At 45.4% G+C, this 1,153,433-nt stretch overlaps 5 protein-coding genes, 1 long non-coding RNA gene, 2 other non-coding genes and 2 pseudogenes across 13 annotated transcripts; 5 read left to right on the forward strand and 5 right to left on the reverse strand.

Annotated features, from left to right (window-relative positions):
* Positions 1–18,448: 18,448 nt before the first annotated feature.
* Positions 18,449–35,957, reverse strand: LOC116155747 (annexin A8). Its single transcript, XM_064487977.1, has 12 exons — positions 35,832–35,957; positions 30,730–30,820; positions 29,492–29,586; positions 28,007–28,120; positions 27,169–27,259; positions 26,330–26,409; positions 25,822–25,881; positions 25,227–25,320; positions 24,842–24,937; positions 23,049–23,107; positions 21,586–21,708; positions 18,449–19,557 (listed from the first exon to the last, which is right to left on the reverse strand). The coding sequence occupies exons 1-12, from the start codon at positions 35,850–35,852 to the stop codon at positions 19,498–19,500; spliced, it is 984 nt and encodes a 327-aa protein (XP_064344047.1). The 5' UTR covers positions 35,853–35,957; the 3' UTR covers positions 18,449–19,497.
* A 7,395-nt stretch (positions 35,958–43,352) lies between these two features.
* LOC135321814 (anthrax toxin receptor-like) lies at positions 43,353–81,645 on the reverse strand. Its single transcript, XM_064487979.1, has 11 exons — positions 81,523–81,645; positions 74,481–74,726; positions 63,870–64,491; positions 63,711–63,771; positions 59,268–59,366; positions 52,050–55,014; positions 51,708–51,929; positions 50,223–50,261; positions 49,006–49,092; positions 48,521–48,598; positions 43,353–43,698 (listed from the first exon to the last, which is right to left on the reverse strand). The coding sequence occupies exons 7-11, from the start codon at positions 51,876–51,878 to the stop codon at positions 43,483–43,485; spliced, it is 591 nt and encodes a 196-aa protein (XP_064344049.1). The 5' UTR covers positions 51,879–51,929; positions 52,050–55,014; positions 59,268–59,366; positions 63,711–63,771; positions 63,870–64,491; positions 74,481–74,726; positions 81,523–81,645; the 3' UTR covers positions 43,353–43,482.
* Positions 81,646–82,269: 624 nt separating this feature from the next.
* Positions 82,270–92,699, reverse strand: LOC105104006 (melanopsin). 2 transcript variants are annotated; one of them, XM_064487978.1, is made up of 11 exons: positions 92,556–92,699; positions 91,193–91,338; positions 90,584–90,619; positions 89,983–90,116; positions 89,431–89,634; positions 88,625–88,796; positions 88,019–88,183; positions 86,990–87,097; positions 85,924–86,104; positions 84,573–84,716; positions 82,270–82,641 (listed from the first exon to the last, which is right to left on the reverse strand). In XM_064487978.1, the coding sequence occupies exons 1-11, from the start codon at positions 92,697–92,699 to the stop codon at positions 82,603–82,605; spliced, it is 1,473 nt and encodes a 490-aa protein (XP_064344048.1). In that variant the 3' UTR covers positions 82,270–82,602. The 2 variants fall into 2 exon arrangements, with proteins under 2 accessions (XP_064344048.1, XP_010995993.1); XM_010997691.3 differs by lacking the exon at positions 90,584–90,619.
* A 60,681-nt stretch (positions 92,700–153,380) lies between these two features.
* TRNAG-GCC (transfer RNA glycine (anticodon GCC)) lies at positions 153,381–153,453 on the forward strand. Its single transcript has one exon. It is a non-coding gene; the product is annotated as a tRNA-Gly (tRNA).
* Positions 153,454–167,630: 14,177 nt separating this feature from the next.
* On the forward strand, positions 167,631–169,133 carry LOC135321864 (uncharacterized). The gene is made up of 2 exons (XR_010382042.1): positions 167,631–167,683; positions 168,110–169,133. It is a non-coding gene; the product is annotated as an uncharacterized LOC135321864 (long non-coding RNA).
* Positions 169,134–172,768: 3,635 nt separating this feature from the next.
* Positions 172,769–173,118, forward strand: LOC105096589 (U6 snRNA-associated Sm-like protein LSm3; annotated as a pseudogene).
* A 9,756-nt stretch (positions 173,119–182,874) lies between these two features.
* Positions 182,875–247,563, forward strand: WAPL (WAPL cohesin release factor). Of its 3 annotated transcripts, none has more exons than XM_031461021.2 (19): positions 182,875–183,128; positions 185,929–186,449; positions 203,788–204,831; positions 206,919–207,037; positions 227,479–227,574; positions 228,656–228,808; positions 229,065–229,201; positions 229,940–230,051; positions 231,511–231,738; positions 234,867–234,978; positions 235,337–235,434; positions 236,457–236,533; positions 238,780–238,955; positions 239,284–239,399; positions 239,784–239,948; positions 241,885–242,092; positions 242,940–243,028; positions 246,543–246,638; positions 246,970–247,563. In XM_031461021.2, exons 2-19 carry the CDS (start codon positions 185,951–185,953, stop codon positions 247,033–247,035), a joined length of 3,591 nt encoding a protein of 1,196 aa, XP_031316881.2. In that variant the 5' UTR covers positions 182,875–183,128; positions 185,929–185,950; the 3' UTR covers positions 247,036–247,563. The 3 variants fall into 3 exon arrangements, with proteins under 3 accessions (XP_031316881.2, XP_064344051.1, XP_064344052.1); XM_064487981.1 differs by having other exon boundaries at positions 206,937–207,037; XM_064487982.1 differs by lacking the exon at positions 228,656–228,808.
* A 5,020-nt stretch (positions 247,564–252,583) lies between these two features.
* Positions 252,584–252,656, reverse strand: TRNAG-ACC (transfer RNA glycine (anticodon ACC)). The gene has a single exon. It is a non-coding gene; the product is annotated as a tRNA-Gly (tRNA).
* A 55,907-nt stretch (positions 252,657–308,563) lies between these two features.
* On the forward strand, positions 308,564–937,763 carry GRID1 (glutamate ionotropic receptor delta type subunit 1). 3 transcript variants are annotated; one of them, XM_031461024.2, is made up of 17 exons: positions 308,565–308,763; positions 310,965–311,120; positions 440,862–441,146; positions 506,798–507,003; positions 698,064–698,117; positions 729,348–729,518; positions 742,033–742,194; positions 743,677–743,796; positions 826,510–826,611; positions 828,036–828,233; positions 832,013–832,337; positions 833,559–833,697; positions 890,872–891,067; positions 917,893–918,059; positions 923,801–924,041; positions 924,299–924,389; positions 934,852–934,902. In XM_031461024.2, the coding sequence occupies exons 1-16, from the start codon at positions 308,685–308,687 to the stop codon at positions 924,386–924,388; spliced, it is 2,691 nt and encodes an 896-aa protein (XP_031316884.2). In that variant the 5' UTR covers positions 308,565–308,684; the 3' UTR covers position 924,389; positions 934,852–934,902. The 3 variants fall into 3 exon arrangements, with proteins under 3 accessions (XP_031316883.2, XP_031316884.2, XP_031316882.2); XM_031461023.2 differs by lacking the exon at positions 924,299–924,389 and having other exon boundaries at positions 308,564–308,763; positions 826,510–826,599; positions 934,852–937,763; XM_031461022.2 differs by lacking the exon at positions 924,299–924,389 and having other exon boundaries at positions 934,852–937,763.
* A 174,692-nt stretch (positions 937,764–1,112,455) lies between these two features.
* On the reverse strand, positions 1,112,456–1,113,336 carry LOC105092492 (small ribosomal subunit protein uS2-like; annotated as a pseudogene).
* Between the last annotated feature and the right edge of the window lie 40,097 nt (positions 1,113,337–1,153,433).

Below are 1,153,433 nucleotides of genomic sequence, written 5' to 3' on the forward strand. Positions count from 1 at the left end.
CTCCCTCCCTCTCACTGCGCCCTGCCATGCTTCCTGGTGCTAGGCCAGGGTCTGGTCCAGGTGGCCTTCCGAACCTGAGGACTTCTCTTACAGAGGTGGCATCTCAGTCGTTGCCTCTCCATACCCCTGCTAGGCAGGGAAGAAAAGAGCTCTGGTCCCTTTTGTGCCTCTCACCCGAAGCTTCCCATGCCCCTATAATAGGCCCACGGGGTGTCAGAGAATCCGTGCGGCTCCTGACCTGACCCAGCTGTGTCCCCTTGTCTTTCCCTAGAAGTCGGGGGAGGATCCAGCCCTCCGGATGTTTGCTCGTCCTCTCAGAACTCAAGGGAGGGGTGAGAGTTGGGGGAGGGCTGGGCGATGAGTCCATTTGCAGGCAGAGCAGGGCACACAGGCTTCAGAGGGCGCACAGAAACAGGTTCCAGGTGCCAGAGGAAATGTCTGGTCTTCTGGAGAAGGAAGCAAGAGAGGCCTGGGAAGGCAGATGGCCTGGGAGGTCTGGGAGGACGGAGAGCCAACAGAGGGGTGGAGTGAAATCTGGGCACCTGTGGGCAGGGGCTGAAAGTGGGGTGCTAGGAGTTCCAGAGACACGTTTCTCTTTGTCACCTCAATGCTGGCTGCGTTGCCCCTCACATGGCATTGCAGGGACCTCTGGTACAGTTTTAACTTCATGGTGCCCTGCTTCAGGAAAAAGGCTCCTTCTCACAATGTTCTGTGATTCTGTGGGGGTCATATTAGAAGGACCCCCTCCACCACAGGGGTCAGATGACACACGATGGCCAATAAGAACGTCTCATGGCATTAGACGTGCTCATTAGCTCAGGCGCCGGCACATGATGCACATGGCCAGCCAGCGTCCGCGTGCCAGGACCTGAGGATGGTTGCTGGGGAAGGAGTGCTCCCTCTGTCTGTGTGTACGGTGAGGGCTGTGTGGGTGGGGGCTTCTGCACACACTTCTTCTTGCTGTCTCATGGAGAGAAGGTGTCTGAAGCTGAAGCCAAGCTGAGGCCTGCAAAGTCTAGAGGTGGAGAGGGACAGTCGAGGACCCTGTTTGAACTCCTGAGCCCAGCCAGACACCCCGAAGTCCTGGTTTTAGGCTTTCCAGGGAAGCAAGCACATTAGTTTGCTTTGGGCAGCATGTCTTCATGGGAGATTACAGATGGCCACAGAATATTTGACAGAGCTCCCCTGGACAGGTCGAGTGTATCCTTGATGGTCCTCTAAGCCAGAGGCCAGTGGGGAAGAACTGGGTACCAAGGAGCACCGTCACTGGAGTCGAAGGGCCTGGCAGGGGCAGAAAGCAGAGATGGACTCTGAGGAACCAGAGCAGGAGATGCTCATCACATCATGTTTCCATTTCATACTCAGCCTTGGAAGTGAGCGCTGCTCCCCTTCCAATGAGAAGATCGAGGCTGTGGGAGGGGAAGGCTAAGTTTACCCGGTAAGCCAGTAGCGGGTCTGGAGTCTACACTCGCCCTCCCCAAGTCAATTTTCCTGATAACGAGGCAGTGATCTCTGTGCCCTCACTGCCTCCTGAATTATCCTCCTGCACAGACCTCGTTACCACCCGGAGCAGGGAGCGTGGCTCCAGCCTCGCCCACCTTGGCTGCTAATGAGCGCCCTAATTTGATTGGCTCCAAATGAATGTGACGCAAAATTAAAAGATGCCAGAAGACACTGCCATAAATCGAATGAGTTGGCTTCAATTTATTATGTTTTGAATTTAATTAGATTTCTCCTCTATTCCTCTCCTAATATGAATCCAGCTGCTGGCTACAGAGCAATACCTGGAAGGGGCTATTACTGTTAAGTTCCAGCCTCTGCCGTTTGGCTTGAGCTTGGGGGACAGCGCTGGATGGAAGAGCTCAGCCTGGGCAGGGGAAGGTCAAGGGAGTTCAAGGCCAGCTGCCAAGACTCCCGCCAGCAAGCCAGCATATCTCCTGTCCGGGAAGGGATTCAAAGCAATGTACCTGCTTAAAGTGGTTTAAAATTATTTTGCCACTTCGAGAGGCAATATAGAAGGGGGAGCATGGAGTCATGGACTTTGTTGTGTGACTGGCAGCAAGAGACATGGTGACCCGAGGTCTGAGCTCAGCCTGGCCACAAACTATGTGACTAGGGTAAATCACCAACCTCTCCCAGCCTTGGTTTCCCCATTTGCAAAATGAAGGAGTTGAGCTCCAAGAAGTTTCGATAGCCCTGGATTCTGTGCTGCCCATCTGCCCACCCATCCCCCATGTCCCCCTCCTGCTGTCCTTCTCTGGCCCATTTGGCCTGGGAATCTGGCCCCTTCAGGCTGCCCCTCCAGGGCTTTCTTGCTGTCATAGGTCAGATTCAGCCAATGGGAGGCTCTGGCCGGAGGGCCAAAGGACAGGAAGAGATGGGTCAGGGTACCCCCTACCTCCGTCCCTTCAAGACCCCGCTCCTGTCGGCAGCCCTTTCCCCACATCTCCAGCTCTTCCTGGCAATGGCGACACCATTGCCTCTTGGTCTTTTTAGCCTCGTGGCTAGTACAACATCTAGAGTACTGTCTCCCTGTTCCTCAATCTCCCTTGTTTGTTTTCTGCACCCTGTCCGCACTTCTGCATGGAGTATTGTCATTAAAGTCTCATTAATTGAACCATCTGAGTTGAATTCCATTTCCTGCCATGACCCCAAATAATGCAGATGCTCAATCCGCTTTTTGATTGAGGGTCTCCAGGGAGGGTCCCCCAAGGAGAGAGGCTGTAGCTGAGATATAAAAGAGGCTTCTGGTTTGGGAGACTGGCATGAAGCCAGGGAGGTCTGGGAGCTTGCAGGAGGAGCACGGGAGAAGTTGTCCCCATGCGGACTGCCGATCCTCGGGTGCAGAGCACCGAGTGGAGAGGGAGGCAGTGACTGCAGGGGACTTGGAAATGGAAGCTGGGGAGTAGCTGTGTCTCCTGGCCCTCAGAGAGCAGATGATGCCACATGCAGTTGAACAAAAGAAAGAGGGAATGCCTCCCCAGCCCTGCTCCATCCTTGAACCAATTGGATGTGGGAGAGTGAGAAGCCCCTGACTGAAGGCAAAGGGCATGTATCTTCAGAGAGCATCAGGGCTGATGATGGAGGGGTTTGTGTGCTATGGAATAGAGCTCCCAAGGGTATGGTAAAAGGACGTGGAGTCAGCCGTGGAGGAAGAGCCGGAAGGAGAGGGGTCCCAGAGCAGGACAGAGGGAGAGGGAGCTGGTGGGTAGCTATGGGCTTGCTCTGGGATGGTGCCCAAAGATTACAAGGGAGGGGTCAACTAGGGTTATTTATGGCTCCTAATTTACACCTTCTAGCTTTGGTGTAAGTAAATGACCAGGACCCTGGAGGAGGGTGGGGAATTCCTCTCTGTATGCCTGGTCTGGGATCCTATGCGGGTGAGCTTGGACCTGGAGAAGAACCGGAGGTCAGTGTCACCAGGACTGGAGGCCTGGGTCGCCATGTATCAGCATCCTTAGGGCAGCAGCCTGGCCACCTCGGGGCCAGCTGGCAGAGCAGGCTGAGTTCTGCCTCAGTGGCTCCCACATTTTGGTCCTCGTGCTGCCCCTTGGCTCATAAGGAGACTGAGCAGTGATTATTGACTTACCTGGAGAAGTAGAAGTCAGGGGAGGGATGTGGTCCCTGTCCCTGCAGGTGGGTCTCGAAAGCCCAGGACTGATAAGAAGGGATACAGTTGACCTCAGGGACCTTTCCAAACTGGGGGCTCCAGGGGGCTGTGACCTGTGAGTCACAGGAAATGTAGGTATGAAGAAGCCAGACCCGGATTCTGGGCGACAGGAGATGGGGGTCTAAGCCAAGAGTCTGAGCACCAAGTCAGGGCCTGGGAAAGCAAAGGCGAATAGGACCCTGGCCAGCTGCTCTCAGGGGGCTTCCATTCATTCCCCAGGGCCAGAGCTGGCAAGAGCAGAGGAGTGAGCACAGTGTAGCCAGTGCCCTGCAGACACCAGAGACGGGAGAGCCACATGCCTGCCAAACAGGTAAATGTGGGAGCAGCAGGTCTTCTTGTGGAAACTAAGACAACTCGCCGTCTCTTGGAGAAAGAGGGTTGACAAGTGGTCCATCCATTCACTCCTTTGTCTGTTTGTAATGGCTTTTGTTTCCTGTTGTTGGAGCAGGTGAGTTTTTTTTTTTTTTAAGCCTTGGAACATCTATCTTCTACTGAAAACGACATAGCACTTCAAACTCCCTAGAGGATCAACCTAGCAGATAAGAAACAAGGTAGTTTTCTTCTTAAAAAGCATAACTTAAATGCTAATAATTATCTGATTGTCTCACAAACAGAAAACAAACATGGTTATGGGCGGGGTTGGGGAAGCGGGGAGGAAGGGATAAAGAGAGGGTTTGGGATTTGCAGATACTAACGACCACATATAAAATAGATTAAACACCAAGGTCCTACTGTAGAGCACAGGGAACTATATTCAATACCTTATAATAACCTACAATGAAAAAGAATATGTATATATATACATATGTATAACTGAATCACTATGCTGTACTCCAGAAACTAATACAACATTGTAAATCAACGATACTTCAATTTAAAAAAAGGAAAAAAAAATCATCTATATCTGTATGTGACCCTAAAATTTCACAGTACTAGATATTGATCAGATCCTTTTCAAAGCTTAGGTCATTCATCCAAATATTTAAAGATCTTTTACTATCACAGTATGTCTTGTTACTGATGTAATGCGTACACATAGAAACAAATCAAATAGGAGAGAAGTTTATGATGAAACAAAACAGTTGTTAACCTCACTTCTCCCCAGTCCTGGTCTCACTCTCCAGAAGCACACTTCTTTTAAACATTTCCATTTTTAGTACTTCTGGTGGATACCTCCACAATTCTAAGTAGCATGTAGACATATGCTTATTTCTTGATCCATCATCTGCAGAAAGTTTATGGACCCCCTACATTGGAAAATAAGAAATTGCTTCTTGGATATGCCTCTCCTTCCTCCCTTCATTTTCTCAAGTTTTATAGTTTTCCCATGATTATTTTTAGTTCTTCCATTATTTACTTTTTTTCACTATTCATTAAATTAGTGTTTAATCTGCATTTAATTTTCATACATTCAGAGTAGATATTACTATAAACAATTGAAAAGAAGGTACACAGTAACATAAATTTAAAAATATATTTTTAAATGTTTCTATATAAATAGCTAGTCTGGATAAGACAGGACTAACAGCCAAACTTGCTATGCATCAAAACTAACTGGGAAAGAGAGAGCGATATAGCTCATTGTATTAAACACGTAGTCTTAAAAATAATCCGAAAACTATCATCTTAGAAACTACATATTACTGACAGTGAAAATACAACTTACATGGCAAATTTTTATTTCAAAGTTGTATCTTAAGTCTATTCCCTTGAAGGTACTACGCCTATCCTTTCTACAATGATTTAGATTACGAGTGAGAAACACTTCCTTCCTACATGAAAATATTTTAAATCCAATAAATTTCTGAATGAAACTTGAAACATTAAGAAATACAAGATCGATAACTTTCTGTAGCTTGCAGTACAATATTTATGGACACAGAGCAATACTATAGAGTTCTGTGATGAGGTCTTCGATAAAAAAATTTACATGTTACATACACAGATCGTCCTCAGTTTATGATGGGGCTGTTATTTACTTTTATAACTACACTGTGTAATTATACCTTGATGCTGCACTGCATCAGCCTCAGTGAAGGTAATGGGCTGTGGCAGCCAGTTTTGGTCTCTTCCTGAACTTCCCATTCTTTCCTTTTGGGAGGAATCTTTCCTTGTCTCCCTGGGCTGGGCTGGAGCCTGCTCCTGGCCGGCCAATCCGTGCACCCCATCTCCTTAGCCATGGCAACTGTCTCAACACCGGGCATGTTCCCCAGTCCAGGCCATTAAGCATCCTCCCCAAGCCTTTACCACTAAGACTGCTCTCTTTTTCTCTGGGATTACCTCTAGCAGCGAAATGGAACACCCACTCTTGTCGGGTCCCTCTGGGCCACCATATGGAGCAATCCTGCCTGGGAAAACCAACCCAGAGGCCAACAGTGGTGAGAGAGAGACTGAGCTCTGATGATGGGAAAGACTGCTGGATCCGTCTCACCTGGAGCCCAGTTCACCTCTTGAGCTTCACAGCTACGTGAGCCTGAACATTTCATCATTAGCTTCAACCAACTGTATCAGCTCCCTGACTAACACAGGGCTAAGGCGGCGTGCTGAACACCCCACTGGATGGACAATGAGAATTAGCAACTTGTTTCCTGTATTATTTTCCTATGGCTGCTGTAACAAATTACCACAAGTTTAGTGGCTTAAAGCATCACAGATTTTACAGTCCTGGAGGTCAGAGGTCTGAAGGGGTCTCACTGGCCTCAAGTGTCCACAGGGCTGTTTTCCTTCTGGAAGCTCTAGAGGAGAATCTGTTTTCTTGCCCTTTCCAGCTTCTAGAGGCTGCCTGCCTTCCTTGGCTTGTGACCTTCTCCATCCATCTCCATCCCAGCAACGGTGGGCTGAGTCCTTCTCACCTGACATCACTCTGACCTCCTCTACTGCCTCCATCTTCCCTGTTTAAGGACTGTTGGGGTTACACTGGATAATCTGGGAGACTCTTTTTCTACCTCAATTTCCCTTTGCCACTCTGATGTTCTTTCTGACACCCTGTGTGTGGAATCTTTTCCAACACCAGTCAGTTCTCCAGTTCTCCAAGATTAACACCAGATCTCTGATTCTCTGACACAATTCGATGTCCAACAGTTCAGTTCTGACACTAACTACCCAGATTTAGCACAGACCACACAGTTTTAAGGGTTCAGTCCCTCAGAGCTGACCTCACTTCACTTGTCAGTCACAAATACCACGGCTCCAGGTAATCCACCCTTCTGTCCAACAGCTACAGATTTGAGGCTCTGCCCCCACCAGGTTTGATAATTTGCCAGAACAACTCACAGAACTCAGGAAAGTGCTCTACTCACTATTCAAGTTTATTATAATGGATACAAGTGAGCATTTAGACGAAGAGGTACATAGGTGGGGTCTGAAAGGGTCCTGAGCCTCTGTCCCCACGGAGTTGAGATGCATCACCCTCTTAGCACATTGATGTGGGCACCAACTTGGAAGCCCTCCAAACACTTCTGTTCAGGGATTATTTTTTTGAATTTTTATTGGAGTGTAATTGACTTACAGTGTTAGTTTCAGGTGTACAGAGAAGTGATTCAGTTATACATTTATATACATATATATTCTTTTCAGATTCTTTTCCATTATATGTTATGACAAGTAATTGAATATAGTTCCCTGTGCTATACAGTGAGTCCTTATCGTATGTCTATTTTGTATATAGTAATGTGTGTCTTTTAACCCCCAGCCCCTAATTTGTCTCTCCCTGCCCTTTCCGCTTTAGTAGTCACAGTCTGTTTTCTATGTCCGTGAGCCTGTTTTTGGTTTGTAAATAGATTTTGTATCTTTTTTTTTAAAGATTCCACATATAAGTGATATCATATGAGCAGTTAGATGAAGAGGTACATAGGTGGGGTCTGAACATGAAGTGAGATTTTTGTAACCAGCATATAATTGGGTCTTTCTTTTTTTCATTTTTAAATCCACTTTGCTAAGTTCTGTCATGCTTGGTGTATTTAGACCATTGACTTTAAGGCAATTATTGAGATGTTAGGGATTAAATCTGCCATTTTTTTTATTTGTTTTATGTTTGTTTTCTGTGGTTCTTGTTCCTGTTTCTCTTTTCTTACCTTTTTGCGGGTTACTTGAGCACTTTTTAGCATTGCATACCGATTTATTTAATATGCTGAAGAGTGAATCTCTTCGTTTTGCTTTTTTGGTGGGGGGAGGGGAGGAGATAATTAGGTTTATTTATTTCAGTGAAGGTACTGGAGATTTAACCCAGGACCTCATGCACGCTAAGCACACACTCTGCTGCTGAGCCACGCACTCCCCCTAAGAGTGTGTCTCTTTGTGTCGTGGTTACTCCGGGCATTACGATACACGTGTATGTCTTATCGTCTGTTAGTATCAACATTTTACCATCTTGAATGAAATGTTGAAACCTTGCCTGGTTGCAGCCTCTGTTCCTGCCTGTTAAATGTGTGAAGAGAGCCTCCCCCGCCCCCTCTGGAGTCCTCGCACACACTCAGAATGCAGATCTTCCCAGTCTATTTCTCCTCTCCACACTCTCCCATGAACTTGTCTTCCCAAAACATTTTGTTCTCTTTCATTCACAAATGGCCCTCCCTTCTTTTTTCTGCTGCCTTCTGGGCTTTATTCATTTAAAACTTACAGGATTAAATTTCAGGATATCTTCAGAAGAAGAGGAGGTGAAGGAACAAAGGTAAGGAACAGAAAACTCTGAGGTCCCTTTAAAAGGCGTGCGATGGGAAGAGCCTGGACTCTGGCTCTGGGCGGCGCTGGTGCGATGGTCGTGGGTCGGCACTGCTCCTCATCACTCACCACGCGGCCAGGGTGGGCGTGTGCTCACACCAAGCCCCAGAGTCCTCCTGGCAGCTCACAGTGTGGCCGAGAGGATGAGTGAGAAGGTGTGAGCGAGGGGTCTGGCTCGGGGCCGGGCACAGAGAGGTGCCCGGTTAATGGCTCTTGTTGCTTTCATGCCTGCACTTAGGTCAAACGTGAGCGCTGGGAGGTGCCGCACATCCCTGAGGAGCGACCGCAGACCTCTTTCACTGTGACTCCTGAAGCAGTCTGACTAAGCCACCTTTGGTGCTGAGGAATGTCCCAGGGAAGGAGGTGTGTCCCCCCGAAGGGGACAGCTTCCTGGTGACTGAGCTGAAAGGTCAGGGCCATTTTAAGAAAGTCACTGCCCGCTACCCTCTATTCCTTGGAGGCTCCACCCACCCCATTTCAAACAATAAAATCACCCCATCCACCGCCATTAAACGCAGTTTATATATAACTGTAGGAGTTACACGTAACGACGACAGACAAGCTCACTAGTTGACAAGTTACATGTTGTAGGCATTTAGCCAACTGTAGGCCCATTATTAAAAATCTCTACATATTGTAAGGGATCTTTCATCAAAAGATGTCTTTCTAGTTTTGAGAATTTCAGAGCACCACACCCCCATGGTTTCTCATGTCTCAAATGTTTTTACAGGCCCTGGAAAAACTCAAAGGACCTGCATTCTGGGCTCATAAACAAAACAGCCCTGGGCAGTATTCTCAGGAGGGTGGTGGGGACCAGGCTCCCTGAGGGAGGGCCAGCCGGTTGCCCACCACACCAGAGGCAGGGCATCATGCCGCAATGATCGGTTTGCTGAATACACCAGCAGCAGGACTAACCCACAAAGCCCACAGTGAGTGGCCAGTGAGCGCTAATAAACAGACAACGGGTACAAAACGAAGTAACTTCCCCACAGAGAAAAACAAAGGGATGGAAGGAAAATGATGGCGTAAGGGGTGGGTTAGACTTAAGGGAGGGAAATGGAGAGTGGTCTCTGCGAAGGAGCAAGGGGGAGGAAGCTGAGGCTCAGAGAAGTGAGGTGACTCACCCCCAGGCCACCTCCTGGCATTGGCCAGACTAGGTAGTGGGTTGTCCTTTTCTACTTTGTCCTCATTATGTCAACCTATTGAGATGAGGGTCTGAGCCAGGGCAGAAACTACAGTGCTGCCGGCATGTGGAGCCCCAGTGGAGAAGGTTAAAGCCCCAGGCAGGCCAGTGCCTGAGCCTCTAGGCTCTGCTTTTAAAGTCAGAGTCTAGCCTCCTGTCCCCTCCCAACACCCAGCCTTTTCCTGGCTCTACGCTGGTGCGTGGGCTCAGGAGTGAGACATGCCCTTTGCAAAACAATGAAAAACAAGGAGCCAGATTTTAAAGGTGAACTTGGAGAACACCACCGCTTATTTTATGAAGGAGAAAAATAGGTCCAGAGAGGGTGAGTGATTTGCCTGAGGTCACACAGCTGACCTGGAGTAGTCTCCCAAGGGATCCCTCAGTGCTCTGCCCACTGCTGTGGTTATATTCCCTCCTAGGAAACTTGCAAGGACCCAAAGGAATGCATCACTAATGGTGGAATTTCATGGAAGGTGGAAGTGAGGGATATGTGTGGCGTGGACACAGCCTGCCAATGGCATGATGTGGAACTAGCACACGCTTGGTATGTGGGAAGCCGTCCACGAGTGGCCACTCCTTTCCCCTTCCATCACCTGGTCTGGGACATGATGTCTGAGTTCAGGGCCTTAGGTGCTGTTGGCACGCTACCAAAGTGTGCTGAGTGACCGCAGGAGTGCTGAGGTGTGGGGATGTGTCTCCCAAAAAACACTCCTTAGACGCTTAGAGTGGGGGCGGTGTAGGGGGCGTCCACTGTCACCCTTTGTCCTGATCATGTGACCCTGCCTGCACACGTGCACACGTGTGGGTGTGCACACACACGCCTACATACACACACATGCCCCCCCCCCATATACCTCCCCCTCAACATCTCAACTTTTGGAGCCAGCAAGGAGCATAGCCAGGCCTAAGATAATATTTGCTGGCCTCTTTTTTCTTGTGCTTTAGCAGAAAAAAAAAAAAAAAAAAAAAGCAACCCTCCTAGCCCACAGCTGCAGAGATCTTCTGGGCAGCAGAGTCTTTAATCACGTTGTGGAGGACAGGATGATCTGTGACTCAGGAATCAGCTGGGTTGATAACTCAATTCTGCCGCTGGGCCACATTTGTAAGCAGCGATAGCATGCCCCACGGAAACCCAGAATCCAATTAGGGCGGAGGGCTGCATCATTTCTCCTCCCTCACCTGACCTTCCACAGCCCCTGACCGTCCATCTACCTTGGCTGAGGCTCCCTGAGGTCTGCAGGGCAAACTTCTGACCCTCCCACTGGGTCCCCGGGCTGCTCCCCTGAGCCTCACAGTGGCCATGGGTATTGGAGTCAAAGCTCGAGGGGACAGGCTTTTCTTGGTCCCTGGGACTAGGGCACTTAGGATAATTCCAGACCTCCAGTGACTGGTGGCACTTCATCAGCTCAGTCCCACCTAGTCCTGGGGGTCCCGGGGGTTTTCAAAGCTCCCCCGGCCAGAGAGCCACTCGTGTGAGGCTGCATGGATTGCTTACTGGCGACAAATGTTGAAGCGGAGAGTGTTAGAAAATCAGACAGGGTTTTCACAGCACAGAAAGCAGACCCCCAAGGGTTTAATCAGCTTCATTCACACAAAAATGCTGGTGCGCTATTAGATAAGGCCCACATGGCTTTGCATCAGGCCGCCAAGATCAAGAGTTTCCGAGTTTTTTCTGAAATTCATCCTCACCTCCCCATTTCTAGGACTACTGAGGTTCCCCCAACACCCCCCACCCCGGGAAATATCTGACAGATACACTTGTTCCGTGGGCCGCCTCATTTTATGAGGACATCATTTGTTCTACTACATTTTCCCCCCACGGCTCAGCCTCCTCATTTCATTAACTATTTAGATAAGAAACAGCAAATGTCTTTCAACTTGCCTGTCGGCTCCAGGTGATCCGTGGTGGCTGCTCTTAAAACTGGGTCTAGGAGGAGTCTGAGTCCTCACTGGGCGCAGAGGGGAAGAAGGCCAAGTTCAGTCAGCAAAGCCCTTCACGCCTGCTGGAGGGTGAGAGGTGGCCCCTGTGCGATGTGATTTGCTGTCTTTGCACTGAGCCATTCTGAACACTGAGAAGGGCCCTGAGCATAAATGAATAGAGCTGACTCCCCAGTTGCTCCCAGTATCGCAGGGACGGTGCGCCAGCAAGTGCTCTCCGGTCAGTGGACAACGCCCTGGCTGAGGCAGACGTCAGCACTGGTGTCCAAGCACATGGGCTCTGGAGCCGGACGTTCCTCGGTACGAAGCCTGCTTCTGACACTTAAGCGCTGGGTGGCCGTGCTCAGAGTCACACACCTTCATCTGTGAAAAGAGGAGAACACCTGTCTCACAAGGTAGCTGTGGTCATCAAATGATGTCAGGTGTTTGAAGTATCGGAAGCCTACCTGACAGCAGGAATTACTACTATAATCATCATTGGTGTGGAAGCACAGACAGGCCTCTCAGCTTCACCTTGGCCTACAGAAGCCTCCACAGAGAAGCCCTGTTTCGCACTGTAAGAGGTACACAGACGGTCTTCAGTAGAAGACACAGGCCATTCAGCACGGAAGAGGACATTCTGTCCCTTTGGTTAGGGAAATCTGAACGATGGGTCAGAAAAAAAATATTAGGCTCAACATTCAAAACAACTTTCCTGAAATAAAGGAAGACTTGAATTTACTGACTGAAAGGGAAATTGATACGGAGTGGTCAACACTGAGGCAGATCCTAATAAATGAATGTTTGACTTTAGAGAAAAAAATTTTAAGGGTGTGCAGTGAAAAACTACCCCTTTAAAAGCCAAGTTAAGAAAGAACTCCCAGAACAAACAAATGAAAAATCACGTAAAGACTCAAACCAAGAGAAGCACTTTAAGAATGGCCAGATAAAGGCCTCAGAAATCATTTCCTCCGTTAAAACAATGAGAATGCTGGCAAAAAAATCATTGAAATCAACTTTTTCAGAGCTCTGGAAATAACCAAAGGTTTTCAACAATCTGAGTATCATTTATTGAAGGGAAATGGCTAAATCATGGCAAGAATAGCACGTTTTATGTTGTTTTAATTTGCCTTATTTCCAGCCTCCTCTCAAGCTCCATGGTAGACTTGAAAACCAAAGGCCTTACAACCACAGTAGCTATGAAACCCGCAGCCTGACTGCCACTGGACAGGACGGAATGGTTTGGAGCTTTCCAAAAGAAGCCGTCCCCAGAGAACTGTCACTATTTGATCTGACAGCGCCCTGGAAAATCTCCCTTCTTAGGGATTATTTTATTTGACATGGCTCAGAGCTTGTTCTGTTCAAACAACTGTAATTGGTCTTTTGTCAAAAACAATCAGCAGCCTGGGGTGGTAACACCAGTTGGGGCTAATAGGAGACTGATCAAAACACTCAAAAGGAAAAACTGGGGAATAAGATACTCACAAGGGCTTGGAAAAGCGTATTCCTAGAATTCTAGAAGGCCTCGTGCCTGTGCGGAGTTGTACACGTGCCCAGGAAAGACCTGCATTGGCCTTAACCCCTGCCTGACCCTGAGGCTCTGAGAGAGCAGGAAGTAAAGCCTGAGGCAGAGGTGAAAGTTGCTTGCTGGGGTATCGAGGGCAGACCCCCAACACACACACTAAATTTCATAGAAGAGGTTGGGAGACTTAGTGGTTCCAGCATTAAAGGAAATCTCTGTCCAGTCATTAGCTGACCACCAAACCAACCAAGGGGTTTTTATATTCTTTTTCATTAAAGGTTAACAAGATATTGAATATAGTTCCCTGTGCTATACAGAAAAAAATACATTTTTAATCTATTTTTATATATAGTGGTTAACATTTGCAAATTTTGAACTCCCAAATTTATCCCTTCTCACCCCCTTCCCCCTGGTAACCATAAGACTGTTTACTATGTCTGCGAGTCTCAGAACGTACTCACCTTATAGCTGGAAGTTTGTACTCTTTGACTATGAGTTGTAGGAATTCTTAAGCGTTCTTCCATCAGGTTCCTTCCTTGGTATGTTTTGTGGGTACTTTCTCCCAGTCCTAAACTTGTCTACTAATTCTCTTACTGGTGATGTTTAAAATTTTGGTAAGATCTAATTTATCAATGCTTTCCCACTGTAGTTTCTGCTCTCTGTGTCTTGCCTAAGAAAAATTTTCTTATCCTAAGTTGGTGAAGATATTCGGTTTTATTCTAGATGTTTTGAAGTTTTTATCTATAATTTATCTCTATTTTTTTTTTACCAGATGCATACGTTGCATTTAATATTAAAAAAATAACTAATTAAAGAAAAACATGTAGGAGTCAGTGGGAACATTACTGGCCTTGAAATCCAAGGTGTATGTTGGTTGTGTCCAGCCAGGTGGCCTTGGGCAGGTCCCTCCCTAGGAAACAAAGTGGTCCTAGGGGTGAGTGCAGCAGTGACCCACTGAAGTTCAGTGCACGTGTGTTTTTGTTTTTTATTTAAATGGAGGTACTGGAGATTGAACCCAGGACCTCGTGCATGCTAAGCATGTGCTCTGCCACTGATCTATACCCACCCCCTCTAAAGTTGTCTTTTTTGTGTATTTTTTTTTTCAATTAAGTGTCTTCGAAATCTAATTGGAGAAACTGCTCAGCAGTGAGGACACATGACACTCCAGAAGGCTGATGTACAAGAAAATGTGGAACTCCCAGTGCCCAGTGCTGACGAGGGCTGGGGGTCCCCCTCCAGGGCCCTCAGCTCTCTTGGCCCGGGCAGTGGGTGGCCACCCCCAGGCAGACATTTAGCCTTCCCGCTAGCTGGAGTCAGCCACAAGAGGGCACTGTGACAGCAGGTTTCTAGGCCAGCTTGGTGCTGCCTGCTGCGACCATGCAGGGCTGGGCCCTGCCTGCTTGTGCAAGGGTGGTGTTGGCTCTCTGGGGGCAGAGGGGGCTTTACATGTCATGTACGGTCACACGGGGAGGTGGGGAGGGGAGCAGAGCAGTGACTTCCCCTAAGGTGTAGAAGGGTCTGCCCCAGCTGGTGTGTTCCCTCAGAACACAGACCTGGGAATGGATCTGCCAGGGGGACAGAGGCAGCCCGGGAAGGGAGGAGGGGCTGAAATGAGGGGCAACGTGGGACAATGGGGCCCAGTCAGACTGGCACAGGGAGACATGGGGACCAGGACACAGTCTGATGTCTGCAGTGGGTCAGTCCACCCTAGGTTACAGGGGCTGAGCATAGATGACTGACTGCTGTTTCAATTAGGATCAATTCATGACAGGGTGGGATGGAGGTGGGGAGTAGGGAACTTATCTGTGGGGAGCTACAGACAGCAGGCACAGGGGTAATGGGGTAGGGGGGCCACGGTTCACCCATGGCAGCCTGGTCACGCCAGCAGCGAGGCATTCTGGCAGTAAGAGGACTACTGAGTGTCAGAGAGGAAGGCTTGGCTGTAAAGCTGTGGCCCTGGGTGGGAGCTGACTGGCCCAGACAGAGTGAGGCGGGCATGTCCAGGCAAGCTGAGAGTCAGGCACTCTTGGGGTGTGGGTCTGAGAGATGCTGATTGGAGTTTGGCTCTAGAGCACATCACAGAAACATATAAGCCCTAATCTCCAGGCCGGTGGCCCCGGAATTCCAGCAGTGCCCAGCCCGAGGGCTCGGCCCACAGCCAAGAGTGGGCTGGCAGGGAAGGAAGGTAGTCACAGGTCACTGGGGCATCAGATAGGGTCCACTTTGGCCCAGTGCCATGAGGGAACTCGGACACTTACACAGGGTCATGTAAGCCCCCAGAAACTCACACCCAGGCCCAGGGCTCACAGAGCTATTTCAGAATTTATGGGCTGAGGGTGAGAGCTGTGGGAACCAGCATCTGCTCCTCATCACAGCGACAGAGATGCAGCGGCCTGGTGCCACATCACACCTACAGAGAAAGACCCCCCAGGGCAGGACAGGAAGTGGCCAAGGCCACCTTCCTCCTCAGGAGTCATCCCCTGGACAACAAAGTACTAGGCTGGGAGGTTGGAGGAACAGCTGGCTGTAGTTGCAGCAGCTTCAGCGCTGGGCTCCCTGCTTCCGGACTCACGCAGGCGCGCTCACCTTCGGCAGTGCTGCGGGAACTCTCACTGAGATCTGTCCCGGATGCCCCCTGCCTGACCCCTTAAAGGCTCCCATTGTCCCTGCAAACAGTTTGAGCTTCTCAGCCTGATAGCTCAAGGCCTCTGACTTGCCCCCCACAACTTTTTTATCTTCCAATGCTCCCACCTCCTGTGGCATGAACTTAAGATTCTTGGTGTGTTTGCATTCCTCCCTCTGCCTGGAATGTTCTTCCCTGCCCTATCTAACTGATAAGCACTGAGTCATCCTTTGAGACTATCGCCTTCCTTGTGAAGACTTACCTGACCAGCTCCAAGCTGGTTGCAAGTAGAAGGCTTGACTGTGGTAACAGACAATGTACGGTTCTGACCACAAATCTGTTCTGCCTTTTGTTTCTTACCAAGAGAATCCTGATTTTTTTCCCAAGTAGTCAACCCTCAGCAAAGTTACCCTCTCTGAGCTCAGGGATAAACTGGAAAGAGGCCACGCCCAGCATGCTAGCCCATCCCCCCGGCAGGCAGTGAGAAATTGACACTGGTGGGTGTGTCCTGGTTCTGGCCATTGCCCACGTGCCCCACGGGACTGGTGGGCAGGGTGGCGAGCTCTCACCAAAGGGCTCAGTCAAGGGCTGGTTCTGCTGGGCTTGTCTGTCATCACAGTGACAGAACCTGAAACAGGGCTTCCCTCCTCGGGGGAGCCCAAAGGTCCAGTGCACCTTCTGAGAATCAGAGACGATGGAGGACTGGCTGGGGCTCACTGGCTGTCAGGTTTTCTGTCCCCCCAAAGTCTGTGCTCTTCTTTGTTGTCTTTCATCCTAAAACCTTCACTGAATGCCTGCTACATGCCAGCTGCTGGCTGTTCACAAATGAACAAAACCCAGTTCCTGCCTCAAGAGGTTCACAGCTTTTCGGAAGGAGGCACACAAACAGGTAACTATCCTCTGATGCCATCAGGGCAGTGATTCTATGTAACAGAGAGACTTCTTCGTCGCTCGCAAGAGCATCCACTCTGGATTGTATAAGCCAAAAAGGAATTTGTGAAAGCTCTTTGGATAACTCACAGAGTCCTTTGCCGAACAAAAATAGCATCTCAAATCAGACTTGTGGACGGGGGAGGGTATAGCTCAGTGGTAGAGCATATGCCCAGCATGCCTGAGGTCCTGGGTTCAATCCCCAGTGCCTCCATTTAAAAAATCAAACAAATGAACAAACTTAATTACCTCCCCCCCTGCGGGGGCGGGCGGGGGGAAGGAATCAAATCAGACTGTAGGACAAACTGTGAACTCAGTTTACTAGATCAGTTTCTGTCCTTCTCCACCAGGCACTGCAATGGAAGAAAACGAATCCAGCTTCAGAGAATGAGAAACCGTGGGTCTGAGGCTACTGGGGGAGTGCATGAACACATAATGTGTTCTAGAGTTAGAGAACAAAACAAAACAGCATTTTTCATTACAGAGCTACAAGCAGGGCGTAGATACCCTCTTATTTTCCCTCTTCGCTGAAATCAGAATGACTAGACCCGCAATTACCTTCAAGAACACAGATGTGTTAAAAAAAAAACAAGAACAAGAGCCCTAAGGAGCAACTGCAGAAGTACCATAGGAACGTGTCTGTCAGAAGTTCCCCAAAGCTTATTCCAGCAAAAATGAGTTGGAGGTCCAGAGGACGCTACCAGTGTCCCGGCCAAGTCCCTTTGCCAGCTGGTGCCGCCTTCCCCAGCTGCCAGGAGAGCCAGCTAATGACACCTAGCCAGTCCCTTCTCAGGAGAAGGCTCTCCACTAGAGCGGAGCCACCTCAGAAGGGGGCCAGGTGACGCCCCTCGGTGCTCCAGCTGTGACCCCAGGAGGAGAGAGCGTCTCTCTAATCTGAGGGGGACCTCCTGCTTCCTCCCTGGGGGGATGGGGAGCGCTCCCTTCTGCTCCATCGGGAGTGATGGGTGAACTGCATGGTTCTGGGATTCCCTTGCTGGGCACGTAGTTGGACACAACCAGGTTTCCTGGGCCGTATCCTTGGCTGCCGCTTTTCTCCAGGCTCCTGTCTGGACGTGTGAGGCCAGTTTGGGGGCAGGTTGCAAGGGAGCTCTCTGCCCAGAGGACCAGCTTCCCAGAGGATCACAGGGTGGAGGGAACCTCTAAGTCCTTTCTAAAGGGCTTTGGCAGGACGTGACGCAGTGACTCAGCACTGGAGGAAAGTCCGGGGTGGGACTTGAACAAAGCCAAACAAAAAAGGAATCATCACACCTGGCAGCCTTCCCTGGGGTGCCACAGACAGCCCTGAAATCCAGCTTTAAGGATTTCAGCCTGGCCTCACAGCCCTTTAAAAAAAAAAAAAAAGAGAGAGATGAAACCACCCCCGACCCAGCTCCTCGAGGCTGCGCTCTGAAAGGGGTTTGTAAATGAGGGTGTGTTCAGAGGGCTTGGCCCCAGATGGGACTTCGGGAGGGGCAGTTGAAGGGACTGGGGACATTCAGCTTTGACAGAAGAAGTCTTGGCAGAATATGTGGGCTGTCTTCAGAGATCAGAAAGTTGTTGGTGAGAAAGGCTAAGCATTAGGGCCCTAGACGGCGCCCTCAGGGGCAGGAGGCTCCGTGGGGCAGAATGCGGCTAAGTTAAAGGAAGAACTCCGCTGATCGCACCTGCCGGGAAGAGGCCGGGCCATCCAAAGAGGCCAGGGGTTTAGAAGAGCCATCCCTCGGGTGACAGCAGGCCCACTCAGAGTGTCCCCACAAGGAGACACAGCCCACCTGTGTGCTCAGGTCTGATCAGCAGGATTTTTTAATCACATTTCTTTGATGTCCACTGACAAACTGAATTGGTACTACTTTGGTCACCACTAAAAATCCAAAGACACTTAGATTCCAATGTATAAATCTTTATTATTCTGGAAAGCACAACACAGGCACCTCAGCTTCTCCTCTAACCAGTTGCTGTTGCCGTTTGGTCAGGATTAGATCAGGATTAGAGATGTTCCAGGCTTGTGTCATGGAAGGAAAAATGGCTAATGTGATCGAGGACCAGAGAAGCCCGGGCCTCTTAGGACGCAGTATCCTTGGGTCAGGACACTGAGCTGCAGCTTTCTCTGTTGGCAGGATGGCGAGAGCATTTTTCTCCCACCTCTAGCCTGGCATCTTAGATGATGCTGGTGAACAAATGTTAGTGATAGCCCAGCTGGCCTGGATATACGTGTTCCTTTCTCAGCTGCCCACAAGTACGTGCTGTGAGACAAACGGGCTCTCACAACCTTCTCTGGTTGCCTGAAAGAGAAATGTCTCAGCCGAGAAACTTACTAAAACAATTTTTTTTTAGCTTTTTTCTTGGGAGGGGGGAGAGGGTAGATAATTAGGTTTGTTTATTTATTAATTTTTAATTTTTTAAAAATGGAGGTACTAGGGATTGAACTCAGGACCTCATACATGCTAAGCGTGCGCTCTACCACTGAGCTATACCCTCCCTCTGAGAGACTTGTCAAAATTCCATCTTCCCTGGTCCCTTCTCTGCAGATCCAGATCAGTAGATGAGGGTGGGGCTGAGTTTCTCTGTAGCTGGCGCCGAGGGGACTCTGAGACCCAGGCTGAGGAAGCTTCTGTGCAGGAAGGAAGAAGTGAGGCCCAGCACCGGCAGACCCTCAGGCGGAGGCACTTGTCCGGCCAGATCTGTGCTGAGATGCTGGCCGTGTGCTCACACCTGAGATTGACTTGGGAGTTCGGTGGAGGTAGGAGCCCTAGGCTGACCCTTCCCCCGGGTCAGAGGAACTGGCTGCAAAACACTGGAAGCTGGGAGATAGAAGACTGAAGGGCGTGCTCTGGCTCCCCCCACCCCAACCCCCACCCAGCCACGGCCAAGGTTCAGCAAGCAGGATCCAGTGCCTCCGCCTTCTTGGCCTTTGTGCTTGTCCTTCTGAGCCTTCAGAGGTCGTTGCCCACCAGGTTCAGCAGGGCGTTCTTGTAGTCGCCACTGGTGTCTTCCTGGGGACAGGAGGGACACAAGAGTTAGAAGGCGGTGGTTGTGGCACTGGCCTGGCTTGGAGTCCTCTCCATCACCCTGGAGGTGGAGGGTGCAGTAGAGAGAGCTTGGGCTTTGAGCCCACGCAGAACCTGGACCACAGCTCCATCACTCACTGACCCCGTGGCTGAGTCAAGTCTCACTGTCACTCTGAGACTCAGACTCATTTATGAAATGACATTGATGATGATATGAACCTTGCTGAGATGTGGCGAGAATTAAATAGCAGGAAAAACATGAGCTTGGCTGCATAGCAGCCGGCTCACGTAGGGGTCAAGTGACGTTGGTCACCAGTAGGGTAGACCCCAGAGGTCGAGTGGCTGAACCCCCTTTCTGTGGTCTCCCAGGCCCCCCAGCTATTAGGCAGGTCCTGATAGGACTGGCCAGCCAAGGATCTACACACAGAGCCGGGGGAATAGGAAAGCTCCCTTTCTATGTGGTTGAGGAAAATGGGACCATGAGAGGGTATGGGATTTCTTCAAGGCCACTCGGTGAGTAAGTGTGAGGGCTGGGGACTAGTTCCACCTTTTTATTCTCTACAGCAGTTTACGTCTCATGGAAATTATCTAATTCCTTAACCGTTTTGTCAAATTTGCTTATAAAATCATTGGTGCCTGAAATTTTCTTGGAGATTTTAAATATCTTTTTTCTTTTTTTCACTACTTCCCAAAAGATTTTTGTAATATGGTTTTTTTTAAAAAGCCATTCATTTTGTCTACCCTCTCAAATATATGAGTATAAAGTTATCATGGGATTTTTATACATTTTTCTATTAATTTCTATGCCAGAGTTTTTAATGCTGGTATTGCTGTTGGAAATCATTTTTGCTTTGATGACGTCTACAGGGGGTGGTCTATGCTAAAAAGAAAATATTTGGTCAACTTACTCACGGTTCCTAGAAATTTTCTCTTTAGGTAAACTTCAGGTAAAACCTAAGAAGGTGGGCTTCATGTAGGTTTAAATAAGGCGCTGTATTAGTGATTATGCACTAATTAGCCTAATACATCTCTCTCCATAATGAGGTCTACAGGTTAGTTGGGTCAAAAGTAATCATTTTCACGCAGTGCTTTTGTTCTTCTGGAGTCTGACTGTGGCTCTAACTGGACTGGCGAGAAGGAATAGAAATCTTTCTGATGCCTCAGAAACCACGTGTGGTTGTAGGAATTTGTGACACTGGCTGGGACTAAGTGTTCGGAAAGCTAGCCCTTTGAGTGACACAGCTGTAGCCTCTGCTGATTTTCACCCAGCCCTCCTAAAACAAAACCAAGAATAATTTCCACCCCTCCCACCTCCACCTACCTACTGGGCCATTCGGAAACGTCTTAAAGCAGAAATGTCTTTTTAACATACGGTAAGCTATGTGTTTCTCGGAAAGTGTAGTGAACAGTAGATGTTTGCAGAATGACTAGAGACCTGACTTAATAGCCAGTGAAGACTTAGGGATGTGTTTCTCGTGACTTGACGTCTGGTAATGAAGCTGTCAAGGTCTCAATTGGCATCAGGAGATGGCCAGGAGAGCTATGTCTCGTGAAGTGATAATCACCCTGCATTTTCTCGGCTCCAGAACTTTCACTAATTGGAATCAAGTTAGGCAACCCACTGGAGCCCATCTGATTTATCTCTGTAAAACTTTGCTGCCTGAACTACTTAAATCTGGATGGGACTGCCACGCCTCGATTCCTACTAAACTATCTGCTCTCACTGACTCTTGATGATTCAGTGTGTCATTTTCAGAGGGGCAACCGTAAGTCAAAGGCACAGCTAACTTTGTGTGAAATGTACAGGGGCCTCCACTCCCCGCCAGGCTCTAACCGCACCCACCTCCTTGCTGACCCCTGCACACACCACGTAGCAATGCAAGGTCCTGATGCCCACTGGGAAGGGATGGGCACCTGTGACTTTGGACATTAGTTGCAGGATTCAGGTTTCCCAGTAAGGTCTCTGTTTCAAACTGGTGTTAGAATTGGGAGAACTGGGAACTCGTGGCTTACCATGATCATGCTGCTGAGGGTCTTGCCGTACATCTTGTTGAACTGATGCTTGATGAGATTTAAGTCAATCTCACTCCTTGAAACGATGTTTCTTATCAGGGTCCCATCCCGAGTCCCTGCTCCCTGGATAAGACACAGCAATCAACCATCACTTCTTCTTTGTTTTTTCCTTTTTTTTGGTGGAGGGGGTGGTAATGAGGTTTATTTATTTATTTAAATAAAAAAAAAAGTCCTTGTTTTTGAAACCAGGACTTCGTGCATGCTAAGCATGAACTTTACCACTGAGCTATACCCTCCCCCCAACCATCACCATGTGCCTTTGTCCATCTCTGTGATGACAGACAGATCTATGTTGGGTCCCGGGGGCTTTCACAGGGGGTGGAGATACAGGAATGAGCCCCTGCTTTAGCAGTGAAGCACTGAGAGGGATGTGCTAAGGGATCCCTTGATCTCCTCTCACTCACTGCCCATGTGTCTCCCTTATTAGAAGCCAAATGCCCCCAAATTGCAGCGTGTGATTGGCCACATCAGATTCTAGACACAAAATGCACACGGCTTCAGGAGTAAGACCTCTTCCTAGGGCAGCAACACCATGAACTCAGCTTAACTGGCCGACCCACATGCAGGACCTTCCTGCTCACTTTTATCCTTGAACGCTCTCATGTCAGAGGGAGCCACGTGGCCAAGGGGATCCCACGCCCTCTGTCATTTCCTGGCCAGATGTAGCCAGAGACCTTGGGGCTCCGACTTTAGGTGATGTTCGCAACCATCAATCACGGAAGGTGGGCACCAACTTTAGTCCCGGGGAATTCATCTGACTGTCTGTTTTCCACTGTGGTTCTAGTGGAACCAGAACCTCAACTCGATACGAGTGTTTTGAACATCTGTCTGAGCAGCTAGTGCAGCTTTCAGACAGCAGGCGACCCTAGACCGGCAGCTGGACACACACAGGGAAGTTGAGTTGTCATGTGTGGCCATCCCCCTCTGCATGTGTCCGTTCAAAGGGTGCCTTAACCTCCTGGCAGTCCTGACCTGGGCTTTCTCAAGGAGGCCACGTGGACAATTAGACATAAATAAAATTATACATGAAAAGGACAATTGCACTGGTTTGGGCTCAAATCAAGGCTCTATTACTTCCCAGCTGCGTGACCTTGGACTGCAAGCCTTGGTTTCACCATCTCTAGGAGGGCAGTTACAACATGGGTCTCACAGGGTTGTTGTAAAAGTTCAGCGCGGTGAACACCTGTGAATACACCTGCTCACAGCCAGCCTTCAGGAGATGCGGCTTCCCCTCTCCAGCCTCGATGTGCCCTCTGAGAACTAAAACTATTCTGACCCACAACAGGCTGGGATAAGAGGAGACCCAAGTGTCGAAGACTTGGGTGGTGGCTCTGAGCATCCTGGTTTTGCCGTGGGTGCCGTGTAGGGTCGGGGGCAAGGCGCACAGCAGACAGACCAGTCACCTTCATGGCGTAGTAAAGTCGCTCCGCAAAGTAACTGTGGAGGTTCCGGGTGCATTTAACTGGCAAACAGGAAAGTTGTGTTAGCAACCAGAGGTTGTAGGCGGCACTGTGTATGTGTTTATTTATTCAACTCTTGCCTCGAATCTTAAAGGTTAGCATTATGCAAGTCTTAGCCTACTTATCTGTGCCCTGCCTCATCTTAAAATGAGAGGCTTTGTGTCAGGAGAGGTGGAGCAGGGAAGGAGGCCTTGGGCACTGGATACGGGTGCAAAGCCCAGAGCAGGCAGACAGAAGGCGAGGCGTGGGAAACACTGGGGAGCTCAGGGCTGGGCTGGCCCATCAGAGCACCGCTCCGCCCAGGGGAGCTCCTGGGCTTTAACTTTCCAGAGCCATCTTCCCCAGGAGTCCAGCCACTCAGCTCCGTGGAGGAGCCACTGTTATGATGACCACTGGCCTCTAAGTGCCCGCTTTATATGTCACTTAGCAGAGGGCCCCTGCAGCTTGAGTCCCCCTGTGACGGGTGGGGCTGGGCCCCAGAACACGCAGGTGCCCGGGCGTCTGGTCTCAGGCTCACTTCATGCACGGTGTTTCAGAGACTTGGTGTCCGGGTGGGGAGGTTGTTGTTTTAACCCAGGCAGCAGAAAGAGTGAGGGCTTGGAGGGAGGTAGGCATGAGTTCAGACCCCACCTGATGGCACCGTGTGCCCTCGTTACTTGACTTCCCTGCCCTGCTCTGTCCTCGCCTGTGGAATGAGTGACGGGAGTCTTCGAGGAGAAAAACAGAAAGCTCCCAGCACCCGAGGGCACCACACGGCTTCATTTTTCCCTGCCTGAAGATGTTATTCAGGAGTTTAAATTGGATCCAGGGGCTGCCTTTGGAAGCTGGGACTGGAGTGGGGGGCACGCTTAGATGCTCACACAGACTGGATTTATCACGGCAGTCAAAGGCGGCTGGGGAATGCAGATGTCCCAGTTCACCCTGGAGACTGGGACACACGGTGCAGCTCTCCTGGCTTCCTGGCTGCTTGGCACCAAATGGGGGACCTCCTGGTGTGGAGGTGATTTTGGCTCCATCTTGGGATAGAGGAGGGAAGTCCCCCTGCCCTGGGGCTCAGTTCTTCATTCTGCACTGACTCGTCTCCCTGTCACCTCAGCTCTGGACCCCAGGTTGTGCTCTGGAACGGGTCCTCCTACATGAACCTGACCTCATGCTTTGGGGAAGATTCTCAGCGTTCCCCAGCATCAGACCACCAATCCCTCACTTTGGACCAATTACACATCGTCATTTCTTCAATCAGCAGCTGAGGCGGGGACCGGAACCCTAGCTAAAGACCCAGATAGGTGAGTTCTTCAGGGCTTCACAGTCAGAACCAGAACGTTCTCTGTGTGGCTGCTGTGAGTGAGCATAGGTCCTGGGCCTGGCACAATCCTGCAAACGTGTGCATACGTACACACATTCACACACTACACGGTCTCACGTACCTTCATGCACACACGTACACACACGACTACACACAGCACTGGGCACTGTGTGAGCAGCCCAGAGAACAATCTGGCCGGACACAGCTCACTGAGGACACTAGTGCCCCCCCACCCCCACTAGAGTTCCAGTGTCCTGGGTGAAGGGTCCATGCTGAGAGTAGGGGCTGGAGCAGAGGTTCACCTTGAAGGTGAACATGGGGACCCCGTCTCTTGCTGCTGCACCCTCGGCCCTTTGCCTTTGGCGCTGTCCCATCACAGAACCCCGGGGCCGGCGGACACACGTGAGTCTGAGCACGGGGCTCCGTCTCTCACCCACTGTGAGCATGGCCTCCTCCAGCGAGCCGTGGGTCTCACTCTTGATGCTGTCCTCAATGCTCTTGTTGGCGATTTTCTCATACTCCTCAAACACTGTGGAGAGAGGCCTTCTCTTAGGGGACATGCGCATCTCAGTGTGACCCGCCCTCCCCAGCATCTCAGATCAGAGACTGCACATCAGTGCACCACCCTGACCTCCAGTTGGTTGTCGGGGAAAGGATGCAGGGCTCCCTGGCTCTCTCTACAACTCCGTGACTTGACAAGGCCACACACTGGCTATTCAGTGTGAAGGGAGAGGCCCTGTGGCCAGAGCGCCTCCACCCGCCCCCTTCCCCTACTAGGTCCCACCTGACAGTGCCTCCCTGCCTCCCTTCCCCGGTACCTCTCATCAGGTGTGTGGCACTGCGTGTGCACAGGATGGTGATGAATTTCATCTCATCAGTCCCGCAAATCTTCTCCCCGGCTGCGTACAGATCCTGGCATTGGGACACCCCCAACAAGCCAGTGAAGGTGAGCAAGCGGGTGAAGGATGGTCCCTCATCCGCCTTCCCAGGTCGGCATGCTCCTCTGATTTTTGACAGGAGCCCGCTATCCCTGGTTAAGTTCTCTTCTTGATACTAGGCTCTGCCTCTGGGCACCTCTAAGCTCTCTGCCAGCAGGCAGACCTACGGAAGGCTGACTACATGCATCTGGGGCTCAGAGACCCAGGATCCCTGGGTTCGTAGGTTGCTCCTGCTGGGGCAGAGCTTCAGCGGATCCCACCCAAATCAGTCTCCTTCCTCCCCTACACCCTCACTTTCCTCTATAGACACCAGACGGTCAAAGTCTGCAGAGAGTTGAGCTGGGTTCCAGCCTAGCATCAGAGAAGCCCCCCACGGGCAGAGGGGCAGGGTGAGGCACCAGCCCCCGGGTCTAGATGGCAGAGAGTGGGGACAGGTGGCCAGCAGGGTGAAAGCTGCTGAGGGAGACCCCCCCACCTGTGCATCTTGGAGGGCCAGTCCTGGGTCCACGAAGCCGCTCAAGTCATCCCTGCTGCCCTGGGAACAGAAGAGGTGGCTTTGTAAGGGAGGAGCCTGAGTGGAACCACTGGGGCAGAGGGCAGAGTCGGGCAAGAGGGCAGACAGTTATCCTCTCCAGGTCTCAACTCTCTAACCAGAAAAATGAGAGCAGTTAGGGATGCCTCGTAGAGAGCTAGGGGGTTCAGTGAACTAAGGTGAGTGAAGTGTCTGGCCTGGGGCCTGGCGAGAAGGACCTGCTCAGTGATGGGCCTCCTCCCACTTCCCGGGTGCCCTCGTGTGGCTGAGTCAGGAGAGGTGCAGGGGCCCTGCACTGAGGACCCTCCAGCCACACCGGGAGGTACCCAGTGAGCCCGGGCCACAGTGGCTGTGCAACCGCCTTGCCCCCACCCCACCGCACCCCAGCAGCTCTGCCCTGGGGGGAGCTGCTGGGATTCCCCAGACAAGGGGCTCCAGGAGCCTGGGATACCTGCAGGAGGCACACCAGGATCCTCTCCAGGTAGCCACTGGTGTCTGCTTGGATGTCTTCCTCCAGGCTGGACCCATAGTCTGCAGGGCAAACAGAACCATGAGGCTCAGACCAGCTCTCCTCCTCCCCGCCCTCTTTTCCACACGTCTCCCCACGAAAGCCTCCAGGAAGGACAAGTCCTTGCCGTGGGGAGGGTTTGCCTGCCCAGGCGTCTGAGAGGCTGAGGTTCCATCCCCTGGTGGTTGTTCAGAGCTAGGAGGCAACGTGGGTTGGCAGCCAAGCCCAAAGCACAAAGATGGGCCAGGCCAGAGAGCCAGGGGCTGCCACTTGAGCTCCATTGCATTACGAAGCCAGACCCTTCGGGCAGGCTCCCCACCAGGCAGGCCTCCTGGAGGATGGAGGAGGAAGCCTCCACGGAAGCTGGTCTGTGCTCTGTGCTCCCCACCGCAGCGGGCCCCTGCACTGCCCCCTCGGCTGCCTGTGCCCGGCCGGGAGGGAGCCAGCCCCATCCACTGCTGACACAGCTTGTGCCCCACAGCACTGCCACATTGTCAAGGGGCAGAGAGTTAGGGGGTGCCTGCCTTTCCCCCCAGCAGCCCGTGGGCTTAGGGAGCTCAGAGACAGAGCCTGAATCATATCCAATCTCATTGTCAGGCATGGGACTTGACACACAGTAGGCACTCAACATCCATGGTTGGAAAAGCCCAGAAAGGGTCCTTTCCAATGGGGCCAGTCCACTGCTTGTCCCTGTTCCCTGCTAGGCTGCCAAAGCTCGTGGCCATTCCCAAGCTAGCCTTTAACTCGGGGTCCTGCGCCCTCCCTCTCGGCAGGCCCCTTACCTTCCTCATACGCCTTCATTATCTCACGCAGCTGGTTCTTGGTCCGAGAGGCCAGGATTTCGATGATGACGCCCTCTTTGGTTCCTAAGCCCTGTGGATAAAAACCTCTGTCTGCTGCAGAGTACCGCCTGTGCCCTCCTGCTCTGCCCACGGCAAGAGGCAAAGGGAAGGACCAGTCACTGCTCTGCCCGACTCGGATGGGGGCTTCTGCTGGAGGATGCTACCAGGGAAGTCACGTGCATCTGTCTCCAGTGGTAGACACCGTGGCCAAGGGGTGTGATGGGAAAGCTAGGTCTCAGCTTGAGCCTCCATAGCTGGGTGATCTCGAACAGGTCCCTCCACCACCGTGAGCCTAAGGGTCCTCATCAGGACACGGGGGTAACAAGCCCCCACCCCCCCTGCAGGTGGAGCAGGGATAATAGATGTAAAATGCCCGGCGGCCCACACAGTGAGTGTCCTTTCAATGGAGATGATTATTGTTACTCGGTCCTGACTCCCTCTTAACCATCTGCGAATGTGAAAGGAACCGAGGGAAGTAACTGGAAGCCAGGTGACCAGGCCCAAGACTGCAGAGGCTGGCTCCTAGTTCCTGTACACCTTGGTCTTGCAGTGACCTGGGAAGGACTGATTTTGGCCTCACCATGGCCGCACGACAGTGGAGGCCAGTCTGTTTGGCAGCAGTCTGAGCTGCAGGCTGCAAGCTCGCTGGACTCATTCCAAACAGGCCGCTCGGAGCTCCCAGCGCCAGGCTTTCTTGGAAAAGGGGTCCCAGCGTCGCTCCCTCAGCGAGTCCTTGTGAGTGTCTCCCGCCCCTCCTCCCCTCCACGTGCTTGGTTACCTTCATGGCGTCGTACAGCTCCTTGGCTTCGTAGCTGTATGGAGGGTACATGAGGGCTATGATGAGCCTCTCGAACTTGCCGCTGAGCTCCGACTTCAGGGTCTCGGTGAGGTCCTAGGGCAGGAGCAAGGAGGGGTGATGCTCTGACACTGTGCCCGCAGAAGTGCAGGCAGCAGGTGGCAACGGGGGCCCGGGGGCTCTGGCTGGATCCCCACGTGCGCTGTGCCGTGCGGGGGCGGCTGGGGTTTCTGGGACCAGCAACTCAGCCTCTCTAAGCATCGTTACTCTGTCCCATGAAGTGGAGACCGCGGTCCTCCCGCTGTACACCATCGCTTAGGGGATTGGCAGAGAGATGTGTGTGGCTCAGCTCTGCTTCCAGGGCGGTGCTGGGCAAATCGTAAGCCCAAAATACAAGCTTGTCATTGCCCGCCATCAAATCCCTGTCACTGAGCCCATGCGCACTCAATGAATGCGAGGAATGAATTAAGGAACCTATCTCACGTGTGTCTCATTCCAAGAGGAGAAGCCACAAGACCACACCCAGCTGATCCCCCTGCACAGCACAGTGAAGGACCAGGGGACCTGTCAGACCTGGATTTAAATCCCAGCCTTGTTGCTGACAGGCCTTGGGATCTTAGGCAACATCCTCCACCTCTCAGAACATCAGTTTCCTCCAGTATCGAATGCAGAGAATAATGCATAGTTGTGAAGATTAAGAGAGAGAAATTTTTTTTTTTTAGAAAAGCACATTGATTTCCTCCATGGAGGGTTTGGGCTTCATCACTTATCTTCCTGGATTAAATCTCCACATAATCAATGTGCACCAGTGGAGGCTTCTGGCCACCACACTCTGCGCACATTTATTCCCGTGTTTACGCAGCACGCCGATGCCTGGCTCTGTCCTGTGGGCAGTGGGAGGTGGGAAGTGGGAAGTGGGAGGAGGGACAAAGGGTCCAGGCTGTGTGCTCCCGGCCCTTGGAGTTCCCGCAGGGCAGGAAGGAGGAGGCGCCGTTGTGGCAGCTCCAACGCAGGGAGACAGCCCCGTGGCACAGCACAGAGTGGAGCCCAGCCTGCGTCTCCGGCATGTGGGAGAGAGGAGGGCATTCCAGGCTCAGGGAACAGGACCAGCAAAGTACAGAAGCAGGGAGACAGCTCAGGGATGGGGCCATGGAGCAAATACAAAACAGAGCAAGCGAAAGAGAAGGTGGGAAAGGAAGGCTGGGCCAGATGACAGAAGGCGGGACCAAGCTGGGGCCGTGGAGGGCCATCAGAAAGTCTTCCGGATAAAACACAGGATGGTGAGTGAAATACAATTTTCAGAGAAAAAGTACACCATTTTTTTTAGTGTGACTGTGTCCCATTTACCCTATGTTGCCAGCAGGTCAGGCTCTGGACAAGGGCCTGGTCCACAGTGGGGCTGCGTCCCCGGCTGTTTCTGGCAGTGTTGGTCCCCATGGCCCCCCCAGCACACAGGCCCCCCTTTACCTTGCCAAACTGAGCCTTGAAGGACTTGGCGATCTCCTGCCGCTGCGCGTTGCTTCTCTTCGTCAGCACGTCGATGATGGCCTGCTCGTTGGTGCCTGCAGGGTGCACAGTGTGAGCATCCCCACTGCCCCCCGGGAAGGGGCAGATGAGGGCTGGGGAGGAGGGAGGGCAGCTGCTTGATGGCCAAGCAGTGGGGACACACCATCTGAAGATCTCAAAACCTGATGATTTTCACGGTGCAGACAAGACAGTCAGGAAATCCTTCTGTCCACCCTGCCACCCGCACAATGTTGGGGCACGGCCCAGACCCAGCCTCACAGCGATCAACTCTGAGGACCCTCTGGTCATCTGATAGCCCCTGAACATCACCCAGGGCCTTTGGAGCTCAGGTGGGACCTCCTGCCCTGACCTGCCTTGTGCTGGTGGCCATGGGGGAAGATCAGGTCGGAGGGGCCAGAAAACTGGCTCTGAGCCCTGGCCCAGCAGCTGGGTGGGCTAGAAGCCTCATCTCCCCCAGCTTCCGTTTTTTCCTTTTGAAAATGGAGATGATAGTAAAGATTTCACAGGATATCGAGGGCTGAACATGCTTTCTAAGCTCATCTGGGAATGGCAGTTTTTGTTAATGCCCCAATTCACCAGTCGGAGCCGGTTAGAGGGTAAATCCTGCCTGGGGTTGTAAATCTGACAGGAGGGCTGTCTGGGCTGGGCTACCCAAATCCCCTAATCCCAAAGGTTCCTGGCCAGCCCTTTCAGGCTCACAGGAATGCAGATGCTGGAGACAGGATGGAGCCGGCCCTGTGGCCCGCCTAAATGGGGCGCGGAGGGGGGGGATGTGGAGGGAAGCTGCAGCCCCTGTGTGGCTGGAGCCCCCTGGGCCCAGGTCAGCCCCACAAAACTCCCAACATCATCCCATCCAAAATTCACCATGACACGCAGGGTTCAGAGTTTTTGGGGCCATTTTACAAGGTAGAAAGCTGTGACTGAGTGTGGTGAAGTCCTTTGCACAAGGACACCCAGGAACACACAGCAAATGTCCCCCTTCCCCCACCCCTGTTACTCACAACCACCTTCCCCCCTTCCTTGGTCTTGGGGGTGTATATAGACCTGTGCTGGGGAAGGTGGGGCCTGTGTGATTCTCTGGGTGGCAGGAGTCAGTCACAGAGGGTTATGGGGAGGCCCCCCCGACCATGCTGCACCTGGTATCCCCTCTCCAGGGCCCCGGTGGAAAGGCAACTCACCGATCCCCTTCATAGCTTTGTAGAGGGTCTCTGCGTCGGGGTTTGGGTTGAAGTGGGGGCTGCCCTTCACCGAGACACCCTCCTGTTCAATCTGCAAGAGAACCCAGCCCGCTCAAAGCCGGAAGGCAGGGCAGTTTGCAGCCTATCCCAGCAGGGTGAGCACCAGTTTGGCGCCTGCTGACCAGAGGCTGGGAACCTGCATCCATCCAGGCCCTGCCCATTCTCCCTGGGGGAGGGGCACCTGGGAGGCCACAGCTTCTGGATATGCTAGTTTCCAGCAGCTGTGTCTTGAGGAAGGGGCATCTTTGTCCACGTCGCACCAAGCGGCCACGTGGCCCTTCCACGTCGGGCCTGCAGAGGCCCCCAGTGCCTATTAGCCCCTCGGCCAAGGGGAGGCCTGTCCTACCAGCCCGGCCCTCAGGCTGGAAGGAGGTGTCTCCTGAGGAGCTGGTCAGCACCACCTGGCCACGCCAAGCGGTGGAACCCCAGCTCTCAGCGCCAGCGCCAGCCCCGGAGAGCTGGGGCTTGCAGGCTCAGACAGCACGAGGGAAGACCTCAACGGTGGCTGGTACCGGGGCCGCTTACAGAGCCGCCACGCTGACTGTGGGGCGTCAGGAAGAGGATGTAAGACTGGACTCCAGCCTTCAGTGTCGGGAGCCTCGTCTCCCTCCTGTGTCTCCCACGGCCAGCTGCCCCGTGGGGACCGCACACCCGGCAGTCCTGTGCCACGTCTCCTCTGTGGCGCTGGCTCCTTAGCTCCTCAGCTGGACATTTGTTTTCTCCTTACTTGCATTTCCTGGATTTTTGTGATGAACATTGTCTTGAAAGAAAAAATTAAAAACAACCCAAATGTGGGGGGCTGGGCCTGAGAGAGGACCAGCTGGGGCTTGCTGGGACACCAGAGAGGGAGTGTCCTTCAGAGCCCAGCAGTGGTTTTACTGGGGCGACGGGCGGTCTATGAGGCTAGATGACCCAGAGACAGTCGCTCAGAGGCATTAGCTGTGTAGGGAACCTATTCCATACATGAGGGGACCCCCCACCACCACCCAGAGACCGTGCCTGCTCAGCCTGGCTGGGAGGGATCGCTGGTTCCCCTCACGGCTCTGTGGGACTGCCTTGTCTCCTCTGCAGAATGGCTCCTTGGTTAACAGGCTGGCGTCAGCCAGAGCCACAAAACCTTTCCCATCCCTGCCCCTGCCCTGGGCGTGGACTCTGAATCAGGCTGGGTTTCCCAGCCAGTGCCATCTGAGCAGGCCCGGCCACCCCCAGCTCCCTCCAGCACCACTGGCTGGCAGCAGGAAGGGACAACCCTTTCCAAAGCTATAAGGACAGTGATCAAGAAAGGAAAGGCTTCAAGGAGCTGAACACGCTGCCTGGGGAGTGTGCAGATGAGGTTGGGAAGCCAGGCATGGTCTGAGCTCAATCTGCCCTCTTCCTGAGAAGTGGGTATTTACCAGAGCCAGGGCACCCAGCTGAACATCCTGCTAGCTCAGGGCTTTTGCAAGTCTACAGGCTCTTGGAGGCAGAGGATTAGGGAAAAAATAAAAAAGTTTGGTGCTTTAAAAATTGTGAATTAACTGGATAACCAAAGTATCTTGGCCCTTGACTTCAAATCTCTAATCCAGATCTTGTCTGAGGGCTCTCGAGACGTGTGCCCTGCAGAGTTTCTCAGGTGCAAATGAATGATCCATCTTAAGTATGCGATTTGGGAGAGGGATGGTAGAGGAGGAAGATTGGAGATGGGAATTGAGTTTCAGGGAGACTCAGAGATCCTTCAAATGGAAGAGAGTTTAGTCCCATTGCATTTGGTCTCCCACTCACCTGTTCATTTGCTCCTATCTGCCCCACATCCACTCATTTTCTCTACCATCTATCCTCCCACCAAGTCATTCATTCATCTATTCATCCCTTCTCCACCCAGACATCCCACTACCACATCCCTCCATCCCTCCATCCAACCACCCAACTACCCCTCCAGTCACCACATCCTTCCTTCCTTCCTTCCTCCCTCCCTCATTCCCCCCCTCCCTCCCTCCCTTCCTTCCTTCCTTCCTTCCTCCTCCCTTCCCACCCATGGTATATCTGTACAGATATTTCTTTTGAGTAAAAGGTAAGGAGTCTTTCCATAGCTTTTGATCGAATTTCAAATATCTAGTGACAGACTTTCCTAGTTTACTTCTTAGCACCGTGTTTCACAGAAGAAAATTTTAGAAGTAATTCCTTATGGAAATTTCATCCAGAGAGCCTGTGTGGCCCCAGATGTTGCCCAGCTGCGGGCTTGCATACATTGCCTCCCTTGTGTGTGGTGTCATGAGCGGCTGTTACTCCTGCAGTGATCTGAACACCTCCCGTGTGCCAGGCCCTGCGGGTCAGCTGCTTTAGGTGTTTTGGATGCAGTGCTCTTCCTCAATGGCCCTGCCTGTTGCTCTAGACAGGTGCGAATGCCCCATTTACAGGCTGGGCTCGGAGCATAGATGGCGGTGCTGCGACTGAACCCACAGCCTGACTCAGAAGCGAAGCTCCATCTACCAATGACTCAACCTTTTCCAGACTTTGAGTTTTCCTGGAACTCTTCACTGAAAGAAACCTCGCCCCAGGAAATGCAGGTCATCTGGGAGCGTGGGGTCATCTCAGACCTCAGTGCTGAGCTCTGGGGGCCCCCTAGGAGGGGCTCCCCCTCTGCTCTTTTCCCCAGGCTGGCACTCTGGGGGCCGTGCAGCAGTGACTGACCAGGCTGTGTGTCCCTGTCACCATGGAGCGGGCCACTCAGCGGGTCTGAGGCTGGGCTCCGGTGGCCGTGTCTGTAAATAGCTCCCCGGGGGCTGTGATCTCTCCGCATGGAGAAGCCTCCGTCTCCCTTCCTGTGATGTGGTTTTAGGGAAAAACAAGATAGTTTCCTGGCCGTCAGACCCCCAGATGTCAGCATGGTGTGGTGGGGCTCCGGATTTTTGATCTAAGGCCCCCATGTTGGAAGAAGGACCTGCCTAGGCCTCTGCTGGGCCGGGTGGAGTGGGCTAGTCCAGACAGGAACGTCTTCTCTGGAAAGGTGACTCAGCCAGTCAGTGACTACATCTATATCGTGTCTGTGAAGCTATCAGGGGAGCTGCCACGCCTCGGCCTGCCCTCGTCTCGGGGCTGACCCGGGGCACCCGGGAGACAGAGCTTCGTCTCCACAAGAGAGGCGCAGACAGGGCCCCGTCCCGCAGGCAGGCCTCCCTGAGCAGACCTTTCAGCCCGCTCTGGTCCCAGTCCTGGGCTGGTCAGGGCCTCAGAGGTCATCTGTTCTTCCCTGGTGGTCAGTCCCAGGTGGGGTCTACCTGGAATCTTGCTCTCATGGGTGTGGGTGGTGAGGCCCACAGGGTTTGGGCTCTGGCACCAGGCTGCTCAGATTCTAACCCAGGCTCTGCTGCTTACTAGTGTGACAGCCTCGGGCGCCGTCTCAGCCTCCTTGTACCTCCATTTCCTCGTCTGTGGGTAAGGATATTAGTATCTATAATGCATCGTGTCCCGAGGCTCAGGTGAGATATTGAATGTGAGGGGCGTAGAGGAATGTGCAGCACACAGTGGTTGCTCAGTGAGTGTCATCCTTGTCCGGCCACATTGGCCAGGTCCCTACAAGGAGGCCTCTGTCTGCCTGGCTGGGTGGGGCCCCGAGGATGGGTTTCCGCCCCCGCCCCACTGGGAGCAAGGCCCAGAATCAGGCCACCTGGGGCAGCAGCTGACTTTGGAAAGTGCCCAGCACTGGGCTCTCCCTGCCACGTCTGCCTCCTCAAGACAGATTCCCATCAGCCAGGACGAAACTGGAGGCCGCCCCGGCTCCTCAACCTGTCCTGGCTGCTTTGCTGGGGCCACACTTGGGGCTGCCCCACGTTGCCCCTGGCTTCCTCTTGGTCCCACCTGTCCAGGCCCGGTATGTCTGAATCTGAGAGCCCCTGGGTTGTGACTTTTGTAACAAAGAGACTTCCTGCATTAGGATAAGTCTGGGTCACCCAGTAAGGCTCACAAAGAGCCTGGGGACAGGGGCAGAGAGAGATTTCATGCTAGACCCCTGCCTGCTCCCTGTGGGACAGAGCAAGTCACTAGATATCAATGAGCCTCAGTTTCCTCATCTGTAAAAATGGAAAGAGCAGCCCTGATGTCCCAGGGCTCCCTGGGGATGAAGGGAAGGAAGGAGTGCAGAGCGTGTGACATCATGCCTGCCCAGGGGACATCACCTGCTCATCGTCTTCATCCCCCTTTTGTGTTTTCAACTCCTTACTTAGCATGAGACCGCCTCAGACTCAACCCCATACGAAACACCTCTGAGAATCTGTTCATTTAGCTGGGACACAGAGACTTGGGGACAAGGTGTGCTGTCCTCCCTAACTCAGCCCATAGGTTTCACTCCTGGATTTCAACTGTGCAAGGTCCCTGCGGGCCAGGTCCCCCTCCCATCCCCTGAGGTGTGGGCATGGATGCGTCCTCCAACCTCAGCCTCTCAAATCAGGTTGCTCTCCAGCTCAAGCTCCTTCAGTGGCTCCCCATTGCTCTTAAGGTAGAGCCTGAGCTTCTTAGCCTGCCATGCATGCCTCCATAGGACCCAGCCTTGCCTACTCCTCTAGCTCTGCCTACATCTCCCCCTACCCTCTACCTTTCCCCCCAGGACCCTCAAGCCAATGGGATCTACTTCTCTTTACAGCCAAGCTTCCCACTCTTTTGAGCCTTTGTACGTACTGTTCGCTCTTTAAGGGAACATCTGCCTGATTCTTCCTGGAACACATACTCATGGGCACACACCACGCACGCGCATATGGCTCAACCGTGACTCCCCCTGTCTTCTAGCAGCCTGACCCCTCCCCTCAGGCACCCTTCCTCAGGGCTCCCCCAGCCCCTCAGCTTTCCTGGGAGCATTTCAAGTCTCCTTTATCTGCCCGTCTCCTCTGTTCCCATCCCGGATGGACATGAACGCCTCTAGGGCCAGAGCCATTTCTCCTCGTCTTCCTCCCCAGTCTGGCGGGCCGTGTGGTGCCCGGCTGGGCAGGCAGCAGAGTGCTGCCGGAGCTGACCTCCCTCCAGACCATCACCGCACGGGTACCCTCCGCCTCTGCTCACTCTACACTCACCCAGGCTTTCCACCAGGCCATCTCGTTCACTTTGCCGGCGCCTTTCCCCGGGGCGATGAAGATACACCGGTCAGCCCTCCTTCCACCCAGAGACTCTGCAAATGAACTCGGCCCCTACTGCTCTCCGAAGAGATGGTTCTCAGGGTTGGGCGTGGTTGCAGCGGCAAGCAGGCCTCAGGCCCCGCCCAGCACCACCCCCGGCCCTGCCCCGCCCCCTGGGCTCTGCCTGAAGCTGGGTCCCTCCCCCACCCAGACACCAGCCTGGGCCTGCCCTGTGGAATTACACCACTCGCTGCCAAATGTTTGGGCTGGGGCTGCTACGCAGACTGGAAATTCTGAGTTACAATCTTTGAAAGCCCCACTTAGTAAACATGGCTATTCACTCGGTCTTTGCTCAACCTGATTTCTGTAAAAAAGGAATTCATTAACTGCTATGGCTTCTCCACAATGAACCACACAATGAGGGGGCCTGGCAAAGGCATACAATAATGGCAGGCTTCGCTTATTGGGGGGGTCTCTATGCCTAGATCCCTCTTCAGTCACTCGGTGTACGCTGTCCCCTGCAATCTCTGCCACAACTCTAAGAAGCAGGTGGAAAATCCATGTAATACACTAAGAAACAGAAACTCCAACGTTAGATAATTTGCATAAGTCATACTTTTTGTGGGAAGAGGCCACACGATCCCCCAGGCCTCTCTGACTTGCCTGCTCTGCCCTGGGCCCTGCAGGATGAGCTGGCTGCCAAGGGAGGGAGGAATCTGCCTGGAAGAAGTTTATTTTTTCCTTTCTGGAGTTTGCCCTCCCTGGGGTCCCTGCCTGGAACTTTCCTCGGCACCACTTTCCCCTTGCCCTTCAGGGTGAACCTGTGCCTCAGAGATGCCCTGGCAGCCCCTCCATCCTGGGGAGACCCCTCAGGGCCTCCAGCACCCCTGCTGCTCCTGGAGCCCCAGAGAAAAACAGCCCCACAGAGGTGTGACTGTTTCACATTCAGTGAAGCCTTTCAGGGTGTCAACGAAAAACCATCAGTTGATCTAAGAAAGAAATAGAAAATTTTATTCGAGGAAAATTTGAGGATTATAACCTAAGAAGAGCATCTCGGAAAGCTCTGAGAACTGTTCCGCCTGTTAGAAGTCAATTTATGTAAGTTTTTTGAGACAGAAGGCTGTACATTAAATGAAGTATTATTAACTGTTTACACAATCCAGAGCTGAGCATCATCGTGGCCCCTTACAAGGTCGAGCAGGAATGTTATCTTTTAAGGAGTTGTAGCATCGTCGCTAGGAGAATGTTGCTTTTGCTTGTTGAGAACGTATTTCTGCCGACGGGGAAGATTGGTCGATGTGTGATGCAGATACACTACGCACAGCAGCTGGGGAGAGAAGGTCGAAATGTTACGGAAACAAAAGGCCAGCCAAGAAACAAGCACCACTCGGAGGGTTGGAGTACTCAGATGTATTACGCCGGCGGGCTCAGAGGGGCTTCTGCTCCGAAGCTCTGAGCACCTCCAAGACGTGCGCATGAGGTTTTATAGGGTAAATTACAAGCTTGGGGTATTCGGCCAATAGGCATGGAACAGCTTTAGCAGCATCATTATCACAAAAGTGGAGGCAGGGAGGCAGCAAACCAACATTCCAAAGCCAGATAGATCTCTTTGAAAATCCAGCTGGCTAGCAAAAAACATGAACAGCAAACCAACACTAATTAACTTAGATTTACAAGTTAGTCCAGCAGAACTCAGATCAGTATTCCAATACTTAGATTTGTGAGTTATCTTGTTAGCCTAGCCTAGCCTCTCCTTTACATTCCTAGGCTTGTCAGTTATCTTCTTAGACCAGCCCGGCTTTTCCTTCACAAAAAGAGATGGAAAACTTTTTATGTTGACATTTTTCTCATCTTACAGTAAAATGTGAATTTTATTTCACACGGGTTACAGGTGAGAACTGTCCCCTCTGGTTTCCTGACCCTGGCTCCAGTGCTCTCTTCTCTACACGCAGAGTGTCCCCAGGCTGTTCCTTTTGGACCTGTGAGCTGGAGTGGGTGGGGCTGGAGCCGGGCCAGCATGCAGGGGGTGGGGAGACAGTTGTGCCGGGGGCAGCGGCCACTGCCCAGAGCTGCCGTGAGAACTGGGGATCGGTCACCACACAACACTGTGAGATGCCACCAAAAGAGGAAGACTGTGGCCGTCTTGGGTGGCAGGGACTGACAAATCCCCTGCTCGTGGCCACAGACTCCCCACTGTCCTTGGGGGCCTTGCAGGCCAGCACTAAGGCATCCTCACTGGTGAGCTTTCTGAGGAACCCAGCTGCTCATGGAGGGGCGCCCACATCATGACACGAGGGTCAGTGTCTGGGGAGCGGGTACCTTCTAGGAGGGTCTGGCCAAAGCCTAGTCGGGAGGATGACCCTAGCTAGGTCACCGCAGTGTGGTGGCCCTGGGCAGAGCCCAGAGAGAGACACTGGACTCTGAGGCCAAGACAGGACACAGAGCCTGGTGCAGGGAGATGTCAGGCACGGCCCGCCCTCTGAGAGCCCGCAGGCACACTGCCCCTGGGTGGCCGCAGGAGAACCCAGCCTGCTCCCGCCAGCGCTCACGCCCTCTGCTCAGGCCCCGCCCTGACCAGCTCCTGCCGCCAGGACCTCACCTTCTTGTCGAAGCTCATTCCTTGCTTGGCTTCTGGGATGCCCAGCACTGCTTGCCACTCTTATCCATCACTTTTCTGCCACCTAACTGTCCCCCGCATCTCCTGCCTGTGCCCTCTGCTCTTCCCCCTTGGTTGGTGATTCTGAGGCTTGGCTACCCTTTGGGATCACCTGGGTACCTTCCCATCCCAGAGACAAGAGCCTGGAGGTCCCCACCTGCTCTTTCATGGTCCCCTCGGCTCAACAACCCCACCCCAGAATCGTCCATCGGGTCTCACGTCACTCTGGGCCTCCGCCGTCCTGCGTCACCCCACGTCCACTCGGGAACTTCTCACCCGCCTGCCTGTGCCCACAGCCTGCCCCTGTGGCTCCTTCCTCCTCGTGAAGGGCTTTCCCTCACTCCTGAGTGGGTGTGAGTGGCTCTCCGCCCTGTCCGTGGGCTTCAGCCCCGTACAGTGATCCTCTTTCCCCGGATCACCTGGCTGGGGAAGGCCAGGTGATGTCACGGAGTCAAGCAGGAAGATGGTGTCCGAGGCCACGGTGCTCCCTGGGCCCTGCTGAGTGAGCCCTGGCCGGGGTGTCAGACAGAGCTGGGTCCAGCGTGCCGCACACTGGGGTGACTGTCTGAGTCCTCTGTGCCGGGTCCTCACGGGTGAAATCATTGTGACCCCCCTTCCCACCACTCAGGCAGGCTCTGTGTGACCCACACAAGACAGCCAGGCTGGCAGAAGCTGGCATGGTGCCTGGGAGGCACTCAGGACCCAACCAGGCCAAGCCGGATTTCTTGTGAGATGTTAACTCTTCCCAGGTGGGTGGGTGGGGCGCGGCGTGGTGGGTGGGGTGGGTGGGGAGGAAGTTCACAAGATCTCCAACCTCACATTTCCCTCGTCGTTGCTACGAGTGATGGGTGCTGCTGTTTCCAATACTCAGCTGACAGCAGGCCATGCAGAACCTGCAGCCCTGGTCCAGGGCGAGCACAGATGGTCCACGAAGCAGGTGAGCAGCAGAGAGGAAGGCAGATGCTGTGGGAACATACGGCAGGGGATCCAGCCTTGTCTGGGCCCCGGTGTTGGGCGGCTCCTCTGAGGAAATGTCGTCTCACAGGCCCTGATGACTCATCACAGTCAGCTCAGGAGTGGGGCTAGGGGTGGAGGGAGCAGAAAGGCAAAACAGAGCTAAGTGATGCCCTTGGTGTGGGGTCCCTGTCCAGATGGGGTGTGTGGGCACATGGACACAGCTGGCACCCATTAGAACATGGGAAGGCCACGTAGGAAGGTGTGGCCTGTTCAGGGTGAGAAGGGCTGCAGAGTCACCAGGGAAAGGAGCAGGGGAGGCTGCGAATACCGAGGAGCCTTGCGGGTCATCAAAAAGGGTTTCCAAGTTTAGCCCGAGCACGCTGAGGCCGTATGAACAGGGCACGGAGGGGAATGGCGTGATGGGGCCCAGATTTCTGGAGGCCTGCAGCTGGGCAGAGCCTGTCAGGACAAGGCAAGTGAGTAGGAGGGGAGACGGGGGTTTGCTGACAGGGAGAGATGGAAACTATGATGGGATGTGGGTGTGGGGATGGAGGTGGCTAGCAGGGCGGGGCCTTGGAGGCCAAGATGTCATGGCATTGGCTGGGTCATCCCGTGGATGTGGAGTTCCCTGGGTTAATAGTGGGCTCTGGGCTTTGGGCAGCATCAATGTGGTACTGATGTCTGCAGTGAATGAGGGACAGATGATGATCGTGGGGAAAAGGGCAGATGATGGCAGAGAAGAATGACAGGACACGGGGCCCTGACATTGGGCAGGCTGGGCTCTGGCAGAGGGGCTGGGGCCGGCCCTCTGGCATCGACCTGGCCGCCCCAACCAGGAGTCTGCTGTTCATAACAGGGAGCTGCACATTTGGTGGGAGGCCTGTGGGTCAGACAAGTGGGCGCTGAAGGCTTTGGGCAGTGCAGGTCCCCCCACCACGCCAAGTATTCTCCCATCTCTCCAGGTTTTAAAGAAATATCTCCAGTCTCCAGAAAGCAAGATAAAAGCTCTCATCATTGACAACCTGATAAAAGGGGACACAGGGCGGGCCTGAAATCAACTAAGTGGTGAGACAAGTCCCCATCGTGTTCATTCCATGAATTTACTAACCCTGATGTTTTAAAACTGATTTTTAAACTGGATTAGTAAAGAAATGCAAGCTATGAGCGCCATCTCCTGGAATAATTTACTGTATCACGCCAACCTCTGGTCATCCTGTCCTCAACAAGCCCTTGGACACCTAACACCTGAGGCTATACCACAGGAAGGCCCCTAGGGGGCACTGTCGAAGATACCCATTTAGCCCACTGAGCCTTCTGTCCCCTGGGCTCCCTGGGTTAGGCTGCTGCTACTTGAGGCTCAGCCCATCTCTGAGACAGCCCCAAACCCTGCCCCATCCAGGGTGGGACTCCTGCCCCTGGCCTCCTTCCCCATTATGGCCTCCTGACGGCATGATGAGAATCTCCCAGAGCTGGCCATCTGCTCCTTGAGCTAGAGTTTGCTTCCCTGGAATGCTTACCACCCATGGGTAGCAGGGAAATAAAGAATGAAAGTCCAGGATTTCCAGTTACAAGGAATTGCACCTTTGGGTTGAGAACCCCAGGTCATCTTGGGGCTCATGGGCTACAATGCTGGGCATCTCGATGCCACTGGAGCCCCCAGAATCTCAAGGATCATGAGCGGGGCTGCCACCCACACTTCCTTAGCTCTTCATCTGTCAAGGGAGATGATGAGTCTCCAAGGTCCTTCCTGATCTTGTAGCAAAAGTGGGTCCTGACCCAGCATTGCCTCAGACTTCCAGGAACTCATCCTGCAGGAGATGCCTCCAAGGAGCCCCCACTGTGTGTGTGAGGGCAGGCAGGTGTGTGAGCATTCACATAGCTGCGGGCTCCACTGAGGGAGGGTGACCTGCCTGGGGTCGTCAACTCTCTGTAACAATCAGTTGAGCACGACCTGTGGCCTCTTTATCTACAAAGCCTGTAGGAGTCTTTTCCCAGGACCCCACTGACCCCCAGAGCCCACCACTTGAAGAGGGGCTCCTGAGGGTGTCAGCTGATAAACGGCTGTTGTGGGCCGAGCTGTGTCCTCCCCAGATTCACCTGGTGAAGCCCTAACCCCCAGGACCTCAGAGTGTGACTGGAGATGTGGTCTTCACAGAGGCAACTAACTTCAGGGAGGTCATACGGGTTGGCCCCCATCCAGTATAACTGGTATCTTTTTTTTTAACTGAAGTATAGTCAGTTACAATGTGTCAATTTCTGGTGTACAGCATACTATTTCAGTCATGCATATACATACATATTACTCATTATCATATTCTTTTTCATTAAAGGTTATTACAGCATATTGATTATAATTCCCTGTGCTATACAGACGAAATTTGTTTTTTTAATCTATTCTTTTGGGTGTCCTTTTAAGAAGAGAAGATTAGGACACAGATGGATAGAGAGGGGGCACTGTGCAAAGACATAAGGAGAGTATGACCATCTACAAGCCAAAGAGAGAGGGCTCAGAAGGAACCCAGCAGACCCATTGATCTTGGACTTCTAGCCTCTAGAATTGTAAGAAAACAGATATCTGTTGTTTAAACCACTCAGTCTGTGGTTTAGCAGCCCAAGCAAATGGATACAATGGCTTCCCAGCCAAGTGTCAGGCATCCCTCGTTAACATTCTCTGCATTTACACAACCACCGCCTCTTACTCTTGTGACACAAAATCAAACAAAACCAACACGTTGACAAGGCCTCCCGTTCCTGAGGGATGTCAGGGAGCGAGGTATGGAGTGGGTGTGTGTTCTCTTTAAGCACCTGCAGTTGCTCTGGTCTCTGAATGGGGCCCAGATCAAACCACTGGGTCCCAGCCCACAGGGGTTTAGCACTCTCCTTAGTTCTTCCTTTTCTCATTGGCTCATTTCTCTGAAATGCCTGTGCCTGGCATTTTGTGCCAGGGAAAGCCTTCTAATAAACAGCTTGGGAGACCGATGTGCTGGCGGAGACAGAAAAGGCCCACGAGGGGGTGGGAGAGGCTGTCACCCCCTCTGTCCCTGCTGTTGGCAGGACGCAGATCCGAGGCCCAAGCAGTGACAGGAGTGGAGGCTCAGCCCATCTCTGAGACAGCCCCAAGCGTCCCAAGAAAGAGCAACTCCAGGTACAAATGCTTTGAAGGTTAAGAGTTGTGTGACCTCGGGGAGCCCTGCAGACAATCCCTGCATACATATACAGGGGCCATTCCAGCAAAACCTTGTTTTCCTTTATTTTCTTTTATTTTGAACATAAGGAAAGTTATGGTCTTCACTGTCCGTCTACTTCAATCCATACATATTCACAACCCAACCCTGACATACCTTTACCTATAGGGGTCTTACAGAAATCCAACTGAAAGGCACAAATGTAACAGTCAAGGAGCTGGAGGGGAGGGTGGAGAGTGTTTTAACTGACTATCAACATGGATTAGGGACAACTAGTTCTGGTCCCCCTGGGGGCCCCTCCGGAAATGCTCCCGGGGGCTGTGTGCGCGGTGCTTGGAGTAGTCAGAGACACCGTGTGCGCACGCTGGGTGGTGGGGAGGACACTGAAGGCTAAAACATCTCTGTCGGGAGCACGGTTTCTTCTACGGTGGCAGATGGCAAGTAACAGAGGTTGAACTTCTCCAGGGAAATGGAGAGTCTCCTCTAAAACTCCCCTAGGCTTGGAGACGGTTTGGGGGAATCTGGAAAGAGAAGGCGCACTTCCAGCTGGTGAACAGTAGAGGGCGTCATTTCTTTCTGGGACACATTTGGAGTGCAGGTAGCCAAAAAATGGAAACCAGGAAAATTGAGTGAAGGAGGTGAGAAATTCAAGTACTCCTCTCTGCATAAGATTAGGGAAGGAGACACAGGATTTTATTAATATTTCAAGGATGTTTGGGGCTTTGTTCAAAGGGCAGAATTTGGCTATAACTGCATGCATCACAGCCCTTGGTGACGAACAGGCAGCCGTTGGGAGTGGGACACATCATGTCTACTTCCTCAGGACAATAGGGTACGAGGGGGCGGGGGGGTGGATCAGCGGCAGCATCCTGGAGGGAAGCCTGGGGCACATGGACAGGGGGTGTTGGCACCGTGAGCAGAAGTTCTTGATGGGGAAGCACTCCCGGCTGGGCTGAACGCAGATCTTGGGGCCACAGGGCACCTGCCCACAGTGGGGCTTCATTAGGGCAACATTGATGCATCTCCCCTGCAGGGGGGAGAGAGAGAGAGAGAAGGTCACGAGAACCCGCTGGAATTGGGAGCAGAAGGCTGTGGTTTCCCTGGTCTCTGGGGCCTGCTGAGCACCTTCTCTGCTCAAGCCCACCGTTTTCCTGCTGCCCAGAGTCTCACTGATCCCCCTGCTGGGTCTGTCTGGGCCTGTTGGTCCCCAGAAAGCCCCACCAGTCCCCACAGGGGCTCCATGTGGTGTGCAGGCTTCCCGCTTCCGTGAACCTGTCACTTAGGCATGAAGTGTCACCTTGAGTGCCCGTGGGTGACAAAGGCCACTGAACGCTGCCTTCTCCTCCTGGGGCTGTCATTTTCATCACCCTAGGTTTTAAAATCCTCATCAACCCTTTAGAATAATGGTGGTTTTCCCCAGTAATGTAGCCACACTGGGAAAACAGAACACCTAAACCCTCTTGAATTTTTCACAAGCTCTTTTTTTTTTTAATGGAAGCACTGGGGGTTGAACTCAGGACCTCGTTCAGACAGCAGTGGAGACCCCGGGAGATGGCAGAGCCCATGAGTCTGCTGTGTGGACATAAGGGGGTACGGGAGGTAGCAGGGGCTTGGGAAGTGACGGTGTCCTTCCCCTCTGGTTTTCTATTAATGAAGAGATCTAAGCCAGTGACCAATCGCTTCTTATACCAGCTCAGCCTCAGCGAAGGGATGTTTCTTGACACAATTGGCAAGTGGTTGATTGAACCTTAACTTCCAGTGCTTTGGAGCTTTGGCTCCAATTCTGGATTTCCTGCTTGCTACATAAGGATGTGTGTGTGTGTGTGTGTGTGTGTGTGTGTGTGTGTGTGTGTGTGTGCGCCTGCATGTGTGTGAGGAGTGGGGGTGCAGGGGTCATCAAGACTGCTTCCTTCACTATCCCAAAGTCATGATCTGAGAGTTTCCTGAAGCACAGCTGTCAAGCTAGGACTTCCTGGAGGGCTGAAGCCCTGTCCCAGCTTTTATCACACACGCCTGTGGGCGGGGTCAAAGGACAAAGACTCAGGACCTCCTTGGCCATGAACACATCATACGGCCTGTCTGCAGCTCTAATCGTTACCCTGGACAACTGTTTCCAGCAAATACATGTGAGCTCAAATTTAGACGTAGTCTGCAAACAACACAGTGTGAAAATAAGACATTAATATTCACAATTGCTTGCATGAGGAAGGAAGCACTTTCCAGACATTTCTCTATCTCCCTGACAGCAGGGCTCAGGAGACATAGACTGGGCTGGGAAGTGAGCCTCTCCTGGGGTCATTTGCAGCCCTGCTAGCCTCTCCATAGCCCTGTCACGTTGAGCTCATCACGTAATGTCAGAGCCTCAGTTTCCTGAGCTTCAAAATGCGGAGCAGTGCCCACTTGGCAGGACAGAGAGGCGGCCACGCTCGCAGGGAGCAGCTGGGCACCGGGCTGTTGGCGCTGGTCTTCCTGCTTCACGGCTGTGTGACTGGGCAGGTGACTCCACTGAGTAGGGGTCAGCTTCCTCCTCCATCCAGTTGTTGGAAGGATGAAAAGCACGAGCTTGTGTAAAGTACTCAGTGTCTGGCCATCCCTGCTCTGTATAAACCACTGCTATTAATTGTGACAAAGAAGTGAGATCCTCAGGTTAAGGGTCTTGTGTGGTGGCGACATCACCCAGGCTGTACTCTCTGGGGACACTTATATCACTGTCAGCATCACATGCAGTGAGACAGGGGAGGGCTTCCCACTTTTATGTGATTTTCCTGATGGATTTAGGAGAACTGATTTCCATGAGCTGAGTGGGCTGCCCTGGGAAAGGCAGTGAAGGAAGAGGATCAGGACCTCGGGTGGGAGTCTCGGATTGGCTCAAGACTAAGAAACTAGACTGTCTTATTGCATCATCATCATCATCATCATCACCATCATCGTCTGCATCATTGCATATCTGTGTGCAGGGAGAGGTGGTCTGGAAGGGACCGTTATTAGAAAACTTCCTCTGGGGGTTAGAAGGCGGGGCGGGGTGGGGCAGAGACATACAGTCACTTTGCAGAAAGTTACAGCAAACAAGACCAACTACTTCTGCTGCAAAACTGCTGAGGTTTTTGGTAAACTGAGCCTCTGGGAATGTCCTGCATTGTACTGTGCTGAAGTACAAAACATCTGCATTCACTGAAACAAGCAGCGGACTGGGCTTTTACAAGGCAGTGGCTCCTACAAGTTCACCACCAGACTCCACTGCTAACTCCCAAGCACTTGCACATCGGCAGGCCTGACTGCAGTTCCCACCCAGAATGAGCACTTTGGAATCCGCCTCCCCTGTAGATCGGGGCCCGGATGGAGGAGAGAGAGGCTGAGCACCGCGCTGCCAGGAACCGCCTGCCCTGTGGCTTCTGTTCTCCAGCCCAGCCTGGTGAAAAGGGCCTGGGGGAGGTTCTGTCTGAGGAGAGCTCCTCGAGGGGGCTGCAGGGCACATGAGGTGGCCTGCAGTGAGAGGACAAATGGCTTACGTCTGTCCTGGCAGGACACCTGACCAACACCTCCAATCCCCCTGCCTGGGCCAGGCTGGGCCAGGCCGAGTGTCCCAAGCTCAGTCTTACAGAGTTTCCCACTGAGTGTGCTCTCTCCTCTGACTCCAGACCATCTCTCACTCAGAGAGCCTGTGGCTCAGGTAAGAAGAACATGAGGCCATTTCCGAGTAATGTGTCCCCAAGCAGCCTGGCAGATCGAGTTCTCAGTCCCAGCCTTCCTTTTGTGGAAGTAGCGTTCTCCACCTGCTTGTCCTGGAGCCTCTCCCCAGAACCACACTCTGCACACTCAGGGCTGGGGCTGGGGCTGATTGGTTTGCAGAGATTCAGGTTCCAGCTGACACCCCATCTCTTAGTCCATGACTCACTTTAAGGCCTGGGACCAATGCACTGAAGGCTTCATGAGAAGGAGCCAGGACTCCCACACCTGCTGGAATTCAGGGTACCCACAGAAATCTTACAACACTCGGGTCTCCAGGACGACAGTTGGGAGGGATGAGGTTGGGGGGATGGGGCAGAGAAGTGGGGTGGGGGGGCACGTCCACAAGGAAGAGTTACAGGCTCCCAGCCCCTCTCAGGAGGAGCAGGTTGATCTCAGGCAGCTCTGGCTGCTGCCACTTTCTCTCCCAGTGGCCTTGGCAACTTCCCTGACCTCTCAGGCGTTAGTTTTGCCTTCAGCAAGCACACAGGTCACTGCGAGCTCACACTGCTGGGGGGACTGGAGAGCTGGCATTCAGGGTCCCGGCAGAGCCCTGGGCAGCTGTAAGGGCCCCTAACCCATCACTCTGCCACCCTCACAACCTGAGCTTCCAAGAGCAGCCCTTGGAATGTGCCTGTTTCAGAGAGGGGCTCAGCGCCCCTGCCCTCACCTCGCAGGGCAGGAGGCCATTTCTGGAATCCTCCCCTTGTCCACCCAGGGTCTCTTGCCTCCCTCTGCTTCAACCCTCTGTCTGGCTCTGTCCCTCCTGCTCCTGAGTGGGCATCTCTGGGTGGGTGTCTCCACTGTTCAGGGCATAAGGCTGGCGCGAGGACTCTGCTGACCACAATGGGGCTGTGGTTCTGGACAGAGGCTCCAGGAGAATGCAGCTTCCGTGCAAGTAAGGCTGGGACTGAGAGCTCGATTCAGACCCAGGGTTGGGTCCCAGCTGCCCTGACATCTCTGTCACCAGATTATGTCTTGCTGGGTGTGTGCACGTCTCTAGTGTGTCATCAGCAGTGTCCAGGGGCTTTCAGCCCTGTCCAGAGCTTCTAAATACCCCCTGCCCAGTCACCAAGCCAGTGTTTGCGTGATTCAGAGAATGCAGTTAATTCAGCCCTCATTACAGACCCTGGGACCACAGTGTCCTCTGAGCCCCTGGCCCCATCTGTGCAGAGGGGCTGAGCATGGGGACACCCCCATGGAATATGATGTCCAGGCAGATGACTCCCAGGTGAAGCAGGAGCACTGCCCTCCTGGGATATGGAGGCCTGAGTAGGACAGCCGTCTCGAGGTCTGGAAATAACCATCATGAGACCATGTGCTGATCCAAAAGGGGGCAAAGTAGTAAAAAGGGTGGGGCCAGGTTCGGGGCTTAAATCCAGTTCTGCCTCTCCCATCCTAAGTGACCTGGGAAAAGCCACTCAGCCTCTCTGTGGTTCAGTCCCCCTTCGGTAAAGCTGGGATAAATAGGACCTACACTCACAGTTACTGGGAGAATCAGAGCAGTGAAAATATGTGAAGCTCTTAGCCGAGCACCCGGCCCACAGAAAGGACTCAGTAAAGTTATCTGCCATTGTATTAAATTCCAAGGCTGACAACTGGAACGATCTGGCTCCTCCCCGTTGTCACAGGCACTGACCCAGGAGGGCATGTTTACTACCTGGTAAAAGCAGCCAGTGTTTCCAGACAACACTGGGGACGGGGTATCACCATGTCCCCCACCATGTCTCACCATGTCACTCCTGGCACCTGAGTGACCAGCCCAGGAGGGCCTCATGGATGGGGCGCAGCCAGCAGTCCCACAGGGCCGGGTGGGCAGTGGGGAGGGACTAGGAGGCCAGCAGGACTCTCTGCCTGCCCTCCTCTCCAGCCCTGTTTACTGAAGATCAGAAGTGCTGGGTGTTGCTCTGGGTAAGAAAGTTCCTGACACACCTGGGACGAGGATGCAGGGGAAATGTGTTGAGAATCACCCGGGGGGGCTCGTGAGCATCAGGTCTCCGCGTCTTGGGCGTCCCCCTTGGCAGATGTCCAGACAGGGCTCTCTGACCCAGAGCCCCAGGGGCAACAGTCAAGGGCAAAGACAAGACCCCAGCCCACGGGGAGCGTCCCTGTGCCCTGCTTACCACGGCCCTGGGCGGGCGCCACATCACTGGTGCCTGGCTGCAACGCTGAACAAAGTCACACAAATGATCCAGTTTTCCCTGAAAAGAGGTGTGGCTGTGAGGAATCTACAGGCATAGACGCTGCCACTAGAGGGGTCGTGTCCCCTCAGACTCGAGATGGCCTCCCAGGGCTCTGTCCCCACCACCACCACCAAGACAGCACCGTAGCCTCCACCTGGAGCCACCCCCCTGAACATCCAGAGCCCTGGCCCCAGCCTGAGGGGGAATTCCTTTTGCTAGGAACCCTGGTGGTGGTGCGAGCATGAGCCCGCATACATTTTGGCGTCTCTTGGGCCACTAGGTCAGGAGGCCTTTGGCTCTTCTCCGGTACTCAGTGACTGCAGTCCACAGCCGGTAGCTCATTTCTACTCGGGCCGTGCCTTACGGGCCCAGGCCTGTGCACGAAGCGGCTCCCCTCCCCTCCTGCTCCCCAGGGCCCTTCTCACCTCCATCCGTTCCATCCGGCCTCCTTGGCACCCACAGGGGACAATCACCGTGGGGCATGTCTGCATGGGACATGTCTCCTCAGGCTCCTAGGAAGAGAAAACCCTGTCTGCTTCCTCGTCTGGCAGCTCCTGGCTGCAGACACATGACATCTGTTGCCCCAACACCTGTCAAGTTCTGGTCACTCAGGGAATGTTTGCTGGAGAATCAAGGACACATGAGCAGTGGCGGGCACAGTAAGAGAGAGTCCTCCGTGTGAGAAACACGCTTCTGCTTCACAGAGATGGGCCTTCTACAAAGGCCAACAAACTCTGTCCTGTCCCCTTGGTGCCCAGAGCCGCCCTTGTTGGAGAAGCTGGGCCTGGGGCTGTGTCACATGATGGAGGCTGTGGGACGCGGGCCATGAGCAGGGACAGGGGGGTACTCACCCGACTCTGGCAGATCCAGCGTCCCCAGGCCACATTGCAGCCAGCACAGATGCCAGCCTGGGCAGTGACCCTGTTTCCTACCAGATCGCAGGCCCAGGTCCCCTTTCTTGGGACACCGTGCCCCTGCTCCAACTGCCTCTTATGGGCCCTGGTTTGGGCACCCGCCCTGGTCAGCCACAGCCTACTCCCTGCCCCTTGGTCTCTGGGCTCGCCTGGGCTGCACCCCCTTCACAGCTCAATGCCCTCCTCCCTCCCCTCTCTTCAGCCCCATGTCCTTAAAGGTCACCCCCAGCCAAGACCCTCATGCTGACAACAGATGGAGATGGAGACCAAGGGAATGGAGCCCAACGGACTCAGAGCCTGGAGAAAGGGGACCAGGTCCCTGAAACCTGAGGGTCCTTTTTCAAAAGCTCACCTGAGTCCTGGGGAGGGACCATCCTACACACACCCCTTGGGAATTGACAAAAAGCCCATTTATTTCAGGAGGGATCATAGCTGTTCCTGAAACAGGCCACACCACGTTGCTGATTCAGTGACAAAGGCTGAATGAGGCCGTGCTGGGAACATGAGGAGTGTGTTGTCTGGGTGATATTGGTGAGTCCCATGTCCTCCCTGGGGTCCCTCTGTGCCTCTCTGTCACCATCCTCTTGCTGCCAGCTCTCCCTGCCCAGGCAGGTGGGAGCTGGGGAGGTGGGGGGGACATATCCCCATCGGCGGCCGGAGGCCTCCCTGTGCGGGTCAGCGTGTGCATCAGACAGGCTGACAACATCAGGACCAAACACAGCGCTTACCTTTGCTCTTTCCTGGGTTGGTGGTGGCTCCTTGACAGTCTAGAATGGAAGTGATCAAAATTCAAGCAGTCAAAGTCCAGTGCCCATAAAGTTTATCTCCAACGAAGTGACACCTTTGGGGACAGGCCTCTGGCATGAACTGGCTCCTTCTCCTCCCACCCCAGCCTGGGGGTCACAGCTCCCTCCATGATGGCTCTTGTTACCTCCATCCACCTTTTCCCTGCCTACTTGGTATCAGAGAGGGACAATCACTGTGGGGCACAGTGACATAATCATAGGTTGGAAGGGGCCTGTGGGGCTCTGGCTCGGCTTTGCAGACAGGAGGGGACCCTGCTCAGCGGCAGCAGGGGGACAGAACATGGGCTTTGGGGTGTGAGTCTGGGTGTCCCTTGCCTGAGGGTTTGTAACCATCAGGGTCCACCTCCCTGAGCCTCAGGCTCCTCAGTTATCGCAGGCGAGTCGGCCCCTCCCTGCAGGGCCGAGGGGGAGGCAGGCAGACTAAGGTTGCTGGTCCCTGGTAGAGGCCCCCCTGGGAGTCTCAGCAGCAGCCCTGACGTCATACGAAGACAAGAGAGCACCCCCACCCCTTCCTCCTCCTCCCTCCCCTCCCGTCGTCCCCGCAGCCCCGGCCTCCCAGCCCTCAGGGGTGCCAGTCCGCCCCCCTCCCCCGGCCCCTCTCTCCCCACGTCCCCTCTTTGCAGAAACCGGACCTGCTGCTTCTCTGCTGGTTGGCGTGTCCTTTCTCAGCTCTGCTTTGTCCTCTTCCTCACCCAGTTCTCTGGCCCCCTCCCTGGGCCAGTCTCTGTCCTTGGCTACTGTCCTGCTCTATCAGGACACCTGCCACACCCCCTGAAGGGGACATTTACCCTCAATGCCCCCCAGGATTCCACACCAGACCAGCCACCAGGGCATGAGCTCCTGTGGGCAGGAGTGGGGCTGCTTCATTTCTGTCCCTCTGGGCCCAGGACGGAGCCCTGCACATCCTGGTGACACAGTCATGACTGAGGAAGGAGTGATGGAAGGCACTAGAGATGTGGAGGGACTGTGCTGTCTTCAAAGGCACAGCTGTCCCCAAGGTTAGCATCCACCCGGCCAGGGTCCTCCTCCCTTTGGGCCATCGGTGCCCCTGCAGACCCCTCTTCTTCCCCCAAGAGCAGAGGCCCCTCCAGCTTTGGTCCACCTGAGTCCCCCAGAAGCCTGACTTCTGTGAAGCAGCCCTGGTCTCAGGGACCTGGGGTCCCTTCTCCTCAGGCCTGGGACAGCCCATAGGCCACCTCCCTGTGAAAGCAGGAGGCAGGTGGCCCCCTGGAAGCCCAGGCTGTGTCTGTCCTGGATGAAGGGCAGAGTCTGTGCCTTGTTTGCTGGTTGAGGACCTGGAGCTGATGGGAACCTGCCAACAGGCAGTGTCCTGGGGCAGACACGTGTCTGGTCCCTTGGGGGGTTGATGAGGGCTGGACACAGGCTGTGCGGGCAGGGGTCACTCACCTTCTTGCAGCACAGGTGACAGATGAACCAGAGCAGCAGCATGAGCAGGAGCAGGGCCGGGATGAGCCAAGACAAGAAGAGAGGGTTGGTATAGAGGACGAACTGGGTGGGTGGGGTAGACGCTGATGGGGTAAGAGCTGTATGGGGAGAGGTCACCGGGAGAGGTGGCATCGGGGGAGGCTGCTGGGGGACTGTTGGGAGGCTTGCTCCTGACCCTTATGCCTAAAAAAAGAGCACACAGCAGAGTCTCAGCTTGGACCTGGGTGACAGCTTCCCCTGCCACTCAGATCCCATCCCAGTTCTCCCCGTCTGCCCAGTTTCCCTTCGACTTGGTTGCCCTACCTGAGGAGAAAGATCCTAAGAGGTTAGGGCTGGTACCCAGAGAGCCCCTCTGGGATGAGCTCAGGCACTGTGGCCTCTCCCTCTGTGACAGCCATAGTCACTGCAGTCGTGGTTGTGACAACATTGATCACTGTGGTCACCACGGTGACAGCCCTCAGCACTGTGGTCCTCACTGTGACAACTGTAGGCACTGTGACCATCATCATGACACCTGTGGGCACTGTGGGCATCGCTGGTCCAGGGCTGGTCTCGGGGGCCCACTCTGCAGGAGGTAGGGGGTCGGAGTCCGGGGGCTGCTCTTGGTGATTCCTCCCAGGTGCCCACCTACTGCTTCCCACGGCTGATTCCCCCATCAGCTCACTCTCCCTTCCCCTCATGTTACCTCATGTAGAGGGACCACAGTGGGGCTGGGAGGTCAGGGCTGGGACCCAGAGAGCCCCTCTGGAGCCCTGGGCCACGGACCCCATGGCTGCCCCTGCTCAGCGGCTCCCCCATGGCCCTGTCAAGGAGGTCCAGGCCTCCAGTGACAACCCAGCCCTCAATGCCTGCCTAGTATGACACACAGGGGTTCTGTGAGGGCCACAAAGAGCTAAGATACACGGATGGGTGAGGGAGGGGCAGCTGGGGCCCCCTGAGAGGTGGGGGTGCAAGAACACAGCCAGTAGACCCTGATCACATCCCCGGAGCCTCTCTCCCCTACTTCTCTGCAGTCTTGGGCAAAATGACTGCATGTCTCTGAGCCTCTGTCCCCACCCCTGCAGTGAGGAAATGGCGAGCACCTGAGAGCTGCAGAGAGAGATCACACGCAGTCCCAGCACAGGCCAGGGCCACGTGGGGGCTTAAGGACAGGATCTGTTCTCGTGCTGTTGTTCATAACCATGGCACGTGTGCTGCATCTGAGGACTTGCGCACTACCCAGCCCTTCCCTAAGTCACGTGCTCTGCTTGAGAGAAGCAGGGCAGGGAAGAGGGCAGAGAGAGCCTGTGCCCAGGAAGCAGGGCAGCCGAAAGGAGAGTCCCAGTCAGGCTGAGGGGACCTGTGCTGGGCCCGGAGCCCCAGGCTGCTCCTGAGGTCTCTCCTAAATGTGCCTGCGGACAGGCAGCTGCAGGGGGTGGGACCCTGGTGGGAAATGTGTAGATTCAGTCTCTGATCTGCGGGGGGATGTGCAGGGACAAGGGAGACAGACACAGACACAGGGAGACCGTCACATGGTTGGCACCCTCACCAGCTGGTACTGGACACCAGGGCAGTGGCCACTCGGCACAGGTGTCCCTCCTCCAGGGGAAACCTCACTCCCGCCTAGCGCTCTCTGTGGTCCATGTCGGGCAGCTCCAGGCTAAGGTGCCCGGATGATGCGGAGCTTGGAAAAGTGGGTCCCAGGGCAGCAGCCCTGTGTTCCCAACTCCCTTTCCCTAGGCTGAGCCTCCGCCCTCCCCACGGCCCTGACAGCTTCCCCATCAACAGAGGAGTATCCCTGCAGAGACCAGAGCGAGTCAGGGGAGAGGAACAGCTGAGGAGCATGAGAAAGGAGGAGAGGCACTCAGAAGCTGATGACGTCTGCAACGTGACAGCTTGTGTCACCAGACAAGCTCAGGAGGCAGGAGCTGTGATGGTCAGGAGTGGGTTCAGAGCCCTGCCAGCTGCTTCAGCCACACGGTGGGAACAGTCCCTGACTGTACTCGGCCACAGCTGGTCCAGTCCTCCCGACCCCTGTGCCCTGGACCCCGATTTGGAGGACCCGAGTGTCCCAGAGGTCCTGGACTCTGTCTCCTAGGACACAGTGTCCCAGCCTCTCCCACTCACCCCACTGGAATCCGAGTTGGAGCCCGGAGCTCCCTGGCACAAGGCTCAGGCCAGTGGGGGTGGCCAGGTGGGTCCGGGGCGGGCAGAGCCTCAGCACCATTTCTGGAGTCTGTTTAGAGCTCTAATTTGTCCCTTCCAAGTGCCTTCAATGACCCTGGCTTCACAGAGACAGCAGAGGTTTTCAAGGTCTGGACAGTAAGTTGTACCCCAGGTGCTCTTTCTAGTAACAGTCCCAGGGCACTGCCCAAGCCTGATGCGGGTTCAGCTCCTGGATGTGGGGCTCAGGGCCCTGAGCTGCTCTAGGGGCCTGTCTGCACAGGCTGCTTGCCAGGCCTGCCCAGGGCCCGCTGCTCCCCGCACTGGCCTCCCGGGGCGTCTCGCCCTCCCGCGCAGGGAGCAGGGCGGCCCTGGGTCCGGGAGCCACACCCCGGCGGCCGCACGTGTCCTGCTGCTGATGCGCACGTCGGTGTTGATGACGGCGGTCCCGTGGTTCAGGCCGAAGTCAACACGCAGCTCCCTGCAGCAGAAGAAGGGCAGGCAGCGACCCCGAGGCCGGACACACACACTTCCTCCACTTGGCTCACACTGTAGCTCGTGGTCTCCTCACTGTAATGACTTTGAACATCAGGCATTCGGGGCTACCGCAGAGCAGACAGCGAGGGTAAGGAGAGCTCATCCCAAAGCACTATGAGGTCGACCTCTGCAATGAAGGCTGCCCAGGCAGTGAGGAGCCCCACATGGGATCAGATGTCCTCCTGGCCATGAGCCAATTGACCATGGATGGCAGTACGGTGTCACCATCCCAACTCCTTTGTATTTACAGAGTAAGTGAGTTTAGCTCCAAAAGGCTGCCTGGAGCAAAGGTACCATCCCCAGGGCACATCATCTCCTGCATCCTGCCCTCCTCTGCAGAGCCTGGGCCACAGTGCATCCCCGAGCAGCTCAGAGGACCACTAGCCAGAGCAGGTGCGGAGGGTGCCCTGAGCGCTCCTGGAGACAGACACGTGCTGCCTCAGGAGAGGTGGCATCCCACATTCTTTACACTTCATGGCGGCAAAACCTGCCCACGTGGCCTCCGGGCTGGGCACTTACTCATCTGGCTTCTCTGTCTTTACTCCTGGGCATATTATGGTGGCATCTTCCACAGAGATAGGTTTTTTATCTAAAAGACAACCACATAAGAAGAACGTCAATGGACTTGTCCGTCGATCCGTCCCTCCCCTTCTGCCTGCTCTTGGTGAGCAGAGCTCACGCTTTGGCAGAAGCACCTTCCCTTCTCTGCCCTGTTCTGACACCTCCCGTGCACCAGGCACTGTGCAGGGCTCCGGGCTTTAGTGGGGACAAGACAGGCAGACACCCTGCTCTCCAGGGCCTGACACTGGAGGGACTGGGGAGGGAGACAGACAATGAAGTAACAAACAACGGACAAACAAATGCTGAAGTGGAAAGTGCTGTGACATCAACACACAAGGGAAGGGACAGCTGTTTAAGAACAGGTGACCTGTCCTGTATTTTAGAGACAATTTTTCTTTAAAAGTAAGTGAAATGTTTATACAGGAAATGGTGTGATGTCTGGGATTTGCTTCAAAATAATCAACGGTGAGGGATCAGTAAAGCCAGGCTGGCCGGGCTTGACCGTCACTGAGGGAGGTGGAGGCAGCTCCCAGTGCACTGCACAACTTTGGCTACTTTTGTATATTATTTAAAATTCCCAGCAAGATGAGGTCTCTCTGAGGCGGTGGTCCTGGAGCTGAGGCCAGCTGAGGGGACAGCCAGGGAAAGTCCCCGAGGAGAGGGCTCCTGGCTGTGTGACCGAGACCTGAGGTGTACCCAGCTGAGCTGGTTGAGGGGAAAGAGGTGAGCAGGGTGGGGGGGGCCAGCACCTCGGGGTCCCCGGGAAGGGGTTGGGGCTTGGCTTTAAGTGCAGTGAGTCTGTGGAGGGGCTGCAGGTCCGGGTGCGTTTGGACACAGAGGCAGCAGGACCTGTAGGGGGACTGGATGTGGGGGTGGGGGCCAAGGGGGATCCAGGACCACGTGCAGGTGAGTGACCTGAGCGCCTGTGGGTGAGGGTGCCATTTACTGTCACAGGGGAGCCTGAGGAGGGGGTGGGGCCTCTGTGTGTGTGTTCTGTTATTTGGGGGAGCTGGGAGGCGCACTCACAGGGCTCAGACAATGCACAGCTGGCAGCTTTGGAGCCTTCTCTGTCCTGAGCCCTAACTCGCTGCGTCCCTGCTGTAAGGAGAGAAGGGAGGCCCGGCTGCTCTGCCTGGTTGCGTTCCTGTCAGTGCCCTCCCCACCCTGCTCCAGCTTCCCCGGGTCCCAGACTCCTCTGAAAGTTAGGACCAGTGGTCCCCCAGGGTCACACCACTTCCAACATCGGTGATTCGGGAGGACAATTCTTTCCTTGGCCTTCTTCATGACCCGGGCGTCCCTGGGTCCTAGGAGCTAGGCCACCGCTTCCCAGAGGCCAGAACCTCGGCTGGGCGCCTGGCGCCCCCGGTGGACAGATGAGGGTCTGCACGTGTTCCCGGGTAGGAGCAAAGGCCAGGTCTCTCCTGCAGCTGCACCCACTGGGCTGTGATCAGAGGGGGAGGAAGCTCTGCAGGAGGGACCATACTCAGGGCCAAACCCCGGGAGAATCTCCCTAAGAGTGAAGGTAGTTTTAAATGTCGTTCTTTAAAATTATTTCAAAAATACACCTGGACACAAATTTTAAAAACACACAGATTATAATCAAACTAAAGATTCTCCACTTAGAGCCCTAATCTTTTAGTGGTTTTGTAGACTCATTGTAACTTTAGGGTTTTTTGTGGCGTCGGTGGGGGGACTAGTTTGTCTCATGAAGAAACGTCTGTGTGATGCTCAATAGTGTCTTTAACTCCACTGCAATTTTTGGTCTGTCTTTTAAGGAAAATGAGGTTTACTAAACTGTATTTGACATATTACAGGCACTTATGGGTTTGAGACTTGGGGTGATGTTTTATTCTTTACTCTTTTGTATTTTCCTGCTTTCCTGCTTTTCATATCTTTCTTTAATTTTCATTTTTTATTGAAGTGTAATTGGTTTACAATGTTAGTTTCAGGTGCACAGCAAAGCCATTCAGTTATACATATACGTACGTATATATATAGAGAGAGATTCTTTTCCATTAAAAATAAATCTCTAGCTTTTGGGGGGGGGTAATTAGGTTTCTTTCTTTCTTTCTCTATCTATCTATCTATCTATCTATCTGAGGTACTAAAGATTGAACCCAGGACCCTGTGCATGCTAAGCACACACTCTACCACTAAGCTATACCTGCTCCCTGGGTATCATTTTTATAATGAACAATCTCTAATAATTTTAAAAAATCGTTTTTCTCTTTCTTGCCACAGGTCAGGGCTATTCTCTACAAATGGTTCATTTCCATGTGGAAAGCTTTTGGGACCTATTTCAATTGTCAGATGAGCTATGAAATTTTGAACAGTGTTAGTCTTTCATTGGGAATGATAATGAAAACTAGTCACCAAGTATGGTTAAGGGAAAGGCTTTGCATCTGAGAAGAGGATGGTAGGAATTAAGTGAAATAAAACCTCATGATTTGTATAAATTAACTTTTTAGTGGGGTGTTCACAGTCCAGAGTACAGAAAGTGAGGTGATGGCAGGTACCCCCCATACCATGGCCCAGAAGAGCATGGTTGACTGAAAAGGAGTTTTCAAACCAATATTAACTGATTAACTGAATACTTCACTCAAATGCCACATCAAAAAACCTTCTTAAATTAGAAAAAGCTTCGCACACTAAAGACAGACAACATAAAACATAGAAACTCTGATTTAAATTTTTTTCTTTTTTGTGCTTCTCTATATTTTCTAAAATGTTTTACCATACATTTTAATCAGCGGAAAGTGTAATTAAAAGGAGCCAAATCAGTCCTCAGTGGGGCATCAGAGCTCCCGGCAATAAACAGCCCCACTTGGCCACTTCCGGCCAGCCTCCAGCCAGGTGCAGCGGGGTGGCCAGCAGAGGACCTCAGGACTGTGGGATGGGCTCTCCCACGTGAGCCCCGGCCCTGGTCCAGCTCAGAGAGAAACACTGGAGATGTCCGGGGTGGGAGAGCAGTATAGCTGCCAAGCACAGAGGCAGCACATTTCCTGAAGGAGAGGTTGCATCCCACCTTCAAGAACTGCCATCTCAGTGAGGTCGAAGGCCCAGACGGGCAATCACATCACCTCTGCCCACTTTCCAGCTCTTCCTGAACCAGCCTGTAACCTTGGACAAGCTCTTCAACTGCCCCGACTCTGCTTCCAGTTCCATGCAAAAGAACAGCAGTAAGTCTCTTTTGAGAATTAATTGGGACAGTAAAGTAACACAGCACATGGCCTGATGTAGTAGGTGCTCAATTAACATTAGCTCTCCATGCGAATGAGCTACCCAGTCCCTAACCACTCCTGAGAAAGTATAAACCAAGGGGCATCTAACTCCCTGAGGCCGTCTACACACTGTGTGGTGTGGCAGTGGCAGAGTCCTGCCCATTCTATGTGCCCATGGCAGAAAGAGAGATGACCCAGAAGTGTGCTGGAGGAGAGGAGTCTGTCTGGGTTGACCAGATGGCCTTGGAATGGGAATTCACTGAATATGATCTAATCGTATTAAATGACTGTATCAGAGGGCTCACTGGGAGAGCTGAGGGGGAAGCAGAAAGTCCCACTGTCCCCAGGCACCCTGTTGGGGGGAGATCAGCCCCACCTCAGCGCCGAGGGCACATCTGCTGCCCTAGCCATGTGCTTCCGCAGGCCACTCACCCATCGTGGAGGGACACCTGATGCCTGAGTATTTCCAAACAGTAGCTTCACATTCATGAAAGTGCTTAGTGCACATACCATATTGGCCCCATTTTATAGTACAGATAGTAGAGGCTGACCCAGAACACTCACTAGGTCAAGGTCACACATGTAACGTGGGCCTGAGCCAGGATTCCAGGGCCCAGGCCTGGCAGTTGGCATCCTCTCTCAATCCAAGGTGACCACACCCTCCTGGGAGAGCTACCAGCGCACCTGACATGGACTCAGGGCCCTGGAGCTGCCTCCACACCCCACCAGCAGACTCGTGCGATTCACGTCCTTGTCTCTCAAGGGAAGTGAGAGCTGAGAAAGGTTTAGGGGAGTACAGCAATGAGGGAGGCCCAGGACCCCAAACCCAGCCTCTGCAGAGGTAAGTGCTGGTCGAAGATGCTCTAGATTTACTGAGGGATTGAGATGAAGGGAGAGGTGGCCAGGCTTCCTAGCCAGGTCCCTCCTTCCACTCATCCACGCTGCCTCTGTCCTCACAGTGTCCACAGTGAATGGTCAGCAAGGGCTTTGAAGGCTGAGCTGGCTGAGGGGACGCAGCACGGTGTGGGAAGCGTGGGAAGTAACCAAGTGGGCTACTTACCGAAGAATTGCTTGTCTTTGAACTTGAACCTACAAATAACTCCCTCCTTGTTCTTTGCGTTATTAAAGCCTTTTCTGGAAATCATCAATTCATATTCATCTGCAAGGACAACATCCAAAGGTCAGACCTGGACGCTGGACCTCAGGGGGACGCCCTGCTCTGCGCTGTGTCCTACTATGGCCACCACCGCTGTGCCCCACCTGCTGGGCTTCTTTGCAGACACTCGCTGGGTCTGGTCACACACAGGAACTAGAGTGACCAGGGTTGCCTCCAACCTGCTTCCTGGGGTGAAAGCCCCAAGCAAACCCAAACCCCAAAACGCACATGAAGGATGAATCCCCAAACCACGGAGCCGAGTGCCACAGGCCAGACACCGCGTTCATCCCACATGAGTCACTGAGCAGATGCTCTAAAGCAGCAAACTAACCTGTGGAGGAAGAAATCAGAGAGTAGCTGCCTCCAGGGGGAGGGGTGGGGATTGCCTGGGAAGGGATCTGAGGGGACTTTCTGGGGACAACTGTAGTGTTCTCAGTCTTCATGGGTTTTGGGGTTACACAGGAGTCATGTCAGAGCTCATCAAATGATACACTTAAGTTTGCTGGATTTGAAAAGAGAACTCAGCAAAAATTATTCCTCATGTAAAGATTTGCAGAACTAAGGGTTTGGGAGTGAGGTAACCGATGACTGTAATTTACTCTGAAATGCATCAAAAAAATAAGGTGGATTGATGGAGAGAGAGAGAGGAAATAAAACATGGTCAGAGATTAATTGTAGAATCCAGGTAGTGGATATAAGTGTTTTCACTGTGAATTGTTTTAATTTAGCTGTAGACTTAAAACATTTCCATAACAAGTGGTTGGAAGATAAACAGAACTAAATGATAAAATAAAGCCACAGACACAACCCAGCAGAAGTCATAGTTCACAGCGGGTGACACATGACTTATGAGAGCGCAGACAGGGCTGTGGGAAGCCAGAGGGGCCAGGTGACCAAGAAAGGGTAAGTTCTCAAAGGCTGGGTGGGCTGGATCCCGTAGCGCTGAGGAAGGTTTTGCAGCAGGTGGGCTTAGAGCAGAGGCTGGACCTTGGGGGGCCCAGCTGTCCGGCTAGGGGGCCTCAGGCTCCCTGGTCAGGCTGGGTTAGGGAAGCGGCTCTCTCAGTCCCTTGGGCCCTGGGCACAGGATGGGCTGGAGCACAGGCCTGGAGGCAGGGAGGCCAGCAGAGGCCTCTGCCCAGCCCAGGAGGGAGCCCGAGAGGCCGAGGAAGCCGAGTGTCTCCTGCTCACCCCCTCCCGGCCTCATCACACCCGGACCACTGACTTATTCAGAGCAACACCCTGATGAACAGCTCTGACTTTACTGGGGTCCAGGTTCCTGCCCTGAGCTTTCCCTCCAAGGGACTGTCATGCTGTGTGGCAGCTTTTGACAAGATGACAGCAATTTTAAAGGTCAGAGCAGTGCTGCTGGGCCACGCAGGCAGAGGGGGTGCAGCGGGCACCTGTCATCTCAGCTGGGCCACCCCAGGGCATAGGTGACAACTGGCATCCTCTCCTGGGGTTTGACAGGCCTGTGTGTGTCCCAGGGACACAAGCAGAGACCTGCAGCTGCACGTGGCACCAGAGAGGCAGGGAAGGACCCTCCGTGTGTGGGGTCTCGGGCCCACGTCCACACCCCGCCCTGCAGGTCCCAGGGTCAGAAGACAGGAGGAGTCTGACAGCTGCCAGCAACCGCGGGCTCAGCTGGAGCCCCTTCCCCCTGGATGTTCTTAAATGGCTTCCCCCCTAAGCTGGGCTGACATGGGGGTGGGGGCAGAGCCGTGGTCAGTGATGGAATCTGAGCACCAGCTCCCGTGGGTGAGGGTCCCAGCTTCTAGATCATGCACGGGTCTCTGTGGGATCCACTGGACTATGTCTCACTGCACATCTGACAGTGGGTCCTGCTGTTTCTACCACTAGGGGGTGGAAGTGGAGCTCACAGATAGTCAGCAGTTTGCCCTGGTTTGTGCCCGTGGGCAGCAGATCTCAGGAATGGACACTGCTCGGTCCGACACCCGGCCTTGTGCACTGCAGCCCTGCAGTTCGGAGCACGGGGCCAGGCCCAGCTCCCGGGTCCGCGTCCAGCTGCATCTGGCTGAGTGCTGGTCCCTGTGGAAGCGTGTGCTCGCCCCTTCACCTCAGCTGCACAAACCCCAGTGATGTGGATGCACGAGCCGGCACACACTGCTCACTCCAGAGACAGGGCTCCTGTCAGAAAAGAACCTGCACAGGGTCCTCACTGCACTGATGCGGGGACCCTCCCAGGGGAGAGAGGGCAGCCTTGTCCAGTTCCAGACCTCAGGGAGAGGCCTTCCCCATCTAGCCGCTGGGTGTAACGCTGGCTGTGAATATTCGAATGATGCCTTTGTCAGGCCGTGTTCCTGGTATGAAGCTGGGATCAAACTTTGTCCAGTTCTTTTCTTCATCTGTTGAGACCATCATGTTTCCCTTCTCCATTTGCTGCTGTGGTAATTTACACTGATAAATTAAACATAGAATCAGACTCGCATTTCTGGAGTGATCCATAATTAGTCTTAATGTTTTGTCTTTCTTATATATTGTTGGTTTCATTTGCTAGTGTTATGTTCAGGGTTTAAAAACTATCTTTTATTTTCTTTTTTTCTTTAAAATTTTTTATTGAGTTATAGTCATTTTACAATGCTGTGTCAAATTCCAGTGTAGAGCACAGTTTTCCAGTTATACATGAACATACGTATATTCATCACATTCTTTTTTGCTGTGAGCTACCACAAGATCTTGTATATGTTCCCCTGTGCTATACAGTATAATCTTGTTTATCTATTCTGCATATGCCTGTAAGTATCTACAAATTTTGAACTCCCAGTCTGTCCCTTCCCGCCCCTCCCCCTTGGCAACCACAAGTTTGTATTCTATGTCTATGAGTCTGTTTCTCTTTTGCATTTATGTTTTTTTTTTTAGATTCCACATATGAGCAATCTCATATGGTATTTTTCTTTCTCTTTCTGGCTTACTTCACTTAGAATGACGTTCTCCAGGGATATCCATGTTGTTGCAAATGGTGTTATGTTGTCATTTTTATGGCTGAATAGTATTCCATTGTATAAATATACCACATCTTCTTTATCCAGTCATCTGTTGATGGACATTTAGGCTGTTTCCATGTCTTGGCTATTGTAAATAGTGCTGCTATGAACATTGGGGTGCAGGTGTCTTTTTGAAGTAGGGTTCCTTCTGGATATATGCCCAGGAGTGGGATTCCTGGGTCATACAGTAAGTCTATTCCTAGTCTTTTGAGGAATCTCCATACTGTTTTCCACAGTGGCTGCACCAAACTGCATTCCCACCAGCAGTGTAGGAGGGTTCCCTTTTCTCCACAGCCTCTCCAGCATTTGTCATTTGTGGACTTCTGAATGATGGCCATTCTGACTGGTGTGAGGTGATACCTCATTGTAGTTTTGATTTGCATTTCTCTGGTAATTAGTGATATTGAGCATTTTTTCATGTGCCTATTGATCATTTGTATTTATTCCTTGGAGAATTGGTTGCTTAGGTCTTCTGCCCATTTTTACAAAAATAAACTCAAAAATGAATCAAAGACTTAAACATAAGACAAGATACAATAAACTTCATAGAAGAAAATATAGGCAAAACATCATCTGACATACATCTCAAAAATGTTCTCCTAGGGCAGTCTACCCAAGCAATAGAAATAAAAGCAAGAATAAACAAATGGGACTTAATTAAACTTACAAGCTTCTGCACAGCAAAGAAAACCATAAGTAAAACAAAATGACCAGCTATGGAATGGGAGAAAATTTTTGCAAATGATGAAACGACAAAGGCTTCATCTTCAGAATATGTAAGCAGCTCATGCGGCTTAATAAGAAAAAAATAAACAACCCAATAAAAAAAAACCTATCTTTTCTTATTTCTTAATTAAACTTTTGGTTTTGAGTTTTTAAAAAGTAATTACTAAACTTACAGGGGTAATTATTTCCCAGTAAATGTATGTCAAGTCATTGCGTGGCTTACCTTAAATTTATACAGAGCTGTATGTCAAGTGTATCTTAATAAAAATGGAAGAAATGGTAGTTACACACATATTCACTCCACAACCCCCAGCAGACACCCCCCACATAAACATACCTTTAATTTCATACTCAGGGCACGATCACATACCTGACACATTTCTGTAAAAACTCCTCAGGCACACACACACACACACACACACACACACTCTCAGACACCATGTTCATGGGCGCGTGTGCACACACACACAAATACACAAACACTCGTACGCACTATTCACAACACAGTACCAACACCACACACACTCACACACACTCACACAAGCAGGCACACTCAGGCGCATTCACAGCACACATACCCAAGCACCATGCCGCCTAGGACAGTGACCCCAGCACGTACCTCCCACACAGGCATGGAATGTGTCTCCACCGATACCTCCCTTACAGGAATTTCCCACCAGCTGGAACACAGGGATGGTGGCAGGGTCAGGGAGAGCGACAGGCGTGGCCACGGTGAGAAACCACCCCCTCCCTCCTCTCACATTTAGCCCACACTCACCGATGTAAGAAAGCCTTCATCGTCAGCGGTTCTGGGTGTCTCATCCATTTGGGCCTTTCCTGTAACAATCTGACCCAGCTACAAGGGAGAGGAGCTGGCTTGGCCCACAGCCAGGGGTTGAGGACCTGGCAGGTCCCATCCCAGGAGACAGGCTCCTGCCTCCTGCCATGTTAGACTCCAAGGGCCACCGCCTGGCATCTGCCAGCTGCCCATCGTTAGGGACCGGGAAGCCCCCCGCCCGCACCTCTGTGTGTAGGTCTGCACAACACTCGTTGCTCATCTGCAGTGGCTGTCTGCTGTCTGAACACTGGGGTGGGCAGAGGGCCATCCTTGGGGTGACCCTGGGACAGCTGCCTTTGAAAGCTTTCCCCAACTGGTTTACCTGTTCTGAATTACCTGGTCTCTCTGATAGTCTTTTACACCCAGACAGTAAACCTGGACCTTCATATTCCAAGCCCTGTTAGCCTAAGAGAAAGAAAGGCTTGAGTATAAAACACACAAGCACATGGAGCACAAAGCTGGTGATGATGGACTGGATTCATCTGGCTCTTAGGTTCCCGTATAGGTGTTGGCAGGAGTGGTCCAGTGGCCACAGTGAACATCAGGCTGGCAGCCTTCCTGTCTGCAGAAGCAGGGAGCGGTCTGGTCAGCAAGGAGCTGGAGGGCCCTGCCTCAGGCTGCCAGGCCCACAGCGCTGCTCCCCACACCTGTCCCTGGGGAGAGGCCACCCCAACCCCCGCGTCCGCAATCCAGAGTTCCTGGAGGGAGAAGGGGCCGAGGCCCAGGACCCACTTGACAGATTAGGAGCCTGAGAGCGGCTCAGAGCTCTTCCTGGTGAACCCTCACTACGACCAGATGGCACAGCCTTGGCCCTGAAAGGCCGCTCCAGCGACCTCCCTGGACGAGGACCAGCCTTTCAGGTGAGCAAAGGCAGGAGCTGGGCTCTGGCCCGGGCGGCACCTGTGGCCTTTCCTGTGGGCTCTGTGGGGCCTGCTGTTCAGGACTTGAGGTCAAGGTGCTTGGACAGCAGCTCCCACCCAGCTCCCTGCCTTTCCCTGCAGGCCACGCATCTCTCCTGACAAAAGCCACAACCCTGCAATCCAGGTACTGAGGGTTCAGGGCCGAGCACAGCCTTTCCCACTGTCAGAGACTCAGTCACAGGATGAGAGTCAACCCGAGGGCAGAAGCTGAAGGGAAAGGAGACGGAGCTGGAACTGGGTGGACACAGGTGTGGGCAGCCAGGGGGACATCAAGGCCTTTGTTCCCTCAGCTGATCCCTGTCTGCTCGTGGCCCCTGTATTTTCCCTTTTCTGTCTCATGCAGCCCAACCGTAGGTCAAGCACCTCATATTTAATAAGAATCGTCTGGTTCTCAGAAACCTCCTTGGGGGTGGTTTCATCCTCACTGCACAGAGGAGGAAGCTGCAGCACAGAGAGGGAAAGGACCTCGCTCCAAGAGGCAGCGCTAGGAACTGGCCACTCAGGACTTCTCTGCCCCCTGTCTGGTGGGCGTGGGGGATGCTGCTTTGCTGGTCCCATGGGAAGGGTCTGGCTTCCAATGTGCTCATCCCTGTCTCAGGAAGGGAGACCTCAGGGACTCAGCAAGGGCCCTGCCTTGACTGTCCGTGGTGAGAGGGCGTCACCCAGGGCCGTGCACCTGGGAATCCAGTGCTCACACGTCTCTGGTGAGGGCACATGGTCCTCCAACAGACAAGGCTGAGTTTGGAAAAAGTCATCCTGCTGACACCCCCGCCCTTTCCCATCAGCCCCTGCCACAGACCCCTGAGGTCCACTTGGTCCCTCCAAGCCACTTCCCCTTGGGATCCGTGTTAAGGAAGTGGCCAGGCCGCTTCATTAGAGTGCTGGGGCTCCTGGACTTCATGTGCCCCTGGAGAAATAGATCATAAGCTGGAAAAGAAGCCTGAGGGCGGTCCACGCAGGAGGAGAGCAGCGACCCCAGGCTCACCAGGATGGGCTGTCGGCCTCTATTAAAGCAGACGGCGAGGGGTGGGCTGGGACACATGAGGCGGGGTGGGGTTAGGTCAGGCTGATCCAGTGTGCGGACTGAGCTATCACAGCAAGACTAAGGGGCTCTCACTCTGGGCCGAAGAGATGCCAACTTGTGGTGAGATCCGAGGGCCCCAGGTCCTGCCAGGCCTGACCCAACCCAGGAGCGCAGGAGGCCTGAGACCCAGGACCAGTGGAGGCCAAACCCAGCTTTGCCCACCTCAGCACAAACACCGGCCCCTCTTCTTGGCACCTGTGGGAAGATGTCTGCTTTGTCGACCGCACTCCGAATGTGCTGGAACTCCCAGCCCTTCACAGTCTCTGGCCCGGGACTGAGCTCGGCCAGTCTTCACTCTTGCCTGAGCGGGCCTTTTTCTTGTGCTTCCCCCTGCATCCCAATCCCCACTCCCAGCTCTGCAGGTGGAGAGGACACCAGGCTGCTTATGCCCTCATCAAGCCGTTCGCTTTGTAATGTACCACCCATCACAGACAGCTTCACGTCTTTTCCATTCCCCTGAGCCCCACCTTCACTTCTGACACCTTCCCTTGAGGAATAGGTCCCCACCTTCACTCTCCAGAGAGGACCCGGGAGACTCTCAAGGGCCTCCCCACAGCTCCCTTGGTTCCGGTTCTGAACCCCTACCTTGGAGGAGGCCGTGGTCCCCCTCTTCCCCATGGGCAGCTCCTCCATCAGAGGCCCACGTCCACCCCCCGCTGCCTCTGCCTCCTGCCTGACAGCTCCTCACTGACTTGTTTTCTTCCACCTCAGACTCACTCAGGTTCCCCCTCCGAAATGCAGGCCACAGGGACACACGGAACCGCACCGTCCCCCAGCTTACTGAGGAGCCAGCCCCGCTCCTGCTTCTCCTGGGAGCCAGGCCTGAGGAGCGCTGTCTCCGTGCACTGGCACCGCCACGTCCCCTCCCCTGCAGCCTTGCTGTTGGGCTCCTCTTCTGGTCTGAGCTTCTCTCCAAGGTGCTGAACGTGGCTCTGCACCACAAATCCTGGAGCATTCAGTCCGTGATGTCCTCAAACTCACTTTGGTATTTCACCCACTGAACTGGGATCCAGTCTCTTGCATCGTGAGACTCTCAACCTCACAGCTACTCAGGAGCTCCATATCTTCCCATCTCCAGGCCTTTGAGCCCACTGCTGTGTCCACCTATGTCTCACCTAGGATGCTTGCCTCCCTCCTGCACCACATGCCTCCTTCCTGCACCCCAGCCCAGCCTGGTGTTCAGAACCACACTCATGAGCTACCTTGTCTCAGACCCACCAAGGGACCCAGCTTCCATCCACCGAAGCCCCCAGCACTTTGACAACCCTTAACCCTGCCTCCTGGTTCTGAATCTGCCTCCCCACTTCCCCCACTAGCCCAGAGCAGAGAGGGACACAAACAGCAGGTGCCCAGTACAGGCCAGTGTTCATAAAGGGCTCACATATCTGCTCCAGCAGATCCCAGGAGTCCTCAGAGCCAGCCTGTTCTAAGAAAAGGGAATAGCACTCAGGGGACACAGTTCAAAATTCCACATCCCTTAAAAAGCCATCCCTGATTTTTTTTTAAAGAATTCTTGCTTTTTCCTTTAATTTACTTTATTTATAAATAACTTTGTCCTTTTCTTTTGGCCCTTGGCACCATTTAACCTGGTGCTTAGTTATTGTGTAACTGGTTTGCCTGTTTTCTAATCTGTGAGGTCCTCCAGGGCTGACTGTGTCCCCTACAATATGGCCTGACTCCCAGGCAGGATCCAAGAAGGCTGCTGAGACCTGATTGAACCAGTGTGCTCTGTGCTTTTTTTCTGCTTCAGAATACCTCCCTGACACGGGGGAGTCCTATAACCACCGAGTCTAAACAACTGTGTACTCTGCCTGGCAGGGGAAACACCCTGCAACTTGGAGAAACCATAATTTTTGAACTTTCCGACCAAATCCTCCACAAGGTTGTAAATAGTTATCCATAGCTGTCCACACTTCCTGACCTGAAAATGAATACCTGAGTCAGAGGGATGAGGTGCATCCATTGTGTGGGCAGAATTTCTGCCTCCCCAGCTTTCAGCGGACATTTTAGCAACTCCTCCCCACCCTACATAGCTGCAAGCTGCCACACTCCCTCAGCAACTGCAGTGGGTCACCCTGGTGTTGACTTTGTCATTATGAATGTGGGAAGGGTGACCAACCAGATGTGTGTGCTTGGGACTCAGGAACATTGAAGGATGAGGGACTTCTGGTGGCAAACCAGGATGGTTGATCAGACTCAGTGGAGCTGTCACACAGGAAATGATGTAGGATGCACTGGTTGGAAAAGCCTCCAGTGATTCTGATATGACTCCTCTGGTCCCTCAGTTCCCCTTGGGAACAAGCCATTTCCAGCTGTCTGCTCCTCTCCTGCCCTTTTAAAGTATGTGGGGGGGGGGGGTGTCAGGCCTCTTTGGCACTATGTCCCAACAAAAGTCTCTTAGTTGGTCCTGCCTACCATTCCTTCTGCCTCCTCTAGGCTGCATCTAAATTTGTCAACAGACAGTGATGAAACTAAGGGTAGATTCTTCTAACATTATCAAGATTATCATTCACTGAGGCATATGTACCAGGCATTTTACAAACATGATTTCCAATTCCAGAATAACCCCAGGATGTCAGCATTGTTCCCATTTTACAGATAAGAAAGCTGAGGCTTTTACAAGTCATTGAATTTATCATACTTCCATAGCTGGCATGAATTTGAACCCAGATCTAACCTCAAAACCCATACTCTACACATTGCACTAGGCAGACGTGTGTGACATGGCTGTCTGTGTTCAACAATTGCTGGGTAGCAAACACTAGACTCTGACAATGGACCTACAATATAAACTTTCTATCAGAAGCTTCCATGCTAAAGTGCAAGACATTTCCTTTCTTTACTAATGGTAACACTTTAAACTTTCCTTCTCATTACTACTCTCCTCTGCTTTCCCTCTAAGTGAAAGGATCTTCCAAAGAAGATTTACAGGAAACAAGAGTCTTCAACCAACTCACTTACTCTGGGTAAGTTTCCAGTTTGTGATTATTTTGAAGGAAGGTCAAGATTCTGGAACATGGAAGAACATGAGTGCTCATGGGTCATGGGAAAACCACTACAGGTCCCTAGGAAGGAAGCAGTATGGAACAAGGGCGACCATGTGGGCTTCTGGTACACAGAGCTCCAATCATGATTTAGTGCCCCACTGTTAAGTGAGAATGGAGAGTTAAGGATCACCAGGCATTTCAGGACATCTCTACCATTAAAACTTAAAGCCAAAACATCCAAGTGATATAACTCTGCTGGAAGAATGGAAATGGGTGAGGCAGAATCATGTAGGGGAGCTGAGCTACAAGAAAACTAAATTATCTTCCCCTATAGTAAGGAGTGAATAGAGAAAGTGCAACCTCAAATAGCAAGAAATAGCAGTCAGTGTAAGCATGGTATTAAAAGCATGGTCATCATACCAGAAGATAATCTGGAGGATTTGAAAGTGGGTGTATCCGGAGAGAAGAATCAGATGGGGCAGGGATGGGGCAGGAGTTTTCAGTTTTTTGTTGTCAACTTTGTAAAATTGTTTTATTTTAAATGTATGTTCAAGTGTTTTCTTGATAAATGTAAAAATGAAATTATAAACAAAAACTAGTAGCAGATTGAAGACCACAAAATGGCAGACTTGGAAGTTCTAAGCCCTGATTTTCCCATGGAAATACTGAACAAACAAACAAGGCTGAAAGAAGAAACAAAATATATTACTATGGAACACCAATCTACAAAGATAAGCAGAAACAGAGGGGAAAAGATATAATAGAAATATTAAAATAACTCAGAAAGCGATCAGTAAGATGACATTAGTTAAGTCCTTACGTATCACTAATCACTTTAAATATAAATGGGTTGAATTCACCAAACAAAAGACACAGAGTGACTGGATGGATAAAAAAATAAGACCAAATTATATGTGCCTACAAGGGACTCACTCAGCCTTAAAGACATATGTAGGTTCAAAGTGAAAGGATGGAAGAAGATATTCCATACAAAGGAAACCAAGAGAAATTGGGTAGCCATACTCAGACAAAATAGACCTCAATCCAAAAACAGTAACAAGAATGAAAGAGGTCAATGCAACAAGGAGATACAGTAATCATATATAAATAGGTACCCAACATCTGAGCACCTAAATATATTGAGCAAATACTAACAGATCTGAAGTGGGGAAAGATCACAATACCATAACAGTAGGTGACTTCAATAACTATTGGATAATGGATAGATCATCCAGACAGAAAATCAACAAGGAAATGTTGGAATTGCACCATCCTATGATCAAATGAACTCAATAAACATGTACGGAGTATTCCATCCAATTGCAGCAGAATGCATATGCTTCTTAAGTCTATACAGATTACTTTCCAGAAGAGATCATATGATAGGAAACAAAATAAGTCTTTGCAAATTTAAGAAGACTAAAATCATACCAAGTGTCTTTTCAACTACAATGGCATGAAACAAGAAATTAGCAAGAGGGAAAACTGAAAAATCTACATATGTGGAAATGAAACAACACACTTTTGGACAATGAATGGATCAAAGAAGAAATCAAATGGTAAATTAAAAATATCTTGAAACTACTCAAAATAGAAATACAATGTATTAAAACTTACAGGATGCCACTAAAGCAATTCTGAGACAAAAGTTTACAATGATAAAAGAGATTTCAAATAAATAACCTAATTCTAAGCCTCAAGGAACTAGAGAAAGAAGAACAATCTGAGCCCAAAGTTAGCAGAAGAAAGGAAATAATAAAGATTAGAGCAGAAATAAATGGAATTGAGAACAGGAGAACAATGGAAAAGATTAATCAAACTAAGAGTTGGTTCTATGAAAAGATAAACAAACTGACAAACTTACAGCTACACTAAAAAAGAGAAAAAGGGAAAGGACCCAAGTCAATAAAATTATAAATGAAATAGGAGACATTACCACTCAGACCACAGAAATCGTAAGAGTATATATGAACAGCAAAATGCCAACAACTGGACAACCTAGAAGAAATGGAAAAAATTGTAGAAACATACAACTTAACAAGACTTAATCAGGAAAAAATAGAAAACCTGGACAAACCAATAATGAGTAAATAGATTGAATCAGTAGTCGAAAACCTTCCAGTGCAGAAAATTCTAGGATCGGACAGATTCACTGGTGAATTCACCAATATTTAAAGAAGAATTAATGCCAATCCTTCTGAAACTTTTCCAAATAATTGAAGAGGGAACACTTGCAAACTCATTCTAGGAGGCCAGCATCACCATGATACAAAAAGCAGGTCAGGACACTGCAAGAAAAGGAGACTATAGACCAATATCCCTGATGAATAGACACAATTCTCCACAAAATATTAGCAAACTGAATTTAAGAGCACATTAGGATCCTTATAAAAAATGGAAGAGCACATTAAGAGACCACACTCCTATGGTCACTTAATCTATGACAAAAGAGTCAAGAATATACAATGGAGAAAAGACAGTCTATTCAATAAGTGGTGCTGGGAAAACTGGACAGCTACCTATTAAAGAATGAAATGAGAACATTTTCTCACACCACATACAAAAACAAACTCAAAATGGATTAAAGACCTAAATGTAAGACTGGAAACCATAGAACTCATAGAGGAGAACATAGGCAGAACACGCTTTGACATAAATTGTAGCAATATTTTTTGGATCTGTCTCCTAGGGCAAAGGGGGAAAAAAAGCAAAAAAATAAACAAATGGGACCTAATTAAACTTAAAAGTTTATGCACAGCAAAGGAAACCATCTACAAAATGAAAACACAACCTACTGAATGGGACAAAATATTTGCAAATGATGTGACTGATAAGCGGTTAATATCCAAAATATATAAACAGCTCAAACAACTTAATATAAAAAAAACCACCAAACACTCCAATTAAACAATGGGCAGAAGATCTGAATAGACTTTCTCCAAAGAAGAGATACAGATGGCCAATAGGGACATAAAAAGATATTCAACATCATCAATCATCAAAGAAATGCAAATCAAAACCACAGTGAGACATCACCTCGCACCTATCACCAAAAAGACTACAAGTAACAAATGTTGGCCAGGATGTGGAGAAGTCTGTCTCTGGGTATATAATCCTCAGCGTCGCTAGAATAAAATTCTCTAATTTTTCTACTTTGCTTGATTGTTAATTGAATTTTCATCAGCGAGCATTATATATTCATGGATTAGCAGACTTAATATCGTTACATGGGCAATACTAGGTGGGGGCAGGGTATGTGGAGCAGTCAGTCCTGGAGCCTGAATGGGGGTAGCGGGGACTCCCTTCCCTGCTGCCCTCTCAGCCTTCGTGGCAAGACTCACACCCTGCACACTGAGCTACAGCCGCACCAGCTGTGATCAGAGGGATCAGTGATGCCTCCTGGCATTTCAGAAACCAAAAGAGGTAAGGGGTGGTCAGTGGGGATAACCCAGCTCAAAAAGCCATTTCTCCGGTGCCTTTCTAGTCCCCCTACCTCACACCGTCCTTGGAGGAGAGGAAAGGGGAGCATCCTCCCAGTATTTAGTATTTTACAGCAAACTAACTTTGATTGACATTGAGCAAATCATTTAATACTCCCAGCCGCAGTCTCATCACCCTAAAATAGGGAAGTGGAACCTATTCCCTTCAGCTGTCGGGTGCTCTTAGTGTTCAGCATACACCTGGAACATAATAAGTGCTCAGTTATTACTTCACGTGACCCACCTGTGCCTCCCCCATCCGTCCTGGGGCTGTGCTGTGCCCACCCTGGGCCTGACTGCAGAGACCAAGGGCAGGGGCACTGTAACAAGATGGCAGCCTAGAGGACCCTTTGAATTCACTATGACTCTCGGGAAAGACTGACCTAAAGAGGGTGTCCCCTGCCCCTGCCCATTCATCCGCAAACCCAGTGCCCATGGGGGGGCTCACTCCCACCCTGGGCTGTGCTAAGGACCCAGACAAGATGTGCTCAGAGTCGCTCCCGTGGACCACGAGGAGGGGATTTCTCTTCTAGTAGGCTGGGTGCTCCCATGTTTGCTGCCTTTGCTTAGAAGCTGGTGGGCTGGGGCACGCATCCCCTCAATCGTCAGTCTCCATGGAGAATCCGAGGAACCAGAGGAAGCACAATGTGAGATGCCGGAATGAGGGCAACACAGGAGGCCTGAGTCCTGTCACCCCCACCAGCCTCTGGGATACTTCACCCAACCTCTGGGAGCCCAGCCCTCTTTCCAGGAGATTGCATATGCAAATACTTTCCCTGCCTTATACCCCAGGACTGTTTTGAGAATGACACATGTGCAGTAAAGGGCTTTGGGGACTGTGAAGTGCCTGAGTGATACTGGGAGTCATACCACTGCTACTACTGAATAAGTAAAATTTATCCTCAGCCCCACAGAGGAGTGGAAAGTGGAACCAAGCTCTCCAGCCTGAGGACCCACTCCCCTCCCTTTCCTTCTCTGAGCGCCAGAAGGAGCCTCACGCACAGCCCAGCTGTCCCAGGGCCACACGCAGACAGACCAAACTGCACTGAAAGTGCACACAAATTGTACCGTGGGTCTCCAAGTTATCCAACAAAGAAGCAAAACTCAGAACCAGCCAAGCAAAGGACATTTTAAGCAGTGACATTAAGAGAACGCCCAAGAAAACACAGTAATCTCTCTGGGGCCCAGTGAGAATCAGGGTCATTTGGTTCAAAACAAAACAAAACAAAAAAAACCACAACCCAAAATCCAAAGTGAGCTTCTCACAAGTGCTAAGAAGGCAGCTCCTAGCAATCGCCTGCCTCTCCAGCTGTTTAAGGGGTATGCGGTTCATAGCTCCAAGCCAAGTTAAGAGCCGTCCGGGAACCGGTGGCTCTTTTCCCTTGCCAAAAGAAAAAGTCCCAGGCAATAAATGGCTGGGGCATTCCTTCTGCCTCAGGACCAGGAGGCCACAGAGGTCTATTCCTTGGATCTGACTGAGGCCACTCCTCCCTCTCCCCTCACAGAAGCTATGTCCCTTTAAGCCAAGTCCTTTTAAACCAAGATGAAGTAGAGGTCATATGAGCTCTGGCAGGAATCTTGTGCCCGGCTCTTCCAGGCCCTGGCACTTGGGTCGCCGAGGTGTTGGAAGTTTCCTGCGTCCTGGCTGAGGTGGCGGTAGAGGTTCCCCCAGTCCAGACTGAGGTGGGGCAGGTCTTTCCAGCTTGGACCACTCTGCCGGAGGCTCCCCGCACTCAGCATTGGAGGCAGCAGCAGGAAAAGCGTGGGTCCCAGCATCCCGGGCCTACCGCTCCCCATTTTTTTGGCCGCTCCTGAGGCCCCACTGAACGCTGGCCACTCAGGCCACCTCAGGAGGTGGCCTCTGCTGCCTCTGCCCGGTCCCAGGGCCCCCAGTCCCTCCAGCCCTTTGACCAAGGTGTCCCTGCCCGGGGGGTGGAAGAAGCAAGCTTGGCGATGGCCTCACTTTCAGTGTGGCCCTTCCCTCTGCCCCAAGGAGGCAGAATTCCCTGTGATGTCCTTTTTGATGGACAGGAAGGTTGTCATGGTGACCTTGTGACCTGCAGCTCTGCTCAGCATCTTACCTGTTGACAATCCTGTGGAGTGTCAAAGGATCGTTGGAGGGGTGGGAGGACGAGGCCTCCATCTATTCTTCATCCCAAACCCTCTCAGGTGGCCCTCAAATCCTGGAGGGACCCTGCCTTTTTGCCAACTGAAAGAGGGCAGCTGAGGTGTCTTAGATGAGGACATCACTGTCGGGGAGGATGTCAAGGAACTGGGAGTCTAGAGTGTTGCAGTGGTCATTGGCGTGACCCAGTGGATGGAAGGCTCTGGAAAAGAAAGCAGGTCCAGTAAGGATGTCAAAGTCCTTTGTGAATGAGGGACACGCCAGTTACCCTCTGCTGTGTAACAGACCACTCCAAGCTGAACAGCAACAAAAAAACTGTTTTATTATGCTCCCCTGAGTCAAAGTGATTCAAAACCTTAGACTGTGGGTGTAAGAAGTTTTTAGGAATACCTTAACCCACTTATTTTGTTTAATTTTCTTCATTTTTGTATGCACAAGAGTGATACTTGCTAAAAATTCTGTCTAGTAAGTCCAAAATAGACCTTTTAAATATATTCCAAAATTACAAGTGATAAAAAATACTGCGTTAGCAGTTTTTGGGGGGAGTGATATTTAAAATAATGGAATATCTTCAATAAAGGATATTTTGGAATTGAGAAATATGGTGCATTTCTCCCAACAGCCTATTAGGTTTTCCCGACTTCACATCCTTCATGATACTTGGTATTGTCATATTTTTATATATTTTCCTGTGATTTGATGTCTCATTTTTAAAATGAAGTTTCTAAACTGTTTATTGGCAATGTGAAAAATGTATTTATTTATTGATATATTCACTCAACTGGCTAAGCTCTCTTATTCTAAAAATTGATCAGTAGAATCCTTTAGGTTTCCATAAAAATAAAAAACAGAAGCCCAAAGCATTGTGCTGACTAGCTCTCCAATGAAATGTTGACTGGGATGTTTGATGCAGGCATTCATGATTTTAAAGCAAACGCTCCCTACATGTAACCATTAAGAATAATATTTATCAAAGGCTTTGGTATAAATCCTTTATCTAGATTAGAGCATTTCCCTACTATTTGTGGTTTTCTACAAATTATGAATGAATGTTGAATTTATCTAAATTCTTTTTCTGAATATATTGTGAGGATATATATTTTTCTCCATGAATCTGTTTTTTAATGTGGTTAATTGAAGGCATGCATGTAAAATCAATTACATATTTTTATAAATAAATACAATTGACCACAATGATTTTTTTTGAACACTGCTGGATTGAGCTTACTATTAGTTCAGAATTGTTTTACCAGTGATTATGACAGAAGATCTCCTGTAATTTTTAATTTTTGTGCTGTCCTTCTCTGATTTTGATATTAGATAAGACCAGCCTTGTAAGATGAACTCTGGAGTGTTTTACTTTCGTTTGGAAGGACTTTGGACATAGTCACATTAATCTGCTCCTTGAGTATTTGGTATGGTAACATCTGTGCCTGGTGTTTTCTTTGTGGGAAGTCTTGAACTACTGACATAATTTATTTAATATTTACTGAATATTATGCCCTTAATTATGCACCCCCATTCATAATTTGAAACCTCAGCCGGTAATGTAACTCTATTGGAAATAGGGTGTTGAGGCGAGTGGAGGACAGCGAAGGTCCTTGAACCCTGGATTGGAACAAAAGAACAAGGACTGCACAGATCCACTTGCTCCTAGAACTGCTGGTGTCTGTGGAAGGAGAAAGACGAGGGAGAAGCTCTGCTTTGCCCAGCGATCGTCTGGACAAAGAACTGTCCTCCAGTTGCAAAGAGCATTGGTAGAGCCTCATAGGACAGGGGGGCAGAGGCAGCACTGAGCGGCTGTGCACGCGGTCTCCTGACCCAGAGCTCACTCTCCAGAGATGACCTCACACTTCTGCAGTGGTCCAGTGAGAGGAGTGGGGGTCACGACACAGGTGCATGTAGCCTGGAGCTGGGTGAGACTCCAAGTCTGATTTTTGACCCTGGGAAAGAGCCTGCCAGCCTTCAACAAGAGCGTTAGGAGCTGGCAGGGACTCCCCAGGAACAAGCCACGTCAGACTCACATCATTTTCCACTTGAGAGGCTTTGCTGTGATGATTGTCGCAGACTGAGAGGACCAAGGTTAGATGCGGCCCCAGCTGGAGTTTGGGAGGACATACTTTGCACTTGCTTCAGTGACCTGACCCAGCAGTGCTGGTGCCTGTGAGAGTGGTGACCCTCAGGGAGGCCATATGTATCTTCCATTAGGTCAACCGAATCTAGAATGCAGAGTCTGTGGTTTACAAATGTCAAAGACCAAAAAAACTGAGGCTGGACAAGTGAACTGACTTTTCTAAGGTGACACAGCTGAGAGCAGCAGAGCCAAACAAAAGCGTATGCCTTGGTCATACTGCCAGGGGCCACAACATGCACTAAGGGACAAGGTCCCAGACCACAGCCCCAGCCTTTGGCCTAGCTGCTCCCGCAGGGGTGGGGGCTGGGCATTTGGAGCTGCTGCCACCCCTCCCCCACTTCCTGGAGAACCGGCTGGGGTTGGAGAGGGTTGGGGTGAGAGGGCAGCTCACGTTGCAGGCCCAGCCGCACCTGTCCAGGATGAATAAAGGCATTTCCCCTCCATCCTCTGAGTCTCTCTCCTGAACCCACTTCTCTGTGGGTCCTTAGGCTGAGACCCGCCAAAGGGAGGACCTGCTACTGCTTCAGGGTTGTTGCTGTGGGGCTGGTGGGCAGGGTAGGGTGGGTCCGGGAGTCACTACCCAGACTGCAGGTGGCCGGCCTCCTCACAGGGGGAGCTGCAGCCCAGTGCCTGCAGCGGACAGGGGACGGGCCCCACTCCGTGCTTTTCTACTAGTCCCTCACCAGAGGCATGGGAGTTAGGGGTTACTGAGGACTCAGGAGTTCATGAGCAAGTTTGAATCTCAGTTTGCTGGGCTCTGAAGTGAGAAGCCAGCCCCAGCCCTGCCTGCCTGACCTCCACGCTCAGGCTCGCAGTGCATATGCCCGGGGATGCCAGCCCCTGCTGAGAATGAGCAGGCCCTGCCTTTGCCAGTCCCCCCACCGCAATACGCCACTTCCCTGTTGCAAAGGCTCAGGCCAGGACGCCTGAGAATCTATCGGCCCACTGTGAAAAGCGGGTCATAGCTGCGGTGGAAATAGGCTTCCTCCAGAGGGCTCTGCATCCTCTTAGGGAAGAAGTTCCTGATGCAGAAGGACTTGATCACCCCAGCAGGAAACACCACAGCCCAGCTGGGAGGGCAGGGCTGAGTGTCCGGAGGGCTGCCTGGCCAGCATCCCTGAGCCTGGGTTGCCCGATCCCAGGGTATCAGTGGCCCACCAGAGGACTTATCGAGGCTCCAAGCCCTGGGAAGGGCCCAGCACCCAGTCCAGCTTGTTCCACGGCCTTGGTGATTTGGGGTGTGCCCCTGAAGGGAGCTGAGAGGCCATTATGCCCACCCCCTGATGCCCGGCCTGAGCTTTGGGTTCTATTTTTAAAAGTCCCCCCTAGTCATTGGCTCTAGTACAACCCAATATACCCCCTGCCCGCAGTGAGGACATTCTTCCTGCTGTCTAGCTTAAGGCCTCTGTGCTGCAATTTAAGCCCTGGGCTGGCTGGGGACAGGTGGCGCATAGACCCTGGATGAGGTAATTGGCTATCCTGGGTGCCACTGAGCCAGGGGGCTAATTTCCACCCATAGGGATGGGGCAGGGAGCAGCAGAAGGAGGTCCTGAGGGTGGTGGGGCTGGGGGAGATCTGGGCTCCGTCCCGGGTGTAGGAGGCTGGTGGACCCAGGAGAGTGAGGGTGGATGGTCCTGCCTGATGCAGGGAGAAGACCTGCAACCGTGGGCTGGGGAGCTATGGAGGGTCTTGGGGCTGGGGTGGGGGTGTGTCCACTGGGGCTCACTGCCCATGTGTCACTGTGTCATCAGATGGAGTATGCGAGGCTCTGGGTGTCTTTTTAGTATCTGGGACCCTGTGTCCAGGGTGGTGGGTCTGGTTCTCAGGGTAGAATGAGGCGGACTTGCAGCAGGAGGATGGAGGACGAGGCGTTTCCCTGCACTGGAGCTAGGCCAGCGCCTGTCTCAGAGGAGTGTGGCCCCTGTGGCTGTTTTGGGGCTCCCACAGCTCCTCTGAGAGGGGCGTTCCTTCTTAAGTTCCCCCCAGTGTCCACATCAGGTTCCCCAGCCAGGACTGTGCCTCGGGGGGGGGGGGGTCACTGTCTCCCTGCCCCCTCTGCCAAGCACCCTTCAGGCCTTGCCTGGCTTGCCCACCTCAGTGCCTCCCCACTGCCCTCGCCGCCCCACCCCCAGGCCCAAGGCAAGTCTCCGCTGTCTCCCTGCCTCCAGGTGGGCAGAGGCCCAGATACCCCCGCCTATCCATCACCCTCCAGTGACAGCCCCGGGCCTCAGCCTGCCCCCTCGTGCCCGCACCAGCCCTGCCGGAGCTCAGCCTCAGCCTCACCCCACCAGGCAGGGGTTGTCTTTGCCCTGGAACATTTCACAGTCCACCCTGAGCCTTGGGGCCTTCAGCCCCGCCTCTGCTGGACTTATGGGGAAGTCCTTTTACTTAACAAGTGTTGCCTGAGCACCTACTTTGTCTTAGGTACTGATCTGGGTGCCAGGGACACAGCAGTGGTTAAAACAAAGTCTCTTCTCACAGACAGCTTCCTCTCAAGCAGCTAGCTTCTCTGGACTTCAGTGTCACCAGTTGGACGAGGGAGTTACTCAGACAGTCACCAAAGATCTGTGACATCCCCATCAGACAGTGCTACTCCCTGATCACAGACACTGCAGGACTCATGGCCCTTTCAGGTGAGCATGGGGAACAAGACGTGAGACAGGCAGGAGGGCAGCTGCAGGTGAGTGGCCAGGGCTCAGGCAGGTGAGGAAGGCCCAGCCCCATGAAGCCAGCCAGTGTGAGGCCCAGGGAGGGGGAGGGAGACGGAGGCTGTTAGCTGAGGTCTGGGAAGGAGTGGGTGTTGGAGACCAGTTACCAGTGCAGCCCAGCTCCCAGCCCCGACAGCAGGGCAGCCAAGGTCAGTGGTCTGTCCAGCTAACTATCCACCCGCCTGCCACCTGCTCTCTAGGAGTGCTGTCTCCCAAAAGCAGCTGTCGACTCCCAGGGAGATACTCCAGGCTTGGGGACACCCTGAGCCCACCCTCCCAGGGTAGGGCTTAGAAAGGAAGGCACTGTACTTTCTGCCCACCTGCCTGCCTGGCCTTTCCTCCTCTGCTCAAAACACCAGCCGTTTCTCCCTGTTTCACATTCTAATAGGCCAGCCAGCTCAGGTGGGCAACAGCTTTGGCCCAAACCAAGGGCCTGTGGCTGGCAGTATCTAGGTGGGTCTAGTCCCAGCCGCTAGACCAGGAAAGCGTGCTCATCTTTCCAAGAACCTCAGGGAGGATGGATGGACAGACGCACACGCCCTTCTCCCAGCATGCCCCGCCCCGGTGGGTACCAGGCTGTGGGCAATGTACAGGTTAGTGATAATGCTCTCGCCTCCCTGCTTTCCTCTCCTTGCTCCCTCCACTCTCTGAAGAGCCTAGACTCTGCCCAGCCCCACTCTCCACCTGGCTGTACCCACTTCCTTGCCTGGAAGACCGTGGCTGAGCTCCCTCGGCCAGGGGGCTTTGTGACTTGGGTCTTTGCTGCCCTGTGTTCCCTGGCGAGGACCTTGAAGTTGTGCCTTATCTAGTGCGGAGCCCTGGTGGTGGCTAGGACCCAGCTGAACCTCCCTCTTGTCTGGACAGAGTGTCAGCTCAGGAGCTGGGTAACTGGCCCAGGGTTGTCCAGCCACGAAAACAATCACAATTAGAGAAGCAGCTCTGGACCTGGCCCAGCTCAGCTCCAGGCCCCTCACACCATAATCCCCTCAGATCCTCAGAGGCTGCTACTTGTCCCACAGGAACCAAGGCTCAGAGAGGTTGAGTGACTTCCCTAAGGTCACACAGGTAGTAAACCCAGGCCACGCTGGAGCCTGAGCTTATTCCTGTGGGAACTCATGCCAGATAATGGGCTCCCAGCGGCTGCAGGCGCCTCCGGATGCCCAAACCCGACTGTGGTGGGGGGCCCTGCCTGCACCCTCAGCACAGGGTCTGAAAACAGGTCTGAGGCTGGCCCACACCCTCCAGACCCTCTGGGGGCCCAGCAGTTATTCCTGGCTCTCCTGTCTCATTTGTGCTCTGGAAAACTTGACAGCAGCATGGAAAGCTCCAGCTGCCAGTGTCGCACGCCAGGCCCCCGTGCCCTTTGCGCCGGAATGGCAGGGGGCAGGAAGGAGGGGAGGAGAGGCCATTTGCTCAGCTGCTGGGACAAGGGGCCAGAAGGGACAAGGAAGGGAAAATGTGTGTGGTGTGGTCAGCCCATAACCCAGAGACATTGTGTTCCGAGTGCCCCTGGGGATTCCTGCCAGTGTGGTCTTTGGGCCAAGATACCTTTCCTCAGAAGAGATCTCAGGCCCTGTGTGGTCTGGAGGTAGCTCAAGGCCCACTCTGGTTCCCTGTTGGGGAAACTGAGGCTCAGGGAAGGCAACCGGGCTGGCTGTTCTCGGCCCTCCTGGAAGACTCTGGCCTGAGCTGGGCCCTGAAGACTCATGCGGGCCTGGGTGTGAGTAATTTCGCAGCTGCCAGCACCCCGCCTCACGCCCTGGGCCTAGCGCATACAACCAGCATGGCAAGGAGTCCCCACTTCACAGGGGCATTCGGTAACCTGCCCAAGGCCACAGAACTATCAGGTGGAAGAGGCCAGGGAGGGACCTGTGTTCTTTCCCTCACTTCACCACCTCCTCTGCCCTGTGTCAGGAGCCCAGCTGTCCTCGCTGCCTGGCCCTGGCCCAGGAGGCCAGCAGCTCATGGCCAGCACCCCGACCTCCCCCATCCGGTCCCCTGCCCCTTCCTCAGGCCCCATCCAATCCATCCTTGGCTTTATCCCTTTTCCTGGGGGTAGGGGGCATCTGTCCTGCCAGGCTGAAGAGGACCCAGCAGCAGGGCATGACAGGTGTGGGGAAAGGCACACGGTCGGGGAGCCCCGGGCTAGGCTGTACCTGGAGCTGCAGGCTCTTTCTCTGGACACACGCAACCATCTGATGCCTGAGGCTGCCTCTGGGGAAAGGGAGGGGTAGCCGGAAGAATGCTCTTAAAGAGAAAGGCCAGCCTCCCTCATCTGCCTCCCCTGGGAGAACTGAAGCCAGCCAGAGAGCAGCTGGTGCTCACAGGCTGGGCGTGAGCTGCTTCCCAAGAAGAGCAGCTCCTTGGGGAGCAGGGATGGGGCAAGCCTGGCCTTTGCCCCTCCTCCAGTCTGCTCCCTGCAGTATGAGGTGGGGGTTTGGGGAGTGAAATTCACGAGGTGGAAGACAGAGGGAGAGGAGGAAGAGAGGCTGCTGCGGGTGTCAGAGGCCAAGCCTGGGGTCTCTCTCCCATCGCAGCACCAACAAGAAGAGATCGTGGCTGTCCAAGGAGACCTTCTCTGCTTTTATTTCTCCACACCCTGCCAGAGCCACACAGCCCTGGGATGAACTCAGACCACTGATTTGAAACAAGCCACAGGCGCCGTGTGTGCACGCCTGTGCTTAGTGTGCAAGCAAATACATACACACAGGAGCGTGTGCCCCAAACGCACATGGCACGAGAGGGCAGGCGGTGGTGGGAACCGTGCACTGAGTGGAAAGCCAGGGCTGAGTAGCAGTTTCCAGCGTGTAAAGGTCTGCGCTGGGCTTTGGCTGCAGGAGAAGCAGTGCTGCCCTTCCCGTGCCAGGGAAATGCCCAGCCCGGGCACAGGGGCAGCTCATAAGCAGCTGGCTGTGTCCCCCGGAGCCATCGCCATTGTCATCACTTGGACAATGGCAGCACACAGCATTTGAGGAGAGGCGGATGACTGCAGGCAACGGGAGGGTGTCCACTCTTCAGACTGAGCCTGGGGTGCAGCTTGTTGAGCTGAGAAGTGGGGTGCAGACCGCTTTGCAGAGCAGGGACGTGTGGGATGTGGCCATGAATCCAGCACAGCATGGGTGACAAGTCCACTTCCAAAGCCCCCAGGCCCACAGGGTAATCCTGGGTCTGTGTGTGTGAGGGGGACCTGAGGGGGCTGGACGTGTCCCAGGAGGAAGGCAGAGCTGATGGGCACGCTACATCCTGGGGTCCAGGCTGGGGAGCAGCCCCTTGGTCTGAAAGCAAACAGCATACATCTGTTTAGCCAAGGAATGTCCCCTGGGAATAGTCTCCCAGTGACCCTGTGTGTCTGGGGTACCGCGTGCTGAAGGGAGGTTGCGTGGAGGGACCAGGTTTTGTCCTGGCCGGGTGATGGGCCTTCTCCAGCAGTGCGGCCTGTGGGATAGCCCCCTGGGATGTCCCCAGGCTCTCAGACTCCTGGGGTCCAGACTGAGCTCTCCTCACCCCCACCATCCAATTCTCCACTTCCCTCCACTCCTTGTCCGCACGCGCAGGCGTCTCCTCTCTCCCTGCTGCCTTAAATGCCTCACTCCTTGCCTGTCCTACTGGCTTCTCCCGTCTTCTCTGCCGGCTCCTTCCACTCAACCTGTCCTTTCCCAGCCACTGCTGAGAGGCCCGGCTACTCTGCCAAGCTGACCAAGCCCACCTCAGTGCCCCGCTAAGCCCTCCATGGGCTCCCTGTCCTCCAGGGTCCTGACAGGAGACCCTCAGGCCAGCACCTGGTTGGGCCTCCCCATGGATCCTACCACCTCCGGCCCCTCTTTCCATCTACGTCCCTACCGCCAGCTCCCAGGGTCCCTTGACTGCTCCCAGGGTCCCTTGACTGCTCCCGGGGTCACAGAGAGACATTCTGTTCCAGAACATGCCGAGCTCCCCTGTGCCCCGCTGTGTTTGGACAGGCTGTTTCCCAGCCTGGACAAGCCAAACCTCACCCCCACCGGCCCCATCCTGCCTGGCAATCCCTGATTTACTTCCATCTTTCCCGGGAGCCCTTGGGGACTTGCCCCTGCTTTCAGCACCCCGTGTGCTGATACCTCGATGGTGGCGCTTATCACACGTGTTAGGTGACAGCCGATGTGCTGTCCCTCTCTGCCTGGTGCCCCACCCCAGCCCACAGTGCCTCTCATCACTACCTCGCCCGCCAGCCTGGGGGATGCTGCCGGCCTCTGCCCTGGCCTCTGTGGTCACGCACAGTGCCCGGGCCCAGGGCTGGGGAGGGAGTCCTTTCCGGGCAGTGGTGCTCCCTGGGATGGGAACGCTGATAGAGGCAGGGGCCCCCCCGCAACGGTAGGGAGCAGCCCCCCCAGGGCTCCCCCTCTGGGGGACAGGCAGGGGAGCGGCCTTGGGGAAGGAAGGCAGGAAAGTGCCTCTGGTCTTGGTCTTGCTGGGGAAGCCCGAGAGAGTCCGGGAGCTGGGGGCGCTGTGTGGGTGTGAGTGGAAGGACAGGGTGGGGAGCTGTCAGCTGAGGGGGAAGGGCAGCCTCTGGGCCTGTGCACACGGCATTTCCAGCGTTCCAGAACCTGGCCTTCTCTAATCACCATCGACATTCCGTTCCATAGGCACTTGGGCTGACAGCTGGCTTTCTTTTAATAGCTGCAAGTATTCTGGGCAACATCCTAATCTCAGGGCATTCATAGTGAGCACATACACGGTTTGCAGCTCCGCCCCCTCCAGGTATGTCCTACTTCCAATGACACAGAGAGGTAGCTGCCACTCACACTCAGTCACATGCTCAGCTCAGAGCAGACAATCCCATGCCCTGGGGTGTCACAGTGACAGAGAGCATGTGCCAGGCACATGGTCACTCACACACACTTGCACCCATGCTGGACATTCATCACAGCACAGTAGAGTCACCACCTGCGATGTACCTGCACAGTCAAGGTCACACAATCACACACAGATGCTCTCAGACACAGTCACACTCGGGTGCATTCAGACTCAGGCCTGCTCAGAACACCTTGGTGTCCCAGAGACCCCCAGGACCCGCAGGTGGGCAAGGGAAAGCTGGGAGGTCCAGGGAGGGGGCAATTCCCAGAGGGTGTTGGCCTTGACACTGAGAACAAGCCCCCCGCCTTTCCTGACCTGGGCTACTTGCTCCTTGTTCCCACCCCTTTACAGATTGGCAGGTGCTGGGTCCAGTTACCTTCCCGAGAGCCTCTGCTTCCTGTCCCTGGGGCCTGGGAGGGCTCTTGGCTTCCACATCCTTCAGGCCCTGACCGCAGGGGGACCATCCACTCACTTGATGGGCAGGCCCCCAAGCAGCAGTGGCCTCCGTGTCTGTCCAGCCCTGGGGGGAGTGGGAGAGTCCCTGTGAGTTGAGGGGGACATTCCACAGTCCTGCTTCTGCCCTTTCCTGGATCAGGCCTTTCTCCATCCTTCCTATGGATATTCATGGGGGTGAGGCCCATGACACTGTTTGCAGGGTTGCTGGTCACCAAACCCTTGCAAACTGTGAGTGCATGTGCTAGGGGGTGTGTGTGTGCACGCACGTGCATGTGTGTGCACAGGCACTTGGGGGCTTGTGTGCTTGCTTAAGTGTACAGGATAGGTATGGTTCACGAGGGTCTAGGCCTCTCTTAATGGCTAAGATTCATGCCTTGATGTCATTCACTACAGTGGTTCAGGGATAGGTCGTCTGACCACTCCTCTCTCAGCCCCTCAACCGAGACCCCCAGGGACGCAGGCAGTGGGAAGGGGTCAGCGGAAGCTCTTGGTGAGGCCCACAGTGGACTCTGGAGGCACAATGATGGAGGAGCTGGGTCAGAAGCCCAAGGCACAGGGAACTCTCCTGGGGACATCAGGGGACATCACAGCTCCAGGCCCCAAGGAGGGGCTGGCGGACTGGTAGCTCCCATGGCTGACCACAACTGTGGGGTCAGCGCCCATCCGTGGACACTCTATCTAGTCTTGGATGTAGAGATGGCAGTTTTTACTTTACAGAGGCTCAGAGAGGGTGACTGACCTGTCCAAGCTCACACGGTAAGGACTTGAACTCAGATTTGAACACAAGTCCCCAGCTCCAGGGCCAACGCTCCTTCCACTCTACCCCATGAGAGCCTCAAGGCTCCCAGGAGGAGGGGGCTTAATGCTACGGACAGAGGGCCCTGAGCTGGCTCTTGCCTGTTTCTCTAGAGGCCCATCTAGGGCCAGAGATGCTAGTCTTTTCGATCTGAGGCTCTAAGGCCCTGGGATAGTGCCAGTATGGAAGAAAAGTGACCTGGAGTTGGAAAAGCCATGTTCAATCCTGGCTCTGCTGCTGGATGACCTTGGGCCGAACTGTTGCCTCTGTTGGCTGAACAGGGCCCCAGTTCCCCTGCCTGTCAGGGAGCATGATGTGCGGGAAGGACATGGGGCAGTGGTGAGGGCTTTTCCTGCCAACGTCCCAGGTTTCTGAGGGTCCAAGTCTCAGAAGCAACCCCACCCAGAGGCCTAAGGCTGGTCTGGTTGAGGAAAGAATGGCGAGGTGCCAGCCAGTGAGGGCCCAGCCTCCTTACCACCTCGCTCTCGGAACCCAGGGATGCCTGACGCCTCCGTCCGGAGATCCAGCTGAAGTCCGAGGCCTGGCTGCTCAGTGTGGAGCGGTGGGTGGTGCGGTAGCTGGTGTATGGGCCAGTGCGCTGACCCGACACGCCCAGCAGCACCCCCAGGCAGGGCAGGTGCTGGGCGATGGCCATTCTGCAAGGACAGCACCTCGGGTTAGAAGGATGGACAGACAGACTGCATAGATAGGGGTGGAGGGACAGACTGACACTGGGCTAATGGGAGTGAACAAAGAGCCAGTGGGGAATTGAGGACATTCAGACACTGGGATTAGGAGGACAGACAGACAAGTGCTGGGGTGAAGGAGACTGACAGGCTCACAGGGTGGGGGATGGACAGACAGACGCTGGGTCCCGGGCATGGAGGGAGAGCTGTAGGGTGGCAGGTTCAGCCTGATGCTCAGTTTCAGCCCTCAAGTGGCTGGCCCAAGCCACATCTCTGTAAATGAGGACCAGGAACGCTCCTGAGCTGGATGGGCCAAGCCTGCAGCTGGCCTCAGGGAGTCACCGACACCACCAGGCGAATGCAAGCCCTGCAGGCCCCCTGGTGGAAGAGGCCAGCCGCGCTGGGATTCTATCAGCAGAGAGCGCTCTGGGCCAGAGCCACCCCCGAGCCTCTTTCAGGGCCCCTGAGGCAGAGCGGGGCTCGCCCTGCTGTGCTCTCTCTGGCCTGTCACTGTCTGGTGGCCTCTTTTTGTAGCGGGCAGCACTGGTGACTAGCCAATCGTAGCTACCTTTTGGTCTCAGCTCTGAAAATCCCAGTTAGAATTGGATGCTGCCCAGGGAGCTCTGATGTCTCTCGAAGCTGAGCCTCTGGGAAGCTGGGGCAGCAGAGGGTCACACCAGCTCCACACCCCACCCAGTGTCGCTGGCTGCTCTCAGTGGCTGGAGTTCCCCACCCAATGCATATACAAGAGACAGGAAAGATGGCTGGCCTCTGCCCCCATTTATAGGCCCAGGCTCTCCATGCCGTGAGGGTGGGCCCGGGGAGCTGGGGCAGGGTCCTGGAGGAGGGCCACACCTGTACTTGGGGTGCGTGATGGCGTAGATGATGGGGTTGTAGATGGCAGAGGCCTTGGCGATGACAGCTGGCACCGAGTTCATGTAGGGCGTCAGGACATGTGCGTACCTAGGACAGAGCAGCCGTGGGCCCCCTGCCAGCTGGCCCTCCCTGGAGACTCCACAGCCCACCCACTGTCTCAGGAACCTTCTTCCTCTAGGCCAACCAAGCCCTCTCAGGGCATAGCCCAGCCTGGCCCAAACCAGCACGACCAAGTCACCCCCGGGGCGGGGGTCTGCAAGGCCAGGGAGAATTCCGATCTGAGGTCAGCAGGATCCCAGGGAGCAACTGATGGAGAGGCGCTGAGAAGACGTGCCAGGCTAGGGGGTTTCACCAGGTCCCACTGTCCCTCGGAGCCTGTGCTCCTGGCAAGAAGCCCTCCCCATCCCCAATGACTCTGGCCCTCTGTGCAGCTCTTCCCAAGCCCCACCCCAACCCTGAGGCCCACCTCTCCCCTGGCTCTCTGAGAGTAACTTCACAGGAGAGCCCAAGAAGGGAACAGGCCATCCTTGCACAAGGAGGAGTACGCCCATCACACCCAAACACTGGCAAGGATTCATAGGTCTCACTGTGTCAAAGTGCTTCTGAAGTCTGGTCTACGTCCGTGCTGCTGCAGACTCTAGCCCCACAGGACTAAGGTAGGAGGTGAGTAGCACCCCTGGCTATGTGCCCACAGGCCAGGTGAAGAAGGAACCAGAACCTCAGGGAGAGCTGCATATTCCCAAGGGGTCTGGAGGACCTGGCAGCCCCGCAGGCAGTCCCTCAGGCCAAATCCAGCAGGGCCCAGAGCTCCCCCAGCACGTCTCCTAGTGCCTCTGGGAGCTCAGGAGGGGCATCTCACAGCAGGTGGAGAACAGGCTGAGGGGCTGGACCTAGTGTGTGAGAATGGCTGGCTTGGGCTTGGGCTGGGTGGGGGGAGACTGTCCCAGGGTCTCCTCACCCTTCTTCCACCCCTTCAACCTCTGCCCCAGCCCCTTTGTCACTACTCACCCAGCAAAGCCCAGCAGGGCCACAGTGGAGTAGGGGGCCCAGGAGAGCACAAAGAGAAGGATGACCAGCAGCTCGATCTTGGCCATTTTCCATTCATTTTGCAGCCGCTGCCGTTGCCGGGGGCACTCACCACTGCCCTCGCAGGCCCTGAATGTCTGGAGAGATCTAGGAAGCGTGCAGAGTCTGGGTCTGACCGCATTCGGGTTGCAGTGACTGCCAGGGTCATGGCTACGGTCAGGGAGCCTTCTTGGACCTAGCCATCCCTTTCAGTGCAGGCAGCCCTGACTCCCAGAAAGTTCTCTATTACATCCAGCCTAAGCTGCCTCCCAGTGATTCTGCCTGTGGTGTCTTCTCTGCCCTCCAGATCCCTTGACCAAGCCTAACGGCCCCCGCTTCAGAAGACCCTGTCTCCTGAGACTTCTCTAAGCTGCAGGGCTGTCCTGGTCTGTAGGCACCTCCCCGCCAAGCGCATGTGCTCAGCTGGTCTTTGCCCACCTGGGGCCGGGAGCGCCCTGGGGGCGGGCACAGATGTGAGCCGCGGGCAGCCCGGAGGAAGGGGCATGGCCCCCCCCTGCACCGAGCCCCTCCTTCATGCCCGGCGCTTACCGGCCTGTCTCCCGGATGGCCTTGAAGATGAAGATGTAGCAGTAGACGATGACGAGCAGGGGCAGGAAGAACACGAAGCAGAAGAGCAGCATGGTGTAGGCGCGCACTGACGGCGTGAAGCTCATGTAGTCCCAGGAGCAAGAGGTCAGCAGCCCCTCGGGCACGTAGGCACCTGGGAACCAGGGGCGGGTGCTCGGCCTTCAGGGCAGCGCTGGCTTGGGCTCCTCATCCAGCAGAGGCTTTGGATGTGGGGTCTGAGTCTCAAACACTGGCCCCGGCCCCAGCCCTGCTCAGTGGAGTGAGGAAGCCAAGGCACGTGGAGCAGAGTTTTCCAGGCTGGTTCTAGCAGGAGACAGCTGGCAAAGTCCACTGCTGCCCAGTCTTGCCAGTTAGGGAGAAAGACCTCACTGCAGCCCCAGGCTCTTACTCCCGCAGAATTCAGCGAGCCTCCCGGTCCTGCCCCAGACAGGTAGATGCCTTGTGGCTAACCCTCCTACCTGCTGAGGCCCCACACCCCAACCCCTGCCTGTCTGACTCAATGCAAACTCCCCATCAGACGCACGTGTCCCCACCGGCCAGGAACCACATGGTCTTCCCCTCGGTATTGGGGGATGGGACTGACCGCTGATAATACAGCCACGCTTCCCCCTGCTGACAGTTGTGCCCCCTGAATATCCATTTGCTTGGAGGCTTGGACAGTCCCTTGGCCCCCCTGCCAGTTGGTTGACCCAAGTCCACCTACTTGCCCCTTGAACGCGCCCCTCCCAGCCTACCTTCCTTCCCCCTGATTCCCTGAGCCCACTTACTCCAGCCAAAGAAGGGTGGCAGACTCCAAGCCAGGGCATAGAGCCAGACGCCCAGCAGGACAAGCGCCGCCCGCCTCTTGGACACCATCCCGACGGTGGCCAGTGGGCGCGTGATCACCAGGTAGCGGTCCAGGGCGATGGCCGTCAGGGTAATCATGGAGGTGATGCCAAAGAGAGCCCCACAGAAGGCATAGAATTCACAGCCTGTGGGCACAGCTCCCTGACCTCAGTCCTTGGCAGGGAGACCATCAGATACCCCAGGGGAGGGAGGGTCTGGGGATGGCTTCGCTCAGCTCCTGCCCTCACCTCTCAGGGAAAGTAAGCCTGAGCTCCTGTCTGCCCTGCCCGCTCGCCACGTCGGCCAGAGGCTGGCGGAAGCCTCAGGAGTGGAAGTGGAGTCTTCCCTCTGCTGACTCATGAGATTGGGCGTGGCTGCCCACTCTTTGCCCAGGTAGAGCAAATCACCTTCTCACCTGGGCTCCCCGCCACTGTGGACATCCCCTGCCCCAACCCTCCTCCTCCCTCCAGCCAAAGGGCGCCCTGAGTGTCTACCTGCTTCCCCAAAGAGCCACTGCTTATAGAGGCTGCTGGCGAAGAAGACGGGGGCCTGGGTGAAGGACATGAGGAAGTCGCTGACTGCGAGGTTGATAATGAAGATGTTGGCAGGTGTCCTGAGGCCTCTGCTCCTGTGAGGGGTCAGAAGTTGTCAGGAGGCTCTTCTGCCTCAAATACAAGTGCACACGCACGCGTGCGCACACAAGCAAGAGCTGCTGGACCACAGACCCAACCCACTGCTCAGCAAGTACCAGCCAAACAGCGCTGGAGCCTGGTAGTGTGGGCTGAGAGGGGAGACCCCTCAAGACAGCAACTCTTGCCTCCCTTGTCCCCCTCCTCTCAGTGTCTCTGCAGTCCTCACCCTCGGGGCTGGCAAAGGGGAGAGGAGCTGACAATTGTGCCCTATGGGCCAGGTACTTCCACAAACCTCATCTCCTGTAATCATCCGTCTTCACATCTACCCTGCCCCTCCTCCATTTTCCAGATAAGAACACTGAGGCTCCCACCCGTGAAGTGTCTTGTCCCAGATCACAAGACTCAGTAAGTGGCACAGCCATGATTCACTCATTTGCTGGGCACTGCACTCACAAAAACTTACTTAATCATCACATTGACTCCAGGAAGTAAATCACATCTCCATTTTGCAGACAAGAAAAGTGGGCTCATAGAGGATCAGTAACTTGCCCAAAGGCATTTCAGCTAATAGGTGGTGGACCCAGGGGCTCACTTCTCCACCTGCCTGTCTCAGCCATTCAGCATGCGGATGGGGCAGGTAAGGAAGGAAGCCGGGGTTGGTGACCAGGGCTGGTTGCTGAAGGGCTTGAGGACTCAGGACCCTGGCACCAGGGCTGCTCTTTGAGGCAGAGGGAGGTTGCCCACTGGGGCAGGTGATGGTGGAGGGGAGCTGAGAGCAGGGCAGAATATGCAGAGACGTGTGTCGTTGGGACACTCGCCCTACACAGAGGGCGTGCCTGGGGCCCAGATGGCATGTGCCACTCAAGCTTCCCTGGACTACTTTTTGGCCCCTTCCCTGGGTTTGCAGATAGAGGCCTGAGTCCTGAGCCTGAGGCCACTGGCCCTGGCCTCCCCGCCCAGGCTCAACTGTGCCCTGGCAGAACTGGCACTAGCATTCCTGCCCTGCATTCTGCCCTGTCTCTGCATGGCTGGCTGCCCTCAGTGCCCAGGCCCCACCCTGCCGACCAGACACCTGCAGAAGGTATAGATGACCGTCAGATTGCCCAGCATCCCCGTGAGCCCCACCAGCAGGATCACAGTGCCCAGGGTGTAGTGGGCGTGGTCTGGAACATCGACCGTGGGGAAGGGGACCCAGGCAGCAGCCTGAGCCCTGGCGGCCTGTGGAGAGACAGAGAAACAAGGACGTCACGTGACCCTGTCACCTTCAGATAGTCCTAAGAAGGGAGGGTTAGGGTTCCCAGGAGAGCAGGTAAGAAACCGCCCCAGTGGGTGGGCTCAGAGTGGCAAAGACACTTGCCCACACAGTGGCTGAGCTGCAGGGTAAACACAGATCTCCCTAAAGCCAAGCCAAGCCAAGCTCCTATACTATGGCCCAGAGGCTTCCAGGAATGTGCTCAGATCACCTGCTGGAGGTTGGTGGGATGGACAGACACATGTTTGGCTAGCAGGGACGTGGCTGGAGTGACTCTATTTCTCCTTAGGGAGAAGGCAGAGCCATTTCATGGGTGGGCTCCTCTCTTCTCTATGTGCCCCTTCCCAAGTGCCCGAGACAGTCAGCAGTGGTCTTCCAGTCCCCTTGAACCCAGGGAGGTGGGGTGGGGTGGAGCCCCTCCCCTCAGGAGTCCCACACCCCACCAGACTTCAAAGAAGGAGGTTGTCTTCCCCCGGCTACATAACTGCAGGGCTGACCTCGATGCCTGGCGTGAGACTGAGGGAAAGAATGATCCTCTAAAAAGGAAACTCAGGACTCCCGGGTCACTGCAGGGAGGTCACAACCCTATGAGGCCAGTACAGAGGGCTTTAAAGACCTCTCCCCTCCCAGCTCCTTTCCAGGGAAGCGAGTGGTTTAATTTCTGTCCTGCCCTGGCTCCTACAGCTCCTGGAGCTTCCCATCCTGTCCAGAACCTAGGCCAGCATCCCATAGTCCTGAGGGTACCATCATCCCTCTCCAGTTAACGGTGGGCCCTGGCTAGAATGCTGGAGGCAGCAGAAGGCATGCAACACCTCACTCTGGGCTGGGACAAATCCAGAGGCCCCGGGTATGCCTTCCTCTCTGGAAGGCTTCGGGGGGCATCCTACCGCCCTTAGAAGTGGATGCAGCCAAGGGCAGGCCTGGCCCACTCTAGCCCCTTGTCCCACAAGTTTGGCCCTTCTGTTCCTTGAATGCTCTCCGCAGGGAAGGAAAACTTGCCACAATCTCCTCTACTGGCCTCTCTGTGTAGGACAGGCTCAGCGAGGTCCAGCAACATGCCCAGGGTCCCACAGCACAGCTTGGGTCTTTTCTATTTCCCTGTCAAAGCCCCTGTGTGTCCCCAGGAAGGGCACCAGGGCTGGGGAGGGAAGGCTCTGCACACACACGCTGGCCCCAGGCTTACCGTGGGGCTGATGGGCGGAGGGTGGTCCAGGCTGGAGGCGCTGCTCCGGGAGCTCTCCCACCTGCTGGGGGAGGCTGGGGTGGCCATGCAGCTGGGCTCCTGGGCTGGGCCCGGCGGGACTCTCGGCCCCGAAGGAGGGTTCATCCTGAGGTGGGGGGGTCCTTTCTCAAGCCCACAGAGAAATCAAGGGCACGGAGGGCTCAGGACGTTAGCTGTGTCCAGTCTCCCAACTTGCCTCCATCCTCAGCACCCCTGCCTGGTCTGCCGGTTGCCTGCTCCTGTGTCCCGCGTGGACCCAGTCCAAAGCTGTTCTTGCGGTTGGTGCTGCTCTGTGTCCAGTGACGCACACAGGAGAGAGTGTCACAGTTATGGCGACTCACAGTCACAGGGTCCGTCCCCACCTTTAAGTAGCAGAGCTGGGAGTGCACATGCCCCGTCACTCGGTGCCCCCAGCTCCCTCAGACACAGGTCCCTGACGATGGCGGCACGCATGTGTGAATGTGTGTGTGTGTGTGTCCGTGCGAGTCAGTATGAGAGTGTGTGTCCGTGTGTATTTCAGGGGAGAATGCCGGGCTCTGGCTCCTCGCCTTTGTCCTCCCCTCTGGCCAGGCTCTCCTTCCATGAGCTCCTCAGGAAGACTCTCCTGCCCCCAGGACCCCCAGGGCTGTCTGCGGAGCCCAGCCTCAGCCTTTTCACAGGGCGCCTTCCCCTCATGTCTGCTCACGTGACCCGTCACATCTTCACAACCATCCCACCACCAGGATGGGTTACCCGTGTCAGAAATGGAGCTCAGTGGATGCCCCAGGACAGAGAACAATCAGGGGGAGATCAGATCACGAGGCATTTCTTTGTTGTTTGATAATAAACTTTTTCATTGAAGTATAAAGATAAAAAAAAAAATCAAAAAAACCTCCGCAAAGCTGGTAGAAACCTGGGAGCTCACCCAGGGCTGCAGGCCTCGACTGAGGGAAGTGTCAGAGGCGGAGGGGACCCCAGTCCACACCTGCCTCTTGGAGGAGGCAGTGGGAGCAGAAGGCAGAGCCTTGGAGCTGGCGAGGATGGAGGCTGTGCACGCCGCCCTTTCCAGGGGGTCTGCTCAGCTTCCAGGAACGTCCCATGTGGGTGCCGTGTCCTGAGGCACTGTGCTGAGATTTGAGGAGCCCTGGAGTGGAGACAGATGCCATCTCCTCCTCCACAGTCCCTGAGTCTTCAACAGCTCCGCGAGAGCCCCAGGTTTGGGCTGGGGTGGGAGCACCCGCACTCAGAGCGGGGAGCGCGCTTCCCAACAGGCACCAAAGCAGCTCTCGGCTCAGCCCCGCGTCCTCCCGAGGCCCTTCCGTGGTGGGTCTCTGGCTTAGAGGCTCACTGTGGGTGGGTGGTGTGGGGCTGGGGAAGAGGCTTGGCGCAGGGACAAATGGATCTGGGGGGTCCTCCAAGAGCTCCCAGTGCCCATGCCCTCAGAGGCCGGCCTGGCAGACTTCCTCTCCCAGTGCTGAGAGCAGGCTGGTCTCAGCGCTCAGTGACAGCCGCTGGCCCCTGGTGCTTCTGTGGCCCAAGGGACCCCTGAGCTGATAGCCGCGCTGCCGTGCCCGCACGCGACTCCTCCCTCCATGGTTTCCCCCTTTCTGCTGCCCGACTCCGTCAGCCATTCTTCAAGACGCACCTGAAAGGCAAAGCTTTTGGAAACCCAGACTCTGTCATGGTTAACCCTTCGATGGCTTCCGTTTATCGACAAGGCCCAAATGTGGCAAGAGGGTGAAGGCAAACACTACAATATCACCCAGAGATACGAAGTGGGTTTTGTAGCGGAAACTAAACCACCGAAGGTGAACAGGAAGAGGCACGTGTCCCCCGCTGTGTGTCTGTGTGCACGGGCCAGGCGGCCCCTGCAGCGGACTGTGTGCCTGGGCATGGACCTGCACCCCCTGCTGCTGCCCCTGTGTTAATGCAGCCACGACGACCTTGTATCAGGGAAGAGCAGCCAGGCTCGGCGCCAGGCAGTCTGGGTGTGGCTGCCAGCAGAGCAGGGAGGTGTCTGAGAGTGCCAGCTGCCAGCACCTGGAGACCTTTCTGGAAGCTGGAGTCAGGCTGTGGGGGAAGGGGAGGTCTGATCGCGGCAGGGAGAGTCAAGCCCAGGTGCAGACCCTCCTGGTGGGGGAGGAGGGGCCAGCTCAGTGTCTGGTGACCTGAGCTTCTGGCCCACTCACGGGGGAGTCCTCACTGCGCTCTGGCCAGGCTGGCCTCCTCTCAGGCCACAGATGACACACCGTTCTGTGGTCACCCAGCCCCTGCTCAGGTACTGCCCTGAAACCTTCCCCTGCCCCTTCTCTGGGTTTCAGCTCAAACTGCCTCATCACGGTGTCGAGGAAGCCATCCTGAGGACCCAATGTTCACAGCCTCCTGTCCATCCCTTGGAGCACTTACCAACCAATGGTATCAATTACAGTGATGATCATCTGATTGGGTCTGTCACCCTCTCTGGACTGCAAGCAGGTCTGTTTGTTTCACTGTGGTGACCTACTGCCCAGCAGAGTGCCTGGCATATTGTTTCAGGAAAGTAAAGATCTCCCTGGTCCTCGATTCTCAAAGTGTGGTCCAAGGGCTGACCGCATCACTCTCACCTGGAGCTTGTTAGAAACACTCAAGACCTATCGAATCAGGTGATCCGTCACACATTCAGAGGGAAAGATGCTGATCTAGACCTTCTAGAGGGCTTAGGGACTGGTCACAAGTGGTGGAAGGCGATCTGAGGGGACACTGAGGCATCCAGAAATCAGCCACAGTAGGACGCACTGCCATACCCGAGGCTGGGAGGACAAGAGGTGGAAGGTGGGATTCCAGGGGCTGGGGCTGTCCAACAGGGAGAGGCAGAGAGAGCTGGAGCCTTGGGGGGGACGTGGTCACCAGCAGAGGCACCGCGATGAGCAGAATTTGAGGTGAGACTGCCCACCACTCTCCCCTCTGGTCTCCTGTCCTTCTCAGGAGCCTCGCAATGGCCAGACCTGCCTGGAAGCCAGAGGGAGTGGGGCTTGAGAGAGCAGAGCAGGGAGGGGTCCTGGAGCCCATGTGCATTATGCCTCCATGCCGCCCCCACCGGCCCCCGTAGCCAGCAGAGTGTGGGTCCCCTCCTCTCCCACTGTCAGCTGGGAGGTCAGCCCTCCCAGTTCACCTGTGGATGTTCTTGCTTTTTTATTTTCTCACCCCACCCCAGGGGCTGCTCGTGTGTGGGCAGTGGTGCCAGCTCTCTGCCTGGCCCGTCTCCAGGGTCCCCCTGGACCAGCCTGAGCCACCCTCTGCTCAGCCTGACCTGGGACTTTATGAGCAATCACACTCACCCCCCACCATCCCACTTGCCGCACCAGGGAGCTCTGAAGCAGCTAAGTATGCGCTGCGGTACCTGGAGCCCTCACCCACAGCTCCGCACTGACTCACGGCCAGCTCTTCACGCTTTGCTGGTGTGGCTGGAGGTGGGAAAAGCTTTTGAGGCCCCTCCCACGGGGGAGCACCAGGGGCATGGAAAGGGGAAGGGCTGAGAGCTGCCCTGGGCCGGCATAGAAAGCCTGAGTATCTCAAATGACAAATCCTGGAGAGGGTATGGAGAAAAGGGAACCCTCCTGCACTGTTAGTGGGAATGTAGTTTGGTGCAGCCACTGTGGAAAACAGTATGGAGATTCCTCAAAAGACTAGGAATAGACTTACCATATGACCCAGAAATCCCACTCCTGGGCATATATCCAGAAGGAACCCTACTTCAAAATGACACCTGCACCCCAATGTTCATAGCAGCACTATTTACAATAGCCAAGACATGGAAACAGCCTAAATGTCCATCAACAGGTGACTGGAAAAGAAGATGTGGTATACTTATACAATGTAATACTATTCAGCCATAAAAACCAACAACATAACACCATTTGCAGCAACATGGATGTTCCTGGAGAATGTCACTTTAAGTGAAGTAAGCCAGGAAGAGAAAGGAAAATACCATATGAGATTGCTCATATGTGGAATCTAAAAAAAAAAAAAAGAACATAAACACAAAACAGAAATAGACTAATAGACATAGAATACAGACTTGTGGTTTCCAAGTGGGTGGGGTGGGAAGGGATAGACTGGGAGTTCAAAATTTGTAGATACTGACAGGCATATGTAGAATAGATAAACAAGATTATACTGTATAGCACAAGGAAATATATACAAGATCTTGGTAGCTCACAGTGAAAAAAAATGTAACAATGAATATATGTATGTTCATGTATAACTGAAAAATTGTGCTCTATACTGGAATTTGACACAATATTGTAAAATGACCATAACTCAATAAAAAAAATTAAAAAATAAATAAATGAAAAATAAAAATAGACTTACCATATGATCCAGCAATACCTCTCCTGGGCATATATCTAGAGGGAACCTTAATTCCAAAAGATACACGCACCCCAATGTTCATAGCAGCACTATTTACAGTAGCCATGACATGGAAACAACCTAAATGTCCATCGACAAATGACTGGATAAAGAAATTGTGGTATATTTATACAGTGGAATACTACTCAGCCATAAAAAGGAATAAAATAATGTCATTTGCAGCAACATAGATGGACCTGAAGATTGTCATTCTAAGTGAAGGAAGCCAGATAAGAGAAAGAAAAATACCATATTTTATCACTTATATGTGGATCTAAAAGAAAGACAAATGAATTTATTTACAAAAGAGAAACAGACTCACAGAAATAGAAAACAAACTTATGGTTACCGGGGGGGAAAGAGTGGGAAGGGATAAATAGGGAGTTCCAGATTTGCAGATACTAACTACTATATATAAAATAGATAAGCAAGTTCATACTGTAGAGCACAGGGAACTATATTCAATACCTTGTAGTAACTTGTGGTGAAAAAGAATATGAAAACGAATCTATGTATGTTCACGTATGACTGAAGCATTGCGCTGTACACCAGACATTGACAAAACGTTGTAAACTGACTATACGTCAATAAAATATATATATACAGAAAAAGAAGAAAGGAAGCCTGGGTGTCTGCACAGCTGGGGGGCCAGGGCGGCAGGGTGGATGTTTGATGTTAGATCAGGCAGGAGTTAGAAGCATCTCAGCAGGGGGCCCTCAGCAGGCACAAAACCACACTTGTTGGGGGACTGGCCTCAACCAGCATCATGGACACTGTCCACAGGCCCCTGTTGGCGACTTTGCTTACAGGTGTTCTGAGCCCCAGAATTCCTGTCCTTTGTAGAGAAGTCCTGAAAGCCATTGGAAGGAAAGCCCGTGGTCCCTGCATTTCTGTAGTTCTGGCAGCAGCACCCAGGGTCTGGGGAGGCAGGTCTTCCTGCCCTCCAGCCTGGCCTGGCCTAGCAAGCTGCACTGTAATGGCATTCCCATGCCACTCCCATCCTGTCTGCTCCTGGGGATCAGTTTCCTCATCCCGGGGCTGGCAAGGGCTATCTGGTTACCCAGAGACTCCTGGGAAACTCCCTGGTGATTTGCCAGGAGAATATTAAATGTCTCAATGAACATGTTCCTATAGGCACCTGGCCAGCAGCTCACCTGGGCCCTCCCTCACCTGGAACCTGCTGGGTTGCAGGCAAACCCTGTCAGGACAGAGCCCTCCCTCCTTCCCATGGCTGAAGGAGGGGCCATAAACGCAGAAACTCAGAAAACCCTTGCTTTCCTGCTGTCTGTGCCATACAGCAGCAGGCATACCTCTGCCCTCTTACCTGCTCTGGGCTTAGAAGTTCCATCCATGCACCCCTTCCTCCCCCGACCAGTGTGCATCTGCCCTCCCAGAGCCAGCGGGGTGGCCCAGTGGCCCTGTTAATGTCTCTGTGGCCAACCTCTCTTTCTGTTGCTCTTTCCTCCCTTACTCCCCTTCTGGGGTGTCCCCCCCTCCCCGGTTTCCCTCCTGCGCAGCGTGTGCTACCAAAGTGCGGGAGGTGGGGTGGGGAGAGCTGGGGGCAGAGTCTGCGCAGCACGGGGGACAGTTTCCTGTTCCCACAGGAGCACCGTGGTGGCTCCTGGGCTTGACACCTCTTGGTGTCCACATTCCTGGCCTGGGGTCCTGACCCGGGGCACTCAGAGTTGTCCCCCATGCCTGGTCCATGTGTGTTGTCTCAGTGAGTCCAGTCCGTGGGTTTCCAAATTCATACCCATCCGAACGCCACCATGCGTTCAGCAAACTACAGCGGTGTGCCACGCCCCTGGCTGGCCTCAGTCATGAGGCTGCCCCAGGCAAGCTTGCTGTGTAATTAGGAGGGAGACAATACAGTCACCCCTCAGAAAGCCCCCCAGCCCCCATTAGCTGGAGGCTTCTGTTGGGGGAGTCAGGACCGGTTAACAGGTGCAAGGGAGGACTTGGAAACAGAAAGTCAAGGAAAACATGAGTAAGGCCGAAAGAACGAACTTTTATTCCCCCTATTTTTCAGTTATATTAGGTAGCATTGTTACAATTTGACGGCACATATACAGTATATTGCATGCAAACACATACATACAGCATACTGCACATTTTTTTCAGTTTACATATATGTACTGATCACTGCTTCTAAGAACAGTTTAGAGCTTTAGCCAAAAGAACGAACTTTTAACTAGAGAACTAATTACGTATCCAGAGGGGCATGTGGGTGTAAAAACACCCATCAAGTGGGTGGTCCAGATTTCACATCCCTTGGGCATATCCAGCAGCCCAGCAAAAGCAAGAACTTGCTACTGGATTTTAAAAAATGAAATTTAGGGTGGAAGAAGATACCCACTTTGATTTATGACAACCCAGAGCGATTTCTGGCTGCCCAGAGAACACAGGTATGAAGATACACGGGGCAGGATGGAAATCTACACGAAACACAGAGGTGTTCTCAGTGAAGAACAATTCTGGCGTATGATGTATGTGTGGGTCTCTTCCCAGGGACCACCCCACAAGCCCTCGTTTATCTGAGCGTTGCACGAGTGGCATTGGGAGATTTCTGAATCTTGCATTTGATTTGTCTTTGTCTTTTTTTAAAATTGAAGTACAGTTGATTTACAGTGTTTTGTTTCTGGAGCACAGCACTGTGATTCAGTTATACATACATATGTTCTTGTTCATGTTCTTTTTCATTATAGGTTATTACAAGCTATTCTATATAGTAGGACCTTGCTGTTTATCTATTTTATACATAGTGCTTTGTATCTGCTAATCCCAAACTCCTAATTTAACCCTCCCCTCCTTTTCCCATTGGTAACCATAAATTTCTTTTCTATGTCTGTGAGTCTGTTTCTGTTTTGAAAGTCCAAGTCCTTTTGTGCCATTTTTTAAGACTCCATATGTAAGTGATATCATATGATATTTGTCTTTCTCTAGTTCACTGACTTCATGCATTTGATAATCTCTAGGTCATCCATGTGGCTGCAAATGATGTTATTTTATTCTTTTTTGTGGCTGAGTAGTATTCCAGTGTGTGTGTGTGTGTGTGTGTGTGTCTGTCTGTCTGTCTGTCTGTCTGTCTGTGTGTCTGTATCTCACATCTTCTTTATCCATGAATTGGCCTCTCTTTTGATGTGACATGTCAGCTTTGCCAGCAGAATCCCAAAGCTGTGAACACTGTGAATTCCCTCTCCCATCAGCCCAGCTTTGCCCATCTCTGCAATAAGAATCTAGGAAGTGACAAGGAGCATCTTTGAGACTCAGGTTCCTCACCCACAGAGTCAGGTATTAAAACCTGCTTCATTCAGAAGAAAGTACGCAGAGCATGCTAACCTGCCCCCCCCCCCAGGGTCGGGGCCCCAGGCTCGCAGGGGCTGCCTTGCCTGGGGCTGCCAATTCTGCACAGCACAAATGTCTGCGCCATGCCCAGAGGACACTGGGGCCAGCCAAGCCTGCCCCATGAACTCGGGCGACTCTTGCCCTCTGGGCCTCCTTTCTTATCAATCAAATGGAGAGAGCAACGCCAGCCCGGTTGGATGCAATGCTTAAATCTGACAAGAGACTTGGAGCACCTGGCATGGTGTGTGGAACACAGCAGGTTTCAGCAGTGTTGGCCCCTTCTCAGTCACCTGGTTGCTGAGGCTTAGGCGGGTTAGCGAGCCTTCCCTTTTCCCTCTGGGGTCTAGGCGGTTCTTGTCATGGGCCATTTGGTGGCAGAGTGATCCCTACCCAGACCCTCTGGGAGGGCGCCGAGGGGCAGCAGGAGGTAAGGCAGGTCTGCGGGCCTCAGCCTTTTTCCCAGAGAGGGGAAGTGAGCTGGCGTGAATGGCTGCTTCCAGCCCAGCATGGCTGGCCCCACAGCGTCCAGAGACCCCAGCGTCCCCACCTTCGGGGGCTGCAGAGCTGAGTTATTTGCAGGGCCGTGGGCTGGTAGGGAGAGTGCTCGTCCTCTCCTCTTGGAAGACCAGCTCATTCTAGAAGCTGCTAGCAGTTTCTGGCAGCCAAAGTTAGGGGCTGGTGATGGCTGACACCCTCTGCATTAGGGTTCTCAAACTCGGCAGAAAACTTCAGGGAACCCCAGTCCCCTCTCCTGTCCCGTCTTCCCTGTTTGGGGGCCAGTTCAGGCTCTGGGCCAAGCTCCCTGTCGGCACACAGGTGTCCCTATGCCCGCCCTCTGGAGCCTCTCTCCTCTCTCTTCCCGCCCACTGCTCTGTCCTCTGCCTTCACGCCAAGGCCCCAAGGTTCTCTGGAGTCCCTGGGGAGTTTAACAAACTATGACACCGGCAGGCCACCCCCAGAGACTCTGGTTCAGTTAGCCTGGGGTGTGGCCTAGGCACCAGGACTTCTAAAAAACGCTGCTGAACACAAAGTAATGGGCACTGACCCACACCTTTACTCCAGTGCCACCCACGCATACACCTGGACACGCGGTGAGTCCCACCCCTCCCACCCACTGCAGGTCCCCGTGGCTCCCTGCTCCGTCTGCTCTCCCTGCTGCCACTGCTTTGCAAACTCTCCAGCCTGCAACCGCTCAGGGCAAGGTCTGGATTCAGACCCCCGCCAGCCTGTCAGAGCCCCTGAAAAGTGAGGAAAGGGGTGGCGGAGGGGGTCCAGTACCTGATGCTGAGGGGCTGAGGGGCAGAGGGGCACAGGAGAGGAGCCCGTGACAAGCAGAAGCTTTGAGGTGTGGGGGCCAGGGGGAGAGGCAGGGTTCTCAGCCTGGGTCCACAGGTGGACTTCAGGGCATCCATGAGCTTGGGTGAGGAAAAAAAGATACTGATGTTCGCCCTAACCTCTAGCTGAAGTTTAGCATTTCCCGTTATTATGAACGTGGACAAAACCCCACATTAGTATTACCCGTGACTTTGTCACCAGTGGAGATCGCGGCTCCCTTTCTATGGCGGTAGAGTCGCTGCAGGCGAGGCGCAGCACTGGTCTTGCTCATCACTGCTTCAAAACTACGGCCCCGCTTGAAGCCCCAACCCGGTCTTGTTCCTGACTTGTTAGAAAACACACATATTCTCCATCGCAGATTTATTATTTAACATTTTGGTAACAATATTTCACTGATTGGTTTCCTTTGTAACTGTGTTTTTTTGTTGTTGTTTATTTATTTGTTAATTGACATATAGCTGATTTACAACATTGTGTTAGTTTCTGGTGGGGTGTCTATTTTATTCTGTGCATTGAAAACACTCTGGAAAAGGGCTCTCTCCACAGGCAGCACAGAACTCCAAAGGGGTCCCCGGCGCCATAAAGTTGAAGGCTGTGGAGTAGAAGACGAGGCGAGGGGTGTTCAGAGGCCAGGAGGTGGGGGCCGTGATTCCAGGGGCTGGAGGCCGTCTCTCTTGGGTCCCCTCAAGGGCTGCCTGGGAGTCTTCAGAACCACCCATTCCCACTCCGTCTGCGCCAGGCCCGGTTGTTCAGCTTTGCCTGGTCCCCTGAGCTGGCCAAGCCAGCCGGAGTCTGACCAGAACTTCCAGGCCTCGAGGCCCCACTATCCATCCCATCCCCCAGCCCTGGTGCGCGGCTGCAGGTCCTGCCTCTCCCTCTCCTCAGATAAACTGCAGTCCTTGTAGCCGGCAGAGCTGACCAACACTGTGCGGGCGGAGTCTGCAGGGGGCCTGGGCCGCCCAGAGACAAGGGGACCCCAGTGTGTGGCAGCCCCGCCACCCGGAGAGGGAGTCTGAGCAGGTGAGCTGCGCTTGGCACAGCGCCTCACTGGAGAGACAGGAGGTGCTGGGTATTTTGGGGAGGGCTGGACAGAGTATGGCAGTGGAGACAGAGGCCAAGGTAGGAACTGGCTTCCACTGCCTGGGTCACCCCCACCAAAGGGGATGGAGGCCCGGACTCCGACCCCATAGCTCGGACCCTCCAGCCAGCCCTGCCTCCCTGCTCTTTTCACTCCGAGAGGCTGTGGTCTCCACCAGGAGCCTCGCCTTTCGCTGATCATCTAAAAGCTTCTCGGAATCCTTGTTCTGAGAACAAAAACTTCACAGCTTCTCCCCAAGGACCAGGAAGCCTACGATTTCACACCAGCTGAAAAGCAGCTCCTCCCACCACCCTGCCCCTGAGTCGCTGCTCAGACTGTGCACCTGCAAATAGTGGGCAGGGGTGAGTAACCAGGATTTGTTTGGATTGAAGAGTGCCGTCTCCCCTCCGTCACCCCCGCCCCATAAATCCTCGAGGACCTGCCAGGGAAGGGAATTCCTAGACTTGTTTTGTAGCTTTTATTTGTGTGATCTAACTGATACCAGCACCTCCTTTAAAAATGAAGTCGTACTGAAAGGCTGATGCAAAAAATAGTGCCCAGTCCAATCCCCGCTGCTCCCCCAGTTCCACTTCCTGGATGCAACCATTTTCAACCCTTTAGCATTTTTTTCCTGCTATTTACCTCCATATTTATAAATAAAAGGCTTACACTGCTGACTCTTACTCAGAAGGATGTGGAAAGAGACTTCTCCTGTTGTTAAAGCCTCAAAGCCGATCAAGAGGCTTAAGGGACCCCATATTCTAGAAAGGGTGTCACAGAGCTGCTCCACTGTCCTCTAAAGCCACCTCAGAGGGATCCACACTGACGCTCCGGCCCCCTGGTCCCCAGCCGGCCTCAGTGTTTGCAGGGGGTGTGCTGGTGTTCCTCCTCTGTGGGGCCAGAGGCTGGGTGAGTCCCCCCACCCCGCCTCTTCACGGGGATGTCTGGCTGGGCTGTTTGTCAGGGGACCCTGATACCAGTTTGCCAGAGAGCAGCCAGGCGGAGAAGAGGGCTGGCGGGGGAGGGGGCAGTCTCAGCGTTCACCCGCCTCCTGGTTTGGGTCAGTAACCCCACGCTCACTTTTGCCGGCCGTCCCCCAACACAGACCCTCTCAGCCGTTTCAGAGACGACCCTCCAGTCTGCTGGGATGTGGAGGCAGCTGTGCAGAGTGGGGAGGATGTTGAAGATCTGAAGAGCGTGCTGCAGTCCTCCCTCCTCCCCGTCACCTCTCCTGAGGCACCTGGTGCCGCTCACAGCAAAGCCTTCGGCGGATCATGCATAATTATGGATGGTTCCAGGTTGCTCCCATTGCTAAGTTAGGACTTGGCTTTCTTGAGGCTACTGAGTTGGTTTCCACTCATCCACCTGCTTCGAGGTTCCAGATTTTTATTGTGGTTTCCTCTACATCTTTGGGGGTATATGCCTTTAAAAATGTCCACTTACTAAGAACAAAAAGTCCGCTTACTGTGATTTTAATGGAAGTTTTGGAGCGAGAGCAAAATTAGATACATGTGTCGCACTTGCCACCTTTAGGCGTGCCCAGTTTGACTTCTGCTCTGAGATACAATGAGACTGTGCATTTTACGTCCTGTAGGCTGAGAGGCAGGGGCAAGAGTGGACGAGGAGGCACACAGGGCTGGGCTGAGGCACTTCTGGTCTTTTTTAGGCTACCTGTATTCTACTCTTTCTTCTCAAAATGGTTAATTAATCAGTAAGCTGGTTTTTTTTTTTAACTGAAGTATAGTTGATTTACAATGATGTGTTAATTTCTGGTGTATTGCATAGTGATTCATTTACACATATATATATTGTATAAATCTTTTTCATTATAGGCCTTACAAGGTATTGAATGTAGCTCCCTGTGCTATACAGTAGGACCTTGTTGTTTATCTATTTTATATAGAGTAGTTATTATCTGCAAATCCTGGACTTGAATTTATCCCTTCCCACCCCCTTACCCCTCTGGTAACTATAAGTTTATTTTCTATGTCTGTGAGTCTGTTTCTGTTTTGTAAATAAGTTGTGCATCTGTGTCCTTTTTTTTTTTAGATTCCACATATAAGTGATAAATGGTATTTATCTTTCTCTGTTTGACTTACTTCCCTTAGTATGATGATCTCCAGGTCCGTCCATGAAGCTGCAAATGGCATTATTTTATTCTTTTTTATGGCTGAGTAGTAGGCTGGGGTTTTGTTGTTGGTTTGCTAGCTCACTCTGTTAGTTCTAGAGGGAGAGACTCTCCGTGAGGAAGTTTTGACTATTGGGATCCATGTCAGGAAGTCTCTCCGTAAACACTGACTTGGTCCCTCTTGAGGCTTGCTTTCCCACAGTGGTGGAAGTGGGATTCCGGGGTGTGGGCCTGCTCAGGGATCTGGCCCCCTGCTCTGAGGGTTGGCCTCTCCCACCCTCTCCAGCTCCCCTCCGCAGCCGGGACCCTCCACACAGCACAGCAGCAGCACCCAAGGCTGGGCTGGATGGAAAAGCCCAAATTAGAACAACTTAATTTGGGGACTGGAAATAAGGATGTTATTTGATTTTACAGAACCCTGAGCCTAAAAACCTAAACATTTTTTTAAGCACAATGGCCGCCATTCCCCCACCCCATCCTCAAATCCTGGGTCTGATTAAAAAGCACAATCAGACCTTCAGACCCCTCTCCCCAGCAGCCCAGCCCTGAACTGGAGTTTCCTTGGGTTCAGGTTTCTGATCTTTAGACTTTTGCACAGAAGTGATGTTTCCCTATGAGAAAGAACCCAGGTTTGGGGATTCCTGAGTATTTTGTTTTCAAACTCATGGAAGGAATCTAAGCTGCATTTCTCTCCATCATGGGTTTTGCTGCCCCTACCTCCGGTCAGTGCTCCTGGAGATGCTGGAAGCAAGGGGGCCTGGGCGTAAGGCCTTGGATACCTCTGAGCTCCATGACACCGGCAAAGCTCCCTGCTGGGTCCAGCACCTGCAAAGGACGCAGAGACAGAAGTCTGCAGGAGGTGGGGGCAAAGCTAGGCTTTGAGGAGGAAACTGGCATCAGAAGTGATGAAGCCTCCCCTTAGAACCGGGCCTCATACACCCCTGAGAAGAGTGGAGGTACCCATCTGAGCATGTATGTGCCTCACTGAGGGCCACATCAGCCAGAGCACATCCTGTTGAGAGACAGCTCCCCTCCCCACCTTTTTGCCTCCCCCTCTGTCCTGGTCTTGGGCCTCAACTGTCCTTTGTTCAGAACTGGCTCCCGATCAGACCATGCACCAGTGCTGTGTTTGAGTGGGGTTGACCCAGGAGAGGCCCAGGGAACTCTTCCTGAGCCTTCCTGCCTGTGCCCCTGAAGCTTTACAAGGGGGAGGGACTGTAGCCGGCACTCTGCAGGCCATGACCCCACCCTGCCGGCCACTAGCCCCTGCCCCTGCCCATCTGCATAGAGCCCCAGGAGCGGGGGCACTCTTCTTGGCACTCTTGATGGCCATCTAGATGGCCCTATTGCTGCTTTTGATTCAGAAATTCGGGGACTTCAAATTCAAGAACACATTTGAAATATCAGGATGGGATGGGCTCGGCTAGACCTGGGAGTGGGGTGAGCAGAGTAGGGACGGGGAAAGGCAGTCAAAGGTACCATTTCAGGTGAAGTCCTAGCCTCTGCCTGATTCTGCTGGGAATGCTGGAGTATAAATTACCTTTGGGAGTCGACCCAACCTCAAGGCAAGGAAGTTGTGTTTCCTTCACTGGCAGTGCTTGGCTACAGGTTACCCTGGAGGGACATACACACTCAAGCACTTCCAGCTCAGCCCAGAACCCAAGGGGTGAGGAAACCCAGATGCCAGCACTTAGAAGGGGGTGGGCATACAGGACCAGTGGATGGGGGCCACAGGACCTGGGCAGAGCACCAAAAATTTCTGCTCCATTGAATAAGTAATTGGAATGAAATTCTCCAAAATCAACTGATGTTCATGAGGCACAGAGTCCCAGGATGAGAAGGAGGGGGTCAGAGGTTGTGACATGTGGACTCCCAGCTTCTACTCCACCCTCTCTAGGGGAGAGTCCCTTCCTTCCAAAGGTTTAACACTCCAAATTTGTCATCTTCTCTCGAGTCACCAGAGTGTCCTGTCCTCCAGCCTGTGTCATTGAACTGACCCATAAGCTGCTAGAAGAGCCTTTGGCCAAGTCTTCGCAGATGACTTCCATGACCCGAGTACTCACCTCACCAGCCCCTGCCCATCCACTGTAGCTGGCTTTCAGGAAAGTGATGAGCTGGCTTGCAGAATGTCTCTAAATCTAGCCACTACGCCCTTTCTCCAGGATTTTAGAGTTGACCAGCAATGGATATAAAGACCTAAGCTTCTACAGTATCACTAATTATCTGAGAAATTAAAATTAAAACTACAATGAGGTATCACCTCACATCTGTCAGAATGGCCATCATTCAAAAGTCCACAAACAATAAATGCTGGAGAGAATGTGGAGAAAAGGGAACCTTCCTACACTGTTGGTGAGAATGTAATTTGGTGCAGCAACTATGGAAAACAGTATGGAGATTCCTTAAAAAATAAAAACAGATTTACCAGCAACCCCATTTCTGGGCATATATCCAGAGAAAACTAATTCAAAAAGACACATGCACTCCAACGTTCATAGCAGCACTATTTACAACAACCAAGACACGAGAGCAAACTAAATGTCCACTGACAGATGATTAAATAAAGAAGATGTGATGGAATACTGCTCAGCCATTAAAAAAAAGAAATAATGCCATTTGCAGCAACATGGATGAACCTAGAGATTATCACACTATGTGAAGTAAGTCAGACAGACAAATGTCATGTGATATCACCTATATGTGAAATCTAAAAAAAAAAAAAAAAAGATACAAATAACTTACTTACAAGACAAAGAGACTCATAGAAAACAAATTTATGGTTACGGTTACCAGCAGGGAAAGGCGTGGTGAGGGATAAATGAGGAATTTGGGATTAGCAGACACAAACTACTTTATATAAAATAGGTAAACAAGGTCCTACTGTATAACACAGGGAACTACATTCAATATCTTGTAATAACATAATGGAGAAGAATATGAAAAAGAATATATGTGTATATATACACGTGTAACTGAATCACTATGCTGTACACCAGAATCTGCAATAAAGGAGAACCAATCTGACTCTATGTTGGATCTGTTCCTTTCGTTGTAACTACCGTGCCCTGCTTTCTAGGCTCAGTCTTGCTGGCTCTGCACCTTCTGTGAAACAGTGTTGCCTTTAGCCTGAAACACACAGTAGAGTCTAATCTCGGGGCTCTGACCCTTAAGGATGTTAGCACTTCTGCACTTATGTGGAGATGGCCAGTTGCAAAATAGAGAATAACCTTTGTTTTGTTGGAAGTTTATAGGGACACCATGACCTGGCCCACGTGGACGGCTGCAAGAACAAAGAATTCCTGCAGCAAGAAGATTGCACCAACCAACCACACCCCCTCCCCTTTTTTTTGTATTAAAGGAGCCTGTATTCTGACTGAAGCAGGATGGTTCTTCAAGACATTAATTATTCTGCCATCCTCTCCATCTGCCAGCTTTCTGAATAAAGTCACTATTCCTTGCCCCAACACCTTGTCTCCTGATTTATTGGAATGTTGTGTGGCGAGCAGAACGAATTTGGACTCAGTAACAAAACTAACACAATGTTGTAAATCAACTATCCTTCAATTAAAAAAAAAAAAAAGTAGAAGATCTGAGCCTCTAGAATTGACCTCTCCTGTTTTCTATATAATGAGATAATTGTTCCCTTCATCTCCCTTGACTCTTCCCACCCCAAGGGCTCTGGGGGCAAGGACCACACCTTCTGTGGTCACCACTGCCTCCCCGAGATCCGTCCTGGTGCCCAGAAAACAAGAGGAGGTGCTAAGTGACTGGGCGTGGAGCAGAACTGATGTCAAAGGGCAATTTTTGTAAAAGAAAGTGTGAAGAATGAGCTGTGTCTTGGCCTCCATTCCTCTGAAAAAGAGCCTGAGACGAAAGCTGAGATGTTAACACTTTTAGAGGGAGTGAATCCCAAGGAAGTGGGAGTGAGACACCGGCAAAGAGGGAGGGGAGGCATCGGGAAGGTGTGACTGAGCTGGCCACAGCAAAAGGGTACGCTCGGCTTCAGAAGACGTCTTCTGAGAGGCCATGAACCATCATGACGCCAAGGGGTCTGCCTCAGAGGAGGGAGGGAGAAGTGGCCCACAAACTCCCACGTCCCAGTCACTGTGTTTATTGGGTAGCCTTGCCAGGAGCTCTCTGCCCCTGCACTTGTGGGAGGCGCCCCGTGGCCCCAGCAGGCATCAGAAGAGAGGAACCCCAAGGCCATGCTGCAGCACCTTTAGCGCCGGCTGCTGCTCGTGGGGTGAGCCAGGCAGGAGCAGAAGTCAGTGGCACAGCCCGCATCTCCGCGGGCTGTCCCGGCAGGCCAGTAAGCATGCAGAGGTGCCAAGTGGGTCTGCAGCTGCTTGTGTTTCCATGGGGACAAGCTTCAGGACAGGAAGGAGAGATGTGCAGCATGATGGGGGTGGGGGTGTGTGTGCTGCAGAGTCAGGTGGCTGAGCGGGGGGCACTAGGCAGACTTGGCCCAAACCTCAAGGCTGTGCCCAGCTCAGCAAACTCCCTCCAGTGAAGAGCCAAGCGTTCATTTCCTGTGCCTCAAGGATGTGGTGGGGCCAGGCTGCAGCCAACACCAACCAGCACATGCTATTAACATTTTGCTTTCTAGCCTCCCTCTCCTGGAGCACCAAGCTTACTATCTTCATTATCTGCCTTCCAAGTTATTGTAGGTGACAGTTTTGTCAAAGGTATCCACGTGAAACAGCTTCCAAAATCATCTTTCTCGTCTACCAGTCACTCCATCTCTCAGCATCAATTCTTGGATCAATCAAAGTATGCTAGATTATGTCAGAATCCGAATGACATAAAATACCAAAGGTTTATATGTTGCTCATGCTGTTTGATTGCCAGTTGCTGGGTCCTCTTCACTTCACACCTTCTCACTCTAGGATCTAGGCTGATGGAGCAGTCATGATCTTGAGCATTGCCAGACTCAAAAGCAGAGGGTTTGTTCTAGAAGGGGACACATCGGCTCATAGCAGATTGGCCAGAACTCGTCATGTAGTTCCCCACGTAACCACAAGGGGGCTGGGAAGTGCAAACAGCCAGGTGCCCCGAAGGCAGAGAGCAGGAGACAACTTGGGCACCAGCATATGAACTATTCAACTGCATATAAACTATATAACTGAATGTGCTCTGGGTCTGAGGAATAGAGGCTGAACATTACAGAGCTGCAGCCCCTCATAAGCCCATTTCCAGACTTCAGAGGCCCCTGACCAGCTTAAACAGCACAAGTACACACTGTGCACATTTTTCCTAGTCTTCTGCTGAGGAACCTGTGGGGATTTTGCCAGGTCACTGTGCCAAGTAAAGAGGAAACCCCCAGTGGGGAGGGTATAGCTCAGTGGTAGAGCGCGTGCTTAGCATGCACGAGGTCCTGGGTTCAATCCCCAGTAGTGCCATTAAAAATCAATCAATCTACCTAATTACCTCCCCCCTCCAAAAAAGAGGAAAACCCCAAACTTTCCAGTTACAATTGACACTGGCTCTGAGATAAAAGTAATTCCTTGATACTGTGAACAAAAAATACTGCAAAACATATCAGTAAACAAAGAACGCTGAAGCCATCAAGTCATCAGTAAAGACAAGCCTGCAGCCCAGCCTCTGCAGCCACTCACAATGGTGCGCTCTGAGGGGACTCAGAATAACAAAGGACAGGATACTGGCCCTAGGTAGCTAGGTGCTTGTCAAAGGAATGAATTCAACGAGCCCAAATGTTTGCTTCCTCCCATACATAGAAAAGCACTAAATTCTTAAACTTGAGATGCCTGGTTTTCTTCAGTTAACAAGTAATCTTTTAATGTTCCAACTACTTGATCTTTGTTGTAAAGCTCCTATTTATCCTAGCTCCTTGCCTACCTCTTTGGAGCAGCCCCTCAGAGCGATCTGAGAGGCTGTCATGTCGGCTCGAGCCCTCCCTCCAAATAAAACATAACCCTCAACTTTTAGGCTGCACATTTATGTCAGTCGATAATACTTAGACCACCAAGTTGGTCCACCAATCAGGGCTTAGGAGCATCAGATGATAACTGAAACGTTGGCCAGAGTCAACAACAGAGCCCACAAAGCAGCGATCATCAGGGACACTTCCCCAGTTTCTGAATGTGTAGATGGAGCAGATGGCCTGACTGCCGTGGAACTGCACCTTGACTTAAAGAGTAAGCCCCCAAAACTGTGTTCACAAGTGTGGAGCATGGGAACTTCTGAGTCACAGAGATGTAGGTCAGAACTGGCACCATGGCAACCCTGGACCACTTGCAGGATGAAATCACAGGGAACAGAAAACTGGAACCCACAGAGCACAGGGTGGAGTCTCAGAAACAGGAGACGTGGACCATACACATGAAACAAAGAGCCTCCTCTGATCGTAATGCTTCCCAGATCCCAGCCTTGTTCCCATAAGAGCTGGCTCTTCACCATTTCTGTCCTTACAGAAAACACCCCTGGCCCCACTACCAACAGCCTGAATGGGCTTGATCACATGATTAAATAAGCCTGACCTACATCTCTTCCATATCAGCCCCTGTGATGCAGCCTCCACAGCATGTCACGTTCTCTCCTGCTTTTCCATCTCCACCAGCTCCTTCAGGTCCTTCTCATGTCCCACTAGGGCCCTTGTGCTGGTGCCAAGCCAGTCTCTAGGCTCGCCCTTAGGCGAACCACCTTTCCTCACAACCAGCTCCACCCAAGTCCTGAAACTACCCCTGCCCAACTGGCCATGGCTGCCCATCCCCTCTGGAGTCTAAGCGTCTCCCCTTGACCTTCAAGGACCCACACTGTTTGTTTTCATTGCCTCTCAAACTTATGCCTCCTCTCAGCGACAAGTGACCCAAGCTGATCAGAACTGTACTTGCTTTGGGTCTTGGTGTGCTCACACTCTGGTCCCCGCCAGCCCTCGTTCCTGTGCTTCACTCCATCCGCCCCGCCGTGCTCCTTAGGTCTTGTCAGGCTGCACAGAATAAGGACCCTCTCAGGTCCCTGAGGGATGGACACAAGAGAACTCAGGACACATCTCAGCAGTGGTGACCAGCCCTCAGGAGCATGTGTGCACCAGTCCCCTGCCAGCTGTCCTGTCATCCCCATGCCTCATGCACCCTCTGTGATGTCCCCTTTTATGGCTCCCCTGTGCCATCTCCTGCCCTCTCTGTTCCCACTTTAGGAGGCTCAGGTGGGCACCCGGGCTCCTGGCCAGCCAGCGAAGCTGCCACTCACCAGGGAGTGTCTGTCTACACCCCTTTCCTTAGAAGGACCAGTGGGCGTGACAGATGCCCGCTGCTTTTAAACATAAATTACATCATATTTTATGTATCGACAAATCTCACTTTTGTTTACTATTGTTTATTTTGCTTTCTCTCCAAAATAGTATTTTGAATAGAGAGAGATGTACATGGTCCAACATGTACAAGGAGGCAACAGATAAACAATGAAAAACCTCCGTCACTACTGTCATTTGACCAGGGCTTCTCCATCTAACACCCCTCCCTCACCATCCCTTACCCTGGGTAACTTTTTTCCAACACACTCGTCACCAGCTGATATAAGTAGACGTGTCAGTTTCTGCTTCCTCCTCATTGATTGGAGGCTGTAAGAGAAAAGGGACCAGTCTCTTGCCAGGTGTTCCCAGCTCTTAGGACACGATGCCCAATCGGAGGCAGATCTAAGAGTTTGGGGCTGGTGTGGTGCAGGGAGAGCTGTGGGAGGCCGCCAGAGGGACCAGCAGCGGCAGTCCACGGAGTGGAGCGATGTCCTTTGAGGAAGGGCGCAGAAGTGAGTTGACAACAGAGGTCCAAGTGGAAGAAAGAGGGAAAAGAATGGGGTGCTGAAGGACATCCAGTGTGGGTTGGGGAGAGACTGGAGCCCAGGGTCAGACCTCATTTTTTAGGGGCACTTCAGTGCTCAGGGCCACTAGTGTGTCCTGCCCTCCCTTTGGTGTGCCTGTTCTGGAACCTCTTCTGAGGGCAGCTGAGCAGGGCTGACTCGCCCATCTGCCCTCATGACCATCTCAAAGCTGTCAAGAAGCAGTGAAGAGGGCGGGAGATTGCCCTTGGTGGACCTCAGGTCCAGGCTCCAGTCCCTGTGTGCATCTCTACACCGGCTAAATCACGGTGGAAACCACATAGCTGACCCCAGGCAGCTGGCTGTCCCCTCCGAGTTAACTTTTATGACCCAGCGGTGGAATCGGAGACCCCGGGAGGCACACCACCCAAGGACTACCTGGAGAGGAGGCTGGTGCTGGCAGGTGCTGAGGACAGCCTTAGGCCCAGCGCCTGTCCTATCCTTGTCTGACCCCGTCTGGGGTCTCACCAGCACCCCGGCACGGGCAGCGCAGGGCCAGGATTCGCGAATGTCACTGCTTGGGTAAATAAGTGAGTGGAGTGAGGCGTCCTGGCATGGGCAATGCCGCCTTGGACTTCTTGCTGCCCTGCTCCTTCCCTTGGGGACCCTGGGCACCCAATCAAGCTCACAGCCTCATGCTCCCAGTGTCCAGAGAAGGGAAGGATGGCTGATCCACTTCTCTTGCTCCCTGCGATCCCAAGTGGAGCCCATCAGCCCCAGTTCTGACCTCCTCTGTCCCCAAGCCGCCAGCTCGGGCCTCCTCCATGGAGGGTGATGCCTGGGGATGGCGGCACGGGCGCCGTAGCCTCCATCCTTCCCGGGCCTGGAAGGAGAGTGGACGTGGGGGATCCTGGGGGGAGGCAAAGCTGACTCCAAACCAGCGCAAACAGATCTGGAGCCCAAGCCAGGGGAAGTTCGTGAGGTTGGCGACTGCATGCGGAGGCCTGGAGAGAAACGGAGTCGGCCCAACGGAAGGAGCCACCAGGACAAGCAGAGCCTGGCGGCAACCAGCCTCACGGGGTGGGCCACCTCCTCCCGGCCCGGGATTGCAGGCCTCCGCCCTCCCACACTGGGCTGCAGGCCCGGCCGGTTCTCCGGGTGCTCGGGGCCCCACGCACAAGCCTGATTCTCCGAGCGCCGGGCTTGTGCCAACCACCCGTGGGGCCAGAACCCCCGGAAGCCCTCATTGCCATCTGCTTTCCGGTTCTGAGTTGGACGGGACACCCCTCTGGGCTTCCCAGGGGTCAGATACAGGAACTGCAGCCCTTTCCTTGGTCCCAGTGTGCCTGCAGCGCCCCCTGCAGTGAGTCTGCAACAGGGCTGCCCGGCTCCGTTCCTACCTGAGCCTCAGCCAGAGCTCCCTGGGGCCTCCTTTCTTCTCCTTGATGGACTCTGCCCCCGCAGGCTGTAGCCTTTGGAGTTGGAGTTGGAATTCCTAGTTTGTATCAAATCCCCAATATATAGCAAATGACACAAAACAAATGTGAAGCTTAGTGAATTCTTACATAAAGAATAACCTTGTATGGTTCAATATCAATGTAATACACGACAGTAACAAATTGAAGAATTTAAATCGTGTTCATCTCAATAGACGCAGAAAAAGCTCTTGACAAATTTCAACATCCGCTTATGATAAAAACTCTCCACGAAGTGTGTATAGAGGGAACACACCTCAACATAGTATAGGCCACATAGGATAAGACCACTGCCGACATCATACTCAACAGTGAAAAGCTGAAAGCATTTCCTCTAAGATCAGGAACAAGACAAGTTTGCTTATTCTTGACATTTCTATTCAACATTGTTTTGGAAGTCCTAGCCACAGCAACCAGATAAGAAAAAGAAATCAAAGGAATCCAAAACAGAAAGGAAGAAGCCAATCTGTCACTGTTCACAGATGACATGATACTATACACAGAAAATCCTGGAGATGCCGCCAAAAAACGACTAGAGCTCATCAATGAATTCAGTCAAATTGCAAAATACAAAATCAATATACAGAAATCTGTTGCATTTCTATATGCTAAGCACAAACTATCAGAAACACAAATTAAAAAAGTAATCCCATTTACCATCCCATCAAAAAGAATAAAATACCTATGAATAAATCTAAGGAGGTAAAAGATCTCTACACAGGAAAACAAATCTCTACACAGGAAAGTATAAGACATTGATGAAAGAAATGGAAGATCACACAAACACATGGAAAGATGTACTTCAAGGATCAGAAGAATGAATGCTGTTAAAATGGCCATACTACCAAAGGCAATCTACAGATTTAATCCAATCCCTATTAAAATACCAATGGCATTTTTCACAGAAGTAGAACAAATGATTCTAAAATTTGTATGGAAACAGACCTGAAAAGCCAAAGCAATCTTCAGAAAGAAGAACAGAGATGGACGTATTGTGTGTCCTAACTTCAAACTATCCAACAAAACTACAGAAAGAAGAACAGCATGGCACTGGCACAGAAACAGACCCACAGGTCAATGGAACAGAACAGAGCCTAGAAATACACAGATGCAGTTACAGTCAATTAATCTAGGACAAAAGAGGCAAGGATATTCAATGGGGAAAAGCCAGTCTCTTCAATAAGTGATGCTGGGAAAACTGGACAACTACATGGAGAAGAATGAACATTTTCTTACATCATATCCAAAAATAAACTCAAAATAGAGATCTAAGTGTAAGACCAGAAACCATAAAACTTTAAGAAGAAAACATAGGGAGAACACTCTTCGACATAAATTGTAGCCATAATTATGTTTGGACCTGTCTCCTAATGCAAAGGAAGCAAAAGTGAACAAATGGGACTCAATAAACTTAAAAAGTTTTTCCACAGCAAAGGAAACCACCTACACAATGAAAAGGCAAAATACTGAACTGGAGAAAACATTTGCAAATGACATGACTGATAAGGGGTTAATATCCAGAACAGACAAACAGCTCATAGAACTCAATCTCAAGAAACCAAACAATCTGATTTAAAAATGGCAGAAGAACTGAATAGGCATTTTTTCCCCAAAGAATACATACAGGTGACCAACAGACACATGAAAAGATGCTCAACATCATTCATCATCAGTGAATGCAAATCAAAACCGCACTGAGACATCACCTGACCTGTCAGAATGGCTATCATTGAAAAGTCTACAAATAACAAATGGTGGAGAGGATGTGGAGAGAAAGGAACTTTTGTACACAGTTGGTGAGAATGCAAATTGGTGCGGCCAGTATGGAGGAAAGTATGGAGATTCCTTAAAAAACTAAAAGTAAATCTACCATAGGATTCAGCAATTCCACTTCTGAATAGATATCCAAAGAAAGCAAAAACACCAGTTTGAAAAGATACATGCACCTCGATGTTCAAAGCAGCACTACAAAAGCCGAGATATGGAAGCACCCTAAGTGTCAGCCAACAGATGAAAGGATAAAAAATATGTACACTATATAATATATATATGTGTGTGTGTGTGTGTGTATATATATATATATATATATATATAATGGAACACTACTCAGGCATAAAAATAGAATGAAATCTTGCCATTTGAAACAACGTGGACGAACCTGGAGGATATTATGCTTAGTGAAACAAGTCAGAGAGAGACAAATACTGTATGTTACCAGTTATATGTGGAGTCTAAAAAATATAACAAAACAGAAACAAACTCACAGAGATAGAGAAGAAACTAGTTGTTACTGGGGAGGAGAGGAGGGTGGGGAGGGGCAAGACATGGGTAAAGGATTAAGAGACACAAAATACTATGAACAAAATAATCAGGCTGTGTGTGGTTAGGGATTTTCACATGTATGTTTTAAACTTAAACAAGCCCCAGTTCTGTCCTGAAGATGCTGATGGACGCTGGGGGCGGGGGGGGGGGGGGATACAGCTGTCTTTGTAAAACAGTTGCCAAGCTTTCCAACAGCTCGAAGGAAACAGTTCCTCAGGCCACCCCGAGGTGGATGTGTGACCAACTTTTATAATTGCTTTAAGAAAGTGGGCTGTTTGGGGTTTTTGTATTTTCTAGATTTAATTTTGGTAACTTTTGTTTTCCAGAAAATTATTCATGTAGCCTAATATGGCCAGTATATGGGTATGAAGTTGTTCATTACCTTTTTTATAAGACTTTTTTTCCTACAGTATTTCTTGTCTTATTCATAATAAACATTTCTTTTTTAATTTGCTTGACAGGGTTCATCTATTTTCAATTAGAAAACAACACTTTTCCTTTTCCAAAACCATCAAGCACAGTGTTTGCTTTCCGTTTATTTTAGGTTTTCTATATTAAATTCCTCCCCCATTTCCAATGTTTAAAATTCTGTTTTCAATTCCTAGGTTGCATGTATGCTTCGTATAATTTCAAACTTTCTAACTAAAGAAAAAAGTTCAAGTTTCTACTGAAAAAATGGAAGCACAGCTGCCATAAAGGGAAACAGACACCAGAAGCGAAGTTACAGTGAGTGACAGAAGGAAGAAAGCATTTTCTGCATCGCTAAGACAAAGACAATCAAAAACAAACCAAAGACAAAATCAACTAAACTAAAAGGGACGAAAAGTAACTGCACGCATGCGCAGTTGGGGCAATCATGATCAGTAAGATACACAAAGGCCACAAAACAGCTGCCACTCTCAGGCACCAGAAGTAAACGCAGAGCACTGAACGTGGCCCTGCACACAGCGCCAGCAAGGGGGTGGGCCCACCACCTAAGCCAGCCCTCTGGCCCCTCCCACCAGTCAGCCCCCACCCTCCCCCCATTTAAGGAACCAACCCGCCTCATCTGAGAGCAAAGGGCACCTGTTCCTTGTTCTCACTCCCTTGTGCTGGAGCACGAGTCCCAGCAAAGCCTCGCTTGAAGGCCTCGCCCACCTGTTCTCAATTTCTATTGATTCAAGGATCTAAGACCCAAAACTGCATCAAATACATAAGGCAATCTCTTCTTTTAACCCTCACATCATCCTGCTTCTACAAATAACCATATATTTACTGCTCACACTAATCCTTCTTGCAATGTCTCTTTAGTTACTTTGGGAAACTGAGCAGACTCCTCTCCGAGGGCTCCTGGAACACTCTCCTGACATGCGATGATGAAGGCAGGGGCAGTATTTCTAAGTTTTACTTTTGCCTCCGTCTCCAATATGGCTCATTACAAGTCTTTTCATGATTGCATCTTCATTTCAAAGTTTGATATTTTCCTCATGAAGGACTTTTTGGCACTGATTCTGCTTTTTGAATAATTATTACATTAAAACCTTATTTATCTTGATTTCTGAGTTGTTTGTCATCCCCTGAAATTTTGTGCCTGTGCCCAGTGACTTCTTGCCTCCCCTGGTTCTAGCCCTGAGTTGAAGCGCCTCTATTCTTGGTCTTACGGGTTCCCATCCTGCCTAATTTTTTTCCCGCACTCCTTATAGTTGACATCCACTGTGGGGTTCAGTCCTAACATAGCCCAGGCACCGCAGTTTGAGAATTCAAGGACTTTCATACCTTATTGGCACTCTGCCTCGATCACTGGTGGTGTGAACTAAGTTCCTCCTCGAATCAGCGGCAAGTCCTTGCCTGATTCTGCATCGCACGACCTCAAGGCCCTGCTGTGGGTCTTCACTGGACCTCAGCACCGCGCATGCGTGGGGCTTTCCTGGGAAGTAAGGTGGATGCTGGCTCCCTCTACTACTGTACTGAGCATGCACAGGGCCCTCAGGCATTTACTTGCACTGTTACTAAGTCTACTTTGCCCAGACTTTTGAGATACTGGGCGGCTCTCAGGGCTGTTATTCACCCACTTGGGTTTTGCAGTAACGGGGAACACCTTGTAACCTAGACTTGTTGTAAATGGGTTTTGGTTTTCATATAATATGCTCTGTGTTTATGTGGAGATTCTAGAAGACAAAAATTATGCTTCCATGAACATAGCCATCTCCCCAGAATTCTTAAATTTATTTTATTTTTAAAAGGATACTTCAAAAAAAATGATGGAGGAGCAGAATTAGTTTTCAAGTACAGAAAGCATTAAAAAAAATACTACACTGAAAAAACCCACAAAAGAATAATATTTGTTCAATGCCTATGCATTTTCTCATTGTTAACAAAGCAGATTTCAACTGCTAAAGATGTGACAGCTCCTGGTCCAGGCAAGACGTAGATTAGACAGTCCAAACGCCATTGTGCTACAAACACCCAGATGTGGGCCAAGCTCAGGAGAGAGAAAGGAAGAGGCCTCAGAGTGAAGAGGAAGGGAGAACAGGGTTCCAGTTTGTGATCCAGTGTGTCAGCTGCAGGTGGTGGGGCAAGGGGGTTTCTATTATTGGTCTACAGAGCCAGGTGAGCATCTTTCTGATTTTTGCCCCTTTTGATGGGAGAGAAGGCAGGATCAGGGATGCAGACACAAAGGCACATAAAGCTGGGTCTGTGGGGGGATTCTGCCTCGAATAGACATTGACTAGAAAACATTTTACAGACTGAGGAAGCTTTGATGTCTGAGCTCTGTGTGAGAAGAGAGAGACTTCTCCGAGGGAAACACTTGCTAGGTCTGTGCTGAGGACTGAATATTTATTTCACCCCAAAATTAATATGCTGTCATCTGAACCTCTGAGCTGAAGGCATTTGGAGGTGGGGCCTTTGGGGGCTCATTATGTCAGAAGGCAGAGGCCCTCATGAATGGGATACTGCCTCTGTGACAGAGAACTGAGAGAGCCCCCTTGCCCCTTCTGCTGGGTGAGAACAGAGCGAAAGATGGCCTCCTGGGAACCAGAATGTGCACCCTCACCTGACAGGGAATCTGCACACAGATCCTGGATGTCTCAGGATCTAAAACTGGCAGAATTAAATTTTTGTTGTTCATATGCCACCCAGTTGGCATATAACAAGTGTAAGGTACTTGTTATAGCAGCTCAAATGGAGGAAGACAGCCTGTGACTGAGGCAGCCAGTGCTGGATTATAAGTGCCATGGGTATAAGTACACAGAGGAAGGGGTGGAGGTGCGGAGTAGGGACATTCTGTTTTAACTGAAGAGGTAACTGAAGCCTTTGTGTTGGGAGGAACATGAAGGAAATGATATTTAAGGAGAATACTGTATTTTCATCACCATAGGGTCTGAAAATGCACTTGAGAAAATTCCACATCGTTCTCTGATTAAAAACCAAGATAACACTTAACAAAATGACAATAGATCAAAATGTCTTTAACATGCCCCACCCAAAATATATATACATCAAAACCCCCAAACCAGCAAGGATCCACTGTCACCCAAACATGCCCTGATCTACCATGAACAAGGGTCGGCAGATACTATGAATGGGGAGATTGGAACACCAAGACCGTCATGATATAGAATAACTTGATAAATTGTAAAAGAAATTCCTTTAAATTGCTTAAAGACCTAAAAGTTCCTATTGGAACCATAAATGAATAAAGATAATATGAAATTGCATCCCCCAAATTAAAATACTTAGGAATAAATCTAACCATGGAAATGAAAGACTTAGAGAATTACAAAACATTGACTAAGGAAATTAAAGATGCCTTAAAGAAATGGAAGGATACCCCCGAGCTCTTGGAGTGGAAGAATTAATACTGTGAACACAGCCATACTGCCCAAAGCGATCTACAGATTTAATGTGATCCCCGTCACACAACCCAGGACATGTTTCACAGAAGTAGAACAAATAATCCTAAAATTTATATGGAATCACAAAAGACCTAGAACTGCCAAAGCAATACTGAAGAAAAAGAATGAAGCTGGATGAATAACCCTCCCAGACTTCAGACAATACTACAGAGCTACAGTAATCAAAACAGCATGGTATTGGCACAAAAACAGACATATGGACCAATGGAACAGAATGGAGAGCCCAGAAATAAACCCACAGACTTTTGGTCAATTAATCTTTGACAAAGGAGGCAAGAACATACAAGGGAGTAAAGACAGTCTCTTCAGCAAACGGTGTTGGGATAACTGGACAGCTGTGTGTAAATCAATGAAGTTAGAACACTCCCTCAAGCCATACATAAAAATAAACTCAAAATGCCTAAAGGGTTAAACATAAGACAAGACACTATAAAACTCTTAGAAGAAAACAGAGGCAAAACTTTATCTGACATAAATCTTAGGAAGGTTCTCCTAGAGCAGTCTGCCAGGCAATAGAAATAAAGGCAAAAGTTAACAAATGGGACCTTTTAAACTTAGAAGCTTTTGTGCAGCAAAGGGAACCATAAGTCAAACAAAACAACTTACAGAATGGGAGAAAATATTTGCAAATGATGCGAATGTCAATGGTATAATTTCCAGAATATACAAATAGTGCATACAACTTAATAACAACAAAAAAAACAACCCACTCCAAAAATGGGCAGAACACCTAAACAAGCAATTCTCCAATGAAGACATACAAATGGCCAATACCCACATGAACAATGCTCAAAATTGCTAATTATCAGACAATGCACATAAAAAACTGCCATGAGGTATCACCTTACACCGGTCAGAATGGCCATCTCAAAAGTCCATAAACAATAAATGCTGGAGAGGCTGTGGAGAAAAGGGAACCCTCCTACACTGTTGGTGGGAATGTAGTTTGGTGCAGCCATTGTGGAAAACAGTATGGAGATTCCTCAAAATATTAAAAGTAGACTTACCGTATGATCCAGCAATTCCACTCATGGGCATATACCTAGAGGGAAACTTAATTCCAAAAGATACATGCACCCCAATTTTCATAGCAGCACTATTTACAATAGTCAAGACATGGAAACAACCTAAATGTCCATCGACAGCTGACTGGATAAAGAAGTTGTGGTATATTTATACAATGGAATACTACTCAGCCATAAAGAGAATAAAATAATACCATTTGAAGTGATATGGATGAACCCAGAGATTGTCATTCTAAGTGAAGTAAACCAAAAAGAGAGGGAAAAATACCATATAATGTATGTCGAATCTAAAAAAAAAAAAAAAGACAAACAAACTTATCTACAAAACAGAAACAGACATAGAAAAGAAACTATGGTTACCAGGGGAAAAGAGGGTGGGACTTGATAAATGGGAGTTTGAGATTAGCAGATACGAACTACTATACATAAAATAAACAACAAGTTCACACTGTAGAGCACAGGGAACTTGTATTCAATATTGTGTAGGGACTTGTGGTGAAAAAGAATATGAAAACGAATATACGTATGTCATGTATGACTGAAGCACTGTGCTGTACTGTGAAGGACAATTGAAGACTTTGTCACAGAGGAGGGAAGGCTGAGGACAGGGAGCGCAAAGAGGAGTCGAGGCAGCAGGACCAAGCCAGGGCAGAACACATGACAGAACGACATCTTCAGATGCCAAGAGACACATCACAAGAACTTCCAATATTTTTCCGTCTAAGCCATCACTCAGCAGTAAAAGCAAAATAACATCATTTTCAGATCAAAGTAAATAAGAGAGTTTGCCACTGTCAGGCTGTCACTGAGAGTGAGGAAGGATGGATTTAAGGAAGAAGTGAATGAATCCCAGAAGGAACGAGTGGAGAGTGAGACACGGAGGTGGGAAATGGGTGAGTGCAGGTCTGCCTGACAGTCACAACTGTGTAAATCAACAATCAGGGGTTAGTAAGAACACTTACCACGAATCATGAGAAGGCAGAAACCTCTGTGGTTCAGTGTTGTGTCCTGGCCATCACTGGCCCCTCTAACAGGGCTCAGGAAGCCTGAGCTGAGATAGCAAGGGCAGAAAAATACTTATATTCTAGTCATTTATATCCATCTATGTAATTGCACACCATGAACAAGTGTGAGTGATTCCTGGAGTGCAGGAAGGCTTCAGCCTAGGAAAATGCATGAGTGTAATACACTACACTAACAGTGTGAGGAGAAAAAACAGGAGCATCTCAATTAATGCCGAGAAAGCAATTGAAGAAATTCACCATCATCTTCTCAATTTCATGTAAACATGAGAAATTTAAAGGGTATTAGTCACACAGTGTTTCTCTTTTTAACATAACTCTAGCACAACTGGCTAATAGCAATTTTTAGAAGTATCACACCATTATATATTGCACTATAGCACAACATGACTCCGTTCTGTTCCTCTTGCTGTGTGTCAGGTCTTTTAGAGCCTCATCAAAGAAAGGACAAAATTTGGTAGGGATGCTCATTGCAAAGAAAAATATATTTGTTTTATGATGTCGAGTTAAACATTCATTGCTCAAGGAATACGAACCATTGTGACAGTCATGCAGAGCATGTTTCTCCATGTGGTGATTGATTCATAAACTCAGTCCCATCATGAAACTTTAGGCCCATAGGATCTATTGTTCTGACATTGGATCCCTGAGGGAATCAGAGGTGTCCCCTGAGACCTAGAGTGGAGAGCCACACAGAAGGACAATCAAGGGGGGCCGAAGTGAGAAGCGAAGTGAGAGCAGATGGTGAGATGTGACGTGGGAGAGCCCTGGGATCATGTGGGTCCTGGCTGAGGGGCTCTGTGGGAAGGTCTTCAGGAGTAAAGGGCCTGGCAGGTGAGGAAGGTGCCTATGTATGATGACCTCCTGTCAGGACAGCTCCAGGAGAATCCTCATTACAAATACATTCCCTAACCTGTCACATCTTGCCTCCCAAATGTATTCAGTCAGCAATACATGCACGTCTTCTTGGCCAAGTGCTGGGCTAGAGACCTGAAATATATTCAAAATCAAGACGTAGACTCTGCTCCCAGGTGGCTGAGTGTTCGTTATAATACAATCCAGGGAAAGCCATTGTAGGTAGAGGACCAGGGCATTAAAATTATAACCTGTCCCTCTCCCACAGTTCCTATAAACACTGTTCTTTATTCTGACACTTTAGGATACACAGGATTTTAGCAAAGCTCCCAGGGGAAAGCAGACTCAGTGCTCTGGGGATAGAAGTCAATGTGGACCCACCCTGGCTGTGCTGAGCAGGAGATCTTCCCTGGTGAGACCTACTGCCCAGCTTCAATTGTCTCCTACGGATTCAGGGACAACCCCACTGTCCTGTGAGCAGACCACTTGCTACCCAAATCTACATCACACACACAAAAGGCAACATGAATTAAAATATCTCTACTACATTACACTGATTGTCAAACTGTTGTATTTAAATAGGTATTTACAGACGGTTGGAGGGAGAGAGGAAGGGACAGAGGTGGACACAGATGGGGCTGGACACAGAATTATATGCATATCTATGTTTCAGAAGGTATAACGTCCACTCAGTGCCTCACCTTGTATCTGTGACTTATAGTGTATTTATATTAGCTTCAAATGAGATTGAAGAAGAAAAGCAAATCACTATAGCTTAAAGAAATCCTCAGTTTATAAAATGTTCTGAAGAAGGCTAAATTGAAAAGGACCATATTTGAATGGAGCAGAGTGTTTGTCATAAGCAGTTACACACCTCCCTCTGGTGGCCGTGTGAGGAATGGCATGCGTGCGGCTAGCTCCATGGATGTCAGACAAACAGGCAACATTCGCACACACACACATCAGTCTCACTGCTAGAAGAAAACAAATTCTATGAGATTAAAAGTTCGGGGTCTTCTATTCGAAGTCCTTCCCTTCATCTTGAGGTGACTGGGCACTTCCCAAGGGCAGGGTCTCAGGGAGTGTTGATGGAGCCCCTGAGACAGGCCCTGGGTCCACAGCAGACAAGAGAGAGGAGGTCGCTGCCTCACGGGACCTGCAGGGAGAGAGTGGAACGTGCTGGGGTCACTTGTCCACGTCCCCGCCCTGTGTGTCTGGTGCAGAGAAGTGAGTCTATCCAAACAGAGACATGTAGGGCACTTTGATGTTTATATTAACAATGAAACACAGACAGAACTGGTCACAAGTGATATGTTACACCTCTAAGAATAATCAGGAACTGTAAATTCACAGACACATCAGGAACAGCGGGCGTCCCGGCCCTGAAGGGGAGGGGAGGCAGCAGAGCCTCACTGATACTTACAGCGCGTCCCTCTGCTCTGGCTCTGGCGCTGTCGCAGGCAGGAGAGCTGGAGCTGGCGCTCCATCCAGAGGGGTTTCCCCAGCGGGTTCTGGAGCTGGTGATGTAGCTCCAGGAAGGGAAACTCTCATCAATAGGACTGCTTTCCCACGTGTCTCCCAAAGCCAGGGGAGCCCTCACTGCCAATCAATAAACTCTCCGTCCATGATTCCACCCCCAGGAAGCCTTCCCAGACTGCAGTCCAGGGGATGAGTGTTCTGAGCCTCCTCATTGCTCCTGAGCCAGTTCCAGCCTCGGGAGGCTCTAATCTGTATGGTTCATTGCCCTCCCCGCTCCCCTCACCCCATCACCCACCCAGCATCTTCCTCACCATCACCCTCTGCGTCCGGAAGCTCCAGGTGCTCCAGCTCTGCCAGGAGAAAGTGGACTCAGTGCTCCAGGCCAGAGCCAGGCATGCTCAGCTCTATGTAGGCGAGCACGGGCTTCAGGCAGGGAAATCCTGGAGGCTGGAGGAAATCCTCTGGGTACTGGTGCAACCAGGTGCCCAGGATGGAGGTCATGGCCCTGGGGGTAGTGAGGGGGACAGCAGAGTCAGTGACCGGGCCTTGCCCAACACACTGGGCTCCCAGAGCAGCCCTGCAGGGACCTGGGCCCCTTTGCCTTCGGCTCCTCCCCATCCAGAGGCCGGCTCTGCTCCACATCCCATCTCACCTGGCAGTCTGGGCAGAGGCGGGCCTGGACACACAGGAGGGGCTGCTACAAGCCTTCTGAAGGGACAGCCCTTGGTCAGCGGTGTGGGCACCTCTCTACCTCTTCAGGGACACATGTCACTCTGCTCTGTCCCTCTCCCTGCCCCTCCCCACTGGGTGGCACCTCTGTGAGGACAGGCAGGCCGTCTGCTCTGGGCGCTGCCCTCTGGGAACATGGGAGCTGCTCTATGAGTGTCTGACCCAGGAGGGAACAGACAGGCTGTGTCTGCCGCCCAGGCTGCCCCCGGGCCTCCTCACACCTCAGACATTAGCTCCGCACCTGCCTGCTGCCTAACCCTCCAGGGACCCTACTTGGGGCTCCTCCTGCCCCTGCCACTCGCCTCCTACAGGGTGGGCTCTGCTGTCCCCTGAGGCTCGCTGGGTCCCCTGAGCACCAGCTGAGTCCCCACCATTGAGACCCCACCAGATGGTGAGCAGGATGCTGTCCACCCCTTGTGTTCTGGGTCCCAGGAAGGGGTGGGGGCAGGGCTGGGATGGAGAGGGGATGGCTGTGGGTTCTCTTAGGGGCTGACTCTGTCCTCTGACCTCCCAGATGCCCCTCACAGCACCACAGCCCCATCCACAGCTCTCTGGGTCTCCTTTCCTCTTTGCCAGGAGAAGCCCTAAGACTTCTGCTTTCAAGCCAGAATCAAGAGGATGTGTGGGTTGCAGGGTTCTGCCCATCCCTGTCCATTCACACAGCCCACAGCTTCCCACAGTATTTGGGGAAGGAGTCCCTCCCGCTTCAATCAAAGAAACTCACTGTTTCAGCTGGTGCAGGGGTCCACCATCCTCATCGCTAGAAGGGAGGGCGCATCCGTATCTAGAGGAGAGCAGGAAGGCGTCACATGGACTGTCCCAAGCACACTAGCTGGATGTGATGTCTAGTGTGACAGTGTGACTCCCGGGAGAATGGAAGCCCTGGAGGGCAGGGCTGTTGTCTGCTTGTTGCATTAAATGATGGTTATTCCTAGAAAAGCCCCTGTCCCTGGGGTCCCTTCCTATATATTTGAGGAATGAGTGAGTGAGACCACCCAGCCCCACAGCGCACATCTGAGTGGGCCTGGGACACCCCCTTCTCCCTCCCAGGGATCCCTGCTCTCACTCTCCTAGGACAGGGACAGCTAAAGGAATCACTGATCCCCTTTGAAATGGGAAAACACTTCCACCCAAGGCCAAAGTCACAGTGACACAGGAGGCAGGGGCTTCCTCATGGGCAGGAGGACAGTGACCACTTAGCACACCCACAGCCCCTCCAGCTGGCCTTTCCAGGGGCCAGGTCCCCAGAAAGCACTTTCCATGAAGGACCCCCTTTGGTCCTCCCCTCCCAGGGCCCGATCCTCTCTTGACCCCAGTGAGCAGAGGGGCAAACTGAGGCTCAGAGAGTTCAAGGTCCAACCCCACATGTCACTGCTAGTAGGTGGCTGAGTCCCCAATGTCCCATGAGGACAGAGTGCTCACCTTTGGAACAGAAGGTCCAGCACCTGCTGGGCGGTGGCGAAAGATCTACAGCTGCCCAGGAATGTGCGCAAGTAGGAGGGGTTGCCGCCCAGCATGGCGGGCACCAGGTTTGCCACCAGCTTCTCCAGCCTTTGTTGCTGGAGGCTCCACACCCTGTGGGTCTCATCCCTGCTCCCTGATGGTCCAGCTCCCCCCTGGGGTGGAAAGAGGAGAGACATGAGTCAGAGGCAGCACCGGGGACCACTAGGGGAATGAGTTGAATCCTCAAGCCTTAAAGTCTTTTGCCTGAGGTGGATTAGGGGAGCCCTGTGCAGATTCAAGGTTCTTGGCATCATCAGAGCAAAGGGCAGAGGGTGATGATTAAATGCGTTAGTGTCTCAGATCCCTGTGTCAGCACCTCAGTGCCAGCCCCTCCCTGCATGACTACCTCATCCCTGTGACTGCTGTCACAACATCCCATTGCAGAGATGAGAACACAGAGGCTGGTCCCGGGGTGGGAGGGATCAGGACTGTCAGGCCAATGTGGACACGTGGGGATGGAGGAGAAACAGGACAATCTGTCAAAAATGCAGAAACACGCTTCACTTAACATGAATTGAAATTCTGTCAAACTCTCTTCCTGAGATTTGGACTCATATGTGGGCACTGACTTTGCATCTGGCCAAGGCAGGGCCTGGGCTATGAGGGCAGGTGTGGGAGACGGGGCATCAGATCCCTTTGCCAGCAGGTGTCTAAGAGGGAGCCCAGGGGAGGATTGGGGTAGCAGTGGGGCCCGGGGCTTCCTGGGTGTGGAGTCTCCTCGCTCGCACTCACCGTGAGCCCGTCCTGGACTCTGCTGCTGTCGTGGGGCACCTGCCCCTCCTGCAGGGAGGTGGCACGGGGGACTCCATGGACCAGGTCCTGTCCCATCTCCTGTGTGGAGTCCTGCAAACACAGTGCCCAGGAGCCAGGCAGAAACCTCAGAGCCCTGTCTGGTTGTCTTGACTGGTTCTCAGACCCATAAGACATCTCCAGTCCCAACACACACAGAACACTTTCTGCACAGACCTCCATCAGGGACAAGAAAGATGACAATCTGAGGGCCTTGGATTCCCACTGGCACAGAGCAGAGGCCCTCAGGAGTCCTCTTTCCCCCCTGCCAGCCCTGTCCTCGGGTGTGGCCATGACAGGACCACCAGTTTACCGAGTGTTCAACAACCTGTTCCCACCCAGAGGGGACACCTCCCCTCAGGTCCCCCTTCCCCGACATGGAGATGAGGGGAAGTGGGCCTGCCCAGGGAGGGCCCCCAGAGGAGGCTGGGCCAGGACTGGCCTGCTCCAGGCCACCCCGTGTTACCTTAGGTGCCCTCCTCCTAAAAGACCACAGGTGTCGCAGTTGAGGGTTCAACCACCGCCTAAAGGCACTGAACAACCTCTCAGTCCAGGGTTTCCTGGTAGAGAAGCCCCCGGAGACCGGGAAACAAGAGGAGAACATCCTGTGTCTTCAACTGTCTCCAGCCAAGTGAGCTGGCTCTGGGGCTGTCACTAGAATGTGGGTGCCTGGTAACCAGGTTCCGTTTCTGTTGGGGTCTGTGGTCAAGGAAGTGACCTCACTTCTGGTGTCCACTTCCTTGCACCCCCTCCTTAGACAGCACCTCCACACACAGCCCTCTGGGTTGCTGCCTGTGCACCGCCTTCCTCGCGCAGCCCCACCGCTCCCGCAGTTACAGCGCCCCGCCCGCTCCGCGGCTCCCGGGCGTGTCTGCGAGCCGCTGTGAGGAGCCGCCCCGGCTTCCAGACTCCCCTCCTCATTCTTACCTGCTCTCCATCCTGGATTTACCCTGGTGTTTCTCCAGGACGGGCTCCCCATCTGCACAGCGGGGCTGGTTCTAGCTCGTGCTTCTAGGGACGTCCTCAGGCGCGTGTGGGATAAGACCTGACAAGTGTGGGGGTGATGTCACTGGTAGGGGATGCCTCCAACCCCCCTGTTTTTGGTCTTATTACCACCCTAACATCAATTTCTCTCCTGATCCTGGCCCATAGCCCTTACCTAATGTCACCGTGCCCGTGTGTCTATGTGTGTGTGTGTGTGTGTGTGTGTGTGTGTGCGTGTGCGCGCGCTTGTGCACACGTGTAAGCCAGTGCTCACACTGTGTGTGGCCTGCAGAAAACTGGCCGCACATGGGATGGTTGTGCAAGAGCTTCCTGAGGTCTGAGGGTTTCTGATTTCCAAAGCAAACCTGATGTGAGAGGTTCAAGCCTTGGCCAGCAGGTCAGAGCACCGTGACTCCAGGCCATGCAGGTAGCAGCGGCTGGAGCTGGGATCACAGACCCACTTAGTCTGGTTCCACTGTCCACACTCAGAACCACAGTGCTGGGGGCAGGGAGGCTGTCCCCTTCCCGGGCACACAGCCTGGCAGGGTCATCTTCTCTGGCTGGACACACAGTGGTCCAGGGACAGATGGGCAGTTGCAGGGTTGCTGTCACCAGAGAGATCTGACAATCTCACCTGGGTGCTGCCTCTATGTTCCTGTCCTCACATCCCTCTCCCCGAGTTCCAGCCCCAGTATAACAGTCACCTTCCTCAGGAACAACAGGATTTGTATGCGCTGGAAGAAGAGGATCCTCAGCCTCGGTGGAAATTCCCCAGTAATCAGTTCCTCCCAGTGATTTCACGAGGAATGTGTATCAGATTTGATCTAATCTCATAAGTGCTTAAGGTTCAGTTGGCCCCAAGCTGCCTTCTGGAACTCTCCTCCCACCCCTCTGCCATCCTTGCAGCATCTCCATCTCCCCACCTGCTCAAACTGGAACCTGGGGCTTTGTCTGCTCCCTCTTTCCTCCTCACCTCACATGCAGTCAGCTCCTCCCCGTCCCTGGGTCACAACTCCAAATGCATTTGTCACCTCTCTGTATCCCCCTCCCCTTCCCTGTCCAGGCCACCACTGACACTGTCCTGGATGCATGCTCTTTGCTTCCCTTTCTCACTCCCTCTGACCCAAGGGAGGGATGTTTAAAAGACAAATCTGTTCTTGTCACTCTGCGAACACACAGGAAATCTCTCAGAAGCACTTTGGGGGAAATCCCCAATCTTTAGTCAGATGTGAAGCCCCTCCTCCTGCCAGCAGCCCACCTGGCCTTGCTCCCCTCAGTCCAGCCACTCCGGCCTCTGTCTGTTCTTCCAAGGACCACCCCCTGTCTCGCATTCAAAAGCCCCAGGCTGAGAGCCCACTGAGCTCTTTACCTGGATGACTCCTCCTTCAGGTTTATCTCAAATGCTGGAGGGTGCTCTGCCCTGGCCCTCAGTTTCTCCCCCATAGCTCTTTCCATCATCCAGGGAGTCAGCACTGCAGTGTCCTGGGCCCCAGAGTTTGCCTGGGGAAGTTGAAGGAGCCTGGGATCCTGGGAAACCTCCCAGTGCCTAGCCCTGTGACTCCTCCTGCCACTAGCTTGCAGGTGACCCCAGAGGGCTCTGTCACCCCTTGTCAACCTGGGCAAAGAGGCCTTGTAGACCTTCAGAGCCCCTCCTCCCTGCTGGTTTTCCAAGGGGAATTCAAGAGGGAAAGCCAGAGCGGTGGGCGGGGCTTTCAGATGTTGACCTGCCCATCACAAGCCCCTCTCCTTTTTCAGTTTCCTTGGTTGGTCTTTCAGGGCTCAGTGCTCAGAGTCACCTGAGGGCAAATCCTCACTTCTTTTGTTTTACTATGTGGCTGCTACAAGTCACCTTATTTTTTTTCTTCAACATGCCTGGGACTATCCTGGGAATACTGCGGGGAATGAAACCTACCAAGAGCCTGCCAGCTCGGAGCTCACAGCTCAGCGTGGGGAGAGTGACCATCAGTATGTTCACATCTCTGTTGGAGCTGGACCCCTGCCCCCTCCCTCCAGCTGCTACCCCATCTCTCCTTCCCTTTAAAGCAAACACTGTCAGAGGCTTATCTAGACTGCTCCAACGGCTCTGATGGATTTATCTGTCTGTGAGAAGCGCATTCTGGGTGGAGCAAATAGCAAGTGCACAGGGATGTTCAGGGGATTAAATAGTCCAGCTGCTGGGGTGGGTGGGAGGGCAGCAGGGGTTGTTGCCTAGTCCAGACTCGTGCTGCTCACTGCTTGACAGGCTTATAAATTGGGAGGTGAGTTGTTGAGGCAAGGAATAGTGACTTTATTCAGAAAGCCAGCCGACCAAGTGGATGGCAGACTAATGTCTTGGAGAACCATCCTGCTCCAGTCAGAATATAGGCTCCTTTAATACAAAGAAGTTAGGGGAGGGGGTGTGGTTGGTTGTTGCAAACTTCTTGCTGCAGGAATTCTTTGTTCTTGCAGCCGTCCACGTGGGCCAGGTCATGGTGTCCCTATAAACTTCCAACAAAACAAAGGTTATTCTCTATTTTGCAACTGGCCATCTCCACATAAGTGCAGAAGTGCTAACATCCTTAAGGGTCAGAGCCCCGAGATTAGACTCTACTGTGTGTTTCAGGCTAAAGGCAACACTGTTTCACAGAAGGTGCAGAGCCAGCAAGACTGAGTCTAGAAAGCAGGGCACGGTAGTTACAACGAAAGGAACAGATCCAACATAGAGTCAGATTGGTTCTCCTCTATTACAGCTTTTTGGGAGATGATTACACTATTCTCTCAACTTTTTTTTTTTATCATACTTTTTTAAAAAAAAGAATTTTTCAATCATTTTTTAGAAGGGAGAGGTAATTAGGTTTATTTATTTACTTATTTTTAATGTAGGTATTGGGGATTGGACCCAAGATCTCGTGTTAGCTAGGCACCCACTCTACCCCTGAGCTATACCCTCCCCCCATTCTATTTTTAAGTATAACGTATTCCAAGGACTCCAACAGATGTCTGTGCACCAATGTGCATAGCAGCACTATTCACAAGAGACAAAAAGTAGAACCCACCCAAGTGTCCATCAACAGCAGAACTGATAAATAAAATGTGGTATTTAAACATGATGGAATATTATTCAGCCATAAAAAGGAATGAAATGTTGATACATGCTACAACATGGTAGACTGTGAAAACATGCTTAGTGAAATAAGTCACACACAAAGTCAAATATTGTGTGATTTCATTTATATGAGGTGTGTACGTAGAGGCCAGAGCTGACAGCAAAGATGAGGAGGCCAGACCCACCGCACCCCACACCTCCAGCCTCAGCCATCTCTGATCCCATCCATCCTTCTATGAACTGGTCCACCAGTGACTTTCCCCCCATCAGCATTTCCACTCAACTGCTGCCCTCAGAAGTGGCTGCATTTGGTGAATTTGGTTGACTTTTTTCCTTTCAACAAACCACTGAAAAGGGAAGTGGGGTCCTCTAGGATCCATGGTCCCTCCTCATCTCCTTTCCTCTCTACCTGCTCATCTTTCATTCTCTGCTGTGGGGCTTCTGTGACTTCGCTGCATCAGTACCATCCTTCCAATTTGTGTGGTGTCACCTTGAGCTTGCGAGAGATGTAAAGGGGGCTGTGTCATGGAAAACCTGCCTGAGAAGGGTTAAGAGCTGAAAAATCAGTGGGGATGGAGTGGGTGCTTGCTAGGGGCAGTTAAAAAACAGGGAGAAGATCTGAAGAAGTTTCAGGTCACAGGCAGAAGGGGAAATCCAGGGCAGAGAGAGAGGTCACCTGTCCAAGGGGAAGATTGGTCCACGGTCAGGGTCGCACGAACTGCAGTGCCTCCCTGCACCTCCTCCACAGCCTGGGGTCTTCAGAAGCAAACCGTGGCCCTGCCAGGCCCAGTCTGGAGCCCTATCGCAGCCCCCTTTCCCCATCACCTGGGCAGGCCAATGGCCACACCCATGGGGCTCCTCCCTGGGCAGGTTACAGAACCCAAAGGACAAAGCCAAGTCCCAGTGAATAGCCAGTCTGGCTGAAGCACCACCAGTGCCCTCTCTCCTGGACCTCCAGGCTCCTAGCAAGGAGGGGGCTGCAGGTGACAAAGGCAGAGCGTGAGCAGACGTTAGCTCAGTCTCTCTGCCCTTCCCGCTTCAGGTATTTCCAGCATCCTAGCTGGAGGTAGAGTCCAGGTCTCAGTGCTGGTCAGATGGTTACAGGGAGCTTCTGAGAAGGAGTTGCCCTCACCCACCACAGGAGTGAAGACTTCTGCTCATCCTTCAAAACTAGGTCTTATGCCTCCTCCTCAGGGAGGCCTTCCTGACCTGCCACCCATTCCACTCCCAGGGGGCTCTGCAGCTCCGTCCCTTATTTGTATCAAGTACACCCAGTAACTGCCTTACTCATAATTTTATATTTGTGTGTTTATGCCTGTCTCCCCCAGCACGCATGCAGGCCCCAAGGTAAGGTCAGCCCCTCTGCCAGCACAAGGCTTGGCAGAGAGCAGGCTGTTCGGCAAGACCACCCGGACGGCAGCACCGTCCCAGCTCACTATGGTCCCTGGAACAGGGGGGAGGAGTTATTTCCAGGAAGAAGAGTTCTTTGGCTAAACAGACCTCAGGAGAGCTCTCTGCAAACAAAAGCTAAATAGATCTTTGCTGTGGGACTTCACAGGGCCGTTAGTCCACGAATGTGCACGGCGGTTCTCTGTCGGAGACGAGGTAGGCGGGGAGCCCAGGGTGACTCCTGGAAGAGTAATCACAGAAAGGATTTAGCCAACACTGCTCTCCAGCTGCTCAGAGGCTGACAGACCTGCTGTGCCCACTCCCCCGCCCCCCCGCCCCACCACACACACGGCTCCGAGGGATGTTCCTATTGGGAAGAGGCACTTGTGCTGAACTGTCAGCACGTTCAGAAGACAGGCCCTGGGCTTAGGAGGGTTCCCAGGGGGTGGCCACTCAGGTTTTTCAGTTGTAGTGTCATCTGCCTTTCCTTTTACCATGTCCAAGTCAAGCTCCTCCATCTTCAACTTCCCAGGACATGAACAGAAATTTCCAACATTTACATTTCTTGGTATCAAGCTGACCCTCCCCTCCTTTGGATTTATAAGTGTAGCCTATGATGGGGAAAGGGCAAGGAGAAAAGAGGACAGGTGGTGACAGTTCTGTTGCTTTTGAGCTAGGCAAATCATTTCAGGATGTTCAAATATGCAAGAATTACATACCCTGATGGGCAACAATCAGTGCCTCACCTGGTGCCACAGCAAAGCTGCCTGGGACACTCAGCTGCATAACTGTCCCACATGGAGCGAGTTCTTTTTTCCTCCTGGAGCCAAAACATGAATTTTAAGCTCTTCAGACAAACATGTCTGCTGCTCCAGATCTCAGGTCAAAATCATCAGCACTCTGAGAGTTTGTACCTCTCTGCCTTAAATTTGTCACGGCACCTTGGTCCAATCACTCACTCACTGTGTCTGAGTCCCCATGGGGAAAGTGGGCTGATGATACCAACCTCCTAGGATTATTGTGAGGATGAAAGGAGCAGGTAGGTGGAAAACAAGCTGGCACTGATGATGTTCAGCAGACATTAATTATATCTGGATTGCGGATGACTTACTGATGAGCTTTTCAGTTCAGCTTCACTAGATTCCAGTTGTGGTTGTAGCTGTGGTTGACCTCAGCCACAGGTAAACTTCTTTTAATAATTTACTTGATCAAAAAAATACATCTTAAGAGAAAGAAAAATACTGTATGATATCACTCATATGTGGAATCTGGAAAAAAAACCACAAATGAACTTATCTTCAAAACATATACAGACTCACAGGAATAGTAAACAAACTTATCGTTACCAGGTTGGGGGTGGGGGAGAGAAATGGGAAGGGATAAATTGGGAGTTTGAGATTTGCAAATACTATTATATATAAAATAGATAAACAACTAGGGGAGGGTATAACTGAAGTGGTAGAGCGCGTGCTTAGCATTCACGAGGTCCTGGGTTCAATCCCCAGCACCTCCTCCAAAAAATAAATAAGTAAACCTAATTACTTCCCCCCATTAAAAAAAAGAATTAAAAAAAAAACAAGTTTATACTGTATAGCACAGGGAACTATATTCAATATCCTGTAGTAACCTATAATGAAAAAAATATGAAAACGAATATATGTATGTATGTGTATGACTGAAACATGCTGTACACCAGAATTATAACTGACTATACTTCAATAACAAAGATACACATCTTTATATATAAAATGTGGGAAGGCAGTAAAGCCAAAATAAGCCAAAAAAATCACCAGTCACTGTATCTGACCATATTGCAAACTCCCATGCCTTTCTCCCGCATCTCCATTGTAAAGGCTGCCCGAGGTACCATTTCATGGATCCATTTCTATCCCCTATTGTTGACTTCTTTGATTACTTCCGGTTGTTGACTGTTGCTAAGAATGTTGTAATAAATCTCCTTAAAAAGAAATCTTGAGGCGAGGAGGTATAGCTCAGTGGCAGAGTGTGTGCTTAGCATGCCTGATGTCCGGGGTTCAATCCCCAGTACTGCCATTAAAAAAACAAAGAAACCTAATTGCCTTCTTCTCCAAAATCAAACAAAACAAAACAAAAAAACCAAAGCAAAAAAAGAAATCTTGGTGCACATCTACTGCTAATTCTTTAGGAGAGATTCTTAGAAGTGAAAATTTTAAGACAAAGCATGAGAATAATTGTAAAGGGCCATTTGTATCAGGGGTTAATCAATTCCTCAAAGAGTGGTGGGAGTTTGGACCCAGTGTGTGACCTGCTGACCTGCATGCATGGCCTGCCTGCTGTCAACAGTCTCCAGTAACATGGCCAAAACTCTTTAGAGCAACCCTTCTCAGGATATGAACCATACCCTTTCTCCCTCCAGCTTTTCTGCATCTCCAAGAGAACTGGTTGAGCTTTGCCTTTGGTTGTTTATTTGATTCAAATCCTAGGTTTATTAAATACGTTTTTAACCTTTGAAGTCTCCTCCACATGTCATATTCTGGCATTCGTCCCAGAAAGCAGGACCTCGCACTCCCCACGTGAAGAATCACTCCGTCTACTTGACTTTGTAGCCAGTCCCCTAGCTGTCAGGAGCAGTGCTGCAGTGTTGCTGGCTGGACACCGGATGCAAAAGCCTAAAGCTGATTCTGCGTTCCTGTGCGTGTCACCCCCCCCCCACCTCCACTCTCCTCTAGTGCACAAGGGTAACCCCATCCCCTTTTTGCACAGCCAGGGTTTCCTTTTCAGTCTCCACCTGGACCCAGGCAGGAGGTGTCTCTGCTCCCTGGCTTCACCCTAAAAAGATACATCCTTCCTGGGGAAGCAGAAGGTCTTCCATCTCTCCCCCTCATCCCAGAGCTGCTCCCTGCTCTCTCAAGGCCAACTTCACTCCTTCTTCTCTGGAATACACCTCTTATCTATTTCCCTGAGCAGGGGAGCCTTATGCTGTAGCTAAAAGTCTAGCCAATCCAAGGAAAAGGCTTGAGGGTAAATTGTATCCTCTTATTCTTCTTTTTGTTTGTAGTAAGGAGAGATTTTATTTGAAAGGATTATTGCAAGGGGGAAAGGGACTATTGCCATAGGGAGCATGCATGTGTGTAGAGTTAGGCAAAAAGTGGTTTTCTGTTATAGAGAGGAGTAAAAAGGCTAGGGAATTTTTCACCCTGAGCCCAGTCAATTGTCAGGAGAGGCTGTATGCTGCCCCAGGCAGAGAATGGGCCACAGTTCAGAGGCCTGGAGTAAGGAGAGAAGCTTAACCAAAGTGTGGTTAACAGGCATTTTGTCCAGTTGATCAGTGGGGATGAAACAGTTCAGCTAATCATTTGTTAGACAAAGAATGGGAATTTGTAGGGTTAGTGTCTAGCCTTGTCTTTGGTCAGCAATGGGGCATCCTTGAGTGTTACCTTCATCATTTGGGTAAGAGTGATTTTTTTGTTGTAAGCTGTTTTCCTAAATTGTCTCCTCTTCTGAGATCAGGAGTCCTGGGGCCCCTAGTCTGAATGGCGTGTAACAATACAGCCTAAACCCCTCCTCCACTTACTCATGAGGGAATGGAGGCCCAGGGAGGGGTGGGGCGTGTCCAAGGCCACCCAATGAGAAAGTGTCATAGCCCAGACTAGGACGAGGGTCTTCTCCTGTCCCCTCTTTTCACTGCAACTCAAGTCAGAGTCTGACTGTCTCCCTGCATTTGGCAGGTGCGGGACCTTTTGATTTCCTACCATATGAGGACACAATGGATCAGTCCTGGTCTTTGCCCCCAGGCGGTGAAACTGACCAAGGAACAGTACAGTTGCACACACTTTACTTGTATGGACGCATTTGTTCCTTATAACCCTGCAGGGCAGGTATTATTATTATGCCCCATTTTATAGATAAACAAACTGAGGCCAGTGAAGTTGAGTAACTTGCTTATAGTCTCACAACAGATAACGAGCAGAGCTGGGATGTGAATCTAGGCTGATTAAGCTAGATATCTGCAGTTGCAAGCATAGGAGGGTGGTGCCTGAGCTGAGCCTGGAAGAGCATTTTGGTAGCACGGGAAGGGAAAAAGGACAGCAGGAAAGGAAGAACAGGAGCCTCATGCAGATACAGCAACACAGAGCCCAGTCTCTATGCCCAAGGATCCCAAAGGCACTGAGCCTGCTTCTCTGACACTCCACCCCCGTTTTAACCTTGGCTGTGGAGTGCTGGAGGGCCCTGCCCGGAAGGTGACCCGTTGATCACTTTCAACTCCTGCAGTAACCGGTCTCCACCAGCAGGGGGTGAGGCGGAAGCGCCCTCGGCGAGCAGCCTTAGTACAGCCAGCCCGCCACCGGGGGGCGCTGCGGCTCCTCAAGGAAGGAAAGGGCGCCCACAGCGATACTGGCCGCAAGAAGGAGTGGGAGCACAGCTGGGCCCTTGTGTGCTGGGCACTGGGGTTACAAGAGGTACAAGAAATAGTTCCTGCCTTCCAGGAGCCCACGGTGGGACCCATAGACACATGCTTAACTAATTAACTGCTCCGAAAACTGGTTCCCACTGAAGGGCCCAAGGCGGGAGGCGGCGTTTGAGCGCCGATGTAGGATTCGTTCATAGGCCGTTCTCGGACCGGATGGCTGTGAGGGTGCTGGCTCCCACGTGGGGTGGCGGGGTGTGGTGTGGAGAGGGGTGTGCAGGGTCCCCAGGGGATCAGCGGGTAGGCGGCTGGGGCTGCAGGCCTGGGCCTCTGTGCCCGGGACTTCAGGGCCGTCCCCGCCCGCCACCCCCACCCCCACCCCCACCCCCCATGCCTTGCCTCCCTGGTGCCCTGCATCTCGGTAAGCACGTAGCTCAGGGGACACAGAAGAGGGGCCCCTGGTGTTAGAACCACTGGCAAATGCTGGAAGCCCCAGGAAGGGATGAAATACTACGGACCTCCTGTCCTCTTAGTTCCTGGCCCTCCTGGTGGTCGGTCTCCGGTCCCAGCTGTGGGGCCACCTTGCTGCGGGACCTGGGACCAGACGCCATAGCTCTTGGGGCTCAGTGATTGCATCTGTAAAGGGGTCTTTCGTGTGCATAACTATGTTGAAAATGAAAAACGTTAGTCAGAAGCCACAGGGTGGGGATAGATAAGTCAAATAGCACCAGAACAGCCCCTGTTGTTTCCTGTTGACCTGAGGGCGCACCCTGGTCTCCTTTTGGGAGATGAGGCAGCTGGGGTCAGCCGTCTCCCTCCCTCGGCTGCTTTAGTTCTGGGCAGGGGCCCTTGGAAAACCAGGATCTGTCTTTGTCCTTGGAGAACAATTCATCTCCACAGAGTCTGTAAAATTTGATAGGCCGAATTTTGCAGCAAGGAAACAGTATATCTGGTAGATATATTTTCATTCTATTTTTAAGGATGAAACAAAGTCTCTGTTTTCAAATTTTCTATTCAGAAATTAACCCATCATGTTGTTGAAACCCACATTCAAACGGCTGAAAAATCGACTTAAGCAAAATACATGCGAAGATGGACAGACTGAGATTAGTAACTGGAGACTTCAAGCCAGTGCAATCCAGGTGGTCCGGCTGGAGGTGGGCTGGCACTTACTGCCAGCACCCATCGCTGGAAAGGGACCCCTGTTTTTGCTCGCAATCCTCCCTCCCACAGGCACTGGCGGGATGTGGATGCCCGGGCAGCAGGCCAGGACTCGGTGTATCATTTCAAGCAGATCCTTTTGTCATTTACAAATAATTCTGGTGAGAGGTGATACGGGCACTTGGAGGTGCCCAGCGTTTGCCAGGGAGGGGGCTCCTCCTCCTACTCCTCTCTGCCAGTTTCCAGCCCCAGAGCAGACTTGTCCACCCCAGATGGGAAGCCCATGTCTGTTTTAGAGACTCCAGAAGAGGCACAAGGGACTTTGTTGCAAGCTACATGTGCATAGCACTGCACAACCTTTTCCTTTAAATATTATATTACAGATCAATGCAAATCACAATTTTCCAAAGTTGCTTTTATTTGCACGTTTCATTGCAACACAACAGAAAATGTAATTATCTATTATTTATAATGATGAAGGAGGAGGAGGAGGAAGGCCTGAGGGGAGCTGATGGGGAATAAGGGAGATAAAGCCCTCTGGTCCTGCCCTCTCCTCTGCCCCTGACCCTGTTTGCTCCTAAATAATTCCTTTTTAATGTTAGAGATAAAAGGGTCATGCAGCAATAAGGTCAAGAAGTGCACTTGGCCAGGCTTGGGGGTACCACAGTCAGACTGTATGTAATTTCGTCCCCCAATTGTTAAGGAGCTTTCAGCTCAGACCAGACTAGGTGCAGAAGTGCTTCAGCTTTTTGCACAGAAGCTGGCCTTGGAGCGGGGGTAATTGAGTTTCGAGAAGACATTATGCAGCCCCAGGCACAGATTTGTTTTCTGCAACTGTGTGTTCCAGGAGAGGATTTTGAGGAACCTGGGAATCTTATCTATCCCTCATCTGTCCTGCAGAATGCTTCTAGTCTCTTTATGGGTATCTAATCTCTTTATGCAGTATCCTGGTACCACTGAGTTCCTTTTGTAAATTTGAGATATGTAAATTTAAGCAAGTGATGTGCCTGGTCATGCCATCAGTCAGAGCTTACTGTTGATATCATCATTGGTGGTGTGTTATCCTTAATACATAAAGAGCTCATATAAATCAAATAAGAAATGAGTATCCCAGTTGAAAAATGGGCAAAAGACATGAAAAATATAATTCACAAAAGGTTAAAGATGCCCTGTATTAGATGAAAGTGGCCTCCACCGTATATGACTGGGCATGTAATTTTATACAATCTTTTAATTGAGAATAGTTTCAAAATTGTTGAATGTGTCTACTCTTAGATCAAGCAATTCCACTTCTAGAAAATTATCCTCTGGAAACATCTGTCCAACTAAGCAGAGACAGATGTGCAAGGATTTCCCTTGCAGCACTATTTATTATATAGGCATATTGGAGAAAGCATGAAAGTCCATGAAGACTGGATTGGTTACACGCTGGTATAACCACACAGTGGAACACCGTGTAGCTGTTAAGAAGCATACGGTAGATTCATGCCTCTTAATGTCTGCCAGTCTACCCGCAACGTATTGTCAAGTAAAGAAAGCAGATTAAAAACCAGTATGTTCCCTATGAGTTCACCTACATAAAAATATAAATCTATATGTGCATAGAAAGTCTGGAAATTTATATAGCACATTAAACTTTTGCATGTGGCTAGCTTTGGGAAGGATTTTAAATTTCCTATTTTCTACTCTTCTGGATTAAAAAAAAAAACTTTGGTAATATTTCTTAATGTTATAATCAGTAAAAATAATAGAATTTCCATTTGGGGAGAAAATAAATATTCCAACACTTTAATTCCAACATGGTTTTTAGGAGTTAGCTGTGTATTGGTTTGATGTGATTTTAAATCCACTTGTTTATGACTTAAGTGAAGTCGTTTTAATCCACTTGTTTGTGGCAGAGACCAAAAAAGTGGTTTTTAGAGGTAAAATGGTTTTGATATAAGAGTGAAGTCAGTTGTGTCAGGATGTCGTCACCCGGACTGTTGTCACCAATGAGCACCCAGTAGCCCAGCTGCTGACGGCCCTGCTGGGGATTCAGTGATGAGAGCACGTGAGGAAGCAATGCGGGCGTGCCTCGGAGATCTTACAGGCTGAGCTCTAGGCCACCACAATAAAGCAAGGCACACACACTTTTCGGTTTCCCAGTGCAAGTGAAAGTTATCTTTACACTGTACTGCAGTCTATTAAGTGTGCAATAGCATTAGATCTAAAAAATGTCCATACCTTAATTTAGAAATACATTATTGCTTAAAAAAAAAAGTGCTACTCATCACCTGACAAAGAAAGATTGCCTCAAACCTTCAATTGGTAAAAATCACAATATTTGCCAAGTGCAATGAAGGGAAGCACAATGAAACGAGGCGTGCCTGTCAATGCTCAGCATTTGTGGGGCTATCCGAGAGTGTTCGTCTGGGCAGGTGACCCTTTGCTGATCTAAACAGCTCTCCGAAGTCTGGGGCATTAGCTCTTGTGTGGAAGGGATGACTGTTTTACTGGCAGTGGGGAAAGCCACTCAGCAGTTTCCGCAAAGAGATCATCTTGCCCATTAACAGCAGCGCCCTCGTTCCCTAGCAATGAGCTCTAGCAACTGGAGATTTCTCCTTTTGTGCTGGCAGCTGGGCGTCAGCTAGCATTTGGCTCAGGCATCTGTGCTCTCCCAGCTTGTACACAGGGACACCTCAGACTAAATTTGGACTTTATTCCTTTCACCTCCCCTTGCCTGGAACAATGGTGTGATTAATCACTCATTGGTTTGAGGTATGTTATTTCTTTATCGGCTTTTTAAGAGATATTATCCCGTGTGCTTTTGGCTTGTGAAATTCGCGCAGTGAACGTGTGTTAAGTACTTTGCTGGCAAAGACAGACTCAGTCCCTGAGCATTAATTTTGCCAAAATAAAACGAAACAGAACACTACCCCTCTCCAGGTCAGGGACGATGCCAGTCATTTCACCTCAGTCTTATGCCCCGATGGGCACCTTGAACCCCAGGAGTGTAGGGAGGTTGGCCAGGATCACACAGACAGAGGTGAGTGATCACCTCTCTTCAACTACCTATTTCACAAGAAACTTTCTGTTTTTCTTTTTCTGGGAGCCAGACCCTCCGTCCTGAGGACCTCCAGGTAGTTATCTTGGTATCTTGTATTTTTCCATAGCAGATTCTCAGTACCCTACCTGTACCCTCTTAGCTTTATCATTCCTGTGTATGTTGGCCTGACTTCTGAAGGCCAGCACCTGCATCCAGTTGCCTGAGAACATTCTCTGGAGCCCATCCTACCTTCAAAAAAAACCCAGAAGTGACAGAGCTCATCCCTCCTCATAGCAACCCTCTACTTAATCATAGGCCAGAGCTGGTGTATAAATACCCCAGCTCACTCACTCCTCAGCGGGCATAACAGAGCCCGGTGTTCTACATTGGCTTCCAGAGTTCCATGGCAGACTGACCTCCAGTTGCTTGGAATGGTAACTTGCTTGATAACATAAAATGTTGACTTCCTTTCCTATCTTACTTTCCCACACCCTTAATGAGGTTTCTAGGAAGCCCTTCCCAAATAAATTACTTTCATTTATATCCTTATGTCAGAATCTGCTTCTGGGGTTACTCAAATTAAGACGATATGCTTTGGTAGCAAGTAGGAAATGAGAATCCGCCAGGATGGAGGAGCCAAGAGTTCTGAGGGCAATAATCACACTTTGATGTCAGGTTAGGTCTATGGAATAACCTAGAAAGAGGAAAACACCAAAATTCCTTGACAGTCCCAGTGCTCTAGGAGAGGGCTTGGCAAACTTTTCTGTAAAGGGCCGGGTAGGAAATCTTTTCAGCTTTGTGGTTCATATGGTCTTGGCTGTAATTATGTAGCTTTGCCACTGTGGCATGAAAGCACATATAGGCAATATGGCAAATATTAGGTGTGGCTATGGTACAATAACACTTTATTTGCAAGAGGGCAGCAGGCCAGGTTTGGCTCACAGACTGAGTTTACTAACCTTTCCTCCAGGACAACAGAGAGAGGCCTGGCAATCAGCTGGCCAGAATGGAGTGCTGGGTGGGAGGGGAGGCCAGTTGCTGCCTTAGACTCTGTGAGTCCAGCAGCAGGGTTCTCTGCCTGAGAGGCCGATGGCTGTGCTGCCAAGCCAGGAGATACGCCTTCATCTCTACTGACAGTGGGGCACTCAGTGTCTTAATTTCCAAGCTCAAGATAAGCTTGCTTTCTTGTTCTTTTTTTAATTGAAGTACAGTCAGTTTACAGCATTGTGTTAATTTCTGGTGTGCAGCATAGTGATTCATATATACATTACATGTATATATTCCTTTCATATTCTATTTCATTATAGGCCATTATAAGGTACTGAATATAGTTCCCTGTGCTGTACAGTAGGACTTTGTTGTTTATCTGTTTTATGTAAAGTAGTTAGTATCTACAAATCCCAAGTTCCCAGTTTATCCTTCCCCACCCCCTTTCCCCCTGGTAACCACTAGTTTGTTTCCTATGTCTGTGAGTCTGTCTTTGTTTTGTAAATAAGTTTGTTTATTTATTTATTTATTTATTTATTTATTTATTTATTTATTTATTTTAGATTCCACAAATAAGTGATACCATATGGTATTTATCTTTCTCTTTCTGGCTTACTTCACTTAATATGAAGATCTCCAGATCCATCTATGATACTGCAAATGGCATTATTTTATTCTTTTTTATGACTAAGTAGCATTCCTGTGTGTGTGTGTGTGTGTGTGTGTGTGTATGTGTATCACAACTTCTTTATTCAGTCATCTGTCGATGGACATTTAGGTTGTTTCCATGTCTTGGCTATTGTAAATAGTGCTGCTATGAACATTGGGGTGCATGTATCTCTTTGAATTCTGGTTCCCTCTGAATATATGCCCAGGAGTGGGATTGCTGGATCATATAGTAAATCTTCTTTCAGTTTTTTAAGGAATCTCCATAATGTTTTCCATAATGACTGCACCAAATTACATTCCCACCAACAGTGTAGGAGGGTTCCCTTTTCTCCACACCCTCTCCAGCATTTCAAGATAAGCTTTCTACTTCATTTTTATGTGATCACTTTTCCTAATGGGGAGAGTACTGCCCACTAGAAAAAAAAAAATCCAGCCCCCTAGAAGTAAAAGCAGCTTGATATTTTAAAAGACATATAAAATGGTGAATTCAACTGATATTTCAAATAAGACAGGGAATGCAAAACTTGATTACAAATAATTTATGAAGCAAGAAATGGAGTCATTTTGCTGGAAACTGAAGACACAGTATTGATAGATGACTGTGAGAAACGTTTGGTTATGGTGCTGAAGAGTACTGAACCAAGTTCACCAGAAGAGAGTCGATTCAAAGACGGGTGACGGTATTAGTAAGAAAACTATTCTAAATAATACAGGTTTCCTAATCTGGTGAATTACATTCTGGAAAACTTGCAAATAAACTAACAAAACTACATGTGGTTAGCTTTCCAATTTCTAAAAAGAATTGTCCATAGTGAGCTTCCTGCAGATTCGAGGTTGTGTTGTAGACGGAGTCTTTGGAGAGGCTGGTTTCTGAGCTGACCTAAAAAGGCAGTGAGCCCCAGAATGAGGAATAGAGACGATCAGGCTAATTTTAGTTTCTTCTTTGATGGTGTTACTGGGCTGGTGCGTCAGAAAGTGCAGAAGACAGAGGGCATGGTGGAAGCATGCTTTGAAATATTAATCTTTGTGCTTTTCCCTTTTTACTTCCGAGTACCTTGTGGCCCTCCCCAGACCAATCATCCAAGCCCTTCTCCCAGTCCTGTCTCAAGAGAGGTCAGTTACTTCAAATGGGCACAGATATCAAAGAACTCTTTGAGTTTTAAAATAGGCTTTTGGAATATGTGACAAAGACAACACTTTGATAGAAAGGGTTTTAGAATTCCCAAAGCTTTCCATTGCCTTGGATGTCAAAAATGAAACCCAAAAGAACTCAGGCCATCTAACTTATGCCATAAATTGCTGTTTTGGGGAAGTATAGGTAAAATGCCAGATTAACCCCACTTCATTTGAGATAAAAGTTCCACTCCCAGGGGAAGGGCAGGACAAATATGACCTAGCAAAGAGATTTGAAGGGTTCAAGGCAAGGTCACATGGACATGAACTGCGTGGAAAACAAGATTAGAATCAGCATGAAAAAATGGCATAAAATGCCTTGGAGAGGGGAAGTCCCTTTTAACTTCAAAGTTCTTCAAAATCCAGAAGTCATAGACTACAAATCAATCAATTTGATTACATACTATCTAGCCGTTTCTGGATGGAAAAAAAAATTTTAAACAAAACAAATACTCCAGAAACAAATCATCAAAACAAATGACAGACTTTCACCTCAGGCTGTAATGGAATAAAAAGGACCACATTTAGCATTGCACCAAAAGAGAAATAAAATAAAATAAAATAAAATAAAATAAAAAAACTGGGCAAAGTGTGTGGAACCATTGGTTTCAGGCATCAAATAACTGGCAAGACACAACTGTGATACTTGAGAGAAAGGAAACAAATGAATTGAGCCCTACGATCACCACAGCTTTCTTCCTGGAGGCATGTTTCAAACTACGGAGTAAGGAAGGGGAATCCAAGCAGAGCCCAGCAATCTTGCTTAGATGAGGAGCCAGAGACAAGAGTTCAGGATATCTGAAGTGGCTGGAAATTGCAGGGCAGAGTTCAGAGAGGAGTGGATTATACAAAGAAAAAAAATAATAATTCCAGAAATCTCCATAGATACTTCTATGAATCTTTGTTGGATAGTAATATGTGAATGTATGGGATGAAACTCCACGAGGCTGGATAGAAACCAACCAGGAAGCTATGAGCTGAATGCTTCCCCAGCTCACAAAGGACTGGAAGACATTTGAGTTCTGACCAGCCAGAAGAGAGAGCTCTAATTGATCACAGGGGATATTCAGCAGAGGCCCTAAGTGGGCCATGCCTTCATGAGAAAGCTGAACTCTCCCTAGAATATAGCCTCTCTAAACCCACTTTAATAACACTTTAAAAGAGCTTCAAAGGGATCAAGCTGAACTGAAGTTAACTTCATTTACTATGAGAACAAAGCTGCAAAGGAAGAAAACAAAAATGAGACACACAACAGTTAAAACAATTTCTAGCAACCAATTAAATTTACTGGACAGAGAAGAAGCCAGAAAACATGACTAGGAGAAAAATCAGTCAATACAAAGAGACTCGATAATAGATCTGATAGACTGACAAATAAGAATATTAAAACAGCTATTATAACTATGTTCAAGTATTTAAAAGAAAACATGAGCATAACAAGGAGAGAAAGCATGAACATAATAAGGAAGCAAATGAAAGGTAGAAAAAGACATAACAAAATGAAACTCCTAGAGATGAAAAATACCACACCTATGTTGAAAAAAAAATCACTGGATGGGATAAAAATCAGATTAAATAATGAAGAAAACAATCAGTAAACTTGAAGATAGAGGAATAGATTGTATTCAAAATTAAACAAAGAGAGGAAAAGAAAGACTGAAAAAAGTGAACAGAGTCTAGTGACCTGTGGGACAATAGCCAATGGTCTAACATAATTGGAAACCCAGGAAGAAAGAAGAGATACAGCACAGAACAAATATTTGAAGAAATAATGGCCAATTTTTTCTCCCATAGGTGATAAAAACTATAAGGCTACAGATCTAAAACATCAACAAACACAAAACAGGATGACTGTGCACACTGCTGCCACCACCACCAGCACCAGAAGGGAAACACATTATAATCAAATAGCTGAAAACCAAAATATTATTAACAGAAAACCTTACAATTATCCAGAGGGAAAAAGAAACAAAGGAATAAAGATAAGAATTACTGAAGAATTTCAGAAACTATGTAAATCATAAGGCCATGGTACATCGTAAAAGTGCTGGGAAAAAAAAAAAAGATCAACCTGGACTGCCATGTCTATCAAATATTGTTCACAAAAGAAGATAAAATAAAAACCTTTTCAGACAACAACAATAAAAGCTGAGTATATTTGTTACCGGTTGATCTGTAGCACAAGAAATATTAAAGGAAGTTCTTTGGAGGTAAGGAAAACAAAAATGGAAGTATGCTATTGTAAGATTCTTACAATCTACATTAGCTGATACAGTATTGTTGGAAGGTAGACTGTGAAAAGTTAAATGTGTATATTGTATATGCTACAGCAACTCCTAAAACTAATAAAACAAAAAGAGGCAGAGCTGTTAAGCCAATAGAAGAGGTAAAATCGAAGCATAAAAAAATTAATCCAAAATAAGCAATTAAAAAAATAAAAAAAAGAAAGAACAGACGGCACAAATAGAAAACAGATAGTAGACTTAAACCAAGTCAGAACAATAAGTACAATAAATTCACGTGGTCTAAACATGCCAATTAAAGGGCAGAAGTATCAGATTGGTTAGAAAAGCAATACCTTACAATATGCTGTATGTACAAGAAACTCAATTTAAACATAAAGACATGGAAGGTGGGTATAGCTCAGTGGTAGAGCACATGACTAGCATGCATGAGGTCCTGGGTTCAATCCCTAGTACCTCCATTAAAAAAAAAAAAGTAAAGACATGGACAGAATAAAGTAGAAGAATATAAAAAGAAATGCTATGGAAACACCAACAACAAGAGACATTACAAAGACATAAAAATACTAAATAAGTACATACCCAATGGCAAAGCTTCAAAATACATGAAAAAATAAAACAAAAAGCTAAAATAAAGAAATCCACAATTATAGTTCAAAATACAGACATGTTTCTCGCAGTAATTGATTCAATAAGTAGGAAGAAAATTGGTAAGAATGTAGAAAACTTGAAAACCTATCAACAATTTAATTGAAATTCATGGAACACTCTAGTCAACATATACGTTTCAAGTACACTTGGAACATTTATTAAAATGTGCCATATGCCATAAAACAAGCCTCAACAGTATTAAAGAATTGAAATTACACAAATACAAAATGAAGCAAAATAAGCAAAAGAAAGATTTTAAAAAGTGAACAGCACTCAGTGAGCTATGGGATAATATCAAGTAGTCTATGTATGTGTGAATGAAATTAAATTAATAACTAATAGTTGAATTAAAAAAGAAATCAATATAAGAAATGAATCTAGAAAATCCCCAAATATTTGAAAGTTAAACAACTCTTCTAAATAACCCATTAATCAAGGAGAAAATCACAAGGAAAATCAGGAAACACATTGAAGTGATTGAAAATGAAGACACAACATTTCAGAATTTGTGGGACGAAGCTAAAGCAGTGAAAACAGGGAACATTATAACTTCAAATGTTTATGTTTAAAAAGAAGAAAAGTCTAACATCAATAATCCAATTTAGTACATTAAGAAGCTAGAAAAACATTAAATCTAAAATAAGTAGATGAAAGAAAAAATAAAGATAAGAATGGAAACCAATGAAATAGAAAAAGAACAAATCGAGAAAAATAAATAAATCAAAAGCTGATTCTTTGAAAAAGTCATTGAAATTGATAATAGTTTTAAGTAGACAAATCAAGATAAAAGTAGAGAAAATACAAACTACCAACATTAGGAAAGAAAGAGGATAATACTGTAGATCCTGCAGATCTTAAAAGTAAGTAAAAATTATGAAAATCTTTGTTATAAATTCTGCAACTTTGGTGCAATGGAAAATTTTCTTGAAAGACAAAATTCACCAAGAAAGAAAGTTAAGGCTCTAAGTGTCCCATTTTCTGCCAAAATAATAAAATTTATATTTATAAACCATCCTATTAAAAACTATCCAGAGCCAAAGCCTTCAGCAGTGTATTCTCTCAAACAATTAAGGAAGAAATAGTATCAATCCTACTCAAGTTTAAAGAAGGAATACTCCTCAACTCATTTTACGAAGCCAACATAATGTTGTTTTTCTCAGTATGTATTTTGTTGAAGTATAGTCTGTTTACAATGTTGTATCAGTTTCTGGAGTACAGCACAATACTTCAGTCATATAAGAACATACATGTATTCATTTTCATGTTCTTTTTCACCATAGGTTACTTCAAGATATTGAATATGGTTCCCTTTGCTATACCATATAGACTTGTTGTTTATCTATTTTATGTATATTAGTTAGTATCTGCAAATCTTGAACTCCCAGTTTATCCCTTCCCACCCTCTTTCCCTGCTGGTAACCATAAGTTTGTTTTCTATGTCTGTGAGTCTGTTTCTATTTTGTAAACAAGTTCATTTGTCTTATTTTTTTAGATTCCACATGTGAGTGATATCATATGGCATTTTTCTTTCTCTTTCTGGCTTACTTCACGGCAAATGACATTCTCCAGGTCCATCCATGTTGCTGCAAATGGCATTATTTTATTCCTTTTTATTGCTGAGTAGTATTCCATTGTATAAATATACCACAGCTTCTTTATCCAGTCAGCTGTTGATGGACATTTGAAGCCAACATAATGTTGATACCAAAACAAGTGGAGTTTATTACAGGAATGAAAGCTTAGTAACATTGTGACTTCAATGAATGTTTATTGAGACAGGAAAAAGTGGGAAATACGATACATTTTAAATCATGAGATGCAATAAAATAATTTGACAAAATTGAACACACATTCATGGCCTTGACAATGATTTCTTGGTTACGTCAACAGCAAAAGCAACAAAAGCAAAAATTAGTTAAGTGGGACTACATCAAACTAAGAAGTTTCTGCATAGCAAAAGAACAAAATGAACAAACAACCTACAGAATAGGAGAAAATATATAAAGAACTCATACAATTCAATAGCAAAAGTAAATGAATAAATAAACAATCCAATTACAAAATAGACAGAGAAACAGAATAGATATTTTCCCAAAGAAGATATAGACATGTCCAGCAGGTACCTGAAAAGTGCTTGACATCACCAATCTTTGGGGGAATGCAAATTAAAACCACAATGAGATATTACCTCACACTTGTTAGAATTGGCTATCATCAAAAACACCAGAAATGACAAGTGTTGGTGAGGATGTGGAATAAATGAAACTCTTCTGCACTGTTGGTGGGAATATAAATTAGTACAGCCAAACAATATGCTGGTTTCTCAAAAAATTACAACTAGAGCTACCATATGATTTAGCAGTCCTACTTCTGGGTATATAGCTAAAGGAAAAGAAAACAAAATCTTGAAGAGTTATCTGCACTCCCATGTTTGTTGCAGCATTATTCACAATAGCCAAGATACGGAGACAACCTAAGCATCTGTCAATGGATGAATGGATAAAGAGATAAAAAAGATGTGGTATAAATATACGATGGAATATTATTTACCCATGAGAAAGAAGAAAATCCTGCCATCTGCAGCAACATGGGTAGAGCTTGAGGGCATTGTGCTAAATGAAATAAATCAGACAGAGAAAGACAAATACTGTGCAATGTCATTTTTATGTAGGATCTTAAAATGCTGAGCTCATAGAGTAGACTGGTCCTTACCAGGGGCTTAGAGGTAGAAGAAATGGGGAGATGTTGTCAGAGGGTACAAACTTCCAGTTATAAAATAAGTAAGTTCTGGGGTCCTAATGTACACCATCATAGTTAATACCACTCTGTTACACACTTGAAAGTTGCTAAGAAAGTAAATCTTAAGTGTTCTTACGACACGCAAAAAATACTGAAATTATGTGATGTGATGGAGGTGTTAACCAAAGCATAGTGGTAATCATTTTGCAATATATAAGTGTATAAAATCAACACATTATTCACCTTAAACCTAAACAATGCTATATTTTATCATAATATAGCTAGGGAAAAAAAGACAATAGAAAAAGAAGAGCGAACTAACCCCATGGCAAGCAGAAAAAAGGAGATAATACAGAACAGAGCAGAAATTAATGAGATAGAGAATTACAACAAATAGAGATTCAACAAAATCAAAGGTTGGTTCTTTGAAAATATTATCAAAACTGACAAATCCTTAGGTCAAATGATGAAGAAACAGAGAAGACTAAAATTACAAAGATCAGGAATGAAGGAAGGGACGTCACTACTAACCTTACAAAAATAAAAAGTATTTTAAGGGAATACTATAAACACTAATACACCATATTTAATAGAATAAAGGACAAAGACCACATGTTCACCTGGAAAGAGAAAATCAGTGGACAAAATTCAATACCGTTTTATGACAAAACCCCTCAGAAATTAGGAATAGAAGGAAATTTCCTCAAGCTAATACAGGGCATTTATGAAGACCCCACAGGTTACAAACATACTTAATAGTGAAAGACTGAATGCTTTCCCCCTAAAATCAGATCCAAGAATGTCCTCTCTCCCCACTTATATTCAGTATTGTATTGGAGATTCTCGCTAGGGTAATTAGGTAACAGAAAGAGATGAGTCATTCAAATTGGAAAGAAAGAAGCAAAACTATCTTTATATGTAGATTGATCTTTTATGTAGAGAATCCAAAAAATATCTCTAAGAAACTGGTAAATAATAAATTCAGCAAAGTTGCAGGGTATAAGGTCCATATGCAAAAATCAATTGTATTTCTATGTACTATTAATGAATAATCCAAAAGTGGAATTAAGAAAATTACCCCACTTATAACACTAGCAATAAGAATAAAATATTTGGAATAAATTTCACAGTATCAGTGCATGCTTTGTACATGGAGAACTACAAAACAGTGTTTAAGTAAGTTAATAAAGATAAATAAATGGAAAGACATTCCACTCTCATAGATTGGAAGACTTAATATTAAGATGGCTTACTAAAGGGGATTGGGTTGGGAGGAATAAATTAGGAGTTTGGGATTTTCAGGTACAAAACACTCTGTATAAAATAAACAGCAAGGTCCTACTGCATAGCACCATGTTCAATAGCTTGTACTAACTTATAATGAAAAAGAATATATATGTGTTTATAACTGAATCACTATGCTGTACACCATAAACTAGCACAAATACTACAAATCAACTATACTTCACAAACAAACAAACAAACAAACAGATGGCAATACTTTCCAAATTGTTCTAAAGATTAAACACAGCCCCTATCAAAGTCCCAGATTCCCCTCCCAACCTTTTTCTGGCAGTATTTTAGAAGTTGATCCTAAAATTCACATGGAAATGAATGTGACTCAGAATAGCCAAAACAATCTTGAAAAAGGTGAACAAAGTTGGAGAATGTAGACTTCTCAATTTTAAAACTTACTGTGAAGCTACAGGAATCAAGACAGTGTAGTGCTGGCGTAAGTACAGCTGGATAGATCAATAAGGTAGAATCAAGAGTCCAAGAATAAATCGTTACATTTATGGTCAATTGATTGAAATAAGATACCAAGATAATTCAATGGGAAAGAATAGTGTTTTCAACAAATGGTGCTGGGACAATTGGATATCCGCACGCAGAAGTGAGCTAGCTCACATCATATGGGGAAAAAAAAAAAACTCAAAATGGATTATGTACCTAACTGTAGCAGCTAAAACTACAAACATTTAGAAGAAAAACATAGAATGAAAGCTTCATCACCTTAAGCTATGTAGGACCTCAAAAGCACAAGAAAACAAACTGGGCTGGGGGGAGGGCAGAATAGATAAATTGGAAATCGTCAAAATTAAAAACTTTGGGGATCAAAGGACACCATCAAGAATATGAAAAGACAACCATAGAATGGGAGAAGATAAATTGCAAATTATATGTCTGATAAAGTACTGATTATATCCAGAATATATAAAGAACTCTTCCAACTTAATAGTTTTTAAAAATCCAGTTTAAAATTGGGCAAAATACTTGAATATACATTTCTCCAAAAAAGATGGATAATAGGTACATGAAAAGATGCTCAACATCATTGGCCAGTAGGGAAATACAAGTCAAAGCTGCAATGAGATACCATTTCTTACCCAATGTGACAGCTGTAATTTTTTAAAATGGAAAATGACAAGTGTTGACAAGGATGTAGAGAAATTATAACCTCATATATGACTGATGGGAATGTAAATGGTGCAGCCACTGTAGAAAACATTTTGGCAATTCCTCAAAAAGTTAATCACAGAGTTAATCATTTGACCTGGCAATCCATTCCCAAGTAGATACCCAAGAGAATTGAATACATATGTTCACACAAAAACTTGTATATAACTGTTCATAGCATTATTCATAGAATAATGGTAGAAACAACTCAAATGTCCATTAGCTGATGAATGGATACACAAGATATGGTACATACCTACACATATTGTATTTCATATCATTTATATGATTTTCCTGGAATAGGCAAATCCAAAATAGAGAAAGTAGGTTAGTGATGGCAGGAACTGGGGAGGGGGCAATTGCATATGGCATTTATTTTGGGGATGAAAAAATGTTCAAAAATTATATAGTATACTCTTTGAATATACCAAAACCACTGAGTTGTACACTTTACAAGGGTGACATTTATGGTACGTGAATTATATCTCAATAAAGCTATAATTAAAACACGGATCATAGACTAAATGTAAAAGCTAAAATTATAAAACATTTGGAGGAAAACATAAGAGAAAACTTTTGCAACCTTGGGGTAGACAAATACATTTTAAGACACAAAAAGCACAAATCATAAGAGAAAAAATGATAAGATAAATTTCAAAAAAAATTTAAAACTGCTATTTGAAAGGCAGCATTAAGAAAATTAAAAAATAGTGGGGAGGGTGTAGCTGAGTGGTAGAGCACATGCTTGCCATGCATGAGGTACTGGGTTCAATCCCCAGTACCTCCATTAAAAAAAAATTAAAATAAATAAACCTAATTACGTCCTTCCCCTAAAAAAAAAAAAGAAAGAAAGAAAAGAAAAGAAAAAGAAAGAAAATGAAAAAGCAAGCCACAGACTGAGGCAGTATCTGCAATACGGAAACCTGACAAAGGACTTGTTTCCAGCATACATAAAGAACTCTTCCAATTAAGGAGTAAGAGAAAAGCTCGAAGAAGACATAGTTAAAAAAAAAAAACAACAAACCTCACCAAAGAAGATATATGAATGGTCAGAAAACATAGGAAAAGATGCTCACAATCTGTAATCATCAGAGAAATGCAAAGTAAAACCATGTTCCGATACCACTACACACCCATTAGATCAACTAAAACTAGAAAGACTGGCAAGTATTTATGATTATAAAGATAAACCAGAATTTTCATATATTTCTGGTAGGAGTGTGAAATGCTAAAAACCAATTAGGAAAACAGTTTGGCAGTTTAACAAAAGTAAAATTAAACATATTCTTCCCATAAGATAGAGCAATTGTACTACCAAGAGAAAGAAAATGCATATTTATGCCAAGGCTTGTACATGAATATTCGTAATAGCTTTATTCATAGTGGCCAGAATCTGGAAATAATATAAATGTCCATCAACAGGTAACTGGATAAATAAATGATTGTATATCCACACGGTGGTGTACTGTGCAGGAAAAGGGAGAAAAGAATAAAGAATGAATTATCGATACACACAACGTGGTTGAATCTCAGAAACAATCTGCTGAGCAAAAGCAGCCAGACAGAAAAGAGTACATACTGTACGTTCCATTTATACAAAATTTAGGAAAAACAAATCTATATTTAGAGAAAGAAGATATATGATTTCTTGGATCTGAGAGTGGTGGATGGAGATCACTTGGGAATGGGCACAAGGGAACCTTTAGGGATGATAAAAATGTTCTGTATCTCGATTGTGGTACTGGTTACATGTGGGTATGTATTTTTCTAATCTCATAAAATTATACTCCTAAAATGGGAACATTTTATTATACATAAATTATGCTTTAATTGAGCTGATTTTTAAAATTTCAAATTGGTTTTCAAAATATATGCAATTCAGATCACAAAGGCCTATCTCTCTAATAATAAAGAACTCCTAAAAATGAAGAAGTCAAAGAGCAACAATTGATGCAGAAAATTTCTGGGAAAAAAGGCAAACATACAGTTTTTAGAAAAAGCAATACAAACTGCCCTTAAACATATGAAAAAAAGTGTTCACTTATAAAAAGAGAATGCAAATCTAACCCACACTGAGGCTGCATTTCTCACCTATCAGATTGGCAAAAATTCAAGACTGATGGCACATTCTCTGAGCCTGTGGGAAAACACTCATGCATGAGAGTCACGTATGCATGCAGCTGGTCCACGAGCAAACTGCTACCTTCCCCAAAGAAGGAAATTTGAAAATTTTTAGTGGAGCCTATCCACGAAAATTACAAATGCACATACATTTTGACCCAGCAATTCCACTTTTGAGAATGTATCTGACAGATATTCCTACATAGGGGCAAAATGATGTGTGTACAAGTTTATTTACTATAAGACTGTTTTTAATAGTAAAATATTGGAAACTCCTTAAGTATCCATCTAAGGGTGTTGGATTAAATAAACCATGGTTCATTTCTATAGGGGTGCAAGTATTAGAAAAAAAAAGAATAAGAAAGCTTTTTATATACTGATATGGAAATTTTTCTAGAAAATATTGTTAAATAAAAAGATGGCACAAAATACAATAAATAACATGCTACCTGTTTTTGTAAGAAAGAGGAAAACTACATAATATAAACCACTTTATGAGGTGTGATTGACATACAAAGAGCTGTACATATGTAATGATACAACTTGATGAGTAATATATACATATCTGTATTTTCTCTTATTTGCATAAATACACACTGGAAGGATTCACAATAAATGAATAAAAATACAGAGAGCAGATGAGGTAATGGGCTGATGGGGACAAATGTGAGCAAGACTTCAAAGCATGGACATTTTTATACTGTTTTTGTATTTGAACCAGGTAAATGTATTACTTATATTTTAAAAATTTAAGAAAAACCCAGCGAGAATGCTATCATCAAATCTAATAAAGATGTAATGAAATTATTTTACACACACACACACACACACACACACACACATATGTCCCATCTGCATCCAAGCAATTATTCATTGCCAGCATCAGAGATCATTTTTCAGTTCATTTTTCTTTAAATCTTCAGTAATTCTGCTATGCATTGCAGAGTAATGTGATGTCTGGGCAGTGACTAGCACAGTGACACAGAAGACTGGGAAAAATCTAGCTGAAGTTGGGTAGAATGGAGCTTTGACTTTCTTTTGAAGCTACCAGCATATGAACCTATCTGTGTCTCTTGGTGGGAGGCAGAGAACATCATTTTCCACTACGGAAGCCATAAAGGCCAGATCCCTGCTTTTCCACCTTCCTTTGCAAATAGGGCATGGACACATATGACCTAGGCTCAGCCATTCAGCTGCATCCTCCCTAGAACCTAAAGTGAGAGCCAGTGGTGTGAAGAATCCTTTCTAGGGTCATCAGCTGCAGCCAGGGTACCACCCAGGTCCTGGGACAGTGTAGGTATCTCAGAAACAGTGGTGGTAGAGAATCCAGGGCTAACAATGGGTCCAATGGTGATGTCCCAGATTCCATGTTGATAGACCAAGTAGATGGAACAGGGACCTCATTTTATGTCACTGGTTTCATTTTACAGCATAATATTTGCTGTGGCTCTGGCTGCATAGCTTCCCTCGGACCTACTTATTTTCTAGGCCAGAGTCTCCAAGTCTCCCCGTATGCATTCTGTGCATTCCATGTACCTTCAATCTCTTAGAGTTGGTATCTGTTGCTTGCAACTAATAAGCCTGATTCAGGCATCTGGATTTTGTCAGAGTTTCTCTGGATAGAAATCAGAGCAAGTAAGGAAACCCCAACCTAGAAGGGATCTCCAGGCCTGCACTGCTGGTGGAAAAGAAAGAGATATGAGGCTACAGAAATCCTATCAATCGTAGAGAGAGGGAGGGGGAGGGGGGAGAGAGAGAGAGAGAGAGAGTGTGTGTGTGTGTGTGTGTGTGTGTGTGTGTCTCATAGGACAGAGTTGGGGTAGGGGTCAGACATGAGAACACAGGAGGCTTTCTTGAGAAGAGGCTGCTGGACCTGGGTCCTGGCCTCGGCTGGGAGGGAAGCTTTGATGGGTACATGCAGGTCATAGTTTCAGCCAATGAACAACTGGAAGTAAAAACTTGAGAGTGGGTGTAGGATAGAGAATCCATGAAAGTAAACATTCACATAGTTACAGTGTGTGCACGTATAATTTTTTTTTATAACAACCATGAATTCATATATTGCTTTTGAAAATTTTTTAAAAGACAGATGGGAAAAGGATTCAGCCATGAAGGTTTGTGTGACTGCTCCTCTGTATATATCCAACGATACTTCCACTATATCTGACTCATTTCTTCATTTAATACATATTCACTGAGCAGATCAAAAAAGTGAGCTAAACATGTGCATCTAATCATGCCTCTGGAAACCTCAATAAAACTACAGGAAGAGTATTTATAATTATTTTTTATTTGGGTCTATATTTTTTATTGTGGTAAAATATACATAATACAAATTTCATTTAACCATTTTTAAGCATACAGTTCAGTGGCATCAAGTATACTCATAATATTGTTCAACCATCATCACCATCCATTTCCAGAACTTTTTCATCTTTCCAAATGGAAACCCCAGACCCATTACACACTAACTCCAAGTTCTTTCCTCCCTCCAACCCTGGTATCTCTAGTCTATTTTCCATCTCTACAAATTTGCCTGTTCTATGTACCTCATATAAATGGGATCATACAATATTTGTCTTTTTGTGTCTGGCTCATTTCACTTAGCATCGTGTTTTCAAGGTTCATCCATGTTGCAGCATGTGTCAGAATCTCCTTCCATTTTGAGGGGCAAATAACATTCCATTGTAGAGATATACTGATTTTTGTTTACCCAGTTCATCTGTTGTTGGACACTTGGGTGTTTCCACCTTTTGGCTGTTGTGAATAATTCTGCTGTGAACATTGGTGTTCGGATATGTGCTCAAATTCCTGCTCTTAGTTCTTCTGGGTACAGGCCCTGAAGTGGCCTGTTTGGATCATATGGTAATTCCAGATTTGACTTTGTGAGGAACAGCCATACTATTTTCTACAGCAACTGCATTGTTTTATGTTCCTACCAGCTGTGTATGAGGGTTCCAAGTTCTTCACATCCTCACCAACACTTATTTTTTATTTCTTAAAAAAAATAATATCCATCTTCACGTGGTAGCTCAGTGCAATGTAATTACTTCTGAGTGCATAACCTCGCAAAGCCAGGGACGTACACCCAAGCCTGTCTGACTGACCTTTCCACGCCACATCCTGGCCCTTCTGAGGCCCAAGCACGTTTGTTTTAACCAAGCAGAAGGCTTCCCAACATGGCAGGACTTAGCTTAGACGTGCAGTGTTTGGTATTGATGGCATGTATCTCATTTTTAGGCCCACACCCTGGAATCTTGCTTCAGGAACAATGGGAAAATAAGACTCAAGAAAGACTAACTTTAATATATGAAGATGTCCATCGCAGCATTTGCTTATAAAAGTAAAAGAAAATCTAAAATAACATAAATGTACAACAACAGGTATATGCCAGATAAATCCCAGTGTATCTTTTCAGTGGCTCTTATGCCATGATTAAAGAATGATAATTATGAAGGCTTTGTTGAATCATCGCACCACTGAAAAACACTTAAGTGGAGAAAATGGCCTATAGCTGTAGTAAAATAATATGAAGTTACATGAACAAGGCCAGAAAACACACTCCAAAAAAAAAGTTGCTATGTTAGGATGTGGGATTATAGGTTATTTTCTTTGTTAAAAACATCACTCATGTCCTTTTATTGTATTTCCAGTAAGAAAAAGGAAAGGACAAAGTGAAGCAGACACTTCCCTGAGCTGCCTGATGAGTGACAACCAAATATATAACTGACACAAAACATTGTGTAAGTTTAAGGTGTACAGTGTGTTGATTTGCTGCATTTATATTGATATACAATTGCTACTGTGACGTAAGCATCATTATTACCGAAGTATCATTTCTTCTAGTGGTGGGAACAGTTAAAGATTCAGTTTCAGCAGATGTGATGTTCATAATATGGTACTGTTGTCTATAATCACTGCACTGTGCACTTGTCTATAATATGATATCATTGCCTATAATCACTGTACAAGTAAACTGTAGGGCTTACTTATCTACCATTTGCAAGTCTGTACCTTTATGTAGGATCTCTCCTAATTTCCCCCACCCCCAGCTCCTGGTAACCATCATTCCACTCTATTTCTTCAAATTTGGTTTTTCAGATTCCACATATGAGAGATATCAGACAGTATTTGTCTTTCTCTGTCTGACTTAACATAATATCCCCAAGGTCCATCCATGCTGTAGCAAATGGCAGGGTTTTCTTTTTTCTTATGGCTGAAGAGTATTCTATTTTATATATGCATATATAAATATTATAGGAGAAAACATTATAGAGTAGAATAGTATTCTATTTATAATAGAATCATATACATATATATATATATATGTTATCTTTTTTATCTATTCATTTTTTGACAGACACAGGTTGTTTCTGTACTTTGGCTGTTGTGAATAATGTTGCTTTGAACAAGGGAGTGCAAATATCTCTTCAATATCAGTTTTCACTCTTGTCAGGCAGCACATCTCACTGTGATTCTGACATTTATTCTGAACCCTCTGCTGGCACTTTTTGCCTAGTTACATCCTGCGATGGGTTCCAAGAAAGGTGTGATTAAAACATGGTGTCCAAATAGGAGGCCTCGACAAATGTGTCACTTTTGGATGGAAACCCGTGAGGAAGGTTTTGACAGCTGGTTGATGGGAGTATCCTAATCCTCACACTTCTCCATGTATTAAACAACCACTAGATGCTACCGTAGGCTGTGATCCTCTTCCCAGACAGGCAATGTTTGCCTTTCCTCCTTCCTGTGGGAAAATGACAAGCACATTTAAATGTTAAGTGTTAGGACACACTCTATGTGTTTTTAATGCCAGGTAAAGCCCAGCAAATTGGAAGCATCACCTTTGCTACGTCTTTTGAGCAGTGAGTTGAAACTAAGGTCTACCGAGTGTCCTCTCTAGGCCAGGCACTCTTTATTCACTTTCCATTTAATCTCTGCTCTCCACCCATCTCCACCCACTGGCTGCCCCCTAGAGGCTGACCTGTTAAGACAGCATCAGCCAGCTCCTTCCTCCTCTGGCTTCTGCTAGGGTTTGGCCAATAGGGAGCATCAGCAGGAGGTGGCACACGGAAGAGAGAGCATCTGAGGTGTTTGTTCCCCAGTTCCCACTGAAGAACCCCTACTGACTGGCTGCATCCAGCCACCGAGGGTCTCACCTTCCACTCAGCCTCTCTGTCTCCAGGTTTTGTCCTTCAGGCCCAGGGGAGATGACAGCCCTATTGTTCCTAGTTCCTAGTCTCTACTCCCAGAGGACCACACTGTCCCTGATGGTTATTCTACACCCTACTCACACCTTTGTAAATTGTCCCTTTATGAAACCCTCCTCAAATTACCCAACCGAGTGTGTCATCTGTTTTCTGCCAGGATCCTGACCAATATCATCCCTGAAGAGATAGGGAGTAACCTACCTAAGTTTAAGAGTCCGTGGGTGGCATAAGCAGGCTGGGGAACAGGTCTGTCTGCATACTTTGCCAGGTCAGACTGCGCTGCCCATGAAGGAGGCTCCTTGAGTAGTGGGCCAGTTGGGCACCCGGCACGAGGTCTAGCCCTGGGCATGGGGAACGGACTCTTCTCCTGCTCCATGCCCTAGGCTGCTGCACATCCAGAGCTCATTCTTCCTTTGTATTTCCTGAAGTTGGTGTATGTCCTCTTCATTATTCAAACACTAAATATTTGCCCAGGAAGTCTTTTTCGCAGAGCCCAGAGCAACCTCCCTAATGGCTCTTGTGGTGGTTTGCAAAACATGGCCACAAATTCTCGAGATTCTCTCCATCAGGAGTGGAGTCTAATTCCCCTTCCTTTGAATATGGTTTGCCCCTAGTAATTTGCTTCTAACAAATAGAATACAAAGGAAGTGATGCAGCATGACTTCCGAGGCGAGTTCATAAAAGCAGATCGGCTTCTGCCTGCCTCTCTCCTCTTGGGACGCTCATTTATGAGATCCAACTGCCAGGCTGTGAGGAGTCCACATGGAGAGACCGCATTCAGGTGTTGGCAGCTGAAACCCCAGCTGAGGTTCTAGCCATGGGAAAGCCTTCAGGTCCCAGCCGTGATTTGACTACAATTACATGAGAGATGCCATCAAGAACTCCTGAGCTGAGGTAGGCAGGAACTGAGAAAAAAAATAAAATAAAATGGTTGCCATTGTTTTAAGTCACTAAGTTTTGGGTTGGTGTGTGACAAAGCAATAGAAAATTTGTTAACTCCTTTCTGTGTAGGAGTGGTGGATTTACCAATATTGATTCTTTCTGGGGGATCCAGTGTATTCCGGGAGACCACTCTTCTCTAATTCTCTTTAAAAACTCTCCAGATCTCCAATTATTAGTTCCACAATGATTGTCCTGGATTTTGCTCCTGGATACTTGAAAAGTTGGTAAGTTCTTGGGATCGAATGTGCCTGAATTTTTGTTCAGAACAAGTTCATGTTCTAGGACTTGCTTTTTTCACCAAGTGATGTATTGTTGACAACTTTCCAAGTAAGTAATTATAGATACCCTGCTTTTTAAAAAAAAATCTTCATCAAGGGGGAGGGTATAACTCAAATGGTAGAGTGCATGCTTAGCATATATGAGGTCCTGGGTTCAATCCCCAGTACCTCATCTAAGAATAAATAAATAAATAAACCTAATTACCTCCCTACACACACACACACACACACACACACACACACACACACACACACACACACACACACACACACAAGTCACAGTAATAAACTCAGTTTTTAAAAGTTTTCCCAAGCTGAATATGCCACCAGATAACACCCACATACTACTGGATAATTTATTAATTCATTCATTTATACATTCATTCTCTCACTTGTTTATTTAAAAAACCACAAAATATTCACTACATGCCTAGGGGTAGTTTTGAGAATATCAAGAACGTTTTTGAATGCTAAGTCTGATTTTTATAGAGATCATTTTTGCTTAAGTTAATCAGAGCTGGGTTTTTGTTTTGCAACAAAGAGCCCTGAATAGAACCGCAATTCCTATGAGGTGTGAGGTGTAAGCAAGAGACTCTCAGGGAAATGGAGAGAATCGAAAACTGGTCATCTTCCCTTAATTGGGGTTAAGATAATTGTGGTAGGCAGCCTTTAAGATGGCTCCCAAAGATCCCTGCCTCCTGCTATTCATGCTATTTTATAAACTGGACCTAGTGACATTCTTCTAACGAATATTCTAATATGGCAAAAGTGATGGGATATCACTTCCACGATGAGATTACAAGAGACTGTGACTTCGTTTTGCCCCATTGTCTTCTATATTTGCACTTCTTAATGAAGCAAACTGACATGTTGGAGAGGTCCAAATGACAAGGAACTGAGGGGGACTGAATCATGTCAACAACCATGTGAGCTTGAATATGGATCCTTTTCCATCAAGCCTTCAGATGAGATCACAGCCTCAACTGACACCTTGATTGCCACCTTGTGAGAGACCCTGACATACAGGATGCATATAGATTGTGCCCAAATTCCTGACTCACAGATACCACAAGATAATTGCTTGTTGTTTTAAGCCCCTAAGTTGCAGGGTAATTTGTTATTCACCAATAGATAACTAACTCAGTAATTATTTAGGGATGGGAACTTGCAAGTTATGGCATGTGATGATGAAATAAGTAATTTAACTGTTGCTTAGGGTTGCCTGTAATAAAGTATCCATTGAGGCAAGGCTCTGGGGAACCCAGTAGCTGACACCAAAAACCAGTATATAGAAAATAAGGAATTCAAGGACTATGGCTGATGCCATTGCTTTGAATTCTGCTGGACAATTTAAGGTAAGAGATTGATAAGCACAAGTTCATGAATTCTTCCCCTTCCACTTCTTTTTACTTTTACTTTTCCATTCTCTTCTCTTCCCTTACCGTCTTGAAAAATTCAATCCTATTGGCATTAGCAGAACAGAGCAAGGAAGGCATTTGTGCCTGGAGTGGAAGGAACTCTGGAGGCACAGAGTGACTGGTGACTGAATTGGGTAAGGAGGGCATGTGTATAGGAGGGCTACCTGGCATGGAGAGTCTGAACTTGAGCTGACTGAGGAGGGTGTTACCCTAAGAAGGTGACCTAACATAGGTGTTAGAGCCCAAGAAGGGTGAGAAGGACAGCACTGCCAAGGAGTAGTTCAGTGAGGGCATCATAGCCTGAGCATGATACTGAATGTGTATTAGTTATCTCTTGCTACATAAGAAATGACCCCTAAATTTGATCCCTACGTTAGAACAATGATCTTTTACTGTCTTAGTTTCTGTGGGTCAGGAATTGAGACAGGGCACAGCAGGAATGGCTTGTCTCTGTTCTGTGATGTGTGGAGCCCTGGCTGGCAGACTCGATGGACAGAGGGCTGAAATCATCTGAGGGCTTGGCTGAGGCTGGGAGATCTGCTTCTAAAGTGGTTCACTTCATGCTTGTGAAGTCAGTGTTAACAAGTTGGTTTCTTTCCATGTGGGCCTATCCAGATGTGGCTCCCTCCAAAAGACTATTGAGTGTCCTCACAACATGGCAGCTAGCTTCCCTGAGAGCCAGGGATCCCAGAGAGTAAGCCAGGAAGAAGTGATCCTTTTTATGACCTAGTCTAGAAAGTCATATGATATTGTTTCTAGCACATTTTATTCATTAGAAGTGAGATGCTAAATCCAGCCCACAGTCAAGGAGAGGGAAATTAGGTCACCTTATTTTTTTTTTTTTTTTTAGTGGAGGTATTGGGGATCGAACCCAGGACCTCATGCTTGCTAAGCGTACACTCTACCACTGAGCTATACCCACCTTCCTTGGTCCACCTTTCAATAGGAGGATTATCAAAGAATTTGAAGACATATTTAAAGACCACCATAGAAGACATGGAGGGGCAGCCTGGTGTACGGTCTCACAGTCTGAGCAGAGTGAGGGGGGTATACACACAGAGGGGAAGCTAGTGTGGGTTTCCAGAGCCTGAGCAGGATGAAGAAGACATCCATGTAGAAGAGAGAGACTGGTGTGGGGAGTTGGGGCCCAAGTGTGTTTGATGAAGACATCTGTGCTTCTGTGGGGAGGAAGCAGTGGTGAAGATAGTTTGCATATAGAGGATTGATCACATGAGTGAGCTTTTACGGATAATTGGAGTTTCTCACTGTCAGAAGAGTGAGTTACAAATATGAAAAGAGAGAAAAATAACATAAATCGTGTGATATTGGAGGTATGAGTGTGAACTCACAGTTTTCAGAATAGATAGATAGATGTGTGTGTGTGTCCGTTTCGTATTGCTGTCTAGGGGACCTGGAAGAGCAGAGTCCTAATAGCCATGAGCATACCTAGCACCCAGAAATACTATTCCTGTAAAAAAGAACCAGTGTTCCTTAGAGAAATGGCAGATTCCAGGCTTAGAGCAGGGAATATACAAGATAAGTTCAAAACATCTTTTTGCCCCAGAAAGCAAGGGTTTGCTCAAAGAATGTTGGGAACATATCTAAAAGACCTATGAACCAGAATCCTGCTGACCAAATCTGGGACAATTTGAGCCAGTCAAAGGAAATAATGACATTAGGAAAGTAAAACCCATTAAAATAAAATAGGGAAGCATGAGTCTATACTATATATATTAATGAACAAGTAAACTAATGAGGAATGGACCATTTACAGAGGTTCAAAGTATCCACAAAATACTTGTTAATTTCAAAGGGGAAAATGCGACTTTACAGTGGAGATTCCTGGCAGACACTATCTTACTTAAGTGGTCAAAGCAAATATCGCCAGTGATAATGACAAATCAGAATCATGCACCATCTGATTGGTGCAGATAGAAGCACACAGTAGCACTTTGGTGATAACCCCGATCTAATCACGAGGAAACAGCAGACAAAACCAAAATTGGGAGCTACAACAAAATAACTGAACTCTAACCTCCCCAAAATGTCAAGGATACAAAAAGCTAGAGAAAGACAGAATTGTTCCAGAGTAAAGATTAAAAGGACATGACACTAAAAGCCGTGTGCCAGGGAGGAGGGCATAGCTCAAATGGTAGACATATGCTTGGCATGCACGTGGTCCTGGATTCAACCCCAGTACTTCCATTAAAAAAAATTATAAAAAAGAATAGAAGCAAGGTGCCCAGTCTGCACTGGATCCTATTATTCTCAAGGACATTACTAAGACATTTGGCAAAACTTGAATGGAGTCTGAGGATTAGATGGTGGTAATGTTGATTTCCTGACTTTAATGTAAGTGGCTTTTTTTGTAGGAAATACACCCTAACTTAGTGTTACATGAAAGAAGTAGGCTCTAGTATCTTAAGCATCCATAATATAATATGAATTAACTCTCCCTGAGCATAATGATACTAATTACATGCCATTCTTGGGGGGAACTGGAATAAATTGTCACTCAAATCATATTCTCCTCTTCTGTCATTAAGGTGAGGACCCTGGTTGAGAAAGGCTACACTTTAGTATTATAAGATGATCATGTTAGCAACTTCCTCTCAAATAGTTCCGGGAAGAAAATAAAAGTAAGTCTGAGATCGTTTTGAGGTTAAAGGAGAGAAAGAAATAAAATGTTATAAAAATCTTTTTGGCTTTAGGCACGATAAAAACCTCTATTTGCAAGTATTCCATTCCTTTAAAAATACAGAGGAAAATATTTGGATAAAGTATAAAATCACAGGAAACGATGCCAAAGTCTGATAAAATGGAGGAGAAATTGGTGACACACAGTTACAAAGTTAGAGACTCACCACATCAAATTTCCCTTGAACCCTCTGCCCACTGTTTTTGCTCCATAAGTTAATAGCTAGCTCAGAAATTTCATGTTATATACAGTCTTACCTCTGCTCACTTCATATAACGGTGAAATCATTTATTTAATAAAAACAATATCAGAGAAAGGGATTGCCTCCAGAGAACACAGTAGGAAAACCATTTGCTCAAAGTGACTGAGAATTCTTTGAGAAATGAAATCACATAACCTGGGATTGTGCTAAAAGAATCTCTCACCTCTTGTAGCCACATGGCTGAGGTAGCCAAAAATCAGACCCAAAATCTGAGCAGTAATTTGATAAATTACACTCTTAGTTGAATTCATAGCCTTGCTGTTTCTTACAAGGCAGTGATAAGGATTCTCAAAAGTGCAGTGAGGTTCTCACTACTCCTAACCACACTCAGCCTCATTTGTCTGAGGAGTCACCTGCTTGAAGACCGTTTAGAGACTCCGGAGCGAGTTACTTGCAAGAGGCCAATCCCACCTGGTGCTGGATCTACACCTACTACAAGAACAATGGTTCTCAGCCTTGGCTACATACTGAATCACCGAGAGAGGCTTAAAAAATACTGTTATCTCTGGCTTGCATGGCTAGGAATTTTGATTTAATTTTTCTGGGGTCCAGTTTAATTTGGGTCTTAGCAGCTCCCAAAGAGATTCTAACTTGCAGCCAAGATTGAGAACTACTGAACCATAGAGATCAGACCCAGCATGTCCAGAAGTCAGGTTGCAACATAAAACCCAGGAGCAGCCTTCTATGCAAAAAGATTTCAAGATTAGCTAATTCACATCAGCAGCTTACATTATTTGGAATTCTTCTGCATGGGAGATTTGCTGCTTCTTTCCCATTTGTTTATTTCTTCAATCATTTGTATCAGCATGGACTCATGGATATTTATTTTATATTTTGGGTCACCATCCAACACTACCTTTATTGTTCAAATTGCTCCAGCTTTAGCCATTGGAAACTCTTTCAATTGGCTTCTGGGTCCCTTTGCCACCCCCAGAATTGTGGAGTTTTGTTTTTCTATGCTTCCTTACTTTCTGGCACTACAAGATGCTCCAGGCTTATCTTGTACATTTGTTTCCCCAGTCCTAGAATCAGCATTTCTCCAAGGGGCCCTGGCTCCTTTTATTGGACAATGGAATGAAACCAAGATCTGAGAGCTAGGTGTAATTTTTATATCCCGCTACCCTAAAACAAATAAAGCCCCCAAATTAAATTTTAAAAAACCTGAGTTCCCAGGGCCAACAACCCCAGACTGGCACATGCCCAACCTTAGAATCGCTTTCCTGGATGTCCTTTGAGAGTTTGAGTTGGAGGCTGTCCTGACCATCATCTGATTGGTAACCTTCCTTCAGGTGGGCAATGGCCTGGTTCTGGTGGGCACTGATAAAACTAACAAATGATGGTGTAGTAAGTACTCGAAGAGAGGAAAGTAAAGATGCACAGAAGGAGAAATTAATGCGGTGGGGAGGAGCTGAAAGAAATTTCAAGCCTTGAGAGCTGCTCAGAAAGTACTGCTTGAGCCCAGACACTGAGCCTGTCATCTCTTAGACCCCACGCTCCCGGTACCCCTAACCCGACCTGCCACCTGGCCCACAGCAATCCTCCATCAGCATCCTGCTGATGGTCCCACTCCACTGAGCTCAGAGCAGCCCACAGAGTATTAGCAGAGCCCTCAGTTTGGGAAGCCCGGAAGCAGTTCTCCAGCCCTGCTGCTTGTCCTAGGCAGAAGAATACTGCCAAGTTTCTGACACCTAAGAATCTACTCTGTGGGCCTTCTGGGGATTTCTGAATTATCCTTGGTGACATCCCCACTGAAAGCAGCATTTGGGAGATGACCTCCAAGGTGAAGTTATTAAAGGGGTCCTCCAGTCAGCGCTGGACTAATGGAGGTGAAGAGGGCACAGAGAAGAGCAAAGTCAAGGCCCTGTCCCAGGATCGTGCCAGTCATGGGGACTGAGACAAACTCAACGAAGGCAAAGGCTAGGAGGCAGCTGGCTCCAGGTCAGAAGGTTCAACCAGTTGCTGTAGCAGTTGTGAGGTGATGACCCCTGGCTGGGTGGAGGGTGGTGGGGGAGAGCTGCAAGGGAAGGGGGGTGGGCATTCCTGTAGGCAGCTCACTGCTAACAAAGACACCGAAGCTGGACTGCCCAGGTACAAGTAGGCCAGCTTGGCAGGAGAAAGGGAATAAGCAGGGAAGTGGAGTCTGGGGAGCTTTTGAAATGGGATTCTTAAATCTGGGCCTGGATAGATTTCCTGGCCTGGAGCCTGAAACCGGGTGCAAAGTTGGGGGATCGCATTTTTCAGGGCACAGAATTAACAGAGCATATCCTTTTTTCAAAGGTTGAAACCAGTGAGTCTCTGCACCTGTCAGGAGATCCACTGCGGCTTCTGATCAGAGACATAAAACTCAGAAGCTGCCTGGGATCGGACCTTACAGTTTATCCAAGAGGCTTTAAGTCTCCTGGCCCTTAACTCACTGGGGCCTCCTAAAGCTCTTTCGGGAGGGGGAAAGGGGGCCTGGTATTATTGTCCTCATTTTACTAAAACTGACAATTCATTCCCTTTCTACAATCCCAGGGATCCTCTTGGAGGTGTCTCCGTGATTCCAGAGAAAATGGTGCACAGACTGAGGTGAGTTCGGGAGAAGACCCGGCATGCAAACATTCTCCTGGGGAGACCTGGTCTCGAGGGAAGCCACGGCCTGGGGAAGCCTAGGACGCACGCGGCTAATTACAACTGAGACTACAACTTTGTAGAATGCCGTCGGGGGTCACTGAGAGGCCACGGACCCGGAGTCCTCCGATTTGCCATGTCGATCAGCTTCAGCGGGACCAAGATAGCAATGCATAAGTCAGGGAGGAGGAAAGGGGAGCGTAGCAAACCGCGCAGGAACCGTCCAGCTGGCGTCAGAGCCAGGGGCAGCGCGGTGCAAGGCTGGGTGGGCTCTGCGCCTGGCCTGGGGCGCCCAGGGCCGGCTGCAGACTGCGGGTCCGCTCCTACACTTCCTTCTTGAGCTGCACATGCCGCACCTCGATGGGACGCAGCGGGAGGGAAGCACGGAGGTGCGGGGTGTCCATTTGGACTTAAAGCCCTCAGATACGGAGATTAAAGCCCAGGTGGCGGTGGACTGGCCAATCCTGCTATCGCTAGCCGCCTCCCAGCGGCTCCCGAGCATTGCGAGGGACAGCAGAGCCAGTGCGCTTGGGCAAAGGCGGCTGCCCGGCTTTCTTCCGCCAGCAGGAGTCCAAGGACCCGCCTTCGTTCATAGAAACCCATCCGTTCCCCCGGCCGCGGCCGGATAGCACCGCGTAGCCGCCCGGCTGTTGATTAGTCCAGGAAATGTCCGCGAGGTCATCCGCACAACAAAGGCGGCCCCAAGCGGCGCCTTCAGTCTTGTAAATACCCGGCCGGGTCCCCGGGCGAAGCGGAGCCCCGGGAGAGGAGCAGCCCAAGGATCCCGCCGCTACTCCGCTCCCCTCCCCCACGACTTTGGCGAGCATTCATTTGAAATGTTAATGTTTTGAAGCTTCCCTCTGTGCCCGGATCTGTCTCCTTGAAAGCGGGCTGAAGCCTCTGGGGTTAATAAACAAACCGGCATTTGGCTTGGGTGAGAGCCGGGTAAATAGTTGTTGGTCTAAAAGAGAAAAACAGGTGTACCAGGACAAATGTGGGTAAATTATTACACAGCCCCGGCCACTCGCTTTAAAAAGATTGCTTTGTGCACCGATTCCAGGAGTTGGAGAAGTGTCCTCAATTCACAGACCCTTATTTGCACCCTCCAGGCTGAGGGCCCCAGCCGTGCGTCTTTCCGCCGGCGCCTGGCTAGGAGGAATCCGGGTCACAGGTAGAGGGCGGGGCGGGCCCGCGCTCGGGCGGAGCCAAGCCCGGCCCCGCCCAGGAGCTGTCAGGCTGGAACCCCGCCCGCCGCTCTACCGACAACTGGTCGCTAGAATTCCGGATGTCGGCGGGGAAGCCCTGACCCCCGCTATGTTATGTGTCTCTGGCCCGTAGGCCTGTGTCTGCAGCGGGAGGACACATAAGGGGTGTCACAGCCGATTCTTTTTAAATGTCTTGGCCTACGGTTCCCTGTTCACATCCGTAGTTGTCGGGTTATTGCCAAAACAGCACCATGTTGGATTCTTTGCCACTAGCAATGGTAATAGTATCCGCGAACGCTTTGGCAGCGCTGACACCGCCAGGCACTCTTCAAAGCCCTTCACAAGGATTAATTTGTGAGGAGACGACTCAAGTCATCGACGCGCTTCTTTCTAGAACGGGTACATCACCTATTCTCCACACGTCCTCTCCAAGTGAGAGCAAATTGGGGCACGCGCACAGGATATGGGGTTCCAATTGTGCAAGTTAGACTGCAAGGGCTCAGGGCTTGTGTGTGCTGTAAAGGGGATGTGGCGGTCACCAGGACGCCATTGTGGTCCTGGAACGATGCCAGGCCCCAACAATTCCCCAGCTTCAACGTTCTTTAATCCATTAAATCCTCCAAGCAGGCGCTGCCCGGTCTTCCAAAAGCATTTCCCTCAAGCTGGGAAAACCCAACAGAGAAATGATCATTTTTCAACCCTGGGAGCCAACAACACTTATACATAATGAAGCAAGCCACACAAAGAAAAGAATTCTTTCCCACCCTCCAGGGAGAGGCCCCTCAGCCCAGGAAATCGTCATGGCTGCCCAAACTACGGGCCAGGCTAGGGTATATTGGGGGTGGGGGTGGGGATTCACTGAGGAGCCCTCCTACCCACCCAAGAGCTGGAGTTTGTTGCTGTAAGAAATCCCAGCCCAGGTTATTCATTAGCATTTCTTAGGAATCCCAATTCCTGTGTTTTCTCTGCCCCAAGTGCCAGTTGTGGGTCCCCTGGGCCAGCTGAGGGACACAGGGAAGGGAGGAAGAACAGCTTATACTAGAGGAGTCCTTTCTCCATCCCAGTAAAAGCATCTGGGTGCAGTCAGAGGACCAAGTGGACAGAGTGTGAAGAGAATGTATATCACTGGTTAAGACAAGGCGTTGCAGCCCCAAACTGGTGAATAAGATTGAATAAGAATAAAATGGTCTTGTAGACACCTGTCTGCCCCTCTACCCTCAGTGTTCATAGATGCATATCTCCTAGGGGCTCCTAGATCTGTTATATCTTCCTGCAAGTACTAGTCCATTCCTGACTCCAACCTGGCTGCTTCCTCTAAACACCCCTGAAGTATCAACCAGATCCTTACTCCTCCAGGCAGGCCTGGACCTCTGGCTTAAAGAACAGCAAAAGGATGGGGTTCCTCTACCTGACCTGATATCAAAGGCCCAGAATAGTGCACGCTTCATACCTGTGACCTTTGGAGAAAGACAGACACCTAAATAATTGGGATGGGGGTATAGCTCAAGTGGTAGAGTGCAATGCTTAGCATGCATGAGGTCCTGGGTCTAATCCTGAGTACCTCCTCTAAAAATAAAGAAATAAACCTAATTGCCTTCCCTCCCCAAAACAAACAAACAAAAACAACAAAAGATAAATAAATAGTTGGGTGACCTTGGGCAAATCATTTATCTTTGACAGTGTTCCTTAAGTTTCCCATCAGCAGAGTAGTCAGGTAATAGAGCATCCCTGAAAAGGAGATACAGGGAAATCTGCATTGTAAACTCAGCATCTGCTCACATGTTCTCCTGAGGCTCTACTATATGGTAGCAGAGATGGTAATGTCATTATCACACTGTCATCTGCCCTGGAAGTAAAATACTTGAAACTGAATCACACTGGCATCCTGGCTAGGGTGAGCAGCAGTCAAAGGCATATTGGCTTTCAGAGCAGGTGACAACCCAGAGGCCTGTCTCAAGTCATTGTAGCCAAGCAGTCAGCTAACACCACCTTACTTTAGGATGGATCTTGCTCCCAGCAGGGTATCCCAGTGCCCCCTGCCCAGGAGATGAGCCCAAGCAGATCTTCACTGACATTCAATAGCCTTATTCTGCTTCCACTGTTTTCATCTCAAAGATATTAATCCCTAGCCTGCCTGTGGCTATCAGAATTCTATTTCAACACTTCCAAGACTAATATATACACTCATATCCATTTTCCAAACTTATTAGAAAAAGGCACAAAACTCCAATTTGACCAAAACTCAATAGGCCTATTTTCTGTATCCACTTTTAAATTAGAACCTATGGAAATACAGAATAGAGGATGACTGACTTATATGGACAGGTGTATGATTCATGATAAGGTTCCACAAGTGGAGAGAGAGAAGGACCTTCCAGGCAGAGGGGACTGCATGAGTCTGTCATCGAAGGCTTGAGGCCCTTGAGTAGTCTGATACAGCTAGAGAGGAGAGGACACAGAACTGGAGGTGTGGTCAACGCCACTGCCAGTGCCGATGTATGTGAACTCATTTCTGGTAGACAGTGGGGAACTACCAAAGTTTTTTTTAAAAAGATTTAAGTGGTTTATTACATTTATGTTTTAGAATGATCATTCTGGGGCTGTGCAAGCATGGATGCATTTTTTAAAATAGACTTTTTTTAAGAACAGTTTTAGGTTCACAGAAAAATTGAGCATGTAATACGGAGAATTCCCATATCTTTCCCCCTCCACCCTGCCACAGCTTATTATTAATGTCTTGCATTAGGGTGGTATGTTTGTTATAATTAATGAAGCAATACTGATACACTGTTATCTAAAGTCCCTAGTTTACATTAGGGTTCACTCTCGGTGTTTTACAGTTCAGTAGCTTTGACAAATATGTAATACCACGTACCCACCATTACAGTAAAATATAGAATCATTTCACCACCCTAAGAAAATCCCCTGTGCTTCACCTAGTCATTACTCCTCCTCCCTCCCCGTAAATCTCTTGGTGATTACTTTATCTTAACTCATCTTGCTTTTGCAGAACATCATATAGTTGAAATTGTATGTTATGTGGACTTTTCAGACTGGCTTCTTTATCTTAGTAATATGCATTTAAGGTTCTTCCATGTCTTTTTGTGGCTTAATGGCTCATTTCTTTTGGCAAGTCTGCTTTTCTATGTTTCATTTCAATAAATATTTACTGAACTTCTATAGCAACTTCTATATATTCTGTCTGTTCAATAGAAATATAATGCAAGCCACAAATTTACTTTTTCTAGTAGCCACATTAAAAAAGGTAAAAGGGAAATGAATTTAACTTTAATAACATTCTTCTTAACACAGTATATTGAAAATATTATCATTTCAACATTTAATCAGGGTTTGAAACATGGCAGAAGACATGGACTAGCAACAAACTACCAGCACTATCGAAGGGCCCCTGTAACTCATCAGTTTCAGCCCAGATGAGCGAATCTATGTGAAAATGAGAAATGACAGAGAGCTTAGAGGCAGTATACATGCTTATGATCACATCTAAACATGATAGTGGGAGATGTAGAAGAAACTGACAATATAGAAATTGATGAAGAAACATACAAAGGGATATATAAATCAACAAAACAGAATACCCTGATGCTCTTTGTCTGAGGAGATAGTGTTGTGCTAGTTGTCCTGCCATTGAGAGTTGGCCGAAACAAAGAATTTATCCTGTGTGGAAAAATAGGACACTTTGCATGATTGCCTCTTTAAATGGAAAAGATAACCTAGAAGAAATGGACAACTTTCTGGAAACATACACTCCACCAAGACTGAATCAAGACTATTGAAGACCACTTGAACAGACCAATCACTAGAAATGAAATAGAATCAGCAATAAAAAACCTCGCTACAAACAAAAGTCCAGGACCAGATGGCTTGACTGGGGAATTCTACCAAACATACAAAGAAAAACTCATACTGATCCTTCTCAAACTCTTCCAAAAGATTGAAAAGGAGGGAGTACTACCAAACTCACTCTATGAAGCCACCATCACCCTCATACCAAAACCAAAGACACTACCAAAAAAGAAATTTACAGGCCAGTATCACTGATGAACATAGATGCAAAAATCCTCAACAAAATATTAGCAAACAAAATCCAACAGCACATAAAAAAGATCATACATCATGATCAAGTTGGATTCATCCCAGGGACACAAGGATGGTTCAACATATGCAAGTCAATCAATGTGATACACTGCATCAACAAAAGAAAGGACAAAAATCACACGATCATCTCAATAGATGTAGAAAAAAGCATTTGATAAAATTCAACACTCATTTATGATAAGAATTCTTACCAAAGTGGATATAGAGGGAACATATCTCAACATAATAAAAGCTATTTATGACAAACTTACAGCCAACATAATACTCAATGGTGAAAAACTGAAAGCCTTCCCACTAAAATCTGGAACAAGACAAGGATGCACAGTCTCATCACTTTTATTCAGCATAGTCTTAGAAGTCCTAGCCACAGCAATCAGGCAAGAAAAAGAAATAAAAGGGATCCAAATTGGAAGAGAAGAGGACAAACTGTCACTATATGCGGAAACATGATACTATATATAGAAAACCCTAAAGGCTCCACACAAAAACTACTAGAGCTGATAAAAGAATTTGGCAAGGTAGCAGGATACAAGATTAACATATAGAAGTCAATTGCATTTCTTTACACTAACAATGAAATAGCAGGAAAAGAAAATAAAGAAACAATGCCTTTTAAAATTGCATCCAAAAAAATAAAATACTTAGGAATAAATCTGACCAAGGAGGTGAAAGATTTATACGTGGAGAACTACAAAACACTGATTAAAGAAATTAAAGATAACTTAAAGAAATGGAAAGATATCCCATGCTTTTGGGCTGGAAGAATCAATATTGTTAAAATGGCCATACTGCCCAAGGCAATCTACAGATTTAATGCGATCCCTAATAAATTACCCATGACATTTTTCACAGAATTAGAACAAATAATCCTAAAATTTATATGGAATCACAAAAGACCCAGAAGTGCCAAAGCAATACTGAAGAATAAGAACAAAGCTGGATGAATAACCATCCCAGACTTGAGACAATACTACAGAGCTACAGTAATCAAAATAGCATGGTATTGGCACAAAAACAGACATATGGATCAATGGAACAGAATAGAGAGCCCAGAAATAAACCCACAGACCTATGGTCAATTAATCTTTGACAAAGTAGGCAAGAATATACAGTGGAGAAAAGTCAGTCTCTTCAGTAAGTGGTGCTGGGAAAACTGGATAGCAGCATGTAAATCAATTAAGTTAGAACACTCCCTCACATCAAACACAAAAATAAACTCAAAATGGCTTAAAGGCTTCAATATAAGACAAGACACAATAAACCTAGAAGAAAACATAGGCAAAACTTTATCTGACATAAATCTTAGTAATGTTCTCCCAGAGCAGTCTACCCAGGCAATAGAAATAAAAGCAAAAGTTATCAAATGGGACCTAATTAAACTCATAAGCTTTTGTACAGCAAAGGAAACCATAAGAAAAACAAAATGACAACCTATGGAACTGGAAAAAAAATTTCTAAATGATGTGACTGGCAAAGATTTAATTTCCATTATATATAAACAGCTCATACAACTTAATAACAAAACAAACAAACAAACAAACAACTCACTCCAAAAATGGGCAGAAGACCTAAACAAGCAATTCTCCAATGAAAACATACAAATGGCCAAAAGGCACATGAAAAAATACTAAATATCACTAATTATCAGAGAAATGCATATCAAAACTACGATGAGGTATCACCTTGCACCAGTCAGAATGGCCATCATTCAAAAGTCCACAAACAATAAATGGACTGGAGAGGGTGTGGAGAAAAGGGAACCCTCCTACACTGCTGGTGAGGATGTAATTTGGTGCAGCCATTATGGAAAACAGTATGGAGATTCCTCAAAAAACTAAAAGTAGACTTATCATATGAACCAGCAATCCCACTCCTGGGCATTTTTTCGGAGAAAACTCTAATTGAAAAAGATACATGCACCCTAGTGTTCATAGCAGCACTGTATACAATAGCCAAGACATGGAAGCAACCTAAATGTCCATCGACAGATGACTGGATAAAGAAGGTGTGGTATATTTATACAATGGAATACTACTCAGCCATAAAAGAATAAAATAATGCCATTTGCAGCAACATAGGTGGACCTTGAGATTGTCATTCTAAGTGAAGTCAGAGAAAGAAAAATACCATATGATATCACTCATATGTGGAATCTAAAAAAAGAAATAAAGAGGACACTAATGAACTCATCTACAAAACAGAAACAGACTCACAGATGTAGTAAACAATCTTATGGTTACTGGGGGAAAGAGGGTGGGAAGGGATAAATTTTGGAGTTTGAGATTTGCACACGATAGTCAGACACTATATATAAAAATAGATTTAAAAACCCTCAAATTTCTTCTATACAGCCTAGGGAACTATATTCAATATCTTGTAATAACCTTTAATAAAAAAGAATATGAAAACGAATATATGTATTTATATGCATGACTGGGACTTGGTGCTGTACACCAGAAATTGACACATTATAACTGACTATATTTCAATTAAAAAAAAAGTATAAAATATTCAAAAGAGAAACCTGCATACATTCTGATTATTAAGAAATGACCAGGAATTCTTCCACTCCTGAAATAAATTGATTTGCAGATAACTTTTAAATTAAGCTAAATGGCATTTTAATTTTTCTCCAACCCTTCCAATAAATGTGATAAAAAAGATGCAAAAAAAACCCCACCCCAAATAATTTAATCAGTATAAAAACTGGATATACATTTTTTTGTACTAAGCCTTGGAAACCCAGTATTTTGTATTTTCAGCACATCTCAGGTTGTTTTTTTTTTTTTTAATGTTTAAAATTTCTTTTTTTATGAGGAGATAATTAGGTTTATTTGTTTAACAGTACCGGGAATTGAACCCAGGACCTCATGTATGTTAGGCATGCCTTCTACCACTGAGCTACACCCTCCCCACTTCATCCCAAGTTGGACAAGCCACATCTCCAGTGCTCAGTGGACACACTGTAGGACAGTGCAGGGTGGAGGATCCTGAGGATAGAGCAGGGAGCAGAGCAGATAAGGTCTCTGGCATGGCACTGTTGACAGTCTAGCATGGAAGACATGGATAGACATGGATGGTAAAGAAGTAAACAAATCAGTTTGGAGAGTGATAAGTGTCATTGAGAAAATAATACACATGTATTATATAGAGACTGGGTGGCTGATTTAGATTGCCTGGGTAGTCGGGAAAGCTTTTCAGAGGCTGAGACCCAAATGAGGAGGCATTAACCATCAGTTACCTATTGCCGCAATAATACTTTGTAAAAAACCACATCAAAATTGAGAGGCTTAACTAATAGCTAGTTATTATTGCTTATGAGTCTGCAAGTAGCTGGTCAGTTCTTCTGGTCCCAGGTGGGCTCACACGTACATCTGTGAGCAGTTGCAGGTCAGGTCAGCAGAGCCAGGTGGCTCTGCTACTGGCTGGACTTGCCTGTTTGGGGTCTGCTGGCCGTAGACTGGTGTAGGATGAACTCAGCTCTTTTCCCTGTGGCTTCTCATCCTCCAGCAGGCTAGCCCAGGCCTGTACTCACGGTGGAGGCAGGGATCCAAGAGAAAATGTGGAAGGCTCAGGCTCAGAACTATGTATCACTTTTGCCACATTATTTTGACAGATGCCAAGTTACAAGGCTGGCCCAGATTCTGGGAGGAGCTGCAAAGTCACACTGAAGGAGGTGTGTGCACAGGGAGAGATGGAAAATTCAGGCACTTTTTGCAATTAATCTCCCATAGTACTTAAAAGCTTTCAACACCATCAGAAAGTTCTCACAATGCTAAACTTGTATGTGCCCAATAAAATATCCTCAAAATATAAAAATAAAAATGGAATTGTAGGGAGAAATTGACAAAATTACTCTTCCAGGGGAAGTTTCAATGTACCTTTTAGTATTGATAGGTCAAACACACATAAAAATTAGTAAAGATACAAAAGAGTTACGCATAATTTATGAGGTATTCAGTCCACAAATATCTTTGTTACACTTTCTGTGTGTGAGGCACGACTCTAGGTGTGTTAGCAAACCAAACTTGGGTCCCCTCATCCATTCGCAGTAAAGCCACTCTACTGATGATACAGGGTTGTGGTGAAGGCAAGTGTAGCGTTCATTGCAGGGAACGAAGCAATAAGTCCAGGGCAGCTACTGCTCCGAACACAAGGTTTCTGCAAAGCATTTTTAAAGGCAAGGTGTGGGAGAGGCGTCCCAGGGTATGTGATCAGCTTGTACACGATTCTCTGGCTGATGGTGAGGTAACAGGGCAGTGTCACAGGGGTTAACATTATCCATCCTCAGGCACCAATAGGTCTGGGGGCTATGCGCTCATGATCATCAAGAAGTTAATTTCTTCCATTTGGTGGGGGTTTTAGCATCTGGAAAACAACTCAGGAAATGTGCATCAGGTACTATTATCTAGGTACTTCAGAAAGGAGCTAAAGCAGAGGGTATGGGGGAAGGGTCTGTCCTGGGAAGGTCCCACAGGGTCCTGCTTAGTTACAGGTGTGCTGGACATACAGCAGTGATCAAAAGCCAACAGTCCCTGTCCTCATAGAGTTTCTATTCTAGTGGCAGGAAACAAATAAATAAATGTGTAAAACACACATGATGACTACTATGGAGAAAGATGAAAGGGAAAGGAGATATGGAGTGCTGGGATGGTGAGGTGAAGGGTTTAACCTAACTAGCGTGGTCAGGGTAGGCACCACTGAGGAGACACTGGAGCTAACCTGGAAAAGGTGAGGGAGTGAGTCCTGGCCTTATCTCCAGGAAGAGTGGAGGGAACAGCAGTACAAAGGCTCTGAGGCAGGAGCTGGTTTGGCAGGTTCTCGTAGTAGGCAGAGGCAGGCTTGGCAAAGTGGGAAGGGATAGGAGTAGTCAGGGGCCAGATTGTGCAAGGCCTTATAGGATTTTGGATTTTTGTCTTGGTGATGGGAAACCCCAGGAAAGTTGTATTGTTTTGTTTTGTTTTTTGAGGGGGATGGGGTATCACAGAGCATTAGGGGTGAGGGCCGTGGGGTTCAGAAGAGGGCTGTTTTCAGACGAGGGTCAGATAGCCAGACCTTTAGAGGTAACTAGATACCAATCCTTGTCAGGCAACCCGTCCCTAGGGTACTTCCCTTGCTTTGTCTTTCAAATACCTAGATAGCAGTTTATTCCCCAAAGGATGTCACCATCTCCAGAGAACATATTCCAATTATCCCAGAAAACAAGGTAATTGGAATTATCATAGTATTCATCGTCTCAATTCTCAGAATGAAAATCTATCCAAAGGAAGAACGAAAGGTAGCTCCAGAAAGCACTCCCCTCCCCCTTGGGAAAACCCAGTCAACAAGTTATGGAGCCGCAGATTACGTGAAACTGTGTTAGTTTCAAGTCACTTTCCTTTCAGAATATAATTTTACCCAGGAGAAAGAAAGAAATGGGGACATTAATTCAACAAGTATTTACTGAGCACCTACTGTGTGCCACATATTCTTCTAGGTGCCAGGGATATAGCAGAAAACAAGACAGGAAAAGATCCCTGCCTTCACAGGGAAGAGAATCATGCAAAGTATGCAATATGTTAGATGAGGCAATAAATGTCCTGAAGAAAAACAAAGAGGGAACAGTGAACATTTAAGAGTGGGCGTGTTACAATTTAAAATAGGCTGGTTGGGGGAGATTATTTCAAAAGTCCTATCTGCCCAGCATGGGCAGAACAGAGAGAAGGGTTGGGGAGTGTCGCAGAGATAAAGGCAGGGCCTGGCTAACATCTTGTAAGCATTGTAACAGAACTACGATGAAATTAAGTGTACAGTTTATAATTTTATTCCACATTCTGTGAAAAGGAAAAACTTCCTGGAGCCAATGTGGTCTACTCTTTTGACTTCTAGCTCTCTGAACTGAATTCTATACATTGTAATACATTTTACTACATGGTATCAGAGAAGGACTGCACAGCTCTATTTAGCAACTCCAGTTCTGACCCGTTCCCATGCCAGGGCTAAAACAAAGGCACAACAATGGCAGAATAGATTCTTCTCTTAGTTTTCTTTGTGGGATCTTCTTTTTTCAGCTAGAGGCCACCTGAGTGGAACTCAAGGTAGTGAGGATTCTGTCCTCCTCTAGGCAGCATGCAGGAGGGCAGCCTGCAGCATCAGAGGGTACACACTTGCCTCAGATCCATAATTTCAGTTTCTGGCATAAATATGAGATTTAATGGGGGAAAAAAAAAACCCCAGACATCTGAGAGCTGGCATAGAGGCATTCTAGCAAAAAAAAAAAAAAAAAAAAAAAAGCACCTGCTGGCTACTTGGGGGTGTGTGTGTGTGTGTGTAGATTCAAATGAAGAGAAGAGAACCAATCTATGGGGTGGGGATGGGGAATGGGCAGGTGGTGGAGTATAAGCTGAGGAAACTAAGAAAACAAAAGCCGTAAAATAAAAATAAAACTAAAAGCTGTTTGTGCATGTGTTATCCACAATAGAATCCAGATCACTTATTATGCTGTGGAAGTCAGGGCCATGGCAAGGAAATAGGGTGGGGCCTTCAGAGCACTTGCTTACTTCAGTGGAACCAGGGAGGTGAAGGGTGAAGATAGTGGTACAGCTTGGGGGCCCAGAGTCTGAACTTTCTCCAGGAGGGGTTCTCAACAGGGCCTTTAGTGTGGGACCCATGAGGGTGCAGAGCCCTTAGCACAGCTCTTTCCAGTATTCATAGATTTAAGCTTACACAGACTAAACACACACACACACGCAACTTTAATTTTTCAAATCATGTACCAGATTCAAGAATGTCTATAAGTAATAATAGGTACCGAATGCTTAAGAAAAAAATTTGATTCCCTCAATAGTTATGATACTTTGAACAAATACCAATGTCCCCATTACCTCACCAGTAAAATACAGAAAACAGGTAGAGATGCAAAGGAAGACTTCCTCAAGTGACTGGTATCATACCTGATGCATAGCAGGTTCTTAATCTTGTCCCCTATCCTAACAAAAAGAATTAGATTGCTGTCAAACCTGTACCCTTTAAAACAGAACTTGTTAACCTTTAATATGTGGATCAATCCACCTGGGGGGATCCTGCTAAAGCGCAGATTCTGATTCAGGGGAGTTGGGTTGGAGGCAGGGATTCTTGCATTTCCCAACAAACTCCCAGGTTCTGCCTATGCTGGTGACTTGGGCTGGGAGGAGGGGGTCACTCTTTCAGGAGCAAGAATTTAATATTATGTTTCATTACTTAGCACAACGACCGCACAAAAAGCCCTCAAAAAAAGCTCCTTGGACTAGTTTGTTTCTTTAAAAATTTAACTTTTCCACTTTAGCTTCTGCAGAGTCACTGACCCAGCTAAGTGCCCAGCACCAGCCAGGCCAGGGCATAATGAGCTGTGTGAGGGCATCATTTGGTCCCAGAGGGTTCACAGCTCTCTTTTACAGAAAGATCCTGCAGTCTTCTCCCCACAACTTTCGGCTTTTTGATCTTCGCCTTTGCCTCTGATGATAATTACCCCTTAATTAGCACCCTCCACCATGTCATTGAAATAATTATAGTAAGTGCAGCTTGCACCTCTGCTAGCAGTCTTCAAACAAACTGATAAAACAAGATCCTATGCCAATTTTTAAAAAAGACAAAACTGACCCAAAGAAAAGTCATATGCTGTGAAATACACAGACCTGTTATAAACTACTGAAGGGTTGATTTTGAAACAATCAAGGACTGATTTATCTTGGAAATGGTAAATGTCAGAATATAAATTTTGCAAGCAGTTGTGCAAAAGTAAAACAGTTCAACCATGCTAAAGTCCACCTTAAATTTTTGTTGGGAAGGGCTACAGAATGTCTGAACTATTTTTTCTCTATTTGGAGTTTCACCGAATATATTGGAGGAGCTTGGTAACTTCTGAGTGCATTCAAGGCAAATTATTCTTTTGTGGAAGGGGCGGGGTTTACACTGAAAGCAATTAGTAGTTTTCTAATTTCCCAAGTGGATCTCTATTCACTGCCCACTAAACAGCAGGGCCGTCCGGGCCCAAAGAATCATGCACCTCTCTTAGGAGGAACAAATTGTGCTACCCTTTAGAACGCTGTTTTCCCACCGCAGTCTTTACAAAAAAAAACCAAAAACAAAAAACCGCAAAACTTTCCAATTTTCTGAATACGTAATACATTGACATGGAAAAAAGTTCGAACAGCACAAAATGGTGTATAGTGAAAAATAAATACACTTTGATGCCATCATCTCCCACCTCCTTGCCCTCCCCAGAGGCAATCAGTGGTTCATTAATTTTTTTATCATGGAAAATTTCGGATATACAGGTAGAGAGTCTGGAACAAGCCCGGGTATAACACTGCATCAACAATGGAAAACACCCCTTGACTAGTTTTATTCTCTCTCCTCAGTTTTTGTAGGCGTTATTTTAAAATAAATCCCAGACACCAGATCATTTTACCCGTCAAAATTTTAGTATTTCGTCCTTTTTTCCCCACCCTCCTTAATCTAACCACATTACCAGCATCACACCCACCAAGGTTAATGATAATTTAATACCATTCAGTTTTCTCGGGGGTCACTTTTAATGAGTTCGTGACACACAGACGGAGAAAGAACTAAGAAGGTAAGGCCGAGGGAATGCAGGGGGTGCATTAAAGAGCCGGGCGGACATCGCTCCCGGCCGCGGCCATTGGATGCCCAGCGCCCCAGGCCTTTCGAGTCGAGGGCCGCTCGGAGTAGGAGCCGCGAGCTCCCCGCCTCCCGGCTCCCAGGCAGCGGCCCCAGCAGGCCCGGCGCAGCTGCACAACCCACCGTCCCCAGGCACCGACGAGTCCCTGGAGGGGAAACGATTGACACAGCTGCCTGCACGGCGCTCCCCGGTCCTCCCCCGCAGCACCTGCGTCTCCCGGCGGGGCTGGGAGCTGGAACTGGCTCCCGAACCCGGGTTGGTCAGGCCCGCCGCAACCACTCCGCCCGCTCCCCGCTCCCGCGCCCGACTCTCAGCACCGCGACCTCGCCGTCTGAGACTACAACTCCCGTCGAACCCCGCGGCCGGGCCAATGGCGGGCGCCGGAGCATGCGGGGCGCGGCGCCTGCGCGGCGGTTTGAGTAAGCGGCCGCGCGATTGGCTGCGGGGTCGGGCGGCCGCGCGGGGCCTGTGGGAAGCGGAGTGACGGAGCGAGCGGCTGTTGGAGGAAGGAGGTGGGGGCCGGGAGCGCAAATGGCGTTGAGATGGTTCAGGGCCCTGTTCAAACTCCAGCGCTGACCATTCACCGACGGAAGCGGCGGCGCAGGAGGCGGCGGCGGTCCATCGGGGGCACGTAGCGGGCTCCGGCACCAGCTCCGGCGGCGGCGGCGGCGGCGATCAGGGAGGCCTAGGCCCGGGCCCGGCCAGCGGCGCTCGAGGCGGGGAGGGAAGTTGCGGTGCCGCCGCTCCTCCCCCCCTCCACCAGGTTTCCTATTTACCGAGAGCGGAGTCGCGGGTTCTGACGGTGGCGGAGCCCCTTGCCTCTCTTCGCGCACCAGCCGGCCCTGTTCTCCCGCGCGGGGCTCCGGCGCCCGCCCGTGGGCGGCTGGGAGCGGGAGAGGCGGAGGCGGCCCGAGGCCAAAGCACCCGCCAGGCGCCGAGGGTAAGTGAGGTCTGGGGCGGCTGCCTAGGCCCGGAGCTTGCCGAGGGTGGGGGAGGCAGGGGTCTGGGAGGGTGTGATGTAAGTCTTTCTATCTCACCCACCCGGCCTCTGAGGAAGTTGGGCAGGGGAACGATCTGAAGAACTCTTTTTCCTCTTTTCCCCTTTATTGTGAGTTCTTTCTGGGCGACGGCGGATTTACTTCCCTCCCCAGGCGCGGTCAAGTGTGTTGATTTCAGGACTGAGTCTTCTGCCGTCTTTCCCTCCGCCCCTGCCCGCCGCTGAGGCCCTCCACTGCCCTGGGGATTCGGTGGCAGAGGCTTCCGGGGCGTCGGAAGCAACATCCCTTTCCTGGGCGGTGGGGGTGGGGAGGAGAAAAGTTGCGTGAGCGTCCAGCGGGAGCGGGGCCGCCTCTCCCCGCCACCTCCTAGTGCACCGCCGCCCCCCAGGTGAGGCTTTCTGGGCGGTCAGGTTTGGCCTTTTGAGCTTTCATTCCTTCATGGAAGCCCCCAAGCCCTTGGAGATCTGAAAGACGCTGGATTTAGTTGGAGGTTAAGTGTGAGGACTTTTTATCCCAGCGCACTTCCCTTAAAATTCGACCTGGCTTTGGTCTGAGGCAAAGGCCCAACGATCGAAAAGACTTAGTTGTGAATCATTCTTTCTTTCTTTCTTTTTTTTTTTCGGTTAGGGTAGTCTTTGGAGTTTGAAGCCTGAGCAAGATAGCCTGTGTTCTTGAAATACAATGTCGAATGTGTCTATACACATATTTTTGAATTTGTACGTACTTTACGCTGTAGGCTTAGATAATGCCATCACGGTAGTGTATAGTGACTTTTAAAAAAAGATAGGGAAAACTGTAAAGGCAGTCAGAGATAGGGAGTATTATATAATGAACTCCCATGTACTTCAGGGATTTCAGATTCAACAGTTATTAACATGTAACCAGATTTTTCTCATCTAGGCACCTTCCATTTCTCACCCCTTAAAAGTTGGAGAATGACGTTTCATCAGTATTTCAGTGTTTATTTGTCAAAGATACGGGTTCTTTTAAAAGGCAAAGATGATTTTTCTTACCACTTAAAGTAATTAACTCCTTAATATCAAATATTCATCTGCAGGCTTTCAACTTGAAACAGTTAATGCTTTATGGTTCTAAGGCCCATTTTTACCAAGCGCTGTTCTGTTATGGGCCTAAAATAGACCAAGTCTAGATTTTTGGTTTGGCCTTTAGTCAGCATTTTTAGGTGATTGCCATGTAAGTGTATCCAAAACATTCCAGTTTTGTTGGGTGTATATGTAAATGTAGGTCTGTAGATCAGGGCTTTCCATTCATGGAGGAATGAAAAGAAGTGACTTATTTTGTGTTTCTTGTAGCTGCCAAACGTACTTAGTTTTTTTAGGTTATACTTAACAGGACAATAAGATTCTTGAATGTAAATCGATAGTAGAAGGGGAAATAATCTCCCCAGGAAAAAGTTTTTGTGACATGTTAAAAGGTCTTCAGACAAATTACAGACTATTTTCTCTTAGAACAGATGTGCATGATGACTAAATTAAGTATTGTCCAACTAGAGTTGGATTCTAACCAAAATATGAGAAGAAAATTCCTCTACCAAATATATTATATATATATTTCAAACTAAGTTTATTATAGTAATTCACTCTAAGCTGTAAGAATTTAGGTTAATAAAGGGAAACATGTAAAATATAGATGAAAACATCTAGAAGTGTAGGTCAAAAATATTCCAATTGTTGTATTGTAAATTTGAAAGTATGAAGTTTTTTTCCAAACCCCTAGGCAATTGTTCATTTTTTTCTGGTTGTATTTAACTTACTGATATTTAAACTTTAGAAGGTCAAAGTATGGGAGGTGGATAAGGAGTGATAGTGTTTTGAAAGTACTTTTAACTGGTTTTAAAAATGTTTGACTCTTGATTTACTGTCCTGAAATTTTTTTGCCCTAGTACTTTTTAATGTAGATAAATCAGATGAATCATTTTATCTTTTACTAAAGCAAAGAGGAAAATAAATTTACATGTTTCTGTTGCTTCGTTTAATAATCCATGGACTAGTCAGTGTAATATGCTGGAGTTCAGGAGCTCCAGAAAATGTAACCCAGCAAATGAGCACAGCACTATAGGGACAAGGCAGAATAAGTGTTAGTTTCTTGCGCTTAGGGAGATGACCAAGTGAAGAATATTTTTCAGGTCACAGTTCAGATGACATTAGACCAAGAGTCAGAATCTTTGAGATGGGGTTAAAAGCTGCAGATTCTGATGTGTGAGAAAACAGCACCATTTTTCTGACTTTTCCCCCCTCACATGAGTAAGTGCTCTGAAATTTCAAAGAACTATATTTAGTCAATTATTTGACACTTCTGAGATTCATAAAATAACATTTTGTGCTTAAGGTTTTATGTTTTAAGGTAATTAGCCTATTCAGATAATTTTTTAAGGTAAAAGTGATGAGAATGTTAAGTAGATTCATTTGAAACTTTAAAGAAAAATCGATGTTCCACAATAAGTTGGTTTTGTGTGTACTGCATTATAAGTTGTTATGCTTTCTTATTCTAAAAGTAGCATATGAATATGTGCTCACTGAAAAAAAGTTGATGTAGAAGCATATAGAGTAAAAAATGAGCCTCCCTCTTTACACTCCCTCCCCATATTTATTTAACTATTTTTAAAAATTTGTATCTTGAATGTTGAAAAGCCACATGCAGAGAATCCCTATGTTATTTTTATATTCAGTATTCACATTTGCTAAGTATTTGGCGATTATATATTTTCTTTTTTTTCCACAGAGAATATGAAACAGGTGTCAAAATGACATCCAGATTTGGGAAAACATACAGTAGGAAAGGAGGAAATGGCAGTTCAAAATTTGATGAAGTCTTTTCCAACAAACGGACCACCCTTAGCACAAAGTGGGGAGAGACCACATTTATGGCTAAATTAGGTCAGAAGAGGCCCAATTTCAAACCAGATATCCAAGAAATTCCGAAGAAACCTAAGATGGAAGAAGAAAATACTGGCGATCCTTTTGGATTTGATAGCGATGATGAGTCTCTACCAGTTTCTTCGAAGAATTTAGCCCAGGGTAAGGGTTCCTCTTATTCAGAATCTAATGAAGCTGCTCAGCTGGAAGATGTCACTTCTGTACTTGAAGCTAATAGCAAAATTAGTCATGTGATGGGTGAAGACAGCGTTGTATCTGATAAATGCTTGCGTTTGGAGGATACTTTGCTTGGGAAAGAAAAGAGCACAAACCGTGTCTTGGAAGACAATGCAAGCAGAAGTAGCTGTGCTAAATTAATGACTTCAGGTAAGTTTTGATTTTCTTTGTTCTGAACCAGGAGAGCATTGTGTAAGCCATTTAGTTAAATGAGTTTTGATTTAAATTCTGAAATATTGTACCTCTTGGGTTTTCTTTCTGCATTTATAATTAATTGGGATCAAAGATAATTTTGTAGGAGAGATTTAAGAAATTAAAGAAACCAGTGGGGGTTGAAATTTTACTTAAACATCTTGGAGATTAATGTTTCCACACTATACTTACAGTAATTTTGGAAATGGTTTTTCAGTAGTCCCTAACTCCAGTTCCAATAGGAAGCATCTCTTTTTGTTGTGTTAGGATTGTACAGTATCTCATTTCTGGAGATACTGTGGAGAATTTGGATGGTGACTGATAATGAAAATGAGATGAGCATTTACAATGAGGATTAGGTTTACGAGTGTTAGACTTTCTTCCAAAACTGGAGAGATTAAGGAGGTATTGAGTGGGAATGTTGAAGAATTGAACTTCATTGCAGATTGAGATTAGTTTGGAGATGGTTTGGTGCCAGTAGCAACTTGTATTAATAGATTTTCCTCCACAAAACCAGTTGTATTTTTGAAATGTTAAATTTGTAAATCTGGCATCTAGTGTTTGTTCCTAAGACAATGTATTTTGTCAGTTGTATCCCTAACTCCCTTTTGTAAAGAATTTGAGACTGAAAATAAATGGTAAGAAGTGCAATTAACTAAATGACTGAAGAGCTAAGGTTGGAGATGGCAAGGAAGACAGCGTGCATGCCTTATCAGCAATAGGACAAGGATGGCACTGTGGTCGAAAACAAACCTTAGTTTTTAATCTTTTGGCAAAATTTAGCGATAATGAAAGGTTATATAGAGCTTATATTTTGAAAGGAGGTCAAGACAAACCTTTCCTGGTTCTGGATTATTGAGAGGAATTTATCCTTTGGGAGCCTTAAAAGGCCCTCAAACCGTATAATGCAAGACTATGCCTTGCATAGTTTAACTAAAAATGCTGAACATTTTTCGCTCTTTTTCTCACCCTTGGATGAGAGGATGAGCCAGCTGTTACTGTCATTCCGTTGACCCTCCTGGTTAATTCTGATTTGGCTCTTATCCTTTGCCCACATTTCTCCTGAGGCATTGTTCGTAACTTAGGTTAGGTTAAATTTCATTAAAAAACAACATAAAAGCTGTTTCCCAAATCAGCTACTAAAACTGTATTCTAATCATAGAACCATTGAACCAAAACGAACTTTAACTCATCTCTCCTCGTTTGATATATGAGACTCAAAGATGTTAAGTAACTGTTGAAGGTTGGGTCGTGGCAGAATTGGAATGAGATTCAATTTTTGATTTTTTAAAAAATGTTGAGCACCTACTCTGTGTCCTGTACTGTGCTAGGCTCTGGGAATGCTGTTCCATGGCAGTTACCTAGTGGTCTGGTCCTCAGTGTGGGACAGATAGGCTGGAGGAAAGAAGTTGAGGCTGGGCAAGTGGTGAATCATGAAGGCAGACAAAAGCTTCCCCAAGTGCTGTCTTTGGAGATAGGGCGGCGTCATTGGCAGGCAGAGGGTATTGATAGGATGAATGTTTAGGTAGAGGGGGAGCAGGAACTTGGAAGTGAAATATTCATAGGCAGCAGTTACTTAGAGAGCTTTGCTGATGTTACATCTGTGTGTGTCCAAACTACCATTGAAGTTGTTTGGGGGGAACTGGAAACATAATTTTCTGTAGAAATGAGGTACTAGCTTCCCAGTCTTAATGTAGCTACATTGTAGTTCTGGTACTGATACAGCGGACTGACTGGGACTCCAGACTCCATTATAATGGGTTTGTGAGGAGAAAGTGTATACTAAAATACAGATAAATAGATCTTAAAGAACATCTAGCTCCTCTTCCTTCTTTCTTCACAAGGCACCATTAGTTGGGAATGGTGTAGCACTATGAATATTTCTTATTTTATCCTTTTTGGCCATCCAGAGCTGCAGCAACCCTGGCAGCCTGCTGTAGGATAAGAAGGAACTTTGAGTGAGTTCTTCTAATTCTGATGGTAGTCTTATCTTACCTCTAATACGTGTAAGTTAGTTGTTCTTATAAACCCTTTAAAAGTTCATATGTTTATACGTTGATTATAGTTCTGGGAATACTTCTATACATTGTGCCCTTCTTTTTCATTGCTTCTCTCCTTTGAAATTTGGGCATTTCCCTGGGTGTTGACTTTTTTCTTGCATTTTGTTGGTCAGATTGTCTTGCCTCTACTATTGTTCCAAAAGCCTTCTGATTTTAAAGTTTAGAAATTCAAACCTAAAGTTTTGATAAAAGGGGTTTCTGTAAATCAAAAGTAGTTCCTAAACCTTTTTTGAATCGGAGATCTTTTGAGAATGATACATTTTGGACTTCAGATAGAAGTGTTTGCATACCTATGTAGGTCTCAGAAATCCTTTGCGGGTCTTTTTCAGGTATTTTATTTAAGAACCTGTGAAAAATTTTATGATCATGCTTGTTCAGAGTGTACAAGTTGGGTTCTTCAGAATCCTTCCAGTGCAATGTTCCTGCTTATTCAGACCTTTTTTTGCTGTAGAATTATATATCACGTTAGTGAAAAGGGCTTATCCAAGCTCAAACTTACTATATATCATTCCTCCTGACATTAAGTTTTAAAGCAGATCTCTTTATAGGGGAGTATGTGGTTAATTTTTAGGTGCTATTAAAATTCCTTGTTTTTAATGTTTTATACCCGATAGTGCTTTTTAAAATTGTGGCTTATTTGAAGAGGAAACCCAGAATGAGGTCATGATAAAATATATAATGGTTGCCATGTTCCAAATAGATGCTTGATGGGTAAGGGAACCAGAAGCAAGATTACAAACTGAATGAGAACTGCAGGGAAGGATTGGGTTGCTAAAACATTCTAGCCTTGATTTTTTTTTTTTTAATATGGAACTTTCAGGCACATAAAAATAGCATGTTAAAAGAACTTCATGTGCCTGTTTTCTCACTTCAGCAGTTGTCAGTGTATGGCAAGTCTTGTTCCATCTATTGTATATACTACTCTCTCTACCTCCTGTCCTCTACCTCCTGGATTGTTTTAAAGCAGATTCTGGATTTCTTATTTTATCTGCATATACTTTAGTTGCAGTTGCCATTAAAGCCAGTGAGTTCTCAAACAAGTGTGACACTTAAAAATGACTTTTAGCAGGACCTAAAAGTTTGGCCTTTTGAGAGATCTTAGAATATTCTTAGGAAGTTTAGAATCCAGGGCTGTGTGCATTAGGAGTAAAAGAAGGCTTCTCTTGGCTTTTATATGTAGCTACTTCTATTTTTCATCTTTCTGCTACAGGTTTTTAATCTGGACTCTAGAATAAAGTGTGCAAAGACTTGCATTTCTACTTGGCACATTTTCCTTGCTAGCCAGCTGGGATTCGGTCTGCATATCCTGCCAAATATTGAGATAACTACGGCATAGGCTCTTAATTTGCATGACTTTTTGTAGCCAATAATTTTTTTTTCTATTTGCTTAAAGCTGTACTGGGTATTTGTATAAGTTAGAGGGATGTTGTCAAAAAATCGGGAACTTTGATTTAGAACTGAAGATGGTTTTTAGAAAGAGATGGATTGTTTTATGCCTGAAAGCTTAAAGTAGGCCAGGAACTTGTGACCTGAGGAGATTGTCATCTACTCACTGGATAAAGTACAGGTGATTAATGAGGATTATTAAAGAATTCCCAAAGTATAATATAGGCAAGAGATGTTTGCCTTCATTTAGACATTGAATGTATTTGTCATGTAGAATATACTTAAATCAAACCTAACATCTACTTTTAAGGGAAGACAATAAAATGCCTATTATTACTCTTTGCTGAGCCCTTTATTTATCAGTTGATACTTAATCACAACTATTTAAGGCAGGCTTTATTCTCATTTTATAGGGTATAAAGCATAGTTCAGAAAGGTTGAATAACTTGAACTATTAAGTGGAAGATCTGAGAAACATCCTAAGTGTTCTTTTCATGTAGTGCTGCTGTATTCTGATGTGAGTGAACTTGATTTTATCATACTTAAAGCCTTATATTTAAAATAACAAGACTACTGCTATATGATCAGTTTAATCTTGATATTGGGAATCCCTTGGACAAATAGCAAGTTATGGGTTACCTTGCCTCTGTTTAAATAATTTTCTTTTTAATAAGAATGATGGCCAAACTACTTATCATACTTACTGAAGAAAGCTGGCCATATTTTTATAGATAATAAGTATCTTTTATTTGCTAATTTTTTGTGCTGTATACAGATGGAAATTCAACAGTATGCAAATTCTGAGACACTGTAATTTCAAGTAAATTCATTGTGTTTTAAAGTAAAACTTTTATTTCTTGTAAAAGTTTTTTTTTTAATAAAAGGAGGTTAATTCTCAAGGTTTGAGCAATAGCACAAGCGTGGGTAACCACTAACAAGTTTCTCCTTGGATACCGGTTGAATACCAACCATGGGCTAGTACAAGAAAACTGTAAGCATAATATCTGCCCTCTAGGGATGGAGCTACTGACTTCTGCTGGTCATGATAAATAACTACTTCTAAAACAATGGCAACATACTTGTTTAATGCTTGTTGTTTTTCAGAGCATTTCCCACATGTATTCCATATTCTTAGACTTTAGACCCAGATGATACATCATATATTTTGATGATCCAGCCCTGTCCTCAACTTTTCTAGACCCCTGGTTGTAGAGGAGGATGAATTTTTCATAGGTTGTTCTGGAGATAACCTTCCTTCCAACCGTCCAGCTATAATTTTAGTATCTTCTGTATGCCAAGCGCTGGGTGTATATCCATGAACAAGATCTTGCCTTTTTCACTTTCTAGTGGGCAAGATGGATTGAATAAAGAATAGGACAGAGATTGAATAAAGACAAACAAGTGTGCAGAAAATGACAGGAAAATATAGGGTGCTGTGAGAGCATATAATAGGCTAATTTACTTGATCTGAGTGAGGCATTTGGGCAAGGCTGACATTTAACTTGAGACGTGTTGGTGCACTGAGAAAGGATAAAAGTGGCAGAGTATGTTGACATGGTCTGTAAGGAAGAAGGAGACATCAAGAATGGATCCCAGGTATCTACTGTGAGCAACTGAGTGGATTGTAGTAATATTCATTGAAATAAGGGGACGGGTTGAGGGAAAGTTTATATGAGTTCAGTTTTGGCCACATTGAGATATTTGTGAGACATGTTCAAAGGCAAGTAGAATCTGCTGGTATGGAACTTAGATAAAAAGTCTTGGTTGGAGATGATACATTTGTGATTCAACATATAAATGTTACTTGAAAGTACAGGATTAGAAGAAGTCATTACGAAGAATGTGAAGAAAAAGTACTGAACTTGAAGAACTTGCAATGGATGGGGAGAAGAAAAAGAAAAACTAGATAAGGAAATTGAGTAGGAGCAGCTAGAGCACCTGAAGGAAAATCAAGCAAGTAACATTTTATAGAATCTAACTGAAGAGTGTTTCATGAAGGTTCAACTGAATTGGAAGGCCTGTGCAAGGTCAATGAAAATGAGGACTGCAAAGCCGGCATTGGATTTCACAGCTTGGACAGGAGTGGTCTGAGCAGTGAGTACACAGTGAGGAAATGGAATTCTACACAAATTGTTAAAAATGTTTGAAGGAAAGAAAAGAGGCAGCGAGAGATACATGAGGGGTTCTGGAAAGTTCGATTGCACAAGAGAGCCTCAAAGCGTAGGATCAAAAGGGGAGAGTAGTCTTGGGAGAAAGGATGCTGCATTTCCTGGACAGGAGGAAAGGTGGGTGAAAATGGGAGCTTAACGGGAGGATGGAAACTAAGACGATGTATGAAAGCTTCATTTTCCTGCCCCCCCCCCCATAAAGTGACAAAAGAGGTCATTTCTGAAAGGAAGAAAGAAAGAAGGTTGATATGTGGTGGCTGGAGGGAACGGGCAAAGGATTCAAACAGATAATTGCAGAAAGTGGAAGAGGAGGAAGTTGTCTAGAGAGAAAGTAGAATTTCTGGATGTTATTGATGCTTTAGTTGAAGTTTGTATCCCTGAAAACCCCTGGTCGCTGATCTGCCTATTGAGTGTGTGTTTTCCCCTCTCCTTTAGTCGGCCTTATTAGCCAGAACCTGCCCAGAATATAGAATATTGGATAGGATAATGAGAATTATTTTGGACTGGCATTTTGTCTGACAGGACATAGAATGAATAGAGAAGAGAGTTAGGATATCAGCTGGAGAGTGATGGAAATGGACTGTCCTAAGTTTAAAGTTTATTAACTGGACAGGGTGGGTGGCTAGGAGAAAGATTAGAAGAGAGGTCAGTATACTGAAAGTCTTATTGAATAAAAGTCAAGAATGGGTTACTGGAACAAGCAAGTTGGATAGCTGGTAGTGATTAAAATGTGGATTGTCTGATTTTAATATTTAAGATTTGGCGCATTTTAGAACATGACAAGTTCTTGATGAAACTGAACTGGTGGCTGAAGTGAAACGTAGAAGACTTGTCAGAAGAAGGTTAAGGAACTGGGAGACCAGGGGGTTGGAATTTGGTGGAATTCAAGGTGTTGGCAAAACTGGCATGGGTGGGGTACATTATAAATCTGGTGTGAAATCCTTAAATAAATGAAGAATAAGAGTTGGTTGGACAACAGATAGGAGAGATTTAGAGGGTAACTAGCTAAGGTGGCACAAACCTCAAAAGAATGGGCTTGTATAAGAGAGGGGTGTAGTAATGGTTTTATATAGGGCTCTGGAGAGCCATCATGTGAGTAACCACAAACCATCCTCTGAGATACTTGAGGGCGCCACAGGAGGAGGGCATACTCAGTCAGGTTTCAGCTAGGGCCAGGAGGTGGTGGAGGGCCTGACGCCCAGGTGTATGTGAGTATGCTGATCACTGAGGCCTGGATACTCTGGATTTAGAAGGTGTGGGGTGGTGGGGTGGGTTGTTGGATTAAGAGATGGGAAAAAGGTACAGGTAGATTTTGAGGAGATAGATAAGATGCCCCCCCCCATGAATTTTTCAAGTTTGCATCATGATTTATCAGTCAAGGTCCCAACTGAAAACAGGTGACAAGGACAGGTAAGCTAATACCAGGAGGGTTTATTTGTAGAGGGTCTGTTTATGAAGGTGTGGGAGGACTGTTAGGGAAAGCACCGAGGATGGTGCCCTAGCCTCAGTTAGCTGCAGTGAAGCTCTTCTCACCGAGTTTCATAGGGGCAGGGGATTATTTGAGCTGTATAGAGAAGGCCACCTTAAAAGCAGCATCCTTCTTTTGAGGGACCTTGTAAGGAAGGTACTGGAGGATAAAAATACCTGAACCTAACTCTGCTCCCTCCTTCCTTTGTCCTGGGGCTCCTCATAGTTGGAACCCAGTGGAAGCCTGAGGGTAAGGAAACTGACACAACACAGGTCAGCCTCCTGGAGCTGAGATCTGGGTGGAGAGTGGATCTGGAAGGGCAAGTAGAAGATAACTGGTACAATATCTTAAAAAAAACTATGAAGGTTTATGGAAATGTACACAATTATATAATCATTATTCAGATAGAGAATATTTCCTTCATGTCAAAAGTTCCTTCATGCTCCTTTGTGGTCAGCCCCTCCTCCCACCTACAAGCCTGGCATCCACTGATCTGTTTTCTGTCCCTGTAGCTTTGTTTTTTTCCAAAATGTCATATACATGAGATCATACAATATGTAGCAATTTCAACCTGGCCTTTTTCATTTAGCAAAATACTTTTAAAGCATATTCCATGTCGTTGCATGTATGAGTATGTTTATTGTTGAGTAGTATTCCATTGTATATATGTACCACAGTCCATTCACTAGTTGAAGGACATTTGGGTTTTCAGTTTTTGGTGATAATGAATGAAGCTGCTTACATTTGCATTTAGGTTTTTGTGTAGCTGTATGTCCACATTCCTCTTGGGGCCAGTACCTAGGTCTTAAAAGTATGGATCCTAAACTTAAATGTTTGCAAGGAATATAATTTCCTGCAAAGTAATTAATATAATTTGCTATAAATATTGGTGTTTTGAACTGAAACTGGCATGCAATTTAGGTATCAGTGATTTCTTTAAACCTTTTTATTGTAAAATAAAACACAGATATAAAAAATCACAATATAATATATAGGAATATCTATTTTGCTTAATGAATTATAGGGCAACAAACACTGTTACAACCACCACCCACATCAAGAAGGAAAATAGTGCCAGCTACTCCAGAAGCTCTTCCTTGTGTCCTCTCCTTCACCCTCAAAGTAATTGCTATCCTGTGCTTTATCATAATCATCTGCTTGCTTACAAATACCGTAATTATTTGCTGTTCACTTTCACACATTAAAAAAAAATAAAAACAGGTTTTTCTTTAACAGCCAGATTTACAGCCCCCTCTTTGCCTTTTTGTAATTGTATTTCTGTCCCACTTCCCCTTTAGGATTTTATCCTAATGTTTAAAATGACTAGTATGTTTAGTGTTTTAATGGTCATCTTTTTCTTAATTCTTTGTACAAAAATATGTATATAAATTTAAACATAAACTTTTAAGAATTTTCTGTGACTCTAATGCTTATTTAAAAATTCTTCTAGACTAAATTATGATTGTAATTATTAGTGCATAATTGATCCAGTGTGAATGCTGTACATTTTAAAGGCAAAATTTATTGAAAATGACACATGTGGAGCCTTTTTCAATTAGTTTGAGTATATGTGGATGAATATTATTGCTAGAATTAAGAAAAAGCTCTGGCATCAATCTCTTCTTATTTCTTAATACATCTAAATATTGAGATACCCTATTGACAAAAATGAGAATGGAAAGAGTTTTGTTATGGCAGGTTTTATTTGTTAAAGTAATAATCGGAACCACCTGACATGCAGAGGATTTGTTACCGAGACATTAGACATAGTTATTAAGCACAGAAGACAATAATATGTCACATTATTTATTTTTAGGTCATGCCAGAGTAGGAGCGGTATACCATAGTAGGTTTAGAGATAGGTGAGTGATAGATACGCCATTATTTGTAATGTGGGAGAGGAATGATTAATCCCAGGTGTGTTGATAGATGACTTTTGGACCAGAGTACATGAAGTTGAGGATTTAGAAATGAATGTCCCTAAAACTTAATTGTGCTATATATGTTTTGGAAGGTCTTTGTTTAATTCCAGGGGTCTGTGTATTTAGTTTGAAAACTTAATTGTCAGGGTGGCCTACTAGTTGAAGAGTGGCTGGGGTATGTGGATGTGTTTCCTAATCTACTGCAAGGGTGGGCAGAGATGGGCAGTTTGAGCAGGAGACCCCAGGAGCAAACAGGCTCTTTGATGTGTGGCTGGGACAGTAAGGCCCTTTTTGGGCTATTGATGGGGGGAGTAAGGGAAGTTGAGTTGTCTTGGACTGCTTTGTGTAGTGGGCCCAGTTGAATAGTTCTTTTGAAGTTTTTTTCTGTTCACTCTTCTTCCTTTAAACTTACATGTAAATTTTGTGTTTGATAGCTATGCTTTATAAAATACAAAAATGTTTTAAATTACCAGTTGAAATGCTGTGGTTTTTTTTTTTTTTTTAAGTACTTTCTACCTTCCAAATATTTGAGTAAAATTGATTCACTGAGGAAGATGTGCCATGTTTTTCCTCTGGCTTTCTAGGTGCGTCTGATAAATAACCACATACCCTTGTTGACAGTGAAAAATGAGTTCCCTTCCACAGAAGCAAATGCTGTTAACAATTTTTTATATATCTTTCATAATCTTTAATATACACAGCATGCAAATCTATGTATCCTTAAAAACAAACATATAAGTGGGAGCATGATATATATATGTGTATACTGTGTGCATATTGTATAGTGTGTACACACTAGTGTATTGTGCCTTAAAAAACACTTAAAGAAACCTCTTTAAGATGTACACTTACCAGTATTTATAAATCTACCTTGTTCTTTGTTAGCCGCTTCATGGTTTCCCATTGTATGGATATTCCATACATCAAACTAGTGTCTTTGGGATAATTTGGCTGTTTCTAGTCATTTGCTGTTACAAATAAATGCTGCATTGAACATTTTTCTACTTAAGTTTTTGAGCATAATATACATCAGTATAGTGTGGTAGATGTTTGTAAAAATGGAATTGAAAGGTCATACACATTTAAATATTTAATTGATATTCCAACTTTCCCACTAACAGTGTGGCTTTTTTTTTTTTTTTTTTTGCTTGCATCCTGTCAAACTTTGGACTTTGCCTAGCTGAAATGTAGAAACAAATGTCTTGTTTATTTTTAGGGTTTAATTTTTCCACTTCAGAATATGCACATCTTTATTTTTAAAATTTTAAATTAAAAATTTCTACTTGCACATGGTACAAAATGATAGTTGGCTAAAAGCTTCCCAGCCTTTTTTCCCAGTCACCTTAGTTCTTGGAGTGATTGACCACTCAAAGTTATTTGTGTTAGTCTTTCTTACATACGCCTTGTACGTACGTACAAGCAATATAAGCAGTTATACGTGTGTGTGTATTTAAATCTACAAAATGATAGCCTTCTGTTTTATACCTTGCTTTCATTTAATATATTTTGGGAATAATTCTGTGTCAGTATATTAAAAGTTCTCTTTCTGGCCTCTCTTTTATTTGAAAATACTGCTGCATGGTGTGTCAGTTTCTCCGTGTGTTGTGATTTCTTAACCAGTTCCATGTTGATGTCAGACTTCAGGGTTGCTTCCAGTGTTTTTGTTTTCTTTTTAAGTTGCTTTATTTTTCAGACAATAAATACCACTTAATAACTGTGTGGCTGTCAACTATCTACTAACTAAAATCAACTGTCCCTCATCTGCAGAATGGGTTACAGGTTCACATTTCCTTATCTGAAAACTTTGGGGCCAGATTTCTCTTGGAATTGGGATTATTTTGGAATTTAGAAAGTATATATATTTTACATTAACACCCATCAGGGTCTGAGGCAGCACTCTAATCAAAGACAAGTGTGTTTTCAGAAAAAGGAAATAGTATAAATAGCCTCACTTAGGTGAGGTCAGGTTTTGCTTCAAGATGCGTTATGAGAAAATTTTGTTTTCAGAGCTTTCTGGATTTTGGAATTGTGAATAAAGGCTTGTGAACTTGTAATAGTTACTACCTCAGATAGTTGCTATGAGATCAAATGAATTAATAGATGGAAAATATTTAGAATAGTGTGAGGCACATACTGAGGGCTTAGTAAGTATAAATATAGTTCACCTTTATTTTACTTTGATTTTTTTCCAGCTTTATTGAGATATAATTAATACATAACATTGTGTAGTCTGATTCTTAATTGTAAATGAAAATTGAGTGTCTTTTCATAAGTTATTAATTCATTCTGTTTCTTTTTCCATTAGTTGCCTCTTTGTGTCCCTAGCTGCTTTTTCTGCTGGAACATTGATTGGATATGTTGATGTGTAAGAATCCTTAATATATTAAGGAAATCAACCTTTTGCTTTTCCCTAATGACTAATGATGAGCATTTTTCACATGTTTATTTGATATCAGTATAGTTTCTTTGGTGATGTCTACTCAGATTTTTTTGCTTATTTTTAATTGGGTTAATTTTCTCATCAAACTTTCAGAGTTCTTTATTCTGGGTACAAGTATTTTATCAGACATTTACTGCAGACATTTTCTCTGAGTCTCTGGCTTGTCTTTGCATTCTCTTAACAGTGTCATTGCAGAGCAGAAGTTACTGGTTTTGATCAGGTCCCATTTTATCATGTTTCTCTTACGACAAGGGAGTACACTTTCCCTGGGCATCACCTTGGTTGGACAGCTGTAATTGATCTTTAAAGCTCTTGCTCATCAGTCCTTATGATTTCTGTGAATTGAGTGATTTATACACGTTGGAACTTATTCCCTCTTTGTATGATAGCCACTCAGATATTTAGAGGTGGCATGCTATGTAATAGTGGCACCCCATTTGCCCCCCAAGTTAAACTTTTTTAGTTACCTCAACTATATTTCGTAAGTCATGGTCTCCAAAGCCACTTCTCTATCATCTGTACAGTCCCCTGAGTCAGAAGTCAAAGGTTTTATTTCAGTTTAAGTCTTCAGCACATCATGTGGTACTCATTTGCAATTTGCCCCCCACATTAGATTTTTAACCTCTTCATCTGGACCTCTCCTATTAATGTGGGTTAAGGTGGTTTATCTGCTTTAGTATTTCAGTTTTCAGCAGCCAACCACTAGAGGTAGTGTAACATACTAGAACTTGGTATGGTTCTTTTTATGAAGTCTCTTGGTCATTGTTTTAGTTGGCAACCTTTGTCGTCATTGGCCTCTCTGGGCCGCTTTTTCCTCATCTATATAATGATGAGTTTGGTGAAAAGTGAACGGATATATCTTCACTGTCTTATAAGAAGAGTGAAGGAAGTATATATGCTGTTTGTATATACAGATCAGCATACAGTTAAACGGGTGTGTGTGTGTTTGTGTGTGTGTATCCAGCTTCAGTAAATGTCAATTAATGGCCAGTTTATCATTACCTACTCTTTCAACAGTGGATTATTTTGAAGCAAATTCCAAGCATTGTATTTCATACATAAATATAATTCTTTAACAGCTAAGGACTCCAAAAAAGATAACTACAATATCATGGTTACAGTTTAAGTTACTTAATATGTACTTAGTATGTACCTTTGTCAGTTTTTACTTTTTAAGCTTTTAAATAGACAATAGACAGTATAAAATTCAAGAGATACAGAAGACTTTTCCCTTATCCTTCAGACATCCTTTTCCCTAATGGCATAACATAATGTAGACCTACCTTACACTTTTTAACAGCTACATAGTATTCAGATATGTGGTTGTATGTTAATTTAATTAGTTCTTTACTGCTAGGTGTTTGTATTGTTCATGAAAGCAAAAATGAGGAAACAATGTTATAGTGAATTTCCTTGTTCTTTACGTTATTCATAGTTATGGGAAGTTATTTGTAGAGTGAATAAAACTGCTTGCTTCAGGGTAAGTCTATTTCTTTGACATGTAATTTTTAATTTTTAAAGATAATTACTAAATTGCTCTCTATAGTGATTGTACTGAAATATGCCCCTACAGAAATGTAGTTTATTTTTATTGCTCTGAAGTATTTCTTTATATGAACAGACCACTTGATTGTACTGTTAATGAATATTTATATTTCATTGTTTTGGAATGATGTGAGCATACTTAAATTGAACCATGTGGAATTGCTAACACTTGATTATTTTGAAAGTGGAAGTTTCATAAGGTTCACATTGATAACTCTTTTAGTACATATGTGCATACATTTCTGTTAGGTAAGTACTTTCAAGTAGAATTCCTGGGTCTTAGGATAACTGTTACATTTAGCTTTTGTAGGTATCCCAGAGTGATTGTTCCCACTTCCGCTCTGACAAACTGAAGTTGCTTTGCCTTCTCCACAATACTCGGCATTGTGAATTTGAGCTCTTTTGGCAGTTGTGTAGTGGCATCTCATTATGTTTTTAATTTGCATCTTCCTAATAAGTAGTGCATGTAAATGCCTTTTAATGTATTTACGATTTATATATTTATTTAATGTCCTTTTTTAAATCAAGTCTCTTGATCATTTTTCTATTTTTTATTTCCGTTGGGTATCTTAAGTTGTAGGCATTCTTTTTTGTGTGACATTACTTGATTGATTGATTGATGGATGGAAGTATAGTTTTTTGTAGGCATTCTTAACATGGTAGTAATATCCCCCACCCCATTCTGGTCTGGTAGTTCTCTTCAGGATTGGTTTTTTTTTTTAATGGACATTTAATTTTGATGAAATTTCTTTTATTTTATGGTTAGAGATAAAAGATGTTCCAGTACTCATTATTGAATAATCCCTGTTACAGAGATTTGAAATTCTATAATCAACATACACTGATTTCCCACAGATATTTTGCTCCTTCTCTTGCCCTTTCCCAATTACAAAATATATTTTGGAGTATTTGAAAACTTAGTAAAATTATAGATACTCTCCTTGAAAAATATGTGCGCATTTTTTTCATAGTTTGACAAGATTTGCAGAGCTCATGAAACCCATTCATAGATCTGTGATTAAATCTTCCTTCCCACTTTTTAAATAGTTCAGAGTTTACTGATAAAAGCCTTAAATCGTCCCACCTGTTTATTTTCTTTATACTCACATGTGTGTACATACCCACAAGTATAATGTATACTGAGGTATACTCACATTATTTTAAGTACTGATGTGTGTGTTTTTTTTTAAGGAATCATCTATTTCCTTTCAAAATTAAGATTCTTGGCTCAGTAGTATAGCACATGCTTAGCATGCACGAGATCCTGGGTTCTGTCCCCGTTACTTCTATTAAAAAAATCAAAATTAAGAATCTTAAGGGAATAATGGGCATTTAATTAATCTTTTGTCAGGTTGTTAACTGTTTTTTCGATAAGCAGAATGAGAAAAAATATGACTTGCCAAATTTTTGCACATCTAGTTATTGTCTTAGCCATGTGGTTCAACAACGTGGTCCTCAAGTTCCAAATTCCATGTCCTATTCATTATGCTAAATTTCCTCCCTTATATGCTACCTAATGTACAAAAGATTGAGTACCTACCTAGTGATGCTAAAATCCAGTGATGTTAAAAGGCATTTATTAAGTATCTGTTTGCAGATGGTACTGGGATAAGTCTTCTACTGAAAACTTTCTACATATCCAGTCTGCCTTCTAGCTTGAGGAAGAATAGTAGGCCTTAGAATATAGTTTTGAAATCCTTGCATGAAGCCGAAAGACACAGGACCTAAGGGAATACTGATGAATATACAGGTTAGATTCCACTAAGAAATGTCTCACTAAAAGATTATTAAAAATTTACCCTATATTGTGGCTGAGTTGTAAAAGCTATGATAATTTGCATTTGTGTGATGCTCTATAACCTGCAAAACATCCTTAGGTATATTATCTTCTTTTATCTGTTCAACCAGCCCTTGAGACAGATTTTATTAGCTCATTTTTTCAGATGAAGAAACTCCCCGCTTCTTAAGGTGACTTGCCCAAGGTCATTTTAGCTAGTGAGTGACAGAGCTGGTACTCATCCATTTAACTCCTAAACTGTATTTTGCTAGAAATACAGTTTTGTTTCTATAGCCGGTTTGGACTAAAACAGAATAAATGCTTATCTTCTCTGTAAAAAGAGAACTTTCTCCCTTTCCCCCCCCCTTGATATTTTGAGATGTAAAGTCAGTTTACCTGATAGGGAACTGGGATGTTTGAGGAAGGAGGGCAGTTGAAAGTAATCGCTGTTGTGCATTTTAGGACAAGATAGCCTTACTCTCTCTTCTGAAGGTATAGTTAAGAATATGTGTTGGAGAGCTAAATGACTAAGAACCATAGAAATCATTTATTTTATACATTAGAATACTTTTATGGAGAACTTGGATAGCTTTTCTTTGCAGAACTCTTGATTAGATTAACTTTTATCTATGCAATGTGTTTCAGAAGTTTAAAAATATGTACTTTAATAATTCATCTGTAGGATTGTTTATGCTATATAATTGAATACATGAATAAATTATATGTGCCAGTGACATAATTTTTAGTGAGAATACTTCTTTCTATAGGGCCCTTTATTACTCTTGGCACTTAAAACAATTTATAAGATGTGCTCACAATACAGTTAGACTTATATGAAAGGCAGCCCATGAGAATAGCTAACTGTTAAAACATTTCTCTGACTTAGGGGAAGTGGGAGTAGTAAGTAAAACTTGCAGTAGTAATTTTTAAAAACATGAGTAATAAAGTTTATTGTTAATAAGCTTTTTTTAAGTCAGAAAGTTATTACATAAAATAATAAGAAACAGCCTGAATAAATTTTAATGACATTAAGATAGTAGAATGCTATACAGTTGTAAGTGGTGTGATATAACATTAATGACATCTCATAGACTTTTGTGTAGCTAAGCATACAAAGCATTCCCCTAGGCATTTATTAGGAAATAATTCCTTCAATAATGCTGTAAAGTAGTCTGGGTCAGTGGCTTCCCTTTTGAATACAGGAAGAAATTGAAGCCCTCAGGATAACTCCCAAAGTTAGGGGTCTTGCCTGAGCTCTACTGGGCTAGTTTGACCAGGGCAGCAGAAGTCTCCAGATTCAGGTACTAGTGCTGCTTCCACATGTTATAAAAGTAGTGGTATAATTTCCCCAGGTTTAGTTTTAGACTTGGCTTTTCTTCTGTTCCTTTTAAGATAGTATCAGATGTCAGCTTTTAATTCTTAGCTTTTCAGTATCTTATGCTTAGTGATGGGTACTTCTGAGATTATAAAAACTTAGTTCTTTGCCTTCGGCTGGGAAATATCTAAGAATACAATATATATCTATGAATTAGATGCCTTCTAAAGGTAAGTAAGTATAGGTTGTATTTTTTTATACCCATTGGGTAGCATTAAAATTGTACAGGAATTTCATGTAAAGCATCCTCCTTTTGCTTGTATGTGATGGCTTGTTAATTGGAATTTGTAAATGGTTTTTCTTAAATGTAGGTGCTTTTTTTGGGTAATTTTATTATTAGGCATAAACATTTTGCCTGGGCTTTTCTACTTACAAGTGCTTAGAGAATTCACTGTAGTTCCAGTTTGAATCACATTTTCATCTCTTATTTAGAAAGATTTTTAAAAAATGTTTCTGATGATAAAAATTAAAGACAACAAAAATGAATTTCCCAGGTACAAAATTAATATGCAATTTAAGATTTACTACTGGCTGATATGGATAAGTAGTCACTGTAACCATGTAATTTAGGCATCAGAGCCACTGTTTAAAAAAAAAATTCTTAAACTTATATGGCTTTTAGGATTAGGAGAAAGAATGGAAAACAAATAGCTAAAGAAACCTGACCCCAGAACAGGTTTCTAGACAGAGCTGGCATGCCATATGGGCAGCCCGACCCCAGAGAAACATAGACACTGCCAGAATGTTTTCATTTATTGTGTTACATCGTTTAGGTTCTACTAAATAACTTATAATAAAAGTATTCTTGAAGTATTTGAACAATCCATAATACCTCTAGAAGATTTGGCTGAGTTATTCGTATGTCATTCTCCTGTTGCTTAACCCTGCTGAAATCTCTTGAGTTTAGGGTAGCAATTTTAAGAGACTTGAATGTCTAGGGAGAAATCACTAGAAGATATGAGAGCTGTGTATTGAAAAGGTAGAAGAGGAAATGTCAGTTATGTGAACATATATTTCTTCACAATTTAAAATTATTGCAGCTGTTTTAAGATTAGTTGACTGTACTGTTGTTAGTTGACCAAATGTCCCTTTTGTTAACTTTTACAGTGATGTCACTCATGTTTTTATCCTTTGACCTATTTTTCATTTTTGTAGATAAAGTGGAGAACTTTAGTGAAGAACATGATAAGAATAGTCTCCATATTTATAAAAATGCTGAAGACAGTGCTAAGAAATCCAATGTAGAAACCACAGCGGCTTCTGGACACAAAGCTGATGAAATCAAGGAAACAAATGATGCTTGGAACTCCCAGCTTGGAAAAAGGTCAGAATCTCCATCAGAAACATCTCCAATTAAGGGATCTGTAAGAACTGGTTTGTATGAATGGGATAATGATTTTGAAGATATCAGATCAGAAGATTGCATTTTAAGTTTGAATAGTGATCCTCTTTTGGAGATGAAGGATGAGGATTTTAAAAATCGGTTGGAAAATCTAAATGAAGCCATTGAGGAAGACGTCATGCAAAGTGTTCTTAGGCCAAGCAACTGCAGGACGTACTGTAGGGCCAATAAAGCAAAATCCTCACAAGGAGCATCAAATTTTGATAAGCTAATGGACGGCACCAGTCAGGCCTTAGCCAAAGCAAACAGTGAATCGACTAAAGATGGCCTGAATCAGGCGAAGAAAGGCAGTGTGAGTTGTGGGACCAGCTTTAGAGGGACGGTTGGACGGACTAGAGATTATACTGTTTTGCATCCGTCTTGCTTGTCAGTTTGTAATGTGACCATACAGGATACTATGGAACGCAGCATGGATGAGTTCACTGCTTCGACTCCTGCAGATCTGGGAGAAGCTGGCAGGCTAAGAAAAAAGGCAGATATTGCAACTTCTAAGACCACTACTAGATTTCGACCTAGTAATACTAAATCTAAAAAGGATGTTAAACTTGAATTTTTTGGTTTTGAAGATCACGATGAGACAGGAGGCGATGAAGGAGGTTCTGGGAGTTCTAATTACAAAATTAAGTACTTTGGCTTTGATGATCTCAGTGAAAGTGAAGATGATGAAGATGATGACTGTCAAGTGGAAAGAAAGACAAGCAAAAAAAGAACTAAAACAGCTCCATCACCCTCCTTGCAGCCTCCTCCAGAAAGCAATGATAATTCCCAGGACAGTCAGTCTAGTACTAATAATGCAGGTAAGATTTAAAAAATAAAAAATTATTCCTAGTAAATGTGTTTTTCAGACTTAAATAACGGCTCCTTAATATCCTCCTAGATAATCAATTTTAGCTTATTAGGTTTAATTTTAAAAGTAGTGCCTATTTAGAGCCAATGTTACCTTATCTAAAGATACAGCATTTTAAATGTTAATAAAGTCCCACATTGTAAGGCACCAACCAATTTGTAAATTGAGGAGTCTTTTCATATTTGTATTTTACTTCTACCATTAGCACTTGAGAATTTTAAAGTGTGTATGTGTACAGGGATACTAAACATCTTGATGTTTCAGATTTGAAAAACCAAATGCAATGGAAACATGAGGATAGATTTTGGACATTTAGAACTATATTGATATTAGATGGTTGTAATGAGGATAATGTTAGAAAAGTAAAATAAGAAAGCTTTTGTAGTCTCAAAACTAATCAACTAATAAATGTTAAAAAATATTTTTAAGAAATCTTAACTTTATTAAGTTAAGATTAAATCTTAATCTTAAGAATCATCCTCGTTGACTTAATAAATTTGAAAAGTGCCAGTTAAGTATTTATATACTCTGAACAGTGAAAAATTAACTTGTCCTTTAAGATAGTAGGACCAGTAATGACTTAGGTCCTTGAGGAGTCGATAGTCTCCACTGTGAGAGACAAATAAAAGAAATAGGTTAGCTTTGCTATAAATAAGTCACTTTGACAAGGGCTTTGTGAAATGAATTGGCTGTTGAGTGAGGAAGAGGATGCGAAAGCCTCTGGGGCTGTACTTACTTATATTTAACAAATACAGTTTTCCTATATTGGTTTACTTGTTAAATAAAGTTTTTGTCCTGTTAGGGTCAAAGATCAAGAGTTATGGTGAATTAGAATTACCACAATATTCTTACATATTGATTCTCTTGTAGAGTATGCCATTCTTGAGACTACCTATCATTTTGCTTTATTTGGCCTAAAATAGTTTTGCTAGATTAGAATCACTCTTATCTTCAAAACTAGAGTTATACAGAAGTAGCCCTTAGGAGCCCCCCTCCTCTTACTCACCACTGCAAAAAAATAAAGAAGAGTATTTTTAGAATTCATCCAATGTTGTCCTGAGTCCCTTCTGGAGAACCGAAATTGCTACAGCCTTGCTAGTCAGTTGAGATCTAACTGGGCAGACAGCTTTACAGTTGCTTTCTCAGGAGGATGAAAAGTAACTTAAGTACTATGAAACCTGAGCTCTTGTCCTGCTACAGCCTACTTAGCTCTTATGCTAACCTTGATAGCAAGCTTTCCTGATCTGCAGTGGAAAATGCGTGTCTGAAATGTACATGTAAGGTAATTAACCCTTTGAGCTTTAAAATGTGCAGTCATTAGAGCCCCTGTCAAAAATGTCAAATTGATATATCAAATAACATTTAAAAATTAGAGACCATTTGATTGATGTATATCCGAAGTTGGAATCTTGTGTCTTCATACAATGTATGAAACAGCAAGCATTTTTAAGAGTTATGATAAAGTCCTATTTTTCTTTTGTTTGTTTATTTCTTTTTTTAAAATTAATCTAATCCTTTTGTTAGTTTTGTGGGAATATCCACAAACCATTGAACTGCATTGTATTAGGTCATTCCATATCTTTTTCCAAGGATAGCTATCTTTTTTTGGTTTTGTAAAATGTGGCCTTTGTAGACGTAAGCAGGTATTCTTTGAAGGCCAGCCTGATTCAGTGTACTTAAATTCTAGAAAAATGTTATAGGTAGATACCACCTGATGTGTATGTGTGTTTTAAATTAGGCCATGCCGGTATCAGTGTCCAAACATATTCTGGAAAATATCTTATTTTGCCGATGAAAGTGGAGCACATACATAGCAACTCGATTTCTGATTTTCTTTTTAGAGCAGGAGACAAGCGGGTTGAGCATGGGAGGATGAGACTTACTATCATTGGGAATATTTTGTCAACTATGTGGCGCTTCTATTCCTTTATTCTTTTCTCCCCATCATATGCCTCTTTCCTCCCCAAATATTCATAGATTGTCTGGTAGATAATTTGAAATTAATAGAGAGCTAGCTAGTTTTGGTTACCATTTCAGAAAACTTGGATTTTACAGAGGACTTGCCTGGTGTGCCTGAAAGTGTGAAGAAGCCCCCAAATAAACAAGGAGATAAATCGAAGGAAAATACCAGAAAGATTTTTAGTGGCCCCAAACGGGTAAGTAAAGCACTATCATTGATTTGTATTATTTATCATTGGAGGGCTCAACTCTTAATTTTTTAATTTAAAAATTACTAACAAACATGGTAATTAACTTTTGTCTTTCAAAATATATTATGTAAGTCATTTTTTAAAACATTGTAACCATATTTTGAAGTGTGGTAAAGTGTACATAACATAGTATTTATTATATGCATGTGTACAATTCAGTGACATGAAGTATATTCACAGTGTTGTGTAACCATCACCATTATCTACACCCCAGACTTTTTCATTATCTCTAACAAAAACACTGTACCCATTAAACAGTAAATTAACTTTGACCTGCCCAGCCCCTAGTAAACACTGTTTTACTATCTGTCTCTATAAAATTCTTTTCTAGATACCTCATGTAAGTGGTATCACTTAATATTTGTCTCTGTCTGACTTATTTCACTAAGCATTGTGTTGTCAAGATCCATTCCTGTTGTAATGTGTCAAAATGGCCTGCCTTTTTTATGCCTAAATAATGTTCCAGTGTTTGTATATACCACCTTTTTATCCATTCATCTGTAAATGGACACTTTGTGGGAGAAATGGGTTGTTTTCACCTTTTGGCTATTTGAGTTCCTGCTTTCAATTGTTTTGGATACCTAGGAGTTGAATTTTTGGGACACATGGTAGGTCTATGTTTTAACAGCCAAACTGTTTTCCCCTTTGCACCATTTTTACATTCCCATCAGCAGTGGACAAGGGTTCTAATTTTTCCACATCTTCAACAACACTTGCTACTTTCTGAGGGTTTTGTTTTTTGGTAGTAGCTATCCTAATGGGTGTGGAATGGTATCTCATTGTAGTTTGATTTGCATTTCCCTAACTAGTGATGTTGAGGATCTTTTCATGTACTGGGCATTTGAATATCTTTTTTGAAGAAATGTCTATTCAGTACCCACTTTTGAGTCGAGTTGTTTGGTTTTTGTATTGTTGAGTTATAGGAGTTGTTTATATATTCTAGATATTAATGCCTTAGTAGGTATGTAATTTGCACATAGATCCCCCTATTCTGTGGATTGTCTCTTTACTTTCTTGATAGTGTGCTTTAATTTCAGTGAAGTCCAATTTATCTATTTTTTCTCTTGTTACCTTGTGCTTTTGGCATCATATCCAATAAATCATTGTCAAATCGGATTTCATGGAGCTTCCCCTTATGTTTTCTTCTAAGTTTTATAGTTTTAAGTTTTATCTTTAGGTCATTGATCTATTTTGAGTTAATTTTTGTATATAGTGTAAGTTAAGGTCCCAATCATTCTTATGCATTATGTAAGTCATTTTAATATAGTCCAGCATAAGTATTGAGAATAATATGCTTGATTTTTACCTTTTTATTAAAAAGTTACTTAAATAGCTTGTTATAGTGTTAAAAAGTTTGGTTATTGAAAATTGCTGTTGAAAGTTACTGACATTTTTTGTAGATTGAACTGCTTTTAAGCAGTTAAAGGAAGTGTGTCTTTTTTATGATCCAGCTTTATTACCTCTGTAAAGAGCCAGTTGGGAATATTTTCAAGGTAATTGTGTTATACTTTTGTACTCCCAGGTGCCCACCCATGCCCCCCCACCCCCACCCCCAATGGAAAAAAATGCTTAATGCTAATTTCAGCTGAATTTGCTCTGGAGACAGGGGCTAGGGTAGTATGATATAATGATTATATAATGTCACCTTAATGCTTCGGTGGGGCTTAGATACTTATTAATAATTCACTTAAAAGAACAATAACCTATTACATGTTAATATAACATTTTAATGGGAATTATTTTCTCTAAAATAGTACGAAGAGTAGCATTGTTTTAAATCTTTTGCAAATCTTTATAAAGTTTGGCTTAATAAAGACAATTTGTCATATCCTCTACATTCAGTGTATTTCATTATGTTGTTTTTAGTTGAAATATATGAAGAAAATTCAGCCTCACATATTAGTTGTATTTTAAATAGTCTTTTCAAGTAATCGTGGACATTCTTCTTTGATACTATCAAAACTCAACAAATGAGAGTTTCTTAAAGGTGGGTTGTAACTTGGATCTAAAACCATGCCAATGTACCTTTTATAATTTATTGATCTGTCTTGCACTTTGAAATACATGCATGCTTTGTAATAACATAAATTGGTCATTTGGAAAAAGTTATATTGGTTTATGCAGATTTTTCAAATAGTGACACATTTCATTATACAGTATCAAAAAATCACATTAATACCACTGCCAGACTCCTCAGATGAGTCACTAAGTATTGGGACGCTATCTAAAGTTAACAGTAGTAGGTAAAAGTTCTTCAGAATTTCAGTTTTTGCTTCTAAGTTCCACATTTAATAACTAGAATTTTGTAAAGAGGAGTTTTCTTTTTTCCCCACCCACTCCCCTGTCACTATAGACTCAGTAATTTTTACTTATAATGGATTTGGCCAGAGTGAACCATCTTAAGCTATTTCTTGAGTCCTTTTCATATAACCCCATTATCTTTGACCATTCTTTTGCTTTTAATAAACTGAGTTCATATTGATAGTTTAATTTCAAATTTAACTTTTCAGAATTTTATATTTAGCTTACTTGCTTTATTCTCCTTTTTAAATTGTAATACCAGTATTATTATGGACAGTAAATATACTTTTAAGTTATAATACCAGTATTATTATGGACAAAATACACTGAGTGAAGTTTCAGATTTCTTTCCAGTTCTTTTTGTCTTGAGATTATTTTACTAAAATGAAGCCATAGTGAAGTGTTCAAAAGTTTTGAAATAATTTTTATCTTGTGAATGTTAATTGATTATTCATTTGAATTCATTTGTACTTACTTGTGCTTTTTTTTTTTAACTTAGTTTTAAACTTAATATTACAGTCATTTCTTTGCTACTGACATGGCTTAGAAGACAGCAGTGTGCATGTACTTGACCCGATTATAAAAGAATCTCTCTAGTTAAAGTAAATCAGGTCATGCAACCAAGTAGGCAGAAGACCTATTTAATGTTGATGGGTAGTGTCAGAGGAAAATTATTATTTGAAACCAAAAGAGCTATGAGATTGAACTCATTTGAAAGATGTAATGTGAGTAAAGTCCTGCCTTAAAACAACAGTCCTGATTGAATCCCTGATGAGGCTTCAGTAAATGTTTTAATTTCCTTTTTAACCTCGTATTGAAATGTTTGCCAAAACCCTTTTTATTTTAAGTGGAATTATGTCAGAATTTTTTCCAGTTAGATATTACTGCTACTTAGGTGGATCAGAAAGCTTCAAAAATAAGACTTTGAATCCTGAGTGTTTTAGTACTTTAATAAAAAGTGACAAAAAATGCTTTAAACCCCACGAAGTTTATGTATCCTTAAGACAATATCAGGTAAAGAGTTTAGAAGCCTGCTTCAGGAAGAGAGCAACAGGAAATCAAGCACTATAAAATCCCTAGCTCTTTTAAGAACTAGGTCCTCCATTTGTCTTCAAGACAACTAAAAGGCTACTTAAGAGTTGTTAAAAAGGAGAGAGCTATTGAGAAACAGAAATAGGAGAAATTTTACATATTGAGTTTTGGCGAGTATAAAGAAATAGGAGAAATACATAAATAGGATCAAAGTTTTAAGTATTTATAAAGTAAGAGTGGAATAAATAGATTTCTTTTATATATAAGGAATCAGGGGGGAGGTATTGCTCAGTGGTAGAGTGCCTACTTAGCATGCACAGGGTCCTGGGTTCAATCCTAGCACCTCCATTAAGAAATAAATAAACCTAATCCCCCCACAATTTAAGAAAATTAAAAAAACAAACAAACCAGGATTCACGTTTTCCAACAAAAATAAGACAAGCTCAGTTCTCCAAGGAGTTTTTATGTAGGTTATCCTACATATCCCAGATCTCCAGAGAAAAAGGAAAGGGAGAGTTGCTGGGTAGGTGGGTGTAGGACATGTTTTCAGCAGTTGTTCCATTTCTCCATTTTAATAGAAATATCCTCCTGTAGCTGATAGGTTAGTGGGAATATCTGGGTCTTCTCTAATATGATTAAAGACACTAATGACCTCATTTCAGAGTGGTGGAGAAGTGGTTCACGTCTTGTATGATAAGCATTCCTCCTTACCTACCAGGCTTTCTTAGCCTCAACACCGATGTTTGGGTTGAATGAGTCTTTGCTGTGGAAGGTGGCCCTGTATATGGAGGATATATAGCAGCATCCCTGGCCTCTATCCGCCAGATGCTAGTACCATCCCCTGACCCCCATTTCCACTAGGAATGTCTCAGACATAGCTAAGTGTCCCGTGGGTGGTCAGAATGGGCCCCCTTCTCATTGGGGGTACTATGTGTGTATGTATGACCTGAGAGTGAGTTGCAGACTTCACGCGGATTAATCCTGGATACCATAGTTTGTACTTTCTAGAAACAGGAGTGCTCTCCTGCATAGCAACAGTCTGCACATCAACCCCAGGAAGCCAGTGACATTAAACACAATAATTCAGTCTAATCCACAGATCCCATTCAGTTTTACCGATTGTGTCACCATCTTCCAAACAACGAGCCCATGAATCCAGAATCACATGTTGTATTTAGTTGTCACAAATCTCCACCTCCTTTAGTCTGGAACGTCTGTTTCTTTCCATGGCTTTGGAAAGAGTTAAGATTGGTTATTGGTTGAATGGCTCTCCATTTGTGCTTGTCTCATGTTTCCTCACGATTGGATTTAGGTTATGTGTATTTAGTGGAAATACCAGGAGAGATGCTGTGTTCTCATAGTATCATCAGGTGGCATACAGTGGCAGTCTGTACCATTACTGTTGATGTTAACTGATGTTGACTGTCTTTTGCAGTCTGTCCAGTTCCTAAGCTTTCTGCATCAGACTTTTACCCACTAGTTTTAGCATTTTTGCCTGAATCCATCTTTACTGTGATAGTTGTTGAGTAATTTTTCCTAATTACATCATTCCTTCTATAGTTAGTAGTAGTTGGCCTTCTAACATAAGATAGATCTTTTCCTCCCTTTCATTTATATAAGAATGTATGTGTTTATACATTACATTATATATTATTATCTACCCATTTATATACTTACATATTCATTTCTTTATGTCAATATGAACTTGTTTTATTCAGTTGCTACTGTTATTTATTTAAATGATAGTACTATCATTATTTTGATACTCAGATTTTCTTAGATTTGGCCTGTGGATGTTTTTTCAAACTGACTTTTAAGGTGGCCGACCATTTTGCATTTCCTTAGTAAATGACACACTAAAGATGTTCAAAACTCATCATATACATTCCCAGACCTGAAATCAGCCATTTCTCCAAGGACTCCTGTTTTGTTTTAGTGGAGTATGATCTTTAGAAATATCTGATTACTAAGTATGGCCATTTCTTCTTGGAGTAAACAGTATGGAAACGTGAATATATGAGTCTGTCTCTGTCCCCCCCCCCCCCCCAAAGGACACACCCAGGCATATACTTATTTCATATCTGCATATTTTTACCTCTGTATATTTAGAACCATAAGTTCATACTGATAATCTCCAATTCCAGTTAAACACCACATATTTTATTCTAGCCCTCCTGCTTTTCACATTTTACTTTTTGCCAACAGTGAGGACTCTGGTTTCCATTATCCTCAATATATTTACTTATTTGTTCAGTCTTCTTGTATATAGCCAAATTCCTGGCCACACAGGCCATCTCCTTAGTTTTAGTGTCACTCGCCAAGAGGTCCCTCTTCCCTTTTTTAACCTTCCCATGTTAGAAAACATTAACTTTTTAAGTTTGCTGGCAGTGAGAATTTCCCCCAGCACCTCACCAGGGGTATAGACAAGAGTTCATAATGGGGCTGAGGGCTTGCTGGGTGAACACATGTGGCAGGAAGAAGATGAGGAGGGTAAAGAAGACTTCTAGTAAGAACATGTTTGACATGATTACGCAGAAAAGGTTCGCTTGCAAGGGAGAAAAGTAAAGATAGGGTTTGTGGGATTAGGTTGAAACATACCTGCTTTTAAGTACCTGTTGTTTCTACGTAGTTTTATTGATCATTTGGCAATTTTAATGCTTTTTTTTTCAAGGCTATCCTTTTTCTGATCACTGGCTCCAGTTTCTCTGAATGCCATTATTTGTAGTTGTCAAATATGTGCTGATACTTAGATCATTTCTTCTGCCTGCCCTACCTTTTGTTTGATTTCAGCTGCTGCCTGTTTGCTCTCTTTCTAAAGGATTATCCGTATAATCATCCTTACTAACCTTTAGTGCTTAGAGGGTTATAGTTTACCTTGGGCTTTGGCTGTCTTATTTTGCCAGTTAAGACTGTTGCTGGGTCATTGATGAAACTAACCATAATGTCAATCTCAGTTTCAATTCTCAAGTATTTATACCTTCACTTGTATCATTTCCCAGTGGTTTAATGCTGGGCCCATCTGGAACTATCTTTTGTTTGACTCTCAAAGAACATTCTGGCCTTTTTTTTTTTTTTTCTTTTCCCTTCCCTTCTGTCATTCAATATGACACAGAATAGTGGGCTTGGGCAACTGAATTAAAGTTTGGCTATCAGTATAAATCATGGTTGTATATTTAGCTGTATTAGAAACTTAAAATTACATAAAGCTGTGGTTTTAAGTGTAGTTTTTATAGTTTTAGAAATTTATTTTTTGTTTCATAAAATAAGCTTATATAGGTTGTCAACTTAAAAGCAGATCTTAAAAATTGAAGAGATTTTACAGGACAGGTAGTTCTCCCTCTCACCAGTGTTCCTTCACAGCATCGTTATCTGGCAGTTGGAACTCACTCTGATGAAGCTGCTTATTTTTCTGTCAAATTGTTTTACATTTTGACATGGTTACCTTTGATCTGTGTCTGGGGATTCATTTACCATCCTGGGATCCAGTCATCAAGATAGCAGTATGAGAGTCACTATATTTTCATAGACTAAAACCTGAATGTGAAGCCTGAAAAAAAGGGAGACTCCAGTCACTGGTCTGCCGATGAGGGAAACTGGCCAAAATGTAAAAGTAAAAAGCTACTGCTAGCCAGAGCTCCCAGGTTGGTGATCCAAAGAGTGGTTGAAGCTGAGCACGTTCTGGCTCAGCCTGGGTATGGAGAGGGTCAGTTTTAGTGGGCTTTTCTTTGTCATTGTTTTCATTCAACATATACTACATGCGTTTCACTGTGCTAGGTGCTGGGTATACAAAAAGGAACGTGTCTTCCAAAGTGTGTTATAGAATGTTCTTCCCCCATGGAAACTTGTGAGTAGTCTTAGTATTTCCTCAGTGTGTTAGTTCAGAAGCAGGAGTATCTACTTTTTATGTATTTAACTTAAACATTAAACTTGGTACTTGTCATTGATCTGTATTCTATAAAGACATAGGAAAGTGTAAGTTGTTTTCTCTGTGTGATCTAATTCTTGTGTTTTTTTTCCTATAATATATTTTTTTCTGGAAGAATTTTAATATGGAATAAGGTACCATTAATCTTTTTATTTTCTTTAGTTCAAGATCTTTTAAAATTTGGAAGTTCAAAATATTGCACTATAACTTACTTCTCAGAAAATAAAGTTCAAAATGAGAAAATTTAGCTGTGGTTTAATCAAGAAGAGCATGAGAACTTTGACACGTATTTGACACTGAGCCAAAGTGTCTGTGTGTGTATTAGGGTGTTTATAGTTTGGAATTTATTTTTCCAGTTTGTAATAACATTTTATTTAGAATTCATTGGGATTCTGACATCCAGAAAACTCTTTGCTGATACTGATACTCTTATGTCTTCATGCTAATAATGCTAATAATGACCCCAATTTAACATCAGATGCGTAATACTAGGAGTTTTTTGAGAATGGTGACCATATTTTTTTTTCACCTTTAAATTCTTAGTGCCCAAAGTACAGAAGGAGTTCATAAATGTGTATTTCTGGGATTCTTGGAAGTATCTTTCAGCAAAGAATCTCATGTAGTACTAAATACTTGGCTTTTTTATATTTGAAAATTGGTAAACATCAAATTTGGGAAATTTTCAGCCAGTATTATTCAAATATTGTTGGGCTCTCTGTCCCCCTCTGGGGACTCTAATTACACCTGATTACATTTGTTTTACTTCAGTCAGCCTTAAATCAGCAGGTAAAACCTGTGGTCTGACAGAATCAAGCTTGTTGACTTATTGCAATAAAGGATACTGCACACCAGAGGAACCATGGGGCATTTTACCAAAGGAAAGTTTTTATAGGATTTTGGAGGAACTGGAGAATTGAGGTGAAATTTAAATGAAACAGTGTTTGAGAGGCTCAGAGCAAAGCAGTGCTCTCTGTGAGGGAGTTCATCTTTACCTTCTCACACAGTTATTGAGCTAGGTGAGTTTGTCCCAGTGTGCGCTGACAATTTTTTTATCTTAAATTTTTTTCAGTCTTTTCTCTTTTTGTTTCATTTAATTAAATAGTTCAGTTTCTGTTGCCCATTTTCAAGTTCTTCTACAGAGTCTAATCAGCTATTAATCCCAATCATTATAATTTTCATTTCTGAAAGTTTAGTTTGGGTCTATTTTATTTTTTTCTTGTGTACTTAGCATATTCATTGTTCCCCCTACCTTCTTACATATGTGGAGTGAGTAACAGTTATTTTCAAGTCTTTGTCTTCTGATTCTGACATCTGTATTATTCCTGGGTATGTTTTTATAGACTGATTTTTCTCATTATGGGTTGTATTTTCCTCCTTCTTTGCATGGCTAATAACTTTTAATTGGATGCTAGTCATTTAAACTTTTACCTTGCTGGGTGCTGGATATTTCTCTGTAAGTTTCAGCTTGCTCTGAGATGCATCAAAGTTATATTCGATCCTTATGTGTCTTTTAAATTTTAGGTGGGAGGGCAGCCTTTAGAGTTTACTTCCCTCTTCCACTCCCCATCCCCCCAAATATATCACCTGATTCCTCTGGATTACAAGGTTTTCAACGTTGGCTAGTGGGGACACAAACTTCTCCAGTCTCGAGGAGAAGCAGTTTAGGAATTGTTTGCTCTTTTGAGGGAAGAACTTTTTCCTGCCTCACATTTGCTCGTCAGTACTCAGCCACATATTTGAGAGGGAGCCTCTGTAGATCTTTATTAAGTTCTTTGTGCAGCTCTTTCCTGTGATACTGTGCTCTGTGAACTTTCAGTCACCTTTATCCCTGGACTCCTAGTTCCATCTCCTCAACTAAGAGAGGCTGCTACTGGCTGGGCTCTGAATTCTCCCTCCTTGTGCCGTTGTCTGGAAACTCAGGCAGTTGTAGGGCTTATCTCATCTCACCCCTGCTTAGGGATTATTGTGCTATGCTACCCAATGCCCAGTGACTGAAAATTATTTCATAGATTCTGTCTGGTTTGTTATTTTCTAGTAGAAAGATAAATTTGGTTCCTGTTAATCCATCTTGTCCAGAAATGGACACCCTAGATTTATATAATCGCTATATTCTATATCCTTATAGTCTAGAAAATAAGTCTTTTTTTTTTTTTTTCTAGAGGACCTAAGATGTAATGAATACCTTCAGAACTATTGATTCATTCTTGTTTCCTTCTCTTTTGGTTTGTTTTTTTATCTTCTACCCATACTTTTGATTTGACTTGACCTGGAATTCCATATTAAATTGAAATATAATTATATCTCTTTATTTTTAGTTATGATTTATATGATGTCCATATAAAAAACTTTTTAAAAAAATGTATAGAGATAAGGTTGGTAGAACCAGGTTGAAAATAAAGGAGGAAATTGTGTGAAGAAAAAGTAATGAATAGATGGAGTTGAAGCCAAAATTCAAGTGTTTTTGTCTTGATGGATTTCTTAGGGACCTACCACAAATATAATTTTGTGTTTCTTAGCATCCAGGGCAGAGGAGGTTGTCAAGTGGCCCCTTTGCTTTTTGCCATTAAAAAAGATCACTCTTACTATCTTGGGCCAAATGTGAGTTATGTTGTAATCTTTTTCCATGCCTCAACTAAGGAAGTATTGCTGTTAAACTTCCGTTTGTTATTGATGGGCTATTTAATTAACAGTATTTGATTTAAGAACATAAATGAAAGATCTTTATCCCTTCCCACTTGGTAGGATTGCCTGTGTTAAGGTTATATTAATCTTTTATTACTCTTTGATTTCTTACTTTCTTTTACTCTGGTCTGCATTTGATTTAGTTTCATGAAAATTAAAACATTAACTGATGGAATGATGATTTATACTTTTTCTATTTTACAGGTTTTCTGAGAGAATTTTAAAAGATTTTTAATATTTTTTACTTGAAAATAATTAAAATAGTTTGTATTTGGAAATAATTTCAAAATTAATAGAAGAGTTGCAAAAACAAAATAGTACAAAGAACATTCCTTACCCTGATTATCTTAATATTTGCTTTTTCATTTGTTCTTTCTCTGTATTTGTGTGTGTGTGTGTGTGTGTGTGTGTGTGTGTGTGTATACACTCATACGTACACATTTTTTTCCTGACTATTTAAGGGTAAGAGATATATGTATATTTTATATATATATGTATTATATATGTGTGTATATTTTATATATATATATATATAATTTCCTAGTCAGTTACATGTCCACATCACAGTAATCACCTTCAGTATACATGACATTGTTCCAGTATTTTTACCTAATCTGTTGTTGTGTCAGTTTTGTTAGTTGACACAGTAGTGTCCTTTGTAGTGTTTTCTCCTCCCTGGTACAGGATCCAGTCTAGGGTGAGGTATTTCATTTAGCTATCATTCATTTAGTTGTTCAGCTGTCTCTTCAGTCTCCTTTTTTTGGGGGTGGGGGAAGGTTAGGTTTATTTATTTCTTTATTTTAACGGAGGTACTAGGGACTGTACCCAGGACCTCGTGGCATGCTAAGCACACACTCTACCACTGAGCTCTCCACCTCTTTAGTCTCCTTTAAACAGGAACATTTCCATAGACTTTCTTTGTCTTTTGTAACACTGACATCCTGTACTTAAAAAAAAAGTTCCTTATTTTGGTTTAGTCTGATGTTTCCTCAGGATTGAATTCAGGTTATTCATTCTGGGCCAGGATACTGTGTAAGTGATGATGAATTCTTTTCAGTGTCACCTCTGGAGGATGCTAATTATGATCACCCAGTTAAAGGTTGTCCATTATTCCACTGTATACTATTTTTTTTCTCCCTTGCAACTGAAAAGCAGTCTTTGAAGAAACCATTCAAGTGCCCTTGTTCTTCACTAGGATATACTCTTAAATCTGCTGCCTGCAAAAAACCATTTTCTGTCTCTCACATCCCTTCACCTTCATCAGTCAGTCCTCACCGCCGTTATGAGCATCAGCCCATCCTCCTCCTCCCGTTTATTTATTCGTTTGTTTATTTTATTTGGTTTTATTTTTCTTTTATCAGTATGGACTTATGAATCCCTCCCCCCACTTTTAAAATGGTTTGAATTTGTCCTGACTTGGCTAATCTAGCTCTTCTTTCACTGTGACATGCCCACATCATTTTATGAGCACTTTCTTACTTTCTGGCATAACAGTATTGCAGATTCATCTTGTACCTGGTCTGTTCCAGCCCTGGAATCAGGCCCATTCTCTGAGGAGTCCCCATGCCCTGTAGTGGGGAATGGCACTAGAGACCAAGATCTGGGCAGTAGATGTAGTCAGCACTTCTTGGCCCCTTAGGTGGGAAATATGCACGTACATGCATGTAGATTTTAGCATGTGCACATATCTGTTGTAGAAATCATGAGCTCACACTATGTTCAGTATTAGTCCATCCCTGCAGGGTTCTTTTCTTGCCTTCTGTTTTAACCCTGACTCGCAGCAGTATCAACACTTTTACTCAAACCTATGAGATACATCTAAAATAGAATTGTGCTGTCTGTTCCACTGTAGTGAATAACTCTACTAATGTGTTTAGGATTTGCTTGTGATCCTGCACTTGCCCCAGGCTACACTGCCCATGACTCAGGGAGTAAAGTCAAATAATTGTGTTATAAGTTATTTAGATTAGTTGTCTGCCTGTCTTTTGTTCTCTCTGTTTTCCTTTCAGTGTGTTTGCTGTTTGTTTGAATTATAAGTAGGTTTATCTGTTCTGATTTGCTTTTATTTTAGGCTTTTTTCCCTTTTATTCTCATTTATTTAGTTTTTTTGATTGAATATGTATGTTAACATGTTATGCATGCTTCCAAAAGTCAACACTATGCAGAAAGGTAAGTTCAGTGAAGGGTCACTTCATTGAGAGATGTTCCAGCCCATCACCCACCTCTGGTAGGGAAGTGACTTAATTGTTCTCTCCTCTATCCTTTCTGTGTTTCTTTTTATAAAAAATAAGTACAAATTATCTTATTTTCCCTCTTTCTTACGTAAAAGGAAGTATCTATATGTGCACTTTTGCACTTTGCCTTTTTTTATTTAGTAATAACTCTTGGAAATCATAGTCTGTAAGTTCATAGAGATCTTCCTTAGAGTATATGTATTTATAATTTTTTTAAGTTATATTTTTCCTTAGTTTTTTTCCCTTCCTCTATTCTCTTAAATGTTGTTTATATCCTTCAAAGTTACTTCTTTTTAAGGTTATATGTGTGTTGGTTATGCATATACAAATCCAGTATTGGCAAAATTTTGTATGTTCAGCACATCCCTATCATTATTTGGTCCTAATTTCAGTTAAAGATAATTCAGAGATTGTTGTCCTAGCATTTGGTTTAGTTACTGGAGAAGAAATGCTAGATTAGTTTTTATTTATTTATTATTTTAATGGAGGTACTGGGGATTGAGCCAGGACCTTGTGCACGCTAGGCATACATTCTACCACTGAGCTGTATCTCCCCCTGCCCCCCCCCCCCATTAGTTTGTAATGCGTAGCTTATTTTTCTTTGGTTTAGCAGTCCTTGGCTGTTTGTCTCTGGACTATTTTCAAGTTGCTGTATTACCAGGGACCCAGCTTTCTCTGTGGTGGTGTTCTGCCATTTCTATAGTATTGAAGAGTACAAATAGAAGGAATGGGAAGGAGAGGCACTGGACCATCCCTAGAAGGCCAGGACCCAGAAGATGTACTACACTTCCATTCATACATCATTGACTAGAACTTGGTCACATGCCCACTCGAGCAGCAAGAGAGGCTGGAAAATCAGAACAAGCACGTATCCAGCTAAGAGAGTTTATGCTCAGATTATACTATTTCAAGGTGATGTTCTGAGGTGGCAATGCCTGCTTTTGTAAAATTTTATAAAATTGTCACTACCAATTATACTGTTGAAGTTACACTTAAAACAGCTGAGTAGTGGTATGCATTGTTTTTCTTATGATAGGAATTGACAATTTCTTCATAAAAATAGCAAATGTATCTTTAAAAGGTTTATCTGCTATCTCTTACCTGAGTCAGGCAGAAAAGATTTTCATCTCTACTTCTCCTGTTACTTTTAGATTATATTCTCTGCATAGTTCTCTGTCTTTAACATACTCTAAATGTCTGGTTCTCAGCAGTACAGACATTCTTGGCTTTAGTATAGGGATAGCTGCAGTTTTCCCTCAAATAATCTAATACCCTGAATATTTAACAAATTATGAAAATTTAAGGATTTTTGTTTTATCATAGTTTAGAACACTTTGAGATTATATGATTCTGCTTAAAAGTAAGTTCTAAAGAGCTGAAACATATTCTCATCTTTGCAAAATTTTCTCCTTCAGATTTCCAATGCTTCTACCACCCATCTCAAAAAAAATCCTTAGCAATTAAAAAAAAAGCCAAATTGAGATTAATTTTCCCCCTTTTGAATTTCCACTAAAGTACCACACACACACATACGCAGTTGTGCATTGCAGCGCTTTGCTTTTTCAGAACTCACATAGTTGTAGAGTGTGCTGATGGAATTACTGGTGAGTGCGTGCTTCTGTTCTTGTGCTATCCTGGTGTGGGTAAGGCTGGATGAATTCTAATCAGCTTACTGTATTTGTCCTCAGGTAGTACATAGTGCTCTTTAAAACTGAGAAATAAGTTTGGTACTGCTAAAGAATTGATAAGACTTAAAAAAGAATTGATAAGGCTTAAAAGCAGTTATTCCAGTATTTTTCCTTTTTGAGAGCCAGCTCAGTAAAGGATAGCATAATATTGTCATTTCTTTGTAGCTTTTAATGAGGGAACTCTTCTTACCTCTGCTTTATAATTGTGATTCAGTGAGCCAATCTGTTAACCACCGCCTTGGCATTATAATTATAAAAACCAATTTTTACCCATTGCTTTTATAGAAACTGATTATCTCTCATGGATAAATTTTATGCTCCATAGTTCTGCCACTGGCATATTTTTTCATTAGCTGTAGTAGAGTGTTAACATTTGAGGTCTCCTTATGTGTCCTGCCCCTGGAGAATTGAATAGAAATGAGTAATATGTTTAAGATTACTAGGACTGAAGTATGCTAAAATGATTCCAAATATTTAGAATATTAGAGTAGTCTTAAGAGCTTTCTGCTCATTTTGTTTTAAGTATTCTTCCCATTAGATTGCAGAGCAAACAGAATCCACAAATACTATAACATGGAGAAAAGTTATGGTTAATATGATGCATCTGCTTTTTAAGCCACAATAAAATTAACAAAATTAAAGATAAACCTGGTGGTATAATCAGAATGATTCAGTTAAAACTTAGCTAAGTTACTCAATGGCAAGAGTGATTTTCATTTTCCATGAAAAGTTGATTGCTGTCTGGTATTCCTGCAGATACTGTACACACTCACTCACTGAGTAGTGACATTAGAATGTGACATAGTAGTGTTGTGTGGTTTCTTTCCATATACAGTTCACTTAGGTGCATGTGAAATTGTTACACCTTTTGGAATGATGTAAAGAGCTCAAGAGTCATGGAGTGTTGTCGTATCCTCCCATCCCCCCAGCATGTGTGTGTGTATTAACCACTCTAGATGTTACCTTTTATTTTAATTTTTAGATAGTAGGATGTATCTTCATCTCCTCCACCTGCCTGTAATAAACCCTATCTTAATCTTGTAAGACTTTGAAATAATAGCCAAGGAACAGTTTTCATTGGTTTACTTTCCTTTCAATTACTCATTAGCATTAAAGTGGCAAAACACCAGCAAAAACCTTTAAGATAATAGTATTTACTAAGTTGTCTTGTTCATCAGATTAAACAAAAATTTCATTGAATGTCTTTTGACTATAACTTACGCAGTTATTCTGAATATGTTAGGCTTCAAAGGCATTTCAAAAATTTTACTTATTGTAGTAAAAAACAGCATGAAATCTACCCTCAGGAAATTTTAAAGTGTACCATATTGGTAACTACTATTAGCACAATATTGTCCCATGGATCTGTAGAATTTTTTCATCTTGCATGACAGAAACTACTCATTGAACAGCAGCTCCCCATTTTGCCCCCCTCCAGCCCCTGGTAACCACCATTTCTGTTTTTATGAGTATGACTAGATATCTCATAAATCGAATTATGCAGTATTAACTCCTTCTGTGACTGGCTTATTTCACTTAGTATAACAGCCTAAAGATTCTTTCATGTTGTAGCGTATGATAGGATTTCCTTCTATTTTATCGATGAATAATAGTCTGTTGTATGGATATGTAACATTTTCTTTATCCATTTATCATTTGATGGACAGGTTTTTTCTGCCTCTTGGCTATTGTGAATAATACTGCATTTGACATGGGAGTGGATGTATTTCTTCAAGATCTCGCTCTCAATTCTTTTGGATATTGTAGGATTATATGATAGTTCTACTTTTTATTCTTTGAGGAACCTTCATACTGTTTTCATAATGGCTGCACCGTTTAAATTCACATCAACACTGCATGAGGGTTACAGTTTCTCTGCATCCTTTCCCTACACTTGTTTTTTGCTCTTTTCATGGTGGCCATCCTGATGGGAACGAAGTGATAATTCATTGTGATTTTGATGTTGCATTCCTCTTAATGTTTAGTGATGTTGAGCATCTTTCATGTACTTCTTAGCCATTTGTATGTCTTCTTTGGAGAAATTTCTATTCAGATCTTTTGCTTCCTCTTTTTTTTTTTTTTTTTTTTGGCCCCCCCCCCAACTGTGAAAACAGCTCTTTAATAAAATGACTAATTTTGGCAACTGGCCCTGATAGGAGATGGGAAACCTACTTAGTTTTACTGCCATGAGTGACACATATCTTCAAGCTGAGTTTCTTGCTAGAAGACTTAAAATTTTAATTGTAAATGCTGAGGACTTTTTTTAAAAACATCAACTAGCTGAAAATTCTGGGCATTGTTCATCATCAGGCATATTATATTTTAAGGAAAGGAATTTTTAGCAAGTTTAGCACCCGAATTACATTAATAGATCCTCAATCCAGTCAAGTGTGGCTTTTAAAAGACATTGCTCTTGGTCTATTTTATAAGTGACCAAAACAAAGAGAGAAAGAATTTTTGTTTTTGTTTTTGTTTTTTTCAGTTTTAATAGGATTGTTAGTTTGACTGCACATATGCAATATATTGCATGTAAATACATAATATACTGCACTTTTTCTTAGTTAACATATATGTACTGATTATTGTTTCTAAGAACAGTTTAGAGATTTAGCTTTTTAAAGTTACATAGTTGTCAAAGGAATAAAGCCAACCACAAAATAAGAATCAATGGAATGCAGTGATCCAGTCATCATTTTGCCTGTCTTTTAATCAGGTGGTTGCTATTGTCTGTTATTTTTCTATTGACTTACAGGAGTTCCTTGTGTATTTTGGATAGTAACTCCTTATGAGATACATGGTTTGTAAATATTTCCTCCCATTCTGTAGGTCACCTTTTCACACTTAATTGTTCCCTTTGCTGTGCAGAAGCGTTTATGATGTAGTCCTACTTGTCTGTGCTCACTTCTGTTGCTCATGCTTTTGTGCTTGTGCTTCTTGGCAAGAAGTCATTGCCAGGACCAGTGTTACGTATCTTTTCTCCCATGTTTTCTTCTAGGAGTTTTAGTTCTAGGTCTTATGTTTAAGTCTTTAATATATTTTGAGGTGATTTTTGTGTATGATGTAAGATGAGGCTTCAGTTTCATTCTTTTGAATGTGGATATCCAGTTTGCCCAGAACCATTTGTTGTAGAGACACTGTCCCCGTTGTGTAGTCTTGGCATCCTTGGTGAAGATCATTTGACCATAGATATGTGGATTTATTCCTGTGCTCTCTATTCTGTACTGTAGGTCTATATATTTATCTTTATGCCAGTAGCATACTGTTGTTGTTTGTTGTTGTTGTTTTTAATGGAAGTACTGGGGATTGAACCCAGGACCTCACTCATGCTAAGCATGCACTGTACCACTGAGCTATATACCCATTTCCCTACCCTACTGTTTTGATTACTATAGCTTTGTAATACGTTTTGAAATCAGGAAATGTGGGGCCTCTGGGTTTTTTGTTCTTTCTCAAGACTATTTTTTTATTCAGGGTCTTTTGGGGCTCTGTATGAATTTTGGGTTTGTTTTATCTACTTCTGTAAAAAATACCACTGGAATTTTGACAGGAATTGGATTGAATCTGTAGATCGTTTTGGGTAATATGGTCATTTTAACAATATTAAGTTATCTAATCCATGACCACAAGATGTCATTCTATTTCTTTGTGTCTTTAATTTCTTTCAGTGATGTTTTGTAGTTGTTGGGGTACAAATCTATTGCCTCCTTGGTTAAGTTTATTCCTAAGTTTATTCTTAAATAATTTATTATTTTTGATGTTATTGTGAATGGAATTTTCTTCATTTCCATTGGATTCTTCTTTGTTGGTGTATAGAAATGCAAATGATTTGTATGTCATACAGCTTTATTGGTTACATTTATTTGTTCTAACAAAGTTTTTTTTTTTTAATGTGTGTGTGTGTAATCTCTAGGGTTTACTTTATGTAAAATTGTCATCAGTGAATAGAGAAAATTTCCTTCCTTTCTTCCTTCCTTCCTTCCTTCGTTCCTTCCTTCCTTCCTTCCTTCCTTCCTTCCTTCCTTCCTTCCTTCCTTCCTGATTTGGAGGCCTTTTATTTTTTTTTTTCTTTCCTAATTGCTTTTGCTGGTATGTTCAGTACTATCAGTGAGAATCAGTGAGAGTGGGCACTCTTGCCTTGTGCCTGACCTCAGAGAAAAAGCTTTCAGTTTTTCACTGTTGAGCATGATGTTAACTGTGGGCTTTGTATTTATGATCTCTATGTTGGGGTAATTTCCTTTTGTTCTTAGTGTGTTGAATGTTTTTTCGTGAAAGGGTGTTGAATTTTGTTAAATGCTTTTTCTGCACCAATTGAGACGATCATGTGATTTTTGACCTTCATTCTGTTAGTGTTGTCTATATCACATTGGTTTATTTTCGTATGTTGAACCATCCTTGCATCCCAAGGATAAATCCTAAATGATCATGGTGTGTGATCCTTTTAATTTGCTGTTGAATTTAGTTTTCTAGTATCTTGTTGAAGATTTTTGCCTCTGTATTTATCTCGGATACTGTTGAATTACTTTTGATATGAATTAAGACAGAATATCCAAGTCTGCTTTTTATAATGTTAATATTTGTTATCAGAATGTGTTCATGTCAGTTGTAGTCCCTCTGTTACTTGGCTACACCATATATTCCAATTTCCTTATGAAGATGCTGGTCTCAGACAGAACTGCACATCATCACATAATTATAACTGTTATTATTAATAATACTTGTAAAGCACATATTGTTTCAGGCACTCCAGTATATGTTTTACACATACTCATTTAATCCTCACAATAAACTTTTGCAACAGGTACTGTTATTAACTCTATTTTACAGATGAGAAAAATTTTTAGTAACAAGCAATAGTAGAGTTTACTATTTATCTGGATTTTAATCCAGACCATCTGGTTCCTGAGTCCACTTTATAACTGTTAGGTGTATTGCCACTCAGAATTAACTAGAAGACAGTCTATTTACTTTAGAATGTTGACCCACTCCACCATTTTGTTACCTGTGAAACCAGGTTACCTTTTTATTATCCAAAAGATTGTTAATAGGAGCTTTGAGGCACCTATTCTTCTCAAGTCTTGTTATCTTCCTGGGCTTATGACTGTGCTTTGGTATTAGTAGTTGCTTAAATGCAAGATCTGACGACTAGCAGGCATGTAGATTATGTAGATGTTTGAGAGAAAAACATTTAAGAGAGAGCTAGATTTTATAATTTATGTTGAGTCTGCTCTATGTGGTTGTGCCTCAAGGGGCCTGATCAAGTCATTGCATGAGTGCATAAATTGCTTTAGATTACTAATGCTGTGTCACTTTATGCTAACCTGATAAATAAAAATAATGCATTCGTATACACAGTACGAATGAAACTTTCTGCTTTATGTAAGTTTCATAATAGATTCGTTTTAGCATTAAGGTTTTCTAACAAATATGTGAATCAGTTTAAACTTTACTTTTAAAAAGCCAGTTCTTGGGACACTGTTGTCTTAGTCACAGCATGGTTACTTCGAAGATAATATTTGTATAAAAAGATAACTTTATTGTATGATTCCAATTATGTTACTTCACTGCAGCGAATAAGGGAAGATGGTTAATTTTTTGATACAGATTTTTGGCTAGTCTTGAAGTATGTTTCTCCTCTTTTTGTATGTAGTACTAGAAATATGAAGATTATTAATTATTACCCTCTTACAAACAGAATCTCTAATAAGATCAAACCATTTATTTGAAGTTTAAAAGACATAATTTAACATCACTTTTGTGATGGAGAAAATGTTGTCAGTCTGTTTAATCAGTCTTCTTTTGAAAGTGAGGATTTGTTCCTTTTATACCGGTTAATCCTATGGATTTGATTATGCAGGCTTATGGTTATTTATTCTCAATTCTGAAATTCAAAGTATTAAAACCGGAAGTTTTTTTCATTAAGTTTGTAGTATATTGATTTGGCAGCAAACTAACCTGAACTAGGGTGGGGCAATTTACATCTTTATCCCACCCAGTGTGAATATTTATAATTTTACTGCAGAAATCATGTATCTTATTACATAGTACTGCTGTAGATTCCATTATGTAATTATGTGGTATACATACCATATTTACCTTTATAACTTTTGAATAATGGCACTCGTCTGGTCCTACCAAGTTCACTTAAATGAAAGAACCATTATCACTTGTCATAAGCTGCCTATTTCCATTGTTGGAAGAATGTGGGGCATGAATCAGTAGTATGAGGAATAAAGAACAGGTTGAATTAACTGTATTGATTAGTAAGTTAATATAAGCTTGGCAAGAGGTTTAATTTCTTTTCTTGGTTGAAAATAGTTACCTAGAACACTGATTGTTGATTTTGTGGTGGAAAAACACAGTGACCCCCCTTGTCTGCTACAGGGCCAGATACTGTCTGTCCTCTGTCTAGGATCTGTATTTCTGTATTTAAATTATTCTTTATGATTTTTAGTTTTTAAAATGAGGTAATTTTATAAGGATGCAAACTAAGGTGGAAACAGTTGATCTTTTCCCAATTTCTCCTAGTCTCCTACAAAAGCTGTATATAATGCCAGACATTGGAACCATCCAGACTCAGAAGAAATACCTGGGCCACCAGTAGTAAAACCTCAGAGTGTCACAGTAAGTGAACTGTGCTGTTTAATTTCATGTTTGTGTAATGAACTGTAAATTAATTAATCAGTTGCTATCTTCATTCATAATTTGAAAGTCTCTGGCTTTTCTAACAGTTTATTTTCAACTTCCTCACTAAAACTTAGTAGCTTTAGTTTAATTCATTGGAACAGTAAAGATTGTGGACAAGATAACAGAAATTCTGGTATTACTAGGTTATAAATGAAAGCTTAAAAAATATTAGACTACTTTATTTACTCCTGACCCATATTTTATAGAAATACAGTATTGTGTATTTCATAATAGTTTGTAATAGTTTGTATTAACTATTAAGAGCTATATTATAATTTGCATTGATCTTAAAGTGGCTTTGAGTGATTAATTTGCTTTTCAGAGCAGAACTTTTTCCTGCATTCCAATAATACCTTTCAATTCAAAACACATTTGAAAAAAGTTCTTACCAGATTATTTTCTTTAGAATAACTGATAGGGCCATACATTAATACTTCTGATTAATGGTGACACCTCAGCCATCTGGAGCTGTCAAAGAATGAGTATGTTATAACAACAAAAATAGGGATAGAAATCATTCTAAAATATAATGTACTGTTCCTTGTCTTCTTAAGTTGATAAATTAAACTCCTTTTACTAGTATAGAACCTTCACTGTGCATATTATGGCTTTTTTTTTTCCTACCCTAAACTATAGTTGCTTCTACTTTAAAAATTCTTTTGTCCGTTATAGTTTCTTGGCCATCCTGAGCTGCTTGAAAGTGCTATTTATGTATGTAATTGTGGTTCTTTATTTCTTCTAATGGTCCTGGAGACAAAAAACAAAATTTATGAAATGTAAGTTTAAAAAGACCAGAAGGAATTCCTGAGTGGTTCTTTTGTAGATAAAACGTACATGAGTCTTACCTTGTAGTGCATGGAATTTTTAAAGTATCCCTTATGACCTTTCAGAGGCCTCCTCCTACCTTTGGCAGGGGGAGAGGGGATTATTCTTCTTAAGCTTAATTTGCCAAGTAGATGAGATGTTACTATTTTTATATATTTATTTAGAACAACTAATTTAATACCTTTATTAATAGGTGAGGCTGTCTTCAAAGGAACCAAATCAAAAAGATGATGGAGTTTTTAAGGCTCCTGCACCACCACCCAAAGTGATAAAAACTGTGACAATACCTACTCAGCCCTACCAAGATATAGTTACTGCACTGAAATGCAGAAAAGAAGACAAAGAAGTAAGCAGCCATATACAGTTTTACTGCACGTGGATAGAGTTTTGTGTTATCTAGCCTTTTCATGTCTTGAACACATATTAGCACCCTGATACTCAATTTTGAACCACGAACTTACCCTACTACTACCCATGTTTTTACTTTTCTTTTGGTTGTCATCTGATAAACTATACATTTTTAAATAGAGCACAGCAAACCCATAGATTTAAATATGCTACTTCATAGTTAAAAAGGAAGTGGACTTATGTTTTCTTGGCAGTTATATACTGTTGTTCAGCATGTGAAGCACTTCAATGATGTGGTGGAATTTGGTGAAAATCAGGAGTTCACTGATGACATTGAGTACTTGTTAAGTGGCTTAAAGAGCACTCAGCCTCTAAACACACGTTGCCTTAGGTAAGACTTTTTTTTTATATTTGGTAATTGTATGCATGCTCTTTCTCATTAAAAATTTCTAACTGGGTAGAGCACAACATTTGTGATTTTGTTATTATAGTTGTAGGTTATAGCCAGTGATAAGTTAAAACGTGATTGATTTCTTTGAAGGGACTTGATTCTACACGGACGAAGTAAAGTTGGATGATACAGCCTTTTAAAAGTATAGAATAGGATTCACTTCCCAGATGCTTAAAAGGAGTGTTATGCTAAAAAATCTTTTCAGTTCCTTCTTAGCCCCAAATTTTACACATGCAGATGATAAATTTGATTGACATATGTTTTGAATCATCTTTTACATACTGTAATGGATTGAATATCTTGATTTGACTGAATTATCCAGACATTTGGAATATGTCCAATTAGCTATTATTTATACTCTTTATGAATTAGAAGCATTATGAAAGGTAGCTGAGATTTTTTTGCTTTTAATTTAATGGTAGTGATAATGTAAGAAATAACACTGAAGATGATCCTGTGTTATATTTTTTAATGTAGTGTGCATAATCACATACTATGCATCAGTAAGTTTTTAATAATTTGGTTTGCCCATGTTTTTTATATTGTCATCTGTATGGGCTTTGACCCCCCCCCCCCCGACCTACTGCATGTCCTTTTGCTTGTTTTGGTACTGTGCAAACAAAAAATTAATGCACTAGGTATTTTCAGTTCCCCTAACCTAGTCTCTTTTTCTTCTAGTGTTATTAGCTTGGCTACTAAATGTGCCATGCCCAGTTTTCGAATGCACCTGAGAGCACACGGCATGGTAGCAATGGTCTTTAAAACCTTGGATGATTCCCAGCATCATCAGGTATTTTAAGTTTCTGGGATTGAGAAGCATTATTTTAAAATTCTAGTTTTACTTAGCTATTGAAAAAATACCTTCACTGAATATTCATCTATAAATATTTCGTATTTATGAGTTAAGTTTTATTTGCTTAATGCCAGAAGTTTTTGCTTAATAAATCATTTAAAGTTATTTGCTCATGACATTTTTCCCTTAACCTGTCAATTTATACTGTTAAAACATTAATTCAGTTATTATAGCTAGCATACTACTGGAGATTTAGTTCTGTAAGCATTGATTTTCTCTAATCAAAAAGTACTGGAAAAAAATCTTTTACTAGTTTTTGATATTAATAGCACAGAAAAAAGTTTTGATAAAAATTTTTTTTAACATTTTATCTGGATGTTGAATATAGGACATAGCCCATTATGAAAAGGGATCAATTTCTCATTTTCATTATGACTTTGACACTTTCTCTTAAAAATAAAGCATATTTACATTAAAAAGTTGGGTTTAACATTTTCGAAATTAGAAAAAAAAATCACTACTAATCATGATCAGTAGTGGTATTTTGAGGTGGCTTTATTAATTTTTGTTCAAGGAAATCTCCCAAGGCCTATGCCATTTTAATTTCCAAAACTACTTTGCTCTGTAAGCATTTAGGTAGAATTTTGAACCTAGTCAGAATTTGGGAGATTCAAAGCTTAAATCTTTAGATAGTTAATTGTGTTTCTGTGCATTGAAACAAGTGTTAAGTACAGAATATCCTAAATGTTGGAATATCCCAACATAGACTTTTTTGTCATATTAACGCTTACCTATAATATATCACCTTTAGTACTTGTAGATTTTATTGTAAGCAGAGTGTGCTAACTACTTGATCTGAATGATTTTGAGAGCACATTATATTAATGGTTTTCTAAAAATTACTTGCTTCAGCCAGACCTGATAGGTTTATTTTAAGAAATGAGTCTAAATATGCTTATTTGAGCATCCTAGCTTTATATATTGACACAAACTCAGTTGTGTTCCTTTTACATAAAAAAAATAGCTGATTCTGATACAGATTTTACATTTATACTATTGCATTTAGTTACTGGTTTTAAACTGAAATTCGACTTTATCTACTGTATCATAAAGAAAGAGTGAAGAGTATTTTAACATAGGATTATTTATAGCTGGAAAGGTATTTTGTAAACTCTTCATTTAGTACAGAATGGCCTCCAAAATATGTAATTCCACTTGAATGCCCTAGAGCTAGAAGCATTTAGGTAGGGAAATTCTGTAGGAAGGAAAATTTTAACCAACAGTACTTTATGTATTTATCTAATTGGTATTTCCGTAACATATTTTAAGAGGGGAGTTTTCACTGAATAAAACATTTTCAAGGTTTCCAGAATATGAACAAACATCAAAATGATCTTATCTCCTGAAATTATCACTAATTGCTTACTTTTTTTTTTTTTTTTTTTGTCTGTTGAAGAATCTGTCCCTTTGTACAGCTGCCCTCATGTACATACTGAGTAGAGATCGTTTGAACATGGATCTTGATAGAGCTAGCCTAGATCTAATGATTCGACTTTTAGAACTGGAACAAGATGCTTCTTCAGCTAAGCTGCTGAATGAAAAAGACATGAATAAAATTAAAGAAAAAATTCGAAGGCTCTGCGAAACTGTACACAATAAGCACCTTGATCTAGAAAATATAACGGTGGGTTCCTTCCTTCCATTATAAAATGAAAATTACTTTCAGAAAGTTTTTAGTCATAGTAGCTGTGTGACTTTGGACAAATCATTTCACCTCTTGGTTTATAATTTGGCAAATTCTTCTGATGTTTTTTGCTCAGCATAATTCTGTTCCCTGCCTGAAGTTCCTAAAATGGCCTATGGGTATTTAGAATTTTTTTTTCCTGGTAACTTGTTTTCATTGCATTTTGCTTAATCCTTTTCCTTTTTGTTTGTTTGCTTGTTTTTAATGTAACTACATTGAGGCTAGTAGGAATTTGAATTCTTACTTTGTAGATTTCAGTAGTAAAGACTCAAAAGATTTTCAAAAGCATTTTCAATGAGCATAAATTTATTTCAGAGTTATTGCATGATGTCTGATTAACTGCTGCAAGAGATCAAGACTCAGAAGGAAGATTCCTAGGCATCAGCCCTTTTCTGGAGTAATGTGTCTTATACTGGGGGTCATGGCTGTAGCTACCATTAGGCTCAGTGCAACTCCCCAAGTTCAAGATGATTGTGTTGCTTTTGGTTGATTTTAGTTCTACTTTCTTCTGGCTTTTTAAAAACTTGTCCTGAAGATTAGTAGGCCAGTAGTAGGTCATTAAAAATATATATATATACCCAACTTTCAGGTATTTCCAACATTTGAATTATATATAAGCATTCATTTTTCTACTACCCACAAAACTGAGGACTGCAGCGTTTGCCTCAGAAATTGCAGAATGCTTCGTGTTAGCCACATATGACTTAGGGATATTGCTGTGTTTAGTTAAGCTAGGGTAGGGAATAGATTCAGGTAGAGTGGGGTTTGAGAGGGAAAATGAGTTACCATTAAAAGGCAGGATACAAATTTGACATGTACTCAGTACTTTAAATTACTAAAATTAGAAAAGAGATAAGATTGTAGATAAGCAATCCTTCTACCTCACCAAACTCTCTGTATGCTATTTTAAAAACATACTTTACTTTTAAAAGTAAAAGTTATTTACTTTTAACATTTTACATACACTAATTTTTAATGGTAGAAATTTGAGCCTATAATTTTTATTTGCTGCATGATTGAATAAACATACCTTTGTTACTATTTTGTCTCCCATACTGTTGTACATTTCAATTCTTTCCAGGCATTTTCTCTTAAATAACATGTTGATAAACATACTCCTTGAATTTTCTCCATCATTTGTTGAATTTATTAGGATGGTAAATATCATTGTAACTTTCTTATATTGTGTTAAAGAGTTAACCACATGATTAAAACCAAACACAGTTGCTAATATTAGGATGCCTCTTTTTACATCCCTCTTCCCACTTCAACTGTTCTTGAATTTTATGTGTGTTTTAAATCTTACAATAGACATTGCTTTATATAGTGACTATCTCCTACACATAAGTTTGGTTTGTTTCATTAACTGTTCGACCTCTTCTTTGAAATACGTTGCTACTCCCAATGTGCCGTGGAAAGATAATTCAAAATATTAATATAATGTTAAAACAATAAGTATAATTCAGATAACAGAGCTCACCATTGCTGAGCAGTATTCTTATTAATGATTGGGTTGTGCTTTAACTTTTTGAAGACTATTCCATTTTCAAATAAAGTGTTTGAATTGTATGCTGCTTTTAAATACTAGCTTGTATAGTGTACTGAATATAACAAACAGTCCTTTTTATGCCTATAGAAACAAAAAATAAAGTCCCCTTTTTGCATAAAACCTTGTGAATCTTTGCTATATTAACCCCAAATTACTATTACTCTCTTTTCTAAATGAAGAAAGCCTTATTAGTCTTCAGCTTCACTACTGTGACTCATGAGCTGACTTACCTGAACTGATCCCATTACATTACTCTTTCAGGGCCCTAGAATGAGAACTGGGCAAAATTTAATGTTTTTGGAGTATTGAATTCTAGTTTTATATTTATCACCTTGGACATCAGCCTTGCTTTTTTTTTTATAAAGAATAAAATAAAGTCTTTAGATCTCTTCTAAATCTAATAATACTAAGATTTTTGCTGATAAGATCTTTTTTTTTTTGCATTTCTAAATATCTAATGTATATTCAGTTTCAAATAGGTCAGGAAGACTTAATGTAAACTTGCATCTTTCAAAGGAAAGATGCTTTGGGAAGAAAATCACGTGTTTTCAGCTTTGCTAATTAAAGCATTTCTTTTGTTAGACTAAAGTTTATTGCAGCAGGAACTAGGTTGCCCTTTATTCAGAGGATGGCTATGAGTTTTTTTTAAAAAGAAATACAAAAAAGAAAAAGAAAAATTAAAGGAAAAGAAAAATAAAAAGCTGACTGGTTTATAAATATGGCTCTGACTGTTCTGTGCTCCCTCTAGTGGTGGTCCTAAATCATTATTTGTGTGTAACACTGTCATGTTGGCCACATGATGTGTATCCAAGCTGCTAACGCTGCAGTGTAAAGTGTAAAACTGGTGAATTTGAAACCCTAAATGTAACAAAGGACTTTTATTCAGAATAGGTAAGAAAATATATAGAACAATATGAAAAAGACAAGAAACTTTGCGGGAAAATAAGGAAAGAATATTTGACAGGGGACTCCCAGTGGAAGAAATAGTTAACTGATAAATACATAAGGACAGGCTCATTTTCAAAATAGTTAGAAAGTACAAAGCAAAGCAATAATATACCAGTTTTTTACCATCAGGCAAAAGTTTAGACACACCCATACCCAGTTTGTGCAGTGTTACTTGTTACAACCTTTGTGGTAAGTTAATTCAATACATTGATCTATAGTTGTAATACATGTACCCTTTGGTTTAGCAGTCTCACCCCCGAGCCTCTATATGGTAGAAGTAACAGTACTAGTGTATGCTTTATTGAACTGGCAAATGATAGACTACTTTAAATAATGGATTTTCGCTGAAATAAGCCAATGGTAAAAAAAACATTTCTTCAGTTTAAGACGTTTCTGATACCAATTCAAATTAGTTTAGCTTTACATGAAAAGGCATTTGTTATAAAAATACTATGGGCTGGTAGCATGAAGTAAACTTTTTTTTTTTTTTTTTTTTAATAAAAGTCTCTAGAAGTGTTGCTTCAGAATTATTGTTGAGTCAGGATTCATTAACGGTGCTTCTGGTTTTCAGACTGGACATTTAGCTATGGAGACGTTACTGTCCCTTACTTCCAAACGAGCAGGAGACTGGTTTAAAGAAGAACTCCGGCTTTTGGGTGGTCTGGATCATATTGTAGATAAAGGTATGATATACATGCAATAAAACATTTTAATATATTATTTAAAGCCTGAAGAAAATTCACATACTTCAAAGAATAATTACATCAGTTTGAAAAGATCTGTTTTTAGTAGCATCTTGAAAATCTTTTAAAAGGAAAGGCCATTAATGCTGATATGGGGGAGTTGTGGAAATTTAAAAAAACAATAAATTACAGTCTCATACATTTTCACGTCCCACAGAATAAAACTTAGAATAAACAGTATTCAGAGAAGCTCTAGCATATTCATAGCATGTGTACAGATGGCTTTTAAATACTAGTTAAGGGGATAAGTATTGAAGTGATGAGACATGCTAATGTATATCTATTTCTTTCCTCCCAGTGAAAGAATGTGTGGATCATTTAAGTAGAGATGAAGATGAAGAAAAGCTAGTGGCCTCGTTATGGGGAGCAGAGAGATGTTTACGAGTTTTAGAAAGTGTAAGTATGAACAAATATTTGGAGAAAGTATTTAATCTTAAACATGACTGTGTGTGAGACTGTCATAGTTTTATGTTAAATATCCCTAGAGTTTTACTTCTGTGAATCCAAATTGAAATTGTAATGTGTTCTTTGAGCACCAATGTTAAAGAACAAGTGAAGTGAGCAGTGTAAGTTTTTTGTTCGTTGCTCCATATGAAACCATGCACGTCAAGTTTGTTTCTGTTGCCAAATGTTATTGTTCTTTCCTTAATGTGGAATTCTGCTTAAACATATTGTTTGTGGAAAATAATAGTTAAATGCAATCGTATTTTTTCTTTTATTTTTTAATAAAAATTTTCTTGATTTTTGCTATTGTTTGAGTCATGTTTATAATCACAACTTATAATATTTGGCTCTGAAGAGTACTTCTGAACCATGTGCCATAAGTATATTTATTCTTTGACTTTTCTGAATGACAACCCAGTTCAGAGTAGATTAGAATTTATGCTGCCAGTGAATTTCAAGGTGCACAGACTGTGTGTTGGCCAGATTGGATTAGTGGGTACTATCTTTTGAAACATCTATGGGAAAATGATCTAGTGTGAATGAAAAGTTCCTGGCATAGATGAAATGGAAATTGTTCCTTGGCTCTTCTAGAGTGCTTCAGGTACATTTGATAAACAGACAATTTTTAAAAATTCTAGATGAATCTACTTTAAGACCTTTAAAATATTAGTTTATTTATTTATTAGTGATTTTTCTTTTCTGACCTTTAAAGTGCTTGGTAATTCATTACCATGAATGTATAGTACAGAATATATTAATTATGAACAAGCAGTTATAACAGTGATGTTTTAATTTTGTAGTAAAGCAATAGCTGTATTATTTTCAATTTAGAACACGTGGATTGTTTTTCCCTTAGATGACAAGGGCTGATCATCCATCCTCATCTTTATGTCCTTCAGAGCACTGTGTGTTGTGTTTGAATGAATGAATGAATGTTATGGATTGCCACAAAATTTCAAAATTTCTCCTTTTAGGTAACAGTGCATAATCCAGAGAATCAGAGCTACTTGATAGCATATAAAGATTCACAACTCATTGTTTCATCAGCTAAGTAAGTTTTTCTGAAATGTCATACTTTTTTTTCCTTTCAAATTGATGTGCGGTGTTGTGTTTTTAGTATACAGTGTTGTAATTCAGTTATAGACAGGTTCTTTTTTATTATAGGTTATTACAAGCTATGGAATATAGTTCCCTGTGCTATATAATTGTGTATCGATTTTGTATATAGTAGTTTGTATCTGATAATCCCAAACTCCTAATTATGACTCCCACTTCCCCTTCCCCCTTTGGTAACCATAAGTTTGTTTTTTGTGTCTGTTAGTTTCTGTAAGTAATTTTTGTTTTGTAAATAAGTTAGTGTCATCTTTTTAGATTCCACATACAAGTGGTATCATGGTATTTGTCTTTCTCTTTCTGGCTTCCTTCACTTTATATGATAATCTCTAGGTCCATCCATGTTGCTGTGAATGGCATTATTTCATCCTCCTCAGAGCATGTAAAGTTGCCAAGTATGTCTCCAGCCCTGGTTCTAGCTCATTATAGCAGCTTCTTCCTAATATCTCTATCCCAGTTCTTGATATGGCTGCCCTGGTTCTCTGGTTTCTAATCAGTCCAGTATAATACCAGTACCGCAGGGGGTTAACCTTCCACAGATCTCTGTTTATAAAAATAATCCTAAACTCCAAATGTGTGTGATGCCTTATTGTCTTTGGATGTACATCCAGCATCCTTAGTGTAGTATCAAAGGCCCACTACAACCTGACTCAAGTTTAAAGAATTTCAGAGATAAAAGTAGACAGTAGCATCATAACCCCTGTTGTACACCTCATTTAGCTTGAATAGTCAGCTGTCATGGCCAGTCCTGTTTCCATGTATTACCCTATCCATTCCCTTTTCTATATTATTTTGAAGCAAATTATGTATTTCAAATCATTTCATCCATAGATACCTGAGTATATAATCTCTAAAAGAGGACTCTTAAAAAAATATAACCATAGTACCATTTTCATACCTTATAAATTATTACTTGCTTAATACTGTCATAAGTCCAGTCAGTATTCAAATTTCCAATAGTCTCAAATTTCTAATAGTCTCTAGTTACTAATAGATTTGTTTTTAATCTGTAGGATCCCCTGTCATCTCTCTTTTGTCTTATATTTGTAAATTTTGTATCACGGTTAGTACCTTTAAGGCATGTTCTGGTTGTTTTGTTACCATGTTTACCCTCCTTTACCAAAGAGTACTATTGCAAGTTAAAGTATGTTTCTTATTTTGAAAATGTCTCTTGTTTACTTCATGACCCCTGACACATGACTTCTAAAAGGAGGCGGTTAGGAACCTTTGTGATTAGGAACTTTGCATCAGATGTCTTAGAAGTGGCAGTAGAGGTCAGAATTGGCTGTTTGTGAAAGACCACTCATCTGGCTTTTTGAAATTTTCAGCAGAACCCTGATAAGTGCAGGGATAGCATGTTGAACAGTTACATACACTCCTGCTGTTCCCAGCTCACCTCCCAGCAGATTTATTAGCTCAGTACTACTTCAGGCAGTTAACAGTAACAGCATGGTAATTCTGGTGAACATCCCCAGTCATCTAAAGAACAAATTATTTTATGTTAGACACAAGGAACCCCTTCCTAACCACAGAGTATGTTTTAAGGAGCAGCTGGAGAGCGGTTTTCTTTATAGGACAGTTTTCTATAAGGGTTTTGTGTGGTATATGATACATGAAAACAGCCAACAGAGTTAGCTTACTTCATCTATCATAGACTTTTTTAAATTAATGGACTTGGCGATTTAAAGAGAGTCTTCAGAAATACTAGGCCCACTTAAAGATCACATTTCCTTGTTATTTTGGGTAGCATCTTGAGAATCCTTGGATATAGTTGATACCCTTGTATGACTGCCTGGAGACATTTCAGTTAAATGACCTCATGTTAAAGAATATGATTGGGGGGGTTGTTTATAGCTCAATGTAGAGCACATGCTTAGCATGAACAAGGTCCTGGGTTCAATCCCAAGTACCTCCATTAAAAACTATGATTTGTTCTAAGGTTTATGAAGTATTTAATATTTATCTATACAAGGTTATTATGCAATATTGTTATAAATAATATTCTCTACCTAAGCTAAGAGCTTACATTTGAAATACAAAAAACATCTAAATAAGTTCTGAAATAGAAGAAAATTAATTTGGTAGCATTTATGACAAAATTAAAACAGTCAGGTCCAGGTAAGTAGACATTCTTAGTGTAACTGTTTACTGAACATAATAGTCTATGTTTTGTTTTCTCTTAAGAGCATTACAACATTGTGAAGAATTAATTAAGCAGTATAACCGTGCTGAGAACAGTATATGCTTACCTGACAGTAAGCCTCTGCCTCACCAGAATATCACTAACCACGTGGGCAAAGCGGTGGAAGACTGCATGAGGGCCATCATTGGGGTGCTGCTCAATTTAACTAATGATAATGGTAAGTCATATTTTCCACATATATTCTCACTGAAAGATTGTATTACATGTAAAAATAAGTTACTCCCCTTGTTTCTTCTTTTCTTAACGTAGTCATTTTTAAATTGCCATTGTGTCATTCACTTGCTCATGTATAGATTTAACTGCTTTTAGGAGTAGATGTTTTTAGAACCAGCCTGGTAGCTTGGCTCAGAAACATTGTAGTCAGCAGTGTATCTGAATAAAGGAATAGCTATGCATTTTTAATTTCTAATATTAGTATTAATAAGTATTGTTAGTGTCATAAAAGAAAATAGCAACCTTTATCCTCTTCCCATTCCCTGTTTCAGAATGGGGCAGCACCAAAACAGGAGAGCAGGATGGCTTGATTGGCACAGCGATGAACTGTGTGCTTCAGGTTCCAAAGTACCTACCTCAGGAGCAGAGATTTGATATTCGAGTGCTGGTGAGTCAAAATGACTATTTCAGAAATGTATGCTTGATCTATTAAGATGAAAAAAACTTCATCTTAGTTTTGGATTTAAGAACCAGTTGTTCAATATATTGTGGGTTTCAGTTGATTCCCTATGAACATACCTCTTACAGTACAGAAGGGAGCCATGAAGGGCCACGTGTAAAAATAAGGAGTATAAGGACTGAAAGTGGTGATTTTTAAAAGTGGTGAAATCATTCTTTGGAAGAGCATTACTTATAATTTTATATTGGTTTTTAACCATTTTGTAGATGATAGAACACTGATTAGTTTTCTAGCTGTCAATAAAAGTTGTATATTGTGTTCATTTGCTTTTAATTCTCGCCTGTGATAACATGCATATTTTACCTTTTGTAGGGTTTAGGTCTACTGATAAATCTAGTCGAGTACAGTGCTCGGAATCGGCACTGTCTTGTCAACATGGAAACATCGTGTTCTTTTGATTCTTCCTTCTGTAGTGGAGAGGGAGAAGACACTTTAAGGATGGCTGGACAAGTCCATGCAGTTCAGGCTTTAGTGCAGGTAAGCAGCAACTTAAAAACACACTGACACCTTCAGTTTTTACATCTGTCCAATTCCTTTATCAGGTGTTACCTTCTCTCCCTCCTACCTTCCCTCCCCTCCTCTTCCTCTTCCTCTGACTCTCTCCCTGGGTCATGAGAGGTACACTGGGTTAGAATGTGTACCATTACTTACTCTGCTTACTGTTTTCAACCACTGTAATCACTCCTTAGGCATTGTTAGCGAAAAGCAGAAATAAGGCATATTTGTTTATGAATCAAAAGTAGATTATTAACAAATTAGGGATCAAGTTTTAGCTTTATCGCATCTGATTCAAGTCCTCCAGCATTACTTACTGGTCTGATCTGTACCCAGGACTGTGTGCACCTAAATATTGGGGCATACTTTGCAAAGTGTATGTGTCTGGAGTAATTTCCTGGCTGAGGAATTGTGTCAGAGTATGTATATTTAAAGTCGATGTCCCCGGCTTGCCCCACCCCAATCACATACTCCCTTTCCTGTCGATTTATACTCCCCCCTGAAACTGTATGTGGGTTTTTGTTTCATGACTGTTGTTACTTTTTCCAGTATCATACTTTTCTGCCAGTTCCTAGCTACCTTTGTTATTTCCTTAAGTGACAGTTTGCACATGTTCAGAAGTGATGATGAACCTTTTCTTTTCTTTTCTCTTTTCTTTTCTTTTCTTTTCATTTTTTTCCAAAGCCTTTGCTAACCTGTTAATTCTTTTGGCCTTTTTGAAACTAGAGTCATAACTAGGAGCCTATCATTGAGTCATAACTAGGAGCCTATCATTCTCTTTTCAAACATTTGGATCTCAGGACTTTTCTTTTATTCTATATACTTTATACCTTCTATAAAGTACATATACTTTATAATAATTACTGGGGATACCAAATAACTTTTGTTTACGTGTGCTTTATCTATTGATAAATTAGAAATCAAAACTGGGAAAATTGTAAAATTGAGGCACTCATTTTATTAGCCATTGGAGCAGAAACATAATCACATAGCATGTAGATTCTGGAAAACTCCACCATACAGTTGTGAGAGAATGAAAGAAGTCAGTTGACCTTTTAGTATTCTTATGAATGCAGTTTTGAGCTCACAGACTCCCTGAAAGGATTTGGGAGGACCCCTAGGGAACCTGGAACCAATTTTAAGAAATACTGCTTCATATAAAGCTTAAATTTTATTTTCCTTAAGGGTATTAAAGTTTGTATACCACTCTTGTATATATCTGAGATCTCCTTGTCATGTGATTTTCAGGTAGTTGTTATTAGTAACTGGGTCTTCCCCAGGTGTATCAGTGAGTACATGAAATGCTTTCTGTTCATTCAGCACTGCACCAGCACAGGGAACTAGAGTGAGTGAAGGCAGGAGGTTTAGTGGGTTCCCTTTTTGGTATGTACTTCCATTATTAGTTATTCTAGTGGAGATTCATTTCTGGGTCTTTCTCTGAGAACTAGCTTTTTACTTTTACTAGTTCTTGTCTGTCTCTTTAAATTCCTTTTAAAGAAACCATGTTGCTTTCTCCCCATATTACGTAGTTTTTTATTCAGTGTCCTTTCTTCCTTCCAGTTAATTTATCCAGGCTGCTTGGGTTTAATTTTTTTTTTAACTCTTTTAACTTTTAATTTGTATTTTTTGCTTGAATTTTCCATCAGTATTACCCAAATTAGAAGCGTTGAGATTTTTCAGTCTTAGAATCAGAATGCCTGCATCATTAGTAGATACACTTAATTTACTTGATTGAATCTCAACAACATTGATACTTTTGGTTTGGCCTTCAGTTGGATGAAGAGCAAGGGCTTTTATTGATACTTTTTACCAGACAACATGTTTCTTAGGGTTAGTGATATTTAAAAGCAAATTGAGCCTTAAATTTGTTGCTGGTTGGTGATCTCTCTTAATGATCTTCAAAAATCATCTTTATCAGCTCTTCCTTGAGCGAGAGAGAGCAGCCCAGTTGGCAGAAAGTAAAACAGATGAGTTGATCAAAGATGCTCCCACCACTCAGCATGATAAGAGTGGAGAGTGGCAAGAAACAAGTGGAGAAATACAGTGGGTGTCAACTGAGAAGACGGATGGTACGGAAGAGAAACAGAAGAAGGAGGAAGACGATGAAGAACTTGACCTCAATAAAGGTGTGTTTATTTTGATGTATTCAAACTAAATATGTGTTCTTTTTCCTCCAAAACATTTTTTAATTCATATATTGTTACAATCTTGCTATGTTTATGGCTTGTCTAGTCCAGTGCGGACAAGCTTTGTTATTTCAGTGCTTGTAGGAGTTCTTCACAAGCTTCCTAGCAGGGAGGAAGGTATGTGTCCAGTGCAGGCACAGTCTGCTTTGCTTTCCTGGTTCTTTCTTTACTTATCTGTAAAGAGAAGCAGCTGAATAATATGACCTCTAAGGGTTTTTATACTTCTGAAACTTGGGGATTCTTTTATTAGCCTCACTTTGTAAACTGAGAGCTATTGTCATAAATTACAGTAATAGTTCTCCAAATCTTTTCCCCGTATTTTTAATTGGGTTGTCTCTTTTTGGTTGAGTTGTAGGAATTCTGTATATTCTAGAGACTTGACTCTTATTGAATACCTGATTTGCAGATAAATTCTGTGAGTTACCTTCACTTTTTTGATGATGTCATTTGAAACACAAAAGCTTTAAGTTTGATGAAGTCCAACTTACCTGTTTTTTATTTCATCATTTGCAGTTTTGGTGTCATGTCTAAGAAACCATTTCCTAACCCAACATCACAAAAATTTGGTCCTGCGTTTTCTTCTAAGGGTTTTATGGTTTGGGTCCCTCTTCCATTTGTGTTATTTTTGTTGACTTGTGTGGATATCCCATTTTCCTAGCACCGTTTATTGATGTTTAGCAGTTTTGAAGGAAAGGTGACTGACAGAGATGTTGGTTTCTTGGATGCTTTTGTGTATGTGTGTGTGTTTTTAATGTACTGTTACAGTTTTTGGCTTAAATATTTTCAGCTCTTCAGCATGCTGGCAAACACATGGAGGATTGCATCGTGGCCTCATACACAGCGCTACTTCTTGGGTGTCTCTGCCAAGAGAGTCCAGTAAGTAAGAGTTCAGAGCTGTTTATGTGTCTTAAAAGGATTCCATTGTGACCGCTTCATATCAGTACCTAACTAACTTAGGACTTTTTTTACCCCCTCATATTTGGTGAACTTTAGAAGGTACATTTCAAAGTAAGAATAAATTGGGTTTAATGAGAAAACTCCCAGGTTAATGGAGGAATGGATTCACTGTGTCTTTGGTTGAAGTCAGAGAGCATCGTCTAAAACCTGTGCTCAACTGGCTTGAGGTGGAAAAGTCCAGTCTCAGTGAGAGCATCAAAGACTCAGAATTTCTGTCTTTAAACTCTGCTGTCCTCTGCATGTCGTCTTTTTGCCAGCTCTCTTCATGGCCCTGTGCTGACTCTAGCTACATGTCTTGTCTACTTAACTAATGTCCAGTGGAAGAAGGTTGCCTCTTCCCGTATGTTTATTTGTAACAGCAATGGTTTCTTATCCCTGGGACCCCTGCACACCCACTGCAAAAAGTAGCCCTCCCCTCACCTTGGCCAACATCGGCTCACTTGCTTTTGTTTGATCTACCCACTGGCCAGGAGAAAGGGATTACTACGTGAGATGTAGATCATCGTGATTTAACTATGAGAAGTATGTGAGTGTCTAGACATTTGGGCTGACTCAGCACAGAAGGGGACAGGTTCTGGCTATTGGGATGGTCTCTGTTAAAAAGGGGAACATGTGGATATTTTTTAACAGAAATGCCCAGAAGAAGAGCCAGATTTTAAAATAAAAGGGAGGGTTTTTCCCCCTTAGGAGCCAGGGGCATTTAGGATGCAAGAAAGAGTGGAGGGAGGTCTATGGTATAGTAGGATGGTTAGTTTTTCTTTTCTGAGGCTGGAGGATTAGAAGTAAAGACCATGATCTGAAGGGCGTCTATCAGTCCACTCACATTTCTTCATTTTTCTCATTGACTTTTCTGCATTGCCTTGCTTTCCCCCTGTATCCATTTGTCTAGAGTCCTGTGTATTTTTCTGATGGACAAGAGTCCATCTCTTCCATATTTATATTGTAGTCAAGCTCTGATCTAAATGCACACTCGCCCACTTTGTTGTGGCCCTTGGTGGCACCAGCGCTTTCAGGATCAAGACCAGAGTTCTTATCATGGCTTTGGAGGCCCTGCAAGATCTTTATTCCCCTTCCTGTATGTAATCTCTTCAGCTCAGCCCTTTTCCTTATTTCCTTAAAATCCAGAGATTTTAAGGGCAAATGAGAAACACATGCCAAGCAAAGGGAAGGTACAAGAGGCTCCTTCAGTAGCTCCCTCCCAAACCTGATGGGCATGCTATTTAAATTTAAAGATTTTTGGGTATTGTATTTTGCACACACCCTAATTTCAGTCATGCTCTTTCTTAAATAATGGTTCTTGAAATTAACTTGGTTATTATCAGATGTGATTTATTTTGGGCCATCTTTCCTATGTTAATGAATTCCTATCCATCCATGTCTCTCTTGTCCCTAAAGAGATCATAAGGTCCTTAGGTTGTGGGAAGTGTTGTGAATTCATAGAACCTAAGATGTCTTTGTTGCTTAGGGAATTACTATGATTAATCCCAAAAAGCTAGCTGATACCACAAAATGTAAAGGAAACTGGTTTGCCCAGTGCTTAAGTGGGAAAGAAACAGAGAAGCAGGTGATTATGTGCAGTAAGCGCTGCTCTGTGGTGAGGGCAGCCTGCCTGGGAGCCCGGGAGACTCTGCTGTCATTTCCCATCGCCCCCCGCACACCTGACGTCCTGCAGGGCTCAGTCTCCTCTGGTCTCCCTGTTCTTGCCGTTCTCGTGACTCCCCGTTCCTGAAGTCCTGCATGCCGCCGCCACGGCTGACTTCCTTAAGAGCACATCTGATCCCATAGCTTCTCTCTCACCAGTCTTTCTTGACTTAACATCATTTAGGGAATGGTGACTTGTTTACTGCTGCAAGACCCCAAACTTAAAACTACGTTCTCCAAATTTTAAATGTCAGGCCCCTTGGGTACTTTTTAAATTTCCCAAATAGGCCATGCCGTTTCCTACCTTTTCTTTTTGTACCTGCTGCACGCTGCTTAAAAATAAATGCTATGACTCTCTCCCACGCCTCAGCCACTCATTGTGTTGTATTCTGCAGTGTGTTGACAGAAAAGGATTAATTTGGCTTATTGAGAGGCTTTCACTCAGAACCCAGGATCTAATCATTTATTCTGTGTGATGGGAGTGCGCTCTTCTGTTGAGCTGTCTTCATAGACACCTTAGCCATCTCTCTTCCCACCACTGTGGTCTCAGGCCCCTTTCCTAGAAACTGGTTAAAGATGTTCTTAAATCCGGCTTTCCTTTCCCTCTGCAGTGACCATAGCTATTGTTCTTAACAAAATATTCTCCACTTTCCAGTATATTTTAGAAATACAGAGAGTTAAAGATTGTAAAAATCTCTCAGTATTTTAGCTGCAAAACTTGTTAACTCAGTAGGAGTAAGCTTGTGCTCCACCTCCCAGCCAGGGACCTGTGGTGGCTTTTGGTAGGAAGGTTCACTTAGAATACGGGTGATTGCTACCGTGTACCTTAGCACATGGTTATGTTAGCATTGTTTTTATTAGATCTTTTCTGAAGTTCTGTTCATACCATATTCGCTTATTTATAATTTCAAAAGGACCTTGACAGGAATAAAAAAGAGGGAGAGAGGGGACTGGTTGCATATTTCCCAAGAGGGGTGACATATACTCTTTCCTCTCCTGCCCCATCAACAAAAATCAAATCAGAAACTTCCCTGTTCCTCCTCTTATTGTGGCAGCTTATTTTCTTTTGTGCTTTTTATTACAGGTGAGTCTCCTTAGAAGAGCTTTTCCTTCTATTCTTTATGAACCTTTAAATAATTTTAAAAATATGTTGAAATAGACCAGTCTTTTAGAGGCAGGCCGTATTTCCCTTGTAACAGAGAGGTTTATGTATAGTTTGGCTGCTTCTTGCTGTTAATGAAGGGGAACATCTGAATCTCATCTCCTGGCACTGCCTGCGTTCCCCTTCTCGTAGATGGTCCTAGGGTACCTTTGGAAAGATGGAGTTAATTCCTAGCCTACATAGGAACCTGAAGAATCCTCTTTTATCTGTTTCATTCTATTCCTGAGCAGCTCTTTGGGTGCATCTAAGTCAGCACTCCTCCCTCCTCCTTTCCCAGTACTCCCCGCCCCCCGGCCCACCCCTGCACACACATTCAACAGTGCATTTTGTTATTTCAGGCATTTTTCTGTGCATTTATGAAAGTGTATATGCACACAAGTGTTTCTTTGTAGGCTTTGCTGGCTTTATCTTTTTCCTTTCTTTCTAAGAATGGGATGGGGTAGGGAATGGAATGACACACGCGCTCACAGAGTTGAGGCCTGTGGAAAAGGAAACTGCATATTAACCAAGGAGTTCAAGGGCCTTGTAGAAGTTTGATACAGGATGTCTGCCAGAACTGACAACACAGTGCGAGGTTCAAGCTTATGTTTTCTGCCACCTGACCTGTGTTTCTGTGATCTGTTTCCTCAGATCAATGTGACCACTGTGCGGGAGTATCTTCCAGAAGGGGACTTTTCAATAATGACAGAGATGCTCAAAAAATTCCTGAGCTTCATGAATCTTACCGTAAGCAGCTTCTGTGGTTTTAAATATAAGCATGATACATTAATGACAGTAGAAATACAAGTACTAGGGCCATAGTGAGTAGAAGCAAAAAAGATTCCCTTTTAATAATTGTGTTCTGTTTCTTTAAGACAATTATGAATTATGGCCAAATATTCTGATAGTGTATTATCAGAGCCACAGTTTAATCTCTGTGTTCTGATTCGTAGTGTTCAGTTTAGTAAAGCTAAAGAATTTAAGCTTTGGTTCAATACTTTTGAAAATTTGTTAAATATTAACTGTTACTTCCTCTCCACCCCACCCCCACCCCCGTCTCTGACCCTCCCTGTTTCAGTGTGCTGTTGGAACCACAGGCCAGAAGTCTATCTCTAGAGTGATTGAATACTTGGAACATTGCTAGCTGCTTTACCTTTGCTTCAGGTGCTCGGTAATGCTGGAGCTATTCTTAGACAAAGAAAAGTCACGAAAGAAGTCCTTGAAGATATATCAAGAACATTCATCAGTATCACTCATATTTGGATTTTTAAGGCCACCTGATTTCTTCATCATGCATTCTGCATTTGCTAAATGGCAGTTACTACATCAATCTGCAACTATCAAAAATGAGGGAAAAGGTTCAGGCTGTTAACAATTCCATGCAGTATTTAAATACACTTACTTCGGCAGAATTTCTACTCTCCCCTTGTTCTCTTGCTTTGTTCCGGGCAAGTGTAAGGGGAACATTTGTGCTGCTGTTCGTGCAACTGCTGTGTATGCTGAGCCCCTGTTGTCATGCCAGCCAGGTGCCAAGGCAGCTTAGCTACTGAGGTGTTGAATGTTTTGAGGACATTCTAGACAACAGCTTAGTTCCTTTTTCAGGCTCATTTGCTTTTGCTTTTTTTTGTTGAATGATTCCAATCGTAAATAAAGCTTTTAATAATTTTGTGAATTTTTTTGTTGTTGTTCCCTGAACTACTGTCTATATTTAAAATTAGATGGAATCCAAAGACACAAGGGATTAATAGTATATTTTTTTATTCTTGATTTGGTTTGGGTTGTCGAACTGTTTTTCACCTTGGAGACCATGACCATGTTACCATACCATGAAGAGTCGTAGCTATAGATGCAAGGAAACAGGCAACACTCTGAAGGAACGTTGTGTAAGGCGATGTGCCCTGTTAAAGGATGAAGCAAAACAGACAGAGTGAGAGCAGGTGACCTGAATGCTAGGGGTGGCTCTTGAAACATGATGAAGTTTTAAGGGAGGACTCTCTAGCTATATTTTCTAATATTCAGTACAATAAATATAAGGAAGCTAAACACCAATGTGGAATTCATGTTTCCAGATAACGTGTATATTCTTCTATAGAGTGACAGGATCAAATGCATATATGCAAAGCCTTAAATTGCTGGTTTAGAGAAGATCCTTTTTTTCTTAGTTCATAGAACAGTGTTTTGTTTGGAAAACAGTCATGGAACACAGAAAACACATTTTATATATTTAATTTCACAACATGGCAAATTTTTCTTGTATTAATTCTTGCTCAGACCACTGGTTATACATTTTTTTTTTAATTGATTGAGCCTGAATACGGGCGTTTCAGATATTTCAGTTAATACTTTCAAATACCTTTAAGGTAGTTTTATCATGTTTCTTCATTGGATTTGTAAAACTTGAAGCCATAAAAATATTAGTTTGGTGTGTATTGGGGAAAATAACTAAAAGTCTAATTTTTACCCACTTAGACTTTGTTATTTCCTTGTATAAAGTGACAAATCGGGGCTCTTGGATCAGTGCCAGCTGTAATGTTTTTAATGCAGTGGCTGCCTTCTATTGTCTTCCTATTTTTGATAATGCAGATTGTTGGGAAATCTATAAGGAAGTAACTGATTCCAGTCAAGTTGTTTTCTTCTTCCTCCTACCCACCCCAATCCCCAGCCATCACCTTTTAAGAGCATAGTATGCCAGTGTAACTTGGGAAAGACTGAGGTGGTATTTGCCCTGAGTATAAAACCTAGTTTAGACTACTCTAAAAGCATTTTGGTAAATGATATCCATGAAATTGAATTAGTTAAATTATTTTAAAATATATTGATATTTATTAATCATTGGATTTAGGAAAAGGAGGAGATTTTGGGTAAAACTGACTTGTGGCAGATGGTAAAGGGATATTATAAAACATTTGGATGAGAACAATCAGGGCGAACTACATTTTTCTGTTACACTGGTAATCATTTGAGAATTGATTTACCTCAGTGTTTAACAGTTTTTTTGTTTTGTTTTGTTTTTTAAATAATAACTAATTGTCAAGCACTGATAGAGATGCAGATTTTGGTGGGGGGGCTGGGGTGGGGAAGAAATCACCTCACCAACTGCAGTGCATTTGTGTGTTTTTAACCCTCAGAGAACTCTGCATTTTAGGGTACTTGAGGCTGACTTGCAAATTAACTAAAGTTTTAAAGTAACCTTTTTTTCCATTGTAAATATTTCTGTAAATACTACCATTGGAAATTAGAAGGTAGAGTACTTTTCTGAATCCAATCCTATTTTTATTTTATACAGTATTTCTCAGCTGTGATCTTTGGAGCAAAAGCCAACGGCAGGAAAAAAAATAGTTTGTACCAGTTTCATGAAGTATGTCTTTGGGTTTTTGTAAATAATTTTAACTGAAATAAAATTGCTACTTTCAATACACACGTTGTCTTTAACATAAATCTATTGAACTGTTCTGGAGAAAGAAGTCTCATGAACTTGTTAAAGCTGATTAATGGGAAGCCCAGTGTATCACTTAAGTGAATTTCACACTTTCAGTGCACACATAAAAATTAAACCAATTTTTGTTGGTTTTCTTCTTGTCAGCCTTTAAGTTGCCTGCATTTACTCAAGTGTCTTCCTCAGCCTCTCCTCAGTGCTTTTAACTACAAACCTAGATTAAAAGACCCTGTCGAGAGAATGCCCATCTTCTTTCCCCTCTTACACACACACGTATGTGCATAACCACATTTAGGAGTGCAGGCTGCATCCGTAGGAAGATCTTAAGTCACATGCACACATTTGGAGTATTTGTTCAAATATGTTTGGTTTATTGACTTTGAGCAAATTCCTGAACTTTTACTGAAGCAGAAATAAATAGCGGATAGTGCTTAACCTCAGGGTTGTGAAGGTGCAGGTAGGGCCTGTGAAGCAGTAGCAGTGTTCCAAACTTAGGTCCTGGTAAATGGTAGCTTTTATCAAGCAGTTTTGTTTTCACTCCATCAGGAAATCCAAATACAAAGAGCAGAGTAGAACACTGTGACTTTTTAAACACATGGGATACTACCTTTTAATATCACCGAGGACTTGGGGTTTGGGTTACTTCAACAGCAAATCTCTATAAAGTTTCTAAAACTAGTATTGTTAATATCTTGGTAGTGACTAATAAAGGAGGGGGACGTGGGATACACTTAAGTGATCATTAAAATACTTCAAACAAGTGTTTTCCTTACATTAGAAGGCAGAACCAGAAGAGGTTTGCACAATTCACTGTCAGTTAACGATCTGATACTGGATGCACAAATAATTTCATATAGAAAGTCTTTATAGAAAGAAATGAATAAATACTGTTGAGTGTTTTGGTCAAACCTCTGTTTCCTTAGCTTCTGTGTTTGCAGTTTGAATGCTCCGAAGACCATGGACTGGCTTAAGGAGCAAGAATAGAAAGCCATCTGTATACCACCTAGTTTAGAAGGACCTGCCTGCTTCACAGAGTTGTGTAACAGAGAGGGTAGGTAAATAGAACTGTACTGTTCCAAGGTTCAGAAATCTTAATATAAACTAGTGTAAGACTTAGTAGATTGTAATCAGTTAAAGACGCAGGTTATAATGCCTAGAGCATCCAGTAAAAAACAATGCAGAGATACAGCCCAAGCTGCTTACAGGAATCAAAACGGAATACCGAAAAATATTTGATTAACCAAAAGTAGGGAAAGAGTAGCAGTCACAGAAAGCTGATGAGAAAGAAAACAAACAGATGTGAGTAAAAGGCAAAAAATGCTTTCCTCCTAAGACAGGAAAAAGCCAAGTTTGTTCACTAAATCTAGTGATACTTACATAACAGTAAGTAAGCCAGACACTCCAATGAAACGGCAGAGATGGTCGAACTGAAAAATGAAGACACAGTAAATACAAGTAATTTCAAAGAAAATGGATTGGAAAAGATGTTAAGAATCATAAGAAAATTGGAGTGATTAATATCAGATGAAGTAGACTTTTAAGACAAAAAGCAAGTAACAGGTCTAAAAGAAGCATTTCATAATGATCAGAGGAAGGAGAAAAATCTTTATCCGTAAGAAATAACAATTGCCTTTGCACCCAGCAGTAGAACCTTTCAAATACACAGCAAAAACTGAAATTAAAGGGAGTGTTCACTGAAGAAAAATACAACCTAAAAGGTGTGAGTTAAGTTTTATTTGGGGACCTTACTGAGGACTATATCCTGAGAGACAGCTTCTCATGGAGCTCTGAGGAACTCTTAAGAAGTAAGGGAGGATCCAGAATATACGTTTGTTGAAAAAAAACATGTAGTCAAACATTGAAAGATTACCACTAATCACAGAAAACAACATTTCAAATTAATGATTTTATGCTTTTCTATGTATGAGAAGATGCAAGGGTCTGTGCTCACTGAAATTAGTCCATAGATAACGCATCTTAACTATCTAGGACCAGTATCCAGAGCACAGAATGGTAACTTTTTATCCATCCTGGACTCCCCTTCCTAGTGTGTGCAGGGGAGTGCAGGGGCTGATGGCTTGATGGTGGGCAACATTTGTTGTTCACTGGAATGGCAGGCAACATTCATTTTCCACAAAGTTACAGTAATAGTCTGATGTTTTCACACCTCTCAGGAATTGGTATGTTTTACAAATCAGCAAGAAAATAAGACCTGAATGACAATATTAACTACCTTGACCATCATTTATGACATTTATGGGATACTACACTCAACAATTTTTCAATTGCACATGAAACTTTCACTGAGATAGACCACATGATGGGTCATAAAACAAGTCTCAGTGAATTTCATATGGTTGAAGCCTTGACTGCAAGGAATTATATCAGAAGATAATATAGTAGAATATCTAGAAAATAATATTTAAAAATTACAGTTCTAAATAACATAAAGGAAATTAGAAAAAAATTTTTGAATTAAATGTCAATGAAAATACAAATGAAAAATTTGAGAGATGCAAATAAAGCAGTGCTTAGAGGAAATTCAGCTTGAAATGTTTAGAAAGAAGGCTTAAAATTAACTATCTTAATTTCTACCTGAAGTAGCTAGAAAAAGATGAGCAATAAAACTTAAATAAGTTGTGGAAGGAGAGAAAATAAGAGCAGAAGTCAAAATAATTAAAAAGACAAGCAATTGAGGAATTTTACCAAAACTAAAATTTGGTTCTTTGGAAAGTTAAAAGAATTGATAAACATTTAGCAAGACTCATCAAGAAAAAAGTCACAAATTACCAGTGCCAGGAATGAAAGATGGAATATCACTAGAGATACTGCAGACCTTTAAAAGGATGATACAGACTATTACGAATAACTTAAGCCAGTAAGTTTTACAACTTAAGTGAAATGAGCAAATTCCTTGAAAAACAAAACTTACCAAGACTGACTCAAGAAATGGGAAACGCAGGTTGGGGGTAGGGGAGGGTATAGCTCAGTGGTAGAAGTGGATGCCTAGCATGCACAAGGTCCTGGGATCAATCCCCAGTAAACCTAATTACCTACCTCCCCCCCAACAAATAAGCGTTTGTAGGAATATTTTAAAATCTTCCTACAGATAAAAGTCCCGTCCCAGAAGAACACTGATGCATCATAATATGTTTAAGGAAGAATATCAATCGTTTTTTCCCCCCAACATTTTACTTATTGTTTGTTTTTGTTTGGGGGAGGTAATCAGATTTATTTATTTACTCATTTATTATAATGGAGGTAGTGGGGATTGAACCTAGGACCTTGTGCATGGTAAGCACATGCTCTACCACTGAGCTATACCTTCCTCCACTTAAATAGACTTATTGAGAAAGCAGAGAAGGGAAATACTTCTCAAATCATTGTATGAGTCTTACTCATTAATCCCTAATACTAAAGACAATGGAAAAAATAAACAGCAAAAAAAAAAAAAACAACTACAGACCAAAATTATGAAGATGGATGCAAAAGCTTTAACAAAATATTAGAAAATAAAATCCATTATTATATAGAAAGCATAGTACATCACAACCAAGTGGGGTTTATCAAAGGAGAACACAACTGGTTCAACATTTGAAAATCAAGATAATACACCATGTTAACAAAACAAAGGCCTAAAATACTATGATCATCTCTTTAGATACAGAAAAAGTATTTGACAAAATGCAACCCCTGTTCGTGATTTAAAAGGCCCCCAGCTCTCAGCAAACTAGAAATAGATGGGAGCCACCTTAATAAGATAAAGAGCATATATGACAAGTGCAATAATATAATGTGTGCTGCTTTACTCCTAATATCCAGAAAAAGGCAGACATGTCCAATGTCAATGCTTTTTTTTTTTAAAGTAGACTTGGCATACTGACCTAAAATTCACACGGAAATGCAGAGGATTTAATGTAGTCAAAATAATCTTGAAGAATAACAAAGGTGGAGGATGTGCACTACTGAACTTCAAGTTTCACTGCAAAACTACAGTCGTCCAAACCATGTGATATTAGCCTAAGAGAAAACAGATCAATACAGCAAAGACAGAGCCCAGAAACAGGTGTACACATTTATCACCAACTGAATTTTGGAAGAGGCACCAAAACCATTTAATGTAGAAAGAAAGTATTTTAAACAAATAGTTCTGAAACTAGATGTCCATTTAAAAACAAACGACCTCATACCAAACACAAAAATTAATTCTAGATGACCATATCTAATTGTAAAAGCTAAAACTATAAAGCTTTTAGAAGAAAGCATGAAAGAATATCTTCATGATTTGGGGACCGGCAAGAATTTTTTTTGACAGGATACAGAAATCAACAACCTTGAAAAATAGATTTTATCAAAATTAAAAATGTCTTCATAAAGAGACACCATTAAGAAAATGAAAATGCAAGCTTCTGACGGGGAGAAAATATTCACAAATCATGTGCTTGGCAAAAGGCTTTGAATCCAGAATAAAGAACTACAACTCAGTAAAAAGCAAACGGCCCCGTTTTTAAATGGGAAAAATCTTGAATAGTTTCTTTACAAAAGATGATACACAAATAGGTAATAAACGCATCTTAAAGGTGTTCAACATCATTAGTAGTCATGGAAATGCACATTTAAATTACGAGATACTACTACTGTCTCTTCAGCAGAACAGCCAAAATTCAACAGATGACAACACTAATGTTGGCACAAATGAGCAACTGGAACTTTGGTAATGTTGCTGGTGGGAATGTAAAATCAGCCCCACTTTGGAAAAATTTTGGGAGTTGCTTGTAAAATTAAAGATACACCTTCATCAACCCAGCATTTCCATTTTGTCCAGGAGAAATGAAAACATTCAACAGAAAGATTTGTGACAAAATGTTCGAATCTATTTTATTAATGATAGTCGAAGACTGGAAACAAGACAAATGTCCATCAAAAGGCAATGGGTAAACAAGCTGTGACACATTTATGCAACAGAATAGCACTTAGCAATAAAGAGGCAAGAACTGCTCTTTCAGTCAACGATGTGGACAAAGTGCATGTTTACAATGCTTGGTGGAAGAAGCCAAATAAAACAACATACATATAACACGAATCGGTGGATACAAATTTGTAGAAGAGGCAAAACAAGTCTAAGGGGAAAATATTCAAAACTCATTTAGAAGCAAATAACGAAAAGTTAAGTTGTTTAGAAAATTTAAAACACATTTCTTGATAACTCATGGGTTAAAGAAATTGTGATGGAAATTTTTCAAAAATTAGAACTAAATGATTACAAAAATAAAATATCCAAAGTCCTAAGATGTAGTGAAACAATACTAAGGATAAATGTTTAACCTGAAGTGTTTATATATATATATATATAAAAAAAAAAGAATGGCTGAAAATTCTAAAAGACAAACTCTCCATTTTTAAGATAGAACAAAAGCAATAGAATAAACTTTTGATGAGTAGAAAGAAGGTAAGAGGCAAAAAATTTTTTAATTGGTCAAAAATAGGTTCTTTGAAAAGAATAACCTAACTGGGGGCACAGAGATTTAAAAGACATTAACTGAATACTTTGAATAAGTATGTGCCAATGAAAGTGATAACTTACATGAAGTTATCAAAATACTAGAAAAATTAAGTGAAACTGACACAAAAAGAAATGGAATGAATATATGTGGAATCGAAAAAAAAAGATACAAACTTTATTTACAAACAGAAATAGACTCATGGACATAGAAAAAGAAAAACTGGTTATGGGGGGAGAAGAGGGGAAGGGATAGATTAGAAGTATGGGATTAGCAGACTCACATTACTATATATAAAATAGATAAACAACAAGGACCTACTGTATAACACAAGGAACTTAATTCAATTTCTTGTAATGAGCCATAATGGAAAAGAACAAAAAAAGATATGTATGTATATGTAAATGTATAACTAAATTGCTTTGCTATACACCTGAAATTAACATTGTAAATCGACTATACTTTAATAAAAAAAAAAAAGAAATGTAAAACAGAAGAATTTTATAACTTCTAAAAAATCAAATCAACATTAAGAAAAAAATTCCATAACATAACATAAAGTTCATGTTTTTGAAAGTTATTTCTACTCAGTTTTCAAGAAATAAACAATTCTAGTCTTACACAAATTCTTCTGGAGCTTTGAAAAAGAGGGAACTCCCTTAAATACTCGATGAAGTCTATAGAACATTGATAACAAAATAGGAAAACTAGGAAAAGGAAAATTGGAGGTTATCCCACTCATAACTACCAAATTCCTTTAAAACACATTAGCAAATTGTGTCCAGTAATATATAAAAAAATAACAGAACATGTCCAATTTGGATTTATCACAGGAAAGCAATGGTAAATTAACATTAGAAAAATCAATATCTGATGAATGGCCAATAGGCACATGAAAAAATGCTCAGTATCGCTAACTATCACAGACATGCAAATCAAAACTATAGTGAGGTATCACCTCACACCAGTCAGAATGGCCATCATTCAAAAGTCCACAAAAAATAAATATTGGAGAAGGTGTGGAGAAAAGGGAACCCTCCTACACTGCTGGCAGGAATGTAGTTTGGTATAGCCATTATGGAAAACAGTATGGAGATTCCTCAAAAAACTAAAAATAGACTTATCATATGATCCAGCAATCTCACTCCTGGGCCTATATCCAGAGGGAACTTTAATTCAAAAAGACAAATGCACCTTAGTGTTCATAGAAGCATTATTTATAAGAGCCAAGATATGGAAACAACCTAAATGTCCATCAACAGATGACTGGATAAAGAAGGTGTGGTATATTTATACAATGGAATACTACTCAGCCATAAAAAATAACAAAATAATGCCATTTGTAGCAACATGGATGAAACTGGAGATTGTCATTCTAAGTGAAGTAAGCCAGAAAGAGAAAGAAAAATACCATATGCTACCACTTATATGTGGAATCTAAAAAAAAAAAAAAAAAAAAAAAGACAAACTTATTTACAAAAGAGAAACAGACTCACAGACATAGAAAACAAACTTATGTTTGCCAGGTGGGAAAGGGGTGGGAAGGGATAAATTGGGAATTCAAGATTTGCAGATACTAACTTATACATATAAAATAGATAAACAACAAGTTTCTTCTGTATAGCACAGGGAACCATATTCAGTATCTTGTAATAACCTATGGTGAAGAATATGAGAACGAATGTATGTAAGTTCCTATATGACTGAAGCATTGTGCTGTACACCAGAAATTGGCACACATTGTAAACTGACTATACTTTATCTATAAAAATATATTAAAGCAAAAAGAAAGAATGGAAAGAAAGAAAGAAAACTGGAGGCTACACACACTGCTAAAACTCAATAAAAGAAAAGAAAAGAAAAATCAGTATTGGTAACATCACATTAATAAAGAGGAAAAATGCATGGAATTTTCTCAGTGGATGCACAAAAAGAATTCAATTCAAATAATATTCAAAGATAAATATTCAAAATAAATGGAAAGACTAGCTGAAAGAAATGCCTTATTTGAAGATTCAATGTTAACAATTCAAAAATATTCAAAGAAAAAAGATCTTTTAACAAAGTAGAAATAGAAGGGAACTTCCTTGAAACAATTAATTGAAGGTATTTAGTAAAAACTTACAGAAATTTACCTTAACAGTAAAATCCTAGAATCATTTTCTTGAAATTCAGGATCAATTGAATTGCCAATGTCAGTATTTCTGTTTAATATTATTTAGAGGTCCCAGTGTGATAAGACAAAGAATGACAGGCAAAAGTTTGAAAATAAAGCCTGAAACCACTTGCAGATAAGGTTGTCTAATACAAAATCCAAATGAATCCATAGAGAATTTGTTAGAAACAAAAAGAAAATAGTTTAGCAATATAGTAGATAAAAAAACAAAAAACAAAACAAAAACCCAAACAGCCAACAGAAGAGTTCAAACTAACCATCTTGCTGAAAACAATTAAAATGTTGGCAAGAAAAATTTTTTTTTCTTAAACCTTTTAAGAAAGCATTGAAGAATTAACAGGCTAATGGAACATCACTTGACCTAATGGAGAGAGAATATGGAAGAACACAGCACTCACAATCACTTTTGCCCTGAAGGATTTGCTCATCCACAAGTAATAACAGTGAAATTAAGGCAAAAAGTATTATGCGTCATAAGCATTACATTTAGGGCAAATCTCTGAAATACCATACATCTGTGGAGAGAAAGAGATCATTCTTGTACTGACAAGATCTCAAAGTCATACTGTTTGGGGAAAATTCAAATTGCACAGTCATACAAACAGTGCATCATAATCTATTAAAGTATATAGTCACATAATATCTGCATATGCTTCTGAGTGCACAGACAGAACAATCCTGGAAGGCTATTTATCAGACTGATAACGATGATTATTTCTGCAGGAAGATGAGATGAGGAGAGGTGTTTAACTGGTTTTGTTTAATTGGTATTGATTTGAGTTTCTTTTAAATAAGAATATATTTATTCATTTCATATGTATTCAGAAGAAATGTGAAAGGCCAGAAAATCAAATGAACAGACATAAAGCTGCCATTGCTACTTAACAGCTGTCTGCAGAGGGTGGTAAATATTGAGCCTACATGATCTGGTTACGTTCAAGAGCATCCCAGCAAACCACCCTCAACTTAGTTAAAATAGTCCTAATAGCTCAGTGGCAACTTGACATTTCTGGGGGCAGATTATCATTATTTACTGCCAGAGGCAGGCAGTAAATATAATAAATGTGTTATATGCAACTAAGAGTTCTTAAGAGGTTAACAGGTATTGTGCATTTCAACCAGCATCATATGAATAGATTAATGCAAAAATTGGGAATGATTCTTAGACTTTTTCCTGAATCTCCTGATCCTCTAAAATCTAAAATGTCTCGATCCCTGAAAGAAAACAAATAGAGTCAAAGCAAAAAGAGAACAGAGTCAGTTTACAAAGAGTTTAAGGTATTTAAAGCGTTTTAAAACATCAAGAGCCGGGGTTGTAACTCAAAACAACTCTGTGCGATGATGTGAAGAGAACATGACCACTGTTTGCTGACAAGACCAAGACTCTGGGAGGAAAAGCAGGCGTGTGAGCAGCAGGAACCTGACCCTTCGATGAAGAGCCAAGCTGAGGAAGATGCCAGGAAATGGTCGTACTTTTCAAACTGTCCCTTTAGCTTCCAAGTAATACCACCTGATGGCTGGCTGAAATCTTACAATCCTCTTAGAATATACAACAGCAGAATTTTCACTGGGGCGGCTTTTCTCACAACCACCACAAGGAGTTTCTGGCAGACAAGACTTGAGTCAGGCTCTGAAATGGTGATGAACTGAAACAAAGTTTGTACCTGCCGGTAAAACTGAGCTTTTTACTCCCCTAGTTACAAAGCCGTAGAAGTCCAAACGTTGCATGGTGATCTGGGGGAGGATGAGTGCAACATGAAATTAACATGGGCATGAATCGTAAGGTTTGCGAAACTTGGATTTCATTTGGAGTTTTTCTGTGACTTAGCACATGGGTCCAACATGCTGCTAGCTGATTTTACGTCTCTTCTCTGATATAATCTCTCCAACCTCCTGGAAGGGTGAGTGTTATCTGTATTTCATTGAGAAATACATTGAGACTTTAGGTCAGATTGGTTACCTGAGGCCCCATAAGGGGCAGAATCAGGATTTAAACCCAAATCTGCCTGATTCCAAACGTAATCAGGGGTCCCAGCACTCACGCTGTCCTCCCTGGGGTGACCTCTCATTGTATCCCTGCATCTGTTAAAGGTCTTTACCTCTTTCTGTTTCATGAGTTTCCCCATCCAGACTGAGTTTGTTGAGGGCAGGAAGCAGGACTTATTCGTGTTTGAATGTTCAGTGTCCTAATGAAACTGGCTTAAATTAACTTTATTTTTATCTCAATGAATTTCTAAAATAAATTCTAATTTCTTACAGCTAAGAAGAAACCATTTAAATTTCTCTCTTCTAAGCATTAGGACTCCAGGAGGGACATAGGTAAGAAAATATTAGACTGAACATCAAAACTACAATGAGGTATCACCTCATACCAGTCAGAATGGCCATCATTCAGAAGTCCACAAATGGTAAACGCTGGAGAGAGTATGGAAATAAAAGAACCCTCCTACACTGTTGGTGAGGATGTAATTTGGTGCAGCCACTGTGGAAAACAGTATGGAGATTCCTCAAACAGTTGAAAATAGACTTACCATATAATCCAACAATCCTGCTCCTGGGCATATATCTGGAGGAGACTCTAATTTGAAAAGATATGTGCACCCCAATGTTCATAACGGAAATATTTACAACAGCCAAAACATGGAAACAACCTAAATGTCCATCAACAGATGACTGGATAAAGAAGTTGTGATATACATATACAATGGAACACTACTCAGCCATAAAAAAGAATGAAATAATGCCACTGCAGCAACATGGATGGACTTGGAGATCGTCTTACTAAATGAAATAAGCCAGAAAGAGAAAGAAAAATACCATATGATACTTACATGTGGAATCTAAAAAAATGACACAAATGAACTTATTTACAAAACAGAGACAGACTCACAGACATAGAAAACAAACTTATGCTTACAGTGGTGGGGAAAGGGGTGGGAAGGGATAAATTAGGAGTTCGGGATTGGTAGATACAAACTACTATATATAAAATAGATAAATAACAAGGTCCTACTGTATAGCACAGGAAACTATACTCAATACCTTGTAATGGCCTATAAGGAAAAAGAATATGACAAGGTGTATATATATATATACATATATATATATACATATATTCATATATATATACATATATTCATATATATATATGAATCACTATGCTGTCCACCAGAAATTAACACAACATTGTAAACTGATTGTAATTCAATTAGGAAAAAACACTAGAAAAAACTAGGTTGATATGATACCTCATTAGTTTGCACATGCTGAGAAGCAATTTACATGTCAGTTGGCAGTTTGGGATCAATTAGAGACTTGTACTTAGAAAATGAAGCAAAGTATTGACTTAGAGGTTAACCAAACATTGCACAAGAAAAAAATGTAATCGAAGTATATTATATGTAGCTCAATATTTACACAATTGTTGTAATATTACACCATATTGGCGAAATATTGATTTCAGCACGTGTGATATGGGTATGTTGGAAGGATAAGTAGGGGCAGGGGGCCATAGGAGAGGGAATCCTAGTCTCCCAGGGCCGCCAGTTGATGGAAAAATCAAGAAATAACAGTATAAGCATATTGTTTAGAAATCAGGAGGGAACAGGCAGAAACAGCAGCTGAAGGGGGGGGGGTGGGGGCTTCTGGGTAATAGGGATGCGGTGCCTTGCAGGAGGGCCAAGGGAACTGCTGTAGCTCACTGTAATCTTTTTCACTGTAGCACTTTTGACTGTTTAAAGTACATACATATACTACTTTGATAAGATAACAAATTATAAAGTGAGTGGTAGCTGGGACTGTCTTCAGGGGGGAACCCACATCCTGAATTGAACCTTTAGACCATGGAACAGTTTCTAAAGTACTTGAGCATGAATTCCTGCATGAGTAACCAAGTGGAGCATCAAAGAATTTTTAGTGACTAAACTGAAAAAATAAAAATAAATGCTCTTGGTTTCAGGAGTCTCGTCGTCAGGACTCCAGCTCTACAGCACATCGTGGAAAAGAAAACAGTGCAGATCACGCAGTGCTTAAGCACGTACCGCGACTCCAGTGTTTCCTGCTGCTGTCATGCAAGGGGAAAATGTAAGCCCAGTTTTCCTAAAAATAACTCACCTGTACTGAACATTCACTTAGGTATCTATGTCAGGCCCTGGATAAACCACTTCCTGCCTTTAACCTTCGGATCACTGAACAGTTTCTGAAATGCTAAGCATGAATTACTTCACCACCTACCATGGCCGGCCAGAAATAGTTCAATGGACTAATATTAAATACACCATTTATTTTTAGGCTTTTAGGAGTAAGTGACATAGCAGAATCACATATAAGAGAAACCAAAATGCAGTGCATCTTTTTCGAGCACCTGTTATTTTTCCACTGACTACTTCATTTTGCTGCTCCAACCTACCATCACATTTTGCGGGATGCTTTAATATAAACTGCTGATGTACACTGAGCCCCTAGGATATGCCTGGCACAGGCTTCAATTTTTTTTTTAATGCTAACTTATTTTTTTTAGTGTTTTTTTTTTTGGAGTGGGGGAAGGTAATTAAGTTTATTTATTAATTTTTTTAATGGAGGTTCTGGGGATCAAAGCATCCGCTTTACCACTTGAGCTACACCCTCCCGCTAGCCTTCAAGTTTTAGATACTTCCAGAAGAGCTGATGTTCCAGTTCTGGAGTTCCAGGTCTATGCCGGGAGACCTCATAAATTGTGGACAAGCTAAATTTTAACTAATTTTCAAGGCACTATGGAAGTAAAAAAAAAAAAATGGAGGTTTATTTTGGGCCTTGCCTGGCAGTTATGAGTTATTTATGAATGTGGTATATAGATCTTTTCTATGCATCAAAATAACGCAATGATGTTTTAATCAAATCTACAAAGTACAATGATTTGCCAGTGATGAACACGCAGGAGGTGAGCCACAGGTGTGTACAGCCATGTGCAGTAGAATAATGAACAACTCCTTTGGAAGGGGCGGTGCCGAGTGGGGACAGCCTACCAGTGCCAGGTTCCATGACAGCTGATTAAGTGGTTGGGCACGGACAGCTGTCTGCAGGGCTGGGCTGCTTCAGTTGTCCCAGTAGAAGCCAACATCTATTGCATATCTACAAGGTGCTTTGTAAGAGGCTAGGTCTGGTGCTAGGGGTTTTCTGTGCACCGCCTCATTAATTGTCACACAGGCAGGAACTGCGGCCTGGAGGAGGCCGGGATCACAGTTAGCAGCTAAGGGCTAACTCAGCGCTGAAACCCAATTCTCCAGGCCTGTCCTTTACTGGTGATGCTCCCTGTGGCTGCAACTCTGAAGGGCAGCAATATCCTCCCTGAGTTCCATGGGTGTTTCCTGAAATAATCTGCTGGGTGAGAAGGCTGACTGATGTATTTTATCTGTGCAGTCTTTGACATTTATTTCTGTTTTGCTCCATGTGCATTTTTCCTGACACTTTGGCTTTTTGAGGATGTAGCCTGAATGAGAAATCCAGGAAGAAGCTAGGCCTAGTGGGGAACACTGTCAAGACAGGGGGCTGACTTAATTATCCAATCATGGGTTTATCCAAAATAAAGTTTTCTTTTGTAAGGGAGAGAAAATTAAAAAAAAAATCTTAGACTAGAATTAGTCTTTTAATTGTAGCATGGATAATACTTCTTGTGTGTTTCCTTAGAAGGGTTTCTTAGACACATAGAGGACACCTGATGCTGGTGCAAAGCTCAAGGCCCTGGTGTAGCATGTTTTTAATGTTTGTTTCAGGGACTGTGGAAGCCATTATCAGAAAGTTTCACAAGAGCGCAGTGGGAAAGAATGTGATGTGTTACAGTAATGCCTAAAGAGCAGGCATTGTTAAGAAGAGGGAAGCCCTTAGTTGAGCTGCCCCATATGATACCATGTGGAGGAGAAGCCATGCCCACTGAGCATCACTCAAATACCTGAACAGCTGACAAGAGGACTATTGTTTTTAAGCTACTAAATGTTAGTGTACTTTGTTACACAGCCATAGCTGACTGAGACAGACCCTTATTAGGAAGATCCTAACTGGGAAAGATTCACAGGCCAAGGTTGAATCCAGGTAAGCTAAGTTCATGAGACATAAAAGGTCCACAGAGAAAAGGGTGCTAGAATTCTTACACAGGGCATGCTGAGAAAGAGAAACCTGGTTGAGAGGGGACACTGGAAGTTTTTTTTCTTTTTTAATGGTATAACCTATATATAGTAGAATACACAAATCTTAATTATACAATGCTATAAAACATGCATATGTATACACCATATAACCACCACTCAGTTCAAGATCTAGAACATTTCCATCATCCCAGAGGTTCCCTCGTGCATTTTCCTAGGTAACACAGGGTAACCACTATTCTGACTTCTATCATCGTAGATTAATTAACCTGCTCTTGAACTTCATGTCTATGGAAATACACAACATGTGTGTGACTCCTTCTGCTCAACAAAATGTTGATGACTCATCTCTGTTATATCAATAATTTGTTTTTATTCTATAAATACACCAAGATTTATATACTGTGTTGATGGATATGTAGGTCATTTCCAGTTTGGGGCTATTATGAATAAGGCTGTCATAAACTTTCTCATCCATGTCTCTCACGGATATATGCATTCATTTTTTTTGGGGTAAATACCAAGAAGTGAAATTGCTGAATCATAAGGTTAGGCATATGTTTAACTTCAGTAGATAATGTCCAACAGTTTTCTGAAGGGGGTAACAATGATTTATTCTCCCTCTGAAAATGAAGGATGCTCTGTATCCTTGTCAGCACATAATATTGTCAGACTTTTAGATTTTAGCTGGCCTGTCTGGTATGCAGGAGTATCTCACTGAGGTTTTAATTTGCATTTCCTCCTTGAATGAAGAGGTTGAGCACTTTTTCAAGTGCTCATAGGCCATTTGGATGTCTCTTTATGAAATGCCTGTTCAAGTCTTTTGCTCATTTTCTAACTGAGTTGTTTGTCCTTTTCTTTTTGATACGTAGGTGTTCTTTGGGCAGATAAATGTGTTGTGAATCTATTCTCCCAGTCACTGGCTTGTCTACTCATGATGTCTTTTGCTTAACATAAATACGGATTTTTAATTAACCAGGACTTAACTTTTTAAAACTATGGTGTATATATAAGTTATAATAATAATAAAACAAATGTCTACACACCCACCCCAAACTTCAGATCTAGAACATGACCTCAACATTAGAGTAACTTTCCTTCAAGCCAACTATTCCGTCCCTGCTACTCCTGCAGAGATGGCTCCTGCCTTGAATTTTGTGTGTATCATTTGCATGCTTTTTAAAAATAGTGTTACCAAACATGGATGTATCTCAAAACAACATGTAGCTCAACTTGCTTGTTTTTGAGATTTACAAAAATAATGTCTTCTACTGTGTTGTTTCCTGAGGCTTTCTTTTTTTCCCCCACTCACTTCATGTTTTCCAAGATTCATCTTTATTTCTGCACGTCACTGTAAGTCATCCATTTTCACAGCTTGAAAATGTTCCATTATGTGATTTTATCACAACTTATTTAGGCATTGAGGTCAACCACAGAAATACACATTTTCCTCAGTTTTTTTTTTTAATTTCAAGAATGCTGTTATGATCCAACTCACAAATACCTTCACATGCACCTGTGCAAGAGTTTCTGTAGGGTTTATACCTAGGAGTGGAATACACAGTTCATGGGATACACACATGTTCAGTTTTACAAAATACTGTCAAGTTATTTGACAAAGTGGTTGAACCAATTTATACCCCAACCTGCAGTTAAAGGTGCTCTCATTGCCCCGTATTCCCTCCAACACTTCAAACTATCAGATTTAAATTTTTTTTCCCTAATTTGGTGGGTATAACATGACATCTCATTGCTATCATCTATTTTTCTCATTACCAATGAGCTGGAACCTATTTATGGACCACTGGTCTTTTGTCCATTTTTCTATTGATTTATCTTTTCCTTATTGATTTTTTTAGTTATTCTAAATAGTATTCTCAATACTATTCCTTTGTTCCTTAGGTATGTTGTGATTACCTTCTGGTTTGTGGCTTGATTTTTCACTTTCTTTATAGTATCTTTTAACAAACAGAAGATATTCATTTTACTGTAGCAAGTATTAATCATTTCTTTCAGATTAGAATGAAATAAAATTGTTGAATAGACCATTCTCTACCCAAGTTGATAAAGACATTCATCTGTATTATCTTCTGAAAGTATTAAATTTTGCTTTCACGTTTGAGCGTTCAATTTGGAATTGAATGTTTGTGTTACAAATATCAATTTCATTTTTTCCATATGAATGAACAATTGTCTAGCTGGATTTTCTGTTCCTTTTCTGTTGGTCTTTGCAGAAGGCTGAATAATGGTTCCCCAAAGAGGTCCACTTCCTAATCCTTGAAACCTGAGAATATGTTACCTCTTATGGCAAAAGGGAATTTGCGGTATGACTAAATTAAGGGTCATGAGAATGGGAGATTATCCTGGATTATGTGGGTGAGCCCATTGTAATCAGAAGGGTCTTCATAAGAGGGAGAAGTAGACTTAAAGAAATACAAGGACAGAAGCAGGGTCAGAGATTGGAGTGATGCAGTCACTTGAAGACAGAAGAAGGGGTCAGGAGCTAAGGAAGTTAGGCAGCTTTTAGAAATTGGGAAAGGCAAAACAATGCATCCTTCTCTAGCACCTCTGAAAGAAATGAAGCCCCATGGACACATTTTAGAAGTCTGACCTCCAGAACTGTATGATAACCAATTTGTGTTACTTTAAGCCACTAAGCTTGTGGCAATTTGTTGCAGTAGCCACTGGAAATTAATATAGCCTTCATCATCACCGTTGTCTTATGTCACGGTTTCATATTCTTCTGAGGCTGTTTCTGGGCACTCCTGTATTTATTTGGGTCTTTTATGTCCTATAAGAAGCTTCACATTTTTTTCCAAACTGGTATTGTACATTTTTTGTAAGATTTTTTCCCATAGATTATTTTGTGGTTTCTTTGTTTCCAACAGAAATAGCATTATTTTTAAGATTATATTTTGTAACTGATGTTGGGGTATAGAACTGTGGTTGATTTTTATATAAGCTTTTATTAACGTAACAGTTTGTCTATAGATTTCTTTGGTTTCTATTAGATAATATCACCTGTGTAATGATAATTTTGATTCTGCCTTTGCATTTATATTTTATACATTTTCTTTTTCTTCTCTTACTATGCTGGCTAGGATCACCAACATAATGTGGAATAGAGGTGGTGATTGTGGTCATCCTTTGTATATTTTTAGTTTTGAAGGAATTTTAACATTTCCCCATTGACAATAATGTCGAGTGTAGATTTTAAAAAAATTTTAACCTGGTGTTGACCTTCAGCAAATGCTCGCCTTCCTGCTTTTCTTTCAGTGAAATGCAGCAACGTTTTTCAGTGAGAACAGATTGATCCTACTATATATACACCATATACAAAATAGAAAAACAACAGGTTTATACTGTATAGCACAGGGAACTATATTCAATATCTTTCAGTAATTTTTAATGAAAACGAATATACGTATGTACACGTTTGACTGAAACATTATGATGTACACCAGAAGTTGATACAACATTATACACTGACTAGACTTCAGTTTCAAAAAAAAGAGAAAAGACTGGATTGACCCTGTTATTGCCTCCGATTGCTTCCCTGCGGCATTTCTGCCAGACACATCATTGAACTTCTGACCTAATCTGCTTTGCCAAAGCTCAGGAAGGGGCAGCCCTGGGTGACCTCACCCAATAGGAGACACATGACCCATTGAGAACGCGTGGCTCAATGCTGGCCAAGTATTTCACTGCAAAGCCCTCAAACTGTGTTCACAAGTGTGGAGCATGGGAACTTCTGAGTCACAGAGATGTAGGTCAGAATTGGTGCCATGGCAACCCTGGACCCTTGCAGGATGAAATCACGGGGAACAGAAACCTGGAACCCACAGAGCACAGGGTAGAGTCTCAGGAACAAGAGACATGGACCATACACATGAAACAAGGAGCCTCCTCTGATCGTAATGCTTCCCATATCCCAGCCTTGTTCCCATGAGGCCTAGCTCTTCGCCATTTCTGTCCTTACAGAAAACACCCCTGGCCCCACTATCAACAGCCTGAATGGGCTTGATCACACGATTAAATAACCCTAACCTACACCTCTTCCATATCAGCCCCTGTGATGCAGCCTCCACAGCATGTCACGTTCTCTCCTGCTTTTCCATCTCCACCAGCTCCTTCAGGTACTTCTCATGTCCCACTAGGGCCCTTGTTCTGGTGCCAAGCCAGTCTCTAGGCTCACCCTTAGGCGAACCACCTTTCCTCGCTTCCATCCGCATCCATCTGCAACCAAGTTCTGAAAATACCCCTGCCCAACTGGCCATGGCTGCCCATCCCCTCTGGAGTCTAAGCGTCTCCCCTTGGCCTTCAAGGACCCACACTGTTTGTTTTCATTGCCTCTCAAACTTACGCCTCCTCTCAGCGACAAGTGACCCAAGCTGATCAGAACTGTACTCGCTTTGGGTCTTGGTGTGCTCACACTCTGCTCCCTGCAAGTCCTCGTTCCTGTGCTTCACTCCATCCGCCTCGCCATGCTCCTTAGGTCTTGTCAGGCTGCACAGAATAAGGACCCTCTCAGGTCCCTGAGGGATGGACACAAGGGAACTCAGGACATATCTCAGCAGTGGTGACCAGCCCTCAGGAGCATGTGTGCATCAGTCCCCTGCCAGCTGTCCTGTCATCCCCATGCCTTGTGCACCCTCTGTCACATCCCCTCCTAAGGTTCCCGTGCCATCTCCTGCCCTCTCTGTTCTCACTTCAGGAGGCTCAGATGGGCACTCTGGCTCCTGGCCAGCCAGCGAAGCTGCCACTCACCAGGGAGTGTCTGTCTACACCCCTTTCCTTAGAAGTGCTGGTGGGCGTGACAGATGCCCATTGCTTTTAAACATAAATTACATCGTATTTTATGTATCAACAAATCTCACTTTTGTTTACTATTGCTAATTTTGCTTTCTCTCCAAGGTAGTATTTTGAATAGAGAGAGATGTACGTGGTCCAAAATGTACAAGGTGGCAACAGATAAACAACGAAAAACCTTCGTCACTACTGTCATTTGACCAGGGCTTCTCCATCTAACACCCCTCCCTCACCATCCCTTACCCTGGGTAACTTTTTTAAGGCACTCGTCAGCAGCTGATATAAGTAGACGTGTCAGTTTCTGCTTCCTCCTCCATTGATTGGAGGCTGTAGGTGAAAAGGGACCGTCTCTTGCCAGGTGTCCCCAGCTCTTAGGGCACAACACCCAGTCGGAGGCAGATCTAAGAGTCTGGGGCTGGTGCTGTGCAGGGAGAGCTGTGGGAGGCCGCCAGAGGGACCAGCAGCGGCAGTCCACGGAGTGGAGCGATGTCCTTTGAGGACGGGCACAGAAGAGAGTTGAAGACAGAGGTCCAAGGGGAAGAAAGAGGGAAAAGAATGGGGTGCTGAAGGACTTCCAGTGTGGGTTGGGGAGAGACTGGAGCCAAGGGTCAGACCTCATTGTTTAGGGGCACTTCACTGCTCAGGGCCACTAGCGTGTCCTCCCCTCCCTTCGGTGTGCCCCGTTCTGGAACCTCTTCTGAGGGCAGCTGAGCAGGGCTGACTCGCCCTTCTGCCCTCAAGACCATCTCAAAGCTGTCAAGAGTAGTGAAGAGGGCGGGAGATTGCCTTTGGTGGACCCCAAGTCCAGGCTCCAGTCCCTGTGTGCATGTCTACACTGGCTAGATCACAGCAGAAACCGCATTGCTGATTCCAGGCACCTGGCTGTCCCCTCCTAACTTTTAGGACCCGCGGTGGAATCCCAGACCTAGGGAGGGGCGTGCTGCCCAAGGACTACCTGGAGAGGAGGCTGGTGCTGGCGGGTGCTGAGGGCAGCCTTAGACCCATTGCGTGTCCTGTCCTTGTCTGACCCCGTCTGGGGTCTCACCAGCACCCCGAAGCCGGCAGCGCAGGGCCAGGGTTCACGGATGTCACTGCTTGTGTAAGTAAGTGGGCGGAGTGACGCGTCCTGGCATGGGCAACGCCGCCCCGAACCTCTGGCTGCCCTGCTCCTTCCCTTGGGGACCCTGGGCACCCAATCAAGCTCACGGCCTCATGCTCCCAATGTCCAGAGAAGGGAAGGACAGTGGATCCGCTTCTCCTGCTCCCCACGGCCTCCAGGGGAGCCCATCAGCCCCAGTTCTGACCTCCTTTGTCCCCAGCTCGGGCCTCCTCCATGGAGGGTGAGGCCTGGGGGCCGCAGAGAGCCGTGGCTTCCAACCTTCCCGGGCCTGGAAGGAGGGTGGATGTGGGGGATCCTGGCGGGAGGCAAGGCTGACTCCAAACCAGTGCAAACAGATCCGGAGCCCAAGTCAGGCTGGGATCTGACCAAGCGGGGCGCAGGGGAAGTCCGTGAGGTTGGTGATTGTACATGGAGGCCTGGAGAGAAACGTAATGGGCCCAACCGAAGGAGCCACCAGGACAAGCAGAGCCTGGCAGCAACCAGCCTCACGGGGTGGGCCGCCTCCTCCCGGCCCGGGATTGCAGGCTTCCGCCCTCCCACACTGGGCTGCAGGACTGGCCGGTTCTCCGGGTGCTTGGGGCCCCGCGCACAGGCCTGATTCTCCGAGCGCAGGGCTTGTGCCAACCAGCCGTGGGGCCAGGACCCCCGGAAGCCCTCCTCGCCATCTGCTTTCCGGTTCTGAGTTGGACGGGACACCCCTCTGGGCTTCCCAGGGGTCAGATACAGGAACTGCAGCCCTTTCCTTGGTCCCAGTGTGCCTGCAGCGCCCCCTGCAGTGAGTCTGCAACAGGGCAGCCCGACTCCATTCCCACCTGAGCCTCAGCCAGAGCTCCCTGGGGCCTCCTTTCTTCTCCTTGATGGACTCTGCCTCTGCGGGCTGTAGCCTTTGGGGTTGGAGTTGGAATTCCTAGTTTGTATCAGATCCCCGATATATAGCAAATGACACAAAACAAATGTGAAGCTTAGTGAATTCTTACAAAAAGAATAACCTTGTATGGTTCAATATCTGCAAATCAATGTAATATACCATAGAAACAAATTGAAAATTTATCATGTTCATCTCAATAGAGGCAGAAAAAGCTCTTGACAAATTTCAACATCCGCTTATGATGAAAACTCTCCACAAAGTGTGTATAGAGGGAACACACCTCAACATAATAAAGGCCACATCGGTTAAACCCACAGCTGACATCATACTCAACAGTGAAAAGCTGAAAGCATTTCCTCTAAGATCAGGAACAAGACAAGAATGCCTACTCTTGATATTTCTATTCAACATTGTTTTGGAAGTCCTAGCCACAGCAACCAGATAAGAAAAAGAAATCAAAGGGATCCAAAACAGAAAGGAAGAAGCGAATCTGTCACTGTTCACAGATGACATGATACTATACACAGAAAATCCTGGAGATGCCGCCAAAAAACGACTAGAGCTCATCAATGAATTCAGTCAAGTTGCAAAATACAAAATCAATATACAGAAATCCGTTGCATTTCTATATGCTAAGCACAAATTATCAGAAAGACAAATTAAGAAAATAATCCCATTTACCATTCCATCAAAAAGAATAAAATACATATGAATAAATCTAAGGAGGTAAAAGATCTCTACACAGGAAAACAAATCTCTACACAGGAAAGTATAAGACATTGATGAAAGAAATGGAAGATCACACAAACAGATGGAAAGATGTACTTCAAGGATCAGAAGAATGAATACTGTTAAAATGGCCATACTACCAAAGGCAATCTACAGATTCAATCCAATCCCTATTAAAATACCAATGGCATTTTTCACAGAAGTAGAACAAATGATTCTAAAATTTGTATGGAAACAGACCTGAAAAGCCAAAGCAATCTTCAGAAAGAAGAACAGAGATGGACGTATTGTGTGTCCTAACTTCAAACTATCCAACAAAACTACAGAAAGAAGAACAGCATGGCACTGGCACAGAAACAGACCCACAGGTCAATGGAACAGAACAGAGCCTAGAAATACACAGATGCAGTTACAGTCAATTAATCTAGGACAAAAGAGGCAAGGATATTCAATGGGGAAAAGCCAGTCTCTTCAATAAGTGATGCTGGGAAAACTGGACAACTACATGGAGAAGAATGAACATTTGCTTACAGCATATACAAAAATAAACTCAAAATAGAGATCTAAGTGTAAGACCAGAAACCATAAAACTCAAAGAAGAAAACATAGGGAGAACACTCTGACATAAATTGAAGCCATAATTATGTTTGGATCTGTCTCCTAATGCAAAGGGAAGCAAAAGTGAACAAATGGGACTCATTAAACTTAAAACTTTTTCCACAGCAAAGGAAACCACCTACACAACAAAAAGGCAAAATACTGAACTGGAGAAAACATTTGCAAATGACATGACTGATAAGGGGTTAATATCCAGAACAGACAAACAGCTCGTAGAACTCAATCTCAAGAAACCAAACAATCTGATTTAAAAATGGCAGAAGAACTGAATAGACATTTTTTCCAAAGAATACATACAGGTGACCAACAGACACATGAAGAGATGCTCAACATTATTCATCATCAGTGAATGCAAATGAAAACCGCACTGAGACATCACCTGACCTGTCAGAATGGCGATCATTGAAAAGTCTACAAATAACAAATGGTGGAGAGGATGTGGAGAGAAAGGAACTTTTGTACACTGCTGGTGAGAATGCAAATTGGTGCGGCCAGTATGGAGGAAAGTATGCAGATTCCTTAAAAAACTAAAAGTAAAACTACCATAGGATCCAGCAATTCCACTTCTGAATAGATATCCAAAGAAAACAAAAACACCAGTTTGAAAAGATACATGCACCTCGATGTTCAAAGCAGCACTACAAAAGCCAAGATATGGAAGCATCCTAAGTGTCAGCCAACAGATGAAAGGATAAAAAATATATACACTATATAATATATATATGTGTGTGTGTGTATATATATATATATATATATATATACAATGGAACACTACTCAAGCATAAAAATAGAATGAAATCTTGCCATTTGAAACAACGTGGACGAACCTGGAGGATATTATGCTTAGTGAAACAAGTCAGAGAGAGACAAATACTGTATGTTGTCAGTTATATGTGGAGTCTTCAAAATAAGAGAAAGGCGCACATATGACAAAACAGAAACAGACTCACAGAGATAGAGAAGAAACTAGTTGTTACTGGGGAGGAGAGGAGGGTGGGGAGGGGCAAGACATGGGTAAAGGATTAAGAGACACAAAATACTATGAATAAAATAATCAGGCTGTGTGTGGTTAGGAATGTTCACATGTATGTTTTAAACTTAAACAAGCCCCAGTTCTGTCCTGAAGATGCTGATGGACGCTGGGGTGGGGGTGGGGGGGTGGGGATACAGCTGCCTTTGTAAAACAGTTGCCAAGCTTTCCAACAGCTCGAAGGAAACGGCTCCTCATGTCTCCCCGAGGTGGATGTCTGACCAACTTTTATAATTGTTTTAAGAAAGTGGGCTGTTTGGAGTTTTTGTATTTCCTAGATTTAATTTTGGTTATTTTTGTTTTCCAGAAAATTACTCATGTAGCCTAATATGGCAAGTATATGGGTATGAAGTTGTTCATTACCTTTTTTATGACTTTTTTTCCTACAGTATTTCTTGTCTTATTCATAATGAAGTTTTTTTTTTTAATTTGCTTGACAGGGTTCATATATTTTCAATTAGAAAAACAATACTTTCCTTTTCCAAAACCAACATTTATTTGTGTCCATCAAGCACAGTGTTTACTTTCCACCTGTTTATTTTAGGTTTTCTATATTAAATTCCTCCCCCATTTCCAATGTTTAAAATTTTGTTTTCAATTCCTAGGTTGAATGTATGCTTTGTATAATTTCAAACTTTCTAACTAAGGAAAAAAGTTCAAGTTTCCACTGAAAAAATGGAAGCACAGCTGCCATAAAGGGAAATAGACACCAGAAAAGAAGTTACAGTGAGTGACAGAGGGAAGAAAGCATTTTCAGCCTCAGTAAGACAAAGACAAAAACAAATCAAAGACAAAATCAACTAAACTAAAAGGGACGAAAAGTAACTGCACGCATGCGCAGTTGGGGCAATCATGATCAGTAAGATACACAAAGGCCACAAAACAGCTGCCACTCGCAGGCACCAGAAGTAAACGCAGAGCACTGAACATGGCCCTGCATACAGCGCCAGCAAGAGGGTGGGCCCATCACCTAAGCCAGCCCTCTGGCCCCTCCCACCAGTCAGCCCCCACCCTCCCCCCATTTAAGGAACCAACCCGCCTCATCTGAGAGCAAAGGGCACCTGTTCCTTGTTCTCACTCCCTTGTGCTAGAGCACGAGTCCCAGTAAAGCCTCGCGTGAAGGCCTCGGCCGCCTGTTCTCAATTTCTATTGATTCAAGGATCTAAGACCCAAAACTGCATCAATTACATAAAGCAATCTCTTCTTTTAACCCTCACATCATCCTGCTTCTACAAATAACCATATATTTACTGCTCACACGAATCCTTCCTGCAATCTCCTTAGTTACTTTGATTGGGAAACTGGTTCTGAGCAGAGTCCTCTCCGAGGGCTCCCGGAACAGTCTCCTGACGCGCAGTGATAAAGGCGGGGGCGGTATTTCTAAGTTTTACTTTTGCCTCTGGCTCCAATATGTCTCATTACAAGTCTTTTCATGATCCCATCTTCATTTCACAGTTTGGTATTTTGCTCATGAAGGACTTTTTGGTACTGATTCTGGTTTTTGAATAATTATTACATTAAAACCTTATTTATCTTGATTTCTGAGTTGTTTGTCGTCCCCTGAAATTTTGTGCCTGCGCCCAGTGACTTCTTGCCTCCCCTGGTTCTAGCCCTGAGTTGAAGCATCTCTGTCCTCGGTCTTATAGGTTCCCATCCTGCCTAATTTTTCCCCCGCACTCCTTATAGTTGACATCCACTGTGGGGTTCAGTCCTAACATAGCCCAGGCACCGCAGTTTGAGAATTCAAGGACTTTCATACCTTACCTTGGGGCTCTGCCTTGATCACTGGTGGTGTGAACCAAGTTCCTCCTCGACTCAGCGGCAAGTCCTTGCCTGACTTCTGCATGGAACGACCGCAAGGCACTGCTGGTGGGTCCTCACTGGGCCTCAGCACCGCGCATGCGTGGGGCCCTCCTGGGAAGTAGGGTGGATGCTGGCTCCTTCTGCTACTGTACTGAGCATGCGCAGGGCCCTCAGACGTTTACTTGCACTGTTACTAAGTCTACTTTGCCCAGACTTTTGAGATACTGGGCGGGTCTCAGGGCTGTTATTCACTCACTTGGATTTTGCAGTAATGAGGGATACCTTGTATTCTAGACTTGTTGTAAATGGATTTTGGTTTTCATATAATATGCTCTGTGTTTATGTGGAGATTCTGGAAGACAAAAATTATCCTTCCATGAACATAGCCATCTTCCCAGAATTCTTAAATTTATTTTATTTTTGAAAGGATACTTCAAAAAAAAAATGAAGGACAAAATTATTTTTCAAGTACAGAAAGCATTAAAAAATATTACACTGAGAAAACCCGCAAAAGAATAATGTTTGCTCAATGTCTATGCATTTTCTCATTGTTAACAAAGCAGATTTCAACTGCTAAAGATGTGACAGCTCCTGGTCCAGGCAAGATGTAGACCAGACAATCCAAACACCCTTATGCTACAAACACTTAGATGTGGGATGGCCTGGTCAAGCTCAGGAGAGAGAAAGGGAGAGGCCTCAGAGTGAAGAGGAAGGGAGAACAGGGTTCCAGTTTGTGATAATGTGTCAGCTGTGGGCGGTGGGGCGGTGGGGGGGTGGGTCCTGATATTGGTCCATGGAGCCAGGTGAGCATCTTTCTGATTTTCACCCCTTTTGAAGGGAGAGAAGGCAGGATCAGGGATGCAGACACAAAGGCACATAAAGCCAGGTCTGTGGGTGGATTCTGCCCCTAATAGACATTGACTAGAAAACACTTTACTCACTGAGGAAGCTTTGATATCTGAACTCTGGGTCAGAAGAGAGATACTCCTCTGAGGGGAATATTTGCTAGATCTGTGCTGAGGAATGAATATTTATTTTCCCCCAAAATGAATATGCTGGCATCTGAACCTGTAAGCTGAAGGCATTAGGAGGTGGGGCCTTTGGGAGCTGATTAGGTCAGAAGGCAGGACCCTCATGAATGGGATGGATGCCCTTGTGGCACAGACCTGAGAGAGCCCCCTTGCCCCTTCTGCCGGGTGAGAACAGAGCGAAAGATGGCCTCCTGGGAACCAGAACGTGCACCCTCACCTGACACGGAATCTGCACGCAATTTGATCCTGGATATCTCAGGATCTAAAACTAGCAGAATTAAATTTCTATTGTTCATATAGCACCCAGTCTAAGGTTTCTGTTATAGCAGCTCAAATGGAGGAAGACAGCCTGTGACTGAGGCAGCCAGTGCTGGATTATAAGTGCCATGGGTATAAGTACACAGAGGAAGGGGTGGAGGTGCAGAGTTGGGACATTCTGTTTTAACTGAAGAGGTAACTGAAGCCTTTATGTTGGGAGGAACATGAAGGAAATGATACTTAAGAAGAATACTGTATTTTCATCACCATAGGGTCTGAAAATGCACTTGAGAAAATTCCACATCGTTCTCTGATTAAAAACCAAGATAACACTTAACAAAATGACAATAGATCAAAATGTCTTTAACATGCCCCACCCAAAATATATATACATCAAAACCCCCAAACCAGCAAGGATCCACTGTCACCCAAACATGCCCTGATCTACCATGAACAAGGGTCGGCAGATACTATGAATGGGGAGATTGGAACACCAAGACCATCATGATATAGAATAACTTGATAAATTGTAAAAGAAATTCCTCTAAATTGCTAAAAGACCTAAAAGTTCCTATTGGGACCATAAATGAATAAAGATAATATGAAATTGCATCCCCCAAATTAAAATACTTAGGAATAAATCTAATCATGGAAATGAAAGACTTAGAGAATTACAAAACATTGACTAAGGAAATTAAAGATGCCTTAAAGAAATGGAAGGATACTCCTGAGCTCTTGGACTGGAAGAATTAATACTGTGAACACAGCCATACTGCCCAAAGCGATCTACAGATTTAATGTGATCCCCATCACACAACCCAGGACATATTTCACAGAAGTAGAACAAATAATCCTAAAATTTATATGGAATCACAAAAGATCTAGAACTGCCAAAGCAATATTGAAGAAAAAGAATGAAGCTGGACGAATAACCCTCCCAGGCTTCAGACAATACTACAGTGCTACAGTAATCAAAACAGCATGGTATTGGCACAAAAACAGACATATGGACCAATGGAACAGAATGGAGAGCCCAGAAATAAACCCACAGACTTTTGGTCAATTAATCTTTGACAAAGGAGGCAAGAACATACAAGGGAGTAAAGACAGTCTCTTCAGCAAATGGTGTTGGGATAACTGGACAGCTGTGTGTAAATCAGTGAAGCTAGAACACTCCCTCACACCATACATAAAAATAAACTCAAAATGCTTAAAGGGTTAAACATAAGACAAGACACTATAAAACTCTTAGAAGAAAACAGAGGCAAAACTTTATCTGACATAAATCTTAGGAAGGTTCTTCTAGAGCAGTCTGCCAGGCAATAGAAATAAAAGCAAAAGTTAACAAATGGTACCTTTTAAACTTAGAAGCTTTTGTGCAGCAAGGGAACCATAAGTCAAACAAAACAACTTACAGAATGGGAGAAAATATTTGCAAATGATGCGAATGTCAATGGTATAATTTCCAGAATATACAAATAGTGCATACAACTTAATAACAACAAAACAAACAACCCACTCCAAAAATGGGCAGAACACCTAAACAAGCAATTCTCCAATGAAGACATACAAATGGCCAATACCCACATGAACAATGCTCAAAATTGCTAATTATCAGACAATGCACATAAAAAACTTCAATTAGGTATCACCTCACACCAATCAGAATGGCCATCTCAAAAGTCTATGAACAATAAATGCTGGAGAGGCTGTGGAGAAAAGGGAACCCTCCTACACTGTTGGTCGGAATGTAGTTTGGTGCAGCCATTGTGGAAAACAGAATGGAGATTCCTCAAAATATTAAAAATAGACATACCGTATGATTCAGCAATCCCACTCCGGGGCATATATCAAAAGGGAACCTTAATTCCAAAAGATACATGCACCCCAATTTTCATAGCAGCACTATTTACAATAGTCAAGATATAGAACCAACCTAAATGTCCATCGACATATGACTGGGTAAAGATGTTGTAGTATATTTATACAGTGGAATACTACTCAGCCATAAAAAGAATAAAATAATAACACTTGAAGTGACATGGATTGACTCAGAGATTGTCATTCTAAGTGAAGTAAATCTGAAAGAGAAGGAAAAATACCATATGATATAATTTATATGTTGAGTTAAAAAAAAAAAGACAAACTTATCTACCAAACAGAAACATACAATAGAAAAGAAACTATGGTTACCAGGGGAAAAGAGGGTGGGACTGGATAAATGGGAGTTTGAGATTAGCAGATACGAACTACTATACATAAAATAAACAACAAGTTCACACCGTAGAGCACAGGGAACTGTATTCAATATGTTGTAGGGACTTGTGGTGAAGAAAATATGAAAACGAATATACATATGTCATGTATGACTGAAGCACTGTGCTGTACTGTGAAGGGCAATTGAAGACTTTGTCACAGAGGAGGGAAGGCTGAGGACAGGGAGCGCAAAGAGGAGTCGAGGCAGCAGGACCAAGCCAGGGCAGAACACATGACAGAACGACATCTTCAGATGCCAAGGGACACATCACAAGAACTTCCAATATTTTTCCATCTAAGCCATCACTCAGCAGTAAAAGCAAAATAACATCATTTTCAGATCAAAGTAAATAAGAGAGTTTGCCACTGTCAGGCTGTCACTGAGAGTGATGAAGGATGGATTTAAAGAAGTGAATGAATCCCAGAAGGAACGAGTGGAGAGTGAGACACGGAGGCAGGAAATGGATGAGTGCAGGTCTGACAGTCACAACTGTGTAAGCCAACAATCAGGGGTTAGTAAGAACACTTACCATGACTAATGAGAAGGCACAAGCCTCTGTGGTTCAGTGTTGTGTCCTGACTAGCACCAACCACCCTAGCAGGGCTCAGAAAGCCTGAGCTGAGATAGGAAGGGCAGAAAAATACTTACATACTATTCATTCATAACTATCTATGTAAGAAGAATTGTACACCATGAAAAAGTGGGAATTATTCCTGGAATGCAGGAAGACTTCAACCTAGGAAAATGTATCAGTGTAATACACTACACTAACAGTGTGAGGAGACAAAACAGGAGCATCTCAATTAATGCCGAGAAAGCAATTGAGGAAATTCAATACCATCTTCTGAATTTCATGTAAACATGAGAAACTTAAAGGGTAATATTTACATAAGGTTTCTTTCAACATAACTCTAACACAACTGGCTAATAGCAATTTTCAGAAGTATCACACCATTATATATTGCACTATAGCACAATATAACTTCCTTCTGTTCCTCTTCCTGTGTGTCAGGTCTTTTAGCGCCTCATCAGAGAAAGGGCAAAATTCAGTAGGGATGCTCATTGCAAAGAAAAACATATTTGCTTTATGCCATTGAGTTTAACATAGATTGTTCAAGGAAAACCAACCATTATGATAGTCACACAGAGTTGTATTTCTCCATGTGGTTATTGATTTTTAAATTCAGTCCCATCATGAAACTTTTGGTCCATAGGATCTAGTACTGTGACATTGGATCCCTGAGGGAATTAGAGGTGTCCCTTGACCTAGAGTGGAGAGCCACACAGTACGAGAGTCACAGAGGCTGAAGTGAGCAGAGAAGTGAGAGCAGCTGCTGAGATGTGACGTGGGAGAGCCCTGGGATCATGTGGGTCCTGGCTGAGGGGCTCTGTGGGAAGGTCTTCAGGAGTAAAGGGCCCGGCAGGTGAGGAAGGTGCCTATGTATGATGACCTCCTGTCGGGACAGCTCCAGGAGAGGCTCCATTTCAAATACATTCCCGAACCTGTCCTATCTTCCCTCGCAACTGTATTCATTCAGCAATACACGTCCATCTTCTTGGCCAAGTGCTGGGCTAGAGACCTGTAATGTACTCGAAACCAAGGCGTAGACTCTGCTCCCAGGTGGCTGAGCGTTCGTTATAATACAATCCAGGGAAAGCCGTTGTAGGTAGAGGAGCAGGAAATTAAAATCATAACGTGTCCCTCTCCCACAGTTCCTATAATCACTGTTCTTTATTCTGACACTTTAAAATACACAGGATTTTAGCAGAGCTCCCCAGGGGAAAGCAGACTCAGTGCTCTGGGGGTAGGAGTCAATGAGGACCCACCTTGGCTGTGCTGAGCAGGAGCTCTTTCCCTTGGAGTGACTCTCACTGAGGCCTCCTGCCCCCCTACAATTGTCTCCTAGGGATCCAGGGACAACCCCACTGTCCTGTGAGCAGACCACTTGCTACCCAAATCTACATCACACACACAAAAGGCAACATGAATTAAAATATCTCTACTACATTGCACTGATTGTCAAAGTGTTTTATTTAAATAGATATTTACAGATAGTTAGAGGGAGAGAGGAAGGGACAGAGGTGGACACAGATGGGGCTGGACACAGAATTATATACATGTCTATGTGTCACAAGGGACAACGTCCACTCAGTACCTCACCTTATATTGGTGACTTATTTACATTAGCTTACAAGTGAGATTGAAGAAGAAAAGCAAATCTCTATAGCTTAAAGAAATCCTCAGTTTATAAAATGCTCTGATGAAGGGTAAATTGGAAAGGACCATATTTGAATGGAGCAGAGTGTCATGAGCAGTTACACACCTCCCTCTGGTGGCCATATGAGGAATGGCATGGATGCTGCTGGCTCCATGGATGTCAAACAGGCAACATTCGCACACACAAATCAGTCATGCTGCTAGAAGAAAACAAATTCTATGAGATTAAAAGTTCGGGGTCTTCTATTCGAAGTCCTTCCCTTCATCTTGAGGTGACTGGGCACTTCCCAAGGGCAGGGTCTCAGGGAGTGTTGATGGAGGCCCTGGGTCGGGCCCTGGGTCCACAGCAGACAAGGGAGACGAGGTGGATGCCTCACGGGACCTGCAGGGAGAGGGTGGGAACGTGCTTGGGTCACTTGTCCACGTCCCCGCCCTGTGTGTCTGGTGCAGAGAAGTGCGTCTACCCAAACAAAGACATGTAGAGCACTTTGATGTTTATATTAACAATGAAACACAGACACAACAGGCCGCAAGTGATATGTTACCACCTCTAAGAATAATCAGGAATTGTAAATTCACAGACACATCAGGAACAGCGGGCGTCCCGGCCCTGAAGGGGAGGGGAGGCAGCAGAGCCTCACTGATACTTACAGCGCGTCCCTCTGCTCTGGCTCTGGCGCTGTCGCAGGCAGGAGAGCTGGAGCTGGCGCTCCATCCAGAGGGGTTTCCCCAGCGGGTTCTGGAGCTGGTGCTGTAGCTCCAAGAAGGGAAACTCTCATCAATAGGACTGCTTTCCCACGTGTCTCCCAAAGCCAGGGGAGCCCTAACTGCGAATAATTAAACTCTCCGTCCATGATTCCACCCCCAGGAAGCCTTCCCAGACTGCAGTCCAGGGGATGAGTGTTCTGAGCCTCCTCATTGCTCCTGAGCCAGTTCCAGCCTCGGGAGGCTCTAATCTGTATGGTTCACTGCCCTCCCCGCTCCCCTCACCCCATCACCCACCCAGCATCTTCCTCACCATCACCCTCTGCGTCCGGAAGCTCCAGGTGCTCCAGCTCTGCCAGGAGAAAGTGGACCCAGTGCTCCAGGCCAGAGCCAGGCATGCTCAGCTCTATGTAGGCGAGCATGGGCTTTAGGCAGGGAAATTCTGGAGGCTGGAGGAAATCCTCTGGGTACTGGTGCAACCAGGTGCCCAGGATGGAGGTCATGGCCCTGGGGGTAGTGAGGGGGACAGCAGAGTCAGTGACCGGGCCTTGCCCAACACACTGGGCTCCCAGAGCAGCCCTGCAGGGACCTGGGCCTCTTTGCCTTCGGCTCCTCCCCATCCAGAGGCCGGCTCTGCTCCACATCCCATCTCACCTGGCAGTCTGGGCAGAGGCGGGCCTGGACACACAGGAGGGGCTGCTACAAGCCTTCTGAAGGGACAGCCCTTGGTCAGCGGTGTGGGCACCTCTCTACCTCTTCAGGGACACATGTCACTCTGCTCTGTCCCTCTCCCTGCCCCTCCCCACTGGGTGGCACCTCTGTGAGGACAGGCAGGCCGTCTGCTCTGGGCGCTGCCCTCTGGGAACATGGGAGCTGCTCTATGAGTGTCTGACCCAGGAGGGAACAGACAGGCTGTGTCTGCCGCCCAGGCTGCCCCCGGGCCTCCTCACACCTCAGACATTAGCTCCGCACCTGCCTGCTGCCTAACCCTCCAGGGACCCTGCCTGGGTCTCCTCCTGCCCCTGCCACTCACCTCCCACAGGGTGGGCTCAGCTGTCCCCTGAGGCTCGCGGGGTCCCCTGAGCGCCAGCTGAGTCCCCACCATTGAGGCCCCACCAGATGGTGAGCAGGATGCTGTCCACCCCTTGTGTTCTGGGTCCCAGGAAGGGGTGGGGGCAGGGCTGGGATGGAGAGGGGATGGCTGTGGGTTCTCTTAGGGGCTGACTCTGTCCTCTGACCTCCCAGATGCCCCTCACAGCACCACAGCCCCATCCACAGCTCTCTGGGTCTCCTTTCCTCTTTGCCAGGAGAAGCCCTAAGACTTCTGCTTTCAAGCCAGAATCAAGAGGATGTGTGGGTTGCAGGGTTCTGCCCATCCCTGTCCATTCACACAGCCCACAGCTTCCCACAGTATTTGGGGAAGGAGTCCCTCCCGCTTCAATCAAAGAAACTCACTGTTTCAGCTGGTGCAGGGGTCCACCATCCTCATCGCTACAAGGGAGGACGCATCCGTATCTAGAGGAGAGCAGGAAGGCGTCACATGGACTGTCCCAAGCACACTAGCTGGATGTGATGTCTAGTGTGACAGTGTGACTCCCGGGAGAATGGAAGCCCTGGAGGGCAGGGCTGTTGTCTGCTTGTTGCATTAAATGATGGTTATTCCTAGAAAAGCCCCTGTCCCTGGGGTCCCTTCCTATATATTTGAGGAATGAGTGAGTGAGACCACCCAGCCCCACAGCGCACATCTGAGTGGGCCTGGGACACCCCCTTCTCCCTCCCAGGGATCCCTGCTCTCACTCTCCTAGGACAGGGACAGCTAAAGGAATCACTGATCCCCTTTGAAATGGGAAAACACTTCCACCCAAGGCCAAAGTCACAGTGACACAGGAGGCAGGGGCTTCCTCATGGGCAGGAGGACAGTGACCACTTAGCACACCCACAGCCCCTCCAGCTGGCCTTTCCAGGGGCCAGGTCCCCAGAAAGCACTTTCCATGAAGGACCCCCTTTGGTCCTCCCCTCCCAGGGCCCGATCCTCTCTTGACCCCAGTGAGCAGAGGGGCAAACTGAGGCTCAGAGAGTTCAAGGTCCAACCCCACATGTCACTGCTAGTAGGTGGCTGAGTCCCCAATGTCCCATGAGGACAGAGTGCTCACCTTTGGAACAGAAGGTCCAGCACCTGCTGGGCGGTGGCGAAAGATCTACAGCTGCCCAGGAATGTGCGCAAGTAGGAGGGGTTGCCGCCCAGCATGGCGGGCACCAGGTTTGCCACCAGCTTCTCCAGCCTTTGTTGCTGGAGGCTCCACACCCTGTGGGTCTCATCCCTGCTCCCTGATGGTCCAGCTCCCCCCTGGGGTGGAAAGAGGAGAGACATGAGTCAGAGGCAGCACCGGGGACCACTAGGGGAATGAGTTGAATCCTCAAGCCTTAAGGTCTTTTGCCTGAGGTGGATTAGGGGAGCCCTGTGCAGATTCAAGGTTCTTGGCATCATCAGAGCAAAGGGCAGAGGGTGATGATTAAATGCGTTAGTGTCTCAGATCCCTGTGTCAGCACCTCAGTGCCAGCCCCTCCCTGCATGACTACCTCATCCCTGTGACTGCTGTCACAACATCCCATTGCAGAGATGAGAACACAGAGGCTGGTCCCGGGGTGGGAGGGATCAGGACTGTCAGGCCAATGTGGACACGTGGGGATGGAGGAGAAACAGGACAATCTGTCAAAAATGCAGAAACACGCTTGACTTAACGTGAATTGAAATTCTGTCAAACTCTCTTCCTGAGATTTGGACTCATATGTGGGCACTGTCTTTGCATCTGGCCAAGGCAGGGCCTGGGCTGTGAGGGCAGGTATGGGAGACGGGGCATCAGATCCCTTTGCCAGCAGGTGTCTAAGAGGGAGCCCAGGGGAGGATTGGGGTAGCAGTGGGGCCCGGGGCTTCCTGGGTGTGGAGTCTCCTTGCTCGCACTCACCGTGAGCCCGTCCTGGACTCTGCTGCTGTCGTGGGGCACCTGCCCCTCCTGCAGGGAGGTGGCACGGGGGACTCCATGGACCAGGTCCTATCCCATCTCCTGTGTGGAGTCCTGCAAACACAGTGCCCAGGAGCCAGGCAGAAACCTCAGAGCCCTGTCTGGTTGTCTTGACTGGTTCTCAGACCCATAAGACATCTCCAGTCCCAACACACACAGAACACTTTCTGCACAGACCTCCATCAGGGACAAGAAAGATGACAATCTGAGGGCCTTGGATTCCCACTGGCACAGAGGAGAGGCCCTCAGGAGTCCTCTTTCCCCCCTGCCAGCCCTGTCCTCGGGTGTGGCCATGACAGGACCACCAGTTTACCGAGTGTTCAACAACCTGTTCCCGCCCAGAGGGGACACCTCCCCTCAGGTCCCCCTTCCCCGACATGGAGATGAGGGGAAGTGGGCCTGCCCAGGGAGGGCCCCCAGAGGAGGCTGGGCCAGGACTGGCCTGCTCCAGGCCACCCCGTGTTACCTTAGGTGCCCTCCTCCTAAAAGACCACAGGTGTCGCAGTTGAGGGTTCAACCACCGCCTAAAGGCACTGAACAACCTCTCAAGCCCCGGGAGACTGGGAAACAAGAGGAGAACATCCTGTGTCTTCAACTGTCTCCAGCCAAGTGAGCTGGCTCTGGGGCCGTCACTAGAATGTGGGTGCCTGGTAACCAGGTTCCGTTTCTGTTGGGGTCTGTGGTCAAGGAAGTGACCTCACTTCTGGGGTCCACTTCCTTGCACCCCCTCCTCAGACAGCACCTCCACACACAGCCCTCTGGGTTGCTGCCTGTGCACCGCCTTCCTCGCGCAGCCCCACCGCTCCCGCAGTTACAGCGCCCCGCCCGCTCCGCGGCTCCCGGGCGGGTCTGCGTGCCGCTGTGAGGAGCCGCCCCGGCTTCCAGACTCCCCTCCTCATTCTTACCTGCTCTCCATCCTGGATTTACCGTGGTGTTTCTCCAGGACGGGCTCCCCATCTGCACAGCGGGGCTGGTTCTAGCTCGTGCTTCTAGGGACGTCCTCAGGCGCGTGTGGGATAAGACCTGACAAGTGTGGGGGTGATGTCACTGGTAGGTGATGCCTCCAACCCCCCTTTTTTTGGTCTTATTACCACCCTAACATCAATTTCTCTCCTGATCCTGGCCCATAGCCCTTACTTAATGTCACCGTGCCCGTGTGTCTATGTGTGTGTGTGTGTGTGTGTGTGTGTGTGTGTGTGTGTGTGTGTGTGTATGTGTGTGTGTGTACACGCTCGTGCACATGTGTAAGCCAGTGCTCACACTGTGTGTGGCCTGCAGAAAACTGGCCCCACATGGGAGGGTTGGGCAAGAGCTTCCTGAGGTCTGAGGGTTTCTAATTTCCAAAGCAAACCTGATGAGAGAGGTTCAAGCCCTGGCCAGCAGGTCAGAGCCCATGATTCCAGGCCATGCAGGTAGCAGCGGCTGGAGCTGGGATCACAGACCCACTCAGTCTGGTTCCACTGTCCACACTCAGAACCACAGTGCTGGGGGCAGGGAGGCTGTCCCCTTCCCGGGCACACAGCCTGGCAGGGTCATCTTCTCTGGCTGGACACACAGTGGTCCAGGGACAGATGGGCAGTTGAAGGGTTGCTGTCACCAGAGAGATCTGACAATCTTACCTGGTGCTGCCTCTATGTTCCTGTCCTCACATCCCTCCCCCCAAGTTCCAGCCCCAGTATAACAGTCACCTTCCTTAGGAACAACAGGATTTGTATGTGCTGGAGGAAGAGGATCCTCAGCCTCGGTGGGAATTCCTCAGTAATCAGTTCCTCCCAGTGATTTCATGAGGAAAGTGTATCCGATTTGATCTAATCTCATAAGTGCCTAAGGTTCAGTTGGCCCCAAGCTGCCTTCTGGAACTGTCTTCCCACCCCTCCGCCATCCTTGCAGCATCTCCATCTCCCCACCTGCTCAAACCGGAACCTGGTGCTCTGTCTGCTCCCTTTCTGCCTCACCCCACGTGCAGTCAGCTGCTCCCCATCCCTGGGTCCCAACTCCAAATGCATTCGTCACCTCTCTGTATCTCCCTCTCCTTCCCTGTCCAGGCCACCTCTGACACTGTCCTGGATTCATGCTCTTTGCTTCCCTTTCTCACTCCCTCTGACCCAAGGGAGGGATGTTAAACAGACAAATCTGTTCCTGTCCCTCTGCGAACACCCAGGAAATCTCTCAGAGGCACTTTGGAGAAAAGCCCCAATCCTCAGCCAGACGTGAAGTCCCTCCTCCTGCCTGCAGCCCACCTGGCCTTGCTCCCCTCAGTCCAGCCACACTGACCTTTGTCTGTTCTTCCAGGGACCACCCCCTGTCTCACATTCAAAAGCCCCAGGCTAGGAGCCCATAGAGCTCATTAAATGGATGATTCCTCCTTCAGGTTTACCTCAAATGCTGTAAGTTGCTCTGCCCTGGGCCCTCAGTTCCTTCCCTAGCTCTTTCCATCATCCTGGGAGTCTTCTTTGCAGTGTCCTGGGCCCCAGGGTTTTCCTGGGGAAATTGCAGGGGCCTGGGATCCTGGTAACCTCCCGGTGCCTAGCCCTGTGACTCCTCCTGCCACTAGCTTGCAGGTGAGCCCTGAGGGCCCTGTCACCCCCTGTCAACCTGGTAGAAGAGGCCTTGCAGATCTCCAGAGCCCCTCCTCGCTGCTGGTTTTCCAAGGGGAATTCAAGACGGAAAGCCAGAGCGGTGGGCGGGGCTTTCAGATGCTGACCCGCCCATCACAAGCCCCTCTCCTTTTTCAGTTTCCTTGGTTGGTCTTTCAGGGCTCAGTGCTCAGAGTCACCTGAGGGCAAATCCTCACTTCTTTTGTTTTACTATGTGGCTGCTACAAGTCACCTTGTTTTTTTTCTTCAACTGCCTGGGACTATCCCAGGCACTGGGAATACTGCGGTGAATGAAACCTACAAAGAGCCTGCCAGCTCGGAGCTCACAGCTCAGCGTGGGGAGAGTGACCATCAATATGTTCACATCTCTGTTGGAGCTGGACCCCTGCCCCCTCCCTCAGCTGCTACCCCATCTCTCCTTCCCTTTAAAGCAAACACTGTCAGAGGCTAGTCCAGATTCTGCTCCAACTGCTGTGGTGGAATTATCCGTCTGTGAGAAGAGCATTCTGGGTGGAGCAAATAGCAAGCTGCAGTTCAGGGGATTCAAATAGTCCAGGTGCTGGGGTGGGTGGGAGGGCAGCAGGTTTCACGCCTTCGAGGAAACCCTAGAGAGAGGTGAGCGTGAGTGGGGGGCAGGAGGGCTCTTGGCCCAGGAGTGACAGGATAGACACTCAGTAACTGAATCCTTATGGCTGTTGCACAAGATCAGAGGACATGAGAGGAGTCACAGGATCAGATAGGGGTGACTGTGTTGTAAGGATACCAGGGTGGTGCTGGTGGAGGGGTGGGAAGAGGCTGGATTCCAGATCTGAGTTGGAGCTAGAGAAGTTAGGATTTGCTGTTGGACTGGATGTGGGATTTAAGGGACACTCACAAGTTTCTGAACATCAGAAAGGCTGGCACTTTCTGGGTCATTGAAGACTATTGGAGAAGCTGGCTTGGGGATGGGGAAATAAGGAGCTCACCTTTGGACATGTCCAGTTAGCGCTTAACAGAGGACCTCTAGTGGTGATGCTGATTTGAAGCTGATAATAAAGGGGAGGAATTCAAAGGGGTCTAAGCTGGAAATCAAGGTTTTTGAGGCAGGCAGAGACAGCACTTAAAGCCTTGGAACTAGGTGAGATCATTCAGAGACCAAATGTGAAAAAGAAAGAGCAAAACATGTGTGTGTGTGTTGGGGTGGTGGGGAGTAGGGTAGACTGAGCAGAAGGCAGAGAGTTAAGAACCAGGAAGTCGGGGAGCGGGGAGAGTAGGGCCAGGTGAAGGGAGTGTTTCATGGAGAAGGGCATGTCATCTGTACCAAATGCTGAAGGGGCAAGATGAGGACTGAGGGGTGACCACTGGATTCTGCAACATGGAGGCCACGAGTGACCTTGGCAGAGAGGTTGTGTGAATGGTGGGGGTGAGGCTTGGAGTGGGTTCTAGAAAGAACTGGCAGAGCATTTGGAGGGGAGTCTAGACAAGCCTCTGACAGTGTCTGCTTTAAGGGGCAGGAGAGATGGAGCAGCAGCTGAGGGAGGTGGGAGGGTCCAGGTCCAGTAGAGAAGTCAGCACATTGATGCAGGAGAGGGGGGAGTCGCGGGAGTGACGTCCTAGGGTGGAGAGCTTGACTTTCCAGGAGCAAGTGCATCTCCTGCACAGAAACGGAGAGAACAGGCTGTGAGCACATATGCTTCTGGGGGGAGCTTGTGATTGTCTTTCTCTCTTTTAACTCATGAAGTACATTTGCAGAAAAGAACATAAAACACATATATATCACTTAATGAATAATGTGGGTAACTATGTAAACTTCACCTAGGGCAAAAAAAAAAAAAAAAAAAAAAAGGACATGATTAACACCCTAAAAAATTCTCCAGTCAGAATTTTTTCCTTCTGCCCCAGATGCAACCACCATTCTGGTTCACTGATAATAATTCAAAAAAAAAAAGTTTTACCCTCTAAACATATTCCTAAACCACTTTAAATGTTATTTAACTACATTTGTTTTTTTTAAATTTAATTTGTATTTTTCCAGCTTTATTGAGGTTTAATAGACAATAAAAATTTAAGATACTTAAAGTGTACAGCGTGATGATTTGATATATGTATACACTGTGAAAAGAATCCCTAGGTTTAATGAACACATCCATCACATCACGTATTTACTCTTTTTTTCTTTTGATGAGAACATTTAAGTTTTATTAACTTCTACTCTCTTAGCAAATTGTAATGATACAATACAGGCATACCTTGGAAATATTTTGAGTTACATTCCAGACCACCAAAACGGAATATATTGCGATAAAGCGAGTCACAGGAATTTTTTGCTTTCAGTACACAGAAAAGTTATATTTATACTATACTATAGTCTATTCAGTGTGCAATTAGCATTATGTATTAAAAAAATCAATATACTTAAAAAATCAATATACTCACCCTAATTAAAAAATATTTTATTGCTAAAAAAAATGCCAAAATGATTATGATAGTTACATCAAAGTTTGCTGACCACAGATTACCATGACAATTAAAATAATAATGAAAAAGTTTGAAATATTGTGAGACTCACCCCAATGTGACACAGAGACATGAAGGGAGCAAATGCTGTTGGCAAAATGGTGCCCACAGACTTGCCTGACACAGGGTTGCCACAAATCTTTAATTTGTTAAAAAAAAAAAAACACAGTCTCTTCAAAGTACAATTCAGGATCAATGAGATCTGCTTCGACTGTTATCAACTGTAGTCACCACATTACTCATTAGATCCTGAGACCTTTTCATCTTGTAACTGAAGGTCTGTACCTTTACCAACCTCTCCTGATGCCCCTGGAAACCACTGTTCAAATCTCTTGTCCACTTTTTTTTTTCAATTGGTTGTTATTCCAGTTCTTTGTTGTTGCATAAAATCCACCCCAAAGCTTAGTGGCTTAAAACAGCCACAGTGGTGTGCTTTGCTCATGAATCTTCAATTCGAGCAGGACTTGGCTTCAGCTGGGATGACTGAGGGTTGGGATCTGAACTAGCTGGACCATGACTGCCTACAGCATGGTGGTCCCAGGGTGGTCAGACCTCTTACATAGCAGCCAGTGCCCCCCGCACTAGGCACTGCAGGAGATCTGGGTGGGAGCTGCAAGGCCTCTTCTGATCTAACCATGCATGTTCCAGATGTGTTCTATTCATCAAGCAAGTCTGTGAGGCCAACCCAGATTTAAGGGAAGGGAAATTAGCATCCACCCTTCATATAAGAGGACTAGCAAGCAATTTGCAGTCATTTCCCATCTCCTGCACTCGTCTACTTTTTCCTTATTGATTTACAGGATTTCTTTATATAGTGTTCATCTAACGTCAGTTACTTGTTTTGGAACGATCTCTCCCTTCGTGGCTTTCTTTCACTTCCTTTATGTCTTTCCTCCAAGACTGTCTTTTGAGTCTTGTTTAAGAAGGTTTTCTTTCCCTCAAGGTCATGAAAATATTCTCTTAAAAACCATCCAGTTTTTTAAACTTCTAAAAGCTTTCTAACTTCTTTCCTATTTATAGGTCTTTAATCTACCTGAAATTTACTTTGGTGTGTGGAGTGAAGTAGTCTTTTCCCATGTGAATATTTAAGTACCATTTATTAAGAAGAATGCTGTTTCCCCACTGCCCTACTGTGTCGTTTCTGCCAGATGTCAAACATTGGTGTATGTGAGTGTGCTTTCTGGTCTCCCTGGTCTGTTCCATCCTGGCTTTCTATCCTAGCTCAATACCATGCTGTCTGAGTGTCTGTTGCACTAGGTGTCACTATCTAGTAGACTAAGCTTTCCCCTCTCACTCTGTAAGAGTGTCTTGGCTATCTTGGCACTACACTCCCTCCAAATTTTAGAATCGTTTGACATCTTCTACCAAAATATCTGTTGGGATTTTGACTGGAATTGATACCTACACTCTACTTACTTTTCCAGTGTTTATTTATCACATATCTTTATCTACTTAGATGTTCTTTGATGTTTGCCAACAAAGTCTAATATAAGGTTTTCTTCCTGCACCCTTTAAACCTGTATAGTCCACAGGTTGTTTATAGCTTTTGACACCACTGTAAATGTTATTTCTTTTTCTCTTTTAATCCATTACCATGCGATGAATATCACTGATCGGTTTTCCAGTGTCAAACCACTTTTGTTCCTAGAATAGACCAGTTTGCTCATTATGTATTAATTATCCTCTTTATATATTGTTGGATTTGGTTGGCCAACGTTCTGTTTACAATTTTGGCATTGACTTTCCTGCAGACCATTGGCCTGTAATTTTCATTCCTCTGTCTTTGTGAAGTCTTGGTATTAAGGCTATGCTGGCTTTGTGAACAAGCTGGGGTTTGTTCGCTCTCTGCTCTCTGCAGGAGTTCTTGTACTATTGACATTATTTCTTCCTTAAATGTTTGGTGGACTTCATCAGTGAAGCCATTGGACCTGGAAGACGCACATTTCTTTAATAATTATAGGACTATTTAGATTTTAAGTCATTTCTTTTGGTATAAACTTTGGTGATTGTATTTTTGAAAGAAATGTATCCATTTCATCAGAATTTTCAAATATTGCTCATAGTGTTTTCTCATTACTTTGAATGTCTAAAGGCTCCTTAGTTAATTTCTCTTTTTAAAATCTTGGTTAGCTTTTTGTTTTCTTTCTCTCTTTCTCCCTTTTTGATCAGTCTTGACAGCCAGGGATTTTTAACTTTATTAGTCATTTCAAAATACCAATTCTTTTCTTTTGATCTCTCCATTGTATGTATTGCATTGTTTTATATGTTATTAATTTCCACTCTATATTATTTTATTTATTCTGTGTTTTTGGGTTATTTTACTTTTCTTTTTCTAATGTCTAAAATGGATGCTTTCTCATTAGTTTTCTGTGTTACTTACTTCAAGACTATAAATGTACGTCTAAATACTCCAAGGATAGCTTAGAAGCATAAACTTTTATATGTAACATAAAATTTTTTTTCTACTGGAGCATAGTTGATTTACAGTGTTTTAGGTGTGTAGGAAAGTGATTCAGTTATACCTATATAACTATGTATTTTTAAATATTCTTTTCTATTATAGGTTATTATATAGCTCCCTGTGCTATATAGTAGGTCCTTGGTATTTATCTATTTTACATATAGTAGTGTGTATCTGTTAATCCCACATTCCAGATTTTTCCCTTCTCTCTCCCCTTTCTTCTTTGGTAACCATAAGTTTGTTTTCTATGTCTGTAAGTCTATTTCTGTTTTGTAAATAAGTTCATTTGTATCACTTTTTAAGGTTCCACATATAAGTGATATCATATGACATTTGTCTTTCTCTGTCTGACTTACTTCACTTAGTATGATCATCTCTAGGTCCATCCACATCACTGCAAATGGCATTATTTCATACAATATTCCATTATATACATATATATGTACATACTTACATACACACCTATAAACCATATTTTCTATATACAATCATCTGTTGATGGACATTTAGGTTGCTTCCATGTCTTGGCTGTTGTAAATAATGCTGCTACATGTGTGTTTTGAGTTAGAGTTTTCTCTAGATATATGCCCAGGAGTGGGATTCCTGGATCATATGGTAACTCTATTTTTAGTTTTTTAAGGAACCTGAATACTATTCTCCATAGCGGCTGCACAAATTTTATATGGGGAGTTTTTATTATTATTATGTTGTAAATATTTACTATTTTCCAATTGTTATTTCCTTTTTGCCCACTGGGTTGTTTAAGAATGCATTTCTTAATTTTCAAATATAATGGAAATTTTCTCATTGTCTTTTCATTATGTCTTGCCAATATTGATTCCATTGTTGTAAGAAGTCATGTTTAATACTATTTCACTTAAGCATGGTCTTTTTGTAAATGTTTCAGATAGGCCTGAAAAGAATGTGTAGTCTGTTCTCACTGGGTGCGAGTTGTGTGTCATGAGGTCAAATGTGTTAATAGTTATATTGATCAGATTATCTATTTCTTCACTGAATTTTAACTTCTTTTGGTTGCTTTTTCTATCTTTTCCTAAGAGACTTATGTTAAATCCTCCTGTTAAGATTTTGTTTTCTGTGTATCTATAATTTTGGGGTTTTCTACATTTTGAGACTCCTTCATTAAGTACATATAAACCTAAAATTGTTGCATCTCCTTGGTAAGCTGAACCTTTTATTATCATGTGATAACCCTCTTTATCTCTAGTAATACTTTTTTGCTTTAAAATCTATTTTGTTTGATATTGCATAGCCACACTAGCTCTTTTTTGGTTAGTGTTCACAGAGCATATTACTTTTATTCCTTTTACTTGCAGTCTTTCTGTATCTTTATGTCTTAGACGTGACTTTTGTAAACAAGATGCAGTTGAATTAAAAAAAATCCATTTTGCGACTATTTGCCTTTTAACTAATGTGTTTAATCATCTCACATTTGCTATACTTATTAATGCATTCATGTTTAGAAATACCATCTTATTTTGTGCTATTTGTCACCCTCTTGCTTGTTTCTTTCTTTCATTTTTTTCTTCTTTCCTTTCTTGCTTCCTTGGGTTTGTTTATATCTTACCACTCCATTTCCACCCAGAGTTTTCCTCTTGGCCTCTCTTTGTGTGTGTCTGTTGTTTTCTCCTAAATTAAAATCTGCATTCTTAATTTACCGATTCTACAGTTAACCAATACTTTTACTATTTTCCTAGACAACACCTATGCTGTCTTGTATTTTGATTCTCTTACTTTTTTTTTTAATTCCAGAGACATTACTGTTGTAGACAGTGTTCATTTATATTTACCCACATATTAAATGCCCTTTACTTTTTATTCCTTCTTGTGTATCAGTCCTTCTGGGATCATTTTTCTTCTCCATGAAATGCCTCCTGTAGCATTTCCTTTAGTGCAAGCCTGCTTCTCAATGAACTCTTTATGTTTCATTTGCCTGAAATTCTATATTTCACCCTCTTACTTGAAGGATATTTTTTCACCCTCAGCCTGGAATTCTAGGTCAGAAATGTTCTTTAGCTCATCGAAGTTTCATACCACTATTTTCTGCCCTGTGCGTGTGTGCACATTGTTGGAAAGTCAACTAAGTCGGTCTAAGAAGTTATTTTCTTCAGCTGCTTTAAAGAGTTTTCTCTGTGTCTTAGTTTTCTGTTGTTTCTCTATGCTGTATCAAAATGTAGACTTTTTATTGACCATGTGACTGACCAGGCGTTCCGAGGGCAGAGTGATGGGTTTTTGGAGTTGGAAAGGGCTGGGAGATAGGAGGAGACACAAGGATGCATAGAATTTGTAAGAAGTTAGCTTGGGATTTCCACATCTTTGAACCTCAGTTGTTGGTTCTATGAAAGAGGTTTGGTGATATTTACTTTGAACTTATGTATTTATTCTGTAAATTTGGAGCACCCACCAGGTGCCAGATCCTAACCTGGGGAGTGTGGACACAAAGATAAGCCTCTGCTTCTGAGACTCTTCCAGCAAGTTGGGTTCCAGCCGATGTGCTAACAGATACGTGCAAAGGGGAGCGTTACTCCCAAAGGTGGTACAGGACGGAGGGTTCTATGTCCTGTTGGGAATGTGGGTCACAAAGACTTCCTGGTTGATGGAGCTTGAATCTATCTTAGCAGTTGAGTAAATTTTCACTGGATAACTCAGGAGAGAAGCCATTTGTACGAGAGAGAAGAGCATGAGTGAGGGCTGAATGGTGAGAAAGAGCTTGGCTCTTAGTGGTACCGAATTTTTTGTTTGGGCGCGGGGAAGGGTGCTGATTGGCCTAGTTTGGATGAGTGGCCGTCCCTAGACCAATCATGTGGAGCCTGGGACAGCATCTTGCAAGAACTCTGTTACTGCTGCAGCCCTGGGTGTTGGAGTTCCCAGGGGAGGAGGCTTTACTGGGTGCCAGTCCTGAAGGTGTTCATTGCAGCTTGAGGAGTCTGACCTTTGCTTATCAGGCAGAGGAGCCAGTAAAACATTCATTTAATTTAATTTATTTTAATTTAAAATTTTAATTGTGGTATGATACATATAACATAAAATTTGCCATTTTAACCATTTTTAAGTGAACAGTTCAACAGCATTTAAGTACACTCACACTGTTGTTCAACCACCCATCTCCAGAGCTGTGAAAGCAAGTTGCTATTCCATTTATTCATGATAAACAGTATAAGTTACTCAACATGATTTTTTAAAATTGTTTATCAATTCTTCCACTTTATTTATTTATACACCCTCAGCACCAGTTTGTGAGCACATTTGGATGTTTTCTACTATTACAAGTTAGACAGATGGCAGAATTTTGTCTTTCAAATTTCTTGTGGAATTACATAGAAGAAAAAGAACAGATCTTGCATCGACAGCTAACTTATCATTTTTGTCAATCTCTGAGGGGATTCCCAGGGAATATAATGGTGTCCTTAGACTAAGAATTTACTATATTGCATATGAATACAGAAAGGAACTAAATACTCATGGAAATTATTTGGAAGACCGCCTATGCCCTGAAAGGTACAAAACTGGTAAAATTCATATTTATCCGGCATGCATAATTTCCATAGCTGGATTAGTTAGTGATAAAATACACACTGCTTCAGTGAATAATGTTGCTATCACTTTCAATCTTAATTGCACAATTACTTATTCTAATAATATATAGTGTGTTCATATGAAGAGATAGATCAAGGTAAGCAGAATCCTTTTATCTATATTCTAATTGGTATTCCAGGAGGTTATCAGCATGATTTATAATTCATAACATCCATGTTACCTAAATATACTAGATACTGAAATACTATTTAGATAATTTGGTTAGATGTTTCATATTTACCTACCTACATTAAACAGCATTTTATATGATTAAATGTAAAAAAGTTAAACAAAATTAATTTTGGAATAAATTTTGAGTAAAACAGACATCACAGAATTATACATTTACCCAGGACTTTTATAATCTTCCTTAACTGAAACTCTGTACCCATTAAACCACCACTGCCCACTCTCCCTCCCCTCCCACCCCCAGCTCTTGCCAACCACCATCCTACCTTCCATCCTTATGAATCTGACTACTCTAGGGACCGCATACATGTGGAATCATAGAGTGTTCATCTTATTGTGACCAATTTATTCACAAAGGGTTATGTCCTCAGGATTCATCCATGTTGTAGTGCATCAGAATTTCCTTCCTTTATGACGTCACATAGCACTCCATTGTACATATGTTTGTTTGTCTTTTCATCTTTCAATGGACATTTGGGTAGCTTCTGCCTTTTGGCTATTGTGAATGCTGTGAGCATGGGTGTACCAGTATTTCTTTGAGATCCTGCTTTCAATTTTATTGGATATATATCCAGAAGTAAAACTGCTGAAACATATGTAATTTTTTTAGCCTGTATATTGCTAGTTTTTTTAAAAAATTGAAATAGAACTGATATAGCATTATGTTAGTTTCAGGTGTACATCACCATGATTCAATATCTGAATACATTGTGAGATGATCACAATAATAAGTCTAGTTAACATTCAACACCATACATAGTTACAGAATTTATTTTTTCATGTGTAGTAGCACTATTTTTAGTTTTCTTAGGAATCAATATGCTGTTTTCCATAGTGGCTGCACCGTTTTACATTCCCACCAACAGTACACAGATGTTCCAATTTTTTCACATTTTTGCCAACACTTGTTTTAAAAAATTTTTTTTAGATCCTAATAGGTGTGAGATGGTATCTCACATGATGGTTTTAAGTTGCATTTCCCTAATAACTAAAGATGCTGAGCTTCTATTTACATCCTTATTAGCCATTTGTGTGTCTTCTTTGGAGAAATATCTTTTAAAATCCTTTGCCCATTTGTTTTAATTGAAGGTTAGTTGATTTACAATGTTGTGTTCTGGTGTACAGCATAGTGATTCAATTATACATACATATAAATTTATATTCTTTTTCATTATAGGTTATTACAAGATACTCAATGCAGTTCCCTGTGCTCTACAGTAGAAACTTGTTGTTTATTTTATATAGAGTAGTTTGTATCTACTAATCCCAAACTCCTAAATTATCCCTCCCCCACTTCCCCTTTCATAACCATACATTTGTTTTCCATGTCCATGAGTCTCTTTCTGTTTTGTAAATAAGCTCATTTGTATCAATTTTAAAGATTCCATATGTAAGTGAAATCATATGATATTTGTCTTTCTCTACCTGACTTACTTCACTTAGTGTGATAATCTCTAGGTCCATCCATGTTGCTGCAAACGGCATTATTTCATTCTTTTTTATGGCTGAGTAGTATTCCATTGTATATATATTCCACCCTTTATCCATTCATCTGTTGATGGACATTTAAGTTGCTTTCATGTCTTGGCTATTATAAAATAGTGCTACTATGAACATTGAGGTACGTGTGTCTTTTTGAGTTAGAGTTTTCTCTGGATATATGCCCAGGAGTGGGATTGCTGGAGCATATCCTTCCCCCGTTCTTTAATTCACTTGTTTTTTGTTTTTGTTTAGTTGTAGTAAAGACTTTAAGCAGGATGTTATAATTTGACCTATGGTTTAGAGAGGGCTGAGCTTGAAACTTTTGTAGTAACCAGGGTGAGAGTATGGGAGGACAAGAGCTGTCTGTGGCTGGCAGGATGCATACTGCACACACAGGTGTTCTCCACAAAGGCCCACCTGGCTCTCCTTCGCTGGACCTTGGCTGAACTTGGACAAGGATGACCCAAGTCATTCCCTTAAATTCTGGGGTCTGCCAAGATCCTCTCCTTGTAAATGTCTAAGGATGGCTCAAAGTAGACTCAGACCCATGTGAAATCCATGGTTTTGGTCCTTCCAGGTGGCCCAGGCAGAGAACAGTTCATAATCAGGGCTATAGGCTGTCTGCTCTTTTGCAGCAGTGGCTGAGGGGTGAGGCGGGCTCTGGGAATTGCAGAAAGTGACACCATTTCAGGACACATAAAGGCAGACTCTCCCACTCCCCTTTCTGACAAGCACATGGTTCAAAGGGCTGTAGAGTCAGACTGCCTGGGTTCAAATCCGACTCTGTCACTTCCTAGGTGGGCAACTTACATAACTTTCTAGTACCTCATTTCCTCCTCTGTAAAATGGGAATAATTAGAGTGCCTCCCGTATTAAGAATTAAGAGTAAATAAGTTAATAATGCATGTAAAGCACGAGAGCCATGCATGGCTCATAGTAAATTATGGCCACTATTGTCATTTTCACTGAGATCAGGACCTGCCCAACTTCTGATCTAACTACTGTCCAGCTTCTCGCAGCAATCCCCACCTAGGTTAAGGCACCTGTATCCCCAACCAGGTCCTGTCTCCTGGGGTTCTCACGGCTATTGTAGCCAGGCTTGGTCCCTGGCTGCCAGCAGGGGGCAGCATTGCACCACACTGTGCCTGCTCAGAGCAGAGGGTCCAGCCTGTGAAGTCTGGCTCTTGTCTCCCTGGTGCGATCCCCTCTGGCCTGGCATGCTGGGTCCCGGAGCCAAGATACTGTCCTCTCTGCCAGCCCAGCACCCAGTCTCCTCCTTCAGGAGGCTCCCAAACCCCTGGGGCACTTGTGGCTCCTTCTCTGCCCTTTGTGCACCCTGGAAGCACTAGAAGATGCTCTTGACTTGGTGCACATTCTCCTCATCTGTAAAATGGGAACAACTGCTCTGTGTTGCAGGGCTTGGCTCAGGGTTGCAGGGTGAGGAGCAAGAGATCTTTTAACAACCTCTCCTATGGCCTTCTTTAGGGAGTAGGCTGGGCTGGGAGGTGATGGCATCAGGTGGGAGTTTGGGGGTGCATGTTAGGGGATTGGGGAGATGGGGAGTGGGTGAGTTGTGTTTCTGAACGTGTGACCAACTGAGGGGAAGTGTGGCCATGAAGGTGTGCTCAGCGGTCTCTGCTCCAGGCTGTGGCTGGCTGTGTGGTCTTGAAGGCAGGGCTGATCTGGGCATGAGTGCACCTCATTCTTGAACTTGCTCAGTGCCTCTGCGTTTGCTTCCTGGAATGCCTCTCCCTTTCTCCTTCTCTTCTTCTAATTCTGCTTGGGCTTCTCAGAAGTTCTTAAAGCCTTTTAGGCAGCTCAGGGCCTGGCATCAACTTCCCTTGGCACTTGCCAGCCCCCAGCAGCAGTCTTAGCCCCATCTGGGGCTACCCAAGTTCCTGCCATCAGGGCCTGAACCTCACGCCAGAACAAGTATCCATCTCAACCTGGCCCTTAGCAAGGGACCAGGGAAGTTGCCCGGTATCCAATAAAGAAAGTTCCAGTAAAGCTCAATGATTCCAGTCCTGGAATCTTGGGGACTTCAGGAGTCTAGCCCTTGGCTTTCCTCTCCTACAATTCCTGGAGGGCCTTGAACACTGGCCAACTCCACTTTAACCATCTGTGGTCACACACCTCCAATAAACCATGGCAGATGCAGATTCCCCCCTTAGAAGCTTGGGACCTGAAAAGCCCTGTCAAAGAACCACAAACTGGCAAAAGAACACTCTGTGAATCCAGTGGTCAGGAAATGCACATTAAAACAATTTTGAGACATAACTGTTCACTTAACAAAATGAAAGAAACATTAGAAATTAATAATGCCTAATGTTGCTGGAGGTGCAGAGAAACAAACAGTCATGACTCTCTTGGAAACTTTAACTGGTTTTAAAAACTGCTTTAAAAAACAATTTTGGAAATATGTATTAAAAGATTTAAATTATGCATAACTTTTCTAGGCATTTATCATAAAAATAATTGCTTAAGTACCTGAAATGTGTATATGAGTACTTTTACAGTAGCATAAAAAAATGTCAACCAGCAAGTGACTGGTTAAATAAGTATGACAGGTGCATGGGAGACAACTGTCACCAGGGAAAAAAAAATCAAGGTTTCAGAAAATAAATTCACAGCTGGGGAGGAGCTCACATTAAGATGTTCATTCACTCATTAATTAATTTATTGGTTTAACTAACATTTATTGAATATTGAGGTGTGTCAGGCATTGTTCTGGATACGGGAAATATAATCATAAATGAGATATATCATATCTTTCTTTTCATGAGGCTTGTCCCCTCTAGGGGGAGACAGACAATAAACAAATGAAAAAGAAGATAGTTCCACGTATACTTTTGTCTGCTTGTATGTAAAAATTACAGCTGAATAGAGAAAAGGACAGAAAGAAAAACATCATTAGGTCAACAGTAGTTTCAGGTTGGTGGTTATCAGTTAGGATTTCTGTTACTAATAAGGGAAAACTTTACTGCAGGAGCTGAACTAGTCGAGGGCTGAACTGTCTTAGGTGTCCAGGGCTGAAGAAGCCAACCACTGTCACCTGGCAGCTCTGCCATCTGGGGTGAGGCTGTCAGTCTCCTGCTTGGCTTCTCAAGGTCACATGGCAGCCTCTCTTCCGCATGTGCTGTCCACATTACAGGTCTGAAGGAAGAACAGGGAAGGGGGGAAGAGAAAAGTCTTTCTCCTCCTGGGGTCCTTGTCTTTTTATCATCCAGGAGCAGAGCTTCGTGGTTGTTGTTCAGAGAGGGCCACGTGGCAGCTTTGAGCTGAAGAAGGGCAGGGAGAACATGGAGGTGGTGTTAGGAGCAATCCTCATTGTCTTCTCCACGTTTTGGGGCATTTTCTAAATCAATCCAGACATCAAAAAAAAAAAAAAAAAGGTTTTACATAGAGGAAACCAAGAGCTTTCTGTGTTTTAAGAAATAGAGGAGGGACAGTGTATTGCAGGCGCTCAAGGCCTGGCAGGTTCATGGATTCGGGTAGACAGAAGAACACTGGAGGAGCTGTAGGTATCTCTGACATGCCTTTATTGCAGAGGAGAACACGGGATTAGATGGTGCCGGTGGCGGAAAGTCCCCTCTATCTTACAGACCAAGGCTAACAAAGCCAACGTCTATCCAGCGATGACCTATGGGCTACCCAGTGCGCTTGCGTAGCGCAAGTCATCCTTACATAACAATACATGGGTACTGCGCATGCGGGGTAACACTGCTGAGTCACCAGGCACTGGACATCCAGGAGGGAGCCTGACTTCATTTTCCCCATGGGCGGATTGCGACATGTGCAGCGAGGGCAGAGGAAAGGCAGCTGCAGCTGGACCCAGACGCACCTGCGCGGCCCCTGACGCCAGTCCCTTGGATTTCCGTCCCTTTTGGTTTTGTGGCCACAGGAGGTTAGTGCAGCCCTGAGAGGACGCAGGAAGTACAGGCCGTGGCTGCCCCAGCGAGGGCTGCTCCTTTTTACCGGCCGCACCGCTGGCCTGCGCTAGCTCTCTGCATTTGCTGGTCTGTAAGGACGGGATGCGTCCACAGCCTGGGCTGGTGCAGGCCTGGGCCCACTGGCCCTTGTGCCTTTCTCCTCAGACATACTGGAGTTTGTCCCCATGCACAGGCCCTGGTGGCCCACGCCAGGCCGACTTGTGTTTGCATTCTGGTTTCCCTCCTTTGTTCCTTCCCTTGGCTGCTGTATCAAATTACTGTAGATGAGGTGCCTTAAAACAACAGAAATTTATTCTGTCCCAATGTGAGAGGCCAGAAGTCTGAAATCTCGTGGGACCATGTTGGCTCTAGAGATCCTAGGGGAGAATCTGTCCTTGTCTCTGCCAGCTTATGCTGGCTGCTGGCATTCCTTGGCTGGTGGCTCTATCACTCTGACCCTTATCTCTGCAGTCACATCGCCTTCTGTCTGTGTGTCTACCTCTGCTTCTCTCTCATAAGGGCACTTGTGATGGAATTCAGGGCTCACTCAGACAATCCAGAACAATCTCCTCATTTCGAGCCCTTAGCTTACTCACATCTGCAAAGACTATTTGTTTTTCCAGTTTTACATCTCTCTATTTTTTTTAAATTTTATTTTTTTTTAAGTGTAGTTGATTTACAGTGTTAGTTTCAAGTGTACAGTGAAATGATTCAGTTATATATACGTGTACATACATGTATACACACCATGTATTTTCAGATTCTTTTCCATTATAGTGCAGACACTTTTAAAAAACAAGATCACCTTTACAGATTCTGAGGATTAGGACACAAATATTTTTTGGGAACCACCTTTCAGCCTATCACACCCATGAACTGTCCAGGGACTTTGCCGCTCTGAGCCTCAGTGATCTCACCTGTAGATTGGGGATGAGAACCCTATTCTCAGAGGGTCTTGTACTGATCACCAACTATGTGAGCAGGTGAAAGGAGGACAGGGCCTCTGTGTGGTTGGCCCCGCTCCTCCCCTCTGACCTCTGAGGGCTGTTATCATCTCCTAGGGCAGTTTCTCCCTCCACCCCTTTTTATCATTGACTGGTCCTGATTGTGTGAAACTGGGAGGCAAACAGCCCCTTATCTCCACATCCAACTGATGCTTTTTCTGGCCTTGCTGCCCTTCTGCAATGAGTTGTGAGGTGCTGCTGTGCCCAGGCCTGGCACTTGGCAAGTTTAGACACATGCAAGTTCCCTTCCTCTCCTGGGATCTCTGCTTGGGACTTCTGCTCTCCTGCTCCCTGTCTTGTCCCCTTCACCTCAAATCCTGGCTCTCCTTCTCTGTTTTCCAGATGAATGTCTGGGAATTTGGGGACCCTGCCCAAGGTTGCTCAGTACATCAGTGGTCAATCCAAGGCTGTGCTGTCTCCCTGCCTCATCTGAAGGAGCACGGGGCAGTCCTTGCTCCTAGCCAAGTCCTCAGAAGCATCCCCAGGAGATAGCACCTTCATCCTTTGGGGTGATGCAGTGCTAAATGCACCGTGACACCCAGACAGAGAAAATCAATCACAATTTCATTTCATTGCTGCATAAAAGAAGAGGTTTACAGGCAAGAAAAATAGCTCATGGAAATGGGTGTGCCCATGAACAGGGTGATCTGATTCATTAGGGGCTGTGTCTAGCTGGAGGCCTGAGTCTGGGGAAGGAGTTATCTGCTAGGTGACCCAGTGCTTCAGGCAGATGCAGGTCCCCTACTCCTTGCGCCTTGGGAAAATGGGGTCTCAGCTCTGAGAGGCTGAAGGCCAGGCTCTACCTGCCTTGGGATGGGATGAAATGGGATTGACTGAGCCTCTCACATTCATTTCACAGAGTGTCTGGGGTCTCCACATTGAGACCTCAGCTCTCAGCTCAGTGGGAAGGGTGACACTTGGTTATCCCATCACAGATGAGGAGCGAGCTGAGTCTGAGGTCCAGTGAGTCCTGGGGCCCCACCTCACCTGTGGACACCTGGAGCCTCATCCCTCTTGAGGACAGAAGACATACGACTGGCTCAGAGTGTGATGCGCAGAGTCAGGGTGGGTCAGCTTCCTGTGAGCTCCCTGGTGGCCAGGGGGACAAGGGATTCACCCCTCTGTCTTGACTCTCTATTGTGAATAAGTGGCTTCCTGGCTTCCCTGCAATACCCACTAAAGACACAATGGTTGACGTGTCTCTGGCTGCCCAGGGCCACCTTAGGACCCTGCTCTGTAGAGACATGTCTGAAAAGTAATGAACTGGCCTCAGCATTCTCCCACCAGGACCATTCTGGCGACTTCCATCCTGGGCCCTCCACCAACTCCTCCTTCACATCTTGCTCCCCTCCCCTCTGTGTTTGTATACATGCTTCTACCTCCATGCTTTTACATTTGCTGTTCTCTAGGTTTGGGATGTGCACTTTCTTCCTTAACTCAGCTCATGTGCTCATCTCAGCCCGTGTGGAGCCCACTGCAGGGACCTACTGCAGCAGACGGCAGGGGCGGGAAGGCCTCTGGGTGGTGGTGGGAAGGACAAGGGGCCTCTGTGGTGCTCCACATCCTGGGTGTAGAGCCTTGGCAGTGACTGATCAGGGTGTGGAGGCCTGAGTTCTGCTCTGGAGAAAGATAGCCTGGGGTTTGGTTCCCTGCTACTTGTCCTTCCTGGGGGAAATGGGACCTCCCTCAGTGCAAAAAGGCCAGAGTCATGGGGCCCAGGGCTGGGGAGAGAATGGAGAAGCCTCCTCAGGCCTGGTAGTGGGGAAGCAGGGATCCCAGCATGCAACCTGGGAAGGGCCTGGGCCAGCTTTTGGGCTCTGGAGAGATTCATCAGGATGGAGGTTTTCAAACTTTAGACTCTCAACAGCAGAACCCTTTCCTTATACACAATGGACTTAGAGCACACAAGTTCAAGCCTGAAGGAAGTGGGGTGGGGCTAGAGCCCTGGAAGCCAGGATCTCCTCTGAAGAACACCCTGGGCCCAGGCTGGGGGACACACACACCTGGAGGACCACTGCTCTAGGAGGAAGTTGGGACACAGGCTGCCCCAGAAGGCCTCGGACTGAGATGACAGCTCAGGGTTCTTCCTGGTAACTGAACCCTCCTTTTTGCTTATGCTTGGTATTTGGTAATGCCTCTGTGCAAACTCTGGCCTGCCTCTTCTGCCTTTCAGAGGGGCCTACGGAAAGGATGGACCTTGCTGGACTCCACAGGGCCAAGGGGAGCCCTGGATGTCAGCATGAGAACGTGAGCTGGGGTTTGGTGCTGCCACCTACCCTGTCAGGGAGGCCTGGGTCCAGGGACCAGATCTCTGAGGTTCTTGATTGGTTTTGCAGAGGAAGCAACTTCTCACACAGGCAATGTTTTAGATTATCCTGGTTTCAAGCAGACTGCACACTCTAAATGGGCCTCAGTTTCCTGACCATAGAATGGGGATAGAGAGAGATCCCTGCCCTGCAGAAAGAAGGTGCTCTTGTCTAGAGAGGAAATGCTATGTGTGGTTTCCTTCCTCCTCATTGGCCTGTGGGGCGTGGCTCCAGCAAAAGGAAGCCTCCTTACCTGGGCTGTGAGGCGTGGGCTCCTGCACTGTGCCATTGGCAATGAAGTAGACAGAGTACCTGGGGAGGCTGGGTGTGGCCAGGGGGTTGGGCCTATCAGTGGGTCCTGCCTGGGAGTCTGCGGCAAGGTGGGTGCAGGGAGGGCACCTTCAGTTTCATTCACCCCACCCTCAACGTGGAGAAAACCAAAGACTAAATGAATAGAAGCCTCAAATACTGGAATGAGGGATGCAAAAGATTGCTGGCCTGGGAAATTGAAAAGTAAAAACCCATGAGGCTAACCAGAATAAAAATAAAGTAAAAAATACGGTAATATAAAAGAAGATGAAATCAAATAAATACACACTGAGAAACAGTAAAAATGAGATGAAAGAGATTGGCAAGAAGGGGTAAGGAAGACAAAGCAGAGATGGACAATTAACATACAACAAAAGACCAAAGGCAGCGACTGAGGGGAAGGATGAAATAAGCAATAAATAAGTGGGGGTTTTTTTTTTGTTTGTTTTTAAGAAAAACCCAGTGGGTTAAGAGAAGAAAATAGCAGTGGGGTTCTCTGAGCTCAGATTCTGGCAGATGCCGGTTGTTTGGAGCCACTGGGTAGAGCCCAGCTTGGAACTGAAGACACAGGGCGTAGAGCTTGGCTCTTTCTAAGATGCTGGCTGGCCCCTCCCTGGGGGATGACCCCAGGACTTGGGTTGGCTTCCTCCTTGTGTTCTCAGGAGTGCTGTCTTCTGTGAAAGCCTGCAGAGAATCCCCCAAGCTGGGTCTTGCTCTCTCTTGCAAGTGGTAACCATGCAGGTCTGAGCTGAATTATCTTAGAAATCCTGGGTGGGCTCTATGCTGGGGAGGGAGGGAGGAAGGTAGAGTATCTTGTCTGGTTTGGGGCTTGCTTAAAGGAACATGACTGGGGAGGGGTTACCTCTTCAGGGGTTGGGCAGTGGTGGTTCTACATGAAGGAGACAGCACCCCAGGGAATGTGCCAGGGCAACAGGCTCCTGGGAAGGTCAGGACTCCAGCTGGTGCTCCCTCCGTCCAGTTGGGATGGCTGGGATGAGAAATGAGATGACAGAGAAAGGAGAGGTCTGCTTTATGGGATGACAAGACTCCAGGTGATGAGGACTGTGGCTTCCAAGGGGACCACCATGCGTTGTTTTTGTCTTGATGTTTCATTTGCAGGTTTGATGACAAAATACTGGCTTACAGTAGTGTTTTAGTTAAGATTCCTGATGGGCTCAGGTTATCTCTTTGCATCTCCTTTCCCACATGGAAAATGGGAATACTATCTTCTAATAAGATGTAGGGTGTTGAGCACTGTGCCTGCATATGGTAAATGTTAAATAAATATAGCTAGAGTTAGTGTAACTGAAGATCTTTTTAGAAAAAGCAACCACTTGTGCCGGCTGAACTCCGTTCAAAAGGAGGATTGATTGACCCACTTTTAATTTCTGTGACTACATCTTTGTGGAGTGAGGAGCAAACCAAGAGCATTGAGTCCTGGGTCTGCCAGTAACTCACCTGGTAACTTGGGCAAGTTACTCCTTTCTCTGAGCCTCAGTTTTCCCCTCTGTGAAATGGATTTGCATCATATGATCCAGAGATTGCTAATCTCTCTTCTCCAGCCATGTTATTAGCGTTGGGGTGGACTTGTTCATCAGGTAGAGTTGCTTCCCCAGGAGTCTGGTTTGGGGGAGACAGCTTTTGCAGTCCCAGAGGTTATCAGGTCTTAAAGGGACTGGGCTGGCCAGGATCAATAAGTAATTAAGGATTTGATGAGCTTGACAAAGCCCCAATTATAGCCAATGTCCTTGGAACCTGGTAATCCCAACTTCAGGTGGCAGAGAGGATTAAAAGAGTCTTGCCTAGAGGTAGTGGGGCATAGCACCCCAGTGATCTCTGGGCCTGCCTCCCAGCTCTAGGAGAAATCGGACCTGTGCAGAGTGCCCCTCCTGGCTAGTCAAGGGCTACCCAGGCCATTCCAGTCTAGCAGGGAAAACTGGCTTGGCTTGGGAGTATAGGAGGATGAGCACCAGGAGATGAGCATCTTGGGATGGTGAAGGACCCCACACTATGGGAGATGGAGAGAAAGGTGGTACCCAGGACAGGAGGTTGAGATTTACTCAGGCCAAGAGCTTCCAAGGGAATGCCAACCTGAGTCATAGCCCTCAGGTCCCAAACTATAGGGAATCTCATCATCCAAACTAGAAACTGATAGAAATCTCAAAACTGTGTGTGTGCTTATAGGTTGACTTCTTAATATTTGGAAAGGGGCTTGAGACTGGTCTCACTGCAATCATGCTACCTCTATCTAGCATAATAAATATCAAGAAAAACTTCTAACTGGGTTAGAAGTATCACATGCCTACTTTACTAACATACTGCAGGGGTCCAAACAAGTGTGTCTGAGGAATCCCTGACCCTGTGGCTCTTGATCTCAAGTTTGAGCCCGTAGAGGGTGAATATACTACCATCCTTCTGAGGTGGAGACAATCCCCATAGGAATCAAAATGTTATATAATAAAATCCATCCTTTATTTCCCTTCTCTCTACAACTGTTCAGCCAGTGCATGGTAGAATTCCCAGGGAATGAGAATGGAGACATGGAGAGTTTGTAGAGCCTGAGTGGGGCATGTTTTACAATTCAAGGCCCCTAAGATGGATTTCTTGAGGAAGTGCCTTTGTGTGAGCACCACATCCAGCTGGACAGCTTGGCCTCCAGCATGCATGGTCATTTTTCTCTTTCTGTCCACTGGCCCCCTCATCCTGGAAGTCGCCGTACCAGCCCATGTGGCTCCCTGCTGTTTCTCCAAATCAGCTTCTCCTCTCCCCTAGGCGCCTCTGCCCAACTGAGTTAGTCCTATCAGCCACTGCAAGGGCTGCCTCACTGCTCTCCAAGCCTGCACTGGTCCCCTCTGCACCGCCTCCTCCCCCATCTTTACACACACACACACACACACACACACACACACACACAATTCTTTTTCTTCTTGCCTTGGCTGGCTAATCAGCATTCAGTGCCTGGAAGCCTCCCTTCCTTCTCCCTTGGTAACCCCCACTCAGCCTTTAGAACTGTCACCTCTTCCAGGCAGCCATCCCCTGGCTCTTCCTCCCACGCTAGGTCACAGCCCAGGACGTGCCTGTGCGTATATTGCACTCAGGGTCCTTGACACCTCTTTTAATGATCTGTTTAGGTGTCTGCCTCTCCTTTGAGTGGGGAGTTCCAGGAAAGCCTCTCTGAATCTCTCACGCCCAGCGCAGGGCCCTGATCAAGGCAGAGGCCTTGGGGGCAGGCCAGCAACAGGGCTCGGGGTGCTCCTGGGCTCGCTGGAGCAGCCTCTCCTAAGAGGCTCTGCCAGGCGCTCCCAGACCGAGAGCTTCATTGGAATCCCGGTCTGGGAAGGCTCAGTTGTCTCCCCGAAATCTTGAGTGTGCCACGTGCAGCCCACTCTGTCTGAAACTTGGTAGGGTGGGTGGGGGCGATGGGGCAGGGTGGCTACGCGTCAGGCTTGCCACCTCCTTCCAGGCTGGAGCCCAAACACCTTAACGCTATATCTGATGGTGGCGGCTGGCCGGAGGCATCCATGGAGCAGTGGAGAGAGCCCCGCTCTCCGCTGGCTACAAGAAGCAAGCTCTCCGCCTGGGCTTGCGCGTAAAGGCTCCGTGCAGGGTCGGAGTCTGAGCACGCGGGCCGCTTGGAAGGCTCCTCACGTCCAGGCGCCTCGGTCACGGATGCGCCGGTTTCCGGCCATGAATTGGGCTTCAGAGTCGGAGCCTCCTGCCCGACTCCCGGCTGAGCCCAGGGCAGCCGGGCGGGGGATGGGCGCCCGCCAAGGTCCGTGGGGCCAGCTAGGGTTCGAGCCCACAGCCGTGGCTCTGCTTCTGGACGTTTGGCCGTGGCGGGTCCCCTTTGGCTCCCCTTGCATCCTGGTGCCTGGCTCAGCGTCCTGCCCCATCTTTATCCTGCTATCCTTGGCCAGGCTCCGCGAGGGGCTCTTTGCCCAGGGCGGGGGTAATGGCGCGAGATGCTCGGCGGCTGAGGTTGGCGGGCGCCAGGGGTCTCCGGGAACCCCCGAGGGCATTCGGAGGCAGATCCTTCTTCATCCTCTCCTCCCTGGCGAACGGGGCCCGAGACCCTGGGCCGCCAAGTCTCTGCGCACCGCAGTCCCGGCGATTCCCCATCGCCCTGCCGGCCTCAGAGCGTCGCTCCAGCTGGGAGAGAGGGGCACCCGGCGCCCCCTCCGAGCCACGAGCGGGAGAGCGCCGCGCTGCGAGGCAGAGGCTCCGCAGTCACGTGGTCGAGAGGAGGGCGGAGGGGAGGGAGGCGGGCAGGGAGGGGAGGGGGAGCAGAGCCGAGGGGGAGGGGGAGGGGAGGGGGCGTCCTCCGCAGTTCGCTCCTCGCCGGGGCTCAGACACACAGCAAGCCCGGAGCCGCCGCGCCGGCCCGGCTGCTGCTGCCACCGCCTCCGCCGCCTCCGAAGCCTCCCGAGCCACGGGAAGCGCCCCCGCCGCCGCCGCCGCGGGCCGCCCCCGCCGCGCCGGCCTGGACTCGGGCTGTCGCGCCGCCGCAGCCACCACCGGAGCCGGAGCGGGAGCCTGACCGCGCTGGGCTGGGCTAGGCTGGGGCGGGCGCAGGGCGCAGGGGCGGGCACGCGGGGGAAGACGCACGGGCGGGCTCGGCTCTCCCGGGGAGCGGCCCGGGACTGCACCCGGACCGGCGCCTCCCCGCTCCGCGCTGCCCTCGGCCTCGCCCCGGGCCCGGGCGGATGAGCCGCGCGCCCGGGGGACATGGAAGCGCTGACGCTGTGGCTTCTCCCCTGGATATGCCAGTGCGTGTCAGTGCGGGCGGACTCCATCATCCACATCGGTGAGCGCGGCGGGCGGCGGGGTGGCAGGGCCGAGGCTGGGCGGGGGCCCCAGCGGCGCGGGGGGCGCGCGGCGTCCAAACTTGGCTGTTCCCTGGGCTGAGGGGCTCGGCGGGCGGTGCTCCCCCAAAGGGCCGCGCCGCGCCGCCCCGCGGAGGAGATGTGCATGGGCCGCGCCGCGCTCCCGCGGGCTCCCGCTGCTCCCCGTGGTTCCAATCCCCCCGCGGGGCCCGCGGCTTCTGCCGACACTTCGGGCTGCGGCTGCGGGGAACCTGAGGCTAGACGCACGTCCAGACCCGCGCCCGTGGCGGGGCCGTCGGCGGGGTAGGGCTAGCCCTTACTCTCAGCTCAGAGCAGCGTGGGGGCAGGGGGCGGACAGGGCCCGGGGTCTCGCCAAGTTGGCAGGGCAGGATCAAAGAGGCCCGACCGGAACCGTCCGTGAATGTGGGTGGGTGGGTGTTGTCAGCGTGTGTCGCTTTGTATGCACCTGGCACCGTGTTGGTGTCACTGTGAGAGGGCGTTGGGGTGTGTGGGGCCATCCAAGTCTGTGTTGGTGCGTGCACGACTGTCTGTCAGCCTGTCAAGAGTGGACACTGTCTGCCTGTTTCCCTGGTGTGTGTCTGTGTATTTCTTAGTGTATTTGTGGGAGTGTGTGTGTGCGTGTGTGTGTGTGTGTATCTGGTTGTGGCGATGGCAGCCTAATCCTGGACAGTCCCAGAGTTTCCCATGGCCCAAGTGTTGGGGGCTGGCAGATGGCCTGGGTGGTGGGAGCCAGAGGAGAAGCCTGGGCAGCGGTGTGTTGGGGCAGTGTGTGTGCGCGCAGGCTGAGCGGGATTTGACCAACGGAGGGAGAACCGGGAGAGAAGAGGAGACAGGAGAGGAGGAGGGGGCCGGTGGATGGGGAGTGTGTGGGAGTTGGTAGCAGCATGGGAGAAATCCCAGGAAGTTGGGCCGGGTTAGGGGATTGACAGTGGTTGCTTTTGGGGAACTCTTCTGCAGTAGCCTTTCCGGAAGTTGGGAAAGACCATCGAGCCCAGAGAAACTGGGGGTTGGGAGGTGTGAGAAGGCAGGAATGCTGGGACAGGCTAGGCAGGGATGTGAGGGGTGGTGAGGGACTAGGCCTGGGCTTGGTGTGCTGCAATTCCCCCGGCAGGGGCCGAGGCCAGTCCTGCTTCCCAGTGGTGGGTGGTGGTGGGGGTCGCTTGGGTCTTGGGTCTTGTGGTCAGCATTGCGGCTCTGGGTATAGCATGGAAGGGTACCTCCCTCCTCCTGCCCAGCCCCCAGCTCCCAGTATCACTGGGCCCAGCCCTGGGACTATGGTGAACCTCAGGCCTGGAGGAGAGGAAGGACTCCAGAGTTGTGCAGGCTGCAGGGCCAGGCTCTGGCGAGTCTGATGGATCTCAGCTGCAAGTGCACAGAGTCAGCCAAGGCGGTGCTAAGAACGCAAAGGGCCAGCCGGAGGCTGCCCGGGAGGAGATGTTCATGGTTCAAGAGCAGCTCCTTCTGGCTCCTCAGCCTTGCTGTGTCAGAAGGCAAGGTGTCCAGGGACATTCTCTTACCCACTGGACCCCCAGTGTACTTGGAAGAAGAAAAAGCGGGGAGGGATGGAGAACAGGAGGCAGAGCCCAGGCAGCCAGGCTGGGACTGAGCTGCCTGTCATCAGTCATCAAAAGCCCCTACATAACAAAGCCCCCTGACACAGGAAAGCCACTGTGGACCTGCTTGCTCAGCTCCATGCCAGCAGGGAAGAAGAAAGTCATCAGTCAGTTTTTGGGATGGGGACTGGGGTCATTGCCCTGCGGGGGGATTTTCTGGCTCCTAGGATGGCACTTACGGGGCCATGTCAGGGCATTTAGGAGCTGCCTGAGGTCATGCCAGCTTGGCTAAGTCCATTATGTGGGGGCATGGCTGGTACATGAGGTGGCTTGGTTTTGAGACACTTGTGTGACCTGGCGGCAGCATGTATCATGTGCATGTGTAACTCATGTCAACTGTGTTGGCATATGGGGGCGGGCATATTTCTGTGCTGGTGGACTGAGGAGAGCCTTAAACTATCCTATCTGGCTGGAACTCCAGCCCAGAACTCCCACCACCTGGCAACCTGCAGTCCTGCCAGCACCATGACCCAAGGGCCAAGGGTAGGAGTGAGGTGGGGAAGGAGAGCCCCTCTCTAGGCCTGGTCTTGACCCCTCCTCTCCTCCAGGTGCCATCTTCGAGGAGAACGCGGCCAAGGACGACAGGGTGTTCCAGCTGGCCGTATCCGACCTAAGCCTGAACGATGACATCCTGCAGAGCGAGAAGATCACCTACTCTATCAAGGTCATCGAGGCCAACAATCCTTTCCAGGCCGTGCAGGAAGGTGAGTGACCGGCCGCAGTGCCCAGGCTGGGGCCGGGGCCCGCCAGGCCGCGTAGCACTGGAGACCCGCGGGGTTGCGAAGGGCTGGGCCGCGCGGGGGGCCTCCTGTGCCCCTGGGCGGTCGCGGTGCTACGCACGGTGCGCGCTCTCTCCCCGGCCCACCAAAGCCGGAGCGCGGGGAGTGCTCCGCACCGCGGGGCTGGAGCGGAGAGCTTGTGAGCCAGCGAACTGGGCTCCTTGCGGGGCGTGTCCCGGGCTTATGCGGCTCGTTTTCAGCTCCGTGGGCTAGTGTGTGTGCCCAGCGCTGGCGGCGCAGGGTGTGCGGCTTAGGGCCGTCTTTGTTGTTTTTGAGTGTTTGTGGGTGGGCGTGTCTGCGCGCCCGGTATCTGGGGTGGTGCGCCTCTCCTGACCTGGATGGGCTGCTGTTTTCTTCGCTGCCGACCGAGGCGCGTCTGGCGCTCAAGCCCGTGGTCTGTCCTCTCCGGAGCACAACCCCGGACGTCATGCGACCCCTCTGTGCCTTGGCCCGCGTTTCTCGGCCTCATTCCTTCTCCGGCGTTTGGAGAAGCCACGCTCTCTCGCAATCCTCACCATGGGCGGAGGCTTCGCTGCCTGGGCCGGAGGTGGGCGCTGTTTGACCAGGAAAGGAGTGAAGTTGGGCCAGGCCAGGCTGCGGGGAAATCCTAGCCCGCGCCTGGGCCTGGGCCGGCGTGGTCCAGCCTCTGCCTCGGCCCGCGGGGGGCAACAAGAGTGCCTGGCTAAGCGCGTTTGAGAACGAAGCCCCTTAGCTTTTCCCTCCTCTCCGCTGCGCTCCCTCCCACTGGACGTGAGCCTGGGTTCTGGGACTTGGGTGTCTCCCCCATGATGCCTGCTTTCTCATCAAGGCTCTGATACCTGATATCAATGCCCCTAATACCTGCCCAGCCCAGGGCCCCCTTCCTCTCCTCTGCCCCTAAATCCATGGGTTTGACTCCAGGTCCTTATACCTGGAAATACTGAGGACAGAGGGCACCGCTGGTGGCACAGGGTACAGGGATTTCTCCCAGGAGGAAGTGACAGGACAGTGGGTGTACTGTGGAGGTGGGCTGGCTGAGGGCTCCAGGAAAGTTTTCTCTCTCCCCCCTCCCCCAGCCCCTCGCCCCAGAGACCTCCCCCTGCCCTGGGCTATATGTGGCTGCTGGTCTTTTGGGGACCTCCAAAGATAGGGTGACTCAGTGAAAGGTCTAATCCGAGTCTAGAAGTTCGGTGCTGGGGAGAACTTTGTGCTGGAAGGAGGTTTTGGGGAGCCTTCTATTCTTGAGTGTAGCAGAGGAGGAAGACGGCCCAGCTCTGGGGCCTGAAGGTCCAAGGATGTCTTGAGGTAGTTGTAAAAACCTGGAGTCCTGAATGTGTTTTGGGGGTGGTGGTGAGTGGGGTGAAGCTGGTGTTGTCTGTCATGGAAACTGCTGCTCCCAGATGTCCACTGATGTTCACTGAGATACGGGAGGAGGAATCCCTGTCCTTCTTTGATGTTAGATCATGCCCGACCTGCAGTCCCTGTCCCCACACACCCTGCCTCTGGATGTCTTTCTGGGTGCCCTTATTAGGAGAATTGCCACTGCTTGGGGTGGGCTCTAGCCAAGGGAGGACGGGGCCTCTTTAGGCGGGAAAGACCCTGGCTGGGGTGGGGATCTGTGGTGACCCAGGCTTTTCCAGTTACACAGCACAGTTTTCACAGTGTCTCTTGCTCCCCTGACAATGTACACACACACTTGTCTCTATGGACATTCGTTCTTTTTGAGCTCAGGAGCTGAAGACTCAGTTGGGAAGCACATATTTCCTGCTCCAGGGAGCTCACAGTGTGACAGCGATGCCACCTGTGTTCGCCATGGTGTTTTGGCCCTTCCACCTTCTCTGTTGACATACCTGGTTTCCGCTGACTTCCTCTCAGCTGTGTTGCATATTCCATGCTCACTCATTTTGCTCCGAATAATGCTGATCTCCATGCCCCTTCCCTGCCCCGCAGCAGGTCCCCAGAGACTGAAGATAATGCCTTTGCCCCGGGTTACAGTCTCAGGCAGGTAACACACATGGGTGAGCTGGGCAGCTGGGCCTGGAAGGACCCAGAGTGTGGGGTCTGGAGAGGTCTTCTCTGTCAAAAGCAGCAGCTGTTCCACAGCTTCAGCTGATTTTGTCATTTGGGAATGAAAATCCTAGTGTTAAAAATGTGCTGATTTTTTTTTTAAGAAGAGCCCCAAATCTGGACATTAGTGTAAAACCTGATTTCTAACTGTTGTCAACTGATCAAACAATTTCAGCAACACAGTACAAGCCAAAGAAAATGGAGCCATGGCCATTTAGCCTTCAAGCCCTAATGCAGTTTTGTCCTGGAGACACAGGGCTCTACCTGGGGCCCTTTTCTGGGTCTCAGTTTCCCTCTTTGTATAACTGGAAAAATGTCTCATTGGGAGGGTATAGCTCAGTGGCAGAGTGCATGCTTAGTGCACAGGAGGTCTGGGGTTCAATCCCCAGTACTTCCATTAAAAAAACAGACAAACAAACAACAAAACCCTAATCTCCCCCCCAAATAAATAAATAAAATATAAAAATTGAAAAAAAAAATCTCAGGCTCTAAGGATGGGTGGCTGACACAGTCACAGGAGGGTGTGAGAGTGCGTGTGTGCACATCCGAAACTAAAGAGCTGGATGCTGGTGGCTGACAGTTGTCTAGGCAGAAGAATACTGACCAGGGGTTGTTGGGCTGCCCTCTGCCCATAGGGCATATGCTGGTTAAAGTTGGCGGGCTTTCAACTGAGAAGCCACGTGGGCAGAAATCCACATTGTTATCTGTGACCTTTGGAAGCCCTGGGATGTTACCAGGGATGGGAGGAGCCAGCCCCTCGGGGGCCTTCAGGAGCGTAGAGCAGGGCACCAAGGCTCCTTTTCCCTGGCCTGAGGCTTGGCTAGGTAGGTGTTCAGCCCGCTAGGTGTCCTCTGTGCTCCGTAGGGTACTGTCCATCCTGTGGCTTGGCCCTGCTTGATAGATACCTCATCTCTCTCCTGGGCCTGGACCGTTAAAGAGCAGCAGAACATGGGTAGTAGGCACAGTTTTGCTGGGAAAGGAAAGGACTTCTTGGCTGGGGAGTGGCCAAGGCTTAGGGCAAAGGCAGACGGGTTCAGTCTCCATTGTGGACCCCCTGGTGGAGCTGAGATTGAGCTGAGGCTGCCCTATTTTGGCCTGAGAGGCAGCACCATGCAGGAAGTAAGAGCTTGGCTTCTGGAGCCCAAGAAATTGGGCTCAGATCTTGCTTGCTTCCTGTGTAGTGTGATCCTGGGGGAGGCCTGGCCCTGTTCAGAGCTTCTGTTCATGAGCCTGTTAAGAGGGAGCACTCACAGTACCCGCCTCCTGCGATTATTGGGAGGATTAAATGAGACGTGTATGAATCGTCTGTGGAAGGCTTGCGGTAGGTGTTCGGTAAACACTAATTCCCTCTCCGTTCCTTGACCAACTGCGAATCCATCTCAGCTTCTCTGGAGGCTGTTGGTATTTCCATTTGTTTCACTGCTTCAGCTAGTGAATTCCTTGAGAGCGGACCCTAACTGACCTTTTTATTTCCAGCTTTTTACTTTTTTCCTCCTGATTATAAAAGAAATGCCTTGCAACAATGAGCGTGAATTAATTTAAAAATGTACAAAAGGAAAAGGGCAATGCTTGCTCATTATCTAAAATGTGGAAGGTACAGGGAAGCAGCAAGAGACAGAACAGAATCATTCTACCACTGTTACTTCCTTCTAGTCTTTTTTCACTAGTCTTTTTTCACTGACTGAATTTCATAAGTGCTGAGAGATCCTATCCTGTTCAGTTGTATATTTTGAGTTTTTTAATTTTTCATTTATCATTGGCTTTTTTGGAAATCCCTATGAACTATTTGTAAACATTACTTTTAATGGCTTTGTATATTTTTCAATATTCAAAACAGCTTTTTTAAAGAAAAACAGTGGAAACATTTGTGCTGAGATATGTTTAAGTATTTAATGAAGAAAACAAGAAACTCAGCTTTGGCTTGCTGGTCCTAAGCTTTATACCTGCAACTTCTTCAGGCTGGTTTTGTACAAGCTTCTTACAAACTACCTTTAGAGGCAGTTGGTCTGTTGAATGTAAAAGATTGGATCACTTTTAATACAATATGCATTTGGTGAGGATTTAAAGTTAGCAAATGATAAACGGAAGTGATGTTTAAAACTCTAAAAATGTTGTATCTCAGATTTAGTTGGCAAAGTCCGTATTAACAGTAAGTGTGAAAATTTGTCTTCTAGATACTAGAAGAGATACTAATTTGTTAAATAAAAAAAATTTCATATTGCTTTAAAGTGCCTGCTGAAGGAAATGATTACATAAATGCATAAATGCATAAAAGAACTGGCTGAACACGAGTCTCCTCCGTTCCCAATATTACCTTTTACTGTAAGTAAAAGACTTCAGTTATTGACTATGCTGTAGATACATCTGTCATAGAGAGGAGAGATAACAATTTAGGGAAGAGGAAGAAAAAAGGAGCGTATGTGAGGCAATATTCCTTTTAGTTACAATAAGCACAAAAGTGTTTCAGGAAGACAAGGTAAAAACCATCCAAGTGTAGCTTGGTGTTCACAGAATAAACCAGTGAAACAATGAAATAAAATGAAAAGAAAGTGCAGTGAGTTTGTTGGTGTCTCTCTGATGGTCTTGATTGTATTATAGTGGGCGCTCTTAGGTGCCCTTCCCCTCGTGCTCCATGACATCTGCTAGATGGTCTCCCTCCTTGACACGTCTGGTAGCTTCCTCGGCTTCCCTTCAGAATGAGAGGTCCCGCTGAGGTTGAATTTTTGTAGCCCCTGCTGGCAGACCCATTGTTCTCTCTGGGAAAGGCTTTCTTTGGTCCCTGCCGGGAAGACACTGCCAGCATCTCCCTAGGTGTGACCTTAGTGTCATTAAAGACGCTTGCAGGCCCACCGCCACCATACCCATCCACTCGGCTGCATTATTTTTTCTCTTGGTGCTGGAACAAATTTTACCACAAATTTGCTGGTTAACAACAGACATTTATTATCTTATAGTTCTGCAGGTCAGAAGCCTGACGTGGGTCTCACTGGGCTAAAATCAAGGTGTCATCAGTGCCAATTCCTTCTGGAGGCTCTAGGAGAGAATCCATTTTCTTGCCTTTTCAGCTTCCGGAGGCTGCTTGCCTGCCTTTGCTCCTGGCCCCCTTCTTCCATCTTCAAAGCCAGCTGTGGTGGGTGGGGTCCCTCTCAGGGTGGGTCCCGTCTGTCCTCACACCTCCGCTGCCTCTGGTTCTTCTGCCTGCCTCTTCCCCGGACCCTTGTGATTGCATCGCCCCCCCCCCCCCCCCCGCCGATAATCCCGGCTGATCTCCCTGTCTCCAAGCCAGCTGATAAGCAACCTTAATTCCACTACAACCTCGATTCTCCTTTGCCATGTAGCCTGGCATGTTCCTGGTTCCAGGATGAGGATGGGGATGTCTCTGTGGGCCTGTGGGTGCCTGTTGTGGCCAGGGCGTGCTGTGACCCTTCCCTTTCTTCCGCACGGTTGGCTGCCCTCTTGCTTACTGGCTGGCATCCTCTTGTCACTTGGGGTGTATGGCCATGGTTCCCTGTCTATCAGACTCGCTCTGGAGGTGGCACACTGTAAGCCTGCAGGCCTCTACAGACTTACCTGTGCTCTCCCACGACACCCTGACTTCCTTCCCTGGGCCTGGAACCTGTCTGTGCCTAAGGAAGATCCTAGAGGAATGTGCTTTGTGAATAGCCAGACTGTTTCAGTCTGTGCCACCCATGCAGGGCCATGTCCTCTGTTTCTTTGAGGTTGAGTTCTCCAAACCCCCTTCCTCTCCCCATCCTCCACCCCATTCACCTAGAGCCCAAGGCCGGGGTCCTTTCAGAGGTAAGGCTGCCACCCAGGGGCTCTTGCCTGTGACGCTTCAAACCAGAAGATGGCTGTGGCTGTGACTGCAGGTGCTGATGGCCACTCAGTAGAGCTGGGCTGGGGACGGACGGGGAGCCATCTGGTCCCCTCTCTGGATTTCTTACAAGCCTGTGGCTCTGTAAGGGAATAACTGCCCACTTCCCTCATCTGAACTAGCAGGCTTCAGAGTTTCCCCTCGTTCTAAGGTCACACACAAGCGTGCACACAGAGACACACACACACACACACACACACACACACACATTTTATAGACTCTACTCCTGCCCTCCCCACATCCCCATATTTTGGTTCTAAAAGCTCCCTTTCAGTATCTCTAATGCCATGTCCTTGTCCCCAGATTGGGAGGTTGGATGTAGCTGGCAGTGAATAGGTGGGCAGCCTATGCCAGGCATGTGGGGAGGAGGCCACGGGTCTAGTGAGACACTTGTCCTCATGCTGCCTCTGAGCTGCCATTCTTCCCCTTCCTGGTGACATGGGAACTTTAACAACGTCCCTGTCTAGAGCGGAGTGGGGGCCATTTCTCCAGGTTTCTCAGCCTTAGGTGTCCTCCTTAACACTCAAAGCCGCATTGTGGAAGGGCCAACAGACTGTAGTTGCCAGGTCAAAAATCCCCTAGCCTTGTCCCCTCCAACATCCATCTCCTCTCTTTGCACAGCCTTTTCACTACCCAGAAAATGCTGTCACCTAAAAACGTGGAACAGTGAGTCTGTGCTGCTTATTTCCAAACCATTTCTAACCCAGCCTGATCCCTGGATGTGAACCATTTTAGACTTGACAACCCAGGGAAGAGCCAGTTTGTCCCTACTCTTTGGTTTTGTTCTGTAGTTCCTTTTGTATCAGTCAGGATAGAGTAAGTTATGCTGTCATAACAAATACTCTCCAAGTCTAGTGGCTTTAGCATAGCACTCATTTATCTCCTGCTCATGCTACTTGTCCATCGTCGGTCAGTTAGGAGCTTGGCCCATCATGATCACTCAGGTTACATATTGCTAGTTGCTATACTAGAGGGAAAGAGAGCTCTGGAGGGTCTCCGCCTGGATGTGACACATATCACTTCTATTTATAACTAGTCATGTGGTTCCAACTAGTCTTAAGGGATCCAGGAAGCACAGTCCTGCGATCTGCCTAGAAGGAGGAGAACGAAATATTTGGTGAATGACACAAATATCTACTACCCAATTCACATCAAAACAGCCCTCCCATTTCCTTGCTGACTCATTAAAATGACAACAATGAAACAAACAAACAAAAAAACCAAAAAGAATTGTAGGCACTGAATCCTGGTTGGACCAAATGCGTGGCTCCTGTCAGTTCCCCTTTGCCCACTTGTTTACTTGTGCCCCTGCTCCAGAAAGCACTGGGCAGCCCTTTGGTGTAGTGGGTAGTCAGGAACCCTGGGTCCTCAGCCCCGCCAGGCTCTCAGGAGAGAGCCAGTCTTGTATCTACCAATCCTGTCCTCTGTGAACTAGGGTCTAGACAGGCCCAGCTCTCAGATGACTTGGGCTCAGCGCTTCCTAAGTAATGAGGTGAAGATTGGCATTCCAGCTCGTCTGGTGCTGGCACCAGCACCCATGGGCCCCTACCGCTGGGCTTCAGCAAGCCTGCACTTCCTGTGGACTCAGCAGGCCTCCCTGTGACCCTGTTTATTCTTACAGACACCTCCTGCCCCCACTTCCCACACAGCAGCACTTCTCTGTCTTGCTGCAGCATTGGGCTGGAGTGGAGACTCACCTCTGCCACGGGCTGTCCTGTGACAGCTCCCCTCTCTGGGAGTCTGGCTTCTCTCAGAGGCATGGGGCTCAGGAAGGCATCTGGGTCTGTGTTCCATATCCCATCAGTTGGGTTCTCTAAGACCTTCCTCCCAGCCTATGAATAGCCAGTTTCTGGCTGATGGCCACAGGCTGGGGAGAGAGAGACCCTGGGTTCTCCCTTCTGGGCCGGAAGCACAGGCAGGGTAGCTGGGAGGTGATTAGATGGCCCTCTTCTATCTGTTTCTGGGCCCAATCTGTGGGCGGGGCAGACTCCCAGCGGGTAAAGCTGGGAGCTGCCCACTGGGATCCAGGGCGGTCCTCATCCCAGGCTGTGCCTCGTCCTCCAGCCAGATCTGGGGCATATGGCCCTGACTGGCCTTGTCTACCAAGCTTGCTTCCCTTACATTAGTTCTTTGCCAGACCCAGCAGACACAGCCAGATGCTGCAGCTCTGTCTCTGCCTGCCCTGTTCCTGCTTCTGCTCCCAGCAGTGCTCGGCCTGGCCCTGCCGTGCCTCTGCATGAGAACAGACGTGGCGTCCGCAAGCCGATGGGGTGGGGGTGGGGATTGGGCAAGAGTCTTGCTGCTGTCACATGCAGACTGGGGTTCCCGATCCTGCTCTGTGTCTCACTCTGGGCAGGTTACCACAGTTTTCTTGAGTGGAAGTTGGGGTTAATGACACAGAGGACCCTGGGACGGTCAGTGGAGGAAATGCACTAAAAAGCCCAGTTAAGGGCCAGGCACAGAGGTTGAGATGGTTGCTGTAGTGCCAACCTGAGTGGTCCCAGGGGACTCTTGGCCTCTTTCCACTTCCTGACCTGGGCTGGGCAGGCTCTCCCAAGCCCTGCCCCATTTAGGGGAGCTGAGAGTTGATCCTGGCCTTGCTGGTGTCCCAGAAGAGTAGGGAAGCAGGTTAATATTGATGATGTGACTCACATGGAGGCTGTCTGGAGCCACTGGTGTGGGCTGGGGCTCTGGGAACCTATAGCCCGTCGCTGCATGGAACTGCAGTCTTGCTGGAGCCTTACTGTTATGAGTGCGCATCGGGGCCAGAACACAGCCAGCCTGGCCCAGCCCCCGAGCAGCCTGCTGTAGAGCCCATAACTTGCTCTATTTGGCGGGCAGGGGTCAGGCAGAGCCTGGTTCAAATCCCAGCTCTGTGACTGATCTGCTGTGTGGTCTTTAAAGGTCGCTTGCCCTGTCCAAGTCTCAGTTTCAGTGTCTGTGAAGTGGGGCTACCTCAGGGTTGTGGTGATGGATCTAGAGAGGTGATGTACGCATGGCAGGAAGGAGGCCACTGGTCAGCAGCTGTCCACTGGGTCGCCCAGCAGAGGTGTGCTGAGCCCTGTGCTGGGGTTAAGGGTGTGGGTGGTGGCACACTGTACCCTAAGTAGCCCTTGGTTCTCTCTGTGTCCTGGCTACCATTTGCTCTGTTCTCATGTTCCCTGGACAAGGGTGCATGACTCTCCTTGGTCTCTGGGCCCTGCCTGGGTCTACCAGCCCCCAGGTCAGGGCAGAGACATGGACCCCGCTGGCTAGACACCATCCTCCCTGGGCCCTTGGCTAGAGCTCTTGGCTCAGCCTGTTCATGTGCCAGCCCTGACAAGGCCTGAGCTGAGCCCCTGCAGGCTCGGCCCAGGCCTGGCCTGGCAGGCGGTCTCCATGCTCTCTCCTCCCCATGCAGCCCTTCTGCTCTGTGCAAAGGCAGAGGCATTAGGTCTTGCCTTAGCTCTGCTCCTGGACTGGGGCTGGGGGCTTTTTTCCCATCCTTTTGTCTAAGTACCCAGAGGCCTAGGAGGAAGGGTGGGGCCACAGTCTGGGCCCTAGTCTGGGCTCCAGGCCCAAAGCTCTGAGACCTGAACTCGGCACTGGACTGGGCTTCTGGGGCTTGTCTCAGTGGTACCCATTTTGGGAGGCCAGTGCCAGGTGCTGAGGGGCCCTGAATTGGCTCAGCCCCAGGGTCCTGGCTGCCTTCCCTGTCATGGCCGCAGACATCAGGTGCTGCTCCCCCTCAGCCCTGGGTGATTCCAGGGCCCCTGCCCTCACTTGCCTCTCCCTCCCTCCCGGGCTCTTACTGAGGGGGTTGGCCCCCCAGGGCCTCAGGGCCCACACGTGTGGGATGAGATCCCTGCAGCTCCGAGGGCCATTACACTGGGATACACTGACCTGAGGCTCTCTCCACCCCTCAGCCCTTTAAATGTTTAAAGACAGCCACTGTGCCTGCAGACTTTTTCAGGCTTCACACCCTGCAGCCTGAATATTTCTCACTTGGTTCTCTTTTTGATATGTTGATTTTGTTCCTGCCCCTTTTAACACACAGCATCCCTGATGTCTCCTGACAAGGGATTTAACTTGCTGACCTCAGCTTTACCACCCATAAAATGGGGACAGTGGTACCTCCCTTAACAGGTTGTCTCAAAGACCAAATGAGGTAATAACAGTGGAGAACTTACCTGGTGCCTGGCACTAAAGAGGCGCTCAGGAAACAGGAGCCACAGTTACTGTCCTCGTGATGTCTGACCAGTGCAGAGGGAGAGGCATGGTCACTGCTGGTCCTGGATGCTCTGCTGACTCTAATGAAGCCCTAGTGAGTACTCCTGCTATGGGGTCTGGGTGAGTCTCAGGTCCTTGAGTCCAGGGCTTTTGCCCAAGAAAGGGTGATGCATCAGAGAACCCCTCCTGGAGCCTGTGCAGGTGACTGATTCCAGTGTGTGACTTCACACCTGCTCCTTTAAAGTCCAGCCTGCTCAGAGCTTGTGAGTCTCACTCATGCCTTCCAGAGGGTTGCCTCTCCTTCCCAGCCCTGAGCCAGCCCGCAGGGTGTCTGTGTCTCTCTTACCCACCTCCAAAATGCTCGGCAGGCTGGGCCTGGGCCAATCCCGCTGCTCGGCTCCCCAGCTTACTGCGTGGCTCCACATGGGGTCACTGGCCAGTACGCGTGGGACACGGCATCTTATCTGTGGGGAATCACTGATGTACCACTAACGGCTGCATTTCTGCCCCAGACTCCATCCTGTGTTCTGTTTCTACCCATGTACGCTCTATATATGGACTTTACAGAATCACAGCACATAGGGTCTTCTAGAGCCTGGACTCCAGGCTGTCCATTCCTCCTTCCTTCACTGTAGAAGCCTTGTGGGCAGTCACCTGGGTGGCCCCGGGAGCCAGCCCAGGAACCTCACTGAGGGGAGGAATGTGGAGTGCTTGGCAGCTGTGGTCTAGTACAGGCTCCTGGTGATGGCCTGTTAAAAAGCGGAGGCATCTCTCAATACCCATTGTCTATGGACCCCTGTGCCCAGGGCTGTGTGAGCATCGTCTCGGGGAGTGTGGGGGAGTATACAGAGAGCAGAGGGAAGCAGGGGTTGCTTCGGAAATGTGAAGGAACCTCGGAAGCTAAGCAGGGTTGGGCCTGGTTAGTACTTGGATGGGGGAAACGTGAAGGATTGGTAGCCGAGCCGGCATTCTCCCTGTTCCTTGCCTGCCCTCCCACTATGCACGTGACCCTCCCCCTATCTCAGACCTTTGTCCAGTTCTCACCACCTCCACCGCCACGTCCCCAGCCTCAGCCTGAATCCCTGTGGTCACTTACTGTTCCCTGCCTCTGCTCTCCCTTCCAGGCCTCTGTCCATGCAGCAGCCAGCGTTACCTGAAAAATTAATTCAGTCACCTCCCTCTCCTATTGAAACCCTTCAGTGGCTCCTTGCAGTACTGAGAATAAAATCCAGACCCTTTGTCAAAGCCTGCAAGCCACCAAGTACCCTGACAAGGGCTGAGCTCCCCTGCTTCACTGCCGCCACTCCTCTTGACATCTCTGCTTCAGCCACCTTGACTTTCTTCCTGTATCTCCAACAGGTGAAGCAAGCTCCCACCCCGGGGCCTTTGCACATGCTGTCCACCCCCACCTGGAAGGCTCTTCACATGATAGGCTCTTCCTCAGCCTCAGCTATTCCTCAGATCTCACCTCCTCAGAGAGGCTCCCCTTGGCTCCAAGTAGGGCCCCTCCCATTCCCTGACAAAGCCTTCTTTTCCTTCTTTGCCAGCTTCCCCACCTGCAATTATGTTATTAGTTTATTTGTGAGGAGCATCAGGTCTGTTGAGGGCAGGGACTCGTCTGTCTCATTCACTGCTCAGTTCTTAGAGCCAAGCCTGGTGTGCCGTGGGTCATGGGTGCTCAGTAAAAGCCCCTGGATGGATAATAGGACAGACGGACAAATGGGACCTCAGTTCTGTGAGGCCCCCTCAAGCTCAGGGTCTTGCCTTCATGCTCAGAACCACTCAGGGCCCCACAGCATGTGGGGCCTGCAGGCTTGTTGCATTTATAAGCAGCCCCGTCCTGCCACCTTGTGCCAGCCTTTCTCTCCTGGTCAGCTTCTGGATTTGAAGATCTCCCTCCTGGCAAGAAATGATAGGAGCTGATGGCACAGCCTCTCCCTGGCAGTGGCCACTTCCGTGGGGGATGCCAAGGCCCAGCACAAAGGCTACAGTCACAGTGGGGGTGTTTTCCATGCTCACCAGCTGGAGCGGGGAGTAGTTTTGGGGGACCCATTTGTGGAAGGTGTTTCCCCACCTGAGCTGTTCTGTCAGGAACTCAGGGCCGTTGGCCTGTTCATCCCCTCTGACGCGTGCCTGTGGGGCTGGGAGAGGGTGGTGAGGGAAGGGAGGTTCCCCAGGGGAAGCAGATGCTCGCCCTGGGCTCCAGGTGCTGGCCTTGGGGTCTGCGTGTGCTGATTGATGCCTGGGTGTTGGGTGTGAGCAAGGACTTGGGTTCTTCCAGATTCACTCTTTTTTTTTTTTTAGTTGAAGTGTAGTTGATTTACAATGTTGTGTTAGTTTCTTTTGCATAGCATAGTGATTCAGTTATATACATATAGAATTTTTTTCACTGTAGGTTATTACAAGTTAGTGAGTGTAGCTCCCTGTGCTCTACAGCAGGACCTTGTTTATCTGTTCTGTATGTAGTAGTTTGTATCTGCTCATCCCACACTCCCAATTTATCCCTCCTCTCTGCTTTTCCCCCTGGTAACTATGTTAGTTTTCTGTGTTTGTGAGTCTCTTTCTGTTTTGTAAAGAAGTTCATTTGCATCTGGGTTTCGATTCTTGTTTCCCACCTGGGAATCCTCTGGTGTGCTCGGGAGCCCGCCGACTCTGGCCTCAGTCTCCACATGTGTGAAATGGGGATGGGAAGGGGAAGGGGGAGGGAGAGAGGAGCAACTGGAAGTGTGGGGTCGGCGAGGCTGGCTGCTCGAGCTTGGAAGGGTGGGCACTGCCGACCCCCCCCACCCCCGCACCCCTGCAGCAGCTGGTGAGCGGAGCCCATTTGCAAAGATGTAGCCGCCAGCCCTGCCACATTGGCCTCTGAGGAAGCAGGAATTAGAAGCCTCCTGGTGAGCCAGGGCTGAAGGGGCTTTGAGGCTCTGCAGTTGTTAATGATGGAATCCTCATCAGGAGCAGCCCGCAGAGCGTGGCTGAGGGTCTGACTGTGTTAGCTCCTGGAACGTCATTAAAGCGAGGACAGTGGGTCTGTGATGAGTATCAGCGCCCGCTGAGCAGTGCTGGCGAGTGCTCCAGGGGAACGTCTAGATGGCGGGGTGCAGCTGGACAGGGACTACATGCCAGCTCTGCTCCAGCCTTGCCTCTGGGACATTCTTCAGGAAGCCCTCCCTGGCTACTCTGTTCCCTGAGGGGGCTGGAGCCTTCTCTTTGCGGCCATGCCATCCCGCCCATCTCCCCACATGTCTTAGGGGTTGCCTGTGGGGTCTGGGAGCACAGGCACCATATGTGTTACCTCTCAGGATTCCCAGCAATGCAGGGCCAGAGCAAGTGTTTGTTGAGTGGCTGTGTGACTGTACCTGTGGCATGTACATGTGTGGGCCTGCAAACACACAGGAGTGCTTGCCTGTGTGTTCAGGTGAGCTCACTGACATAACACCTGCAGATGGGCTGAGACCTTGGTGGTGGGTGGGTCCAAGGGTCATCTGCTTAGAGAGCCCCTTCCTGTCAGGACCCCACTAAGACAGTGACAGGGAGACTGAGCTATGGTGCCCTGGGGTGTGTGGAGAGTTTCTGCCTCACATGTCTGGGAGGAAGCGGTTGCCCCCATGTGTGCTTGTGGGACTGCTAAGTTGGACCATCTGAGAATAACACCCCCGAGCCTCACACCAGGGAATCCCGCCGAGGGTCTGAAATCTCCCTCTGTGTTAGTTATATTAGTCATATGGGTGTCAGGAACAACTGTACCAGCCTAAGCAAGTAGAGATATTTATCAGGCCATATAATGGAAAAGGCCTCAGGTTGTGTAACTTCAGGCATGGCTGGATCCAGAGGCCCAAATAGTACCCTTGGGACGTCGCCTCCGTTTCCTCACCCTGTCCCTGCCTTCCCGGGGGTGGGCTTCCCTCCCAGGCAGCCCTATCCGTTCAGAGCCCCCAGAGGCTCCCAAGGTCCCAGAATCGCTGCTCATGGGCCTGGCGGGGAGACAGTCTCCTCCGGATCAGTCCTGGTGCCAGTGGAGTGGAATGTTCTGGGGCCGCCCCAGTCCGTGGGCTGAGAGTGAAAGGGGCAGAGCGGACATGGGTGGGGTCACCTGAAGAAGAGAAAGGAAGCTGGGTCCACACAACACCAGCGTGCCCTCCGCCTTCTGTTTGCTGCCTCTGGAAGTGAGAGCGGTCATGCATCATGGGGCTTCTCTGCCCATCCCCAAGGTGCTCTGGGGATCGGGGTTGGACTGGAAGCTGTGGGGCCACACCTGGTGACTGGACAGTGGGCTCCAGGAGACCTCAGACCTTGAGGACTTGAAAGCTCTCTGGTGCAGGTGGGGTTAGGAGGGAAAGAGCCAGGCTTTGAGCTCTGTGCTGTGCCCATGGGGGCAGGGAGGAGACCTGATGCGGGCTGGACAGTGTGGGAAGGCTTCCTGGGGGAGGGACACATGCTGGCCCAAAGGTCAAGAGGCTTTGAGTAAAGGAACTGAGTGCTTCAGGCATGTAGGAAAGAGTGAGCCGAGCTGTGGGTGGCATTTGTGGCAGTGAGGGAAGTGTGGGGACCAGCCTGGTGGGGTGGGGGTGGGAAGAGGGGAGGGAGCTTGGGATCTGACCCCCTCCCCTCTGGGTGTCCTGAGGGTCCCCGTGGTTGTGGTGTGACCAGAACCTCCCTTCACACCCCTAAGTCCTGAAGGGAGGAGGACCTGATGGCGAGGAGGTGGAGCACACTGCTCTGTGGCCTCCTGCAGGTCCTGGGGTGTCTGCGGTCCTTCCCCTCACTGTGTGTGATGTCAACGTCCTGTTTCCAGGAAGGGGGTGGGGCGGTGGGACTTGGCCTTACACACTGTGCCCCAACTTTATATGTAGCCACAATCCATAACCTTGGCCCCAGACTCAGCCTTTTCCACCTGGGAGGGTCTTTCCTATCCCCACACCCTGTTGTGTGCAGGGCTCTCTGCTGCCTTCTGGATGGCTCATTTGTGGTCACCCCTGAGAGCTCACTCAGGTGCTGAGGGAGGGGAAGAAGTCCTAGGTTGGCAGTGAGAGACCTGGCTTTGCCCCGTACCCCAGGCCAGCTCTGCTCATCCTTCTGTCTGGTAGGGACTCTGCCCCAGGCTACCATGGACCCTGGGGGGCTGGACTGACCATGGAAGAATTAGGAGTGCAGGAGGCAGCTGCCTTAACAACAAGGGCTCCCGCGTCCTCCTGGGCAGTTTTTGTCCTGCTCTGAACCACTAATTGAATAGAAATCCTCCACACCATGAGGCAGGGCTCTCTTGGGCTCTGCCTAATCTCGTTAGGAAGTCCCCTGACAGTCTCATTAGGCGGCTGGCTGATCTGAGAGGTTTGTCTCTGCCACGGGGTGGTCAGGCCCCTGAAGTCTGGACCTGGGATCAGGCCCCTACCCTGCTGCCCTCTAAACACAGGCTTAGGCAGAGGTGAGGCTGCGTAGCTCTGCTGGCCACCAGCAGTCCTTACTCAATCGGTTACGGTTTGCTGGACTTAATTACTTTAAAATTATTAACTTCAGTTGGAGAAAGCAGGCGGTAGGGGTCGAGGAAGAAATAGGAGCCTCCTTAGGGGCATGAGGCTGGGCAGGCTGATGGGATGGTTTCTAGCTGGGCCAAGACCACTCTCTGGAAAAGCTCAAGCAGGTCATCCATCCTGCCTGCTGGGTGTGGCAGGGACAGACAAGTAGGCTAAGAGTATGATCTATGCTACAGGAGAATGAAGCCAGCCCAGGAGCCCTGGGCGCACAGCTGGGGTGCCTAACCTAGCCTGAGCTTGGGAGCAACCACGGAGGGCATCCTGGAAGAAGTGACTCCTGAGCTGAGTCTTGAGTGGGCAATGGTGGTTGGTCAGGTGAAGAAAGGGAGGCCGGCACTCCAGGAGGTATAACAGCTTACGCAAAGGCTCAGAGGTATGGGAAGGCAGGCTCTGTATGCTGTCCAGGGTTGCTGGGCATAGATGGAGGAGGAGGCTGCTGACAGCCTGGCAGGCCTGCAGGGATCTTAGCACTTCCTTTCTGTGGTCCTGGCCTCTGCAGCAGGCACTGGGAGCAGGCTGTAGACCCTAGAGGAGACGTCGGGGCCCAGAGCTATATACTTAGATCTAGGGGAAAGACTCATGGGGGTGGGAAAACCCAAAGGGACAGTCAGGTCCCTACACTCCCTTCCCCCTGTGGGGCTCCGTGCTCTGGGCTCAGGGGCCGAGGATGGAGGCTTGTCCTTGAGAGTGGAGTGCACCCTGCTTGAAGGTTTCAGGATTTCTGCATGATGTGGCCCATCCCTGTAGCCTAGCTCCTGCCTTCCATTCCCACTACTACCTGGTCCCCCATGGGGAGGGGGAGAGGAGGGACAGGCTGCCAGGCTATTCTGGGGGTACTGCCTGGCTCCCATTCAGGTGGGGAGACAAAGGCCCAGAGCCCCAGTTTCCTGCTGGTGGGTGTGGTAGCCCTGCTCCTGTCTTTGCAAGCTGGGCTGTTCTCAGAGTCACTTTATTACATATGCTGTTAAGACGGTGATAACTTAAGCATCCTTGCATTTCACAGCTGCTAAAGCTAGAGGCCCTCTGCCCAAGCCCAAACCAGAACCCGGGACCCAGGCGGATGTGCACTTTGGAACATGTTCTAAAGGAACAGGAAGCTTGAACCAGGGAAGCAGGGAAAGCGAGTGCAACCTGGGCATTGCCCCACGTGGGGCTTATTCTCACTGGGCCGTCCAAGAAGCTGTGCAGACTGTCTGCCTCTTGTCCTGTCCTCCTGGCGAAGGGGGTGATTAACCACCAGCCCATCCCAGGTGAGAGTATCCTGCAAACATCCCCTCCCCAGCTCTTCCAGGCTTGCACAGCTGCTTTAGCTGGATAGGCTCCAGTGGGTGCCTCGTGTGGTGCCATCAGGGGGCCCTCTGGCAGGGGAGGTGATGTTGCCGTGGTACACCTGTGTGCAGCTGGTCACCATAGCAACAGGTCTAAAGGTGGGGTGAGAGGATGTGACATGGGCCACAAAAGTTGTCTAGAGACTCAAATTCTGCCAGACTTCTTAAAATGGCCTAATGGTGAAGTTTTAGGCATCAGGGCAGGGACCTCCCTGATGTCTGGAAGTCATATTCTGTAAACATACTTTGGTCCCCAAAGGGGCTGGTGTAGGAGAGACTGGTACCCTGATCTCCCCCCGATGCCTGATGGCATCACTAGACCTGGATGGCCTCAGAGGCAGCAGCTAGCTCTTGTTCGTCCCTGTTCCTCTCCCAGCATGGGGCACATGAAGGTTCCTGGTCAGTTCTGATTGGCGGAGGCAGGGTGGGGCAGTTGGGAGTCCCTGAATGGACTCTCACATTAAACAATAACCTAGCTGACCTTGAATCCCTCCTGTGCCTCTCGCTGGCTGTGTGATTCAGAGCAGTAATTCCACTTATGTTTCTGAGCCTCAGTTTCTTCATCTATAAAAATGGGAACACTTACATCTACCTTGAAGAATTGTCTATAGAGTTCAAAGGAATGGTATATATACCGGGCATGCATATAGTAGGTGCTCATTTATTCCTTGCCCGCATGTCTACCAAGGGGTGACTCTGTGCCACCCACTGTGCTGGGCATGTGTGAGCACAGCAGACCCAGCCCCCATCCTCAGGGATCTCAGACAGGTGTCATTGCCCAGGCTGCGCCCCGGGGATCCCGATTTCACAAGCCAGGGGACGGCCAGGCCCGGGTGTTCTGTAAGAGCTTCCTGGGTGGCACTAATGTGCTGTGGGGCCTGCCTGTCATCACCGGCCCTTAATGATGGAGAGGGATGCTGAGGCTGGGCCCAACCTCCCAGATGCCTTCCTGCCTCCCAGGAGGTAGCTAATGGGGGTGCTTATCGCCATAGATCTCCTTCATTACAGTTCTCCCTGTGCTTCTGCAGTCCAGACTGTGTTCAGAAATGCACACCTCTGCTCCACAAGGAGGTGTCCCTGGCTGGGCCATGAACTGTCATTTGGTCCATCCCCCTGTCTCAGGCCCCTTGGTTTCCCTCCCCAGACACTGGGCTCTGGATTTCAGAGAGGACAAGGAGAGGCAGGCATCACTAACTCTGGGGCTGGGGTCTCCAGAAAGGACCTTCCCATCTTGGCTGACTTGGGGACCACCTCCTTTCCCAGTTTGGGGGCCTCAACCACCAGATGCTCTGTACGCCCAGCAGCTCGGAGCTGAAGATGGCTCACATTGTCTGTAAGGAATATTTCTCTGCAAGGAGTATTTTGTCTCATCTTATCAGTAAGGTGAAGCAGTGAAGCGGTGGTACGTGTGCGTTCTAATTTATAATTTTACAGTAATTTAAAAAAACTCAAGATACTGGTTTTCTTTCCATTAGTGAGATAGTGCCAGGCAGTAAAGCCCCCTGTCTTCCTATAATCGGATTTAAATTGTTTTAATTATACAGCCCATATTCTCCCAGTAACATACCATCTCTGTGAGTTAATGGGCTTTGAAATCTCCCTTTGTTCTATGCGCTGTAGATACAGATTTTTTTGGGTAAAATGATTTATTTTATATATAGAAACTCAGTAAATTAGCTATGAGGTAGCTTCAGATGAGTATTGTGAAGTTCTGTTATGTCAGAAGAAGGCAAATAAATGTCTACAGAAAACCCAGCCCAGATTCCTAGATGGAATTCTCAGCATCTCTCTGTCTCCGGAACAAGGTTTTAAGAGGACAAGTGATGCGCAGAGCTATCAGCACTGCTCTGGCTGCAGCAGAGAGAACATATAAAGTTCTCTTCAGTCAGGCTGTTAGAAAGGGAATATTCATTCATTCATTCATGCATTCATTTCCTCAGTGCCCACTGTGGGCTTGGCCCTGAACTTGGGGATACACAGCAAGGGAAGCTATAATCTTTATCCTTTAAGAGCTGGTGCTTTCCAGAGAAACAAGCATTTCTGTATATGACGCTCAAATAAGAGCTTTTCAGTGCTTCTCTGGATCGGGCTACTGCGCAAGGCCCACGGCTCCCAGGCCCCTCTTCTGCTGACAATCTCGGAATGCTGAGGAGAGGCACCTGGGTCTGACTCAGGCTGCCCCTGGCAGGGAAGCAGCGTGGCTCTCTAGGGCTTCCTGGAGGGTGGCCTGGGTCAGGCCAAATCTGTTCTTCAGATCCAGACCATCCTTCAGCTCTGCCCTCCCCACTCTGTCCTGGGGGCCTGGCCCTGTATCAAGACCCTCTTGGATATTTACAAGAGCCCAGCCTCAGCTCCGTCCACCTCTTAACGGGGCAGGGGTGCTGCCCCACTCAGGCCAGTGGAGTTGCTAGAAAGGACTCCTGGGTCCTGATGGCAATTGGCTGAGGATCTGTGTGTGTGCGTGTGTGTGTGTCTGCGTGTGTGTGCGTGTGTGTGCGTGTGTCTGCACCGGAGGCCGTGGGAGGCAGCCCCCCTGGTCCCCCTGGCCTGATGCTGAGGCGTTACGAGGATCAGCTGGAAGTACTGAGTGGTCTTTGTGCATGTCTGCCCTCTCTGTTCCTGATGCTGGCTGCGGCGGGCAGCGTGTGCAGTGGTGCCTCTGCCACAATCTCGGGGAGATGTGCCCTCCCGCCGGAGGGCGGTGAGACCCATTCCTTCTCCAGCGCTTTCTTCTTGTCCCTGCTTCTGGAGTCCATGGGCACTGTGTTTGGACCCTGCCAGCTAAGGGTCTCTAACAGTGGCTTGGGGGAAAGACCAGAATCCCCTCAAGTGTTGAGGAGTAAGCGGGGTGCACAGGTTCGGGAGAGCCAGCTGCCCCTCGCCCACACCAGCCTCTCCACTGGAACAGCCCAGAGCGATTCTTCTCTAACAGGCTCCTTCAGCACAGAACCTCAGGCTCAGGACCCCTTCCCACCCCATGCTAGGACTTCTAGAATTAGTGCCCTTAAATCTAGACCCCTTCACCAGGCTCACAAACTCCAGGTTAGCATCCTAGGCTAAAAATCTCCATGGCAAAGCCTCAGGGTCCAAACCTTGACATCAGCTCCTCAGAATAAGAGCTGCAGACTCAGAACTCTCTAGCCTGGAGCCCCAGTTTGGAAGCCACCCAGCCCAGACCCTCCAGGCTAATGTCCCCTGTTACAGAATCCCAGAACCATCCCTTTGAAGCCAGACCCAGGTCATAACCTCAGTCCCAGTGCCCCCTCTCCAGGCAGGCCAGGGTGGGGAAGAGGGGCGCTGCCCCGCTGCTGGGGGTTCCACCTCTGCAGATGTAAATGCCGAACCCACAGGAGAGACCACGTGTTGTGGGATGTGACTGAGGTTTTGCGACACGCGGCCTCTCGCAGTGTGTCTGGTATTTACAGCTGGCGAGGAGTCCTGTAGTTCTCGAAACTGTAAGGAGGGAGATGCTGGGGCTGAGGGAGGACTGGGGGCTGAGAACCCTGCAGGGGAGAACTGCTCACCTTCACTGGCTGCAGAACTGCACCCTTTAAGCTCCTTCAGTGAAATGTTACCCTGAGCAGGGGAAACGTGTTGGTGGGAGGGCGCAGCATGAGTGCCCAGAGCCCAGGCATTGGGAGGGGTTGCGGCTGACATGGGCCATCAGCCACAGGGTTCTCTACTGTCCTTCTGGCTTGTTTATCAGGCAGTGGAGGCCCTGGGTGACCTGCCAGCCTGAAGTACAGGGATCTCGGTGTCAGCAGTAGGATTTCTCTCTCCCCAGAGCACTGTGCTCCCTTTTTTCTTGTTTGAAGAGCTCATATTGAAAGATGGACCTGGGGGGGTCAGGGACAGTCCTAGCAGGAGGTGATGTCTTAAGTGAGGCCTGAAGAAGGACTTTGCCAGGGAAGGGAAGGGGAACAGCATGTGCAAAGGCTGAGAGGCAAAAATAGGGGTGTCCTGGGGGCAGAGGGCAGGGGTGTGAGGTGGGGGGTGGAAGCTTGCAGAGCCTGAGGAGCCTGAGGATGTGGGAGCCCTCTGAGTTTACAGGATTGGCGGAGCTGGACTGGATTTGTCTCCTGTAGGGGCTGGATGGGAGAGGCCCAGAGTTGAGGGGAGCTGGGGGTCCACCTATGGTCCTCAGTTACCAGGGGCCTGAACTAGGTGGGCAGAGAGTTTGGCCTTTCCCTTTCTCCACGGGCATCCTCCATGCATTCCTCCAGGGCCACCCCCTCCAGGAAGCCTCCAGTCCTCACCCCAGCAGCTTTGCTCTTCTGCCCCTGCAGGCTCTGGCTGTCCTGAAGGCTCCAGCCGGCAGGGAGTTCTCGGCCACTCTTTTTCATCCCCCTTCCTTTCCTCCTATCTTTCCTCCCTCTTTCCCTCCCTAATTTTTATTTTTATCAAAACTATACATGCAGAGTGTGGAAAGAGTTGGCGACTTCCATGGGGTTAGAAAACCAGCGGCTCCCCTTCCCTGCGATCTTCCCCGCACTGGCAGCCCCTGCCCCCTCTTAGTGGATGTTGGCTGTTTACCTGCACAGTTCCCAAGAGCACCTCGGAGTGCACCCCTTGACTTTCCGGGTGTAGACGGCTCACTTTGGGGGCGGGGACTGTCGGGCTCCCCCCCCCCCCCGTTCCCCTTCCCCTCCCCCAGCATCGTTAGGGCAGATCGGCACCCCCTGGGAAGCTTTGCCCCTTCAGCCCTGCGTCAGCGTGGGCAGGGCCGAGTGGGCGTAGCCTTTGTCTTTCTTGTACCTCATTTTGTTCCCCCAGAGTTGATGACTGGCTTTCTGGCTGCTTGGCGCTTCTTTTTCTGTGCATTTCTCACTCATTCATTCCCACGCTCTCAGCGGTCACACGCATGCTCTCTCGTTCTGTTCATTCACGTCGGGTGTGGTTTCCAGGCCACCTCCTGACCGTGTCCCCTGGAGCCTTCTGTCTCCCTCAGAGTATTGGTGGGGCTCACGCTCAGCTCCTCTCGTCTCTGCTCAGAACAAGGGCTCTTCTCTGACACTGTATAGAATTCACCCTGTTCCCTGTCCCATCCCCAGCACGCCCCTCGTTGCCCTGTTTTTCTCCGGGGCACTCACCTCCTTTGAATGTGCCATCCCATACCAGTTGGAAACTTTAGGGGGGCCAGAGATTGCTGCCATTTGGGCTCCTCATCTCTGGCACAGCCCCTGGCACACAGCAGGTGCCCATTCAGTGCGGGTTGCATGGGAGACTGAATACCTCCGAACTGGTTGCTAGACCCTGGTGCAGGAAGCTGCCCTGTGATATCCCAAGAATTGCCCCCTTCACACCTCCATCCTGAGGTCACTCCCAGTCTGCGGACTCCCAGCTGTCCTCTTCCTCTACACAGTCCCTCTTTCGTTCTCATAGGTTCCTCAGCTAGGTGTGGCCTGCCTTGCCAGCAGGGTGCTCAGTGTGGCCGTCCCTGAGGGCCAACTCTGGGCCCTCCTCCCCAGTGGGAGAATTGCCCCCTCCTCAAACCCCTGCCCTGTGCACCGGCAGTGCAGTTCTGCCTGCCTGGCTCAGCTGCAGAGTGCCTCGGGAACTCCCAAGCCCCTGGGAGCGTCAGGTTAATTAGTGTGGCTAGAGCCAGCTCTGAGTAATCACTGAATCCATCCCCAAGGAAAGGCACATGTCTGCTGTAGCCTCCTGCACGGGGCTCTGAGTTGCCCTGGCCTCTGCCAGCCTCAGTGGCTTCTCTGGTCCCTGTGCTTCACGTCTTCCTCCTCTCCTGCCCCTCCTGCAGCTCCCCCCAGGGAACTTTTCTCTTTGGGTAGGACTCCTGGGAGGCTCCTAGGAGATGCCCAGGTGTGGTACTGCTGGAGCATCTGTTTGCTTCCACAGACATTCACTGGTGTCTCTCTGGGCCAGGTGCTGTGTTGGGCGCCAGCTGGGTGATGGACATTTCACATGGAATTCGCTGTCTAATGGAGAGAGGTGGTGAGAGGCGACACTTTGGAGGCAGACCAGCTGGGTCTGAACCGCAGCTCTGTCGCTTATCAGCTCTTGACCTTGAGTCACTTACTTAACCTCCCCGAGCATCACTTTCCTCATCTACAAAAAGGGCATAAACATAGCACCTGGCACCCAGGGTGTTTGTGTGAATTTAAGTGGACACGAGATGCTAGGAGGTGTTTGCTGAATGTGGCCCCATCCTCATCCCCAACACACATCAGGGCAGCACCATGAGCCAAACACCTACTGTGTGCTGGGTGTTGTGAGGAATACAGAGGTGATCTCACCTGGCCTTAGAGTTCCAGGAACTCATGGTGGAGGGAGAGGAGAGAGGGGGAGGGCAAGGTGGGAGCCATGCTAGACAAAGTAACAGAGGAGCAGACAGAGCTGAAAGTTCAGATATGAGTGGAAAGTTCAGCTGGGGCCTGAAGGGTCCCCAACAGAGAGGCCTGCTGTGCTGGATGTTAAGGGTTGGGCTGAGCTTGGAAAAGGAGAGCAGGGGAGGCATCTTAGCTGTTGGGGTGGGCATCACGGGGGTCTGATGGTGGATGGACTCCTGACATCAGAGGGAGCAGCAAGCTTCCCAGCTGAGTACCAGTCAAGGCTCCTTCAGTTGTATGGGACAAGGATCCAGCTCACCCTGGATTTGCCAAAAGGAGACTCAGGGAAGGCTGGATCCTGGGCTTTGGAGTGGTCTGTTTGTGGCTCTGCTTGACCTCACTCTTTTGCTAGGCTTCTTTTATACGTCAGTCATTCTTCCTGCTTAGCAAAAATGCCAGGGGAAGGAGACCAGTTCCCTATCCACTCTGAGGGAGTGGACCCAGAGGCCTCTGATTGGCCTAGCTGGGGTCATATGCCCATCCAGGAACCAATCAGCACTTCTAGGGATGGGAGCATCCTGATTGGCCAAGCCCAAGTCATGTGCCAATTCATGGACCAATCAGTGCTACTGGGGATGGGACCAGCTGAGTGCTTCACTTCACCCAGAGTCTGTGTTGAATTGTAAGAAAAAGTTTCCAAAGGGAAAGAGAAAGGCTGTTAGCAGAGTAAGGTCAATGAGTAAATGCGCCGGTCATTCAGAACTGCAACTGCCATGGCCACTGCCAGGAGTAATTCCACCACGGCAGCTCTCATCATGGGCCTCTTGTCCTCACCGTGCTGTTTTCAAGGCTGGCCTGGGCCTCCCCTACAAAACAACACCTTAATTACCTTCACAGCTCCAAGGAGGGCCTCAAAGGTGGATCAGTGTCTCCCCCGGACAGGGGCTTCTGTGGTGTTGTAGCTGGGGCTCAGCTGTGGTTGGGAGCTGCCTGCCCCATACAGGACGATGTCTCTGGGGGAGGTACCCTGACCACTAGGGGAGGCCCCTCGGCTCACAGGTCACAGATTAGAGACTCCCAGCTCCTGACACACCCTGAGGCAGCCTCTGGTCCTGTCCCACTCACACTCAGTGGGGGCCTTTTTTGGGGGGGCCAGGCTGCATTCTTGGCAGCTGGCCTGGGCTTGTGGTCAGTCCACCTGTTGATTGATAAGTCAGTCAACTAGAGTGGGCCAGGCAGTCAGCCGGGCTGTGTGACAGGGTCTTTCTAGAATGTGTACAGATGAATGGGTGATGGTCACAGGAAATAAAACAACTGTCAGAAACAGTTTATAGCCGTGTTCCCATGGAGCCAGGCCTGGTTATGACTTTGCATGTTGCTGCCTGGCAAACGGGATTTGTCACCTAATCTCTGCACTTTAGTACCTGTTAAGAAAGGCAGCCCTGGGGCTAGGCTGGGGAGGGGGTGGGCACCATGGGGCTCCAGGCCCCAGGGGATGCTGTGGGGAGCCAGTCCAGGACTAAGAAGGTGTGGAGCCGTTGCAGGGGGTGGGGGGGGGGAAGCAGCCCTACTTGTCACAGTGGAGAGGCCAGGCTGTGGACATACACTTGGATTTCTTCTTCAGCTGCCAACTTGGGCTCTAGAAGAGCCTCTGAGCCATCAGACTCCATAGGCTGTGATTGTGCTTCAGGAATGTTGACATTCCTGAGGCCCTCACTCCGTGCCCTCCTGTCTCTGATGTATCACAGTTCTTTCATTTCAATCACCAACCCCGTCTGTTGCCTAAATATGTACTTGACCTGGGCTATGGGTTCGGGATTGTAGTGGAAACTGATTCACATCTGCACATACCATCCTGAGCCCCATTAGTGTTTTCTTACTTAGTGCACATGTGTCCATTTTATTGTAAGCACCGTGGAAAAAGCTCCTTTGGAGACACAACATTGAACTTACAGTCTTGTTAAACTCCTAGGAGGGCAACCTGAAGTTGTCCATGGCCATCACAGTCTTTAGAAAAGTGAAACAGCCACTGCCACCTTCCCGGCTCCAGTCAGGGCCGACATCTGTGATCAGTAGATGTGATGTCCATGTGGCCACTGGATTTCTGTCCCCTTGCTGGCCACCAAAACCACGCTCAATGGAACCTCAGGAGGCCCCCTGAAGGGTTTGCCCAAGGCCAAGACCAGGCCAGGTGCCTGTGCATCCTGTCCCATCTTATCTTCAGTTCCCTCCAGAGGTCAGAGTCAGGAGGGGCCCTCCTGTCATCTGTGGAGAAGTGGCCAGGGGAAGGGCAAGGAGTTCCCAGCTCTCCCATGAGTGCCTTTCACTTGGCATCTTTTCCTGAGCTGCAGTTTCTGATTATGTGGCAAGGACCTGCTCTGCCTTCGTCTCTGTGCCGGGTGCTGGGGGTACAGCAGTGAATGGAAGAGACCTCAAGAGCCTGTCTTTATTTCTAAGATGGGGACAGCCCTACTTTCCCAGGCTACTGAGGAATGAAATGTAGTTCCAAACTGAGCTCTGCAGTACTAGTTCTACAGAGTGTTGTGGGGGAAACAAGCTCTGTGGTTGCACACATGTGACTCAGCCAGATTCTTCTCTTGGAGGTATTATCATGTGCATTGGCATATTTAAGACTCTGAGAAGTCCTGCAGTCAAGAAGCCTATGAACTTTTGTGAGCTCAGCATTGGCAGGCTCAGTTGAACATGCAACTTTCTTTGGCAGAGCACCTAATAGCATCCTGTGTAATTACGACCTCGCAAAACCCGTTTTGGAAATGCCAAGGCAGCATATGTAAAATACCCCTCGGAGCACCCTGTACCTGTGAGGTCCTCAGTAACTGTGTCTTCCTGCCTCAGTGTCCTGAAGGAGACACAGGGACAAAGCAGGGCCCGGCTGCCCACAGATCAGCTTGGTGGAGCTGACGGTAGCTCACACACTCAAGTTTTAATGATCACAGCAACAAAAGTCAAAGTGAGTTTAATCTTTAAAAAGCAAGGAGTGATTTCCCCCAGGCTCTGCCAAAACAGGACTTGATAAATATTGCAGCAGTGTGTGTTGGGTGCTGGGCACTGCTCCCGGCTGGGAGAATCTCTGCCAAGCACCGTCCAGTAGCAAAGTTACACTCCTGTTCTTGTTAGCAGGACACTCCACTTGACAGACTTACCTGGTGTTGCCACTGGCTGGCCTGAGGATGGCAGCAGATTTAGCAGGCCTGTGTTCAGGAAAAGACATCCCTGCAGCCACTGATGCGGGGAAAGACTGAGGGCATGGGAGGCTCTGTAGACCCAGCCACATCTTCAGCCTCCCAGACATGTTGCAGGCTCAGGGAGCCTCAGTTCACTGCTCTGGAACATGGAGACCATCATGTTCAGCACAGAGTATGCCTTGAAGTAGAGACTGCATCTTTACCCACTTGTGTGCCCATAACCCAGCACAGATAAAAGTCAGAATTGGGTTTTGAAGGATGAATAGGAGTTTTTCTTTTTAAATAAAAAATACATATAGTAGAAGAAAGGCATTCTAGGCAGACAGCATTCCATGTCCAAGGGCATGGAAGCCTGAAAAAGTCTGACCTGTGACATGAACTGTATATAATGAGGTGCAGGGAGTGTATAAGGACCGAGAGCAAGTTACAGAAAACCCTTCTCAACTGGGTTGGTTAGGGCAGCCTTGAGAATCTGCTTCCTGGGCCAGAAAAGACACTAGGAAGGGAAGCATGGTATGTTCAGAGACAAGAGTGATCCCTGCTCCCACCCCATTCTGGGGAACTGGTTGACTTCCTCTTGACAGCCAGTAGCGGCAATAAATGAGGGAGATGGAACGTGTTATTTTAATTATATATTCTCACCACCTAATTATAATTTTAATTGATATGTGAGCAGGTGCTGTGCTCTTCCAAGCAGCTTAAGGCAGGCGCATTCCCTGGGAAAGGAACACAGGTTGTTCTATTCATTAGTCAAGCAGATGGATGGGCTAGAAGAGTCAGGAGGGGCCGAGGACCCAGGAGGCCAAAGGGAGGGTGATTCAGAAGGTGAGGGTCCTGTCCTGGATGGGCTGAGCACGGCATGAGAAGAGGAGTGGAGGAGAGGGAGGGCAGGGGAGGGGAAGGGAGGAGGTGGCTGACATCCAATGAGTGGATTTACTCATTTATTCATTCAGTTATACTTTCAACAAACATCTGTTGTGAGCATGCTGCATAGCAGGCTCTGTGCTAAATGCAGGGGATTCCAGAATGACTCCAGTACAATCCCTTCCCTCAACATGCTCCTAGTCTGGTGGGGGAAGCGGAATAGATGTAGAAACAAATAATTACAGTTCATGGAATGAATGGGAAGTTATCAAAACAGCATAGACTAGGGGGAAACTAGTGAAGTCAGGGAAGGCTTCCTGGAGGACACTTGGGTTGGGATTTTGAAGTGTGAATAGGAGTTGGCCAGGTTGTCTAAGGTTAAAGATAGGAGATTTTAGTGGGGGATGGCATTCTAAGCAGAGGCAGGAAGTTGTATGGGATGTGCAGGGAGTGCCTAGTGGTTTGCTGGATCACTGGCAGGAGGGAAGATCTGGTAAGAGATGAGGCTAGAGATTTGAGTGGTGAGTACGTCTCCCAAGGAGTGAAGCTGAGGTGATGTGATGAGGTTTGTGTTTCTGGGAGATCATCCTGGTGGAAGATGGGCTGGAGAAGCCAATGATGCAGCCAGGGGGAGAAGTGAGGAGGGGTGTCATGAATGTTAGGGCAGGAGCATGGAGGTTGGATTCTGGATATTGGCATGAGGGAAGGGGAGGGTCGGGGTGAAGGCTGATTCTGGGCTTAGGCCTCGAGGGGAGGCCATACTGGAGATGGACAGTTGGGATGAAGCAGGGAAAGTCAGTGAGATTAGTTTAACATGAGATCTACCCTCTTAACAGATTTTTAAGTGCACAATACAGTGTTGTTAACTATAGGTGCAGTGACGTACAGCAGATCTCTAGAACTCATTCATCTTCATACCCCTTGAACAGCAACTCCCCAAGTCCCCTCTCTCCCAGCCACCATTCTGCTGTCTGTTTCTATGAGTTTGACTGTTTTAGATACTTCATAAAAATGGAATCATGCAGTATTTGTCCTTCTGTAACTGACTTATTTTACTTAACATAATGTCCTCAAGATTCATCTATGTTGTTACATATGGCAGGATTTCCTTCTTTTTTTTTTTAAGGCTGAATAATATTCCACTGTGCAGATATACCGCATTTTCTTTATCCAGTCATCCATCCATTGATGGATATTTAGGTTGCTTTAAAATCATGGCTATTGTGAATAATGCTTCATTGAGCATAGGAGTGCTAATTCCTCTTCAAGATTTTGGTTTCAATTCTTTTGAATATACACGCAACAGTGGAGTTGCTGGATCATATGGTAGTTCTATTTTTAAGTTTTTGAGAAACCTCCATACTGTTTTCTATAGTGGCTGCAACATTTTCATTACCATTGAAAGTGTACACGAGTTCCAGTCTCTCCACATCCTCGCCAAAACTTGTTGGTTTTTTTTTTTTTTTTTTTTTGATAATGGCCATCCTGACAAATGTGAGGTGATGTCTCATTGTAGTTTTGATTTGTATTTACCTGATGATTGATGATGCTGAACATCATTTCATGTACTTGTTGGCCATTTGTTTGTTTTCTTTGGAGAAATGTTTATTCAAGTCCTTAGCCCATTTTGATTGGATTATTAGTGGTTTTTTGTTTGTTTGTTTGCTATTGGGGTGCATAGACCAACAGAACAGAGTAGAGAGTCCAGAAGTAAATCCACACATGTACAATCAATTGATCTTTGACAAGGATGCCAAGAATACACAATGGAGAAAGGATAGCCTCTTCAACAGATGGTGCTGGGCAAACTGGATATCCACATGCAAGAGAATGAAATTGGACCCTTATCTTACACATACACAGAAATCACCAAATCAACTCAAGATGTGGTAAAGACTTAAATGTAACACCTGAAACTATAACACTCCTTGAAGAAAACAAAGGGGAAAAGCTTCATGACGTAGGTCTTGACAATGATATTTATAGGTATGACACCAAAAGCACAGGCAACAAAAATAAAAATAGACAGGTGGGAGGACATCAAACTAAAAAACTGCACAGAAAGGAAGCAATCAACAGAGTGAAAAGTCAGTCTACGGAATGGGAGAAAGTATTTGACAATCATGTATCTGATCAGGGGTTAATTTCCAGAATATATACCGACTTTGGCTTCCAGGAGGCTTGCTCATGGGACCTCTTGGGACCCACACCTGGGGAAGGGAAGCAAAGGGACAGAGTCGGGCCCGGGCAGGGTTATAAGGCAAGGAGTGAGGTCATCCTAGGGGAAGGCTGTGCAGACACCCTGGGAGCCCTGGAGGTGAGACGCAGTGACCCTTCAGAGGCGCTCTGCTGTTGTGTCGGGGTGCTGGGCCCTCCATACACCACGCTTCTCAGCCCTGGGTGGAGGGGGCAGCTGCTCCAGGAATGGGATGTGGCTTGGGAACAGGGTTTCTCCCCGGCTGGTGAAGTCCATTTGAAAGCAACATCCCAGGAGCCTTTCACTCCTGAAGAGAGGTTTGGTTCACATCCCAATGTCCCTCACACGTGGCGTTGAAGGAGACCGTAAGAGGATCCCCAGCCCAGCCTCCCCGCCCCACCCCACCCCTGCTCCTTGTGGCTTCCTGGACCCAGCATGATCTGTTCATCTTGTTTTCTCTTCCTGGAATGCCTCTCTCCTCTGCATGGGAAGTTCTCAGCCATCCGTCACCTCAGCAGCCTCCCCTCCTGAGGCAGGAAGTCGATCTTGATTCCAGAAGGGTAGAGGGGGTTGGTGAAGGAGCCAGTTCAGCCATAAGTGTGGGGAAGGCCAGGGAAGCCAACTCCACGTCTCAGGCTGCCACTGGTTGGCTGCATGTCCTCAGGGAAGTCACCCCCTCCCTGGGCTCCGGTTTTCCCATCTCTGAAGTGAATCGTCTGGACCCAGCATGTTCTGACAACTGCAGGTGGCTCTGGTGTTGCAGGCCTGCCCTGAACTCTCCCAGGCTCCATCTGGTCTGCCCCCCACAGTCAGTTTCTGCTCTCTTTGTCATCCCTGTCAGACAAGATGGCCAGTGTCCTGGCGGTGGACCTGTGTCTGATCCAGCTCTGCCCCCTGCACGGTGTCCAGTAAGATCCAGCAGTGACAGTGGGCCTGATACTCTCCTCTCCGGAGAAGAGGTGGCAGCCTGGTTTCCCCTGTTTTGTGCCAGCTGCATGACCAGCGCTAGTGCATTTATGTCTCGGGACAACCTGTCTGCAGATGAGGAAACTGGGACTCAGAGGCTTTCAGCCCGGCCCCAGGGAACAGAGCTGGGATGGAAGTGACAGCTGAGTTGGGAACTCAGATCTAGTGACCTACAATTCTGGGCTCTTCCTGTTCTACTTCCTGCCCTGCCTGGCAGGTGTCACTAGTGGGAATAGCCAGCACTGTGTTGCCCTTGGCTGTGCAGCTTTCAATGGTTCAGTGGGGGTGGGGGTGGAGGGGAAGGGGGTACCGCCTGGGCAGGCCAGCTCCGGAGCCACCCCTCAACTGTCCATGGAATGGCTCAGGCTCAGCTGTGCAGTGACCTCCCTGGGTAGGAGGCCCTGCACGGTGGCTCTGAGTGTGCCTCCTGCCCCACTCAGAGGTGCGTAGCATGGGAGCCAGAGGCCAGGATGCAGAGTGGAAATTTGGGGAGGTGCTTAAAGTGCCCTGGGCAGCTGGAGAGGGGAGGAGGATAGAGTTTGTAGCACATCCCACAAGGACAAGCCCAGCCTGCAGCTTTGCACTGGTGACACTGATCACCTTCCAGACCCCATCTTCATGTCCTTGCCCTGCCACAGCCCTCCCCTACCTGCCCCACTGTCTACAGCAGAACCCTTGCCAGTCCTTCTGTGAAGGGTTGACTTTGGAGGAGGCCTGGGTTCAAGCCCTGCTTCTTACTTACTCAGTCCAGTTGGGGCTTCTTGGATTTGACCATCTATCCTAGGAAGGTAAGACTTCTGCAGAGGGACGCTCAGTCTTCATGGCTCGGAGGGTCCAAGTTCATTCCCTGAATCCTGGGCCCTCATCCTCCTGCAGGCACCTGGCAGTAGGGGAGGCTCTGAGCCCAAAGACAGGTAAAGGGCTATGGGCGAGGGGTGACCTGGGGTTCTGGGGAGAGTTGTAAACAGAGCACAAGCTCACACAGTGGGTCCCCCCAATCCAGTGATTCCTTGGCCCCCCAGGAATGGTGAGTCTGGGGGACCCGCACAGGCAGCAGGTGTGCACAGGTGCACAGAGTTTGGAGCCCCCTCTTGACCCTGAGCCAGTTCTCAGAATGTGAGTGAATTACAGGGCATCTCTCCCAGTGGGAGCTGCAGGGCAGCCGACATCTGCACATAAAAAGGGTTCCTGAAATTTTCTGATTGTAAAAGCACCACAGAAAAATTAGGACATACCACAAAGCACAAGAAAGTAGATAAATGTTGCTAGGAACCCAGCCATGCAGAGACGCACTGTTCACATCTTCCAGCCTCTCACCTTGCAGACTTCCTCTCCACAAGGTTGAGCTTGGTTTTGTCTTCAACCTTAACACTTCTGTTTCTTTAAATGTCACAAATAATACACACAAACTTCTCATTATGAAAGATTTAAGAAGTAATTATAAGAAATAAAAGTCTCATTTCCCTCCATAGAAGGAAAACTGAAATCAGGTTGCTCTGTCCTTCCAGAACTTTCTCTGTGTTTACATTTATATATACAGAAAATGGAATATGCAGTTCTGCTTTGTGTGTTTTGAATAATGCTGACTGCACATTTTACATCGCACTTTGCTTATTTCCACTCATCAGTATGTCTTGGTGAGCTTGCTGAGCTATTTCTTACAAATCCACCACCTTTTAAACAGAATCTCACGTCTTTCCCAGTAGAAATGTAGGTGATTTCCAATTTTTCACAATTGCAAGCCATATTGTGATTAAAATTCTTGTACATGCCTGTGAGTATTTATGTAGGTAGATTCCAAGATGGCACATGTGCTTGGCTGATCAGCACGCATAGTTAAATTTTTAAGTCGCTTTTGCCACATTGCCCTCTAGAAAGCTGAATCAATTTGCGCTCCCGCCCCACCGTGTAAGAAGAGCACCTAGTCCCTCACATTCCTGCCAACACTTGATATTATCAGCCTTTTGTTTTTTCCAATTTGGTGGCCAATAGGCAGTGCTTCACTGTTGTTATAATTTGTATTTCCCTCATTGCTAGGAGTCTTTTCATAGCACCTACATGACATGTGCCATTTTTGCAGATCTTCATTGTTAATAAAAATACTATCATTTCAATTTATTTATCCAAATACCTCACTGTAAACACAGTTCATACAGGCACTCTCCTCTGATATAACACTTGATGAGCCCAGCGATGAAACATTTGAAAGAGCAGGATATGGTGCCCTGGGACTCAGCCCTGCTGGTGATGGATTGACTGGTGCCCACTGATGTGCGTGCTGTTGTTCTCATGTACATTTGCTGCATGTGAACATTTTAAAGATGATTTTGCCAAAGGATGGGGTCTCTGGCAGTGGACTGAGTAACTGAGTATAGATACCTAGTGTATAACCAGGGTTACGGTGAGACCCTTGGAATCTCTGAGCACTGGAATTTTAGGCTGCCCTACCTCCATATCTAATTAAAATAAAACAGCCCAAATTGTATAGCAAAAACATAAGGATGTACAACAATGATAGTTTTCTCAGGATGACAAACTTTGATACAAAATTCTTTCTAAAAGGTGTTCTTTTGGGGCTATTGCTCTGCTGGTTGCCTGCTGGGTAACCTGGCACGTGCTTCATTCTTGCCTATGATTTAACCCAAGATGTGCCCACAGTCACAGCCCATACCTCCTATGTTATGGGTACCCATGGGGCTTTCGACTCACTGATTACTGGAGCTTAGTTCTGTCGCTGGCTTGGTCCAGGAACGCTCCATCACTGCTTTTCCAATGGCCAGTCATCCTTCATATTCTTTTATGCCCTTTGGTGACTTTGTAGCCCTAGATTTTAATTTTCCTTTCATGGTCTATTTGAACTGCCTTCTACTATTTCATTAATTGATTTTTCTCTAACTTCTCAGAGTTTGTCCATACGGTTGAGACCATTTTGCCTTCTTAAAACCTTCAAACGTTTCATTAAGTAAACGAATGCTTGGAAAATGAATGCAATTCTTATACACAATCATTAGTTACTTGTCACACGCTGGTGTCAGCAGTTATAAATGAAAAGGTGTGCCTGTCACTGGATGCTTTGAATATATAGATTAATAAAATGAGAGCTGTCATCTTCATATACTGATATTTACCATACAGGGACATAGTGTGTCTCTCCATTTATCCGGACTCTTTTAATGCTTTTGTTAAAGTTTTATATTTTTCTTCATATAGGTCTTGTACATTTCTTATTAGGTGTATCCCCAGGGATTTTATAGATTTTTTTCCCCCTAATATGAATGAGCTTTCTTTTGGATTACATTTTCTAATTGGGAGTGCTGGCATACATGAAAGCTATTGATTTTTGCATATTGATCTTATATGCAGGAGTTTTGCTGAACTCTTCTATAAGTACTAATAGTTTACTAGTTGTTTCTCTTAGAGCTTATAGGTAGAGGCTCATATTTTCTACAAATACTGCCATCCTTTGTCTCTTCCTTTTCAACATTTATCGTTATTTCTTTTTCAGGTGTTATCACATTGTCTAGGACAATGCTAAGTGTTGATAGTGATAAAATATTCTAAAATTTCACGATTAAGTATGACTCAGGATGTAGGTTCTAGGAGATGTCTTTTGCAGTTATTCTGTAGGTTATCGTAGAAGGTTATTGTAGTTCGCTTTCAATCCCTAGTTCATTAAGAGTTAGGAAGGGTTTTACCAAGAGTACTATTTTGGTCAAACCCAATAGGTGCCCCAATTCAAATTCATTTCTAAATAGCTTGGAATTTCTGTTGTTGTGTTCTCTTCAGCCAGCAGCTAGAAAAAAGAATAGTTTAAGTTCCCTAAGTAGGTAGACTGGGGACAATTTCTTTTTATTGTTAATTCCTAAGCCGATTGCATTAGACTCAGTTAAGGTGCAATAAATTTCTGAATAATTTCTCCTGTAGGATTTTACTGAATTTCCACTGTGGAGAGCTGAGTGTGCATGGAAAAGATTGCTCTGTTTCTCTTGGGTGCCATGACAAGGGAACAGAAGAGGGGACTGAGAAATGACTCTGGGGCCAGCGTGTGGACTTGAGTCCTAGCCCACCTCCTGCTGGCTGCATGATGGTGGCAAGTGGCTGGACACCAGTTTTCTCATGTGTAAAATGGTCACCATAGTAGTACCTACATTATAGCATGTGTAAGAATTAAATTACTTAATATATGCAAAACTTTAAAACAGAACCTGAAACATAATTCAAGTACTTAATAAAATACTATTGGGTAGATTCATAGGTGAAATGTGCATATCTCCCCTATTATTATGTTTTGCCTACTGAATATGAAGTAAAAATGTTAAGTCACCTTTATGACTGTGGATTTGTCAGTTTCCTCTTCCATTATGGTCAGTTTTGCTGTCTGTACTTTGAAGTTGTGTTGTGAAGGTCACAACTTGCCATGACTGTTGTATTTGTGGTGTGGCTTGTTATCTTTTATCAATACAAATTTTCCCTGTCTTTTCTTTTGAGCGCTTTGGATCTTGGATTCTATTTTGTCTGGTAAACACCTTCTTTTTCTGGATTATCTTTTGTTTCATATTGCCTTTCTCATCCTATTATTTTTTAAATTAATTAATTATTTTTAATGGAGGGATTGAACCCAGGACCTCGAGCTTGCAAAGCATACGTTCTACCACTGAGCTATACCCACCACCCCCATCCTATTATTTTTAACCTTCCTGGGTGTTTATCTTTGTAACTTTTATTTATTTTATTTTATTTTTTTATCTTTGTAATTTTTAATAAAAAATTAAAAAGAAATCTACTCCATTTATTGATGTATTTATAAGGGAAAGTTAATCTAATTACATGAAATGACATTGCTGATACGCTGGGATGTTTTTCTTGGCATTTTATTGTGTTTCTCATTTGCTCTGCTTTCCTGTACAGTTTTTCCCCTTTTCTGCCTTTTGTTGTGTTGGTTGGGTTTTTCTTTGTCCCAGTTTTTGTTCCTTAAAGCAATGTTCTCAGTGGCTGCTGTCATTTTGGGCAAGACTGTCCCTTGGGATGTGGCACTGTCCCCTCCATTGTTGGACATTTAGCATTCTTGTTCCTGGGCACTAAATTACAGTAGAGCCCTGCCCATCACTGTGACAACCAAAAATGTCCCCTTCTTTATGTTCCTGGTGGAGAACCATCTTCAAATGCTTCAAAGAATTATTTTTGTCTTTTAGTGATTACTTATGTCTTAAAGATATACTTAGGTTCGTATTTGTCCTTCTTTCTATAATCACTGTTTCCACTGTCTCCCGGGACGAGTCAAGAACCGTAACATGCCTTAACTGCTTCCACACCCAAACCTTATCACCACTCAAGATGAGGCCACCTGGGATTTTAGTTCCAAATTTTACTACTTAATGATAACCCATAGATGATTCTAACATAAATTAAAAGTTTTTCTCCAGTTTTCCCAACACCATTTGCTGAAGAGACTGTCTTTATTCCATTGTATATTCTTGCCTCCTTTGTCGAAGATTAGTTGACCAAAAGTTTGTGGGTTCATGTCTGGGCTCTCTATTCTGTTCCATTGGTCCATATATCTGTTTTTGTACCAATATCATGCTGTCTTGATGACTGTAGCTTTATAGTATTGTCTGAAGTCTAGGAGAGTTATTCTTCCAGCCTCTTTCTTTTTCTTCAGTAATGCTTTGGCAATTCTAGGTCTTTTGTCATTCCATATAAATTTTATTGTGATTTGTTCTAGTTCTCTGAAATATGTCCTGGGTAATTTGATAGGGATTGCATTAAACCTGTAGATTGCCTTGGGCAGTATGACCATTTTAACAATATTGATTTTTCCCATGTAAATCAATGAAGCTAGAATACTCCCTTACACCATACACAAAAATAAACTCAAAATGGATCAAAGACTTAAACATAAGACAAGATACAATAAACCTCCTAGAAGAAAACATAGGCAAAACATTTTACATACATCTCAAAAATGTTCTCCTAGGGCAGTCTACCCAAGCAGTAGAAATAAAAGCAAGAATAAACAAATGGGACTTAATTAAACTTACAAGCTTCTGCACAGCAAAGGAACCCATAAACAAAACAAACGACAATGTATGGAAAGGGAGAAAAGTTTTGCAAAAGATGAAACTGACAAAGGCTTGATGTCCAGAATATATAATCAGCTCATATGACTTAATAAGAAAAAAAAAATCCAAAAATGGGCAGAAGGCCTAAACAAGCAATTTTCCAAGGAAGAAATACAATTGATCAAAAGGCACATGAAAAAATGCTCAATATCACTAATTATCAGAGAAATGCAAATCAAAACTACAGTGAGGTATTTATAATAGCCAAGACATGGAAACAGCCTAAATGTCCATTGACAGATGACTGGATAAAGAAGGTGTGGTATATTTATAGAATGGAATACTATTCAGCCATAAAAATGACAATATAACGCCATTTGCAGCAACATGGATGTCCCCGGAGAATGTCATTCTAAGTGAAGTAAGCCAGAAAGAGAAAGAAAAATACCATATGAGATTTCTTATATGTGGAAGCTAAAAAAAAAAAAAAGGACATAAATACAAAACAGAAACAGACTCATAGACATAGAATACAAGCTTGTATTTGCCAGTGGGGTGGGAGGTGGGAAGGGACAGACTGGAAGTTCGAAATTTGTGGATACTGACAGGCATATGCAGACTAGATAAACAATATTATACTGTATAGCACAGGGAAATATATACAAGATCTTGTGGTAGCTCACAGTGAAAAAGAATGCAACAATGAATACATGTATGTTCATGTATAACTGAAAAATTGTGCTCTACACTCAAAATTGACACAACATTGTAAACTGACTATAACTCAAAAAAAAAGTTTAAAAAAAAGTTTTTCTCACTGCTGCTTTTGTATTCCATGTCTTGTTCTTGGATTCATTTTCTGTGGCTGTTGTTGAGGTAAAATTCACCCAACATCAGCTTCATGATTTTAACCATTTTAAAGTGTACGATTCAGTGACTTGCATTACGTTCAGAATGTTGTACAACCATCACCACTGTCTAATTCCAGAACATTTTCATCACCCCAGAAAGAAACTCGGTACCTACTATGAGTGTTCACTCCCTAGTATCCCCTTTCTGCCCCCCTCAAGCCTCTGGGGGAGCCACTTACTCGTCTGTTTCCTGTTGGATTCATTTTTGTGGTGGCTGGAGCACACCATTAGGTAGTTCTTTCCAAGAAGGTATGTGGAGGATGAACTTTTTGTGTCCTCACATTATCTGAAATTGCCTATTTCCTTCCCAAAGGGTGAGTAGAGAATTCAAGGTTTATACCATTTGCACCTGCGCACATCTGAGACACTGTTTCATTGACTTGTGCGCATCTGATGTTCTCATAACCGTAAGGACTAAGTCTTACATAGCGGGTGCTCTGTGCCAGGGCTTTACGAATGCCAGGGCTAACTCAGATGTCAACCCCTGTGAGGTAGGTACCGTTCTTCACACAACAGATGAGAGAGTGCGGCAGAGGGAGGGGGGCCCTCCAGCTAGGAAAGGGGGACTGAGGTTCACACCCCCGCCGCCTGGCTCTCAAGTCTACATCAGTCGCTCTGACTCCTGTTCCTCTGTACACAGTCTGTGTTGTTTTTTCCCCTGGAAGAATTTGGCACCTTTTCTTTTTCCCTTGGGTTCTTAAATTTCCCCACTCTGTGCCTAAATATTGTCTTTTTACATAATCCTCCTTTGCGTGTGGTGAGTTCTTTCCATCCGAGGACTCGTGTCTTTCCGGATTTAGTTCTTTTACTAATTTCCTGTATTCTCTCAGACAGAGCTCTCTGGAACTCCTTTTAGATGGTGGCTGGAGTTTATATCTTCCATTTCCTTTTATTAACTTTATCCTTTCTGTCCCTGGGTTTTTGTGCCGCCACTGGGGAGGATTCCTGTCTCAGTCTCCAGGTCCCTCAGTCACTCTTCATCAGCTCCAGGCTGCTCTTCAATCCCTTTTCCTACTTTAGCAGTGAAGTCTTCGCTTCCCAGATTGAGTTCATTCTTTTTTTTAATGGATGCAGTAGCCCCTGAGACCCATTGCTCTGAAGGTTCTTGTTCTAAAATGTCACTCTCTTTGTCCTGGTACCTCTCTGTCATTAGGTGTTAGTTCTTGTTACTGATGAGTTTGGTGGCCCTCTTTCAATGTATGTATCTTCTTAAATGTGGGGGGAGCAATTCTGGGTTTTGTACTTATCTTTATGTTTGAAATTTCCCACTGTCCTGTCTGTGGGGCTGTACCAGCCCCCAGCAATGGCTGAGTTGGGTCCCTGGGCTGCTGTATCAGTGGCACCAGATTCTAGTGTCTGGGGATCTGGGGATTCCACTTTCCTCTTGGGTGTTGGTGCCACTTTAGGACTGCCTGCCCCCTGGGAATCAAGTAGTCCTATTCCTAGCTCCTGTGGGCCGTTCACTGCTTAGTGTTGTGGGGAAGGGACGCCTGGATGCCTCTCCCAAGGTCCTATCATCAGCCACCCTCACGTTTGATCTGGGGGTCCCTCTGTGTCCCCATTTCCTTGGTTACCTGCTGGAAGCTGCCACCTTCCTGGCAGCCCTTTCCTGGGTGTGCTTTGGGCGATGGTGCCATTTCCAGCCTGAACCCATCAGCCTTCTACCCTTCAGGGATTCCTCGTGATTTCTATTCCGAAAGACAGCATTCCGTCCTTGTTTTCTAGCACTGAAACAGAGTTTTAGAAATTATTTACTTTTCATGTCACTTTAAGGGTTTTGTGCTGGGAAGCAGAGGCTGAGTGTGTCCTTAGACCAACATTTGGATCCAATCTCTATTTGTTTTTTTATGGATGACTGCGTTCCAAGAGGACCTTACCACATTGCATACCTTTCCATGTAATTACTGTGATATGGTAATCACTTCCTGGATCATTAAAAATCCCTTGTAATCACTGTTTTAATGACTGCATAATATTTCTCCTAGTGGTAGGCCTTAATTGACTCAACCATTTCTCTTTTCTTCCCAATATTTTACTATAATCAAAAGTGCTGCAGTGAACCTCTTGCACCTGAAACTTTGTCCACCGTTGAGACTATTTTCCTAAGGTTATACGTGTATGTATGATTATTGTGTGCATAACAGATTTTATCATTTTAACCATCTTTAAGTGTACAGTTCAGTGCCATCAGGTACACTCACTGTGTTGTATGAGTATCACCAACGTCCATCTCTGGAACTTTTTTTTTTATCATCTTAAACCGAAACTTCTTACCCAGTGAACAGTTGCCCATCCCCCCTCCCCCAGCCCCTGGCAATCACCATCCTACTTTCTTTCTCTGTGAATTTGACTTCTCCTGGTACCTCATCCAAGTGGAGTCATAGAGTATTTGTCCTTTTGTGACTGGCTTATTCATTTAGCATACTGTTTTCAAAGTTCATCCGTATTGTCAATGTGTGTTTTAAAATGCCCCGTCTGTCCCCCTTCCTTCCCGAGCCCCTCTTCCCGGCGCCCCCAAGTTCGGGAATCCACAGCGCTCTCTCAGGAGGTGGCCCGGGTGTCTCCCATCTCTCTTCATTCCTGTGCAGAAGGGCTTTTCCCGGAGACTCTGCCATCTTCCTTTGGTGGGTGATTCATCTCAGAGCCAAATGAAATGGAATTTCATTCCCAGCAGGGCCAGTCCAAAAGTTTGTGCTCGTAAACTCGCTTTACAGTAATCTATACATTGAGTTTTCGCACACTTCTGGCTCTGTTTCTCCCGCCTCTGCCAGATGCCCTGCTGCGATGGGCCGAGGAGCCCAGGTCTGAGGGGAGGCCCCAGGGTACTCTGTGCCTGTGGGGTGGGGGGTGGGGGTGACAGCGAGAGGGTCCAGTTTAAAAAAAAATTGGGCTTGCATTTTTATTACCTGATTATTATTCAGTATTACTTGGTTATTACTTGATTACTTATTACTGTTGGTGCTGTCACCAGGGAAGCAAGGGGGCTTCTGATACATTTGCTTCTCCCTGCAGTTCATGCTTTAATATCTGACCCTAGGAGGCTATTTGGTAGAGTACAGAGGCCCAGTACAGGGGCTCCCACCTCCCAGATTATCTCGGGGAACCTCTGAGGGAGCTGTTACCATGGCCATTTTATAGATGGGTGCACGGAGTCTCGTTGCCCAGTGTCACACTTTAAGTTCGTTCCTCGTGGTACGTTGGGTACTTTATCTGTGGGAGGGAGGGAGAGGTGAGGGCGTTCGGAGGTCCCCTGGGCCTGGAGTGGGTGGAGTGAGCAGGAGGGGCGGGGTCCCGATCACCCTTCTCACGCACTCCTGCTGCTCCCCGCCTGGGGCTCCCCCCCCCCCAGCTCCACCAATTCAGGAACCTCCTTCCCTCCTGCCCAGTGCAGAGGCTGCCCCTGGGGAGTGTGTGGGGCACGTCAGCCAGACGGTGGTAGACAGAGTCTTTGAAGGCTCCTGGAGGCAGCAGGCTGGAGCTCCAGTTTGGATTCTTGGCTCTGCACTTCTAGCTGAGCAACCTGGAATCACCTTCTTCACCTCTCTAACCTTGGTTTCTGTTGCTGTATCACCCCGAGGGTTGTGGTGAAGTGTTCGTAAGGGTGATATGTCAGTCTAGTCTCTGTGCTTCTCTTCCCAGCACAGCTGTCAGAGTGAGTCTTATAAAACAAAGGCAGAGGTACCGCTCAGGGGTAAAGCATGTGCTTAGCGTGAGCGAGGTCCTGGGTTCAGTCCCCAGTCCCTCCATTAAATACATATACATACAAACATACATACATACATACATACCTACCTACCTAATAGCACCCCCCCAAAAGGAAAAAAAACCAGAAAAACAAGAAACAAACCCCAAAGGCAGATCATGGCACTCTTCTGCCTATGACCTGCCATGGCTCCCCATTTCTCTTAGGGTTGAAGCCTATCACGCCCCTCATGATCTGGTCCTGTTACCTCTTGGGTCTCACCTCCTCCCTTTCTCCCTGTGCTCCCTCTGCTCCAGCCACACTGGCCTCCTCCTGCTCCCTGAGTACCCCAGGCTTGGTTCAGCCTCAGGGCCTTTGCACTCCCTGTCCCCTCTGTGTGGAGTCCTCTTCCTCAGACGTCCACATGGCTTCCCCTCCCACCTTCTCAGAGTACTTGTTCACGTGTCACCCCAGTGAGACCTACCCTAGCCCCTATTTTAAGTTAAAGCCCACTGCCCAATCCTGAGTTCCCTTCGCCACTTTTCCCACGGCATCACCTGTAACCCACTATATGGTCTGTGTGTACATATTTACTTTTTTTTTTAAAAAAAATATGTTTTCTTTTGCTGGAGTACAAACTTCATGAGGATAGCGTTCTAAACCTGTTTGTTCTCGGATGAATCCCAAGTGCTTGTTACACTTGAGTAGGTGCTCAGCTGTATGAATGAGTGAGTGAGTGAGTGAGTGAGTGAGTGAGTGGTGGATGAGGGTGTCTAGCAAGTTGTCCTGCCTCTGACAGGGTCTCAGGAAGAGCGAGGGCTTTTCTCTTCCACACCCTCTCCTTCTGTCCAGGACTCAGGCTCAGCCCCTTGGCTCAGGTGTGTCCCAGCGGGGGTGGACAGGCAGGACATTAGGCCTGGGCTGGTTGGGCTTTCTTGTCCTTTGGCCCCAGCACATCCCTAGGACACGGGAAGTGAGGTTTTCACAGTGGGAGGGGCAGCCTTGTGAGGTTCGCCCACCCGCTCAGCCTGTGTGGCATGGCTGTGGGCCGGCCCTGGCAGGTGGAGGCCAGGGGGCTGGGAGTAGCTGTTTGAGCAGAGCACAGATCTTGACTGGGGACAGAGGGGGCATTTTCCAGCCCTGCCATGGCTTCTGTGTGGCAGCTGTGGCCATGACCATGTCTGAGTTCAATGCAACATGCAGAATAAAAGCCAGAGTGAGATATGATTTCTGGGGTCAGCCTAGTTCCGTCACTGAGAGGGACTTTGGTGGACAGCGTGGGGGCTGGCTGTCCAACTGCTGTGCACCCCTTGGGCCCAAAGCCCCGCTCTGCCTCTCTCACCCTGAGGGTCCTACCAATGCTTGGCTATGCTGACTCTTAATGGGGTGTGGCACTTTGGGGAGAACCAGCCCCCTACACTTGCTCAGGAACAATGGGGGCAGTTGAAAAGACAGCTCAGAATCTATTAAAACAATAATGAAAAGCTGGGTCTCTCATGGTCTGAGGGAGAGGCCTGGGCGCCTTGCCTCAGGGGTGGCTGGAAGGAGGCTAAGGCCATCAGAAGGGTCTGGTGGGTGTCTGTTTAGGGCCCCTTCTGCTCTTGAGTGGGGCCCACAACAATGGGGGCGGGGCAGCCACACTTGGCACCGGCACTGAGGTCCTGGGTCATTGCTAGTGCCCGTCCGTGCCGATGTGGGCTACGGCCCTTCTTATGCCTCTGAAGAAATGGCCAGTGGTGGGGTGAGGTGTCCCACGGACCTGGGGCTTTTTCTTTCCACTTGGGAAGCCCTGGCTGGCCTTACAGACTGCATGAGCCAAGAGGTGTCCTTTGACTTCCTGATCCCTAAGTCTGAGCCAGAGAAAGGGGCCTCACTCGCCCTCATGGCCCAGCTAGGAGCACTGGCTGAGATGCCTGGGCACAGGGTTCCTGCAGCCTGCCCGCCGCTCCTTGCCATCCCAGCAGAGGCAGGCTCTGAGAATGCCAGGCGGGTGCTCCCAAGAAAAACGGCAGTGTGGAGAATCCATTTTCAGGAGGTGAGATGTAATTGTGGGTGACTGAGAATACTGTCAAGCTACTTGTTATCATGTTTACAAGTGCTTTCTCCTGGGGTCACTCATGAGACTTGCAGAAACTCCCAGGTCTGCAGGGCACCCACTCACTGCATTCTTCTCCACGGAGCCTGTGTTGTTCTGGGTGGGTGCGGGGAGCTTGTGGGTGGGTTGGCCAGCAGGCAGGAGCAGGCAGGCCTGGGCGGGGAAGTTTCTGGATTCAGGGGCTGAGCACTGTGGGATGAGGCACAGCCTAGTCCTAGCAGTGGGCGGCGAGCCCGGTGTTTAGAATCAGGGAATAAGGAAGTCAGAACAGAGGGGCAGCTGTGCTCACACAGGCTGAGCCCTGAGGCCCTGAGGAAGGGCCCCAGGTGGGATGATGGGGTGCAGGGGTCTGCCTTTTGCATGGAGATGAAGGGTGGAGACCCCTTCTCTTTCCAAGGTGTGTATTTTTCATGAGTGGTCCTGGGGCCACCTATGTAGGAATCACCAAGGCTGAACCTTTATACAGCTTCCTGCCTCCACTAGCTCTGCCCAGTCTCTTGGGGGAAAGGCCTGGGGATCTGCATTTCAGCAAGGGTGGTTCTGGTGATTCCTGTATACCCTATAGTGTGAGAGCACAGGCTGCAAATAGGTGGCCATGAACTCCAGCCTGTCCCTGTCTCAGAGAAAATGACACAAGCTCAAGATGGGGGCTGTATCTGGAGGCTGAAGAGGTTGGCTTGGGGTCTGTACATTTGTGTTCAATGCTGGGAGCTGGGAAGGCTGGGGTCCAGGCGCACTCAGGTTTCTTGCACTCACTGCTGGGCCCTTCTAGGTTGGGCCCCACATGGCTGTCTTCCATTGGGTCTGGGCCTGCCAGTCCTGGAGGTCTGAGCTGTGCTGTTCCAACTTGGCTGGGGGCACTTTTCAAGGGCCTCTGGATCCAGTGTTGGGGAAAGACCCTTTCATTTGGCTTCAGGGGTGTGTAGAGCCTGAGAGGCTAGGCTGGGCCCGCCATGTGGGTCCACTACAGCACTGGAGACCCTGGAGGACAGTGCCTTATGATTGGACTCATTTGCTAAAGTCAAGGCTGCAAAGTCCCTGGCTTATAGGAGTGTGTGGTGAGGGTGGACTGTGAGAGAAGTGAGGTCGTGCCAGAACGTGCTGGAGGTACAGAATCTGCCTGGGCGATCAGGGAAGACTTCCAATGGTGTAGTACTTAAAGGCTGTGGGAGGTGTTGTCTGAACAGAAGTTCCCATTATGGACCAGAGTGGACAGGGTTGCCATGGGTGGGGTCCGTGGCCAGTGCTAGCCCCCCGTGTTGCATTCTACAACACACTTGCTTAGTCTTAGGAGAAGAGCAGGGCAGTGTAGTTTGGCTGGATGTGTAGATGGGTGGATATAGTGAATGGGTGGATGTGTAAATGGATAGCTAGATGGATGGGGGCTAGGTGGATGAGTGGATGGAGTTGACAGATAGGATGTAGAAAGGTGGGTAGATGTCCGTATGTATGGCTGGCTGGGTAGTCAGTGGGAGGCCATGTAGATGGTGGATTAATGGGGATTAGCATTGGATAGGTAGACAGATGGATGGATTGGAGGATGGAGATGGCTGGGTCGATGGCTGGGTTGATGGAGTATAGATGGGAATAGATCAGTGGATGGGTGGATGCTGGAGGGGGATAAATCGAGGGTCTGAAGGAGAAGATGGATAGGTGGGGTATACGTACGAGTGGGTGGGAGGATGGGTGGCTGAAGGGTGGGGTGGGAGGATGGGTGGCTGAAGGGTGGGGTGAAAGGATGGGTGGATGTACAGGTGGATTGGTTAATGGGGGCGGACAGATGGTTGCTGGGTAGGAGGCAAATCAGATGGACGATGAGGCTTAAATAATACAATATTAAATTGCAACCAGATATGCAGCAATGCAGGTTCCTTGTGGGACTCAGACAGGCTATAGGGGGTCTTAAGAGGAGTTGCTCAGCCTCAGACCCACTCAGGGGAGCATCCCTGCACTCCTCCCTGGGCCACCAGCCCATGTTCCTGCCTTGAGGGGAGGGGACTGATGCTGGGGGAGAGTGGGAGGCTGGCCCAAGGTCATGCTGTTTGACAGGGGCAGAGCCTGGAGGTCCAGCAGAGGCTGGGGGCTCTGAACTGGGGACATCACAGCAGGATCAGATCAGCGATGGTTCTGGAGCAGAAGGACAGGTTGGGTGGAGGGTCCTGACTGCAGGCCTAAGCAGAGGGCAGGTCCCAGGGAACAATACCTATGGGATTAGTGAACACTGGGGGCTTGATGACTGAGCGATGGGGCCCTGGTCCTCTGCCTGGCTTATTTTATGGTGGGTTTCAGGCTGGGGGAGTCAGCCCTCCTCAGTTCAGACCCTGAGCACCAGTTGAAGCAGCCAGCCCCACCTCTCGGTGGGAGAGCCCGGGGTGGGAGGCAGGGAATGGAGCTTCAGGAGTGAAGAGCAGGAGGCCCCTGTGTTTAGGAGGCAGGAGAGGGGACGCTGGACCTGAGCTGGCCTTAGCAGAGAAAGATAAAGCCAGAAAAACAGAAAAGTAATTTTAGTGCATTAGGCTAGAGATGGGAGAATGTTTATGGATCATTTGGTTTACGGACGGTGATAGGTTAGTGGTTGGATTAGCAGGAAGCCAGTCAGTTCGAAAGGAGGGAATTAGTTTATGAGATTGCAAAGGGGAAAACTGTTTGCAAGAAATACAGGGGTTTTGTTGTAATAGCATCAAGTTCAGCAGAAACAACAAGCGCCGGCAGGCCCGGCTGCCCATCAGGGAGGCGGCTGCCAGGAGCGTGAGTCTGCGGGCTGGGGATGCGGGGACAGCGGGACGCCCCAGCTGGGGGACAGCCCAGCTCTCCCCTGCTCCCCAGTCAGGAGAAGGCTGTTCCTGTCCTCTGAATTTCCTGGGCTTCAATGTTGAGATTCCGGAGCCTGGAACTTGGAGTGGGAGTCAGGGTTGGGGGAGACTTGGCTACCAGGGTGGTCATGGTGGGGTAAGCAAGACGCAAGACACCACCCAGTCCTGGGCCATCCTGTGCCAGGTCCTGCTGTGCCTCACCTCTAGAGGGGAGACCTCTGTGCTATGGGGACCCGGGAAAGGAGGTTCCCTGGTGGCTCTTCCTGCTCCTGTGTCGCACTGAGAGATTGGGAGACGGGGGACCTGAGCAGGGGATCCCAGAGGCCTTGGAGAGTCCTCTGTTCATTACATAAACATTCCTTTGCTCAGCTTCTGTGCTCAAGAGTTGGGTGAGGTCGGAGGAACTGGGCTCCAATTCCAGCCCCACCACCTACTGGCTGAGTGACCCGGGCAAGCTGTGGAGCCTCTCAGAACCTCCGTATCCTCATCTGTCAGCATTTCAGGGATGTCCTGAGGATTACCTGAGAAGACGCGTACGAGGAGCCTGGCACGGTGCTGGGTGATGGCAGGTGTCAGTATAATTCCTGGATTACTAATGGTATGGGAGTTAAAGAGAGCCTGCCAAACCTCAGATTCTGGTGGCCTCACTTCACTGCCCACCCCCAGCCCTGGTCCTTTCCACAGGACATGCCCTCGTGGTACCAAGGAAAGAGCTGCTGAGTTTGGCATCCTCTTTCCTGGTTTCCTGTCCTACAGAGCTGCTTTGAGGTCCCATCTCTCCTCTCAGTGGGATGCCAAAGTGGGTGGGCCACTGCGAATGTTGTCATTGGGGTTCATTTGCCCACAGCCCCCTGTGGGGGGTGCCGTTCACTGTTGTCTAGGTGAATGGCATCCCTGGGGCATGGCAGGTGGAAGCCCTGAGGGCACTTAGCCATTTACAAAGGACCCAGTCTCCCTAGTTGCTTTGTGAGATGTGACCAGTGGTGAGAAACTGGGGGCAGGAAGGTGAAGCACCTTGCCCAGCACAGGGCGTGTAAGTGACGGAGCCAAGGCCTCGCCCTTCCTTCTGTTGCGCTGCCTGTGCCGTCAGCTCTTCCCGTTACGCCGCCTCCAGGCCCAGGCTGGTCTCTGGGGTCTGAAGTCCTCTCTGGAGGAGCAGCTTGGAAGGAAGGGAAAGCAGTCACTTTCCCTCTGCTGACTAATGAAGGGTGAGCTGCTCCCTGGGAGGTGACGAGTGGGCACTCTGGTCATTAGCTCCAGCAGACAAAGGGACGGGTGTTTAGGGCAGGGTGGGGAGCCTCAAAGTGCACTTCCTCCGCTCGCTCCCGGCACCGCCAGGGAAAGTCATTTCTTCCAGGTTGGGGGAATTTCTGTTTTGGAAGCGAAATGACTCTGATGTCATCTGGGCTTGACAGAGCTAAACCACCTGGAAACATTAGGAGACAGCTTTGCTCTGTTTTCACCCACATTTAACTTAACAGGAGCCACGGCGATCGGAACTTTACAAAAGTGCCCTGTCAGCAGAAAGAGCCTGCATGGTGGCGCTCAGCCAGGAGCCACTTTGCACAGATTGCAAATGCTGGGGAGTGGAAGCCAGCCCCAGGGCGGAGTTGGGTTCCCTACTCCATGTGGGGCAGGCACCCTGGACTGAGTCACTGGGACCTTCGGAACTGTTGACCCAAGGGTTTCAAAACCAGCTAATTCAAATGGATTGTGGTGCTGCCAGTGGGATTTTTGCTTTAGCTTCTGAATCCCGAGCTCAGGTTGGAGGGAAGGAGAGATAGGGAGAGAGAGAGAGGGAAGGATCATGGTACAATTCTTCACTCTGGTGGCCTGGTGTTCTCAGGATCTAGAAAGCCCCTAACCCCTCTCTACTGTTGGATCATAAATGTGTGGTCTAGGTATTTGCCCTTCCTTGCTGGGGGTGGGGGGTGGTCCACGTGGGAGCCAGTAACACTCTCAGGCTTCGGTGGAGGGAAATTTTATTATGGGTGTGTGTGTGGGGTCACATCCCATGCATGATACAGTGGAATGTTATGTGGACAAGCATGTGAGTGACACTCATCTGCTATCATCAGGTCTTCCACATGCCTCAGGCTTTTCTCCTACTGCCTGTTAGAAACTTCATAATACAGTGGAGAGAGGATTGTTTTCCACATCCAACAGTCTGAGTTTGCACTTACTGGCTGTGTGATTTCAAGGACATTTCTTAACCTCTCTGAGCCTTGGTTTCACCATTTGTAAAGACAGAATAACACTTACCCAATAGGCTCTTGGGAAATTGAACAAGTTATCAATATAGAATGTCTTAGCTTTTAGGCTGGCACAGAGGAGATGCTCAGAAAACGTTATTCTGTGCCTCCTAACCCACTTCTTGCCCCTCGTTCTCCTCTCCCTGTTCTGCTCCTCCTCCTGCTCCTCCATCTTGACCCACGAGGCTCTTTCAGGATGGACTGGCTGGAAATCTATCATGCTCACCTTCCTGTACCCTCTGCTGTCTGGGACAGAGAGATGTGAGCTCAGAGATAACAGGCTATTACTGTGCAGACCGCTGTACGGTGTTAGCAAAGCTGGCCGAGTTGTAAATTCCTCTGACTTCGGCTTTTTGGAAGCTCCAAAAATAAATGTAGGGACATTTCAGGCTCCAGCAGACTAAAGTGCATGTGGAGTCTCTGGGACAAGATGACAGAAGGGCAGCAAGTGTGTCTGGCTGGGATAAGTGGGATCAACTGCCTCTGCTGGAACTGCCAGCCTCTTTGCAGAAACCACAGACCAGACTGTGGGAGGCCTGGAGTCTGAACCTGTGTATGCTTTTCTCTCCAACACTCAGATACCTGAGTCCCCTGCAAGAGCACTGATGGGCTGATATGTTAAACTATGATTGGGGTCCTGGGGACTCAAGGCTCATTATTGGGGTGGGGCACAGGCTGAGAGTTGATGGAATCCTGTTCCTACCACTCTGCCCCACCCAGGGCTGGGAAACACCCACTGCAGCTGCTGGCCCGGGTGAGAGTGCTGGGGGAATGAGGCACCAGGTCCAGATGTAAAAAGAACCCATGTGGCTCTGTCCTGAGAGTTCCGGGGAAAGATTTGGGGCATTGGGCTGTGTCTGTTAAATCCACCAGTGTTAGGATTAGAAGGATCTGGGCTTGGGGATGGGGGAAGGAGGGTGTGAGGGCTGTTGCTAAATTGCTTTGGGTCAGGGCAGATCTAGCAGGAGTGGGGGAGGAGGGAGTTTCTGGCTCAGGTGATGACGGATGTGATCAGAATCCACGCAGATGGTGGAGCTGAGGCTGCTGACCCTGGCAAGTGGCCTCGAGTCAGCCAGCTTGAACCTGAGGGCGGGGTGATAAACTTGCACAGGTTTGATTGTGAGTTCTGAGAAGGTGGGGGTGGGAGATAGAGTGGAGCTGGCTCCTGGATGCGCGCATATCACAGGGGTGGGATGGAGGGCGGGCTTTAGAGCTCTAAGGACTGAGTTCATTGAGGCACTGCCTTCCAAGAGGCACTGGAGAGGATGGGCTCTCCCAGCAAGGGTGCTTTGTAGAAGGAGGAACTTGCATGTAACCTTCGTGTGTGCATGTTGCGTAGATGTGCTTAGGTACTGAAGGACATTGACTCCACCCCACTTATGGCGGGGTTCTTTGATGGCATTAACCATGGAGGCCAGAGGCCGTGCTGCTAGTAATTCAAGCCTCTCATAAGAGTGGCCAGGGAAACAGACACTGTACCCTCCAGTCCAGGGTTCTTTCCAGGTAGAACAGGTGATACAGTGTGGACTCCTCTGATTCTTTACCCTGATTGAAACTGTGCCCTTAGGAGACGCAACAGGTGGGTCCCATTCCCAGAACTCTCTAGAATGCAGGCTCAGTTGATTCATTTTATGAATCACCCTGGTCCTCACCCTTATAACCTCTTTGTTTGTCCTTTGCTCCTGGCTCCAAACTCCATCCCAGTACCTACCCCAGGATAGTTTTTACCAGATCGAAAGTTGCTGGTTACTTCATTTACTATGGCTTTGTTGATTATCATTTGTTAGCATGAGGAGGGGGCCGCTTTAAAGGCAACTGAGAATAGAGCCTGCAGGCTTTGGTCCCAGCTGACCCTCTGTTCACTTTGTGAAATCTAGCTGTGTTTAGGACTCACTTCGCTCTTGTGGTGTCAAGGAAATTAATGCTCTGCAGGTTCCTCCTTTACCTCCTCTGCAATTTTATAAATACTAAGTTCAAAGACAGATTCTCCTAAATCTGCTAATATACTGTGTCATCTTCCTATTAACATGAAGTATAGACTATTTCCAAACACAAATAACCAAATAATTATGTATTTAGAACCCTCTAAGTATATTATATTTTGTGTACTTAGTGTTGAACCTCATACATTCTCCTTTTCCAGCATCACAGACTTCTCTTTAATCAATACCACCCTACAGGAGGGTTTATGACTTGTGAAAAGTGACACAAGGTCACTCTGAGGCTGAGTGCTTTGTGTTCTTAGTCCACCAATATCTTTGGGTGTAGACTCCCTAACTTGTCAGAACGTACAGAAGCAATAGCTTGTTTGAACCAAAAATTCACATTTTCCGGAAATGGCTCTGAGGCTGCTGCCAAGTGTCAGGGCCTCACCCCAAAGACTGACGAACCCTAGTTCAGATCTGGGGGTGGAAGGACCCGAGTGGCCCCTCAGAGCGGGGTTCAGGTGATGGGTCTATGAAGCTAAAGATAAGCCGCTTCTAGGGCAGGGTCCAGCTGGAAAGTTAAGGGTCTGAAGAGCAGGCAAAAAGGGTAGGGTGGCAGGAGGTGAGGGCAGAATTGGTACCCAACGAATGGTTCCTATCTCTGGATGGATTCACACCAAGGTGGCAGTGAGGCGTGAGGCTAGAGAATGGTGGTTCTTCCCCTCCCCGCTCTGATCAAAGCACACATCTGGAGGCCAGGCCAGCACCTCGGACAGCGCCAGGTGGTGCCATTGTCCTGACACTTCTGCGGGAGGACTATCTGGCTCCACAGTCCAGACTGCAGTGAGCGACCTGCCCTCTCTCTGGAACTTTTCTCCCACCTCTGGAACTTCTGTTGTTTACTGTGTGTTATGTGTCCTCAGGACTCTGGATCTCTGTGTCGGCGGTGGGGGGGGGGGGGCTTATTTTCCAGCCTGGAAAATTGTCCATTTCCCTAACATCTAGACTAGTGTTTGACCAAATGACTGGCCACATGGCCTAGCCAAGTTGACACATAATATTAACCACCACAGTTGGGGACAGTGTCATCCAGGGGCTTAGAAGTGCTCCTCTAGCCTGTGTTTTCATCCAAGAGGCTCAGATCTGAGAGTACCCCGCACCCTGACCATGAAAAGAAGGTGACTTTTTCTTTTTTCTTCATTGCTTTGGCTGTTGGCCTCTGGAGGCCAGACTCATGGCAGGGGCATGAGGGAGGGAACTGAGGGAATTGAGCCCAGACACAGGGAGTGTAACCATCTTGGAGACCCTGTGGTTTCTGAGCCAGGTCACCACAACTTTATATTTGGGAGTTTTCAGATGGCTCCTCTGTTTCTCCCTGGGGTTTGGATGTCTCCTTGAAGCAGATAAGGGAGAATCAAATGTGATCAGGAACTATTTTAAATCAGTGAGAGGAAGTAAATGGGGAAACCTACTCATGGAGAGAGACTTTCCATTGGCCTTGGCTCAGAGAGCCCTGGACAAACCACCAGGGCCCATTAACACTCAGTTCTTGTGGGAGCCATGGCCAGAGCAGGGGCCGGCTGGGGCCTGGGGCTCTAGCAGGAGGGGGCTCCAAACTGGACCAGCTTGGTTAGGGGACTCTTCCATTCTAGTTTTGGAGAAAAGGCTGAGAGCCCAGTTTGCTTTGCTTAAAGATTTGCCTAAGGTGTTTCGGTGGGATGATCCTGAAGGCAGTTTCTCTTCTCTGCATTTACATGTGAGGTAGAGTCGGCATTTTCCACAGCTGGGAGACATCTGAGCAAGGGGCATTTCTAGATGTAGTGAGGTAAATGTTGGGGCATCGATCAGCATCTTAATGTCGGTGGGAGGATTTGGGCTGGAACACGGGAGCATGCATTTTGAAGTCAAAACACTCGTTTGTAACCTTGGCTTCCAACCATCTTGTTGCGAGGCCTTTGGAAAGAGGGCTGTGACAACTCTTGAGCCTCAGATTCCTCAGCTATAAATGGGGACAGTGTTGCTTACTTTATAGGATTGGTGGGAAGATTAGCGACAAAGTATAGAAAGTGCTCAATGGGATTCTCAGCTCTTCCTTCTCAGAGGATCCAAGATACTGTGTGATCCTCCTTTCTGAAGGCCCTAGGGGAGGACCTCACTGGAGTTCCCAGTTCCCATTGTTTCTGGGAGCTGATACCCGTGAGTAATGAAGACCCCACCCCTTCTCTCTGCACAGAGAGGCTGATTGAGGGGCTTCTCTGTGCACAAGTGCTCCCAGCTGTGGCGGCACTTCCCTCTCTGCTTCTATTCCCACAGCCTTTGGGGTCTCTGCTGCGGATGTTAGATACTCTGTTACTTCCCAGGGCAAGAGGGAATGAGGGGTGGGGAGTGAGGTCTGAGAGTCAAGGTTATAAACTAACTGTAAACTAACAGCTCTTTCTTTTGAGTTTTACACAATCATAAAGCCAGGCTCAATCCTTAGCCATGTCATTTCCAGTCACCTTAAGAGAAATAAAGAAAGGTTTACGAGGCACATCTCAGGGCAGGTATAGGTCCTGCTTCTTTGCTTGCTTCTCATACCCCTGACCAGTGACAGGCTCTTGAGGAGGGCTTCTTCCAGGAAATGGTGTATTAGTGAGGGTTCTCCTGATGATCAGAACCAATAGGCATGCATATTTCTTTCTTTGTCTCCCCAAACATCCATCCATTCATCCATCCATCCATCCGTCCATCCATCAAGATTGACTGAATGACAGATTTTAAGGAATTGACTCACATGATTGTGGGTGCTGCCAAGTCCAAAATCTGCAGAGCAGGATAGCAAGTGAGGGACCCAGAGGAGAGTTAATGTTGCAGTCTTGGGTCTGAAGGTAATCTGGAGGCAGAATTTCTTCTTCGTGGGACCTCAGTCTTTTCTCTTAAGATCTTCAACTGATTAGATGAGGCCCACCCAATTATGAAGAATATTTGGCTTTACTCAAAATCTACTGATTTAAATGTTAATCACATCTGAAAAATACCTTTGAAGCAACATCTAGACTAGTGTATTTGACAAAACAACTGGCAGCCATAGCCTAGTCACGTTGACATATAAAATTAACCAGCCATCACAGATGGGGACAATGCCTTCCAGTGGCTTTAAAATGCTCTTGTAGACCATGTTTAAATCTATGAGCAGGTAGGACCCTTTCTGAGACCTCAGCAGCACAGCTTGGTGTAGGAAGGGCCGGACTTCATGGGGAGCCAAATGTGGCAGCTGAAGATGGGACACATGCAGCATTTATTCAGATGTAGGATTGGGTGAGGAATCCTTTCTGCTAATGTCTTCCTCCTCTTAATCAGGTCCCCACTTGTGCCCTCACTTTGTCTTGGTGCATCTTAAACATGCAGCTTCCAGGCTCCCTGGGAAGATCATGTGATGTGACAGGGAGCAGAGAGTGTTTTGAAGCTGGTTATTGAAGAGGCAGGTCAGGTAAGTCATACAGAGAAGTGCAGTGGAGTGAGCTGGGGACTGGATCCTCGAGACCCTCTCAGCATCTCCTCTGAGTGAGGTAAGAGCAGAGAGGCTCACCACAGGGTCAGGGGCCCCAACAGCCTGCTGAGGAAGAGTTGTGGAGAGCACCTGCCATTGCATCTTCTCCTGGCACAGCCGATAGGTACCCTGCATAAGCATCCAGCTGGAGGGGGAAGAAATATAGGAGATGGGAAAGGGCAGTGTAATGAGGAGTAATGATCTGAGACTAAAAAGGGTAAGTTTGCTGGGTCTTTAAAAGGTCAGCATCTGTGAGGTCAGTTAGCCTGGAGATAACTTGCAGAGGCAGATCTAGGAGGGAGTGTTGAGAAAGGCACCAGCATGGGTGGGGAGAGCTCAGGATGAGCCTCACCCCTGCTTCTGCCAGGATCCAGGTGCCCAGAAGAGAGTTCAGGTGCAGCTTCTCAAATAGCTCCCTGTGGAACCAGGTGGGCCGCCAGTGTGTTGGAGAAAACTGAGGCTGTCACCAAAGTCCAGACGCCAGTCCTTCCCGAGCTGTGTGATGTGGGGTAATGTGCTATTCCTTAGGCAGCTCAGTGCCCTCATCTGTAAAGTGGGGCAAATAAGACCAAACTCATGGGTGATGTTAAGATGAACGGGACAACAAGTATCAATTACTCTGGTGCCTAGTAACTGGTAGGTGTGCAAGAAATGTAGGCTTTCCTCCTGTCTGTCCCTCTTCCACTCACTGCCTACCTGCTGAGCCTAATTTCTCCAAGTGGGGAACTCACCTGCGCTGCCTCCTACCTGAGGACTACTCTCCTTTTTGTTTAGAAAATCTCTTTAATAAATTCTTTCCTTTTATTTCTCATTTTCATTATACAATTTTTTTCATACATACAGAAAAGTAGTAGAATAGTGTAATGGGCACCCACATATCCATCACCTAGATTTAACAGTTGTTGACATTTTGCTATATGTCTGCTTCATGTACTATTTTTTCTTGTGGAAATATTTTGAAGTAACTTAAAGACATGACATTTCACTCCTCAGTACTTAAGTATGTATCCCTAAAAACTTCAGGACATTTTTCTATGTAATCACAACACCATTATCATCCCTAGCAGAATAATCATTATTTCTTATCATAATCCAACAGTCCATATTCAAATGTCCGTAGTTGTCCCCAAACTATCTCTTATGGCTGATATGTTCAAGTCAGGGTTCAGTCAAGACTACATCTTACCATTTGTTGTTATTTCTCCCAAATTTCTTCTTATTTAGACTGGTGTTTGTCGGATTTTCAAGTGTGCATACGAATCACCTGGAGTTCTTGCTAAAATACAGATTCTGACTTGTGGGCTGGAGAGGGGCCTGAACTTCTGCATTTCTAACAAACTCTTAGGTGATGCTGTTGCTGGAGGTCCATCGAATACACTGTGAGTAGCAAGGATCTAGAACAATCCCCCTCTGTTTCTTTCCCATGACATTGATTTGATGTAGATCATGGGCCAGTTGTCCTGTAGAAGGTGACCTCTGCTGGGTGTAGCTGTTTGCTTCCTCATGGTGTCATTTAACTTGTTCATCTGCCCCCTGTATTGCCTATAAATATTGCCTATTCTTTGTGGTGAGAATACATCATTGGGGGTGCAGCATGCTTCATGTTGCATCATAACATCAGGCACAGAAAAACATCCTTCGGTGTGGTGTGATTCATGGTTGGGCATCAAAGGTCCTTGACCACTTGGGATTGTAGGTGGGTGCTATTAGATGTGAGTGTACATATTTGGGGAGGTGGGGAAAGGATTCATTAATTGTGTCAGATTCTCAAAGAGATGTTAGAAGTTTGCATTCATGAAAGACAACCCTTGGGAGTGCTTCTCAAACCCTTGAAGGACATCAGAGCTGCCCCTGGTTCCTCTTTTTGTCCCCGTCTCCTCACCTACAGAAGTGCCCCTGCAGGGTGAAGATCATCACCTTTTGCTGCAGATGTGGCTCCCAAGCAGGTGTGTTTTCCCCTTGGAGTGAGTCCCAGGGAAGAACTTAGTTGCAGGCACTGCTGTTTGTGTTCGTGATCTGCCTGCAAGGACCCTAGCTGGACATGGTCCACACCAGATACCAGGGTGAGGAGAGAAGTGCAAGGTCAAAGATATGGAGCTGGGCAGAGTGAGAAGGGACTTTCAACGGAGAAACAAGTGCTGGGTCAGGAGCCAGGGATGGTGGGAAGTGGAGTCAGGGCAGGCAGGGTGAGTGACTCAGGAGGGTGGTGGTGGCCATGCCCTGAGTCTGCCCACTTTGGGGGATGTGAGGTTAGCCTTGACGGCTTAAGACACTCCTTCAGGTACAGAATAACCTAAGACTCCAGAGGGTGTTCATTGAATCAGAACAGCTGTCATCCAAAGGCTGTGAACAGTTACTGTCTTTAACAGCACTGAGGCCTGTGTTAGTGGGGAAGGGCCTGATCACAGAAGGGGACACTGAAGTCATTTACCAGTGATGACTGTCAACCCCTGTGATGCCAGTGGTTCAGGCAGACACTGCTCAGAGGCAAGGCAAGCGGCTGATATGCTGGTTCTGAGGACTCGTGAGTCCCTGCTGCCCTTTTCCTCAGAAAAGTTGGGCTACAAGGTAGGAATGGTCCTCCGTGTCTGAGGGTCCGTCTGTTGTACCAGTGGGCCCCTTGAGTAATGGGTCTCAGCTGGGTGAGATTGGTACCTGCTCCTTTCTTTAAAGAGTCCTCAGAGCTGGAGAGGAGAACACATGTGTGCAGGCTCAGGGAAAGATAATGCTGTATAATTTTCTATCTTCTTTTATACTGTGGTTCAGCCACACACCATTAGCACAACAGGCAGGAAAATGAATGGAAATGAAGGGTGTCAGTGGCAGACATAGATAGATGGGGGTGATTGATTTTGGGTTTTTCTTCAGTGCAAGCTGAAGCAGAAAAGTCGATGAGCCGCCCTGAGCCAGAGTCAGCCAGGGCCCGGGCAGCAGGGCCACGCACGGGTGTCGTGGGCCACAGGCCTGCGTACCTCCGAGCTTCTCTGGTCCCCATGGGGAGCTGGCCCCGCTGTGTCTTTTCTGCTCCGGTGGGGGGTGTCTTTTACTTTTCAAACAAGGATTTATTTCCTTTGCCTTCCTTGGAAAGCAGAAGGAACTTCAGATCCTCCACACACACATTTTAGCTCTGCAGGATGGACTAGCCGTAGAGGGGGTCAGAAATGCCATGCTCCCTGCTCTCACAGGGTTGCTTGGCTGGTAGACGCTGGAGGTGGTATTTGAACTCTGTCTTCTGCTTCCAAAGCTCCTGCGCTTTCTACTGGTCCATGATGCTGTGGGTCTGTCTCGTCCTGTCTTTCCCTCCTGGCTTAGGCTCCCTGGGCCCCACTCTGGACTCTAAGCCCATCCTCCAGGTGGAAGTGGGGAATGGCTGGTTCCACTGGGGAAGGGATAAGCCTGGATATTCTGGCTTTCTGCTAAAACCTCACAATCCGTATTAGCAAAGTGTTATTGAGTTCTTATTGCTCATGTGGAGCGCCAGTCCCTGTCCTGCAGGTCCCCTGTGTGACAGATGGGCTGAGTGAGGTTATCGGGCAAAGGCACAACCTTTGGATCAGCACACCTGTTCATCTCCTGGTGTTGTGTGACTCCACCACCGTCCTGAGCTCATGAGGGCGTCTGTAAGTGGAGGTGATGAGAGGCACCCTTACAGGGTCGGGTGAGGATGGGATGGGATAAAGCACGGACGCTCCCCCACAGTGCCTCTAACTGTGAGCTCCTTTCCTTTCCAGCTACTCTGTGGGCTTCTAGAAGGCCTGATGCTGTTCCCTGTTCCTATGTACTTTTCCAAGTGCCCCCACTACCCCCACGCTTAGGTAGAAAGTGGGAGGCCAGTAACACGTGAAAGATGAGCAAGTCTTTACCGATGTCCCCTGCACACCTAGTCAGAGCTCAGCGCTGGGCCTCCAGAGGCAAACTGGACAGAACCATTGCCCTGAAGAGAATCCCCAGGCTTAGCAGGAGCAGGACACAGACGCACTGGCAACTCCACCAGGGAGAGCTTCAGGTGCTCTGAAGGTGGAGTTTGTGTGGGCTGCAGGGAGGGAGCTGAGGAAGCTTCCTGGAGCATGTGAGCCGCAGGATAAGTCTTGAAAGATGAGGTTTTTCTAGGGAAGTGGGAGGGGTATTTCAGGCATCCCAGGAGAAGCACAGCACAAGTCTAGGGCACCCACGGAGCCTGGTGGGCCAGACCTGGGTGGGGCCCTAGGTCCTGACCAAGAATGGCCAGGGGGCACCATGACCCCAGAGCCCCGGCACATGGTTTCTGGAGTTCAGGGGCAAGTGGCAGGTGAGGCTGACCACGTAGCCCAAGAGAGTCCTTTGTCTGAGTTTTAATGTAATAGACAAAAATGCTATTACACTGGAATGGAAATAATAGAACCAAATCCCATGGTTCTATTTTCATTTTCTATATTCCCTTCTAGTCCCTGGTCCACGGACATATTTTTAATCACAGCACAGCTACAGTTTTGGTTACAGCTTTCTTCATTATACGGTAAACATTTTTCACTGTAGCTACAGAGTTTTCATAATTATCATTTCAATGGTTGCATAAATTGGCCATTAAGTTGATGTTCTTTAATTTGCTTAAACATCCCCCTTTGTTCAGAGGTTTAGATTGTTTAGATTGTTTTCAGTTTCTGGTTATTATAAATCATGTAATGTTGACCATCTTCTTAGAGTAGCCTTTCCCTTCTCATGAATTATTTTCCTGGGGAAAAAAGTGAGATTATTGGGTCAAAGAGTGTGGGCATTTTCGTGGCACTTGCAATGGTAACGCCAAACCATTTTTGAAAAGGATTGTTTCCTGTCACTGTGTGAGAAGGTAGGTTGGACTATAACTCAAGAAGCATTTGGTGTTACAATTACAAACCTCTGTTTTTCTTTGTTGCTATTTTAACAGACTTTCCATTTGATTCACAGAGGGCTGGAGCCTTTCTCTTCATGTATTTACTAAAGGTACCTCTTCATTTGTGTATTTCCTACTCAAGCCCATTCATCTGTTGGCATCTTGAAGTTTTCAGAACGATTTGTGTGAACTCCTTACATTATGGAGTTATCAACACTCTGCCTGACACATTGCTACAAGTATTTTTCCTAGACTATTTGTATTTTAGTGATCTTGTTCCTTTTCTGCAAAGCTTTTGTACTTTTATATTGTTGAATCTGTTGGGTTTTCTTTTTTGGTTGTACTTTATCAGTATGAAACTTAAGAAGTCATTGCTCGCTCCAAAGAACAGATAAATATTTCCTGCTAAATTTTTCTTTCATTTGACTTCTCTGTTTGATTTTCTAATCTCTCCAGAGTTTATTTTTTGTTGTGTGAGGTAAAGTGTGTTTCTGAGTTAATTACTTTTCCTTAAAACTACCCGTTATCATAGCATAATTTATCAAGCAAGGATTTCTTTCTCCATGATTTGGTGAGCCCTACTTTGTACTAAAATTAAATTCTTAGTGCAATTAGGTCTGGATTTTTTAATTCAGATTCATTTCTCTATTTGTGCCAGTTCTATAATATTTTAAATTCTCATCGCTTTATATTTTTATATCTGGTTTTCTCTCATTTTCCCCTCTACAGAAATTGACTTAATATGCTCATCTATTTATTTTCAAAATTATTTTAGAATAATTTTATTTAATTCCTCAAAGAAATCCTTTTGAGATTTTGATTGGGGTCAAATAAAATTTATAAATTAACTTTTGGGAAAATTGACGTCATTATAACATCTTCTCATCTGGGAACTGTTATTTTATTTTATTTTATTTTATCTTATTATAGTTTTATTTGAATAACTCCCAGTGAAGTTTGGTAGTTCTCTTTCGTTGGTCACGCGTATTGCTAGTTAAATTTACTCCTAAGTAGTTATGCTCTTTGATGCCTCTGTGAGTGAGATCTACTTTTTAACTTTATTTTATACTTATGCCTGAATAGAATACAGTGGTAGAATAATTAATAAAAAAAACTATGCTTTTTATTTATTGTATAACCAGGATGGCAATAACAATTGCAGAATTCATAAAGAAAACCAGAGCGTAACCTGTCATCTCACCATCTGAACAAATGGTTCGCATTTTTCTGTGGCTTCCTCTAGAACTTATCCACAAACAGACGCACTGGTGATCTATTTGGCATCCCATGGCTTCTCTTATGTTACATCATAAGCATTTTTTCCCTTCTTGCTGAAGAGTTTTGCTAATGATCTCTGTTAATGGCAAGCTGGCAGGGGTGGGTGGGTGGGGTTGGTTCTCAGACTTCCTGAGGAGCACATGGGGGCGAGGAAGACCACTGTGGCTGCTGTCCATGGTGTGGAAGGTGCTGTGATGAACACAGAGTTGGTGAAGCAGGCAGAACAAGGGAGGCTGCTTTCTTCCCAGTAGGGCTTGCCAGGGCTAGATTGATCCGTTTTATAAACCTCCACAGGTGGTTCATGAACAGCCACAGTAAACAGGAGGAGCAAGGAATCAGAAGCACCATCTGCAGAAGAGATGGAGAGATGAGTTTTGAATCAACTGATTGAAATTGCCCTCTATAGTCTAGATGAACAGGATACTTTCCAGATTTTCTTTGGCTTTTGTGCCAGGTGGGCACAGTGTCCATCTCATGGGTGTGTCTCCCTCCCTCATCATTCCTCCTCTTAAACATTTACTGAGTGCCTAGAGAATGTTGTGAGGTGCAGGAGAGACAGATGAACAAGACCAGCTCAGATGTGACCTACAGTATCACTGGACGGAACCCCAACCTGCTGCTGCTGGTAGAGAACAGTGAAGAACCACGCCGACCAGTCTCACTTTAAATCTATGACATAAGGGGACACTTAGTTCTGCCGGCTCCTTCGTATTGCGTTTCTCCAGTCCATTCACTCTCCCATTCCCTTTCCCTCCTCTCTGTTTTCAGATCTCTAACACCTTCTCTCCTCTGTGCTGCCCACCCGCCACTAGCAGAAGACTTGCTTTCTCTATATTTCATTGAGAAATAGAAGCCAACAGAAGAGAACTCTTCCTTGCTCACCAGCAGCGTGCCCACCAGTCGGTGCCCCAGATGATGCTCTGGGTCCCACCTCATGTTTCTACATCCGACCTGAAGCACTCCTCCCATTGGACACTACGCTTGGTCCCTCTTACTCACTCAAGGCCACTGTTTCAGCAGGTGTCCCTTCTCTCCTTTGTCGCTGACTTTCCTTCTCTGCTGATCCATTCCCACCAGTGTATGTGTAGACTGTTCTGTCTCCTCCTGTCTTAAAAAATCCTTGGCCTCTCTCCCTCTCCATTCCTGCCCCATTTCCCTGACCCTTTGCAGCATCATCTGTACATTTTTTATCTGTTGCAAGAAGCACTTGATAAAACAGTAGCAGCAGCTACCTTTAATTAATCGATCAGTTACTTGGGGCTCAAGTCCTGCTCTGGACTTTTCCTTAGTTGTGTCTTGCTTCGAGGCAGGCATCTAATTTTCAGTTAGGGGTGAATTCGTGAACACCCTGACCCACTGCTTCAGGAATACCTTGGAGCATTTGGTGACCCTGTGCAATCTGAGCTTCTCGTATGACATGCCTGCTTCTGTCAGGCTGTGTTGGGTCTCCTCTCCACTCTCCCTGGAGCTCCTTCCTCACCGTGCCTCCTGCGCCCCAGGCATTCCTGCTACTTCCATGCCTCCAGGCCTGTCTTGTGCATCTTTCTGCATTTCACCTTCTCATCCTTGAGGGTCCTGCTCTGTGGAGCTTTTCAGTCCCCAGAATGGTCCCCTGTTCTGCTCCCTAGTCCCCTGCTGCACCAGCAGGAGTCAGTGTCCTATGTCATGTGTCTGCCTCCCTCACTAGCCTGGGGCTCTCCCGAGAGCAGGGAGCATGACCTACAGAAACACGGTCAGACTTAGCAGACACACATGGCTGTGTGTCTGCTAATCAGAGGGCCCTGATTTTTCCCCAATGGTCCTCCATGTGGGCACTGATGGCTTCTCAGTGACCAGGGAGAGTAGGTAACACTGATGGAGCACTTGTTGGGTGCCAGGCCCTGAGCAGAGAACTTGGTCAATTCCATCATGTAGTGTAGGTACTGCTGTCATCCCTACTTCACAGATGAGGAAAAGAGCTTACAAGTCAGGTGACTGTCTCTTGGTAACGTATCTGGTGCCTGGCAGAGCAGTGATTTTTTTCTGTGTCTACCTGATCCAATTCCAGGATCTTCACCATATGCCAGGCTGCTGGGAAGCATTCCCTCCCTGCCCTTTGTAGAGGCCAGTCCTGCTGCAAATTCCCGCTCACTTTCCTGTGGCCTCTCTTGTGAGAGGAAGCCGGGGCCTTGTGGGGCCTTGTGGGGCCTTGGTGGTATCTCCAAATTGGCGAAAAGGCCAGGGTAGGAAAGATAACCTGGGCCAGGTGTCTTTTCCCTGATGACAGAGTCTTGGCGACTGCCTCAGTCTCCATCCCTTGCCCATCCAGGGATGAGATGCACAGGCTGCTCCCCAAGGCATTTTTCCTAGGTCCTTGATGAGGCCCAAGCTCCCAGGGTCACTGCCCACTGGTTCAGGCTCCCCACCATGCTTGTTTCCTCATCTGTAAAATGGGGAGATTAAGTATCTGTTCCTCAGATTGTAGTGAAGATTAAGATTGAGCCTATATAATAGTTAGTGTCTACAAATCCTGAGCTTCCAATTTACTCCCCCACCCCCTTTCTGCCCTAATAACCATAAGTTTGTTTTCTATGTCTGTGCATCTGTGTCTGTTTTGTAAATAAGTTCATTTATGTCCTTTTTAAAAAATTAGATTCCACATATAAGTGATATCATTTAGTATTTTTCTTTCTCTTTCTGGTGTACTTCCCTTAGTATGACAATCTCCAGGTCCATCCATGTTGCTGCAAATGGCGTTGTTGTATTCTTTTTTATGGCTGAGTAGTATTCCACTATATGTGTATACCACAACTTCTTTATCCAGTCCTTCAATCCTTCAATACCTTGTAATGGCCTATGATGAAACAGTACATGAAAAGGAATATATATATATATATATATATATATATATTGACCAAGGTCTGGCAGCAGACTTGGGAACATGCCTGCAGACCTGGGTCTCCTGAGAGCAAGGTGTTATCTTGCTCTTAGTTATCTTGCAGCTGCCTCTTACTAATGGTTGTTACCACTTGTTGAATGGGCTTTGGGAATGTTATCTTGGTCAATTGTTTTAAAAAGATTTTTAAAAAATGAAAAAAAAGTTAGGCTGACATATATATATATATATATATATATATATATATATATATATATATATACATGTCGCATATATATATGTATATATATATACATACACACACATACACGTACATAAATAAAAATGAATCACTGTGCTGTCCACCAGACATTAACACAACATTGTAAACTGACTATACTTCAATTAAAAAACGTATAAAAAAGATTAAGCCTGTATACATATACCTGTGCCTCTTGATAGCTCTAGCTCTATCTGTATCTTCATATATGTCTAATCTGTACTTACAGCTACGGCTATCTCTCTATCTCTATGTCTAATCTCTATGTGCACCGACACCCATACCCACACCTGGCTGTCTCAGAGCAGTGCTGACCTGCAGTGAGCACTACACACGTGTTAGCTGTCTTGTGATTGTTATTACTGCCAAGTGCAGTGGTGCAAAGTTGAGTCTCTCTGAGGGTCCAGAAGCATGCCTGCCCTCCGCTGCCTGTCCCACGCTGCCCACCCACGCTCCTCGGCCTGCACGGCCCCCAGGCCTGACATGAAGATCTTGCGGGGCCCGTTTCCTGTTTCTCTGACCTGATCAGCAGGGGCTCAGGGCCTGGGCATTTAAATAGCTTGTTTATTAGAAGCCGCTTCCTCGGTTTCTGTTTCTGATGTCTCCCTGGCTGCATCTCCTTTGCGGGTCATTAAGAATGTCACATTTGGTTTAAGCAAGCGTGTCACCACAGGGCTTTTCCGTGAGCATCACATGCGGGGTGATCCTGAAGGCGCCTCCAGGACCTCCCCTGCTGGCAGCCTGAGACTGACTGGGAGATGGTGTCTGGCCCACACGTCATCTTGAAGGCAGCAGCGCCCTGGCTCTGGGGACACAAGGCCCCAGCAGGCTACTGAGTCTGACGGTGCCTGGGGGTGGTGTTTGCAGGAACATCCTGGACCCTCACGTGGCCTGGGAGGGGCTGAGGCAAAGGTCTCTGACCCCCAGGAGAGCCTGCTTCTCGTCTGTCCTGATGGCGGCTCACCATGGAGGGAGAACGGTTGACAGGTGGAATGTGAGGCCAGTGGAGCCTGTGTGGGGTTGGGCACAGGCAGGGGCGTGTCCTCACTGCACCCTCCAGCGACCCCACTGTGCTTGTCCCTCTTGTGTATCATGACACTGAGGCCTGAGAATGACAAGGCTGTCCCAGGCCACCCTGCGGCTAGGGGCACAGCCAGATTTGAGTGACGACAGGTCCATTTCCTTCCTCTGGTCCTCAGTGCCCACCCAGCCCCACCCTGCCATCTAACCCCACCCACCTCTGCTGTGATTCTGCCCTTTGCTCAGACTCCGACCTGGGGTGTTGGAACCTGACAACCAATGGTGTCCAGCCTCCCCTACAGCATCTGCCTCTGCACAGGGAGCTCGCTTGGCCTTTCTGCTTGCCCTGCCTGCCACATTTTTCACCTGTGGGACCACACTGCGGCATGGCCTGGAGGGCCCATGTTTGTCACTCAGGCCTGCTCCAGATGGCCTGGCTGTGTGACCGTGCTTGACGGCCCTATTAGCTCCTGCCCTGGGAGCTGGCAGAGGCAGGGCTGGTTCATCCCTGCAGTGGATAGGACAGCCCAGCTCAGCAGTGGTGGTGGAGGTGGGTGCTGTCATGCAAGCCAGTGCTCTGGGTTTGTTCGGAGAGGAGTGTGTGTAGTCTTCTTGGCTCAGAGACTGAGCCTCCCCATTTCTGTGTGCTTCTGTGAAGCTAAACCTGTTTGGAAGGTGGCTGAGCTGCTGGAGGGATCTCCATCTGTAACTGGAAATGTGGTGGTGATTAGAGAGGGGCAGGCTGTGTGTGTGCAGGTGTGTGTGAGGGCAGGTGTGCACCTGTGAGGGCAGGCGTGTGAGTGTGTGTGTGTGAGTGTGTGTGTTACGTGGGACAGCTACCCAGGTACAAGCTGTTCTGAGTGCCTGAGCCCAGCTCCCCTCTGCTAAAATTGGCCCAGCTCTGCTAAGCCAGGCGGTGAGCTCCACTCTGTGGGTACCTGCCACCTGTGGTGAGCTGAATGGGTCAAAGGACCCGGGCCTGGCCTTGAGAGTCTGAGTCTTCCCCTTCTCCTCTCCCCAGCCTTTGCAAACAGCCCAATTGAAGGGCCAGCAGAGGGGGGCTGAGCCAGCCCAGAGGTTTCTGAACACAGCCTGGAGAAGGTCTTCCTGGGGGATGGAAGGCTTTCTGGAGGAGGTGGTACCAAAACAAAGCCTTGGAAGATAAGCTGGAGGAGTTGGTCAGGCACACAGGAGTTGGAGTAGTGCATTCTAGGCCAAGAGGGTGGCATGGACAGGCACACAGATGCCCCGGCAAGGGGGTGCTGGTGTCTTAGAGGAAGTGCAAGCGGTTCAGTCTGGGGTGGGGGATGGGAGGAGGTGAGGGTGGGTGTGTAAGCAGGGGCTGGACTCTGACCCTGAGAGTCCTTCATGCCACTGCAGCCAAATGGGTTGCTGCTGAGTGGTTTTAGGTGGAAGAGTGACAGAAACAGACTTAATTTTTAGGAGGATCCCTCTGGCTGGGGGTAGAGAGTGGGTTGGAGGCAGGGTGGGTATGAATCAGGGTGAGAGACGGCAGCTGATCTGGGGCCATGGCCTTGGGGTGTTCAGAGGTCCCGGAGGGGAGACTCCAGGGAGGGCCTGGGGACTGCTGAGATGAGGAGAGGAACGCAGGGGCCAAGGTACCTGGATGGGGGCGTGTCTGGGGCTAGGAGCTCAGCGCCCACCGCAGCTCCCCGGGAAGAGCCCTCCATGCCCATCTGCAGGCACCCGCCCCAGCCCATCCTGAATGGTCTTGCTGCTGCTCATGGTGACTCTTTAATTATGTACAAATCTCCTTCAGCTATGGCTTTTTTCTCCTCTGCAGATGGGGATTCCAGATTTTGCTGATGATTCTACTCTTCCATCTGCTCCCTGACAAGGGCCATGGGCCCCTGAGAGGTGGGCCCAGGCAGCTCCTGGACCCCATGGAAGGGCTGTGCTCTGAGGGCCCTCTGGCTCTGACGTCCCTGATGGGTGATGACAAGAAAGGCTCACATAAAATAACAATAAAGGCTTGGCTCCTGTCTGCGATTATCCCCATTTTACAGATGAGGCAGTCGAAGCCCAGGGAGGCCCAGTGACTTGTCCAAGTCACCTAAAGAGAGAGGAGGACCCCCAGGCCTCCTGCCCCAGCCTCCAGAGGCTGGGATGAGGCTGTGAGGGCTCTGCTCGAACGTGTGCTAAGTGCTAGGGTCTGTGCGGGCTTCTTAAACCCTCTTCCCGTGCCAACAGGTACAGTCTGTGGCCCTGTCTGTTGATTTCTAAGTCAGTATAGGGATCTGACAAGAACCATGTCCCAAAGGGGAAGTGCCCCTGCCCCCAGTTGAGGTCAGAGTGCCCTGGGAGCTGAGAGGAAGTGTGACCCCCCGACTGGCAGAGGCAGGGAAGGCCTCTTGGAGGAAGAGGTGTTTTCAGCTGGTCTCGTCTGGGGGAGGATTTGGGTGTACATCGGAAAAGGGGTGCTTAAGGCTGAGGAGGGAGCCAGAGGGCAAGGCAAGGAGGAATGGGGGTGGGAGAAAACACCTGGAAATTTTATGCGCTGACGAAGGAGATCTTGGAGGATGTATGGGGAGCAGTGAATCGGGTTAGCTGGTGAGAAGGGTCAGGAACGAGGGTCACTGGTAATAACGGTGGAAAGGTAGGTAGGGGGCCAGGCCATGGCATTGAAAGCTGGGCCAGAGTCTGGACTTGGTTTCCTAGTGGGGGATGGGGGGACATGATCAGAGCTTTTGTAAAATAAATGAAGAGGGGAGAGCCATTCAGCCCTGGATACAATGCAGGTAACTGTGAGTTAGAGAGGCCGGCCTTTGGTTTTCACAAGGATTCAACTGTTTAGTCTCTTTGCAACCAATCCCATTGCTGTTCTGAGTCTGCTGGCTACGTGGAGGAGTTGTTGAATTTGGCCTTGACTCTGCTTCTGAAATGGAAGAGCAAGGAATCACTGAAGGAGCAGCAGGTAGAGGCGGGAGAAGGATGAAGAGGAGAAGGGGCAGGAGCAGATTATTGTGGTAGAACTTTTGTCAGATTTGATTCTAAGTACTTTGTATTTTTAATGCTATACTGAATCATAAGATTTAAAGAAATTTCATCTTGTGAATGCTCATTGCTAGTATATAGAAATACAATTGACTTTTGTGTCTATATTTAAGGTGGATTTCTTGTAGACAGAATACAGTTGGATCATGTTTTTTGATTCACTCTGAAAACCTCTGTCTTTCAATGGGTGCATTTAGACCCCTGACAAAGTGATTATGGATACAATTGGATTAATATCTACCGTATTTATTACTGTTTTCTGTTTGTTGCCCTTGTTCTTTGTTTTTGTCTTATACTTTTTTTCTGCCTTTTTTGGTTTTTTTTTTTAACTTTTTTTTTGGATTTATAATCATTTTACAGTGTTGTGTCAAATTCCAGTGTAGAGCACAATTTTTCAGTTCTACATGGACATATATATATATTCATTGTCACATTCTTTTCTCTGTGAGCTATCATAAGATCTTGTATGTATTTCCCTGTGCTATACAGTATAATCTTGTTTATCTATTCTACAATTTTAAAATCCCATCTATTCCTTCCCACCCTCCACCCCCTTGGCAACCACAAGTTTGTATTCTATGTCTATGAATCTATTTCTGTTTTGTATTTATGCTTTGTTTTTTAGATTCCACATATGGGCGATCTCATATGGTATTTTTCTTTCTCTTTCTGGCTTACTTCACTTTGCCTTTTTTGGTTTTAATCGAACGTTTTATACGATTCCATTTTCTCTCCTTAGCATTGGTTATATTTTTTAATTTAAATTTTTTTTTCACTTTTTTCAGTGGTGGCCCTAGCATTTACAATGTGCATTTACAGCTAATCCAAGCACCTTTAATTAAGACTGTACCACTTCATGGTAGTCTGAGTGCCTTTTAATAACAAAATAATACCAATTCCTTCCTCCCTTTCCTTATATTATTGTCATTCATTTAACCTATATAAGCACGCATAAGTGTACACACGAACACATACACAAGATATATAAAAACCTACATAATTGAATGCATTGTTGGTATTATTATTATTTTTAATTCTTATTTTTTATTGAAGTGTAGCTGATTTACAATGTTAATTTTATGTGTACAACAAAGCAATTCAGCCATACATATACATACATATATATGCATACTTTTTCACATTCTTTTCCATTACAGCTCATTACAAGAAATTGAATATAGTTCCCTGTGCTATATAGTAGGTCCTTGTCATTTATCTATTTTATATGTAGTAATGTGTATCTGTTAATCCCAAACTGGTATTATTAGTTTGAACAAACTGTTCTCTGTTAGATGAAACGAAAGTAAGAAAAATAAAAGTTCCTTTCACTTATTTCTTCTTTGATGCTCTCCTTTTATGTAGATCTCAGTTTCTCATCTATATTTTCTTTATCTCTAAAGAATGTCTTTGAACATTTCTTGCAAGGCAGGTCTACTGGCAACAAATTCCTTTAATAGTTGTTTCTCTGAGAAAGTATTTCTCCTTCCGTTTTGAAGGATAATTTCAGAGGGTACGGAATTCTAGTTTTTTTTTCCTCAATAGTTTAAATATTTCACTCTGCTCTCTTCTTGCTTGCATGGTGTCTGTGGAGAAGCCAGATGTAATTTTTATCTTCTTCTATGGGTAAGTTGTTTTCCTGCTCTCTGGCTTCTTCTGTGATTTTTTTTTCTTTATTTCTGATTTTATAAATTTCAAAATTGTATGCATAGGTATAGTTTTATGTTTGTTTTTTGTCTTTGGCATTTATTCTACTTGGTGTTTTCTGAGATTCTTGGGTCTGTAGCTTGGTGTCTGACATTAGTATGTGGAAATTCTCAGTGATTATTATTTCAAATGTTCTTTTCTGTTTTTTTCCTTCCTTTTTTCTTTTTATATTTTCATTACATGAATGTTATATCTTTTAAAATTACTCCACAGTTCTTGGTTATTCTGTTTTTTTTTTTTCCCAGTTTTTGTTCTCTCTGCTTTTTGACTTTCAAGGATTCTATTAGATAGATCCTCGAGCTCAGAGATTCTTTCCTAAGCCATGTCCAGTCTACTAATAAGCTCATCAGAAGCATTCTTCATTTCTGTTACAATGCTTTTTAATTTGTAGCATTTCTTTTTAATTCTTTCTCAGCATTTCCATCTCTCTGTATACACTGTCCATCTATTCTGACAAGCTGTCTACCTTATCCATTAGCATCTTTAGCATATTAATCTTAGTTTTTAACAATTCCTGGTCTGATGATGCCATATCCCTTCCACATCTGGTTCTCTTGCTTGCTCTGTCTCTCCCGATTGTCTTCTGCTTTTTGGTACTCCTGGTCATTTCCCCCTCTGTAGCTGAGCATGATGCACCTGGCCAAAGGAACTGCTGTAAATAAGCACTAAGGAACGTGGTGAAGTTTGTTGGGGGAGGGAAGTACTTTATAGTCCTAGGATTTGGTCTTAATCTGTTAATGAGTCTGTGCTCTGTGGCCTGTCAGCTTAACAAGTGTTTCTCAACTTTTACCCCTCTTTCTTGGGACAGGATTGGTACAGTGGGCTGGAGCTGGGTATTTCCCTTGCCCGGGCTGGTTATGCTCTGATAATTCCCCAGCTGGTTAGGCTCTGGATACTAGTTTCCTCTGAGAACTTGCTGAGAAGAACAGAGTGTTGGTGTATATTTCAAAATGGTTCCTTTGCCTCTCTCCCTACCAGAAGCCCTAGCATGTTTGTCTCTGATATTTATTTGGGGAATCTGGTTGAGCTTCTGGAGGCAAATCTCACAGGATTGTGGGATCCTTCCTGTGACTGGATCCCCTGGAGTTTTGAATTCTCAGAGTTGCCCACACTGAGCCTCCAGCAGTTCCTCGACTGCAGTTCAGCTCTTCCTACCCACCACTGGTTTCTGCAGCTGTTACCACTCCTGAGTCTTTGCTCCAGTAAGCCACAACGACCTGTGCTCACCTGTCTCTCCAGTCTTGGGGGCAGCGCTTTTCCCTATGAACTTCTTTCTTTTATGGATCCAAGAAGAATTGTTGATTTTTCAGTCTGTTATACTTTTTATTTTATTTTTTTGTTTGTTAGTTAGTTTTTTTTTTTTTTGGACAGAGGGTTGGCTTCCAAGCTCCTTATACACAGAATAGGTAACTGGAAGTCTGCTTTTCTTTTTGAAAAAAAAATTTTTATTTCCTTTTCTTAAAAAAAAAAAAGTATCAGTTTACAATGTGTCAATTTCTGGTATACAGCATAATGTTTTAGTTTTACATATACATACATATATTTGTTTTTATGTTCTTTTTCATTGTAGATTACTACAAGATACTGAATATAGTTCCATATACTATACAGAAGAAACTTGTTAATTTATTTTGCATATAGCAGTTAATATTTGCAAGTGTTGAACTCTCAGTTTATCCCTTCTCACCTGCTTCCTCCCATTGCCCCAGTAACTGTAAGTCTGTTTACTATGTCTGTGAGCCTGTTTCTGTTTTATAGATAAGTTCATTAGTGTCTTTTTTCCTTTTTTTTAGATCCCACATATGAGTGATATCATATGGTATTTTTCTTTTTCTTTCTCGCTTACTTCACCCAATATGACATTCTCCAGGTTTATCCATGTTGCTGCAAATGGCATTATTTTATTCTTTTTTATGGCTGAGTAGTATTCCATTGTATAAATATACCACAGCTTCTTTATCCAGTCATCTGTCAATGGACATTTAGGTTTAAAAAAAGTTCTTAAATAGACTCTAAGGTAATTAAATTCAGTCTTTTATAAGTATATAATATCCATTTTTGTTTCTTATAACAGTTTTAACTTAAAGTCTATTTTTTCCTGGTATTAGCATAGCCATCCCAGTTTTCTTTTGGTTACTGTGTGTATGGAATAACTGTTTTCAGCCTTTCACTTCCAACCTGCTTATGTCTTTGGATTTAAAGTGAGTTTTTAATAGACAGCATATAGTTGAATTATGTTTTTAAAAATCTGTTCTTACAGTCTCTGTCTTTGACAGGAGAGTTCAACTCATTTATATTTAAAGTAATTATTGATAAGGGTTGACTTATTCTACCATTTTGCTATTTGTTTTCTGTATGTCTAATAGCTTTTGTGTCCCCCATTTCTTGTATTGCTGCCTTTTTTGGTGTCTATTAGATTTTTTGGTAGTAAGCCATTTGATTCCTCTTTCATTTCCTTTTGTGTGTATTTCTTAGCTATTTCCTTTGTGGTTACCATGAGGATTACATTTAACCTCTTAAATCTATAGCAATGTGATTTGAATCGATGCTAACTTAAGTTCAGTAGCAATTGAAGGGCGCAGTTTTGCTCCTATCCGGCTCCTTCCCCCTTTATATCATTATCACAAATCACCTCTGTATACATTGTGTGCCATTAGCGGAGATTTATAATTTTAAAAATGCCTTTGTCCTTTAAATCATTTAGGAAATGAAAAATGGAGATACAAACCAAAAATACAATAATAATTGTTTATGTATTTGCCCATGTAGTTACCTTTACTGGAGAACATGATTTCTTCATGCAGCTTTGAGTCACTGTCTCCTGTCCTTTCATTTCAACCTGAAGGACTCCTTTTAGCATTTCTTATAGGGAAGATCTAGTGGTAACAAAGTCCCTTATCTTTTGTTTATCTGGGACTGTCTTAATTTCACTTTCATTTTTATTGTAGTTATATATTTATACATGTAAAACTAAAACTTTATCATTTTAACCATATTTAAATGTAAAGTTTACTGGCATTAAGCACATTCACATTGTTGTGTAATCACACAGTCACCCTCCATCTCCAGAACGTTTTTATCTTCCCAAGCTGAAGCTCTCCCCATTGAGCAATAACTCCTTGTTCCCCCTCTTCCCCTTCCCCTGGTAACAACCATTCTACTTTCTGCTTCTTTGAATTGAACTATTCCACACACCTTACATAAGTAGAATCATACAGTATTTGTCCTTTGATGACTGATTTATTTCACATTTAGCATAATCTCTCTCTCATTTTTGAAGGACAGTTTTGTTGAATACAGAATTCTTAGTTGACAGTGTTTCCCCTCCTAGCCCTGTAAACACGCCATCCCCACTGCTTTCTGGTCTCCTTTGTTTCTGATGAGAAATGGGTTGTTCATCTTACCGAGTGTTATGGGTTGAATTGTCACCCTCATCACCTCAAAATTCATGTTAAAGTCCTAGCCCACAGTGTCTCAGAATGGTCCTTATTTGGAAGTAGGATCACTGCACATGTAATTAGTTAAGTTAAGATGAGATCATTAGGGTGGGCCTTAATTCAATATGACTACTGTTCTTATAAAAAGGAGAAATTTGAACACAGAGCTAGGCAGACATATGTAGAGGGAAGAGTGAAGAAGGGGCACAGGGAAAAGACAGCCATGTACAAGCTAAGGAGGGAGGCCTGAGACAGATCCTTCCCTCACAGCCTTGAGACGGGACCAACCTGCCAATACCTCGATTTCAGACTTCATTCTCCATATCTGTGGGACAATGAATGTCTGTGGTTTAAGCAGCCCAGTGTGCGGTACTGTGATAATAGCACCTACAGTAAATCAATACATTGCTGATCCCTTGGACTTGATTAGTTGCTTCCCTCTTACTGCCTGTAGGAGTCTCTCTTTGCCTTCCAATGGTTTGATTATAATGGGTCTCTTTGAGTTTATCCTACTTGGACTTCATTGAGCACCTTGGGACTGTAAATTCATGTATTCCATCAAATTTGGGAAGTCTTTGATCAGTATTTCTTCAGATATTCTTTCTTCCCTCTTATCTCTCTTTCTTTCCTCCTTCTGGGATACTCATAATGAGTACGGTTGTGTCCCACAGATCACTGACTTGGTTAAGGTAGGCTGCCGTAACAAAGTATCGTAGTCTGGGTGACATACACAACAAGATGTTTTCTCACAGTTCTGGAGCTTGGGAAAGTCAAAGGTCAAGTTTCCAGCAGATTTGCTTCCTGCCTGGTGAGGACCCTCTTCCTATAGGTTTCGGGCAGCTGCCTTCTCACTCTGTTCTCACATGGTGGAGAGACAGAGAAAGCTAGTTTTCTGATGTCTCTTCTTATAAGGACATTAATTCTGTTGGATCAGGGCTCCACATGTATAACCTAATTTAACCTTAACTGATCTCCTTGCTCCAAACACAGCCACACTGGGGTGGGGTGAGGCTTCAGCATATGAATTTGGTGGGGGGGGGGGACATAATTTAGTCTGTAGCAGTCACTTAGGAGGTTGTTATTCATTCATACAGTTTTGAGTTATTGTCTCGTGTCCTTTCATTTCACCTTGAAAGACTCCCTTTAGCATTTCTTATAAGGAAAGTTTATTGGTAACAAACTTGCTCAGCTTTTGTTTACCTAAGGTTTTCTTAATTTTACTTTATTTTTTTATTGCAGTCATGTGCCATGTTGAAGAGGAAGTGGAACAAGGGCAAGTAAAAATGTTATAGTGCTTTCGTAGTGTTTTCAAGTTGCCCTTTTCTTGATCAAGTGTTCTCTTGGTTGTTGTAAACCTTTGACTATTTTGCAGAGTTCTGACAGAGTTGGTTCTTGTGGCCATTACTATTATTATTTTGTTTCTGTAGAAAGGTGAGAACTTAGAGCTGTCTATTCTGCCATTTTGTTCTGCCTTCATTTTTTGAAAGGTATTTTCACTGGGTATAAAAATCTAGGTTAATAGTTTTTTTCTCTCTCCGTTCCTTAAAGATTTGCCCCATTGTCTTCTCTTTTCCATTGTTTCTGATAGGAAATTTGCTGTCATCTTATCCTTGTTCCTTTGTACGTAACATACCTTATTTCTCTGGCTGTTTTAAGATTTTCTCTTTATCCTGGTTTTGAACATTTTGATTATGATGTGCCTTGATATAGTTTTCTTCTTCATTTTTCTTGTGCTTGGGATTTCTTAAGATTCTTGTATCTGTGGGATTATAGTTTTTATGAAATTTGGAAAAATTTTCATGAATTATTACTTACCCCTCTTCTTTCCTCTTCTTCCTTCCTCTCTTTTCTGCTCCTCTGGGACTCCAACTGCACATATGTTAGATTGCTTGAAGTTGTCCCTCAAATTAATAATATTCTTTTCTTTCTTTCCCTTTCTTTTTTCTTTCTCTCTCCTTTCTTTCCCTTCCTTCCTTCCTTCCTTCTTTCCTTCCCTCCCTTTCTTTTCTTCCTTCCTTCCTTCCTTCCTTCCTTCCTTCCTTCCTTCCTTCCTTCTCTTTCTTTCTCTCTCTCTCTTTCTTTCTTTCTTTCTTTCTTTCTTTCTTTCTTTCTTTCTTTCTTTCTTTCTTTCTTTCTTTCTTTCTTTCTTTCTTTCTTTCTTTCTTTCTTTCTTTCTTTCTTTCTCTCCTTCTCTCCTTCTCTCCATCTATATTTCATTTTGGGTACTTCCTTTTGCCATGTCTTCAAGTTCACTAATCTTTTTTCTGCTCTATCTAACCCAACATTAATATAAATCATTTTATTTTTATCTCGTAAATTGTAGGTTTTTGCTCTAGGAGTCTAATTTGCATCTTATTTTAATTGTTTCGTGTCTCTCCTTGACTTTTGAACATACGGCATGTAGAGTAATGACTGCTTTAATACACTTGTCTGCTAATTCTGACATCTGTGCCACTTCTGGTTTGGCTGTGGTTGATTAATTTTCTCTTCATATGGTTTACATTTTTCTGCTTCTTTATATACATCATGCATTTTGTTGGATTACATGCATTGTGATGGGTATTTTATATTCCTGGAAATATTCTTGAGCTTTATTCTGGGGTACAGGTAGGTTACTTGGAAACAGTTTGATCCTTCTGAGTCTTGCCTTTACCTTTTGTTAGGCAGGACCACAGCCATTGCTGCTGAGGCAAAACCTTTGTGTGTAATCCACCCAGTGTCTTGTGAACCAAGTTTTCTAGTCTGATTGGAAATAGTCACTGTTCTTCGCCCTCTATGAATGTCAAACGCTGTTCCCTCAAATCTTTTTGGATGGTTCTTTTCCTGGTTTGGAGAAAGATTTACTCTACTAAATATTTAAGTGGGATCTTATGAAAGTTATCAGATTTCTCTGCCTGTGCACACCTCTCTCCTTTCTGTTACTCGGTCCTGTGAACTCTGGCTCCCTTTGTCTCCTTGAACTCTCAGCTTCAAATCCTTACCTCAGGGCATCTGCTGGACTCTTCCTGTGAGCCTGACCCCGATTTCACCCTGGACGCTCTCTTAGGGCAGGACAATGAGGCAATCCTGGGGCTCACCTTGTTTTATTTTAGTCTCGTGGGGATCACTGTCCTTTGTTGCCTCATGTTCGGTGTCTCGAAAGCAATTTTTTTTTTTCTTATTTACCCCCTTTTTTTGTTTGTTTCAGAAGGCAGTAAATCCAGTCCCTATACTTACTTACTACATCAGAATCAGAAATCTAAATGTTATCATTTTAAATATTGATAATTTTCTTTTATTTAATGAGGGAGGGAATGGAATGGATAAAGCTGTGAAGAATGGTGAAGAAGAGACAATTGTTGGAATGAGATGGGAAGAAATGATTTGATTATTTAATCTGCTATTGATTGATACTCTTTGCCAGACTCCTGTGGGTATTGGGTGGAATAATTGATAGCCTTTGCCTTCAGAAAAAATGCCCATGATCTGATGGTGTGGTGGAATAGTTTAGAGTTTTTTTAATCAGGAGATACAGTTGCTGAGACAAAGCAGATGTTTCATGTTTCCAAACTATGAAGAATTGGAGTCATTTAAAACATTTTTCATTGAATGCAATTATAAATGCTATTCCAGAGAGAGCTACGAATCAGGGTAGATTTGTTCAGCCCTTAAGGGAAATGATGGTTCATTGTGTGAGGAGGTTGTAGGAAGGAGTGTGAGATCCGGGGTCAGAAAACACACATATGAGCCCCCTGGGCCCTCTGCCCTCAGGGCGTATTTGTGCCTGTATGTGCAGTCAAATGGGATGAAGGCAGGCATGTTGGCAGGTTTTCATGGGGTACACATGTAGAGTACCCAGCATGGTGCCTAGCATCTAGCAGGTTATTAGCAAATGTGGTCCCCACTACTTTGTGCAGAATGAGCCTTGCATTGTCTTTGCACAGCCCGACTCTCTGATGGGCACTTCCTCATGATTCCAAAGTCCACACATGTGCCAGTCAGACTCTCCCCAGCAAGGAACTGAGGGGGCTTTGGTTTACGCACTGCATTCTGAGAGGTGCAGTTTCTGGCTCTTATTGGACCCCTTGTTCATTGGGAGTCACCCTCTGTTATAATCCTAAGAAAGATGAGTCTGAAGGCTTAGAGGAATAGCAGGAAGCAAAAGGGAGGTGCCCCTATCTCCAAGACATTGCTTCCAACCTGCCTGAAAAGTGTCTTCTGCTGGGGAATTGAGACTAAAGGACAGAGAACGCAGCCCAACATGGGGCCTGAGGACAGGGCCGCCTGAGGCCAGGGAGGAAGAGAAGGACTGAGGACCAGGAGAGGCATGAGGACGGGGACAGGAGGACTCCTAAACAACAAGGGGTCAATGGAGACCAGGGTTCAGGTATCCCAGAGGAGCCAGAATTGGGAGTTCTCAGAACACTGCCATTCGTCTGTGTGTGTGTGTGGGGGGGGGGGAGGTGACAGGCGTATCTCAGAGCATTGGCTTGGTGACCTCAGTGAGCCCAGCACACCATCAACCTGGGGCCTCTCTGTGCTCCATGTGAGTTTAACAGGTGGCGTTATCTCGGATACAGCCTGTCCTAGGGTGGCTGGCTGGTACCTGAGCTGACCCATGCCACAGCTTAGGGCTCAGGCTGGCTCATCCTGCTCCCTACCCGCCCCGCCCCCACCGCCCAGGTATTTTCAAGTTAATCAAAGGAGCTGGCAATGAGGAGCAATGGAGGACTCCTAAAGTGCTAGGAAATTTCCATGCACTTTTCTTAACATTTTAAGAATGCCCTCTGGGGTAGACATTGTTGAACCCATTTTATGTAAGGAGACCGAGGTTCACAGAGGGGAAGGGACTTGTCCAAGTTCCTGGATATTTCTTAACTTGGATTTGAATTCGAATCTCTCTGCCTCCAAACCTCAATCTTTCTAACATACCCCACAGTTTCTCTTCCTTTTTCAGATTTAGTCATGTGGTCCTCACGGGCCTCTAAAACACAGCTGGAGTAGGTGTACTTAGAAAGCCAGCCAGGGGGTGTCAGTGACATCCTGCAGAGTCCTGACACCTGCACTTTCCTGAGCAGGCATGGGAAGCATCCGTTCCTTCTGTCCTTGCCAGAATAGGCTAGCCTACGTGACTGTAACAAACAGCCCCCAAATCTCGGTGATTCATTTCTTGCTCAGACCACATGTTCATCATGGGCTGGCCTTGGGGCGCTGCTGGCCGGTTGTCATCTTCCTCACTCCAGGAACCAGGCTGAGCAGCAACCACTTCCCATAATGCTTTTGGCAATATCGGTAGAGAAGCAAGAACGAGCTCTGAAACTTTTGCCTGGAATGAATACATATCACAACTGCTTGCATGTCATTGGCCGGACAGCAATGGTCCACAGTGGCTGCTCTGTGCTGTCCCATGAAGGATGACTTTTGGAGTCCCCATGGTGCTCCCTGTGCCTGAGCTGAGCTGGGGGTGCTCAGGGGAGAAGGGCCCTGCTCCCTGTCTCCAGGAGCTCACTGTCTAGTGGAGGCAGTCATAATCCCAAGAAAGTGAGAGTGAGAAGGACTGTGTGTGAGATGGGTGCATGCAGGGCTGTGGGGTTCATGGGAGCGGTGATGTGTTCCGCCTAGGGAGAACTGCAGAGGGGGCAACATCTGAACCCTCAGCTCAAAGTAAGAAATCCCCAGCAATACGCAGGGAAGGAAGGGGCTTCTGCAGTCTGAGGGACAAGGTGTGCATGGAGACCAAGAGCATGGTGCTGACTGAAGCCAGTGGTCTGTGTGCGTAGAGCCCAGGGGTGTAAAGGAGTGTGGTGGGAAGGGGAAGAGGCTGGAGAGGCAGGGGGAGCAGGAGCGAGGTTTTCCTGGTTTGGCTGTCTCCTGCTGAGCTGTGGTTGTGGAGTTCTGGCCAGTGGGTATGCTGGACACTCCCGACATGCATCAGCCCAGCCTGGGTTGCTCCAGGCTGCACAGTGGGTCTCAACCCTGCTCCCCTGCCAGCAGCCTCTGTTGTTCACCCTGGGGGGATGAATCAGCTCCATTCTTCAAGAACAAAAGCTCCTGGGTTGCCAGGGAGATGCAGGGGCTGCTGCTTGCACTTCCTGGAGCTGTGGTTTGGTGTCAGGAAGAGATGGGCACAGAGCTCTGGGGTCCTGTCCTGAGCAGGGTGGGGCTGCATCGTGTCGCCACTCCCCAAGTCATCCTTGTTGAATGGGGCTCTCTGTGGGTCAGAGCTGAGCAGAGGCTCTGGAGTAGGACAGCCTGTGTTTGAACATGGCTCAGCTGGTTGATGTGCATTTGAGGACCAGATCTGGTGGTTTGGGGGTTGTTGATGGCACACAGGAGTGTCACGTGTGTGTGTTCTCCATGGTGGACTTTGGGGGAGCAGGAGGGGTGTGCTTGGGGAGCTTTCTGATGAGGTCATAGGTGCTGTGCATTGCGGGGTTGATGGCAGGTCCTGGGGTCATAGGTGTGCTGGAGAGGAAGTGGTGTGGGATGTTTGGAGATTGATAGTGTGGTGAGGGATAAGGATCAGTGAGGATAGGGTGGGTACTGTTGGCCCCGGGGGTCATCAGTGACTGTCCCTGAGCTCTGAAGTGTCTGTTTCTTGTCTGATCACCCAAGGGACAGCTTGGGCCTGAGCCAAGGTTTACCTGGACAGAGAGGCATTTCTGGGGACTGGGTCTGGGGGCCAAGGGGAGGGGCTGAGCCAGGGCTGCAATGAAGCAGGGGCCTGGGAGGCTGGGCTGTTGCTCAGCCACTTTGCAGATCTGCAGGGTCATTACTTGCCATTGTCACCTGGGAAAGTAACAAAATGAAAATTAACTGTCGGAGAAGATTGATTTGTTTGATGTCTAACCAGGAGCAGCCTTTTATTGCTGCAAAATGTTGATTTCCTCTCTCTGCCAAAGGCAGGTAACTCTTAGTGGCACTGAAGGAAGATAGACCCCCGGTCAGAACCTTACAGAAAGCGCGGCCTGTGGGGCCCAGCTCTCCTCCCTCCAGCCTCCAAGGCTGCAGGGGCAAGACCCCGTGTCTGATCTCACTCACAGGCGAGAGCAGACCCTGGGCTGCCAGCCACGTGGCAGGGCTGGTGGGGAGCCCTGGGGCTCTGGATTCAGACACAGCTGGGTTTAAATCCAGGCTGGGCCACTTAGACGTTCTGTGCCCTGGGCAAGCCTCAGTGTCCTCATCTGTAGAATAGGAGGATGTATCTAACCCAGTCTTAGACTCCGAAGCGCTCAGCACAGCGCCTGGCACAGGTTATTTGGGGGTTGGCCTGGATCTCACTGAAATGATCAGGGACTGATGTGATCGCACACAAATCACTTTCTCAGGAGGAGTATCAGTCGAGAGTGAGCATGAGATTGAGGGCAGGATGCAGGTCAAAAGAGAGGGAGCCGCCAGGGAAGCAGAGAAGGAGGCCAGTGAGGACAGTGCTTTAAGCTGAGACCGTCCAAGGCCGAGTGTCAGGAGCTCACAATTAACGGGGGCTGGGCAGAGCGGGCCATTCAGCCTGAAGGCCATGCAGGAGGCATCAGCAACCCCAGTCGGTGCTCCTTGTGTGGCCAGGGAGCTTCTCCTTGCCCACGGTACTTTATTTGCTTAAATGTAGGCAGGAAGGCAATGGCTGGGCAATGCATCTCCTGCCTGGCTGATCCCAGGCCTTGTTGGCAGATGGCAGTGTTCAGGGGGCTTCCTGGGGGTTAGGAAACAGCCATCCTTCCCTGGGAGCTTCTGGCTGGCAAAGGGTGCAGTTGACTGCAGGTCGAAGGGGATTCCTTGTCTGTGAGGCCGAGGAGGAAGGGGCAGTAGTGACACGGCGAGCGAGCGTGTGGGAGGTCTCTGTGTTGGGCGTCTGTCTGCCCGCATGCCTGCCTCTCTGTTGCTCTGAAGGAGGCAGGGGCTGGGCCTGCAGCTGCCTGGGCAGAGCAGCTCCTGCGTGGGACACAGCTCTCCTGTCTGGTTACAGACTCACCGCTTCGTTCCCCACCCACCTCGACAGTCGGCGTGGGGCATCGGGCCAGGCTCTCCCAAGTGAGAAGATTGTGGAAGTCTCATTGTCCAGGCAGAGCAGCCAGCCCTCTGGGAGGTGGTCAGGGAATGGCCCTGGCGGGGGACAGCCCCTAGAGGGGTGTGGTGAGCTCAGGCTGGGTGTGAGCTGGGCAACGATGCATCGAAGGAGCCTGCATCCGAAGCTGCGTGGTGGTGGTGGGTGTAGTAAGGAGGTGTCACCCTGCCCTGGACTGGTCTCTAGCCTGTGAGGCAGAGTGCAGACTCCAGCCCTGGGGGATGGGGGTACAGGATTCCTAGGGGCCAACAAGATATAGGGAGGAAAGGCAGGCAGTTTCAGCAAGTTTCCAAGAGCTGAGACCCAGAGGGAAAAAGGAAATGACAAATGAAGGACAAATGGGCAAGAGGTTGCTAGCCTGCAGAGTGGAGGAAATTAAAGTTTGAGGCACCCCAGGTTTGGCCTGCCAGTGGGATGGTGCTGCAGCTGCTGGGATGGGAAAGGAGGGTGCCCAGCTGGGATCATCTGTGGGTCACCCTGGCCTGGCATTAGGTAGAGAGACTGGTAAGAACCTTGCTGAAAATGAGGGGACTGGGCATCCTGAGGTCTCATGCTGCACACAGAAAAACTTGACCTGGGGCCGGGGCAAAGGCCTGGATTCTGTTCCCAGCTCTGCGATGAACTTGCTGGGGGCCCTGGACAAGTCCCTTCCTCCCTTTGGCTTTTAATTTGCTCCTTTGTAAAATGCAAACCATGTATTTTTTAAAAAAGGGCTTTCTAACATTTTCAAGCAGTGGGACCCTTAGTTCAAATGAAATGTTCTAGGACCCCTTCTATCCTTAACTGAGTGAAGCAGGTGGAGTGGGTGGGGTGGGGGAGCTGGGCAGTGCTCTGCTCACATGCTCCCTTATTGGAGGACACACTTAGGACCCAGTGGTTTAGCCTATTACCAACACCCTGCTTACAAACACTTGCCCTAGTTTTCTAAAATGATGTAGACTTTAAACCAACTTTTACTGAGCACTTGATACATGCCAGGCACTATTCTAAGCACTTTACAAATATTAACTCATCTAATTCTCACAACAACCCTAGGAAGGAGGTGGGGAAACTGAGGTACGGAGAGGTGAAGTGACATCTCAAAGTCACACCGCTAGTGAGTGGCACAGCCAGGATTACAGCCCAGGCAGTGGGGGCTCACATTTGAATTTTCCCACTGTTCCTTGTGGCCTGTAGATGATAGCAGAAAGAGGTGGCTTATTCTGCTAAGAGAAAGGCCACCCAGCAGGTGACTCGGACTGTGGCTGCACGCTGGGACCCCAGACAGTCTCTGGAGAATAGGGGGCCTGGATCTGGATGAGCTGGGAGAGCCTGGGTCCTGGCTGCTGCCCTCTCCATTTCCCAGCTGGGACCGCTGAGGCCCCAGGGTGTCAAAGACGAGTTTATAATGGCAGCAACGCACACGTTGGCACCTAGGAAATTGAATGCGAGAGTTTCTCCGCCAGGCACACACTCTAACCACCAAATTTATTTAAGCAGATAAAATGCAGGGGGTGTAATGTCAGATTAATGGATAAATAACCGTTCTGGTTTTTGGCAGGATGGTGGGGAGCGGCAGTGAGAAGCCTCATTATGTGCTGCTCTGCCTCGAAGAACAAGGCTCGCGCTGCAACCCCAGCACCCGGGCCCGCGAACAGAGCATTAAATTGTTGGAAATGGCTCCCCTTCACTCGCAGAACAAAGATGTTTTCTCCAGAATAAATTGACTCCCTCTCTGCGCACTGAGTCCTGGTTTCCCACAAATGCAGCCTATGCTCCCACTCAGCTCACTGCGGGAGGAGGGAGGCATGGGCCTGGGAACGGGGGTCTGGGAACGGGGCGCGTGGGGCGCTTCCTGCTGGGCTTATGGCACAAGCCCTGGGGCATTTCTGGCTCCTGGGCTCTCTTTCGCCAGGTCTCTGTGGCTTTGGGGGAAAGGAGCCAACCTGCAGTTGTGTGGACAGTGTAGGAATCTGGAGGAATGGGATAGGAACTAGGGCTGGTAGAGAGGCAGCGTCTGTTGTGGTTATGACTGTGTTTGATGTCCCTGGGGTTTGCGTTTTACTCACCAGCTGTGCAGTCTTTAGGCGAGTTATTTAACCTCTCTGAGCTCAGTTGCTATCAGAGAAATGGGGATAATAGCCCCTCCTACATGAGATAACGCACAATGAATGTAGGACCTTGGACAGCACCAGCAAACTTTTGCAGGGTGGAGCCTTGGGTGCAGCTCTGTCAAGTCTCTGCCTTCTCTTTTTGCAAACTTGACGGCCAAGGAAGAGGGGTGGGGAGTGGGGACCCAGGAGGCTGCTGAGCTGCTGGGCCTTGACCCTGTGGCATGAATCAGGGTCCAGGCTGAAGGACCCAAGTTCCTCAAGGTGTCTAGCAGTACAAGGCCCCCTCTGGCTCCCCAAGATCTGCCCAATGCCTGGCAGACCCCTGCTTGGGTGGGACCAGAATCCCAGGGGAAACTTGGCTTTGACATGGGGCAGAGTTAAAGACAGAGATTTTGAGCTGCTGCCCTGGCTGCCCTAGGCTCTGTAGGAACAGGGCTCAGAGAGGCTGCTCGGGGGATAGTAACTGCTTTCTGCTCCAGAAGATCCCTTTTCTCCCTCTCTTTCCTTCTTCTAGAGGCCACATGAGGCAGTGGAAAAGGCATAGGCTTTGAGGTCAGACTCACTGCTCTCACCCTCCAGCTGTGTTACTCTGGGCACATTGTTTCCTCTCTGAGCCTCAGTTCTGTCACCTGCAGACACTGGAATGATACTTGCAGAGGTCTGGAAGACTGACGATGGAGTGCGAAGCTCCTGAAACAGTGCCTGGCACACAGCAGTAATGTTCTATAGCAAATATTTATAAAGCGCCTACTCTGTGCCTGGCCCTGGGCTGGTCTCCAGAGATGCAGTGGTGAGCAAGGCAGCTGTGTTGTGGCCTCTGGGGGCTGCACTGGGGAGCAGGGCTGACTTGATGCTGGTGGCTGCCTGGTTGCATGCATGTCCCTGCGTGCTACCTGTGTGCACTGGGCCTTCAAGGGTAAGTGACCTGGGAGTCTATTGCCTCTGACAGGATCTGGCCTTTAGGGGAGTGGCTACCTCTATCTTGCTCTGCCTTCCCCTTCCTCCTCACCTGCTCCATCTGAGCTTCTGTTTCATCCAGCCTAGAGGCTGGAAAAGGAGAGTTCAGAAAGTGCCCTGGCTTGGGCTGGGTCAGATGAAGCCTGTTTTGGGTCTTTGGGGCACAGGTCCCTGCTGGTTGATGGAGCAGCTCCCAGCAGGTGCCTTCGGGCACTCTTCAGGCTCTAGGGTCCCAGGTGGGCAGAGCAGACGAAGTCCCTGTCCTCGTGGAGGTTTCCGTCTTCTGAGAAATGACAGTTACCAAGCATTTTCCCAATGTCAGGTTCAGTGCAGGCGCTTTTCGCATCTAATTCTCAGCATGGAATGGATGGTCTGTGCCCAGGTTTGACTCTGACCCGCTTCCCAGGCTGGCAGGTCCTTTGTGGGCTCCCTCTCTCCTAGAGTCCTGCAAGGCCCGCCAAGAGAGAGCTCTGGCCTCAGCCAGGATGGATTGGAACTTGACTCGGTCCTGTTATGTGGCGAGTCTTATAAGCTGTCTGAGCCCGTTTCCTCATGCACAAAATTGGGATGTTGCTTGCATCACCCCCCGCGGTGTGAGGAGGGAGCCACTAAATGCAGAGCTGTTGTGGGGCTTGTCCAACCTGGCTGGGTGTTTTGTTCACTGGGAAGTGGGCTCGGAGGTCCCAGGCTGTGTCCCAGGGCGGCAGCCACATCCTCTGCAGCCCCAGCCCCTCCCTGCCTTTCTTCTGGTTTTGGAAACCTGTGTTTGGGGTGGACTGGGCTCCCTAGGCAGCGCTCCATCTCCCACCCGCTGGGTCTTTGTTTAGCTCCAAATTAAAGCCAGAGCAGAAAACACAAAACATTTCCTGCTTGGAGAGTGAAGGAGCCGTCTGTCTTGTCAGCTCCAGAGCCGCCAGTGAGCGTGGGCCGGTAATTGTGGAGTCTGGCTGCGGGGTCTCCTCTGGGAGGCTCGCTTTCCATCACTATCCGTGTCTGTTATCATGGTCATCACATTCCCAGGCAGACACTGGGGAAGCGGGGCTGAAGGGGTTTTTCAGTTTTCTGGAGATGTAGCTCCCACCTCCACTCACTCGCTTATTCTACTGGCCCAGCTCCTTATAGCCCTCCCTGCCCCCACCTTGAGCCTTCTGTGATGTCAGCTGGTATTTGTGTAGTTCATTTCAGTGTGTCTATCTGTGTCCCCACTGAGACCATGAACTCCTGAAGACCTGGCTGGAGTCCAGGCAGACGTGCACTGCAGGAACCATTAAATAAGCTCTAAGCTCTAATGAGGAAGGCAGTGGGTCACTTTGGGGGAGTACAGGCATCAGAGGCAGACCTGGCTTCTAAATCTAGCTCTGTCACTTGCTGTGTGACCATGGGAAAATTACCTAACTTCTCTGAGCCTCACTTTCCTCATTTCTAAATTAAGGGTGATGGTGGTACTCGTTGGCTTTAAGGTTACTATAAGGATTATCACAAAATAATATCCACAGTGTGTAGCTTAATGTCTGGCACATAGTCAGTGCTTCAAAATGTTGCCTCTGAAGTGGCAAGAAGCTATGTGGGCAGTGCCTGAATTTCCCTGGTGAAGGCAGAGCAGAGAACAAAGCCTAGGAAAGGAAGGGTGAATGTTGCCCAGGCCACTCCACATAGTTCCTGTGGGTGGGAGCAGACTCGTGACTGTCTTAGAAACAGGTGGGAACTGACTCACACTAACCAAACTCATGAGAGACTGAATTTTGGCTGAATACATACCAAGCCAGCATATTAATTCACAGGGAGAAACCACTGCCTGGGCTCTCTCGTGCTCCTCCAATGAGAAATCCCAGTCCGGGAGTTCAATTTCAGCCAGCTTCTCTGTGAGCCGAGTGATTGGGAGCTTCCCACATCCATCTCTACAGGGGGGACCCTCCTGGGTGGGCTTAAGGAGACTTCTTGATCACTGTTTGGAGCCTGCTCTGGAAAGAGGTCAGGGCTTGAACTCTCGATGGCTGGCCTCCTCTGCTCTCTGTGCTTCCTTACTGGCCTCTGATTTCCATTCTCTCCTTCCTCTCACCACTGCCTCCCTCTCTCTCTTCTCGTCCCCTCCCCCATATGTGCCCCCACCCCCAGATGTACACCATTAGGGAAGCAGCTCCAGCTGGACTCCACGCTTGATGAAGTGAGTTTGAAAAAAATTTACTGTATTTTCTGATTTGAAACTTTCAGATTTCTTCCCTCATGTCACTAGTGTCCCTGGTTTTCTTCTAAATGAGTATTTGTGTTTATATACTTTTCTATATAATTATAGATTTATATGATTTCATATTCTTTAATGATTCAAAAACATTTCATCTGCTGCACGCAGATACTTTGCAGACACAGATGAGGAAGGATGGACACTAGACTACTCAGCAAACATGGGCAGATGCAGATTTATGAGAGAGAGGAGGGAAAAAGACTGAGGAGGTCCGGGAGTAGCCAGAACTGTCTTTATACTTTTGGGGTAAACTGCTGAGATGACAGCTTGCAAAGAGGTCAGCTTGGGCATCTGCCCTGGGCAGGGCTGGGCTCATCAAAGGAAGTGAATCCACATTCTTACGTGTTCTCTTACGTCTTTGCGGGTGTAGCTGTGGGGCACCCGTGACAGACTCCCCTTGTCTGGTCCGGCACCTGCCAGCACTCACCTGCAGGAGACCACAACGGCACCGTTTCCTCATCGGAGTATCTCACTCTCTTTTTCTTTGAAATCGAACCATTACTGAGTCATGAAACTTAGCATTACTTTCTGTGCATAGACTTTTCCTTAGAGTGTGACCTTTTGATTTCTACTCTCAGTTCTTTGTTCAGTTCCAGGAAATCTTCTGTTGGGCTTCTGAAGATAAAGTTGATCTACTCTGTTTCTTGTCTTCTTTGGGGATCAGAGCCCCTGCAATGGGCTTCTTCCAGCATTTTCTCCTATATACTTGTCATCTTCCCCACTCATTTACTCCGTATCCTGGATATGCGTGGTAGACTGTCCTGTTGTTCAAAATCTCCGCTATGGGAGGATTTATTGGCTGCTCTGATGATGTCATTCCTGGTCACGTGACTTGCTTGGCCCAATGAGATAGGGGTGAGCATGACATAAGCCTCTTCTGAACAGAAGCTTTAGGGGCCATCACGTGATTCTGGCATGTTTGTTGTTCTCTCTGCCGTGAGAGAGGAGAGCCGCTCCCTCAGCCGGGATCAAGAGAGCTGCAGCCAACCTGCAATACACATGTAGTGTGAGGGGAAAATAACCTTTTGTTGATTTAAGCCTCTGAGATTTTGGGGTCACTTGTTCTGACAGCACATCACCTTAAACTGACTAATATAATACTAACACCAATGTTTCTGAAGTGTGTTTTTTGTTTCACTGGTACAATATTTTTGGCAGTACCAATTCTGTTTTTTACTGCTTCCAACAGTGGTTTTATTAGAATCACAGAGACATTAATTTTATTCTGAACTCTAGTTTTCAGTTGATGTAACATGTATATTTGTTTTTCTCTTTGAACACAACTGGTAGCATTTTTTGGAAAATCTTCTTGTGCTCTATGTATGAGTCTATTTTAGGGTTGGCTATGACTCTGAAAATGTACTGCTTTTTTTTTTTTTACTTGGATCGAAGAGATTTTATTATTTTATTTTTAAACCTATTTACTCATCTTTGCCTTTTCTTTATTGTTCCTTCCTGTTTTGCTGAGGGATCAGTAGACTCCTTGGGGTAGGAAGCTGCATTGTCAGGCTGGAGGGGGACACCCACCCCAGGACCTTGATTGGCAGTAGAAAGTGTGTGATTTGAGGCTGGGCCTGTTTTTCACTCATGGCTTTTGGTCCCAGTGATGCTCTTTCTCAGTGATTGTAGACGGTTTCAATTGGATCAGAGGGAGAAAGCCCTTGGCACTGCTCCCCGATCCTTTGTTTTCCTGGAGGTAATCCCTTTAGCTGTCTGGAGCCGGCTCTTACGTCACCGGCTCACTTGGCCTGCCTCTTCCCAGGGTCCCTCTGGTCCCCTCAGCCATGCCCCCTGGTGAGCGTCTGTGTCCTCTGCACCTGGCCTGGTTGTCCCCTTCCAGGCCTTCCCCATAGCACCACTGTCCCTACTGACCCACAGCCCAGGGCGGACTCAGCTCTCAGTGGACGTCTGGCCCGTTCCCCCCTTACCCTGCGTGTCCCATTGTTAATTCACCCAGCGGCGGCCGCATCAGTCTGCTGACTCAAATTCAGCTTAAAGGTGGCTGAGCCCAAGTCTTTCTTTCACGAGCTTCTCACTGTGTCTTCACCTCTTTTTATGCCGTTGGCCTTCAAAACCTCCAGGCCTCGATCTGTGTCTGTTTGGCTGAATATGGTCCATTGCTCCTTATAGCTGACACCATTTTGGTGCCCAAACACTTCTGTTCGGTATTGTAATGATCTCTTCAGAGAGATCAGTAGCAAACAATGTCCTCTGCCACATCATTCATAGAAATGTTGAACAGACGAGCCTTAGGATGGAGCCCTCAGGCACATCACTAGAGACCCTTTGCTGGTTGTTATGAACCATCCTACTTTGGCTCTGGTTAATTTCATCTCTGAATCCACCTACTGGTACTGGCATCCGGCCCACCTCAGAGGGCTGTGGAATGCTTCGCTGAAATCCAACCCTACGTCAAAGGCTAAAGGTGTAGACTCTCCAGGTGAGGTCAGTGTTGGGCAAGAAACAGATCGAACATTCCCAAGGGTCATTGAGCAGAGGTGAATGAAGAGGAGCCAGCCAGGGATAAGGCAGCACTCAGGGACTGGCGGTTGCAGGGAGCTGCCCCATCTCTGGGCCTGAAGGGGCGGGGGCAGGGCAGTGTGTGACTGAGCCTGAGAGAAGGAGGCCGCAGGCAGAGAGGGGCTGCCCAGGGGGAGCTGTGTCCCAGATGGCGGAACACAGTTGCTGCAAATCCCGCTCCACCTCAGCCCTCTGATCGCCTGCTCATGCCTCCCAGCAGCTAAAGCTGAGTAGAAGCCAGGAAGCAAGGAAGCCCAGGAGTGGAGTCCCCGGAGGCCAGGCTCGCAGGGCACACAGCAGGTGGATCGGGAGGTGCGTGCAGAATAAGCAGCTCACCAGGCCAGGCGGTGCCCGCGTGCGCCTCCACAGCAGTGCAGCTAAGCTCCATCTGGTGCGACACGCAGTTACTTATAAACGTCCCGGACAATCTCGTGAGTTACATGTTTGTTCGGGGGCTGATCCCCCGCAATGGAGAGAGGGCTTCTCTGTCGTCACTCATGGACTCTCTTGCCAACAAGGTGAATTTAATTGCAGTCGTGGAGCTGTGTTGACATTTACATCATTTGGCAAATTCAATGCCTGTGGGAGCTAGCTGGACCATTCTGAGCCCCTGCTTGGGCCAGACACGGTGGCCTCAGGCCGCCGAGACGGGGAAGAAGAGCAGGCAGAGCCCCCCGGAGTGGGAGGGGCTGGATGGGAGTTCATGGAGTCGTCTCTCTGCCCAGGACTGTTCTGAGCAAGACATACAGACACGGTTCACATCCACACATCTGTGGGGCTGGGAGAGCCATATCAGCTTCTGGACAATTTCTGGAGCTGGATAGTTTCTGTTCCATGCCTGCTTTCGAAGGAAAGGCAAGGGTGGGTTGTGATCTGAACGATCCTGGTTTCCTCTCTGGGAGCTCTGGTTACTGGCTGTCCTGTGCATCCTAGGGGAGGTGATATAGTGGTTAAGGGTGTGTAGAATGTAAGGAGCTGAAATGGAGTATGTGTTGGGTGGGCAGTGGCGGTGAGGGCCCTGGGACTCCTCTCAAGTTGTCTGCCAACCTGCCGACCCAGCCCAGCACAGGTGAGCAGACGTGGCCAGTCTCTCCAGCTGCCGTATCCAGGGCCTCTGCCCGACAGGACCAAATTGAACTCTTATAGGCATGGTGCTGAGGATACCCCAGGACTCCTTGGGGCAATGCGGGTCCCCTCTGAGGCCCAAGGCTGGCACTGGTCAAGAAAGCTGGTGACAGCAGGAGAAGGAGGGCCTCCTGAGCCAAGAGTGCTCAGAGCCTGTCCAGGTGTGCACACGGGTGTGAGGGAGCTCGGCTGAGGCACCCCACGGTGCAGAGGCCAGGGCAGGTGTCCCTGAAGGTGCTGGTGTGTTTGTGTGGGATTAACTTAAACTGTGAAGTGAGGAGATAATTTGTACTAATCATTAATTTTAAAGTATAAATGCAGTATAATTATACGACAGAACTTTTGAAAAAGGAAGGCAAGAGAAGATAGATTCTTACCCTACAGCCTAACCCCACCAGCTTGCATTTGGGCTTGTTTTCTTCCAGGCCTTTCTCAAGTAATTGCAATTTCTCAGGGAGCAGAGGGCAGGGGTCACAGGGGGGTGACCCTTATGTGAGTGGAGGGCCCACAGAGCAGGAGAGAAGCTGGCTACCAAGGACAGGCCTGGCCTTGGGCGTTGGGGGCCAGGCTCACGCAGAACTTGTCCACAGTGGGTTCCCTCACGTGGCCCACCCTGGGAGCCGGTCCTTATCTGGGCTTCCTGCATCGATGCAGGCGGCTGTCGATGAGGCAATGAGCCGCAGCTAAGCATGTACAACCAGCGTGGGTCCCTCTGCAGCCCAAGCATTCCTGGCTGGGGTGGTGTAGCAGGCGTGGGTCTGGCCAGGTCTCTGGTTCCCTGGGCAGTTTTGTGGCCTAGGTGGGTCCCGTCGGACATCAGACAGGCGGTGGCCAGTCTCAGGTGCTGGGTGGCTCTGCCGGCAGCACAGCTGGGGCCTCGCTGGGCCCTGTCTGCCCTTCCCGAGAAGCACACAGCCCAGAGCATGGCTCTCAGCCGCAGCTGCACGTTAGAGTCACCGGGGAACTTGTCAAATCAGTGACCCCCGGGCCCTCCGTGCTGGGGGTGCCACCTGGCTGTCAGGGTTTTTGCAAGCTCCCAAAGGTGATTCTAAAGAACAGCCATTGTGGTTCTCAGATTTCATGTGCATCAGAATCATCTGGAAATCTTGCTAAAAAACACAAATTACAGGCCCCACTTCAAAAGTTTGTTTCATCAGATTTGGGTGGGGCTCAGAATTCACAAGCAATTGAACTTTGACAAGTCTCCAGGAGATAATGATGCTGTTGGTCTGGGGACCATACTTTGAGAGCCGCTGGCTTAGAGGAAGGTGACTGCTGGAAGTCCTGGTACTTCTGGGTGGTGAGGGCAGGTATCACCTCTCCTGGGTGGTGAGGGCAGGTGTTGGCTGCCACGGAGAGGTGGTGAGAGAAGATGTCTGTCAGAGATGGGGAGGGAAGAGGTTGGCTGTCACAGGTGGGGAGGGAAGTAAGCAGGAAAGGTGTTTGGCGTGACACCCAGGGAGGTGGTGCAGGAAGGTGTTGGCTGCCACAGGGAGCGGAGGAGGGCGCTGGCTGGTATCAGGTGAGGAAAGCTGTAGGTAGCTGTAGGTATAGGAGGCAAAGAACGGTGCTGGTTGTGACAGGGGGTGAAGGAAGGTGTCAGTGTTAGTGAATGATGAGGAAAGCTGGTGGCTTTCTGTAGAGCTATTGCGGGTAGAGAGGGAAGGTATTGGGTCACCAGGTGGTGAGGAAGGTGTTGGTGTCACACACGTGACACGAGGGAACTGTTGTCAGTTACAGGTGGAGAGGAAGGTGCTGGCCTAGAAGGCAGTGGACCTCCGAGGCCTCCAGTAGGAGGGGTGCATTTGGAGGGAGAGTTGTGATAGTTGGGTGGGAGATGGCAGTGAGTGTGGGGCTCTGTGGTGCTTTGCACAATAGCCCGCTGCCCGTAAATAATGCATCATCCACCGAAGGCTGGCCCCAGGAAGCATAACTTCCCGGCACACATACAGGAGGCACATTTCAATGCAGAAACCACAGGAAGAGCACGTCCTTAGCTCTGTCTTTTATCATCATTTTCCAATTGAGAATCACAGCAGCCTGGGTCCTGGGGCTCCAGCCTGGTGCCTCTGGGGGAAACAATTTTCCCAGGAGCAGACAGCCGAGATGCCAGATTTGGAGCCTGGTCTTTGGAGATGGCAACACGCAGATGAGCCATTCTTGGGGGAAAAGACAGAGCTGTCAGCCGGGCTGAGTCTGATGGCCCTTGTTTCTATAGCTACAGTAAATGTAATTACCAAAGAGTAACCCTTTGTGGATTTCATTGTAACCTCAGATAGCTAATGACATTTACTGGGTTTCTAGCAATCTGGGACAAAATGCTCATTTTGAATTTAACATGAGTAATGCCATTTTCCATCTTAGTTAAGTACTTTGTGTCATAAAAGAGTTATCTGTACAGAGCCCCCGGCCCTTTCAGTAAGCACATCACAAACACCATCACCACTTATTTTCAGGATGAAGGATGTGGCAAAAGCCCAGAGAAGCAGTCCTCCTTCACATTTACGATGCTTCTCGGAGACTCAGCAAACTCGGCATGAAATCATCGTGGAGGTGATTCTGACCGTGCACGGATATCTCACATGTAGCTGGAGGCCCCCCGGCTCCGGAGGTGGTAATGCTATCTCAGGCAGCACAGATTGTTTACATACATCCTTCCACCACTCGGCCACATGTCAGATGGTGTCACTTGGCTACCAGCACAGACGACGGATGCTGCGTGTCTTTGGTCCAGGAAAATGGAAGTCACTGACTGCAGCTTGTTAGTGGGGAGACGTGTTTCCTCTCTGTTCCTGGAGACATTAAGCATTTGCCCACCAAATTGGAGTTGGTGACAAACCACATGTGCGTTTGTTCATCCATTTTTTCATGCCCCATCAATAATCCTGTGTGTGCAGTGTGCTGGGGGCTCTGATGGAGGGGTTCCAGGAGTGCTGGGGCCAGAGCTAACATGGGATGAGGGAGGCACCTGGAGTGCCTGGCAGAGGGCTGGGGTCCAGGCAGGTCCTTGGGGAAGGTGTCATTCAACCAGGGGCTGAGTGGATGTGATGGAGCTGGGCCACCGGGGGCTGTTGGAAGACGCTCCAGACTGAGCAGGCTAGTGATGCTTTTCTTGGCCAAGTCCAGGGTCTCTGGCTGGAAGGAAAACCGACATCTCCCTGCCTGCCCTTGGGCCCATCACTACTTTAGAGGCCAGTGGGATGGAGGGAAGAGCCCTGGTGGGCCTGGGCTCTACACCCGGCTCTGCCCCTCAGTAGCAGGGTCACTTCAGGTCAGGCCAGAGTCTCAGTGTCCCCAGTGATAAAGTGCAGACACTCAGCTCTACCTCCCGGAGCGGTAGTGATGGTGACATGAAACAGCTCACTGAGATTCAGGTGCCGCTTCAGGTCTTGTTCAAGGTGCCTCATTTGGGCAGTGGGAGCACCCATCAGGATGCGCCCCGGGGAAGTCTGTGCTCCCAGAGCTTCCAAGACAGACCTTGGCCCAGCTGGACCTAGAGAAGCCTCAGCAGGTGCCTGGCCCTGAGCCACCTCCTGGCTGCGGAGGTGTGTGGAAGGAGGCATGAGTCCGTGCCAGGTGTCCGTGCCGCCTGATCCCTGGTGATACCTTGAGGGACCACGGCAGCTGCTGGGTGACTGAGGCCTGTTTCACTCCAGCCGCTGCCCCGTCCTGGCTCTGACTCTTGCAGGCAATGATTGGCAGACAAATTCCAAAGTGTGTGACCTTTGGGGAAGGTGCTCCTGGCTCCTGGATGGAGCGGATTTAGGTGACAGTTCCCACCCCTGACTCCAGACCTGCAGGCCACTCCATCTGGGGCCTGACATGCTGGGGAGCTGAGCAGAAGGATGCAAATCTAGGATTTTCTAGGAACAACTGGGTGGTGGCCCTGCAAGGCTTGGAGGTACCCGCTCCTGGCAAAGGTTAGGGGCCTGTGAGCTGCAGGTGTGGGGACTGGCTGCAGCCATGAAGCTGTGTAATTTGGTGTAATTTTGTCCTCTTGCATATAAAAGTGCACACAATTTCTAAGGATTCTTGTTTTAATTCAAATATAGTTGATTGACATTATTATGTTAGCTTCAGGTGTACAGCACAGTAATCCAATATTTTTATAGATTATATTCTATTTGAAGTTATTATAAAATATTGGCTATCTTCCCTATGCTGTACAGTATGTCCTTGTGACTTATTTATTTCATGCATAGTAGTTTGTGCCTCTTAATCCTCCACCCCTATGTTGACCCCCCCCTTCTCTCTCTTCACTGGCAACCACTCGTTTGTTCTCTATATCTGTAAAGTACACACAATTTTTAAATGATCCTTGGACAAGCCTGCTGAGTGTCCTGAGGGGGAGCTGAGAGGCAGCACATTGGCATAAGGAGCTGGATCTGTAGAGAGAGTCGGAGGCTGCTCACTGAGAGCATTTCCCTTTGCCCACAAGACACCCCAATGCCGAGGGCTCCCCACACCACTCTTCTTTGGGAAGGCTGTGCACTGAGAACGTAACCGTGGAAACAAAGGGGCTGCTCAAGCAGCAGGAGGGAAAGCTTAATGCTGGGGGGATGCTGGAGAGGTCACCTCATCCACCCCTGTGCCTCTGCCCTGAATGCCCTCAACAGAGAGAAATGCACCATACTTGCAGCTTGGTGGAGCTTTGTCTGCCCTGGAGGGAATCTTGGCCCTTGGAGAGAGTGTCCATACTGGCTTCTGCCCTTGCATCTCCTTCATGTGGTATTCTTGTTGGACCTCTTCATCCATCCATTCAGGCCATCATTCATTCATCCATTTTTGCATTCATTCATTCATTCATTCATTCATTCATTTATCCATGCATCCATTCGTGCAGTCATTCATTCGTCCGTACATTCATGCATTCATTCATCAAACACTGATGAGGCTCTCTGTGAGCCCCATCTGGTAACTGGGGATTGGAAGGATCTAGTATGGGAAGACAGACATACAAGCAAACATGCATAAGAGGACCTGGAGGCCTGGTGATTGGGTGGCAATTGGAGACTTTCTCAAGGAGCAGATGCTTGGGTTGAGTCTGGAATTAAAGGCCGATTTATCACTGCAAAGCGGTGGTTGAGATAAAGGAGTTACAGGCAGAGGGGACCGCCTGGGCTAATGCCTTGGGGTCTGGAACAGCTTTCTCCTCTCCTTGTGGGGAGGAGGAGGAGGTGGGTGGAGAAATGGAGGTGAGTCTGGATCAATGGGGGACAGATGGAGGTAGAGGGCAGTGGGAGGAGAGGCAGAGTGGTCAGCAAGATCCTCAACAAAGGTGTTAGCTACTGACCTTTTGGCCTGAGGGCTGAGCAGGGGGCAGAATCAGATCAGTGTTCAGTTACTTCTGTCTGATGTCAGAGACTGGAGAGGGTGGGAGGCATAGGGATGGGGGAGGATCTGACTCAAGGCCAGAGGAGGGGGCCTTAAAGGTCAGGCCTGCGGTGACCCCAGCTGGCCTGTAGTGGCCAAATGCTGGGCCCTCTCCTGCCTTCCAGTCCCATCCCCAGTGCACAGGTCCTACTGTCAGGCAGGGGCACCCTGGGGACTCCCCTCCCCACCTCCTAAAGAATAGGGGAGGCCTTAGTAGGGGACCCTCTCTCCATCTGGTGACATCGTGGTAGTCAGAAGAGGAAGGTATTTGGGGACAGGAGGGTTTTCTGGGGGCCCTGTGTCAGGCCTTAGGCCCCTTGAGGTCTTGGCCCCTCCTGCAGAGCTGGGCAGGTGTCAGGGAGACCAGAGCCTTCCCCTGAGAAGGTGAGAGTGGGTGTGACTTCATTTCCTCGTGCCTGCAAAGTGCCTCGGCCTGTGAGCTGATGGGCTTGCTCTGGCTCCTTCAATCCTGACAGTAGCTGGAGAGCGGGGATTGTCACACCCGAGATAATCTGATTGAGAAGCTGATTTATCCCAGGTTATATGACCCGCACAGAAGGTAAAGATTTCTTCCAAGTCTGCTAATTCCAAACAAAGCCCATGGGTGTTTTGGGTGATTCTTGTAATATTGTTGTTTCAGCCACTCCAGGCAGCACCCCTCCCCTGCTGCCCTCCTCCCAGTTTGGTTCCGCAGATCTGCCTGAATATGGCCGCCTGTCTGGGGTGAGGCAACCCCCGGCCTCCTGGAGGGGGTGGGGGTGAAGGTGGGTGAAGGTGGGTGAAGGTGGGTGAAGGTGACTTTGGCAGAAGCCACCTCATTAGACAGCGCCTTTGGAGCCAAAGCCACTCCTCTGTGCCGCCTCTCTGCTTTGCTCATGGGTTTTGGGGAAGGAGTTTAATAAGCAAGGACGGGGATTCTGTTCATTCTGGGGAAATGGGAGACTGTGTGAGGGGTGGGCAGCCCCCTCTATTGGTGGTCCCTGGGTCCAAAGATTCATTTCTCAGGTTCTAGAAGTGGGGCCCAAATTGAGGCCTGAGTCTCCTCGGACTCCCGTTCTGCTCAGAGGAGGAGGTCCAACTCTGCCACCCGCTCCCTGGCCAAGCTAGCACTGACCTCACCTGGGCTCTGGGCCAATGCCCGTCCACTGCCCAGCCAAGCCGCGGCCTCCGGGGCAGGACTTGTTGATCGATCACCCATCTCTATAGAGCTTGTGGTTGGCTGTCAGAGTGGTCAGAACCACATTCTAGACTTGCCCGGAGGGCCTGGTGACCAACAGACACAGCTACCAACTCATGCTCGGTGTTCAGATGGCCTGGCATCGGGCCCACATTGGTCCTTTCAGACTCTGCCCGGCCCCCTCGAGGGGGAAGTTCGGCCCCATCCCAATTCTCCAGCTCATGGCTTGGTGCTCCTGGGGCCTCCTGGGGCCCAGACTGTGCTGGTCTCTGCTCTGCCTGGTGCCGCTTATCCCCTCGCTCTCTGTCCCCTCCCCTTCTCCACCTCAGACTCCAGCTCCTGCCTCTCCCATCGTGATCCTCTCACTTTGGAGAGACCCTCAGGGACCAGGCCTGACTGTCCAGGCCCCTTATGGATGGGCCTCTTTTCCTGGCCTGGTGCCCTTGGAGACGGTGTCCAGCCAACCCTTTGGATTTGGGGGCTGGTTGGTGTCTCTTTTTGGTAATTAGTTTGAGTTTATCTGTTCATCCCTCTGTCTGCTTGTCCATCTCTCTATTCTTACATCCTTCCACCCACTCATCCATCTGTCTATCTCTCCGTCCATCCATCCATCCAGTCATCCACACAAGTATTTATTGATCCCCACAGGGTTCCAGGCACAGTGCCAGGCACCAGGGACTCTAAAGTAGATGGGGCCTGTCTACACTGGAGAGGTGAGCCCTTTCCTTGTCTGTGCAGAGGGGCCATCAGTCACCCTCGGGGGCTGTTGAGAGGCCTTATTTAGCGACCCAGGGTTGTCACAGGCTTGATCAGAACTGCTGTCCCAGGGTTCTGAACAGGTGGGCTCATCACACTGGTTACTACTGGAGGCCGTGTGAGCTGGGCATGGAGGGTGGGGCACCGCTCTGGAGAGGTGGTCCCGGTGAGGACACCAAGGCCTGGAATAAGCTTTTGGGTGGTGTCAGGAGGACAAGTGGGTGCTCTATGCAAGGTGCATGGGGTGGACAGGAGCTCTGGGCAGTGGTGACCCAGCACCCCTGGGAGGAGGGACAGGCCAGGGGGAGGCAGGGGCAGTGGGCTGGTGTGAAGGGCGCTGGGTGGCTGGTGCGGTGGGGGGTGTCAGCCAGGGGGACCCTGGGCTCTGAGGCCTTGTGTGGCTGGGAGGACTCAGGCTCCTCCCATGGTCACACTCCACCGTCCTGTGAGCTGGCCCACAGGTGGCCACATTTGACGCACTGTAAGCCAGCAAGGGTCATGGTCAGGAGCGCCCCTCTTGTTTCTTCTGGGAGTGGCTGCAGCTCAGACAGGCCAGGGCTTCTCTCAGTTTCCAAACACAACATCCCTGTCACCAGACAGGCCCCAGGAGAGCAAGGGGAGGTTGCCACGTCAGGCCTTTAGGAAGCCCAGTTGGTCCAGGAAGCTTCCCTGGGGTCTTTGGCTTTGCCTGAGTGGCCCTGGTCAGAGAGGGTCAGGAAGCATCAGGGCCAGTGAGGAGAGGTGAGGGTAGAGCATCTTCTGACCCTCAGACTGACCCTGAGCCAAAGCCAGAGAGACGAGGGGTGGGATGGTTCTAGCCAGTCCCGGTCTCCAGCGGTGTGCCTGAAGCATCTGATACATGCTAGCTGTGAGTAACAGAGTAAAGCTGATGATAACAGGAGTCATGATAGTGTAATAATGACCCTCGGGAATAGTTGACCATCTGAGGGGAGGGATGGGTGCTGGGATGTGAGCCCCTGGGTCGGCAGCATCTGGACCTCCCAGGACAGTCATCCATGTCCTGGGCCCCCTTGCCTGAGGGATGTCTGTGCCAGCTCCACGACTGGCAGGTGGATAACATCTCCCGCTCCCTCCCTGGGTGGGGCCAGTCCCGAGAGCCTGGGAGAGGAGCTTCCAGGTGTTGGGAGCTGGACACAAGCCCGTTGGTCTGCCAGGAACCCCAGGCTCTTTGCCAGGCCAGGTTCCTAGTGCCTAAGGTGCCTGCTGTTGCCTTGAGAAGAGAAAGGGAACAATGAAAATGCTGAATCCATGAGACAGGGGTCTAATTACCTTGGGTAGCATCAAGCCTCCAATTTTGGGCACGGGTACTCCCTTTAATTTGGGGTGTTTAAATATTTATCTGAAACTGAGGGGAAAAAATCTTGGGCTGCAAGGCTATTCTGGCAGCAGTGCACTGAGAAATTCATTAAACCATAGTTAATTAGGGGATGAAAGATACATATATAGCTCATTAGTTCAACCCACATAATTTACATCTCTGAGGATATTCTAGTACTAGCTCAGCTCAGGCTCTCAGAAATGCTGTCTTGAAACACAGCCTCTCACTATGGCTGCCTCTGGGATGGTGGGACTAGGGAGGGGGCCATGGCTGCCCTCTGTCTGTCTGTCCGTCCAGGAGAGGGAGGAGGTGCCGTGGGCCTCGCTGCCCCTCCTGTTTCCCACCAGAGCAGGTGGTGGCCTGGCTGGCAGTGCCTCTGCTGCCAGGGATGATAAACGAAGCAGCGCAGCCGCCTCGCTGCCGCACTGCTTAGCATAATGGTGCGGTGTCTGAACAGATTTTAAGCTGCATCGAATCTGGTTCTGAGATCGGGGACATTATTCCTGATTTAATCTGTGGCAGTCAGAAATCAGGGCTGCAGCGTCCAATCTCCGTGTCTTTTCACCAGACAATAGTGTTTGTTCTGGCGCCTGCCTGGGCCTCTGAGGGGCTGGGGGCTCCCTTGGCCCTGCTGAGCCCCGAGCCCAGCCTTGGACATGCAGCTGATCCCTGCATGGAGGAGAAGAGTCTGCTTTTCCCTGAGACCCCTCCCGCCAGTCTGGGGCTAGGATGGGATTATTGACGTTGCGGAGGGTTCCCATATAGTCAGCCATCTCTGGTGGGGAGCCGGGAGAAGGTGGTGTTGGTAGAAAGTGGGGTTGGTTCAGAAAAATGTCCTGTCTTGGTGCCACCACCCAGTGCTCACCCTGATTATGTCTCCAAGTTGGGAATAGAGACATGGAGAGAAAGGGAGGAGCCGTGAGTATGTCTGTGCGCATGTGCGGAGGGATGGCGGTGAGGGACGACGTGGCCCCTGTTCCACCCTGGCATCTGCCCACGTTGTGCTGGGGGCCATGAGTGAAAGGAGAGTGATGGTCATCAGACTTGAGGGTGGGAATCCTGCTAGCCAGTGGCTGTGTATTTTTGGTAGGTAACTCTCACGTGCAAGCCTTGGTTTCCACACCTGCAAACTGGTAGCAATATCCCTAATTCAGAGGCTACGTCTGAGAATTAAGGGAGATAATGCATTCAAAGCTCTTTCTCCAGAGCCTAGCATAGAGCAACTGCTCAACAGTGTTAGGTCTTTTCATCATTATTTTGTGTTACCTGACCTCTCTGAGCCTCAGGTCCATCATCTGTTAAATGAAGTTAATGTTGCCTGGCTCACAGGGTGGTGTGCAGAGCTGAGCACCCGCCAGTGCCTGGCACATAGGACCCAGCAGTCCTGGTGGCCTGGGGGCCATGTGGATGCATGTGGAAGGGTGGGCGAAGGCCAGCAGTGTTTTGTTCCCCAGCCTGTGGTGGGGCTCTGGAGTGACTGAGCTCCTGAGGACACCTGACTCCATCTCAGCCTCCCCCAGTGGAGACCTGCCCCACTGAGCTGCGGTCTTTCAAGCCAGACCTCCTCTTCTTCCTTGGGGGTGGTGCCTGTTCCTGACAGCACTACATCTGTGCTGGATTTTTGCTACAGACCACAAGCTCCACCATAGCAGCGCTGGCACCAAGAGTGACAGGTGACGTGCACTGTGCTTGTGCCCTGTGTTGGGCACTGTCCCTGGGACTGACATCCTCACCTTCACCCTGGGAAGTGGGCGCCCGTAAGACCTCTGTTTTACAGTTGAGGTCCAAGGAGCTTGAGCCTGGTCCCAGGCCGTGACGGTGGCGGGGAGAGCGTGTGCAGGACTGGGTGAAAGGCCGTGTCCAGCTGTCCATCGGTGTCCGGGTCAGATCCCCACCCTGCCACTTATCACTGTGACTATGGGCAAGTCATCTGTGCCTGAGCTTGCTTATCTGTGACCTGGGGTGTCATCATTCGGAGAGGATGGGGTGAGTTCACCCAGGTAAAACACCCATATCAGGCTCATGGAGAGCTCTGATTATTGGTGAGGGTAGGGGATGGGCAGGTTTGCTCCTGGCGAAGGCCTCTCGGAAGAGGGGGCCTGGAGCTGGAGCTGAGGTCTTGGGGCTAGCATGGGCTGCCTCCGTCACTGAGGAGCCTCCCAGGCACCAGCCCTGCTCTCTGTCAGCTGTCTTCCCCATACGGACTTGTGGAAGTGATCCAAGGAGGACTGAACCAGGGCCTGCAGGGGGAGGCTTCCCACGAGGCGTCCCTCCTATGACAGGTGGGCAGGCAGCTCCAGGACTGCCCTTCTCCCCTATCCCCCACTCCCTCCTGGAAGTGGAAGTGTGTCAGGCCTCTGCTTGGCCGCCCAGCAGCCTGGCTCCCTGAGGCCCTCAGGGACCATGTTGGGGTCGGGAGGAAGTCGCCTGTCCCTTTATGCCCTTCTTGGCATCATGTGGGTTCTTGCCTCAAACACTCCCTCTGTGACCCACAAACTAACTGCAGTTCCCTGGCCCACCGCTGTCTTCCTGGCTCCGGGGACTTGCACACGCTCTTCCTTCTGCCTGGATTTCTGATTCTGTTCCTTACTTGGTGAACAGAGCTCAGCTTTCAGAGCTCAGATCTTGCTTTTAGAAACCCCCAACCCCCGCCAGGCAGGGTCATTGCCTCCATCAGACTCCAGCGTGTATCCAGAACCTGGCACAGGGCTTGGCACATAGTAGATGCTCAACAAAGATTTGTGTAATTGAATTAGTGCACACTATTCACTGAGTCACTTCTCTGTTGTCTCCATGTGAGCCCCTGAGGCAGATTCCCTTCCTTGAGGGTGGGGGCTGCCTGATCCCCGTGTCCAGGGGTCTAGCATGGGCATCAGCACATGGGAAGCACTTCCTGAAGATCTCTGCAACCCAGCAAGGTGCCACCCCCCAGGCTCTGGCCAGACTGGGCCACGTGTCCTCAGGCTCCTGGAAGGACATCTGCCTGCTGGTGCTGGCCTCCCCAGGGCAGTGGCCAGGGGTTGGTCCCAGCAAGACTTTGAGTAGGAACTTGCACTTGAACACTCATAACTAGTTAATTATATTGTGGAATTGAGACTCATTACCGTTACTCACTGATGAGAAAATTAAAGATCTATTGATATTGTGATAATCAATTGAACAAAAACTGGAAATAACTATGCAAACTCTCTCTGGGGTTAAGTTGGTGCTGTTAACTCCCCAATAGTTAGATTGTAATGAAGAGCCTGAGGAAGGGGAGTGAGGGCTAGCCAAGGCCTGGGGACCCTGGTTGTCCATCAGGGGTCCCCCCTTGCAGGCTGATGATGGTAGTTTTTCTGGTCCTGTTGCCTGGACTTCAGCATCAGGCTGTCTCCTCACGTGGATCTGTAAGATATGCTATCCACTCAGGCTGCAGGAATTCAGGGACCCGAGGGGCCTGACTTGGCCTGGCAAGTGGTGTTTGGAGGTGCTCAGTGGAAGGAAGGACATCTTCCATGCCTTTCCACGTGATGCGATGCTGCGTTGCACCTGGCCCTCCTGCCGCTCTGTGCTTTGGGCTCCCGGAGGCTGGTCTGGGGCTCTCATCTTCTTGCTTCTGAAGCATGAAGGCCTGGGGAGGGGCACAGGTGAGCCACAGCTTGGTGGCGGGCTTGATGCTGTGGCTGGGATGTCGGAACACTCTGGTTGCTGCCCTGATGTGTGCTGCCAGGTAGGGAATCCCAGGCCGGCATGGCCCCGGAGCTGGAGGGCGCCACGATTACCTCCTTGACTTCTGGGCCCGCGTGCAGCGCCCTGTGGCACTGTGGCCGCTCTGACTCTCCGCCAGGAACACATCCCATGGGCAGGCAGCTGGTCTTTCTTCATCTGGAGCTAAAATCTGCTTCCCCTGGGTCCTGGCTCTGCCCGGGGGGCCCCAGAGCACGGCTGGCTCCTCCCTCTGTGAGAAGGTAGGGTCCTGGGGCATATCTTCTCCCCAGTCTCGCACAGACCTGCTGCCTTCTCTGTTCTTTCTTCTGGGTGCCCTCTGCCCCTCCTGCGTGGGGCTGGGTGCAGGAGGAGAGGGCACTCAGCCCCCATCCCTCAGAGGGTCCTCAAGCCCCTCTGTGTGTCAGGCACAGCCCCAGGCAAGGTTTCATGTCCTAGTGGGGGTTACACTGGGCTGAGGGGAGGGGACAGGATGGAGACTTAGGGCCCTGAAGCCAGAGACACCTGGGCCTGCCTCTCTGCAGCTGTGAACCTCAGGCACGGTGCCACCTTCCGAGCCTCGATCTCCCTTGTCCGGAAATGGGATATACAGTTGACCTTTGAAAACGTGGGTATTGGGGGGCACCCATCCTCTGCACAGTCAATAATCTGTGTGTAATTTATTGTCAGCCCTCTCTCTACACAGTTCTTCTGTATCCAGAGTTTCACATCCGTGGATTCAACCAACAACCCTGGGCCGTGTAGTCCTGTAGTACATAGTTATTGGGAAAAAAATAACAAAACGTGTAAGTGGACCCAGGCAGTTTAAACTCATATTGTTCAAGGGTCAGCTGTATTACTTTGCTGGGGCTGTCATTACAAAGTGCCAGAGCCTGGGGGGCTTCAAAAACAGAAATTTGTTGTCTCACAGCCCTGGGGGCTGGAAGACAGAGAGCAAGGTGTCGGCAGGGTTGGTTTCTTCTGAGGCCCACCTCCTTGGCTTGTAGCTGGATGTCTCCTTGCCATGTCTTTCATGTGTCTTCCCTCTGTGTGTATCTGTGTCCTGATCTCCCCCTCCTACAAGGACACTGGTTCTACTGGATTCCCACCCACCCTGATGATCTCATTTTAACTGAATTTTAAATCCTGCTCTACAAATACAATCACCTGCTGAGATGCTGGGGCTTAGGACCTCCGCCTGTGGATTTTGGGGAAACAACACAGCCCACAACATGGAGTAATGTTACCTCCTGTCACGACTGCAGTGAGAGGATGACACAGTGTCCTGACACAGCCCCTGGGACAGGAGGTTCCCTTCTGGTTCTCCCTGGATTGGGGGGCTCCTTCCTGGAGGGAGGAAGGAGTGCAGAAGCAGTGGTCTCTGCCATCCTGGCAGCACGTGGAATTAAAAATCCTTCCTGAATGCATCTCACCACGTCGTCCTCTCAGCAGAGACGCCCCTGGGGCTCTGTGATGGCCTGGCTCTCCAGAGCCCCCCTCCTGCCCTCTCGGTGACCCTAAGAGCCAGGCCAGCCACACACCCTGGGTCAGGCATGAAGCTCTGCCCTGGGCTCCCAGAATGCGACGTGCACTTTGTTGTTTTCTGTGCTCCGCCCACACTGTCCCCTCTGCCAGGACTTCTTGTTGTCCTCCCCCTGCTGACATCCCATCACAAGCTCCTTCTTGGTGCTCACGTGGGGTCCTGGCACTGCCCTGCACTTTACTTTGCAAGGACCAGGGCTGGTGCTGCTGAGGGTGGTTTGGGCCCTGGAGGGAATACACAAGGGGAATGCCAGCATGGCAGGGGGCCCAACTGGACTGAGGTCCTCCTCTGCACCAGCCCCCACACTGGGCACTTCAAGCCACAAGCAAAGACTGGACCTTGACTTCCAGGGGCATTGGTGATGCTGGTGGCCCCCCGTTATTGTAGGCCTGGTGTGTGCCGGACCTCCTGCCAGCACTTTATACACATCATCCCCACTCAGATGAAGACCTTGACAGCTTGAAATTTTGCCTAAGAGGAAGTATTTGCCAATCACACATCTGGTAATGGAATTTTATCCAGAATATATAAAGAACTCTTACAACTCAATGATGAGAAGACAAACCACTCAATACAAAATAGGCAAAAGATCTGAATAAATACTTCACCAAAGAAGATACACAGACTGCAAATAAACCATGAAAAGATGCTCAGCATCATTAGTCATTGAGGAAATACAAGACAAAACACGAGATACCCTTCATGGAACGCAAAACGTTTCACACCTGCTAGGATGGTAGTAACAAATGTTGCAACAATGTGGAGCAACTGGAACTCTCGTACCCTGCTGGTGGGAATGTAAAATGGTACAACGCTTATGAAAAACAGTTTCTCAGTTTCTTAAAAAGATAAACATATCCTTAACCATAATACTCAGCAATTCCACTCCTAGGAATTCACACAAGAGAAGGGGAAACGTAAGTCCATACCAAGACTAGTACAGGAATGATTATAGAAGCGTGATTTATGAGAGCCCCGAACTGGAAACAACCCAAACGCCCTTCAACTGGTAGGCTGATAAACAAAATTGGGTGTATCTGTTCAGTGGACTACAGCTCGGTGATAAAATGGAATGAAACACTGACACATGCGACATGGATGAACCTCAAAAAACCTTATTCTAAGTGAAAGAAACCGGGCACAAAAGGGTACATATTGTATAATTCCCTTTATGTGAAATTTCTTGAAAAGACAAAATTCTTGAGGCGGAAAACAGATTCGTGGTTGCCTGGAGCTGGGAGTGAATGCAAGAACTGACTGCAGACAGGCATGAGGGGAGTTTTGTGGGGGCTATGGAAGGATTCTGAAACTGGACAGTGGTGACGGTTGTACAAATGTATACGTTTGCTAAAACTCTAAGAACTGCACACGTAAAATGGGTAAATTGGGTGATATGTAGACAACACCTCAGTTAAGCTGCTGAAAAGTCTTGCTGAAGACCATATAGCTTGCAAATGGCCATGATAAAATTTAAACCCAAGTCTGCCTTCTTTAGAGCCCTGGCCTCTGGCTCCTGCCACCAGGTGGAGACAAATCAGCCTGGGCAAGGGTTGAGAGGCCTCTGCACTCAGCAGGATGGGAGCCTCAGATGAGGTTACAACTACATTTGGCAAGGGAACCCTCCTGCACTTTTGGTGGGAATGTAAATTGGTGCAGCCATTGTGGAAAACGGTATGGAGATTCCTTAAAAAACTGAAAAAAGACTTACCATATGATCTAGTAACCCTACTTCTGGGCATATATCTGGAGAAAACTCTAATTTGAAAAGATACATGCCCCCCAGTGCTCATAGCAGCACTATTTACAATAGCTAAGACATAGAAACAACCTAAATGTCCATCAACAGATGGATAAAGAAGTGTGGTATATAGATATAATGGATTACTACTCAGCCATAAAAAAGAACTAAATAATGCCATTTGCAGCAACAGAGTGGACCTGGAGATCTTCATACTAAGTGAAGTAAGCCAGAAAAAGAAAGAAAAATACCATATAATATCACTTATATGTGGAATCTAAAAAAAAAAAAAAATAGCACAAATGAACTTATTTACAAAACAGAGACAGATTGACAGACATAGAAAACAAACTTATGGTTACCTAGGGAAAGTGGGGGATGGAGGGATAACTTGGGAGTTTGGGATTTGCAAATATAAAATAGATAAACAACAGGGTCCTCCTATATAGCGCAGGGGACTATATTCAATATCTTGTAATAGCCTATAATGAAAAAGAATATGGAAAGGAATATATATTACATATGTACAACTGAATCACTGTGTTGTAACACCGGAAATTAACAAACATTGTAAACCAACTATACAGTGAAAACAAACAAGCAAACCGACAAACCCCAATTACACATGGCAGTGAGTGGAGGACTGGGAAGTTGGGAAATCCCTTCTGGAAGACCCAGATTTGGGGGAAGGGTATGTATGTGTGCAGGTGTATGGGGTATGTGAGGGTCTGGACTTAGGGGTTGGGGGGCTGAGCGGGCTGGCCCGGCAGCCCCAGGTCCTTTCTGCAAAGTCTATCTGTATGCATGTCCGTCCGTGGAGCTGCTTTTCCTCTCCGCTCTATCTCCTTCCCTTTGAGGTTTCTCTACTGCTATCGATTGGGCTGGTGGTCCTGCCATCAGTGCACCTGCAGATAGCGAGCTGACAATTTGCCCCGCAGCATCCCGGCTCATTAAGGAAGCCTGGGCTCCCTGGGCCCCCAGAATGCCTGTTGTATTTTGCTGATGGGCCAAGAGCAGCTGGACCACAGGGGCTGCTTTCTCATCCTCCCATTCCCACCGTTAGTGGAATTCCAAAGTGGAAAACAAGCCCGATACCCACTGCCTAAATGTTTATGGGATACTGCTGGGGTCAGAGGACCAGAGCGGCAAATGAAATTAAAGATTTACATCCAAATACCAGCCAAGGGAGGGCTTGGGTCACGGCTTGCTTTTTGTGGTGCTTGGAGAAAAGGGTTTTCTTTTTTTTTCATCCAAGAAACTTGGTTTTTATAGATTTTTTGGAGCAAAATGCATGAAATTTTAATCCATTGCTTCACATTGCATCTTCAAAAGTTGTTAGTTACCAAGGAGGCGAAGGTGCAAGCACCTCTTTGTGCCTGGATGCATGCTTGGGGATTTTGGAAAAACCAATTCCTTTGCTTGGCTTTCATTCTTATGGTCCCCCTGGGGAGGAGGGCCTGGTATACAGTGTGGAGAGCTGCGCCTCGTGTAAGGTATAATAGGTGGGAGCAGAAGTGCCGGACTGGGAAGTGCCAGTCTCAACAGTCCTGAGAGCCACATACTTCTGTTTCTGGGGCTGCCTCTGATGGAGCCACCCATCTTTCATTGAGGAGGGCAGGGGAGGCTGGGGCATCACTTCTGGACCAATTAAGGGCTGGCAGGGAAGGGAGGGTACACTCAAAGGGTACTGAGAGCGAGGTTAATGAACTGAGTCTTTATAAAACTGTGGGCAGGGTTAAGGAGGCCGGCTGAGGTTTGTTGAAGCACCTGGGCTAGTGCTGCTGCGGGAATGTCATCTTCCCACTCTTGCTGGAGCTAACGGAGGGGGGCAGTGGCTAAAGCACGGAGGCAGCCCTGGCCAACCCAGCAAGCAGGGAGCAGGGGAGAACCCCCCCACCCCTCCCCACCCACCCACTCATCCCTGCCTGAGTTCCCCTGGGTCAAATCCCAAAGGAAACTGGAGGACAGGAAGTCCTGGCAATGCCATCCACAGCGGTCAGCCTTCCAGAGCGAGGAGTGCCTCTGTGCGGAGGGGCACATTGTCTCTGCTCAGGCGCCCTGGGAGCAGAGCCTGGGACAGGGTTGGGGTGTGTGGTCTATTGAGGGAAGCAGGTTAGAGAAGGAGAAAGAGCCAAGCAAGGATATGGTGTCATACAAGTTTAGCCTGTCCCCATCTGGGGACACTGGGACATACGGTTGTCCCCTCTTGGGGTAAGGAGGAGGCAACCTTCTCTACCACCGAGACTGTAGGTCACTGGCTGTGAGTGAGGTGTTTTTATTTTTTTAATTAGGATTAAATGAGCTTTTATTTGTAAATCACCTGAACAGTGCCTGACACCCAGTAACTGTAATACAAGTCTCAGGTGGTTGGATGGGTGGACAGATGGAGAGATGTGTAAATATATGATGCAGGTGGGGAGTTGGCCATCACTTGCGGTCAAAGTGGCCCCCTCGGGCAAGAGCAGTTTGCTGGAGAAGGTGGCAGCTGTGACTCTCAGCCCCCACCGCTCTGAGCAGGTCAGCACGGTCCACCCAGCGAATGGTGGCCACACCCCAGCACGACTGTAGGGGAGGATAGATGTCAGTTAGCAACTGCCTCTGGATGAGAGAAACCCAGCCCCTTTGCCTCCCCATCATCTCATTACAGTATTTAATCTGAGCACTGGTCTCCTCAGTAGCTTCCCTGAGCCCAAGTGAGTGTGTGACAGTGGAGCCAGAGCCCCCTCTGAGGCTGATGGATTTCCTCTCGAGTTGGTCGGGGCTGTCCAGCTCTCCCCCAGTGATTCCTGCCTGCCGCTGAAGTGACTTCCTTCCTGTCCCCCAGGCCACCGACAGAGACTCCATGTCTTCTGCAAAGGTCTGGCTGAAGTGCTCCCTCCGGTTATCCTGAGAAATTACACTGAAGGGTTCCTGCCAGCGAAGAATTTTAGATGAGGATATTTATCAGAGCCGAGCTTTAATAATAAATGCCGCATGATTTTTTTATTAGAGGAGCCACATAAATGTGGCTGCTTCAACTTTTTAACTCTCTGGAAAGCTTGGAGTTGCAGGCCACTGTGCTGTGGGAAAGTGACAGGCTGATCAGTTTCCATTCATATGCAAAGCACTCACTTAGCTGAGTTCATCAAATTCAGTCGTTTCTTTAAAAAAATATTTTAGACTTCCCTTCCCTGCACAGGATTGCGGGGAAGACAGTGCGAAAAAATACAAATTGTTAATACCCTGAAAAGGAAGCCTCGCTCTGAACCCTACTAAGCATTCCCTATTCTTTGAGAACATCTTAAAAAAAAAAATGGGCATTTGTACTACAGCATTCTTTACTTTGTTTTTCAAAACTTTCTCCTTCCTCTTATTCCAACTGCTTCTCAGTGTCTCTCTCCTTCGGAGGCTGGCCAGATTTGTCCGGGTGGTGGTGGTGATAAGTTTCTGGGGTGAGGTGAGCAAGACCTGGAGCGGGGAAGGTAGGCTCTGTCAAGTCCTGCCTTAACTTCCATAGCTATGGGCTTATGAAACATCACTGAGTTTTTGTATCAGTTCTGTCCCCATTATAGAGACTGGCAAACTGATGCTCAGAGAACTGACTGCCAGCTAGAGATCGCTCAGTGTATTAGTTCCTGAAGGAGCAGCAGAACTTGAGCTTGCAGGACTGGAGCTGCTCAGCCATCCTTTTCTCTTGGCCCACACTGATGGCTGCTCTGTTACTCTGGGGCCCTTCCTGGCCTCCCAGTTGCTACATTTTTACAGGACAGAGGAGCTAGGATTCAGGGCTCCCATGACCCCTTTCTCTACCTCTTCTTCCCCTCTCTAAGTGAGGATAGGGCACCACAGTTCTCAGGAGGGAGAAAAAATGTCCGTGCAGTTACACAGGAGGGTTGGCAGTAGGGGACCCAGCCTCACTCCATCCCCCAGCCCACAGGCGTTTTTTGCGTGTGTTCTGTGTGTCTGCGATGGGGACTCATGGCCACAGAGGGCCTGGACTGCCTGCTTTCCTGGGGAGACAGACTGGCAAATGCAGATTACCGTGGAGGGCTTTGGCGGAGGAGTAAATGAAGACACTGGGTCAGCATACAGTGGGTGGGCACAGACAAGGTACAGAATCAGCATCAGATGTTACATGACCCCTGTGGGTGGCTTATTACAGCTACTCACCCTCTGCTACCTCCCCTGATAGCAAATATTCTTCCCATTTGTCAAGTGGGAAAACTGAGGTCCTGAGAGACACTGTGACCCAACTGTGCTCTTTGTACAAAGCTTCGGGTGTGGCATTTCTTGGACACCTACCTGGAAGGTGGTCCGTTGGTGGGCACTTGTGTGAGACAATGGTTGAGCAATAGGACCCCTGTGCCCGCTGAGGCTCTCCTGGCTCCTGGCTCCTGGCTGAGGGCACGGGGCTTTGCAGAGTGGGGCTGGAACAGGGTTACAGGTCGCCTGCTGGTTCAGAAGCTGTCGGAGCTGGAGCCTCTGTCCTAGTGCAGAATGGCTGGTCCCTGCTTCCAGGCAGAAGGCTGTGTCCTGAGTACTTGAAGGAGGTGGAGGGGAGGTCAAGAGTGTGTCTCTGACCTCCCAGGAACCCAGATCCTTTTGCCGCCCTCCCAGAAGATATTCTCTTCAGATTTTCAGGCAAATTAGCAGGGACTTGAGCAAACCAACCATTTCCGTTTGGAATTTGAAATTGATCGTGGACAATTTTCTGACATGCATGTCTCCTGCCATTTGCAAAATGTGCATCACAGGCCCCTTCTGGAAGCTGGGCTAGGCAGGCAGTGCTTCCTCTGTCCCCAGCCATCACTGCAGGTTTCCAGGTTTGTCGGAGCTAGGGTTGTGGTTAGAGACCTTGGAAAGAGCCCAGTACTGAGAAGCTCAGTCCTCAGGAAAGTTTTCAGGGAATTTGGGATGGGAGCTTGGACAGATGCAAGGCCACTCGGCGCCTGTCACTGTCCACACCGCAGGCCAGAGGTGACTGTGCATCATTCGTGTACCATCTGTGGAAGGAGCCCATCTGTCAGGGTTTCTTCCTGCTAGCCCTGGGCAGAGGGTGAACAGATGACTTAGACATGACCCTGCCTGGAGGAGTTCACAGATCAGAGAGGGAGGCAGCTCGGGTAACACAGAGGAGAGATCTGGGAGAAACCAAGGAAGACTTCCTGGAGGAGGTGAAAGTTGAGCAAATTCTTAAAGTATGACTAGCAGTTTATAGTGGCCAGAGAGGAGAGTTCTGCAGATGGAGGTAACAGGCCGTGCAAAACTACAAAATCTTGGAGGGTGAGGTTGTTCAGGGAACAGTGAGTATTTCACGTGCAGAGATAGAAGGTAATGCAAATTTCCTTGCTCTGGGCTTGGTGCTGACAGTGGCTCGCCCAGAGGTGATCAGGTGAAGTTGTATGAGGTCTGTCTGCTGCCCTTTCACAGTGCATCACGTGACCGAGGGGCTTCTGGGACAGGTGAGGCTGCCGGGAGAGGCGGCACAGGAATTCCTGGGGTTCATATCCCCACTTGGACGTTCATTTCCTCCTCTGTGGAATGGAGGTCGTGATACTAACTCCCACAGAGGGCCATGAGCATGACCAGAGACAAGTGGAGACCGGTGGTGGCCTCTCTCCTCCATCATTCAAGTTAGTATCTCCCAACCCTGGGGACTGGTGAGGTGAACAGAGGCTCGGGGTTGGGGCAGGAACTGTAGGGAAAGGCCAGGGAGGTAAGGAGCTGGGTTTAGAAAGGAGGGACAGGATGAGCTGTGTGAAGGGGTGGGTGGGCGCTACAGGCAGGAGTGTCACAGGCAGGGAAGAGGAGCATCCTTGAAGTGGGCCCCAGGAGCTCGGAATGCCTGGAGAGTGTTGCCCTGTCACTTACCGATGGTTACTTTTTCAGTCAGCAAACACCCCATGAGGCCTGCTCTGTGCTGGGCTCTGGGGATTCTGAGATGAGCCAGACAGGTGTGGCCAGATGCTGAGAGAGGGACAGTGGAATGGGACAGTGTGAGCTGACGGCATCCTATAGAAGTTGCAGCCTGGATTGGTGGCTGGAGCAGGTCAGGGAAGGTCCCTGGAGAATAGTGTCCAGGGAAGGGAGGCGTTGAGAACATAGTGCCCGTGGACTGTCCTGCCCCAGCAGCACTCCTGGGGGATGCAGAGATTGGGGGCAGAGTGGGGGTGCCTGAGAACTTGTTCACTCAGTAGAGCATGACTCGGAGTCTCCCTGAAGCCCACACAGTAAAGCAGAACCCAGGAAAATTCTGTGTCCCCAAGCAGTGACAGGCCAGGTGCTGAGGAGACGCTCTGGATAATCCTGTGCTCCAGGCAGCACTGGGCACTCAAAAACCAGCTTGGGAATTCAAACTCTCGAATGACAGGAGTCCACTCTTTCCCAGAAGTGCCCCCGCCGTCATAGCTGGAGGCCGCCCTGGGGGTCCAGCTCTAAGCACTTCACACTGTTCACTCACTCAGCCCTGTGAGGGGGGCCTGTCATTAGCCCATTTTGCTGCTGTGGAAATTAGGCCCAGAGAAGTTATGTGTCTTGCCCAAGGTCGCACACATTCAGTGGCAGAGCTTGGCTTTGAGCTTGGCAGCCTGGCTCCCATGTATTTACTCTGAACCCTACAATCTCCTTATGTGGTGCCTGATGTTTTGGGGGGCCCTCCCCTCTGCCCTGTTGGCCCCATGCACCTGCTGGGGCTGGGAGACTGGGGGGACTGTGGGAGGCATAGAAAGTGTATGGCTGGAGAGATTGAGGGGCCAGGGGCCTGGGAAGGGGGATCAGAAAGTAGAAGGCCCAGAAGGGAGCACAAAGAAACCCTTTCTGAGCTTCAAATGGTCCTTATTTTGAGGATACTGGGCCCGCTTCCCCAAAGGAGCCCTTCTCCACTGGGTGTGCCAGTTGCCTCCACATGGCCCACCCTTGTTTGGGGTACCCCAGGCAGGTAGAGCATCTGGAGGGGATGTACCCCTCTCCCTCATGCCCTGGGATAGTGATTGAGATGCCACTGTCATTTTGTGGTGTTGAAGAGGCTCCTTATTCCAATGTGCAAAGCCCTTAAAGGTACCAGCTCTCTAGAGCCACGAACTGCAGGGTGCATGTGTGAGGAGAGCAACCAGGGCTGAAGGGGACCCACACGCCCATTTCCGGAGGTTGACCAGCTCCCTTGGGGGAGTATGGTCTCCTGGGATCTCTAGGTTCTGCTCTGGCTGCAGCTCATGGGCATGGTTGTCCCCACTGGGCTTTGGGGACCCAGGAGGGTGACTTTGCTGTGGCCTTGGCTGAGCAGGCCCAGCCCCTACTGATCCCTCATTTGGGGCTGACACCTGGCGGCTCCGAGTTTCCTGGCCAGGGTGTCAGGTGGAATTAAGTGGCAGCAGGGACAGGTGGGTGTTGATTGAGGCTGATTGCTGGGAGGCAGCGGCTGCAGACTGCACAGAGCTATTTCCAGCCACTCCAATTGTATCAAGGAGGCTTAATCCTTCTAAGTGCCTTTGTGCTCTGGCGGTGTGCAGTGAGGGCGGGGGCCAAGGCCGGAGCAAGGTCAGCCTTCCCCTCCCCTGGTTGTCTGCATTTTCTCTCCCTTCTACTCACCCATCCACCTACCCATCCACCTACCCATTCATCCATTCACCTACCCATCCATCCACCGTCCGTCCACCATCCATCCATCCACCATCCATCCATCCCATCCACCCATCCCTCGGTCACTCCCTCCCTCTGTGTTTAATGTTGATCTACCATGTGCCAGGCACATAGCTGGGTCCCAGGGTCCTAGGTCATCCAGTGGCTCACAGCCTAGTGGTGGGGGCAGGGCACCAAGGACCCGTGATGGAGGGGAGCATGGCTACCATAGGAACACTGGCTCGCCTTGGGAGGTGACCTTGGCTTGAGCTGTGTTTTGGGGACCAGGCAGGGAATTCACGGGTGGGACTTGGGCTGACAGTCTTCTAGGCAGCGAGCTAGTGTGGGCGAGGGCTCAGCGGCAGGGAGAAGGGCAGCAGCGGGCAGGAAGTCATCTGCGTGATGCAGCGTGAGGGCTGGGGCGGGCGCTGGGGAGTGGAATGGAGAGTTGCGTGAGGCTCAGCTCCTGAGGGTGTTGGGTCAGGCCTGGGAGCTGCTGGTCCCAGAGGGATGGGACCTCCTGAGGGTCCTAAGCAGGGGAGGGTTTTAGGAAGGTGGCCCGGGTGAGGAACGTGCCAAAGAGGCAAGGCTGGAGGCAGAAAGATGAAAGGACCATGGGCTTGACTTCAGAGCCCTGCTCCCTGCCTCTTGCTGGGGCCTCCTTTCTGCTCTCCTCGGAGTCCACGGGCTCTGCTCCCATCCATCCAGCTCCACAGGAGTTCTTAGGGTGGGCCCTGGGGCCTTAGTGCCGGGCTTGTGGACTGCCCAAGGTGCCAGGGCCCATCCTTGACCCCAGAAAAAGGGCCCCATGGAGGGGATGGAGGGGCTTCAGCTGCCACTGTCCTATGACCTCTTTTTCCTGGCCGCACCTTTCCCCAACTTCTCTCCCTGGGATCTGTCCCGAGTCTCACCCCAGCTGGGAGAGGGACCTGCTGTGGCCGCACACAGGCCCAGGGGCAGCCAGGGGAGGCATGCCCCCATTCTCCCGGCAGTTCCCTGTGCATCGGGGGCTGTTCCCCTGAAACAGCTTAGGGGCTGCCACTCCAGGTGTGTGATACCGCAGAGAAAGAGGAACCGGGGTGGGGGTACACAGCACCAAATCTGAGAAAATGGCAAGGCCAGGGCTTGCTAATTCTCCCGCTTGTCTCCAGGTGACCTTTTGCTTCTCAGTTTTCTAATTAGTGCTGCCGAGCTCGGGGAGGGACTGTGTCTGGCTAAGGGGGCTGCAGGAGAGGTGAGGTCCAGCCACTCCTCTGCTGGGACTTCTCCCTGCGCTGCTCGTGGAGGGCTGCAGAGAGGACCCTGGGCCAGGACTCAGGGCGCTTGCTGGGGTGGCTCCTGCTGTTGCAAACATCCCTCCTCTTCTGGGAGCGCAGAGGGTGGGAGGCTGTGCTGGGTGGGCTCCGTCCACGGCTCCAGGAGGTGTCAGCTTGGAAAGGAGGCTCTTCCAGTAGCTTTACATATGAGTGAAGTGTGTGTGTGTGTTTGTGTGTGTGGTCTGTGTGTTGTGTGTATGGGATGTGGTGTGTTTGTGGCATGTGTTGTCTGTGCCGTGTGTGTGGCACATGGTGTGTGTGATGAGTGTTGTGCATCGGGTGTGTTCGTGTGTATGTGGGATGTGTGTGTGGTGTGTGTGTTATGTGCAGTGTGTGTGTGTGTGTGTGTGTTTTCTGTCTGGTGGCCAAGGATGGGCGGGCAGGAGCAGTCTGGTCCCCTTTCCCAGTGTGTGGCTCTGTGACTCTCCTGGGATGCTCTGTGATGGATTCTTCTCCTTCTTCCTTACAATCTTCTCATGCCTCATGTCTCTGCCCTGTGCCCCATCAGCCCACCTACCCATCCTCAGGTCTGACCCCTTCATCAGGCAACTGTTAACTGAACTAGGTCTGTGGAATTCCAAAGCCCCATTGAGTGGGTCCCCCGGGGGCCCCAGCTCTATAGAAAGGGGACATGATTCCATGAGTGCCCCGAGCCTGACCCTGGCACACACACGACCATGACGTCCGCAGTCAATACAACAACATGCAGATTCCTTTACTGCGGGCTCATATGCTCACAGTGCGTGCTCTGAGTCAGTGGGTACTAACTGAACAACAACCTCAGGTAGGGGCCAGTTTTGAATTGAAAAAAAGGGTTCCATCCTCAAAGAGATATGGGGACCTCTACGCTGGGACACTAGTTAAGGCACCTTCCAGACCCCACTGTCTCCAGGCTGACTTCCAGGCATCAGTCCTTCCCTGCAAAATAACGTGCTTTGAGCAGAGTGTGAATTGCACTGAGCAATGTATAGTCCTCATCTGAATACGATTATGCTTAAACACTATAAATATTCCTAATTCTCCGCCTGGAGTAGTGCTTCCCTTGGTGTTATAGCCTTTTACAAACCACTTGAGAAGGCAACCATTTAAGGTAAAAGAGCTGTGTTGACTCTGGGCAGCCGCCTTCACTGGGGCCAGGGCTGCAGAGGGCGGGGAACAGAGGGGGATGGTGGGCGGTGCTTGCATCTCAGTTCTGTGATGTGCCAGGGCCCTGGCCAAGTCACTGGGCATTTCAGCTGGCCCCACGGCCTATGGGAGGGACTGGAGATGGCACCCCCTGCTTCCCCACTACCCCCCCTCCCCGTTCCATCTTCACCCCTGGATCAGCTGGAAAACTTGAGCCAAGTTCTGTAGGGCAAAGGCACTCCTTTTATGAGAAACCAGTCCTCAGCACTTCGGTTTGATCTAATTTAGCAGTTTCACTCCCTCCTTCAATAAACATTCCCCGGGCAGCTGCGCCTTGGGGATGCTGGAGTGTCCTCGACATGGTCCCTGACTTCCAACAGTTCACTGTTTGGTGGCAGAGACAGAAGATGATCGTTCAGAGTGACAAATGCCAGGCTGAGCTGAGTTGGGGATGTGGGGGAGGGTGGGAAGTTCCCAGGAGACTTCCTGGAGGTGGGCACTCGAGCTGAGCTTTGAAACGGGAGGTGGAGGGGGACACGGAGCTTGGGTGTTGGTGTGACAGTGGCCAGTGCTCTGGATGGCTGTGTGCCCTTAAGATGTCTGCTGGTTGCCTCCTTGGTGGGTGTCGGGTCTCCTGGAGCACGATGGTGCAGGGGTTGGGGTGCCACCTGGAGGTGGCGTCTTTGGGAATGGGCTGTGTCTGTCCTATTTGTGTGTTCCTTACGTCCCATCATACCCAGTCTCCATGTGGCCCTGTCAGAGCAGAGGCAGCCATGCTGGGAGGACCAGGGCAGGGCCGGTGGGGCAGGGTGGCCATGGATCTGACCGTAACGGGGTGGGCTGCAGCATCCCAGTGCCCACACCTCCTCACGTCTCCCTCTGTCCATTCCTAAGCTCTGAGACTTAGAGATTGTCTTCCCATAAACTGCGTGGAAGTGTGCACGGCTCCCTGAGAAGGAGGAGGGGTGGGCTAGCATGGGAGAGGGGTGCTCCTCTCTGATAAAGCTCTGTCTCGGCTCCTAGGTCTGCCCACCTGTTTGCCTCCCACTCTGTGCTTCCAACCGACTCTGTCTCCTGACCTCCAATGGCTCTGACCTAGGTCCTGGCGGGATGAGGAGCCGAAGGAGGCCACTGAGCCTCCTGTCCTCTTGCTGTGTCCTCACTGGGGCTGCTCTTCCAAAGTCAGGCTCTGAGCAGGACTTGCCGGTACTCAGGACCCTCCCAGGCTCCCTGGGGCAAAGCAAAGCATCCAAGCAAAGCAGATCCCTCAGAGGAGCAGGCAAGACCTCCATAGTGAACCCAGCGCTTTGTGTCCCCCTCCCCCTCAAGCATGAGTGGCCCATTCCTGGCAGGTCCACAAAACTCATGTGTGTGCCTCGGTTCTCACCCGGCCAGTAGGCTGGTTGCTTCTTTTTCTTGGTCCCCCTTTTAATCTGTGTTTTGCCCTGGCATCAGTGGCTCTGTCTTTCATGAAGCTCCTCGCCATCCTGGGCCACATGACCACATACCCACACTCCTCCTGCCTGACGTCCCTCTGTGGACCCTGAACTCTGTCCCGGCCCATGGCCCAGGTCCCCTTCCAGATGACATTTGCATCATCTCTGTGATCCCAGGGTGGGCCCCAGCTGGCCACATAGTAGGTGCTCAGATGTGGGATGAACTCCGGGGAACAATTTGATTACTCGGTAGGGCTCCCAATGGGTCTTCTTGTGGCTGGAAATATGCCAGTGGGAAAACTGAGCCCCACTGATCACATTTGTCTTAAGTTCCTTTCTGGTTTGTGAATTTTGTTGCATTGTGTTTTAATTTTCTCCCAGCATCTGCTACTGTGAAAATTTTCATCATCACTGGCAAAGATCCCTTCTCATCCCTGCCGGCTGCAGGAGATTTCTGATTTCTCTCTGCGTCTGCGCCAGAGCACCTGGGAGCTGAGCTGGGTAGTGTCCCTGGGCCAGCCAGGCTCTTCCATGCAGATCTCAGGAGTGAGCTGGCCTCTGAGGTGGGATCAGCAAGGCTGGCCTGAATGGCGAGGATGGCGCAAGCCTCAGCTCATAGCCTGAGGGTTTTGCCAGTATTTCCTTGGGATGCAGGCTGGTCTGGCCAGGAAGGCTGCCTTTAGGGGCCAGGCCAGCACTCGTACCATCTCCTTTTCTGTTCTTGAGGGACCCTCAGGTGGTGGCCACAGGGAGCAGGGGCAGCTGCCTTTTCTAGACTCATTCTCTAAAAGTGGCACCGTCTCTACAATTTTGAAGGCTGAATGTTGTCAAGATGGTTGTTAGGACGATGATGAGATGTTAGAACTCAAGGGCAAGCAGGGCCTTGGGGTGAGTGAGCCAGGCAGCCTCAGGCGTTGGCAGGCACCCAGGCTGGGTGTCGGCCCATCTTGCCCCTCACCTGCAGGGCTGCACCTGGCACCCAGCTGGGCACATGCACATGTGGGCAGCGGATGGCTTTGGGCATGTCCCGCACTAACCCTCAGCCCAGGCCCAGCTCCCCTGGCCTGGCTCTGGGTTTCCCTGTGTTTGAACCTGGCTGGGTGGCTTTGTTCTCTGTTCTTAGCTCACTCCTCACACACTAAAGGACCAGTTAGCTGCATTTACTGGTGCTGGCGGAAGTGCTTCCCAAGTTCAAACTCTTTGATTTTCCTTAGTGTCCTGTGAGGGAGGAACTGTGTTTTGTTGTTTTCATTTTGTCTTGTATGCTTGGTTAAATGCATTTATTATATTTGGAATCACTGTTGTAGTCCCCTTTTTAAGGCGGGGCCTGGAGAGGGTGTGACTGGCCCAAAGTCCCATGTAGCTGTGAGACACAGAACAGGGGTTTGAGTCCAGACACTTCAGCCCCGACAGACCCCGGGGCTGTCCCGCCTCTTCACGAGGGAAAGAGTGCTTCATTTCATTCTGTTTTAGCCCCTAGAGGACTGGATGGTGGCTTGCCACCTTCCTTTGTGTGTCATTGGATGTCCTCTGCACTCTTGTAGGTTTCAATTTAAAAGAGGCTGGAAGGAGGGTGCTAAGTGCTTGATAAGTCAGTGAATGAAAGGATGCTTCCCAAAGGGAAGGAGTGAGCATCTTAGAATGGACTCAGGATGTAGTTTGTGCCAGAGGCTTCTTTTCATGTCTTCTGCGTAATGCCGGTGCTGTGACCCATCCCTCCCTGCCCTCCTCCCCTTTAAAGAAATTAGACACTGACATCTGACAAGTGTCCAGCTCAGCTTTCTGGACGCTAAGGGACAGGATGTGGCTTGGGTTTCTAGACTGCTGTCTCCCAGAGGAGTATCAGTGGGGTGGACGGACAGAAGTTCATTTGTAAGAGACACATCAGGAATTTGCAGGACCAGTTTCCCCGTACTGTTCTTTTCACAGTCAGCTGTGGGTTTGGACCAGTAAGTGTGGACAGCAGACTTCCCCACGCCAGACCAGGATGAGGATGTGATGAACACAGCAGGACCCAGGTGGTGTAACAGCTCCATCTGCTACCAGCCTCTCCCCAGCTTCGCCTCAGCTTCCCGCCTCCTGCCCTCATCCTGGGGGCTGTGTGACGAGGACTGGGGGAGCAGTGTACAGAGATGGGAAGGACTTGCCCCTTGGTGGTGATCATCCTGGGCTTGGCTGTAAGACTTGGGGGCTGGGTGGCAGCCAAGGGGGCGGTCAGTTAGGAGGGGCAGAGTGAAAGAAGGGACTGAGCTGTGGAGGAGTCGCCCCTGAAGAGGGCTCGGCAGCCCGAGCATCTCATTTGAGGGACGTCTTGCAGTTGGCAGGTTGAACTCAAGGCTCACTTCTGGAGGCTGGGCGTGGCTCTCCTGGTCATGGAATCAGGGAAGGTGATAAGATAGACTCGGGGGGCTTTTCTGTACCAGTAGAGCCCAGAAGCTTGGGGTTCAGCAGTAGTATCCTTCCTGGAGAATGGGCTGTCCCTGCCCTTTGGGAGGGCTTCAGGCCTGGCTCCAACCAGGTGACTGGCCCAGGAGTGGCACAGAGAGCTGGATCCACTCATGCCTGAGGCTGCTGGAGGGGGGCTGAGATGTGTGTGGGCATCCCTACAGATGCTCACCCTAGGGACAGCCCCACAGGGTGGTGACAGCCTATTGCCCTCAGGCTTGCCTGATGAGAGTAGCTGTCTCGGCCTGTCCCAGCGATGGCGGTGGACCACGGCCAGCATCATGCTCATCCAGCACTGTCCTATTGTTGCCCCCTCCCCCTGAGGGATCTGGGTGTCCAGTCCCAGGCTGGGTGCTAGGGACAGAGAGGTCTTTAGAGGGCTCAGTTCCCAGAGGGTGACAGAGACCCACAAACGAACAGTGAGACTATTTGAACTGTAATCATGTACAAAGTGGGCAGACAGCAGGGGGAAGGCCTTTGTTGTTTTGACTGGGTGAAGAAGGCCTCCGGGGAGGAGGAGGTGCTTGATCTGGGTCTGGAATCATGAGGAGGGGATAGCGATGTGAATTTCTAGTAGAACGCAGGTGCAGAGATTTGTGCCTGACACAGCCTGGCCCCCAGGCCCCCTGCTTTGCATCTTGGAGCCCAGAGGTTGCCTTTTAGATGCCTGCTGGCAGGCCAAGCTGCCAGATTAGTGCGAGGTCTTGGAGCCGGAGCTTTGTAGGGTGGGGAAGCTTCTGCGGCTTCCAGTTTTTCCAAGAAGGGGCACTGGCTGAGAGGTGATGCTTGCTTCTGCTACACTAACCCCCGGGGTGGGAAGGCCCGGAGAGCTGAAGGCCTTGCAGGCGGGCATCCGTGGGTCAGCTTCCAAACCCAGGATGGAGCCTGGGCGCCAAGGCTGAGACATGGGGCTCTGTCCCTTTGTGGCAGTCAGTCCTACCAGGAAGAGAGGGCATAGGCTGGTGGGGGAGTGAGTGAGATACACACACATATATATACACACACACACACGCACACACTCTGGAAGAGCTGAGACTTAGAGATTAGGAGGCAATAGCAGGAAGAATAAGAGAGAGAGAGAGAGCCAGAGAGAGCCAGACAAAGTCAGACAGAGGTTGGGATGGGAAGGAAGAACCAGAAGCTTCACCGAGCCTCAGTTCCCCATCTGAGAGGGCCCTGGGCCCTGGAAGGAGCACCCAGGCCAGCCTGGGCCTGCTGTCTGGATGGCCTTGGCTTTCAGGAGGCCAGTGCAGGTGGAGGGAGGGGAGAGGCAGACATGGAGCTGGCTTTGAGCAGCCCAGGGATGTTGGGAAGGCTGCGGTCAGGCTCCGTGGTCTGGCACATCTAAGTACATCCAAGTGTGGCCCCTGGTTTGTGAGAGCCCGAGAGGTGGGGACTGTTATTAGCCCATTTACAGGTGAGTGATTGAGGCTCAGCAAGGTGGAGTGACTTGCGTGAGGGCACACAGCTATAACAGTGGGCTTGCCTGCCTCCTGGGCTTGTGTGCTTCAAATTCAGGGCAGCTCAGGGTTTCAACCCAGGTTCCTCAGTGACTTCAGGCAACATCTTAATCTCTTCTCTCTGCTTCTGTGCCTCCTGACTAGGATGGGGTAGCAGAACCCACTTCTCAGAGAGGCCGTGGGGTTCAGGAATAGTCATTTGGGCTCCACATAGCACCTAGTCCCTACTGTGCCTTTCAAACTCCTACTCATCCCCCAAGACCCATCCAAATGCCTCTTTCTTGATGGAACTTTCCTTGACATCCCTTTGGTAGGCAAAAATCATCATTCTTTTTCCTGCAGGATCCTGGCACACTTGTGTTGAGTGTGTATGATTTGACTTCATACTGAATTCCAAAGGTCCCAAGAAAGTGGCTGACTTTCATGGCTTTCTGTATCTCCAGGCACAGGACCTGATACAGTGATGATCAGGGGATTTTGGGGTGAAGGAATGAGTAAGTGAAACACAGGTGCAGGGTCAGGGGAGCCCAGGAAGAGACGTCTGGGCTCCGGGCAGAGATGCTGCAGGAGGCCCCTGGTGCTTGGCTGCTTTCGAAGTTCTCCATGTCTCCCAGGACTCGTCCTGTCCTGATTTAACTTTCATAGCATAGGCTTCCAGTGAATCCCGGCCGGGGAGCCTGCGTTCCATAGGCAGAGCAGTAAAATTCATTAACGAGGAGCCGGAGAGCTATAAATAAGCCAGCATGATCCCACCCAGTGTTCCCTGTGTTTCCAGTCTTTGGGAGCAGGGAATCAGTTTTGATTCATAATTAGCATAAGGATGAGGCCCCAGAGATTGGCATGGCGCCGCCAGCCCTTCCCCACCCTCCTGATTGTCACCATGCATCCTACCCGCACTGGCTGTCCATCTGCCCCGGGCTACAGTCCAACCTCCACTGTGACCCTTTGGCCTCGCTTCCATCCACTCTCCTGGGGCCGGGCTGACCCTGAGGCCAGAGGGGTGAGCCTGGAAGTGCTCCAGAAGAGATACCCACCCAGGCCCTGCTGCCTAGGCCAGGCCTCTGGTCCAGCCAACTTTCCCCTCCACTGTCCCCTCGGCACCCTCTAAGCTCTTGGTGAAACCCACCTTAGAGTGGAGGGTTGGCTTTAAGAAACTCCCCTTCTCCAAATTGTGGGATGTGGCTTCACTGTGTGGAAGATGTGAGCATCTGGGAACCTTAGCAAATTTGAAAACTCTGTTCACCAATGAAATATGGACACCAACAGTGCTTGTCTTGTGGAGTCATTACAAGTATTAGTTTGTTGCTCTGCTAGGCTGTGCCGGGCGCTGGGCCAGCAGCTGGGAGGGTGAGCAGTACACAGGTGCTTCTGCTCATGGGCTCGTGGTTCAGAGAATGAGCCGACTGGCAGCGGCCACACAGAACAGCCCACAATTGCAAACATCAGTGGGTGGTCTGCAGGCCAAGTACCATGAGGGAAGACTGGGGTCATGGGAAGTTCTTTTGAGGAAGTCACAGTTACCCACAAAAAATACAGAATGAGGAGAGATAGCCAGACAGCAGTGGGAAGTGGGAGGAGCGCTGCAGGCAGGGGGAGAGTGTGTGAGGAGACCCACAAGTGGGCAGGAGCTTGGGTATCTGAGTTGCTGCACAGAGGATGGTGACTGGGAACTCAGAGCATGGGTGTGGATTATGTGGGGACCTGATGGGGGTGTGGGCTTTATTTTAAGGACAATGGGAAGCTAATGCAGTTTTAATCAGGGACAGCACAGTCTGGTGTTTCATGAAGGCTCTTCCACCACAGTGTGCAGAATGGGTGGCACGTGGATCCAGGGGAGGTTGGGTTTGTGGGGGCTCAGCGGGGAGGTGATGGTGGTTCAGACCAAGGTAATGGCAGTGGAGATGGAGGCAAGTTGACAGATCCAAGATATGTCTTGGAGCTAAAACACCCAGGACTTGGTGATGGCTTGGGTGCAGAGAGCGGGTCAGGGAGAGAGAAGAGTCAAGAATAAGGGGGTGGGTGGGGGTGCCCCTTTATTGGACTGGCAGACCAGAAGGGACAGGATCACACCCCAGGGAGCTCGGTGTTGACACACCAAGTTTGAGCTGCCAATGTACTCACCATGGGAGACCCCCTGGCTGGGGGTCAGGAGCCCAGGGCAGGCGGCGGGCTGGACCAATAGCAGGAACCATCAACAGGACTGGGGCGTAATTTTGAAGAGATGAGTTAAATATACAAGGAAGGTTGATGATGCCATAGAGAGAGGACATCGTGATGGGCCTGGGTCTGGATCTGGGTCTCAGGGAAGGCAGGAGGTGGGAGCAACCAAAGCTGATAAGCAGGGACCAACCTAAGATGGGAGAAGCTTTCTACCTCAACTTTCAGGACAAAAGCAGGCAGTCGTGTAGATCTGGTGGGAAGAAGTGGAGTGAGTTCTCTGTGACGGTGGCTTCTGTTTTTATCCATGAAGCATGAGCAAGGTCATGAGTTGGACTTGGGGGAGAAGCCTGGAAGGTTGGAGGAGAACGGGCACGGGGGGCGACGGAGAGGGCGCAAGTGGAGGTGGTGGGGCGGCGAGCCCTGCCGAAGTAGCTGACACAGCTCTCAAGGGTCCCCTCGTTGCTGGGTGCGTGGGTCTCTCTGACTCTCTGCTGTTTGCTCACAGACATGGAAGAGTAGGTGGGTAAGTTGACCTCGGGTTTGGAGCTCACCAGGCGTGCTGCTTAAGGAGAGAGAGGAGCAAGGGAATCTGCAACAGAGTGACTGTAATGACGGATGGACAGAAACCAAACTGAGCAGGGAGTCGGGAGTGAAGGCAGGAGGGTGCTGGCGGGAGAGCCATTTAAGTAAAAGGTCTGCAGGACAGGACGCTTGTCAAGTCTGTCCTGTGCTCAGGAGGGAGGCAGAGTCTTGGCGACCCTCCCCACTGGGGGCCTTTGATGGTGAGGGGCGTGGGGCTCAAGGCCCTGCAGGGCCCGAGCGCTCGCACTTGCCTTTGTGTGGCACTGCCACCCGTCTCCCCCGACTTCCTGGTTTTGTTTACCTCTTCAATGTCTTAATAAAACATGAAAAATATTTATTCTCCATAGATCAATAATTTACTATGAGTTATGACAATACTAAATTTAGTCAATTATTCATTGACTATAAAGTATTTATAAATGCTACCTTAATTTGAAGGATTCACCATTAGAATTCAAATATTAATAAAGCCGGTGCCAGCTTAAAGGAGGAAAGGAAGGGCCCAGATAATGAGGGTGGCTCAGGAAAGGGTGAGCGCTCCTGGGTGTTAAGATTATTGGAGTAGCTAGCGAGGTGGTGATACCCGGAGCCTGAGTTGTAGGGCAGGCAGAGGTGCTGGAAGGCCTGGGGCTGGCCTGCTGGGCCCCCGCAGAGAGAGATGATTCTTTCTGGAAGGACAGAGCTGAGCCCGGGGCTGCCCAGAGCCTGGCTCTCTCTTCTGCTTGCCGCCTGCTGAAATCAGCAGGGCCTTGCCAGTGTGCTTCTCTGACGTGCGGGCACCTCTACCAGGCTGCTTTTCCCCAGGCTGAGGGCCCTTTCTTGCCTTGTCCATCTGGAAAAGTCCTGTCACTCTTTAAGGGGTTCCCCGGAGGCCAGTCAGCACATGAGGCTGAGAGGGTTTGTGGCCTCGGTGGAGCAGGGGCCACGGGGGTAATCCGGGGCCCTGTCGGCTCTTTCAGGAGGGGCAGATGTGGATGTGCTCGGGGCACGATGCATTCAGGGCACGCGGTGGAGGGCAGGGCTGGGGTGGCCGCGGCCAGCATCATCACCAGGTGGTGGCACCAGGAATTGTGCGTCTCTTCCAGCACAAGCCTTCTGGAGGTGTGGCTTCCCCCAGTCTTGGCCTGAAGATTTTCCAGGAATGCCCATGGACGTGGAGAAGATGGATCAGTAGTGGTCCCCAGGGTGACCTCAATGTCTGGGAGCGCCTCTGTTATCTCCAGAGCCCACCTGTGGGCACTGAATGACTTGACAATCCAAGGATTTGCCTTTAGCAGAGGGAGGCCTTGTTCCTGCCCGCTGGTTCCTATGGGGCCGGCATTAGGCGGTGGGTCTGCCCCAGGAGTTTCTACCAGGGAAGGGCTGGGTAGAGTCAGCCATGGAATTCCAGGCTCTGTCCTCTGCTGGCCACCATCTCTTTCTGGGACTGGCTATAGAGGTACCTGGTGTCTGGTTCTGATGCTCTCATTGCTATTCATTCTCTGGTTGTGTGGCCCTAGCCAGATGGTCAGCCCTCTCTGTGCTTCAGTTTTCTCACCAGAGGATCAGAAAGCTCACCTGGGTGAGAATTAGGGAGACCACGTTTGTCCTGTGATGGGGCCAGTGCTAGGCCTGGCACGTCCACCCCTGAGAGTCGTGTGTCTGGAGCATCCTCGACCAGCAGGACGCTGACATCTCAGGAGAAGCTGGCAGGGAGGTGATTGTGGGGCTGTCTGAGAAAGCTGGCTGAGCCCCCTGGATCCTCTTGTCTGGGCTCAACCCTGAGTCTGGGCGGCCTGTTCTTGATTCCTGGGGAGCCATTATTTTTCTCGACCGCCAGGCTCGGGTCAAGGGGCTCGAAGCTGCTTGTTGCTTTCATCTCTACTTCTTACTTTCCCAGCTGATGAGCCATTCTTGGTGAGCTCTTATCAGTCCATCAAGCCTGCATTGTTACCGTCAAGAGAGAGAGATCAGCTTTATGACTGTATGACAATGTAGGCAAAGAATTATAACAAAGGCTGCTATCTTCCAGTGAGCTGCAAAAACACCTCTAAGCTGGAGAGGCGAGCAACAGGGTTGACTTCTACATTCCTACTATGCACCCGGCGGCGCCGAGTGGCTCTTCCCACACAAAGGCCTTTCACAGAATGTGCACAACAGCTCTGTGAAGTGGGTGCCGTCATCTTTAACTGATAGAAAAAACACAAAAGCCCAGAGAGGGGCAGTCCCTCGCCCAAGGTCCACAGCACGTACGTGGCTGGGCCCTGATACAGACCCAGGCCATTGGACCCCGGCAATGGGGTTCTGCATCTCTCTCCAGAACTAGGGCGTGAGTTGTGTGATGTCCTGTCCTGGAAGTGAGCACACAAAACCTTGTTTAAGCTAATAGCTGATGTGGCTTTGATCTGATGTATTTTGATCTTATTATTTTTATGTTAGGAGCCTCTAAATAACCATCATTTCAACAGTGCCCCAATTAGCAGGTCATTCACGGCGGATTAGAAATTGACTTGCATCAGGCCTCTCCATCAGCGCCTGGGAGAGGCTTCCAGCCTTAATTACCCACCCTGTTCACGGAGGAGGTTGGAGCCTTGAGGAGCTTCCGTGGTGCCTCAGGTGGCCGTACCAGGGGTGGGGCCAGGTGCCCACCTCCATGGGGGGGGGTGCTGGTCAGCAGCAGGAGTGAGGCCGCTCTCTGTTGTGACTGCTGTTTCTTGGGATCCTGGGCATGAATTGGGTGAGGACTTTGGTGGGGGGCCGGGGCTGCCCAAGAAGAGGGGCCAGGGACTGATATGTATTTGGCATCTTTCTTGCGCACAGCATGAGGTTGGCCCTTGTGGTCCATGTTCTAAGTCAGTGCTCCCATAGCTCTGCTGGGTAGAGATTTGTATCCTCAATGAATAGAAAATAGGGGCTTGGAAAGGAGACACGGCTGCTGGCCGGAGGAGCTGTCAGAAGTTCAGTCTGTGAGGTTCTCGTGCTCCTTCTGCTGCCCCTGGTGAGGCGGTGAAGCTGGTTCTCTGAGTGCCAGTGGGGCTGGAGCAGGAAGACCAGTTAGGCAACCGCCTGTTCCCTGAGCATGTTCCCACTGCCCAGCCCCTGTGTCCTTGTCACACAGCACCCCTCACTTGCACTGCCCCCCGTCTCTCTTGATCTAAATCCTTCTCTTGCTTTGAGCCCCTGATGCTCACCCTACATGAGTTCACCCTCTTCTGGATCCCAGAGAGCTTCCTCTTACCTTCCTCCCAGGCTGAGTTGTGGGGGTCTGTCTTTTAGGTGGATCCTAAGCTCCTCATTTGGGGTGTGTGTTCATCCTGCCCTTTGCCTCTCCAGTGCTCAGCGCAGGGATTTGCGCTTAGTGGGATGCTGAGTGTATGTATGAAATACCCCGGAGGGAGGAAACCAGTCCATCCATGGTCAGCAGTGGGATGTGTGCCCAGATGGGGAAACTGAGGCCCAGAGAGGTTCAGCAATGTCAGAACCCAGCATATATGAAGTGGGGATGGGGCTTGCCTTCAGAAGTCAGGTGGGAGGGAGCCAGGTGGGGTGGACCACAGGGAGCCGAGACCCAATGATGGTGCACTGAGAGCTCTCGCGGGCATCCTGGCTGCGACTGAGGTCTGGAGTTCCTGGACAACCTTACACTCCAGTGCTATACAGTGTATTTCATCAGATGACTTTTTAAAGGCGTGAATGCAATGTATTAACATTAAAGAGAACAGGTACAAGAGAAGATAGAAAAATCCATTCGCCATCCCAGACCTTGGCCTTTGGTGTTTTCTCTTGCCTTTTTCAAAAGCATGCTTTCTACCTAGTTGTAATCCTGGTGAGCGTAACATGTCGTGTCCTGGTTTTGTCCCTTCGTCAACTCTCGGAAGCATTTTTAGACTGGAAGGCGTCTCAGTCCAGCCCTTATCTGTTGTGCAGCCTCACATCTTATTATCTGGAAAATAGACACAGCGATGCCTGCTGTACAGGGATGTCATGCAAGTAATGGGAATTCATATATAGAGTACCCGCTGGAGTGTTTGGCACAGAGAAAAGTCTCACAAAATAGTCTGTCCTCCTACATAGCTTCATACTTGCCCAGAAGATTATTTTCCTTTTGTAAAAAAGAATGACCTGTTTACAACATGAAATTTTTAGCAAAATGTAAAAAAGAAGGAAAAATGCAGCTACCTTTAACATTTTGCAGTATTTCCTCCTGGTCTTTCATGCATGTTAAGTTTGATTTCATTGATACCGTAAAATACGTACAGTTTTGTATGACTTGCACATAACTTTTATGACAAGTACTTTCCCATGTTACTGTAGTATCTTCAGACATAGTTCTAGAGGCTGCATGTGCTTTAAAGCAAATGGAACCCTTTTATATTACTCACCTCTCTGCATCTTTTAGATCGTTAGCAATATATCAAGACTCTGAGTAAGTATCCTCTGAATGTTTTTGGATCTCAAGCCATATTCATAGTTTGGATAGATGCCCAAAGTGATTTTCCCGTCTTGCTGGACTGCTGTGTGCCAGGCATATGGTGTGTCTGGAAAAGGATGGGGAGCAGAATGGGCATGTCCCCTTGTCCCCCTGGAGCCTGAGGTCCAGTGGGAGAGACAGTTACACAGGCAGTGCACAGTGTGGTGATGGGGGAACTATGGGATGCAGCTGAAGCACATGACAAAGGGTCCTAAGCCAGCCTGGGGTGCAGAGTCTGAGTCTTCAAGCAAGAGTGGATATGAAGCTACAGGAGACCATGGGAAACGTGACGGGTTCGAGGGGCCGAAAGGTGGGCAGTTGGCTGGAACGAAGTGGGCAGGGCTGTGTGAGGGCTGCAGGCATCAGGGGCCTGCAAGACTGCCCTAAGGAGTTTGACTCTATGCCCAAGGCCCTTGGAAGCCACCAGAGGGCTTTAAACAGCACGACACGACTGGATTTCAGTTCAGGAGTGAACTTGGCCGTGTGGAGCCTGAATAGGAGGGGCCAGAGCATTTTGGGTGGCTGCGTGATTTTCAAGACAGGCCAGAAACAGACTCATAGATGTAGAAAACAAACTATGGCTGCCAAAGGGGAAAAGATGGGAAGGGATAAATTAGGAGTTTGGGATTAACATATACACATTACTTTATATAAAATAAGTAAACAGCAAAAGACCTACTGTATAGCACAGGGGACTATATTCAGTATCTTATAATAACCTAGACTGGAAAAGAATCTGAAAAAGAATATATATAAAAGAAAACATATATAATTCTATTATATATATAAAAGAATAGATATATAATTATATTTTATATATATATATATAACTGAATCACTTTGCTGTACACCTGAAACTACCCAACATTGTAAATCGTATATGTCAGTAATAAAAATAAAATAAAATAAAAAAAAATTTAAAAGAGAGAGAGACTTCAGAAAACCTGTTGTTTAACCGCCCCCTTCCCCTGCCTTGTGTTTTGAGGCTGAGGATTCAGCAGGGAGAATTTTGGGCATTTGACTTATCTTCCTGCTGAAGCTCAAGAGTGTTCAAGGTGAAGGTCCTCGCGTGGGGGGCAGCTGGCCTTCGGGGTTTGCGAGCTGGAGGTGTCTGCCTCTGCCCACATCTGCCCAGCCTCACACCACCTTGCTCCTTCGGGTTGCTGCCCCTGCTCTTCGGCTCCTTCTCCCAGCCTTGTCTGAGGCATTACATAAACCCAAGCGCTCTCAGCCGAAAGAACCGCATTGTCAAAGTTGTTCAGAAGTCTGCCGTCGGCAGCAGATGGCCTGCTGATATTCACAGGCTGTGTTTTGAAACTGCATCTGCTTTCCCACATTCCTGCCGTCACATAAAGCATCATTAATAAATGTTTGCTTCAAAACTGGTGCAGTGGGTTGCAGTGTTGGGAGGTATATCTTTCTATTAATTGGTCTGATGTCCCAAAAAAGGCATGAAGTGTGTGGCTAAAAGGGGTTACTGGAACTCACGGTTACTGGGTGTCTTCAAAAGGCGAGCCCTGAGTGCAGCCACCCTGGAAACCTGCTGGCCCCTGGTCTTGTTCCTCCTCTCCACCTAACGTTACCGCCCCGGCTGCGGGAGCATCTTCCTTTGTTATTGTCAAGTGCCTTTTGAATAATCCTAGGCTTCTGCAACCAAACGCTTCATCGGGGGTTTGACCCAGTATTTTTATCATGTGAATCAAGTGGACTTGGCCAGAAAACCTAGGGTTTCTGTTTTATTTTCGCCTACAATCTGGGTCCTCGGGGGTGTCTCCCCAACTTTCCACAGTAATTCATTCCCTTCAGCCCCAATCAGTTTAGTTCAACCGACAGCTGTAGAGCACACAGAACATTCTTGGCCTGTGGCTTGGCCTTGGGGGATACATGGATCAACAAAACGAGTTCACATCTCTTAAGGGGCTCACAGCCCAGGTGGGAAACAGGATGCTAATTCAGTAGCCCTGATGGGTGTCTCAAGCAGACGCGGCTTGGATCTCTGTTCTACTCTTCCTGCTTGAGTAGCCTAGGACAGGTGATTTTTACCTCTCTTGACTTCTGTTTTCCCATCTGTTGAATGGACGCAAGAACATCTAGCTGGCAGGATCACGAAGGGCATCAGTGAGACTGTGCCTGTGAGAGCCGCTGGCCTGGCCCCCCATGGGTTCTTGGGCCCCAGAGGGAGGCAGCGTTTCTTGGGACCCTGGACATGAGCTGCTTGGCATGAGCTGCACAAATTGAAGCCAGGGCAGCATCGTCCCCATGCTGACCCCCTCCCTCTCTCTCCCCTCTCTTTCCAGCCTGTGACCTCATGACCCAGGGGATTTTGGCCTTGGTCACGTCTACTGGCTGTGCGTCTGCCAATGCCCTGCAGTCCCTCACAGATGCGATGCACATCCCACACCTCTTCGTCCAGCGCAACCCAGGGGGGTCTCCGCGTACTGCCTGCCACCTGAACCCCAGCCCAGATGGCGAGGCCTACACACTGGCCTCCAGACCGCCTGTGCGCCTCAACGATGTCATGCTCAGGCTGGTGACAGAGCTGCGCTGGCAGAAGTTCGTCATGTTCTACGATAGCGAGTATGGTGAGTTGGGGCCACGGGCTGCTTTGGGGCTCTGGTGGGGGCACAGCCGGGCACTGGGAGACGTGTGAGCTGGACCATCACCCTTGGCAGCTGAGTGTTTTTGGAGGGGGCTGGGTGTGGACGGCAGTTGGTGGTCTGAGCTGAGTGGGTCTCTGAGTGGTAGGGCCCAGCCTTGAGCTTCGTGAGTGGGGGAAGGGCTCTGAAACCAGATCTGTAGACAGGCACTAAAGTTGCCTAGCAACACCTCCTTATCATGTCAGCTGAAGTTTGAATCATCTTAGAGTTTTCAATAAAATATTAATAAACTGCTGGCAGGGATCCGAAGAGCTGCACCTAGGCAGTGGTGGAGGCTGGCCAGCATGGGTCCTCCCAGAAGCTTCCTCTGCAAAGAGTGCCCCTCTCAATGGATGCCCTCCTGGCCTTCCCACCTCCTTGCCTACCTCTGCCCTGAGCTGCTCTCAGTTTCAGAGCCTCAGGCTGGGGCAAAGGTCAGGGGGAGGGACACCCTGAATGTCATGGAGCCAGGCTGGGGTCGTGTTGGTCTAGGGACACTGGGCATGGCTAGACATGGCTTCTCTGAAGACTTCCCATATGAAAAAATAAAATCATAATTTGCTTGTTAGGAAACCAGAAAAATGGACTTTGAAGGAATTGCTTCAGGTTTTCTTACAGTTGCTCTGTGAAAACATCAATTCTGGTCCCAAAATAAAATAGTTTCCATGTTATGAGATAATTGAGATTCACATGCAATTATGAGAAGTAATGCAGAGATCCTGTGTGCCCCAACACCTTGCCTAACTGTCATTCCATATCCTAAGCAGGATTTGACCTTGTCCATAGGCCGTATTCATATTCACCAGCTTTCATGCACTTGGGTGTGTGAATCCACAGTTTGTCACATGTGGATTCATCACCACCACAGTCAGATGCAGAGCAGGTCCCTCACAAGGATCCCCATGCTACCCTTTTATAGCCACAGCTACCCATATTACATGTCTTTAAAGGGTGTGCAGGACTGGGGACAGTCAGCAGTCACATAGCTGGGGCCAGGATAGCATGGGGTGGACTCTCGAAAGTCCCGTTTTTCTCTCTTGGAGAAAGAATTCCTTTGCCAAGAATGCGACTAAGAAGAGAAACCAGCATATGTTTGCATTTGCCTAAACACTCTGCGTCCCTAAGGTGGGAAGGCTGTCCTCAGCTCTCGAGCAAATATGCTGTTTGGAGTCTTCCAGGAGGCACTGAAAAAGCAAACAGTCACTGTGCTCAAATAAAGACGAGGTGGTGATGGGGACAAGGGAGGCTGGAGGCTCTGGGCAACTGAACTGGACTCTGTCCAGGACCTGGCCTCTCTCTCCCACCCCCATCCAACCCCTGGCCCTGGGAAGGAGTTGGAGATTGTCTCACAGCATCTCTCAGGGGCCCAACCTGCCCCTGAGAACCCCAGGGGCTCAACCCCGACTTTGGGGGGGCTCTGAGGCTGGGTCCCTTGGGGAGGTGTAGACACTGCCAGGGCTGGAGGGGTGCTGTGGTCCGGTGTCTGCAGGCCCTTCCCACCTCTCTTCTCCTGGCTCTTTTGCTGCCCTTCTTCTCTGATGTATAGAAACTCTTCAAGCCTTGGCTCCTCCTAAGGCCTTGAGGTGGCTTTGAGGGGAACCTCAGCCATAGGAGGCAGGTATCAGCTTACAGCCTGCCCACCCCATCTGGGCTCCTGTTATTCTTGCAGACTGAATGACGCCTGATGGCACTTGCTTAGACTCACTGTTTTCTTCTTATTACATTGCTTTCTCCCCTTGGCTCTAAGATCCAGTCCCCCAGGAAGGACACCCTGATCTCCACTTGTCTGCAGACTCCTCCCTCTCCCACGAAGCTGGTTCCTTGGTTACATGCTCTCATAGACACGCATCTCCTTCCCTCAGCCTGCTCTCAGCTTGTTCCAATACACTCCAAGGGCTGATCCTTGATGGACACTTACTCCTACTCAGACTGTGAGCTCCAGGAGAGCAGGCCATGGGCTGTTCACTGCTGTGTCCCTGCTGCGTCCCTGCTGCTGAGCATGGTGGCCAACACAGAGTAGGCCCTAAGAAATTGTCACTGTGTGAATGAACCAATTCATTTATGAGGACATAGACTTTTCAAACAAGTTTTTGCACAAGAAAATGGAGATATACAAGGGCACTGCATAGTCTTTACCTCTGAGGTCGGGGAGGTGAGCTAGGAAACAGATGTTTCATTCTGTTGATACTCTCCCCTGCCCCTCTCCTCTCCTCTCCCACCCAGAACCTCCAATCAAACCAAACGTTATGCTTTTCTTTTCTAACATGGAGACCTTGCTACCTTCATGGGGTTGAAGTTAGTTTTCAACAAGACTGGCCTTTATTAGTGATTCTATAAAGACACAGGATGACCAATGGCTTTTCTTTGGTAGACACTGCAGGCAATTTGTCAAGCCTTGAATGCTGTGTTGGAAAGGATTCTGAGGATGCGTGTGGGCTCAGCAGTAGAAAGAGCTGGGATTGCTCTAAGAAGGATCATGGTGCAGGGGAGAAGCTGGCAGCAACCTGCTCTGTTTGCTGAGTCTGATCTGTAAGGTGGGGGCAATTAAAGCCTCTCTGAGCTGCCTTACACTTGGCTGCCTCTGTCCAAGGTGCTGATCCATTTGGCTTTAGACTTTCTGGAGGCCAGTGTTCTTTCATAGGGATCTGTGCAGGACCTCCTGTCTTTGCCTGCCCTGGTCATTGGCCCCCTGATTTGAGAACCTTTGAGACCAGGTTTCTACCCCAAAACATTGTGTGTAAACCTTTAACCATTCCCAACTCCTCTTACTTGTTTTGGCCATGCCCCTCATGCACAACCCAACCTCTGGCCCATTTTCAACATGTTAGGTGAATCAAAGTGGTATGGTATCTGATGCAGCCCCAAGAATGAAGGATTTGGGTGCTCCCTCAGCTTGGTTGGCACTCGTCTGTCCGAGGGCTGTGGATGGGTTTACATTGCTGAAATGCCCAAAACAGATGGTGTCTCCCTGATTCCTTGAGGCCCTTCCTTCACCCTACCACTGCAACACTAGCTGTGATGAGCCTAGTTAAAAAGCAAATTGAGTGTAAAGACTGTTTCATTCCTTCCAAAGTTGAACAGAAGTGGTTTGGGGGATATAGTGACTTTTTTTTTTTTGATGTTGATCTGCAAGTATCTTTACATGTTTTATTTTATTTAAGCCATTCTATAACTCTCTGAGGTAGGATTATTGCCACATTTTACAAGTGAAGAGCATGAAGCTCAGATAGATTCTTTTTGACCTTGATGTTCATGCACTTAGTCAAGGCACTGTCCTATTTCTGCAATCTGGGGCTTTCTGGCTCCAGCTTTCTTCTCCTGTCCCCAGCTGGGTAGAGTTGATGCCGAGGAGATGTGTGGAATGGACTTGGCATGCCCTATATTGGTGCAATCAGTCACTTTAGTGAATGTCATATGTAAGTTCTCACCCTTGCAGGGTGAGGACTGATCCTACCTCATTTGCCCCTCAGCCTCCCTTTAAACAGGGGAAGGTCCTGCCCTGAGTGGAGCCTGAGGATTGGGAATTTGAGTCAAGAGCCAAGGGCCAGAGAAGCAAAAGCAAGTTCTAAGACAGAACTTGGCAGAGGGGTGGGAGAGGAGGTTGTATGTATGTGGTTTACAAAATGCAAGATGTGCCATTTGGTAAAATTCCATTGAAAATACTTGTATGCTTGTTGTGACAGCGAAGTGAAAAATAAAAGAGAAGCTGACATTTGGGAGAGAAAATCTGTAACATTAAAATACCAAAAGTTTGGATTGAGCAGAAGAGAGAACTTTCTGACTTGCCGCTTCAAATTCTGGGATATTCATGTGTGTGCTGGGGAGGGTGTGCTAGAAACTACAGCCACAATTTCTCCCTGGTGAACACATTTGGATGAGGGGCATATTTATGACGGGCTCTTAGAAATCACTGACTCATTCATTCAACAAATATTCACTGAGTCCCTACCAGGCACAATTATTTTGCTAGACGCTCATTTTAGATGAAGGAACAGATGGGTGGAGTATCTTGGTTAAAGCTGAACCGTGCTGGGATGGGAAGGCAGGACCCCCAGGGCTCGGGGGTGTGGTGGTCCCTCTTGGCCTCTGAGCCAGCTTATAGGCCTGGGATGAGCTGGCAGCTGGGTTCCCACAGAAGTAAAAGCATGGGGCTCTAAATGTGCGCCCATTTTCTATCCACACTTGTTTTCAAATTATTTTAAAAAGCTTAAAATTTACACATGCTTACAATGTTTATGTCTAGTTAAAACAATGATAGTAAAGTGAACTCCCGTGAACCCAAACCAGTTTAAAACATGTAAAGGAGCCCTTATGTGTCCTAATCCTATTATGTCCTCCCCTACTGAGGGGTCATAACCACTACCTTGGTGGTGTTATAACCAGTTCTTGCTTTTCTTTATAGTTTATCATATAAGTATGGATCCTAAAATACCTATTGCTTGGCTTGGCCTCTTGGTGAACCTTAAATATGTGGAGTTACACTTCTGTACACCTTGGTGATGGTTTTTTTCATTCAACATTAGGTCTTTGAGATCTGTTCATTTGATGCCGGTGGGTGTACTCAATCATTTTTATTCCTGCGAAGTCATCACCTGATGTATTATCCATTTTGTCACTGTGGGCATTTGAGTTGTTCCCAGGTTTTTGCTATTACAAATGATGCTGATAAGAAGATTCTTGTCTTTCTGTGTTTGTGTGCAAGAAGTTTTTGAGGGTCTCTCTCAAGGAGCAGAATTGCTGGACTATTGGGTCTTTGCATGTTTCACTTTATTAGTTTATTCCAAACTGTTTTCCAAAGCATTACTACCTATCTTGACTGCTATCTGCAGTGTACAAGAGTTCTCGAAACTCCCCAACCTCACCAACACCTGGTATTGTTTTTACTTTTAAGATTTTCACGAGGAATGGTGTCTTACTCTGATTTTAATTTACGTTGCCATGATAAAAAGTGAAGGAGGTTGAGCATCTTTTCATATATTTATACATTATTTTTGTTTGCTCGCTTATGAAACACCTGTTTATAGTTATTAATTTTTTTGCCTATTTTTAAGATTGAGCCTTTTCTTTTGTAAGTTAGGTAGGTTAAATATCTTCTTTGAGTGATTTGTCTTAATTCACAGTAATTCTGTATTGTATTGTTGTCAAATTTATTCATCTTTTAGACACATAGCTCTATTTCCTGTCACATTTAAGAGGCCCTACCCTATCCAGATGACATAAAGACAGTCTTATGCTGAAATCTCACTCTGTCCTGAGAGCAGATGTTGTCCTTCTTCCTGGGTGTCCGCAGCCTAGGTTGTGGCACTGCGTGCACATGGATCCTGATGCTAGACCATCTTTGTCTGCACCCAGTTGCCTGACATTCCTCCCTGATACTGCTCCGCTCTGCTGTGGCCTCTGGGCTGATCTTACTCTTGGTGGTGATTGCACAGGTTGTGGCATGGTGGTTAGGGAGGGCTTCCTGGAGGAGGTGGCATGTAAGCAAGAGTCTAAAGGTCTAGTAGGAGATAGATCAGCGAAGGGCACTGCGGGGAGGAGGGTAGGAAGAGTGTCCCAGGCAGAAGGCAAAACATGCTGGAAGGCCTGGGGGCAATGCAGAGGAGAAAGAGCATATGGTTGGATTGTGGGCAGTGGCCATGGGTGTGGCTGGAGCTATGGGCCAGGCAGGCCTTAGAGGCCTCACTGATGATCTCAGAACCCCCAGAAGTCTTTGGGAGCCATACCTTGCTACCTCAGGTGGTGCCTTTAGGTCCTGTTCTTTACGCCCAGGCAAGAGACCTGAGGACACATTTGGGGTCTTCATCTCCAGAGGGCCCTTTTGCCTGTGTCCAGAGTCATTGACCACCTACAAAAGGAAAGAAACTGATGCACAAAGAAGAACTGTGATCTGAGGACAAACCCCAGACCCAGAGTCCAAGGCAGAGTCAGGACTTGAACTTCCCAGATGAGCCAGGTAGTCCAGATGTCAGTGAGAAACAGCTCACGTTTCTCCAGCCCTCACTCTGAGCTGGGCACTGTGTAAGCGCCTTAACTGCACCAGCTCACTTCATCATTAATACGGCAACCCTTCGAGATGAGTTCATGCTATCCTTGTTTTACAGACAAGAAAATTATGGCTCAGAGAATTAAAGGGACTTGTTCCAGGCCATATGGCTGGTGAGTAGGGGGTTGGCCAGGTCTGATTCCCAAAGCCCAGGTGTCACAGCTCTGCTCACAGCCTCACGGTCTTCATGGCAAAGCTGTGGGGAGCAAACACTGCAGGTAGACTCTTTTCTTGATGCATAAGGACTTACCGTAGCATTGTTGGTAACAGCAGACATTGCCAACAACTTAAATGTTCCTCCCTTAGCAGATTGGTTACACATATTATGATACATACATTTAATGGAAAATTGTGGTTCTTCATGTACTAAGAGGCCGTAGTTCCAACACACGGTACTGTTAGCTCACGAAAGCAAAGTGAGAACAGTGACATGAGTATTGCTCTGTGTAAAAGCCAGCTCATGTGTGTGTATTTGAGTACACACACACAGACCTAAGGAAGCGCTGTGCTAGGGAGGGAGGCACAATGACTTGGGACAAGGATGGAGATATATTTTTCACTGCAGATTTCTAAATACCTCTTAAGTTTTGTGTCAAGAGCAAAGAAAGAAGTAAGTAAATAAAAAAGGAAATGTGAGTTTTCATCCTTCCCTCCTACTTACCACCCATGCTGACTTCTCTGAGCTTCTGCTTCCTCATCTAAGGAACAGGGATGGTCTTTTCTGAGCTGCAGGGTAAAACCCTGCAGAGTTCCTGGCACATGGCAAGTAGTCTCTATGATAATAACAAATCACACTTGGGAACCGGCAGTGGCAGCAGTCAGCATTCATCCCTCCCAGGGCTGGGTGTGGGCACAGGGCTCGGCAGAGTCTTAGCACAAGAGCTTTGGCTGTTTGCCCCTCCACTCTGGCTCAGGAGTACCCTGGAGTAGAGTGGTTAGGGGCATGGACTCGGGAGCAGGCTGCCTGGGTTGACTCTGCCTCTATAGCTGTGTGACACTGGGCAAGTCACTTAACTTCTCTGTGCAACTGTTTCCTCATTTGTAAAATGGGGATAAAATAATCATCCCTGCCAGGTGTACCTGATATGTGGATTAAATGTGTTAATACGTGCCCAGGGCTTAGCACAGTGCCTGGCATGTGCTAAGGGCAGTAGGACTTCCTTGCTCAGGAACCGTGTCCAGTAGTGTCCGCTTTGCTCCCATTCTCCCTTAGCCTCTGCACTGGTGCGTCTCTGCTGTGGCTTGTTCTGTGGCCCTGAACTTATCTTGGTTGTGTTCTTGGTGCTTGCAGAAACAGAGAGATCTCAGGGTCAGCTCTCTCATCTGCAGGGGACACTCCAGGCCTCCCTGGTGACAGGGCTGGGTCCTCCTGATGTGAAACTTTCCAGAAAAAAAGAGAATTATTAGGACAAATGCTATTTTAACTAATGCTTCAAGCCAACAATGTCTCCTTTCTGGCCCCCGGCATGGGAAACCAGACTGAGCTGTGATGGTGAGCATTCTCATTAATAACACACATCGTATCATTATGGCATTAGTTTAAACTGAAGTAATAAATACCTTTTCCAGATGAAATGAGTAAGTGAGTTTAATTGCTAGGAAACCTACCAAGAAGTTTGACAATAACTTTACTGGAATAAGTGTTTCGGGTTTTGTTCTTCGATCTAATTACAAAGCAGCTGTACTTCAGGGCACGTTAATTGTAGCATTCGCTAGAAGATTAAAGTTCATCAGCTCTGAAGTTCCCTCAGCCTTCCGTCAGATTCCACGATGTGTCTGGGGATGCGAGGCGATGCCTGATGCAGGCGTGGATGAAGGACAGGGAGACGAAGCTGCCTGGCTTCCACACACAGCCCGCTGTGCGGCTGGGGTCCTTGGGAGTTGCCGCAGCAAGAACTTGGCCAGACCTTCCATACTTCCCTCGTCTCATGCTGTGCATCAGTGCCCCCTTGGAGGACAAAGGTGGCCCCCTTGACATCCCCCTCCTCCCGACCCCGCTTCTCCAGACTTCCTCACCTCGAGTGCACAGGAGGGAACAGGTTTTATTGTTCAGCACCAGAATTCCAGGTAGGGCACCCACAAGATGTGGCCGCAAGCATCTGGGAGGACTGTTGGCCCAAATGGGATCCCTCCCCACTCTGCTAGTGAAATGCAATATTACGTCTTTTTCATTTTCTCAGTTGAACCATCTCCTACCCTCCTGTCAGGGAGAGCGTGGCTCTTTGCTCATAGGATCCTGCCATGTTGGGAGAGCTCCTTCATTTTTTGAAATGAACTATATTGAGGCATAATTGGCATGCAACAAAATGCACTCATTAGATGTGTACTATTTGATGGGTTTTGACAAACATATGCATAAGTATAACCACCAGCCCAGTCGAGGTGTAGAACGTTGCCTTTGCTGTGAAGAGAGAAAATCATAGCTCACTTGTCCCTGGTCGAGTCACTTTAGCACTGGCTAAAGCACTCAGGAAAGCCTGAGAGCAATGCTTTGTGCCAGGAACCCACCTGCAGCACCCTCTACTTTGAGGAGTGTGTTCTCGAGGACCTGAAGGGTCAGTGTGTCCAGAAGACTGGGAGCAGGGTGAGGAGGAGTGGAAGGCAGGGGAGGGAGGATCTAGGGAAGCCCCTTGGCAGTTGTGGCTGGCGCCCAGGCTGAAGCCATCTCCAGCTGAGATGAGAGCCCTGACCGTCTGCTCACTGGCTGGAGATGGCTCCCATTCCTGTGCCAGGCGATGCCTGGCACCTCCTTGAAAGGCAGCATTCAGGTAGTTGTGAGCACAGACTCCAGAGTCAGAAGAGAATTACATTTAAGTCCCTACTCCATTGCCTACTGCATCCTAGGTGAGACTTGGTTTTCCTGATCTATAAGATGGGTATCACAATGCTCCTTCCTAGGCCACTAGCGGATCTTGGCGAAGTACGTGCTCAGCACTATAGCAGGTTGGGAGCCTTATGCTTTACAAGTTTTCCTTGGATTCTTGTGAAGGGATCTCAGCAGATGCAATGTAGCTCTGAAGAAGCCTTTTTGGAAGCCTGAGAAGTGGGTTCCTTTCCTTGTTGCTCAGCAGCTGGAGCCTAGGGGAGGGAAGCCCATGGATCTTGTTTAAGTTATGTTTAAAAAGCACCTCTGAAACAGTTTTAGGAACACACTTCTCCTTGAGAGTCACAGGAAACAAAAAGGTTTGGGGAGCACCCTAAGATATTTCCCTGTGAAGCGTTGTGCGGGACCTCAGGTATAAATTTGAAAGTCTGTTGTAGCCACTGGAACTTTCCACTCTGCACTGGGGTAACAGCTGTGGTCCTTGCAGCTGGTGTCCACGCCTTGCCCATGTCACCCCCTCCCTTCCCCTATCCCATCTGCACCCCCTCCAACTCTTTGCTGCTCTGTGAACATGCCAGTTGCCATCTGGCCTTGGAACCTTTGCGCTGGCTGTTCCCTCTACTGGGACACTCTTCCTGCAGACATCTGTAGGCTGCTTCCTCACCTTCAGGGCTTTGCTTCAGTTCCCTCTGCCCCAAGAGCCTTCCTTCGCTCACCAACGCACCAAAAAAATGGAACTCCTCTTCCTCTTGACACCCTCGTCCCCCTTCCCTACCTTGTTTTCTTTTTATTGCATTTACTGCCTCTTACTTATTTTTTGCTGTTTGTCTTCCCTCAGTGAGTGTGAGTTTCACATAAGCAGAGGTTTTGTGTCTTTTGTTAAGTGATGCTGCATGCCCGGCGTTGCTAACAGCACCTGGAACATAGCAGGTGCGCAATAACTATTTGATGTATGAGTCAATGCATCTCTATTTGGGGGCATGTCATATCCTATTTGTCATTTCAGGAAGCATTTGTTTTTTTATATGAGATTCTTTTTTTTTTTAATTTCAAGCAGGCTGACTTAATTTTATTTTTTTTAAATTTTTATTGCAGTGTAGTTGATTTACAATGTTAGTTATGAGACTCCTAATTGCAACAGTAATCTGTGATTTCTATGATGTCCAAAGATCAGGCAAAGCCCCGCCCTCCTCTGCTCCCACCAGCAAACCAGTGTGTTCCACCTGCTGAGTTTCTGTCTCCACGTTCCTCCTGAGCAAGTGTAGAGGGAGCACTTGTGTATCCAGGGGCAGGGCATGATGAGAGTTCAGATGGGCCCAGCCCTTGAGAAAGTTCGCCCCATAGTTTTCCAGAAGGAATAAACACAAATTAAATGTTTATATCACAGTGTGAGGGCAGTAGGGGCTGCTGAGGTTTTTGTGGGTGAGCATGTTGGAGAACTTGGATTCTGTTCCTGCTTCAGCCTTTTTCTAGATTATCTCTGGGCCCTTTGACGTGTCTTTCTCATCCTTGGTTTTTCTCATTTTGGTAGTTGGGATAATAAAACCGCCTACCTCAGAGGGCCTTTGGAAGGTTGAAACGAAACGATGGATCTGAGAGCGACTGAGTTCCCTGTGGTCCCAGAGAACTTCTCATTTTTCTGACTCCTCTTCAGGACCCAGGACAGCGCTGCAAGTGCTCTCCCGTGATCTTGGAGCCCTGAAGTCTAAACCTCCTTCCCTCCCCAGCTCTGCCTTGGGAAGCAGTAGGTTTTTAATTATCTGGGAGCAAGTAATGCTTCGTTGGGCAGCAGAGGGAGGAGGGACATTTCAGGAAAGAGAAACCTGTGTGTAAGACATCAGAGTGTGAAATAGCGTGACATGTGCCAGAGAAGGAAGGTCTGGAGGGCCAGCAGCTTATGCTGAGAGCTGGAAGCGGTGGGAGTGTCAGTGGGAAGGGTGGGTGGGGGCTGCATCCCAAGTCTCAGGCGGCCAGGCCGTGGGCATCCGAGTGGTTGATTCATCCAGTACACAGCAGGCTTCCCCGCTTCTGATGCAAGGTGTGTGCTGTGCCAACAAGGCTTGCCTTCCCATGGGAATTCTCCTGTCTAGTGAGAAGCTTAGGAACGGAAGCCTGCTCCCCTTGGTTGCATCACCCTGCGACGTGACAAGGATGAAATTGCTTGTACGTTGTGTGGCCAGTTCTCCATTGTAAGAAGCCTGGTGGTTTTGATTTGGAGGGCAGCTGCCCACCCCATGATTCCTGCTGGAATCACTTGGAACCAGAAGATGGGGGTCACACTGACATAGCCATTTTCCCTATAAGTGGCATTAGGTCTCCTCTCCAGGCTCTGTTTATCCAACCTGTTGCCCAAAGCTACCCTCCAAGCCACCTGTCGTGGCACCTGTGAGGGCCTGCCTGCTCCCCCACCCCCACCCCCTGGTCCGGGCAGGAGCCTCCACGTGGGCCTGGAAAGCTGTCTTTTGCTTTTTGGTTTAATTGGTTTGGGATGCCTTCTCTGCCTGTTTGCTCATTTGTTTATTTCCTGCACACATCCAGAGCGGGTTCCCAGAGGCTTCTAATGAGGCCATGACAGTCAGAAAATGCTGCGCTGGCTGGGAGGGTGGTGAGGACCACCGTGGTCATACTGTCGTGGCAGGCAGGAAGAGGGGAAGGAAGCCATGGCCCACAGGGTGTCTGCAGCCTCCAGAAGGAAGAAGCAGGGAGGCTTGCTTCTCAGAGGGACCAGGCTTCTCCAGCACTTCAAAGAATCCTCCCAGAGGGACCTGACCTATGCAGGGAGACAGAGGACAGAGTGGATAGTAATTCCAGCTCAACTTTAAAGCAAATGCAGAGGTGGGTTTTGTTGGTCACTCACATTTTGCTGACAGTGGGGTGTGGTCCCAGGCTGGAGCTCGCCATTCCTGGAGGGCAGGAAGGGGTAGGACTGCTCCCATGTGAGCTTCCTTCAGGCTGGTCTTGAAGGATGGCATGGAATCCGTGAATTTCTGTTCCAGCATTCTTTGTTGTCCACTGAGCGAGGCCTCCTGTATCCAATCAGCCCACTTCCATTGTACAGACACTTGCTGAGTTCCAGGTGCTGTACTGGGGAATTGGAGGTGAGCGAGGCAGGCGTGACCTTTGTCCCCTTGGCCCCAGTGGTAACTGCTTTATGTGGGGATAAAGGTCATGATGGAGGTCGTGCTGTGAGGACCACCTGAGCTGCGGCAGGGAGCTCGCCTGCCAGGCAGAGCCTGGGGAGCCCTGATGGAGTGAGGAGGGCTGAGCAGAGGGGGAGGGCAGGGTGGACAGCTGTGGGGGCCCAGGGGTGAGAGAATTCAGGGATGTTCCGGGAGTTGGAGGAAATTCGGCCTGGGTGGAGTCTAGTGTCTGGGATCAGAGGCCAGGCCGTGGAGCGCCGCCCAGGTGGCAGAGGGGCTGCGTATTCTAAGGACAGTGAGGAAACCCAGACGGGTAGATCACTCTGCTTTCTTTCCTTGGTTGATTTTTCTTTGAAACTGTTTTTCATTATATAAGTAATACACGAAATGGATATGTTTTGTTGAAAAAAGGGAAACAGCATAGGCATTTAAGGTGAGAACTAGAGGTGCACTTTATGTCCTCCCACCTTCCTCTCTAGAGGTAAGTAGAGGCCTTGCCTGGACTCATCTCACGTCCAGCCCGTGTGTGCAGATGTTCAGATGCACACACATGGAGCTTTGCAAAAGCAGAAGCAGGATTGCACCTTATCTGTTGCTCTGAGCTGTGCTTTTTACTTGAGGTGCTTCAGAGCCCTCACACCACGTCGGCCCCTTTGGTCCTACGCTGCCCTCCTTACCTGCTGCACTGCATTCTGCAGGGTGGGGGCGGTTTCCTCATCCATCTCCTCACTGGGCTGGTTTCTGGTGATTTTGCTCTTACAAGTAGTGCTATAAAGCACACCCTTGGAGGCACAGCTGTGCGCACGTGCCTAAGTCTTCCTGTGGGCTGGACTGCGAGAAAGTAGAGTTGCTAAGTTGCAGGGGACCCTGTGTCTTCCAGTTAGGAAGCTAGAAAGATAGCGGTGAGGTGCCAGGTACCAAAATAAGGCAGGCAGGAAGGGCAGGTTTGGGAGGAGGGCAGACCCTGGTTTCATCCCTTTTTTTTTTTTTTCACGGTTTGAAGGAAGATCGTTTCTTGGATGCCAGGTTGCTTAGGCAGTAAGTCAGGGACAAAATCCGAAATAAGAGAAGCAGATGAGATGGAGCAGGGGCCCTCTCAGGTCAGCAGCAGCTCTTGTGAGAAGCAGTTTGAGAACTGTGTCAGCTGCAGCTCGGTGGGCAGTGGGCGCGGGGGGTCCCTGGTGGGTGTCCTGCTCTGCAGGGCTTATGCCTCTCTGGTGCGATGGGGCCAAGATGACACACGTTCAGGGAGGAGGGACCCTACAGTCTTGCAAGGGGCGGCTGACGGGCCTGGGGCTGGGGAAGGGCTGGTGTGAGCTGACGGCTCCGGCCTGCTCTAAGTGGCACCAGGACTGGGCCTGGACTAAGGGGGAGGTGGTGCAGGAAATCAGGAATTTTCCCGCTGTTGGAGCTGGTCTGAGCTAGAAGGGACTGCTCCCATCCCATCCCCCAGGGACGCCCCCTGGGCCACTGGGGCAGGAAGGGTCCTTGTCTCTTGTCCACCTGGGATGTGGTGGGGGGGAAGCATCTTTGGGTGTCAAGTCATTCTTAACCGAAGGTCCCCACGGAAGATCTCTGCATCGTCGTCTCCCTGGGCCTGGAGGCTTACTAAAGGCCGTTTGGTTGAACTTTGCTTTTGGATCATAAACAGAGTGACATGCCCTGCGTTGCTTCTTGAAAAGGAAGAGGATAGAACACTTCTTGTGCAGTTACCCTGCACCAGGCGCCTTCGCCGTCCGTTTCCCAGTCTGCACAGCCACTCAGCAGGTCAGCACCGCACACCGGCTAGACTAGGAAGCTGAGGCTGGGAGGGGTTTCCGCTGCAGGTGGCAGTTTCAGTCTCAAACCTTCTCACTCCTGAATGTCTCCCCTCTGCCCTGAGCACGTGATGAGTGTGTTCTGGGCACAGTGCCCCTGGCATGAGGAGGGAGATGGGGGTGGGGCAGTGGCACCCCGAGGGCCCCTGGGTCAGGAGATGCTGTGGTGTCGGGAGGGCCAGGGCTGAGAGGACTTTCCTGCCTGCTCTGTCCTCTCTTCACGCCCTCCCTGCCTACCCCCTCATCCTCCAGGCCCTCCTGACACACCCCCTCGGGCCCCTCACAGGCACGGTTCACAGAGGGACATTGCACAGCCCAGCCGCAGGGCCGGAGCTCTGGAGGCTGTCCCCTTGTTCAGTGGCCTGTATGGACTTTCTTGCTAGAGACCTTCATGGCTCTGTGGCATATGAAGGGATGTCACCTGTTGGTCCTTGGGACATGTACTGAAGTCTGCTTGGGCACTGGGAACTTCCCGCTTTGCGCCTTTGCCTTTTTATTGTGGTAAAATCTATACAGCATAAAGTTGACCATTTTAGCCACTTTTCAGTGTACAGTTCAATACCATTTGGCACAGTGCCACCACGGTGCAACCATCACCGCCCTTTGTATTCAGAACTCTTTTCCTCTTGCCAAGCTGAAACTCTGTACCCATTAGACACTAACTCCTTCCCTCCCACCCCCGGCCCCTCGCCACCACCCTTCTCCCGTCTGTCTCTGTGAATCTGACTGCTCTGGGCACCTCACGTAGGGCTTCTTCCTTTTGTCACTGACTCATTTTACAGCACAATGTCTAAGTATCATTCATGTCAAAGTGTGTGTCAAAATTTCCTCCCTTTTAAAAAAATTGAGGTATAGTTGATTTACAATGTTGTGTTAGTTTTAGGTGTACAGCAATCCGTTTTATGCACACACACACATATATATATATATATTCTCTTTCAGATTCTTTTCCATTAAAGGTTATTATAAGATATTAAATATAGTTTCTTATGCTATACAGTAGGTCCTTGTTGTTTATCTATTTTGCATATATTAGTATCTGTTAATCCTAAACTCCTAATTTATTCCTCCCCCCTTTCCTCTCTTGTAACTGTAAGTTTGTTTTCTATGTCTGTGGGTCTGTTTCGGTTTTGCAAATAAATTTGTATCATCTTTCTAGCTTCCACATATAAATGCTATCATATGATATTTGTCATTGTCTGATTTACTTCACTTGGTATGATGATCTCTAGGTCCATCCATGTTGCTGCAAATGGCATTATTTCATTCTTTTTTATGGCTGAGTAATATTGTGTGTATATATATATATATATACCACGTGTTTATCCAGTCATCTGTTGATGGACACTTAGGTTGCTTCCAAATCTTGACTGTTGTAAATAGAGCTGCTATGAACATTGGGGTGCATGTAGCTTTTCGAATTAGAGTTTTCATCTTTTCTGAAAATTTCTTTCCTTTTTAAGGCTGGATAATGTTCCATTGTATGTGTATACCACATTTTTTTAATCCATTCATCTACTGATGGTTGTTTTCTACCATTTAAGTTGTTTCCACCTTTTGTCTACCTTGCTTTCTGAGGGTATTAGGAGAAAAGTATAGTCTCTTGGGAGCTCCTGTGCATGTGTATGTATGTATGCGTGTGTGTGTGTGTGATGCATTTGTATGTTATACCTTTTGGAAGACTTCCATTCATTCTTTACTCTGCCACCAAAGTCACCTTCCTTAAACTCATCGCCTTGCATAGAGCCCGACAATGGAGGCCCTTCTTCTCAAGGATGGAGGTCAGATCCCTTCAGGAAGTCCCTGGACCGCAATGTCTGTCCCTTGCCCCACTGCTTCTCCAGCCTCTTCTCTCATCACTCCCCCATTTCTCCTTATGTCCTGGCGACACAGGGTAGATCAGTGCACTCAGGGAAACACAGCCCACTCCAAGTCCTCCAGGGGAGGGAATTTATCATGAAACTACTGACAGGTGTCCCCAAAGGTGAGACAGGTGAAGGTGAAGTGGAAGCAACCCAGACGAGCAATTTTAGGGAGGTGTCGGGACACCCAGGGCTGGAGGGACAGATGGGAGAGATGGTCCTGGAGCTAGGACCATGCAGTGGGAGCATGGACCTCCCAGAGGGGTCACCCCGAAGGAGCTGGGAGCCTGGAGGGGGCACTGAGCTGACGCTTATTGTGTGACCTGGGTCAGATGTAACAGAAATGAACAGACCAGAGAGCTGGAGGCTCACACACCCACGTGAGCACTCACACACACAGGCATGCGCACACACACGTCTCAGGTGCCTATGGTAATTAAAGTCAGAGGCGCAGATGAATGTAGTCTGCGGCCAGCTATGAATCTTGCTAACAGTCACCAAGAAAGATCAATAAATTTTCCTCCTTCCAAGCCAGCGGGAGATCTCACTGGAGGGCCTAGGGCAGCTCAAGGTGAAATCTTCTTGAAGACTTTCAGTCAGCCAGCCTCTGCGGGGAGGGGGTCACAGGGAGTGTCAGGTGCACCCCAGACCTGCAGGATGGGATGGCATGTCAGGGGAACCTTGGTACCCAGAGACGGAGACTGGGGGGAAAGCTTTCCTCCCCAGGGGTCCACCTTGGACCTCCCTTGTGTCCTGGTGATTGTCTCTGCAGTCAGAGGCCCTGGCCCCAAAGCCAGGCCGTGGCCATGGGTGCTGCCCCAGCCTCTCCCGACACAGCAGAGGGCACGGGCATCAGCACAGTGAGGCTTCTGGGGTCCCTACGTCTGCTGTGGGGATGAGGGCAGCGAGGGGAGGAGGCATGTGTGGTGACCTGGAGCCAGCGTGCACCGGCTTATGAGAGCCACTGGGCCACTTCTTCCCAGCTCCACGTTCAGTGACCGCACTTTGGTGGCTAGAAATGGGCCACGTGGGAGTATTTACACCACTGAAATCAGCAAGTGCTACACACCAGGGCTTTTCATTCTGGAAAGCCTATTTAACACCACACCACACGTCTCACTCTCAGGGAATTTATTTATTACCTGCCTGGGGGTGGGAGACAAGACGGCAACACAGGATAATGAAGGGCACAGTTTATGCTGAAGGGAAGAGGGGTAGCGTGCGGCTGAATCCCGGGAAGTCTTCCTGTGGGACTCTGAGCATCAGGGAGGATTAGGGCAGATGGAGACAAGGGTGTTCCGGGAGGGGAACAGCCAGAACGTTGAAAAGCATCAAGGGTATGAGACTAGGAGTCGTGGGAAATAAAGTTACGTGAGTCTGCAGGCGACAAAGAAGTGCCTAGAAAGCTGGGTTCGAAGTTCAGACTTTATCGTTTAGGGCAGTGGTTTTTAGTGGGACAGTGGCTATGTCTGGAGACACCTTGGGTTGTCACAGCAGGAGTCGGGAGGAGCGCTCGGGGCCTCTGGGAGGTAGAGGCCAGGGATGCTGCTGAGTGTCTAGGGCCCCTCCTCCGGAGAGCCCTCCCAACAGAGTGTTTTCTGGCTCCAAGCGGCGATGGTGCGATTGGAGCTAATGCAAGTTCAGCATCAGGGCTGTATAAAGTTGTATTTTTAGTGCAGTGTGTGGAGTGAAGTGGAAGTGTGTGTGTGTGTGTGTGTGTGTGTGTGTGTGTGTGTGTGTATGTGTGAGAGACAGGATTTAGAAGCAGATTGGTTAAGGATGGAAGAATGCGGAGGTGGGCATCAGGGTCCAGCTGCCAGCAAGGAAGGGCTGTGGTTCACTTAGAAAAGTGAGAGAGAGAGAGAGGGTTTGAGCCACAGATTTCTAAAGGATAAAAGAATGTTATAGAAATAATTCTGTACCCCCTTTTCTTTTCAGAGGGAGGGAACTGGAGCCTTGAAAAGTGACAGCAGAGGCCTGTGGACTTGAGACAGTAGGAAGTCAGGGGGAAGTGTCTTTGGACAGTAGAAAATTAGCCTTTTGGAAGTAAGGCCATCTGCTGCTTCTCTGGGAGGGAAGAATCAGGTGTTGGGAGAGTCCTGGGCCAGGCAAGTTGCAGCTTTCCCGTGGCCTCCAATCTCCAGACACCTGATTTCCTGTATGCTCCTTGTGGTTAGAGTCCCAGATGCGTTCAACTTCTGTCTCTACCACTTCCTTAGCTGGACCACTCTGACCCTCAGTTTCCTCATCTGTCAAATGGACATAACACTAGTACCTATCCTGTAGCATTGTCAGAGAATTAAATGAGATCATTGATGTGCCAGGCAGAGGGAACAATGAATGGATATTGCAATTATTTATTTTTTAATGGAGGGAGTTGGCAGTGGTGGGTGGTGGATGGCAGATGGAATGGATGTGTGTCCCACTGGTACCCCTGAGGAAGAGGTATTTTATTTCTGGGGTTTTTTGGGGGTGAAGGGAGGTAATTAGGTTTATTTATTATTATTATTATTATTTTAAAGGAGGTACTGAGGATGGAACCCAGTGCCTCGTGCATACTAAGCACATACTCTACCACTGAGCTATTCCCTCCCACTCTGGGGAAGAGGCACTTTAAATGCTTGTCCCAGCCCTCCAGCTCCTTGCCACCTGTGATTAGGGGCTTCTGCCTTCCTTTAGGAGTGGGTCTTGGCAATAGAACCCATTGTTGGGTGTACGCAGCAGGCTCAGGGGTGTGACAGCTTGGCAGGGTTGGGGTAGGGGCATTCCAGACCTAATGGTGGCTGCAACTCCCACTTTCCCTCTGGGCTGTTTTGTGGAAAGTGAACTGATTTCCCCTGGAGGAAGCAGGGGCCAGAACCCTCGATGGTCTGGGAATTAGCACAAGTGAGCAGGCCTTCCAGGCATGTGGGGCCCACTTGCCAATGGCTTCCACAGTGGGGACATCAGCCAGTAGTGGGGGGAGAGAAGCAGGGTTCAAACTCATGCAGCTCTTTTATTCACTATCTCGGTGACCTTGAATTCAGTTAACCTCCCATCTGTGCGGCGAAGAATCAATGTCCAACTTGCTAAAGCCCAGTTAGGTGCTTCAGGGACAGCGAATGCAGCGAATGCGCTGTCCCTGTGAGTTCCCTTCCCTTTCCCTCCCCACAGCTGAGCCCAGGGTCTGGGTCTGGCTCAATTATCTGCAGTCCAGAAGGTGTGGGGAGTCAGGCCCTAGTGCCATCAGTCGCGAGTTCTCCAGTCACCCAGGACACAAAAGCAAGGACTTCCAGGAAACTAAAAGTAAATATATTTCTCAGGTTATGAGAATATGAATTTTCTGATTGTAAAGGTGTACACAACACTGACATATACAAAGTAAAAGTCAAACTTCTCTTTTATGCACCCCACCCCATCACACTCAGTTCCCTCCCCTCCCTGAGGGCACACCAGCGTTTTCTTGAGGTGTCTCTGGGTGGAACTGCTTCCTGTGCCCTGTGTGTGTGTTGTGGGGGAAGGGATCGCACATGCTCCCTCTTCCATTCACTTTGTCATGTATGTTACTTTGAGGATGTCTGTGTCACTCGTAAGTGATCACTGAGAATCTATTCTGCTAGCACCTGCAAAGCATGGGCAGGGCAAAGGCCTGGGACCCAAGTCACCTACCAGGCCTGCCATCACCAGCTGGTGGGCCTTGGGTGGGTCTCTTCCTCTGAGACTCATTTCTCTGCCACTACTGGCCTGGCGGTCGTCTACTTGTATGTCTTATGTAGTAACTGCAGAGTTAGAAGCTCCTTAGAAGATGGGTGGTGGGCACTTCTCCTTGAATTAATTCCTCCATGAAGCTGCTGTATGGAAATGAGCCAATAATGGCCAATTCCAGGTGCAAATCAAATCAGGTCCAGGCTTGGCATAGCCTGAGGAGGCTTGATGCCTCCTACACTATACTTCCCCTGGAACTAGGGCAATCCTAAGAGTAACCCCAATGCTTCTGAGCAACTGTGCAGCTGACAGAAGCATTAGCTGTTCTGCCTGGGGCCCTCCGGCTCTCTGGCTGCTCTTGAGATCTCAGATTTCCTGGCTAAGGTTAGTGCTGGGTCCCTTAGGTATATTCATTCATTCCCATGAAACTCTGGAGGATAGTATAATTAGCAGCAGTGGATGGGGTCTGGTGCAGACTGTCTGAGTTCACCTTTTCCAGCTAATGTGAACTTGGGTAAGGTACTCAGTCTCTCTATGTCTCACATTGCCCATGGACTTCCACACTGTAGAATTCTGGTAAGGTTTAGAAGAGCCAGCACTGGGATAATACTTAGCACCTGGCATGTAGAAAGTGCTTATCAGATGTCTGATATTATTACCAACTCCATTTTGCCAGTGATGAAATTGAATCTCAAGGAGGTTAAGTAACTTGTCTGAGGTCCCAGATCCAGCAAGTGGCAGAGCAGGTATGTCTGACCCCAAAGACCTTACTTTTCCTACTACATCCCACATGGATCTGTGTCCTCTGAGGATTTGTTAATTGAAGGGTCAAATGCTAAAGTAAGTTAAAAGGGATCTTGGGATTCCTTTTCTTGGTTATTCTCTGGGATGCCCACCGAGCCCACTGATGTCATGGAAAAATTGTCTCTAGGTTCCGGTTTTTCCATTTTGTACCTCTAAAGCTAGTCCACAAGGGCAGGTGGTTCCGCTTGGGAGATAGTCTCTGAACTTCAGTTTGCTTCTTTCTAAATGAATGGATCAGATCTGCTGGACATTTGTGGCTGCGTTGATTTCTGAATCTGTGACTATAGGGTACCTATGTGGCCTCAGGTGTGACCTACGGAGATGATGGGGGTGATTTCTTGTCATAGGAAAGGAGGAAGCACTTATTGAGCAATTACTATGTGCTAGCATTGATCTTGGGTTTTAAATTTGATCTCATTGATTTGTCGTAACAACCTTGAAAGGTGGGTACTTTTGGCTCCATTTTCCAGATGGGAAAATTGAGGTTCAGGTAGGTTATTTAGTTCATGCAACCAGAAAGTTACAAAAACTGATAGCTAAGTGACTTCAGATTCCATTGCTTTTTAGAGTGACAGAAAGGTCTCAAATTGATTACCTCGCCTTGCCTTAAGGAAATAGAAATTGAAGAGCAAGTGAAATCCAAAATAAGTAGGAGAAAATAAATAATAAAGGTCAGATAAAATAAATGAAACCAGAAGTTTGTTCTTTGTGAAGATAGAATTGATAAACCTCTAGACAGACTGATCAGGAAGAAAGAAGAAAAAAAAAAAAAAAACGGAGAGGATGAGAGAGAGGGATAGGAGAGAAGACACAAATCACCAGAATCAGGAAAGGAGAAGTGACATCACTACAGATTCTACAGACATTAAAAGAATAATTAGGGAACAGTGTGAAAAACTTTACGTCAACAAATTTGACAAGCAAAATGAAATCGACAAATTCTTTGAAAGATACTAACTACTAAAGCACACTTAAGAAGAAATAGAAAATATAAATAGACCTGTATGTATTAAAGAAATTGAATTTGTAGTTACAAAAGCCTGTGGGAAGGAAAATTCCAGACCAAGATGGTTTCACTATTAAATTCTGCCATATAGTTAAGGAAGAAATACTACCAATTTTACACAGTCTTCCAGAACATTGAAGAGACCATTCTTCTATAGTCCAGTTTTATTATTCGGTGAAACTAGTATTATCCTCACAGTAAAACTGACAAATGCATTGCAAGAAAATGAAGCCAATGTCCTTAATAAACACAGACACATAAAGAACCTGAACACAATATTAGCAACAGGATATAAAAAGGGTACTTTGTTATGTCCGAGAAGTGGGGGAGGTTAATACAGTCATGCAGGATTGGTTTAAGCACTCAGAATTCAGTTGATGTAATTCACCATGACTACAGACTTAAAAAGAAAAGCCATATGATTCTGTTACAGAGAAAAGCGTTTGACAAAACACAGTATTCAATTGTGTTAAAACTCTCAGCAACTAGGGCTATAAGGGAACTTCCTCAACCTCATAAAAGGCATTTATGAAGAACCTACAACTAACATCATACTTCATTGTGAACAACTGAATGTTCTCCTTAAGATCAGGAACAAAGACAGGGATGTTCATTCTCACACATAGTCAACATTGTATCCGAAGTTTTAGCCAGTGCAATTAGGCATGAAAAATAAATAAAAGGCATTTAGATTAGTAAATAAAAAGTTTCAGTTTTTCCCTTTCTAATCACATAATCATCTATGTGCAAAATTCAGTGTGATCAATAAAAAGCTACTAGAATTAAGTGAGCTTTAGCAACATTGTAGTATAAAAAAATCAATGTGCAAAAACTCCTTATATCTATATACTAGCAACAGGCAACTGAAGCAGAAATAAAAAAGAATACTATTTACAATAGCATAAAAATTATGAAATCCTTAGGGATCAGTCTGATAAAGATCACTAAGACCTGTACACTACAAACTGCAAACCATTTCTGAGAGAAATTTAAAAAGACCTAAATAAATGGTGAAATCTACTATGGATTGAAAGACTCATTAGTTTTAAAATATAAATTCTTCTCAAATTATTCTATAGATTCAGTGCATCCCAATAAAAATCCCAGCATGTTTTTTTGAAGAGGGGGTAGAAATTGATAAACTGATTTTAAAGTTCATATGGAAATGCAAAGTACCTAAAATAGCCAAAACATCTTTGAAAAGGAAGAATAAACCTGGAGGACTAACTAAATGACTTCAAGACATTAAGAACTATAATAATCATGACAGTGTGTTTTTGGGATCAACATAGACAAATAGACTCCTGTAACAGAACAGAGAACCCCAAAATAGACCCCCACATGTATGAGTGAATGATTTTCAACAGAAGTGCAAAGGCCATTCAGTGAAGAAGAGCCTTTTCAACAAATGATGCTAAAACAAGTAAATATCTAGATACAAAGATATAGTCTTCAATCTATACCTTGTGCTATGTATATATAACCTAAATAAAAACAATGGATCGCAGACTGAAAAAACTAATACTGTAAAACTTCTGTGAGAAAACACAATAGAAAATTATTGCGGCCATTAGGCAAGGATTTCTTAGATACAACACCAAAAGCACAATCCATAAAAGAAAAACAAATAGATAAACTGGATTTAATTAAAATTAAGACCTCTAAGAATGAAGCTCTTTGAGGGGGTAGGGGCTATAGCCTAGTGGTAGAGTGCATGCTTAGCATGTATGAGATCCTGGGTTCAACCCCCGGTACCTCCATTTAAAAAAAGAAGAAAAAAAATGAAGCTTCTTGAAAAACACGGTTAATAGAATAAAAAGACAAGCCATAGACTGGGAGAAAATATTTGCAAGCTACATATCTGATAAAGGAATCACATATAAAATATAAAGAACTCTTAAAACTCAGTAATAGCAAATGAAAGATGGGCAAAACATTTGTATAGACATTTCATCAAAGAAGATATATGGATGGCAAATAGGCACATGGAAAGATGCTTATTAGTGATTAGGGGAATGCAAATTAAAACCACAGTGGAAAGCTAGTACATACCTGCCAGAATGGCTAAAATTTAAGAAAGACCCGTGATACCGAGCATTAGTGGGGTTACAGAGCAACAATTCTTATGCGCTGCTGGTAGGGATGTAAAATGACACAACCACTTTGGAGAACAGTTTGACAGTTTCTTAAACAGTTAAAACCTACACCAATCACATTACCCATTCTGCTTCTGGGTATTTACCCAAGAGAAATGAAAGCATATATCCACACAATGACAGGTAGCAGCTTAATTTGTGGTGCCAAAACAAAAGCAACCGGAATGTCCATCAGCGAGTGAATGGATAAACACATTGTGGTACATTAATACAAGGGCATACTACTCAGCAATAAAATGGAATCAATTATTGGTGCAATCAACAGCGTGGATGAATTTCAAAGTGATTAGGTTAAGTGGAAGAAGATAGAAAAAAAGAGTACACACTGAATGATTACATGTATATAAAACTCTGGAATATGCAAATAATCTATAGTGACAGAAGCACTTCTCTGGTTGCCTGGGGGACTGGGGTGGGTAGAAGGGACCACAGAGGGGCACAAGGAAACTATAGGGGGTCATGAATAGGTTCACTGTCCTGATTGTGGTGATTGTGGTAATACATATGTTGAAATTCTATTAAATTGTACACTACAATATTTGCAATTTATCACCTATCAGTTACACCTCAGTGAAGCTGCTGAAAATTTCATTGCCTTTTCCAGATACCACACTGCCTGTCACAAGGGTTCTGTTTCGATGCCAAAGAAACCATCGTGCCTGAATGCATTCAAACAATTGCATATCCCTTCTGGTTTCCAAAGATGTGTTAGTTTGGTAATCCATCTGTGTAACATCCACCACATAAGTGAGTCATGCTGGCTTGCTGGAATTCTTCACACATGGGCTAGAAAGGGTGGAGCAGTCAGGATTATGTCAGGGGCCCTGAATGCAATGAGTGATTTCACCTAACAGTCCTTGAAATGCACTACAAAAGAAGCTACGTGAGTCACGAGCTTCTGGAAGCTGACATCACGGTTTTTAATCTCCATGTTGTAAGTTTTCTTCCTTTACCAACTATCTGCCTTAAGGTTGATTAGTAAGTCTCCGGGCCTGCTCAGAAGCCATCAAGTGAGCACAGATTAGCGTGTCAGTTAGGGAACAGCGGTGAGGAGAAGCTGATCAGATGTACTCAGACAGCACGGTAATTAGCATGCCTGAGACACCAGGCTGCCACGCTGGGGCGGCCTTGCCCAGTCTCACTGTGGAGCACTTTGTTCCTTTCCACAAAGAAATTCATTAGGGGAGATCAATGGCCAGCAGTGTGGTGCACCCCCCTGCCTCCCACGGCTGCCTAGCATCTTCGTGGTCCGGAGGCAAAGGTACACATGCTAGTTTGCCGGCTGCTCTCCAGGGCCGGTGGGCAGCATCCTCAGGGCAAGGCTTCTGAGAAGCACTGCAGACCCTGGAATCTGTGTGCCCCCACCGTCTCACCCCGTGCCCCCACCCGGAAGGGCTGAGCGCTCAGCTCCGGGCTGTCTGCCTCTCTGGACATTCATGCAGCATCGACGCCAGGGTCTAGTTCTGGTGGGAGGGGTCTGAAGTTTCCGAGTCAAGTTCGTATAGAAGCCTGCTTCTCTGTGGTTTGCCCCAGGCCTGTTTGCTGACCAGTGGGCAGAAGGCCATGGCAGATTGGAAGTACTGAAGCACAGAGTCGTAAATCCATTTATTCATCCAGTTAGTGTTTATTATGTGCCGTCTGCCTGCCAGGCTCTGTTCTGGGTACCAGGCATCCAAGAAAGCTACAGAGTCAAGGTTCCTGCCCTCATGGAGCTTATAGTTTAACATAGGAGATGAAGAATAAAGAAATAAGGAAGGGAGAAGATGAGTACCAATAAGTAATAAATACTCTTGTTCTCATTTAATGCACAGAATACGTACGACTTCCTCTCATTCAGAGGTTCTATTCCTGGTTCATAGACTCCATAAGCTCCTTGAAATTGTGTGGAAAATTGTGTGTGTGTGTGTGTGTGTGTGTTTGTGTGTGTGTACACACGCACATGCACACATGTTTTTATTTTTCCCCTGGGAAAAGTCCATAGTTTTCGCCAAATGCTTAAAGCATCCATGTTCCAAGGAAGGGTAGACCTTTGAGTCTAGTTCACCATCCTCCTCGTGTCCACTGCACAGGTGCCCATCCCTCACCCTCTCCTGGACCACCCCTCCCCCACCCCCGCCATGACTGTGTCCTTCTTGTCTTTCTAAGAGGCCTGTGTTCCCTTCTCCCAGCTGGGCTCTGAGCTGTTGCCACCCTCTCTGGGTTCGCGTCTGCATACACTGGGAGGTGCTTCTCACCCGGCTTCGTGAGCGCCAGTGGCCACTCTACCCCAGTACCCAGTCTCTCTGCAGTCGTGAGAACAGGGTCTCCACTTACCATGGGGGATCCCAGAGGCCAGGGCTTTAGGGGCAGTTGGATGGGGGACGTTCAGCCCTAGCCTGGTTACTGGATTCTGTAAGGTGATGGCTGCAGGGGGAGGCCTTTGGTCCCAGCCAGGTGGGTGGTTGTAGGTAACTAAGTACATCTGTGGGGGTCTGGGTGAAGGGTTCAAAAGCAAGCCCACCTAAGGGCTGAGGCTTGGGGCTTATTAGGGAATGTGTCCTGCTCCCGGCCCCTCTGCTGGGAGGTGACATGGGAACCAAAGGGATCAGTCCAGGCATCCAGTAGGTCATTTGAGCCTCATTCTGGGTGTTGCCCACCAGCATCTGGGGCTCCCCATAGTTGCATTACCAACACCAGCCCCTCCCTCCTCTCCCTACCCAACCAGGCGGCCTGGGCGGAGGATTGTGCCGAATGCAGAGAGCTCAGTCCTCAGTGCTGAACCTCACGCCCACTGCTGGCGCACATTTAGATGTCTGTAGCCATGAGTTCATGGCTTTGTGGAGGTCTTGATGTGGATGACCTTGATGCACTGGGATATCCAAGCTTCCTGACAGGGCAACTTCCACCTCACTCTGCTGGAAGCCTGGAAGCCCCCAAGCCTACTGGCCCCTAAATCCAGGTCACTTTCCACCTGTGTGAGTCACAGCCAGAATTTCTTTTGGCTCGGAGGTCCCAGGGAGCCTTGGGATGCCTGCAGCCGTAATGCTTATCATCTCAAGACATTTTCTTTAGAATAAAATGCTCACAGGACCTGAGGGATGAAGGGCATTTTTTTCTTTCTTCATTTTGGCAAAACAGAGTGCTGAGGGTGCTGGTTGGAGCCAGGGTGTGTGGGGTTTGTGGGTGCCCACGGGTGCCTGGTGGCAGGAGATAGGACATGTCCGGATACCTGTGTTTTCCTGTTCTGGACCAGAAGGCTGATCAGGAGCCTGCTGGGTGTCAGGGCTGAGCCTGAAAGTTTGTCCTGCCCATGGCCTGTATGTCTGGGGGAACCTGAGGGTCTGGGCTTAGGGCCCTCCACACAGCCAGCGTCCAAGCAAGGACCCTGCCCATCCTGGTACTCAGTACCACCTTGTATTCTCTAGGTTAGCCTGAGCTCCTCTGGTCCCTGCAGCCCCTCTGGCCCATCTCAGGGGGGCGCTGCAGGGGCCCTGTGTGCACCTGTTGCTCTTTGTGTCTTAGCCCGTGAGGACTTTCACTGCCCAATTCCGGGTGCCCGTCCTCAGGTGATGAGTCAGGCTCTGGCAGCTACCTGGTTCCTGCCTTTAGCTCCCAAGGAGATGGCGCCTTTGTGGACGAGCCTCTGGATAAAATGAGGAAGGCTTGGGACCGAGTGGGTTTGTGTGGGCTTTTCCTATGAGGGTCCCGGGGGACCATACCTTTGCCCCAGCCTAGCCCAGTGCAGGGAGCATGATAGGGCTGGTCACCTTGGTCCCTCAAATGGTCCTTGCCCTTGACCTGACCTGACTCCAGCACTCAGCAAACCACAGATTCTTCTTTATATATATATAAAGATTTGTTTTCTTTTAAAAATTTATTTTATTATTTTTTAAATGGCAGTACTGGGGATCGAACCCAGGACCTCGTGCATGCTAGGCACTCACTCTACCACTGAGCTGTATCCCATTCCCCCACACAGGTTGTGATTATGGTTGGAACACCATCAGTACAGGACACTCTGAGGACATCCTCAGTGTCTCTGGGATCCCAGAGACACTTTCTTCGCAGAGAGTAAGGCCCTCACACCTGCCTAAACCTGGCCCTGGGAAGTCATTTGATCACCTGGGGACTCTGCGCCATTTGTCAGCGCAGTGGGCAGAGGGACACGTGATAATTGGAGTCGAGAAGGGAGTAACTGAGATGATTCTCACAGGACCCCCTGGCCTGGTGCCCGTCCGCTGCGTGCTCTGGGGCTCCTTCCCTTGTACCGGCAGGAGCCCTCCCTCTCACAGGCTTGCTGGCAAGGTCACCTCAACTATAACCACCCCCTGGGGTGCCCCACCCTCTGTCCAGCCCCGTTCTGCCCTGATCCCGAACTCTCGGCTCTGCCTCTGCTTTAGGTCAATGGAACCGCACTTTCTTTGTGGCACCCCAAGCCTCGAAGAGTGATGCAGAGGCCTCTGGGAGTCTTTCTGGAGAGCCTGGGACTCCCCCTGCCCATGCACAGCACAGGGGTTTGGACAGAGGAGGAGGAGTAATGTGAGCCCCTTCGCCCTCTCCCTTTGCAGGAAGCTGGCTTTGGAGGGGGTTGAGGGGATGGGCTTCCTTGTGATCACCTGGGGTGCGACTTGGCACTTGTTAGTCCTCAAGAAAAGTGTTTCCATTGTCCCCAGATAGGCTCATTCCACCAGTGTTTATCAAACACCTAGTATGTGCCAGGCGCAGCTCTAGGCAGTGCGGATACGGCAATCAACCTGACCCCGTGGAGCCTCCATTCTAGTGGCAAGAGATGGAAAACAAATAACCAAGTCAGTGTGTCAGATGATGCCACGGAGAACCAGCAAGGAGCAGCCGACAAAGTAGGAGAACCAGGAGGAGGGGCCAAGAGGAGATGCCGCTCCGGGGGGGGGGGGGGATGGGTGGGGGGGTGGGATGAGCTGCATATAGTGGTGCTGGTGGGACGGCGAAGATGAGGGCTGAGTGTTGGCCACTGGATTTATAGCAGAGAGGGGTTTGAGGTCCTTGGCAGGAGCTGTTGCAGTGGGCGGTGGGGCCAAAGCTGACGGGAGTGGGTTCAGGAAAGAATGGGAAGAGAAGTTGAGCCAGCAGGTACAGACAACTTTTTCTAGAAGTCTCATAGTAAATGGGAGCAAAGTCATGGAGGGGTGGTGGTGTCAAGGGAGGGGTGTTTTTGTAAAGATGGGAGATAGTGTCCGTGTGCTTGTGTCCTGATGGAACGCCCCTGCAGAGGGCATGGCAAATACAAGAGAGAAGGGACAACAGGTTGAGTGATGTCCTTGAGTTTGCGAGAGCGGATGGGATCTGGTGCTCAAGATGCGTGTGTCGTAAGTGAGATGAGCCTCATCTGGCTTCTCCCAGCACCATTAACCAGCTGGCCGCGGATGAGCTCAGCTCTGGAGAGATCTGCAGGCTGTCCTCTCCCTGCCGTTTCTCAGTGTCATGGTCATGACCGCCAGGACTCCGGGCATGTGCAGATGCAGGGCAGAGGGGCTCCACTGATGTGGCGTTGTGATCCTGGTCACGTGACAGTCAGAGCAGGCTGGGGGTGTGCGGGTAGGGCTGAGGGCAGGTTTGACTTATTTGCTTGAGAAGAAATGGTTCACAAAGTACCCGAGTAGTGGTGGGGGTTGGGGTTCACTGATGTCCAGGCTTGTGGGGACACTAGCGGAGAGCAGTCTGTGGACTGAGGTCACATTCAGGCCACCAGCTCCTATAGAAGAAGGTTGAAGCAGTCAGGCACAAGTCAGAACCCCAAATTGGTTGCCTACAGACCTGGGTGCAGGTGAATTCTTTTTTTCTTTATTGGATTCTTTTTTTCTTTATTTTTTTTCTTAAAAAAGTTTCACAGCACAAGTTCAGGAGCTGGGCAGCAGTATGCGGGCTAGGATGGGAGTTAGGCAGAGAGGTCAGGGGGGATGTCCTGTCATGGGAGGTGGGGGCAGTGTGGGGCTCACTTAGCATCATCATCACCCCATATCTACCCCAGATCAGCGTGGGGAAGCAAACCCATGGTCGTTAGTGCCAGGCTCTTGGGTAGATTATTTGTTCTTCTGCCCATTCAATCAACAGATGTTTCTCACATTTAGCCTGTTCCGCATTGAGGCAGAAAATTTTGTTCCCCTCTCACTGATGAGGAGCCAAGGCTCAGAGGAGTTACACAACATCCCTAAGATAGTACAGCTAGTTACTGGCAAACACTCAGGCTCCTGTGACTGTTTGATGCTCCACACCAGCAAGATGTGCTGGCTAGGCCCAGGTGGGCTGAGGTTCCTTGAATCTCCACCAGGGCTGGGAGGTTCCTGTGTCCTGCAGAGGCGGGTGTGTGTACCTGCATATGCATGTGTATTGGGGAGTTGAGTGGCTTCAGCCAGGACAGAGGGTGGCAAAGGCCACCAGCTAGGGAGGGTCGGAGGCAGCATCCCAATCGTGGATCTGTTCTGGGGTTGTGGGCTGGGAGGAAGGCATGCAGGTCTTGTGGGTCGTGGAGACTGCGGCTGCCCTGCCCCGTCCTCCCCATTGTGAAGGCCTCTCAGGGGGCTCATTGCTGTTATGAGCCTGCTCCCCAGGCAAAGGTGAGGAGGCAGCTTCTGGGCCAGACCAGCAACTGGGGGCCTGAACTGGGGCACCTTTATTCTGATGCAGCATCACTGCACACTGTCGCCTCTCCTGGCAGCCCCACTGCCTTCTCTGCTGCCCATCAGAGCTTGTAGGGCATTCAGGGCAGCGGGGTTTGTGTTCCTCATGGCTGCAGCTTTTTGCTCTCTCTGAGGATGCTGGCCTGATCTCCAGGAAGCATTTCTTGAGCACCTACTCCAGGGAAAACAGCATGCCAGAAACCTTGCATCCTTGATGGGATTTCATCCTCATGGCAACAGCATCGCCTTGTTTTACAGGTGAGGAATCTGAGGTCCAGGAAGCAGCACTGGTGTAGGAACCAAGTCTGCTTGCCTTCAAAGCCTGGAAAATTTCCAGAACCTTCATTGCTGACCATTAAGCTATTTGCTCTTATTAGGGTGTCCTGGATTGCCATGTCTAAAGCTGTTCATGCATTCATTTGTGGACAGAATGAAGACCAGCCCTGACAGTTCCAGGCAGTGCAGTAAAGGTGCAGTGCAGTGAACAGCTGGTGGCAGGGAAAGGGCAGGGCCCAGAAATGCCCTCTGGAGTCTGAGGTGGAGAGGGCAGGAGGCAGAGGAGGGGTGTTTGTGGCAGAGTGAACAGCATGAATCAAGTCCCCTAGCTAAGGGGGGGGGGGTTTCCCTTGACAGGAAATGGCTGTAGGCACATCCCTACCCTGGCCCAGAGTACTTGGAATCTTGTCTCTAGTTTTATCCATATTTAGCAGCTTGTCTGTGCGTGTGTGTGCAGGTCTACACGTGTGTCTGCGTGTGTATGGGTGGGCAGCAACCAGGGAAGTGTCCATGCTTCCCTCCATCCATCTGTTCTGCTGGTGCATTGATCTGTCCATCTGCAGCCAGTATTTACTTGTCTCTGTATCTCCAGAGAAGGGGCTTAATCAGTGTCATTAAGATGATGTCTAACTCCATCTCCATGTCAATTTCATGCTCATATGTAACAGTGGCCATGTGGCCACCACTGCCCCTGCCAACAGTTCATCTCTACCTTGGGCAGGACCCAGTGTCCCCTTGTGTCCCCCATCTCCACACAGGGTACCCCAGACCCTTCACCTCTGGTCAGGGGGGTCTTCTGAGAATGCAGGATGGTTGAAAGCTATCAGGTGGGTCGGTGGGGAGGGGGGTTCCATTTTTGTGGGCATCTCTGCGTCTCTTCCTTTCTATCTTGGTCCTTCTTTATAGAAAGTTTTATCTGGTCCTCTCCCGCTCCCCAATTTGCCTTTGTAGTTTTTCTTGGCTTTCACCTTGACCTTCCCCTGGGCTGGACCTATCTAGCTCAGAAGTGAAAAATGAAAAACTAGCCCTGAATCTTCTCAGACTTAGTTTGGCATTTTCTTTGAGCCTTTCTTTCTTTCTTTCTTTCTTTTCTTTTCTTTTCTTTTCTTTTCTTTTCTTTTCTTTTCTTTTCTTTTCTTTTCTTTTCTTTTCTTTTCTTTTTTTCTGCTTCAATGAAGTGTAGGAAAGTAGCTGAAATGTTCCTTGGGGAGTAAGTGAGTGAGAAAAGGGGGAGAGAAATACATAGAGAACAACCATCTCAACACCTGAAGACATTTTATCTATGTTTACGTCTGTGCCTACATTTACATTTTATCTACATTTACCCCTGAAATCTGCATTTACCGCTGTGTTTGTATATACGTACCCACATCCACATGCACACACATAGCTTTCTATAACTTTTCCTGATTCTCAAAGGTCCTGTGGAACACTGGTGTGCTCTTCTGGGGGAGAAAAGGAAACAGAGGGACACAGTATAGACCAAGGTGACTAAAGAGATGCATAGAATAGTTGGCTGTATGTATGGGCTTCATCAGTATCCTGATCTGAAAAATCTGTTAAAAAAACATAAGTGAGACCCTTGAGAAATTTTAATACTAACTGGATATTGGAAGATCTTAAGGGATCCTTCACTTTTTTAGGTGTTCTCAGAGTATTGTGTTTACATTCCCCCACCCTTTAACCCTTGTCTTATTAGAGATATAATTGAAATGCCTACATCTGAAGATATGATGTTGGAGATTTTCTTCAAAAAAATTCGGGAGCGGGTGAGGTATGGTTGATAAGAGTTGAAGCTGAGTGATAGATACGTGCAGGTTCATTATGCTTGTTTGAATGTTTGCAATTATCCATAATACAAATAAAATCATATAATAGAATTCTTTCTTCTGGTTATGCTGGGAATACTGTTTGGTTTTTATTTGAGGTTTTATGCCTTAACTTTTCTGTAACCTGAGGTGCGGTTATCACTTGCTGGCTAGAGAGAGGAGCAGATGGCAGGATGGATGGATAAGTAATGAGCAAATATTAATGAGAACAGGAAACGATCAGTCGAGTTTCCTGGACAGCTTGCTTTTATCCCTGGATACTTCTGCAAGATTACATGCATATAATATAGTCATATTATTTTTTATATGAAAATGATTCATACCATGGGATTAAATAGGCCGGTACTTTATGGTTGGAGGTGAATAGAAGCTTAAGTGTGGACTCTGAAGGCAGGCTGCCTGGCTCTGCATGTAGTCATCCTCTGACCTTGGGGAGTAACTCTCCATCTGCAAAATAGATAGCACCTACTGTACACCTAGGCAGTGGAATATTATTCAGCCACAAAAAGGAATGAAGTACTGAAAAATACTCCGATGTGGATGAGTCTTGAAAACATTGTATTAAGTGAAAGAAGATAGTCACAAAAGACTACATATTGTACAATTCCTTTTATATGAAATTTGCAGAACAGCCAAATCCATAGAGATAGAAAGTGGTTGCCAGATAGGGTATGGGTGAGGGGTGTAGGTAATCTGTCAGTCTGTCTGGGCTGCTAATAAAAAATACCATTGGCTAGGCGTCTTATAAATAAAGATCATTATGTTCTCACAGTTCTGGAGGCTGGGAAATCCAGGATCATGGCACCAGCAGATTCAGTGCCTGGTGAAGGCCCTTTCCTGGGTTGCACACTGCTGATTTCTGGCTGTGTCCTCACGTGGTGGAAGGGAGTAGGGGGCCCTGTGGGGTCTCTTTTATAAGTGCACTGGTCTCATTCTAATGACTCCACCCTCATGACTTAAGCACTCCCAATACCATCACGTTAAGATTTCAACAAAGAATTTTGAGGGGATGCAGACATTCAGACCGTAGCTGGGAGTGACAGCTAATGGACATGAGGTGTCTTTTTGAGATAGTGGGAATGTTTTAAAATTAGATGGTAGTGATGGCTGCACATCTCTGAATATAATAAAAAACCACTGAATTGTACTCTTAAAGTGGATGAATTTTGTGGCATGTAAATTATATCTCAATAAAGCTGCTTGGGAAGAAAAAAAAATCCACACCATAGAGTTGAGTTAAGGCTGAAATAAAATACCGTGTACAAAGTGTTTAGAAGAGTGCCTGGCACGTCACAGGGGGTTATCATTCTAGATGCTTTACTGAAATCCCCGGGGAGGCAGCATTTTCTTCCGACGTTTACTTTCTGAAGTGTTTAAAATGTATCATGCTGTGGAAACTTTGGATGTCAGTGGTTTAGGTAAAATTACAGTCTCAACGTTTTAATGACCATACACTGGTCTGGAATGAAAAGTCATCTAAATAGCCTTAAAATAGATTATTCATCTCTCTCCACATTTTTGGTCTTAAAAATCTCTTTTAAAGAAACTTGAAAATACTTTGGCGAGTCTACAACATGGCATTTTCTTGCACTGCTCCCCCACCCCCCTGCCACCTCTCCCTTTAGATCGTCCTTTGTCCCTATACCCATGTTTTTCAGAACTTAAATGAATGTCGGAATCTTGGTACAACTTCAGCATTTAGATTCTCACCTCTATTAACAGATATAAAGCTAATTAGTAGCTAACCTAATTGATTCACCGTCTGCCAATTTATCTCTCTTCCTTCAATAATTTCTTAATTGACTAAATGGTTGTGAGTGAGACAGAGCAAGGCCTGACCCGCAGGAGTGATGGAGAATTGGTCCTGATGTTGGGGACTTCCTTTCCTTTCAAGTTCCAGGCTTGCAGACCAAATCTCTGGGTTCCAGGCAGATGGCCTCAGGTCTGCCTGTATCCCTTCCCTGGTCATACCTTAGAGTAGCGGGGAATTGCATCGTATTGCTTTAATTTAAACGTTTGCTGCCCTGGCAGGGCCCAAGCATGCTTCCCAGAGTGGTTGCAAGTCGGAGTCGCTTGGGGACTTAAAAAAAATACTAATGCCTGAGGCCTGCTTCTCGAAGCTCTGATGGAACTGGTACCGGGAACGGAGATTATTCAAAGCTCCCGGGTGAGCTGCAGCTAAGCGCGAGAGCCACCGTCTCAGAGGGGAGACACACCGAGTGGGAGGTCTGAAGGCAGGGAGATCGAGAGTATGTAATTAGTGGGGGGAGAAAGCACAAAGGGTAAACGTTTCTCTTGTGTGTAGAGGAAAGCCTGTGAGTAAACGTGCTATTTAAAGCTGTCGGCATTCTGCTGCAGAGAGACGGGGAGCACAGGTCCAGCTGTCCATTCAGCTTTTAGGACGGGGACCAAAATAGCTTCCCTTCTGCTCTGACACATCCTCCGGCAGGACTCTTCCTCCTTTGTCAACCAAACATGTCAGCTGTCGGGCTCTGGCGCTGGGAGCCTGTGTGTACTTGTGATGCCAGGGAGGTTTGCTCAAGTGCAGACGCTTGGTGGACTGCTCCTCTGGGGTTTACCCGTCCTTGGGGGAGCAGAGGCTTGTATCCTCCTGGAGATAAGCAGGCCCATGAGGGAGAGCAGTCCGTTCATTAAGAACAGGGGGTCAGCCTCTTCTGGGGGCAGGGCCTCTGGATGCAGGCTCTGTGGTAGGTCCCTTATCTCCTGCAGGCTTCGACTCTCACTCCAGTGTCCTAGCTACACTTTATAGGGGAGTAAACTGAGGCAGGGGGTGGAGGGGCTTGCATCCAAGGACGCATAGGTGGTGGGTGGTAGAGCCTGGATCAGAACCGCGCCATGTGCCTCCAGGCTCAAGCAGGAGTGATGCGGGGTGACATCTGCAGCTGCTCTGTGTGAGCTGTTGCAGGGCCCCAACCCCGCAGGCCAGGCCAGGGCCGCACCGGGTCTGTGTCTGGCTGGGATGTCACCGCTTCCTTTGACCCCTTGATTCCCTGGAGTCCTAGGCGTGCCTGGAGACTTCCTGGGAGAGGTGGCTTGGGAAATTTACTTTTCATTAAGCCTGGTGGTAAAGGCCTGCCCTCTGAGAGCCCCTGGCAGGGCTGATTTGGATCTTGCATGGGCCCCCCTCCTGCCTCCCCTCACCCTCTGAGCAACAGGACAATGGAGGTGGCGGTACCTTGAAGAAGGGGGGTTCTCAGAGCCCCAGGCCTAGGCACATGGATGAACTGTGTGCTCAGAAGCCATGGGGCTTGTATGGTTCCATCCTTCCCTGAGAACCCACTGTGGACCTGGCCTGGCACTTACGTCCCGTCCCAAATGTTCAGCCCTGAGTCCTTGTCCAAGCAAGTCCTTCCTTGCTCCCCTTGAAGACCCTTCTTCTGTCTCACAGGAGTCCCTTGAGATGCTCAGGCAGGATATCTGAGCCATAGCTGGCCCAAACCAGGCCTGGTGTCCAGCCAGCCCTCTTTTGTGTCCAAAAGCCAGAGGCTCGGAAATAGGCTTGGGAGAGCTGACCCCACAGGAGGCAGAGGTTATCAGAGCCTTAGTTTCTTCATCTGTAAAATGGACAACGCTACGGACCCTGCCTGATCTTGGAGAAAGTCCTGGGCACAGGGCAGCAACCGACCCTGCCCCAAACAATGTGGAAATAGAGACTGCCCAGCAAAAACTTCGCTACAGCTGTGGGGACCAATGGAAACTGCATCTTGGTCGTAGAGAACCTTCTGGTTTGGGAAAGCAATGATAGAATATTTGTTCCTATCTCAACTTAGGCGTCAGCCTCACCAACCTTGACCGTGGGCCAGCAGTTGAGCTGTCCTGCCTGCAGGTCCAGCTTTGACACCTCCCAGCGGTGGGACTGCACGAAGTTACTAGACTCTTCAAGCCTCAGTGTTCTCATCTGCAGGGTGGGATAATAGCATAGACCTCACAGATTCTCCTGAGGACCAAGTGAAACAAAAACCTGTGTAAAGCACCATAAAGCTGGACCCAAGGCTCCGTGAATGGTGCTAAGATGATGACAATGACAAAAAGGACTGCTGAGAATGACAGATACATTACGGAGACTGGTCTGCGGACGGCGTTCATTCCATGGTTAGCTTGGGCGTAATGAACCGTGGCACATTCTCCTGTGTCTTCAGCATTCTGCCATCTCTTTTTGCTCTAATATCCAATCAACACATTTCGAGCCTCAGCTGAGTACAGTGGGTACTGCTCCTCTGCGTGGGATTTCTAGGGGTGTGAGCGGGAGGTGAGTCTCACCTCTTGAATCCCAGGTCCTGCTGAATGTTACTTCCCGCCCATGTGTCACTTCCAGAGACTGCCAGCAACTCACAGCCCCACCTGGCCCTGCAGTAGGAACTGCCCCCTGTTTCTTCCTCTGATGCACCCGTAGTGTGAGGCGGTCTGTGGGAACCCACTTAACACTCAGGAATAAAGGAAAGGATGATCACTCACTCTGATCTCCAACCCAGCTGTGACACCCATCCCAACCCCAACACTCATTCTAACCCCAGTCCTCACCCCTAGCCCCAGACCCAGTCTTAACCCTAAGATAGATCGGATTTCCCTCTTTGCAAATTGTTCCAGCCCCAGGTAGCCTGCTGGGCCCCGGGGCTCCTGCAGGGACCAGTCCTCAGCCCCTGCTCTCACACTCTGTCCTGATGCCCAGTATCACCACTCAGCCCCCAGGCACTGTCTCCTGGAAGTCCACAAACAATGCCGCAGTTCTGCCTCGATCCTGCAGATCCCAGATCTTCTCTTTCCCCCTCCTCCTCGGTCTAACCTGGGCTTGGTCCTTCATACACAAAAAGGACTCTTCAGGCACTTCTTCACGAGAGCCTGAACATCATCCCAGGGCTCTGACATGATCACTCCTCTTTATCTTGTTTCAGATCTAGTTCTTCAGGGGCTCCTTGCCTTCCCTGAGCCCCCCACCTTCAGGATGTATTAAGAGTAGGAAGTACGCACTGAGAGCAAACCTCCAGGATCACAGAGTTATTTTTCCTTCTAGTAGACACAGCCAGGGCTGAGGGAACCCCCGACGGCCGCTCTGTGGCTGTTAGTCCTGCCAGGTGCCCAGGCTGCCTCTGGGAGCACATGCAGGGAGCCTGCTGGGGGCAGCCCCGCCGTCGCTGGACTCGGTCGATTCTCGTTGTTCATTTGCTTCCATCCACTGTTCTTTGTGCCCTCTCCCCGGCTTTGGATCCCAGGCCTGCCTTCCGGGCTGTGAGCACACACAGACTTGCTTTACCGCTGACCACATGGCCTCCCCTTGCTGCTGATGTGCAGGAGGAAGGTTGTACCCACACCATCATCCTCTACCCTCAGGGCCCCCAGGGAGGGGATGAGTAAGTGTGGGATCTGGTGGAGGAGGTGGCTTCTCTCAGGTCCTCAAGGAAACTGAGCTCCCAGCCCTTGTTCCTGCTCTTCCATCTGCCCCAATGCTGGTCCTGCATGTGCCCCCCCCCCCCAAACTCCTCTCCTAAGCCTCATCGTAAAGTTATTTTTCTGGAAGCCGTCCCTGATCATTCTGACAAGCTCTTCTTTGCCCTTGTTTAATTGTAATGTAACTATTTGGTTGTGCAGTTATCAATTTAATTACACAGCTGTCTCTCTACCGTTGCGGGGTGGGGGCAGGGGCGGGCAGGGACTATCCTCTGTGCCTATGTTGACCGGGCTGCCTGAAACCAGATGCCACTCAGTGCATGTTTGTGCTGAGCTGGGGCGGGGTGGTGGTGTCCAGGGCTGGCTTTCTCTCCTCTGCCTTGGGATGCTGATGTGAACCGGCTCCCTCAGGCTCTGCTCTCCTGCGAGTCTGCCTCACCCCCAGTTCTGAGCCTCTTCCCTCCTGGTTCCTGGGCTGCTGCTCCAGGCCGCTGGGCTGGAGCCTCCCCCAGATTTTGTCCTTTAAAAGTCATTGATTTTTGTGCTGACTTTTACAGTACAAATGTCATCGTTAGATAAAATAATTGAAGTGGGTAATCTATTCGCTGAGCTCACACAGCACCCCCGACTCTGCCTGGCCTGGTGTGTCTGTAGGAGCGCTGCTGGGGTTCATCTCGCCAACCAGCCCCACCTGGCCTCCAGGGACTGGGGTCAGCTGGAGTGAGCAGGACCTCGGGCTGAGACCCTCCCCTGCATGACCCTGTCTTCACACTCTCTGCTCTTCTGTCTCGCCACCATTCAGTGGGGACAGTCGTGCTGTCCTGGAAAGAAAATTACATGAGACCACAGATGGGTGGCCCCCACTGTTCCTGACACCCAGCAGGGACTCAACAGGTGTGGCTCCCTCCTCCCTCTCCAGAATGAGTCCTCCGGATGTGGGAGGGGCCAGGGAACCAGCAAAAGGCATGGGTGTTAAAAATCACTCAAAAACAAAGGAGATTTGGGAGAAAAGGGCTTCATCTCAAGAAGATAAACCTGTCAGTCTTTTTCTGTGTTCAGGCACTTTCTTGAGGTAAGGCAGAGAGTGGCTCAAACCCAATTTCCATTCTCCATTCTGCAAATCCAGTCTTCAGAAACAGAGGGTTTCCTGTGTAAGAGAAGAGTCTTGAGGGCCATCTTTCCAAAAGCAGAAAGGCACGAGGTCGGTTTGGACATGGAGCTGGGTGGCTGTGCACCAGCAGATGGCCAAGGGTGTCGTGTGGGGCTGTTTGTTCTGCTAGTGCACACAGGTGGGTGTTCGGGGGCAGTGGAGAAGGGAGGCTCCCCTGGTCCTGGAGAGGGTGAGGATGGGTCTGGGCGATGGAGAGGAAAGGGCCTGTGCTTAGAAGCTGTTGAGCTATGTTATAGGAAGGCCCTGACGACAGAAGGAAGCTAGGGTGGAGCTCCGGGTACTCGGGGCAGCACCAGGCTCTCTCTCCTGGTGAATGCTCCCTGGCCTGATGTGCAGAAGCTCCACCTGTGTGTCAGGGGAGCACCACGTTAGCACCTGCCTGCCTGGGTCTGAGTTCAGATTCTGCCACTCCAGGCTGAGGGGCGTGGGGCCCATGACTTCACCACTCTGAGCCTCAATGTCCTCATCTATGAAAAGGTGCCCACCTAGGGGCTGGGTGCAGGTTAAGAAGTGTGGAGTAGAAAGGCATGGGGTGTGGTGCAAACAGGTGCTGGCTTGAGCCCCTACCCGCCTAGCTGAGGGTGTGCACTTCCTGGGCGCTGGGCTTCCTGGCAGGGCAGGGACATGAAGGTCTCGGAGCCCAAGGGTGAGAAGGAACAGATAAGGAGATAAGGTCGGCCTCCTGCAGGGAAAGGCAGCCTCAACCACAAAGACAGACTGTGCAGATGTGCAGGGAGACGTATGGAGTCGGGACAAGTCAGATCCGGGCTGGGGCTATGGCTGGAAGAACAGAACAGGGAGCCCAGGGCCCCAGAGGAAGCCATCGGGCGAGTGGGCTGACCGGGCAAATGTTAGGAAGGCAGCAGTCCCTCCCTCCTAATGCAGAGTCCACTTCCCTCCTAATTCCAGTCCACATTCCAAATTCACCCTGGGCAGCCCTGGTTGCCCAGAAAAGGCTGGCCTCAGACCTGTGGTGGTGGAGAGTGAATCCTTCTGCTCCACCCCAACCCCTGCCCCATGCGGAGCACTCTGGGTCTCCCCTGGGAGCTCTGTGAGTTTCCGTCGGACCGCGCTGGCCTGGGGCTTCCTGGCTGCCCCTGTTTCTTGCAGGGCAGTGGGAGCTCCTTCTAGGGACTTTGGCTCCCTGGGGGAGGAGTTGGAGTGGGGGGCTTGTGGGACCGGAGGGAGAGAGGATAGCCCGCCCGGCCTTGTGGGTGCTCTGGTGTTCGTGGCGCCCTTTGAAGGGGCCGTGGTTGGGAGTGGGCCGACTGCGCTTTTGCCTGTAGGGCTGCAGGAATGCCAGTGTTTCCTCCAGGGTCCGGGAAGCATGAGGGTCCTCAGGCCTCAGCAGGGACAGTGTCGATGGCCCACAGTTTTAGCCGCTTCTTCTCTTCTCCCGGGGGTTCCTCCCTGCACGGCCATACCCTCCTCTTCTTCACCTCCCTGGGAGACAGGGACCCATCTGGATAAATTGCTAACAGCAGAACGCATCGATTTGTTTAACATTTGATGTTAATTAGAAGTAAAATGACCCCAGAACACATCTGGCCCCACCCCGACTGGCGGATACGTGCCTTGCTGTCCCCCAGAACAGGCCCGGTTTCAGCTAGCCGTCATGAGCCCTTCCTGTGTGACTGCCTGCATTTTCCTCCTGTGAACAGAGTGTGGCAATTGGCAGTGTGTAGAAAATAAGACACACTGGTTTTTCTGCCTTCTTTATTGATTGGGTTTTAACAGGAAGAAGCCAGATACAATTTCTGTTTGATTTTCCTTTTGGTTTCCAAGTGGATAGAGATGTTGTTATCAGTTCCTCCACCCCCGGCCCTCTCCGTGATCCAGTTCCTTCGTGACCACCGTCACCTGCCTGCAAGCCTTGTTGTGTGAGCCAAGCAGCCAGCGGGGCATGGCTGCCGCCGTCACTGAATACCTTGCCAAGAACCAGGGTGATGTGGCTGAGAGTTCTGTAGCATATTTGGGAAGGCAAGTTCTGACTGATACAAACACAAACCCACAAGCTTGCTTGGAGACTCCCTCAGGCACACATGCTCTAGGGATGCCCTTTCTCAGGGTCCCACCTTCAGTTGCCGAGGTTATTTCCTGGCTTGACAGACTCTCCAAGCCTCAGTGTTCTCATCTGTGCAGTGGGCTTAGGGCATTTCTCATGCGAGCCAAGAGTGCTCAGTGAGGTAACTAACACATGTCTACCACCTGCTTCACCACCTGGCACAGAGAGCCCCTTCCTACAGCTGCCTGTCCTGGCCCAGCTTCTCAGACCGAATCACTGCTCCAGGTGTCCCAACTCCCCTCTTGGGCCGCTCACCTCATGAGGCTTCAGAAATCTCAGCGTAAAAATCTGCACGTTTTCTGAGCCCCCTGGATGTGCTAGGATGTCAGGCCAGGGCCCAGAATTTGTTTTGCCTCGTGACTCTCTTGGGATCAGTTTATTTTCTTTTACTCCAAAGAGTGTGATTTCTACCAGCTTCTCTGGGTCACTGGGTCAAGGGTGAGGTGGTTTTTGCATGGTTGTGGCTTCATTCAGCTTCTACAATCAGCCTGTCTGTCATTGCTAGCAGTGACAGCTGAGAGATGGGAGGCCTGGGACAGAGGCTCAGGTTTCCTGAGAGCCATCTGGGCAAACACTTCTTAACAAGAACTCCCTGGTTCTTGAGTTTTGAGAGGAACTTTCAAACAGATGTCAAGAGATCGATAACGGTTTTTGGCTTCTAAGAATGAGGATGCTTTGATTTCCAACGCGCTGAGTGTGTACTCCGACGGTGGGGCTACGCCGTTTTAAGAGAACAGCTTTTGAGCTGGATTCACCTAGATTCCATTCCCTGCTTCCCTCACTTACGCCCTGTGTGACCCTGGGTAGGTTACTTCACCTCTTGGAGCCTCAGGCTACTGACCTATAAAAAGAAGGGTACTTGTTCCTACCTAGAAGTTTTGTTTTGGGGACTAGATGGGAGAGGGCATGGTGCATAGTAGGCCTTCCATGCATGTGGACAGCTTTCTTCTCCCTGTAATGCTGGGGGTTGCTAGTGATGCGCTGTGATGATGAGGACTCTGCCCAGCACGTCTGGAGCAGAGCTGTGGGCAGGCACTCGGGCTGGAGAGTGGTGACCTCGGGGAGGTTGCCGGCTCCCAGCCATTCAGCCTCTGGACCCTTTGCTGACCGCGCCTCCTTCTCCCCACCCCTGTGAATGCCAGAAGGTATACCCTGAGTGTCCTTCCTGTTGGCTTGGAGGTGGCAACTGTTGATGTCATTGTTCCTAAAGAGTTATCTGAGGGCAGCCATGGCAGGGTTGGCCTTCAGGCACCATGACAGCTGGGAGAGAAGGGGCAGACTAGGTTTTCTTGACCAAGCTGAGCTGGGAATTCCATGTGGTTGAGATGGAATGTGTCCTTTGGACACATGTACTCCCCAGGGAGGGAGGAGAGACAGATAGTGAGCATTCCAGGGTTCCTCTGTTCTCAGCCAGAGACTTTGGCAAGATTGGCCATAGTTTGTACCTGATGGTCCTTCTATATGGGAATCAGAGTCAATGTAGCCCAATCCCCCAGATTAAAGATTGTTGTTCTGGAAATATGGGATGGACAAGTGTGCCTTGGCCCACCTGGTGATGATAATGGTGATGATGATGGTGGTGATAGTGGTGGTGGTGATTATAATGATGAAGACGTCAGTATGATGATGGTGGTGGTGATGGTGGTGATGATGGTGATGGTGGTTTATGATGGTGGTGGTGATGATGAAGACAATGTGGGTAGGATGATCACATTACTATATATAAAATAGATAAACGACAAGGCCTATATAGCACAGGAAACTATATTCAATTTCTTGTAATGAGCTATAATGGAAAAAAAAATCTGAAAAAAAATGTATATGTATCACTGAATCCCTTTGCTGTACACCTGAGACTAACATTGTACATTGACTACACTTCAACAAAAAATAAGAAATAAATAAAGAAGTGGGTATGATGATAGTGGTAGTGATGTTGGTGGTAGTGATGGTGATGGTGATGGTGGTGATGGTGATGGTGATGGTGATGGTAGTGGTGTGGATGATGAAGATGTGATATGTTGGTGGTGGTAAGAGTCAGTTCAGTACTTACAATATACTATGTCCTGATCGCCCTCCTTTGCATGGGTTAATTTATTTAATTCTCGTAAGAAGCCTATGAGCTTGTACTATTATTATCTCCAGTATATAGGTGAAGAACAGAGACAGGGAGAAGTTTAGCAAAGTGTCCTGTGTCAAGAGGTAGAGTCTGATGTTAAACCCTGGCTGACTTAAGCCCTGTGCCTCTCAATCAAGCCTGCTGAGCAGCTCTGCTGAGGGAGGGAGGCAGTGTCCTGGGGGGGCAATCAAGGCTATGGCCCAACGATGTCTAACAGAAATATAACGTGAACCACATGTATAATTTAAAATTTAGAATGTAAAAAGATCCAGGTGAAATTAATTAATTTTATTTAGCTCAATTCATTTATTTAGTCCATTATTGTCATTCCAACATACAATTAACATATAATTATAAATGAAATATTTTATATTGTTTTGAAGTAAGTCTATGAAATTTGACATCTATTTTACACTTCTAGCCTTCTCAGTTGGACTAGCCATGTTTTAAGTGTTCGGTGGCTCCCTGTGGCTTGTGGCTAGGACCAGACCACCCATCCTCTGTCCTCTTGTGGCTCACAGCCTGCCTGGGAGACAAATGGCCCTGCTTTTTGCTTCGCATTTGTCACACAAACACCTCAGTCTTGTCTCCTGGCTCCCCCTGTCCCCTTGCCCCGTGGCTCCCCAGCACACCCTGCCACAGAGTTTCCTGTCTTTTTCATACTTCTGTCACTTCCCACATGTATTTTATGAAGTCTAGTTAAGAACTAGTACCTATGATGAAAGTTTAGTGTTCAAGTTGAGTTGTGCTGTATGTATCACATACACACTGTATTTCAAAGGCCTGGTACCCAAAAGAATGCAAAGTTCCATTAATAATTTTGTGCCAATTATATACTGAAATGATAATACTTTAAATATATTTGATTAAATAAAATATATCGCTAAAATTAAAAAAAAAAGATGCTTCTTCTGTCTGGGAGCCCTTTCAGGTGGGGCTGGAGCTGAGTCCTACAGGAGAGGAGGGATTTGGAAGGAACCAGAGTAGGGTGCTGGTGTGGGCTCAAGCAGGCCAGGGTGGGGCTGGGGGCGGTCACATCCATGGCTTTCTCTGGGGTCAGGAGGTGGGTGAGCCTGGGTTAGGGAACTGCTGATGATGGTCAAAGTAGCTCCCATTTACTGGGCAGTACGTCTGACATTATTCCCGTAAATTCTTACAGTGCCCCTGCCCTCCAGGTGTCATTTCCCTTTTTATTTTAGTCAGTGAATTCGCTGCTAGGGAGACTGGGGCCCAGAGAGGCTAGCACCTCACCCAATGGGTGGTGAAGCCAAGACTGAGCCCGGGGCTGTCTGGCGTCCAAGGCCAGGCTTTTTCCTTGGTCCTTGGTCCTTGGTCCTTGCAGTTCAGGCTCAGCTCAGGCCGAGGAATGGGAATTATTCTATGTAGGGACCAGGGTCCTTGAGGCTTTTTATTTAACTCGATGGATACATTGGGGGTGGCAGGAGGTGACATGGTAGAAAATCCCAAATGCTCCCTTTTGGATGGGCTCTGTGGGAAAACTGTTACTATTTGGGCTCTTCTGGTCCATGCTTCAGGGGTTACAGCATCGCTGTGGGGGAGAAGCCTAGACTGCCTGTGAGTGCAGCTGGGGGTCAGGCGGAGACAGCTGCCCTGACGGCCGGGATGCAGCAGCTCCAGGAGCTCCATCAGCAGCGGGCAGTCCCGGTGCCGTTCCTAACAAGTGTAACTGTGGAGAGGATGGAGATGCAGATGGACGTCTTTATTGACTGCCTGCTATCGACTTGCGTTTATACGCTGGGCAGATTCCAGCTTATCGCTCGGATAACCTCCCTTTCACGCCCTGGTTTTTAACTCTGCTTTCTTCCATGGGGATGAGGTGCGCCTGAGAACCTAGGTCACTGGCAGGTGCCCCCGGCTCTGAACTCCCTATGGGAGAATGTTCTGCAGGTTTACACCATCAGCTGTGCTTTAAGGAGAAAAAGAGTTGAGCATGGCAGGCCTTGGTCACCTCCCTGCCCTGTGGGCTCTAAACTGGGACACAGGGTTCCTTGCAGGACCCCACCGTGTGTCTGTGCTGTCCCGCAGTGGAAGCCCACAGAGCATGAGGCTCCACCCAGAACTGTGCTGAGTGCTTCTTCTTTGGCAGAGATTTCAGAGGCCTGGGCCTCTGTCCTTTAATCCAGCTCAGCTGGAGAGAAGGCAGAGGGTCTGGGGCTGCTGTGTGCAGGCTTCTAGGATTCCCAGCAAGAAGTCGGGTGCAGTATGTAGAATATGCCCCCATCCTTTCCTTTCTTCCTGCGTCAAAGTCCACAGCCTTGCTTTCCAGTGGTGGAGTCCTGAGCGAGTTAAACATCTGGGCTTCCATCCATTTCCTTATCCATAAAATGGGTGACTGACTGCACCTTCTTACAGGGTGTGGCGGGGATTTGGAGCTGATTTGCTCTGGTCCCACTCAGCAGCCAGCATCCGTTTGGGTTGTTTGGTGTCTGTGCTGAACTGCTTACGTAGATCTTGACTGTTACCCTGATGCAGGGGCTAATGAGAGAACCCGCCCCCCCAACCCCTGTTCTCATCCTCTCTGCCCCGTTCAGGGGCCTTGCCCCTCAGGTCAGTTTCTCTGTTTCTTGTTATTTCAGTCTTTCCCTTGCTTCAGTTCCCTCCCGTTCATTTCCCCCATCCCTACTGCACAAGGAAACCTGGCTCCTCCCCCTGCCATCCTGCCTCTCCTTCAATCTTCCCTTGGAGCTGGAGCCGGAGTCTTCAAAGTGTCACCGGTATTCACTGCCCTTACTGCCTCCTCTTAACTTCTGCCATGGTTAGTTTTATGTGTCAAGTTGGTGAGGCAATGGTATCAGTTATTCAAACACTAGTCTAGGCATTGCTTTGTAGGTATTTTGTAGATGGAGTAAGCTTCTACAATCAGCTGACCTTCAATAAAGGAGATTAGCCTTGATAATCTGGGTGGGCCTCAACCAATCAGTTGAAGAGCCTTAAGACCAAAACTTTCCCTGAGGAAGATGAGATTCTGCTTCCTTCCTGCAGCATCAGCTCCTGCCTGAGGGTTTCCAGCCTGCGGTCTGCCCTACAGATTTCAGACTTGCCAGCCCCCGTAATCACATAAGCTGGTTCCTTTATATCTGGCCAAGGCTTTCCCCCCAACTTTCCCCTTTGTTCCTCTGTCTGCACGTTGGCTGAAACCTTGCTTTAGCCCACAGGGCAAGAAACGTGGCAGCTCTTGCCTCCCGACCCTCACGTGGTGTGTGCTTTGTCGCTAGAGGGCATAACCCTCTGCTCCTCGTTTCAGCTTGACAAAGTCAGGGACAGGCTCTGTTGGCCTGGCCTGGATGGAGTGCCCTCTGTTAATCCAGTGCGTGGGGAACTGGGCGCTCTGGGTGGCAGCCTCAGGAGAACTGCAGGGTGGGAGTAGGGTAAGGAGCCCGGTCCCAGAACAAGAGCAGGGCTGCTCCCAGGAGAAGAGGGATGTGCTTGGCAGACAGCAAGCTGGACCTCCACCGCCTCTCTCGTCTTGCTTTTCCTCCATGCCTACATGAAGGTGAGACTTCCCTCGTGCTCCCGTAGCATTTACATGTGTCTCTAACATCATTCTTAATGTTGCCACTGGACCCAGCATTTCCAAGTCTGGCTTCTGCCCCGGCCCTCCAGCTGCGTGAGGGGGCGCTGCTCATGCTTCTTCATCTCTGTGGCCTCCTGGACCAGCAGGGAGCCCAGAGCTTGGTGGGTGCCCAGTGTATGTCCATTTCCTTCCTTTTTCCCTGATCAAATACCATTTTTCCAGTTCCCACTTTCACACTTCTGCTGTTATTGCCATTAATAAAGACAGTGACTGTTTCCTAAGTTCACTCCAAGCCCAGTGCACTTGCTGTCTCACTGGATCCTAGCGTCAACTGTGCAAAGTGGGTGTTATTATTCTCGTCTCGTAGGTGAGGAAATTGACACTTCTAAAGATCTGAAGTGACTTGCCCAAGGTCACATGGCTTGGAGGGGCCGAGCTGAGTGGATTTCAAACCCAGAGCCGGCTAGTTCCAAACCTGGGCTCTCCCCACTGCCGCCTGCCACCCCTGAGTTTTACTAGGGTCATCACTTAATATCTAGTGACTGCCTGCTATGTGCCAGGCACTGCTCTGGGTCCTGCGGGCACAGTGAAAAACAAGACACAAGGATTGATCAGTGGAGGTGATCATTTGAGGAGATGAGGAGTGTTATGAAGAAGAGGGGCCGAGATGTGGCAGAGGTTCACACTCGGCAGCTCAAGGAAGGTCTAGTTCTGAGGCGGCGACATTTGGATCCACGAACACAATGCATGGAAGGAGGCAGTGAGATAAAAACAGGGAAGAGCTTTCCAGCAGAGGGAACATTAGGTGTGACATCCCTGAGATAGCAGTGAGCTTGGAGTGTCCAAAAAGGAGGAGGAGGGCTGGAGAGGGGAAGGAGAGGAGAGAAAGAAATGAGGTTGGAGATCAAGTCTGGGGCTGTGTCATGCGGGGCCTGTTAGGCCTCTGGTAAGGAGCTGGGCTTTTTATTCTGAGCAGGCTAGGAGGCTGGTGGGGTTTTAACCTGAACAGAGACATGTTTGCTTCATGCTTAGAAAAATCTTTGTCTCTGCCACATGGTGGGCAGTTGTCAAGAGGGTGAGGGTGAAGGCAGGGAGGGCAAGTAGGAGGCTGTCAGAATAGTCTCTGGGAGAGATGGTACTGGCATGGACCAGGGAGGCAGTGGTGGTGATGGGGAGGAGAGGTTGGGGTCAGAGTCTCTTGTGGATTATAGGTGAGGAGTGAGGAGAAGGGATGTCTCCAGGAAGACCGTCCCCCCTCTAAGGCTTTTGACCTGAGCAGTGGGATGGTTGGTGATGTTTATTAGAAAGGGGAGCAGAGCTAATTGGGGATTCAGAATAGAGAGTTTTTTCTGGGTGGATTAAGTTTGAAATGCCTATTTCCTAGTGAACAGATGAGTCTGGAAATCCTGGCAGAGTCCAGGGTAGTGATATGAGTCAGGTGTGGATGGTGTTTGAAGTCTCAGGACTAGGTGACATCATCGAGGGGAGAGAAGAGGCTGGTCAGGACTCTGGAGAGAATGGGGTGCTGACTTCTGAATCCCAGCAAAATGGAGCCCCCCACCCCCACCCCCTGGCAGCCACAAGCATAGTAACAGTGACGCCATCACCTCAGATCCCCTCTCTCCCATTCCTTCTGGGCTCCTATGCTGGTCCTGACCTCTGAAATCCTGATCCTGCCTCAGTGTGAAGGGCTTGGTGGGCCAGCACAGGCATGGCGTTCCCAGAGTCCTGACCTCCTGGCTTCCAGGAGAGGCATGAGGTCAGAGTGTGGGCGGGGCCAGACCCCGGGTGTTCACCGGCTTGGTCTTCCCCGTTAGCAGGCTTGGTCACTCTTTTTATTTTTATTTTTTAACATTTTTTATTGATTTATAATCATTTTACAATGTTGTGTCAAATTCCAGTGTTCAGCACAATTTTTCAGTTATTCATGGGCATATACACACTCATTGTCACATTTTTTTCTCTGTGAGTTATCATAACATTTTGTGTATATTTCCCTGTGCTATACAGTGTAGTCTATTCTACAATTTTGAAATCCCAGTCTATCCCTTCCCACCCTCCACCCCCTTGGTAACCACAAGTCTGTATTCTCTGTCTGTGAGTCTATTTCTGTCCTTTATTTACGCTTTGTTTTTGTTTGTTTGTTTGTTTTTGTTTTTGTTTTTTAGATTCCACATATGAGCGATCTCATATGGTATTTTTCTTTGTCTTTCTGGCTTACTTCACTTAGAATGACATTCTCCAGGAGCATCCATGTTGCTGCAAATGGCATTATGTTGTCGGTTTTTATGGCTGAGTAGTATTCCATTGTATAAATATACCACATCTTCTTTATCCAGTCACCTGTTGATGGACATTTAGGCTGTTTCCATGTTTTGGCTATTGTAAATAGTGCTACTATGAACATTGGGGTGCAGGTGTTATCCTGAAGTAGATTTCCTTCTGGATACAAGCCCAGGAGTGGGATTCCTGGGTCATATGGTAAGTCTATTCCTAGTCTTTTGAGGAATCTCCACACTGTTTTCCATAGTGGCTGCACCAAACTGCATTCCCACCAGCAGTGTAGGAGGGTTCCCCTTTCTCCACAGCCTCTCCAGCATTTGTCATTTGTGGATTTTTGAATGATGGCCATTCTGACTGGTGTGAGGTGATACCTCATTGTAGTTTTGATTTGCATTTCTCTGATAATTAGTGATATTGAGCATTTTTTCATGTGCTTTTTGATCATTTGTATGTCTTCCTTGGAGAATTGCTTGTTTAGGTCTTCTGCCCATTTTTGGATTGGGTTGTTTATTTTTTTCTTATTGAGTCGTATGAGCTGCTTATATATTCTGGAGATCAAGCCTTTGTCGGTTTCACTTGCAAAAATTTTCTCCCATTCCGTAGGTTTTCTTCTTGTTTTACTTCTGGTTTCCTTTGCTGTGCAGAAGCTTGTAAGTTTCATTAGGTCCCATTTGTTTATTCTTGCTTTTATTTCTTCTAGGAGAAAATTTTTAAGATGTATGTCAGATAATGTTTTGCCTATGTTTTCCTCTAGGAGGTTTATTGTATCTGGTCTTATGTTTAAGCCTTTAATCCATTTTGAGTTGATTTTTGTATATGGTGTAAGGGAGTGTTCTAGCTTCATTGTTTTACATGCTGCTGTCCAGTTTTCCCAACACTATTTGCTGAAGAGACTGTCTTTATTCCAATGTATATTCTTGCCTCCTTTGTCGAAGATGAGTTGACCAAAAGTTTGTGGGTTCATTTCTGGGCTCTCTATTCTGTTCCATTGGTCTATATGTCTGTTTTGGTACCAATACCATGCTGTCTTGATGACTGTAGCTCTATAGTATTGTCTGAAGTCTGGGAGAGTTATTCCTCCAGCCTCTTTCTTTCTCTTCAGTAATGCTTTGGCAATTCTAGGTCTTTGATGGTTCCATATGAATTTTATTATGATTTTTTCTAGTTCTGTGAAATCAGGCTTGGTCACTCTTGAGCGCTTTGCGCTGTCCTCATTCTCCGGATGTTTTCCTGCCTCCCCATCCTCTGCCGGCCTGCAGTCTGTGCGGCAGATCCTTAAACCTCCCTCGAGGGGCACACAGTGAGCCCTATCTGAGATTTGTGACTTTCCCCTCCTGTACTCCCCATCCCCCCTCCCACCGGACAGCCCAGAGGACTGTTAACCTCTCCCTCGCTTATGCTGATGAATGTAGTGAGAGGAAAAGGGCAGCGGCATGGAGATGAGAAGGGGGAGCTTCCACTAGAGCTTTGACACCTCCGACTGCCCCGGAACCCATGCCAGCCAACAGTCGGATCTGTCTTTTCTCCTGGGGACAGGGCTTGTGATGAACTGCGTACATTTTATCTCTGACGGAGTTTTATGGCAGCTCCAGGTCGGTAGGATTAATTCTAAATGCTTTCCGGGGTACTCATTTCCTTCTAAACTGGAAATGGCTAGGTTCGCGATGAAAACTAGGACTCAGCTTCGGAATCTGCGTCTCCAATGCTCTTGCGAAGTTGGTGAAAAAGACAGCTGTGGGTTATGAAAGAGCCCATTTGGTGCCCGGAGCAGAGACTGCGAGGCTGCTGCTGTGGAGAATGGCCGGCCGGCCACCCACCCGAGCAGTGGAGCTTGACATTGTGGGCGCGGAGCCGTCGGCTGCAGGCTGGGGCAGCTCGGTCCCAGGGCCGCCATAGGGCTGTCCCCAGCCTTCAGTGCACTGTCCAGCCCATGGCGCTCGCCTGGGAAGAGGACACTGGGCAGAGGGTGGGTTTATTTTTAGCTGTTGGTTTTCCTGGAAGGCAACGGGGGCTAATGATAATGAAGGGGTTCTGGGTGGCAGACATGTCCCCATAAGGCAGAGAGGCTAAAGTAGAGGCTTTGCAATCACAGCTCTAGTGCTTCTCTTGAGTCTCAGTTTTGCCATCTGTAAAATGGGGATGAGATAGAACTGCCCTCCTGGGGTTGCTGGGGTGACTAGATGAGACGGGGAGAGCACAGGGCTGGGCACAGTGCCTGATGCTCTGCCAGGATGTCTGTCACAGTCACTGTTCCTGGGGAGGACATGGTGGGCGGAGGCATGTGCTCCTGTTCAGCCCACAATGGCAGCCCTGCCAGCCCCTCCTCTCCAGCTTTATAACCTGGCACCAGCGTGGGCTTCTGCTTCAGCCTGGTGGATCTTCTTGGACGTGGACTTCCCCGCTCCAGACAGAAAATTGCCTTTCATTCATTAATTCACACAGTTCCCCCATGATGCTTTATTAAGCTACTATTATGTGCCAGGCTCTCTTCTTGGAGTTCAGAATGTGTAACAGTGAATCTGGATCCTGGGCCACTGGCCAGAGACACCTGCTGCTGCTGGGATGGGCCCCTTTGGATATGAGTCCCAGAGTCAGACAGGAGTCAAGGGGCCTCCTGGAGACCCGGCAGGGACTGTGGTCCTTGGGGCTCGATGTTCTGCTGTGTTCACTCCTCTGGTGGCAGCAGAGTGGGGCAAGTCAGATCTGCCTCTGTTACTTGAGGGAAGCGCTCTAGGGTCTGGTTTTCTTGTCTATGAACCAGGAATGTGAATTCTGCCGCCACGGGCTTGCTGTGCGGGGGCCATGAATCGGAGCGTGTGGGGCCAGCACATGGAAGGTGCTGCATGACTGGATTGACTCCCCTCTTCCCTGACCCAGTGCTCCTGGCAGGGAGGATGTTTGCCCTTGGAGGAGGAGTGGGCTGGCCTTGGCCCTGGCAGCCGCGTTTCCGTCGCTGTGCCCTGCCCCTCTGGCATTGATCAAACTATTAGTCCAGTTGTCCCCATCCTCCTTGGAGCCCTAGAGCAGTCCTGGCATTTTCAGGGCCTTCCAGCGGCTGGTGATGGATGGCACCATGGTCCAGCCCTCGCTTGTGGCGGGCCCAGGTGAGGGTGGGCATGTGATGGATCAGGCCGGGGATGGTATTTTGGAAGGAAAGTTCAAATTATATTACAGGATAATACCCTGCCTCCCCTGGCCCCCACCCTGAATCCCATTTGTTATCTGGTCCAAGAGGTTCTGGCGGGAGTTAACTAGCTTGTGATGGATGGGCCGGCAGTTCTATTAGGCCTGCAGATCCTGGCTCTTAATTAATATAGATGTGGGTTTCACTGAAGGGCGGCATGGGGCCACAGAAGCCCTTGGCCACCTGTGTGAGCCCCCCGAGTGGCCTGGCTGCCGGGATCAGGGCATCCAGCCACGTCACCCCATCCTCGCAGAGTGCCTGCTGGCCTCTGCTGACCACGGCCCCATTATGACAGATCTCTGCCATCGTCTGACTTTTAATTACCAAAGTGAGGCGCCCTCCAGGCGGCGCAGGGCAGCTGCATCATGGACACCTTCTGGGGGAGTCAGCTCCCGCCCAGGGGAGGGTGGGGGAGCAGGGGGAGCAGCGGGTGCACATCTGTTTTCCTTCCCAGGCGTGGCCGTGGTTTCTGACCACCCGTGTGACGTTAGGGGAGGTGAAATGCCGGTGCATGTGTAAGAGAGTGAGGGCGCACTGTGTGTGTCAGTGAGTTGAATGGCACTGTGTGGGTGTCCGTGTGAGTGGGTAAGCAAGGGTGCAGGTATGTGTGTGCATGTGTGCATGCGAGCCAAGGGATGTGAATGTGTGTGAGCCTTGCGAGTGCCGGTGTGCTGGCACCTGTTTAACAGCTGGCTCTCCAAGAAAACAGAAAGCCCCGATTTAGAGTTCTGCTGGCTCCTGGGGTGTAAAGATTCCCATGGTGGCTGATTGTGAGCGTCGTGGCGTCCCTGATGGTGGAGTTGGGAAGGGATGATGCCCCATTATGTGGTATCTCAGATGCAGCATTCAAGGCTCCATGAACGTAGACAGTAGTAAACTGTAGCAAAATAATGAGGAAGTGATGAGCTTTGTGTGTTTGTCAATTTTGTTTGTAGTGTAATTTGTTTAATTATCCATTTGCATCATTTAATTTATGGTGGCTGTGTTTAATAACCTGCTGGCAAAACAACTGAAAATGTAACAACAGGCTCTTGTGAGGTGGTCCGAGCCGGTTCCAGCACAGCACCGTGTGACTGAGTGTGCGTGTGAGTGAATGTGAGTATCGGGGGGCAGGTGAGTGTCTGTGAATGAGTGTGTGTGACAGCGTGAGTAGGTGGATGTGACTGTGAGCACAAGTGTGCCCTCTTGTGAGTGTGAACACGGAAGTGTGTGTGAGTGTACGTGCATGTGTGCACGTGTGTGCGTGCAGGGTGAGGGAGAGGGGGCGCTCCTGTGCACCCAGCATAGACCTGGAGCTGAGCGGCTGTCTTCCCAAGACTGAGCCCCCTGCCCGCGCCCCCTCCTATATTTCTGTCCTTGGTTCTCCGCTCACCAGCCCTGGCAGCAGAACCCAGCGTTCTTCATATTTGATTCCTTTCTCGCTACCTTCTCTGCAGCCAAAGGCCCTCGTCTCCACCCCAGGGCCCCTGCCTGTGTTCAGGCTCCACTGGGCTATGCTTGGACCATGGCCTTGAGTTTCTGACGACCTCTGGACTTTTGCCTTCCAAGCTACACCCCCTCTTATGGGACTTGCCCACAGGAAGTTTCAAAATCAAACCCTCTCTCCCACCCCAGGGTGTGTCCGCACTGCCCTCTGTGGCCTGCCCTGACTTAGACTCCAGACTCATCTGCACGACACCCCTGGGACCCCCACTTGCTGCACCAAAGAGGGCCCTGGCGATGCCATCAGCCGGCCCACTGCCTCCGGACTCCAGCTCAGCCTGCTGCCCAGCTCCACCCCATCCTCCGCACTCCCCGAGGGAGACGAGGGCTCCTGCCCTCCTTCCGCCTGGCGCTGCCCACCCTTCCCTCAGGGGCTGGCACAGAAAGTTGTCCCTGGGACTGGTTTGTGCAGCTCTCTCCCTCTCCGCTGTGAGGACTTTGTGGGCAGTGAACCACCCCGACCTGGCACCCATCTGACACAAGGTGGTGTGGGGCTCTGTGTATGGTGCGGGCACGTGGGCAGAGCCCGGTCCTTCTGCAGAGGCGGCATCCGTAGGCCCCCAGAGAGGGACAGTGGCATCTGTGAGCCCCTTGCTGTGCTTCCCTCCTGGCTCTGGTTGGCACTGCCTCTTCAAAGGCAAGTTCCAGAGGAAACAAATTAAATCCGAGTAAATATCAGAGAGTAATTATGTAAATTAAATGCGTAAGTAAAAGAACACTTGTCATGAGGTCAACAGAGAGCTCTGAAGACAGAATCTTCCTGTACCAGGGCTAGGGAGGACGGGAGGGGCAGGGTGGTGGTAGAGGTGGCAGTGGAGATGGCATGTTGCTGGTGAGGCAGGCCCGTCTTTCCGAGCCCTCCCCACATGTGGACTCTGTCCCGGGTGCTTATGTCCATCGTCCCGCTTGCTCCCCAAAGTGGTCCTACTGCATAGGAGACATCACCCTGCCCACTTTACAGAGGTGGCAACTGAGGCTTGGAGAGCTGAGGAGCCACGTTCAGGTCACAGATGGCAACGTGTATGAGTCCATAGCTTGGTGTCAGGCCCCAAGCCTGACTCTCCCCTACTTGGGAGCCACTGCTCTGCTTTGGAAACGCCTCCACAAGAGTTGTGCAGCAGCTGCTCAGGCTGCCTGGCTCTGCCATGGGGGCCCTGGGCCTCCTGGCTGCCTCCAGAGCACCTGACTTTGCTGCCCCTCAGTCCTTCCTCTCTCAGAGACCTGGAGTAGGCCAGAGGGGTGAGGTTGGCACGGCTGGGGACACAGCCCTGGTCTCAACTGACCCGCAGGCCACCCTCATGGCCTTTCTGGCCAGACCCAAGAGTGCCATGTAACCATCCTCCTCAGGGACACATCAGGCCCCATATCTCTCATGGCCCAACAGAGCCATCGGTGGGTCCCCAGGTGGGCTGCTGGGTTCCACTGGGCCTTTGGTCCTGATGTTCTCTCTGCCTGGGGTACCCTTCCCTCTCTTGTCTACTCAGAAAAGTCCCTGGACCTGCAGTCCCAGCTCCTGGGCTGAGCTCTCAGAAGGTTTCCTGGAGATCTTTCCTCCCTCAAACACTTCCTGGGAAAACAGACTCTTTCCCAGGTACTTCTTGTCAGTCCTAACACGTCTTCAAGCATTGCCAGCGTGTCTTTCCATTGAGCTCCTTGTCTGATCTGTCTCTCAAGCCTCCACAATGGTTATGGTCCAAAGTGGGTACCAGACACTTGCTTGAGGAAAGCCTGAGTCTGGGAGGTTGCACGTGGGGTCAGTCCCATACCCTTGTCACTGGGAGGTGGGAGGCTGCTGCTAGTCCCTGGGCAGCGGGGAGAAGGGTCATCAGGCAAGTCTGAAGATGTGGAACTCGGTCCAGGGTTGCTTTCATGTCAGCCCAGCCTGTCTGCCATTTCCAGGACTGTGGGCTTTCCCCTACAGTGATAATTTACAGAATTAATGAAGACACTGCATTTCATTGTGTAATGTCAGTTGTTAGTACTGATTGCAAATTAACAGCTGGTAATGGCATGCATCATGTTTCCATCTTCTGGCTGTTTTTAAAAGCTAGACTCTGGTGTTTGACCAGCATGCTGCGTGGTCTGTCTGGAGCTCTGTGTGCCTGAGGTGACCCCTCTGTTGGCGTGGGCAGGGGTCTAGGGGAGGCCCTGGTTGCCACCAGCAAGTCCCATGCCTTGATGTGGCACAGAGCAGAGCCTCTGACAGTCTGGTGGTATATGGCTCTGGGGTTGAATTCCAGCCCTGTTCTGAGCCCAAGGGCTTATCTGGTAACTCCCCAGGGCTGTGTGAGGCTCAGCTTCCTCCGGGCATGTCCAGTATGTACAGTGGGCCGTGCTTCCTTTCTGAGGGGCCTGTTGGTGCCAGAATGATGTCTGTTGAAAAATGCCATTCTGATTCCTCACCCGAAAAAGATGGCAACCAAAGCTGTGGGACTTTAAGCCAATCCTACAAATCTTGGAGGAAGAATTGCTAAAAATCAATACCAAATACCTCGTCAGTGAAAGGTGACAGGAACATCAAACTTTATTTGTGAAAATTCTAAGAATCATTAGTGTATTATAGATTCTTCAAAAATATGATCTCACTCAGTTGACGGAAGGGAATTGCAAATCAAAGGGACTATTTATTGCAGTGCGAATAAGGGACCTACTGGATTAAAAAAAATATTGATGGAGCCAGAGATTTGAAACATGAAAGACAGTAGCAGACCAACACCACAGAATTTTATCCAAATACTGGAACTCAAGTCAGAACAGAAGTTGGTGAAGAATTATTTTATAAACCGATTTTCATCATAACATGTGTAAAATGCAAATTTTGATCATTATGTAAATTAGTTACTTGGTGTAATTTACTTAATTCAAAGCACTTAATGCGGTGTGGTATGTTTTTTCCAAAGTGCCAGAGTAGACGCTTATTTTAAATTGTTTTTAATCTCGATCTTCCAGCCTGATTATTTAAAATGTTTTCCCCTTGTATTTGTTTTTGAAATGGAAAGGAACCAAGTCTGGGGAGAAGTGAACAAGTTATGATCAGGCAATACCCTCCCTTGCCAGGGCTCACACATGGACCCCTGGGTCTGAAATGACACGTGTGTGCACACACCATGTAAACGTGCTCAAAGGAATTATCCAGACGACCCTTCCTTCTTTTTGGAGTCTGCTCACGTACAATTTCGTGGCTGGTTCTGAGATCTGTTTGAGCCGAAGTCTCCTGGATATTCCTGGCCCTGATTATGGGCAGAAATGTGGTCTCTTTCCCAGAGAGTTTTCAATGGCAGACCCTTTCCCTTCAGCCACTTTACAACTTCGGGATTTCCATTATCACGGAAGGGAGAGCCGACCTTTTTAGTCTTCTATTGTGTTCTCAGCATTGTCGAGATGGCACCTCCCTTCTTGATGAGCCTCTAGAACAAGAGAGATGATTTGTTCATTTGGGGACCCTTTTGGGGGCGTTGCCAGTGCTGATGAGAAGGTTGGAAGGGGGCTGCCAGCTGCCGAACATCTATTTTGCACTCTGCCAGCAGTAATGGGTGCCACTCAGGGGAGGATCACGGAGCTCCTAGGAGGAAGGTGGGGTTAGCTCTGTTTGCAAATGAAGAAATAGGCTCAGAGACGTGGCTGCCAAGGTCACTGGGCTAATGAAGGGTGGGATTCGAACCCAAGCCTGTGCTTATTCTGTGCCTTCTGGTGGGGGAAGTGTGGCCAGGGGGGCTGCTTCTGCGTGCCCCTCCCTTAGCTGCATCCCAGGTCACCATGGAGCAGGTGTTGTGTTATCACTCAGGTATGGTGAGGCCAGCAGATCAGGAGACAACTTCCATTGAAAAGATGGTTTATTCCTCACCATTCCCAGGTGGAGGGGCCATGCCATGCCGTGGGTGGCCAGCAGGGGAGGCACCAGGGTTATCAGGAGGCAGAGGGAGAAGGGACACGATGGGCAAGAGCCCTTGATGCGATTTCTGCAGGAGAGAATGGGCGAAGTGGGGTAAGCAGGCTTAGGAGTGGTTAGTTTGAATAATGTTGGCACGCTCTGGAGTGCAGGGGTGTCCCGAGGTGTCTGGTACCTAATTAATGCAGGTGGCTAGTGGTTCAGAGTGTGAGTCCCTTAGAGGAGGTGATTGGGGTGTGAGCTCTGGGGTGGTTGGTTTGCACGTAAAAGGGATGCTCTGGGGCCAGTTATTTACTGTCTCTAGGAAGAGATTATCCCTTTGAGGGATAGTCCTCTAGGATCAGCAAGGCCCCAGATGTCAAAGCATCAGATTATAGAAAATAAAAGACATTGTTAATACAGAGAACGTGGTTTGGCGAGGGTGGGGGTTGGGTACGAGATGTCACTCTGGAGGACTCCCAGGGCCAGCTGGGCAGCTGAGACTGTGACCAGGGCAGGGGAGGCCTCCCTCCAGATGAGAACCTTGGCAAGAAGACATAGAGAAGTTGTCTGTGCCCCCAGCAGAGGTAAGACAGTGCCTGAGGGTCTTCCTGCTCCCCTGAAGCCAGCCCTGGCCTGGGCCCTGGGGGCATTTGCTCTGGGGGACCTTGTCACCTCATGACAGGGAGAGGCCTGCATCCTGCTTTACTGAGAGCTGGAGGGATGGGCCACATCCGTGCGTCTCTGCTGCTCCCTTTGCTGAACTCGTGACTCCCATAGAGGTAGCTTTTGTCACACCCACAGGGATTGATCACACATCCATGAAATGCAGTCTGGCACATAGGGCTTGCTCAATACATAGCAGCGCGGGGCCACTCTCTGCTTCAGGCTTCGTCTTACCTGAGGGACTGAGAGCTCTTTGAGGACAGGGCTGTGAAGTTTTAAAATTCTGCTGCTCCAGGGACTGGGCTAGGGCCTGGCCTAGAACAGTGCTCAGGAAATATTTGAGGGAGGGAGGGAGTATGTAGTTGGATAGCTGAGTAATGGGAGATGTTAGGCACCAGATGGATTCTGAGAAGAGGGAAGGGGTATACCTTTTGATTGGAGCCACAGGAGATAGGCCTTTGTGATCTCTTTTCTGAGAAATGGTGGCTGCTCCCTCACCTGCGGACACAGCGTCTGTGGCACCCCGGTTCTGTAGCTGTTCCATGACTGACAAAGATGGTGGCATCCTGAGTTGGTACTGGGAGGAGAGTGAGCAAAAAGGGGGAGAGGAGCCGGGGCAGGGGTCTTGGAAATGAACTTGAATTTGGGTAAACTATATCTGGGAAGAAATTCAAACCGTGTATGTAGGGGCAAGCTAAGAAAGAATTTTAAAAAAAAGTCTGTAGAATGAAAGTTGTGTCTCAGCGTTTGGAGAATTTGCCAATAATCCCCAAACTCATCTCACTGTGCACTTCTGGGTGTGAGGTGGCAGCCTTCATACGCACATGTGTATATTACAGATGGTAAAGTATTCTTTATAAGTACTCACCGCGCTTGGACATTTCTTGGAAATTGAAAATTGTATGGGAAGCAATTTGAAATGTGTTCTTTCATTTCATTTACTTTTCAGAAAGTGTTTAAAATACCCATGAGTATATGATTTTTTTTTTTCAAGAATAGTGGGATAGTCTCAGCTATAACCTTAGGTTCTGAAGAAAACTCTTGCCCAGTTTCCATTTCTCGCTTAGCGGGGTTGTACCTCCACTGGATACACAACAATCGTGTGGTTGCTGAGGTCACGTGGGGCTTCAGGCTGGTTCTTGCTTTGATTCAGTTTGATTGCATGGACTTCGTCTGTGACTCTGCGCTAGGCACCGAGCCTTGGGCTTAGATAAAGAAATGAGAAAGATTTAGTCCCTGCTTCCCGTGTCCTTGAGCTTTGAAACTTGGAGGAGGCATGAATTCTGACTTGAGGATCCCAGATGGCCTGAGGGGAGGTATGATTTCTATTGAGTCTTGACGGAAGGGTGAGGGGTCTGTAGATTTCAAATTGGAAGCTTCTAGGCTGAGAATGTGCGTGTGTGTATTGGGGGAGTGATATGGGTGTGTGTGTGTGAGGGGCGTGTGTTATGACGTGTAGGGGAGGATGTCTAGGGAAGGGCAAAAAGCTTCTTTTTCTGGAGTTTGGGGGCACGGTTTCTGGTGGTAGCAGGGAGAGGGGGCATATCGCTGATGGCGATACAAAAGCAAAAATAGAAGAAGCTGTTAGGATGAGAGAGTCTCTTACGTGCCGGGCTAAGATGCATGGAGTTTATTTACGTCCAATAATAAAGTCTCTAGAGGGCTGATTGTTTATTTGTGATTGATGGTCTCTTTTGAGAATATTAATTTCTTGGCAACTTTAAAATACATGTGTTACTCATGGAAGGTTTTAGAGGAAGGTTGTATCATGAGCAGATATGAACTTAGAAACCATCCTACTGGAAGGTATTGGAGGGAAGGACCCCACGGTCAGGGGGGCCTCGTAGGAGGCGGTGGCAGAGGTCCCAGGGAGGAACTGCTGGGGCCTGAACCTGGGACGGGGTCATGGAGATGGGCTCATGGAGGGATGTTTAGGAGAAATTGAAAGTCTTTGGCCAACCTGGATGTCCGGTTTTGATGTTCTCCGAGCCTGACTGACGAAATGGGAGATGCCGGGGGAACCCCAGGAATGTGGGGATGGGAGCAAGGGGAGGGGGTTGGGAAACCGCTGCCTGGAGGCCCAGGGAGGAGAGGGCTTCAAGGACGGGTGGTCACAGGCTGGGTGCTCTGGAGAACCCATGGGAAACGAGGAGAGAGGAGGGTCCCTGTTTGTTGACAGCATTGGCAAGAGGTTTACAGCCACGCTGTGTGGGTGGAGATGGGCAGAGAGGTGAGTGCTGGAAGTGCCAGATGGTGCCTGGGCCCAGCATGGGGGAGCTGGTCTGCGGAGGGGAGGAGGGATGGAGCAGAAGAGGCCCAGGGCTCGGGCACTGGGGCCGTGTGGGCTCACCTCCTCCACTGCTGGTGGCGGTGCCCTGGTGCCCGCTGAGCCCAGCTTCCTTCCCTGGCTGCTCCGGAGTCCTGGCTCCCCACTCCTCCCTATTCCTGGTCCCTGTTGTGGGCTGACCAAGGCCCTTCTTCCTTTAGTGTCCCAGATGCCTCACTCTGGAACGTTCCACGTTCTGTTTCTTTGGTCAGGAGTGTTCTTCCCCGGGGGTTTCCAGCGGGGGCTGCTTCTCACTGATGATCCTCACAGGCGCCTCTCCTACCCCTGCCCCCCACCCCCCTGCAGTTCCCTCCAGCCCGACCTCTCCTTTCTTTCGAGCTCTCATCATTGTTGGAAATGATCTATTTAGCACTTTGTTGCTCTGTTTCTGGTCTCTTCTCCAGCCCCAGAAATGTGAGTCCCATGGCAGTGGGAACACTGTGCATCCATTCATTCTTGTCTCCCAGCCCCTAGGAGAGGGGCCAACACAGAGGAAGCTCTCAGTGAACGTTGGAGGGAGGAAGGGGTGACTAAGTGTGGACAGACGACTCCAGTATTGGAAAGACTCCTGGTGACCAGGTCCCTTGAGAGCCCAGAGGATGGGCCCGGGAAGCTAGACCTTGTTTCCTCATAGGAGTGCACTGGCCCGTGGTCCCTGAACTGCTTCCTTTACTGGGGAGCAAGGTGCCTCCCCTGAGAGCCTCTCCCTGTCCCTGTGGGTGGCCATTGCCTTTGTCCAGGGTTCATACCTCCCCTTGGAGAGCTGTGGGTTGTTTTGTTTTCTTCTGCCCTTTCTGAGAAGGGGCTGATATGAGGCCCACAGTGGCCCCATCATCTCCTCCCCAGTGGAGGTGGGTGTGGTTGATCAGCGAAGGTGGACCAGGCTGGCCAGTCTACACAGAGGGCTCCCAGTGGAAAGGCCTGGGCCAAGGTCCGGAACTCCACAGGGGCCAAGGGGCTCCTGGAATGCCCATTCTGCTGCCTGAGAGCAGCCCCAGCTCTGTCCTTCGTTTAACTTCTTGGTGGACAGCTGGCTTCCTTGGGGCAGATGGGGTAGGGTGGCTTTGCAAACTCAGTCTCTTGTAAGGAGAAAGGGCGCTACTGGAGAAGCGGGCTTCCTCAGCCCCATTCCTGGGGAATGGCAGGAGGGCTGCAGAGTTAGCTGGTGCCCTGTTATTCTGCCCTCCACCCCGGCCCTCCCCAAGTGCAGCTGAATAAGACCTTCAGAGGCTGAGTGCTGACCTTTTCAGCCAGGTGGGAGCAGGCGGCTGTAGCCAGGGGCCGTGGTCCCTCGGGAGCACTGCCTTCAGCTCCTTCTCTTATTGCAGGTATGAGGCACTAGCCCCTGACAGGGAGCTTAAACTCTCTCTGATGGCTCAGTTCCATCAGGGGTTGCCCAAAGAGAAGGCAGAAATGCAGCAGCTGAGGGTGTGCAGGAGCTCTGAGGACTCGTGTTCTCCATGTATGCATGTCCTTGTGTGTCACTGTGGGTCCTGAGATGGTTGCCATGTCCCACAGTACCCCCTATTCCCTGAGGCAATGAGACAGTCCCATGGGTTGAGATGGATTTAGGCAAGAGGACCTCAGGGAACAGCCTGAAGGGGACTTCTCCCCCAGCCTGGGAGGACCCGCCGTGCTGCTATGAGACATGAGATCCCTGAGCCCCTTCCAGGCTCGTGGGCCCACAGGCACACACAGAGCCAAGCCAGAGCCCCCATTGTGCATGCACTAGTGTAAAGCTGCAGAAAGCAAGGGCCTGCAGACCTGGCCAGTCTCTGCCACTTTCAAGACTTGCAATGGCCTTAGAAGGCGTCAGAAGAGGTGTGGGGGCTGCTAGACGGCGGGTCTCAGAGTGCTACCTGCACGCCTGTCCCAGCCGGCTCTCACTGTCCTGCCGGCTGTGCTCAGATCTGGGTCAGGGCCAAGGCCATGGGGCAGTGAGGACCGTTGGTGTCCAGGTACAGGAATAGGGCTGGAGATGCTACCAGTGTCCTTGCCTCAGGACTGGCTTGCAGTCACCCTCCTGTGGGAAAGCTCTGTGTAGGGGGGTGACGTTTTAAGACACAGGCCTTTCAGTGAATTTTTCCTAAGGTGTATTAGATATAAGGCATCTGGTGAACTTGGTTAGTTACTGCTGAGAAGCAAACCATCTGCAAACTTAGTGGCTTAGAACAACAGTCATTTTTTATTTGTGTGTGTGTGTGATTCTATTGATCAGTGGAGCAGTTCTGCTCTGGGCTCGCTCGTGCATTTGAATTCGGCTGGCATGCAGCTCGGGGTGGCTGCCTGGGCCACCTGGTTCTTCTCCTTGTGTGTCTTTATCCGTCTGGGAGGCTAGCTGGGGGCTGTTCTCGTGGCTGGTGGTAGGATCCCAGAGTGGAAACAGAAATGCACAGTTATTCAAACCTCTGCTTACACCAAGTCACAGTTGTCTCATAGATCAAAGCAGGTCCTGTGGTTGAACCTAGAGTGGGAGCTGGAAGGGTCTTCAAAGTCATGGGCAAGAGGCATGGGAATGGGGGGCCAGAATGCGGCTAATTCCCATATTGGGGAATGTTGTTTACATCGAGCTAGTCTAAAGACAGTTTCTTAGGCAGTGCCGTGCATTAGAACTTTCTGTGATGATCCATCACACATGCTGTCTATCTGCTCTGTGCAGGATGGTAGCCAGATGTGGCCATTGAGTACTTTGCATGTGGCTAGTGTGACCGAGGAACTATGTGTGACTTTATTTAATTTTAATAAAATTAAGTTTAAGTTTAAATAGCCACATGTGGCCAGTGCCACCCGAGATGGAAGGGGAACCATCACGGGCCATGTGGGCACATTCTGCTGATTTGGACTTGGGGGTCTGCTCGGTGCTGAGATGCTCTCAGGCTTACCCTTGGCAGGCTGAGTTGTGCTGTGCTCAGGAGAGAGCGGGGCAGGGTTGACACAGCCCTGGGTTTTTTTGGTTGGGGGTCCCCTCCCCCTGCTGTGTTTCTGTTCCTTGAACCATCTCTGCCCATGTGCCCTCCCATCGCCTCTGACCAGTGAAGAAGATCTGAAAAGCCTCTTCAAACTTTTCTTTCAAGAGGCATTGCAGCTGTGATCTCTAAGGGCCCAAGCAGGCTGATGAGAATTGCATGGCTTCTCTGAGTGTCCAAGGGGTGTTGACAGCCCGGGGCCTGTGTGTGGGGAGCCCCTGGTGCTGGGGAAGGCGTACGGCATTGTGTGGTCCTCCATCTGTCACCTTCCCTCACCTGGTGGCTTTGGGGGAGCCCTGGGGCTTGGTCCTGCTTCCTGGCACCTTTTCCTGTCTGAGTCAGGGGGCAGAGCAACTGAGACCACCCTGCTTTGTCAGGCAGGCAACTCTGGGCATGTGTCTGTGCCTCAGGGGCCAGGCTGCCAATGGACAAAGCTGGCTAAGTCATGGCTGAACTTGAACACGTGGACTTGAATCCCAGTCACACATTTGCCATCTCTAACTGGGCCTTCATTTGGGCACTGCTGTGCCCTCCCCACGGACCATTAGGAAGTTGGCTCTCTGTGACCAAGCAGGTGGTAACTTCAAGAACTGTGGCTCCTCACAGTCCAATGACAGTGGTAGTCAGGGACTTTCATCCCCAGTTTACAGATGGAAACACTGAGGCACAAAGTGGACAGATGATTTGCCTAAGTGTTTAAGGAGCTGTACTGAGTTCTAAGTGTCTGAGTCCAAGGCAGGTGCTCAGACCCTATTCCAGGGTTTCCCCCCATGGTGAGAAGTGGGGACCCTGTGCATATTCCCCGAACCCCCCAGTTGTGGGTGCCATGGTACTCTGGTCTCCCAGGCACTGTGCTTGTTTGTCCGTGGCTGCTCTTGTCATGTCCAGCTGGGACTAGACTTAGGGGTGAGCCGACCTCCTGGCAAGATTGGCACCCGAGAGACCTCTACAGAGGTTTGCGTGGTGCCTGACACGCATGGAGTTCAAGAAGCTTGTGGAGTGGGCATGAAGTGAAAGTCTGGGACAGGAACTGGTTGAGAAAAACAGTTGGGTTGGATTAACGCTGTATACTTTGGATTTGATTTTGGGTGACCAGATGGGCCAGGGAGTGCCTGGGTAGCCCATGGACATCTCAGATATTGTGCGATGTGGGCCGGCCCAGAGGCTCCTTTGGAGGGGCAGCTCAGGTGCGGGGCCTGCCTTTGGGAGCTGGAGCACAGATACGGACCAGATGGAGGAAACATCCCAAGCTTGAAAAATGGCCTGTGCGTTGAGACTTTGGGCTGCCAGGGACAGAAATCCAGCCCAAGTTGGCTTAGGCAAGAAAGGGTATCCTTTGACTCAAGGAACTGAAAAATCCAGGAGGAACAGGCTTCACACACAGACCCAGAGGCTTAACTGACATCAGCAGGGCCCTGCCCTACTCTTGGACCTGCTTGCTGTCTTGTTGACTTCATTCTCGGCCAGCTTTCCTTCTGGCTCATGCAGTGATGCTACTGTGAGAAAATTTGGGCTTAGCTTTTAAAAAAAATTAAGCAGCCCTGGCTTTCACAAGAGTAGGTTTGCTCTGAGCCCCAAGCTCCTTCCAGACGCCTGCTCCCTGACTCACTCCAGCTTCTCATGCTTCCCTCCTGCCCGGGGCTTGCGTCCTGCCCTCTTGGCGACCACAGGGGAAAGAGCAGGCCTCTCTCCCAGATGTCCCACCAAAGTGCCAGGATGGGGCTCAGTCCAGCACCGTCCTCCTGGGCCACTTGCTCACCTCTGAACCAGACAGGATGTGAAGTTCTGGTTGGCCTTGGGGTGAGAGTCACCCCTGCAGGAAAGAGAGTGGAGGAGGAGCATTTCATCTGGGAAAACTGGGTCCCTGGAACAAGAGAGAGTCCCCAGGCTCAGGGCTGGGAAGTGAGGGTACAGGCTGTTCAGTTACAGGACTGGGACAGGGACTGAGGGTGGGCCCGCCCGCCCTAGCCAGGGTGGTCAGTGGCCTTAGCTCACCACTGAGGGTCAAGGAGCCACAGCCCTGGGGAGCAGAGTGAGGTGGAGGGAATGGGGTCCAGGGCTAGGGACCACCAGCACATGTAGCAGTAAGGACAGAGGGCCAGAACTTACACTTCCACTGGGTGAAAGCGATAGGGAGAGAAAGGGAGCTGATCAAGCAGTATGCAGGATGCAGGATGCAGGATGCCGGATGCCGGATGCTCTCTGGCCAGAGGACCTATTGGATGGCAGAAAGTGCTCCCCATGGTCGAGGACACTTACCCAGGGGCTGGATGCTAGTGTGGGACGTTCGGACAAAATAGATGTCTTCCATCCTCTGCTCAGTGAACCACGGAGGCAGGCTTGAGCCCTTGCTCAAGGCCTGTATGGGGGGTAGCACTGGAGTTAGACGCCCTCCAAGGTCCCTTCCCGCTTAAAGATGGTTCTCTCCCCTCCTCTTCCCCACTGCTCAGATATCCGTGGGCTCCAAAGCTTTCTGGACCAGGCCTCGCGGCTGGGCCTTGACGTCTCTTTACAAAAGGTGGACAAGAATATTAGCCACGTGTTCACCAGCCTCTTCACTACGATGAAGACGGAGGAGCTGAACCGCTACCGGGACACGCTGCGCCGCGCCATCCTGCTGCTCAGCCCGCAGGGGGCCCATTCCTTCATCAACGAGGTAGGTGGTGGGGCCTGGAGCCCCAGGAGCACTGCCCAGGGCGTGGCTCGGGCGTGGCTGAAAAATGACGTGGGGACCCCTGGGTGCTGGGCCCACAGCACATACCATGCGGGTCCCGCAGAACAGCTTGGCTCTTGACTGGTCCCCCACAAGTGACCCAAGGCCTGCCCAGATGCTGAGAGCCTGGGGACGGCTAGCGGGAAGCTTGGATATAAGTCACTGCCAGAGATTTCTGCGGCAAAACTCAGGCTGCTGTTTGTTGCCTTTTTTTTTTTTTTTTCCTTTTAATTTTCCTCTCTTTGTTGACAGGTGTAAGCCTCTAGGGATAAAGTAAATTTCCAGCTCCCAGCAGAGGTGGGCAGCTTTGCTCTGGGACGTGTTAGCTCCTGGAGGAGGTGTCATTTGCAAATCACCCAGTGATACTTGGTCCATGAGCTTATTTTTTTGATGCCTGAGATAATCAATGATTTTTTAAAAACACTTCTATTAGGGGTGAGGACCTTCTAATGAAGTCAGGGCCCACCAGTTTAACAAATTATCCATTAACTTGAGAACAGACAACTAGAAATACTCCATGAGCTGGCTGATTGGTGCCGTCTAATGGCAGAGAGGTGACGACCTGGAGTTGGCAGGTCCCTCTCAGCCTGGGTTGGTTTCGGGGTTATATGTGGGGGTGGAGGAGCAGTGTGCCTGGCAGCAGGGGCGATATGAAGGGGTCAGGGGGCGGCCGAATGCTCCCTGCGGTTTTCTTTCTAACCCCAGTCACCTACCTCATCGGCCCTCTCTGCTTGAACGGAAAATGAAGCGAAAGGCAGAATTATACGAATTCCATTTGATGTCTTTCGCTTGCTTATTCTGCTCTCTCCTCTAATTAATTGTTACTCAAAATGCCGCCTCATGCATCAGGAACCAGCACGAAGCCCACTGCTGGAGAACTTAAAATTCGGAACACTTAGTTTGGTGCCGTTGGCCGACAGCCCTGCCGCTCCGGGCCGATCGGGCCCCAGATCCCGCTGCTGGTCAGCCAGGCCGTGAGGTCCGGGCGGCGCTCGGCGTGTTCACCGGGACACATTTCCCTGTGTGAAGTGATTCAGGCCAGTGATGGGCAGGCTGGGATTAGCAGCACTCCTGTGTCCGGGCTTTCTCAGAGTGTTCCCAGCAGTGGATGTGCTGAAGTCTGCCCTTAGGATAGCATTCCTCCTTGCTAAACTCCCCCAGCTGGGGTCTGCCCTGGGGGTGGCGTCTGCTGACTGTCGCCAGGCTCCTCCTCTCCTCCTGTTGCCAGAGATTAGGTTCTTGTCTCACAGCAGAAAGAATTCAGAGATGAGACAGGGAGGTCAAGAAAGTGAAGTGAGGATTTATTAAGGGATGGTTAGTACACTCTCAAGGGGAGAGCTCAGGTGAGCAGCTGCCCTGAGTTTCTTTGGCAAGTTGGTTACATAAGGTGTAAAAATGAAAGGGTGGAATATTCATTGAGGAGGGAAGGTTTTGGGGTCCTATTCTCAGATTTTCATCCCAGCTCCACCTTCCTGAGGGGAGGAGGGATTTTTGTCCTTATTTAGTCTGGATTGGAAGTGTCACAGCGCCGGTGCATGATGGGTTCTTCTAATCTGCAAGGCTAATTTTATTGAAATGAGGGCATAATGAGCATTGGAGCACAGACACTGGAGAGTCCTGCCTTTTCCCACTTTTCTTTGTCAGCTTCCAAGCCACTTGTCACCCCAAAATGTGTGACCGCTTATTAGCCCAGAAGTTCCTGCTTTTCTTTCTCTGCCCAGGAAGGGGCATCTGTTGCTGACATGATGTGCAGTTTCCTGCATTTGGCCTGTGCCCCTCCTTTTTGCCCAAGTCCTGCCATCTTGCCTGCATCCCCCTTTCTCTGCTCATATCTAGCTGTCTGCCTGCTCTACCTCTTCTCCCCAGTCCCTTGCCTCCCCTCCTTGCTTCCTTTCCTCTTTGCCACTGCCCTGCTGTTAAGCTTGCAAGTAGGAAGGACATCCGCTTTGGAGGTGAATAATTTGAGGGCAAATCTCAGCTCCCCCGACTTCCTCTTTGTGTGACCTTGGATGATTTGCCTCGCCTTTGTAACCTCAGTGTCTTCTCAAAGTCGGGATGGGATGGAGGAGGCGACGGACACAATAAAGCACTTGCTGCACAGCTTCTCAAGAAGCATCCGTTCTCTTTCACTGGACACATTCATCATTTCCCTTCCAGATGAATTCAGCCCTTACCCTGTTTCTAGGCCCTGGGAGGATTTAACACATACCCAAGACTGGCCGAAAGATGTTATTTCCAAGTGGTTAATTATGCAAACTCCTGCAGTGTTGGATGCACTTGGCTTTGCTTTGGCCTGTTGCCTTCTTGATCTCCCCGGACTGTGCTTGCAAAGCCCTTGCTTTGCTGGGTGATGGGGAGCTGCGGTGGCCCCTGGAGTGGCTGCTCTTAATGTCAAACAAGAATGACAGGTCCCCGGGGAGGGGTGGCCAGAGACTGTGGGAGAGGACAGCACCTGGGCTTCACTGCCTCTGGCTCCAGCTGCTCAGAGTCTTGGTCTCTGGTTCCATGTGCCTCCCGCCCACTGGGAGGGATACCTGCCCACCGTGGGCCTGGCCCTCTGTGTGCCTTCTCTAATCCTCACACTTTGCAAATAAGGCGACCAAAGCTGAAGAAGAGAAGTGACTTGCTAAGGTCATGAGAGCAGCCACCAGGGGGTTGAACAGGACTCAAGTCCAGACTGACCCACTCCAGAGCCCTTCCCTGCCGTGTTGCTGGAATGACTCCAGGCACACCTCGCTTTAGGACGCTTCCCAGATGTTGTGTTTTTTACAAATTGAAGTTCTGTGGCAACCCTGGATTGGCAGAGGTGGTTAGTATTTTTTTTAGCAATAAAGTATTTTTTAAATTAATCTATGTGCATTGATTTTTTTAGACATCGTGCTACTGCACACTTAATAGACTCCAGTGTAGTGTAAACATAACTTTTATTTATACTGGGAAACAAAAAATTTGCATGAGTTGCTTTATTGCGATATTTACTTTATTGCTGTGGTCTGGAACCGAACTCACGATATCTCCAAGGTTGGCCTGGACAGAAAATACAAGCGTAGCAGTTACTGTAGTGGGTAATACACAGCTGTGCTGGCTTCATGGGAGAGGATATGGTTCAGCTGCTTCTGTTCGGGGTCTGGTATAGGTTTTTAGGGTGCCTCTGCTCAGAGAATTTTAGTGCATCTGTTGAGTGTGGTGGGGAAGGAATCTGGACCCTGGAGGTGAATGTGACCTGTATGGCCAGCCCGCCCGGCAGGTCCCCTAGGATAGACTTGGTGATGCCAATGCTGGAATAAAACCTTTGTTCATCGCCCAGAGGCATTGCTTGAGCCTTGTGAGCAGAATGACCAACCTCTTCTTTGTTGTGACAAGGACAGAGGATGTTTGCCAGCGTGACCCACTGCCAGGACATGTTCTGAATTTTATGAAACACCAAACACTGGTGTGGGGATGTAAATGGCCTCATAGCCCCACTGCTATTGAGGACACATTGATACTGTGTCCCACCAGGCCTGGCAGGGACAAGTTATAGTCACTTTTTTCCCCATTCTAAAGGCCTGGCTGATGGGAGTGAGGGATAAAGATGGTCCTGCTTGGATCTTTTACATCTTGCTACCTGTGAATCTGCTGGGCAGGCCGGCACTGTCTCTGTCCTTAGTGACAAATTCTGCATGATACAGACATGGCTTTCGGGACACATCAGACTGTCCATGTGCTGTGCTGGGAGATGCCTCCCTGCCCAGCGTCCAGGCACCCTCATTCACTGCAGCAGTTGAGGGGGCTTGGCCAGGTGGCCCACGCACCACTGGTGTCTCTGTGATCCCACTTTGCAACCAGGGGCTGTGGGTTTGGGGAGCCTGGCTTTTGATGGCAGGTGGGTGGCAGGAGCGGGTGCCACAGGCCGAGGCACTGGGGTCTGCTTGGGTGGCCCTGTGGCCTCACCTTTTATCACTCAGTCAGTCTTGCATCCACATTCCCCCCTATGAGATCTTTTTATCACAGTTTTAATAATCACTGCATCAGTACAATATCTTTAAGAGGCTCCCCTTGGGGAGACTGGGCTCAGGGGTGACAGAACCCTGGTCCCCTGGTTCCAGAACTGGACCCCCCCAGGGAGCTGCCCTTAGGGGCTGCCAAGGACACAGGCCATGGAGGGAACCCTTCCCTGGACTCAGCACTGGGGCTTTCTGAGTGAGGGGAGGTGGCCCTTTCCAATCGCCCCTAATTGGGAATGAGTTGGACTCATTCTGTCCTGAGCTGGGCCTCCGTTCTTCTCTGGACCATTGTCTGCTAAGCGGGGGCTTAGTGGACAGTGACAACCATCTGTGATGCTCTCCTCATGTAGCTGGCAGCCCAAGCCACCAGCCCGGGGAGGTGGGGGTGTGGGCATCCTCTCCTTACTCCAGGGCCGCAGAAGTCCACCATCAAGGTGACAGCTGCCAAGAAGGGTCGAGGGCAGGGGTCTCGCTTCTGGCAATCCTGCCTGTGGCTGTTGGAGGTCCCCCCCCCCACCCCCCGCTCAGGAGTCTCTCATTTGTCCAGCACTGAATGAGCCCGAGTGCTGGGCCCAAGGGCTGCTGCCCCTGTTCTCATGGGGAGGACGAGAGATGTACACAGACCCCCTTCACCTGTAAAAGCAAAGGTGTGGACCAGGTCCTGTGAGAGCACTGAGGACAGTGATGTCTTCTGCCTGAAAGAGATGGGGTGGTCAGGGGGGGGCGGTGGTCAGGGAACCTCCCTGGAGTAGGTGACACTGGATCTGGGTCTATAGGAATGAACTTCCATTACCCTCCCTGGCCAAGGTGGGGCTGGAGACAGGAGTGTGGAGAGCCCCAGTGTCTGCAGGGACACGTGTCATGCGGTTGTGCAGGGTTGGGAGTGGTGGGGCCGAGGCTGGGATGTCAGCACAGAGGGCTCTCTAGTCCGGGGTGGGGAATCCAGACTCAGGATGGGTTTGTTCCTGGGGTCCCTTTTCGGGTCTCCGAGGTTAATAGTCTTTGGTGGTCTCTGTAACCACAACCCCCGTGCGTGGCATGCATGCCTTCCTGTTTTTTCTTCTCCAGGTCAGGTTTGATGGGGAGACCTCCAGTCCACGGTCAGTTTTTGGCCCTGGGCTTCATCTCATCTTCCCGGAGGAGATTCTATCCATCCGTCCATCAGCCGTCCATGTGTCCATCTGTCTGTCCATCCATCTGTTTGTTCGTTCATCCATCAGTCCTTCTGTCTGTCTATCCATCCACCCACCCAGTCATCTATCCTTTCCGTACATGTTGGGTGCCTCCTAAGGACCAGGAACCATATTGAGTGTCTGCTGGGAACACAGCGACTCCCCGTTGCTCTGGGAGTGGGGGGCATCTCTCACCCAGCCCTCCTGGAGACCTGCTGTGACGTGGAATATTGGGGCTGTGCACCACGGCCATGGTCCTGCCGGGCACTCGGGGTGGCTGCACCCCAGTGCTCTCATCTGCCGGGGCCTCCTCTCGGCGTGTGTGGGGGACTCAGGGACTTGGTCCTTTCATCTCTCATTGGTCATTTCTCTGCTTCTGTCTCTAGCTGTTCTTAGGCCTCCCTCTTTCCTTTTGTGTCCTCTGTCTTTTCTTTCTCTCTCCTCCCTCTTCATCTCTCTCATTTTACTGGAAAAAGTAGAAAGTTTCAACTATTTTAAGCATTTATGGAGAAGAACTGCCACTCTCTGCTCCCAGCTTGCGAGGCAGACAGTGTGCCCTGCCCAAGCACCACCCAGCTCTGTGCAGCCTTTAGATGGTGGGCAGCCTGTCCCTCTCACGGGACTGTGACCCGCCCCCCCCCCCCAAGGGCAGGGACTGGGTGATACCCATTATTTTATCTTCCAAGAGCAGCACAAGTCTTGGCCCACAGTGGCTGTTGAGGGAATGAATGCATTCTTACCTCCAATAGGAAGGGCCCGAAGCGAGGTTTCCTGTCGTGTTTCTGCCTCGGTTGCCTTTCTGGCTGGTCATCGGGTCCTAGGCCAGCCCGTCAGCAGGGGCTTTGGTCTTCAGACTTCTGCCCTCAGGAAGGCTCAAGCTTGCTTGCCTGCCTTTGGTCTGGTCTTGGTTCGCTGGTCAGCGAATGGGGTGGGCTGCTCCTCTGGGTGGCGTGTGGTCCCGCAGGGGAGAGCAGTGTGCAGGGAGGTGAGTGTGTCGGCAGAGGGCTGGTGACAAGCAGCAGTGCAGGCAGGTGTGGGAGGCTGGACACACATAGACACACACCTGGATACACACACAGTGACACAGGCCGACTGATACAGGGATACAGCCAGCTAGCTGCATACGCTGGTACAAGCAGACCCTCAGAGCAGTGCAGCCCAGCAGGCACACACACACACACACACACACACACACACACGGCATTGCTGGTAGTTGGGCAGTCTGGGGATACACTGCAACGTTGGGAAAGAAATGGCAGTGCCAAGTGAGAGTTGCAGCTGGTGATGTTTACCTTTGCAGTTAGAATGATACTTGAACGATCTCTTTCTGTAGCGAGAAGGATGAGAGACAACAGCCAGGGGAGCAGCCTGTTGGGAGGACGACTCCCCGTTGCTCTGGGAGTGGGGGGGGGGGCATCTTTCACCCAGGCTGGGAGGAGTAGGTACATATGAAGGGACAAAGGTGGACAGGACTGCTCCCAACATCCCTCCCCATCTCCTGCTGGGACTGGCTTCCCAGGCAAGGAGCGTGGCTGGAGGCCAGTTTAGTCCCTATGAGAAGCACAGCCGGGTTGACGCCTGGCTTCAGATCTATTGCTCTTCAGAATTTGCTGCAGTGAGTGAGTTTGCTCCCACGACCTGCGCTGTTTAATACGTTCAGGGCAAAGGTGAATTAAGGAATCGGAATGTTCTGTTGTCCTACGTGATATATGCAAATATTTCTCACTCCAGCGTGGTAAATCCTCAGCAGATGACTTTATCACTCAGAGCTAGGATAATTCTGTGCCCTTTAAGTATCATTTATCAGAATGTTTAAAATTACTAATTAATTATAGAAGATTAATTTTTAAATGTGGCCCCGCATTTGCATTTAATTATATCCTACTGTTTACGGATTTTAAAGCCTTAGTACTTCAGCAAAAGTGCAACGAGTCTGAGAAATTCTTTTTTTTTTTTCTTCCCCTCTTAGAAATTCTTGGAAATGAGCTCATGAGGAAGAGGTATTCTGTAGAGTTTGTTCTGGTGGGTTCAGAGCTCAGTGAGGCTGAAGGCAGCTGGAATTCGGTGCCTGGCAGAGATGGGGAAGGGACAGAGAGCTGTCCTTCCAGGGCCTGTGTCTGAGACTCTGCATGGCCACTGTCCTGTTCCTTCTCTGTCCCTGCACTCCTCTCATCCTTCTGAACCCTGGGTATGCTGGGAAAGCCGTCGTGGGTGTGCAGGGGTCTGCAGCATCCTGGGCACACCTCCATGACCACCCTCACCTGGGGCCCAAAAGGCACCCACCACTGTACCTCTCTCCCCATGGATCCTAGGAACACATGAGAGCAGGGAGCTGGGACATAGTCATCTCTGTCAGTGGCCTTTTCGGGGCCTGTGGATGATGGTTTTCAAAGGGATGGATGCAGGGTGGACGCCCAGAAGCCCTGACTCCTGCTCCATGCAGACATTCCCTAGATGCTCAGGTACCCAGTGGGCAGGCTAAACACATACTTACCGCTCAGGGACACCTGAGTAAGACATTGCTTAGAAAGAATTTAATGTTTGATTTTTAACCTGTCAAAGGAGCCTCCAAGCCCTCATCGGGGGAAATGCTGGAATGCTGCTCAATCTTCTGGAGTTTATTTTCTGGACGAGGTCTCTTTCTGTTTCCAGTTACATTTTGAATCACGCCACCCCATTCCCAGTGCTCAGGGAAGCCTTACTGGGCTGTCTGGGAGGCCCGGCTGCTCTTTCCTGCGGTCGAAGAGAGGGATCTTGAACCTGAAACGTGGGCCTGAAGACACCTGGTGGTCTTTTCTTCCCTCGTGGGCCAACTAAATAGGCAGCAAAGTGTCAGCTCCTCCTGCCGGAGTCTCTGTGGCTCATGAGCAGGCAGCCCCTTGGGCTGCGGAGGTGGCAGGCAGGAGAAATAGGTGTTTACAAAGGGAGGCAGCCTGCAGCGGTGGGATGACTCCATTACCCTTTCTGCTCCTGGGTCCCCAGGGGCATTCAGCTTTGGGGGGGGGGCCTCCCCTGACGCAGTGAGTCAGCCCTTTGTGATTGAAGGGCTGGGTGGGGAGCCCAGCGAGAAAGCAGTTTCCTCAGCAGGTGGGAAGCCAGAGGAAGGCTGGGATGTTAAGCGAGGCAGAGGTGAGGCGAGGTGATCCCAGCTGGCACGGATTCATCTCAGAGAAGCGGTCTGTGCCAGGCAGCCCGCATCTGGTACCATCCTCTGCATGCTGCCAAATGGGGCCCTCCCTTGGTGCCAGCAGGAACTTAGCCTTGATCACCTGCCTTTTGTGCCCAAGCTGCCAGTTGGCTTGGAGGAGAGAAGGCCTTCGCATCAGTTAGCTGGTGCGGTGTAACAAACCGTCCCCTTGCTCTGTCGTGAACCAGTAAGTGTTTGTGGTTACTCAGGAGCCTCTTGGTCAGCGGACCTGGGTCAGACACGCCTGATCTGTTCTGGGCTTGCTCACGCATCTGTGCTGGGGTTGCCCAGTTAGGATGGTGGTTGGCTGGCTGTGAGTTGGGGTGACTGGTGACCAGACCCTGGGTCTCTCATCACCGGGTATGAGCCCACACTTATTCACAGGGAAGCCCCAGAGTTCCGACAGAGCCAATGCGCCAATGCAAGCGCTCAGGGCCCCTTGAGGCTTGGCTTCACACTTGATGCATCATTGCTTCTGCCATAGTCTCTTGGCCAAAGCAAGCCATGAGGTCAGCTGGGATTTAGAGGCCAGGGGACAGAGACTCCTGGGACACTTCTCTTGGGGAAATACCAAGGTCACATTGCAGAGGGAGTGGAAACAGTAAAGGATGGTGAGCTGGAGCCATTTTGTAATTTGTCTGCCACTCCCAGAGGCGTTTCCTGGGAGGGAGCAGATAGCCCCCAGGTCTGTGGGTGACTGGGGCCATGTGCCTCCTTTCTCTAACCTTGTTTTGACCTCGCTCAACTTTGGGGTGAGGGTGGCGGGGAGGCGGCTGTGGAACAGCGGGAGAGGTGAGACAGGCCTTTATCAAACTGAACTCTCCTAATCTCAGCCATGCTGGAAAGGCAGGGCTGTCACAGAGCACTGGAGCCCTGGGGGATTTAGGGACTGGCCTATGCGCCCACAGATAGAGTGACAGAGCTGGGATGTGAATTCAGAACTCCTTGACTCACAGCCCAGCTCTTTTCCCCTGTTTCCACTGGGAGAAGGAGGAAGCATGCTGCCCTTGTCAGATCAAGGTGGAGTCCATTGTCATCCCAGAATGTGGCGAACGGTGGGCTCAGTGATAATCACCATTGAGGAGCAGGTAGGGTAGGGCTGTGGAAGGTGAACTGGACCTGTCTCTGCCAGCACACGTGCAGAGAGTGCAAAGGGATGGGCCGGCTGCCTGTGCCTTTCTCCTTGGCATAGCAACCGAAAGACCAGTTTTCCATGGGCCCCTCTGGTCACCAGAGAGCCTGAGGGCATTTAACTTAACCCTTCTGTGGTGTGGTCAGCAGGGCCGGGAAAGGACAGAGATCTGTCCCAGTTCCTGTCCCCCTTTCTCACCCTGCATCTTTCTGAGCCTTGCTTCCCTATCTGTACAAAGGAGTTAATGATATTTGACTCACAAGGTTACTCTGAGAACTAAGCATGGGGAATGTTCCGGGGTCCAGGTCTCTCCTTTTCCTCCTTCACAGTGTCTAGCACAGGGCTGGTCACCAGAAAGTATCCAGTAACTATTGTGTCAACGGGGAGTCGGTGAGTCTTAGAAAATTTAAAGCCATGGGGCACTGCAGGCCTGGAGAAAAACAGTCTTCTGTGATTCTGGGCAAGGTCAACATTCCATATTGAAATGCGCTGGTGGTTGACGTCAGGGAGTCTGATGGTGACCTGCTGCTGGGTTGATTGACCGAAGGCGAGAGCTGGGCATGGTTGATGGACCATGAATAGGTATGTCTAACATTCATTTCTCGGCTGTTTGCTGTGCAGGAGTGGAGTGGTGTCTCCCTCCCCTTGGTGTGTTACCTTTGCATCTTCAGTATCTAGGTCCATGAGTGATGCCAGGGAGAGAGCAAGGAACGAGGATGGTGGTCCACAGCTGGAGCCGTGGAGATTGGGGAGAAAGGAGATGCTGTGGGGGACCTGTGTGAAAGTGTGAGAGAAAAGAGCCAGGTGCAACTAGGACCTCGAAAGAAACGTCTACCAGGAGGAACACACGTGCATCCCTCACCGCATACACGAAGCCCTGGGACGCTGGCGGATGGGGAGGGAAGGTGCTGGGTTCTATCATAAGGCAGATTCAGGACTAGAAGCACTTTAACTTCAGTAACAGGAGCCAGGGAAGAACATCTAATCTGTTTTAAGAGAAGCAAACAGACCTAGAGAGATGTAGAGTCGTATAGGGTGCAGCATCCCAGGGGGGCTGGTCCAGGGCTGGGCTCCTCCCTCCCACACCCACTTGTTCCCTCCTTCACAGAGGGAACCTGAGGCTTTTGGATGCTCAGCTGGGGACATGATGGTGCTTCTTCAGGGGCTAGAACAGCTGACAGCACAGAGGAAGGGGCATTACCTTCGGAGCAAATAGACACAGAGTCAGATCCAGCTCACTGTCGGTGCCATCTTTTTGCGCCTGTTTACAGGCTTGTTAACTTGGATAATAACACCTTCCCCGTGTCATGTCTTTGGATGGTGTTTGTCTGAGATTGTAGAATCAATCTGAGCGGTTAGCGTCAAGGGTGAAAGTGTCAGTGGCTCAGAGGAGCAGTGCTGTGACCAGCCTGGCAGAAGGACGGCTCCTCACTCACTCTGTGTCAGGGTGCACAGCCAGATCGCGCAGCCACGTGAGGAGAGCCGAATGCAGGGTGCACCCCGGGATGATGGCAGACGGGCTAACAAAAAGTGACAAAGTGCTCAGAGTCCTCAGCCAGCCCAGCTGGGATAGAGGACTGGACTTGTCTGAGTCGTCAGCTGGAGAGAACAATCCAGTCCACGGCGAGTGGAGGGGAGAGGGCATCTCAGTGCCCCCTCGGGCTCCCGATGCTGGCTGGGCACCTGCAGACCTTGCCCAGAGGCGCTCAGGGCACCTCCCACCTGGGCTCTGAGCCTCCCATCCCAGTAGACACAGCTCCCGTGGCTTCTCAGGACTGCTGATTGCCAGGCTGGCAGAAGCAGTGAGAGCAGCCAGTGCTTTGCACACTTCGGTGGAGAAGGACAAATTCAGCAGCCTGTCGGGTGGTCAGCCACCACCAAGACAGAATGGGCCCCTGTCCCTAAACCTTTTGCACTGGGTGCTTCACGGAAGAAAACATGGGCCCTGCCCCCCAAAGAGCCACTGAGCTTAGCTGGAGAGAAAACTCACTCAGTAAGCACTATGAGCAAGAGAATTGGGTGCTTGGCTGTGAGCCTCTGATTGGAGGCAGCTGCATACCTACAGCATGAAGGAAAGGGAGCCGTGTGTCTGCTCCTCCCTTGCTTCTCTGTAGCAGTCAAATGGGTCCATCCCACCCAGGAAACCACAGGACCCACTCTTGGATAATTCTGTCACGTGTGGCTTTTGAAGACAACCCAGGGGCTTAGATAAGAATGGCTAACATCACCGTTTGGAATGCCAGCCAGGTATAACACACATCACAATCTTGAAGGCCCACGACACCCAGGTGGGGCATTACAGTGTAGCGCAGGTGGGCTGTCACAACCGTGGGTACCCGGAGGGCATGTCTTTCCCTGAAGGGGGTGTTAGGCTCCAGTGAGACTCCCGCTTTAAGATCTGGTGCAGCCACTGCCTCCCGTGTCTCAGGAGGAGGCAGAAATCTGGGCTTAACTGTGAAATGTCTTAATTCTGAAATGTTGGCAACTAATTACTAGATGTTAAGCTCTCCGTTGGCCAGCTCTGCCTGTGGCAGGGCTGATAAGGCTTGTAGACCGCTGAGTGGCAACATCTGACTTATCACTTATCTGCCGTCCACGTAAGTGTATGAAAACAGGGGAACGGGGTGAAGTGAGCCCACTCTCCCTCCCCAGTTCTTCCTCGCTAAGAATCGGCAAGCGTCCTTAGTGCAGTGTTCCTGAGAGTTCTGATTTCTCGCCTGGATCCTCAGGGTACCCCATTTTCTGTGCATCCGTTATTTTTCTTGTCCTTGCTGGTTGGTGCCAGGACATCGCTGACCTGCCTTAGGATGCTTCTTTGTATTTGCAGGAAGTTATTGGTCTTATTATCCGTCCTTGCTCGAAATCCATGTTAAATGCTAAGTGTGTGGAGGTCAACTCTTTAGACAGAGGTCATCACTGGTGTTGGTTTGTGCCCCTAACAATACTCCACGGTGCTGCTACTGTCACTCACCCCAGGGCTGGCAGCGTCCTGTTTGTGGGTCTGGTGGCTTTCCAGGGCCCTGGGGCTCTGTGCGATACGCGAAGCTGGTCAGTTTCTTAACAGCCCAGCTGATGCGCGTGGTGACTCTGTGCGCCTATTCTGCACAGCTCTTTCCGAGCATGGGGGAAGCTACTGAGAGGTGAGGTTGGTCCCTTCCGACAAGTGAGATAACAGTTTAGAAAGACATGAAGAGTGATTCTACAACCCAAGGTAGTAAATGTCGGAGCCCAGCCCTGCACCAGGCCCCCTGGGATGCTGCACCCTATGCGACCCCACACCTCTCTAGGTCTCAGTTTGCTTGTCTTGAAACAGATTAGATGTTAATTGAGCAGCTAATATGAAATCCGGCCATTCTAGGTACTGGGGACACAGAGGGACTGAGACAAAGTCCCTGACTTCAAAGAGCTGACCTTCTAGTGGAGGCAATGGACAGACACTAAACAAATAAATGAATAAAGCCAAAGTAATTCAGTTAGTGATAACTTCCATGAAGAAGGATAAGGCCAGGTAAGAAGAGAGTGGCTTGGTGGGGATCCTGTTTTAGTTGCAGCGATCAGGGGTGGTGCTGCCAAGGAGGAGGCTTTTGTGGAGAGACCAGAAGGATGTAAGGGAGCACATCAAGCAAGATCTGACAGCAGAGCAATTTCAGCAGTTGGAATAGCACATGCAAAGGTCCTGAGGCTGGAATGAGCTTGGCGGACACTGGAGGATCAGTGAGGAGGAAGGTGTGCCTGGTGCAAGGGAAGAGTAATGGGAGGTGAATGTGGGGAGGGGTCCAGCATCAGAGCACAGAAGCTACCTCAGGCCACTGTAGGACTGGTCTTGGTTTCAGTTTCATGGGCAGTCACTGGAGGTTTGTGAGCAGCTTGGCAGCCTGATCTGGAAAAGGACTGGGCTGAAAAGTGTCTTCTCTGTTCTTCTTTGACTCTACAGAAAGTAGCTCCAGGACAAGGAACTTCTAAGGGGTTGGTAATTCGTAGGTGTCAGGCCACAGGGAGCTGATGTGTGTGAAGCTACTCAGGGAGATGCTCCTTCTGCCCCCTCTGCTTTCTGGGGCCACTGGGAGAGCACGGGGTCTGGGCGGGTGGCCTCGTTCAGGGCTCGCTGGGTGGGCCCATGGTGTGGGAATTAGATGGACCCCTGCTTTGCATCTCACCAAGCGTGTTCGCACGGGTGAGCGCAGCCTGCTGGCAGCTTCCCGTGGCCGCTTCCTGCGAGGAGCAAGTAATCAGCCTAAAGAGCTTTGCATTTTATTAATATGTGTGCAAATGGGCCTGCCATGCTGCTCTGAGGCCTCTCCTTCTGGAAGGGCTAAGAGGACAGGCCCTTTTCAGAAACATCTTTCCTCTGTCCTTCATGGGGGAATTCAGGGAAGCAGCAACCACGAACTCAGCCACGACAAACCTCTCCCTGGCCACCTAATGAGAGCCAGGGAGGTCTGCTACCCAGACGGTGCAGGCCTCCCCTCCTGTCGGCCTCTGCTTGTTTGCACTTGTGCCAAGAGGTAAACCGATCTGGGCTGCTGTTGTATGTTTGTGTGCTTGTGTGTGCGTGTGTGTGTGTGCACACGTGTGGTGGGAAGGGCAGCTGGCTCTTGTTCCACTTTTGAACGCTTGCTTCCACACTGGCTCTTTGAACCTGTGTGTTGCCCACTCCTTCCACCACAGGAAGCCCGCCAGCATGGTGAGAGATGATGCATGACTCCCCTCTTCACCCCATCCCACCCATTGTTGCTCCCGACTGTTCCCGTCCACCCTCAGCGTTCCAGGCCATGCTCTGTGGCCACAGCGGTGACCTTTGCTCCCTGGGTGTCGGCTGCAGCTTTCCCCTCAGGACAGGGTGGGCTTAGGTTGTGCCCCCGTTCTCCTGCTGGGACCCAGTGGATTCCAGTCTTTATTCCCATCCCTCATTCCAGATCCCCAGGGGACTTGCAGTGTCGGGGTAGGGGAGTGGGCAGGCCTGGCTTTACACATGGCCAAAATCATTACATTACATTGCATTACTTGATTCATAACCCAAGTAGGTGCCTGAGGCCCCCTGGCTCTGGTACCACTAAGCCCAGTTCTGGACTCTGGACTTGGCTACTGCCCGGCCCACAGGGGAGGATGCTCATGTGGCAGGCCGGCCCCGTGCTCCAGTCTGGGTCATGCTGGGTCATGTCTTGCCTCCCTCCCTTCCCCCAACTCCCTTCCACACCCCGCTGGGGCTCTGCTCTGCATGTGTTCAGACCCCAAGGGGCCAGTCCCATCAGGGGCCACGGCTATAGCCTAGACATGATGGGAAACCTCAGAGGCAAATAAAAGATGGGAAAAAAAAGACTTTTTCTGTGTCATGGGGAACACTCTTTGCACATTTAATTCAGTGACTATTTAAAAAAAAAATGACTTTTCTTTCTTTGAGGGAAGGCGTCCTTTCGAATCTGGCTAGTTTTAGCTTCCAAAAGAAAGGAATTTGTATAATAAGCTAGCCAGGCACCCAGCTGGGCTCCAGAACCAGGGAGAATTCTGGTCCCGAGGCTGTGTGTCCCCTTCCAGTTGTCTGGTGTCCTTTCCTATGAGGGTGGAGCCATGCCCACAATGGCTGCCTGCCCCAGGGCATGCAGAGCAAACACATCCTGGGTTCATGAACCCTTCTAAATGAATGTTCAGAGAATGGCCCTGCTTCTTGGACAGGGTCAGACAGAGGAGCCTGGCCTGTGGCACGTGTGACCTGTCCTCAAGGTTGGGGGACGGTGGGGGCAACAGAAAGAGCAAGGCCTTGGGAGTTACGCAGCTGGGCTCATGCTCTGAATCTGGGGTCACTGGTAAAATGGGGAAGCTAATCCTTGCCCACCCCAGGGCTTATTTAAATGAGACAATGTGTGGGAAGTGCCGGCATCGCCTGGCCCAGAGCAGGTGACTAGTAAGTGACTGCACTCTGCCCCCTCCTGTGACACAGGGTCCCTCAGGTCAGACCCTCTGCCCAGAGCCAGGCGGTTGTCACCACTCTCATTTTCTAGGTGCAGAGACTGAGGCACTGCAGGGGTGTATTTGGGGGTCCAGGGTCTCCAGTGGAATATTTCTAAAGAGCCGTGGAGTGGGCTTGAGGGAAGAGGAGCCAGAGCAGTAAGAGTGCACGTGGCCTTTGGGGTTAGTGCATCTGGGGTTAGAATCCCAGCACGGGCCTTATGGCTGGTGGCTGTGAGCCAGTTATAAAGTGGCTCCAAACCTGGGTCTTCTCATCTCTCAGATGGGGAGAGTAGCAGGACATCAGGAGATGTGATGAGAGGCTGACAAGATGATGTATTTGAAGTGCTTAAGACAGTTCCTGGGTACGTAGTAAGGAAATGTCCCTGGTGTTACTGTGGTGATGGCGGTGATGCTGCTGCTGCTGCTGCTGCTGCTGCTGCTGCTGCTGCTGCTGCTGCTGGATAGTGATGATGGTGGGGATATGATGAAGGTGGTGGTGGTGGTGCTGCTGCTGATGGCAGTGATGGTGATGATAGTTATGAGGATGGTGGTAGTGGTGGTGAGGATGATTATGGTGAAGATGGTGGTGAGGATGATGATGATGATGGTGATACGATGAAGATGGTGGTGGTGGTGATGATGATAGTGATGATGGTGAAGATGATGGTGATGATGATGGTGATACGATGAAGATGGTGGTGATGATGATGATGGTGATATGATGAAGGTGGTGGTGGTGGTGCTGATGATGTTGGCAGTGATGATGATGGTAGTTATGAGGATGGTGGTAGTGGTGGTGAGGATGATTATGGTGAAGATGGTGGTGGTGGCGATGATGACAGTGATGGTGCAGGTGGTAGTGATGATGATGGTGGTGATGATGAGGTGCAGCTTGTGCTTCCCATCAGAATTACAGCCTTTGGCATCACCTTTGTCTTACTTAGAAACATGAGGTCTCAATTCAATCACAGAGTGCTCAAAGGTGATTTTTATTTCATTTCTGGTTGGTGGGTGGGAGTGAGGTGGGGGCAAAGAGCACTTGCTGTGTGGGGTTAATGGGACCTGGGAATCCCAGGCTCCCCGGTGGTAGGGGATGAATAAATGTTTCAGGGAGATGTTGAGTCAGGAGCACCAATACCCTGGAGAAGGGGAAGAGCATCCTTCTCTCTCCCACAGTGGGACCGGGACCACCATGAGAAGCTGAAGTCAACTTTGGATGCTGGAAGAAGAATCTGAGAACTGTTTGTTTGCTGCAGTGGCTCTGATGTTGGACCTTTGTCTGGTTACCTACTGCTGTGTGATGAACTGCCCCAAAGCTTAGTGGCTTAAAACAAAAATCATTTTATCTGTCTCTTGTTTTCCTTGGGTCAGAAATTTGGTAAGGGCTCAGCTGGGCAATTTGGGATTGAGATATGTCGTGCTGTTCCAATCAGACAGCAGCTGGATCTGGGAGAGCGAGGGGCAGGAGAAGCTGTAGGCTGGACGGGCATCTTTCCCTCTGCACAGGGTCTCTCTGAATGTACTCGTTTGAGCCTCTTTACAGCGTGGTGGTCTTAGGATGGTGGGGTTTCTGCTGTGACGGCTCAGGGCTCTAGTATGAGGGCCCCAGCAAGCCAGGAGGTGGCATGGGCTCGTCTGTTCCAAAGCTGACTGGATCCAGGAAGAAAGAGGGGCTAGGGTGGGACCCTGCATCCTGCATTTGGCTTTTGTGGTGGTCCTACCATTCATGGGCCTACCATTTGAGAGTAGCCTGAAGGTGACTGACAGGGGCAATGTTTTTGTCAAGGCCCAGCATGAAGTCACAGTCACTCTAAGGATGGGGCCAGAGCCAGGCTTGAGAGTGGCTGGAGGAGAGGGCATAGTAGAGGGGTGGAGGCCCAAAGTGGGGCCTTCCTGGTCTGCTAGCAGGCATCGCATCCCCTCCCTGAGCCAGCTGTGCTGTGTCTGTCTTGTCATAGCGTCTGAGCTCCCCTCACTCCTCATGGTGCTCTTATTTCTCTTTACGGAGGTAAATTGAGGTCATGAAAGGATATATGACTTGGGAACCTCCCAGGTATCCTAAGGGATCCCTTGAGAAATTCCTCTAACTACCGTCCTGGGTTCAGCCAGAGCAGACTCAGGTGTGGTGGTCTGTGCCTGGGTGTGTAAGAGCTGGGGCCCATCTTAGGGTCAGGCGTGCTGGGAGCCCAGCCTCAAGCCAAGGTGGAGGCATGTTTCCTTGGGGATGGTGGTGGCTGGCAAACCAGGTGTTCCACTTGGCATCGCTCTTCCCGTGATAAAGGCACTTCTCATCACAAACTGGTATGTCCAAGCCCACTGATCACAGAGTTAGAGAATAGTTACGTTGAAGGTGATGTTTAATATTTATGTCTGAGCTAGCAATACCTGGACATTAATTATCCTGCTATAATTAAACACAGTAATCCATTACATTGCCACATAACGGAATGGGTTACATAGGGCCCTGGTGAGGACAATGGAGCTCTGAAGAGGAGAATTTGTCATTTCAAACCCAGGACCAAAAGCTCTGGAAGGATGGCTGTGATTTTTCACCCCACCTTTTTTCCCCCTAGTGGTTGACTCGTTGGTAGAGGACAATTTGGTGAAGATTGGCACTAGAGATGCATAGGTGAGAAGACGGTACCTGTCCTCGGGGAAAGCAGGCAGTCAGCAGCAAACAGGATAGATAGAAGTGTAGGTGTTGATGGGAGCGTCCACCAAAGCCAACACGTCCATCCTGGGGCACTAGCAGGCTTTCTGTAGGAAGCAATGTGTATGAGCTGAATCTTGAAGGACAGGCCGGCGTCAGCCAGGGTCAGCAGTGGGGAGAGGGCATCCCGGGTGAGGGACCAGCAGGTGTGGGTACCTGGAAGGGAAGCATGTGGGAGCTGGGGGGATAGTTCTTTGGGGAAAGAGAAATAGATATTTTAACCCGGCAATGCCAAGAGAGGCGTGCAAAGGAAGAGTTGGAAGCAAGGGTGCGTGAAAGGACCCTGGATGCCATGCTAGGGGCTGACATCAATCCTGGAGACAGGAGGTGTGTGCCTCGTCACATCTGTGTTGCTGAAAGCTCTGGGTGGCCTTGGGGAACAGGACGATTGGAGGGGGGGGGGCCTGGGCCAGCTAGGAAGGGTGGTGCCAGTATTGGGTGAGCACTGACATGGCGCTGATGAAGGCAAGGGTCCTTACAGGAAAGGGAATGATACCTTTGAGGACTATTTTGGAAATACATGCTACATAACTCTGGATGAGGCTCCAATTCTTAAAAATAAACTTTTAATTTTAGAATAGTTTTTGATTTACAGAAAAACAGCGAAGATGGTACAGTGAGTTCTCATACACCCCACACCCAGTTTCCCCTATTATGAGCCTCTTAACATTCGTCGTGTACATTTGTCACAATTAATGAAGCATCACTGATGTATTTTTATTAACTAAAGTTCATGCTTTATTTAGATTTCCTACTGCGCCTTTTCTGCTCCAGGATCCCGTCCAGGACACCACATTTGTTTTAGTCATCCTGGCTCCTTGGTCTTCTCTTGATTCTGACAGTTTCTCAGACTTCCCTTGCTGTTGATGACCTGAACAGTCTTGACCATAACACTTTGGAGAAACGCTGGTCAGGTATGACGTAGAATGCCCCGAGTTGGGATGTCACCTGACGTTTTCTCCTGATTGGACTGGGGTATGGGTTTTGGGGGAGGAAGACCCTCAGAGATAAAGTACTATTCTCACATCATCACATCCAGGGTGTGTGCTCTCAACGTGACTGATCACTGGTGATGGTGACCTTGACCTCCTGGCTGAGGTCGTGTTTGTCAGGTTTCCCCACTATGATGGGGTCTTGTTGTTTCCCCTTTCCTCAGTTGTCCTTTTCGGAAGATGTCCCTGTGGGCAGCCCATGCAGCCATGCTCGGGGGGCCGCAGCCTCCGGCCACGTGGTCTGTCCTGAGGCTCCCAATGCTCTTCTCCCTAGGAATCAGAGGCGGCCGTTCAAGTCAACTTCATTCAAGTCAAACCCACAAGCACTTTTGCAAGCTGACTTTTGCATGTGTGCCAGACCTGGGGCTGATCTCCAGAAATAGAAAGACGAGTGAGACATTCTCAGCCCTTGAGGAGCTAGCTCCCCGCTTGTGGGTACCATGCTCCCAGGAGAATCCAGCCTCATAGCTTCTCTCTTAAGACAAACTAAATTTGCTTGAGATTCCAACCCTGCCCCTTCCAGCTTCTCACCCCCATGGCTCCTCCCTGAGTGCTCTATTGGGAAGAAGGGAAGTGAGCAGGATGGTTGCTTTGGGGTGTTTGCATGATAGATTCTTGGGGTAGAGGCATTGCAGACATGCCTCTGCCTTCAACATTTGAGGCTCAATGCTTTTCCAAATATCTATTTTTCATGTATTCAAGTATTGTGTGTCTGTGAAATGAAATTTCGTAAGCACTTACTGATTACAGACAAGAAGGTGACAACAGCATGTGGTTGATTTTTCTGCCATTTAACCCATGTGTGTTAGAAGATACACACATGTTTTGGCCTCTCATGGTAGCAGCCCACAGACTCCTGACAGGAACAGCTGGGACAGGGCTGACCTCAGGTGATGGGGCAGCTGGATTTTTCAGTCCTTTTCAGCAAGCACGGTGGATCCCTGCACGGGTTGGCAGAGTGGCTAAGCACAGGAGTCTGGAACCATTCTCCTGAATTAGAATTCTGGCTCCAGCACTTACAAACTGTGGGACCAACGTGAATGGCTCACTTTTCTCACCTGAAAAATACAAGTAATAGACGGCTTTCAAGATTAAAGGAGTTAACGCATGTAAAAAGTGCCTGGTTCAGGGAAAATCTTTACCTGGGAAGTATTGGCCGTTATCATTTCTAACACAGGCAGGAGAGACTTAGGTTGTTGTGAGCTCAACAGTGGATTTGGGGTTCTCATTTATCCATTCATTCATCTGCTTAAAATTTTTTTAACATGACCAATAAAATTGATTAAACATCTTTACATATGTTCACAGATTCTTTCATAGTTGAGTACAAAAACAGACATTTGCACTTTCCGAATTTTCACTGAAAGTCTTTTTCTTTCTGTGGGGGCCAGTGGGTAACAGACTCTACTGTGAGATGAGTGAAGAGCTAAGTTTCTTTGTGTGACTAATTCTAAATATGGCCAACACAGTAAGTCATCGGTCTTATAACTGGAGAGTAGTGTTTCGTTCATTTGCAATCCAAATAGAACTGTGGTGCCTCATGTCCCTGTCTCTATGTAGAGTCACATTAGGAAAGAAAAAAAACAGGAAATGTGATGATGTGCCTAACAATTCTTTATTGGTCCTTTGAAGACTGTCAGAAGATCCAGTCCATGATTCACAACACTTAGAATCTTCGTTCTCTGTTTCTTTCTCTCCTTCCTTGTCTTTTACAAGCCACTGTCTCCCCAGACTCTCCAGATACATCCCCTTTCATAGTCCACATGCGTTCTTGTTTCTCTTCCTCTCTCCTCCTTCCTTCTGCCCCGTTTTTTGTTTTGTTTTGTTTTGTTTTCCAAACAAAAGCCCACAAACTAGCATAGGAAGCCCGAGAAAGTGGAGGAGATACAGTGGCTAATACTGGACCCCCGTCAGTGGCCTGGGAGGGAGGAGTCTTCTGACATGACTTGTCCTGACACGTGGTTATCCGGCGTATCCGCGCTCAGTGTCTCTACACGAGCACCTGTGCCGGGTGATGGGAAGGAGACGGTGGGGTGGCATGCACCCGGAGCTCTGTGCCTGCACGCAGCTGGGAGGACGGAGATGCGAATACACTTGCTTTTCTGGCTTCCTTCTGATTGGGCCTGGGGCTGGATGATACGATGGGAAACTGAATGCATTTCTGACTTTGGGCTTGACTTGGAGATTGAAGGGTCCTCAGTTTCTTAGGAGACAGGGGAGAGGAAAAGGCAGAGTGAGTTCAGAATATTTCCCCTGGACAGGTCTGAAATTGGGAGGGAAGTGTCTGGCCCACTGGGGGTCAGGGTGGCAGGATTGCAGGTCATGGCAACCTTCAGATCTGAGCTTGACTCTCAGCATCACGTAGATGTGCTGTAGGACCTCGACCGGCAGCCTGGCCTCCCTGAACCTTGGTTTCCTTGTAGAAGTCACGTCAGCCATTCACAAGGCTGTGGGCAGGGCTGACTGAGATGAGCAATCAGGGTGCAGGTGGTGATGTTCTGTGACTAGCCACCTCTTTCCCCCCGTCCCCTGTTCATTCTCCAGGCTTGTGTCCCTGGAAGAGATTGTAAGAAGGCAAGGGTGGGAGCAGAATGAATACCACCGCACACATTGTATGAATAGGATCCTTGAAGGCTCCTTCACAAGCACTGGCCAAACAGAGGCTAAATGTCTAATTTCTCGCAAGACTTAGCGTCAGTGAGAGCCTCTGAGACTTGATTGCTTAAATACCTAACTTCTAGGGGTATTTTCTACTCGTGTAAAATTTGCGTCTATATTTGCCCCCAGTTCTGGGTAACCCTGGTCCAGGGGAAGCCTGCACACTTCAGCCAAGGCCCCCAGGCTCTGAGCATGGCCAGCCCTGGAGGGAAGGATGCTCAGGATCCCTCCTCCTTCAGCACTCCTCCAAGGCACCTCGTTCTCATGATGTATCATTAGCAAACATATCAGTGGAAATGGGACTTTCATCTTTATCAGCAGTACTTCTATGTTGCAGAAAAGACCCACCCTCATTAGGAGACGAGGGGGAGGTGAGATTTGAAGCTGGAGGTCCTTGGCAGATCGCATCCCCCACCCCCGTCCTAGCTCAGCCATGGTTGTCATCAATCTGTATTTCACTCCTGCTTTCATCCTTCCCTTGCTGTTTGTCATTTTTGGAGAAGGATCCTCTCTGTTAGCACATTTGGAAACCTATTTCATTGCAGAGGAGAAGGGAACAATACAGGTTTTCATCTCAGACTAATTATGCCTCCAATACACTGATGCTAAATAAAACCAAGGGGAAGGTAATTGGAAATTCTTGACGTGACATTCACAGCTTTGAGAAAAACAGATGTTCACTTGAGGAGCTGGGAAGAGAATGCCTCTCCCTGCGACTGGCCAATGAGATCCGCCGCAGGAGGTTCTGGGTGAGAGCTGGGCCGCTCTTTATCCTGCAGATGTGGCGTGAGGATGCTCTGCGAGCCCGTCTGTTCCTTGTTGGCCTGGCCTGTGCTCTGTCCTCACCTGGGCCAACATGGCCAACTCCTGTGTTGTCATCCGAGGTATTAGTGGCAACTCAGGTCTTGCAACAGAAGGCGTCTGCCTGAGGCCTTGTCTGTGCCGCACATCAGCTGTGGGACTTTGAGCAAGGACTCTATTCTCTCTACGACTGTACATTTCCTTATCCATCGCATGGAGCTGGTGTCTCACAGCATCTCTCAGAGTTCTGGGAAGAATTCCATGAGACAGTATCTGTAACATGCTCAGACCATAGAAGGTCCCCCAGAAGCTTCCATCTTCTTTCCAAAAGATGGTACTTTCCTGTGGTTTAAGGCTATGCCAAGCCGTGAGTGCTTCATCTCATCAGCGTGAATTTTTTGACCTCCTTAAACGGCGTGACTGATTGACCAGCCCATCTTTGGTCTCTGTCTGCCTGGGAAGCTCCGTATACCACATCCACTTCATTTTTCAAATAAAACGCTTTCATCGAATGCAAATAATAGTGGAGAACTGAGGCAATTGAGTGTGTCTCGGACGATCTCCTTGATCCCTCTAAGCTGGCTCTTCCCCGCCTGTCAAATGGGGTGAAAACTGCCGGGTCTAATTTATAGGACACATACGTAGTGGGAATGAGACAGGGGATATTCCTTTCTGGTTAAAAAAGACTCTGGGTCCCAAACAACCCCAGTGATTGGGGCAAAACCACAATATGCTACAATTATTCTTGATATATTGCACTCCCAGCACAGAGTGGGTGGAGCTCGTGAAGGGCAGAGGCTGGGTGTGACCAGTTGAATAGTTCCCCTCCGTGCTTCCCTGCACCCTTGCACTGGGCCTTTCCACATGGCTGACGGTCAGGCAGCATCCTGGCCTCACGATGCTGCTGTCCTGGGGTGGAGTTCTGTGCGAGAGGGAGCCGTGAGCGTGCTTGACCACTGTAACCTCAAGGGTGGCCATTGCCCTGGGCCTGACCACAGAGGCCCCCAGGGTGGGCCCATGAGACCCTGCGTGCTGGGCACCGCAGCCCTTTGCTGAGAGCTTTGTGAGCCGCGCTCACGCCTGGCAGGGCAAGGATGAGAGCATCACCACGGAACAGGCAGTTTCTCTTCCTCTCGGCACCTGGATGTGCTCCTTTCTCCCTTGTTCGCTGCTTGGCTGCTACGCAGAAGCCCTCACTGGGGTGAAGGGAATGACTGATTTGACTTATAGACAAGGGAAACCACCTTAAAGCAAGATAAACAGGAAGGCAAACATGGGTCGTGGTAGCTATTCAGCCTCTAACCATGGCTGGAAGACCGTTTGCTTAGAGAAGAGCCAGGAGAAAAGCAAAGGACGACGCAGGGAGAGTGGGATGGATGTTTGCATCGCTGGGGCTTGGGAGGCATTCAGGGCTGGGCAGGGGAGCGGGCTCAGATGATGGCGTGGAGGGAGGGAAGGGGCTCCAGAGGCCAGCGGGCCAGGGTGGGGATGGATGGAAGCCAGCTGAGGCAAGGGCTGCCCTGAAATAACTCAGGGAAACCAAGGGATCAAACACAAAACCCGCCAGACTCACAGGCACCTGGGGGCCCTCTGATGCGTGGCTTCTTCCAAAAAGTGCCGACAGAATCTTGAAAGTGATCAAAGACCTCCCCTGTTAAACACAGGACTGACAAATCAAAGACTGTGGGACATCAGAGAGACTAGAAGAATGGCAAACAAGAAAATGTAAACAACTCCGTGGAGAGAAGCCAGGGGCGGCCGGTCTGATGCTGGCGGTGGGGTGTGAGGGCCGGCAGCTCCCCCAGTGCGGGGGGGTCTTCTCCTAAGCTAAGATGGGCTGGGTCCCCAAATACCGCCTGTGTGTGTGTGTGTGTGTGTGTGTGTGTGTGTGTGTGTGTGTGTGTGTGTACGTGCGTGTACAGACACCTTTTCCCATGGAAGTTTCTAGTGCCAGAGGACAGCAATTGGACGATCGCTTTTCTCCAAACAGGAAATAATAGTAACAGCTCATCCTTCCCGAGGCTTGTTGAGACCAGGCACTTTCTGAGCACTTTCTGTGCCTTGTCTCATCGAATCCCCTTGGTTCTGTAGAGATGTAAACAAAATGTATTCCTGTTTTATTTGGGGAAACTGAGATGCAGAGAGCTGACTAACCTGGCTGGGGTTGGGGCTGGCAGTCTGGCTCAGGACTTGCTGCCAACGCTTGTGCTGCTGTTTGTTGCACAACTTCAAAGGACACCTTTCGTTTTTTAATTTTAAAAAAACTTTAAATTTTTTATTGAAGTATAGTCAGTTTACAATGTTGTATTAATTTTTGGTGTATAGCATAGTGATTCAGTTATACATGTGTGTATATATATATATATATTCTCTTTCATATCCTTTTTTGTTATAGTCTATTACAAGTTATTAAATATAGTCCCCTGTGCTATACAAAAGGACCTTGTTATTTGTTTATCCTATATATAGTAGTGTGTATCTGCTAATCCCAAACTCCCAATTTATCCCTCCACCCCTGCCCCCTCTGGTAACCATAAGTTTGTTTTCTATGCCTGTGAGTCTGTTTCTGTTTTGTTAATAAGTTCATTTGTATCTTTTTTTTTTTTTAAGATTTCACTTATAAGTGATATGTAGTGTTTTTCTTTCTCTTTCTGGCTTACTTAGTATGACAATGTCCACGTCCATCTATATTGTTGCAAATGGCATTATTTCAATCTTTTTTGTGGCTGAGTAGTATTCCATTGTTTGTGTGTGTGTGTGTGTACACCACAGCTTCTTTATCCAGTCATCTCTCAATGGACATTTAGGTCGCTTCCACAAAGGACAGCTTTTTAGATGGTGGTCATTGTAGCTGTGGATATTATCACGACACGCTTCTGCTGTCAGCGCACTTGTGCAGAATAGCTACCGGGGCTGGGTGTGGGGCTCCAGCCCACTCCTGGGTTCCCTCTGTGAGCAGTAGTTGAGCAGTGGAAATGTGAGGCCCTGGATAGGAAACAGGTGAGGGGCGAGCTGCCCAGGGCCCCTCTGGAAGCTCATGGACACGCCCCCGAAGTTTGGTGTCTGGCTGCCTGGAGGAGGGGGATGCGGGCAGATTGGGAGTGGTAATCTGCAGGCTGAAGGCCTGAGAGTCACTGGCTGCGTCAGCACCAGACAGCATCAGGTGCCACCTAAGGCAGTAGCAGTCACACTCAGTGAGACGGCACCAGGAGTAAGTAACATCTGGGTTCAAGACCCCAACATTCCCGTTGTGCCAGCACAGAGGAAGCCTCCTTTTCCTGGACCTGTAGTGCAGTGATCTATTTGTGCGCACGTGGGGTTTTCCATAGGCAGATTTGGCCTCAGCCCACACAGGTGTCTGGGTTCTCTCGTTTCAAGATTCTTTTGACCCAGAAGCCGTCTCTGCTGGACCTTACCCCTCCCCTGACCTCCTCCTTGCCATGATCAGTTCATTTTCCTCTTGCCTTCTGAGTGCCTTTACCTTCTCCATCCATCTTAGCAACCAGCTCCTGTGACCTCATCCTGGAACTGGCCCAGCCCAAGAACTGCTCCACCTCTGGACTCTGCCATTCAAACTTTCCATCCTGCTCCGGTGCTTCTGTCGACATGTCCTTTGACTTCACTGAGACACCCGCCCTCACCTCATCAAGGGGCAGGAGTCACAGAGGTGAATGGTTTGGTCCAAGTGTGCCACCAGGAACAGAGCTTTAACTTGAACCCGTGTCTCCCTCTTCCCATCCCACTCCTGAATGCAGGTTCTTCTCCACACCCTAACACCGATTTTGCTCATTTTAAAAGCATTATGACAATATCAGGAAGAATTTCATAACCGCCTTCTTCCTTTTCTGTGGTTTTCTCTGACCATTACATGCCTGTTTCATATAGAGATGCTCATAATCTAGATGCAATTTTGTGTTCTGCTTTTTCGACCCAGCATCCCGGCATAAACATTTCCTGTGTTGTTGCAAAGTCTTCCTAATGATCATTTTAAATGATTGCATTGAGATAAAGAATTGATGTTCCATAGCCTACCTAATATTTCTTATTATTGGACATTGTGGCTATTTCCAATTCTTCAGTCAGTTCTTTTTTTGGACAATGTTTCAGTGATAATCTTTATGTGCCTTGTTTTATTTCCCTCCCTGGATTATTGCTGATGGGAAATTTCCAAGGTCAACAGGGTCAGGGTGCATGGCATCACCTTGGTCTTGGCTACCATGCCCAGGGATGGTATCATCACCCTCATTTTAACAAATGAGAAAACTGTTCTTTCTAGAAACTTCTCCCACGGGCTTGCTCTCCCTGGAGTAGCCCCCACTGCTCCTGTGCCCACATTGCATACCTCGGTAACTTCAGTTGATAATCCTTTCCATCTCAGCCCAATCATTACTTCTCGGAGCAGCTTTTCCTGGGTTCCCTGCCCTTCCCTGGCCTGTCAGAAATGCACGTGGCACCCTGTGCTTTCCCTGCAGAGTGCATGTTTCACTCTGCAGTGATTTATCGGTCACATAATTATTTGACTAATGTCTGTCTTGCCCACTAGATTCTAATCTGCGCTCCAGAGGGGAGAATGACCACCTTTTTTTTCCCACAGTGCCAAACCAGTGCCTGGCACTCAGACAGGTTTTACGAAATACTTCCTGAATGGGGACTGAGGGCCCTATATGCCAAGGATACCACAGGTAAGGGGCGGCTGGCCCCTTGTGCTCTGCTTTGCTTGAAGAAAATGTTCCCAACGTAATCTTGATGCGTGTCTTGGAAGGGTAGCTCTCAAGTCTGAAAATAGAGTGAGAACCACAGGAGGCCAGAACAGTGAGCAAATGTGCTGTGTTCTTGAAAGACGGCATGGTGCAGTGAGGCAAACAAGGCCGCTGTGGCAGAGAGCACGTGCTCCTGGCCACCTCTGTGCTCGGTAACTGTGGGGCCTCGGGCCGAGCATTCAACACCCCTGGGCCTCAGTTTTCTCATCTGGAGAATGGGTGCACTCTGTGCTCCTCTGGACTTGGAGGTGACCTCCTCTTCCCTCACTGTCTCCTCGAGCAAATTAAAGCTACCCCAGTGCCCATACCGTTCAGCTTTCTTCCCAGGTATTTGCGGGTGGGTAACACTTCTTGTGAAAACCCAGCCCATTAAAATTGAAAGTGCCCCTCAATTTCCTGGAAAGGAATGCAGTGTTATCCTTATCTGGAGTTTAGAGCAACTATAAATCAGTATATTTTTTTAACTCAGGTGTAATTATGTGAATAAATTACTAAGTCAGAAGCGGGCTGGAATAAAAGAATCTCAGCATGTGGAGGCACGTGGGGCATGAGACTTGCTGCAGCCCTGTCACCTGCTGCAGATCTCACTGGCCTCCCACTTCTCCCCTGCTGCCTTTGCCCTCCTGTCCTCCCTGCCTCATGGCCCTGGACCTGCCTTCCAGGATGCTGCCTGGCCGTCAGCCACGTGGAAAGGCCCAGTGCACCCCGTCGGGCTTCGGACGGTCATGGGAGCAAGGCCTCGGGGCTGAATTTCAGCTGATCCTGCGTGTGGTGGGAGCGGAGCCTAGGTGCAGACATGGATCTGACACTGAAGGGAAAGAGGCAGAGCCCTGCTGTCCTGGGGGCCTGGGGTGGGGGATAGCCTGGATCCCACCAAAGGAAGCAGGGGTGGCTTGTGGCTTTCAGTCCGCTGAGGATTGCCTCTGATGGGTGGCGTGAGTTGTTCTCTGGTCCCCCTATCTGCCTGTCTGCTGCCAGCTAGCACTGGGCCTTGGGGCATTGGGACACATCGCACATGGTGGGCACACTTGTCTGGGCTGTCCTTGTAGCAGGAACCTGCACCCTGCGTGGGGGCCCCTGGCCAAGCAAGTGGCTGTGAGCTGTGTCCCCCCATAGGTTAAAGTATACAGGTGTGGGAGGCCTGTGTCAGACCTTCTCAGGAGGGTCCGGGCACCCTTACCCTTGCTAAGGCCTTGCCCACGGAGCTGAGAAGATGTGAGATGTGGAATGGGCGTGGGCCTCAGGTGCACCCCAGGCTCTGAGCTGAGCTAGCTGGTAGCTTTGCAAGAGGAGAGCACTTCCTATCTGCTGGGCACGCTTACACATGAGCACATTTATTCCTTACAGCTTGAGAGAGACATCTTACAGCAGTGGGAGCAGAGGCTCAGCGTTAAGTAACCTGCACACAGTTCATAGCCAGAGAGTGGCCGGTTTCGGATTTGATCCCTGGTCCATGAGTCACCAAGCCCCTGCTCTTATGTGCTCTGTGATATTGAAAAAAGTCAGGCAGGCGGTGGGATGGTGCCTTATCTAGTAAATGGGCTCCCATCTGCCTCTGTGCAGACTGGAGTGTGTGTGTGTGTATGTATGTAGCTAGAATAGACCCTGAGGGCCACAGCAGGGAGAAGTGCTTGCCAGGGAAGTGCGGCAGAGGGAGCCATCCTTCTGAACAATTCGTGACAGAAGTCTAGTGATGGGGAGTGGGAACACTGAGGGGCGTGTCCGCCCAGCATCCGGCAGCATCGGATGAGTCATTTATTTCCAACTGTGCAGGGCTCAGCCCAGCAGGGCTAAGTGATGATTTTCCCTGTCCCAGTGACATGGTTGAAGTGTTGGGCGGGGAGGCACTGTACCAGAGTGACTCTACCGTCTGCTTTGCTACCCTTGGGGTCTGGGGAATATCCCTTCTTAAGAACTATGTCTGAGGAAGAACGAGAGATACTGTGAAGTGAAAGGGGGGCCTGTCCCTCCACCTACCAGAAAGGTGGTACTTGATCACCAGCGGGAGTCCCCTCCCTCCTGCTCTGGTCTGCAGTGTCCCTGCTCATCCACAGGGGCTCCCAGCTCACAGGGCTGACACTTGCCCTTGGGAGCCTGGACACTTGAGCCAGGATGGCAGCCCGTGGCTTGGGGGTGCCATAGAATCTCCTTAGGGGTCAAATTGTGGATGTGGCCCCAGGCACTGAGCTGAGGCCTGCGGGTAGGTAGAGGGGCTATGGCCTCTGTCACAGGTTCACAGGGAACCGCTGAGGGAACAAGAATTCCCCACCTGGGCCCCAAGGGGAAGACAGTGCCACCTGGGACTGCTAACCTCAGAAGGAACCAGGCTGCCCTGGATGTCCTCGGTTGGAGGAGTGGTGGCAGACTCTGACCTGGCCTCTTCCCCAGCCATCCTCCCCGCAGGGCAAACAGACTTCGTGGGCTGATGAGTGTGGAGTGTGTTCAGGGCCACTGGCCCCTCCAGTTGGCCTGTCTTCACTTCATATCCCTGCTCCCCAGCCCTTCCCCAGGCTTCATATTCTGGTTGTGAACAGCCCAGGGGAAGTCCCAGCTCCCTTGCTAGGCAGTTCTCCTCCCCCCGCCCCCCGGCACGGCGTTTCCTGAACAGGGGCACATTTGGGCTTTGGGATCTGCCTGGAGGACTCCCACCGTGCGATTTCTCCTTAGGAGAACTGCTTTTCTCTCTTTGACTTAAAGCAAATGGTGTGGTGATGCCAAGCAGGTGGCTGCTGAAACACCAGTTCCTGGCTCTGCCCTCTTGACATGTGGCCATGAGCAAATGTCTTGTTCTTTCTAAGCCCGGGATGGCCTTCCCTGTAAAATGAGCCACGTATCCTTCCTTCAGTTCTCGGGTCAAAAATCTTGAAGTTATTTTTGATGCTTCTTTCTCACCTCATAATTAACCCATCAGCCATTCTGTCAGCTGTCCCTTCGGTGTATCTGGAATCCAATTACTCCTCACCACTGCCACAGCCACCTCCCTGGTCTATCCCACCATCATTATGGCAACAGCCTTGTGATTGGCTTCTGTCCTTGATCCTTGTAACCAGCGTGATTCTGCTCAAATGTCAGCTGATAACATCATTTCTCTGCTCAGAATCTTCCCATAGTTTCCTCTCTCACCAGGAGTAACAGCCAGAGTCCCTGCCATGACCCAAGTCAGATGAACGTACTTCCTAGTCTGCAAGGGGTAGTTCTCATTGGTACCTCTTGTCCCCAAAGAATTATTCCTTCTCTGAATTGTCCTGGTTTGCTCTGTGTGAATGCTTGTAGCACCGTTATGTACGATAACCCCAAACTGGAAACAACCTAGGTGTCTATCAGCTGCTGAATGGATAACAAACTGTGGTACATCCATACAATGGAATATTATTCAGCAACGAAAAGGAGCAAACTACTGATACACACAGAAATGTGGGATGATTCTCAAAAGCATATGCTGAGTGAAAGAAGCCAGACTCAAAAGGCCTTATACTCATGATTCTATTTAATGATGTTCTGAAATAGGCAAAAGCTCAGGGGCAGAAAACTGAGCAGTGCTGGGCAGAACTGCAAGTGGCACTGAATCCAAGAGGCACAGCAAAGTTTTGCGGGTGATGGAACTGTTCTCTGTCTTCATTAGGGTGTTGATTTCATGACTGTCTAAGGTTATTAGACTCAGAATTGTATGCTAAAAAGAATGTATTTTACCATATGCAAATTACACTTCAGTTTTAAAAACATGTTCTGGGTTGGATGATAAATTACACGGTCATCCAACTTCTGACGTCTTACATGATCCAGCCATTCATCATCTTGTTAATCTCATTTCCTCTTGCCCTCTTTCTTGCTCTCTCCATTCCAGCCACCCAGGCTTCCTTGCTGTCCCTCGAATATGCCAGGTCTGATCTCTACATTTATTCTCCTCTCTGCCTGGCACAGTCTTCCCCTAGAGAGTCACATTGCTTCTTCTCCCACTTCCTTAAGATCTTTACCCCAAAGTCTCTCTATCGGTCACCAGTGCAACCACATCATGCTACGTAACAAACAACCCCACATCTCATGCATTCTTACAGGCTGGCTGGGGTGGCTCATCCAGGCTGGGCTTGGCAGGTTTTGCTTCCACCTGTGGATTTGCTTCCTGGCATCTCAGCAGGGGCTGAGGTTGGAGGAGCAGCTCTCTGTCCATAGGATGTTCTTTTATGGCCGCAGCTGAAGCATAAGAAGGTAGGTTCCTGCACGTGCATATTTCAATCCTTAGCTTATGTTATGTCTGTTAACATCCCATTTGCCAAAGCAAGTAGAGCTGTGCCATATATACCACCCCTGGGGGAGAGGAGGGAATGTTACCAATAATCCAAACTATCACTGTCACCTTCCCAGTGAAGCCTTTCCTGGCCAACCTCCTAAAACTTGAACCCCTGGCTTGACACTGGCTATCCCTCCTCTCTGCTTTATGTCTTCCTAAACACCCATGACCATGCAACTAATTCTACATTTTATTTATTGATCTTGTTTGTTTTCTGCTTTCCTCACTGGAATATAAGTTTCACCAGAGGATGGACGTATGTCTGTTTCATTCACTACCATATCTCCAGCACCAAGAAAAACACCCAGTAAATATTTGCCCAAGTGATTGAATGGGGTTATGCTGAAAATATATTGAGATGATATATGAGATGGTCCTGCACACAGGAAGTGCTCAGTGATTGGTGACTTATTCCTCTACAGCCCGGAACACTGTTGGGAGTCAGGGACTCGGTTATGTACGATTGCAGTATTTTGCATAGTAGACCTTTGAAGCAAGATCTGTTTTTAATTCTGACTTCAGAGATAAGACGTTGAAGCATGGAGAGGCTGTCAGGTGCCCAGAGTCATCCGGTGAAGCAGGATCTCTTTGACTGAGAGCTCCTGTGTCTCCCCAGTGCTGCACTGGTTCTGCACCTCCCTTCCTCCCAATTACCAGGTTCTGGACTCTTTCCTTGCGCCAGACTCCCTGTGGAGTCAGAATTCCCAACCAAATTAGAGCCCAGTCCCATGGGGGTGCTGAAGTTTGGCCTCAAACATCCCCCCAGCTCCCCAGGAGTCAGGCACAGTGTGGGGTCTCAGGACCACCTGCCGCTGTTCTGTGCTACCTCCAGCCACCTGTGGCCCCTGTGTGCTGAGACCCCAGAAGGGCAGCTCTCTGCAGACTTGGAAGTGGTCAGACCCTGAGGAGAGGTGGCTGGGCCTCTGGACAGAGATCAAAGATGCATATGGTCAGGAAAAACACAGACGACTCCTGCTCAGGGCAGAGGCATGGAGGGAGGGCTTGATGGATGGGACGTGGGAAAATTTATGAGAGTCATTCTGTTTGGTCTGATGACCCCTTATGGATGACACTGGGCTGAAGGAGCCAGCCTGCCCAAATGAGAAAGATCAGAATGATGAATTTGACCTTGAGTGATGGATTCTGTCTTGGTGAGGGGACAGGGAGTCTGGGTCACGCCCGCTTAAGTGCCTTGTACGTACTTCTGTGAGGCCTGCCACGTGGATGGGCAGTTAGCAGTGTGTCTGTCTGTTTTCCATGCCAAACTCTGAACTTCTGCTCATCACTGCATTCCCAGGGCCCAGCTGAGTGGTCCCAAAGGCCTCTCAGCAAGTGTTTGTGAAATTAATGATTTTTGGAGCAGTTACGGTGAGCCAGGCACTGTGCTTGGCTTTGCACGCCCATGACGTGATCTCATCCAGCCCTTCCACCTGCCCTGGGAGGAAGTTGCTGCTGTCAGTCCTGGGGCTTGGAGAGGTCTGCTCGTTCTTGGTGGTGCAGGAGTCAAGGCAGAGCTGGTTTGCAGACCGGGGCTCACAGCCATAGCACTGTCTTGCCTCCTGGAATTGAAGGATACGATCTGGTCCCAGCCCTGATATTTAGTGGTTATGTAGCCCTGGAAAAGCCAATCTAATCACATTGGACCTCTGCTTTCTGCTCTGTAAGGTAAGAATTACAAATCCCATCTGTCCTACAAAATAGGACTGTCGTGAAAATCAAACCAGAGGTTGCTTGCACTGCGTGCTCTATAGATCTAAAATTTCATAACCAGTATTACTTCAAATGGGTACCAGTGGCAGTCAATAAATAGAGGAGTCATAGCAGAAGGGTGACAAGGAGGGCTCAGGGAAACTTAACCATCATACTGATCACTCTCAGCAGATAGATGCGCAGAGAACATGATCAGACAAATCACAAGAGGAAATGCAGCTTGTTAACAAACATATGGAAAAACACTAAAACCTCAGCTGTAATCAAAGCAAAGCAAATTAAGACAAGATGCCACTTTTCAACACTCAATTAAAGGACACTCAGTGCTAGTGAGACTTTGGTAAAAAGAACACTTGTCTTTTCTACTGTATACTGGTGAAGACTTTCTGGCAGATAATTTAGTGATGAATATCTGGACCCATAAAAATGTTTAAACCTTTTAACTTGGTAATTCCATTTCTGAGATTCTCTGCTAACAGAGTATCTTAATTACACATAAAGCTTTCTGCATGATGTGGTTCAAAATAGCTGAATAAAAAATCGGTGATCTCTGAAGAGCTAATGTTAGGAGAGTGGTTAAGGAAACTGTGGTATAGCCAAGCGATCACGTTATCATCCCATGAATATTTGCCAGGTTGCGTGAGATGAACACATGGACTGTGAGGGAAAAAGCAAGCCCCAAGATTGTTCATATCATTGGGTTACAACTACGTAAGATATCCTAGGGACCTTTGCATAGAACTAACTCTAGAAGGAAGTTAAACAGAATCGTTAACAATGCTTGTTTGGGGGTAGAATGAATATGGGTGCCTTAAAAACCATCATTTTAATGGTAAGCGTGCACTGTTCTCCTATGGGGACAGTCCTGTAGTAACTACATCGACGTGGGGATTTACATGGAGACCTGGATGCTGCCAGAACAGAGGTGTCATGGTCAGCAAAGCTGGGTCAAGAAACTGCTCTCTCAGTATTTTCATCTAAAACTCATTTTGTAGAAGAAAGGGGGTGGTTTCTGATGATCAGCCATGGAAAATTGCCACTGGATTGCATTTTCTTCATATTAGGGATGTCTGGTTGGTTTGTTTCACACTTACTTCCCTATCACTTTCTCTTTTTCTTGAAAAGAAACTTGAATATTTTTCTTCTGCGTACAAACTTAAGTGATAGTCAAATCAACTTCAAACATCATCAATCCCTAGACAATTGAAAGTGAACAAGGCTTGTCTCCCACCCTGCAAAGATAATCGCCATCAAGAGTTCAGTGTGTATCTGTCCCTCTTTCCCCTCATAGTGACGTGTAACTGTAGTTTATTCTTTTTTGTTTTTTTTTAAGATTGGGTTAAAGTATGCGTTTTCTTGTTTTTCATTAGCAATGTAACTTGGACATTTTTCTATTTCAGGTATATAGAAATTGTAGGCAAATGTTCCCTTCTGCACACTGCTGGCGAGAGTGTGAATTGGTATAAATATTTTTGGCTGGCAATCTAGCCATATCTATTATAATTAAAAATTCTCATCTCTGTTGACTTCACTCCTGAGAATGTGTCCTTTAGAAACACTCTGCTATGGCCTCAGTGCTTGTAGGCCCCCTCGCTCCCAATTCACATGTTGAAGTCTTAACCCGAATATTATGGTATTTGGAGGTGGGACCTATTGGAGGTAACTGGGTTGAGATGAGGTCATGAGGGTGGAGCCCCAAGATGGGATTAGTGTTCTTAGAAGAGGCAGAGACTAGAGCTCCCTCTCTCTGCCATGTGAGGGTATAGCGAGAAGGCTGCCCTCACTGTTAACCTCCCAGTGTATTCCTGAGCCAGAGCTGTACCCTTGGAACTGGGTGACTGTCATCATCCCCCTTTCATGGCCCCAGCCTCTCAAGACAGGGTACTGTGGTGGGCAGCAAAGGACAGTGGCCGTAATGGGATGCCACGGGGCATCTCTGTTGCCATCTGAGTGCCTCAGAGTCGTGGTCTTCTGAGAGGGCAATCCTGCCCCTGTTCTCTCTTCCTCTAGAGCCATGAGCTACTCAGGCTCAGGAACTGGGCTGCTGGTTTCTGCATCCTGGATGCTAGACTTTTCTATGCCCTCTGATTTTTTAAAAAATTAAACTTTCTGTTTTGAGATAATTAGAGATCCCATGCAGTTATAAGAAATGATACAGAGACTCAAGATGCCTTAATCCAGTTTCACCCAAAGGTAAATCTTGCAGAGTTAAAATTAAATATCACAACCAGGATATTAACAATCAATACAGTCAAGATACAGGACATTTCAGTCATCACAAGGATTCCTCATGTCCTTTTACAGCCACATCCACCTCCCTCCCACCTCATCCCTCCCAAACCCTAGCAACCACTAATCTGTCCTCTGTTTCTGTAATTTATTGTTTCAAGAACACTATGTAAATGTAATTATTCAGCATGTAGCCTATGGAAGTAGCTTTTTTCGCTCAGTGTAATCCTCTGAAGATTCATCCAGGTTGTGGCATGTATTCATAGCTCATTCTTTTCATTGTTAAGTAGGATTCCATGGAATAATGTATTGCAGTTTGTTTAACTACTCACTCATTAAAAGGTGTCTATTTTTAATATTTTGCTGGTGAGAATGCTCCTTGACAATGATTTTTGTGTGTGTGTATGAATCTGACACCAAAAATAAAAGTGACAGAAGAAAAAGCAAATGTGACTACATCAAACTAAAAGACTTCTGCACAGCCAAGGAAACCATCAATGAAGTGAAAAGGCAACCTATTGAATGGGTGGAGATATTTGCAAAGCCTATATCTGATAAGAAGCTAATATCCAAAATATATCAAGAACTAATACAACTTAATAGCAAAAAGAGCAAACAATCCAATTAAAATGGCAGAAGATCTGAATAGACATTTTTCTAAAGAAGACATACAGATGGTGTACATGAAAAGATGCTCAGCATCGTTAGTCATCAGAGAAATGCAAATCAAAACCACCTCACACCTGTTAGAATGGCTATCATCAAAGAGAAAAAAAAAAGCAAATGTTGGTGAGGATGTGAAGAAATGTGAACTACTGGTGGGAATGTAAATTGGTGTAGTCACTATGGAAAACCGTATGGAGGTTCCTCAAAAAATTAAAAGTAGAGCTGCCATATGATCCAGCAATTCTACTTCTGTGTATTTATCCAAAGAAAATGAAAACATGAATTAAAAAAGATACATGCACCCTCATGTTCATTGCAACATTATTTACAGTAGCCAAGATACGGAAACAACCTAAGTGTCCATAGATGGATGAGAGGATTAAGGAATTGCAGTGTATATGTGTGTGTGTATATATATATATATATATATATATATATATATATATATATATATATATATATATATATATATAATGGAATATTATTCAGTCATTAAAAGAATGAAATCTTGCCATTTGTGACAATAAAAATGGGCCTCGAGGGCATTATGCTAAGTGAAATAAGTCAGAGAAAGACAAATACTGTATGGATCTCTCTTATATGAAGGGTCTAAAACACACACACATACTCCTCCAAAACAGAACAGAACAAAACGAAACCCAAAAAACCTTCAAGCTTATACATACAGAGAATAGACTGGTAGTTGCCAGAGGTGGGGATGGGGATGGGGATGGGGTGGTGGGAGAAATGAGTGAAGGGGGTCAAAAAGTAAAAATAAAAAAAATTAATTTTGGAAAAATAGTGGTGGTGAAGAGGAGGTAGCTTGGACAATAAAAGAAAAAGACACATGACCCCCCCACCCCAGTTTTTGGCTACTGCAAATAATGCTTCTAAAAGCATTCTTGTGTACGTTTCTGTGTGAGCATGCTCCCACTTCTCTGGGATAAGTACTCAGGAGAGCAACTGCTGGGCCATATAGTACAAGCATGTTCTGTTTTGAAGAAGCTGTCAAACTGTTTTCCGGACTAGCTGTACCATTTTATATTCCTAACATCAATGCATGAATGATCTAATTTCTCCTCATCTTCATGAGCATTTGATATTGTTACTGTTTTTTATTTTAGCCATTATGATAGGTGTGTGGTAATAGATCACTGTGGCTTTAATTTGCATCTCCTTTGTGACAAAGATGTTAACCATCTTTTCAAGTACTTACTTGCCATCTGTATATCCTCTTCAGTGAACTGTCTATATCTTTTGCTAATTTTCTAATTGGATTTTCTTTTTTTACTGTTGAGTCTTTTTTTATTTCTTTATATTCTAGATAGTGGGCCTTTGACAGACATGTGGTTTACAAATATTTTCTCCCAGTCTGTAGCATGTATTTTCACCCCTTTGTAGTTTGAAAGAGCTCTGGCTCTTTTATAGAAAGAAAGTATTTCATTTTGATGAAGTCCAGTTTATCAGTACTTAATTTTGTGGATCATGCTTTTGGTTTCAAATCTAAGAACTCTTTGCCTAAGCCTGTATCCTGAAGAATTTCTCCTTTTCTTTTCCTAAAAATTTTATAGTTTTAGGTTTTACATTTAAGTCTGTCAACTATTTGGTCTATTTATTAGCTAACTATTAAATAGTCAACTATTAATAGTTATAATTAATAGTTAACTAATAGTATAATTAAGTTAATTAATATTAAATACTTAGCTATTTAACATTTATACAACTAATTGTTGTATAAAGCGTGAGAGTTACTTTGAGGTTACTTACTTATTAATTTTGCCTATAGATGTCCAATTGCTCCAGCACTATTTGTTAAAAAGGCTTTTCTTCCTCCATTGAATTTCTCCGCACCTTTGCTAAAGATCTGTCTGATGTATTTAGGTAGGTCTATTTCCGGGTTCTCTATTCTGTTCCATTGATCTATGTGTTTCTCCCTCAATCAGTACCATGCAATCTTGATTACTGTAGGTGTGTAATGAGTCTTGAAGTTGAGTAAACCACTTCTTCCCACCCTGTTTCTTTTTTTTTCCCCCTCTTCAAAATTGTGTTAGCTATTAGTCTATAATCTTGTCTATATCTGGAGAAAATCTTCCTGGGATTTTGATAGGAACTACTTAAACCTGTACATCAATTTGGGTACAGTTGATATCTTTATTGTGTTGAGTCTTTCAATTTATAAATGCAATATCCCCCCATTTATTTACTTATTTTTATTTATTTATTTTTAATTGAAGTATAGTCAGTTTACAATGTCATGTTAATTTCTGGTGTACAGCATAGTGATTCATTTATACGCACACACACACACATATATATATATATCTATATATCTATATCTATATCTATATATATATATATGTATATATATATATATCCTTTTCATATTTTAAAATTATAGGTATTGAATATAGTTCCCTGTGGTATATAGTAGGACCTTGTTGTTTATTTATTTTATATATAGTATTTAGTATCTGCAAATCCTGAACTCCCAATTTAGCCCTCCACTCCCCCTACCATTTATTTAGATCTCTCTTCTTTCATTTCTTTCAACAGCATCTGGTAATTTTCTGCATCCAGGTCCTATACATGTTTTTCTTTTTTCTTTCTCTTTTTTTTTGTCAGACTTACAGTTAGATATTTCATTTTTTGGCAATCATCAGTGGTATTTTATGTTAATTTCAGTGACCATATGTTCATTGCTAGTGTATAAAATGTAATTGATTTTTGTATGTGTATCTTGTATCATGTGGCCTTACTAAACTTGTTTATTAATTGTAAATGTTTTTTCCTGTATTTCTTGTGATTTTCTTTATTATCATGTCATCTGCAAATGGGAGCTGCTTTCTTCTGCTTCCATCTGTAGGCCTTTTATTTCCTTTTTTTTTTTTTTTTTTTTTTTTTGCTTTATTGCACAGGCTGAAACTTCTGGTACCATGTTGCATGAGAGATATTCTAACTTTGTTCCCTATTAAATGAGGAACAAATGAAAGAGGAAAGCATTCAGTTTTATTTTGCCATTAAGTATGTTGTTAGCAGTCAGTTTTCTGGTAGATGTTCTTTGCCAAGTGAGGAAGTCCCCTCTGGTCCTTTTCCAGAGAGTTTTTATCATGAATGCCCATTGAAATTTGTAAAATGCCTTTTTCTGCATTGATAGATATAATCGTGTGATTTTTCTTCTTTAGTCTGTTAATATGGTAGATTATTACATTGATTGATTTTCAGATATCGAAGCATTCTTGCGTTCCTGAAATAGCCCTACTTTGTCATGTCGAATAATCCTTTTTATATATTACTGGAATCCATCTGCTAACATTTTATTAAGGATTTATGCATCTATATGCCCCAGTGATATTAGTCTAATGTCTTCTTCTTTTGTACAATCTTTGTCTGAATGCGAGCTTTGTAAAATTAATTAAGAGAAGTGTTTCCTCCTATTCTGTTTTTTGGAAGAGATTGCATGGAATTAGTGTTAATTCATTTTAAAGCATTTGATAGAATTCTTCAGTGAAACCATCTGGGCCTGGAGATTTCTTTCAGGGGAGTTTTAAAGTTATGAATTCAATTTCCTTCATAGTGATAAGGCTACTTAGATGATCTATTTCATAATGGGTAAGTTGTGTGGTTTGTGCTTTTTGAGGAATTGATGCATTTTATCTAAGTTGTCAAATGTAGACGTATAGAGTTGTTCACAATATTCCCTTATTATCCTTATTTGATGTCTACAAGTCTATGGTGATACCCCAGTTTCATTATTGATACTGGTAACCATGTCTTCCCTCTCTCCTTTTTTTTTTCTTTATCAGTCTTGCTAGAGGTTTGTCAATTTTATTGATCTTTTCAAAGATTAAACTCTTTTTTATATATGTTTTCTACTTTTTTTTTTCTGTTTTCAATCTCATTGATTTTGGGTTTTATCTTTATTATTTTCTTCCTTCCGCTTCTTTTGGGTTTATTTTGCTCTTCTCTTTCTAGATTCTCAGGGTAAGAACTTAGTTTATTGATTTGAATCTTTTTTCTACTGTATGCTTTTAGCTTTATAAATTTTCTTTCATGATTACTTTAGCTGTGTCCTACAAATTTTGATATATTGCATTTTCATTTTCAGTCAGTTAAGTGAATATTTTTTGCAACTTCCTTTTGGACCCATGGACTTTGTTGTAATGTGTTGTTTGGATTCTAAGTGTTTAGAGATTTTTACTGTTATTTTTCTGTTGTTAGTTTCTAGTTGGATTCTATTGTGGTCAGAGAGTGTACTCTGTAAGAGCTCCATTTTTAAAAATTTGTTGGCATTTGTTTAATAGTCCAAAATATGGTCTATTTTGGAGTGTGTTCTCAGGGCACTTGAAAAGAATATATATTCTGCTGTGATTAAGTGGAGTGTTTTACAGATATGTATCCGATTCAGTTGGTTGGTGGTACTGTTAGGTATTTCTGTATTCCTGCTGACTTTCCACCTAGGCGTTTTATCAATTGTTTAGCGATATGGGTTGATGTCTCCAACTATAATTGTGAATTCATATACTTATCCTTGCACTTCTATAAGTTTTTCTTTACACATTTTGCAGCTCTGTTGTTTGGTGCATACACATTCAGGACTGCTGTGTCCTCTTAGTGGACTGACTCTCTGATCATTATGTAATGCCCCTCTGTCTCTTGACTTTCTTGGCTCTGAAGTCTACTTTATCTGATATTAATATTGTCCCTCTTGCTTTCTTTTGATTAGTGCTGGCAGATACAGCATTTTCCATTCTTTTCCTTTCAACCTCTGTATTGTTATATTGAAATAATGTTCCTACAACAAAACTTGAGTTTGTTGTAGACAGCATGTAGTTGCACATGGTTTTTAATCCACTCTGCCAATTTCTCTCTTTTAGTTGTTCTATTTAGGCTGTTTACATTTAATGTTATTATTGATATATGAGAGCTTGAGTCTGCCTTTTTTTTCCCCTGTTCATTTTTCTGTTTTTTTTTTTGTTTCTATATTTCCTTTCCCCCTGAATTACTTGAACATTTTTTAGAATTCCATTTTGATTAATCTATAGAGGTTTTAAGTGTACCTCTTTAACTAGCTTTTCAAGTGATGACTGTAAGTATGACTATCTCTGTCTCTGCACACGCACACACACACACACACAAAATCTTGTCACAATCTACTGGTGTTGACATTTTGCCAGTTCCAGTGAAGTGCAGAAACCTTAGCTCTCTTTAAAATAAAAAAAACTTTTCACACTTACGATGTATAATTGTCTTATCTTACATATTTACTCTACATACATTTAGAAACACATCAGGCAGTGTTATAATTTTTCTTCAAGGTTCAAACATAATTTATAACACTTAAGAGGAGAAGAAGGTAATTGTATTTCCCCATAGTTTTGCTCAGTGGATTGTTTTCTCCTTTGTGATATTCTAAGGTACCTTCGTTTATCATTTCCCTTCTCTTCAGAGAACTTCCTTTAGACATCCTTAGAGCAGGTCTGCTGGCAACAAATCCCCTTAGGGGTTCTTTATGTGAGACTATCTTTATATTCCTATAATTTCTGAAAGATAATTTTACTGGATACAGGATTCTGGGTGACAGGTCTCTCCTTTCAGCACTTGAAGCATGTTGTGACACTTCCTCCATGGTTCTGATGAGAAATCTAGGCTCATGCAAGTTGATTTTCACCTGTAGGCAAGATGCTGTTTCTCTCTTGCTGCCTTTAATAATTTTTTCTTTAGTTTTCTTTTTGGCTTTAGTTTTCGGAAGTTGGACTATGACGTGTCTTGATATGGATTTAGTTGGGCTTTTGCTATTTGGGATTCACCCAGCTTCTTAAAACTGTAGATTTATGTCTTTTGCCCAATTTGGTTTCCACTCATTAATTCTTCAAGTATTCTTCACTCCCACCTTCTGTCTCCTCTCCGCCTAGAACTGCGATGACACAAATGTTAGATCTTTTTTTTTTTCCTTTTTGGTAGTCACACAAGTCCCTGAGGCTGTATTCCTTTTTCCCCCCAGTCCATTTTGTCTCTGTTGTTTAGATTGAGTAATTTCTGTTGTTCTGTCTTTCAGTTCACTAATTCTTCGCTCTGTTCCCTCCATTCTGCTGTTGAACCCTCCACCCAGCTTTATTTTCAAGGATTGTATTTTTCTGCTCTAAAATTCCATTCCGTTCTCTGTGATACATTTCTCTGCTGAGACTTTCTATTTTTTCATTTGTTTCAGGTGTATTTGCAATTTCCCACTGAAGAATTTTTTTTTTATGGTGACGGCTGTAAATCTTTGCCAGATCGTACTTACCATTTCCATGATCACAGGGTTGAATCTGCTGCTTGTGTTTTTTTCATTCAGTTTGAGTTCCTCCTGGTTCTTGGTAAGAATAGTGATTTTCACTTGAATCCTGGATGTAATCTTGGATATTATGTTGTAAGACTCTGGGTGTCTTAACTTCCTCCTTCTGTTTTTGCTGGTTTCTTCTGACTCCTCTCTGGGAGAAGGTTGCTTTCTCATTACTGCTGAGAGGGAGTAAAGTCCCGATTCTCCTCTTGGTCTGTGTTGACACCTGAGGTGAGGTCACTTGTTGTCACTGGGCAGATGTGGGAGTTCACTCTCCCCACTAAGGCCTCACAGAGCCCTCCCTGGCTGGGAGAAATAGAAGAGCCCTGCACGAAAACCACAGGGGTGACCTCTATCCCTGTGGTACTGAAAGCCCGGAATCTCTGCTGAGCCTCCTGGTACCACCCTGGTGGGTAAGAAGGAGCTTGTGACAGGCTGGTGAAGGTGGACATCTAGGGTCACCGCTGCACCTTTGCTGGCCAGAGTGTAGGTGGGGCCACACTTTTTTTTCTCTAGCGTTTGGCTGGAGTAGAGTGGTTAGCATCCAAAAGTTTTCTACCTTGCTAAGCTGCCCCATTCCTGGACCTTTGGCTAGAGAAAGCAGATTCTTTTTTTTGTGGCTTGTTCCTGTTGGTGTTTCTGGGTTGCCAACCCATCAACTCCAAGATGGGAATGCATGAGACAGAAAAAAAACGCAGGGACCTCATCACCACGTTCCTCAGTCCCGAGGTCCCTAGCTGGTCTGCTTTCTCTGCACTATTCATACTTTCCTTGTGTTTGTTTTCCTTATAATGTTTGGGGATTTTAGTTATACTCAGCGGGGAAGAATAGGGGGAAGCGTGTCTATTCCAGTTAGTTAAAGCACAGTTGCTCATTTTTCAGGCACATTTATTTAAATTTTTTTTAATATTCTATTTTTTAATTGGGGGCAGGTAATTAGATGTATTTATTTATTTATTTTTTGAAGAGAGGGACTGGGGATTGAACCCAGGACCTCGTGCACGCGTGTCATGTGCTCTGCCACCGACCGAGCTTACCCTCCCCCCTCAGGCATATTTCACACTAGGATTCATTTGCATGCTAACCAAGTATATGTGGACTCTAAGACAGTATTTAAGGACCTCAGGTGGAGGATATTTATTTAGTTCTGAGTTAACAGTTGTGATCTCTCTCTCTCTTTTTTCCCTTTTATTTGCGTTTTATCCCATTGTTGTCTTTTAATTAAACAATCCTTTCACAGGATGTTCTTTCATTGAGAATTATTAAAGACATAGACCTGCCTTTATCAAACCATGGGCTGTGTAATTGTATACACTTTACATTTGGCTCTGGGGAAATGTTAGAATTGTGGGAGAGAAGGTGCTTCATTAATTGGTTGAGCAAGATTGTGCCTTTAACGGAGACAAAGCCTCGGAAGCGTTTGTGGGGCTGGAACAGTCCGCGGTTGTTGGCGAGGACAGAGGCGGCCAGTGTTGGGGGCTCTGCAGACAGTGCCTCCTTCTGCACGGGCCGCACAACGTGCCTGGCATAAGCTGATGGGAGGCGGCGGGGGTGGGGAGGACCAGCCCCTGCAGGGGCCTGAATGGGAGCTGGTCGCTGTGCTGCAGTCCTGAGCAGACCCCTTGAAAACCTGGGCTGCCTTTTCAGGGTGGGGTGTCACTGGTCCGGGGAGGCTGGGGGGAGCTGAGCCAGATGGGGCGGGAGGGTGCGCGGTGGAGGAGTGGGGGCTGTCTCCCTTGTGCTGTCTGGGCTGGGTGCTCATTGCCGTGCTGCTGGGACGTCTTGTGGACAGGGACCCAGGGGAGGGGGAGCCTTGGGTGCACCTACTGTTAACTAGCACATTAGTTGGTTGTGCTTATTGGTCACCCAGTAAGTGGCCAATGAGAAAAAAACAAGGAGCCCACTTGGTCTCTCTCTCATCAGAAGTTTACAGTCTGGAGCGGGAGGCAAGGAACACACACACACACACACACACACACACACTCTCATAAACACACTCACTCAGATCCCCATGTAGATTCACAGTCATAAACAGTCCCAGCAATACATCATAGACACACACACACACACACACATGCACACATAACCCCAGAACTCACAAATAAGACTCCATCTACCCAGACACACTCTCAGATCAGCATGTAGATTCAGTCACAAATAGTCCCGCACATCACATTCACACACACACAAACACACACATGCACAGATAACCCCAGGCTCATGCAGAAGGCTCCACCCACTAGACACACACACACACACACACACTTCATCTTACAAATACAGAGGTGACATAGTAGGCAGGGTGGAGAGGCCCAGGCAGGAAGCACGTAGAGCCACTGAAGAGACATCAGAAGCTTGTGTAGGTTCCAGACCCCATGCCCTCCATGTCAGTACATACATTTTTTTAAACCCTAAGCTGTTACTAAGCTGGTCTTTAAAGCCTCAGATGCACTCATTTCCCCTGACGTGCACGTGCAAAAAAGCACAGGAACTTAAAAGAACCGTAGCTCACATGGAGACAGATCTTGCATTTGCAATTAGTTCAGGAAACTTTTACTGAAGCTCAGTTGAAGGCGCTGTGGAACGTCCTGGACACAAACGTTTGGAGAAGACCAGGGCCTTCTCCTGCAAGAGCTCTTGGCCCCGTGGGCTGGAGCCGTGTCCCGGCCTAGGGGCCCCGGCACTCACAGCTCGAAACACACACCCACACGCACAACCACTGTGTCGTTTGCTTCTTATGCGCCACTGTGGTCTCTGCAGGACCCTCAGACGGATGTGGCTTTGAATCCCAGCCCTGGCTCTGTCTCACTGTGTGGCTGTCCCTCAGTCTCCCTGGGCTCACGTTTCTCATCTATAAGGTGGGGATAGGAATTCCTATCATGGAGCAATTCCCTGATAGATCAGATGAGATGACAGGTGCGAAAGTGCCCGGTGGATCATATTCATTCATTCATTTATGCTACAAATATTTTGGCTCCTTTGTGCTCAGTACTGAATGTGGGCACTCGGCCGAAAATGACAGACAAGACCCCTGCCCTCATGGAACTATATGCTACTAGAAAGAGGCAGACAGCAAACAAGTAAGTGAATAAACAGACAAGGTGAGTGAGTGTAAAGAGTGGTGAGCTCTGTGGAGGGAAGCAGCAGGGAGTGTGAGAGAGAATAGCTGGGTGGTCAGGGAGGGCCTCTTGGAGGCGGTGACATTGGAGCTGAGGCCTGAAGGATGAGCATGAGCCAGCCCTGGGGAGATGGGGCAGCAGAACCCTGATGCAGGGATGGCAAGTGCAAACGCTGTGGGTTCCAAAAGGCTTGGAGAGGAATAGAAAGATGCTCAGTGGGGCTGGGGTAGGGCATGGAGAGCTGGAGAGTCAGTGGGATGAGGTGAGGTCGGAGTGCTGGGCAGCACCCACCCAGAGCCCTGATGGCGGTGGGGGAGAGCCTGGCTTCTGCTCTGAGGGCCCCCATGCTGGTGAGCATCAGGACCCTTCCTCTTCCCCAGCCCGCGCCTGGCCCAGCGCCATGGACGTGTGATTAGTAGGGATCTTGGGGCTGACATCCTCTCTCTGCCTGCAAACTTGTGCACCCCTAGGACCACGGGGACATGGAGACCATCGGGTGGAGGGGACTGTGCCCAACTGCCACTGGCCTTTCTTGGCGGCCCAGCAATGAGGAGACATTTCCTGTGATTCTCCATTTGTTCCATGAGAAGACATGGTTCTGTGAACTTTGTCTCTCACGGGCAGGCAGGGGCTTACCTTTAACTCCTGAAGAGTGTAGCTCTCGTGGGCTGCAGCAGGGCAGAGTCATAGGCTTCTCGCTGGCCCGAGCAGCCATCCTCTCCTGCCCTTCCCCGAGGTGCATTTCTACTTGTACTCTTGGTTCCAGTGTTTTCTCACACTTGCCTGCCTGAGCCTGCTGGCCCCATTGTAACTTCTCCTCCTTGGATGCTGCGCTGTCTTTTGGGGACTGGCATGGTGGGGTCTGTGAATGGGCACAGTGAGGCAGAACCTCCTCGGGCAGGCAGATGTGGGTGGATCAGAGCACGTCGCAGAGCTGGGTGAACTCTGAAAGCCCAGCAGGAAAAACTGAAGACCCAGGAGACTTGCTGACAGCCTGGGTTCCCGGCCGCCTCCCCAGCCATCCCTGCAAGGTGGTCCTATCCTCCCAACCCTGAGGCCTTTAGAAGCAGCAAGAGAGGCTTTATCACAGTGGTCCTTACTGACCTGCTACCCCCTGGAGACCCCTCATCATTTTTCTTTCTTTATTTTTTAAATGATTGTAAAATATAATAATATAAAATTTACCACATGAGCCATTTTTTTGATAGCTCAGGGCCATTAAGTACATTCACATTGTCGTGCAACCATCACCTCCATCCATCTTCAAAACTTTTAAATCTTCCCAAACTGAAACTCTGTACCCATTAAACAAGAATTCCCCATTCTCCCACTCCCTGCAGCCCCTGGAAACTACTTTCTATCTCTATGATTTTGACCACTTAAGTGGAATCATACAGTATTTGTCTTTTTGTGACTGGCTGATTTCACTTGGCAGCACATCCTCAGGGTTCAACCTACTGAAGTGTGTGTCAGAATTTCTCTCACTTTTAAGGCTGAATACTATTTCATTGTATGTATATAACGCCTTCTGTTTATCCATTCATCCATTGAGAGGAATTCGGGTTGCTTCCACCTCTTGGCTTTTGTGAGTAATCCTGCTATGAATGTGGGTAGACATCTCCTTGAGATCTTGCTTTCAGTTCTCCAGGACGTATAGCCAGAAGTGGAATTACTGGATCATATGGTAATTCTATTTTTAATTTTTTTAGGAACTGTGGTTCTGTTTTCCATAGTGACTGCACAATTTCACGTTCCCGCTGCAATGCACGAGGTTTCAGTTTCTCTGTGTCCTCATTAACACCTGCTCTTTTCTGTTTTGTTGTTGTTGTTATTGTTGTTGCTTTTGTTTTTGTTTTAAATAGTAGCCAGACTAGTGAGTGTGAGGCCTTTTCATTTTTTGAGACCCAAGACAGCCATCACCTCTTCCGAGAAGTCTTCCCTGATGCTCCTAACCTGGCAAAGCACCTGTCCTCTGTGCTCCCTCAGCCCACTTGATTACCTTTGTGTGTGTGCACGCAACTCCTCCCTCGCTGGTCTGCGAGCAACTAGAGGGAACATGCTGTGAATATTCAGTGCTCCCTCCACCCCCCTCCCCCATCCATGCCAGGTTCTGACCCACAGGAGGTGCTCAGGACATCTTTGGAATAAATGCACAACACCCAAGCCCAGGCTGGCCTCCAGGGACTGCCTCAAGACTCCAGACTCAGGAGAAGAGCCTGGTCTCCTCCCCAGGGGCAGCTGGCCCCAGGATACCGGGAGAGCTTCTCATGGGTCTGGCATAATCTTAGAAAGCAACAGAATGCTGCTGGAGGGTCTCACAGCTGAAAAAGCAGAAGCACAACTTAGTGTGGACTGAACTGAGTTTAGTCCGCATGGGAAAGTGGTGTAGGTAGATGGCTGCATGGGAGGTACGTGGCGAGTGGAGGTCCTTGGCGGTGTTGGTCAAGGTGAGCGGATTCCAAACGCTAATGGTGGCACATTTATCATTCTTCTTCCCAGTGATGAAGATAACGACGTAACTTATATTCCTTGTGATTTACTGACAGCCCTTTCCTTTCTCAGAATGGCCAAGAGACTTGGAGCTGAAGGTAATACGGCTTTTTATATAAGCTGTAGCTGTCCTTATCACCTGGGGGGGGGTCGGCTTCTGAGATGCGATTTAAGGAGCAAACTTGTTGACAAGCAGGGAAGGGAATGAACTGGCAGTAATTAAGCATCTACTGTGCGAATCTTCAGTGCATTTTACCCAACCACGGCCTCACAGCAGCGCACGAGGTAGAGACAGGAGCAGGGCCACGCCGGGCTTGGGAAAGTGGACGCAGCAGCAGCTCCCCTGTGTTTGCCCCTTCAGGGCCAAACCCCGCCACGACCCTGTGTCCTTCTCAGAGACGCCATCTCCCAGCAAGTGATGCTCAGGAAGTGACTCTGCACAAGAGTATAATGTTCAAGGGAAGAAGAAAATGCTGCTTTATGTTCCAGGTGCAGGTGGGAGCTGGGCCAGGTGGAAATTTCCTTCCATTTCCATTCACCCCTTCACCCATTGTGCAGACTTTCCTGAGCCCCACCGTGTGTCTGGCTTTGTGCCAGACATGGTGACAAGACGGATAACGTATCACCTTCCATCCCCCAGAAACTTCTGGTCTAGTGGAACAGAAAGGCAGACCAGCCCTTCCATTGCACTGTTATAAACTCAGGAGTAGAAACAGGAGCCCAGAATGGTGAGAACGCAGACTGCTTCCTTGACTCCCCCTAAGGTGCTGGGGATGCACCACATCAGAGGGAACATGTGAGCTGTGTGTCCAGGATAAAATCAAAGAAAGAGGACAGGACAGTGGGTAGAGGGCACCGTGTGTGCCAAGGTAGAGTCATGGCTTGGGAAACCCTGGATGGCAGGACCCAAGAATGTGGAGGAGGTTGGGGAAATGAGGCAGGAGAGCCAGGTTGGGTCTCACGGCTAAAGGCTTTCTTGTGTGTCGTGTGAAGGAGCCTGGTGGGTATCTTGTAGGCAACTGGGCACCAGCAGAGATTTCGAAGTGAGGGAGTGACCCTCTCTGATGCATTGTTTTCGAAGCTCCCTCTGGCAGTCATGTTGGGGATGGATTAGAGTCTCAGCGGAGAGAGACCAGTGAAAGGCTGATAGTGGTCCAGGTGAGAGATGATGTGGATGTCTTGTAGACGTGGATGTCTTGTAGTTGGAATCCTACAGTATGTAGCCTTTTCAGATTGGCTTCATTCACTCAGCAATATGCATTTAAAGTTTATCCATGTCTTTTTGTGGCTTGATAGCTCATTTATTTTTAGCGCTGAGTAATATTCCATCATCTGGATGTACTACAGCTTATTTATCCATTCATCTACTGAAGGACAGCTTGGTTGCTTTCACATGTTGGCATTTGTCAATAAAGCTGTGATACATGTAATGTTCTTGCTGTTTAAATCACTGAGAAAATGGGAGCAATGAGGACAGAGCTGATCTGTGCACCCACAGCCACACCCACCGGCATCCATCATTGGTACCCAGGAGCCTCGGCCTGGGTTCTGATGCTCTGTGTGCAGAACCTGGAGGCCCCTTATCAAGGGAATGCCTTTCCTTGGAAACTGGAAACCACTCCCTGTTACCTACTCAGGAGTGGAACTCATGCATCGTTAAAACAGATCGTGTTCACCAGCTATAATTTACTTTTCCCCATCTTGCATAATCCTCTCTTCACCCCACAGTCATCTCCAGCCCCATTTCTCTGCTCCTCTTTAAGCAAAAGCTCTTCAGAATGGTCAACCGTACTTGCCCTTTGTACTTCATCTCCCCACATTCTCTCGTGGAGCAGGCGTGGGCCGTGACTGGTCCACACGCCTCAGACCCTCCCATTTCCATGAGCTCTGCCTTCATTGGCCTCTCTGTGCTCAAGGGTTTTTTTTTTTTTCCTGGAAACTTGAAGGACACAGTCTGCACTCATAGCAGGCAGGAAGTTCTAGGGCATTAGCTCCCCCTGGGAACAGCCCTCAACTGAAGAGGGATGGAAGTTGGCATGTAAATACCCGGTCCCCTGTCCCACAGGTGGCATAGTCTCAAAGCCCACACTGTATTCAGGCATTCCCTGCAGGAGGAAGCTACATCCTCTACGTGGAACTTACTGAAAACGCCATTATTGGCTGCCTTCCCTTCCCTGTACCACGTCCTACTCTCTGCTGATTTTCTCCGGGCCTCCCAAATTAACCTCTTGCACTTGAATCCTGGTCTTAGAGGTTGCTTCTGGGGACCCAAACTCAGACACTTTCCCAGGCGATGCTCACCACCCCAGGCACTGTTTCTGTGTGGTCACCAGTGACCTCCGTGGGCCCAAGCCCAGGTCATGCCCCGGGCTTCATCTGACCCCACTTCTCCGGCAATCTTTTGCCCTGTCAATCACTTCCCTGCACTTGGACTTCCTCACTGGAACTTGGGGACACAGCTCCCTTTTGGGTTGACTTTACTGGCCGGTCCTTTCGTGCTCCTTTGCCGACTGCTTCTTGTCTTCCTGGTCCCAGCATCCCCTGTCCGGGAGATCAGCCAAAATACAGAGGAGGGAAGTGACACATTCAAACAGAGAGGGTGTTAATTCTCTCTGTGACTTTTAAGCCGAGGTGGGAGGTGACTGTTTAGGGAGGGCCCAGTAGACGCCAGGCTCTTTGCATCATTAAGTCCTCTAATCTTGATGACAGCCCATGGTAGAGGTGCTATTTACTGCTGTATTCAGAGGAGGAAAAAGAGGCTCAGTCAACGCCGGGCTCCCGGGGTGGTGCTGGGATTCAGACCCCGGGCTGTCTCACTCTTTCCCCTTTAAGGAGGCAGATGTGGCCCAAGCTTGATAGCTGTGCATAAAGTGGACTCTGATTTCTTTTCTGTCTTCTTTCTCCCCCATCCCCTTCCCGGTCTGATGGATGCCTTATTCCCTCCAGCCCAGTGCCCGGAGCCCTTGATTTGGCTGAGCTGTAACATAAGCCCCAGAGAAAAATGGGTGATTAAATCATCAATAGTGCGGAGCCCCAGCCACTCGCGGGAGGCCCTGGCCCCCACCGCCTGGAGCATTTCAACTTCCATCAGAGAGATGAAGGCCAGCTCAGACATTCCTTTTCAGAACTGTATTCAAAGGGTAATCAGCCCCCATCCAGGCCATTTGCTCCAACAGGGCTGAGTGATTCACCAGGCGCTCCAGACAGTCCCTGTGACTGGGTCCAAGTCATTGAGGCTGATAACAGGGCTTCCTGGAAGTGACGGCCCGCCTCCCCACACTCACTTCTCTCTAACGTAGGCTGCGACCCTCTGAGGGAGCAGGCGGCATTGAGCACGAAGCCAAAGTCCCCTTGTGCCTTGTGAAGGGCACCACAGCTGCTGGGCTAGCACTCAGTTTTCCAGGACTCTGGTACCCTGGGGCAGCTCCGCTCTGGGAGGGCCTGCGGTCATGCCTGGTGAGCCCCCCTGGAGGCGAGTCTGCGTCCACACAGCTCCTGACAGAGGGCCTGGTGCAGGCAGGCTCTCAGTCATGTTTGTATAAGGCAGGAATGCCTTTCGAGCTCCCCTCGCTGCCACCAATGCTGGGCGGCTGGGAGGATGCTCACACGGTGCCAGGGGTTTCGCTGCAGTGCCAGGGGAGCCGGGGTGGGGTTGGGGGGGTTGCTCGGGCTTCCTGGAGAAGGCTGGGTTTAGCCATACGTCTGTCTCTCCCAAGCTCTTGTGCATGGCTCGCGTCGGCCAGCCGGCCCTGGGTGCCGAGTCGTGCCCATGGTTCCGTGGATAATAGAACAGGATGTTGGTGGAGACAGAGCCACCTGTTTCCATGTCGATCCCAAGTCTGATTCCTTGTTCAGGGGAGATGGAGGACAAGAGACAAGGCTTTCAGGAACGTGCAGGCTTTTGAAAAGAAGGTTTGAGCTCCTGATTTACAGGACAGGGAGAAGCGGAGGGAGGGAGAGGGAGGGGGAGGCAGAGCCGGGAGAGGGTGTGCTGAGAAGCCGCAACAGCCGCAGGGAACACCCGCTCCGCCTCCCGACTCTGCCCAGGGCGGCCGGCTGCTGACGTCCACAAGGGGACATTTCTGACTTACAGGTTTTTACACTTTGGGTTTTTTTGCCATGAAGAAGCGGCCGTGCATTTGAGCAGGAAGCTAGAAGGAGGCAAGAAGCCCAGGCAGGAAAAGATCCACGTGTTGCCCGTTAAATTCACTTCAGGGCTTTATTAAGCATCTCCTCGGAGTCATCTGCCTCCTGGCCTTTGGAAAAGATAAGTGGAGTGATCGCAGTCCTCTCTCACAACTGTCACAGAGTGAAAGTGTCAGGGTGACGTGTGAGGAGCCATCTGGGAGGATCATGGTGGGTCAGCTGGCCCAGGGCCCCTGCTCCTCTGTGCCTCTCATTGTGTTTTGATGTTAAGCTCAGGTCAAACTCTTACTCATTCAGGGAGGGATACATTAGGAGTTTGGGGCTAGCAGATACACACTACTATATACAAAATAGACAAACAACAAGGTCCTACTGTATAGCACAGGGAACTGTATTCAATAGCTTGCAATAGCCTATAATGAAAAAAGAACCTGAAAAAGAGTAGTTATACATGGATAACTGTACACCAGAAACTAACACAAAGTATAGTTGTAAATCAACTGTATTTCAATTAAAAAAAAAGAAGCTTACTCATTCATTTTAGACATTCAGACATTGATTCAGTATGCACAGTCATACTCATTCACCCATTCAATTCATCCTTCCCACTCTGGTCCTCTCATTCACACATTCCTGCGCTTCATGCATTGATTCAGCAACTACAGTAATACTGATTCATTCACCCCTTCCCTCCATCATTCACACACCAGCGCCCATTCCGTCATTCATGCATTCAATCCCCCATCAAAGGTAGTGGAGACCGGTTCTGCCCCGTTACTGGGCCAGGAGCTGAGGCCAGGTTTTAAGACCACCCATGCCCGTCCCTCGAGGCACTCCCCAGGACCCAGAAGGTGGAGAGGAATTTCTTTTTCTACTGTTCTTTGTTTTTGTTTGTTTTTGTTTTTTGACTATTGAATGTTTCAGCTATCTCCCTGTATTCAAAGTGATGTGGTTTCCCAAGACTGAAGGAAAATAATGGTTTGGTGACGAATGGATCCACAGACTGGATGTCCACTTATTTCTTTGGCCACTTCTGCTCAGAAGAATGGGGCTGTCCCCCAGCTGGCAGGGATGGAGAGCTGTGCCCTGCCTTCCCACCACTGATCCCTAGGATGCGCTCTTTAGAAACCAGACTCCTGTCTGCTGCTTCCTGACTGTCCACACCTCTCTGAGCAAGAGGAGTGCCTGGGTGATCGTGCTGGTCAGCCGTACAAGCCACATCTGTTTCCTTGTACCTGTCTCAGCCTCAAGCTGGCGTTTGAGTGGTGCCCACATTGTGACCTGGAGTTCTCTAGAGGCCGAGGTGTGTACTCAGTTGTCCCTGGAGGAAAGGTATACGCTCCATCTTCCCGCCAGCAGGGCAGGGTACCCAACCTCTCCTCCCCCCGACCCGCGGATCATTCCAGCAGGAGGCAAGAAAAGGCATCATGAACGAACTCTGTTTCCAGGCTACATGACCACATCCCCATGAAATCCACCAGAGTTCTATTGTTGGGGTGGACAAAATGAGAATCACAGATTCCTATGAAGAAGGCAGTGGCTCCCACTTGATTGGCAACCATTCTCCCAGGACACAGAGAATGTCTTCACCCTGCTCCAGTGTGAAAGGGGAGTAAAGACTGGATTTCCTGCTGCACAGGTCTGAAAGAATCGGTCCCAGCCTAAAGGTTGCTCTGATGGAGAGAAAGGCTGCATTATGAGCACATGTAATTAGTCTGCTTAGATGTTTGCAGAGTCTCAATTTTGCTAATCATTTTATTCAGAATTTATTTCACTTACTGAAGTATCTGGGGGTGTTAATGTCTCCTCCTAAATCCCTTCAACAAGCCAAGATTATTCCATTACTAGTAAAGTACTAATGGGAAATATGAATGGAGCTGTTGCTCAGTATTTATTCCCTATGCTTCAGACTCACAAAACCACACATCGGGATAAGCAGGGAAAATTCCATCAGTTAGTCTCCATGTTTCCAAATTTTGTGGCTTTGGCATTGGGCAGCTGAAAAGAAAGGAATTAAAAAAAAAAATCATCTCACCTGCATGTTGTAGACGCAGTCTGCACTGTGCGAGAATCTGCATGTTTCGTAAGCTGCGATCGTGTGGGTGAGGTGAGGGCACGTAGGTTTCCTTGCTTTCCTGTGCTAGCCAAGCAGTGCGCATCTCTTCTTGGTGTAGACCAAGAGAAAGTATGAGAAAGAGTGATGAAAACAGACGAACAGAGACAGGCTAAACTCGCTCTGCTGATCAGATCTGAGGTTTTTTTTGTGTGTTAGGTATGGCTCCTAGTATGGGCATGTGGTGGGATTTCATTTATTTATTTATTTTTTAATTGAAGTTACAATGTGTCAGTTTCTGATATACAGCACAATGTTCTGGTCATGCATATGCATGCATATATTTGTTTTCATATTCTTTTTCATTAAAGGTTATTACAAGATATTGAATATAGTTCGCTGTGCTATTTGCTTTTTAAAAATTTGCTTTTTAAAATATATTTTTATATATAGTGGCTAACATTTGCAAATCTCAAACTCCCAAATTTATCCCTTCCCACTACCTTTCCCCTGGTAACCATAAGATTGTTTATTATATCTGCAAGTCTCTTTCTGTTTTGTAGATGGGTTCATTAGTGTCCTTTTTTTTCTTCTTTTAGATTCCACATATGAGTGTTATTATATGGTATTTTTCTTTCCCTTTCTGGCTTACTTCACTTCACTTAGAATGACAATCTTCAGGTCCATCCATGTTGCTGCAAATGGCATTATTTTAGTCTTTTTCATGGCTGAGTAGTATTCCATTGTATAAATATACCACAACTTCTTTCTCCAGTCATCTGTCAATGGACATTTCGGTTGCTTGGATTTGATTTCTTGGCTCGGCTGAAGAACTCACTTAGGTTTGTCATCCTAAAAAATATGTATTGGTCTTAATTTTGATATTTTCTCTTATATTTTTGTTTTCTTGTTCTTCCTTCTGATTTTCGATTTTGATGTGTGGTTTGGGCTTCCATAGGTGGTTATTTTCCTTAGTAGTTTGGAATGAATACATCTTATTTTACTTCTATAGTGCAGTCTTTAATAACCTATGCTGCTTTAAAAACATAACTGTATCTCCTGAAACATACTTGTGTTTCTTTACTCAGTAGAAATAAAGGCAGAGTTGGGGGGAGAGGGGGTGGGTGGAGAGAGAGAGAGAGGGAGGGAGAAAGACACTGTTGATTCCTCTAGGTAAGATGAAGAAATACCTGTAACTATCAGAGAAAAAAATCTAGTAGCCTGAAAGGTGGCCAGGCACTGTCTTGCCCATGAGTCTTCTTTTAGCAACTTAGATATTACAAATTGCAGAAGTTTCTCCTGACATCAGGTCCTTGGTTACTGATAAATCTTTGTTTACTGTTTTCATCTTGGTCTGAGTCATCATAGATTTTTTTTGGAGGGAAGTTGGATGAGGAGTGGATTGTTGCAGACACTGCCTTCAACTTTAAAGTCTAAAACAGAAAACTGAGCTTGTCACTTCCCGGCATACAAGCCTTCCTTGGTTCTCCACTGTCCCAGAGTGATGTCCTGTTCCTTTAGCCCCCATGGGGTCCTCAAAGAGCTGCCAGCTGTTCCTCCGCCCTAGCCCGATGCCATGGGTGATGCTTTAGGTGAGCAGGGAGGGGCATGCGTGGTTCTCAGCCCTTCCCAGACACTTCTCTCATTCTTGGGTCCCCTCTATTAACCTGAGAGTGCCTCCAAGGTAAGAGCAAAATCTGATCATATTAATCAGTTAATTAATCGCTTTCATCTCTGTATTAGCAGTGACTAGTCCACCACCTGGCACAGTTAGTGAATATTTGATGAGGATGATATAATGCACAAATGAGTGGGTGGGTAAAGGCACGGGGGCAGGAAGGCATCGTGTCACTTAAGTTACTTTCATTCCTTGCTGCTCTGGGGATTCCCAGAAGACAGATGAATATGTCCCAATATCCACTGTGGAGAAATGCAAGTTTGAGCGCCTTTTGGGATTTCTTCCCCTCTATTCTGGTCCAGACACAAATTGGGGTGAAGGTTCCTGGTGAGGGCTTTTGGGGACCATGGGGGCAGGTAGGATGGGGATCCTGTGCCCATTCCAGCCTGGCTAGACTAATGTTTGAAACAATTACTTTAATTTGACTCCAACATGTAAGACCCCAGGGGCTGAGCCAGGAGGGCATAGCTCCCCTGGTGAAAGATTTGGTTCTGGAAGAGGACTGTCTGGCAGAGGTGGGGCTGGGTGTAGGGTGCGAACCACACAGCCCAACTCTGCTCCTATCTGGGGTTCATGCTCTGTGTTCCACTGTTCCACGGAGGCTGGCACTAATCACCCCCAACTCCTCCACTCCCTTGCTCTCTTCCAAGGCTGGATGCCTATTCCTCCTCTGGTTTGCCTGGCCGAGAGAGAATTATTGAACTTCTAAAAACTTTTCCGAACTTTGAGGGGAAATACTGAAGTAAGCATGGGGAGCACGCAACATAAATAAAACTGCTGGTGTTACTTGGGCTTATAACCAGGTTTCCATTCCTCATACTTTCTGAGAGGTGGTCTCTCTAACTTTGAAGCTGAGAGCGGGCACAGAGCTGGCAGCTCTTTACCCAGGCCCCCTACTTTCCTTCTGCAAGCTTGTAAGCCTTGGCAGTTACCATATCAGGACCCACAGTGACCTGGGAGTTTCCTATTGGGCATCCCTTTTTCTCAAAGGTCAAAAGCAAGCGGCCTCCCTCCCATCACCCACCCAGCACCTGCTCGGGGCTTTCTGGGTTTTCTGCACCAGGAATGCCTTTCTCCCTCCATCAGATTGCACCTGCATCATGGAGGAGTGCTTGGGCCAACAGGAAATGAGAAGGATGCTGGGCTAGCTTGCTTTGTAACCTCCTGGGCATCTTTGCCACTGGAAATGGGAAATGAGAGTGTGGCCTTACCGATGAAGACTGTTGGCTGTTCAGGATGTGGGGGAGGGAAGCGCTGGTACATGTAGCACTCTCAAGGGCCTGGCTCTGTAGTCTGGGTAGCATGCCCCGCTCCCCGCCATAAGCTAGGGCCTACTTAGAATTCCGTCCACATTTGGACCAAGTGTACCTGGCGCCAAGACCGAGTCTGCAGCAGCAGCAGATGTGGCTGCAAACCTGGCCCTGTGAGTGGAGCTGCCTCCCGTCTGCAGCTCCAATTCGGGAGCCACAAGTACATAAACCCGTACACACTCCAGCTTTGTGCCCCTTCCCTGGTCCTCCACGACCTGACCTTCCACAGATGTGTGCACATCCTCCCCCTCGCCATGGCTCCCCCAGGAAATTGACAGATCAAATCAAGCCAGCAGCCGAAGGGCTGTAGACCAGCTTGAAGTTTCTGACTGTGGCCATGGGAGCTAGGACTTCCCCGACACTAGGAGGAGGGTATCTGGATGCAGAAAGGTGAGATGTTGAAAAAGAGGCTTCCTGACTCCTGATGCAGCATCCTGCCTGTTAGCTCTGAGATCACTGGGACAGAATTAATACCTTACAGCCATGGCACTTCATTGTTGGTTTGTTTGAATTAGAGTTAGGCTACCTGCCTTCTTAGGAATGACAGTATCCTTGGGCGACACCATCTGAGCAGGTTGCTTCTCCAGAGATACTCATCACAGAGCGTGTTTTAATTTAGTTAAAGTATGTCTGACCATATTGGAAGGCACCGTTGCTGACAGGAGCCTTTTTTACCTTGATAGAAACTGTTAGCTCCTTTACGCTGGAGCCCATAGGGACCTTTGCCTCGGTCTATTGACCAGTGAAATATACATCCAAATTAAAATGTAGAATATGCTTTACAGTTGGGAATCAGAGAGGTGGCAAGCAATTAGTTTCTTGCCAAGCAATAGCGTCGGCTCCACTGGGGGTGAAAGGAGTGTGCAGAGCAGTGATTTGAGCCCCTCACCTCAATGTGGGGAGGTCTTCTCCCGTTGGTCTGCCAGCTCTCAGTCTTGTGTATCTTTTCAGATCTCTACCTTTATTAAGCTCCATTGTCTTCTCTTTAGAATCCACACAGTGTGTGGTTAACACGGGAAACAACATGGTGTCATGGCAACAGACTTGCTTTGACTTTAGCATCAGCCAGTCCTGGGCTGAGTCTTGCCTTTGCCATTTAAGTCACACGTGACCTTGGTCGAGTCACTTTCCCATTCACAGCCTCAGTTTCCTTACCTGTGAATGGCGCCTTTATTCCATACCTCACAAGTTTACCTAGGAAAGTTAGTGAAACAGAGTGTGGAAATGTCTTCACAGTGCCCTGCACTTTACATTGCTCAAAAATTTGTGGCTCTCACCCCTCTCCTTTCCTCCCGCTTAAGTCTGGTTCCCTGAAGTGGAGTTTGGCATTTCACAGGTGATGTATCCCAGGGCAGCTCTCAGGTGAGGTCCTTCAGGATAGAAAGGAAGCAGGATAAGCTGGAAAGACGCTCGACAAAGCTAGAGGTGCAGCTGACGTCTGACCTCAGCCTGATCCCAAGAGGAGATCTGGAGTGGGATTTATGCATTTGAGTTTATTCTAACTTGAGGCAAAAGGGCTGGAACTTGGTGTCCCATCACAGTCATCAGTTGTCTGGCTGCGGGCCACCTGCAGAGGGAGGAGGCGACCTCCAGGGCTTTTCTGGCTGAGGCAGAGCCCCTGGGGGATGGGTGCACCAGCTGGTAGAAGGGATCTGGGTTGGGCGAACCAGTAGCATCTCCTACCTTCCCCTTGACTATTTTGAAACCTCTTATCCCATGACTTTTGGTACCAGCTCTAAGTCTAAGTATGTTGGAGAAAGTTTTGACTCCATTCCTGCATGCCCGATAGACTAAAGGTTGTCTGCAGGCAGGAGGGTTGTGTGTCGACTTCTCCAGCCTTTTGGGGTTCAGTCTGTGAAGCGCTGCCTGCCCACGCTATTCCTGGGTGCTAGACTCAGGCCTGATGCCACGGGGCAAGCCCGACCTGCAGGGCAGCTCTGAAGCACTGGAGATGTTTCCTGCTGCGGGCTCGGGATCATTTCCAAATTGAGAAGCTCCCCAGGTTTAATTGGCCAAACCTCCAGCGGGTGCGCTGAGCAGCAGCTCTGTGCTGCTCGAGCCTTCTCTAATCAGCATTTGCTAAGGTTTATTAACACCTCATCAGTGCTTGGGACGACTCAGCGTATACTCCCCTGTCTGCGGTGTTATCTCACTCCGGGAAATTTGAAAACGTTGGCTGCTGAGCCATCCTGCAAGCCTCATTAGCTGTTCAAAGCATGCATGGTTTGAGGGCCATCAGGGGGAATCCATCCGCTCCATGTGCGACTAAAGGAGGGGTTGATTGATAGGTTAGTCCCGAGGCTCTGCAGCCACAGGGGCATCTGGGCAGGGGTGACAGCCCACGGAGAGCCCCCAGGCCCTGCCTGCACCTATGGGCCACTGCGTCCAAGGGCAGCCCCCGGGGGGTCTGGGCTATGGCTCAGCGTATTTGCCATCTGAGCCAATTGCCGCTCTGTAGTCAAGCCAGTGCCCATCTCCTTAAAGGAGAGGAGGTGGCCCAATGACAGGGAAGAACACACAGAGCTTCCTGAGTTAAGCAAACTTGGATTTGACCTCAGCTTTACCACTGAGAAGTTGTGTGAACTCGAGTGTGTTCCTCAGTGTCCTCTTCTAGAAAATGGGAATAAATCCTCCCGTCTTCAGGGATAATAAGTGTGACCCCCCCCCCCCTTGGCTTATAGCCTATTGGAAAGTTCCAGACACATATTAACTGCTCAAATATTAGTAACAGTTGTCATGATTGCGCTTGGATTTTCTTTCTCAGCTTGGGTTTGAGCTTGTAGGAGGCATGTGGTCCCTCTGGGCACATCTTTGCATCAGAGCCCCCCACGGAGGAACATCTCTGAATTCCTCTCTCTGGGAAGGGGCTGCAGGGTTGAGGGGGTTTGATGAATAACTTTTCTTCCAAATCTTACATTTCAGTCAACTTAGCTTCCCACTGTGTGTGGGAAATTGCACCATCTTAATACTTCTCTACCCTCCCCCACCCCCTACCCTTTAATCTGTCTTTTCAGAATGTTCTGTCAATTAGAAAATGCTTGTCAGCTAAGTGACTATTCGGGAAAACAACCTACATGACTTCTCCAGCACTTGAAGAATTTAAAAGAATGGTGGGGGATTAACTTGCAGGAGAAGGCATTGTTAGGAAGGAGGGCTGCTATTCAGAACTGCCTCCTAGTCTGTATGGTTTCATTAATAACACCTTTCAGTCTGTAGCGCCTCGCATCTAGAAGGATCTTGAGTGATTAACAGATGCTGCGAATAGGAATTACTTCATCTTCTGCTGAAATATTGCTTCTCCCGGGGCTGCAAGCATTTGATTCTTGACATCCTTGTCATGCCAAAGGAGGGCTGAGGCTCCAACAAATCAGGGGGGTGTAAATGATCACCGGTGAGTCCATTCAGTGCCAAAGAGGCCCCAGTGTCCCTGCCTGGGGACTTGGCTCTGCCAGGTGTTGGGGAGGGAGGGGTCAACAGCCCATGGCCACAGGGCAGGGGAGTGAATGGGAAGAGGAGTAATGAGTGTGGTCAGGAGCTGACACTGGGCTGAGCTCTGCTGGGACTGAGGATAGAAGGATGGAGGTCAGGGGTCGAGGAGGTTGACCTGCTGCTTGGGTGAGATCCCACAAGGCTAGAGCAGAGAGTCTCAAATTTGAACAGTCATCTCCATGTCCTGAAAGTCTTGGTATCATGTGCATGGATTTCTGGGCCCCACCCCTGGCATTTCTGTCTCAGTAGGTCTAGGATTCAGCCCTAAAATTTGCATTTCTATCAAGTTTCCAGATAATGCTGATGCAGCCGGGCCAAGGAGCATACTTGGAGAACCACTGTGCTGAGCATTTAATGCAGGGACCGCAATCCTGGATAGACGCCTCCAGAGGCCAGCAGGGGAGGCCGGGTGGCGGCACTAGCAGGGTGGGGTCTGTCGCCAGTGGAGAAGCAGGCACCCCATGAAAACAGAACAGCTGCTACTCAGCCGCTGCCCGCGGTTGCCATGTGGGAACGTGGGATGAGTGTTACTAGATCTTCCACTTGGTCTGGAATGACTGGGAATCTCAATTTTTTATTTATTTTTTATATCAAGCGTCTTTATTGTTGCAATGCCACATGGGTCTGAGAAAACACATCTGCAGCCTTCGTGTGGCCAGTGGAGTTTCTAGTTTGTGCTCTTTCTTTTAAAGAATGAATAGGAGGTTGTCAGGTGGCTGGGGAGGGAAAGGACTTTTCCTGCAAAGGGAACCAATCTCAGGTGCCAATGCCCGGAAGCGCAAAATACCCTGAGTGGGGACACGCAAAGCCTTCTGATTGGCTGGAGTGGAGTGGATTCCCCTGGCAGGAGGAGGGGAGAGGTGGAGGAGTGGGGGAAAAGCAGTCAGGGGGGGAAGGTTTCGATTAGGTCTCTGACCCCAGCATGGCCAGCTTTGCCTGCTGACCTCAGTTCCCCTGGGACAGAGGAGGCAGTTTGATATGCATTATAGCAGGCGCTGTGAGCTCAGAGAGCTCTGGTACCTTCGCGTGGTGCTTCCCATCCAGGCCAGTTCCTGGGAGGAGGGGCTGTGGGTTTATGGTGGTGCCTCTTCTAGGCAAGGGGCCCTCTGTCCCCGTCTTCTCAAGAGAGGAGCATTCCTTCCATTGAGGTCCCAGAACTTTCTTAGTCAAATGGGGAAAATCATGGTGAGTATTAATGAAATCATTCATAATATAAATATGTCAAGAGATTATTTTTCCAAATTATGTGCTTTTTAGAAGATTGTACATTATCATGGTAGAAAAAATAGAAAAATGTAAATAGGCATAAAGAAAAAAAACCCCAAGAACATTACAATTACCCAACTTCCTACTACCTTGAAATAAACATCATTAACATTTTGATATTAACATTTGATACCTATTCTAGACGAGGATTAACAGACTCTTAAAAGGCCACGTAGAAAACATCATTTGTTGGCAGCACATATGGTCTTTATTGAAACTACTCAACTTTATTCTTGTAGCCTGAAAGTGGTCGTAAAAATCCATAAATAAATGGGTGTCGTGTTTTCTAATAACACTTGATTTATAAAAACCAGTTCCATGGATTGTAGTTTGCTGACCCCTGTTCTAGATTCTATCCAAAGGTATAAATGTCTATCCTCTATTTTAGAAACATGGAATCATTTATACTTTTTCTTTTTTAATCTCATGTTCACTTCACAATATAGCATAGAAGTCTTTCGTATAAATATATACTCATTTTATTTTCATTTCTAAGAGCTGAAAAGTATTTCTCACCATAGCAGACTGGATAAATAATCGGACAAGTATAGTTGATTTAGCCAGTCTAGTACTGTTGGATGCTTTGCCAATTCATTTCTATTAAACCATGACACTGAGGATAAGCTGTGTGTTACATCTTTGCACACTTGTCCAGTTTTGAAATAACTTCTCTAGAGTCTGGGCATCGTAGGTCTTGAAGAAGCATTAGTTGCTCCCTCTGGTCTTTCTCTCTTGGGTTCTCGCCATGGTGTTTCACATCCACTTCTGTGTTCTCTTTTATCCATTTCACCACCAACTCCTTTATACTTTCAGGTGACTGGTGTGTTTCTCTAGGACCTATCAGTTTTATACCATTACTTCATCTGTTTCACGTAAGTCTAGGGTACTCACAATTCTGCATGCACACGAGCAAGTGGACTTTGGTATTTGTTTCCTCTTTGCTTTTGAAGAGTCTGCCTCAGTTTCCCTGCTTCTGCCCTCGACAGGTGGCCACCTGTGCTTGGTGGAGGTGGAGGACTTCACCTTTCTCTCTTCCTGGGCTGGGTGTTGTGACAGCCTTCTGCCCTGGACCCCTGCACTCACTCTAGCTCTCCCAAGTTCTGGGGGGGGGGCACTCATCTAAAGACCTCTGAGAGGCTCAGGAGAGAGGGGAGTGACAGTGTCAATCCTTCCCCAGTGAGCAGTGGTGAAGGGAAGCTTGGACACCAAAGGGAAACCTCTGATGGTCTTGGGGAGGTGGGCAGCTGCAGCCACAGGACCAGCAGAAGACCTGCCTGAGCCAGACTGGTGCTGGGCATGGGGGCTCACCCAGGCATGGAAGGCAAGATCCCCACCTTGCAGGAGCTCATGGCCTGGAGAGGAGACAACACACACCTGGCTGACAGGAAATGAACTCACCTTGATGAGTGGCATCGTAACCATGGCTTCGGGGGCACACCTGTGCAGCAGGCACTGTGATAGTGCTTGTGCACACGCTGACACTCAGGACAGCTCTGCAGGACAGGCCTTTGACTGGGGGCCGTTTCCCCAGGAGCAGAGCTTGAAATGAGGATTCAGGTACGAGTGATTTCCTAAGGTGCTCTCAGAGGAGGCAGGGAAGGATGAGGGAAACAGGACAGAAGCCAAGCCAGGGTGAGACCTTGCGGGAGGTCCCACAGGTGTCAACCTGACCTGACCCACAGGGAGTCCTGGAGGGCGAAATGTCCCCGAGGCAACGGGGCCCCACTGGTCTCTGCTTTCAGAGTGTGTGTGTGTGTGTGTGTGTGTATGTGTAGGTGATTCTCAGGCCCTTCCAGGCAGCTGCAATAGCCAGAGAGCCGTCCTCTGAAGAAGAGCCGCAGGGACTGGGTGACATGGGTGGAAAGCACAGCAAAGCTTCATCCTCCCCAGACTAGAATGTTGCTATCCTCTCGTTGTACAGATGGAAGAACTAAGGAGCTGGAAAGAGGGCTAGCTCATCGCAGCACGTGGAAGCCCCAGGGTGGCGGCTTAGCCTGTGGGCCAGCTCACTGACACCGAGAGACTATGGGGAAGGGAGGGAGAGCATCTTGCCATTCAGGAATGGGGGCCCTCAGGGACAGGTTCCTGGAGGAAGGGCCTTGGTTGTGTCTGAGGAGGGGCAGTGATGCCAGGTGCAGCACTGATGTCATTTTGAAGGTGGCATGAGGGACAGAAGTAGGCTGGAACCACGGGAGGCAGGGGGTCCTGCATGATGGGTCACCTGGGGCCTGAGGGGACCAGTGACCATCTGGAATGACAGTGGAGGGCTTTGCCTCTCCTTGCTAGGCAGCAGGGGGCCCTACTAGCATCTGATGAACCCCTGGCTGGGCTTTGAAGAATGTGAATCTGGCAACAGGAGCAGGACAGATTGGAGGGGGAGAGCCAGCTGGCAGAGCCACCACTTTGAAGGTTGATGTCAAATGTGAGGGGGCTGCTTTCAGGATGGAAAGGAAGTCCCCAAAAGAGGTGATCCTGGGATGGGGTGTCCTTCCTGGGGAAGGGGGCAGAGGAGAGGAAAGAGTCAGAGGCATTGCAGGGCTTCCTGCCTGAGGGATTCTTGGCTTGGCCCTGCAGAGTGGACCTAAATCATGGGGCACACGGTTGTTAGTGTTCGGTTCTTGTGAGCTGCCTTTGGGACCTCTACAAATTGAAGATGCCCGCAGGCATTCAGAATGGAGAGTCCCAAGCTCTGCAATTGGTAAATGAAGCTCTCAGAGTCCACCTTCAGGAGGGGGCGGAGGGAGGAGGGAGCAGCAGGCACCAGGTGACCCAGTACCATGCAGGCCAAGGGGTGTGAGGTCAGTGGCAGGATGGTGCAGCTGTCAGGGGAGATGTGGGGGCCCTGGGGAGATGTGGGGGCCCTGCAGAGTTGGGGGACTGCTCTGCCCTCCCTTGAGGGCTTTGGGAAGGGTATACTTCAGGATCCACTCATCTCCTGGTGGCCACATGGGAGGGCTCAGCTCACTCAGCTCCCAGCTCTGTTAGGAGACAGCTGTGCAGAGGGCTTTGACATCTGTAAAGGAAGGAGCTGCTGGTGGAGAGGGGGCAGGTTCACGTGTCAGCCCACAGAGGATCCAAGGAACTGAACGGGGCTGCCGGACATGGGGCATTTGCCTGTGGCCTGGAAGCTGCGGCGGGGATGGAGGGGTCTTGAACCTGGTCTGGGTGCCGTGTTTGGGGGGCCAGGAGTTGGAGACCACAGTTGCGGGGGGTGTTTATTTCACCCTGAGCTCCTGAGCACTCTATGTGCCAAAACAAGAAGATGGGTGGCTGAGGCCGGGGCCCAGCTGTGGTGGAGAGTCTGACACCTGGGGACATCAGATGACTGTAGGTGACAAGACTTCATAATGGGGCAGATCCAGCTACCGTCCTGGTTTGCCCCTTTGCCTGTGTCCACAAGCTACTCAGCCCTTGGAGCCGTTCTGGGCCTGACCGCTCATCAGGGGTAAGATGGGGTGTGTTCCCTCCGAAGCCTGGCTGTGCACACTGGGTGCTCTGGCTGGCGGGGCCAGGCCACTGCCATGTGGTGGGTGGGACTGAGCGAGCTTCTGCCCTGCTCCATGGAGCTGGTTCCCATAAATTCTGGAATACACACCAGCTCCCCAAGGAAAGTGCTTTTAACATTTCCCCAGTGGGAAGATCCTACATTTGGGGGACAGGGTCCACCTGAAGTTGAACACATAAACTCTTTGGGAGGTAGATGAGCAAGTCAGAGTTCTATATATAGCACTGGATTTATTCATTTAGGGACACCTACGTATTTAAACTCACACGGTATATAAAATAGTCTGAAAATTTAGAAATACTGCTTGCTTTCCCCGCTTGCATTTCATGGAGCAATGTTATGCAAAGCCTCTTCTTTGGCAGCAATGTTTCTATCATTGCCTGAGCCACTATCTGCAGCTACTAACCTAATTTTCAGGGCACAAAATCTCCACTTCTGTCGGAGTTGTCTGAGGGCCAGCATTTTGCGGATCTGTGTAAAAATGCTGTCACTGGAGATTTTAGCCCAAGCCACCTGCACTCATTTGCATAATATTAGGAGAGTGGTTTTTTTTTTTTTTTTAAATTTGTTCTATTGGTATAGTCTTGCCCTCTGCAGTATAACTACTTGTGGTATTGCTTTTTAAAGTGATTTGTAAAAGTCTTGTTTCGAGCAACACCCCCAGCTTGCAATTCTAAGGTCATCCTCAGGGCTAATTATTAAGTAGGAGTTAAATAACTTTGCCTCCTTTTTAAACAATTCCATCAGGAAACCTCTCATAAGCATCCAAAACTAGCATTGATCGAGGTCATTTCAGGCTAATGTCTTTTCCCCAGATGGTACTTTGTTGGCTAAAATCAAGTAAATGATGCCCTTTGATAGGAGAGAATTTGAGTATAAGTTCATTCATTCTGTTTTTGAAGGATGATTTTGGTAAATATTACCCTTGCCTTTTACTTGGTCCTAAACAGTAGCAGTGGGTCTGCAGCTGGTTGTTGAACTGAATGAATGAATGAATGAATGAATGAGTCTAAGGATTTCATCAATGAAACCCTTGCATATGGCACAATGCCTGACATGTAGGAGGTGCTCAGCAAAGGCCAATTCTTTTCCCTCTTGTCTGAGTCCCTCTGCATCTTTCCTGCCTCTCTGTTTAGGGTGCGACCCGCCTACCCTCTCTCGCCTGTGATGTTGTCAGGTCTCCTAGAAACGGGACCCCTCGGCATCATCCTGCACAATGGGACTCAGGACCTGGATGGTCACACCTGCTTCCTCTGCCTGCATTATCTCAGACCACACCTGCCTTCAGCATCTGTCCATCCACTGGATCCTGATCCAACCAGCAGAGGTTGCACATGCTGCTCCCTCTGCTGCATATGCTTTCCCTGTGCCCATTCCTTCTCCTCACCAACTCCTACCTCCATCTCTGGTGTCCCTTCCTTCTAGATGAGGTCAGTTCCCCCCTCCACCCCGTATTATGCTCTCCTAGAGCCCAGTATTTCTCCTTCCTAGGTGGTAAGTGAACATGCATTTGGGTGGTTGTTTGACTGATGCATGGATCCTCCCCTAGATTATAACCTCCTCAGGGGCAGGGACCTCATCTGCCTTCACAGCTGTGTTCCCAGTGCTCAGCGTGGTGCCAGACACACAGCAGGTGCTCAGGACAGCATTCGCTGGGCATTTGACCGAATGCATGGTGCCTGCAGATTAAGAAGTTTTGTGGAGGAGGAGCAATGCTATTCAGAAAACTTTGACTTGTTTTCTGGGTCTTGAACACCCTCTGGCAGGGCTCTGGCAGATGTTGGTTTCTGTCATTTTGCATAAATATGATGGGCTGAGGAAATAAAGGCATGGGGAGCTCAGAGCCTCCAGCTATGGGTCATGGTCTCCATACAAGGGGCCACTTCTTCCTTTGGAAGGAATGAGTTGGATCTTTCAGCATAATCAGCCAGTTTGGGCATTACATGCAGCCACAAGTAGGGGCTGCGACTTATCTAAGAAGATTCTTGTACTGGAGGAGCTGAAATTGTGTGCTAATGGGAAACCAGTGGAACAGAGAGGTGGGACCCAAGAGTTCCAGTATCAGCATGGCTAGAACTTGGGGCTGGAATCATCACAAATCAAGTAGAAAGCCAAGCAGAAACGAGCTGGTTTCTCGCTTTCTCCTACCTGTCCTGTCATGCACACAGGTGTCCCTCGAGCCTCTCCTTCTCCCTTCCTCCTTCCCCCCAGCCCCATTCCCCAGCCCTCTAATCCAGGGGTCTCCTTTACATTCCCTGTGCTTCCTTCTCTCCCTCCCTTTTTTCCTTCCTTCCTTCCTACCTTCCCTCCTTTCTTCTTTCCTTTCTTTCTTCCCTACCTTCCCAACTCCCCTATCAATTCTTCCTGGTTTCACTTTCCAACTTCCTAAACCGACTTGTCCTCAAATTTTGGTCCCAGGATCTGCTGCAGGGGACACTCACCCTCAGACACCATGGACCCTCCATACCCCAGAGCAAAACTCCCAGTAAGAACTCTTACAGTCCTCATTCATCTGTCCATTCAGCCAACGAATATTTGTTGAGCGTGTACCGTGTTCCCGGCCCTGGGTTAGATACTGAGTGGACACGTGTAAGCAAAAGCAGACATGGTTTCTACTCTCCTAGGGTTTACTTAACTAGTGGGCAAGACAGATGTTAACTACAAGATGACATCGACAGAAATAATCACTTCAAGATGCATTAAAATTACCATGAAAGAAAGAGATGTGGTTCTATGAGAGAGCAAATCTGAAGATGCTGACCTAAGCTGAAGGACCAGGGGGGCTCCCCTGATGAAGGGACCCTGGAGCTGACACCTGAAGGCAGAGGAAACAGTGCGTACCAAGGCCTATGTGGGAGGGATGTGGCTCAGGGGCTGAAGGAAGGCCGAGATGCTTGGAAACCTGCGAGGGAGGCCAAGAGTGAACAGCTGAAAAGGCTGATGGACAGGCAAAGGCAAATCTCAGGATCTTATAGACAGTGTCAGGGGCTACAATCTTCATTGAAGAAAAAAGGGAAGCGATGGCTTGGTTGTAGGCAGTGTAGCGATGGTGAGTAGGGTGGAGATCCAAGCCATTTTGTTGGCCAGTTGAGAGGAAGGTGAGCTCAGATTCTGGAGAGCATGGCACATTTAGGAGGTAAGCTAAGAGGTGAAGTCCTCATCTGTTCCATTCCTGATTTGAATCCTAGACAACTCCTGGGCAACCTCCAGAGAACTGATCACAAGAAAGAGCTCCTGGAAGGCCCAGTGCAAATGTCATGTCCTCTGAGGAGTTTCTTTAAGACCCTTCCTGCCCTCTCTCCCCCTAGACCAGAATCAGTTGTCCTCTGTGTATAAATAACCATATAAACCTCTGTAGAACATTCACTACTCAACTGAGGGTACCTTGAGGGCCACAACCAGGCCGTGTTCATCAGAGTGTCCCCAGAGCCCTAGAGAGAGCAGCCCGTTGCCTGCGTGTGGAGTAAACTTCATCTTTTCTAAGAGTTTCTCCACTTCCTAAAAGATTGGGGCAGCGCTCCAGCTCCAAGGGAAGCACACAACATCCTCTGATGCTTTACGGCGTCTGAAACAAAGCTCTGCCTTTGCATAGCAGATGGGCCTCAAGCCCTAGGGGCTCCTGATTACTGTGTGGTTTGCAAGCTCTTAGAAGTAGCTGCCAGGCTTCCATATGCATGGAAACAGCCAAACTGCCTGCATCGGTTACAGCCTCTGCTATAAGATCCACTGTGTGGCCTTGGAGAACCGCTAAGGGTGATCCGGGGGCTCCATCCCCTGCGTGGGCATATGCTGCTGCTGCCTTTATGATGCTATGAGGCAGCTTCGTGTCCTTGGATGTCCACTAGGGACCCAGGCCCTTACCACCTGCCCATGCTATGTTAACTGTGTAGCTGAGCAGGCTGATTCATGGAGAAGGGCTTGGGGAAGGGGGAAGATGAGATTGGAATTCATAAGCAGCTCCTAGGAGTTTTGGTTCCTGGAACTCAAAACTGGGACCCTTGAGGCACTGGGGTTGGGAGCAAGATGAGAATTCCTAAAGAGCAATGCTTTCTTGCTCTTACTGTCCCTGGAGAAGCAGATCAGTGTGGTGTGGACAAATGAGCACTCCCCTGGGGGCTGGGAGACCTTGACTCCAGCCTTTATGGATAGTTTGACCTCGGCCAGTTCATTTAGATCGTCTGGTTTTCAGCATCACCGTCTGTGTAAACAGGGAGTGAGTTAATGCCCTCCACGTCTGTTTCCAGCTTTGGAATTCCATGTGCCTTGACAGTTAAGAGTCCAGGATAGCTCTGGACAGAGGGAAGCCCAATGATGTGGCTGGTGAATTCCCTGGAAGTGCAGTCTGTCTGCTCGGGGCACAGCCTGGAGGCTGGGTAGGAAGCCATGGTTTGTTTCTTAAGGGCACAGGCTTTGGATTCTCACTCTGTCACCTACTAGCTGTGAGGTCTTGTCTTAATCTGCACTGGATGCCGTAACAAAATACCACAGGCTGGGAGACTTAAATAACAGAGATGGATTTTCTCATAGTTCTGGAGGCTGCAAGTCCGATACAGGAGTGCCAGTGTGGTCGGGTTCTAGTGGAAGCCCTCTTTCTGCCTTGCAGACAGCTACCTTCTCTCTGTGTGCTCCCACGGCAGAGGGTAAGGGCGGGGACAGAGAGAGAGAGGGAGCTCTGTTATTTCTTCTTATAAAGGCAATAATCCCATCAGGCCAGGGCCCTGCTCTCACAACGTCATCTCATACTGATTACCTTCCAAAAGTCCCATTTCCAAATATCAACACATTGGAGGTTAGGGTTTCAACATAGGAGTTTTGGTGGGGGTGGGGAGTGGGGGTGCATTCAGTCCATAACAGGAAAGTTTCTCCTTTCTCAAGTTGAGTTTGGCAACCATAATGGTACTCACGGGCATCCAGTTATCCATTTCCATAATAAAGCAGTGCAAAAAACGCTCTCCAAACTTAGTCGTTGAAAACGACAACCATATAAGATTTCTCGTGAATCTAGAGGGACACGTGGTGGTCTTGCTGCTCCGGCCCTGGCGTGGCGGACCTTGGATCAGCCGTGTCTGTGGTCAGCTGGAGGACGGTTGCCTGGGTTGGGGGGCTTTGGCTGGGACGGTTCTTTTCCATGTGGCCCCTCATCCTCCAGTGGGCTTCTCCAGGCTTGTTCTCATGAACGGAGCAGGATTCCAAGAAAGTGAGTGGAAGAGTGCAAGGGCTTTTGACACTGAGCTTAGAATAGGCACACCATCACCTCTGTTTCACTTCTTTGCTCAAAGAAAGTCAAAATATCTGTCCCAAGTCAAGATGAAATGCAGACGCTCTAATCCTCATAATCCAGCCTCTTGTTAGGAGAAGTCACGTGACACAGGAAAGCGTGGAGACATGGAGCCATTTTACAGTGAGTCTCCTACACCACCACCTCAGAGCCCTGCTGCTTGGTTTAAGTAAAATTATTTCTGTCATTGCAGTGCCTGCTAAATCATGAAAACTGGGTAAGTGATAACTGCTATTATCTTATTATGAAACTGATGACTTTTCAGAACTAGATACAGATCAGCCACTTTTTGCAGCCAGGGGCCAAAGGGAGGTGTACACCTGGACTCAGCCTTTGCAGGGCACACCGCTCCCTCCTTCACGTTCGTAAGGAGGAAAAGCTGCGGATAAGTGAGGGGCCCTCACCTGGAAGGAAAATCAGCAGGACGTTGGTCTTGACCTTCTTTTAGAGTTCGGGGAAGACCAGCCCAAGTCTGAATCTCCAGCATCAAGTCATTGTCCATGGTGGATGTGGCTCAGCATACGCTCAAAGACCAACCAATGGTGTGGTGGTGGCAGGGGGGGTGTCTGACCCCCTTCCTCACCATGTTTCTGCTTCTCAGCTGCGCAGTCTGGTGTCACCTTGCTGCCCCGCCCCCACTCCTCTCTCTAGCAGACAGACAAATCCACACTCTGCCTCCCAGTGAGTCCTGTTGAATTGCACCGCTCGGCCTTCATGCATGCTGTCATCTGCCTGGAATAAAAGCCCTTCAGACTCATTACCTGAGTTCTGAGAAGGCATTTTCAGGGGTAATGAGAGTTGAATGGTTTTCTTGGTGCTTGGATGAGGCGTAAGGACAGGGCTTTGTGGGAGAGTATTCCTATGTTTTTCATCTGCAGACTCCTTTATCCAAGTTGAATCTTAGCAGAAGACCTATTTGTCAGACTCAAAAAAGTGGAGCTAGTCTGACCAAGTGTACGTGAACGGGTGGGAGGGCCAGAGTGTGGAGCAGAGCTTCAAATTCTGCTTGTCCTCTGCAGCCCCTGAGGAAAGTGTCTGGATTTCACCATAGTGCAATTTAAAAATGATTGGAGTAGGCAAACTAGACAAGTGACATCCATTAGGGCAGCGTTCTTGGATATCAATCAACTGAGCTGAGATTTTTCTTTTTCTTTTTTTCCTTTTTAATAACTTTTATTGTTTTTTTTTTTATTACACAAGTAATACATATTCATTGTAGAAAAATTAGAAAATGTTAATATGCAAAAAGGATAGAAGTCATCCATAATCTCAGCCCTGGAGATAACTGCAGTGAATATTTTAGTGTATCTTTGCCAGCAGGGAGTAGACATCTTTTGGTATCAATATATATTCTGCGGCATAAATCTGGTGCCTGCTTGGCTTTCTGTTGTTCGGGAGGCCATGATTTAGTTAATGAATCATCTATTGTCGCACATTTGTGTGTGACTTTGTACCAAAGTCTTTGAGCACATTCTTAATGATTTTCTTAAAAAAAGATCTCTAAATATGCAATTGCTATAGAGAAAGGGTATTATTTGCTCATCAAAATGTTTTGAATGATGAAGTTTATGTAAATACATACCCACATATGAGTTTTATATAATGTATGTGAATACAGTAGCTCCCCTTATCCCTGGGGGATACATTCCAAGATCCCCAGTGGATGCTTGAAACTGTGAATAGTACTGAATTCTGCATATACTATGTTTTTCCCTGAATGTATACAACTCTGATAAAGTTTAATATAGAAATTAAGCTCAGTAAGAGATGAACAACAACAAATCATAAAATGGAACAATTATAGCAATAGACTGCAACAAAAGTTATGTGAATGTGGTCCCTCTCTCAAAATATCTTATTGTACACATTTAATACATTTTCCATCTTTTAAAAAATTTTTTAAATTGATGTGTAGTTGATTTACAATGTTAGTTTCAGGTGTACAGCAAAGTGATTCAATTATATATATACATACATATATATTTTCTTTTCAGATTCCCTACCATTATATGTTATTACAAGAAATTGCATATAGCTCCCTGTGCTGTACAGTAGGTCCTTGTTGTTTATCTGTTTTGTATATAGTAACATGTATCTCTTAATCCCCAGCCCCTAATTTATCCCTCCCTGGCCTTTCCCCTTTGGTAACCATAGTTTGTTTTCTATGTCCATGAGTTTGTTTTTGGTTTGTAAATAGAATTTGTATCATTTTTCTTAGATTCCACATATAAGTGATACCATGTGATACTTGTCTTTTTCTGTCTGACTGACTTCACTCAGTATGGTAATCACTGGGTCCATCCATGTTGTTGCTCTGCCTTTTCCATCTTAACTAAGCACTTATCACACCCTGTGGCTATAACTTTTGTAGTTTGAGGTGCGACAGCAAAACTAGCATGGATTTCTTTTTCCTTCTGCACAATGTCATTGATAGAAGATTCATCCTTACTGAAGATCTTAGCAAAGTCAGCATGCAACCTTTTTTTTTTCTTTTCTTATTCAGTCAAGTACTTTTCACCTTTTCGCTTAAAGGAAACCCTTTCTGAGCTTCTTTTTGGCATCTCCAAGTTGCCAGCATCACTATTCTTGCACTTTGGGGCCATTATTAAGTAAACTAAGGGTGACTTGAACACAAGCGATGTGATACTGTGACAGTTGATCTGGTAACTGAGCGGGCTAGTAAGTGACTAACAGGTTGGATACGCCAGACGAAGGGATGATTCACGTCCTCCTGCAGGATGGAGGGATGTTCTCACGCCACTCTGAGTGACGTGCAATTTAAAACTTATGAATTGTTTATTTCTGGAATTTTCCATTTCATAATTTTGGACTGTGGTTGACTGTGGGTAACTAAAACCTTGGTAGTTGAAACCAAGGTTAAGAGAGAACTACTATAGTTTAACAACATTAGGGTGCATATTTCTTATGTGTTATTCCTTCACAAACCCAGTTATTTGCATCGGCTACTTCCTTTTGTCCTATAGGGTTTTGCTCTTTTCTTGTCATTCTTCTATGTCCTCTATCTCTGTAGTTCTAGAATTTTACTTAATTTTTGTGGTCTCTGTGATCTAGTCCATTAGCATTTATTTTTTTAAATAATTAAAATATCTATTTAGTCTTTGAATAGCTAATGCATTCTTAGGACTCAAAAATTAAGTGTAAAAAAGCAGAGAGAGAAAATTATGCCTCATTCAGCTCCATTCCGTCTCGCTCCCTCAGACAAACACATTATTCATTTTGAGGGGATCCTTCTAGATTTTCACTTTGAATTATAAGCAGATCTGACTATAAATTCACATCTCCCCACCTCTTGACGCAAACGGGGACATACTCTGTGTACCTGTCCCGCACTTTGCCGTTTTCACTTAGTGACCCATCTTGGAGATATTTCTACATTAATACATTAAGAATGTTCTCATCTTTTTCCCAGCTGCACAGTATTTTCTTGTATGGATGTGCCATTACCTATTTAACCAGCTTCCTAATGACAACATTTGGGCTCCAGCCAGTCTTCGGCTGTGAAAAACAGTGCTGCAAAGAATAATCTTGTAATTAGGTCAGGTTGCATTTTTCGGAGTATCAGATGAAGTTCTAAAAGTAGAATTGCAGAGTAAAAGGATTTTTGCATTTGTAATTTCGATAGCTATTGCAAAGCTCCCTTCCAAAAGGGTTGTGCCAATTTATACTCCCACCGGCAACGTATAAACACGCCTGCTTTCCCATAGTTTTGTCAACAGAATACGTTATCAAACTCGTGGATTTTTGCCAGTCCGATGGATAAAAATAGTATGAGAGCATAGTTTTAATTTGCATTTCTCTTTTGAGTGAGATTAAGCGTCTTCTCACACACGCAGGAACTATTTGTATTCCATTTTCTGTGAACCATGTGCTCTGCTTATTTTGCTATTGGTTTTGGGGAGCTTTCTGTAATTAGAGATTCTGTCCCTTGTTCTTTGGCATCAGTTGAGAATACTGAACCCAGTTTATTGTTTGTGACGTCGCCTTCTTTTCATGAAGAGGTTTTTGATTTATATAGAGTAAAATTACCGATCTTTTCTTTTATGGCTCCTGAATTTTAGTTCATAAGAAAACATACCCCAATACAAAGTTGTAAAGGATTTTCTCCACTTTTCTTAGAAGTTCTATTATAGTTCCATTTTAAACACTTAAATCTAAGATCCATTTAGAATTTTGCTTGGTGTGTAGTCTCAATACCATTTTTTGAAGCATTTATCTTTTCTTCATTGATTTACAGTGCCAAATGTATACCTTTTTTTGTAACAGACTTCATAGTATATTAAAACCCTGCATATATTTGAGTCTATGTTTTAGAATCTCTGTTCTGTTTCATTGATCTTTCTGATGATCTTTCAGATGTCTGTACCAAACTTTTAATTTTGATGATATCTAATAAATATATTTTCATATCTGGAAGGATTAGTTCTCCCTGAACTCCCTACTATTCCTTTTTTTTTTTAACTTTTTTTTCCCTCTAGCTCGGGTCTCCTTGTCTTTTCCTTTTGAACTTTAAAAATTGGCATGAGGATTGACACACAGAAAGGCTGTTTATTTTCCATTTTCAATTCTTGCACTCATTCTGTGAGGGAGATGAGTTTCTATTTCCATATTATAGAAAAGCTCAGAGCCTCAGATAGGAGAAGGAATCAAAGATGCACACCCAGGTCTGTAGGTCTTTAAAACTTGTGAACTTTTCACAAGTCCTGCAGGAGTCCATATTATTATCATCATCATCATCACAAACAAGGTCAATCTGCAGTGTGATGTGGCAGCAATCAATAGCTAACATGGCCTCAGGCCACATGATTTTCAGCTCTCCTCCCATCTCACCTCCCAGATGGCATTTCAACACACAGGTACTCACCCAGACTCTTTCCTCAGGAGGGTAGAGGCCGTTAGCATCAGCTGGAAGCTCTGCCCTGAACCCTAGGAGTTGGGTTTTGAGCCCAGGCCACTAGCCTTGCCTCACTTTTGCCCAAAACGGTTTTATTTCTAAGCCTTACTGTGTGCTTCCGCCTCTGGGACTGGAGGAGCCCCTCTGACATCCCCTGGCAGTCTCTGTAACTTAGGCTATGAGGTCGCCGCGGTTGGGGTTTTAGTATCTTGTCCCTTGGGGTCCCCTGTAAGGCTTTGCAAAGCTCCAAAGGAAGTGATGGTGTCAAAAGATAGTAATCCCAAACCGTGGCCGCCTCTCTGCCTTACTTTTGCCTAAGAGGGGTACTCAAGGGATCCTTCAGAGGTCAAAGAAGTCAGTGTTTCTATTAAAACATAAAATGAAAAGAATATGTGGCACACTGTTTAATATGCCTATGAACTTGAAATGCAATGAGTGCAAATTAGAGCCCTTAACTGGTGACCTTTGATCCTGGAGCCTCAGAATAGTTTCTCTTCCTTCCTAGGCATTTGGAGTTTGTTTCCAAAAGTAAGGAAAACCTCCACGTGTGTTCATTTGTCTGCCAGGATGATAAGCTTGAGGTCAGGGCCAGGAAAGCAAGAAGCAGAAACGGACAAAGGGCAGGCAGCTACCGCATAGCCACGTGGGGTGTTTCCAAGGAGGACAAAGCGGCCATTATTTTCCTCCCGGGAAGTTCCTGTCAGCCAGAGAACAAAAATCCAAACGCCTGCATCAGCAGAGTTCATGCCTAAGTTCTCTTCAGCTTCTGAGAACCGAAGCCCCACATTACAGCAGGCTCCCTTGCTTGTGATTTTGTGGCTGTTTCCAGCTAATTGCACATGTAATTCCATTTCCCTGTCTAGATTAAAAGTCATTTTTCGCCCTGGAAACCATGTCCGCAGCGCCTCTGGTGTACCACGGAGGGCATCTCAGCGGCTCATGTGTGGATCAAAGGCCACAACAGGACTTGGCTAGTGCAGGATTGCCACAAAAATCATGCACAGCAATCACTGCTGGGTTCTTCTTAGCCCAGGGCTGCTTTGAATTCCTCAGACCTAAAAGTTTACTTCATCACAGTTTAAAGGCAAGGAGAGGGGCAGGGTTAGGAACTCTGTTTAGGCTGGGTAATTTAGCGGTGCTCCACCCCACCAAAAGTCCTAATTAACCATTAAATTGCACCCATCACCCTGATAGTAATGAGTCCCTTAATATCTCCATTCACTGGGAGTAATTGCACCATTTCGCAGGCCTGCTGCCATGTCCCAGGAAAGGACCAGCGCTATTAATCACCTAATGCAGAATAAGTGAGGTTCAGCTTATGGTTTAATAATGTGCGCCCGGCTCGGGTCCGTGTACTCAGGGCTTGGCTCCGCTCTGTGCCTGCAGATTACCGTTCAGCCTGTGGCCATGCTCCCTTCTTCCATCAGGGCCCAGGTACAGCTCAGGAGGCTGAGTTATTTGGATGAGTGGGTTCCCTGCTGGGGAGCCGTCTTTGATGATGAATTCAGGTTTGGTATTTTTAATCATTGAGGGTGAGGCTTCAGTGAGCTTAGCTGAAATTAATTGGTTTTGAATATGAGCGGCTAATTAGTTTTAAGGCAGTCCTTTGTTCTGATGCTCAGAGAGCATGGTACTGAGCAGTGGAGACGTTCTGCACCCACTCTTCCAGTGGCCCATCGTGAAGAAGTGTGTTTGGGATAGGACATGGCCCTTGCCATCAGACAGCCCTGGGTGGTGTCCTCACTTAACTGCTTGCTGACCACATGGCCTCAGCGGTGACTTGACCTCTCTGAGGCTCCGTGTCGTCCTTGTGCAATGGGCTTAATGATATGCAGCATTATTTCGGAGATTCAATGCATTTACATAGGAAAAGAGCCTGCATACACGTGATCAATACTTGGGAGTAATGTGGGGATAATTGTCCAGAGATGAACACCCGGCATTTCCCTCCTTGACAGTATCATTTCAAGCCCTCCTTCCCCCTCTGCTGGCATGGGGAGAGCAATCCAGATGGATCACGGTGAGTTTAAGGTTTAAGTATAATGTATGATCTTTATCAAACCAACTCTTTGGAGGATTAGACTTTGAGAAGAGAATGAAGAGAGATTTTTAACTGTCAACCCAATGTGGTCATGCCGACTATAACCCAGAACTCACCCACTGGCCACTGTGTGCCTTGAGACCAAGGTGAAATCACCTTAAAACCCCTGCCCCAGTCCATGGCCAGTAGAAGTCCAAAGCTCACCCAGAGACAGTTGCTTATCTCCAAAGGTTTTTCAGTCTGCTGCCTTCCTTTCCCCTGAGCCAGCCTCTGCCTTGTACCACATATTCCCAGTGGGAACCTTAGTCCTCTTTTGATTCCAGCAATAACCAGAACAACCCTCGCACCAGTCAGCAGTCATCACGCCAGTCAGTCACGAGACTGGCAGACTTTCCTTAAGATTTGCTGGAGGGGAGGGGGCATCCAGAGATGGTCAGCCATCACTCGGTGGTGCCTAGCCTTCCCTCCACCATCTTGCTCTCTCTTCTCTCCCTCCCTCCAAGATTGTCCCAGGAACCCCACTTGCTTTTCCTCTTATTCAGGCTTCGTTCTCTGACCCCCGAAGTTTGGGGCCAGTCAACAGAGATGTTTATTGGGCAACTGCTATGTGCCAGGCCCTCCTCTCAACTCTGGGAAAAAGAACTTACAAATCCTTGCTCTCATGGGACCGACAGTCTAATGGAAATGATCTCGGCGTGGATAACATTCACTGAGTGCTATCCCATGCCAGATACTGTTCTAGGAGTTTTATTTGTCTTCACCCATTTAATGCACAAACACCCAATGTGTAGATTCTGTTCTTATCCGTTGGGATTTCCTAGGGGACCCTGTGATCGCACGTTTGTGATGTGATGAGTAGGTTTTCTTTTATTGACTAAGATTTCCTGTGGGAGGTGAGGTCTGGGGACCTCTGGGGTAACTGGCTGGGCCATCATACACTCTCAGCGGATGTGCAATAGCGGGATGCAGGATGGAGAGTAAGAGTTGTTTGTATGAATGCCTAGTTCTTTTCTAAGCAAATCCTGTCTCTCCTGTATATCAGCAGTGTTTCAGGCCTTCCTGGATCTTCAAAAGGACCAGCAATTAAAATATAACCAGAGTTAACAGTCACTAGCATGTCAGAAATGGTAAGGCCAACGCAGGTTTATACATTTATGCACTGTGATTATTGGGCCGGGGAAGGAGGCAGGTTGTGTGGGTGTTTGCCTGGAATTTGAAAATTAAATCCTGACTGCACTGGAATGCCATTAATTTCTTCACTCCTTCATTCAGCAAACATTTATATGTCACATATTATGTGCCTGGCACTTGCAGGCATTCGGATTAGAGAATTTAGCACAGTTCAGATCTTGACCTCGACAGCCTTACTATCTTAAGCAGTGTTTATGTACTGGAGCTTGGTGGAATATTGATATTTCTTCAGTGGACTAATGAAAAGAGATGTAAACCTGGTATTATATAATAGTAGATTACTTGCTGCCTTAATATTGAATACATGTTGTGGATGTTTATTAAGTTTTTCAACAATCATATTGATCTATGTTTTTCATTTTTTTATCTCCATGCATTACTTCTCACTGAAATTTAGAATCTCCTAGGCTCATAGCACATGGGATAATTCACCTCATGGGTGAAGATCCAGTTATTTGAAATTCCAGAAGGTACACGTGTTTGTAGATGGGTGAAATTCAGCGTCAGGGCTGACGTTTGGGGAACAGAATTAGAGGATGAGAGAAGAGATTGTTTTGTACAAATGGTCAAAAATCTGGTAGTCGGATTATGCATTGTCCAATTCCGGAGGGGGTTTTATTGAATTCAGTCGAGCTGTGAATTTGCCAGAGACCAAATTGCACTCCAGCTGAATGCTGAGCCGAAGTAGGTTACCCGTAGCCCGCAGCCTGCCCACCTGCACCATTTCCTGCGCCTCCAGATCCGTGCAGCCAGTAATGAGGGCAGGGGTCAGCGGGCCACGGGAAAGAGGCCCGCAGGAGGGCCTCAGGACACACTCCCAGGGGAGGCTTGGGCTCCGTGACATCCTCAGTGTGTGGTCCCAACCCTCGGCTGTCAGAAAGGTCTTCAGGCACACAGATAAACCTCCACCCTGTCCCACAGGGCTGGAAACAGTCCTCTGAAGGAAGGGTTAGGACTAGAGAAGCCCCTGTGCTGTCATGCCCTTTATGGGATTGTCTGAGGCCCTCCTGAGTCCCCCTCAGATACTTTCACAGTATCCCCATCGCATGGCTGGGCTGTTTGAGGAGCTGGTGGATCTGCTTCTGTTTCAGGGCTGAGACTGCTCAGAGGGGCTGCCTCTGGAACAGATGGAGATGTCCCCAGCATGGGGCTGGAACCAGAGGGGAGGTTTCAGCTACCCAGGTGGTAGGGCCTGACAGGCTGGTCCCTGTGTGACAGGCAGCGTGAGGCCAGGTATCTGGTGAACACCCCCAGTGAAGAGTGGTGGAAACAGAGCTAGGGGTTAGTTCACCAGGGCACCAGCAGGCAGCTCTGCCCTCATGCTCCCTTAAGGTAACAAAGCTTAAGTGACCCTTTGGGAAAGCCAGGCTACTTCAGGTGGATCCTGGGGCTGGCCCCACTAGGGAGGAGAGCCAGCTGTCAGCTCTATCGTCCACTCTATTAAACTGCACTGGCCAGGGACATTTCTAAATAAGATCAGTCTCTTCCCTGTGGGTCACGGGACAGAAAGATGTATGTGGCTCATGGACTTATACTTCAAGGCCCTTGTGTTTCTTTCTGAGCCCCTGCTGGTGGTGTGGTGGAAGCAGAGGAGGGTTCTGCTCTGTTTCCATGGCCATTGCAAGACTTCAGGTCTTGCAGGAGCCCCAGAAGGACCTGAGGCCTTGCCCCACCACTGACTCCCTGGGTTGCTTTGCAGGAGCAGATTTCAGTGGACCTGCCCTCAGAACTGCTGGTCTGAGGTGTTCTAGGTGGTCTCCATGTGAACGAAAGATGGGGCGTGGTGCCCTTGCCCCTGGGATCCAGGGGTGGCTGGTACCCCAGGATCAATGAACAGTCACATCACAGATCACACATGTGAGGAACAAGAGAGAGAGGCAGAGCAAGAAGGAGGAAGAGTAAAAGGTACCAGGTAGGAGAGGAGGAGGCAGAGCGAGGTGGGCTGTGAGCAGCCTCTGGATCCCTGCCCTCCAGGGGCTCACGGTCCAGTGGGGGAGACTGACGAGGGAGCAGATGAGTACCACTCTGAGCAGGTCTCTTCCTGCCACACACATTCCAGCTTCCAGGGGCTAATGATTCATACTCAACCCTCCTGTGAGTTCTGGACCACTAAGAAGCAGAGATGAGAGTCAGATAGGGGTTAAAATATATGTTTTATTGCTGAGGGAAGACCCATTTTGGAGCCGAGGTCAAAATGGGTTTTCTGCTATTTCCCCTCAAATGCACTGAGCCTTACACATGGAGACAGTCTGTAGATCTGACCTTCATTCATAGCCTGGGCCTTGGTCCTCCCTTTTGCTCCCTTTTGCTGGCCACTGAAGATGAGTGTCAAACTCTTACGCTCTCCCCAGGCAGATAAAACCTTCCCCTTCCTGAAGGGAGGAGACTGCGAAAGAGGAAAGGAAGAAAAAAAGCAGCCTTTTCTTTCATACATTTAAGGGGTGAAATTTATTCTTTAGAATCTGAGACAAAACATGGGGAAAGAGAGTAAGCTATTCCTTATAATGATCAATTGACATTGACTGGAAAAATGCAGACGTGGGTTTTGAAGGGGCAGAGGAGCTGTCCAAGGTAGTCCAATTGGGGTAGGGAGGAGAATTTTAAGCGGCAGGAACTGCACATGCAAAGATACATCAAAAGGTCTATCATATCGTCTAGAGCCACCAGAATTAGGGGTAAGGGTTGGGGGAACTTGAGGGGAAGAGGACCATAGACAGGTGGGGACAAGGGAGTGACAGGATCAGTTTTGCATTTCGAATTTCCTTTCTAGCTGAGTGAAGGAGGGAAGGAAGGGAAGGTGTGAGATTAAAGAAAAGTGGGACACTTAGCTAGGGGATAATTGCATAGTCTTGGCAGAAGATGATGAGGACCTAAGGGAAAGAAGTGGTCAGTGGGGAGCAGGGGTAGATTTCAGGACTATTTAGAAATTGATGGGACTTGTGATGGCTTGATTTGTCACCACAAGGATGACATTGCTTAGAGTAGGATTTGGGGAGTCTGTCGAAGAGAAGAGTAAGGGTGGTGAGGTGACTTTCTACTCCAAGAACTAGGAAATAATAGAAATTAAGACCATTCTATGAGAGTTTTCACTTCAGTCAACACAGGTAGATCTTCATATACACACCCCAGAAAGCATGGAGTGGCTCTCTCAGAGAGGAATGGCTTCTGTCAGAACAGAATGAGATATTCAGAAGGTCTGAGAAGTGGAAGTTGGTCCTCCCAGAGACAAAGGCAAAGGAGAGTTGCAGGGGCCAATGTTGGCTGTGTTTATCTAACGACAGTGCAAGTGGGGGGGGGGGCCTGGAGCTGCAGGGGCATGGCTTCACTGGCGGTATCATCACTAGTGTGAGCCCAGCACCTGAAGGCTAACAGACTCCCAGGCTCCTCAGCAGGATGGTCACCTCTGCAGAAAACTGTGCATTTGGCTAACTTCACTTGTCCCATTAGTCAGCTGCTGCCTCTGATGCAGCGGTCCAGGAGATTTGCCTCCAAAAAGAAAAAAAAAACAATGCAGCTTGTCTCATGGATGCAGGATTTCAATCCCAGGCTTGGTTTAGATGGTGTTGTGCTTGACCAGCTTGTAGCTGCTCTTGAGAGCTGACTGTGTACATCTCTTCCCAGCTCTGTGCTCAGTGGCATCATGTTCATAGCTTGAAACTGGTTATGGCGGGAGTACTTACAGCTTGGCAAATCCTACAACTCAGGGCTCCCCACCCCCATCTGAGAGCTGGTTGTTAAACACTTACCAGCACAGCACTGGTGATAGCTCTCACTGCCATTCAGTCATTGGCCCTTTGGTGTGTATACCTATTTCAGTGAGCTTGGTGATTCCTCAAAGAGAAATAGTCTCTAAGTAAATAAGGCTAAGAACAGGCTCTGGACTGTCCCTGGAGGAAAGGATAAGGCATCCACAGGCCACCAGCCTGCAAGGCTTCCTAAGACAAAAAAACTCTCCTTGTGGAGAAAAGGGAACCCTCCTATACTGTTGGTGGGGATGTAATTTGGTGCAGCCACTATGGAGGACAGTATGGAGGTTCCTTAAAAACAACAAAATAAAGTTACCATATGACCCAGCAATCCTGCTCCTGGACATTTATTTAGAGAAAACTATAATTTGAAAAGACACATGCATCCCAATATTCACAGCAACACTGTTTACAACAGCCAAGACATGGAAGCAACCTAAATGTCCATCAGCAGATGAATGAACAAAGAAGATGTGGTATATGTATATACAATGGAATATTACTTAGCCATAAAAAAGAATGAAATAATGCCATTTGCAGCAACATGGATGGACCTAGATATTATCATATTAAATGAAATAAGTCATACAGAGAAAGACCACGATCATATGATGTTGCTTATATGTGGAATCTGAAAAAAAAAAAAGACACATTTAATTTATATACCAGGAATAGACTCATGGACGTAGAAAACAAACTGTGGTTACTAGGGGTGAAAGGGGGGAGGGCTAGATTAGGAGTTTGGGATTAACAGGTACACATTATTATATGTAAAATAGATAAACAAGGACTTACTGTATAGCACAGGGAACCATATTCAATTTCTTGTAATGAGCCATAATGAAAAGGAAACTGAAAAAATATATATGTATAACTGAATAGCTTTGCTGTACACCTGAAATTAACATTGTAAATTGACTACACTCCTATTAAAAACAAGAATTAAAAAAAAAAAAAAAAGACAGTACCCTCTTGAGCCTTCCGGTGGAAGTGCATCTTGAAATAATAGCAACAACTTTCATTGGCCTTTTCCTAGGGACCAGGCTCTGGTCTAAGCACTTGGCATGAAGTCACATATCAGCCCTCACAGGAGCCTTGCAAGGTAGGTCTTATTATTATGACTATATTGATTTCTGGATGAGAAGACTGCCTAAAACCATGGTGCAGCCAATAGATGGTCAAGTCCGGATTCCAGCCTGGTGGTCTGATGCCCTCGATCATCAGGTTCTTGAGGACCAGCACCTCTCCCTTCACCCTACCCCAAGTAATTCATTGTTAATAACCCTTTCCAGAGGCCAGATCTTGGTTGTTGACCGCCTTTGTTCCCCTTCCAGGAAAATAAGTAAATCTTTGCAAACACTTTGGTGGTTCAAACTTGGATGGTAGGTTTGATGATATTTCTTTTTTTTTTCCTTAAAAAAACCCCTAATCATTAATTTTTGGAGGGCAGGGGAGGTAATTAGGTTTGTTTGCTTATTTATTTATCTATTTATTTATGTATTTACTTTTTAATGGAGGTACTGGGAATCGAACCTAAGACCTCATGCATGGTTAGCGTGCACTCTACCACTGAGCTATACCCTGCCCCCTTGATGATATTTCTAAACGCCTCCAGTCCCTTGTTGCATCCCAGAAAGTGGTGTCAAAAGGGCACCTTTAGAATTCACTCTGATTGCATAAGTCCTTTTAATAATACCATCTGTAATTTGTGACATGTATTTTCTAAGCAAAACAGAGTAAGCCGTGCTTCAGGGAACACACTGTGCTGCTGTACTAATTAATTTGTCAAGTTGTAGCTAATTATAAAATGCAGTGTTCCTTATTTTGATTTGTAATGTAGCCTATGTTGTGTGAACCACTAAACGGGAAGTGGCGGAGTGTGAGGGAGCAGAGCGTTGCCTCCAGGCTAAGGAGCCCTGGGCCTGGCATCTGGGTTACCTACCTCCCGTGTGTGTGGTGCAGCCATCCTCACTGCCCCGGTAAGTCCAGAAGTCCTCCTGGACTCTGAGCTCCTCCAGACCATCCTTATTCTACTGAGAGGGCAGCAGAGGGCCCCCCTGCTTGTCAGCTGCTGGATAGTCCCACCGAGTTGCAGTATTTTGAGGGGTCTTGCAGGGTGAGACCAAAGCTCTTGGTTTCCAGCCCCTCCCCGGCCACGCCCCTGCCCCACCCCCCACCCCCTGCCGAGAACTCAGAGGCCAGACAAGGTCACTTCCTATGCGCCGCTACTGGCCACAGAGGAGTGTCAGGGGAACTGGCTCTGCGCCTCTGTCTGGGCCTTCTTGGGGCTGGAAGTGACAGGGGTATGGTCAGAGTGCCAGAAGCCCACTTCCAAGATTTCCAGGGGGCAGTATTCCTCGGGAGATTCACCCAAGCGCAAGGTTGGGTCTTTGGAGTGAACCCTTAGAAGCTTGATTTTGTCAGAACATTTAGAGGGACCCCCTTCCCAGGACAAGCTCACAACGAGGAGGCTTCCAGCTAAGGCAACCCCAGTGTGAGCCCAGCCCAGAGTGCCTGGGAATGCAAACCCACCGCTCCTGCCTGCCCGGGAGCCTGTCGCTCAGTGGCAGCATCACCCGGACCCCTCCGGCCCAGGCCTGGTGAGCTCAGGTCGGCGGCCCTGGGCCCCCTTTCCCTGGTAGCACTTGCACGGGTGCTGCCAAACTCTGCCTCTTGGCGTTTCCCTCCCCGTGTTCCAAACTGGTCATCTCCTTTCTTTTCCCCGAAGTAATTATAATACGTTTGCTGAGATGCCCCCACAGCCTTGCTCTTTGAGGGTCACACCCAGGGCCACTTGGGCTGGGCTATAGGAGGCTCCCCAAAGCTTCAGCCTGAGGCTTCCACCTCAAGCATCGGATGGTGTCAGTTTTCTGATATTTCCCCATATTTTACCACCCCCATGTTATCTGATTAAAATGACTGCTTTTTTTTTTGGAGTGTGTATCTCAGCTTATAAATACCTATTTATTAATATTTATATATTTATGTTATGCTACAAACATATTTATTTACTTTATGCTCATTGTCTCCATCCTGGACTGTATCTGTTTTGTTCATCAGAACACACCTGGTGTCTAGCCCAGGACCTAGTGGATACTCAATATTATAGCTATTTTATGCACAAAAATTTCGGCTCTGAGAGGGGACCCCAGGGACACCTCATAGACCTACCTGACTCTGGACACCCCATTGCTGTGGACATCTGGATGGGGCATCCGGATCCTGCACAGAACACTCCCACCCTCAGTGCTTTCGTAGTCAAGAGGGTACTTGATGAAATTAAAAGGCTGCAAATTTAAAATAGACACACAGGGACCCTTTTTTTGGCAACATACAATTAGTCAACTTTAGGAACTCAATCCTGCAGGATATCATTGAAGCAAATAATTTGGCATGACTAGGGAGGGGATTAGAAACCTCTGCGAATAAGGATAGCATCTGTTAGCAGGGAGCTTCCCTTCCCAAAGAAATGCATCCCAGCATGGTTAGGTAAGATCTCACCACCAGCTGTGATGGAGGGGTGACAGGCCTATTAATAGAGAGCAGATAAAATAAAAGGGCTGGTGAGAGGGTGGCTGTAGCCACTGCACTTTGATTGGCCAGGAAGAGAGGCCCTGGCCCAAGGTAGCCCAGCCCCTAAAGGCTCCCAAAGAAATAACAATGATCCCTGAAGGCTAGAACCTAGATTCAATAAGCCTCCTATGATTCCATTCACCTATCCATCCATCCACCCACCCATCCAATTATCCATCCATCCATCCACTCACCCATCCACCCACCCATCCATTTATCTATTTGGCTATCTATCCATCCATCCATTCATCCATCCATCCATCCACCCACCCACCCATCCATTTATCCATCCATCCATCCATCCACCCACCCATCCATTTATCTATTTGTCCGTCCATCCATCCATCCATCCATCCATCCACCCACCCACCCACAAATCCATCCATCCTCCCATTTGCCCATTTGTCCTTACATCCAGGCACAATGTGGGGATTCAAAGGTGAAAAGAGAGACAAGACTCTTGTTCTCAGAAACTCACAGTCTAGGAAAGGAGACCAAAGAGAAAACAGACAATTGCGATAGTGATAATGAGTGTCATTACAGGGAACCTCCCAGATGCTCTGGGAGCCCACAGAAGAACTCCTTACCAGGAAGTGAAACTTTAGCTGGTTCCTGGGAAGGAATTGTTATGGAAAGAATGTTTGTTTTGGGACTTGTCAGAAGTGGATTTTAATACTGACTCTGCTATTGAAGATAGGAGAGACTGTGGGCAAGTTATGGAGCCTCTTGGAGGCTTTATTTTCCTCACCCTTAGAATGCAGACAATGATACCCAGTAGGGTTCTGCAAGGAGTAGTGATATGGTGTCTGTGAAGGGCTCAGCAGAATGCCTGCCATAGTAGCTAGGGAGTAAATTTTGGTATCCTTCCCTCTGTTTGTCCTATGCTGAGCCTCCCTTTGGTTAGTTGACTTATGAAATGCAGATCCTGTTTAAGGACACTTATATATCCCATATTTTACACTTATATGCTCACATACATCCATAGAATTTAAAACTCTTAATTCACCATTAAAGCTCTCCCTTTCCCTGGGCAACTCAAAAGGACGTCTGTTACCTTGCTGCCATTAGCTGTGTTAGCACATGTGTAAGTACCTCGTTAAAAAAAAATCAAATATTAACACACATAGCAGGAGCCTTGAGCTTTCTATTTGGTTACTCTGAAGGGTAAGTTTACTTAATGCAAGCAAATTTATAATTCTGAAGTTGTAAATTTGAATAGTACCGTTCTCTGAAAACTTTCTTGCCATGAATCCAAGTATAAGCACAGAATCCACATTTTCTATAGGGGAGACCCCAGGGTAAATGGATGAGGTGATACGAGGGGTGATATCAAAGTCAGCAAGAATGCAGTTAGCACATTTGACATGGGAGGCAAGATGATGAGAATTTGGAACCTGTTGCTATGGTAGCGGGTGATTGCCTTCTTCCAATTCCATCTTGTGGTACCTCTAGCAAGTGATGGGGGAGAGCTGCGTTCTTGCTTGTCTGGTGGCAGGTCCAGCCTGGAGACCCAGCCTCTAACTGAGAGGGCTGGGGGGAGACCCATCCACCTGGGGCTGTGGGAAAGCAGCAGCAACGTCTGCTTGTCTGAGTGTTCCTCTGGACAGTCTTAGGGTCCACACTTCTGCAGGGCAAGGCTGCTGTCTTCCTACAAAAGCCCAGGAGATTTCCACAAAGACCTCAATTGCGTTTTTAAAGCGAAGTCCAATTCCCATCTTGTCTACATCTAATTTCTAGCCTGCTTTGGCTCTTCGCCTTCCTCCCACCCATGGACAGTGCAGAGGCTGAAGCATCTTTCATATTAATGGGCCTCCCATTGTCTGCTGTTCTAGTTTTCTCCCTCCTTCTGAGGAGCCTGCCAGGCAGGGCACCATGTGCTCATGGACTCTTAATAAATGTCTGATGGTGATAATTAGATCATGGGCAATTTGTTACCATAACATTTATTTTTCACATTTTTCTTAGAAATGATATCTGTCTCTAGCTCTGCTTGACTCAGGATAGTGATTTCAATTTCTACAAAGACTATGGCCCAGAGAGGAAGTTCGTTGTTGAACAAAGAGCAAGGGTTTTCAAGCTTCATGACCTGGGCTCACAGTCTGGAATTTCCACTTTCTAGCTGGATAAATTTAGGCCGGCTTGAATCTCTGGCCTTGAATTTCCATTTTTGGTAAAGATGCCACTATCTAAAGACAATTCCAATTCCATAACCTTGTTGAGTGTATAAAATTCCCTCCCTCTCTCTCTTGTCCCTTCCTCTCTTCCTTCCCTCCTACTAATATCTAATAAGCACCTACTATGTGTGAGCCAGTGAGATATGACAATGAGCCAAACGAAGCCCCTTTTATCATGGAGCTTACATTCTAGTGAAGAGAGACAGATGGCAATCAGGTAACCATACAAATATAAAATATATTTGGTAGGGATATCTGTGATAAAGAAAAATAGAGATGAATAAGGAGGAAAGAGAAGGTGAGGGTTCTAGAGAGTAGCATAGCGAAGGACCCTCTAATGTGGGGGTATTTGAGCAGAGATCCAAAGGAGATACCAGAGTGAGCCTCTGGGATGTTGGAAAAGCATTCAAGCAGAGGGAACAGAAAGTGCAAAGACTCTGAGCAGGTGTGTCTGGCATACCCAAGAACTGGAAGCGTTTGAGGGTGGAGCAGCAGTCAGAGAAGCAGCATGGAGGGAGCAGGTCAGGTTGAGTCCTGTGGGCTGGGTAAGGAAATTGAATTTTACTTCATGATGGAAGCCATGGGAAGGTTTTGAGCAGATCCAATGTGAAATACAGACCATAGTGGGAGAAGAGTGAGGAAGGCCTCTTAGGACACTACTGAAACAGTCCAGGCAAGAGCTGTAAGGGCCTTTGATGAGGGTGGCAGAAGTGGGAAACTTGGAAAGTGGTCCGACTGTGGCTGTGTTTTGAAGGCAGATTGACAGCCTTTGTCGGTAGTGTGCATGTGGGTGTTGAGAGGAAAAGAAGTCGAGGATGGGGCCATTGCTTTTGGCTTGAGCAACGAGAACAGTGTGGCCATTTCCTGGGATGAGGAGGACAGTGGAAGAGTGGATGTGGGCAGACGTGGAAACCAGGAGTTTGGTTTTGGGGCATGCTAAATTTAAGATGCCCCTCAGATATCCAAATGGAGGCTTGGAGGAGGCAGTCGGATCTGCCACGTTGGGGTTGAGAGGAGATCAGGGCTGCAGATACAGCACTGACACTGACTATCACACAGGCTTAAAGAGCCAGGATGTTAGATGAGATGAACAGTTGGGGTGGGAGTGAAGGTTGGGAAGAAGAGGTCTGGGGACTCATCCCAGGACTGTAAGGACTAAAGGTGGGCCTTAGAGCAGTCGGCTTTCCTGCCTCTCATCCCTGAGAATTCACAGAATTTTTTGACCTTCGAATCTTCCAACTTGGATGTCTCCTCAAAGACCTGGGACACTTTCTTAAAAGTATGGATATTTTGCTCATGATGAGGCAAATATTATTTAGTTATAGAGCTGTCATGTCCCCTTTCCCATGGCCCCAAAATTCCTTCTACCAGATGGTCTCTGAGGGACAAGTGATGCCATAGGAGCCTGGGCAGTGGCTGAGGGCTGGTGCCAAGTGCCAAGGGGAGCCCTGGCCCTTCTGACTGTGTTCTCTCTGGCAGGTACTAAACTTCACATGCTCCCCTTCTCTGGATTCTAGCCCAGCTTTTCCATGTGAATATGCATACGAATAACTAAACACACCAGTATCTACAGACAGTTCCCACCATTCCTAGAATAGACAACAGGTGCCCATATTTAGCTGGCAGGGAGGTGAGGGCCAGTTCAGTGGACTGGCTCACCTGAAGTCAGACAGTAACTCAGGACACACCAGAGACAATACCTTCCCAGAATAAGGCGGGTAGAATTGACCCGTGAATCCAACATACAAGAATGGGAGGTTTGTTTATTTGTAGAGAGGCAGTGGTACTCAGTTTGATGGGGCGGGAAGCAAATGGACGGCATGGGAGACAAGCAGAAGCACGCTAAGATGGCCCGTTGTTAATAATTATTCTATCAAGGAAGCATTGCCTTGTCATGCAGGGGGCAGCTTTGGAGTCAAACACACCTGGGGGCTGAATGCTCACTCAGCCTCTCATTAGCTGTGTAATTTGAGACAAGTCACTTCATCTCTTTGAGCCTGAATTTTCTCATCCATGTGACAGGGGATGTTAACTTCTACCTCAAAGGCTGGTGGTGAGCATCAGGTCAGATAAGGTATATAAATAAAGGAGCCAGCACAGAGCCTGGTATGACCCCAGCACTCCCCCATTGTTTATTCTCTTTCCTCATCTATATGCAGCCAGCAAAAATGCATGATGATAATAGTTAATGATTAACAGTTTCTGTGATGATGATTGTAATAATGTTGAGGGTGAATTTTACATCAGTAAGTCAATTAGGAAACCTGAGCTGAGAAAACACAAGATGGTGCCTGATGTGCAGGCAAAACAAAGTGTGTATGAATGGAAAAGCCATCAGCTACTGGCTTTACTGGAAGAAATCTTGGTCCTAAAAGGAACATTGGAAAGAGCAGGTCCAGACCCCTTAAGGGTGATATGATGAACCAAGTTAATGAACACAATACCCTGAAATTGAAGCAATGTTGTTCCCATCCTTTCAAATCAGATAAGGGTTAATAGCAGCACTATTCATAATAGGCAAAAAGTGGAAACATCCCAAATGTCCATCAGCTGTTGAATGGATAAATAGAAGTGGTATATCCATGCAATGGAATATTATTCAGCCATAAAAAATAACAGAGTACTGAAAGATGCTACAGCTTGAATGAAACTTGAAAACATTATGCTAAGTGAAAGAAACCAGATGTATAAGGGCAAATGTGATTTGTTGTATGAGTCCATTTATATGAAGTCTCCAGAATAGGCAAATTCATAGACAGAAAGCAGTTGCCAAGGCTAGGGGAAGGGAGACATAGGGAGTGATTGCTAATAGGTACAGGGTTTCCTCTTTAGATGATAAAATATTCTGGAACTAGATAGAAATGATGGCTACACAACATTGTGAATGCGCTAAATACCATTAATGTGGCTAAATGGTTAATTTTATATCATGTACATTTTACCCCAGTTAAAAAATAATCAGATAAGGGGACCTGGGATTTTACCCTAAAGGTCCTCAAGGCAGGTTGCTACCTCTGCGTGGAGCTCTTTTTCCTGCCTCCCACTGCCCCTCCATGGACCAGACACCAGGGCAGAATGCTTTAGACACAATCTTCACAGCCCCTCCATGAGGATGGAGGCATTAGTCCTGCTTTATGGACCAGGAATGTGAGGATGGGAAAATGGCATTCATTTTTCTCAAGTCACAGAACTAGCATGTGCTGAGCTGTCATTCAAACTGTGTCTGCATCCTTCACCACGTTAGGGCTGGACTTGCCACCACAAGCGCCATCCTTTTGTCAGCCACCACAGTCATTGCCATTTATGGACACGTAGCGTGTGCTGGGCTCCATGCTTGATCTGGGCTGCCTTTTCACCATCTGGGTTTGCTTCTGCATCCCCTGTGCTTGGCACAGCAGCTGATCTCTGGCAGAGGGTAGAAACTGCGGGTTGTTTTGATAAATAAATGTCAGGTTTTGTCCTTGAGGTTAGTGACTTGGTGGTAGAATTCAAGCTGGATCGGGGAGATGACTTTCTCTTTGACAACTATTAATACGAGTGGTTTCAACAAGAGTGAGCCTGACTCCTCACTTCTTGAAGGAAAGCTTCTTGAAACCCTTCTCCTCCTTTTTTCCCTGTGACTTGGCAGCCACAGCTCATCAAGCTGTTGAAAATCATTTCTACGTTCAGAAATGGACAATTTGATACTGTACAGTTTAAAAATTAACGAACTGTTGAAGGATCGGTGCACTTCAAGCGGTGGCAGAAAGTAAGCATTTTAGCTTTTTGCAGGAGCAGTGTGTGTATGTGTAGATATCAGCTATTACCCATTGAATACAAGCATCTGTCTATAACTCATCATCTATCTGCAAATAGTTTGTGGTGTGGTGCCTGTAGCCACCACAAACAGTGTGAAAAGTACATAAATTATGCAGTAATATAAATATTGCACATATGTTAGTGTGAGCTAATTATTGTCAAAACTCTGGGCTTACGTGGGTTTGTGATGGGCGTGGTGGCTATATGCTTGCAGGCCTGGGAGTGGCAGGGCAGAGCGGGTGGGGGAGGGTGGAACAGTGGGGCCTGGGGGTGAGGAGGGGCTGGCTGCCTGCCTCAGGGCACTGAGGGCTAGACCCTGAGGCAGAAGGCTTAGAGGCAGGTTCCCCAGGCCAGGGGCCTGGATTTCACTTTGGCAGACGTGAAATTCAATTATATCGGGACTCTGGGGAGTGAATGGGCCTGAGGCACAGTTCCAGGTTCACAGAAGTCCCGAGTGTGTTGTTCACAGTGAGGAACCCAGTGTCTGCCGGGCAAGAGTCTCACCTTGGCTGAGCAGCGTGGGCTGCCTTTGCTGACACAGTGCAGAGCACAGACATCAAATTCCACTGTGGGTTCAAAATTCAGCCCTGCCATTTCCTGGCTCTGTGTGTGACACGGAAGGGTCTGTTTTCTCTGTAAAATGAGGAGAGAATGGGTCCTGTCTCAGGGTTACGGTGGGGACCAAATTCATACCATTTGGAAAGAACTTGGCATGTATAATTGGTGCCCAGTTGGTGGGTCCCATGACTGTGACTGACTGTAGGAAAGCTACAGGGGGAAGCCGATTCCAGTGACAAAACTGCTTGGTCTCCTTATCAGGGCTGGTGACCCAGTGGCACCATCAGTGAGCAATGCAGCGGATGATACCATCTCCCCTTTAGGGCTGGCCCTGCCATCACACAGCCCAGACACAGGGGAACCATCCCTATTTTTGAGGACCCACTATGTGCCTGGCAGTAAGTGCTTCATATGCATTGCATGACCTGTTCCCTCCCAGACGGAGAGGTGGGCCCATTACTGTGTTTGGCCTGCCGCAGGGGAGGCTGCAGCTCAGCGAGTGGAGGCCGGGTCCCTGGGTCACAGAGCTGCTCAGAGGGAGCCAGGTGAGTCCAGCCCCATCTGAGTCCAGAACACACTGCCCTGTGGCCTTCTCCTTGCATCAGGGCAGCCTCTCTCCGAATAGTGCTGGCTACCGGGGGACACATTCCTGCATTGTGAGCCTCTCTCATCACAGGTGCTGTGTTTAAAGCAATTTCCAACCATGGATGCTGTGTTTCAGGTTTCTATTCATTGGAACTGACATTGCAGGCTCCCCAGGTCTGCTTTCCTGCATTTAACGTGGGCTAAAGACCCGGGTCTCAGATGGTATCTTAGGATGCATCACTCTTTGGGTGTTTTCCTCGTTTACTTCTTGGCAGATGGGGCTGAGGGTCTCTCTCCTGCCGTTGTCTCCCTGTGCTGGGGAGCCGGCAGCCCCCTGCCCGCGGGGACCAGCAGTGAGTGAAGAGGCAGGGCTAAGTACTCAGAGAGGAAGCCACCGGGACCGGGGGGAGATGCGCTCTGCCTCAGCAGGGCACCGCGAGGCCGCTGAGAAACAGCATGGAGGCCAGAAAGACATCTGGACCGCAGCCAGCCGGAGAAGTGGGGCTCAGGATGGGGACGTCATTTGCTGGGAGGAGCCCAGCACCTGGCTCCCCCGCGCTCACCTTGTGGATTCCCGGCCCCCGCCCTCCTTGCGCTGTTTCTCACAACGCTTCTTTATAGAACATGGAGTACCATTTAGAGCACCGCGCAAGCAAATTTAGCCAAGTGTATTTTGGTCCAATTGAAGTTGTAGGCATGCTGCCTGGGGAAAAGATAGATCTCTCACTTGATGTGTGACACACAAGCGTGACGGAGAGGCTGGTGCACCCCATCCTGCACACAGTGATCGCTGCCTGGGGGTGGGGCGTCAGGGCTGGCTACCTTGTTGTCCTGTTCCCCATCGTCACTTTAGAGATGTGTAAATGGGCTGTTCCCACCAGACAACTGGGCGACCGTGGGAAAGGGGTGGCAAAGGGGAAACTGGAAAGTTATTCTGTAGGATGCTAACCGGGTCTAGCCGACTCTGCCCACCAGTCTGGCTGGGAACTGGGTGGCCTCATCCGAGATTACCCATTCTCACTGCTGCTTTGCCTCCCGTGGCTTTTGAGCTTTCAGAGTGCAGACACCCACCTCCTTCTCACTGTCCTCTGTTGGAGGGTGGGAGCCCTTGGTAGGGAAATCTGACAGTTTTTGTTTTTACTGTCCGCACCTCCTAGAGACACACGTTGCTGGCCTTGGTTCAGAGGGGCTGTGGAGGATAGAGTGAAGAGGGAAAAGAGGCAGGCACTAATTCAGCACAATTATTTGCTCATCATGTGCTAGGCTTTCAGATGTGGTTGTGGTTTCAGTAGGCGCAGGTGTTCTCAGTAAGCAAATGGTACTCAAAAAATGGTGTTCAAGACGGGGGCCTGGATGCGAGGCCTGCGTCTCTACATGGTGGTAGGAACAGAGGGCGTGGAGCTGGTTGCTCAGAGAGATAGTCTGGTAGGAGAACAGACCCAGGGGCAGAAGCAGAATAGATGGGCTGGGCAAAGGCAGTGGAAAGTCAAGGGCGTCCTTGCAAAACAAGATCATTATAGAACTTAGCTTGCGGAGTCGTGAGAGGCAATGCAGCGCTTACCGCAGGGCACTGGGCACTGAGTCGCAGCCCAGGTTCGCTGCTGTTGTGGGTTTTGCTGTTCTGCTTCAGTTAGTTTCTCCAGCCTTCCTTGGGGTGTATGTTTCACCTTTGGACGAGGTCAGGTATTAGTGGGTAGGGAGCTGGGACTTTTGACTACATCCCTCGGGGCAGGGGAGACCCTAAGACACAGTAGGAGGTGGCAGTGCAAGGGGATGGGGAGGTCCTCTGAGCGCCCAGGGCTGGACGGGAGGTCAGAGAGCTGGAGTCAGTCTGCGCAGGAGGCAGTGGTTGAATCTCCTCTGAGCCTCCCCAACATGTGACCCAGCTTTGCACCCCCCTCTCCTCTTAACCATCTTGCAGGTCTTGGAAAAGGTATTTGCCAGAACACCCATTCCCCAGTAGACTAGGGGTCTTGAACTAACCGTTCAGGGAGGTTTGGGGGGAAGACAAGGAACTTCAGAGCCACCTTCACTTTTCCACCTTTAATTGACTTTGGGGTCCCGAGGATAATGGCCATTGTAGGCCAAAGCCGGCACCGGCTGACCCTGGGCCTCCCTGCCTTGCCCTGCAGTTCTGCCCTGTCCAACACAGGAGCCACCAGCCACGTGTGGCTGTTCAGCACTTGAAATGTGGCAGTGTGCCTGAGGACCTGCATTTTTAATAATATTTAATTTTAAGCAATTTAAATCTTTAAAAAGTCAGTTTAAGCACTGGAAAAATTTTAAGTATGTTTGGAACAACTCGAACCTACTTTTCTACAGGTAAACTTTATGAAACCTAAATTCAGATCAAGTATTTCTGATGAAAATTTAACACTGAGATGTGCTGTAAATATAAAAATACGCACCGGTTTAGAAGATTTAGTATGAATGTAAAATATCTTATTAAAATTTTTTATATTGATTATGTGTTGAAAGGATAATATTTTGGCTCTATTGGGCTGAATAAAGCATGCTATTAAAATTAATTTCACATCTTTCTTTTTAAGGTGGCTACTAGAAAGCTAGAAACCTGGGGAGGTCTGACTCATCCTCTGGTCTGAGAAGCCTGAGTGGCTTTGGGCTCCACTTACAGAATATGCCATGGGGGGTGAATGGGAAAGGTTGGCAGATTTGAAACTGACATCAACTGTAATGTAAACTATGGACTTCGGATGCTAATGATGTGTCAATGCAAAGGCATCGGTTTTATAACAGGTGGGCCACTGAGGTGGGGGAGGCTGGTGATGGGGGACACTGTGCCTGTGTCGGGGTGGGGGGGAACTCGGTACTTTCTGCTCAGTTTTGCTGTGGACCTAAAACTGCTCAAAAAAATAGTCTATTTAAAGCACTCAAGCCAAAGAGTAAGAAAAACAAACAAACAGCAAACAGAAGAACACAATCAGACATCTCAGAGTGCCATCAGTGTATTTTGGGGGAAAAGAAATTTGCTCAGTTAATCTCTAGTCAGTGAAGGCACCTGTTCATCAAAGCATCTCATTATCAGAGCATCCTTGAGGCCACAAGGCTGAACTGCAGGCAGAAGCTGCCTGTCCCCATCAAGAAGTCTCTCCTGAGATTCTCAGCAGGAAACCCAGAGAGGCCCAGAAAAGGAGGAGACCCCTTTGCTTAATTAAGCTGGCCTCCGTTGTGGAGATCAAGGCCTCAGATCAAACCCCATGATTACAGGTGGATTTCCTCCAAGTGCTGACCATGGACATGGTCTTCGCCTTATAGAGCAGCTTTTGGACACTCTGATCCTCCTCCCAGGCAGGCTGGTCCACGGCTGGATTAAGCATGTTTGAGAATCAGAAGGTGAGAACACCTTGCAAAGTGGTCCCCGGGAGTTCCAGCGGGGCTGCTAATATTTGCTAATATTCAATTTCCCTATCTCTGTGTGTCCATCTGTGAGAATTCACCAGTCTTTAGGAGTTTTGCACTTTTCTGTTTGCCTGTTGTGCTTCCGTAAACATAGTTTCTTTAACAAAAGGCCCCCGAGTTAGCTGTCACTGTCACCAAACTCATGAGGAACCAGCAAGATCCTGTTCCCAGAGCAGCTTTCCCACCCGCCTGGGGAGGCCTGGCTGCCTCGCTGGCTGTGCGCGCTGGGGGCCTGTAGTGCTGGCTGAAATGACAACGGTGCTTTAGGATTTTACAGGTCGTGAGGATGGAGTTAACGATGATGGATGACAAAGCGCTTTCTAACTCTTTTCCTGCATCTGTTACTTCCTCTGACCTACAGTCATCTTCCCAGACTTGACTTCATTCTAATAGACAGAAATGGAGGCTTGGAGAAGCCAAGGTCACTGGGTGAAGATTTGAATTCAGTGCAGCTCACGTCCCTTCGGTCCCCTAGGCTGCACTCAGGACCGTCTGGAGAAGCCCACAGGCTGGCACCGAGTGGGTGGGCTGCTCATTGCAAGCTGGGCTCAGTCTGTCAGTGGCCAGGAGCCGTCCCATCAGTCACGGGGGATGGCAGCAGCCAACTCAGCTTTTGTTCCTCTCCTGTGCCAGGCTCTGTCCTCCCTCCTGACTGGCTCTTTACCAGTGAGTGAGGGGTCTCCCCCCTGCACCCCCCCGCCCGCCACCTAAAGTCAACCAGCTTTTCTCCCACGTTGGAACAAGTCTGCTCATCAGTGGATCTGCGCTGTCTCACTCCTGCCAGCCCTCAGAAGCGAGTGGGCAGAATGCTAAATGAGCTCCCTTGACAATACACCTGAGACATGTTTGTGTTATAAATGGGTACAAATTGAATTTGGTTTTAAGTGATGTATGATGTCTGTCACGTTCTCCCCCATGGTAGGACGGCTCGAGGAGAGCTAATTTATTTGGGGCTGAGCATCTCCAAGCCTTTGGTGTCTTTGGGATTGCCCTCTCCCCTCTGTAATCACTGGGATGGAGCTGGCGGTGCCCGGTGTGGGGTGGGGGGGCTGCCAGCGAGCCGGTCCCCACCACCAGGGTGCTCAGCTTGGGCCCCCTGACCCTCGGCATGCTTGCCCAGCATGGCCTGTGGCCCTGACCACATGTGCCTCTGCCTCCTTTTGGCCTGGCTTGGAGTCAGACAGACCTCTCCTTGCATCCGGATCTACTTATTAGCTGCCACACTAGGGTGTGGCTCGAAACAAGTCACGTACCTGTTGCGCCCCTGAACGTGGACTTCCTCCTGGAGGCTTCTGGGAGGAGCAAGTGAACAGTTAACCAGGACCTGGCAAGGGTGTTCCACACCTGGGGACTGCTTTTCCTCATCTGTAAATTGAGAACACAGAGGCCACCTGCTTATCCCGCCAGGTGGGAGTTAGCAGGTTGGAGAGGCGCTGGGGTCATGGACAGGAAAAGGGCGGGCATCCTGTGTCCTGAAGTTCCCCTGGTCCCACAGGCCCCCGAGGTTGCTGCCTCTTCCGTGACGGGAATGCTGTGACCATCCCAGTGACAGCGTGCAGCCGAGGCACTGGGGGGCTTGCTATTGTGGTGCCCGTGGAGCACTGTCTTATCAAGGGGGCACGCTGTCTGTGCAGAAGGCAGCCAGGATGGAGGGGCAGCTATGAGGCAGGACTTGCAATTGTCAGCATTGGATGGGGGCTGTGCAGGGGTGCCCAGGCACCTCCACAGGGCAGAAGCCAAATCTGAGCTAGAAGTGCCCCAAGTGGGCCTCTAGGGAGCTGCCAGACCTCTGGCTCAAACTGCTCATGTCCCTCCCTCCGCACTCTCTCAGGAGAGAGAAGGCGCCACCTTGATCAGAGATGCCTTCCTGTCTGATAAGAGCCACGGTGTCCTTTATTGTCCTTTCAGTCTGCAATCCAGCATTAGGTCTCGCGATCATGCATCCTGATTTGGGGTCTGCAAACTCCTCGCTCTGCATCTGGAGTGTGTCTTGGAGGAGGTCCATTGTGGGCTGGATGTGTGTGCTCTCTTGGGGTTTCCCGAATGCAAAAAATATCCGGTTGCATCACGAAGAAGGAGAGGACAATGTTGTGTGGATGTTGCCAGAAACCTGGGTCTGTGGCTGGTGGAAACTGTCAAACGGACACGCAGCAGCCTCTGACAGGGTGGGGTGACAGGATTGCTCCTCTCAGTAGCAGGCCAGAGCCCCCATGCAGCAAGTCTTGGGGATGTGTCCGTGGCCCCGACCTTCTGGCTGTCTGTCCAGAGCTGGTGGGCTCCACGGGCTTGGAAGGAATAGCCTTTGCCGCCCAGCAGCTCTGGAAGGCTGAGGCTCGGCCCAGATGAAGGCGTGGGCACCTATAGTCACGTGCCGTGTCTCAAAGCCAGCTGTTTGCTCTTGGCCTTGGAGCTGTAATACAGAACCTAGACTTGTTGGAGTGAGAGACAGGTTGTCACGCTGTGCTGAGAACGCAGCGTGTGTAACTGGATGCGGTTCCCCCAGACGTTTTGGCACGGGATTCCGTCTGTCTTGTAGCGTTGGCTGCCGTTCGCAGGCCTGTCTTATCTCTCCCTGCAGAGCTGTGGGGACCAGAGAGCCAGTAGCTGCTTCCCCCGCATCCAGATGCTCACAGAACGTGGACCAGGCCGGGTCATCTTTGGTCTGTTGTGGGGAGAGGTTTCTGATGCTGGGGTTTGGTGATAGCTCCTGGCATGAAGGAGTGCATGAGCAATGTGTGTCCCTGTGGCTGAGGGGGACAGCCCAGGGCCAGATCGCCCCCATTCACAGTGGCAATCATCCTGCTTCGGTGTGACTGTTGCTCCAGACTTTCCCATTTCCTGGAGGGGATGAGGTGCCTGGCAGAGTCGGCGTGTGAGGAGCAAGGAAGGCCCAGCAGGTCCTGATGAGGTCATGCCGAGTCTGGGGCTGGACTGTTGGGCTTAGAGATGGCCAAGCACTGGGGGACACGCCAGTCTTCTCTCTGTCCCTCCTTCTTTCTTGGTAGCTTTCCAAGGTCTTGCATCTTCCCCATCTCTTCGTTCGCTTCCTGTTTGGAGTCCTCACAGTGGCTTTTCCTTCCTCACAATGCTCAGAGTTACCAAGTCATTTTCAACTATCCAGACCATCTGCTTTGATTCCCATGACTCCAAGGTAGGACATCTGAGTTGTCATCTGGATAGCATGGCCTTTTGATTGGATGTCCGCCATCTCTGCCTGTCTCTCATCCTGGAGACATGGGGCCAATATAGCCAAATGGGCTGCGACATTGGGAGTGACCCAGGGGTGCCTGCTCAAGGGTCCTAGAGAAGGTGGGTTGTGAACCCCCACTTCTGCAAACATGGCTGGGACAAAGGGCAGCTCAGTGCCCAGCCCTGCCTCTGCAGGCTGATGGCTTCCGAGACCCAGCGAAAGGTGAGTCCGAGATCTGAGGCTGGGTCACCACTCACCAAAATCTGATATAGAACCCTTCAGTCCAGGCTTCTCTGAGCACTTGCTTTGTGAGCTGTCACCCATTAGGTTCCATGGAAGATGCAGAGAAAGGAGCAAGGGAGCAAGGAAAGATGATAGACACCCGTTGATATTTATCCACATGCCTTGATTTTGTATGTTCAATTGTTATTCCCACAGATAAATGAGGGAACTGAATCTTAGGGAGATTTGAGTCAATTGCTCAGTGTCTCAGTATAGCAAGCAGGTGTTGGGGTGGAATTTGAACCCAGGAGTACTTATCAGCAAGTCCAGTCTTCTTCCTGCACACTCTGATCTCCATCACATGTGTGTTACCTCTTCCTGAGGCTTTGGGCCCTTTCTAGCCCAGGGCCTAGCAGAAGTCAGCCCCCTGGTAGCACTCAGTCAAGTTTATTGAAGGAGTGAAGCAGCCAGCTCTAGACTCAAGCCCCTCCCTCATCAGAGCACCCTTGTCCCGTGGATGCTGAGTGTGAGATGATGTCTCAACTCTAAACTTCGTGGTCTCTCAGCCACGTGGTTCTGGCCATCAAGGTGTTCATCATTCTGTGAGGAGATGGAAGGGTACACCTAAAAGAGGGAGGGGGTTTAGAAAACGAAGCCAAGGCTCCGAGAAGTATATGGCTCTGCCCAAGGTATATGGCCAACCATTCTTCAGAGCCATGAAGAATCTATCACAGAATTAGGAAAGACGTATGATGGAGGAAAGAGAGGCTGAAGTCCGTTCATTTGTGCTATATTCCGTAAATACTTACTGAAGACCTACTCCGTGTCCTGCACTGTCCTAGGCCTCTAGGGATTCAGAAACAGAGATCTGCGACACTCTTGTAACAAAGGCTGCTCTTTGAGGCCAATCTGACCATTCAGTTCCCTCACTGTTTCCTTCCTCTCATTCATCTAAGACTTGGGCTCCTGGATAACTGTCTTCCTCACCAGCCCAAGTCCAGATGTAATGCTGGGTGACTTCACTGATCGTGGAGTGACCGTTCAACTCTATGCGCTCTTGTTTCCTCGACCTTGTTTCCAGGAACCCTCTCTTCCATGGCCCCTCATCTTCCTACCTCCATGGCTGTACCTCGTTCCTTAGCATCCTCTGAAAAATACTCCACTCTCCAGCTCCTGCTTTCTGAGCGCGTCTTTAACTCTTCCCTCTCCTTTGCTTCTGGTACGTTCAGGATCTTGACTGCAGACAATGAAAGTCAGCTTCAGTTAGGATACTGGGCAGCTAACAGAATCCATGGGAAGTGTGGAGAATCATGCAGGAAAGGGGCCGAGGGAGTATGAGGCCACAGAGAACAGTTAAGTCACCCACTCAGTGACAGTTTTGTAAGGCAACAGAGTTACTGCTGAACTCCAGCTGTTTCCACTCTGCCGTTATGGTTGGACTCTTGATTGCGCTACCATGATGCCATTGCTCTCTTGGATTTCATGCACCCTGGTGGCCTTTCCTGAGATTTAGAGAGTCGGGTAAGATAATCTGGTTTCCACGTTTTACTGTAGCTACTGTAGGATGTTGGGAGAGAAAGTACCTAGAGCCATTCCGCTTCTTTAGTAAGAGGAACGACCTTTTCTTCTACAAAGACTAAAGCCATGGTTGAATTTCCCCCAAAACCAGAAGGGAGTTTAGATGCTGAGCAACCAAAAGAGGTCCAGATAGTTACTGCATTTCACCCTTTTGGCTGATCAATTCCCACATGCATTTATTCAGTGAGTATTTTTGAACACCTGCTGTGTGACTGGCTGGGTTCTAGGGGTTGAGGCACAAAACACAATACTGCTCAGATGGAACTTTGGGGAGATGAACAGTAAACACAATGAATAAAGACATTCAGTTCTTTCCTCGGTATTCATGGAGATTTGGTTCCAGGACCCCTGCAGATACCAAAATCCTCAGATGCTCGATTCCCTTATATAAAACAGCGTAGTGTTTGTATACAACTTAGGGTATCCTTTATTCTTCAGCTCTGTCTGGGTATTCTTTATATATCCTAACTCTTTGCTAAAGACTTCCCTCTGTGTATCTATCTTCCTCCTGAGTTCTCTGAACATCTTGGCCGTCATTACTCTAAACTCTTTCTCGGATAAATTGCCTGTCTCCTCATCACTTATTTCCTCTTCTGGGATTTAACTTGTGCCTTGGCCTAGGAGATATTCCTCTGCCACCTCGTATTGTCTAACTTTCTGTTTGTATTTTTAGGTAGGTTAGTTAACGTTTCTCGACTTTGAAGAAATGGCCCTCCATGGGAGACATCCTATGTGTCCCAGCAGTACCCTTCTCTCTTGTCACCCAAGGGCCAGGGTCCTGCCAGTCCCAGGGTAGAGTCTGGCCTGTGTTTGCGATTCCTTCCACAAGCTTTGGGGTTGTGTCTTCTCATTTCTGGTATCTGCCCCCTGGTGGATGAGGCTGGATTAGAGGCTTATGCAGGTTTCTTGGCAGAAGTGCCTGCCCACTGGTGAGTGGAGCTCGGTCCTGGCCCTCCAGTGGGTAGGGCTGTGTCTAGAGGCGACTGGACTCTGGATGTCCGCTGATGGGTGGGGCTGCATTCCCACCCCTATGTTGTTTGGCCTGAGGCTTCCCAGCACTTAAGTCTACAGGCTGGTGGGTGGAGCTAGGTCTTGGTGCTGATGACCTCAGCCTCCAGGAAAGATCATGTAAATGAACACTGCCCGAATGTCCACCAGCTTTTCTGTCTCCAGAGTGAGCCACAGCTGCTCCCTACCTCCCCAGGAGACCTTCTGAAACCAGCAGGCATGTCTGGCCCAGGTTCCTATGAAATCACTGCCTCTGCCCTTGGACCTGGCGCACACAAGATTCTGTGTATGCTTCCCAAGAGAATGAAGTCTCCGTTTCCCCTGGTTCCGTGCGGCTCCTGGATCTAAGCCTCACTGGCCTTCAAAACCAAATATCCTGGGCTCTCCACTTCCTTCCAGTGCTGGAACCTGGGCTGGGGAGCCTGATGTGGGGCTCAGAACTCTCACTCCTGTGGGAGGGCTTCTGTGACTTAATTATTCTTCAGTTTGTGGGTCATGCACCTGAGGGGCATGAGGCCTGAATATATCACGAGCACGCCCCTCCTACTGTCCCACTGAAGTTCCCTCCTTATGTTTCCTGTTGAAGAGAATCTTTTTTGCTAGGTTTCCAGTCTTTTTTCCCCAATGGTTGTTTAGCAGTCAGTTGTGGTTTTGTTGTAGTCGTGATGAGAGGCGAGCTGGTGGTCCTACTACTCCACCATCTTGACCAGAAAAACTCCCTCCTGTATCCTTTAAATCATCTCTACTTTCCTGAGAATACCTAAATACAATATAAATGCTCTGTAAATAGTTACCAGCATGTGGCAAATTCAAGTTTTGCTTTTTGGAGCTTTCTGGAATTAAAAAATATATATATTTTTATCTGTGATTGGTTGAGTCCTTGGATGTGGAATGCACAGTGAGTGGGGACCAACTGTAGCATGTTATATGCTGATCAGTTCTATGGACAGAATACAGGAGAAGGGGGCGGGGAGTGTTTAGAGGGATTCCATTTTCAATATCTCGATAAGGGAAGGTCTTACCAGGAAGTTGCCATTTGAACACAGACCTAAAAGGTGAAGAAGTGAGCTATCTGAGGAGCTGGGGAAAGGGAATCCTGAGCAGAGAGGACAGCGAGTGAGAAGACCTTAGTGCGGGAGCTTGAATGGATGTGGCGGTGGGCTCTAATGGGATGCTGTGCAGTTGGACATGTCGGATGCTGACGTGGCTGGAGTCACAAGAGCCAGGCAGAGAGTAATAGGAAGGCAAGGAGGTAGCTGTGCTAAGTCTGAAAACTTGCTCCTTGTAAGTCTGATATTCTGACCCAAAGTTGGCCACTGGCTAAGTGTCACTATAGTGCTATAGCAATTCATTGCTGGACTGCACCTACCTATTTGCCAAGTGATTTTTTATAGTATGCTTGAATGTGTTCCTCTCTTCTCAACTAAAGGCGGTCCTAAATAGGGTGATGTGGGTTGAGAGAGGGCTGCTGCCTGGCCAGAGTGTGCAGAAAGCTTCCGGTGGCTTCCTTGTGGGTGCAGGACCTGACCAGGCATGACCGTGTTGATACCACTTCCATGAGATGATAGAATGCGGATGCACATACCCAACTTTTTCCTTCTTCCAGTTTAGTGAGAAATAATTGACAGCACTGTAGGAGTTTGAGGTGTATGGAATGGGATTAACCTACATCATGAAGTGATTATCACAGTAAGTTTAGCGAATATCTATCAGCTCATATAGGTACAAACTTTAAAAAAAACAGAAAAAAACCTTTTTCTTGTGATGAGAACTCTTAGGATTTACTCTCTTAATGACTTTCATATATAACATACAGCAGGGTTAATTATATTTATCACATTGTCTATTACATCCTTGGTACTTATTTATCTTATAAGTTTGTACCTTTTGACTCAACTACTTCCTTCTGCCCTCACACCTCGCCCCTACCCCTGCCTCTGGTAACCACAAATCTGATCTCTTTTTCTATGAGTTTGTTTATTTGTTTGGTTTTGAAGTATAATAGACCTACAACACTTTTAGTTCCTGTTACATCACATAGTGACTCAGTATTTCTATACATCCCAAATTGATCACCACTTTAAGTCCAGTTATAATACATCACCCTACAAAATACTTCATCATTATTGTCTATATTACTGTATATTTCACATATATATGTATATTTGATTTGTTTTTTTTGCAATTGGACGTTTGTACCTCTTAATCTCCTTCACCTATTTCTTTTCTCCCCCATCCCTCTTCCCATCTGGCAACCACCTGTTTGTTCTCTGTATCTATGACTTTGTCTCTGTTTTGTTGTGTTTGTTCATTCTATAAGTGAAATCCTACAGTATTTGCCTTTCTCTGACTAACTTATTTCACTATGCATAATACCCTCTAGGTCCATCCATGTTGTTGCAAATGGTGAGATTTCATTTCTTTTTATGGCTGAGTAATATTCCATTCTCATTTAAAGTAATTACTGATAGGTAGGTACTTATTGCCATTTTGTTATCTGTTTCGGGGTTGTTTTTGTAGTTCTTTTTTGTTTCTTTCTTTTTCTTTTGTTCTTTTCCCTTGTGATTTGATGACTATCGTTAGTGTTATGTTTGGATTCTTTTCTCTGTTGTGTGTGTATCTGTTATAGATTTTTAGTTTGTGGTTACCATGATGTTTCTATATAGCAATCCATATGTATAGAATATATTATATATATGTGTATATATATGATTATTTTATATTTATATATATATGATTATTTTAAGTTGCTGATCTCTTAGGTCCTAATGCATTTTAACAACCCTGCATTTTTATTCCTCTCCCCTCACGTTTACTGTTTTGATGCTGTATTTTATATCATCGTGTCTATCCCTTAACTGCTTATTGTGGATATAGAGGATCTTACTACTTTTGTCTTTTAACCTTCCTGCTAGCTTTGTCAGTGGTTGATTTGTTACCTTTACTGTATATTTGCCTTTAGCAGTGAGTTTTCTCTTTCATAGTTTTCATGTTTCTGGTACATGCCCAGCTTTTGGACTTGGGGATGCTGAAAACATCCAGTCTACGTAGGGTAGCCCAGCCTAACAGTGATACGGTTTCCATTACCATTTCCTCTCTCCTGAGCATGTTGGCAAGTCAGCAGCTGCTTTGCAAAATGAGCATAGTTCTTCCCCCAGAGGGCATAACTTTGCTCCCAAGCCCCAGGAACCTCTCGCATGTTTCCCTTATGTGGGCTCCACGCAGCATCCTGACTCAGTATAGTCGTTTTGAGTCCTGAGTTATGAGAGATGATTGTCATGGCTGTCTGAGCTGCCACCTGGATATGAGGTGGAGAGCCTGCTTTTTCTTTGGGCCCCACCAAAGTCGTCAGAATTTCAACTCATCCGGTGACTGGATGGGAGCAGCACACCTAAGTATGGTATCTTTGTGTTGTGCCTCTTTATTAATGACACGGGATACAAGGGACAGCATGTTGGCCTTTATGCTGTAGAGCATATTCTTGAAGACCCCAGAACATTGGGACTCCAGAAAACTTGACCAAGTTTGGCAAGTTCCTATACTTTCATAGGATTGTCTTCTACCATATGTACATACATCTTACTAAGGCACTTGGTGCTTGCTGATGTATGCTCTCATGTCTTATCAGCACGGTGTCATCAATGTATTAGACAAGTGTTATGTTCTGTTAGATGGTCAGACAGTCCAATTCTTGTGGAATATGTAGCTCAGTGACAGAAAGTTGATATGGCCCTCCAGTAGGACAGTGACGGTTTATTGAGGTACCTACCTGGAGAAAGCTAACTGTTTCTCGTGGTTTGTGTTTGTTATGGTAGAGGGAAAAAAAGTACCAACAGATCAATAACTGTGTACCAGTTGCTAGGGTCTGTATTGATTTGATCCAATAAAGAGACCATATCAGGAACAGCAGATACAATTGAAGTCACCACTTGATTAAGTTGATGATAATCCACTGTCACTCCTTATGACTCATTATCTTTTGCATCTGCCAACCTAGAAAGTAACATAGAGATGTAACTGGAATCCTGGGCTTTGCACCTTTCAAATGTTTAATGATGATGCTAATTTCTCTGATTTCCCTGGGGATGTAGAAGTGCTTTGTTTTCTGATTTCGGCAGGGAGAAGGCAATGGTTTCCACGTTGCCCTTTCTGCCTTATTAGTCCCTAGTCGCTTTTCAGAAAGTCAGCTAGGAAGTTCATCATGTTGCTAAAGGTATCTGTTCCAAACATTCACTCAGGAAATGGGGAAACAACCATTGAGTAACTCTGGGGTCCTTTGGATGCTCTGTGAGGTTGCCTTGGGTCAAAGCTCGATTTTTCATTGGACTTCCATTAGTCCCCACTCTGACAGATGGGCCCAGCAGTGTTCCAGGTTTCTAGGACTTAAGAATAGCTGAGAGTCAGCATTCACAATACCCAGCAGGTCATGGTATTTTCTTTCCCCCAGGGCAAAGGTATTCTGATAAATAGTTTCGCGTCTCTTTGAGAAGGCCAAGAGAATATTCACAATGTTTAATTGTGATGCTCCAGGGAGAGTTCAGGTCCTTCTCTCATTTAGAGTTCAGCATCATTCACAGGGCTCAGGGCTTGAACTTTGGATGGAAACAGTCTGTGTCTCCATTGTTATTACTTAAATCAGGCCTCTTGTTTCCACCACTTATACAAATTAAGTAAGATTTTGGTAATTTACTCGTCTACTTTTGTTTTGGGGACCTCAGAGTCGATCAGTCACCATCAGCTGTCCCCGTGGGTGAGGACATTCTGGTGACACCTCTGGTCCTGCTGCTTCTTCCAGCCACCAGGTTCACTTTACCTCTGGTGTTTGGCTGCTGCCACTTGGCCTCTGCCCCTCTCTGTTAAAATCAGGGGTCCAGTTTCAAAATTGTATTTGACGCAGAACTTTATATCCTGTAGACACCGCGCACTGAAATGCGTAGCCACAATGCCCGTGCTCCCCTCACCCCTGCATTTATCAGCACTTGGTGAGGGGGAGGCATCTGGGCGTGTGGGTATGGGTGGGCAGAGGGAGGTAACATACGATAAATGGATGTCAGTATTCCGTGCTCCTGGGACTCCTTCATCTACCTTATGCCGAAGAAGTTCTGGCATCTCTGCTTCATGTAGAGTAGATCATTGTTGAGTTTGGATTTCTGTTAAATAGCCAAGCAAACAATTAGAGCCACGCCCAGCTACCTGAGCTAGGGCATTGAACTTAGAAGTCTGACAAGTGCCTCCAAATTAGTGATTTCAGTCTGGTTTGAGGTTATGTTTATCAATCCTTGGTCTAGCCTTCTTAGGGTTTATACCTCCACAGGCATCCCTGGTGTAAATTAGCTAAGTCTGCTATCTTTGTGTGTGAGCAAACCTTTTCCTCCCAGACTTAGTTTTGTAATTGTCCTCCAAGAGATGCTGGGATAATACCCTAGTTACAGACATCAAGACAGTGATGTGTGTCTGTGTGTCTGTGTCTGTGTGTGTGTCGTGATGAAAATGAGTTCCTTGTTTCAAAGTAAAAGCTGCAATCAAAGGAATTTGGGGTCTTCAAATGAAGGAGGATTGTGCTAGCAGAGAAGGGAGGAGAAGCTGTTTCAGCCGATAAGGGAGGCTGAGTGGGGTTGGGGGTAGTAAGGCCACTTCAAGTTATCTTAAATTCTGCCGTCAATATTCATTTCAATTATCTGCTTCTTGTGTGTTCCCAGTCAATGCCCCAGCTCCAGCATAAGACACTGGGTGAGTTGTGAATGCAGCTAATATTATAATTCAGCACTTATAAGACCTAAAATTCAGAGATCTGAGTTTTTCTTTCTCTTTCATTTATGTAGTGTAGTTAGAATCTGCCCCTCCAACCACTCCATTCTCATTTGTCTCTTCATACCTTTCACACTGCTCTTTGGGATTGGAGCCTTCAGTTCCCAAAGCCTTGCCTTCAGTCCATCTATCCATCCATCCATCCGTCCAACAAATATTTAATAAGCATCTGGTATTCACTAGGTATAGTTCTAGGTGTTAGGATGTAGTAGAGGAAAACAAAAAAACAGAAAAATCCCTGACCTCATGGAGTTCCCAACCTAGCAGACATTTTATTTCAGATGATCACGGGTGATAATTTACTGAGTTATTTCACAATTGCAAAGTATTGGCTTCAGCTTCTCATTCCTGAATCCCAGTAAGATTTTCATTACTTTAGCCCACACTGGGGCCAGAATACCAGTCCCAGGTAGCGCTCATTGTTTCTTATTAAAGTAGACTCTTAATTTATCTCTACATATTCACTTTGAACACCTCTAATCTTCATCCAGAGTTTTTTTTTTTCCAAAAAACAAAATGCAAAAGTCGTCTTCTGCACCTACTCTTTCCTAGCCCACATTCATTTTAAGATTTCTATTGAATTTAAGGTAAAGACCAGAATCTTAAATGTGTCCTTTATGGTCCATCTCCCACCGAACTTTGCACAAATTTCCTTTGCTTACTTGCTCTTGCAGTCAAAAATGCACACGTGCATGTGTGCACTCACACACACACACACACACAACACACCTTCAATGGGCACTTCCTTTATATTTCACATAAATCAATTTAAACTTCTCTTCCTGACCCCCCATTTCCACCCCTGCCAACATGATCTGGTCCTTAGCACCTTGCCTACCCTTCATAGCCCTTGGTTCAAATAGTAATCAAGCTTACAGTGTGATGACTGTCTGATAAAGAGTTTTTCCGTTGCCAACAAGTGTGCCCAAAGGAAGCAAGTGCCATGTTTGTGTGTTTCCTGCCAGATTCCCAGTGCACTGCATGTGCTAACACATAGTGGTTTTCAGCCGTATTTGTCTAATAAGTTAACAACTTCATGGTACCCGTTCTAATGATTTCTCAGTCTCTAAGTACCCACCATAGGGATGGTAGAGATACTGTTGTCACTTGGATAAGAGGCCCTTCAAAGCTTCCAGGGGCAACCAGGCTGGCTTCCTGCAGGAGAGTTTGAGCCATGACATGGACTGAGTTTGTCCCTAAGTGGGTGTTTGACAGTAGCCTGGGTCTTTTTGTTCTGGATCTTACTCTGTGTCTGATCTGCAAACCTGAAGGAGGTAATTGCTGGATTTAATTCACTGTCTGGAGTCAAGGAAGTGGAGAGAGACAGTAACATTTTTGTCTCTGTCTTCGGAGGCCACTGAGACATGGGTTTTCAGCCTTGTAACATCCCTGCCCATTTATCTGCCAATGATTAGGCCCCAGCTTTCGCGTGTTATCTTCTTTTTGTTCGTTCTGATGCCTGAATCAGAACTGAGGCACTTACAGACCTCAGCCTAGGCTGGGTTCAGAAACTCCCAGATAATGTGTTCGTGACCCTGGTTCTTCAAAATTCTTTAGGAAGTGAGAAAGCCTTTGCAGGGGAGACGTGTAAATGATGTTTAGGAAACTGGAGTCTAACAGTGTTCTCACTACACTTGCCTTCCTTCTTGGCAAGGAGGTTACCTCTTTTACCATCGCTCTTTCATTTATCCAATCAACTCCCGATTATCCGTCCTCAACAGCATGGCCTGACTTTATCTCAGGCAATCAGTTCCATCAGACAGACTGATTAGAAGCCATTTCCTTCCCAAATTCTGCAGCTTGATGTTCCTGTTAACTTTTATCCTCAGGAATACAGAATTCTTTTCTTGTGCTGCCTCGATGCATGCATAAATAAAAATGGCCGCAGCTAAGCCCCCATCCACTGCCACTGAAATCTCAGCTTCTCTCACTCTGGGATGCTGGTGTAGGTATTTCATTTATGGTATTGGTTTGAGGAATGTCAGGAAGGAACTCACTGCTAAAAAAAAAAAAACCAAAAAACTCTCCTGTAATAAACATCTATGCCCTTTGCAAAGATGAGACCACAGCATTTGTCTGACCAGGGAAAGATAGGTGTCCTTTCAAAGACTTTTTTCCACTTTTTAAAATTTATATTTTAGACCACAGAATGGGATTAATTGTAATCTCTGGTTTATGAGACACTCTCATTATTACTATGTGTAGCCAGAGTTAGTTATGTCGCATTTTGAGTACTGCATAATATTACAGTGGGATGCTATTGTGAATGGTGTCTCCTTTTGAATCCGTTCTCCTGTTGATGGGCACGAGGCAAGATGCCAAGATTTTGCTATTATGAACTGTGCTGCTGTGAGCACTCGTGTGCCTGTTTCCTGCTACATATGCACAAGTTTCTCCCGGGGTGGCATTGTTGGGTTGTCAGGGACTGAATGTTCAACTTTACAAGAAAATTACAAATTACTTTCTAAATTGACTGTATCAATTTATCCTCCTACCAGCAACGTACAGGAGATGCTCTTGATCCACGTTCTCTGCAACAGGCAGAGGCTTCTCAATCTGTGTGGACAGAATATGTGTGTGAAACAGTGTATTACTAGTCTTCATTTGTGTTTCCTGGAGAGTAAAGATCTTATAGCTTTATTGTTTGCAGGCATTTCCTTTTCTGTGAACTGCTCATTTTTGTCTTTTGCTCATTTTCCTACTGGTTTGCAGATTCTTTTCTTATTGATTTATAGTTCTTTGTATGTTATTGATGTTAGCCCATTGTCTGTTACAACCATTACAAATATTATTTTCCTATTTACCTTTTTTTTTTGTTTTCTTGAAAGTTTCCATTGATCAGCATGAGTTCTTAATTTGGATAGAGTCAAAATTTATCATCCATTTACCTTATATAGTTTTTCTTGGAGGGGAGGGGCTTAAGAAATCCTTTTCTATTCCTTTAAGACATTTACCTATATAAAAGTGTTCAAGTTGGCTATTGTCATTAAGTTCTTTTTTTACATATGCATACATATTATACATTTTTTTAGATCCTTTTCCATTATAATTCATTATAAGAAATTGAACTTAATTCCCTGTGCTATACAGGAAGTCCTTATTGTTTATCTATTTGATAATATAGTAATGCATACCTGTTAATCCCAAACTCTTAATCTATCCCTCCCCCCTTCTTAATCTGACTACGGTTAATTTTTATATTTGAACTGAGTTAGGGGTTGAAATTCACTTATTTTCTTAAGTGGATAACCATATTTTCTAACTCCATCTATTGAATAGTCCCCCACGTGTCCTGGGAACTGACCTACCGCTTGGATCGTGTGTAACATTTCTATATACCTACAATGTCTGTTTCAGGGCTTTGTATTCTATTCTATTGGTTAATTTTCCTATTACTGCAGTAGTCCCTCAATGTCTTAATTGTTATAGCTTATATAATTCTTGATATCTGGTAAAACAAGCCTCTCCTCATCAATTTTCTTTTTCAGAAGTGTTGGCTATTCTTTACTCTTTCATGTAAATTTTAGAATCAACTTATTAGGATCCATAAAAATCCTTTTGGGATCTTGAGTAGAATTACATGAAGTGTACAGATGCATCTGAAAGAATTTACATCTACATAATATTACATACTCCTCTCCCTGAAGATGGCATGTGTCTTCATTTATTTAAGGTTTTCTTAGATCAGATAGAAACTTGTATTCCAATATTCCTCTTGCTTGCTGTCATGAGAAGTCTTCATCATCTGTTTCTCCATTGTCATAATACGAGCTGTGCCTCATAATTTTGCATTCCTGTATATCGTCTTAATTCAGTGTCTGCTCGATTGCTGCAGATTACTAGGTGGTACTTGTCAGGCACTGAGGAGTGGGCATGTATGTTGGAGCCATCGCTGTGAGATCCCTTATCTGAGCTTGGCAGTTAAATTATCAATGGTTTCTATAGATGCTTGCTTTCACTTCTCTTTGTGCTATGTTCTTAGTAATCCATGTATCTGGTTCTTTGTTATTGGATGTTTCAATCACAGCACATCTCTTTCACCTGCTGCCTAACTTACGTGATTAACCAGTACAGGCGCCAACTACATTTACCCTTGCCTTTGGTTGCTCTCCTTACTGTCTTAGAGGAAGCTTTTTGTGTTTGGGAGGGAGGGAATGCTAAAGTTTTGTCTTTGTTCCATATTCATTTAACAAGTACGTACTGAGTGGAGCTGGCCACTGGGAAACAAAAATGTATGCCCTGGGGGAGGAGGGTGTCTAGGGAGCACAGAGCAGAGCCATCTCAGTCAACTGGCTGGAGCTGTGGGCCAAGCATAGAGCTTTCTGCAGGGAGAAGTATATTGATATCAGTGGCCCTAGGACCAAAACTGACCAGTTCTTAGAATTCCTGGCATTTACCCCATTTCTGTTTGAATGCTGGCAGAGCCAAGTTGTATATATGTATAGAAAGAGAGAGGAGAAAGAAAAAGAAGGAAAGAAAGAAAGAAGGAAAGAAAGAAAGGAAGGAAGGAAGGAAGGAAGGAAGGAAGGAAGGAAAGAAAGGAAGGAAGGGAAGGGAAGGAAAGGAAAGGAAAGGAAAGGAAAGGAAAGGAAAGGAAAGGAAAGGAAAGGAAAGGAAAGGAAAGAGATTTATTTTAAGGAGGAATTGGCCCACATGATTATGGAGGCTGGAAAATCTAAAATCTGCAGGGCATGCTGGCAGGCTGGAGACCCAGGGAGGAGCTGATGTTGCAGCTGAAGTCACAAGGCAACCTTCTGGCAGAATTCTCTCTTGCTAGGGTAGCTCAGCCTTTTGTTCTATCCAGGCCTTCACCTGATTGGGTGAGGCCCACCCTCATTCTGGAGGGCAATCTGCCTTACTCAAAGTCTATCAATTTAAATGTAAACCTCATCTAAAAACATCTCCACAGGAACATCCAGGATAATGTTTGACCAAAGATCTGCCCACTATGGTCCAGTCATGTTGAAACATAAAATTAACCAACACAGAGGGGCTTTAGAAAGCTCTTTCTTGTAGCACCTCTACTACTTCTTCTATTATTACATTTTTCAAACAGAGGTAAACATCAAGGAGAATTGCAATATGCCTCCATGTGCATTCCACAGAAACAGGATTCCAGAGTGGTTAGGAGCACAGATTAGGGGCCACATGGCCTGGGTTTGCGTCCTGGGTGGGTAATCTTAGGCAAGCAACTTATCCTCCAAGTGCCTCCATTTCCCCATTGGAAAATGAAGGTGACTAGTACCTCTCCCTCACAGTGTTGTCATGAGGGTTAAACGATGTAATGTGTGTAAAGCGTAGATCAGTGCCTGACACCTGGCAATTTCTATCACTCACTTCCTAGGGTTAATAAATTTAAACATTATAATGTGTTTATGTCAAATATTCTTAATGAAAAATAATATATATATAGTTGAAACTGCCTTTGTTTCTCTCCTCAAGCTGATTTCCCTTTTTCTTCCCTCAAAGGCAGCCTTGTCCTAAGCTTGGCATCTAATTTGACAGTTATTTTTTCCTAAATTTTAACTACATATCCATTAACAAGATATAGCAGTGTTTTCTGTATTTCAAATGATGGAATGTGGTATCATATTGTACATAATATTCTGTAACTTGCTTTATTTTCACTCAGCAATATGTTGTGGGGATCTAATGATTCTGAATATACAGAATTTTGTCTCATTTTAATGGTGATGAGATTCTTTTGTATGAATTGTTTACCGTCCTGTGCCTGTACTGCTGGCTCTTGGGGAGTTTCTGATGCTTTGCTGTAACAAGCAGTGCTGTGAGGGACACAGCTCTCCTTGTGCCCAGTGTGACACGCTGCAGGGCAGGGCAGGCATGTTGGCTGTTCCCTGGGTACCTCCAAGATAATGGTGCTTTACTTTTTCATACCCTGGCCAGCACTTGGTTGATATTGTTAACCTTTAAAGTCTTTGCCTATCGGATGAGCATCAGTGGTGTCTTGTTACCAAATACAGCTCCCTGTTTGCTGATTTTTGAATGTATTTTCAGAACCCATTGGCCATTGGGTTCCAAAGCCTTTTGAGAAGAAAACCACCTCAGAAAAGGGAACCCTCCTACACTGTTGGTGGGACTGTAGTTTAGTGCAGCCATTATGGAAAACAGTATGGAGATTCATTAAAAAACTAAAAATAGACATACCCTATGACCCAGCAATCCCACTCCTGGCCATATATCCAGAGTGAACTCTAATTTGATAAGATACATGCACCCCAATGTTCATAGCAGTGCTATTTACAATAGCCAAGACATGGAAACAACCTAAATGTCCATTGACAGATGACTGGATAAAGAAGCTGTGGTATATTTATACAATGGAATACTACTCAGCCATAAAAAAGAATAAAATAATGCCATTTGCAGCAACATGGATGAACCCGAGATCGCCATTCTAAGTGGGGTAAGACAGACAGAGAAAGAAAAATACCATATAATATCACTTATGTGTGGAGTCTAAAAAAAGACACAAATGAACTTATTTACAAAGCAGAAACAGACTCACAGACATACAAAACAAACTTATGGTTACCGGGGGGAAAGGGGGCAGGAAGGGATAAAATGGGAGTCTGAGATTTGCAGATACTAAGTACTATGTATAAAATAGACAAACAACAAGGTCCTACTGTATAGCACAAGGAACTATATTCAATATCTTGTAGTCACCTAAAATGAAAAAGAATACGAAAAGGAATATATATATGTATATGGATGACTGAAACATGATGCTGTACACCAGAAGCTGACACAACATTGTCAACTGACTATACTCAAATTAAAAAAAAAAAAGAGGTTCAGGAATGAAAAAAAAAAGGCCACCCTCACATTTGATGTCTATCGATGGCAGCTTCCCCCACATACCTGGCCCAGGTGATGATTGGGACGTGGCCAGGCCCACCTGGAGTTCCATGAGCCAACTGCCCTGTGTTCTGCTGGCTGCTGGTAGCATTGGTGGCTTCGAGAAGCCTGAGCTCTGAGGAGTCCAAAGCAGCTGGGGTCCCCTGACTAGTGACTGAAGTCATATTCTAAGTGGGGCACAAGTGCCAGAGAATTAAAAATACTTCTCGTTTTTGGATACGAAGCTGACATGTTCTCAGGACAGCAGGGCTATATCTGGATGAACAGCTGTCAGCTGCCTGGCAGGCTCTCCCAGCCAGCTGATGTGCCCAGGGCTCCCCACTCTTCCAGCTCCCTGGCTGCCCTGGAGCAGGCCTTGAGAAGATGTGGGTTCAGGCAGGGCAGGCGCCCTGGGGCTCTCCGCCATCACTGGGCTCCGCTGCCTGACGCAGCGCTTGGCATATTGTAGTTGTGCACTTGCATTTGTTAAATGAGTATGTCGAGTGTCCCTGTTTGCCTTGGAGGTTCTGGACTGCACTGGGCCAGGGAGACAGAAGGAGGAGGAGATGCCTTCGTCCTTATGGGTTTGCCACGGATATGGTGAAATAAATCAAACCAGTGGGAGGTCAGGCACCCCTCACACTTCAGGAAGAATAAAGGGCAGCCCCCAGATCCCAAGGAACCTTGTGCTCACCCTGCGAGAACACTTACAACGGAATTTTTTATCAGTTTTATGGCTTTGTCCTATTTGTGCTTGTATTGCCAGCATGATACATGGGGTGTGGAAGATAGTAGGTGCTCAGTGAATATCTACTGAGTGACTGAATACACCAGTGGGGGAAGATACAATGATCCTCACCAACCATGGTTTTGAAATGCCGCTTTTGTTTCTGTGTAAGAAAAATGTTAAATTCTACAATCTTCTAACGTGTGCATAATTCAACGTAGTCCCTTTAAACAAAAAAGCCCAGCAATAAACATGGCTCCTTCCTCCTCAAACATGGGGCTAAGTCTGGGGAGTTATGAAGGGAGAGAGATTTGTTTATACCCCTCCCAGGCCCAGTAACCACCATGATAATTTTGTGAAAAAGGCCAGACAGTTACACAAGAATTTTGCTGAGACTTGGGAAATCGAAACACAGGAGAAAGCAAGTGCAATGAAAAATCATTAAATTTTACATCTGTGAAGGCTGCTTTGAAAACTTTAAATGGTGGTGCAGCCTGCATTATATAAAAACACACAACTCAGGGGAGGCTCTGTTTTCCCCAGAAATTCGAGATAAAAAGAGCAGAGACTCAATGCCAGGGAACCTCTTTAGAATCAAGTGCTATTAGTACATGAAACAAATCGATGCCAGTGCTATTGTTGTCCCTTTCGTTTCCTGTTTGCTATAAACTCTTGATGTTGTAGGTTGAATTGTATCTCCCAGAAAGGTGTGTTGAAGTCCTGACTTCCCATGCCTGTCCGTGGGACCTTATTTGGAAAAGGGTCTTTCCAGATGTGACCAAATTAAAATGAGGTCTAATTAGGGTGGGCCCTGTATCCAATATGACCGGTGTCCTGACAAGAATAGGGAAATTCGGACACAGACGCACATAGAGAGGAAAATGTCATATAATGAGATGCAGAGGGAAGACGGCCGTGTGAAGATGGAGGCAGAAATTGGGGTGATGGGACCACAAGCCAAAGAATGCAGGGGGCTACCAGAAACCGGAAGAGGCAAGGCAGGAACCTTCCTTGGAGGCTTCGGAGAGAGCATGGCCCTGTCAACAGTTTGATTTTGGACTTTTAGCTTCTAGAACTGTGAGAGAATATATTTCTTTGTTTTAAACCATCCAGTTTATGCTTACTTTGTTACGACAGTCTTAGCAAACTAATACATTTGAGGTAGCTGTAATTTCAACAATCAAGCTAATTGTCGGATGTATATCCCACAGATGATAAGGGAACTTTCTGGATTCTTGGATGCTAAGCTGTGTGGCAGAATCACAGATAACCATTGAAGCCAATCTCTGCGTCTGTAGCATGCGCTTCCAGTGCAAGGCCAGATTTCTTTAGGAAACCTTGTCAGACTCTGTACAGGCAAATTTGAGGACCAGTGCTGTAAGAACACCCAATTCAGGGGCAAGTGGCTGAACAGTGCTCCAGGCTCAGGAAGGGACCAACATCCACTCCTTTAACGCCTCATCATTATCCTCTGTGTCTTCTGGTTTCCAACGTGCTTTTTTTTTGTTTGTTTCATTTGTGAGTTTTTAACTTGGGAAGCTTTTACCTAAGACCTTGGAGACTGACTGAGGGCCTCCATGGGGCCCCCTCTGGTGTATGTCATTGTGCTGTAGTTGCTTGTTTTGTTTTCGTCTACAGTTCTCTGAATATTAACAGAGGTAAGAGAGTTGTGGCGTCACCGCCCCAATTAGGATACATACCAATTGCATCAAAAACTCCTTCCTGTTATTCCTTTATCGTCCCACCATCTCTGCACCCCTAACACCTGTCTGTTCTCTGCTGTGATTGTTTAATAGTTTGAAGACTGTCATTTAAGTGGAATCAGACGGTATGTAGCCTTTGAAACTGGCTTCTTTCGCTCAGATTAATGCCTTTGAGATTCATCCCTCTGTGTGTCCATAGATTGCTCGTTTTACTGCAGGGTAGGATTTTATTGAATGTCCTGTGGGGGGTTTATCCATTCACCTGCTGAAGGACATTGGGTTTTTTCCAGTTTTGGGTGATTATGAATAGTGCTGCTTAAAGCATTTGTGTCCCTGTTTCATGTGAAGATTTCATTACTCTAAGGTAAACACCCAGGAGTGAGTTTGGGCTTCATGGTAGGTATATGTTTAGCTTATTAAAACTGCCACACTTTCCCAGAGTGGCCAATCCATTTTGAGTTAACATTTGTGTGTTGTAAGGCTTAGTACAAGGTTTTTTTTTTTTTTTCTAATATGAATATCTAGTTGTTCCTACAACATTTATTGAAAAGACTATTCTTTATCCATGGAATTGCTTTCACATCGTTAAAATCAATTGGCCTTATTTATGTGGGGAAATCAAATACATGGAAAATATAAAAATAATAGATAAAATAAGTGGAACCAACTGTTCTTTGAAAACATAACAAAATTGATGAACCTCTAGAAAGACGAACAAGGAAGAGAGGGAAGACACAAATTGCCAATGTCAGGAATGTAAGAAGAGACATCACTACAGACTCCACATATATTAAAAGGGAAATAAGTGGACATGACAAACAACTCTACGCACATAAATTCAGCAGCTTAGATGGCACAGACCAATTCACTGAAAAACAGATATACTAAAATTCATGCAAAATGCAATCAGTAACTCGAATAGTACTAAAAGCTCTGAGTAAATTTAATGCATCGTTAAAAGCCTTCCAAAAAAGAAATCTTCAGTCCTGCATGATCTTACTGGACAGTTCTGCCAAACATTTAATGAAAAAAAAAAAAAAAACCCAATTCCACATCATCTTTTCCAGAAGATAGAAGAGAAGGGTAGGCTCTCTGCTCTTTTATAAGGTCCAGGGTCTCCCTGGATTTCGCAAGAGCACGTTAAACCCAAAGCAAGCAGAAGGAAGGAAATAATAAAGATACGATGGGTGGTCAGTTTCCCTGGAAACTGAGACAGAGCCAGCAGATGCGGTGAGACGGTCCAGTTGCTCCCTAGATGGGGACCTTTCTGCCAGCTGCTTGCTCATAGGACATTTAGTCTATCCAGAACCAAATCCGGGAGAGCTGATAGACGACAAATCAAAGAATTAGCGAGTGATACCACAGAATTCCTTTGTTCCTAGACGACGCCTCTGCATTGAGTTGATGTAAGTGAAGCTTCAGTTTCCTCTGGGCACAGTGTTGTTTTCTACGGGTCCAGGATTCCACTTCTGGACAATCACTTTGCAACATAAAAAGCCCCAAGTCTAACATGAAAATAAATGAAAAGAATATAAAACACAAATATGTGCCTTTGAAAACCGTTATGGTAAGTTCGTGAAACCAAACAGAGTCTGGAGAGATTAATTCTACATTTGCCCCTGTTTCAGCCACGCCTGGGCTAGGCTAGCAGAAATGTTTAAAAATATAAGCCCAATGGCATTTGGGTCGAGGATTCCATTTTCTCTTCTTAATAAATCTCACCTGTGAAGTACTTTTTATTGCTTCAAGAACCTTTAAACTGCATTAAAAAGTAAGGGATTCTTGTCTGTAGATGGCTCTGTGTTTAAAATCACAGGCTGCCTTTTCCAATCTTGCCTGGGCAGCTGGAGATAAGGTTCCGGCCATGGTTCCTAGACCGCAGGGTGACCACTGAGATGACCTCAGCAATCCGTTCACTGTCCCAACTGCATACTTGTGTGCAGAGCTTCCAGTGGTTCACCAATAAATGAAGTGCAGGCGGTCTCCAGCCAGGACGGACCTCTGTTTCTCCATCCCAGAGCCTCCCATTATCTCTTGGACTTGGTTGGTTTTATAGTTACAGATGTGGGCCGCTGGGGCTCTGTGTGGTCCCCAGCCTCTGCTTCCAGGTGTGTGGTTCAAGGGCAGGGATGTCTGGTGCAGAGATTGGTCTGTCGACAGTTATTGGCTGGATTTCAGGCCATTTCAATCCTGCTTGGCTTTTCCTCGTGGAAACCACCCTGCCTCACCTCTGCCCGCTCACAGACGCTGTCACTGCCATCCTCACCTCTGCCCCTAGTGACCCAGGCTGCCACGCTTTGGGTCGCTGCATAGCAGCTGTAAGCCCAGGTGGGGGGTCTGTTTCTTGACTGGAGGAGCTATTTGGGGGCATCACGTTGAGCCCTTTTCTGGGTCTGATTCGCTCATTTTTTCTTTCCTGTTGCTTGTTGTGTTTGAAAAACTGAAATGGCTTCCACATATCCTGCCACATGTCTGCTTAGCTGATTCATCATGAGGGATGGCTCAGCAGGAGTCCAACAAGGTTAAAAGATGTGGTGTCCATCTCCATGGCAGGGGCACCTGCTCTGTATGTAAGCTGACTTCTTGATGGGGCAGATGCCTGACGGGGCTTGGAGCAGGACTTCTGTGCGTGGGCTGCCATACCGGGATACCTCATCTCCAACAACGTAAGGAGGTGCCTTCCTTTGACTTTGGGCAAGACTCATTACTCTCTAGGTTACAACTCCGTCGTCTAGAAAATGAGTATGTGACATAATTTACTTTATAGTATTGTCATGAGGGTTGAATAAGACAATGCATTTAAAAGCAATTAGCTACAAGTCTGCTGCAGGACATCTGAATGGTGCTTTTCTTCTGTCACTTACTAGTTGTGGGCCCTGGGTGTGGTACCTAATTTCTCTGACCTTTTCCCTCAGATGTAAAGTAGGAACAGTCATATTTTCTTTGCAGATTGTGAGAGGATTAATGGGACCCAAATAATCAGTCCTGGGACTAGTGAGTTTCCAATATTAACTGGAACACTCCCCAAGACTCCTTGGTTGATATACCTATCTATGCTTTGGGAATCTTTCTAATATATAAAGAAAGACCCGTGTGCAGAGAATAGCCCAAGTGAGGTGGTGTCCTGGGATTTACCACACCATCTGGTAGACAGTTAAGAGACCTCAGCTCCAGAACTGAGTCCCTGTCCCGCTACACATCTATCAACTACCATACACCCTGCTTCTCTCAGTCAAAGCCGTCCCCGAACCCTACATACCTTAGTTCCCACCTGGTTGTCCTCTGGGGACAACTCATCAAGCTGAAGCTCTTACTCCCTTTACCTCCCATGTTCCCCAGCTTCCTTATTTCACATCACCACCTCGAACCATTTCTTTTCCTTCTTCCTCCGACCCCCAGCTCTTCCTAGCTCACGCCATTGCCTCCGCCAGCCTCTGTCCTCATGCACAGCTCACTCCCCTTTCCTGCCCTTCACTGAATACTCTGGCTCTCTCTCCATCCCAAATCTGGCTCCTTCCTCATAGCTTTCACATCTTGGCCTTTCATGTCCTTAGTCTCGTCATCTCCCATTGCATTTCCCCCCCTAACCCGAGCCTTCTCCTTTCGTGGATGTTCCCCTCTCGACATGCCCACCAGTGATAACAACACCATCTGAAATCACAAACACGATATGCTAGTCTCCAGCCGCCCCCAGTTCTTCCACTGAAATATTCTTCGATCTTAATGAGACCTCCAACTCTCTCTCTCTATTTTTTTTTTCACAAAACCCTTGTCTTCATATCTTCTGAGTGAAGCCTCAAAATTTTGTTCCATAATAATCCTTCCCTTGCCTGCCCAGTTTCCTTGATCGCTTTCCTTTGGGATAGTCATCAAGCCGAACTCCAGCAGGGGCTGAACCTGACCTCCACCTTTGTTTGCATTCCGCACGGGAACACCGAGTGTTGCCATAGAGAGTCACGGAGCTGGGCGGCTGGTTTTGCTTTGCGGTGTTCATCACAAATCACAGTTTTTGCTCTTCCTCCCTAAACCCATATTTCATACTTTCTCAAATCCCCATTCTCCTCCCTTCCCATTTTGCCACCATTGGATGGGAACCCCCTCATCTCCCATCTCCAAATTTATAGTCCCACCTGCATCTGCACCCTTTGGCCCATGACCCCACCCTGTCACTGTCAAGGAAGTAAGTGTTCCCTCTTCTTGCAAAATCCACTTCCTTCCCTGGGCTCTGGATCCATCCCCTTTCCCCTCGCTAGGATTTTGCACTTCCCAGTTCACATCTCCCTCTTATATGATCAATCTCATCCTCTCCATTCATTTATTGCTGCTCTGCCTAGAAGCTTGTTTTAAAGTCTTCCAAGAAAACAAACAAACAAACAAAAACAAAGCTACAGATTTTTCCACACTCCTCTTTAGCAACTTCCCTGTTTCACTCATCTTCATTTTCTCTCTTTTTGTCCACTTTTCAACCCACCACAGTGGGACACTCTCCTTGCCCTGAAACTACCTTTGTCAAGGCCCACAGTGTTTATATATCCGAACCAGAGCTGGTCCCCCTTTCCTTGTCCTCTCTGTAACATTGGACAGGGTTGAGGCTGGGATGAAGGGAGGGAAAGCCTCCTGTGGGTAAGGTAAGGCTGAGAGGGAGGGCAGTCCTCAGCGAGTGAGCCTTTAGAAGGTGGGGCCAGTCATCTCATCCAGGGTAAGTCCCAGAAGGACCACTCTGGCTGCTGGGCTGGGGAGCCCGCAGGCTGAGGACAACTCTGAGGTCTGGGCATTGAGTGGCTGCCCTGTCCTTGGCTGGAGTGCACCCCCCCACCCCAAACCCCCAAGGATGGGCCTAGGTGGGAGGAATGGCTAGCGAGGGGCAGGGAGGGAGGTTCTGACCCACCCTGGAGCTCAGGCTGGCAGTCCTCACCGAGGAATCAGCACCCATGCTGGGGGATGCAGCCATGCCAGCACGGGGCTGCTCTGAGCCAGGGTACTGAGCAGGGGAGTGGGCAGAATCCTGGCTTCTTTGAAGGACTTGAGCAAATGGGAACTCTTGTTCATTTTCCCGCTCGCATGAAAGCGAAGAGAGAAGAAAGCTTCATCTTGCTGCTGTATCTTCAGCACCTAGAGAGATTCTTTGGTCTTTGTGCTCAGCCAACACTTGTTGAATAAACGGTATCCCACGTATGTTAGACTCAGGTACAGCTGCAGGCTGAGTTGACCAAGGGGCCAGGGCTAGTCTCAGAAAGTCCCAGCATCCCTGCCCATCCCCTCACCTCTGCGGGCTGGATGCTCACACGCTTTTGCTTGCTCAGACCTTTCCCTTCCCCCGCGGGGCTGGCGGGAGGGGCAGGTTGATGTTGCAGGCAGGATTCGGCAGCAATGCTCAGCTTCTCCCTGCTGCTGTATCTCCCCGGCGCTACCCGCAGCCATCGCCCCTGTCATGCCTGTCTCTGCAGCTAATGCTGTTTCCCCAGCAGAATGCACAGACAAATGCCTCAGACAGCAACCTGTATTATTATTATTTTTTTCTCGCGGACTGACTGCTTCAGTGCCCACCAAGGCCTCTCCCAGGGCATCTCATTTGGAAACGTTCTAGGCTTGCTGTCTGCAGGCGATTGCCTTTAAGACAGAGCAGACTGAGACAACTTCATTGCCTTCCAGCTTCTTCTCTATGCAGTTGGGGCTGCCTCAAATCGGGGAGCGTGACTGATTGCGGACTTCTTAGCATACATTTATGTATCCGCCCGATCTCTCTGTGACTTCAAAAATGCCTGGGAGGCAGGCAAAGCTTTTGTCCTAGTCATGCTTAGCATTTCGTAATTTTATGAAATGAGCGATTTATCGAGCACCTTGAGTGCAGCAGATGCTGTGCCGGGCATTCAGCCTCCGACGTCTGGTTTTATTTCCACTCTGTCCCTGTGAGGTGGGGGGAGTAAATGAATGCTTTGAGAAATAAAGAAATCATGTGTTCAGAATTTGTCAGGATTTGTACCAAGTGACCAGACCTTGCCCTTTTCCCCTTGTGAACCTGACAGAGGAGGGGACAGGCAGACACCACCTGTCCCTCTTCCCATGGGCTGGGCAGCCAGGTCTGGGAGGTCAAGTAGGGCTGTGTCTGGAGATGGGATCTCCTCCAGGCACTGGTTTAGGTCCTGCAGATGGAAAGACGGATGGAACAAAGTTCATGGGGAGCACAGAGGGGACAGGCACAAACATGTGCTCAACCAGGTGAGGGCGGCGGGGCTGGCATTCCAGGGGCCCCACAGGTACTGAGCAGCCATCCTGGGACCCCTGTGTATGTTGCTTCTGCACTGAGAGTGGCTCCTACAGGGAGGGTCTCCCCAGGAGCTCCCTGTACCGTGCAATGAGCCCTACCTCTGGCCTCTGGAGGCCACCGTCTAGTTACACACACAGAGGCATCTTCTATTTTATTGATCAGATTCAGACATTTTCCTCTTGGTTACAGTAGGGGAGACTGGAGTAGCAGGGACTTACTGTTGTTCTTTGCAATGGGAGATACTGTGTAGTGGAAAATGCCCTGCACTTTGAATCACAAAGCCCTGGGTTCAAAGATGAGCCCTGCTGCTTGCTTGCTGACCTCGGGCAAGTCCATGGAATCTCTCTGAGTCTCATTTTCTCACTTGTAGCTGGGGATAGAGATGGCTGTTGCTACTCTAAAGATTAAATAGCGTGTACCAGTGGTTCTCAACTCCAAGTGACTGTGTCCCCCAGAGGGGCATCTGGCAACGTTTGGAGGTGTTTTTGGGTGTCAGGACTGGGGGATAGAGGGTGGTGGCATCTCGTGGGTAGAGCCCGGGGTTGCTGCTCAGTGGTCTACAACGCAGAGGTCAGCTGTCTGCTGCAAAGAATGGTCCAGCCCAGAATGGCAGCAGAGCTGAGGTGGAGAAAGTCTGGTGTGAATGACGCAGCTCCATCTAGTGCTTGGCACCCAGGAGGGTGTTAATCAGAGTGAACTGAATTCAGTTCAAGTGTGGAGAGCAGGAGCTTTCCTCGCTGGGGCTCCTGTCAGGCTCCCAGATGCTCCGTGGCTGGCTTCCGGGACCCAGGGCGGGGGTGCTGTGAATGGGAGGTGTTCTTTGTTGGGGAGCTCAAAGGGTCTTGAGCCTGTTGGTGATGGAGGACACTCCCCTTCCCCTTTCTGGCCCTTGCTTTCACCGCCTGGAATATGGCAGGTCTGTCACCTTCTGAGGGCCATATGGCTCTGATGTTCTTTGCTGGTTTCTGGCCAGGGCCAGGGCTTTTGTTGGCTTTTCAGCAGGGGTCCTGCCCCACCTCCATACCCCAGCGCATCCCACCTGCCTGCAGCTGCTGGAGACAAGGCACAGCAGTTGGAGGAGCGCACTTCTCCCCAGGACCCCTCTGCCTGGGGCTTCATTCTTGGCATAAGATGCTCATGCCTTGGCCCCAGGCAGCCAGGTGGTAGACGGATACTAGACCCCCACAGGCTTGGACTTGAAGGAGCTCCTCGGGCTGGGCTGGGTGGTGTGAGTCCACAAGGAGGAGAGAACCCTTGGGTCTCTTCCTTGTTCCACGCTGACTCGTCCCAGGTCTTTCTGAGGCCACCAGGCTGGGGAGCCAGGAGCAAAGGGTATCTATTAGGAGCCCTGGGGCAGGGTCGCTGGCAGCAAGCATGTAGGGAGATTAGCAGGGCAGGGAGGAAATGGGGGATGTTCTGGGGCCTCTCTCTGTGGTCAGGGAGAGTGGATGAGGCTGCTGGCAGATGGAGAGGGTGGGGAGGAAGGCTGGATCAGGCAACATTTTTGAAATCCAGTGGCCAGATGGTGGAGGTCAGTAGAGTGTGGAGGAGAGAGGCTGACTGTAGGTGTCTAGGGAAGACAGGAGGGGAGGAGGAGCATGGGGAGGAGCTCATTTTGGATGTGCTGAGGGTGAGGACGCGGGAAAGGTGAAGGATGTGGTGAAGGATGTGAGAGGAGCCCTCTGCTCTCAGCAGGTCCCAAGGCCATGGCCCCAGTGAAGTGTCTTGGTCCTCCCTCCCTTGATGAAGACTTGACTGGAGGCCCTCAAGCAATGGAGCGTGGCCTTGAGGAGCAGTTGGGCACTGCCCTGGAGACTCCATGGGACCTTTGTAAGTCCAGCCAGTTCCTGCTGGCCATCCACAGGGTCCTGAGGCCCGTTCCAGTCTGACAACCCTGAACGTGAACCCCCTGGCCCAGGAGAGGTTGGGCAGCTGGGACTTCTTGGTCATTTCTGAAGGAGGTTCCGTTCAAGTCTTCACATCCCCTTTGTGAGCTCAGAGGAAAACAAGACTCTCTCTTCTCTAAAATGGAATAATCATTTCTGCCCTGTCCATCTCCCAGGGCAGCTGTGAAAATTAGCTGGGCTCATTTCGGAGGCTGTGCCGTACTGTGAACTCAGGAGTTCCTGCAGGGCCCAGGGCAGCGGCCACACGGCTTGGTCTCCCCCAGGGAACTTACACACATGTCCTGCTCCCATTTTCCCCTCCCTGCCTTCTGCACATGGCTCCCCGAGCCTTCCTGGTTTGAACTGGGTCCTACGCCAGGCCAGGGTCCACCAGCATGTGCAGGAGAGGCCCCATTTCCTCACTTATCAACTTAACAGACATTGTCTGGCCACACCTGCTGCAGACAAGGCGGTGGGGGCGGGAGAGAGGCTGCCTGCTCCCCCGGAGGCCTGTGTCCAGGTCATGGGCAGCGTCTGCTTGTGCCTGGGCAGCTCCTGGGGGCCACCAGCCTCTGGGAATCTGTATTATTTCCGGGCCCCAAACTGGCTAATCGGATGAACAGCAGAGGATCTTGGGAGAATGCCACGTGTGTTTCTGAAGTGTTTTTAGGGAGCCATAAAAGTGGCAGGCTGTCTTTTTTATGATGGTTTTTAAGGTTCTGATTTAAGAGATTTTTGAGTTTTCCTGTTTTTTGCCCGCGGGTTGCTTTTGCTGAGAAACTCGGGCCTGCTCTGAGGGGGTCCCCTTTTCCAGCTGCATCAGCCACTGTAGGGAGACATTCTGTCCCCGAAACAGAGATGATAGCAGAGGAGGAACACGAGTCCGGATGTGAGCTGGGCACCGTGCGAAGCAATTTACGTGTGTTATCTCACTGTGTTCCTACTGGAGACCTGTGCGATCCTGGGGTCGTCCAGAGGCAGACACCGAGGCTCCAAGAAGCCCTTGACTTGTCTCAGATCACACATCTGTCAGGGGCTGGGCTCCACAGGCCACTGGCGTTCTCACCTTTGAACTCTAAAGACATGTTTTCCGTAGAGCCCCGAGACTGGCCGTCTTAAATATAACTCCGATTATTTTTGCTCGAAATGCTTTCAATGGTTTTTGTTCTCACTTGGAATAAGTCCGAAGCCCTGTTCATCACCTTCAAGGCCCTCACGAAACGACCGCCGCTCCCTCCAGCCTTGTAGCCACCATCCACCCGCTACGCTCCCCTGGTACCGCCTTTTTGGTCCTCAAACACACCAAGCAAGCTCCTGCCTCAGGGCCTGGGCACTGGCTGCCCTCTGACTGGATCAGTCTTTTGCCCCAGATAGCCTCAGGTTCACCTCCTTATCTTGCTGGGACCTCTGCACAACGTGGCCTCATCAGAGCAGCCGCCCTTGACCTCCTCTCCTAAAACAGAACCCTCCCCACCCCGCTCTGGCCCATCCCCTGCTTTACTCCATTGTATTTGTCATGACCCGACATTCTGTCATATGCTAGTGTGATGGTCGGTTGACTTTCTATCTCCTACTGGGATACGATAAAAGGGTCTGTGTCTGTCTTGCCCTGTCGCACCCTCTCATGCCCGCAGTGGCAGCTGGCACACAGCTGGGACTCCGTGTATTTGATGAAAGAAGGACTCACTGAACAAGCACCGGGATGAAAAGGGTGGGGAAACACAAAAGTGACAGTTTTAAGAGATGGCCAAGGTCTTTTAGACCATACTTCCAAATGCGCACATCTGGGCGTAAGGCCACCAGCCTGCCAGGGAGCCCCGGCAAGGAGGCAGAGCTTGGATGAGCTTTGGCACCATTTGAAGGAGACCAGCATGAAGTCCTTTGCTAAGGTTCCTAGAGGCTGCTGGGCTCCCATCTCAGGCTGGACAGGCACCGAGGCCCTAGTGTTGACAGCCAGGTGCTGTCAGGTTCCCCCACTACAAAGGCTAATTACCCTGGAGGGCTTTTCCCTGCAGTGACGGCAATTCACAGCCATTACCTACACATCTCCAGACATACAAGAGAGCAGAACCAAGCAGGTCGTGCCTTTTCAGCTGTGTGTCTGACCGAAGGCGCTGCTTGGAGAGGTGGGGGTTATTCCTGCCAAGGGGTGGCGCCGTGTGGTCACCACAGTTGGCTACTAGCGGTCATTTCTTCCAGGGCTTGGACTGGAAGCTGCAGCCTGTGGTCAGTTCTTGCTGCTCTGTGCTCATGGGCTGTGGTTGAACAGTGGGCTGGCTGAGATTGATCCTCACCCAGCCCTTTGTCCCATAGCCTGAGTGGCAGCCAGGAGCCCCTTCACACTGGGGACTTCCAAGCTACAAATCACCCCGGAGGAAGGAAGACTCAGCTGTCATGGCCTGGGTGCCCGCAGCGGCCGGCACCAAGCTAGGCGTTTGTGATTTCCTGAGTCCTCACTGTGAAATGGGCTTCAAGATTCCCTAACATTTTACAGAGAAGGAAAGTGGGGTTCAGAGAAGCTATGAGGCTCTCCCTAGTTCCTGCCCCGATAAGTCGCAGAAGCAGCATCAGATGCCTTGTTTGGGAACTTCAGATCCAGGGATTGATTCATTGCAATGCATTCAGGAGGCAGATCCCTCTCTGACCTCACCTGGGGCATGGCCAGCGCTCTTGCCTGTTTTCATTACTTCTGTCTTATCAGCCTTTTGCTCCATCACCTCTGGGTGGGACCACAAGGTATTTCTGTGGAAAAGGAGCAGGGGGCGAGGGGTTTGTCTACTGGCCAGGAAACACCCAGAGATGAGTTGCAGAAGGAGGAATCAGTGGTCCCAGATAACCCCCAGGCCAGGAGCCACTGGAGCTTTGTGGTTGAAAACTCAGCATCAGGAGTCAGCCAGGGTTAGCTGTGGACCCTGGACAGTCATTTCTGGTCTCAGAAATTCAGCTTCCTCATCTATTACATGGAAATGAAAGCTTTGTATCTAAAGCTTCTGGTGCAGTCTTATATCTAGAAAGGATTTCACAAACCTTCACAAAAAAGTAATCCAGGATAATACAATTAAATGAATCACTGTCACACTTTGTCTTCACTTAACAAGTGTCAAACACCGCCATGTGCCGGGCAGTGTTCTGGTTGCCTGGGGTCCAGTGGTGAGCAGAGCAGAGTTGACGCTGTCATGCTGGGGGCTGTGGTCTGACACAGGAGACCTGGGACAGAAAACTTTTGAGCTGGGAACTGATGGGTGAGAGGACCTTAATTGTTGCCAGGTTCCTGGTGAGTCAGGGATGGAGGAAGAGGAGAGTGTTTTAGGACCCAGTGCAGTATTTGAAAAGTAATAAGGATGAAGTGGCTTTGATCTCTCTTCTGAGACTAATGGGCAGCTTTTTGAAGGCTTTTAAGCAGTGACTGCTGTTATCAGATTTGTGTTTGATTGAAAAGTTCATTCTGGCTGCTGTGTGGAGTCTGGATGGGGGTGACGATTGTGGATGAGTGAAGGCCAGGTAGGAGGCTATTGAAGGTGTTTTGGCAATGGATGAAGGTGGCTTGGAGTAGAGCAGTGGGCAGACCTGGAACCTGGCAGGAGGCCAGGTCTCTGCTTGGCCTCCTGACCCTTCCCAGTCCCTGTGGGCTGGCCTCTGCCACAGACCATACCTGTCTGTGCTAAAGCCTTCTGTTATGGATTGAATTGTGCCTCCCACCCCCACACAAAAAAAGATCTGTTGCAGTCTTAACCCCAGGAGTACCTCAGCATGTGAGCTTATTTGGAAATAGCGTCTTTGTAGATGATCAAGTTCAGATGGGGTCATTAGGGTGGGCCCTAACCCTATATGGCTAGTCCTTATAAAAGAAGAAATTTGGACACAGGGACAGACACAGAGAGATTATGTGAAGACACAGGGAGAAAATGTCCATCTTTAAGCCAAAAAGTGGAATAGATCCTGGGATAGATCTTTCCCTCACAGCTCTCAGAATGAAATTAACCCTGCTGGCACCTTGATCTTGGACTTCTGGCCTCCAGACCTGTGAGAAAAATTCATTTCTGTTGTTTAAGCCCCCTGATCTGTGGTACTTTGTTATGCAGCCCTAGCAGGCTGATACACCCTTGTCTCTGCATATAGAAAACTTGGGGACATTTGAAACGTCCACACATCTGGGTCACAGTCTTGGAGATGCAGAGGTGGTGGTAGTGCAGGGGCTCTCCAGGTGATGCTGATAAGCATTCCAGGCTGTGGGGAGGGCGGGCTGTGGAGCACAAGTCTCCCGCAGGCCTTCCTCAGTGTATTTTCATCTTTGGCCCTCAGCTCTATTCTTGGGGGAAGTTAGACCACCGAAAATCTCTGCCCTTGACCTTCATTATGTGCCTAGACTTAGAGTCCCCTGCACAAAGTGGTAGCATTTGTCAAGGGTCCTACAGGAAATAAGCGTGTGGAATTTGCCACTCTCTGTGTCTGACACTGTTATTGGTATACAGGAGAAAGAAGTTGGACATGGGAGTCAGAGAATGCAGCTCTGTCGCTCACTTAACTTGAACTTGGCCAAGACACTTACACATTGTGAGCCCCAGTTTCTTTCTCTGTGAGATAGAACCACGTCCTTCCAGAGTCATCGTAAAGATGCAGGAAGATGTTGCATAAACAAGGCCTCCACATACCACCGGGCAGGTTGTGTCCTGCACCGGATGGCCAGGAGGTGAGTCAGAGATGGGCTTGGTCAGTGTGCTGCTCACCAGTCCTTCCAGGCTGGGTCATGCTCTTCTGAGCTCCCATGGGCTGGGTGGCCTTGGATGTCAAGGGCCTCATCACATTCCCATCGCGTAGTCGATGTCCCTTGAGCATTTGCTTTTTCCTGTTAAGAAATTGTCCTTTAGACAATTTAGAGGGATAACTTTCAGAATTTTGTGAAAGTCTGCTTCCTCCTCCCTGGCATCATGACCCATGTAACCGAATGTATTTCCCTTTTTTTTTTTTTTTTCCTCTCACTGGTGAGAAGGTCAAGACTATTAATTCTTACATTTGCATGATTGCATTCCCCTCTCCCCTTGTTCTAACTTACTATGCTTTATTTATGTTGTACAGTTGATCAAATGCATTCCTTGTGGTAAGTCAATGCAGTTCCTTTGGAGAAAATGTTCATAAGTAAATACAATGTTTTAGACTTTGACCAGCACATCTTGTGGCTGTTCTGGGTTCTTTAGTCTGGCACGTAGACAGAGGCACGTCAAGTAGCTCTAGCAGCTGCATGGTGTTGAGCCTGAACCCCAAGGATCTGGCTTCAGGGATATTTCTTTGGTCATCTGCAGAGTGAGTGGGGAAGATGCTGCATGGCCGGGGAACATGCCCACCTCTGCATCACCTGTTGGTGACTTTATTTTATACAGAGATCAAGAACTACAAGGATAACCCCAAGTGTTTGCGGAAGTCCTGGAAGGTTAGCAGAGTGCTTTCAGAGAGCTGACTGAGTTTCTGGTCCTTCCGGCTTTCTGGTCTGACTTGACCTGGGTACTCTCATACGGGCCCTGCAGTGGCCTGTCTGTCATCACGCCCGTCATCACGCCCACCCTCCAGTGCACTGGATGGGCCAGGCATCTGCCCAGGATGCTGGGCATGGCCCACGATGACATCCTGGGGTCTAGCTTTGGCAGTCTGTTGAAATTCGGGTTAGGATTTCACTATCAGTGGAGGGTCTTTTGTGAGTTGTGGGTGTTTGCCATGTGCACATTGGCCTGGCATTTCTGCATGGGAACTGGGGCTTGTGATCTAAGCCATGGATGTGAAGGAGACCCCTTGATGGCACTATGTCCTCAGGGGACAGCCTTGGGTGTGTACGTGCGAGAGGGAGTGTGTTTAGGCTCAGCAGGTGCGCATGGTGGCCTTGCTCTGATCTGCTCACTTTATGTCACTAGAGATGTCTATAGCTATTTTTATTTCTGTGTTTTCCAGACATTTCTCCCCTCCAGAGTTGAAAACTCACTGCCCCTGGGGTGAACCCGTGTTCAGAGATGTGTTTGGGTGACTGGAACGGTGGTTTTTACAATATGCATAAGGATAAATTAGGTGTGCTCCCTCGGGTCAGCCACAGGTCTCCCCCTCATCATGAGCTCATCCCTGCCTGTTCCTCTCCCTCCTCCTTGCATGACCTGCCTGAGACAGAGTCTGTGCTGCCTCTGGCATCTGCATTTGGACCACAATAGTCTGTAGGATGGAAGAGAAATATTTACTGACCCTCTACCACATAGCAGTCACGTTTCTAAGCGTTTTTAAAAATCTAGTCTTCTACAAACTCTATCGCTGTACAATGTAGATATTAACTGCATTTCCAGTGGACGCTGGACCCCACGTCATATGTGTAAGCAGTGTGTTTCAGGATTTCTGCATCCCTGGCTTCTACACAGGCTTCAGAATTTCACCTCTCCCCTGGGGGCTGGGCTTTGTCAGAGGGAAAGTCCTCATTGGAATCCATGGGCCGGCACCTTCTGTAGAAATCCATTCTCCATCAGTGACTTCCACGTGGGCCAGGAGAGGGAGAATGTTTCCTTTGATGATTTCAGATACCTTACAGTCCCAGAGCATACAGATCAGTTCCCGTTATAGTCCCAGCAAAGCTTTGCTTATGTGTTTTATCTTCCTGGGTCCTCAGTAACTCTGCCGTTCTGTTTTTGCCTGTCATCTGGGGTTTTTGAAGACCGACAGGCCTGAAGGAAGACATTTGCAAAGAGTGTACACAGAGGTTAGGAGATATAGGCTCTGGCTGGGAGGGAGGCTGTTGTCTCTCGTCAGGCTGCTGTAGGGACAGAAGGGCTGTGTTTCCTGGGTATCAGCCTGGGGTGATGTTGGCGTGCACACATGGGGGGGTTTGGGGCAGCCAGGGGCTAGCTGGGCGGGTCAGGTTTTGTAGGGCAAGGAAGCAGTAGCTCGCCCTGCCAGTGAGTTCTGGGAGGAGCCACAATCTGGAACCTTCCTTCAAGGTCAGTGGGAGCCGGTAAAGGGCCGCCCTTCTCTGCAGAGAGCCAGGCATGAGTCATGTGAGCAATAGCTCAGACCGCCTTCACTCAGCCTGGAAGCATCCCTGCTCCTGGGGCAGTGATTCTAAACAGCTGACTGTGAGCCACTCCGGTAATTGTGCTGTATTGATGGTACCCGGTCCTGAGTCATGATTAACGCGAGTCAAAGTGCTTGGTAGAACACGGCCTTAAAGACAGATGAATTGCTGCAGGAAATGACCACAGTTTGATCTCTGGTCATTTTATTTTTAGTTGAAAATGGGACAAAAATACCAATAATCAAATTAGAGAAATAAATGTTTTTATATTAGTGAGGGGAAAAAAAAGGAAAAGAATAGCACAAACATGTTAGGATTCTAAGAAAGGCAAGACACATAACACAGAGGCATTAGCATCTATTAGACGGCATTTGCCAACCCAGCAGTTAGCTGACAAGTAAACAGAGACAAAGAGGGCCCCTGAGCCTTAGGTGAGCTCTCTTAAGGCTTCCTAGCACATATGGTACTCCATTTCTAAATGATAGATTTTGGAAGAATAATAAAGAAAAGACCTATAAATATGTTAATTTTTTTCATGGAGGTGAAATATATTTCATAAGAAAAAAAATCACTATCACCTGTTTTGGGGAGCACAAACTCACCTAGTTCTTGGAAAAGATGGAAAAGAGTTTGGCCGTGAGCATGGATTTACTTCATCACCTGTTGGGTGGTTTCCTGCCTTGTGGGAGCTTGGCTGGAGGAGGGCTGCTTGGAGACCCACCTGTCACAAGTCTGGACCAAGAAGAGCCAGTTCGTAGAATTTGGGGTTCCAGTTTTAGCCTACTACCAGCTGGTCCCAGCTCACCATTCACAGTGAGATCAGTTGGCATCCTCTGTTTGAAAATTCTAGGCTGACCCGTAAGCTGACCCCAATCACACATTAGCCATCTGCTAGGTCTCACTGAGCATCATATAGCTTTTTGACAACTTTATTTCCCATAGGACAGAGGATCCAGTGAGGACAGTTGCTCCCTTGGCCCTATATGAGGATGATAATGGAGGAACTATTTGTTAAAGTAGAAGCGAAAAGAAACTTAGGCTGCCCAGACGACCTTTTCGTTTTTGAAGCCAAGAAGGGAAGGCTGGGTGAGCACATGCTCACCCTATACCTTGGTAAGGGGGAGTTCAAAAGGTCTAAAGAAATACCAGTGTTTTTGTCTGAGCAAGGGAAGGTGGCTCTTTGGGCTATAGAGATTGAACTGAATGTGGGCAAATAATTGTGAATGTTCCTCGTGGGGACAGGGAAGACTGGAACAGCCAAAGAGAGCCATATGCAGAGATTTTGGACAAATTCATACCTAGGACATGGACACGCAATGGGAGTAGAGGTACTTAAGGCAGTGTTTTCAGATTTATACAAGGCTCTTGATCAGCCTTTGTAGGGACAATGGAGAAACACAGAATTGTCAGCAGGATAATTAAGTTGATGTGTTAACTTTGAACACATGTACCCTGAGGCTGTTGATTCACTGATTTATGTCTATCAAAAGAGGGCTTCGTGGTTGTCCTGTCTCCCTCAACACGTCCACCACCCATGAAGAGCGGTGGCATGGTGATTGAACATGCGAATTACAGTAAGTCAACAGGGATGGCTGTTTCATCAGTGCTGCACAAAGCAGCCAGGTAACATGTGGGAACCTGGTGTAGTGCTTTCAGAACTGATTTACTTTATTTATTTACTTGATAGATGATGATTCCAGATATCTCCAATGACTGGAACAATGTGTCAGAGGTAACAGGGTAAAGTCTGATATGGAAAATTCGGAAGCCTTCCACGTGGGTTCAAAAGATCAATTGCAGTATTTGCTCTATAATTAAAAACAATCATAATATTTGACATTTTTTGTGCTGGTGCTACTCATCAGGCACAATGCTGAATGCTTCCCAGACATTATCCCATTTAGTTTTCATGGCAGCCCCGTAAGATGGGCAAGGTGATGATCTCTGTTTTTACAAAAGAAGGGAACTGAGACTCGGGCTTTAAGTGAATTTCCCTAGGTCATATGGTGTGGTGGACTAACTTATTGTGCAAATTCATTCCCTTTCCTCAATATTCACTGATAAGGTTACTTCCATGCACCATTGATACTGGCCTTGGCCATGAACTTGCTTTGGCCAATGACATACGGGCAAATGGGAGTGTGCAACTTCTGAGCTTAGGCCTTCAGTGGCAAGGCATATTTCCACCTGTCCCTCTGCTTCTGACCATGATGAGAACATGACCCAAGTACTTACTGTCCTCCTGCCTGGATCCAAGAATGAGACATGTGGAGCAGGGCCATCCAGCTGACCTGGAGACCTGCCAGTGTGGGAAACACATTCTCAATGTTGTGTGCTGCCATGATTTTGAGGTTGTCACTTAGCAATGCTAACTGATACATACCGCCAGTTTGTAGCCGAGCTGGGATTCAAACCCAGATAATCTGACTCCAGAGCCCATTCTCTTTGGGATTTAATCATATTTCACCGAAAAAAATAAGGAAATAAGGAGACTTAACTGTGTTCCCAGATGTAATCATTGGCTAAATATAAAAAAAGTCTATTCTTAATTTATAAATTGTAGTTCAATCTCTATCAAAATCCCAATCAATTTTCTAATTGGACTTTTACAGAATAATTAGAAAATTACTCTGGAAAGAGAAAAGTGGTTAATGTAAAATACTCAAGAGAATGGGAAATAATGAAGAGGACTAGTGTTAACAGATTTTAGAACATATAAACCAATAATAATTAAATCAGAGAGATGCTAGTGCAAAATAGAGATTTACAGCTGAAAAAGATCCTATTACATAAAATAATTTATGAAATAGATAAAGGATGAATGCAACATCATGGAGAAAGGAAGGATTATTTAATAAAAGATGTGATTAGTTATTAGGAAAAAATAGCCACACACCTCATGATGAACCAAAAATAAATAATAGTTCTATCAAGCAATTAAATTTTCTAAAAAGTATTAAAAACTAGCAAAAAATAGAACACAGGATTTTTCAGATAATTTCCTGAGTTTTACATGGTACAGAATGCTAAAACAGTAAATAGACACAACTTTATAAAAATTAGAAGCTTCTTTATAAAGACAAAAAAGAAAGAAAGAAATCATGGAAGGAAGAATCTTTGTTACAAATATGAATGATGGAAATATTTACCTTGCCTCATTCAAATTAATGAGGCAAACAGTATAACCCCAATTTAAAAATGAGCAAAAGGTGAGGGCTGGATCGAGATGGCAGAATGGAAGGACATGGAACTCACCTCCTTCTACAGATACATCAAAAATACATCTACATGTGGAACAATTCTCAGAGAATACCTACTGAATGCTGGAAGAAGATCTTATAAAACCAAAATTGCAAGAGAGATCACTACATAACTGGGTAGGAGGAAAGGAAAAAAGAGAGAAAGAGAAAGAAATCAGGACAGGACCTGTGCCCCTGGGAGGGAGTTGTGAAAAAGGAAAGGTTCCCCTTCACTGGGAAGCCCCTTCTCCCGCAGGGAGATTAGCCATGACAGATAGGGAGCTTCACATGCTCAGAGGAGGGTGCAGCAGCTGGCTTGCAGCAGGCAGAACAGAGAAGAGACTGTCACACAGTGTCCTGGCTACCTCCCTGCACTCCCCAGCTCGAGAAGCATGTCTGCTGCTGCACATGGCAGCTGGGTGCTGAAACTTGACCTTCAGTGGACAGAACCAGGGAGAGGTCTGAGGTTGGTTGTGCAGAGACAGCCTGAAGGGGTTGGAGTGTGCTCTGGGTGGAAACCAGGGGTGTGTGTGCAGGAAGGAGCCGGGATCTGCCATTAAAACCCCACCATTAATGTGTGTGAGAAGGGAGGAATAGCAGCCTCATTCTCTGCATGCTCATAGTGGGTGTGGCTCTGCCTTCAGGAGCTCTGGGAGCTTGCAAGGGCTGGTGGGTTGCTCACATGCATAGGGGAGACTGAAACCTTAGCTGGTACCCAGGGGCCAGGAGACACTGGAAGCAGGACTGAAATCTGACTCTGTGCTATTTGCAACTTACATGCCACCCATGGCTCTGTAAGCTCAGTGTCTGCAGGACATCCAAGCAGATTGCTGGTGCTCCCATGGCTGGATGGGTCCAGTGATGGCTGCAAATAGCTGTGGGCTCTGTGGGGACTCACACACAGATGTGGGGCTGGGGCCTGAGCTGATTCAGTAGCTCCCACAGCAGGTCCAGGTGCGTGACTATGCAGTCCTGGTGCCTGACCTCAGCACTTCTGCACCTGTGGATCTGCGTTAGTGACTTCATGAGCACAGTACCTGAGGGACACCTGGACCAATTGCCTGAATTCTCACAGTTGAGGTAGGGTCGAGGGCAGTGGCAAACATAGTGTACTTTGTGAGCCCACACAGTGGCTGACAGGCGACACCAAGGAACACACTTTCCAGTGGACAGCTCCTGCAGAGGAATATGCAGTGGCTTCTCTTATACCAGGAGCACTTCAGTCCTGCCTACCTCACACCCCAGTTCAGAAACAAATCTGGGGGATTCTATTCCAACAACTGGGGAGCAGATCAGATCTTGCCCCCAGTAGGACTTTGACAACCACAAAGCAAAGAGGAGGCCCTGCTCAACATTCAGTGTAGGTTCTGGTCACCACAACACAAATCACACCCCTATAAAGGGGAAAATGGCCAGTACGTGCTGAGGAAAGACGTGGCAGGCATTTATGCTAAAAACAACCCTCACACCTAAAATACTGAGCTCACAGAGGCTATACAGAGACATGCCCACATAAAAACAGCCCATGAAAATACTGAAGGAATTAAGAAAAGCTATTGATAAAAATGTAGATTACTGTAAAAAGGAAATAGAAACTATAAAGAGGAGTCAATTAAAATGAGAAAACTCATTTGCTGAGACAAAAGCTGAGCTATAGGCAATAAATAGCAAACTGGATAATACAGAAGCATGAATAAGTGATCTGGAAGATAGAATAATGGAAATCACCCAATCAAAACAGCAGACAGAAAGACAAAAAATAAAAAAAAAGAAAGAAAGAAAGAAAGAAAGCAAGCAAGCAAGCAAGCAAGCAAGCAAGCAATATACAAGACCTATGGGATAATATAAAGCCTCCAATCTACATATAATAGGGGTCCCAGAAGGAGAAGAAAGAGAAGAGGGGATCAAAAGTGTATCTGAGGAAATTATGGCTGAAGACTGTCCAAACCCAACAAAGGAAACAGATATCCAGGTACAGGAAGAACAGAGGGTTCCAAATAAGGTGAACCCAAACAGACATACACCAAGACATATTATAATTAAAATAACAAAATTAACAATAAAGAGAAGATTCTAAAGGAAGCAAGAGAAAAACAAATAGTTGGTTACAAAGGAACCCCCCACCCCATATGGCTATCAGCTGATTTCTTTATAGAAATGTTTCAGGCCAGAACAGAGTGGCAAGATATATTCAAAGTCCTAAAAGAGAAAAAGCTGCAATCTAAGATACTCTACCCAGCAAGATTATCATTTAGAATAGAAGGAGAGTTAAAGAATTTCTCAGACAAGCAAAAACTAGAAGAATACAGCAATACTAAACCTATCCTAAAAGAAACATTGAAGGTTCTTTTCTAAATAGGAATGAAGCAAGAATCGATAGAAAAAAGAAAATCACAATTAGAAATGCAATGATAACTAAAATGAACAGTAAAAGAGAACATCAAAATCATAAAATGTGGGGGAGATGAATAAGAAAATGCAGATTTCTTTCTTTCTTTCTTTCTTTGTTAGAATGTATTTGAGCCTCTACAATTACCAGTCTAAACTCGCACACCTACTGTCAGATAATCTTTAACAAAGGAGGCAAGACTATACAACGAAGAAAAGATAGTCTCTTCAACAAATGGTGTTGGGAAAGCTGACCGCCTCATGTAAATCAGTGAAATGAGAACCCTCCCTCACATCACAAATAAACTCAAATGGCTTAAAGACTTAAACATAAGACAGGACACTATAAATCTCCTAGAAGACAAAATAGGCAAAATATTCTCTGACATAAATCATAAGAATGTTTCCCTAGGCCAGTCTACCAAGGCAATAGAAATAAAAGCAAAAGTAAACAAATGGGGCCTAATTAAACTTATAAGCTTTTGCACAGCAAAGGAAACAATAAACAAAACGAATGGACAACCTGCGGACTGGGAGAAAATATTTGCAAACCATGTGACTGACAAGGGCTTGACTTCCAGAATATACAAACAGCTCATATAGTTCAATAACAAAAAAACCCAAACAACCCAATCAAAAAAATGGGCAGAAGACCTAAACAGACATTTCTCCAAAGAAGACATACAAATGGCCAATAGGCACATGAAAAGATGCTCAGTATCACTAATTATCAGGGAGATGCAAATCAAAACTGCAATGAGGTAACACCTCAAACCAGTCAGGATGGCATTATTAAAAAGCCCACAAGTGATGAATGCTAGAGAGGGTGTGAAGAAAAGGGAACCCTTTTACACTGTTGGTGGGAATGTAACTTAGCGCAGCCACTGTGGAAAACAGTATGAAGATTTGTTAAAAAAAACTAAAAATAGAGTTACCATATGATCCAGCAATCCCACTCCTGGGCATATATCTAGAGAAAACTCTAATTCGAAAAGATACATGCACCCTAATGTTTATGGCAGCACTATATTCAATAGCCAAGACATGGAAGCAACCTAAATGTCAACTGACAGATGATTGGATAAATGGTATATTAATACAATGGAATACTACTCAGCCATAAAAAGAATGAAATAATGCCATTTGCACAACATGGATGGACCTAGAGATCATCATTCTCAGTGAAGTAAGCCAGAAAGAGAAAGAGAAATACCACATGATATCACTCATATGTGGAATCTAAAATATGACACAAATGATCTTATTTTTTAAACAGAAACAGACTCACAGAAGTAGAAAACAAACTGATGTTTACCAAAGGGGAAATAAGGTGGTGTGTGTGTACTAATCCTAAACTCAAATTAAGAGTAGATACAAACTACTATATATAAAATAGATAAACAAGGTCCTACTGTATAGCACAGGGAACTATATTCAATACTCAGTAGTAAGCCATAATAAAAACATATGAAAAAGAATATATATATAACTTTATCACTTTGCCGCAGCAGAAACTAACACAACACTATAAATCAACTATACTTTAAAAAAATGAACAAAATTCATGAGTGAACACTCACATCAGAAGAAGTAAAGTTCAGTTCGCTCAAAAGATGTTGACTGAGCTTCTTCACTGTGTCTGGCTCTGTGTTAAACACCAGAATTTCGAAAACTAACATGGAAAAGACGGACAGCTACTGGAGTACTCAAATAATTGCAAAATGAGATGAAATCCATGATATCATCTTATAGCTAATGTATTTGATTAAAAGTTGTCATAATGCTGCCAAGATTGTAATAAAACTATTATCATTATACATTTTGGTGACCATGTCCATTAGGAAACCATTTTGCAAAAATACCTGGAATCATACATTTGACCCAATGATCTCACTTCTAAGAATTTTGCCTAAAAGTAAAATTTAAATGAGGCAGATGAATATATAAAGATTTTATTGCAGTGCTATCTATCATACTGAAGAATTGGAAACAACCTAAATGTCCAGTGCAGGGACTAGCTATATTAATTATTGGCATAGCCACACAACAGACTACTCTGCAGCCAATAAAAATGATAATTATAAAGATGATGGGAAATATTTATGATATAACAGTATGCATATTAAAAAGAGTAGCAAAATTGTATCTAATAAGGTGATTATAAGTACATAAAGTTAAATATGTAAGTGGACAGGAACTGGAGAGCCCTGGTGCTTGATTCATCGGATGGAAAGCCTACGGGAAATTTTCCTCTTCCCAGCTGCATTTGATTTCCATTAGGGTTGTTACAATTTGCAGTAGGGAGTGATAATAATAACATTAAAAATTTTTGAAACTTGGAAATTCTAGTTGACTGAAAGTTCACTATGACCATCAATATTTTAGATCAGTAAAATGTGCTCTGGAAATCTTGGGCCACTTTAATTGAGACACAGCATGAGCCCTACTGGACACAGAGACATAAACATAATGTCTGCTGGGGCAGACCTTGTCTGGAGTCCTGGGTACAGGCTTTTTTTTATATATATAGTTTATTTTATTTTCCTATTACTCAATCTATTTTAATTTTATCTTTGATGATGCGATTAAAAAAAAACTTTTGAATCATGGTTTGGTAAAGTGCATCAAATGTAAATTTTAAGTGTAGACTTTGTTTAATTTTTACATGTGTACACTCCTATATAACAACCACCCAGATCAAGATATAGACCATAATGGTATTCCAGAAAGTTCCATGGTGCTCTCATGTCCATTTCTCTCCTACATAAACGTAGGAATGGGATCGCAGATTATAAAATAGGTACATGTTTAGATTTAGAAGATATTGCCAGATATTGTCCCAGCGTGGTTGTAGCAGTTTTCACTCCCACCAGCAACATATGAAAGTTTCAGATACTCTGCATTCTTACCAACATATACTGTTGTCAGTCTTTTTAACTTTAGGTCTACTGAAAGGAATAGAGTGGTGTATCACTATGGCTTTCATTTCTGTTTCCCTGATGACTAAATATATTGAGCTTCCTTCCACATTCTTAATGACCATTTGGATATCCTCTATTATAAAGGATGTGTTCAGGTCTTTTGCCCACTGTTCTTTTACAATGGGTTGTTGGTCTTTTTCTTTCTGATTTGTAGAATTATTAAAAATGTATATTCTGAATATGAGTCCTTATTTGGGTCGTATTTTGGATATTAACCCCTTATTAGATATATTGTTTGCAAATATCTTCTCCCTATAGACTGCCTTTTCATTTGTTGATAGTGTCCTTTGCTGTGCAAAAGTTTTTAGTTTGGTGTTGTTCCATTTGTTTATTTTTGCTTTTGTTTCCTTGATGAGACATATTTTAAAAATATTGCTTAGATTAATGTCAAAGAGTGTACTGCTTATATTTTCTTCTTGAATTTCTTTGGTGTCAGATCTTCCTCGACCTGATTTCCATCTTCTTTACCTTTTTGAAACTTGTTTTGTGGCCTGCCATGTTATCTATGCTGAGGAAAGTTCCGTGTGCATTTGAAAGAAGTGTATTCTGCTGCTTTTGTGTGGAATGTTCTACGTATATCAATTAAGTTTATCTGCTTTAATGTGTTGGTTAAGGCCAGTGTTTCCTTATGATTTCTGTCTGGATGATCTGTCCATTGATATAAGTGGAGTGTTAAAGTCCCCTACTATTATTATGTTTATTGTTAACGTCTTCCTTTATGTTTGTTAATATTTGCTTCATGTATTTAGGTGCTCCTATGTTGAGTATATCCATATTTACAATTGTTATATGTTCTTGGATTGATCCCTTGATCATTTTATATAAATATATATATATAGTGATACCATATATATATGTGTGTATATACATATATATAGAGAGAGAGTCCTTCTTTGTCTCTTGTAACAGTCTTTGTTTTACAGTCTATTTTGTCTGATATTAGTATTGCTATGCCAAATTTTTTTAATATCCATTTGTATGAAATACCTTTATCGATCCCCTCACTTTTTGTCTGTGTGTCTTTAGATCTGAAATGAGTCTCCTGTAGGTGGCATATATAAGGGTCTTGTCTTTGTATTCATCCAGCCACTCTATGTCCTTTTATTGGAATATTTATTTCATTTACATGTAAGGTAATTGTTGATATTATAGTTATTACCATTTTATTGATATTTTTCTGTTTTTTTTTTATTTTTGTTGCTGTTTATTTCCTTTTATTTTGCTCTCTTCTCTTGTGATTTGATGACTATCTTTAGTGTAATGTTTGGATTCCTTTCTCATTTTTATGTGTATCTGTTATAGATTTTTTGGTTTGTGATGAGCATGAGGTTCGTCTAACCCCTGGCTTGGTTGGCTGCTAGGCCCTGTTTTGTGCAGTGGCCACTGGCCTGCTGGTGGGTGAGGCTGGGTCCCAGTGTGGCTGGCTGTGCAGCCTACAGGGTCCTGGGGCAGGGGGCTGTCCCACTAGGGGGTGGGGCCATGTCCCCATGTGGCTGGCTGCTCTGTTCTCTGGTGGGCAGATAAGCCCCCAGCACTAAGAGGCTAGAAAGAAGACTCCAGAATTATGCTTGCCAGCATCAGTATTCTCATGGAAGTACAAGTTCCAAGAAATGGCTTCCACCACCATCTCTATCCCCAGGGAAGTCCCAGGTGCCTTCTGCTTCTCTGGGAGGCTCTCCAGGATCATCAAGTAGGTATAATCCAGTCGCCTTTCAAATTATTGCCTCTGCACTGGGACTTGGATCATGTGAGGTTTTGTTTGCACTTTTTAAGAGTGGAGTCTCTGTTTCTTACAGCTCTTTGTCTCTTCTGTATGTCAGTCCCTCTGGCCTTCAAAGCCAGACATTCTTGGGCCTCATCCTTCTGTTGCAAGACCCCTGGGCTGAGAAGCCTCATGTCATCCTCAGATCCCTTGCTCTTTGGAGAGAACCTCTTCCATTGTGATTATCCTCCCATTTGTGGGTCAACACCTGAGGTTGTGGGTCAGCACCCAAAGTTGTGGGTCAGAATCCAGGGTTGTGGGTCTTGATGGTACCACATCTCCTCCCCTCCTATCTTTCTCACTATGATACCTTCTTTGTATCTTTAGTTGCGGAAAATCTTTTCTGCTAGTCTTCAGGTCATTCTCATAGACAGTTGCTCCATAAATAGTTATAATTTTGGTGTGTCTGTGGGAGGAAGTGAGTTCAGATTCTTCCTAATCTGCCACCTTGGCCACACCTCTATCTTTGATTCTAAAGTTTGTTTCTTGTAGACTGGTTGGATCTTTTCAAAGGTTCATCTATGCTAATCTGTATCTTTGATTGGAACTGTTTAATCCATTTACATTTAATACAATTACTGATAAAGTATAATTTTCATCTTCTATTATACCATTTGTTTTCTATATGCCTTATATCTTTATTCCTCTATCCCTCCATTACTGCCTTAATTTGCATTAAGTAGATATTTTCTAGTGCAGTCTCTTAATTCTCTTACTTGTATCTTCTATTATATATTTTTAGTTATTTTCTTAGTGGTTACCCTAGGAATTACAATTAACATCTCAACTTAAAACAATCTTCAGATTAATAGTAGCTTAATTTTAATATTATACAAGAACTTGTCTCCAAATATAGCTGTTTCCTCCTCTTCCTTTGTACTATTTTGGCCATACAGATTATGCAGAGAATTGATGACCAGTACCTGGGACTAAAGAAGTGGCAGTATACAAGAGAAAAAAGGGTGAAATGGAGAGAGAATTCAACAGTGATAGCCATGGGGCTTGGGACCCAGTTGCATGTGGAGGAAAAGTCAGAAGAATCATTTTATGTCTGAAAGTTGTAGCTTGTTTCACATGGAGAATGCCATGGACTCTAGGCTTCAGCTGCCTTTAGGAACATATTCCAGAATCCACAATACATTTGCAGCAGGAGACATAAATAAAGGAGAAGCAATTCCTAGCTCAGGTCAGCTCCGGTATCAGCAACACAGATCATTTTTCCAGACTCTCCTGGTTGGGTTAGGTATCCCTTTTTAGGCTCACACAGAACCTACTTTTTATCCCCAATGGAGCACTTAGCACAGTATTTTTAAATTATCTACTAATGTGCTCATCTTTCCCTATAAACTGTGAATGCCTCAAGATTAGGAACTAAGTCTTTCTCATCATTATGTTGCTAGCTTATCCCACTGGCCAGAGTAGGGGTTTCACAATTTGTGCATTGAACTAAGCATGGGTACAGTGGATTGGAAGGAAAGGGGAACCTTACTGGTGGCTATTACTGGTCGTTCCATCAATTCCTAAATCCATCTCTAAGTTCAGGACCTCCCAAGCCTGAGCAATGTGCTCAGTGTCCTCAGCCCAAAGAGCTTAGAGTTCGTAGACTGTGGCCCTGGTGCCCTGTGATCAGAGTATCTAGAGCAAGCTTCATCACAAATACATATTGAGCAAAAAGCTGCAGCCTCCCAATTCAGGGTGGCCAATTCTGACTTGACTATTCCTCAACTTGCCTCTGCCGATCCTTGTTCTGTTTAGCTGCTAAAGTCACGTGAGAATTTGGCCCCTCTCCCAGCCTCTGTTGACTCTTTTCCCCTAGGCATTTGTGAGATCCCTGTGCTGGTTTGGGAGCGGGATGGATTCTCTGAACTCGGGCTCCCATACTTGTTACCGTGTGCTTAGGGTTGTGGCCATGCTCTGGAGCTGGGTCCTTGCATACTAATTGGGCATGGGGGTGCCATATCCCTTCTCAGTGCTTGAGAGACTCAGCCTCCCTAGAGCAAGGGTGACCCCTGATGCACAGTGGTTTCTCCAGGGCCAGCATCTTGCCTTCCAGGATCCCTGCTCAGAGCTCCCAGTGTGCCTGGACGCCCAGGCTGTCCTGGGAACAGCATTGTGATCGTATATTCTTCCATCCCTCCACATTTGGGGAGCTGATATGGCTCCGGGCAATACAACTTCCCTGGGCATCAATTTTGAGTGGAGTTTCTGAACAGTGATGGAGTTTGCCCCGCACTCGGCAGTGCCACTTAGCTGAGCTGGGGCTTTTTTTCTGATTTTAGAGACAAGCTGTCTCAAGTTTGTCTCCTTAAGTGGAGAAGCAAAGTAGAAACTTGGAGAGAGGGCTGTAGGGAGGAGCACCCAGGTCCAGCCATCAGATGCTAAACAGCTTTGTAGCCAAAGATGTGAATCTGTGGACTGTGGATGCTGGGGGAAAACACTGGGGAAGAAAAGGAAGGAAGGAAGGAAGGAAGGAAGGAAGGAAGGAAGGAAGGAAGGAAGGAAGGAAGGAAGGAAGGAAAGGAGGGAGGGAGGAAGGGAAAAAGGAAGGAATAACCCGTGGGTCCCGAGGCCTTGGAACACATGCTTCCTTTTGCCTCCCCCAGTGATGACATGCTTGCTCCCTTACCCGGTCTGGACCTCGCCGTGCTCATCATACAAGGTCACTGTGGGTGCTGACAGTGGGTCTGTTCATAGCTTTTCGAGACTGACAGATACATGAGTACTTGTTCCACACAGCTAATGAGTCTGGTGGAGCTGGCTGGTGGGGATGCTGGCTGTGTGAGGAGAACCAAATGCCGCATCATAATAGGACTTTACGTTTGGGGAGCAATTTAGTGTTTTGAAAGCACTTTCGTATACATTATCTCATTCTACCTTCAGAGCAATGCTGTGAATGTGTTATTACCCCTGCTCTTTTTAGAGGAGAAAATCTGGGCTTAGAATGGTCCTGTCACTCATCCAAGGCAGGGCCCACTCCTGACACGGTGAGACCCAGCTCTGCAGCCCTTGCTCCCGGGACCAGGACAACTGCACAGGGGAGCTGTGTGCCAGCCTGTTGTGGGGGGGAGGGCAGACTCCACCGGGGTGGGGGCTCCCTCTGCCAGTCCTCAAGGAGAAGGCACGGGCTAGTAGGGGGCCCTGCAGAAGCCCCTTTTCCCTCCCCAAGCTGTCAGCGTCAGGCTTAGCATTTTTTCTCAAAAGATCAAAGGGAATGTTTTCCCTGAGAGAGGTCGGTGCTCAAAATTGTGCACCCAAGTGGAGAAAGCAGTGTTCCGATTGAATGAGTCAGGCATGGAGATAGAGACGGTTATCCCAGGCTCCATTCATTCATTCATTAATACGACTGTTCATCATGCATGCACCCGCAAGCGGTAATGCCAGGCTTGGGGAAGGAGTCTCAGGGGTAGGGATCAGGAGGAGAGACATCTGGGTAAATGAAATGGAGTTCTGCCCTTGAGCCCCTGGCTGGTGGAGGCACATGGTGCTCTGCCTACCCCAGCGTGGCCAGGGCTGTATGGACATGTGTCACTCTGTGCCCTGGAGGTACAGAGGGGACTTCAGGGTTGGGGAAAGCTTCAGAAGGGAGGGGGCTTCAGAGCTGGCTGGAAATTCCTGTCCTACTGTGATACAGTCACACCCTTTTTCAGCCCACACAGCCTGAACACCTCTCTACCTGTGGGGGCTGAATGATATTCAGACTTTGCCCTGTGAATGATGACAGTTAGGAAGATGGTCTGTTCATTTCTTTCTTGTTGGTTTTTTTTTTTAACTTTTTTTTATTGAGTTATAGTCATTTTACAGAAAAAAAAAGCGACATGAATGTATGTATGTTCATGTATAACTGAAAAATTGCGCTCTACACTGGAAAGTCTGTTCATTTCTTATAAAGTTAAGAGTAAGCTTGCCTTATGAGCCTACTGTTTGGTACCTAAATATTTACCCAGGAGAAATCAAAATATATTCCCACACAAGGACTTGGACATGGATGTTTAGAAGAGCTTTAATTATAATGGGAAAAAAAAACTTTGAAAATTATCCAAATGCCCATCAACAGGTGAATAGATAAGGAAATGTTGATGTATTCAGGAAATAGAAAACTGCGCAGTAACGTAAGAAAACTACCTACTGAGAATACGGTGACAAAGATGAATGTCAGAAACATTGTGCTGAGCGATGGCCAGATTTCAAAAAGAACACCATGTGTATGAGTCCATCTATGTGAATCCCTAGGAAAGACTGATCTGATCTGATCTGATCTGGGGTGGTGTAAAGCAAGGCCATGGTTTCCTGGGGCGAGGTGGGGTGGGAGATGGAGTGGGCAGGGCATGGGGAACTTTCCAAGGTTGTGGAAATGTGTTACATTATGATCAGAGTGATAGGTGTATACACTTATCAACTCACTGACATGCACACCTCGAAGCAGATGCTTTGATACATAAAATTAACCATCATGGGGTCACCAAGGGGCCTTGGAAGCAGCAGAATATTTAATTGTGGTGTTGTTTAGTGTACGCACACAGGCTCAGTGTACCCCAATCTTGCTTGCCCTTCTGGGCACACACACACTTACCACCCCACCACCCCTCAATCCATGTTTAAAATCACTGCAGCACTATTGAATAAAATTAGTATTTTCTACAGAATCTTAGCCACAGTGAGGTAGGAGTGGAGCATGAATAATTGGGAAAATGAGAGTCAGGCTCAGGGCGTTCATTCATTTCTTCATTCATTGCCTAACACGGCACAGATTTAATGAGTTCCCACTTGTAAGTACCAGATGCTAAATGCCCATGACATTGGTGGAAGCTCACGTAGACCAGACTGGGTCCCTGTCCTTTCGAAGACTGCAGTCCAGAGAGAGACCATTGTCAATACGCTGTCATGCAAGGAAGCAAAAATAAAATTCAGACTGCAGCACTGTCCACGAAGGAGCCCTGTGGGACCCACGAGTGGCCCTGGGTGACCTGAGCCAGCAGGATGTCAGGCAGGGCTTCCAGAAGACGACGGCCCCAGGTCTGTGAGGCTTGCCTTTGCTGTCTGGATGTTCTGCCGTCACCAGCCTCACTAGATACACACTTTCCCGACCTCCCTTAGAAGTAGTTTCGCACGTTTCATTTTCATTTTAACCAAAAGAGGCTCAAGTTGGGGAAAGGTCTCTGCTTCCAGCTGGTCTCACTGTGGCAGGTGACAGAAGGGTTTGCAGCTTCTGAGTGGTAGGTTTGCCTGATGAGCCTCGCTGATTTCCATTAACCCCTTGTCTCCCAAGCTCTGGGGAAGGATTAGCTGAGGAAGCGTGGCTGACCCTTAGGACGGCTACAGGGAGACGGTGGTCTGCACAGCAGGCTTGGGGTCTTGCCAGGCCAGCCCTGGTGGGTAGCTGGGTGTCTGGGGCAGGGCAGGGTGTGACCCTGCCAAGAGGGCTGTGGGTGTCAGGACACTCATCTTCATGTTCACTGGGGCATGTTCGTCCTTTTCCCCTTCCCAAAGCTCTCTCCTTTTAGAGGCTGGCTCTTGCCACTGTGTATAATCTGGGGGGATTTTCCCACTTAAAGATGCCAAAGGGGCATCTTACTTCTTCTCACTGCTCAACACAACCAGAGGAAGCCCCAAGACCCCATCTGGCCAGTGACGTACTTTCTTGTAGAGCTTTGAAAATTTGAGGACCACAGACGCAACGAGAGCTCATGCATCTGGGGGCTTGGGATTGGGGGACAGTCTGGCCCCAGTGTTCCTGCTCCAAGTAATAGTTTCTTCTCCAACTCTTTGGAGCTGTTGTATATCCCAGCTTCATTTTACAGCCTTTGGTACTGATTCTGTGGGCTCCCAGATTCCTTCCAATAATTCCTGAACTTTTATTAGAATTAACTTCTGTTGCTTGCTCTCAAAAAACCCAGTGGTGGTGGTGGTGGTAGCTTCCTGGACCCACTTCAAATTGATGCTTCGCATTTCCACCTCATTCCTCCACTGGCCTCATCAATGTGAGGAAGGGCATTTTCAGTTCAGCTCAGTGGACCTCTTTTAATTAGAGTTTGTAAAGGGCTGGACTCTGAAGGGGCCGTTCTGATGCGACTGCTGAACGTTTGGGCTGTTTATGATGATCAGGCCACACGCATGAGCTAACATAGTCCCGTGGGGTCAAAACTGCACTTAATCCCCACCTGTTCCCATTTGAAAAGAAAAATCCTGAGCATGTATTTTATACTTTCTTAATACATGACATTTATGTAATGTACTGAAGTGGCAAATATCTTCCTGAACTTCCAAAGGGAACACAATTGGCATCTCGCTAGTGTCCAGAGCAAGGTGTTGGGGAAGTTTGGGCTGGGAGGAGATTGCTGGAGTTGGAATTGTCCAGGAGGGAAGTTGGCATAGCCGATTAAAGGCTCACGTGGTCATTGGTACCCAGCTGTAAGGACCTTCCTCTGGACCTCGGGAGCCCAGGACTTGCCAGGTAGACACAGACCATTTGAGGCAGTTGCTTATAGTCTGATTCAAGAAATTATGTTGGTTAAAATTAAAATAAGGAAAAAAAAGTGTATGATGGAACATGGGCTTCACAGGTGTTGAGGAGAGAAAGTAGGAGATCCCTGGCTGGCTGGTGAGGCTTTGCAGTAGCTTGAGTATCAGGAGTCCTGAGTCACCATATCTGGACCATAGTCCTCCACTTCGAGGGCCAGAACTGAGACTCAGCTCTGCCGGGTGCCTGGAGGTGACTGAAGGGAGTCAAACTCACAAGAAACTGTCCCTCACATCGGATTTCAATTCACTTATCACACTGAGAATTAGGAAGGGCCTGGGTGCCCACGATGGCCGGCAGCAGGCCAGCAGGCCCTCTTGGAGAGCTGAGCAGGAGGAGGTGCGTGGGGGTCTGGCAGCACCTGGGTGCTGGGGAGTGAGGAGAGGCGTGTCCACTGCAGCACTCAGGGGCAGGTCAGCTGCACTGTCCACTGTGCCTCTGGCAGACAAGGGCAGAGTGTCTGGCACGTAGGATGCTCAGTGGAGATGGACTGAATACATGAATGAATGATGGTGGCCAGAAGCCTCCAGCTGTCTGTCCCACTGGACCCTCTTCATAGCCGGCTAGAGCTTTCTTTTTTTTCTTATCCCAGGCAAGACTGGAGGCCTGGAAACACTTTTCTGTCCTTCACTCTGCCCCACATTTTCCAGTAGAACAATACCCTTAGTGAGTTCCTGCTCCCCGGTTCTCCTGTTCCTGTTTTGACGGCAGAGACCCTCCTAGGCAGGGGGCCAGGAAGGGAGCCTGTCAGACCCTCCTTCACAGATTTCACCAGTTTTACTTCTAAAAGAGGATCTTGCATGTGGGTTCTGGGCACTTACAAGTCTCCTATGGCTAGACATTTGGTGACCTGCATGCAGATTCTCAGGGGCCTTTTGGAATCTCCATGTGCTGTTTGCTCCTGGCTAGAGGTTTGCCAGCTTGATGCTGACCTCTAGTCCCTGGGGTCTGGGACTCTGGGGCAAGGTCAGAAAAGCTACTGTTGCCCCAGTTCCTGCTGAATGAGCAAATTGAGCACCGTCCAAGGGACAGGGAGATGGAGTCTCCTCTTAAAGCCCCAGCAGCTCATCATCTGAAGCTGTGAGTCACTGAGCGGGGGTCAGCGGTCCTCTCCATCCTGTCACCAGCATGCTCCACCCAGGGACAGGGGCCAAGAGCTGACACACATGTGTAGGAGCATTTAGTATTCTTGTACCTGTGGACTCCAATCCTTTCCACCTATTTTAGAGCAGGTAATGGAAAGGAGGGAAAAAAACTAATGTTCAGCAAGCACTTGCAATGGGTTTGACACTTCATATCCACGACCTCATTTAAGTTTCACAACATCACTGTGGGGAACTGTGGCTCAGAGAGATTAAGTGATTTATTCTAGATCACATGATTAGTAAGTGTTTGAGTTCACACTACTTCAACACTTGTTAATGTAATTTACTACCTTGATCTGCATTTGGGGGGGTTTAATGCAGTTCAGCAAGCTTGTGAGGGCCGAGGAGGCTGGTATAGGGACATACATCACCCAGTTTTGTTATTTTCTGCTTATACTAGAGCACGCAGTTTATAGGAGGCACCATATGGTAGAGTAACACTGTCAATTTGGGGACAGCTTTTTCGAATATAGCAAGGGTCAACTATCCGTATTTTATGAGTTAATTCCTTTTAAAATAAGAGGTATAAAGTTTTTGGTTTTTTTTTTTTTTGCATGCCTGGAGTGCTGATTAAAAGTTCACTTGTATTTCCTGTATTTATGACTTAAATTTTCATGTAGATTTAATTTCGGAAGATTTACCATTACTGTAAGTTACTCTCAGTTCATTAAATAGGGCATAGGATAAGGATAGGCAATGCTTATAATCACTTGGCGTATGTGTTTGATGCAATAATTGGCAGCCAATGATTTGCAGTGGAAGTGCAGTTCTTTCTGTTGGAGTTTTTATTTGATTGAATATCCCCAACATATTGTCACCCACCTATTCTGAGAGTGCCATCTGATTATTCGCTTCATTAATGGCATTTCGTGGCATGGTTTTCCTGAGGCTGGGGTCTTCCATTGGCTCCCCTTCTTTCTTTTTCGATTTTTTTTGTGCACTTGTCCATTTCAGGTTAGTTTCAGCTACTCCCTGTAACGTGTGGGGCAGCCACAGCCTCCCTGTCTCTCTGACTTGGTTGTGAAGTGCCAAATTCCAAGTTGAGAAGGATTTGTGATTTGGAAATTAGTTTGCCCTCTTTTGTAAATTAATTTCCTTTCCAGAAAAGACAGCCAAAGTACCGCAATGATTTTCTACCACCAAGAGGTAATGAGGCTTAGGGGAAAATGTTTAATAGGAAAACATCGTCCCACACTGAGAATTAGGAACTCTGGGCAGAGAAGAAGCTGATGAATAATAAAACCAGAAAGCATGGTGTTTCTGGCGGAAGGTTTCTGCGAGTTGTGCGTGTGCTGTGCTGGGAAAGAGATATGTTTGTGCTTACATGCGTGTTATCAATGGCCCTGGCAGTTAAGCCCTTAACCCCTCAGGGGCTGAAGCAGAAGAGTGGGGGTACTTGGTAGAGTACCTGAGGTACCCCAGAACCCATGGATTCTGTGCACTGAGGAATCCTTTTTTAGTTATATGTAGTCAGGAAGTTTCTTCTTACAAAATATCCTAGAAACTATACACTTCTCCCAAGGTGATATTCCAGACCAGTAGAAGGAAAAACTGCATACCAGAAAGCCCACAGAACTGAGATGCAGTTCAGTTTGCAAGGCAATCTTTGTTCCTGGAGTTTTATTTTGTTTTGTTGCTGTGTTGCTAGTAGAAGACTTTTTTTTTTTTTTTTTTTGAGGGAGAGGAGAGCTTTGGAGGAAAACAAACCTCTTTAAAAAACAGGTTTTGCAAACGTTAGCCACTTTATAAAAAATAGATTAAAAAACAAGTTTCTTCTGTCTAGCACAGGGAACTATATCCAATATCTTGTAATAACCTTTAATGAAAAAGAATATGAAAACAAACATATGCATGTATATGTATGACTGGGACATTGTGCGGTACACTAGAAATCGACACGTTGTAACTGACAGCAATTCAATTAAAAAAAAACAGGTTTTGTGTAGATACTGAAGGCATTGCAGGAATATTGAGATTGGTTTCTAAGTGCCCATTTCATCAAAAATGAATTGGGGAATTTAGATAAGTTAGGAATTTACTTGAGTTGGGGAATTTTGGAAACACTGAAGAGGATCCATAAAAGAAAAGAAGAATTTCAAGTTTCCATGCCTAGATTTTCCTCTGGACAGAACTAAAAAAAAACATTTGTTGTTTTCTGAATCGTTTTGAAATTTTAGCCTGTTCTAGCTAGAAATTTACTTCCTTATGCTAAATTCACAGGTTTGTGTCATAACATTTACTCCTTCTTGTTTATTGAAAATTATTAACTCCATCCAGTTGCTCCCACATTCCCTCATTCATGCAACCCGCACCTGCTTGTTTCCAGAGTGCCAGGAAGGCACTGCTCTACAGGAGATGGAAGAAGGAATTGACATACACCTTGTTTTTAAGAGGTTTGTTGGGAAAATGGGATGTTACCTTAGATCGAATTTCCTAGAAACAGCCTGGCATGGAGATTCGTGAGCACTTTATTTTTTGAAGAAAGTAGAAACTCGGAAAGGAGTGAGGGGCTTGGAATAGAGGATGGGGTGGAGCTGCTCAAGAATGTGGTTTCAGGAGAAACCTAGCTTCAGCCTGACTCCAGGGGAAACCTTGCTTCAGGAGCATGAATGGTGCTGTAGGGTGTCACCTTGAGGTAACAGGGTCAGCGTTTAATCTCCAGCTTATTGGCTGCGGGTTGAGGATGTGGCCATGTGGTTAACTCCCAGGCACTTCTGGGCTTCAGCAGCTCCAGCAAATGTTGTAAGTGAGAGCCGTTAGCCCAGCACCTGTAGCCTCTGGGGCAGGGTCATAGCTGCTGGACCAGTAAAAGCGATCCCGGGGTGCTTCCAGATGGGGCACCAATGGTGTCTGCTGCAGCTGTGTAAATAGTCTTAAATTAAGATAGAATATAATAAATGTGACTAGAAGGTTTAGATAACGTGCAGTTGGAATTCAGAAGGTATAGCAGGTACCTTAATCTGGGACCATCTGGGAAGACTGATAAGAAAGCTAACATATGAAACAAATCTGGAAAGATTTGAGCTTTTGAACATGTGTAGGGAAGGATCTTTTGGTTTTATGTGACAGAAACCAAATTCGAGTTAGTGTAAGCAGAATTGCAGACATGGAACATGTGAGTGTAGACTGACTTAAGAGGTCTAAAGGGCACCTGTTCAGAACTCTCTCTCTGCACACTGGCTCTGCCTTTCCTATTATTTGCCTACTGATCTAAATTGACCCTGTCACATTCATTTATTCACTCAACAAATATGCATGTACTGTGTGCCAGATGGAACCCCCCTACCCTTACAGAGGTTAGAGGCCAGTTTTCCCCAGGGTGGGTGGGGTGGTGGCTGGCAGCCCCAGCCTGCATTTAAATGGCTTCTGATCCCTGGAAAAAGAGAGACTGAGTCTGTCCATATGTTCATCTATCACTTCTCTTAGAAAGGCTGGGTTTGGAAAAAATGGGGGGGGGTATAGCTCAGTGGTAGAGCGCATGCTCAGCACGCACAAGGTCCTGGGTTCAATCCCCAGGGCCTCCATTTTTTTAAAAAAAATTGAAAAAAAAAGAAAAGAAAGGCTGTTTTGGTCTGGCCTGGGTTATGTTCCCATCCTGTGGGCTAGTCACTGTGAACAGGAGGATGTAAACCTGCAATGGCCAGATATGAAGTGGGATCTTCTGAGTGGTACCCAACCAGAGCCAGATGAAGTCATGTAGGGACCATTTCCAAATGGCATGGGGTTGCCAGCCGGTGTCCAGACTCCAGGTGTCCACTGTGTACACTTCAGGTCCAGGGTACACGTCAGGCAATTGCTGCCATGGGAGGGGACTCCTGAGTGGTCATGTGATCAGAGTGCAGGGTATATAGAGGGGAGTGAGGCAAGTCGGGCTGGGACCAGATTTGGGAGGACTCATGAATGCCTGGCCAGGATGTTAGGCTTTATTCTGTAAACCACAGAGGACTAGAAGGCCTGACATGATGAAGAGCAGGTTTAGGGGGCTCACTCCAGCAGGAAGTTTGTATCAGACATGAGGTTTATGGGATTTGGGAACTGATTGAACTAGAGGATGAATCAAAGGTAACTACAAGGCTGCGCTTCTGATTTTAAATATTTTGTTGTCTCCTAGGCCTTTGAGATACTCCCTCCTTCTGCTCCTTGCCAAGATTACTTACTACAGCCTGGTCAGCTTTGAATTCGGAGAGCCTCCCACATCTGTAGCTGTATCGTTTTTAAGTCTTAGTCTTGCTTTTCTCTGGGCATTTTACAGTCTCTCTCTGGCCAACGTCTGGGATACACTTGTGATTATATAGAGGTTTATCCTCCCTGGTGAACCTGCTGTTAAAAGTAGGGTCACTTTTTCTCAGTGTTCCTGCCACTTCTGTTACCTGAACCATTTCTCCAGAGTAGTGCCGTCTCCTCCAGTGCCCCCTCTTCCGCCTAAGTCAGCCGCTCTCACTTCCACATGCTCTGCTCTTGGTTTGATGGCCCTTCAAGCAGGTAGCTTAGGGGATCCAACTCTCTCATTGCTTCTGTGTTTTACCTGCTCCCTATTTCATATCCCTGAGTAGACATGAAAGGATATTAAGTTCATCGATCACTAATTTACAAAATTTCCCCTATCCTCTGTTAGTGAGGAATAATTCCTGCCAGGCTTCCTGGCCCACCAGGTATGTATTTATCTGTCAGGCTCTTGGTCCATCCACCCATCCATCAGTCCATCTATCCATCCATCTTTATATCTATATTCATCCCTCTCTCTCTGTGTGTCTCTCCCCATCCCTGCTTTCTTCATCTGTAGACACACACACACACCAAGGAAACTACCCGATGTTTTTGTTCATTTAATTTCACTCATTAATATAAACTCATTTAATCCATACACCTCTCTCCATAAAGTAGACGTTATCGCCAATTAAAACGAGGGCGCTGCGCTTCAAGGAGGTGAAACAATCCATCCAGAAACACAGAGTTCATCTTTGGAGGTTCCAGAGTGGTAGCTCAGAGGGCTTCTTGTAAAGATTATGCTCATCAGAGCACAGACAAGGTGGCAGCCCCATCTGTAACAGCAAGAAACTGGAAATGCTGTAATTGAAAATCAGTAAAAGGCTGGATACATAATTTAAGGTTTATCCATAAAGTGGAATACAATGCAGCTTTTGCCAGGAATTAATTAGAGCTGTGTACAGAGTAGAAAAAGGTCCATGATCTATTGTTTCATGAAAAAAGGAGCAAGTTATACAGTTGTGTGTTTAATATGATCCCATCTCTGTTTTCACATGTGCACAGAAAGAGTCTGGAAGGATGCCCAAAAGTGTGCAGTTATCAGCAGTAACTTCTGAAAAACAAGACAAGGGGATAGAGAGGAGTTTTCAGTGAGGACATTTTTGAAATTTTTATAAATTGTTACTGTTTTAATAATAGATATTATTATCACAAATGTGAAAAAACCTGTTTAAAACTACCGCTCCCCAATGGACTAGTATCTCTCTTTCTCCCTTGCAAGCATCTCTTCTGTTCTCACAGTGAAAGCTTTTCCTTTGTCCTTTCTGCCCGGATTCAGCCCTTGTGTCCACACGGTTTCATTCCTCTCCAGTCTGTGTATTTCTTTGTGGGCTTAAAGCTTCTTTTTGTATACTTTTTCCTCATTATAAAAATAATAGTAACAAAAAATGTAAATTAGACAACCATAAAATTTTATACTATCTTTCAGGATGATCAAGGTATTTTGCGGGGAGGTTATACCATATACATTTCTTTTTTGTCCACAAACACACATTTTTATTGAAAATTTTAAAAATAATGCGTATACTTAGAAACATTCAGAATGTCGACAAGATAGTTGCAACTTTTTTTAAAAATTATAAACTGATATTCAGTTCACAGAACAATGATTTAATATAAGCTGTATCTATCAAAAGCAGAACTACCACCCCATATATAATTTGTGTTATACACGACCTGCTTTAAATTTCTGTGCCAATTTACAGACCCCATACCTGTACCATACAAGGTGAATGGCTATTGCAAATCTCACTGAAATTCAGGGTTATTTTAATACAGTTTTATCATACAAAAAAAAAGATCTTACATCTTGTGATTTCAATGTCTTTTTTTTTTTTTTTAAACAAGTGAGATGTGTGTAGGGCAGCTCACTCCTGTGGAGAAAAGGAAAACCTTCACTAGAGTCAGCTAATGCATTAACTTATTTTCAGCCACCTCTGCCTCATCTTCTGGGTCTTTCTCTTTTTATCCTTGACAACTTCTCTTTTTTTAATTTTGCGATAATTTTTTATTATTAAACATAGTACAGAGAGTTTTCATATATCCCCTCACCCAGTTTCCCCTAATGTTAAATATCTCATTTAATTAAATCTTACTTTATTACGGTACACTTGTCAAAACTAAGAAACTAACCTTGGTGCATTACCATTAATGAAACTCCAGACTTTATTTGGATTTCACCGGTTTTTCCACTGATGCCACCTTCCTGCGCTAGGATCCCGTCCTGGATACCACACTGCGTTTGGGACAACTTCCTTTCTCCCTTTGCCAGACTCCCTTTTACCCAGTAAAACAATGTCATTTTCAACCTTTTTTAAGCTTAGCTGACTTCTTATAAGTCTGCTTATCATCCTCTGCATTATTTAACGTCCCAGCTCTTTTGCAACATTTCCAAGATGCTCTCCCTTGATGTCTGGGCGATAGGCAGAACAAACAAGAACAAGGTCGAAGGAGGCTGTTTGGTGCATTGAGATTCTTGAACCTCTTTTCATTCGAGGGACATAAGGCTTCCATGACAAGGCTTGGATACTTTTGTCATGTCTTCAAGTTTCCCTCTCTCCTTGGGAGACGTGGTGGGCCTCTTCTGTACTAAGCATTCTGGAGAAAATTCTGTGAAGCTGACTGAAGCATCTGGGTCCTGCTTTCTGTGCCCGTTCCTGTGGCACAACATCTTATAGGCTTTGCATGCAGGACAGGTCCGTGGCCACCTGAGGGGGGACCCACAACCCACCCAGGACATGGGCTGGGTCTTCAAGGGGAGTCTGTGCCCACAGCTTCACTCACAAAGCCAGCCAGCCAGCTGGTACACGCCATATATATATTAATTACATTTTATCTGAATTACAAAAGTTCTAAATGGGCATCAGGACAAGTGAAATCACGTAAAGAAACATAAATTAGTGATTCTTCCCCCACCCCATGCCACCCTCCGATCCCAGCCTGCTGAACTAACCCCGTTCACAGCCTGGAGTGCATCCTTGTACGTCTGTGCATGATTATAACAGGCATAGTGAGTACTTATTTCAAGCTACAAATTCAGAAGTGAAAAGAATGTAACTTTCTATGTCTACAGCTGAACTTAATTTTTACCTTGAGCTTCCCATTCTGCCTAGGGGCTGAGAACCCGGTCATAACCATGTTGAGCATCCTCTCTTCCCTCCTCCTGGAGGAGTCTCTTGGATTGGCGGTGGAAATGGTGGGGATGATGGCGTATTGAGGGCGGGGCGTGCTCTTGTCCAGGGTCATCGTCTGCCTCCTTTCTTCTGAGATATACACCATTCCTTCCAGAATTTACTGGCCGGCATCTCTCTTGCTATTTGCACATTTCCACATCTTTAGTCGTTGGCACTGGTACTGTGTCTTTCTCACCTGCACCTACAGTTGTTCTCGTCCATGACTATCGGGTCACCAGGCAGCTCCAGGCGCCGATCTGTGAAGTGTGGGCAGGATTGTGTGCGGGGCTCCACGTCCTTCTTCCTGGATCCCTGTGAACATGAGGCTTCTTGGCATCATAGCCTCCCAGCAAAACCGAAAACCAGCTCCTTTCTATTCAGAGGCACCTAAGACTGACTGATGATTCCCACAACACCCCCTCCCCACGGCTGGCCTTGGCTGGGGTCCGGGGCCCAGAGAGCAGGGCCACTGTAGCTTCCAGAGACCTCCCATTGGTTTTATTGCTCGAACGAGCCCTGTGCCCTATTCTTGGCATAGCAATGTATTTTTCTCTCCTTGTGGCATAGAAAGTGATTTCCCAATGGGTTATTTAGAGCAGTCAACTCCAGAGTGGGTTGCACAGTTGATCCCCTGGGCTATGAGGGGAAAATATTAAAACTTCTCTTTCTTTCTTTTTTAAAATCAAAAAGGAGAGGAACTAAGCTTTCCTAATATTTGATAGGAGTTGGCACTTGGGCCGACTGGAGTGAACAGTGAGGAGTGTTTGGAACGTTGACCACTCCTGTTTTTTTATAGAGTGTGAGCCCAGTTTTATATTCTGTGATGCAAATAGGTACCTATCTGTTTCTAAATAAAACTGTTTACATTTTTTTAAAAAAAGTCTGTCTTCAGGTATCACAGCACATCCCATTTAACCTACCGTGGGTACCATTAGCTGATTGCTTTGATAAAAACAAGACCTTTAAATGGTAGAATTCTTTCCAGTATTTTGTAATTAAGTAGAGAGACATTCTGAAATCTTTTGTATCACCCAGAGCAGTCACTGATGATTTCATGGCAAAGTGCTTAAAAGACTCATTGAAATAGATGTGAAGATACTTTTTCTTTTGCAGAAAGACAGGCATTCAAGTTGACCGACCTTTGTTTGAGATGACAATTTTAGTCAAATGCTACCTGGCAGTAATTTTTGAAAAATTAAGCATATTTAATTGGTTCCTTCAATGTAAGATAGTGTTTAACAATTCATGAGAAAAGAATCACTTTTTGAAAGAAACTCTTGCTCTTGAGAAAGCATTTTGAAAATGAATGTTTGGAAATGTTTCTATAATTTGGTTGTTGCTGCTGAAAACGGTGTGTGTCACCCATAAATAATAATTTAAAAACTCCTCTCATATCTGCCAATTAAGAAAACCCCAGGAAACAACATTTTCCAACCCATATATAAAACTCTTCCAAAGTGAAGAGTTTCAGCGTGTTTTTAAATGTTTTCCTAAAAATGTGAAGTTCACTATGTTCTGAAGCCTTTGTAAGAACTGATTAACATCTCTGGGTAGGTTAAATTGTTTTAGCCAACTTTTGACATATTCTTTGATGGCTGAGATTGAGAAACCCATGCCACTAAAGATGAACTTTTTAAATTTGGACACACTATTGGAAGTTAGTTCTTTCAGCTACAATCACCATTAAAGCTAAGCATTGAAATAAATGGAAACTGGAACCAGGTCTTTGAATGACTGTCTCCTACAGGGTTAAGCCAAGATTTTTTTAAAAAAATAAAGCATTTTCAATTATACTGTTGTCACTAAAAATTGTTTTTTAATTGAGGATATACGTTTTTAGTAAAATCAAAAAGATTTTATACTATTAATGAATTGTATATAATAATATAACTTATTAAAATAGTATTTCCTCTTTTGGCTCTCCTTTTAATAGTCATTTTTTTCATATGTTTTATTCTCTGTAGTAGTTAATGTATATAAATTTCAAGCAGCTAAATATGATGGCACACTTGCTCCAAAGGTTTAGTGGTCATGGTTTGGATAAGGACCTCAGAATTTGAAACTCAAAAGCTCTGAATTAACCTGTGTTTCTGTAATCTGCTATGGCATACATTATTTCCATGTCTTTAGGAGAGGCACTGGATAAAAGGAATTAGTGAAATGAAAACATGCCAATATTATTCTGCTAAAACACATACACATATATTATCTTTTTTATTTCAGAAAAATAGAATTATATTACCTCCATTATATTGTAAGCTGCTTTAAAATAATTCAACAGTAAATTCATTCCTCTACATTAGTAGATACAGCTCTAATTCATGCTTTTAATATTTATATGATAATCCATAATATGCCTGGGGTACATTGTATTAAACATTTTCCTGTTGAGAAATAGACACAATTTCTCAGGATTTCTTTTCTTTCTTCCCTTTTAATTGAAGTATATATATGTATATATATATATATATTTAAACTTTTTTTTATTGAGTTACAGTCATTTTGCAATATTGTGTCAAATTCCAGTGTAGAGCACAATTTTTCAGTTATACATGAACATACATATATTCATTGTCACATTCTTTTTCGCTGTGAGCTACCACAAGATCTTGTATATATTTCCCTATGCTATACGGTATAATCTTGTTTATCTGTTCTGCATATGCCTGTCAGTATCTACAAATTTCGAACTCCTATAGTTGATTTACAATGTTGTGTTAGTTTCTGGTGGACAACATAGTGATTCAGTTATACATATATATATTCTTTTTCATTATATGTTATTAGAAGCTATTGAATATAGTTCCCTGTGCTATACAGTAGGACCATGTTGCTTATCTATTTTATATGTAGTAGTTTGTATATACTAACCGCAGACTCCCAATTTATCCCTCCTCCTTCCCTTTTGGTAACCATGAGTTTGTTTTCTTTTTTGCAAATAAGTTCATTTGTGTAATTTTTTTAGATTCCACATGTTAAGTGATATCATATGATACTTGTCTTTGTCTGACTTACTTCACTTAGTATGATCATCTCTGGGTTCATCCATGTTGCCTTAAATGGCATTATTTTATTCTTTTTTTATGGCTGAGTAGTATTCCATTGTATAAATCTACCACAGCTTCTTTATCCAGTCATCTGTCATAGACATTTAGGTTGCTCCCATGTCTTGGCTATTGTAAATAGTGCTGCTGTAAATATTGGGGTGCATGTTTTTTTTCAAATTAGAATTTTCTCCAGATATATGCCCAGGAGTGGGATTGCTGGATCATAGGGTAAGTCTATTTTTAGTTTTTAAAGGAATCTCCATACTGTTTTCCATATCTCAGGATTTCTTTTCTTTCCTTCTTTCTGTCCTTCTCTCTCTTCTTTCCTTTCTCCCTTCCTTCCTTTCTTTTTTTTTTTTTATTTCTTTGGTGACTTCTCCCCTGCCAATCCAAACAATACCCTGATAAATATCTTTATACTTTTATTTTCTGTAAGATAAAACCCTCCAAAGTGGTCAAAGAGTATATATATTTTCAATTTTAATAGGTATTTTCACATTACTGTTCAAATAAGTTTGCAGCAGTCCACACTCTTGTCAGCAATGAATGAAAATATTTATTTCTTCACATCCTTGCCTGAACCAAAGTTAATCATTTTTCTTCATTTTTGTCAATTTGATGGGTAAAAAATGATGCTTTTAAAAAAATATGCTGCTTGTGAGTTTGAACATGTTTTTATTTATTAGCTGTTTTTGTTAACTTTTGCTGCCTAACAAACCACCCTAAAACTTGATGGCCTAAAGCAACAACTATTTACTTAGCTTGTGATGCTGTGGGTCAGCAATTTGGGCTGGGTTCAGCTCGGCAGTTCTACTGCTGGTCTTGCCTCAGCTTCCTCAGGGGTCTGTAGTTAGCTACTGACCACAGCTTACACAGGTACGTGGCTCTGGTGCTTGACAGTTGGCTGCCTGTTGGCTAGAGGATGGGGGATGAGTGTGTCTCTCAGCATCCACCAGGCTAGCCTGGACCTGTTCACAGGGTGGTCGTGGTCAGCTTCCTCAAAGCAGCAAGACAGGGCAAGCCCTCAATATGGAGAACTTCGTGCTTTGCTTGCATTATATTTGCTAATTTCCCATTGGCCGAAGCAGGTCACATGGCCAGTCCAGACTGGGGTGGGGTGTGGAGCAATAGTCCCCACCTCCTGACGCAGTGGGGAAATTGTGTGGCCATTGTTTGCGATCTACCACGTTAGCCTTTCTGATTTTTTTCTCTGCATAGTTTTTTGCAATCTTTTGCCCTCTTTTTTTCTTATAGTTATAAAGGAGCTCCTTGTTTAGTGATATGGACTAGTTTCTTATCATACACTTGTAAACGTATTTTCTAATCGTTCGTTTATCTCTTGTTTCTATTTGTGGCATCTTTTACTGTATTAAAAATGACCTGCCTTACTACGTTCTTCCTCATTCCAAGGTGAGGTAGTCCTCATGTTGCTGGTATTTTTTTTCCTTCATAGTTTAGCCATTTTATTCTTTCTTATTTAGAGCTTCAGTCTGTCTGGCATATAGTTTTTTTATGTGGTATATATGCCTTTCACATATTTAACTTGTTCTCATTTATTCAAGCATTCTTTATTAGACTTATTTAATAAATAATCATTTTTACATGATATTGAACCTATTTTATATATATATATGTATATATATATATATATATATATTTTTTTTTTTTGCTGGTGGAGAGCTACTTAACAATATTCTTTGACATAAAAATTCAGCCTCTAGGAGTTTATCCTCCAAAAATGGTTGATCAATTGAATGAGAGATATGAACAAGCATGTTCACTGCAGCATTATAATAGTGAAAAATTGGGAAGTACTCTATTTTTGAAACAGAGGATCAGATAACCAAATAGGACAATAGATGATCACTCAACTGTGACAAAGAATGTATTAGCTCAATAATTCTAAGACCTACTGCTCAGTGAATAAAAGAACACTGTGGAAAGCAGGTGTGGTATGAGCCCACTGTTGTCCTGTTATTTAACTATCTATGTATCAATATCTCACACATCCGAAGACACAAATACAGTAATTTTTTAAGACATTAACAGTTGTGCTTTTCTGTTCTTTGTATGCCAAGCCCTTAGATCCCTTCCAATCTCAGGCAGTAATTAGGTCATTTCTTGCTCCTGCTGTAGGGAAGGAATGGTAATGCTAGTACAGAACACAAGAGCACAGAACCAAAGTGAATTTCCAGCTGTGGAATTTTAATTAATTAATTAATTAAGTATAGTCGGGTTACAATGTTGTGTTAATTTACAGTGTACAGCATAGTGATTCAGTTATACACACATACATATATTCCTTTTCATATTCTTTTTGTTATAGGCTATTACAAGGTATTGAATGTAGTTTCCTGTCGTATACAGTAGGACCTTGTTGTTTGTCTATGTTATATATAGTAGTTAGTATCTGCAAATCTCAAACTCCCAATTTATCCCTCCACCCCCACATGTCCCCCCTAGTAACCATAAGTTTGTTTTCTATGTCTGTGAATCTGTTTCTGTTCTGTGAATAAGTTCACTTGTGTCATTTTTTAAAGATCCCACATATAATTTAATATAGATTTTATGCTCTATCCTGGGGATACTGGTTAGAAGACTTGTGGAGCCTCCAGGCTGAGGCAGTGGGCGCCACCATCAGCTTGGTATCATAAACCTCAAATACCCAGGCACGCTGTCTGACCCCCAGACACAGGAGTTAAAGACCACAGATCACACTGGCCCAGAGAGAGAATCCAAGTGGAGAGTGATCTCGGAGTGTAGGGGGGGTTTTGAGAAGGACTGTGTCTTTGGGGCTCTCCCTGGATGAAGAAGGGAGATCTGGGTCACGGGTCCCAGATAGTTGGTGATGTGAGAGCCAGAGGCCTCACCTGAGCCCAGTGGGTTGGTGGTCCTCACAAACGTCCCCTGAGCCAGGTGGCTGCAGCATCAGAAGGATAGAAATATCTCTCAGAGCCAGAGAGAGCTGAGAAAGCCCTTCCCAGGGCTGAAAGGAAGAACATCCAGAAGTTTTCCATGTCACCCCTTGGCGAGGGGCTTTTGGAGAGCCCAAAGCTGTTGGACCAGAAGAGGGCTCTCAGCTGAGAAAGGGATGCCCTGAGTGTTCAGCATGGTTGGTGAGTGGATTTGGCAAACTTGATGTCTCAGAGCCTGTCAGTTGGGGTACATCCTGCAGACCAAGGCCAGACAAAAAGTCTATGTTGGCTACAGACGGTAAGCGAGCACCAGATGCTCCCACACACCTGGGAGCCATGTCAGCCCCCAGGGATAAAGATGCAAGTCCAGGGAGAAGAACAGGTGGGTAAGTTAAATCCACAGAGAAAACCCTGATTTGCCTGACCTTACTCTCCATTGCTTAAAATGAAGCTTCTGCCACTAGGTGGAATGGGGACTTGAGATAGAAACAAAATTCAGTTACAGAAATTTGTGGTTTGTGAGATGCATGCCCTCTCCATATGTATTTAGATATGTTTAGAAAAGCATCTGGAGGGGCTCATAACAAGCTGTTCCCAGTGTAACCAAGTTTAATTTCCTACACTGAACATGGATCACTTTTGCAATAAAAATGCAAATCTAGAAAAATAATTCAAAGTATGTCATGTTCATTGTAGGCAATTTGGAAAATATGAAAAGTATATTTAAAAATTAAATCATGTGAATTCCCACCATGAAAATAACCTTCATTAATATTTTTATATGTTTTCTTTCATATGTATAGGTACAGATATATTCAAAATATATATATATATATTTTTATAAAATTAGAATTATATTGTATTTGCCATCTACTTTTTTTCTTTTAATGTTGTTAATGAGCATTTTCTTATGCTATTAAATATTCTTTGAAAACACATTTTAAAAGGTGCATGGCCTGTGAGGTATACTATAATTTATATATATATATATATATTTATGTGTGTGTGTGTATTTATATATAGTAATTTCTAAATACAGATTATATGTTATAATTTCTAAATACAAATGAGAAGATGAGGGTCAGAAAGGTTAATTAACTTACCCAAGGACACCCAGCTAGCATTTGGTCCAGTTGGGATATGAACCTATATCTTCCTGATTATTAAGACCAAGCAATCCTCCCAAGGTTTAAAGAATAAATGAAAATAAATGTTATGGTTGATGTAACATACCTGACATGTGTGGATCCTTAATAAATAGTTTTCTCCACCTAACTTTCCTTGCCTTCCCCAGGCAGGACAATTCTTCCTCCCAACAAGGGTTCCCGCCTCTGTCAGTCTTGGTTTATAACCATCCCTCCACAGAAGCTTGAGCTGCTGTTTTCTGAAGCTCTTGCCTTGGCACAGGAGCCTCTGCCTTGATCCGCTGTCCGTGGTTCTGGCCAGCGCCCTTGTCCAGCCCCGCTCTAGCTCTGGCTCCTTTTCATTTCCCACCTCCACTGGCGCCATGTTTTTACCGTGCTTTGTGTCCAGCTCACCCAGAAGTATAACAGAACCCTTCACAGAGGACAAGATTTAAACAGTTCAGGCAGCCAAAGTTTTCCCAGTGCCCCTTTAAATTTAAAGAGATCAATCCAATGAGTTATTGTGGAAGCAGTACCTGACTTTCAGCTGGGAAAAGTCTAGGGTTTATAAAATTCAGCTAAATCATTCTAGAGGTATATATCTAGAGCCATATGTCACCCAGACATCAATAGAAACAATTGTTTCCCCAGTTTATTTTTGCAGAAGTCACATCAGTGTGTGTGTATCCCAGAATCTGCATTCAGTATTCACTCCAGTAGCTTTTGAGAGGATTGCAGATGGCATGGTGCCAGGAACTCTTGGGGGTCCATTCACAAGGTCACTCTTCTGAGCTTGGCTTCCTAAGAGAAGAACCCAAGCTTAGCAAGACTGGCTCTCTTTGGAAGATTTACTAGGCTGGGGTTGGAAAACCCAAATCCCTCCTTAATTCAGTCAGATAATGTAAATGAGGCAGAGGGTGGAGGAAGACAATCAAGAGAGGTAGGGACTGGGTAAACGGGAAGGGTGTGTCCCTTAGAAAGGGTTAAAATTCAATTACGAAATTATTGCGAGGGCCAAAGTCCGCTGACAGTTTGCTACTCCATCTGGCAGGTGGTGTGGTAGGCAGCATATGCCTCCTTACCTCCCCCCAAGTCCATGCTCGACCCCTAGAACCTGTGAATATATTGGGTTACATGGCAAAGGAGAACTAAGATCGCAGATGGAATTAAGATTGCTAATTAACTGACTTTAAAATAGGGAGATTGTCCAGGCTGTTGATGCGATCAACAACGGTCCTTCAAAGTGGATGGGGGAGACAGAACAGTTAGAGGAAGATATGGTTACTGAAGAAAGGCACAGAGAGATGCAATGTTGCTGATTTTGAAGATGGAGGAAGGTGCCACAAGTCAAGGAATGGAAGCAGCTTCTGGAAGGTGGAAAGGGCAAGGAAACGGGTTCTATCCTAGAGCCTCTGGATAGGAATACAGCCCAGCTGACACCTTGATTTTAGACCAATGAGACCCACATCAGACTTCTAACCTGTAGAACTCCACGATAATACACTTATATTGTTTGGGCTGTTAAAGCTGGGGTAATTTATTGAAGCATCAATGGAGAATTAACACAAGTGGTGTCTTTTCCATGAACCAATAAGAGAAAAATCTCAGTCTGCATCATGGGGCCCAAGGAGACCTCCTTGGGTAGGGTGAGGACATAGACTTGACTTAGTTGCTGACTCAGGTCGGGGGTTATGGTCCCCCTGAGGCAGCTCAAGGGAGTTGGCAGAGAGGCGATTCTCCAGACCAGGCACTGGGTGGAACTGGGGCTGAGCAGTGACCCATCAGTAGAAGGTTGGCCTCAGGGTCTCACCATTTGGCAAGGCTCAGCTTTCCAGGGGGCCACAACTGTCACCGTCCATTCTTCAAATAACCAGTCCCTGGCAGATTTGAACAACTATGCTCAAATTTATTTGACTGATTTTTGTTTTTATGAGGAAACTAATTTTTAAAAAGGGATTTTACATAATGCATTTTTGTGTGACTTCTTTGGGTCCAATATGAGAGATTATTTTATTGTTGGCATTGGCACACTTTAATTTTTAAAGTTTTTTGAGTCCAGGTTTAAGTGACTGTCTTCAATTGTCCAGCTAGGGGCTAACAGAACTGGTTTCTGACCTATTTCCAGTCTATTACTATGTTGTGATAGGTGATGACTCATAGAGGACTGGGTTGTTGACAATTGTTTGGATTTCCAAATAGTGCTGAATTAGACTTTTTGTGCATTTTCAGCATGTTTACTCACTATCCCTGAAATCTTGGCTGTGTTGTATCATGGTGAATTATCATATGTCTGAGCCTCGTTTTTCTTATCTGCATAATAGACATAATGATAGAAACTACGCCATAGAGTTGCTGTAAGCATTGATGGAGTTAAGCCACATAAAACTCCGACTGCATCGCCTAGTGTATAGTAAGTGCTCAAATAAAAATAACGATTTATCTCTTTGTTACTCTAAATTTGGAATATAATATGAACCATTGGAGAATGCTGTATTGAGGGTCAGGGAAAGAGTAGAGAATGGACTTTAATCTCTTTGGAGCATTTGGGTGCTGGTGAGCCAATAAGGGGTCATAGGTGTGGCTGAAAGCTCGCTCTCAGTATTCAGCCCTAATTATAGGTAAATGTGTCCAGAGATCTTCCTCCTTAATTCAGGTGGATTTTTCTGGAGAACTGGCCCCAGGGAGCCAGTCTTTCCCATCTACATTTTTTCCCTTAAGAGCTTTGGGATTGTCCTTGGAATGGACACATTCTGACCTCCTGAAAGATCTCTGCTTGTTAATATATTCAGTTCAAAAGTTTGTCAAATTGGAGACAAGGTGGCTAAGAAATCTGGTATGAGGAGTCTAGGTGTTTATAGAGCACAATGGCCTTATGTGGGTGATGAACATGTGTGGGGAGAAGAAAGTTCTTGATAGGAATGTCTTCCCAATATTTAGTATCAAGTGTTAGAGAAAACCAGAGTTTCTCAACCTAGGTTCTGGCATTGGGCTGGATAATTCTTTGTGGCGGGGGGCTTCCCTGTGCATTGTGGGATGTCTAGTAGCATGACTTCTACCCACAAGATGCCAGTAGCACCCTCTCCCCAAGTTGTGACAAGCCAGAGTCTCCTGATATTCCCAAATGTTCCTGGGGGTGGGAGGGCTAAATTGCCTCTGGTTGAGAACCACTGGGTAGGCAGTGGGGTTACAAAAATTAAATAGACTCAGCCCTTGGCATGCAAACTCTCCAATTTAGAGAGGAGACACAAACAATGAGCCGTGACAATACAGTCAGTTTAACCACTCTCTGAAACAATGAGGGAGATAAGAAAGACCAACGTAAGCAAGGGGGTGGGCGGTGCCCTCCCACAGCTGCTTTGTTACATACGAAGACAAAGGATCCTTTTCTTGTGAATACAGGTCAGCATTTGAGTGTCAGTTTGGTTTCCTGATGACACAGGGGCTAATCAGAGGGTACTTACTCTAGGGCCCGACAGCAAGTAACCCCCGACCACTCTACTTTTTGACTTCATGTGCTGTGTGTGTTTGTTTGTTTTTTAAAATGTTAGATGCAACAATTTTCAGTTCTTACTGTTTGAAGTCCATCTCTAGCATTCTCGGATCATCTCTCAAAGTGCTAATAACTTGCTCAGGCTCCTCCCAGGCTAATTAAGTCAGAGTTATGAGGGGGTGGAGCCTAGACATGGTTTTTTTTGTTTGTTTTATTTTTCTTAAGCTTCCCACAGCAGGTTGAGAACCACTGGTCTCAAGAAAGACAGAAGAGACAGAATGAGGGTTTGAGCAAAGCAGAGCGGGATGTGGGTTTGCTGCATCTCTCAAAATGAAATCTACTCTCCAGGGCTGGACTGGTTTGTATCAGTAAAGTCGGGCAGCGGCCACTTCTAGAAAACAGAAGCATTGTTATAGTTTATAAAATTAAACTCCCTGATTTGAAAAAAACAAATGTTGAATGAAAATTACCTTATTAAGCCAATCTTTACAACTAGTACCAGAAGAGATTTTATTAATGTCATTTTAAAGCACATTATCTTTTAACTAAATATTTTGAATTGAACATCAAAATAGCCCAGTAAAAATACTGAACATCAGATTTTCCTCTCAAGCTAGAGTCAAATTCTTCTCTTGAATAGATTCTACAAGCTAGTTTTCAAAAGATTCCATTTTCCTTAACATAAACTTGGAAATAAGGAGTGATCCAAATTCAATTTTAATTATTTCAATTGTCTTTAGTTCAGATTAACAAACCTTTAGGGTACCTATTATGTGCCCAGGACAATCCTAGAAGATGAGAAGCAGATGGGTAAAGAACAGTCTCTTGAGAAATGTACACATAAGACACAAAGAACATATACTGTGACTTTGGTCTGGGAACCCATCCATCTCCCCAGTGCCAGGCCAGGAAGTATGTTGAATATGTAAAGAATCATTTCTAAATGTCCCCTGGGGAAGGCAGAAGACAGCTGGGTTCAGAACTACCCTGGGGAAGGATGGAAGGTGCTTCCTACAGGGGTTACATGAGGACCATGCAAGTTGTGGTCAAAAGGAGGATAAGGCAGAAAGTTGACCAGGGTCCAAGTATCATAGGAACCAAATCAGCCAGACGTCCACCAGACAGGTGACCACCGGCCAACCCTGCCAGAAAGACCAGCACGTGGGATGAAAGGGAAGTCCAGGCCAGATCAGACCAGACCAGCTCAGCTGGATCAGAGGAGAACGCTCCATACCATGAGGTCCTGAAGACTAGCCATGGGGAGAAGGAGCAGTAGCAAGGAGAGGGTATCTAGGAGACTGGACCTCCACCAAGGAGACCAACTAAATCCAAAGTGACTGAGACACAATGTACAGACAAGTCTGTTTCCCTGGTGCCCAAGGGTAGGGATGGAGACTTGCGAAGAATGTTCTGGCAAATAAAGAGGCTCTGTTATCTTTTGCACAACTGAGTCAAAGGAGGAGTCAAATGGCAACTTGTCTCTATACCACGTCACCTGTTTAGATCTGTTGTTTGTAGTCATAGATTCCTTCAAGCAATATTTATCCAGTGAATGTAGTGTCCTAAGCTTGAGTATCTATCTGGTGGCTCTTAAGGGCCAGGATTTGCATTAGGCACCGGGGACTGAACCAGTAAGACGTTTACAGCCCTCACCCTCATGGAAACTGTAGTCTAGCATGGAGGGAACAACTGATGACGAGATAGCCTTTGTTAAGTGCCTGCTGTATGCCAGGTGCTTCAGATGCATCATCTTTGTAATGTTTCATAACAACTTCATTTTGTGAATGGGGCTAAAAAAGCATCGGTCATGCCAAGATGGAGCATGGGAGTTAGGGTAGACTTGGGCACACACAAACACACACACACCAACATTCTGAAAGGTGGCAATATACATCCTTTCACTAGAAATATCTCAAATGCTTCCCAGCACCTGATGCTTGGAGTTCCCAAAGAATATGTATTTAGAGCTTTCTTAGTCCTGGAGAAGGTCATTCCTGGAGAGGTGTGAGGGATAACTCTTCTATTCTGAGAGGACACATCCCTCAAGTGGCATATGGGGGCTGTTTTGGCCCTTCCGTATTTGACTACAGATCTGTACTCAAACCTTCTAGTGAAAAGGGATACTCAGGGTTTGAAGAAAATAAATGATGGGAAGTTGTAGGTATCAATGAGTTGGAGGGCAGGATGGCTTTAAGTGTTAAGCAAGCCTACTCGGCTGTTTTCCATATGCTACACTATGTCACAGTAGCATTGATAACTTAAAGTCTAGTTAAAAAATGGTATAAAACCATAAATCCATTAAAATAAAGTTACAGTGTTAAAAGCCAAATAGCCAAAGGCAAAGGGACCTTTAGGCCAGAAAACACAAGCTAAAGGAAGCTCTTAATATTGACCTCAGTTTTGAGCTTCCTGGCAGGCAAGGCAACAACAGAACCTGACAGAGTGCATAGCCTTTGATGCTTACTACAAAGAAGAACAGCAGTCCATGGGGAGAGAAACTTCTATTTCCTGTGTTATTTTTTTTCGTTTAGTGTTTTGGGAGACATTTGTCACATGAGTCTCTAGATAAAGGGCATAGAACAACATAATGGATAGTGTCTTTGCTAGCAGTTTTACAAACAATGCAAATGTGATTCATACGCTGCATCTTATATCAGCCCTGGCTGAAAGCCAAAGGCATGAACAATGTGATATTCTAGTTCAGTGCAAATTTTTCTGTGGAAAACCGAAATGATATCACTCAGACTCGGAGCTTCCTGGGATTTGACTTGGCATAAGGTAGAGCTTAAGAGCTTCAGAAGAATTAAAAAGTGGGGTTTCTTAGATTGTCTTGCTGGCTCACTTCTACTTCCTTTTTAAGATGTCGCTCCAGCATCATCTGTTCCAAGAAGCTTTCCCTGACTCCTTGAGGTTGAGTTAGGTGCCCGACAATATGCTCCCCTAATGCCCTGTGCACCCCTCCCCTCCACAGAGCCCCCGCCTCATTATACCTGGTTATGTGACAGTGTTGAAGATGGTGAGACCCTGAAAGGCAGACGTGAGCTCAGTTATGTCTGCATCCCCAGCTCACACAGGGGCTTTGGCACATAGTAGGCCTTTGTGGATTTTTATTAGGCATGCCAAAACTCAGAGCAGTTGTTGGTCTAAGAAGATGTAATATACAGAACGGTTAGAGTCTGGGCTTTGGCACCAGATGGCTGGGTTCAAATTTGGACCTCTCCTACTGTCCAGCTCTACTACCTTGGACAAGTTAAAGAAACATTCTGTGCTTCAGTTTATCCATCTGTGATATGGGGCTAGTGATAATACCCACCTCGCAGGATGCTGAGGGAGTTAAGGGAATTGATACATGGAATACACTTAATACAGAGCTTCGACATTGCTATGTGTGTAACTGGCTACGATGAATGGTGTCTGATGTCGCAGAAGCTCTTTTGCCAGAGTTAGCAGGCAGATGGGCCGAGTTGTGGTCCATACTGGGCCTGGCACACAGCCACTTGTTGGTCTCTCAAAAGCAGCTCCTGGGCCCAGGCTCTCAGGCACGCAGGGAACCAGGCTGACACTCTATGCTCATTGGCTCTCCCGGCTGCCTCTGTCTGGAGATTGGGAATCTTTCTTAGAGCTCCCCGTCCAGCCATGCTGAGGCAGGTTTGTGGAGGGAACTCCATCTCTGAGGCTCTCCAGCCTTCTGGGCCTTCGTACCCTGCCTCAGTTTTCTCTGGGAGGCAATTGAGGGGCCTTTGGCTACTGACAGACTTGGGATCCTATCCTGGCTCAGTCTCTTACTTCCTGTGTTGAACTAGGGTGGGTCATGTAGCATCTTCAGCCTCTAATAATAGAGGCGATGGTATCTGCTGACAGGTGGCTGTTGTAAGGATTCAATGCGGTCATCTTTGTATAGTGCTTGGCCAAGACCTGCCATGTGATCGGCACACACTCTAGGTGCTGGTCCTCTAACTCTGTGATACTCACTTCTCTGATGTCTACCCCCAGCCTTTCTCTCCATGGCATGAACTCCCTTCAGAATTTACCTTTGTGAAAATAAGCAGGAAGCTTCTGGGGGCCTTAAAGTTCCAAGGAGGCTTTATCTGAACCAGGGTCCCCAGGACTTCGTTGTGGGCAGGGACTTACGTTCACTAACAAGATTCTGGAGTTACAGGAGCTCCCACAGAACCCCCTCCCACCAGGCCCTCCTGCAACAGGTCGGCTGCCTGGCACTCAGGCCCAGGCCTGGCCAGTGACCCCAGCCAGTGTCTTTGTCCTCCCATCTGCCTCTGTGTATCCAGGCCAGGCCAGGCTTCTCAGTGCCCTGTTCACACTAAATGCATGTTCTGCTCTAAAAGACATAATAATATTTTACTAGAAAAGGATTTGGGGGAAAAAGAAGAGAGAAATACTTTTCATCATCCTTGCGCAGAAAGTGATGCGTGAAGTGGTTTTGTTGAGAAGAACATACGATTTTGTGAATGTAAATATAGCATACGGTGTACTAGAGTGAAAAAGGAAACTCTAAGTTTAGGCTTTGCAGAAATCTTAGCCCCAGAGGGAAACGTGTACACACACCCCAAAATATGCATGGTGCTGGGGGCCACATATGCGAATCTAGACTCTTGGTGGGATCCCCCAGACTAGCTCAGACGCACGCCAGCCTGGTGGTGCATCCTTTTGGTTGAGCGTGCTGTAGGTGAGTGGCTATCTCTGCCATAGTCTTCTTGTTTTCTGTCTCTGTCAGTAGAGACACTTCGAGCCACAATTTTGGGGCATACTGTGGGCACATGGGACTTAGAGCCATTTGTCTGTATACTTTTTTTTTTTTTATTTGAAGTATAGTCAGTTTACAATGTTGTGTTAGTTTCTGGCATACAGCATAGTGATTCAGTTATACATATGTATATTCTTTTTCATTATAATTAAATTAATTCCCTGTACTCTACAGCAGGACCTTGTTGTTTATCTTTTCTGTATATAGTAGTTGATATCTGCTCATCCCACACTCCTAATTTATCCCTCCCCCGTCTGTATACTTACTGTTATTTTTGAGGAGAGGGGTGTGTTCTGCACTCTCTTGCCTTCATCATTTTCCTCTTTCTCCCTCTTCCCACCTGGGATTTTAATGGCCTCCTTCTTCCTTTAAGTCTATCCAAACCTTCTCATCCTTCCACCCAGCCTCTCCATGAAGCCTTTCCCGGTCTTCCAACCCGAGCCCGCTTCTCTCTGTCCATGGCCCCTCGAGACAGCTCACCCATCCACAAACCGCAGGCACTCTCTGCTCTTCATCCCTCTCCTCCCAGCAGAGCTGGTCTAATGGGGGAGAGAGACACCGTCCACAGCTTCCCCTGCTGCCTTCAGGCTCAGCTCTCTGAGGACGTGCTGAGGAAACCCTCAGCCTGGATTTATGCTGAAGAAGCCCAGATCCCTGTATTCTGTACATGTTTAAATCTTTCATCCTTCTAGAGGGATGTGTTGATCAAAGTGAGCTGCTATGTTTGAACATTCCTTTGAATCCCCGAGTTTCACACACATCCGACTGATACCAGGTCATGGCTGATGGATCCTCCTCTCCCCTTACCTTGGGTTGCCTATTGTCTGTTTATTTAAATGGGCTGTGAAATGAAGTTATTGGATAAGAATCTGACATCCTTCCCCACTAGGAGTGATAAACAGAGACTGATCCCAAAATGTGCTTGTGGGCTTGATCAAGAATTCTCTATGAAACTGTGTACCTTTTCAGCTGCGTGATGGCCCAAAGAACACACTGCCCCAGACAGCCTCCGGGGGCTGTAGATTAGAGCAGCAAAGAGAGCTGTCTGTCCCTCTCTCATCCCAAAGTCTGGGCGGGAAGTCTCCCCATCCCACAGCTTGTGAAAATATGTTTGGCATGAGGCGTTTTGGAGTTTGGGTTCTCAGCCAGCTTTCCAGGCTCTCAGTGCAGAAAAACAGTGTTCCTTCTCATTCTCGTTTTGCCTTTAGCTTGCCTTTCCTCATCAGCCTGAGCACAGGTCACACTCATCCTGACTATGCTTCCCTGCAGCCTTCTTGGATCGGTCGGCCTTCTCAGTTGCCCACAACAAAAACTACTCTAGTTAGCTTGAGCCAAAGGGAACCTCTGACTGACTTCAGTTTGATTGAGTCCTGATCGATTAGACAGGTCTGATTTGTTGCCCATGTTGAATCCCTCTTTCCCCCAAACTTTTTTATGACAGTAAAGTTTGCTGTTATAAACCCGCAAGGGCAAAGAGTACATGGGAGGGGACAACAGTGGGCTAGCTCTTGGGGCTAGTTTTTGGAAAATGGAGAGAGGGCAGGGGAAGGGTGGTTGATTCAGCAGAGGTAAGGATGTCACAGCCTCAGGGCCTGACAGTAGAGGCTCATGGGAAGTGAGTTGGCCCTACCTGCTTGAAAGCCCTTCATCCCAGAGGCCCCAGAGGGTGGGATGAGGCAGGTGGCCAAAACCAGCAGAAATTAATCAGAGATTTGCATGGTGGGGACTGGGACCTTTGCTTCCTTTTCCTGCCCTGCTCCCAGAATGCTCACAGCTGGAGCGTATCTTGCAGGCAGGATATTGGAAGAATCTTTTCTGGAGAACCTGGAGACAAGCCCTCCAGGAGTTGAAATTGTGGAGGAAAAAGGTATCTTCCAATGCAAAAGCAAAGATGCCCACTAATCCATCCATCCATCCACAAGCCACATTCAGGCCCTTTAGTGAGCTTTGAAAGCCCCAATTTTAAATATGAAGGAAAACTAAGGATTATTATGCATTGGAGGAAAGTCTCTTATATGAAAGCGAGAGAACAAAACAAACATAAAAAAGGAAATCCAGGGCAAACTTAGTTTAGGGAATGGTAGGAAACATCAAAAGCCATATCATGGATAATCTTAAAGAGATTAAAAATATTACTTGCTTAGAATGTGAAGAGGATACTGTGTGAAAGAACAGAGAGCACAAAATAGCCACTGAAGACAGAAATAAATGTGATAACTGAGAATTTAAGAATCCAGTTGAAATATTAGACGAAGTTGAGGAAAGTAAAATCAGAAGTAAGAAGGTGTAAAAAGGGATAGAAAACAACAAAAATGCATGTCTCAGTCTAGAAAGTTCAATATTCTTCCAGCAGGAATTCTAAAGAATAGGTAAAAGTGGAGAAGAGGCAAATATCAAAGAAATAAACAGGACAATGTCTCAAAACAAAAGGAATGAGTCACCAGATTAAAAAGTCCTGTCAACCATTTAGCTCTTAGCCTAAATAAATGAAAAGAACACCCACATCAAGATACTTCAGTGCCACGTTTCAGAGCATCAGGGAGAGAGTGGGAGAAAGGAAGAGAGAGAGACAATGATGTACAGAGAGAGAGAGAAAGGCAGTGGGAGAGGGAGAGAGAAAGAAAAAAAAGGAGGAGGGGGGTGCGAGGAGAGGAAGAAAGACAGGTGTTGTAAAAGGACCAGAAATCAGAATGGCATTAGGATGTTTAGGAGTAACAGTGGATTCGAGAAGATACTGGAGAAACACGATTTCTGTGGACGAGTTAGTATTACCCTATTGTGTAATAAATAAAACAATCAGCCACTGTGATAGCAAAATTAAAAAAAATTTTCCATACGTGTATACACACAAAAATGTACAGCCCATACCCCTTGTCTTAGGAAGAGGCTATAGGATGAGCTCCAGAAAAATAAAATAAAAACCGAAAAGATAAAAGTAAGTAATAACATATAGAGAATCCAACCAGCAAAACAGATAAGAAAACCTCAAGACAGCCCCGGGTCAGCCAACTGCAGAGCAGGGATCCGAGCAGGAGCAGGGGAGAGAAGGCTCTGAGAGGCTGTCTCCGGGGTTTAAGGGAACTGAAAGACTGTTTTACATGGTTGAGCATTTGGACATACGTGTTATGGAACTTGTATAAATAAATACAAATCAAGGTAATTGCTAATGCAAGAAAAGCAAAAGTTGTACAAGAAGAAAATACTATAATCATAGTCCACTACTTGGCTTAATAGAGAATAGTGTTTTCCTAATTATAATAGAGTCAACACTTTTGATTTAATTTAAATATTGTGATACAATTAGGCTGCGAATATTTGAGAAGGGAAACGAAAGCATATGGGGTAGTCTATGAGATTTAAATCCTCATTACCATATCAGGAAGATAATAGAGAATGCTAATGTCTAAAATTGAGCAACCAAGTAGAGCAGGATTGAGCATATGATTAAGAGATACGGAAGTAGATTTCAGAGAAGCAGGGATGTAAAAATACATCCTTGGGGGTTGAAAATGAGGCAGCTGGCTGTGTGCTGTGTTGTCCCCCAGAATGTGGTGGTTTGGGCTGTACAAGGAGAAGGAGTAGTGGTCCTAAAGGGAGGGTGAAGAAGTTCTGTCCTCCTCCTGGTCATCCTGGACCAGCTCCCAGCCGTCACAGGTCACGGGTCCTCCAGCTTCTGTGACTTGCACGTGTTTGCAGGTCAAGCAGCCATTGCCGGTTCTTACACTGGAGGGTGAGGACTCTAGGCTAACTGAACGCAGTGTAACCTGCCCTGTCCTGTGCATCCTCGCCTTTTGGGTGAGGTAAGCCCTTGCCTTATCCCTGTTTCCTCGCAACCCTGAGCTCAGCTCTCCCAAACTTTTAAGACTTGCCTTTCCAACTTCCTGCTGCCCCAGGAAGTTACACCTCAATTCATCATCTTCCCCACTTAGCTTGATCCACCTTCCACGGTGGTGTCATTGCATATAACAGTCCTGTCAGGTTCCTTTTTCTCCTTTACATCTCATTCAATTTCCAGCCGATGACCATATCCCATCAGTGTTTTCTTTCCAAACGTTTCAAACTCTTCTCTCCAGCCTAGTGACCTCACTCTGCTCTGGCCCTCATCACCGCTTTTCTGGACCGCTGTAACTGCTTTCTAGCTGATTTCTTAAACTTCTGAGGCCTGCGACAGTACCACAGACTGGGCGGCTTCAACCGCAGATGCTTATCGTCTCATAGTTCTGGAGGCTAGAAGTCCCAGATCAAGGTGCCAGCAGAGGTGGTATCTTTTGAGGCTTTCCTTCTTGGGTTGTGGGCGGTTGTTTTCTTTATCTGTCCTCATCTGTGTGAAACCCAGATCTGATCATCCCAGCTTCCTCTTCCTGGGCCCCCGAGGTCCACAGTGCCATTTTCCCCATCCTGGTCTGCTGTAAACTGAGTGTCCTGTGAAATACCAATATGTTCCTTAGACGAAGAAACCTTAACATTCTGGGCAGATACATTTGATTAGACCCTGGGTTCAGCCAAGTTTGAAGATGTTCTGGAACATGAGGGCTTATCTGTTCATATGCTTCGTGCATCTTCAAGATGGGGATATAAATGCCAAATAGCTCAAACTTTCTGACCACAGATTTTCTTTACAGGAGAATTTTAGCATCTCCTGTATTAGCCTGCTAGGGCCACCATAACAGAATACCGCAGACCAGGTGGCTTAACCAAGCCATTTGTCATCTCACAGTTCTGGAGGCTTGAAGTCCAAGATTAAGGTGTCAGCAGGGTTGGGTTTTTTTTCCCCTGAGGCCTCTCCTCCTGGATTGTGTTTTCTTTCTTTGTCCTCACATGGCCTTTTCTCTGGGAGTGTGCACCCCTGGTGTTTCTTACTCTTGTTATAAGAAGAGTAAGAGCTATAACAACACCTGTCAAACTGGAGTAGGTCCATCTTAATGGCCTCATTTTAACTTAACTCTTTAAAGACCTTACCTCCAAACACAAGTACATTCTGAGGCCCTGGGGATTGGGACTTCCACACACAGAGGGGCTATGCCCTTCTTCCTCCCAGCCTCCTTCCTGCGGCTGGTATGCACACCTGGCTCCAGCAGCCACCTTCCAACCATAAAGGGACTTTTGCAGGGAAGCCATGAATGATGCAGCATTGAGATGGAAGGAGCCTGGGCTCCCTGACACCTGAGGTGGGGGGGGCAGGGGGTGGTCCATCCCAACCCTACATGGTAAGAGAGAATTCAACAGTCTTACTTTTGTGTGTGTGTGTGTGTGTGTGTGTGCAATGGCGGTACTGGGGATTGAACCCAGGACATCATGCATGCTAAGCATGCACTCTACCATTGAGCTATTCCCACCCGCCTCAACTGCCTTACTTAAGCAAGCCAAATCCATTGCTTTAATCTAAAGAATGGTAGAGGATTCTGAAGACTTGGTTTCTGTCATTCTGGCGTCATGGTCTGTAGATCTTCTGTGACTCAGACGCCTTGGTGCACTGGGTTACCTGTTGCCAACTGAGCATCACCGCTGCCCTCTGGAAGAGGAGACGCCAAGAGCTCTATTTCCCAGCATTCCCTTCGGTGTGGCTCTGGATTAGAGTCTGCCTGTGAGGGGCACTCATGGGCGATTTGGGAGGTGGAAAAGGAGAGGCCCTTAGTCCCCAGAGGTAGTAATAGGCAACAGACTCTGGCTGCCATGCCTCAGAGCAGAGAGTAGCAAACTAGAGCTATGGAGAGGCCACAGTTCAGCCCGCAACATTCCAAGGACGTTTCTGTTCAAGGTGGGGGTACGAATGCAGTGTACCTCAAACTTCCTCAGCATAGATTTTTTTTTTTAAGGGAACTTTTGGCATCTCTTAAGTCTCTTTCATTTCATAGAACACAGTCCGGGAGCTCCCAGTGCACATGGTGAAATTCAGGCTCCACGGCTTAGCTTAAGGCCCTGCCGCCTGGGACCGGGCAGTATTTCAGTCCAGGACTCATGCCTTGTGATACTGACCCCGCCCCCCGACTTTGATTTTTAAGCCACAGCATGACCACCAGTGAGGTTGGTTCACATGCACATTTAAATCCAGCCGATAGGTACACGGGCCAGACAGAGTCGTGTCTGCCTCGTCAGTAGGCCACGGGCACAGTGAAGCTTGACACAGTGAGAAACAACCTGCTGGAGAGACTGTGTATGGTCTCAGGGCTTCTCCGCAAGGCCGGTCCGACCTCTAGAATGCAGAGCTGACCCTACACCTCCCATCCTAACTTGCAAGGCAGGAAGAGGTTCCAGAGCGATCTGGTCTGACCATTTGGACAGCACGGTGGAGTGACAGGACAGGCATTCCCGGGCTGGGCGGGTGGGTGATGATTTAGTCAGTACCCTCAGGGAAGAAAATGAAGCTTTAATTGAGGGTTGTTGAGAAACAGTGATTGATAAAAGTTAGAGGATCGGATACAGGGTTTTTTACACAAACTATTTTCTATACTGTACTTTATTCTTGAGCTAAGAAATCTCCATGGCTAGTTTTGATTATAATTGACTTTTGCCTCCTCTAATAACTTTACAAACAAATCCTTATTCGAAAGATGTGGAGATGTGACTCAATTACTGGTCTCTACAAACCTGAAGCCCTTTTTTACCTCCAGGCTTATACATGCTGATCTTTAGACTGGAAGACCTTACTGTCCACCACTACCCACCTCTAAGATGGGGCTTCTGCTCTCCAGGAAGGAGTTGGTACTTGGCTCCCGATTTAGAAAAAGCACCTCTCTCACTACACTTTCTCCTTTTATCTAGTGGGTTTCTCTCTGTGTGTGGGTCTGTCTCTCCTAGGAGGCTGGATTCACTGAAGGAGAGGGCCCGAGGCTGCCCCGTCCCCATGAGCAGCATCGTTCACAGCACCCAGCACCTGGTAGGAGCCCAGGACGTGCTTGCTAAATGGGTGGGTGGGTTCTGTTGTTGCCTCCCTCCCACCTGCTCATGGATTTTTCCGGGGGGTGACACCCGCTTCTTTGACTTTTCCATCCCATTAATCCACAAAGTGGATGAGTCAGTGAATCCTGTTATTCTCCCTTGGGCCTCCCCTGTGCCCTGCTTTTTCCACAGGAGGCCTACGGGGTGGGTCCCCTGCTAGCCTTGCTTTGTGCTAGTGGCCCTTCCCCTGAGTGCTGCACTGCCAACCGGGCACTAGCCAGCCCTTGGCCCTTCTCCTGGGCCACAGCTAACTGGTACCAGGGAGGACAAATTCAAGATGCATCAAGTCCACACTGGATGACCATCAAGAGAGGGGCTGAGACCCTCATGAGCTTCCCAGTCCTTGGGGTCTGGCGGGACAGACGGCTACTCCAGACACAGTGACAGGCTTGTCCCGTGCTGTCATTATCTGGGCTGTGCACTCAGGCTCTCCAACCTGGGCGATGGGGATCCTCTTCCTGTCTGTGACTCCAAAGAGCTGACCTTTTAGTTATTTACTCGTTTGCAAGCTTCACTTTTCCTTCTAGTAAAGGAGAGCATAAATGGTCACCTCCCACGATTGTTGGAAGAATTAGTGACAACGTAGAAAGAGGTCCACATTTTAGAATAAGCACCTTGGAGGCCATTTGAAAAAAATCTGGTCGTGGAGAAATCAGTGTGGATCTGAGGCAAGGGATTTTTGAGAGCTACAGTAATGTAATGCCTTGTGCTGGGCATTTTGTGTTTGCTGATTCATTGATATTAATTCTTATCTGTGCTCCATTTTCCTCCAAAAAGTGAATAAAGGGAAATTGTTTACATGTGTGTATATATACGTATATATGTGTGTGCACAAACCCACATGAATAGTATTTGGAGAGTTTAAGGTTTAAAATTGCCCTGCGGGAGTCAAGGTCGTGTCTGGTGCCAAGATCATCAGAGGAAACCAGTGGGGTGCCTCAGACCAAGGCAGGTTGCAGACATAGTTGGTGTAAATTCTCTCACTATTTTTTTCCACCGCAGGTACTGAGCTTGCAAGCCTTACGTTCAGAGAGTTTCACTCTAAATGATGCCCTCCCATAGGTAGGGCCTTTCCAGGTGCCCCGTGCAGGCCCTAGAGGTGGAGGGTGGGCAGGTGGGCCATACCCCTGGGGATGAAGCATGTGTGTATTTGGCTGCTTCCAGCCCCTCAACACAGAGTGGCCTGGCTTTACTGTTGGGCCCAGAGGGCTTTGGGAAAAGACTAGGCTCCTGGGGGCACTCAGGTCTGGGTCCCAAATGTACAGAGGCTTTGTACTTGGTGAGAAGCTATCTCAAAGATTGTAAAGCAATTTATGTTGTGGGTTCTGAAGGAAAGAGGTCCCTTCTCCCTCTGCTCTTTTCATTGAGCTTGTCATACCCTCTCTTCCTGACTCCCCCAGACCTCAGGGCCCCACCCATGGCCTCTCTGAATCATTTTCAGGGGATCCAGAGTCCCCTGCTGAGCACCAGGATGAGCAGATGAGCTCCCCACCCCCTCACCCCCACCTCAGCACGGGGTAGCTCCCTGGCTTCCCTGTGTCACAAATCAGCGGCTTGTTTCCTGACGATTCCCGAGCCAGGGACCTCCTCCCCAGCACCCCGAGGAAGAAACAGTTCTTGTCTCCAGAACCGAAAGGGAGAGGTTTTTCTTTCTGTTTCATTCTCCAAAAAGTCAGGATCATAAAAAAGAATACAAATTACACCCAGCAGCTCTTATCAGCTTGGTAAAAAATTGCTACTTTCAACTTTATTGCCTTAAAAAGAATTCAAACACTTCCATCTTTTAAAAACAATTTAGGTTGAGAAGAGGAATTAGATCCACGTGCAGGAGCGGTTTGCCTGGCATGATCTGAAGGGATTGCGCTATTAACCTTGAACGCTGATGCTTTAATTGAGCAGCTCAGACAGTGTAGTTGTTCTCCCAGTGGACATCTCGCCATGGGGCTGGGTCTCTGGGGCTGACAGCTACACCCGGGGAGGGGAGGGGCAGGCCTCTGAGCCATTTTGTGACCCAGTGGCACTAGGAGGGACTTTTCTGCCCCAAACGGTCCCCACCCCCTCCTCCAGCCGCATCTGATGCTTTGGGTCCCCAGAGCCAGTCTTTGGATGCACGCGGCGCCGTCTCAAACTCCAGCATGAACGTGCAAATACCTGTGGGAGGGAGAAGAAAACATTTCTAATCAGTCTGAGACTTTGCTTTGCTTGTATCTGAAAATCGCTTGAAGCTGGAGCTGAACAGCAGAGTGTATGAGAAATGGTTCAGCGCAGCCACCTGCCACCCAAGAGCTGCATCCCCTGCCCCTTGGGGGATCGGGTGGCGAGATTGTTCACAGACTCTGCAGAGGCAGGTGGCTGCTGTCACCAAACCAGAGCGGGCTGTAAATAAGCTCAGAAGCCATTTGGTCTGTTGTACACCTCAGTCCCCTAAAAGGATTGTGTGGTAGCCTGTATGTGACCAAGAACTGGGAGTACCTTTCTCCTCCGCAAGACAAGATTGAAGGAAACGCTGGCTCCATCCCTTCCCATCAGGACAGCTTGGGTGTCTGTGAGAGTGAGAGCATGGAGGGCCTTATTGGGCTTCTGTGCCCTCCAGGTGGCAGGGAAATTATGGACCATTGATTAAAATCCAAGTATCCATCAGTTGATAGTCATCTGTACTGCCTGGCTTCACTTCTCCAAGTTGATCTTATTAAACAGACTGTGCTTGCGAGCTGACTCCATTTCATTTTTCTGCTGATATTAATGCTTCCTCATAAATTGTCCACATGTAGCATATTCTCACTTTTTATTACAGCAAATTGCACTTTCTGCACAGCCCTGAAACCCGTCTCTATTTCATCTGAAGGATCCACAAATGATCTGTAATGAATCTTCATCCCCCAGAGGCCGTGAGCTGGCACTTCTGCCCTCTGCACAAAGTGGGAAGGCGGTTTGGAAGAGCTGTTTATCTCAAACTTGGTAAACAGTGGGGACAGAGGCCAGGGAGGTCTAATGATAGACTAGAAATTGTTTAGATCTATCAGATTTTTATATGTACTTGGTCAATTATGCTTTCTTTTTTTTTTTCTCCCTATAGCAACATAATAGTTTTTTTCTGAGATCAAAGCAAGTGTAGGAAACACATCTAATGAACAACACTCTCTCTCCAGTGTTACAGTAATATCTTTGTAAATGCTGTTGATTGACCAGACTAGTTCAGAACTTATTGTGTGGTTAAGCAGAATATATGGGGACTTTCATCAGGAGGTTCGGCACTCAGCACAAATGATGAAACGATCCTATTCCCGCAGAAAAGCTCTGAAATTTGATCATGTTTCCATCAGCTTCTAAAGGTCACGATATCTTGCATTTATCCACCGTTGAGATTAACTTCGTTTCATTCTCAGGTTCTCTCAGCAATGTAGTAAAAGGGTGCTACTTTCAAATACAGGCAAGACTTACTTTGCACGGCACAGTGTTAACTGGAAATCGAGTGCATATTGAAACCGTGGGAAGTGAGGATGCGCTCATGTGTAGGTTTCCATTAATTTGGTACCTGCTGTGCAAAGTGATGGCTGCCTGTATGTCAGTATCCCTTTGCACTGTACTGGGCTTTCTGTTTATGCCCCTGACCTTCCTCATGCTCAGCACTGGGGAAATATGCAGGAGTGTGAGTCCACCCATTCATTCCTTCCGTAGACGTCTTTTGAAGTTCGCTGTCCACCAGGGCTGCATGGTAACTAGACCAGACCTTAGCCCTTAGGAGCTCAGCTCTTAGTGGGCTGCTCCCCATATACAGAAGCCCTTCGGCAACCAGAGGACCACCTGACCCAGAGTTCTGGGGAGGGATGGTGGCAGGAAACTTCAGAATCTAGGACTTGACTTTACAGCAGTCTCTGTGGGTCCTCAGGTCCACACGCCAGGCCTCACCCCTCTCTGCATGGCCTTCCAGCTCAACTCTTGTTTTTACGTTAAACATCTATGAAAAGTTCCAGGAATGAATTTGTCTTTGCTCAGTCCCCAAGTCGGCATGATATGCTCAAAAGTGCATGGGCTTTGGCATCTGCAAGGCTTGATTTCGCTGCCTTGGTCGCACTGACTTGCTGGGAGACTTTGGGCAAGCTTCCCCATCTGTAGGCTCAGATCAGAACCTCCGTCCAGGGGCTGTTGTGAGGACTCAGTGAGGTTTCCTGTGTAGTGGGCTTGGGTTTGGTCAGGTGGCGGAGTTGCTTAGTGTCAGTGATTGGACCCACCCCGCAAGCAGCCCTTTCCCGCAGCCTCTCCCAGCCAGAGCATTCCCAGGTGGCAGGTTCAGATCTCCCTCAGCAAAAACATCCTCTTACCTCCCCCAGAGTTGTTTGAAAGCTACACAGGATGGATTCTGCCATGCCTTCCACAGATGTAGCTGGGGTGATTTCCTTGTCACCACCATCCTCCAGCCCTCCCGAGACATACGCACGTGCTCAGGTGCCTGCGTTCCCGGTCCCACCAAGGGTGAGGGCCCTGGGCTTCAAGGACGCTCCAGCAGAGGGATGGGCGAGGTGGGAACAGGTAACTCACCCTTGGTCCGGAGGGGCCATCTCCTGGGAAGGGCTTGGGAGAAGAAACTGGAAAAGAGACCCACCTGGGGCCTGAGATTCCTCAGTGAGATCTGGGAGTAAGGATGGAGCCTGGAGTAGGAGCCATGCGAGACTCGGGGAGAACATGAGGGTAGTTTTCTGGTGAGAGCAAGGCCCCGAGAGGTTCTGGAGACAAGGCTGCATGGAGTCCAAAAGGAAAGAGTCTGGGCCCAGAGCTCAGGCCCTTTCCCCGAGAAGGCAGGGCCCTGGGAAGCATGGAGTGGCTTCACAGTTCAGTGAAAACATCCCTGTGTGCGGCTCCTCGTGGTTCTGGGCATATCTTTTGAAACTTGGGCCTCATGGTGGCCCCTTTGCTGATTTCCTTGTAAATGAGCTCCTGGACTCATCCGCGGTCTTGCAACCAGCCCCTCCCCTTCCTTGCAAATGGGGGGTGTTGCATCCCTCACACTTCAGAGGGGTAACACCGCACAGAGAGAATTGTCCCTAAATAGCGTGCTGTCGCAAAGGCAGCAGGGGCTCTTTAAAGTTAGCTCAATATCTGCCCTTGGGAAAATGCCAGGTCCTGGGCTCCAGGGGGGGGAATGTTCTGAAACATTAAGAGTTGGGGTTTTTAAAAGATGCCAATCGTCGACAAGCTTTCATTATCTCGGGCTCCCAGTGTTGGGGGAGGGGTGTGCCTAGATACATAAACAGTCAGTGGCGTTTGCACTTTGTAAAACAAATCCTCGGTGATGCTGCTGGAAGGCTTCCATGTGGAGGCTTTTTCCACTCCGTTCACTATTCCTTGAGGCCAAGGGAAACAGGCTGATGCTCAAGAAAGGCAAGTGGAATAACAATCTTAGACATATGAGGACGAGTTAACCTGGAGAAGGCAGGCACTGGGGCTCATAAGGGCGTTTTCTCACATATGAGAAAAAAAGATCATTTTGTTCCCATCATCAGAGGGCCGGGCCCAGGCCCCAAGGCTCATATGCCTGCTCTGATGGTTGTCCAGACCTTTTGAGGAGAAGCATGATTGAGGGAAAGCAATGGAAGCTCTGGGGACAGATGGACCCAAGTTCAAATCCAGCCTCTGCTAAGTGCCAGCAGAGAGACCTGCGTGAGATACGTGTCTTGGTCTTAGTTTCCTGGTTGTGAAACGGGGATGAGGATGCTGCCTGGCTCCTTAGGGTGTTGGGAACAAAACCAGGAGGCGTGTGGATTGTGACATGGGAATATTGTCCTGAAGTATCTGGCTGGGTGCTTGATAAAAGCAGATTCCCGTCGCCCTTGGAGATGGCTCCAACTTAGTCCTGCGTGAAAGGCTGAGGACACCAAGGAAGGGGACCGGGCTGGAGGTGCTTCCTCGAGTCCCTCAGAACCTCTGTCTTCTCTGCTTCTTCTAGATGTTTGCATATTGGAAGTGATCCTTACCTCCCTGTGTTCAAGGGACTCCCCAGTCCTTTCCAGGAGAGCCACCCCCTTGCTACATCCCATTCCTGGCAGCGCTGGGGGCTGCTTTCTGTCCTGAGCTTTTGGGAGCCAGGAGCTGGGGTTTGGTCTGCATCTCTTTCCCTAGGCAAACTGTAGGACCTAAGTGGCTGGGTAACCAGGACAGGATCTAAATATCCCCTGAGCCCCTGCAAGATGGCATGTCCTGTGTCACTTAAACCGCAGCTCTGTAGATGCCACTGGCCATGGGAAAAGGCACCCTGAGGTTCAGACAGGGGCTGCTGCTCACAGGCAAGAGGACACATTCCCTTCTCCAGGTATGGGAAGAACAGCTGCCTTTCGCTTCCTTGAACAGGGGTCTACCTATGACGGTGCACTTATGGCTCAAGAGGGTAGTACATAGTGTCAGAACAAGGGTAGACATCTGGTCCTGCCTCTGTGAGCGATGCCTTTCCCCCCTGGCAGCCATCCCAGCCCTTTCCACGGGCTCCATGCCACCTGAAGCATCTTGGGTCTCCTCTTTGTTCACAAAGGGCTAAAACAGGAGTCAGCATGATTCTTTAGAAGTTCCCACCCCCTCAGTTCTTCTTCTAAAGTTCCCTGTTTACCAATCTATCAAGGGACCACAAGAGCCAGGCCTCTGGGCTCTGGTGGTCCAGCGTGGCCTTTCAGCCACTCACAGCAATGATCTCACCAGGGCTGCCTGTCCCATGCCGAGGCATTGCACCACTGCTGCCATCCCGTGGGTTCACTGAGACCTAGTTTCCATGCCCACGGGGTCCGTGTGGAGCTCCTGCAGTCACTCAGGCCCCCGTCACCTGCCACTGCATTATTTAGTGGGTCATCCCATAGCATGGTGCCCTGTTCTGGGAGAGAAGCCCAGTTGTAGGAAACTGGCCTCCAGACTTGCTGAGGGTGAGTGACTGGGAACCCACCCTGAGCAGAAGGCCAGCTCCGCTCCCTTCCCTACGCACGGGATAAAGGGGCTGCCCTTTATTTGTCTAGCTGGCTCAGCCCTCCTCTGCAGACGCTGACAGTGATGTAGCAGGAGACATGCACCGTGGCTGAGATGAGGGGCAGCCCCGAATGGGGCTGCCTTGACGGGTCTGTGGACTTGCAGAGAGGCAGTGCTCACCACACTGGCAGGGTGTGTTTATCACGGGTCTACTGTTGGCTCTGTGATGGCACAGACGAGGCTCCTGGCTCACATCCACATCCAGGAGAGTGAGGGCAGCTGCAGTGTTTGCTGTCTGTTGACTGAAGAAAGGAACACATGAGGGATTACTACTGACTTCTACACGTTCAAAATAGACCATCAGATGATGACCAGGCAGGAGATGTGAATGGAAGGAATGGAGAGGACCTTCGTGTTAATCGATCATCCATAGAGCTTCTTTCTGGGCTGGAAGCATCACATGTAACTTCATTTCATTCCCACGATAACCCCAAGTTGGGTGGTGTTTGTCTCAGGTTGGGTTCCCAGAAGCAGACTTTGAGCTGAGGGTTTGTGTGACAATAATTTATTAAGAAGTGTTCCCAGAGGAATTGGGTGGGGGAAAAAAAACCAGCAGGGGAATGGGAACGTGGGACAGGGAAGTGAAGGTGGCCAGAGAGGGCGCGTGAGCAAGTGAGGCCATGTTGGCTGGTCCCGAGCAGTCTGAACACTCAGAGCAGTCCCCATCAGGGAACAGGGCAGCTGGGATCTGTATACGTGGCACCTTCAGTCTAGGCTAGAGTGTAAATTCCCAGGCACCGTGAGTGCCAAGGAGGGTTCCGGCAACTGAGCCCGCAGTGTCTGCCATTGGCAGTGAACGCACATCGGGAGCCAGTGGGCTCAGAATTCCTAATGGGATGCAAGAGGGCCCTGGGCAGAGCATCAGTGGCACTGCTGGCCTCCGAACACCTTGCAGGCGTGGGACCGCCACTCAGAGGGGTGGAGTAACTCACCCAGGAGCACTCAGCTAAGCAGAGGCAGAACTGAGGTTCGAACGTGCCCTGCCTGCCTGCCTCCTCCTTACCTTGCCGGCTCTGAGATGAAAGGGAGGACTCGGGGGCCTCCGTCTGCCTCAGACAGGCTGGGGAGGAACAGGGAAAGGATGGCACTTAGAATGGAACACTGTCCCCTGGGCTGGGAGCATTTAGGGCTCTGCTCACTGAGCTGGCAGGTCTCCAGTCATCACGGGGGAGGAGGCGTTCTTGCTAAATCTGCAGTAGCTTCTCCTTCTCACCGTCTATCTCAGCTTCTGTGTGAGTTGCACCCTCTGGAAAAGACTGCAGCCAAGTGTTATTTATCTCCGTGTGAGGAAAAGAGGCTTAACAAATTAGCTAATTGCTAATTGGTGAGGGAAAGTAGGCCAGGAAAGTTGGCCAGTTGTCCTGTGGGGTTTTCTGATCAATTCTCTCCATTGGTATCTTCCGTGCACGAGTCTGAGACCAGGTGGGAAGCTGCCTTAGCGTAGCTAGGGCTCCCACCTGCTCCCTGGGATGTCGTGGCAGCTGAGACAGGTCCTCTGCACTGCTGGCTCCTGCACGGACATCCGAGGACCTCTCACCTGCATAGGCGCACCTACATCTTCAGATTCCCAGAACTACACATGCTGGAGTAGAGCTCCCAGCCCCGGAGGTTGTGAGTCAGGGTTCAGAGCTCTGAAACGTCGCAGCATCTCAGTCACATAACCATTGCCAGTGAATTAGGAATTCATGGAGTGGGGCCCCAGGGTCTGCATTTTTCAAAGCTCCCTAGAAGGGAAGAATGAGTCAGATCTCCATGGACCAACGAGGAGAGATACTCTTGATCCATCAATATGTCAAACATGGCAATTGTAACCTGATGTAGATTTCATGATCCCATTTTAATAAAAACATCTGTCTGATATGTGTATGTGGGTACATATATGCAGATGTGTCTTAAAAAAGACTCCTGGAAGGGGACACTTGGAACAATCTCTAGGGGATGAATTTGGAAGGATAAATGGGGCATTTTCACAATTAAAAAATAGTGCGGGTTAATGGGATAGTTTTGAACATTTTGGTTTTTGTGTATTTTTTCAAATAAATAGAGTAATAAAAATTACACTAGAAAATACCCCCAAAAAGTGAAAATAAAGGACGACAATCTGAGAGCTGTCTCCCAGGTTGGTAGAGGGCCTGGCACAGTGCCCAGCACTCAGCAGTACTTGGCACATGCTAACTGTGAGTGTTCTTACGGGACAGGCTTGAAAATTATCAGTTCCTTCTCTTTTTCACTCTGTTGGCATTCCAATTAAAGGAGGGAAAAAGTACTCATAAAAACATATAAGAAGCCAAATAAGTGACTGGGTCCCATCCGCCCTGCTCTCCTATGCTTCATTTGTATATTCAACAACAGTATTCATTTGTCTGCTGAACACCTACTATGTGCTGGTTATCATGTAAGGTTCTGGGATGCAACCGTGACAGCCACAGATATGGCCCCTGACCTCACAGAGGCCCCAGCCTGGTGAAGGAGATGGACAATAAAGTAAATAAACTGATAACTACCCAAGCACAGACATGGCAAGTGCTATAAAGAAATAGAACCCAGGTGCTCTAAGAGAGAATGATGCAGGTGGGGTCACTAGCCAGGAGCCAGGAAGGGTCCTTGATGGGTTCTTTAGAGCTGAAGGCAGCTCAGAGCCCCGGCTATGAGCTGTCAGCTTCCCAGGTGTTGTTTAGCATGGCCGTAAACCCCTTTTTCCATATTCCTGATTCTCTAGCCTCGGGCAATGCTGAGACTCACCCCCCTGAGCATCCCTCCAGAAAGGTGTTTGCAGGCATCCTCCGAGAGAGGGGAGGGACGCCCCTGCCTCTGGCCTTGTGATGCCTGCAGGAACTGGAGCTTCGAACCTTGCCTGGGACTGGTGCACGAGAGCTTGGAAGAACAGCAGGAAACCAGATGTCTGTGTTCAGACCATGCGTCTTGTAGCTAAGGCCTCAGGGGGACGGCGTGGTGTGTGAGGAAAAAATTGTCCAAGAACAATGTTTTTCAAAGCCCGTCTCGGCAATCATCCTGTGTCTGCCAGCTTCTGGCTTGCTTCTGCTCATGTTTGTATTCTTTTTCTCTCTGCAGGCCGTGGAGACAAACCTGGCTTCCAAGGACAGCCACTGGGTCTTTGTGAATGAGGTAAGAGCCCCAGGATGGTGAGGGGCATGGCCTGTGCAGAGCCCCTGCCCCTTGGGGAAGCGCAGAGTGATGCTTTCAGGCCCAATTCTGACTGGGGGTGCTGGAGTGAACTCCAGGGCTCCACCGTGCGAGACAAGAGATGAGAGATGCTCACCTGGAGCAGGTGGGGACCAAGGAAAGAATCGAGATATGAGTCCACGAGGATGTCAAGAGTCAGAGACATGGTGTCAGGCATTAGATGTGTGGGGTGAGGGGAGGTTACCAGTCAGGGGTCAGGGACCTGAAAGATGCGGGCAGGTTAGAAAATGGGGTGCATGGGGGATGGAGGCTGCATTCCTGCAGGAGCTTGAAGGTGTGTGTGTTATGTGAGTGTGTACGAGTGCATGAGTTTGTGTGTGTGCATAAATGTGCCTGTGCAAGTGTGTCTGTCAGTGTGTGTATGTGTACAGGTGTGAGTGTGTATGTAGTGTGCACACCCCCCTGTGCAGCTGGTGGGGGAGAGGGGTCAGTGTAACCATGTAAATGGGGGAAGTGGGACGTCTCTGCCATGACTGGCCATCCACTGGTTTGGGCCCTGGGAGGGTTGGGAACGCCAAGGTTTCACCAGTTACACTCTAACTGGCCCTGCTCCTCCACGCTGCGGACGTTACACGGGAGTGGCCTGTAACCACCTGCCCTGGCTTTCCTGAAGAGTCCCCTCTGCGCGCCCATCCATGCAGGAGCCACCCACTCGGGGCAGCCCTGGTGACCCGAGCTGGCTGTTAACACAGCTGACTCAAGAAGATGCTTCCTGGAGCGAGCGTTCATCAGCCCTGGGGCCTTCCGTTTCTCCTAAATTAACTGATCAGTTTCTAATGGCTGCATTCTAGAAGATGCAAGGTTTATTAGGGAAGTAATTTATGCTTTTATGATGTGTGTTTCATCAGCTCAGCGCTACTATGGCTGAAACAGTTTGGGCTTATTTGAATAATTTTTTAGGTAGGATCAGATAGTAACTGCTTGCAAGGCCCACTTTTCGTGGGTTTTGTCCATAAATTCACATCTTATTAGTTCCACATCTACACAGGCCAGTTGGAGACAAGTGAGGTAACTGTCCATTTCCCTCGGGGTGTGGATGGTTGTGCTGGTCATCAGGAGAAGGCACTGGCTTCTTTCCCTTTTTCGGAGCCTGCCAGAGTCTTCCTTGGTCCTCAGGAAGTTTTGATTCTCTGGGCTTTGCCAACTTTTCTACAGGTTTCCTTTATTTCAGGGAAAGGGTGCATTCTACATGCCCCTTAAGGCAAATGCTAGCTTTATTTTTTTATGACTCCTCCGAATTGGCTAGCCAGTGTTTCTCTGTTGCCAGTCTTCAAAAACTGCTCTATTTTTACATTTCTAACTGATTTCCTTTTTCCTCCCCTGCATCCCGACCACTCCCAGGGCCCTCTGTCTGTCCCTTCATTTCTTATTTCAGCGGGGCCCCATGGAAACAAGTCCTGTGATTCTTGTGACAATTGCATCATTCTAGGCTCTATCCAGATACAGAGCCAGGGACAACTAGTTTCCCAGTTGCTTTTCGGTTATATGTGATGGCTAAGGTAAAAGAAAGTAGGAAGAGATGAGTCAGGAGCAGGCAGTTGGTAGCAACAGCATGGTCTCCAGGGTTCAGCGTCTACACTGGGGCCCCATATTCCTGCTTCCTGAGCTGCTCCCTTCTTCTCTGGAGGGGCTTCAGTCCATCAGATGAGCTCAGGTCTGTGCCTCTGTCCCCCACGTCTTTCCCCAAGGAGGCCTTCACTGTGGTCCTCCAGCTCCACCCCTGGCTTCCCCTCATTCCTCACAGGCTCTGTCCTCCAGTTTCTCTCTGTATTTGATTTGCTTAGTGTATTTTCCTGGATTCAAGACAAGCACTCCAGGGCATGGGTTTCTGTTTGCTTTCTTTATGCACTGGTTTGTTTAGTATGTCTACCCCCTCACCACCGAATATTGGTGTCACGTGCTACAGGCCTGTTTTATTTGGAGAAGGGGTGATTGGATGCAGAGAAGGGCTTGTGAGTGAGTAAGCCTCACTGACAGTTTGTATGGTGTCTGGACTCCACTGTGGGGACACTAGCAAGCAGATGTGCTTTGGGGCGTAAACTGTATTTTTATTGATTGATTAAATCACATGTTAACTTGGAGGGGGTGGGGGATTCAAAAGAGTGTGTGGAAAGCAAAGTTGAACATTAGTCAAGGTGGCCAATAGGCTATGAGCGAGTCCCTTGAGGACAAAGTCAGAATCCAGGTTATCACTGAATCCCCGATAGTCAGGGCAAAGAGCAGACTCTTAAAAAGGTTTAATTGAAGGCAAGTTGATGTGTGTAGTTTGGAGCAAGTTGCTTTGAAGAGTATTCCCGGTCAGCCTCCGAGAAGAGACAAAGGCAACAATTAGGGTGGGAGGCTCAGGGAGGGAGGGGACCACTCTGGGTCATTCATCAGAAGCTGCCAGTTCAGGACCAGTTACACTTGACTTTGGCTCCCAGAACGTCTTTATCAGCGGGTCTGGAGAGCTTCCTCTCCTCGTGGCTGTGGCTCAGGGACTCACAGGTGTCCTCAGCACAAGGGAGGAGTCTGGACATAGAGAAGCATGCCCTCCCTGTGAGGCTCTGTGTCCAGGCAGGAGGCGTGTACCTCATAGTCTGGCCTCTCGGGAACTTTCTGGAGGAGATTCCTTTATGGAATATGTATATCTCTCTAGCCTCTTCCAGAACCATCTGTGAGGGGGACTTGAAGCACTCCATTTGTTACTGGACAGCTCTCACTAGTTCTTCCAGACTCTGAAACCAAGCAAGCTTTGATGGAAATGGTTCAAGACATGCAGAAACATGTGCATAACCCTTGCACTTAGGTTTTGTCAGCACGTGATGGTCTAAGCTGTGTTCTGTGGCTCAGCAGGGGAGGTAGGATCTAAGGAGGGAAGAGGCACTGCCAACAGGCCCTCATACCCCGCCCCCTTGCCAGCGTATGTCCGTGACCCCCACATCCCGTATCTTCTGTCCCTGAGCTCCAGACTCAGGGATCCAGATACCTTCTGGACTCAGCCGCTTGGAAGCCTCGTGACCACCTCTAGCTCAGTGCATCTCTCTCTGAACTCATCACCCTCCCCCTAACCTGGTTCTTACTCAGTGCTCCAGTCCCAGAGACCAGTGTCCCCATCCTGATTGGCTCCCTAACCAATGGAGAAAAGCCCACATCCTGCTCCCTGCTTCAGAACCACTTCAGAACTCCAGGATGACCCTCTCCCATCACACCTTTCCGTCCTTATTTACTTCCTACCCTCTGCCCACTCTCCCATGGCTCACCCCGGCGAGCAATGGGTGACTTCTTGTTTCCTATGTTTATCTTCCTCCCCTGGTTCTGGGCCTTTGCCAGGATTTTCTTTGATGTCTGGCTTGCCTTTCCTGAATCTCTGATTGTCAAGGACTTACCTTTCCTGCAGGGGTTTGCTAAACATTACCTCTGCCAAAGGGTCTTCCTGGATTTCCCAATTAGTGTTATTCATTCTCCTGCCGTCCTGGCCTCCTCACCCCAGCTATGCTATGTTGGGGGCTTGATGCACGTGCCTGGCTTCCTGAACAGCCTCCATATAAATGGGGGCCAGACCTCCTTTCCGTCAGGCTCCCCAGAGTCGCCAGCGTGAGGGGTTCACACACAGAGGAAGTGCTGGGTTAAGCCTCCCGCTGCTGCCTCTGCCTCTTGCCTTCTCACCTTGACTCTGCTTGTTTAATTGCCTCCACGTGGAGGAAGAGGTATTTCTAACCTCCCAATCCTTCATTAACTCAGAAAGCTGCAATCCTGCTTCCTGAGCTACCGCTGTTCCCCTGCGCCTCCTTTTCCGGTGCCTGCATTACAAGTCCCGTGGGGGACAAGCTCTTCCTCTGAGGCACACGGGCTCCCCACCGGCCCTAGACCAAGCCATCGGCAGGTGGTGGAGCAGCCAGGGAGGAGGGCAGGGGAAGCACCAGCCAGGCTTCCTACAGCAGTCTCCACGCTGTGCTCCGGGGAACATTTGTTCTGCTGATTTGTAGGTGCTTTGTAGAAAAAAAGATTCTGTGATCAGAGAGGGCGGATAACTTAAAGAGCAAGACACAGGTGTCTCCTGCAGGCATCTTCCATCTCTAATGCATGCTCTGCCTTCCTAGGATGAGGTCGTGCACACTGGCTGCCACGTGCATTTGTGTTTCAAACACACTTATGTGCTTTTTCTCTCAACACCTGCTCACCTCTATGCTGGAATAGGTCTTTGGCAGGTGGTGGAGTGTCGGGGTCCATAGGATTGCATTCAGATTCTTCCCTGTGTTCCACGAAGCTATTCATGAGCTGACTTCAGAGCCCTCTCTGGTCTCAATTTCTGCCATCTCTGTTCATATAGAGCTGCTCTGTCTGTATCATGAGAAATCTCTGCCACCCTAAACACAGGGTTGTCCCAGTGTCTGGACCGCTTCAGTCCCCTCCGCCCAAACGTTCTCCTGTTTTTGCCCCTCGGACCCCCGCCCCCACCGTATCACCTTGGCGTGCCCCAGAGGAGACGTCTGTTAATGGTCCAGAGAACATCACTCGAGACTTTCAAATCGTCCCTACCCCCAAACACACACTGAGTTAAAAACACATGGAAGTGAGATGAGGCTACACTTGCATAATGTAGGGAAGAGTAATGCTAATGTACTAAATTGAAGAAAACAACAAAAAAAGACCACGCTATGAATGCTGAATTGAGCAGCTTTAAGAACTCTCTATTTGGGACACAGAGGGAGAGAGGGAGGGAAAAGATTTAATTTTTTTTTTTCCTTCCTTTCATTTTGAAGATTCCAATTCTGGACAGATATTAAGTCCCTGTACCATTTACCGTCCGCAAATTTCATTTAGTTAACACTCAAAAACAATTATGCTCGTTGTAATCGACTCACTTGTTTCTCTCCCCAGCCCCACTGAGGAGTCCTTGAGGACAGGGCCCACTTCTTACCCAGCTCTGTAGCCCCTCTGAGAACCCAGCACAAAGAATATCAGACACGAGGCAGAGCCAGGCACTGTTTCTGAGCATCACTGCCTTTATTTTTTTACTTAAAAATTAACCACTTGATTGATATTTAATTCACGTACAATAAATGCATATATTTAAGTGTAGAATTTACACTCGACATATGTATACACTCGTGAAACCCTAACCACGGGGAAGAATGGGAGCAGAGCCATCACCCCAACAGTGTCCTCCTGCCCTACCTTCCCCACCCCCTGGGTGTCTGTTTCTGGCACTACAGATTATTGGTATTTTATATAGATGGAATCATACAGCGTGTACTCTTTTCCACTGTTTCGCTCTGGCTATTTCCCTCCAGATAATTATTTTGGAGATTCACCCATATTGCAGTATACAGCAATAGTTCTTTTCTTTTTATTGATGAAACATATTCAATTGTATGGCTACAGCACAGTTTGAACATACATTTACCCTTCAATGGACATTTGGGTAGTTTGAGATTTTTGATGGTTACAAATAAGGCTGCTGCGAACGTCCACATACAAGTCTTTGTATGCACACAGGCTTCCATTTTTCTTATGTACATATTTACAGGTGGAATTGGAGTGTCATATAGTAGATGTAAATTTAACCTTTTAAGAAACTTCCAGGTTGTATGAGAATAACGGTTGTTCCACATCTTCTTCAGTACTTGGTTTGATCAGGTTTTTTGACCTTGGCCATTGTAGTGGTATGTAACGGTACGTCATTATAATTGTATTTTTTGTTTCCCTAATGACTGATACTGAGCATCTTTTCATGTGTTAAGTCTATATCCATAGCTTCCTTAGGGGGATAGCTAATATCATTGATTTGAGAACTTTATTTTTCTTTACTGCTTTAAATATCCCCTTAAGTGATTTAATGGCATCTTCCAAATTTTGGTATTTTGCATTTTCATTGTTATTCAGTTCAGAATACTTTCTGTATTACCTTTTGATTTCTTCTTTGACCCGAGGGTTGTTCTGAAGTGTGTTATTTAGTCTCCAAATATTTAAAGATTTTTCAGGCATCTTTTTCTTACTGATTTTTAATTGAGCTCCATTGTGATCAGAGAACAGAGTTTCTATTACTTGAATTTTTAAAAATTTATTGAGACTTATTTGATAATCCAATATATTGTCCTTCCTGATAAATGTTTTATGTGCACTTTGAAAGGATATGTAATCTGTTGTTGTTGTGTGAAATGTTCTATAAATGTCAATTAGGTCAATTTTGTTGATAGTGTTATTTATGTCTTCTGTATCCTCGATGATTTTTTGTCTGTTTCTTCTGTCAGTTACTGAGAGACTGGCATCAAAACATTCAGCTTTAATTGTGAGTTTGCCTGTTTCTCCTTGCAGTTTTATCCGTTGTTGCTTAATGTATTTTGAAGCTTTGTTACGAGAGGCATGCGTGTTTAGGATTTTTCTTGTCCTGCTGATTAATTGATCTGTTATCACTACGAAATGACCTTTATCCCTCTGCTCTGAGATATACTTTATCTATCTGATATTACTGAAGCTGTTAAGAGATTTATTTTGACTCATGTTAGCATAATACAGCTTTTTCCATTCTTTGACTTTTAACTTGCTTGTTTCTTCATGTTTAAAGTATGGTTCTTGAAGGTCATTCATCCTTGGATCTTGCGATTTTATTCATTATAATACTGCCTTTTAATTAAGGTGCTTAGATAATTTATATTTAATGTGAGTATTGCTATGGTTAGGAGAGGGTGGAGTCCTGGAAGCCAAATGAAGAAACCACTTCAAAGAGGAGGGAGAGATCGTTGATGTCAAGCGCTGCCACTTTGAGGATGTGATGCCCTTGGGGCGGATGTTGGGAAAGGGTTGGAGGACAAGTACCCCACTTATATCATTGCATTTTACGGATAAGGACACAGATTCTCAGAGAGATGGACTGACTTTTCAATGTCACTCAGTAAGTGGCAAAGTCAGGATTTGAACTTAGGCGTGAGTGACTCCAAATTTAAGAAATATACACCCTGTGCCACACAGACCACCTCTTACCATTCCTCCTCACACTCAGCACTAACTAAATGCTAAATACATGACTGCATCCAGCGATGTGTGTGTGTGTGTTTTAATTATTTGAAAGTGGTAATATAATCTTGTTGTGGAAAGTCTTATAAAATTTTTATTATTTATTATTAGATTTTTTCCTTTCTGTCATTTTACATATCAGCACCTTATTTTTATTTATTTATTTTTGTGTTTTATTTTTTGCTTTTATTTTTTATTGAAGTATAGTTGATTTACAATATTGTGTTGGTTTCTAGTGCACAGCAGAATGATTCAATTATACATGTATATGTGTATATGTGTATATATATATATACACATACACAAATTCTTTTTCGTGTTTTTTTCCATTATGGTTCATTACAGGATATTGAGCATAGTTCCCTGTGCTATACAGTCGGTCCCTGTTGTGTATCTATTTTATTCAGCACCTTATTTTTAAAATTTCCTATGGAAAAGGTGAAAGAACCCTGGAAAAGCCCATGCAAGCAGGCTAATGCATGTCGCATGAGTAGCATCTGAAAGGAACAAGCCCTATTTACTAGAAATGTGCTTCCATTTGTTAGTCAGAATATATCTATTTTCCTTTCTCAGCCCTAGAGGAATCGATGGGATGTAACACTTATGGTTACAGGGTGTGAGGAAATTGTCGTTTTGGAATGTCATTCCTCAGCCCTTTTCAAAGCCCCGTGGGGAGGGTACTTGGAGCTGCACAGATGGTGGATTTGGGGAGCAGTACTTAGAGAGAAATAAGGTACCACTATGTTCTAGATGAGTCTTTGGGAACACGCCATGGATGGGATTTGACTCCCATGCTGACCACTTCTTTGACTTTGGGTAAATTGTTTTGCTTCCTTCCTTGAACCTTATTTTCCTCATCTGTTCAGTAGAGTTCCTGATAACAACCTCACAGGAAAGCTGTGAAGACTAAGTGAGATAACTCACCAGAAATGACCTTCCGCAGGGTCTAGCTTATAGCAGGCACTCTTAAAAGATACCTCTTCTTACTAGCAATCAACTGATGTTCTGTGGCAAGTTCATCTTTGGAACTTAATCAAGGAAGCATCTAGATTTAAGTAATTGATAAAGGTCAACGCGTGTCTTTATGAGGAGTGCAGGGTGTTGGGGACATAGCTTGGTTCCATCACCTGGCTTGAATTGCAGCATTTTTAAAAAATTTTATTTTATTATTATTTTTTTAATGGTGGTCCTGGGGATTGAACTCAGGACCTCACACATGCTAAGCGTGTACTCTGCCACTGAACTATCCCTTCCCCACAGCATTCATAACTGTGCTTTGGGCTTGTTGGGACCTTAGATTTCCCAGTCTCTGCCTCTCAAACTCCTATGCATCCTTTAAGACTCTGATCAAATTACCCTCTCCCCACTTTGCAACACCTATGGAGTTCTTCCATAACCTTTTCTTTTTCCAACACCTTATGATTCTTCAGCGGTTCTTAAATTCCTCCTCCATGTCCTATTTCCCTACCTGACTATATAACTCTTGACAATCTATCATTATTTATCGTACATGTATCAAACACCTATGAGGCACTGGGGGTACTTTTGAGAATCTGAGAGAGAACGCTTCTCACCCTCAGAGAGCTTCTAGTATCATGGGTAAGAAACATGTGTGCCTGGATCACTACACTACAGCTAAGCAATGATTGGAGAAGCCATTCCAGATCCTCTGCAGTTTGCAATCAAGTTCAAACTCCTTGCAGACAGAACAGCTCAGCCGAACCCCTACCGCTGCTGCAGAATCAGACTCCATATTTTGTTCAGTTGTTCCCAACAAGTGTATTGTTGTTTGGCAGAGTTTTGACAGACGGATGCTTGGGAAAGGGAGTGCTGACACTTAGGGAGTTTTAAAAATAGCTTTAATTACCACGTGCAGCACATGTATCTGAAAACTAAAGGTTAGTGTCTCTACCTTTCTGCCTTCCTGCCCATCGCTCTTCCCCCAAATGGATTCTGATGGATTCAGATGAACTCGCTGCTTGTACCAGAAAGACCCTGTTATCTGCACCTTCTACCCGTTATTACACCTTCTTTGCCAGGCTGGATAATCATCAGGAACTGCACGGAGAGGCGAGAAGTAAGTGTGAGCACACATACACAGACACACACACACACGCACTGCCTTCACCTGCAGTGTGGGTAAGAGCAGGCTCCTGGTGGAGCTCCCAGGGTGAGTCCCTTCAAAACTGGAACATAAAAGCAGAAATGGAGACAGGAGACAATTCAAACCAGCAGAACTTCTTAGGAAGTGTCTTACATGATGTTTGAGGGCTCACAGAGACAGTAGGCTCATCTTTGGGGTTGTTTTTTGCTGTCTCAAATGAGAAGATGGGTGCACTGGGGCAGCCTGTCTCTTGGAACTGCTTGAAGAATTTAAAGTGAGTGTCATGCAGTTTCAGGAAGAGGAGGAAACCTTTTAATTGTCAGTGATCAGAACTGGGAGGCTGTTTCCTAAAGCCCTAGAGACTGGCTGGTCAGTTACTGAGCAAATAAAGGGCTGAGGACCAGCTGCTGCCACCATCATGCCTGGCACTGCTCCTGGCCAGGTGCAGATCGGACCTCCTGGTCAAGGATTGCCGAAGAGCCTACCTTGTGAGGCCAGTGGGGTCTAAACAGTCTCCTCCCTACCCTCATACCTCCGCCTGTTTGCTATGGGATGTTGCAAAAACACTGAGCTGAGTGGTTGCCCTCAGAAGCAAGGAGACTCACCTTGTTGAGTACCTACTGTGTGCCAGGCCCTGCTTTGGATGCTTTCCAGACAAAACGAATTACATCTGCCCATGAAATCCCGTTTAAAGAGATTGTAAGAAATTTGAACCTATTATAACTGGAGAGCTTCCTCCTTGCCCTCAGGAAGGTTGTGTAAAGGCCCCCAGGTTTTACACTGTCAAGATCATCATAGAAAGATCTCTGTGCACACTCAGGAAGTTCCAATCCACTTGGTTAAGGAGGGTGACTTTTTTCTTTCCTGAGTCTGAGAGACCCCATCTTTGGGGCCCAGCCAGCCTTCCTAAATGGCCACCAGCCACTCCTCTCTGATATCCCACCCTGGGACTAATGTGGATCAGGGGATGGGTGGGCCACAAGCTGCTCTTCTGTCACCTCTGTCACTACTAGAAGCTTCCTGGCTCAGGCCACTTTGACCCTCCATTCTCCAAGCCACAGAGGGGCTTTCCAGCTAACCATCACTGTCATTTCATCTATATTGAAAGAGAACATCTTGGGAGAAAGAAGAGCACGAACTTTCTAGAGTGTAAGGTGTTGTTTACTCTTGTGTGGGTGTGTGTGGGCATGTGTGGTGGAAGGGGAGGGATAGGAATAGAGGAAAAGTGGAGAAAAGTTGCTGTAATTCTTTCTGATTCTTCTACAATAGTGAAACACAATACAAATCAATATACCTATAAAATTGTCTCTTCAAACAGCCTTATATATGTAGCTTATTTTGCCAGTTTGAGGTTTTCCTCTTTTGTTCAGTTTTATGCCCTACTGTTCTCAATTAATAGTATATCATTAACATTTTATCAGCTCGGTGAATGGCGTTTGGGATAATAGTTAATAGCCTTGCAGTAGTAGTCTGTCACTTGGAGGAATGATAATTTATGTAAATCTTCACCATTTTTGGAAACTTAGGTTAGTTAATGCTATTGCAAATAATGCTGCAATCAACATCATTATACTCAGATCTGCTGGTGTCTCTCCGATTTCTTATGGTGATGGACATGGTGATAAAAATATTGTTTCAGAGGATGAGAACTCCCAAAGAGCTGAGTTCCTTTTATCAGAGCGCCTGTCTCATCCCTTGCTTGTCTTGTATACATGAATGTAATGAACATAAACCAATATATATTGGTCTTTCATTTTTACCAATATTTTAGATAAAAAATAAAAGCTCACACTGCCTTGTTTTAATTTGCATTTCTTTGCTTATTAGTCAAGTCAAACGCTTTGCACATTTATTGGTTGATCATGGCTGTTTCTCATCTTGTGACTTGGTTGCTCAGGTCCTTTGTGCAAATGCATTAGTCTTTTGTTATATGACCCGATCTTTACAACAACTCTATGACAGATGTATTATTAACACTAGTGAGGCAGGAGGGAAGGGGGCAGGGCACAGCCATTCAAGGAATAACACAGCAATTAACACCAGAATGGCAAAAGATTCAATTCCCAGTAGGCCCTGAAGCTCAAGATGGCTGGAGATTTGGATCCCAGTCTTGAGCTTCATTATACGCTCATTGTAATATATTAGCATGGTAAATGACACGCCTACAGGCACCATGACAGTTCCAGGGCTAACCACAAGAGGTCAAAGAGTGGGCAATGGCCAAATTCCTGGGAATCCCAGCCCCTTCCCCAGGGTAGTTAGAACGGTCATCCCACTTGTAGGCGTGTGAAGCTACCGAGCCCATAAAAACTGGCAACACTGTGCCTCGTGGCCACCCTCTTTGCTCTCTCACCTTCGGAGATGGCCAGCACTCTGTCTATGGAGTGTGTACCTACTTTTACTCTAACCTGTTGATGCAGAAAAAACGGATGTGGGATATGAGGAGGGCTGTGTCCTAGGTCTTGGTTGAGCCCCTGAGATGTGCCCCACCAAGTGTGGGTCCTTGGCTTCATGCAGGAAAGAATTCAAAAGTGAGCCACAGTTGAGCAAAGGTAGATTTATTTAGAGAGATACATATTGCATAGCGTGCAGGCTGTTTTAGTAGGCGAGAGAAAGGCCATGAGGTATTGGAGACTGGGTGCTCAGGTTAGAGTAGAAGTAGGTACACGCTCCACAGACAGAGTGCGGGCCATCTCTGAAGATGAGAGAGCAAAAAGGGCGGCCATGAGGCGCCGTGTTGCGTTTTCATGGGCTCGGTAGCTTCACACGCCTACAAGTGGGATGACCGTTCTAACTACCATGGGGGAGGGGCTGGGATTTCCAGGAATTTGGCCATTGCCCACTCTTTGACCTTTTACTGTTAGCTCTGGAACTGTCATGGTGCCTGTGGGCATGTCATTTACCATGCTAATATATTACAATGAGCGTATAATGAAGCTCAAGGTCTACTGGGAGTCAAATCTCCTGCCACCTTGAGCTTCAAGGCCTGCTGGGAGTTGAATCTTTTGCCATTCTGGTGATAATTGCTGTGTCATTCCTTAAATGGCTCTGCCCTGCCCCCTTCCATCCTGTCTCACTAGGGTACACATAATGAAATTGAGGCTCAGAAAATGTCTAAGGTATAAAGACAAGCTGGAATTTTAAGCTCAAATTGGTCACATTCTAAAGCCTTTGTTCCTTCCACGTAGTATTGCCTTTGCACCAGCCCAGCTCTACTTTAATGGGAGAGACATACTGATTTATGTCTTTTAAGGGTCAAAATTTCTGCACCAAGCTAAGTAAGTCTTCCAGTTATTGTATTGGATTAGATCATTTTAATTTCTGCATCAAAACTTGGTTTTGCAACTTAAAGTGACACAAAATTTTCTATTAACCTTAGTTAACAAAGAAAAGAGTCGTGAAACTTGCCTTAATTTTCATCCAATAGAAGGGAATGAGCAGGGTCAAAGGGCCAATGGAAGACATTAAGCAGCTTTCATGGTTAAAACCAAAGAATCCTGCTTGTCCAAGGTCCTGGCTCTGCTCTGTGAGAGTCTCCAGTGGCCCCAGTGAAGCCCCTCCAGGAAGACTTGCAGTGAAAAGGAGGGCTCCCTCCTTACTCTTAGGGGGAAATGGAAGCATATCCAAATTCTTTTTTCCTCCTCAGAGAAACGCTCTTCTCTAAATCCTCTTTCCTTCCATTTTGACTTTTCTGGACTTTTTATATCTTCCTTGTGGGTAAGAATTTTTGGATTCAAGAAATGGATTGCCAGTCATTTCCCTTGGCCAATTTGCTTATGCACCCAGCACTTCACTGTGGACTTTCATATTAAAGCCTGGCACCTCCAAGGGAAATTCCAATTTAGCGTAATGGTTCAGTTTAATATAAAATGCCATTTCCTCCCCTGCAAATATTGGCTTCAGAAAGAAGCGCTCTATTATCCATTAGGTTTCAGTACCTCAGCCCACGTGACCAGATGTGTACCCCAGGTGAGAGTCACAGCAACTAAGACTCTGAAGTGTGGTAATGATGAGAGGATGGAAATTATGGACAGATATCTAATAATGGGGCAAAGACTTGGAGTACATGGTGGCAATATGTGTGAGAGGGTGTGAGGAGATTCTGTTCCATCTGCTGCTACGAGGAAGTTGGCTTTTGCTCTGAGTGAGCTGAGGAACCACTGGAACATTTTGAGGCAAAGAGTGATGTGATCCGAATTATTCTTTAGAAGGACTTCTGTGCAAGAAAATACACTGTTGGGGTTGAGGTGAAAACAGTTAAAAAATTAGGGCCTTTAATAAGAGATGATGGTGGCTTGGTTTGGGGTAATATGAGCATAGGAGGTGAGATGTGCTCAGATTCTGTCATTCTGAAGGTAGGGCTGACCAGATATTGTTGACCAAACTGATGTACAAAGAAGGCAAATGACTAGCCCAAGGGCAAGCACCTCACAAGTGTTTAAAGTAGGGAAAGGAAGATGGACATTTTAGGGTGTGAGTTGGGTGGTAGCTTATGTAAGCTATTCTGGCTCTGGACCTAGGCATTCTAGTTCTCTTGCTTATACTGTTTATTTTACAAACTTTCAAAGTATAATTGATGTTAAAAATACTGCACAATTTGATGAGTTACAGTTTGGAGTTTTGACATATATACTTGTAAAACTATCACCACAATCATAATCATACACATTTGTATTACCCACAAAAGCTTCTTCATGCCCCTATGTAATAAATGTCTCCCTCCACCCAATCCCAGGCAACCCCTAATCTGTTTTCTGTTACTATAGATTAATTTGCATTTCCTAGAATTTTATATCAATGGATTTATAGAGTACATATTCTTTTTTTATCCAGCTTATTTCGTTTGGCATAATGATTTTGAGATTCATTCATACTGTTGTGTATGCTGATGGTTAATTTTAGTATATGGTGTGAGGTAAGGGTTGAGGTCAATTATTTTATTTTTGCACATGGATATTTAATTGTTTCAACACCATTTGTTGAAAATAGTATTTTTCCCTCTTTGAATCCATTGCTGAAAATAAATTGACCTTCAGTATTTGGATCTGTTTCTGGACTCTATTCTGTTCCACTGACCTATATATTTATCTTCACACCAGTGCCACACTCACTTTATAATTGCAGCTTTATAGTTAGTCTTGAAATCAAGTGAAATAAGTTCTCTACCTTTTTCTTTTTGAAAAATGTGCTTCCAGCCTTCTGGGTCCTTCACATTTTCATAGGACTGAGACTAGGATGAGGCAAATGAAGCACAAAATTTAAGGAGGAATTTCCTCTCATAGTTTGTACCTATGTCTCATGCTAGTTCTGACCCCCCATTTCCACATACCTTTTAGAATTCACTTGTCAGTTTCTAAAAAAAATACTTACAGGATTTTAATTTTTTCAATTGTGTTGACTCAAGGGATAACTTGAGGGAGAATTAAGATCTTCACAGTATTAAGTCTTCTGATCCACAAACAAGGTATATTTTTAAATTGATTATATCATTCTTACTTCTAACAATGTTTTGAGGGTTAAGTGTACAAAATCTTGTTGTTAAATTCATCCTTACATATTTAATCTAATATTTTTGATACAGTTGTAGTTGGTGTTGCTTTTTCAATTTAAATTGATAATCGTTTGTTGCTAGCATGTGGAAATACAATTAACTTCTGAATATTAACCTTTTATCCCACAACCTCGCTAAACTCACTTAGTTCTAGTGACTTTCTTTGGTTGATTTCCTGAGATTTTCTATATAGACAATCATGCCATCTGTGAATAAAGACAGTTTATACTTCTTCCTTTCCAATCTGCATCTCCTGTATTTCTTTTTCTTGCCCTGTTGGACTGGCTAGAACCTCTAGTACAAGGCTGAATGGAAGTAATAAGAATGGATATCTTTGTCTTTTTCCTAACCTCAGGGGAAGATAGTCAGTTTTTCACCAATTAATTACGATATTAGATGAATGTCATTCATAGATGCCCTTGATGAAGTTAAAGAAGTTTTCTTTTATTCCTTAGGGTTTTTAACATAATTGGAAATTGGATTTTGTCTAGTGCTTTTTATGCATCTATTGAAGTAATCACATGCCTTTTCTTTTTCTTTTTTAAAAATTCTGTAAATACAGGAAACTAAGTTGATTCATTTTCAAATGTGAAACCAACCTAAACCAACCTCACAGTCCTGGGATAAACCTCACTTGATCATGATGTTTCTGGTTTTTTGTTTGTTTGTTTGTTTTGAATTGTTGGACTTAAACTTAGTTACAGTATTTTAGCTAAAGTAGTAGCTAAGATATTTTAAAGAAGTTTTGTATCTATGTTCATGAGGGACATTAGTCTGTAGTTTTCTTATCTTGTAAATCCTTTACCTGGTTTTGTTATCAAGGTAGTACTGGCCTCCTGGAATAAGTTGGACTGTGTTTATTTATCTTCAATTTTTTGGAAATGTTTGCATAGAATTGATACCATATCTCCCTTAAACATATTTTAATTCAAAACATATTTTGAATTACTTTATGTATTTTATCTGTCCCCCTATTTCTCTCTTCTCCTTCATGGACTTAAATGACATGTATATTAGGTTCCTTGAAGTTGTTTCACTGCTCATTATTAATAGTCTGTTGATTTTTTCCAGTTTTTTTTTTTCCCTCTCTGTGATTCATTTCAGAGGCTTTTCGTTTCCACACTTGAAGCTCATTTATTTTTCTTCTACAGTGTCTAATTTCCTGTTGATTTCATGCAGAGTACTTTTCATCTCAGACACTGCATTTTTATTTGTAGAAATCCAATTTATGTCTTTTATTTTTCTCCCTATCATGCGCAAACTTTCCTCCATCTTCTTGAGCATATGGTGTGTATTTATAATATTTACATTATCTGTTTTAATGTCCTGTTCTACTAATTCTAGCATCTGTATTAGTTCTGGGCCTGTTTCTATTGATTGCTTTTTATCCTCATTATAGGTTATAATTTCCTGTTTCTTTGCATGCATAGTAATTTTTGATTAGATGCCAGACATTGTCAATTTTACATGGTTGGCTGCTTGAATCCCTTTTATTTTTTTAAATACTCAGTTAAGTTACTTTGGAACATTTTGATGTTTCAAGAGTTGTTTTGAAGCTTTGGTAAGCAGATCGGAAACAGTCCATAGTCTGTTGCCAATTTCACCCATTTTTGGGGGGATTGTTAAACCTGATCCTTTCAGGTGGTCCTTTCCCTGGTGGTGTTTCTTCACACACAAATGCTAATCGATACTCAGCTAAAGACTCAAAGGGAACCTTCTACACATTTCTAGAAGACTTTTTGGGTCTCTCTCTTCTCTGGAATTCTGCTTCCTTGGCCTCCTCAAACCTCAACTCATGGAGAACATCAGGCTCTGCCTGGGATTCCCCTTCCTCTGCAGAAACCTAAAAAGTCTGAGCAGTAAGCTCGGAATCACTTTCTTTATTTCTTTTTTTCTTGAATATCATCATTCAGCTATGCCTGTTGTCCCACATCTGAGAACTGTTGTTTCATATGTTTTGTTTGTTTTTTTACTTATTGAAAGTGAGACATAAGTTCAGCCCCTATTGATCTGTCATGGTCAGCATCTACACACTTAACTACCATGCTGTGTATCTCCATTTCTTGGAGTTCATATCCTTAGATTTTTTTACTCTTGGGTCTACACAATTGGATCCAGTTTAGATGTAAGGAAGGGCATTGATACGATAAACACAGACATATACACTTCAGAACCATCCATTCCAGGGCTCTGGGCCATGCAATTTTATTTTCAAGTCGTCTTTGGAACTTGTTTTTGGTATTATTTCCAGATTTTAAGTTATAAATGCAATTAAAAATTACAACTTTTCTGTCAGCTCCTTGGGGATACAAAAAAAACCAAAACCAAAAACAAAAACCAAAAAACCCCGTGAGGTGTTAATGTGAAACATAAGGTTTCATTTTCCTAGTGGTAGGGATAGTTGTGCACAGATAAAAGCAGATTTAAATATTCTCCTGAGAGGAACAAATAGATATTGCAAACGAAATAATTAAAGTGGTTGGTAGCAAGCAAGCAAATGAAGACCATGAAGGATCAGCCGCTATTATATTTATTTTTTTCTTTTTGAATCTCTGCCTGGAGAGTAAGCTGCAAATTGAAGCCCAAACCAGCTTTTAAAACTTTAACAACAGAGTGAAACACATTGGCTTTGTGTTACAGAGATAGTGACTTAGGTCGGAGTTTTCAGTGTTAACATTTTTGAGGTTCACATGTTTTGTGTGTGGAATTCTGAGGAATGCCGTCCTTCCTTCTCTCCCTTTCTCTCTCTTCCTCCCTCCCTCTCTCCTTCTCTTTGTCCTTCATTCTTTCCTCCTCCCATCCTTTCTAAGTATTTGCCAGGCCTGGTGTTCAGCATTAGGAAGATAGCAGAGCATGAGAGACATGTGCCCTGTCCTGGAGGAGCTAGTCTTGGTTCCAACTCCAACACAGAGGAAGCGATAGATTAACACCTGCAGTTTCCTTCAGTGCAGGGGATGCTGAGAATTCATAGTGCCCCAGATCTGAGTCTGAGTTGTGGGTATACAATAGAGGGTCAGAGGATCTGAATAAATGGAATTTCCTTGTGTAACTCTTGAGATTCCCCATTTTGGGTGAATTCTGTGCTGCTTTGCTAGGGACATAGGATAGCATGAAGGACCTCTTCTCTGCCTTGGCTGCAGAGTCCTGTTCAGACTCTGCCCTGAGTTGTTGAACTGTGTGGACTCTAGACTTGCCCTGCCCTCCAAATGGCAGCCTAAGCTATTTTTAGCCTGTCCCTACAGTTATTTCAGTGCTTTTAATGCCCAGGTCCAGACCTGCTGAAGTATACATTTCAGGTCCAACTTACAGCATATTTCAGGAATGTCACATCTGAAAAAGAAAAAGTAAAATTAGCAAATGCTGAGCCACTTCTGGGAATTGTTTTGACCTACCTTATTCCAGTGGAATTAAGGAAACCTGAATGAGTAGAGATGGATGATGTGGGTTGTGAGAATTCAGAAATTGCAAGGTTGGTGGAAGCAGAATGGCCAAAGAAGATGGGTGGAAAAAAGGATGGAAGGGAGAGGAAGGGATAGTGAGAGACAAAGGAGACAGTGGAAATGGGAAGAGGAGACAGTGAAAGTCAGATGCAGGAAAGAAAGAAGAGGAGAGAAAGGGTGGATGAATCTCACCGACAGCCCACTCAAACCCATCCATCATCTGTAATTATCGAGCCAGTCAAGAGGTGCTTTAGGGACTGTTCCCAGTAAGTGCTGGGGACATATATGGGTCCCCTGGCTCATTGGAGGGCAGACATCCACCTTGTGCTCATGGTCAAATATAATAGAGTAAGATTGAATAAAATGTGATGAAATAAAAAGTCAATTAAATGAAATAGAATAAAAGAGCCACAAAAAACGCAAAGGCCTGGGGGAATTTAGCCTTCTCCAGACAAGACAGAAGATTCTTCTGGTCAATCAGCTGGCCCGGGGAGGGTTTCCCAGAACTACACAGGGAGTCTGTGGGGTTATCCGTCCAGCCTCTTTCTTGGCCACAGGCAGCTGCAGGGCTTTAGGGAACAAGTTCAGCTGCCTGTTCCTAACTAGTCTGACTGGACCACTCAGGGGAATGGGCTGTGATGGGGCAGGTGGGATGGGAGAGAGCTCTGCCACCTGTACCCTGGACAACCCGAGGGTAAAGAGGCAGGCAAAGCGTGAGCTTTACTGTGAGCAGAAGCCATTTGTGTCATTTATAAAAATAAAAAGCATACAAATTTTCAACCAATGGGCCATCTTCTTTAACAAAGGAATGGTTGAGTCCTGGTTTGATGTCTTGACAGGGAGTCAAGTGTACACTGGGGTCTCTTGGAGATGAGGAGCAGGAAGAGCTAAAAGCAAATTGGGGTGGTTAGCTATGGGCTCCCGTAGGGTGTGGACGAGGCTGCAGGAGCAAAGGGGTGACAGGAAGGGCAGGAAAAGGATTGCTCTGGCTTGCCTGGAGGCCGGGCTGAGGCAGGTCTTCTGCTGGCATTTGAAGGTCACAGGAAGAGCTTCAGTTTTCAGAGTTAGAAGAATAAAGAATAAAGCACTTGCTACAAAGCTTGGTGCTAGACATGTTGTATCCCACTGAATTCAAGTCAGTGAATTAAGTCAAGAACCCTGGGAAGTACTGTTACGCCATTTATAGATGACATTCAAAGAAATTAAGTGCCGTGTCCAAGTTACAAATGCAGGAAGAGGAGAAGCCAGGAATGGAACTCAAACCCACCCAATTCCAAGTCCTACAGTCTCTTCACTTCACTGTATAATGTTTTGGATCAGTATCTCTCAAACATCACATGCCTATGAACCACCTGGGGATGGTGTCAAAATGCAGATTCTGGTTAGATAGGTCTGGATGGGGCCTGAAAGTCTGCATTTCTAACAAGCTCTCAGTGATGCTGATGCCTTTGGTCCATGGGTCACACTTTGGGGAGCAAGGGGCCCCTCGGTGGCAATTTTCTCTATCCTAGGTAAAGTAGGAAGATTCATGCATACCCCGTGAGATTTTAGGGGTCCACTAATGAGACAAGGTATGTCTCTGGTCATAACAACCTCTCAGAAGGTACCCTCCTTCCACCACCATCTGTCCTGGACATGAACCCAGGACAAGCTTTGGCAGCTTCCTCCCGCCCTGTCTTCCTCACCAGGACGTCTTTGTCTCCTTGGAGCCTTAGCTTCCCTTGCCTTAAGCGCTCCACAGGGACCTGAACACAGCAGGCATTTCTGAAAAGCCTGTTGACTTCAGTGGGAATAATTCTTTCATCACAACTTTATTGAATCCTCCTTCTATTTTCTCAGCTTCTCTCAAACCAGCCTTATCGGCGAAGTTTCGCTACGATCATCAACTTTAAATTACTGGCACCATCTTTTTTTAGGAGGAAAATAAACTTTATTATTTTACTGGAGATGGAATAATGCTGGTATCACACAGATGTGTGATAGATCGAGGTCTTTCTAAAGAATAAAAGGAAATGATTAATAATGTGATTGCACAGCCCTATATAAGTTTAGAGCTCTGAATAAATATTTAATACTAGTCTCCCCTGATAACAGAAGGTTCAGAAATTTTACTGAAGTCTTAAAGATCAGACAAAAACTGATGAGTTTTGCATCTCGTTTGCCAAAATGCATATTTAGAAAAAGGAGATCCTTATTTTAATTGCTATTTTCAAGATTTCTCCTCATTATAAAAATTTATCCTCTTTGCTACTCTGACTCAGAGTGAGACATCTGTAGTGATTCTCTCTCTGTTTTAAATAAAATATTTCTAAGAAGTTTAAAGGATACAGAGCATGATACAGCAAACACTTACATGTCCACCGTTCAAATTTTGTCATAGTTGAGATCTCAATTTTTAAGAAATTGACCATTTCAGATATAATGGAAGTCTATCCTGTACCCACTTACCCATCCCATTAAATTCTGTATCAGTCAGATTGATTTTGACTATAAACTAGAGAAAAATCTGAATCTAATTTCCTTCAGTGACCAAGACTTTATCTCACCTTACAGAAGCCTCAGAGATAGGTCATGAGGTTACAGGGCAGGGTGATTCAGAGGGTGAACAGTGTCCTCAGGACCCCTGATGGTCTGCTGTCCTCAGTGTGCTGGACCTGCCCTTACGTGGAATCTCCCATGATTCAAACTTCCAGGGGCAGAAAGGTGCTGTCTCTTCTTGGTCTTAGGATTGAGCCAGCCTTCTCAGAGCCCCTCAAGGAGAAGCCCCCTCACTTCTCAGCAATCAGAAACGGAGTCGTGCACCCTCCTCTACAACCGCTTAAAGTAGCAGGACCACCCAGTTTGGCTCAGACCAAGCAGGATGTACCCCTGACTCTGGGCATCGGGGTCACCCCCCATCACTTTGAATCCCCTGGTGGAGGGACAGGCTCCTGTTCACACAAGGAGTCTTCCTGCCCAGAACAAGAGGGGCAAGGCTGTCAGGCAGGTGGCACACTTGTTTGTTTGCTCTTCTGTTTCCCCAGTGGCAACACTCTGCTGAAGTTGGTGTGTGTCCTTCACAATTAGGTTTTAATTATATTATTACGTATAGTTTTACTGTTTGATACATCATTCGGTAGCTTGCTCTTCATTGTCTTCCTTTCTTTTTCTGTTTTCCTTAACTCTATTACCTCCCTCTGTACAGGTAATCCTGTAAGGCTGTAGACTTATTCAGTCATTTTTAGAGCTGCGTAGTAGCTCGCCATATAAATTCCATTGCGTCTTTGATTCTAGTTTTGTTGTTGTTGTTTTTACATCAAAGGCCCGAATGGAAGTGAGGAAGAAACAGCTATGTCTGGCAGATCCTGAAACTCCTACACCTCCAAGTTATTCTGTCAATGTCATTATCATCATCTTTATTCTTCACGTGGTTAGCAGCAAGGAGGACTTTAAAAACCGTCACTAGTTTCCATAACAGTTACCCATCACCTTTATTGCAGTCAAAGGCTTCTTTAGAAATCTGTGGGCTTTTCTCCGCAGGAAACTTCACACATACTTGTATATTTTACATCTTGGGGGAAGGGTGAGCACCCCCCAAAGCCAGCAGAGAGCTTGACTGAAGACACACAGTGCCTCTGAATGGAGGCAGTCACATCCCATTCTGTTCCTTTCTGTGCTCTGTAAGAAGGACAGTTTTGCTTTTGATCAGTGAATTAAGTTTGGCCCTTCTGGGAGGAAGCGAGGATTGAATTTTTCTTTAGAATTCTTCTTACTTTTCTTTTAGTCTTAACTTTTTGTAGATCTGTAGAAGTTTCCTAATAATTTATTTGACCCCAAATAAAGATTGTCTAAGCTTCAGTATGAATTCTCAGTACAGAATTAGAGACAGTGAATATTTTTCTGACTCAGTTCTTGAAGCAAGTGGCACATTTTATTGTTTTTGTAGAAATCTTGCCTTAGCTGTGCTACAAGACACAAGAGTCTTTTTTTTTCCCCCGATGACTGGCAAAAAAAGGATGTAATATTGCTGGGAACTTCATGCCTGTTTTCTTCTCTACTTGTTTTAGTTGTTACAGTATTTTTGTTATCAAACTGCATCTACTTCTTCCATTGGAAAAGGAGCTAGATCCAACCGGGGTTTACTATCACCCTGTTCTAATTCCATCGATCAATATGTGCTCCGTTTTCTCCATTTTAACATCTCTAAAGATGATCCATTTGCCACCACCCTAGTCCAAGTCCCTACCGTCTTTCACAAAGATAATCTTGTGAGTGAGCAGTACTGATGAGAGAGTATTTGTAGTGGAGCCTGTTAGATTACAGGAGAGGAAAGGAGCAGAGAAATTCGGGGGGGGGGGATATTTCTGGAGCAACAGAAAAAAGTAAGGTAGCATCTGTAGAATATTTGCCTTCTTCTACCCAGAATAGTGAGACGATTCAAGGATACAACTGAGATTTAACCAAATGGAAAATGTTGTGCAGCTTCTCTTGGGCCCCTCAGAAATAGCCCTCCTTCTAATTTTAATGACAGTGAACTTAGGAAAAGGCAGTCAGATGAAGCAAATGTAAATTGTAACATAAGGACTGAGCTTTAGTCAATCACACAGCCAAGGCATATGGAGAGGAATTTGGGAGATGGATATGTACGCTAGGAAAAAGACAAGGTCATGCCTTAAAGAATAACAATTCTATATGCAAGGTTTAGTGCTGTGAATTTATAAAAGAATAATTAGCTTGAATGACACTCCTAAAAGGAAAAGATCTAACAAAGCTGGATGTAATATATTTTTAAAGTATTTTCAAAAGATCACTGAATAGTCAAGAGTAATGTCCACAAGAGCCAAACATAAAGTGCAAATGGAAACAATGGGAAACAGATGAGCTTCAGATTAGGTTTTGCCTTAAATCTGTTGTCAAACTGTGGAGACCTTGAGCTTCCATTCTTCTGGCTGTGTGGGACACAGAACACATGCGATCCAGTGTAAGAACCAATCACATTGGAGGCCTTATGAGAGATTTCTACGTAATGCTGGACACTTCAGTCCTCAGTGTAAAGGCTGATGAGAAATGAGCCCACCGTGTGGAAGGGAAGAGCATGGAAAATTTCCTGTCTTGACTTTGGAGGTGCATGGAGGTGGGATATTTTCTTGAGAAGTTGTAACACTCATGCAAGCTTGTGATCTGAGTCACACCACTTCTGGTGCCTAACGAAGTGCAAAGCAAAGTTCAATACAAAATTATGTGGTTGTAGATTGGGAGTGATCCTAGGTAGGTGGTAGAAGGAAGCGTAAATATTCTCTGAAGTCATGCCAATTCCAGGCAGACTTCAAGACTTCATAAGGAAGTTTTAGGAGAATATGATTGCATGTGTGGAAGGAAGGAAGAAAAGAAGGGAGGGATGGAGGGAGAGAGAGAGAGGAAGGAAGGAAAGAAGGAAGGAAGGAAGGAAGGAAGGAAAAGGGAAAGGAAGGAGGAAAGGAGGGAGGGAGAGAGGGAAAGAAAACAAGCCATCATGAGTGAAATGCAGAAAAAAAGGGACGGCTTAATCACATTTGAGATAACTTTAGCTATTAGAATTATCTGACATAGAAAATTAAATAAGCATGCTCAGATATGTTTCAAAACCAAAGATGCTGGGAAATAAGAGCGAGGAATAAAAGACATTTTAAAAAAATGAAGCAAAATTAAGAAAGAAGCAAACAGAGATTCAGGAAATTAAAAACCTGATAATTGAAGCTAAAAATAAACATCAAAGTGGACACATACAGAGAGAGAATTAGTGAACTGGGAAATATGAAGAGATTATCTGGGATGTAGCCCAGAGAAACAAAGAGATGGAAAATATGAGAAGGAGGTTAATAAACGTGAAAATAGAATAATATCTGGCATACTGTTGACTGGATTTCTAGAAGGAAATAAGAGATAACAGGGAAAATTATGTTAAAGGACATTATAGCTTAGAATTACCTAGAATTATTGGAAGAAATTCAACCCCAGGTATAGGAAGCCCAAGGATTGAGAGCCGAATAAAAACAAAAAATCCACATTTAGGCAACTCTCAGTGTGACTACAAAACACCAGAGACCAAGAAAAATCTGAAGGGCATCCATAAATAAAACACAGTTCTTCAAAAGAGTGGCAGTTAAACTGATTCCTAATACCTGGATGCTGTGGGCTGAGCAATGGCCCACAAAGATATCCAGGACCTAATCCCTGGACACTGTGAGTGTCACCTTATATGCAGAAGACATTTTGTAATATGATTAAGTTAACTATCTTGAAATGGGGAGATTACCTTGAATTATTGAGATGGACCCTAAATGCAACCCTAGGTGTCCTTTTAAGAGGGAGGCAAAGGGAGATTTAACTACGCAGAAGAAGAGAAGGCAATGTGACCATGGAGGAAGAGGCTGGAGTGATGTGGCTACAAGCCAAGAAATGCTGGCAGCCACCAGAAGCTATAAGAGGCAAAGAGCAGATTTTCCCCTAGAGCCCCTGGAAGGAGTTTATCCCTCCCGACATGCTGGTATCAGCCCAGCGAGACTGATTGTGGACTTCTGGCCTGCAGAACTGTGACAGAATAAAATTATGTGTTCCAAGTCGCTAAGTTTATGATAATTTGTTACTGCAGCCATAAGGTGGACAAAGATGGAAGTCAGAATACAATGTAATATTGTTTTTGCTCTGCTAAGAGGAAATAGTAATCAACATGGACTTTTCTATTTCAAGAATGAGATCAAAATAAAGACATTTTCCAATCAACAAAAACTAAGTTTACCACCAACAAACCCACATTAAAGGAAATTCTAAATTATGTACTTCAGGTTGAGAAAAATCATCCCAGATGTAAGGTTTGAGGTCCAGAGAAGAATGTTTAACAAATATATTGATAAATATTGGCTAAATATATAAATATTAACTATATAAAACAATGGAAATTATGTGTAATAGAAGGGCATAAAGAAAGATACCATGAAAATAGTAGACATTGTTATCATGTTAATTGAAATGATGATGATTAGATAAAAAGATTGAACAAGAGAGTAAAAACCATTGATTAATTTCACACTTTAAGGATGAATATTAAAATATTTATGATAACCAATAAAAGAAATAATAGATAATATAATTTCCAAAAGAGGATAAGAAATGAAAATAGGAAAAAATCATTCCAAGGGGAAGCTGAAAAGAAGGAAGGAAAAAGAAACAGTAAAATATGTAATATAAATGATATGACAAAATCAATCCAGATATATATATGTAATCATAGTCCAATGTAAATGGGTTAAGATTGCTACTGGATCATCTAGGATGGATAAAAAATATTAAGTATATTTTGTTTACAGGAGTCCAACTAAAATGTGAGACAGAGGAAGACTGACAGCAAAGAAACGGGAAAAGTTAGAGCAGGCGGATACTAACCAAAGTAAAACTGGTGTAGATACATTAATATCAGGCACAGTAGACTATAAGTGTAATTAATAAAAGACTGAAAATATGGTTTTTGAAAATGTAGACTGAATACAAAGAGAAATAGACAAATTCCTAAACTAAGGACCTAAAAACAGACCAGTAAAATCAATGACAGTTGGACAGTGACAACACATGAAACATTCATGCAGACTGGCCACCTGATAGGTCACAAAATGAGGCTCAATAAATTTTAAAGAATTTGTATCACATGGTTCACATTCTCAGGTTACAATGCAGTTAAGTTAGAAATTGATATGAAGATAATTTAAAAAATAATACCCTCATGTTTGGAAAAGTTAGAAAAAAATTCCTAGTAAATTACTCGTGGGTCAAAAATAAATCAAAATGGAATTTTAGAACTAATGATACAATTAATACATGTGATATCTCGTGGGACACAACCAAAGCAATGTTTGGATGTAGATTATAGCCTTAAATACTTCTTGAGAAAAGACAGAAGGTATAAGATTTATTAGCTAAGCTTCATATGAAAAAAGTTGGAAAAATAACCACTTAATAAATCCAAAGAAAATAGAAAATAAAAGTAACAAAGATAAAAGTAGAATGAAATAGAAAACCAACACATAAAAGAGCATCAGTTAAGCCAAACTTACTTTTTAAGAAGAATGTATAAAATGCACAAATTTCTAGAATCAAAATAAGAGAGAAGGCACAAACACAGATTGTTAGAAATGAGTGCAGTACATCACATTAGATGCATTGGAGGGAGGACCAGGGGTAGAGTGACACTGAGAACAACTTACGCCAATCCACTGGAAAATTTGGACAACATGGCTGAATTTTTAGAACAAAGAAACAAAAAACTTAAGACAAAGAAGGCAAAACAAGCAAAATTCCTCTAAAAGTAGGGCTATTTAAATAGTAATAAAAACCTTTCTACAAAGGAAACACCAGTTTAGATGAATTTATTGGTTAGTTCTGCCTAACATTCTAGAAAATGGAGACAATATTTGTAGCATGTGACGAAGACTTAAATCCCATAATTCAAAAAAAAATTCCCCACGAATCAATCTGCAAGAGATCCAACTTGATGGAAATTGGACAAAAACACAAACACAAGAAAGGAAACATAGATGATTCTTGAATATATGAAAGATATTTAACTCTATTAAAAATTCGGGAAGTGGAAATTAAAGTCCACTGATGTACCAATTCATACTCACCAGACTGACAAATATTAGGAAGCCCTATGATATCAGGTGCAGGGAAGGCAGCAGAACCACGGGAACTCTCTTTACCACACATGATTATTAGTACTTTGGTACTAATCACTTTGGAAATTTGGTGCTACCTAGTCAGTTTGAACATACTCTTCTTCTCCTATGGAGCAATTCTAATTCTGGAGAAAATCTTAAATAGAGAAATATCTTAAAGGAGTGTACCAAGATGCAACAGGCAAGAAAAATGAACATAGAAGCTCTGTTCCTAATGGCAAGCAAGCAAATACATTCAAATTGTCATCACTAGAGGATGCATACATTCTGGCAGCATCACAAATGCAGCCGTGTGCGGCGGTGAAAATGGATAAACTAGAGCTGCATCTATCACCGTGAATAGATCACAAAAACTCAGCGTGAAGCCCGGTGGGTTTTAGACATTGGTGAGCACTGGAATTATCAGGAGAGCTAATGGAGAACACAGAGGCCTTCTTGTTGAAAAGGGCCAGGACCTGGACCTCTGGAATTGTCAGTTCCCCAGGTGAGCCTGATCAAAAACAAAGTTTGAGAACCACTGTGTTTAAACACAGTTGCAAGAGGCACGCAGACTATTTGGCTTACCCAAAGCTAAATGAAACATACAAGACTAAGAGATACATTATTTAGGTCACGTACATAAGTCAGAGCAGGACAAAGGCAGCTCCTGGGGAGAAGGAAGCAGTAAGCATTTGGGGAGGAGGCATCCAACCAAGATGCAGGTGACATTTCATTCCTTAGCTTGATGGAAGGTCCACGGAAATCATTTTATTACTCATACTTTATGTAAGGCTTGTGCATTAAGATACGTTACACAATACAAACTTAAAAAATAATAAAATCAGCAGGATTTATCTTGAGTCTGCGCACTTCAGGACTGCCGGGACATCTGAGTGTGATGTGTTACTGTTTCACTGCTGCCTTGCTGACTGTGAGGTCAGTGCAGGTGACACAGTATATATACAGTGTCTCGCTTCTGCTCATCATCAGCACTGTCTGCAAGGAATGTTCAGCTGGGACAAAGGGAAAGTTCGTTCTCTAAGCGGGTTGTGTAAATTGGCTGCTTGGATTGCCTTCTGCATACTTAGGAAGGCCCAGAGCTTCACAGTGGTCCAGAGGCTGGCCTGATGTGCAGCCTGAAGGCAGTGTTTGACAGCAGTGAGCAGGCTGTGTGCATCCCAGTGGGACGGAGGGGACCCAGAAAGGGCCTGGCATGGAGCTGGCTTGGAAGGCAGGCTTGGAAATCTCCAAAGGGAAGGATACATGTCTGGGAGAAGAGGTGACTCTTTGCATTGCCCCCAAGGGATCCAGGGGAGTTGCTTCTGTGAATTCTTAGAATCTGATAGGCGCTATCTCTGTACTGGACACTAAGGATAGACCCGGAAGTGTGGGGAGGTGGGCAGGAGTGCTTTGGCAGAGAAGAGTATGTGCATTGACCCAGAGTGACTGAGTGAGAACTGGACCATAGGAGATGGAAGGTCTGCAGAAATCCAGCAGACCCTTAGTGTGAGATCCTCACCACAGCTCTTCCAAATTCTCATCTCTGTCCTGGGGAGACAGAATGGAAGAGGAACAGCCTGGAGATCAGGGCTACCTGGGGCAGGGACCCAGCCCCCTGGCTTAGGTCTCAGCTGCCCTGGCCTCCTTAGCCACTCACGCCAGGTGCTGCTGCATGTGACCGGAGCAGGTGAGGGTTACACTTACCAGAGAGGTCCTGTGTGTGCTGTAAGTCAGGCCCCCTACGATTTCCAGGGTTCTGCCTGGGGTGCAGTGGGATGGGTTCAGTGCCACTGACTCTCTGGGAAGTTGAGGACACAGGAGACATTTAATAAAAGAGCTTCTGTGGTGGCCTCTGCCATCAAAAGTAAGTGAGAAAAACAAAGGGTAACATATCCATTTCCTCTCCAAGATGTTCTGGCTCTGATGAACCCCTTATGCATAATCCAAATTATGTTCTTCTTGACCTCATGGTTTTTCTGGATTAAAAAAAAACCCTCCCCAAGTCCTCTATATTCCTTCTCCGAGTAAACGAACTACTTTTACTCATTGCCCTTTCTTACGGTTCTACTTACCATTAGATGAGAATGTGACTTCTCTCATCCTGCTATCCCGGGCTGGGGCAGGACTTCCGTTAGCAGGGCAGAGCGGAGCACAGAGGTCCAGGCCCGGCGGCAGCTCCTGCTCTGTTTCCCGAATCCCAGCTGGGTGCTGGCCCGTCTCATGTGGTGGTCCTGAGATATGAACATTTACAACTTCCTCATCACTGTTTTGTCATTTGGTCCCAGTCCAACAAGATCATCATGTCTTACACAGACTTTTCTCTGAAATACAAAGTTTTTGCGATTTAAACCCAGATTCGATATTTAATAACACTCTAATTCTTTCCATATTACTGCAGTTCTTGGGATTTGGGAACAACTGATCATTCTAAAAGGATGCAACTCTTCATTTCTTACTTTCTCCCAGGTCTAGCAGACGGTTACAACCAGTGCACACATGCACATCGAGGACCTAGGACAGTTCCTGAAATATACTGTTTACCCTGATACCCTTACATGTGTTCTGTTCCTGTTTAAGTAATTTTGAAACCCCTGATCACTAATTTCCAACCTCATTAGCTCCATTTATACCATCTCATTGTCTCAAAACTAGGCTATGTCACCTGCAAGGTAGAAGAACTTAAGACCAATTTTAAAACATGGTTATTCACAGTTAAAATCTTGTCTTGCAACCAATATCAATTGAGTCACTTAGAGCCAGTGAACCAGAGATTTCTTAACCTGAATCTCTCTCACTGCTAAAGCTCTTGTCGAGTGTCCATTTTTTGTAGTCCTGTGTTGGTTTTTTGTTTTGTTTTGTTTTGTTTTGTTTTTTCAGTGGGTTGTGAACTTTTTATTAACTCTTTTCAGTTTGGATTCCCAGTCTGTCCCTTCTCACCCCTCTCCCTCTTGGCAATCACAAGTTTGTATTCTATGTCTATAAGTCTGTTTCTGTTTTGTATTTATGTTCTTTTTTTTTTTTTTTTTTTTTTAGATTCCACATATGAGCGATCTCATATGGTATTTTTCTTTCTCTTTCTGGCTTACTTCACTTAGAATACACAGAGCTGTTTTGTTGTTTTGTTTCTCTTTAATCCTCTTTCCAAACATCAGCCAGCGGTTTTTTAAAAATGTAAATCTGATTGTAGCTTGGTTTTGCCTACAATCTTTCAAGGGCTTCTCATCATCCTTACTGTGGATGTTTCCGCGGGGTTTACTGAACCGCATGCCCCCATCTGGCCCAGGACACAGATCCCATTCTGCCTTTGACCCTTCCTCCTTCATGCCAGTGGCCCTGCTTCTCCCCAGGTTGGAGAGGTACCCTGCTACCTGTACCAAGAAGCGGGGTGTGGGGGGGCACAGGGTGCCACCTGGTGGCCGTATCTCCAGCAGCGCCACCAACAACACAGCTCTGCACTTGCCCACCCTCCCCCCACCCAATCCCCGCAAGTACTTTGCTTAACTTCATCCTTCAGATTTAGCTTCAGTGCTAATTCTTCACAGAAGCCTCATCCTGGAAGGAGCTCCCTGTGGCCTGCTCCCTTTGCTATTACTGTGTGTGAGAATGCTCATTTTAAATAGAATAATAATAAGACCTACCTCACAGAATTCCCAGAGTTCTTGTGAGTACCAAATGAGATTATGTGTGTATAGAGCTTAGCAAACGGCCTCACGTGGAAGCACAAGTGTCCTTTGCCCCTAGGTTTCCCTATGACGTCACTCAGCGTATTTCATCCTACGATGACCTTGAGTTTCACCGGATAGGATTAGGCCTGCCTCATTCGTGGCTGTATCCCCAGTGCTCAAAACAGAACAAACCACAGAGGAGCTGTTGGGTAGATTTTGTGCAATGAGTGAGTGGATGAATGAATGGATATATTTTAAAAATTTGTTTGAGAATCTTTTTTTTTTTAAATCTAGTTATTAAAGAATTAGAGGAAACCCATTGCATTTTGGTCACCTATGTAGGAGAAGGCCAGATTTCCTTGTCTAAATCAGGTAGATGGCTCCCAAAAGGAAATTTAGCCATGGCTTCCAACTAATGCCTACGTGACATTTGACAGCAGTGGTTCTTTTAGAGCTTGACTCCATGGAAGCCAGTGCATTGGTGGTTTCGCTGTAGATGTCTTTTTCTGTCCTTCAGGGACGATGTTGAGTAATCCTGTTTGCATTTTAGGGTAAGCAAGTATTATTTGTAAATAAGCAACTAATGAACGCATTTACCTTGGGCCCAAACTCATAACCTCTTTGGCATCAGCTATGTAGGCTGTCGACCTGGACAACTATTGTTAGGCCTTTTGCAGAGATGATGAGTTCATGAGTCAATGGTAAGCATTTCTGGTTATCTTCCCAGGAAATCAGTGACCCAGAGATCCTGGATCTGGTCCACAGCGCCCTCGGCAGGATGACTGTGGTCCGACAGATCTTCCCATCTGCAAAGGACAACCAGAAATGCATGAGGAACAACCACCGCATCTCCTCGCTGCTCTGCGACCCCCAGGAAGGCTACCTCCAGATGCTGCAGGTCAGTGCTCGCCTCCCAAGCTCCCTCTGGGAGAGAATGTCACCCGTACCCTTGGCCTGGCACAGACGGCGATGCGCCTCAGCTCCAGCTGAGCGCTCTTGCCCACCAAGTTTAATTACTCGAATGCTGTCATTTGCTGAAATTGAAACCAGTCAACTGGGCAGTGCCTCTAAGCACATTAGCAGGCAATTATGGTCGTTGTCAGCAGACAAGGCATATTAGCTCATTGGGTGCCTCTTATATTTAAAAGTTGCATGCTTAGGGAGTAAGGAGAGTCCTGTCTCTTGGGCTTCCGTGATGACTGTTTTCTGGGGGATGGGCTCACCTGGCAGGACTCGGGATGGAGCCTTCCTGTAGGGAGTTATCATTTTGAACCCGTTTGAAGTTCTTCCCAGAAGGATGTCAATCATACGGAAACCATTAGGAACTCACCTTCTGAATACTGAGGCTTAGGTTGACCAGAACACTGCTGGAATGCCAGCGGAGCAGGGAGGGGCCAAAGGTTAGGATCATCAATTGCCCACCTGTTTGATTCCTTCCAAGATGAGAAATACAGAGTGTTTCTGGTCAGTCCTTCCGCCACTCCTTTGGCAGTGGTGCAGTTGGGGTTAGCTCCCCTTGGGCCGGGAGGAGGATGTGGAGCTGTGCACTGGCTGTGAGAGGTGGCATTCTCCCTGGATGTTTGGGGGTAACAGTGAAACACTGGGGAGACTGTTGGCAATGGAACTGCATCTCCATTAGGAATATGGTGCCCAAGACACTTCCATTTGATCCTTGATGGGAGCCATAGAACAGAAGGAAATTTGTCCCAACTGGGTTGATGACAAGTGCTCAGGAGTTTGTGTGTGGGAAACGCTTGCCACTCAGTGTTTGAAACTAGTCAGACCTTCTTTACCTAGCCACGGGTAAGGAGTGGAGATCAGGGCTGCAGGACAGAGATGGGCTGTATCTGCCACCTGAGTAGCAGTCCCTCCCCAGGACATCTTGATACCATCTTATCAGAGGGCACACGTTTTGGGGAGGGGGGTTATTAGAATCTCTAGAGTGGTCTGGGTACATGTGTGATTTCCAGAGCATTAAATCCAATCTATAATATTTTATTGGGAGTCAAGGAAACATACTCCAACAGATGGCAAACACTAGAAATATGTTCTTGGTTGATAAGGAAACACAGAAGATACTGGGATTTTAATCAGAGTAACTCCCACTTCTCTCAGGACAACCACTCCAAGGAGCCATCGCAGGGCCTGGGGTCTCTCTAAGGTGGCGATGGGTTGACCAAAAGAGTGGACCAAAGGCTACTGCAGGGCTCATGGACTTGAGAGCCCTGGGCTTATGGGCTGGGGTAGAAGGTGCTTGATGCAAGAATTTATATTTTTGGATGCTGCCAGCCTGTTCTGCCTCCCTCTCTGGAATTTGGAAGAAGAGGTGAGGGCCTCTCACTGTGTCTCCGTGCTTACCATCTAATGCTCCGCGTGGATGGCAGTGCAGTGTGCCCATGTGACCCCAGCAGTGTGTGCTCAGCCCCACCCAGGGCAGGAGGGGAAGGTGATTCTGCTGTTCTTTGTGGGGTCAGACCCTGGGAAGTTCTCACTCCGGGGAAGGGTTCTCTCTCTTCCTCGAAGAGCTTCATCCTTCTCTAAACACACACCAGCCCTGCCCCGCCCTGCCCCATGTCTCCCATCCATTTTCTCAATTCTGGCTTAGCCGTACCGCACTCCTTCTGCTCCAACAGAAAGGAGGGCTGTGACCTGTTGCACCAACACTTGCTGCCCTGGGGAAGCCGAGGGAGAGGGGAAAGCATTTCTTGTCTAGGTCTGGTTTAGTCATTTTGCCGTGGACCAAAGGCTCAGGTGAACTCTTTGGTTGCACATCAGACAATTAGACGCGGAGCATCTAGAATTTGTCCTGGAGGACAAGAGAGAAAAGGAGACGGATGGTGGTGGTGAGAAATGCAGTAGGGGGCTTTGTAAAATGGCACGCCCCCCTCAGGAGGCTAAGCAAAGCCATGGCTCAGAGGTGGGTGGCTGTCATCACCAAACATGGTCAAAGCGATATCAGACCTAGAAGCTTGGCCACTCTGCCTCTCTCTGTTCCTGCTGAGACCCAGGCACCATATAAAGGGCAAGATTTAAGAGCAATGTCATCAAGATCTTGTAGCAGCAGCAGCAGCAGCAGTAGTCGTGGTAGCAATAGCAGTCATAGCGGAAGCAGCAGCAGCAACAGCCCAGGAGCCAGCTTGCTTTGGTTCAAATCCCAGTAACTCTAGTGACTGCTTATTGTGTTTACTCGTCATTCTGCGCCTCGGCTTCCTCGTCTGTACACCGACGATTAGAATACGACCTACCCCTCAGAGTCACACTGGAACTTAAAGTCGAGAACATCTAGAAAGCATTGTGAATAAGGCTGAGCATTCCAAGGCTTTCTGGAGGAGGCGGCCAGGTGCGCTGAGCGTGTCCATGGAAAGGCTGAGCGCAGCCTCATTTTGCGTGTGTGTGATGCAGTCCGCCTGTCCTCCTGAGCACGCTCTTTGACAGCATCCCAGTGGGTGGGAGAGCACATCCCCTCGGTCCAGCCCCTGATCACAGGCGCCGCACGCCGCACGCCGCTCACTGTCCGCATCAGTCTCGCGGGCACTCAGTCAGCGCTGCCTTGTGCAGGAGAGGAGAGGCCGTGTCTTTGCGACCCCACTTAGCCCTTCACACGAGACTCTGCTCTTTGAAGACTCTGGATAAAGATCACTGGGGTGGATCCATTAAGAATGCAGGTCTTCACATAAGTTAAACTGTCTCTAGAAGCCTCTTTATGTATCTATAAATAAAATACTTTATTGAAGGAATCTATCTCCATGTGTTGCATCCACTTTCTCGTGCGGGGCGTCACGAGAGGGAAATGTGGATTTATTCACTCATCCTACCCAACAACCATTTCGGCCTCTTGTAGATTCATCTCATTTACAAGCCATTCCCTTCGAGTTTCCTCAGTAGCTGTTACCACTTCTTTCTTTCTTAATGACAGTGTAGAAGGCAAACTAATTTCTACTAGCCTCTAGCTGTGAGATTTATCGAGAAGATGCTAACATGTTTAGCACAACCAACTGAAGGAAGAAAAAAACCCACAATATTGATGTCATGGATTATTAACTTTGTCTTGATGAAATTAATGAAAATCCTTTTGGAAATGGAGCTCTCAAGTCCATCTTTAGTTCCTCCCCCAGACGGCTGCTCTTAGGATGATAATTCTGGGTTAGTAGTTTTCGTGAGGACCATCCAAAACGGATTTTTTTTTTTTTTTTTTTTTTTACAAGAGCATCCATCTCTCTACTTCTGCTCTGAGCTGGTCTCAGAAACTCCATCTTCTGCTATTAGGCCTGTGGTCAGGGATTTCTGTGCTCCAGAGCCAACTAGACACTATGATAGCAAATCAATTTGGTTCCTATTTAGTAAAGAGAACATCCTTTGGAAGAAGAATACCTGAATAAGTGGCTTCTAGTAGCTCCCAAACTACCATGTTTGCCAGCGTGCTGGCTATTGTTTATTTTTCCCCGTAAAGCAGTGTCTTATTTGGATGTTTCACCTCTTGTTTTCTGGACAAGTTAGTTTAGGGCCTGTCTGACTCATCCAGTAATAAAAGTGACAGCCAGCCCCTAAGAAACCTGAGACTCTGCTCAGATTCCATGGGCTGCCTTGCTCAGAGAAGCATCTCTAGCATCCTCGGTCTTCAGAACTGCATTGCCTGGCGACTGGAGTGCGACGATGGACCTAACAGACACACTGTCACATTGTTACCCCGTTTCTATTCAAATGTGTTTCCGAAGGGGAACAGGCAAATGATTGAAGCTGTGTTGTCTGGTCACCCTGGAGCCTGATCCTTGAATTAAGCTGTGGGGGCTAATGTGGTATAAAATGCTCCCTCGGGTTGGAATCTCTCTTCTTTTGTGCATTTGAAAATTGTGGAATGGCTGGATAGGTGAAACCGCTCCTCCCCCGCTCAGCCTATTAAAGCATTTCAAAACTCTCCTTCCACTGTGCATCCCTGTTTCTTTACAGCTTTCTGGACTCTTCCTGGATTACAAGGTTTTTGTCCACCTGCCTGGAGAATCCTTTCCTCCGGAGAAACACTGAGACTCCTCACGCCAGAGCTACCTTGAACTTTGTTTTGCTTTCACTGATTTACTTCACCCTAAAGACCCCAATGGAGCATGTAGCAACCAGAGCCGGGGCGGGGGGCGTGCTCATGGAGGCCTTTGTCAGACAGCATTGCCCAGGTGGTCTCCTTGGGTGCAGCTGGTTATAGTTCTGGCCACAGGTGGCCATGTGGCCATTTGGAGTCCAGAGAGCCTCGGGTACAGCAAATGCCCCTCCCCACTCTCTATACCCCCTTCCTGCTCAGATTCAATGTGAGCAGAGATCCCCGTGCCCTGTGCCCTCTGCCACCATCTGCTCCCTTGTCTGGCCTGGCCATGGTGCCCTCTCTCAGGATGGGTGGGCTGGCAGCAGGTTGACAGAAAGGCCTTGCCCAGGGATGGATTCCTCAAGCTGTGACATCTGGGCATCAGCTTGTCCTCCCAGCTGGACCCTCTGCCGGCTGCTTGTCTGACTTTGCTAGATGACCAGAGCCTGTCTAAGGATCTGGTCGGAGGTCAGTTCCTGCTGTTCGCCTCTGTGAGGTCTCCCTGCACAGTCCACTTTGCTTAATTAATGATGGAAGCAAGAGAAAACGGGGCTCTTTAGAAGCCTGAAGGAAATGCAGTCTGTCTTAATGAAAACATTTCCCACATTTCCAGCTTTGGTGTTGGACGGATAATGGTCTGGTGGCGGGATGCAGCTGGCCCGGGTGGCTGTGACCCTGGCCTGTCATTCATCTTCTTTTGCCTTCCAGGATGATTGGTACCTTGATAATGTGGATGCACAACAATTCCCCGTCCCCTGGAGTATAAGGGAGGCAAGGATGGCACGACTTGCCTAAATTCTGAGATTTATTGCAGAAAAACACGCACAGAGTGCTGAGAGGGCAGACAGCCAGCTGCCCTGCAGGGCTGTCACCCTCCAGGGCCTCTCCCTTCCAGTCTGACAAGCCCAGGTCTCAGCCTGCTGAGGTCCAGATCGGATTGGATGCGTGCGTACGGCTCTCCTGAAGAGCTCAGTGCATTTTCCCGTGGGGTGGCAGTGGGGGCGGGCTTCTGTTTTCATTACTCCTGGCCCTAATTCTGCTTCTAGGGACCTGGTAAGTAAGTAAACAGATCATCTGGGCTTCTAATGGGGCTGCCTCCGCTCCACTCAGTACCAACCCAGATGGGAAATCAATGCCTTTCCTGGTTTCAACAAGACAACAAATCCAAGTCTCAGAGAAGGTGTCACATGCGTTGAGGGGTCAGGTGGGACTTTTGCATCGTGGTTGCACACACCACCTCTGATTTCTCAGTCCCCTCCTGCTGGGGAATGTTCGCTTCCCCCACTGCCCCACGCCTCCACCCAGTGCCTTATCCTCTTCTCTTCAAGTCTTGCTGGCTTCCTTCCCTACCCACCCTCTATTATCTCCCTCTGGTCTTGACTCCAAAGTAAATTCTCCTCATTTGCTCATGAAGATCAATTTATCAGTCTTCCTGGTAGCTGTTGCTCCTGCTGACACCAGGTATATTCCTAAATAAAATATGGTTACTGATGTAATGGAGACTCTGGGTATTAACTCTTTAAAAAAAAAATCTATTTTTGTATCCCTGATCCTCAGTTGGTTTCATGTGATTGGTCTTTAATTATCCAGTAGCCAAGAATGTCTATCTGGGTTTCTCAAGAACTGAAGCCCCAGTCAACAGCTCATGGCTGAATTCTCTCTTATGGTTCCCACAGATGTCTTCACCTTCCTCGTTTCCCTTCTGAGGACCCACCTCTTGCATAAGGAATTGACTTTGGAAATGCAAGCCTTGCCAGGGTGCCCCCATCCCCTGGAAACACATACCCCGGATTTCAGACAGACAGTTCCACGTGGAATGGTCTCATACAGAGTTCCTATTCCCTTTCCCAGTGGGGCTTCTGCCCTCCATTCCAGGAGGCATCCTCTTTGCCAACACTTTGGCATCTCTTTACACTGGTATTTTCTTCTAAGAGCAGATTTAAAACTATTCGTTTAATATCCATTGATTCCACAAATACCCCTTAAGCACTTAAGATGTGCCGGTCCCTCTGTTAGACATTTCACAAATGTTCTCTGAATTCTCACACACTCTGAATAAATTGGGAATTTTAATCTCCACTTAGTAGCATGTTCTGGTTAGGGAGATTGGCATATGCAAAGGCCCAGAAGCCAAGAAGAGCAAGGGATGAATTTAGTGTGTCTGAGGCAATGGAATGAGAGGCAAGAAGTGTTGGGAAATCAATCAGAGAGGCGGGCCGCTGCCAGGGCACTGAGGCCATGGTGCAGCCCTTGGAGATGTGACGGGGCAGAATGTGCACCTGAGAAAGATAACGTGGCGCAGGGTGGAAGTGGAGGGCCTGGGCTGGGAGACCAGGTAACCAGTGATTGCCGTCTCCCCAGGGGAGAATAAGGGCTCCTGAGCCAGGCTGCGGCTGTGGGAGGTGACCGTGTACCAAGGACGTTAGGAAGCTTCCCCAGGGGTGAAACATCTAAGTCCAGGCAGAGCGCTGGCACCTCCCACAGGTACAGCCTTCTCCTCTGTCCTGCACACCTGGGTGATCTCGCTGCAGAAATGGTGGTGCCCCAGGCTCCTGTGGCTGAGCCAGCCCTGCAGTGCAAATGGCAGGCCTTTGAAGTGGGCCAGGCCGCCTCCCTCCCTTTCAGGAACCTGGGTCAGGGTATTGTAGGGGCCCCCACTCTGGGCCTTCCTGTGTCATCAGCACCTTTTATAGAACACCCCGGGAGCAAAGAAGTGACCTTTTCCTCAAAGGGCAACCCTGCAACGCCTCAGGACATGCAGACCTGAAAGGCCCGGCTCAGTCCCAGGGGGCAGTGGGTGTTGTGACTTTGCCGCTGGGCCAGGAGGAAGCCAGGGATGTGCGCGCAGGTGAGCAGATTTCAGGCAGCGTTAAGGATGTATTGCCCAGGGCTGATCCTTGCTCAGTCTTTTGACCCAGAAGCTGCAGAAGCCAGATATGACCCTTGGCTGCCCTTGAAAAGCTTTTGGAACGAGGGGCATTGGGGAAGAGGGTGAGTGGCGTTTAGATTTAGAAATTCGTTTTCAAAACAGTCCCCATGCTTCTGTGCGCCAGACCTGTACTGGGCCCCAGTCACTGAGACACCCCTGGACGAGTTCGCAGCTCCCCCTCGCTGAAGTCAGGAGCCTGCCTGGGTCCTTGCTTCCCCTTCCATTCCCTTGCCTCTGTCCCTCCAAAAACAAAAACGCACACCAAGAGTTTAGGATGCTATTTAGCACACCAGGGGTATGGTATCTGCATTTCATAGGATGGGTAAATCAGGGCTGCCCCACTGCCCCGCTCCAGGACCACTGATCATGTTCTATTTTATTGTCATCAAGATGAGGCTAGAGCTTTAAATGAGTTGTTCAACGTCACTCCGCAAGTGAGTGCAAGAGGAGCTTCAGTTTGCCCAAACAATAAGCATTTATCAAGCGCGTGCTGCATCCGCATGCTGCTGTCCACGCTGGGGGTTTGCAGTGAGCAAGGCTGGCCCGGGCTGTGATGAATCCAAAGCTCATCCTCCCAGGCCACCGGCTAAGCTGCACGTGTGATAGAGAAAGAATTACACTCTATGACAGCAAAAGAAGACCCTGGCGTGCATCTCCAGGGCAGCTGACTGGACCAGTCAGGCCCCTTCCAGATGTGTCTCGACTTCGCTTTTTGTTTTTTTTTTTAAATTTAATTTTTTTTTTATTGAAATACAGTTGATTTACAATGTTGTGTTTGTTTCTGGTGTGCAGCATAGTGATTCAGTTATATAAATATTCTTTTTCATATTCTTTTTCACTGTAAGTTACTATAAGCTATTGCGTTTAGCTCCCTGGGCTCTACAGTGGGACCTTGTTGTTTACCTATTTTATATGTAGTAGTGTGCATCTGCTAATCCCAAGCTCCTAATCCATCCCTGCCCCCACCCTTTCCCCTTTGGCAACCATAAATTTGTTTTCTATGTCTGTGAATCTGTTTCTGTTTTGTAAATAAGTTCCTTTGTATCATTTTTTAGATTCCACAGATAAGTGTTATATGGTATTTGTCTTTTTCTGTCTGACTGTCTTCACTTAGTATGATCATCTCTAGGTCCGTCTGTGTTGCTGCAAATGGCATTATCACATTCCTTCTTACCAATGAGTAGTACTCCATTGTATAAATATACCACATCTTCTTTATCCAGTCATCAGTTGATGGACACTTAGGTTGCTTCCATGTCTTGGCTATTGTGAATAGTGCTGCTATGAACACTGGGGTGCATGTATCTTTTTGAATTAGAGTTTTCTCTGGATATATGCCCAGGAGTGGGGTTGCTGGATCATACGGTAACTCTGCTTTTAGTTTCTTAAGGGATCTCCACACTGTTTTCTTCGAATGGAGGCCACAGGCTTGCAGGGAAGCCTCGGGCCCCTCTCCCAGCCCTGGCTCCTGTGTTCTGACTGTGTTCTGTCCGGCGTCTCTGACCTGGTCCCAGGTCTTTCGTTGTGCATCTGGGTCTTTCCTCTGCCGTGGCCTTAGCCTCAGCATTTGGTCTCTCTTTTGTTTCTCAAGTCTACGCTCACCTGAAATGCTTTTCTCAGTTTGCTGTCACTTTCGTGCTGTGGTGATCCTAGGCCAGCCAGAGCCCCCTTTCCCACTGGCAGAGGGATGAGGGGACAGTATCCGCTCTGCTTTTCTGTCTTTTGCTAGTGAGCTTGGGGCTGGGCCTTATTTGAGATGTGAGAAAGGGAGGCAAGGACACTCCTTCAGGCTGGGCCCCCTTCTCTGACCCTGCAGCTCCAATTTGGACTTTTCACCCCTTGAGACCAGCAATGAGTGAGGGTCCACACATCTGGGAGCCTCTGTCCTTCTAGACCTCCCCTCTTGGCTCAGGGGCCTGGCATGACCAAGCCGGGACACTGGGACACTGGTCTCCACCCATCTACCATGAGGAATGGCTTCTCTTGTGTTTCTCGGGACCTGGAGGGAGCCCTGAGCAGAGGCTGCCTTCCCACTATACACTCTCAATCTTTTTCCTTAAAAGTCCCTCCTCTGGACAACCAGACGGTGAGGCTAGTACCCCTCCCTTTGTACACCCACCAGTGAACCTAGCATGTCACCTAAGAGGGGATGCTGAGGCTGGTAGCAGACAGTGAAGCCACAGATCGATACTGGAGTGTTAGCTCTTGCCCAAGGCAGGGAGAAGCAGTGAGAGAGCGCCTGACAGGAGAAGGGGCGGGAGTGAGTGGAGAAGGTGGAAACAGCTCCAAGTGAGGATCAGGGAGACATTCTGAACAAGCGATACATGAGAAGAAATTTTTGTTTGAACAAAGGCAGTACCGTCTCAAGTCAAAGTTGGAGACAGAAAAGTCTTTTTCCTGCTGTTTCCTATATTTTCTCTTTTTGTGAACCAAGATCAGTATGTACCTTCTTAGCAGGAGACCCGTTCATCCGTCCATCTACCCATCTTCCCCACCCATTCACATACCCACCCTTCCAAACTCATCCATCCACCCATCCACCCATCCACCCACCTTTCATTCCTTCCACCATGCATCCATCCGTCCACCATGCATTAAGCATGTGTGCTTCGTTTGGTGCTGGGTTCTAGAGACAATGAAAATATATGGAAATATCCTAGAAAAGAGCATTGCTCAAGCCTCTTCTTCCTTTGGCCTTTCTGAGTCACATCCTGTTTTTTTTCCTCTTCATGACAGGCCTTTCTGCATCCATATTTGTATTGTATGAATCACTTATGTAATTAAGTACCTTAATTTATTGTGAATAGAAATACTGGAGGGGAAAAAGGGAAATTCCACCAGGTGCTAGTCTGGGCCATGCAGGGGTTGTGTTGCCCGTGTGTGTGTGTGTGTGTGTAGGTGGGGGTGTGGGTCAGAGGGTCTCAGCTGGTTGAATAGCGTCAGCAGGGAGTGGATGGCTGGGAGATGAATGTCTTGAGAAGAGAAATCCTCACATCATCAAAGACTCTCAGCTTTGAGTTATCCTTTTGGGAAAAAAAAAAAGAAAAAGAAAACCAAGCCAACTCTAAGTGCCTTATATCCTCTTATAATATCTCCCTTAGTGGTTTGTATTCCAGAGAGGAGGTAGACAGGTCAGAAACAGTTTTTCAGGGGTAAGAGCTCCTGAGAGCTGGCTCCTGATAGGAGCAGGGAGTGGGTTAGTCTTTCTCATCAAGGAAATGATCCCCGCTGGGGCTCAAAGGGTGGAAGACAGAGTTCTGTCATGCAGGACAGGGAGTGGATTCCTGGTGGTGCCAATGACTTCTCTCTGCTGTCAGGTAAGCACCTGGTCGTGCAGGGCCCTTGAAAAGGTCGCCAGGCACTGACATGCCTGCTTCCCTTTGGCCGGAGGCCCTTGGTTAAATCAGCGGTGGTCAGTCAGGCCAGGCACACTCCTGACACCTCTGAGACAGTCCCTGTCCACCCTACTTCCTCCACCTACATAATGGAGAGGCGTCAAGCACGCAGGCCTTAGGGGCAGGCCTCCCTGCAAGGACACAGGTTGAGGGCGGATAGGACAGGACTCTGCAGGGATGGTCAGGCACACGGGACATCCATGGCAGAAGAGGCCAGCTCGGCTTGGACGTGTCAGGGCAGAGATGACCCATGAAGGTAGCATGAGTTGGGGAACAGGCAGTAGATATTTATGACGTCCTATACCAGCTCCCTTGGCCCCTCTATGATCTCAGCTGCAGAGGACAGTTCCCAGCACCCAGGTTCTTGTCTGGGCTTCTGTCTAAGATGTGTGAGGCAGGAGACTGCAGGCTGAGAACAAGGCTCGGAGGTGTTGGAGCGGGAGGGGCCGCTGAGGAGTGGTGGGGGGTCAGGCTGGGAGGTGGCCGGAGTTCCTCCCGCAGCCCAAGGAGCTTATGTGATCTTCTCGGGAGTCCTATGAGGCCAACATATTCTCCTATTTATATACAATGGTTTCGTTTTCCTGGAATATTTTTAGCAGACATCTTGCTGCTTAGGTGTGCAGACAATCGTCCCCTTGACCCACTTTGGCTGATGGTTGTTCGGGCAACAGTTAGCCATGCAGGGTCACAAACCTGACCGAGGGTGGATGTTACTTTGTCGCCTCCCCTTCACCTCTGTTTTCTCCCTTTGCTCCATTACAACCCCTTGGAGGACAGGGTGGTGTGGCCACAACTGAGAGCAGGGCTGCCTTCCTCCCTGCAGAGGGCTCTTGTCAGCGCTGGTGTGCAAACGCATGCAAATTAGGGTCTTGATCAGGGTCTGGAGGGTGGCGCAGACCTGCCCGACCTCTGGGTCTCCCCGCTCTTCCCACAGCTATTACGACTGCTCCCTCACCCCGTGCTCTCGAGAGCGTGGACGGGGCTGTGTCTCCGCTAGGATCCGTCTCTACTGGGGACAGCTAAGCAGAGAAGTAGTTCTCAGACGCTCACCGTTGCAAATTCCAAACGTGCCCCCCTCGCCAGCAGAGATGTCACTGTCGAGCAGGCTCTGTGTCTGCCAGTGTCTCTCAGGCCGCCATCTGCCCTAGGCCCGTTCAGGGACCAGGGTGGTCTTTCTAGGGCACAGATCTGATTTCAGGCACAGACCCTCAAGCCACCTACGTTGTCGCTCTTTGACATGGCCCATGAGGCTCGGCGGGTCTCCATCCTTGAACCCTGCCTGTCTCTTAGTCCTGCTTCCCCCCTGCTGGACCTCTTGAAGCAGACATCGTGAACTGCTTCCAGTCCCTCTAACCCAGGGGTCAGCCAGCTGTGGCCCCCGAGCTGAATCCAGCCCACTGCCTGTTTTCTGAATAAAGTTTTATTGGCACAGCCTCTGTTTCTGTATTGTTTGCGGCTGCTTTCCTGCTGTAACCGTGTGACTGAGCAGTTGCAGAAGAAAACGCAAGGCCCACAAAGCCTGAAACCTTTACCACCTTGTCCTCTGCAGGACATGCTGGTGGAACGTGCCCTGCTGGGCCCAGCTTCTCTGCACCTTCACTTCCTTACAAATGTGGTACCTTTCCTGTAATGCCCCTTACCCTTTATCCTGATCCTTCTGGACCAAGCTTTGCCCATCCTTCCCTCCATCCCTTGTTACCTGAGTAGGATGGCCCCTCCAGCCTGGTGTAGAGCTGTGTGCAAGTCTCAGTCATGATGCTGATCACTCTGGTCCTGCTGGCAGATGGACCCATCTCCCACTCTAGTTCCTGAAGCAGGGCCAGGTCTGATTCTGCTCAGGACACCGTCACCTGGCTGGGTGCTTGAGTAACCGCCAGGGAGGCCAGAGGATCGTGGCCCAGATATTGGGCCCTGCTTCCCAGGGTTGGCATCCTGGGTCAGTCCAACCCTCTTACAGTCTCTCCCCATCCCTGGAAATGCACCAGTGGGAAGGGTTTCACCGCCTTTGTCTTTGCAGATCTCCAACCTCTACCTGTACGACAGCGTTCTGATGCTGGCCAACGCCTTCCACAGGAAGCTGGAGGACCGGAAGTGGCACAGCATGGCCAGCCTCAACTGCATCCGCAAGTCCACCAAGCCATGGAATGGAGGGAGGTCCATGCTGGACACCATCAAAAAGGTGAGTGCGAGGGGCACCCTCCAGGCTGAGGCCAAAGACAGACCCCTCCTCGCACCCTGCCCTCTGCCCCCTCCGGGAGGCTGCGCTCTTCCTGTGGATGCCCAGCCAGGCCCCTCCCAGGCCTCTCCCCTTGCCACTCTTCCTGTCCCAGCACTGGAGGGCTGGGGCGCTGGGACTCCTAGATGCGTATTAGCATTATTAGCTCCATTTTATATAAAGATATTGGACTTAAGAGAGGGTATATAACTTCCCCGAGGTCACAAGTAAGTAAAAAACTTCAGGCAACTGGCTAGCTCATGCCTGCCGGCCACACCCCACTCTGTGCAGCTTGCTACTGTCCCCAGGAGAGCTTGTCTCAGTTGGCGGTGCACGTGCTGCTCAGCAAGACCTCAGCTTGTGTGTGTGTGTGTGTGTGTGTGTGTGTGTGTGTGGGTGTGGGTGTGTGCAGGTACTAGCACGTGCATCCCTGTGTCTGCATGGGAATCCCTGCAATTTGGTGAACTGAGTGTCCCACCTCAGCCCGCAGGACACGTATATGTCCTATATGCTTAGGTGTGGCACTCAATCTACCAGAAAGCTGATTTGAGGTGAACTGAATAATCCACAGAAGACTTGTTAGAGTGAATTGGCTTTGAGCGGCTTCAGAAGGACATTTAGGGAAATCTATCGAGCCAGGAGTCATAGGTACAATAAATTCTGCATGGTTTCAGTAGCAGTGGACACATTCTGGTGTTGCTTTGAATCCGCTGCAGCCCAAGCCTGAGCAAGGGCCCCTCTTGGGCCGGCTCGGCCTCTGGGACTCTGCCCGCTCACAGTCTATGGGAGATCAAGGCTGGATGAGACCCCCGACTACAGGCTCCAAGAAAGTGGAGGGCTCAGCCCAGGCTCCCTCAGCCCCTCTGCCACCTGCTCCTGCAGAGCCCACGGAGAGAGAGGTGCGGGGCCGGACCTGCGCCCACATCCAGTCTGTGCCCGACACCACGCCCTGTACGCATTCTCTCCTTCAGTCCTTGCAGGATCCGTGATGTGGGTCTAATTAACTCCAGGCTGAAGCTAGGAGGTGGGAGATGACTTGCCCAAGATGGCAAAGCCAGGGTTTTGGTCTCCAGGGCTCACGCTTGCTGCCCTGCCACTTCCGGCCACGTGTCTGAGATGGCTCTCGCTGACTGTGGTCTCCCCTCTTGGCTCACGCTAAGGTGAGCCCCTGGAGCAGGTTGCAGTGGAAGACTGTAAGCTCCAGGAGGGTGGGGGCAAAAGCCGCCTCTCTTTCATCTCAGGGCTGGCACAGCGTGTGCACAGAGCAGATGCTCTGATCATGTCAAATGCATGAATGGCAAGTGTCAGCCTTCAGAACTTCCTCTGTGAGCAATGGCCTGGGAAGTGTCAGTCCTGCTTCGAGCCCTTAGAACTGCCTTTGGGATTCCACCTCCTACCCATCCATCTTTGCCCTGCCCTCCCATGGTTTTCCCTTCTCTCCTTCAGGGCCACATCACTGGCCTCACAGGGGTGATGGAGTTTCGGGAGGACAGCTCGAACCCCTACGTGCAGTTTGAAATCCTGGGCACGACCTATAGTGAGACCTTTGGCAAAGACATGCGGAAGGTAAGCCTTGGGGCTCCCATCTCCCCCTCTTCCTGCTGCTGTGTATCAGGCTTTTGTTGTGAGCAGCTGTTTCACCAGCCCAGGACTCCCCTCCCTGGCTCTCTCTCTTCAGATGCTGCTTTGATGCTGGTGTTTATGGGGCGTGTTAGGGAGGAGGGTGAGAGAGCTTTCAGACATAAAATGCCATTAATACCGTCTCTGAGTACAGCAGGGGCCCCTGGCACCAGTGGGTCCTGCTATGTGGGCCTGAAGGACCAGCTTTGTGGTCCTGGGTGAGGCTGGAAGGGGCGATGGGTTTTCCTAGAGTGGCTGAGATCGGCCCAACTGTGTGGACAGATGTGACTGTCACTGAGGCAAGAGACAGAGGTTGTGGCCAGAGAAGGTTCCCCAGACCCAAGAGTGAGGCAAAGCCATTAGCAGAAAATGAGCCACGCGGAGGGTAAGAAACAGGAGTGCTGGAGCCCGCTGGAGGCAGAAATAAGAGACGGGGAGCCGCACAGTTTAGGGCGGGGTTTGGCTTGTTGTATTTGGTGCTGATGCAAGCAGAAGGCCTAGGGGCTTTTTCTAGTGATACCTGGTCTCCTCCTCTCCTCTCGTGTGGGGGGTTTTCAGGATTGAGGACTGGTGGGGTGGCCCTTACCCAGAGTTGGAACCCCCAAAGTTAAGGGGAGGCTGTGAAGTCAGGAGTCTAATAGGTGTTAAGACCAAGAGGTCAATGTGGCCAGCAAGGGGATGGAGCGATCGGCCAGCAAGGGGCCTCAGGTGCGGTCTTTATGAGCCAGTGTGGAGCCAATGATCAGGGCGCAGGTAAGGGTGGTATGTGGCTGCCCAGGGCCTGGCCAGCCCAGCTGGCTCATATGTATGCCCAGAAATGGCCCGCACAGGAGGACCACATGCTTGTTGGAGCCAGAGGTGGGAACGCTCATGATGTAAAGGGCCATCTAACCAGGAAGATGCTAAAGCATTAACTGATTGGCATAGACTCAAGTCAGAGACTCCTGCAATCTCTATCTGTCTGTCTCATGCGCGCGCACACACACACACGCACATTTCTATACACTTGAGAGGAGGACATCTCTACTGATGACAGTGCCTGGAGACAAGGGCATAGTGACCTCTCAGCACATAGGATAAACCTTTGACAGAGAGCCCTCTAGCCTGGCCTCCAGCATGGGCGGGGGGCAGCAGAGGGGCAGGAAGAGGTTACACGATGTCTGAGTACTGAATCTGGGTGAAGGGTTTCCCTGGCTGTGTTCCTTGAGGACCAAGGTAGAGGGATGCACGGATGAAGTCGTGGAGGGTGGGAGAGCCGGAAAGCACGGAGGGAGCAGTCATCAGCTAGAACGTTGGGAGGAGAACTGGCTCCCTCGGGAGCGGCTGGGATGGAGGGGGATCCGTGTGTGATGTGGGGCTGGGGGTCCTTCAACTCGTCCTGTGACCGAAGGTACAGTCACATAAATAATAAGTGAAGTCATTCTTTGCGACACAACGGTGACACCCGTGGTTTGATGACATTTGGGAGCTCAGAGGACTGTTTGTGGCATCATGAAGGGGGTTGGTGACTATGGTGTGAAACCCTGGAAAGCCAGGGTGGGGCGTGCGATGTCAAGGTGTCGGGGATGACCTGTGATGTCTGGGAGGGATGCCCAAAGCCGTGCACCTTGGCAGGTGGGAGCCTGGGGATGGCTGGTCAGCGTTGGTCTGGGTCATTCACGACCACAGTAGAAACTGGCTTGTGCTGGGACTCCTACCTGGTAAGGGAAAACCAGGCCCAGGGAGCCCTTTCAGTCGCTCTTGTGTGAAGGGAGCTACCTGCCAGAGTGACCGTTCGTATCTGCCACAGTACCTGCCTTCATCCCCAGCATTCCTCTGAGCTTAGAGAAGACCCAGCGCCCCTCTGCTGGCTCCTGTGCTACCCCCACCCCCTGTCTTTTAGCTCAGCTCTAACCCCAAAGTCCCCCCAGTCGGTGGGAGTGTTGGCCATAGGGGTCCCCGCCTCGTCTTAGGCAGCTGACTGGGGTCACGTTGGCCACTCCAAGTGCCCGAGAGAGGAGGAGGTACTGTGTCCTCCACTTCCCATTTCAGTTTCAGGTGTCTGGGCCTTCCACGTTGCCATGGCAACCCTCCTGCAATACCCAGAAGCCAGTGGGAGCTGGCATCTCTCGGTCTTGGGAGCTGCTGAGCAGGAGGCCTGAATGTGATTGAGTTGGAAGGGAAGCTGATTTTCAAGTGGGCTTTATTTTAAAACGTATTCTTTTGTCATTTTAAAATCTGCCCTTAATAACTGCATATCCCAGTTGTTATCTGTCCGCCCGCAGCTTATCTCTGTTAAGGAGAAGTTTTCTGGAAAGCGGGGAATGGGATTTACCATAGCAAATGTTTGCTATTCAGGCCCAGGGTGTGTGAAAGCAAGGCCTGGGAGGTTTCAGGATGAAGAAAGAAGAGGGGACTGGGACAGAGGGACACTGGTCTAGGACAGCATTCGAAGGCAGGGCTGAGCTGTGGTTCCTGGTGAAAGATGGGGCTGGGAGGGGTAGGGCTGGGAAATTGGGGCAGCCTGAAAATAAAGTTGAGGGTGGGCAGCAGATGGGACGGGAGGGTTAGGGTTCGGAGGCACACAAAGGCAGCGCAAAGATCAGTCATCCTTAGGAGGCTGGGGCAACTCTGAAGAGGCCCCCTCAGTTGCATCTCTCTGTGGCCACACCCAGGTCAGTGTGGTTAGAGGAGCCGACTGGGCTGATTGCAGGGTGCTGTCGTGGTGGAGCAGGGTCAGGGGTTTCCTGCAAAGATGATACATATTGTAATATACATGCATGCAATATATCCTAGTTTATTATGTAATATATGTATATGTGTGTGTTTATATACAGTAAGTATATAAACAACTATAGTAAAACATATCAACACAGACACAAAGGCAAAAACCAAGCCGTTTCTTTAAGGTTTAAATCAAGAGGAATCGTTTAAATTATGGAGCCAATGGATGTTTTCTTAAAGTAAGTACCTTGGAGGGAAATCTCGGGGAGGGTGAGTCACCCAGACGTTTTAGATTAAGTGGCATCAAGAGGCTGTGGATTACTCAGCCCCTTCAGAGGATGGAAGGAGTGGGTGATCGCCTTTCACTGCAGGGTGCTGGACAAATACTAATTAAATTATCTCATCCAGGAAGTACGTTCTTGTTGAGGGAGGGCGGGATGGTGAAATCAAAGGTCTCTGTCACCCGCTTGCTGTGTAACTCCAGGCAAACGGTTCAGATTTATCATCTTTGCGTTCTGCTTGGAGGTGTCTGGCATGGGTAATTCCCCAACAACCCCGCCAGGGGCAGGCTTTGTTGGAAAGTCACGTCCAGCTCCCACAGGACTTGGCCTGGCATTTGTCCTGGGGGACGGTGCTGGTTCCTATCCGGAGCCCTACGCATTTCTACTTGGCTTTCTCTCTGGACAGAAATCTTCAAAGGAGGGTTCATGGGTTTTTCCATGCAGATGTCCTCAGCGCAGGACAGGAGCTTTGATGGGATTGTTAGAGACTGCCTGCAGGAAAGGTTCCTACCGTGGACCGAGACCCATCATACGTACGTTGTCTCCCTGACTTGGGGGCCTTTGTGTCACTCTTGGCTCTGCCTCTCCTGAGATTTTGCAGCCACTTCCCTGTTTTGAACTTCCATTTTCTCAGATGGAAGGTGCAGATGATTGGAGCCTCCTGGTTGAATAGAAGGGTCAGTCAATGTAATGACCCCGATGCAGCACTTGGCAGTGAGGACTCTCCCGTGTGGCCTGGACCATCCGCTTCAGCAGCTGGGGCTGTCCACCTTCTCCACCCCAGATCTCACAAGAGCAGAGAGGCACAGGCAGACTTGGAGCCTGGCTTCCTGCCCGGAGGTGCCCTGGACTGCAGCTCCTCCCCACACCCGTGTGCCCAAGCCTGGGGCCAGAGACAGGAGGAGTGCTGAGCATGCTGTGCAATGCCCAGTCCCTTCCCATGCCTGGGAGCAGACATCCACTCCTCATTGAGATGAAGGGCTGAGAGGGAGCTGGCGGCTCAGTTTTTTTTTCTATTGAAGTACAGTCAATTACAATGTGTCAATTTCTGGTGTACAGCACAATGTCCCAGTCATGGAGATGTTGTTTTCGGGACGGTTTTGATGGGGAAGAAGGGAAACATGGTTGTTTTCTTCTCTATAAGCATGACTTGCCTGGAGTGTAACATCGGTTACAGCCCAGCAGAAACATTTTCCCATGACACGATTGCTGAGGATGTCTGCCCTTCTCTGTCCTAAAGATTCCATTGTGGGGGACTCATTCCTCACCAGTAACACGGGTCGCTGGGACAGTGAAACTCTGGGAAACTTGCCAACTGCCTGAAGGCCCTTTGAACCTCATTTCCCACAGGCACCATCCACCTAATTCACTTAGCTCAGTGGAGGTTAGCCTGTCTTCTTGGGCAGGAGGGTGGGGAAGTGGGCGGGAAGAATCTGGAAAGCCTGTGGGTTTGCTTTATGTGCTGACATTCTGGGACAAAGGACAGCCTGGTGTGACGAGAGAGAGAAAGGGGCTATTTTCTGCTCCTTTCCAGAAAATTGACTTAGGACCAAGGGACTAAGAAAGAATTTAGCCCAGTGGTTTTTCAGCTTTTCTCTAGTCCTAGAAAATCTGCTGTAGCAGTATCTGACTACAACCCAAATATAGTCAAGCGTTGTGACAGCAGACATGCAGTGGTTGCAATGGTGGGAATTGGGGCGGCGGTCCTGAGCTTCAACTGAATGGCCTCCCTGGCCCCCAGCATCTCCCGGGTTTCCTGCATCGCTCTTGAGACACAGAGCCCGGAGACGCTCAGTTAGGTGGTACCAGGAAGCAGGTGGCTGTGCTCGAGCTGGAAGGCAGGTTTCCTGGGGTGGGGGTGGGGGTATGTGTGGCAAAGGGCCTGGAACATCCTTTCTGAACTTAGGATGATACAGTTCTGGGACTCCCCGACTCCGCTCTGCCCACTTTCCACCCCATCCTCCCATCTCCCACCGCCTCTGCCCCCAGCCAGCATCAGGGCCTCATGATTCCTTCCCATTCATCTGGAGCCCACTGACAGGACGTTCCACTGCTGCCCGTGGCTCAGCTCCCTGTTCCAGCAGTCACCCAGGGAGATGGGAGGGTTTTGTTCTCCTGTACTAGTTTAAGACGTTTCGTCTGTCTTCTCTGTCAATTTTGATTCCTTATGAAAGCTGGCTTTGGACAGGAATCAAATGCCTCTCTTGATGTTATGTCCCCGAGAGGGCCTTTGTGATAATTCATAGAGTAATAATTGCTCATCGTGGAGTGATTGTCACACCCTAGGACCAGCCATCCCTGGGCTCGGAAGTACATCATTAACATTCTTGCCCAGGTCTGCTACACTGTGTTACAAATGGTCCACATTCTTAGGGTTCAGGAGTCCTAAGCAGTGAGGCCAGGTGGAAAAGGTAACCAGCGGACAGGATAGCTCTGGTAATGAAGTAGGGCTGCCTCTTAGAGCCCAGGTGGGATGCTTTACCTGATGGCTCCCGCAGCCGGTGCTGGGCGCTGCACAGTGGGTTCAATGATGAGGAAGGGGAGTCGGGGGTGAAGGGGCTGGGAGGCTCCAGCTTGAGAATTGGGCAGTGTCTCTATTAAGCTGCTCTAAGAGAGACTCCCGGCTGTGCACAGTGAGCCACAGAAGAGAAATAAACTTCAGTCTCTTCATAGATTAACATTCTTGCAGCGTATTTCCCAAGTAAAATGTCAACCGTTCCGAACCCTTGTGCAGAACCGCTTTTGATAGAGCTGAGGACCAAAACAAACACTGCCGCTTCGTCTGAGTAAAGGGATAAGGAAAAAATACGATTAAATATTTCATTTTAAGTAACATCACTTCATTTTGAGGATAGCATCTATACGTGCTCATTTAGGGTAGAATGTTTAGAAAATACGGATAAATGAAAAGAAGAATATAAAAGTCAGCTATAATCCCTGAACGAAGAAATACTGTTAGCATTTCTGGTGCATTTTTCTTCTTATTATTTTTTTCTTTTTTTCATCACTCTGTACATAGAGATGGAGATAGTAATATGTATATTTATCAAATTGCTATTTATTGTACATAAATTTTATATCCTGATTTCTCTATTTAATGCTATCTCGTGAGTATTTTCTCACTTCTTTAACTATTCTTTACAACTGTGATTTTTAATGGAAACACATTACTCAACTTATAGGGAGCCATCATTAATTTCATCTTCCCATATGATGAATCTTAGAGCATTTTCACCGTATTATTATACAATAGTGTTGTTACAAATATCCAAAAACATATACTTTTATTACATCCATATTTCTTTAATTTTTTTTTCAGTAAGTGGAATTGCAAAACCAAGCATAATAATTTTAGGTTGTTGATATACTTGATACATATTTTCAAGTTGATTATAGAAAGACTTAATAATCTTTACATCCATCAGTAGTTTATGAAAGTCTTTGTTATAGCCTATGCTCAAAAATTGAGTGATGTGGGAAACATGTTTGCTTGTTTGGTAGGAATATGAAAAAATAATGCTACTCAATTTGCATTTTTTAGGAGATCGTACATTTAAAAATATAATCATTGGTCATATATATTTCACACTTCGTAACTTACACCTCAGGTCCTTTGCTTTTTCTGTATCAGGACAGAAATTTTTCTTTCAACTCATGTAACCTCTCTTTCAGAAGGGAATTGATGGTTATTTGTGTCAAGTGTTTTGTTCTCATTTATTATTTGCTTTTGAATTAAGAAAATATTTTTGCATAGAGACATTTAAAGATGTGTGCATTTGTATTTTTTTAGAAAGCCATGTCCAATTTGTTAAGTAGATATTATTCGTCCATACTTTCTTCCAGTGTTTTTATGGCTTGATTTTACTTCAATGAAATCTGTCACCTACTTGGGATTGATTTGGGATAAATTGTGACATTATGATCTGTCTATTATGTTTTTTTAGTCATGGTTCCTACTATCATTTGTCCAGTAATCCTTCCTTCCCCCATGGACTTAAACATCATACTTATCATATGCTGTACTAAATTTTACATTATCTCCTCAATGATTTTTTTAAAGAAAATTCTTAGGCTTTTTTCTCTCTTTTTCCCTCTGCTTAAATGTAACTCATCTTTTATATTATTAGAATGCACTTGTCTGCAAGTAACAATGCTCACCTTGAGTGGATTAAGCAATAATGAAGACTTCTTATCTCACATGAAAAGATGCCTGGAGTGAAGGTGGCTCCAGGGTTTTCCAATTCAGACATTCGGTGCCCATATCAAAGGCTCTGGTCTTTTTCATCTTCATACTTGGCTGTCCACAGGGTGGAGTCTCAGCTCTCCCTGTGGTTTCAGGATGGCTGTGGCAGTTCCCACTGCCATCCCCAGAAGGACAAAAGCACAGGGAAGAAGAGAGTATTCCTCTGTGTGTATCTCCTTTCTATAAATGGGGAGACCTTTCCCAGGAGTTGACCCTGGCTTCCTGTTTTGATACTAATGGTGGTTTTGCATTTTTGTTACTGCAGTTGAAGTTTCCCACCTAGGTGCGTATGTGACATTGACCTATAGTTTCCCTCTCCTCAGATAGTTGTGTTCAACTTGTATTAAGATTTACTCCCTTCATAACACGCATAAGGAATTGCTCATTCTTTTGCACTTGCATGGACAGAGCTCTTGAAAGTCAGAAAAAATTCAACTGTCATATTATCTGGGCTGGTTGTTGGTCTTAGAGCCATTACTTTGATATCTTGGAAAATTTCTTTTCTGGTTTCTACATTTCCTTGAGTCATTTTAAGTAATCTGTTTTACAGAAAATCATATACAACAGTGGCATTTTCAAATGTATGATTAAAGCTTGATATAGTATTTGCAAATAATTTAAAAATATCTACCTGTTGTAATATCTTCCTTTTCATTGATACTATTGTGGTTTTGTGCTCTCTTCCTTTATTCCTTGATTAGACTTGACTGAAGTTTTTGTTGTTGTCGATTTCTTCAAAGAACTAGTTCTAATTTGTTTAATCAATTTTGTTGCATTTATGTTACTCTAATTAATTTATTTGTTTTTCCTTCTTGTCTCCCTGCTGCCTAGTGTTCATTTCATTGTTAATTTTTAAATTTATTATATGAGGTGTTAGATAATTTGTTTTTATTCTTTCCAGTTTTGGAATGTTGTCTAGTTTATTCTGAATATAGTTGTGATTGAATCCTAGTGAGTTTTCTAATGTAAATTGAAGTATAACATTCATAGAGAAAAGTGCCTAAATCATGAGTAAATCACAGTGAATTTTCAGAACCCACCCGTGCAATCAGTACCCACAAGAAGGAACAGCATCATCAGTGTCCCCAGAGGTCTCCCTTGTATCCCCTCTGGTCATTACACTCATCAGTGGAAACACTGTTGACATCTAATGCACTTACTCTGTACTCTTTCATAACTGCTTTCTTTTGCTCAGCATCACGTTTGTGAATTCGTTATTGTTATTCTATGTAGTTTTAGTTCATTCATTCTTATTGTGTTTTAAAGTGTAGGTTTTATTATTATTCCGGGATGCTGAGGCCAACAGATCTGGAGAGGCCTGCCACTGATAAGATAGTTTGTTACAATTCTGAAGAGAAAAGGGCAAACCACACCACATAGGGCCACATGGGGAAGCACCAGTCTCAGTCAGGAGGCAGAAGGAATAGGGCAAAATGAGGACAAGAGCCTTAATTGTGATTTTTGCAGGAAGAACTGGACAAAGCAGAGTAACCAGCTAGGACTGGCTAGTTTGAATAATTTTAGCAGGCTCTGGAGTGTAGGGGCTTCCCCTAGTCCTCTGATAACTTGCCCTGGATTCATGAGGGCAGGGGAATAGTAGATGAGAGTTTAAGAGCTCCATGCAGGAGATGGTTGGGGGCTGTGGGCTCTGGATTGATTACTTTGCATATAAAGGCACACACGCAGGCCAGCCATTTACTATCCCTAGGGACTAGCTAACCCCGGGAGGGATAATCTCTTCAAGGGCCCAAATATCAAAGCATCAGAAATATAGAAAATAAAAGACATGGTTAATGCATGTTGACATATAATATTCCTTTCATGAATATTTTGTACTCTGTTTATTCTATTATTGACTACACTAGAGTTGTTTCCAGATTTTTTCTATTCCCAATAATACTGCGATAAACATTGCTAGATACATCTTTTGGGGGAACATGTGTACGTCTTTCTGTTGGGTACATACCTCAGAGTGGATTTACCAGGTCCGCAGATATGTGTATGATTATTAGATACTGCCAAACACTTTTCTGAGTGTTGATACCAGTTCGTACTCCTGTCACTGGTTCTAAGAGTTCCAGTTGTGGAGTTCACTAACCCTCACGGAACTAATGCAGATTGCTACTCTTTTACATGGTAATCACTCTACTGGGTGGGTAATGGTTTCTCACCGTGGTAATTTCATTTCTGTATTGATTAATAATGTAGAGCTCCTTTTCATGTATTTATTGGTCATTTGGATATCTCCTTGGTGAGGTGCCTGTTTAAGACTTTCATGCAATTTTTTTCAATTTGGTTTTTAACCATTTTCTCAGTGATTTGTAGGAAGACGAGATATGTGTTTCTTCCAGTGGCAGACATTGATACAATCCACGAATCTGATTCACTTTCAGATTTCCTCAGTTTCCTTTGTGATTGTGTGTGTGTGTGTGTGTGTGTGTGTGTGTGTGTTTGTGTGTGTGTGTGTGTTTGCCCTGGGTATTACAATATACATTTGTGACTTATCAGTCTATTGGTGCCAACATTTTACCATTTCAAGTGACACGTGGAAACCTTACTTCCATCTGGATCTCTTGTTTTGCTTTTAAACTTCGTCTTGAGTATCAGTGTTATAACTTCTTTCAGACATCAAATATGATACATAAGAAACTCATGAGGAAGTCAGTCTATTGCATATAGTCATATTTCTCTCCATTCGGTTGTTCTTTCTTATTTCCAGTGCTCAAGAGTCCTTTAACCATTTCTTTTCTGTTTAATAAATTCCCTTTAGCCAATCTTTAAGGATTGATCTACTAGCCACAGATTCTTTTTGTGTTCCTTCCTCTGATAATATCTTTATTTTTTCTTCATTCCTGAAAGGTAGTTTTGCCAAATAGAGAATTTGTGGTTGAGAATTCTTTTCTTTAAGCCCTGGAAAAGTGTTGTACCGCTTTCTACAGGCCTCCATGGTTTCAGGTTAGGAATCTACTGTCATTTAATTTGGTTTCCTTCTGGCTGGTTTTCCTCTGGGTGCTTTCAAGATTTGGGGGCTTTTTTTAGCTTTGGTTTTCAGAAATTGTATCATGTTATGTTTTGATATGGATTTCTTTGCATTTATCCTGTTTGGGATTCCTGCATCTCTAAATTTGGTCAATTGCCAACCATTATTTATCTGAATATTCTTTCATCCCCGCAATCTTTCTCCTCTCCTTCTGATATTCCAGTGGAATGAATGTTAGATTTTTTTATTATTGTTCCACAGGGCCCCGAAGCCCTATTCACTTCCTTTTCAGTCTTGTGTTGGGTAAATTTTGTTTTTCTGTTCTCCAGTTTACTGATTCTATCCTCTAGCTTTTAAACTCTATGATTAATATCATCCAGTGAGGTTTTTAAAATTTTTTGTTATCATATTTTTATAGTTCCATAATCTCCATTTAGTTCTGTTTTACACTTTCTCTTTCTTTGCTGAGCTTTACTATTTTTTTTTTCATTTGTTTCAAGAGAATTTATAATTGCTTGTTGAAGCATTTTTATAATGACATTTAAAATCCTCAGATAATTCTAATATCTGATTCATCCTGGCCTTAGCATCCGTTGATTGTCTTTTTTTAAAATTTGAGTTGTGATTTTCCTGGTTCTTGATATGCTGGGTAATTTTTTTTTATTACATCCTGCACATCGTGGTAATTATCTTAGAAGCCTGTGCGTTCTATGTAAGTCTTTTGTTTTAGTAGGAGTTTACCCTGTTCAGTTTGAGCATATGAGTCTGGCCTACTTTCGTCTGTTGTGCTTACAGTGACTACTTCATTTTAAGAGCTGAGGCCGTTTGGTGCTGCTGTTTTGATCTGCTTGGTTTATCTGGTGCTCTTGGGGCTCCTGTTGCTCCCTCTTCATGTTTCTCCAGGTTGGGCTTCACCTGGTACCTCTGGCTGAAGGAAGGGAATCTCTGTCTTGTGAAGATGAGAAACACTTCCCCGGCTGGGCCCCTGAGGCCAGACCACCCTGCCTGCGGGAAACGGAGAGCACTTCCCCAGCTGAGTCCGGGTTGTGGCAGGATCCACCTTGCTAAGGCCACCTTGTGGCTGTCAGTGGAGGGCAGTCTCAGGCCTATGGGGAAAAAGAGGCTCCATGCTGTGGTGGAAACTCCCTTGTCGGTCCTGCCCAGCTGCCTCAGTGTCTCTTGGTAGGGAGCAGAGTCTCGGGCCCACAGTGACAGAAGGAATGCCTGGGTGATATGCATGTGGTGAGACCCCCTTTCCAGAGCTGCCCAGCTGTCTGGGGTCTGTGGGTGGGTCAGAAGAGGCTCCGGCTGGTGCCAAAGGAGAGTATTTCCTAGATGGGGGCCATTTGTTGCCAGAAGGGTTCTTGATGGATCTCCTTTGCCAGTGCTCCTGGGCTGGGCTGGCTTAGGGGAATTATGAGCTGACATGGGCCACCTCTTGTTGCTAGATTGGTTCCCAATTCTAGGCTTCACTTTCTTCTGTTGGTTGGGGACTGTAGGACACTCTGTCGCTCTGTTCCTCCAATCCTGGGTTCTCTAACCAGTCCCCCCACCCCCACTTTGTATCTTTCAGTGTTCTCCTTCGGTTGCATTTTACATTGTTTCCAGGGCGTTTAGTTGCACTTAACAGAGAGAAATGAGTCTGCAGCATCTTGTTCAGAAACTTTCATGTTGATTGATTTTTGGAAGTTAAGCAGTTTTTCATGGTTCAGATAAACCCTGCTAGGTCCTAATTCCTTCTCCTTGGGTATATATATCATCATGTTTAATCTGCTAATATTTTGTTGACAATTTCTTTATATTCATGGAGAGTTTGTAATTATCCAATGTGGTAATGTCCTTATTGGGTTTCAGTTATCAAGATCATTGAGGGCTGAGGTTCTTAAAAATGAGTTGGAAAGTGTTTCTTTTATTTCTGTCTCTGCAGAAGTTTGTGATGTGGGCATAACTTCATGCTTAAATGTTTGGGAGATTTCACTGGTGAAGCAAACTCATGTTGATCACACACACACATTAATATGTGTATTTAGATTTTATAGTATTTACTGAGTTAGTTTTATTAAGTTGTGAATTTAAAGGAATCTCTACTTACTCTAAATTGTCAAATATCAGGTCACAAAATACATTGTCTTTTTATTCCTGATTTTTATATTGTTTTTAAAAAGCAAATTTGGCTTATTACTTTGTGATATTCAATTTTTAAATTGATACTTGTTCTTATTTTACGTTCTAATTTATCTTACTATGGTTTGTTATTCTTTTTAAAGTCTTATTGATATAATTGGTTAGATCATTTATTTGTTGTTTTTCTTCTTCTCATTTAAAGCTATGAATGTCCTTCTCAGTACTGTTTTAACTATACTTCACACATTTTGAAATATTTCACTTTCAATGCTTCCCAACTCAAACATTATTTAATTTCCTTTTTTAATTTCATCTTGACCCATGGTTTATTTAGAAGCAAATTGCTTATTTTCCAAACAGAGAAGATATTCCAGTCATGATTTTATTAATGATTTCTAACCTATTTCCATCATGATCAGAGAACTTGTGAATGATGTTGGCTCTTTGAAAGTTTAGGTCTTTCTGTATGACCAGCATGTGGTCAGCTTGAGTAAATATTCCATGAGCCTTTGAAAATACTGTATTCTGTCTTGTCTTCTATAGTGACTACGGATTTGTCTGTTTCTTCTTTTATTTTAGTCTTGTTTTGAATGATTTGTTTTAGCGCTATGTTATTAGAAACATACAGTTTTAGAATTTTGGTTGTTTTCCTTTAAGACTGACCTTTTGTTATTATGAAATGTCTTTCAATGCTTCTTGCATTAAAGTCCTTTTGTCTGATAGCAAAGCTGGCATAATGACTTGTCATGGATGTTTATTGGTCTTATCATTTTATTTTTAAACACTTTCTCATATTGAAATTATGTTTTGTTTAAGCAGCATATACTTGTTAATTTTAACTTCACTCTAACAATTCTAAAATTTTGGTTGGGAGTATTTTGTCTATTTACATTCTAGGTAATGGCTAATTTACTGGGGCTAATGGTCATCAGTTTCCTGTTTGTCGATATTGAGTATAGTTCCCTTTGCTTTACAGAAGAAATTTTTTAAATCTATTTATATATACAGTGGTTAACATTTACAAATCTCAAACTGCTTCTCTTTGTTCCTCAGACTGAGTTATTTCTTTTGCTCTGTATTCAAGTTCACTGACTATAGAGCAGTAGATGAGTTTTCCTCTGCCTGTAGGTACCAATGCTGCCACCACCACCATGCTGAACCAGTGAGGGCTCCCTTAAGGGTAAATTGAGAGAGAACAGGGGGAGAGGAAAAAAATATATATGTATACATATATATTTAATGCATACATATATCTATGTTTTTGTCCATGAGAGAGAGAGAAAGAGAGAGAAAAACTCATCTGTGTGCAGTTTGCTTCTGTAAGTTTTAACTCCCTTCCATGACCTGCCTTCATTTCTTCATGCTTTAGAGCCCTCAGATAACTACTTTCTGCATCTTGTCCAGAAATTGCAATTCCATTAAGCAGGAGTGAGAGATTATAGGGTATTTATGCCACCATACCAGAACTAGAACCCTAGTCATATGTCTTTTAAACAATTAAGAGAAGTAATAAAGTACTTATAGTTGCCATCTACAAGAGGGTTTCCACAACCACGTTATCTCACAGCCTTTATTACAAGTTACCGCATCACCATTTTTTGAAGGCTCTTTTCACTAGGCGTCAAATTTTAGGTTTCCAGTTATTTTTCTTTTAATAATTTACAAACATAATTTTATTTTGTTCTTCTCTATGTAGATTTTTCTTGAAAAGTCAGTCATCATTTTCTTGTTGCTTCTTTCAAGAGAGTACACTTTATTACTCAAGCTGCTTTTAAGATTTTCTCTGTCTTTGATTGTCACAACTTTGGGTACAATGTGTCTAGGTAGGTGTGGTTTACTTTACCTTTATTCTGCTGTATTTGTTGAGTCAATGTTTTGATACATTTTAATAGATTTTGGAAATTCTCAGTCATTATTTATTTTAATGCTGGTTGTGACATTTCTCTTTCCTTTTTAGACAGTTAAAATTTACTAGACATGTTTAGCAGGAACCCATGTCTTTCATGCTATACTTTTATTACTTTTTGTAATCTCTGTGCTTCGTTTGAATATTGCTTGTAAATACGTCTTTGAGTTAAGTAGCCTCATCTTCCACTCAGTTTTTAATCCTGATACAGTGAATATTAAAATTTTTATGTTATAGTTCTTGACTACATTTGTATTTTTTATGAATTCAAATAATCTGTGCAAAGTTTTCAACTTTTCATTCCGTTTCTCCCGTATTTCTTCTGTTTTTCTTAACATGCAGACATAACACAGGTGTACTATTTATTTTCAAATCTTGGTTTGTTAGCTCCAATTTCTTCATCTACTAAGGGTTTAATTCTATTGACTATTTTATCTCTTTATTATCAACTCCCCTTTCATTTTTTTTCATGAATTGTAGTAATTTTTAATTTTATCCTGGATATTGTGGGAGATATGTTGAAGGGCCTGGCTTATTTTATTTTTCTCTGATGATTGTGAAATGCTATTAAGAAAGTCATCTAAGTTACTAACAAACCTTCTTGATACTATTGAGGTTTGATTTTAGAATTTGTCATGGTGATTCTATTGTAATCTTTCCCTGACTCTTAAAGCAGGGTTCTTACATGTAGGACATAGCCTCCTGGGGTCTCAATTGAAAGTGACTGGTATTCATCAAGATATTTATGCTTTGCTGTGCCTAAAGATATACATCGCCAGCATTCTGAGACCTCTGAAATACCTCCTTATTTCTCCATCCTCCTAGCACGTCCGTCGCATCCTTTTAGATTCTTTGCAAGCTACATACATATCCTAGGAGTCATCCAAGATAATGCATGCAATTTCTACAAAGATACTTTGTACCTTTTCACTGCAGCTTCTTCCTCTCTTAACATGCTTCACAAATTTGTCTCACCTTGGTACCACCAACTGTTCCCTCCACCTACTGAACCTGCTAGTCCATTCCTTTCTTTGATTTCCACGCAAAATGAATTGAAGAATGTCTTCAGGTAAGAAGATCTGGTGTGACTGTTGGGTTCCTCTCATGTTTTTTTCATTACCTCAAATGTAATCTTGTATTGGTTGATATACACAGGCCTGAAAACAGTTATTTTATACATTTTAATAGGTTTTACAGTTGTTTACTGTAGGAAGTTCCTTTGTTTTATGATTCTATTACATATTTATTTATGTGCCCCTTTTCCCACTCCAGCTTGAAGCATTGTTTAGTTTAAATAGTCCTGAACTTTCAAATAAGGACACTACATTGTAAATATTCTCCTGGGACTAAATTTTAAATTCAACATTAGTTAATAAATTTTGTTAGGTGTTGCTAATTTAATTTTCATGGATGTATAATATTTTATTTTCTGAGTGTATGATTTATTTATCTATTTCCCTGGACTTAGACACTTGATTTGTTTCTAGGGTTTTTTAAATAATTATTATTATTGTAAACATTATTGTTATGAACCCATTTGACTTACATATGCTCATATACAAGAATTTCTCTTGACTATATACAGGGATGGAGTTGCTCAGGTGTGATTAATCAACTCAAAAATCAACTTATAATACCATTTTCTTTTCCCAGTGTGGTTATATTAATTTATACCTCCAGCAATATATATGATATTCCATGATCCACTACTTTGTTAAGTAATCTATCCCTTACTATGTTTTAGACTTCTTATTTTGTCAGTCAGGAAAGTGAACTTACTTGCATATCCCCATCACTATAAAGGTTGAGTTCTCGTCACATGTTAATTTAGCATACATTTTTTCCTGTTAATGTTTACTTCTTTTGCTCATTTTTGCTCTCTTTGTATATTGATCATTGAATTATTTCTCTTTTTCTCATTGCTTAGTGAGTTCTTAATGTGTTCCTGGAGCTTATAATTTTTTGGTTTTAAGTCACGCAGTTATCTTCCATGATTTGTATCATGTCTTATTCCTCCATCTCTTTAAGGTGTCTTTCAAATAATAAGTTCTTCATCTTAATAAAGCAAGATTTATTTTTCTTTCCTTTATAATTAGTACCTTTTGTCTAAATCTAAGGTAAAAGTTTTTCCTTATATTTTCTAGTAAAAACTTTAAAAATACTTCACTATCATTTACAAATAATAAAGCACACCCATTTAACTGGACAATTGGATGTGTAATGTTAAATGTGTTCAGGTAATAACCAATATATTTAAGGGATAGATTATTTCCGTGATCCCCCAAATTCTTCCATTCCCCTTTGAATTCGGTGCCCCCTCCCATTGTATGCAAATGAGGACCTGGTATCTGTCACTGTAGATTAGTTTTATCTATTCTGGAATATATAAGTAAAGTATATTGTCCTGTGTTATATCAACATTTTTTTTTTACTTAGCCTAATGTTTTTGACTTTTTCTATGTTGTTTTGTGTATGAGTAGTTTGTTTATTTTTATTGATGAACTGTGTTTCATTATATAAACATAAACACAATTTTATGGACATTTAGTTTCTTTCCAATTTTGGATGATACTAAGAACATTAATATACAATTCCATATGTGGATGTGGATTTATGCTTTCATTTCTCTTGAGTAAATATCTAGGAATGTGGCAGGTGTGTGTCTAGCTTTATAAGAAACTGCCAAACTGTTTTCCAAATTGGCTGTACCATTTTGCAATATCAGCAATGTATGAAAGTTCTAGTTGCTACACATTCTTGCCAACACTTGGTGTGTCTATTAAATTTTTGTCATTCTAGTGGATGTAGAGTGGTATCTCTGTGTTTTCAAATTTCTTTTCTTCAATGACTAATGAATAACGTTGAACACCATTTTATGTACTTATTTGCAATTTCTAATATGTTCTTTTCTGAAGTGTCTATTCAGATCTTTTGCCAATTTAAAATAATTTGCAAATGTTTTATTGTCTTCTTTTATTGAGTTGTATGATTTCTTTCATATTCTGGATACCAGTCATTTGTTGGATGTGTGTATTATTATTATTTTCTCCTAGCCCACGGTTTCCCTTTTAACTTCCTGGTAGTGTCTTTCAAATGTCGTAAACATTTAATAGCTATTGAATCCGATTTATCAAAAAAATTTTATGGCCAATGCCTTGTGTTTCCTATGTGTAAAATCACCTTTGCCTACCAGAAAGTTGCAAATATTGTTTCCCATCTTTCCTTTTGGAAGTTTTGTAGTTTTAGGCTTTACTTTTCTGTCTATGATTCATCTTGTGTTGTTATTTTGCATATGGTACGATTATTATTTATTCACATGATACCTAATTGTTGAAAATGCTGCCCTAGTGAGTTACATTGAAATCTTGGTTGAAAATCAATTGAGCATGTGTATGTTGATCTTTTTTCCTGGACTCTCTTTTCTGTTTCTTTCTTTTTTTTATACATCTCTTCTTATACTAATATGACTCTTCCTTTATTGCTGAAACTTTATAGTAAATCTTGATGTCAGATAATATAAATTCTCCACCTTTGTTTTTCTTGGTAAAAAAAAAATTTTTTTCTATTTTAGATCTTTTAAGCTTTTGGAATCATATAATTTCTTTTGAATCAGATTGTCAATTTCTTAATATACCTGCTGGGATATTTGAGGCTTATTAATTTTTTGATCAATATAGGGTTTATTAGACATCTTAACAATATTGAGATTTCACCTATGAACACAGTAAATCTTTCCATTAACTTAGGTTCTATTTTATTTCTCTTAGCAGCACTGTATAGTTTTTAGTGTTCAGCTCTTGTGTATATTTTAATAAACTTATCCTCTTGTATTTTGTATTTCACATATAAATGTTATTTTATAAATGTTTCAAATGTTATTTTAAAGTTTCATTTTCCAGTTGGTAACTGCTGATATATGGAGATACACTAGATTTTTATATATTGACATTGTATCCTGTGACCGGATAAATATTATTTATTAGTCCAAGTAGTTTTTTCCCTAGATTTTTTTTATTTTTGGATTTTCTACACCCATGATTAAAAAAAGATAGTCAACTTTTTTCTGTCTTTCTCTTCCTTCTTCCTTCCTTCCCCCCCCGCCTCCTTTCTCTTTCTTTTTTCACGTTTTCCTTTTACACTTATGATGTTGAAAAGACAAGGTGAGAGTTGATGTCCTTTTCTTGTCCTTATCTTAGTGGGAAAGTATTTAGGCTTTTACTGTTAAGTGTCAGGTGAAATGAAGGCTTTTTTGAGCATGCTGTTTATCCAGATTCTACTTTGCTGAGATTTTTATCCATGAATTCCACTTTCCTCCCTGCTCCCACTATGTAACCAGGGTTTTATCACCTCCTGATAAGCTGAATGTCTTCTCTTTTCACCTGCTGGCTCCTAGACACAGGGAATTAAAGGAAGGAAGAAAGGAAGGAGGGAAGGAAGGAAAGAAGGAAAGAAGGAAGATTTTTATTCCTTGCTTTGCAGGGTATTGCATCTTTTTTTTTTCTTTTTTTGTAGTTGGGGTTTGCATGGTGTATCTGTTTTCATCCTTTTATTTTTAACCTGTTTCTTTAAATGTAAAGAGTGTTTTTTGTAGACAACATATCTGGCTTAAACATGTTGTTCTGACAATCTTCACCTTTTATTTGTATGTTTGCTTCATTTGCATAGAATATAGTTTCTATGGTTAGATTAAGGTCTGTAGCTTTGCTGTTTGTCTATTTGTACTACCTGGGTTTGCTGCTGCTGCGGTTTCCTTCCTTCTCTTTTGTTACCTTCTCTTTTGTTATGTTTTAATATTCCATTTAATCTCCTCTGTTGGTTTATTAGATGTGTCTTCAATTTTTAATTTTTAGTGCTTGTCGTAAGGTTTATCATATGCATCTTTAATTTGTCTCCTACCTTCAAGTAGTATTATACCTATTCATGTATAATGTAAGGCCCTTCCAACAGTATACTTTCAATTTCCACTACCCTATACTTAATTACTATTGTCATTAATTTCATTTTTACTCATGTTTTAAACCTACAGTTTATTGTTAGTGATTTTGTTTACATACCCAAATATATTTTTAAAATGAAAAACATTCAAAAATCTATTACACAGTTTCCTTCACTCTTTATTGATCTGTTAGTTCCACATTTCTGTGTGATATTTTCTTCCAGCAGCCTGAAAACTTCCTTTAACGTTTTGTGTTGGGCATTTTTTGTTTGTGAGTGTGCTTTATTATTCCTCATTTTTCAAGGGATTTTATTTGGCTGCACATAAAATTCTACTCTGATAATTAATTTTTTGATAACAATTGTGTTTTATTATCTTCTGTCTTGTCCAGTGTCTGAAAATAGTCACTCCATATATTTAGTCCAACTTTTTATTTATTTATGTTGGAAGGACTAGTGTGACACTGATTACGCTGCTATAACCAGGAGTAAGAATTCTTTCTATTAAAGTTTAGTTTTTTATTTCCTTTTAAACTTAAGGTCTGAATCGATCAGGAAGTGATTTTTGAGTATAATGTGAAGATAAAATTTTATTTTTAAAAAGTTATGAATGAGTAACCACTTACCGCAGTTCTATTTATTGAACAGTATTTTTCCTAATGATTTATCATGCCTCTTCCCCATAGCTAATTTCCATAAATATGTGTGGATGTGTTTCTGAGCTCTGTCCTATTATGTTGGTCAGTTGATCTATTCCTATACCAGTCCTGAACAGTTATAATTTCTATGGCTTAATAATAAATATATGAAGTACACTATCTGTTAAGTTCGGTCCCCTCTTTCAGTTCTTCAGAAATGCCTTAGCTATCCCTAGCTATTTATTCTTCCATATTGCTTTTTCTGATTAGCATTTCTTTGCTTGTATAGATCAATTTAGGAAGAATTGATATTTTAACACATTATGTCTGTCTTTCCTTGATCATGAGTTAACTGTTCACTTTTTTAAAAATTCTTAAATGACTTTCAGTCATTTTAATATTTTTTGTGCTGACCTTTCACATATTTCGTTAGATTTATATACTATTGTAAATGCTTTTTTTCTTTAAAGATTTTTTTTTTCTAATTATTTGGTGCACAAACAACTGACTTTAGATTAAATAGATTTTATAATCATTCATCTTGCTTAAGTTCATCTCTTATAGCTAAAGATTTTTCACAAGGTCATTTGTATTTGTTTTACATACACATAAATATGTGATCTAAAAATAATGACTCTCATTTCCTCCTTTATAATCTTTGGGTCTTTTTTGGTCTTTCTTTTTTTTGTAAATGCTAAAACTTCTAGTATAATGTTGAATAGATCTGGTAATGGTGAGCATCCTTTCATCTTTCTGATTTTAAAGTGATTGCTTTATTAGTTCCCACTTAGGATTATGTTTATTAAATGTACTTTATAGATAACTTTAATCAGATTAAAGAGCTTTCCTTCTATTCTTAATATATTATGATTTTCATCATGCATAGATAGCGAGGATTATGAAAAGTTTTTCTGCCTCTGTAAAGTGAAGAGGGGTTTTCTCTATTAATGTATTTAATCCAGGTTATATGCTGTTGTATTTAGTTGTTTAGAATTTGTTTTAAATATTTTTGTCTAAATATTTTGCATCTACATTTAAGAATGAAATGGCTCAGAAAAATATTCTTCTTGTACTGTTTTTGATCCTTTTGGGATCAAAATTATAGTGGATCATGAGATAAGTTAAGGTCTGCTCCTTCTTATAATTTCTAAAAGGACATGTTCTTTATAAATTTACCAGAAATTGCCTGTAAAACTGTCAAGAACTTATTCGTGGAAAAAAATCTAACTACTGCTTTAACATTTCTTTAAAAGCTATAGGAATTTTTGTGTTTTATTTCTTCTTAAGTCATTCATGTATTAGTTTTAACAAATACACCTTTTAACTTTTAAAAGTTACTAGCATAAAAGAATTACTAATATTCTTTTATATTTTTAGTCTCTGCTATATTAGTAATTATGTCTAGTTTTTCATTCATAATATTATTTATTTTTACCTCTCTCTCTCTTGAAAAATCAGTAATCCCTGAAGGCTGTCTGTTTTGTTCTTCTTTTTTTAAAAAAAACTAACTTTTATCTCTGTTTGATTCTTTCTGTTTTAACAAAGCAAATAGCCGAAACTTTTATCACCAGATTCTGGCTACAGCAATTGTTAGCCACGCGGTCGTGTGTAAATCACTTAAGCTCTTGGTCTTTTATTTGCACCTTTGCAAATTATTGTTCTGATGATTAGATGAGTTACCAATTATAAAACATTTAAATTATTCATATATAACCATTTGCCTAGCAAATGGTTATATATGAATAATTTTTTAGTAAAGAAATTTTTTATTCATTTCTGTTCTTATCTTTTCATATCTTTATTATCTCCTTTCTTATATATTTTGGAATTATTATCTTCTTTCTAAATTTTTAATGCTTGTTCCTCTTCTAATACAAGGATTAGAAGCTATACATTTTCCACAAAGGGCCACTTTTGCTACAATGTATAAACTTTGCTAGGTGGTTGCAGTATTATTACTATTATTATTGTTGTTATTTAGTTCTAGGTGGTTTTGAACTACCCACTATGAATTTTTCTATGATTTCTGAGTTATTTAGAAGGACTTATTTTTTTCATATAAGGACTATCTTATTTATCTCTTTGTTATTAACCTGCTAACTTTTGGTCAAGAGCATAGTTTGTTCATCTTTAGTACGTAATCAGCTTTTGGAAATGTATTTTATTTGTTTGAGAAAAATATATATTTTTAAGTTGTCCTGAACATAATCATATGTTCATTAAATTGTGTTGTTTGCATATTTTATATCTTTGGTGATTATTTGTCTGCTCGACCAATATTTGAGAAAGCTGCTTAGAAATTAATTACTGTGTTGCTAGATTTTTACATTTCTCTTTGCAATTCTGTATGTTTGCTTTATGCATTGTGAGGCTAATTATTAGGTATGTATATGTTTAGACATATATTTTTGAGTAAACTCTTGAACATTCTGTAGTGACTCTCTATATTATTTATACTTTTTTTGCCTTAATGTTTATCTTGTCTGATATTACTTTTTAAAGATTTTTTATTAGTTTTGTGTGGCATATTTTTTTCTCACTCTTTTACTTTTAACCTCTGTGTCCTTAAACCACAATTTGCAAACAACACACAGCAGATTTCCCCCCAATTATTGTTTTTAAACTGCAAATAATATTTACAGTGAATATTAAAAATTTGAATTTTTCTGTCATTTGAAGATTTTGTTTAAATTATCCAGCTTTTTCTGCCTTTAAAAAATGTTTTTTGCCTTTATTCAAATGATAAGAAATGTAGCTGCTTTGTAGCAATAACGTCTACCATCACCCACATCATCTTGTTATTTTCTAGAATTTTCATTTTGGTTTGTTATGGATCTACTTTGTCTTTTCATTTTATGGTACTTTTAGGCTTTTAAAGACAAAAGGAATCTTTACAGTTATTTTTTCACCCCTATTTCATGAATCTCCTAACACATCTGCTAGATTTGTTCCTTTTCTTATTTGAGTAGTTTCTCACAAAGTCTTTCTAAAATGGGTCTTTGTGTGACAAACCTAATGAGGCCTTGTACATCTGACAATTATTTTATGACATTTGAAAGGCAATTTGGCTGGATATAAAATTCCAGGTTTAATGTACCTTTGCTTCAAATGCCTTAAAAAATATATTACTCCATTGTCTCATGAAACCAGTGTTGCTGTTTAGAAGTCTGATGTCGAATGACTGATCGGTTATTTGTTCTTTCTCTCAGGAAACAATTTGATTTTTTTTTCTTTATTTAGGATATCTTAACTTTTCACTATAATATCAATTCTTACATTTGCTTATTTCCTTATATTTCATCCTGTGGCACCTTCAGTCCAAGGTCATTCTTTTTTCTTGAAGTCTTGGAAATTTATCTGCAGGGTTCTCTCATTTATTTTCTCCTCTGCCATCCCTCAGGCCCTCACCCACGGACTGATTTTTGTCTGTTTCTTAGCTTCATGCTCCTCCTCTGCTTCCCTGTGGTACCCAGTGTGGTCCAGGATGCTTCTGCTACTTTCTTCTGACTTGCATTCCTGTATTACAAACAAGGATTGTTAGTATTGCTTCTTGATACTCTACCTACTTTTGAGAGGAAAGTAGACAGATTGGCATTTAGTTATCAGAAATCCAAAAAGTTGAATTAACACATATACACTGTGTGCTTAAATTATTCCAGTGTTCAGCATCATTGCTTTTCTACCATGATTTGCCTATCTTGGTTTCTGAACTCTGCTCTCTCTTTCAGGTGGATTGATTTTATATTCATGCTACTTTTCCAATGTGCTGAATTGTGTATTTATGCAATTATTCCAAGTGTGTCAGTTCTGTTAATTTCTAAGCCTTTTATATCTGGCAATGCCATTCTTAACATAGAATCCAATTCTTGTGTTATTACCTAAGCTGGAAACATTTATTCCCTTTTCTCTGTTTTTAGTGTGAGGAAGGGAAAATATGAAATCAAACTGACTTAAGTCAACACCACTTTTTTGGTAAGAATTTGTCATAGTATGTACTCTTTGTTCAGTTAAAATATTTATTTTACCAGAAAATGTTTAGATTTATTTGAAATGATTTTCTTTCAAGTACTGTAAGTCCCTTTGATTTATAATCGGTTCTTTTAAAATTCAAAAACTATTTCTTTATGTGTGTCTTCATTTGGTTCTGTTAAAGTGTTGTGTGTTTTGTGTGTTGTAAAGGTTTGTGTTATGTGCTTTCTAAGAATCTTCTGTGATTCTGGTTTTTCTCCCTATCCTTGGTCCTCTCCATACTTCCCATGTTAGCCCTTGTCACTGCTGTTTCTGTCATTGCCCTCACATAGCAGGGGAAAGGAGGCGTCACCTCACCAAGTCAGTCTTCTCTTTGTCCATTCCATTGTAGTCTTGTATGTTGTTGGGATTTAAAGTTTGGATTTATTGGCAACCCTTCCTTCCTTAACTTACCAACTACCTCTTAAGCTCAACTTGCTATTGCTCTGTCTCTTCCTGTGACTTTCCATCTTAGCCTGTTTTCCTTTAGTTCTTTGTAAATTTCATTTAAAAAAGAAATGTCCTCTGAATTCTTTTGCAGGTGTGGTTTACCACATTGTACACTGGTCTATGTATCATCACTTTCTCTGGCGTTCGAAATAGATTACCCGGTAAGCAGCTGCAGTCCCAGCTATAGGATGTTAAGCTTCTTTCTACATCTGCCCCAGCCCAGTGTGCTTTGCTGGTGGGGGGAACTACATTTCCAAGGATTCAATGTGTTCTTGCCCCGTCTTCTCCACTTCGTGCTCTACAGTTCTCTGGAAATTGTTTTCCCTGAATGGACTTAGAACATTTTCTGAAAATATGTTTCAGGGAACGCTAGTTCTTCTAAATGTGTATAGACATTAAGTGAAAAATAAAAGTGCCAAATATTCAAATGTATTTAAGAAATAGTGAAACAAAACCATAAAGGATTCGTTACTGAATGGCTTCTCTGAGCCTTTGATGGCTCTGTAGCTGCTTGAGATGGGGCTAGACGAGGCTCTTTGAGATACGACTGGTAGGACTAATGTTCTGCAGATCACCTTCCAGGAACATTTGCTATCATATGTTTGGGATGATGGAGAAATTTGTCTAGCTGGCTGGGAGCAGGAAGCACATGCTTGTGGGATTGCTGTGCACCCTTCAAGTTACTTTAGACCCTGGGTGCCAATCTCAGGAGCAAGCAAGGAAGGGAAGGGTGATGTTATGCCATTTCAGAAAGGCCAGACTCTCCTGTCTTTTGCCAAAAAGTGTAGGTAGTCCACTGATTTTATTTCTCAGTCCATATCCATCAACCTTCTACTCCATGGAAATCCCCCCAATATTTACAATAGGATGATTACCAAATTGTCTTTGTCTTTTTTCTTTGACTTTTAAAGAATCTTTTCTTTGTCTTCATAAATAAAAGTTGGAAGTTGAGGGGAAATGGGCTATCTGCCATTTTAAAACAGAGACTTAGGTAAATAGTGCAAGAGGTTGGTAAATAGTCCACATTGAATTTGCTCTCTCTTTGGGGGCAGGGAAAGCAATCATTTGGAAGCATGCCAGCTTTACACTTCTCCACGAACATCTGACCTCAAAGGCACGGCTATGTTGTCTCATAATGACAGCAGACAAATGCAAGTTCTTATTTCTGGCTCAGCTGTCTCTCGCAGCACGTGGCTCATTTGGCACCAGTGGAGTCCTGGCTGCACCCCAGGCACTAGTTTAGAAGTCAAACCTGGAACTTGCCACTACTTAATCCCCATCAAAGGTCGCTTGTGAGAAGCAATTCTTTTAGTAGATTACCCGAAAGCTATTCAACCCATCAACCCTTTGGACATTCTAGAGTTTATAATCCAATAAAGCTGGGCATTGAATGAGCTTCCTCTGTTGAGAATTGCTTTCCTCCATGAAGACCCATTTCATCCAGTATTTTTGGTGTGATGTCAATGGCTGTCATGGAGCGACACGGTTAGAAATACACTTATGAAACTCATTATTGACTTTGTTGTGAGCCTGATCTTGGAAACATTCGCTGCCTGACACGTTTTTCGCTCTAAGCACTGATGCACTGAGACTTAGTCTCAGCGACAGAAAGAGCGTGTTGTTTCTGTCCTGTGATATTACAAGTCGTGTAAGTGATTAGGGTACCCATCATGTTAAGTAGCTAAAATGATGGGTGACTGAGTTGATATTTAAATCATTATGACAGGCTGGTAGAGGCTAACCAGATAACCTCAGCAGGGGAAAATCTACAGCCTTCATTTGGGTAAAAACAATCAATTTGAAACACCTGTCCTGACAAGCAAGATTAATTCGGCTTTTCCAAAAGTGTGTTGTGAACAACCATGCTTCGAGGAGATGCTTCGGAAGAAAACTAAGTATGGGAAATGCTGTATGTTAAATTTATCTTACGATGATTCACTACACACATTAGCATATTAAAAGTCTGTAGTAAAGAAATCTGTTTAATTTTTGTCGTTGCCATCTTTTCTTCGAAGGTACTTTGACCACAGGACTTTCTGTGTCACAGTTGCTATTATTCCTCACAGGGCCCTGTACTATTGGACGAGTGCTCTGAAAAATTCACTGCAGAAAATGCTGGGTTAAACCATTTAAACTAAAAGACCAGTGGGCTTTTCCTCATGCTATCGGCTGTCTCCCACTATCGTAATGCTTTTATTTTTTCATATGCTTTTCATTATCTGCTTGGAACTTTTTCTTTGCCATAATCGTAATAGCTATCATTGGTGGGGCATCCAGGACATGTTATACATTGTGTGCAGTTAATATTAATAAGCGTAACAAGCATGCTGAAAGGAGAGGCCCTGGAGAGACCGTCCTGCACCGTAGGGGTTGCAGGACTGCATGTGACAATAGGTCATGGTCCAAGAGCAGGACCTGATTCCTTCATTCGCATCTTGACCAACTTTCTTCCAGGCCTGTGCTAGGTTCTGTGAATAAAGTTAACAAATAAGATATAGACACGCCAAGGACTTCACATCCAGCGTGGTGACAGACAAGTGAACGCATGGGCCCCAGCGTAAGATATCATGGGCTTTGCCTGCCACCTCCTCCACATAGGTCACATGTTATAGAATAGCTTGCTATCTGTTATGAAAATCCCCACTGAGGAAGGCAGGGTGTGTCCAGAAGCAATGGGGAACCACTGAAGGATATTAAAAAGGGTGTTTGCATGGTTAGGTTCCTTTTTAGAAAGATAATTGCATATGGTGAGGGGTTGGAAGGAAGAGAGACTGGAGGTATGAAGGCTGGTGAGGAGGCCACTAAAACAGTTTAGGAGAGAAATGTTGACAGTGTGGACCAAGGCTCTGGCAGGGAGGCTTGGAAAGGGTCAAAAGACTTGAGAGAACTGTAGGAAGGAGATGGGATATGAGGGAGGACCAGGTTACCATCAATACTTGTGACCTTGCTGTCCAATAGCACATGTGATCCTAGAAGTGGTCCTAGGACAGCAGTCTTTCAGAGGTGTGGGAGTTGCTTTTATCATTCCAGAAGAGAAAGATTATAGGGAGATAGCTTTCAACTAATGTAAGTTTCTAACAGAGCTGTCAGAAGAGAGCACAGGCTGCCTTGTGAGGAAGTGAGTGCCCCGTCCCTAGGGGTATTCAAGCAGAGTCCAGATGCTGTGGCGGGGAATTTGTTGTCTGTGGGATGTTTGATGAACTGACCTCCGAAATTCCTTCCCATTCTAGGTTTCTGTAATTCTTTTTCTTCTTTTTTAATTGAAGTACAGTTGATTTATAATGTTGTGTTAATTTCTGGTGACCAGCATAGTGATTCAGGTATTCCTTTTTCATGTTCTTTTTCATTATAGGCTATTACAAGATACTGGATATAGTTCTCTGTGCTATACAGTAGGACCTTGTCGTATATCTGTTTTATATATGGTAGTTAGTATCTGCAAGTCCTTAACTCCCAGTTTATCCCTCCCCACTCCCTTTCCCCCGGTAACCATAAGTTTGTTTTCTATGACTGTGAGTCTGTTTCTGTTCTGTAAATAAGTTCATTTATATCTTTTTTTTTTAAGATTCCACAAATAAGTGATGTCATATGGTATTTTTCCTTCTCTACGTTTCTGTAATTCTGAGTCTCTGCCATATTCTCAGGTATTCCGTAGTTTCTAAAACCATAGTCATAAAGATGGGGACAGATTTAAGACCACACCACACAAATGACATGAAACGTAGTGCTTTGTTTTCTGTCATGATGGAAAGATCTGATCTGTGTATTTGGATTCAGACCGTTTCAGGTCCTGCGGGTACTTGGTGGCCCGATGGCCTTGGAACCCAGGATGCATACACTCCATCTGTGGGACCCCCATATCTGTGCACATTGGCGGCCAAAGCCAGGGATGTGAGGCTTTGTATCTACATCTCCCTGGAGATATTGATACAGATTTCCTCCATTGCAGACTAGGCATCAGGCATATTATCCATTAACAATTGTTTTATTTGAAGGTAGTTAAAAGAAAGGACCATGTGGACATTCTTGGAGGTTGTAGGACTTCTCTGTGGCTAGGTTCCCAAAGACCTGGATGTCTTGACCCACATGGAACACCACTGTCCACAGCTAGTTCTCTTCCCTGCCCGGAGGCATGCCTTGGATGGGAGCGGGGCAGGGCAAGGTGTGGCAGAGCCCCAAAGTAAGCATTTAACTAAATCTGACATGTTTTGCATCGTCCTCGCTGCTGTCTTTCTGGTAGGTGTCTTTCAACCGCCCTCTGCGTTGATGGCTGGCATTGGCGTCTCACCAGCCCTGCACTCTCCTGTAGTTTTATTGGAAGGGGAATTAGACTCGATAGCTGTGACTCCCCCTGTAGAACTCCAGGGTGTCACTTCCATTGTTCCATTAGGGTATCAGGAGGGAGGGGCTTCAGCTTCACGGGGAAGAAGCCCAGGTCCTTTGAGAGGGCCTGGAATGGCCCTGCCTTTGAACTTGCCCTGTGGACCTGGGAGCTCAGACAGGGCTGCAGCTGCTGCTTTCTTTAGCCCGTGCTGGGGGGATGGCGGAGGGAGCCCGGGGCCCCGAGGCCTGCCGCCCCCATCAGCTTGGCTCTCAAGCTGGATTCCAGAGCAATAAACCTTGCATCCTGCCAGAGAACAAATCATCTCAGCAAGAAAGAGGATTCTGGCTTCCAGTGTCTGATGACTGATTATGAAGTACAGCCAAGAGGAAAAAATCGTTTTAAAAATATTGAAAGGCACCTCGCCAGGGCTCCCTCCGCTGGTGGAAATATCAATACAAGATTCATCTGAGGCCCCGAGTCCTGTGGCATCATCACCTAGAGACAGGAAAGACGCTGTCTGCATTTCAGAACTGACAGCTACAGCTTGTTTCTGCCCCTGCTGCTGCCGCCGCCGTCAGGAGCTTCATGTGACAAGGTGGCTCTTTGGTGGCACTGGCGGTGGGGACACGATCGTCTGGCGGGGTGGGCAGTGGTTCTAGGGAGGCTGACTTCCCAAGCCTGTGGAAGGAGGATCTGGGGAAAGGCATACTCCACGGTTTGGTGGGGTGGACAGGAACTTTAGCTGTGGCCTTGTCTGTCAGTGCCCAGCACAGCAGCTTTGTCCTCGGGGCTCCTCTCCTCCCTTCCTGCCTAGTCCTGCCGCCCTCCCTGCAGATGAACACCGGACCCTCCCCTCCAGCCCTCCCGCTGCGCCCCCAAACAGGATCTCCCGGCATCTCTTTCCTAAGCTCCACAGTTGCTTTTTATCTACATCTGTTGTCTTATAATCTCTTCTTTGAACTCCTGTCTCTCTTAGACTTCTTTTTCCTTCAAGAGACCATGTTATCTGTAACTTCTCTGAGACTGGGAAGAATATTTGTCTGAACTCTTCATTTTTCTTTTTTTTTTTCCCCTCTCCCTGAGAGATAATTCGTTGTGATGGATCTTGCATTTTCTTTTTGGCAGGGGGAGGTAATTAGGTTTATTTATTATTTATTTATTCTTAGAGGAGGCGCTGGGGATTGAACCCAGGACCTCATGCATTGCTAAGCATGTGCTCTACCACTTGAGCTATACCCTCTCCCTTGGAGCTTATATTTTCTTTATCTGCTCTTTCTGTTGTTCTGTTCTTCCCCATGCCTGCTCCTCCTTCCCCCAACCCATTTTGGGGGAAATTCTGTTCATATGGTCATCGTTTGCTTCCTTTCTGGTTGTTACCCATCTTTTAGGACTGCTAGCTCCCTGTTAAAGGAAGCGTGGGGAGGAGCTGGGGCTAGGAGTGAGAGGGGGCGGGGGCAATCCTGGACCTCCATCCAATTCAGTGGTGTCCTCATGGAACCTGCAATTCACTTTGTCCTGGGTATGCATCTCTCCATGATTCTCAGGATTCAAAGTGTGAGGGAACTTGCAGAAAATCACCTTAAGATCCACATTATCCTCGTTATGGCTCGGGGTGTCAGCTCCTTCACTCCACCGTGTCTTGGGACATCTGTCCTGGTTGGGACCTGGCTAGAGACCACTGCATGGCCTTTCCCCTCTTGGGCCCCTGTTGTGTTCGGGGTCTGACCTGGCCTTTTCACTGACATTGCTCACTTCTTCCGTGGGCTCACTCACCTGGGGACACCCGTGTTCTGTGATTTAGCATCTGTCTCTCCACTCAGGGATCACCCCCAAACAGGTGTGCCCTGATCATTGTGGTTTGGAGTCTCTGGAGGTGAAGGTCCCTTGTTGTCGCTGGGAAAGTCAGGATTAGAAGGGGATCAGATTAGGAGGGCAGTAGAGTGTGACCTCAGGAAGACCAGGAGCCAGTGAGTTTCTCATCTCTGCTTCACACAGTGTTGGACTGTGGCCGACATCTTGGAACTCCCTAACAGGAGAGCAGGGGCTGGGTGGCAGAGGGCTCTGTGCAGCCCTTGATGAGGGCTTGTTCTGGGCAGTGGGAAAGGGTAGAGAGGATAGGGTTGAGGAGGAGGAATGACAAGATGAATGTCCCTGCAAGGACAAGGTACCTGACTCTGTTAAAGCCCATTGTCTATCAGCAGCCATCTCTGTCCTCTGCCTCTAGATGCACCCTTATCAAGCAGGGTGGTGTGCATCCCCATGGTCACCCGACCAAGCCAGATGGCAGATTGGACCAAGAGCCCAGCCACCTCCTGCCAGGCAGCTCCTGCTCTGATGCAGGGTAGGGTCAGGTCCAAAGCCAGTGACCTCAGTGTGTCCTGCTTCTTTCTGCCCAGCACTCCATCCCCGCCGTGATTTCCCTGCCCTGCCATCTCCCCACAGATGCAGACCTTGATTGTTTCCTGCCAATTTCCCTTTTTCAAAGCCTAGAATGGCTCCTGGGTGTAGAGTCAGGTCCTCTGAGGACAGTTGCTTAGTGACAAACTGCTGGTGCTTGGCGGACAGAGTGTCATCTCATTTAATCATCTTCTGCTCAATCTGTATTTACCGAGTTCCCGGGACCTGCCAGTCATGGGGTGAGGTGCCAGGGAAATGACAGGGGACAAAAGGAGACACAGCTTTGCCCTCTCTCCAGTCTGGTGGCCAGTCCTTATCCCATTCAGTAGGCATTTTCCGTGATGCTCTGAGTGCCGTCACTGCGGGAAGACAGGCGTTACAGGAGAGCACATGGCAGTCGTCCGGGGCAGCATCAAGAAAAGCTTCCAAACAAAGTAACATTGAAACTGAGGCCTGAAGCAGAGTCAGGTTAAGGAGTGGGAAAGGGGAGAGGGCTCCCTGCAGATGGGAGAGCAGCTGTGAATGCCCAGAGGCAGGAGGAAGGTGGGTGCCACCGTTAAAGAGCTGGGGGCTTTTCAAGGTGAAGGGGGAGAGAGCAGGGACCAAACCACTCAGACCATTATACCTGCCCTTGTGTGTTCGGACTGTATTCTGAGGGGAGTGGGGAGGTGTGCATTTTGCACGACCGCGCTGCCCCGGTGTGGGGATGCTTAGGAATGCCTGAGGCTGGAGCCTGGGGCACTGTTACACCTCCGCTCTGCACCTCTTTCTTCCTGACCACGAGGCCCCAGAATCATGGGGACCGTCCACTTCATGAGCCAGTATGACATCAGCTCGGTCCCTCTGCTCTGTTCTGAGCCTGGAGAGTGAGTGTCTCTGCTGCTTTGGTTGTGGTGAAGAGCATGTCAGGCCATGCCTGGAACGTGTCATCCAGACCTCCTGTGCCACAGGAAGGGCTGTCGATCCCAGGGACCATACGTTGTCCTGGGCACTGCCCCAGGAGGTCTGCAAAACCCGCTCTGCACCCTCAGAGGTGCTCTTTGTCCAAAACCCCATGTTATTTCCTATAAGTTCAAGCTGAGCCTCAGGAAGAGATGTGACTATTCATTATCCTTCTGGATTCAGGGGCTGCCCAGGCCCTGTGTGCTGACAGTCCCTCCCTGGGTGCCGCAGCATCTTCTTCAGACCTCTGGGCTGGTCTCAGCTGGCCCACCAGCTGTGGGGCTCCACTGAGTGGCGGCTTGGGCCGGTATCTCCATCCCAGAGCCAGCCTTGTGGTTCCTGCTTACACAGTCAGAATCCTGAAATTCGAAAATAGATCACAACTAAGCACATGGATGACCTAAATCCAAGTGGAGTGGGCTACCCTGGGGGAAGACGGAGCTCATTTATTTATTTATATTCATTTATTTATATCCTGCCTCATCCCAAAAAAGGATTAGTTGCAGCTTACAGAAATACTTAATTTACAACTGAGGGCTTTCTTTCTTTTCTTTTCTTTTTTTTCTCCTCTAATCAAGAAATTGGGGAAATCAGGGCAGAAAGAAAAATGAGGGCAGGGCTGTAAGATGAAGATAGTGGAAAGATGAGTTTATTGAAATGCATGTACCCACTCCACCTCCCACCTGCCACCCTGTGGTCACCTCCCACTCTGTGGTCTCTAGCCCAGTTGTGTCTCCTGAATGAGTCCTGACTTGGGCTGAAGCCTCTAAGGCAGCTGAAGTCCTCCCCACTGGTGTGGTTGGTGCTCAGTTACCTGCTAAGTACTTGATCTGTTGCTAGAGATTGGCTCCAGATGCTCTTATGTGCCTGCAACCCTCCCACTGGCCACAGTGAAGAAGGAAAGCAGTTCTGGCCAAAGTGCCAGGCATTCCTAAGGCCAAGATAAATCAGCTCCCCCCGGAGAAGATGAGCCTTTCCAGATACTACTTAAGACTGAAGGAATCTTCAGATTATGTCTAGAAACAAACAGTGCTTGCCTTTCAACAGAGAATGAATTCAGGTGACCCGTCAGCAAGTCCCCATTGCTCTTACTCCGGGCCAGCCACCGTGCTAGGTGCTGCAGAGGGGCCAACGGGGAGACAGACCATAGAAAGAACACACCTAAACGTAGTAATCGAAGGTCCTGGGAGGTGCTAAGGGAACAGGACATTCCTGATGGAAATGGGCAGTGCTGCTGGTAGGGCTGTGTTCTGCAGAGTTCCTTCTGAGGAGGTAATACACAAGCTGAGACCTGAACACTGAAAGGGAGAAAGCCATGTAGAGAGCCAAGGAACTGCATTGCAGGCAGAGGAAAGGCAAAGGCAAAAGCATCAGGCTGAGAGGAAGCTTAGAGACTTTTAGGGACCGTGGGAAGTCGGTGTGGCTTCAATGATGTCTTTGACTTCACAATTCCTATCTCTACCCTAGGGCTCCAAGGGCCTCAGCCTGAGAGCCTGACTCTGGGGTTAGTCCAGGTGAGAGGCTGGGCTCTCCTAGAGGCAGGAGCGGCTCAGGAGGATTCAACAGTTTTGCCTTTTAAACTAAAGGGAGCTTATCAGTCCTGAGTGGAAGCTGGGTTGGGGCAGCTACATTTCAGTGGGGGACTTCATCCTCTCTGCTGAGAATTAGCCTCACCTGATGAGACGGGGGAGGAGCCAAATTAGGAGCCCGCATACCTGAGGGCGCCCTTGGGGATCTGGGTATAAGGATTGGAACAGAGGACCAAGGGCAGGAAAGCAAGCATCCCCTAAGAGATGCCCTCATAATTTAGGGATCAGGTGGTTCCTCCAAGAAGTATCCCTGGCTGGTAGTTTTTAAACTCACGATCTCCCTGAGGATTGAATGGTGAGGAACAACATGGAGGGACTCAACTCACCGCTTAATGGGAAACACGTGGTCCCCAAGACAGAGAACGGGGTAGGGGGGCAAACTCAGCAGTATACGTAGGACATGGAGTCCGCCCACCAGTGAAATCTGACCGTGAACATTACGTGGTACTGAAGACCCAGATCAGACTTACCCGACTTCCATCTCATCAGATATTGGCTTTAAGGGAGACCAGTAGGGATGTTGGGAGGATGTGGAGGGTACATAGAGAGGCTGCCTCAGGTGGGCCTGTCCCGTGGGAGGCACTGTCCCAAGATTTTCCACCGAGGGATTACCCTTCTGAGGTTCTTTGTCCTGGGTCAGATGTGTGACCATGGGGAGTCGGGGTGAGAGCTTGATGGTTGGGATGGTGTAGCCAAATTGCCAGCGCTCTTGGTTCACGGATACATCCGTACTTCGATTTTCTATCCAGAGGGCAGGGACCAACAGGCACACTGTGGAGCCTGGAAACAAAAATTGGCCTGGTAGCAACATGTAGGTTTTCAGGAAAGCACGTATGTAGGATTCAGTTTTTCTTGGTGAAGGTAAGGAGCAGAGGTAGTAATCTAGTGACTCAAGCCGAGCTGTACAATCCCCAGTGTCGAGGCCTGGGATTTCAGTCCTTGCAGGAGTGGCTTTGAGGTAGGAGGAGTCCACATGGAATCACGAATCTGCCGGTTTACTTACAGTGACCGGGACCATATCTCCAGGGAGGACGGTACGCCTGCAACGTGCATGGCTTTCCAGCCCTTCCATGCCTTCTTCCTGACTTGCTGAGCCCACGTCCCTGTCTAGCAGGGCACTGAACTCCTGCCTCTGCTGGCCAGGCTCACGGCACCCCCCTACCCCTGACTATATTCCGTAAGGGAAGTTCCCCCCACCCCCACAGAGAAGGAGTCCATCAGGAAAGTAAAAAAAGGCTGGCAAGCTTCTAGGCATCAATACTTCCTTATTTTTTTCATTCATTCATCAACTCTTAATTGGTGTCTGCTGTGTGTCAGACACTCCACTAAAGGGTAATTAAAAGGCAAAATAACTTCCTTTCTTTTTTTTCATGAAGTTTATAGCCTCCTAAGGGTGACCGATGAGTAAGCAAATACTTATGATGTGGTAGGTATTTTGCAGGGAAATAGGAGATGAGAGCAGAGGGCGTCACTAGGAGTCAACGCTGGGGAGAGATTTTGGATGGGATTCTGTGAACCGTAGGTACCCTTCTCAGACCCAGGAGCAGACATGTCTGCACAGGAAGAAACTTTTGCAGGGGATACTTGGCAACTCAGGCCCCTGGGCTGATGGGTGTCAACAGGACAGAGCGTCAGAGAAGGGCTGGGCTGTGGCCGAGGACACACCTATTGGGACTGGCCAAGGGGTGGTCTGGCCTGGGAGATGGTGGAGGTCTGGCTGTGGGGTGGTGCACTTGCCTGGGCGTATGCCTGGCTCCATTCATGGTGTCGTGGTAGTGGTAGGTGTCCCTGAGGCTGGGCAGGTTCTGCAAAGGGACATAGGGTTGGTAGGGCAAGAGATTGTCATGACATCAGCCCCCAGTTATCCCGCCGCAGGGTTCAAAATGGGGCTTCAGTTCCTGAAGGAGAGATGAGTGAGGGAGAGTGGGTCTCGACATTGGAGGCTAGCACTGACGTGGGCACCCAGCCCACAGACAAGCCAGGAGCCGCTTGGATGGCAGCCTTACCCATGGGACCCTTTAAGAATGGAGTCCAGGTAGACAGCAGAGCTGGGACTCAGAAGCAATGCCCATTCCATGGTCAAGGCAGCTGTAGGCTAGGTCCTTGACCACGGTCAGCATTGTTCAGATGCAGGGGCCAGGCTGGGCATGAGGATGGGAACCCCAGCAGGGCCAGTGGGAGCCGGGAGCAGCCAGGGCAGGGGAAGAAGCCGTCACATTTAGCAGGCCCTCCTCCTTGCCAGGCACACGTGTGTCCTGGACGCTCGATGTCTGTGATCTCACTACAGCGTTGCATGAATGGAAAGGATCTCTCCATCCACCAAGGAGGACAGCGAGCCTCGGAGGGAGAGAGTCTAAGTCACCTGCGAGCATCCCGCCGTCCTTGGTAGATTCTGTGCTCCAGGCAGGCCTGTGTGGTCCTGATGGCAGGCGGCAGACCAGAGCTGGGAGTTACAGGGGAAAGTCTTTCCATAGCAGCAGGACTCAGTCCCCCTTTGTGCTGGGCCACAGTGGGCAGCCCGGCCACGACTCTGGCCCTCATATGAGCGGCAGGGTTGGCTGGTTGTGACCCCCGGGCAAGCTGGTGAGAGGCTGTGTTCTCTGATGGCTGGCTTATTTCCGGGTGGAGACCTCCTCCCTCCCACCGCCCCTCCTCAGCCTCCCTGCCCTTTGCAGCCTGGTCCCTGGGAGGCCTTGGTGACATCCAGCGTTCACAGCAGTTCATCACCCTCTGCACAGATCTCCTTCATGGCAGCTGGGACTCGGTGGGGGGGTGGGCGTGCTAATCTAATCGGCCCGTTCCCCACTCTGTAATTACTGTAATCTATAACAATAATTACAGTCCATTTTATTTTAGTGCCACTTATCTAAATGTGGATGTGCACTACTGGGATTGCCAATAGAAAGAAGCCCCTCGGTGAGGCGGCTGGGCGGTGGGGGGGTGGGGCGCTGCCTCACAGCCCGTGGCAGCCGCCTCTGTGAGCCCGTTGCTGCTCCATCCGGGACGCCCCCACTTTCCCCTGGAGTCCAGCATATCTGCTGGGGGGTGGGCCATTGAACGCCGATGGGAAAGAGGCAGGGTCGGCATGTCAGCCCTAGGTGGACTGATCCCCAGGGAGGGGGTCATCTTGGACCTGAGAACCAGAGTGACCCCCGCAGTCTGGTGGCAAAGTCCTTCGAGGATGGGGATGACATCCCCCACATCTAGTTTCTTAAATGCCTAATGTGATGTTTGGCCCATGGTAGGTACCTAATGAGTGTTTGGCGAATGATGTAAAAGCAGCGTTAAAAATAAACACTGTGGCATTTGGGCTGGCCGTTGATCTGGGAAGGATGATTGCTTGGGGGAACAACTTATGAGAAAAGCACTTCATTTTGCATAGCGTTATGTATGTAGTTGGGCAGAGACTGTGTGAGTGTGGTGTGTGGTGTTTTGCATGTGTACCTGTTCCCTTGTTTGATGTACTTTGGTGGCTACTTTTCCTTTTCCTCCCATTGAAGGGGAACCAATCTGTCTTCAGACTCACCCTGAGCCAGATGCATTTCCAGGGTTTGGAAGTCTGGGGGATGGTGGTGGTCATGGTGGTAGTTGGGTACAAACCATTTATGACTGGAGGCTTCATCATAGCATCCAATGGGCTTCCTTTGCTGAAGCACCAGACACCAGGGACACAGAAGGAGGAAGTCACCTTCGGGACCAGTGGAGACAGATTATTTCATTCCAGCCTGCAAGCCTCAGACACTGGAGGTCATTTCATGCTTCCATCAATATGCAAAAGTGGCTGAGTCCTCCTCCAAATTAAAGTGGCAACCCCAGAGCTCCGCGCTCTGGACACCTCAGGGAGACATGCTTCCTCCCCGTCCCTGTCTGTCTCTTCTCTTTCCTGCCTCCATGGAATTCATCTCCTGATCATTTTATCTCCTGCTGTGAGTCTCTGTCTCCACTGTGGAACCAAACTCTTTTCCTTTGATTTATGAAAGTGGCTCCAACACAGTGCTGTTGCAGTAGCAGTTTCAGTGAAGGATTTGGGGTGCTTGGAGACCAGCGTAAGGCACCCCTTACCTGAATATTTAGCCTCTGAGTTCAAAAGCCTCTGAACCCCACTCAGGTTTATTTTTCATTCATAAAAAAATCCATTAGTGTGCGTGTGCGTGTGCGTGTGCGTGTGTGTATGTGTGAGGAGGTCTGTTCCTCCCGGTCAGGCTGGGCCCCCGCCTGCATGACTGGTTGCAAAACAATGCCAGGTGAGGATATCCCATTGCAGACAGCGGAGAGCATAGGGGTGCTCCTTGGAGAATCTTGCCAGGCTTAGAAGTGTCACTTGTCACATCTCATTGAGCAGAACTCAGTCACGTGGCCAGGCTGGAACAGAAGGGAGGCTGGAAATACAGTCCAGCTGTGTTCTAGGGAAGAGAACCTGGTTACCAAGCCATAATGCCCTGCCACAGCTAGCCTGTATAATGCTTCCTCTCTCTCCCCTCGCATAGGACAGATGCACCCCATCCTCAAAGGACACAGCCCCCAAATCCAGGCCAGCCTCTGGATCGAGTCCAAAGGCCAAAAGTTCTGGATTCTATCAGCTTATTATGAGAATCCTGGTGGTCCTGTGGCTTGGAAGCTAAAACAAGCAAAGCAATACCTCTGGGTGTCCGCTGCCCTCTCCCCTAAACCACATCACACACAGCACTGGAACCGGGACAGGATCAGTGTGGTAAGCACTCCCGCTCAGGAGAAAGAAGAAAGGGAGACACACGGCCGTCATTCAAAGCAGTGCTGAATTCTCAGAAAGCCCTCGTGTGTGAGCTCTTCTTCCCTGGCAGTGGGCAGAGTTCCCTGAGCAGAGCCGGGTTCTACTCTCTGGGGATAATTTCCTTGCCCCACGTCCCCTGTGCCTTCTGATTCCCTCTCTCCTTTACCCATCAGCCTCTGTGGCCGCATCTGAGGTGGGAGCTGTGGGTGCCTGTAGGTTGATGAGTGTGAGGATTGGTTTATACAAAGGTCTTGTTCGATGTATATTTATACATACTGTAGTAGATAAGCATGAACCCAGCTGTTGAAATGAGCGTCAAAAGTTATGTAATATAGAGCTGGAATGCTTTTAACATCTTGAACTGGAAGCTTCCTGGTCAGACAGTAAACCCTCCAAAATAATTCTTCCCAGAGATGGTCCACATTTCTTCAGCCTTCCTACAAATTTATGCTAGTACGTTTGCTAGATGTCCCCCAGATCTTTTTTCATCCATAGCAGACCTTACTGAAGGTTTGACATGCTGGAAGCCTCACACAGGAAGCCACACAGAAATTCAACATTGCATACTCATGTTCATCCTTAAAAGGTCCTCCCCTCCCCGCCCACGTAATCTGGTTTCCTTGGGGTGTCCTGGGTGGTTCTCCTTTCTCAAAGGCTGTAGTCCTCTGTGTGCTCTTGGGAGGTTTTGTTTTGGCTCAAGTATGTGTCTGGTGGCAATGGCTTTTTGTTTTTTCAGAGTAAAATTATTCTAGCCACGCCAGATGGAAGGGGACGTGGGGTCAGTCCCTGATTGCCTGTTAGTCTGTGTTCTGCAGCAGATTCACGGCAGTCTTCTGGGGTGATTCCTGGCCCCGCCAATAGTAATTCTTAGCTCACCTCACAAGCCAGGTGGGATGCATTCCTAGCAGGATCCGTGGCTTCTACGAAAGGATGTCACCTCTGCCTGGCTCTGTTTCCTGCTAAGTCTCAGAGGTCACTACTCAACTGGCAGCCAGAGAGCTACACCCTAGGAGTTTGCTGGGCAGTTCCAGGAGAGTCCTAAATTCACCATTGCTCCTTCTGGCCACAATTCAGCCTTAAGAAACCCCATTCGGTGAGGATTACATGAAGGACAAGAGGCTTCTCACCTCTCTTCTTTTTTTTTTGAGTTCATTTTATTTTATTTTATTTTTTATTAAAGTATAGTTGGCTTGCAATGTTGTGTTAATTTCTGGTGTACAACACAGTAATTCAGTTACATATATATGTATATATATACTCCTTTTCATATTCTTTTTCATTATAGGCTATTATAAGATATTAAATATAGTTCTCTGTGCTATACAGTATAAATTTGTTGTTTATCTATTTTTTATACAATAGTTAGTATCTGCAAATCCCAAATTCCCAATTTACCCTTCCACCTTCCCCTTTCCCCCTGGTAACCATAAGTTTGTTTTCTATATCTGTGAGTTTGTTTCTGTTTTGTAAATAAGTTCATTTATGTCATTTTTTTTTAAAGATTCCACATGTAAGTGATATCATATGGTATTTTTCTTTCCCTTTCTGGCTTACTTCACTTAGTATGACAATCTCCCAGTCTTCTGATGTTGTACATACGTTGTAAAGTCAGTCTACGTGTCTAAAGGTGACACCCTGAAACACCTAGCGCTCCCAGCACCCTCAGCAGAACTGCTCTGAGTGCCTTGCACCTCTCTACCTCAGAAACAGGGTCTGGGAAGCTTCCAGCTGCATTCGCTGTAAGGATGCTGCTAATGATGCCAGTCAGTTTGCTTTACATAGTCTGGGTCTGTGATCCCCCAGGAAATAGTCTTTTCTGATTAAAATGCCAAGAACAGTTGTAATCCCGAGAGCAGTTTATTTGCATGTATCTTCTGGAGGTGAGGAATTCTGGAGATGGTAACTAACAGTGTTTCTCTGTTCTTGCTGACTCCCAGGAGGCTGAGAACAAAAGAGAGGGTCACCTGTTGGAGATGTGGAGAGCATCTTTGATTTCTAGTGAGGTCCTGGTTCCGGTTTATTTCCATCCTTATTTATTTTCTTCTTTTGATCTCAAGTCAATGTACATTATTTTATTGCAATGAACTTTGTAAGCTGTCTAAAATCCCTCCTGGAAGGAGGTTTGGACACACACACAGAAATACACTGACATGGACATGAATCTTTTCTAGAATAGACCCCAAGGCCAGTGTGACCTGTCACCTCAACCTCCCTGACTCCACTGCAGCTGTCCTGGTCTCCCGGCTGTTCCTTATGTCTACCAGGCATGCACCTACCTCAGGGCCTTTGCACTTGCTATTCTCACAGCCTGGAATGCTCTTCTCCCAAACATTTGTTTGGCTTACTTCCTCAAATCCTCAGGGTTTTACTGAAGTATCTCCTTTTCAGTGAGGCTTTTTTCTGTCCACTTTACTTAAAATTTTAAGGCCCAAATATTCCCTGTCCCTCTTCCCATGTAAACATTTGTGTAGTCCACTGAGGCTCTCCATGATGATATCCATGAATTGGCCCACATGATCATGGAGGCTGACAAGTCCCAAGATCTGCAGGTTGAGTGATGAGCTGGCGACCCAGGAGAGCTAGTGGGGTGGCTCCAGTCTGAAGGCCGGCAGGCTGAAGAGCCAGAAAGAGCTGATGTTTTATCTTGAGCTTCAAGGCAGGGAAAAGCCAAAATCCCAGTCTGAAGGCAGTCAGGCAGGAGGACTTCTGTCTTACTTGGTGAGGATCAGGGTAGCCTTTTTATTCTAGTCAGGCCTTCAACTGATCAGATGAGGCCCACCCACATGGGGGAGGTTCCATCTGCTGTACTCAGTCTAGAGACTTAAATGTGAGCCTCATCCAAAAACACCAGCACAGAAGCACCCAGGATAATGTTTGACCAAATATCCCGCCACCCCGTGGCCCAGTCAAGTCGATGCATAAAATTAATCCTTCTGTTATCTAGCACATTTTTTATTTTGACTTGTTTTGCTTTTTGTCTGCCTCCCTCCACTAGACTGTAGCACACAGGAAGGCTGTGATTCGTGCTTGTTTGGTTTACTGCTGGGTTCCTCAAGCTTTAGCAGAGGGCCTGGTGTGCTCAGTCCACATTTGTCGAATGAATAAAGAAATTCTGTCTTCAAGTGGTCAGTAGACAATAAGACTGTCCACCCCACAGTCATCTTGTGAAAGACACTGATTGTCAGTAATTCAGGCATTTCCTTGGCATGGTATCTTATGCTATAGATTTAGACTGGTGTGTGTGTGTGTGTGTGTGTGTGCAGTTCTGGTCTGAAGCTAATTGTTAAGTGTTGGAATTAATATTGTTGCTGTCATGATCATTTTGTGCTAACTGTTGTGGCTTCCAGGCCTAGCTAGCTTCTCAACTTAGGGATGTTACGAAATTCTTAAAAGAATATTAATTTGGATTTATTGTAATTAAACTGTTAATTTATTTATGCCTGAGGAAGATTCATTTTGAGACAAAAGACTAACAAAAAGAGGTCAAACCAATGCTAAACTGTGGAGCATTCCTGGCTTCCTGAGTAACCAGCGAGGTCTGTAAGACCTTGTCAGGGCTTAGCAATTAAGATCATGGCTTCTGGGGAAAGGGTTGGGGAGGGATAAATTGGGAGTTTGGGATGAGCAGATACAAACTACTACATACAGAATAGATAAGTAACGAGGTCCTACTGTAGAGCACAGGGAACTATATTCAGCAACTTGTAATAACCTATAATGAAAAAGAACTGAATTACTATGCTGTACACCAGAAACTAATACAACACATTGTAAATCGATTATACTTCAATAAAAAATAAAAAGAAAAAAATAGAAAATTAAGTCCTTAAAAAAAATTGTGGCTTCTGAGACCAGTCATTTTGGGATTCAAATCCAAGCCCAACCAGTTATGACTATGTGAAAGCTAGTTTCAACTAGTTTTTAATGCACCGTGAATCTCAGTTTCTTTGCTTCACAGGCTTATTCAATATGATCCTTTGTGTAAAATGCCTGCCACGAGGCCAGGCGTGTAGTAGGTGTTCATTAATACAGATTTTACTCAAGAGGCTTAAAAGAATGAGTTCACATTTCCTGAGCCAAACCCTCTGGCTGGAAAGCGAGCCTCAGTAACCTGCCTGTTAACGATGTAGCATTTTCACATCTGAACTGCATATTTACACGGGTCGAGCAACACTGGATTACAGCTGATGTCAACAATAATGCCACATTTTACAAAAGCAAAGCTTGTTCACTTGTCCAAGACACATTATAAAAACATAACCATATGGATTTCGGAGGACAAAGAATTAATTTCTGGCGGCACGAGAAGTATTTATGTGGCCTAGTGGGAGCATAGAGAGGAGTCTCAATATTTGAAAGGAAATGTTCTTTCCCAAATGATATTATGACTCGGGAGTCCAGGAGTATTAGCTTTAGTTTTTTTCTAGCAGAGGAAAAATTATCCTTGATTTGATATTGATTTTTTTAGAATTGGGTTCTGCTGCCTTCACACTCAGTCTGAGAGCAGAGATTCAAATGCTGCCTCTTAATCCCAGGAGCACCACCTACCCCTTCATTTTCCCTTCCGGTCTGGAGAGCCAGAAAGTCTCCTGCTGCTCTGCAGGGATTGGCAGAAACACTTCCTGTGCTACAGAAAGTCATTCACTTCTGTTTCCACCTGGGCTTCTAGGCAAGCCTGTGCCCGCTGTGGAACCACCTGCTGGTCCTAGCAGGGCATCCTGGTCTCCTGACAAGACCACATACTCTGAAAATCATAATGGCAACATCTTTATGAAGCACTTCATGATGTTCACGGATTATTTGAAGCACTTTGTATCTAATAATTAATTTAATCCTCATAATACTTCTATAACTTAGGAGCCAATGCTGGCCTCCAGTTTATAAAAAGGAGTTACGGGGAGATGTAGCTCATGCAGGATCACAGAGCTTGGAATGGGTGGAAATAGGATTGACCCAGAGGGTCTTCCCGCAGACTGGCTCACTAATCTATCTAATCTCACATCAGGCCTATCGTGTCCCAGGCATCATGTACATGTCACCTCTCCGCCCCGGCAGCTACCCCCTAGGAGGGATTGTCATCCACATTTTACCGGTGGGGGACCTGAGGGGTTGAGTAATGTGCTCAAGGTCATATGACTAGCAGTTGGGAGAGACAGGACCTTAGGCTAATGGTGTAGAGTGAGAACCAGGCTCTCATCCTCTCTATAACTCCGCTTCCCACTGGTTCTCCTCCCTCCAGCCTTCTCCCACAATCTCCTCCAGGCACACCTTGGCTGGTGGGTCTGTGGGATGTGTTGGCAGTTGAAGGTCAACATGTTCCTGAATCCCAGCTGCTGGTGACTTTGGCTCTGAGTCCATTTGGGCCGAGCGCACCTGGGAGCAAAGCGATGTGTGGGCAGGGGTCTAGCAGACCCTCCTTTCCTGTAAAGATTTGTTCTGAAACCCTTGGACTGAGTGTCGGTCAGGGGCCCACAGTGTCCTCCCAGCTCACTGCAGTGGAACGTAGATAAAATGAGAATCTACCCCAGGCTGCCCCTTGCCCTAGTCAGCTCTCCCTTCCTGGTCCCTGCAAGTGTCTTTCCATCACCCCACAGGCTCTGGTGTGCACAGCCAACCAGGTCCCGATGCAAAGAACCCGAACATGGTGGCATCGTGGAAGCCACCCACCATTTGTGCATTTCACTTTCCTTTTTCCCTTTCCATCCTCAATGACAGCGGCCTTGCCAGCATCAGCTGGGGGAGATTAGCTGCTATTACTGACTGCTTGCTCCAGGGCAAACTGATAGGAGAACACGCCTGGAAGGGGCAGTTAAGACCTCTTTAGATGATGTAATTAACCTCGTCACATTTCTGCTTGTAGAGTAGATAATGCTGTCAGACACTGTCCAATCTTGCTGCTATTCGATGTGTTTTAATTAAAACAGAAAAGCAGGGGTTGCACAGGGAGGGGAACAATTGAGTCTTTTTTTTTTTTTTTTTTTTTGGATTTGTCGAAGAGTTTATCATCCCATCTTTTGAAACATCTGGGAGTGGTGTGTGCCCGGAGCCCTGGGCCTGGCACAGAGTAGGTGCTTAGTAAGCACGGACCACGCCAAGCTGCAGTGATAAAACTCTGGCAGGAGAACGGAGGAGGCTTCTCCTGGGGAAGAGCGATCTCACGTCCCCAAGGCAGGATTTTTAGATTTTTCCAACAGAGCGAGGCAGGGAAACAAATATCAGAGTCTTGTTTCATTTGACATGTTTTACGTGCTTGCCTGGAGGCCTTCACAGAGCGAGAAACACCAGCAGATGAGCCAAGGTGTCCCCGGGCTGGGGCCTTTCAAGGTAGACGTTTCCCTCACATGAAAGGCATCACGGCTCTGCCACCCCAGCGTCCTCCTACAGCATCTGGGCTACGTGAACCGCAGGAAGAAAGAGAGGAGTATTGTACTTACCTGAAACCAGTTTGAAAAATGACAACGTACAAACATTTCTGTTTAAACAGTCAGCTCCTTCTCAGAATTCCCAGGTGCTTTTTTCCTCTTCTTCGCATCCGTCTAAATACTGTTATTTCCTGGGGATGTTTTACAGCTTCACATCCTCCCCCGTTACTATCTGTCTTGGTCCAACTTTGGGGAATTTTATTTCCTTCATCTCCAGCTTGGGAGTCTTTTTTTTTTTTTTTTTCTTTTTTCTTTTTCTAAATTTCTTTGCTGAGGTCTTTGCTTCTGCTGGCAATTTTTGGTTGTAGATTGACAGTCCGTTAAAATCCAAAACGTCAGCCCAGCACCCGTGGCATGCTTGTCCCCTGCCCTGAAGTTATCCCTCATGGGTCCTTCCTGTCCACTGAGTTCAGGAACTGCATCTTTTGGGACCATCACAGTATTGTAAGGGCCTACGGTGACTAGCGGAGAAGAGAAGCAGGACACATTGTGTGTGTGTGCGTGAGTAACTACATGGTTCTTAACAACCTGGCCCTGGAGTCACGTTGCCAGCTGTCATCCGCTGCCCTCTGACCGTGGCCCCCCAGTGGTGCCTGCGTCTCACCGTACTGAACCACCTTCACATCCCTGCATCATTCCAGGCCCTGCTCCCCTGCCCAGGGCCCTGCTGGGCTTCCCTCCTGCCTCACAGGATGGGAAGGCATGTCGGATGTGGGCTCAGCTCATGAGCCTGGACTCAGGGATGCTCTGGCAGCCGCAGCAGAGCTGGTGTGCCCAGTGCACTCCGGTAACCTGTAGTGCCTGCTTGTTTGTGTAGGAGGGGGAACCAAGTAGGGCAGCCCGAGCTGGGGCCACAGCCATCGTGCTTGGTAGCAACCCTCCCTCTGGGGGTCTCACCTCCTGCCGCTTCTTTCCAGCCACCTCCTTGGTGCTGTGAGTCCAGCACAGGCCGCATCAGCTCATGCCCAACCTCTGCATGGGTGGCCTTCGCTCTGTCCCCACCAGGACCCTGGCACTGTCTTGTAGTCTGTTCCTATTTTCTTTGTAAGTAAAGGCAGAGGGCAGGGGATTCATTTATTTATTAATCTTTTGTATTTTATTTTCTATCAATTGTCTGTTCCATGTCCTTGGTTGAGGAAATCATGAAATGGATCTCAGCCTCACTTTTCTTATTTATAAAACAGGATTGCTTTGGGGATGAATTTTATGTCATACATATGTGTTAAGTGCCCATTCTTGGGCCCATAACACCCAAAAGTGATTGCTAACTTTCTGTAGCTTTCCCTCAGAGCGGCAAAGGCCTTACCCACCATCTCCTCCAACATGCACGGCTCGGGGTTTCTGAGTGACTGGACCAGGATCCTGGAGGGGTCAATGCCAAGGTCAGGATGCACGCTCGAAGCTTTTAGACCATGGCTTCTAACTAGCCACCTTGCTGACAACTCCAACAGAAAGTATTTGGCCATTGTTCTGATGGGAGAAAACTCAAGCAGATAGTTTTTTCTTATCTTTATATTTTATTTTATTTATTTATTTATTTTTACATTTTTTAAATTGAGTGATAGTCATTTTACAATGTTGTGTCAAATTCTAGCGTAGAGTACAATTTTTCAGTTGTACATGAATATATATATATTCATTGCCACATTTTTTTTTCGCTATGAGCTACCGCAAGATCTTGTATATATTTCCCTGTGCTATACAGTATAATCTTGTTTATCTATTCTGCATTTTAAAATCCCAGACTGTCCCTTCCCACCCCCCCACCCCCTTGGCAAACACAAGTTTGTATTCTATGTCTATGAGTCTGTTTCTGGTTTGTATTTATGTTTTATTTATTTATTTCTTTAGATTCCTCATATGAGCGATCTCATATGGTATTTTTCTTTCTCTTTCTGGCTTACTTCACTTAAGCAGATATTATTTTTAAAGTTCATCAGGTTAGAATTTTTTGATTTGTAAATTATTGAATTACACAATATATTCACATGGCTCAAAAAAATTTTTAAGGATTAAAAAACTACATAGTGAAAATTCTCCTCCCCACCCCCTATTCTCCTCCTTTGACAAATAGGGTAGCTCCTGTGTGTTTAATTCTCATTTCCTCCCTGCCTGATTAGCTTCTCTTGTTGTTAGCTTCTTGCGTGTATTTTTTAAACCGCATACAAACACATAAGAATATATAGACTTTAACTCCTTCCCCTACTTACTGATATTCTTGAGGTTATTTCAATAGTTTAGAAAGTACTTCTTGGCTCAGTTTTTCTGGGTACATTGCTACAGGTTTTTTATTTGTCTGTTTACAGCTGCAGGACTTCCCTGCAAGTGAATGGAGCATGATTTATTTCACCCAGTTGAAGGACATTTAGGCTCTGTCCAATCTTTTGCTATTGAAAACATCATTGAATGAGTAACATTGAACATACATTAATTCACAAGAGTGTGAGAATAGCTTTTAAGATAAACACCTAGAAATAGAATTGCTGATTGAAAGGATTTGCGTGTGTATGTGTGTAATTTTGCTAAATATTGCCAAGTTGCCCTCTGCAGGGGTTAAGTCGATTTCCACATCCTCCAGCAGTGTCTGGAGGTGCCAGTTTCCCTACAGCCTCGTTAGTACTGTGATTTACCAAGCTTTGAGGTATTTGCCAACATGATGGGTAAAAAATTATGACACAGAATAATAGGAATTCACATTTATAGTATCCTGCGTGAGGCTGTGTATCTCACCAAATGTTTTAGATCCTTGCTTTTCCTTTCCTGTTAACTGCTAGCCATGTCACTTTTCCATGTTAAATATTGGGTCGTTGATGTGTGTCTTGCTGGTTTGTAGGTGTTAACATACATGAGGGAGACTATTACCCTTTGTGTTGTTTACTGCCAATATTTTCTCTAGAATTTTTTTTAACTTCACTTAATAACCTTATTATTATTTTTTTTGACCACATGGAAAGCGTTTATGTGGTCCAGTTACCATTGTTTTCTTTTTATGGGCTCAGTCTTCAGTAATTTTTCCGTATTTTCTCCTAGTATTTTTTTATAGTTTCAGTTTGATCCATTTGAAGCTCTGATCCTTTGGGGAATTCATCCTGGCATGTTATGTGCCTTGTGTGAAGAATGGATCCCACTTAATAGTTTCCAGATGGTCGCCCAGTTGTCCCGACACCATTTATTAAATAATTCCTATTTCCTGTACTTTCTTAGGGTTCAGTTAAGGGCAAAACATTCTCAACTCTCTTCTGCCTTCATGGATTTTAGCCTAGGATTTCCCAGGAAGGTGATAAATCTCTTTGTCAAGGCGTCTGGCGTTGACATTTCCTATTCTGTTTGGGATTACTACTACGTACTCCGTGACTCTGACACCTGCTTTCCAAGCATTTGTGGCTGTCTCCCTTGGCAACAGGATTCTTTTCCTACAAAAAAGCCACATAAAAACCCAGTGTGTCTGATGTGTTCTCACGGGTTACAGCTATCGCACCAGCCACAGCCACTGGCGAGCAGAGAGCTCAGCAAATACCTCATGGCTTGTTAATTTCTACCATACGATTCTGCCTCGGGACAGTACAGGTGCCACCAGCCAAAAGAAGTATTGCCAGATGGCGCAAGGGCTACATTTGGGAAGTGAAAACAGAAACATGGAAGAAAATGTCATCTCCAGCATAGGAAAAGATGACTGAAGAAGTGCCTACTGCCTTCCCCAGAATTCCATCTTGCCCCCTTTCCAGCTCCCTCACCCAACAGCTCTTGCCGATGGAATGATTAACCACAAGCTGAAAACTCCAGCAAAAGACATACATGACTCAGGGCTTCTGGGTCCTGTTTGCCTGTGTATGCATTTCTATTTAAAGTTGACTTCCCCTTACAAAAATAAACATGCTCGTTGTATAGAGAGACGGTTTTTAACTTATTTGAATTTTTAATGAATCTGATTCAAGGAAGAATTTGAAGCAGCTATAGAAACCAAAATAAGATAAGAAAAAAAAATGGTGGAATTCGCTAATGAAGGACCCGAAAGAGTAAGTTGAGGGTTTGGGGGTGATAGTGGGAGAGAAGGAGGGGCTCACAGACATGTGACGTATATGAGTTGACACGATTGCTACATTGCACGTAGATTTGGCTCAGCTTTCCTCGCAGGCAAAGCAGAAAGGGGAATGTTAGCTACAACCTTTACAATGAGCTAAAGAGCTGCACGTGAAAAATCCAACTTGGGGCCTCATTCTCCAAAAGGTCCAAATGCTCACGGTAAAGAGATTCTGGACCTCCTTGGGACTGACAATTATGTATGTGGATTTGATTACAGGAAACAGAGGGCAGAGAAGAATCTTCACGCTGTGAGGGAGGAGATCCTTCACTTCTGGTTAGCTTTGCAGGCAGAGTGGATCCAGGGTTTGCGAGACAGGAAGTATGTGCAACTTCAGAGCAGTTTTTTAAGGAAAAGGATATGAAATTGTGAATATAAAATCAGACATGAAAGTGAATATGTGTTGACTGAGACTATAAATCATAACACAAACCACTAAAAAGACATGAGACAGCTGACAAATACAAATCACACACACACGCGCACACACACACACACGCACACACGCACACACACACACACACACACAGCCTGGCACAAGGTTATAAACTTTTCCCCTATCCTTTTATTTGTGGCTACTGTTTGATCCTCTCTTCATGCAACTGTATTTTCGGATTTAATTTTCTGTAGTGAGAATAGAAGGATAATTAGATCATTCCTCTGGTATAGCAGATTAAAAGGGCTTTTTTTTTTAATTATTAGGAGTTAGAAAAATTTTATTCATCTTCTCATTGTTAAGGTCTTGTAAATTTAAGATAGTGTCAAATTTGGGTTTCCCTGTGCGAGTTGTAAGATTTGAAAGATTTTTCCATGGCTAGCTTCTAACTTGGTTTTTTTTAAACTTTGTTTCTCCTCCACGGCCACAATACTTCTGGTGCCAGGGGGTACAGGGCATGTATTGCCATGACACCTCACCTGTGCACCTTGGTGGCAGGAGGCCAGGTGAGTCAGCATACAGGGAGGCTAAAAGACATCCTAGATTGTCCCCTGGGAGAGCTGGCAATTGGTTAGTGTATGCACAGAAGTGCCCTTAGACCATGAAAATGCATCCCACTAAATTCAAACCAAATATACTGAAGCTTAGCTTCCCAAAATTTCTACCAGCTGCTCCAACAGTAGTGGGCTTAAGAGAAAGTGTGGCTAAAGGGAGTTGGCATGGAACAGTGGTCTTAATTGATTTCAGTTAAGTATTGTACTTTTGCAAATTTTGCAAAATCAAAGGGGCATGGGAGCGCAGAGCTAGGGCCCCTCCTTAGCAATGTGACCAATTTACTAGAGCAACAGAAGGACCCTGAAGCCTGAATTATTTATTCCCTTTAGTTAAATCTCCCTGCGCCTGCAGAGCTTCTCAGGCTAGCCCATGGTCATTTCTTATGCCTCCAGAGGGAGTTCAACACATGAGATTTGGAGGCCGACACCAGGTCCCATTTTATTGCTGTGTGACTAAGGGCTAGTTGTTTAACTTCTCTGAGCCTCAGCCTCATCAGCTCGAAAACTGAGATCATCACAATGATACGAACGTGTGGAATTGTTTTAAATGAGATTATATAAATGAGATCTATTTCACTTGCTTTGTACGGCACTTGGAACATCATAAGCTCTAAATAAATATTGGGTATAAAGATACACTAGCCATCCTCAAAGAGACCATCTCACCCCTTGGTTTGTCCTCTTTGGGACCAAATCCCTGCCGCATGTGTGCCATATAGTCTGATACCCTTCATGGTTTAGAAGTATAAAGATCTAGCCCTCAAACAAGTAGTATTTGATTTAGTGATTCTGATATCTGTTGTCAATTTTCCGTTTCTCTTTTCCTTGAATTGCATTTGGGTTCACACTGTGGCTCATGTTCAATGTTAACCAGAAGTGTAAGCTAAAATGAGAACAAACTGTTGCCGCTTTTTTGTGGGTGGAGCGAGGGTACCGACCTAGCAAAGGTGGGGGAGGACTGACTTGAGGACACAGGTTTGCTAACCGAGCTGGAGCAGAATCGGGGGTAAAGTCCAAGGGTGTTTCCCCTTAGCACAGACTGGACATTCACCTGCCTCTGTCCACCCATTATGTCCTGGTTTAGTTTGCCCTGGACCCCATGGTGCCTGTGGCCTAGCCAGGTGGCTGAGTTTCTCCACACCAAGAAGGCTGGCTCTTAAGGGGACCAGGGAAACCATTTGCACCTCCACCTGCTCTCTCTGTCCCTGTAGGGTCTCACTGAGCGCTGATGTTGCTCCCAAAATGTGCCACGTGGGGCCAAGCAAAAGGCCCACCTTTATTTCTGAGGCCCTGAGGTGGGTGGATTTACCAGAGGTACCCCAACTGAGAATGTCTCTCATTGGGGAACTCTATGTTGCCCGTCTAGAACAATCACTTCGCAGGGCAGCACCCAGCAGTGTAGAAAGACATTGAACCTCTCTGATTATTAAACACGGCTGCCCCTCGGCATGGGGAGGGTTAACTGATCCTTTAGGGTCACCTCCCCTCACCCTTCGTGGAAAGGCTCACCCCTTCAGAGGCTCGTCGTCCTATTACTGAACAAAATTGGGTTTCTGCAGGCAGGAAACATATTTACTTAACTTTTATTATGAACTAATGTGGAGGCATCCAGCAGTCTCCAGAGGTCTCCTCTGCGACCTCCTCTGTAATTTATGTATGATTTAATCTTCAAATGCAGTCTCACAGAGACTTTGCCGGATTTGCCTCATCTGCCTCCCCACACAGAGATGAAATTATTCCCTGAGTGTCTTAGATCACGAAATGCTACCTTTGGAAATGAAAAGATAATACTGTTTATGTATGAGGATGAGAGAATTACTTTACTTGTCTGTAGTAACACTGATTAAATTGAAATGTCAGAGCTAATGTTACAGTTAATAAATGTTATACATATTTAAATCTGTCTAAATACTGAAGATTCTAACCCAGGCAGAGGATGCTGTTAAAAATTGCAGGAACACCCAAATCTCCCCGTGAATGCCATTTTTGCTATCCATTTCCCATGAGCGAGGTAAAAATGTGTATTGTAAATGAGACCCGTGTTCATGATGTCTGTGAATGTTGTTTTCTCACTTGGTGTTTATTTTACCAAATACATTGGTACTATTATGAGACATCAACCTAGCATTGGGGGAAATGTTGGTGAGATGAGTTGCATTATGTAAATCAGAAGGTGATGAGGTAGGGTGTGTTGTCGGGATATGATGGGAAAGGAGTGTCTGACATTAGTACCCAGGGGGGCCTTTGGGGAGAGGAAGGCAAATGGGTGTCCCCATGCCCTCCCCTCTCACAGCCTTGCAAAGAAAGCTTATGGCTGCATCTTCTCTTCTGCATAAGAGAAAATGTAGCTGAGAAATGTGATCTCAGTGGGCATCCTTGGCCTGGTGGCTGTAGCATCCTTTCTTTCAAGGAGTAGAACACAGAGACCATGAGTGGGTAGGTACACAGAGGAATGGGGATTATGGCTGGAGGGGCGGGGGGAAGGGGCAGCTGGCATGGGCTCACTGACAACAGAGACCAAGATTCCAGTGCCCTATGCCTGTCTTTCTTGAAAGTCAAGCCTTGATTTTTTTTTTGAGATTTTTAAAAAATTAAGTATAGTTGTAAAAAAAAAAAACAACTCAATAATCTCTACACTATAATGGAAGAGAATATGTATATATATATTTATATATGTAACTGAATCACTGAATCATATAGATGTGTAACTGATCACTTTGCTGTATGCCAGAAACTAACACAACATTGTGAATCAACAATACTTTAAGTCTTGATTTTTAAAGGAAGTTGACACCTCTTGCTGAGGCCACAGAAGATCTCTGCCCATTTGCTGTTTACCCACCCCCTCTCCCCAGATGCTCTGTGTTCCATGGTGGTTTCCAAGTTTCCAGAAAGAGCATGAGATTTCTAGCCCCTTAGATGCAGAGTTATTGTAAATTCTAGCCTCCGCTGTGTGACTCTGGGTTTTAACGTTGAGGCCGTTCAGGGGCCGCGTGTGTTAGACGGGGGTAGACCTAGCCGTCTCCTGGGATCATTCTTCTTCATCAGTGAGCTCACGTTTTATCAGGCAACTGGCAGATCACCTGGTTTGTAGCAAGCACTCTCTCCTCCAGCAGGCTCCAACTTGTTATGCAGTTTTTGCAACATCAGGACAAGGAGTTCCCTTTTGCTTCTCACTTCCCTCTCTCTGCCCTGGCAAAGCCCCAGTCACCTTTTTGGGTCAGCAGGAAGGGAGCAAGTGGTGTGTTTCCTCCCCCTGGCACGTGGAGTCGTCCAGGGCTTAGCTAGAGAGAAGAAGCTGATTGAGGCACAGTCCGTGCATCAAGGCAGACCACTCAGGGTTGACTTGCACCTTCAAGCTCTACAGCAGAGTGTCTGGTACAGGGCAGCCAGGATCTGCAGACAGGTAGCTGGCTCATCACCCAGGGGAATTCTGATTCAGTGGGATTTTACCGGCAAATGACTGTAACAAAGAAAGGATATATTAAAGGGTGCGTTAGGGATTGTGGTTATTATAAATTACATTCTTTGAAATCTCATTTAGATCCAAGAACCAGACTGCATTTGGAAGGCTCTGAGGATTAATCCTTTTCGGAACAATGGAGTGTCAGTGATCATTTGGAAAAGTAATTATGCCAAATTTAATTATCATGCACGTGTGTTTCGTCAGCACCACCGTACACACCCAGAGGACAAGTGGGGAAAAGATTGTCCCAGCACTGGCTCTTGATTGAGGAACACGGTGCAAAATTATACATGTTGTAATTGAGTGTCGCTTAATACGAGGCTTGATGGATTCAGAGATGATGGGTGGAGCGAAAGGGAGGGGGCATTTGGCCCACTCAGCAGATGTTTGAGATATTTGGAAATGCTTTTCAATGTTTTCAACATATTGGAGAAGAGCAAACTACATTTCAAGCAGCCTGATAAAAATGTTTCCCTGTCTTAAGCATTTCTTTTGTTCTCTGTTCTTGTGGTAGCCTCACCTCTTCTGAATTGCAGAATTCAGCTTGGAATACTCAAGTGGGTTGCTGTGGGGACTTGGAAAGTGTATGTGTGTTTGAGGGGAAGATATGGGGGTGGCACGAAGAGTGTCTGGTGGATGGATGGACCATGGCAATATGGATCACAAGGTTTTCAGGGTTTGTGGTATTAGAGGCTGACCTACTGGGGACCTGTATCAAGTTCATCTGTCTTCTGGCCCCCAGCCCCACTTCCTCCCTTTGGCTGGCTAATGCTGAGCCATTAGAACTTATTTTCATTGCCTCGCTTTAAGAGGGCTTCCCTAAAGACAAGTATTGTGTGATATCACTTGTGGAACCTAAAAAAATAATACAAATGAACTTATTTGCAAAACAGAAACAGACTTACAGACATAGAAAACAAACTTATGGTTACCAAAAGGAAGAGGGAGTGGGGGACGGACAAATTAGGAGTTTGGGATTAACAGATACAAACTACTATGTATAAAATAGATAAATAACAAGGGCCTACTGTATAGCACAGGGAACTATATTCAATATCTTGTAGTAACCTACAATGAAAAGAATCGGAAAAAAAGGATATATATTGATATATGGATAAAACTGAATGCTATACACTTGAAACTAACACAATATTGTAAATCAACTATACTTCAGTTTAAAAAAAAAAAAGAGGGCTCCGCGATGACCCTGGGTTGGGTTGGGTGCCATGCACTGACTTGTGCAGCACAACAATATCGACATCCGTGCTAATTTGTATGCCTGTTCCCCCCCGTACACAGTGGGCATCACTGTGAGAGCAGTGGCCACAGCCTTTGTTCAGCCCTGGCTCCCCAGTCCCCAGCACAGCACCTGCACAGAAAGGATTCAGTAAGTATTTGTTTGAATGTATGATCAAAACCTGGGAAGGACGGGAGTCAGTTCTTCCTCTCCACACATCCCTAACTGTGCTGAAGCCTAAACAAGCTGTCTTCAAAGATGCTGCCTGGTTTGGGGGTGTGATCTATAATATTCTGGAGGCAAAACCATTCCATGTGTTGGAAACATGGAAACTTCCACTTGATGTGGGCCCAGGGCTAACAGGTGAGCCTCTTTGGGGTCAGCGAGGATTGTAAAAGCGGCCATGGGCATAATTGAGAGGACAAACTGCGAGAGCATATGGCAGGAGCCTGGAGGTGGCAGGTGCTCTGTCCTTCCTGGGATATGCACGAAACTTTCCATCTGTTCAGCTGAACTCGGAGTCTCTACTGAAGAGTTGGCCAAGCATTCATTAAGGATCCAAAAGCTAGGACCCTTAACTCCAGGTTAGAGGTGTTATTATTGGCTTATCAGTAACTGTGGTCCTGATGCCACATCTCATGGGTGTGAGTAGTTGGTGGGCAAATCTGCTTGTGTTGAAGAATGACCTTCTGCCTGTGTTTTCAGCTGAGAACCCTGCTGCCACACGTGGAGTTTGATGGCCCTGCTGGGGTTTGGTATCCATGAGATGCAGCTTTCCCTGCCCGGGGTGAACCAAGGCCAATGGCCCTCAAATTGCTACAGCCAGGCAGAATGGCTTCCACACAGGAAATCCAAGCATAACTCCACAGAGCTCTTGGGAGAGATAAAATGGGAAATTTGGGGACATTGTGCTCAAGAAACCATGGAGAATATTACAACTGTACACTTACCACTGACTTCTGTCTTGCCAGCTAATATAATGAGTGTGACCAGCCTCAATTGCTTTTCCAAGACATGGGCAGGCTTAAAGAGAAAGACATGTAAGGGGCCTATGGCTTGTTGAGTTAATTAAGTTTTCCTGGCAACAAATAAATGAGGCAAACCGATAATCTGCAAGGGGAGGGAACCAACCTGTTTTGAAATTGACCAGTATGCCAGACAGAATGCTAAATACATTATGTCATATGATTCCATCTACCTTTCCCAACAGCCTAAGGAGGAGGTGGTACCAGCTCCATTTACAACTGAGTTGCCCAACTATGCAGTTAGTCATGATGATGATACCTGAAATCTACTGAGCACTTGCCATATATACATTTCATAGTAAAACTGCCATTTGTGTAGGTAAAAAACAATTGAAGATCAACACTTTCCACGTATCTTATCTGTGTCTGAACTAATTCAAGTCAGATAGACTGTGGAACTACAAGTTTCCTGTTGTGACACTTGCCTCCCAAGGAGGTAAGCTACAGTGCTATTGCCAGGAAAGCCACATTATATGTTCATAAGAACGATTGTTACTATCAAGGGTCCCATTGGGCAGGCTTGGGGCTGGGGATTTGAGGAAGTGGAGGGGGTGTGAGGCAAGCCAGCAAGTTTCCAGGCGCCATGCTTTGGGGACCTTCTTGTGCTCTTTACCTGCATGGCAGGGTGCTCTCAGAGGTGGAAGGCTCTTTTGCTGGATTAAGTTTAAAATGTCACCACTAATTAGCTAGGATTGCAGGCTGGGGTGATGCAGCACCAGGCCTGGGGACTTAACTTTATAGACATAGAATTGAAGGAAAAAATACATTTTCTAAACTCATTTTAAAAATAGTTTCCCTTGGAAATTAAAACCATTAAATGTACATCATTATGCAGATCAGTATTCATGCTTTAAAGAAACATAATTTTGCCTTCATTTAATTTGTTTCTCTAAGACCTAATTATGGATTGGATAAAAAATGTTATTTTTCTATCACTGTGCAAATCGCCTTTTACCACCCAGGAGGACAGTTCTCTCTGGTTGCGGAGGGTCGTTTCCATGCAGTGATTAGTCAAGGAGAAGTCAGGGAGGTGTATTCCAAGAGGGTGCTGGTTGTTCATGATGGCAAAGAAACACAAGTGTGTTCCCTCTCAGGAAGACAGAGTCATGAGGATCAGCTTGGCTGAGACCCCAGATCTTTCCCCAAGAGCGGATGCATTCAGCTGCTTGACCAGGCCCTGGGGTTGTAAGGATGCAGCAGGTCCAGGGACCAGCAGCAAGTCCCATCAGACTGGGCTTCCTGGCAGCAAGCAGCTGGGTGACAGAAGCATGAATGACACTCAGTTACCTTGATTTCCATTCAAGAATAAGGCAGAAGATAGTGCCTTTGTAGAAGTCACTTTGCTTTCTGGGAAGTGCTGATGTCAGCAGTTTGAACCAGGGAAAGACTCAGAGATGGGAGTTGGTGCCGATCAGGGTTATAAAAGCATGTCTACTATGTGTCACTTTTGTGTTGTTAAACACTAGTGTTTAACTTTAATGCTAACTTTAGTGTTGTCTAGTCCTTTTAAAGTGTGTTTTAGACATGTTACAAACACCCACTTATCTAATCCTCAGAACAATTCTAGACGCAAGTGTGATTATCATCTACATTTTATACAGGAGGACTTTGAGGTGTATAGGCATTAAGTAGCATGTCCTGGGTCACATTGCTAGTGACAGTGGGACTCTGGCAGTCTGGCTGGTTTCCCTGGCTTTGACCACTCTACTGCCCCACCTCTCAGGATAAGCAGTCCACTCCGAATGCCCAGTGCTGTAGCTACACACATGCGCTTAATCCCTTCAGCAGCCTTTTGATGGAGGGGGGACTGTGGTGAGCTGTTTTTCTGGTGGTCCTCAATGAATCACACCTCCATGCCCTTTTGTAGTCCCCTCCCCTTGAACCTGGGCTAGCTTTGACCTGCTTTAATCAATAGAACATGGCAGAACTGGCATGGTGACAATTCTGGGTCTCAACCTTATGACACTTGTCAGCCTTTACCTTGTGCCCTGGGGGAAGCTAGCTGCCATGTAAGAAGTCTGACTACCCTGAGACAGCCATCCTCAGCAATGAGAAGCTACATCAGGGAAACTGAGGCCCCAGCCAGCAGCCCCTGCCCGCCTCCCAGTCCATAGCCCTACCATCTTGCCAGCCATGTGAACAAAGCCATCTGGGAAGTAGACTCTGCTTCCCTGGTGAACTTCCCTGACTGATGCCACATGGAGTAGAGATGAGCTAATGCTGAACTCTGACCAAATGGCAAAGGTGTGAGCAAAGAAATGAAATGATTAAAAATGCTTTTTGTCTTAAGCCACTAAGTTTTGCAACTGTTTGATAAGGCAGCAAAGTGTAATAGAAACACCTGTTCACTTCACTTTAAAGATGAAAAGATCTGAGGTACAGAGGCTATAGAACTTGCCCCAAATGATATAGCTAGGAAGTGGCAGATGCAAAACTGAGTCAAGGAGTGTGAGTGCAGAGATGCACTCTAATCACAATTCTCTACTCCCTCTGTTGGGGCATCTTCAAGGATGCACTGTGATGCTGTGATAAGTGAGCCCTGGCCCCTGCCTACTGGACCTTCTTGGTCTGATTGGAGCTTCCACTCTCCCTTTAGAATGCCTCCCAGCCTAGGGGCGTGCTGCAGGCTTCACTGAACTCTAAGAACCTGCTAGGCATCTTTTAGCAGCCTTATCATGTAATCTTACCACAGGTCAGACGTGTGTCCCCGCCTTGCAGATAGGAAACCTGAGGCTGAGAGATTTAATTTGCTCAGATTAACACAGTCTGTTTGGAGGGCAGCTAGAATTTGAACCTGGTTCAGCTCAACCTCCGTACACAGTGCACGGTCCAACTCCTCCTGCACCCACTCTTCAGGCCCCCCAACAGGCTGTGCCACATCTTCCAGCTGCTGCTGAACCTGGTCCAAATTCAGCTCCCTCCCACCCTTCCTTCGACAACGAGGTCAGACACTACCCCGGAGATGCGTTGAAGGTTCGTAAGACCTCCCAGACTTGATAGGGCACATCGATTCCTCCTGTTCGGAGGATCTCCTTGCCCAGAGAGGGCATCAGCTCCTTTCAGCACCTTGGACAGCGTTCCCGCCGCAGCCGCGGCGAGGCCAGGCCAGCTTGCTTTCTTGTGGCTGTTTGAGGATAGGGTTCTGCCTGGCCCGCAGGCAGGTCTCTCCTGCTCACCCACAGAGAATGAGCAGGGAGGTGCTCTTAAGTGAGGGGTTGGTTCTTCCTAGGGAGTAGGGGAGGCAGAGCCTCAAAGGGGATTTAGAGGCATCACTGAAAGGGCGAGCCCTGAGCCCCTCGCCAGTTTCTGTTGTGTTGGCTCAGTATTTTTTTTCACACCTTGGGTCCTATGCATAGCTCAGAGCACATCCCAAAGGCTAGGTCCCAGGAGGGACTGTGCAAGTAGCAAGTGGACTAGGAGCATATTTGATCAGAAAGTGCAGCCATCTGAAAGCTTGAAAACTACCCCCTGCATCAGTCTCCCATTGTACTTGAAGTTGGTAATGGTGCCTATCTTATTAGATTGTCCTGAGGATTAGGGGAGTTCATATTTGTACAGTGCTCAGAGCAGCACCCAGTCTAACGTATATACTGTTTATTTAATCAACACGAAAGGGACGGATACCTCAGTGTACAGGACAAATGGGTAAATGGCTGGATGCCTGTGGACACATGTAGGTGGGGGATGAGTGAGAGAGGGATGGAGGGGTTGGGGAGAGATCACTGCAGTGGGGGAAGTTTCAGAGCTGTTCCCACTAGTGTCCAGTGCATGGCAGGGTCTCAGTAAGTCGTTGTGGTTGTGGAAGGGCTCCCAGAGGTCAGGATGCCACCCCTCAATTTAGGATGAGATGACTGAGGCCCAGGGCCAGGGGAAAGGCTGGTGTAATTTGGAGTAAGTTTGTATCAGACCTTCCCCATCCATGTCACCAAGATAAGGGGTCCTGGGAGTGGCCTGGGTGTCAGAGCCCCCATTATGTGTGTTTTCGGGGCTTCTTGGCCTTCTGGGCTCCCTGCACAGGTGTACCTGAGCAGAAGTGCCACGTCAGAGCCAAGAAGTGAGAGTGTCATGGTCCCCTGCTCGGTTAGGCTCTCGCACGGTGGCAGGTCCCTCCCTTCATCACGTGTGCTCCCCGGCACTCAAGTTTGCTGCTTCCTCCTTCTCTTGCTCTCCCCCGGGAATCTGGGCCGGCCCATGTCATGATTTGACCAACAGGATAGGGCAGAAGTGATGTTGCAGAAGTTCCAGAGCCTCAGGAAGCCACTCAGTTTCCACTTTGCACACTTGGATGCTCCCCAAGCGGGCCACACTCAGAAGAGCCCAGGATGAAAACCGCCTGGAGAGCAAGGCTCTGTCTTCTCAGAACTCTGTTGATCCACCACCTGAAATCCCAAGAGCAAACCCCATCTGCCCACTGAGTTGTTAGAAATAGTTTTTGGCCACTAGGTTGAGGGTAGTGTGTTTTGGTGCAATGGAGAATTGAAACACCTGCTCAGGTCAGACCTGGCTGGGAGTCCTAGGCCTCTTTCTAGCTGCCCTTCTACCAACATATGAAGTAAAATTGGATTGTGTTTGGAAAAGGGTGACTCAAAAGCATGCCTCATAAAGAACGGTAGGAGGAGCTGTTGAGAAGAAAGACTGACAACTCACCGCAGACCATTAGGCTGCTTCAAATACCAGGATGGCTGTCAGGTGCTGGGAAGACTAGACTGATCCAAAAACATCCCAAGTACTTTAGAAAAAACCATAACAGTGATAAAAAATAAATTCAGTACCTTCCATAAGCTGGTCATTTTATACACAGCCCACCCCAATTCTATGAATAACTCTTGAAGGTCATAATTCATTATTTTGCAAGGGAAGAAACAGAATCAAAGAGGTTAAGTTCCTTGTCCAAGTTTGCACAGTGTCTCAAGTGGAGGCACTAGAATTTGAGCCTAAGTTCAACTCCCAACACCAGTCTCTCTCCATGACGCCTTGCTGTCTCTTTCTTGGGCCACTGGATGGAACTAGAGGAAAGAAGGCTTTGGGGGGATGGAAGAGGGGCTCTCTGAGCATGATGTGCTCTCTTTCACCTCTATGACATTGCGTGTGCTCTTCCTTTAACCAGCAGTGATCTTTCTGTTCTCCATTTGCAGGAATTATATTCACCCTAATATCCCATCTCACCCTCTTTGTCATAGGTTTCCCTCGCCTTCCAGGCTCAGAGGATCATTCTTCCCTCTGTCTTTCCACAGTGCATTCTACAAACCCTCTCATATGTAACCTATGATTTTAGTGACTTTCTTTCTTTTTTTTTAAAAGAAGTACTGGGGATTGAAACCAGGACTTTGTGCATGCTAAGCATGCAGTCTATCACTGAGCTATACCCTCCCGCCTGATTTTAATTACTTTCTATCATTGTACCTTTCTCCCTTCTAGACCATAAATTTCATTTAGACAGGGGCTATGCCTCATCCATCTTTGTGACTGGTGTCTATCGGGTTCTGGCATGTGACAGGCTTCAGTAAATGTTTGCTTAGTTAATAGATATATTGATGATTCAATAGGAGAAATAACTCAGTGAACCATTGCCCGTATTTGGAAAGTGACGCCTGTGATGGAGGTGAGCCCCTCCCTCTCCATCTGCTAAGTGCCTAAGTAGTCATTTAGGCTGCTGTCATGCGGATTCTGACATCCTGTGGGAATTTCACTAGATGAGTGATCTCACGAGTGAAAGGGTGACAGAGGATAAAATTAGAACGTTTCTTCATAGGTTTTTATTTCCTAAAACTTGAGAAGGAAATGAAGCTTCACGGTATTCACTGCATAGACTGACATTGGTGCTGGTCAGGGAGTGGTTCTGCCATGATGCTCTGACAGCCTTGCATATATCCAGATGAGCCACGCCGGTGAAGGTCTGAACCGCAGCTACCGTGCCTCTGGGTGGAATACCTTGTGAACCTCCTGAAACTCGAGAGGTGGGGAGGCCTGGGAGGAATCGCTGTGGTCATCTCCTGCCCGCTCCCTGTTTCTCCTGGGGGTTTGTCCTGAGACAGCTTCCCACTGCTGCCCAGGTCCTGATGAGTTAGGAGGATTTCTGTACGCAGAGTGCAGCTGTGGGCTGGAAAACTGCTTAGCTGAAGTCTAGAATTGGTTCGTAGCAACGGAGTACCCCACCCACCATGTGTGCTGCAGTCACCCAGACCCTTTTGTTTCAGTGCCATGACTTTATTTTATTTTTTTGTTGAATTATAGTCGATTTACAATGTTGTGTTAGTTTCTGGTGTTCAGCATAGTGATTCAGATATATATATACATATACATACATATATATTCTTTTTAGTTATAGGTTATTACAAGATTTTGAATGTAGTTCCCTGTGCTATACAGTAGGACCTTGTCGTTTATCTATTTATATATAGTAGTTTGTATCTGCTAATCCTAGGCTCCTAATTTATCCCTCCTACCTCCCTTTCCCCTTTGGTAACTGTAAGTTTGTTTTCTATGTCTGTGTCTGTTAAACTGTCTGAATCCAAAAATGGCTCATTGCATTTTTACCAGCCAAATCATTTGCCTTCTGGCCTTACCTGTGTGCCTGACGGTGCCCTCTCTCTGTCCACACATCACGTCTGTCCATGGGTCACATACGATAGAACCCATCCCTCAACTATCTGTAATGAAGGACTACTTATTTCTATTTTTAACTTGCCACCAACCTGTATTTTCATGAAGTATAATAAAATGAGTTTCTAAAGTCAAATGAAATAAAAAACCTGCAAATATAAGTCCCTCCCTCTTTTTGTTAAGTTAGGCCGCACAGGATAATCTGTCAAATTGCTAGATGTGTTTATACACTTACTTTTGACTTCTCTGCTTATTTCATAGAGGGCTAGAAATGGTTTGAGGGCTGGCCCTGGTCCACGGATTACACTCTAAGCGGTACTGATGTGTGGAAGGTGGCGTACCCCAAGGGAGAAGTAGGGATGTTAGACCACAGATGGTTCGCCAGAGTGCCTGAGTTTTTATTTGATTTCAATAAATTGTAATGTGTTGTAATTCATATTTGCCTGCTGAGGGATTTATGGATAATATTGAGTTTTAACTAAAATGATCCTTAGAGAATGGAGAAAAAATGGCTTAGAAAGTTACCTGTTAATAATTTACAGACTGAAGGTAATACAAAAAAACACAGCTAACATTAGGAAAGTGTTAATCTCCAGATTTACTCCAGATTTGGGCTCCCTGTCAGCCATATTACGAGGTAAAAACAATGACGATGTATTCTGATATTGTAGGAAATTGGTTTAAAAAAGTTCAAGTTACCAGTAGATGTATTTAAGATATCAAAGTAAATCTACAGTGGTTAATAATGAATTCTCCTTAATTGTGTATTCGATCTTGAAATATTCCCTAATGAAAGTATGATCTATCAAGTCTGGCAAGACATTTAGTGATAATTGATTGCACCTGTATCTTCACTTGTAAAATTCTTCTTTATTTGTTTTTTATAATATATACATTATGTTAGTGTATATGTATATTTTTCATAAATAAGCTTTCACATATCGTCTTGAGGCTTTACATTCTTTCATTGAAGGAGTAGCGTCCGGGAAACATGAAGACCATGGCACGAGGTCACCTCCACGGCCTTCTCAACCTGGGAGAGGTGGCCAGACATGTGTCCACCTTTTATCCTGCAAGTGCAGGTCAAGATTTCTGGACTTTGTCCGGTTAGAGTCTGTCTCCAAGAGCGTGACTTCAGTGCCGGCCCTGAGATGTGTTTCCCCAACAATTCTAACTCATAAAGGGCCTGAGGGCTGGGACTGTGTGTGCTTCGGTCTTGTACCAATTACAAGGATCATAAAGATACACTCAAGGGGCACATTGACTCTTTCTACAGTTTGTCTTTTCCAAGCTTCATTAAAGAATGTGGATTAAAGAAAGCCCCTTTTGGGAACACCAAGGTAGCTCTGTCCTGGCCAGAGCAGGCTGACGAGCATAAATGTGGGCATGATGACTGTCAGCTGGTCACTGACATTGGCAATGCCCCGGGCTTCTCTGCCAGTAAACACTGAGCCTTCTTGTGTAAAAGTATGGCTTAATTTCAAATTACAGTTTATTTTTCTCACTATAAAAGCAAGTCAAGCTCATTATAGAAAGTTTCTAAAATGCATTGAATTCTAAAGAAAAAAATTCAGCAATAATTTCATTACTTAAAAAGAATCATTATTAAGTTTTGTATCTATCTACTGTGTAGTATAGATTCTCATACTATGTACCATATAGATGAGATATATATATATATATATATATATATATACACACGCACATATATAATAAGAATATATAATTTTTTTGTTTCGTTATGAAATCATATCATCTTGATTCCCCACTTTTGACCTGTACTGACCCCAAAAGCCACAAACTGAACAAGTGAAGGCCTGTGGACTCACTCTTATGATGGGAACACCTTGGTGGGAGTGACAGAAGATCTGGTGACAGAGCTAGCTTTCAACAGCAGTTCATTCTTACTTTGAATGTGACATTGTCTCTTCTTACCATCACCTTTTGTCTCCTGCACAAACCCTTCCCCAATTCTTCCCCAGTCCCACCCCAAAGCAGAGCTTCTTTAGAGTCAGCCCTGCTCTTCCTAATACTGCCGACTTCATTTGCATATGACTTGGCCCATTTATAATACCCTTACCCAGAAGGAGGCCCGTAACCAGGGCAACCAGAAGAGGTGCTTTTGCAATTCAGACTTGAACAGACTTTCTGCTCCATTTAGTTGGATTCTGATCTGCTCTTGACTCCCTTCACTCTTGAAATTGTAAAACTGTAAACATCCAGAATCTCCCGACATCTCATGTCCACGGCCTCTCCCTCCACCCTCAGGCACAACACATTCTGTTTCTCTTCAACAGTGACGAGATTCCCCTTCTGATTATCACCACCCAACATTTAGGTCATGAATATTTTCTAACGTTATTACAATCTCTAATGATCATTTTTAGCACTGCATAATATTATATCTGGGGGTAGACCTTAACTACTTAACAATTCTCATGTAATTGGATTTTAAAGTATCTTTTTTTGATTTGTTTTGACCATTATATTTAATTACCTGATGATCATCTATGTGAATCATTTTTTTGGTCATTAATGCATAGAATTCCTTCCCTGTAAAAATGCCCTAGGATTGAAATGATGGGTCAAGAGGTATATTTGTTAAGCTCTTGATGCAGACTGTTAAGTACCTTCCGCAGAGTCTCAATTTACCGTGTATTATGATGGTGTTTATTTCACTGTGTCATCAGCTGGATGTTTTATTTTTTTTAAATATTTTTATAAGCAGAAAACTGCATATCATTACATCTTGTCTTTTTATGTTATTAGAGGAAACGTATTTCCATACTTGTTAGGTAATTACATATTATCTGTTGTGGAAATATTTGTTTTTGTTTTTTTCCATACGATTTCCGATTTTCTTTTCCATTTTTACAAATGTTTTATGATGCAAGGCTTTCTGTCTGTAAGGCTGGGGCAGAATCCCTGTTTTTGACAGCAGAGTATCACACCTTTCAACCAGTCATGACGGTGATCAGATGCCTAAATTCTTACCTGAGGATGAGTCAGAAGCGTCTTGTGCTTCTGAGCATCTCTGAAGCTCCTCTGAATGGGTGAGGGACAGCTCCATGTGATCTCATATTAGGATTCTTCCAGGTCCACACTCTAGTCATCTGTCTGCCCTGGGATAGATGTTTCTGTTGGAATGCAGCTAACTGTAAAAATAGGCATGCATATCTGCATTGTTGGATATAATGATAGTAATAATCATTAGCTCTTATTGAGTGCCTGTTCTGTGCCAGGCATTTTAATAAGTGCTGGGGGTTCTGTTGAAAACAGGTCAGAAATATTCTGTCCTCATGTAGCTTGTATTCCAGTGAGGGGAGATGGACTATGCCTTTATAAAAATGTTAGCAATTACATAATAAAATAAGTTGGATAATTTTATATAGTCACACATACTCTTCAGACATGAAACAGGAAAATGAGACAGAGAGGGGGAATCTGCACAGGATTGACAAGGAATCTCTCTAGAGAAAATGAGGACTGACTGAAAATGATGACTGAAAATGAACTCAGAATAGCTCCAAAGTAAAAATGACTCTAGAAAAGGAACGTGTGCAAAGTCTCTAAACTAGGAATGTTCGAGAAAGAGAAAAAGGTTAGGATGGCTGTTTTAGATAACTAAGAGGAAGTGATAGGATGTAATTAGAGAACTAAGCAGGGGTCAGATCCTGGAGAATGTTGTAGGTCATGCTTAGGAATTTGGATCTTATCTTAATTGGGAGCTAAGGGAGCATTTTAAATGAAGGAGTGATGTGCAATTTATGTTTCTGAAATGTCTCTCTACCTGCTGTGTAAAGGATGGACTATGGTCAGGATGAGCTAGATTGTGCTGTTGTCAGAGGCTTAATACAATAAAAGTTTGCTTCTTTTTCACACAAAGTCAGATGCTTAAGCAAAGACTTCAGAGTCATCTTTGATTCACTTCCCACATAAAAGCTGTATGCTAGTCATGAGGCCATGTGCCTGAGTTCCAACAAATGGGAATGTTTGCAAAAGGGATTCTTACTGTTGGTCCAGAGCTCATAAGAGTTTGTATTCCTTTCCTTCCATCTCTTCTTTAGTGTCATGGAGGTCACAAGTTGATGGAGATAATCATAGTATAGATGTTGCCTGGATCCCTGAGTCATTACATGGAGAATATATACCCTATAGGTAACGGCAGCCTCAGTGAAAGAAGGCTGCGAAATTTAGGTGAACATACAGATCTTTCATGAACTGTAACTGCCTGTAATCACTTGAGTCTGGCATGGAAATGTTAATATTAGGGATACCAGTTACAAAGAAGTTTCAGTGATCTAAATGATAACGTTGGCTGGGAGGGAGGCAGCCATAGAGATGGTTCCGTTTCAGGACATATTTCAGAAGCAGATGGGTTTTATGTAGGAGGAGAAATCAAAGATGACTTTGATGTCTTTGGCTTAAGCAACTAAGTGGATGGTGGTGCTTGTAACTGAGAGGAGGAAAGGACTAGTTGTGCATGATGCATATTTCGGGAGTTCGGGGATCAAAAGTTATGTGTTGGAGATTTTTGACTCTGAGTTGTCTATTAAGTATTCAAATGGACGTGTTAAGTGAGAGCCTGAACATTGGAACCTGGAGCCCAGGGAAGAAATCTGATCTAGGAAGGTGAATTTGAAACTGATTAGAATATTGGTGGATTTTTTAAAACCCAGAGGAACCCACCATCAATACTATTATACTCTCTATGTTAAAGAAGCAAAGCTTGAGGCTGAAGAGGGTTAAGTAGCTTGATGAAGGTCATAATTAGCATGTGACTGAGATAGGGTTCAAATCAAGTCTGTCCAAACTCATTTTGCCAAAGATAATCATTGCTTTAGTATTATTAATACAACATCAACTTTATGTTCCATTTTGTAGCTCTCAACTCTTTTCATCAATGGCTTCATTATTAGTGCAGAGAGTAGATATAAAAAATTCCTACCCCAATTTCCAGCTGATGACTGTGGGACATAGGATATTCAAATCAATAAGCTAATGCCGAATGGTATGTCTCAGGCAACTTTACTCTCGATTTGTAGGTTTTTCAACTACTACTACCTTATACTACACTGGTCTGCCTCTCAATCAATAAGAGGTCATGTGAACATTCTACTCCATTCTATTTATTTCAGCTCAGTTACAAATGTCCTTCTTGAGTATTTGTTCAGAGCCCACAAAGAGGCAGCTACTTTGGACACCAACCTGATGCACACAGTCAAGATGGCCAGACGCTCTTCACTTCTGTGACTCATTTCCCTGCTCATAGCCTTAAAGCTTATCAGGGACAAAGTCCTCTCACAAAGTGGTGTACTGATCATTTTCTGTCTTTACTGTTGCAGGAATAAAAGTGCTTTATTTGGTTACCTTCAGGTCTGAGTTACATGTATAATCTAAAGAAGAATCACTGTGACTGGAAACAAACATCATTTACCTTCTGATTACAGACTATTAAAGGGAAAATTAGAAATAAGAAGAACCATCTTTCTCTTCCTAAACTGTCTCTGTAGCCAGTTCAAGGCTTCTCCTAGCCCCCATAACATGAAATGTTTTCAAAATCTCTATCTCTTGGTTCCTATTTTTAATATCACTCCTGTGCAATATAAACTAATCACTTACAGGAGTAGCTTTTAGCCTTCTTATTGTCACCTTTGTATTCATTTACTGGGTAATATTCATTGTTTGGTGCTGGGGAGAAGGAGAGTCCATTTGCCTTCTGTGCAGTTGGAGAGCCCTCTAAAGTGTGAGGCTAAGAAGACAGGACAGGAGGAAGGAGATCTGAGGCTGTGAAGTTTCCAGATTGCACCAGTACAAAAATCTGGCTCCCAGAATGTCAATAAAATGTTGAGAGAATGGGAGAATGCTGACCTCAGGAATGTGTCTGGGTTCTGCCCCTCATCTGTAGCCCCAGAGTCCAAATGAGATTCCATGACTATGGAAATGAACAGCCTTGGGGACATGTGTTCTTTCTTTCTTCCTTTATGGACTAAGGAAATGCTTACGAAGGGCCTATAATGTGCAGAGGGAACGTTTTATAAGAAAAGTCCAGTGGTTTTGGCATCAAAAGTGTTGAGTTTCCAGCCTCCCTAAACTATTTAGTAGACACACAACAAGTCATTTAACTTCTCCGGGTCCCAATTTCTCCACTGGCAAAATTGAGGATGCTAATTGCTATTCTGCTTAACTCACAAAATGTTGATGGCATTCAAAGGAGAGGCAGTATGTGACAATACTTTGTGGAGTTTAAAAAAAAAGAAGTCCACCTAATGTTTGGGAGGCATTACTTTAGACATCTTAAGAATACAGAGAGAAATAAATCAGCTCATGCCTTTAAGATGAGCATAAGGACAAATGCATGGGAAACTGTTACTATTGATGTATAAACTACCCCAAAATCTAGTGGCTTCAAACAGCAACCATTTTATTATATCTCACAGATCCTGCAGGTCAGGACATGGAGCAGGGCTTGGCTGGAAAGTTTTGTGCTCCTTGCAGCAACAACTGAGATCACTTAGTTATACTCAGCTGGCAGATGGGCTGGTTTGGAGAGTCCTAGAGGACTTCACTCATATGTTGGGTACCTTGGCAGTGGAGAGAGAAGGCTAAGCTCATCTGAGACTTTCTTCCAGGGCACCAGCATGTGGCCTTTTCAGCATGGTGCTCTCAAGGCTGTTGGATTCCTTACGTAGTGGCTGGCTCCCCCCAGAGCAAGTATCACCAGAGAATCAAGCGGATGCTGTATGATCAGTTGGGATGTAACTTCAGAAATCACAGTGTTACTTCCACCACAATTTGTAAATTCCAAGAGAAACCAGTCAAAATTCAAGGGGAAGAGAAGCAGTAAGTCTCTACATGTTGATGGGGAAGTGGCCAGACCACATTCTAGAAGAGCGTATGAGATGGATGACTTTGTTCCTACCCTTGGAAGATCCAATCTGCTATGATCTCTCCTCTGGCCATAATGATCCACAGCCTTCGCAAATGAGAAATACTCTCATTTCTTCCCTCAAGAACACCAGAGTCTCATTCTGTGTGGCATTGGCTCTAAGTCCGGGGAGTTTCATCTAAGTCAAGTCAAGGTGAGGATGAAGCTCTTTGGGTACAGTTGCTTGGATACAGCTTTCCAAGTATAGGTTCTTTCAACTGATCTGACGATCTCAGTCTAAAGAGATAAGTTTTCTGACCTCCCCACACTCCACATAGAAAAGCAAGACAGTGACAGGATAATCGCAATAAAGATTTCCATCCATAAGGAAGGGAGGTATCTCCTCTTATCTGGAATCACATAGTGATTGCTGGTCCATAGCAATTTTGGTATCCACTTGGATTCATATTATTAGCATCTTGATTAGGACCTGCTACTGCTTCCTGGGAATGATTCTGTCTGATCAGTCCTCTGAGTTCTTGATTCTGCCTTCCCAATCATCCTTCCTTTTCTCTCTCTCTCTCCCTCTCTCTCTCTCTCTCTCTCTGTGTATACATATGGCAGCTTAATAGATTTCTCAACTGCTTCCTCCCCATAGAAGTTCAGGATCTAAAAGTCTCTTTGCATTTTGCATTTTCTATGTCCCATTTAGTCTAACCTGGCTGTGCTTCTGTCATTGCAGTTCTTTTAAAAATTGTGTGAATGTTTTATTAAGTTCACTGCTTGTTCACTACATTAGATGAAAAAGCCTAGAAATTTATTTGAGGCAGGCTCTTCTCTACCGTGAACTCCCTAACAGGCTGCTATGGAGTTTTAGAAGCTTCGTTGTTTAACAGAGAGGGTCGGCGACATATGCCTTTCAGATTATAGAAGAAGCCATTTGTTTCTCTGAAAGCTCTACAGGACACTACCTTAAGTATTTCTGAGATCTTAAGGAAGGGTTTTACAGTCGAACCCTTGATTTCATGGGTCCACATTTTCCAGGGAGCCTGTGGGATTTCTTTGCATCAGGGATCTTTTTTATTTTGGAAGTTTCTGCCAGAAGAGACGCAGGTTGAGAAATTTTATTTTTGAATCCAGAAGTCATGGCTTCTATATATTTTCTCTAAATTTTGCTTGAAAATAAAATCACTTCTTTAGGCCGTCTATGAACTGTCTATGCATCTATGCTTATTTACATTATGATAAACAGCTAAGAGGAAACAAAAGATACTTCAAATTCTGTCCGACACTTTTTTAGCCAGATCCATCCATTTATTAAGGAGATTTGCTATTTTTCAAATCACTGCCAATGACAGTTTTCCTTAATTTTCTGACATTATGTAACAAGGGTACCCTTTCCTCTAGCTTCCGGTAATATTTTTCTGCCTTTCCTTTAAACACTCACCAGTCTTCTCAAGGCCCATTTTGCTTCCACTAAAAGTCTTCTTAAGGTCCTTCTAGGTTCTTGCTGCTACCCAGTCCCAAAGCCCATTCCACATACTTTGTATTTTCCTTATAGTAGTGCCACCATCCTTTCGGGTACCAAATTCTGTTTGAATTGTTATTACCACATAACAATTGTCCCCACATTTGCTATTTTAAACAATAAGTTTATTATATCTCGTGTATTCTGCATATTGGAAATTTGACCAGAGTGTGGCTTGGTGATTCTTTCGATGTTAACTGAGATCGCTTGATGGTCCTCAGGTGCGTGTCGGGCTGATCTTAAGGGCCTAAGATGGCTTCACTCACACGTCTAGTACTTTGGCAGAGGTGGCTGGAAGGCTGGATTCATTTGAGACTGCCAACTAGAATACCTACACGTCATTTTTCGAGCGTGGTGGTCTCAGGGCTCCTGAACTTTTTACTGGCAGTAGGCTTCCCCTAGATAAGTGGTTCTAAATGGGAGGAGATTCTATCCCCCGGGGGGTATTTGGCGATGTCTGGGGATATTTTTGGGGTCACACTGGGGACGGGGGGATGCTATTGTCACCTAGTTGGTAGAGGTTGGGGATGCTGCTAAACATTCTACAATGCACAGGACAGTTTCCACCCCCACAACAAAGCACTATCTGGCTCCAAATGTCAGCGTGGTCAAGGTTGTAAAGCCCTGTCCTCGAGCGAGCATCCTAAGAGTCCAGCAGACGTTTCTAACCTCGACTCAAAGACATACAGCATCAGGTTCAGACCAGATTTTTTTTGCAGACTAGGTTTTAAGAGAGGGGAATTCAACTTGACTTCTTGATGGAGGGTGGCGAAATCACATTATAGAAGAGCATGTGGGATGGGGACTATTGCCACAACCATCTTCAGGAGCTGTCAGGGAAATCTGAATGTGCTCAGCGCCACAAAAACAGGGCAAGCATGATGCTTGCAAGATGCAGGAGGATCTGCCACTTCTGGTTGGAGGGATAAAATGGGATTTCCTGAAAACATGACAATTAAATAATTTTTTAATGAAAAATTAAACTTTGAAAGAAGCATAGTGTTTTGAAAAGTTCAGTTGGAGAGGGGAACATTTTGGACAGAGGGAACAATAGAAATAAAGATATTGACGATTAGGGATCAGAAACTATGGCCTTTGGACCCATTCCAGCTTGTCACTTATTTTGTAAGTAACATTTATTGGAACCCAGCCACATACACTCATTGAATAGTTGGCCACAGAGACCATATGGCCCAAAAAGCCTAAAACATTAGCTTCCTGGTCCTTTATGGAAAAGTATGCTGACCCCTTGGACTAGTTCATTGATTTATTGTATCAGAGGTTGAGTGTAGGATGGTGAGCAAAACAAACAGTAGAACAGATATAAACCAAAAAAATTTTTCTATCACAGAGGATGCTTTTAACAATTACAATATTTGAGAGCTATAAAGAAAATAACAAAGTTCTGTGCTTAAGAATATTAAGAGCACTTAGGAAGAATGAGCTGGGAAGACTTTATTAAGAGGATAAAGGTAAGACCTGCCAGATGAGAAAGAGACAACCATGTGAAGGACTGCGATAAGAATTATTAGGAAAGTGAAGAGTGGACACAGAGTTCCAAAGGCAGGAAAGATCTTGGCTCGAGAGCAATTGAAAGGTGACACGTTTTGGTGGAACTTAGTAAGCAAGGTGGAAAACATGGCAGGGGTCGAGGTTGAAGGGCAGGTCTTGGAAAGCCTTATAGGTGATGGAAAGGCTTTTAAATCCAGGTTTAACAGAAAATCAGTTGAGGATTTTAAGAAGGGGAGTGAAATAAAACAATTTTTATTAAAAAAGGAAAAGAAAGATAATTCTGGCTACGGGGTGGGAATTAGACAGCAGATGGACAAAAGAAGCACTGAGAGATGGGAAAAGCAGCTCAGAAAGGTTCCAGGCAAGAAATCATGGTGGTGTGGTCTAGAAACTGTGTTTCTCAAACTTTCTGTGCCCACACGTGACCTGGGAACCTTATTAAAATGCAGACACTGACTCATGAGACAGGGGATGGCACCAAGATTATTGGATTTAAACAAGTTCCCAGGGGATGGGATACCCTGGTCCATAGACCACACTTTGGGCAATTAGAGTCTAGAGGTAAAGACAGAAAAAGTTGATTTTTTAAAATGCCTTCTGAATCATTCATGTTACTAACACTTTCCCACGACTAGAAGTCTTAATGTAACTACGCAAAACAAAATCATGCAAAAGAGAAAATCCAGCCCAGGCACTATCAACCATCATAATTAAATCAGAAGTGAGTGAGAAAGCCTTTTACAGAGCTTCAGATATGGGGCATAACCTGGCAGTTAGAGTTTGAAAAAATAAGCATGAAATTTCAGCCAGTTAATGAGGAAGTGCCCAAGGGATGATAAATTTTTATTAATTTTTCTAGTAAAATTTTATAGAGTGAATCAAAATGAAGAAAAGAGAGTGCCTGCCTTAGAAGAGATATAGGATATTTGTGAATAATAGACATGAAGTTTTAATATTTGGGATGGATTGGGATCACCAAAGGGAGACACTTACTCTTGGTATAAGGTCCAAGGAAGGATCTCTGGAATGATCTTCAAAGGATGATGGAGAGTCAGAGAACAAAGGACGAGGAGAGTGTTCTAGAAAGAGGAGGTAGCCCAGGGTTTAGAGGGTGATGAGAGACACCTGCTCCTCTTCCAATGTAGGGACCCCTAATACTGCTGTCAGAGCTATCTTGTCAGCCTTCAGACTGATGTACAGTGTATACAGTGTGTATGGAGCCATTAATTCTAGTCAGTTCACACTAGAAAGAATCCTTTGAGCTGCTAACATGGACCTGAACACAGTAAAGACTGGAGAAAAATGAATTATTAATAATAACAACTAACGCATGTTAATAACAAATAACAGATGAGAATATATGAGCCCAGAGAAAGAATGGGACCAGTTCAAGCAACTTGCCTGAGGTCCCCCAGCACACAGGTGGGAGAAACAGATTCCATCCTGGCTTGTTTCACCGACGATGCTGCCTTTGCTAGGACTTGCGGTTTATTTACAGAGACAAAACCAATACACTGAAAACGATCAGAGAGAGACACGAAATCAACATTACAGTTACAAGCTAGATTGCAATGCAGTTTCAAAATGAAAATTGCTTTATTGTTTTTCTTCTGATCACAGAAGTGACTCTTCCTTTCTGTAAAACAATTCAAACATTATAGGACGGTACGGGGCAAGAGATACACATTACCTGCAAGCTCATCACTCTACCTAATTCCAGAAATAGCCACTTATAACTACCTTTTTGAGTTGGGCATGTACATGCGCCATCTTGCAAGATGAAATAAGCATGAAAAAAAAGATTGTGTCGCATTATATTTGATGTGTTGTGATCTGTATTACCCCCATGCAAGCCAAGGAATTATTTGAAGGTAAAACTGCACTTACTAAACCTTAATAAAGATGAATTCATTTCTTTGAGACTGATAAATAATTTCCTGGCCCCTTGCTAGCCATCTAGTTCTAGCTAGTTCAGGCATGAAACACGAGTGTACTAACACTGCTCATTATGTAATTTTGGGAATCCTCTCCTCTCACCCTCCTTGCCGAAGGGTCATAGTTAGGCCACAGGATAGGTTAGTACCACGACCCCACCACCTCTCCAGCACATGGCTCCATTCTTTTTCAAATCATTATCAATATGTGCATGTGTGTGTGTGTGTGTGTGTAAAACTAGTCACGTTTATTTACATGAAATTATCTGCAATAAATTCACCCAATTTAGGTATATGGTATGATCAGCTCTGAAAGTATATCTGGTAGTAAAATCACAACACTCAAAATACAGAACACTTCTGGGATCCCCAAATAGCCTTCCTTCCTCTTTGCATTTGGATTCCCTCCTCCCATCCCTGGCCCCAGGCAGCCATTGATCTATTTTCCAGACCTACGTTATTGCCTTTTCAAGAAAGTGACATAGATGGAGTCATAAAGTCTGTGGTCTTTGGGGTCTGGCTTCACTTCCTTGGTGTAATACTCTTGAGCTTCATCCATTGCTCTTGTACGTGTCCATAGCTTGTTGCTTTGTATCGCTGAGGAGCATTCCATTGTAGAAATAGACCCCGCTTTAGCCATTCACCAATCACCATGGTTGCCATTGGAGTGTTTCCATTTTTTGGCTATTATGAATAAAACTTTTATGAATAGCCACATCCTGATCTTTGTATGGGCATAGTTTATATTTCCCTTAGGTAAATGACTAGGAATGGAATTGCTTTGGGGGTATGCTCAGTGTCTGTCTAACTTAATAGGAAATTGCCAAACTGTTGTCCAGTGGGGCTGCACCTTTTGTATTCCTGGTTCTCACCAGCACTCCATAATGTCAGTCTTTGATCTTAGCCATTCTAGTGAGATTCAGTGGGATGCCCGTGGGGTCTCATTTTGCATTTCCCTAATGACTCACAATGTTGAGTTTTCTTATGCATATTATCCATTCACATATATTCTTTGGAAAAGTAAGTTCTTTCTCTATTGTTAAAAAAAATTGACTTGTTTGCCTTCTTATAATTGAGTTGTAAGATTTCTTCAAATATAGCAGATACAAGTCCTATATCGATCCACATGTATCTGATATTGTCCCATAACTTTTGGATGCTCCGTCCTGTTTTTCTTTCTCACCCTCCACCCAGTGGCGGCTTGGTGGAAAGAGCTAATGAGAACATGTGGCCCCACCTTGAGTTTGGGCTCCCAGGAGCCTCACTGTCATGGTGGTCCACACACAGCCCGTGAGAATTTGCTGAAATTTCAGGTTTTGTCCTTCTTATCCACTCATATAACTACCACCTCTTTTGTCCCACCATCTGCCAAAGGAAATATTTCTTATATCCTGTCTCTTCTTGGAGGGGCTTCTCATCCTTTGAAATTCAGCTCACCAGATGGTCTTATGACCACAGGTCTCTCCGAGGATAATTTTTTTTAATACAGTTGTACTGATGATCTAACTATTTGTTTGTTTGTTACAATGAGAGCAATATGCTTTCTGGATCTTAAGCAGAAGTAGATCTGCCTCCATCGTCCCTGTTAACGTGGCAGAAGAATTCCATTGCTGGCACCATCAGAGTCGGTCAGTATGGGCTCAGTGAGCCCTCTGTGCCCTGGGCTTTCAGATAGGAGAGGCTGGCGTTTGGGCCTCTCTGTGACCTCTATCAGGAATGACCTGGTTGCCAGGGTCAATGGCATGTCTGATTTTAAGCATCTTCCTCTCCAATGCCCCCTGGGGGGAGTATCTTTCATTCTTGCTAAAGGTTTTTCATGAAGCCCCCATATGTGATATCTCTTCGGCTTATTTCCCTTTTGATTGACTTCCTAAGGGCTCTTCCCTTTGGACATTTAGCCCAAGTAATGCCGGGGCTTATTTTAAAAAAGCACAACTTTCACCAAATGCTTAATTCCCTGTGCCAGCACGCATGGGCCGAGACTTGGCAGCTCTCCCCATCCCAGAATGAGTCCCCTCTGCCCTCCTACACAGCACATCTGGAGCCTCAAGAGTGGTCCTGGCCCCTTTCTCAGTAGATACATCTGACCTGATGGTCATCTCTTGTGGTTCATACTCTAAAGGCCTGCCCTCAGTAGCCCCGATATACTGGAATTCTCAAAATGAATTCTCAAATGAGACTTTACTTCAGGAACCCTGGCTACAGATATCAATATCCTACCCTCAGGTGCTCACACTCTGCTTCCAAGGTGCCCTGTTTGTGTCTAAACATGTTGTCCTTGCATTTAGCCAAAGTTTAAAATGTGCAATTTTCTGACCAAAATCAGAGCCGGCTGAACCCCTACCCAGGGCTGTGATTCTTTGAAACGTACACCCGACCAATTTATTTTCCAATAAAAATGGACAAAGGAGTCAAAGCTAACAGAGGGTTTATTATTTTAGAAAAGCCCCCCGTACCGACGTGATGGTAAACAACGTGTGCCCTCATATGGAAGCCTGCATCCCCGCCGAGGGTGTCTGGGCTCAGCTGACGGCAATTGCTGGTCAATGGGGTAACAGCTCACGTGGGACCCCAAGTATGGCTGTGACGTCTGACAGGCTTAGTCATAAAAACTTCATTTCCTGCTTCCAGCGCTCTCTTGAGACAAGCTCAGCACCAAAGTATTGTTCACTCAGTTGTGAAACATGATGATAGAGGTTATTGATCTGTTATTCTGTTCTGTCGGATAAAGCTAAATAGGAGATGTGGGGTGAAGCGAACCTACCTACCTTCCTTCCCTCCCTCCCAAGGAATTGACCAGGCTCTTTATGTCCAGTTGGTCATACTCTGGGCTGTAAAGCAATTGAATTTCCTCCTCCCTCCTTCCCCCCTCCCCATGAAAAGACCACAGCCCTTTAAGACCCCTCTAGAACTAGACTACAGACCACAATGCCCAGTCTTCCAAAGGAGGAGCATCCCATTTCTGGTCAATGGTCCTGCATTTAGTAAGGAGAAGCCACAAAGTCCCAAACCCCTACTTCTCACAACTCAAACACTAACATGGAGAACACTGAGATTGACTCAGGAAATATATTTTCCTGAGACCAGTGGTTTATGAAATTTATTCTCCTATCGGCTGATCTCCTGAACGGTTGTTTGTCATAATCAGATTTTGAAACCATATATCGCCTTTCAAGTGCTGACTGCGCTGTAACCTCTGGCTCCATCCACGCTTCTGGTCTGGGTAGAGCGGATCTTGGCAATGAATGAAAACCGTAGCTGTCTTATCAAATCACGACAGTTCTCGTTTTGTTTAACAGAGCTGGAAATTAGTTTTTCAGGCGCTGATCTTGACAGGTCAGCTGTCAAAATTGGGTGTCTGTGGCCATAAATTCATCGAGCCCATGAACAGAATTCTGTCTGCAAAACACAAGGGGAAGTCAGAGCAGACACACTTATGTACAAATGAAATGGTTTGCAGCTGTATGACTAAGTGTCAGGACTTCTTTGGGTGAAAGGTTTTTCTGGCTTCGCATTTATCAAACCTATCAGCCTCATTTGGCTTTTATGATTTGAAACTTTTCTCTAGCATCTTGAACCGGCAGCCCCAGCTACCCTGGGGAGGAAGGCAGGACACAGTCTCTCCTAATCTTGGTGGACTGCAAGTTTGGGAGTCCATTTAAAGGCTTTATTTTATTTTTAAACATTCCACTGGAGTCTTTTAAACCAAAGATTTTGTTTAGAAAGGATTATGCCTTTCTCTGTTCTGGTCTTACATATCGGGTGCTCAGAGGGATGTCCTCACTCAGAAAGGATGACAGTTTACCACTCCAGTCTTAAGATTTGGGCGAGAACACAGGGCTTTGTGAAAACAAGGGGACCCAGCCTGGGGTCTTGGCTTCAGGCTGATGTGAGGGAATAATAAACTTTCCTGCCCAACTCGAATCTGGATCCTGGGACATGGTTACACTTTGATGTGTTTGAAGGCAGAATCTTGGTTTCTCTTTGAAGTATTTTTTTTTTCTCTTTGTCAGAGTACAGAATGCCTGAAGGCCAGGGAGAGAGAAATCTGTACTGAAAAACAATTAAAAAAAAAAACAAAACCTTTAAGCCCTAAGTAGTTTCAGACAAAAAAATAAGCATAATAATAACAGATTTAGAAGAATGTCTTCCCCCTCTCAGGAAGCTGCACTTTGATTTAAATGGCCTTGTGTTAGGATTGTCTGAATAGTAACTAACATGATTTGGTGCTGCCCCACTTTCTTAGTGGAGAGTGATTGTGTGTCTTCACAGAACCGGGCCTCAGGAAGGGCTGCTTCCCTGTCTCCAAACCCAGCGGGCTCCTGGGGCCCTGCACCATCGTGGAGATGTCTTAGAATGTGTGATGCTTTGCTGGAGGACCTCCCAATGTGCGTCTTCTAGGAGACAGGGCCCTCGACCACAGCCCCCTGCAGCCAGTGCTCCTGCAGAGTAGGTTCTGTTACCAGACAGTAGGTTCTTGTCTCATCGCAGAAAGAATTCAGAGACGAGACCCAGAGGTCAAGAAAGTAAAGTGAGGATTAATTAGATACATATTCCATAGGCAAAATGTGGTTCATCTCAGAAGGGAGAGCAGCCCTGGGGTGCAGGGGCGGTTAGTTTTTATGGGATGGGCACTTTCATATGCTAACAAGTGGGAGGATTATTCCAACTGTTTTGGGGAACGGGCTGGGATTCCCAAGAATTGGGCCCCTGTCCAATTTTTGGCCTTTTACCGTCAGCTTGGGAACTGTCATGGTGCCTGTGGGTGTGTCATTTAGCAGCTAACGTATTACAGTGAGCCTGTAATGAGGCTCAAGGTCTACTGGAAGTTGAATCTTCCGCCATCTTGGGCCTAGTTGGTTCTAACCAGTTTATGTTGCATCCTCAACAGCTATGTTATTCTTTTAGTGGTTGTGCCCTGCCCTCTTTCCTCCTGTCTCAAGAGGACTGAGCTATTAAGCTCTGACTCTCAGACTGGCCTTGACACACCAACAGATAATTTACTTTGATTACTTCCTTGCTTTCAGCTTCAATCATACAAGTGCATGTGAGAGGATTTTGCTTCATCACCCCGTGCTTGCTATTTCTATCAAAAGCTTGTTTTCCTTCTTGTGAAAGTAATGAAAAACCTATTAAAAACATAGAAAAGCACAAAGAAGTAATCATGGTTATTTGTAACTTCACCACCAAGATAAATCCAAATATTACATTTTAACATATTTCCTCCCGTTGTTTCCGCTACCTTTAAAAAAAATAATTAAGGTTGTGTGGTACACACCATTTTATATCCTGATTCTTTACTTTATGATTATTAATTAAATTATTTTATAACATTATTTCAAAACTATTTTCTCCTTTGAACAGCCCCTCAACATGGTGGGCAAGGAAGGTATTTTTATTCCATTTTATAGATTAGAAAGTGGAATCTCAGGGAAGTTAAATTTATTCCAAAATATTTGTTGACTGTCTCTTATATTTTGAGTGTAAAATGTGCTGTAAAATGTGCTGAGGTCACTCAGGTAAGTAATGGAAACACCTAGAACATAGATCTATTAACTCATGCTAATTTAATATCTCCAAGTTCCCCAAGTCTATCCCAGTACGTGGGAATTGATCCTCAAGAGGAGAAATGACATTGAAGGCAAGGCTGGAAATCTTGAGATGGGAATAAGCGAGGCCAAGTCCAATCCAAGTACTTGAGACTCTGGACAGTTTTTGAAGACAGGGTTTTGATCCCAGGGGACAGAGTAAGAAACGCAAATAGCACTGACTTAGGTCCAGAAGGGAAGTTGCTAGGGGTCATTCCTGCTGCAGCTCTGTATAAATAAATGGTGACGATTGAACTCGACGTTTCATCGTTGTGAGGAACGTATCACACCGATGTAACATCTGAACAACAGGGGAAACTGAGCTAGGGGCGTAGGGACATTCTCTGCATAACTTTTGCAACTTTTCTGTGAATCTAAAACTGTCCAAAAGTGAAAGCAAGTTATTTTTAAAAAATTGAAGAAGAGTTTACCAGACCCAGCCGAAGAGAAATGGCATCCTAGGTGGAAGGACCTGGATGTAGAGTCAGGAGGGGACATCATCTGCATGAGAAAGGGGAGGGATTTGGGAAATGGGGAGTAATTAGGAATTAACACAGTTCATGTTTGAGGTTTATTATTATTATTATTATAAATACAATGGAGGTGGACTGTAAGAGAGAGAGGCTGGGGGTAATGAGGTCAATGGGGAGCCTGCTGCAATGCTCTGGCGCAGAAGTGCTGCTGCCTTGAGCCAGGCAGCGGGCTAGAAGCAGAGGATGCTGTGGACAGGGACTGAGAGACAGAGCCCTTCTCTCTGGAGCTAAACCCCTAGAAGGACAGGGCTTTATCCCAACTGCTTCTTCCTGCCTCCAGTCTCAGTACTCATGAATAATTACAATCCCAATAGAAGGACAGGTAAAGACTGGTTGATCAGTGCTACACAGAGCCTCATTTCCAGGTACTGATCCAAGCCAGGGCGGCACAGAGTTCAGATGCCCCTTCACCAGTGCCAAGGAGGTTTGGCAGCAGGTGTTAGGCATTCAGGTCCTGGTGCAGAGTAGAATATCCAGTCCCTGGAGCTGGCGTGTCATCACTGGGACAAGATTGCTTGCATTATGACTCTGTAAATCACTGGGGTAGTAAAGGGAAACTTTATAACACCACCTAACCCAGGAGGTGCAGCAGATCACACATGGGTTAAGCAACCCCAGTGCCTGGGCTAACCAGTTGTGGGGATGAGATGCAGGCTGCCCAGATACACATCAGAGTCCCCTGAGTCCAATAGCAAAGGGTCCAAAGAATGCAGGGGATCAACACCTTGACTCTATTTGTCTGAGTCTGTCTTTTCCCTTGCATTAGCATTTTAATGGATTCTGGGTCCCAAGGCTATTTCCTAAGACCCATTGGAGAAATAGCCATGATGTTTCTTTCTCACTATACCAGTTCCCAGAGTATGGCATCTTGATGTCCTTAAACAGGATTTTGGGTAGAGCTTAACTTTAGTCTTCACTGCAACGCCCCCAAATTAGTGAGTGGTGGCTGTGGGGAGCTCCTCGGAGTAGATGGCTGTGGTCTTAACTGAATGACTCATTTATCACTGCCAGGCATCTTGTTATTTAGGGTGGAGTGGGTCTTAGCTGGTATCGTGTCCGAAGTGACAGCAGGAGTTTCCAGGTTCCTTTAAACTGGTCCTAGAACCACGTATCTCATTCTGATGTTCCTGCTTTCGTCCTCCAGGTTCTAGTATCTTCCAGGTGGAGTAGTCCCTCAGATTCTGGAACTGTGGTCTCTCAGAGATGCTGGGAGAGTAGGAGTGTCCTTCAGTGGCACTATGGGTGGCTCCTTTAGGGCACCTGGTGGCACTTCTCCACAGAGGAATAGTTCTTTCACTCAGCCTAGCTAGGGGTCTTGTGGGTTTTCCTTGATGTAGGGTAGATCTGTCTGTGTCAGTCTGATCTTTTAAGCCCTTGCTACTGAAATGATGGTTTATGGATCAGCAGCAGTAGCACCTGGGAGCTTGTTAGACAGGAATAATCTTAGGCCCCAGGATCAGAAAGTGCATGCAACATCCCTGGGTGGTCAGTCTGCATATTACGGTTCGTGGATCACTGCTTCCACAGTCCTGGCCCTGCATTAGAATTACCTGCGAAGTAAATGATCCATATCCAGCCTTCTCCAGACCAATTAAATTGGAATCTCTAGGGGTGGGGCCCAGGCTTTGGTATGTTTTAAAAGCCCTCTTTAGAGATTCTAATACGAGGTGAAGTCAGAGACCCAGTGACCTAGAAGAGCAGAGGTTTGCAGTGAAGATTATAGGGGAAGCATTAATATTCCTGTGTCCAAGCACTGAGGTCCTGATTCTGTTGGCCTTAGATGGGGCCAGTCTCTGTATCTTTTTACAGCTCACCAATTAATGATTGAGGATCGTTGCTCAGACAAAGGTTGCATCGCTGTTGCTCAGGCCCTGCAGGGATGCAGGGAAGTGAAGCGGTCCCAAGAACGTCTATGTCTCCTGTCGTTTCTGAGCCAGGATGGGGTCTTCTTGACCCCCTTAGGTGCCTGTCAGGGATGCATCAGGCTACTGGACAGATTCTGCAGTTCAGGAGGTACAGCAGACCCAGAGCACGGCTATTCTTGGCCTCTACCTGCCTATCAGGCAAAATCATGAAGTTCACACTACAGTGAAGACAGACAGTGAGCCCCCGATCCTGCTTGCAGTAGGCATGTGGGTGCAGGACAGCTGTCCACATGGGTCTTTGTTACCTGCTTCACTGTTGAGCCCCATCCTGCTCTGGTGGTGGCAGCGGCTGCACTCAAGAACCTCCTGGCCTGGGCAAGTCAAAGGAGTCATTTAAGACAGAGCACACTTTGTGAGTGACACAGTGACATAGCCTCAGTAGGTGGACAGAGTAAAATTGGATATAAACGTTCATTCCAGAAATAAGTTCTTACCAACTGGTTTCATTTCAAGGAGGTGGCGAGTCCTTGAGATCCAGATGAGCTGACGGAGGAGGTGGGACTCTGTCTGTCCCACCTTTGTTCTTTCTAAGGTTTTAAGATGGCTTTGGGTCTCTGGGAAACTCGTAGGGCTGTTGTCTGCCTATCTGCCTGACTCAGGAGCCCAGATTAGGAGGCAGTTCCTAAGATGTGCACACGTGCCCGCTCCATCCCTCACACTCCCTTTTTCCTTCACAGCTGGCGACGTGGGACTCAGAGAAGGGTCTGAATGGCAGCCTGCAGGAGAGGCCCATGGGCAGCCGCCTCCAAGGACTGACTCTCAAAGTGGTGACTGTCTTGGTAGGATCATGGGCACATGGGGAGGGCCACCACTCAGGCTTTTGAGCCAGAGGCTTCTCTCTGTTTGGCCTAATGCTGGGTCTGGAGAGAAGGGTGTCTTAAGTAGTGGCTGGAGCTTTCAGAAGACCTTTCACTCTTGAGAATTTTGTGGATAATGAAGGAAGAATAAGATTGGAGATTCTGCCCTGGAGCCTCTGAGACGTTCCACAGGAGGTCACGGGGCTGCTCTAGGCCAGATCCAGTGCTGAGCTCCAGAATGGACACAACTACACTTGTTCTTGGATGTCTACAGGATCTTGACCTACTGCTAGTCCTTAAAAGAGCTTTACTAGTAGCCAGAGCCCCCAGGAAGATGCTGGGAGGACATTTTTCCAGAACCCAACACCCTTGATGGGCCCGTGTGACACAAAGTTCATAGCAAAGACCATTGGTTAGAATATTTCTGCACAGTTGTTCTGGAATCAGAGACTTTTACATCTTTCAGACACCTCAGAAGGCATCTTCCTTTCCATTTCGTTCTTTGCCTTTTCTGAACTGTAGGAGACATTTTAGATTTATCTTTTATTAGCTGGTCAGACATGATCCAATCATTCCCCTCTGTTCTAACAAGCATGAGCGCCCCCTGGGTTCTAGAAATCTTTGACAGCAGTATCCCTGCATTGCCCATATGCACACCATGAATACACATTATACCTTACACCCCTCCCCCAAATTAAATTAATAAGGTGTAGTCTCTGGGACTGTTGCAAAAGGCCCCATCTTGTTCAGTTTCACAGGTCTGTGGTAGGGAAGGTTGGGGTGTTTTCCAGATGATCGCGTGCCCTATAGGATCACATGTGACAGCACAAAATGTGTGAATGTGAACATACCCTGGATGGGACCCTGTGGGGTTTAATCCCATCCTGTCCTTGACTTGTGGTGTGACCTTGTCCTGTGACTCAGCATCCATCTCCTAGTACAGTCTGATAGATGGAATACTGTCTTCTCTCAGTCCAATGTCACAGAGATTTATTGTCATTTATTATCCTGGATGAGAAGTATCCCCATTTCTTATGTGGGTCCTGGAGAATTATGGCATTTCCTAAGCACAGAGTCCTGAATGTCACAAATGAAGGGATGAAAACAAGTCATATTGTTCTGGGAGATGATGTTCTGGGCTGAGTCTCAGATGATAGAGGACAAGTAAATCTTTGTTCCTCCATCAACAAACCAGTTGGAAAGACTTTCCTGTGTATTGTACCCTGAGTCTCCATAAAGTGCTTTAGGAAAGGGAAGAGAGGTTCAGACTCCAGGCCTAAATTGGGTAAATCCAAAATGTTCTGAAGTTATGATTCATTGGCTTGGTCTCTCCATCAGTACCCTGGGAAGATGTGTGTTGATGAACCTGTTATTGAGTTGAAGAACATTCATTCTGTTGTCCTCAGGAAGAGCCTTTCGTGATGGTGGCTGAGAACATCCTTGGTCAGCCCAAGCGCTACAAAGGGTTCTCCATTGATGTCCTGGATGCACTGGCCAAGGCTCTGGGCTTCAAATATGAGATTTACCAGGCCCCTGATGGCAGGTACGGTCACCAGCTCCATAACACCTCCTGGAACGGGATGATCGGGGAGCTCATCAGCAAGGTAGGTCCCAAAGCAGGTCCCCGGGGAGGGGCACCCTCGTCTGCCTCCGGGCTAATCTCTTAACTGGGCCCATTGTGAAGTAGGAATCTTGGGCCCAGCTGGAAAGAATATAGTCACCACTCTCCACACACCAAGACCCTCTTTTCCTCAACCCTCTTCCTCCTTGCTGTATCCATTTTTACTCTTTTATTTTCTCATTCCCTGGCGCTCTGTGCTTTCCTTCTGTGCCTGTTCCTTTGAAACCCATCCACTGTGTCTGCTGTGTAATACACCCTTCATAAAACCCATCCTCACACTGGGGCTGAAATAAGAACCCAGTTCTCGTGGTGGGGACTGGTGCTTGCTTATTCTCTTCTTCACAGCCCCCAAGTAGATGTCTATATCATGTGTGTGTCCACATGCATGCGTATGTGTGCATGAGTGTGCGGGTGTGTCTGCATCGCCGCGTGTAAGTGAGGTGGCATTCCCTAGCTCCTCGTGTTAATATCAAGCCATTACTCTTCCACCTTCCTGTAGAACCTGGATCCTCGTTGAGACTCATGGCATGCAGCCAATTCATTGTGTCCCCATCCTTGCCCCTGCTGTCCCATGACTGACCCTTGGATCATTTCCTGACAGTCATTTATGATAGTGGATCTGCTCAAGTCCTCCCTGTCCAGTGTGACTATGGCCATCAGTCTCGCCATTTCTGACAGCCCTACAGACAACCCTGGGCTTCCAGTGCTTTGACCCTCTTACCTCCAGTGACCTTTGCTCGTGCTCTGCTCCGGTACCTGGACCCATGCATCTTGTTAGCGTCTTACATGTTGCTGTCACTGTCCCACTCCATGACTGCAACCTGTCCACCTGCTGACTTTTTCTGGCCTTTGTCCCTAAAACTCAGTCCCTTTGCTTTATAAACCCCTAAAGATAGACACGAGGCCCATATTCTCTCTAGTTTCTCCTAAGCTTTAAAAAACAGCAGCTTTACTGTGGAATGATTTATATAAACAATTCACCCGATTTCTGATGTATAATTCAACGAGTTTTAGGAAATCTAGTGAGTTGTGCAACCTTCACCATAATCTAGTTTTACAATACTTCCATCGCCCCAGGGAGATCCCTCATACTCATTTACAGTTAAACCCACTCCCAACCCCAGCCCTAGGCACCATTAGTCTATCTGCTGTCTCTATAGATTTGCTTTTGTGAACATTTAATACAGATGGAGTCATACAATATGTGGACTTTTGTGTCTGGCCCTTTTCACTTGCTATTTGAGGTTTATTCTTCTCTGAGATTTCTGTGCCCTTCTGATGCCGCATCCTCTCCCGCCTGGTGGGCCTTCTGTGGTTGTCCAGACAAACCCCTGCTCCCTTCATCCTTTGTGAGTCTCCTAAATTATTCTTGATTTCTTGCTGCACTGAAACCCTGTCTTGATTCTGTTATCTACCCTCTGACTCTGACGTCCTGGTTGCTCTTCACAGTTAGAAGAGAAAATCGCAAATTTGTCCAGATGGATACGTACGGACAGGGTGTGGCCTCCCATCTCAGCCAGGCCTTCAGGACAGCCCGCGTTCCTTAACTTGTTCTTTATTGGGCCTCTTGGCTATGTTTCTTAGAGACTGTTTCCAAAATTTATCTTCCTCTTCAAGCCACCTAATAATCTTCTATACTAAATTAAAAAAAAAAAGTCGTCTTATATTCAGGAAAGAAATGGAGACTTCTGGGCATGAAGTTCTACTTCAACTTCCTGTGAAATTCACATCTGGGGACACATGCCCTCACCTCCAGTTTCAGAGAGGGGAGTGTTTTTCCCCCTGTTACAGCTCACCCCTCCATCTGTGCCATGAGTTGTTTCCCTTGTGCCCTGGACCTGGTTTCATAAATTAATTTCCTTCCATCCTGTATTGTAAACCTACCCTGATCCACTAGGTCACTTTCTCAGTCCTTAAATATGCCCCAAACTCTCTGAATCCTTAAAACAACAACAAAACAAAACAAAACAAAACAAAACAAAACAAAACAAAACAAAACAAACAAAACAAAAACCCCTCCCTGGATCTTGGGTTTATGAGAAGAGAAAGCAGGAGCCAGAGATACAGCTGTGACAAGTCTGTGCAGCGACATGTTCACCTCCAACATTTTTTCTCCTTACTCTAGGTGTGTTGTTGGCTTTCACAGTTTAGAACATCAGTACATCTCCCCCTCCAGCCCACATGTTAGACCTGACAAAATCTTTCTGTGTAGTTTTCTCCCATTTGAACATGTAGTTTGGCTCAGTTGTCACAACTGGTCATTCTAAAATAAACTTGGTTCTCACAACGCCTCCTACTTAGAGGCCCAAGAGCCAAGACGGAGATGGTCACTGTACCTTTTAACGTGCTTGAGGTTGAAGCAGGTACTTTAAGTCTATTACTGCCGGCCAACATCCACCAAGGCATGAGAAGCCGAGGCTCCACCAGTCTTGGTAGCTTTAACCTCAGAGTCTAGTTCCACCTTAATGAGGTTTTGTCTATTTTTTATATATATATTTTTATTTTTATTTATTTATTTATTTTTACTGAAGTATAGTCAATTATAGTGTCAATTTCTGTACAATCCCCAGTCATGCATAACATCCATATATTCATTTTCATATTTTTTTCATTAAAGGTTATTACAAGATCTTGAACATAGTTCCCTGTGCTATACAGAAGAAACTTTTTAAAGTCTATTTTATATATAGTGGCTAACATTTGTAAATCCCAAGCTCCCAAATTTACCTTCTCACCCCCTTTCCTTGGTAACCATAGATTGTTTACTGTGTCTGCAAGTCTGTTTCTGCTTTGTAGATGAGTTCATAGTGTCCTTCTTTTTTTTTTTTTTTTTTAGATTCCACATATTAGTGATATCATTTTTTTTTCCTCTTTCTGGCTTACTTCACTTATAATGACAATCTCTAGGTCCATCCATGTTGCTGCAAATGACATTATTTTATTCTTTTTTTTATGGCTAAGTAATATGCCTATTTTTAAATTAAGCCCATCTGGGAAAGCAAAAGTCTTGGGAGGTACGTGTGAGGTCACAGCACTGGATGCCCAGAGGGCCCCTTCACAGCACGGTTTTCCTCAAGGAAGAATCAGCCCATATGTCTGAGAAGCCATGAGTTAAGGGAGGTGGAAGATCAAAAGAAGTAGATGACCCCTTTTTTCTTAGAGGACGTTACTGTCTGATGTACAGTCTGCATATGAAACAACCTAAGACTGATATGTGAATGAGATTCGAGGTAGCTGTACAACTCACCAGAGAACTTGTAAAGTGTTTTAGAAAAGAAAGTTATCTGTGTGGCCTAATGGAGCTGGGAGAGGCTTGATGAGAATAATGGAGTGTCCCTGTGGCCTTGAAGTATAGGAAAGAGGTAGCTAAATGCAGCAGGAAATAGAAGGGAGTCGGAGGGCGCTGGGGCACAGCAAGAGGGAAATACCAGGAAGAGAGAGAGTTCGCTAGGGGGACCAATAAGAAAGTGCAGAAAAACTGCAATTCGCACAGGAATGAAGATGGTTTATAGACTCTCTCCTCCAGAAGTGGTTTCCACGAGTTTTTAGGGTTTGGGAGAGAAATTTGTAAGGCGAAGGAGGTAAGAACAGACAACTTAGCGCTGGATTTTCCCTACAGTATTCAAGGTCACGAGGGGTCAACTCTTGACTCCCTTTCCTCTGAACAGAACAACCCAAAGGGCAGAGAGGGCAGGCGTCGGCCAGGGTGGCACCCAGCAGTAAGCTGAGGACCGCCGTTGATGAGATGGGTTTGCCTTTCAGAGGGCAGACCTGGCCATCTCCGCCATCACCATCACCCCGGAGCGCGAGAGCGTGGTGGACTTCAGCAAGCGCTACATGGACTACTCGGTGGGGATCCTCCTCAAGAAGCCAGAGGAGAAAATCAGCATCTTCTCCCTTTTTGCTCCGTTTGACTTTGCCGTCTGGGCCTGCATCGCAGCAGCCATCCCGGTGGTTGGCGTGCTGATATTCGTGTTGAACCGGATTCAGGCTGTGCGGGCCCAGACTGCCGCCCAGCCCCGACCCTCGACTTCTGCCACCTTACACAGTGCCATCTGGATCGTCTATGGAGCCTTCGTACAGCAAGGTACCCTCCTGGTTTTCCCCGCTGTTGAAATAGCCCCAGGGGGTCTGGAAGAACTTGTCCATTGGCAAAGTTCTTAGATGCATTTCGCCAAAGTCATTGCAAATGCAATTTTATTTAGTCTTTAAGGTCGTACTGATATCATGCTGCATCCAATTTCTCTGAGTAATGTCACCTAGGAACTAAATGCAATAATGACACCAAGGAACTTAACTTCAAATCCTGATTTTCTACTTTAGATAAAATTAACTTTGGAGTTCTGCTTGGCACTTTCCTCCCCTGCCACATTAGACTGATTGTTATGCAGACGGAGTTGTCAGATGAAAACTGTATCTTGCTTAAATTTGAAGTCTTAATGGGATAAAAATATCACAATTGTTTTACAATCACCTAAGCAGTACTTCAGCCATTCTTGAGATCCAAAACCTCCTATCTCTGAGGAGTCTGGAGAGCACTTGTAGGGGTTGCAGGATTGTGCAATTTTGACCAGAAACAACAGATTGCAGAGTTGCTAACGTGAGTCCTGGCCCTGTTTGCGGCATGGCAAAGCACGCATTACCTGCTTGAGAGGTTTCATACGAATAGTCAGTGAGAAGCTTTTTTTCTGCTATCACCTAAGGGACCAAGGAGAAATAAGTGGCCTCAAAGAGGCAGCTTCTGACTAAAAGTCACATGCAATGATTTCTGAAAAAGCCTAGAGAAAGAAAAAGTCATCTACTGAGGGCTGCATATTAATAAAAGTGATTTGGTACACCTCATTTCTGAGGTTTAAAAGAAAGCGAGGGAACACTGCAGGTAGGAGGTAATTTTACATTTACAGAATTCCTGAGCCTAATCCATGGGAATTTAAAATGGAAAGGGACCTTCTGTACGGTCTCAGCTCTGGGAGTTCTCCACACAGTGAGGCAGACTCTTCTAACTGAAAGATTTTGATATTCAGAACTCAATTCTTGGCCTTTTGAAATATATCACATCACTGAAAATGCCAGTCCGAGCTTTTCTGTATTTTGTGGTCCTCCATCTCTTTCCAAGATTGGTGGTCTTAGGATTTTTTTTTCCCCCAGAATTGTCACCGCCCACCATAACCAGCCAGCCATCACTTTCAAGCTCCCCAGTTCATCACCAGGGTGGCTCCCTGATCCTGGCCGCGGGGCAGATAATTTCCCTGGGGATGAGAGTGAGAGTGGAAGCTCAGGACCAATGCTCTTCACCTGCCTCCTGCAGGTGGTGAGTCCTCAGTGAACTCCATGGCCATGCGCATCGTGATGGGCAGCTGGTGGCTCTTTACCCTCATCGTGTGCTCCTCCTACACAGCCAATCTTGCTGCCTTCCTCACAGTGTCCAGGATGGACAACCCCATAAGGTAAGATCCATTGCTCCTTCCAGATCTGACTGTAGAGAGAGGATGCAAACTTGTCCAGGGCAGCCTGGTTGTCACAGAGGCAGAGAAGGACTTGGATTCCAGATCTGCAATTTGATGATGGTAACCTTTAAATGCACGAGGAACTTCACTCCTGTTGTATTTTATTTCATACACAATTAAATACATGTACAAATTCATTAAATAATATTTCTTTGAACATTTAAAGTCTGCTCATATGACTAATAAATCAAAACATTCAAAGTTAACAAATTAAAGGTCCTCAGACACTTAAAATTGTTGATTATAAATTTAATCAAAATTTTCTAAACATTTAATTAAAATTAATTTAAATCACAAGTCTAATATATTTTTCCAATCTTCAAACACCTAAAATTATTTTTAAAAACATGCCAATTATCACAGTGATTAGAAAACTTATTTCATTTACAGTTATAAAATTGTAATATTATTGAAACCAAGGACTAAAAATGTTTCTGCCTTTTACCAGAATGTTAAAAACATGGCATAAAAGAATTAATTCAACATAATGAAATAACTCAGAACTACCTTTGCTTTATTATCAGATTCTCACATACTGTGTGAATTACAAAAAAACTTGGACTAAGAGAGCGTGTGTTGGATGTGTGGTTGCTGAAGTGACCAAAGGCACAGGTCTAGTCTACACGTCCTTGGGTGCAATGTCCACTTCAGTATCACCTCTTACTTGATCCCCGATCCTGGTTTTCAGTGTCCCCGCCATTGGTAGTTTCTTCTTTAATTCATCATACTTACTATCATCATATTGATTCTTTTCATCCAAAGCTCTAATCAAGTCATGCATACTCAACCAGCTTCTATAGCTCCCAACTGCCTATTTGAAACAATTGAGACTCCTTGACTAGGATTCAAAATTCAGTGTGATATTATCTAGTTTTTATTTTAGTTGACATATTAATTGAGATAATTATAGATTCATAGGCAGTTGTAAGTAATAACGTGGGGAGATCTCATAATATCCTTTAACCAGTTTCCCCCAGTGGTAACATTTTGCAAAACCAGGATATTAACATTGATTCAATTGACTGATTCTATTCAGATTTCTCCTCTTGTACTCACTTCTCTTTGTATGTGTGTGTCTGTGCATTTGATTCTGTACAGTCTTCTCGTATTTGTAGATTTCTGTATCCACCACTGCAGTAAAGGTGCTAAACAATTTTATTCCTACAAGGATCCCTTGTGTTGCTCTGTTATAACCACACCCACCTCATTCACACATATTCCCCTCCAGTCCTGTTCTTAACACCCGCCAAACACTAATCAGTTCCCCATCTCTAAAATTTTATCATTTCAAATATTTTATATAAATAAAATCACACCTTTTGGGATTTTTGTTTTCTTTCAGTATAATTCTCTGGAGATTCATTCAGGTTGTTGTGTGTATTAACAGTTCATTGCTCTTTATTGCTCAGTAGCATCTAATATAACACAGTGTAACAGTTCACCCACTGAAGGACCTCTGGGTTATTTCCAGTTTGGGGTAATTATGAATAAAGCTGCTAGGAACATTTCTGTGTAGGTTTTTGTGTGAACATAAATTTTCATTAATACGTGATACATATCCAAGAATGCAATTGCTGTATCTTGTGGTAATAGCATGTTGAGTTTTATTAGAAACGAACAAACTGCTTTCTAAAGTGGCTGTACCATTTTACATTACTACTAATGATGTAGGAATGATCCAATTTCTTTGCATCTTTGCCAGTATTTATTTTTTGTTGTCATTATTTTTTATTTTACCATTCTGATAGGCATGGAGTGATATCTCACTGTGATTTTAATTTGCCTTTCTCTAATGGCTAATTATATTGAACACCTTTGCTTATTGCTATCTGTATATCCTCTTTGATGAAATATATCTCTTTATGTATTTTGACCATTTTCTAAGTGGATTGTTTATTGATATATTTTGAACGTTCTTTGTATATTTTAGATACTGGTTCTATACGAGATGTGTGGTTTGCAAATATTTTCCCCAACTCTAAAGTTTGTTTTTTCAACCTCTTAACAAGGTTTCTTACAAAGAAAAGTTTTTAATTCATGTGAGGTACAATTTGTACATTTATTCTTTTGTGGCTCATGCTTTTGGTGTCAAGTCTAACTCTCTGCCCAGCCTTAGACCCTGAAGATAATCTCCTGGATTTTTTTTTTTTCTTGTTTCTATTTTTTTTTTCCTCTAAAAATTTTGTCCTTTGACAGTTTACATTTTGGTCCACAATCAATTTTGAGTTAATTTTTGTGTAAGGTGTGAGATTTAGGTTGAGTTCTCTCTCTCTCTCTCTTTTTTTTTATTTTTTTATTTTTGGCTATGGATGTCCAATTGCTATAGCACCACTTATTTAAAAAAAAAAAAAAACTATCCTTCCTTCACTGAATTGCTTTTAAATTTGTCAGAAATCAGTTGGGCATATTTGTGTGGGTCAATTTCTGGATTCTTTATTTCTTTCATTGATACCACAACTGTCTTGCTTACTCTATCTGTAGAGTGAGCCTCAGTATTGAGCATAGTGATTCCTCCCATTTTATCCTTCTTTGTCAAGATTGTTTTAACTATTCTAGGGCCTACACTTTCCATATAAATTTTAGAATAAGTTTGTCTATGTCTATACAAAAAAAATCCATAATTTTAACAGGAATTGCATTCATTATAGGTGTTATTGAATTAAGCCAATAGATAATAATTTGCCAAGAATATTTATCATGATTGTCTGTTGGATTTTGTCAAAAATTTTTTTTCATTCCTTGCCATGATCATATGATTTTGCTTATTTAGCTTCTTTAGCTTCTTTAGCTTATATGGTAGATTATGTTGATTGTTTTTCAAATGCAAACCTTGAATGAATCTCATTTTGTCATGGTCTGTGATTCTTTATGTATATTGTTGGATTCTGTTTGCTGACATTCTGGTTGAGGAATTTTGCATCTAAATTTATAAGAAATACTGGTTTATACTGTTTTTTTTATTGTACTGTCATTGTCTGGTTTTGATACCAGGGTAACCCTGACCTTATAAAATGATTTAGGAAATCTTCCTTCATCTTCTATTTTCTGGATGAGATTATGTAAAATTGCTGTCAATTCATGTTTAAGCCTTTGGTATTACTCTCCAGGGAAACCATCTAGGCTTGGAGATTTCATATTTTTTGTACTTTCAAATTGTGAATTAAATTTTTCGTAGCTATAGGGCAGTTCATATATCTGTTTCATCACCAAGTGTAATTTACAGTGTTTACAGTGTTGCTCACGTTTTCCATTGACTTGATCTTCTGCCTAATTGTTCTCTCAATTATTGGAAGTGGGATATTGAAGTCTGCGACTATTTTTGTAGAACTGCCTATTTCTCCCTTCAGTTTGATCAATTTTGCTTCGTATATTAGGTATATATATTTTTATAATTGTAACGTAGTCTTTTTTTTTTGGTGCCAAAACCCAGACGAAACATATTCTTATTGATGACCCCTTTCTCACTGTGTAATGTCCTTGGTTTCTCATAAAAATTTTAGCTTTAAAGTGTAGTTTTTCTGATTATTAGCATAGCCACTCTAGTTCTCTTTTGATTCTTGTTTGCACAGATTTTTTTTTTCTATCCTTTTGTGTAGTTTCAATCTGTTTGTCTCTGAATCTAAAGTGAGTTGCTTCTACACAGCATAAAGTTGGATTATGGTTTTTCATTCATTCTACTGATTTCTACATTTTACTTAGAAAGTTTAATCCATGTATGTTTAATGTAATTAGTGATAAGGAAGAATTCACTTGTGCCATTTTGCTGTTTTATATATGTCTTAAATATTTTTGTCATTCATTTTCTCCATTATTGCCTTGTTTTACGTTAACTAGATATGTTTTTCATTCCACTTTATTAATTCCCTTGTTGTTTCTTTTATTATATATATATATATATATTATTATTAATATATATATATTAGTAATATTCTTAGTGGTTACCCTAGGTATTACAATAAACATCTTAATTTATAGCAATCTAGCTTGGATTAATACTTAACTTATTTTAATAGTATACAAAAACTTTGCTCCTGTATCACTCTGTTCCACTCCACCCCTACGGTAATAACTCATTTTTGAAACTGTCTGATCCCTTCCTTCTTGGGAGGTAATTTTTTCCAATTTATTCAATACACAGTCTTCTATATTTAGTTTTTAAATTGCTATGTTTTAGTTTCTTACTTATTGCATAAATTTCATGTTTAAAAAAACAACTTTAGATATTAGAATATATTATTAAAATACATTTGTTTTTTCATTTTTAAATTTTGGTGAAATATACGTAATATAAATTTTATCATCTTACTCATTTTACGTGTGCAGTTCAGTGTCATTAAGTATATTCACAATGTTCTGCAAGTATCACTACCATCCATCTGTAGATCATGTCATTGTGCAAAACTGAAAACTGAAAGTCTATACAATATCCTTCATTCTCCATTTCCCCAGACCCCGGAAACCACAATTCTATTTTCTGTCTATAAATTTGACTCTCTAGGTACTCCATATAAGTGAAATAAGACCTTTTTGGTTGAAATTTTATGGTTTATTTCACTCAGCATGTCTTCAATTTCCTTGCTTTTTAAGGATAAATAACATTCCATTGTATGTATATACTGCATTTTCTTGATCTGTTCATCTGTTCAGGAACATTTGAGCTGCTTCCATCTTTTAGTTATTATTTAGTAATGCTCCTATAAATACAAGCATACAAGTATCTGTTGAAGTCCCTGCTTTCAGTACTTTGGGGTATATAGGCAGAAGTCAAATTGCTGGATCAAATGGTAATTCTATGTTCAATAATTTTGAGGAACTACCTTACCGTATTCCACAGTAGCTGCACCATTTCACATTCCCACCAACAAGGCACAAAGATTCCAATTTGTCCACATCCTCACCAATACTAGTTTCTGTTTTGTTTTGTTTTTGTTTTTGTTTTTCATTTTCATAACAGCTTTCCTAATGGATATGAAGTGGCATCTCGTTTTGGTTTTGAATTGCATTTCCCTAACGATTGGTGATGTTGAGCATAGTTTTATGTGTTTATTTCCTATTTGCATACCTTCTTTATAGGCATGTCTTTTTCAACTCTTTGCCCATTTTTAATTGGGTTATTTTTGTTTGTTTATTATTGAGCTGTAGAAGTTTTTATATTCTGGATATTAATACTTTATGAGATATGTAATTTGCAAATATTTTCTCCCATTCCGTGGGTTGCCTTTTCATTGTGTTGATAGTTTGCCTGGATGCATAATTTAAAAAAAAATTGATAAAGTTCAATTTTTCTGTTTCTTTCTGGTTTCTATGGCCTTTGCTTTTCTTGTCATAACTAAGAAATCATCAGCAAATCCAATGTCATAAGACATTTTCCAAAGGTTTTCTTCTAAGAGTTTTATAGTTTTAGGTCTTATATTCAGGTCTTTGATCCATTTTGAGTTAATTTTTTTAATGTGGTCTAACATAGGGGTCCTACTTCACTCCTTTGCATGAGTGTATGCAGTTTTCCCAGTATCATTTGTTGAAAAGACTGTTCTTTCCTCACTGAATGGTCTTGACACCATTGTTGAAAATCATTTGACCATACATGGGGCGGTATTTCTGGGCTGTCTGTTCTCTTTCATTTGTCTATATGTCTGTCATCATGCCAGTACCATACTGTTTTGATAACTGTGACTTGTAGGACATTTTGGATTCAGAAGTTTGAGATCTCCAACTTCGCTCTTTGTTAAGGTTATTTTGGCTATTAGGGTCCCTTGAGATTCCATATGAATTTTAGGATGGGTTTTCTATTTCTGCCAAAAACATCATTGGAATTTTGATAGTGACTGCATTGAATTTATAGATTGCTTTAGTCAGTATTGACACCATAGCAATATTAAGTCTTCCAATCCATGAATACAGAATTAATTTCATATATTTGTGTTTTAAATTTTTTTTCAAAAAAACTTCATTTTCATTGTACATGCCTTTTACCTTTTTGTCTTCTTCTTAAGTATTTCATTTTTTTATACTATTATACCTGGAATTGTGTTTGTAATTTCCCTTCCAGATTGTTCATTGTTAATGTATATAAATGAAGCTGGGTTTTGTATGTTAATTTTTGTGTCTTGAAACTTTGCTTAATTTGTTAGTTCTAATAGTTGCGTGTGTGTGCATATGTGTGTGCCTAACTTTAAAATTTTCTACATATAAGGTCATGTTGTCTGACAAGAGATAATTTTCCTTTTTCCTTTCCAATTTGAATATCTTTTATTTCCTTTTCTTGCCTAGTTATCTAACTATGCCTTCCAGTACTATGCTGTGTAGAAGTGGTAAAAGAGGATATCCTTGTCTTGTTCCTAATTTTAGAGAAGAGGCTTTTTGCCTTTCACCATTGAGTATGATGTTAGCTTTTGGTTTCTCAACCATTGTTACATGGTTGTTTCCCTTTATTCCTAGATTGTTGAGTATTTTTATCCTGAAAGGGTGTTGGAATTTGTCAAATGCTTCTCCTGCATTCAGATGATAATGTGGTTTGTATCTTCATTCTGTTATTGTGGTATAGTACATTGATAAAATTTTGTATGTTGAATCATTCCGGCATTCCAGGAATAAATCCTTCTTTGGAATAGTGCATAATCCTTTCAAAATGCTGTTGAATTCATTTTGCAAGTATTTTGTTGAGGATTTTTACATCAGTATTCATCAGGAATATTGGTTTGTAGTTTTCTTTTCTTTTAGTGTCTTTTTGGGGCTTCTATATCAAGGTAATGCTGGCCTTGTAGAATGAATTAGGACATGCTCCCTCCTCTTGAATTTTTTGGGAAGGATCTGAGGAGGATCGGTGCTCATTCTTCTTTAAATTGTTGAATCCCCCAGTAAAGCTATCTGGTCCTGGGCTTTTCTTTGTTAGGAGGTTTTTTCATTACTGATTAAATCTCTGTACTAGTTCTAGGTCTATTCAGATAGTCTATTCCTTCATGATTGAGTCTTGGTAGGTTGTACATTTCTAGAAATTTGTCCCTTTTATCTAGGCTGTCTAATGTGTTGACATACAATTGATTGACAGGTATTCCAATGTAAATATATTTGTTTTTACTGCTATCATGTTTACATATGTATTCTGAATTGTTTTTGTAAAGTTTAGCAGTCAGTCCCATTGCTGTTACTGTGTTTCCCCCCTACCCCACCCCCACTAGAAATTAAGCATCCTCTTAACTTTCAGAGGTTTCCTTTAGGCTCGTATTTGCATGAATGGCCATTTCTATTTCAGAATCAAGAGTGAAACCATATTTTCATATTTCTTCATTTGTAAGATGATAACAGAATGTCTTTTTTTCTTCTTCTTCCACCTACTCAGTCATTTTTTGGTAGACTCGGAGATTTTTAGACTCAGTTTACTCTGATTTTTTTTCCTTTTCTTCTTCTTATGCTTTTAAATCTTTTACGATTTCTCTAAGATATATAGTTGACATTTGCATTCTTCTGTTTTATCTCATCCATATTTATAGTCATTATTTGGACTGAATTCTATGTTCAAAATTTTTCAGTGCTTGTTGAATGTCCCTTTATTCTGTGCTTTAGCCATTGTTCATTTATTTTGATGACTTTTTGTTCAGCTAGAATAGCTCTTTGAGCAATAAATAAATCTAGCAAGAAGGATATGTTTTGTGGGACAGCATACCTGAGAATCTTTTTCTGTGCATGTATACATGAATTAAACGTATCTGGGTGTAATATTCTTGTGTCACAACTTCTCCCCTTAATATTCCATAGAAGTTGCTCCATTGCCTGATTTCTACAGAATTTATTCCCCTGCTCTTCCTGTATGTAATGCTACAGAGAAGCATGGTAACACCCCACTCACCTTCTCCTCCTTTCCTCTGTCCTTTCCTCCCTTTCCCTTCTCACTCTGTTCTCTGTTTTCCCCTTTCTCTCCATGTCCTTCTTCCCCATCTTCATCACCTCCACCTTCTTCCTTCCCTTTCTCTTCTCCTTCTCCTCCTCTCACCCTCCTATCCTTCTTTCTCCCTTTCTCTTCCTCTCTTTAATCCTTCCTCCTTCTCCTCTTCCTTCCCATCCCTTTGATTCCATCTCCACACAGAAACCTGCACATGAATCTTTACAGCAGCTTTACTTAAATTGTCAAACAATGAAGATGTCTTTAAAGAGGTGAATGTACAGATAAACTGGAGTACATCCAGGCAATGCAGTATGATTCAGTGCCCTGAAAAGAGAGGACCTGTCAAGCCATGAAAAGACATGGGAACCTTAAATACATTATTGATAAGTGAAAGTCTTATGATAAATACATACATATATATTTATAAATTTTGTACTATATACATTTTATATACATACATATGTATGTATGGGAAAATATATAGGTTTATGAAGACTTGTGTAAATTTTAAGATATCTTTGTGGGTAAAATGGGAAAAAATATGAACTGGGCAGCACTAGATATCAATTAGACCAAGTAAAGCCAACTTAACATGTTTTTAATCAATCATGCTATTGGTGTTGTATCTAAGAAGTCATGGCCAAAGCCAAGATAGATCGATTGCTCTTTACTAACTGGACTTAAAGGGTGTTTACACATGGATTATCATCAATTTGAATGTGAGGATTCCATTTTTGAAATTAATATATGGATAAAGACATTGAACAGGAATCATAAACTGTTGGGTATGACCTGAATTTACCTCACGTGTTTTTGGTTTTTGGGTTTTTTGTTTGTTTGTTTGTTTGTTTGTTTGTTTGTTTGTTTGTTTTGGCAGCAGTGTTTTAAATATTTAAATTTGAATGACTTTGGTGGGGCTAGCATTTTTCGGGTTACCTCTGGTCCCACCATCCTCTGTTTTATTATACCTGCTGGCCTCACACTTTCAGATACCCCTCCTTTCACCATCAAGTCATTGAGGTTAGTATCCTCTGACGTAGAAGCCCTGGATGACTCCTTGTGAGCTAGCAGGTCCCACACATCCCTGCTATGCAAAGTGTGGCCTACAGACCAACAGTGCTGGCATAAGTCAGAATCTCGGGACTTATCTCAGATCTCATAAATCAGAATTTATATCTAACTCGGTCTCTAAGTGATTTTTATTCACATTAAAGTTTGGAAAGCACTGCCTCCAATTAGAAAATAAAAATGATCTATAAAATTCTAATAGCCTGAAGGTATTGGCTGCAGCTAACAAATACATTTTAATTGAGCTATCCATCAGTTCTTGCCTTTGAGGGTACCACCAACTGGAAAAGGAAGGTGGTGCATATTAATGGTATTCAAGAAAAAGAATGTGGGACTTACCTGTTATTTCATCATGTCATTTAGAGTATCCGACTAGCCCTCCCATCATCAGAAACAACTATAAAATACGCTGTTTACAAGCATTTTAAACATAAAGGTACAGGTTGATTGAGAAAGAAGGGAAAAGATATACCATGCAAACAGGAACCATAAGAAAGCTGGTGAAGCTGTCTTAATGTCAGGCAAAGTAGACTTTATGCCAGAGAGTGTTACAAGGGTTAAAGAGGGCCATTACATACTGATAAAAGAACCAGTTTTGCTGACAAGGCAATTCTAAATATGTACTCACCTTATAATGAAGCATAAAAGTTCATAATGGAAAATTTGACAAATCTAAAGGGAGAAATAGGAACGTCTGATATAGTCCAAATTTCAATTTCATTCTCTTTGAAATTGACATAACAAGTAAATAAAAGACACATAAGGCTATAGAAGAGCTAAACAAACTGTCAACCAGCTTGACGTTTATAGAACACTGTACCCAACAATTGCAGAATACACGTTCTTTCCAAGTATGCATCCACTAAGACTAGTCATTTGTTGGGCCATGGATTTAAATCTCAACCAATTTCAAAAGAGTAAGATTTCTTACAGAGTATGTTCTATCACTCTAATTAAATTAAAAATCAATAAAAATGGTGGCCTTCAAAAAAAAATCAATAAAAATCAACAATCTGGAAAATCCCCAATGAAATTTAAATAACATAATTCTAAACCTATGGGTCAAAGAAAAAAAAAATCACAAAAGAAGCGTAAAAAATATTTCTAAGTAAGTGATAATGAAAACACAACATATTGAAATTTGTGGAATGCAGCTAAAATAGTGCTTAAAGGAAGGGTTATAGCCTTAAATGCCCAGGTGAGGAACAGAAAATGCTTAAATTCAAGATTGTTAGTTTCCCCCTTAAAAAAGATTTTAAAAAAAGAACAAGCTAAACTCAAAGTAATTTTAAAGAAAGAAAGACATAGATTATGTATAATAAATAGAAAATTAGCAAAGTCAAAAGTCGGTTTTCGATAAATTTAATAAAGTTGATAAACCCCAAGCAAGACTAATCAAGAAAAGTAAATGAGAGAAAACTGAAATTATTAATACCAGAAATGAAAATGCGGATTTCACCATTGATCTTTTAGATGTCGGAAGAATAATAAAACAATATTGTGAACAACTTTATGCCAATAAATTCAACCACTTATGAGGTGGATAAATTTCTTTAAAAACACAACTTACAAAAGCCTATTTTAAAAAGAGAAAATCTGAATATCAATATATCTAAAGTTATTGGATTTGTAAGCCTTACCACAAATGAAATGCCAGATCCAGATGGCATCACTGTTGAGTTCTATCCAACACTCAACTAAATAACACTAATTGTAGACCATTTCAGAAAATAGAGGGGAAAATGCTTTTTAATTCATTTAATAAAACTTGCATAATTCTGATACCAAAAAACAGAAAAGATATTACAAGAAAAAATTACTGCCCAATAAACCTCTTGAATTTAGATGTAAACATCCTCAATAAAGTAATAGCAGGTTGAATCTAGAAATATATAAAAAGGATAATATGTCATATTTAAGTGGAGTTTTTTTTCATTGAAGTGCAGTTGATTTACAATGTTGTGTTAGTTTCAGGTTTACAGCAAAGTGATTCAATTATACATATATATATATATTCTTTTTCAGATTCTTTTACATTATAGTTTATTACAAGATATTGAATATAGTTCCCTGTGCTATACAGTAGGTCTTTGTTATCTATTTTATATATAGTAGTATGTATATGTTAATCCCAAACTGGAGTTTTATTCCTGGGATATAAGTTTGTTTCAGTATTTGAGAACCAATTAATATGATTCACCATATTAACAAAGTAGAAGACAAAAATTACATGATCATCTCAAATGATACAGAAAAGCATCTGACCAAATTAAAAACCCACTCATGATTATTAAATAAATACATAAAAGGAAACTTCCACACTAGGATAACAGGCACAGACAGGGGACATACTTCTAACAGTGTTCTTAATGGTGACACCTTGACTGCATTTCCCCACAACATTGTATTGTGGGTCCTTGTCTGACCAACAAGCGATAAAAGAAGTAAAAGGTGTACAGACTTGAAAGGGAGAAGTAACATTGTCTTTATTTTCTGATGACACAATTATCTTTGTTAAAAATCCTAAAAATCTTCTAATAAAATTAAATCTAATAAATAAATCTTCATAGGCTGCCCAAAACAAAGTCCCTATACAAAAAAGCCAGTTGTATTTTACATACCAATAACCAACAACTGGAAAACAGATTAGAAAAATTATAGTAATATCAAAAGCATAAAGTTCTTAGGAATACATTTGTTTTTATTGTATAAGAACTATACTTTTAGCAGACAACTGAGTGGAAAATGTCACTAAGAGAAATGAAAGACCTAAATAAATGGAGAAATATCCAATATTCATGGATTGAAATGTTCAATATTGTTGAGATGGCAAATCTTCCTAATTGAGCTGTAGATTCTATACAATTCCCATAAAAATCCCAGCAGGCTTAAAAAAAAAGAATGGAAAAGATTATACATGCATATATGTGTGTGAATATATGTATTTAAAGGTTCTAGAATGGGGAACAGAATTTTGAAAAAGAAGAACAGAGTTGGAAGACCAGTACTACTTTATTTCAAGACTTTCTACAAAGCTGTAGGGGCATCCTGCATGCCTTCTGTCTAACTTTATTTAGTCTCATTTTTGAGCGCTTTTGCTTCTCTGGCTTCAGCATATGCTCCTTAAAGATGACAGGTTGTTTTCTGCTCTGTGGCCTTCACTAAGCTAGTCCATATCTTTGGAACACTCTTCTGTGCTTTTTGACCCAGCCAACGCTGAGTCATCCTTCAAGTCTCTACTTGAATGTCACCTCCTCACAGAGGCCCTCCTGGATACATCAGTTTAGAAAGATATGCCTTTTCTATTTTTTCTCTTTCTTCAGTACCTTTCCTTCTCAGCCATTGTCACATTGTGTGACTATGTGTTTATATGTTTACTTTTTGTTTAATATGCCTCCATCCTTCTAAATGGTAAACTCCATGGATCCAGGGACTGAGTTTGTTTGTCCCCTCTTGTATAACCAAAGCTTAGCACAATGCCTGGCATAGCTCAGCTGCTACAAAAAAAAAAAAATATATATATATATATATATGTATATATGTGTGTGTATATATATATGTATGTATATATGTGTGTGTATATATATATATATATATATATACACACACACCATAAAATTGAACAAAAGGAATTTATTTCTCACAGTTCTAGAGGTTGGGAAATCTAAGATCTCAATGCCAGCAAACTTGGTTCCTGGTGGGGACTCTCTTCCTGGCTTGCAGATGGCCAGCTTCTCTCAGCTGTGTCCTCACATGATGGAGAGAAAAGGAGCAATGTTCTCTCTTCTTATAAGGTCACTAATCCCATCATGGGGCCCCACCCTCATGACCTAATCTCAATAAACCTAGTTACCTCCCAAAGGCCCCACCTCCAACTACCATCATGTTGGAGGTAAAGGCTTCAACATGTGAATTGGGGCGAACACAACATTCAGTCCATAGCACATGATATGTATGCCATATATATATTAAAAGGATGAATTAATTTTTGAAGGCAGATTTGTTCTTTTTGGTTCCTCTGTAGAGAATGACGAACTTTGGGTAGGACAACTCAAGATACAGAGTTTAGCTCAGAAACAAAAAAAGTCCCTTCCTGGCGTCAGACCTGTCTGAAGCTGAGTAAACACCCTTGGGTGGTGATAAACTGCACATCCCTAGAAGTGTGTCTGCAATAGCTGGGGATGAGGAATGTCACCCTTAAACTCTGAAGCCTTGTATTCTGTGCTTCCTGTTCTTCTAATCATACTCCACTTACAGATCTGTATGCAGAGAAGGCATTGGCTCTGTTGCTTGTTTGTTTGTTTGTTTGTTTGTTTTTCTCTCTTTATTTTTATCTTGCAGGCAAAGGCTTATGTTGGGTATACATGTCAGTCTCCTGCTGGACAAAGTGTTGACACCTTTTTCAAAAGGTCACATTGGAGATTTTTCTACATGTTTTGATTTTTTTTTTTGTATCCTTTTAATTTATTATTTTTTCATCCTTATTATTTATTATTTCTTTATTGCTCCCATATTCATGGATCCATTAGAATCGTATGAAATGCAGCTTGCAGTCTGTGTCCTGTTTCACATTGGAACCATGAGATTCAGGAATTGAAAATCAGCTCCAGACTTTATAGCTGTGATAAATCATCCATAGGCACAAACTGGCTGTAGAATTTGTATTCAGGCTCAGGCTTCTGAATGCACAATATATTAGCAAAACTCATCTGATTCAGGAAAGCTGGGTTCCTAAGGGGCAAATGGATTGTGCAGCTCCTGGGATGGGATGCATGCCCACTCCTCTCCTGTCACTTCTAGAACTGCAGCATCTTGTTGTGAAAGAAACATTGAAAGCTTGGAGTCAGTCCTTGGAAGCAGATGTTGGGTTCCTAAGGAAGTGTAGAGACAAGTCTTCCACAGGCTTACCGTGTTGACTGTATTCAAGAAGATAGCCCTTCTCTATGGCTAAGCTAAAGCAGTATGCCCAAGATGCTGGGAGACCTCAAACTGGTATTTCTACCACCTTCTACTAAAAAAATAAGAAAAATAGACTATTTTCCTCAATGGTTTTAGGTTTACAGGAAGGTTGAATGGAAAGTATGGAGAGTTTCCATATACTCTCTCCCCCAGTTTCCCCCTCTTAGTAATATTTTGCATTAGTGTGGTACATTTGATGACCCGACATTGATACATTATTATTAACTGAAGGTCATACTTTACCTCAGGCTCATTCAAGTATTGCACGTTACACGTTACATTTTGATAAATGTATAATGATATATACCCACTCTCATAGTAGCATACACAATAGTTGCACTCAGCTAAAAATTCCCTGTTCTATATTCATCCTATCCTCTTTCTCCTTGAATATTAGTTTTAACTAAGCAGAAATCAGGATCATTCTAAATACCTACCTGTTCTGTGCTCTCCAGACTATTCTGTCAATAGATTATATCCATTTTACTCCCCAGAGCTCTCAAGTATGTGTTATTTCTCTCTTCTCTCTGCTGTCCATGTCCCGAGAACCACTTCGTTTATTACGACAGCCTTCTGACTTTCTTTTTTTCTCTCCTGAAAAACTTCTTCCAACCTTCCTCCAAATTGCCAGCAGAAACACCTTTGTAAAATAAATTCTGATCAGGTCAGTCCCTTGCTTTTCAGTTGCCAGCGGTTCCCCGTACATTTCAGGCTAACAATTCAGCTCCCACGTTCACTTTGTAACTGCATGTATGTTCCGTTTTGCCTCAAATTGCTAAGCCTTGGTGGGTATCTGGATATATATATTTCCAGTACTTACCTAATGTAAAAGTTGAATTTTTTAAGATTCAGGTGTTTTTATTTTTTAAATCTTGTATGGTTTTCTCTCCCTTATTTTTTCCCTATGACAGCTTCTATCTAGAACTTGTTAAATTGAATTTTAACTCTTTATCTATCTGTTCTCTTTGTGTTTCTATCGTCAGATTTATTAAAATGGAATTAAGACCATGAGTTCCTTGAGTATAGGAACATTCGTGTTAGAATTCTCCATGATAAGTAAAGGGCTTGGCACTTAGCTAGAACTTAGTAGGGTTGAGCAAATGCAAGAATGAATGGACAAGGGAACTTGACAGACTCAGGTAACCTAGAGTCAGTAGGAAAATAAATAAAAATAAGCATTGAAAGCTGGAGGAAGAAATGCTTGGTTGTAGAGAGGAAGTAGCAAAGACAGGGCTGCCGTTGAAACCAGGGAGAAGTCTATCTGATGCCGGGAATGGGCTCCCCATTGGGCTTGTACAGAATCAGGTGGAACATTTGGGTACCGGAGGGACCATCTCAAGAACTACTGAAAGGGATAGAGTGACAGCCTGAAGTGAGACCACCCAGCGTGGGACCCTGATTCCAGTACCCTTTGAAGTGGAAACAAGATGGTTTAGATAAGTTGGTCATTGCTCTTTGTGTTCAGTGACTGTCTTCCAACAAGCCCAGGTCGAGTGTCTTGGAAAACAACCAGGATATTTATGGCAAACTTGGGGCCATGTGGATCTGTTCACCTTTTAATTATTATGGGAAGGAAATATTGTGTTGGTAATGAAAGTTTGGGGGAAAGAGAAACTGTCTTATTGAAATTTATTATGATAGATCTGAAATAGAAGAAGAGCTTGGTGTAGCTTGGCAGTTATCTCAGACTATAGGAAATTTCAGAGGGAAATGTCTTTAAATAATAAAACGGTAGTTGTCTAGTCACAAATGATCCCAGTGAGGAAGGGACAGCAAGTGGATGCCCCGGGCATCTTCCGTGGGGTCAGATGGCTAAAAGAGAAGTACAGAAGTTGGGAGGTAGCGCACGGGGTAACGGAACAGACACAGCCACTTGAAAACATGTGCAAGTAGGGCCAAGTTACAGAATTACCTTCAGCTGGAGAAAAATGAGGACGAAGACGAATGTGAGGCTTTGGCAGAATTAATTTCTAAACTCTAGTGTTTATTTTGAAAATGTCACAAGGAAAGAGAAAGTCAGTGCTTCAGGAGTACTGGGTGGTGTTAACAGATGACAAAGTAAAGCAGAATCATTGTTGCAGTATCAAAGTCATCAGATTTGGAACACTGTGCTAGCACAGTGGCTTGCTGTGTGTAAGGATCAAAGGATCAAAGGATCAAAGCCTTGGCTTTCTCACCTCCAAAACAGACACAGTCCTACCAGTTCAATGGTGTGTTATGCTGGTTAATTAAATTAAAATGTATAAGATCCAGCATGGTGCTGGGATTCCTTTGGGCCTCAATAAATACATAAATACATCTTTCCCTTGATGCTTTTAAAATCTTCCTTCCGGATTCAGTTGGATAACTCTCCCAAGACACTGGAAACTTGTAGATGTATCTGCTTATAATATTTGAAAATGGGAATAGTGTCAGATTATTGATGATAGTTAAATATCTAACCTTTTGAAAGACAGTTCAATTTTTGAATTTTTGATTTGATATGCTAGCGAATTTTATATGCAGCTGTGGCAAAATTTATAAGTGATTTATTTGAAAAGAGGTTTGTGAGTACTTGAAAAGGCAAAAATGATTTCTAGGAGGTAGTACCATTTCCCCAGGAACAAATCATATTGGGTTAGGCTATTCAATTTATTTTTGTTCATTTCTGATAGAATTATTAGACTGGAAAATTAGAATAATTGGATAAACATATTGTATCTTGATTTCAGCAATACATTTGATGACCTTACATAGTAATCTTGTGAATAAGATGGAAAATGTGATTTATAGCTAAACACATTTGAAATTGGTTAAAAAATGTCCCAGAGCATTAATAAAATAATTTGGTTTAAACTTGGCAGACAGTTGCCTAGTTGAGAGGCATAAAGTTCTGACCTTGGAACCATTGTGTTCAGCAATCATCAAAGACTTACATTAAGAGATCAAAGACATACTAATCAATTTCACAGATGATATAAAATTTAGAGGACATATAGTATGTTTTATACAAAGTTTGCTATTAAAAATACATATGCATTAAAGGCAAGTGCACAAATCAAATTACAAAAATACAAAACTATATATTTCAATGTATACTTATTTTATTGCAGATTTAATTCATGTCCAGGTCGAATAGGTATGGTTTATCAAAATCTTTGTCTTTAAGATAATTTTGATACATAGTGTTCTTCCTGCTGATTTTTTTTTTGAAATTCTGAAAATCATCTTATATATATAGTTTTTCTATATTTAGCTCCAATTTAACTCTTGATTGGTTGAAGTATGTTTTTGATAGGTGTTTCAACAAAAAACTACAGCCATTTTATTTTCAAAACTCCTTCGTTTCTGCAGGTCTGTTTCATTTCTGGTTCTTTACATATGAAGGATAACTGGTTGGGTCCAAGATTACATTGTCTAGCATGTAGACTCCACGTGAGATGAATGACCAGCTTTATTTTCCTTCCTTCGGATCTGTCCTGCCTTCCATTTTTTAAGCTTGAACTGTAGGGTATTGTTGACAAATTTGTGTTAGGGTGTGTACAAGCAGTGTAGGTTTCTTTTCATTGGTTTTCCTTTGATTGTGATGAACCCTTTCCATTTTTCTGCTCCAATATGTTGCTAAAGTATAACTTTGGTTATTGCTTCTACTAATACTTGTTTACATGTATCTTAACAACTCCTATATTCTGAGTGTGGTCCTCTGGTCTCTTGCGTCTGTAACTATCATCATTTTATTTTCACTTTCCTTCCATTTCTTTTTTCTTTTACTCTGAATTCAGAGCCAACTTTTGAAAGGTGTCCTTCATACAATTTATTCTGTGTTCTCTGCTGCCAGCGTGCATTTCATTTGAGCAACTACAATTTTTCCCCTGCAAGTCTTCATTTTATAAACCATTTTCCTTTACATCTCATCCTGTTGACTTTTCACTTCTGGCTGTTTTCTGTACCAGTTCCAAAAATGCTTGCAAAGAAACAGCACATGTTCTATTTTATAAAGTTGTAATTTTTAGTGATTGGGTGACATTTTATCCTCTCTGTGGTTATTTTACTAGGAAGCTGGGAGACTAGTGCGTGCTAGACAGAAATCATTTTCAACAGAAACATCTAGGATGGCTAATATGTTGACTGATAGAATCCAGACTCTAAATGATATCAACAAGATTGAACAAAGTGCTGAATCCAACAAGGTGGATACATGAAATCTGACAAGCTACCTAAAAATAATCAGCCACTTAAGTACAGGACAGGATAGGGGATGTCCAGTTGCATGTATTTCCAGGCTTACACATTCAGCTCACTGCTCTGCTCGCTCTCTTGCCCTTCCCAGCCAATCTCATCCACTCTGAAGCCTTCAGTTACCACCAAATGCAGGAGATGGGACATCTGTGGCCCTGGTCCAGGCCAGGCACCTGAAGTCAACTCATTCAACACCGAGCTCAATAGCTCAACCCTCAAACCATCCCACAAACATTATTCATTAGTTGAAGAGCATTACCATCCTCCAGGTGACCCAGTCATCCTTGACCTAGCCTGTCTCCATTTCCCACAGGACATCATTTGCCACCTATAGATTCAATCTGCCTCACAATTATTTTGCAAAATCTTCCCCTCTGCGTGGTACTGTTGGAGCAGGGGCTCATAGACCTGGATGACTTCCTTCCAGCCTTTGGAAGTGTTTAAATCCATCTTGTCTTCTTTTCTTTCATCCACTCCCTTCTGAGCATCTTTTTAAAAGACAAGTTTGTTATTTCCCATCGCCACCCCACACCAAAAAGGAGCCTGCTAGAAGTGTCAGCTCTTTTAGAAAGCACCGAAGGCAAGGACGTTACCCTTACATGCCTTTGAAGCCTCCCTCTTCTCCATTTCTTCTCATACGTGTTTTAATCACAGCAAGTTGTGTCCTTTCTGTCCTTTAGCATTTTTTTTTTCCATCCTGGAGTACTACCCCTTGTCTTCCTGGAAAATTTCTAATTTTCCATTGGAGAATGTACTCAGATACTCCATCCTCTGTGAATCCTTCTGTGATCTACCAGACTCTAAACAATCCCATTTTCCTGGGCTTTCCCAGGTCTTTACACATACCAATATTAATGGCCAACTCCCTCTACTGAAATTGTGTCATTATTATGCTGTATTTCCTACACCTTTCCGTCCAGTCACTTCACTGTCAGTAACCTGTCATTTTCAGGTTAGTTTCCCCCACTCCCCAGCACATACTCAGTCCTTCAGTTCTTTGTGACCCTTTGCTCTTTCAGATCTGGTTAAAATCTGTTCCTCCTTGAATTATTCTTGAACTTTTCCAAGTTAGTTGGTGTTCCTTTTTTAAAAAATTCCTTGTCACACTGTCTGCTTCTGCAATGTGGTATTTCATTCTCATTGCCTCATGAGTCTTAAAATAATAGTGGTTGTATTCTTTTTTTATGAATATTTCTTATTCTTACCATAAAAATTCAAATACAAAAAAAAAAAAAAACAATCACCGATATTCTTCCTCTTCTCCCCCAAATAATCAACATTTCCATTTAGAAGAAATAATTTTAGATGCCTGGCTCTGCATATTTATGGATGGATACAGAGAGGTAATTTAGGAAACAACAGGATCATATGATCAAGTCTATTTTTAGTAAAGTCATTACATTTTTACATTTATTTTTACTGGACTTTGAAGAAAAATGGAAAAAGTAAAACTAAAGATACTACTGAAACTTATAAATGTTTATTTATAGCAGGAAATATTAGTTTCTAAATTATTCTTTGTAGTTACAAAATCAGATTTGAAAAACTGAAGAAATCCAAGTACTTTTTAACTACCTGCTTCAATTATTTGAATTTCTACTATGGAAAAAAGAGAAATACCATAAACAGATATTCTCCCATTTCCCAGAGCATCATTTCCTACTTTTTTGCTAGTTATTATTTTTGCATGGTTTAAAAAAATGACACTTGTGTTCCTTTTCTGTAAACACAATAGCCCAGAATTGCCAACTATTTGTTCTATAAATACTTGAATTCAGGGATTGCTCAATATTTGTATTTGTATCTTAGTTCACATCTCATTAGTTACCTTAGATTTTGTACAGAACATTGAAGTTGTGAAAAAAAAATTAAAGATAACATAAAAAGCACTTATGCCCCACCCCCCACATGTAGCAAATGTTACTCAATTGATTTGCTTCAGATTATGTTTTTGAAATAAAATCTTATAGACACAATTGAACACACATTTGAACCTATTCCCAGATTCGTTATTTTTTATTCTACCCAGAGGCATTTCCTGACATGAATTCAGTGTCAAGTTTATGTTTATATATAAGATTTTACCATATATAATATGCATCTATAAGTAAAATATAGGATTATTAAACTATATTTAATCTCTTTTAACATCTAAATATACTTATAACTATATATTTAATATATTCAGTGTAATTTTTTATATTTTCAAATGTCTGTAAATAGCATAGTATATAATCCATATACAGCAGAAGATCTTCAATGTATTGCCCTTTACAATCAATATTTTATACATAAATGTCTAGTTCATTTATTTAGATACCATATAAAGGAGAATGTTTTAATTATGCAGCCATGTATATCTACCTGTCTCCCTACTGACACTGGATTGTTTCTAATATTTTGCCAGTATTGACAGCACTTCCTTGTGCATTTGTAGGTGTGTTTTGTGAGCACATGGATGCATTTTCTGAGATACAGACCTTGCTCTAGCATTGCTAGCTCATTGACAAAGGCCTGCTTGATTTTATTAGACATTGCCAAATCGCTCTCTAATGTGGCTTTGCAAATTTACATTCTCAATAACTGCAAAAGAAAATCCCCGTTGTTTATCAATGTTGTGAATATTTGGTGCTTTCGGGCTTTTCACTTTCGACAATCTTCTGAGTGACATGATGTTTTATGACTGTATTAATTTGCAGTTTCCTGATTACTAGTGAAGCTAAGCATTTTTTCGTAAATATATTTCCACTTGGGCTTATTTTTATGCCCATTTCCTTTTTCTACTTTTTGCTTTTCTTCAATCGGATTATTTGTTTTAATCTTACTAAGCTTACATTTATCTGTTATTTGCATACAAATATTTTCTTCCTGTCTGGGCTTATATTTCATTTTCTTTACAGTGTCTTTTATTATGAAGAAGATTTTAATATTAATATAGTCAACTTTATCATGTATCCCTTTAGGGTTTGTTCTATTTGTGTGTTATTTTAAAATATCATACCTAACTCCAGGTCATATAATTTGTTTTAAAAATTGTACAATATTGATTTTTCGCATATAGATTTTTTTTAATCTGTCTTGAATTTATTTTAGAGATCCTTTAACTCATATGACTAAACCATTTTTATGGCATCATTTATTGAAGAATCGGTGCTTTCTCTTGTGATTCTTTTAAATAAACATTTTATTTTAGAATAGTTGATATTTACAGAAAAGTTGAGCAAATAGTACCGAGAATTCCTGTATACTCCTTACCAAATTCCCCTGTGGTTAATCTTACATTATGATTTGTCATGACTAAAATCTGACGTTAGTATTACTATTAACTAAATGCCACAGTTTATTTGAATTTCACTCGTTTTCCCCAATGTCCTTCATCCTTTCCAAGATTCCATCCAGGATGCACATTACATTTAGTTATTATATCTCCTTACCCTGTGACTGTTTTTCCAACTTTCCTTGTTTTTCAAGACCTTGGCAGCTTTGAGGAGTGTTGGTCAGATATTGTGTAGAATGTTCCTCAATTGGAATTTGCTTTATTTTTTTGTCTTTCATGGGGTTTTGGGGAGGAAAACCATAGAGAAGAAATATCCTTCTCAAGACATCATATCAAGTTTCCAACCTATGGACATTCCTCATCACTGGTGATGTTAGCCTTGTTCACTTGGCCAAGGTAGTGTTTGTCAGGTTTCTCTGGTGTGAAGTCACCTTTTTCCTTTTCAATACTCTGTCCTTTAGAAGCAAACCTTTAAGCACAGCCTGCATTCAGGGTTGAGGGGATATTAAGTTCCACTTCCTGGAGGAGGAAATAGCTTTATAAGTTATTTGGAATTCTTCTCTAAGGGAGATTCATCCCTTCTCTCCCCAATTACTTATTTAGTTAGTTCTTAATTTATATCACTATGGGCTCATGAATATTTTATGCTTCAGACGATGATTCAATACGACCACATTTACTTTGTTGCTCAATTTTTTTTTCAGCTTTGGCCAATGGGAGCTGTCTTGGTTGGCTCCTGTGTCCCTTTGGAACACCCTCATTCTTCTGGTGTTTTTAAGGGGGGAGTTTTTTTTCTTTTGTTTTTTGGCACTTCCTTGCTTTCTGACACTACCAGATGTTCTGTGATCATCTTGTGTATATCCTGCCCCGGTCCTACAATCAGGCATTTTTCCAAGGAGCTGGGTTCCTTTTGTTTAAGAGTGCTTTTGGGATCTAAGATACAGGCTCTCACTGTGCTCATTGCTACTGGGCATCACTGCTTCTAGACCCTCTCAGAAGTACAGCTCGGAAATCTCTGTCTATATACTAACCCAGGTGTCTATAATTGTTTCTTTATCTATTCCTCTGTATCTTTACTAAGCTGCACATGAATTCACCGTGTTGTCCCTGATTCTAAACCAGTGTCACATGTTTCACTCTAGTTTTCTCCCTTTGTTTCTCTGCAGTTCCCCTCTCCAGCAGTCAGAAACCTGGATCCCAAATGGATTGCCATCCATTTACGTATTTTTCTCAACCCCATTGTATACATACACCAGTTTCAGAATTAATACCTCATTATTCCATGAGAGACAGATTTACCAACTAGAACACAGATATTATGAACGCTACCTTTTGTCCTTAGCCTTACGTTCCAGGAGAGCATCATTTCCCAAAGTTACTTGGGTAAGCGTGTTCTTCCCCATGCCTTTCAGAGGCTGTGTCCTACATTTGTATTACAGTTAGACTCCTGCATCACAGTGTATACAATTCATATTCTGCCACTGTCTCCTATAAAGTTCTGTGGGTTTGGACAAGCCCCTCTGGTAGCCTGTGCCTCTTCTGTCACATAAACAGGCCTTGTATGTCCCTAAGACTGTGTTGGGGCTTTCTGTCTCTTCCACTGGTCTATGTGTCTCTCCTTGTGCACTGTATCCTTTTGTAATTGCCCCACTCATCTGTTTTTTTTCCTTCAGAACTGCCTTGAAGCATTATTCTTTCATACACATTTATAAATAAGCTTCTTAGAGTTCACAAAAACAAAATCATGATATATTGTAGATAACTTTGGGGATAACTAGCCCCTTTTTGGCATGAGTCTTTCTGTTCATGAATACAGTGTATGTCTCTTTCGACTTATTATCTATTTATTTTTCTTCAATATTGAATATTCCAATCAGTGTAAATGGTAATCTCTCCATTTATGTAAATAGTCTTTCAATTTAATTTCTCTTGATAATGTTTTTTTTGTGATAAAGACATAAACACCTTTTGTTGGATTTATTACTTGGTATTTGAAATTTTGATGCCATTTTAAATGGTATCTTACAATTTTTAACTTCATCCTGAACATTTCTGTTGCCAATATACAGAAAAATAATTTATTTAGCTTATTGGTTTTAAATATAGTTACTTTTCAGAGCAGTCTTCTTAATTCTAGTAATTTAACTATAAATTCTTTTGGAATTTCTATGTGCATAATCATATTATTTGTGAAAAATTAGGATTTTGTTTATTTTTTCTGATTCCTTTGAGTTTCATCCCCACTACTCTCTAATGCACTAAATAGGGCCTCCAATACAATGTTAAATAAAGCAATGTTAGAGGTTGCTATGGACTGAATTGTGTCTCCCCAAAATTCATGTTGAAGCCCTCACCTGCAGTGTGACTGTATCTGGAGACAGGGCTTCTAGAGGGTAATAAAGATAAATGAGATCATAAGGATGGGGGCTCTAATCCAATAGGACTGAGGCCTTATAAGAAGAGGAAGAGAGATCTCTTTCTCTCTTTCTCTATCTCTCTGACATGTGAGGTCACAGTGAGAAGGTGACCTTCCGGTCTGCAAGCCAGAGGAGATCTCTCGGCAGAACCTGACCATGCTGGCACCCTGATCTCGGACTTCCAGCCTCCAGAACAGTGAGAAAATATATTTCTGCTTTTCAAGCCATCCAGTCTATAGTATTTTGTTATGGTAGTCTGAGCTGACTGATACAGGTGTTGGTACTGAAGTGGGGTGCTACTGTAACCGATACCTAAATATGTGGAAACAGCTTTGGAACCGGGTAATGAATAGACTGGAAGGGTTTCGAGGTGTGTGATCTTAACATGGATGTTGAGGGAAGTTCTGATGAGATCTCAAATGGAAATAGGAACATGATACTGGAAACTTTAAGAAATATAATTCTTGCGATAAAGTGGCAAAGAGCTTGGCTGACCTATGTTCTAGTGTTTTGTGGAAGGTAGAACTTGCAAGCAATGAAACTGGATATTTGACCAAGGAGATGTCTAAATATCGAAGGAGCAGCTTGGTTTCTCCTGACTCATTTTAGCAAAATGCAAAAGGAGAGATGAATTGAAAGAAGAATTGTTAAGCAAATAGGAACCAGAGCCTGAAGATTTGGAAAATCCTCAGCCCATCCATATTACAAAAAATGAGAAATTGTGTTCTGAGGAGAACACTCAGGGTTTGGCTGAACAACCATTAATAAAGATCAATAATTTAATAAAGAGATCCCAGGTGTGCCTCATGGACTTAGTCAGCCATCTTTGCAAAATCCAGGAGTAGAGGGAGATTAACGCCAGCCAGTGGTGGTAATTAACATTGCCAGTTTGAACCAAAGGAGGCAGAGAAAGTGGGATGGAAGGCAGGAAGTTACTCGGACTCTTGGATTCTATAGGACTGGACCACAGATTTATTTGGCTGTTGAGCAGATGCTTTTCTTCAAGGAAAGGGAAGAGTGACCAGGAAGGTGATTCAGATACCATCAGGATTGCCACTCCCACTGCAGACCCACCCAAGGGCATGGTTGTTTTTCCCTGATTTCAAAGGGTGGGGCTCACCTCCCTCCTTTCAGTGGGTTAGGATCAGTGCCTCAGGTAGGGAGTTGCCCTCTCAGGAGACCCTCAAGGGCAAGGAGCCTGGAGGAGGAGTGGTCCTACAGAGCCTAGAGGGTGGCAACCCCAGTGGAGGGCAGAGTATTGACCAGAGAGGATGATTCTCCAGCCTTGAGATTGAATGCAATTTACCTTAGCTAGGTTTTGAACTCGTTAGAGACCTGCCATGCCTTTCTTCCTTCCAGTTTCTCCCTTTTGAACAGGGATGTCTATCCTATGCCTGTCCCACAATTGTATTTTGGAAACACAAAACTTGTCTGGTTTCGTAGATTCACAGCTGGAGAGGAATTTTGCCTCACCATGGATTGTACCTCAATTCTCACCCACATCTGATGTGGATATTTAGATGAGACTTTGGAGTTTAGACTTTAGAATTGATGTTGAAAGGGGTTAAGACTCTGGGGGCTTTGGGGGTGGAATGAATGTATTTGGACTGCAATAAGGACATGGATTTTGGCAGGCCAGGGATGGAATACTATGGACTGAATTGTGTTCCCCCCTCCAGAACTTAACCCTGATCTCAGACTTCCAGGCTCCAAAATTGTGAGAAAATATATTTCTCTTGTTTAAACCACCAGTCTTTGGTATTTTGTATGGCAGCCTGAGCTCACTAATACAGTGAGCCTACTAATCTTGTTTCTTGTCTCAAAGGGAAAGTTTTCAGTATTTTGCCATTTAGAACAATGTTTGATATGTTTTACAGATAACCATTGTTAAGAAATTCCCTCGTTCTTACAAAGCTAAGAGTTTTTGTTTTTAAGGTGAATGGATGTTACATTTTTATTAAATGCTTTTTTACCTCTTTGAGGATGATCACAGGTTTTCTTTTTCTGCTTTATTATAACATGGTAAATTACATTGATTTTGTTTTCTTGGGTATATATATATATATTTTATTTATTGAAGTATACTCAGTTCACAATGTGTCAATTTCTGGTGTACAGCATCATGCTTCAGTCATACATAAACATACATCTATTCATTTTCATATTTTTTCACTGTTAAGTTACTACGAGATACTGAATACAGTTCCTTGTGCATACAGTATAAACTTGTTGTTTATCTAACTTATATATATTATTTAGTATCTACGTTGATATTTCTAATGCTAAACTAGCTTTGCATTTCTAAAAGAAAGCCAGTTAGGCTACAATGTTTATCTTTTTAAAATATATTTCTGTATTCATTTTCCTGGTATTTTATTTAGGATTTTTACATCTATATTTGTGATTAAGTTTAGCTTGTAATTTCTCATCCTCCTACTATCTTTGTCAGATTTTGTTATGAAAGTTCTGCCAGTTTCATAAGTTGGGTTAGGAGTATGGATATCTGTCAGGTTAATCTATGCTACATTGTGATAACAATTAAATGCCAGCATGCCTTAATACAATTCATTTTGGCTGCCTTATAGTCCAGAATAGTTCAGATGACTCCCGTTGACATGGAGATGACCAAGGGTCTAAAATCTGTAATGATAAGGCTCCCAGCTTAAATGTGTGGTTTCTGAGGTTGCCATAGGAGGAGAAAAAGTATACAGACTCAGATTTTATGGTTGGTCTGGAATTTTTGTATATAATTTCTGTCCATCTGCCATTAATTTGAATCTAGCACATGGCCCCAGCCTAACTGCCAGGAAGGCTAGAAAATATAGCTTTCTATTGTGTCCAGTAAGAGGAAATAGGTTTAATGAGCATTTAGACATTCTACACACTCGATTACAGGAACGAATTGTCATTGGCTATTATCTGCAAGAGATTGTTGAAGACTAGAAATATTTAGTTCTTCAATATTCGGTAGCACACCAAGAAAGCTATCTGGGCCAAGAGTTTTCAATATAGGAAGATTTCAAAATAGGGATTTCGTTTCTCTAATACTTGTAGGACTGTTTATGTTTTCTATTTTTTCTCCTGTTGGATTTCACCAGGGATTGTCAGTGCTGTGTTTCAAGCATTTGTTCATGACCAGTGACCATAAAAAGCTGGAATCCCAAGAATTTCATGACAATTTTCTGTAGTTTATAAGGAGGAAACATGTTTGCTTTAGAGTTGATGGCATGACCTTTGTATGGCACCAAGTCATAAATTACCAGTCCTCAGGACACTTCTTATGCCCCATGTCAAGTCTTCAACTAAGAGCTTTAAAACAATATTGTGAAGATTAGTTCACATTTTCTTTGTCAGGTCAAAACTTTAAAAAATCCCTCCCTTAAGGTCTAGAGATCATTTATCCAATGCAACATGTAGTTGTTACTGAGAGAGACTTGGAGCTCACCATGTGTACTTTGACACTCACACATCCCTCAAAACATCCCTGTAGAAGATCCTTGTCACTTTTGTCTGGTGAAATTCTGTTTCCCTGTTTCCCTTCTGCATGCCTACAACAAGCCTCTAGAACTTTCTATAAAGTGAGGTCTCTGATGTTGAATAGGTTTCAGGCAGAGATACAAGGGACACCTGTTGGAATTTCTGTTTATCTAGGAGTGGTGGTGAGCTGGTGTGACGGCTGCTAGCCCAGCATGTTGCCATAGGAACTGATTGTAAAAAGAGGTTGCTTTACCATACTGGTTGATGTAAACTGAGAAGCAAAGGAGAAATTAATCAAGAAGGAAAGCGTAGGATGTTCTTCACATCCTTGGAAATTGAGAAATGACCACAACTGAAAGGTCTAGCCATCAGCCATCTTTCCTGAAGAAGGACGTCAGAAGGAGGCTCTTCTTGTGCATTTGAAGAGAATTCTCAGAATGGACATGCTTGTGGTTTTTCCAAATGCCTATATTCCATGAGCTTGGCCACATCCCAGGCACAGTGGCTCCACCAAGTCCAGTCTATGCTGCTGAGGGCAGGCAGGCAGGCAGGCAGGCTCTGTTGGGGAGGATGCCTGAGGTCTCAAATCTTCTCTCCATACCCCAGTTGGAAGTCACAGATGTTTCTTTTCCCACCCAGCGAAGAAGTCTGTATTTACAGGGAGGCAAAGAGAGTAGCACATGGAATTAACATTTTTTGAGCCACAGGCAGTGGTTTGCTGGAGTCAACTAAGTGGTAGTTTGGTGACTTCACTGTTGGTAGCTTGAAACTGGCCATGGTGGGAGTATCATACCATAGAAATTGGCCAGCTCTACAATTCAGAGCTTTTTATTTATTTATTTCTTCACTTACTTTTTGAGAACTTGTTGGACATTCATTCCATCATCGTAGACCATAATTGCTGTGCAACAACTATGTGCTAGAATCTCTGGTAAATGTGTTATAAACATGTCATTATGTCTCATAATCTTGTTATCCTCCCAACTCTCTGTGAGGTGGGTACCATATTTTTCCCATTTCACTGAAGAGGAGATAAAGGATCTGGGAAATTAAGAGCTTTGTCTGTACTCCTGAGCTTCATCCCATACCCTTCTCACATTGACTCACTCCCCTTCCCCTACATCGTCAAGACCTTGGTTGGGAACCCTGTCTCTTGCTGCAGAGAAGCCCACTGGTTCTGAGAAGGCAAGTCTGTCTTTCCTGTTCTCATCATCCAACACTTGTGACCCTCTACTGCTGCTTTCACATAAAAAATACCGCAGGCCATGATGAGAGATGGGATGGGATGCACTCCCTGTGTTTGCTAGTGTGTAAGCTCTTCCAGGAATTACACTGAGCGCATGCTTTTGAATGAATTGCCTGGGGAACCCCAACATTCATTCAACTCTGGTTCAGCATCAGCTCTGCATAAACACTGTGCTGAACATGTGTGGGCAGAGTAGAAGATACATTGTCGTCCTTGGAAAGGACCCTCCATCAGAGAGATTGCTGCCTGACGTGAGAAATAACAGAGAAGCAGAAATGCCAGCAGAACAATCCAGGGCGATGTGTCAGATGCGTGGGCAAAAGACAATGTGGAGGAAATAATTATTCTTAGCTGATGTGGCAGGAAGGGTGCTGGGTTGTAAAGGAGCTGTAAGATCTACAGAGTGATGGTAAGAGGGGCATTCCAGGTAAAGAAGCAATCCATGTTGGGTAAAAGCAGAGGTGGGATCCACAGTGTATTCTGGGGAAGCATCAGGTTGTAGGGAAAGGAGCAAAGATGTAGAAACTGTGAGACAAAAGCCTGAGTCCAGGCTCTGAAAAGTAATAAACCTTGTGCAACTTAACTTTTCTGGTTTTGTTTCTCTTTCTTTTTTCTTTTTCCAGAAATAACTGAAAATGCTAGTATCTGCTTTAAGGGGGTTGTTTGAATTTAAAAAAAGAAAAGCTAATACATTTAAAAGTGTTGTATGCATGGCTGGACTCCAAGGATATATCCAGAAAACTCCTTAAGTTATCCTTTTCTCTCTTCCTGGGTTCAGGTTAGGTGGAAAACAGGACTTACAGGAGATCCAAGGGAATACACTTGGACCTGAGGTTGAGCCAGATTCTTGGATGGAGGGCCCTTCATTGGAGATCAGGAATTTCTACAGTTAGTGACTTGGAGATTGAGAGTTTCAGTCAGGAGTTGGCCATGATCATGGTGACACGTCTGGGAGATGTGTTTGTGTGAATTCTCCAGGGCAGTTATGTCTGTATCTGTCCCTGAAGAGTTCAGTTGTTATCTCCTCCAAGAGGCCTTCCCAGATCCCTCTAGGATGGGTTGAAGAATAGCTGGAAATGTACACCTTCTGGTCTGAGTCATGTTAGGACTGCTAGACCCAAAGCCTTGAGAGCCCCCCCACCAAGAAGTGCACTCATCATTGTGGGAGTTGAAGTTACTATAAACTATAAACCAGGAGGGCCTGGACAGACCTTGGACAGGAGTCACATGGAAGGTGTGGCCGAGGAAGACGAGGGAGGCCTGGGGTTAGGGAGTTGGGGGAGAGGCCCGAGGAGCTGGATTGCCGTGGTTTCCAAGGAGCTGGGGTTATGGGGATGCGGCAGTGGTGGGGAAGGCGGTTGGTCTGGGGTTGATTTCAGAATCCCCTGGAGGAGGGTTTGAAACTCTTCCCCTCACCCCACCTGCTGAGAATCACTGCCATGGTAGTGTGGCCTTTCTGCTGCCAGAAAGATCCTCTATCTCTAGATCTGATGGGGCTTGCAAGACTGGAACGAACACTGATTCAACGATAAATGAAGTCATCATCACACTTTGAGAACTTGTTTTCTTTTATGGCGGGTATAGATTACCTCTAAAGATGCTTGTTAAGGTGCAACATGGGACTTGGCTGAGTATAGCTCCCTTTCCTTTACCCATAGAGAGAGAAATTTAGTTGCATGCCAAGGGTGCAACTTACATTTCAAGGAGTATAAACCAAACTTGAAGAAGTGAGGCTATATTGTTGTTGAGAACTGTAATGATGAGAGGCAGGGGAGAGGAGGCAGTAGCTTGCAGGGCTGGTAGTGGCAGGGTTGGGGGTCAGGAGAGGAACTGTCCAGGGAGATTTGAATATTGTAATTATTGTTTTTGGATGAGACAGATCTTATTATGATTTCAGAGGTAGGAGAAAGGGAGGCTGATCAAGGTGGAAAGTCTCTAAGAACCCTAGAGAAAATGAACTTAAAGGTGAGATTCAGGTGGACATGGGAACCAGAGAATGGAGGTGCAAAGACCACTGGAGGTGATGAGACCTCGCCACGGGCCACTGCCTGTAGAAGAAGCCACATTCAAGCTCATGTTCGAGTATGGATCCTTCTAGAAGTCCGCTGTTCTCAGGTTACAATTTCTGCTCCTAGGGCTGGGAAAGAGCAAAAGGAAAGCCTGGGGCCATATTGTCTTTGCACATGTTTGAAGGAGCTTGGCAGAGATGTAGAAATAAGTGCATGATGTGCAGCCTTCAGAACATCAACAAGAAATCACACTTTTGTGCCGAATCATCCCGGCTGAGGTTCCCTTCTGAGGGCACTGAACCTCCTGCCCCACTGAGGCCTCAGTGGAAAGGCTTGTTAGTGATGGGCCCAGTCTTGCCAAGAAGCCCACCCCAGGCCTTGCTTCAGCCCTGGCCAGGGGTCCGGAGGTGCAGGCTGGTAGTGGAGAAACAGGATTCTTGGTTCTTGAGTGCTGTGGAACTAAAGAATGAGAATCAGCATCCTGCCTGCACATGTCCTAGTCAGAGCCCTTCTGTAGACCCCAGAGTTCCACCTTGTGGTGTCTGAGAAGGTTTTGGCACCATCACTCTACGGAGCTTCTTGGTTTTTTGTGTCTTAAGATGCAGCAACATGAACTCACTTCTCTCTCACCTCACCAGTCTGCAAAATGCGTCATGTCCTTCACCCCATCATCGCTCACCCCCTTCCTACTCCCTGGAATGTTCTTGCAGATTATTTACCACCAACCTTCTACTTTTCATTCACGGCTCAGCTCATAAACACTGCTTCCTAGGGGAGACTCAGGTTCAGACTCAAAACTTTATTCTCTCCAAGAAAGGTACCATGCAACAAGGATTCCAGAAAAATATTCAGAATAGAACTGTGGTGGGTGACAGTCACCCAAACTTTGATACTCAACTGATGGAGGTTGCTGTCTTCTCAGCTCTGTTTCCTTTGACTATTAGAAACATGAATTCCTTCTCCATCAAGCTGTTGAAAACGTTAGCAGAGACCACCATGCAAATGCATTCAGCACATGATAGGTCATCCATGGGGAATCCCTTGCCTTTCTTTTCTTTCCCTCTTTTTAAATTCACAATCCTTGATGCATTCAGGAACAAGCTGACTTCTGATCCCTGCTTTCCCACCACCCCCAAGTCACAAGAGTGACTCAGACCGACAGACTCTCTTCCTCCTGCTTGCTGGCCACTTTGTGCAGGGAGTGCTGGCTGGGTGGGGATTCCTGGTCCACCTGCAGCCATCACACCTGACCCTGATCTTAATGAAAACTTACCAGTCCTTGTCCCACTTTATCTCTCGTCCTGTTGAACATTGTGGCTCTTGAGAGTTTGTTCTAGAAATAGATTCCAGGCTTAACATCCAGTGACCCTGACTGTTTTGGGGAGTCAGAAAATCCTGCTCTGAGTTGATCAGAGTCGACCTCTGTGAGAGTCACACAGTCCAAAACCACCAGGACAGTCTGGAATGTGCAGCCTGAATGTGCGGGCTGATGAATTGGCTTCTCAGCTTGTCTGTAAATAGCCACCAGTGTGGATCAGGTTTTCTCCTGGGCCTTATCTATTCTATTCCTCCCCAAACAGAAAAAAAAAATGATGGTTCTGATAACTCTGCCTGCCATTAACTAATGGCCAACTCAGTGACTAATTGTGCTTGAATCTGGTGAGCAAGTGAAATTAATTGTCCTTGCAGAGCCTGGCTCCTGAGGACTTTGGAGAGAAGAGAAATGCAGGCATGCAGAGAGCCAACTGTATGAAATTGTGGAGTTTTATCAATCAAGTCAGACCTCCAGGATTAAATGGGTGCCTATGATGTGCTCGGTTCTGCACCTCATAGCTTTCTGTAACTTGGAAGTATGCGCCTCTCAGCCTCCATCTTTCAGCGTGGGGCTGGGAGAGGCTCGTTGGGAGACTCTCCATTATGGTGTGTTTGACCCTGAAGCTCCAGGCCCTGTGCCTCTAGTTGGGATTCCTACAAACAGAGCCTGAGCCAAGGATTCTTCCACAAATCCTTTAGGGGATTGGGGGCTCAGGGTGGGGAACTCAAGAGAAGCAGAATGAGAACAGGGTCAGGCAGGGGGGAAATTGCTAAGAAAGGATGTGATGCCAGCGCCAGACTGGTCCTCCAAGAAGAGCTCTGGGATGGAGTTGCCCTGCAGAGATGGTCCTATCCTCGGGCAAAGGGGCTGGCCTTTCAAAGCCCCACGCCACTCACTTGTTGGCTGTGAGTTGCCTCCTGCAGAGGAGACATGAGGGGGTGATCTCTGGGGAAGACAGCTCCCCTCCAAGGAGGGCAAAGCTCTTGAGCTTTTAGCATCCAACATTCACACGAGGGATAAGTACATCTTTGCCAAAAGGGATCCAGGCAGGGCACCAAGAGTTTCCCCTGCAGACCTGACATCCCTTCCGTGATCAGGGACTCAGATTATACCTGTGCTCTTGGCTGCTACGAAGACCCCCCTGTTTTAGCTGCCCCTGTGGCGTTTTTAGTAAAAACCACCTGGGGACAGGCAGGGCAGGAGGCAGAATTTGCCAAGTGCTCTTGGACCAAGCCCAGGATTCTGAACTCGGGGCCTGACTGTAGACCTTTGGTTCCTAATTGTAGCTTCCCCTGCAGTTCCCGGCCCTCACAGGCCGCCTCGAACGCTCACAGCACCGAACTGTGGTCCCCTGATACGGACTCCATCCCTGGCCTCTGACTTTGCCTCATACGTTCGGAACCAATCCTGTCCCTCTCCTGCGCACCTGAAGCTGACACATCCAGTTTTGCCTTTGTGGGTTGATGTCATACCAGGCTCTGAAGCATTTTTCTACCAGGAGTCCTGCCAGACTGTGAGAGGACATTACTCTTTTTATCGCTGAAGTTAAAAGGCTGGCTTCATTGTGTTTATAACCTCCCTCTGTTTGGGAGAGATAAAGATGGAAAGAGAGGTAGGGGTTGATTTTCCACCACATAAACACATTTTAATGAGCTTGCCTTGTCATTCTCTCGGCATCTCCCTTAAGGATCTGGAGTCATAGTCTTACAGGGCTGGGTCAGGGGACCCCCTAGGTGACACCCGAATGACGTTGTTCCTCAAAGCAGCCTTCCCCGCCAACAGTCACCATGCATCCCTGCTCTAAGGTCGGTATTTCGCCCCTCATTGTCCTCATTGTCCTCTAACCTGGGAGAAACTGGGGTGGAGGGGAAGAGATGGAGGAGGCGGGCACTTACACGCTAGACCCTGCAGGGTCAATTGCCAGCCCGAATGTATCTCATCACCCCCTCCTAGACACGCCGCTCGTGGATGTGCTGCCCCAGGATAGACTCTAACGTTGCGTTCCTTCTGGACCCTCTAATAGTAGAAATAATTTCTGAAAACTTTCCCTGAGATGGTTTTCTCTTTTATTCTGGGCAATTTTCCTAAGAGGAAATGACACAAACCAGCAGCATTGAGCCTGATGGACGGTCTCTTATCTCCTCTGAAACAGCTGTAAAAGCCATTGATAGAGCATTGAACGTGAACCCTGAAACGAACTGTAAGAAATAATTTTCAATAAACGCCGGTGGAATATTATCGGCAGTTTAAGCAGAACAATTCTCCACGCTTCTGAGTTCCATGAACAGAGTTTGTCCTACATCTATCTCCTCTTGGGATGGGGGACCTGGCGTGTCTTTGGCTATGATTTGCATTCATAATGAATGAGCGTCCCGTTCACATACATTGGCTGTGTCATGGCAGGTAATCCATTTATCCTCTGCTATCTGTGGATTTATGTAGCACTATAGTGTCAATTCCTAACTTCTCTTGTGTAACAGAAAGGATAGGTGATAGGGTTTCACACAATACTAGCTCTGTGATTCGGAATAATCCTTTAACCACCTAGAACCTCTGTTTCCTCATCTTTAAAATGAAGATAAATAATTGCAGTTGATTTCATAGGATAGTCACCTGGATCAATCACTGTGCTGATTCCTGGAAAACTGTCAAATGTCTTATGAGATATAACATGTAGGTTTTTATAATCCATCACTCTGTCAAGTAAGACTTTTATCATTTGTGTTTCTTGAGCTTTGAGCTGTATGGCAGTATATGCTAAAGCTGTTCCCTTTTATTTGATTTCTGCTTAACCGCCATTTCCTGGATACCTGGTCTGTGAGAGGCTTTCTGAGGGACATTTAGAACCAAGTAGAGAAAGATGTGGATATTTGCATGTAGGTAAATACAGAGGAAGAACAGACTAGCCCATAGCTCGGTAACTACTAGGCAAGTCATAGCACATGAGCCAGAGAAAAGGCTCACATGTCCAGTGTGGGAGGATTCATGGAAGGAAAGGAAGTCTTGCCTGAACTGGGACAGATACAACACGTAGAACAGAGATGCGGGAAAGAGGAGTAACGCATTTTAGTGTAGAGAAAACTTAAAAAAATGGATTTATAAATTAAGAAAAGTGATCTGAGAGTAATTTGTAGCTGGACTCAAGCAAGGAGAAATTGGTATAGTGGAAGTCTACTGCAATAACTGAGTGACTGGGAAAGAAACTGAATGAAAAAGGGCAGCAGCAGGAATGAAAAAAAAAAAAGAGGGCAGTAGAATTCCATCAGTTAAATAAGGCAAATGTAGACAGGGAAAGGATTATTAAATAGTCCTAAGACATTGTGCTTGGGGGATTGAAAGGATGACAGTGTCCTCTAAAGAAATTGAGAAGTTGAGAGGATGAGCTAGTTTTGGCGGAAGAAGGTTGAGTGATGGAGTTCTGGGAGTGGAAGAGTCATATTTTGGCAACATAGGGGTGCTCGTGGTAGCCCCTTGAGAGTAAGAGGGCCTGAGGGATGAGGAATAAACCACAAACCACCTATAAGTGAAGGAGATGAGACAGAGGAGATGGAGGAGGTGACAGAGAATTTGCAATCGGAGATGAATGAGAAGAGATAAAACAGTGTGTTGCCAACGTGGACGGGCAGGGCTAAGGCACTTTCTGGGAGGCGGGGGTCTGTAGGGTCTACTGATCCAGCGAGATGGGCGCGGCCCATTGACTGATGGGTGGGAGTAGAAGGTGAAGTCTCAGGGGAGTCACGTGCTCTCAGCTGTCCTCAGTTTTGTCTTCATAGACCCAAAAGAATATATCTTTATGTTATTTTGTGCCTGGGTCCCCTTTTAAATTTCTGATATTGTTTTTGGCCTCTTTTCTGAGGTGTCTCCCTTTCTCAGTGAGCAGAGTACCTTCAGTTAATTATTCAAGATGAGGGGGGGGGGAGTCCTGAATTGTCTGTTTCTAATGCAAGTCTCAATGCTGACTCAGCATTTGATGCCCATTTTTGGAGCCTTCCGGTCTTTGGGTAGTCTCTACCCCAACATTTCTAAGAGTGAATTCCTCATAACTCTATTTTCCTAAGATAGGAAAAGCTGGGCTAAATGAAGTTTAAAGTTTTCTTTTAAAGTCCTTCTCACAGTCTTGACTGTGTTATTATGCATCATAAGTCTCCAAGAGGGAACCACAGTGTTCCACCTTTCCCAAATGTATTTTATTAATGAACTTTGTTGTTTGAAAAATCAAAAATATTTTGTTCTTTGAAAAAAGATGAAAAGGCAATTCAATAAGCTAACCTGATAAAAAAAATTTATCACATTTTTACAGGAAACAAAATCTTTTTTTTTTAATTTTTTTTTAATGACACAATTTCACCAGTATCTCTCACTGTAAGCTTAAACACAGCAGGATCTGTTCAGAGTAAGGGGAGTCTGCAGTTTTTTGTTAGACAGCTTGATCTAAGGATGGGTAAAAATCAGGACCCACCAAGCAGAGCTGAGGTAGGAAGCCAATGGGGGGGTAAGGCTGGGAGTCCAACTGGAGATGCAGCAAGAAGCCTTGGATGGAAAATGGGTCAAGAGCCACACCAGAGGGGTGCAGGTTAGGAAAGTGTGTACCTTGTTGTATGTGGGTGTATATTGCTTTTTATATTCCCCAGCCTACTTGTCCACACTGGAAACCATTTGCCTTTTCTGCCTTTCCTCATGTCCCCTGGAGAAGCCCTTGGGATCCTCTCGGAGCCCCAGTTTCCTCCCCTGTGAGAGGGCACTGACTTCCCGACAGTGCCGTGACTGTGAGAAGAGATGCTGTCTGCAAAGGGCGCTGCACGGTGCCAGGTGCATGGGGGTCCTCAATAAATAGACCTTCCACCATCCTCCACAACTACTCACCCCACAGCCCCGCCTAGAGCCAGAGGAAAAGACAATGCTTTGGATTCAGGTCATGGCCATGAAATACCCATTGGCCATGGACAGGCTTAGTTAGGGCCTCATGCTCCTTCAGTCCTGGAGCGGGGAATCCTGTGATTAGCCCTGTGTCATCCTGTGGTGGAATCGAGGGGATTCCTAACTTAGATGGTGCTTTCCAAACACCTGACTTCGTCAGTGCAAATCTACGGTGGTTGCCAGTGTGTCCTCTGGGTCCCTTCTCTTCCCTGTGGCCTCCTGAGCTCTGGACCCCTTGGACCACAGCCCATTGTCATGACTTGGCTAGTAGACTCACAGTTTGGGTCCTGAGCAGTTGAGAGTGCACTGATGAATGTGACTCTTCGATGTGCCACGTTGAGTGTGAGTATTGGTGGCCTTCCCTTAGGAGTCTTGTCTTATTCCGCTGCAGACACGTGGCGTCAAGTCTACCTTGAAGCAGTGGCAGGTTCTGTGGCAGCCTCCCAGGCAGGGCGCAAGGTCTGCTGAATAGGGTTCTGACAGTCCTGGCCAACTCAACAGCCACGTGTCTTTGGAAAAGTGTCATTTCTGGGCCTCATTTTCTTTTTCTACAAAAGGAGGGGATTTTGCAAGACCTCTGAAGTTCCTTCCCACTCCAGCAGTTTGCAGGCTTATCAACAACTTAGCTCTGACTCTGGTGGCTTCTGTAGAATATCTCGGAAGTGGCTTCTCTTGGTCCAGCACATTAAGAAAAGCAGGCTTCCGACGAGGGTCAAGACAGACACGTTTTCTTCCCTCGGCTGCAGACTTCCACATGGGGAGGACACACATCAGCTCACACACACCCATTCAGAGGCAGCCACACACACAGACACACGCACAGATACATACGCTTGCACGCACACGTCAGCCACGTGCTCTGTTGCTCACACCCAGAAGGGAATCGGATCTCTGTCCATTGCCCTCTTTTACTCCCCTCCCTGCTTGTGGCTGAGAAGGGCAGCCCTGTTGCTGCGTTTCCTTCTTTAGGATTCCTCTTGGAGCGTCTGTGCCAGAACAGTCCTGACTCCTGTGTCTGACCAGCTGGGGGATGTGTGCGCATGCCCGATGCCCTCACGTGGCCAATGTGCTTTACGTCATACTAACAATGGTCAAAACACACAGCAGGTGAGCTCGGGCTTTTCCTCTGAACGTGGGGAGAACTCAGCTGGTGAGACGTGTGTGATCTCTGGAAAGCTGGCCTTTGCCTGTCACTCGGGGAAATGTGGGGGTGGTGGGTGCCCTCCTGGTGAGAACACTGGCTCAGCCTAAATTGATGGAGAGGTGAGGAAGGAGGAGATGCCATTTCTTGTAGGAGAGGGAAGCCAAGAGCAGAGGGTTACTGGACATTATCAGCATTCACAGCGATGATGTGCGCTGTAACAGGACAGGCTGAACTCACCCACTCATCCACTCACCAGCTCTTTATTCATCGCCTGCTGTGTTCCAGGCACTGTGCTCAGTTCTGGGACATACTGGGGAAGCAGGCAGACCTGGGGAGCATCTTCACGTTGCTTAAAGCATGGAAGGAAACACAGTTAGGAATGCAGCCTAGGGAGCCAGATTGCCGGAACTCACATCCAGGACCCCACGTTTAATGGAGGCGTGACTTTGGGCCACTTAATTAACCTTCTGGGCCCCAGACGCCACTTCTGTAGATGGAGAACAATTGCCACCCCTACCTGAAAGGGTTATTCTGCAAATACTCAGAACAGTGCTCTGTACACAGTAAGCACTCAGTAATAATCTTCTCTTTTTTGTCTGTCTTCTCCTTCTTTTTAAAAATAACAGCTTAGGGGGACAAGCAGGCAAATATGAGGTATGTAATGTATGGCTTCGGTTGAGGAAGAAGAGGTGTTGTATGTCAGGATGGGCCCCTGTAGCGTGGGGGTCACAGAAGGATGCCGGGGGCTGAAATCTACTCCACTTCTCTGCTATTAATGAAGCTAAGCTCATTCTGTCTGTCTGTTCCTCTCTGCTTCTGCTTAGTTCTCTTCTCCTTACAGCCCAGTGAGCATTCTCTGTATTTTCCCGAACTAGGGCAGCGGCACTATTGGAGGAGGAGAGGAATCTGAGAAAGATGGAGGAGGTCAACTCGATCATGCCTGTTGGGATATGACAGATGGGAGAAAAGGCTGAACGGAGGAGGCAGGGCAGCCCGGGTCCTGGCTCGAGGGCCTGGGTGGCTAGTGATGCCTGACCTGATGTGAGGGGTACAGAGACGGAGCCAGCTGGGACCAGATAGGCTTTAGACGCTCAGGGAGGTCCAGGCGAGATGCCCAACAGGTAATGACAATAAGGGAGTTCAGGATGAGGTGAGGTCACATCTCCTATAGTATCTGAAATCAGGGCACGCAGCCCAGTCTGCTGTAAAAACTGGTTTACTGACTACAGTGAAACTGACCTAAATAAAACAATGCAAACAGGAGAGTCTCTAAAATCATCCACCGTCTCCTCCCGCCTTGTGGGGTAACCTGACTAAATCAGGTACTTCTCCATTGAGAGTTGCTAGGACCTGGCCCTCTCTGGGGACGAAGTCTCCCTGGTTGGGAAGTCCAAGTCTCAGAAGAGTCTCTGCTGTTGGGAAGAGCAGCAGCACACCAGGGCTGTGCAGAGGGAGGCGCTCACCCTGGAGGGGTGTCCCAGCAGGAGGGCTGTTCCCCTGGACAAAGCCTTCTCATCCTGCCCTGGCCTCCCATGCCTCCTGTTTGATCAGAGCAGCGCACGGGAGTGAATGTAGTCAAAATGGCCCTGAATTCTGCTGAGCCACTGACCGGCCATGCTGGTCCTCAGTTTCCTCATCTACAAAGGACACCACTCTAGATCTGCCACTGTACTGTGAAAGCTGAGTGCAGACTCACCATCCATGAAATACTAGCTACTCCCCACTTCATATCGGGGGACGTTTGCTAAAGTGATGGTTCAGTTCTTTACAAAAGAGGTGGGAGATCCAGTAGTCACTGTTGGTCTAGTTGCTTTGTCTGGCTTGAGGACCTATTTGTCAGAACCAGAGCCGTGACCTCCAGGGACGAGCTGTGCGTACTCCTCGCCCCCCTCCCCTCGGTGGAATTATGCTGATCTTGCCGGGCAAGGTGCCTCTCTTCCCGAGACAGCCTGGAGATGCATATTTATATATTTCCAGTCATCACCCAAGAGCTCAGATTTTCCTGTCCTTGGTGTCACTTTAATTAATACACTCCCGTGTGCTGGGTGACAAAATTAGGCTGCAGGGGTGGCAGGCATTTATATCACGAAGGGAGAGAAAAAGGTGTTTTGCACTGGTTTCCTTCTTGAGCTCCGTTATTAATCTCTGCAATCAATACTCCTTTATTTTTGGCTCCGGGAGGTGGTGGCCGGGGGAGGGGGGGGAATCCAACTGTCAAGCAATTTAAGGCCACATCTGCATAAGTAATAGAGATGGTTTGTTACTTTCACTCGAGGTGAGAGCGTGTGTCCCTGGCCAGATGTGGCAAGCCCAGGCTCTGGGATTCTCATGCCAACTTTATGATGTGTTTGATTTAGGTAAAGTGCCCGGAACCTGCTGGGACTCAGTTGTTATTAAACACCATCTGGAGTTTTCACTTTAATTAATATCACAAGAGTGAGGATCTCATGCTTTAATTACCATGTTAACCCTTTAGGATCATGGGAAGAAGGAAGGGAAAGTGGGCGTACGGACAAGGTGGTTCTTGAGAGGTCTTTGGATCTGTGTGTTGACAGCCTTCTTCCCGAGCCCCAGAGTTTTGATCTGAAATCAGTCTTGGTCTGGTTATTGCCTGGGTGTGACCCTGGGGCTGCTGGGGTTTGCTGGTGTGGAGAAGAAACTGGAGTATCTGGACCCAATAGAGGAGTGTACTGAGATACCAGTCACATCCATTTTTCTGACTCTATAAGAGAAGTTGCTTCAACAACAACACTAGTAATAATAATGGTAATCTTTATAATGACGGCATTAATGCATATTATTTATTGGAGAGAGTTATACAGTAACAGTTATGTGCTAGGAGTTACCTAAGTGCTTTACATAAATTTTATCGTTTAATTTTTACCACATTGAACTGTTATTGCAGATGAGGAAAGCAAAACAGAGAACCAGTCCACACAGCTGGTAGGTAGCAGGGCCTGGATTCAAATGTTAAGCTAGTTTGAATCCCAGTCAATGCTTTTTCACTGCCATGTACCACTCAGTAAGGCATTCAGGCTGAAAAGTTGAAAGGAAAGTCTCCAAGTTGAGAGGGGACCTGTTGTGCCCTCCTGAGTTACATTTCCTTTGGGGAAATGAAAACTCAGATGCTGTTATCTCTGCCACCAGCATCTCCAAGGTACCCATGGCTGCAGCTTCAAGCTCAGCTCTCAGCAAAGAGACCGAGCTTATCCCTTGGGTCCCCAGGTTCAGCTAAGGTTGGCTGGGACTTGGAAAATGCTTCATCAGCCCGTGAGGGATGGATGATAAAACATGAAGACATTCAGACATTACAAGAGATAACAAGCTGAAAACATGCATGGTGAGCGTAGGTCTAGCCTCCAAGGAATCTTCTCATTACAAGGGAAAAGCACTTTGGAGTCAAATGCCCCTAGGAGATTTTTGCCCGCACCCCTCCTGGCTGCAGGAACACGGATAAGTCACCTATTTCATATGCCTTGGCTTCCTCATAGGAAAATCCTGAGGTTCGTATTCAGTTGTCTTGGTTTTCCTGAGGATTTGACAGGGTGTCTAATGCACAGTAGGCATTCTCTGTATAGCATGATGCCTTCTTGCTGGAGGCTCTTACATGTGGGCTGTCAGACTGTGATCCTCAACTCCCAGTTAGGAGCGCCTTCCTGAGACGTGACTTCTCTGTTCCTGTTCTACTGCCCATTAAGTTCAAGTGACTGTTCCACGTGGCTAAGTTCATCTCGAGGGGGATGACACCAGGCATGAACTCATTATGCACAGGGGAAATTGCCTTCTACATGCTGGGAGAGTCCAAGACTCTTCACAGGTTAATTGATCCATTTATTCATTTCTTCATCCACCAGGTGGCCATTGAGTGCACATGGTACCCAGATTGGGCTGGGCATTGGTGGGCTAACAGTACTGCAGTTAACATCTCTATGTAACTGACACAATGACCATATTGCAAAGGTTGCCCATCACCAGGGGCTGTCCTGTTCATTCATTCATTCATTCATTCAATCACTCCATTCATTAACTCACTCACTCATTCCTTCCTTCATTTCCTACAACAAAGAGATCATTTGTTCCTGTGATGTACCTGGCATTGGGTTAGGCCCTAGAGATAAAAAAGTGAGTGATGGAAACATGGTCTCCAACTTCCTGGAGCGGCAGTTGACAATTCAGAGCCGGTAGACCAGGGACTCAAGACAGGACAGTGAAGCAAGTGCTCCGACAGGGGAAGTGCCGGTGATTTTCAGAGCACGTAGGGTGAGAGAGGTGTTAGTTTCCTGGCCTGCCATAGCAAAGTGCTACAAACTAGGTGTCTTAAACCACAGGAATGTCTTGTCCTCACAGTGCTGGAGGCTAGAAGTCCAAGATCAAGGTGTTGGTGAGGTTGTTCCTTCCAAGGGCTGTGTGTGAGGATCTGTTCCACGTGTCTCTCCTAGCTTCTGGTGGTTTGCTGGCATCTTGGGTATTTCTTGGCTGGCAGATGCATTGCCCTGATCTCTGCTTCACTGTCACATGGCGTTCTCCCCGTGTGTATGACTGTCTGTGTCCAAATGCCCCCTTTTGATAAGGACACAAGTCATATCGGATTAAGGTGCATCCTAATAACCTCATGTAACTTAATGACCTCTGCAAAGACCCTATCTTGAAATAAGGTCACATTCTGAGGTCCTGGGGGTTAGGATTGCAACATATTTATTTTGATGAGAGAGGGACACCAGTCAATCCATCACAGAGAGTGTGTCTCAGATGGAGTCCTATAGGTAGTTATATGTAACTCAAACCCAGAATATGAGGAGATGCCCATGTGCAGGGAAGGTGAAGTGTTCCACGCAGCAGATGGGAAGGACAGAGGTGAGGGAAACATGGTGGGCTTGGGAAATAGGCTGGTCACAATGTAAAGTGTAGGGGTGGTGGCTGGATGACTAGGTGGGCACAAGTCCTGTAATGCCTGGAGAGTCATGTGTAGGAGGGGTCACTTTGTTCTGAGGGGAGCCAGGAAGGTTGTCCAGACAGCATCACGGGCAGGACTCATCACAGCCTCCTACTCAGAACCTTGTCACACCATGTAGCAGGGAGCCAGGCCTCCCGCATCACAGGGTCTAGCTCTGTCCTGGTCCACCGAGTTTCCTTGGCCGGCCTGACTTCAGAACAAAGCTGACCATGGCTCAGTTCAGACATGGGGGGATGTGGCCGCTTCCTCAGGAGATGAGTCCTATGGTTTAGAATGAGCAGGGAATCTCTCTCTCATTGGCATTGGCTATATGTGGAGGGAGGGGCTTTGGGAGAGTGATGGGTAGACATGGTGCAGGGCTGGAGTCCAGGGGCTCCACTGGGATGTCCCTCTGCCCAATCACTGGCTCCTTTCCTACCATCACCCGTCTCAGGAAGCCCCTCCCGCTCGCATCAGAGCCCCCTCCTGCCTGATGCCCTCCTCTGCCCCTGTCCCTCCAGTCCCTTTGCCTTTGCTTCTTCCAGCCAGGCTGGTCAAACTCATGAAAGCCATTTTCAAAAATGCCTTTGTAGAGAGATATGAGCCTCCCTTGTTTGCGTACCTGACCAGAGCCTTCAGAATAGAAGAAAAGGAGAGAAAAAACACAGACGAGGCAGCAGAGATTTCCACGCAAACGAATGCAAATGCACTGGCAACTGAGCAACTCTTGTTATCTGGGCATAAAGATCCAGGTATAGCCTGGTCCTGGTGCTCCAGATTCTGAATCCCAGGAGACACGGGAGGTGGCCGTGAATGTGAGTGGCCTGTGAACATGGCAGGAGGGGGACATTTCAGGCAAAAGCTTGATTCTGGCAGACACAGCAATCTGGAGGGGTGGCAGTCACAGGGCAATGCATCTTTAAACAGCATAGTCCTTTGAGGGTTCCCAGGAAGCACTCATTTCTCTTGAAGTTGACAGGCAGCATCCTTCCAAATTCACCATCAACTCTCCTGCTGAAAGACCCTCTTGCCCCACCAAGGAAGGAGCTGGCTTTGCTTTGGGTTTGTGGCTGGTTTTTATGCATTGTCTTTCATTCCCAGACATCGTGGGGACAATATTGTGTTGCTAAGAGTCCGAGAAGCTCACAGAACCCTGAGCAGACGCCCTTGAAGGTGGTTCATTTGCTTGCACCCATTGGGCGTGTGGTGGCTGCAGCCTTGGTGTGACTTGGAGAAAATCTCCCCCGGCCCCTGCTTCTGGGGAGGAGGCTGTGAGCTTCCCGTAGAGGAAAAGCTCCTGGCGTCTGGACAAACTAGATTTTAATTACTAGAGGCATGTTTTTGTGGGATCCTCCCCATGGTAGCTCCGAGTCCCAACAGATATTTAAAAACGAGATTCCATTCTAGCCATGTTTCAGAGAAAACTGTCCATGGTGCTGCTGCTTTGTTAAAAGAGAGAATCTTAAACTAAGGTTTTGAATTCCAGCCCAAGCCAGAGAATCATGAAACATCGCAGTGGGGGAAGACCTAAGAGGTCATCTTGTGCGGGGAGTTCAATCACAAATGTTTACATGGCCAGGCCAAGAATGTTAATGTGGATCTGAGACGAAGGAGAGCACTGGAGCTTGCAATGACCCAGAAATCACATGCCCACGTCAAAAGCATTCACATTCAATACAGACAAATGCTACTCTGGCCAAACCAGCCACCTGTGGACCTGTCCTGAAGACTGGCAGTTTATAGCCATGCCACAGCCTAATTTTCTCATTAACTAACTGGGATACTTGAGGTACCCATTTACTGAGTGTTTCCTAATATATGGCATTATTCTCAGGGCTTTGCCTGAATTCCCCCAATATTGTGAACAGCCCCATTGTGTAGATGAGGAAACTGATGCCCAGAGAGGTTGAGTAGCTTGGCCAAGGCCACAGAGCTAGCAGTATAGAGTGATGTAACCACAGTCTAACTCTGGCACCGAAGCCCCGGACCCCTGCCCTGCATGGCTACCCTAGTATGGATGCCCCTCAGGGCAGGGGGGTGCTGTGTTCTCTGGGCAGGGCCCAGAACTCAGGCCCCCGACTCCCAGGATAACAGCACCGAACTGGACCATGCTGCTTCCCTAATTTGCTTCTATTTCTCAAGGGGTGATGAGTCAAGATGCAGAGCGAGGCTTTGCAGCCAGAACACACAAGTGTGCATGCTCAGGGCCAGTGCTGATGCTCTAGGTTCTTGGGCAAGTTGGTCTCTAATTCTTGGAGAAGTTAGTGAACCTCTCAGGGTCCTGAGAATGAGGACTGTGATAACTCCCTCCCAGGGCCAGTAGGAGGACCAAATAAAAGAGGGAATAGCACAAGGAAGGCGTGAATATATTTGGATGCCCCTGAAATGCCGGTGTCCTCTTTGTCCGCCAGGCTGCGCAAAGCATGATGCACTTTTCCAACAGTTTCTCCGTGGTGCTTTATTTAGTGGTCCACAGCTGGGTGTTCTGTCCCCATCAGACAGCCTCCTCTTGGACACTGGCACCACTGTCCTGAATGCCTTACCCAAACCCTAAGAAGTTAATGGGATGAATAATTATCTTAGAGAACGAAAAGCAGGACCGTGTCCAGTTCTGCCAGCATCCCGGTGCTACAGCTGTAGGCAGTCTTCCTCTGATCGGGCACAGGCGGCTTCCAATGAAACAGACAGTCACTAAGCAGAGAGAGCGCCAGGTTGAGGCCGTTTGGCTTGTGGGACTTCTGGGTGGTGCGGCTGGCACCTGGCATGGCTATTGGTGCTAGAAAAGCCTTTTGTCCAAGAGGAAACCAGAAGTCACCAAATGGTTGACAACAGGGCCATCGTCCTGAGGTGGAGCTGGTTTGGGAAGATGTGTCAGGCATCCTGAGATGGTCTGCGAGTTCCACCTGGCCCTGGCACGGGACCAGCCCCCAAAACCTCATAATTTCCTCATCGGTGAAGGGGTCGAATAGCTTATCACAAAGAGTGGTTCTGAAGATGAAATGACCAACCCTCATTCAGCACTTGGCACGAAGTAGGGCCCCCACCCTCCCCGACCCAAGCAAGACTCATGAGTAACAGAACGTGCCTTAGTCCTCCGCACTCCCCTCGCTAGCCTCTCTGTCAGAGTCTGTATCCTTGTTAAAGTGATTATTCTGCAGACTGATTCAGAACGGCCAGCATCTTGTAGCTTCACATTTAATTACAGCTGGGTTTGTATCGCTCAATAAGAGGCTCACACGCGCTAGTGTTTTCTCTCCAGCCTTCCCACGTGGGAAGGGCCCGAGTCTCTGTTTCCTTGCACTGTGAGAGCTGACTGCCCACGGTCGTAAATATGCTTGGGTCGACAAGGTGTCTCGGATGCTATGATCCCTGCACTGGTTGCTTTGGTTGGTTTCCCCATCACACAAATCTGCCTCCTGTGGGGTCACCATTCTGCTACCTAGAAACTCATAGCTGCTGCTTTTAAATGTTTGTCAGAGAAAATGACATCCCTTAATCTGAGTGTCCCAGCTCTCCAGCAGTAGCCCCCTGCCCTCTTTCTTCTCTTCTTCCTGCCCAGGGGGTCTTTCCACGTACACACTCAGGCCCTCAACACGTGTGCACATGCAGCCATGCACGCATACTTACGTGCAAGCACGTGGGCTCACTGCTGTTCCTCAGCCCTGCCTTCTAAACGTGTGACAGTGTTCTGCGGTACCTTCCTCACTGCCCCCTTGTGCAGGGCGGGCTCACCTGCTCATCGTCCAGGGAACACTGTCATGTTTGCACTTCCATTCCATTATACTAGCCTGTAAGTATTTTATGAGTCATTATTTCCTCAATCACATCCTTAGTGCTTCTTGGTTATTTACCATTCCTGCTCCCTTATAGCAAACTGTCAGTAGTTCCCAGAAGGGTTTTCTCTCAAGACATCCATGGTTTGAAAATACTGGCACCTTTGCCCAGAATACCTTTTACTTCTCTCCTCCATGTGTCAGTTTCTGCCTTCTCCTTAAGTGTCAGCGTAAGCCTCACCTTTCCTGCTAATCCCCTCTCCCTGTCCCCACCCACAATCTCTCGAGTCTGCCAATCTAGGGTAGGTTCAACATCGTGTTCCAGTGACTCTGAGCTTATTTCTAGCAATGTCTTTTGCACAGTGTTTTTTTTTTCCTTTATTCCCTTTTTTATTGAAGTATAGTTAGTTTACAATGTTGTGTCAATTTCTGGTGTACAGTGTACTGTTTCAGTCATACACACATATACATATATTCCTTTTCATATTCTTTTTCATCATAGGTTACTACAAGATACTGAATACAATTCCTTGTGCTGTACAGTAGAAACTTCTTGTTCATCTATTTTATACATAGTAGTTCGTATCTGCAAATCTCGAACTCCCAGTTCATCCCTTCTCACTCCCTTTCCCCCGGTAACCATGAGTTTGTTTTCTACGTCTGTTTTGCACAATGTTTTTGATTATCTGTCTACTTATTAATCCCCCCCACTTCGCTCTGGGCTGCCTAACATCACTGGAGGATGGCGGTCGAGTGGATGAGTTTTTGGATCAAGCCAGTCCTGAGTGGGGAGACAGCACTCCTTGCTGTTTCTGTAACTTTCCATAGTGATGTAATCTCCTCGAGCCTTGATTTCTCCATCTGCAAAATGGAGGGATAATAATAACTTACTGAAAATACGGCCAAGGATAAACGAAGCAATACAAACGAAATATTAGGGCAGTGTCTGGAAGTTAGTGTGATGACAGCTTTGCTCTAGAGTATCAAGTGACTGCCTGCCTGCCAGGGAAGCTGACATAATAGAGGGGCTTAGTCAGACATCCGGAAAGAAGGAAAAAAAGGAGGGAAAGACGGTGAAAACCAAAGCCAACAGGGAGCGAGGAGACTCTGGCTGTTTCTCTGGAGCGGGGGGGGGGGGGGGGGGGATGCGGGCTCTGCTAGGAGGCACTGAAGGAAGGCACCTTCACATCCTCCCGCGGGGCTGCTGCTGCTCTGGTTTGCATTTCAGTCACATTTATGACAGCCTCATAATGGATTAAGAGCCCTAGCACTGATATATTAAAGGTTAATGGTGCATCTTGCTTTTGTATTGATTTGTGGCAGCAAATATTGGTGGGTGTGGAGAGCTGGGAGCCAGCCGTGTTCTTGGCGTGGAGGCATTGCCGCCTGGAGGGGCTGTTTGTGCGGGGCTCCCACCAAGTGGGAGGGGCATGGGAGCTCCGGAAACAGATGGCGGCTACTGGAAGGGGGCCGGGTGTTCAGGCCTAGGAGGATTCTCTCAGCTAGTGCTGATTTTCATCAGATCCATAAGGAAGCTGGATCTTCAAGCTTCAAGGCCCTGAGGAAGGCGCCTTCCGAGAACCAGGCTTGATCCCTGGATTTGTTCCTGGCTTGGCTCTGATCATGTAGCTCGGGGCTCTGCCTCCTGGCCCAGGACTACAACTCTTGCATTCACGCTCCCCAAGCCACCCCTAGGCTTGCTTTCTCTGCAGATGTCCGACCTATGCTCATCCTGAGAGGACACCGGTCAACCCAAGATGAATACCTTTCCAACAATATCCAACTTAGATGATTAGAAAGTGAGAAAAAGGCTAATTCGTGACTGTATTATTCATGCACACAATAACGCATGTTTATTAAAGCATCTGCTGTGTGCCAGGCACTGTTGTGGGCGGGAGAGGGTGCAGAGTACTCCAGTTTGGCTGGAGCTTCCCTGGTTTTAGCACCAAAAGTCCTGTATCCCAGGAAACCTCCCTGTGCTCTGCAAACCAGGATGATTGCTCATGCAGGTGTAGGCACTGGTGACACAGACAATAAACCAGGTGGGCCCCATGCCAGGGGGGGATCTGCCATGAAACAGCCTGTGATAGACTTCTTTGTTGTTACCATATAACTTAAAGAGGATGAGATTTCACAGAGGGTTGTCAACAAAGTCTTCGTGGAGAAGGTGACATTTGGTCAGAGACCCAAGACACTGAGGGAATGAGCCAATTAGAGATGCGAGGAAGAAAATATCACACTGAGGAAAAAAACAGCTGCAGAAACCCCAAGGCAGAAAGGCAGGGTAGCCAGTATGGTGAGAACAGAGGTATTGGGTCCCAGCTCATGTGTGACCTTGCAGGCCATGTGAGGATTTTGGATGTTTTTTTGGAGAACTGAGAAGCAATTGGAGGGTTTCAAGCAGTGAGGTGACATGATATGACTTAGATTTTGAAAAGATCACTCTACCCATAACCCAGAGAAATAGACTATGGAGTTAAAGGTGGAAGCAAGAAGACCACTGGGGAGGTGATCTCAATATCCAGGTAGGACACAGAGTGGTTCATGATGAAGGCGGTGAGAAAAAATCTGATTCTGGATCCTTCTTGATGGCAGAAGATATCCAAGACACTGAGACTGTAGGTAAGATATGCAAGGGAGAGGAATCAGCAGTGTCAAAAAATGGAGCAGCATTTGAGGGAGATGGTTGAACCAGATCAAGAGGAAGGCTGGTGGTGGGTTTGGGGTTTACAATTGAAGAACTTGGGTTTGAACATGTTTGGTCTAGGGACCTCATAAGCCATCCAAATGGAGATGTCAGGAGGGCAGTTGCCCAGAGGCAGTGGGGTGGGTCAGGGCTGGGGTGGTCCGTTGGAGCCATAGGTCTATAGAGGTATCTACAGTGAATGGACTTGACCGAATCATGGTGAGAGGAGTGTCACCAGAGAAGATGAGCAATCTGTGGATGGAACCTGGAACACCCTAAGATTCAGAGTCTGAAAAGAGAAGAAAAACTAGAAAGGAGATGGAAAAGGAGGTGCCTGCAGCGGGGGAGAACTAAGAAAGAGTGGTGTCCCAGAAGCCAAGTGAGGGAAGGCCTTCAAGTAAGACTGAGTAATCAAGTTTGTCCAATGCAGATGGTGGGGAATGATGTGAAGACTGGGAATTGGCCTCTGAACTTGGACGGTCATTAATGACCTTGACAGAATCAGCTTCAGTTCAGTGGTGGCATGAAAACTTAAACTCGGCTCATGAGAAATGGGAAAACAATCACCATAGATTTCTCTCTAGAAGAACTGGACAGTGGTTGGAGGAGGCTGCGGTCTCAAAGAAGGAGGGAACGATTTTTTAAGATAGAAGATGTATGTGTTTGTATGCTGTTGGAAATGATCTGTAGAGAGAAGCAATTTCATGATCTGGGAGATAGAGGTGCCAACTGGAAGAGAAGTGTACTTGACAAGGCCAGAAAGTCTGGGATCCGGGGGACAAACAGAGTTAGAAATAAATAAGAGCAGAGATGGAGCTACTGTTTTCAAAGGCAAGTATTTGGTGGTTTTATAAAAGGAAATTCTTTATAGAGAAATAAAGTTCTCTACTGATTGCTTCTGTTCTCTTAGGAAATTGGAAGCAGGGTCATTGAGAGTCACCTAAGAGAGTGGGAGGATGAATTGAACAGGAGAATTTAGATTGCCCGGCAACATTAGGGGTCACTTGAGGTTAGAGGTCATGATTCTAAAATTAGACCCATCACTGTGCTGGTCTCCAGCCTGGGTTTTCCCAGCCATGTTCCGCTATAAACACGGAGTTGTTTTGAAGCTAGAGTTGATTCTTCCAGAAAACAGCAACTCAGCACCTGTCTTCTGTGAGACCATATGAGGGGTGATGTGAATCCAGAGATGGACGCAGAGTCCAGCCCCCAGTGAGCCCACTGTTGAGGTAAGGAAACAGATGTGGCAACAGCCCCATGAAGTCCATGGGGTAAACATCAGGGTAGGCTAAGCGGGGAGCCCAGAGAGGGGGCATGGGTCCGGGGGGATCCACTCTTCTTACTGGAGATGACAGCTGAGCTGATTACTGGAGGGAGGGTGGGCTTTAGTCACATGAGGATGGCAGGGTCCTGCCTGGGAAACAGACAGTCAGCCTGAGTGAAGGCCTGGAGGCCTGAGACAGCAGGACGTCTGCCAGGCTTGTGCCTGAGAGCAGGGTAGTCTGAGAAGTGACTGGAGGACACAGGACAGGAGGCAGAGGTTGGCACAGGCTGAGCACCCTTTGCCAGTGACATTAGAGGTCCCCAGATTTGACCCAGTGAAGGATGTAGATGTTCAGCCTCTGCTACCTGCTGGGGCCTTGGCTTGGTCCCTGGCTCAGCATTATCTGCCCTGGTCACGGTCATGCTCACGGCCCCAGCCCTCAGTACCGATTCCTGAGCCCCGCTCACCGCCAGGGTCTGGACTGCCTTTGGCAAATCAGAAACACGTGAGGCATATGCCCTCCTTTCAGAAACTCATATCTGGCCACCCTGGTCTGCTCTGGCAGCCAAGGACACCAGGGCTGGGCTGAATCCAAGCAGAAGATAGGCAAGTAAGGGAAACTCCAGCCGGCCTTGGGGAGGGGGTCTTGGTCCTGATGGGGCCCTGGATGCCCAGGATGGCTCGGCCCCCTTGGAGTTAATTTGGGCATGTTTACTGTGCTCTGGGACTGAAGATACAGCTGTTACAGCCAGCAGGGCACACGTTTAATGGGGTGGGAGAGAGGCCTCTCTCTTCCAAGTGAATCTTAGCTGCAGGAGTGGCCAAGGGACTAGAGGGGACCGGTGAACACAGAGCTAAATCCCCAAGGCCCAGCACTGGTACTTGGGCAGCAGAAGGATTTGTTAAATCATTTGGATCACACTTGTGTTTCCAACATCATAAAAAAATGCAAATTTTACAGAAACATATTTGTAAGAAAGTCTCACAACTGTTCAGTGCTTATTCCTCCTATTTTTGTCCCTTTAATGGTTACTTTTTACAGGAATGGAAATATCCTACATACAAATGGGTTGAGGTTTGTTGGGGTGTTTTTGGTTTTTGTTTTTCTTAGCCTATTTTGGGCAAACGTGAATTTCAGTAGTAATCAAAGAAGTGGGATTTGGAGAGGAAGCCTGGAGGGAAGGCTAGGGAAGAAAGCGAGCAGGCCTGAGCTGGGGACTCCATCCCCGCTGGGCCCTCTGTGGCCGGCGTCGGGGACACACAGCTGGAGGAGGGCTTCATGGCCTTCTATGTCCCGCAGGGATGCATTTTCTTGCCACACGGCCCTCATCCTGGTGGGTCCCTGAGTGTCCTCGTGCGGTGTTAACGTGACAGTTTCCTGAGCCGGGATCCTGATCTTCAGTCACTCAGACGACAGAATTTGGATACAGGGGAGCCTGGTGTATTCCCAGCATCCCCTTCCCCAGGCCTCTCGGAGGGTCCCTGGTCCATGATAAGGAGACCGTTCCAGGGAAGAGAGGCTGATAAGCTCCGAGCCCACTGGCCTCTGCTCCTCAGAAGGCACGGCTTCTCCAGCTCTCAGCCCTGCTCTCAGCAGTCTCTCCTCTCACTGCCCCTCAGTCTAGCCCAAGAAAAGGTAATGAAGAAACACACGCCCTCGGTGTCAGCTCCAGTGGCTAAAACACCCCCCTGCGTACTCCTCATAATCACTTTCTCCATCACTTTCTCTAACCCTTACTCTGCGATATTACTCTCCACAGCACTTTTCATCACTGGAAACATGACATCAGGGGTTGGCTGACGCCACCCCCACAGGTTCCTGCAGCCTGCAAGCTAAGATTTTTCTTCTTCATCTTTTTTTTTTTTTTTGAAACATTTTTACAGTGTGCAAAAGAAACAAACAAAAAAACCAAGGGATGTGCAGCAGAGTGGTGCTTGGCCCTCGTTACCTACGTTCAGACGCTCTGTCCCTTCCCAGAAAGTCTGCTGACCCCGGCGTGACGTAATGATTTGTGTTTTTGTTTGTTGTTCCTGTGTTCATTTCTCTCACCCCACCTCCATCATGCAGACTCCACGAGGGTGGGAACTTGGTGTTGCTCAGGCCGTATCCTTAGACCTAGGACGGTGCTCGACAGATGCTCAGGGAACAGTTTTGTTTTGTCTTTGTTTTGTTTCAATGGTCGGGTTTTGAAAGAATGAAGACCCCAAGATGCCTTTCAGAGCCCAAGCTTAGGAAGCATCTTGGAGATCCTCAGCCTTCACCTGAGGTCCTGTCTGCCTTAAAGAACCCAGGTCTGGAGGGGAGAGAATGGAAAATGTGGCAGAGCCCCAGGTAGGCGCATGATGCGTGGGAGAAGAATCAGAGAGAACAGAAGTGCAGGGGGAGCCCTGGAGAAGAAACCCAGGAGGGGCAGGGGAATGGGCAGGGAGGTGGCAGCGTGGGTACCCAAAGGTCCCGGATGCAGGCTGTGGAAACCCAACCAGGCAATCCCATCCGATTTGTGCTGCATCATCTCTGATAGAGTCAGACGCGAGAGACAGAAGAGTGAGGCTGTTGGAGTCAAGGCACCTGTGGGCTGTAGTTAAGACAGCTTCAAATTCTGAGCGTGAACATCCCCACCCTCCTGTAACTCTGTGGCCACTCCACTCCTTCCTTTTCCCCTTAATTAAGAATAATAGGGCTTGGGGATTTAGATTTATCGGGCCCATGATGATGGCAAACCCACAGTTGTTGAAATCTGTTTTACATACACTGTATATCGATTCTGCTCTTGTTTCAAGCGTATTTATCTCCATTGCCAATGAAAATATTTCTGGAACGTGCAAAGATGTATTTATAAATTCTGTATTATTGATTTTTCTCATGCTACAAACACATTTATCTCTTTGTTAATGAAAATGTATCTGGGAAATAGATTGATTTATGGAGAAAGGTATGGGGAGGGAGGGAGGTGGTGCCGAGCTGGGGAGACTGTCCTTGGCCACAGCTGAAGGAGACACTGTGGGACTTCTCACTGTTTCATCGGTGGAAACTGTTCCCAGAGGCAAAGGATGCTTGCAAAGTCCTTTTGCAACAGTCTTCTATGCTTTCCCCCTCCCCTAAAAAAAAAAAAAAACAGAAATCCAGGCCAGAAGATACAGAGAAGCAGCTCCTATTGGTCCCAAACCCAGTTTCGATAGGGTAACATTGAGTAAAAGATACTGGCTCAAAAGAAAGCGTAGAAGAGAGGCTGAACTTTGCCACAGGAGGATTGTTAACACTCATTGTTAATAAAAGGTAAAAGAAGGAGAGAGCTGGGGGTGAGCTGCTACGTGTGTGTGCCTGCAGGTGACACTGAATTAGTCAATCCAGACCCAGGTGGGCTTCTCCTTCTGGGAAGCCTTTAGCGGTGGTCCGTGGGCTAGCTGCTTCTCCTCTGTGCTTCCAGGAGCCCTCATGCAGAACCCGACTTTAATCCCTCTCACTGTTTAGTTACTGTCAGTTCACTTGTCCGACCACTCATCCACTCCTCTCTAGGAACCCCTTGAGGATGCTCACCATGCATTCCGTGCCCTGTGTGCCTCTGTGCCTTACCCCGTAGGTGTTCACCGACTGGGGACGGGACACCTGGTTGAATGGCTTCAGCCAGTTGCATCATGCGTGATACTGGTTTACAGTGACGCCCCTTGTAACAGGCAGATCTTCGTCTTTCCGTGGTTGCGGTGCTTGGACACTTTCTAGCCATTGTTGCTGGAGACACTGACTGGAGAAACAGGCTAAGTTAAATGCGCTGCTGGTGCAGCCTCCTCCAGCTAAACCTCCCTCGCTTGATCGGGCGGGCATCCTATCTGACATGAACATCTGTCTTCTGCTGACTGCTGGCTTGGAGCCTGGATGGCTGGCTGCCCCAGTTCTCCTTCACACCTCCTCATGGGTCCCTTCTAGAACTGCGCTCTGACGAGAGGACGAGTGCCCCAGGGAGATGACAGATTTGGTCTATGAATGGGCCTCCTGCACGAACTTCCAAATCGCCTGCGATAGGTTTATTCACTCTGAAATAGGGCGGTAGCACCTACTGTGTGTTAGTGAGCTTGGACGCTTTCCTTCAAAGAGGGAGTGTGCATTTGAGATGGGAAAGACCCTGCTACCCAGACACATGTCTACGGGAGGTGATGGATGGAGGCCATAGGGCTGGCCCAGCTGAGATGGCGGTGGCGATTTGGGATGGGAACAATGACCTCTACTGGGACAGAAGTGGACGTGAAGCCATTAACATTCGGGCTGCCTGCTTGTATTCCAGAGATGCTCCCTGAGCCTCTGGCCAGGGGCACTGTCATGAATAAATACCAAGAGGAGAGAGGAAATCTCCATTTCAAATGTGGGGATGAAGCAGTCGTGCTGAACTCCTTGGCAGTTACACATTCATTCCATACTCATGGAAACTGCAGTAATTTAGAGCAGTTCAGTATTTAGACTCAACTGTGTGATTCATCCTGATGTTTCCCATTCATCAAAGCCTTGTGTTTGTTTGTATTACCATGAGAAAAACAAAAAAAAAAAAGTGGGGAAAAAAGATCCCCCACTTTTCGTTACAGGCAAATTACGGCAGAGTTACAACCCTTGGGGCCCTTCAAGCAAAGGAACATCTTGCTTCAATTAGATATAAATAATGAACAATAATTAGAGAGATTTCTTCATCGAATTTGTTATTTTATGTTTCCTTTCATCAGTAATGTATTGCAACGAACACTGAGCTCTGTTTCTGGGCCACGTAGCAGGGCCTGAAGGGATTCCACGGAGTGTGTCTCCAAAACAGGAGGAAACACGCTTTGCTGGCTCCTCTGTGTGCAGGCTGTGTTGGCTGGGACCAGCCCTGGGTCTAGTGCTGAGGGTGCAAACACGGGCCTGCTTTGGCTCCAGTCCCTCCAAATTCTTAAAGTCTACTGGACGACCACGACGTATAATAATAGCACAGAATGGTTGCTGCTAGTTCCGGGGCACTGAGTTTGCATCGGTCATCGCTCTGAGAGATGGACCACACATCACCTAATTTCGTTTTCATCACAGCCTCCACTACAGGCCCTGTTTTTTAAAGATTTGGAAATTGAGGCACAGAGAGGTCAGCTGACTTGCCCAGGCCCACAGCGTTAGTGCTGGTGGAGCTGGGAGGGAAGGCAGATGGTTGAACCCCTGAGTCCCTGCTTTACCCACTCTGGGATGCTGCTCTCTGCAATCGCAGTGAGATCATACTGCCACGGAAACCACGCAGGGTGGAGAGCAAGGGATAGAGATGTCTTCTTATAGAGAGAGGTGGCCACTGGGACTTCAAAGGGTTTGCAGAAGTGTATCAGATAGACGAGTAAGATAAAGGGATTCCGGGCAGAGGGAGCGCCATGGTCTGGTGCCACAAAGGGGGATGGACCGTGTGGGACTTCCCGATTCAACCTTGGCTCTCCATGTGGAGGTGCAGCAACAGCTGGAGGTGAGATCAGGAGATGGAGGGTTGTGGAGATCAGGTTGAAAAGACCGGGTCTCTTCGTGGGAACGGTGATTCGGTGAGTGGTGGGGATGATGATTCCGGCTGATGAAAAGGAGAGGCAGATTTCCAGAAGAGAAATAAATCAAGAGCGATCAGGTTGGAGCCTGGAGAGAGAGGCTGGCTCCCTGCTGAGCTTTTTGTTCCTTGCAGTTCTGTCCTCTCAACGCAGAGTCAGGTACTGCTCATCTCGGGACAAGTGAAAACTTGGTGCCGGTTGGTCCCTTCTGATCTGACTATTCGCCCTGCCCCAAGGAAGGCACTGTTCCTCTGCCCCCAGCTCGGACACCCCCTGGCCCCATCGTGCGCCCGGCTTGAGCTACAGGCTCCTCCACGTGCAACAGACCAAGTCGTTTATCTTCACCGCCTTGAATAATTGTCAACACTTCAAAGTCGAGATTTCATATACAAACCCAGATTTCTTTCTTTACTAAAAAGCAAGTCAGGGTTGGGGGAGATGCTAAAAAGGCAACAACTGGGTGGGAACTTCAGAACAGCTGCAAGCTTTGGAGGGGACGTGCCTCTTCATGGGCACAATCCCTCAATGGGTGTCTGCCCTGCACCAGCCCAGAGTGACACAGACCATCTTGCCAGCGTGTTTCTCTTTCCTGTGCTTGTAGGCGTTTGAGTGGGAGATCGTCAATGTACAGCCTCCCAGGTTGCCCTGGCTCTTTTATATTGTGATTGTCTGTCTGTGTGTTTCTCCAGCTAGACTATATGCTCCTTGAGGGCAGGAGTTGTGTCTCACTCGTCCTTTTGTCCCTCAGGCTCAACACAGAACCTGCTTTTGGGTGTTCAGTGACCTTACTGAATTAATCTACACCAAAGAGCTGTCACTGTGATAGAAGGAGGCCTTGGCACGTGCTCCAGGCTGAGGGACTCACGGGTTGGGAGTGAAGGATGTGGATGGTGGGCCACAGCCGGGCTCGGACCCCAGGAGGGCCCTTGCAGCCCGGGTACATCCCTGCAGGGCGCCGCGTGTACCCACGTCTCACTGCCGTTTTGCATTTCAGGACATTCCAGGACCTGTCCAAACAAGTGGAAGTGTCTTACGGCACCGTCCGGGATTCCGCTGTGTACGAGTACTTCCGAGCCAAGGGCACCAACCCTCTGGAGCAAGACAGCACGTTTGCGGAGCTCTGGCGGACCATCAGCAAGAACGGAGGGGCCGACAACTGCGTGTCCAGTCCCTCGGAAGGCATCAGGAAGGTAGGCGGGAGCTGGCCACTGGGCCCGTGTGTGCTGTGACTGGGGCCACGGGGCCATCATGCTTGAGGGAGGAGATGCCTTCCCAGAGCCATCTCCTTTGGATAACTCTGTCACCTGCAGGGTGACCCATCTTCAGCAGCTTAGATAGGCATTTCTCACAGGCATGTGGAAGTCAGGTAAAGAGGTGCACGTTCTTTGGGTCGATGCCCATCTTTGGCAGCAGAAGAAAGGTGGCTGGTCCTTAGGTGCCGTCTGAATTTCCAAAGGCTCAGTGAAGAACGGGCAAGTTAAGCCGAGACATGGTCCTCCGTCCTCATGGGATCATAGGACGGTGGCTCAGAGGGACCTGACCACCCCCAAGTGAGAACATTTGGCAAAGGCTGACACAGAGGACCAGGTGAGAGGTGGAGGGAGTCGAGGGGTAGAGTTCAGGGGAGGGTAGCCATGCCAGGGGACTGTGCCGTGGAGCAGAGGTGTGCTTCTGAGATGGTAGGGAGGGCAGCCAGCCTGGGATGGAGGCTGAACCGGGGTAAACTGAGGGAGCACTGGATGGGAAGAGCCCAGGGCCAGAGAGAGAGGAAGGGCCGAAAAAGGTAAACACGTCCCTCAGCAGTGGGTTAGGCTTTGCTTATTCATTGCAGTTAATTTCCACCATAACCCAAATGAATTATGACCATCCCATTGTACAGATGAGAATCAGAGATGTGAGGCATACTTCTTGTTAGGTTCTGATGCCCAGGGTTCCAGACTGAGCAGTTTGGCATTTTTCTACCACATGCTGCAGAGCCCTGGAAGGGCCATGAGGAGGATGGTGGGATGAAGGCAGGTGTCATAAGGATGCTGCTGAAGGCACCTTCTACCCAGTGACCCTCTCAGGCAGTGGCTACTGTCCCTGTGCTCATTAGTGAATGAGGCAAGAAAGATGCGCACCGTGGCCAGAACAATGCCTCTCTGGGCGGACCGGCTGTCCAGCCTGCCTCGCTCAGTATCTCTTCCTTCTGTTTCCTGTTCTATCTACGCCATCACCTCTGTGGAACCTTCACGCACTCATGTGCACGCACAAACACACACAAGCGCATGTGCGCGCGCGCACACACCTGTCCAGCCTCCCTCAGCCTGTCCTCCTGTTCCCTGCCCATCAGTTCCCATCTCTGTGGAACCTTCTTACGGGCCGTCACACACAGCCACTCGCTCACACACACACTCCAACTAATCACACTAATGCACACATGTTGTCACATGCACACACCTGTGTTCCACATCCCCAGCCACTTGGCGATCCCATGGCCTTACTGCAGAGGGCAGTGGATATAAGGGGGCAGTTTGTGGAAAGCGTCAGGGCCACGAGGGCCCACCACTCTACTCTTCATGTTGAGAAAAGTCCTCAGCAGTCTGCCAGCTCCTCCAAGGAGATCCCCAAGGGGGTCCAAGGAGAGAGGCAGAACCTGAGTCCTGCTTTGGAAGCAGTGGGGTGGGCGGGGCATGGTGCCTGGAGACAAGCCACCCAAGCACGCATGCTCACAGGGCAGTTAGCTTGGCATGGCTTCTCCCTGTCATTTAGCTGCGTTGAACAGCAGAGAGTGTCAGCTCTGGAGCCTGGCACATTTGCATGTGAACTGCAGTTCCACAGCTCACCACTGATGCAAAATTGAGCACACCACTCTCTCTCTCTTCTTCAATGGATTATATTTGCATTCTTTTTAAATTGAAGTATAATCAATTTACAATATTGTGTCAATTTCTGGTGTATAGCATAATGTTTCAGTCATACATATATATTCGTTTTCATATTCTTTTTCATTATAGGTTACTACAAGATATTGAATATAGTTCCCTGTGTTATACAGTAGAAACTTGTTTATCTCTTTTATATATACTGATTAGTATTTGCAAATCAAACTCCCAATTTATGCCTTCCCACCCCTTTTACCCTCTGGTAACCATAAGTTTGTTCTCTATGTCTGTGAGTTTTTTTCTGTTTTGTAAATAAGTTCATTTGTGTCTTTTTTTAAGATTCCTCATATGAGTGATATCACATGATATTTTTCTTTCTCTTTCTGTCTTACTTCACTTAGAATGATAATCTCCAGTTCCGTCCATGTTGCTGCAAATGGCATTATTTCATTCTTTTTTATGGCTGAGTAGTATTCCATTGTATAAATATACCACAACTTCTTCATCCAGTCATCAGTCGATGGACATTTAGGTTGCTTCCATGTCTTGGCTATTGTAAATAGTGTTGCTGTGAACATCAGGACACCACTCTTCCTGTCGGGAGCCTCTCAGTTTTGGAAGAGCCCTGGGCAACTTCCTGTTTGGGGGGTCTCTTTAGACACTTAGAACATTTAAAATTACATGTCATGGTAGATCTGGAATGCTTGTATTTCACCAAGTAGTATCTTAACAAAAATAATAGAATGCAACATAAATGTGCTATTCCCCTGCTCACAAGGTTTACGAAGACCTCTGACTTCCTCTTGCCCAGCAAAAGGTGGCACTCTCACCTCCAGCTGCTGGGTCTTCTTTAATTCCTGACAGTGCATCTTTGTGGGTGTAGGTGACCTCACTTGGCGATAATGAATACAAAGTTGATTTAAGACCTTTTATGAATGTAAAGCTTGGGCCAAATGGCCTTCGAGTTTCCCTTTTCTGCTTCCATTGTCTCTCACAGAGAGCCAATACTCCCATCCATGCTGGATTCATATGAAGATTCATTGCAACAGGGCTACAGAAAGAACTTCTTTAAAAGGAAAACACAGCTTGTGACTTTATCAAACTTCTATTTATGACAAGACACTTTCAAGAAAATAAAAAGGCAAGTCGCTCACTGGGAGTGGATATTTACAATGCATATAATCAATAGATTACTATCTAGATTAGATGAAGAACTTTTACAAATCAAGAAAAGAAGCTCACGCAATTTAGTGGGAAGACGGACAAAAGGCTTGCACAGGACTTTCACAGAAGAGGCAACACATGTGGCCGATAGACATATGAAGAGATGTGTTCAATCATTAGTGGTCCAGAAAATGAACATTAAGACTGTAAAAATATATCATTTTACACCAGTTGGACTTGCCCCAAGTGAGATGTGGTAGAGAGGATGGGAATAACATGTGGTTAATTGCTGGTGGGAATGGACTCAGTCCAGCCACTTTGGAAACAAGTTTGTCATTCTCTTAGGAAATGAAACATTTGAATACCTTATGTCCCAGCAACTCCACTCCTATATATCCACCCAAAACAAACTTCTGCCGTATTTCAGGGGCAAGAAAGTCCATGACAGCATTGTTTATAGTGCCGAAACCCTGGGAACATTTCAAATGAGCATCAAGAAGTTAAAAAAAATGACCTACAATGAAATAAATGAATTTTAGCGTTATTTAACAGTAAGGATGAATCTTAGCTGAATAATATTAAATACAAAAAAGGCATTAAAGGCAATTTGATCTGGGTCAACTAATAGAGAGTAACATACCACATAGCACCCTTTTTAAAATGTATAAAACACAGGCATACACACATCCCAAAGTGATGATAAAATAAAAGACAAGATAGTGGTTACTCCAATGAGAGAGACAGAGCAAGAGGAAGGGGTGAAGCGTATTGTTGGATGTCAGTCAGGGTCAGTTTAGCTGTATAGTCACAGGTTTTGGGTTTTGGTTTTTTTTTTAATTTTTCATTTTGCATTATAATAAATAATAAATGAGTTAATTTAACAAGAGGGCCATTCCAAGACAAAAAAGGACAAGTGTCCTGAACCAAGGGCTGTGATTAATCTCATTCATTGCACCTACGTGCCCTTTCAAATAAATCATTCCAGACCCGCAGGGCAGAGTTTGGCTCCCACCCATGCCAGCCCCTTCTCTCCTTGTGAGCACCCAGGTGCCAGCCTGGTCTTGCTCCTGGAGAACCTCTAGAAGGCAAACGCCACCAAGAAAGCCATCTGGGGCATGACAGATCTGGAGATGGGTTGTCAGGGAAACGTCTCATTACCCTGCCATCCCACCTACTCACGTAGTCCACTGCTAGCACCTTAGAAATCATCACCTGCTGGTGATATTTAGGGTCTTCCTCATGAATAAAACAAGGTTAAAAAAAAACAGCAGTAGAAGATGCAAATAAGAGATTCCTTATAAATGCCTATAGTTTTGTGGCACAGAATCTAATCTTTTTTCTGTACATCGTATGTGTTACTTTTATGACACCTTCGTTTTATAACCCCCAAGCCACCTTTAGGGTCACAAATCTCCCTCTTGCACTTGGATCTTTAAGGGAAAAAAAAACTGACTGTCAGCACTAGACAAATGTTGAGAGTTTTATAACTAGTGTCATAAAAGTGAGTTTATAGTATTGTCAGAAAATGGAGTGCCCTGCATTTTTTACTGGAAGGAGCGCTCAGATTCACTCTCAAACCCTTCTTCTTCCTGTGCTAGTTTGGTGGCAGCTGTACCTAAATCCTTGTCTGAAACTCGTCCTGTCCCCCACCCCTATGGAACTGCCCCTCGCCCCCCCAGACCGTGGTTTCAGAAGCCTCGTGAATCCCCAGCCGTGGGTGCCCTGGGTGAGGGCCACATCCTGAATCCAGAAACTGTAAGGAAAAATCCAGCCTGTTGGAAAACATGGGCATGATCCTAATATTCAGGGAGGATGGGCTTCTCTAAATCCCAAACGGAGCCCGTTTGGGGGCAGTGCAGGCAGCCTAGCAAAGGTGAGGACTGGATGCCCCCCAGGGATGTCACAGGAACCTGCTTTCGCGAGGGGAAGATGATCTCATTTCTCATTTCCAGTTACTCTTTGGTGACTCTGGCTCCATTTCCAGAGAGTGCCTGGTAGTTCTTGGAACAATGTCTAATTGCTGCTAAAGTCAAAGAGCTTGGTATCCAGGGTCACCTCAGAGAGCTGCTACAATTTTTTTTTTTACCTTGAGATTGCTGCAGCTTTTAATGACTGGAAACCAATTTAGTTGGGAAATTGCTTAGCAAGAGGTGATCACTTTTGTACACTATCAGAACCGGAGAAAGGAACTCTGTCACGGTTGCTCCACTGCTGTGACCCACTCCTTCACGCCAGCCGTGACTCAGATAAGGAGGGGGCAGCCCTCCGGGCCCTGGGGAAGAGAACAGAAGGAATCTGGAAGGGGAGGGAGGTTTTATTTGTTTATTAAAGGCCCACAGTGTGCAGTTTTTACAACAAACCTGCCTGGCGCCCAGTAAGTCTCAATAAATACTGGGTTGTCCCCGAATGAGTCATCTGTTTGTTGTCTGACTGAGCAGAAGCTCGTAAATCGGGATGTAGTTGGTGCCATCAGTTACTGGGTTGCCCTCTGTGAATTCCTTGATGAGAGGGACAAAGGATACAGCTTCACAGTCCCTTTCGGGCTTTTCTCCTGATACCCTCCTCTTAGGAAAGAGACCCTAGGTCCTTAAGGAGAGGAGAGAGGCTGCCTTCCTTTCTCTCAGCCACCTGCACTTGCCAGTCTTAAGGAAAGACCAGACCCAGGGTCCACAAACTACGGTCCATGGGCTAAATCTAGCCGACCACCTGCTTTTACCAATAAAGTTTTATTGGGACACAGACTCATTCATTTCTGTTCTGTCTACTTTTGCTTTTCTGCTACTGCGGCTGAGTTGAGGAGTTGTGGCAGAGATCATGCGGTCTCCAAAGCCTAAAATATTTATGACCTGGCCCTTTATAGGAAACCTTTGAGGATCCCTGGTCTACTCCAGGGATATTGCCCACAGGTCAATGTCATCTGATAACTCCTAGACACATCCAATAGCTCATGGTCGAGCCAACACCATCTAAGAGGGCACAAACACATCTAGTAAGTAGGTCATCCTCTGGCTTTACATCCTCTAATAGCGCACAGGCACGGGCAGTAACACATCACCTACCCCATCGATTAGCACGCAGGTGCTGTCCTGTCTTGTCCTTTTCAGGCCTCACTCTGGTGGTCCAGAGACTTCTCTCTCCCTGCATCAGGACCCAGCCTCTCTCCTGGCCTGGCCTCATCTCCCCCTGAAATCTATTGAGCAGTCTATGTACCAGGCACTCTGCCAAATGATCTGCATATATTATTCTTTTCATCCTAAACAAAACTACCTGATTATCATTATCGCCATCATGTAGAAATGGGACTGACCCTCTGAGAGCATAAGTGGCTTGTTCAAGGTCACACAGACGTGAGCAAGCCGTGGCCCAGTCCTCGGTCTCACTCCAACCTTGCGCCTTGCCATGGGGTTACGTCCTCATTTCTGTACCTCGGTATGTCTCCACCCCCTTGCATACTCTTTACATGTGCTTTTATTTCCCTTCCTCTTTTATAACAAAGGAGCAAGATATATGCCTGGCTCCCATTTTTAACAGCCTTACTTCTCTTTCCATGTGACATAGCGAAAGGTTATTCAAGTCTGCGATTTTATCTTTTGATTTCCAAACGATTAAAAATATCAATTAGAGAAATTCTGAGATGCAGAATTGAGCTGGCAAGTGGTTCGAATTTATATGATAATAACTTTGTCACATGAAATTAAACTTTAATGTTGTTGGTGGGATTTTTTTTTTTATTTTCTTTAGCTTGATCAACTCTATCAAGTGACATCCAGTGTAACCCAATTTCTGCGCAGCGACAGGGCTGACCCAGGCTGCCAATTTATTAAGCCTTTCCATAAATCAGACCTAATATTTAATAACATTGTCAAATAGAATGCAGTGTTAATAGTTTGAATGTCAATCTTCACAGCTCATTGGGCTCTTTGAATAAATAGATGAGTAGCTTGTTACAGACACTGTGGCTGGAGATAGTATTTTTCAGAGCGAAGTAGCTTTGGAGTCCAGAAGTCGTAACAGAAGGTGGTTTTTTCCACTCAGTAAATATTGCCGAGGTCATAAAGTGTGAATGCAAATGCAGGAAGAAAACGGGCCCACAAATCTTATTTATTTGCACACTGATCTAATGCTTGCCTTGGCACCGGCTTGTGTGCGGGTATCACCCGTTAGCACCTGCATTTATTCCTTCTCCTTGCTCTCTGCCCAGTGACAAGGGCTGCTCTCATTGTCCAGACTCCCCGCTGAGTGTCAGGGACCATAGCTTGTGGCAGGGGGTCCCCAGGAGGACTTCAGTCTTCCGTGGGAGGATCAGGGACTTTGATGCCCCATGAGTGCCCTCTATTTGGAAGAAGCAAGGTGAGGAAACAGCCTGCTTCCGGGGCACACCCGGAAGTCCTTACTGAGGAGGGAGACGAGGCTTATATGGGATGGCACGCCTTTGTATTTTGGAGATGATTAGGAAGGTTTGGCCAAGCTGATGAATGGGATCCTTGATGCAGGTCTGACCTCCTCCCCTGACTCCCTGGAAAAGGGACTGGTACTGATGAGGAAGCCCTGCGCAGAGGAAACCAACAATGCTTTTCTCTGGTAGCTGCAATAGACCCTGGAGGGACGCTCCAAGGCATGTATTTTTTCCCTTTTCTGCTTCCAAGTTAATTCAGATCAGGGATTCTATATGCCTCCTTCCTTTTCAGACACCCACATTGGATAATCATTCATCTCTATTCTTTTGTGCTTCCTCAAAAGGCACTGTATCTTTTTGGCAAATTGGATGGCCTCTTCTCTTTATTCATTCATTTATTCACTTATTCATCCATTTAAGAAATGTCATTTGAATAGCTTCCACCTGGGAGTTTGGAGATGCGAATTGAAGTTCCACTTTCAACTAAATTTAATGTGCGGCTTTGGTCAAGAGAATCCACCTGTCTGGGCTATCTGTGAGGCTGAGACAAGCCTGCCCAGATTACTTGTGAGTTTAGCAGTTTGGAAGTGGAAAATGTCTGGTGTGGACTGCAGTGTGAGGTTGACATGGAGTAGATGTCAGCAAAATGCCTTAGCACCTACTGTAGATTAGGAGAAGAACATAATGAAAATATAAAAACAAATAGCTCTTCATTTTTTTATGAGTTATAATTGACATACAATAAAATACATATATATTGATTACTTCTTGGGTTTAGACTATTGTATACAACTGTGTAATCATCCAATCACCCAAAACAAGCTGTAGCAACCCCTTGGTATCCAAGAGGGATTGGTTCCAAGACACTATGGATACCAAAATCCATGGATGCTCAAGCCCCTTATATAAAATGGGTTAGTATTTGCATATGACCTGCGAGCATCCTTCTGTACACTTTAAATCATCCCTAGATCACTTATACTATCTAATACAATGTAAATGCTATGTCAATAGTTGTAAATACAATGTAAATGCTATGCAAATCATCGCCAGCAGGCAACCAATCCAAGTTTTTCTTTTTGGAATTTTCTGGAATTTTTAAAAATATTTTTCATCCACAGTTGGTTGGATTTATGGTGCAGTACCCACAGATGCAGAGAGCCAACTGTGCAGAGCATTTCCATCACCTTGAAAAGTTTTCCCATGTCACTTTCTAGAAACCTCTCCCCCTAACCTCAGAAGCAACCACTTAGGAATTTCTGCTGACTTAGACTAAATATACCTGTGTTTGCACTTCATATATATAGAATAATGTAACACATGTGTATTTGTGTTTAGTTTCTTTCATCCGACAAATGTCTATGAGTTTTAACCATGAAGTTGTAGATATTAGTACTTAGTTCTTTCTTTTTTTTTTTCCTTTGAGTAGTATTCCATTATACGAACAAACCTCAATTTGTTTTTTGGGTATTTTTTTTTAACATTTTTTATTGATTTATAATCATTTTACAATGTTGTGTCAAGTTCCAGTGTAGAGCACGATTTTTCAGTTATACATCAACATGTATATATTCATTGTCACATTTTTTTCTCTGTGAGCTACCATAAGATCTTGTGTATATTTCCCTGTGCTATACAGTATAATCTTGTTTATCTATTCTACAATTTTGAAATTTGTTTATTCGTTCTCCAGTTGACATACATTTCCGTTGTTGCCAATCTAGAGCTATAACGTGTAAGGCAGTATGATCATTTTTGTACAGATCTTTTGTGGCGGTATGTTTCCATTTCTCTTTGCCAAATACAGTTGAGTGAATTTCAGGTCACAGGGCAGATGTGTGTTTACCTCTATAAGGCACTGCCTAACCACCTCCAATGTGATTATTCGATGTTACACTCCAGCTAATGATACCCTGCTTACATGCTTGTAAGTTCCAGTTGCTGGACATCCTAACCGACAATTCGTTTGTCAGTCTTTGGAACTGCAGACAATTTAGCGGACGTGAAGGACATCTCATTGTTTTAATTTGCATTCCTTTGGTAACTATAATGTCCAGCACTTTCATGTTGGCTACCCACAAAGCGTCTTTCGATAAGTGTGTGCTCCAGGCTTTATAAAATTTTTACTAGGCACTTCATCTTTTCATTGTTGACGTAGATTACATATATATATTCTGGATATAACTCCTTGATCAAATGTAAGTACTCTAGATAAAATTCCCAATCTGTAACTTACCCATTCATTTTCTTAATGGTGTCTCTTGATAAGTGGATATTTTTAGTTTTAATAAGACACCATAAATCAATTTTTCTTTTTCTTTTATGGTTAATGTTGTTTGTGTCCTAAGAAAGTTTTGCCTACCTCATAGTTGCCCGTTTTCTCATAGCCGTTGTTACATTTATGTCTGTGCTGTATCTCAAATTAGTTTTCGTATGTGAAATAAAGCACTGGTACAGGTTCCCTTTTTCCCCCAATATGTCCATCCAGTTGATCTAGCACTACTTATTAAAAAGACTTGTATTTACTTAACAAATGACTAGTTGCTTTGATTGAAAATCAACTGGCCATATATATATATATGTTGGTCTATTTCTGGATTCTCTGTTCTGGTCCAATGATGTATGTATCTATTCTTACACTGATACAAAGATGTCTTGACCACTGTGGCTTTTTAATCATTCCTTAAATCAGGTAGTGTAAGTCCTTCAACTTTGTTCTTCTCCTGCAAGATTATTTGGGCAATTCTAAATCTTTTGCATTTCCATTTAAATTTTATAATCATCTTGTCAATTTCCTCAAAAAAACTTGAGATTTTGATGGTTATTACATTGACTCTATAGATCCTTTGGGGGGAAATTGATACCTTTAAACTATTGAGTTTTTAATCTATGAGCATAGTTTTTCCTTTTAAAACATCAACTTTTGGTATTATTGATTTTCTTGAAAATCATGTTATATTTTATTGATTTCAGCTTTTTTTGTTAAATTTTTTCTTACTTTTATTTACTTTGGTTTCAATTTGTTCTTACCTCTTCTAGCTTCTTAGTATTGAAACTTAGATCGTAGCTTTTATTCCTGTTTCTTTCCTAATAGAAGCTATGTATTTCCCTTGAAGCACTCTGTTAGCTGAATTCCATGGATTTTTTTGTATATATATATTTTTTTTTATTTAAGTAGAGTCAGTTTACAATGTTGTGTCAATTTCTGGTGTACAGTATAATGCTTCAGTCAGACATGAACATACATATATTCATTTTCATATTCTTTTTTCACCATAAGTTACTACAAAATGTTGAATATAGTTCCCTGTGCTGAATTCCATGGATTTTTATATGTTGTGTTTTCATTATCATTAAGCTCACAACATTAAGCACCAGACTTAGCCTTTTTCTTCTTGGTATCCCCTTTGAGTTCTGAGGACTAACAAATGGCTGTGATTTAATATGGAAAAGGGTATAAGAACAGAAAGCTGGGTGAGGTTGAGGAAAGCTTCCCCCGGTAGTCCTGTCATGTACACACGTTTTACAACCCAAATGCCTCAATTCCTTTTCAACTTTGAAGATACAAATGTGAGAATGTGAGAGGAAATTGACAAGCAGGAAATAAAACACACAGAAAAAAAAGGGAAACCAGAGAAGCAGAAAAGACAGTTGAATGCCATGTAAACAAAACCCATTTTTATTTCTACTGAATGTAGAGTTTCCTTGTAGGAGAATGATGGTGGTCGTACTTTCCCTGCTTAATAGTTGCTGTCTATGGAACCCCTTCAGTGGGGTTCTGGGCATCTTGGCCCCATAATATACCTGGGCCTTCTTCATGTTCTTTAACTCTGTGGTCCAACCAAACTCCAAGGGCACTCAAGTTAAATATCCCCCAATCCATGTCGTTGTTTAAAATAAAATGTTTTGAGAAGAAATCTTAGGTTATACATTTGTAGTTTAAATGTAATATATCACCATTCAGAAAAATTTGGAATATTTCTGAAAATAAGCAGAAAAGAACCAATGAAAAAGAAAAGAACCAATCAAGCATGTTTATTTACAATCTAAATAAGGCTGTAGGAATTCTTGTGTGTAATTCTGTGCAGTCCTTTTTTTCAGTCTCCACAAAAGTTTTACATAATTACAATGTTATAGAAAATATAGTTTATCCTGCATTTTTCTAACACCACTGTAAAACTTTAAAATCATTTTTAGTGGCTAATTAAGGTTTCATCAAAGAGATGTAAAATTATTTATTTAAACATTTCCTTCTTGATTGTCACTTGGATCGATTCCAATGTTTCACGAATACATACATTTAATGAACATCTTCATGGCTAATGGTTTTTCAGTTATTATATTTATTTCTTCAGGTCAAATTTTCAGAAGTAGAATTATGGTGTCAAGAAAGGATAAAAACATTTAAAGCTCTCTCTACAAAATATTACTGAGGATTGCCAAAAGCAGGGCTTTGAATAAATTATATTCTATCTTTGGGATCAAAAGAATACTCAGGCTTCAGTGTTTTTGCTTTTTTTCCCCCATTAAATCCTTGTGGACTTATCTTTAGTAGGAAAAGTCCTTTTATAAATTGATCTTTTCTCAAATCCTTTATTGCGATTTTTAAAAAATTTCTTTCTCTTTCTCTTTTATGGGTACATATATATTTTGACTCCATTTTGCTTTATTTTTCTGGGGACTGGAGTGGAGAAGAAATCACTTTCTTTTCAACTCACTTTTCCCTTAGCCTACATTAGGCCTTGCCATCAGTGATTCATGAATTTCGGTGGGTTTGAGGAAATTGAGGAAGATCGCGGATAGACATCTGCCTTTGTTTGACAATCAGAATTGAGACACATACAAATCCCTTCCTGAAATGTCTGTTTCTGCAGTGATTTGCTGTTTGACATATTTGGGTTTTTTACTTATTCATTCATTTATTCACTCATTCATTATCAATTCATTATCATGTACTAGTGCTGAGCTCAGTTAATATGTAAGAGTGGGCTTGCTACTTTCCTCCTAAAATTGAGTTAGACTTGGTGTAAGGTTAAAGTGAAGACAAAGGCTGGTTTTAGACTGTATGTTATTTCAAAGAATAAAAGATTTGTGTTTCCCTTCTTTCTTTACCCAGAGTTTTTCCTTCCTTCCTTTGGGGCCTTGCATCAATGTTTGGACAATCAGGAGGTTAATTTAACCGTAATAGCTACTAGCAGAGCTGCCTGGGAAGGACCAGGGTGGTAATGGGTCTCTCCCCTGCATTAATTAGCTCAACTGTGCATCAAGACAACCCGTTTATTAATAAGGAACCTAGACTTTGAGGAGGGTAAGGGACCTGCTGAAAATCAAGCTTGAGTCAGTATCAGACCCAAGATTTGAACTCAGTATTTTTTCTCACTTCAGCACCCGTGTCATTTCCCTGTAGACACAGGAGGAGGCACGGGATCAAAATGGAGCCTCAGGAAACCTGAGCGGTTCCTTCCCCTTTCCCCACCTTTATACACTTGGGTACGTGCTGCTTAGAAAGCCTTTCTTTTTTGGCCAGGCTGGTACGTGGTTATCTCTCCAGCCTCAGAAGATGCATTCACTCTTTCTGAACCCCCTCTTCCCTGGACAAGGGCTCCCTTGACACCCTGTGTATCCCAGGGCACAGCTTCATCAGATGTCACCTCATCCTCAGTGCCCCGCTCTGTCATATCCCTGATTAGACTCTGAGCCTCCCTTGGGTCAGGCCTGCCTCTTAGTCATTTGTTTGTCCTCAGGGCCTAGAGCAGAGGTAGGCATAGGGGCAAAGCACATGGGCATCCAAAGCCTTTTGTCCTTTTACAAATCAAACAAAATAAAAGTTCAATGAGTAAGAACACTGACAGTGTTCAGAAATGCGTCCACGTGCACCTTTCTTCAACATGAAAGAGCGGGACTGCTGGGACCTAGTTGCAGGGAGGGCAGGAAAGGGGGAGGAGGGGCAGGGAGGGCAGGGGGCTCCGTCAGTCTGCTGGAGCAGGTTTCCATACAATTGACTCAGTTGGCCCCTTCGTACCACCCTGCAGCTTAATTCTGTTTGATGATGATGGGTTTGGGATAATACAGTGCAAAGATCAAGGAAAGCCCCCACTGTGCCTCCCTTATTAAATTACTTTGCTTTGGGTTTTGAGCATTGCCAAGCAAATCTCGTTATGAATTCTTCAATTACTTTCTTCTGCGATTTTTATAATTTGGTAGGGTAAGCTCTGGAATCAAACCGATATCCGTGCCATCATGCTAACTTTGATTATTTTCAAACTCCTCATTAGGAGGGTGGGAGGATGTTCACTCCCCTGCAATCTGATTTTATTCTTCAGATTTCCTCTGCCCTGTAATTTGCTTTGTACCCAGGTCTGACCCGCTTCACCTTCTTGCTGGCTGCAGATGTGGGCCCATTCCATTCTGTTTGTTCCACTGAGCATTATGGCTTTGGATTTTGTGACTCAAGTTTCTGTATTTTGAACTGCATTGTTTTGTGATTTGATTACATTAAAATCAAGAAGTGATTGCTGGTGAGAGCAATTTTGATTTACCGTGTCAGCCAGATTGCTGGCAATTTTTGTTTGGCTTATTTTTATTACTGTTTTGTTGGTATCCTGTTGTTTGTCCAGGAACAAAAAGGGAAAAAAAGAGGAAGGAAAATAACAGTAATAAAGGAATTGTTCTGTGTGGTATTGTACTCATATACTGTATCTTCACCCATCAGGGCATTTTGTGATATTTCCATTTTGAAAATAAGCAATGCAAAACTCAGAAAGGTTAAACGATTCACTTAAAGATTATTGAACTCTTTCTATCGTCCATGTGTTTTTGTTATTATTATTGCTATTACTACCATCATCATCATCATCATCATCATCAATAAGAAAATATTTGCAAATGATGTGACCAACAAGGGATTAAGATCCAACATGTACAAACAGCTCATACAACCCAATATCAAAAAAATAAACAACCCAATCAAAAACTGGGCAGAAGATCTAAATGGGTATTTTTCCAAAGAGGACATACAGATGACCAACAGGCATGTGAAAAGATGCTCAACATTGCTAACTGTTAGACAAATGCAAATTTAAAAAGCAACGATATCACCATACACCTGTCAAAATGGTTATTATTAAAAAGTCTACAAATAAGCAATGTTGGTGAGGGGGTGGAGAAAAGGGAACCTTCATACACTGTTGGTGGGGATGTAAATTGGTGTGGTCACTATGGAAGATGGTATGGAGGTTCCTTAGAAAACTGAAATGAGAACTATATGATCCAGCAATTCCACTCCTGGATATATACCTAGAAAAAACAAAACTCTAATTCAAAAAGATACATGCACCCCAATGTTCATAGCCTCACTATTTACCAATAGGTAAGACATAGGAGCAACCCAAGTGCCCATCAACAGAGGATTGGTTTAAGAAGCCGTGATTATATATATATATATGTGTGTATATATGTGCATATATACATACATATACATATATAAAATATTACTTAGGCATTAAAAAAGAATGAAATATTGCCACTTGCAGCAACATGGACGGACCTAGAGAATATTATGCTTAGTGAAATAAGTCAGACAGAGAAAGACAAGTACTGTGTGATATCACTTACAATACAAATAATACAAATGAATGTATCTACAAAACAGAAACAGACTCACAGACATAGAAAACAAACTTCTGGTTACCAAAGGGGAAAGAGATGCGGGGAGAGACAAATTAGGAGTTTGGAATTAACAGATGCAAAGCTGTATACTAAAATAGATAAGCAATGAGGATTTACTTTATAGCACAGGGAATTCTATCCAATTTCTTGTAATAACTATATAATGGAACATAATCAATTAATAAAACAACAGCAAAAAACAAATCACTATGCTGTAAACCTGAAACTAACACGTTGCAAATCAACTGTATTTCAATTTAAAAACAAAAACAAAAGAAACAAAAAACCTGTTTGGGTATACATGGTGGTTTCCACTGGGATGGGAACCTCTAGTAAAGAGTCTCTTTTCTCTACAACGTAGAGGTAGTAAGATTGAGACCTGCTTTAAACTCTACATTTTAAAATTTTAGCGTGTGGTGTGTGTGTTTCACACACACACAAGCAGAAGTGGACAAAGCTAGAGAGGTGGGGGCGGAAGGGAGACAGAAGAGAGGTGGATTAACTCAAATCAGGAAGGGTAATAGGAACAGTAAGACCTCAGAAAAGCACGCCTTCAAGGATCAGGTAAAGGAAGCAGGGATGGTGAGGAGCCGGTAAAGAAAATCCTCAGCAGTGAGATTTGGTATTTCTAATATTTTCAGACTCTTCACACGGAAGAGGTCTTGAACCTCTCCAGGCAGCCCAGATCTCGGACCTCAGTTAGCTCCCTGGGGAAGTGAGGAGGAGGAGGGACCACCGCACTTCCTAGTACGCGCTGGGCATCCCAGGCTTCGCGATGGGCTCCTCTCACAGCCGTGCCCCCACCAGGCCCCTCTAGCGGCGCATCCTTCTGACTCCTTGACTTTACCAAGCTGTACACCTGGATGGTACAGCTCCACGCTTGTTCCCTGAGGGATGGGAGTCCATTCGGCTCTTTTTGGTCCGGATGTGACCTCTGGTGTGACTCCTCTCAGTGTGAAAGGCTGCTGTGTGAGCTCACTCCCTCCAGGCTGACATTTTAGCAAAGACCATGAAGGAACACGTAGCTACAAATGGGATTAGAGAGTGAGACTCATCGATATAAACCCCACAGCGATGGTCTCCGAACACATTAAGGAAGAGTCTTTAATACTAATCGTGATCACATGCAATTTAACTGCTTCTCTTTCCCTCCTGCTCAGCCCGAGTTGCCGGTTCCCAGCAACCCTTTATGGCTAAGGAAACACTGAGGAGAGCTGACTGCAGGTGGCCTCAGGGGGTAGTTTCGTGGGTCTCACTTGAACTTTGTCTCAGTGAAGTCAAGCGCTCAGTTAAGGCAACATAGTGTAGTGAATAGAGTGTGGGATTTGAGTAACAAGAAGTGGGTTTGGTTCTTGCTCCCATCCTGTGCCAGAGGTGAGATCTTGGGCAAGGTAACTTAATCCTGAACAAAATAGTCTCATCTGAAATATAAGGATAATAATACTGGGTCTCCCCAGAGTTATGGTAAAGATTAGAGGTGATGTAAAAGGATGAGTGAAATGCCTCGTAGAGTGTATTTTAACATGGTAATTCTCAAGGGGTGGTCTTTGGACCAGTAGCATCAGTATCATCCAGGAACATGTCAGAAATGAAACTCATGGGCCCTGCCTTAGACCAAAGGAATCAGAAGCCACAGGAGGCAAACGAGGGATATTAGTGACAGTATTTGAACATGCCCTCCAGCTGATTCTCATGCCTTCTCAAGTTTGAGAACATATGCTTGAATGAATAGTGCTTATTGCTATGATTATTGTTTTAATAGTTCAGTATTTGATTTATTCCTGAATCTTAGGAAGTGACCCTTAGCCAGAGGCCAAGGATGCCCATTGATGCTGTTTGTAAAATCAGCCTCTGTAGGAGACCACAGGATGGAGAAGGGTGGAGGGCAGACTTGGAGGAGCAAACAAGACAAATCCAGACCATCTTACTTTGATGCAAGTCCCCAGGCTTCCCAGAAGCCAGTATTCATCCCTTCAGTTCTGCATTAATCATTTACACATATTAATTCAGCACCATCTGTATGCCAGGCGTCATGCTAGGGCAGTGAAAAGGACATGCATGGCCAAAAGGCTCACATCCTTCTGCATGTGTGTGTGTGTGCGCTTGCTTATGCGTGTGTGCGTGTGCCTGCGTGCAGACAAGAAGCTTCCGTGATGCCCTGCCCTGTGCTTTGTGGGATGTTTGACCACGTGGGTGCCTGTTCTCTGTGCCACCTGGGTTCATGTATTCTTAGGTTGTTTCTCTTTCCTACGTTGGCATTTTTCATTCTGTATTCTTGTCTCTTCGTAACCTGTTTTATACCTAAGCAAACCAATTTACTTTTTTAGATCATTCTTAATCTTGCCCATGGAATAACTCAGATTAGATTGTTGTTTATCATGGTCTTTGGAAAGTTTCAAGTTTTGACAAATCATTGAAAATCAATGTGTCCCTTTGCCCTGCTGAGAAGGTTGCTCATGGCCCCTTGTTTTGCTGACAGTGTGCAATTTTTCGACTTTGAGGAAGGAGCCATTGATTCTTCCAAGTTTGGACTTCCCTTTTTTCCTTTTTGCCAAACCAGCTTCTTCTCCCTAGGAGATGTGAGAAACCCTCCCCAACTAAGACAATACTTGGTTCACTGAACGGTGCCCGAGGCCCCACAAGGGAATGCAGCCATAAAGCTTCCACAAGGTCAGGTGCTGGAGGTACATCATTGAAGCTTGTTCAGAATCTAGCAGCGCGATGCTCGGGGTTGTTGGCAGGGGCTCCATGTGGCTCTTCAGGGCTCTTGATGTGGGACAAGGGAAGGCCATTTGTAGTCCAGGAGACCCGCAGTGACACTCAAGCACTACCAGAAAGACTGATTCTGTGGTCTTGGGCAAAGTCCCTTTTGAGCCTCGATTCCCTTGGACAACGGACACAGTATGTACTGTGGAAGTTTATCCTGAACCTTCTAGGAAGAGAATGGATGGAAAAGCACCAAGTAGAATGATTTGCAGGAAGACGATGTCAAGTGTGACTTGCCTTCGATGTTAGTTTTCAGTGGCCTTCATCTCTTGACTCTGGGATAGTCCCTCCTCCAGTTAGTGCTCTGACCCAAATCTCCAGAGCCATAATACGTTCTCCTTCCGCTGGGTAGTATAACTCAGTGGTTGAGTCCATGCTTAGCATGCACAGGGTCTTGGATTCAATCCCCAGTACCTCCATTAATCAAAAAAAAAAATTACTCTTTCCTTCCTAAACCCACTCTCAAGAGGAGATAAGAAATTGACAGAGAGGTCAGTATCAAATTGGATCCCAATTTTAGCACACATCAAGGTTGCTGGAGAGATTATTAAAAGATTGTTGGGCCCCATTCCCAGAGTCTTTTGTTCAGTGGGTCTGGTATAGAGCCTGAGAATTTACATTTCTTGTAAGTTTTCCAGTGATGCTGGTGCTGCTGGTCTGGGGCACACTCCCTGAGAACCACTGGTCTAAATTATAAACTTGGAGGATGCTAACACTGGAGAAGACCTCAAGGACCATCTGGGCTCACCTTCCATTTCGACAAATCGGTAGTGAGTCAGTAACTGGGCCAAGACTGCGACCCAGTCTAGCAGACTTTCTAATTTACCAGGCTGGTGACTGGGGACAATTTCAAGTGTTATTTTCCCCAAGGCAACTTCATTTTAATGAGGATCCAAATTTTAAGCTGTAAGGATGATGCTGTTGATAATTACCATGATCCTAAGGGTCGTGCCTTCTTGCTGGCGTTCCTACAATGCATCGGACACTCCCTTTGCCATCTATTCCTGTGATGAGCCTGTGAGGTGGGTGGGGCTTGCTTCTCCTGCCTTCTCAATGAGGTCACTGAGGCTCAGAGGGTCCAGGTGGCTGGCCAAGGACACTGGGGGAAGGCCTGCCCATCTCCTGACCCTTGCTTTCACCGACGTACCATGCCATGCTCTCTAGGCAATTGAATTGAAGGTTCTATGAAATATTTTAAGGAATCAAAGGGAGGGTAATGTAAGCCTAAGGGCATCGGTGGCCTGAGAAATCATGTGCCACCCTCCCTACCACTTACTGTTTTCCTCACTATTGACTGTGTTCCCCCAGGACACAGGGATACCAGGATGGGACAGGTTATTGTTGGCAGAAATCGGTTTTGCAGACGTAGTGCCTGCCCATCATGAGCTAGTTCCTGCTGCTGTAGCCCGAGGATGTCTCTGTCACCGTGGTCCTCTTGCCTAGGTGATGGGCAGCCTCACTCACTGGGACTGCCATGGCCACACACACGCGCGCGCACACAAACACACGCCATCCCTCTACCAGAGGTTCTTGCTGCCCCTTTGGTTGCGTTATCCCCTGGATCAGCTCCAGCCCGTTCACACTGTTCTGAAGCCAGAAGCCACACTGATTTTGTACCCTGTGGACACTTCAGGAAAGCAGCCATTGCACTAATCATGGGGGAGTCCAGCTACTGCCTCCCCTGCCCACTGAGCCTGTTTGGCTCAGTTTTGGCTGGTCCAGGGGCTGATCCAGGTGAAGGGTCATTATCCTTCACTCCTTGCATGTGGCTGGTTTCCCTCCAACACTTCTGAGGGGCTCGTGGTTTGTCTGCCGAACATTTGCATGTCTTTTTCAGGGCCTCTTTCTGCTCTTCTGAGAGACCAAGGAGAGGCCGGCTGCTTCTCTTTGGCTGAATGTCTCCTTTTCCTGAACCCTCTGTGGTCTCCAGGTGCTTGGACCCTGAGTTCACATCTCTGCTGCTTCCCTGGGGCTGCAATTCTCACACTCACACACACACCAAGAGCATGTTGCTGACTTGGTTAAGGTGGAGAAATGACTGGCAGGAGGGGAGTGGGTGGAAGGAAAGATGTTTCAGTGACAGCTGACAGATCGATCTTCTGAATCTAGTTGAGGATTTCCAGAAGGAGAATAAGGGGCTTCTGCTGCGTCCTCACTGGGAGCCAGACACAGCACATTGTGTCCTGTAATTCCATACTCAGACTAGTCCTCAAGGAAGTGATTATTAGCCCTAAGTCTGTGGGTTCACCAGAGACCTAGGATGGGGCAGTAGGTCTGTTGTGGTCCAGCCCCCTGCTCTTTTCACTACACTGTGCTCAAGGAGAGAGGCTGAATCGCTAAAATTACCCTCGTAGACCTCTGCGTTCATAGACGAAATGCTTGTTGAGTTGCAGAAAACATGGGTGATGCAGGAGATGGAAAGAAACCAGTAGAAGTCACCCAGGATAGCATCACCCAAAGATAGTATTTGGTGCTTGGTTTTGATTCTTCATAAAGTTCTTACATAATAATTTTAAAAGACTATCAAAATGGAAACACTCTATTGGAACAGTTTCTTTTTCACTAAACAGTGTAATATCATTTAGCGTTTCGTTAGTACTCACTGCATGCCAGGCAAGACCCTAAACACGTCACCTTTATTGAGAGATTTTATCCTCATCAAAACTTGGTGAGGTATGGACCATTTTACATCCAGTGGAACTGAGGTCCAGAGATGTTAAGCAACTTGTTGGCGCTCACACAGCTAGCAAGCCATGGGTTTGGGATTCAAATCCATATGGTTGGAGTCTGGAACCCAAGCTGGCTCCTTTTCACCGTGGTCAGTTGTTTCCCAAAGCAAGAGATGCTCTTTTAAAATGCCATAGTAATGGTAACATAGTATTCCATCATTTAATACTATCATTTACCTAGCCGATTCTCAATCGTTGAGCATTTAGATTGTCTTTAATTCTTTCTAGTTTAAACAGTGTTGCCCTGAGAATCTTTGTACAAACATCTTTTCAGAAACTGAATAATTCCTTAGAATGAATCCCTAAGGGTGGGATTGCTACATATGCACATTTTAGAAGCATCTGATTCTCCCCAGCAAACTGCCATCCCAGGAATATCATGCCAGCCCACACTCCTACCGACAGACTGTAAAATTGTCCTTTTCTCTACAGATAGTCTGGGTTTTTACTGTTCCATCTTGTGATTTGGTGCAGGGCGTAATACGGGTGACACTGTAGCCAGGGTTCGGACTATGTGTGGCGATGTGTCACAGTTTGTGACTGTGACCGCAGGTGCTAAGATTTGGGATGCTGAGCTCTGCTTTGTTGGGGTGAAGGGTGGATGCAGGCAGAGACAATGAATGTGTCACTGGATGGTTAATGCAGGTGAGGTTGCATCAGGTTTCCAAAGGGTCCCTGATAGGCGAACATCCCCATCCACAGACAGGGAAGGCCTCTGGGTCCTCCCTCTCCCAGCGTTTCAGCCGTTCAGTGAACCACCTCTGTTTGTAAAGCTGGAAAGAAACCGTCATGACCACTCCCATGCATTCTGTCACCCCCAGCATCCTCCTGGGAAGTGCTCAGAGGACAAGGGCACCGTAGCAGTTTCCCCAGCCCTCCCTTCACAAGTCCAAGCAGGGCAGAGTAGAGAGTGCAGGCTTCTTTAGAGCCAGATGGACCTCAAGTTGACCTGCCTCTACCACCCACTATCTGGGTTTATTTATTTGGGACAAGTGATTTCATTTTTCTGAGTCTCAGTTTCTTCGTCTGTAAAACAGAATTAGTGTTCTGCCCCTCAGATTTATACCATGAATAGAAAGGAATCAGGCTTCTGACAGCCCAGCACCCAGCAGGTATTTCTCACCTGTCCTGTACCTGGTCCCACACACACCTGACTTCCTTTAGCACTTCTTTGCCCATAACGTTTGTGTTTGATGTTTAATGTTTGTGTTTAATGTTTCTTGTTTCACGGAACAGTGTAGCTGCTTGTCCTGTTCCAGGAGCAGTTAGGATGGAAGAGAAGAGCATTAGGGAGTTCTTGCCTCCAAGGCTGTTAGCTCAGAAAGTTTGTGCTCCCAGTGAGTTCTGGGAAGGGCCGAGTCAGTGGTGCAGTGAAAGGCAATGCAGTCTCATTTTATGACCCGTGTGGAGCAACCGAGATGAGTCATCCAATATCCCAGCTCACTTGTGGCTTTTCTTATGGTGCTCAACCTTCCTCCAGCAAAATAGGCCAATCGTGTCCCCCCAGATGTTAGGGAGGATGCTCTAAGCATCGGGGTCAGGCAGCCCCATGGTCTCAGTCCCTTTCCTTTTGTAGCAGCGCTCCAGCATGTGGGTGGACTGGGGAGGGAGTGGACTTCAGGGATGGGCTTGAATTCTGTGTCCTAAGATGCTTCCTGGGACACAAGCCAGGGATGGCCTGTCTACCTGCTGCCGTCCCAGCCTCCTGGGGGCGGAGGCCCAGACACCCTGACTTTCTCCAATCTCCAAGTTGTTCTTCCGTCCTTTCCTCAAGGCCCTCACATCTGTTCTTTTATGTGTGAGCCAAATGCCTTTTCTTTTTCTTTTAGGGAAAAGAGAGAGTGAGATGAAGCCGGACGTTTAGATGCAGGCTGGGGATGTAAGGGAGACTTGCCCAGGTGCTCGGGTAGCATCAGGGAGCCAGTGCCCTGGGAAACTGGAGAGCTCTGACAGATCTTTGTGTTCCGCTGATGGGCAAAGGCACTTCTAAGTGCACACAGGGAGATGGAGACCAGCTTCGGTACCTACATGCTGTGTGATAGCACAGATTGTGTAACAAGACTAAAGAAAAAATTTAATCAGCTTGCCCTAAGGACCATCACTAATCCCACTCCATTATGTAACATTCTTGTCCTTTTTTTTGCCATATTATATTTTACATGTCCATAGAACAATAATAACAGTGTGTCCATCCCCTCATTTGCTATTGTTTTCATTTTCTTTATATGTGTATACATATGTATATGTTTCTGCATAGTCTGTATAATTACTGTTGGTTGCCTAGGTTCACATCATGTTTGTGAACTATATTAAATTATTTTCCTAAATTAAATGTTTTAACTGTTCCCATGCTTACTTTATATACATTAGATCTAAAGTATCTGCCACATCTTTAAGATACACAGATACACTTGGTTTACTTTTTAGGTTAAATCCTTAATTTTCTAGGGCAGAGGACATGAGCAGTGTTAGATGTTCCTGTTAGGTGTTGCTGCGTTACTTTCCGAAGGGTCGTGTCCTTCTGGGATGCCTGTCGCCAACGAAGGATCATGCCCACTTTGTCACAGCCTCACTAACATTGGCTATGATCAATCAGAAAACAAAACAAAACTATGGGAGCAGGGAATTAACATTTCTTGACTCTATCAACTTTCAAAACTCTGCTTTCTTAGATGATGTGCAAATGCCTTCAGAGCTCCTGAAGGAATCTTGGGCTGGAGTCCCAGAACCCCAGAGCCAGCTCTAAAGGGCTCCCTGGGTTTTTATGTCCATCTAGGCTCTGCGTAGAGCCAAAGGCCTGGGGAAGGCTTGGCTGAATCTACTAGCCTTGTCTCCAGCAGCCACATCCCAAGGCATTGATGCATGGTAAGTCATTGATTAGAAATTCAGAATACATTGAATACTATAAATGGGCCAGCCAGATAGAGGTAATTTAACTCATTAAAGAGACGAAAGACAGCATTTGTTCTTTGTTTTATTGCAGAACACCAGTCTATGGTAACACTTTCATCATTTAGACTTTGTGAAATAAATGTCAATAATCTATTTGTAAACAACTCATTGCTTATTGCTCCTGCTCTCACATAACATCCTCCTTAACTCCCCAGAGCCACCTGGGAAGTGGGGAAAGGACAGGACTGGAGACAGGAGAAAGGAGGAGTTAGTATGAACAGGAAGTGGCAAAAAGCTACCCTGAAGATCTGTTGTCCCTTGGCCAAGGGACTCCTGCAGGAAGGGGTCTGAGTTCACCCTTCTCTCCCTGTGAGGGACAGTCCATGGCACACGATTGAGAAGAGACTAGATTCCTGCCAGTGCTCTGTCTGAGAGAAGAGACTAGGGGGAAAATCTTCAACAGAAAGAAGTAGTTTATATAAATAGGAAATGACCAGTGTCTCAAAGGGTTGGGGGTCTCTGGCATGGAGTTTAGGGAATGGAGAGTGGAGGGAGGGGTAGAAATGCCTTCTCAGTGGAAGTAATGACTAGATGAGAGACTGAGCCACAGAGGACGGAGCTGAACCTTGAGCAGGATGGGGTAAACACTCAGACTCGAGACAGGATGAGGGAGATCCTGTGATAGGAGAGGAGAGAAAGAGGAAATTCTTGGCTCTCCTGAAGGTAGATGTTTGCTACAGTTGGTGTCCCCCACATGTGGAGAGGCCAGACCTTGTGGATCAGCAGCACAGAATAAGAAGGTCGAAACATAATTATTAGGGGCTGCGTGGAAAACTGCTTCTGATCCTACAAGGGAGAGGCTTATAACTCTGGGGAGGTTGTGGGGAGTTCATTCTGCATTGGGCAAGGAAAGGGTCTCTGTCAAGGGGATACGGCCATGATGCGTACAATGCTCAAGCTTCTTATAGCTGGCGTCTAAAGTGTTCCTGAGGGCAGGGTCCTACCTAAGAAGCCTTCTGTCCCATACAAGGGCTGTGACACACCAGGAAGATTGGGGAGATGTCTGCAAGATCCAGAAAGTTTTCCTGGAAACTGATAGACTTGAGAAGCCCAGGGAAGGTTTTGATGCTGCATTTCACTCAGGGTGAGGCTAGAAGAGGAGGACCCAGGAAGCTCTGGGATGCTGAGAAAGTGAGGGAGAGATGTCAGAGATGGAGAGCATTTCCTAAAGATAAAGCCCTGTTGCAACTGCAGCTTCTGATCTGGCCCACATACAAGATGTGGGGTCCTCTCTGACCTGGCTTTGTCAAGTAGATTAGGGACCCGGCCACATGCTTCTTTACGCAGACATAAGAAATATGATAGTCAACTTAGTCCGTTTTTACAAATAAGGAGGTTGAGTGTCTGGGGTCTTTCAGCAACTCAAGAGGGAGAAGTTCTACTTCCTCCTCTTTTCTCGGCTGCCTTCCTGGTTAGCAGGGATTTGCAGCTGAGACATTGCCAGCATCCCTTCCATATGTGTTCTGCCTTCTCAGCTTAGGGAGCAGGGCTATAAATGCAGCTTCCTTCACGCATCTGCGCTCACCTATCACGTAGCCCAAACTGGAGCTACAGATGCTTGTGGCTTGACGGGCTCCAAGTGCCCCGTTAGAATGGCCACGCCAAGCTTCTGTCAGAGTCACCTTCCAGTCGAGTTGGGTCAGCTTATTCCTTTCTCCTTCTTGGAACATCACTCGAAACATAGAAACAAACTTGGTCTTAATTCTTCCTTCAACATGACGCACCCTTTTGAAATCGTGCAAATAACGATGTCTGATTGTCACGTTGAATTGCGAGCCAGGGTATGAAATGCTCCAGAGTTGGACGGAAGCCAAATACTAGGTCATAAGTCAACATTTTGCGGAGAAACTCGGTTACTAAGAGTGGAAAATTTCTATCTTTCCATGAGAAAACCGTGTTTGCCAGCAGGAAAAAAATTTCAAGGACTGTTATCTTCCCACGTGGAGGGAGAGAGATGAGTGTAATCTTGTCACCTGGGTCAGCGCCCTTTAGGGACTCCCAAAATTGGCTGGACTGAGGAAAGATGCTCTGAGGTACTATTTGGATTGTTCCCTGAGGTGAACATCCGAGGGTGGCACAGCGTGTGTCATTTCTTACGAGGTCATCCTGCAAAATTGTGTGAATGGCCGGGAGCAGTATATTCTCGGCAGGGTGATGCCACACTCTGCCCACAAATCCTTCCAGTGGAAAACTCCTGATGAGAAAATGAGCCATGTTGGCCCGTGGGCATGTAGGGTCCCCAAAGAAGTAAAATCTTGATGAGCTTCACCCGAGCAGCTTTGGCACTCTCTGGGAAGTCTCAGTGGACATGAAGACTCGACTGAATGAAGGCAGGAACGTGGAACAAGACCCCTGACAGTACCACGAAGCCTGTAGCTTACCAGCTTGTCCTGTGGTTACCTGTGATGTTTCAGCCCTGCCACCGCCCCAGACTGGGGTCTTCCAGCATCTCACGTGAACTGTGGTAGGGCCGAAGGAGAAAGCAAAGGGGAGACTGTAAACCAGGCTCTTGGCTGCATTAAGAACAGTATGCTCTATTTTAAGCTGGCCAAGTGACAATGTCTAGTGTGCATCTTCTTCCAAAAAGCAAAGTAGCTCGCGTTCCCTCTGAGTGTCTAAACTCCAGGCCAAGTCAGGATTAAGTCTCAGGATAGAACTGAAAGTCTGCTATGGGTGGGTGTGATGGAGCGGGACTGCGGCTGCAGCCACAGGCAAATTCCTGATGGAATACTCTGCAACCGTTGCACTGATACAGAAACCCTGACACCAGAAACCTGCCCATATGTGCACGTGTGTGCACACACATGCGTATATATAAATGTGTGTATGCATGTTTGTGTGCGTGTCTGTTGGTACATGTACACACTCCTCTGTGGGCGGTGAAAGGCAAGTGGCAGAAATCCAGCTTGGCACCGTAACAATCAGGATGCTGTCCTTAGTGGGTTCTTCCCCAGACATTGCATGGACTTAAATATTAAGTCTCAGCCACCTGGGGGCATTGAACCTAGGGCCATCTCCCACATTCACCTTAAGCAGGGCTCAGTCAACTTCTAAGTAGAAATATTCAATAGATACTATTTAATCTCTGATCAGGAAATCTGAATTCCCTCGGGTCAAACTTTCTGCAGTCTCCAAGGTGAGTTCACTAATCTGAGAAACAGGTCCATGCCACGGGGACCAGGAGGCTAGTCTTAGAGCCCACGTATGGCTCCTCTTGCCCCCCTCTCTCTGTGAGATGTGCTACACTGGGGCCTCCTAGAGGCAGCATCGCATCCTTTTACATAACCACAGTGAATGGCGTCAACCGGTGGTGGAATCTATAGACCAGAAAATAAAAGAGTTGTTGTGCTGGTTGGCCGGACAGGAGGACCACTTAGGAGGGGGTCCCTCAAATCTCGCCATTGGAATGTCTTGCTGCTGAAGACTGAGACAGCAGACCAGGTCTGCCTGACTTCATGGTGATTTTGGTCTTTCAGGCAAAGAAGGGGAACTACGCCTTTCTGTGGGACGTGGCCGTGGTGGAGTACGCAGCCCTGACAGATGACGACTGCTCCGTGACGGTCATCGGCAACAGTGTCAGCAGCAAGGGCTATGGGATCGCCCTGCAGCACGGCAGCCCCTACAGGGACCTCTTCTCCCAGAGGTAGGCCCGGTCACCGAGGCAACTCCCACAGTCGCCTGTGCTGGGGCTGGAGGATAACTTTCCTTTTGGGAGATGAAAGCTTGTTTATCCATCACGTTTACCTCAGCACCAACTATGCACCAATCCGTGCTCCTCCCTCACCCCACCCCCAACTAGGCCTGTGCCCGGTCCTGGGATAAAAAAGAAGTATACAGTCCCTTCCCATGAAGGTGCCTAATCTCAGTGGGGGCTGTGATGTGAGTAGGTGATGCCAGCATAGGGCAGCAGGTGAGACAGAGAGGATATTCTGGGGCTGGAGGAGGACAAAAGAGGGCACCTGACCAGATTCGGAAGACCAGGGAGGACTTCCCAGAGGAGGTGACCCTGGAGGCCTGGAGGATGAGTAGGAGTTATCCAGAGAGAGTCAGTAATTTAAAACTGAATGCAGGATTAATTGGATCTGGCAAGAGCCCAGTAATAGCTTCTTACAAAAATGCAAAGTGGGAAGAGTCAGTGTGGAGACTTGGGAAAAAGTGGGGTGAGAGAAGCAGATTGACCCCACAGGCATCTGCACATGGGCTGAGGCAACAGACGCTACCCACCAACGCTGGCCCTCGTCGCCTGCCTCCTCCCCATCCTTCCCAGGTCAGCTTCCTGGGTTAACACTAGCAATGGGCATGCCTGGCCTAAGCAAAGGCACGAGGATGCCGTCCACCAGAAATGAACATAGGGGCGTCTAGTTTGCTTTGGCCTAGTCAGCCCCCTTGTGATTTTCTGGTACGAGTGCATCCCTTCATCCTGATCTTCTCTGGACTCTTGGGCGTGACTGAGTTTGCAAGTGAACATCTGGCCGGCCTCCTTGAGGAAGACAGTTTCTCATTATCCTCCCGCCATCTTCCGCTGTGGGGACTTACCTTAGTCCTTGACCAGGTGACTTGGCCTCTCAGGAAGGGCTGGGGGAAAGAGCATGGGTGAGCTCGGTGGCCTTTTCCTGGGAGCCAGCCTGCTAACAGGGGCTCGTGCCCCGAAGGACGTCTAAGCCTTGGGCCCACCATTTACACACATCTGTGAGGTGACATCCTGACAGGTAAAGGGGCAGAACTACAGAGCTCTGCCTCGATCCACCAAAATCCCAAATGCGGCGGAACTGTCCAGGTGCCGAGGTGCTGAGGTACCGAGGCTTAGGGTCAGCCCTCAGTTGTCTGATTGACACATGCTTTCCAGCACTTGGAGGGGCAAGAATTCTTAGAGACTATTAACATCCCCAAGCGCACAGAGAGTAACTTGTGCTGAGGGTGGCTCCGCCAGCTACTCGCAGAGCTAGAAGAATGCAGGTGCCCCGAGCCCTAGTGCTGGGTCCATGTTGCGGTCAGACCTTGAGCCCTCCCACCTCCCTTCTCTTACCTTCTAGGTGTTGACCGGGCTCTCCTAATTGTGAGCACCTGAGCCTACACCCTGTCAGGGAAAGGCTGAGGAGGAGGTCCTGTAACTCACTCATTCAGTGGCTTGCTTGCAAAACTGGGAAAACGGGTAGAACTAATTAAGTTAAATGAGGCTTTTGGGTTTTCTCTAGAATTTAATCAAGTGTATACTCCGAGCCTCCCCTTGCCTCCTGGGGAAGAGAGAGATGACACAAGAGAAGGAGGAGGAGTGATTTATCCATTGCTCAGATTGAATATGAAGAAAAAATGGCTTCTCTCCAGGATGGATAATACATTGGTGTTTGCAAGGTTTCCCCACTTGGTTTTCTGGGATGGGATGCTCAGGGCCTTCCACAGGCCATCAACCTGTGAGCACCTCCCTGGAACAGATGGTAAGGGAGCTTGGGAGGCCAACACAGCAGCCGCACCACCACCAAGACAGCTCATGTGCCGCCAGACAGTGCTCACAGAAGCACAGGGTCCCCAGTGTGAGCAGGTTCAGGTCCCTCTGCACTTAAACTGCTCTGAGATCTCCTGAAACTCTGCTGAAGTGAACATTGACACACTGGAGAGAAGAGATAGCTTGGTTCTCGGCTGGATACTTCAGGGGATGGGAACAAAGTGGCTAGTCCAGTTTCTGTGTGATTCTGGCAGGAAGTGGTTTATTACTCTTTGCTTTCATCAGAAGGCCACGTGATGTATGACTGTAAGTCAATATCCCCAGCGGGCTCCCGAAGTATTGTCATCAGCCTCTCTGTTATAACCCTTCCTGGGCTGGAAGTATCTCCCACAGCCCCCACCTGAGCAGATGGGTGTCTACTTAGGGGTAACACTCAGACCTCAGGTTTCCAACTTACTGGTGCCAATGTTTCTTTAAGAAGCTCCGTTATATGGTGCATAGAGAACTGTGAGCTGGCCCTGGCTGGGTCACACCTGAGAGGAGGATGGTGACAGGTCCAGGAAGCAATGCATTTACAGGAAAAGGGTCCTTGGTAAATAACAGATCCCAGTCTTATCTGGAGCCGCCGTAACCCTCCTACCCATAGTCCCAAGAACTAAGTTATCTCCTTGGAAACAGATCAGCTCCCTTGCTTTGGCAGAGGATGGGGTCTGTAGGCTACAAGTGATGTATGTGTGTGGCGGGGCTGCAGTGCTGTCGCCCTTTTGTGGACCGAAGCATGCGGAGTAGGCATTCAGCAAATGTTTAGCAACTTAATAGCCATTTATGGAGCACCTACTGTGTTGCAGGCTCCATGACTATTGACTGAAGGAAAGCACCTGCAATTATGTCTGTCTGCAAAATAGAGCCACTGGCTTCAGGAAGTGGCTATTATCGCTCTGGCTTACTCAGAGGCAGGAGGAGAGATGATTATGGTGTGCATTCGTTTGGCCTCATTCCTAGGGTCATTTTTGTCCCCGTGACTTGTTTTATCTTTCCTCTGTTGCTTACCTATTTATATTTTCTTTTGGATTTGCTTGTTTGGTTTTATTGTATTCTATGTTTTCCTATAAATTGCCTGACATTCTTCCTCGAATAATGTTGGGCATAAAAAAGCACAGACAAGTGTAAGGAGCAGGACGGACGGAAGCGTCAGCAAAATTAAGCCGCTTGCCCGACACTGCAGTTAATGAGCGCAGGAGTGGGAATCCGGCCCTACAGCCCTGCTCTGGTCGGAGTCGCACCGTCCCCAAGGCCAGAAACTGACTCTCAGAGAGCTGGCTGGCTGCACTTAGCAGCCTGGTGTTCCGGAAAGAGCATGGCCTTCCGGGTCAGCGTGACCCAGCTCTGAAGAGCCACTTGGCCTCTTTCTAATTTGCAACCGGGAGCAAGTCATCTCAATTCTGAGCCTCTGGTCTTCCGTCTGTAAACCCGTCGTCATCAGAACTACTCTGCAGGCTGGTGTGAGGATATGTTCTCAATAAAAGGCAGCTTGTGTCAATATTGGACCTGGTTCTCATCTCAGAAGGGCTCTTCCTCATTAAATATCATCCCTGCCAACCACCAGATGACCGTGGCAAGAGATTTCACCTCTCTGTACCTCCATCTCCTTCTCTATAAATATGGGAACACGGAAGTAGCCTTCTCAGAGAGTTGACGTGAGAATTAAACACTGCTGGTCGAGCAGTTAGGAGATCCAGATGCACTGGACCCATGGTGCCATATTGACCAGACCGTGTGCCATACTGACTAGTTTTATGAAGCTCTTGTTGGACCTTGAGTTGAGGGGTCCCACGTGTTCCCTCTTTTCCCTTTGTCACCATAATTCTGTGAGGTAGGTACTTTTGTTATGACCTCAGATTTTCTGGGTACGAGAGCTTGAGCTGAGAGGTTTCCTCACATGGCCAGTGTGATGGCCGAGCCTGGCTTTGGACTGATGTCCACCAGAGCAGAAACTGTGCCAATAAATGCAAAACCCTGCTGCCTCTCCATGGCGAGCCAGCAGCCAAACGTGAGTCCTCTCATATCCAGCCCTGGGGTTCCTGTAACTGCCAGGAGGCCCCATCAACTCAGACCTTCCTGGAGCGACTTACCTCTCCGTGCGAGCCAGTGGACGTGCAGACACGCAGCTTCCCTGACACATCCAGGGCCACTTGGAGGTTATGGGACACTGCGGCTGCTCAGTTAATCACAGCATGTGTCACAGAAGAGATCTATGGCATACCAAGTGCGACCCCAAGCCACACAGATGCCCGAGTAAATCATGCCTTTATCTCAGTGGCCAAGCTGCATCCTAAATCTTTTGTGCCCTGACCACTTAGCTGGCATTGTCTCATTACCTCATGGCAGTCATTCTAGTTCAGGTTAGTTTTCATGATTAAGACATTCGTACAACACATATCGATGCAACAAACATCCACTGATGGCTCGAGTTGTGCCGGCCACTGTGCTCGCGCAGGGGAAACCACGGAGAACGCCGCTCAGCCCCGGTTCCGAAGGATCAGCTCACCTACTGGGGATCGTGGGTCTGTCTTGCAACGATGAGGAAGCCAGGCTTAGCAGGGGCAAGTCACTTGTCTGAGGACACCCGGGCAGGAGTGGTGCCTCCAAAGCCTGCTCTTTGCATTGAGCCAGGCTGTTCCCAGCCGGCAAGAGGCCATGCTACGCCGGCCTGTGATGCTGACGGGGCAGGGCACCCCCTGTGGGCTGTCACCCTCCCTCTCCACCAGTCACAGCCCGTGCATTGTCACTGAGCTCAGCCTTAGCCTGTGGTCACAGCTGATCTGCAACGCAGGTCCAGGGCAGAGGCTTACAAGGATGAAATCCAGATCCCCCTCACATCGTCTCAGAGCCCAGATTCTCGCCTCTGCCTGGTCCACTGTTTTCATCTCACATCGCCTTCCTCCCCACCCACCACCCTCCAGCCTCACTCGCCACGTTTTAGCCTCTCCTGCACGCCAAGCACTTACCCCTAGACAAGACTTTCAAATCTGGTTCTCGTCTCGGGAAGGCTCTTCCTCCTCATTAAATATCATCTGCCAAACACCAGATGACTTTGGCAAGAGATTTCGCCTCTCTGTACCTCCACCTCCTTCTCTATAACAACAGGAACACGGAAGTATCCTTCTCAAAGAATTGACGTGAGAATTAAACACTGCTGGTCGAGTAGTTAGGAGGTCCCCCGGCACAGAGATGCACTGGACCCGTGTGAGCTATGTTATGCTTTCCTGTCACCTCCTTGACGAGGTCTACCCTCCCCCTCCAGGCCAGGCCACCCTCCCGATGCACCTTTCTTAGTACCTCTGCTTTCATTTCATCGTGCTGATCACAGCCTCTTTCTCCACGTTGATCACCCTAATTGTTTCAGTGTCCAGGTCTGTGTCTCTAGACCGTACTCTCAGCCGTGTTGAACCTCGTACTTGGCACAACGCAGATGCTCCTCAGATCGAATGAATGAACTGTTTGGCGAATCCTAGTGAGAGAAGCTTAGGATATAATTATTGACGTTTTTAAGAAAGCATTTTCCCAGGTCCTCAGACTGTTTGCCTTGTCCGTTTCTATATTTCCCGATTTTATCCTCGGAGCTTGTCCCAGGAGCCTATGTGAAGGGTCCTTGTGTGCTTTGCCATTGGACTTGGTCCGTGCACAGTGGGACAAGGTGGGAGAGGGCATGGAGGTTGGAGGAGGAAGACGACAAATCTGATGAGTGTTTGGAGAAGGGTGCTCTGCCCGTAGAGTGGAGAATGGATTGGGAGGGGAAGAGTCGAGGCAGAGAGCCGCCTGTCTGCTGTGAGGGTGCAGCGTTGTCTGTGGAGGAGCCAGCATGGTGGGGGAGGGTCCAATGCCCCCAGGGCTGTGAGGGTGACGCCAGGGCTGTGGCTCACACGGATTGTGTCTTGCAGGATCCTGGAACTTCAGGACACCGGGGACCTGGATGTGCTCAAGCAGAAGTGGTGGCCGCACACGGGCCGCTGCGACCTCACCAGCCACACCAGCGCCCAGGCTGATGGCAAATCCCTTAAGCTGCACAGCTTCGCCGGGGTCTTCTGCATCCTGGCCATCGGCCTCCTCCTCGCCTGCCTGGTGGCCGCCCTGGAGTTGTGGTGGAACAGCAACCGGTGCCACCAGGAGACCCCCAAAGAGGTCCGTGCCCCGGGCCCTGTTTCTCCTTTCTGCGGCCTAGAGGCAGGACAGTCCCACTGGGCCATTCGGCGGGTGGTTTTCGTCCAGTTAATATTGACCCAAGCACCCTGTCTGGAGACAGTGTTTTACCCTGGGGGATGGTGGTGTTATTTTGTTTTGCTTTTAAAGCCAGAGAACAAATATAGGGGATGTTTTCATGCTTGAACAAAGTGCCAAGGCACCAGCCGTGGCCACTAAAGTCGTGTATTTATCTGTAGAGCGGGTACCGCATGAGCAGCGCCAGAGAGCCCTTCCCCACCCTGCCCCGCCCATGTGCCTCCACCCTGACCTGGAGAGACCAGCTGTAGGGTAAGAGAGGAAACGCCTTCCTGCCTGGTTCTCTTTGACTTCTCACCAGGGGCCGTGGGCCCTGCTCTCCCAGCATGTGAGGGGGACCGGCCCCTGCCCCTCCCCACCCCTTCTTCTCTTCCTCCTCCTTGAAGGGCCCGGCTCTGCCCACATGCCTCCGGGCACAGCGCGCACAGGGAAGTCTGTGGCTCTGTTCTGACTCCGGGCTCTGAGCACACTTTCTTGCAAGCTGATTCTGCCCTCCACATTTCCTTCTCTTTGGGTTTGTGTTCTTCTTCAAGCTGTTTCTCTTCCTTCCTTCCTTTTTTTTTTTCATATAAAGTCTTCGCCAAGTTCTCCTGGAGCCAGCTCCTCTAGGGGAGGGCGGCAACAGTCATCATTTGCTAAGGATGCTGTCCTGGCAAAAATCTACACGCAGGCTTGGTAGCACAAGCCCAGCCACTCCACTGTGGGGCTGTCACCACGTGACACATACACCTCGGCAACTTCTTGAATCACAGCCCCACTTATAGATTATGTTGATATCAACAGGATAACTTTCAAACAAAAAGCAATAGAATAACCAGCACCCCATCACCATGGCCACCATCTCTGCTGCCTGGAAAGAGTGGGTGGCCACAGCCCCACGTGTCAGCCTATATCGGAGCCCCTGGCATGGCTGGGAGTGAGGACAGACACTCCATTCATACCAGGCAGTGAGCTCCCTGTCATCACACTTCGTTTTTGCTGGAAGGAACTTGTTGTTTGACTCAGCATGTCTGAAATGTTCTCAGGCCATCCGTCTTCCTCTCGGGCCATCTGTATACTTCCACGTAAGGAAGTGTAAGGTCTGAGTCTCTCACTGCCTTAGTGGCTCTCCTGTCACCCTGGGCCACAGGAAAGAAAAAAGAAAGAGATTTGAGGAAAACTCCTTGTGTTGCAGAAAAATGTGTTACAGCTCGCTGTTACAGCTCAGTTGTGACAGCAACCTGGATCCGGGCGGGAGACCAAGCAGCACTCGGAGAGTTGGAGAACTCAGGTTTATTATGCCAGTGGGCCCAGAGGAGTTAACCCTCCAAGTTCTGGACCCCATCTGTAGGTTTACACAGGCCTTTATAGGCTGCCAGTTTTACACTTTGCAACATCATATGCAAATAAAGTATAACAGAAGTTGACCAACCAGGAACAAGCTTTGTAGAAATAAACCAATCAGGAGTGAGAGAAATAACCAATCAGGATTGAGCTCCATGCAAATGAAGTACTACAAATGGACCAATCAGAAGTGAGAGTAATAACCAATCAAGAGTGAAGGAAATAACCAATCAGAAGTGAGCTCAGGGAACCAATAGAATTTTAGGGGTAAGTTAGCTGTTTCAAAGGCAAAAAATGAGATAGAGCCTCTGGGCCAGGGAACCGGATGGTACCGGCACAAGAGTAGTGGCCCTGCTTGGGGGTCCTGCTGGTCTTTATATGGGGCTTCCTGCCTCACTTGAAAAGAAGAGTTAATGGTCCCAAGTCAAGCTTCTTTTGCTACTGGACAATTTTCTATGAAGTTTACAGCATCTTGATTTCCTCTGTGCAAATGTCCCTTTGGTCAGCGGAGGAGGACAGGTTTTCCAGCTGGTCGAGCATTGCACTGTCATGGAGTCACCATTCTGGGACATTGTGGGCAGTGTGGCACCCAGGGAACACAGTCTCAAACCCAGCCCTCCAGAATGTCACTTGTGAGCCAGGTACATTGAGAGGCCATCCTTCTTCAGGATTGGACATCCTTGTCTACTTCCAGCCTTGTCTCGTCACATCTCCTGGTTCAGTATAGAGTGCCTGGTCCAGCCTGGACAGCCCAGAATGAATTGTCACAGGGTGTGTGTGTGTGTGTGTGTGTGTGTGTGTGTAAGAGAGAGCATTGGAGAGACATAGAAGGCAGAGGCAAAAAGAAAGAAAGACCAAGAGACCAAGGGGTGATCTAGCTGGGAAGAACAGCTCCCTTCTTGCCAGGAAAGCATCCTGTCTTCCTTTTTGGCTTCTGCATAAGCCCAGGATCTCAGGCACAAGAGGAAAGAGTGAAATACATTGGTCCTGCTTAGAAAATGTGGAACTTTCTGCCTGAGGGTGCCAACCTGCTTCGGGATAGGAAAGAGAGTTGATGTAGAGGCAGGTTGGACAAAGCATGGTAGCTGCCCTTCCTCCAGCCCCTCGGGGTGTTACACGGTAAAAGGAGGAGATATTCTATCTTTTACCTGTTCTTCTGGGTTTCTGGTGTTCAAATGAAATTGCTCCCTTCCTCGCCTTCTTCCTTTAATAAGTATGCCCGTAGTGACACAATCCGTGTCCTCAGAGGGCTGACCGCTGCATGGGCAGATGTTGGGGAGAGGTCAGCCAAGCAGTCTCCGTCGTGCTGTTGATCAGGGCAGTCCTGAAGTGAGCAGCGGGTTCCATCAGACATTCAGGGCCACCCAACCCAGCCAGGGTGTCATGGAGTCACAGACGTAGGCTCCTGGGTAGTGAGGAGTTCCTGGGGCTTGGACGTGCTAGAACTGAGTGTTGAAGGGTTGCTACTAATCCTGGGGCTGGAGATGAGATTGGATGTTGCCTTTTGGGCAGGGTGATCAGCAGGGGTAAACAAAGTCATCCCACCTCCGGCAGCTCCGAGGGCTGGAATGTGGGCTCCAGCAAGGAGATGGGAGTACAGGAGGCCAGGGTATCAAGCAGGAACTTGCTCTGAAGGACTTAGATGCCAGACCAAGGGGTTTCTGCCTCATCACATAGGGACTAGGAACCAGGAAAGGGTGGCAACAACAGGATTTTAGAAGCAGCTGTTTTCAACTTTGACAAATAATAATGGTATCCAATCCAGGACAACTTTGTGTTGCCGGTTGCCCATGTTCTACAGACCAGCATTTGCAATTAGGTGGAAGTGTGGTTAATCTCAGAATGCTTCATTTCGGGGCATTGGTTATATTTCTTAAGAGCCAGAAACCTGTCTTTGGGTGGAGTCCTAGTCATATTTAACAGCTTGTGCTGCGATTCTTCAGAGTTCAGACACCTACTTGGGGAAGAGTGGTAATGTGCACTCAGCTTCTTAATATTCATGTGGATATGAGCTCATATTTTTTTTCTAAGGAATCAGACGATTATGTAGTTACCCAATGCAGGTGAGTGCGCCCAGCTCCGCAGATGCAGTAAAGAGCCACTCTCTAGATTTATGAGGGGAAGTGGAGCCATTGCTCTGAGAATAAAATATTCATGAAATAAAGATGAGAACTGCACAAACGGGAGGTGACAAGAGAAGTGAGGGATGAGTCGCTTGTCACTGGGCTGGGAGCTTGGAATTCTTGTAGCTTCCTGCCTCGCCTGCCCCCCATCCCGACCCCATCCCTGCTTCCACTGCAGACAGGGGCTGGCAGAGGTCAGGTGGCCAGGCAGCCGGGGCAGAGTTGCAGCCAGGCCCCTCCGTTCTGGCCAGTGGGCCAAATTCCATCTGCAAACCCCCGCAACGCATTCTGCTCTCTGTGGAAGATTTGCTGCTAGGAGCACTCTCCTCGGAGGTACGCCTTTCTCTGCCACTACACCTCCGATGCTTCTTAACCCCATGTAGAGGCATCCTTTCCTGCACCTTTTCCTTCTTCTTTTATGCCAACCTCCCAGTGTGGCCCTGAGGTTCAATGAGGGACAGCATGTCAGGGGCCTTATGCAGCCCCTGAGCCAATGGGAACGTGCTTGGTGAATGGTGGCCAAGGGCCTCCTCCCTCCCAGGGACCTTGTGATGGGCAGTACTGGATGTGAGGAAGACGAGTCACATCTTAGGGCACCTTCTCTGTGCCAGGAAAAGTTCATGTTACCTTCTTAACTCTCCTGATCGTCTTCAGCAGCACTTGAGGAAGGCATCCTTATCCCTGGAGAAATGGGACTCAGAAGTGGCAGGGGTGGAACTGGGATATGAATGATTTGTCTGCCACTGGCCCTTCCATCGGGTGTGTGCAGGAGCAGGGGTTCCTACCAAGCATTTCCAGATGGTTTGAGGATGGGGGGTGTAACTGAGAGTCTTCTCTGAGCCAGATCCTGGCTCCTAGCTAGGCGCTTACATCCTCTGAACCCCAGAGGGGCTCACATCTTTGGCTGAAAACTGAGCCTGGCCCACTGGCTACACTGCTGTTACCAGATGTCTTAGCAGGAGAGTAAGGGCAGTGAGTGTGTTTTTCAGCCCTGAGCCCAGAGCTTCCAGTTCCAGGCACTGAACACTCACCACACACCAGCGTGCATCTCAAAACCGGGTTAGACTTCCCTCCTTCCTGTAAAACCTCTCCTGCTCATCTCCACCAGCTGCCTCGCCTGCCCGCGTACACACTCACATTGGCTGTAATTCCAAATTGCCGCTAATGGTTTACCGAGCCGTCTCTGCTTTGAGTCTGCTGGTGCTCCTCCCGCTCTGCATTCCCATCACTTGGCCCAGTCTCTGGAGCAGTGAAACCTCTCATTAAGGGATGATGAATATAAAGTATGGAGGATCTTCTATGTGCCAGGGATCAAGATGGATGCTTCATGAAGAACATTCGCTCATCTGGTAGTAGGAGCCTAAGTGTTTATCGAATGAATGAACCAGTCTAGGATCCTATAAGGAAAGCGTTGTTAATGTTAAACTGCTGTGTAATCATTGCAGCTGGATCAATGGCGCTCAATTCTGGCTGCACATCAGAGGCGATTAATCCTGGAGCCTCTTAGAAATACAGATGCCTGGGCTCCATTCCCCAAAGGCTCATATTAAGCAGATCTGAACAACTGGAATTTCTAGAGGCTCCACATGTGTTTCTCAGATCCTGCCAAGAGGAAACCACTGGTCTACACTATCACGCTAAGGGGAATTGGGTAGAAAGGAGCTCAGATTTTTGGAACCAGGTAGATATTGTCTCTCATCCTGGTGATCCACTACCATAGACTTGCATAACCTTCAGCAGGGCTCTTCACCCGGTGTGTACCTGCCTCTACCATTCATGATAGGAGGTCTCTGTGCCCCCTTCTCTCATTGCCCTCCCCCACAAAATCTGCAGTTAAGCTCATCAAAACCCTTTCCCATAATGCTCTGCAAAAAATTCCCATCATCTCCCGAGACCACTTCATTGATTGAAAGTTGAGCTTCTTTGCTCTTACTCAGCCACTACTCTTAGACCTCTCAGAGTCCAGCCCCTTGGGTTCAGGCAAGTCTTTGGATGAACACTTAAGAAGATAACATTGATAGCGTTTCTTCCAGCCAGTTAGGTCTTATTTAGCATCTGGTTGGTTGGTCTGCGGTAACAGGACATCGCCTCCTGCAACCATCCTAGCCAGGTGAGAAGTCTCGTCCTATTTTGTTCCCGCCCAACTTAAAATAGGAGCCGTTGGACTCCAAAGTCAGTTCTAATGAGTCCCGCGGGTAACCCGCTGTTACATAGACGACAGTTTAATTACCGTTTTCCAGTACACTGTACTATTTCCACGTTGGTGAACAGCAGCTTAATTACAGAACTTTACTTCTCTGCAAGACAATGCCTGGGAGAGGGTCCACAGTAACCTCTGTTGGTGCATATGTTGTCATATTTAATAAGAGGTGAGAAACACAGAGCTGGAATTCAGCTGGATTCATGGATAAATGCAGTCAGTGAATTTTATGTCATATTCAGGGATGTTTGACTAGGTCAGTTACCTACAGTAAATTAATGAATGCAGCAGCAAGCTTCCAAGTCTCTTTCCACAGCTGTCATTACCTGGTTGAACACCGAAACCTTGAGATAATGAGGATGTAAACTGATGTAGTGCACATAAAAAAGTCCATTATTTGAATTTGCATAACATAATAGAATGCCCCATTTTGTCTAAAATATAGATAATTATTCAAATCACTCCTGCTTCTTTCCTTGAGCAGGCAGATTATTTCTGCCTCCTATTTCCTTGGCCAGGGGGCCACCAGAAATGACTTAGTGTGTGCTAAATCTGATCCAAGAAGACAGTGCTTCCATTATTTCCAAATCAGCTGGTTTCTCCCAGCTCTCTGCACTTCAGCTCTGCCCCCTTAAACAAGCACCTTAGAGGACAAATTGGGAGACTCAAAAATGGGCTGTGTGTGTTTTCCAGAGAGGAGAGGGAGGTATTTGCTTTGGCTCTGCTCATTTTTTCTGTCCAGTTAGACAATCAATGTAGGAAGCTTTTGAAGGCATCCTCCTCTTTCAAGGTGTGATTTTTGTGTTGGATCTACCAGCAGTAATAGAATTTGAATAGAATGAGGTCTCATTGGTGTGGATAGGATGAATTTCTTGACCACCATTTGGTGTGGAAAGGTCTCCTTGGAAAGTTTGTTCCATTGGTGTGGACATTTTGTCTTGTGTCCTGACGTGGAGAGGTTATAGGCTAATGAAAACCTCAAATGGAAGTTGAGACCCACTGCAGAGCTCTTCAGTCCTTGGAATTCCTTCATTTGTCCTTAATTGGAGGCAAGGAAAAAATATGGATTTAAAAAACTATTTATTCTGGCTCTTTCCTCCAAAAATACTGACCCTAAGGTAACCGGATTATCTCCACACTCACACTCTGGGCTGGTCTTCATTCTGGATGCTTTGTGACTACCTGGTCAACTCCTTGGAGCTGTGATTATTATGAGAGATTCATGCCTGTCTCCTACCTCTTTAATGATACTACCCCCTCAAGCCTCCTCTCCCTTATACTTCACTGGTGAAGGATTTCATCTCAGTGACCTCTTTAGCTCACATGTTTCTCCAGAGGATTTTGGTTGGTTGATCTTCCCCCAAAGCCCTCCTTATTTTTGTGTCCCTGGCATTAGGTAAGAGGACTGTCACTGAACCAAACTTGGGTTCACTCACCTGCCACAAAGCTAATCTGTTGACACCTGACACCGGGTTGTGGTGAAGGAAAGCACAGTGTTTATTGCAGGGCGCCAAGCAAAGAGAAAGGGTGCTTAATGCTCAAAAGACCCAAACTCCCCAGTGACTTCCAGGGAAAAGTTTTTAAAAACAGCGGGAGGGGGAGGGTTGTGGGGTACATGATCAGCCTGTGGACATTCTTCTGATTGGTTGGTGGTGAGGTACTCAAGAATCAACATCATGAGGATTCTGATTCCAACTGGTCTGAGGTCTATGTGCTTGTGGGCAGCAAACAGGTAACTTCTTCCACCTGGTAGGGGTTTTGGTTATCCGCAAACCAGCTCAAGAAGATGGCTCAGAATATTATCTCTATCCCTTGAGGAGGAATTAAAGGTCTGTGACTTTGTTTAATGGCTAAACTGTTATTATTTTGTCCTGCTTGACTGTTTTCCTTTGTTTCTGCATTTTCTCATGTCTCGGATTAAATTTGCTCCCTGGAATTTGGGTAACGTTTTTCTACCACAAGAGAAGAGGCAGGTGGAAGAGGCAGGGGTGTCGGGGTTGGGGGGGGGAGTCTGTCCCAGGAAAGCCCCATAGGCTTCTGCTGGGTTACAGGGCTCCTTTTACTTTGCCCCCACTTTTGATTCTCTGTCTCCTTATGGCCTTCTTTGGTAGGAATTTTTCCTTCCTCTGTCTATAGACCCCAACAAAATGAGAGCATCTCCTGAACACCTGTCCTGGTCGAGTTTTCCACTAACTATGAGAAAAAGGTCCAAGCTCTCTCATCTAACTGCCAGAATCCAGAGTGAACAGAGCTGGGACCAAGATACTCACTTCCCACTCCAAATCAGTCTACTCTTAAACTACTTATTTCCAAACTCAAAAAGAATGCTTAAAGCCCTGGAAATAAAATAGAAAGCAGGAAAAGGCAAGATCATGCAACTAACTAGTTCTTCCAATGATTCCAGGACCACTTGGTTATCAGTTTTCCCTCATTGGCTCTGCCATTGTGGGCACTCGGCTTATCCATCTTAATCAAAGCTTTGCTAGCTACAAAGAGAAGGAACGTTTATATTATTAAACTCCAAAAAGTGTCTGAAATTCTCCTTCAATTTCTCCAGCTTCTAGGCTTTCTGGTACCTGTCTTGTGCCCTACATATATTTTGACATGAAAATAGCCTGTAGCTATAAATATTTACCAATACAGCTGTGGTGCTGACTTTGGCTAACCCACATGAAAACGCTGCATCGGAAGCTTATTGGGAGCTCACAGCAGCCATGAGAAGGCTAGAGAAGCATGCTGGGTGATGGGCAGAAGTCAAGGCTGGTCCAAAGCTGGGAGACAAGATCCAGGAGGATGGCCACAGAGTAGGAAGTTTGTTGAAGCTCTACCACTGTAATGGATGGAGCGTCCACCATTTCCTGTCTCTGTATCTCTTTGTTCAAGGTTCAGGTTCAGTTCTATAGTTCTTACTTGGGTCACGGGCCTATCTTTTGGCTACAGGTAGGCAGGGCACTGCCAGATGTTACCCGGTAGGGAAAAAGTGATTCCCCAAAAGCAAATAAACCATGGTCTTCTTAGGAAGGGGGACTTGGTGCTTGATGGCACTAAAACAGCCAAGGCCTAATATAGTGATTTAAACACTATTAAAAATAGTTTGATATGCAAGAATAGAAACAAAGCATATAAATGAAACACAGGGAAGGGCAAGATTGCACAGAGCAGGATCAACTAAGACGAGAACTTGGATTTGGTTTTTGCATATTTTGCAAAGTGTTGAGGGAGTCAGTAAGAGACACTGCATGCTCCATATTGTCTGTGACTGAGTAAAGCCCTGGTACTTTCTAGCCACTTCCCCCAGTTACACCCACCACACTTGCCACCCTGAGGTGTCCCCCAGCTGAGAGCTGGTCTCCCAGCATCAGTGAGCTGAGCTCTGCTGTGTGGGGCTTCGGATCACTGGAATGTTGGCTCTGCCCATGGGGCTTTGTCAATGATTTCTGATGTGGTTTCCGTTTCTGACACCAAACCACTCCCCGCAGGGTCTTCCACCCTCAAACCTGTTGGCTTCCTTATCTTCAGATTTCTTCTTGGCTTAGACTGAGTTCTTCATTGTTGTATGGGTGTTGTCAGCTTTCTTGTTCTGGGAAAGACAGCCCTGTGTGCCAGTCATGAACTCAGCAGTTGTGGAAAGAGCAGTGGCCCTGCATTTGACATGCCAGGGGGCGTTGGGAGCCCAGGGTAGACTGCGGAGACAGCGCCTTTGCCTGGGAAAGGCTGGGATAAGGTTTCGTCCCATGTGCTCCCTCCCATATGAGAGGGGAACTCACACCAGTTTTTCAGGTTTGCCTCTTCCGGAAGAATATCCTCTCCCGCCAGCCTCAGAGGAGCTCAAAGCAGCCACTGGAATGGCCCTTGGATTTGTGTGGCTCCTTCTTTTTTCTTTTGAAAGCACATTCAAGACTTTTACATTTTGTGGTATTTCTAACAACCCTACGAGGTGGGCAGGGGACAGGTTCCTCTCTCTGCTGTATGGGTGTCAGCATTAGACAGCTGTGATGTTCTGTCTCAGAGCAGAGCTTTGACATGGTATTTCTCTGGGAGTTTGACACCAGGGAAGCATAGGCAGTGGAAACAAACTTGCCTGGCACATTAGTACTAACTCCTAACACCTCATTGAGGGGCTGGTGTGGCTTTTCCGTGGACACCATGGGGCTTCGTACCCCACCTCACAGGGAAGAAACTGAGGAAGCAGATCACATAGTCTTTGTCAAATTAGCTTTCAAGCAGTTTGGTCTCTTTGATTTATTCTGACACTTCAGACAAAAATATCAAAGAATGATATCTGTTCTGTTTTCTTTCTTATGCAAATATGTAAGTGAACGACTTCCTTGATGCCATTCACCGTATGGAAAAAGAGTGAGGTGTGAGGGTAACTTATCTCAACAACCTCAACATGCCTGATACCAGGAAGGTCAGCTGACTCCTGGGAAGTCCCTTCGCTCACCATCCCATCCCTCATCCTCATCCAGGACCCCACGCGCCTTCCAGACAGGGGCCTGTCCCCTCCCCGGCATCTCTGGAGATCTTGCGTACCCCAGGCTTCCGGAGCTGCCTCTTCCACTTACTGGGGATATGACTCTGGGGAGGTCACTGACCTTCCTGAACCCAAGCGTCTTTCTGTGTAAAGTGGGGATGATCACATGGAGTCTTTTGAGCGTTGTGAACACTAAATGGCAAATGCGTGGGGCATGTTAGGGGCTCAAGGACCATTTCCTATTATTAATCTCATGGGACTCCTGCCTTCTGCTATTTCTGCCAGTTGTTCAAAGCATCTTCTCCCAAAGGTTGCCTCTGGGTGTGACAGTGATTCTAAGCAGAGAGCAGAAGGGAGCTGCCAAGTCCTGCTTGAAGGGTTTTTGCTACCCGGGGGCAGTGTCTTCGGCTCCTGGTACCCCAGGTCACTGAGGGCTGGCCATATGGTTGAGGGGAGGTGGGAGAAATGGGGGCATGGTCACCCACTGCCCAGCAGGCTGAGCAGACGTGGGGTCTCTGGCCTCCGAGAGTTTGTAGAAAGCCAGGCTTGGCTCCCGTTAGGGCTTGGCCTGACCTTCCTGTGCTCGCCCTCCAGGACAAAGAAGTGAATCTGGAGCAGGTGCATCGGCGTATGAACAGCCTCATGGATGAAGACATCGCTCACAAGCAGATTTCCCCAGCGTCCATTGAGCTCTCGGCCCTGGAGATGGGGGGCCTGGCCCCCAGCCAGGCCTTGGAGCCGACGCGGGAGTACCAGAACACGCAGCTGTCGGTCAGCACCTTTCTGCCCGAGCAAAGCAGCCACGGCACCAGCCGGACACTCTCGTCGGGGCCCGGCAGCAACCTGCCTCTGCCCCTGAGCAGCTCGGCCACCATGCCCTCCATGCAGTGCAAACACAGGTCGCCCAACGGGGGGCTGTTCCGCCAGAGCCCCGTGAAGACCCCCATCCCCATGTCCTTCCAGCCGGTGCCCGGAGGCGTCCTTCCAGAGGCCCTGGACACCTCCCACGGCACCTCCATCTGACCGCGCCGCCTGCCCTCCCGCCCGCCCGCCCGTCCACCCACCCGACCAGCAGAGCTTTTTAATACCGGAAAATGACGACACAGACCACACACACACCGACACATGCACACGTACACACAGACACAGAGACTCTTTCATTTTTCTTGTATATACGTGTAAATAATGACAGAATGGAGTGGGGTAAAAGTGTATTTTGAATATTCCCAATTTTCGAAGTCAGTAAAAAAAAAAACAAAAACAAAAACTGTATGAATGACTTTGTAAATTTTGTTCTATATGAATAAAAAGGCAAATTACTTGTGATCATTCTGAAGTGCCAAAGAAGCCCCCCCCTGTTCCCGGGCCTTTCTGAGGACGAGGGCAGGAGGGGCCGTCAAAGAAGGAGCCCCTCTGGCTGATGGGGCTGGGGAGGTGAGCAGCCAGTCCCTGTGCAGGAGCCCCTGGTGCTGCCTGCTGCCCAGGAAAACGGTTGGTTTCCCGCCCTGCTCCTCTGCTCCTGGCCCTTTGTTCCTCTCAGTCCTCTGGGTAGATAAAGGGTGAGCCTCGAGCCCGCCTCGGCCTGGCCCCTGGGTCGCTGTGCTGTAAGGTGATCAGCTCTGCCCGTCAGCCTGAGACCGAGGAGGCTCCCAGGACCCAGGGCGGTGCTGTGGGTCCCCCCACTGCGTGCCGCTGTGTTCCACTGGCCCAAGAGAAGCATCCAGGCTGAGGCCACCATCTCTGAGGGCTCTGAGGCTGATGTGCTCTAGTTATGCTGTTGGCCTTGTTTTTTTTTTTTACTTTTTTTCCCCCTAATTAGAAGAATCAACAAGTAATTGACTATGGGAGAAGAAGGGTAGGTCCCCCTCATTGCCTCGGGGAGGCTGGGCAGAGGTGGGCTTGGCTTTGTCCATAAGGATGGGGAGGTGTGAGGTGTGCTGTGTGGACCAGGTGAGGTGGTGGGACGAGAAGACAGGTGGGGGGAGAGTATTCCCTTGGGGTGGGACTCATGGTTTCAGGTCAGAGAATCCTGTTGAAGGAGGGGAGAGAGGTACCCCAGGTGAGCAGACCCACACTCTAAGTGATGGGAGTGCCTGGAATAGGTAAAAAGGACCATGTTTGTTCAGGTAAGAGGAAGCCTTGGCTCCTAGCCAAAGAACAGCGTAACTCTGTGTGGTGTGAAGACAAGTGATTCCCAGCCCCCAGGGACATAGCTTCAAAAGCAAAAGGATGTCTCTGGGTCTTAAACCCTGCAGGAGGGTCTGCCAAACAGGGCCAGGACCCAGAAGGGGCCCTCACGTCATTTCACCACCTTCTCTAGACTGGAAGCCCTCATCCTGTGATCCAGCCCTTAGCAGGGACCCTCCCGGCTGAGAGCATCAGATAGTCTCTGAGATTCCGGGCCTATCCCTGAGCTGGCAAACCTGCTAGGAAACTCTGTTTCTTAAGGCTAAGACAACCTGACAGCCCTCCCTCCCGCCCTTACCCTTTCTGGGGCAATTAAACTGTAGAATCAGAGAGGGGGTTAGGGGAAGGATGCCAGCTGCAGAGTGATCCCAGCCATCTGAGCTGTCTCACTTCAGCTCTTCTCCTTCTGGAGACCAGGGTGATTCTGCTCACCTAACATGCCGGGGTGGTCAACACAGCCCATGTCTGGCACTGGGAGGGGCGGGGCTCCCTCCCCCAGCAGTCAGTCCTCAGAGGGCTGAGAGCTCAGGTCTGTGGTGGTGGAGAAATACGAAGTCCTATTGATTGCCTCTCCTCTAGCCTTGTAGAGTTACCCCAGAGAAGTATTTATGAGGGTGATAACCAGCCCAGGATTGATTTCTTTCCCAAAGTCCCACGTGATATGATTGAGCAGTAAGGAACGGCTGCATCGCACAGTCAGCTAAAAGCTCCCTGGGGAGAAGAGTGTTTATAATGATGTTATTTATCTCTGGATGCTGAGAATGGCCCGATATTAGTGCTACCACGGTGATCCATTGACATTTGTCCAATCAGAGCGTATAGAGCCCAGAGCTGGGTGCAGGCACGTGAGGAAGCCGTGGTGGGTGACACTTACCGTGAGGAAAAACAGGCTTCATTTTCTTCCCATCAGCACTTTGGGGTCGAGGGAGTCCTGCGCTGGATGGTTAATTTTTTCATATATATTTCTCTATTTTTTTAAACAAATTCTGGTCTCACTGCCTTATCCCACCCACACTCAAGTCTTTTTGTTTGTTTGTTTCCCTGAAATGACCTGCCTTCTGGGGTATACCATGGGTGTCTTCTCGGGCAGCTTTGCTTAGAATGGATGTCAGGGAGAGGAGAGAGAGGGTGTGTGTGTGTGTGTGTGTGTATATGTGTGCGCGCGCGTGTGTGCGTGTGTCAGAGAGAAAGAGAATAAGACAGCAGGTGCCTCTCTGAGGGAAAGATACTCTGCTTATAAAAAAAAAAAGGAATCTTAACACCTCATGGTGTTATTCCTCACCAGGTTATGTTATTTTTTAAAATCTCCTACCCTTGGCATGAGGGGAAATGATTGAGATTCAAGCAAGTTCTATAGAAAAAATTCTTCCCGACTCAGATTTCTGTGTCAAGCTCAGAATGTATCTTTTTTTTTTCATGCTTTGCTCTTTGGATTTATAACTCTGTTTAGATGATTCCATACATTTTAGGTATATTTTGTGCCTTCAGACACTGCAAATAATAATCAGCATTTGGATTAAAGTTGTTTAATAATAAAACTTGACTTTGCTCCCTACCCTCTTCTTCTCTCGGGTCAAGAAATGCTCTCTGCTTGTTCCTGGGCGTGAGCTGGGTTCCATCCCACTGGTGTGGACGGTCATGAGTGAAAATTCTTAGGCCTCAGATACGATTGAAGGTAGAGGCACCCCCTCCCCTCCCAGTCTGTATACAGTCTCCCCACATCGACTGGGGAGCAGTGTGAGGGACCAGCTGAGAAGTAATACTAATTTTCGGTTATCCTAAGAGTTTCCTGTAATATGGGATTTCTTGGAAAATTCCTAGGAGAGAATTGGGCCACACAACCTCGGGAAGTGTTTCCATGGCCTTGCGGAATGAAGATTCTTTTAAGCATTGTGTGACTTTGTTTCTTCTCTCAACTCTATACCTGCTCTGACCTCAGAGAAGTTGCTTCACTGTGCTTCAGCCTTAGGGCTAAGGAGCTATCATTCTTTGAGGACTCACAGCTTGGCTTCTCAATATTTGGCACACAGAAGGTCCATGGGTACCAATTTCCAGTGAACATCCAGATGCCCTGTCATTTCTATGGCCCCGGGATCACCAGCCTGGGCCCTGGACCTCCAGATTCACATGCTCCCCAGCCTCACCTTTTGCATCACAAGTTCCCCCTCTGACTTCCAGGCCTTTGTGGGAGAAACAGCTCCACTGCCAGCCTTGGGCCAAATAGGACTGACTTGAGGAGTTTGGTTTTCATGATCAAGATCTCAACTTCTGGGCACTGAAAGGAGACTGTCTGGGCCGTGTCCTTCTGTCCCTACACCCATGAGAGACTTCTCCAGTGCTGGCTGCAGGTTCCAGAGGCTGGGGACAGGGAGGCAGAGACCGCACAGGCATTCCCAGATTATCTGAACAGACACATGGATCTGGACAGGAATCCCAAAGGGTTTCTATATTTTCTTACGAAAAAAACTGCCCAGCTTCTAAATTCTGAATCCTTCTAAATCTTGCCAAAGTGAAGCCAATTCCGTACTTCATCTTATCTTTTCAAGCATTGAAAGAAGACCAAGGACACACAAAGGAAGAAAAGACCACTGGGATCACACAGAAGGAATGCTCAGTTCCTCTGGTCTGCGCCTTCTTTAATAATCACAGGGATAGGCAAGATCCAGTGGGGAACTTGGGTCTCCGTGTGGCCTTATGCTTCCAAGACAAAGGATTACTTACTCATCACCCTCTGCCTTTATTTTCAGTAACCTTTCTGGAGGAACTCACCTTTCCCTCCCACAGCTACAGGCTCAAAAATTAGCCTCTATGTCTTAACAAAAGCCTTGTTTTGCACTCCTAACCTTGGCAATGCAGGATGAGATAAAAGCTCAAAATATTTTAACTGGCCTTTTCTGGCTATGAACACAGTAAAAGAGACAGCATTTCTGTTCCTGGTGTGACATTTTTTCATATCTAAAATATTCTTTTATTTCATATCATTGGTGGCTTTTAATAAATGAAATTATGCTTGATCCTTATTATTCTCACCTTTCATACCAGGAAACTCCAGATAGGTAACAATTTCCTGTGCCAATAGCTTTAATTACTGTCTTTTTTCCCCTTCTCTGCGATGTAAAGTCAGAGAGACTGTTTATGAGAGAAGTATACATATTCCAAATGAATCAGATGAGCAAATTAATAGTCACCTTCTGTAAGGGAGAAAGGGACGATGGTCAGTGATATCAGACCCTCCCTCCAACTTTCATTCTCTGACCTCTGAACTTGACATTGGGTGCTGAGCGCCAGAGAGAGGAGAGGTTCTCTCCTCAGCAAGGAAAAGAAAAAAGAAAAACTCCTGCTACAGAAATTTGCAATGGCCAATGGTCAGGTTTGGAAGAGGGGGGAAGCAGGGTGAGCAATAAAATGTGTCCCAGGGAGCACTCAGCGGCTGGCAGAGTCAAGCATACGGTTGCCAGGGGCAACCAGGTATCCAAGCTCAGAGAAAAACAAGATATTCACCAACACACCGAGACTTATCCACCAATGAAGTCAGTGTACACAGGCTATACGCACACACATGCATGAACACTGAGGTCCATGCACACACATTCGCCATTTCAGGCACAGGCATGTGGAGTTTAAAAGCACTTAGCAATGCACTTGGGTGATGGAAGCAGGTAAAATCCTGCTCATCAGAGAGGAAAGAGGCTGTTTCAGAGCATCTCTGCCCAGTGCACTGTCTCAATGCAACAATCAGCCAAGTGGCAATCAGCCATCCAGGAGGGAGAGGCATTTCCTGCAAAGTGACCTCTCTCTAGCCAGGTGGCCCAGTGTGCACAGTGAACCGTCCTCTGTCACCAAACCCTTCCTCTGAAATCCTTCTGATTTTCAACCAGAATCCCTGAAACATGCAAAGAAACCTCAAACACTCTTTGAGGCATCCCTAATTGTTTCCAAATAAGAATGGACATAAGCATATCCATATCAGCAACTTTTTATTGATCAGGTACATGCAAACCATGAAGATACTGCAAGTTTCGTTCCAGACTACCGAGATAAAGTGAGTCACCAGAATTTTTTGTTTTCCCAGTGCATGTAAAAGTTACGTTTATACTATATTGGAGTCTATTAAGTGTGCAATAACATTATGTCTAAGAAAACAATTTACATACCTTAATTACAAATACTTTCTGGCTAAAAAATGCTAACCATCATTTGAGCCTTCAGGGAGTCGTGACATCAAAGATCACTGACCACAGGTCACTATAACAAATACAATAATGATGCAAAAGTTTGAAATATTGTGTGAATTAGCAAAATGTGTCACAGAGACACGAAGTGAGCAAATGCTGTTGGAAAAATGGTGCCAATAGATGTGTTTGATGCAGGGGTGCCAGAGAGTTTCAGTTTATAAACAATGCAATATCTGCAAAGAGCAATCAAGCAAAGTGAAGGGCAGTAATACGGGGTATGTACACCATCCTTTACATACAGATGCTCTCTTGTTCTCAGGTCAGCCCTGCAAGGTAGAAACTATTAGCCCAGATTTGTAGGAAGGGAAGATGAGACTCAAAAAGGCATGGTCCCAAAGCTGGTAATTGATCATGCTGGGATTCACACTTCCTACATGTCTGAGTCCACAGTCGTGTTCCTGCCGGCACAGCTGGCTCTCCATCGGTAGGGAGCACACCTGCTGTCCCTCAGCCGCTGTCCCTTGTTGGCTTGCTCTGTCCCAAGGTGCTCTGTCACCACTCCTATGAGCTCCCTCAGCCTCCACGTCTGCTGCCTCCTCTCCAGGGGCCTCAGGATGTGTTGGTGACTATTAGCTTATGCACCCCTGCAGTGGCTGTGGTTATCCTGGGCTAACGGGGTCATTCCTGTCCACAGATGATGGGCTGGGACCTGGTCCTTTAAAGAGCCCTTAACCAGGCAGGGCGTCAGCATCTGCGAGATACACTCAGAAGATGGGCTGCTTCTCAAGGGTATTTCTTCCCCCAAAAGCCCCTCCTTCTACAGAAAGCAAACTGTGTATCACGCCAAGAGACGCTCCAGGGCTGACTAGTGCTCTAAGGCACTGTAGGATTCTCTCCAGAGCAGGAATTCCTCCCCTGAAGTCCCTGGATAGATCTCAGAGGTGCCTGAGAACCTTCTAAAATCGTTCATCAGATCATTGAGTTACCCTCTGTGTGTGCCTATTTCTCCAGAACGAGACCATATCTCCCAGTATATTCTTAAAACTCTCTTATTAAAAACTCAAAGAAACTACCCATAAGAGCTAGGAGTCAGGCAAGCCTCCGGGTCCCACTCTCCCAATGCCAGTGCTTAGATGTCATCACATGTTGGTACCTGTCTGAGAGGGGGAAATCATTACAGAACAGTAGCCAGAGGAGGGAATGTGAGAAATGCATTGCAGGTAGGACCCTTGGGACTTCAACCCAGAGGCAGGGAAGTCCCGCTGGCAGAGCACACTGGAAACTACAGGATGTAGGGGCGATGGGACGATGCTGATGGCATAATCCTGGTGCATGGGAAGGTGGTCCAGACAAGGCAAAGGAGCAGATATTCAAACTGGCTGAGTCTGGGCTGGAATCCTACTGCTGGCGCATATTGACCGTGACATCTTGAGAGTACATTGTTTTTTTCACTTCTTTGAGTCTCACTGCTTTATTCATATATTGACGACAATAATATCTGCCTCATTGTCTTTTGTGAGAATGCCATAGTTAGTCACCAGAAAGATGGCTGGAAGTTACAGAGTGTGTAACACGTGCCAAAGCTTTCTCTGTATCATCTCCTTTGTTCCTATTATTGTCCTGCATGGTAGCTAACGAGGAAAACGAGGCTCAGAGAAGCTCAGTGACTTGCTTACGTGATGGAGCAGTGATGTGACATCTGGGCAGTCTGAGTGCAGAGTCTGTGCTTTCCCTCATGACCCAGTATTAGCACTTTCCACTGAAAGTGTCAGCACATGACCCGAGTCATATCAGCACGCGTCCTCCTATGCCTGGCTCCATGGGAGGAGGGGGGCAGGGAGAAGGCATGCGTGTCCCTTGGACCTCAAGCTAGACAAATGCTGAGTGTCAATAAAATAAGCAGGACCTGGCTTTTTCCTTTGCTTCTGACTTTCCAGCTCTGATATCCTGGATTTAAGGTGATGAGAATAAATCTGTAGAGCTATCCGTGACCTATGACATCAGAACGAAGTTTTCCCAGTTCACAAGCTCCCTCTTCTGATGGCTGAGCCTCCTGTCAAACCCACACAGATGCTGCAAAGCAGGGCCATGCTTACCTCTGCTTCGTGGAGGTCAAATTACTTGCTTCTGCATTAAGGTAGAGCCAAATGAACCTCTAAAGAGGGCAGCATGGCTTGGCACTCATACAGTAAGCACAGACTGGGAATCAAACAGATCTGACTTAAACTCTGGTCTTTGTCGCTCATCTCTGGTCCCATCACTGTCATCTCTGAGCCTCCGTTGTGTCCCTTCACCTGTAGAATGGGCCCTGGGTCCTGACGGTTGTGAGGATCAATGATAAGTCACCTGCACAAATACATCTCATATATGGCAGCCCTTGGGGTGATGTGCATACCTACAGCATCCCACTTCTTGGTGGGAACTGCTCAGGCTCTGAGCTTAGCCAACCGTCTCATTCATAGTGTCCACATACAGGATGCTTCCTTTCAGCTCGGGCAGCAGGCAAAGTTGCCTGCCAGGACAAAGAAAAGCAACATTTCCATGTTCAGTCCTGGCACTGGGACGCCCACCCTGTGTCCCATCCCTGTCCCGCTGGGAGCTGACAGTGCCTGCAGCCCTCACCTCTGTTCCTGAGACCCACTCAGGTAATAATTCTGATTGTTCCCAGAAAAGCAGATGAAAAGCAGCCTGGCTTACCTAGAGTAGCATGAATTGATTGAGAGCCATTCAGTTGGTGCCCTCTCAGCGCCTGACTTCCCTGTGTGCTCATGATGAAATGCAGATGAGAGAAGAAGCAGGCTGGGGGAGGGTGAGCATCCAAAGCTGCAGAGGCACTGAGACCTCAGGATATAGTTTAAGGGATGAGGTTCAGAGTCACATATTCCATAAAACCCCAGACCTTCAGAGGCTTCCCGGGGTGATCGCCCTTTGATTTTGAAATAGGACCCGATTTCCTGTGTCTTATGAAAAAAATTAAAGCATACATGTGGTGCCATGATCATTCTACATTTACTCTGTGCCTGCTTTTTTAGCTTCTGCCGCGACCTTAGGTATGATGCTCACAGTGGCTGAATCTTCCTCCATCAGCAACTTGTCATCTGGACAAACGTTATTTCAGGTAGAAGGAGCTTCTTGAATTCAGGAAAAAATGATGGAGCAGACTGCTAGATCAGAAAGGATCCTGCCCGGTAAGACAAAGGGCGCATATTGAAGTTAAGGAATTTGAAGAGAGGGACTATTCAGAAAGATGTATGTGGGTTTTAGAAAGTCACAAGGATAATGGAGAAGCCCGTGGTTTGGAGCCTCTCTTACCCACTTGTGGCTGGAAAGGGCAGTCAGAGAAACACATCTAAGTTGGAGAGAGGAGGTGTCGAAGGGATCTCTGGAGTCCATTTCCGGGGAATGAGCCATCCAATGGTGACCCCATAGGAGTCAGCAGACAGGACACATATGCTGACTTTACTGGTCCCCACCACCTCCTAATCTGCCAGTCCCAAGAGCAGAGAGCAGCGAGCCCACCAAGACAGTTCTCACTGACCAGCCTCCCAGGGGCACAAAGCAGGGTGTTGGAGGGTGAACGGGTAAGGAGAAGGGGAGAAAGAAAAGATACTTAATATTTCAGGATCCAGAGGTAGAAAAGGGCCAGTCACATGGATTATATGTCTATCATGTTCTACGAGAATTAACCCATTTCTTACCTTGGAAAATCAAGAAATCTCTTTTTGACAAATGAAGCCAAAAAGGCTCAGAATAATTACGTGGTTTGCTCAGGGTGGTCTGACTGCTCTGTCAGCCTAAGTGAGACCTGTGCTCTTTGCCCTGCTAGATTGCCCAGCGTGTTCAGAAGCTGTTGACATGAGATGCCTTCAGGCAGATACCTTGCCAGATCTGGGGCTCAGCCATCACGGATTGCAAGCCTGTGGGTGAGGGTAGGCAGAGGGGAGTATGTGACGTTTGTGGAGAAAACACTCATTTCCCTTTCCACAGTTGAGGCAGAGTGACTGCATCCTTCAAAACTCTAATTTAGTTGTTGTAGAACCACTCTTTCAAATGGATTCCCAAATAATACCGAGGCGGAGCGCTACATAGGAGACAGTGAATTGGAATCAGAAAGGTGTGCTTTTGAAGTCAAGTTCTGCTATTTTCTTGCTATATGACCATGAGTAAGTCACTTAACCTCCCTGAGTATCAGCTTCCTCATCTATGAAATCTATGCAATGAGGCCAGCAATCCCATCTCAAAGGACAAGATCATAAAACTCGGGATAAAGCATCTAGTACCAGCGTTAGCGGCTGGCATCTAGCAAGTGCTTAATCGGGGATGAACATCACTCGTGTCGGAAAGGACCCACCTGACTACAAGGCCACAGTTTTACAATGAACATTTTTTTTTCAAAAAATTATAAAATACACACAGAAAAGTGCACAAATCATAAGGGTACAGTTTGATTTATTTTAACACGATAACCACTCTCCAGTAGTTGGCAACCAAAAAAGAAATAGAACATTACCACCTTCCCAGCTGACGCCCCTGGAACCCCAAAGGTGACCACGACTCCCAGGTCTATAACCACTGATTAATTTCATGTCTTTTTTTGAAATTCACATAGATTGACTCAACTGTCCTTTTTTGGGTCTGACTTTTTTTTTTTTTTTTCCATTCAATGTTGCCTTTAGAGATTTCACTACATTCCTATGTGAAGTTCATTTTCATTGCTGGAGAGGATTTTTCTATGAATGTCACAATGTATGCAGTCTACTGTTGATAGACTTTTGGTTTATTTTCATTTTGTTTTTAAAAATAGTGTCCCTATGAACATGTAGGTACTGCTAAAAAGTTTTCAGAAAGACTTGTTCTGATTTATGCACTTTATCTGTGACGTTTGAGAGTGGCAATTATTCTATATCCTCACTAACACTAGTGCTTTCAGATTATTTTAATTGTAGCCACTCTAATGGGAATGTAGTCTGCCAAACTGTGGCTTTCATTTGCATCTTCCTGCTGACTAATGAGACTGAGCCTGAACATATGCTCGTCTGGGTATCTGCTTTTGGGAAGTCTCTCTCTTCTTCCACATCGTGACTTGCCTTCTCACTCTCCTTCTAGTAACTTTTGATGAACAGAAGTTCTCCATCTAAATGTAGGCTCATGTATCAACTTTTTCCTTATCTTCAGCACACGGCTTGTCCCACTTCTCAAAGCTTGACCTAACCCAAGCCAGGGAAGTAGTCTCTGATGTTTCCTTCCGGAAAAATTTTTTTTGTTGTTTGTTTTGGTTTTTACATTCACATCTACAATCCTCCTGGACTTAACTTTTGAGATAGAGGTTAAAATATATTTTTAAGAACATAGGTATTTGATTATTTCAGGACCACTCATCAGAAAAAAGTACCTTTGCCATCCCCATCGCAGCTTCAGATCATAAATCAAGGGAGCCTGTATGTCGTCCTGTGTTCATATTCTGTTCTGATGGCCTATTTGTCCATTTTTACTAATGTCACACTGTCTTAGTTACTCTAGCTTTTTAATCAATTGTGACATCTGGGAATGTAAGCCAGTCCTTTGCATTTGCACATAAATTTCAGAATCACCATCCTATTTTCCACAAAATTTCTCCTGACACTTCGGTTGAAACTGCATTGAATCCCAAAATAGATCTGGGGAAAACTGACATCATTCCATTCCTTACTTTCAACTTCTCTGTGTTCTTATATTCAAGGTGTGGCATTTGTAAGCAGGTTAAAGTTCTGTGTGTGGTTGGGGGGGAGGTGTGGGGGAGGCCTTTTAGTATAGTTTTTCTTTAGTATACCTTTAAATTCTTTAATTGAAGTACTTAGTCCATTTGTGTTTGATGTAATAACTGATACATTGGGTTAGAATTATAATCTTAATTTTTTTCTATTTGTCCCTCTTGTTCTATGTTAAATCATCTTTTTTTTTTTTTTTGCCTTCTTTATAGTGAGAACAATGCTTGTCATTCAATATCCTGTCTCTGTTAGTGGGTTGGTTATACAGTCTTATATTCTCTAAATTCTTAAAGGAACTATACCCTAAAGATATGAATATGTATTTTTACCATGCCTGAGACAGAGTCAGCACCTTAAAATACTTTAAATCAATTCACTATTTTATTTCCCACCTTTTATTATTTTAATTCTACACATGTTTTTAACAAGGTTCCAGGAGAAGACGTCAACATTTATCAAACACAACAACATGTGGGGCACCAGCTTCTTCTGGGGATGCAGAGATGCGCAGAAACTGCCATGGAGACATCACAGCATCCTGTGGTGAGACTGTGATGAGGATGGCCTTACACCCTCATCTGCCAGGGACAGTCCCGGTTTATGCTTACTTACTGCTCCAGCAGAGCTATGAATAGGTTCAATTAGAATCATAAGTTATGTGGCCACTCTGGCTGTCATGGAAGTGATGATTAATATTATGTGTCAATTTAGCTAAAGACATACACATGTATTTGGCCAAAAACCAGTCTAGATGTCTCTGTGAAGGTATGTTTAGGATGAGATAGACATTTAAAATCAACAGACTTTGAATAAAGTAGATGACCCTCCATAATGTGAGTAGACCTCATCCAATTAGTTAACGGCCTTCAGAGAAGATTGACATCCCCAGGGTAGATGGATTTCGCCTCCATCCTGCCTTCAGGCTCAAGCTGCAACATCAGCTCTTCCCTGGTCTCCAGCCTGCTGGCTTGTCCTGCAGATTTTGGACTTGCCAGCCTCCTCTATAGTTGCATGCATAATTACATGGGCCAATTTCTTAAAATCTGTCTCTCTCTCTCTCTCTGTGTACACACGCACACACTGACACACACACACACATACACACACCCTATTAGTTCTATTTCTCTTGTGTAAGGGGCTATGGAGGCATAGTTCAGGCAACATTGTTTCTTCTGGACCCAGGAATTTAAAGGGCAGGCTGGCTACATGGCAAGGCTGGTGAGGGGGTGGTTAAGGGAAGAGGAGCTTGGAGATGCTGAGGAGTTCTGTGTGGCTGGGAACTGGTGGACTCCGGGAAGAGACAGCTGGGGGTAAACTCTGAAGGGCCAAAGCAATTTGCAGTTCGGATAAAGTACTCACCAGGTAATGGGGAACCACCAAGGAATTTAAACCCTGGGAGTGTTTGACTTTCCCTAAGGCTATCTCTACCAGTGGCTGAAGTAGTAGGTTGGGCAAAAAAAAAAAAAAAAAAAAAAAAAGGCAGCAGGATAGGAGGTGCTGGCCGTAGCTCTGAGAGTGAGAGCACGCTTCTGAGCTGAGGCAGCAGCAGGGGAGGATGGAAAGGACAGAGATGGATTTGAGAAATATTATCCTTCATGTCTTATTGTGATTGCACCTGTTTGGTGACACCTGTATCTTGAATAAATCCAACCACCTGTTTTCTCTATTCCTACACCCAGATGGTGGAGCACAGGTGATGGAAGCCACGCAGGAGAGCAGGTTGCTGCCCTTGTAAATTCATGATCACCAGTCTCAAGGAGACCTGGAAATTCTGCTAGGACGTTCTGGCCAATTCAATCTTAACTTTCCCCAGAAACTGTTCACACTTTTAAAATGTATGGACTTGCCTCCTCTCTCTTCACTCAACATTTTTTAAATAACTTACATTTTTTAGATAATTATAAGTTCATATATAGTTAGAGATAAGACAAAGAGATCCAATGATCCTTTAGTCAGTTTCCTCCAATGGAAACATCTTGCAAAGCTAGAGCACAGCATCACAAGCAGGATATGGATGTTGCTGCAGCCAGAACAGAGCATCTTTTCATCATCGCAGGACTCTTCGTATTGTCCTTTTACAGCCACACTTTCCTCCCTCCGTCTCTCCTTAACTCCTGGCAACCACTAATCTGTTCTCTGTTTCCATAATTTTGTCATTTTAAGAATGTTACATATATGGAACGATGCAGTATGTAACTTTTGGCGATTGGCTTTTATCACTGTGTAATTATCTGGCGATTCTTCCAAGTTGTTCTGTGTATTAACAGTTTGATCCACGTTATCGCTCAGTGATAGTTCATGATGTGGAAATGCCATTGTTATTTTAACCGTTCACCCATTGAAGGACATCTGAGTGTTTCCAGTTTTGGCCTGTTACAAATAAACCTGCTATATAGACATACACATTCAGGTTTTAATGTGAACGTACATATTCATTTTTATGGGATAAAAATCCAGGAGGGCGATTGCTGGGTTATAACTGCTATAATAGTTTTATGTTGATTTTATAAGAAACTGTTAAATTATTTTCCAAAGTGGCTGCACCATTTTACATTCCCACCATCAGCATAGCAGTGATCCAGTTTCTCCACATGCTCTCTAGCATTTGGTGTTGTCATTATTTTTTATTTTAGCCATTCTGACAGATTTGTAGTGATATCCATTGTGGTTTTCATTTCAATTTCCCTAATGGCTTATGACGGTAAACATCTTATCTTGCAATCTGAATATCCTCTTTGATGAAATGTCTCTGCTTTTGCCTGTTTTCTATTTAGATAATTTTACCGTTAGGTTTCCAGAGTTCTTTAAATATTCCAGATACTAGCCATTTGTCAGCTATATGGTTTACAAATATATTCTTCTAGGCTACAGCTTGTCTTTTCATCCTTTTCACAAGGTCTAATTTATCAATTTTTCCTTTTTATGAACAGTGCTTTTGATGTCAGATTTTAAAACTCTTTGCCTAGTCTTAGGTCTCAAAGATTTTCTCTTCTTTTTTTAATAAGTTGTCTTATAGTTTTGCATTTTACATCTAGGTTTGTGATCCATTTTGAGTCACCCTCTGTATAAGGTGTGAGACTTAAGTTGCATTTCATGAGCTTTGCCTGAAGATGTCCAGTTGCTCCATCACCATTTGTTGAAAAGCCTATCTTTGCTCTACTGACTTACTTTTACTCTTTTTTAAAAAATCAGTTGGGCATCTTCACAAAAGTCTATTTCTGGGCTCTCTATAAGTTCCATTGATTTATGTGTGCATGACTCCATCAACACCACGCAGTCTCAATTACTGTAGCTAGAGGGCAAGTCTTGATATCAAACAGACTAATTTATTGCCCTTTATTCATCTTCAAAATTATTTTAGCTCTTCTAGTTCTTAGACTTCCCATTCCATCTTGAGTAACCTTACTTGTGTCTACAAAAATTTCGCTGCAAATTTGACAGCAACTGCATTAAATTTGGGTATTGAGAACTGACATATTTACTATGTCCCTTTATTTAGATCTTGTGTGATTTCTTTCATGAACAGTTTGTAGTTTTTAGCAAAAAGCCCTATACATATTTTATATTTAAACTATATATATGTATACTTATATATCCCACATTTAAAATAAATGGTATTCTATTTTAAATTTTGGTATCCATGTGTTCATGACTAGTACATCCCACATTACTAGTATACAGCACGAGGCTTGGTTGCCTCCTAGCTCACCAGTTATAACCCTCCTAGCTCAGTTGCCAGGCCCTGCCTTGTGCTGATGCTGCTGGCTGCTGGTTAGCAGCACCTGGTCAAGAGCTGGGTGACTGCAGAACCCCAGGAGGTCCTGGGGCTGATACTGTCTCTCTAGTGGGCAGAGTCTGAGTCCAGAAAACTCTGGGGTTGTTGCCCGCCCTCTAGTGGTCGGAGCCAGGTCCTGGGGTTAGTTTTGGATTATAGCAGGCAGAGTTGGATCCTGGAGTCTGGCTGCAGGGCCCATGGATCCAGAGCTGGTGTCAGATTGCTGGTGGTTGTGGCCGGGGGGGGGGGGGGGGGGGGGGGCGCGGGCGGGGCTAGTTTCTGAAACAGGGTCTGTGTCCAGGGCCCAGGGTGTCCTGAAGTTGTGTTGGCCTGCTAGTGGGCAGGGCTGGGGCCCAGCTGTTTGCATCTGGCCTGCTGGGGGATTGCACTTTTCTAGCGTCTGGTGTCTGCCCCTTGACGGGTGAGGCTGGTCTAGAGGCTAGAGCAGGCTTCCTGGAGGGCAGAGCCTGTGCCTGCCCACTGGTGGGGGGAGCAGGGTCTTGGCCCTCTGGTGGGCAGGGCCTTGTGTAGAGGCATGTGCAGAGGTGGCTCTGGGCTCTGAAAGCCTTCAGGTGGACTCTGCGGATGGGTGGGACTGTGTTCCCCTCCAGTTAGTTATTTGGCTGGCGGTGTCCCACAGTGGTGCCTCCAGGCTGTTGGGCGGGGCCAGGTCTTGGCGCTAATGAGCAAGGGGGAGGAGCCAATGGTGGTGCCGCCCACACCACTGTTCCCGCGAGAGTTCCCAAATATGGCTGCCGCCAGTGTCTCCGGCCCCAGGGTGAGCCTCAGCCTCCTCCGCTCCCCTTGCCTCTCTGGGAGCTTCTCTGAGACCAGCAGGTAGGCCTGGCCCGGGCTCCTATCAGATTCCTGCATTTGCCCTGGGTCCCGCTGCACGTGGGATTTTGTGTGCAGGCCTCCGTTTCCCCGTCCTGCGGGGCTCGGGGAGTTAAGCCCCGCTGGCCTTCGAAGCCAAATGCTCTGGGGGCTTGTCTTCCTGGTGCCGGACCGGGGGCTGGAGAGCCTGAAGTGGGGCTCAGAACTCTGACTCCTGTGGGAGGGCCTCTGCGCTATAATTTTTCTCCAGTTTGTGGGTCGCCCCCCTCCCCCATCTCACTATACAGTGAGTCTGCCCCTCCTGTTCATCCTATTGTGGTTCTCTCGTCAGTTGTAGAAGTTCTTTTCCGGTAGGTTCTGGTCTTTTCATACATGATTGTTCTGCAGATAGTTGTGGTTATGTTACCAGGTCCTTTCCAAATTCTCGGACAGCAATATCACAGAAATGAATATTGCTTCCTTAAGACTCTTCGGCAAGCAAAGCTTTTTATTAAAAGAGATAACTTTTACACAAGGGAGAAGGTGGGGGGAAAAAGTTTCAGTTCCCCGAGTAGAAGGGGCGAGTTGCCTTTATAACAAAGGGATGTTTTGTCTCAAATCACTGATAATTTCCCCAAATCATCAAACTTGATCAGCAGCAGGTGGCTCCGTGGTGGCTCTCAGGAATAGGGAATGCTTCTGTGAGGGGAAAGAAATGCATGGGAATTTTCTGCAAGAAAGCACAGGAACAGATAAGGTTAAAATTTATAGTTTTGCTTCTTGTCTCATGGCAACTAGTTATACTCTAAGTGTAACAGAGATAAAGTTAATCTTTTATTCCTGTAAGCCTTGTTTTTTGTCTGTGGGACTCAGGCCCCGAGGGCCTTTATTCTTGCAAAGCCTGTTTTTCCCAAGGCCATTCCCCAGGTCTGGTCCTTTTCCGAAATGGCTGTACTCTTGTCTTCCTGTCTGGATTTTGGTGTGCTCCTGAGAGGCGGTGAGCCCAGGGACTTTCTACTCCACCGTCATGTCATGAGTATTGAATTTACTCAAATGCTTTTTCTGCATTGACTGATATAATTGCATGATTTGTTTCCCCTTTGACTTTTTAACATTGTGAATTGCATTGATTGTCAAATACTGAGCCATCCTTATATCCTTGGAATAAACCTCACTTGGTAATACTGTATAATTATTTCTATAAACACTGGCTGAATGTTATCTACTAATGTATTTTTAAGGATTTTGCATCTATATTTAAGGGATAAGTGTATCTATAGGGTGTTTTGTTTGTTTTGTTTTTTGGTTCTGTCTTTGTCTTGTCTTGGTATCAGGCAACAGTAGCTTCAAAAAATTAATTAGGGAGTGGGCTCTCCAGTACTGCTTTCTGGGAGTACTTGTCTACAGTGGGTATCAATTCACCTTAAATATTTGATAGAATTCATAAGTGAAATCTTCTGGGTCTGCATTTTTTGGGGGTGGTGAATGAATTAAAAATTCAATTTCATGAATAGTCCATTAAAATTATGTTTCATGTTGGATCCATTGTAATAATTTTTGGTTTTTGAGGAATTGCTCCATTTCACCAAACTTGTCAAATATTTTTTATAGAGTTGTTTATACATATATATATACATATATATATATATATTTTTTTATACTTTTGAAGTCTACAGAGTCTGTAGTGATATCGTCAATTTTATTCCTGATATTGATAATTGGTGTCTTTTCTTTTTTGTCATTGTTCCTAGAGGTTTGTCAGTTTTATATCCTCTCAAAGAATCCAATCTTGATTTCATTGATTATCTCTGTTTTTCAGTATGCAATGTTATTTATTGCTATTCTTATCTTTGTTTTTTCCTTCCTGTTGATTGTTTTGGATTTATTTTACTTTTTTTCCTCTAAGGTCTTGAAGTGGAGGCTTATATTATTGTTCTGAGACTTTTCCTTTTTTTAATGTGTGCATTTAGTGTTAAAATTTTTTAGCACTGCTTTCTTTGTGTCCCATAAAGATTTTTTCCAGTTTAGTGATTTTTTTTTATTTTGGTAGAGATTTTCTCTTTGATATTTAGAAGTATATTATTTGGTTTCCAAATGTTTGAAGACATTTTTATTATACTTACCAGTTTCTAGTTTGACTCCGTTGTAGTCAAAGAACACACTATATGATTTCAGTTTTTAAAAAATATGTTGAAGATTATTTTATGGCCCAAGATATGGTCTATCCTGATAAACGTTTTACAAGAAGTTGAAAATAATATGTATTCTACTGTTGTTGGGGAAGGTGTTCTATAAATGTCAGTTAAATCTTGTAGGTTGATGTTGTGAGGTTCTTTCATTTCCTTGCTGATTTTTTTGTCTAGTTGTTTTGATTTTTGAGAAGGGCATATTGGAGTCTACAGCTCTAAGTGGATTTGTCTATTTTCCCTTTCAATTCTGTCAGTTTTTCTACATGTATCTTGTAGCTCTATTGTTTTGTGAATACACTTATGCATTTAGAATTTCTGTCTTCTGGGTGGATTGAGCCTTTCTAAATTATACCACATCCCTGTCTGTCTCTGGTAATAAATTTCTTTGCTCTGAATTCTACTTTATCTGATGGTAATATATGCACTTCCGCTTTCCTTTGATGAATGTATGCATAACATATCTTTTCCATTCTTTTACCCTCTGCCTATATCATTATTTTGGTAGCTTTTCAAAAAACTAAACAGCATATAATTGGGTCACATTTTAAAATCCATTCTGCAACTGTTTTTTCCTTGATTACAGTTACTCGCTAGGGCTTAAGTCTCTCATTTCTTTTTCTTCTCTCTCTTTTCTATGTCTTTGTTTTCTTTTACCTTTTCCTGCTTTCCTGTTTCCATTTTTATAAAGCGTTTTTGAGTACATCTCTTTCCATAGTTTTTTTTTTAAATTTTTCTTTATTTTCTGGGAGGAGGTAATTAGGTTTATTCATTCATTTATTTATTGACGGAGGTACTGAGGATTGAACCCAGGACCTCTTGCATACTAGGCATGCACTCTACCACTGAGCTATACCCTCCTCCCTCATAGTTTTCTTAATGGTTGATGTAGGTATTACATTTCATATACATAACATCACTGTCTATGGTATTGTGCTTTTATCAAATAGAGTGAAATGTTATTATAACCTTACATCCCTTTCAATTCCTTTATCTTTCCTGTTTATCATATAATTACAGTAAATATTTTCTTTCCATGTATTTAGAACCACATCAGGCTGTTATAACTTTGCCTCCTCAGTTAGTAAATTCAAGAGAAGGAAGGTCTGTTGCCAGTATTTGTGCTTCCGTGTTCTTCTTTCCTGATGTTCCAAGATTCCTTCTTTTATCATATTCTTCCTGTTTAGAGAACTTCCTTTTATCATCCTTTTCCAGGAGATCTGTTGATGACAATTTCTCTTAATTTTACTTTATCTGAAACAGTCTCAATTTTGTCTCCTTTCCTGAAGGGTATTTTTGCTGGATATGGAATTCTGTGTTGACACTTCCCTTGCAGCTCTTTAAAGATGTCATATCACTTCCTTTTGTCTCCAGTCCCACTGCCTCACATTGACTTGAGACATTGTCACATCTCTCCTGCCACTGCTGTTGTCACAGCTGCCTCCCACCATCTACCCTTACTCCTCATCAAGCTGGTTGCCAGAGTAGTTTTTCAAAATTCAAATTAGATTCCCTGTCTCTCTGTCTCTGTCTGTGTCCCTCTGTCTCTTCTATCTGTCTGTCTCTCTCACAGATACACACACACACACACATACATACATGCTCAAAATCTGTAGATGTCTCCACCGTCTTTGCAAATACTCTTAGAACAGAGACATAACTTGGTCATGTAGTCCAAAGCTCTGTTTGGTCAGCTTTTACCCTAATCTTCAGTCTCATTTTATGCAATTTTCCCCCAATTTCTGTCTCACCCACGTGCGTTTCAGTAACAAGGATGCTCCATGGTGCTTCTTCCCTGGGGCATTTGCCTGCTTGATTCTCTGCCTGAGCCCATTTATTCTCCTCTATTCAACTCTTTATCTTTTCCTCTTCCTTCAATTCCTGGCTCCATCGTCATTTCCTGCTTTGTCTTTGCAGTGTTTTATTTACTTGATGCTTAAAGTATGCCCATGTCCCTCCATTAAATTTCATATCCATGAAGGCAGAGAATGTCATTTACTGCTTGTCCTTATAGCCCCTGTGTGTGGCCCCAAACCTCACAGTCACTATATTGCACAGAATGTACAATGTCTCTGGAGTCATGCTTTGCTGTAGGTGGAATTATTTACTTCACATGTGAGGGATTTAAAATAAATACCTCCAAATGAATGAATACAAATAAATCAATGGGGCTTAATGTTCAACTGGGCCTATGTATGGGAGTAAATGATAAAAAAGTAAAACGTCATTCTTAAGTTTTGACCTTGGCAATATGATGGATGTTAATTCCATTAACTAAAACATATCACAAAAATGATTTTAGGAGGAGGAGGCTGGGTTTACTCTTTGACATGTAATTTTTGCTATATGAGTGCAGATCTACAGTGTTTGGTTGAGGTCTGGGCTTGGGAAATTGGCTTTGGAATCATTAGCTTATAGATGGTATTTGCAGTCATATATGTAGATAGAATCTGTTTAGTGGAGGAGGGGAAAGTGGAAGAGTGAAAGGAGAAAGGATCAAAGACCCTGAGTAGTCCACCCTAAGATTACGAATGTGTCATCATCATAGAAGTCACAGAAAAAGGAACTTTCAAAAGAAGGGTGTGATAAACACTGTTAGAAGCTGCTGGTTTCCACTGAGATGAGAAATGGAGTGAGAGCTGTGGACTTAGTTTTTCCAGAGTGGCCATGGGAAGATGTCAGGAAACTCAGGAATGAATGGAATGATGAATGATAACCAGGAAGATAAGACACTGTGGAACTTAGTGGCAGGGCATGATCCATGGAGCTTTTTGACAAAGTGAGGTCCTGCTGAAAACCAGGATATTTGAAACCTGGGGAACAGGTAGGGGGCAGAAATAGGAAAGGTCTTCAGGGGAAAGTTGAAGGAGTTCATGCTTAATGAACTCCATCTTCTTAGTGACACAGACCACTTACTCATCAGCTGAGAGAATGAGGGCAGGAGCTTGCTGGGGTGCCTGATGATGAAGACAAGACTGGGAGTCACCCCTGGGGCCACAGAAAAGGGAGCCGACTTGAGCAGGACTCAGGATTTGGAGACAGAAAGCTCAAGGACGGCTGCATTCTTACACGTATAGTACATCTTAAACAGTGGTGCTCTACATCCCCAGACCAGCCAAGGGAAGAATAGGTGGTTGTATTAATCTAGGTCTGGACATCATCACAGTCAGTGCTGAGAAGGATTAAAAGATCCAGGGAGTGGAGGAAGTTGGTAAACATGTAGCTGAAATGACTCACAACAGCGAGGAGGTTGATAGGGAAAGAAGTGAAGCTGGGCTGAGGTTGATGGGCTGGAAAGATACAGCAGGACTCCGACATTGGAGTCCTCCGTGAGGCTTAAATTAGGGCAGTTCTATTGAGACAGGTGAAGAGAGAAACTTTAGTCAGGCACTGAAAGGTTAAATTAGAGATTGTAGAAAAGAAGCAGTGTGAAACTGATAAAAATATATACTTTGACAGTAGACACACCTGTGTATAAATCTTGTCTCTCAGATATTAACTGTGTGAACTTGGAACCCAATTGCTTAATCTGTAAAGCAGAGATAATAATAGTTCCTATGTCAAAAGCTTCTGGCTGGAATTAAATGCGATAATGCATGTGAAGCACATAGCACTGTGTAGGCCAGGGTAAGCTTTCTAGGAGGAGGTGGATATTTATATTCTTAATTTTATGTCCATCATGATGTGACCTCACATGGTGACTGGTACTGTGAGTGGCTGAAGGTGTGCAGAGCTGCTGGATTTTGGAGTGGAGAAGACTGGAGACCAGGGTATAGGAAGGGTAATTCACAAGGCTGTACGGGTGAATAACAATATTCTAGCTTTGTCTCCATTCCTGACCTGGGTTCCCCAGCTGTAGGCTGGAGATGGTGCCCTTGGCTTCCCCTGTCTCACATAGGGCACTTAGTAAAGGCAGCCCAAGACTCAGCCCAGTTGGGACCTTCTTGCAAGCGGAAGCACGTGTGCAGCCAAGGTCAGCTTTGTTTGCCCACAGTCATTCCACGTATACCCCAGTGCTGCATTTGCATAAAGGGATGCTCAGGGTTTAGTCATGAGACCTTTTTAATTGTTTGGTTTCTGCACATGCAACTGGTTCTGAGTCAGCCAAATATGCTGATAATGAGGAGACAAACAGCAGAGGCCAGCCGGTAGCATTTTCTTTTGCTTATTTAAATAGCCAGCTTACTTGGAGTCAAGCCAATATCGATTCTGAGAAAGCTTTATTCAATTAGTGCCCATGTGTTCATTCAGCACTGTGTAGTCAGTGACAACCCAGGGGGCCTTGAGAGTGACCCCGGGTACTTCCCAGGAGTGTTGGATTACCACGTGTCCTGCATGGGAGATGGAGAGACTCCGGCTCCTACAAGATGGCTCTCATACATGCTGCCTCTGCAGATGCCAACCATGTCAGCATCCACAGGGCCCCAGTAGTCCTGTTGGTGATCCATGAAAGCTCACAGGTCTGGGTGCCCAACACAGCTTGCAAGACGTGGGGGAGATAAATCATGATTCCTAGCTTAAGAGATGAAAGGAAACTGGCAGTTAATAAATGCCTACAGCGTGCCAGGCTCTGTTCTATGTACCATTAATGATAGGAAATCATTCAATTATTACTCTGTCTTACAGCAAGGAGACCTAGACTCAAAGAATTAAATGCCTTTCCTTAGGTAATACAAAGTTGGTGAAACTGGGGTCTAAATACAGGTATTATGAAATCTAAGGCTCACATACTTAGTGGACTGTTAGTGTCCCGTTCCCCCCCCCCCCCGCCGTATATATATATTCTTCAGGGCTTACTAGGAAATTTAAGTGAATTATATAAAGGACTGTGTATTTATAGCTTTGAAGATCCCCTATGTGGGGAATATCCAAGACTAATGTGAGGGGTTCTGGCAGATTAGATCAGGGCACTGGCTATCCAGGGGCCCAAGGCCTCTTGGGAAGGTGATGATGAAAATTACTGGGGCCAAGGAGTACCAGTTATGCCCAAGAGAAGCCTTCTGGCAAAATTTCAAGAGGATCAGAGGTCAAGATCTTGTTAATCTTGAATTCAATAGGAGATTGCCACAATGCAGGAGTGACAACCATCTTTCTCTTTGGCTTAAACAACCTGAAATTAAGTGAGAAGATGGGTGAGGACAAGGAAGACCCAGGGATGATATCAGGACATAGTATGTGAGGATCCCAGAGAGTCTGGCAGAAAAAGGATTTCACTGGGGTAACTGATAGAGTCAACGTGATGTCTCTTCAGCAAGAAGAAAAGTAAATACAACAGAAATGGCAGTTAAGTCCAAGAGGGGGATTTAGGGAACAGGACAAACCAGTTTGCCTCGGATTGTCTTGGTTTTTCATTGAAAGCCCTTCTCCAGGGAAATTCCTCAGTCTGTAATTTTTTTTTTTAAGATTATGCAAGCTTTTTGTAGAACAACACACATATATCAAGAATAGATGCATTCCATAGATACAAACGTGGCAAAGAGAAATGAGTCACCAATGCAGATTCCATGAGAGGCTCAGGAAAAGTGTCAGGAGTGGGTGGCAGGACAGTTCAGTACCTGTCACTGTGGTTGGTCAGTTCTGTCAACCTCAGCGTCCTCAAATATAAAGCAGGGAGAGGGGTTCCTCTTGTGTATGGTTACTGGGCTGTATAATGAGCATTGAAGAAAAAGGGATAAGGAACTAAAATCATGGCGCATTCTCTTTGAACTCCTGGTGTAACTACAGCATCTCCTTTAATCCTCATTTGTAATGTTATGATTGTTTCCCTTGTTTTGTAGATAAGAGAAAATTAATGAATTAATGAGGCACCAAGTCACTTGTCCCAAGTTACATGACTAGAATATAATAGAGTTACATTTAAGAAGCAGATAGTAGGGATGAGGGGTTAGATACAGCTGAAAGAATTTCATTGCCAGGGGGAATTGTGAAAAATCCAGGGTTGGGCGCCCCAGTGAGGCCCTTCTTAGTGAGAAGAATGGCTGGGGATGACGTTACTCTGGTTTGAAGTGTCTGAGCTACAGGGTGCTGGATGGTTCTCAAAAGAGCTGACCTTTTCAACCTGAAATTTTATTTTATTTTTTGGAGAGAAATAACCACTCTTCTGAATTTCTGTTAAGGAGAGAGTTGGCCATTCCAAGCAAATAAGGCAAAGATAAAAATGAAATAAGAACCCCTGCAGTGCCCAAGAGTGCTTGTCAGGGATTATTTCTTGTTGGCTTGAAAGAGGATAATCAGCTCAGAAAAGAGAAGATGCCTTTGGGTGTGAAATCTGTTTTTACAGAAGCTGGTTGGTAAGCATTTAATCAGGTGGAGATATACACGCCTTAAGCCACTGCAACCCGGAAGCCCACGTGTCTTCTTTGGGAAATTAATCACTTCTGACCGAATGAATAAGGAAAAGCCCTTTCCAGAACCAGCTCCACTCAAACTACAGAGCTCCATGGGAGACCCCTGGGTGTTGGCTTTGGGAACTTTGAGGAGGCCTGGAGCTGCCGTCCTGCTCTCATAAAGGAAACCCCAGTCAGACTAGCCTTCACATCCAGCTCTCCAACGTTAGGTAGAACATTTCAAAAGGAACAAATGACCTGCGGATATTGATCTTTGAAATGATAATTTTCTAATTCTAATTTCTGCAGAGATGTTTCTAAGGGGCAAAAATGACAGCTACTCAATGTAGAGTTTGAAAATCACAAATTAACAACTTCTAATGTAAAAACTTATTCAAGTAAATAGTACCAACTGATGCAAAAATCTTTCGGTGAATTTTTTTGAGGGGGAAAGAAATTCACAGACTAATAAATATAACTGCCCAATCATTTACTAATTATAAAAGGTCTAGGTGTATAATGCAGTGTTATATTATAGAGATATTACCTAAAAGTTACAAAGGACAAGAAGAAATAAAACTACTCTAGGAAGATTCTTATATTTATGGTAAAGTGGTATAATATTTGCCTTTAAATTAAGGGTCTTACTGTAATTCCTAGAACAACCACTAAATGTAATACAAAGAAGTTTAGCTGAAAAGCTAATGGAAACATTAAAATCAATTACTAAAACAAACAAAAGATTTAACCAAAAAAAAAAAAAAAAGCAGGAAAAGAGTAATAGAAGATCAAAAAACTGATAGGCTAAATTGAAAACAAAATGATTCAGAATGTTAATAAATACATTAAATGAAAAGGATAAAACACTCCAATTAAATATCAGGTTGAATTATTTTAAAATGACAAGACTTAACTATATGCTATAAAGGGATGAACTTTAAATGTACTTTAAATATACTTAGATGGTCAAATAAAAATTGATAAAATGGTGCTTTGAAACCAGTAGCTAAAAGAAAACTAAGCAGCAATATTAAGTATTTATTTACTTATTTTATTTAGTTATTCTAAAGTAGCTGTTTTCCTTATTTTTAGAATAATATTATCCATTTCTAAAATAAGTAGATAAATGAATTAAAAATGAAAGCCTGATGTGATTTTGACTGGGATTGCATTGAATCTATATCATTTAGAAAAAACTGACATCTTAACCAAGTTGAGTTTTCTAATGTATGATTATGATAAATACCTTTATTATCTATCTTTATACCTTTCTATCTCTTTTTTTCTTTAATTTCTTTCTGCAATATTTTGTAGTCTTTAGTATAAAAGACTTGCAGAATATTTGTTAAATTTCTTCTAAATATGTTTATGATATTGTTGGTGACACTGCATTGTTGTATAAATTTTATTTGTCAATTTTGATTTGCTAGTCTTAGAACTACATATATTTTTTGTATATTGGCATTACCTTCTGTAACCATGCTAAATTTAATTTTTGCTTCTAGTGGTTTTTTTTTTTTTTTTTAGTAGATACCATCATGGGTTTCTACATAAACAATCATTATCTGCAAATGATAACAGGTAACAGTTTTGCCTCTTATTTTCCAATCTTTATTTTTCTTTCCCCCACACTTCCTTCCCTCCTTCCCTCCCTCCCTCCTTCCTTCCTTCCTTTCTTCCTTTTACACTCCTTTGGGCTTCCAGTACAATGTTGAATACACGTTAGGAGCAGGTATTTTTGCCTTCTTCCTGATCTTGGTGGAAAGGCGTTCAGTGTTTCACAATTTAAGCATGGTATTAGCAATGGTGGATCTTTTGTTTTTGTTGTATAAATATACTTTATCAGAATGAGAAATTTGTTTTCTGTTCTTGGTTTCCTGAGAGTTATTATCACGACCAGGTGGTAAATTCAATCAAATGCTTTTTGGCTTTTACCGCGGTGATCATTTCTTTTTCTCTTTATCCTGTTGATGTGGTGAATTACATTGCTTGGCTTTCAAATATTAAAACAACCTTGCATTCCTGAGATAAATTGCATTTGATAATTTATTATCCTTTTTATTGACTTCTGGAAGAGATTTGCTAATATTTCATTAAGTATTTTGTGTCCATGCTCACGAGGGATATTGATCTGTAATTGTTTTCTTTCTAATGTTTATGTAAGGTACCAGTTTATGTAAGGTACCAGTATTATGTCAGTTCTATAAAATGTGTAAGAAATTGCCTCTTTCTCTCCTATATGTTCTAAAAAGTTCGTGTTGAATTTGCTTTCTCTCTTAATGTTTTGTTGAATTGTTATAAAAAGTCACTTGGGCTTGAGATTTTCTTTATGGAAGATTTTGTTGTAAATTTCATTTTTTAGTACATATTGGGACTGTTAGATTTTCTGTTTCTACCTGTGTTAACCTTGATTAAGTTTTTACTTGTCAAGGGCTTGTTCTTTTAAGCTGTGTTAAAGAATTCATTTCCAAAGCTCTTCCTACTGTTCCCTTATTATTGCTTTAATGCTGATAGATCCATAATGATCTTCTCTCTTTCATTCCTGATGTGGGCAATTTGTGTTTTCTATTTTTATCTTAACCAATTTTGCTAAATTTGGACTAATTTTACTACTATTTTCAAAGTGCTGAAATCAATTTTTCTATTTGTCATTTTTCTATTTTATTGACTACTAATGTTTTTTTTTTCCTTCTACTCATTTTTGGTGTAATTTGCTCTTTTTTAGCTTCTGAAAGTAGAAATTGAGGTAATTGGTTTCAGCCCTTCCTTTTTTTTCCTTGTTTTCAATATAATCCTTTAAAACTACTTAATGCTCTCTAAGCAACTTTTTAGCCATAACCCATGCATTTAGATATGTTGTGTTTTCATTATCACTCAGTTCAATATAGTTTAAAATTTTTCTTTCTGATCCCTTGTTTGACTGATGAACTATTTAAAGTGGTATTACCAAATTGACATGTATTTGGGTATTTTCTGGATATCTTAATGCTGTTTATTTATAATTTAAAATATTTTGCCCAGATACTATAATCTGCAGGATTCCATTCTTTCATATTGATTGAAATTTGTTTTATGACCTAGAATATTGGTCTGTCTTGGAGATGGTCCACATGCAACTGAAAATAATGGTATACTGAAGTGTTTTGTTTTGGTTTGGTTTGGTTTAGGTTTGGTTTTGGTTTTATTTTGGTACCCCAGGTGGGACCGGGATATACTGCAGTTTTGAGGAAAAGTGTTCTATAAATGCCAGTTAGGTCAAGTGGCGTGATAGCATTTTTCAAATCTTGTGTTTTACCGATTTTTGTGTACTTAACTCTACCAATTACTCAGAGAGGAGTATAAAGTTACTCAACCATAGTTTCCCTCAGCTCTCCTGATCTGCTCTCAGCCTTCCAGTTGGGGATTTCTCTCAGTTCCTTCCCTTCCTGCCTCTGCCTTTGGAGAATATTTGTCTTGCACGTGGGGAGGGTCCATGCACCTCACTGGGTCTCTCTTAGCTCTTGCCCTGGATCCACCTTTCACACGGTATCCCTGAGCATTCAGCGAAGATCCACTGGAAAGAACTGGTAGGTGGGGAAGTCTTTGTGATTGAGGTGACTCAGAATTTCAAACTGTGGCGCAAGCGCACTCGCTGCCATGGCAAGTGCGTTGTAAGTGTTTATACGTTATCCTAAACCTCCCCTTGATGGATTTTTCATCTTCACACTTCTCCAGGAACCATCAGTTTCTTTTATCCTATTATATGTTTATCCTTTTCTGGAATTCAGTGTGTTTGCATTCTCAAGTTTCTGATTTTTTTTTTTAAAGACTATAATTTTATTGCATAACTAGCTTGTTTGGGTTGCTAGAATAAGAACAAGGATTTCTTGCAACTTTCTTAATACTAACAGGAGAAAGTCTGTTTCAGTTGATTTTTCATTTGGGGGATTACTTTTTAAAGTCTCTTTTTAAATATGTAACACATTTACTTGGTTCAAAACCAAAAGCGTAGAAAAAGTATAATATGGGAATTTTTGTTTTAATTCTTTTTTTCTCTTTTTAAAAGTAATGACTGTGCTTTGCTTCTTGTTTATTTTTTCAGTGTTTCTTTTTAAAATATAAATAAGTGTATATGTGTGTATCTAGATAGGAAGGTAATATAAGTAGATAGATATTAATTTCCTATCCTTTCTTACCCAAAAGGCAGCATTCTAAAAACTGTTCTGTACTTTGTTGGATTGTGAACTATGATACAGGAAAGTATAAAAATGATAAAAATATAGCCTAGTGATTAATTATAAATGAACCCATTTGTGTGATTCCCTACACTTTCCGAGAAATAAAATGTTAATAAAAACCCTTCAGCCCCCACATGCCCTCTCTCAATTATTATATTCTTATTTTTCTCAAATGTAACCACTATCTAGGTTTTTACCATCACTGATTAGTCATGAACGCTTTGAGATTTTATATGCAAAATCATACATTCTTTTGTGTCTGACTCATTTACTCAGGAATATATTTGTAAAAGTCAACAATGTTTTTATATTAAGTCTTATTAGTTTACTCATTGTATGAATGGCATGCAATTTAGTTTGCTATTCTATCCTTCACTGATATTTGCTATTGGAAATTGTATTAGTAAATTCCATATCAGCTAAAAATAATTATGGCTTTATTTCTTGCTTTGTGTTCCTTATATATTTGTTTTCTTTTCCTTGCCTTACAATGTTGAGTAGAAGGAGTAAGTGGAAACATATTAGTTGCTAAATATTGTAAATTTTTTTTTTGAGGATTAGGGCAAATTTTTATTTTCTGGGTTTGCTGGTAGTTTTTAATTTTTGTCATCAATAGAGCTTAAATTTTATCAAATGATACCTAGGCATCTATTAAAAAATGTTTTTCTCCTTTGTTCTGTTAGTGAGTCATATTACATTCATTGATTTTTGAATGTTAAACCAACCTTGCAATCCTGAAATAAGCCTACATTTAACATAATATGTTACCATTTTAATATACCACTGTGTGTTTTTGCAAATATTATCTTTAAAAGTTTCATTTATGTTTATAAGCAGAATTGGCCAGTATTTTCCTTTCTTATAATGTCTTCACTGGGTTTAAAACCAAGTTAATTCTGTTTTCATAAAATAAAATGATTGGTCCTCCCTCTTTGTCCGTTCTCTGGAAAGATTTCTGTAAGCTTGGTGTTTTTTACCCTGAAAAATTTACCAGCTTGCCCTGTGAGGTACTGTGGGACTACCATTTCATTTGTGAAGAGTTCTTTCTTTTTTTTTAAAAAAAGGATACAATTTCCTTAACAGAGAAAGGACTATTTATATTTTCTCTTTGTTTAAGTGTCCATTTTAGCAAATTATGATTTTTCTAAGAATTTGTTCATGTCATCAAAATTATAAAATTTATTGTCAAAAAGTTGACCATAATACCTTTATTTTTAAATGTGATATCCTCTTCCTTCCTGATGTTGGAAATGTTTCCTTTTTTTTCTCCTCACTAGTATTAAACATTTTTTAAAATCTTTTTTTATTATTCTTTTAAATAATCAGTTTTTGTCAATCTTCTGTGTTTTATTTTTGTTTTCTATTTAATTTATTGCTTCTCTTATCATATTGATTTTCTTCATGTATTTCCTTTGTGCTTCTCTTTTGGAGTTCATTTGCTTTTTTCTGTCGTCTAACTCTCCCTCATGGTGGATCAGTCTCTTATTTTATGTAAGCACATCTTCAGCAGAGACTAATTTGTCTACAGACATCTTTCTTATAAACCCTAACTGTATAATAGTTAATCTGGATTGCTTTGCATTTCATTTTGCCAGATGGCCTGAGAGTTTCAACAGCTTGAAACTACACTTTTGTTTTCTTCATTTGTGAATTACAGTCCTGAGTGAGTTGAGACAATTTTGACTTCATTTCCCACACGTGAAGCAGGCTTATGAATTTAACTTCCATAGGAGACATAGAAGACAGCCTTACCCACCCAAAGCCCTAGGCAGAAGCTCTTCACTTTTCATTTCCCAGTATTCCGGAGGGAGGTGCAGGTGGTCTCCCTCCTGTCGTTCAGATACAATCCTCCCGTGATTCTGATTCCAAACCAGGCCTCATCTGCCTTCTTTGACTCATGTGGGCCTGAAGCCAGGTGTTCTGTTTTTGAGACAGCCCTGAGATGTCAAAGCTTCCCTCTGAAGCCTCAAACTGTCATGTAGTGGCTTCTGCAGTGACATCTGTAGGGCTAATTATTCTGCTAATTTTACACATTCTTTCTGGGTTTTCTTTTCTTATAAACTTTGGAATAAGTAGATTCTCCATTGGGATAGAGATTCCTGCTAATTGTTTCACCACCTTGCTCGACTTCTGATTCTAGGTTACCTTTATAAAAGTTAGACTGGAATCTGATTAAGTATGTTTCCAATGAGGTAGTGGTGGTAGGGGTGACAATATCAGTGGCAATAATATGGAAATGTAAGGATGCGTCTGGATGATAAGGAAAAAAGACAAAATGGATGAGCCGTGTAACATGCGTTTTTATTCTGTTTGCAGGATAGCCAACATAGAAAAATGTCACTCTTGAGATGTCTTAGATATCAAACAAATTGTAGTAAAGAATGTGCCTGTGGAATTAAGCATAAATAAATCAGAGCACAGACTTCTTCATAATGCAAATATGTATGAGCTTTGAGGTTTAAAATATGTCCACACTGGGAAATAAAATTAAGCCCATCAGTACGTGTTCGGTTTTACTGAATTTGGCTTCACTCACGCCTAATTTTAGATTGTCCCAAAGTTTGCAATTAAAAGCTACAATCAAAGAGTAGCTGATCACAGACTTATTAGTACAGAGTAACAAAAGCTCAGCAAAAACCACCTAAATTATAGACCCTGGCTTTTCACAAGGCCTCCTCCATTTTGGCAAATCAATGTTTTTAAAGGGCAAGTGTGTGGTTGGGGAAGAAATTGTGTATTTATTGCATACTGTATTTATTCATATCGCTCTTTTTCTGTGTCTCAAATACTGAGATGTACATTACTTGAGCTCTACCATTCAATCATCCAGTAAAAAATCCTTTCAGTTTTTGGTTTTTTTTCTTTTACTTTATTTTTTTAAAGCAGTTTTAGATTCACAGCATAATTGAGAGGAGGATACAGAGGTGTCCCATAGAGCTCCTACCCCAACACATGCATAGCCTCCCTCATCATCATCCCACACCAGAGTGGTACATTTGTTGTAACTGATGGGCCTCCATTGACTCATCATAGTCACCCAACGTCCATAGTTGACATCAGAGTTTACTCTTGATGTTGTATGTTCTATGAGTTTGGACAAATACAGAATATGTATCTACCATGAAAGTATTATAAGGAGTATGTTCACTGCCCTAAAAATACTCTGTTCTCTGCCTATTCATCCCTCCCTCTACCCTTCCCCATGGAAGTCACTGACCTTTTGACTGTTGCTATAGTTTTGCCTTTTCCAGGATGTTGTATAGTTAGAATCATACAGTATGTAGCCTCTCCTGATGGCTTTGTTTCCTTAGTAATAAGCATTTAAGTTTTTAGTTCACCCAATCCCTAATTTCATTTCTTTTTCTCAGTAGTTGTCATAATGTGTAAAATCTACCTGTTTCGAGGGATATATATTCATTCTGAAAAATGCAAAGATTATAACAGACAATGTTGGTAGCCTGCTGCATCCCCTGCCTTAAATGTTGACTGATGACACTTGCAGTTGCCCCTTCTCTGGAGAACTGTCCTTAGCTGCATGGGCGACCTCTCTCTTTCTCATTCTCCTCTCAGGAGAAGCATTTTCACAAGAATCTCTCTCTCAGGCTCTGCCTTTAGAAAAATCTAACCTAAGAAACAGGTTTGTCATACAAATTAATGATTTATATATACATAGTATATAGTATATGTATATACAATTTATGTATTGCAGGAATTTACAAAATTATAATTTGAATGTTATAAATATATGTGTATAATAATGTTAATATCACATTAACTCTCTCTCTCTCTCTATATATATATATATATATTATATATATATATATATATAATATATATATATATCTCACCAAGAATAGTCAGAATAATTTGAAAAAGAGGAATAAGAGGAGGGGAACTTCTTTGGTAGATATTTTGACTATGACAACATAATAATCATTGAAGAAGTGAGCTTTTGGGGCACAGAGATATCAACTTCCATAAAGGAACCAAATAGAAATACAGAATGAGGCTCAGGCACAATTATTTTATCACTAACATATAACTAGTTCTTAGAACAGACTTGAATACCTGGTAAATAATAATAAAAAAAAAAGGCTGAATGAATGGCAAATCAATATGTGATGGAGTTGACATTACAAATTAGTTGGGAAAGAAGGGATTGTTCAGTAAATGTTTCTGGAACAATAGCTTATCCATGTGAAAAAAAATGTACCCCATCTTTACACTATAGAGGCATATCAATTCCAGTCAGTTAAAGTGCTAAATGTGAAAAAATGTTTAGCAGAAACTATAGCCAAATAGCTTTATGATATTGCTATAAGAGTGTGTAGTTTTTCTTTTTAATACACCAAGAAAAATATGAACAATAAAGGAAAATATGGATTAGTTTGACTATTTAAAACGTTTATATATCCAAAGATAAACACACAGGGAACTATATTCAGTACCTTGTAATGGCCTATAATGAAAAAGAATATGAAAAGGAATATATACATATATGTAAAACTGAATCACTCTGCTGTGTACAAGAAATTAGCACAACATTGTAAACTGACTGTACTTCCACTTAAAAAAAGAAAAAAAAGAGAGAAACGATAAACAAATTGAAAAGATAAGCCACAATCAGGAAAAATATTTGCAATATATAAAAGTGACAAATAATTAGCTTTCAGCATATACAAAAGCAGTAAGACAACAGATGATAATGGAAAAATGAAACAAATGAATAGGCAAATCCAAAGACAAAATAAAAACATAGGTTTTCAACCTCAGGAGATTTTTCAAATTCATTACGTAAATAAAATTTAAAAGCAACAATCTCTGAATGTGCAACCTGTTGGCATGGATGCAGAGAAACAGGCACGCATTCATGTGATACTGATGAGAATATAAATTGGCATTACCACTTTGGTGAATCATCGGCAATGTCTAGGGAAATACAAACACCAGTGCCACAGAAATTCCAGTTCTAGGTTTTTATGCCATTGGTGAGCTCATGCACGCATGAACAAGAAGATGTGTACAAAATTGCTCATTCTGTCCATCAAGTCAAGGAGAAATAATATAAGGTATATTCATATGATGAAATACTCTACAATCAAAAGGAACACAGTAGATGTACAAGTAACAATAGAAAAAAACTTAAGTATAATGTTGAATAAATTAAGTTGGTTCAAAAGGATCTGTACAGTAGGATCCTTTTTTATAAGGCTTTAAACGTAGAATAATATTATATATTGCTTCTGCACAAATACACATGTTGGGAAAGTCCAAAACCTTGAATGGAGATGATCAGCAAGATAAGGTTAGTTTAAACTCTGGTCCAAGGAGAGGGGACTATGTTCTTGAAGATTTAATTTTCATTTACACATGGGGTTGAATTTCATATGTCATGTTTCATTTCTTAAGGTGGGTAGCAGGTATAGGAGCTTTTTGTTATATCGTGCATACCTTTGTATGCCCCAAAACCTTCTTGATAAAAAAGAAAAATATATTTTATGTTGTTTCCTATGCATTTAAGTGTTTATATATATGAAAATAATCTACAGCTAAAAGGAATACACTAGATATTGCTAGTGTACACACATTGCTTTGTTTTATACTTTATTCCCTCAGGCTTTGTTTTGTTTTGTTCTTAATATTACCTGTGTTGCTCTACACAGATCTTCAGCGTTTCTGAGTGTTGCAGTGCCTTCCAGTATTCATCCCTCACATTTTGCTTTCATTGTTCTAGTGAAGGATCCCTTCCACCATTTTGCCTGTCCTCTCATAGACCTACTCAGGAGTCGCCTTCATGTATCGCTGGACCATAGATGTGCACATACATAATTTCACTAGGTATAGCAGCTAGCTCTAAACCAGATACCTCCAAATGACATCTCATCTTCCACTTCTACCAGAAGGGGATGAGTGATTCTATTTTTCCACAATCTTCTAGTCTGTTATCAGTTAACAAAATCTACAGCATCCTTTGTTGAACAGGAATTCTTGTATGTGATGTAGCAAAATTAGTTCATTCTTACCTCAAACTATGTGGGGTGTTTTTTGTTTTTTGTTTTTTTTGCATCTGATTTAGGAAGTTCATTACAACAGCAAGGTCACAAATATTCTGGGCAGAGGAATGGTTGTTCTAAAGGTTCTATCAGGAGAGTGCAGCTTTCTTGAATGCTCTTGGTCAGAGAACTGTTCTCTACCTGAAAAAGTGATCCTTCTTAACCACAGGGGTGGTTTCAGGAGGAACGTGCACAGGGGTTTAAGGGAAAGGACTGTATTTAGACAACCAAAACACATGTGCTGTCCTGGACAATCAGTGGAGTACGAGCTGTTCCAAACAGGGCATTCTCGTGGGTGAGTTAGGAGACATGAACGTAAGACTCAACTCAGACACCGTGGATTCAGCCTTTCCCTTTCTTCACCTCCAGGTTCTTGTGTGTAATATGGAGCGAGTGTCTGATAAGATCTCTGTTATCTCCTTCAAATCAAACTGTCCATGTAGAATTTTTTTTTTATTTTTTTTTTACCAATTTATAAATTCCATTCTTCCAGAGCTATAGGAGTCAAGTTTGGGAATAGTTTCTCATGTGCTCTAGAACAAGCCATTAATAAATCAAGGACATCTCAGATTCTAGGTGGGACCATATTAAATTATTTACCAAGTATATTACTTTAGTTTAACTGCTATATATATAGTCTCAAGCCTCAATGATTTACTGCAATGGAAACACATTTCTCACTCACGCGAAGTCCAGCTGAAGGGTTTTGGCTGGGTGGCTTTCCAGGCCATCACTTAAGAACTCAGGATTCTTCCATCTTGTAATTCTTCTCGTTTTGAGGTTCTTGTAGTCCTCCCTGGTCACCTTCCAGACAGGAAGAGAGACAGAGTTCACCGTGGGAGGATATTTGGGGACTCCACGTCGAAGTGGTGCACATCATTGCTGTTAGCACTCTCTTTGCTGAAACTTGACCCCATGGCTACAGTGACAGAGCGGTTAAGAAATACAGTATAGGTGTGTGCCTCGAGGGAGATACAACTTTCAGAGAAGACAGAGGAGTCTCTGCCACACCAGGAGTCCCTGCAGAACACAAATTAGTTTTGTTTTAATTATAGAAGCAATGTAGCAATGTTAAAAATTGTGTTTCAAAACTAGGGAGGAATCACCCATAATCCCATGCCAGGAACAAAATATCTATTAGTATTTATGCAACTTTACATGGCTGGAACCTTAGAGAGCATGTAGTTGAGAAGTCCTCCCTCTCTTCCTTCCCTCCTCGATTTTCAACTTTCTTCTTTAAACATTTCTGTTTTGGTTTTGTTTTGTTTAAACACTTCTTGATTGTCTGCAGCATTAGATATCAAAAACACGGAGGTCAATGAGACAGAATTTTAAACTTGCCCTCAAAAAGTTCCACAAGTGTGAGATCAGGCAAGTAACCAACCATTATAACATAACGTGACAAGGGATGTGACAAATGAATACGGAGTCTAGTGGCAGCACTCATCCCAGAAAAAGATGTCTAGAGAGAGTGGTAACTGAGTAATAAAGGATAAATAGAAGCTAATGGGATTAAAAAAGCAAGTTCAAGAGCATTGCATGTAGTTGGGGCACCATTCTCCAAGGTCTGGAGACATGAGCTCGAACAGGGAGCTCTGGGAAGTGCACATTGTTCAGGTGAACTTGGAAATAGAGTGTAGGTGGGAAGTGATGAGAGCTGAATCAGGAAGGGGTCAAATTGTGGAAGATTGTCAGCTCTGCTAAGAAGACAACATTTTAGTTTAAACACAAGAGGAGTCATTGAAGTATTTTAAGCAGGGGCATGAGTTCATCAGAACCGTACTTGAGAAAGGTAACCCTGGCTACTATGTGAAAAAATAGACCAGAGGTGGACAAAATTGAAGGTAAGAGACGAGTTAAAGGACTAGATACATAATTCATATGAGATATGATGGTGGGTTTACTGAGGCTGTGATTGACATTGGAGAGAAATACATAGCATTCATGCGATATTTAGGCAGTGGAACCAACAGGGCTTAGGAATTGATTGGATATGAGCAGTTAAAGAGAGGAATATATTAGGGATGACCCAGAATTCAGACTTGGTTGGTTGGATCGATAATTAAGACAGGGACTATTGGAAAAGAGAGGACAATGAATTCGGTTTTTATTTTACTTTTGAGGTACTTTTGGAACTATAAGTAGAGGAGACTGGTAAAAGGTTGGTTATTAAACTGAAATTCAGGAAAGAGGACAACACTGGAGTTAAGATTCATAATTGAATGTATAGGCGTAAATGAGGTTTTCCAGAGACCATATGTTGATTGTGAAGACCATCACTTAGGTGAGTGATAAAGGAATAAAAGCTGATAACAGAGGTTATAAAGGAGCAAATAAATAGAAATGAGCAATAGACTAATAAGAGTATTAAGTCAGAGAAACCAAGGGGAGAAAAATTTTAAGCGCTGAAAAGAGATCAGGGGAAATAAAGATAAAAAGTGGTCCATGGGGCTCTAAATAGACTTGGCATCAAACAATTCATTAGTACCTTTATGAGTATGTTTTCTATGGAAAATAATCAGCTGACTTGGATTGAGAAGTGAGTGAAAAGTAAGGAATTATCTCTTAATGACAGTAAATGATTGTCAATAGGAAGAGAATAGGCTGGAAGTTCTTATGTTTATCTGAACAGAATTTTTTCTTTTTTTTCCAAAACCAGAAAAGATAACGTATAAATGCTTCTGGGAAAAACCTTGTAGAAAGGGATACTTTGAAAATAATGAAATGAGAACAGAGAAAGGAGTAATTAATAGGAAGAGGTCCCTAAGAGGCAAGAGCCGACCTGGAGGATAAGCCTTTCATTTTAACAGAACCAAGGAACGATGATTTTGGATGAGGCTACATTTATTGGTTTAGCAGTGGGAATTTCTCGTAATCTCACGTGCTGACTCCTATTTCATTTGTAATGAAACACCTGCTGCTGAGGGAAAGCAGAATGAGAGGGTCAGGTATTTAAGAAAAATAGAGAAGTTTTAGAATTACCATTATGGAAGAAGATGTCACACACACACACACACACACACACACACACACACACACACACCCCAATATAACATCAGTACTGAATAGAGCTGGGGACCTGCCCATTGAACTCAGAGATGCTATTATCACCACCCTCCCAAGGACCTGCTTTGAGGGTTTTCTCCGGCAGTTTTCAGTGTCCTGTGTGTGCAGGTGAAGAAGGAAGGTAGTTGAATTGGTCACACACTTGACAGGTGGATTTGGCAAAAGGACAAAAGAGGCAAAGGTAATGGCAAGAAAGTGGAGAAATTGATAAGCCAGAAAATCTGAGCTGACTGTGAAAGATGGGAAAAGCTCCACAGGACTGCAGAGTCTCATAAGATGGAGATCAAATGACACTAAATAGTGAATTGAGTGAAAGGAAAGGAAGAATAAGTGTTAGTATTCTGAGTAGACATTTCACTTGAATTTCATAAGTGGTCCATGGGGCTCTAAATAAACATTTGCTGAATGATGCATGAGTGATTTACCCGTAGGACATAAAAACTTTCCCATTGTACATCTAGATTGCTTTTATTTTCAATTTTTAAATGATCAATACAGTAAAATAGATTCTTTTCTCTTAGTGTACAGTTCTATAACTTTTTAAATGAGTAGACTTTAATTTTTAGTGCAGTTTTAGCTTTTCAGAAAAGTTTAGCAGTCCATACCAAGAGTTTCCTTATACCACCCTTCTACCCCATACCCTGTACACAGTCACTAACAACTTATTTTAATGTGGTACCTTTGTTATAATTGATGAACCCATATGGATACACCCATTATTGTTAACTAAGTCAGTCGTTTATACTAGGACTCACTCTGTGTTGTACAGTTCTGTAGGATTTGACTAATGCAGATGTAAACACCAGATGAATAGTGGCTGTTATCACATTATTAGTATGGGAGGTAAATCACTGTTCTTTTTTGAATAGACTTTTGTGGGGTTTTTTGTTTCTCTTTAACAGGAGAAAAACAAACAAGTTTAATAACATGTCTACCTCCTGTATACAAGGGAGAGACCCAGGAAAACTGAGTAACTCTTAGACGTTAGTTTTTAAAGTAGTTTTAAGTTCACAGCAAAATTGGCAGAGATTTCCCATACACTCCCTGCCTCATACATGCATAACCTCCGCTTTTATCAACATCTTGCACCCGAGTGGTGCATTTTTACAATCAGTTAACCTCCACTGTTACATCATAATCACCTGAAGTTCATAGTTTACTTTATAGTTGACTCTTGGTGTTGGGTTTTGACTAATGTATAGTGACATATATCTAGCATTGGCAGTGACATACAGAATATCTTCAGTGTCTTAAAAATCCCTTGTCCTCCACCTGTTCATCCCTGCCTTGGTTCCCTTCAATCCCTAGAAACCATTGACCTTTTTTTAGTCCCTATGGTTTTGCCAATTCAGATTGTCATATAGTTGGAATTATACTGTCTATGGCTTTTCAAACTGATTTCTTTCACTTAGTGTTAAGCATTTAAGTTTACTTCATGTCTCTTTGTGTCTTGATAGCTCATTTCTTTTCAGTGCTTATATAACATTCCATTATCTGGATATATCAGTTTATTTATCCATTCACCTACTGAAGGACATCTTGGTTCCTCCAAGATTTGGGAGTTAATTAAGTTACTGTGTATGCTTTTGTGTGGACCTGCAAGAAGAGATATTGCTGGATTTTATGGTAAGGCTGTGTTTAGCTTTGGACGATACTGCTGGATGGTTCTTCCAAAGAGGCAGTAGCATTTTGCGTTTCTACAAGCAATGATTGAGAGTTCCTGTTGCTCCAGATCTTCACTAGTTTATGACATTGTCAGTGTTCTGGATGTTAGCTATTCTAACCCATTTGTAGTGTTTTATCATTGTTACTTTAATTTTCCATTACCTAATGGTATATAATGTTTAACACCTTTTCATATAATTATTTGCCATTTGTTTATCTTCTTCAGTGAGTTGTCTGTTCAGATCTTTTACTGATTTTAATTGATTTATTTGTGTTCTTATTTTTGAATTTTAAGAATTCTTCATATATTTTGGATACTAGTGCTTTGTCAGGTATGCATTTGGCAACTATTTTGTCCCAGTCTGTGGCTTATTTTTTCATTCTCTTAACAATGTATTTCTTACAGTAGAAGTTTTCATTTGAATGAAGTCCAGCTTATCAAGGTTTTCTTCCACAGTTTGTCTTTTTGTGTTGTATTAAAGAGTCAGCACCAAACTCAAGGACACCTAGATTTTTTCCTACATTAACTTCTAGAAGTCTTGTCATTTTGCATTTATATTTAAACCTATAATCCATTTAAAATTAAATTTTGTTAAAGGTGTAAGGTCTGCATCTAGATTAATTTTTTGTATGTGGGTATCCAGTTGTTCCATCTACATCTATTGAAAAGGCTGTCTTTTCTCCGTTAAATTTCCTTTGCTTTTGTCAAAGTTCGATAGACTCTATTTGTGTAGGTCAGTTTCTGGGCTCTCTATTCTGTTCTATTGATTTATTTGTCTGTTCTTTTGCCAATACCACACTGTCCTGATGAATGTCATTTCTGTGAATTTTAGTACATGTACAGACTTACGTAATCACCACAATAATTAGCATACAGAACAATTCCATCACTCAAAAAAAAAAAGTTCCTCATGGTCTCTCTTTATGCTTGCATTTCCTACCCACCTACAACGTCTGGCAACCACTGATCTGTTTTCCATCACAATGGTTCTGCCTTTTTGTGAATGTCATCTGAAGAAAATCATATGATATGTACCCTTTTGAGATTGGCTGCTTTCACTCAGCATAATGCTTTTGGAGAATCATCCACTTTTTAATTTGTATCAATAGTTTGTTCCTTATTATGGCTGACAGATATTCCCTGGTATGGATATAGCACCATTTGTTTATTCATTCCCTAGCTGAGAGACATTTGGGTTATTTTCAGTGTTTTTTGATTAAGAGTAAAGTTGCTATAAACATCCAGGTACAGGTTTTGTGTGAACAGAAGCTTCACTTCTCTAGGGTCAGTACCTAGAAGTGAGATTGCCGGGCCATAGAAGTATATGAGTAGCTGGAAGGAACAACCAACCAACCTTCTATCCTGGCTGCATCATTTTGCATTCCCACCAGCAAGGTATCAAGTTGTTACATACCTTCTCCAGCACTTGGTATTGTCAGTCATTTTCAGTTTGGGCATTCAGTAGATGGCAGTTGTGTTTCACCGTGTTTTAATTTGCATTCACTAGATAATCATGTTGAACATCTTTTCACGTGATGATTCACCATCCATACATCATCTTTGGTGAAGTCTCTGTCAACGTGTTTTGTCCATTTAAAAAAATGTGTTTGTTTTTCCACTGTGAGTTTTGCGGACTCTTTATTATTATAAGTAGAAGTCCTCTGTCAGATATGTGATACAAACATGTTCCCCCAATCTATAGCTTAATTTTTCATTCTTTTGATAGTGCCTAAGGCAGAGCAAAATTAGGTTAAATTTGATGATTCAGTTTATCAAAAAAAAATTTTTATGTCTCAGGTTTTTGGTGTGATGTCTGAGAATTCTGTTTCTTTGTATAGACAGCCTTAGGTCATGAAGATTTTCTCCTAAAATATTTATAGTTTTTGCATTGTATATTTCGATGTGTAAGCAATTCTGAGTTAGTTTTTGTATAAGATGTGAGATGTAGGTTAAGGTTTGTTGTTTTGTCCGTTGTATGTCAAACTGTTCTAACGCCATTTGTTGAAAAAGGCTGTCTTTTCTCTATTCAGTTATTTTTGCAGTTTTGTCAAATATCAATCGGCCATATCTGTGAGGGTCTATTTCTAGACACTCTATTCTGTTTCACTGATACATGTGTTTATTCCTTCACCAATGCCACAATGTCTTGATTACTATAGACTTATAGCAAGTCAAATTTGGACAGTGTGATTTCTCCAAATTTATTCTTCTCTATCAAAATTGTTACAGCTATTCAAATTTCTTCACCTTTCCATATAAATCTTAGAATTGGCTTATCTACAATGTGTTTTGCTGACATTTTGGTCAGTATCATGTTCATTTATAGATCAAGTTGGGAAGAATTGATGTCTTTACCATATTGAATCTTCTAATCTGTAAATATGTATCTTAGTCACTTGGGCTGCTATAATAAATATACTATGGACTGAGTGGCTTAAACAAAAAATTTCTGTTTCTCACAGTTCGAGAAGCTGGGAAATCCAAGATTAAAGTGCTGGCAGGTCCGGTATCTGATGTTAGCCTACTTTCTGGCTGGTAGTCAGCTGTCTTCTTGCTGGATTCCCACAAGGCTTAGAGATAGCTCTTACCTGTCATGTTGCTTCTCATAAAGGCACTAGTCCTGTTCATGAGGGCTCCACCATCATGACCTTACTACCTCCCAGAGGTCCCACCTTCAAATATTATCGCATTGGGAATATCGCCATTTATTTAAGTCTTCTTTAGTTTCTTTCATCAATGATTTGTAGTTTTTGGTATATAAATCCTATACTTGATTTTTTTTTTTTTTGAGTTATAGTCAGTTTACAATGTTGTGTCAATTTCCAGTGTGGAGCCCAATTTTTCAGTCATACATGAACATACATATATTCATTGTTGCATTCTTTTTCACTGTGAGCTACCACAAGATCTTGTATATATTTCCCTGTGCTATACAGTATAATCATGTTTATCTATTCTACATATGCCTGTCAGTATCTACAAATTTCAAACTCCCCGTCTGTCCCTTCCCACCCTATACTTGATTTTTTAAAAAAAGATTTATACCAAAGTATTTCATTATTTTCTTAGAGCTATTATAAATGATATTAATTTAATTTGTTTTTAATTTTACATTGTTAGTATATAGGAAAAAGTTTGATTATTCTTATGTCTGGCAACCTTGCTAAACTTTTTTTATTATAATTTCTAAAAGGTTTTTATGTTTGTTTCATTTTTATTTTTTTATTCTCTGGGATTTTTCTATGGAGGCAATCGTCATCTGTGAATAGAGACAGTTTTATTTTTTCATTTCTAATCTCGTTTTTAAAATAGTTTCTGTTTCTTGCTTACTACACTGGCTAAAACTTCCAGGACTAAGTTGAACAGGAGTAGTAAGAATGGAATCATTATCTTTCCCAGTCTTAAGAAGAAAGCATTCAGTCTTTCACTAAATTCTTTTTCTTCATCAGTTGATCAGCTAATTTATTTTTTTCTTCTTTGGGCTTTGAATACGTTAGATCACATTGATTACTTTTGAAATATTGAACCAGCCTTACTCTCTATAATGCCTTTGGAGAATCATTCATTTTTTTAATGGTTGATTGTGGTGTTGTGATTATATCACCTCATGTAATTACGGTAATATTTTTGATGATTTTTGCAACATTTCATGAAGGATATTGGTCTGTAGTTTTCCTTTTTTCTAGTCTTTGTCTGGTTTTGGCACAGGGTAATGAAACTTCATAAAATGACTTGGGAGGTATTTTCTTCTATTATCTGAGAGACATTTTGTACAATTGGTGTTATTTCTTTAAATATCTGATATAATTCACCTGTGAAACCACCTGGGCTTGGGGATATCTTTTTCAGAAAGTGTTTAAACTAAAACTTTTGCTTCTTTACTGTTTGTAAGACTGTTCATTTCATCCCGTGTGAGTCTGGGTAGTTTACAGCTTTCAAAGAGTTGCACCATTTCACATAAATTATTGACTAGATTGCACAGAGTTGGGCAGAATATTCACTTATTATCCTTTTAATATCCAGCATCAGGTAATTCCAACATCAGTGTCATATTGGCATTTGTACCTGTTAATTATCTTTTCTATGCAAGTTGAGAGTTTCCTGGTTTTTCGGAAGGCAAGTAATTTTGGGTGATTCCCTGGTGTTTTAAATATTATGTCATGTACTGGATCTTATTTAAATTCTATAGAAAATGTTGGGATTGTTCTTTCAGTAGTCAATTGACCTGGATAGCTTCAGACTGCAACTTTCAGTTTGCCTTCTGCAGACTGCAGATCCAATCTCAGTTCTGTGATCAGTGTCTTGCAATGCCACTCAGATTTGTCCCACGTATGTCCTACCCTACGGTCCATCTGGGACCTGGACAATGATCTCTTTGTTAGTTCAGTGATTTAAATTTTTTGTTTGCTCAGTAGAATCAGATCCATGTGTGTATAGCCTAAAGATGAGCCCGCTAGTTCTTAAACAATTTTATAGGCTTGTTTTCTCAATATGTACTTCCACTTTGCAGTCTCCCAGGCACAGTATATCCATCAGTGTTTAACAGATTCCAGTGGGCCCCCTGGCACTCATCTTTTGTGTCCTCCAGACAAAGTGCTGTGGCTGAATTTTCCCTGCCCTTCCCTGCACTTCTAAGACTACAGCTGTGTCTGGGGTCAAGTGGAAGGAGAACCTGGGGAAAAAAAAGCAATGGTGATTTACTGCACACTCTTGGGACCCCAACCCCACTGACCGGAGAGGCCTTAGCAACTGTCGCTAAGTTAATGCTTGAGGACTGAGCATGAGATGCCAGAGAAAAGAAAACAAACAAACAAAAACAAAACCCAGGGATTTCCACATTGTGGGGGGAGATTTCAGAGTTCTGTTTCCAGCTCGTGAAGCCACAAGTAGGGGCCTGGAGGTCTCTCTGTGCTCATGGCCACCTTTAGATTTTCGTTTGAGTTGCATTCAGGCCAAGGGATACGAGAGGCAAAAACATGTGAACTCACCGCTATTTTAATGGCGGTTGAAATTCTGGTCTTTCCCAATCCGCTTGCTATTACTTAATTTTCCAAGCCCTAAAAGAGCTCCTCCCAGGACGGTAGTCACAGCAGTGGGAGAGACGTGGAAAATGTGGTTACTCCACGGCACAGACCTGAAACTGCGGCCTGGGCCAGGAGGTTTGTAAAATATTCTTTTCAGTTCTTTAAACATTTTATCTGAAACTAACTTTGAAGTTGCAAAGATAAGGACAGTTTCCATGTGTGTGCTTCACCCAGCTTTCCCCAGTGATTCCATTTTCCGTATCACAGTGCATGCCAGAGCCAGGAAATCGAAAGTGGCACATTACTATCGACTGAACTACAAACCTTGTTTGGTTGTCACCGGTTTTTGTTGCTGACGGTGGTGGTGTGCAGTGCTATGGAATTTCAACACATGTACACACCTGTGTTCACACCAACACAATGAAGATATAGAACCCTTCTATTGCTTCAAGAAACTCCTTCATGCTACCTCTGAGGAGTCATCCTCTGTCCTGACCCTAACCCTGGGCAACCACTGATTTATTCTCCATCACTTTAATTTTTTCTCATTTCAAGGTTATTCTGGACATGGAATCATACAGTATATCCATCAGTTTTTAACAGAATTCAGTCTTTGGCACCATGTGTTTTGCTGCTATTAGGTATTCAGACATCCAGCAATAGTCCTTTACTTGGACAAAAAACTGTGAAATACTGGCCCCTCCGCTTAAGTCCCTCTAACAAGTACAATGGTTTAAAAAGAAGGAATTACAGCCCAGGTGCATATAGTGACTCGGGTTTGTGAAAGGATCAGACATTCCATCATTGCCCATTTCTGAGCAGCCAACTCCTGGGCTTCCAGGGTCCGAATGAAACCAGCTTCCTTAGACATAAAACAGCTGAGTCATTGCCACGGGTCAAAAAGTATGACAAGGGGTCAGGACAAGGGGGCATGCCTTCTCCCTAGCCCCAGGTGGCCCCCTCTGCCTTCATGTAACTGGAAGAGCTGGAGAAAGGTGTGTTAGCATCCCAAAGGGAATCTGTGCAAAAAAAAAAAAAAAGTACATTTAAACACACCTATCTATTATCCCTGTGGCTTTGTCAACAAAATATTTCAACCCCTGATGAATCTCTCTGTGTTCTGAGATTTATTTTTAGATGGAGCACAACAGATTGTTTCTTTGTTTGCTTTTCTATTTGCTCATGGTTATTACTTCTTCCTGAATGGTTCATGATAACGGCAGTCATACAGTAATCATCTGGCAGTATATTATTATTTATTATGGATCGAGTGCCATAAAGGCTCATAAAGCTTACCAGGTGCCTATAACGACACCAGCCGTTGGCTGCCGAGCACATTGCCACGCTTGGGCACTTACTGGGGAGGTGGAGCTGGAGGCCCAAGGATGGGGCGGGCAGTTCCGGGACCAATCTCTTACAGCCTGCTTCCTCCCGGCAGTGTGAAGGGATGCAGAGCTGGAGAAGCTCCATGTGGTCCAGACACAGACAAGGTCGTGAACGGAGCATGAAATCTGGATGTGGCTGTAACAGGCGAAGCAGGTGGTGCCTGTAACAGCATGGATGGCTTTACTCCTTTGGTTCTGACAACTCTGATTCTCCCAATTTCCGAAATGAGAGTCTACAGTTGTGAGAGAGGATGGGGAATGAAAAAGGAGGGCAGAAGTAACTCATATTTATTGCTTATCTCTGTGAGCCAGCACCGATCCAAGCACTGGGGTATAGAGGCCTGGAATTCACAGTGTGTTACAGAAAATAGACAATAAGTGAATAAATGAATGCATAATGTGTGGTCTAAGAAGGAGACTAAAGTTAGGTAAGGAGATGAGGCATAAAGAGATGGGTATTTTTGATAGTTTGATCAGAGAAGAGCATTCTGAAGATACAGCCTTTGAGCAGAGACCTTGGGGAAGGGCACTGAGTAAAGAGGGAACAGCTCATGCGAAGGCCCTGAGTTGATATATGCTTTGCAAGGGGTGGGGCAGCAATTCCATCAATGGAGCTGTAGCCCAATGGGCAAAGGGAAAAGGCACAAAGGGGAGGTGGGAATCGTAGCCATGGGCAGACCATGCAGATTGTGAGGAAGGCTTGTGGATTTGTTCTCAGGGCAATGGTGAGCCATGGAAGGGTTGAAATGGGGGAACTGCATGATCTTGACTATGACTGAAAAAATTGCCTTTGGGTGCCATGCTGATGTGTGGAAAATGGGATGGACACAGGTAAGACTGGGTCTCTGTGTAACTGGCAGTCTCTTGCCAGCCTAACATGCCCATAACATTTGATTCTTATACCGATGCAGAAGGTAATAGTGTCCATGTGACAGAAGAGCCTGCAATTCAAATAAGTCAAGCAACCTGGTCCAGGTTATTCACGTAATGAACAGTAGAGCTGGCATTTGAACCCGGAGCTGCTTCACTACAGATCTCTTCTTAAATCCCCTAAACAGCCTAATTGGGGACGCCTTGTTTTTGAGAGCCAGGAAAGGCCATTGCCTCTGCATTTCCCGCTCTGCCCAGATCATTTCCTTCCTTGGGCCATGGAGACAAGATGAGTTTGTCTCAGTCCCATGGTGATATCTCCTGGCTATTGTGTGTCTTTGCCTCTGCATTTGGCAACTCCCTCCCGTGTGCCCACAGAGGTCATCAGAGAACATCTGAGCTGCTCAGATGAGGATGGCCCTCTGAGGACACTCTTCTGCCCTCCTGTGATCACTACTTCCCTGTTTAAAACACCAGACACTAGTTTGTTCTCTAAATCTGTGAGTTCTTTTTTGTTATATTCACTAGGTTGTTATAATTTTAGATTCTACATAGAAGTGATATTATACAGTATTTATCCATTTCTGTCTGATTTATTACACTACACATAATACCATCCAAGTTCATCCATGTTGTTTGCAAATGTCAACATTTCTTTCTTTTTTATGGCTGAGTAGTAGTCCATTTTATATATATATATATATATATATATATATATATAAAACAATACATAATGGGATATATATTATATATACACACACCACATCTTCTTTATCCATTCATTTGTTGATGGACGCTTAGGTTGCTTCTAGAACAAACTAGTGGTTACTAGTGAGTAGAGGGAAGTTGGGAGGGACAATATAGAGGTAAGGGAGTAAGAGGTACAAACTGTCAGGTATAAAATAAGCTACAAGGATATGTTGTACAACATGGGGAATAGAGCTAATATTTTGTAATAACTATAAATAGAGTATAAACTTTAAAAATTATGAGTTACTATATTGTACACCTGTGACTTACATAATATTGTACATCAACTATGCCTCAATAGAAAAATTAAATTAAATTAAAGACAAATAAATTTTTAAAAATGACACTAGCCACAAAGCCAGTCTTCTGTCTATTCCTAACTCTCCAGTCTTCCCAAGGAGTGAGCTTTCCTAAGTTTGCTCCCCGTTGGAGCCCAAATCCTGCAATTAGCCTGTATTATCTTCCAGTGAAAGAGTAACTGATACAGGTTTTATCTTGGGAATTTTTATGACCTCTGGCTATATCCTCCCAGTCCATACAAAGCGGGAGAGCAGGGCCCTGTCAGGTAATTGATGAAACAAATCTGGCAATTTCGTACCTTGAGCAGAGTGCAGAGGTAGCCATGGCTTTACACAATCCTGTTAGCTCTGTATCATCTCTGAGAGTCTTCTCTTTGTTGGTGATGTAACACCAGGACCAACCTTTTGCCACGGCTTCCACTTGTACCCAGCTATGTTTGTAGCAGTGCCCAGCATTCTTCCTGAAAGAGGCAATATGACATAGTCAGAAAGAGCTTGGCCCCTGGAACCTGATTGTCTCAATTAGAGCCCTAGGCCCTATAACTCGCTAACTGGGGGGGTTTCTGGTGTGTGTCTGTTTCCTCTTCTGTGATGCGGCGCTGGGTACGTGAGAGCTCCTTTTGCTCAGTGCTCTTTGCTCTGTAGAGAGAAGAGCCCACTTGGCTGCACTGGCCACTTTCTCCAAGTCCACAAGTCTCGAGGCACTCGCTGAGTTCCTTTCAAATACCGCCCGTCTTGGTCAAAAAGGAACGGACACGGAGAGCTGTCTGAGGCTGGGCCTGCCTCGCAGACTTGCCCCTCGTGTCTGCTGGGGACTGGGGCGTGCAGCTCCATTACAGTTTTCCCACCTCCCTCAGGGTACACGTGCTAGTCTCAGGAGGATGGTGGTGCCCCCTTCCTGAGTGTGAACGGCTTTCTTCTCTCCGTCCTGTGCTGGATTCAAGGTAGGGTTCCACAACCAACCCCCCATCTTTCACTTGGCATCTGCAGAGCCCAGGCAGCCAAGAGGATTTTGTCAAATTTACTTTCTGAAGTTTGTTTATGAACCAGTTCTCTCATTGACTGAGCTTTATCAGCTTACTTACTGCCTCTCTGGAGATTCAGGCACGCCTCTTTATTTTCCCCTGGATGAAAATAAAGTATAATTTAGAAATCCCTCAAGTTTATTTTTCACTTTGGATTGCAACCCAGGCCTGATAAAAATTTTTTCTCCATTTTTATTATCTATCAATCTTTCTAATGATATTAATGGAGATAGAGGCAGTTAGACTCCTGAGCTCAAATCACTGTCTTACCCAAAATCCTATGCAGGGCCAAGTTTTACATATTTTGAATAATGTGGAGCTCATATATCCCATATGCTTGATGTCGCTAGGTTAAGTCTTCCTGTTTGATTCTGTCATCCTCCCAGAGCTGGCTCAGTTGACATCTGGAGTTTCCAGGAGACAATAAGGCACTTCTCATGCATAACAGGGACAGTGCCTCCACTTTAACTGTCACTCTGACCAAATTCTGTCACATGATCACTTGATCTCCGGCACTTGACATACATCTATCTTGGGCTCTGCTATGGAAGCTGTCACATCCTGTGGACCACGACTTTACACCTGTGTGGCCACAAGGGCCTAGAATGTAAGTTCCATGAGGACAAGGACTGGGCTGGGTTTGGTCTCCCATACCCATAATCAGTGTCTGACACATGGTAAGCACTGAGCATTTACTGAGAAGTGAATGAAAGCAATCAGGAATTATAGGCTAGATACTTTTCCTTCTGTATTTGTCCCCCCAGAGCACATGGAAGATTTTAACAAACTATTTCAGCTTTATGTAGAGCATATTATGACATATATTTGATCATAAATAAATATATATATTACAAATATATGTACATTACAAATTGATCACCACAGTAAGTCTAGTAACCATCTCTCACCATACAAAGTGGTTACAGTATTATTTACTACATTCACTATGCTGTACGTTGCATCCCGATGACTTATTTATCTTATAACTGAAAATTTGTACCCCTTACTCCCCTAAATCCATTTCACCTACCCACCCCAACCCCCCTCCCCTCAAACAACCACCTGTTTCCCTTCTGTAACTGTGGGTTTGTTTCTGTTTAGCTCTGTTTGTTTCATTTTTAAGATTTTACATATAAGTGAAATCATATGGTATCTGTCTTACTCTGTTTGACTTATTTCACGTAGTGTAATACCCTCTAGGTCCATCCATGTTGTTGCAAATGGCAAGATTTCATTTTTTTTTAATGGATAAGATTCCATTCTCTCTATATAACACATCTTCTCTATCCATTCGTCTACCAAGGGACACATAGGTTGCTACTATATCTTGACTATTTTAAATAATGCTGCAGTAAACATCGAAGAGCATATATCTTTTCAAATTAGTGTTTTTATTTTCTTTGGATTAATTACCCAGGAGTATGGATCATATGGTGGTTCTATTCTTAATTTTTTGAGGAACTTTCACAATATTTTCCATGGTGGCTGCACCAATTTACATTCCCTGTGACAGTGCACAAGGGTTCCCTTTTCTCCACATCATCACCAATACTTGTTATCTCTTGCCTTTTTAATAATAGCCATTCTGACAGGTGTGAGGTAGTATGTCATTGTGGTTTTGACTTGCATTTCCCTGACGATTAGTGATGTTGAGCATCTTCTCATGTGTCTGTTGGCCATCTGGATATCTTCCTTAGAAGAATGCCTATTTAGGCCCTCTTCCCGTTGTTTAATCAGACTGCTTGTTTTGATTCTGAGATGTATGAGTTCCTTTTATATATTGGATATTAACTTTTTAACAGATATATCACTTACAGACATCTTCCCATTTAGTAGATTGCCTTTTCGTTTTGTTGATGGGTTCCTTCATGCATTTTGATATAGTCCCATTTGTTTATTTTTGCTTTTGTTGTTCCTGACTGAGGAGACATATCCAAAAAATTTGCTAAGACCCATGTCAAGGAGCATACTATCTATATTTTATTCTAGGAGTTTCATTGTTTCAGGTCTTACGTTTAAGTCTTTAATACATTTTGAGTTTATTTTTTATATGATGTAAGAAAGTGGCCTCGTTTCATTCTTTTTCATGTAGCTGTACATTTTCCCAACACTGTTTATTGAAGAGACTGTCTTTTCTCCACTGTGTATTCTTGGCTCTTTTTTTCATAAATTAATTGACCAAATAAGTATGGGTTTATTTTTGAAATCTCTATTCTGTTCTATTGATCTATATGTCTGTTTTTGTGCCAGTACTATACAGTTTTGAAATTCAAAAAATGCCTTGAGACAAATGAAAATGGAAACACAGCATACCAAAATCTATGGGATGTAGCAAAAATAAGTCTAAGAGGAAAGTTTATAACAATAGAGGCCTACCTCAAGAAATAAGAAAAATCTCAAGAAAACAATCTAACATTACACCTAAAAGAACTAGAAAAAAAGAACAAAACCCAAAGTTAGTAGAAGAAAAGAAATAATAAAGATTACAGCAGAAATAAATAAAATAGAGACTGAAAAAGAAAGCAGAAAAGAATAATGAAACTAAGAGCTCCTTCTTTGAAAAGATAAAAAAAAAATATTGACAAATCTTTATCTGGACTTGTCAAGAAAAAAAGAGAAGTTCCAAATGAACAAAATTAAAGATGAAAGGAGAGCAGTTACAACCGACACCACAGCAATACAAAGGACAGTAAGAGATTACTGTGAACAGTTATGTACAAATAAATTGAACAACCTAGAAGAAGTGGATGAATTCCTATAAATGTACATTCTTCCAAGACTGAATCAAGAGGAAATAGAGAATCTGAATAGACCAATTACTAACAGTGAAATTGAATTGATAATCAAAAACAAGTCCCAACAAACAAAAGTTCAGGACCAGATGCCTTCCTAGGTAGATTCTACCAACCATTTAAAGAAGAGTTAATACCCATTCTCCTGCAATTTGTTCTGCAAGGCCAGCATTACCCTAATTCCAAAACAAGACAAAGACACTTCAAAAAATAAAATTACAGACCGATATCCCTGATGAACATAGATGCAAAAATTCTCAACAAAATACTAGCTAACCAAATTCAACAATATATTAAGAGAATCATGTGCCATGATCAAGTGGGATTTAGCCCAGGGATTCCAGGATAGTTCAATATCCGCAAATTAATCAACATTATACATACACCACATTGACAATCAAAAGATAAAAATCATATGATAATCTCAGTAGATGCAAAAAAGCATTTGACAAAGTCCAACATTGATTTATGATTAAAAAAAAAAAAAAACTCTCACCAAAGAGGTATAGAGAGAACATACCTCGACATAATGTATACAATATATGACAAACCCACAGCAAACGTAATACTCAATGGAGAAAAGCTGAAATCTTTTCTTCTAAGATCAGGAACAAGACAAGAATGCCCACTTTTAGTCAACTTAATATTGGAGGTCCTAACCACAGCAATCAAACAAGAAAAAGAAATAAAAGACATTCAAATTGGAAAGAAAGAAGTAACACTGTAACTATTTGCAGATGATATGATACTATATATCTAGAAAACCTTAAAGTCTCTACCAAAAAAACTATTATAACTAATAAATGGATTCAGTAAAATTGCAAGACACAAAAATCAACATATAGAAATTTATTGTGTTTCTATTCACTAATAACAATCTATCAGAAAGAAATAACCCCATTTACAATTGCATCCAAAAGAATCAAATGCCCATGAGTGCATTTAACCAAGGAGGTGAAAGGCCCATACTCTGAAAACTATAAGGCATTGTTGAAAGAAATTAAAGACAACATAGATGGAAAGTGTTTCATGCTAGTGGATTGGAAGACTTAATATTGTTGAAATGTCCATAGCACCCAAAGCAATCTACAGATTCAGTGCAGTCCCCATCGAAACACCAATGGGGTTTTTCACAGAACTGGAAAAAGATAATTCTAAAATTTGTATGGAACCATGGAACCCCAAATAGAAAAAGCAATCTATACAAAGAAGAACAAAGCTGGAGGTATCACACTCTCTGACATATATATATATAAATATAAAATCTAGCACCTCAGGGAATCTAGCTAAATCATCAGATTCATTGGGATTATTCTTTCTAACACAAGGAGAATTTGAGTTTGTGTATGTTCCTCCTCACATGTTTCAATTTTAGCCGCATATTTCAAAACTTGGGTTTGGCTCCATCTCAGGAGCTTCCATTTTTCCATGATGTTAACTCAAGAATTGTTGAGCAACCTGTTTTGTTTTTTTTTTTTTCTCACTTTGCCGCCGATACTCTGCTCACTTTCATTCAGTCTCACAGTCTTTCTTGTCAAGTGATGTGAGGTATCCTCTTCGAGAACATTCAAGAGAAGACGGCAGAGAAAACAGAGTGGGAAAACCATTTTGCTGTGGAGATGCATCCGTGGTAGGCAGGATTTCTAAGGAACAGCACTCAAGATTCTACACCCTCATCCCTGGAACCTGTGAATGTAGAGAGATACTATTCCCATGGCTGTGTTACGTTATACAGCACACTTGGCCAAGAAAATGGCAGATTATCTGGGTGGAGCTAGTCTAACCACACAGGTCCTTAAATTACAGAAGGAGACCTGGGAAGAGAGAGGAGGACTTGATGTACCATTGCTAGCATGAAGATGTGGAGGGCCATGGGAGATGCAGAGGAATCTAGGTGGCTTTTGGGAGCAGAGAGCACCTCTTACCGACAACCTAAATGAGCTTGGGAGTGGATTCTTTCCAGACCCTCCAAAAAAAAGGCCCTAGCCAGGTCACACTTTGTCTTGATGAGAACTGGAGTTTAGAACTTAGCAGAGGCCTCCCAGATTTCTGACCTATAGTAGTTTGAGCTAATAGAAAACTTTTGTTTTATGCTGCTTTTCTGGGATAATTTATTACCACAGTAATGGAAGACTAATACCGACTCCTTCGTGTGTAATTGAGTTCTAAACAAAAAAGGTAAATGGAGTTACTGAATATCCTACTTGCAAAAACTAAATTAGAAAGTGAACTCATTTGCACAGAGAATTCTTTACATTTACAAAAGGATTTAGAGGTCCCTTTAAGTAACACATTTAAGCGTTTGTTTACAGATCATTACTTGCTTAACAGAGGACAGAACTAAAAGCTGAAGTGTTCCAAGTGATTGCTGATTAAATAGCAATCAAAAATGAAGATAAAGTATGAGATTATAATAATAACAAATGGGCATTTACACATGCATTTCAAACAGTTTCATTTTACACCCCTGAAAGCAAAAATTCCAGAACCTTCGTTTCTCTCCGGGACACTTGCCCTTCCTATTCGAGTCATGTTTAGTGCAAGCAAGAAACTGCAGTTCTAGAGACCTTAGGAGCACAAAGAGGAGAGGAGGAATTCTTGCCCTTGGGTCCTTTGCTCCAAACTACTTTGCCACTTACTTGTTTCTAACACTGAAATTTAGACTAGAGGAGTGGGAAGGGAGCAGAAATATCGAGACTCTCAGAAGTTGAGGTGAAGAATGCCAATAGCACGGATTTTGATTCTGGGGAAAGGAATCAGGCCCCCACTTCCAAGGACTGATGGTAAGAGGAAAAAAAAAAAATTCAAAGACACTTGTTAGAGATGGCCAGGCAAACTTCACTTGGGATCATTGCCATGGGTCTACTACATTGGGATCTTACAGCAGCAGGAGAGAGATTGTGCTCAGATCTGAATACAGACGGGCAGGTGGTTATTTACAGCCAAGGAACAAGGTGGGGTCTGTGGATGGTGTTGACTGACAAAATGCCCAATCTAAAAGTTGAGAATTATGTTTTATTTGGTGGACAAATCTGAAGACTTAAGCCTAGAAGACAGCCTCTCAGATCCCTCTGAGGGACTGCTCAGAAGAGGTGAGGGAGGAGCCAGGATGTATAGTTTTGCAACAGAAAACAAATAGTTGGAACATCAAAAGATTACTGTTAATTAAAGAAAACCAGATATCTCAAGTTAAGGAATTTATCAGTTTTCTATGTAGGGGAAGATGCTAGAGTCTGGGCTCATTGAAGCCATTCCATTGATATGCATCTGAATTGTCCAGCACCAGTCTCCCGCTTTGTCTCCCTCCTGAATCCCCTCAGGGTGCACAGTTGGGGGTGGCTGCAGTGGCTGCTGGCTTGTTGGGCACAGCATCCTTTGTTTACTATTATGGCAGGCAACATTTTTCATCCACAGTGGAAAATTACTAAGAAAAAACACCAGGAGTAACGGAGGTTTTGGTTAAACTGATCTAACAGGATTCTTGCTGAAGGCGGGCCAGATTAATCAGACATTACCTGGGGGATGAGGGGTGCAGGAGAAAGAACTTGGTCAAATATCAAGCATGAGGGTGATCAGATTTTGAGGGTGGGGGATTTCTTGCTAAACCACTTAGCAGGGTTCTTGCAAAAACTGGATTTTACAACGAAGTGCATAGATGGACCCGGGAGAGGTTTAGGAGCCTGAAAAAGTTTGGTCAACCAAAGAATCTTTGTCACTGGGCCAGGCCCACTTGACTTAACGTTATCTCATTCAATTCTACAAGGTATGCAATTTTGCCACCATGTTTCAGGTAAATAAACCAAGGTTCCAAGAGGAAAGCCAATTTGTTCAACTTTACAAACACTTAAATAAAAGGCAGACTCAGTTTGATTCCCAAGCCCCTGCCGTTTGTTTCTGTTTTAACAAGCTGCCTCTCCAGACGTCTGCAGAAGTGCTCAGATGATTAAGAGAAGTTACAAAATCAACACTAGGGCAACATCAATTCTGTCTTTGTAAACAGTGACCATAGGACTCTGACCAGGTAGCAATGAATTCAAAATTTTGACTAAAAGATTCCTAAGTGCTTAGACACTTCCTCCATATATATATAAAATTGCAGTTAGTCCTAATAATTTTCACAATTACCTTTAATGGTTAGACTCAAGATTTAGTTGCAGCAGAGAAACATCAGGTACAAATAGCCTAATGTCAATCAAAACGTATGGTAGAAAATATAGGCAAAACATTATCTGACATACATCTCAAAAATGTTCTCCTAGGGCAGTCTACCCAAGCAATAGAAATAAAAGCAAGAATAAACAAATGGGACCTAATTAAACTTACAAGCTTCTGCACAGTAAAGGAAACCACAAGTAAAACAAAACGACAACCTACGGAATGGGAGAAAATTTTTGCTAATGAAACCAACAAAGGCTTGCTCTCCAAAATATATAAGCAGCTCATGCGACTTAATAAGAAAAAAGCAAACAATTCAATCCAAAGATGGGCAGAAGACCTTAACAAGCAATTCTCCAAGGAAGACATACAAATGATCAATAGGCACATGAAAAAATGCTCAATATCGCTAATTATCAGAGAAATGCAAATCAAAACTACAATGAGGTATTACCTCACACCAGTCAGAATGGCCATCATTCAAAAATCCACAAATGACAAATGCTGGAAAGGCTGTGGAGAAAGGGGAACCCTCCTTCACTGCTGGTGGGAATGCAGTTTGGTGCAGCCACTGTGGAAAACAGTATGGAGATTCCTCAAAAGACTAGGAACAGACTTACCATATGACCCAGGAATCCCACTCCTGGGCATATATCCAGAAGGAACCCTACTTCAGGATGACACCTGCACCCCAATGTTCATAGCAGCACTATTTACAATAGCCAAGACATGGAAACAGCCTAAATGTCCATCAACAGAAACAGTTTCCTTCTAAGCAGAAGCCAGGCACCTGTCAGCTTTGCTTCTCAGTCAGCTCCTTGTAGGACACTGTGGTTCTGCTCAGCCCATGTGTAAGCACAGCCAGAAGTACGAGGGAATGAGGCTGACCTTTCCATCTCCTTCTCATGCTTTGTTTCAACACATGAGTCAGCCATGTCCAAGCATCTCACTGTGTCCCTTAGACTATCACACTCCCAAAGGATAGGCTTTGTCCTTCGTCCTTCATTTCTTTCCTTATCCACCTGGCTGATTTCTACTCATTCTGCACAATCTCTCATTTTTCACTCCTCTAGAAAGCCTTCCATCATCCCTTTACCCCCTTCTTTCATCCCTGTTAGGTCTCTTCTCTGTGTTTGCATTTTTCTTTGAATCTTGCCAACATAGAAGTACTTACCATTTCTTCTTGTAAATGATAATTTCTTCTTCCTCTCCCACATATATTGGAAGCTCTGTAAAGGACAGAAGATTTGTCAATCGTCTCTGTATCCGGATTCCTAGTGTGTGACAAACAGCTGGCACTAAGCAAACATTTGTTGAACAAATGAGTTAATGGTTTGCAGAATCCTACTGACACCATGTAGATCATTTTGCATAAGGCAAGTACAAAATTAGTAAATATTTTGGGGGAATTTATTTGCCATATAGAAGTTATTCAATAAATGCTGAGCTCTTATTTAAGCTCCAAAATAGAAAAATCACTCAAGAGAGTGAGGAAAATGAATATAAATGTAACAAACTTGATCATAAGAGTATCAATTATTTAATGAGTCAGAGAGTGGTTGAGTATATGGCTGACTGCTTCATAGAACCCATGGGGTTATGAGAAAGAGCAACAGCGAGCTAGAGACCAATATTATTAATTTAAGAAATGCTTATAGGACGCCTGCTTTATGCCAGGTGAAGTATTTAGTACGACTGAGCTGATATGAACTACCACAGTATTCATCAAGCTGTAATTACTTTGAAAGTAAAGGAATGTTTACTTGGTTTGAATAAATTCTAAAATCTTTAGCATCCTGAAGGTAAAATTTGAGTTCAGAACAATAGGATATCCTAGTAATGAATGGTCCCTATTTTTACTGTAGGTTTTTTTTTTTTAACATTTTTTTTAATTGAGTTATAGTCATTTTACTATGTTGTGTCAAATTCCAGTGTAGAGCACAATTTTTCAGTTATACATGAACATACATATATTCATTGTCATTTTTTTTTTGCTGTGAGCTACCACAAGATCTTGTGTATATTTCCCTGTGCTATACAGTATAATCTAGTTTATCTGTTCTACATATGCCTGTCAGTATCTGCAGATTTTGAACTCCCAGTCTATCCCTTCCCACCCACAACCCCGTTGGCAACCACAAGTTTGTATTCTATTTCTATGAGTCTGTTTCTGTTTTGTATTTTTCTTCTTCTTTTTTTTTTTTTTTTTTTTTTTTTTTAAGATTCCACATATGAGCAATCTTATATGGTATTTTTCTTTCTCTTTCTGGCTTACTTCACTTAGAATGACATTCTCCAGGGACATTCATGTTGTTGCAAATGGCATTATGTTGTCATTTTTATGGCTGAATAGTATTCCATTGTATAAATATACCGCCTCTTCTTTATCCAGTCATCTGTGGATGGACATTTAGGCTGTTTCCATGTCTTGGCTATTGTAAATAGTGCTGCTATGAACATTGGGGTGCAGGTGTCATCCTGAAGTAGGGTTCCTTCTGGATATATGCCCAGGAGTGGGATTCCTGGGTCATATGGTAAGTCTGTTCCTAGTCTTTTGAGGAATCTCCATACTGTTTTCCACAGTGGCTGCACCAAACTGCATTCCCACCAGCAGTGAAGGAGGGTTCCCCTTTCTCCACAGCCTCTCCAGCATTTGTCATTTGTGGATTTTTGAATGATGGCCATTCTGACTGGTGTGAGGTAATACCTCATTGTAGTTTTGATTTGCATTTCTCTGATAATTAGTGATATTGAGCATTTTTTCATGTGCCTATTGATCATTTGTATGTCTTCCTTGGAGAATTGCTTGGATAAAGAAGCTGTGGTATATTTATACAATGGAATACTACTCAGCCATAAAAACCGACAACATAATGTCTTTTGCAGCAACACGGATGCACCTGGAGAATGTCGTTCTAAGTAAAGTAAGCCAGAAAGAGAAAGAAAAATACCATATGAGATCACTCATATGTGGAATCTAAAAACAAAAACAAAAACAAAAAAAAACAAAGCATAAATACAAAACAGAAATAGACTCATAGACATAGAATACAAACTTGTGGTTGCCAAGGGGGCAGAGGGTGGTAAGGGATAGATGGGATTTCAAAATTGTAGAATAAATAAACAAGAGTATACTGTATAGCACAGGGAAATATACACAAGATCTTATGGTAGTTCACAGAGAAAAAAATGTGACAATGAATATATATATATGTTCATGTATGACTGAAAAATTGTGCTCTACACTGGAATTTGACACAACATTGTAAAATGATTATAAATCAATAAAAAATTAAAAAATTTTTAAAAATTTTAAAAATTAAAAAAAAAAAAAAAGGAAACTGTCCCTGGTAAGTGAGACTGAACTTATATGGAACCATCTGCTGGCGGAAACGAAAGACAGGCCAGAAGGATGTCATAGGGAGCACTGGGGCATCTGCTGCACATACTTTGTGCACGTGACTTTGGGATTAGGTTCTCTTGGACCAACTGCCGTTGCCAGGAAGCCTAGGAGGCCTCGCTGAGATCAAGATAAAAGCAGAGTAGTGTCTGAAATGGTCCAGCCAAAGGTCCAAAGACAGTGGAGAAGTATCAGACAGATGCCTGCACCCCAGCTCCTAATACACCTTGTGGCTCTTCTGAACCTCACTGACCTCAGTAGAAATCTAACCTTTATTTCCTTTTCAAGACAGGGTGGGATCCTGACGCAAACACTTGGACATTTGGGAGAGAAAGCGGCCCAGCATTGGGATGGTCAAACCTGGCCTGGACAATGGTTTCTGAAAAAAAACCTGATTCCTTTTTAGCAGAACATACATTTTCAGTGTTCCATGCTCCACAGCACTCCCTAGTACTTCTGATTCATTAACATGTTCATTCTGCTTTCCTGACCCTCTAGGTGTTTGACTTTAAGACCTGGTGAGGAAACAGATAATGGAATGCTAGAAGACACCAGACCAGCTTGGGATCCCCAAATAAAAATGATCAAAGAGGGAGCAGTAAGAGGAGCATGATGGAGAAAGCATGGTTGTTTGCAGAAAGAGGGTGTGCATGCAAGTGCAGTGTCAGAAGAAGACCAGGCAAGATGCTTATTTGTAGCATCCTTTGGGTGTCGCACTGAGCAAAACCAAACCCGGTCCTGTCTGGAACATTGTCAGGAACTTTGAATTTTAAGAACCGAGTTTATTAAAGTCAGTTTGCTTCATTGTTGACTTCTCCTCCAGGATTCTGATTAATAAAATTGAAATTATATTCAAATTGTGAAGAACCAAGTCTAAAGGGAGAGCATTAGTCACGCCTTCCCCCAGGTTTTCACCCCTGCTTCTCATACCCGTCTCCATATCCACCCCTGTACATCATCTTTGTCCACTTTTCTCAACTTGGGCCCCTTCCATTCTTTAACTTTCAAGCTCAGATCCTCCTTCTTAGGACATCTTTCTGCTGCTTTTCTTCAAGGCTGAGTTGACTTGATCAATTTCTGAAAGCTTTTTCCTTATCAATTTCCCTTTCCAAGGCACTGGCCACTTTGCTTGACAGATGAGGAGGCCTGAGTAATGCCCAGATAATTTCTTCCTCTTCATTCAAGGGCATCAAGGCAGAGCCTCCTAACATTTGAAAAAGGAAAAAAAAAATTGCAGAGATTACTCACCAGCAGCCCAGGGGCTGAATGAGTTGTCAAGTAATGGTGCAGGGGAGGTGAGAGGTGGAGTCACTCAAATGTCCCTTAGCTCTCCTAAGAAGGGGATCCTTATCTTCTCCTCCATGAGTGGGAAGCCACTGAGGACAGTAAGGGAAGCTGTGAGTCTATGGAACCTTCATTCCACTCTGTTGGCTCCTGTCACCGCTGATTCTCTCTGTGAGATGAGGTCCCAGGATTCCAAACTCTCCCTTGGCCCCCGATTTTCACTTTTTTTTTTTTTTTTTTTTTTTGCCCTGCTATCATCTCACAGTTGGCTCTCTGGATAAGAATGATTTCTACCATCTGTAAAAATAATTTCTTTTTGCATCTGCGTAAGAATCTCTTACATCTGTAGCAGCCTTGAGTATTCATTATCTCATTTGGTCCTTATAACTGTCATGTAGCAGCATAATAATGTTGATAACAATTATTTCATCCTTCATCTGTTCTAGTCAGTATCTTACAAGTTTTGTGCTGCCTGATTGAATTCTCTCAAACCCTATAATGGAGAGATTTTATTATTCCCATTTTTTCAGAGATGGAAAGTAACATTTAAATAGACCTTAGTCAGAAGCATCAAGATTTTCAAGGTCATGCTACCTTTTGGTTAAGAATCTTCTAAAAGTAGGTCATACATTTGTAAGGGTATGACCTACTCCACCAGGAAGGGCAGAAGTTAATCAAAGGAAATAATTCTTGGCACTTACCAGCCCAGAGACAGCACCAGAGGAATCTAGATCATGAACCGTGCTAAAACCAGCCTGTATCTGCCTTTCCCTCATATGTTTGCTTTTCCACAAGTCCCTAGAAGCTGAAAGTTCTTTTCTTTTTTCATGTTACTTCTCTAAAATTTATTGCTCTTTTGTTAAGGTGCTATCTAACCCCAAGTTCTAACCTCTCCTTTGAGTTAACTCATCTCTGTTCCCCTGTGCGTGTACGTGTTGATAAACTTCTGTTTGTTTTCCTCTTGTTAGCCTGTCTTTTGTCAGTCTAATGTATAGGGCCCCAGCCAGTGAACCTAAGATGGGAAGAGGGAGACACTGTTTTCCTCTCTCCCACAGCTGGTGCCAAAGATCAGGTTCCCCAGCTCATGATCTTGCGCTGATTGTATTACACCAGGTTGCTGCAACCCTATCTTATAGAATAGCACTTCTCAAAATTTATCGTGTTCGCATAGTCACCTGGGGATCTTGTTAAAATGCAGATGCAGATTCAGATTCAGTAGGTCTGGGATGAGGCCCACAAATTTGCCCACAAGCTCCTGGGCAGTACTGGTATCCTGATCCAAGGAATGCACTTTGAGTAGCAAGGTGTTAGATGAGACCCATTAGGAGATATGGCCCCAGGCTTCCGTTCCCTTTCTGAGATAAAAACTACTTTCAAAAGAGGGTTTTTGCCACCTGGTCGGCATCTTGCTTGCCGAGTGAAAAGAAAAGAGCCATTCCTGGAGGCCCCCAGAGAATCTGCATTATGGGGCATCAGATCCTCTTCCTGGGAGCTGGGGAAGGTGTTGGTTATAGAGACGAAAGCCAGGGCCCTTTGTCTCAAAAGCAGCCTTACTTAGAGTGGAAGGAGGAAGAGTCAAGGAGTAGATGCATTTTTCCCCCTCAGATTATCAAAACACTGTATATCTTTTACAAATCATTTGCAAGACACTTAAAATAACAAAAGAACTGTTTAACTCACTCAGAGCTCAAAATTTAGCAATAACCATTATTTAGAATTTTTATATATTTACAATGAGTTTTAAAGCTAGATGAAGACGTCAATTGGTAGGTAAAGCAGCTGTGCTCACACTGCATTTTTAGATTTATGTTCTGCAATGGCTTTAAAATTTTATTAGAAGTATATCCCTATGTTGTTAGGACTTCTTTGTAAACATCATTTTTGATGGTTGCATGATTTTCCGTTGTTTGTTCCTATCATAATTTCCTTAACTATTTCCGTTCTTTCAAGTTATTTTCAAGTTTTCATTGTTAGAATCAATGTTGAAATAAATCCTGGTTTACATTTTGGGGGCGGGGGTTTCCTTATAATAAATTCCTAGGAGTGGAATTTCTGGTGATTTTAGACATTTTTAAGACTTCGGTTACATATTGCCAAACTGCCTTCCAGAAATGCTGTTTTCTGGAAAGGAAGTTTTGTAAATGTCTCCTTCAAGAGGTGACCATGGATGGTGACACTGAGCCCATTGTCAGAGGCTCCCTCCTCCGGGAAGTTCATACCGTGTGCCTGCTATTTGCTTCACAATTGTTTTCCCAGGCTTTCTTCCCTCTCATTAACAGAAAAGTGGCAGTGGAGGACCAATTTGGTTCTTAATGCACTTTTACTAATTGCACCGTATGTTACACATTTGGGTCATGGTAGTTTTGGATTCTCTTTGTGTGTCTTCAGGGAAGGAAATGGAAACAAGCCAACAGAGGAGGCAACCAGTGGTGTGGGAAGCCCAGCCCGTGGTGCCTCCAGCCATACTCTCTTTCCTGGTAGGTCACCAACAGAAGGGGACTGGGTACGAAGAGCCACTCGAGTTTGCCTCTGTGGTCCATTTTGATTATCTGGCAATTTATTTGTAGTTAAGTTGAATGGAAACCAAATTGTCTATGACTTAATTGTGGGTGCTTCCTCACCCCTAAGGTTGTGTTTTGCTGTTATTCAAAGTTACATGTCTTGAGACACATTTCCTTGTGGAAGATGTGAGCATCTTTTGCTCACTCTGGTCGCCAGCCCGCCTCCCTCCATCTTCACAGCTCACTCTTTCTTCACTCCTGTCAATGGAAACACCGCAAAAGAAGAAGACTTCTGGATGAAGTCTTTCCTTCTTTATCTCCTCTTCTCACGCAAAGCTATTTCCTTTCAGGCTCCAATGTCCCAAGTGTGGAAAGGATGGCTGGAGTTTAGAACTCAGTGTTCTTTTGCCTCTTCCAAAGGCAACGCTGTTCTCTATCTTAGTTTGGGCTGCAATAATAAATTATCATAGACTGAGTAGCTTATAAACAATAGAAGTTTATTTCTTACAGTTCTGGAGACTGGGAAGTCCAAGAGCAAGTTACCAGCAGATTCTACCAAATACATGTACAGTATCTGGTGAGGACCCACTTCTGGTTCATAGCCATCTTCTCACTGTGTCTTCACATGCCGAAGGAGCAAGAGAGCTCTTTAGGGTCTCTCCATTTATAAGGGGCCTGCCCTCATGACTTAATCACTTACAAAAGGCTCAAGCTCCTACTACCAACACATTGGGGGTGTCAGCACATGAGTTTTGGGGGACACAACCTTTCAGTCTATAACACTCTCCATTGACATTGGACAGAGCTTTGTATCCCCAACCTGGGGCAGATTGTGGGTGGAGCTTGCCAACTGCTAATGACTCCAAATGATTATCCTTGATTCATTTATGATTTGGCCATTGCTAGGCTACTAGTGGTGGTATGTGAGGGCCTGTGACATCGTGGGCCTGGCATCTTTCTTCAGAGGTAAGTACCTGGGCATTCTGAACATTCCTGCTGTCTGATGTCTGCCATTCTGACACAGTCCCACCAGGCACCAACCCCAGAGTGCATGGGCTGTGCCAGATCATTCAAAGGTACCTCTGAATTCTTTTTTTTTTGGCTGCTTGGAGTTTATTTTCTGCTTAGTGCAAGGCATAGAGTTATAAGGTGTCAGGAAGGCTCTCATGTGGCTTGGATAATAAAGAGTTGGGTTCTCTCAACTTCCTTTTTAGTGTTTTGCTGTTTTGATTATAAGGAACCCATCTGGTTCTGCTGGCTGTAGCATGCTTAGTCTTGGGGAGGGGAGGGAAGGGGATGGGGAGGGCTCTTGTGAGCCTAGCCCCTTGGAAGGGAGCCTGGTGGCTGGTGGCGGCCACTCGGGACGGGGGCCTGGAGTTGGTTTTGCCAGGCTGGCCACCTGCCAGGCTGTTGCTTCCCTGTGGCTTCCTGAGCCAGGTCACAGGTGATCGTGCAGGTGGAGGCCTGGGGCGATTCCGAGTGCTCGGGGGACTCCAACACTGTGGCCGTGAATGGGAGAGTGGACTTTCAGAAAAAGCAGCTAGCCCACCATTATCCCAGGTTGGCTTTGGGGAGACCCGGAGGGGTGGGGGATGACTTCCCCAGGGTACCCCACACTTCTGCAGGAGCTGTTCCTTGAGGTGGAGCCCATGCGGTGCCAGTAGTGGTTGTGGGTGGTCACGGACGAGTGAGCTGCTGGAGGGGATGGCTGCCATGGTCTTGCTTGTGGGCTGGTGGAAACCTCAACAGTGACCCCTCGCAGGCCATGGCCCACGATCACAGGTGGCAGGGCCGGGGACACTAGGCCACAGAGCCCACTTGCAGAGGTGCCCGCGAGCAACCGCTCCATGACTCAGACGCGCAGGCAGGTACCTCTGAATTCTGAATAAGCTCTCAATCACCTGATCTCACTGGAACTTCATCTCTAAGAACTGCTCATCTGTCCTGGGGATTCGAGGGGTGGCAAGTGTAGATGAATTCTTTTCCACTCTTCAGCAAACTGGGCCAGCAGAATCCACCAGAATGGGGCTGCTTTCTTGTTAGCGACAGACCGACCCAGAATCCTGGAGATCAGCCATTGGGAGGAAGGGGCTGTTGCCTTCCTGATACAAAGGAATGGAAGGGTCATTTCTCTTGATCATACAGCTTGTAAAGTCAGTACAATTAGCCCCATTTGCCCGATGTCGAAATTGAAGCTCAGAGATGTAGAGGAAACCGCAGACTCACACAGTTACTGACCCAAGTGGGATTTGAAAAGACAGTTTCAGCGCTCAAATGATTGTGCTCGAGCGTAGAGGAAACCACAAATCAGTTCTGTGGGACACAGGAATAAACTTCAGTTTGCATGTTTTTGTGATACCTGTTAACTAGGTCCTCTCCCCTTGTTCCTGCCTGAGGCTTCTCGAACTTGAGAGTCTGAGGGGTTGTCACAGACCCCCTAGGTTAACATTAATGCTTCGTAGGATGATGGATCAGTCTGCTTAAGTGACAACAGATTACCAGCAAGAGGGATTTTCCAGGCCAGAGGTGATGTGATAGAAGAAAGGAAGGGAATTAAAAAAAAAAAGGGCAGGTTTGTGGTAAGCCGTAGATATATGTTTCTTAACATCTTTCAAACTTCTTTGTTTCCTTATTTGTAAAATGGGAATAATAATACTGCCACCATCCAGGGCCATGGAGAGAATGAAATGAAAGTGCATTTCTGAAACTTCTGGCACTGCATTATAAAAGTTTTTAAAAAAAATGTTGCAACTTGCAGAGTGACTCTAAACTCTGAAGAGTTGGGAATCCAGATCAAAGTCCTTCTGTACTTTGTGTTCCCTTCTCCCCCAGACTTTCTTTACCTGCCTCCTTCCCGCTGCCCTCTTTCTAGAGCTCTGCCCCAGCCCACCTGCTCTCTGCTGCTCACAACCTGTCCGTTCCCCACCCGCAAGCACACACCATTCATGTTCAACTTCCAGGCTTCCCCTCCTCTCCACTTTCTGCTTGTCCAAAGTGTTTCCAGTGTCAGTCAACACCCATTTAACCCGTTCAGTGCCTGTGGAACTCTGCCTTCTTTAAGGCTCTCTAATGGCTCTAAACAGGGCTCGGTCTCTTCCAGGAGCTTTGGAGCTGTTTTATCTGTGGGACTGTGAGGCCATCAAGGGAAGAGCTGTCATGCCCAGCACAGTTGAGTGCAGGCCTCAGTTCATGAGGGTAACACGAGGCATGTCCTGACCCTCTGGTGGTTCCCAGGCCACACTAATCTAGCACAGTGCGTAGAACTTGGAAGAGGAAGGGCGGGAGACATTTAGCATCTTCTGCTATTGTATTCCTCTTGTTGCTCTCCTCAAACCATGACATACACACTCACTCACTCTCAGACACGCACACGCACACACTTGTACATCAGGAAAACGGAGCACAGGGATACATCCATTGCATCTCAGCAAAGCATTGTGACTGGTTTCTTTTAAGCACCTTCTTGGGAATCTCTGCTGCTATGAACTCCAGTTTTGCAGGTGACCTGATTTATGTAAAGGATTCAGGATAATTTTGTCACAGTGCGACAACTCAAAGACCTCGGGTGACTGCCTAGGGCTCTGACTTCTGATGGAGAGGTCTTTCCTCAGCCACCTGAGGGTTGCATGACCAAGAAGATGGGGGAATAAAGAAACAAACCCAGTGGGGTCTGCTTCTCCTAATGTTGGAAGATGGAGAGAAAAATCTGAGCCTAGATGCTTTCCAGAGACATCTACAAGGCTCACTTTAAACACAGGCCTGTCCCAAAGCTACCCCTGTAAACTCTGACAGAGTACATTTAATTTCCCCCACTCGGAACAGTCTCTCAGCAGTTCCCAACTGGCTCAGAGACAGTAGAAAAGGGAGTCAAAGCAGAATCAGATTACCCCTGATTTGATTTCTTTCTCAGTTTCATGGGTCATAGGTTTAGGTTATTTTAAGAACTGCTGCCGAAGAAGAAAAGGCAAGGAATTCAATATAACCGCACTAGTAACGTGACCGAAGGGGTCTGTGCCATCTTCTTCTCCCTGCCCCTCCCCCCCCCCTTCTTCCCGAGCATCCTTCCCTCCTTCCTTTCCCGAACAAAATGTATTAATCCCTGGGCCACAAACTAGGTACTGAGGACAAGAAGGTAAGCCAGGACAGTCCCCTCCCCTAATTCACGGGCCAGTTGGCAGAGGGGACAGCAGAGAAGGGACCCAGTTTCTGATCAGAACTCTGCTGACAAATGCACGTCCTTCTCCTTGCAGTGCCTCAGCGCTTCCCTTGCAGTTACTGTTATCTTTCGGGTTCAGTGACATCAAAAGGGTGAAACCTTCATGGAAAGAGGTTAAAGCAAGAGGGAAGAGATCGCAGCCGACAGGATTAGAGGTCAATTCTGAGTTTTTAAGATTCTTCAGGCTTCGTTCCTTTCTTGTAATATTTGCTTTTAACAGACTTTCTTCTTCTACACAAAATAAAGCCCATGGTAGGAACATTAAGCTTTAAAAAGATAAGAGCTCACATTTACTAAGCTCCTACTTCGTTGCTAGGCCCTGAGCAAAGTCCTTTACATGACTTACATCTCATTGCTACTGAGACTTGGAAGGGTTGAGCTACTGAGGTAGCAGAGCAAGGAAGTGGCAAACTAGGATTCTAGTCAAGGTGTGTTAGCTTGAGAGTCCAGCATCTTGACTACTAACCTATCCTGCCCGGAAAAGAAGGGGCCAGTTAATCTCACTGTGTAAAGTCATTTTAGTTGCTACACTTCCTTCTTTCTATTATTCACAATTCTTATTTTTGACACCAATTACTTTGGGTTCCACTTCTAGATTGCTATTTAATACCGTTGGCAATGCAAGTCAAAATCACAGTGAAATATCACCTCACGCCTGTTAGAACGGCTGTCAGCAAACGACAAGAGATAATAAATGTTAGCCAAGATGTGGAGAAAAGGGAATCCCTGTGCATTCTTGGTGGGAATGTAAATTGGTGCAGCCAATATGAAAGTAGAAAACAGTATGAAGTTTCCTCAAAAAATTAAAAAGTAGAACTCTCATATGATCCGGAAGTTCTAGTTCTGGCAATATGTCCAAAGGAAGCAAAATCATTATGTCAAAGAGATCTCTGTACCCCCATGTTCATAGCAGAATTATCCACAGGAACTAAGACATAGAAACAGCCTAAGTGGATGAATGGATAAAGAAAATGTTTTATATATATAATAATATATATAATAATGTTATTTATATATATGTTTATATATATAACATATAATTATATACATAGTTTATAATTTATATATGTATATAGGAAGACTGAGCAACAAACCCAAACTCAGAAAAAGAGAACAGATTTGTGGTGTTTGTGTATGTGTGTATATATATATATAACTATATATTTGTTATTTATATACTTACATATACATAAAGAAATCCTGCCATTTGTGATAACATGGATGGACCTTGAGGGCATTATGCTAAAGTGAAATATATAGGGCAGAGAAAGACAAATGCTGTATAATTCACTAATATTGGGAATCTGAAAAAAAAAAAAAACCAAAACCAAAAACAAACAAACAAAAACAACAAACAGACCCAAACTCACAGAAAAAGAGGACAGATTTGCGGTTACCAGAGGCTGGGGGCAGAGATGGGAGAGTTGGATGTCGGCAGTCAAAAGTTACAGACTCCCTGTTGTAGGATAAATAAGGACTAGGGTTGTAATGTACAACATGATAACGTTATACGCTTAACACTCTTGTATGGTGTATTTGCAAGTTGTTAAGAAAGTAGATCCGAAAGAATTCTCATCCCAAGAAGAAAAACATTTTCTTTTGTTTTGAATCTATATGTGATGATGGATGCTAACTAAACTTATTGTAGTCATTTCACAATATAGGTAAGCCAAGTCATTATGCGGTACACCTTAAACTTATACAGTGCTGTACGTCAATTCTATTTCAATAAAACTGGAAAAAATAATGCTGGCAATACTATATACCTTTCTCCTATTTTAGATTTCAAAGTTTTACCAAGCATAGATGCTTAGCTTTATCAAAGCCTTTCTCAGGAACTACTGAGATTATTTTGACCTATAAATATGGTTAATAATAGCAGTAAATTTGGGAATAGCTTCTGTGCATTTCTAGTCAAGGTGATACGGAAGTAAATGAGACAAATACACCCTGTCCCTCCTGGGTCCTACGTGGTGGTGTGCGTATCACCCTTTGTAGCAGGAGAAAAGGCTAATACATGAGAAAGTAAATATGTAGAACTGTGAACAGCACCACCAAGAGAAAAAGTAACATCTTGTAACAGATAATAATGGAGGTAGGGGAGGAGTTGTTGCTATTTTTATAAGGTGATCCGTGGAAGAACTCAAGGAAATATGTTCAAAGAATTTTTAAGAATTATTGAGTGTAGAGATCAGAAATCTCCAAAGAGAAATGAAAACGATAAAATATAACCAAACATAAATTTTTGGATTGACTGAGATAAAAAATTGCTTGAATGGTCAATTGAGCAGATTGGAGAAAGAGGGGGGAAAAAAAAGAGGCAGTGAACTTGACTACAGATATGTGGGTCAGTATCATACAGTCTGACATGTACGTAAGTAAGGTTTCCAGAAGGACTAATTAGTCTATTAGACTAATAATAATAATACAGAAAAATAATTGAAACGTAATAACTGAAAAGTTACAAATTGTGATGCAAAATATTGACTTATGGATACAAGAAGCTCAATGAAGTACAAGCAGGATAAATTCAAGGAAAACTATTTCCATGCATTTCATAGTCTACTGAAAACCAAAGACAAAGATACGATCTTGAAAGCTTCCAGTAAAAAAAGTCGTGCTATATACATGGCAACAAAGATGAGACTGACCGCTGACTTCTCATCAGGAAGACAGAGGACCAGAATGCCGTGGAATGACCTCTTTATAGTGCTGGGTGGGGATGGTGGGGTCAGTCCAGTGGAATTCTCTGTAAATGAAAAACAGCTTTCAAAAATGAGAGTTTAAAAAATAAATCTTCTGATAAAACAAAAGCTGAGAGAATTTATTGCCAACATACCTGCAACAGAAGAAATTCTAAATAATATCCTGGAGCTAAAAAGAAATGATACCAGAGAAAAACAGATATCTAGGAAGTAAAGAAAGGTAACAGATGGAAAATAAAGCGGTTAAACGTAAAAGACTGCATTTTGTTCTACTTATAATTTCTATAAATATTAACTGACTTTAAAATCAAAATAATATCAGGTAGAATTTATAATGTGTATGGAATTTTAGAAAAACACAATGGCAGTAAAGAAGGGGGTGTGTACATCAAATAATACTGTTCTGTAGTTACTGTGTTTGGAAGGTGGTAAGTGGGAGTGTGAAGAGTGAAGTGGTGCGTTGTGACCTCAGCAGTGGACTCAGCTGTGAAGCGGTGCAAGATGGGAAGTGAAGACTCCATCTTGTTAGCTGTGGAGCAACTGCTAACAAAATAACAGAGGTTGTCTTGGCAAGAAGTTAATAGAGGAAATGAAAGAGGTACTTATATTTGAGTAATCCCCCCACACCCCCAAAAAGGCAAAAAAAAAAAAAAAAAAAAAAGGCGAAAAAGAACAGAAGAACAAAACCAGAAGTCACAAATGGGAAAAAAAAAAAAAAAAAAAAAAGAAGGTTATCCCTCTTGCCAAATGGAAAACAAATAGGAAGATTGTGGACTTCAGCCAAGCACGAGGATAGTCACATAGAAGAGTGTAAATGGACTAAACACGAATTAAATGTCAGAGCTGCTCAGACTGAAGAAAAAAAAACAAAATCCGACTCTAGGCTGTTTACGAGAGACACAAAGAAATTCCAGGCCCATGTGGTTTCACCTAGGAATTCTACCAAATATTCGAGAGAGACAGAATTCCAGTCTCATACATCCTGATAGAAAATAGAGAAGATGCCAGTCACTTCCTTTTATAAACCCAGCGTTGTCCAGATTCCCAAACCAGACTCACCTATTATTAAAAAAAGAAAACCACAGACAAATACCATGACCCTATACACAAAACTCCTTAAAATACCAGTCAGCTGGATCTGTCGTTGGGCCCGCTTTCTCATTCCCACTGTTGGTGTATTTTGTCTTCTAGTCCTTAGTTAAATTTATCAGAATGCTGTTTGTTTAATTGATATTTACAAAGGCTCATAAAGGTATTAATTTTAATTTATGCTGTATTTAATAGAATGCCAGCTTTCAGACTGTATTAAGAGCCAGTGTGTGTCTAGATTGTAATATTATTTTTTTTCCAATATCCTACGCTCATTTAAAAAGATGGTAGAGTACAGATTATACACATCTGGCAAATAAACTTTATTTATTGTATTATTCATTTTCCCGGAAGCCCATTTATTCTTCTCTGATCTGTTAAAAATTTAGAGAATCGGATTCGTTTCCGAAGTTGATGATGGTTCCATTAATTTCCCCTCGTATAGTAGCGGTCTTTATATTTATGCTGATGCAGTGTTACTCAGCATAAACACTTCGTGGCAGGTCTGTTGAGAGCACTTCATCATTATCGACAATGTTATTAATACTAAATACTCTTCTCACTTATCTTTAAATACCCAGTTCAGGAGGCACCTCCTCTAAGAAATCTTGCCCTGGTTCCCCAGGCTCTTTTTTCTACCTCCCCTCAGCCCCCTGGGCTTAATTCTTTTGTTGTACTTAAGTCCTTTATTAATATAGTGCGTTGTGTGATGTTCTTCCTCCTTAGATTGTGAGCTCCATGAGAATGGAATTCAAGTCTTATTTCCTTTTTTTTAAATTGATTACACTGTGTCATTGTCTTGTATATAGCACAGTGTCTCAGTCATGCATATACATACATGTATTTGTTTCCATATTTTCTTTCATTAAAGGTTATTACAAGATATTGAACATAGTTCCCTGGGCTATACAGCTGAAAGTTTTTTAAAAAATCTATTTTTATATATAATGGCTAACATCTGTAAATCTCAATCTCCCAAATTTATCCCTTCCCACCCCCTTTCCCCGGTAACCATAAGATTGTTTACTATGTCTGCAAATCCGTTTCTGTTTTGTAATGAGCTCATGGTGTCCTTTATATTTCCTTTTAAATTCCAAGTTTTAGGATGGAGCTGGGTAAATGTTTGTTGAATTGGATTGAAAGGAAAGTACCTAAAAACAATAGGTATTTAGAACTAGTTGTCACAGGCCTTGAAGGATGTGCTGGATGGGAAGTCAATGTGAAGAATCTGAAAACAAACAGAAAAACAGAAGGAAGATGCATCCAGCTTACAAACTGCCCTCACCACTCCAGCCCCATCTCACCCGCAACTCCCTTCCTAAATCCTTCTCTTTGCCCACCCTCGTTCCAGCCTCTGTTAGCTGCCAGTCCCCGCCCTCCCCTGCAGGTTCTTCCTTCACCTTTAGCCCCTGAGCAAAGCAGGTCAGAAGGCATACTGTTTGTACGGCAAGTGTCCAGGATGAAAACAGTGTTTTGACAGCGCGGTGGTGTGAAATCATTCCTAACAAGGCACCTCTGTGTGTGGCTTGCCTTACGTGGGAAGAGGATAACAAGCCAGTAGCTGGGATGCTCTGCAGAGACAGGGGTGGGCAGTGGGAGGATGGGGCTTCTTGTTTCAGTGTCAGACATCACGTACACGCAGCTCAGGGCATGCTCTTGGATGAGAGAAGCCTGGGACTGGAGAGCAGCTGCATCGCACCTTCAGCCCCAGTGTTTCACCTGCTTCTGACTTGTTTTTCCTAAAGCTCCCTGGGCTGTAGCTTCAGCCGGGGGTAAGTCTAAAGGGAGACAGTTCCAAACTACTCAACCCATTCCTGTTCATCTCCATCTCAGTCTTTGTCCCTGGGCTGGAGGGCGGGGAAAGGATCTGACCAAGGGACCACTTGCAATTCCTGAAAGCAGTATTGTGTGCTTCACACTTTGTCCTGTGCCCCAGCTCTTCCCTCCACCTGGAATGCCCACAGCCCTCACCCTCTGCACCTCTGCAAGTCTCCATATATCTTTCAGGAACCTGCTCAATTATCAATTCCTCTATGAAGATTTTCCTTTATTCGAAGGCGTGTTGACAACATCCTTCTGTATGCTTCTAACATAGCCTGGTCATTTAGCCATCGTAAAATTTTAAGGTATAGATAGTAATAATAAACATTTTTGTTAAGCCATCTCTTTATCTTACCAGTCTGTGGGATCCTTTCAGACAGGGCAAGATTTTATTCATCTTTTGCATTCTCGGTACCCAGTGTTTGACACATAGTAGTGCTCAATAAAAGTTGCAAGTTTATTGGAATTGAGGGGGTAGTACGTTAGCTCACTGATAACTGGAGGGAAGAATGCTTTAGTGTGGAGTCCTGGCCTTTCTGGACATGCATCTGGTATTTCTGACTTCTTCAACTTTGGCCATATAGATTCCTTCTGTCTAAAAAGCCCCATTCCTTACTCATTTTTCTATGGACTTGTGCACTGGGCTAAAAGGAATTCAGCTCTCCTTAACCACTAAAGCAACGTTGTCTATTAGGCTCTGGTCCCAACATATACGGAGTCAGGTTTCTGTTCTAATATTACTAGAGTCTTGGTCTTGGTCATAACTTTTTGAGCCAATTTATTCATCTGGTAAAATACAAGTATTAACTCCTACTTCTTTTGGCATAAGCAAGCGCCTGTGAATTTTTTTATCCTAATAATTTTTGTATGAAATTTAGTCTATGATTTACGGTATTCTTGCCTTCCTGGAATATCATGGAGAGTAAATGAGATGACATAGATGGCTGATCAGAATGGCATTGGGAGATCAAGCTGTGAACCTCTCTTTGCTTTAAACATATCAATGATGGATGAGCTGTGCTCACAAACAAGAGGAAACTCTTGGGGTCCCAGAGCATAACTGAAGCTCTCTGTGATGAGCAGAGCTGTAGTCACAGGCCTGCTGAGCTCCACGTCTGGAAATAGGCAGAAGCAGCCTGGAGTGAGTGTAACATCTGGGGATAACGGGAACCAAATGCTCTCCGTGTGGGGTGGGGGTCCCGAGAAAACCCTTTTTATGCACATTGCATGAAACAAGGCTAAGCACAGGGTTCTTGCATCTGGGAAAGACTGAAAAAGATGTTCTGGACCTTGTCCTGAGGTGTGGCTTATGTAAGCGATGCATGCCTTGGCTAAAGAAAGATTTTTATAGTATATCACTTCGAATCTGCAGTCGCTTGCTGGCACATGCTGGGTCTACTGGGTGATACTTGCAGGATCAATCCAAGATGGAGCCCCAAGCCACCAATGTAAGATCTGCTTACAGACTGGGTGATACTGGGGCCATATGGATAAAACTGTGAAGCCACTAGATTGCAAGGAGTGAGTTTACAGAGAAGACAAAATGTCAAACAAAGAAAACTGCTTCTCAGGCTGAATCTGCAAAGGGCAGCTCCAGGCAGCCTGAGCTGTTCCAGGAGTTGGTGGTACCATCTCTCCTTTTCTGCAGTGGCCCTACTTTTTCATATATATATGCATACATAATCATGTTTTCCTTCTAGACAGCATGCTCCTTGAGGACAGTGGCTTTCTCTAAGTCCTCCCTCCTCCCTGCAGGGGTACAGACCAGGGCAAACAGTGGGAGCTCTGTTTCCTTTGGGCAGAACTCTGTCTCCACCAAATGCTGTGTCTTTGTAGTGGAATCACTGCCAAGAGCACAGTGGGTGTGATCAGTGTCGGCGTGAAAGGGAGCTTGAAATCCTTTCTTTTTGTCGGACCATTTCTGAAAACTGGGTAGTTGCTCTGGGGAGCTTTGCCTATTTCTTAGCACTAATAACATTCTCTACAACACGACTTCAGTGCACAGGAGTCCTTCTGGCCGTGGACGTATCTTCCATCACAGAACAGGAGAGTCCCAGGCCAACCGCCTCCCGAGTTCAAGGCTCTTCAGGCGTATTTCATCTTTCTGGCTGCTCCAGTACTATTTTGTGTTATTCTCTCTGCTGCCTTTTCAGATCTTCCCTTTTTTGCCCCCCATCTATTTCACTTGCTTGGGTTGGCAGCTGCATCTCTGTAGCATGAGGAAGCCAGTTGCCTTCAAAACAGTAGGATAGTTTCCTTTGTTTTGTTTTATGTTTTTTTTTTTTCATTCCCTCCCAAGTGTTTAATTTGATATTTTCTGTGAATTTGATATCACTGGTAGCAATCTATCAGTGCATACCCTGGGGCTACAGTTTATCTTTAAATGAAACTAACTTTGCCTCTAAAATTCTCTCCGTTAGGTATTGCTGTCTGGATCCTCCTGTTAGCCACAACTGTTCTCCAGTTTCTCCCTTTTCCCCGCTAGCTCCCCGTCACTCTCTCTTTGTTCTTAACCGCCTGGATTTCAAGAGGAAGAGTCCTGTGTCCTGCTAAGGCAGTCCTCCTGCAGCTGCTGCTACAAGCCAGCAGTCACCTTTCTTTAAATGTCATGAGCCCACAGTGGCATCGTATTCACATCTTCATGTGAACTCACAATACTCTCATCTGATTGTAAGGCAGAATCCAGGCAAAGAAGGCAAGCCACTACGGAGTGATTGGTTCTAGACTCAACTCTAGACCTACCCGACTCCAAAGTCCATGCTTTCTCCATCCCACCGTGATGGCCCATCTCTGACCCCTGCACGCTGTGCCCAGCCTTCTCTGTTTTCCCACGTCACGCACTGTGCTGCTTTCATGCGTGGCCAGACCACTCTGCTTAGACCATCTGATACAGTTTAAGAGAAGGATCTAAATCTCCTGCCTGGCCTGAAACACGCACCTATTGCTCCGTAGTTGGCAGTCGGCTACAGCCCTGACGAAGTTACTGCTATTGCAACCTTGGGTTTTTCTCCTCAGTCCTCCTCCTGCTGTTGAAAACTTTCCTCCTCTTTGTCCGTGGTTCTGCTTCTTGCTAACCCCGCCCTCGTGCCCTCGCATCACTTCCCTCCTGGACTCTGGTCAGGGAATAGGTCTGGAAGCAGACATGTTAGACTGGCACAGTTCACTTTTCTGCTACTCAGCATTCATTCTCCACTTCTGCCTTTATTTAATGTGCACACAGCAGTGTCTTCATGAGATAGGAACGGAAACAAAATGTGCTGCTATTCACTGTACTTACCTGAAAGTCCCACGTCTCCTAGTGATATGCCGTTTTCCCTTTTACTTCTAGATGTGGCTTTGTACAGTCTATTGACCTTTGAAGTGAAAAGTATATGTAAGCATCATTTACATATCACTCAGATTAATAGAAAAAGGGAAAAGTAAAAGAAGAAATGATTTATATATATGGTTAATGATTTACCTATATGGTTAATGATTTATATATATGATTAATACTTATATATATAAATATAAGCCATATATATATATATATGTGTGTGTGTGTGTGTGTGTGTGTGTGTATGTGTATGGTTGACCCATGAACAACATGGATTTGAACTGCATGGATTCACTTACATTTGGATTTTTTCCAATAAATATACCCTTTTTTTGAGATTTGCACCAATTTGAAAAAACTTACAGGTGAACCCAGTAGACTAAAATACTAAAACAATTAAGAAAAATGTTAGATATGTCATGAATGCATAAAATATATGTAGATATTAGTCTGTTTTATCACTTACTACCATAAAATATACAGAAATCTATTTTTAAATGTTAAAATTTATCAAAACTTAGGCGCACCAACACTTACAGACCGTACATGGTACCACTTGCAGTTGAGAGGTGCATAAACAAACATAAAGATGCAATATTAAATTGTAACTGTATAAAATTAGTAACACTATCCTACTGTAATAACTTCATAGCCACCTCCTGTTGTTATTGTGATGAGCTTAAGTATTTTGAACATCCGATTAAAATGCCGTGTGATGTTAATCATCTTTGTGTGAGCAGTTCGTTCCTCCAGTAAGTTGTGTGTCATAGTAAAAAGTGATCTCTTTCAGTTCCTGTGTATTTTTCACCGTGTTTCGTGCAATACTGTAAACCCTGAATAACACCATGAGACCCATATGAAGTGCCACTTAGTGATGCTGGAAGTGCTCCCAAGAAGCAGAGAAAAGTCATGACATTACAAGAAAAAGCTGAATTGCTTGATATGTACCATAGACTGAGGTCTGCAGCTGCGGTTGCCCACCATTTCAAGATAAATGAATCCAGCATAAGGAACATTATAAAAAGAGAAAAGGAAATTTGTGAAGCCATTGCTGCAGCTGTACCTTGCACTTTTTTGTGAAATACCCTTTTTATCTCATATTGAAAATCCAGCTTTTATGTGGGTGCAGGATTTCTGTAATAAAGGCATACCTATGGACTCTGTGTAATATAGACTCAAGAAGAAGCAAAGTCATTATGTAACAACCTAAAGCCAAAGGAAGGTAAGGGATCTAAAGCTAGAGAAACTGAATGCCAACAAAGGACGGTTTGATAATTTTTGAAGAGGTTTGGCTTCAAAAATCCAAAGAGTACAGGAGGAACACCGTCTGCCAACCAAGAAGCAGCAGACAAGTTCCCAGACACCGTTAAGAAAATCATTGAAGAGAAAGGGTATCTTCCTGAAGAGGCTTTTTACCGCAGAAAAGATTTCTATTCTGGAAAAAGGATGCCACAGTGAATAGTTATCAGTAAGGAAGAGAAGGAAGCACCAGGATTTAAGGCAAGGAAGGAATAGGCTTACTCTAGTGTTCTGTGCAGATGCTCTCTGGTTTATAATCAGGACTTTCAAAGAATTACATTACCATACAGTATACACCCCCCTCCCCGCTCTCGCGCTCTCTCTCTCTCGTGATTGGAGAAACTGTATCAGCCTATCATTACAGGTAAATGGTTTTTTAAAAAGTGTAACAATGCTTCCAATACCGTATTATGAATATGATTTATACTGTATGCCATAAAATTTTATAACAATTCCTTCATGTTATTCATATATAATAATTATATATTGACTGCAGTATTGTTATTCATATATGATGAATATGTGTTATTCGTTAGTGTGTAAGCTAGGCAGCTAGGAAGCGATCATTATCGATTACACTCGGTTACCACAAAGCAATCATATTGCTGCTTCTTTGTTACCAATGCACGGATCATTATACCTGTAAAGATTTTATTTAGGGAAGGAGAGAAAATCCAATAGGAAACACAATTTCCCCCTAAAAATGGAGAAAGAGTTTTTATTCTGCTGAATACCTCAAAGGTTGCTTTAGAAGCTGGCTGGGAGATAGGAGTTGGGAGAATTGAAAAACTTTGCTTCATGTAAGGAGGAAAATATGGACTCCCTTGGAACAAGCTGAAAGAAGGGGGGGGGAATCCCTGGAAAAATAGTGTGAGGCTATTTAACATGAACCACAAGCCCACAGTATGTCTGTCAAACGGGAAACAGCATTTTTAGTAAGAGGAAGTAATCCAGAAATGATATAACTCCAGTCGTAGCTGAAATCAGAGCCAAAAACTATCAGGAGAACCTCAGTCTTTTATGTATTTATAAACAGTCTCTGAGAAAACAACTACAAAAAAAAAATCCACAACATAAGGAATAGGGATTCTAAGTGATCTTAACAAAATATCAAAGGCCAGGCGATAGCAGTTGATATGTGCTTTTTTTTTTTAATCATGGGATCAGGTCTTGTGCTGATTAAATTAGTAAAATTGCTAATATATTTGGAAATTTAGAGAAAGTGGCTCTGGATTCATTATAATCCCCTGTGTTTGTGATGTGTGTGTTTGGGTTGCAGGGTAGCCAGCTGATGTCCTTTTGATGTTCTAAACTGTCAAGAGAATAAAACCTAAGCTCACGTGTCTGTTCATAACCCGTGCAGTTGTCTGTGAATTCTGAGTTGGCACAAACATTTCTACCAGAAAGAGTGTTCAACATTTGCTTGGTAGCTGGTTCCGTGGGCAAGGTTGGAATTGCCAGCAGGAACATGTAGAAAGAATGGAAAAGACTCAACAGTAGTCTTGGGAGACAGTATATCTAAGGGGCAGATGCAGGCAAAGACCTGAGAATGGAGACCGATACAGAACAGAAACACAGTGGCAAGAAGTTGGTATTTCGTTTATCATATTACACAAGGGAGAGAAAGATGGTAAGAAGGTCAGGGACTTGATCCTGTAGGAGTCTGACATGTAGATACTCTATTTGGCATTGGGGAGGTCAGTTTCAGCGAGTGGTGGAAATGGAAGATAGACTGTGTTGGTTGAGTAGCAGTCATGAGATGAAAAAGCCTGATCTTAAAAAAAAAAAAAAAAAAAAAGCATTCCTGGCTGAACTTTGCATCCCCCCAGTAATCTCCTGTGGAGAATCTGGCACAGGACAGATGTTTAATAATACCGTCATTTGTTCCCTTACAGTCTGGATCTCTCTGCCTCCTCCAGGGAACTGCTCTGGGTACTCCCCCTAAGGTCTACTGTTAAGTTTCCTGCATCTCACCTTGTGATTGCACCTCCTAAGGGTACTTGACAGGCATCCTTGTGAGCTCTTGATATTAAGCCATCACCCCCAGTTCCGCAGGGGCTAACCTCTGCCTGCCTACTAGTGAGGGCTTGATGCTTGTTATTCCAGAGAGGATAGAGAGGGCATTACAACATACACAAGGTTTCACTGAGCTAATTTCACAGAGTGATGACAGTTCATTCATTATAAGTGCAAATGTTAGAATAAAGGAAACACACTGTTTAACAGCTGTGGGTTTAAGAGATGGTGTTGTCAATCACGGTCTCTCACTGGGCAAAGACATGTTTAATTAGCTGGTTTGAGATAATGATCAAATGGGAGATAATGCTCTAAAATGGATGAACGAGAGTTGGATGCTACCTAGATTATTCTTTTATCCTCTGTGGTACTGACCACCTGATCAGCACGACCCACTGTTTCTCTGCCATCATTTTACATCTCAATGCTCTGCCTCTTCTGGCGTGGAGGTATTTCCTCAGCCATGAATGGCTGCCACCTAGCCTTAACATTTCATCTCTCCTCTTGGTTGCAGATAGGTTGTGGTTTCCCTGGGTCTTCTCCTCTGGTTCCATTCCCTTGAGTCTTTTAGGAGTGTGCCTTTGAAATAAGGGATTGCACCAGAGTAAGCATCGTGTGCCTTCTCTTTCAAAGAAGAGTCTAAAACATCTTGCCTCTCTGTTATATGCTAAGCACTTCCACAAATTTTATCTAATTTAATCTTTACTGCAACTCAGTGGAGGATGTTTTATTATCCCATCTTAGAGATAAAGAAATTGAGCCTCAGATAAGTGACTTGCTTATGATGATTTATCTATTTTACAATAAAACTGTAATTTATAACCAAGTCTGTCTTACCCAGGGCATTGCATTCCATAAGGCATATTAAATCCACGTGATGACTTAGCGCCCTAGAGCGCGGGATATTCCCCCACCTGGAATGCTCTTCTCCTGTGGCTGGAATCTTCTTTTCACTCAGGCATAAGCTTAAATATTGTCCCCTCATAGAGCCTCTTATGACCACTCTAGCCTCCAGCACTTTCTTTCACAATAAGGCTATTATCAGTACTTGTCAGTTTATTATTTATTTAGAATCTCTATTATGTATCTTCTCCTTCTAGATTGAAAATTCTGTGATAATAGACCTTTTGTCTTTCCTAGTCAACACCATATCTAGTCTCTTTAACAGTTTCTGGTATATCCTGGCCACTCAATAATTTCTTGTTAAGTACGTAAATAAAGGATTAAATGAATGACTGAATAAATAAATCAGTAGAAATTTCTTTTTTTCATCAACTACACTTTTTTAAGTTTTACTCTACAATATAAATTATATATCAGTAGTTCTAGAAAGGAATGAAACATTATTTTCAAACTGAATTGCGCTTAGTTGATTTAGAATAACATACACAGGTTTAATAAATAAAGGCCAGTAGAAAAAAAAATGAACACTGATGTGGACATAAGGGAGCTTGAGTTTTACTGCTAATTTAGCAATATTTGGCTATGTGATTCAAATAAGTAACTTTTGTAGACTAAAATATTCCCTTCTTTCTTGGTTTAAAAATATAAATGTATGTGTAAGTATTTGCCTAGTTTTCTAAAGCAAAGTCTCAGTTAACACTCAGGGACTTGGGCACTTGGAAAGTGTTCCCCCCAAAAGAGTGCTTGTGATTACAGGGCATGAGAAAGAACACATCCGTTTACACTCCTACGCGTCTGGGTATTTTAGTTTCCTATTGCTACTGTAATCAGTTACCACAAACTTAGTGACTTAAAACAGCACAGACTTTTTCCTTTTCCTTTTCTGGAGGTCAGAAGTCCTATGTGGGTCATTTTCCATGGAAGGTAACCTATTTGCAGGTTTGAAGATTAATATGAGGGCATCTTTGAGAGTCTGTTCTACCTACACCAAATGTTTCAGTCTTCTTCCCATGGCAAAGCTATATGTGATCAGGCCTTCATGTCTCCTACCTTGTTTTGTGTTATTTGCCTTTTCATGCACTGTATTCTACTACATTACTTCTTTCAACTCCCCATGGTCTTTTCCAACACAGGATATGTGCACACATTCTTACCTATACTTGGATTTCCCCCCATTCTTACCTATCCACTTATTTCCTTAAATAGATCATTCCCCTGTGTGCTCCCATTCTTGTCATTAAGCCTTACATGTTGTTTTGTATCTTTTTATTTGTGTGTGTGTTTGCTTCCCCCAGTAGAAAGTAAGCCCTGGAAAAGAGGAACTGTGTTTGCTTTGCCCTTTGTGATACCTCCAGTGCTTTGAATAATGCTTAGTACAGGGCAAGCAGTCAACCGATCTCTGTTAAGTGAATGAACCGACAAATGGCTTGGGGTCCTTTTAAAGACACTGCTCTTTATTTTAATACGGAAGGTAATTTTAAAGAGAGTAAGATCAGGATTGGTTTAACACAATCTTTTTACATTTTAAAAACATTAACTTGGCTGATACGTACAGAATGGTTCAAAGGAAAACAAGAGTGGATGCATGGATGCATGGATGCATGAAGGCTCATCCACATAAGAACTGATGTGTGCTTGACCTAGTGGTGATGAAGATGGAGAGAAACTTTGATGTCAGGGAGAAACAAGTATAAAGAATGATGGTTAGGTTTCTTCTTTAGGCAGCTGAATGTTTATGCCATTCGCTGAGATAGGGAACAATGGAAGAGACAGCTCTTTGGCAAGGAAGACTGAGTTTAAAGTCAGAGATACTGAGTCTGAGATAACTTAAGGATGTCCAAGTGGAGAAACCACGTGTGAGATTGTTTTACCTGGGGGACTACATATTCTGTTTTGCTTCAGACAGTCAGGATTATGCTGGTTGTTCCAGTGTCTTAATCCATAGTACCTCCTTTTACTCTCAATGCCAGTTCTTTACTTTTACTTTAGATTTATTGCATCAGACCTTGTCAGTATTGGAGCAAATTTGGTAGTATACTGCATCTAAATTTAAGTACTAGGAATAGACATTATTGCTTAAGGAGAGAGCTTAGAGTGAGAAAAGAAAAGGATCAAGGACCAAGGCTTTACAAATTTCAATAATGACATTGAGAATGTTGAGCTTACAAAGGAGATAGAGAAGGTATGTCTAGTTCTACAGAAAACAAGCGAAGATACAAAAATTACTATATTTCTATGTAAAAAATATCAAATGCTTCCAAGTTGATAGTCTTGATACGAATTAAGCTCTATGAGCAATATTAACATGTTTGATCCTAAGACCCCCATTATCCTTTCCATAATAGCACTCTTGAGACAGCATTACCATATGATTGAAAGAGAGGAATCGGAGCATGGAAAAAAGGAGAGAGAAGGCAGGAGGGAACAATGTTGATCCAGGCCTGAGCCAGAAAGGATATCTGTTCCTTCTGTTTGGTGAAGCAAATTGTGGAGAAGTTTGGGGACGTGTGAATTTCAGGCTGTAAGGACTTCAAACCATCTTCCAGAGTTGCTAGATATTCACAGCACACACAGTGGTGCTATGAGCCCAACAGAACCTCTATAAATATTTATTCATGGAAAAAATAATTTGTTTGCTTGACTCTTTTAATATAAGTCACAGCCACCACTGTGATAGGCTGAATAATAGACCCTCAAAGATGCTCAGGTACTAATTCCTGAAACTTACATAGAAAATGGAACTTTTGTACGTGAGTAAGTTAAAGATCTTGAGATGGGAAGATTATCTTGGATTATCTGGATGGGCTCTTACAGGATGAGAGTCTTTATAACAGGGAGACAGGAATGTCAGAGTAGGAGAAAGATTTGCAGATGATAGTCTACTGGATTTAGAAATGGAGGAAAGGGCCACAAGCCAAGGAGTGCAAGTGGCACCTAGAAGCTGGAAAAGACAGAAGCAAATTCTCCCTAGAGCCTCCAGAAGAGATAGAGCTTGGCCAACACCTTGGTTTTAGCCCAGTCAATTTGGGGGAAAGGGAGAAATCATGCAGTATTTCTAAGTTTATGATCTGAGTAACCAGAGGAATGGCTCTATTTATGGGAAAGGAGATCTAGAGGAAGGGTGAGTTTAAGAGGGAAAATCAGCACTTCTGTGTCAGGTATGTAATATTGAGATTCACATTAGACCATCCAGTGGAGCTGTTGAGTGGGCACTTAAGATATATTAAGTCTGGAGTTCAAGAAAGCCATTAGGTCTGGAGATAGCTAGAGAGAGACATTTCATAATGCTAACAGCTTAATGATCAATTCCAGTAGGAATCAATATCAGCATGCTCTTGGTAACAGAGCTTCGAGTTTAATGCAAAGACTGACAGAAGCACAGAGGGAAATAGACTAATCCAAATCAAATCTAGAAATTTTATCACTCCTCTCTCAGTAACTGATAAAAGAAGCAGTAAGGATATAAAAGATTTGAACAAAATGATTAGTACATTTAACAGAATAGGTTATATATAGAACATTGCACACAACAAACACAGGATAAACATTATTTTTTCAAGTATACATGGAACATTTACCAGCATTGACTACATGCTGGGTGGTAAAGGGAATTTCAGCAAATTTCAAAGGATTGAAATTCTACAGTGTAGGCTCATTGAACACAGTAATGTTAAGCTAAAATTCAATAACAAAAAGGATAGCTAGGAAATTCCCATATGGCTAAAACTTGAGCACAGTTTTAATACCCATGTATCAAGATAAATATTCAAGTAAAATTATAAAATATTTAAACTGAATGATAATAAAAATTTTATCAAACTTTTTAGAATGGAAGCAAACACAATCTTAGAACAAAATTTATAACCTTAAATATGAATAAAATAAAAGAATAAAAGCTGAAAAACTAGTGACCTGAACATGTATGTCAAAAAGTTAGAAAAAGTAAAACAAATTAAACTCACGTAAAACTTAGAGAAAGAAGCCATAAAGATATAAAAGTAGAAAATAAGTGAAATTGAAAACATGCAGGGAAGAGATTAAAAGTACACGCTGTTTGATGGGGAGGGTATAGCTCAAGTGGTAGAGTGCATGCTTAGCATGGATGAGGTCCTGGGTTCAATCCCCAGTGCCGCCTCTAAAAATAAGTAAAATAAACAAATCTAATTACCTACCTCCCCACTAAAATACAAGCTGTTCCTTAACAAGACTAATAAAATTGTTAATGCACTGACAAGAATGAAAAAAGAGGACTCAAATATTCATTCTTAGGAACGAAAAGGGAGCATCAGTATAGATGCTGAAGAGACAAGACAGACAGTGAGAGTGTATGGTGAATGACACTTTGACAATAGATTTGAAAATGTAGACTAAAGAAATATCTAGAAAAAGAAAATACTAGAACCGGTGAAAGGAGAAAACTGTAAGAGAACTCTAAAAAGAAGTTGAATCTGGAATTTAAAACTTTCCAGCAAAGAACAGTTCATACCAGATGAAATGTCTTTGGAAAATTCTGCCAACATTTAGGAAAAAAATAATGAAAGTTGAAAGCTTGCTTTCTGAGATTTGGAATAAAACAAAAATTTTTCCTCAGAATAGGAATGTAAAGATTACTACTTTATTTGTTTTGTGTGTCCAGAATAACCTAAATGTCACAATTCAAGTGCATTATGTCAACGAATAATAGAGGCCAGTCTCACTCTTGAAGATAGATCCAGAGAGCCTAACACATTTTTGCAAACAGAGCCGTGAAGCTATATGTAAAACTTCATGACTCTGTTGGGTTAACTCCACAGTAACAGAATATGGAAGAACAATTATATGATCAGTGCAAAAGATGCAAAGATGTTGATAAAATTTCACATCCATTCATCTTTGATGACTTAGCAACCTAGGAATAAAAGGGAACTGCCTTGATCTGGTAAAGAATATCTGTAAAGTCTTGTTCCAAATACCATACATAATGCAGTATGATATTTTATAAATTATACAAGCACACCACAGAAGTGGTAAATAGCTCAGATTCATACCTACTCATACATAGGAGGAATTGTTTTAAACAAAGGAGGAATTACAGAGCAGTAGGAACAAAAATATAATATAATGAATAATAAATGATGCTGGATCATTTGGATATCCATGTGGACAAAAATGGAATTTGACCCCTATCCTGTACCTAATGCAAAAAAAAATTTCAAGGGAGCTGTAAATCTATATATCAACTGCAAAACAACAAAGCTTCCAGAAGACAATATATGAAAATATGCTCATGATCTCGGTGTAGAAAAATATTTTTAAACTAAGACAAAAATGGAGGGAGGCTATAGCTCAAGTGGTAGATCACATGCTTAGTATGCACGAAGTCCTAGGTTCAATCCCCAGTACCTCCTCTAAAAATAAATAAACCTAATTACCTCCCTCTCCCCTGCCAAAATAAAATAATTAAATAATACAATAGATAAATAAATAAATAAAATAATAATAAATGACATACATACCTGTAAGTATAAAGGAAAATACTGAAAAAGGGACTATATTAAAGTTAAGCACTTTTTAAAACAAAAGACAGTATTAATAAAGGAAGACAAAAAACAGCTACAGAGTGGAAGAAGATGTTTTTTGTAGCCAATATAACCAATAAAACCCTTGTGTACAGAATCTATAACTATTTCATTAAAAAAAATAAGGCTACCCAACCAAAAACTGGGCAAGAGGACTGAACAAACATTTTTACCAGTGTCCAGTTGACCATTAATATATTTTTAAAAGTCCTCAACTTTATAATAATCAGAGAAATGGAAGTACAGTCACAATTTAATACAACATTCCCCTCACCAGAAAAACTAAGAGAAAAAGAAAAAGAAAGACTAATATTTCAAAGTGCTGACAAATATGTAGAACCAAAAAAAAAAAAAAAAATTCTCGTAGACTGCCACTGGGAGAGTAAGTTGGTGTGTTTTAGAAAACATTATTCTATTAGTGAATTATCTATTCAAGTTGGAGATACATAAAGCCTACCATCTCTCACTTTTACATCTATCTGTAGATCCCAAAGAAATACCTATAGATATGAACCAACAGATGTGCAAGGATGCTTATAGCAGCATTATTGATAAGAGCCCCCAACTGTAAACAATCCAATGTCTATCAAGAATAGAATGGATAAAGAGGCATGCTCATATGCTAGAAGACTTTTTAACTATGAAAATGTATAGATTACAGCTTTGTGCCACGTGATGACTCTCGCAAACACGATGTTAATCGAAAGAAACTAGATCCAAATAATTTTGTACCATATGGTTCTGTTTGTATAAGTTTAAAACATCGGGCAAGATAAACTACAGCCTTTGAGGATGCGCGCATAGGTGGTAAGACTACAAAGCAAAGTTAAAAAGTGCTAAGTAAAATTAAGAATAGCTAACTTTGGAGTGGAGAGACCGAGGAATTGGCAAGGGTAGAGTGGGGCTCCTGAGGGACTGACACTGTGCCATTGCTCTGTTATTGGGCTGTGTGGTAGTTAATTGGTTGCTTTCTTCTTTGGAATGTATGTTATATTTACCAGTTAAAACACTGTACGTCTGTGTGTGTGTGTGTGTGTGTGTGTGTGTGTGTGAGAGAGAGAGAGAGAGAGGGATTGAGAATGAGGCTGAGAGTGAGAAATTGCTTATGAGTTCAACTTTATAAAGAATTTTGACTGCAAAAAGAAAAAGAGAAGCATCATGGCAGTTGTTAAGGGAATGTGGGTGTAAATGCAGCCGTTTTTTAAGATAGGAGATATTACAGTATATTTGCATACTATTGCTAAATCTGCAGGAGGGACAGGGACATCAGTGAGGTTGAACCCAGAGAAAGTGACAAAGTGTGAAGCCCTTGAAGATGGAGGGGTGAGCTGCAGACGTGAATGGAGGGATCAGCCTTGAAAAGAAAGAGCTCCCCCAAAAAAGGGTCTTGAAGAAAGTTGAGATGAGTGTAAGCGTAGCAAGGTTTGCAGGGCTGAGTCTTAGAAAACCATCTCTTTCCTTAGTAAGCGGTGGACCTCAGCCCCAACTCAGGCTCACCTCAGGCTCTGCAGGCTTCTTTCTGTTCCTGCAAAAGATCACGGTCCTTCCTACCGAAGCACCTCCACACATGCTGTACAGTGAATGCACTCTTGGCCCCTTCCTCCTGGTTAATCCTGTAAATCTCAGCTGAACCAGCACATATGCAGGAAAGCCTGACCTGACTCCCCAGGACACACTCTCCACTCCCAGGGCAGCTTTCCCTCACAGCACATACCCCTGCCGGGACTGCAGATTCATTTACCGTAGGCTGTCCTCGCACAAGACAGTGTGTGCCGTGTATTCAGGGAGGATTTCTTCCTTAGACTCACCCCTGGCACACAGTGCCTGGCATCCTGTAGGTGCCATTTTCTCAGTGCACGAATGCATGGATCAGTGAAGGTCGTGCAGAATATTCTTAGAAATATTACTTGAAGAAGTTATAATTTGTTGGCAAGAAATGTTATTAGCAATAATGTTTCTGCTCACTGATCAAATGCTCTCCTGTATTTAACCTAATAAATCATATATTCATTTAGACAGCCATTCATTACTAAACATGTATTTAGCTGATGTTATGAGAATGGTCACAGAAGCAATTCAGGTTTTATGTACGTAAAATCGTTCTGGGAGAACAGCCCCTGGCTTTGGAGTTTATAGTTTAAATTTTAATTCCAGCTCTTTTTCCTACAAATTTTTTCCTAAAGTATGTGAGCTTTTATCTTCTTATTAGTAAAATCCTCATTCATCTCTTACATTATTTTTGTACAGATTGCATATGGCAACCTGCATAAAGACTTGTAAGATGCCCAGTGCAGAGCTGTGTTCTGCCCTCGGTTAATATCTAGGCAGAGAAGTGAGGCAGGAAGCTTGTGCCTTAAGTGAGATTCTGCTCATTAATGGGGATGGGGGACTGATGCTAAAGGAGGTTGTGAGTTGATCCGCAAATCCTTAGATAAATACAGAGTCACAGCTGGAAGGAACTTAAAATTCATGTAGTCAGAATGAGACTCTGTAACCCTGAGAGGGGAAAGGGCTACTGTGGGTCGATGGCTTCATCTTGGAGCAGAGGGCAGCCTGTATCTTAGAGACAACACGCTTCTTCCTCCCTTGCCTGTAGGGGCTCTCGGCTGGGGTGCTAACAGGCAAGCTATTTTGAGCCAGGAGTTGCATAAAGAAAGGCTCACAGCAGTGCCCAGCCTTGGTCTTGCCATTGTGTTGGCCTCCTGTGATGCTCCCCTCCTTGCAAGGCACTTTGTGTCAGCAGGAATGTGAGACAAGTTGTGAAATTCAATTAATTCTACAGCCAGCCCACACACCTCCTTCCAGGGCCAGCCCCGCCGGGACCAGGCAGTGCTACCAGCTCTCAAATAGGAGGCTTTCTGACACTCCGCCCCTTCCCGTCTACCAGCTCTTTCTGAGGTCTTCCCTCACTCTCTTCATTCTGTTCTTGATGGAAGACACAGCTGATGTATGGGAATGTTTCTGTATTAAAATACTGTTGCATACCTGAATTTGATTTGGAATCTCTGAAAGCTTGAATTATAGAATTGCTTTTGTTGAAGTTGGGATGGAGTGACTAGGATACACTCACCATCTCTCTTGAGCTATAAAGAGAGTAAAAGCAAAAAACATGAATGTCTATATAACTAACGTCCCACAATGTTGCTGTTACCTCTATAATTCTTTGTCTCCAGTAAGATCTTAAAGAATTTGCCCCAAGTCTTTTAAACAAAAGTAAAGAATAATATCCCTTACAAATATAGATGTAAAATTCCTCTTAAAAATACTAGCAAACTGGATCCAGCGGCATATAAAAAGGATTATACACCATGACCAACTGGCATTTAACCCAGAAAATGCAAGTTTGGTTCAAAATATCAAAATTAATGTAATACACCATACTAATAGAATGAAGGTGAAAAATACACGTTATCTCAACAGAAGCATAGAAAGTGTTTGAAAAAATCCAACACCTTTCATTATAAAAAAACGTAACAAACTAGGAACAGAAAGGAATTAACTCTGAGAAAGGTTATTTATGAAGAAAACATGGTGAACATCGTACTTAATAGTGAAAGGCTGAAAGCTCTCCCTTTGTATTAGAGGTTCTAGTCGGGATAAATAAGCGGCATCCAAATTGGAAAAGAAGTAAAATTATTTCTATTTGTTGATGACATGTTTTTAAATGTAGAAACCCTTAGACAATCAGTGAAAAATGCTTATTAGAACTGACAAATGAGTTCAGCGAGGTTGTAGGATAGAAAATCAATACATAAAAATCAGTTGTATTCCTTACTGTAGGAAATAGCAATCCAAAAATGAAATCAATTCCATTTACAAGAGCATCAAAAGTATTAACTAATAGAATTAAATTTCATAAGGAAATATAAGACTAGTATACTTAAAAATATAAAATATTGCTCCCCCCCCCCAAAAAAAAGAATAAAGTGAAGATTTAAATAAATGGAAAGACATCCCTTGTTCATGGATTGGAAGATTTAATATCATTAAAATGGAAATACTTCTCAAAATTATCTCAAGATTCAATAGCATCCTCTATCAAAATTTCAGCTGCCTCTCTGCAAAAATTAACAAGAAGATCCTAAAATTCATATGGAAATGCAAGAGTCCAAAATTGTCAAAATAATCTAGACAGCGGTGAGTGAAGTTGGAACACTCACACTTCTGGATTTCAAAACTTACTACAAAGCTATGCTAATCAAGTCTCTGTGGTAGAACTAGTACAAAGATAGACATAAAGATCAATGGAATAGAACTTGGAGTCCATAAATAAACACTTACATTAGTAGTCAATTGATTTTCAATAAGACTGCCAAGACAATTTAGTGGGGGAAAGAACAGTTGTTTGTTTTGTTTTTAATAAATTATGCTAGGACAAGTTAGTAACCACATGCAAAAAAATGTAGTTGGACTGTTAACCTTACACCATATAAAAATAACTCAAAATGGATCAAATACTAAAATATAAAAGTTAAAAGTGTATAATTCTTACAAGAAAACAGATCTAAATCTTCACAATCTTGGATTAGGCAATAGTTTCTTAGATATGACACTCAAAGCATGCATAACAAGCGAGCTAATATATAAATTGGACTTCATCACAATTAAAAACTTTTGTGATTGAAAGAATAGATCCTGAAAGTGAAAAGACATCCCCTCAAATAGGAGAAGATATTGACAAATCATGTATTAGGTAAGAATCCAGTATCCAGAATATATAAAGAACTTTTATAATTCAACAAAAAAATAAGTATCCCAATTTAAAAAAAAAGGTAAGGATCTGAATAAATATTTCTTCAAAGAAGATATACAAATGGCCAATAAGTACCTGAAAAGATTTTTGACATCAGTAGTTACCAGGAAAATGCAAATCAAAATCACAATTAGATGCCACCTCACACCCACTTGTTTGTCTTTTATATACTCAGTGTAAAAGTGCACTTATTTTACCTACATAATTACTTTTTCATTACTCTTCATTTGTTTCTGCACCTCTCTTCCCTCTTAGATCATATTTTTTATCTGCCAGAATAATTTTCTTTAATCTTGTTTTTAAAGATTTCTTGGAGACATATTTTTAGTTTTTATTTGTCTCAGAATGACTTTATCGTACCTTCTTTATTGATGAATAACTTTTCTGGGTAAAGACTTTTAGTTTGATTGTTGTTTTCCTTTATTTCTTTGAATGTAACATACCTTTGCTTTCTGAATACTGCTGTTCCTGTGAGAGTCATATTGTTCAAACAAAATGAGCTTTAAAACAAAATATTTGTGTGTGTAAGAAAAACACAAAAATTTACATTTCCACTGTCATGTAAAATATTTTATCTCTTTTATTAAATAAACAAATAAACCCCTGGGTTTACATTTTTTAATTAATATTTACTCATAATTGATTTATTCTTTTATCTGTGAAAACTAATTCCAAGTAGATGACCTGTGAGGATCCCTAATCTCAGGTTTGGAAATTACTCAAGGAATAACTGACTCTTCCTGTTGACTCATAAGTGACAGAAATCCTGCTGAAGTCACCCTGAGATTCCTCTCAAGAAAAAGGGGTACTTGGTATGGTAACCATGGCTCAGGCACACCAGTTGGAAGGACAATTCAGATTTTCCATTGAGCACTGGGAGTACACATGTGAAGAAGGCAGGCAGTATGCTTTCAAAGATTTTGAAATTTAGTGTAAACAACAATTTATTGCCAAGGGACAATGTAACAGAAATAAATACCGGAGTACTGTAGAAGAAAAAATAGGTTATTGTTCAGAGCTTGCAGGTTGATAGTGGATCCAGAAAGCTTCCTGAAGAACTTGGCCATTCAAGACGAGGGATCAACATATGCAAAAGAACCAAAATGACAGAGCACATACTGTGAGCTTAGGTCTTGGAGTAGAAGAGAAATTTGGGGATGTATGAGTCTGACACTACGCCCAAGTTGCATATTTCTTCAGTTGCTTAGAAATTCAGATTTTTCTTGAAGCCCCTGAGAAGACATTGACAAGTTTTAATCAGTGCAGTGAAATTGTATTTGACCAGACAAATCTGGCTACAGTCTGGTATGTGGGCAGCAGGCACTTGGTTGGGTAGTTCCTGCAGATTTCCATGCAGAGCAGTAAATGGGCCTGAACTAAGGCTCATGGACGGGAGATCAGGAAACAAAATCAAAACCCTCTGAGGCAGTGGAATTTTCAGAACTCAGGGATTGTGATTGGAATGGAGGAGGCAGTTCAGACAGTGTGAAAAAGATGATCACCAGATTCCCAGTGGATTTTCGTCCTTCATGAAAATGGCAATTTAGGCTTACGAGGGGTAGAAGCAAAGCATAATCACTCATGTACTTGCTGGCAATATTAACAAGTATAAACAACAAAACTTACAGTTTTACTTGATAACTTTGTTCCTTCCCCATGTTCTTGGCTTTGTAAGACCCTAGTCACACTGATCTTATTTCAAGTGTCCAGTAGCCACCTGTGGCTACCTTATTGGATGGCACAGTTCTAGATTAAAGGTAGATCGCTTCCTTTTTTTATGTATGCATGTGTCTGTGAATGCACTTGTTCATGTGTACATATATGTATGTGTACACAGTTATAGTCAACATAGTGCCCTGCACATTCTGGTAGATAGTGCTTTTGTCCATATCTTGTGTAGCCTTGAATGTTTCGTTACATCAAGGCTTTTGCCTTAAAAAAGACTATGAGAGTATTTATTTCATAGTGTTATCATTGGCTCATTTACGAGAATCTGATGTTGAAAGCCATTCTCCACCTGGCCGAGGATGTGATAAGTTCTTGAAACCCCACTAGCCCATTATACCTCTTGTTTAATTCTTTCTTTACTTGGATTTATACCAGAGCTGCCACCTTGAACCTGTCCGATGGATACTGTCTGGGTTGCCATGGCTCTGAAGCTTGGAAGGTGACCCCTGGCCCCAGCAAGCCTCAGCTGCTTGCAAGCCTCATATATGCTTTCAGCTGCCGAACTTAGCCTGTCAACCAATGACCAATACAAGGAGTGACTGGAGCAATTAACAAGAAGCCTTGAAGTGGAAGAGTCCTAACTTCTCTCCTTTTTTTTTTTTTTTTCTGTAGCTCAGAATCTAAGCCAGGCTTTATTGTGAATGTAAACACATCACAGTGAAATTGGAAGGATAAAGTTTAAGCCTCATGTAAGATACTCAACATGATGCCTTGTCCAGCGACATCATTATTCTGGAGGCTCACTGGGCCCTAGGACCTGCTCATGGTAGACAGTTCTATCCAGAGTCTTATGTGAAATCTTAAAAATTGCCAATCTGTCCTTCCTCAACTCTGCACAACTCTTTATTCTATCATAAAACACAAGCCTTTTCTTAAGCCCATGTTGATTTAGAGTTCCTGTATTTCTAAAATCCACCTTTGCACAGTTGACCCTCCTCAAACACTGGGGCCTTTGAGATCTTATACGTTAAATCAGCACATGCGCATCGTCAAATCCTCCTTGAATCTTCCCTCTACCTGATACAACTGTTGGCGCTGATATCTGGCAACTCTCTTGAGCAGATGTGCATTTTAAGGTAGGAAGTCAGCATCATCATCCTTTTACTTGTCGGTGCCTCTTCTAGTTCACTGCTCTACACTTAACATCAGCCAGGCCTTTCGCCTACAGCTGGGGTTAAATGCACAACCGGCAGTCCGATGACCTGGAAGAGAACTCTGCTGTACTGCATACTGAGAGTGTATTTGACCTTCCAGTGCTCATTTGTAAATTGGGAGAACAGCAGTATACCCCCTACAGGGACATTTTGAGAATTATGTTAATACACATATTAGTGCCCAGCTCGCAGACATCACTTAATAAATGTTAGCCGTTACAATGGTTATTGTTTCAGGCTCATGATGCCCAGCTATAAAGCTTCCTACACCCTCTTCTCACCATCTGTTTAGTCACTCATCACAATCTGAGTGACTTGGGCACCTGGTCTACAGTCTTTGCTTTACTCCAGTATCTGTTTTCGCTCCAGACCATGTGTGAAAATACCATTGGACATCTTTGCACTTGGGATCTTCCCATTTCTGGATCTTACTACTCTCCGGACTTAAACTTCTATGCCTTCTGCAATTTGGGCCCTCTATTTAATCCTTCGATGTGTTAAGACCACAGACGTTTGCTTTTCTGTGTTCTCCCATATCAGCGACCTTTCAGATTCACCTTTTTTTGAGTATTCTGTCCAATACCCTCATATCCTTTCTCCCTCTGTCCCTAAATGGTCCTGTGAGGCTGGATAAATGCAGATATCTGCTTTCATTTCTCTTGCCTTGTGACTGGTAGGTATTCCTAGCGCACATTAGACAAACCTGAAATCTGGTGCTATTTTAGGTACATAATCACCATTCTCTACTGGGGCAACAGTACTTCCTGATAAATGGTCCTGCCCTACTGATTTCTATTTTTCTTCCCATCCTCATTTAAGAATATAACTATTTAGAGAAAAATTTCCCCCAGTTCCAAACTAGTTGGGTGTTCCTCCTCCATGCTTTTGTAGCATCCTAGCTTCTCTCTCTCACAGCTCACATCAAACCGGGTGGACATTTCTTCCTTAATTATCTCAATCTACCACTAGACTGTGAGCTCCTTAAGATCAGTGCACTCAGTTAAGTAATGTTCTCCCGAAATTCATGGCCATGTGGAACCTCAGAATGTGACCTATTGGGAAATCAAGGCTTTGCAGTTATAATCAGTTAATTTAAGGTGAGGTCATATTGGATTAGGGTGGACCTCAAATCCAATAACTGGTACTCTTGCAAGAAACCCCTATGAAGACACAGAGACACATGGGGCCGAAGGCTGTATGATGACAAGCAGAAATTGAAGTGATATGTTTGCAAGTCCAGGAATGCCAAGGACTGCCAGCAACAACCAGATGCTAGGAGAAGGGCATGGAACAGATCTCCTTCAGAGCCTCTGGAAGCAACCAACCCTACTGACACCCTAATTTTGAATTTCTGACCTCTAGAGCTGTGAGATAATAAATTTCTGTTGTTTAAGCCACCCAGGATGTGGTACTTTGTTAGAGGTGCCCAGGAAGCTAATACAAATTAGGACAGTATCTTTCATATCCATACATTTAACTTCTGACTCAGAGTATAGCACAAGGTAAGTTCTTAGGAAATGATTGTTGAATATGAATGATCAAAGCAAAAAAGGGATCTTGTATGCAAGGTTGGTACTAGCATCCTAGGTCCTAGGACTAGGGTTGATTAGTCTAGCTGGTTGAGTGTAATGCAAATGGAGCCCCAAACATTAGATTAAAAAGAGCACTTGGCCGCCCTGCTTGTGGCCTAATAAGAACCTTTGGCTTAAGGGGACTGTAGGAGACAAGAAAGAGACTTCCCTGACTTTATTATCATGGAGAGAGTTGGATGGATACCTATATGAGGAAGCCGAAAGAGATGGAGCATCAGCAGGAAACTGGAAAGTAATGTGGCCAAGGCCTGGGGTTGGTGGAAGACCAGAGTCTGAGCTTCAAGCCAGGTTATTAGGAGGGGAGAGTAAGAGGGTCATCACGGATGGAGAACAGGGATCCAGCACGAGGAGCAGAGAAGGATGCTAATTCTTGACCACAAGGTGAACACAATTCAACACAGATGAAACAAACAAGTCAGGAAAGTGCAGGAAGGGACGAGAAAGAATTTGTTACTGGAGTTCCCGGAATTCTGTAACTGGAGAAACACTTGATGCCTCTATTATTATAAGGCCTTAGCCTTCATAAAATTGAGTGTCAATTGTGATTCAATCACCTGGATGCAGGGGCCCGTAGAACTTGCAGAATGAACGAGAATTCACTTCTTGGCAACCAGGAAAGTTTCACCTCTGTAAGTCAGATGAGAATTTGGTTAAACACACTTAGCTCATCTTGCCTTGAGAGCCAAGCACAGCCATCCTATTTTACTAACAAATGTTATTAAAGGGAAGCATTTGTTTACATCTACTGGCCAGTCATTTCCCTGCTCCTTTTGTTTTGTCTTTTTACAAATACATCCCTGGGCTAAAAGCCATCCTTGCTTCCCTTTTGTTAGAATCCTAAATCCAAACAAATAAAGATACTCATTGGCATAATCAGATATGAAGCCATCTCAGTAATTAGTACCGCCCATGGATTCAAGCAAAACAAGAGGACTGCTGGGCTGGAACCTAGAAGGCTTGTTGAAGATGATACCATCCATGAATCTGCTTTCTACCTTGGGGATCAGTGGCAGGAGAAACCCATCATAATTTCCCTTTGAGCCTTTGGAAACGTCATCTGGGGATTTCAGTTCATTCACATCACTGCCTCATCTGCTGGTGGAATGGGCCCAGGAGTCTCCTTACTGCTGATACGCTACGGTTAAGGCACAATTCTGGCAAGTCAAGCAGAGAGTAAGTCAGAAATTGAGGTTGGTTTGCCACAAGGCTCACTGAAATATGGAAGGGATCAGACAGAGTGAAAAAAGAAAGCTAGAGATGTGAGGAAGGGAAGGGAGTCAGTGAAATTCAAGCTCCAAGATAGTGGCAACTTCCTATGTTTCTGGAAACAAGGGACTTAGGGGCATCAGTATGAACGCAAAGGAAATTATGGACAGCAGAGAACTGTACTGAAGCTGTAATAGTGTAGTTGCTTGGATTGCAGAACTAAGATCACCAGCACGTACTGTGTTACTACAATGAGCTTGACACCACTGTAAGCGCTTCACACATTTTGACTCATTTGATTCTCACAAGGCTGGGACTGTTACTTTCATTTAGAGATAAGGAAATTGAAGCAAGGTCACACAGCTAGAAAGCGGCAGTTCCGGGGCCATAAATTCCAACGACATGGCTCTGAGATTCATTCTCTTTACCCCTAAGCTGTAGTCTCTCCCATGTATTATATTTATTTGTATTTGTTTAGCTAGTCATGGAGGTAACATAATGATCCATCTTTGCCACCAGTGACTTTGCCACAAGGTCAACAATTGAGGAGGGCGATGGCTAGGCTGATCAGATAATTTATTGAATTAAAATTATATCATTGTGGAAATATTTATACGCTGATTAACAAATGATTTATTTGTAGATGTATAAAATTATTATTTTCAAAAATGTTTTCCACAGTTATTTTTTAAAACAAACTAATGATGTATTTCTTATATTGTACATTAAACAAAATTAAAAATTTATATTGATTATCTGAAATGAAAAAAAAACATTAAAATTCTTGGCATACATCATGTATCTTTATTTTGAAGCTTTGCATATCTGCTAGTATATTTGAAGATTACATTTTTTAGTATGGTCTTATTTTTCTTAATAAAATTGTATGAAGCTTTCTTCAAGGTCACATGTTATGCTTACTAATTTTCTTTTTTTTAACATTTTTTTATTGATTTATAATCATTTTGCTTACTAATTTTCAAATTATGAAATTTCAATTAGTCATTTTCTGTTGACCATAATATTTTTAAATGAAAAAGAACTGTATTTATAGATACTAAGATACTTGGTAATTACATAGATATTACATTTCGTAGTCTTAAGTGATTTTATTCATAATTTATCTTTTTGTAATAAAATTGATGTCTATTTTAGAATGTGTATTTTCACAGGACTGTTATTTTGCCTCAAACAAGTTTATCTTTCTTTGAAAAATATTTTTGCAACTAAAATGTCATCAAATTATTTTGAGTGTTTCACCAAACATAGATGCTCTGAGACCAGAGGCCACCTCAATTTCATTCCGCTCTGGTGTCGAACATCAATTTACTGAAATAAAAAGTATAAGCTCTTTCAAAAGATTCTTCCCACAGTTGAGATATTTGAAAGAGTAATTACAGAATTTGAAAATTAAATCCTGATCACTCTTTGAATTCTCTTTGTTTAATCTGTTCAGCTAGCTTCGTGTTCACTTTTGCGGGATTTAATTTAAACGTCTTCCTGTTTGCCAGCTTTGCTTTCAAAAGTCTCAGTTTGCTGCAAACACAAAGGCTGGATTTTTGTTTGGAATCTCATTTGTTGAATATACTGATTAAAGATTTACCGGTGATTTTTAATAAAAATGTATGCTAGATTTAGAAAACTCATTTTAAAATGCTTAATACCGTTGTAGGATATTTACGTTGATTTACAAAGTAGTTCTCCAGAAGCTCAAACATTCCTAAAAATTGACTGGTGCTAAGCTACAGTGGAAGTTCACGTGTCTCCAAGCTGAATTTTTGTAGTCAATGTTTTTGTCGCACAGTTCCTATAATTCAGTGACTTTGTGCATCTGTAAACATTTATGTAGTTTGACTATAGTTTTTACTTTCATCATTAGCATATTGGTGCGTTTTTGAAAGTAACCAGGAATTACGTGTGTACTGCAAAATATTCTGAGTACATTCTTTTCCATTGGTCCATTAACTCAGTAAAAATGTTCCTTTTGCCATAAGGCTGTTGTGCTTCACTAAACTTTTTGTTTGTATTTTTACTGAAAAAAAAAATTAATTCTAAAAGTTGAATTTTTCAGCTGAACTTAAAATTGTATTCACAGTAGCAGCAGATGGTTCACCTTCAAAAGAATGAACTTCTAACAACTTTTTAATTTAGATTTGCTTGGTGAAATAAATTTGACCTATTATTGGAAATAACTTGACTGGTTTTTTTTTTTCCAAGTGTCTGACAATATTTATTAAGTCTAACCTCATCTATCTATTTGCAAATCTAACTTCTATTGAAACAACTTATTAGCAACTATTCGTCACCCCTTTATATATCCATGAGAAAATTTGGAGCCAAATATAACTGAAATTAGTTTAGAAAGTCGGTCATTTGATCTAAAGGAAAAGTGATGTCTCATTATATAAATATAACTTCTGCAGTGAAGGCATTAAATCATCATCCACAGGCATCATTTGAAAATAATGATAACTTCTGAGGCTGTTGGTAAAGTTTAATCAAGTTTTTGTCTTTTTGCTTTAACGTAATCAACAATATCACAGTAGTTCCCCACTGTAAAATATAAATAAAGGCCAGGAAGTGAGAGGTTAATACAATGAAATTACAGAGGCCTGACACAGGGATGAGGAGATCTTGTGGTCTGTGGCAAGCTGAGTTATTTTCTCCAAAATAAAAATATGTTGTCGTGTCCACAGAAGACACAAAGCCATTTTGTGTGGGCGGCTTTGGACTGCTAAGGCTTTATATGTATATCATTTGAGTGTCTGCTTTGAGCCACTTGCTAAGTAATCCACAAGTCCACTGGTTTTGAGAAGGATGCAGAACAAAATTAATTCTGTAGCAGGGCTGGACTTTTGTTTTTGTTTTTTCGGTCAGTTTTGCTTTACAATTACTATACCCTCCTTTTATACTTTATTGAGGTAAAATTGACATGATATAAAATTCACCCCTTTAATAAAGTGACCAATTCAGTGGCATCAAGTACATTCACAATGTTGTGCAGCCACCACCTTTATCTAGTCCCCCCAAATTTAATTATTCCAAAATAAAACTCCTTACCCACTAAACAGTTTCTTCCCATTCTTTTTCCTAAGAGTCCCTTGAAACCACCAACCTGTTCTGTCTCTAAGGATTTATCTGTTAAAGAAGTTTTGTAAATTGAATCGTCCAATATTCCAGACCTTTCATATCTGACTTCTTCACATAGCATATTTTCAAAGTTTATCTCTGTTGTAGCAGGTATTGGTGTCCCACTCCTTCTTACTGGCTGAATGATATTCCATCATATATACAACCATTTGCTTATCCATTCATCAGCTGGGGGAGACTTGGGCTGGTTTTGCCTTTGAATGCTGCTATAAGCATGCATATACATATACTTGAGTCCCTGTTTTTAATTTTTTGAGGGTATATACCCAGGAGGAGAATTGTAGGGTTATGTAATTATTCTATATATAATTTTTTGAGGAACTGCCATACTATTTCCAACAGTGGCTGAACCATTTTATGTTCCCATCAACAATGTATGAAGGCTCCAGTATCTTCATTCTCTGTTACTTTGTATTTGTTTGTTTTTTAATTATAGTCAACCCAAAAGATATGAAGTGGTACCTTGTGGTTTTCATTTGCAATCTCCTAATGAATAGTGATGTTGAGCATAGAGTTATATAGCACATATCATATGCTATTGGCCATTTGTACATGTTTTTTGGAGAAATATCTATTCAAGTTTTGCACCCTTTAAAAAATATGGTTATCTTTTTTGTTGTTGGAAGTTGTTAAGGGTTATTTATATATATTTGGGATATTATGGCATTATGAGATGTATGACTTGCAAATATTTTCCCTCCTTCTGTAGGTTGTCTTTTCAATTTCTGTATAACGATGTTTGATGTACAAGTTTTCAGTTTTGATGAAGTACAATTTATTTACTTGTTTGCCTTTTGGTTTTGGTGTCGTATCGAAGAATCCGTTGCCATATCCAATATAACGAAGTTTTACTCCAACGTTTTCTTCTAAGAGTTTTTTATGGTTTTATCTTTTATGCTTAAGTCATTGATCCATTTTAAGTTAATTTTTATATATGATGTAAAGTAGAGGTCTAACTTCATTCTTATGCATGTTTATCCTCTTGTCCCAGGACCATTTGTTTCTCAGTCAGGCCAAACAGATGAATGCCTTTTATTCTTCCTTCAGGCAGTTTCCAGAAATTTTAGAACAAATACAATAGCTTGTGAATAAGGCCTGCTCTGGAACCAGGGACCAGGGTCCCATGCTAGAAACACAGTCTGCAGTCTTTTAAGATCATGCAAAGGTAGGGATGGAGAAGGGCAAGTGGAAAAGCCTCAGAGTTTTTCTACCATTTTGAATTTTTTTTCTTGATTCGGCATTTTCTTGGTTGCTATAAGCTTTTGACTATTTTCCAGAGTTCTGGCAAATTTGGTTCTTACTGTTTCTGCTTGTTTTTCAGTGTTTCTGTGGAGTAATGGAAACAGGTAGCTGACATCTCCACCATTTTTCTCAGGTCACCCATCAAGTATTTCCTTTTTGAGAAAGTTTCTAGTTTCTTATTGGAACCTGAAAGTCATTAGATATATGACAACAGCATCGTAATGTGCTCTCTACTTGATCACATTATAATGTCAGTCATGTTCGGCAACATTTCTTTAGCACCTGGAAATGGTTTATATGCGATAAGGCTTAAGCAAATACCAAAAAAATCAAGTGAGTTGAATGAAGAAATAATTTAAATTTCCATGGCATTTACCTGTTTTGCACTGACATCTCTTTCAGCTCACATTTTCAACCTAAGAGGAATAAAAAATTATTTTTTTTTAATTCCTGATTTACAGATATTTCTGACAAGGTGCCAACAACAGCCAGTTTTTATAGCCCCAACCAGAAGTAGCCATAAATTACAGTGGGGAAATATATTCTCTCATTGGGCAAAACTTTGGTCAGTGGATTTGTTTTCTCACCTTGAAAGAAGAAATAGTCAGAGGTATAGATACACCTTGCTTCATGGGCAATGGCTAATGCTGTATCTGTTGGTCAGAAATTTCGAATGACAAGATTTGAGGATTAGTGACAAGGTGTCTGGAAAAGAAGTGCAGATATACCGTGTTTTATTGTGCTTCAATTTATTGTGCTTTGCAGATACTGTATTCTTTTAATTGAAGTTTTGTGGCAACCCTGCGTTGTCAGATGATGGTTAGCATTTTTTAGCAATAGCATATTTTTAAAATTAAGGTATATATGCTGTTGCACACTTAATGCACCACATTGTAGACATAGCTTTTACATGCACTTGGAAACCAAAAAAAATTTGTGTAACTTGTTTTATTGCAATATTTGCTTTATTGCAGTGGTCTGGAAACCAACCCCCAGTATCTCCAAGGTATGCTTGTGTAAGGAAAGCTTTCTCAGAATGGAGGGTATTTGTTTTCTTTGTGTGAATGCACGTCAAAGGTAGTAGAAGAGTCTTTCAAAAGTCACTGTGACAAAATTCCAAAACTGTGGCTTTAGTTGACCTCCTTCCTCAGTCAGTAAAGTCCTTGTTCACAGAACTTAAGACTAAAGTAACCGGAGTAGCAGAGATGAAAGATTATATATGGGCTAAACAAAGTAGGTTCTCCCTGACCAAAACTTACTTATCCACCTTTTATTTTATGTATCTACCTGCTAATGACAGAGACCAATGTTTAACTCCAACACAACCGCATTTTACAGGGGAATCGGTTGTCTACCTCGTGGCAGGTTAATTACAATGACCTCCTCCAGCATGAACAGGCTTTCCATCACGGGTCTATTTGTACTCAGTAGAAAGCCTTTTGCTTTAGTTATGCACTTGCCTTAACATCCCAGTATTTTTGTCAGCATCACCATCTATAGATTTTTGGAATGCTTTATTCACTTTATCCCAAACAAGACTGCTTTTGGTCAAGGAACTCATTTCTATCCTATTTTCCAAAGTGGTTTTATCAATAGATGCTCCTGTTGGAAGTAGATGAGCGTCTCCATTGATACACATCCTTAACAACGCTGGTAATTGTTCAGTTCCATTTATGGTCAAACAGTTTGTCATTTTCTGGTGAAACTGAAAGTGAGAATACCTTTAGCTTAGAAATCATTTCAGTGGCGTATACCCTAAAATGCTTTTGAGAAAGTCTATGCTAAGATATATATATATATATTCATACACGAATGTTCATGTCAACATCATTCATGATAACAGACAAATGGGAACAATCTGTATGTACATCAACAGTAGAACAGATACAGAAGTATTGGTATATTCACAAAATACAATACTGGGAAGGAATGAAAATAAATGTATTAAAGTTCTATGCTTCAGTGTGAATAAATCTCAAAAACATAATATTGAGTCAACACAGAAGCCATGGAAGAATATATACATTATGATTCTGTGTGTATAAAGTACAAGAAGAGAAAATGTCTCTCTGTGTATGTGTATGTATGTGTGTGTATATATATATATAAGCAAATGCAGAGAAGTGTTAGAATCTGTAAAGAAGAGAAAGGGAATGGTTAACACAAAATTTAAGGTAGCATTTTCCTATGGGAGGGTGATGTAATGGAGAAGGCACATATGGACTTCTATGATACCATTAAAGTTTACTTGTTAAGCTAAGTAGTAGGTATGTATATATTGCATTCTATTATTTTCTTTAAACCATATTTGCCAAACACTGTATCTGTGTTGATCAAACCTTTTCCTCTGCCTGGGTACCTAGGAACACAACATTGCCTAGCCCTTTGCTATTAGGGAATCTCATGGTATTAATTTTAGCCGATGAAACGGAAGTGCTGAACATGACTTCCAGGCTGAGACAGCCAAAACCACCGCGATCTTTCTGGCACACTCTTCTGTTATGTTGGCTTCCTGTTCAGATGGAGACAGCTGAGGCCTCCTGAGTCCTAGACCTCTTCATGCTGGAAGGGCGTGCCCTGGAGGACCTCTGGACCTGCAGTGGACTTTGTATGAGTGAGAGCTGTAGTTTATGTGCTAAGCTACTTTGATGTAGGGGTTTGCAGCATAAACTGATCTTTCCTGTTTAATGCAATGTACTTACAGGATGTATTTATTTACTTTTGTGCATATAGTAAATTACCCAATATAAAAAGAAAGCTCAGGCTTTGGAACCAGACACAGAGAGGGGAGTTGTGAGGGGCAGAATCACTTACAGTTCCATTCTCTAGTAGGTATGCTCCTTATTCAAGTAACTTAACTTCCTGGAGCCTCAGTTGCTTCATTAAAAAAAAAAAAAAAGTAATAATAACTGCCTTACAGGGTTCTCTGGGCATTACATGGGGTAATGTGTGTCACTGGCTTAGTGAAATGCCGAGTACGTGGTGGATAGTAAAAGAATAAATATTGATTTGCCTCTTCTTCTGATAAAAGAAGTAAGGGAAGGTAAAAATAGGTAAAACAGATAACATAGGTAAAAGGCCCTTGATTTCTTAGATGAAGATATTCTACTGTCTTGACTTAGCTAAGATCAAAGGAAATGGAGGCAGAAAAAACTGGGGAAAAAAATCAGTCAAAGGGAAAACCCAAGTAAGCCGCAAGTATGAATGGTTAGGATTTTCCCATCTTTTCCTCCTATGATCTGGTTAATGAAGTGTTGGGGAAATGTAAGGGTCATTACAAGGATGATACTGGGTCATGACTTATCATCCCCAAACCTAGTGCTGAGAATACTAAGAAATTAATTGTGGTTTAGGACCAGACTGTCAGCATTGTCTCCTTTCTGGGGTTTTTCAGGTTACAGTAGTAACCAGTGGGCTTCAGGATAGCCCACTGGTCCATCCTGGGTCATTCTGTTCTCAGTCACCAAGGACAAGACCTCATCCTTCACCATGTGTACTTTCCCCCTCAGCTTTTCCCTTTCCTCATTCCAGGCATCCCCCCAGAGTCCTAGTGGCTTGGCAGAGATAGGATTTCTAGACCAGTGGTTCTCAAACTTGAATGCACTTAAGAATCACCTGGAAGGACTGTTAAAACTCAGATGGCTTGGCTTCTCACTCAGAACTTTGGCTCCATTGGGTCCCAAGAATCTACATTTGGAACCAATCCTCCAGTGACTCTTAATGCTGCTGGTCTGGGAAAAACCACTGTGGAAATAACTGCCCAAGATCATCCCCTGATGTTCTCTGATGCTCAGAAGGTTGGGAAAGCAGGGACCCCAGACATCGCAGAGGGCTGGGTGCCCCAGGAACACCAGTAACTTTAGATATGTCTTTCCCTGGATTTTGTGGTCTGGGGCTAAATGTCTGCCCTTGTAACCCAGAATCTACGTTGGCCTCTTTCAAGTGACTCTTAAACAGCAGGAAGTGATGGAATACATCAGGGAAGGCGACTAAAGTTGGACTCCTTGAAATGAACTTTCTCTTGATAACATTTGCTATTCTGTGTATTTCTCAGAAGCTATCATTGCAGGCTGATTGTGGGAGCGACCCTTTTTAGGAAAGGGGAGAAGGCAGCTCTGGGTACCCTGTGGGACCCTCCCAGCTTTATTTTCTCTCATTGTAATAAAGACTGAAGGGTAAGGGGAGCAGTTTTTACCCAAGGGCCTGCATGGTTCTGTAGGATTCCTTTCCCACTGTGGCACATTTGGTCTGTGGGGAGAGGATGGATGCTGGAGGCAGACTTGCTGACAGGAAGCCAAATTCAGGCTGGCCTCACATCATCTGATTCCCTGTGTACTTGGCTGGCCTGAGGGAACCTTGTGCCCTCCTTCTTCCCCAAGGTCAAGGAAGGAACAGTCAAGGCTGATGGCCGCCCCCAGTTATGGCCCTTCTGGGCAGGCTCTGTGGAAGAATGTGATTCCATTAAAACACAGCCGTCCCCCTGGGGCAGCTGAAGGAGACAATAATAATCTTTAGAGCCAACCCTGAAGTTTAAAGAAATTACTGAGAATAAAAATATGTCAGCATACTTTGCAAAAATACCGAACCGAGTCCATACCAGCTAGGGAAGCTACAATGAAGGGGAAAACTAAGATTTCTTGAGCACTTTCTAAATACCTGGTGATTGAAATACCTTCTCTAATTGCACATTCGGGGAAATCCTGGAAACTAGAATTTATCAGCTTAATTATATGAGAAAGTAAAATGGGGTCAGAGAGAGTAATTGATTTGCTGAAGTTTGGTAAGCAGCGGAGCGTGGCTGTGACGTCCAAGCTGGCCTGGCGCCACAGCCATGGCCACGGCCACACGACCCTGCTTTTCAATGTTACATCTCATTTGGATCAAAATTAAGCTGGCCATCAGGGAAAAAAAAAACACCTACACACATTGAGCCTGTGTCTTGAATTTTCTATAGGGATCCACACATTTGCCAAACAAACCCCCATGCTTTGGTGCTGGTGCAAGTGGAATATTCAATTTCTTACCTTAAGAATCTCAGCCCAGAGGTCTAATGGTTAACAGTTTCCTTCCCTGGATCCTGTTTCCCAGAATCTTGCCCTCTCAGCATTCCTGTGTCTTGCTAGTATCCTTCACCTCATTCATTCATTCTTTCTTTCATTCACTCTTCGCTGTTTAGTGAAAAGCACCTACTGTACGCCGGTCACTTGTTTTAGGCTTTAGGGATACCGAGGTGCACAAAATAGATCAAGTCTCTCCCCTCTTCCTGGACTTGCGTTATAATAATAAAACTATATTGTTTGATTTCAACTGGTTAGACTTGTTATGATGGAAAATACACTATAGTAAGGGGTCCAAGAGTTGGGGGAGGACCTATTAGAGAAAGATACTTATAAAAGGCCTATAGAAGAGATGACATTTGAGAAGATGCCTAAAGCTATGGAGCAAGTGATGCGAAGATGTGGGGGGAGGGATGTGCTAGGCAGAGCGAGAACTCTGTATGAAGGTGCTGTGTCGGAAATGAGTTGAGGTGTTTGTCATAGAACAGCACAAAGTCCAGCCCAGTATAGCTGCGGTGGATTAGATGAAGGGGATAGTGGTTGACAATATGGTGGGAAAAGCCAGGCAGGATGTGGGCGGCTCACAGCTTCCTAGCTCAGCCTTAGACAAGGCAGTTCTCTTTTCTGAGCCCCAATCTTCTCATGTGTAAAATAGGGACTACAATGCCTATTATGCTGGATTCCTAGGAGATGGACCAAGACAATGAATAAATGGCCTGGTTTAAATAGACTCAATCACTTTCACTTTCCTTATTTTTCTCTCATTTTCCATTTTCTCCTGTTTTCCCCTTCCTTCTTCTTCAACAAAAAGCAAAAAAACCTAGCCATCCTGAAAACAAGAATCTGTGCTGGTCCTTGGACACATGGAAATGATTTAAGCAAGTTTCTTGTTTTCACTCCCAGAGGGGAGGGTCACGCTCAGAGGGGAGGGTCATTGTGACAGTAGGACTTGCATTGTGATCGCCTGAGGACAGATTCTGATCCTGCAGGAGCAGGGAGAAGGAAGTAAGTAGCTCTGCCTGGGGGTGTCAGTACTGTCTGAGCTGTATTGTAAAGAATGTCAGGAATGTTCCAGAGTGTTCCAGGTAGAGCAAAATGTATTCCTTGTGGTAGGAAGAATAATGCCCTGCCTCAGATGTCCATATCCTCATCCTCAGACCCTGTGAACGTTACTTTCCATGGCCACTGGGCCTTCGAAGATGCAATTGAGGCAAGGATTTAAGATACAGAGATTATCCTGCATCGTCTAGGTGGGCCTAATGTGATACCAGGTGTCTTTGTAAGTGAGAGAGGGAGGCAGGCAAGTCAGAATCAGAGACAGAACTGAAAATGCTAGTCTGTTGGCTTTGAAGATGGAAAGGGGCCATGACCCAAGGAATGTTGGTCGTTTCCACCAGCTGGAAAACGCAAGTAAATGGATTCTCCCCTAGATCCTCCAGTAGGAACATAACCCTACCCTGTAAGACCTGATTAAGACTTCTGACCTCTGGAAGTATAAAGTAATACACTTGTATTATTTTAATCCACTAAATTTGTGGGAATTTTTGCCAGCAACAATAGGAAACTAATTTATTCTCATTCCCAAAGCAAGGAAACAGTGAACTGGATCTAGACAGTTGAGTGAACTCCAAACTGAGAAGGGTTTGGTCCTTCAGGCAACTTTATCCTGTAATCTGGGGACATTTATTCCTTTCCCTTGCTTTTATCTCAGAGCACTTCAGCATCTAGCAAACGACACATCTTAACACCCTGGTTACTTGTTCTAAACCATCTTCCCTGGAGTCTTCCTCACTTCATCAGCATTCACTATTGTATTCATCAGGAACTCCGTGGAACCATTCCCCAACACGTGCTACTTTAAGTCAGACATCTCAAACCTTTAACTGTTCCCAGACCACAACCTCTTTTCTCACTTTTCACTCCTTTTTAAAATGCATCACCTTGTGGTTTCTCACATCAGACCCATTCTTTCAGCTATCAAATTTCGCATCTCAGTGTGGATGTCCTGCAGCAACTTAATGTTATAACTGAAACATACCCACCCTCCACCAGAAAACTCCTCTATATCATGATGAGTGGCAGAAACATCTTCCCAGAATGACAGTCAAGAAATGTCAGAGGGGTGTTTGGTTTTGCCCTCTCCACCCGACCTTAATGTCTAGGTGCCAACGTGCTTTGATGCTGACCTCATAATGTTTTTTTCAGCTGCCCCGTCCTCCCCCTCCTGCTGTCCGTAGTCATTTTCCCTCTTTACTGTCTGCCTTTTGATTGACCTTCAGCATCCAGCCTTGGTGTCCTCCAGGCTGTCCCACACCTGAGTTACCTAAGTGAAGTTGGTACCCCAGGACATCTCAAACTGAGCAAGTCACTCCCCTCTCAAGTAAGCCCTGTCTCATACATAATAAAGTCATTCTTTGTTTGGCTCCAAAGTCTTCCCAATTTGGCACCGGTCTGCTTTTTCATATGAATCTCACCACATTTCCCTCCCAGCGTACTGTGCATTGCACCGTTCCTGGCAATTCACCAATTGTTGAATACACCTCTGTTCTGATTCTGTGCCTTTGTTCCAACTACGCCCTGAACTCTATGACTTTCTCCCTACTGAAGTGCTTTCCCTTCCTTCCAGACCCACAGGAAATATTAACATTTTCCTACACCCTCATGAGATTTCCTTATGTACCTTCTTAATTAATGTCCCTCTCTCTATTTCCCAACATTGAATATGGTAGCAGAGCTCCTGTAATGAAAATTGAATTCACATGGTATAATCTTATGTCTGTAGCCGTATCTTCTTTCATTTGAGAGAGTACTGGGATATCAGATTGAGTAGTCATTTATTAGAGTCTCTCTCCAGCCTATCCCCAGCTTCCTATCTGGGATTAAACGTCCATCCTTAGGGATCCCTTGCTTTCAAATATAGTTCCAGTCTTTGGGAAACGTGCTTGGCATCTTCTCTTTGTCCCTCTAACTCTGGTCCCCACTCTTCTTTACCCTGTTCTGTGTCCCCTGTGTGGATTCCATTGATTGGTACCTGTGCCAACTGGTTTTGGGTTGAATTTGTCCAATGGGGAGCCCAGGAGGAGATAGAAGAAGAGAGATGTTTGTTCTGGCTGCTCCTTCTGGAGGCACCACTGCAAGCTGGCTGTATCTTTGATCAAAGGTCACAGCCTCTTTCAGGCATCCCCCACCTCCCACCTTACTGTCTCAGACCTATGGGTCATCCTGCTGTTACAAACCACACAAGAGACCACATCATCCTCTGTTTCACATTCCTAAACCCCGACTACATTTTTGCAAATAGTCCTATTACTGAACTCTCCTAAAGCTATCTAATTTGAGTGCACCATCTCTTTTCCACCAGGACTCTGACAGGTAGTGCTACTGTCCTGTTCCACTGGACCCAGCATACAGACTCCAGCAAACATTTTGATGGGAAGGGAGTCAAGGGAGTATGGACTATGTCCAAGCACTTTCTGGTACCAAAGAGCCCTGCAGTAATGGTAGTGCAGGCGTCATTCTTATGAACTTCTAGGGCAACAGTCACCAAGCGTGGCTGGGTCTCCACGTGGTGATTGCTTTGAAAAAGATGGTAGAATGGAGTTGAGTCAGATCCATGGATGAACCCCTCTTTTTTCTACAGCTATTGGAGCTCATAAATGCCCACTGCTAGTGGCAGAATAACAGACCTGTGTCATATCATCTCATTCTTGCCCAAACCTCACTGCTTGCCTGTAGGTCATGAAATTCCTCAAAGGCTGTTTTGATTCTTTCTTGGATTGAAAAGCATAGAGATATTTGAGTGGCAGTCTAGGAAAGGCAGCTTCTCTGGGAAACAGGGCTAGAGGCTGCTGAATGAATGAGACAAATCTCTGGGGACATGGAAGCTCAGCTCTTGGCTGAGATATAATTACGGAGGAGCAACCCCCTAGGAAGAAGCCCCACTCAACATAAAGATGCTCACGTGACTCCAGCTCCTTAGGTCCTGCTCGTGTTATTTATAGGGAGAGAGGGGTGATTGGGAGAAGACCCAGAATATGGCACTGGGGCAATTAAGAAGCATTTGTGAAGGACTTGATGCAACAGAAGGCTGAGTCTTTGGAAAGAAGCACGGCGGGACGAGTCTGACGTGGAGACAGAGGGGTTGGTCCTGGCATCTCCAGTGAGCGCTGTGATTCCATCGTGAAGTGAGTTCCAGCAGTGCTCTCAAAGTGTGAGCGCAGAGCAGCAGCAGCGGCATCACCTGGGAACGTGAAAGAGACGCAAATCCTCGGGCTCCAGCGCAGACCTATGGAGTCAGAAGTTTGGGGCGGGGCGGGGGAGGGGGGGCAGCAGTCTGTGTTTTCACAGGCCCTCCAGTGATTCTCAGGTTTGCTAAAGTGAAAGAACTACTGAGTTAGAATCTGTTTCTACAGCGCCTACTGGTGCCCAGGACCTGTTACTGTACCTCCTTCACGTCCTCTCCAGGAAGCGAGTACCCCACAGTCAAGGGCACAAGACAGGCTTGAGGTTTGGTGTGGGGAGGGAAAAAAGGGCATTTATTTAAAAAAAAAAACAAAAACTTCAACCTTCTTGCCATGAATTTCATCCAACGGACCAGTCTGTACAACCCTGGATGGCTGAAGGGTAGGGACTCCTCAGAAAGGATGGGCGAGTAGGTAATAGTCCTGCAGGGACTCAAGCCCCACAGATGGAGATTGGCCCCCAGTGTTCTGCTAGCCCCTTGCTCAGGATTGCATAAAAGGCTCCAAGTCATGCTGTATTTCTGAGACAGAGGAACTGGGTGGACCTGGTACAGCTTTGTTCTCCGGTGATTGCTGAACAAAACTGCACCAAGAGAGATACTCAGGCAGAGACATATCAGTGCATGAATCGAGTCAGTATCAAGAAGGGACACTCACACCCCCTAGGCCAGAAGCAAAGGACAGTAAATTGAAGGCCAGAGGCCCAAGGACACACCATCAGCTGAATGCTTGTGGCTCGTGGGTCTCGTTAGGTGATGCAGCTCTCTTTCAATTGGCTGACGTATGACATGAGACAGACGACAGTCGACACACAGACCAGTAAAAGCTCAGCTCTGCATCCTCAGAATCCCGCAGCTCAGTCAGAGGTCTTTTTCCTGAAGATTTTAAACAGATGCGAGATATTAATCATGTTCTAGCTGTGGCTTTGCTGGATGTCAGGGCTATTTGAAAATATTCAAATGATATTTTTGTGATGTTTTGAAACAGGATCCGGGAACAGTCAAATCCACCATAGATGCCAGTGACAAATCACCTTTTCCTCGAGGGGCCTCATGGGAAATACGTGAGCAGAGACTAAAATTACGCAAAGCTAGGCTTCATTCTTCACACCGTTTGGCCCCAGTCACTGTGAATAAGTCCAAAGTGCTTGCCTGCACTTAAGGAGACGTCGTGACCTTGGGCAGGTCCCCTGCTCTGACCTCCTCCACCTGAAAACCTCGGTGTACCTCCGAACTTCATTCCTCTGTCCTGGGAAGGCAGGAGGAAGCAGAGAGGAATGCCAGAGGTGGGGAACATTTGTCCCTGGAGACAAATACCAGGGAAGGCATTTGGGAAAAAAGAAGCAGAGGCCAACTTCCACAGGGCCTCCGACAAGTTGATGGGGGACCAAGACACTTCTATTTTTGACGCTCCTGCTCCATAAAAAACAGGAAGAAATTAACAAGAGGTTCATAAAAATAACAGATACTCAGTGTTTCTTTGAAAGGAATGAATATTTTAACAAAAAATAAAGCAAAGTTAAACTTGTGCGACTCATCCCAGAATTTTAAAAACCACGTGCATATAGAGGATATCATAGGCTGGTGGTCCAGGCAGGGACACACATTTACAGGTTCGTATGACGGGTGCCTTTTCCTTCAGTTGGTCAGGTGAGCTCTATGACTGCAGGTGTCATGGTATTTGAATATGATATGCAGCATCTGTATCGTTTGAGGCATTAATTACGTGGTCTTCCTGATTCACCAGCCTCGTGATGGGCTCAGAGCTGTTCTAACAACATCCCTTGTTACAGTGTGGCAGAGAAGATGGCATTTGTATTCATTGGGTTGGGCTTCTGTAACAGCACCACAGACTGGGGGGGGCTTAAACAACAGAATTTTAACTTCTCACAGTCCTGGAGGCTGGAAATCCAAGGTCAAGGCATTGGCAAGATCGGTTTCTTCTGAGGTCTTTCCCTTGGGCTTGTAGACGTCGGTCAGCGCTCTGTGTTATCACGTGGTTTTCCCTCTGTGCTTGTCTGTCCAAATTTCCCAGATGACTTCATTTTAACTTAATTAGCTCTTTAAAGACTCTTAACTACAGGCACATTCTGAGATACCGAGGGTTGGGGATTGAATTTTAGGGAGACACAATTCAACCCATAACAGCTCCCTAACCCGTACCCTATCTGCATGTTTGCAGCCCTTAACCCAGCACCAGACTGTACCCATCAGTAATGCCTGTGCAACGGAAGGTTCATACGTGGTCTCCCTACCCACCCACCCAAGGGGGAGGAGCAGAGAGCAGGAAGGGGAGCCCCAGGTTCTGCTCCTAAAAGCAGGAGAAGCCTTGCGATGGTCATCAGCACACCTTCACTTTCTGTCAGGAAGCAACATGGCTGAACCAGGACTCCTCTGGCCTGTGGTTTCTCTGAGCAGGGATAACGTCACTGGCATCTCTGGAACTAGCCACTTGTTGTCATTGTCATGCATTTGAGCGATTTGAGTTTCTCTGGTGTTCAGTGCACAGGCAACACTTGTGTTGGTTTGTTTTATGCAAGATACCATTTTGCCCTTCCTTCGGTTCCTTTATGGCTTCCTCAACAGTTCCACCCACCATGGGCTGTCAGTTGAGAGTCAGGGAGAAGCCGGGAATGACAGAGACCTGGCTGTCCCCTCCTTTCGTGTCTGCCCAGTGCTCTGAAACATTTGACTGCTTCCCCAGGCAGCAGAAGCCTTGCTGGCAGCCTCCTGGGAGGGTTTCACTGAGAGACACAGAGAGAGAGAGAGAGAGAGAGAGAGAGAGAGAGAGAGAGAGAGAGAGAGAGAGAGAGAGAGAGAGAGAGAGAGAGGAGAGAGAGAGAGAGAGAGAGAGAGAGAGAGAGAGAGAGAGAGAGAGAGAGAAGAGAGAGAGAGAGAGAGAGAGAGAGAGAGAGAGAGAGAGAGAGAGAGAGAGAGAGAGGGAGAGGTGGGAGGCAGACGGGGCGGGCTGCCTTTCTTCGGTGCATTCAGCTCAGGCACTGGCCCGTTTATCTGCCGCAGTGAAGCTCTGCTAACACAGAAGGAATACATTCAGCACAGAGCGCCCTGGAGAGCGGTGGGGATAATAATGCCACTATTCATTATTTTAAAACAAACACAATTTGGAGTGTGGATCTCTCTGGAAGTGTGAAATTGGTTCCTCTTAAAGAACAACTGGCAAGGGGAGAGCATGTGACCAGCCCAAGGGCAAAGAATTCCACCTGGGGCCAGCAGTGCAGGCTGGTCTCTCTGAGTCCAGCCAGCGCCGCTCGCTCAGCTGCAGCTGCGTGTGATGCAGGACTGTAAGCAGGCGTATTTAAAGTGTATTGAGCACCTACTGGGTGCTCTAAATGCTCTATTACACAACTGCTGTGTAAGGTGAATATTTTTTCCCCATTTTCTACAGAAAGAGGCGGCATCTCAGAGAAGTTAGGACATTTGCCCAAGGTCACATAGCTCAGCCTTGGCAGGGAGGAACTTAACCCAGACTGATCTGATATCAATCAGTAATGTTCTGTCTACGGTACCTTGTTATAGGAGTAGGGTTAACACCTGAACTACCCAAACTGTGAGATGAGACCCTCTAGGCTTGACTCAGAGCCAAAAAGCAGTGGGAGAAGGTGAGATGCACAAACAGGAAGAAGCCCTTTTCACTGAGGTCATGGCTGGATCCCCCTTCCAGCCTGGCCAAGCGTAGGCACCAAAAACAGGTACGACTTTGGCAGGTTATTTGCTAGTTCTGTCCCAGTTCCCTCATCTGTGAAATGGGGATCTGAATGGGATGCAAGCCCTGCTCTGTGGGTTTCCTGTGCTAAAATCTTACGCCAGCAAGACCGTTACTCACTGACCCAGCCAGGCACTTGCTGGTTCCGAAAGGACCCACGATGAGTTGGAAGCCCACGCTAGCACCTCAGGGCTGGAAATTGCCTTTAAGGAGAGGACAGACATTCGTGTGGGCTGGTTGAGTGTAGTCTGAATGGACGTGGTGTGTTGATGTGGTCATACCCCGAGGTTCAACTCCTCTGCACCTGTCATATGAAAGGGTCACTGTGATGAGATGGGAAAACTATGGTTTGGAATCAGACAACCCTGGATCCGAATCCTGTCCTAGTCTGTATCCATCCTGGACCACCTGCTCAGTTGCTGGAAGCCTAAGTTCCCTTGTCTGTAAATTGGAGAAAACAACGCCACCTTGCAGCCAATGGAGCAACTGAATGAATACGGGGTGTGAAGCAGCTGGCAGAGCGGGTGGCCCACTGCTGGTGTCCTTTGCCCCTTCTTCACGTCATCTCCCTTCGGTAGAAAGGTCCGTCCTCTGAGAGGTGATTCACAGGCTCTGGATCTCATCAGCCTCGGTGATCTGTAAGAGCTCTGCCTCTTTAAGATTTTTAGGGTCGTAGGCCCTTTCAAGATAACATGACATTTGTGAAGCCTCTTTCTAGAGAAGAATCACCTTGAGCCATGTATGGTAGCTGACACTCCCTGGAATCTCGGCCATGCACTCCAGGTGGCATCCTTGCCCTCCTAGAAGGGAGGGGTTTGGAAGGATCCACGTATCCTCCGTCAGAGCTTTCGAGAATCCATGGGGCCGCCTGCGATTCAGTCCACAGAAAACAGGAAACTCATTCCCAGACTCTGGGAAGGCACTGAGAGGGGAGGTTGAAGGCCGGGCGGGTGGCCCACTGGCCTTCCCTAATTGCTTTCCTTGTGTTTTGCCTGCGGACGTGCACTTGTTAACCTCCGCTTCCCGAGCCCCTGGCCCTGGCACCACCTCTCTGATCCGTGACACCAGCAGGAGCACAATTAGTGAGGAAGAACAAAGGCTGAGAGGTACCTGGATTGGGCTCTGACCTCACCAGATGTTCTGGCCCGGCTGTTTTCATGTAGCTCCCCGGAGCACGCTGAAGGCCGCCAGCTGCTCCTCTCCCAGAACGCTCCCTGGTCTATTGAGGTGGCCGCTCTCCTCTATTCTCAGTTACCCTGCGCGGTGACAATCATCTGTCCTCGGGCACTTCGCTCACACCAAAGCCAGGGACGCCCATCTTCTGAGATCAATGCCCTTTTATTTATGACCTAACAGGAGAACAGAACAGACTGCTGTGCTTTAATGCGAAAAGGGCCCCTTGGTTCCCAGCCAGCCCCACGCACGTGAAACCTGACAGTTCCGGCAGCAGTAGAGGTGGCGGCGGCAGTGGCAGCAGCATCTTTGAACGCAGGGGACAGCCGCCACCAGCTTGCTCGTAGTGCCCTCCCCTGGGAGGGGGGTGCCTGCAATTCGGCCTTATTATCTGGCTCTTTTTTACCCCCAGCCAGAAGCTCCGTTCGTGGACCAGCCTTGATGACACCATAGATTTTGACCAATAGATCTGGAACTCCTACCAGATCTACACACAGACACACAGACACGCTGCCCTGTTTTTGTGTGTCCTTATCCCGTGCACACAAGATTTGTACAACAATAGTGTTCACCTTCCCAGTGGCCACACGCTGCCCCCTCCACATTCTGAGCAACCCCTAGTCCTCTTACCTTTCTCCATCTCACTGCCCTGTTACATTTTATCTGTAGATCTCACCATTGGCTGAAATTCTATTCCTTGTTTATGTTTTTCCCTGTTGATGATCCATCCCTCCCACTAACAAGCAAGTCCGCGAGAGCCGGGACTTCGTCCCTTGTTCGTGTTGTTTCCCCAGGACACACAACCAGTTCTGTTGAATCAAGTGGTTTGTGGCAAATGCAGCGATATATTACATGGATTCAAAACGTTCCCCTGGGTCTTGTTTTACCAGGGATTTTATCCATCTGAGAAAGAAAGACTGAGGAAGCTTTGCAGCCCCAGGGGCTGAGGCGAATTGTATCTCTAACATACCACGTGGAGCCACGAGAGTAGACCACGCGTTGTGGTTGTGGTGGAGGTTTGTGCTGTTGTTCCAGCTGCTGTGTGTCTGAGCACCTGGATCTTGTCTCTGATGCCTGCTTGCTCCTCCTGCTTTTACAACCCAGCTTCACTCTTGGGCGTGCAGTTTCCCGGTTTTCCAGGAACGGCCATCTCTGCCATATTGTGAAATCTGATTCCCCGCCATTACTGTGCAACGTGCTAACTAAGCAGCTAAAGGTGATGGTCACAGTCTCAGAGGTGACACTGCCAAGGTGGGGCCTCGGACAGGAGCCTGGAGGAAGATCATCTCCTTCCTAAACTTATGACACTTGAAGCCGTGGAGGTTCGCGATCCTTTGTGCCAATTACTGGAGAAGCTGGGCTACTTGGTTTTCTGAGCACGGGGGTCTGTAGCCGTAATAATGATGATGACGATGTTTAAACTATGTTAAACACACTTTTATGGGCACTCTGCTAAGTGACCTATATGTCGCTGCATTTAGCAATCACTTAAAACTTAACAATGTAGGGCTTGTTATCCCTGTTTTCAGGTAAAGAAACTGAGGCCCAAAGAAGTTAAATAACTAGGACTTGAGTGTGACTCTGAAGCCCGCACCTTTAGCCAGCATGTTTTGTAGCCTCTGTTCCCCCGGAGGCAGGGAGGCTAGACAGGAGGTCGCCCGCCTGGTTGGCAGATTCCTATGGCAGTTAAGTCTCAGATCGTGCATCACAGCCTGGGTTTGGCTAAAACACACTGGACTTGGGGATGGACTTGGTTCCTGATTCGTCGTCCTGTTGATGTCACCTTGACCAAGTCACTGTCTCTCTCTTAGCCTCCCAGCTCCATAATCTGGAATAAAGGACAACAGCCTCCCTCTCAGGGTTGCTGTGGAGTTTAAACAAGATAGTCACTTAAGAGGGGTAGTCACTTGGCATTTTTTCTAGTTGGAACAGTTCTGAGCAAGTGAAAGAGAGCATGCAAAACTCTCTGGCACTTCCCTTCCCTGCCTCCCCCAGGTAGAACCTTCTGTCCAGACCTGGCTGACGGAGACAGGCAGTGACCTCTGCCAGGCCCAGCAGGGGCGTTACCACTCATGTTGTGGGGTGGGGCCCCACAGCTCAGATGCAGGATGCAGATGGGGCAGATGCTGGCCGACGAACACCTTGCTGCCACGGAAGCTTGCATTTTGATGTAAACATGGAAGATGTGAAGACTAGCTTTGCTTGATGCAATGACTTTCCTTAACTGAGGTCTCAGGATGAGCTCATGTGTCTCTGACACCCAGATTGCCTGCACAAAGTTATGAGGCGTTTCATATCCATTTCTTCCCTAAGGATCCAAAGCATTCACCAGTTCCTCAGGGAGCTCTGTGATCCCGAAAAATAAAAGGAATGTAAATCCTAGATGACCGTGACATGGGAGGGAGCAGCTTGGTACCTGGTGACATTGTGGGCTCCATGGTGCCGGAAGGAGAGAGGGCAGGGAGGTGTGGGGGAACCTCCTCAGGCTCTGATGTTTTCTCTTTTAGGGGATGTCTGTGTTAGAATGGGGTGAGGGGTGGGCAGGAAGAATGAACAAAGTTGGCATGGGCTTGTCTTTGTTGCATCCTGTCGGTCAGCTCTTTGCCTCTGTCGTCCCATTGGGGTTTCCTGGATAGCCTCTAAGGGTGACGCTGTCAGCTGCATTTGACAGCAGGAAGAGCAAGCTCAGAGCTGCCAGGCAGCTCCTCCGAGGAAAACCAGCTGATAAGTACGATTAGGATTTTCAACTCAGATATGCCCGACTCCCACGTCAGAACTTTTGAAAAGTGAGAATATAAAATTATAGTCGTCATCAGCAGAGGCAGCAGCCCCCCGCCAAGTCTTAGCAAAGATGGAAACTGTGACAGTCTCAGGGACCAACATCACCCTTCTTTTCAGTTAAAAGGAAATTTAGAAGCATTGGCAGCTGGAAATCCAAAGCGCACATGGCCACTAATGATTACTTTCATGAGTCTATCAGAAATTCCCACATCTTGATAGTGTCAGATAATATCTGAGTGAGTTTAGGTATGGGGAACGCACAATTGCTGATGGAACTATAAACTGGTGTAACATTTTAGGAAAGTAATATCAGGGTATTAAGTGCGATTGCAAATAACTATATATTTTGACCTTCTGGAAGTCAATAGTACAAACGTATGTGTACGAGGATGTTTATCACAGCACCGTTTGAAGTATCTAACACACACACAGACAAAAGCATGAAGTTAAAATGATCTAAATAGCCACCAGAAGGGGGATGGTTGAATAAGCCACAGAGCATTCTTACTATGAGGTTTTATGCTGCTGTTGAAAAAGAATGAGGTACGTGTGTGTGGGTCCGAGGGGTGGCCATGAGTGGTTAATAGATGAAAAAAAATCATGGTGCAGAGCTGTGTATGTTGTATCCTCACACTTTTGTAAATTGCTACAGATGAAAATCAGCATTTGTATGTGCACGTGTATCTTTGTATCTTCCCACTATCAGAGGGCAAGGCAAGGAAGGATGCTCACAGACCCAACTGGGAAGGCTGGTTTACTTAATTCAGTGGGAGAGCTTGCGATACTATTTTTATTTTTATACCATCGCATTTTTAGATGTGTTGGAAATGCTATGCACTTCTTTTTTTAATTTATAAAAGCAATTTTAAAGAGGAAAGCAGAGAAAATCAAATAGGGAGGTAAAATTCGGCATACTCCTCAGCATTAAGAAGGAGGAGGTGGTGGGCTGAGGCCAGGCATGGGACGAGTCGGCCTTTTAAAGAACTCAGTGTGGCTTGGTTATTTCATTATCGGGGTGCTGATTGACTCAGGAATCAGAGTCAGGAAGGGGGACTGGCTATCCAGAGATGGCAGGGGTCAGAGGACATGTGTAAGAGGCCCTCACATTTCCCAGTCTCTTAACATTAAGAAGAAATGAGAAGATCGATGATATGCAGCTTGTGTGACTGAAAAGATTACAATTTGAATTGTAATTGGTCAAAAAGAGATACTTTTTTTTTTTTCAATCTTTGTCACAACTCAGCATAGTTCTTTTTTGCTGTCTGCTGGAGACCATCCCTTGTCGAGCAATTTATTTATATTCTTCCATTTCAGCAAGTCCCTACCTCACCTTCCACAGCTGCAACAAGTTGGGTCACGATGCGCATCATTTTAGAAAATCATGAGACACTGGATGAAGTGAGAAGACTTGGGGGAGATTTTTTCAAAGTGCAAATTAGATGAGGACATTGGTCCTAGCTGGTTGCATTGGTGCCAAAGGACAAGTTCATTTTCTCGGAGGCTCCTGAGTAGCATAATAAAGGCTGTTTCTCAGGTTTCCACTTCATAGGAGCTGTTTGACTTCAAACCCCACCTGTCTTATAAGCAACTGGATCATTAACCTTAAAAATGTCAACTTGTTCATGTTAATGTAAAGTGAGTTACAAGCCAAGGGACCCTGCAGAACTGGCAGGGATCATAGACATGCACGTAGCATTCTGTCTTCATGCATAGTTGGGCTAGAAGCCGGAGATGGGCAGGGAGCAGGGAGTAACCCCCGGAGTCTGTCCCTGTCGGATCTGCTGGGTCCAGTGGGAGAAGAGCAGGAAGGCAGGGTTGGGAGGGGCAGGACAGATACCTGAGTGAAAAATCCACGGGATAGGCTGAAGCCAAGGGCTGAGCAGGAGCACAGACCAGGGGAGGGGCCCAGAAACAAGTTTCTACTGGCAGGAACAAGGTGGTTGCATCAGAAGGACTGAGCAGGGTGAGGAGGATGGAAATATGCCTATAGCCCAGCCTTCTGCCCACAGTTCTGTGGGCCAGACCCTCCACCCCTTTCTTCAAGGGTCCCCAGCTCTCCTGACCTGGGACAAGCAGGCCACACCTGCGAACCCCGGTTCTTTCCTGAAATGTGGTATAGAGCTCATGGCCAGTAATTGACTGTATGAGTTTGCTCGGGCTGCCGTAACAAGTACCACAGACGGAGTGGCTTGTGAAACAGAAGTTAATTTTCTCCCAGGTCTGGAGGCTGGAAGTTCACAATCAGTGTGTCAGCTGGGTTCGTTTCTTCTGAGGCTTCTCTCCCTGGTTTGTGAATAGCAGTCTTCTCCCTGTGTCCTCTCATGGTCCTCCCTCTGTGTGTGGCTGTGTCCTAATATCCTCTTCTTATAAGGACACTCTTCATATTGGAACAGGGCTAACCCATCTGGCCTCCTTTTAACTTAATTACCTCTTGAAAGGCCCCGCCTGTCTCCAAATACAGTCACATCCTGAGGTGCCAGGGTTTAGGACTTCAACATCTGAATGTTGGACAGGGGGTACCATTCAGCCCATAACATCGATTTCTTCTATTTTCTCCCCTCAGATAAAACCAAGCACCCGGTTAGAAATATCTGTGCTGGTATGTGTGTATGTATGTAGGAATGTGACATGATTGTTTTTCTGATAATACTTCACTTCCTCTAGTTTTGAACAATTACACCTTGTCAGCCCGCTGAGCTGTGTACCTCCAAAGAGCATGACACTCTGTCCCTCAGAGGGGCAAGGTATCTCTAAGCACACCCACATAATACAGCGTTGAGGCCCATTTCCATCGCTGACCCCTGGACAGAAGCGCTGACTCCTTAAAGAGGGCCTGAGATCAGGATCCATCTGGGGATCTGAGTGTGATTGTCAGCCCTTCGTCTGCTCAGACCCTGAAGATGCACGCACAGCTGATGAAGTACTCACTCGGGCCCTTTAGAGGGCTTAGCCCGTTGACACCAACTGACCCCTTCTAACTCTCCAGCACCATAGGTATGTATGCATATTTGCATGTTGATTATTATCTACCACTTACCTGGTGCCAGATATACTAGGTGTTTTGCAGATGTTAATTCGTTTAATCATCACAACAACCCTAGGAAACAAGGATCTTCATTATGCCCATTTTGTAGCTGAAGAAACTGAGGCTCCAGGGAGCAGAGCAACCTGACACCCAGCCGGAGGTGGAGCCCGGTAGTCCAGAGCATATTTATTCTTCACACAGCCTTGCAAGGGAGTATTGGCTTTCACTGTCTTGCAAATGAGGAAAGAGATTTATTGCTGTTTAGACCCAGGGATGTCTAATTCGAAAACCATTTTTCTTTCCCTTGTGCCAGCCTGTTTACTTGGATACTGCCTATTCCCCAGAGCCCAGGCTGATCCTTCCTCCTGCCACACATCCCTCAGGAATACTCAGAGCCACACATAGTCGCTTCACCACATCAGTATTGCGGAGTGTAGCCATCAGTTCTGTTTGGGGAAATGGACAAAACACTGGCTTTAGAGTCAAGTACATCTTGTTTCAAACCTCATCTCTCTTAATTTCCAGCTCTGTGGTCTTGGCCAAGTTACTTCTCTGAGTCTCAGTCTCCTCGTCCTAAAAGCAGGGGTAATAATAAGTAGGTAATCATGGGAATTAAATGTTTAGCAGGCAGTTAATCCACACCCCTGTTTGCACTGAGCAGCGTGGTAAGTGGACTGCAATGTAACTCTGCATTTCTCCCCATCAAGAGATAACACTTTCCAACCCTGGAGTCTGGGCTGACCTTGGGACTTGGTTTGGCCAAAAGAAAGTGATGAAAGTGAAAGTGTGTCAGTTACAAGTCTCAGGAAGCCTTGCATGCTTCCAATTTGTCACATGGACTCTTAGGCCACCATAAGAAAAAGCCTGGGCTAACCCTGCTGGAAAGTTAAGAACCACATGGTGCAGAACAGAGTCCTGGCAGCTGAGGCCATTCTAGACCAGCCAGCCCCAGCCAATTGGCCAGTTGACCACAGATGCATGAGCAAGCCCAGCTGAGGTCAGCTAAACACACAGCCATCCTGTCAACTCCTGGGAAATAAGACACAGTTGGCAGTCAAGTTATTCATTTTGGTATAATTTGTTTTGCAGCAATAGCTAACTGATACAGCCAGATAGTAATAGTATCAGTACTATCTAGAAAAAGCTCAGAAACATGCTCAAATTTACCCAGAGAACCATCCCCTCTCTTGTGTGTGCTCTCATGGACACATTTATATTCTCCCCATGTGTTCATACGAGAAGATCTACATAGGCTACTGAATTATGATTCTAACAAATGAGGGCAGTAAACATTTGTTTCCGTGGGCTCCAATAAACTGCTTCTCATTGTCCTTGTGTCGAAACTGACATACGGAACTGGGATCTTTTTATGAGGGCTTTAGAGCTTGATTTTAGCAAAGAGACTGACGCTTCTTTTGGCAAAGAGAGCACAATTCAAATGACACTAAAATGTTAGGGAAAGAGTCCGCTTTCTCCCAAACTGACCAGTCCAACAGGGTCTGGGGGCCACAGTCATGGCTCTGGGTCCTTGTGCCTTTTATTCTTTGTCTGTTGCCAAAGCACTAGGGTACTTGCCTGGATGGCCAGGGCACGACCCAAGTTCCTCTAATGACTGGTGGCCTCACATGAGCCTGCGGGGCTTGTGACATTGATCAGGTCTGATGTAATTATTGTGTGTGTGAGTATGTGCATGTATGTGTATGCTTGTGTGTATTATATCACACAGTGGTGACAGGTAAGATGGCTGTCTTTTATGGAGTCTTGAGTATTTGTGGTAGACACTTCCTACCCCAGTTAAAAGATGGATCAGGAATTCCCACCAAAGCTGCCGGACCCCAGGGAACCTAACAGTCCCAGCTTTAGTAGAACACAGTTGCCTTGTGTACTTTGATCCTAACACAGTATCAACACAGCCCCCTAGTAAATGTCCACTGCTTGATTGAGTGAGCCTGAAATCCTGGTCCACGGACAACTCCTCCATCACCCTTCCCTCTGCCTCCTCAAGCAAAACGTTCATTTCTCAGAGTCCATCATGATTGTTAGGAGCCAAGCGTGGGTTGAGATTTCGGCTCCAGCCCTTGCCACCTGAGCGATCTAGCCTCAGTCCTTTAACACTGATGGGCCTCAGGATGCTCGCATGTATGTGAAATACCCCATAATATTTATAGTGCCCTGGTGAGGAAGTACACACAGGTGGTTAAATAAGAAGGCACAGGTAGGATGCTTGGAACACTGCCTGGCGTAGAGTGAGCACTGGGTAGTATCACCTACTCTCCATTTATACTTCCATTCAAATCACACTCTCAGAGCAGCCGTGATTTGCTGGCTGCAACATATGCAGAGATCCAGGGATGGAGGAGACCTGGCTCCTTCATGAGAGGCTCTCCTGGTTGTAAGGGGGAGCTGAGGGTAGACAGGTGTATCGTGATCTGCGAGGGGACAGGGACAGTTGTTATGCAGATGAAAACCCGGGTCTGGCAGAGCTCAGGGGAAGAAGTATCTGATTCCTCCTCGGTTCAGGGGGCTGGGGAGAAGCCGCAGAGAAGACGATTATTTGAGTTGAATTTAGAAGGATGAGAGGGGATTTGACAGTTGGAAAGGTCAGTTATTCCAGGCAGAGGGAAAGGCCTGTGGGACGGAATTGGGCCACGCGAGGCCTGTGTTCTGTTCTGGAGAATGTGGAGAGGTTCACATGGAGGCTGTCGGGAGGGAAGTGCCAGGGGACGGAGCTATAAAGGAGAACAGGGACAGAAAGAGGTCCCAGGACTCCTGGAGAGGCCCTGGTTCCCTTCAGCTGCCTGTGCACGGGGGAGGTAAATGACAATGTTTTGGATGCTGGGAGCAGAATTCCACTCAGGGAGCGAATTTTGCTTGTTTCAAAACGAGCTTTAATGGGCCTTTTGGAAGAGGATTGGAGGCCTTGGTGGGGGTTGTTGGAATGGGTTGGGGTGCATCAAGGAGAGGGAACCGTGTAGTAGAGGAATTACAGGAAGTGTGGGCGGAGGAGGTGAGCAGGAAGGTGGAGGGGAGATGCAGGGGTCAGGGAGAGGGAGGGGAGCACCAGGAACTCTGCTGACCAGAAGCGCTGCCAGGGAGAGAGCTGGAGGGCGGGCAGGAAGCCCTGGAGGCTGCTGAGAAGAGGACGAGCTGTCTGTTACTTGAGCTGTCTGTCAGTCACTTGGCTTTAGGCTCCTGGCTGTGCAGTGCTGTCTTGCCTCTTCAGGAAAAAACGGCTGCACAACCAAATAGCCTGCACAAATGGTGTTTGAGAAATTAAGGGGCAGAGGCTGAGTTCCAAACTGAAGTCAGCTCAAGGCAGAAAGAAGAGATAAGCTATCAAAATGGAGTAGAAATTCGGTGACACCAACACAGTACCTCCGGGAAGTCCCCCAAATATGAAGGGAGTATCAACTTCAGAACTTCTGAACCAATTTTGTTTACATATTACAAAACAGAGAGACACCCAGCTGTCCCTCTTGCCTTCGCATATATGTCACACGTCACCCCCAATCTTTGCAGGCACGAATTCTTTTCTGAACACGACAGACAGCTATTGCGTGGTCAGGAGAAATGAAGTTGGCAGATTCTGAGAATATTTTAAATTTAGCATCCTTAACTGTATATTGAATTTTCATAGCCATTTTTCCTGCTCAGTGGCAGCAGGACACGTTGACCTTTCAAATTTATCTACATCCTCTTACCCACTAAAGCCCATGAAATAGATGGTTACCAGAACACAGGTGCCGGACTTGGTGTATCTCCACCAGAGGCAGAAGAGAATGCAAGGAGTGTTTGAAAGGTCTTAGTGCCTCAGAAATGATTGAGTGTTTTTTTTTTATTCAGGCATCACTGAGTAGCAGGGACAGAAACCCACTCTGAATATAAGGAGCAAAAGGGAGGCCCTTTTGGAAGGGAACTGCAGGGTCCTCAAGGAACTGAAGGCGAGGCGTGGAGCCAGATCTGGGAGGGACAAGCGCAGAATCAGGAAGCTGCGAATCAAGGCCACTGCCTGCTCTCCAGAGGCCACGTGGTCTCTTGATTCTGTTTCTTCCAGCTGCATCTTTGTCTCTCTTTCAGACAAGTTCCCTCACCCCAGCGTGCACGGGGTCCCCAGCCTTGCTCTAGAGAAGCTTGGGTTGGGCTCACCCATCAAATGCTCGTGGAGGAGGCTGGTACCTCTCCACCTCAGCCCAGATTCCCAGGAGCCCGAATCTCACTGGTTTGTCCCTGTGGATGGGCTGCCAGCTCAGGAAGCTCCCCTCCCTCCAATCGTCTGTACCTGGGAGTGGAGGCAGGTGGCATGGAAGGGGATTCTCACCTATGAAATGAACTCGTTTCAAAGAAGTACGATTAACAGGGAAATACCCTCCTGCGTGTTGGGCAGAACTGCTCAGTTTAGAGTGTCTCCTCGGCAAGGAGAGGACACTGGCTTTTAGAGCATCACGTCCACCTGGCCTCATGGCAGACATGCTTCCCTTTTCTCACTTTCTTCTATCAGCCACTCTGGGGAGGAGACACGCTGGTGCCTACTTTATGACTAGTGACTCGCCTGGAAACTCATAACCACTGTAGGGAGGGAATCACAGTTTAACCTGAAGGTTACATGAATAGGAGCAATAGGACAAGGCTGCACTGTCACCAGAGCTCATTCCGTGGCACCCCAGGTCCTCCTGACCCCCAGCTCTGCAGGCCTCTGGAATGTGCTGGAGGAGTCGGGGTGGCTTTGCCAAAGGAGCTGGTCCTGCACCTGGTTACTGCTTTTGCTGCTGCAACAGAAGCACTTAAAAGGGCCAAGGGACCATAGCCAGGCAGCCATCCTAGAATTCTGTTTGGTGAAGGGAGGGCTTTGAGAAAAAGAAATGGATCAGTTAGTGGAGGTGGTTTTGTGTACACGAGCATGTAGGGGAATCCCGTCTGCATGCAGTTGTCAAGGGCTCTCTGTGCACAGAGACCTCTGTGCAGGGGACCCTTTTAATACACACATCCCTATACAACATGCATGGAGACTGTATATACATACACACACACACACACACACACACATTGGGTGCACTGAGTCCATAATGTGTCAGGCCACAGATTTAAGATGTAATCCCAACTTTTCCTCTTGCTCCCTGTGTGATCCTGAACAAATCTTTCTCTCTCTCTGAAGTTCACTTTCTACATCAATAAAGTGAAAATAATTATAGACTTTCAATAGTGATGTGAAAATAAACTGAGATCATATCTAAAACAACTTAAGAGCCCACTACATACTTAGCTGTGTATAAATTTAAACGAAATATAAACTATTATTTAACTATCTGTACCTAGACACACATGCACACACGGTCATTCATGCATTCACATTTCTGTACACATACTTAACTGCATACATGCAGGCACATATACAACCAGAATACCAGTGTACACAATGATTCTGTACACACCCAAGGACAGCATTAACATTTACAACCATTCATATATGTATGTATGTGTATATATGTAAATGTATGTGTAAATATATACAGATACATAAGCATACGTCAACTTAGACACACCCACAACATTAGACATATATATAAACACATATCTAATATATACACATCACACACATATATACATATTGTGTATGTGTGTGTGTATAGGTATAAATATAACACATTTTATATAGTAAGAATTTGCCTTTGATACTAAAACAAGTCAAGCTAATTCATAGCTCTCAAAATATCCCTCTGGTCTGCTGATTGTATTGCCTCACATATGACAAAGTACTTTCGCTGCTTCTTTGGGGGAAAAAACACCCAGACTGCGGACATGCACTCTGTGATCTTAATTAGCCTGTTGGTGGTGGGGAAGGTCATCACTCCACGTCAGGCGTGGAGGAGAGACACCCACGTTCCAGCCTGGGGAGAGGAGCCAGGTCTCCCCACCGCCTGGCATAAGGAGCCAGTCTGTTTTGGAGCACCACCAGCCAACTGTGAGATGGGCTTTGCTTGCACAGAAGCCCTGTCTCCAGTGCTGGCTCACAGAAGGCTGGGCTCAGTTAGTACAAGGTGTTTTTCTTCCCGTGGTGACATGCTGTAAGGTGAACTGCTGGAGAGCTGCCGTTTGTATTGCTGAGTGTGTGTGCGCAGTTGGGAGCGCTGTGTGCAAGGCGCCAGCGTCCTCGCAATCTGTCTGGAGAGTCCCAGAGTCCTTGGGAAATCGAATTCGTGTTCAGTGGCTCTGAGGCTGGAGCACAGGCTGTAATCAGCGCCGCCTACTGCTGCCTGGGCATCTGGGGGCTTCACACCCCGGCCCCAGCTCTGCTTAGGATCTGTGGGTTTGTACGGCTCACTTTGGGGAAGACACCCAAGCCTAAGGGACTGGAGATACAGGCAGAGCTCCGTGCAGAAGGACATCAGGCCGCCTCATTTATATGGCTTCACTTCCATTTGTAAATTATGAAAGGAATGAAGAAAGAAGACTTTGATCCATCAAATTTATGGATTCAATAACTGTTGCCATTTCAGACAGCGGGCATCCCTGGGGATTATTTTTCCATGTATGCTTAGGTAACAGAGAGGGAGAGACAAATGCTAAATATTCTGCTGTATTTATGAAATGTCAAATGTGCTTTCCAGGGTAATTACATGAATACTGAATAGCCTCGCTGAAATTTACAACCTTGCAACTAAGTGTTCGGGACTGCTTCTGGCTGGCGGCCTCCCCGTAGACAGGACAACAGCCCTGGCACGAAAGACCCAAATGGGATGAAATCCAGCCCAGTGCCCCGCTCAGCTTGCTCTCACCACTGCAGCTGGCCTGACTTCATAAATATTGACCATCTGAGAGGTCCACGTCAGGCCCAGTCATCCTCCTGAGCAGAAAGAGGGGACTGAGTTGGCATTAAATAGCCCATGGCAATTCTAAAAAAAAAAAAAAAAGTTATTTTATGACAATTGTCCCCAGATCTGGTGGAACAGCATATAGTTTATCAGAACCCAAGACAGTTCTATGGGGAGATAGATCACTCCTTGGCTGGTTTCTCCAAAATCGTGGCATATTCTTTGGGGATGAGAGGGTGAGTAATAGCTCAGTGGTAGAGTGTGTGCTTAGCATGCATGAGGTCCTGGGTTCAATCTCCAGTACTTCCCTTTAAAAAAAAAAGAAAAAAAATGGGGGATGGAATGTAGTCCTCTTTTTTGTCAAATTTCAGTTAAATCAACTTAATAGTCTCATGGGGCATACTCAAGTCCTCTCTCTCCTTAACCACTGATCACCTTTCTATCATAGATACGACTGCTCAAATCTCGGAAGTGTCTCTTGAAGCCCTAGCTTGCTTTGCCACTGTGTTTTCCCAGGGCCCCCAGTATTCTTTGAATAGCATCCTATTTGTCTCCCTGCAACTAGTTCATCCTTCACATTGCTCCCAGAGGGACTTCTTATTTAGGACGTCATAACTAAGTGTACTTTAGAGAGATGTCACCCACTGTTTCCCCTAAACCCTACTCTATACTCCTCATGGCCACGCACTGCTTCCTCAGCCCCCATCCTCTTCTCACACCTCTGTGCCTTTGTCCATGACGCTTCCACTGCCCAGGGCCCTTTTTCCTATCCTCCACTCAATACATTCCTACCTACCTGTTAAAGTCCGGTTCAAATGCGAAAGGTATCGGATCTCAGAAAACTTGGCTACAAAATATGATCTAGTCTCCTCCTGGGCCCACCAGTTATCAACAAAACTCAAGATTTGCATTAGAATTTCAGTCATTATGCAAAAGTACCGGGAGTTTAAGGCAAAGAGAACAGATAAGAAGGGCAGTCCTAAGGGGGGTGATGGACTGATAGGTAGAAGAAGAACTAACTGCCTGGCGCCAGCAGGGGGATGAGGAGGAATCCAGGAACTCAGTATGACTCACACTGTAATGGGTGAGCCAGGGGCCTGGCAAGGAAGGATAGTGTGGATGCGAGGGTGAAGGGAAACTGGGGAATATTGGAGAAAGGACACCTCCAATATAGTCTACGGGCTGTCTGAGAACAGTAGAGGTGGATTGCAAGGAAAAAGGTTAGTAATACCAGGTACACCATCTACTGTTACAATTTTTAGGCCTAGGCAACTTGTAATCTGCCTTTGCTTGTGTTGGATAATCTGTTCCAGCAGTCAGCTGTAATAATCACTTCTTTTGAGATAATTCTAGGACTCCTCAGTAGATACATTCTTCCATCTGATCCCATTGCTCTGCTAATCTCTGTGCTAAAGCTCTGAGTGCCTGGCATTCGTCTACCTTTGACCATAACCCTCTATCAGTCTTCATTTGCCTGACCATTAAGGAGTGCCACCCTCTGGACATCAGAGCTTCTCTCCTCTAAAGAGATGTAGGCAAAACCTAGGTTTTAGGCAATGTACTAGATGTTTTCCCCTCTCATCCACTGATGTTCAATTTGGAGGAGTTTCTGTTCTCGATACCAAGAAAGTAGAGAGCCATTATTTAACTGAATGACAACAACAAAAAAATACTTAATTATTTTAGCCATATGCTACATTACAAATTGCCTAAAGCCCTCAAGTTGGCCAACTGGATCCCAGATGGGGCTCCTGAGTACGGATATCTTGTCAAGGGGCGGGGTGGGGTTTATGCTTCAGGCCACCTCTCCCAACTCTGTCAGTGATGCCCCAGCAATACATAATGGGATGTGGGCACCAAGATATTGGTGCACCAGGAGGGGATTAAACCTGTACTAGGAGGGTATCATACAACGTGGAAAGATGTATCAGGTTTCTCCCATTATTTTAATGCCCACATTCCATGATGCCTATGTATAAATTTATATGTATATATATGCAAAGTGTATGTGTATGCATATATAAACCATTTGTGTATGTGTATATACACATATAAACACACACACTTTACTGAAACAGAGTACCATGAGATAGACTTGAGCCATGACCCAGCCTGCTCCCATGATGACAATAAGCATCATGAGATGAAAACAAAGAAGACACAAAACGAATAAAACTTCCAAAGACCGAAAGATAGACTAGTCTTTATATCTCCGCACAACCAAAGACTCTCGAGGGCCTTATCCACCAAAAGGTGGGAGATGAGGATGGTGGGCGTCTTGTGCCAACAGTGACATCTCTAGCACCTTGATTCCAGCCCATATCACGCATGGGATGGAGATGCTGGTTCCCATTTCTATTTTCCTCGGGGTATTGCATCCCCTCAGGATGGAGGTGTGACCTTCTCACCTTTGCATTCCTAATGCAAACCAAAGAACCCGCTATGTAGGCACCCAATACATTTTTTTTTGACCTAATGTCTTTACCTAATTAATTGTCATAAATCTGCCTGAAATTTGATCTTGCTAAATTGTACATGCACAGATTAAATTGGTTCTACTAATAAAATTTTAAAACAATTTCTTCTTCCATGAATTTTGAAGAAAGGCAATGAAAAGCCAGCTTGAATCAGCAATGGGAAAATGGAGACATGATAGATGTCTATATACTGATATATACAATCATGGCTCACTGTGCATATTAGTACCTGTTTGTAGACACAACACTACAAAGGATAGGCTTTTTACTGTTTCTCCAGCTGGTAGATGTCAGTGAGTGGAGACTTCCCATCCCTACATTGTACAGTGTGTGAGCTCTCTGCTGGGTGATCATGGGGTGGGTTTGTTCTTCTCCCATTCTGAGAAAAAAATACCTCTTCCACCTAACCTGAAGTGAAAATATGCGTAACCCAGAAGGGATTTTAAGCCAGTCCTTACTGACAGGTTCACGTCTTGGGATGTTTTCAAGGCCATGCAAGGTGAGTGTTGTGTTGGTGTTCTGCCTTGAACTTCCCAAGAGGCAGGGCTTCACTGCCACTCCCTGTGAAATGCCGCCTCCATCCCTGGGTCTCCCTCTTTTCTCTTCTCTTCTTGTATTTCTCTTCCTTGCCGTCCTCCCCGTCTGGTACTCTGCCTCCCAGTGCCCTGATACACTGTCCCTCCAGGTTCGTGACAGTAATCTTTCCAGTCTTCAGGTCCCCTTATGTCCTTTAAGTTCCAGAACCTCAGAATTTATTCTCTGCTCAGTTTCTGTTCGTGGCAGGGAGAGAATCGTCTTTTGTCTCAGTTCTGTTCACTTTAAATGAGCTCTGGACAGGAAAACTGGCAGTGGTCAGGGGGACTTCCAACCTAGGCTGTGCCTGAAAATACTAATTTTTATGAGAATCAATTGCATTTTGAAGACCATCTAGCCTCGTCTTTGTCCTTCACGCTTTAGAAATGGTAACAGTGGCCTTACGATGCTAAGGGCACAGTTCCCCTCTCCTTACTCCAAGTTTCATTTTAAAACCATCTGACATTAATAGACAGTGAAGGTACCATGCCCAAAATGTTTCTGTTGAATTATCGGTAGGGGAAAGAGAACAACTCTGATTTTCAAGCCCAAACCCTCCCCAGCCCTCTTGCTAGAGCAGTGGATGGTGGGACTGAGCCTTTCTCTTTGTGAATCAGACAGTCATTAACTTTAAGGTCATCCGCTGGTCCTTGATGTGCATTTCAAGCAGATTAATAGACAGACTAAAGTCTAGATACCTGCACTGAGAGTTCTGGCAGGTACGATGAACCCAGACTAAGCTTTCAGAAATGTATGGACTATGAACAATGGGCTGAGGCCAAAGGAAAGCAGAGACATAGCTGCATCCAGCAACTGAGATCATGCTGAACATCTCAGAGCATGGTGGGGCTTGCAGATGGTGGCCCAGGCTGATGCACACCCTTTATCTCCAGTGCCCTGCGCAGTAGACTTTCTGGACAGGAATTAATAAATGAATGAATGGATACATTGATTAAAGCTTAGGGCCCTGTTTACCCTATCCCAGGGTGATTACTTTTAGGTAAATACTGTGGTAACCAACAGTAGTTAAAACATTTATGATCTTCTGCAAAAATTTCTCTATCTTTGAAACAATATAATTTAATCTATGAGCATTCTGCTAGGAACCTCACTTTCAGAGACTGAATTTGTCTAGGAAAAGCTGGAGGAGCAACTGACCACAGGATGCCTTGGAACAGCACTTCTCAAACTTTAATGTGCACTGGGATCACCTTGGAGATCTTGTTGAAATGCACGTTCCAATTCAGTAGGACCGAAAAGAAGTGTGAGATTCTGCATTTTTAATAAGCTCTTAGGCGATGCTGATGCCGAAGTCATTGGTCCACAGACCACACTTTGAGTAGCAAGGCTTTAGAGGCAGCTTGCTATAGGGCTCTCAGTAGGGCAGGGATGGAGGAGGGAAGAGGGAGGGCTTACCTCCCCTCCTTGAGGACACTTGGTGATGTCTGGGGATTTTTTGACAGTTGTAACTAGAGGGATGCTACTGTCATATAGTGGTGGGGGCCAGGGATGCTGCTAAACATCTTACAAAACCCAGGACAGTCCCTGAACAAAGCATTATCTGGCCCCAAATGTCAGTAGTACTGAGGTTCAGGGATTCTGCTCTAAGGGAAAGAGCACAGATTTGCAGTCTGGCTTACCTGGGGTGCATCCATGACTGTTCCTCTTAATTGTGGTAACCCTTACAATATTCTCTGAATCTCATTTCTTTGGAGAACTACGTAACTAGGATCAGCAGAATGCCTGGATATGCAGTAAATGTTCAATAGCGCTTGATATCAATTGAAAGAAGGCCAAAGAACAGTCTTCCTTGGGGACCTATAGAAAAGCAATTACCATTATTGAGTACTATTATTTATAGCTAGATAAATATTTTTAATATTCCAGAGATGCTTCAGATTATACAGGCAGACCCAGGCCACAGACTGTCTCTTGAAACTGTCATTTTAGATTTCTAAGGGAAAAAAATGGTGCTTCAGTCCCCATTGTTGGGAAGATATTGACAGCAGCTGTTCTCTTGGAATCACAAAGTATAATGGCCAGTTCGTGGAGAGAGTTAGGTACTGTGTCTTTGACTATCCCAATGGCAACAGCGTTTTCCCATCTCAGTGGTACCCAGCTTTGACTTGCAAAAGCGTGGGTGCAGCAGAATGCCACATTTGGTGATTTCGTGGGCTTCCTTTGGTTTGCTCTTGGAACAGGAGCAAAGCCAACCCAGTAAGGAGGTCCTAGGGTGGTGGGACAGAAGCAGGCTGAGGCTAACCACTCTTGGCACTGGTGCGTGTGCACTTCCGGGAGCACCTAAGGCTTAATCCTTCCAAGTGTCTCAGTGCTTTTCCTATGTTCGTCCCCTGCCATACCCACCCTGCAACTCCTCCACCCATCACATGAACAGATAAACACAAACACACACACATGCTCCACTCAACACACACACACTACCCCACCTATGTCTCAACAGATGAGTCTTTCTGCTCACTGCCTGTAAAAAGAAAAACAACCAGATGGCACATCTGGGGGAAAAAAAATGTCTGCATTTTCAAGGGTCAGTAAAGCTCTATCATCCCAGCAGGAATGGGCAAGGACCTGGGAGGACACCCGGATAGTCAAGAAGAATGTTGAGCATCTGTCTGACTTGTTGGTGAGCTTTTAAGAATCATCTCCAGACCTCTCTCTCGCCAAAGGTGTCTGCATGATAGCGCTGCCTGGGACCCGGAGGTTGCCTTTTCCTGGCTCCTCCGTCATTTACAATGCTGCTCTCCAGCTTGTCTGCCCGTCTGTAGAATTTCATGTAGTTACTCTGAAAGCTTCTTACATTTGCCTGGATGGAGACAATTAGGTCAGTCCATATGGTAGAATAGAGATCAAGGATCTGGGACCGAATATGCTAAGGGGACTAATAGGACTAGCACATTGTTCTACCCATGGCTGTACTTTATTATTAAAAAAGGATGCTAAGCACAATTAGTGAAGGGAAGAGGCACATAAGGCAAAGTGTGGAGGAGACCAGCCTCAAGCTTCTAGAGTCCTTGCCCATTGACATCAAACGGGATCCACTTCATCCCCCAAGCAACGTGTGTGAAGTGTTGCCAACGGAGGAAGCTCATTAGAGACTCAGTAAAGAGGTTTGCTTGTTTCTTTCTTTCTTTCTTTCTTTCTTTTTTTTTTTTTTACTGTGGCCTGATCACATAGGCAGCCTCCGCCTGGAATGTACCCGAATTCCAGACTCCCAGAAGGAATGCAGGTGTTCGTCATACACCACATTGTTCACACAACGGCTTAGGCACAGTGAGCTGTTCTTACCAGGTTATGTTGGGAACCCTCCTGAATTCTAAGTTCCCAGACATCACACAGGCCTTTTCGAGGGTCATGGTTGAGACCTGGGGTGTTAACCGTTTCTGCGTAGCCGTGGATCCTGTGCTGGTTCCTCGTGTTGTCCTCCGTGGGGCAATTGGCAACTCAGTGGGAGTCCAGGGCTCCAGAGACGTGACAAGGTGCCTTGGGGCCCCCATTTCTCCCACAAAGGCAGAGACAGCTGGTTCTCAGCCATGCTGCCTGGAGCCTTTGAAGATGCATGGGTCCTGTGGGAGAGGACCACGATTCCCAGGGATAATAGGTTCTGCCGAAATAAAGACAATCTCTTCTCAAAACCTTCTCTTTCTGTAAGATCAGCTGCTCCATTTTCTTCTTCTTTGAATTAGGAACACTCAGAGTTTTATTCTTGTAAGTCAAAGGATCTTTTTGAAGGATGGCGTGTAAAATTTTTTTTTTTTTTTGGTTTGAGAGCTCGCAGGAGTCTTTCTTTATCTTTGAAACTGAAAGCTTTTCCCTCCCCCCACCCCAGGATAGGCCTTGGCAAATTTCCTTATTATTAACTCTGTCCAGCATGTGATGCTTCCTCTCAGTTTCTCACATCAGATCTTTTTAACATTTTCTTTCCAATGCCACAAAATTTTCTTCTATTAGATCTGGAATTATTGACGTTCATCCTTGGTGATACTGACCATCTGGGGACTGGATTCTCATGTTCTGTCTTGTCATTCATGTTTGAACCCATTCATTTATTTAGTCAGGAAATGGTACATTCACTCAATAAGCAGCCCCAAACATCCACACCCACGAGGGGCACCACCAGATGCTGAAGAGTCAAGGATAGTGGGGCTGCTATAACAAATTACCGCAGACTGGGTGGCTGACACAACAAAGGTTATTTCTCGCAGTTCTGGAGGTTGAAACATGCGAGATTAAGAAGTCACCAGTTCCTGTGCCTGATGAGGGCCCGCTTCCTGGTTTGCAGATGGCCATCTTCTCCTTGTAACCTCACATGGTGGAGAGCAGAGCCAGCTAGCTCTCTGGTCTCCTCTTATACTGGCACTAATTTCATTCATGAGGGTCCCACCCTCATGATCTCATTACCTTCCCAAGGCGCCACTTTCAAATACCATCACATTTGATTTAGAGTTTCCACATAGGAATTTTGGTCAAACAAAAACAGTCGGTCCATGACAGTAACTAAGGTAATACTGTTGGCGTTTAGGATCACAAGAGTGAACATACATGTGCACAAATCCCCAGAACAACCGGGCTTTGATGGAGACCCGCTCACCATACCAAGGAACACAAAGGATAAGGGGCCTTAGAGTGATGAGGGGCTTGTCTATGAACTATTTTTCTTAAGTTTATTGTCCATGCCAGCATTTGGTTCTCTGCAAAGCCACATTCTACTTACTTCAATACCATTTTTATTTGCCTGGCTGTGCAGTCTGTGTGTTTGCACTTTGCTCACAAGGGTCAGAATTTTGTACTTTGTGTGGTGTGTTGATCTTCATTCTCTCCTAGTTGTCTTAAGGAACTGCTCTAAAGCTCCTTCCCAGTCCACCTGGGTCCAGTCCTACAGAGAAGTCAGTGGGAGAGGACACATTTTTCTCTGTCTCCTACACCTTGGCACTGGCAATGCCCTCACCCTCACACAGATGCAGGTGGAAGCCAGTGTGAGTGCTTTCCCTTGTCTAAGTGTGGCCAGAAGCACAGAGTACTTCCTGGGGCTGGAGAGATGGCTCTGGACAGTTCAGTGACAAAGCCTTAGAGACATCATCACTGTCTGGCTGCACTAGGGGCCTCCAGCCAGATCGCAGATGGATGAGGGGTGGGAGCTGCTCCGGACACTTGCCTCAGGGCCCAAGTGCTTTTAGATGGTCTCCTAGACCCTCAGTGGTGGCATGGAGCAGGTGTGGGAACAGATCTCTACTATAGTGACGAGTCATGGCTGGATCCAGAGACAGCCCTCCAGTGCTGTGGGAGCAGCGTGGCTGAAAGGAAACATATTATGTGTCTTCCATTCCTGGGAGCCCTTGTTATTCCCTGTAATTGCTGCTGCTACTTCTGTTGTTGTTGAAAACTCCTTGAATCAGATGATTTAGTAGTAATAATGATGCACATTAGGGGAAAAGATTCCTTGTTATTCATCTTATTCTGCCATCTCTTCGGAATTCTTTCACCAGTTTATCTTCAAATAGAGGTAATTGAAAATTAATTTTTGTCATAAGAAATGAAAACCCTTTTAACATAATTGGAGCCACCAGAGAGGGTCTTCTTAGTCCAAAAAGCAATCTTTCCCACTTACTGCTTTCCCGTGTTCTTTAGGGGGGTTATTTCGGGAGATCGAGGTAGAGAAAGAGGTAAACTGCTCTCTGCTGAGAACTTAAGTGAGTACTAGGTACTCAGATCATCTCTACCTGGGTTATTTTACTTTGTCTCCCAAACAAACTGACAAATTAAGTAACAGTACCTCCCCCACCCCCTAATCTGGCGATGATGAAGCTGAAGTAGAGGTGAGGCTGAGAGATCTATGCTTGAATGAGGTTTAGGAGTTTCATTGGTTTCTAATCTACAGTACCTGGAAACATGTGCATCTCTCAAAGGTTGACTTACCTCTCACCTGCAGAGTGTCCCCCCTCGCCCCCCAGAACTTCTCTCCATTTGCTCTCCTGGTTTGGGGTCAAGGTCTTTTATCACCAAGGCTTGATGAGTCATTTAGGGGCAGGTAAGAGCCTTCACACGTCCTTATCCTCACCCCCAACCTCAGAGCTCCTCCATTGGCAATCCCATCCTGTCCTGGCACTGGACTGGAGGCAGATCGGGTTTGGGATGTCCCTCTATGTCATTAGGCTTGCCATGAGTTGTCATTGGTCATTAAATTCCATTTTAATGACTTACCTGGAACTGTTTTTAAGCAGATCACTTTCAGATGCATGACCAGTCCACTTTTTCCTCCTAAAAAGATCTCTCCCCCAGGCACCCCACACTTGCACTGGTCATAGTGGTTGGACTGTGTATCCATGCCCTAGAGGGGACCAGCTCTAGAAAGCAGGAGACTCTGTATGTGCTCTTGCCTCTTGGATTACACAGAGGTCATGGAAATAGGGAACTATTGATTGGTTTCAAGGGTGACCAAAATATTTGGGGTCCTATTAGGATGAAAGGCCAAAAAAGGTTGAAAAAAATTTCAAAGCCAGGCTCTCGGGTGCTTAGAAGTGGTGAGCAGGCTCTCCCGTTGTGGGAGGCAGGCTGGAGACTCAGGCAGGGATGCTCTGATTCCCTAGGGTGGGACACATTTGCACTTCTGTCAGAGGCTGCTTCTTTGCCCAATAATAGCACGAGCTGTGGCCTAACATGGGAAAAGTTACTGTGCCCATGGTTGTGAGATCTGTGAATTCAAGACATTGTTCAGGAATTTGGGGGAAGGAAACATCTCTGCTGGGGCCAGCTCTGAATATTGCACTTAAGAGTCTTTCCTCCACAGGTTTGCCACGTGGACTCTCCCAGTCACAGTGTGCCCTGTGGATAAGCGGATTTTTGTCCCAAACTGTCATGATCAGAGGAAGGCATTCATGTAAATGCTGGAGAGATGTACAGTAAAGGGAACCCTTCTACACTGATGGTGGGAATGTAAATTGGTGCAGCCACAATGGAAAACAGAACAGAGATTCCTTAAAAAACTAAAAATAGACTTACCAAATGGTCCAGTAATCCAATCCCACTCTTGGCCATATATTTGGAGGATACTCTAATTTGAAAAGATATGTGCACCCCACTGTTCACAAGAGCACTATTTACAATAGCCAAGACACTGAAGCAACCTAAATGTCCATCATCGGATGAATGGATAAGGAAGATGTGGCATATGTACACAATGGGGTACTACTCAGCCATTAAAAAGGAATGGAATAATGTCACTTCTAGTAACATGGATGGATGTAGAGTTTATCATACTAAGTGAAGTAAGTCAGAGAAAGACAAATGTCATATGATATCACTTATATGTGGAATCTTTAAAAAAAAGACACGAATGAACTTATTTACAAAACAGAAACAGATTCACAGACATAGAAAACAAATTTTTGGCTACTAGGGTGGAAAGGTCCGGGAAGGATAAATTAGGAGCTCAAGATTTACAGATACAAACTACTATGTATAAAACAGATAAACAACAAGGTCCTACCATGTAGCACTGGGAACTATATTTAATATCTTGTAGTAACCTATAATGAAAAAGAATAAGAAAAAGAATATATATTTATATGTATAACTAAATCACCATGCTGTACACCAGAAACTAACCCAACATTGTAAATTGACTATACTTCAATAAAAAGAAAGGCATCCTTGATATGACAAAACAAAATCCATATTTCCAGCTTTCTTGTTTATTTGCCCTTCTGATTTCCTTTTCTCTTTTCACTTACTAATGCATTTATCCATTCTTCCACCTGATAAGGGTGAGGAGGGATAAAACAGCACCAGACAAAAAGTGTCTTTGGAGAACTAATGAACCCTTTCAGCACTAATGAAACCTTAATCCCGCCTTTTCCAAGAGTTCATAAACAGGGACCACCTATTTCCTCTAAATATCTTAATATAGCATTAGTTCTTCATCATTTTCATTTTTTAAAATGTTACTTATTTATTTTAGGTCCTCCTATCGGCAGTGGGCAGCACCTTCCTCTGCAAGGTGTTTATGATTTCCTTGACACTAATAAATGGGTCCCAAAGTAAGAAACCAGAGCCTCGATAAAATCCAGTATCTCTTACAGTTCTTAGTTCCTATGATTTCTTTTTAATATTAATTATACAGATATAAATAATGAGATTGCTAAGCAGGGAGGGCTTTTTGTTTGTTTTGTTTTGTTTTGTTTTTTTAAGGCATTCCTCCCCATCCCCACTCTCATAGTCAACTCTAAAACCCCAACCTCTTCAGTGGGACTCTAAAAGTGGCCAGCTCCAAGACGTGAAATCGAAAATGTGGATTGAATAATGTAAGGCAGGAAGAGGCCAAGGCCTCCACTGGGAAAGGACTAAGAGGATGCAAGAATCACACCTGTGCAGAGCGGGGTGGGGGTGGGAGCCACTGTGCTGAAAGCCGGTCTCTCGGCAACCACGGTCCCTTCCACTCGCAGTCAAGTGCCCCTCATTAGATGCGTAGGCGTCAAAAGGCAATGAAACCCTAATTAAGGAGCTGCTGCCTTTTTCAAGGAGAGCCACGCAGACCAAGCCTGCTGCCACTGCAGACCTAATTCAGACCCTTTATCTGGAGGGTCGCAAGTCGTGAAGTCTGAATTCCCAGCCCAAATGTACCCTGATTGGACCCTCTCCTCCTCTCTCACTTGAGCTTTTTGAGAGGAGCCTTCCAGTACTCACTCAGGCAAGTCCCAGGGGCCTATGGAGGCATGTGGGGCAGGTGGCTGGGCTCAACACCCAGGGCTTTCTGATTGAGGAGCCCACATGCATGTTCATGCCAAGGAACAAGTCGGAGGGAAGACGAACAGAGGAGAAAATTTCCCCTTCAAACCGATTGATTCTTCAGCAGCAACAAGAAAATTGAAGCAGAAATGTCGCTGGAACTCCAGCTCATGAAAGGCTCAGAGTGAGGGCTCTGGGGAAGATAGGAGACACCTGCTAATGAGAAGAGTTTTTAAACCATTGCAAACCCGAGTTTCTTATTATTAAAAATAAAAAATCCCTAGAATGACAATTTCCAAAACTGGAGGGGAAGATGGAAGCGGTGGAGGTTTTTCCAAGACGGAATCTCTTGCTGAGACAAACTGTCAAATTTTTCATTATATCCATTTCAAGGCAGGCATTTATTACCTTTCCAGTGACTATATATCTCCTGTAATGTTCTTACTGTGGTTTGCCTCTTAATTACTCACAGAATTTGCATTTAAACCGAGTTAGAGTGTGCTATCTTCTCCGTGGCTTCGCACGGTTATTTCCATGGTAACCAAAGGGGTCTCCTGATGGCTGGCTGGGCTGGAGTGTCTGCTTCCACTGGTCTAGAAGCATCTCCCCCCTATTGCTGATCCACCTTCAGGGCACTGATGAGAGTGATTGGATTTCTCTAGAAACTGCTACTGGCAGCAAGACTTCCCTTTTCTTGATCAGCCCTTCAGGACTGAGGTCTGGGGTTGATTTCCCCCGTGGAGTCCACTCAGATTGCTTCCCTTAGCTTCAGAGACATGATCTGACTGGGCCTGATGTCCGGTCCCCTCTCCTGACCTTAGCACAAGTCCCAAGCCCAGGCTCCTCCTTGCCTGAAGAGCATGAGCGGACCCTTCTTCCTCATGGGGAGACAGCACGACCCCACCTAAGCGTCATTATTAAAGACTGTCATAGCAGGAGCTCATGACAGCACCGTGCAAACTGCACTGAGCTCGTGTCAGGAGCACCTGGAGTCCAGGCCTGGCTCTGCAGCCTAGGACAGAGCTGGTTTACCCCTCCAAAGCTAAACAAAAAAGAAAGGAAGGTCAATCTGCACTGGATGATTTTCCTTGATCCTGTTGGCACTAAAACCACATGTGTCTATGGTTACTTTTTTCCCTCAAAGAGAAATGGATGAAAAACAAACAAAGGTGCAGCAAAACAATTTTGGAAACAAACAAACAAAAGACTTAGGGTATGACCCTGCTCAAAGCACAAGGGGAGAAACACAGACCTCTGACCCATCCCATGGTGTGGCCTTGGACGTGTGAAGCAAGGAGGAAAGAAAGGAAGTGCACAGCTCTCTGTGCAAATCTTGCCCCCTGTTCTCTAAAAAACTAAGCAGAGATTATGCTCACACCTCCAATGACCAGAGCCCAACAGCTAATACTCCACCTTGATCCTCTCTGTTGACCAGTCCTGGTGTTGGGCAAAGAAGAGGCCTGCCATGCGATCTGTTACACACCATCTCAGAGTGGAAGCAGGAACTCCACTGGGGGAGAGTGGGTGGTAATGAGACTCCCAAATCACATGGACAATGGTAAGCGGCCAAAGTCCAGGATTCTAAGTAGCTCTACTTGCTTATTCTGAGAGGCAACTTCCCATTGCAACCAAATTTCAGGTTGTATGTCCATACGTGGTCCAATCAGTATGACTGAGGCCATAAGGAGAGTGATTACTTTAGGCTTGGTCCCTCTGACAATCTCTGGTAGATGGACTGGGAACGATCCCACCTGAACTACATGGAAGAGGAAAGTCTGGGTGCTACAAGAGATACGATTAGTCCAATTTTGCTTTTTTATTTCACTACTGTGAAAAAAAAAGGACTTATTTTCCTTATGCCAATTTGGCAACTGGTGCCAGTGTAGTCATGTTACAGTACTATACAGTTAATAGATCATGATTTAAATCCTTGTCTTTCTGACTCCATATTCCATGGTCTGGATACTAAATTCCCTTGTTCAAGTTTCCTCGTGGCTACATTGTGGAGATTGGACTCAGAGAATTTGAAGTTTGGTTTCTCAAAAGTATACTAAGTTTAATATTCTGAATCTTGGATGATGATGGTCATAGTGATGGTGATGGTGATGGTGATTTTGTTCATTGGTATTATAATATAAATTTCTAAACATGTTCCATTGATTATTCTCTCACTTTTTGACTGAAGCAAGTATTTATGACCCCATTTCTTTGAAACTAAGAGGAATGTTGACAGTTCCCATGGTCACCCGGTTAGTGAGGGATAGAGCCAGGATTAGAAACCGGGTCTCCTTTCTTTTATTTCAGAGTCTTTTTAACCACCTCTAACTCCCTGTTTTTATGATTTCTTTTCTTTTGCTGAGTACAGTTCCCCTGAGGAGCAGGATGGGACTCTTAAGGATCCACGTAGCAGAATTATTTTTGGTCCTGATGCAAAAAGCCAAGTGAAATGGTCTAGAAGTGAGTAGATGAACATCCTTGAAGGTTTTTTTGAACACATATATTTTAAACTTTTTTTTTTTTTCAATTTAGGTATAGTCGGTTTACAATGTGTCAGATCCTGGTGTACAGCATAATGTTTCTGTCATACCCATCCTTACCATTTGGTATCAATTCTAGGTGGAATCTGAAAAAAAGACACAAGTGAACTTCTTTATAAAACAGAAACAGACCCACAGACATAGCAGACAAAATTATGAAGGTTTTAACACCACCATTACCCAAAAAAACACATTTGCTATCACAGTGGGAACTTCGGCCCCACCAGAGATTTCCATTGGCTCTAATGTGCTTTTGTTTCTCTGAAGGGTTTCTATAATACTATGAGGAAGGCTAGCTCTTAGCTTCCTCCCTGGCCCATAGGAAACCTCTCTTTTTGCAGCTCCCCCATTTGTCCACACCTTGGTGGGAGGATATGCCAGTCGGAGTGGTCTGCTCCTAAGGCAGAGATTGGCTATGTTTACTAGCGAGCGAGGTCACGGAAGGCCCGGTGGATGGCAGTCTGTCAGAGGTGGAGCAGTGCAGAAGTCTGCCCTTGCTATACGTAACAAGATGGAAGCTGTCTTCAGGAAATTTAAAAACAATGCTAAAATCAACTAAAACTTGGTCTCTTTCTTTTTTTAGTGGAGGTACTGGGGACTGAACCCAGGATCTCCTGCGTGCTAAGCATGTGCTCTACCACTGAGCTATACCCTCCCCTCATCGATCTGCTTTTTATTACCACTGTGTTCCCAAATTCAACATCAGTGACACAACCCTTCTCTCCAGAGACGTAACTCCTCCCACCACCGCCCCACCCTTTATATACCCCTGCAGTGGGTCAGAATAGGTGTAAAGGCCAGGGGGCGGGGGATAGAAATTTCCAATGCTTCGCATTTACTGAAGCTAAAGCCTTCCTCTCCTGCCGGCCCCTCTCTGAGCTGGCCCACAGATGTTCTGAAGGAGCACACTCAGCAGGGAGATTTCTACTGATCTATAACTGAAAACGGTCTGCGCTCCCTTTGGGCTCATTGCCTCTCCCAAGCAACCTGCCAGCCAGAAAGAGCTCAGCAGTGGGGTCCCCAGGGGCAGGATAATGACCCAGACTGTAAATGTGGTTATTGCTACCGCAGCACAGGAAAGGGAGGAAGAGAGAGCAACAGTGAGAATGAGAGAGTGACTCTGAGTTGGGGACAGGGGCGTGCATGGGGGCACTGGGTCAGTAGCAGAGAGCTGGTGGGTAAGTGTGGGTGTGGAAGGCTATCTCATTGGGAATGAGAAAGATCACTTCCAACATCTGCCCAGGGGCATGAGGATAGCATCCACAAATAGACCCAGAAATTATGTCTGCATCCTGAGTTCCTTCGGTGGAGGACAGGGAAGCCTGCAAGGCCTCACACCCCATCTCTTGGCAGGTAAGGAGTTGGGTACAAGGCTCAGAGGGGAGATGCAGGGACAGGCATCTAGACTGAGGCTTGATGAGGTTTGCTATCTGGGGCCTCCCTGCTCCTTTATCTGACATTGGGATGTCATTGTCCTGTGCTTGGGGGGTCATCCTTGCAGGACATCTTTAGAAACATTCATTGGGCCTCTTTGATCTCCAGGCCAGAATGTATTTTTGCAAATACCCACCTGTGTCTTTAGACATCACTTCTGTCGTGCGTGGTCCCTGTCCGGGGATGGATCTGAGAGAAATCCCTAGGTGATTTTGTGACTGCAGAGAGGGGCATTTTCTTGGCAACATCTGTCCATGCCTCTAAAGCTGTAGACATGACACATCTCGGTAGACAATTCTGCCTTTGCTTCTGTGCCCTTCTGTGGATCAGTCAAGTGCCTGCTTATGGTCCCGGGGTCCCTGCAATGGGCATCTCCCATGGAACAGCCTCCGGAGCCACTGTGATCCTTGGAATGGTCTCTCCTGGGACAGGTCCATCCCTGCCTCTGTGGCTGTGGTGGGTTTCTTCCAGGCAACACCTGCCCCTGCCAGTCATCTTTTAGGATGTATCACGGGGATTATGGTGTAGGGAGGAGCACTGTCTGGCACTAGAGCTGGCAGCTCAGTCTGAAAGGACTCTGGGCAAACTCCACAGGGAGCGGATGCTCAACCACACTCGTCAGCCGGGGGCGCTAGTCCAGCAATCAGGGGCTGCCATGCCTGTAGAAAAATTTAAAAACAGTACTGAAACTTCCTCATTATTAACCTGCTTTGTATCTGTATTAGTCTGCTAGAGCTTCTGTAACAAATACCACAGGTTGGTTGGCTGAAACAACAGAAAGTTATTTTCTCACTGTTCGAGAGGCTGACAGTCCAAGATCAAGGGTTGACAGGGTCGGCTGGTCTAAAGCTCCCTCCTTGGCTTGTATGGTGTCTTCCTACTGGGTCCTCACATGGCCTTCCCACTGGGTGCGGGCATCCCTAGTGTCTCCTCTGTGGGTCCACATTTCCTCTTCTTATAAGGACACCAGTACGATTGAACGAGGGCCCCACTCTTAATTTTTCCTTTTAACCTAATTTCCTCTTTAACGGTCCTATCTCCAAATACAGACACAGTCCAAAGTACTGGAGGTTAGGATGTCAACATATGAATTTTGAGACGATGCAGTTCAGCACATAACAATAGTATTCTCATGTTCCAGCAATTCTAAACAACTTCAGTAATAACATTTTCTTCCCCCAACAAAAATATTTTCGTGATCTAAGTTCTGAGCAATTGCTCTAGTTGTTGAATTTGTATTACTTCTACATTAATAAACATTGTACTTAACATTGAAACTAGTTTACATAAACACACAGGTTCTACACGTGGCCCCAGCACAGGATAACACAACGACATGGGGTCATTTCAAGAGTAAGGTCTTAAAAGTTTGGAATCATTCAAGCTCATATCTGGTAGAGTTCATGGCTCCAACGCAGGTTTACTCCATACATCTGTGTGTAAGTGATTGATTAAAAATTAAGGGTAATGTTAAAGACAAACAAAATTCAAGTTACTTCAGTTGGAGTTTGTGTTGAAATTTTAAAATAGCAAAACAAAAGAGTATTCTGATCTCCATAAATTCATAATCAATGGACATTCAATACAAAATTGTCATCATCTATATTTTTTTTTAATGTCTGGCCATTATTATTATATGATTAATACTAAAAATAACAATCATAAAAAGGATGAGGATGCTAAAAACAAAGTCAGTGCATGATGATCTTTAGCTCCAGGAAAACAGTTAATGTTGAGGATTGAAAGGGAGAAGGTGAGGGGAGAGCCATGGCTGCGTAGAGGTTAAAATGCAGCATCCAGTAACTAGGGTCTAGGCAGAAAACCTGGGGTTCACTCCTCAGGTAGCCCCCTCCTTATGCACATGGCGTGCGCGCACACACACACACACATGCACACACATACACTGTGGTCCTGGATGGTATCTTAGCACTGGGACCAAGACAGAAGTCCACTTCTGCGAGGCCAGGCACAGGGACCTGCAGGACTCTGCACAGAGGCTCCATTCTGCGCAGGAACGTGGTGACGAAGCAGATGATCTCTTGCTCCAGGGAAGGCAGAGCCCAAAGTCCAATACAGAGACTCAGGGCCAGCCTCTGCGTTCAAGGACTCGGACTGTCCACTCCCTTTTGCTCCTGAGTGTAGCCATATACTCCCTAGGCTTCTGCTGCCAGCTGCAAAGTCCTCTGCCAAGCACGGGACACACAAGCCATGGGGACAGGTCTTCGCCCTTGAGGAACTCAGTATGCCGAAAGAGTCAAAAATGTAAACAGACACAATTCACCGGGTGCCAAATTTCCATCCTCCAGCCAAGAAGAAGAAGGAGAGAATGTGCTGGTTTTGGCAGAGAGCTTCTGTCACCCAGTGTAGAGTTCCAAACTCTGGAGAGCAAGCAATACTGAGTGTCTGACTGCGGTCATATCCACCAAGTCCAAACAGTCTCCCAAATGTGACGGGCCAGAGCTGATGCTGGGAACGTGATACTCCAGATATTGGAAAGAGGATGGAGAGTCAGGGAGTGGAAGTCCAGGGAGATGACGGAGGGGAGCTGTGCATGGCAGAGCGATCTTGCACGGGGCTGGGAGGGTGTGATGTTTCTTTATTATTTGGAGGCTGATTTTTCTGTGCACGTGCTAGTATGTCTGAGGACAAGCCCGCTGTCCCCAGTGGTCCAGGACAAACTGGGTTGGGGATACAAGGACAGGGAGGACACCTAAGAGAGCACCCAGGAAACTTCCTATGGGGCTGGTTCTTGAGATGAGCCCTAAGGTTGAAAAGAATTTTAATTTGGTTGATAGCAGGGAAAAGTTATATATATTACAGGTAGAAAGAAGCCTTCAAAAGAGTAACACGGTTACAGGAGGCGACCTTAGCTAGCTTGCAGAGGTCTTCAAACATTACTGGTATAATTAACAAGGGGGTAAATGCTGCCCCTGGATGAAACTGGAAATGTGAATCTGGGGCTGAGCTGGCCCTCCTCAGGGCCTCCCCTGCTTCCGGTTGAAAGAGGATTCTGACCATCAGCATTGAATCTCCGTGTTCTAGGTCAGTCCTCGGGAGGGAGACTCTGTCCCCTGCCATCTGACTGTCCGGGGAACTGGAACAGAGCAGCCCCTGCAGGTAGAGAGATGAGGAACTCAGCGGGAGAAAGCCAGGCAGGACCACAGGCTTCTGCCATCACCCAGCTGGGGTGTATCCAGCTTGTTAAAATGCAGGTTGAATGAGGCTCAAGGCATTATCTCTTTTCTGTCCTCTGATCCTGGGTTAACTTTGCTCAATTACTGCCAGAGATAAGAGAAAGCCCAAATGAGAGAGAGGCAGGAGGAGGCCAGCCCCTCTTCACCTTAGTAAGAAGGAAATGTGGGGGGAAGGGGATTCACTCCTGAGCAAATTAAAATCAACAAATCGGCCAAACTCAGGGATGCGCTCATTATATCTGCTGGAGACAGGAATTCTCAGGAACTAGAGCGTTTACCAGCGACCTCCAGAGATGGGCTAGGTCACCGTGCCTACTGAAAACCTTCACTGAAATTTGATGTCTTTTAAAAAAAAAAAAAAATGTTTTCTTATTATTCAGAAAATATATGCATGGTGGGATCTTTGGGAAATAGAAAAATATTTAAATCACCCACATACCTTACTCAGCAATACAAATTTTGAGATTTTGGGTTAAATCTTTCCAATATTTTTATACCCCTTGCCCCCTACACACATATGCATAATACTCACTTTGTACGTCGTTTGACCATTATAAAGGAATGGAACTCGCTAGAAACCTGATTTTTAGCGTGAATTGATCACTCATTCATAAAGCGCATATTAACATCTCCTTTGTGCAGGCCCCCTTTTAGGCGTGCGGATGCAGCAGTATCAAGTTTCCATGTCTGTCTTTCTATATGCATATCTCACATCTTCTTCATCCAGTCATCTGTTGTTGGACGTTTAGGTTGCTTCTATGTCTGGGCTATAATAATTAGTGCTGCTGTGAACACTGGGGTGCATGAATCTTTTTGAATCAGAGTTTTCTCCAGATACACGCAGGGCACTTCTGGACGCCTGGTTTGTCATCGGTGCTGCTCGCAGACAGACACTTCTCTTCCCAGGCACACGGAGAACGGCACCCCTGGACCCCTGAGGTTGGGCGAGGCCCCAGGACCAGCTCTGGCCGGTGAGTTTTGAGTCGATGTGCTATACGTCCTCTTGGCCAGAGCATTTAATCTTCAGTTTGAAAACAGTGATTTCTCCTCCTTTGGCAAACGTCTGGCCACATTCAAGACGGTAGCTGCTCGGTCTGCCCAGGTCTCTGAATAACTGAAACTAGCAGAGTTCTCCAAATGACCCTTGATAGGCATGTACAAAAAATAAGATATAAACCTTTGTTATTTGATGCCTTTGAGATTTGGGAGGTTGTTACTACAGAATGTCCTAGCCTGTTCTGACTGCATGACTCTTTCCTTGTTTTCCTGAGGTTCAGTCACCTCAAACCCAACTCCATCAGCCTCTATGCCATGCCATGTCCCTCTCAGCCTCTTTCCTCTCCGTGACCTGGGGAGCTCTGTCTGGCATGTGGCTGAGGGTGGAGCCGTGCTCTGCCCCAACATGTTTGGTTTTTTTTTTTTTTTTTTTCTGATGCCCTATATCCTCTCAGGATTAGGCTTTTGAAACTTTAAAAAAAGAAAAGTTCTAATAACCCTTCTCTGAAGTTTAACTGGGGAAAACCAGGGAATACAAAACAGCAACCAGGAAACCAGTAACACACCATTTATTACATTAAAATGTTGTTCCAGCGCAGGTACATCATACTGGGCACCTGTAAACGACTTTACTAAAATGTGCTTCTGTGTGGTGCCATTTGATTAAGTCAGAGGACACCATAAGGAATAGGCCTGTGAAATTTATTAATGTGAGTTCTGTCAGAATGTTGCTGAGGACTGTTTATTTTATCACGTATGGTTGTCTGTGTGAAGATACCCAGGAGAAATTCTGAGCCAAGAATGGTCAAAATGTTGAGCAATTACTTTGTTTTTATATTACAGACACTATGAGCTATACCAATATTTAGATGTCCATCTATCCATCCATCTGCCAACCTGTCATTAATCAAGGAAGCACTACTCAGTGTATATATAGTAAAGCAAAACCTAGTGGTAGGGTCATATGTGGCTATTCCTGTTCCACCGTATTTGGAGAACTAGATTGTTCTCTGAGCCAAGGCTGGCCGGCCTTCAGCTTTTCCATTTTAGGAAGGAGGGCTCTCTCCAACTTGACCTTGAGCCTGCATCTCGGTTTAAAAGGGTTAATAGAGGCTGTTACAGCAGAGACCCAGGATTTGGGTGTCTCTTATTAAGAGTGATGAGTTAACCGTGGAATTGTCCCAGGAAACCCAACATCATTTGATGCATCAGGTATCCAGCTCCAGTAAGAGTAATCAAACCTCAGAACTTCTGGGATCCTCTTCTTTGATGCCAACACTGACATTTCTGGATGTGGTGGCTTTGTAATAAGGTATCAGCTTAGCTGGGTTCAACTACACTTCCCCAGACCCTCTTTTCCTCTGTGTGTCTCTGGGGAGAGTAAGCCGTGGGGAGATGCTTAGGAGATGTAGGGGCAGAAAGGAAGCAGACATGGCTGCTGATCAGCTGACTCAGCTTGGGGGCAGGAGGCTGCAGCTGGGCCTGCAGCTGCTCCACCTTCCCCCAGGGCCTCCTTCTGCTTCTCTGACTCCTGGGCCAGGTGTGTGTCTAGTTCTGTCACCAAGGGCCCTGGCTTCAGCAGGACATCGCACCTTGGCAGTTCAATTTCTCGGATTGAAGCGTGTCCTGGGATTTGAGCCACAGCACACAGGATAAGGAAACTGCACGGCACAGCTGCAGTAAGTGCCTTTTCTAATCCATCTTGGGCAGCTCAATCCCCAGGCTGTTCTATTCCTGCCGAATGTGATGTTCCTCCCATGATGTTTCATTTCTGACTCAAGCTCTTATCTGCTAGTGAATAGATTTGCATACGTCTGTTAATTCACCAGATAGGTGCTGAACATCAAAAAACTAACCTATCTCAGCCATTTATCAGATTCTGGGAATACAGAGATAAATGATGTAGGTAGGGGGAGTCTACAGACAACTGATAAAACCTGGTGGGAGGGTAACAAAGAGATACAAGTTTTCGTGATGGAAGTGGGAGAGAGAATGACTGTTACTTCCTAGAGAAGACCTGACATCAGGGAGGACTTCTCAGAGAGGGAAGCAATGCTGGGCCTTACGTGACAAGCTCATCAGGCATTCACATTCTTTGAAACAAAAGAAAAATCTAGCAGTGCAGGACAACCCTGTCAAATGAAGTAGGCTGCCTAGAAGGAGCAGTGGGGGTCGGGTAGAGAAGATGCTCTCTCTCTTTTGTACTTGTAGGTGGTCAGATGCCAGTAGGGTAGCCAGGCAAAGATGCCCAGGAAAGTGCAGTCTATTTTCAATCCAGGTCTTCAAAGAGAATTCTGGGCTGAAAGTGTAGATGTGGAAGCTTTCAGCACATAGATGGCAGTTGGGTCATAAGAAGGACCTCAATCCAAGGACAAACAACTTGCCTCAGACAAACAACTTGCCTCAGACAAAGTGACTGCAGGTCCTTGCTCATGGCTTCAAGGGTCCGTGGTTCTCCTGTTCATCTGGTCTTTGACTCCCCAATTCCAGGCTCTGTTGGCTTCATATCTTGGTTTATGCTTCTCGTCCTATCCATGTGGCAGTCACATGGGATCATTCATTTTGAACATGCTGTGGATTCCGTGCTCTGCACCTGTCTCAAAGCAGCAGGAAGTCCAGCCCACATCCCTGGGAACTGGCCTTGGTGAGTCTCCAGTTGTCTGGCCCGTCTTGCATCCATTTGTATGTCTTACTGATACTACTTCCAAAACACGCCTCTACTTCTCTAGGCACCATTGCTACCACTCTGGTCTACATTGCCGTCGCATTTCACTGGGACCATATTTTCTCACCCTCTCCTGGCTTCCACACGTGGGTCCCCATAACACTCCTTTCACAGTAGTAGGACTGATTGATCCCTTAAAAAAATGTGATCATCCCCCTCTCCTGCTCAAAACCATTTAGTGGCCTCCATTAAACTTGATACAAATCCAGTTCTTTCCTTTGGCATGAAAGGTCTTGCACAGTCTGTCCCCTGACCTCTTCTCGAAAGCTGTCATGTGTCAGTCTCATCCTGGAGTGGCACTGGTCCTTTTTCTGTTCCTGGAGCATGCTAAATCTTCCTTACCTCAGGCCATCACGTTTGCTAATAGCCCTACTTACAATCTCTTCTCCCGGTTCTTTTAAAGGCTTCTTTCATTCTTCAAGTCTCAGCTTGAATATCTCTTCCTCAGACAAGTTATTCTCTTGCTCCCCACTCCAAATGAACCCCACCCCACTCACCCAGTTGCACACTAGCCATCACCATGTTTATTTCTACCACGCGTACGACCAGAGAATATCTTCTTCATTCCTGTGTTCTCTTATTCATCAGCTGTGCTCCACACTCCGTTGTGAGTGTGTGTGAGTGTGTGTGTGTGGAGTGTGAGGAGTAACTTCCCCACATTTAGAGAAGATGATTTGATCTGAGAGTTTATGAGCATAGGAGGAGAGACTTATGTCCTAGAAAATAACATGTTCTTATCATCTTGTCTTTTACTATTTCCATTCCACTTTATTTCATATTCATTCCAAGTCGGATATAGTCCTAATATTTTTTATTTGGAAAAGCAACATAGTATTTCTTTATGTTGATTTATCATGCTCTCCATTTGCTTGGTAATTCAATAATTTACCAGATTTTTTTCTTCTATTTTCAATTGTACTTCTATGGGTTCCTAAGTTTTTTGTTTATTTTATCTTGGAGAATTTCTCTGGGATATAAACACAGAAGTAGAATTTCTGGGTCAAAACTGCGAACAATTTTGAAGGTCCTAATACATAGCAACAGATTTCTCCTTAGAAAGATTGAACCAATTTTCTATGCCAAAGCAAAGTACAACTGCGCCTGTTTCCCCACAGTCTTGTCAACATTGACTTTAAACGTTTTTTTATCACTTGTACCTTGTTTTGCTAACGTAGGTATGTTGGGAGGCGCCCCTAGAAAACTGCACAAGGGAAAAATCACACCGTAGAGTCACTATGTTCCAGAGTGAAGCGCTCACTTCCTCAGTCCTAGAAACGTGATTTTAATCAGACCCTGTATCTTTTGGAATGTGTTAAGCAACAGGAAACAGAAACAAACAATTCACGCTGGCTAATATCATAAAGCAGATCTGCAGAGTCAGGTAACTGCTCTGCTCATCAGGACCATGGCTCCGTATCTCTCCCATCCTCTTAGCTTTGCTTTCCTCTTGTGTCCACTTGCTATTGGAAGGAAACCTGCCCAAGCAGTTCCAGGCCTCACTTCTGCCTGTGGCAACACCCAGCCAAGGAATGAAACTTAATGTCTAGTGACTCTTTTTGCAATGGAGGAAGTTTTTCAAAAATAACGCCTCTCCCCGCCCAGATAGATCCCCTTGTGTCTCACTGGACTGAAGTGGGTCTCTTGCTTATTTCTGAACTAATTACTATGTGCCAGCAATAAACGTGGGCATTATCTCAGGCTTGCATTCCTGTACTTCTCGCGGACATCCCTGCAAGGGGCCGATGGGCAGTGAGTAGCCAATTAGGCTCAACCCCCAGGAGCAAGGTTTGGGATAAGCTGTCAGGAAAAGAACACACGAATAAAAAAAGAACGATTAGGAAAAGGAAATAGATGATGGATAAATAATAATTCCGCGCCCCCCCCCACCAAAACCCAAAATATAGTCACACTTACATTCACCAAACTCACAGAGACTGAGACACCAATGGCTGGAAGGATTTACAATGAAAAACAGCACCGTCAAGGGGACATTATGTTAAATCCTTAAAACATTTTCTCCTGCATGCTCACTGCATGTAAAGTGAAATGATTTCATCCACTTGAAAAACAGAGCGATGAAACAAGCTTGCATATTCTTAATGGTCTGTATCCTGCAGCTGTGGGGGGCACATCGTACCGGCTCCCCTGCTAGTCAGCGCCTCCAGGGGGACCAGGAAGCCATGGCCTGTTGACCAGGATACTCCTTTCTTATGAGCTGTGCCTGGAAACTGCTGACTTCTCTGGATAAAATGCAAGTCGAGGATTCCCCAACTATTAAACACAATTTTCATAAAGCCAAACAGAATGGAAATTGGTAGGTCTCAGCTTTGAAAGCCATTGGATTTCGATCACCTGAATTGAATATTGTGTCTGGATTATTTTTTTCTTTTCTCTGGAACTCATTCTCAGAGCTTGACTTCACTGCACTTGAGGAAAGTGTATTATGTCCTCCTCAGGTACAATCTGCCGCTTTTCGTGCTCACTCGGCGTGTCGTGTTGGGCTGTGCTGGGCACTGTGGAATGCTCAGGTGCACCTTTGTGTTCTGAACGCTAAATGCTGACAGCACCCTCCTCCTAGTTGTGGCATTTCTTATAATTTGGGGCCAAGGGATTTTCTTAATTTTCCTTTACCTAAAAAATGTATTTATTACATACTCACTGTTACAGAATTCTGTATTTTTCTCTTATTAATTTGAAGGTGTGTTTTCACTGTCTTCTGAACTCTAGTTTTTGATGAGAAAATAGGGTAATTCAAATCCTTATACCTCTGAATGCTGTGTTTTGTTTTTTTCTTGTTGCCTTTAAGATTTTCTCTTTCTCTCTCTCTCTTTTTTTTTTTCTTACTTCAGCATGTTAACTGATGTTCTTAAGGGTCTGTGTGTGTGTGTGTGTGTGTGTGTGTGTGTGTGTGTTTGTGTGTTTGTGTGTGTGTTGTGTTTTAAACCTGCTTGGAATTCAGTGAGTTTTTTAATTTGTAAATTTGTGATGTCATGTTTTGGTAAATCCACAGATGTAGGCTGGAGTCTCTCCAGCCAAAAACAAAAAAAAATCATTGGTACAAAATGTCAAACCTGATAACACCAAACACACACACTGAGAGAACATGTAAAGATTTATTACTCACACAATGAAGATTTATGGGGAAAGCACTTCCCAAGTGGATCCAAAATAGATTGAAAGAGCAGGGAAATGAGATTGGCTTAGGGTTTTTAGGGTGGTTGGGTATTAAGACCAGGATGAGTGTTCCTGCATATAAGTCAGAGCTGCATGGTGTTAACTTCCTACTGGTTCAAACGGAGGATACACCTGGGCTTTCTTATCTGCTTGCCCAGATGTGAGGCAGAAAGAAAAGAGGAGAGGTGGTGCTTAAAAGCCATCAGCAATCAAACATCAAAAATGGAGTCAGACTCTTTATTAAATATGACCAAAACTGGAAAACATTTCAGAAATTAGATCTTCGTTTGTTTTCCCACTCCGGTCTCTCCCCCACCCTCTCCTTCTTTCTCTCTCTCTTCTCTAATTTGAGTTTGATATCAACAAATTAATTTTTACCATTTTCTATTTAATTATTTCTTCCTATTGGCTTTCATTTAAAATGATGCTTTTGAGAGATAGTCATGTGGCAAGTCATTCATCCATTCCTTTTTATTTTATGGATATGCGACAGTATGTCTACTCAACTACCATTTGAATGGAAATTTGAGTTATTTCCAGATTTGGGTTCTTTTTGATAAACTTTGCATGCAAACCTTCGTGTAGACATACGTTTTCATTTATTTTGGATAAATATAGGGGAGTAGGATTCCTGAGTCTACTATCACAGTTACATACTGAACTTTGTAAGAAATTATCAACTTGCATTCCCACTAGCAGCATAAGAGAATGCCAGTTACTCTAGACCATTGCCAACACTTGGTAATGGGAATCTTTTTAAGTGCAGCATTTCTAGTGACCGTATAGTAGCAGTTATTCATCATGGTCATCATTTGAATTTCCTTAATATTTAATGATATTGTTAATCACTTCTTACTTATTTACTATTCATATATCCTCTTTGGTAAAATTGCTATTAAAATCTTTTGCCTGATTTTTAAAATTCCTCTTTTCATCTTTGATTATTTTATTTTGATTTAGATGTTCTTTGTATATTCTGGATAAAAATATGTGTTACTAATATTTTCTCCTAATTTATGTAACTAGTAGTGGCTTGGAAGGCAAAGGAAATCCAGGTCACAAAATTTTCTCCTCTATTTTCTTCTAGATGGTTTTAGGTATAAGTTTACGTTTAGATCTCAGTGACCTAGATTAGGCAACAATTTCTTAGATAAGACACAAAAACACGAACCTTAAAAGAAAGAACAAAATACAATAGACTTCTCTTTATAAATAATATAAGGCAAAGACAGTGGAGAAATATCTTTAAAGTACTGAAAGAAAAAAACTTGTCATCCCGGAATTCTGTGCCCAATAAGATATTCTGCAATGATGAAGGTGAAATAAAGATTTTTTTCAGGCATAAAGAAGCTGAAAGAATTTATGAGCAGCAGACCTACACTACAAGGAATATTAAAGGAAGTCCTTCTGACAGAAGGGAAAAATTACTTGAGATGGGAATTCGACCTACCTAAAATAATGAGTATCATTGGAAATGATCAAACATGTGGATAAATATTAAACAGTTTTCTTGTTTTATAAATATCTCTTTGTAAGATAATTGACTATTCAAGCAAATCAAATGTGTTACGTAGTTTATAACACGTAGAAGTAAACTGTATGATGACATTGGCAGAAAGGCCAGGAGAGGGAAAATGGAAGTGTTCTGTGATAAGGTTCCTACACAATGTATGAAGAGCTACAATGTTACTTGCAGACAGATTGTGCTGTTAAAGACGCATACTGTAAACCCAAGAGCAACCACTAAAACCACAAAATAAATATGTACAGCTAATAAGCCAATTAAAGAAATGAAATAAAATCAAAATCTATTATGTCTGAACATTGGCACACACAAACAAAACTCAGAATTGGAGTTTTTATGTGTTTAGAAATTTTCCAAATATAGAATTTCACTGGGTGTAGAGCACTTGTGTTAAAATATCAAAATGAAATATCTTCTCACTCATGTGTAGGAACTGCTGATTGACTTCAGGAATTGTGGAAATACACAAGTGCAATTTCTGCAGAAACCAACCCCTAATTGGAATGAAAAATGATACTGTGATTAATTACGCATAGCAAATGATGTCTTTTTCATTTAGATTCATGAATCTTTGTGAGCCTTCTTTTTCAGATACTATAGGCATTAAACCAAGAATCAAAAGAAACTAAACTTAGAACTAGACTTTTGAATTTCTAAATCACCAAGAGTGAAACAAATATTATTCAGAAATAATGATACATATCCAAATACATTATCATTATTAAAATTTTATTATCAATGAGAATATTTACTGTGTGAAAAGATTTTATGTATATTTAATGTGTAAAATAACTTTTAAAATGTAAACATTGGTTATTTCATCTTTATCTCATTGTTTTAATTTTATAATTTTTATACCATCTATAATATATATTTAATATCTATTTATAAAGTTCACAATTGCAACTTATTCTGTTATATATTATTTATTATAATAATTATGTTTACATAGTGATATATATATAGTATAAAAATACACATGAAACATAACCTGTAGCTATTACTAACTGTAGGAATTATGATTATGTAATGTTAATTATTTGGAGAGTAAACCAAATGCGTATAGTGAGGTTTTAATGAATGGGAGGCTCAGTTCTAAAAGCTTGCACCCTTCTGTTCCGAATGACAATGCAACTGGATGGCCAAGCATGAAATTTCAGAGAGAACTGCATGCATTGAGATCCAGTTTTAGCACTTTCTAGCTATGAGAAAAATGCCTTTTCATGTCTTTAATTCAGAAAGTATGTTTAATCCATGACTTCTAGCCTCATTTTACCTTTTTTTTTATAAAAAGGAGCATGTGTTAATACCTACCTCAATAAGTTGTTGAAAGGATTAAATAATTTTTGTAAAACAATTAACATTTATAATTAACATGTAAATTAACTTGAATAGTGATGAGACATACTAGTGCTTACAACTGCTAGCATTAATTATTGCTAATATTTATACACCATTTTTAATAATAAGCTCTAGGCACTATTTTAACATGTCATACACATGTTAACTCACATGATCCTCATTTTAAAAAAACAAAGTGGATATGCATGACATTAGCCCCACTTTAGAAATGAACAAACTGGCATACAGGGAGTTAAACTGTATTATTACAGAATGCTTGTGTTAAAGCAGCCTTCTATTTGGAGAATAAGTAATTTTGGTCATGGTAGATAAATAAGGTATTAGGTTGGTTAAGATAGGCTTGAAAAAATAGTTTTGCATAGATTGTCATAAGTTAGATTAGAATACAACATTTTTTTTTGCCCTTAATATCATATTTGACAATCAAAGTCACATTTGCTTCATAACAAGTGAGCAAGTTAACTCTAATCTTTTAGATCTATTTTTAAAATGGTTTATGTAGTATAGGAATTATTTGGTCTTCAATATTAAAAAATAAATCCAAAATAAATTAAGGCCAGCTGGTGTGTGTGTGTGTGTGTGTGTGTGTGTGTTAACACACAACTAATTAGGATATGCTCTGAGACACTTTTCTTTGATCTCAAATGGTGATGGAAAAAATACCATCACTCTACATAGAAGCACCATACAGATGAAGACATTCAAGGCACCTTTGGGTATACTATGTGATTGATTATTTTGATTTCTATTAGCTGTTAATAATTAGTGTTTCTCTAGCTAGTGGTTAACTGAAGGCACAGATCCATTGGATCAATGTCTCTGACCTTTATTTTTAGAAATAAAGCAGCAGAAGCCTATGTTCTCTTTTCAATTTGCATTTACTGGGCAGCTACTTTTGTGCCTAGCACTGTTACAAATATTGGGCAGCTAGCAATGGGAGAAATGAAAAGTCTTTTCTCGAGCCACTCACAGTAATGTAAGAGAGCATTGCAGGACGATAATGACAATACACAGTATTGTAGGTGCTATCATGTCTAGAGCTATGGTAATACTGTTACTATATTCAAGAAGGTCTTCATAAAGGAGACTGTATTTCAATTGCATCCTCAAGATGAATTTTTTTCCCTCACGCGAACTTGGCATTCAACGTAGTAGGTGTTAAAAGACACTGGATTGTGAAAGAGAAGAACATACATGGAAAAGTTAGTTCAGAGTAACTGGAGCTAGCTGTAGAAGGTGAAGATGGACAGGCTGGGGTTTATTCATGAATGATGTAGCTTTTATCCTGTAGAATACAGGAGTCCATTTAAGGTAGTCTCCATAATCAGATGTGTTCTCTTTGTCTAAAAGTAAGATAACTTGAAGCCTAGCCTGTGCTAGGCACTATGGAAGACCCTGGAGATACAGTAATGAAGAAAACAGAAATGTTTTCTGCCCTTGGGGTGCTTACAAGGGTACTGAACTGGTGCCCAGGTGCTGTTGTCCGTTGTCCTGACAACAGATGTTGAGGACCACTGAGATATTTTGGAGGTAGACTCAAGAGTATTTAGCAAAGAATTAAATGTTGCAAGTAAAGGAAAAGAAGGAATGGAAAATTTCTGGATGGGAGGTAAATTGGATAGTGACATGACCGAGTCTGACAGGAAAAGAATCAGGGGTGGGGAGGAAGGTGCTAGTTCAGCCTTTGACATGGGTGCGAAATTCTTTACTATGGCTGAACACACATTGAAGCTAATTAAAATAATACTTCTCGTCAATAAGGTGTCAGTTTGACATTTGTGCAGTTCATCTGTCCTGTGCAGCACATGCAAAGCCACAAAGCAGCCTCGCTCAGGGCAGGGGCAGTGAGTTTGGGCACCGAAGTGAACATGGTGAGACCATCCCAGAAATCAGCAAGAAGATGCGGTAGCTCCCGGCTCTCCCCTAGGTACCCTACAGAGACTCACAGGCTGCTTCCTGTCAAGCCGAGTAACTCAAATACAAAAATACACTCAGGAATAAAATCACCAACTATTTAAGAAAAATCTGCACCATGACAGACAGAAACCACACTTAACCAATGCAAAACCTTATATGCAGTAGAGAAAATAAAAGGATATATGGGGTTATTTTTCTTTTTCAATAAGTAATTGAAAGGGTTGGTGGGAGAAGGGTGATAAAGATACGGATTAATGCTAGCAAGATTTTGTTTGACAAATACAACTTTAAGTACATGTATTAACACCTTAGAGCAAACACTTGAAAAATGGAAACAGAATGACTAACTTGCAGGTCATTAGTGGGAGAAAAACAACAAAAAAATCCTTGGAAGAAATGCAATAAAAACATATACAAAAATCCAAAGAGGAGGAAGGGGTAATTAGAATTCAGGATAAATATAAATCGCTAAAATGATAGAGAATGCCCCAATATGTGAGTAATCATTATCAATATGAATGAATAAAATTCATGTATTAAATACAGATTTTTAAAATGCAAATGAAATAAAGCAAGCAGGATCAAGAAGAATTCAAGATGCAAAGATTTTTAAAACCAAAAAACATTTTTTTTTCATTTTGATGAAAGGAACAATGCACCATGAAAACATTACAGTCAATAAAATTTATGTATCCAGCAAAATAGCTTGAAATATATAAAAGAAAAATGGTTAGCCATGGAGGACAAATTGACAAAGCTACAAACCTAGTGAAAGAGTTTATTACACCTCTCCCAAAACTGACAGAACAGATAAGTAGACCACAATAAGTGTAAGGACATTGAATAATAAAATGTTTGAACAAACAGAATTTAAATTCAATAGAAACGGCACATTGTTTTGTGAATTTCAATGATAAAATAAATTTATTTGGGCAAATAAATATGTATTACTTTGAATTTCACAAAACAGTACTTTTTAAAAAAAAACACATAGGAAATTTTCAAATATTGATGATGAATTAGGACCCAAAGGAAATCTCAACGAATTACAAAAAGTTGATGTAATATAATCTATATCCATTAAACAAAACACAATACAATTAAGAATTAACAGCAAAGTAGATGCAAATGATTACACTCACTGAAAAATAAAACATATGCACATATAAAACCCATACAATTGTAGAGAACTATTGAGTTGAACATAAAAATCGAAGTAACTGTCCACAACTAATATCAAAGACAACACCTAGATATTTTAAAAAATAGTAAACATTGAATAATGTATGACCTGAAAATAAGGTATTAGAAAAATAAGAAATTTTAGAAATAAATACATGAACTGAGCTTTTAATTTAAAAACTAGACTAGCCCAATCCAGTAATTAAAAATAAAAGCAGAAATAATAAAATTAATAAACAGTCAAAAATAATGACATAAAAAGGTAAAACACGAAGTGAACCAAAAAACCCAGTTTTAATTATTTATATTAATATTTATAATATTAATAAATAATAATATTTGTAAAATTTATATCAATGTGTTTGAACTGGGAAATCAGTGTGGGTTATTTCTTAGTGTCCTGATGTTCAGAGAAGTGACTGTGTTACATAATCCTTGGCAGAAGTTTTATAGTAGATAATCCCAACCATCAGACCCATCTTACCTCCAGAGAAGACCAGAGAAAGTGAGGCGCTCCACTCACCTGCTGAAAATGCCAAATGATCAGATGCAAGGCTAGACTAGAGGGGGAGCATTGGGCAGAGTGATGAGTTGCCTTTCATATAGCCCAGAATAGTCTGTGCCCATTTACAACTTGCGGGGCCCTGGTCAGCTCCCAGGAGCTCTGCCAGGAAGCAGACACTCTGAAACAGTGACCTTGAATCTTGGCTTGCTGATAATGGACCACAGAGAATTGACACAATCCAACTGCTTCCTGAAAGATACATGGTTTCCTTCAGCAGACAGAGAAAGATGAAATAGATTGATTTAAAAAAAAAAATCAAAGAGCTTTAGGCTTATTGATTTTTATAAACAGAATCATTTGAGTGCCCTTTGAGTAAAAGATGCTATGAAAATCTGTCTTCTTGGAACAAAAATAAAGATGTATAAATTAAATATGCTTTACTTCTGTAATATATGCTAAAGTAGAAATAGCTTTAACTACTACTGGACCTTTTCCTTTCACTTTTTTTTTAATCAAAAAGAAGCTTGCTAAGCATTTTTAAAAAATTTCTAATGAAGCAGAGAGCAATGCAGTGAAGCCTTCTTAGATCTTTGATTTACACAGAGATCAAGAGTTGGATTAAAGCTGGAACCTTCACCAGGGGTTCCCCCCTCATCCAGCCTCACGTTTAACCAGAAACCTCATATTCATTCTTTAAGTTTTAATGTAAATGGGCATTTTTTGGTAGTTTTCTGGGTGGTTAAAATATTCTCCACTTCTGGGTTCATAAACTTTTTGTTCATTTCTGTTTTATATCATTTCCTAGATTCTATTGTCTCTTTATCAACCCACCAATTCCCAACCCCCACCTCGAGGAAGCAAACCAAAAGTCACTGTGTGCTCCCAAAGGTGAAAAATCAAATCTTGTTTTTGTTTCTAGGACCAGGGAGGAAGAGAACAAAGGAAGGAGGGAGGGGTCATGTTACTAAATTTTAGTGAGTGATGATACTATAAAAGGTATGATCTAGATCATTTAACCTTTCATTGCATTTCATTCACACAGCAACTGGGGTACACTGACATGGATAACATCAGATGGAACGTATATGAAGTCTACAAAATTTAAGGACTTTGGCAAAGGTCACGAAGCTGATTAATGTTATGCCCTTCATCTAATTCCGAAGTGCATGCTGTCTTTGCTACCACATAATAATGTCAAATTTAAAAGCAAAATAAGTTGCCTGCAATATTGTCATTCCCTACAAGAGATGAAACCCGAAAACGTACAATAAACCTTTCAATTGCCAATGGCCATGAGAAAATCAGAGCAGGTGTTATGGTACCTTTTGATGATGGTGTTTATTTAAGTAGAAGTAAAACATGCCTGATTTTGAAACATGGTTGCGAAAAGATAGGGAAAGATTTCCCGGGGATGAATGAAGTTCTCAAGGAAAACCGCCAGTTCAACGGGTTGTCACTCAGTAGCATTTGGAATATGAATCAACTTAAGGCATTTCTAGATCTGATTTGATATCCAAAGTTATAGCAACCTCATTCTCTAGGGTATTGATGAATTTCCTAACTCCCCAGCCTCCAAATAATGATAAAGCTTTATGCACATGTATTTTTTTCCTGGCTGTCATAAGATTTGGACTACTCAATTTTAATTATACATTTGGTTTCTATCTGTTATTAAATGTAGATGTATTTATATAAATAGCTGTACACATACATATTTATATACATATATCATATATATATACATATATATAAAGATTATTTTGTTTCAAATAACATTAAGCCATTGTAACTAGCTTAAGTACGAATGGAAACTTTTGGAATTATACTCCGCTGTCTCATGGAATCAAGAAAAGCAGTGAATCATATAAATGTGATTCAGCTCACAATCTGATCAGCTCATCATGGATGTGATGCCCAGTTCTGGACCAATCAGAGATGCCTGGTGGTGCAAAGTCACATAATGTGGACATGGTTGATGGGGGTGGGAGAGATTTCCCACTGTTTCAGGAGTAGTTACCAGAGAAGGGAAGACTCACAAACCTGGATGATATATCCCCTTCTAAGACTTTGGATGAAAGCATTCTTTATTTTTACATCCCTGATACATTACACATTCAGAAAAGTTAAGCCTGATTAAGCAATCAGTAAGGATTTTGACCAAACTGGAATTTTGATTCTACTTAGCTGGGCCCACCTGGCTTAAGGATGATTGTAATAATAAGGACACAGTGTATGAAGAAAAGAAAATGATGTGTTCAGAATGACTAAGCCCATAATCTGTAGTAACAACTGCCCATTTTGCATTTCCCAAAGACGACTACATCAATTTATATCCCATCCCACTACTCTTAATGTGAAGTATTGACAGCCTTGCATTAGCTGGTTTAGCCTATGATCCTTTCCACTGAACCTGGGTAGAACTTTGTAACTGCTACAACTGGTGGAATTGCAGGTCGTCAAAGGTAAAACAGTTTCTGCCTAGCCCTCTCTCTCAGGATGTTCTATGGGAATCCAGTCACCATGCTGTGAGAAAACTCAGACTAGCCCATGTTGAGAAACTACCTGGAGCTAAGATTCCAGCTGACAGCCAGAATCGAATGCCAGACTTAAGAATGAGCAAGCCCGTGGTAGCTCCTAGTCTGCAGACCTTGAGCTGCCCAGCTGAGAGTAGAGATAGGCTTTACTGAGACTGTGCAGATTGCAGATTCATGACCCAATTAAATGTTACTTTTCTAAGTCTCTAAGTTTTGGTTCGGTTTGGTTTGTTACGCAGCACTAGCTAATTGGTATAGATATTGGTACCTGGATATTGTATGCTGCCATAAACAAAACCTAAAACTGTGATAGTAGCTTTGTGACTAAGTGATAGACAGTATTTGGAAGAACCTAGAAGAAACATAATGGCCTTTTTGGAGGCTATTGGTGAGGGCTTAAAAGTAAAGAAAATATTTTTGAAAATTGAAGGAAAGGGGAACCTTTACGTAGTTTCAGGAAGTTTAGCAACACTGTTATATGTTATAATGCAGAAAGTAGAAAATGTACCTGAACTGGATGGTCTTACTAGAGACATTCTCAGGCAAAGGGTTAAAGGTGTTATCTGGCCTCTTTTATCTGCCTATAATAATATGGAAAAGAGACGGGCAAGTTGAAGAAATAACTATTAAATACAAAGGGACCAGGGCTTACTGGGTTTGAAAATACAACTCTTAAAAGGGAAACTTTCTACACTATTGGTGAGAATGTAGTTTGGTGTGGCCATTATAGAAAACAGTATGGCAATTCCTCAAAAACTAAAAATAGACTTACCATATAATCCAGCAATCCCACTCCTGGACATATATCTGGAGGAGCTCTAATTTGAAAAGATACTTGCACCCCAACGTTCATAGCAGCACTATATACAATAGCCAAGACGTGGAAGCAACCTAATGTCCATCAACAGATGACTGAATAAAGAGGTTGTGGTATATTTATACAATGGAATAGTGCTCAGCCATAAAAAAGAATGAAATAATGCCATTTGCAGCAACGTGGACAGACCTGGAGATCTATCATTCTAAGTGAAGTAAGCCAGAAACAGAAAGAAAAATACCGTATGTATTTTCATATCGTGTATCAAATATCATATGTGGAAACCATATATTTTTCTTAGAGTATGGCACTGGCACTCCTCCATCAGGAGAAGAGTTTCACAACTGCCTTAATAGAATGCAGTAAAAGGAACCATATGACTTCACAGGCTATGTCACAAAGAGCAGCGTGACTTCAAGTTGGTCTCTTTTCTGTTTTCTGCCTCTCTCTCTCTTTGTTTCTCTCTGGGCAAGTCAGACACTGTTCTGTGACAAAATCCAAACCAGCCTGTTGAGAGACCCCATGGGGAAGCCATGTGGAGAGGAAACTGAGCTGAAGCCATCGAATATATGAATAAAGGGACTTTCAGATGTTTATAGCCCTCTGCCTTAGGGCCCCTGCAGGTCAAGCTTGCAGGAGCCAAATCTTCTCAAGCTCTACTCCGATTGTAGATTTATGGGCAAAATAAACGTTATTGCTTTAAGGGGTATTTGCTATGAGGCACTAAGTAACTGAAACCAAAGCTATGTATGTTGTGGTGTTTACATTCTAAATCTTTGAAATTAATAGGCCCCAATTTTACCAATTATGGCTAAAAACTAGGGTCATATGTTCCTTTATGCCAAAACGTAGTGGATCTAATTCCCCATCTGTTCAAGCATAAGCTCATTCTTCTTCAAACCTGCGTGTTGGTCTTCAGCGTTCTATTGCTTAAAAAGAAGACGTGTGTTCAGGCATGCGTGCGTGCGCGCACACACACACACACACACACACACACACACACACACACACAAGTTCGCCCCTGTCTGTACAATTCAAAACGCCTTTATCCAAAACACAAGTCCTTCCACTCAGGAAACTTACTCTCCAGAGATGCATGCTTACTTGCATCTTCCTATAGGTACCATCCTCGGGTACCAGCCTCAGCTTCACTACAAAGCAGGCGTTAACTCTTACTCAGAGTAACTAATGAAAAACACTGTTTCATCTGGATTCATCTTCTTCTATGTAATGGAAATCTCCTCTGGGGCCCTGAGTTGGAATTTTTTCATTGGACCGCTCAGCTTTGCTTTAAGTCTTTTCTTTTTTTCAGAAGTGTGAGGTTCTTTATGTGCTTATGTTAAACACTCTTATTGAATTGAAAATTCCTGCTTTACATCAAAGAAATCAAAGATTTTTGTAAGCAACGTGGTTCTCCAAATTTAACAAATCCTTTCTTAAGGGCCAAAGAGCCATGAAATTCTTTCAACAAGAAAATGTTTTATGTTTCTAGATAACCATTCTAGATCAGCATGTAATGAGTATGACATATCTATCGAGGAAATAAACCTTTATGAGTGTTGCCTTACTTTTTTTCACCCTTTTTTTCAAGTCTCTATTCTTCAGTTCTTAATCTTTGTTCAAACTTAGCATTTTTTTTTTCCCAAGCCATGCCCACTATACTTGGTTTTCCTACCACGTGCGTTGCAAAGAGCTGGCATCTTGCTCTTCCTGTTAACGGCTGGTTGAAACTGCAACTCTCCTTAAAGCGAGAGCATCCTCTCTCTATGGTCTCTGGCATCGTCGTCATTCTGCTGCAGCCTTGGAATAAAAGGAGTGCTTTACAGTAACATTAGTAGAGAGAGGCTGTTATGAAAACAGATTCCCACTGCGTGGAACACTGGTGTCTTTTGCATTCTACCATTAAACAACCAAACAGAAGCCACAGCTCAAGGGCATCGCTGGTTAATTGTTTTATACCCAGGGTCATGGTAGGTTTCATGTGCAAATATCTATGTTATATCAAAGAATTAGTTCTATTTCTCACTCTTTTTCAGTTAAGTTTAGTGTATATCATAGTTCCCATGTGGTTTTTGAAAACGTGATTTTAACAGTTGTATATAGTAGTCAAGTTAGTGGATCAACGGTGACTTACTCAACCATCCCACTGTTACAGACACTGTAGATTGCTTCTCGTCTTTCACTGCAATAAATACTACATGCATGGAAACCTATTTAATGCAATACTTTTTTCCCTCCAAATTGTGGACATTATTTAACCCTGTAAATAACTAAAAATCTATGCTTCCTAACACATACTGTCTGTTTTATTCCTCGATGCTTTCTGTTCTCATTTTCACGGTCACCTTCATTATATAAGAGAAAACATTTTCCTTACTTTTGCTAGTATCAGATACTTACCTTATTCACATTTTACCAGTTTCATAAATTTAAAGAAAAAAAAACTAGTTGCCTTAATGCACATTTCTTTGATTGTTGGCAAAGGTGAACTTTTTTTTCATGTCCTTGCTTATAATATTTACTAGCTTCTGTTTCTCTTATGAATTGTCTGTTTTTTGGGTTTTTTTTTTTTTTCTCATTTACCTTTGCCAAGTCATAGAACTAGTTCCCTGTAAAGTCTAGATTTGAAGCCAGAATTGTCATGCCCTGGGCAGGACATAGCATCTCTTTTTCATTGACAAACCTCAGAGATATAAAGCATTTTAATAAACCATAAGAACCAAAACCGGAAAGTAGAGGAAATTCAAGAAGTGATTCTTGATAGTAATATCTTTATTTTTGTTGTGGTTGTCACATAAGTAACTGATTATCCAGAGAGTATTAAAGAGCAGTGATGGCAGGAATTGTCTTTGAGTCCTAATATTTATGAAATCACTTTTATTATTTTTCACATTGTTGATTATCATCTTGAATATTGGTTCTTGATATATACCACTTGTTAGAAATATGTTTACATTTTAACAAGGTTTTTTGGTTTCTGTTATGATGAATTTTATTTTCCTTTTTTTTTCTGATTTGGCCAATTGATTTTGTGTTTTGTTACAATAATAAATGGTATTTAACCAATTTTTGTGTTTAAAGATGAAAACTTACTTGGTCATGGTAGAATTGTTTTAGTGAGCTACTAACTTCCATTAGGAAAGAATTGAGGATTTCCAGTTCTATATTCATTGATCTATGGTCTTCAGTTGTATCATCCTGGTTTCCTTTTTTATATCAGGGACATATTTCCCTTGTAAATCAAATTGTTTTTGCTTTATTTCTTCTGGGTTTTAGATCATTTTCTGTTGTGTAGAAATTTTCTGCTGCTGAATATTTATAAAAATTAGCTTTAATGATCAAAAAGGCCCGAGGCTTCAGCTGGGTCACTTTTTGACAAATTTGTGAGCCACTTTTTATGTTATGTGATTTATTCAGCTTTTCTACTTCATTTTGTAATAACTTTTGTGATTTGAATTGTTAATATTCTATTGAAAATTATCTGCTACAAAAATTTCAAATCAATCAATATGTTATCTGCTGTATTTTATTATAAATTAAACAACTCTTCGGAAATTCCTGTCACATCTCCTTTTTTTCTTTCTCACTTTAATTTCATATGTTTTTTCTTTTTTATTTGCTTTGTTTTTATTTATTTTCTAAAACACAGAATATAACCTGTTTTGTACTCATTATTTTACCAAAAAATCAGTTATTTTCTTTTCTAAATTTCCAGAACATAACATATTCTTATTTAATTATTATCATTATTATTAAAATTTTACATCTTTAAATCATCTATTTTTGCACAATTTGCTACAGCATAAAACTCTAGATAAGGTGCTTTCATAAATTTCATTCATTGAAGCCATACTTAAATCTAACTCTGTGTGTGCTAAGCGATTACTAGGCATTCATGATATAGTTATGACCATGATCATTTTCTTACTACTTGGAGCTTACGTGGGTAAAAAAGAGATTGGGAAATAAGGATTTATAAAACATCATGGTAAGCATTAAAATAATAACCTCAGGGTCCCATAGAAACACAGAAAAGGAAGCATGTATGAGAAGTACCATAAAATGCTTTACAAAGATTAAATATTGCTTTTATTTTGCTTTTTTGTCCGTGTCATCTTTAAGGCATTACCCAAAATACTTGACTCTTCTCTAGTGTATTCCTTCTGCCACCCCTCTCTCCTCATTTGATAGGATATTACTCTACTGGGATATAGCCAAATAGTGGTTCATTCTTTCTATCTATCTATCTATCTATCTATCTATCTATCTATCTATCTATCTACCTACCTACCTACCTACCTACCTACCTACCTAATATTTATCTGTCTAATCTGTCCATCTGTGCAGTTGCAGGCTTAGAAATCTCCTTTCATGCATAGGCTGGACACCATGAGCTATAAGCCAGACTGAAATGGCAGCATTCCAGTTGGACCCTTATGGTATATATTCTGTTTATTACAGCACGATGTTTCCCATGTTGGCTTCCAAAATGATAGATATTTTATGAAAAAAAAAAAGTTGGGAAATCTCTAAGTCAAAGAATTATATTTTCTCTAAATTTTAGAGACTTTAATATGCTTTGAAATCTCTGAGAAAAAAATACAACATCCAGAACTTGTCATATTAATTTTATCATGAGCTTCTTTGATATGGGACCTTCCCTGTTCTTTGCGACAGACTTCGGGAAGAGCTATTTTATACTACCATGAATATTCTGGGTTTATGATTCTGCCAGCCTCAGAGAAGGAGACATAGAAAAGCCACTGAATTTATCTACATGACTGAGAATCTTAATTGTAGGATAAACAGATCACAATAAAACAAAAGGTACACACACAATGAAATGTATAAAACAGTATGTAAATATATATACTATTTAAAATACAAATACTATAGTGCCTTGTACTATTATAAAACACAATTGTTTTAATGAGACTGAACCCATGTGTGATATATTACATAGAGTGTAACTATCACACAATTTAGGAGAAAAGAAAACTTAGTTTTTTGTGAGACAGTCAGCAAAATGGCATGAACTATGTAAAAACCTGATTGCAAGTCTAACTTTTTATTTTTAAACTCGTGAGACTTATGATTCACATTTGCAGGAAACAAAACCTTATCCAGCTGGGTAAATGGTATAACAAATTGAATCTACTCCTACTTAGATGACACCAAAGAAGGACTCATAGTGAGGAGAGAATTTCTATGCTCTTAGGACATAGAAACCACTAGGATTGACTGGAGGTTGGTGATAATTTAAAATAGGACAATGCAATAGGCCATCAACCCAGGGGAATCTTTTTTTTCCAAGGTAGAAACATTATTAAACCCCATATCACTTTTTCTTTAATGTTTTGAAATAATTTCAGACCTAGAGAAGTGTTACAAAGATAGTTTCTATATACCCTGCACACAGCTTCTCCTAGTGTTAACATCTCACATGACCGTGATTTAATGATCGAAACTAAGAAATTGATGTCAGAACAATATTAATAACTAAACTATAGACTTTATTCAGATTTCCTCAGTTTCTCCACTAATGTCCTTTTTTAAAAAAAATTCTAGGATCCAGTCCTGCTTTGTACATTGCATTTAGTTGTCATGTGCCCTTAATCTAATTGGTAATAATTTGTCAATCATTCCTTGTCTTGGTGACCTTGACAGTTCTGAACTGTGCTGGTCAGTTGTTTTAAAAAATGTTCCCTGATTTATATTTGTATATTTTTTCATGATTGGACTGAGGTTATACATTTTTGGAAAGAACATCTGAGGGGTGATGACCCTTTTGTATTGCATCATTATCAGGGGCATGAGATATCAGTGTGATAGGTGATGTTAACCTTGATCACCTGGTTAGAGAGGTTTTTGTAAAGTTAATATATCTCTTTCATTACTTTGTTAGATGTGACTCACGAAATGCAACCCATGTCTAAGGAGAGAGGAATTATGCTTCATGACCTGAAAAAAGTATCAAGGAATTTGTGGGCATGTATTAAAATCACCATAATAGTTAATAAATATTTCAGGACAGAAACTTTGAAGACATGCAAGCATCCTATTTCTCTTTAATATTTCTTCCACAAAACAGTATTTATCAGTGGATTTTGTTTGAGCAGTTTTTACTGTGGCATTCTGGTGGTGATTTTCCATTTCTCTTCTTGTTCTCTGTTTACTAATTGGGATTTTTCTGTAAGAAAAAAATGCCCTTTATACCTCATTTATTTATTTACTCAATTATGCATTTACATATTTATTCTTGGCGTAATAACCCAACTATTATTTTTCCTTTTGTTGCTCAAGTGAGTCCCACACTGGTCACCAGGAGCTCTTTCAGACTGGTTCCTGTGATTTTGACGTGCCCCCATGCTTTTATGTTTCTTCTTTTTCAAGCATTTCTTTAATTCTGGCACCAAAAGGTACTCTAGGCTTATCTTATATTCATCCTGTCCCTGCCCTAGAATGGTCTATTTCTCCACGGAGGCAACAATGGTACTTGGAGATCAAGATATTCTTATTTCTGTATCTATATATTTGTATATTCATTAAAAAAATCTAAGTTTATTCTGATATATTTGACTCCAACGTCATGGTTTCATTTTAGCATTACCTCTTTGCTTATTTGTTACATCTGGCTTTCGCTGTCTAAATACATATGATTTTGTCCAGATGTAGTGTACAAATAAAGCAGTTTCAGAATAACTAACGTGTGCTCCTGTGAGAAACACATTTACCAATCAGAATATAGTGTTTATGTATAGTTCTTTTTGTCTTTAGCCTCATGATGGGAAATCTGGTTGAAGTCATTGCTTTGCAAAGATAATTAGGTCAGATCTTTTATTTCCCACATCCCAGTTTGTGGTTATGTTTTACATTTGTAATACAGTTAGATTCATTTGTCAGTTTGGATTACATTTTGGATTGCTGGGACCTCGTTATTTTCTGCCTGCTTATATTATCAACTGAGAGAGAAGTGTTGAAGTTTCTGATTCTAATCATGGCTCTAACTCTCATTTTAGTTCTACCAATTTTTCCTCACGTATTATGAAGCTCCTTGTTAAGGGCATTGCTTTTGAGATTAATATATCTTTTCAGATAAACTCTCTTATCATTAATTAATGTCCATCTTTGTCTCTGAAAATATCTGTTGTTTTGAAATCTACTTTGTGTGGAATTAATATGGCTACTCCAGTTTATTTTGGTTAGTGTTTACATGATGTATTTTATAATCCTTTTACTTCTCACATCTATTTTTTAATTTAATGTGATTTCTTGTCGATAGCGTTAGTCAGGTCTTGCTTTGTGTTCAATTTGACAGTCTCAATCTTTTAAATACTTTCTTTATGACATTTACTTTCAATGTGCTTATAGATACTATTGGTAGACTATCTACCACCTTGTTAACTGTCTTCTATTTCTTCTGGTTTTCTGTTCTTTTTTTCTAACTTCTGTTGGTGTATTTGAGAATTTTATTTCCTCTATTAACATTATTTACACCATTTAAAACATTTTAGGGGTGTAAAGAATTTACAATATATGTTTTTAATTAATCTGAGTCCACCTTCAAATAGCAGTACACTGCTTCATACCAAGTGTAAGAATTATGTAAGGGTATATATATTCTCAATCTCCCATCCTTTGTGATGATTGTTGCCATATATTTTATTTTTAAACTTGTTGTAAATGGATAACACATTTATATTCAATTTTAGCTTTGGACATCAATTATCTGCTACAGCAAATAAAAAATAAGTAAAAATTATGAAATTTATTTCACCACTATGTATTCCATTTCCACTGATCCTCATTTCTTTTTCTAGATCCAAATTTCTAAACAATATCATGTTCTTTTTGCCTCAAGAATTTCCATTGATATTTCTTGTTGAGTAGGTCTGTTATCAGTGTATTATCTCAGAGTTTGTTTGTGAGTGAACGTATTTATTTCCTTTTCCTTTAAATATTTTTTAGTTATTATATAACAAGACTGACCTTTTCTGGTGTATATTTCAGTGTATAAATTCACAGAACCACTAACATCATAAGGAAACAGGACTGATTTACCCCCAGTCTCTCCTCCCTTTGTGGTGATTCCTTGGGTTTAGATTGTGGGCTGTTTTCCAGAAGTTATTTCTCAATGTCTGCTTCTTTCTTGGCTTTATATCTTCTCTTCACTCTGTGCTCTAGAAGGAGTTAGTCTCATGCAGTTCCATAGACAGGACTCCACTGTTATTTTCTATTCTATACTTATTAGCCTGTTGGAGGGCAACAGGTGTGGGGTGGGGGCGGGTTGTCCTCTGATATTCAGTCTTAGGTAGACATTACATCCCTTCCTAGTCATCTGGTACCCCCTCCAGCTTTGAGGCTGTGCCTAGCACATATTCTGGCCCTTTGCAAAGAGTTAGGTTTTTTTTGTTTGTTTTCATGTTGTTTTTTCCGTCCACTTTACCCAACCGTAATGGATGCCCATCAGTGCCCCTAAGCAACATGTGATCTACTCTCAGGGCAAATACGGCTTTTAATCTTTAGAGGCAATGGGGGAAATGCAAGACCTAGAACTTAACTGAATTTTAAAAACTCACATTACGGTTTATCAGCAAACTGATCACAATGAAAGAAGGATTAGTAAATGAAATATTAAATTAGAAGAAAATATTCATGCTGAGGAATGGAAAGGTAAAAGCAAGGAAAATGCAAAAAAAGAAACAGATTAAAAGGCATATGAAATGTGGTGAAACAATGTAACAGATGTGTAATTCAACTCCCAGGAAGAGAGGAGAAAAAAAAAATGTGGAAGATCGGTATTTTAACAGATAATGGCTTAGAGTTTTTCAAAAACTGGCAAGAAATATAAAACCACATATTAAAGAAGCTGAATATTAAATAGGAACTTCACTTTGAAAACCATGCATAGACGCGACAATAAAACTACAATCCAAAGACAGGGAGGGATATCTTAAAAGCAACCTGGTGGCAGGGATAGAGAAACATATTAAAGTAGCAACAATCAGACTAGCAGATGATTTCTCAACATGAATAATGGAAGAGGGAAGACAATTATATGTTCAGTGTGCTGGAAAAAAAAACCTGTCAATTTAGAATTCTAAACCCAATAAAATAGCCTTCAGATAAGAGCAAACATAAAGATATCTTCAAACACAAACACACAAAACCTAGAGACTTTAGCAACAGCAAGCCCACACTAAATCTAATGTTAAAGCAGATTTATCAGGAGGAAGGAAAAAATAATCCTAGATAGGCGCTCAAGAGCACATAAAGGAATAAAAAGCAATATAAATGGTAAAAATGTAGGTAAATGAATGCTAAGTGTATTAAAACAATAATAATGTATTGGGGGATAAAAATACAGAATTCAAACAACTAAAATAAAAGTATATATGGTAGGAGGCGATTAAAAATAGATACTGTGTTATAATGTCTTCACTTCATCTAATAAATGATAAAAGTACTGATTTATATTGGACTTTAATTACTCAAAGATGCATGTTCAATTTTCTAGGATAACAAACTAATAACAAATGGTTGGAGGCAATGATAAGTAGTAGTAATAATAATAATTCCTAAAAAAAAATGAAAAAAAAAAAGGAGAAAGGGGAGGTGACTAAGTAGCAAATAAGAAAATGGTAGATTTAAACACAAAAACTGGCACTGGGTGTAAGAAAACTAAATAATTCAATCAAATGACAGATTACTATGGTTTATTTTTAAATTTTATAAGATATATGAGATGAATATACAAAGTTTGAAAATTAAAAGATACAAAAAGATGTACCATGCAAATACTAAAAAGAAAGAAGTAGTAACATTAATATCAAAGTAAACTTTAAGGCATAAAAGCACAGAAAAACAGGAATACATAATCATAATAGAAGTTTCAATTCACCAGGAAATTCTACAAACGTTAAATTTGTATGTATCTAGTCATATACCCTCTCCGTTGATTTCCAAGCGCTGCTGTAACAAAGTGAGTGACTTAGGACAACAGAAGTTTGTTCTCTCACAGTCCTGGAGGCTAGAAGTCTGAAATCAAGGGCCGTGTTGCCTCTGAGACTCTGGGTAGCATCATTCCTTGCCTTTAGGAGCCTAGCATCTAGCGGTGACTGTCAATCTCTGGAATTCCTTGGCTTCCAGCTGCGTCCCTCCAATCTCTGCTACATCATCACACGATGTTGTCTTTGTCTCTTCACAGGGCGTTTTTTTTCCCTATGTCTCCACTGTTCTTAAGAGAACAGTCGTTTTCAGTTAGAGACTACCCTAACCCAGTGTGACTTCTTCCTAACTTATATCTGCAAAGACCCTGTTTCCAAATAAGTTTACATTCGCAGGTTTCAGGGGTTAGAAATTCAACATATTTTTCTGGGGGACTCCATTCAACCCACAGTAGCCTCAACAACCCACAATAATCTCAAAATATATAGAATGAATATTGAGGGGCCTTAAACAAACAAAACACACAAAAAGATGAAACAAACTCAGTGTGAATGATACTAATATACCATTCATCACTGATAAGAATAAGAAGATAAGAAAAAATCAGCAAGAATCTTGATTAAAACCATGCATCCAACAGCAATAAAATATACATTTATTTTTAAAAGCACATGGACCACTAACCAAAATTGACCAATGGCTGGGATAAATAAAAATTCCAAATGTTTGAAATTTTCAAAACTGTGGAAAGACAGTCTAGATGCTACCATTCATTGGAATGTCTTTGGAAACAATTATTTAAAAGATGCCGTAGAAAAGAGAATACACATACAAATACAAAAGAGAGAGAGAATATAAAATATAAAATGGAATTTGGAACAAAACCAAAACAATGAACTGAACAATAATAAAATATGATGTATTTAAATTTGTGGTACCTGTCTAGATCTGTGATTCCAGATAAATTTGTAACCTTAAACACGTAGGATATAGGTACGGTCTTTATTTCAAGAAGTTAAAAGCAAGTATCAAATTAAACAGCAAGAAGGTAGGAGGAAGGACACAAAGAAGACTACAACAAACATACCATAATCAAAAAAAAATTCTTTTTTCAGAGAATAAACAAAGGCACAAAGTTATTTGAAAAGACTAATGTAACTGATAAACTTCTGGAGGCAAGAAACAAGCAAAAAGGGATGAATGGCATAAACTCCACTGTTAAAAATGAAAACCATCCCAAAAGAATCCATAACCACTTTTAAAGGATAAGAAGAGCATGCATGTTTATACTTGTAAAAGGTAATAATATGCACTCATTAATTTTGAAAATGTTGGTTAAGTAAGTTCCTAGAGAACACAATTTAACCAAACCTGATGCCAAAAGGCATAAATAATCTGCCTAGTCTTAGATCTACAAAACATACTAGCACCCTAGGAGGTAAGCTTCCCACCGAACCACAAGAACATCTGCAGGCTGACGGGCTTTGACCAGTGAAAGAAATGACACAGACATTGGTGAACTTGTACAGATAACAGAATAAGAGGGAATCCTCCCCCAATTCATTTTATGAGATCAGCATAACTTGACATCAAAGGCTGACACTGAATTTGCAAAGATGGGCAACCTTTTGCTGGACATAGGTGCAAAATTCCTAAACACTCATTATTCAACCAAGTCCAGAGTTATATAAAAGCAAATGTTACTCTTTTAACTAAGTTGGGTTTTTTTTTCAATTCCAGGAATTAAAATTTGATTAAACATTTGAAAATCAATGACTGTAATTTACCACAGTAATAAAATAAAGATTGGTTAAGGTAGAGAAAATATTTAATCAGTAAATTATAAAACATACACACCCATGAGTATACACACACACACACACACACACATTCCACTCACTAATTCTTTATTTCATATGTGGATTGTCAAAGTCCTAGCAGAAACAAACCTTAGATCCTAAAATTTGTTGGAATGCCTTTGGGAATAATGATTTCAAAGATGCAGTGGAAAAGAGAATTCACTTGCCAGAGCAGAGTAGATGCTAATGGAGAAGGGGATATTTAGCTAAACTTTTGGCTAAACTGCTACTTTGTATAGGATGAAAAAGAAATTTCTGAGTGAATCTATGCCTGTTTCCTCAGATGGAGCCCAGGGAAGTGATCAAAATTCAAGATGGAAATAGCTTCAGGCATGAAAGAGTCTCAGAGTCTTTCTAGCACAGAAGGCTTCCAGGGAAGGAAAACATCCCTCTGCACCAGGAGTAACATGGCCCTGGGAAAGGGGTGGTCTCTCAAGTCCAGGGCGATGTGTCCAGCCCCAGACCAAATGTGAGTCATGCAGTCTGGGCATCCGGAGCGCAGCAAACAATGACCTAAACAAATTGCTTCCCACACCACCCGGAAATCTTGACATACGCAAAACTTTGGAAACCCAGACGGAGCTACGAGCAAGGATGATGGGTCGCCCTGACTGGACCACTATGCTTTCACCTCCAAACTACTGATAGGTCATATCTTATTAGAGAAAAAAAAAAATTAAAAAGACAGCTACACATGTTCATGCACCTCAGTTGGTGAACTGCTAAATGAGCATTCTGGGATGGAAGATGCAGCTGTGAAATTTTGGAGCAGCCGGGAATCACCGTGGAACTACAGTCTGCAGCCGTAGTTAGGAACGTAATCTAGGTCAAAGACTAGCCAAGGTGAGGAATATGGATGCAGCTTAGACACAAAGATGGGCTACTCTCTAAGGTGCGGGGACAGGCATCCTGGTGCTAGCAGCACCATGTATGTGGACTGTGAGAACTAGCCCAGTTTCATTCATAGGAAAGAGCTAGAGGCTTTATTTTATTTATTTATTTATTTTGACTTCTCAAATGCTTTTCTATTAGCCTGACAAATGAGAGTGGCCCAGAGATCTACTGAGACCTAAGTTTGGCCCATACAGATCACTGCTCCTCTTAGCAGGGCTTGGGTCCCCATGTCCCCATCACTAGCCTTCAGAAACATCTGTCCATCAGCCCAGCACCTGCGGGGTGGCCTCCCACCACCCCTGGATCTTGTCAGGTTTCATCTTAGGGGGAGACAATAAATTGTTAAAAGTTGATCCCAGAAAAATCAGGTTTATCCAGAGAAGTAAGTACACTGGCCCAGATTCTCATCTATACTCTGCTTTCAAAGAGGGCAGTGCCAACTGACTTCTTCAAATCTAACCTGCAAAGTGGGCACAGGGTCTCCACTCTACTGATAAGGGGATAGCCTACTGGGACTTTCAAATGTGGTTTAGCTCCGCTTTTTATATTATTAATTACAAAATATGGAAGTCAGTATTTGTCATCCCAAAATAGGAATGGCCCATATGTTGGGATTTAAACATAGAATAAAGTTTGCATGTCTCGCTCCCCCCTTCCCTCCAAATCCATCCCCTCTGCGCTGACAAATTTTTTTGTTTGCTCTGAACTTGGAAATAGAATGTTTGTGGCTCTGAGGCTCCTCTGGTCTCCGTCTTTTATGAGAACAGTGTAACATACACTTCTATTTTGGACAGAGACCTTCTGTTTTGAAAATTTCAAGGAGAGAAAGGCCCGCGGCCCTTCGTCAATACAGCATATGTCAGCATGAAGCAGAATTAATTTTCTGAAAAAGAGAACATGTTCATCTTTAACCTTTTAAGGTGTTGTAGCTGAGGATGGAAAGCGGCGCCGGGAATCTCAGAGAAGCTGGTTCTGAGGATGAGTGAGGAGGGTGTGCGGGGAGAACCCAGGTGGACGTGCCTTTCCAGGGGGTCTGGGTATGAAGTGGGAATTGGCATAGCTTCTAGTGGGTGTTCTGTGGTACCTTCACTAGCGAAGGCAGCCTAGAAAGTGATGGGCTCCCGTGTCCAAGACAGACAGGATGCCACGGCCACAAAGATGGACAGAGGGCTTCCACCACTGAAAATGATGCCACCTCCTTTACTGGCCTGCATTACTTCCAAACAATTTCTCATGAAATGATGATCATGGATCATGTTTTAACTTTTTGGGTTCTGGTTCCTCTGATTATCCTTGGATGGAGGGTGCAGTGGAGAATGCAAGGGCTTCAGAACCAGACTGGGAATTTGGGGGGCATCCTCTACCTTCACTGAGCTTCATTCCCTTCTTCTATGTAACTGGAATGATAATCAGTAATAGTAATTCGTTGTGCAGATTACATACGGGAAACACATAGAATACACTTGGAGAGCAAAAGGTGCAGAATACATGGATTTTATGTTTCTTTTTTTTTTTGGTAAAAACTGCTTATTTTCTGTTGACCTATTTCCTATTTACGGACAAACAGCTAAAGACCACTCAGTGGTTGTTCCTACCCGCTCAGTGGCCTGAGCAGTGGGAGCTGCCAACCAGCCTTCCATTGCGGGCTGAGCGCTCCAGTCTTCAGTAGGGAACTGCTGACAGGCAATCTAGGGCACCTACACGCCTTTGGACCAGTCTGCGACCTCAGGTTGGGTACCCATGAACTCAGGAGCTGGAGCAGTCCATTCACCCTGAAATCCCGCCTTGGTCACAGCCTTTTCAGCTGCAGCCTGCTCTTCCTTTTCAATCTCTTCAGGGGTCAGGCTTGACTTCCTGTGGGTGTTCACAGAAGATGATGACGCGCATGCGTAGAGCCTGCCGGGGGAAGCATCCATGCATCAGACCCACTGAGTGAGCTCCCTTGTTGTGGTACAGGATGGCAATGTCCACATAGTGCAGAGGGGAGTCTGTGTTACACAGAGCGAAGGTAGGCAGGTTAACGTAAGATGCCTCTGTGAGAGGCTGATGGTCAGCCCTGGGATCAGTAACCACCAGGCTCCTGGAAGGCTGCCTGGATCTGGTTAGTGAAGATTCCAGGAGTGAAGTGACGAGCCGTGGGAGTGGCTCCAGTGGCCACAGCAAACTTCAGCACAGTTCACCGGCCAGTATTCCTGGAGGATATGACACTGATGTCAGCTGGGTTTTCAATGGCAGCAATGGCACGAGCTGCCAGCAGAAGCTTCTCCCAACTTCTCCTCTTCAGATTTATGATGTAGATGCCATCACTTTTCCTTTTGTAGATGCGCTGCTCCGTTTAGAAGCCAAGCTTGGTACCACCTAAGTGGGTTCCTGCTGCAAGGAATTTGAGGACACCCTCCTCCTTCATTTGCAGGACATCAAGGGCTCTGGACATTGTGAAAATTTCCCTTTAAGTCATGATGGGAACCCAGAACAATGCCGTATAGACCCCTGTCTGGGTAGCACGGAAAGTGTTGGCTATTTTTATTATGAAAATAAGACAGGCATCCTCTGAGAAAAATTCTGGCCACCCAGCTGTGATCATCATTCCTGACTGTCATTTGCTATCAGTCTAAGCAGGATAACATTTCTCTTCTCCCCATCATTTTTATTAATCAACCAATCGTGAGCCAAAAAATATAAAATCTGTTCTTTCTTCCAATAAAATGTGGTTGGCAAGCTGGATACAGCTGTGCAATGTGAAGTCTTCACAAGTTAGACTTAAGGGTAGATTTCATTTAAGGACGGACACACACACACACACACACACACACACACACACACATCTGTAAAACCGGAGGCATTTGTTTAGGCTGTAATTCAACATCTCTCACTTTGGGGATGCGGGCGTTGAGACACAGAGAGTTCAAATACAGAGTCGGAGCTCCTCGGAGTTGCAGATGACCGCAAGAGAAGCAGTTGTCTGACCGAGGATTGTATTTCTCCCCCAACATCCCTGACAAGTCTGCTCCTTTCCTATGTTTATTCGTCTCCAGAAAACTCCCTCACCCGAGGGCTGGAAGCTCGGATGGTCCAGCAGTTTCCTTTCAGTATCAAATGGAAACCTGACCTCCTGAAGCTTTCATGCTCATTCCAGACCTGGGCTCCTTGAAGAACGAGGATGATCCACCCACGTGTCGGTCCCTCAGTGATTTCTCGGCAGCACCACCATACCCTGCTGAATCTTGCCTTTGTCACAGCCTTTTACTGTCACCTTCCCCATCCTGACTGAAGCCCTGAACCAGCCTGGTATGTGGTAAACAGAAGTAGGTAGTGGGATTTGGCATCAGACAGAACCTGTGGGGTCAGATTTCTGATCTGTGAATGGGCATTAGGAGTCACCGCCTCACAGGCATATGATGAGAAGATGTAGCAAACCTGCTCATTTCTTTGCCTCTTCCCTTTTCTGAAACCATATGCTTTAACCGGAAATACACAGCTGAACTGTGGGGGAATAACTGGTAAGATTTAGATATCCTTCTTTGGTTAAGGATGAAGCCCCAAATTAAGAAAGTAAGAGTGAGAGCTGTTGTGGTGCGTTCATTTTCCCCCCATACTGTTGCATAATTACATTGCCTCAAAGCATATAATTAGAACTTATCATTCTTATCTCATTATAGTAGCTTGGAGCGTTAACAGATTTTAAATTTAAGCAATACTTGTATGCCCTATCATGTTTCTAAAAGTAAGGGAAAAATAGAAATATGATAAAGCTATAATTTAAGTAATGATTGTTTTGATTGCCCTCCCTTGCCCCACCCCTGTCTACAAGATAAAGTCAAGATCTCATGGCTGGAGACACTCCTCACAGCTTGGCTCTGTGTTTCCTTTCTTTCTTAACAGTCACAAAAAAATAAGGCCTTAGCAAATCATTTGAAATTTAATTTTTTATACAAACTTCCATTGAAGGTCTATTAAGCACTGACTACAATGATGATTGTATTGGATTTTTTTTTCTTCTTTTCATAAAGTTAATGTGTTTCCGGTGTCTGGAGACAAGAGGGGCTTCTGCAGCTGCTGGCAAGTATAAAGTACACGGGGCAGGGAGACAGGACACACTGCCTCGTCTCTGACCTGAGTCGTGGCCTTGGACAAAGGCTCCTGCCCTACTGGCGTGGTCCAGGGTCAGGGGCATGCTGAGCGCTCTCAGCTGGAGGAGGAGCAGGCTGAGGATGGCGTGTGGTGGGAATCAGGGGAAGATTGTATGCCCCCCTCCCTACCCTAGGATCGCAAGTAGGCAACACCCTCGTTACTCAGGTGGATGGAGCGGCAGAGCCGACTCTACTGGAGGCTGAAATTGTATCTGCTTAAGGTTCAGGGACAGTGAGGCCATAGGGTTTGGAGGCAAAGAAGTTTCTGTTACCTGGTGAAGGTAAGAGTCACAGGCCTTATCAGGAATTCTGAACTGATACACGAGGTGCCAGGGGTTGGATCCCACCACTGGAAACAGGAAAAAGTAGTGCTGAGCAAATGCACATCAAACCAGGACCTGCGCAGAAAGCCCATTAACAGACTGAAGGCACCCAGTGGGGCTCATCGGGTGGCTGACCCTTTGCTCCAGCACAGCACCCGGAAGCTCCCTCCTCTCAGGTCCCCCATGGGCCTCATTCACGGAGCGAAGAGGATTCGAGCGACACAGCCAGGCAGGCTGGAATCCGCAGGCTCTGGTACTTGGCGGTGAACTTCCTGCTGCAGCTGGCAGAGCCCTGAGCCGGGCCGAGATGGATGGATGGTCCCCGAGGTCCCAGGTCCTGATGCCAGGGTATCGCGACATGTGAAGCAGCTTCTGCTTGAATGATAAGGGGCGGCCCCAGCACCTCACCCCGACCTGCCCTCCTCCAGCCTCGTGGTACTTCTCTTGCTCAGATAAGATGCTCACAGAAGAGGGCTGCAGATTAATTATTTAGTGTCAGAGGAGGGTGATATTTCTGATGATGAAGAGCTTCATGTAACTGCTAAGTATTATTATAATTAGGGAGCTAAGCAGATACATTTATCCTGCATCTACTAATTAGGCAAGGAAGTAAATTAATTTTCCCTATCCATGCTCATTTTGCTTGTTGGTTATTTTTACTTCACGTACAAGGAGAAAACCTTATCTCCTTCAGTATGGATTATATATGCTGTGCTCCTCTGTCCAACCAATTTAGATAAAACTGGATCCACCCTAGAGAAATTGCATTTGGGGAAATGGTGGTGGGAGGAGATAAGACCTTCTTGTCTGAGTGAGTTATAAATAGCGGACGAATAAATAGAAAGTCCCAGCTGCTGTTGGGTGAAAAAAAAAATGTGTGTGTGTTTTTTTCTTCTCCTGTTACTGTATAATTAGCATGAGTCACTGTCCTCCCAGCTGGGAGCGTGTGAGGGAGAGGAGGAGGAGGTGTGGACGAAGACAGCCAGGCCTGGGGCTGGGGAAGGTGCTGTTCTTCCTTGAGTTTCCTGGAGACCGGAGCTCCAGGACCAGTGGTGCACAGAAAGCATCGGGTCCTAGCAGGGCAGCCAGGAGGGAAGGATCACCACTGCTCAGCGGGATGCACATCCCAGAGGTGTGACGTCTGCATTCCATTTCTTCTTGGAGGCCTCGTTCCCTGGGAATTGCTTTAATAGATGTCAATTCGTGATCTTCTCATCGCTTTTCCCTGCTGCATGTACCTTGCAGGGGGTGTGCATCTGGTCCTCGGTGGTGGTGTCGATGCTGGTGAACTCTGAGACAAGCACATGCCCCACCTGGCCTGCAGTCCCATCCCCAGCTAGAGGCAAGGCCACTCCAAGACCCGTTCCATCTGCATGAAACCCACTCCTCTCTAGGGTGTTAACTAGAGGGGCTGTTACTCTTGGGATCAGGGGAATTCATTCTACTGCTCTCTGTCTTCCTCTCTGTCTGTTTCTCAACTCCCTGCAACATACACACACACACACACACACACACGCACACACACAGAGTCACTTATGTGAACACATCCCAGCTCCGGGAGTCAGCAGGAACTCCACTAGACCATCTCAGGCCTGCTGCCTGGACAACCCCACCTATTTCTACTCTAGCTCTGCTCTGCCTAAGACCAGATCCAGACTAGAGCAAGGTGAACAAGGCACCGAGTGCACAAAATTTAAGAGCACACTCATTTTCAGGAGCTGATCCCTCCCTCGGGATAAACCTGAAAGTGAGGGCCCCTTTAAATCACAGCGGGCCTCATTCGCCTCACCCTCGTCCCTGCTTGGCTCCAGGCTTTACCCATTAAAGGAACTCTGGAGGGCTGAGAGGTGACCCCTACAAGTGTCCAGGTCTTAATCCCTGAAACTTGTATGTTACCATAAATTGCAAAAAGGGCTTGGTAGGTATTGATTGGTTTAAGCATCTTAAGACGCGGGAGATTATCCTGGATTATCCACGTGGGCCCTAACTATGATCACAGTGTCCCTATAAGAGAGAAGTAGAGGGACATTTGGCAGCTGAGACAGAAGAGAGAAGGCAGGGCCGAGACTTTAGCTGAGAGAGGGAGATTTGAAGATGCTACGGGCTTTGAAGATGAAAGAAGATGCCGGCCGAGAATGTGGACAGCCCCCAAATCTGGCAGAGGTGGGGGAGCAGCTCGTCTCCTAGAGTCTTCAGAGGGAGCACATTCCCTTTGACTTTGACCCACCAAGAACCGTAAGAGAATAAATGCATGTTGTTTGAAGCCACTGACTTTGTGGTAATTCATTACAGCAGCCACAGGGAAGGAATCAGGAACCCAGCTCCTTCTACCCCTGGCTTCCCCCGAACTACCTGGGGTGCCTCTCATCAAGACCCCAATCAGGGAGTAGGCTAGACGGACACAGATGTCACACCCACACCCACGTGCACCAAAGCAGATCTCCTGCCTTCCCTTCAGACTCTGACTCCTACTAAATATCCTGTTGCCAGAGATGTGGCTTCTGCAACTCCAAAGCCCAGAACTGACCGAGGTGGGGAAGGTGGAGTGCCCAGGTAAGGGGGCCACGGTGAGGGGATCTTGGTAAATATCACAGCGAGCTTTATCTCCGTGAAGATGGTGAGCAAGGCACTTTATACACTAAGATATTTACCTACGAAGGCATCACAGTTCGCCCTCAGTGTGCAAATAAGTAAACAGAGTATGAGAGAGTTCATTTATTTCTTCTAATCTCACAGTCAATAAACAGCCAAACAAGAATTCCTTTTTCTCCTCTTATTGTCTCCTTCAAACCAGGAATTTAGAGCCCCCTCCTGGAGCTTGCAGGATCTGGAATTTAACATCTGCTCCCCATAATGAGCTCTGGACCAGGGGAAAATAGAGCCCTAACAGCCACCAGCGAGGCAGCTGCGCTGGTATAGCCCCACCCCTGTTAGTTACCAGGGGTTAAAGTTCACCCCTTACCACTGCTTAGGAGGCCCTCCGGGAGGTGGCCCTGGCCTCTGGCTCCCCTGGGCATGCTGGGTCTCCCGTGGTCATTGTCCTGCCCCTAGGCCCTCCCCACAGCCTCTGGCACCAGGCTCTGTCGCTGGAGAAATCAAGCATTCCCATCTGCCCCGCTTCCACAGACACACTGGCTTTTGCACGTGCCCTCTCCATTTACTCTGCAAGTGCCAAGTCTAAAGGATGCTCTCTGGCTGAATCTCTTCTCATACCCTTTGGGCAGAGTGAGGGCATCGTTCTAGGTGCCCCAGAGTTTCAGAAGCCCCATCTCACTGCTCCGTTATTATCTCTCCTCCTTCCTACCACAGGCAGAATCTGCACCTTACAAATTCTGCATCTTTTCCCTTTAGCAACTTGCTCAGTGCCCAGTACATAAAGGTCACTCAATAAATGTTTGTTCAATGAGTGAGTGAATGAATACATAAAATATAATAAAGGAGAATGTTCTTACTGATAGAAAATTCATTCTGGTATCTCTGAGCAGCACCATCTAAGGCTTGCTCCAGGGTGAGAGAAACCCTAAGAGGATACTTTGGAGGAGAAATTCCAGTCTGATCCTTTGGAAATGGGGTGAGGGAGGACTCCAGTGATTTTTTCTTCTTCTTCTTCTTGGTTTTTACATTTCACTTCAGTAACCACATCCTGTCTCACCCGCAGTGGAGCTGAATGTCTTGTAGAGCGCATTGAACAGAATGAGTGTGCCCGGGAGATGATGTGGGAAATTGAAGATGAACGTCAATTTACCTGGGCTTGAAAATAAAAGTTTCATGGTAAGAAAAATCAGTAATGTGAATCTTCCCTTGAACTCAGAGGTAGAGGAATGGATGAGGCTAAGGAGTAATACAATAAAAACATTCCACAGAAACTGCGGGGTTGGAAGAAGCTCGTTTTGAAGAGTTGGGGTGGAGATGGGGCAGGGAAGGATGGTCTGAAGGAGGCAACACCATTGGGGAGACTTCCTTCTTCCTCCCCCTGCTTTACTTCTCAGACTTCAGCATGAGGTTGCCCTAAGGTGTACCTGGCTCCTGAAACTCATATTTTAAGAATATGTTTGGTCCTTTCAGCCTTTCAGCTTAGTGATTACATACCTTAGTCCCAAATTCTGCCATTTCAAAGGCTAGTAACGGCTGAGTTGAGGGAACAGTGACAAGTTGAGAGAGGAATAGTCTTCAATCCTTGACCATAGAAATACAAGCCCCACAAAATATGTCTGCCCTAAGGATGAGTCAAAAAAAAGTCCCCAAGATCAGAAATTTTCTGTTTCCAGGTTGAGTGGGAATAGGAACATGTATGTCAGATAGAGGAGGGGAAACACCGTGGCCCCCTGGGGTCAGAGTGGCCCCAGGCTCATGTCCCAGCTCCTTCGATCCCCTGCTAACAGAGGGACTGGAGGCAAACTAGGTAACATTCTCTCACAGTTAGGAGTAGGTTCATCTCCACCATGAAGAATCGCTGTGGCTCTTGTACTGGAGACCACGGTGTGGTGCTGTACGTACCATCCCTGACACGTGCAAAGGATACTGAGGAATCATGGCAGGTAAGTCCCTCTCTCCCTGTAATCACTTGTCTGCTAATTTAGACGAAGAAATACTACCGTGTAGCATGTTGATGGTTTATGGCATGCTTTATGATGTCAATGTCATGACATCACCCTCCCTGACCCTTTCCTGGGAAACTAGTTATAAATTTCTCTAGGTTAAATTATAGATTTTCTGCAAACATCCTCTGCCTTCTTTTACAATATTTCCCAAGCTGAAGTTACAGATTTGCTTCCCATATTCTTCTCTCTTTAGGTTTTAGGACATTAGGGGATAGTATTGAGTCATGCCTGGAGGTGACCAACATTGTCCTTCAAATCTTTGTTAAGTCTTTCCATCCCCAAACTAGTCAGGAGTGTGTGTGTGTGTGTGTGTGTGTGTGTGTGTTGATATATACATATACATGCATATATATGTATTATACAGATATATACACTCACATACATATATATACACACACACAACACATATACGTAAAATACACATATGAGTACGTTAGTTTATATGTAGAGAGAGATCAAAGAAGTAACTCTTAAGTCGATGTGAGCCCCAGAGCAGCAAACCTGTATCCATTCTATTTGGCTTCTCTGGAAGCTCTTGAGAAATTGGCAACAGTTATATACAAAATGCTGTCCCTTTGGCACTGACATGTGCTTTGCTAAGGGATTTTCTGTTGCAAGGAGCAGAAACACACGCAGGAAAGCTTAAGGAAATAGAAGGTCAATTATAAGAAGAAGGGAATGTGCAGCCAGACCTTATGGGAGTGGAAACCCTTTAGGCTGACAGGATCCTCTATCTCAGGCTCATCCTGCTCCAGGCGCCAAGCAACTTCTTGTCTCAGTGCAAACTGACTTCTGCAAGCTTCTCACTTTCTCCCACCATTGTTTCTGTGTACTCGCTGCCCCCCCCACCGCCCCCATGAGTTTGACTTGCATGTGATGTGATTCCAGCCCATCCTGGTACCACCTCTGGTCCCAACTCCACTTACATTTCGGAACAAAGCCTAATGCACTTTGAGTTTCTCAGAACAAAACATAATGCAAAAAAAAAAAAAAAAAAGGAGAGAGAGAGAGAGAGCTTTTTCTTAGGTTGGCCTAGGTCCCACCTGCTGTGGACAGGGTTAAGTTCAAGGTCAGGGTGGTGACATATATTCTAGAAAAGACTCAAGCCTGAGAGGAATTTATTTACATTTCTAGTAAAGGAGGTAAAAGCAATGTGGTCCAACCTTTTTGAAAAGAAACATTTTGGAAATTTGAGAGGGAAGTTTTAAATTTGCTCTGAGCCTTTGATCCATATATTCTGCTGGTGGGGCTGTAGATTGAGAACATTATACTGAGTTTGGAAGCAAATAGTCACAAAAATGTTCAATGAAGCATTAATTAAATTACAGTGCATAAGATAACTAAATTCTGAATTCTCTGGAAATGATCATAAGGAGATGATCACTGAAATTAGAATCTGCTTTTGATGCATTATTTAACCATCAAAATGCATAAGGATGATGAGTGTCCCTTGAGTTAGTCAAAAAAAAAAGAAGATTCAAAATTGTACATACAGTGAAATCTAAAATATGCTAAGAATATGCATATATAAAATATAAAAATTAATACATCAAAATGTTTGCACCTGGTGGCTTTGGTGTAGAGATCTATATTTTCCTTAATTTTTTTCTCTAAAGTTTCATGCCTTACAAGTTTTTTATTAGGAGTGTGTATAATTTTTTACTATAAATTGACACTAGGTCCTATAACTATTTAAGAGAACCCTTCTGGCTTCCTCTTCCATTTTAGCTCCTGCATTTTTTGAAAACGCAAACCAAGATGTGTGAATCGAGGAGGCAATGACCAGAGTTACACTGATCAGAGGTGTCAGAAGTAAATCTGGTGTCCTCCAATTTGTGGCAAGAAAAATATTCTAAACAGGGCTTTCATTTTGCCAAATTTCAATTAACCTTAGGCCTTTTTAGATATGTTAACACTTTTTTTGTCAGCTAAATGATGATTACTCAGTTTGCATGTCTCTAAATCCTCATTAAGTCTTCTATTGAAGTCCTCACAGCAAATTACAGCATTTCAGAGACACATTCTGCTACACAATCACAAGAAACCTTAGAAAAATGTCATTGATCACTTGTTTCTTCTTGGGGAGGGAAAAAAAACCCCTTAATTATAGTCATTGAAGATCCATTAATATAGTCTAAAATAGCAATCATTCTGGCAGAATTTTTAAGCCAGTCTCTGAAAAAAGTTGGTGGTTATTTTGCATGATAATAATGCCTTCCCTCCCCTTCTCTTGTTCCCATACACATGACCCTGGAAAGTCACTCTTCTTCATGAATGAACGCCTCTTACCTGCATACCCTATTTGAAAACTCCACGGCCAATAAAGTAAAGTTTAATACCACTGGGAGGAAAGAAATGTCAACATGGTACTGTTAAAGGGCAAATAGTATTTCCATCTCTTTCTGAAGCACACATAGCACCCATGCCACTGTAATCTGCAAAATGTTATTTCAATTTATACATTCATGTATTTGTTTCTTTACTCAACAAGCATTTATAAAAAAGCTTAAAAGAGCTATGGCTAACATCTAAAAAAAAAAAACTGTTAGAACTATTAGAAGAAAATAAAGAACGTCTTGCACACTGGGCTAGGCAGTCCTCTAGGTGCTGGGAGTATAGTAGTTAACAAGGCAAGATCCTGCCCTCATTGAAGTTACACTTCAGTGGAGAAGATACAGTAAAGAAGTGTACAGTGTATGATATATATACACATATATATATGTATGATTCTTTTATAGATTCATATCACAATATATACATACGTAATTGACATAGTATGTACTTCTATTGGACCCCACACCCATGAGACTGTGTGCTGCTAGAATGGGTTTGGAAGTGACGTAGGTTTGACTTTAAACCCTGGCTCGGTTAAGTACTAACTTCATGGACTTCATTGACTTCGGCAAGTGGCTTGACCTCTCTGAAGAATCCAGTTTTAAAATAGGCAAAAGACTTGAACAAGATCTCACCAAAGAAAATGGTAAATAAGCACTTGAAAAGATGTTCAACATTATATGTCATGAGGGAATTGTAAATTAGAATGAGATACCACTACACACGTGTTAAAATGGTCAAAATCCTAAACACCGACAACACTGAATGCTGGTGCGTGGTGGAGCAACAGGAACTCTCATTCATTGCTGGTGGGGCTGCAAAATGGTATGGCCCCATTGGAAGATAGTTTTGCAGTATTCTTCGTATAACATGTGACAATCACGCTCCTATCATGCAATGTGATGGTATTAGGAGGGGGGACTTTGGGGTGTGTATTAGTCAGTGTTCTTCAAAGAAACAGAACCAATAGGACATCAGATGATAGATAGATAGATAATAAACAGGAGGAGATTTATCATGGGAGTTGGCTTATGCAATTATGGAGGCCAAAATATACACTATATGCTGTCTATAATCTGGAAAACTAGGAAAGTAAGTGGTATAATTCAGGCCAAGACTGAAGGCCTGAGAACCAGGGGAGCCAATGCTGTAACTTCCATCCCAAGGCCAAAGGCCTGAGAAGTAGGGCAGGAGGAAGTAAGGGGATGCCACTACTGTAAGTTCTAGAGTCCAAAGAACCAAGAACCAAGAGCGTCTATATCTGAGGTCAGGAGAAATGGATGTCCCAGCTCAAGAGAAAGAGGGAATTTACCCTTCTTCTACCTTTTTTAACTTCTACCTTTTACCTTTTCCAATCATATTACATTCTGGAAAAGGCATTATCCTGGCCCTCAGTGGCTTAGATGATCCCTGCTCAAGTTGGTGAGGGCAGAGCTTTACTCAGTCTACTGATTCAAATGCTAATCTCTTCCAGAAACATCCTCACAGATATGGGGAGAAATGCTTTACCAAATAGCTGGGCATCTGTTAGTCCAGGCAAGTTGACATGTAAAATTAAATATCGCAGGTGGTGATTAGATCAGGAAGATGACATTCTTTTAAATAAAATTTGTGCCCTTATAAAAGGGACCTCGAACCCTCTTGCCTCTTCCTTCATGTGAGAACATAGCAAGAAAATATGGCCATCTATGACCAGGAAGAGGGCAGACACTAAATATATCAGTGCCTTGATCTTGGACTCGTCAGCCTCCAGAACCGTGAGATATAAATGTTTGTTCTTTAAGCCATCCAGATGGACTAAACACTAAGTATTCTTGTTTCCTTGGGCGCTTCAGGTATTTTTGTTGGAGCCTTTTGTCACAAAGACAATCAAAAGTTTTTCCTCATGTGTGATATCAACTTTCATATTCTTTGGTGCGTTGACTCTCCTTTGTGGTATTTTGATGTAAAGAAATTTACTTTTTGACATTGTGCTCTTGGGAAAGTTAATTTTTTTCCTTATTAAAAAAAATACGATTGCTGGAAATCTTTCCTCCTGTCACATTATTCCCTCAGTAGGAGGGTCTGTGGTCAAAACTGTTAGTTACTGTTAAGTATCCACTTCTCTAAGCATTATTAGTGCACAGGTAAGCTTATCAGTACTTGATATTTCCCATTTATGCTACATTTTTCTTGAAAGTTCTAATATATTAGATTTATGATCCTCATGATTTAAGGGAATGGATAAACTGTGGTATATCCACACAATGGAATATTATTCAGTGCTAAAAACAAAGAAGCTATCAAGCCACAAAAAGTATGGATGAATCTTAAATGCAACTCTCTTGGCTGAAAGAAACCAAGCTGAAAAGGCCAAGTGCTCTATGATTCCAATCATATGACATTCTAGAAAAGGCATGCTATTAGAGATGGTAAAAATAACCGTGTTTGCCAGGGGTTGCAGAGAGGGAAGGATGAGTACTCAAACAAAGGATTTTTAGAGCAGCGAAACTCTTCTAGATGCAACCATAATGACATATATATGTTATACTTCTGTTCAAACCCATACAAATGTACACCAAATGTGAAATCTAATGTGAACTACGGACTTCAGGTGATAATGATGCACCGGTCCACATAGACTCAGTAATTGTAACAAATGTATCACTCTGGTGGGAGATGTTGGCAATGGGGGAGGCTAAGCATGTGTGGGGTAGGAGGTACGTAGAAAATGTGTATACCTTCCTGTCAGGTTTGCGGTGAACCTAAAACTGTTCTAAAAATAGTTTAATGAAATAAACGCTGTATGCTGGTCCTTTGGTATTATATTTGGAGAGAGAATTGCACTCCTTACCGCCCACATTCCTAAGCATGTTTACAGTCAATAGAACCAAACCCTGGTAGAGAGGCAAGCTAAATATAAGCTTTGTCCCCTTAACTCATCCTATTTCTCTCCTTTGGTCATACCTATATCATCCTACCCTCGTTTCTCTGCAGAAAACTCAATTGAAAAAAGAAAATCAATCAATATATCTCAAAGATGATGTATTCGCTCTATAATTCAGTCATTTGACAAACTTATATTGTGTGCATAAAATGTGCCACATTCTTTGCTGTGCTTTTAGGTGGATCCCAAGTAGAATAAACCATCATCCCTCTCTCCAAAGAGGGTAAGAAAAAAAAAAGAGGAATATTAGATGAGGAGAATTTGGAAAACCACAAAAGCAACAGAGATGATTTTAAAAGCCTGACATTTGTTCTTTGAAAAGATTAACAAGATAGACCTCAGGCAAGACTAAACAAGAAAAAATCAGAAAGTACAACTAAATGCCAAATGAAATGGGGAGATAATTTAGACACATTCGAGATTTAAACATATTAAAACAACAATTAGAGAGGAGGAAACCAGATAGCATGCATATGACAAGCTGTTCAAACTCATTAGTAATATGGAAAATGCAAATTAAAACAACAATGGGATATCTTTTTAAACCATGTAGGCTGGAAAATGAGAAAGCTGGGTGATGCCAAGTATTAGCAGGGATTAAGAACCCCGGGCATAAGAACCCTGATATCCTGTGAGTGGGCATAACTTAGGTCTCCCAACCAGGAGAGTAAGCAGACGGTACCTGATCAAATGAAGGTTACACATGCTTCTAGATTCAGCATTCACGCTCCTGGCTTGACATGCTGCGATAGTTTATCTTACATGTCAACTTGTCTGAGCTATGGGATGCTCAGATATTTGTCCAGCACTCTGGCTATGTTCGTGAGGGTGTTTAGGGTGAAATTAACATTTAAATTCACAGACTGAGTAAAGCAGATTGCCATTCATAATGGGTGTAGGCCTCATCCAATCAGATGAAGGCCTGAGTAGAACAAAAGACTAACCCTTCCCTGAGTAAGGGAGAATTCTTCTTGTCTGACGGCCTTCAGACTGGAAGTGCAACTTTGTCCCTCCTTTGGACTAGAAGTGAAGGTCAGCTCATCCTGGGTCTTGAGACTTTACAGTTGGGAACTGCACCATCAGCTCTCCTGGGTCTCCGGTTTGTGACTCACCCTGCAGATCTTGGGACTTTTCAGCCTTCCTAATCATGAGAACCGATTCTGTATAACAAATTTCTTGATATATTAATACGCACACACATTCTATTGAGTCTGTTTTTCAGGGAACCTTGACTAATCCACCTGCCAAACCCTTGAGTGACCTGTCCAGAAGAGGACTTAACCACACGAGTGCTCATTTTATTTGTGGAGGTGGAGAGTGGCTAGATCAGATAGGGTCCAATTCACATCGTGGAGGGTTTTACCACAGTTGGGAGCAATGAGCCAAATATAGCCAAACAGATGCATAGTGAAGACCAAGTGCTGATTGAAAAAAGTTAGAAACAGAATGAGATATATTACACAATATCATTAGTGTAAATTGAAAATGCATGCATGTAAAACAGCAGTATACATTTTGCAAAACAAACGCCTGTTTTGCAAGGATAGGCTTTTTCATGTGAATGGAAAGATATATAGTAAATATATGAGAACTTTGACTAATGTGGGTGGGAGAAATGAGAGCAGACTGTGGAAATAAGAGGAAGTGATTAAATAATTGAATTTAATAGACAAATAAGAGGAGAGCTTGGCACTGGCCAGAGGAAATAATATACCAAGAACTAAGTAGTATTTTGCACTCAACTCTGCACTTTAAAAGGAATAAAGAAAATCCCTTGAGGCCACTGGTCCAATGGACCACGAGATGCTCCATATCCTCTTAATCCTCTCTAGGAAGTGTCTGTGCAGCCCGTGACAGGGCACCAGGGTGGGGAGGAGCTCCGGCATCTGCAGCAGAGACACTGTTGTCTTCGGGTAATTGTGACTGCTAGAAACATCTCCTTCAACATGTGTTTGAAAATCTGTCTCCTCAAGATTCCTGGCTGGCTGTAGTCCCCGGTTTCCTTTCTCCTGATTTCCTTTGCCTCGCGATAGTCTCAGCATAACACCATCGATGTGAAAACTTTTCTTTGCATTTAAATCTTCATTGTCATGATGCTAAGTGTTTTAGGAACGCTTGGATAAAGTGTGTTCCTTCAATCTCCCCATCTTACTGTACAACATGGAGACATATTTCTATAGCTTACAGAAGTCCTGTGAGGCAGAGAACTACCTTTATTTCCTTCTTAATTGGATGGGAAGTATAATTAAGAACTCTGCAGATGAATAGAATTAGGTGTTACCATAGAAATAATTGATAAAATATAAAAGTCCAATCTTAAATTTGTAACCATGATCTATTAAATATTTTTTTTATTCTGAAGGGTCATGGTATCTAGTCAAATAGAACTGAGACATCAAACAGAAATGAAACTGGATGAATATTCAGAACTAGATCACCAAATCTAAGGTTTAATCCATCAGGGAGGTCACTGCATTCTCTATCAGTGGTGTCCATTCTTTTAAAAGCAAGGATGACACAGCCTTGCTCCTAAAAAGAGTCCATTTAGACAAAATCTTACTTAGTAACTCAAGAGAAAAATACCAGATAGCTCCAATTCCTTAAAACACAGTTATGCGATGACAGATGGAGTGTTTCAAACTAATTCTTCCACTAACAACAAATAAAAAGGCAGGGAAAATGTAGAAAGATTTGTCTTAATAATGTCAAAGACCAAATAAGATGCTGACGATTACTGGACCAAGTCACTGGCTGAAATATAGGAGCAGAAAGTATAGAACCGAATGCTCTGCTCATGGACATCTTCCTAGGAGCCAGGAGGGAGGCAACCGGGAGGCGGAGCTCTGCGGGCAGACAGGAGGTAGGGTGGTACTGAGCCAGGGCTCTACACAACAGGGATCAGAGAAATTCCACACACACACACACACACACACACACACAGGGATCCAGTCCCCTGTCTGGGCATCCCTGACAAACAGCTGAAAGGTGAGCAGAGCTATGGGTTGACACTTGGGATTGACCAGACGGGAACTCAGATCCACCAAAGGCAAGAAGCCAAGAGTGTTCTTCATTTTTTTTTTTTCTCCTCATAGACCCCTTTGACAGTGTGATGAAGCTTATACACCCCTTCTCACAGTAACTTTTTAGATGCATGTCGAGAAATACTTTGGATTACAAAGAAACCAATCTTTGGGAAAAAACTGTTATCAAAATGTGTTTCACAGTAAAATGTATTTTTTTAATGTGTAATTCTATGATTTTTGACAAATGCATGGTCTAGTAACCATGGTGACAAGTAAGATATAAAACAGTTCTATCACCTCCAAAAATCCCCCGTGTCTCTTTGTTGTCAACCCCTCCACCAACCCGCAGCCCTGACAAACGCTGGTTTATTTTCTCCCCTTATAATTTTTGCCTTTTCTACAATGCCATATAAATGGAATCCTATAACGTAGTCTTTTGAGTTAGAGTTCCTTCACTCAGTATAATGCATTTGAGATCCATCTAAGCTGTGTACATTAAGAGTTTACTTTTTTTTTGTTCCTGTGTAGTAGTCCAGAGTATTTTTTGTACCATAATTTGTTTATCCATTCACCCCTTGAAGGACATTTTGGTTTTTCCAGACTTTTTGTGATTAGGAAAAAAGATGTTCTACACAATTAGTACAGTTTGTGTGCATATGTGTGTGTGTGTGTACATACGTTTTCACTTCTCTTGGATAAACAAACAAGTTGTTTTTTTTTTTTTTTAAATCAAGCATTCCAGGGTGAAAAAGTCATCCCTGCTGGGTCTATTTGCTTAATTGAAAACTGGAAGTTTTAGAGTATTCTTGAAGAAATGCAGAACTATTTCTTTCAGATCCTTAACAAATGCTGTCTTAAAGGTGAAATTACTTCATTCCGTGGAAGATTTCATGTCTTAGAAGCACTTCAGTCAATGGGAGGAGTGGTTTGTAAATTAGCAAAGTCATTGTTTGCCAATAATAGCTCTTTTCTTAATAATTTCATTAGCACTTTAAATAAAGTTTCTTGATTTTCATTATGAAGGATAATTTCCCTTGTTTACCTGTTGATCCACTTTGTAATCACTTTCCCATTTGAACAGTGTGATTATCTTACTTTGGGTGAGGTCTCACTGTGCTCTTTTTGGTCATCATGCCATGACCAAATTGAAGCTCAAGGTCTTATCCAGGCTAAGGGGATGACCACTCTGTCTTGAGAGTGCTTCCTTGGAGTGGAGCGGTAGCAAAAGTAAAGGTAGGAGGGAGGGTATAGCTCAGTGGTAGAGTGCGTGCTTAGCGTGCACGAGGTCCTGGGTTCAATCCCTAATCCCTCCTCTAAAAATAAATAAATAAATAAACCTAATTACCTCCCTCCCCACTCCAAAAAAAAAAAAAAAAAAAGTAAAGGCAACCTAATGTGTTTTGGGGGTGGGGGGTGGGGCAGTGGGAAGATTCCAGTCCTGCATCAGAGAACCTGTATTAGTTCCAGCTCTGCCACCAATTAACTATATGAACTGACCAAGCACTTTGTCTCGGCATCAGTTTCAAGGTTCAAACTAAGGTGGAGTGAGTTAGGTGCTCAGGGCACAAAAATCCAGGAGGCAGTCACTCTCAGGACAGGCCTTGTCTCTGTAAGATCCTGTCACCATGACCCAAGTGCCCTTCAATTTTTGCACCCTAGGCGCCTCACTCCCCCAGTCCCAGTCCAGGCTGTTCACATTTTACTCATCTGCACAAGGAGTAAGGCTTTCCAGTCATTCCCAGTGCTAACATTTTCATGTCCCAACCTAGAGCTTAAGCCAACACAGAACCAAAGTAAGACCCACAGAATTATTGAATTGAGTTTGGTCAATAGCCAAGCTCAATAATTCAGACCCCGAGTAACCTCTTTTTCTGTAACAGGAGGGTGGATTTTCTTTGCTGTCCACCTCAGAAAGGCTGTATGAACACAGCTCAACCACCTTATGATTAAATTACATCTGCAGTTCTCAGCCCACTGGCTTCAGCACTTTGTTTTGACATTTTAGCCCAAGACAAGCCTCCTCCTGCCCCGTGATGACGTATTAATTTGTGCAGTCTAAAAACGTTCAATATGTGTGTGGGTACGTGTGTATGCTGGTGGGGGAAAGGGGTCTTAACCAGTCCAAGAGCTGTACCCCTAGAAGTGACATTTATTTTATTTCGAATTTCAAATAACACTAAATAAGGGTGTCAAAACATTTTTAAGATGCTAATTGGTGAAATGATAGTATATTTGCATTTTTTCTTGAGCACTCAGTAACAAGATCAAATGGTGAGTCTTAAAACTATGAAAATTTCAAAGCAGTGATAAGCATAAATGATATTTTACGAAATTTGCCATCTCTAGACTGTGTATCTTGCTGAGTCCAAGCGTAAATGTGCGTATGTAAGTTTCTTACGTATTGCCAATTGCCCTTCCAAAGAGATTGTACCCTTACACTTTCTCAGCAATCTATGGGAGTGCCTGTCTCCTCACAGCTTTATGATGCAGTATATTGGCAAACTTTGGGGTTTTTTTGTCATTGTGATGGATGAGAAATAATATCTCATTATAATTTAAATTTACATTTCTCTTACTATATAAGTAAGCTTGTTTCATTCAAGCTTGTTCATGAGTTTGCACGTCATTTTCATTTTTTTCTTTCTTTAGCCTCTTTTTCTAAAACATTTTATAAAAGACTTTTTTTTAAATTGAAGTTTTTTTAGAACCTTTTTTCTTTTCTACTTTTAAACTTCTCTCTATGTTAGGAAAATCCAGAATTTGTTTGTCTCATTAGTACTCATCTTTTTTTCCCCCAGTGTGTAATTTTCTCTTTTGCTTTGCATACAGTATATTTCTATCACAGAAAGTTTTTTAAATGTAATCAGATCATCTATTTTTATTTCTTATTTGCTGCTTCTGGATTTTGAGTAATAGATTAAAAATATTTCCCAACTCGCAGATTATAGAAGGATTTACCCCTGTTTTATTCTGGTACTTGTATGGTTTCCTTTAAGTTTTGTGATCCATTTGGAAACCTGGTTTATATTCCAGGAGATTTAATCTTCTTCCAGCAATACCAAAACCACCAATTTAAATGTACATCTCTTCTACTGATCTGAGATTTTTATAGTATCATATACTAAACTTCTATATGAAATTAGGTGTACTTATAGATTTTTTTTTATTAAGCTCCAGTGGAATATCTGTCAATACCCAGCTGTCAAAGCTGTGGGGGAAGGAAAGCATTCTCACATATCCCTGGTGAGAATGTGGATTAGTGATCACCTGTGTAGGCATAGATGGTCATTTCTAGGAAGATTATATGTTCATTTACCTTTTGACTCAGTAATTCCCCTTCTAGGAATTGATGCCAAAAATGCCCCGGCAAAAACATGAAAAGTCCTATGTTCTCGGCATTCTTTGCAGGAATATTTGAAATATCAATAGACTAAAAACAAATAGGAGACTGGGTGAATAAAGTAGTACTCCACAGTGGAGTACTAAGTAGTTGTGAAAAGTAATAAGAAATATCTCTGTATCTTAATTTGGAGAGATCTCTAGATTGTCTTATTGCCTGAAGATAAAGGGGAGAAAAGTGTATAGTTTGGTATCATGCGTCTAAGAAAACAGAGCGTGTGTGTCTGTAGACTTAAATATAGTTGGGGTTGAAACAGGAGTATCACCAGAGGCAAAGAGTTAGCAACTAGACAACTCTGAATGTACTTTGTTTTATGTGATTAATTTTGGAATCAGATACTTGAAAAATTAAAAAGTGATTTGGAAAAAATGAACTTAAATGTTTGTCTGGTGACTGATCATTCAGAGTGGAAGTGTTAGAACTGACTAAAACCTCAGTCATTTAATTCTAATGTCCTAGTGGGATGTACTCTCCCAAAGAAAAACTGCAACAAAAATCTGAAGCTTTTTACAGTAAACACACTGTTGTTGTTACTTATGTGTATTTGTTTGTGAGGCTGTTGGGTAGGTATATTTTGGGATTCAATGAATAAGTAATTATATGATATTCTAATTCAATCACCTCTGTGTTCTGGAGTACTGGGATTCAAACTATAATTTATATAAATTTATATATCTATTATATAAAATAGATAAGATGTATAGGTAGAGAGAGATATATACTCGCACATACATGTGTATACAGGAATACCTATATAAATACGTGCATACATATGTATATATGTGTATTTTCTAGCTCTGTTCCCTGAAAATGCCTTGAAAACTCAGCAAACCAGTAGCAAGGAACACTCATAGCTCACAGATTATAGTCTTGAAATGACATTTCATACCAAAAGTCACCAGAGCTCTTTTCAAAATGACTGCTCCTAAGTCTGGGGCAGGAATAGGTGATCGTGGAATATCTTTTTATACCAGATAACAAGAAAGACTAGTAGGGTCGTGTCTAAACATATTTGAAGTCAACCGGAGTAAACTGTTGTTGGCCAAAAGTGGTCCAATCTGAGCATCATTAACACTGATTTCTGCTATGAATTTAAACAGATCAAATATATAAAACTATAAGGTGCAATATGGTGCTGGAAGAAAAAAAAATAACCTTGATGACCACTGCAAACTTGAAAATAAAGGGAAAGAATTCAGCATTTTGCCATGTCTTCCCATACTGCTCGGTCACCAACAAGTAGATGAGGCAGTTTCTCTTTATGGAAGTATTCTAGCTAATGAATAAAGAAGACATGAAAGAATTAGAGCACCATTATTGTGTAACACACGGTGAATTTTTGTATCTAAGCACAGGTCATTAACTACTAACCTTACAAAAAGTGGCCAACAAACATTCCATGTATCCTGATGAAATTCACAAGTCTGTGTGTAAACTAGCTTTGTCCTCACCCAGATCCATCCTGAACCTGATCAAGCTGCCAGATTCAATCTAGCAACAATATGAAAGACAGAACAGTATGTTGAATGACAAATATTCTGTTAAATAACAGATGTTAAAGAACAACCATAGGGCTGTAATCAGCAAAATTCAGCTTGTAGGAAGCGCTACAAGACAAACCGTTTCTTCAACAAATACATTGTAAGGGGGAAGGAAGAAGACGGAAAGGAACTTAAAGTAGGGAACTTACTTGAATATTGATTCAAAGGAACTTTTAAAATGGCATTTATGAGACAGTTGGAAATGTGACCATTGCCTCATTCTGTGACTTGGGATGATGGTGGCTTGACTCTATACATGTGTCATTTCTCATAGATCTGTACACCAAGTAGAGTGAGCTTTCCTAAATGTAAATTTTAAAGAGTTCTAAACAAGTAGTGGCAAATCAAATCCAGAAATATGTAAAAAGATAGTACATCATGCCCAGATTAAATGTATCCTTTGAATACAAGTTATTTTTTACAAGTTATTTTTAACATTAGGAAAATCAAACAACTTAGACATTAATAACTTCATAGAGGGAAAAAAAAACACATCATCCCAATAATGTTTGATGGAATTTAACACTCATGTTAAAAACTCTTACTAAAATGTGAAAAGGACTTCCTTAATTTGACAAGGAAATCTACCAAACTCATACAACAAACATCCCATTTAGTGATGAAATGTTGAAAGCTTTCTTTTGAGGTCTAGAACAAGACAAAGATACTCACTATCACAGATCAAGTCCTCTTGAGAGCAGACACTGACATAAAAGCATAACCAGCATTACATATAGTCAGATATGAAATGAATAAAATAGAAGTAATAGGAATTTGGATACTTAACGAGGCTTAAAAAATGTTTCAATGAATCTTTTGTTCAGCTTCTGTGTACGTCTACTGAATTGTGATACAAATCCTATTTCTTGTTGTGGTTCACATCACAAAGGTATGAGGAACACCACAGAGAACAGAGTCCAAACACCTTTGTAAGTTACAGGAGACTCTCCTTAACCCTGACTCTGCCTAACCCCCTGCCACCACGAACCTCCTGTCCCACATCTCTTTTATCTTTCTGTTTTGCAGTATTTAACAACTTGCAGTTTTTAGAATGCACTGTACAATCGCATGTCCTGTGTGTTTGCAAGTGAGCATCCTTCCCTAAGTCACCCACCTAGTGCATTTCTACAGGTTAATTCCCAGCTCTAGTGCATTCCCTGCAAAGCTGATTCACTACCCTCTCTCTGCCTCCTTCAATATATACCTCCACTATAGTGCCTAGTATATTTCAATTATTTGCTACAAGCTTCTTTAGCTCTGCATAGGGTGCCTTTTCATTGAGATGGTAGACATTTTAGGAAAGCCAGGAAGTGAGGAAAGGAGAGAAGAAGGAACAGAGCCCAGAGTAGCGGAAGACTATTGCCAGCCATGTTCATTACTGAGGCTTGAGCAGAGCGTGTGGGGTTGGAGGGAGCCTTTGAATGGGGAATCCTTCCAATACCTTTTGTCACTCAGTGCCTGCCAAGCCTAGCAGCAAACACGCTGAGCTGTACCTTCCCACACGGACCCCTGTCACCCAGGCCCCCACAGAGCTACTTTCCATAATGAGAAATGGGCCACGGAAGGATTTTGGCAAACAGGCAGCACTGAACTGTCAAATTATTCTCTGCTCTGGGATCGCAGAAGAAGCCTAGCTTCTGTTGTCATGTGCTTCTCATTGCTGTTAGCTTTATTAGCTTCATGATGCTGGGTGGATTCTGATGATGAAAATCTACAGATAGCTGAGCTTGAACACTAGCATTTTCTCCACCAAAGCCCAAAGCTGATCCACTAATGAATTGGAGAAAGAAGTACTTCTTGGGGGATTGCAGAAACCACTCTTTCCCTAACAATTCTGAAAATATTTTCTGAGGAGATATGAGCCCTAAACTGTGCATGTGAGGATACACTGATAAATGAAACAGATTTCCCATCCTTAAGTTGCTTAACAGTCTGGGGATTCATGCAGACCAGTAAGGAGAAAAATGTAATGGTGTACGTATTAAAAAAAGAGGTCTGCCCTGCGTGCTTCTCACACTTTGATGTGCATTCAAATCACATGGGATACTTGATAATGTACGGGGTCTGAGTCAGTAGGTCTGGGAGGGGTCCTGAGATTCTGCATTTGTGATGAGCCCTGATGAGCTCTCACATGGTGCTGATGCGCTAGTCCAGGCACCATTCTTTGAATAACTAGGAGCTGGAAACATAGGGAAATGAGTGTATCCTCCGATGGTATGTGAATAGAATAGTCTTCCCAAAGGATCCAAGGCTTGAACCAAACCTTGACAGCTATGTCGCTGTTTACATCCTGATCTAGGCGTTACAGGCATTTACGGTGGAAAGACGAGCATGCCCACAGTCCATTACGGTTAGGTAATTAACAGTGGTGTCACTGGGATGAAGCAGAACCATGAATAAATCAATGACAGGGGATAACCAAGGAAGGCACAGGCCAGATATTAAATGGCACAGTAAGAAGCAGAAATGGTATCTTCTAGACATTGAGGAATCACAGAAAATGAAGATAGTGTATGAAAATATCTGTGCCTTTTATATGCTGGGGAAATCAGTGCTGCTGTATCTATGAAGTAATTTATTTATGAATAAGATTAAAGAAACGATATCAACTCACTGGTTTTATGTATATATCTCAGTGTTTATATATATATATACATATAGTCATATACATATATAGTCATATATATGTGATTATATGATGTGTGCAGATGCTTTTCAAAATGTTTTAGCCCAATGCAAGCAGAAATAAATAAATTCAAGATTTAAAGTTAGAGCCTATATGAGTTGGGGAAAAGTATAATGTTTTTCTTTTAAGTCAAGTAAACTTCACCTAATATAATGTCACTATTTTGAAGTGCACAGTTCAGTGACATTTAGTACGTTCACAGTGTTTGTGCAAATATCACCTCTATCTAGTTCCAAAACATTTTCATCATACCAAAGGGAAACCTCATACCCACTGAGCAGTCATTTCTCATTCCTCTCTCCTCCCAGCTCCTGTCAACCACTAATTTGTCCTATGTCTATGGATTTACCTATATGGAATATTTCACATAAATAGAATCATATACTATGTGACATTTTGTGATCAGCTTCTTTCAATTACATAATTCACAATTCATCCATACTTTAATCTATTCTGTTCATCTCTGTGTTGACCCTAATTCCAGTAAGACACTGTTTGGATTTTCATACAATTATAGTAAATTTTGAAACTGGAAAGGAAGAGTTTCAACTTTGCTTTTATTTTTTAAAATTAGGAATTTCCACTCCTGGGGGAAAAAAAAAAAAAAGACATCGAGGTTTTGATAAGAATTGTTTTAAAACCCATAATGAGTTTGGGGTCTACTGTTACCTTAACAAGGTGATACATTATATAATCTCAGTATGTATGAATATACTTTGTATGAGTTCAGTATCTTAAAAATTTATTGAAGCATGTTTCGTGGCCTGGCATATAGTCTGTCCTGAGGAATATTCCATGAGCACTTGAAAGAATGTGTACTCTGTTGTTGTTGTTGTTGTTGTGCTGAATGTTCTAGATATGTCAGTTATGTCTCGTTGATTTATCCTGTTATTAAAAGCTCTTGATACAATTATTGAGTTCCAGTCTAGATGTTCTATCCAATATTGAAAGTGGGATATTTAAGTCAGCAACTGTGAATGTAGAACTGTCTAGTTTTCCCTTTAATTCTGTCACTTTTGTTTGAAATATTTGGGCTTCTGTCTTTAGGGGCACATCTATTTATAACTATTACATCTTCTTGATGCCTTTCTTTGTCTCTTGAAACATTTTTGAAGTCTATTTTGTCTGATACTTGTATAGTTATTCCGGGTTTCTTTTGTTTACTATCAGCATGTGTTATCTCTTCCATCCTTTCACTTTCCCTAAAACGTGAATTTCTTATAAATATCATATTTTGGTCAATATTTCTTCAAAGAGTCTTTCTGTCTCATTTTCTCTCTCTTCTCCTTCTGAGACTCTCATTATGCATTTGTTCATTTACTTGCTGTTGTCCTACAGGTCTCTTAGGTTCTGTACATGGTTCCTCATTCTTCTTCTCTGTCTGCTCCTCAGACTGGATAATCTCAATTTACCTCTCTTCAAGTTTGCTGATTCTTTCTTCTTCATAGACCAATTGGATGTGAACCACTTTAGTGAATTTTTAATTTCAGTTTTTGTACTTTTCAACTCCAGAATTTCTATTTAGTTTCTTTGTACAATTTCTACCTACTTCTTAATATTCCCTATTGGATGGGACATTGTTTTCCTGATTTCCTTTAGTTCTTATACATGATATTCTTTAGTTCTTTGAATATAGTTAATATAATCTTTGTCTAGTAAGTCCAATGTCTGCTTTCTCAGGGACAGTTCCTATTCATTCATCTTCTCCCGTGTGACTAGGACATACTTCCTTGTCTCCTTGAATGCCTTATCACTTTTTTGTTGAAAATATTCTTCTGAATATTTTACTTTTGAATATTTTACTGCGGCAACTCTAGAAATCATACTCCTCTCTCCCTGGGTTTGTGTTCCTGCTGGATGGGGGCTGTTTGTTAATGACTCTTGTAAACCAGAAGTCTATATTCTCTGTCATGTGTGGCCATTGAAATCTCTGTTTTACTAGCTTAGTGGTCAACTAGTGTTTTAACAGAATTTCCTTAAATCCCTGGAGCCAAGAAAAGAAAGGAAAATTCTCCCAGGCTTTGTAGACACAGGCTCTGTGTCGGGGCACTTTTTCAATGCTTAGCCAGGACATTTACAACTTTGCCTTCACCTTCACTTCCTGCTTGTGTAGAGCCTGAAGGTCAGCCAGAGGTGAAAGCTTAAAGCCTTTTCAGGCTTTTACTAAGAATACATCCATCCCTGGGAAGAGGTGTGGCCTTTTTGATTCTCCAGCGCACACAGGAGCTTTTTCAAGCCCTTATTCTCCCCACGTATCTCATTTCCCAGCCTCTTCTTTACCAGGAGTTTTGGTCTGTCTATTGCTTGTCCTGACTGTTTTCCCTTGTCCCAAGATGCTGCAGTCGATACTTTTTGCCTTTGAGTACTTTCACTAAAAGCTGCCTGGGAAGCCACCCAGCCCTGGAAATGCTCCAAGCCAGGCAAAAGCAATGCCAGTCCTTGTGCCCATCTTTGAGGGAGCTGCCAGCCAGGCTGACACCTAAAACCACGATTTTTGAGAATAAGGTATTTATTGTTCCCAAAGGTACTTGCAGCATGAACCAGGTGTTCAGTCTGCTCTTCTCATGGCTTCTGGCACAGGGAGTGAGGGATGGTAGGCAGGTGATGTAAAATGCGACAGCACTCTCTTCCTGTGATGAAACCATTTCTTTCTCCATTAAACTTTCCCTTGGTTATTGTAAGTTTTTGACTAGAGTCCAGAGGTCTATAAAAGTTAATTCTGGCAGTTTTTGCCAACTTATTAGTTGCTTTTATAGATGGACAGAGTCTTAGAGTTCCCTAAATCACCATTTTTATTGAATTCACCATGATATTGTTTTTATAGCCCATGGTGTGATCTGTGTTTCTGCCCAATTTGAGTAGAGGAGGAAGTAATGTTGAGTGTTAATTATTGGGCGCTGTGTTACTTCCAGAGAAATCTCTTTTACTTCCAGGCAAAAGGAACCTCTGATCTTCCATATACCTTGGTTAGGTCTCATGGTGCTGGCCTCACAGGAACTCAACAGCTCTGATCACAGGAGAAGGAACTCAACTGTTGACTGAGATAAAAATTCCTTGTATATTGGTTTTGACTGCACATACCTCTGTGCCTTACCTCTACCTTTCCCTCCTCCTCTCATACAGGGTTGGTTAAAATGTGACTTTTAACATTCTAATGATCTCTGAGAGACTATTTTGGAGGCAGGTCTGAGACACATATATCATGTTTTATACTTAGTCATTCATTCAGTGCTTACAATGACTTCACACATACCCTATGCCAGGACAAAGCCAGGAAGAATGTGTGGTCCTACCCTCACATAGCTCACTGGCAGCAGACACTGAATTACAGATCAAAATATTCTATTATTATGTAATTGTGGGGAAAGGATGCACACTAAAAAGAAGTGATAAACTATTAACCCACAACCATGACTTTTGTTAGCAAGACAGGTTTAACAATTTCAGCAACATACATTTCTGTCTTCCCGATAAATTCATGGAACAATATTCTAATGTGTGCCCTTATTTTCTAAGTAAAAGCAGGGAACTCTAAAACCCAAATGGTTATCTAAAAATCAGAGCAGATCTGCCACTGTGTTTGATCAGACCTCTTAACCCAATGTCCACATGAAAAACAATCACTACACAGTAAGCTCCTTCTTTTGTTAAAAGGTTATGAACTATAACGATCTAAGTTCTAGTAACTTTATGAAATCTTATTGGTAATTTGGAAATGGAAGAAAAAGAATTAACAGTTAGTTTTGTTAGTGAAATTATCCATGAAATCCATTTGGGAAAGAGGTGGCTAAAAGGCAAAGAATGTATTTAACTAAGATTGAGTAAATACTGGGTTACCCCCCTTCCATAAACGAGTATAAAATTGAACAAACTATATATGAAAGAACTGTTTCATATGAGTAGAACATGATTGTGGAGAGTGAAGAGAAAAAAAATGAGGCCACCGGTCTAATCACCCCAGATTTCTGATCCACTTTCCAGAGACTAGCTGTCTAAATGGGAGGGAAGGAGAGCCCAAACACACAACTGGGGTCTCATTTCCTTGAGACCAGAGATCAGAGTTCATGGAGGTGAAGGAAGCTGAAATTTACAGGGCAGGTACCATGGAGGAGGAAGTCACAAAAAGAAAAGGCAACAGAAGTTTTCGTAAGCTTCCATTTGAATCTTTGTGCATATATGGAGTGATCCCCCACAAGGGCAGATGAAGAATGACCAAGGAGCAATTGTCAGACCTCACACAGGGATAAGAAACTTTCTAGTTCCAACCAACCAGAGTGGAGAGTCCTTGCTGAACATCTGGAGCATTCAGTAAATTATCCAGGAGAGAATCTCACTAGAAGGGCGAAACTATTTAAAAACAAACCTGAAACAAGTTTATACTGTATAGCACAGGGAAATATATACAAGATCTTGTAGTAGCTCACGGTGAAAAAGAATATGAAAATGAATATACGTATATTCATGTATGACTGAAAAATTGTGCTGTACACCAGAAATTGACACAAGATTGTAAATTGACTTAGCTCAATAAAAAAAATTATACTGTAATAAAAATATGTCATAAAAGTTAAAAAAAATTAAAAATTAAAAATAAGCCTGGAGGGAAAATATTCAACATTTTTAACAGCTTTATTGAAATATAATTCACATACCATATATCTCACCCATTTAGATTGTACAGTTTAACAGTTCCTCAAAATGCTAAGTGTAGGGTGATCATATTGCCAACACTTCCTCCCAAGAGAAAGCAAAACACAGATCCACACAAAAACTTGGACAATAAATTTCATAGCAACATTATTCATAAATACCTAAAAAGTGGAAGCAATTCAAATCATAAGCTGATGAATGAATAAATAAAACCTGTTATATTTACACCATGAAATATTATGTGTCAATAAAATGGAGTGAAGTTCTGACATGTGCTCCAATATGGGTAACCTTTGAAAACATTATGCTAATTGAAAGAAGCCAATTATAAAAGGCAATAAATTGTATGGTTTCTTTTATATGAACGTCCAGAACAGGCAAGTATATAGAGATAGAAACTAGTCTAGGGCTGGGAAGGGGCAGGTAGGGACTGGGGAGTGACTGCTAATTTTTAAAGTAATGATATGCTCCAAAATCAGATTGGTGTGATGGTTGTACAATTCTATGAATATACTAAAAAAAAACACTGAACATTCTAAATGGGTGAATGATATGTTATATCAATTAAATCTCAATAAAGCTGGGAATTTTTCCATGAGTTTTAAAAGGCATAAAAACTGAGTATAATACTTGGTTCTGTATTGGATGCTCATAAACAAATAAATGAATTATTAAAGATGGTTAGAGAAATTTGAATATGGAATAGACATTATGGAGACAAAGAATATTGAATATTGACATGGACGCATAAAGGTGGGAATGCTTCTTCCCAATGATAAAATAAGCACATTAATAACAGAAACAAAGTAATTAAAATGTATGCTTTTATGAAATTTTGGATAAATTAAAAAAATAAGATGAGTGTGCATGTGTGTGTCTACACATATATAAAGATTTGGAAGAACATACAGTACAAGAGCATATACTTAACTGTGGTAAGTTCTGGGTAGTAGGAATATGATGGTTTCATTTTCTCATTTTTCCCCTTTTTAAAAATTCTTTGCACTGCATGCATATTTATTTTACGATTTTATTTAATCTGTATACGTCAAACATATGCAGAGTATAGAGAACAGAATGACAAACTTTCATGTACCCATCATGCTGCCTCAACAATTATCAGCACAGTCTATTCTGTTGCATCTGAACCTCACCCCTATGCTCTTTGTATTCTTTTGAAGCAAATTAAACTGTTATTTTTAATTCAAAGATTTTCGTCAACTTGATACTTAATTAACTTTAAATAAATGCACAGAAGAAGATCTACAAGGTACACTTCAATCTGTAATTGAGAAGAGAGTACGAGTGCGATGGAGTGGGTGGCTCTTTTATGATGAAAAAGTATTCATGTAGAATTTTTTAAATCATGCAAAACAGAAAGATAATTTTTAAAAGAGAAGCATCCGTCCATATGTACTAGAGGGCATAAGGTTTTCCTCAAATTACTGAAGGTCCATGTAAACAACTGAAGGAGCACTGATCTAGAGATAAAGACATGAGAGTTTTACTTCTGTTTCTGTCACTGTAAATAACCTTTATGAGTCATTGTTTGCAGTTGCTTGTAAGGATCAGGCGTAATAATTGCTTGTAAGATCACTCATCCCAATAATATCTTTGAGACTCTACATCCTGCATTGTCCTTATTGCTGGAGATATGGTATGAGTTCATTTCCATATTAGTCCAAGACTCGTTGGTTGTAAGTAATGGTATCTCCCACTCAAACTAGTTAAATCAAAGAGAAGATGCAGGGGGAGGATATAGCTCAGTGGTAGAGTGCATGCTTAGCATGCGCAAGGTCCTGGGTTCAATCCCCAGTACCTCCATTAAATAAATGAGTAAGTAAGTAAGTAAATAAATAAAGCTAATCCCCTCAAACCCCCCCAATCCCCCCCCCAAAAAAACACAAAGAGAAGATGCAATGGCTTACACAACCACAGAATCCAGGGATGGACCTGACTTCCCATGCATCTGAATTACGGGCTATTAGAGTTTCATCGGGACCTAATCTTCCTATCTCTCCATCCCATCTCCTCTGCTCCACTTGCATGGGCTTCCCTTTCATGCAATCTCTCTCAATATGCCCCCTGGCAGCTCCCTGATTGTAGTCTCACTTCATCAGGACCAATGCTCTGGGAGCTGCCTTTCCCCTCAGCCAATTACGATCCCATCTCAATATTCTCTTGCATAAAATCCAGTGGGCACCAAGCGCAATGTCTGATACTACATAAATGTCATCTCCTTCCGCCTTCTATCTACAAGGCTGCCTCCCTTATGCTTGACAACCAAGTTTATTCCTTTGCTTTTCAATTTTTTATTATTTATTTGAAAAAAGTATTTATTTTTTATGTTTTTATTTTTATCTATCATCTATTTTCTGAGGCCACAGTTTGGAAAAGAACCATGGCCCATTGACTCACAATGATATTCTGAGATGATTTTCAGTTAATCATCATTGGATGTTTCGCTACTGAACCATCAGAGATGCTGCATGAGGTTACTCTGCCAGAACAACCCACGTTATTCACATTCAGTGCGGATGGGAGAAACTGGGCTTATGTTTTCACAGTTATTATTTCAGGGGCGAACAATGCCTATGACTGCCACCTCTCTTTTTCAGAATTACTTATAGTTCCCCTATGATCCAGTGTAAAACTGCAGCAATAGCACAGTTCTCTTTTTTCTAGGGACAGTGTCAACATCCTTCCTCTCTACTCTCCTTCTCTCCTTAGAGTCAAGGAGGTGTTCCAAAGAGAGAACCTCAGACAGTGTAAAATCCTTCTCATCATCTGCTGCTTGGGGCTTCTTGGAAAGTCATTCACCCCTCTGAGCCTCAGTCCTCACAACTACTAAGTGGGGATAGTAACGGACCTACCCAGTGATGCCGTCGGGAGGATTATGGAGAATAAGGTTTATAAAGTTCTAACATAGTGCCTGGGACAGAGTAGCCACACACAAGTCACCGTTCCTCCTCCGATGGCACAACATGCTTAGATTTCTTTCTTTAGGTCTCATTTTACATCTTGTTTGACCATTTCTTTTCTTATCTCTCCAACTCATTCATAAATCCCTTAAGCTTGTGATTCATGCTTTGTTTCTATTTATTGCCCATGGGGCTGCACACAGTGTCTTTTCCATGGAGAAGGGTCCTAACCAATGACTTACAGCTGTGTACGATGTGATAACTTTGACACTCCAATCCTCAAATGATAGGGAGGAATTATTTATGATACAAGCATTTAATAACCCCACTACATGGAAAACCGTGTTATGTGATTTCTACTTACTTTCTCATTTGCTCTAACGCTGTGGACATAGGTACGGCTCCTTTCTTATTTTACAAATGAGGAAACAGGCTTGTCGATGCCGAGAACTCACTGCAGAGTCATTCAGCTGGTGAGTGGCGGGCTTGGTCCTTAAGCACTGGTCTGATGACACTGGACCCCCAGCCCCTCTGACTCGACTGCACTGCTGCACGTGGCCTGTCTTCCAGGTAAGCCAGTGCCTAGGACGTCACCGTCTCAGCTTGGTGCGGTATGAACAGACCCGGCTAAGTGACGCAGAGACTTGAAGACCCGTACTTCATAGTACATGTGTACAGCACTGTGGGAGTGGAGATGGGAGTACTCACAAAGACTGTCAGGGGAGAAACCCAGGCGGCAAGAATTCCTCTTTAGAATAGACTCACGGTCATAGAAAACAAACTGTGGTCATTGGAGGGGAAGGGGAGGAGGGATAGATTAGGAGACTGGGATGAACAGATATACATTACTATGTATAAAACAGATAAACGACAAGGACCTACTGTATAGCACAGGGAAGCATATTCAATTTTTTGTCATGAGCCACAATGGAAAAGAAACTAAAAAAATAGATGTATGTATGTATATGTATAAGTGAATCACTTTGTTGTACACCTGAAACTAACATTGTAAACTGACTACACTTCAATAAAAAGTAAGGGGAAAAAAAAGACACAACCTAGGGAAAAAGGATTCCTCTCTAACCCCAGAGCCCAGCCAATTATGCACAAATAACCCCTTGTTCCAATGCTTAGGTGAGGCTCCCGTTCCCTGCTCTTGTCCCTTCTCTGAGGATCCTTTCCGTGCTATGGTCCCAGGTCTCTGTGGATGCTTTGTTTTGAGTCTCAGGTCTGTGCTTCACAAGGACATGTGCTCCTCGCCTTCATGCGACACTGAGGGCTTTGATGTCCCAGCTCCCTTCACAGTTTCTGCTTGCCAGGCGGCCCAGTCCAGTTAAACTCTAAAGTGTGGTGGGAAGCTGGCCTCTCTACCTCTCTTTTGCAAAGTAGCATTATGCTTCATTCATGAGATTTAAAATTTAAAAGCACCCATATTCCTACAGCAGAAAAACATTTTAGCTCCCTTTCCACTGACTTTTTGCTACTTTAAACCTTGAAGTTTTCTCTTCTCAGCATCAAATGGCTCATTATAAGCCCAGCCCAGGTGCTGGTAGGTAGAGTCCAATCTAGGTTTACAAAACAAGAGTGGGTCCCAAAGTGCAGGGTGGAAGGGGGAGGGTATAGCTCAAATGGTAGAGTGCATGCTTAGCATGCACGAGGTTCTGAGTTCAATCCCCAGCACTTCCTCTAAAAAATAAATAAATAAACCTAATTACCGCCCCCCCCCATAAGCTAAACAAAGTGCTAGGTGGAGATGGTGGAGCTGCCAGGCATTTGATCCTTTGATCTGGATTCAAAAGGAGGTAAGAAAAATGTACCTGGGGCCATGAAGCAGGAGCCTGAATCCAGATCATGTGCCTGGAGAATCAGGTAAGCACATCCTGACTCTGGGAGGCAGTAATGGAGAAACCCTACAGATGTAGGCAAAAGGAATTAGACCGGAGAAGGTCTAGCCTGCCACGTAATACTAATGAAAATAGTTGCTATCACCTTATAAATGCTCCTTCTTTTCATCTTCCAAACAGATCTTTGGCTATGTATTTGTATACTCATTTTAAAGATGGGAAATTTGAGATTCAAGGAGGTTAGGTAATCTGTCCGATGTTCTAGAGACAATAAATGGCCAAGATTTGCATGTCCATTTGTCTGATTCCAGAGCTCATGCTGATTTTCCAGAGATATTCAGGGGCCTACATTTCAATATTCTCCATGGACATTAGATGATCTGTAAACCTAATGAACCGATGGGGCAGGACGCTCCTGATGTGGTAAGGAGTCAGATGTCTTTGTCATGATGCTACTCGGGTGACTGGGGTCTTTTATGGCCAAAGGAGACATGGCTGGTACCTGCAGGGGCTCACACGTGTGGATAAAGGACTGGCACTAGTGGGCTTGACCTGGGCTGAGACGTTCCACTGGGGGCCCTTGGACCTGGCAAATAGCTTCACCCTCCTTATTTCCCCACTCTTTGACATTTGCCTCCCCTTACAGGCTTCCTCTCGCATGCCCCCATAACATGTCTGCAGTGATTTGAGAAGGTTCATGTGCTTTCCCGTGTCCCTCCTAGCTTGCAATTCCACAGGGCGTGTTCTAAAAATAAAAAGAAGCTATCCTGAAGTAGGAATATTCATTTGCTCAGAGCTAAGCTTCTGGGGAGCTCCAGGCAGTCAGTGACACATTTACAGAGACCCGTCCCATCTCTTACAGCTCGGCCATCTATTCCCCTAACCTCACAACGCGGCAGCCTGGCTTTGCAGCCCCATAGGACCAGTGCAGATTCTCTCGGCCTCCATTTCATTAGAGACAAAATATACATTGAGTGAGGATCAAAGCATAACATGCTCTGAGCATCCCTAGAACGATGATGGGAGCTTGGGAGCCAGCAGTGAGTGATTCGGAGTGGGGGTGTGCAGCGCAGGGAGGCTGTGTGAAGAAGTTATCGAGAAGTAGACTGTGGTCATATGAGGACATTTTGATAGCCTGAGCTGTCTGAGGAAGAAATGAACCATTTTGGAAGGCAGAGAGTTTCTTGTCACTGAGAACGGGGCTGCAGCAGCATTTAAGGCTGTGGGGGGAAGGGCTCACCTCTCCCACCCCGAAAAACCTGGTTTTCCTTTCCCCTGACATTCCCATGCCAGGCCAGCACAATGTGGACGGGGTTCCAGGAAGCAACAAGTTCATGGGCTTAACCATGAAGGAAGCCGTTAGTCCAATCCCGTCACCTCCAGGGGGCATTCCAACCTGAACCCCGTGGAGCATCATCAAGCTGGGTGGTGGTGTTGATCCAGTTTAGCAGGGAACACAGGGATGCATGAAGCCAAGCATCCTGGCAGCATCTGAAGGAGTAGCGCCAGCTTCGCTTTCTGAGCTAAGCACTAGGTCAAGTCATAGACCCTGCCAAGGGGACGCTGAGGGCCAGGTAGGAATCTGGACCTCTGGGGAAGTTTCCGATTCCTCAGTGGGTCCTGATGGGGCCTGAGAAGCTGCACCTCTAACAAGTTCCCAAGGAGGCTGAGGCTGCTGGTCCAGGGACCACCCTTTGAGTAGCTCTGGTCTAAAATAATTCTAAGTCAAAAGCACCCAGGAAAGTGGTGCCTGCTTTCCTCTGTACTTATTTAACAAATGTAGCACCTTCTTGATTTTAGTTACCATGCCAAAGACTAGAGATATCCCAATAAATGAGACAGAATCCCTGATGTCGGTGGCTTATTGTCCAGAGATACATAAATGGGGAGCTATGAAGCAGGGTAGGCGCCAAGACAGGAGTAATTACAGGCACCAGTGAGCCTGTGTGCACACAAGTACTGAGACTTACAGTCTTGGGGACACTAGAGAAAGTTTCTGAACCATGTGACCTTGAAACCAGATGCTGATTTCCTGGTCAAAAAACTCTGCATCAACTCCTGGCTTTGCTCCTTGGTAGCTGGTTGATCTTAGGTGAGTAAATTAGGTTCTCTGAGCTTCAGATTCCTTGTCAACCGAACGGTCCTGGGTCACTCAATACCAGGACTGTGGGCATGTTCTAGGCACGAGGCCACAGAGATCAGAGCCTGACGTCCTGTCCCTGTTCCCAGGGAGCTCACTCTCTGCTAGCGGCCGTGAGATTGGCGACACGACACCACCATGTAGATGCAGGAATAAGATAAACTGTGACAAAGCACAGACAGGATGACCAGGACAGGGAGGGATGAAGGAGGTCAGATAATTTTAGGGAAGCTGGTCAGGGAAGGCCTCCCTGAGCAGATAACGTGTGACCTGACGTCTGGATGATAAGAAGGAGGCTGTATTTTTCCATAGAGTGGACATTCAGGTCGATATGTGAGTTACATAAATCTGATGGCCAACTATCAATAAAATATGTGTATTATCATCACCTCTTTCTCTCTACTATCCTTACTGTTGTCATTATTATTACAATAACTCTAATGCCAGGGATGCAAGCATGTGAGAGACGCTCAGAGGGGCGTGGCCTCCCAGGCACAGGTGGACAGGTCATAGGTCAGCTGCACTGATGCACAGAGCGCTCAGGGGCGTGAAGGACAACACCAAGAGCCCGAGAACAGGTCTGTGGACCAGGCTGGACCCTGGACTTTGTCCTTGGGAGCCAGGGGAGGAATCCGGAGAGCAATGGGACATGTTCATAGTTGTGTTTTAGGAAAAGCACCTGTCATCTTGTTGGCTTCCGTGTGCAGCGTGGGGAGTGGGCGGAGGTGAGCAAGACTGTGGGCGAGGGTGAGATGCCAGTGGTCTGCGCCGGGAGGGAGTGGTGGGGCAGGCGGTGACAGAGATAGTTAGGAGCCAAGATGAACTGCTGCTGATTGGATCGGATGACAAAGGGGCTTGGGCAGTGGGGGAGCCCCGCCGTGGGAGCAGGACATGCCCCTCCCCCACCTCCCTTCAAGCTGGAAGGAAGCCACGGGGAAGACAGACCAAGGAGGCAGGACTTTGAGGAACCTGCCGCGGCATGTTGGGCCAGCGACTCTGCCATGCAGGCCTTCTTTCTGTCAAATAAGATATTTTCCCTGCTTCATGGAGAAGGGCACTGTGAGGACTGAGTCAGCGAGCAGGTATGAAAAGCACTTTGGCAATTGTAAAACATTTTTTCAAATGTGAGGTGCTATTTTTACTCCCCTCCGTTTCCTTGTATAGAATGTGACCCACTAACTGGCTGACAGCATCTGGCTGCTCCAGAGGGAGTAACAAAGGAGGGGACGGCAGGCCCCGGGCCCCACCCGCCAGGGCCTCTGGGTAAGGCCTGAGCTAGCCCCCCAACCCCCGCAGGGGACCACCCTTCCCAACAATGCCCGTAATTTGTCTCATTTAGAATGATTTGCTAGTCAAAGCTGTGTACATCACGAGAGGAGAAGCAGCCGCCTCGGATGATTCAGTGGCTGCAAAGAAATAATCCCCATCAACTCTAATGGGAGCTAAGGCGGCAATGACATGATTACCGAGCATCCTCCGTCGCCATGCAAACAGGCACTCCCAGCAGGGGCATTCCCTGTGCAAAGCCATCACGAGAACCGAAGATAAATTCCTCTTTCCTGGGCTTTGGAAACGGAAACCTATTGAGGGCTAAGCTGATCGAGACACGCCCTGGAAGTCATCTTGCTCATAGTTGCTCCAGTCCTTCTGTCCTTTCCTCTCTTTCTTCCTCACACTTCTCTTTCCCTTCCTCCCCCTTCCCTCAGGATTTTCCATCTCCTATTGCGACATCAGGAAGTAATCCCCGAGGCGTAGACCCTGATGTGTTTGGAGTGATTTACTGACAGGGGTGTCCATGGGAGCGCCAGGCACCAGCCTAAGGTTCTCTGCATGCGGGCAGTCAGGGAGAATGGTGGCAAGCCAGTGGTCACACTCACACTTGCTTCCGTCCCTTGGAAAGTGATGCACAGGTGGACATGTGACTCTCCTGTCCTTGTGCGTGTGCATGTGTGTGCACTGTGGGCCAGCACGGCCTCCTGTCCTTCACCCCGGCCAAGCATCTTGATGACGTGGTCAGAACACAGTGACTACTTGCACTGTGAGTCCCCAGAGCTTCCAAAGGATTCTGCAAACATTGGCAAACTCATTTGCTGTGAAGGATTTTATATCAAGACTCCTACAAGGGCCACAGCTTGATCTCAAATTGCATCTGTATTCGTGGGTCTCATCAGTCCTCTCTCTTTCCCCTCCCCCAGTGATGAGCAGTCCTGTCTGCCCCTGCCCAGCTCCCTGGAACAATGCTCCCACTTTCTCTCCAATGGAAACCTTGAACCCTAGAGGAGGTCCTCTCGATCTCCTGGGGAACAGATCCTGGACTGGCTCCGCCTTCTCAGAGCTGCTTTGCACCTTCTCCTAGGGCCTTAGCTGCAATAGGTTATCACCTTTTCCCCAGAGATTACTGCCTTTCCAGGGTAAGACCGCATCCATCCAAGGCTTCACGGTTTACTTCAGTAGGGACTACTGTCCTCTTTTGAGCCTCAGAACACAGCTGGCATTTGCATCAGTTCAATAAATGTTTACTGATTAGTGATTAGTGGGGAAACAAATGAAAATAAGACATAGCTCCTGGCTGTAAGAAAACCAAAGTTAAAGGAGAGAGACGTAAACAAGTAAGTTCAGTAGATTATTTCAAGTGTCCTTTATAATTCAGAGATGTTTGCATATATAGACATGTGTTCCTCTCCGGAGAAGCCAGGGTGGAACAGAGCATCTGACTCATAACTCATGTTATTACCGAGACTGACAGTAATATTTTAAGCCCTCCTGTGATCTCCAAGTATCTGTAAGCACTAGTTCCATTATACTGCTGAGGAAACTGAGGCTTAAAGCAGTTAAATGACTCACTAAGACCAGACATCAAGAAAGTGGCAGAGCTATAAACCAAATTCTTACCTATTTTGACTCCCAACGTCTCCCTCTTTCCCTTGCCCCAGCCAGCCTTTCTCTGACACTCTGCTCTTTGGAGGGGGACTTGCTACCAGCCTGCAACACGGTGGAGGGTGACCCTTTTTAGGTCAGCATCATGCAAGACTGTTTCAGCTTCTGAAATCAGGCCAGCTTCAGACATGTGACACGACAAGGGAACATTTCTCCCCATCCGGAGGGTCATTAAAGGAAATGAAAGCCGGCAGATCATTGTTATGCACGAGGAAACAACATAAATGGAAAAACCTATGGACATCATATCTATAAGTCTCTGCGGAATTTGCAGTGGAAACAAAACGGGCCAGAGTGTGAATGAGTAATGCTTCACTGATGGGAACCTGGGAATCGGGGGGCCCAGCTCACAGCAACATGACCCATTCCGCTCAGGATGAAAAGGAATTAATTCTCTGGCAAAATAGAGGAAAGGCAGCTTAACCACCTGCTCCTCGGCTGTAAGATCTTTGGATCTGGATTCTGACTCCTGGAAGATGAAAGAACGCCGAAGTCTATTCCTCTGGGCATATGGGCAGAAGCTTGGGGGGCTCTTTTGCAAGTGAGATAAAGCCCGTTGGCCATGTCCCTGCAGACTTGGCAGTGTCTGGAGATCAGGGCTTGTCCCACACTCCTTGAATTCTTTCTAAAGATGGGAACTGGAAGATAAGGCCACTCCGGGAAGTTGGACATGGAATCCAACACGATGCCTCTTAGAACAAGGACTGTTCAGCAAGCCCTGGTCCTTTCTCACAAAAGGACAGTTCCCAGTGGATCGGGTGGGATGTTTGCTCATTAGGCTAAAATTTCACTCTGTCCCTACTTGGGCATGGTCCGAATTTCCCCCAAATCCCTGTCTACTCGGGAATTTCCTTCTGCTTCTCCTAGGAAAAGTAGCTCCCTCAGGAAGATCTGATTGATCTGTTAGTGCCAAACCAACAGCCCCTCCTCTTAGGGTCCTTCTGTATGCACTGCAAAGTGTAGATTATATGCAAAACACAGAGAAATTTCTTTTTTTCTTGCCCACCATCCTTTCTCACTTCATATAATAGCCCCAAGATTTTCCAAGAAGAATCTTCAGGATGGATATTAGTTTTTCTTCTTACGATTCAGTAATTTTACAGAAGAGAAGCTGTGGGAAGCTTCTATGAAATAATTAATAATTATTCCATCTCTTCTTAAAAATAAAAATAAGAATTATAATGATGAGTTAACTTTAATTAGGTGTTTAAATGCACATACTGTCCAGCATAGTACTCAACAGTGAAAAACTCAAAAGCTTCCCACTAAAATCTGGGACAAGACAAGGATGCCCACTATCACCACTCCTATTCAACATAGTCTTGGAAGTCCTAGCCACAGCAGTCAGGCAAGAGAGAGAAATAAAAGGGATCCAAATTGGAAAAGAAGAGGTAAAAGTGTCACTATATGCCGATGACATGTTACTATATATAGAAAACCCTAAAAGATCCACACAAAAACTACTAGAGCTGATCGAAGAATTCAGCAAGGTAGCAGGTTACAAGATTAACATTCAAAAATCAGTGGCATTTCTTTACACTAACGATAAATCAACAGAAAAAGAAAGTAAAGAAACAATCCCCTTTAAAATAGCACCCAAAGTAATAAAATACCTAGGAATAAATCTAACCAAGGAGGTGAAAGAATTATACACAGAAAACTATAACCATTGATGAAGGAAATTAAAGAAGACTTTAAAAAATGGAAAGATATCCCATGCTCTTGGATTGGAAGAATCAATATTGTTAAAATGGTCACACTGCCCAAGGCAATCTACAGATTTAATGCAATCCCTGTCAAATTACCCAGGACATATTTCACAGAACTAGAACAAATCATAATAAAATTAATATGGAACCACAAAAGACCTAGAATTGCCAACACATTACTGAAGAGAAAGAAAGAGGCTGGAGGAATAACTCTCCCAGACTTCAGACAATACTATAGAGCTACAGTCATCAAGACAGCATGGTATTGGTACAAAAACAGACATATAGACCAATGGAACAGAATAGAGAGCCCAGAAATGAACCCACAAACTTTTGGTCAACTAACCTTTGACAAAGGAGGCAAGAACATACAATGGAATAAAGACAGTCTCTTCAGCAAATGGTGTTGGGAAAACTGGACAGCAGCATGTAAAACAATGAAGCTAGAACACTCCCTTACACCATATACAAAAATCAACTCAAAATGGATCAAAGACTTAAACATAAGACAAGATACAATAAACCTCCTAGAAGAAAGTATAGGCAAAACATTATCTCACATACATCTCAAAAATGTTCTCCTAGAACAGTCTACTCAAGCAATAGAAATAAAAGCAAGAATAAACAAATGGGACCTAATGAAACTTACAAGCTTCTGCACAGCAAAGGAAACCATAAGTAAAACAAAACGACAACCTATGGAATGGGAGAAAATTTTTGCAAATGAAACCGACAAAGGCTTGATCTCCAGAATATATAAGCAGCTCATATGACTTAATAAGAAACAACCAAACAACCCAATACAAAAACGGGTAAAAGACCTAAACAAGCAATTCTCCAAGGAAGACATGCAAATGATCAATAGGCACATGAAAAAATGCTCAATATCACTAATTATCAGAGAAATGCAAATCAAAACTACAATGAGGTGTCACCTCACACCAGTTAGAATGGCCATCATTCAAAAATCCACAAATGACAAATGCTGGAGAGGCTGTGGAGAAAGGGGAACCCTCCTACACTGCTGGTGGGAATGCAGTTTGGTGCAGCCACTGTGGAAAACAGTATGGAGATTCCTCAAAAGACTAGGAACAGACTTACCATATGACCCAGGAATCCCACTCCTGGGCATATATCCAGAAGGAACCCTACTTCAGGATGACACCTGCACCCCAATATTCATAGCAGCACTATTTACAATAGCCAGGACATGGAAAAAGCCTAAATGTCCATCAATGGATGACTGGATAAAGAAGTGGTATATTTATACAATGGAATACTACTCAGCCATAAAAACCGACAACATAACGCCATTTGCAGCAACATGAATGCTCCCGGAGAATGTCATTCTAAGTGAAGTAAGCCA

The sequence above is a fragment of the Camelus dromedarius genome, chromosome 8, assembly GCF_036321535.1.
Source record: "Camelus dromedarius isolate mCamDro1 chromosome 8, mCamDro1.pat, whole genome shotgun sequence".
Classification (NCBI taxonomy): Eukaryota; Metazoa; Chordata; class Mammalia; order Artiodactyla; family Camelidae; genus Camelus; species Camelus dromedarius.

What these genes read in the sequence shown, in the direction of transcription:
- LOC116155747 (XM_064487977.1), bottom strand. Translation starts at nt 35,852, where the DNA reads ATGGCCTGGTGGAAAGCCTGG. An exon ending in TGCCACACACCTGATGAGAG is followed by an intron (nt 24,938 to 25,226) that starts GTACCGGGGAAG and finishes CTCTCTCCACAG; the next exon opens with TGTTTGAGGAGTATGAGAAA. An exon ending in GGAGGCCATGCTCACAGTGG is followed by an intron (nt 23,108 to 24,841) that starts GTGAGAGACGGA and finishes CCTGTTTGCCAG; the next exon opens with TTAAATGCACCCGGAACCTC.
- LOC135321814 (XM_064487979.1), bottom strand. Translation starts at nt 51,878, where the DNA reads ATGCCACCTCTCCCGGTGACCTCTCCCCATACAGCTCTTACCCCATCA. An exon ending in GTCACCTGTGCTGCAAGAAG is followed by an intron (nt 50,262 to 51,707) that starts GTGAGTGACCCC and finishes CTTCCATTCTAG; the next exon opens with ACTGTCAAGGAGCCACCACC. An exon ending in CAACCCAGGAAAGAGCAAAG is followed by an intron (nt 49,093 to 50,222) that starts GTAAGCGCTGTG and finishes TTCTCTTCCTAG; the next exon opens with GAGCCTGAGGAGACATGTCC.
- LOC105104006 (XM_064487978.1), bottom strand. Translation starts at nt 92,699, where the DNA reads ATGAACCCTCCTTCGGGGCCGAGAGTCCCGCCGGGCCCAGCCCAGGAG. An exon ending in GCCCTGCTGGGCTTTGCTGG is followed by an intron (nt 87,098 to 88,018) that starts GTGAGTAGTGAC and finishes GCTCTGTCCTAG; the next exon opens with GTACGCACATGTCCTGACGC. An exon ending in ATCACGCACCCCAAGTACAG is followed by an intron (nt 86,105 to 86,989) that starts GTGTGGCCCTCC and finishes CTGTCCTTGCAG; the next exon opens with AATGGCCATCGCCCAGCACC.
- WAPL (XM_031461021.2), top strand. Translation starts at nt 185,951, where the DNA reads ATGACATCCAGATTTGGGAAAACATACAGTAGGAAAGGAGGAAATGGC. An exon ending in GTCTAGTACTAATAATGCAG is followed by an intron (nt 204,832 to 206,918) that starts GTAAGATTTAAA and finishes TTACCATTTCAG; the next exon opens with AAAACTTGGATTTTACAGAG. An exon ending in GATTTGATATTCGAGTGCTG is followed by an intron (nt 239,400 to 239,783) that starts GTGAGTCAAAAT and finishes TACCTTTTGTAG; the next exon opens with GGTTTAGGTCTACTGATAAA.
- GRID1 (XM_031461022.2), top strand. Translation starts at nt 308,685, where the DNA reads ATGGAAGCGCTGACGCTGTGGCTTCTCCCCTGGATATGCCAGTGCGTG. An exon ending in TGCTGGACACCATCAAAAAG is followed by an intron (nt 742,195 to 743,676) that starts GTGAGTGCGAGG and finishes TCTCTCCTTCAG; the next exon opens with GGCCACATCACTGGCCTCAC. An exon ending in TCGGGGAGCTCATCAGCAAG is followed by an intron (nt 828,234 to 832,012) that starts GTAGGTCCCAAA and finishes TTTGCCTTTCAG; the next exon opens with AGGGCAGACCTGGCCATCTC.